The sequence below is a fragment of the Lissotriton helveticus genome, chromosome 2_1, assembly GCF_964261635.1.
Source record: "Lissotriton helveticus chromosome 2_1, aLisHel1.1, whole genome shotgun sequence".
In the NCBI taxonomy this organism is placed as follows: domain Eukaryota; kingdom Metazoa; phylum Chordata; class Amphibia; order Caudata; family Salamandridae; genus Lissotriton; species Lissotriton helveticus.
In genome coordinates, this window is record NC_136059.1 from 703,706,820 (window position 1) to 704,659,303 (window position 952,484).

Consider the following 952,484-nt stretch of genomic DNA (forward strand, 5'->3'; position numbering starts at 1 on the left):
GCCCCCGCAATCGGGAGAAGATGCTATTACACGGGGTTTAAATGCGATGGAATCGTGATTATTCTATTTTATTTAGTAATTAACGTGTTTGCTGTCTCCCCTGTCTTAAAATCATGCTGCTGTCATCTACGTATGTTATTTTTCTTGATTGTCATACACTGATTTCAATAAAAAGAGTTGCAAAAAAACCCACTATTTGGTAATCCGTAAATCCAATTGTAGCACATTAGACACTAGCTTTTAGTAATAAGATTGTTTCCGTTTTTAGGCCGAGCCTGGGCAAGCGCATGCACTGCTCTGTGAGGCATGCTGCATTGAGGCATGGAACAGAAGCTCCGCCCATTTCCCTCCCATCTTTTCAATAGGCTCCTGTTACTGTCCTTTCAAAATCGCTGCTTTTGATTGAGAAATAGGCTTAGTAGTCCCTCCTTGGTAACCTACGATTAAGACTGGACTTTTTACTTGTGTTTTTACACGGTGTCCTTTATCTACATTGTGAGTACTATTTTCTTTAATGATCTTCCAGTTATCCATTCACGATGCACTTTCCTACAATGCAACACACCGCCAGCGTTTATATTTTTAATAGTAATAGCTGCTGGTTCGCTTTAACTATAGCGGCCATGCTTATTTATTTATTTAATTTGCAGTGTGGTCCACTTTAAGTGTAGCAGACCTCTTTTTTATTTATTTAATTTTAGCAGTCCGCTTTGACTTTAGCAGCACATTTATTTATTTTTGGGAGAAAGCGCCCTATAACGCGCTTTCACTTTAATGTTGGCTGTTGGCTGCACCCCTTTCTTTAGACGCTGCTCACTACAACCTGATTATGGCAAGCAACATCTAAAGAAAGGGGCACTGGTACCATTAAAGTGGTCTCGTAATTGCAAAAGTTTGAGCTATTGCCATTATAAATAATAATGCATTTCTATATGTATGTTGAGTTTAAAAACACATAAATTAAAGGCATTGTCATTTACAATGCCTATAGTTTAAACTCTCGCAAATGCGAGAACTGGTGCACTGAAAACTCTTGTTAATGGCCTGTTTTGTAAACATACTGAATCAAAATTCCAGTAGATGGCGCCATAAGCCTACTAACAAGACTAACTCGCCATAGAGTCAACATTTTGTCATCTTTGGTATGCTGATTTGTCAAATCTTGCCAAGATGCCTAGTGATGACATTAAAAAAAATACCCAAAACTTGCAGAGTAAGTCCGTGCAGATCAGGAGGGAACAGATTCACAGAAAATTTATTAATTTGAGACTTATTTTTTATGACAATCGACAGCGCACAACCGGTTGCAAAGTTGAGAATTTGTTGTTAGTCAAACATAGACTGAGATCTGCTGCCAAAGTTACATGCTTCCCTATTTTCCCACACTTTAATCTCGAAAATGCATCAAGTATTCATGCTTTATTTTTCTGTCCCATATTTTTGTTTGTTTGGCAGAGCATGTTTACAGGAATAAACCTCATGCCAGAAGCTAACATTCTCTTATCCTTCTATCTTGTTCACCAAGTAGACACCTTTTAGAAAGTATGGTCACCGTGATTGGAGTGCTAAGTGCTCAGACATATGGCTACTATATCACTGAAGTAGCTGTGTGTGTTGCATTTACTCCTTTCCTTCCCTCCAAGTGTATTGCTCCCATTTGGGAGGGGTTGTCTGTCTGCAATTTTCTTGCAAGTGTGTTCTCTGATGTTTAGATGCTTCTTTGCTAACTTTGGAATACATTAATTTATACAACACTTAGAATGTCAACGTTGTTTATTTGTACAGCTTACATGTAATATACACAACATAGCACACTACCATCCGTGAGCAAACATGGTAGTCACCAATAGGAAAAGGTTTGTATATGCAACAGATAAAAATCCTCTTAAAAATATCGACAAAGGCAATGGTAGTGATGCCCATAAGGTTATATGAAGGTGCCATACGTAAGGTACTCGTAAAGCCACATTTAGAGCCATGCACATGTGAAAGTGTTTTAATACTTACATGTGTGTGAAAAATACATGTTGTTCTATAGTGAGTTAAATAATAGATCCAGTTCTGTGATACAGAACTAATATGATTACAGTTTTAAAAAGTTTAAAATAATATACTTAATGGTGTCTATTAACATATTTTAGTTAGGCCACGTTTAGTTGAAACTCCATTTTATATATAATATATGTCATTTGTTACCCACTCCTGTCTCTTCCCCCTCCCATTTTGCCTGCTTGTGCATCTTCTCTCTCCAGAGCAAAGACTAAGGGGCCGATTCCGATTCCGGTCTGAAGGGCTCCGAATCGGAACGTGTCGCCGGATTCCTTTCTGACCGAGCCATTCCGATGGGCTCAGTCAGAATGGAATCCGACTCGGATTTCCAAATGGCTTACGACGGGCTCGTCTGCCATCCAGAAAAACCTTCAGTGCTCCCCCGGTCGCCTCTTTACGACCGAGGGAATACGATGGCAGTTTTTCACTGCCTGTTCGTGCCGGTGTGTCTGGCATGAAAAGGCAGTCGGAAACTATCTCTGGGGGCCCCCCAGCAGGGCCCCCATGGGTCTGAGGGCGCTGAATGGCGGCCTGGGGGCCCTCTGCTGATCCCTGCCCCCGGTGGCAGGCACCTTGGGGTGCCAGCCACAGGGTGCATGGGTGAACTGCACCCCTTCATTTCACAATGGAGGCCAGCATTCTACTTGGAATGCATGCTCCCATTGTAAAGTATACGAGTGCGACCGAACAGGGTTCAGTCGCATCGTACTTGCAGGGCCGTAACTGACCACAGCAGGTCAGTCGGTTACGGCTCCTGACCGATGTTGGATGGACTCAGGTCCGTCCGACATCGGAATGGGCCCCTAAATGATGTCACTGTAAATTTCCCTAATGTTCAAGTATTGTGAATGAACTTTTTAGTGGTCCTAAGGTTGCAAGGGCCCAATGTCCTTCTACTTTAGTTCTGTTGCTGGCCTTAGAAGTTGTCCAACTATGCATAGCCTATTGTTTAGAAATGTTGCATATTAATTGAACTTCCTACGACAACGTGATGCTAAAGGTTCTCAAAAGTTTCTCAGAACCGGAAATCATGTTATAGGCCTTACGATGACAATTCAATCACTGATCTGCTCAATTTGGTTACTTTAGTCATGCCATGATGAAACTGCAGCTTTCTCTCATTTGTTATGCCAGAATCATGTATAAGAGCCCCTTGATTCTGGGGGTGAATCAGATTATTTAGGATTCTAATCTAGGGATGCTGGCTGATTTCTTATAATTTTGAGGTGTGCAGACAGAATATCGAGTTGCACGAATATCGAGGAATAAATATCGTGGTTCAGAAATATTGACAGCAAGAATATCGTGGTCAAGAATATCGATTTGAAGTAAGTAATATTGATTTTAAAAATATCAAAGTGTTTAATATCGATTGCAAAAATATAGTTGTTAAAAATATCGATTTTAAATTAATGTTATGTATTTTAGTATATATTTTATATGTATGTGATGTATATTTTTGTATAAGAATTGTTTGTATTTTTAATATATGTGTTACATTTTTAGTAGTTATTACATTTTTTGTATTTGAAGGTTCTATGGGTTTATAGGGGAATAGGGTAAGTAGTAATTTAATTATATGAAATTAATTGATTATGTTGTACTTATTAATATTTGTTTAATTTGGATTTCATAGTTTTAAATGTGTAAGTTAATGTATTATTAATAATTGGTTGTTAATTCATTTTAATTAATTAATTAGTAAATAATTATGCTAATTGTGTCATTAATTTTACGTGTGTATTGTGGTGTTTATAGGTGTCAACGGTGGGAATTAATTTGTGTTTAATTAATTAATATATAGTTGTTTATTAATGTTAATTATTTATTTTGAGGACTTGTTTATTTTTTGTGTGTTGAGTTCACTTTTAAAGAGGTATAGGGTGGGTATTAAATACATTTTAATTACTTTATTATCAGTTGTTAATAGTAATAGTTTTTATTTACCAATAAGTTTTAATAGTATTTTATTATTTTATAGTTTAATGTAGGTGTGTGTTATGGATATATTGTTAAAGTGTGTGTAGTCAATTAATGTTTATTAGTTTTTTTATTAATAATATTTTTTAATTGATTATTTATTATGTTAATTATGGAAGTAAATGTAATTTAAAATGTTGAAGTGTTTTGTTTTTGGTGTGGTGTTATAGGGTAGGAAATAAAATAAATACATTTATGTATTACTTAATTTTTTGTTTCTAAATTTTTTCTAGTTAAAATTTTTTTTAAATGTATTTATTATTTTATTTTATATAATATTTGTAGGTTTTTGCTATATGTAAATATTATTATAATATGTTTTCTTTATATATATTTAATATATTTTATTTTTCATTTTTTACATATTGTTTATTCATTTTTATGATTGAATATTTTTTAAATATATATATATTTTTTATAATTGTATGAGAGTGAATAGTCATTTTTGTCTCTCTGCTATCCAACACTTTCCCTACTGTTGCACTCAATGGAGTTGGAATAGTTATTTTAACCCCTTCGCTATCCAGACCTTTCCCTACTGTTGCACTCAATGGAGTGGGAAAAGTAAATTTTACCCCTCCCCTGTCTACACATATCGTACTGTTGGATTCAGTGGAGTGGGAATAGTAATTTTTACCCCACCGCTATCCAACACTTTCCCTACTGTTGCACTCTTTGGAGTGGGAATCGTAATATTTGCCTCTCCGCTATCTAACACTTTCCCTATTGTTGCTCTCACTAGATTGGGAATAGTAATGTTTACCCCTCTGCTATCTACACTTTCTCTACTGTTGCACTCACTGGAGTTGGAATAGGAAAGTCTATTTCTCCGCTATCCAACACTTACTCTACAATTGCACTCACTGGAGTGGGAATAGTAATTTTTACACCTTTGCTATCAAACACTTTCGCCACTGTTGCACTGATTGTATTGTGAAATTTACATATAAATATTTTTTAATACTTTGTTTTAATTTATTTTATTTATTATAGATTTTTTATATATATTTTAAATCATTAATATATATTTTTATTTGTTATATTATTTTAAACTTTTAACATTAATTAAAAATAATAGTTTATTAATTGTTTTAAAGTAAATATATATGTTTAAAATATGTTGCTTGTATGTTTATCTTTTTATTAATTGTATTTGTTATATTTTATTAAAATGTATATTACATTTATTTTATTTTGTTAACATTATATTTAATATTTAATATATATATTATTTTATTTTATATATATCTAAAAGCCGGCCTTTTATATCATCTATATTTTTACATCAATATTTTTAGTCAATATTTTTGCCATTCTATGGGAATCCCGTTCGGGCCTAGAGCTTTCCCGGATTGTATTGCATGGATTGCTCTCTGTATTTCTTCCACTGTCAGATCTGCTTCCAGCTCGTGGACCGCCTCCGGCGGAAGCATCGGGACTTTTACGTGACTGAGGGAATCTAATGCTGCCCGGTCTGTGATCTCCCTCTCTGGAGTGTAGACTTCCTGAAAGTGGCCGCTAGTGTTTGTACTATGTCTTCAGGGTGTGACTGTATCAGTCCCTCACGGGTGTACAGCTGCTGTATGCCTCTACTGCACCCTCCCCTTTTGTCCAACCAGGCCAGCATTTTCCCGGCCTTGTCTCCAATGTCATAAATTCTGTGTGCCGTGCTAGAAATACTGTCAAGTACTTGGGTCTTGAGGTGATCCTGATATTGCTGCTGGCGCAGTTTCAATGTGTGTGTGGAGTCTGCCATGGGATCATCCATATATGCCATGTTCGCCGCGTGAAGCGCCAGTTCCAGCTCTGAGAGCTCCCGCCGGTGTGCTTGTTTGTGTCCCGAGACGGACATGATTGCCTGTCCTCGCCGGACCGTCTTGTAAGCTTCCCATAGGATCGAGGGAGAGGTTATCGATGCCGCATTTTCAGCAAAATAATATGTGGTTGCCGTCTTGAGATCTTTCCTGATTCCGGGGACCGTCAGATAGTTGGGGTATATGGGGTATACCCTTGCGTGTGTCCTCTCCCGATTGGAGAGGGTCAATACCACTGGAGAGTGGTCTGAAATACCCTGGGCAGTATGTCTATGGAGTCTATGTCGCTCATGCCATTACCAAGCAGCAAGAAATAGTCTATACGGTACAAACTATTGTGGACCGGTGAATGATAGGTGTATTGTTTCGCTGTGGGGTGTTTGTGTCGCCAGACACCCGCTAGTCCCATTGCTTCTAGAAAGCCCGGGAAAGTGGAGGGTCCTGTCGTGCGTGTCCGCACAGGAAACGTGTCCAGTGTCGGGTCCACCACGGAGCTGAAGTCCCCCCCAATGATTGTGTCCCCCGTCGGGAGATTCAGTAGAAATTCCCCCAACGCTGGCATTGCTATTGGCTGGAGAGCCGGAGGGATGTAGACGGACACCACATTTAGAAGTCTGCCTTCCCACTGTCCGTGGTTTGCCGCAAACCGGCCTTGATCATCCATATTATGTGGTAGTATAATGAAAGGTGAAGTCTTTTTGACCAAGATACCTGTCCCCCTCGAGCCCGAGGTGAATTCTGAATGCACCGCCATTTTATAGCCTCGCCTGTCTAGTGCTTGACATGCCTTTCCTGTAAGGTGTGTCTCCTGAAGTAACACCAGTGCAGGGCCCTGGCGTTTAATTGCTTGTAAAACCAAACCCCTCTTAATTTTGTCTCCCAGCCCTCTTACATTCCAAGCGAATACTTTAAGGGGGGGGACCACAATGTGGTGTGTCGTGCCATCAGTGGCAACGGAACGGGATCGATGTGCCATCATGAGGTGTTGTGAATGTGTCCTGCCTTTCTGTCGCCATCGGTGCAACATACTCGCCGCCACGTTGGAGCCTGTGTGTGTAGTCTAGGACATAGTTTGCCGTAACGTGTGGATCTTGAACTAAAACAAATGAACATCCCCCCCTCCCCCCTCCCTGCCTCCCTGCTCCACGGACTTAACACCGCCCGCCTCCCCAACTTAGCAGAGTGCTTTACCCTTTCCCAAACCATTGTACTTGCTTTCGGGGGTAAAGAGTCTCGTAACAGCAGCGGCTCCGTTCACCCTTCTCAGCTCCCCCTGCCTTGAGTCCAAGATCAGTCCACCCAGTATCGGAGATGATCGTCATCATAGTTGCGAGCTTGCGATTTTTTAGGAGTCCGGTTAGTGCATGCCGTTCTCCGACCCCGCCTCAGATGTCCTGTCCTGTGATCCCTGTCTCAATGTCTGTGTGTCTGTGAGCGATCCGGCCTGTTGGTTTCGCTGTCCTCTGTTGGAGCGGCGAGGCGCCCCCGCTTGCCGCCAACCATCTAGCCAGTCCTGAGCTATCTCAGGCGTGTCGAAAAACCATGTCTTTCCGTCAGCAACAACTCGTAGTCTCGCCGGGAACAACATTGAATAAGGCAGCCCTTTCGCTCTCAGTGCTTTCTTGACCTCTAAGAAGGTCTTCCGACGCTGGGCCACTTCCGCCGTGTAATCCGAAAAAAAGGCAAGCGTACAGTACTGGATCTTGATGGGAGGCGAGACTCTTGCTGCTTGCAGTATTACGTCCCTGTCTCTGAAATTGAACAGCCGGGCCAACACGGACGCGGTGCAGCACCCGGCTTCGGTGCTCCGCGGGGCACTCTGTGCGCTCTCTCCACCGAGAAAAATTGGGACAGACCTTTGGGCTGCAATTTAGTCTTTATGAGGTCTTCAACATAGAGGTCCATCGCTCTTTTACCTTCCGATTCTGGAACACCTAAAATTTGCACGTTGTTTCGTCTTGCGCGCCCCTCTTGATCATCCAGCTTCTCTTGAAGTTGTTTGTTCACGGCCTCCATGCGCTCCATTGCTTGCTGCTGTTCTGAGGTGTCTTCCACTAGGGATTTCGTGACCACTTCCACCTGTGCTACCCGTTCCGCCATTTTGTGGAGATCCGCGCGCAGTAAATTCACATCTGTAAAGATTGACCCTACCGTCGTCTGCACATTGGATAGTGTCTTCATGATGTCCTCCAGCGTCACTTTCTTGGCCCCCTCTGCATCTTGACCTTTTCCCGTGGAGGCGCGTCCCTCCGTCTGTGGTGGGTTATGTTTCTCATAGGCGTATTTATCCAGCTTGGCTTGCGTCAACATATTTTTGGGTCCTCTGCCTGCTATGATGATCGTCGTCACTGAGTCGCGGGGAGGGAGCTATTCTGTGGCAGTGTCCGTAGTGTTGAACGTGTTCCGCACTCTGATCCATGGCGATCAGAACTGCTCGGGAGCAGTCTTCAGTGGGGAGATGTCACTCCAGTATAAGCACACCACGCCGACAGCCCTGCGTCTCTTGGGGTGTGTCAGGTTATTTGCTGTCTGGAGCTGTAGTCATTCCATTCTCGCAGAGAGGGCCCCCATTATAATGATTCCGTTTTCTGAGAACTTACAGTCACTGCTAATGAGCTTGCTAGCCTGCGGCACTTTAGCTAGCGTCCCGCGCCCTGGCACTCCGTCTTTCTCTCGGGGTCCACAGCACTGCCTCCGTTCTTGGGTTCCTGGTTCTCCCCTTTAAGCTCCCTGCCTTTGCACCTGGATTATCTGTCCTGCTGCACATGCCGGATCTCCCTCGTTGCGTGCTGGGGCACCGTTACCTCAGACCGCCCGATCAGTGTGGTTGGGTGCATTCAGTTGTGGCCCTGCAGAGTTCATATGCTCCTATTATTGCCTTTGTGGTCTCGGGCGTCGTTTGCTCACGGCCCGCTCACCATCCGTTATCAAACAAGGGGGGGATGTGGGGGGGACGAGTCCAGTCTAGGCAGCCGCCGTCTCACTATCGGTGAGCTGTCCCCGCACTTCCCTTTGCCGCCTGGTCCCGCCGCAGGGTTACCACCGCGGGCCAGGTTTGTTCGTTCAATCTCTGGCAGTGTCCCAGCCTTAGGGAAGTGATCTAGCTGCTTCCTCTGCCCCCAGTGTCGCTGCCTCGGTGTCGGTGCCCCACCGTCTCTGGCCTCGCTGATTCGTGCTCTCCGATGTCCGTTTTCAAAATGTGCGCCTATGTCCCTCGATCTCCAATGCGCAGGCTGTCCCCCGGGTGCCGCGTCCTTCGTCTCCCTGCCCCCCCTCCGCTACTGGGATCTGTAATGCTGATAGTGCGACAATGACGACCGGCCACGCTGTGGTATGGCGCGCCCGTTCCAGTCACTCCTGCGGCGGCGTTTTGAGAGCGTGGCAGTCGTCCCACAACCGGAGCTCTACCTCCTCTCCTTCCCGTACATCCGGGTCGCGCCACACACGCCCCACCGTGGGGAGAGTTCCAGGCCTCCGGCAATCGGCTCCGCCACCACGGCAGGGAGGCGAGCCGGTCTTTCGCTTCAATCCCCGTGCTACAATTAAGTTGTCGGCGAGACTCTGCTTCAGGTCGTTGCGTCTGCTGCTCTTCTAGTTGGGTGTTTCGCCTCCACACCTCCGGAGGTCCGGTCAATTTCCCCTTCTTGTGGCCGTCCACCTCGCACTTCCGCCGGGGCTCGTGGGTACCTGAGGCCGGTGTTGGCCCTCTGCTTCCAGGCCACAATCCAATGTTGTTTGGCCAGATCGGTTCCCGACGTCGGATTCACACCAGGGTCGGGTCGGATGATGCCGGCTGCCCTCCGGTCTTGGGATCCGCCTCTTGGGGTGAACTTAATGCGGATAAAAGAACGGATTAATGAAATTTGACGCTATGCTTAGAGAGCTCCTTCACTACGCAGCATCCATGCTTGGCTGCTAGCCATGCCCCCCAGGAGCCGATATTTTTGTTGTCTATATTTTTCTCGATATTTTTAACATCGATATTTTTTACATCGATGTTGTGTCAGTGAACTAATTTTGTTGTTTCATTTAATACTTAAAATATTTCTGACTTCTAAACATGTTCTCTGCATTTAGCTCTTCATCGCATTTAACTAACCCTGGGTGTAGTGCCTCTAAGCGTATTACCACAGAGTTTAAAAAAAACTCAGTGGAAAAATGCTATGCTCCTTCCCCCCTCCCAAAGTCTTTAAAAATGTTAAAGAAGCCACTTACCTGTTGTTTGCCACCTCCACTGCCTGGCCACTCTCCGTCCTGCTCCTCGGGTCCCCTTCTGTAATAAAAAAAACACTATGATTTACGTCTGACGCGAGTGCAGACAACAGGTAAGTGGCTTCTTTACCATTTTGAAAGACTTTGGGAGGGAGGAGGGAGCGGCTAACTCAGCTCCACCACTGAGGCGGAGTTTTTTGCCTACTCCGCTCTTGCCACTCCAGCGCGGAGTAGGCAAATCTCTGCAAAGTCAGCTGATGGAGCGGAGTTACCCGCCCAGGGTTACATTTAACCTTTACTCTGTATCGCTTATATTTTGAGATTTTGTAGTAAAACCTTTGAACTTTTCCCTGATCTAGAACTCAGTTACTGAGTGGTCCCAGTTACTTATTTGATACGCCGCTGAACTAATGTTGGGTCTGTTGATGGGAAGGGTGCCTTTTAGCGCAAGATGAAACTGAAACAGGACTGCCTGAGATAAATTGAATTTTGGGATGTCCTGAAAATTGGTGTTTGTGATCTGTGCCCACAAAATGGTAGCAGAGGAGGGTTGAGTTTAAGGAGCTCCTACTCATTTTATGGGCTTTCCCTGGAGTTACTTTGGTTCCACAGAAGTTTTCTCAGTCCTTAATGCATAGTCTGAGGAAATAGTGGATTTTTGAAACTTTGCCTCAAAAGTTCTGGCACTGGAGACTCCAGGTGATTGGCTTACAGTACTTTCTTGAATGATTTAGAGTGTAAGTATAAATAGGGTGAACTGATTTATGTGTATAATTGAAGTATGAGTCTAAAAAATGGATTCCATTGCTGTGGTCTATGTGAGTTGTTTGGCTAGGCAATGTTTATTGTGGGTTTAATTGGTGGATTAATCACTGTTTTGTTGATATATTATTCATATTTGGAACCTCATGTGGTTTTACAATGGTTGGTTTGGTTATCAGATTTGTCAAAATCCAAGATCTCAAAGTATTGTGGTTTTACTTGTCTGTATAAGGTAGTGTTTAGTGCCAGGCTCAGCATACATACAGACAGGGATTCTGAACTGATGAGCTTTCCTTTCCAGAATTGTGTGCTTAGTTTGAGTTGGTCTACCTTGTTCCTAGGTGAATGGGAAGAGAGCACACTGACTGATGTAGCTTTCTGTTGGATGAGGGTCTACTTGGTATGAATTGTAGTTTAAACAGTGCTTTTCATTATATGTTCTTGATTACGAATTCTCGTTTCTTATTTCTGAAGTTTCATTGTTTGCAATTTAATTACCTTACTTGATTTATTGATTTTTATTTCCTATTTAGGGTAAACAGACAAGGGTTTATTTCGTTGGAAAAAATAATGGGGTATGCATTGCAAAACCCTAAAGTTACTGTAGTATCTGTATGGAACATAATTAACCTGCAGAAAGGACACCTGCATTTGAAATGATGATGGACACCAGGGGGGTCATTACGATGGCAGAAGGCCCGCAACGCCAGCAGTGTGGTGGCGGGCCCTCTGCCATCTGACAGCAATTTTCCCCCGCCAAATTATGATGGCGGGGGGGAATCGTCCTGGTACCGTGGCAGCCGCAAAGACTGCCCGCCATGGTTCTGCCACAGGCAGTCGTACCGATTGCTTAGTGGAGCGGTCGGCATGCGTAGAATGGTGGCAGTGCCTAGCAGGCACAGTCTGCAAAATTACAATGTTGCTGAAAACCAGCCTTTCCATGGTGGTGAATCCGTTATGGAAAGGCTGGCTGTGGTTGGCTTTGAGGTACCCGTTCTGGGCCCCATTGTGTTGGGGGGAGGTGGTTGTGCACTGGGGGTAATCATGGTACCCCCCTGCATTTCCCTGCACCAGGTGGCAGGCACTGTGTGGTGCCTGCCATGTAGTGCAGAGAAACACACAACATGGGTTTTTGACATTTAGGCAGGTGCTGCAGCCAGCAGCATCCACCACAATGTTAAGGTTGCAGAATACGATGACCACAGTGGCGGTCGTAATCAGGGGTGCGGGACCACCACCTTACAGGCGGGTGGTCCCAGTCCCCACATCGCCGCCATTGTAATGACTCCCTAGCTTTCAAACATGGACCTACATTTCTGAATGGCATGATTATACTGCTTCTAATAAAGATTTGCAATTTTCTATAGAGGGCATCTTTGGTAATAAAAGCTGGATTTTTTTAGACAGACCATGGGTGTTATGAAGCCGATGCCCAGACCCACACAATTTGAGGCAGTAAGATTGGATGGCAATAGAGAAAGAGAGAAAGAGAAAGCAGGCGAAGGAGTCATTTAGACCGTGGCTCAAGGGCAAGTGGGACAGACAAGAGAAGTGTTGGAGGCAGGATGTGATAAAGTGTGTAAAGACTGTCCCTGCCATAATTCAAGAAACTAATGAGAAAGTCAAGCCACAAAAGGGAGAAAGGAAAACTGATGAATCTGATGAGGAGGATTATTTCCTGAATGATCATTTAAATCCTAGATGCCCCCCCCCCCCGACACAGCAAGAGCAACAGGGACACGTGCAAGTAGTCCAGGACCTGATATGAGGGCTGGGGAAGATGGTGTTGTTGTGCAAGCTCTTACAGGAGTGGAATCGAGTACACCAAGTAAGACAGAAATGTTAAAGCTACCTAGTACAAGTAGAGATGTGAAACCTGAGTTTCAGGTTCAAGGTACTACTCCTATGGAGGCTCCCAGAGAAATGAGCAATGGCATTAAATAAGCTGCCAGAAAGTAAGCACATGATAAGTGAAAGGATCTAGGTGATGAATGTGAAGCTGACATCAACAAGATTAAAAATGTTAAACAAATTTATAAAATGGATTTGACACATAATGAAATTAAGGAAATGGGTTTGACTACTAAGAGAGCTCATATAAAAGATTTAAATGTGAAAACTAGACAATAGAGTGTTTTAAAGAGACATCAAAAAAGATGGAAGAGAAGTATTGCTAACAAACAGAAATCAAAAGAGACTAAAAGTAGGGAAAGGAGTGTAGCAAGTGATTCAGAAGCAATGGCAGGGACAGCGGTGCTAGAGGTTCCTTTAAGGGAAATCCATAGAGGGAATATGGTGCATGTGCATTGGACTGAAGCTGCATTGTATGCCTTTACAAATAATTTTCCGAAATTGTGGAAGGAACCTGAGAGGTGGTACAAGGAATTACCAGATTGACAAACATTTCCCAACTGCTGTGCAATAATTAATATTCACTTTTTGAGATTCTGGTTCCTAATGATTTGTAGGCAGAATGCAACACTGTAGTTGACTGGCCAACACAGGAACCTGCCAGAGTAACTCACAATAATGCTACTGCTGTGGACATAGCTGAAAAATACCAGAAGGTGATTGAATATTTGAAAAAACACGAGTTCCTGAGAATGGTATAAATTGGATATACCTATTGAAACCTTCACCAGAGCCAGAAGAGTCAGTATATGCCTTTTATGAGAGGCTCTTGCAGATTTTCAAGAAACACAGTGGAAGCAATGATAAAGAGAAAGATGGTGTCAGTCGATTCATATCTGCTTTCGTGATGGGTATGAGGCCAGAGCTTAGTAATCACTATTAACAGAGTGAATTGTGTTGGCAGAAAATGAGTATAGATTAGATCTTGAAGCTGGAGAAATATAGCAGTGATTATTTTGATGCAAAGCAGAAAACACTAACAGAGAAGCTTACGATTGCCCAGACAAACCAATTTGAGAGAGGGTCCCAAAATAAAATGGGGTTTCAAATATAAATTTTGTTCAGCCTGAAATGTATGGGATCAATCACATGCAAGGTGTATAGATAGGAAATGGAGTGTAGCAGATGCAAGGTGGTAGAGGAGGAATGATGGACAAATTATGGCACAAATATGAATGTTGAGATGATAAACAGAAACATTGTTAGTCACTTCTGCTTGAAAACCGACCATTGGAAGAGGGAGTGTCATCAGAATCTAATCTGGAGTCAGAAAGAAGTTGTTCCACAAATGCAGAGAATTGTGGTGGTCCCAAAAATAACAAATGCCAAGCAGGGTGCCAGAATCAGAAATCATTTCAAATGTCAATGCCTTCAACCCCAATGATACAGTAAAGCATAAGAAACAAGATGCCCTATAGTGCAGGGTACCAACAGAGTCCAATGATACTGAATGCTGAGTTGGGAGAGAGCAATTTACAATGACTGTTGCTGAGGGGCGAGATGATTGCATACTTGGAGCAGTCCTAGACATAGACCAAAGTGGCCCATATGTTGATGAGGAAGTCAATGGCCATCCCGTTTTTATTTTTCATTGATATGGGGGCTACCAGTTTTACAGTTCATTCTGTGGAAGACTCAAACGGCCCCACTCGGTAAAGAAGTTCCAGCAGATGTCCCAGGTAAAACTGGTCAGTTAGAGAATAAACACAAATCAATTTAGTGTAATTAAAGGCCTGCAAATTTCCTGGCACATGCTTTACAAAATGAATTGAGTGATCTACTGCACAGCGGAGGGTCTTACAATTAAAACAAAAGATGGGGATTCAATGTTCAAAATAAACTCACCAGATGCTGGAGTTCAATTGTTCCCAGATTTAACAAAGGAAGGCCTACTTCTGGATTTAACACATACTGTAAAAGATGAGGTATTGGGTTTTTCTGGAAAATAAATTGGACTGATTAAGACAGCAGAGTACATTTTTTTTAAAAAGTGAAGCCAGATGCAATATTCCATAGAACTAGACAATACAGACTTTGAAAAGAAACAGAAGAAGGAATGAAACCAGTGAATGAGCAGGGAATCTTCCGGGAAGCACTTCTGTGTAATTCTCCTATTATGAGAATAAAGATAGCTAATGGTAAGTGGAGGATTGTGCAAGATCTCGGAAAGATCGATAAGACAGTGATTCCATGTTGTCTGATGGTACTGAATCTGGCAGTGATTTTGCCCCAAATTCCATCAAATGCTGAAAGGTATATAGGCATTGACTCATCCCAAGCATTTTTCTCAGTTCCTTTTCATGAGGAATCACAATTTCTTTTGGCTTTCTAATTTTTGAATAAAGTTCTCATGTGGTGTAGAATCTCACAAGGGTATACGGAAACTCCCTCGATCTTTAGTCAAATTCTGAAGAACGATCTAGAAAGTTTGAGCCTGCTTTACAATTCAGTGTTAGTGCATTGTATAAATGACTTACTGATTGAGTCTAAGACAAAGGACTGTAAGCTTAATACAACTGCCCTGTGGAATCATCTAGCTGAGAATATGTGTAAGGGTTCTCCAACTAAGATGCAGTACTGTAATAAGGAAGTGAATTATCTTGGACACAATATTGGAAAAGGTGTGATGAAAGTCTCAAATGAATGTGTTTTTGCAATTCTGAAAATGAGGCCACCCACCACCCAAACGGAAGATCGGATGATTCTGGAAAATGGTAGCGACTGTTGTCAGTAGATTCCAAGCTTTTCCTTGATTACAAAACCTTTAGTAGGGTTGACATGTGGTGACAGTCAAGATCTGGACCAATTTGATAAATAATATTCTGGTGCATTTGGAGAACTAAGGGAAAGTCTGTGTCCTGCACCTACACCCGATATGCCTAATTACAGTCTAACTTTTTATTTGCACTCCCAAGAAAAAGGTGGATGTCCACTTTCAATTCTAACACAGAGGCATGGTTGTCTAATGTACCCATTGGCCTGTTTGTCAGGTGTATTGGATACAGTAGCTGTAAGATATCTAGGTTGTTTGAAATTGGTTGCAGCTGTTTACATTGCCAATTAACAGAATAAAGGAATTTGTCATGGGTCATTCTTTAATTGTTTATGTTACACACTCAGTAGAGATATTGTAGACTAAAATGAGAACTCAGCATATGACGTATAGCTGGCTGACTCGTTATGAACAAGTGATCGTTGCAGTTTAAAACATTCCTTTTAAGAGGTGTAGAAGTTTGAATCCAGCAACACTGCTTCCTATTTCAGACAGGAATTGCAAAGATATGGAGCTTGTTGATGTTCCTCTAGAAACGGCTGATATGAATTTTTTTTGTTGATGATTCTTGTTTAAGAGACCATTATGGTGCACTCAGAGCTGCCTATGCAGTATGTTCAGAGACCTTAGAAGCATCTTCTGTTTTGAATGTAATGAGCAAAAATGGCAGAGCTGGTTGCATTGACAAGAGCTATTTACATGTAAGAGAATTTGAATCTGATAATATCAACAGACAACCAAAATGGTTATGGAGTTGTGTATGATTCTGGCCAGCCCTGGTCCCAAAGGGGTTTTATGACATCTTCTAGAGCACCTATTCAAAATAATGCCTATATACTGAGTTTGCTGAAAGCAATACGACAACCAAAGGTAATTGCTGTTTGCAACTGTGTTGACCATAAGGCTGAAATGGATTTAGTCACACTTGGGAACAGGTATGAGGAGCAGATGGCGAGACGCTGTGCATTGCAGGATGAGACAGTGATGTAAATGAAGATGACGCATCAAAAACAAGTACTGTACAGAATGCGAAAATATAAACTGTTTCCTTATAAGTTCCATCCAAACTATTCTGAGTGAGCTGAGAGATCTCCAAGAAGATCCACCAGATGATTGGAAAATTGGGTTACAAGAAAAATTATCAAGATTTGTTTATAAAGGCTGGGAGTAAATATGTCCTTCCAGATTCGATGTTGTATCTGTTACAAAGACATAACGCAGTCAATTTGATTGAAGATCCTTTAATCAGGAAGCATAACCCCAATGACAGATGAATGATGGACGCAGCCGCCGGTCAGCTCTCACCACCCGATCTGCCCCAACAATCCGCATACATGAAGAACGGACTGTGTAATGCTCGAGCCAGAGGAGGCAAAATGCCGGCTGGCACGAGACATAACACAGTGCTACAATTCAAGACATAACAGTATCCAATGTGTAAATACCTGTATAACAAACAAATAAATGTGGAAATGAGGGTCCTAGGGGAATTAATTAATATTTATAGACCTGCTTGTATCTTGTCCCCCAACTGAACAATATACAAATACACGAAAGATATCAAGGGTCTTTTCAAATTTTATATTATGGGGCCCGGTACCTAATTGTGGTATTCGATCTCAAGGATACCAAATGGTCATCAGAATCACATAGGAGAGAAAGATAAATGATCTACAAAGAGTGATCTAAAGAAAGAAAGAAACCCATCAGCCCACCAGTTGGCGGAACTTCATCATCTGGGTTTTACAGAAAAACACAGTATCCGCTAGACTCAACCTCAGTGCATTATTATTATTATTATTATTATTGGGACATTTATTGAGCGCTGCGCTTACGCACACCGGCGTGTCCACGCGCTGAGAGTGGGAGTAGACAGATGACAGGGAGCAAAGACATCACGGGCCCTTATTTGCTATAAAGATAGGTTTTTAATTTTGCCCGGAATCTGGCCTCATCTAGTTCCAGACGCAGGTCCGTTGGCAGTTTGTTCCAGTAAGTTGCCGCCAAATATCTGAAAGACCTGCCTCCCATGCGGGCCTTCTTGATTCTTGGGGTCCTCAGTAAGCCACCCCCTGTTGATCTAAGTGCCCGTGTTGGTATGTAGGCTTCGATCAAATTCGTCAGGGGGACGGGTGCCCTGCCATTCAAAATACGGTGACAGGTACATAGGGCTTTATACTCCACTCTTCTCCTTACAGGGAGCCAGTGTAGCTGCTGGAGGGCCGCCTTAGAGTGCGCCCTTTTTGGCAGTCTGAGTATCAGCCGTGCAGCCGCATTCTGCAGCACTTGCAGCCGGGCCATGCTTTTTTCTGGCGCTCCCAGGTACAGCAGGTTCCCATAGTCCGCCCGAGCTGTTACCAGGGCATGAACCAGGGTTTGACGTGCTTCCAGCGGGAGTAAGTCCAGGACCTTTCTCAGCTTCTTCAGAATCCCGAAGCAGACTCCCACCACCCGATTAATCTGGGGGCCAAAGGTGAGCCCTACGTCAAACCATACCCCCAAATTGCGCGCCTCTAGGCACGGGGTAGGGGTGGGGCCAAGGCAGGAGGGCCACCATGCCGGCGACCAGGCAGACTGGGCTCTCCCTACCACCAGCACCTCTGTCTTGCTGCCGTTCAGCTTCAAGCAATTGTTGGCCATCCATTCGGCAAGATCTTTCATACACGAACGGAAGCCATCGGCAGCAAGACAGGGCGCCTGCGACAGGGAGATTACCAGCTGCGTGTCGTCGGCATAAGAGACTAGTTGGAGGCCATGACTCTCCACGATCGATGCAACAGGCGCGACGTACAAATTAAAAAGGGTAGGGCTCAAGGACGAGCCCTGCGGCACGCCTTGGCCCAAAGGCACCCCCCTAGAATAGCAGTCTCCCTGCCTGACTTGAAAACTTCTCTCATTGAGGAAGTCTTGGATCCATCTCAGCGCGGTGCCAGAGATGCCACCTCTGTTCAGACACTGTAGCAAGATGTTGTGTGCTACAGTGTCGAACGCCGCGCTGAGGTCCAACAAGATCAGAGCCATAGTTTGGCCTGCATCCACGCCCTCTCTCAGATGTTCCGTTGCCATGAGGAGGGCGGACTCAGTGGAATGACGTGGCCTGAAACCAAACTGCGTCGCATGGAGCAGTCCCCTTTCCTCTACGTGCTTCATAATTTGGATATTAACCACCTTTTCCGCCACTTTTGACAGAAAAGGCAGGAGGGAGATGGGCCTCAGATTTTCTAATACCTCGAAGCCTAAATGTGGTTTCTTCCTGAGCGGGAGCACCACCGCCTGTTTCCATCCGACCGGCAGCTTCCCTGACCCGAAAGATACACCGAGGATATGCCTTATATAAGGCTCCAGGACTACCAGACTGTCTGCCAAGCGTTTAGGCGACACCGGGTCCCACGGGGAACCTGTTTTTACAGAGCGGCACACCACTAATAATTCCTCAGGAGGAGGGGTGCAAAAGCGTGTAATATGCCCTGCCGTCTCTGTGTGCCCTATTGCTTCCTCTAGGTCCAGCCCTATAGGCCGAATAGGGAAAGTTGAATAAATCTTCTCTACTTTAGCGGAGAAGTAGTTTGCAATTCGGTCACAAGACTCCGTAGAGCAGCTCTCCGGCTCTGTAGATGCCTGCACCGACGTCAAGGATTTATAGATGCCAAAAAGTTCCTTGGCAGAGTTTTCCGCCCCCTGAATTTGTTCCGCAAAATAGGCTGCCTTAGACTTTTTTATCAGCCTGTGGTGAATGCGCCTTTTTTCCAGAAATAGATCCCTGGCCTGGTTGTCATAAGACACCCTCCAGACTTTTTCTGCCCGCCTACAGTCTGCCTTTGTCAGTCTCAACTCAGCACTGAACCAAGGAGCTGAGCGATCTTTCCGGGCGCCTGTAGTAGTAGGGCGGCAGAGTGGGGCTGTCTGGTCAAGCGCTGACCGTAATGCGCTGATTCAGATTGAGGACAGCTGTTTCTATGTCCTCACCCCCTGGCAAACCGTCCCTAGTTAGGGCTTGGTTAAAAGCTGCCACCGAGAATTTGGCCCACTTCCTCCTAAGATAGTTAGCGGGTACCTGGCTGGTTTTGTTGGAGTTTCTACTCTGTATGGAGAATGCCACCAGGAAGTGGTCGGTCCAGGGAAAGGGTTCAACACCTGACACTTCCACACCTTCCCAATTAGCATAGACCGGGTCCAGGAGGTGTCCCAGTCGATGCGTAGGCGACTTAAGTTTCAGGTCCAGTTGCAGGGCAAGCATGTCCCGACCAAAATCCTCAACCCCGATAGCCTCAGGGCAGTTGAGGTGCAGGTTGAGATCTCCTAAAAGGAGAAATTTATCCCTGCGCAGGGTCGCCTCCATGAGGCTTTCTAACAGGCTCTCCCTAAACTTAGTGCAGGCCCCTGGGGGCCGATATACCAGACATCCATTAAGCGTCATGGCCCCATTAATTTTAATCGAGAAGAGACCCGCCTCACTCTCCATGATCGGCGTGCATTCTAAGCAGCAACCCAAAGTGTCCTTAAAGATAATCGCAATCCCCCCTCCCACCCCCTCAGGCCTATCTTGCCTGACCCAGGAGTAATTCTCCGGTGTAGCTTCAATAATGTCAGAGTCGGAAAACTGATCTAACCACGTTTCAGTTAGAAACAGTAAATCAAGTTTTTTTTCCGTAATCAGCTCGAACACATCGAGCCTGTGTTTACGTAACGACCTGACATTCAGGAGGCCGCAGGACAGTGCCTGCTCCGTAGTGTCCCGCGGCATAGTAGTCATGCGAAAGCTGCAATGAGGGCATACCCTGTCGCTGCTCATCATCCCGTGCATACAGGAGGAGGCAGTGTGGGGGCGGAAACCAAGTAGTTGTTCCCTAGTCCAGTAGATCTTTCGACCAGGGGTAGTAGCCCTAGGCCGCAGTCGGCCGCGGACGGGCGCAGACGGGCTTAACTCTGGCGCGACTCCGGCGCGCCACCGACGCGCCCGCTGCGCTCGTCCGCTGCGCTGACGCATGGGGAGATGTTTAAATAGGCTGATGACCAGGGTGGGCGGAGTCAGCAGGGCAGGTTGGGAGGGGTTTTTAAAAAGAGAGTAGCGTCCAGCGCTCGTAATCAGCAGGACGGCGAGGCTGGGCTGGGCTGCTTGTAGTCAGCGATGGAAAGACAAAGGTATTTTTAAAATCAAAAGTCAAATGCCACCCGCGAGCAAGTCCTCTGCCACAGGACTGCTCGAGTACAGTGGCGAAAAAGGGGCGGAGCCTAAATAGGCTGATGACCAGGGTGGGCGGAGTCAGCAGGGCAGGTTGGGAGGGGTTTTTAAAAAGAGAGTAGCGTCCAGCGCTCGTAATCAGCAGGACGGCGAGGCTGGGCTGGGCTGCTTGTAGTCAGCGATGGAAAGACAAAGGTATTTTTAAAATCAAAAGTCAAATGCCACCCGCGAGCAAGTCCTCTGCCACAGGACTGCTCGAGTACAGTGGCGAAAAAGGGGCGGAGCCTAAATAGGCTGATGACCAGGGTGGGCGGAGTCAGCAGGGCAGGTTGGGAGGGGTTTTTAAAAAGAGAGTAGCGTCCAGCGCTCGTAATCAGCAGGACGGCGAGGCTGGGCTGGGCTGCTTGTAGTCAGCGATGGAAAGACAAAGGTATTTTTAAAATCAAAAGTCAAATGCCACCCGCGAGCAAGTCCTCTGCCACAGGACTGCTCGAGTACAGTGGCGAAAAAGGGGCGGAGCCTAAATAGGCTGATGACCAGGGTGGGCGGAGTCAGCAGGGCAGGTTGGGAGGGGTTTTTAAAAAGAGAGTAGCGTCCAGCGCTCGTAATCAGCAGGACGGCGAGGCTGGGCTGGGCTGCTTGTAGTCAGCGATGGAAAGACAAAGGTATTTTTAAAATCAAAAGTCAAATGCCACCCGCGAGCAAGTCCTCTGCCACAGGACTGCTCGAGTACAGTGGCGAAAAAGGGGCGGAGCCTAAATAGGCTGATGACCAGGGTGGGCGGAGTCAGCAGGGCAGGTTGGGAGGGGTTTTTAAAAAGAGAGTAGCGTCCAGCGCTCGTAATCAGCAGGACGGCGAGGCTGGGCTGGGCTGCTTGTAGTCAGCGATGGAAAGACAAAGGTATTTTTAAAATCAAAAGTCAAATGCCACCCGCGAGCAAGTCCTCTGCCACAGGACTGCTCGAGTACAGTGGCGAAAAAGGGGCGGAGCCTAAATAGGCTGATGACCAGGGTGGGCGGAGTCAGCAGGGCAGGTTGGGAGGGGTTTTTAAAAAGAGAGTAGCGTCCAGCGCTCGTAATCAGCAGGACGGCGAGGCTGGGCTGGGCTGCTTGTAGTCAGCGATGGAAAGACAAAGGTATTTTTAAAATCAAAAGTCAAATGCCACCCGCGAGCAAGTCCTCTGCCACAGGACTGCTCGCATTCATTGAGGATTGCTGGATCATGAAAAAGAAAGCTAGCAACCAGAAGATGAGTGTTTTAGAAGGCTGAAAGGGTAAGTTGCAGTGCTCAAAAACGTGTAAACAAAATTGATGGTGATATAAAAATGCCTGTTTTGATGTCTAAAGAGATTCTTTATTGGATGCGACCATCAAGACGGCATGATTAAAAGCAGAGTGAATATAGTATGACAATATTACTATGCATCAAAGATATAAGTTGGTCGACATGTTTCAGCCCCTCCGGGCTTTCATCAGGACCTATGATGTGCACTACTGCAACACTTACCACAAGTTGTGATACAAGTAAGATGTGTAGACCTACCAGTAGTATGGTCTGTTATTCCAAAGACTCTCCTATGTAACAGAAACACAAAAAGAAAGGATATACACAAAACAAAGCAAATATCAAAATTTAGACAAGTACATTTGATGTGTTGTTCTTGATGTATTCACATGGAAATAATTCACTCACCCAACATTGTAGGGAGGAAAGACCTCACCTCGCCTGGCACTCGCTCAGGAAAAAGAGGCCACGCACTGAGTAGAAAAAGATAAATATATCTACACCAGTATGTAACTTGGAAAAAATGTATCAACTAAGTACCTCTATATATCAGAATGCATACAGGTCAGCAGAGAACCAGGTTCATAGTAACTAATGAACAAAGACTCTTCAGTATATCCACATGAAATTTAACATGGATTACAGTGAGTTATTCTATAAAAAACATTTTCCACAGGAACAGATTGGAGGCGAGGTGTTGGTTAACTGCAGTCTCCAAGATCTATCCAGGGGAAATATTAGGAAAAACGCTTCAAAATAGCGCCTCTAATTACAATTGACCTGCTATCTATAAAAAGTTAGCTTACTTCTAGCAAAAGACTGGGCGTTTAAACTCTAAAGACAGTCGCACGCAGCTCTCACTCACCTGTCCATCGTTACCTCGGTCTGTCAGCTGAGCCGAGGGGAAGGTGTTGAGACTGCGCGCCACTGTCGTTTAAGAATGTTTGTTGCGGACCTGATAGAAAACTCATTGTGAAAACACCTGTATTCTGATTGGTTGATAGATGTAGGAAGAGCTAATATCGGCACAGTTGTAATGAACTATGTGTCGCTGTCAACGATGTGTGGGCTATTCTGATTGGAGGATGAAAACGGAACCGGAAAAACACGTCCGGACCTCCGCAAGACCTCCGAGAGCCAATGTGCAATGTAAACATTGCTCGCTGGTAGCATGTATCGATGTATAAAGTCAACAACACTCGTTACTAGAATGTTGCGAATACAGCTGACACATGGTGATAATCTTCAAATGGAGTCCCGTTTGAGTAGATCTAGAGGAGGAAATACAGCGGAACACTGCGGAAGCTCGGTTGTAAGAGTTTCCGTTCCATAGGTTCGGCTGTACTGAGACTAAGACGCATGCGCACAGGCGTACTTAGTAGACCGATTTCAAAGAAAACCGGGGCAAAGTGTCTCGTATGTTAACCTGTTGTCATTCCTGACCTATTATCACTTTTAATTTTAAGTGTGTTGTGATAAAACAAGTGCGATGACCCTCTTCTATTTAATAATTGTGCTCGAAGGTGACGGGAGCTCATAGGTTCGGCTTTACTGAGACTGAGGCGCATGCGCAGAGGCGCACTTAGTAAGCCGATTTCAGTAAAAAGCAGAGACAAGGTGTCTCGTGTGTTGACCTGCTGTTAGTTGTGAGTGTCCTAGGATGTATCAGAAAGGTTACACGTATGATGCCCCACTTCCGCTTTAATGATTATTAATTAATTATACTCGGCAAAGGCAAAAGCTCACTAAAGGGAGCAGTCTGATCGCCATGTGTAGATGGACACCCACCGAAGAGCTAGGACAAGTGGAGCCAGGGTGTCACAATAGGAAAGGCGATGCACACCCATCAGACTGTGTAGGGTAGACAATTTTGAAATGAGATTTTGTACAGAACTCTGGACAATGAAATATGTACACTAGTGTATGGAGATGAATAGTCTAATAACTGTGTGCACATATTTAAGATTTAGTTCAATAGTCACCCTTATGGTAATTTGATGTTTATTCATAACAGATTGCTAGTAGTGCAGGTCTAGAAAGGTCTATTAAAGCTGTAACCATGGTATATCGTCATTTAACCCCTCCGTGTCACATTTGAGTTTGAAGACCCATTTCTGCTCTTTTCTAAGCAGGAATTGAGAGATATCACTAACATGTGGTGGTATGTAAGGCTGCTCCAATATTAACCATTCCAAATCTTCTGCAGAGTGTTTCATGGTTAAGAAATGGGCCGTCAACCGGGTCGCTTGTCTGTTGCATCTGATGGTGCTTTTATGTTCTTGTATCCTCAGCTTTATCTTCCTAGTCGTCATCCCTATATAGCGAAGGGCACAAGGACAGGTAATCTGATAGATGACCCTTTCACTGTTGCAGTTTGTATGATGTTTTAACTGCCAGGGGCGTGCTTTCCCGATATCCACTGATAATGTCTTCTTCGTCTGATTAATAATTAGGTAAGGCAAAGCTTTTTTTTATTTAAATTGGCAGTGTTTTGATATTCTAGCTCAGGTAAATGATAATATTCTTTATTTCAATAATATGAATTGAAAAATGTAATGGTGCGTGCTCATTGAATTTTATAGGTTTTAAAGTTATCTTAGGTATTGGTGTCTGTTTGAAGATTAAAAACTGGGATCAACTTGTGGAAAATTATAAAATATCAAGTTATTATTGCTTTAATGTCTTAGCCATGTCTCTTATAAGATTTGATGACTATAGCTGTGCATGCCAATTTTGAAGCTACAAGAATTAAGAGAATGGATGAGTTTAATGAATGTACATCAATATAGTATTGTGGAGGAAGGATGCCGCTATGAGCCAACTTATATTGGTTGATCAATTTATCATAAATTTGTATGTGGCCCATGCCTTGTTTACAACTAGGGTTACACTTTGCTCTGGTTATGCTCCCGAAGATGGTTTGAATCTTTGTGGATCATTATATTATCTTGGTATCATGTTTTAGCTACCTATATTTTCAATATTTTTTAATATATATTTCTCTCACAATTGAAGTGAACGAGATTTTAATTTAATTTAATTTAATTTAATTGCGGGTTTATATAGCGCTAGGAATCGACTCCCGGAGGAGTATCTCCACGCTTCGACCGCTGGGGAACCCGTCCTGGCTCACCCTGAGAGATGGTCCCTGATGGGTATCTCTAAGGTGCGACCAAGCATCCCCGGCAGTCTGGGGGGCCGTTGTGAAGATGAGGCAAGCTGATGCCCAGAGTTGCCGAGTGTGGTTTCTGACTAGAGTAGGCACCGAGGCGAGAATTATCGAGTCCGCTGACCCTGGTCCACGACCCTGCCGCGTCGGGAATCGAACCCTGGTCCCGGGCTGTTCTCTGCTTACGGGTCTGCAGCCTCTAACCAGTGAGCCACACTTTTTATTATGTTTTGCATCTCTTTATCAGTGCCATTGTCTTTGGGATGGAACATATTAGATGTGTATGTCATTCACATTACAAGAAATAAATAAAAACTATCACTGTGACTACCAGCAAGTACTCTTGTATTTGAATGACTGTGTAATTGTTTTAAAATGTACATAGAGAATGTCAATTTTCTCCTTGGACAAATTGAGAGTTGTTTTATTTCTTACGGAGTGCCTCTCTCATACCTGTGGAAAGCAGACAAGTTCAAGTTTAAGCTCAGGTTCAAGTCTAAGGGGCTCATTAGGATGACGTAATGATGTCCACTGCCGTGCCGACGGTGGCAATGGTTACGCCTAATGTGAAATGCCCCCGCCATAATATGATGGCGGTGAGTATTGCTGTGGACGCAAAGTCCGTCCGCCGCTTCTCCGCCGGTCGGCAATTGTTACGATTGCTGGCCGGGAGGAGCTGGGCCACTAATATGATAGAGGTGCCTAGTAGGCACCGTCAGCCATATTAGTATGTGGGTGGTTTAAGGCCTTTACATGGCTGCCGTGGGGGGGTAGGGAGTGCAGTTCCCTGCACCATGTGGCAGGCACCGCATGGCGCGGTGCCTGCCACGTGGTGCAGGGAAATGCTGTGCATGCCCTTTTACCATTGCGGATGGTGCTGCAGCCAGCAGCACCATCCGCACTGGTAAAAGGCCAGGATGTGCCACCTCAGCCCCCGGACTTAGGCGGTGGACCGCTACTAACACGAGCCCTCACCAAACTTGCAACCCGGTCCTGATGAAGATCCTGAATAGACAGGATCGAAACCCCGTCGACCCTTCTTACAGCGCAACTTATGGCGCACCATCAACCTTGGTTCTGAAAACAAATAATAATCACTCATTGATGGAGGACAAACCATTGCCTCTGTATATATTGTGTTTTTCTCACATTGTCACCTTGCGTCCTTCGCTGTATTCACCCACTTGTCACTCGCGCCATCACTCTTCACTAACACTTAGGGGCCGATTATGATGGCGGACGGACCTGAGTCCGTCCGCCACCATAGAGTAGGAGGGACCGTCCGCAGGGGCAGCGGCGGTCCCTCCGTGCAAAGTAGGATGTGACCGCCACCCTGGCGGTCACATCCTGTATTCTTAACATTGCGGCGGGTGCTGCTTGAAGCAGCACCCGCCGCAATGTTAAAAATGTAAGTTGTGCACTTGCATGCACAAAGCGGCAGGCACCGCGCGGTGCCTGCTGCTTTGTGCATGCAAATGCAGGGGGGTACCATAGGTACCCCCCATGTGCACCCCCCACGCCCCCTTCACCCCTGGGGGCCCGCAACGGGCCCCCAAACAAAAATCCGTATGCCTTTGCACGGCGGAAATGCCGCCATGTAAAGGAATGTTACTCCATTCATCCTAATATGGCTGGCAGTGTCTGATAGACACCGCCAACCATGTTAGTGCTTTTCCGCCGCGGACGGGAGGCGACCGCGGCGGAAAAGCTGCGGACTGAAAAACGACCCCCCAGCCATCCTAATCTGCTGGGGGTCTTTTTCAGTCCGCAGCGGTTTTCCCGCATCCTCCGGGCTGGCGGTGGCTTCCCCCGGCCCGGAGGATGCGGGAAAACCGCCATCATAATCGGGCCCTTAGTGCACAAAGCCCCCTTGGGTTGCCACCGCATTTTATGCCTACAGTGCTGCTATAACTGTCCTGTATGAAATGTGTTCTTAAATAGATGATGCTACATGCACTTTCTAAAACTGAAATCCAAAGTATCTCTTCCTTTCTTTCCGCGTTCTCGCAATGTTTTGTGCATACATATATACTTGTCCTTTTACTGAATCCGATTGAGATATTGTTGTTGAAAACACGCCAGTATGGCGGGCGCATCCTAATTGGGCCGGTGGGACCGCCACACGTCTGGCAGTTGGTCCCGTCACAGTTATGATGGCGGGCAGTCTGCCCGCCATCATAATGAGCCCCTAAGTTCCTTGGAGAATAAAGAGACTATGAAAAAGACTGTTGGTGAACAGAGAAAAGCTGAAGAGGAAATTCCAAGAAAAAGAACGTGCAAAAAAAAGCACTGTAAAGCAGGTGAAAAGTTTGAGAGACAGACAGAGACTGAAACTATTAGAAGTGAATTGTCAGTGGTGAAAAGGTCAACAAGGAGAGTGCCAAATAGAAAGTATGTGCCTCGCCCAAGTGAATCAATCCATCTGCAGTCTCTGAAGAAGAAGAAGAAGAAAAAGAAGGAGAAGAAGAAGAAGATCTAGAGAATTATAGTGGAGTGAATCATTGCCAGTATAAATTTGGAACTGAGTCTTAGAGTGGACCAGAACTAGAAGAAGAACCATCTTGAATTAGTAAAGAGACTGATAATGCAGAAATGATATACTGTGTTGAGAAATTAAAGACAATATACATACAAATACTATAATGATACTATGTTAAGTTTTGTCTCAATTAAAAGATGGGGTACAGAAGATGCTGTAAAATTGTAGGGTTTAATAATGCTATTAATAATATTACTAATTTTAGTTGGGCTGTCAGTGTGCTTAATATTTCCAGTGGGACTTTTTTTAATGAATTCCTTTTGTGGATTGGCTGCTGCTGAGGTTCAATGGGAGATTGTTGGGAGATGTGCGTGCTCGTGCGTCTCATACGTGTACACAGCTATTTTTGCTGCAAAGTAGGAACACTTGCAGTGCTGTCAGCACTTAGTGGGGGAGCCTGCTGGAGAAGCGGGCATCCAACAGGGGTCCGGCTTTGTTGAGGTCCTCAATGCTCCATCGCAGCTGTATGGTAAGATCTGCCTTGTTAGGTGAGAAGTTAACGGGGTGCCAGAGTGCTGCAGAAGTGGCCAAACTAGTGTTTGGTGCGGCTTGCGAACCAGTGTCCTCCCACTTACCATCTGCAGGCCTTCTCTTGGCCCTTGCTTCGCCTCTCTTCTTTGTGTTTGCTGTACCACCCATTCTTACAGGCGAACCACTGTTTGCATCCAAGACCTTATTTGAACAGCTGGTCAGCCATTGGAGCTGTGGCAGTTGCTAATTGATGGCTTGCTAGTACTGGTATTAAGCACTTTTATTACTTGGAGAACTGGAAATTTAGATTTTGGCAAATTGGTCTCTATCAGCTGTCAGGAATGGTAGTGCAAAATAAAAAATGAGAGGGAGCTACAAACAAGCCACAACAGCTGTGAGTAGTTCTAATCTATTTGCAGCTGTTGCAAGAGACATCGTACAAGTTTTCAGATGATGTTACAATATTTGTTTTCTTTAATTTATCAGTTATCATTTCATTACTCAACCACCCCTGTGTGACTTGTTACAAATTACATTACAATTGTCGAAGCGGATTGGTGTGGATTGAGGATTGTGTGTGCGTTTACACTGCTCTACATTGCTTTAAATTTGGCCATGTATTACATCATTAACAACTGCCAATTTATCAATACTAACTGTAATAAATCGCTACTCCAACCATAATTTCAATTGAAGACAGAGTTGGATAAATCTTGATGAAGGAAGCTTGAGCAGACAAAGAATGCACACAAGAAGTTCTTTGCCTCTAAAAGCCCACTCAATTAGGCTCAAAGTTAAACATGGTAAAAACAAAACAGGGCCATTTACCCTTCACAGAAGCACTGCAACTCTTCATTAATTACAAGATCCTCCACCAAGCTTGCCATGGATAAGCTAACAGCCTCCAATAAGGGAATACAAAAGTGCATAAAGTAATAAATGAGCAACATACTGGGGGAGGCTGGCAGCGCCTCTCAGGGAAGGGAGTAGGTCTCTCAGGTAGTCCCTCACTTCTAGTAACTAAGGGCCATATTATCAAGAAAGGGTGATACATTATCGCCGCTTTTATCGGCAGGAAGCTGCAGCTAAAGCGGCGATAATGGGCTTGATAATATGCCCTTGTGAATTACCATAGAAGCCTAGGTTCTGGTGTTAACCTGGGCTTCTATGGGAATTCACAAAGGCATATTATCAAGCTCAAGCAGTTTCCTGTGGATAAAAGCGGCGATAATGTATTGCCCTTTCTTAATAATATGGCCCTGAACTTCACCAAAATCTGCAGAAAGGGCTCGTCTCAGTCAATGATTGTTAAATACAGAGGGAAACATCGAAAACACAAAAATTGAGGTGGGCGATCTAAATTATATTGTGGAACAAATGGAGGCTAAAAGGAAAGTGGGTTCAACTATCGAACAGACCAGTGTAAATGATAAGGTATTCACAATACAGATTCTCTGCTCATTGGGCAACAAACGAAAATTCAGTTACCCCTATCTCCAGAAATCAAAATACTGACCATCACAAGTCTTTAAAAAAAACTAGAAATGGGTGCTTTCATGGAAGGCCATGGTATTAATAATGAAATGGATTTGATGGGTTGTGCCAGCCATTCGACCTTTCCAAAACATGAGCGATAATCATCTGGGGAGAAGTGAGCAAGTCTCCTAGCAATCCCATTGACACTGATGACTCTCTTATAAAACTAGAAGAGCAATATATTGTGGATGAGATTCTCGGAGCAATGGATCCATTTGAGTCCCTAAAACAAGATCACCTGTGTGAGAAATTCAATGATCAAAGGTCAAACAAATGACAAAGTAATGCTTGGTAGTGATACTGATTCTAGTGCAGAACAGCTAATACAAGAGGGCCAATGACTGGCACTATCCAATGGGACTCAAAAACAGAGTCAAAGGTACCAAAATGAATACATCAAGCTACAGAAGAAGCTGCAAGTCATCCAAAAAAGATTAAAGTTGCATATTCCCAAACAGACGAAATGGGAACAAATGTCTGGCAACACATGCCTGTCTGCGGAGTTGGGGGGAAACCTTATGGTGTCAGCATCTACAATATATACTAATGGAGGTGCAAATCAGTACCTCCTAGTCAGCAGGGAACAGCAATTAAGAGACAGTTTGACTGGCAGAAAACAATAATAAGACCCAAGTAAAGGCCATATATCCCCTTTTATTAAATGTAAGCCACTGCACTAACCACCTTGTGCCCAGGGACGGTCACGTCTTGATGGAAAAGAACCGCTATTGCCTCTATGGTCACAAGGGATCGCACAGGACTGGCCCACCCAGTAGGACCAGAGGAACTTAGGTGTCATGAGGCTGCAGGTATCCCAGAAGTAGACCTGGGTGGAATGCTAAAATCTTGAGAAGACACCTTTTGTAGTACTCAATTAAACAATTGTCAAGATGGGGAGGACCATGGGGCGATCCTAATATTGCACCCAGATTAAATTTTTTGTGGTCGTGAAGATATCTTGAATAGCAGCAATACACCTAGAATTTCAACTGCCCTTCCAGGACTAGACCTTGAACACATTGACTTCATACCAGGGGTAAAGAATTTTCCAAGGGAAACAACCATTGTGCAGTTCGGACAACCTGAGATAGCAAAGCGAGTTGGTGGAGTCAGCAGTACTGGCACAATGGGGGATTGCAATCAGTAAATTGATAAAGCCAATATTTCCATAAATGTTAGCTAAGATGCTCCCCCGAAGCCGCAGAGGGACTCTGTAATACTACATTGCCTAAAAGGGCCTGAAAGGCCCAGAAAGTTCAAGGAAAGGAACAGAGTTGACATTGATTAAGGACCTACTCGATAATGTAATGATCTGTAGGTTATAATAATAGTAATACTAGCATTTGTAAAGCGTGCAGCTACCTCAGGCGAGGTGTCCCGGCACTGGGAGCCATCGGGAAGATTAAGAAAGCTATTAACCAGAGTCACACTGTGCTGGGCTAACCTCACACCAGCGCCAGGAATCAAACCGTGAGCCCCCATATTTCGGAGTCAGCCACCCTGGCCGCTGCGCACACCTCTTCCACAATATACAATAATCTGAATGGCGACAAGTTAACACAGGCGAAATTGCAGCCTTATACCTAATAATACTTCTTCAAACTATACGACCCTATGTAATTTTGCTCCTGGAACACCCACACCTTAAATAATCTTATAGCCAATGGTGATGCTGTAGAGGAAAGTAGCAAAAAATCAAATAATTTGCCTGCAAGAAACGTGGCAATTAGTTGAATCAATGTGGCCAGTATTTTCAATTTAATTCTCCAGTTGAAAATTCTATAAAAGGGGACATCCGTCTGATGGTGTATCAATACTAATGCTCATATTCCTGGTGCTAGACATAATGGAACTGGCAAGTGGTCTTGGTGTCTATATGTTTGTAAAATTACACGATTATTAATAAGCCTTCTTTCATTGTATATTGTTGTAATATCTATTTTTATTGGCATTTTAAGAATAGTATTAATTACATTTTTTATTGCACACAGCACTTTGTCAAGCTGATCTTAAAAGACGCTTCTTTTTTTATCATGTTCCTACAAATTAATGCACTTTATTTGCATGTTTGTGAATACTGATAGAGCAACTGCAAGCCCTTTCTAAATGCACTTTGTATGGTCAAAATTGGGTTGCATTGGTTCATTAAAAAGTTGATTCGAGTAAGTAATTTCGGAATTAATTTATCTTAGATGCATCGTCTTTATCGAGATTGGTTGTCATATTTTAGTTAGCATGATGATACAAAACAACAGATTTCACTTCTTATTTGAATAAATTATTCACACTTTACGATGAAATTATACACTGTTTTAACATATATGTTTGGTAAACTGTTATGGTTTTAAAATAACTGAAAACAATACAAATATTTACTTACTTCTAATGAATTAACTACTGTGAAGAATAATGTGAAATAATATGGCAGAACATAAAGAGAGTTTAGTTAGTGGTTTTCAAGATAACATTTATAATAGGATGATTCATAAGTATGTAGAAATTATGAAGATTAACAATTGCTTTATTTTTAGTTCTTCCTACTTCAGCTGGTGAGTGAACAACCCACGAGAATCTTCCGATTTCTTATGCATTGTCATATAATGTTTATGCTGCTATATTTAACAACGATGATTTTCTTTCGACTTACTTGATTGATTTTAATATTTCTTAGGAGATTCTTCCTATAAGAAGGGATGATCTGGATGAGAAGTTTGAAAAGTGTTTCAGAATTATACAAACTATGCATGAAACTAAAATGACTAATATGTGTGGGATGTATGATGGAATACGCATACCATTATCACGCATGCCTTCACAACGTGTCCATTACAAGGCATATGCCTTTACCATGCATAATTGTGCAACGCATCAAAGATTAAAGGGATGTTATAATTATGCTCAGATTTCACTAGTACAAAAGCAGGAAATTCAGCAGTTACAGTTACCTGAGCTAACTATAATTTATGCAACCGCAATGCACTGATTATGATTACAAATACTGTATTACATTACTCATGACATGGTCAGTAACATCACTCGTGTCATTACTGATGACATCTCAAATTATATCACTGATGACCTCGCTGATGGCATCATCAAGTGAGTGTAAGTGTTTTCTAAGAGTTTATGAGTTTTAAACATATATACTAACTAGGGGTGGGCGGGCAGCTACGCTCCGTCCACGGAGCATGCGTAGTGCCGTCTGCTACGCATTTTGCGGTGCGGGCGTAGTAGCCAGCACTACGCATGCTCCGTGGACGAGCGTAGCTGGCCCACCACCCGCCTCCCTCCCGCCCTCAGTAAATACCCCCTTCAATGTTTAAATAAGTTTAAAACCACTTACCTGGTCCGCGCGCGTCCCGGGGCTCCCTCGTCTTTTTCAGTGCGCGTCTTGAACCCTAATGCGCATGCGTGGCCGCCCGCGCATGCGCATTTCTCGCTAGAAATGCGCATGCGCGGGCGGCCACGCACGCGCATTAGGGTTCAAGACGCGGGCACTGAAAGAGACGAGGGAGCCCCGGGACGCGCGCGGACCAGGTAAGTGGTTTTAAACTTATTTAAACATTGAAGGGGGTATTTACTGAGGGCAGGAGGGAGGCGGGTGGTGCGTAGTGGGGCTACGCGAAGTGCGCAGGTGGGCGTAGTTTCTCGCCCACTTTGCGTAGCTTCGCGAAGCCCCACTACGCTCACTACGCCCAGGGTTAATACTAACCTACTACAAAACCTAGATTAGTATACTAGGTGTGCTAGTAATGAGTGATGCTATTTCTGACAAGTGTGTTCTGAGTAGCTGTGTGACTGCCTGTATCAGTGTGTGAGTGAATGTCAGAGTGTGTGTGAGTGAGTGTCAGAGTGCATGTAAGAGTGTGGTAGAGGATGTATGGGTGGTGTATGGGTGAGTGAGAAGGCTTCTGAAATAGCAGTGTGGGTGTGTGTGTTGTTGTGTGAGCATTTATATGAGTGTGTGAGTGGTTCTGTAAGTGGTTGTGCATGTGAGTGTGTGTGTGGTTGTACAGATCGGTGAGTGGTTGTATGGGTGTGTGAGTGGGTGTGTGAGTGGTTGTGTGGGTGTGTAAGTGGGTGTGTGAGCCTCTGTATAAGTGAGTGAGTTGGTATCTGACTGACTGTATGGATGAGTGAGTGGATAAGTCAGTGTCTGTATGGGTTAGTGAGTGCATGTGTGAGTGCCTGTAAGGGTGAGTGACTAAATGTGTGGCCGTATGGTTGTAAGAGTGGGTATGTGAGTGGTTGTATTACTGGGTGTGTGAATGGCCATTAGGGAAGAGAGTGGGTGCATGAGTAGTTGCATGGGTCTGTGAATGGGTATGTGAGTGCTTATATTGTCAGAACCCTTGAAATCTCCTGAGGCGGAAGCCGGGAGACCGCCGATCATTTTTAAAATTGTCACTTTTCTTCTGTCTGTGTCACAACGTAAAATTGCATTTTAATAGCGCACTCACCCGGCAAGCACCCCAGCAGCGGGCTAGAGTCACGCTCAAACAGCGACCCCTTCGCTGCAACGAAGATAGCCAGGAAATCACTGTTCGCCGCCATTCACGGCGAGGAAGCGAGGCCACGCCCACCTGAGGCCACGCCCACCTCCACAGTATAAATACGCGGCTGACAGCGTTAAGCTACCAGAACCCTTGAAATCTCCTGAGGCGGAAGCCGGGAGACCGCCGATCATTTTTAAAATTGTCACTTTTCTTCTGTCTGTGTCACAACGTAAAATTGCATTTTAATAGCGCACTCACCCGGCAAGCACCCCAGCAGCGGGCTAGAGTCACGCTCAAACAGCGACCCCTTCGCTGCAACGAAGATAGCCAGGAAATCACTGTTCGCCGCCATTCACGGCGAGGAAGCGAGGCCACGCCCACCTGAGGCCACGCCCACCTCCACAGTATAAATACGCGGCTGACAGCGTTAAGCTACCAGAACCCTTGAAATCTCCTGAGGCGGAAGCCGGGAGACCGCCGATCATTTTTAAAATTGTCACTTTTCTTCTGTCTGTGTCACAACGTAAAATTGCATTTTAATAGCGCACTCACCCGGCAAGCACCCCAGCAGCGGGCTAGAGTCACGCTCAAACAGCGACCCCTTTGCTGCAACGAAGATAGCCAGGAAATCACTGTTCGCCGCCATTCACGGCGAGGAAGCGAGGCCACGCCCACCTGAGGCCACGCCCACCCGCCCCCTTTTCTACCTATAAGGATGTGTAATCACCGGACGCGCAGCGGACGGGCGCAGCGGGCGCGCCGTCAGCGCGCCGAAGGCGCGCCAAAGGCAAGCCCGTCTGGGCCCGTCCGGGCCCAGACGGCCCTAGGCCCCGTTACTCTGCCGGGTGACCCTCAGGATCGAGTGATGTATACAGCGGATACCTTACGCGCCCTACGACCTAAGAACATCCTTGCCTGCCACCACACGCTCACTGCAGGTAATGCATTCTCGATCTGTCCACGATGCAATCCGACTCCCCCCCTGAAGTCTACCACACTCGCTTTGAAGTTGGGACTTCTTAACTGCCGCTCCCTCCCCAAACATGCTACCGAAGTAAATCTTTTGATTCAGAATCAGGATTTTGACCTACTGTTCATAACGGAAACATGGCTATCAGACAACACCGACCCGGATGTTGTCGCGGCCCTCCCCACTGGGTATGTCTGTCAAGCTTTAAATAGACCTAGGGGGAGAGGAGGCGGGGTAGCCATAATTCACAGGGACCAATTTACCTGTAGGATGGCCAACGCTGGTATCGAGGATTGCGAGAGCGGCCAATTCTCCATCCAAATCTCCCCAGCTCTTACCCTAGCAGGGCTCTTGATCTACCGCCCCCCAGGGGCCCCAGGCAATTTTATCAATTCCGTATTCGAATCTGTATCACAACTAGCTTCCTCCACCTCCAACTTCCTTACACTAGGTGACTTGAACTTCCACTTCCTGGACCCCACGGATCGAGCAGCCTCGGACATTAGACACAATTTAACATCTTTAAAGATTCATCTAGTGAACAACGAGCCTACCCATGAGAAGGGCCACCTATTGGACCCTATCCTGACCAATATAGCAACGATGACCACCAACTTACCTGTGACCCTACCATGGACGGACCACTTTTTGGTCCCATTTTCCTGGGAAATCCCCACACCTATTCACCCAACCCCTAAAACCCAGGTTACCGACCGACAATGGCGCAAACTGTCACCTGAGAAATGGGCTGCTTCCCTTGCAGAATCCATCCCCGAGCTCTCCTTTGACTCCAATACGGCTGACAAACAATTTAGCGATTGGATCACTTCGTCCCTTGACACGTTGCTCCCGAAAACTACCACCTTTAAACAACCTAAAAGAATATCCCCCGCTTTATGGTATACCCCAGAGCTTAAAGCTCTGCGTCAAGAGTGCAAAAAAACCGAACGCTCTTGGAGACGCGACAAATCAGGAACCAATAAGAACATCTACTCTATTTCTCTCCTAACCTACAAAACCGCTATTCGCAAAACCAAAAGCGTGTTCTTTCAGGAGAGAATAGAGAAAGCGGGATGCTCCAGTAAGGAAGCATACGCCATCCTTAAAGAGCTCTCAAAGCCCCCAGAACAAGGACTAGGACCTCCCTCCGACCCTAAAGCCGACCAGGAGAAATGCCAACAATTGGCTAATTTCTTCCATGATAAAATCCGACTCATTCTGGACTCAATTCCCCTCTCGAGCCCGGAGGAAGAAATCGCTTTCCCACTCACGACATCTTCCACCCGTCTGTCCGCGTGGGGCCAGGTTACGATAGACGAGGTGAGAAACGCGTTCAACTCCATGAAGAGCGGCTCCCCTAGGGACCCTGCTCCTCTCCGGATCCTTAAGGAGGTAGCCCCCACTATCATCCCCTCCCTTACCCATCTGATTAATACCTCACTCCAACAAGGAGTTGTACCCTCGAGCTGGAAGAAGGCTGTGGTAAAAGCCCTACTGAAGAAACCTGCTCTCGATCCCGAGAACCTGGCGAACTACAGGCCCATTTCCCTACTCCCAGGAGTCAGCAAGATCGCGGAAAAATTAGTCAACAGGAAACTCTCGCAGTTTCTAGAGGCCAATAACAAATTAAAAAGCTCCCAGACGGGTTTCCGACCAGGGCAGGGCACGGACATCGCCCTCCTGGCAGCGGTAGAGGAGGCCAGAGCGCTATTGGATGGGGGAGGTTCAGTGGCAGTGATCCTCCTCGACCTTAGCGCGGCGTTCGATACCGTCGACCACCAACTCCTCATCGAAAGATTGGCAAGAGTTGGAGTGGAAGGTACAGCCTTATCTTGGCTTTCATCTTTCCTGGCCCAACGGTCCTACCAGATTTGGGAGAAGAACGCCCGCTCCTCCGAAATGCCCCTCCAATGTGGTGTGCCTCAGGGCTCCTCCCTGAGCCCTACATTATTTAATATCTATATGTCCACATTGGAGGAGGTTATCACCCCATTCGGAGTGAGCGTCGTCAGCTACGCCGACGACACGCAATTAGTGGTGTCTCTGTCCCATCCCAAACAACAGAAAGCTGATCTCTTCAACTGCCTTACGCAGGTCCATTGTTGGATGAATAGATCAGCCCTAAAGCTAAATGGGACAAAAACTGAGGTCCTTATACTTGGCCCGAAAGGAACCTCACTCCCCCTGGACAGTTGGCCAGTCTGTCTAGGTCCTCCCCCCGACCCAAAAACAGAGGTGAAAAGTCTGGGTGTATGGATCGATTCCGATCTCTCATTTATTTCCCAAGCAAAGAAGGTAGCAGGGACCTGCTTTGGTCTCTTAAAATCTTTGAGGAAAGTCCTGCCCCTTCTTCCCCCTAAATCCCAAAAATTACTAATCCAAGGTCTCATAATATCGAGACTGGATTACAGTAACGTGATTTATCTGGGCGCTCCCGAAGCGACCCTTAATAAACTGCAGAGAATTCAGAACACTGCCGCCCGGATTATCACAAACACCCCGGCCAGATCATCTGCTAAACCCGCTCTCAAACTCCTTCACTGGCTCCCCATAAGGGAGAGAGTCAAATTCAAGGCCTTGTGCCTTGTCCACAAAACTCTGCATAACCAAGGCCCCCCAGTCCTCAGCAATTTTGTCACCCCTTACATAACTACTAGATCTCTCCGTTCCAATGCAGAAAACCTTATCAATACCCCAAGATTCAGGAAAGCCCGATCAGGAGGAAGACGCTTCTCGGTACAAGCCGCCCGTCTTTGGAATTCACTCCCTCATGACTTACGTCTTGAACCACAATATCTGCGCTTCAGGAAGCTGTTAAAAACACATCTTTTTCCCTAGCCTCCGTGCCCCCCCCTGTTTTGATTTCTCATCCTCCCTCTCTTTTGCTCTCAGCTCCCGGTCCTCAGTTCTGCTGAATTAGGGTTCCTTTAGCGCTGGGATACCTCCGGGTGACTACGCGCTTTATAAAAATAAATAATAATAATAATAATAATAATGGGTGGGTGTATGAGAGACTACATGGGGGTGTGAGTGGGAATGTGAGGGTATGTGTCGATGATGCCATCAGTGATGTCATCAGTGATGTCATTTGAGATGTAATCAGGGATGTTATCAGTGATGTCACTGACTATGTCACAAGTAATATAATATGTGAGGTCATAAGCAGTGCAGTGTGGGTGCATAAGTTAAGGTTAGCTCAGGTTACTATAACTGATGAATTCCAATGGTTTTGTACAAGCGAAATCTAAGCTTAACCATAACTACCCTGTAACCTTTAGTTTTACAGTGAATTTCTAAGTTTTTAAAATAATTTTATTTCCTAACTATAACATCCCTTTAACCTTTGTTTGTTTTTTGGTGAATTTCATAGTTTTTTTAAATCTTATTTCCTAATTGTAACCTTTGAGTGTAGGTGTATGAGTGGCCATATAGGTCAGTGAGTAGCTATATGGGCCTGTAAGTGGCTGTGCAAAGCAGGCGCAAGTTCTTGTTGCGCCCCCGGGCAATTCCTTAATCTGGCCCCGGGTGTACTACTAATAAAAAATACTACTTCTAACATATATTATGTGAGTGGCTGTGTAACTGTGTATCTGTGTGTGTGGAACCATGATGGTTCCTGTCAATATAGGGAGTTGCCCTGAGGGCTGGTGGATAAGTTTAAATTTGGTGAGTGGAGGTCCCTCATGGTGGTGATGGCACTGTCCTCTCTCATCTCTGTGAAGTAAATTCCATCTGCAAAACTTTAAATCAGGCCCTGACTGTATTTGTGAGTCAAAGTTGAACAATATGTGAGACAGTGAGTGTGTTTGACAGAAGGAGTGAGAATCAATGAGTGTCTGAGAGTTAAGGTTTCCATTTATGACTGTGAGTGTGCATGAATGAGAGTGAGTGAAAGTGAGTGAGAATCAGGGAGTGATGATCAGTATTAGTGAATGAAAATCAGTGTAACTGAATGAGTGAGAGTGAGTGTAGCTGTGAATGTGTTTATGAGTGAGTGGGTGTCTTTGAGAATGAATGGAAGTGAGTATGAATGAAAATGAGAAAATGACTAAGTGATAGAGAGAGGAAGAGTGAGTGAGGAAGAGCGACTGAGTGTGTTAGAATGAGTGATTGAGGTGGAGTGAGAGAGGGAAAGTGGGAAAGTGAGCATGTGTCAACATTTGTGTGAGTGAGAATCGGGTGAAAGTGGGTGTGTGAGAGAGTGAAAGTGAGTGTGTATGTGTTTAAGTATATTTGTGTGACTGGGAGTGAGTCTGGGATGGAATGCGAATGAGGGAATTAAATGTGAGGGAGTTAGAAATATTGAGTGATGCAGAGCAAGAGTGTGTGTATCTGAGTATGCGTGCGTGTGTCTATGCATCTGGGGGGGTGTGGGTGTGCATGTCTGCTTGTGTCTCACCACTTGCTATTGTATACTCATTGTAATTCTTGACTTATGGAGATATCAGCGGTCATCTACTAGCATGGGTCAACTGGAGATCATTTTTATAAGGGAGGGCACCAGAGACAAAATGCAGGCTTGTCATGCTGGAGGTAATTTTTGGCATAAGGTGATACACACAGCAAAAGGCTTGAGCTGACATAATGGAGGTAATGCTTGGCACAAGCGAAGGCAACCGTAGCATATAGGGGAAGCGGAGACCAACAAGAAAATTACATACTGGGGGTATTTTTTATATATGGAACACCCATGATGAATGGGCAACAAGAATGGCAAAATGGTGGTATTTGCAAATTGTATGTAATTCATTCATCCATGTCGGAAAGCCCGGCATGGAAAGGCTGTCAGAAACAGAAATCCCTGCGGCGTAAATGCCTACCATTGGGATTACGTGCCAGTCTACAACTGCCTGACGGACTACTTGAGCCTATCAGAATCCAGCCGGAATGACCGTCGGTTGCACTTTTGACCGCCTGTATCGTAATGCGGTGGTCGAAACTGAAACTGCGATGAGGCTCGGAAATCTTTCTGAGTTTCATCGTGATCGGGTCCTTAATCTTAGAGGGTTGAGAGTCCCTAACTTTTAAAGAATGCTACTATGATCAGTGGAAGGTGTATTACCCTCCAGCACTATTGCGTAACTGGAACTTGAATAGTCCCAATCAATGTCCCAGAGGTATGGAATATGGTAGCTGGGTCCAAATGGTTTTGGGAATGCAACAAGTCAAGAGTATTTTGGGAGGGGGTACTAAGGTACATGTGGGTTTCGCACGGAGCAGAATTTATTCCAGATATGAATTCGAGTTTTCTGGGGTGTTCTATGTGTTTGGGAATCTGGCCCAGATCAGCTCGTAAATGATGGTCTCTTGCAGTGACAATGGCATGTTCAATGATTACTGCCTGATGGAGATCGTCAGAACTGCCAGAAATTCAAACTTGGATTGAGAAGCTAAAGCATGTTTATACTGACGATCATTTTTATGTGAAGAGGATGGGAAAGAGGAGGACGTTTTTTAAAACTTGCAAGTAAGCAATGCACTTTAGAAATTAATGATAGAATGGAGGTACTTTAATTGATTGACTGTTTTAGATATTGCTTATATATAATGACTATGGATTCTAGCCAAATGAATTTTCCTCCTTCTTAAGTCTGCTTGAAATATTTTAATTAGAAGAGGATAGTTTTCTTAACTATTTGTGACAGGAAACAACATTTATTAAAAAGAAGAGCATTAATCCGAAAGCCAACAAGCAAGTAATAACATAGTAGCACAGAGCATTCAATGCAATGAATACCTACTGTTGACCGTGGATGCACCTATTCCTACTGCCCTAACGTGATGCCAATATTGAGACAAGTCATTGGCATCTGCATCCTAGATGTGGCCTATATTTGTAATATAGTTGGAGCAAATTGTAGACAAGGGAGGTTTTTTATAGCGCAAATCTCAAACCGATGCTCTTAAAATAAAGTAAATGAAAAAGGAGCACGGTGATAAAGTGTGGAGAAGAGTGGCTCAATGGTTAGAGCGGCAGCCCCTGATGCAGAAGTCTGGCCCGGGACCAGGGTTCAATTCCTGCCTCGGCGGCTCTTGGACTCAATTTCCTCGGACCTGATAAATCTCACCCCGGTGCCTATTCTAATCATAAGTGCAACTCTGGGCAATAGCTTGCTTAATCTCCACACCAGCCCCAACAACGCTAGGATTCCTGGCTTCACCTTGGGGGTCCCCAGGAGTGGGCACTTCACAGGGAAAGGCCAGGAAGGGTCCCTCAGTGGTATTCGTACAAGCGCCGAGAGTCGTGTGCTATACAAGTACCTTTACATTTATAGGGTAACTGCCTTGGATCACACAATTTAGTCAAGTATGGAACCGGGATTCATCCCAGGTGCTCTGGTTGTACTATTCAGCCACTATTTGGGTATCTGTTTATCATGTTATATGTCACAGATTAATGCCTTGTATTTAATTCTCTGAGGAGCTACATACATACACTGTGTTTTATTAAATAGATTTGTATAGCGCTTACCACCCCTAAAGACGTGTTGAGGCATTTTGTCAATCACTGCTGACTGAACTACGGAGAATCCTGTACAAATAACATACCAAAACCCGCAGAGACTTCAATACCAAATATCTACTCCACAAAAATATTCAAGCCCCTTTAGGAGTCCCAATGTTCACTCTCAAACACCAGTATCTATTGTTTGCCCCTTATCTAACTGGTCAAGCAGCATATGGCATAAGCAGTCCATCCTTCACAGCCAGCCGCGGCCTGTGGAGGGAGTTACGGCGGGCAGGGAGGCGGGGATGGGGAGGGGCAGGGTGGAGGGTGCTAAAAACTGGCATATGGATAATTGCAGGTAAGTACACAATTTAATTAATAAAATGAATTTCGTAGCGCGCACTGCATCGCAAAATGCGATGCTGTGCGCGCTACGAATTTTGTTTTATTAATTAAATTGTGTACTTACCTGCAATTATCCATATTCCAGTTTTTAGCACCCTCCACCCTGCCCCTCCCCCTCCCCGCCTCCCTGCCCCACCGTAACTCCCTCCATGGGCCGCAGCTGTTCACAGCCCATATCAACTTTGATTATAAATACAGAATAACATGGGAGTGTGCGTCCTGCACCTTGCCCATACAAACTTCCACAATAGAGAAGTGCTCGAAGAATTCTCAAATCTGCTACAACCTATTTAATGCACCATGACCCCTTTCTGGGTGGTCATCCACAGGTTTTCATTCTATTTTGGGACTCATGCGCAGGTAATCTTTTTTTTTTTTTTAAGAGTCTTTTTATTAAACCAAAGTCAGCGTTACATTGTCATGATCATACATCGAGAATGAATTACATGTTCTCATTAACCTCTTCAGTTTGACGTGCATTTCTCATTATAAATCAATTGGCAGAAATCCTAAATCCCAGTCCGCCCCATGCGTAGGTGTCCTACTGCCCCCCAAACCCCCTGTAATCTTTCCACTTTTGCCATATTTTACCCCATTTCTTCGGGCAGCCTCAGCTTACATAAATCGTTCGTTCTGCTGCACTGCACCAGTCCATATATTTTTTCCACTGGGAGACCAGAGGTGGTTAAGCCGCCCCACCCCATCCCCCTCCCTCCCCAAGTTCAGGCTATATTCCTTTTCGCGACCATTACCGCCACTTGCAGCCATAGTTTTGAGTATTTAGGTGATTTCAGTTCTCCGATCACACATAATATATGCCACCTAGCATCTGTCGGGACCTGTTGTTCGAGCACTTCAGTGAGAATATTTGCAATTTTAGTTCAGTATCTCTGTTTGACCGGGCAATCCCATAAAATGTGAAAGAACGTCCCTTTCTGGGTGCACCCTCTTTGGCATTCCTCTGTCGGGATCCGACCCATTCGGTGCAACAGTGTACTAGTGTGGTAGGATGTGCAGATAATCCTGACCTCTAACACTGGACACTGCTATCCAGTGCCCCGTGTATGTGCTCTGGCCACTTCAACATTTTGCAATTAGTTTGAAACCAGAAATACACCCATGGCATGGAAAGTTAAGTGGTACCACTGCCTAACTGCTGCAGTGTAAAACCTGCAGTCAGACCTATCAAAATAACCTTTTTTTGACAGGTCAAGGCCTCCCTTTTTTAACATTAATAAGTCATCCCTATATAGACCATGTAGCCCAACACAAGGTATGGTGCATAGGATTTATTGGTGGGACATGTCAAAAATTAATGTTACCGTGCCCCTGCAGTGACAAAGCCCCAAAAGTTATTTCCACTGTGGGAGGCAAAGTTATCCTATGTAGAAAACCAGAATGCATATTAAAATAGTAATACTACCATCTCAGGAATGGGGCTTGATAGAAAAATATATATATATGTTAGTTTTTTTTAAAGCAACACTGGTTCCTTACCATGACATATTATGAACCACATTACATAGAGACAATGAAATCTATGCCAAGAATCCAAATGGAAATTATTTAAACATATAGCGCACCAATGAAGTAGGAAAAACACACAAAAGGAAGAAGAAGACTTCTAGGCTCAGATATTTTTCAAGTGACTACAATAAAGGCAAAATAGTCATGTCACATATCTTAAAGTACCAACACTCACATGTCTAATTACATAACAATATTAGAAGTCATGGTACTACTGTCGACTATGTTTCGATTCCTTTATCAAATGTTGGGACCATCATCAGGGCATAAGGGGTTATGCCTGAGATGAAAATGCCTGCTAGGAATATAGAGAGAAAAAGGGGGAGAAAAGGAAGGGAGGACTAGTAAACGGTGGAAGAAAAGATTAAAGTTAATAACTGATCTTGTAAAAATCTAGAAGGTCCAAGAAATCAAACCATGCACACACATGCCAGGATGCCACTCATGTGTGCAACAACAACTATGAAACTTCAAATCAAAACAACTTTAAAGGGCAGGTGCAATGGTGATACTGGTATGGTCTGCTAATAAGGAATAATAATAGAGCCAGGGAAGAGGAAATAGTTCAGTTGAAATAAGCAGTAAGGTGAAATCCTCAATAAAAAACAGCCACTGACCAAAAGAACCATTGAGAATGGTTCACAATTGAAGGGAGGGCAATAGCCCTAGCATTCCCTGTAGCAGGGATCCTGTTCTCCTACAGAAATGTGCATAGAGACTTGGAACCTTAGTAAGTTAGGGTGTGCCAAAACTCACCTTAGTACCCAAAATCCCCTTACCAGACAAGCTACAGTGTCTTATTGGTCATTACAAACTCCCAATATTTAGACAAACCAGAACATGGACTTAGATTTCCTCAGGTAACGTGGAACACATGAACACTCTTTCGTTATGCAATCATTTCAATTCAAAACAAGGAGTAAATGAGGGCACGTGCATATTTGAAATGTTTATTCACTAATGCAGGGTTCTCAAACGCAGTATCTTAGATAATAGCAACAAACATATTATAAGAAGCAAAATAATCAGCATAGCTACTAGTCTATAAAATACACAAGGTGACAACATACTAAAACGTTGAAATGAATCGGGTTTAACAACACCTGATTCTCACCCTCCCTAACTAGCATATTATATTATGTCTAAGAAGGTCTCACTGGGTTTTAGCAGGGCGGCCCCATACCTCAAGATCCTAGTGGTAGGGGATCACATCATCTTCCACCAGCTCTCTGCATGCGAAGCACCATCAAGTGTGTGTGGGTGCACTGCCTGAAGCAATATAAAGCGTGCCTAAAGCTCGAATTTGGCTGCCGCTGTATGTATGTTATGTCTAGGAAGGTGCGAAGATCAGACCGCACAACAACCACTGTGTCGAGTTATCCTTGAAGGCTTCAGCACTCAGTGTAGACACAGTTCACTAAGCAAAACTGATATCAGAGCAATAACATATTATTCTCGTGTGAATCCAAAGCGCCCTACTAGGCTCAAAGCTAAAACAACAATTTATGTGTTGTGTGCAAAAGCAGCAGACAGGAAAAAATGGCATTTAATATTCTAATAAGCTCATGCTAACTTAACACAGCATATAGGTAATGCGTATCAATATGACATCCCAGAGTGGCACAATAGAATCTGGATAGAAAGACATGAGAACCCAGGCTGTTTCTGAAGTCAGAATAAGGAGGCTGATATGCAAAGTGGGATGAACTCCAACCAAATGGCCTGGTGTGCAGTGACCACGAATGTCAGAATCGACAGTCCCCTGACTGTTACAGACCCCCCCCCCCCATCCTCCTTCCCCTATCTACCAGCACCTTGAGACCCTTCGGGGTGAGTAGTTGCGCTCTACAAGCCGATTGATTGATTGATTGATTGTAATAATTTAGAAAATTACATTTTCCCTGCCTGAGTCTATAGGAGGCCAATTAGCATTAGTATCTGACAGCTAGTCACCCTGTACCATCGACATTTCGGAAGACTGTGACCAAGCAAATAGCTGTGTTCTAGTTCTCCAAATGAAATACAGGCAATGTAGAAATTAAAAAGAAAAAACACAATTTTTTCAATGAGCGCCAATAAGGCTTGTGAAAATGCATGTACATTAGTGGAGCCGTAGGCATCCTATTCTGTTCTCAAAACACACAGCTGCACTCTGAAGTCTCCAGTTAATGATGGAAAAGGCAGGGAAGTGTTCTGGAAGAATTCTGGAACTGGAAAACAGCAATACACTCCTCATAACTGCCCACCTCTCATCTGTGCTGCTGCCAGAGAAAAACAAACATGTAAATTCTCAGCTTATTTAGAACACTTTAACAGCATTATAGCTGCCTGTGTTCCACTAAAACTTCAAGCTGTATCCCACTGTTAACTTGATACTTTTTGCATTCTAATGAGCCTTCCCTAGGCTGCCAAACCACTGTTGGCTCAGGCAGCTGGATAAACAAAATAAAAGATGGAGGGGAAGCACTATTTTTGTGGAAGCAAACACCTTCTGCCCAATCAAAACATGTCCTCCTGTCCATCAACAGGTTGGTGTATCCAAACCCCCTCTATGTACTTCCTATAGTACTCATAAAAGTTATTTTTTAAAGTTAGTCACAAGTGGTCTGGTGACATTTGGGCTGTTAAGCCAGACCTAAACTAAAAGGGGAGACAACTGCTAGGAACCATAAGGCTTTATTGCCACACAAAGAAAGTACTTTGATATCACCTTTTCAGAGCCTTTGGTGTTTTAGCATGAAAATGTGCTTAAAAATGTTCTACTTGAACCCATTTTGTTCTAAATATTCTCAAAGTGACAGCCTCTCAGAACTCTCCACAAACATGCCTGGTTTACTTGCTATGTTCGCTCATTGGAATCTGGGGCACATATTATGGCCCACAACATTCAAACATCACTCGCTGCCTGTAGTCTTCAAGGCACACTTCATGGGTGACTTATAAATATATAAAAATACACTTTTCCTACATGGCAAAGGCACTTTTTCTTTGCTATGTATTTGTGGACTGTGCACACTCTGCAGGTTCACACCCAAACGTTTTGCCTTGGATCCAGCCTATTTGTTCTGAATTAGTTTATGTTATCCTTGGGACTCTGTGCAATTTACCACTGCTAACCAGTTATAAAGTGCTTGCGCTCACTTGCGCTCACTCCTTAAAACATGGTTAAATTGGCTTTCACCTGATTGATGTACTTAGAAGTCCCTAGTAAAGTGATATACCAAATACTCAGGACTGTAAATAACGTGCTACTAGTAGGCCTGCAACACTTTTTGTGCCACCCAAATAAATAGTCCCTTAAAACATTCAGTTTTAAGCTGCCGATTCAAATTGGCAAAATAAACCTCATTGCCAAACCTTAAACTCCCCTTTTATTACATATACATATATCACTCTTAAGGCAAACCCTAGGTAACCCTTAGGGCAGGGTCCATTATAATTAAAAGGTTTGGGATATTCTTTAGGTTTTACATGTACTGGTACTGAAAACCCCCCAAATTCGTTTTTCACTAGTGTGATGACTACTTCTCCCATAGGATAACATTGGGTTGCCTTATTACATTAAATAAGTGCTAACATTTGATTGGGAACAGGTAGAGAATTCCTGTTTGGTGTCTGAGAAATTGTAATTTTAAATCCTCTCTATTGGTAAAGTTGGATTTTAAGTTACAATTTTGAAAATGCTACTTTGAGAAAGTTGGTATTTTTCTGCCCCAGCTATTTGGTGCCTGAAGTCTGTTCATGGGTCACATGACTGAGAGTAGTTGCCAGTTGGTCTTTGTATATCCCTCCCAGATAGCCACACAATAGAGGATTAGGTGTGCCTGGATGGACCATCACTGGCAAGATGGGGCTGGACTCAGGCACACCCCCACTAACAAATCAGTAGGCTGTGCTTGGCCTTCATACAAAGAACTTCACACTAGTTCATTGTGCCTGTAGCCAGGCTGGAGCCAGGGTTGGGAAGGCAGGAAATTCCATCTCTACAAACGTCTCCTGCTTCAAAGAAGGCACCAGGTATAAAAATAGATCCCTCAGACAACTCTTCAGTTCACTTTCTGGACTTGCAGAAGGACTCTCAGAGGTCTACCTGCTGCTGTGGCCTGCTTTGTACTTCAGAAGACTGCTTTGCTGCTCCTTGAAAGACTGCTCTGTTGCCTGAACCCTGCCTTGAACCCCCAGAGGCCTGCCCTACTGTTTGAGCCCTGTTCCACTGCTTGAATCCAGGGCTAGTGCAGTAAACCCTAGAGCTAGTTAGCTGGCCTCCTGATCAGAGCCTCAGAGACAGAAAAAGTTCCAACCATCTTGAACCCACGCTTGGATCCAGCCTGAATGAGTCCGGACCCTCCACGTGGGGTCTCTTGAGTCTTGGACCCTCGGAAGTGGTGCTAAAGCTACACAGATAGCCAAAATCCAAAACTTGGGACTTCAAACAGTTTTGAGTAAAGCATGCTCTGAGAACCGGGAGGGGACTGGAACTTACCTGCTCAGTGATCCGCCAAGGTGCATTACTAGTTGGCCTGAAAATGCAGAAACTCTCACTCTATTCTTCTCCACAGCAGCAAATCTTGTTCATCGGTCCTTCACAGAATGGGTATCCAGCCTCATGGAGTCCTCCTCGGCTACAGCTTGCAGCTTCACCCTGCTGCAGATTTTCGACTTCCAAAGAGAGACTAAGTCCGAACGTAGAAATCTTCACCACAATTTTTTTCTAGCGGATTCCAGATGTTGATGCTTCTACCTCGAACACTGTCTGCATCCTTGCCCAGCCGAATTGTACCTTTACATATATTTTTCCACTAAATATTTTCTATGTCTGAAGGCAAGTGCCAACCGGACCAAATCCACTTCTCATATCCAACCCGCACTGTATCATGGTTGGCCATATTTTTTTACTTTAACTCAGTCTTGCATTGCTAAATGTCCACTTTTGGTGCTTTTATCTTTTAGGTGCTAGTTCTTACCTTAAACTTTAAAAGTTCATAACTCCAGTTCTACTGATTGGACTTTTGTCATTTTGTTGTCAAAGAATTTATTAAAACATACTCTATTTTTCTAAATTGGTGAGGGATTTTTCTTCTTTTGTGTTTTCTTGTTATTACTGTTTATGTGCTGCATAAATACTTCACACATTGACTCTAAGTTAAGTCTGACTGTTTTGTGCCAAGCTACCAGAGAGTTAAGCACAGGTTAATTTAGTGACTTCACCCTGACAGGGATTGTGGCTGTTGCTTGATCAGGGTTTCCATCCCACTCATCTAACAACTCAATTTATCACAGTATCACTCTAGTGCATTTTAACTGTGGCATAGCCTGAGTACAGCGGTGCTCGTGGAAACAGTGGCGTCACTAGGGGGGGTGCGGACCGCACCGGGTGACACCATCACATGGGGTGACACCATACGACTTCGGCATCCGGTAGTCGATTACGTTCGAAACGTCACTCACGTGACGTGGCCGCTGCAAATACAGTGTCAAGTAACACTGGTATGGTAGCAGCAGCAGAGAGATTTACATGCAAGTGCTAAATTAAACATGCTAATAAGGTAAGAAATAATACAATTGCTATGCGTGAAAGCACTAAGCGCTGCTCACTGCGTGATGCCCTCTGTTCTGGCTCGTGAGTGACCTCATGTGTGGTGTCAGTTATCGGAGGGCACAAACGTGTCTCAGGTACTTTTTAGCTGTTGTACCCGATCCACTAGTATAACACTCAATGTCATGGTTAATAATGTGCTGGATTGTGTTCTTGGAGTATGCGCGTGATTTCATGTGATTGTGTAATTTGTGGCTACAGCAGTGTGAGTAAGCCAACTGTACAAATGTGTCTGGCTGCTGCCAAGGCCGGCGTATTCTATTGCGACGCGAGTTGCCCTGTACGTACGATTGAAGGTAAAATCGTATAGCTCCCTGCTATTTCGGTTATGTCAGGTGTGATGCATGGGTATGAACGATAGTTAATATTTTACAGCCGCCTGATGCTGCGATTTCAGATTGTGGTGATGTGACAGTGTCCATTTAACTATCACCTGCGTCTACTTTCAGTAAATGTGTGATGTCATGTGATTATGTATTTCCTGTGTCACCTGTGATGCTGGCTTTAAGAATGGATACATTTTGTAAAGTTGTCTGCTGCTATGACAGATTGTGTTGGTAATCGAGTTGCTGCTTGTTTTGCTGTCTGAACTGTGTACAATGAGGGATGTGTGTGATGTCATGTGATGATGTCATCAGTAGAGTGAGCAAGTCTGAATTGAAGTTATGAACATCAACGAAAATGACATAAATTAAAACCACAGCCACCACTTTACAAATATTCAGCGAACTTCTTTATCTTGTAAGCTGTGGACACTATGAGGGTTTTGTCTCCAGTCCCAGAAGGAAGATCAATGAGCAGCAGAGGGCACCAAAGCACACGCAGCACTGATGATCATGGATTCGTGGGGTAAGTCGTGAGGGGGTGACACCATGAGTTACCCGCACTGGGTGACACCAACCCTAGTGACGACACTGCGTGGAAAACATATATTTTGTCACATATTTGGTTGGTGTAAATATCAAATGTCTTTTTGGCACCATCTAAAATGGTCTTACAAACAGGCAAATTGACCAATTGGGTGAAACCAATTTAACTACTACCATTTAAGGACCAGAGCATGTGCACTTTGGCACTGCTCAGCAGTGTCACTGGTCCCAGAGTCCGAATGTTGGCAAATATAGGGTTCAGAGAAAGATAAAATATCTGGGATTACCATGCAGAAAAGGTGAATTTGCTACGTAGTCAAGGAGAGAAATTGTGTTATTTTTCCATGTTGATTGTTGTATCAGTTCTTCCAGACACAGTACAATCCAGCAGACTAAATGGACAATATGTTTATATTTGTATTTAATTTCCAGTTGTGTCTGCTTCCCTGTCGTGGAGAGTATTTTGTGCCGTCAACTTCAGCATTTTGCAAATTTCCTCCTTTTACGTGAGAATTTAAACCAGGTAAAGATGATATTAAAACATAGAAGGCTGAAGGGAAATGTGGTAGATGTGTAGTAACATATCGGACCTTACCGAAGGGGCCAAAGGGAACGTGTCTTTAAAGAGAAGATGGTTTCCTTGTAGAAAATGATACAATTAAGTTCTAGAGGAATCAAATATTGTGGCATAATAGCGAACCAAATAAGGTTATGGAAAAAAAGTATTGCAACTGGGTCAACACAGTGATAAACAGATACACTGGGACAGTTGTAAGTGATTCGTATGTTTTCAACCCGAGGGAGCTGTACACAATAATCGCGGAGTTCGCTGTGCAGTGTTACAGTCTAGGATTGTAGACTTGCACACCTACACAGTCCACGAGCACTGAGAGCATTCTCAAACGGAATACACCAACAGTTATGAACGGGTTAAGCTGGAAGCTTGCCTCACCCTTTGAATTCCAAGCATAGTTACTCTCTGGTTAAAAGGAGTGGCTTCGATTGTGGTAGATATGCTTACTCTGTGAAAAGGTACTTCCACACGGTCGCGCACTGAAGAGTAATTCAAAGATTGCTTTTGCCCACAGTGTTGCACTGTTGCTTGATGTATGAAATACATTTCCAGATTTCGGGGCAGATTTATGAAGGCCTTACGCCGCCAGTGCGTCACTTTTTCCCATGTTAAATATGACGCACCGGCGGCGCAAGGCCTTCATAAATCTGCCCCGAACGTTTTTAAAAAAGCACATATTGATGAATGGATATAGTAAGATCTAAGAGTGTAATCTTAGCATGTTATAATTTCTAGGTAACGGTTATTGTCCAACCTGCAGCATATGCTAAGAACATATGTAATGTCTGGCAATATTTAGCAATCCCATGACTATGTCAGCAGCTGTACAGTTGTACACCCACAGCGGAAATAGTACATTTCAGTACCTGTAAAATATGCAGCGGGCATATCACTGCATAGCTTGTACATTGTTGATTCGATATGGAACCATACAGGTGTTTTAGCTATAACTACATCGCTGCACGGGAAGCATCTTTCAGTCAGACTGAGGAACCAAAATCAGGCCTTGACAAAAATGCTCAAATGAACCACTCCCTTCATCTCGCTGTGTTATGTCCCTCTTTTCATCCATCCATTCTCTCTCTCCTTCTCTCTTCTCCTTCTGTGATCGCATTTTCTCTACCTCCCCTGCCCCCTCTCTCTTTTTCTCTCACTGAAAGTCTCCCAGTGCAATTTGCAGTTAATTTCTGGGGAGAGTGACAGAGGCACCAGGTGTGGCCCGGGCTTTCAAAACTGACCTCCAAGAGCCCCAGCTCAGCAGGAAAATGCCTGGAGGAATGAAAGGCCTGTCCGGCCCTGATTGTTTTAAGGTTCTATCACTACAGAAAGTAAACGCTGCAGTAATGCATATCAGCCTGCTGCCTGCAATCCTGGTATAAAAGCCGGTCTCTATTGTCCACATTATAGGAAACCTATGATGCACCGGGTCTCCTGTAGCAAAAAAATAAGAAAGTCAGACGCTCAAATATATTAACTTTTCTCAGGTGAGTTCTGACATCACAGTTCCAGCTGTCAGAGTCAGAAGCAGAGTGCAAAGGTGGGCCACTGAGCAAAATAGAAAGCTGCAGTGTCCAAAACAAAACATGTTTCTTCCTTCTTTTGCACTGTTTTTATAGACGAACAGTGATAATAATAAAGGGGATATTTATAGCAACTGGTTTATTCTTTTATGCTTTAGGCAATTATAGGCAGTGCTTAATAAAAAAAATAAAGAAATTGCCAGGGCCCTCGACAGGAGGACGCTGCAGCTTGCACCACTCATTGACCCGGCCAGCACTGCCAACGACAGTACCTACACAACTACTAACCATCACACTCCGACAAGTGTGCCAATTCAATTAATCAATCATTCACGGTTGGTAAAGCTCAACTACTCACCAGTGAGAGTCTCAAAGCGGTTGTGGGGAAGCGGGGGGGGGGGCTCCTTTGAGTGCCGATGTCTTCCAAAGAGCCAGGTCTTGAGGTCCTTCCTGAACTAGGGTAATGTAGGAGATTGCCAGAATTGGATGGGGAGGGTGTTTCAGGCAATGGCTGCGTGGTAGGAGAATGACTTTCCTCCCGTGCTGGTCTTGTTGATATGTGGGATGGTGGCCAGAGAGAGCAGAGCTGGTCGGAGGTTTCTTTTGGGTACGTGGTGGGAGAAACGGCTGTTAAGGTATGCAGGTCCAGTGTTGTGGAGGGTCTGGTGTGCGTGGATGAGGAGTTTGAATGTTATTCTTCTTTCGACTGGAAGCCAGTGGAGATTGCGGAAGTGTTGGGGGATGTTACTGCGACGGAGGATATCGAGGATCAGTCTGGGTGCGGCGTTCTGGACAGTCTGGAGTTTGTGAAGGAGTTTCTTGTTGATTCTGGCATAGAGAGCATTACTGTAGTCCAGTCTGCTGCTGATTAGTGCATGTGTGACAGTTTTTCTGGATTCGGTTGGCATCCATCTGAAACTCTTTCGAAGCATGCAGAGGGTGTTTAAGCAGGTCATAGATACAGTATTGATTTGGTGGGTCATTGTGACTATTCTAGGACCCCTAATTATAAGAATGGCTTGGGCAGCTGGTAATCGATATTTTTAACATATTTTGAATTAATAAACAACTGTTACCCATTTATCTCAAAAGTAGACAAACAGTGCCACACTGTGGCAGACTGTCATAAGTGTTGGTTTTGACAATTAAGTGCTGGCGCCTAGCTCTGGAAACCACTGGCTCAAATTAAGCACTGATTATAGGAAAGGTAGAATCTCTTTGTGTGTTCCTACACATTCTGAACTACAGCTTTGTTTGTTTTTTTAATCTGACTTGTAGAAAACAGATTCTAAGATAATTTAGCAAAAAATATCTAACAGCTTTTTGGTGTATTTAATTTTCTTCAAAATGAAGCGCCATTTATTTAAGGAATGTAATACATTATAAGGATACTGCAAGTCACATCAGAGTTGAATGACCTTATAAAGAAACTTGGGCTTTGTCCTCATTCCTGTAAATGGTAGCAGAACACCTCAGTGACTTTCAATATATTTACAACACACTGCAAGAGGCACCTTATCAAATATGTATTGAGCACAATGACAATATTTTATCTATTTGGTGATAATAGAATAGAGCAAAACAAAATCACAAAGCCAAACTAAGAAAATGGCATCTCAACCTAGAAAAATATTAATAAAACTCGTTCTTTCTAAACCCTTATCAAGAATATTGAGGGAACAATCTCAAAGCTTTCACAATAAAGAAATGTTCTCTGGTATACTGGTGCTAGAAAGCTGTTGTTATTTTTATCACAGAAAAATATTAAGAAAGTAAATCAAAAAAGCTAGAGGCGAGAAACAACAGGAACTGTTAGTCCGAGTCAAGGACAGCTTTACAGTGAAAAACATAAGGAACAGTTTGTTGGAAAGTGGACTATTAGTAGTGTCTTATATGCATTTACCACTGATAATAATACCACTAGCACATTATAGGGCTCAGAACAGGTCTCAGAAAATGATTCCCATGTTTAACCCTTGGTAGCTTGGCTGCGAGCAGGCAGGCGTAACTTCAAAGACAGGTATGTAAAGCATTTAAAAACACCAGTTCCGTAAATAATTAAGACGCAACACACAATAAAAATCCAACACCAGGTTCTGAAAATAGGAAATATTTTTTACTTTTTTACTTTAAAATGACACCAAAACAAAGAAAATCCACTTTAGGGAACCAGAGATATGAATGTTTAAAGATTAGACACGTTCTAGTGCTTAGAAACCAACAGTGCAACTTTTGGACATTTGGATGCCTCTGACAGGGACAAATTCATACTTAGCAATGTTTCTGGAGGATTTCTCACCAGACTTGTGCAGCCTGCTCTAACAGGATTAATTCTATTAGGCACTCCTTCCTGAATTTCCTCTTGTGGGTCCAAAGTGTCCAAAATACAATTCAAGGGTAGGGAATCTCCAAGAGAGTACTTGAAATTTGGGACTTCAGTTCCCACAGCCCGCTTGGACAAAATTCCAGGCTGAGGATTCTTTGTGTTGATGGTCCAAGTGAGCTCTGTTAACCTGTAGCTTGCAGGAAGTCCCCTCTTAATTCCTTTTGATGCATTATTGATCCACAGGGCTGTAGTTCCAGATGGTGCAAGAGGCGCAATCTTCAGTGTGCAGGGCCTGGGTTAATGCACATCAAACTAATCAGCATGGACCCTTCTTGTGCTCTTAGATTTCAAAAAGCAGATCTGAAAGGCACTGGCCCTCTCAGATACTTAATCAGTGTTCTAGAGGGTCAAGCAGGATGGCACACCTGTCCAATGAGGTTCAGGGCAACACCCCAGAGCATGAATTTTCTATCAATTTTCGCTGCGCATATCTTCTACTAACTCTATTTCTGGCCTTCTGGTTTATCGGCCTCCTGCAACGATGGGAAACTTCTTAGATTCCCTCATTGAGGCAGTGATACCATTGGCTGCCGCGTCCTCCAACTTTATAGTGCTCGGAGACCTTAATTTACATTTCGATGATCCTTGTGATGCAGAAGCGAGAGACCTACAAGGCACGCTGGGTGCATTTGGTCTGCACCTTGTCAATGTTGGTGTCACCCACAATAAGGGTCATCAGCTGGATGTTGCTTTTGCAAACTTTGAGAACCTGCAAGCCCTCCAGCCTTTGGATCTTCCCTGGACAGACCATTGTTTAGTCCCTCTTACATGGCTGTTGGGGAAAGAGAGAGATCCTGTGCCTAAACGGTATACAATGGAACGACTCTGGTCGAGGCTACCAGCTGATAGCTGGGCCACAGAGTTGGCAAGAACCTGCCCTCCCCCTGTCACTGACCCCATTGTTGCCGACCAGCATGTCCGAAGTTGGTTGACTAATACTTTAGACTCACTGATTCCGAAAAAGAGAAGGCCCATTAGGGAAAGGAGAGTCGGTTCCGCGCCCTGGTATACCCCTGAGCTTAGGGGTCTTAGAACATCATGTAAAAGGTCAGAACGGGCTTGGAGGAGAGAACGAACGGAAGAAAGTCGGGAGGACTATAAGATAGAGAGAGGAAGTATAAAGTCGCTTTGAAAGATGCCAAAAGGGACTTCTTCAGTGATAGGATTGAAAGGGCAAGTAACTCACCAGGGGAATCGTTCAAAATTTTTAAAGAGCTTCTGAAGGCCCCGGTTCCACCTGTTGTGCACGACAATCCTCAAGAAAAATGTGAAGAGCTAGCTGACTTTTTCCATTCGAAAATAGAGAAGATCCTGTCCTCGTTGCCTGCGACCCCTCAGATCTCCTCAGACCCTAGCCCAGTAATATGATCCGCTGAGCTGTCCTCCTTCGGCCCTTTCTCTGAAGAGGAGGTTATAAAAGTCCTGAAAGGGATGAAGAGTGGGTCTCCTAGCGACCCGGTGCCTGTGAAATATCTTAAACTTGTAGCAAATACTTTGGCCTCCCCGCTTACAGATCTCATTAATCTCTCACTCTCCCAGGGCACTGTGCCTCAGAGATGGTGGAAAAATGCAGTTGTCAAAGCTTTATTGAAGAAACCTGGATTAGACTCCTCAAATTTGGCCAACTACAGGCCTATATCACTTCTGCCCGGCTTCTCAAAAGTCGCTGAAAAGTTGGTCAACCGCCAGCTCTCCCACCATCTAGAGTCCCACCACTTGTTGGGGGACTCCCAGACGGGCTTTCGCCCTGGTCAAGGAACAGACACAGCCTTATTGGCAGTGGTGGAGGAAGCAAGGAGCATTCTTGATTCAGGGGGGTCAGTGGCAGTGATCCTCCTGGACTTGAGTGCTGCCTTTGACACCGTAAGCCATCAGGTGCTCCTCCAATGTCTGTCAGGGGTGGGTGTGACAGGGATGGCCTTAAAATGGCTTGAATCCTTCCTCTCCAATCGTTTCTATCAGGTCTGGGAAGGGGCAGAGCAGTCGTCCTTGTTCCCTCTTCAATGCGGAGTCCCTCAGGGCTCATCTTTGAGCCCTACCTTATTTAATATTTACATGACTCCTCTTGAAAGAGTGGTTTCCCCCTCAGGAGTGAGAATCATCAGCTATGCTGATGATACTCAGCTTGTGGTAGGCCTTACCCAGCTGGTGGAACAACCCGAAGTCTTTCATGACTGCCTCGCTAATGTCCATCGTTGGATGTCCCATTCTGCCCTTAAACTTAATGGTGAAAAAACAGAGCTGATGCTGATGGGCAAAGCCAGTCCCACACTTATTGCTAGCTGTTGGCCCCGGTCTCTGGGTGACCCACCATCTCCCAAGAAGGAGATTAAGACCCTGGGAGTTTGGTTGGAGGAAGATCTGTCCTTTAGGACCCATGCCAGGAAGACCGCGGGGTGTGTTTTGGTCTGTTGCGGTCAGCGCGCAAGGTTCTACCACTGCTCCCTAACTCTTCTAGGAAGCTCCTTATTCGTGGTCTAATCTTGTCAAGGCTTGATTACGGGAATGCACTATTTCTCGGCGCTCCCGAAGCGACGTTTAAAACTCTTCAACAGGTGCAGAATGCAGCTGCCAGAGTGCTGATGGAGGTCCCGAGAAGACACTCAGCCGCCCCGGCTCTGAAAACGCTTCACTGGCTCCCGGTTAAGGAGCGGGTGAAATTTAAAGCGTTATGCACAGCCCATAAGATCCTATATGGCAAGGGCCCCTCTATCTTGTCCACTATGGCACGCCCCTACAAGCCCACTCGCCCACTGCGTTCGGACCAAGGACATTTTCTACAGTCAGCCAGAGTAAAAAGAGCTCGCTCTGGGGGCCGCCGCTTCTCAGTGCAAGTGGCGGCACTGTGGAACTCTTTGCCCTTTAAGATTCGTTCAGAGCCCAACATCTTGTTTTTTAGGAAACTCTTGAAGACCCATCTGTTTCCGGTGTAGCGACTGAGTTGAGTGTTGCTTTCTGTTGTCTACAGCGCCGGGATGCCCCCGGGTTACTGAGCGCGGTATAAATTTTATATAATAATAATAATAATGAGTACTACCTACAAAGTGTGGCACAATGATATCCCAGAAAACACTATTCCTCCAAAATCTAATATGTCAGAATTTTCAGCAGGGATAGAAGAGATGGCTAAACACACCCCCGGAATGGCTAATCTCCATTGTTTCTCCCACTTGCATCTGCTCATTCCTTCCTTATGCCTAGCATCTGGCTATGTTTAAAAAGGAGAGTTGCAAATTAAAACTGGTTTCTCTAGCTTGTCTCCTCCTTCCCTTGAAGAGCATTATGTACTAACCCTCCCCTGACTCTGACATTCCTAGGCCCAGCAACCACTCTTCTCCAAAAGGCTTCCTAACTTCAGAGGTCATTTATCACCTCTTCAAAGCAGCCAGGCTAATCCACGTATCTCTCACCAATCAGGGCAGAGAACTAGAGGGCTTAATTTTGGCTTACCGGCAAGAGAGTCTTATAACTGCTTGTCTGTACATTTTAGAATAAATGCAACAATACCACATTGTTGAACTTATCATTACCTTTCTATTGAGTCCTTTAATCCCAGTTTTATGGCTTTTCTTTCTCCAGTTATTAACCTCTTCCAATGTTAACCGATGGGCTGGGGATCTGCAATGGAGAAATAAACTCAGCAATTTCTCCAATACCGGGACCTATAAAACAGGTTTCATAAGGACCCTGCTTATTTCTACAGGACCCTTCCCCACCCCCACTCCATGAACACCTAGGAAAGACTTTAGGGGTTCTTAATATACCAAAATATTGCAGATACTCATTTCACAGTGCTCCTAGCACAAAAGTCGATTTGGGGAAACACTTTACTACAAAGTGGGGAGTGAAATGTGCAATTTCACTAACCCCACGGCATATAAACATATTTTTAGGTACCTGACCCCCACCCCTGGGATACCTAGGCGAGACCCTGGGGGTACCTACCATGCCCAAACATTGTAGTTTATTCATTTTTAAGTGCCCCAAACACCAAAGTCAAGTTTGGGCATGATTTGAATTTAAAAGCAGTCTTCCAACACAGGGCTGCTTTTAAACTGACCTCCGGCTTAAAAATGCACACATACAATTGCAGAAAAGTCTGCTGGCTTCTAAACTGCCCTACTCTATTCTATACTGGTGACATACATGTAGGTTCAATTCCAATCCAATCCAAAAATTCTTTATTTCGGCCAATGAGACCATAAAAATTCATTAAAATCATTAAAACATTTAAAAACATTTAAAAGACATCCAGATACAATAAAAACCTAACAAGGTACGTCCCATAGATAGTTCATTTCCCTAAGGGGTCTAAACACGAGTACAATTTCATTACATTTCATATCAGTATTCAGTCTTTTAGTATTTTCCCCCTTATCTGTCACATGGCCATTATAAACTTTTCAACTGCAAAGACAATGTGGGGCAGGGTGCTTGTCTTCAGTATTCTGTATGAATGTAGGTAATTTCTTATGCCCAAGTTCCAGCACAGAGGCACTAGCCAGTATTTCCTCGGTCTGGTGTAGGCCGGGCAAAAGAACAGAACGTGAATTTCTTCCTCATCATGGCTATTGCACCCAGGGCAGGTTTTTTCATCCCGCGTTGTCCATTTGCAAGTAAAAGTTTTCAGGGTCAGGGTGCCTAGCCTCCATTGGATGAACAATTTCCTTGCTAAAAGGGGGAATATGATGTCCATAAAACCTTCAAAATGATAAGAATTTTTGGAATCCAGGAAGTGTTCGGTCAGGGTGCCGTTATTAGGTGCACACACCAGAGAGACTAGACTTTTCTCCTTGAATGTTTCCACCAGCCTTTTACGGGGGACCCTTTGACAGCCTCTTTCAGGGTCCTCCCATAACTCAGGGAGTTCCAGGCGATGTAGTTCTCTCTTAATGAAGGTCAACCACGGGATTCTATCACGCTGGTTGAGCTTCATAACATGCTTGAGGTCTTCCCTGTAATGTGCAAGTTCACCAGTGGACCAGAGCCTGTGCCAAAACCTCAGCGGTTTTAGTTCCAATTCGTCCCCTATTGTGGGGAGCCCCAAATCTAGTCTTAGTGGTAGCAAGGGTGTGCCTTGGGGACTAAGCAGAAGTCTTCTGAGGAAGTTATTTTCTACTCTGACTAGTTCTGCCCCAGCTTTGTGACCCCACAACTCACTACCATATGATGCGGCCACTTTGGCTTGGGTTTTATACATCTCCACGGCTTGACTGATGGGTTTAAAGGTTGATGTATTTGCGACCTTCAGGATTGCGCCCGATAATTGGGACAATTTTAACCGAGATGTAGCTATCTGAGGGGCCCATGATAATTTCTCGTGTAGAGTTACCCCCAGATACTGAAACGTTTTTACCCTTTCCAGCCTTGCAGAGCCCAGTGTTGGATTAGGCCTAGTTGTAGAAGAGGGGTTGAATATCATGAATTTGTTTTTTTCTGTATTGATCTCCAGACCATGTTGCCTGCAGAAAACGCCAAACCCATCTAATATCCGTTGAATACCCATCGGGGTTTTGGAAAGCAGGAGGGTGTCGTCGGCACACATAATAGTCGGTACCCTCCTGCCTGCCAACAGGGGTGCGTGATTGTCCCTAAGATTGTCAAGATGAAGTATGACACTGTTAACAAAGAGGCAAAACAGGGTCGGCGCAAGAACGCAACCCTGTCTTACCCCTCTGAGAACTGGGAACCTAGAGGACAGCGTTCCATCCCTCCCACACCTAACCTGGGCAAAATTGCCCTCATGGAGCCTAATTATAGCATGTAGTAGTTGAGAAAGAACACCCAGCTCTTTTAGGACCTCCCATAGTTTCTTGCGGGGGACCAAGTCGAATGCGGACCTCTGGTCCACGAACACCATGTACAGACTCCCCCCCTCGATCCTCACTGTTTTCCAGTAGAGGAGAACGAGGCGGAAAATCTGATCCACGGTGGACGTGTTTTTCCTGAAGCCCGCCTGGAGGGGACTAAGAATCGCGTTATCCTCCATCCACTCTAAAAGGTGGTCCAGGAGAAGGCGAGAAAATAGTTTTTGGGGTACATCTATAACGCTGATCGGCCTGTAGTTGGCTGGGAGCAGAGGAGAACCCTTTTAAAAATTGGTACTATCTCTGCCCCCAGCCAAGTAAGGGGGATCTCCATGCCTCCCAGGATGGAATTAAAAAGAATTAGGAGGTACGGGCCCCAGATCTCTGGATGGTATCTGAACAGATCGCAAGGCAAACTGTCGAGTCCCGGGGCCTTCCCCAACGCCAGTCTCTCTATGGCTCTAACTACCTCACCCAATGTAAATTCTAGTCCATCTGCGGGGTCAGATATAACATCAAGGGCCGCCTCATTAGCAAATTCAGGAGTATCTTGGTACAATTTGCTAAAGTGGGCTTCCCAAACCGAAGCAGCAATGTTGAGCTCCACTGCTGTTTTTGGTTCTCCTGAGCCAATGTTAACCAGAGACCAACATTTTCTAGAGTCCCTCGTTTCCAGTGCTAGGGAAAGGTCCTGCCATCTATTCCAGTCCCATTCTGATTTTGCTTGTGCCAGGGCTTCTTTATATTTACGCCTAAGTTCAGCAACCTTATCTTTATTAATACCTGATTTTATTGTGGAGATCAGCTCGGTCTTGATCTTTTTACAAGTGGAGTTGTACCAGGCTGAGGTTTTAGTCTTTGTCTTCCTTGCCGCCACCACTGGATAAAAAACCTCTCCTAAAATTCCCACTAAATCTGTGTGGATTTGGCATATTTTCTCATTAAAATCTGTGGCTCTGGGTTGATTGATCAGTCCATCTATTTCATCTAGCTTAGGGAGTGCTAATTCATAGATTTTAATTAGGCTCTCTTCTGAATTTACTAATTTCCCCCACCTTACCCTGCGTCTATTAGTGCTAAGAACCAAATTCCCTAGATCTTCATTGGGGTCACTAGATGGCAACCCTTCAGCAGGGACGGGGTAAGCCATATCTAGACAGAGGGCATTATGGTCACTGTCTGTTCTTTCTACAACCCTAAAATCCTGGACCTTTGACCACAAGCCTGTATCCACAAAAATGTAGTCCAGGCGTGATTGGTGGTTTTTCCTGTTAAAAGTGGACTTTGAGGGGGTATCAGATGGGGTACGCCCATTACAGGCCCTCAGAGCAAAATTCAAAGTCAGGGACATAATCTGCACTGCTAAAGGGGACCATGATCTAGGATGAGGGGATTGGCATGGGGGATCCCCCAATGGTCATCTTCGGCAGTTAGGGCGCCCTCCTTCAGACCTTCAAAGGGCTCGAAATGACAATTAAGGTCTCCGCCCATCAATATCTTGCAGTCAGTGGGAAGTTGACCCAAAAATAATGAGAGATCGTCCAAAGTGGGTGATTCCATGGACGCACTGACTGGGCGTGAGTACACATTAACAATTGCCAGATTGAAGGCATTGGGCCATTTAAGGAGGACACACTGTATGTCCTCCGAATATGTGGGTACTATCTCCGCGTTACAGCCAATATGACTGGCCACCCAGACAGCTAGTCCACCCGAGGGCCTCCCTTTGCCATTCCACTTAGCGTTGATATAGAAGGTTGCATAACCTGCTCTAGGGAAGTGTTCCCTGGCCCATGTCTCCTGAAAGAGACAGATGTCGCTGCTGCCTACCAAGGAAGCCCAGTCATCTGTGTCTAATTTGTTTGCAATATCTGCCAAGTTCCAGGAGAGGACCTTCATGGTTCCTAAGGGGGTGTTAGGTACCATCCCCATGATTTCCACAGCGCCGGTACCTATTGGTGGTGATTCAGACCTATTCGGTAGGATTCCCTGATGATCAGGAGCCACAGATATTAGATTTGGACCAGGTGAACACAGGAATAAGTTAGCTAGTTGACCCCGGAAACTGCCCATGGTTGTGCTCTTCAGGGGAGATGCGTGAGGGTCTTCAGTGATAAGATCAGTTACCTCTTTACCTGTCCCCAACCCAGTGGTTACAAGAGCTACACCTTGAGTATCCCCAATAGATGCGCCCTTTTGGAGTCAATCAACCAGATCAAGGCAACTGTATCTGTTGGGGTGAACATAATTGCCATGGAGAGGGGTGTCATAACGAGTAGGCCTATACCTTAACCTGTCTACGGCAAATCCCACCCTGGTCCAGCCGTCATCCCTCCCCATAGTCACATCTCGGACATTGGGGTAAAAGAACGACAGGGGGACCAGTTCTATGGAAGTATTCCCGGGACTCCCCAGCCAATTGCAAATATACGTAGTGACCTGAGAACTCCCAAAACGTATGATTATACAATCTCCCCCCTTTTTCTTGACAGTATACCCAAGCCAAGGGACCCTTCTAACCATCATTACTTCGCCTCGGAGATTAGGTGGTAGGGGCCTTTGAACGTTTAACCAGCTAATAACTTTATTACGTAGGGAGTCGTAAGATTCCACCACATTGCTGGAGAGCTCAGGAACCCCCATCAAAATTGCAGTATAAGCTGCCACCTCAGGCGGTAAGTTGAATACTTTTCGCCGGTTAAAGGCGTTGCCTAACCGATTGGGGCAGTCAGCCGTTACGTTAGGCGGTCTGTCCTGTTCCAGTGAGGTAGGCGGAGTAGGTAACTTCAACCTCCTGACGGGTGGGACTGGGGGCAATTGTCTAGGGAGGGGTAAAGGGGCAGGTAGTGATGGAGCGATTGCGGGGGCATTCTCCGTGGGAACAGTTGTTGGCAGAATTGGAACCACAGTAATAGAAGCACTGGGCGTGAGAGAAATCCCATCATTAGTCCCATTTACTCCATTTGTACTTAGTCGCAACCCTTGCTGATCAACCCCATTTCCACCTGATCTTTCTAGTGCTAAAAGTCTAGCCTCAATACAATCCAATTTTAGGGAGAGGGGATCCAACAGACTTTTAATGATGTCAGTAAGTGAGGAAATAATACGCTCTGCGGTGTCTGGAAGTCCCCTTCCAAAGAAAAATGGACCAGTGTGCTGAGGTATTGGGTTAGTGGGGTGGACTACGGAACGCACCATATCAGAGGAAGGGGTTCCAGAAGCGTCAGTGCTGTCATCAACGGTATTTGGGGTGGGATCTATTTTAGCCCTTTTGGCAAATTTTGTCTTCCGCGATCTTTTCCTTTTTGGGACAGCATCCTCTCGGAGACCCCTATAATCCGTTACAGTAGGACCATTCCCCAAGTCCCTAGGTGGAACAGTCTGTAGTGTAGGGGAAGATGCCACCCTGTCGATGGTGTGGACAGAGTCTCGATCCCTAAATGAGTTGGACGGAGTCCTCAGCTGCTGCAGAACTGACTCTATAGTTTGATCGATGCTGTCCATGAGTGATAGGTGAGTAGCATCCAGCAGTTGTGAGGATCTACCATTGGAGGAAGTCCCCGGGGAAGGCAAGTGCGAACTTTCAATCCCTTCTGCTATTTGTTTTTCTAAGACTATGAGCCCCTTATTAACCACAGTATTAGCCTTGGTAAGAAAATTGTCCAGGGTACCTGTGACCATAGTAACCGCCTTGCTTCTTGTTTCCCTCTATGCCATTTGTTCAAGCAAAATTTCAGGATGACCGGGCAAAGATATGGGAATCAGTTGCTGTGGAAGGCGAGAAATTAGGGGGATGGCCCGGTCCGGTCTCTCCCGTCCTCTAATGGCCTCAAACGGCCCGCCCTTTGCCCGGGCTTCACCCCGGTCTGCGTCCCGCGCGCGTCCCGCGTGCGCGGGGATCTATGGTAATAAGTAAGAAGAGGAGGCGGGGCGGGGAAGAGGCTCCAGCTGCGGCGATTGCCTGGCCGCTTGGGATGCTGGGCCTCGCAGTCCCGGCCCCGTCCTCGATGTCCGCAATGCCCTCAGTACTCCTCCGCCTCCGGATAGCGCCTCTGCTATACGTTGATGGCAATGCTCCTTGCACAGTTCAAACAGGCTCCCTGGAACACGAAGGAAGACACTCCACAGTCCTACACGGCTAGCGAGCGGCTCCCGAGAAGCGGGGGGCCGCGAGCCATTTTCAGGCGCTGGTCAGAGGCGGGGCGGGGCGGGGAAGAGGCTCCAGCTGCGGCGATTGCCTGGCCACTTGGGATGCTGGGCCTCGCAGTCCCGGCCCCATCCTCGATGTCCGCAATGCCCTCAGTACTCCTCCCCCTCCCGATAGCGCCTCTGCTATACGTTGATGGCAATGCTCCTTGCACAGGTCAAACAGGCTCCCTGGAACACGAAGGAAGACACTCCACAGTCCTACACGGCTAGCGAGCGGCACCCCTACCCTACTATGTACTAGGGCCTTATAGGTGAGGTTATTCCAATCACAGGGGGTACCCTAACCCATAGTGTACCCTAGTGTGTGTATCTGTTTTCACTGTACTCTAAGTGCCTCTTTTAGCATAGCACTGGTCCTGGGCCTCATTAGGCAGAGCCCAGGGTCAGTCAGAGTCAGTTATCACCAGTACCAGTCACCAAGAAAATGGGGTATGCCCAAGTCACAGGATGACTTTGCAACATAGCCTCCCTCCCAAACGAAAGGTGATTATCTACACCCTGGTAGTCCTCATCAGCTAAGTGGAAAAACCTGGAAAGTCCATCCGCATTTGCATGGGCAATCCCAGGTCTGTGTTCCACTGTAAAGTTCCTTCCCTGTAGGGAAATGGACCATCTTAACTGCTTGGGATTCTCTCCCCTCATCTGCATGAGCCATCTGGGAGGTCTGTGGTCAGTTTGAACACGAAAGTGAGTCACAAACAAATATGGCCTCAACCTTTTCAGGGACTACACCACAGGAAAAGCCTGTCTCTCCATGGCACTCCTTCTCTGCTCTCTTGGAAGAAGCCCCCTGCTAATAAAGGCAACTGGCTGCTTAAGGCCCTCTTCATTTAACTGTGACAACACTGCCCCTATCCCTTGCTCTAATGCATCTGTCTGAGCCACAAATTATTTTGCGTAGTCAGGGGCCAGCAACACTGGTGCTGAACACATAGCAGCTTTTAGAGTGTCAAAAGCTTTCTGTAACTCTGGGGTCCAATCCACCTTTTTGGGCCTCTTCTCAAAAAAGGAGTTCTGTTAGGGCCCCCTTTTATAATGCCCTGTCAGTCCGAGGAAGACCCCAATCTGAGTCTGAGTAACAAGAGCAGTTTGGATTTTGGTTGGAGAGGATGTACATGGCCTGCACCTACTAGGTGGCCCAGGTACCCCACAGAACTCTGCCTGATTTGGCCCTTACTTGTCTTAATAGTCAGGCCTGCCTGCTGCATGGCCTGACACACTCCCCTTAGGTGACTTAAGTGATGCCCCCTGGTAGAACTGTATATAGCTATATCATGAAGATAAGCTGCACTGAACTGTCCAAACCAAGACAGGACCCTGTTCACCAACCTTTGGGAGGTGGCAGGTGCATTCTTTAAACCAAACGGCATTACCATGAACTGATAATGCCCCTCTGGTGTGGAGAATGCTGAGCTCTCCTTGGCTAAATCAGTGAGGGCAATCTGCCAGTAACCTGAAGTCAAATCAAAAGCAACCAGGTAATTATTAGCCCCTAACCTGTCAATGAGCTTATCAGTTCTAGGTTGCCCCCTAACATTCTGGGGAAAGCCATGAACCTGGACCTGATGGAGTGTTTGGACTCCAATAACATCCTTGACTCCACACAGCATGGCTTCATATCCCGGCACTCAACGGAGTCTGCATTGATTATGGCAACGGAAGAGATCCGCAAGGTGATGGGTGGAGGGGGCAGGGCTGTTCTCATCCTTCTAGATCTAACTGCAGCATTTGACACTGTAAACCATGCGGTACTGTTACTGCAGTTGAAAGCAGTGGGCATTAAGGACACAGCTCTAACTCTACCTACGTCCTTTCTGGCCTCTAGGGTTCAACTAATTCACTGGGAGGGTCTTCAGTCAGGAGAGTTCTCCCTCCCATGTGGAGTCCCTCAAGGATCAGCCTTGTCCCTAACAATGTTCAATCTGTACTTCACACCACTAGTTAGACCAATAAAAGATCATGATCTGACGCTAGTGACGTACGTGGATTACACCCAGCTTTTGGTGTCACTCACAAAAAGCATGCACATAACAGCTGAACGATTCCGCAACTGCCTTGCGACACTAATGACTTGGATGAATTCTAATTTTCTGAAGCTCAACACAGAAAAAACTGAGGTTGTTGAGTTTGGTCAGAAACCCTCAGTATGGAGCCAACTATGGTGGCCTTTTGAAGCCGGCACATACCCTGTACCTGTGTCCAAGGCCAGGAACTTAGGTTTCCTGATCGACAAAGACTTAACGCTTGCCCGACAAATTAACCAAGTCACATCGGCTTGCTTTTTTACGATGAAGGTCCTATGTAAAATTCTTCCTTTTATTCCTTTCTCACTAAGGAAAATGGTAGTAGGAGCCTTAGTTCTGTCGAGGGTTGATTATTGTATTGCTTTGTATTTGGGAGCTGGCACAAGGCAGTTCGCCAAACCTTAGTCACTACAGAATGCGGCCGCTTGGATATTGCTGGACTTACCCAAACATCACCCGACAACCTATGGTATAAAGCAGTGACACTGGCTTCCAGTTGGACAACGAGTGGACTTCAAGGCCCTCTGCTTGGTGCACAAAGCTCTGTATGGAGGAGGAGTGGTGGATCTTAAGCTCCTTTTTCCTCGGTACGTGCCATCACGCTGTCTTAGGTCCGCAAATATGGGGTTGGTATGTCTCCCTAAGACAAGAAGAGTCAGATGGGGAGGAAAGGGCTTTTCATTCCAAGCGGTTAAGCTCTGGAATTCCCTCCCTATACAGATGTGGCAGCAACCCAGCAGGACTCCATACAGAAAAATGTTGAAAACCTGGCTTTTTGCAAAGACCTAGATCTGTTAACGCTGCACGATCCGCACACACCTCAGCGCCAAGACGCCTCAGCAATAGTGCGCTTAATAAATAAATAAACAGTCAGTCAGTCAGTATAGGGTGAGAGTAAGACTTTGTGGCTTCATTCAGTCCTCTATAATCTACACAGAAGCTTAACTCCTTGGGGATTTGGTTTGGGCATGGCCCATGGACTTTCAGACGGTTCTATTACCCCCAATTCCAGCATTTTAGCTACCTCACCTTTAATGCTGGCTCAGACGACCAGTACAGCTTATTTTTGACAGGGATAGGCTGTCACCAGTGGCAATGTGGGCCACATACCACTCAGTGATGCCTGGGGTCGAAGAATGTAGTCCAGCAAACTGCTCCAGCACCTGCTTACAGTCTCTGTGCTGCTGGTCTGTCAACTTGGGCGAGAGTACCACTCCCTCCACTGACCCATCTTGCACATTAGTGGAGAGTAGTTCGGGCACTGGCTCAGTTTCATCCTCCACTCCCTAATCAGTGACCAGTAACACAATCATATCTGCCCTGTCATGGTGGGGTTTCAATCTATTCACATGCAGGACCCCATTAGGGTTTTTGGAGGTGACAAGGTCAACCAAACAGGTAAACTCACCCTTCTTTTCTAAGATTTTTTAGGGCCCACTACACTTGTCATGGAGGGCCCTGGGAGCCACAGGCTCCAACACCCACACCAATTGTCCTGGAGCATACTCAGGCATAGTAGCCTTCTGATCATACCAGTGCTTCATGAGCTCCTGGGGTAAAAGCAGGATCTAAAAATGACGCTCACCTGGCAGTTTAACACAGTATTTTAAATCACTAATTAGAGAGTGATGCACACAAGGGAGGAATGTTTACCCTACACTCCCAATCAGACAGACTAAACACCCAGGGGTCCTGAACAAAGTCATACAAAACCCTTTGGCACATACTATGTACAGGTTAATTATTTAGAGTGTTCACAGCTCGTCAAAAGTATGTTCTTGTGTAATTCCAATTTACACCTGAAAATAATTGTGTTCCAAATCTTGGACTCCAGAGATCATTTATTAAAGATCATTTTCAGTGATCAAAACATCAATTTCTTCCCGGTAGCCAACACAGGTTTTGTCGAATATAACAACTTCATCAGGGCTGTGTGTCTCTCTGTGAACCAATATAAAGTCAGCCGTGCTATATAAGGGAGGCAAATATACCACCCTATTTCCTTCCTCACAGCCATATATCAATATCCCATGGTAAAAAAATAAATTCCAATGGTCTAGGTTAGAGACAAGTTGAAGTCGACTCACCAGATGTGACACACATGGACCTGGTACAATTATTCAGAGAACCAAGCATTCTACATACTTTCAGCATAAGACAGACCAGCCCACGACCAATGATATACCTAACACAGGAGATCCTCTTTGTATTTGTGGAAAACTCTACCTAGTGGTTAGATAGAGCTGTTGAGTTGTGTTGTATAAAAAGAAAACATTAAATAAATACAATTAGTAAAATTCCTCATCAGACTCCATTGTACATCAGGTATTGTACTTTCTATGGCTATCATTGTGGTCAAACTCTGTACACTCTGGGAACCTCTAATTATGGTCAGAAGCCCATAGATAACAAACCATGCTAATTACACCAGATTTGAAGCTCAAAAGACAGACATCCGATTGAAACATGCAATTGGAGGTTGGTTGTATACTTCCTTAATAGCATACATGAAGGACCAGTTTTAGAAATGAAACTATATTGTTACAAATTATGCAAACACTGATCATAGAAGGGTTACAAAAGTATGACATTCTAACGTATTATTTCTTCTTGGGCTCCTAGTCTACATCAGTACTGAAAATATAACCCATTGGAAGCCTCATGCCTCAGCCTGGTTATGGGCTACTTAGAGAGTGAGTTTGTTGAGGTTTGTTTAACAATAAAGAAAAGTTACTGGGTTGAATATATTAACAATATATTCCTCATTTGGGCTGTTGCTACAGTTTCATTCATGTCTGAACAACAACTACAATGTCAATATCACCATAGAGTATAGATGATGAGGATGATGACGAAATGTACTTCTAAAGCACAGATGATATGCAACTGAACCACAATAGTAGTTTTAAAACAGCAAGGTATTAAAATTTTTGCAAAACTTTCCCCCTTTTTGTTTTAGCTCTAAGTGGTAGCGAGAGGTTCTCCTGCGGTTTCGGGGCTAGGAAAGGGAAGGATCTTCCAGACTTTCTTCTAAGATTGATTCGGGGGGATATTAGGAGCAGGCATCTTCCTGGTCTTAAGAATCTGCTTGGTACATATTCCCTTAGTTTCTCAGAGATACTGAGTGGTTCTGTTTTATAAAACCTCTATGCGCCAGACAAAACACTCTCCATCTAAGAGGTAACCAGTGTAGTTCCTTTAGATGTACAGAGACTGAGTCATACTTTGTTTCTTTCTGTTGCTTCTCAGTTCTGTAATTTCTGGAGCCTAGCCATTATTTTCGTGGGATGTCCCAGGTACAACTCGGAGCCTATGGGGGTTGACTTCCCCCATAGGCTCCGAACTTCGACCGAGCCTATAGCAGCAATGAAAATTATGTCAGCAGTTTCACGCGATTCAAATTTTGAATAGGAGGTCAGTATTGGAGAGGGGTACATTATTTTTATTCTCATTTAGATCTTTGGCAACCATACAATTCTGTGTTTACCCCCTCTCTAGCTTGTGGCCCTCATCGTGAATATGTGTGAGAGGAACTATTATTAGAGAAAACATACCGGCATTACTAACTCGGTAAGATCTCTCTACTCATTTACCTCTTGGTTACTCTATTTAAGTTAGACATAGACCGATATATAATCATATATTGATGGTTTTAGGCTGTTGAGCCAAACCTTCGTGGATTGTGGATATGATGCGATACGACATTTGTATGCCCACCAACCATAGGATCACTAGTGGAAATTAATCTCGTCCTTGGCAAAGTGTAAGTAATATGTAGATAGCTGGAATGAAGGTGATAAGGTGTTTATCGCATACACCTCACAGCAACTATTATCACGGTTTTTGGTGAAGGTTTTACAACTATCTTGGTCGGCTGACCATTGATAATTGATAAAGTAATTGATAAAGTGCTTGTATACCCTTTTCCTTCTTTTCTTTCTTTTTCCCCTCCTCTTTCCCTCCTTCCTCTCCCCCTTACCTTCTTTTCCTTTTTTCCTTCTCTTCCCCCTTTTCTTCGTCTGTTCTTCTTCTCTCTTTTCCCTCCTGACTTACTATGCAAGAGTGCCATAATAAATAACAGTTACTAGTAGGATTTTTGGCCCTTTAAACTTTGAATGTAAATAGGGGTTAGAATCTATGTTGTACAGTCACAGATGGTTGTCTTTGTTGAGTCCTGCAAGTAAAGTATATTTAAAATGTTGTCTCATTTGAACTTTTTGGTGCAATGGTGGTGACAATTTTTATATATTTATAGGTCCCCTGGGAAGTGAGAGAGTATATCTGGACAGGTCCTGAAGAAGGTGGTTCTTAAAACCTTAAACCCACCGAAACGCGCGTCGACCTAGCACGGAGTCTGTGTCTCACACTGAGCTTATACAGTGACAGAGGATCCACCTTTTGTCCTATAAGATTCTACTGTGTACAGATATTGAGTGAATGTAGTGGATGTGAGATTGGTTGCAATAGGATGATAGATGTATGATTGTATGTATTATTTGCACTCCAGGGGTATTTTGCTGTATATATTTGTTTTATTATTCCTTAAAATTGATTTTGAATTCTAATGATTAAGAATTGTTACTTCATGTATGTGTTTTTAATATCAATATGATGAAATACTGTGATATAAAAAAAATGCTTTTTGATAAAAATGATCAATGAAAGAAAGATATGTTAATTGAAAAAATGAATAACACAATGAGATGATATTTGTCTTCACTGTTGTATTTGGAAGTAATTGACACTTGAAGAATCTGAACAGTGTCGTCTAGCAATGTATAACGGTCAATGAGGGAAAACCCTATTCTGCCAGGTACAAAGAATTACAGCAGTCCAAGCATGATAGAATCATAGCCTGGCCTAATGGCATATGGGTCTGTCTAGGAAGTAGTGGAAGTACCTTATGTAATAGTCCCAGATGCAAAAAGCAAAAGTCAGATACCAGATTAACTTGGTTGCTCATTCAGAGCTTGGAATCTAGGGATATGACCCAGTTTTTCTTGCTAGCATAGGACCAGAGCCTCTCCCAGTGCTGCTGACCACCAACTGGGGAATGTGTAAATGATAGACAACCAAAGCACAATAATTCAGTTTGGCCCATGTTCAATTTTAATGAATTTCTACACATCCACTGCATTACTGTCTGCATGTAATCATGAAAATGGTAGCCTTCAACTCTTCTACCACTGACAATACAATTTGAGCGCCATCTGTATATGGCACCGGAGACAACCCACATTTTTGTATTAAATCAGCCAGTGGTAAGACATATAGATTGAAAAGAGTGGGATTCAAAATAGAGCCCTGGGGCACTTCACTTGAGAGGACTACTAGACCTTGGCAGTGAACTCCGCTCCGTTTGCGATGTTTTCTGCATGCTGCACTCCGCGGAGCTCAGGGAGTGCAAAAAACTCTACTTCGCATAGTGCAGCGGAGTTTTTTCCCCGCTTGAGCGAACGGTAAGTTCGCAAGCGCGAGCTGCCGCATAAACAGCAGTTCGCACTGCACTCCGCCACTTGCGGAACTTCAGAGAGTTTTTTTTGTCACTTCGTGGAGTTCCACATAGCAAAACTCCCCGAACAACGCCCTGCTATTAACCATTTTGACTGTGTGAGTTGGTTTGTTAGAAAAGAGGTAAGCCAGTCTAAGGCTTGCAAACATGCTTCCAAAGAATTGGTCTTCAACTCTATGTTGAATGGGAGACTCTATAAAACGCTGCACTAAGATCAAGTAATACCAATGCCTCACTGACACCTCTGTCTAAAAGAAGTTATACCATGGAGCACTGTCACTAGTGTTGTATCTGGGAGTGTAACGACCTGAAGCCGACTTGGGATTTATCTAATAGATTATTAACCTCACAGTGGTGTTTTACTTGTCTATTTAATTTCCTTCTCCTGTATTTTCACTGGGAAATGTAATTGTGAGATTGGTCCACAGTTTGACATCTGCTCAAGATCTGCAGTTGCATTTTTTTAAACCAGGAATTCTTTACACATCTCTCCATGATTGTGGGCATGTGGCAGAGATTATTGACTGATTATACAAGTAATTAATGGCTGGTGCTAATAAATTAGCAAAATAGAAACTAGAGAATGGATAAGGGTCCAGTGGTGAATCACATTTAATGGTCATAATCAGCAAGTGAACTATCTCACGGTTTAATAGAGTAAAATCTGTTAATATAGAGACTAAGTTCCAATAGCAGCCCATCCCTTGCCAAAGTGTGGGGGGGGGGCAGCCCAGAGGGGGAGGAAGAAGGGAGGTGGGGAGGGTTTAGGTAAAAATAAAAAAGAAACTTACCTTAACCCTGCCGCAGCGATCTCCAGCGCCTCAGCTCTTCCTGCTTCTGGGGCTGGGCACAAGTCCCCAGCCTGCCCTGCAGCCAATCCTGAAGCTGCTCTCGAATAATTGTTTCTATTTTGTCATGAAGAAAAGGCCAAGAAAGACCCCCACAAGGTATCTGATCCTGGAAGTTCCATTCGGGAAAACAAAGGTGAGCACATTACTTTTACAGTTTAAAAGAAAAATTGCCTAGTGCTGGAGCAAGTAATTTATTCTCAGAGTGCTCTCCAATTGCATCTCAATCATGCACCATGCTAAAAAAAAATGCAGCGCAGTGTGTCCATGGAATATGCCATATACTGGATATAACACATCCCTCACCTTCAAATTATTTAGAAAATGTATTAAAGGATAAATAAGGGGGTGGGGAGCTGCTGGTTTGTCGAAGGTGCTGTGGTTCAGTCGAAGAGCCAGGTCTTGAGGTCCTTCCTGAATTGTGGCAGTGGTGGTGATTGACTGATGCTGATGCATCGCTCCCAAGATGCAGGAGGCGATGACAATGCGAATCTTTTGAAACTGGTCCAATCCATACAACAGCAGTGATGTGTTGATCTTCCTCGGGGATGCGCTGCTTAGCCAAGGAGATGCATCAGCTCTGTTCAGGGATACGTCACTCAGCAGAAAAGATGAGCCAGTTCTGCTCCTTAGCCCCACTTCCAAAGGTCTTGGACTGGGGTGGCACCAATTGGCACCAATTGGCAGGGTAGACTCACAGATGGCAGAGTCCAGGTACATTCGTTGGAAGTCTGAGCTACAGACTGGGAAGCCAGCAAACTAGCCCTTGGAGTCACTCTGGGTTATGGCATCAAGTGATGCAGGTCCAGTCCTTTTCACCCAGGCAGAAGGGCAGCAGGCCAACAGGTCAGCACAGCAAAGCAGGAGCCCTGCTTAGTAGCATTTCGGCATGGTCCTTCAGCAGCACAGCAGTCCTTAATCCTGTCAGAGTATGTACAGGTCCAGACATGGTGGTGTCTGAGGTCCAGGACTTATACCCAGTGGTGCCTTTGAAGTGTGGGAGAATTCAAAGACATGCCTTTGAGGTCCACAGAGGTCCACCCTTTCTGTCCTGACTCCAGACTCACTACAATTTGCTAGGCATCGCTTAGTGGACAAGGCACATCCTATTTAGGTGCAAGTGAGGCTGTCACAGTTCCTCTCTCCTATTCTGCCAGAGATGGTCCATGGAAACACACCCAAGCTCCCATTGTGTGTGGCTATCTTTTTGGATTACACAAAACCGAATTGCGAACTACACCCAGTCATGTGATCTACAGGCACCAAATGGCAAAAGCAAGAAAATGCCAACTTTCTAAAAGTGGCATTTTCAGAATTGTAATTTAAAATCCAGCTTCACCATAAGTTATGATTTTAAATTAGGATTCCAGAGATGCCAAACTTGAATGCAGTATATCTTCCCACTGGCAAATTGCACTTATAATATATAATGAGGTAAGCCCAATGTTATCCTATAGAAGATATAGGCCTTGCATAAGTGAAAAATGAATTTAAGAGTTTTTCACTACCAGGACATGTAAAACGTAAAATTACTTGAGCTGCTTTTTACATATATTGCACCCTGCCGTATGAGCTGTCCAGGGCCTACCATATGGGTGACTTATATGTTATAAAAATTAAGGTTTTGGCTTAGCAAAAGGTTTATTTTGCCACGTTGAAATGGCAGTTCAACCTGCACACAAAGGCTCTGCAGTGACAGGACTGAGACATGGTTAGAGGGGCTACTTAAGTGTGTGGCACAATCAGTGCTGCAGGCCACCTAGTAGCATTTAGTTTACAGGCGCTGGGCATATGCAGTGCACTTTACTAAAGACTTATAAGTAAATTAAAGATGCCGATCAAATGTGAGCCAGTATTACAATGTGTAGAGGAGAGAGCGCATGCACTTTAACACTGGTTAGCAGTAAAGTGCTAAGAGTCCTAATGCCAACGAAAACGAATTCAGCAAAAAGTAGGGGGAGGATGGCAAAAAGTTTGCGGGTGACCCTGCAGAAGGGGCCTTTTTCCAACAAATAATATTTTTGATTACCTCAAAGGTTCTATGCTGTTCCTCACTCCCCATAAATTCTGTAGACTTATGTATAAACTTATTCAAGGGTTACATTTTTTCTGCAAAGTTGTATGCAAGCTGACGGTAAAACTCACACAACCCTGCAAGGGAAGGTAATTGGTCTTTATTGACCAGAGGTGAAATCTTTAACATGGCATCCACAAGAAGGTTTTTAGGATATTACACCATTTCCTATAATGGTGTGACTTAAGTACTGCACTTTATCACAAAACAACAATCATTTTTCTCTTTCCAAGTGAGCCCTTTTTCTTGAATGCTGCTACAAACATCAAAGTTGCATGTGCTTCATATGTTCAGACTAATTTTTTTGAAAACATTTAACAAATATTTCCATGTCCTTAAACTTATAATACATAAATTGATGGAATACAGACATGGTCGAGGTCAGGCAAAAAGGCAACCTTTTAAACTGGAAAAGACCTTGAGGAGTAAGAAATGCCGTCAGTTGACGGGAATCTTTAGCTAATACCTCTTGATGGTATGCTGAGCCGAGAACCAAAGTGGAAAAATGTTTGCCCCATCCAAACTTGTAATTCGTTTGCTGATATGTGGCAAAGGATGATTATCTATCAAAATACTGACATTTAATGCCACCCAGGTCAACACACAAACTGCCATCGGATTTGCTTTGCATGCCAGAACAATAGGGGATAGCAAATCTGAACCTCTTCTATAATGTTATTGTAGAATAGTGCTACCCTGTAATTTCAGTTTAACTGGCTGAGTCTCTTTTTTGAGTCTGACCCTGGTCATAAAACTTTGTAATTTGCCGAAATATTGTGAAAATCCACTAGAAAGGTGTTTGATAGCCCACTCAACATATACACATTTCTTCACTAAAATAACTTTTTCCTTACGCCGAATATATAGGATGTTGTTACTTTCCTACTGGTCTTGCCATTCCAAAACATGTACTCCTTTGTGGACAACATACAACTTAGTTCTTACTGTACTGCCTTTAAATGTTAAATCTATCCAGACAAACCCAAGGAAATGTATTGTGTTACTATCAAAGGACTCAGACACAATATCAGGCTGTTCTAGATTACTTTCATTCATGAAATATCCAATTTGCTCCTTGAAATATTCTCTCATGACTCTGGTTCAAGGTGAACTAGAATGTACTAGAAGATTAAAGGTTCTTCCTAAAACTTGCGCTTCAGCCTAAGGCGGCCTTTTACAGTCATCTTTCCAAAATGTTTGAGTGTCAACTCAAAGCCGCAACCTTCTTCAGCCTTCAAACCTCTTGCCTGGGTGCCCTATTACCGTGTACAACATTAACAGGAAAACCTTTATTTCTATTGTTTTGCAAAAACTCTCCTCCCAATTTTGCACACTCTTGCAAAATGCACATTTTCCACAAATCGTACAATGCTCCCTATAGCTGGCCAAATTCTATAAGACAAGAAATGTAATCGACTTCCACATGTGCAAAACACCATTAGTTTGTCTATTCTTTTTTTTTATTTCAGACTGTTTAACCACATGCGTGCGGGCGGAATTCCGCCCGTACGCTGGGATTTGCGGTATCGCATGTTTCATGACGAGCTGGGCTCGTCATGAGCGTAGCAGGAGGCTACCTCATGACGAGCCCAGCTCGTCATGAGCGTCGAAGGGGTTAATGGCCTTAGCTATGGCAAAAGCATCCTTCAGATTAGGGCCACTCAGCACCCACCATTGTTCTAATATCTACTTACTCTTGAAATTTATTATGATTTGATCTCTGATAATTTATCCTCCATTAATCCGGAATTACAATTAAGAGGAATTTAAATGAATGCAGCAACTGGTCAAAACTTTAACTTTCTTTTTAGAGACCTACTATAAAGCTTACACTGACCCAGGGTTTTTCTGGAGCTTTTCTTAAATCTATTGTCTAGACGCATATTAGCTTCTTCATATTCATGAACTTCACCTCTTTCTTCTACAAGAACAGTGTGTGGTAGGGTTCTCAAAACAACCTGTTCCTTCTTCAGAATATAAACAATGTAATCACGTGCTTATGTCTCTCTACAAACATTGTTTTCTCCTTCAATGGGTTTTCATATATGTAATCAATTCCTCTCTCCATCTTCTCCAGGGAACAGGTGGTTCTCCTATGTCTTAGAGATATTTTAGTGGAGGCTTAAATTGCATTAGGGCTGTTTATAAGAAAACCAATGATCACCCTGAGGAATATATGACCAAACACAAATTCATGTACTAAAAGATACGCAGAAATAAAATATTCATAAAAGTTTGGAAACCTTTTCTAAAAATCAGATTTGTAATAATTCGTAAACTACGAAGTACACATGAGCCTATAATAAAAATTATAACATTTGCTTTTCTTTTTAAGGACACGCATCCTAAACAGGGTGGTGTAAATACTGCCTTCCTCTATTTTCAGGGATAGATCCAAGAAGCTGATAGTCTGTCATAGTTCATGGTGAACTTAATGTCAAGAGAAGTGGCATTGAGCTAATAGGAAAAATCAATGAGGCTCAATTCATCCCCAGTCCAGATTATAAGACATCATCTATGTAACTTTTCCACAATGTGTAATTGTTAAGGAAGGGGTTCTCATAGTTGTAAATGTGTTTGTCTTCATATTTGGCCATGAAGAGATTAGCCAGGCTAGGAGCAAATCCAGCTCCCATAGCTACTCCCTTACGTTGAAAATAGTAATAATTTTTTAACACAAAATAATTTTTACTGATGGCAATGTCCAAGAGCTGTGTCAAAAAGTCAGTAGACACCCAGCATGGACTTTCCTTTACCTCCAATACCTTGCGTACTGCATCCAAAGTGGTATGTTGGTGTAGAGTGAGGCATTATCTAGAGTTTCAAGAATTGTGTTGCTACATGAAATGGTTGATCCTCAACTGTCTGTATAATGTGCATGGTGTCTCGAACGGATGATCTAGTTGTGACTACCATTAGTCTTAGGAAGGTGTAGATATGTTTATATATCATGATTGTTCTTCAACGTTATCAAGCTGTCTCGCTTTGCCTTGATGATATTGTACTTAATGTACTCCCTGTTTTGCAGCAGGTCCATGACCTCTTTAAGGTCATGGACCTATATTTTGTGTGATACTGAATGTGATGATGTGGTGAAAGTAGAGGGAACTCTAAAATTAGTGGCTGCATTGTGTAGGCCGGTGGATGGATTCTTACCAAATAAGTACCTCAGTCTGAATTTTCTAAAAAACTGTTGTAACTCAACTCTAATATTGAAAGAGTTCAGGGGTGTGGAAGGTACAAATGAGAGGCCCTTTGATAGAATATTTATTTCATATTCAGTCAAGACATGATTTGAAACATTAATGATAGGAACTCTATGGTCCTGTGTGAGAAGCTCATCGTTAGACTGGGTTAGTACCTGTAGGTGGGTCTCAGGGTTAGAGTCTGACCATGGGTCTATTGTGGGTCGGATATCACTTTCGTGTTCCCTTTCATCGTTGGGCTTGTTTACCCCACTGATTTTAATAGTAGACTGGGAGGAATGGTCAAAGTGCTATGTAAGACTATTGCCTTCACCTGGAGTTGAGTAGCACAAGCTCAGAGGTGTGACCATATCATGTCTTTAGGAATCAGTAGAGTGAACAGGTCTGTGTGCCTGTGTCACTAGAATGGTAAAGTTCAGCTGCTATGTACTTACCTCAACCCTTGGCCTGCATTGATTGTGTGCCGTGCCTGGAGGTAGGTGTGCCTGTCAGATGGTACAGTGCAGGAGAAATAGCACAAGCATTTGTGTGTGCTAGCTAGGATATGCATGTGCCTATGGGAAGGTGCATCACATAGGAGATAGCAACATGATGCTGCATGAGCACGTTAGGATGTATGTGTGGCTGGGAAAGGCAGAGTACTGAGCAGGTCTGAATACATGTGTGCACAGAAATATGTGTGTGCTTGTGAAGGGCACAACACATGAAAGACACTGGGTTCCATTTTGGAAGACTCAGGCCTTGCTGAAGGGGCATGGAGAGGTGGAGTTTTCCCTCAGGCAAATCTATGGATTACTGCTTTTCTGAGAGCTGGGTGGAACACAGATGGGTGGAAGGAAGAGCTGGGGTTTTTGGTGTGCTTCAATGGGAGCTCTTTGGCTCTGAAAGGAGGTCACTGGTCAAAGGGTCTGGGCACATCTGAGGAAGGAAATGGGAATGAGAAGAGGATCATAAAGAGTAAAGATGGGCACTTTGGTAACATTTTCACCACATATCACTGAGGCTGACATCCAGGTGAGAACCTCTAGTCACTCCTGTGGCCTGCGTTTGGAACTATTAAAGCTGGAGGCTGTCCTGCCGTGATAAACTGCCCTCTAGAGGAAAAGCAGCAGTGGGCACTTAAAACTGAGCAACCTCCAGAACACAAACTTCAAATGCAGGGAGCAGGCTCTGAGATTTTGGTCTGTTGGGACTGCTGCAATGACCAAGCTGTCAGCCCATTTGCCAAAGTCCACGACCTCTTACTGGGTGGGTGCTGGTAGATACCTCCCTTGGTGCTGTGAGAGAGGAAGAGTTGTTGCCCATACAGAGCCATGACCTGCAGGAGCCTTGCATCTTGTGTGTGCCACCCAAGACCCTCATATGCCAGGTGGGGACTACATAGAAGATAAAGGGCCATTTCCCTGCACGTGCTGCAGTGACCATACCTATGTGCCAGGAGAAAGGGGTCGAGAAGGAGGAAGAGGCCCCTGAACCTGCCCCCACATGCAGCAGAGAAGACACCACGGGCCGTGACCCATGGAGAATGAGAGCAACTAATTCAACTCCCCTGTCCCAGAGTATCAGAAATCTACCCCCGGGCCCCAGGAGAGACTTACCACTTTGGGGGAGCAACAATGACAGCATCCAACGCAACCACAACTTCCTGCCATCCGGACACCACTGGGTGCCTGAGGGGCACTCATGAACTCTGAACCGTCACATAGTAGAACGCTGTTGAATGGACCACTGGACCCCGGGGGAACTTGCTCTAAATTAATGTGCTCCACCGCAAGGACTTGGGAATCTCATAGAACTTCTGAGACTCAACTGCATTAGCAGGCCTTGCTTGGATGTCCACACAACTGAATGGGGAATAACCAACAGCTATAAATGGGGAAGTGGACTGGAAAGTTGAACTGGGCAATAATGGTGGGCTTGCTTGAAGAAGGCTGTGCATATTTTTTGCAGTGTGTTGTATTGTACTTTGTGTTAGTAGAAAAATACTTATTTTTACATAAAAACAAGTATTTGCCTGGACAATCATTTGTTGGGGTTTCTGAATGTATTTTGAGTTGTGAATCTGTACCTGCCTTACACCAACCTCCACTAAGAGGAACCTTTGACCGCTCGACCCATGCTACCACTGAGAGTCAAGTGCTAACAGGGTACTTGGTCCAGGTGCTCCAAGCCCATGGATGATTGGGACCGAACATTATGAGTGAAAGACCACAACCACCAGGGTTGGGGTTCAGCAATTCATGCTGACCACGTGAACCTTAGAACGGGGTTCGCACATGTGCCTACAACACCAACTATAGTGACAGATATCTGTCTGTGAATACACACATTTTCAATGACATAAATGTGTGTGTAACAAAGTGATAGGTAAGTACCATATGTTAATCTGGATATGCTTAAAATGTTATATAAATTGTATACATATCACAGAATAGATATAAAAAGAAGAGATTATGTTACCAGTCTGTTGAAACATCTGTGTATATAAATAGGACAGTAGCGTAGTCAAATGGTATTAGTTTCCACTGAACGTTTGTGACATGGGTACTTGCAAACATTTTCCCAGGGGTCACAAAGTAAGGTCTGTGGTGTGCCTGAGGGCCACATTATTGCCAGCACAGTGGCAGTTGGGCTTTTTGTTATGCTGTATTTTAGTCGCGATCCCTCTCCGCCACCATGGAGTAAGCCTTCTATGCATGCTATTAATACCTTGGGAGAGTCACTGTGAAAAGGAAGTAACTTAATTATTGTATTAGAATGAAATAGAATTACACAATGTGAAACCATAAGTCCTGGGATTAATCATGGCTTCCCCACTTGACCAAATTGTATGATCCTAAGAAAATGTCTAATTTCACTTTGCCTCCTTTTCCTTCATTTTGACACATATGAGCACATCTCTTGTGTTTGATTTATTAAACTATAATGTTGCCCATCTACAATAACAATCCAAACAACGCGATTGGTTTCATGTGATAACTGACTTGCCTCCTAGGTCAGTTTGGGCATTGCTGCCAGGTTGAGAGGAGGCATGACTCTTTCTATATTCATTTTGGAAACTGTCACTTTTAAAAAATAAATCTCAAAGCACTGGTATATTTCGATGTACTAAGGTGAAACGCATGTTAATGAAATACATTTTTTTAAATTTTGAAAATGCTTATTTTTATATGTTTGTTGGAGGATGTCTTAAAAACGAACGTGTTCCTAAAATAAATAGTACAGGACACCTTATTTGAGTCTTTTCTTTTATTTCATCTAGTGTAAATAAACACTTGCTCCTTTAATTAACTTCTTAATGAACATTAGTGCTCTCAGCAGCCCAGTGCAGTCGTTCAGCTGGGGGCCGCGTGTGCAGTTCAGGAGGGCCTCATGCGGCCCCAGGTTGTACTTTGAGTAACACTGGTTTGTGACATGATTTGTACAAGAAAGAAACTAGTAACCCCCCCCCAGATATAGGGGCCTATTAGGATGGCGTACGGAAATGGGTTCCGTCCGCCCTGGATACGGCAAAAATTCTCCAGACCGCTCCGCGGATAAACCGCCGGTGCGATTAGGATAATAATGTGAAGAAACTCCGACCGCGGCGGACGGATCACAGCAAACACCGTCCGCGGCGGACGGAGCACACCAAAGACCGCCGCAAGCGGACGGCACTAAAGAAACACCCTCCGCCGCGGACGAACATGACCGCGGGAACAGGCACATCCGCCGAAATACCTGCGGGGGCTCCGGCCTCGCGATTAGGATAACGCCGCCAGTCGAACGGAACTCACATCCTTCCTCGACCGCAGCGGAAACAATGCATCGACAAACGGACCATGACTGCGGAAGGACCACACGAACACCATCCCTTCCGTCAAACCGATTACAATATGGCTGACGGAAGTAAATACAAAACACACCAAACAGGACACCCACCCACCTGAAACACCCACCCACAGCAACTACACGCCACAATGACACCCCCCCAAGCACCGAAAAATGCACCCAAGTCAACACACCCACACAACACCTGACTGGCAACAACCATTGGGACACAACCACCACACAGAGTATAAAATGGATCCCTCCCACAACCACAATCTTTTGCATCACAGCATAGCTGCAAGCAAGAGGCTGAATACCACGAACAGCAGACACACAAAAACACACATACAACCTGCACACAAACACACCCACCACACAAACACCCACCACACCATCCCTACACACCACACACCTGCACATCCCACCCCACCCCACCAACACCTTGCACATCACACACCATGGCACCCAAGAAAAATCCCAAGTTCACAGACAGTGAGTTGAAGGTCATGGTGGATGAAATCATCCGTGTCGAACCACATCTCTTCGGCACCCTAGTCCAGCAGACCAGCGTGGCAACCAAAAACAACATGTAGGACAGGATAGTGACCAGAGTGAATGCGTCAGGGACCGTGCCATGCACCAAACATGAGATCCAGAGGCGGTGGCAGGACCTCAAGACAAGGATGAACGGCATCAGGGCAAAGAACCACCTGCGGGCACACCACACTGGCGGCGGCACTCCCCCGGAGCCCATACCATATGCAGAATAGGAGGAGAAGGTACTGGGCATACTGCACCCTGAGAGCCTGGAAGGAATCGAGGAGGGACTAGAGGCTGGTACGTACAAACCAATCACCACTATCACACTGACATGGTCTGCCTTGCACAACTGACAACACACATCTCCCAGGCTCCAATCCATGCATGTGGGCCACATAGTCACCCAAATGTGAAGTCCTGGCCTCAAATGCACCCTCCATGACCAAACACAAATGTAGCCTCCTACGTTTCCAGCCTTGCATGTTGTCAAAGCAGCCAGCACTACAACTCCCAACATGCCCCCATGTCCACAGGGAGGGTGGGGGTGGGTGGGGTGTGGTTTAGACCAGCACTACAACTCCCAACAGGCCGCCATGTCCACAGGGAGGGTGGTGGTGGGTGGGGTGTGTGTTAGACCAGCACTACAACTCCCAACAGGCCCCCATGTCCACAGGGAGGGTGGTAGTGGGTGGGGTGTGTGTTAGACCAGCACTACAACTCCCAACAGGCCCCCATGTCCACAGGGAGGGTGGTGGTGGGTGGGGTGGGTGTTAGACCAGCACTACAACTCCCAACAGGCCCCCATGTCCACAGGGAGGGTGGTGGTGGGTGGGGTGTGTGTTATACCAGCACTACAACTCCCAACAGGCCCCCATGTCCACAGGGAGGGTGGTGGTGGGTGGGGTGTGTGTTAGACCAGCACTACAACTCCCAACAGGCCCCAATGTCCACAGGGAGGGTGGTGGTGGGTGGGGTGTGTGTTAGACCAGCACTACAACTCCCAACAGGCCCCCATGTCCACAGGGAGGGTGGTGGGGTGTGTGTGAGAGGTGGGTGGGGTTTGTGTTAGACCAGCACTACAACACCCAACAGGCCCCCATGTCCACAGGGAGGGTGGTGTTGGGTGTGGTGTGTGTTAGACCAGCACTACAACTCCCAACAGGCCCCCATGTCCACAGAGAGGGTGGTGGGGTGTGTGTGAGAGGTGGGTGGGGTGTGGGGTGTGTTAGACCAGCATTACAACTCCCAACAGGCCCCCATGTCCACAGGGAGGGTGGTGTTGGGTGGGGTGTGTGTTAGACCAGCACTGCAACTCCCAACAGGCCCCCATGTCCACAGGGAGGGTGGCCCAACAGGCCCCCATGTCCACAGGGAGGGTGGTGGGGTGTGTGTGAGAGGTGGGTGGGGTGTATGTTAGACCAGCAATACAACTCCCAACAGGCCCCCATGTCCACAGGGAGGGTGGTGTTGGGTGTGGTGTGTGTTAGACTAGCACTACAACTCCCAACAGGCCCCCATGTCCACAGGGAGGGTGGTGGTGGGTGGGGTGTGTGTTAGACAAGTAATACAACTCCCAACAGGCCCCATGTCCATGGGGAGGGTGGTGGGGGTTGGGGGGGTGTGAGAGGTTAAGTGAATTGTAATGTTGGTACCAAAAACATGTCATGTCCACAGCATTGATCATGAAAATCTTGTCCCTCAGGTGATCGCAACTTGACCAGCAAAACCAGCAACCACCAGCACCAGTCGCCCCCCTCACAGCACGGACTCTCTGGGGACGATCCCATTGCCAGCTCGGGTGCAGAGGATGATGCTGGCCCAAGCAGACTCCCAGGGCCATCAGGCTCCCAGGACATCCCTGCCTCTACCACCTTGGCCTGTGGCACTACAACAACACCTGCCATTGTGAGCTGTGCAGCCACCACCACCACCACCTCCACCACCACTCCTGCCTGTGCCACCCTGCCTGACCCATCGCCCGATGATGGGCCTTCGACATCTCAGGCAAGCAGGGAGAGTGGACGTGAGAGGACACAGGTGAGGGCACAGCTCACAACCAGGAGTGCAGTTGTCCGGCGAGGTGGGGAAGGACACCCACCACATCCTGGCGCCGAACCCTGGAAGCCATCGCCAGAGTCAATGCCTCCTTTGAGCGGTCGCAGGCACAATCCGATCGGGCCCACCAAGACTCACAAGAGAGCAGTCATCTGTTGCGGTCTATTGATACACGCATATGCCAAATTGTGGACCTCATGGGCCAGCAAACTGCTCTGTGGAGGGACTGGCTATCCCGTGCCACACCACCACCCCCTCACCCAAGTGCCCAGCGGGACAAGTCACCAACACCACCGCCACCCACACCTGAGCCCACGAACAGGGAGGTGGCCCCTGACCAACCCGCCCCCACAGCTGTCTCCGCTCCGGCTCCAAGACGGAGGGGCCGTCCGAGGCAGGATCCCGGTGACAGCAGTGGAAATGCCCCATCTATCCACCAATGACTTCACCCTTGCTTGAGCCTGCCATTCACCCTGCAAACTATCCTGTCCCACAATGCCAAGCATTGCCACACGTCTGTTGGACTAGCTGGACACCACACAATGTGGTGTCCCCACGGTGTTTTTATCTGCCATGACCTTCAACTCTCACTTCCCCCCAACACTTCTTTGTAAATATGCACCAACATCAATCCTCAAACTGTTAATAAACATCACGTAAACACTCAACGATGTGTGGGCTCCATGTTTTAATCACATGATTGTCTTAGAATTTTACGTTACCAGGTTCAGGGATTAATGTTGTTGAGAATCATGGCTCTGTGGGAGTGATCTAAGGATAATGAGAGAACAACAAACACATGTCAGGAAAGTGATTCACACCCATCACAACACACTGTACTGCAACATCCCACAAACCACACCCATCACCAATTAAGTGGATCACAGGACACACATCAGGGAGCATTGCATGTACACCATCTACCACACACATTTGCAAACAGAACATACCAGAACAGGCAGCATAGACACACCACATCCACACTCCACCAACAAACATACATCACGCATTGTCTAACTGCACAAGAGGTAGTTACTCATAATCATGGAAAATAGCGATCAATGAGCTGACGCCTCTGGTCCACACCTTCTTCCTCACCACTATCCTCATCAGTCGACATGGCTGGGATGGGAGGCCGAGCAACCTGTTGGTCTTCAGGGTCCATGATCAGTTCAATGTTATTGCGCGAGGCCAGGTTGTGGAGCATGCAGCAGGCAATCACGATTCTGCATACTTTGCCTGGTGAGTATAGTAGGGCCCCTCCGGTTTTATCCAGGCAGTGAAACCTAGACTTCAGCAGTCCAAAAGTACGTTCCACCACTCAACGTGTCCTCCCATGGGCATCATTATAACGCATTTCACCAGGTGTAGTAGGATTACGTATGGGACTCAGCAGCCACGGTCTGTTTGGGTACGCAGAGTCGCCTATGTGGGGGGATGACAGACACAAATATCATTACCAGGATTGGTGGGTACACCATGCCACACATACAACACAACTGTCCTCACAGCATACTCACCTACAAACCACGCACGTTCGGGACGCAGATTAGCCATCAGTTGGGGGACAATGCTGCTCCGCAGGATGTGTGAGTCATGGGCGGACCCTGGAAATCTGGCACACACATGGGAGATGATGTTGTCAGCCAGGCACACCACCTGCACGTTGATCGAATGGTAGTGCTTTCGATTGCGATATACAGGCTGACGTGCCTGGGGTGGAATGAGACCGATATGTGTGCCATCAATGGAACCCACTACGTGTGGTATCTGTGCCAGGGCATAGAAGTCCCCTTTGACTGCTGCCAACTCTGCCGGCCGTGGAAAATGGATGTACTCATCCTTGTAAAGCATCATGGCATTCAGAACATCCCGCAGTACCATGCTGAACATGGATTGTGACATCCCCCCGGCATGTCCAACTGTGTACTGGAAGGTGCCAGTTGCAAAGAAGTGTAGTGCCGCCATCACCTTTGCTGTGGGTGTAATGGCTCCAGGATATGTTCTGCGTGGCTGCAGATGAGGTGACAATTGGGCTACAAGCTCCAGCAATCTATGTCGATCAAGCCGGAATTTGCGGATCACCTCCTCGTCCACCATGTCCTACAGCACAGTGTATGGTCGATGCACATTTGGAGCCCTCCTGTGTGGGAGTAGATGGGAGCAGATGTCAATTGACCAACAACGCATAGCTTTTCCACACTATCACATGTTGACCAACACAATACAAATAAGACATGTTGCCGACAATGATTGTATGTGTGACGTGACCAATATTTCATGCAATACAGATAACTACAGAAACAATGTTCAGTCACAAACAACATCATGTGTGCAAACATGTCCAATGTAACGTGTACACATGTCTAAAGAACTGCCAACAACACAAGAGTGAGGACCCAAATGTGGACAAGCGTCACCACAGACACACATGCACGTGCACACACAATACGTACATGGAACACACCCTCCTTGTCTTCATGCACCAATGACCCCACCTACAATTCTGGGCATCCTCACATGACATGCATGGGCACACAACAGGCAACACACATACGCATACACAGAATGCATGTATACCCCCATCATTGTTACTCGCACACACAAACCACACACTCACAACAGCTTCTGAATGTGGTGAGACACCCTTGATGTACTGTGTAGATGTGTATACATTTAAACGTGTCTACGCAAAACCAAGACGTCAACACGTCGCCATGCACATGTGTTGCAACTTGGGTGTACATCAATAGCCATAGTTAACCACTGGCAAGGTCAATAGTATGACTACACATGAAAAACAGTGGATATGAAATACACACGTGGCCACGGGCCATTGACTTTACATCATAATTGTTGCAGCATTCTGTACATGTCCTAACACACATGTACAACTATCAACATGACATGTGTGCGGAGACACTGACTGGCCTGGACCGGTAGTGGGTGACCGGCCACCACCCGGCGGTGTGTGACTGGCCAGGACCGGCGGTCTGCGGTGGGTGCTGCAATGTGACTGTAAGGGGGGTATCAACTGACATTACGAATTGCATATTCAAAAGTATATGTTAGCCTGCACCTCCCACGCGGAATGCGTGCACCGCCATGGTGATGCCAGGCTTTGATTATGTTCAAATGATGCACCGTGGCGGAAGCGCGCACATGCGTTTGCAGATCTGTGACCGTGACGGTCTGTGCACATGTAGCCAATGGAAATAGGTAACGCGGGGCGCGTATGTGCTTTCAAATATAGCGGAGGCCATGCACCGCCACACCAGGGCCACTCATTGGCTCTTTTTGAATGAGGCATCCCAGGAAAGCCAATAGCTGCAGTCGTGTGCCAATGATATGAGCTCTGGGCCCTATATATGTGTGAATTTCGGCAGCACACATTCACTGCTTTCAGCCACTGCTGCCTGGGACCATCACCTCGACCTGCTGCTGCTGAGCTATCCAACAACTGCTGCCTGCGACCATCACCTCGACCTGCTGCTGCTGAGCTATCCAACAACTGCTGCCTGTGACCATCACCTCAACCTGCTGCTGCTGAGCTATCCAACAACTGCTGCCTGCGACCATCACCTCAACCTGCTGCTGCTGAGATATCCAACAACTGCTTCTGTACTGCCACAGTCGCGAACATTGCCATGCAGGGAGTGCGAGAGACCCGGTCTCGTCCCTTCACCGCAGCGGAGCTGGAAGTCTTTGTGGACGGTGTGCTCAGCCACTATGACCGGCTCTACGGTGCCCCCGAACAGGTGGAAAGTGCAGTGGGGAACATGTTGGTGGCCATGAGGTGGTCACTGACTCCTGGCTTCTGCAAGCTTGGCGGTGTGCTAAGGGACCTCCACATGTGTTGTACTGAGCATGGCTGCATGAAGATACGTGTTTCTACGATGTTTGTGAATGTCAAACGGTCCACTGACGTTTCCCTCTTGTCTCCCATCATGGTAGGTCAAGCTGCACCTTCGCAAGGCTGTGTGGAGGACCATAGCACATGATGTACGGGCAGTGGGGGTGTGCAAGAGACGACACACACACTGCCATGAGCGCTGGGACGACATATCCAGGCTGAGCAAGAATGTTGCCGAGATGACACTGGGGATGATTCCAAGATCAACACGTCTGGCCCGACGCACCATGACCCCTCTAATGCACCGTATCATTGCTGTGACGCATCCTGACCTGTCCGCCCGGCTGGGAGGGGATCAACAGCAAACTAGCGGTAAGCAGACTGTATGTGTGTGAGACTTGTGAGTGCATGCATGTGTTGGTGCTCATGCACAGTAGTGACATCCGTGGTGCGTTTGTTTTGCTGCCATTGCATGTAGGTGCCATTAGCGGAGTGAGCGGTAGCCTCCATGTCCGCCAGGTGGACATACCACTTGATTTGTATTTGAGGGTTCCAGGACATGCCCTTGAGGTCTGTGGTCCCATGGCATGACATGCGTGCTGGTCTGCATGCAGTTGCCCTGTTTGTATTATGTACATGTTTCACAGCCAACACCGGTTCTTTGATATGAGGATGTCTGCTAGAGGTGGGTCGTGTGCAGGATGGGTTATACATGTTATTCGACTGTAAGGAAAGTTGTGATTTTGTAACCTTCAATACGTGAGTGTGGCATTGAGGTAAAATTATTTTCTCTCTCTTTCAGCTTTGGCAGAGGGCACGGACCCACAGACTACGGAGATGAGTGGTGGCAATGCATCCGAATCCGAAATCACACACACGCAGACTGACACTGAAGAGGGCAGCCACGCAGAGGGGGACAGAACCGTACCAGAGGACTCACAAGTGGAAACACCATCGTCCTCATCTTCAGACAGTGTTGATGAGTCATCACTGTTGTCACAGACAGGGAGTGGGCAATCAACACCTTCAGTCGGGACACAGCACACAGGGCCCACACTGCCACCCACAGTACAGTCGCATAGACAGGGTGCTACTTCTGTTCCACCATCCACACCACTTGATGTCTCAGGGGAGAGTGAATTTTCAGACCAGGCCTCATTTTCAGGTTATTTCACTAGAAGCAGCCACAGGCAGCAAGGCAGGGCACGGAGGGCACAGACACCATCCCCTAGGACTGGTAAATCTTTCACCGCAGACGACGTGAGCTACACTGGAGTTGACACACAGGATCCTCAATGGGTGTTGGGGGAAATGGCTTCACATGCTACACAGGCATCCCCCACAAAAGGTACTCCCAAGGCAAGGGCACCTCCAAAGTCCAGGGACAATCCCAAGGACAAAGACACTACAAAGGAAAGGGCACCTCCCAAGAGCAGGGACACTCACAAGGACAAGAACGCTTCAAAGGAAAGGGCACCTCCCAAGAGCAGGGACACTCCCAAGGACAAGGACACTACACAGGAAAGGGCACCTCCCAAGAGCAGGGACACTCACAAGGACAAGGACGCGTCAAAGGAAATGGCACCTCCCAAGAGCAGGGACACTCACAAGGACAAGGACGCTTCAAAGGAAAGGGCACCTCCCAAGAGCAGGGACACTCCCAAGGACAAGGACAGTACCCATGAAAGGGCACATCCCAGGAGAAGGGACACTCCTAAGGACAAGGACACTCCACAGGAAAGGGCACCTCCCAAGAGCAGGGACACTCCCAAGGGCAAGGTCGCTTCAAAGGAGAGGGACACTACAATGGACAAGTCTGCACCCAGGGACAGGGCACCGCCCAGGGATCAGGGACATTCCAGAGACAGGACACCTCCTACGGCCAAGGCACATCCCAGGTCCAGGGGTTCTCCCATAGACACGAGCTCCATCAAGGACAGGCATACATCACCCCTGGCTGCAGTGAGGCTGATGTTGTTGAAGGAATGTAAAACACATGTGTCAGCGGTGGAGTCCCCCCATACCTCTACTCCCATCCACGCCCCGCAGAAGCAGAGGAAGGAGTACACTGTTGTTGCATCCCCCATTACACATGATGCAGAGGGCAGAAGGCAGGCCCACAGCAAACGACAGGCAGGGTCCAGCACGTCCCCAGAGACAGACCACCACAAGCACATGATTCACCTTTGATGTCTGATGATGCCACTACACTTACCAGTCCAGTCATGTCTGGGGTGCCCCTACATTTCACAAAGAAACGGAGACACACACCAGTGAGATCTGACCACCCCAATGTCGCTCCAGTACAGCTGTCCCCAGCTCCCAGAGCCACCCTGCCTCCTGGCCCATACAGCCCTGTGGCTCATCATTTCAGTGGTCCTAGTGGCTCAGCTGCAGTTCACTCTCATGTGTCAGATAGTGGCACTGTGTCTATTGTTCGCTGTCATGCATCATGTAGTAGCACTGTGTCAGTTGTGCCCTCTCCTGTTTCAGGTACTCGCACTGTGTGTGTCCGCCACTCTCATGTGTCAGATGCTGGGATGGTATTTGTTGGTCACTGTACAGGGACATGTCCTGGCAGTGTGTCTGGGTCTATGGCTCATGTGTTAGTCAGTAGATCTGTGGCTGTGTCTCACACTCCTGGTTCTGGTGCTGGCGGTGTGTCTAGGTCTATGGCTCATGTGTCAGTCACTACAGTTGTGGCTGTGTCTCACACACCTGTTTCTGGTGCTGGCAGTGTGTCTGGGTCTATGGCTCATATGTCAGTCAGTAGATCTGTGGCTGTGTCTCACACTCCTGTTTCTGGTGCTGGCAGTGTGTCTGGGTCTATGGCTCATGTGTCAGTCAGTAGATCTGTGGCTGTGTCTCACACTCCTGTTTCTGGTGCTGGCAGTGTGTCTGGGTCTATTGCTCATGTGTCAGTCAGTAGATCTGTGGCTGTGTCTCACACTCCTGGTTCCGGTGCTGGCAGTGTGTCTGGGTCTATGGCTCGTGTGTCAGTCAGTAGATCTGTGGCTGTGTCTCACACTCCTGTCTCTGGTGCTGGAAGTGTGTCTGGGTATATGGCTCATGTGTCAGTCAGTAGATCTGTGGCTGTTTCTCACACTCCTGTTTCTGGTGCTGGAAGTGTGTCCGAGGCGAGTAGTTCAAGCAGTCCACCAGATTCTGTGCTGTGAGGTTTAGTTACCCTCACTCACAAGTCATTTTACTTTGTGTGTAGATTGACGATTGTAACCACCCTTGCATTATTAATGTCCTTGGGACGGGTCGCTTGACCCACGTACTTGTGCTGCCAGTGATGTACCTGCTCTGTGCAATGGACTGTTGATGCACTTAGCCACTCTCATGTGCTGCCAATGATGTACCTGTTCTGTGCAATGGACTGTTGACACACTTAGCCACTCTCATTTGCTGCCTCTGATGTACCTGCTCTGTTGGCCACAATGCCCTGTTGCTGTTCTGATACTGCATTCTGCCCTCTCATGTGCTGCCAATGATGTACCTGTTCTGTGCAATGGACTGTTGATGCACTTAGCCACTCTCAGTTGCTGCCTCTGATGTACCTGTTCTGTGCAATGGACTGTTGATGCACTTAGCCCCTCTCATTTGCTGCCTCTGATGTACCTGCTCTGTTGGCCACAATGCCCTGTTGCTGTTCTGATACTGCATTCTGCCCTCTCATGTACTGCCAATGATGTACCTGTTCTGTGCAATGGACTGTTGATGCACTTAGCCACTCTCATGTGCTGCCAGTGATGTACCTGTTCTGTGCAATGGACTGTTGATGCACTTAGCCCCTCTCATGTGCTGCCAGTGATGTACCTGTTCTGTGCAATGGACTGTTGATGCACTTAGCCCCTCTCATGTGCTGCCAGTGATGTACCTGTTTTGTGCAATGGACTGTTGATGCACTTAGCCCCTCTCATGTGCTGCCAGTGATGTACCTGTTCTGTGCAATGGACTGTTGATGCACTTAGCCCCTCTCATTTGCTGCCTCTGATGTACCTGCTCTGTTGGCCACAATGCCCTGTTGCTGTTCTGATACTGCATTCTGCCCTCTCATGTGCTGCCAATGACGTACCTGTTCTGTGCAATGGACTGATGCACTTAGCCACTCTCATGTGCTGCCAGTGACGTACCTGTTCTGTGCCATGGACTGTTGATGCACTTAGCCCCTCTCATGTGCTGCCAGTGATGTACCTGTTCTGTGCAATGGACTGTTGATGCACTTAGCCCCTCTCATTTGCTGCCAGTGATGCACCTGTTCTGTGCAATGGACTGTTGATGCACTTAGCCCCTCTCATGTGCTGCCAGTGATGTACCTGTTCTGTGCAATGGACTGTTGATGCACTTAGCCCCTCTCATGTGCTGCCAGTGATGTACCTGTTCTGTGCAATGGACTGTTGATGCACTTAGACCCTCTCATTTGCTGCCTCTGATGTACCTGCTCTGTTGGCCACAATGCCCTGTTGCTGTTCTGATACTGCATTCTGCCCTCTATGTGCTGCCAATGATGTACCTGCTCTGTTGTGCCCAGTGCCCATGCTCTTGAATACTCTGAGATTATACCCCTATTATGTTTAATAAAGCAAGTCAATCATGTGTAGTGGTTTGTCGTTGTCATTCCTGGTTGTGTACTTCAATAGTGTATATATTGGTGCTATCGTCAATGTAGTTTCTCAAACATGACACTCCACCCTTCCAACGTCACAGCCCTGGCAGGTACTCCCCTTCCGACAGCAATTGGTGGGTTGGCGTACCTGCGTCGTCATCGATGATGGTCCATGACTTGCTGGTGGTGGAGCACGAAGAGAATCGGAAATGCGTGTAGCGCTGGGTCCATGACGGGGATCTACTTGTGGTGGGTATCTCTTCAATGTGTTGTATCTTCGCTGTGGTGAATCCGCCGTGTTCAGGCAGGTTGTTTTTCCGCAGCGATTTGATGTGTGTTTTCCCCCATCGTGATTTAGAGGACGATCGGAGACGTCATTCCGTACGGCGGTGTCTCTGGATTGGTTACGTCCACCGCGGGGTCGGGTGTAGTTCCGCGGCGGTGCGTGCTCTTCCGTCGCGCACGGACTTTTGTCAGTGTTTACCATCCTAATATGGCGGACGGAGTGACCACGGCAGGCGGACAGGAAAAAGGCATTTTCCGCATACTCCAGGACGGCGGTCTCCCTTCCGTCCGCCATCGTAATCGACCCCTTAGTGTTGAAAACCTCACTGGAGCATTGATGAAGGAGACAACTGAAACTCTTTCTGGGAAAGAAGCTAGAGATCCTAACCTGTGCACTCAGCATCTTCCCAAAACCGCAGAGCCTTGATACAATTACTGCATTACTCGGTACTGTTGAAGTAAGAGGCCGCAGTTTATTTATATAAACATTTCCCTCATGCAGGTGGTCATAAATCAAGCCAAGTCAATCACCTTCAACGTCTTCCATACAAATCACCTTACATGCTAATAAATCAAAACTGCATCATATTAACTCAGGACAGCATTACTGTAAACATCAACCATTAGTCAAATATTGACTTGACAAGTGATTCCATGCAGTCTTTAGGAGCTGCAGTTTTAACCGGGACACTGAGGGTAACAATTCTGGTGTTAGGTTCAACTCTCTACCTTGATTGGGGCCAGATGTACGTAGAAAGGTGATTGCAATTACTAAATAGTGAATGTTTGCGATTCGCTATTTGGTAATCGTAAACATCCATATAAAAATGTGTATTTGACACACTATTGTTAATCCCAGTGGGTCGCAAATAGACCTACCTCATTAATATTTATGAGGTAGGTCTTTCTTTGGAATTGAAAAAAGCATTTGCAAAGCAACCGGTCTCGCCTTTGGGACCTCATATGTATTGAGCTATGCAGCACATTAACCTGGGTGTTCAAACATCTACGGTTCTTTAACATAGAGGGAAAGTAAGCACCAAACTTCGTGGCATGCCAGGTATGGGAACACATGCAGAGAAATATTGCCTTTCAACTGGAAATGGTATAGTCCAAAGCTCTGTTTTTAATATAAAATCGGGGCCTTCGGTGGTGATATCACTGAAAATACAAGATTTGAAACAAATATTATTATAGTATTCTCCTGGAAGACAATTTCTATGGAGTGGAATCTAGAGGATGCGCTACCTGAAGGGTTCAGGACTAACAGCCTGAGAACAATAAAGCATGCAGTGGCCCCTATGTCCACCCTACTTCAGTCTGCACGTTTATCTCCAAAGCCTTCTGGCTCTGGCTCACAACACAAATGTATGCATATACCGCTTATCGCCAAATAAAGCTTTGAAAGCAGAACGAATGAAGCCAGCAATGAAACTTGCAGCTAGATTCATCAAGCCAAAATCAGCTCGCAAAGGGCCAGATTCTGAGAATCTGGCCCTTTGCGAGCGCTATTTTTGCATTTGGGATTCATCATCCCAAATGCAAAAATCGCAATTCTAGAAATCGCTAAATTGCGAATAATTGCATTTAAGGAATCTTAATTTGAGATTCCTTAATTGCAATTCATGAACAATTTTAAAATTGCGAATTCGCAATCTGGGGCCGCTATTTACCGCGAAGTCTAACTACGTGGTAAATAGCGAAAAGTTGTATGTTACATACACACATGTGCTTTGGACATGTGTGTGCGCAACACCAGTGTAGATTACCATGTCAGGGGTGCTACAGGGTGTCCTTTGGACACCCTGGCACCCTTGAAATCGCTTCTTTATTTGCGATTCGCTATTTGCTAATCGCAAATAAGGAATGACTCCCCATTCATTCCTATGGGCCTAAAGCCCATAGGAATGAATGGGACAGCCATTCCTTATTTGCGATTAGCAAATAGCGAATCGCAAATAAGGAAGCAGTAGAAATTGCAAAAAATATTGCGATTTCTACATGCATCCCGTTTTGCGAGTCTTTAATAGCGATTCCTTAAAAATCGCTATTAAGGACTCGCAAAACAGGGCTTTGATGAATCTGGGGGAAAGATACGTGGATTTATTTGTAGGCAATTTATTTAACCACATTCACTTCCTGTGTTCAATGTAATGCTTTGGACCCAGAATGTTGTTTAACACGTCGAACAGAGGAAGGTACAGCAGATGAGCAAGCTCATATTAAATGTTGTGCCTAATCAACTTCTGCCATAAAAAAAAGCTCACACTTACTCCTTAGATTCGTTATACACCTTTGTGACCCTCTTGGAGAATTGGTAGAAAGGGTGAAGAATGCAAAGGCTGCTGTCTAAGTGATGAGCACCTCTTACACGTTTTGTTGGTGAGACTGGCCAACACTATCCACGTCGTACATTTTAAAAGAATTATCACTGTGAAATAAGTATTTTTATCAATGTAGGGGTGGCAAATGAAACACCGTTATAGGTGTTATGCAGCGGGGAGTGCTCCTGAAGGCAAACTTTAAAAGGTACTGCCGCTGAGCCTATAAGTGAAGACTTGGTAAAACGAAAGGATTATTTGGCACCGAAATCTATTCCTTATGAGCATGCCAAGAAACCTTGTAATCATTATTATTACTTTTTTTAATGCGACATTGGAGGAGGGGATTAAACAAGCAGACCATTGTCAATGACTTAGCAGCCAGCTTTTAAAGCTGTTGTGTGATGTTGTTGAAATTGTGCACTTGTTCACACTGACACAGGTGCAGAAAAATTAAAAAAGACATCAAAGAGACCCATGAAAACGAGCTGCAAGGGCATCCACGATTTCATTGGAGAGAAAATTAGCTTGCGGAATCCAAATTTAAAAACTGATAAATGGAACATAGGTGGAAAAACATTTGTGGTCGTGGATGAACACAACCTTATGCATTCATCCCTATGCATAACACACAATATACGTCCGCTGTTCATGGGTACCAGCTAATTTTAACAACAGCACAGACAAATCCATTTAAAATCCTCGAATGTGCGCGTATTTCAAAGTTCAAGTCTGTTATGTATTTATTTGTTGCACACTGCTGCACATATGTTCTGGCGCATATGGTCAGGGACTACCAGCAATATCCCCCCCTTGTGTTCAACTAACATTTATTAAAAATGGACATGAGAAGGATTTCTTTGGAGGCGGGGGTCATACAACCCCCGGCCGTACTTATTAAAACATCAAAGCAAAATAAAATTTAAATAAACAATATTTACACATTTACTCAAAAAACGTTGCATGACATTTGATTACAATTAATATATACAGATATCAGATGGCTAACCTTAACATACTTCTAATTCAAGGTAATTCCTATCCGAATCTAAAATATGAATCATAATCATACAGTAATTACTTTTCTGTGTATCCTATTTGGGCCTACGGCAAGGTCGCTAACTGGTGTCAGATCCTTATCAATTAACCACTCCCTCCATTAGGAGTGCGCGTGCGCAGAGGGCCCATTTACCGTGAGGGTACTTCCCCCCCCGGTTACCCCCGTACGCTCTATTAACTCCATTGAAGGGGGCCCTTGCATCTCTGCGCCATTTATTGACGTCATTGTGCACGTGCAGGGTGGCCAGCCAGCCTGAAGAAAGCGTGACTCCCCCTCCCCCGCACCAATCCAGCCAACCGGCTGTACCGCTCCTGGAGTTCTAGGAGAGACAACTTTTCCCTCCCCTTGGGCGACCCCATTGGAGAATGGCGCCGCCCTCTAAGGACCTTAAATTTACTGCTCACCAATCATGACCTTACCGCCACAGGTCAGCGTAGTTGACCGACTATCTTGCTCCCCCTACCCTCCTACACTGAAAGGTCATGCCCTGCCATTAAAACTCACTAGCCAAGCCATTATGTTTTCCAACAGAATTTCATTACCTAACCTAGTCAGGTGGACCCCGTCTTTTAAGAAGCACGGCTTCCCCCTGACACACCCATGTGCGATGGTTTGTAGCTGAGGAGACATGAGCAATTTCCCTATTTTATTGTTGATCCTCCTTACTGAGTGATTCAACGCTCTCACAGAATCCCTCCCCCTCCATTGAAATCTGGAGACCATCTGAGACCAAACTATGGTGCAGCCCTGACATGTCTTAGCTAACCAGCCCACTTCCGAGATGATGTCCTCGATCAAGCCTCTCCTACCCAGATTCACCAGGTCGTTCCCACCAAAATGTAAGATTACTATCCTGGGTGTAGAACTGTGTCTACTCAACAGGTCTGTAACGAAGGCCCTGAACTGACTGAGGCAGAGACCCCCTTTACCGTGGAAAGATACCGTGAAACCATCCTGTTCAGCTCTGTGTCTGTAATTACTGATTTCATAAGCCTAATATACGAATGACCAATGACCCAAACAACATGAGATCCTGTGTCCTGTGGATTTGCCCGCCGTTTGGATTTTTTAATGGTTATTAGCAAAGTGTCGCCCTGTATCCTTGCATGCTCCAGCTGGAGCCCCCTTGCACATCCTGCTTATTGCGTGCCACAAGTTCACCTACCCTAAATGCTCCATAAATGGCCAGTGAAAAGGCGGCTCTGAAAAGCAATGCCTCCCCTGCTGAACTGCAAATGCCACCAAGGGCTGCTAGCAGTGATGTCAGCCGCTCTAAACCAATCAGGCGTCTTGTGTTCGGAGCAGCCACCTGGAGATGCCGCCACACCTTCAGTGCCTTCCTCACAATGAAGCTATTAATGGGGTCCCTGGTGTCCCTGATTTGCGCGAAGAAAGAAACTGCTGCCACGTGTCGCCTGGCTGTTGCCGCAGAGCGTCCTTCCTTATTCCAAGTGTCTAGATACCGAAGGAATGCCCCAGTCTCTTGCCAGCTATCCGCCCAATCCTGCCCCAGAAAAATGCAGTAAGACCAAAACGCCCCTTCACAAGCTTTCCTGGTCATGGGAGCTAGGCTAGCTGCCACGAGGTTGTGTATTCTGGGGGCACCAATCTGCCAGAGTATTTTCGGGAAGAATGTTGGTGTCTCCTCTGCAGAGGGTAGGTATTCCCTGAAAACCTGCATCTTGACGCGAGAAAGTGCGTCAGCAGCATTGTTCAGTACCCCCCGGGACATGTTTAGCCTTAAACTGTATGTTCAGTTTCATACACAACAGTACTATTTCTTTCAACAGGCGCAGGATCATTTTACAGCGTGCAGCCTGCTGATTGATGCACTCTACCACCGTCATGTTGTCTGACCAGAAAATCACAGATTGATTACGCAGGTGATGAGGCCCAACATTCAGTGCCACCCAGATGGGAAAGAGTTCCAGAAAACCAATGTTGGCTGTCACACCATTCTCCACCCACCAAACAGGCCAATGTTGTGCCATCCATTTATTTCCAAGTATGGCACCAAATCCCAAACTGCCCGCAGCGTCGGTCCATGAGCCTAACTGGAAGTAGTGGGAGGACCGTGCCACACTACCCTGCAGTTGAAACCCTCCAGAAATGCGACCCAAATCTGCATGTCCCGGCGAACCTCAGACGACAGTCTTGTGTGATGGTGTTTTTCTTGGAGACCTGTCATGGCCTGTGAAATGGAGCGGGAGAATGGGAGTGCCATCGGTATGACCCTTAATGCAAAATTCAATTGACTCACCGTTTGTTGTAGCTGATGTAAGGTCACCTTGTCTTTTGCTAAGCATTGCTGCAGTGCTGTTCTAAATTTTTTTATTTTTTCCTTAGGTAACCTGAAACACCCATGTACTGAGTCCAATTTAATGCCTAAAAATTCCATTATGGTCCCTGGACCCATCGTCTTCCCTGGCGCCAGAGGAACCCCGAAGGTACGCATGAGCACGCAAAATTCCTGCAATGCCCAACCACACTCCTGGGAGCCTGCCGACCCCAAAAAAAGAAAGTCATTAAGATAGTGCATCACATACTGGTGCCCTGTCGCCCGTCTAAAATCCCATTCCTAGAATGAACTGAATTTTTCAAAGTAAGCGCAGGAAACAGAGCAACCCATGGGCATGCTCATATCCACGTAGACTTTGTCGTGAAATTTAAAACCCAGAAGGTGGTGATCCAGAGGATGTACCAGCAGCAGCTAAAAGGCAGACTCAATATCAGATTTTGCTAGCAAAGCCCGGGGCCCAAAACCCTTAGCATTTCCACTGTCTGATCAAAGGAGGCATATTTCACGCTGCAGGTTTCCTCGTTCATGGTATCATTTAATGGCTTGCCCTTAGGGGCTGACAGATTGTGAATCAACCTGTAATGCCCCTCCTCCTTCTTCGGGACCACTCCAAGGGGCGAGCAAATAAAATTGTGCACAGGGATGTGGTCAAAGGGACCGGCTGTTCTGCCCAAGCGTAATACTTTCTCAATTTTTGAAGCTGCAACCCTCGGATTGGTCCTTACAGAAAGTTGATTCCTACACTCAGGTGTCCCTATGTAATTCAATCCAGTAATCCTGAAGCCATACAAAAACCCTTCTTGTAAAATCCTAGCTGTGGCATGTTCCGGGTACATGTTTAACCAAGGGGTCATTGCCATAACATCGACGCGTGAGTGTGTTACCAGTTGTGTCCCCGCCTCAATCCTGCTTCTTCTTTCCTTTATAACCTCCTTTCTTGAGGACATTTTGAGACATTTTGATTCTGGGTGAGAAGGGTTGTTGCAGATAGAACATGCATGTCTGAACTTACAAGTGCGTTGGGCCCTGGTGCATGTCCATCTATTAAAATCCCAACATGTCCCTTTCCGTCCCCCCCAGTCCCTGGACTAGGGGCCGTGCCCGTGGTGTGGGGCGGCCGAAAGGGCTGCGACGTTTGAGATGTGTGACCCTTGCTCACATGTTGGACTGTGTTACCCGGCTGCCATGGTCCAAACTGATCCAACCACTCTGTCCCAGGAAAGTGGCTTTGGCCTTTCTGAAATTCATGTCATAATCTTTCCACCCTACACCCCCATATTTATCATGAGACATAGTAATCCTGCTCTGGTAACAAGCCATTTCTGCATGTAAATTAGGTGAACGCTCAGCTATTATAGCCATAAATACAGAGAATGCCCTAATCCAATTGCTCAAACTCTCTTCTACCCTGAATTTCAACAGTTCAGTGCGCCAGTCACTGGGAAGCATCCAATCTTTTTGTTTCCTTGAATACTCCATTTCCCTATCATCCACCAGCAAGGAGGAAATATTAATGTAAGCACCAGATCATACCAATTCCGTCACTTCGCGTGTTACATGTCTGGCTAAATGCTCCCTTCCTGTGGATAGCACACCCGTGCCCAGCAATGGCAATGTCACTTCTTTACCTGTTGCCCCTACTCCAGCCGGCTCCGTCACTTTGTCTTTTCCATTGCTAGTCGCTGGCAACTCTTTGCTGTCCCCTGCTAACGGCACCACCCCTGTTGGTTGTGGGTGTGCTGGAGCTCTCAGCCCTTGGCCTGAAGTACCGCCTGGAGCTTGGAATAATCTTTGCCACCAATTTCTTTACCTCTTCCAACGGGTCCTCACCTACTTCTTTCGCCCCCACTGACATTGGCAACATCCCTCCTCTTCCTAGCCAAGGATAACTGCCGCAATCTGCGCCACTAGCTCTTGTGGGACCTGAGTGGTGTCGACTGGCACTGTTACGGGAGTTGGGACCACTGTACTCGGTACCGGTATCACTGAACAAGGTGTGTGTACCACAGGGATTGACATGGGAACCAGCGGGAGTGGTGCAGGAGCCACCGGACTTGGTGTGGGCACTACTGGGATAGGAGATGGGACCAATGGAATACCTGTAGGTTTCACTGGTATCAGTGTACCTGGCACTCTCGAGGGACCCTCACCCAATGGGATTTCCCCTACAGGCATGGGGTCTTTATCCTGAGTCTTCCCCTTCCTGGGCCTAACCCGCCTGGGGAGCGGATATAATTCACCCCTAGGCTTTGGTGGCACTATGGTTCGCTTAGGTCTGCCTACCGCCTGACTCTGGCCATTTATTCTTAGTTTGAGCTCTGCAAGGCTCTGCCCCAGCTTCTCTACCTTTCCCCATCTCCTGTCCATTGTCACCATCCTACGCATCATTGATTCCAGCATATGTTCCATGCGGGATTGCTTTGCGCCACGCTTGCTAGCCATAGCTCCTACACCATCAATTGCAAGGTAACTTAAACACTAACAGGGGTGATAAGACCTCGAACACAATGCTATCTGTCACCTAAATAATTTCTCTCACTGAGAGCCTCTCCACACAGTTGCTTGGCCTGGACCCACCGTCCAGGTCCTTACCTGAGCACCGTTGGAGGTACACAGACCGGCCGTAGGCACCACGCAACTGGAGCCGCGCCACACCAGCTAACCTGGGTGTTGGGTGAGTAACCTCAAACCCGGCAGCCCACAGAAGCAGTGAAATGCAGACCTGTCTGTGCTCTCTGTGAATGATATCCTCTGGAACGTCCGATGTGCCACCGCAGAGCGCCCTTAACGAGAGAAGCAGCACAAGTGGTCTGTTTGAATGACAAAGAAATTTTTAAGGCCTTGATACCCTTATAGCAATTATCCAACAACACCCTGCAGCATTTAGACAGTCCAAGCCAAATATATGGGAGACAGCCATTACAACACGGGCTTTACACCGCGCTACCATTACGACGAAGCCATCATAACGCAAGTCGTTACAACGACTTGCGCTGGATGGCGCTATATACTAAGGAATAGTATGATTTACTATTCCAACACCTTCCCTACTGTTACTGGCTGGAGTTGGAATAGTAAATCATACTATTCCTAAATCCAGCGCCTACAGCGCAAGTCGTTGTAGCGACTTGCGTTGTGATGGATGTCTTGTAATGGTAGCACGGTGTAAAGCCCGGGTTGTCATGACATACATCCAAATATCTAACCCACAGCTTGTTCATATAGGGTAAACTGGACCCGGAGGTACTGGAGAATTCCACCTGCTTTAAGTAGAACCCCTTTAGTTAATACTTAAACAACTGTCCTATATGCAATATCCTTTCACACACTGCACACCTCTGTATGTACTGGAGCCGTTCCTAAATTGCCCCTCCTTACACAAACGGCCTGCAGTCGATAACCCTCCTCCTACTGCACGCCTCCGTGTATTTTTTAAATTGAACCCTTCGCCCGAGTGCAAGGACTTGCCCCGCCCTTAGCGGCGCCGTGAACACCTGCCCACCCCCGTGTGGCCCGCGCACTCAATTAAACAATACAGTGGTGAATATATTACTGGCACCGACACGTGCTTCTGTCAGCACGCACTCGAGGAAATGTACGCTACAGACATGTTTAATAACAGAGCACAATAGACATCAACCAGCTCCCGAGGCAAAGCACGCTCCAGACGTGTTTAAAATTAGTGCACAATAGAGATAAGCCCAGCTCCCGGAGGTCGCGGTCCCAACACCTCCCTCCCCCCGATACCTCTGAGAAGCGTGGTGTGCGCTCCTCGCAAACAGAAATCTCTCCCGAACGAGAGCTAAGATCAGACCGGGCATCCAACACCAATACGTTGGACCTCTGTATTCCGCCGAAAAGACAGCCGGCGTGACGTCCTCTCACGGCCCCATATCCAGCGTAAAAGGAAGCCAAAAACAAAGAATCCTCTTGCCGCGGCGCTCTCCTGTTGGCTCCCCCGATCGATACAGGCCCTTGACGATGCCGATTACGCACCTCTTTCCGATGCAACCTGCAGGGGGGAAAACAGAAAGATAATTACAGCCTCCTAGAGGATGGGGGGCAGCCGTGGAGCGTGGGGTCAAAGAGGCGGACTCCCGCGCTCCCCTGCCTTTTAAACCCCCTACAGGCCAGGCCGGTTCTAACCAGCCTGACCTGTGCTCCTCAGCGACCCGGAAGCGATTCAATCGCTTTCGGGTCACTGTGGAGCCCTGTGGTCAATCCACGAGGAGGCGCGCCCGCCGCGTCATGGTGACGGGCGGGGGAGCGCCCCACCACAAAGAGCAGGTGGGAGGGGCCGGTGCCCCGCCATACTTGTGGCAGGCCGATACCGGCCCCGCCTTTCTCTGGGGTGGCCCCTGCTTCCACAGAACTGTAGGCAAGCTTAAAAGACCCCTCTGGTAACAGAGGATATGACCTCTCTTTTCACTAGCGCAACACCGATCTCCCCTTAGCTTTCCAAATACGTACCAAAAGCCACTCAAAAATGAGCAGTATTTACTCGAGGAGTCAAGCAATGCCCGCCTTGTGACGCAAAAGCCTGGGAGTGAAAGCTATCCCTGTGACATCGTGCCAGCATCTTCCAAGCACTAGATCTATCACTTACGGAGACCCACCTGGCCATCTAACAATGCAATCACAGTAAACGGTAGAACAACATTTGAAGCAGTCGCAAGTGTCCTGGCAGCATGCTGAGTGGGATATCTTTACAAATTATGGCATAAGGTGTGTTCGGCGCAGGCGCAGCTCCAGAGGCATCGTGCGCATGCGAAAGAAAAACAAATGCGAATTCACCCACTAATCAGAGGACAAATAAGCATTTAAAATGCAATAGGACTCGTATTTACACAAGGCCTATTGCATTTTAAACGGAAATTCTGGCATCAAAGAATTTACGAACAGGAGGGAGTGGGAGGTGGTGGTCTAAGAAATCACAGACTGCGGGACGGAATGGGGAGAGAAAGGGTAACAAAACAGTTTTTAAAGTAAAGGGGCTGAGAGCAACGGAAGGACAAAAATGAAGACATGGCCGTCAGGAGGCGGGACTAACAAGCCAAACACCAATCACAGTGCAACATTTAGTATTAAAGCCAATCAAAAAGATGGGTGGAAAGTGGGCGGAGTTTGCCCCGCATGCGCTGCAGCGCTAGGCGAGACCTAAAAATCACAGGGATGGTGGGCTGCTGGGGCCGGTAGACCACCATATCGGTGATTTCTTTTCAATAAAGCAATTTATTTAAAAAAATGCAGCCTGTTTTCCTTAAAGGAAAACAGGATGCATTTTGAAAAGAAAATGTAAAGATTCTTTTCATTTTTTAGCAGTAGGCTGTGGTCTGTGGGACTACTGCCTGCTTTAAAAATAGTTTTACAAACATTCTCAAAGTGTAAGGGTTCCCTTGGGGACCCCTTCCCATTTGTGAATCAGTTACCATCAACTTTCAGTTGGTGGTAAAATGTGAACGTTTTGCAATCACATTTAGATCGCCAAATATTCACACATACCACTTCAATTCGGTATTAGAAAGGGACGCTCTAAACACACCGCTTCCTTATACCAAATTGCAAACCCAATTTGCACTTTGGTGATAGGTTAAATTGGGCCTTCGTACATTAAAAAAATGCTTCTTTGCAGTCGCAAGCAGCCCGATACTGCGAATCAGGATATTTTGGACTTCAAAAAAGCTTTGTATATCTGGAATCAGGTCCTCAATTTTGTTGCATATTATGCCAATACTAGAGCTGGAGTAAGTGATTTATTCGTACAGTGCTCTCCAATTACGAAATTCAGCTATCACCAGAATAATAAAACTGCAGCACGCGGTGTTACCGGAGTGCAGAAAACATGTGCATGAGAAGCCTTTCACATAAGATCATATATTGTTGGGAAGAGAATTAATGCAATATACAGAATATAACAACTTCTCTATCTACATTTTCAGCAGTGTAAATCCTCTCCGCATAATACCTTTACTTTCTGATTTACTTAGTTTCTTCTACATATTTAATTCCTTTTTGCACCTAACATTGTCTTCCACTAAGTATAATTCTCCCCATTTCCTTTCTTAATTTTTGTAATGTCTCTGTGCTGCAGCCAACCTTATAGAGCACCAAGGGCCAGTTGAAGTTTTTCTTCTTGTACTCTTTAGGTCTTATTTATGAGAGGTTTGCACTGTCAAAGCGTCACTTTTTTTACACTCCGGCAGCGCAAGCCTCTCAACAATATCTATGAAGCGACCCACAGCCACCCTGTGTGGCTTTGCATGTCCTCATAGATATGGTGTAAGACAAAGCAGTGCAAGTCACTGCCTTGCCTTACTCTGTGTCAATGAGGCGTTCCATGGGCGTTGCTGTGGATTTCCCACGCAACACCCATGGATTTTGACGCTGCCCGGATTTACTTAATCACATAAACCTGGGGCAGCACTAAAACCTTATGCCTCTCCAGAGCAGGCTTAATGAGGAGAAATATTTTTATTCCGCCTCATTTATTTCCTCTTTCCATGCATGCTGGAAAATGTCTCTCTGGATTGTTTTTGTGCAGGAATGTGCTCCTTCTTGCACAAAAATAATTCTGCCTGCAACTGAGGCACCCTTGCACAATGGTGCAAGGGTGCCTCTGTTGGCACTAGGTAGCAAATTATGCTCCAGCGCAGCAGGACAGAACAGATATGAACCATATTTAAAAAATACAGTGCATTGCTGCCCTTTCAGATTGGTGTAGGGCAGTGCAGCAAGAAGACTTGCGGCACTGCCCTATGACAATTCCTCATAAATGAAGCCATTTATTGTATGTGAAGTGATTTTCCTGGTTGTTTACAAGTCGAATGGTTTGCTCAAGGAAAACCCTTAATATTTTTTTACCAGGACCGACCTAGTGATTGCCTTTCTTTGGTGTGTAGTGTACTCTGCTTACTAACTTTTATTGTACATGGAAGGCCATGGTGGTCTAACGTACCACTTTTACTGGTTCTCCCATTCCCTTAGTTTCATTGATTGTGAACATAAGGTCAATCAAATACCCCTTTTTATGTGTGGGTGAAAGCACTAGTTCCACATTTAAAGCAGACATTGAGTGCCATTAATCCGCAGCCTGATCATGCCATCATATGTTAAAGGTTCCTAACAAACTAAAATTGGTTAATTTTAATAAAATCAGCGCAAGCAGATTAGCTAAGGAAGAGCTAAAATTGCCCCAAAATCCTGGAGTATGGAACAGTAATAAGCCAGGTATATTATTGTATAATTTACATACAAAACAAGGAGGGACGAGAAAGTGAGCCTTCCCTAGCTCTCCCACCCAGAATATAGACCTTACTAAAAAGAGAAGGACAAAAACCAGCTACTACACGTAGAGAGCAGGGAATATATCTATCCAAAAATATATGTATAATATATGAATAAAGGGGAAGAAACAAAGAAAAACAAGGAAAGACACAACATATTGAAAACCCAAAGGGTTTATTAGACTGCCCTAACCGACTTTGTAGTGGCATGCTTCATCAAAGGGCCGCTGACACACCCAGGGCCGGACTGGCTACCAGGCATTTTAGCATGCTGCTGAGCTGGGGGCTGATGTCACTGCAGTCGGGGCTGATTTAGTTGATGAAGACCTGAGTGTGCTTCCAAATAAACAAAGCAAAACGAATTTCGTTCAGCACACGCAGGTCCCCATCAACTAAAGCTCGGCAGTATGCCAAAACACCTGGTAGCCTGTCCGTCTTGGACACACCCAGTATAACAAACCTTTTGGGATTTCCTAATACATTTTGTCTTTCCTTTGTCTTTCTTTGTTTCTTCCCCTTTATTCATAAATTAAACATATATTTTTGGAAATATATATTCCCACCTCTCTAATTGTAGTAGTTGGCTTTTGTCCTTCTCTTTTAGTGAGGTCTATATTATTGTATAAGACTTGATGTAAAAAAGCATTATTCATTAACTCAACGTTTTTTAATGGTCAGGTTAGACATACAAAATAACACCTAGGCCTCGCAGAAATTCCCCGCAGAAATAGCTATTTGTGTATGAGGTCCTTCAACCAAGATTCTCTTAAGCATAAATTGTCTAGGTTCTCAGTCTGAAGTAGGTGAGAGAGCAGAGGGTTTCCTCTCACTAATTTATGACAATTAAAACAGAAATTATTTGTGACACTCCTTTACATGGAAATGAAAAACTTTGTGATAAGATCAATGTTTCAAGAAATTACAAAATGTAGTTCTGATTTAGATACTGCATCGTAAAAGCATGCAGATTGCTAGAACGGGTTTATGTCACACTTTATATTTACTGAATAGATGTGAATTTTAACACCTTAATTACGTGATCTTGTGATTAGGTAATGTGAAAATAATGATAACACAGCAATTCACATGTGAGAATTAAACGTTTCATGTGTTAGAGATGAATAGTGTATTTGAATGTGTAACGTGGGCACTGAAAATGACAAAATAAAAGTAAGTGCTACACGGGTTTAGCTAAAAAATGCATTCGTGAATTTTTCTTTTGATGTGCCTTTAAACATGTATGCTTTAATAACATATGATGCGCAAGAGTAACTTACTAAATATATGTGAGTGACAGTGACATTTTCAAAAGTTTTATGAGTATCCTATACTTGCATGAAGTAATTGCAATCTTACTGAACTGATAATAATACATTTAACCGAAAGATTAATATATTACCCTATGCAATGCGAGATTCATATTTTAGCACAATTTCATCATGCATGAACTGTATTTTATGTTTATGTGTTCTAACTTTCAATTGTTCCTTTGACACTTATAGCACAGTTCGATTAAACTTGCAAAAAAAACCTTTGCATGCTAGAACAGATGATTGAGAAACTGACAGACAAAAGAAGAGAGTATGCATTCCTCTATTTCCTGAGTGCCACATTGCTTATATGAAAAAACTACAATGATTTTAAGGAAATTTCGAGAAATGGATTACTTAATTCTTCCAGATTTGTATACTTTTTACATACAACATGATCTCATCCTATCGAAGGCGACCAATGGAACAGAGAAAATGTGGTGATGTCAAGGGGTGTAAACCTGGAACTGATTAAATATAATTGCTCAGATTTTGGAGCTGAAGGGAGGCTTCCTAACTCATCTTGCGGCACATAGATTGACAATATGGACTTGCAGGAAAAACACAAACTGTGATGTAATACTGCGATCTGCTGCCGGCTGGTATACTAGCGCAGTGGAACCTTTTGGTATGACAGGGTTCGCAGCGAACAGCTCTGGCATTAATGCTGCAGTGGCGGACAGATGCAGATATTGTGTCTTAAATTAACTTTAACTGGTCATTTGGAATTCACTAAACTCACCTAAGGTTTTATATGAGGCACAACTGATTTCCCTGCTGACTAAATCTTTTTAAGATAAATTATCTCCATAGGCTGAGGAAGTTCAATTACTATACATTTGGATCTCACAGAGTTTGCTAATGCTTTATTAAACCTGATTTAATTTAAATTTAGGATTGTATCCCATTCATTTGAAACTGGTATGAAATACTAAAATTTGATTCTGACTCATAATGCACTTGTGGGTAAACTCATTTGATTAATGTTCTCATCAGAATTAAATATGGGGGATTTTGAGTCATGAATGTATAACATTATATAATAGCAAATATTTTATTTTTGGTCAGCCGCGGCCGGCAGTGGGAGGAAATGCAGGGCGGTGACGTGGGGAGGAGGAGGGGCAGGGTGGGGGGTAGTAATGTATGGATTACGGAGTTTTACAGGTAAGTAAACATATTTTGTTGCGCGCACTGCATCGCAGTGCACTCAACAAAATTCGTTTTATTAATTTAAATGTTTACTTACCTGTGAAACTCCGTAATCCATACATTACTACCCCCACCTTCCCCCTCCCCACGTCACCGCCCTGCATTTCCTCCCACTGCCGGCCGTGGCTGTTTTTGGTCCTCATTCGATAATTGCTTGTCCTCTGAATATTCCAGTCCCTTTCAGCACAGAACAAGATCGTTCTGAGGACCAAATAGGTTTGATGGCAGCACAGGGTAAAAGAGAGAAGAATGAAACAGTCAAGATTATAGTAACAACATAGGAGAGCAATCTCCACTGTGTGCTTGTTCAGGGAACAGCAATTTGAAAGTATGCAGTTGTCCTGTGTCTCTTATAATCCTTCTGGTCCTATTGCACGTTTAACTCATTAGCGGGTTTTATAGTCATAATTGTCTTGCTTACTTCCCCATTATTCAAAAGTAGTATTTCTTCTCTCGGATAGCGAATATATGAGGCAAAACGGGCAGCATGTCAGTCATATATTTTGGTGGGCCAGCTGTGCGTAACCCTAGCAGGGACATGCAGCTGTTGTACCTATATAGAACTGTGCCAGTCTGTTCACAAACAACTAGACCGTCCAAAGGAACCTCCTGCAAAAATGGTTGTTTGCACGGAGAGCTCAAGACTAGAGGTAGAGAGCTGACTACCCTCCAATGTTGCTGATTCTTACAGCCACCTCTAGTTCTAAAATTAGTTAAAGTGCAATGTGCAGGTTAATGAAGTAAGTGAGGGTAATGCTAAAGTCCACTTTGCAGTATGTCGCTATACAGTAAAAGTTACCAGTGCCATAAATCTAAAACACAAACTGTTTCCTCATAACAAAACAGGTTTACATTTGTGTTCCTCCTTCTCCCTTTGCATCTTATATCAAGATATCAATAGAATTCCTGGACAGTGAGTTATTTGTGCATAAGAGACACGTACACACCAGCCTATATATGAATTACAAAGCATGCAACTCTATGTTTCATGCCTAAAATGCTCTTGAGCACAGGTTTACCACCAAGGAATACAATTAGGAAGTATTCAAGTCTTCACATCCAAAGTTATGTGTGGTAACGTGCCCTCAACAGTATTCATGTATTTATTTTATTTTGATAGTTTTCTATAGCGCAATCCTGACCCTTGTGGGTATCAGAGCTCTTTACAAATTTATAGAGAGCAGAGACAATAACAATAATATTATATTTGAGAAAAAATATATGATAATGTAGTGCCCAGAAAAGGAAGGGTGTGCCTTTCAATGGTCAGCAAGCATAGGAGATAAATCAATATAAGTATCATAGTCAAGAAAACTACAGGATTAGGGAGTGTCGAGAAAGGGAGTGTATGACATAATGTCAGGACTGAAACACTAAAGTAGCCGGTGAGCAGTAGTAAGGAGTGTGATTGAGAAGTCAGGATAGGTACGAAGAGAGGTGATTTTAGGATTTAGGGAATAAATTTGCAGCTGGATTCTTGCTTCGTAAGGGAGCCGGTTGAGGGATTCCAGATCGGGGGTGATGTGGTTGTTTCTTTTTGAGCCAGTGATGGGCCTTGCAGCAGAGTTGAGCGAGGCCCTTAGAGGAGCCAGTTTGGATCTGAGCAGGCCACAGAGGGTTGCACTTCCATAGTCCAACCTGGTAATCACTAGGGCTTTCACTGCATGCTTGAAGTTGTTGGGTGGGAGGAAGGGTTTTAATTTTTTTTAGAATGTTCATTTGGTGATTTGCTATTTTGGTGGCAGCATTGATGTGCTTCTGCATGTTGAGGTTCTTGTCGAGAGTTAGTCCCAGTGATCTCACTGAGTCAATGACTTGTGGAATGCAGTTGAGGGCTGTCAGCTGTTTCAACCATTCTTTACTGACAGGTGACTGGCTGGGTATGTACAAGTAAGTAAAGATTTAAGAACTACGGCTTCGCAAATATTGAGTCGTCTACTTAAGCCATTACCCCAGTGACATCAACCATGTTGACTGAATAGGGAAAAGGGGTGATGACTTTGTTTGGAGTGGATACAGAACACTTTGGGGCACATTCAGCTAGGGGTGCTATGGCTTCTGAAGCATTTTGGGCAGGGGCTCCCTTAGAGGACTGAGATAGCAATCTGGTCTAGAGTGACAACTTTTAAAACATTCTATTGTAAACCCATAAATCATGCAGCAATGACTGCTGTGAATATGTTTTGAACATGCATAATATGAGCACACTGTCTTTTAATAAAATTGTAGATTCTTCTAGCTAGTAGTGAAGGAAAGTTCTGATTATATTAAGGACAAAGGAGCCAAATATTATCCCAACTTTATAGATAACCTACCCTGGATTTTATGGTTAAAATTTGTTTTTTTATTATTTCTAAAAACAGTGGTTTGTAACCAAACCGCTGGCAAAAACTGTCGAAATTTAAAAGGCCTGAAGAGAATACTGCAATCTCATGCGGAAATGACAGTAGGAACTAATGTGATTTTTTATTGACTTTTTTCGGCTATATTTGTTATTTCGCTTTACACATAGCTTGTAGTCTTCATGCACACATCAAGAAAAGAGAATGTAATTTGCAATTGGCTCTATTTATATGCTGGGGTGATGGTTTCTCTTTATGTCACTTCCTGCCTGGGTGTGCAGGATTGTGAGGCTTATGTACTGTTTAAAACATGTCAATAATAAACATTGGGGAAGGAGACGGCATAATACTATACCTTCTTTGTGTTGAATTAAATCTGGACTCTACCTCACTACCGAATAATGGAATCTATAATTCTTGACTCACAGCACATTTAAAATTCAGCTCCTCCAGGGTGAGTTGTGCAACTTCAGGGTTTTGTGCATATTTTCCATTACTATCTTCCTCTATATCAGGACTCTTTTATGAGGTTTTTTTAACCCCAAGCAGAATTAGCGTAACCAGTGATTTTGCTGTTTATTTTCCTATGCTCATTGCCATCCTTAGTGTTAGTTGTTTAATACAATTTACAATTCTTCATGTCTTTCATCACCTGAACTTTATGTTATCTAATCCATAATTGTATTAAAATGTGCTTGTTGTTATTTTTTTTATTTAATTTCATATTTGCTCCTGCATTGTTACTTTAAGTAGAAGCAGGAACATTGTTTTAATTAATTGCAAAATAACTCAATTATAATATAACGTTCATTGCTTTCATAACAGCGCCTATATATGTTTATAAACCACTTTTGTTTAAACTTGATTGAGTGAAATAAAATGTGTTCAAGGGCCTCATGCTCCACTTTGCAGACACAACAGAACCTCTTCTCCTTCTATATTCCCACCCACGCACCCTTAACATGCGAAGGTTTGATTGTATGTGGCATAAAATAGATTGCATGAGAACTATGCAGCTCTGCTTCTCTGAAAGCACACCCCTGCTCCTGGGCTGGAAGCTTTAAAAAAAAAAATATTATTATTTTCATTTAAATCAGAAACCGTTTCACTCATATTTAGTCTCGACAGCCAATATATGAAGAGAAGCAAGAAGGGGTCCTTGACTTTTTATAGATGATTTCATGTGCCTTTCCTAGCGCGGATATAGTACCTAATGAGAGGTCAAATAACAACTTAAACATTGTCGATAGGAACGAGCTCGGTTGGATTTAAAGCCCAGCTCCAATCTGGTCATTTTTCAATGGGCTGGGAATCACAGCTAATGTATTAACAGAGGATCCCAGACTATGTCAAAACTGCCTATGTAGTACAGGAAACAAGACAATTGACATATATTTATTCGTTCATTCATTCATTTATTTGTTTGTTTGCCTATTAAGAGTTTTACTTATCACACATCGACTGGGCTATTTCAGAGAGACAGCACATTTTAATGGGTAGAAAATAATTCTTCATTTTAATGTGTTTTAGTCAACAAAGCCAGGGTTCAGTTGATATGACTAGGCCAAAGGCAACCTGCATGGACATTCGTTTTGCAGTTTGCTTATTAAATTACATAAATGAGTTTCCTGCGTGAATGTATCTCTTCTGCGTGAATGTATCTCTTCTGAGTTTTTGCCTTTCAAAAAGAAAGCAAAATAGAATTAATTTCATGATTTGTTTTTTTTTGTCAAAATGAACCCTCCTGGTAGGTCGCTCCACCTCCACGCAGCTCCGCCTGTGTGCCCCTGCCCCTGCTGCCGCTGCTAGAGACTCACTGTGCCCATCCGTTTTCTTTTCTTTCTGTGTCACTCGTTTTTACCCCTCCTTTGTGCCCCGTTTTTTCTGCTCCGTGCTACTGTTTCCCCCTCTTTTCTGCCCCGTTTTTCTTTCTGTGTCACTCGTTTTCCCCCCTCCTTTGTGCCCCGTTTTCTCTGCTCCGTGCCACTGTTTCCCCCTCTTTCTGCCCCGTTTCCTTTCTGTGTCACTCGTTGTTCCCCTCCTTTATGCCCCGTTTTTTCTTTCTGTGCCACTCGTGTTTCCCCCTCCTTTGTGCCCCGTTTTTTCTGCTCTGTGCCACTGTTTCCCCCTCTTTTCTGCCCCATTTTTCTTTCTGTGCCAATCGTTCTCTCCATGCCGCTGTGCCCCCCTGCGGCCCCGCCACCCTGCCCACTCGCTGCTCCCGCCTCCCAGATGCTCCTCCCTCCCACCTCCCCATATATGCCGGACGCTGCGTGGGCGCGCCGGTGGCGCGCCGAATTCGCACCTAAGGCAAGCACGTCTGCGCCTGGACCGCGGCTAGCGCCAGAACCCCTGGCCTCCGCAAACACCACAATGCCAGACTCCGATACAACGCCAGCACCCTCCACGCACTCAACGCCGGCCGAGACCGCAGCTGCTTCCAGGCCACACCGAAACGCACCCACGGACCTTTCTCCTGCCGCACCTGCAGCTTCACCTACGACAGAGCCACCAAACCACCAAGGACCGGACCCAACCACCTCCGCTGCATACTCCTAAACACCCGCTCTGCACGCAAACACGCCGTCGAGCTCTGGGACCTGCTCGACTCCTCCACCCCAGCACACACGCCCTCGCCTCCACGGACTACATCCTCCTCGGGGACCTGAACTTCCATCTCGAGAACAACAACGATGCCAACTCCGCCACCCTGATGGACAACCTCGCCAACCTCAGCCTCAGACAACTCGTCACCGCACCCACCCACGCTGCCGGCCACACGCTGGACCCCGTCTTCTCCACAGGCACCCACGTCGCCTTCGACCACACCACCGAACTCCACTGGACCGACCACCGCTGCATCCATTTCACCTTCAAGAAACCCACCAGGCACCACCTCACCCAACAGCTGCCTCGCCGCTGCTGGAGCAAAGTCACCAAAGACCAGCTGATCACCACACTTGCCCAGAACCCACCCACCGACCCCACCAACCCTCACGCCTGGACTACGGCAACGCACTCTATGCAGGAATCCCAGCCAAACACCTATGACAACTACAACGCATCCAAAACGCCTCCGCCCGACTGATCGTCAACGTCCCCCGCTGCAGCCACATCACCCCCCACCTGAGAGACCTACACTGGCTCCCCGTTGACAAGAGGATCACCTTCAAGCTCCTCACCCACACACACAAAGCACTCCACAACGCCGGACCAGCCTACCTGAACAGCAGACTCAGCTTCTACACCCCCACCCGCCAGCTCCGCTCCGGCAGCCTCGCCCTCTCCTCTGTCCCCCGCATCCAACGAATGACCTCCGGCGGCAGATCCTTCTCCTACCTTGCCGCCAAGACCTGGAACACCCTCCCTACCCACCTACGGCAGACCCAAGACCTACTTGCCTTCAGAAGACTCCTCAAGAGCTGGCTCTTCGAGCAGTCCTTGAGACCCTCACAGGTAAGTAGCGCGCTTTACAAGTACTCTGATTGATTGATTGATTGAGTTGGGATGTTTTTCAGATTTTTGTTGCCTTACAAACTGATTGTACCTTAATCTGTCTACCCGATTTATAATGAGACTTTTCCTTCCTAAGGGACTGAGGAGTTTCTATGGCATTCTGCTTGCTGATTTATACTTAAGACTTTCCTTGACTTTTCAACTAAGCAGACTTAGCTAATCCTTTTCCTGAACTAAACTTTGGTTCCAGCTTTTTATTTGCTTTGGATTTGACCTTATGTTGATGCCTCCCTCAATTGGCAATATTTGATGCATTATGGATTCTGATTCAAATTTCACTAACTAATAATTCTGTGTCTTATGTTGTTATGAGCCCCAATGTACCCCAATATAGGCCTTGGTAGTTGCACGACCTTTACCTACATTTTTCCAACCTTGCTCCACAAAACAGTTCTGACGCTGACCTTTTACCTAGTTATGTGCCAAATAAATGTTGTGTGGTTTACTTCGAAAGCTAACAATCAACAAAGAGAGAGAGAGGGTTCAAGGGCACTCTTAGTCCCCAGTCAGTAAGCAAATAAACAAAGGAAGAGTGTCCGTTGGAGAAGCATTTAGAACTGATTGTAGCACGTAAAATATGAGGCCAGATGAAAGTGGTCAGATGACTGGACCAAATTTCAAGAAAAAATGCTGGATTTTTTCAGGAAACCCTCACTCACCCTAGTGGTGACATGCTTCATCATCGGGTCCACCGGGAGAGATCGAATACCTCCCCGGTGTGCTGCGACGCCAGGAGACTGCGGAGCAGGTTGTGTGAGAGTGAAGAGTGAAAAAAGTTAAGTGTGGTTAAAAATGTCTAAAGTTGTACCAAAAAATCATTTATTAGCTGGTCAACCCGACATTATAAAATTAAATTGACTATGTGCAGGGAAAACTAGCCAAATAAAATATACTGGTGTTTCCCTGTTAGGGGAAGGTCAACATGTTTCTGCCCTTTGTATGTGTGAATTTACAGGGCTTTCTTCAGGACCAATAAGCGAGTGTTTACCTCGACAGGTGTGGGCGCGCTAAGGCCCACCCTGCCAAAGGTTGTGAAAGTTAAAAATAGCACTATGTGTAAAATTGGTGCATAAAAAGTACAAACCAGTAGGCTTGGGGAATTACCTCTGTTGCGAGGAACCTAGAAGTTTGTACATAAAGTGAACCACGCCCCATAGATTCAGGAGGGGGGTGGGAGCGACAATGGCACACCGCCCGCAACGCTCTGCACCCTCTCGGCACCTAGCTGTCCCCCGCTGGATCTCGTTTATGCACCAATTTTACACATAGTGCTATTTTTAACTTTCACAACCTTTGGCAGGGTGGGCCTTAGCGCGCCCACACCTGTCGAGGTAAACACTCGCTTATTGGTCCTGAAGAAAGCCCTGTAAATTCACACATACAAAGGGCAGAAACATGTTGACCTTCCCCTAACAGGGAAACACCAGTATATTTTATTTGGCTAGTTTTCCCTGCACATAGTCAATTTAATTTTATAATGTCGGGTTGACCAGCTAATAAATGATTTTTTGGTACAACTTTAGACATTTTTAACCACACTTAACTTTTTTCACTCTTCACTCTCACACAACCTGCTCCGCAGTCTCCTGGCGTCGCAGCACACCGGGGAGGTATTCGATCTCTCCCGGTGGACCCGATGATGAAGCATGTCACCACTAGGGTGAGTGAGGGTTTCCTGAAAAAATCCAGCATTTTTTCTTGAAATTTGGTCCAGTCATCTGACCACTTTCATCTGGCCTCATATTTTACGTGCTACAATCAGTTCTTACTTCGAAAGCTAGCCTAATTTATTATGCTTCAGGATTTTTAGTATCACAGCAGGATTACCATCTTTTGTTTAATAAATCCGTACAAAAGTCACAGCTATCGTCATCCTTGAACGTCAAGTCCACAGTACCATTCTAGGTAGATCCCCTAAGGGTACCTTTTGGGTATAGTGGCACCACATCTTCGCTGGGCAAACCAGAGGAGAAACTTCCATGCTGACACGCTAGAGTCCCTATACACAGAACCTCCAGCTTGCAGTAGTCTGACATCCCTTGCGGGGTGTCTAACTCAAGACCAAGACGGGGTCCTTCATTCTTTCACATCAGGTAATGTGGTTGGCTCTTTCGTAGGAGGATTCTTGGCTTCACACCTACATACATGCTAGGTACACTTAGGTACACTTAGCTAGGGTTCGCATCTTAAGAGTACGCTTGATTATCACTATGTATCTGTGTGCTTTTGCTGGACCTGGCTTTTCCAGCGGGTTTATCCCCAGACGTTTTGCTTTTTAGCCTCCTATTTTTGAACCCTCCGTTTGTTGGTCTTAGGACTCTGGGCACTTTACCGCTGCTGATCAGTGCTACAGTGCATATGCTCTCCCTGTAAATTGTGTTTATGGATTGGTGTTTTCATAATGTGTTTATTTGACTTACCACTATGTCCCTAGTACAGTGCACTGTGTGTGCCCAGGGCCTGTGAGTCAAATGCTGCTAGTGCACCTGCAGCATTTATTGCGCCACCCACACAAGCAGCCCTTCAAAAGGGTTTCAGGCCTGCCACTGCAGTGTCTGTGCACAGTTTAAAACTGCCATGTCAACCTGGCAAGTGCACACATGTGCCAGGTCCTAACCTTCCCTTTTCTGACATGTGAGTCACTCCTAAGGTAGGTCCAAGGTACCCCTGTAGGCAGAGTGCAGTGCCTGTGAAAGGTATGACATGTGATGTGTGTAACATGTCCCGATAGTGAACTACAGTGAATTTCATTTTTCACTATTGAAAGGCTATCTGTCCAATAGGATAGAATGGAAGTTTGTTCATAACATCTTAAAAAAATAACTTTCCATTGGGACAAGATAGAAAGATGGAGTTTAGTATGCCTGAACTGAGAATATAAAAATGCCTCTTTTAGTAAAGGTGATTTTTAGGTCTCGCCTGAGCCAATGCGCTTGCACATTGCTCCGGCGAGATTATAGTAAGGGGAAAAGAACAGTCTACCAAAACGGCGGATTAGACACAGTTCATGTGATCTATGCATGTGCACAGCGCCAGCCACGTCACACACCACCAATTGCCTTTGCCTTGCATCAGACTTCAAAGGCGGCCGCTCCCCCAATCAGACTTCAAAGGCTGCCGCTCCCCCACCCCCGCATCAGACTTCAAAGGAATGCACTCCCGCTCCCACGCCCCAGCCGCCACAGCAATGCCGAGAGATTGTCTCCGCCTGCTCTCCCGTGTGCTTGCATCTTCCTTCCTTGGCCCTGGGTGTTTTCCGTGTTCTCCCATTCAGTGCCTTCCCGACCCCGTACTTAATTGCTGTCCAAGCCCCAGCCCTCACTCCCTCTATCATTATACACCCTCCCTGTATTTTCTTGTTTCCCCTTGCTTTTTCCCGGCTCCATCATTCTGTGCTTGGATAAACTGAACGCGCTTTGTAGCACTCAACCCTGTGTGTTCTTAGGTTCAGTCTCTGTGCTGCTGCACCACATCACTCAGGGACACCAGGGTCACCACCACATCACTCAGGGACACCACCACATCAATCAGGCGCACCACCACATCACTCAGGGATACCACCACATCACTCAGGGACACCCCCACTTCACTCAGGAACACCACTACATCACTCAGGGACACCACCTCATCACTCAGGGACACCACCACATCACTCAGGGACGCCACCACATCACTCAGGGACACCAACACATCACTCAGGAACACCACCACATCACTCAGGGACACCACCACATCACATCACTCAGGGGCACCACTCAGGTGCACCACCACATCACTCAGGGACACCACCACATCACTCAGGGACACCTCCACATCACTTGGGGACACGACCACATCACTCAGGGACACCACCACATCACTCAGGGACACCACCAAATCACTCAGGGATACCACCACATCACTCAGGGGCACCACTCACGGGCACCACCACATGACTCAGGGACACCACCACATGACTCAGGGACACCACCACATCACTCAGGGACACCACCACATCACTCAGGAAAACCACCACATCACTCAGGGGCACCACCACATCACTCAGGGACACCACCACATCACTCAGGAACACCACCACATCACTCAGGGACACCACCACATCACTCAGGGACACCACCACACCACTCGGGGACACCACCACATCACTCAGGGAAACCACCACACCACTCGGGACACCACCACATCACTCAGGGACACCACCACATCACTCTGGGACACCACCACATCACTCTAATACACCACCACATCACTCTAATACACCACCACATCACTCTAATACACCACCACATCACTCTAATACACCACCACATCACTCAGCCCAACCACATCATCACTCAGCACCACAACAGCACTGTCCTTGCTTGCTACCAATAAGCATTGCCATAGCCAATAGGACTAGCATTGGGAAAGTGAAAGATCACGCAGGGACACCACCACATCACTCAGGGACACCACCACATCACTCAGGAACACCACCACATCACTCAGGGACACCAACACATCACGTAGGAACACCACCACATCACTCAGGGACACCACCACATCACATCACTCAGGGGCACCACTCAGGTGCACCACCACATCACTCAGGGACACCACCACATCACTCAGGGACACCTCCACATCACTCGGGGACACCACCACATCACTCAGGGACACCACCACATCACTCAGGGACACCACCACATCACTCAGGGGCACCACTCACGGGCACCACCACATGACTCAGGGACACCACCACATTACTCAGGGACACCACCACATCACTCAGGGACACCACCACATCACTCAGGAACACCACCACATCACTCAGGGGCACCACCACATCACTCAGGGACACCACCACATCACTCAAGAACACCACCACATCACTCAGGGACACCACCACATCACTCAGGGACACCACCACACCACTCGGGGACACCACCACATCACTTAGGGAAACCACCACACCACTCGGGGACACCAACACATCACTCAGGGACACCACCACATCACTCTGGGACACCACCACATCACTCTAATACACCATCACATCACTCTAATACACCACCACATCACTCTAATACACCACCACATCACTCAGCCCAACCACATCATCACTCAGCACCACAACAGCACTGTCCTTGCTTGCTACCAATAAGCATTGCCATAGCCAAAAGGACTCGCATTGGGAAAGTGAAAGATCACGCAGGGACACAACCACATCACTCAGGGACACCACCACATCACTCAGGGACACCACCACATCACTCAGGAACACCACCACATCACTCTAGGACACCACCACCTCACTCAGGGACACCACCACATCACTCGGGAACACCACCACATCACTCAGGGACACCACCACATCACTCGGGTACACCACCACATCACTCGGGAACACCACCACATCACTCAGGGGCACCACCACATAACTCAGGGACACTACCACATCACTCAGGGAAACCACCACATCGCTCAGGGACACCACCACATCACTCAGGGACACCACCACATCACTCAGGGGCACCACCACATCACTCGGGAACACCATCACATTACTCTGGGACACCTCCACATCACTCAGGAACACCACCACATCACTCAGGAACACCACCACATCACTCAGGGACACCACCACATCACTCAGGGGCACCACCACATCACTCGGGGACACCACCACATCACTCTGGGACACCTCCACATCACTCAGGAACACCACCACATCACTCAGGAACACCACCACATCACTCAGGGGCACCACCGCATCACTCAGGGACACCACCACATCACTCTGGGACACCACCAATCACTCCGGGACACCACCACATCACTCAGGGAAACCACCACACCACTCAGGGACACCACCACATCACTCAGGGACACCACCACATCACTCAGGAACACTACCACATCACTCAGGGACACCACCACATCACTCAGGGACACCACCACATCACTTGTGGACACCACCACATCACTCAGGGACATCATCACATCACTCGGGGACACCACCACATCACTCGGGGACACCACCACATCACTCTGGGACACCACCACATCACTCTGGAACACCACCACATCACTCTAATACACCAGCACATCACTCTAATACACCACCACATTACTCTAACACACCACCACATCACTCTAATACACCACCACATCACTCAGCCCAACCACATCATCACTCAGCCCAACCACATCATCACTCAGCACCACAACAGCACTGTCCTTGCTTGCTACCAATAAGCATTGCCATAGCCAATAGGACTCGCATTAGGGAAAGTGTAAGCTATTGGCTTTGTGAATAACAATACTATTAATTTTTATATTTCCAAAACCAACACATATTAAAAAAATGTGTCATTTACAATACCAATAGCTCACACTTTCCTAATGCGAGACCTATTGCATTGCAAATGCTTGTTATATTGTGTGTTTGAAAATGCCACTTTTAGAAAGTGGATATTTTCTTGCGTAGCCATCCTGTGTGCCTCTGCTGGTTTGCGTATTGACTGTCTGGTTTTGGAGTGAAAGGGGCTGGGGATGTGTATTCTCTCAGATAGCCACTTGGGAGGTTGATGTGCGTCCTGCCTTTCCTGGATGAGTCAGGGCTGCGCTGAATAGACCTGGGCTCCTTTTAGAGTAGGGGGAGGAGATTTCCTTTCACCTGAATGAGCCTGGTCTGCTTTACACAATGCTGTCTCCAATTCCGTCCGGGGAGCTGGACGAGAGAGGACAGAACTGGTTTTGACTGAGCGCAGGGCTTCTCCGCCACCAGAGAACAAAGAGAATTGATTGCTGTAATAATGTTGGGGCTTAGACCCCAGAACTTTAGATCACTTCTGGGATTGAAGAGGAACCTTTGTCAAGGAGAAGAGCTGGAGAAATTGAAGGAGAAGTAATGCCCCTTTGCTGTGTGCCTTCTGGGGTTGGCCTGCAGTGGCTGCTTCTGCCAAGGAAAGGACAAGGTCTTTGCTGGGTGCTGTGTCCCCTGCTTGAGGAAGATCTTGAAGGGCTTGAAGTTGAGCTTGCCTCCTCTTTTGAAGTCTCAGGGATACAAAGACTACACCCCTAGCTTCCCTGATCTTTCTTGCTGGGAGTTCTGACCTGCCAAGAGGGATCTGTTGTTGTTCTGGCCCACTGGAGGTTGTTTCTGCTGGTGGGAGCTGGAAAAGACACACAACTACGAGAAGCACAATGTATCCGCAACTGTTTCTAACACATCACCGCTGTGCAGGAAGACTTTCCATGCATTGTCATCGTGCCACTAAAGGAACTGATGCAGCACCTGCCCGTGGCTGGAGAAATCTCTGCATGCCTCATCGAGTGCGCTTTTCCACAAAGTCCGCAATCACTGACTGATTCCAACGCCGGCCCTGCTGTGCGGCTGCAAGAACCAAAGCATCTTGGGACCGTGGCTGAAGAAACCAACACAGCGTAGTTGCCACCACCGCATTGAGAACCGTTGCATCCCCGATCCCCACGCATCGCACCGGGGGGCCAAGACTACCAGGACACCGAGGCTGCAGTAAGAAACCGGCGCATCACCTTCCAGTGCAGTAAGAAACTGATGCATCACCTCCCCTTCAGTAAGGAACCGACGCATCACCTCTCCTGCGTGGCAAAAGGGAATTGATGCATCACCTCCAACGGAGTAACAAACCGATGTATCACCTTCCCTACACGTAAGGAACCGACGCATCACCTTCCCTGTGGCTGTTCTTGTTTTTGGGTTTGACGCATCCAAGGTACTTTGTGTTAAAATTGTTGCAATTATAGTTTGCTATGGACAGAACTGTTTTTACCTTCTAAGAAGTTTATTTTGATAACTGTATTGTGGATTTTTGTCATTTTGGTTTGTTTGGTTTAGATAAAGATTACTTATTTTTCTAAACTGGTGTGGTGTCCATTTGTAGTGTTCTCACTGTATTACTGAATGTGTGCACACTGCCTCTGAGATAAACCTGTCTGCTCGTACCAAACTACCAAGGGGGTGAGCAGGGGTTATTTTAGAAGTGTATCTCCCTTACCCTGACTAGGAAGAAGGGTCCCTACTTGGACAAAAGTACCAACCTATGGCAAATAGAGACCCTCATTTCTAACAGCCTGCATATATTCACTGTTTTAGCACCATGGTAGAATTCTACCTTTTCTTTACTCTGTCGGTGCTTGCAATCATATATATATGCTTCTGTCTAATGGTTGTTACAGCACACATATTTTATACTAGAATGACGCTTCTTCAATAAATGCTTATTGAAAATGTCCCCATCTTTTATTCTGTATATCTTTTTGAGAAGAAGTGAGCACGAGTGACTGAACAAAAGTACTGTACTCTTTCCAGGATCCCTGAAGGATCAAGGTTTTTCATGTTCGAGAGTTGCCAGAAACTATTCGCTCCTTGGTAAGGTTAGGAAACTTATTGTGGCACTGTGAACTAGCTGGTCTCAACGCTAACATGTCATTTGGGAGTGTCTGGAATCAGTCTGGACACCAATTGCTTTTTTTTTGTCTAAATGCGCAGATCCAATGTATTATTAGGAACTACACGACAATGTAATGACTCTTACATTTGAATAAAACGTTATAGTTACAGCTTCAAATATTGCCATGACAGTTTTCATTTAATTTTAATTTTAATTTATTAGCAAAAAGCATTGACAAGAGCAAACTAACAAGATAATCAAGAGAAAAATGTCAAGATAGTTATAGTCCTTTACCAATGGAGCAAGTGCTATCGTTCACGCGCACACCGAATGCAGCAGACAGACGTTGGCTATAATAGTACCCATCGCAGTGCTTATCAGGGCTTATTGGCCCCATGTCCTTGAACTATAGTCACAACCCCATTTAGGTTGTCATTCTTGCGGCACATATTCGCTCTTGATTAGAATGACAATGGCTAATAAAGTTTGCGATGTATAATTCAGAATACTGATGAAGTAAATTACTGTGGCTCCATTTTGAACCCGCACCGCAATGATTTGACTAAGCTGAACTTCGTTGTGTTTAGACTTGCACTGAAGAAGTACATTTTATGGGCAGAATGCATTGGCTGTCTTCACTGCAAATATGTGAGATTTTTCAACAACAAAAAAGAAAATATAGACAGGAATCACATCCTTGTTCTTGTTTTTGGATTATTGTTGTGGTACATCTCTATGCTTTATATAGTTATAATCCTGAATGATGACTGGGACTGTCGTGGAACCAGCACTTTTCAATCACTTGACTCAGTGCATTAGGTCCCAGCTGAATGCTGATCTGAAAAGTTCTACTTTCAAGATTTACCTGGACTGACGAAACCTACATTGTCTCAGCACTAAGGCTTAATTGTGTTACTGAGTCTTCGGTCCAAATATTGATGTTTAAATCTCATGAAAAAACATTGTTGGATCAAGAGAGGAGCTGCTGCTGATGAACTGTTTTTTTTGCATTAGACAGGACATTTGTTCCAATATTAGTTGGTCCATAATGTATTGCTTTAAATTGTATCCTTGATACCTTCAGAAGCCGGTGAAGGCTGGCTTGACATGACCACCTCTTTGTAATTGGCACATTCAAGCTGCCTGACGAGCAGTTGTTAAGGAAGGTACATTAGAGGAATGGTCGATATAGTGAAAACATTTTAACAATACTTAAAACAGTAGACCATACAAAGAGTTAAGTTTGTATTTAAACAAAAAGGAATTTAATTCATTCAATTTGATCATCAGATCTTCGATACATACTTCTTATAAATCAGAAAGTTCATGTATATGTCCAAGCATTTTCTTAACAGTGTCAGTATATACAATATAGTACAGTGCTCTAGGTGCAAGAAAAGTTGGAAAGGAGTAGGGGTGGTTGGGTCTGTGAGGGATGGGGTAAAGGTACAGTGATATGAACACAATTCAATCCTGTTCAATTAAACATTTACAGCCTAGGTTTGGTCTGAAAGTCCCTTCAGAAACATTACACATAGGACAACATTAATTCAATTTTCAATCCTATGGTGTATGTCAGCGTGTGAAAGGTTGTCGATGTTTCGATCCCTGGTTATAAGGGTGAGTGGGTCCTCATTCTGGGGTCTTCCTCAGGACAGGTAGGTAGAGGACCTGAAACCATAAATGGAATCAGTATTGGTCTAGGGGGAAAGGTTCTACTGAAAGCGTTATTAAAGCGACCAGAATATCTACGCAAAAGGTCGGGTGCCGATGCCCGATCTTTGTTGGTGGCCGTCAGGCTCATTCATATCTGTAATGGAGGTAACCTGGTTAGTGATCATGATCATGTGTGGGTTTTAAAAACACTAAAAAGCAGGGAGGCTCAAGCGGAACTGTGCCAGCCAATATTACCAGTATTCCCTTTTCAATATATCCAATTCCATGATGTTCTGTGGGTGTGGCCGGTAGGTAGACACCCACATCCAAGTCAATCTGGAGTATGAGTTGGTGAATGTATCGCCATAGTGGGTGTCTTGACAGAGTAAAGAGAAGAAACTAATTGTAAGCGCGAGACTCGCGAAACTCAAGTGCGCGGTTTACAATCCATACATTCTAGATCTAGTGAGGACCCCATGCTCAATGGTGTACCGTCCGAGTATTTAAACGTTCCATATGGTTATGGGCAGTTATCTGTTATAATATAAAGGAACGTTTGTGAGCATTAAGCAATGTGATGCTTCTCCGTCCACGAGGGCCACCTATGCGGGGTTGCTAGATATACAGTGGGGCGGTCGTGGGCTCGTATATATCAACACCGGGTCTAAGGATTCTCATTCATGTTTGGAGGCAAAAGGGGGGACTGGTCGCAGCAAGCGGGGTTCCAGGCTGACATAAATCTGAAAGCGCTCAATCGCCATGCACGGTATTTAAGAGACTGGAAAAGCCGGTACTCGGGGCATCTATATTCATAAACAGAAAAGGTCTCTCCACATGACTGTGGACAATAAATTAAATTAAAGCCTAATCTGATATAGATTAAATCGTAAGCGTTCAGAAGTGATATGTCTACCTACACAAAGGCCACTTTGGCGAGATCATTCGTTACAGGCATATTATACAGCGGGCGGTCGTGGCTCGAATATGCCAAACCGCGGGCCTATGAGCTGTTCACGGTTCTGGGAGAACCGATATTTGGGGCATCTATGAATCCCGTAACACGAGTGTCTGGGAGAAGGGGGTTCTAGAGGGCATCGCACAGGGAGCAGGGAGCTTCCCAGGTCTTACCTTGCCTTCAGAGTGTCGTACGCTCATCGACCGGGCTGACAGCAGCGCCGGTTCTGACTGCCTCATATGAGCCGGTGGGCGTGGCCATCGCACGCGGTGCCGCCGCTGGATACTGGCGGAGGCTCAGCACCGGGGGGGAGGGGCAATGGGTGTGTCGTTTCTCCGAGATCGCGGTGGTGTAATTTGGGAAACTTGAAGTGCTAGTTGCTCATGTCGGTAATACAAGTCAAGGGCTAATGACTCACAGATATGGTACAGCGATCGTCCGTATGTTGTTCCTCCATGTCTCGCTAAATAGGAAAACCTCGCGTAGGGGTGCATAGTGTCATGTTACAATAATCCAGTTATGTGAAAACAATAAATAATTGAAACAATGCAAGTGCTTGGCATGGTAAAAAGCACAATGGTGAAGATACTTTATAGTGGTACACGACAGTGCATGCATGATCTAATTATATTCAAACCGTAGACCACCTTGTGTACTCCCAATATCATCCATATATTTACACAGTACTGGTAGTAAAAACTTGTAGTGGCACATCAATACATTCAAGGCACCATACACGTTAAGTATCTGGTATTAACATATGTGGCTCAATTGTAAACTGCGTTCCTGGAACAATCAAACACAATTATGTCAGGATGGAAAGCAATTATAGCCCACTCATAAGTGGAAACTGGCATTACATGTGTGATATCCCTGGGGTATCGATGTAAGCAGTGTTTGGCACATTGAATACTTCAAAGAACATCCATTTAGTTATTTGGTGGTGGGTCTATATTCTTACTGAATCTTGTGGTTAAGACTTATGATGACACATCTGTATATACCACAAACCAATCATATTATATATCAGGTATTGACCAAAGATGACTAGATAAAAAGAACCAATTAATGGAACAATCAATGCAAGTATATGCCAAAATAGAAGGCACAATCATAGAAACACATGATGGTGGTACCCAGTAATGCATACACGATCTCCCTGATCTGTAATGTCTAGCACTCTATACGAGCCCACGACCGCCCCACTGTATATCTAGCAACTCCGCATAGGTGGCCCTCGTGGACGGAGAAGCATCACATTGCTTAACGCTCACAAACGTTCCTTTATAATATAACAGATAACTGCCCACAACCATATGGAACGTTTAAATACTCGGACGGTACACCATGGACCTTGGGGTCCTCACTAGATCTAGAATGTATGATTGTAAACCGTGCACTTGAGTTTCGCGAGTCTCGCGCTTACACTTAGTTTCTTCTCTTTAGTCTGTCAAGACGCCCACTTTGGCGATACATTCACCAACTCATACTCCAGATTGACTCGGATGTGTGTGTCTACCTACCGGCCACACCCACAGAACATCATGGAATTGGATCTATTGAAAAGAAAATACTGGTAATATTGGCTGGCACAGTTCCACTTGAGCCTTCCTGCTTTTTAATGTTTTTAAAACCCACACATGATCATGACCACTAACCAGGTTACCTCCATTACAGATATGAATGAGCCTGACGGCCACCAACAAAGATCGGGCATCCACAGCCGACCTTTTGTGTAGGTATTATGGTCGCTTTAATAACGCTTTCAGTAGAACCCCTCCCCCTAGACCAATACTGATTCACATTTATGGTTTCAGGTGCTCTACCTACCTGTCCTGAGAAAGACCCCAGAATGAGGACCCACTCACCCTTATAACCAGTGGTCGAAACGTCAACAACCTTTCACACGCTGACATACACCATAGGATTGAAAATTTAATTAATGTTGTCCTATGTGTAATGCTTCTGAAGGGACTTTCAGACCGAACCTAGGCTGTAAAGGTTTTATTGAACAGGATTGAATTGTGTTCATATCACTATACTTTTATCCCATCCTCAGAGACCCAACCACCCCTACTCCTTTCCAACTTTTCTTGCACCTAGAGCACTGTACTATATTGTATATACTGACACTGTTAAGAAAATGCTTGGACATATACATGAACTTTCTGATTTACAAGAACCATTTATCGAAGATCTGATGATCAAATTGAATGAATTAAATTCCTTTTTGTTTAAATACAAACTTAACTCTTTGTATGGTCTATTGTTTTAAGTATTGTTAAATGTTTTCACCATATCGACCATTCCTCTAATATACCTATGTTATGACCCAGGTCGGTTAGTTTTATGGGCTTAACCCTGTTAAAACTTAACACAGTTGTTAAGGCAGGCTGGTGTTAAAGTATTCTTCAAAATTCTCCAACCAGAACTTAAGCTAGCTCTCTTGTGAGATTAGGAGGAGTAGGAGGCTTTTCTATGTAGAGTGAAAGTTGAAATATTTGTAGTATAAAGTAAATGAGGTCTGATTTCAAAATGATCTCCATATTTGGGGCTATTCGTGAAGTTGAATGGAAGGCCTTTGATAGTAGACTCATTGAGAAGGAGCAACTCTAGGGCTACACTGCTCATGAGTAAGGCTACTGCCTTTGCTCCATTTAGGCAACCAAAAAATACCTTCATCCAGTAGTTGATTTGATCATGGCATTCCCTAATGCTAACATTCAGTTTGACCTGTTTTTTAGACATTATGAATAAGAGTATCATATAGGCTACATCTACAACGACAACTGATGTAGATCTAGGACTTTGTTGGGGGCATATAGGTGTTGAATAGGCGAATGGAGAGGGAGGAAGCCAGTAGTACTGAGCATTACACTTTGAAACAAGATGAAGTAAAAGATCATAATTATATTTGCTGACTCCAGTTGCGGAAGAATGGTTGAGGCAAATTAAGGACCTGCTCTGAAACCCCTCCTATGATTCCAGCCTCCTAAACAAAGTGGTGTCACCCACCGTTTCCTAGGCTGCTGATGGGTCAAGGATAGCGTGGAGAAGGTCTCCCATGAAATTAAGTTAAGTTGATTGTCTGCTTGCAATAATTTTAATCCAGACTTTCATATTTAAGAATGAGATTCTACTTTATATACAATTGAAGCTTTTAGGCAGTTCTCCTTCAAGGATTTTGCTACAACACTTGGTTTTAATATTTACCTGGACAGCAATAGAAGGTCTACCAGAGGTTTCTTCTAGAGTGGGGTTATGATTCTGGAGACTGTACCGCTTAGAAAAGAAGTGTTAGTTATATTTGTGATACCAACTTTGAAAGATAGGAAGATTGTTTCAGACAAGTTGCATTGATACGCAGATAAATGGGAAGCTTTAATTTACTTAGCATCTCATCCTCTGTCTTGGATGTAAAGAATGAATCTCAGTGTTCATCTGGGGCATTCAACAGTTCTGCTATTTGCTAGAAAACATTAAATAATGTTCTCACTTGATTGTGTGCCTTATGATTGTAGTAGCAAAGGAGGTATTCTTCTTTGCCTACTAGATTGATCTGGATCACTGACAGAATATCGACAGTCACAATATCGAGATGACAAAATATCGAGGTATTCGCGTTTCGACAAATGTTTGTCTTGATCACACGTGTGATCAAGACAAACATTTGTCGAAACGTGTAGCGTGTTGTCTGGATATTAAATCCGTTATTGCTGCAATTTCCTGAGTGCGTCTTGTGTGCTTTTTAAGCAACCTGTGGATCTTATATATATATATATTATTAACAAAACATATACTATATTTTTACTGTAGGATAGCAAGAGGTTTAAATTTACTGTAACGACTCCAGTGAGTGCAACAGAAGTGAAAGCGTTGGATAGCGTAGGGGTAAAAATTACTATTCCCACTCCAGAGAGTGCAACAGTAGGGAAAGCGTTGGATAGCGTAGGGGTAAAAATTACTATTCCCACTCCAGAGAGTGCAACAGTAGGGAAAGCGTTGGATAGCGTAGGGGTAAAAATTACTATTCCCACTCCAGAGAGTGCAACAGTAGGGAAAGCGTTGGATAGCGTAGGAGTTAAAATTACTATTCCCACTCCAGAGAGTGCAACAGTAGGGAAAGAGTTGGATAGCGTAGGGGTAAAAATTACTATTCCCACTCCAGAGAGTGCAACAGTATGGAAAGTGTTGGATAGCGTAGGGGTAAAAATTACTATTCCCACTCCAGAGAGTGCAACAGTAGGGAAAACGTTGGATAGCGAAGGGGTAAAAATTGCTACTCCCACTCCAGAGAGTGCAACAGTCGGGAAAGATTTGGTTAGCGTAGGGGTAAAAATTACTATTCCCACTCCAGCGAGTGCAACAGTAGGGAAAGCGTTGGATAGCATAGGGGTAAAAATTACTATTCCCACTCCAGAGCGTGCAACAGTATGGAAAGTGTTGGATAGCGTAGGGGTAAAAATTACTAATCCCACTCCAGAGAGTGCAACAGTAGTGAAAACGTTGGATAGCGTGGGGGTAAAAATTATTATTCCCACTCCAGAGAGTGCAACAGTAGGGAAAGCGTTGGATAGCGTAGGGGTAAAAATTACTATTCCCACTCCAGAGAGTGCAACAGTAGGGAAAGCGTAGGATAGCGTAGGGGTACAAATCACTATTCCCACTCCAGAGAGTGCAACAGTAGGGAAAGCGTTGGATAGCGTAGGGGTTAAAATTACTATTCCAACTCCAGAGAGTGCAACAGTAGGGAAAGAGTTTAATAGCGTAGGGGTAAAAATTACTATTCCCACTCCAGAGTGTGCAACAGTAGGTAAAGAGTTGGATATCGTAGGTGTAAAAATTACTATTCCCACTCCAACGAGTACAACAGTGGGGAAAGCGTTGGATAGCGTAGGGGTAAAAATTACTATTCCCACTCCAGAGAGTGCAACACTAGGGAAAGCGTTGGATAGCGTAGGGGTAAAAATTACTATTCCCACTCCAGAGAGTGCAACAGTAGGGAAAGCGTAGGATAGCGTAGGGGTACAAATACTATTCCCACTCCAGAGAGTGCAACAGTAGGGAAAGCGTTGGATAGCGTAGGGGTTAAAATTACTATTCCAACTCCAGAGAGTGCAACAGTAGGGAAAGAGTTTAATAGCGTAGGGGTAAAAATTACTATTCCCACTCCAGAGAGTGCAACAGTAGGTAAAGAGTTGGATATCGTAGGTGTAAAAATTACTATTCCCACTCCAACGAGTACAACAGTGGGGAAAGCGTTGGATAGCGTAGGGGTAAAAATTACTATTCCCACTCCAGAGAGTGCAACAGTAGGGAAAGCGTTGGATAGCGTAGGGGTTAAAATTACTATTCCAACTCCAGAGAGTGCAACAGTAGGGAAAGAGTTGGATAGCGTAGGGGTTAAATTTACTATTCCAACTTCAGAGAGTGCAACAGTAGGGAAAGAGTTGGATAGCGTAGGGGTTAAAATTACTATTCCAACTCCAGAGAGTGCAACAGTAGGGAAAGTGTTGGATAGTGTAGGGGTAAAAATTACTATTCCAACTCCAGTGAATGCAATAGTAGGGAAAGTAAATACTTCATATATAAATATAAATAACATAAAGAGTAATACCAATTACAAATTAATTAAAATATTTTACAATTGTATAAAATATATTAAATAATTATTTATAAATACAAATTTAAATTATTTAATTATAAAAATTACCTACTAATACTAATTAATTACCTACTAACAATAAATTAATTTACAATTTAAAAATTAATCAATTTATTTGAATTACCAATTATTTTTTAATTATTTACCTATTAATAATTAATTAACAATTAATTCAAAATAAATACCAATAAATTAAATGACATATTTAATTAATTATAATTAAATTACTTCCCACCCTATTCCCCTATAGACCCACAACCCGCTACAGAAAATAATTTTAAAAATTAACATATTTATCAATTAATCAATTATAATTAATTACCAATTATATTTTAATTAATTACCAATTAGTGATTAATTAACAATTAATTATAAATAAATATCAATAAATAAATTAACATATTTAATTAATTATAATTAAATTACTTCCCACCCTATTCCCCTATAAACCCACAACCCGCTACAGAAAATAATTTATTAAAACTAACATATTTATCAATCAATCAATTATAATTAATTACCATGTATATTTTAATTATTTACCAATTAATAATTATTTAACAATTAATTCTAAATAAATATCAGTAAATAAATTAACACATTTTATTAATTATAATTAAATTACTTCCCACCCTATTCCCCTATAAACCCACAACCCGCTACAGAAAATAAATTACTAAAATTAAAATATTTATCAATTAATTAATTATAATTAATTACCAATTATATTTTAATTAATTAACTATTAATAATTAATTAACAATTAATTCTAAATAAATATCAATAAATAAATTAACATATTTAATTAATTATAATTAAATTACTTCCCACCCTATTCCCCTATAAACCCACAACCCGCTAGAGAATTATATTACACAAAAAATAAAAAATAATATTAACTTACCTTAAATTCGATATTTTTGTTGTCTATATTATGTCTAGTCGATATTATGTCCATTCTATATTTTTGATTCATTATTATGTCCATTCTATATTTTTAATTCGATATTATGTCCATTCTATTCGATATTAAGTTTTTTCTAGTCAATATTTTTGTTGTCTATATTATGTCTAGTCGATATTATGTCCATTCTATATTTTTTACTCGATATTGTGTCTAGTCGATATTAAAAACTCGATATTTTGACTCTATACCGATTGATCTATTAAATTCCCTCATATGATATTTACACCACTGTTAGATAGCACTTAGGTTTTGCTCTAACATTTTTCCAGCTTTTCATGTTGTCAAACTCTGAAGTTAATCACTTGTTGACCACCTTTTCAGTCAATCTTCCTTGACTTTTTTGTTTAAAGGAAGGACACTACAAAAATAGTTTTGTACATCATTTGATAGATAGTCTCCAGATGAGTCTCTGGAATATTTTCAGTTGGTGAGAGTAGTGTACTGACAAAGGTAAAAACCTCACAGAACATAATTGGAGAAACCTTTCTCCAGCACTTTAGAGGAATGGGAAAAGTCAAACCTGTATGATTGCATTCAGTTTTTGTATGAAACATGAGTAGATATTGATCTGCAGAAGAGTAGGGGGAGGGCATTAATTTGGTTTAGGCATTCTGCAGGTGAACACAAAGCGCAAAGTGTGTACTGACTAATGGTTAGTAAGAATACCTAGGTATCTAGATACTCCACAACCTCTGAAATCAATGTGTTACTTGTGATGGGCACCCAGAGAACAAAGGTGCTCACGGGCAGTATCTTCAACAAGCATCGCAAAGCCAATAGGTCTCGCCTATATGATTCTGTTTTAGCTATGTTATACACCAGTGTGGCTGCTGTTCAGCATAGCTGAAAGTTAGTGGGGTGGGGTAGGTTGGAGTGAGGTAGTCTGAAGAAGAGTGGAATAGGGTAAATTGGTGTAGAGTAGAGTGGGTAGACTGGAGTGGGGTGGATTCAAGTAGAATGGAGTTTGGGAGCTGGGTAGATTAGCATGGTAGATTGGAGTGTGGTAGACTGAATTGGGGAAGATTGGGGTGTAGTGGGGTAGGTTGGGTGAAGTGGGGTAGATTGGAGTGGAATGGTGTAGATTGCACTTGAAAATATTGGGACAGATTGGAGTGAAGAGCGGTAGACGGGAAGATTGGATTGCAGAGTATCGGGGTAGATTGGAGCGGGATAGGTTGAAGAGGGTTAGATTGGAGTGGGGCAAATTAGAGTGGAGTGGGGTAAATTAGAGTGTGGTAGATTGGAGGGGAGTCAGGTCGAGTGGAGTGGGGTAGGTTAGGATGGAGCTGGGTAGATTGGAGTGAGATGTATATGAGTTCTGCAGATTGCTGTAGACTGGATTGGAGTTGTATAGAGTGGTGTGGGGTAGATTGGGATGGGGTGGAGTAGACTTGAGTGGAGTAGATGGAGTGGGATAGATTGGGTTAGGGTTGGGTAGATTGGAGTTGAGTGAATTAGACTGGAGTGGAGTAGATTGGGGTAAAGTGGAGTGGGGTAGATTGGAGTGGGCGGATTGAATGGGCTAGATTGAGCAGGGTAGTTTGGGGTGGAGTGGAGTCAAGTAGACTGGAGTGGAGCAGATTTAGGTGAGGTGGGCTAGATTGGACGAGTGGGATACATTTGAGTGGCATGTGTTAGATTAGAGTGAAGTAGAGTGGGGTAGATTTAGTAGAGTAGAATTAAGTGTAGTAGAGTGAGGGAGAGTGTAATGGGGTAGCTTGGGTGGATTGAAGTGGGGTAGAGTGAACATGGGGTGGAATGGAGTTGGATAGATTAGAGTGGAGTTGAGATTGGAGTGGAGTGAGCTACATTGGGGAAGATTGTAGTGTAGTTGGGTAGATTAGGGTTGAGTGGGGTAGGTTTGGTGGATTAGAGTAGGGTAGATTGGAGTGGGGTAGATTGAAGAGGGATAATTTGAGTGGGTTTGATTGGAGTGGGATAGACTGGAATGGAGTGGGGTAGATTGGAGTGGGGTAGATTGGAGTGAAGCACAGTGGGTGGGGTAAAGTGGGGTGGTGTAAAGTGGGGTGGGGTAGATTGCAGCAGGGTGGGGTGAAGTGGGGTAGCATGGGGTAAACTACATTGGAGTGGAGTAGATTAGAGTGGAGGAGATTGGGGTAGGGTAGAATGCAGTAGGGTAGATTGGGGGGGTGGAGTGGGGTGTGATAAATTGGAGTGGGAGGACTGGGAAGGACTGGGGGTTAAGTAGGCTTGATTGGAGTGGAGTGGGGTAGATTGGAGTGGGGTTGAGTGAAGTAGATTGAGGTAGAGTGGGGTAGAGTAGATAGGAGTGGGATTGAGTGGGGTAGATTGGGGTACAGTGGCTTAGAGTGGTGTAGAGTGCAGTGGGTAGATTTATTTTGAGTAGAGTCGAGTAGATTGCAGTGGAGTGGGGTTGATTGTAGTGAAGTAGATTGGAGTGAAGTAGATCGAGGTAGAGTGGAGTGAGAAATATTGGGGTATATTGGAGCGGAGTGGGTACATTGGGGAACAGTGGATTAGGGTAGAATGGAGTGAAGTGGGGAGACTGGAGTGGGATAGATTGGAGTGGAATGGAGTGGGGTAGATTGGGGTGGGTGTCAGGGTCTGATCCTTGTGCCTCCTGTATTCAGTTGTGGGAGATGAGCCGTAAACTACAATTACCAGAATGCAGGAAGGAGGGATCTCCCAGTATTTCAAGCGGTGTCGCACGTCGGCTGGGGTGCGTAATTTCCTATGGTGAGGAAAGGTGTTTTCTTGCGGCTACAACATCCGACGTTCTTCCGCTGTGAAAGAAGAACGATTCCTTCAGGTTTCCTGCTCGTGGCCGACTGCTGGTTATCAGGGCGTGCCGTTTTTCGTCTGGTATTCCGACTCTCTGTGGTTCTCTAAACCGGAGTCTGGGGGAGAGATTTTCGCATTGTGCACCTGAAGAAGCATTCTCGGCGTGTGAGACGCACTGGTGCATATCTATTCCTGTTTTCGGCAAAGGTTTGCTCCATGGCTGTAGGAGTCATAGAGCTGCACGGGCTTCTGTGGCTGTTCATTTGTGGGGATCACAGCACTGGACAAGACAAAGACTACCAGAGCGATGCTGCCCAAGAAGGTATTGTGGCAGGCTCTCTCTCTCTCTTACTGGGATCTATCATTAACTTTAGATTTATTTCATACGGTGTTAGTTAGGAAAACACCGGTGTGACCTTTCTTTGTTTTCCTTTCTTTATTTGTACCAAGGAACTTTGTACTCAATTTTGCTATTTTATGGACATAAATGGACTGCTGTTGACTGTAGCTTGGCATTATTATCTTCTTACTTTCTTACTTTCAAGAAAGCTCCTGTGAGCAAGGAACAGAACTTTGACTAAGGATCCTGGGCTACCTACCTATTTGCCTGAAGTCTCTTCCTTCTGACTATTTCTTTGCTCTTGAATTCCTTTTGAAGGGAAAGACAAACCTCCGGGTACATGTGAGTAGGGGAGACAGCTTAAGGAGTGATAGAGGGATGTTTGTGTTATTCACCTATGTGTTCTATGTTGTAGGTATATCCTCCTCAAATGTGAGAAGTATCATCAATGAATAGCGAGTTGGATACGGAAGACAGCGGCAGGTGGAACTTGGTTGATAGGTACTAGACCGCTTAGTGAGATCATATAAGAGTGGCTAGGATGTTGAACTGTATTAATCATTGTGTTTCACGTTTTCTGGTTATGCTTTTCCCCGCTGTTCCTACCCTAATTCCTTTCCCTCACTTGATCACCTCAATACTCTGTATGTTATGTATTAGAGTTGAGGAAGTCGAGGAGTGGACCCCTTTGAACATCGCCCGGATTCTGAGGAGCTTCTGTGGTCGCAAGTGGGAAGGAGTAGATTGAAGTGGATTGTGTTAGACTGGAGTGGAGGGGGGTAGATTGGAGAGGAGTAGATTGAAATGGAGTGGGGTAGATTAGGGTGGAGTGGGGTAGATGGGAGTGAGATAGATTTGGTGGATTATTGTGGGGTAGATTGGAGTGAAGTGGGTAGACTGGAGTGGGATAAATTGGAGTGAGATAAGAGTGAGATAGTTCGGATTTAGGTAGATTGGAGTGGAGTGGGGTAGATTGGAGTGGAGTAGATTGGAGTGGGGCGGACTGGATGGGGTAGTTTCCAGTTGGGTAGTTTAGAGAGTGGTGGGGTAGGGTAGATTGGAGTGAGGTGGGTCGGGGTGGGGTGGGTTAGATTGGACTGGAGTGGGTTAGATTTGAGTGGCATGTGGTGGATTAGAGTGAGGTAGTGGGGTAGATTCAGTAGAGTGGAACAGAGTGTGGAAGATTGGGGTAGAGTGGAGTAGGGAAGATTGGGTGGATTGGTGTGTGTAGACTGGAATGGGGTAGCTTGGGGTGGCGTGGGGTAGATTAGAGCGGGAGGGAATGGAGTTGGATTGGATAGATTGGAGTGGAGGGAGATATATTGGGGAAGAGTGGAGTGGGGTGGGGTAGACTGGAGTGGATAGTAGTGGGGCAGATTAGGCTATGGTACAGTGTGGTAGATTGGGTGGATTAAGGTAGGGTAAATTGGAATGCAGTGGAGTAGAATGGAGTGAGGTAGATTGAAATGGGATGACTGCAGTATGGTAGTTTGAAGTGGGGTAGATTGGAATGGAGTAGGATTAGGGCGGGATAGATTGGGGAGGGGTAGATTGGAGCAGGGTATTTGGGGTATAGAGTGGGTGCAGCAGTTTGGAGTGGGCTGGATTCGGGTGGAGTGAGTTAGATTGGAGTGGGGTAGATTTGAGAGGCTTGTGGTAGATTGGAGTGGAGCGGATTGGAGTGCAGTGGAGTGGAGTAGATCTGGGTAGAGTGGAGTGGAGTGGGGTAAAGTGGAGCGGGGTAGATTGTGGTAGATTGGAGTGTGTTGGATTGTGGTAGGTTGAAGTGGGGTAGATTGTGGGGCAGTGGGGTAGATTGGAGTGGAGTGAGGTAGAATAGAGTGGAGTTGAATAATATGCAGTGGAGTTTGGAGTGGGGTAAATTGGAATGGAGTGGAGTAAATTGGAGTGGAGTAGAGTGGAATGGAGTAGATTGGAATGTGGTATATTGGGTGTAGACTCGGATAGATTGGAGTGGAGAAAAGTAGATTAGAGAGGATTTGGGTAGATTAGAGTGGAGTGGCTTGGATTGAGGTATATTTGAGTGGCGTGAATTGGGGTAGATTGGAATGGAGTGGAGTGGGGTAGATTGGAATGGAGTGGAGTGGGGTAGATTGGAGTGGGATAGATTTGGTGGATTATGGTGAGATAGATTGGAGTGTAGTGGGGTAGGCTGGAGTGGAGTGAGGTAGATTGGAGTGAGATAGAAGTGGGATAGTTTGGAGTGGGATAGATTGGAGTTGGGTGGGGTAGATTGGAGTGAGGTAAAGGGGAGTGGGGTAGATATGAGTGGGGCAGATTGGATGGGGTAGATTGGAGTTGGGTAGTTTGAAGTGGAATGGGGTAGGGTAGATTGGAGTGGGGTGGGTTAGATTGGACTCGATTGTGGTAGGTGTGAGTGGCATATGGAAGTTTAGAGCGAAGTAGTGGGGTAGAGTAGAATAGAGTGGGGTAGATTGGGGTAGAGTGGAGTAGGGTAGATTTGAGTGGGATAGAGTGGAGCTGGATAGATTGGAGTGGAGGGAGATAGATTGTGAAGGGTGGAGTACAGTGGGGTAGACTAGTGGACTGTAATGGGGTAGATTAGGCTGGAGGTCAGTGGGGTAGATTGGTTGGATTATGGTAGGGCACATTGGATGAAGTGGGGTAGATTGGAGTGAGGTAGATTGAAGAGGGATGAGTGGAGTACGGTAGTTTGGAGTTGGGCAGATTGGACTGGAGTAGGACTAGGGTGGGATAGATTGGGGAGGAGGGATTGGAATAGGGTAATTGAGATATAGTGAGGTGTTGTAGATTGAAGTGGGGTGCATTGGGGTAGAGTCAGATTGGAGTGGAGTAGATTTGAGAGGAGTGGGGTAGATTGAAGTGCAGTGGAGTGGGGTAGATTTGGGTAGAGTGGGATGAAGTGTGGTAAAGTGGAGTGGGGTAGATTGTGGTAGAATGGAGTGTGTTAGATTGTGGTAGGTTGGGGTGGGGTAGATTATGAGGAGTGGGAAGATTGGAGTGGCGTCAAGTAGGATAGAGTGGAGAGGAGTTGAGTAGATTGCAGTGGAGTTTGGAGTGGGGTAAATTGAAATGGAGTGTGGCAAATTGGAGTGGGGTTGATTGGAATGTAGTACATTGGAATGGGGTAGATTGGAGTGGATTCGGGTAGATTAGAGTGAATAAATGTTAATTGGAGTGGGGTAGATTGGAGAGGATTCAGGTAAATTAGAGTGGAGTGGAGTGGTTTGGATTGAGGAATATTGGAGTGGGGTGGATTTGGGTGGATTAGAGTGTAGAAGATTGGAGTAGATTGGAGTGGATTGGAGTGGAGTGAAGTAGACTGGTGTAGATAGGAGCAACGTGGGGTATATTTGAGGGGAGTTCAATAGATTGGGATAGATTGGAGTGGGGTGGGGCGATTTGGTTAGATTGAGTGGAGCAGCGTAGTGGCGGAGTATGAATTGTGTGGTAGCGCACTGTCAATACAGAAACACATTTCTATTGAAATGTGCATTATATTTGCACCAAAATATGGTTTTACTGCATAAAAATTATAATGTGTGCAAATGTCATCACCTAGTGTATTTAAGTGTTTTGATCGTATTCAGATATTTGATTCCACTGCACTTCACAATTACAAAGAAAATGTGCTTCATTTCTACTAATTCTGATATATGCTGAAAGATCAGCACTGTTTATTTTTGTCTTACATGGGTGCTCAGCAGGTTTGTCGCACAAATTCTCTCACACTGAAGTGAGAGAAAGGAAAATAAACCCCATGCTCCCTGGAAGAGAGAGATTGACATTGGACCTCTGTCTTTGAACGTGCAGCAAATGTGACAAGATAAGAACAAGCTTTTAAATGCCTGTTTACAGAAATCGAGTTTGTGGAAGACTGCAGTAAACAAGGATTAGGCAACGGGAGGGGCGAACTGAACCAGGTCAGCCCAAAACAAACAAAGTCAGCAAATAGAAAGCCAGAAAGTGTAAGTTACAATCCACAATCCCAATGGTAAGCAAAAGGCAGAATGCATTCCTAGTTAAACTTTCTGAAAGTCTCCAAGATGTATTTAGGAAATAAGACAGCTTTGCTGTCTGGTAGGCTGCAACCTAAAATTGTTGATGAAGGACGCGCTGGGGAATGTTGTTACATGCACTGTGATCTATTCAAAAGAGTTACAGTCTGACCCAGGGATCTCTGTCCTGGATAGTGACCCATGATGGACAGGAGCCAGACCCTCAGCTTTGTCTTCATGTTTTTTTCTTTATAATGATTTAAGCCTAGTTGGAAACAGGTTATCGAGAGTGTGAGCTGCATCTGAGAGGAACCATGTCTTTGTTACCCCTATGATACCACAATCCTTCTCCTCTTGCCTGTTGTGTATTTTCAGTTCCGGTATGTTTACTAATAATGCCTTTGGTAGACTTTCCTAGATTGGCTCACATTTAGGGTTTGTAAAATTAGGCCAGGGTAGGAAATATTAATCTGATTGTAAGTGGACAAACCTGAAAGAGTCCAGCAGTTGCACATTTGAAGATCATTGGTTACAGCAGAATAATGGCTGAAGCAGCAGATTGTACCATACCTCTCCTATTTCTAGACACTTGTGTGTTGCAGTCACAGCGACGTTATCAGCGGACGTTTGCTGATTCAGCTTAATCTCTCAAACTATGATATCCACGTTTTTTAAAGTGTTATTGATGACTCTCGGTAAACATTTAGCTACCCACATCACTCAGCGCTGGCCTACTCGTCGATCTCCTGTTGGCATGCGGCACACTGGTTGGGGTGGGGGAGGGGGGTTGGGTTGGGGTCGGGTGGGGGGGTTTGGTTTTTGATTTTATTGTCCTGCCTCACTACTACGGTTAACATTTGCTTCTCGGACATCGCTCTCCCTACTTGGCATATGTACCTCCCTTTTCATTTCCTCCTAAGGGAAGACATGCGTGTCTGTCCCGTCAGCTGTGTACGCCGAATGCCTTTATATTTTGTCATGATGTCTACCACTGCTTTTGTTTTGAAAACTAATAAAACACATTTGAAACTAAAGTGTTATTGATGCACCAAAGCCATAAGAGTCCAATACACTAGACGTGATTAACAGACCGACCAGTGCATACTGTGATTAAAAATCATCAAAGTATTACTGTTACTGGAGCAATACTGCTATAAGAAATACTGCTTTCCAAAGAGAAATAGTGTCCCAGAGTGGAATTGTGCAACTGAATAATGTGCCTCGGAATACTGTACCTCGAAATATTAGGTTTACACCATATCAGATGAAAAAGTTCATAATTTTGTCCTAGGGTATTGCACACTAAAATAAAACTATCATCACTACTATCAAGCAATAGTTTTATTTTACTACAAACCCATTGAGGACTTTCAAGATAAATATTTTTTTTTAGAATTCCCAGATCTCTTTTTTGGATGTAGGCTCAGACAAAACTGTCTGTGTTTCCAGGGTTCTGCACTGTGAGAATATGTGGTGTTGTTTTTCCTTGTTATAATACTCAAAAATTGCTTTAAGATTTGTAATATCCAGAGTCAATGAAACAGAGAGAAACACACAGGGATTCTGTTCCTGATCATATTCAGACATACCTTGACTTCTGCTCTAAAGCACAGACAGATAATAAACAGGGTCAATCAGAGCTCTTTATAATACATGTTGACACTCAAGAGCTTAGTATTCGATTCTGCAAAGTACTACCTTGCATTCTGCAGCACACATAGAAGAAGCAAATCGCATGAATTGATTGATTTTGTGCAGGAATGTGTCCCTTCATATACAAAATCAATCAGCCCGCAACACAGGCACCCTTGTACCATGGTGCAAGGATTCCTGTGTTAGCGCATGGCAGCCTATTGTGCACCAGGGCTGGGGAAAAGGACACAAGGGTAAGGCTGACTCCTGCCCTTTTGTTGGACGTAGGGCAGCGCAGCAACATTACTTGCGGCACTACCCTACTTCAAAACCTCATGAATGAGGTCCAGACTTATTTAGAATCTGGACATGATAATACACAGGGTCATTCAGAGCACTGCTCTTTTTAACAAACAGCCAAACCAACTCAGAAATCACTCTTGGTAATACCTAACTCACATAGCTCTTTGCATGATACCAGTCTAATCCGTTGAGATAGAGCTTTAAATACCCCAGTCATGTCAACCTCTGCACCTGACCATAACCAGTCAGGTATCATCTCTGTGCTTCAAAATTCCCAGAGTCCCCCAGAAATCCCGCTTGGTAAAACACACAAACACTGCAAGCACTATTGCTGAAAATGCTCGCCACCTGAACCCTGGCTCTCATGACCTCCAGAGTAGCTCAAATCTCTGTGTTTGATGACAGCAGACTCATCCCGTGCTACTCTTGCTAGCATTCAGTCACTCAAAGTACTTCTCCAGATAATTTAGACCAACTGGAAATGATGCCATTTTTTATGCATTCTAAGTAGTGTGGGCCACCGTCCACGCAGCAGCTGATGGGTTTATAGAGAAAAACTGCATGATAACCGGTGCATCTCAAATTTAAGATGATGTTCATTGTACAGAACGATGTTTGGAATTCAGCTGAGATTGGATAAGATAAATTTGACCCAAGGTACATATCGGATGCACTGCCACATATGCAATGCTGGTGTGCACTGTCGATTGCCTGGCTCAGACCGTACCAGAGGTTCCAATTACAAAAAAGCTATTGCTGTCTTAAATATAAAAGCGGGCACCGTGCTCAAACATAAAACATGGCGCCCGTGTTGTAAATATAAAAGTGGGTGCCATACTAAAACATAAAGTGCAGCGCCCGTGCACATTTAAGATATGTGCATGGCGGGCCATGAGCGGGTGCCATGGTGATAAAAAAAACATGAAACCTGGCGCCATGCTAGGCGCTGTGGTGATAGCATATCACTAGCAAAAAGCAAAAGTAGTCCCTAACTGAAACACGTAAACACTTACAGTGTAACAAAACTGTAGTTGGTAGTGTTCCTTGCCATACAATGGATGTGATGTATCAGGAGCGCCAACCAATAAGGAGCCAGGAAAGAAGATCAATGGAGGAGTTAACCAATGGCAAGCAGCAGGCCGGCGTGGTGCGTCCATTGGGGCATAGGGGCGTAGCCCCACTAAGCCTCGTGGTGTGCACGCATCGCGCCTGCAAATCAGCACAAACAGGACATTGTTGTTCTCCTGTTCTCACCTCACGACCAAATATCGGCGTGCACGGCGCCAGGGGGTGGGGCTGGGCTGAGCTGCTGCAGCTTGAGTGACAGTTCAATCACTCAGCTGGAGCAGTAGTGCGCAAACTGCTCATGTGTATTTATGGGCTTTATTCAGCCCACGCATGCGCTTACTCTTCCCCCTTAGCTAGGGACCCAAGGGGGGTGCTGTTTCATACAACACCCCCATGGCCGCAGCCGCAGCCCCCAGGGTTGAAAGGGGCGAATGGTATCTGTACCCCCCTAGCCAATCCTGGCGCTGCATGCAGCACCAGGATTGGTTGGTCCCAATGGTCCACCGCGGAGCAATCCATTATTGGGTAACGCGTGGGTGGTGCCATGCCCTATCAAATGCCAGGGTGCAAAGAAGTAAACAAGGGTCAGCCGCCTCCCGTCGCATCCAGTGTCCTGATTTGGCCGTTTAGATTTTGAAAAAGAAAAGAGCGGGGAGAAGTTAGTTCCACCACGTTGCAGAGCAGAGGAGACGGACGGGATCCGAGGAGAATGGAGATGCCCGGTAAGTTTAATTTTTTTATTGTATTAATTAAATTAAGGGCTAGAAATTGCTGCCACGCACTATACATGAAAGCTACTGAAACAAAAAACATTGCTCCAGCCAACAACCAAACTGTGCAGTGTAGGATGTGAAGAAAATGTGAGAGGTGGATGTGAAAAGAGAAAATCAGCAGTACTATTTTCTTTGGAAAAACAATTGTGTCTCTTCTACAGCAAAAGTGAGCATATGTTCACACAAACAACACAATACATTTTGCACCACCTTAGCCATACAAACAAAATACATAATACACGTAAGATCAGAAATGAAGGGCGCCACACCGCTCTTCTGAATAGCAAAACACACCATAAGCACGGGCCGAGATTGTCTCAAATAGGTGGCGTCATTTAAAAATACATTTGCATTTTCCACACCAGAACCAAATGAGGGTCAGCCACCTCTGGGGGTTGTCTAGAAACAATGGCTAGCTACACTGACACGCCACGTCATTTGATTAGCCATGCAAATTGGACTAATGGCAGGCTGTGACATAAAGGCGGTAATCTGAGAAATGCCAACTTGATGATCACACAAACACAAGCTAGCATTACAGGTGCCAGTCTACTCTAAGTCTAAGGACCGTGATTAGTAGTGAACTCCATACCGCACTCGGGAGTCTAACTTAAGGAAGCACGATGAGGATTGCTTTACTTTTTTCGCTACACAGACACTGATGTTCGCCGCCAATCAGATTGCAGTAGTAGGTGAATGTTCCTGCAAATGACTGTGGGTGTAGAGGCCCCTTGTCACCTGGACATTCCCAGGTTCGACCGGCTCAGCAACTTCCGAGGAAGGGTGTGAAGAACACAGCAAAAGCAGAGAGGGTTCTGTGCGTTTGAAAATAATATTTTGCCTCCAAATCTGTGTAGTCTCGTCATTTTTACGTTCGCTCATTTTTACTCTCAGAATAGTTGTGTGGCAAATTCTTTGGACTCCGGCCTGTCAATCGCATGGCAAATTACAAATACGAACAGATGACGTACTTTTTCTGCAATTCATATTAAGGCAAAGTATTAAAGTATCAACTATCCCACTTTTACAAGGTTTCTGAGTACTTCGATCAAAAGCTGCACAAAGCTCAATTTTCTTACCAAATAAGTACACATTTCCATAAATGAACATTATCTATGCTAGAGCTGCTCACTGTGGAATTGAGGAATCACTCAGGGTCATGGCCAAATATACTTAGAGCTTTTGGGGTCACAGACGTTTTGATTGCGACTGAAAGTTTACGCTTCCCCACTTTCAAATGTCACCAGCCACCACTAGCAGCAGGGGGATTACACTATGTGTATTGCTTACACCTGGTCTTGAAGACAACGCATGCACACTCCCTAGGCTCGACCTAAAAAGTACTGGCCTCAGTGAAAGGTGTGAAACCTTAGTTGCTTTGATTAAAGTTCAGCATTAAAAGAAGGCCTACCTTTAAGCGAAGAGGGACAGGGCTAAGATGAAAGAGGGACAAGGAGCAAGACGAAGTTTGGAAGGGGTGCACTAACTATAAACTAACTACTATGTAGTGCACATTCAGTGTGCCTCAGGACATATTCTTTGCCCCAATTTACCTAAATAGGTAATATAGAGTAGACGTGGGGCCAAAGACGTTCTCTCATTTGCATGGGGTCCCTATAATATGTAAGTAAGGGAACACACTTTTGAGATCGTGCAGACGTAAAATGTGCATCTATGCAATCCATATTACAGAAGGGTTCATGCAGCCCCTACTGTAATGCATAGGTTATAGAAATGAGGTGCATATAGTTGTTGCATCTACAGGCACTTCAAGTGTGTGATGGACACACATAACAGTAGAGTAAGGCGTGCTAGACTGTTGTTTTCAACATATTTACACTACTTATATTTAACATTTAAGTAGTGCCAAAAGGCACACAAATGTTCTTTAACTGCCAAACAAAAGTAGTCAAACGCTGGTACCTATTCCCTAAGGTAAACAATTTAATTAGTACAACACATTTTACTTGGCAGCGATTGATGATGCGGGCTGCTGTCCCTCCTGGCAAAGTAATGCTGGTGCAAACTCAACCCCAATATCCTCCTTGTGGACCCCCAACATGCACCACTGTCCCAAAGGCTGGCACAGTCGCTCCTGCACTAAGCCATCACAGCATAGTGGCTGAGCTGGCAAACATTAGCAGTTCACTCTGTAGTTCACTCGCCACCGAGGGCTGCACTCTGAATGGCAGGGTGATACGAGAGACCCTGGGAGGACAATGTGCTGGAGAGAGAAGCACTGAATGTGTCTCTCCCTTACTTTCCCACAGAGCGCCCCTTTTCCTACCTACAAAAGACTAACTGAACTGTGATAAGTGCAGGGTCGGATTAGGACTAGAATTAGGCCCAGGTAGTGCCAAAAAAGTGGCCAACATTTCCAGATCGTGTACTTTCATGAAACATCATTTCGTTAGTCTCATTAGACTAATTTTTAGAGAAAAGTTTGATAACCTAAGCATTTTAAAGCCTATAGAATCAGCAAGATTGAAATCTAAAAGCACTGCATTTTGTCCATGTGGATGACGTGAAATAAAATGACCCAATTAACACAATACCTGATCTGTCTAGGGTTGCCTTTTGGCTGTTTGTTTTACTGACATGGCCTGTATTTTTTCCTCTAATCAGTATGTACTTTAAACAGTCAACGTAAGGTGAAAGCACTTTAAAATGTGTTCTAAAGCTGCTTTACTCATCCGTGACTAATAGCTAAACTAAACAAGACAGAAAAGTCATAAAAGAATGTGGATATGTTTATATAAAGATTGCTCTCTAACTACCATGCAATGACCCCTGCAGAATCTTATTACATGTATAAATTGCAGATTTTTTCTAATTGCATTTTTTTTATAGTTTTACATGCAGTGACCTCAGCGCTAGAGCATTGCAACAATTTACATGAGCACCAGTTACACTACACAAGATCAAACTCATTTTTAGGTTTCATATGCACAGGGTTTGCGCTTTGCTTGTGAAATCTATTGTTTTTATTATAAACTTAAAAGGGGCTTACATCCAACCCCCTCTTTCCTGGCTTTTCATTGGTTCATGTGCTTGCCACTTACTTTTCCTCCATTTCTATTGGCTGTGGCATATTTTCCTGCATTTACCAATGCTTGATCCTCATCCGCTTCTCTTATCAGTTTCCCGTGGCTGAAATACTGTTAACATCCTCTTTGGTGGAACTATTTTTTCATAAAGTTTTGCCTCTTTCACCTTGCAGAAGATTTATATAGCATAACTTATCAAGAGATTCCATGATTTGCCCAGAATCACATGATGAGACCCCTCCAGACTCGAAACGGAATCCCCTGCTCTGCAATCAACAGCTCTGGTTGCTGCCCACATCCTCTCCATTCCCCTGATGCTTGCAAGCAGCTCTTTCCTTCGTCCTGGACTTCGACCCAGCTCATTATTCATTACATAGGTGAAGCCGATGTATTACCAATGCTTGTATTATAGCGCGATCTCACCTCAAAGGTATTCAGGCATATAGTATTTATTTTGAATCGTTTTTCAGATTCCCTCTTGTTGCTGCTTGCCGTAGGTAGAGATTGAACCTTCTAGAGCCCCATAACTGCTTTTGTGCTTTCCCATTCGGGTTCTGTTTCTACTTAATTTCCCTCTGGGTGTGCAAGTTCACTTTGCGGCCCATTTATTTGTGGCTGTCCATATTTACTGTATTTTGCTTAATTACTTCATGCACAACACCATTTTCCAGTGTTAAAATAACATAAATACATCATGTAATTACCTACCTTTTAAATAACCCAAAACCTACGTAACTGTGTTTATAAACCTTTTACTAGATCTTTACATACTTTGCAAAAGAATGGGAAACAACCTTTACAACGCAACCATCACATCGCACTACATGTACAACGCAGGCATTACATCGCAACATCCTTTACAACGCATGACACTACAATGCAGGCATTACAACGCATACCATTACAATGCATGCCACTACATCGCATGTCACTACAATGCAGGCATTACAACGCATACCATTACAACGCATACCATTGGAGTTAGAATAGTAATTTTAAACCCTTACACTATCCAACACTTACCCTACTGATGCACCCCCTGGAGTTAGAATAGTAATTTTTTACCCCTACACTATCCAACACTTACCCTACTGTTGCACCCCCTGGAGTTAGAATAGTAATTTTTACCCCTACACTATCCAATACTTACCTTAAATGCAAAGTAATGGTATGCGTTCTAGTGGTATGCGTTGTAAAGGAAGTATGCGATGTAATGGAATGTGTTTTAAAGGTATTTTTTTCAAATGCTATGTAGTGTCATGCGATGTTTGGAATGCGTTGTAGTGGATGTTGCGATGTGAAAACTGCGTTGTAAGTGCATGAGGTGTAAATGTATGCATTGTAACGTCATACATCACAAAAAGACACACTGTAATGACACAAAGTAGTTAATCTCAAAAAGGCAACCCGCATTAGCTGAGGTTCTCTAACAACATCTCACCGATAAGTGCTGCCTACAGGGCATTTATAATATTAACCCCCACAACTTGATTTGCGGCTTTCAACACTTCTTTTTTTAAAGCACATGGCGCCATCAATTCCAAGTACTAGACAGTATTTTCGCAATGGCGTCCGTTTAATATTTGTTAATGTAGAGTTTTTTTTACACAGTTTACAGGCCATTCAGTGTGAAGAATTTCATAACTTTTATAATGTATGATAAGATCCTTTCCTAGGTAACAGCCTTCCACAAAGAAACACTAGCAACAATGCTTGCATTTCACTTTGAAGTGAAAGCCAAAAGGATATGGCATTGATAGTATGTTTATTTACTTTGCTTCAAATAAGGCTGTCACATTTGCTGATGTTCTCTGACGATGAACCCACCGTAACTGATGCCCCCAGGACATTTACAGTACAACAGGGATTGTTGCTTTCAATACTTCTGTTTTAAAAGCTCTTGCCGCCTTCATTTCAAAGTATTTGACTGCATTTTCCACCTGGCATCAGTTTAGCATTTGTTATGCAGAGACATACCTAAAGTTATTAAAGGGTTACTATAAGGTTAATAAACTTTGTCAGATGCACGTGATTTTTGCTCACCAAGCGAATGCTTACAAAAAATCGTATCAATAATCACATAGGCGAATCCCATTACGTTTATCAATGCTTTTTACTTTAGGCGTTGGGGCAAAAAGTGATTTGCCCAGAATCAGAGGATGTTGAGCCAACACAGGGACTGGAACCTGGATCCCCACTTGCTAATTCAGCAGGTTTATCTGTAACACCGCCTCCTCTCTATTTTAATAAAAGCATAATAAAGGTTGCCTCAGAGGGAGGAAAGTGCAAATACATACCAGGAAGCCAGGAAGGCTTCTCTTACTACACACGCTCCCCAGCCCTCCATAGTCTTAGGGAGATTGAGGGCTGGGGAGGGGTCAAGCAAAAGGATACAGCTACTTCTGCTCCAATGGGGGCTGAGGTGTGAATGGCCCATAGCCAGAAAATCATGCCATCAACCCCAGTGAGACCCCTGCATACTCCCACCCTCCATTGCCTGAATGTGATGGCCTGGCAGGTGAGAATGGCCCAACAAATGGAGCAACACCTGGCCCCCAGTAAGGTCGATTGTCACACTTACCACCCTCCTCGCCCAGCAGCGCTTGAAGTGTTTTGGCCTAGCAAGGCAGGAACGAAACAGAGGCCCTTAAAAACCGGCTTGCGTGTCACCCTTAGGCATCGGCCCTTCGGCCAATGTCCAACTGCCCGCCTTCCCAATCTTACCCTGGATAAGTGTGATCACTTTCTATAAAGTGATAGAGTTTGAAATTAAATATCTACAATCTAATACTTTTTGTGTGACCTAGTTCTTTTTATAGAGCGTGGGCTTAATTTAAAATACAGTGGGCAGCCTGCCATGCTCCATGAGTCAGCTAAAGCCCCTCTTTGTCCCTCAGAAGTAGACTGCCCACTTTACTTACAAATTCCTACTTGCCTGGTTAGGATTAGTGAGCTTTGAGAGTATCCAGCACAGCTCGACATTTATTTTAATGTTTAACAACATGGGAAGATGTTTATTATTGACCAGTTACAAGCTCAAGAGCTTAGTTCTAATGGCAAAGCCATCTGAGACTTTGCTGCTGAAAATCCAGATATTCTCCTTAACCCTTAATGAGATGGGGAAACCTTGCCTACTATGTGCACTATGATCGCCGCTTGATGTATTTTGGCCTCTGGCCTCAATTTAGCCCAATTGTTTTTGCATGAAATTGCATAATTTTATATTTGTTATTCCTCTTGTTTAGGATAGTCTGACTTCATGCTATGGATACATCAAAATAGGACTGCCATTTATCTGTGATGAATACATCACAGCACAAATTCTCATGCCATTTTTTAACTATATGTCAGCATCAGAAGGACACCTTCTCATGCCCTTATGATACATGGCTATACATGGGATACCATGTTTGGTCCTAGTCAGAGAGGGCATTGGTCTGCTCCAAGTAAGATCATCACAACAGGGGTTATTAGTAGGCAGGGTCTCACACTGACAGTAGGCTGGGTTAACTCCGATGACTTGCCTTTGACACCAGATTCTGTACTATACTTTTCCTATTAGCAGACTTATTGCTACTGATGATTAGCATCAGGGGAGTTCTAGAATGAATAAATACCTACTAATATCATGTTAACATTATTTAGAAAATACTTATGATTAGGCTGTCCTGTTTTGGGTTTAAACCTATAGTAACTGATAAAACCCCAACAGAATGGAAATAACTTCCAGTATAAACATATAAACACTGAAAAAACATCTGCACAACCACAAACTAAATGCCTTTCAAAGAACGGAAAAGGAGAGTGAAACAGTTATTTGTATTTCTTCCTGAAGGGGCCAATACAATGTAACTTTGTTACACAAGGTAGCAGCAATAAAGACTGGGATACCATTATTCTGCTTGAGTTTATTTTGTTTAGGGATGTAACTAAAATATTGTTTCTTCTTTCTTTTGCTTTTTTCAATTTTGTGGTCTTTGGTCCAAAGATGCAGGGTTTAAAAGCATGTTTTAGATCTTGTTTAATTATTTTACAAACTGTAGAGAATCAGGAAATATCACATTTTTATTTGATATTTTGGCTATGTTTGATTCTTTTACTGATAGGTAAAATGGCTGGTTTCATAAGAATCTTTCCAACATGTACCATCACATTTACCCATAGAGAAAGGGTAAAAACCCTTGATACATAAGCCCCCTATTCTAGTGAGTCAGTATTGATAGTAGGTGAATTGCCAAATACCCGAAGCTTTAAATATTCACTGCAAGGTGTATTGACAGTTATATGTGAAAAGAGTCCTGTCATCAAGCATCTGGGATATTGCAATAACATGACATCAGACTTTTGGAAAACATGGAATGCAGTGTCACATGGAATGCTTCTGCAAAATGTTCTTACCAAGTCCCACAAAGATTGAAGTGATAATATTTGTATTTGCAGTGATTCAGTTAGGTATATGAAAAAAAAGTGTGATGACCTGTCAAAATTGTTACCTCAGCTGAAGTGCTTCTCTGTAAGAGATCCTTGTCACTTGTTAGATGGTATGCTGAAAGCATCTTTACAATCTTCAGAGTGAATGAAGAATGCCATTGACTTTTCAGTCCATGCTGCTGCACTGTTTTGTTATGCGCGGGAACTATAACGCAAATATTTCTAATTTTTTGCTTTGTGTGGCGTTAAAGAAAAAAAGAAAGAGTCATCCCAATGGTGTCATTTAACTGGTGGTTCTCAATCCTAGAGACCATGAATGCTATATTATCCATGTGGCAATCGTCTACAGACTTTTTGCTGAGTGATGATGCCAAAGGCAAGAAATGTGAGGATCTTTGGTCTAGCCGTAGAGAATAAACACTTTACCTTACTAGGAGATTTTAATTTCTATCTCGAATCCCTAACCGACAGAGACACTTTCCAGCTCATCAATGATTTACTACCTATCGAACTCAAACAACTGGTCTCCACTCCCACACACAAAGCTGGACATACACTTGATGGTATTTTTACTAATAACCCAAACATTATTATAAATAAAGCATTACCTTTAACATGGTCTGATCACTCAGCAATCTTATTCGACATTAAAATTAAAAGCCCCTTACACAACAATACATCTCCCAACCCATATCAAATTACTAGAGATTGGAGAAACCTTGATCGGACACGACTTATTCAGACCCTTACTGATGTATTTTCCTGTGCAGACACAGAGACAGACCCAAACATTGCAGCTAATAATTATACCTCAAGCCTGGAAGAAGCATTCACAACATTAGCCCCACCCAGATTGTCTAAATACAACAGAAAAACAATTAAGACTACAAAGACAATACTGCCGAAAATTAGAACGCCATTGGCGCAAACAATATCATTCGGTTTACAAAATAGCCTACAAATCTGCTCTTCACAAATATAAACAGATGATAACCATAGAGAAAAACAACTATTATACTACTCAAATCGATCAGGCAAAATGCACCATGAAAAAATTGTTTCAGGTGGTGAACCAACTTGCAGCACCCTCAAGCCCTCCTACTGAAACATCTCAAACCCTCTGCAATGCACTGGCGGACTTCTTCTCCGAAAAAGTCACGTCCATATTTAAGGACTTTACTCCTAAAGCTACCATTATCAAAACAACCAATACACAAACAAGTGTGGATACACCAAGCTTCATGGAATTCACTAACATATACCCTCAACATATTCATAAACTTATTTCATCTATCAAATCAGGATCTCCTTTGGACCCCTGTCATCCAGCGATTCTTAATACCATCCCAGACATCATCACTCCACCTTTAACACACATCTGTAATTCCATGTTTTTATCGGGTTCATACCCAACCATTTGGAAAAACACAATAATCAAACCTTTGCTCAAAAAACCATCACTTGACCCTTCATCACCTTCTAGTTACCGACCTATTGCATCCCTGCCTTTCCCAGCTAAAGGTTTTGAATCCATCATGAATCAACAGCTGTCTGAATATATCCATAACAACGAACTTTTAGATGACACCCAGTTCGGTTTCAGACAGGTACACGGTACAGAAACCGCCCTGATAAAGGCTGCAGATGAAATAAGGATGACTATGGATAACGGTGGAGAGGCTGTACTCATCCTACTGGACTTATCGGCGGCCTTCGACACGGTCGATCACTCTACCTTGATCGACCGTGTCGAAGCCATCGGTATTACACACAAAGCCAAGGACCTCATTGCATCCTTTCTGGCAGACCGCAAACAGGCAGTTAAACTGGGCTCATATATTTCCCCCACTTTCACCCTCCCTTGTGGGGTTCCACAAGGCTCCTCGCTAAGTCCGACTCTTTTCAATATATATTTTTCGGACTTAGCGAGGGTAATAAAAGCCTATAACATCAACTTAACGACATATGCCGACGACACTCAGTTGGTAGTATCCATACACAGTGATGGCCCCAAAAAAGCGGCAAATTTTAAAGAAGGCATGAGGGCCATCAGTAGTTGGATGTCTTCCAACTGCTTAAAACTCAATTCCACAAAGACCGAAGTTATGTTGTTCGGCAAGATCCAGCCAACATGGTCCCCCCTTTGGTGGCCGGAGGAAATGGGCACTCCACCTGAGCCAGTCAGTAAAGTCAGAAATTTGGGAGTCATTTTTGATGACAAACTCCATTTTCACCATCATGTCAACTCAGTAGTTTCTTCATCATTTAACACACTAAGAAAAATCAAGAAAATACTCCCATACCTCCCCAAAGCGGCAGGAAAAACACTCATTGTTTGTTTGTTTGGATTTATATAGCGCTTATAACCCAGGGGTCTCTAAGCGCTTTGCCTTGGGAACCCGTCCTGGTTTTTCCCTGTGAGATAGCCCCTACAGGGCATCCCCAAGGTGAAAGCCAGGCATCCCGCCGCGGGGGGCCATTGTGGAGATTAAGCAAGCTTAATGCCCAGAGTTGCAGAGTGTGAACCCATGATTAGGTCAGGTACCGAAGCGAGAATTATCGAGTCCGTGGACATTTGAGCTCGAGACCCTGCCGCGTCGGGAATTGAACCCTGGTCCCGGGTCTGACCTCTGCTTCAGGGTCTGCCTGCTCTAACCAGTGAGCCACACTTCTCCACATTTCAACACTTGTGTTCTCACGTACTGACTATTGCAACGCCCTCCTTCTGAACGCACAAGAAAAGGTCATCGCCAAACTCCAGATGATACAAAATGCCTCAGCTAGAGTTTTACTGGGCATCTCAAAATTCAGTCCCATCTCTAAACACATTAAACATCTGCATTGGCTTCCCATCAGAAGCCGCACAAAATTCAAATCCCTCTGTATTGTCTATAAGGCAATTAACAACCTTGGACCTAAATTCCTTAAGAAATCATTTAAACCTCATATTGCCCCCAGAATGCTCCGCTCCAATACTGCCGATTTGCTCAACATATCCAGAACAAGAAGTGTTAACTGGGGAGACAGATGCTACCGAACGCCGCTGCAAGACTGTGGAACTCCCTCCCCCTAAAAATAAAGATCAGTCCCACCCTTATCATTTTCAGGAAGCAATTAAAAACATGGTTATTTTCTCAGTAATCTTATCATCCTCAGTAACCCTTTCACTCTTAGGAAGCAACTAAAGAAAGGGTTGCCGTGTTAGTATTCTCTTACCAGTTGTCTTAATTACAGCATCAGCGCCGAGCACCCCTGGGTAATTGCAGCGCTTTAAAAATCGCGTAAATAAATAAATAAATAAATATTGATAGTGAGGTGAAACGAAGTACACTCTACTGCATTCTTAGATTTGTACAGGAAAACATGACTACTGTAGTGGACATAATAAAAAAACTAGAGTCTGAAAACATTCTTGTCTACCAAGTATTCAGCATAATTGGTGTAAATGGGAAACATCTCCTTGAGAGTAGGCTGGGCGACCCTTTTAGTGACTTTGGCACTGCAACATGGTCCATGTTAGAGGGCTTGCCACTTGATGAGCAAAGAAATGTTGAGGAGAAATTCAGGAACTTTTATTTTACAATGTATGCGAATGGCTTGCAATTATGCATACAAATGTTCCTTTACCAACCATGGCATTTGAAGTCAATGAAGACTCACTCTGTTACTCTGCACAAGTTCTAGATTCCTTCCACTAAGGGGAATTTCTTCAGGAGTTTCAAAAGTGCTGCTTCATTTTTGACCACTTAAATAGCTCTCAGGGCATATGCGCCCAGTTCAATGCATATGTTGCAGAACCTGTCCAAGAGAATCGCAATTTTCAGGTGCACCAGTATTGGCATAGAAGGTTATGTCAGTGTGCATTGCCCATCTCAATTGCCAATGCTGAGAGGGCTTTTTCACAGATAAAAGTTTACATGGGAAGGAAAGAGCAGTGTGCATGACCAAAGACTCACTGGAGAAGTAGTGTATGGTGTACTGCAATAAATTTGATTTCTTAAAATATATATGGACCTGATATGCACTGTACAACACTGTGTATATACCATGCTCTATCAGTGCAGAAAGCAAGCAATAATAAAAGCAAAACTTTCCATAAACACTAGAAAAACACTGTTCTTGTTGTTTTTAATGGTGTGTAAATGTGTATCCACTGATAACCACTGTTTTTTAAGGTATTGAAATCACTTGAAAATACTAAAGAAAACACCAGAATTGATCAAAGATAGAAAGTGAAAACAGGAAAGCCTACTTATGTTTTGCTGTTGCCACAACAGACATGGTATTTGTCACTATCATTTTATATATATTCTGCACATGGTTGCCTTTAAATAGAAGACTCTAATAATACTAGTCCAGAGGACATATATCGGTGCAAACAGTGTGATGGGAAGTCATCTATAATCTGTTTCCTGTAGTACTGTTTGCAATCTCTTTATGGATCTTTTCATCATGTAAGTCTTTGAACACATGTCTGTTTTTCCACTGTTGTAAATAGAAAGGTGATAAACCTTCACCATGGTGCAATCAAGTTGACGTAATAATGTATCCTTGGCACCCACCACATTTGGTGCTATATACGGAGCAAACTAAAGAAGCCACATGAAATACCAATACAGAGTCAACTGGTTAAATATTGATAACATTTCTTCCATCTGATGGAATAGGAGCTCAATGCTCCACTGTCTCACCAGTTTGGTTGGGACCATTAACACCTACAGGGGCAACTTGTCCGGACGATGTTCAGAGTGTTAAAAGAGAAGAGAAAGCTTTGGATTAGAACACCTATTTCAAGAATAAGAAAGCCGCGTGACTAGTTCCTCGGAAAAGGAGAGTTACCCTGTAGAACGTGACATGTGTGATGGCACTCCAGGACAACACGGTCGAAATCACAATGGCCTAACAGACCTTTCAGGAGCTTCTGGACACAATTCTGACTGATGAACCCGACATGTTCTACGGTCTACAGAACTCCTTAAACCATGTAGATATGACACAGATTTCAATATGGAAGACAGCATAACAGGCACTATGAAAACGCGTTTCGTGTCAAATTTACTGAAAGTCTAGATTATCTTCCTTTCTGAGGATGACTGGCCTCCACAGCGGAATTTTATAAGAAGCAAGCTAGATGTAATAAGGGCTCAATATCACATGTAATTCCTCTAAAGAATACAATGCAGTCTTTAAAACCGGAAGCAAAGTGTGACAGAAATGCCATTCTAGCAGAATTACAATATCAGGGAGTAAATGTACCATGAAATTCAACAATGAAGACGCCTCTGGTTCCGGGAGTTAAACCAAGTGGATCCTACTGTCTAGTACTAATAGATTATAGAAACTTCAACTTCCACATGCACCCACGCAGTGCCAAATGCCCCCAGTTCTTGCCTCATGACAAATTTAGTTAGTAAAAAATATGGCTCTTAACATTGGAACCTTTTTTTCAATCAGAAAATTGCAAAAAAGTCACAGTACTCAACTGTTTTAAATGCTGGGGCGTTCAGTATGCCTAAACATCTTTGCCTTACGATTACATGGACTACATTGGTCTGTCCTGGGCTAGCATCATAAAAATGTCCACAGGAGGATCTTGAAGTGATTTTGTATATTGATGACATTTATTTTACTGATGACAACTTACAAGAACATTTGAAAAGGCAGAACACATAAATACGATGTTGGCAAAACAATAATTATAAAATAAACTTTAGGAAGTCTAAAAAAGTCTCCCTTAGTGTGCCTCTTTTAATAAGAGGTATATAGTGAGGGAGAGGCATCGGTGCCAACATTTAGGGGGAAATGTGTGACAGTGAGGCTACTGTACATACAGCATTATTGGAAAATAGAATGTGTATTACTTACTGTTGCTTTTTCTTTCCTCTCTTCTGCAGCCCTGAGACAGACCCAGGCTTATGAGCCACAGTGGGCAAAACATGTTTCGGCTCTTTGTACACCAAGTAGTACACATTAAAATTCTTTGTAAAAGAAAATAATAAATAACAAATAACAAAAAAGAATACACTTTGGGTTATTTTAGTGGGATGCCACACCTAATTCTTTTCCTACTACTATTACATTGGAGAACGGAAGGTCCAAACTCCCTTTGAGTGGTCCACTCGCACTAAACTTGGGTACTCTAACAGTAGGAGTGAGTGCTAGACTTTGCACTTTGCTGTTGCTACTCGTACATACAGCATCAACTTGATTTTGCTGTCCTGGAGACTCCTCCTTGTGCTTTGTCCAGCCCTTGATCAATTTGGATTTGGATTTGGAGGGAACCATCACACTTCCTTTGCCAGCAATCTCTACTGCATCATCCGCCCTCGGAAATTGTACCTTTTTTTAGAAAATCAAGTAAGCTGGGATGCAGATCTTTGCAACATGTTTCTGTTGGGAGGCGCTACTGTGTTTGTTTCTTTTTCACTTTGCTTGTTGCTGATGGCCTGGAGTTTAAGTTAGAGAGGATGAAGGTAGATCGATAAAAGATGAGATAAGGGCCATTTTTGAATGGTGTAGTCCTGGGGTAAAAAAATACACATTTTCATGTATTTTTGTGAATTTTGTTCAGAATTGTCTTCATATTGGTGTGTCGTTACTTTTTGGGGCCTAATATGTTGTAGGCCTTGGTGCCTAATTTGAATACATTGCCCATTTTCTCACTGATTGTGTGCTAGAGATTGTTTATTTTATTTTAGGGGCTTGTGCATGGTCTTGCATTCATGATAAATGTAGGCTCATTTTTGTCTGCATTTGCCCATTGGTGGCTATGGTTGGGTGGGTCCAGGAGTATAATCGCATGTAGCCAAACATTTCCTTTTTATTTATTTTTTGGAGTGCATATAGAATTTGTTTTTTTTATCTGTTTATTATATTTTCATAATAAACTTAGAAATCAGATGTAAGCGCAGTAAAAATATAAGGGAGTCAATGTTTTGCATATCAGGAACTAGGGCGCTTAGTAGATTCAGCTATACCCAGCCTAGTACATGCATATCTACAGTTCCAGAAAGTATTGCTGTGCACGACACAATTCAGGGGCTAGAGGTGTATCGCTAGTTAAGTAGACAGTATGCAATCGTGTTTTCCACAACATCCCATGGCAATAACATCAAATATATTTAAACCACCGACCTGGAAGTTACCAGTAAGCTCAAAAAGAAAATAAAGGAACATCACAGGTGGGGGGTGGGGTGATGGGTTAGGGGACAAGGGAAAAACAGGTGGTGCTCACCGTTTCTCAATGCAGCTTCAAATATACCTTTGGGCGAGTTACTATCCTCTCAGTTTAAAACTCAGTATCAAATAGTACACATCATGCTATATATACAATGATGCATCATTGGTAATGTCTTTGTAGGGTATGTGGTCATGGCTGTCCAAGTATAAGCTAAGCTGTAGCATCAACTTCAACATGCATCTCAGGGTGTAATGCAGTTTGGAGGGCGATCAAAATGGTGGCCCGCCTATCAATCAATCAATCAATCAATCAGAGCATTTATATAGCGCACTACTCACCCGGAGGGTCTCAAGGCGCTGGGGGGAGGGGGTCCGCTATTGCTCGAACAGCCAGGTCTTGAGCTGCTTCCTGAAGGCGAGGTGGTCCAGGGTCAGGCGGAGGTGGGTCGGAAGGGAGTTCCAGGTCTTGGCGGCCAGGTAGGAGAAGGACCTTCCTCCTGTGGTGGCTCTTCGGATGCGGGGAACGGCGGCGAGGGCGTGGCTGGTCGATCGAAGCTGGCGTTTGGGAGCGTAGAAGTTGAGGCGGCTGTTGAGGTATCCTGGGCCTTGGTTGTGTAGGGCTTTGTGTGCGTGGGTGAGGAGCCGGAAGGTGATTCTCTTGTTGACCGGCAGCCAGTGTAGGTCTCTCAGGTGTCCGGAGATGTGGCTGCGGCGGGGGATGTCCAGGATGAGTCGCGCTGAGGTGTTCTGGATCCGCTGGAGTCTCTTCTGGAGTTTGGCGGTGGTTCCGGCGTAGATGGCGTTGCCGTAGTCCAGACGGCTGGTGACGAGGGCCTGGGTGACCGTCTTCCTGGTCTCGGTGGGGATCCATCGGAAGATCTTGCGTAGCATGCGTAGGATGTTGAAGCACGACGAGGAGACGGCGTTGACTTGTCTGGTCATGGAGAGGGAGGAGTCCAGGATGAAGCCCAGGTTGCGTGCGTGGTCTGTGGGTTTGGGTGCGCTGCCCAGGGCGGGGGGCCACCAGGAGTCGTCCCAGGCGGAGGGTGATGATCCCAGGATGAGGACTTCTGTCTTGTCCGAGTTCAGTTTCAGGCGGCTGTTCGACATCCATTTGGCTACTTCTATCATCCCTTCATGCAGGTTGGCTCTGGCGATGGCGGGGTCGTTGGTGAGGGAGAGGATCAGCTGGGTGTCGTCGGCGTAGGAGATGATATTGAGGTTGTGCTGGTGTGCGATGGCTGCGAGGGGGCTCATGTAGACGTTGAAGAGTGTAGGGCTGAGCGAGGAGCCCTGAGGGACGCCGCAGATGACTTCCGTGGCCTCCGATCTGAACGGGGGGAGGCGGACTCTCTGTGTCCTTCCGGCGAGGAAGGAGATGATCCACTCCAGTGCCTTCTCCTGGATTCCGACGTTGCTGAGGCGCTGCACTAGGGTGCGGTGGCAGACTGTGTCGAAGGCCGCGGAGAGGTCCAGGAGGATGAGGGCCGCTGTTTCTCCGTTGTCGAGCATGGCTCGGATGTCATCGGTAGCTGCGATCAGGGCGGTCTCGGTGCTGTGGTTGGCTCGGAAGCCCGACTGCGAGAGGTCGAGGGAGCCGTTCGTCTCGAGGAAGGCGGCCAGTTGCTTGTTGACGGTCTTCTCAATGACTTTTGCCGGAAACGGGAGCAGCGAGATGGGGCGGTAGTTCTTGAGGTCGGTAGGGTCGGCTGATGGTTTCTTGAGTAGAGCGCGGAGTTCGGCGTGCTTCCAGCTCTCCGGGAAAGTGGCGGTTTCGAGGGAGGTGTTGATGATGTCCCGCAGGTGGGGTGCGATGATTGCATCGGCTTTGTTGAAGACGTGGTGAGGGCAGGGGTCGGTCGGAGACCCGGAGTGGATGGAGTTCATCGTGCGGATGGTGTCTTCGGTGCTGATCGGGGTCCAGGCGCGGAGGTAAAATGGGGTATTTGTGTAATCCTAGTGTGTCCTCCCATCAGAGAGATGTCCCCCTGCTCTGGCCCAGGTGAGGATGGAATGTGACCAAGCTTTTAAAAACGGTGGTTCACTAGCCTTCAAGTACCTCGTAATGAGGCAGTTGGCTACTATGAACCCGAGGTCCAAAAAAGTGTAGTGGCCCTATGCCTCTTTTCTCTCAGGATCATGCCTAGTATACTGATCTCCCACGTACATGCAAACTGTTAGTCGGTGCAGGTCAATAAGTGTTGATTTAACCCATACCAGTACTGCTGCAGTGATGAGCATGACCACAACATATGTAAAATATCCGCATCCGGATGACTGCAGCGGGGGCATTCCGCATCCAGCCTATGGAAATGACAATTGGTTTTGGGTGGAGTAAGATACGCCCTATGCATAATGTAGACATTCTGAGAGATGTATGTGGATCCCGCCAAAATCATACTCCATTCCTTGGAGGTGCAAGGACGGGACAGGTCCGTCTCCCAGCTATTCCGCAGCGAGGTCAGAGTTGCGGTGGTGTGTAGCCAAAGCGCTTCCACCAACCACTGAGTGAAAGGCCACTCTTCTCCCATGATGTGCATAACAGCCAATATTTCAGATTGTTATGTGTGACATTTTTATAAATTCAGTGCATTTATGGGTAAAATTTAACAACTATGAGTGACACCATCTCTTGAGCCAAAATCAAGCAATGAAGATGAGGGAGACATATAGGTATCAGAAATTACATCTGTTTGAGCAGCCAGAAACTCTAATATCTTAAACCACTGAAAAGCACCAGTGCTGCTGGGAAAATCCATGTGTAGCTGGCTCTGCATGAGACCGTGATTGTGAACAACCTTCATAAACACAATACCAATCATCTGCTTTAGGGGATGGAGAGTGGGGAAAAAGAATTACAGCCTCCTGGAGGTTGGGGGGACAGGCCGTGGAGCGCAGGGTCAAAAAGGCAGACTCCCACGCTCCCCGGCCTTTTAACCCCTCACTGGCCAGGCTGGTTCTAACCGGCCTGACCTTAGCTCCCATTGACCTGGAAGTGATTCAATCACTTCCGGATCACTGAGGAAGCCGGGGTCCAATCCGTGACCAGGCTCACCCGCCCCGTCATTGTGATGCGAAGGGGCCCGCCCTACCACAGAATGCAGGTGGGGGCCGGTGCACCCGCCATACTTGCAGCGGGGCCGATGCCGGCCCCGCCTTTCTGTATGGCCAGGGACTACCGGAACCCCCCCCTCGTGTTAACCAACATTATTAAATTGACATGAGAGGGATTTCTTTGGAGGCGGGGGTCGTACAACCCCGGCTGAATTTATTAAAACATAAAATCAAAGGAAAATTGAAATAAACAATATTTACACAATTACGCAGAAAACGTTTCATAACATTTGATTACAATTGACATATACACATATCAGATGGCTAACCATAACATAATTCTAGTACAAGGTATTTCCTATCTGAATGTAAGATATGAACCATAATCATACAGTAATTACTTTCTGCGTATCCAATTTGGGCCTACGGCAAGGTCACTAACTGGTGTCAGATCCTTATCAATTAACAACACCCTCCAGTCGGAGTCCGCATGCGCAGAGGGCCTGTTTATTGTGAAGGTACTTCCCCCCCGGTTACCCCTGTACACTCTATTAACTCCATTAAAGGGGGCCCTTGCATCTCTGCGCCCTTTACTGATGTCATTGTGCACGTGCGGGGAGGCCAGCCAGCCTAAAGAAAGTGTGACTCCCCCCTCCACCGCACCTATCCAGCCAACCGGCTGTACTGCCCCTGGAGTTCCAGGAGAGACCACTTGTCCCTCCCCTTGGGCGATCCCATTCAAGAATGTCGCCACCCTCTAAGGCCCTTAAATTTACTGCTCAGTAATCATGACCTTACCGCCACAGGCCAGCGTAGTTGACTGACTTTCTGCCCCCCTACCCTCCTACACTGAAAGGTCATGCCCTGCCCTTAAAGCTCACTAGCCAAGCCATTATATTTTCCAACAGGATTTCATTATCTATCCTAGTCAGGTGGGCCCCGACTTTTAAGAAGCATGGCTCCCCCCTGATACTTCCATGTGCGATCGTCTGTAGCTGTGGAGACCTGAACAATTTCCCTATTTTATTATTGATCCTCCTTACTGAGTGATTCAACGCTTTCACAGAATCTACCCCACAATTTAAATCAGGGTATCATTTGAGACCAAACTATGGTGCAGCCCTGGCACGTCTTAGTTAACCACCCCACTTCCAAAATGATGTCCTCCATCAAGCCTCTTCTACCCAGATTCACCAAGTCGTTCCCACCCAAGTGTAATAAAACTATCCTGGGTGGAGCCCCGTGTCTACTCAACAGATCTGTAACAAAACCCTGAACTGACTAAGGCAGAGACCCCCTTTTCCATGGAAAGATACCCTAAAACCGTCCTGCTCAGCTCTGTGTCTGTAATTTCCTGAAAGAAAAACTGAACTTATACGTTTTACATATGAATGACCAATGACCCAAACAACATGTGCTCCTGCGTTTCGTGGATGTGCCCGTCGTTGTGATGTATCTTGTTGCTGGTGCGCCAACGCCAGTTTCACCCCTGCGTGACAGGTTTGGGAAACTCAAATGTAAGCAGAAGATAGGACGGGCATCAGTACAAGTAAGAAATGCCACTTTCACAACATGTGTAGCCGCACATAGCGCTTATAACAATTGGAAGACCACCTCCTAATTTTCATCACACTGTTGCTGTGCAAACCTCTAGCTGTTGCTTCTGAGGCGGCCATATTCTGAATGAATGTGTTCCAAAGCACTTTAGATCCAAGCCTGCCCTGTGTATTGCCATGTCCAATACCTTTTTAAATTGGAATCTTGTGATTGCGCCCCACCAGCTCCCCTGTCCTCAAGGCTCCATAAAAAGCCAGCGAAAAGTGGCTCTGAATAGCAACGCTTCCCCTGTTGAGCTGCAAATGCCACCACGGGCTACTAGCAGTGATGTCAGCAGCTCTATCCCAATTGGGCGTCTTGTGTCTGGAGCAGCCCCCTGGAGGCGCTGCCACCGCTTCAGTGCCTTTCTAACAATGAAACTATTAGTGGGATCCTTGGTGTCCTTGATTTTTGCGAAGAAAGAGATTGCTGCCTCATGTCTCCTGGCTGTTGCCGCAGAGCGCCCTCCCTTATTCAAAGTATCTAAATACCGGAGGAATGCCCTTGTCTCATGCCAGCTGTGTACCCAATCCTGCCCCAAAAAAGCACAGTAAGACCAAAACGTCACTTCATAAGCTTTCCTGGTTTTGGGAGCTAGGCTAGCTGCCACGAGGTTCTGTAGCTGGGGGCACCAATCTGTCAGAGTACTTCCGGGAAGGGTGTTGGTTTTGCCTCTGCAGAGGGAAGGTGTTCCCTGAAAACCTGCATCTTGAAGTGAGAGAGTGCATCAGCAGCATTATTCAACACCCCTGGGACATGTTTTGCCTTAAACAATATGTTCAGTTTCATACAAAGCAATACTATTTCTTTCAGCGAGTGGAGGATCATTTTACACTGTGCTGCCTGTTGGTTGATCCATTCTACCACTGTCATGTTATCTGACCAGAAAATCACCGATTGATTAAGCATATGGTGAGGCCAAACAGTCAGTGCCACCCAGATAGGAAATAATTCCAGGAAACCAATGTTAGCTGTTATACCATTCTCCACCCACCAAGCCGGCCAATGCTGTGCCACCCATTTATTCCCAAGTATGGCACCAAATTCCAAACTGCCCGCAGCGTTGGTCCATAAACCTAACTCTGCAGAAGTAGTGGGAGGACTGGGCCACACTACCCTGCCGTTGAAACCCTCCAGGAATGCCATCCAATACGCATGTCCTGGCGAACCTCAGACGACAGTCTTGTGTCATGGTGTTTTTCTTGAAAGCCTGTCATAGCCTGCAGGGATGGAACGGGAGAATGGTTGTGCCATAGGTATAACTCTTAGTGTGAAGTTCAATTGACCCACTGTCTGCTGTAGCTGATGTAATGTTACTTTTTCCTTTGTCAAACAGTGTTGCAGTGCTGCTCTAAATTTCACATTTTTTTCTTTAGGTAACCTGAAACACCCCTGTAGTCAAACTCAATGCCTAAAAATTCTACTGTGGTTGCTGGACCCACCATCTTCCCCGGCGCCAGAGGAACCCTGAAAGCACGTATGAGCACGCAAAATTCCTGCAATGTCCAAGCGCACTCCCGGGAGCCCGTCGACCCCAGAAAGAGAAAGTCATCCAGATAATGCATGACATGTTGGTGCCCCGTCGCCTGTCTTAAAACCCTATCCAAAAATGAACTAAATTTTTCAAAGTAAGCGCAGGAAACAAAGCAACCCATGGGCATGCACATATCCATGTAGAATTTGTCCTAAAATTTAAAGCCCAGAAGGTGGTGATCCAAAGGGTGTACAAGCAGCAAACAGACGGCAGACTCAATATCTGATTTGGCTAGCAAGGTCCCGGGGCCCAGAACCCTTAGCATATCCACTGTCTGGTCAAAGGAAGCATATTTGACGCTACAGATATCCTCATTGATGGCGTAATTCAATGACTTGCCTCTAGGGGCTAACAGATTATGAATCAACCTGATCTCCCCCTCCCACTTCTTGGGGACCACTTCCAGGGGAGAGCAAATGTAATTGTGTACTGGGATGTGATCAAAAGGGCCAGCTATTCTGCCCAAGCGTAATTCCTTTGCACTTTTTGTAGCTGCTATGCCCTGGTTGGTCCGCACAGAAAGCTGATTTTTACACTCAGGTGTCCCTATGTAATCAATTACAGGAATCCTGAAGCCATACAAAAAAAAACTCCTGTAAAGTCCTAGCCGTAGCATGATCTGGGTACCTGTTTAACCAAGGAGTCATAGCCATAACATCAATGGGTGAATTTGTTACCAGTTGTATCCCTTCCTCAATCCTGTTTCTTCTTTCCCCTATAGCCTGCTTTATTGAGGCATTTAGATTCTGGGTAAGAAGGGTTCTTGCAGATAGAACACGCATGTCTGAACTTACAAGTGCCTTGGGCCCTGATGCATGTCCGTCTATTAAAATCTCAACATGTCCCTTTCCGTCCCCCCCTGTCCCTAGACTAGGGGCCGTGCCCGTGCTTTGGGGCGGCCAAAAGGGCTGCGACGCTTGAAATGTGTGACCCTTGTTCAAATAATGGACCGTGTTACCTGGCAGCCGTGGCCCAAACTGATCCAACCATGAGAGCATGTCGACTCAGTCCCAGGAAAGGGATGGATCAACTGCTTTGGCCTTCCTGAAATTCATGTTTTAATCCTTCCACCCTACACCCCCATATTTGTCATGAGAAATAGTAATCCTGCTCTGGTAACAAGCCATCTCTGCTTGTAAATTAGGGGAACGCTCAGCTATTATTGCCATAAATACAGAGAAGGCCCTAATCCAATTGCTCTATTTCTCCTCTACCCTGGATTTCAACAGTTCAGCGCGCCATTCGCTAGGAAGCATCTAATCTTTCTGTTTCCTTGAATACTCCATTTCCCTATCATCTACCAGTAGGGAGAACATATTAATGTAAGCACCAGACCATACCAATTCTTTCACTTTGCGTGTTACATGTCTGGCTAAATACTCCCTTCCTGTGGGTAGCACACCCGCGCCCAGCAATGGCAATGTCACTTCCTTACCTATTGCCACCACTCCAGCTGGTTCCATCACTTTGGGCCACCTGTAGGTAATGTTTGTTTTGCGATTCTCAAATTGCGATGTTTTGCGAATCTCAATTATTCCTTATTTGCGAATCGCAAATTGCGATTTGCAAATAAGGAATACCTTCTCATTCATTCCTATGGGCTAGAAGGCCCATAGGAATGAATTGGAAGACATTCTCAATTTGCGATTCTCTATTAGAGAATCGCTAATTGAGAATGCAATTTCAGGGTTGCAAGGGTGTCAATAGGACACCCTGTTGCACACCTGAAAGTAACATGTGTGCACATGTGGCCCACATACATGCCCTAAGGGCATGTATGTGACCCACATGGCACTTTGAAAAATGCCAAAAAGTAAAATTTTCAAAGAAATCGCAATTTACCACCAACCTGAAGTTGGTGGTATTTTGAGATTCCTTAAGCCACAATTCGCACAACTTGGGTGCTTCCTACATTGCATTTAAGGAATCGCAATTTGCTATTCTTAAATGCAATCGTAAAATAAGGAATCGCAAATTTTGCGATTCCTTATTTTGCGTGTGGCTTTTTGTGTGCTACATAGCACAATGCCCAAATTGCGATCGCAAACGCTGAAATTCGCAGAATTTCAGCATTTGCGATCGCAATGGGGCTAACTACATATGGCCCTTTGTCTTTTCCACTGCTGTTCGCTGGCTACTCTTTGTTGTCCCCTGCTAAAGGAACCACCCCTGTTGGTTGTGGGAGAGATGGAATCCCCAGCCCTTCGCCTGTTGTCCCGCTTGGAGCTGCAATAATCTTTGCCACCAACTTCTTTGCCTCCGCCAACGGGTCCTCCCCTACTTCCTTTGCTCCCACTGACATTGGCAACATCCCTCTCCTTCCTAGCTAAGGGAGAACTGCCACTGTCTGTGCCACTAGCTTGTGTGGGACCTGATTGATGCCTGTTGGCACTGTGACTGGAGTTGGGACCACTGGACTCGGTACTGGTATCACTGGACTAGGTGTGGGCACCACCGGGATTGATGTGGGGACCACCGGGATTGGTGCAGGAACCACCGGGCTTGGCGTGGGCACCACTGGGATAGGAGCGGGGACCAATGGAGTACTAGTAGGGATCACTGGTGTCAGTGTAGGGCTCACTGGTGTGACTCCTGAGAGACCCTCACCCAAAGGAATCTCCCCTAAAGGCTGACAAGGCCCGGGGGCTTTGTCCTGATTCTTCCCCTTCCTGGGCCTAGCCCGCCTGGGTAGCAGATCCAATTCACCCTTGGGCTTTGCGGGCACTATGGTTTGCTTAGGCCTGCGCACTGCCTCACTCTGCCCGTCCACTCTTTGTGTGAGCTCTGCAAGGCTCTGCCCCAGTTTCTCTACTTTTCCCCATCTCCTGTCCATTGTCACCATCCTACGCATCATTGACTCCAGCATATGTTCCATGCGGGAACGCTTCGCGCCACACTTACTGGCCATCGCTCTTGTGCCAACAATTGCAAGGTCACTTATGGCTTGATAGGGAATAACACCGCGAACACAATGTTATCTGTTACCCAAATGATTTCTCTCACTGAGAGCGTCCCTACACAGTTTGTCTAGCCTGGAAACCTGTCCAGGACCTTACCTGCGCACTGTTGGAGGTACACAAACCGTCCGTAAGCACCACGCAACTGGAGCCGCGCCACACCAGATAACCTGGGAGTTGGGCGAGTAAACTCAAGCCCGGCGGCCCACAGAAGCAGTGAAATGCAGGCCTGTCTGTGACCCCCCTGTGAGTGATGCCTCTTGGACGTCCAATGTACCACCGCGGGGAGTCTCTGACCACAGAAGCAAAATGAGGTAGCTGGAAGTATGACAAGGAGAAAGTTAAGATTCTGAATTCAGCTTAATTCACAGCTGTCTATAACCTCCACCATACCATGAGCACTCCTGGGCATACAACCACACCCCCGTAGAAGTAACACAGTTATGTGACCTATATCAGAACAAAAAATATTGTCAACTGCCACAACACATACCAGATCGGCAAGGACCCCATCTGTGCTTGAAAAAGTACCTTCCTGAGAGCCCCCCCAAATGTGAGCCTTCTCCAATAAATTAAATACCACCATCAGTTGGGAATCGAACCTGTGAGCCTCACTCTTCCTGCACTGAGCTGAACAAGTCAGTGACAAAGCACTGCCGGCCTTGCAGTGTCAAAGCTGCGTGATTTTCTCTTAACGCTGTATCGTTTTTAAACTAATAAACCCCCACAAAGTAAGCCGTGTGCAACTTCACTGGAAATATCCCGATTTGGTAGCGGTCCCAAACACTCTCCCCCAATACCTGTGAGGAGCGGGCGTGCGCTCCTCACAAACAAAAACCTTCCCACAAAGCGGAAGCGAAGGGCGGACCGGGCATCCTAACTGTGTAGACTGCCGTAAACAGCCGGTGTGCCGTCTTTACAAGGCCCCCAAATCAGGCGGTAGACGCTCCTCATGCACAGCGGTCCCTTTGATTCTCGCGGTGTTCGGCCGTTCCTCCCAGACTGAATTAGCCGTGCTCCCTCGAAGTTCCCTGAAAAAGGAAATAAAACAAAGAATTCTCCTGCAGCGCCGCTTTCCTGCCTGCTCTCTTCGACCAATGTTGATTCCTCGCAACGCACCTGTAAGGGAGAAAACAAAAAGGAAAAGAATTACAGCCTCCTGGAGGCTGGGGGGGCAGGCCGTGGAGCATTGGGTCAAAGAGACAGATTCCCGCGCTCCCCGGCCTTTTAACACCTCACTGGCCCGGCCTTAGCTCCCAGTGACCTGGAAGTGATTCAATCACTTCCGGGTCACTGAGGAACCCGGCGTCCAATCCGTGACCAGGCGCCCCCGCGGCGACATTGTGACGTGACGGGGCCCGCCCTACCACAGAATGCGGGTGGGGGCCGGTGCGCCCGCCATACTTGCAGCGGGGCCGATGCCGGCCCCACCTTTCTCGGAGTGCTGCTGCCTGCCTTTGTCATCTCAAGGTTGTCTGATTTAACAGGCCAAAGCAACGTTTAACTTGCTGCTTCGCCGTGCATGCATGTTTCGGTTCTGAAATCTCGCGCACGTAGAGCTGCCAGTCAGAAATAGGCGAAACGTTACAGCCTGCTGCATTAGTCCAGGTGGTGGGTAGATTCGCATGTGCCAGCCTCTAAGGTGGGGCGGTCGGGGGCAGTAGAAATGCAGCCATGCGCAATAAGGTTGCTTCCATTAGCAAGAAATGGGATGGGACAGCAAGCTGCAGGGACGGCATTCCAGTCTAGTTTCAGTCAGCAGCTTGACAGCTGAGTCAAGCACTATACCTAAAATGCCCATCCAATCCCCACTGGTGCATCCAATCTCCAAGGAGCAATGCAATAGTGGAGGCCACTGTGCTCTGCAAAGGCGGGAGTGAGTGGTCAAGGCTCGTGTACAAAACACTATTAAAATCCCCACCCACCAGCCACAGAAGATCACACCATTTGAAAAGCAGCTGTGACAGTGACCGAAGAAAGGCGCCCTGGTCAGTGTTAGGGGCATAAATATTACCTAATAGAAGGTGACGGCAGTCAAGGCGTCCTTTAATGAAAATATAGCTGTCGTCAGCATCCAACACTACCTCCTCAGCCTGGAAAGGAACCTCCGGGAGGACCCAGATAACACTCCACAAGCGTAAGAGGAGTAGTTTGTGGCAAACACTAGTCCCCTTCACCTACATTGTAATCTAATCGCTTCATGAGGAGGTTGGACAGAGAGGGAGAGGAATGTCATTGACATCAAGGTGTACCATGATGGATTTCTGAAGCACAGAAATGTCCTGGATAAAAATGTTCGTGAAAAGTCGGGCTGGGGCAGAAAATATGTAACAGTGTTATAAAACCACTTTAGAATAACTTGATTGATTGGTCTCCTCAAATTAAGCTATGGAACATTTATTAGGAGTGAGGAGAAGGGATTCTTGCTTTTTCTTGAATCTTTGGTTCTGAAAGGCATTTCTGAGGGACAAGGAAGAGCGACTTTTTCTGCTCAATAACGAGATGATAGTCGAGGTCTGCCCAGAAAACGCATGTCTGCTGTAGAATGTTATTTTCTCTGATGGGCAAGTAAGAACTATCTGAGACACAGAAAGGGCTGCATTCATCTTGCGGAAAATATTTATTAACAGTGGTAATTTTATTGTGACCTGATTGAATTGGAAAGAATGTTTTCTTTCTCAAAGCTGTGAGGTGGTGTCCAGGAAGACTTCCTTGAAAGTTTGATAACTTTTGGATCACAAGGGAAAACATTACAGAACCAGTCTTAAACATCGAAATATTTTATTTTATTGACTACATTTTAAATAAAGGTATTTCTTGCAACCAAATGAAGCTATGGGGCATATTTGCTAGAAACTCAAGCAGCACGGCACTGCAATTCATTTTGCTGTGCCAAGCTGCGTCATTAGGAAAGTTTAGGGATGTGTTGTATTTACAGCAAAACGAACCATCCCTGTGCTTTCCTCTGTGCTGGTGCAAATTGGCTGCCTAGTGCCAATGCAGGCACCCTTGCACCAGGGTGAAAGGATGTCTGCACTGCAGTGATGATTATTTTTGTGCAGGATGGGACACCTTCCTGTACAAAAGCAATCATTAATGGCGTTTTCCAGGAGAAATATAGGTATTTCTGTTTCTTGCACCAGTTTAACTCCTCCCCTGGGAGGCTTTGGAATCTGACGTATTCCCAGGTTTATGAAACCTTGTAAATCTGGGAAAGCATCAGATTCCATGGGTGTTGCATTGGAACAACCACAGCAACACCCATGGAATGCCCTTTCACGCAGAGTAATGCGTTAAAAGGGTGCCATATTTACAAGGCCATGAAAAGCCACGCAAGGTGGCTTTACGTGGCTTGTAAATATGGGCCGGCATGCTGCGCCTCTGGAGTGACACAAAAGTGACTCTTCGGTGGCGTAAAAGTGCCACAGGTGCATTGCAAATATGCCCCTCCCTTTGGTTTCAAATGACAGCGCTTACTCAAAAACTATCTCTATTAAAAACTAGCCTCCAAAGGGCATTGCTTGGTTTCAGTGCCAAAATTAAATCCACTGATTTCTCCAAGGGATGATTTTGAGAAGCACATCCAGCTCATAGGTGTGTTATTACATTGTTAAGTTCAAAGACATCTTCTGATTTAAAAAAAAAAACTCCTGATTCATTTTTACATTATCTCTATTACCAACAATAGATTTACTTTGGTCCATTCTAATCATTTAAGCTATGTTTGATTAAATTGGTTTGGTCATTGTATCTCTTTGTTTCTTACCTCTGAAGTTATTTTGATGCTGCTGTTGTTATATTGCTTGCCATTTTATCTGATGAAGGTCGTGCTTGACCAAATCCACCGAGGGTCAGCACAAGCTCCCCCACAGAAAACTGTTCTCTTAAAAAGGAAGTAGATTTTGTGAATTTTGTAAAAGGCAAGACATGACGCCAATGAAGATAGAGGCTTCTCTCCCTATAAACCCTAACATTATGGGTTAGTTACAATATAGCACTTTGCAAGAGATATATTATACAATGGGGGTTGACTCAGGGACTCCAATGCTTAAAGCAAAAACCGTGGGTTGCCTAAACCATATGTACTTTCAACAGGAATAGAATGGCGTGATGCATCGTGTCAGTTCTAACACCATCAAGATCTAAAAACTGACAGAGAAATATTGTGTTGTGATTGTCATGAAATATGGGTAAATGAAAACCTATACAAGCTTGATTTAAATAGCATACCTGCTAAACTTTGAAAGGACTCATTTTAGTTTACCATCCTTCATAGAGAGTATCATCTAGGAAGGTGTTAAGTTCTAAAGCTCTGGCTAGCATTTGGCGGGCTTCTATGTCTAACGGCATTGGGTCAGGGTGTCACCTGCCTTGTACTTTTCAGATATGCATGTGTTTGGCTGGGCTGTTTCTCTATGAGTCTTCTGTGTGTTGCTGCTGGCTGCCAGTTAGTGGGTTCAGCGTGGGATTCTGAGCCAGGTTCAAGCATAGATTTTCTCTGTATTGGTTAGAATACTCTGCTGTGTAGTTCATACACTGTCTGCTGAGAATCCAGATCCTTCCCTTTTAGTTTAGTTATGTTCCAGGTCAAATACTTCCTTGGAAAGTTTACTTGTTTTATCTTCTGTTTCTATTGTGACATTATGACTAGATGTTCCTTCCTGTTTTTTCTGTTTCACAGACGTGGCAACTAATAAATATATTTCACCATGTAAGAAGGGGGCGGGGCCTTAGAAAGGGCGGAGGTTTGTTGTGAGAGCTACCTACGAAGATCTGTGACTCCACCAATACCACTCCCTCCTAAAAACTGAGTGTGACGCCATTGTCTTGGTTTTTTCACACCACGTAATGGACATCTGCTGCTTACAGGCTTCAAAGGCAAGCCGGAAAGCCACTTTGTCCAGTACTTTCTAGCTCGTCTTCCCTGCCACTATATTATTCCCGCCCCTTACTGTGTGACCATGTGAAGGGAGCTGAAATCATGTGTCACACAGTGGCACCGTGTGAATTGGTAGGTATCTTTCCTGCTCCAGGTCAGTTCCATCTGAGAGTATAGAAAGTAGAAAGGAACTTGTCGGGCGTGGTTTGGCGCCTGAGGTGAATGTCGGCACACGGGTGAGGCTCTGCAGCTCGCCTGGAAGACTCAGAGCTTTGGAGCAACTTGCCTCTCTGCTGGAGAGGTGCACGGGCATATGAAGAATCAGGGCACGCTCTAAGACCATCGGCGACTCCAAATGTGACAGCCAAGCAGCTTTATTTTCTGCAGTGAGTTCTTTCGCGCCTCCGTTTTCATTGCAATCGCCATTTTAAATTTACCGCGCGATGGCGCGCTTCTTCACAATGGCACCAAAATGAAGCCCTAATTTACAAAAGCCACCTAACATAATGCCAGCATGCCAGGACTGACAATTGGTTGTTTATTGCGAGGGAATTATGGCATTTAACGCTGCATTTCATGGACTGGACCCTGCTTAAGCACCTCCAATGCAATTTACACAGCAGCCGTTTTATGTTTTCAATCAATCTTCAAAGCAGGCCCTCAAGTTATAATGCTCCCACATTCTAAAACAATTGCTTCCTTCCGCACTTAGCATATCCAGGAATGGGAAACTATTGCTTTTGCAAGCTAGAACTCTATCACTCTATGCTGCATTTCACTAATTGAATCTTGCTCTAACACTGGTGATGCAAGGTGTAGAGCAACAATTTTGCGTCCATCAATAACCCCTTAGAACGTGTACTTTTTATCTTTTCGCACACCACTACTATTTTGAAGAGGGCACGAAGTATGCTTGACGACTGTTATATTCACTAAAAGAGACTTCCTTGCTCAACATCGACGGCGTACTTATATGTCAATGTATTGAGTCTCCTCCTCACGAACCCACCTCCCTTTGTGTAGTCTTCACTTCATCGTACTTGATTCTCAGTGCGTTCGCACTAGTACGGAGTGTGCTGAGCCTGATTTATGGGCAGAACAAAAATACCACACCCCTAACTCTCTAAACCAAAGCACATTTTTGTAAAGAATTAGAAGATTTTCTCTGAGTTCTCCAAATTAGAGGATTCTCTAACATCCTCTACTCAAAGCTTGGAAATAACAATGGAACCCTCTCGTACAGTTCTGGGGAAATCTAACACTTAACGACTAAAAAAGGACCCTCCATCACCACCTAAATAAACATCGCCAGTGTCAATGGAGTTATTATTGGAGGAAATTAGAGCTCTTCGACCCTTCATGGAAGAGACTAACACCAAACTGCAAGTCTTAACAGACAATTGGTCTCAACTTGAAACAAGGGTCTCGTCAGTTGAACAAAATGTTTCCTCCTTAAAAGAAACCTGTGTCACTGTTTCTCAACTCCATTCTCAAGTCTCTACACTTCAGAAACCAGAGGACTTGGAAAATCGCAATAGATGAAACAATCTATGTATTTATGGCCTGGGAGAGGGACTTGAAGGTACGGACTCTCTTACTTTTTTCAAATCATTCCTTCCTAAATTGCTCCACATGCCAGAGGGAACAGTACTTAACATTCAACTAGCGCATCGGTTAGGTCGCATTCCATCTCATGCTTCGTCTTCACAAAAGCCAAGAGGAGTCATTTTATACTTCTTAGAATACACGGACTTGTTGAAGTTACTCTCAGCGGTCAGAGCTTCTCCAAGAATTACATGGTCAGGATTATCTCTGTTGTTTGCACAGGACTATGCTAAAGCTACTGCTAATTGGCGCAAGGCTTTTTTAAATATGCGAGCTGATCTTCGCTCAATAGGAGCCAGATATGATCTTTTTCACCCCTGCCTCTTCAAAGCTACATACAAAAATAGAACAACTACATAGGAAGATCCGCTGCGTTTACAAAGCTTCATCAATTCATACAAACCGACTGCTATGGACTTCTCTTGTCTTTCTTCTTCTTTTAATGCTTGATATTGTTAGTTCACTGAACATACTGTTTGAGTTTCGTTCTCCTCATTATAATATTTGGTAGTGCAAGAACTGTTTTTCCTTGCCCTCGGTACATTTATTGTTGCTCTCATCAAGACTCACATTTTGAAAATGTGCTTATTGTCATTCTTAGGTATTACTGTTAACGTCCGTTCTAGCACCTTATCCTAATGATTTTTATGTTTTATCTCCACAGATCCTTTACCCTTGACTCATAAGGTCTTGTTTTGCAGATTTTACCATGAACCAAGGATGCATTGGGTGACACCGATATTAAAAATTCTGGGTCAGCGACAATGTCGCCCTTTCTCCTGGTCATCCAATATCTGGAAGTTGAGTGTTTTGCAAAGAACATGGCCAGATTCTTGAAATTCTGTATAAAGCACAGACCAAATCTAAAACAGGACCGCTGAAGCAATTACTGAGTAATACATTTTTTACTGTCTCTCTATCCTTCTGTACTTTAATGAATTCCCTATGTGTTAGATCTGGGGGTCTCTAGTTGGCAGAGGTAGGTACCACTGTCCAAATAGGGACCCTTGCTTCTAGTCAGGGCGAGGAGATAACCCTCTCAGATAACCCCTGCTCACCCTCTAGGTAGCTTGGCACGAGCAGTCTAGGCTAACCAGAGGCAATGCGTAAAGTATTTGTACCAACACTCACAGTAACACAATGAAAACACCACAAACTGACTCCACAACAGTTTAGAAAAATAAAGGTATTTTAATCTAAACTATACAAGACCAAAACGACAAAAATCCAACATACACAGTTCAAGATTATGGTTTCAAAAGAGTTCTTAAGGTTGCGTGAAAATTCTTTAGGTTGCGATACACTTCTCTACGTTGCGATAGAATTCTCTATAGATGCATGAAAAGTTCACAGTCGCGTCACGTTTACTCACAGTACCTTTTGGTTGCAACAAAGTTCCAAAAGCAGAAGCTAGTGCGGTGAAAAACAAGCGATGCGTTGCTCCTGAGATCCTGGGGAGGCGATGCGACAGCCCCGCTGCAGCAGCGGGCGTGTTGCGACGAATCTGGTCTGTATGGGGAGGAAGGCCACTTGTATGGATTCCGGTGCGTAGGTTCCGTAGGAAGTCTGTTCTCGCAAAGGCACGATGCGACGATCTCGTAGGGGCTGCGACGATCTCCGGGGCGACGATGCGCGGTCCAGCGGTGATCCTCTCTCTCGCAGCTCCTCGATGCGATGGTTCTGCGACGATGCTCGCAGCGACATGATGCGGTCCACAAGCAAGCGGTGCGGCGTTCTCACCCAGCGACGACAGGCTCTGCGACGACTCTCGCAGCGATGTTCGATTCTCCCGCACCGGTCTGGTGCGTCCTGCAAACGAAGGATGCGACGGTTCTGGCAGCGGCGTCAGGCGCTGCGACGATCTTGACCTTCGTAGCTGCGGGAAACTTCTCGCACTGTCGGGGATGCGCTCCGCAAGCGAGCGATGCGACACTTTTCAGTTTCAAAAGTCACTCAAGTTTAGTTTCAAGCTTCCCAGCGCAGGTACAACTTCCAGAGGCCCCACAACTGGATCAAGCACTCTAGGAAGGACAGAGCTCTCTCAGCAGAGTTCAGGGAAGCTGGGAGTGAAGTCCTTTTGTTCCTGGGACTTCAAAACAGGGAGCCAGCTCTACTCAGGCCCTTGGAGATTCCTTCAAGACAGGGGACACAGCTCAGCACCAAAGTCCTTCCCCTCTCCTTGGCAGCAAAGCAACAGGTCAGTCCCGCAGAGCAACAGCAGGACAGTCTTCCTTCTTCAGTTCAGCTTTCTCCTTGGCAGAGGTTCCTTCTTGATACCAGGATGATCTAATTTTCTGTTGTCAGGGGTCCTGTACTTATACCCCTAAAGTCTTTGTTCTCTTGGTGCATGTGGGCCCTGAGCCCGGTCTAAACCAGTTCTGGGTGGATCCTGAGCACTTTGTTTTGCTGGCTGCATCTTTCCTTTCAGAGTGAGGGGCAGGGTCCTCAGCCGCCCAGCAGGAGGTGGAGCCAGCATTGTGGAAGGCAGGCACAGCCCTATTCAGGCCCAGGTGCTAACTCCTCCCACCACTCCAGTTGCAATTACAGTCATTCAGCCTAGTGCTGACTCATCCAGCCTCCTAGGGAATCCCCCAGCCCCTGTCACTCTCAAACCAGACAGTCAATACACAAACAGGCCCAGGCACACAAAGGGTCAGACAAGAGAACAGCAACTTTCTAAAAGTGCGGTTCTCAAACACAGGAATTAAAAACAACCTTTCCTAAAAGATGTGTTATAATTTCTGAGTTCAGGGATACTAGATACTTATGTCCTATCTTGTTCCTATGGGAAGAAATGCTATTAACCACTGTAGCCAGCATCCCCCATGTTAACCTTTGGAGCAAGATAGCCTTACAGTAGTGAAAAACGAAAATGGCTGCCATTCACTACCAGAGCATGTCACCTGCACTAGTACATGCTCTACCTTTTACATGCACTGCACCCTGCCCAGGGGGGTACCTTGGGCCTTCCATAGGGGTGACTGATGTGCACAAAAAGGGAAGGGTTAGGCCTGGTCAGTGGGGACACTGACCAGGAGCACATGGCAGTTCTAAACTGCACACAGGCACTGCAGTGTCAGGCCTGAGACATCATTTTAGGGCTACTCCTGTGGGTGGCACAATCAGTGCTGCAGGCCCACTAGTAGCATTTGTCATCACCAGCCCTGGCACACCCAGTGCACTTTACTAGGGACTTCATGGTGATACAAATATGCCAAACATGTATATTCAATCAGAATAACAATTTACACAGGGAGCACTTACACTCTGGCACTGATCAGCAGTGGCAGAGTGTCCAAAGCATCGAAACCAGCAAAAACAAAATCCAGCACAGCATCACAAATACAGGAGGTAGAGGCAAAAAGATAGGGGAAACCACGCCAAAGATGCCAGGTCTAACACTATGCTTTTTAGGTCTCGCCTTGGCAGCGTATGCAGCGCATGAGCTCTCCCAGCGAGACGTGAAGTAATCTGAATGTTGGCTGAAATTTCCTCTGATTTGTTCTTCTGCTTGTGATTGGTTTACTTGGGCCACTACTGTTGTTTTCGTGCTTTCTGTTGGATGTTGATGGTGTAGAATTACTTCCGTGTAGTCCCGAAGCAGCGGCGCCTAAGTACAGTTTCCATCCGCTCTGCTTGCACTTCCTTTAATTGAAGTGCAGTGTGCCATCTGTAGCCTGCGTCTGTAACTGGAGACTCTCCTGTTGCCGCCGCTCTTGCTGCAGTCATAAATCACTGAGGCTCCTTTCTTGCGCCGTCTTCCCTGGCGTTCATTTTCCTGCGTGTGCCCAGACATGGTGGTAATTAATAGCGAGGCGCGCCCTGTTGTTTTACCTTCTCTACCCCATCCCCCTCCCGTTGTCCGTGCCTTCTCATTGGCAACTCAATCAATCAATCAATCAATCAGGGCATTTATATAGCGCACTACTCACCCGGAGGGTCTCAAGGCGCTGGGGGGGTGGGGGGGGGGGGGTCCGCTACTGCTCGAACAGCCAGGTCTTGAGCTGCTTCCTGAAGGCGAGGTGGTCCTGGGTCAGGCGGAGGTGGGTCGGAAGGGAGTTCCAAGTCTTGGCAGCCAGGTAGGAGAAGGACCTTCCTCCTGTGGTGGCTCTTCGGATGCGAGGGACGGCGGCGAGGGTGTGGCTGGTCGATCGAAGCTGGCGTTTGGGAGCGTAGAAGTTGAGGCGGCTGTTGAGGTAACCTGGTCCTTGGTTATGTAGGGCTTTGTGTGCGTGGGTGAGGAGCCTGAAGGTGATTCTCTTGTTGACCGGGAGCCAGTGCAGGTCTCTAAGGTGTCCGGAGATGTGGCTGCGGCGGGGGATGTCCAGGATGAGTCGTGCTGAGGTGTTCTGGATCCGCTGGAGTCTCTTCTGGAGTTTGGCGGTGGTTCCAGCGTAGAGGGAGTTGCCGTAGTCCAGACGGCTGGTGACGAGGGCCTGGGTGACCGTCTTCCTGGTCTCGGTGGGGATCCATCGGAAGATCTTACGTAGCATGCGCAGGATGTTGAAGCATGACGAGGAGACGGCGTTGACTTGTCTGGTCATGGAGAGGGAGGAGTCCAGGATGAAGCCCAGGTTGCGTGCGTGGTCTGTTGGTTTGGGTGCGCTGCCCAGGGCGGGGGGCCACCAGGAGTCGTCCCAGGCGGAGGGTGAGGATCCCAGGATGAGGACTTCCGTCTTGTCTGAGTTCAGTTTCAGGCGGCTGTTCGACATCCATTTGGCTACGTCTGTCATCCCTTCGTGCAGGTTGGCTCTGGCGGTGGCGGGGTCGTTGGTGAGGGAGAGGATCAGCTGGGTGTCGTCGGCGTAGGAGATGATGTTCAGGTTGTGCTGGCGTGCGATGGTTGCGAGGGGGCTCATGTAGACGTTGAAGAGTGTTGGGCTGAGCGAGGAGCCTTGAGGAACGCCGCAGATGACTTCGGTGGCTTCCGATCTGAACGGGGGGAGGCGGACTCTCTGTGTCCTTCCGGCGAGGAAGGAGGTGATCCACTCCAGTGCCTTCTCCTGGATTCCGACGTTGCTGAGGCGCTGTACTAGGGTACGGTGGCAGACAGTGTCGAAGGCCGCGGAGAGGTCCAGGAGGATGAGGGCCGCTGTTTCTCCGTTGTCGAGCAGGGCTCGGATGTCATTGGTGGCTGCGATCAGGGCGGTCTCGGTGCTGTGGTTGGCCCGGAAGCCAGACTGCGAGAGGTCGAGGGAACCGTTCGTCTCGAGGAAGGCGGCCAGTTGCTTGTTGACGGTCTTCTCGATGACTTTTGCAGGAAACGGGAGCAACTCCACTTCGCCTATCTCACGCGCGTTTATAGTTATTTAGAAAGTATTCACATTTTGCGATAAAAATAACTGATCCCTAACCCGAGACCTATTGCGCAGGCCCTCCTCCCCCTGCTGCCACGTGAGGCGCGCGCTTGTGCTGTTTTAGGACTTGTGCCCTGCATAGCCTCTGTAGCAGCTGCCAGACTCCTCTCTCCACTCGATATTTTTCAAAGCAACCTTTGTCACATTCTCTTCTCCACAGTTCATTTTCTCTCTCTGCTGCTCTTGTTCTTACTAGGCCCCCCTCGTCTGTCTCGCTCCCCCACTTTTTTCTTCACGTACACGCACACGCATCTCTCTGCCCGCTCTCCCTCCTTCTCTCCTTCGCCTATGACGGTTCACTCTCACCCTCTTCTTAAGTCTCTCCCCTTCCCTCAAACCCTTTTAACTCCTATGAAGTCAGTAGTGCTTTGTGTCCGCTAGCACACTAACAACTTTCTAGCAGCCTGTCCCTGAAGCAAGCCCTCACACAAGTCTCACACAGTAGCCTCCTCCACTCACCAAACAGCGCCCAGCAGCCCCGGTACAAGGCGCATGCAATGCCCTCGCGCATACCCCTGACTGCCTCTCAGCCCCGGGAATCAAGCCTCCTGAAAATGGGCTTTTTATTACTGCAATACATCAAAGTGCCAGGCTGCCGCCGCGAGACGGAGGCCATTTCTCTTCATGGTTTACAGACAAAGGAGGGGAAGGAAAATGGAGGTAAACTTTGCAGTGGCATGAGGTCGGAGGAGTGGGGAGGGTTTGCTGCCTCGGAGAGCGGTCCAGGGAGCGCACGCTGCCAACAACGCCTCGCGCTCATCTTTAACAAGCAGTAGTGTATTGTAATTACAGTTATAAAGCGCTTACAATTCCTGACGAGTATTTATTTTTCCTGTAACTTCTTCTGTTGTTTTCTTTAGTTTTTGTGCTGGAGACTGGTTACTTTTGGGGGAAGGAAGGGCTCTTTACAAGGAAAGTGTGAAACTTTTCAACGTAGGAGACAAAGCATCATGGAATGGGTTTGGTACTGACAGGGGGAGGGACTGGACAGATAAGGAGTGGAAAATGATCCTGCTAGGCCCCAGACACGTCCCCCGAAACGCACGCTTCAAACTCATACAGTTCTACATACTGCATAGAGCGTACCTCTCACCCAGTAAAATTAACCGCTACTTCCCGGGTGCTACAGCTAGCTGCCCGAGATGTGCACTGGAAGAGGCGGACCTGCTACACATGCTATGGCAGTGCCCACAGATTCAGACATACTGGGGGCGGTACTGATGATACTAGACAAATGCACGGACATGGCGATACCACACAAGTGGGAGGCATGCATACTAGGCCTATATCAACGGACTACATTGAATAAAGTCCCCTCTCGCTTCTGGGACCTTGGCCTCCTTACGGCAAAAAGATTGCTCACGAAACACTGGAAGCGAACTACCCCACCATTACCAGAACACTGGCACACGTCCCTAGACACCTGGGCGAGAGCGGAAAGCACCACCCTACATAACGAGGAAACAGCAGGTCTACGACAGTTCCCGATCGCGGCATTATGGGATGTACTGCTCAACTCCTTTCACAGGGAATGCCATCTAACATGAACCCCAACTGATGTCACCCACCCAGACAATGCCAACGGCACACCCCCTGCTGATATTCCATGCGGACAGACCTGACGCTGCTCCCCCCAACACTCCCCTCACACCGAACATTCACCACGACTGATACATTGTCCCCCCCAAGTCATGCTCACCCCGTTAGTCCATTTTGAATGACGCCCGCACACCCCCCATGTCGCTACACCCACAACCAGATGCGCACGTCTCACTCTTGCATCAGATGACCATAGCCAACCCTTCCCATTTTCCCCCTTTGTCCTCCCTTCTCTTTCCTTCCCTCCTTCCCTCAATGTTTATCTCAGAAAGTTATATCCTTTGTTGCGCTAACATGGTTTAAAACATTCGTGATGAAAAATAGCCATGATGTATGAAGCGGTGAACTAATGCATTGGGTGATATGCCCCGTAACCATGACAGGCATCTTTGAGATGTAGTAATATATGTATTGTAACATTCATGTTTTATTTCTCCTGTAACTCTAATAAAGGATATTTAAACAAAAAAAAAATGGAATGGGTTTGGTCTACTCTAAATGGAGTGAGCTAATAGGGTGTATAATCTGTGGAGGGCAGTGCTCTGTTGCACCATACTTGGTGGGGTGGGTAGGATGCACGATTCTTTGAAGGGATGGGTGGGGGCATTTTATGGGGTGGAGATGGAACACAGTAATCAAAGTAGGGGGGATGGAAGGCATGGTTCATGCATAGATTAAATAGATGGGATATACTATATTGAGGGTAGATTCATGGTATGAAATAGATAGGACTGTCTTGTGTCACCCCCCCCCCACCCTAAAATCCATCTCTCCGTTGCGGTGTTCCAAACCATGGTTTCATACTGTACAAAGCAGGTTGGAGTTAAAAAATTGGAAAGATTATTGTAGTAATTTGTTTTGTTACAAATCTTTTTTAAGTCCTGCCTTGTTTTCGGCAAAATCGAGCAGAGACTGCACTCTGTTAGACCTTTTTTAATTTTTCCTCTGCTTCCATAGGGCTTGCTATCCCGTGTATTGTCTATTTCTTTCTCCATCAAGCCTTTGTAGAATCTCACCCACAGGTCCTGTTAAAACTTTCAGATAAAGATATATTTCCTTATGCTATGACTTGGGATCTCTCTCCCAGACGCCTTTCTCTTCTGCCCCTGACCCTCTGCTTCCAATTTGTCTTCATCTTTCAACGCTCTCCACCTTCTCCCTAGTTGGGCCCTCGTATTCTCTCACTTTTCTCTAGGCGTTCTTCCTTCTCCTTTGTTTCCTTATATCATATTGTTGTCCTTCCCTTCCATCTACTTGATTCTCTCATTCATCTACATCGCTGTGCTTAGATCCACTCTGTCGTTCTTGTTCCCTCACTTTTCTCTTCTGTTTTCCTCCTCTTGCTGTATTCCTTTGTCTCCATCCTTGGTCTCTTCCTCCCTCCTCTATCTGCTTCTCACATGTATCTTCATCTGGGATGTGAACACCTCGCTCCATGTTATTATGGACACATGTTACAATCCTAGGTATTTAAGTGCCAGCCTAGTGCATTATGGGTTTTGTAGTCTTGGTTTGCTTTCATTGAATTAATGTGACTGACATACCAGGTAGCAATGATTTGCTGTTAAAAAAAAACCAGGACTGGAATCAGTGTCCATGATGTCATGGAGCTAGGTCACTCCCCTCCCCCCCCCCCCTCTCTGCGTACCTGCCCTTTTCATTTAATTCGGTCAGTCTCTTCATCTCCTCTCTCCCCTCACTCTCTGGGGTACACTTCACGGGCTCTTCCCTTCCCTTTCTTGTTTTTCACCCCTCCTCTCTGTGCTCTGTCTTTGCATCTTCCTCTTGTCCCTCGCTTGTTTAGCTGGTACACAGCTGGGGCCTGCGGTGACCCTGGAACAGGTACACCGTTTTTCAGGCTGATTCATGCAGCCTGTTATCAGTGGTGACCAAATAAAGTTTCAGTCAGCCCTGCAATCTGCAATAGGCGGCATGTCCCATTTAAAAAACTTACAAGAGGAAATGGTTTCCCAGCCTAGGCTGTCTGAGGTGGTCCAAGACTGCAGCCTTGCCAAGCCCTGTGAGGGGTTGACCGGTCCGCCGCCATTACCTAACCTCGCTTGCCGCGACCGTGCGTCCTCCAGAGCAGAAAGCCACGACAGAGTACACCAGAATACTCATATTGTTACTGCAGTACATGCTTTGTGTTTGAAGTACCTGTTAACGCGGGGTTTCTGGTCTCTAGTTACCTTACCAGATCCTTACTCATGTCGACTGAATCGTTGATACCTGTCATTGAGTAAAAGGCAATCTGCTATTAGGTTAGTCAATTAGGAACTTAGACCACTCTGAAGAACCACTTACCACTGGGAAAGGTTAAAAAGTTTTAATTCAAAGCCAAAAGTATCTGGAGATACAAACATCTCAGAATAAGATTCAAAAGGTATACAGGTATTAGTACAAAAAGATACTCTCTGAATATCCTTAAACGACAAAAGGAAATTATCAAAACTACTTCAAAGAGCATCAGTGTTGCAAGAATCGCCGTGAGTTGCAACCTGAGAGTCATTTACAGAAAGGAAAAATACAAGTTAGTCTGTCCCTACACTAGACTAAGTGACATCCCTACTTAACAAGATCTTTACCTAAAAAAGGTGTCAGCCGTGGTGACTTCCAAAGAAGATCACACACTTCCCTTAGTCTTTGTCTCAAAATTGAAGTCTGTTAGTTCTCTATCTGCCTACCCATCCGCTCTCTTAGGCTCCTCAGATCATCTGCTCTAACTCCTCCCCGGGGTGCTATCCCTAATACCAAATCACATTTCCAATAGGCACGCCCCTTGAGACGCCTCTCACGTGGTGCAGTTTTGAGCGGCAAATCCCGTCCTGGTGCTCCTCTGGACTCTTCATTAAAGTTGACCTTGCTTCCCAGGCTTCTCTCCGTCCAAGCGGTACCCCCTAAAATTCCTGAAGACGCCTACAGGCCTGTGCCTGGCACTTCTGAACAAGGGCCTATTCATTATTTCTGATTTAAGTTCCCCTTGCACCTGCAAACAGACACCCTCTCGGTAGGCCCCAGATTCCAGTCTCTATCATATCTCGGACCATAAAACATGTATAAGAATTCTCAGTTAGTACCTAGCACAACTTTCCCCTAACGAGCACATTTTAGATCAAAGAGAATGACTTGGTCTTTTCAGGCCTAATTGATTTACATAAAGCGGGTCTCTGCCCTCTAAAACATTTCCTTTCTTTGGTTTAAACAGTATTTTAACTAACACGTATTACCATAATATAATGCAACACATCTATATAAAACATATACTTCAATACTATGCCTAATAATACATTTGCACTTAAATGACTTTAGAATCCATGTCACTAAAAGTGTAGCAGCATCTTTCGTTTCCTGTGAAATGCCATGTGGCCTACACATTTTCATGGTTTGCAGAATTACATTTCGTTTTCACTAATTCATCTAACGTGTGACTCCAACATCATTTTAACATTTCTACAACCTCTACATTAGTTTTCCACTCTTATATATGCATCTATTCTAATTAAAACAAACACTCATATATTTTCACCATATAAGTTGACACTCTTGTGCAATACAATTTAACTAACACTACGTGCTTGTAAATATGGTGTACTTATACATTTTTTTCAGATTTTGTGCTCTCTCAGTCCCCCCTTTGATGACTTTCAGGAGTCATCACCATCAAAACACCATCTCTAAAATGTATTTCTTTCAGACTGACGTTGTTGCAATACCCCCTCGTTTCATTGTTTCTAGAGCCTTCAGACTCTTATATTGTGTATCCTGCATTGCAGTCAGTCTTTTCTCCTGTTCCCTCATGGATCTCTGCAACCTGTTTGCCTTATACCACTGGTACAGTCGCACCAATCCCCACAAGGTGATCACACAGATCACAATTATGATGATGGGTTTCAATATGTACCAAACGATACCCTTTCCTAGGTTGGCAAACCAACCTCCAACATTACCCATTCCTTGGCCTACTTTTTCCCACACATTTATCTTTGTCAGATCCTCAATTTCATGATGAATCGCAGTAATATTTCGTATGTACTTCTCTAAAGGTTTTGAATTGTCTGGAATGTAAGTGCAACATTCCTGGACCTTCAAGGCCTTACAGACTCCGCCCTCTTTAGCTAACAGAACATCTAAAGCAAGTCGGTTCTGAAGAACCATTGCTCTTATCGATTGCATCTCTCCCTCCACCAGCATTAAGGATCTAGCAGTACTGGCAGATAACCTATCTACGACTGTAGCCAATCTTCTAATTTTTATGTCATTCAGTATCAATCCCAAAAGAGGGAATGCAGCACCAAATACATCCCCAACTACCTCTTCAGCACCTAGACCTCTCCTCCCTCTTGTTGGTATTCCTCTCTTTGTCGTGTCTAAATTCTCAACATGGTATATTTTGGGGAAGACAATTGCTAAATAACATGATCCGTACCAATTATCTGGTAGCTTCACATATGCATTTCTTCCACAAACAAAATATACATTTGGAATCGCTTGCATCTCTTTCAAAAAATCTTTGGAGTAGTACTCCAATTGGAAAGCATGTTCACAACTGACTTGACCTACATACAGATTCTCATAATAGGAGTAACCCCTGTGTATGCACAGTTTCCCCCGTTTCTCCTTGTCTAAAGCAATTGGACCAAAGCTACCTTTTCTTTGATGTATCCTTTCTTCCTTAGTCCAATCTGTTTCCCACTGTCCTGAAGCTTTTAGAATCTTTTGCCTCCTGTATCTAGTATCCACCTGCCCTATAAACTTTTTCTCAATTTCTGACACTTGACAAGTCAGATTATTTCTTCGGGCATGTGAAGTATCTAACGTTTTCCATGGAATGAAAAATTTCTGTAACCTGTCTTTGCTCTTGTAATAGTCCCACTTATTCAGATGCTTATAATTTGGGACCTCTGACAATGTCGAGTCAAAATTCGAGAAATAATACTCGAATCCCTCTCGTCCATAAAATATGCTCAACAACAAACTACATGTGATTCCATATGTCAATGGAAGATGATGGTATCTGATACCCTCATCCACAGAAGCTGGTAATTGCATACAAACGTAGCAATTCTTCGCCTCCATGACATCAATGTATTCGTAAAGCAATTTGGCATAAGCATTTGACCTAAAGTTCCCCTGTGATTCGTCAACATGTAATCTTTTGATCTCAGCATCTAGCAAAGCCTTTTCTTTCTCAGTGTTTTCTCCTTTTACCTCAGCAACAGTGATAGGCTTTTGTGTTGATGCTTTCTTTGTTTCCGATCTTGTCTTTGTTACGTTCTCATGTCCCACTATATATGATACAGTAACTACTAAAACTATAAGAAAAATCACTAATCCTAAAAGTGCATGCATTTTGCCCTGCGGTTCGGGTTGCCAGTCTCCATGATCTCAAACAGTGTAGCTCTGTTTATCGTTCTCAGCAAAGTCCCTTACTTCTTCTCAATGTCCTTTTTGCTTTGCACAAAGACTCTCTTCATTTGAACCACAATGTCTTTCTTTTAACCACACTTGGAAGCTGACAATTCTCTCCCGCAAAAACAGTTCTGTAACAATAGACAACCCTAGCCCTTCTCCATCCACTAAAAGGGAAGTCCCTAATTCTTTCTTCTTCCACTCGGCGCTAGGTTATCTTCCAATCAATATTTACAAAGTTCTTTACAAAGTCTTGTTAACAATCTGAAAGTATGCGTGGTCCCAGAAGTTCCACCACTAGCTCAAATATTTCCATACGGAGAAGGACTCCCTCCAGTATTGGACTCCTTGAACAGCAACACGGAAACTCAACAGTCTCAAAGATCAATTTTCTTATTCCGCTCAGGAGAGGAGGATAGACGATGTTGAGTGTCAGCAGTCTTTCAACCTCCAATCCTGGCAACAGGAATCTTATTTCCACTGTGATGATTGGGTCAGTTCTGGTCAGGGTCACTTCCCTCACCCTCCCAGCTCTGCGTCCCTCGGACATCTGCAGCGAGGTAGGTCCACTCAGGTGTAGAGTATCTTCTGCTAGGCACTCCTACTCTCCTTGACCTCCTTAGACCCTCCTGCTCTTGGTCCGATACACCTTCTTCCAGATCCGAATCTTCGGATATAGGAGCAAGAGTTTCTTCTAGAGCTAGCTTCAGGCTCGGCCTCCTTCTTCTTTCAGGCCAAGTAGCTGCCCCACTTCTTGTTCTCCTATTGCTTTCCCTCCTGCTCGGTTCCCGATCACTCTGTTCCTGATCTGTTTCCAAATCACATTCACAACTGCTCTCTCCTTCTGTTGCAGCTTCAGTTTCGCTACCGCCTTGCCCTTCTTCTTCTGGATCTGCAACGCTCCCAACTTCTTCAGACACCCCCACAGCTTGACTGATCCCCTCTAATGGTTCACCGTCTTCAGCTGGATTCTCATCTGTGAGAGGAGCTGTTTCTTCCAGGGGTGCTGGAACTCTTCGGGTGTGGGAAGCGTGTATCCAATTCGGCAGGCCTCCACACTTGACAGCCGTATTCGTGGTCAGTATGACCTGAAAAGGTCCTCTCCAGCGCACGTCTAAGCAGTTTTTCCGGACGTGTTTCTTCACCAGCACCCACTCTCCTGGGCACAGGTCATGACACAACTCTCTTGAAGATGGGACCTCAGCAGCCTGCACCTGGAAGGACACAGAATGAATGGCGTCAGACAGTCCTTTGCAGTAATCCAGGATCAGGTCATCTGTAATGTTTAATAGTGTCGCAGTTGGTACAGAAGGAAGCCTCATTGCCCTCCCCATCAGCACCTCGTGTGGAGAGAGACCTGTCCTCCGGTCGGGTGTGCTGCGCATGCTCATCAACACTAAAGGCAAAGCATCTGGCCAACTCAAGGAATTTGAAGAACACACTTTGGCAATTCGACACTTCAGTGTCCCATTTATCTGCTCCACAATTCCTGAAGCCTCTGGTCGATAGCTACAGTGCAACTTCTGATCAATGTTCAATGCGGCACAGAGCATCTTCACAATTTCACTGTTAAAATGTGTTCCTCGATCAGATTCCAGAGAGCCTGGCACCCCGTAGCGCGGGATCAATTCTCTAAGTAACAGTTTTGCTACGGTGAGTGTATCGCACCTACGTGTAGGGTATGCCTCGACCCATCTGGAAAATATGCATACAACCACCAACACATACCTAAGGCGGTTGACTCTAGGCATTTCAATGAAATCTAATTGCATTCTGTTGAAAGGCCCCCCAGACCTCCCAATGTGACTCATGGTAACTGGTGTTCTTTTCCCTACATTCAGTTGCTGACATGTGACACATCTCCTACAAACTGCTTCTGCTGCAATCCGGAATTTTGGGCAATACCAAGTTTGCCTAAATACTCTCAGCATGGCATCCCTTCCTAAGTGTGTTGGACCATGTATTTGTCGTGCCATTGGATTCACTAATTCCTCCGGTAACACTGCTCTTCCATCTGCTGAAACCCAAAAATCCATTTCACTTCTCACACAACCTGCTACTTCCCAGGACTTTTTCTCTGACTCAGGTGCATTTTCTTGCATTTGTTTCAGATCTTCCCATGTATCTACGGTCTCTAACATCATCTGGACTTCTGTTTTTTCCTTCGCCCCGCCTACTTCCACCTCCGTGAAAGTATACCCTTGCTCCGCACAATAGCGGGCAACTTCATCAGCATATCTGTTTCCTTGTGACACAAAATCTGTATTTTTAGTGTGAGCTGTACACTTGACCACTGCAATTTCAGCTGGACCTTGCAATGCTTCTAACAGTTGTCGTACAAATTCCCCATTTCTGATTGGCGAACCAGAGGAGGTCATGTAACCCCTCTGAGACCACAATTGCCCGAAATCATGAACTACCCCGAAACCATACTGGCTATCGGTATAGATGGTGACTCTCTTTTTGCTACCTGCTATACAGGCACGTGTCAATGCAATGATTTCTGCTACCTGAGCGGAGTGTACTCCTTCCAGGCACGCGGCTTCCACAACTCCAGTAATGGTGCAAACAGCATAAGCTGCTCTCAACCGACCAGTATCGTCTCTTAAGCATGAGCCATCAACAAAGTAAATTTCATCAGGGTCGATCAACGGCTCATCCACAATATCTGGTCTGGGCTTCGTGCATAGTTCAGTCACATCTAGGCAATCGTGATCTTCACATTCTTCGCCTTCTATATCATTAGGAAGTGGCATCAATGTAGCAGGATTCAAGACCGAGCACCTCTTAAGGGTCACGTTCTCTGCAGCAAGAATAACTTGCTCATAGCGCGTGAGCCTACTATTGGTCAAGTGCTGCGTCTTGGTCCTTGTCATTAACAATTCTACTGAATGCGGTACATACACCACTAATTGATGTCCCATAACAATGTTCTCACACCTTTCAATGCTGACACCTGTTGCAGCAACGGATTTGAGACATCTGGGCAACGCTGCGGCTACCGGATCTAATGTAGCCGTAAAATATGCAACTGGTCTACGGGCATTTCCGTGTACTTGCACCAACACTGATAACGCACATCCTTCTCTTTCACAGCAGTATAATGAAAAAATCCTCTCATAATCTGGCATTCCCAAAGCCGGAGCACGACACAAGTCCTCTCTCAGTTGTAGGAACGACATTAGACACTCGTTGTCCCATGGTACCGGATCACTCACCGTCAGTTTCTGTAAAGGTTTTGCTTTCAGTGAAAAGTTAGCTATCCACTGTCGGCAGTAACCAACCATTCCTAAGAACATCCTAACTTCTCTCTGTGTCTTTGGCGCATTCATTTTCATGATGGCCTCTATCCTGTCTGGAGACACCTTGCGCTTCCCCTTCTCTATTCGGTGACCCAAATACTGTACTTCTGTCAGACAGTACTGTAATTTGTTCGGAGATACCTTATGTCCATTCTCAGCTAAATGATTCAGTAAAGCAATGGTGTCTTCCTTACATGCTTCCTCTGTTTCTGACGCAACAAGTAGGTCGTCTATGTACTGGACCAGAACCGAGTTCTGTGGCAATACCAGACTTTCAAGGTTCTTTTTCAACAGCTGACTGAAGATCGAAGGGCTATCTGTGAACCCTTGTGGAATTCGACACCATGTTAAGGCGCGATCTTCCATTTTAAATGCGAAAAGATACTGGCTGTCCGCATCTAATGGGATGGAAAAGAAGGCTTGACAAAGGTCTATCACTGTAAACCACTCAGCTTGGAATGGTATTTGAAACAGTATCACTGATGGATTCGGTACCACTGGACAACATGAAACCACAATGTTGTTAATCTTTCGAAGGTCCTGAACTATTCTGAACTTCCCACTAGGTTTCTGCAAACCCATAATCGGGGAGTTACATGGACTACCCACGATTTCTTTCAGTATTCCCTGTTGAATCATTGAATCAATCACAGGTTTTATTCCTGCAATTGTTTCTTGGGACAGTTTATACTGAGGCGTTCTTGGAAATTCAGCATTTGGTTTTATCATGATCTTCACTGGTTCCACCCCTTTGATCAGTCCTATCTCTTCCCCAGTAAAATACCATACTTCAGCTGAGACAGCATCTCTTACGTCCCAAGGAAGGTCTTCCACAGTCAGAGTAGGATACAGTTCTATACATGTTTTCTCATTGGCAATCTTAAAAGTAGCATCATCATCTACGGTCTGTACCTCCACACCCTGAGGTGTGCAGTATATGGTGCAATTCAATTTGCACAACAAGTCCCTCCCTAACAGACATACAGGACTAGAATCACATACCACAAACTGATGTTCATTTGTATAATTCCCTATTTTCACTGACACTGGTTCTGTCAAAGGACTAGTCATTCTTCTATTTGCGACTCCAACCACCTGAATTGTTTCCCCCGACATTGATAGGTCAGGAACCACTGCTGATCTCAGAGTTGATCGAGTAGCTCCAGTATCCACCAAGAAAGTCATCGGGCACCCTGCTACCTCTGCCTCAACAAATGGCCCTCTCTGATCTACTTCCAGAACTGCCCCGAGGGTACAGTCCTCTTCTTTGTTCACACGTTGACCGGTCATTGGGTCAATGTAATAACATTTTTCTTCTTCAATAAAAAGAGGCATTTGTTTATAGACTTTTCCCCCTGTCGCAATCTTCGGTGGCTGTGGAAACTGAGCTTGTGGAGCCGAAGTCCCCCCTTTGACCACCTTGCTTCCTGAGACTGTCGCCCTTTGAACTGGAACCTCCTGAACCTCCTGTTCTAATTCTAGTTCTCCACTTTCAGGGTTAAAGGGACACTCGCGTCTCCAATGTCCCACCTGGTGACACTGGTGGCACTTTGTCGTTTTCTTTAAAGTGGCAAAATCTATTCTAGGTCTCTGACTTTCTTCACTATCCTTGTTCTGACCATTCGACTTCCGTCCCATTGTCCCCGTTCCCTGTTTCTGCTGCCCGCCCTTTCCGGCTGACTGCATCTGTACCACCATCAGCTTCTCCTTCATTTTCTTTGTCTTGGAATCTATCACATCACTGCAGTATCTGGCATACCTTAAAATTTCATCTAGTGGTTTGTTTTGCCAACAAATTAAATGTTGCTGAATCATTAAACAAACATCAGGTTTCAACCCTAAAACAAACTTTGACACAAACTGTCCTATATCTTTGGGATCCATTACATCGAGTCCACTGTATTATTTGAACGTTTTCAACAACCTTTCATAGAACTCATGAACTGTCTCCTTTGGTTCTTGTCTTGTTCGGTCTATTTTTACCCAATCTATGTCCTGAGGTGGTACCTTATCTTTCAGCCAAGCTATTACCCTTTCATACTTTTGCATGACAATTTCAGACGGTCCATTTGTCTGAGCATCCCTCACTGGTTCAGTAGTTGGCCATTCAACGCTAGTCTTGCACGATGTCCACAAGTCAGATGGGACCACAATGTCAAACAAAGTGTTCAAATCAATCCACAATACTTTCGATATCTTTACAAACCTTTCCACTTGCTTTTACCACTCTACTGGATTGTCCCTTAACTTCGGAAATGAGTTGGTAAATGCAGCTAAATCTCCTCTACTCCAGGGTACATGTACATAATTCCCATTTGATATTTCTCTCAAAGGGAATGCCTCCATCTGCATCAACCTTCCCTCAGGAGACGTCCCATTCACACACCGCCTAACAGTTCCCCTTTTGGACCATCTCTCCTCCCATTTGTCCAGATCCCTCCACGCTCTTATTCCTGCTATTAGTTCCCTTATGTGTGTCTTTAACCCTGTAGTTCTTTTCTCATCTAAGTCTTGATCTGAGTATTGTAACCTATGGTTACTCTGTAGGGTCTTTGATCTGGACAAATCTACCATGTACCTGTCTGCCAGTTCAGACAGTTTCTCATGAGTCGCTCCCGCCTTCCGAGTAACATCCTTTGCTATGAACAGCAGCTCATCTTGCTCGTATAACTCAATCCTTTCTAATGGCAATGTACCATCTATAATCTCATCCAAATCAGATTTCAAACTGGTGACATCAAGTCTTTTCGCCTTTATTGTAGCTTTCAGTACGCTAGCTCTAGGGGGTCCATTCACATCTTTCCCATCCCAGCTCCGAGTTCTACGTCTGGGCTCAGGTGAGTTATGTGGAGTCCTCCCATGCTCCCACCCCTCCAGGTCCCATGCTGTTCCGTCCTCTCTGGGTGGATGATGAAACCCTCCATTGTGCCTCATAGTCCCACCTTCCCCTTCATGCCTGGATTCTCTGGGTTCATGGTAAGACATTCCATTACTCCCTCTTCCTTCACAATTGGTCTGTGACCTCTGATCACCCGATGTATGGCAAGATCTTTCATTGTTCCCCCTATTCCAGTGTTGCACATTCTCCCCTGGCGCGTGATGAGTGCACCTAAACCTATCTCTGTATGCTAGTACCATTTGGTCTCCACCCTTTTCAAAGAGCCAAGACATCTCTTCACACTCCATGCTTCTACCTTCTCGCTCCTGCTGGTCCCTCCCATCATTAGGACGTATTACTCCTCTGTTCTCCTGGCTTTGACCCTCACGTCCCTGACTGCTTTCACTAGCCCCGCAGTGAGATACTGTCCCATTGCCTCGATTTCCCCACTCAGCTTCTGCTCTTGACCTATTGCTCTGCGTTTCTGCGGACCCATCCCATTCTCTCAAGTCGACTCTTAACTCTTTAAAGGATTTCGGACGTGGTCCCCTTAGGTCCATCGGTCCTCTTTGACCCCCCTGCTCTGTTGCGGGACTCACTGTCGGTTCGAATGGGGTGTTCCACGTTACCGGTCATGGCAATTGCTTCCAGGCATTTGTCGTGTTATGCCTCCTTTCCATCTCAACCCTTTCTCTGTCCAACCGTATCTGCTCTTCCTCTCTCCCATTCTCTGGGTTGTAAATCGATACTATGGGTCCTATGGTAACGGGTACTTGGAGAGCATCTGGCAATCTACAAGGTTCCGCCCTCTCTGCGGTTGGCGTTTTCTGTACCACAAACCTTCCGACTACACTCTGTGCTGTACTAGGTTGAGGTGTCTCCCCACCTTTGATAGGTGTCCATTCCGATGTAGGAAGTGGTACATACCCCTCTATGGCAGCCCCATCTTCCCTTGCGAGTCCTCTACTTTCTATCTCCCCAACTCTCGGAGGCGGTCTATCTATCAATAATCTATTTATCACGTTGTCCTCCGATTCGCTCTCCTCATCTTCTTCCATGAGTGTCTTTTCACCTGCCACCTCTCTCACTGTGTACAACTTATCCACCTCAATAGCCTGTACCCTCCACCTCTTGGCGTCCTCATCCCATTTGGAATCTCTCACTGCTCTTACCGATCACGTCAGCCTTTCTTGACGCCTATTCAGATTCCTATCGTGCGCCGCCCTAATCCATGCGTTAAGGGCCTCAAACTGGGTTGGCCTAGGCGGAGGTTTCAATGCAGACATGGTTGCTTTTAACCGATGTAACACCTCTAATTTAAACGTCCCATACTTTGGGAACGACATTTCCTCATTCTCTTCCGTAAGCTTGTTCCAAACTCCAATCCATAATATCGTATGCAGCCCAACATTCGCTGCCATATAATGAGCCGGTGTACCCTCTGGCGGTGCCTCTTGCCCGTAAAAAGACTCTCTCCTTTTTCTCTTAAAAATATCCTTCAAACATTTAAAACACTTCATTTTCAATCTACTAGTTTCTGTTTTCTCCGGTTTGTTTACTTCCTGATGACAATCCACCAATCTCAGCTCGGTTCTCACCAACTGGCCTATCAGAACGCGACTTCTCACTGACGTCGCACCAGCCGCCCAATCCCGTCGCGGCTCTTGCCGACGTCACACCAACCGTCCTATCGCGTCGCGGCTCTTCACTATCCACCCTATCTCAGCGCGGCTCTTGCCGACGTCACTCGTCCCCCTTCGCAGCAGTTCCCCTCCTTTTTCAGCTCTTCTCCGCGTTTATGCATGCGTCCCATTCATACTTCAAAAAATGATTACTTCCGTCCAAGCGATCACTTTTCTTTGACTGTACGCCCACAGTCAATCTGTAATTGTCACCTTAACTGGCGAAATGTCTTTCCGTTTACGTCCAGACAATCGCCTTCTCTGATAGGTTACTTACACACAGTAACTTTCGACCAGCGTCCGTTACTCACACACTCACTCTTGCACTCCCCCTATCTCGGTTCTGCGGCGGTCAATGGTACCTCATGACCTCCGTACTATGGTTGGCAATTACTCTGAGTGTTCGATACACCCGGACCACTTAAGCTCTACCTTGAACTTAAGATTTTTACCAGGTTGCGCGCGCTCACAACCTTCTCACAATCACGCTACAGGCATTCAACTCCGCAAGACATTACAATACAAATACAACACAAAACACCGCAATCTGTTCACGCATGACCCTTGTTATACTCACTCTCCTCCGATACTGCTGCTTTTCTCGCACCGTCAGCACCTTCTTCGGCACGCGATTCTTCCGCTGCTCATCTCTCGATGTCTAGCTCTAGGGGCCTTGGGGTAAGCTAACCTAATCTAGATTACCTTCCTCAAGAAGATAACCATCCTAAACTGCTACCAACTGTTAACGCGGGGTTTCTGGTCTCTAGTTACCTTACCAGATCCCTACTCATGTCGACTGAATCGTTAATACCTGTCATTGAGTAAAAGGCAATCTGCTATTAGGTTAGTCAATTAGGAACTTAGACCACTCTAAAGAACCACTTACCACTGGGAAAGGTTAAAAAGTTTTAATTCAAAGCCAAAAGTATCTGGAGATACAAACATCTCAGAATAAGATTCAAAAGGTATACAGGTATTAGTACAAAAAGATACTCTCTGAATATCCTTAAACGACAAAAGGAAATTATCAAAACTACTTCAAAGAGCATCAGTGTTGCAAGAATCGCCGTGAGTTGCAACCTGAGAGTCATTTACAGAAAGGAAAAATACAAGTTAGTCTGTCCCTACACTAGACTAAGTGACATCCCTACTTAACAAGATCTTTACCTAAAAAAGGTGTCAGCCGTGGTGACTTCCAAAGAAGATCACACACTTCCCTTAGTCTTTGTCTCAAAATTGAAGTCTGTTAGTTCTCTATCTGCCTACCCATCCGCTCTCTTAGGCTCCTCAGATCATCTGCTCTAACTCCTCCCCGGGGTGCTATCCCTAATACCAAATCACATTTCCAATAGGCACGCCCCTTGAGACGCCTCTCACGTGGTGCAGTTTTGAGCGGCAAATCCCGTCCTGGTGCTCCTCTGGACTCTTCATTAAAGTTGACCTTGCTTCCCAGGCTTCTCTCCGTCCAAGCGGTACCCCCTAAAATTCCTGAAGACTCCTACAGGCCTGTGCCTGGCACTTCTGAACAAGGGCCTATTCATTATTTCTGATTTAAGTTCCCCTTGCACCTGCAAACAGACACCCTCTCGGTAGGCCCCAGATTCCAGTCTCTATCATATCTCGGACCATAAAACATGTATAAGAATTCTCAGTTAGTACCTAGCACAACTTTCCCCTAATGAGCACATTTTAGATCAAAGAGAATGACTTGGTCTTTTCAGGCCTAATTGATTTACATAAAGCGGGTCTCTGCCCTCTAAAACATTTCCTTTCTTTGGTTTAAACAGTATTTTAACTAACACGTATTACCATAATATAATGCAACACATCTATATAAAACATATACTTCAATACTATGCCTAATAATACATTTGCACTTAAATGACTTTAGAATCCATGTCACTAAAAGTGTAGCAGCATCTTTCGTTTCCTGTGAAATGCCATGTGGCCTACACATTTTCATGGTTTGCAGAATTACATTTCGTTTTCACTTATTCATCTAACGTGTGACTCCAACATCATTTTAACATTTCTACAACCTCTACATTAGTTTTCCACTCTTATATATGCATCTATTCTAATTAAAACAAACACTCATATATTTTCACCATATAAGTTGACACTCTTGTGCAATACAATTTAACTAACACTACGTGCTTGTAGATATGGTGTACTTATACATTTTTTTCAGATTTTGTGCTCTCTCATACCCATTTAAGGCTTTCTTAGTCTGTCACCTGTCACAAAGCACGAAGTTCAGTAAAATAAACCAGAAAAAAGTACATTGTTTACCATCCACGACTGCAGTACAGCTTTTAAAGCCGAGCAAGTGAGATTTTTTGTACTGAAGGTTTCTTTCTACAGTGTTGTTTTTGTCTGTGAAAGAACCATGAGCTCATTACTAAATTCAATTGCGTAGAGGAGAGGAGTTGGCCTAACGGCAAGGGCGCTTGGCCTCGGACCTGGGGATCTGGGTTTGAGTCTCGGTAACGACACTTGTGATTCTGGGCAAATCATTTAATCTCCCGTGCCTAACAAAAATGAATGTGTGTCATCATGTACCGTAACTGGTGCTATGTAAAGCGCTCTGATACTCGTTTCGGGTCAAGTTCGCACTATATAAAACTCTGCAAAAAAACTATTTTGGTGGCTTTTTTCTTAGTTTATTTTCACATTAAATTCCATTAGAGATGCAGGCTGCTTTTCCATTCGGATGGAAAGCAGAAAGCAATCTTCACAGGATCGTACAATGAGCCTGGTCGTTGGGATTTATATTCTTAAATACAACCTCCAAGTGTTTCCTTCTGGTTTCTACAGGTTTAGAAATGGGTACATGGTCATTTTATAACTGAGTGCAGGGCCAAGAATAAATCTTTCCTGATGGGTATCCTGTAAGCCTATGGTATTCTAGCCGAGCTGTCTTGCCCAATCTCATCACTTCTTATTACAAGCACTGTGAAAGCCACTCTGTAACTTTTGAATCCATTGAATGCCGATTTGTCACTGCCTCATGCACCTAAGGATGTACATCTGCAAGGCATGCTGTATTAAGGTAGGGATTTGAAGCTCCACCCACATTTTTCATTAGCTTGTGATTGTCCACTGTAAACTGTGGCTGTTCATTGGTCAAAAGGCTTAGTAGTCCCTCGTTAGTGCCACCTTATCTCATTTTGTAACCTCTCATGGCGACACCCCCTGTTACAAGGGTTGTTGCTCGGTATGCTTTATTTACAGCCTCCGAGCACTATTTTCTTAAATAGCTTTAGTACAGCTCTCTCCTAACGCTATTAAGGTCCACATGCATCATTGTTACATTTTGCACTTCCTAATTTGCGAAAAATAAGGAATCGCAAATTAAGAAGTGCAAAATGCTATGCATCATTATTTTCGGTATTCATTTGTGATTCGGTAAAAATCGCAATTTTTACCGAATCCCAAATGAATACCGAATTCTTTAGTTACTTTTCGCAATTCCCATTGATTCCTATGGGCCAAAAGGCCCATAGGAGTGAATAGGAAGGCATCAGCAAATTGCGAGTGGCACTTTGAAAATTTCATGGGTGCAGGGGGGGGTCCAAAGGACCCCCCATGCACCCCTGAAATGTATTTTTCACATCATGTTTCACACACACATGTCCTAAGGACATGTGTGTGTGAAACATGAATGTTGAAAAAATAACATTTTATGCATTTTAAACACTTTTTCCAAATTTACCGAGTGGTTCAACCACTCGGTAAATTTGGCACCCTAATTGCGAATTTGCACTTGTAAAACTAATGATGCATTGCTTTTAAGAAATCGCACATCTGCGACTTCTTAAAAGCACCTGCAATTTTAGAACTCGCAAAAATGTTACGAATTCTAAAATTGCTTCATGCATCCCAAAAAGCACTTTTGCATTCGCAAACGGCCGATTTTAAGGAATCGCACCGTTTGCGACTACAAAAATGCTTGATGCATGTGGGCCAAAATGTTTTATGGCAACCATATACAATAGGTCTCGCACTTGCAACAGTTTAAGCTATTGGCATTGTAAATGACAATGCCTTTTACTGATCTTTTTTTTTAAAACAGCACATAAATAAAAGGTATTGTCATTTACAATGCCAATAGCTCAAACTCTCATAATTGCGAGACCTTTTGAATGTAAATGCTTGTTTACTCTGAGTTTGCACTTTTGCACTTTTGGCTGGTATGCATAGTCATTCACAAATATTAACATTGTTTTAACTCATTTATAATATTAAGAAAATGAAATTGGCGTTATATTTTAACTGTCTTTTTAACAATTAACTTTTATGGTTTTTGTATTCCTAAAAACCGAATAAAGGAATTTTGAATTGAATTGAATTGAAAATTGATTGAATTGACTCATGATGTCTTCCTGTATTCCGTTTAGCCGACCCTGGATGTGTCATCTATTCCATGTGGCTCCACCCCCCTCCCCGTGTCTACCTGGTCTCTCCTCATGTAGGTATGTTATCCTTCTACATTTCTATCCTACTTTCATTCCTTATCTTCTTTCCTTTCTAAATATTTTCCTTACTCTGTTTTTGAATGTCGTTAATTTCATCATTCTTTGTGTTTTTCATTCTGTTATCTTTTCTTCTTCATCTAAATTTAATATTGAGGTTGTTCATTTCCAGCTTTTAGGGTTATTTACTTTTGTCATCTTACAATCACTTTCTTATCTTTTCCCTTTGAATCACAGCTCCAGCCAGGTATCCTCCTGTTTTCCTGTTTTTTCTCATCAAATATGTTATCTCCTTTTTAAAAATGTTGTCCATCTTTTACTCCTCTTGGTAACTATGTGTATAATATTTATCTCCTCTCATATTTTTCCTGATTGCTTCATTGAATTGAAATGCCATTGTATATTCTCCTAGTTTATTATTACTCTTAATCCACTATGCGGTTGAAATTAGTATTGTGGAATGTTAGAGGGCTAAATTCCCCCATAAAAAGACAAAGAGTTCTAACTCATTTGGCTAAATTAAATGCAGATATAATATATTTGCAAGAGACTCATCTCACGGAGAATGAGTCGTCAAACTAAAAAGAGGTTGGGTAGGAAAAATATTCTACTCAAAAGGTGATGGTAAACGTAATAGAGTCATGATGCTTTGTCGTAAATCACTTAACTTCAAATTTATATCACAAGAATCTGATGCAGATGGACGATGGCTTAATGCTAAGCTGATGTTGAAGGATGTTCAGTCTCTTTTTTCAGCGTTTATGCCCCTACTGGCGGTGATTCTTCCTTTTGTTTTTCAATAGCCAACCAGATTACTCTTTGCATGGGATACAATTTTATACTAGCAGGAGACTGCAATCAGATTGTTGATCCTTTTATAGATCGAAATTCTAAAGTTTCATTCAATCCCAACAAATCACATAATTCTTTTATCCATACTATTACACAGCATGAACTCTTAGACGCTTGGAGATTGTGTAACCCAGTCATGTGAGAGTATACTTTTTATTCTCCGGTGCACCATTCTCAATCGCGAATCGATTACTTTTTTGTATCTCACATTTCACAAGCACTTATGAGTGCGGAAATAGGACCTATACTATTATCGGATCATGCCCCTATTTCAATCGACTTGGACATTTTACCTAAAGTCAATGCCCCCAGAGGATGGAGATTTAATAATTCTCTTCTTCTGGAACCAGCATTTTCTTCCTATTTTATTGCCTTTTTTGGTGAATATTTTTCCATAAATCACACTAACTCTCTACCTTTCTCAACTATTTGGGACGCCTTTAAGGCCTCAGTAAGAGATTTTATTATAAATTACGTGGCCAGAAAACGTAAAATCACTCGCAAACGTAGGCACTCCCTACTCCAAGACATTAAGAGACTGGAGCATTCTTTTCATACATCTAACTCAAAAGATGTTCTCAATGCCCTTATAACAGAACAGCAAAGTTACAGTTCAATTAGGAATGAACAGATAACGCCTCATTATATCTATTAAAACCTAGTGCAAAATGTTATTGTGGAAAAAATAGTGCAGGTAAAATTTTTGCCAACTATTTGAAAACAAAACACAACAAAATAAATATTGATTCCATTTATGATGACCATTCTATCTTAAAATTCAAGGACACGCACATTTTTAACGAATTTGCACTGTTTTACAAATCCTACAGATCATATGCTATCCCACTTTTTTTCAACCATACAAAAGACTCAGCAGAATTCTTCTGACTTGTCAACCTTAGAAACAGAGATAACACAACAAGAACTCTTGCCTGCACTTCAACACCTCAAAAAAGATAAGGCACCTGGACCAGATGGATTCACTGTTGAATTCTTTCTCCACTTTTCCAAATTATTAATGCCCAACTTACACCTTTTGATTAATTCCTTTTACTCTTTGGGGAAATCTGAGGGCTCTTTCTCAGATGCACATATATGCTTAATACCCAGAGAAGGCAAAGATTTGAAGTATTGTAAAAATTATTGACCCATATCACTCGTCAATATAGATTACAAGATTTTTTCCAAAGGCACTAGCCTTACGCTTAGACTCTCATTTACCAAATATATTAAGTAAGGAACAATCCGGCTTCGTGAAAGGGCGAGTAATCACCGATAATACGAGGCTCTTTTTCAATATTTTATCTAAAGCTCCACATTTAAAACATTCCCTCGAAGCTATAGCGCTAGATGCAGAAAAAGCATTTGATAGAGTTGAATGGCAATACGTATTTTACACCCTCAAATGGTTTGGTTTTGGCCCTAAATTTACATCCCTAATCTCACTTTTATATTGTAATCCACGCGCTGCTGTTTGTGCTAATAGTCTATTATCATAATTTTTTGATCTTGGCAGAGGAGTGCATCAGGGCTGCCCTCTATCCCCTTATCTTTTTAATTTAGCCCTTGAACCCATTCTCACAAAAATCCGTCAAATGCACAAATACACAGTTTTGAAACTCCCACAACTAAGTTGCTGATGGCATTCTGCTTTTTATTTCAAAACCTAGTGAGTTGATTCCTGCCTTTCTAAAGGAGGTTCAATCCTTTTCACTGATCTCAGGGTATAAACCAAACAGCGATAAATGTGAAACCTTACCCTTGACTAAATTTACTTTTAAAGCAGATTTTGACCCTGCAAACTTTACTTGGAAATCCTCTCATATCAAATATCTAGGTTTACATTTCACACCCACAATTAAAGACACAGTAACTGTATGCATGAATAACTGTAATAAAAAAAATTCGGAGCTTACAACTAAATTGCACCCCTTTGACCTATCCTGGTGAGGCCGCTTGGACACTATAAAGATGATGCTTTCCCCTGTAATTTTATATACCATTTCCAATATACCTGTCCCCATCTCTATTAAACTATATCTGTTCAATACTGTCTTCCTTTTTATGGAACAATAAAATACCCTGTAAGTCTATTTCTAAGTTAACGTGTCCTAAAGCTGAAGGAGGAGTTAATTTTCCCAATTTCCCTGCTTATCAAAAAGCATTCCTATTACGACAGGCCTCATACTGGTTGCTTGACTCTACAGCAGAATGTCCCTTATGGATATCAGTTGAAAGTTCGTTTTTGTTCCCTTTTTCATTTCAAGAATACCTCTCCTTTTCCCGTAAACCCCAAATATTATCAACTCCTCTATTTAAACTTACTTTCAAACTCCTTAGCCCTCTATACCCCTTAGTTCATGACATTCTCAACTCTTTTTTAGCCTCACCTATATCGCACAATAAAACTTTATTAATACATAATAAACCCTTTTACTGGAAAACATGGAGGCAACGTGGTTTAATATGCGTCCACCAATTATTGTCAAACAATGAATTTGTCTATTTCTCTTCGCTAGTTATATATTTTGCCTGCCTCTTTCATTTCTAAATACTACACTCTTCGCAACACTGTGCTTGACATATACTCAGCTTGCTAGCAAATCTGCAGACTCTCATACTGATGACTTGCTTGCAGATATGTCCACTCTTTAACACACTAAACCTAAAGCATCAACTTTATATAAGTTTTTTCAATCCACAGGTATAATAAGACAAAAATCCAGCATTGAAAGATTTTAATGCAGTATGGTCCCTACCAATGTGGAACAATATTTGGACTAAATTACGTAAATCCTCAAGAACAGCTAGTTTAACACAAACATTGTTTTACATCTATAACAGGCTTTTATTATCTCCACACACCTTAAATAAAAGATTATCCTCTGTACCAGACACTTGCTGGTCTTGCACATCTCCAAACGCTGATTTGTTTCATATGCTTTTTTCATGTTCACCTGTACATAAGTTCTGGAAAAGTGTCGGGTCTCAAATTAATGCAATTTTTGGCACCGATACCCCAATCTCTGTAAAGGACATTTTCGTGGGAAGGCTCTCGCCAATTTGGACTAATTGCGAAATTAATATCAAAATTCTCGATGTATTAATAGCAATTGCTTTTCAGCAAATAACAAGAAATTGGAAAGACTTCACAAAGATTTCTTACAAAGCTTGGTGGTATGATGTATGCCACAATCATAGATTAGATACATTTTTCACCTTTCCTTTACATATGGCCACAAAGAGAATTCAGTTATGGTCACATGTTACAACATTCTTTGATACTTGTGCCATGCAACATTCTTTACCAAACCCTTCCCAACAGGAAGTACTTAAGCCCCCATAATCTTTCTAGATGTTCCTCTAATTTCTACATGAATATGCATTACATTATTTCTTATCTTCTTTTTGCTGTGGTTTAATCTTTTATTCTCACTCATGTATTTACGCTGGAGTACATATGTGATGTATTGTTTCATGATTAATCACATGTATTGTATATTGACACCTCTTTACTTTTAATAAAATTCTCTTTTGAACTTAAAAGAAAGGAACTTGTCAATTTACTTAGTGCATTGCAACTGTGCTCTCAACTCGTTGCTCACTCCAGAAGGCTTCCAGTTTTCTTCCCACTTCTGCTTCAAGTATTTCTTCTGCCAGACTGGCTACCAGACATTTCATTGGGTTGGCAGGGTGGCGGGGGCGGTTTCACTGCTGTTTTGTTGCTGGAGACCTGCAAGACATGTTCTTGCTTCCATCACTTCTATACAATGCACAAACAAATGTTTTTAAAATATGGCTTAAGCACTACTTAAACCAATTTGTTTTTGCATTGTTTATTTTGAAGCGATACAAGTAGGGACGTGGCCAGCAAGTCCCCAGCATCAAAACCACCTTGTGCCAGTGAGGTCAGATAGCTCTCCCGGCAGCCACACTTGATATGCCTGTATTCTTAGAGGATTTTGCTATTACATTTTTCCTTGAATAGAAGACGTTTTCTTCAGTCTATCTCCATTTCCATGCCATCCAGTTACCATTCTGGACTCGGAGGTGGAAATAGGAGGTAGCATACCTTATCTTTGAAGTAAAAGACATCAAGAGGAAAGTCTCAGACCACCTGCCCTTGACAGTGTATTCTTGGAGAGATTGTTCAAGAGTATTATACAGTAAATTCGCTTTCCATCAGTTTGGTGCCTGTTTGCAGCATGACAGGCTTGTTGTGAGGTACCTGGCCAGGGTTCAGCGGTGCCTTCCTCCGGCCAAGGTGAGTGTCTGCGTTGCCGGGGTTACGGTGTCTCACTCTGCTCCCGGCCTGCATGGCTCTTTGTGTGGGCCAGTGAGGGTGGACAAATTGCAGCTGCCTTTTTAAGGACTATGGATTTTTGGGGACTTTTGCCTCCAATCGCTACCCTGTTTTTTGCAGTTATTAGAAATGAGGGTTTCTTGTTGGCGATGGTTTGCACCTTTGTCCAGGTAGAGACCCTTGCATGCAGTCAGGATAAGGGAGTTACGCCCTTAGACAACCATTGCTCACCCCCTTGGTAGTGGGGCATGAGCAGTCAGGCTTATCTCAAAGGCAATGTGTAAACCATTTGTACACACATACAGTAACACAGTGAAAACACTACAAATGGACACCACACCAGTTTAAAAAAATAGGAAATCTTTATCTAAACCAAAACAAGACCAAAAGACAAAAATTCCACCATACATATATCAAGATATCATAAAAAACAGGTTAGTCGGGGGAGGAGCTTTGCGCACAACCAAGATGGCCGCGTGAGCAAGGGGCTCCCGAGACCCTCGTAACCTCCCGAATATATCCTGTCACTTATCCTGTTTGCAGTTGACATCTTTGTGCGGATGAACCACCAGTGATCCTGAAATCATTTCCGCCGTCCCGATCGGACCCCGGGGGCCAGAGTTGTGGGGCTGAGAAGTTTGCGGCCTTCGTCCTATGGATGCCCAGCGCTCGAGTTGACATGGTGCCTGGGGCATAATTGAACAACAACAGCTTGGGGCAGCGAAGAGCCCCGGTCCAGCTCAGTTTCACTTTCGTTTTTGGTTATCGCTGTGGTCTCCGGACTTGCAACGCCCTACTGACTTTCGCTCTCTCGGCCCCCCTGCCGCTCTATCGCCCTGGTTGGCAGTCCCTCCGTGTGGAATTTGTTCTTTGTCCCTGTTCGGTCTGCTGTATCTCCCCTCCTCTCGCCTTTACCTGGGACATTGTTCGATACTGTCCCGACATGGCGAGCTAACCTGAGGGAGACAAACAGAGGGTGAAGAATACCAGAAGGGGCAGCTATACCCAAACCAACGTCATGGATCGCTATGCTCAGGTTCGGGTGTCGCCCAGCGGAACCGGTGGGTTGCTGGAGGAGGCGAAGAGTTCGTCGACCCCGGCGGTGGAGCCGACGCTGCAGGATGTGATGGCCGCCATAGATGGTATCCAGTCCTCCCTCGGGAAGCAAATGGAGACTCTTGCCCACAAGTTGGATACGGTGGCGATTGATGTGAATTTGATCCGGACGGACCTCACAAAAACTAATAAAAGGGTTAAATCGCTGGATATTAAAACATTGAGCCTTACGGACGACGTTGTTGAGTTACAAACCAAAGTCCGTACTCTTGGGGCCTCTAATGACATGGTTGTTCGTCGGCTGGAGGGTTTTGAAGGACGGGCCCGGCGGAACAACATCCGTATTATTGGCGTTCCGGAAAAGGCAGAGGAGCAAGCTACTGACCTTTTTGTTGAGGACCATATCATCAATCATTTAGCACCTAAGGGACTGAGCAAGTTTTTCATGGTGGAACGGGCCCATAGAATCCCGGGTGGAAAACCGAAAGTGGGAGCCGCGGCCTCTGATAGCACGGATTTTCAACTTTCGGGACAGAGACGCTATCCTTCAGGCCTCGCGTGCGGGTGGTCCCCTGAAGTTTGAAAACTCCTCCATCAGTTTCTACCCGGATTTAACACAGAGGGTCCAGAAACAGTGGCTCAGTTTTCTGGGTGTGAAAAGGAGACTTCGCGAGATGGACCTTAAGTATGCCATGCTCTTTCCTGACAAATTGAGGATTGAATATAACGAAAGGGTGTACTTTTTTGATAAGCCTGAAGTGGTGGCTGATTGGTTGGACAGGTTGCCGGCCCGACAGGATCCCGAGAGTCAGCCTGGTGGAGCGGAGGGAGGACCTGAAGAGCAGGAATGAGCACCATCTTCCAGGTCCCCGGGTACTACGAAAGGACTTTTAATACGGTGGTTCCGGATTTGACTTATTACTGCCAGTTTTCTTTTGCTAGGGGGGTTGCGGGGAAATCGTTATTCCTCCTCAGCCTTACTTCTCGTAGTTTAGTTGGGTGTGGGGCAACAGGCACGCTGCAAGTTGGGATGGCATTTTAGTCGTACGCCGGGGTGCAGGGTGGGGGGTGTTGTAATGGGTTGTTTGGGGGTGGGCGGATGGGGGTGTGGATGTTTTGTTCGTTGTTTTTGCAAGGTGCTATACTGCAGGACATTTTCATCGAAACATTAGACCCAGCTCGTTGGTGGATCTTCTTTCTCTTTTACGATGGGGGGTAGGGGATTGAGGTTGATGAGCTGGAATGTCAATGGATTGGGGGACAAGATTAAGCGTGGGGTGGTACTACAGCTCCTGAAACGCCAATCCCCCGATATTGTTCTCCTTCAGGAGACTCACTTGGTGGGGCATACGTGTTACGCCATGAACAGGAAGGGGTATCGTCTGGTTGCCCATGCTGGGTTCTCCTCTGGATCTCGTGGAGTTGGGATTCTTGTTAAAAATGCTCTCCCGCTTGAGGTGGAATCCACTGTCGTTGATGATAGGGGACGCTATCGGGGCGGTGGAAGGGTCGTACTATTACCGTGGTTTCTATTTATGTTCCTACAGGCTTACAGTCGACTACTTTTGCTGATCTGGGGCAGGTGTTGCTTGATCTCCCGGCTGGGCCCCTGATCTTAGGTGGGGACTTTAATGCGGTGGTTTCAGGCAGGCTTGATAGATATCCACCCAGGAACGTCAACGGGATGCATAGCTGGCTGCCTGATTTTATTGATGCGCTGGGTCTGGTGGATTGTTGGTGATTGCTTCATTCCACTCAGCGGCAGTATACTTTTCACTCGGGAGCCCATGGTAGTCTCTCCAGGATTGATTATGTGCTAGTACCGGCTGCACAGGCGTTTGATGTTGCAGAGGTCCGTCATATGGCTCGGGGATTTCTGATCACTCCCCACTATGGCTCCGATGGGACTTAGTCCCGGGTGCCGAGGGTCGGGTGGCCCCGATCAACCCGATCAACCCTTGGTATCTTCGTAGCCCTAAAATTCGTGGTGAGCTTGTGAAGGCTCTGGATCATTATTTCCGAGAGAATGAAGGCTCGGTTTCTTCCGCGGTCTGTCTATGGGAGGCTTTTAAGACCGTCCTGAGGGGTCAGGCCCTGTCATTGATCGCTGGAGTTAAGAAGCAGAGAGAGGAGGTAGTGGTTGAGACAGAGATGGAAATAACAGATTTGGAATTGGCTTTGGAGCAGGAGGTGACCCACTCGAAACTGCATGTTCTGCAGTTGAAGCAGCTTGAATATAAGTCATTGGTGTCGGATGCGGCAAAGGCTCTTAGCCAGGAGCAACAGGGACGTATCTACGATGTTGGAGTGTAAGGCTGGCAAATTGATAGCTTGGCTGGATAGGAAAGATAGAGCAAGTCGTGTGGTGCCAGAGATTGAGACGGAGGATGGGGCCCTAGTTACCGACCCGCAGTGGATAGTGACGTGCTTCGCCAATCATTTTCACACGGTGTACTCCTCTGTGTCCAATAGACCGGAGGAGGATTCTCGTTTATTGCTTCGAGATATAGCCCTTCCAAGTCTTTCTGAGGAAGATAGGGATCTAATGGACTCAGCGATCACAGCGGATGAAATAGCGTTAGCTATGCGTTCCTTACGTTCGGGTAAAACAATGGGCCCCAATGGTTTGCCAATTGAGTTATACAAGCTTCAGCCAGACAGGATTGCCCCGTATTTAAAGGACATGTTCATGGATGGTGGGTTTCTCCCCCGGGATCAGCGTTTGGCTACCATAGTTGTTATACATAAAGAGGGGAAGCCACGGAATAAATGTGTTTCGTACCGGCCGATTTCTTTGTTAAACGCCGAGCCAAAAATTCTTGCTAAGTTGTTAGCTAATAGACTAATCACGGTCATCGGCGATCTAGTTTATCCGGATCAATCTGGTTTTATCCCGCACCGGAATACAGCATTGAATCTTCGGCGGCTGCATGGTGTTATCGCTAGGGCGGCGACGCTGAGTGAATCGGCCATTTTGGCGTCTTTAGATGCCACTATGGCGTTTGATACTGTGGAATGGCCGTATTTATGGGCGGTGCTGACTAAATTTGGTTTCAGCTCGGAGTTTATTGGCTGGGTGCAGCTTCTTTACGCGGATCCCCTCGCTCAGGTAGGGGTAAATGGCCGTGTTTCTGCAACGTTTAGTCTTGGGCGAGGTACCCGTCAGGGTTGACCGCTGTCTCCCCTCCTGTTTGCGCTGGCGCTTGAACCCCTGCCTGCGTGGATCCGTTGGGAACCCTCTATAAAGGGTATTTATTGGTCCCCGGAACACGAAGATCGTATCTCCTTGTATGCGAATGACATCCTTTTGTACCTGACCTCCCCCAGAAAGTCCCTGATAGTGTTATGCGACGTTTTGATTTCCTTTGGTAGGAATTCTGGTCTGATTATCAACTGGGCGAAATCTTCTCTTTATGTTCTCAGTGGTGATGTACCGGTTTTGCCGCGTGGCTGTCTATCCAGATCGCACAGCAGGGGTTTAAATATCTTGGTATTTTTATTTCAATGGACCCCTTGATCCGGTATGAGAAAAATCTTCTTCCCCCTTTGGCGCGGTTGAGGCGAGATGTGGCGAATTGGCGAAAACTTCCACTTTCGTTACTCGGACGTGCGGCCCCTTTTAAGATGATGTCCCTTCCTCGATTTTTGTACGCCCTGCAGGTTACCCTTGATTTTGTTCCTTGTAGCTACTTCCGTATAGTTGAGGGTCTACAGAGGAAATTGCTGTGGGATGGTAGGCCCCGGATTGCACTCGCCAAATTGACGCTCCCCTGGTACGACAGGGGTATTGCTCTTCCCGATATTAAAAGGTACTACTGGGCGTCGCAGTTGGGGGCCATCAACCACGGTATGTATTGCCCCGGGCCAAACCCAGGTTTTTCTATGGATAGGTGGTTGCTCCCTGGAGGTAATTACTTTAGGGCATTATATTCCAAATCGGTAGTGAGGTCTCTGACGGGGCCGACACAGACAGCTGTGCGGGTTTGGCAGGACGCCACCAGCGCGTTGGGGTGGAAAGATCGTTTGACCTTAGCGACCCCGCTTTTTGGATCAGATCGGCTTGGTAAACTGTGGAACACGAAGGGATTTGACAGGTGGGACCTCATTGGTATCTCCAGGGTGGGTGATCTCTGGGTTAAGGGGCAAGTGAAGTCCTTTGTAGCCCTGCAGGCCGAGTTCAAGCTGGGAGGAACGGAGTACTTCTGTAATGCACAGATCCGTCACGCGCTCGATTCGGTCTTCCCTAGGGGGGTGGAGATACCTGAGTCTGCCCCACTGGAGGACCGTGTTCTGGATAGTTATATAACGGATAGTACCATCTCCCTTGTGTATAAAAAACTGATTAACCATAGAGCAGACCTTCTGTTGCAATTGCGAGATCAGTGGACCCGTGACGGTCTTGTACTTGATGATGAAAATTGGCAGTCTGCGATCTCCTCCCCAAAGGAGGTCGCGATTCCAGCTCACCTGAGATTGGTCCAACTCAAAATACTACATACAGTGCATGTCACGGGTCCCCGCTTGGTTCAGATGGGTTTTTCGGAGGAGGGTCTGTGTAGGCGGGGTTGTGGCCAGTTGGCCACGTTTATGCACATCATCTGGGAGTGTGGGAAAGTAGCCGACTATTGGTGTAGGGTCCACAAGGTGTTCAGGAAGTTACGGGTGTGGCACTTTTGCCTGAAGCCAGGCGTAGCCTGTTGAATGTTTGGGAGCCCACTGATCATAATGTAGCCCAAACGCAATGGGTGACCTTGGGAACGATGATTGCTAAACGCAATATTGCACAATTGTGGGGATCCCAGCGACCTCCTACTATTGAGGGTTGGATGGATGACATGGATTGGTGTATGTTCAGGGAAAAGACTGTATATGTGGCTCGATGTCGTCCCCGAAAGTGGCATAAAATCTGGGCCCCCTGGAATCGCTATAGAGGAGATATATGTGTGCCACCTGAAACAGTTGTACTTGATCTCCCACTTTCCCCCTAATCTTGACTAAATATTATATTTGAGGCCTCCTTTTCCTTCTTCCTCTTCCCTTCCCCCCCAATCATATCCTTTTTATATTGTTGTTTATGTACAGATGGTCCGCCCTTGTACAGTCTATTTGCTTTGTGTAATTTATTGCTACCTTGCTGTTTTCTTTGTTTATTTTTAATAAAAAGAAATATTTTAAAAAAACAGGTTAGTCACAAAAATAAAGCTTGTGGCAACAAATAGCACCAGCTGGGTCTATTACGATGACGTGACAGATGAAAATCCCAAAGTACAACGCAGACCGCGTGGTGCACAAGCCGGGCACAGTGTTGCATGGACCCCCAAGAACAGTACCTTGGCAAAAGATGAAAACAAAGGCGATGCACGGCGTTGGGAAGTGATGCATCATAGGTGCCAGGCGGCATTGGTTCCCTGCAACCACAGGGGAAGCTGAGGCGTTGGTTCCTTATAACCACATGGGAGGCGAAGCATTGTTCCCTTACTGCGAGGAAGGGAAGGTGAGGCACCGGTCCCTTACTGTTGCCGGGGAGGTGACTGTGCGTTGGTGGTGAGGCAGCGGTTCCTTATGATGGTACGGGGTCAATGGTTTCGGGAGTTCACCCACGTCAGGTATGGGCTCCATGATAAAGAGGCACCTGAGTCATGAGGTTGGGGCTGCGATACGAGTTGGAGCAGTGCTTCATGAGCGTCATGAGCGGGCCCTCAGCTCTAGTGCAGGCCTCAGCATCAGAGTTGATACGGTGTGGCAGCAACAGGCAGCGGGGCTGCGGTGTAAGTCAGGGCAGTGCATAGTGCAATTCACAAGCAGTGCCCAAGGCTGCGTTGCAGGCTGCGGCATCACCTGCTGGCATCGATGTTGCTTTTTCCCTCTGTGGCAGCTGAAACAGCAGTTCCAGGTTCAGGAGAACAAAGGAAGCAAACTCTTAGTGCACCTGAGACTTCAGAACAGGAGGCAAGCTCTGCACCAATCCCTTGGAGATCTTCAAGCAGAATACATGGCACAGTTTAGTCTTTGTCCTCTCCTTGGCAGAAGTAGCCATTGTAGGCCAACCCAGCAAAGCATCCACACAGCATTGGGCCATGCTCCTCCTTCCAGCTTCTCCAGCTCTTCTCCTTGGCAGAGGTTCATCTTGAGTCCAGAAGTATTCTAAAGTTCTGGGATCAGGCTCCAATATTTATACCACATTTTCCTTTGTTCTCTTGTGGCAGAAAGTCTCTCATCTCAGTCCAATCTGGTTCTGTCCTCTCTGGTCCAGCTTCTTGGCAGGAGGTGGAGACAGCATTGCTCACAGGAGCAGGGCCTATTCAGGTGCAAGTGAAACTCATCCCACTACTCTAAATGCACCGGAGGTCTATTCAGTTCTGCTCTGAGTCACCCAGGAAAGGCAGGATACACATTATCCCTTCCCCAGTGGCTGTCTACAGCGAAGGCACATCCCCAACCCCTGTCACTCCAAAACCAGACAGCCAATACACAAACAAGCAGAGGCACATAGGATGGCTAAGCAAGAAAATGTCCACCTCCTAAAGCCTAAACTCTATTCCTTTATCTTGTCCCAATGGAAAGTTATACTTGGAAGATTTTACAACTAAACTCCCATGCTAGGCTATGGGACAGATAGTCTTTCAATAATGGAAAACAAAAAATACACAGCAGGTCACTATCAGGACATGTCACACACTCACCAGTACATGTCCTACCTTTCACATAAACTGCACCCTGCCCATGGGAGTACCTTGAGCCTATCATAGGGGGTACCTTACATGTAAGGGAAGGGAAGAGAAGGTTTGGGCCTTGCAAGTTCGTGCACTTGCCATAGCAGCATGGAAGTTTACAACTGAGTGTGTAGACACTACAGTAGTAGGTCTGAGACACATTTATAGGGCTACTCATGAAGATGGCACAACCAGTGCTGCAAGCCTACTAGTAGCATTTGATTTACAGGTCCCAGCACACACAGTGCACTTTAGTAGGGACTTACCAGTAATTCAAAAATGCAAATCATGGATAACCAATCATATCACATAATTTATACAGGAGGCACGTGCACTTTGGCACTGATCAGCAGTGGCAAAGTGCCCAAAGCATCTGGCCCAGTAAAACGAAATCCAACACACATCAAAAATCCAGGAGGCAGAGGCAAAAAGACAGGGGAAACTTTGCCAAGGATGCCAGGTGTACCAACAGTTGTTTAGTGTGGTCCTTTGTTGTGTAGGGGAACACATGCACCAGCACTGATGGATCTTGGCTTAGGCAATGTGTTTTTATTTCGCTTTTACGAGAGCCATTTTGGGCGGTGCCAGAGTGTTTCTGCATTTAGCAGCTGGTGTCCAGGAGCCCTAGTGGGCACAGTATGTGGCTTTCCAAGTTGTTTGGCCTGTGGGACAGCTGCCTATGTTGAGGGCTGTGTAGGGTTTCTAGACTTTGTCTCCACTTTATTTCAATTTCACAAATGTGTACGGCTCCACGTCTGTGTTGCGGTTCTTGAGGGCCAGGTTGCCTTTCCACTGGCCTGTAGTTGCTGCTTTGTGGTATGTCTCTGTTCCTGATTGCGGTGGCGGGATATGGACGCTCGCTTTCTGCGTCCTCTGTGGAGTTGCATGGTTTGGTTTTAAGTCTGGCTTGGCCCTGTGTTGACGCGCTTCCCCATCCCCATCCTCTGCCTGATGGGGGCAGTGGTGGCAGAGGCATGCAATGTCTGTCTCTGTGGGCAGCTATGCACCTGCAGGGGTCATGATTGTGTATGCTTGTGTCTGGTGGGGCCTGTTGGCAGCACTACTGCGGTGTTCTGTTCTGCTCGCCCAGCCGGTGGGCTACTGTGCATTTCTCCGGCTTGGGGAGTATGTTTCAGTTGCCTTGGCCTCCTATTGTTCCTGGGACTATTGCTCAGGGTTGTATTGTTGGGGTCTCCACTGTTACTTGGGTTCATTCCTGTCTGTCTGCCCATGGGGCGTTTGGAGCTCCTGTTCTCTCTTAGTCAAGTGAAGTGGCCTATTGGAGTTCAAATCCGGGCGTCTGCTCTGCATCCGGTGTTTCTGGGCAAATAATTTCCCTGTACTTATGGTCAGTGATCGGCCCTTGTGTTGCTGATATAGTCTGGTGCTCTGGGTAGGCATGTCAATGTCCTTGGGCTGTGTTTTGCTCAATATGAACCATTGTTTGGCTTTGCCAGTCTGTCAGCTGGTTTGTTTCCTCTTTTGAGCGTCTGGCATGTTTATATCAGCTCCTTCTTTTGCAGCATAGTGGTTATTGTCTTGGGCTCTCAAGGTGGTGAGGCCTTGCTGTCTCTGCAGCCCTGGGTCTGTAGCTTTACACAGGGCATCGTAGGATGTTTTGGTTTTGTAGTCCAGGCATGGTGACTGATAAGGTGAATGCCTTCACACGCACTTATATGGTGTGCTGCTGTGCCTCTTGGCGCCTTTTCTGTCCGCCTCACTAAGTCGCAAGCTGCTGTAGGGGAAGTTTCTCTGCATTTTGTGGGTTTATCATACCCTCTGCGGTCATTGTGAATGTTTGGTGATGTGCTCGCTGGAGCCTCCATGCCTATGCTTTGCAGGCATAGGTCCCATTGGTGGTTGCTCCGGATTCTGTGTCTTTGTCTGAGTCCATCCCTGTGAGGCATGTGGCGCCTGGTGGGTATTCCTTTCTGGGAATAATCTAGCAGGCCTTGTTCCTCCTTTTGGCGTAATTCTGGGCTTGGTGCTGCTTCCAGTGGAGGGGACTGCTGCAGTTATTTTTCTGCATTTTGGCTCAGCCTGGGGTGCTGGCATTGCCATTGAACCCTATGTTTAGGGTGGCGATCATTGAGTCCTGGAGGGAGCCTGGGCGTTGCCTGCTTACCCTTTTGCTTCATCAATCCTTTACCTGGGTCAGTGGGAATATGTTGTTGCCCCGTTCTGTTGCTTTTGTTTCCGTTGTGGCCCCTATTTTTGCAGGTCCTCTTTAACCGGGGGTAGGAAGCTTGCTCTGTATATACTATACCAAAGTAAGGTATAGTGTGCACAGAGTCCAGTGGATCCCAAGAGGCATATCAGAGGCTAAATTAGATAATAACTAACAGCTCTCTTTGTAGTAGTGTGGTCGAGAAGTTCGGCTTATCAGAGGGTGTGTTAAGCATTTATTGTATTCACTCAGGCTAGAACTGATGGCACACACTCAGAGACTGAATGCAGACCAGTTAGGTAAGTATGAAAAAAGGTATGCTTATGTTTTATTTCTAGAACCAAGCAGAACTTAGCACAGGTACGTAAAATATACTTTCAAATGCAAGGCTGTACACAGACACTCAATTGTGGATGGATTTGGAATTGTTACAGGTTTGCATTTGCTTTAAAAACAGTTCAGAATACTTTGAAAATACTTTGGATTACTTTTGCGTTACTGTTTAATTACATAGACTACTTGGGGTGATATGCCTAGATATCACACTATGGGTCCTACAACTCAAAGGTAAGTAAGACAATTCACTAACAAAGTGCAGTTACTCTTATTTCATACAAGAAAAACAGGTTAACAGAATTTTTCAGAGGGAAAATCCAAAACAAGGTTTCCTATGGAAAGAAATAATGGTATTGGTTTGCAGGTAAGTAAGTGACTTAGATTGCTGGGTGTATGGGGTTAGAATCAAGGTTCCCCAAGGTTCCAGAAGGCACTCAGGTAGCACCACCAGCGGCACTAGGGTGGCCAGGTGCAGAGTGCAGGGGCCCAATGTTAGCCAATAGGCTAAGGGCCGTCAGTAAGGGTTTGCTTACAAGCAGGCCACTGAGTTATGAGAGAAAAGCTCCTGGGGTTAAGATTAGCACTGCAGGGCCAATCAGCAGCAGAGGAGCGGCACCACTAGCAGTACGGGGGCGGCCAGATGCAGAGTACCAAGAAGACTGTGGGAGCCCCGTTGTTTCCAATGGAGATCACAGGGTCTGAAGAAATGCTACAGGCTCAGTCAAGGATGTTTCCTGAGGGCGACCACTGGCAAGAGAGGTAAGTTGGAATGCTGGGGGATGCCTGGGCACCGTTGGATGGGCTACCCAAGGCCGTGGGGCATCAAGTGCCGGGGTGTCTTTGAGTTTCGGATTTCCTCACCAGTTCTGGTCGCAGTTGAGAAAAACCCTTAGTTTGAGGCTACAGGTGTCTGGCAGAAAGTCGAGGCAGGTCAGGTGTCACCGGATCCCAGGTCAAGATCGCTGGGGAGACCTCCTTGTGGTGTTGGGCCACTCAAACTCGGGCCTTGGGTGCAGAGTGGTGCAGAACCATGGATTCAGCTGGATCCAGGGTCTTTGTTGGAGTCTTTGGTTAGAGCAAATCTGCTGCTCACTGGAGATAGAGAGAGTCTATTTGGTGAAGGCAGGGCAGGTCCTCCGGGTTCTGGAGGGCTGGTGGACATGCCGGGGTTTTACTGGGAGCATATCAAAGTTGGGACAGGCCAGAAGGGCCTTTGTTGATCTCTTCTTCTTCTTTCAGCACAGCTCTTCGGTCTTTATTCGTCTTCAGTTTAAGGAGGCAAGGTTCAGGGTCACCCCTATATACTAAATGTAGGGGCGTTACAGGGGTGTGTAGGTTGGAAACAATGGGACCCCTCCTTGGGGTGAGTACAACCCTTATTATGCCACCCTCCAGTGGGAGGAGGGCATGAGCCTCTCTCTGATTGGGTGTGTCCCCTCATCTTCAAGATGGAGGGGACTGAGATGGGTGCTTCGCTTCGTCTTCCCCACCTGAGAGGTGGGGTTGGCAGAGGTGGGCACACCTCTCTTCCTGTCTTGGTTTTCCTGCTGATTCTCCTTCCCAAAATGGGGGTCAGACCGGTGGAAACCACTTGCTGGATGCAGAAAAAGGCATGGTCAGCTAACAAAGGAGGCGGGCCTTTGAAGATTCCCCTCCATGGACCCAGCCTATCCTGGGGTAGGAAGCATGACAACTCTGCCCAGGATGTGCTTTGTTTCTGGACCCAGAGAGTGGAGGCCCTCTAACCCCGGGTCCAGAAACCTTTCTGGTGGTGGTAAATGGCGGGTAGACATTCAGGGGGTCGTTTTTCAGGGGGCATCTCTAAGATGCCCTCTAAGTACACTTTACATTAAAACCCACACTGGCATCTGTGTGGGCTTAATGCGCTGCAGCACTTAGAGGCCTTACCTGGTCACAGGGCCCTTGGTACAGAGGATACCTTTTACAAGCCATGGATGGGGAAGTTGTGGGTGCAAAGGTACAGTTTCGGGTAGGAACACATGTGCCTGGGCCTGGTTAGCAGGATCCCAGCAGACACTCAGCCAAGTTGGCATCAGGTAGCTGGCAAAACGTTAGGGCTTAACCATTCAAAAAGGGGCACTTTCCTACACCGGGTGTCTGTTGTCCTTGGATCGTGAGGTGGTTGGGGGCCTGTGGACATCTTTCAAGGCCTCTTTGCTCAGGAAGAAGTCTTGCCAGGGGGGTCGAGGGTGTTGGATGGCCTGGTCCAGGAGGGGCTATTGGCTAATTTCTTGGCTGATATATCAGTGGCTATCCTTTGCCAGTGTCAGTTCTTTCTGGCCAGGCTATTCCTCTGGTTGCGGACCTGGAAGGTGTTCTTTCAGGAGGGGATGTTCTCATGGTCCTACAAGACCTCTCCCAGCACATCTTCTATGCCTTATTATCGCTTAAATACTAGGGGGGAACAGGTTTCCCTTGTGGAGGCTTCCATTCTTGTTCATTCTGTGTGGTTCCGTTTTTGGCCCAGGGAGGGTTGGCTGCTGGATGTTTTCATTTGGGTGGGGCCCTCGGGTCAGTGCTCCTGCCTATGGATGTCCTGTGACCATGTGTCCTGTGGTTGACTGGTTGTCGGTTCCTGCTGCAGTACATGTCGGAGTTTTGGCATGTGTTGGTTCTGTCACTCCTCTATGACTGGCTGGTGTCCATTCCGTCCTAGTGGTTGTCCTTGCAACTGCATGCTTGGGGCTTCTCTTTTCTTGTTTCTATTCACAAGTGCTGACGGGTCTGCCGGTCTGGTTCATCAGTCTTCTCATGATTTCTGTGTGACCTCATTGTAGTCGCTGTGGGTTCCCTTCCAGATCACATTTTTGTTGGAAGCCGTGTTCCAGACGGTTCTGGGGATTGTATAACGTTGCAAAGCAGAAAACCATAATAAGAGGATGCACTCCTTCCCTTATTCGATCATGAAACCTTAATTATGTCATCAAGTAATGCGTGCAGTCAGATTGCTGTGATCCGTCCCATATCACAGCTCATACTTAAGTATACCTTAGGCCATTATTTTGCTGTATTAATCAAGGTTAGCAGTGAACAGTTTGTTGAGGGTCTTTTCATTTATTGTACAGACCCCTGAGGAAGAACCACTGAAGTTTCGAAATGCATTGGGTATACAAGATGAGTTGACTCTGCTTTACGTTTCACCTTTGTATACACGTGTTGCTGTAAAAAGCCTGGATGGGCATGCAGTAGTCATTGGAAAAGGTTCAAAATAAAGACAAAAGTTGAAATGGCGCTGTCTCCAGAGTGATTTTACAAGATTGGATGAATGAAAAAAATCTGTATTATTTTTGGATTCCGAGTATGAAAATGGATGAACTTAGTTCTAAGGTGATAAAAAAGAGGGGAATGTTCACCCACTACGCAGTGCGTCAGATGGAACACAAAATGAGTGGCCTAAGGTATACCATTGTATAACATTGCCAGGCCTCCTGGATGCTGTAGGTTCATTCACATTGCTGGAGCTTGGTTGGGCTTCTGCTCAGGCAGTCTCCATTTGGATGTGGCTGCCTTTTTCCCCGGGTGTTTGCCACGGTTTGTTGGTTTCGGGGTTGGATGCCCTGCCATGTTCTTGACTGTTGGTCAGTTGTTTGCTTCCCTCCAATTCCTTTGATCTGGTGGTCTGGTTCGGGTGGGTGCTCCAGCATGGTCCCGCTCTGTCTGGTTTTTGCTGTTGCGGGTAACGATGACAGTTTTGGAGTGATGGCTTCACTTGGTTCCATCTCTCCTGAGGTTTCTGGGTCTCCTGATGCCCTCTTTGGCGAGTCACTAATTTATGCCTAGGATGTCGTGCCGGGTGGCTTCATGTGCAGGGTCTCTCGGCCTCTGTCTTCGCTTCTTTGCTGATGGCTGGTAGGTTTCTGCCAGGTCTTCTTATGCTCAGCATTAGAAGTCATTTCAGGCTTGGTGTGATTGGCCGCATGTTGTTCCGCTTTCGGTTTCTCTGCCCCAGGTGCTGGAATCCCTCCAGGGTGGGCTTATAAGGCTTTCCAGTCCCATTGTGGTGGTCTGTTGGTCGGTCTGGGACTGGTCTCATGGATCTTTATGGGGTAGGTCACTCTACATCCTTTCCCTCAGGTGGTAGGCCCCTATTGGAATATACTATTGGTGTTCAGGGCTCTCCTTTGTCCCCCGGGGGGCTCTGTCATCTGTGGGGTTGCTCCTTCTGTTTTGTTGGTGTTTTTTTTTTTTCATGGCGGTAACACCTGCTCGCCGACTAGGGGTGTCAACACGTTGTCTTGTCTTTCTCCATTCTTTCATGTGTTTGGGATCTGGTGCTTGGCTCTGTGGTTCTGTCCACTGTGTTGGAACTGGCTTGTCTTTACTTTTTTGTTTGAGCCCTTCTGTGCATTTTTGGGGTATATTTCGGCATTAAATTGTACAGTTGTCCTGCTTTTTTTGGATTGGTATGTCTCATTGCATAAAGGAGATAAGCGAGAGGGACGAGGAGGTAATGCTTCTATTACTTACCAGTAATTGCATTGCTCCGTGTCCTACTCTTGCTAATCTCATTACGGCCCTCCCTCACGGTTGTCAAGCTGAGTCCCGTGAGGTTTGCTACGTGCAGGAGGTGTGCTGGGGGTGGTAACAGTTTATAGTGGTATGAGGTGTGTCTACGAAGCACAGGGGCCTCATTGCATAATGGAGATAAGCGAGAGTAGAACACAGACAAATGCTATTACCGGTAAGTAATTGAAGCATTACCTGTGCCTGATGGTAAGATAGCTGAGTGATGTCTGCCCTTGCTGACTATACGTCTGTGGAAACTTACAGGGTATAGTTTGGAATCCTAACGTGGCCAGTTTGCAGCCTTTTATTTTTCAGAGTTTGTTAAATCAAGTTCCATTGAGTTGGAAACTGGTATGTGTGTACTAAGGTGCTGACACAATCTTAACTCTGCAGCACAACAGCAATAATCTGGCTTGAAGAGCAATATATTATACACAATTGTTCGTATTAACAAACCACTCAATTCCAGTGTGCCCATGATCCCAGCTGCCCGCAACCACAGCAACAGCAAACACCCCATCACCAACACACCACAGTCAGAGCAAGGGTGTGTACGGCGAGGGAGTGTCCCCAGTACAGTACCGCACAAGAATGCAGTATGTTGTGTTAGACTGCCCTGTACGTCTTAACCCTTCTGCTGCAAAGGAAAAACACACACGATTTCAGAAACCGGGCAACGCCTAGCCCCTTCGGCAAGCTAGAAAATACGCCTGGACAGGTTTACAGTAAAACCCAAGTCCAATGCTGCCGACTGAGCATGTAAAGCAAGCCACAGAGGACTTAGCCTGCTGCAGCGTCGAAGCTCGGAGGGCTCCTGGCACACGGAGGGCGAAGGAGGAACTTGTGCAGAACTGGCCACTCGCTGCGTCGGAAAAGTCGCTTCACGCTGTAGGAAGTTGCATTGTAACTTGACTCTCCCACTTTGCTGCTCCCAGCGAATTCCCCAAAAAAGGAGACGGTAAAACAGTTCAGCAAACAGCATGTCGTCTAGGCCAAATAAAGGGAAAAGACGTCCATCGGGGGCTGGCAAGGGATCGAAAGAGGTAAGGGCTGAGTGGTGGTGATAAGGTGCAACGAACGTGCTTTCTGTGTCTCTGGCTAAAAATAAAAGTTTCAGTCTAGCGTGTCTGCACTCTGCAGCCCAGCAAAAGGGGTGACTGCTGTAGTTATATATGCTCCTGCTATCGACCTGCTGATGCCTGCGCTTGAACTACTGCGCAATAAATGTAATTGGTGTTAATGGTGGTGCGTGCCCGGCTTGCAGGGCAGTAATCACGGTACATGCGCTGTGAGTCACTGGAACATGGCAGGGCTCGAGCGAAGGGAAGTCGCAGCACAGTTAGGATGCGAGCGGGTCCGGGGCTGCGCGCCGAGTGCCGGCGAGGCAGGGTGGAGATAGGCCAGGAATTGAGTGGGGGCCGGGGCGAGGAGTGGGGGTGTCCAACACTCCCCATACCTGTCAGGGCCACCCCTGGCACGAGGCCAGGTGCGGGCTGCTAGGCCGGCTCCTAGTTTCACAAGAGACAGTGATGAGGACGCTGTGAGGAATTCCGTTCCAGACAATTAAGGGAGTGACGGCCTGAGCAGGCTGGGAGCCCGCGTCGGGCAGTGTCGACTCCTCTCCACCCCTAGTTAGTGTAGATAACAGGCGGGGAGCGGCGGGCGGCACCGTCTGCGGCGCACACACCTCCCAGCACCGGTGCACACCGCAGACATAGCGCCTTGTGGCAGCCAGAGCTTAGAGTACAAGAAAGAGCGGGGACTATGGCTTACGCGAGTTGGTGGAACGCCACGGTAAATGTTTGCTGTATTCCCTTTGTTTGCTTTCATGTTGTTTAGCAGGCGTTCTCCTCTTGGTTTCTGTGGGGGCTTAGAACGGGCGCGTATGCATGCCAGGAATGTGAGCTCTGCGCTCTCAGGAATGAATGCCTTTCCGGGCTGAAGGTTAGAGTGTGCGCTCCACCTGAGCAAGCCAGCCCCAGCCCTGTGCGAGAATCCAGCGTGCTGCCTCACGAGCTGAATTTGATTTATTTTATGTCAGGACGAGTTCGGGCACAGAATTAACCAAGCAGCTATTATTGACGCCTTAACCGGGCTAGCTTCGGGGCTGGTGCACACAGCTGTAGGAAAAGGCTGCTCCCATCATGGTTCCTGCTTATCGAGCTAAGGAAAGCAGGCCGTGAACTGATGTAATGAGATGGGAAGCATTGCTTATGTTTCGAACTGCCTGAAGATCTCAACTTAACACATTGTGTGCCGGGTGGGTAAAAGTACTTCAGAAAAGTATAATTTCTGTCAGTGTGTTGGAGGGCTGGAATCTATGTTTCCTGAGCACCAGCTGACTAATGGCAAGAGATGTCAGTTATTGTAATAGTCAAATTGATACATTGGCCCTTGAAGTAGGGATGCAGCACCACCAAAATAATCATAATGGGGTTCGGAAGGTGAATGAGCAATAAAGAATCCTTTACATGTTGTCTTTTCATTTTGCCACAGTGCTGTGAGGTCAAACGTCAGGTTATGTTTTTTGTCAAATTGCTGCTTAGTTTTTACCCTGGATATTGGCGTTTTCTTTCATTGATAGCAGTGTGAGCATTCTGTAAAGTGATTTATATGGCAAACTTGCTGTGGTACAGGGAGTGTGAGAGGAAAGGCTCGAGGCTGTCAATTATTTAACACACAACATCTAAAATTACCTGTAGATGTATTGCACAAATAATTCGACAGATATCAGCAATATGAAATGCGCAAAGCAAGCCCTTTTAATCAAGGCCCTTTATTGTGTTATGCGCAAATGATAAATATTTGTGAAACCCTTTTTCCGCTTATTATCATATGTGTGAAATCTAGTTTTATCAGAAAAACTGCATGGCGATGCTAATTTAGTGGCCATTTCAATGGAAAATGTGCAGTCTGTTAATGACTCTGCGTTACCACACCATGATGTATTAATATATGCGTGACAGTGTGCTCTGAAGTGCACCACCAGCTACATACCACACCCTTACCACTCACTTGACGGTCGTTGCTCATTTCCTACACTTCTTCTTTGTGTGACACTTGAGTTTTCAGCAGAGGCTATGACTTCATTGACACAATATTGATGGCAGCACACCCACTCTGAATTTGTTCCACACTACTGTATTGGTATAATAGATATTGTATGATTATGCACCTTCAGTGCACTGGCGGCAATCCAAAATAAACACAGTTTAACATGTTGCCAAACGTCTTATCAGCCCATTTATAGAATATCAATTGTAAGCCTATAAACACCATCCTCACACGTTCACAGGTAGCCTAGGTCACAACTTGAGTGTCCTAGCCCTCAGGAAGACATATTATTCTGCTAATATGGCATAGCCTGTACATCTCTGCATCATGACAACCACCTGCATGCATGATGGAACTAAGCCAGTAAAGCCAAAAATACTCCTACGTCTTGGTACGACTTTGGGAATATGTGGTGGTTTACAAAATATTACACTTTACCTGTCTTAAAATGGGACTGGAAATCTATTAGCTGGTCGGATAACTTCAACCAGTCCTGGTTTTCTAGCCTACACTATACACATTCTGGAATTTGTAGTTTCCATTTTCAATTTATGGGCAAGCCATTAAAATAATGTTTATTGCTGTTGGATGAAAACCGAGGACTGGCAGAAGGTCCCCTCATGGCGTCAGGAGAGTTGACTGTCATGGAGAAGTATGTTCTCCATCAATGGTTATCTTTCCCGAGATTATCAAAGTAAATGGAAGAATGGAGAAAGCCACTATCTGTCTTTACATTCTTTTATAAAGATGGGGAGGCATGTGTCGCAACAGTATGCCCACAATCTAGATATCTTGTGGCAACCCAAGAGTGTCAGCAATCTGAGTATTCCAGTTTCAGGATATTCCACATTTACATGATCTAACATGGTGAACCATTGTCTCCAGGTTAATGGCTGTTCTGCCGGAAATTCCAGTTTGCCAGTTACTAACGGTTTTCATTGACTTTAGTTGTTGCAACTAAGTATTTAGATAGTGAATTGCACAATTTCAAAGAAAAACATGGTACATTGTGCTGGTTTAATAAAAAATACTTCTAGTTGATACCATTGGAAACTAATATTCGGATGGATATTCAAGACTCATACGCAACCTCCCATGCCACACCCTCATCACACCACACCTCAAGAAGCTTCACTGGCTCCCCTTTCACAAGCAAAGCCAATTCAAACTTCGCACACAATCATACAAAGTCCTACACAACACAGGACCAGAATACCTGAACAGCTGCATATACTTTCACCAACCCAACAGACACATATGCTCTGCCTCACTCTCATTCGTACACATCCCCTATATCCATAAACGCAAAAATGGAGGTCACTCACACCTACATCGCACCCAAGACATGGAACAACCTCTCTCAGCACATCAGAGCCTCTTCCTCACTTCTTGAGTCCCACTAGAAGCTAAAGATCTAACTCCTCCTATAAGCACCTTGGGGACCACACACCTGCCCAAGTGCCTGGATACCCTTTCGGGTGTTTAGTGCACTATGCAAATCAATCAATGTGACATACTTCTAACCACAGATTTCTTACTTTGTGAATATGCCCCTGGCATCAGGCTGTGTCCGAAAAATGTAATCCAATACTTTTTTTGCACACCGGTAAGAGGCATCTTGTGGCTGTGCGGCAACGTCATTCTACTCAAGAAGTGCCATGCAGAGCTGCATGTAAATGCCACCCATGTGTGTTTATGTCAGTCCCTTTCGTTCCATGGGTTTAGAAGTGAATCCGGAGCCACTCCCACATTTTTTCAAGTCTTTTCATGACAGAAAATTCCAATTGTTTTTCGTTGTACAAGGGAAGATGTCACCTCCCAAGATGACAGGGTTCAAACCATGAAGGAGCTGTCACAAACAGATGTCTTTGACAGACTCCAACAACTTTTGTCTGTGGCGCATGTGGTTAGACCAAGACTCCCAGACCTGTGCCTGATTTACCCAGATGAACCTTAATGCCATATGCAACCGTGAGGTGAAGTTTATATCACCAAACATCAGAAGACTCCATGCTGTGACTGGTCAAGGTCAAAAAGAAGGTCCTGTTCCCGCTCCCTAAGTCATTCCCACAACAGATCTTCATTGTGGTCAAAGTGGTCGGGTATTATAGAAAAAAAGCATAAGAAATCTGAGTGGGAACCAGCCCCTTCTCCCCATTCTCAAATTCCAGAGAGGGTGCAGGGGCATCAGCATGCCACTTGATCTTATTCCGATTTCCAGGGGAGCTGATTCTGAACTTGGACCCAATGCATTTCCAAGTTCACCGGCAATGATGCACCAAATTGCAGCCTTTAGGGAGGTCATCCTGTACATTTTGGCACTTTACTGATCCCATCTGGCGTGCCTTCAGGCCAGAAGATTCTTCCTGGGCCTTCAGTCGAAGTTCCAATGGCGGATCCAACCTCAGCACCATCTGTACCCCTCAAACCTGCTTCTGATTCAGCATTGGCTCTGGAGCCTACGTTAGGTCTGGCGACACCCACTGCATTGGTTCTCTTTGCATCAATGTCACTGACACCTCCTCTGATGTTGAAGGAGGATTTGCAACCCATTTTGGTCTTCGACATTGAGCAGAATCCACAGAATCCATTCTGATCTCAACTGAAGCCATCTCTTGGTCACTCCAGCCAGCCTGCAACCCCTCAGAATCTGATACTTTGTCCTTATGACGAGGTAGAGCTTAGACTTCACTCAACGATTCAGCACTGATTCGGGCAATGACAATTCCAATGAAGGGGACGATTTCATCCTCTAATATTATGAGACCAATTGGTATCGAAAGCTACAAGAGTGGTCTGAATGCATCCGCAGATACTGGACTCATTTCTCTTCCCAGCCCTGCTACTGAAGAAAGTGCCTCCTTCGTTGACATTAGAGATAAATTCTAATATTCTTACAGAGGTACTCCAGCCTCGTCAAGCACCTATGGAAGCTCCGTTGCCATTTCTTGGACAAAACTATGATCTGGACCAACAGTCAATGGAAAGGTCACTCAGTGCATCGACCAGCACCAGGAGACCCTGACTTCCTTACACAGCACCCACGACCAGAGAGCTTGGTGGCACAGGTGTCCACCAGCAAGGTAAATCCTAACACCTTCCCCACCACCTCACCTGTCAGTCTAAGAGCTAGAGACCATTGCCAAGGTACCTCTCCTCATCTAAAACCTTGATCTGTGGGCTACAATGCCAGCTGTCTTCTAGACTGCTACTACATTTCCCTTTGGGACACAGTGGCCCAAGTTTTACCTTCAGCTGAGGACGACTTCCAGGTGTCCCTGAGCCAAGCTATCCAAGATGCAGCAACATTTTTGATCCGCTCTGGTTTTAAACACAATTGACTGCCTTAGTCAAGCAATTGCCATGAGTGTGGCGCTTCAGGCCCATGTCTGGATGAGGACTACAGACTTTTCCAGTAATGGACATGTGATTCGTTGGCACTCGCCTATTTGGCAAGAAGGTGTGCTCTAAAATGTTTTAAAGTAATCAGGCCCAGAGCATGTTCCTTGGGTCTGTCTGCCCCCTGCAGACAGTTTCTTAAACAAGTTTGCCCTCTTCAAGGCTACAGTAGAGGTTTCCAATACCACTAACGTCAGACCCTGCTGCCAATCCATCAGGTCTCACAGCCCTTTCATGGCGTAGGCCACACCTCACAAAGACAATACCTAGGGCATCAGGGACAACGGTCATCTAAATCCCCCGCCCCTCTAGCTGTTGCTGAAACAACATTCTCATTAGTGTGTTCTTGTAGCAGACAGCCACCCTCAAAGCAGGATTTTACATTTTCTCCAAGAATGGCAAGCCATTTATCAGACAAGTGGGTACCCCAAATTGTCAATCGGGGCTATGCCCTCACTCTTCTTTCTACCCTGTTGCACCTTCCACTACCATCAAGATGGCTGACGGAAGACCATATGTCCATCTTGCAGCAGGAAGTTTAATCCCTTCTGGCCAAAGAGGCCATCCAGAGGGTTCTGGCCCTGGAAGTAGGAACTGGGTGTTACTCCCACAACTTCCTTGAACTGAGGAAGGACAGAGGCTTTCATTTGATCTTGAATTGTTGCCCTTTCAACACCTAGCTCATGTCCTCTCTGCCCAAGAGCCTGGAGACAGGATAGTGGTGTTGGACGTAAAGGATGCTTTTCTCCATATTTCTTGTTCTCTTCATGGAGTTCATAACATGACATTGTGGGTATTCCCTCTGTCTTAGCTTGATTGCTAGGGATTAAGTCTCATTCTTACAGTCCGCTATAGAGCTACAATTTCTCCTAATTTGCAAAAATTGCCCAAAAGGCAAGTTATCTTTCAGGGCGCTCGGGTGGTGGCTACTGTACAGTAACAAACATTTTCTGTCTGTGGGATTTTGTAAAGGGTAGTGCTCAAATGTCCATCGTTGAGTCTGATGCTCAGATCCAAAAATGATATGCAGGTATCTGATATAGTGTGAGTAAAGTTAAGATATTCGTTTTGTGTTTTATTCCACTGGTAAAAGTCTTTGCAGGTGGACAGGTCTCCCTTCTAAAAGATGAGAATGTCATTTATGAACCTTTTCCACAGCCTCAGATTACTGGTATATGGGTTGCTTGGGTGCAGGATGACATTCTCCTCAAACGCAGCCATATATTGGCAGGCTACGCTAAGGGCAAATGTACTTCCCATGGAAGTACCTTGGGATTGATGAAAGAGTTGCTTCTTGAACTCAATGATATTCTCTGTTAGTGCCAAAGTGGCACACTCCATGATGAATGAAACAGGGGTTGGTGAGGTCCATTCAACGTTGTCAAGGGCTGCCTCAATGACAGTCAGAGTGGCACTTTGAGCAATGTTGGTGTACAACGCCACAACGTCCAGTGTGACAAGAAGGTTAATTTTGTTTATGTCCTGTGCCTCCTCTATTATGCACAGGATGTCTGTGGTATCGCGCACAAAAGAGAGACTTTGCCTCACTAATGGCTTCAGGAAGTGGTCGCAGAATTTCGATAAAGGCTCCAAGAGTGAGCCTATACCAGAGACTATGGGCCGCCCAGGGACTAGTGTTACACTCTTGTGGATTTTCGGCAGAGTATAGAAATAAGGAGTCTTTAGTTATAAGGAAATCTTTCTAGTTTTTGTTAATCCAGCGGTTTGTCTCCGCTTCGAACACCATGATGGCAATTGTGGTGGCAAGGCGTGAAGTGGGGTTTTCAGTGATAGGAGTGTAATACCTTGCGTTATTCAGTTGGCCTTGGCACTCAATGTCGTAATCAGTAGTGGACAAGACCACAGTTGCCCCTCCCTTATCAGCGTGCTTAATGGTAATGCTGGTGTCATCTGCAAGGGATCTGGCTGCTGTTAGTTCAGCTGTTGAGAGGTTATGGAATGGGGCCCTACTAGAAGTCTCTGACAGACATTTGAGTACGGCTTGCTCAAAAGTCAATATTTCAGGAGGAATCATGCTGTTGTTGGGTGTGAAGGTAGATGAATTTGCGTAGCCCTGTGCATTCTAGAGTGATCTGGGGTTTGTCTTGAAAGAAAGCTTTTACACAGATTTTCCTGAAGAAATTTTGTAGCTGTCCTGGAATTTGTCAACCCTGGGAGAGGGGACATACCCTAGTCCTTTTTCTATTACTGCCTTTTCCATCTCTGTGAGTGACCTATATGAAAGGTTCACCACTAATTTCTCTTTCCCCTGGTCCTGCTCCTTGTCTCTTTTGTGTGTGGAGGTTGTTCTTGCAACTGAACTTGTTTCTGCATCCCTCTTTTTCACCCTCCTACTCTGCCCCAACCTCTGTCTAAAAAAGAGGGTTACTTGTAGGGAACCTTGAGTGCAGATGACGAATTGCCAGACGGGGGGACCGGGGTAGGTAGATACACTGTAGTTTGGGTACGCTGGGTGAGAAGCCCTTCTTTGGTTATTTCTGCCCCAGCTGCTAGTGCTTGAGTCACTGTTGGAGGAGCCTCTTTGTTAGTATCTGAGCCCTCATCAGAGGAGTAACTGTTCTTAACTGATGTATAATCAGTCTTAAGACAGGGATATATCTTTTCCTTATTGAATCTCTTTATATCTTTCTGTAGTTTGGATAGCTTTTGTTTCATTAGGTATTCTTGTCTGCAATTTCATTGTTTATTTCAGCCGGTTTGGATTTAAAGGTGGATGTCTGAATAGTGACTTTAAGTGCGCTTTCTGCAATCTGTATTCTGACCAGTAAGGCATCCATTCTCCTCTTGGCGGTGTTGATGATTAATACGAGCAGGTCCCTAGTGCATTTCCATGCAACTAGACACCACTCTTTCTTGAATATCGCGTCCCCCGAAACAACCTAGGGAAAATATTAACTATGAGACCGTTGGGGGAGGAGCCAAGCTCGCGTCCGAGATGGCCGCGTTTTAGCTCGGCTCCGTACACTCTCCTGTCTACGATAACTATCCTGTACTTTATCCTGCCCCGGGAAGTATTCTACGATGTGCTGTGGAACGACGATACCTCACGGACACTTACCGTTTGCTCCGGTGGCTCCTGGGTGTTGCGGCCCTGTCTGCTTCGGGGCCTCCGGAGCGGCCGGGCCTGGCACTCCTTGGCGGCGCCCGGGCTGGGCGGGGCGCGGTTGCCGGCCCTTGGTGGTGGTGTGGAGTTGGTCGGAGAGGCCGAGGTGCTAATAGATCGCTTGCGGCCCCCCGGGCCTGGTCCGGCGATCCTGCGGCCTGGTGTTGGGGCGCTGCCTTCCATGGATGGGGTTCACCGTACATCGGGCTTGTCCCCCCTTTGTTCTCCGGCCCGGCCATTTTGAGTTCCTCCGCCCGGGCTCGGAGAACGGTGCCGGCGGCGTGTGGGGTGCCGGCGCATCGCCTTCTTCTGGTGACCCTCCTTTCTGCCCTGGTGGCACCTCTGCTGGCGGCTGCCGATATCCTGTTTTGCCCCGCTGGTATCCGGGCGGGGATCTGTGTTTGCAGCGGCCCCGCCGAGCTTCTAAGATGGCGGCCGGCCCCATGACTCTCGGCCTTGCTGGGACTGGCGATGCGGATCCGCCGCACGGCGCGGTTTCTGAATACTGCAAAGGTGAGCCTACACTTGGCGACATCCTCGCCGCCCTGCGCTCCTGGGGGGCGCCCATGACCGCGCCTGTCGCTATCCTGGAGAGAGGTCCCTTGGCTGGACCTGCTGGGCCCCCCCCGGTTTGTGCGGCTTCATCTCTGTCGTGTGCTGCTGGAACTTTCCTTGGGGTCGTGAACCTGGAGGCTGCTGTTGGTGTGGATGTACGGAAGTCCGCTGCCCTTCTTCATCCTGTGCCTCCTTCTGCTCCGGAGGTTCGCCAGCCGGATCCCATCTGGACCGACCTCGATGGGTCTCCTTTTCCTCTTTTGCCTCACATGGCCAAACGAAAATCCTGTGACTGTGCCGCTGGACCGGCTTTCCCCGAGTTCTCATCGGAATTGTGCCTGCTTTGTATGAGGTGGTTCCTGTTCTATCTGGATCATCCAGATCGCGATCGCTTTGATTTGAGTGTATTTTTGATTCGACTTCCTGTTCTTCACCTCCGGCTCCATGTGGTATGGTTCCTGGTTCGTTGGACTACTACAGTTTGCGAAAAACGAGGACAGGGTTGAACTGATCTTGCCTCTGTGGACTGTTATTTTGTGGTAGGGTTGGGCGATCCGTTTATAATTGTATGATTATATTTGATACTTTTTTACGTTCCTGGAGCTTATCCGTGTATTTACTATCTTCCCGTGGGCTTTGAGTAGTTTCGGGCGGGAGGGTGGGAGCTGAAAGGGTTTTGATTGTGTGGCTCCTCTCCCGCTGTTTTTCTTTGTTTTCCCTTTCTCCCCCCCCCTTTTCTTTATCTAAATGATTCTTTCTTTCCATTTCTTCTATATTTCGGGTTCTAATTAGGGCGACAGGCACGCTGCTGGGGGGTAGGCCATAGCCTTCTGCAGGGGTGCAGGGTGGGCTGTGCGGGGTGGGGGAGGGGTCTGTTTTCTTGTATCTTCCCTTGTTCCTTTTTTGGTTCTATGGCTCTTATGTATCCCCTTATTTCGTGGCGCGGTGTCGGCACGTCGCCCCCCGGGGTGTTTGTGCTGGCATGGCCCTTTTGGTGCGTCTGCTGTCACGGTCTACTACGCATTCATTTCTCCGGTTGCCACTAGTTCCTTGTGCCGAATTAGTATTGTGTGCTTTGTTAGCCGTGGGGAGCGTGCACTGACGCTGCGCCTTCACTTTTTCTCCCTCCTTTTTCCGATGTCCTTTTCCTCCCCTATTTTCCCTTTCCCCCCCCCCATTTTTCTTTTCCTTTTCTGGGTTGTTGTAACAGAGGGCTTTTAGTTGTGTAAGCGTACTTTTCGCTGTTTTATTATTATGTGCCATGGTGGTGGTGGGAGGGCGTTGAGCATCGATTGTGATTGTTATTGATATGGGACTCACGTTCTGCCTTTGCCAAAATGTGACTGTTCTTTTGGTCTTTTCCTGGATTCGAAACTTCGGCTTGCTCACGGCCCACCGCGGCCCTCTGGACTTTACAGATTGTCTTTATCCTGCGAACCCCTTTATTTCATTATAAAATTAACCTACTCTTATCCTGTCCGCGATGGCGGCTCGAAGACTTGTTACCTTTGCCTTCATATGCGCTATTTAGAAATCCTGTTGTCACTCCTGTATTGCCTCGTATGTCTCTTTATTGTGGTGGCCGGCCCGGTGGGTTGTAGGCCCGTATCTGTGAGCGCCTTTTGTACAATAAAGGTTTTAAAAAAAACTATGAGACCGTTGGGAGCGATGTTTGCTCACAGGTATTTGGTCATCATTGCTCCATGAAGGGTGATTTTTAACCATTCCCTATTCATAGTTGTGAGAGATGTCCAGTCTTCTGGGTACCTGAGGCCACACCGCCTTCCGCTCTTAGGAGGGAAGGCTTCCTCAAGAACTCAGCTACCGCTTCATCATCAAAGCTGAGTCCCTGGTTGTCCTCCATCTGGTAGGGGGCACAGGGATCTGACCGACAAGTTAAAGTAGGTGAGGTAAAAAATATGAAAATGGGCCAGAAAAGGCAGACTGCGTCTCTGGTAACCTAATGAATACATCCCACGGGGGCTACCCGTGCATACAAATGATCAACAAAGAGGGGGACACAAGGGCTTTTCGAAAGGTCCAGCATACATGCCCTAAGCCTATAGTGAAAGAGGAGGGTATGCAGTTCCTTAAGTGAGTCAAGAGAAGTACAGAGAGATACACTATATACTGTTATCACCACAAGGCCTCCAATGATCCGCCAGAGGAGAAATCCTCTTTTCGGAAACAGGGCCCTCACACACCCAGCCAGCTAGGTGTCATGCTTCATCATATGGGTCTGCTCCTCGTCGGGTAGGCATTGCAATACCCGATGGGCACCCTTAGAGGGGCTCTCTAGCGGAGATCTTTTGTTCCTTGCCGTTAGGTGCAGTGGTGGTGAGGGACCTAAGAAGTGTAGATGTGGTGTAGTGATAGTGAATAAAACAGTTTGGGGAGTCCAAGAAATGGCTTTTATTCAAGTTGGCTCCCCACCTGGTTAAAAAAAGAAAGGAGTGACGACTATCTGAAGTTCTGGTTCAGGATAACTGCACTCTACTCTCAAAGGGTCGACATGTTTCTTGCCAAATAGTCAGGGGGATCAGTGGCAATTCATCGGGACCTAGTGAAAAACTATCTACACACCGCGAAGGTGGAAAACCTACCTACCATGAGTAAACACTGTGGGTAAGGTACCCACAACTGCAAAGGACGACCTAAAGACAAAATATTAAAAACCACAGCAAAGTCAATGGCAGCATAATAATTGTAACAACATATCTCTCTCTCAGTAACCATTAAATGGTGAACCTTAATGTGTGCTAAGGTGGCAACACTCACACACAATAAGTGGTACAAGGTGACACACAACATGTGGTGTGAGATCCTCGCAATGTGGAGCTCTCAATTTAAAATTAAAATTAGAATTAAAATGAGGAATTAGCGGTACCTACGAGCGGCAGGGACCGGTGGGGGGCATAGGGACTCACCTAAATATTCTAAGAGACTCGCCTCAACAGTATTCGGCAGGCGTTGGAGACACATAAAGTATTGTGCCCTGGGGAAACATGATGAATTGGGTATCAGGTAAAGGATGCTGAATACATGAAGTAGCCTGACACCCCTGAAACACCAGCAAGTTGCAGGTAAGAAGTAAGGACAACGCTGCGTCTCCTCTGGCACCCGTATTCTGGCTTAGAACAGGAAAAAGGCTCCCCAATGGAGGGCACAACACTGCCGAACCCCGCCAGGCCGATACCCACAGGAGTGAAGGCACCGGGCTGATGGACAGGGCCCAGCCACGTTCATGTACTCACTAACGACACAGCGGTAGACCAGCTCCATGTCAGAGGGTATATCTGGCACCACAGTCAATTGCTTTGCTATCCGAGAGCTTAGCTCCCCCGTCGCTGGAGGTCGGATTGGGGCTGTTCCTAGATACAGGCATTCTCACCAAGAGTCCAACGATGTAGTCAGAACGACCTACCCCTCTCCGCTGAACCCGGGTGGTGAACTGCAGTCTCACCGAGATGCAGATATATTCACTGGTTCCTGGTTAGGGGAGTGGCAGGCCTTCAACACACCTCAGCTGTAGCGAGTAGCTGACACGTCAGGACCGGAAGTGGTTAATGTTGAGGAAATGACGGCTATCTTGTAGTGTGCAAATAACCCGGTTCAGGTAGTGTAATGGAATCACTACGGTGGGCACAGGTGGATTAATGTAGGCCGGTGGGCAAATAACCACTAGGGTGCCATTGGGATGCCATATCAAAAAGGCACAAAGGTTACTGTGGGGTGTGGGGGTGTGCGGGCCGGAATAACAGGCGTGGAGGCCGAATGTAGTGTGCTATGGTTAGCAAGGATTTATTGTATACAGAAGAAAACAAATCCTTGGGAATAGTGTCCGGGTATACGCTTTGCTGGTCCTGTTCCGGGTCCACGAGAGGGGGTCCGAAGAGGGGAACACAGGCAGGTCTTCCTCCACCGGGCTGGGGATCTCCTTCCTGATGGCGGGTGTTGGGGTGACCCTCGGAGGTAAGTAAGAAAGACACAGGGCAGTTAGTTCCAAAGCACACGGAACTTAGAAGACCGTTACCGACACCAGGAGTGTAGGGACGGAAATAGACGGTGTGGGAGAAGAACAGGGTAGGGTAAGATGGGAAAGAAAAGGGAGGGGTCGGGATAGAGTGGATTGTCGTGAAGGAAGGGGGGGGTGGATATGTATCATACAGTGTGGGGGTGACTATTTTACACAGTGCAAGTGCGCGTGATGTCTGTACAAGATTTACACTATATACTCTATTTACACAAGGAGGGGTAAACACGGAGAATGATAACGGATTACTCACGTGCCCCGCCGTAACTCTCATCCGAGTTACGGCCGCTTTCCAGCCTCCTCCTGAGGATGCCACCAATCCTCGCACCACAGTTCTTCCTCTTCTTCGCTCTCTCCTCGCCTCCGCTCTCCTACAACCTCCGTCGCTGATCCTTCGCCTCTCGCCAACTCCTGCCACGAGTCCACCGCTAGGGATCCATCTTCCTCTGTGTTGTCGGTCTTTATACGATCCCCTTGGGTCGCTGAGGAAAGGCTTCCGGGGTCACGCAGGGTCACTTCCGGTCTTTTAGTGGCCGTTGCACTTCCGGGGTCATTCCAGGTCGTTTCCGGTCCGCTGGGCGCCGGCGATGCTGTCGGTACCTGCAGGGAGACAGAGAGAGGTGTAGCCGGTTTGGGCGGCAGGTTAGTGTGGTCGCCCCTATGGGCGTTCGTACGAGGTCGCTGCAACCCGGAGGTAGGCTTTGACCCTTCACATCCCCTTTCCCTAGGATTGTTTCTTGTGGGGGTTAGGTTTGGTGGGTACCGGGAGAGATAGTCCGCATTGCCCTGTTCCTGCCCTTTCCGATGTAAGGTACGGAAGCGGAAGGGTTGGAGAGAGAGGAACCACCTGAGTACTCTATCATTGTTACCCCGATTACGCGCCATCCATTCAAGAGGGGCATGGTCTGTGTAGAGAACGAACTCTCGTCCTTCCAAGTAATACCGGAGGCTTTCGATCGCCCACTTAATGGCGAGGGCTTCTTTTTCGACTACTGAATAATTGGTCTCGCGGGGAAACAACTTCCTGCTTAGGTACAGAACGGGTTTTTCTGCCCCTGATACGTCCTTTTGAGACAACACTGCCCCCAAACCTTGATCAGACGCATCGGTCTGCAATATAAAGGGCTTGGAATAGTCAGGACTCATCAGCACTGGTTCTGAGGTCAAGGAATGCTTGAGGTGATGAAAGGCCTGTAACAACAAGGGAGACGGTTGTTTGAGGATCTCCTCCGTTTTCGTTGCTTTCTTTAGGAGATCCGTCAAGGGGGCTGCCATATGGGAAAAGTTTGGTATGAACCTTCTGTAATATCCTAGCATACCCAGGAATGCTCGGAGTTCTTTACGGGTTTGGGGAAAAGGGATGCCCTGGATGGTCCTAACCTTGCTGTCTTGGGGCCGAATATGTCCCTCCCCCAGCAGGTATCCTAGGTATTTCACGCTTTGGGCGGCTAACGTGGTCTTGGAGGGATTTATGGTAAAGCCCGAGGCACCTAAGGAATCTACGATTGCCCGTACGTGGGACAGATGTTGGTCCCAGGTGTCACTGTAGATGACTATGTCGTCTAGATACGCACCCGAGTAGTGGGAGTGGGGCTGTAGTACTTGATTCATGGCCCGTTGAAACGTTGCTGGGGCACCATGAAGGCCAAAGGGCATAACTCTAAACTGGAACAGTCCCTCTGGGGTGGAAAATGCTGTTTTGTGTTTATCCTCGGCTCTCAAGGGGATCTGCCAGTACCCCTTGCAGAGGTCGAGGGTACTGATATACTGGGCCCTTCCGATGCGCTCTACCATCTCGTCAACCCGAGGCAGGGGGTAGGAATCGAAGGCTGAGATTTTGTTTACCTCCCTAAAATCGATACAAAACCTGGTAGAACCATCGGGCTTGGGTACCAGGACTATGGGCGAATTCCAGTCGCTACGGGAGGGTTCAATGATGCCCATCTTTAACATTTGATTGGTTTCCTCATGTATGACTGCTCTTCGTGCTTCTGGGACACGATATGGACGCTGTCTGACTATTTTCCCCGGTTCGGTATAGATGGCATGCTCCACTACAGTAGTGTGTCCTGGGAGGGAGGAGAACACGGTTTGTACGGGGGACAGGGTCTGGCAGAGGTCTCTCTTCTTGCTCTCAGATAGCTCTGCATCAAAACAGCACTCAAAGGGGAGAGGACTAACACCAGTCAAGACGGGTCGAGGACCCTCCCATTTCTTAAGGAGATTGACGTGGTATATTTGGGTGGACCCCCTGGTGGCGTCTAATTGGACTTCGTACGTTACGGGAGTCACTTGTCTGGTGACGGTGAATGGACCCTGCCATTGTCCCAGCAGTTTATGGTCCGAGGAAGGAAGGAGCAACAGGACCAACTCCCCGGGAACAAAGGACCGGAGTTTGGTTCCTTTGTTGTATTGTTGCTTTTGAGACGATTGAGCGGCCAACAGATTCTGCCTCACAATTTCTCGGATCTCTCCCAAATGGGTCTTCAGGTTGTTGACGTATTCGGGGAGAGGACGGGTCCGATCAGGTTCGGCCTCCCAGGCCTCACGAGCCATGTCCAAAAGAGTCCGGGGGGCGCGACCATATAGCAGTTCGTAGGGCGAATACCCCGTGCTGCTTTGTGCCTTGCACCGGATGGCAAACAGGGCCAAAGGCAACAGTTCCTCCCATCTTTTGCTCTCGAGACCCAATAGTTTTTTCAAGGTGGTCTTTAGCGTGGCGTTGTAGCGTTCCACCAAGCCGTCCGTCTGGGGGTGGTATGCTGATGTTCTTATCTGTTTGATCCCCAGTTTGGAACAGACTTGGCGCATGAGGGAGGAGACGAAGGGGGTGCCTTGGTCGGTTAGTATCTCGCGGGGAAACCCCACCCTGGCAAATATGGCTATAAGCGCTTTGGCTATGTTCTGGGTGGTGGGTTGACGGAGAGGCACTGCTTCAGGGAAACGGGTGGCATAGTCCACTACCACTAAGGCATACCTGCAGCCGCTTTTGGAGGGCAACAGGGGGCCTATAATGTCCATCCCCACCCTGGAGAAAGGGACATCTATCAGGGGGAGGGGATGTAGGGGCGCTCTCGGTGGTCGGTACCGGCTGGTTTTCTGGCACACCGGGCATTCCCGACAATAGCGTTTAATCTGCGCGTACACTCCGGGCCAGTAGAACTTCTCTAGGATCGCTTCACCTGTCTTTTCATCACTGAAGTGCCCACCTAACAGATGACTGTGCGCCAGAAACAAGACTTTCTCACGAAACAACCCCGGGATAAGCAGTTGAGTAGGGGCCTGGGCACCTCCTTTGCGATACAACAGTCCATTCCGGGTGAAGAAGTAGGGACCTACGTGTAAGGGGTCTTCATCGGGGAGGGCCCGACTCCAAGCGTCCTGCAACACTGGATCTTCTTGTTGGGCCGCTCTGAATTCTCGATCGGTTTCCCACGGATGAGGGTCCACCTGTGCTGGGCAAGCCAGAACGAACCCCCTCTTTTCCTTTTTCCTTTGGGCCTTGGTCTTCCAGGGTTTGGGTGTCTCGACGGTAGCAGGGGGATCATTGGAAAAGGGAGCCTCTGCCCACCATTTCTTCAATGAGTCGGTGGTGTCTTGGAGGAGATGCGGAAGACCACTATAGTCGCTTCCCAGTATCGCCTGTTCGGGTAGGTTGGGAACCAACCCGACTGTCAATAAACTTCCTGGGTCCGTAGGATGTTGTACACGCACTTGTGTGGTCGGATAACATTTGGTGTCTCCGTGGACACACTTGATGGCCACGGACCCGGTCACGGGTCCCAGTGCGTGTGATAGTTCCTGGGGACGCAGTACACTGTGGCGACATCCGGTATCTGCAAGTGCCATCATCCTTTGTCCTTCAATCTGCACGGGACACCTGAAGGGTGGAGGGGTGGTTTCGGTGGTGAGACACACATAATTTCTTGTCAAGCCAATCTCCATGGGTTCCTCTTTCTGAGGGCATATGCGGGCAATGTGTCCGTATCCACCACAATGATAACATTGTGGTCCTGGTGGCGGTGGTCTGGGCATGACCGGGTAGGGGATCAGTGGGGCTGCTTCGGGTTTTCTTTGTATCAGAGGTGGTCTTGTTGGCCTGGGATGGTTGCCCCGACTTAGGTGGGTTGGGTGTTCCTCCCTCGCCCGCTGTCCTTCCTGTGCTCGGTTGTAGGCACTGGCTATTTCGACAGCACTTTCCAAAGTCAGATGGGCGTGTTGGCGTACCCACTTCTGGGTGGCGGGATGTAGGGAAGCCAGGTATTGTTCGAGGTATATTTTGGCCATTATTTCCGCCTTACTGGAGGTTGCAGGTTTGAGCCATCGGTCGGCCAGGTCTTGTATCCTGAATGACAAAGCCCGGGGATTCTCTTGGGGTCCCTCCTTGGCCTGACGGAGTCTAACCCTATAGGTTTCGTCATCAATCCCCAGACGTTCCAGGATGCATTTTTTTATGTCCGCATAGGGGGTCTGTCCTTGGATGTTGGCCTGCTGATAGGCTGCTTGCAGTTCCCCTGTTAGCAGGGGACCTAGGTAATGGCCCCATCGATCTGCAGGCCAGGTGGCGGCCTGAGCAAGCCGTTCAAAGTTGGTGAAGAAAAAGTCTGGGTCTTCACCAGCAACATACTTCTGCAGGACTACCGAGGGTAAGGATGCCATTGGTCTCTGCTGCCCCATAACGGTGGTCAATTTTTCCAGGGCCTGATCCTGGGCTGTGCCCTGTCCTTTCAGGACATCGTGCAGTTGGCCCCTGTCATCTTCTGCGGTTTTCAAGAACCTCTCCATCAGTTTGCCGAGGAGCTCCTGTCCCTCGGCCAGCTGTTTGACGGCGGCCTCCATGCTCCCGGGCGATCCCACTTCTGACACCACTTGTGGGGTGTGGGGGTGTGCGGGCCGGAATAACAGGCGTGGAGGCCGAATGTAGTGTGCTATGGTTAGCAAGGATTTATTGTATACAGAAGAAAACAAATCCTTGGGAATAGTGTCCGGGTATACGCTTTGCTGGTCCTGTTCCGGGTCCACGAGAGGGGGTCCGAAGAGGGGAACACAGGCAGGTCTTCCTCCACCGGGCTGGGGATCTCCTTCCTGATGGCGGGTGTTGGGGTGACCCTCGGAGGTAAGTAAGAAAGACACAGGGCAGTTAGTTCCAAAGCACACGGAACTTAGAAGACCGTTACCGACACCAGGAGTGTAGGGACGGAAATAGACGGTGTGGGAGAAGAACAGGGTAGGGTAAGATGGGAAAGAAAAGGGAGGGGTCGGGATAGAGTGGATTGTCGTGAAGGAAGGGGGGGGTGGATATGTATCATACAGTGTGGGGGTGACTATTTTACACAGTGCAAGTGCGCGTGATGTCTGTACAAGATTTACACTATATACTCTATTTACACAAGGAGGGGTAAACACGGAGAATGATAACGGATTACTCACGTGCCCCGCCGTAACTCTCATCCGAGTTACGGCCGCTTTCCAGCCTCCTCCTGAGGATGCCACCAATCCTCGCACCACAGTTCTTCCTCTTCTTCGCTCTCTCCTCGCCTCCGCTCTCCTACAACCTCCGTCGCTGATCCTTCGCCTCTCGCCAACTCCTGCCACGAGTCCACCGCTAGGGATCCATCTTCCTCTGTGTTGTCGGTCTTTATACGATCCCCTTGGGTCGCTGAGGAAAGGCTTCCGGGGTCACGCAGGGTCACTTCCGGTCTTTTAGTGGCCGTTGCACTTCCGGGGTCATTCCAGGTCGTTTCCGGTCCGCTGGGCGCCGGCGATGCTGTCGGTACCTGCAGGGAGACAGAGAGAGGTGTAGCCGGTTTGGGCGGCAGGTTAGTGTGGTCGCCCCTATGGGCGTTCGTACGAGGTCGCTGCAACCCGGAGGTAGGCTTTGACCCTTCACAGTTACATTATAGACATGGCAGTGCCTTCAATCAAGATGTTGACTCATGTGCAAAGGTATGTGTAAAACTGGGGGCGCGTCATGGTCAAGAGGTCTAGTATGCAGATCGGTCCTATATAACACTTCGTGACACAGTGGCGGCCAAGATGTGGCGTGTTATATCGAGTAATGGTGTCTGGACACTAAGCGTGATGCTGAATACCCATCTGATCAAGTGTTAGAAAGAGACTCCCAGGGAATGGCATAATTTAATCCCCATCGGTCAATGGAGAGTCGGTGTACCCACCTTTGTTCTATCTAGAACAGTGCTTTCTTTGTAATTTGAGGGTGAGCTTCATGTACCAGCCAACGAAGGGTGTCTGGGAATGGTTAATTCCTAAAAATGTGTGTACATTTTAGTGGTTACCCGTTGGCACCGAATATTGCTCTTATGCTCTGTGATGCGCGTTTTGACCATCCTCATGGTCATGCCTATATACTTCATGATGCAAGGGCAAGTGACAAGGTAGATGCATTGGGTGGTATTGCAGTTAGTATGTCTCGTTGGTTTCCATATGAAGGTGTCCAAAAGGGTTATCTCCTTTGTGGGTGTAGTCTGGCGATATACTGCGCATGAGCCACAAGGGTAATGGCCTTTGACTGGCGGGAGATCCCAAAGAGTTCTTTGTTCATTGATGCCCTGAGTCTTAGGCCTTGTGTGCTCAAGCATGTCTTTAAGATTTTGTGTTAGTTTAAAAGCGAATCTGGGTATCAGCATCTGTAGAGTCCCAGCTGTCAGAATCCCCCAGTGTTTTTATAGATGCCTTTGATGCCGATGGAGTCTGGTGTAAAAGAAGTTACGCATGTAAGGGCATCAATAGGTTCTTTCGGGGACACTTCCAACAATGCCTCACTGTGATTATTTCTAGCTCTCTTCATGGAGTTCATAACATGACGTTGTGGGTAATCCCTCTGTCTTAGATTGGTTGCTAGGGATCGAGCCTCAGTCTTATAGTCCGCTATAGAGCTACAAATTCTCCTAATGCGCAAAATTGCCCAAAAGGCAAGTTATTTTTGAGGGCTCTCGGTGGTGGCTACTTTACAATAACAAACTGTTTCTGTCCGTGGGCTTTTTGTAAAGCTTTCTCATTATCTCAGAGCTCGGATAATCACTTCTATTATTATTCCAGGACTAGTGTTATAGCAGGGTTTGTGTTCTAGCAATGCCCTGACTTTCCACCTTTCCTCAAATCTAGATACTGGGGCTGGAAGTAGTGAGAACTGGTAGTTTCAGGGTTGTAATTTGATTTTCAGTCTGTGCACACCTACAAACTTGCATGTGTAAGGGGTTTTACCAACTCTCTTGAAATCTCTTCACACACTGGGAAAGATTGAAAATGTTCTGGTTTCCAGGCCTACTTCTTCTAATTTTTGTGAATTCATGAAGGTCGTAAATCTGCACTAACACGATGGCTGCATGTTTGTGACCTTTTTTCATAACAGAGCCCCTAATTACGTCGGTGTTATTTGGGGTTTTTCTTAGGAATATATATATCTATATATCTATATATATCTACCACATTACGAACATGCAAAACAAAAATTCCACAAATCCTAAACCAGTCCTTCTTGGGAAGTGCAACCACGTTCCAGAATAAGTTTATCATATGTTTTCAAAAACGAATTTCAATAACATTTCAAACTTGTGAAAGATATTTCGGTGTCACTTAGCCCCTTGGCAGGTGGTAGAACTGGTCAGCATTCCCGTGTGGAGAACAGCCCATCCTAGTTTGAAATTCCTGCCTTCTCTGGTGATCTTTAACCTTGCAGCAAAACGGCTTTTCAGAACCCTCCTGAGAAGATGTAATAAGACTTTGGGGTTAGTTTGAGCTATTCCTGTGTTGTCTGAAAGTGTTAACGATTATTAAGTTGAGGGTTCTGATGTTTGGTTTTAGTGTGTGCAAAAAAACTAAACTCGGACTTGAAAGAAGAAAAAAACAATGCTGCTACCAAGATCCATTGGATGCCAAGTCAGTTCTTTATTGCTGGAAGTTTCCTGTGCTGGTGAAACTTCCCTTTATTTACTTTCTGAAAATTCATCATATTAGAATGAGCTTTTGTGAATTTCTTTGCCAGAAAAAAGTGATTACCGACATTTGAGTAATTTTTTGAGAGAGCATCAAGACAGGGGCATGGAGTTTTCTATAATGTCCACCTAATATATTTTCGAGGTGTGAAATTATGAGACCGGCGGCTTTTAATGCCGCACAAAACATCAATCATAGTGATTTGTAGAATTTTATTGCTAGAAGAATTTACTGAAATAAAAAAGGAATCTTATAGTTTAATATTCAATCTTTCAGTCTTTATTCAGTTTCTTTTAATCAGGAAATTTGGTAATTATGTTAGGGGTCATTACCGCTTATGAATTTTCACTAGGAAATGATGGGCTTGCATCTGAAATGCCATTTAACATTAAAAATTGAAAACATCTTTCACGGCCACTTACCCCAAAGGTTTAATGATGAACAATGAATAAACTGTTTCGCTTATTTTTGTATTTACTTTGGGTCTGATTTACATTGATTATTGTATGAGAAGGTGTGACTTACTCTTATAGTATTCCTGGCATACTTGTGAATTTTAAGGGCCAGCCACGAGCAGTCTTGTTTACGCCTGGAATTCAGCTTCAGAAGTGCTACAAGAGTAAGGCACAGGACAGTAATTGTGAACCAGGCCCATTGTTATCATTTGCACCTGGCATGTCATCTTGCGGGCTCTTTCTTGTACTTGTTAACGTAACCAGCGCATAGTGTCAGTGAGTACATTCAGGTGATTCATAAGCATGATACATTCCTTCCTTGTAACCTGGGAGCTTCGATAAGGGAGATTGAGGCATTATTAAAGTACTGATAGTACAGCCTCACCCTAATCCAATACCAGTGGAACCCCCACAACCCCAGGCAACCACCTGAGAGCCAAAACACAAGATTGCTGATTGTACACGTTCATCCAGACACACAGGGCCGTAATGATCAGGAAAGGGAGGGAAAGAAAAGGCCAGAGACCCCTTAACATGAATCCACTCCTCTTATATCTTTTTATAAAAGAAACAACATAATCCAGTAAAAACCCATATTAGAGAGATGAAAGCTTGAATAGCTGACCGGGACTGCAGGCGATATGTGCAAAAGAGATGTATAAGAATACACACCACTACCAGTAGCCTCTGCAAGCAGGGTCACTTTAAGTGAGATAGACGCTCCGGGCGGTAATTCATCACAGCAGAGAAGAGAATGATTCCTCAACTCCATACAATGGGGCTATATATATGGACAAGCCTAGGAGCCAGTGGCTTAGAATTACCATGACAGGCTGGCTATTATGCTGTGTTGTAAAAATCAGCATAGGAACTGACAGATATCATTAAAGATAAACACATTCTCTAGGGCATCCCATCCCTGATCTAACCTTGTAGCCACATAAGAGGGGGGTATCTGGTGGCTGGGTTCACTTGTATAAAACAAAGTACCATCCAATATATGGCGGTACTGTCAAACATAAACCCAACCCAGCCATGCCACAACCACCCTCAGCTCCCAATGGCCTTGGCACATCTAGTCCTCTGTTACTAGTTATTAGTTATTAGTGAAGTAGTGTGGCTCACTGGTTAGAGGCGGCAGACCCGAGAGCAGAGGACGGCCCGGGACCAGGGTTCGATTCCCGGCGCGGCAGGTTTTGGGACCAGGGTCAGCGGACTCGATAATTCTCTCGCCTCGGTGCCCACTCTGATCAGCGTTCACACTCGGCAACTCTGGGCATTAGCTTGCCTCATCTTCACTAACGGCCCCGCCGGGGATGCCTGGTCTCACCCTGGAGATACCCATTAAGGGACCATCTCTCAGGGAAGCCAGGAAGGGTTTCGCAGCGGTCAAAGCGCCTTGGGACCCTATGGGTAAGTAGTGCGCTATATAAATGCCTATACATTTACATTTTACATTTACTGTGCACTGAAAGGATCAAGTCTCACACCAGAATTACGATTATATGAAACCAGCAATTAGGAGCCGGCTAAGATTCGCTGCGCTTGTCTTCAGATAGCTGAATTTACAAGTTCCTTAAATTACTCAAAGGCAAAACAGGAGATCGTAGAATGTAGCTGAAGTGTCTATTTTCACTTTGAAATGATCTAGGAGGTAACACATTCAATACTCTAAGAGATGTCCAAAAATGCTACTTCAGGAGAACGCCGGGTGCATGATTGGCTTATACAAGATAAGGCACCATGACCAATGATCACCTTTAGCATTTTAAAAAGATTCTAACGATGGCGGATACCATGCTGGAACTAGTGTGCTGCATGAAGTATATGCACACACCTATGAATTTAATTTTGCATTGTAGTGGTATTGTAAATAAACACCTAGCATGGGGTCAGCATCTTCCCCCTATTATTTGGCAAGCACAGACTGCCTGGGCATACTGTGAGCTGGTGTACTCCCAGATTGGGGCAGACCTCTGTAGGAGATGGTGCTTTGGCAGTGCTTGGATTTTCAACATGATTGTTCAGACACTGGTTGACATTTGAAAAGCACAGAGGGCAGTAGCAGTGTTCAGTCATAGGCTTCACAGTCCATATGTTTCATGTTCTCCTCATGACCAACAAGCCACCCCTTCATCGGGTTCTTTCTCTTTTTGTGAAGTGCCGGATTATAAAGTATTTCTTTTGGTTAGTCTGATAATATTTATAGGGAGTTTGATTATGCAGAATGTTTTGTCTGCGTTTAAGATGAATTCCTGCTAATGTAATGGAATGTTGCTGTACTAGAGATGGACAAACAGGGGCCTCAAACAGCTGTCTGTATGAAGTGTCACAGATGAACCAGGGGTTATTGTGAATATTAATTTGATTGGTCAAGAATAGGACGCATTAGACCATTTCTTTCATGTTTATGTGCATAGAGTATGGCCATTATTGAGAAGTTTAGCCCTAAATTGCTAATTGTTTCTGTGTACGTTGGGTACTTCTAAAAGGCTTATATCACAGGGTTAAAATGGGCTGTGAGTCTTGAAGTCAGTCGGCTGTAACTCACCTCAGACCAGACTCATGATGCTCTGCTTAACCACTTTCATATCACACAGAGTCGAACCATAAACCCGCAGAAAACTATATGTTGAGCTTAATTTTGGATGAAGCGTGCCTTGCGACTAGATCTGTGTTTTCAGGGGGCGTGAAGGTGAGTGCATGGCTGAAAGGAGCATATCTTGACTGCTTTCTAGGCGTAGCACAAACGGACAAAAAGAGGAGTGCCTCTTTCAGGGTTTTATTTGAGTACCTGCAGTAAACAGATTGGGATAAGCATGTATCAGGGATTTCCCTGTGCTGCCTTGAGTTCAAGGTTCAGACTTCTACAGGTATGCTGCTGATAGCACACTTCCCCAGTACATACCAGTTCTACTCATGTTTACTCTAGTGGTGTGGCTTTCACTGTACTATGTGTTTTAGAGTAGTTTTTCTTTCTAACAGCTCCACCCGCCTGCTTTCCGGGCTAGAAAGCTGATAATGTACTGCAGTGTAAAGAGAGCTGTGTATACACCAAAGTATGTGTTACTTGTATTGCTACGATGGATGCCACATGTAAAGTTGTCTGTTTTAGAAGTAGTGCTTAGCAGTTGATAGCAGAAATAGGTTTTAACTTTTGAAATCGTTTTTTTTTCTATTTTTGCAAGTCTGATGATTGTTTTGTGAATTCAACTTGCAATGTGTTCAAATGAAATGAAACATTTTTTTGATTTTTCATATGATATGAAAGGCATTGCTGTTAGTGATTTCACTTAGAGTGGTTTCTGTGTTGCCAGATATGAATGCTCACATGCACGTCCATGGATATATATGCTGCTTTGGAAACTGTATCCATTACTGCAGTTAGAGTGATCTAGAAACCAGAATTGGTTTGAGAGGTTTGGAAGTCATGTCTTTTCTTCAGTCAGATCTCACTGTCATTGGAGAAGAAGCCCATGTGGGGTTTACTAACCGAATAAATGGGGTTTGCTTCTCTCTGTGATGGCAAGTGTTTTGGCATGGTGCTTTGTTTTGCATGCTATTGTCAGTGATCTTAGGAACAACACTCCAGGGGACATATTATGGAAAGGGCCCTGGGGGCTTAACGGGCATGTGCCACGGGCACTTTGGTCTTACAGAAAGGGCTGCAGAAGCTTGTGTGGCCCTTTCTGTAATACAGATAGACTTGGCGTATATGTAGCAAAAGCGCTATCACCAGAGGGTGTTCCCTCATTTGCATGGGGGCGTGAGCCCATGCAAATGAGGGCATCTCTTTGCCTCTATGCCGTATTGTAGATGCAGGTGTAAAGGCAGAGAAACTGCCAGGAGACGCACTGACTGTGTGCCACTGAAAAGTTGGTGCACTGTCAGAGTGCCCCATGATAGCAGTCCTTTGGAGGGGGCAAGGGGGTAGTATGGACCCCAAGACATCCCCTTGCAGGTGGATGCAATCACTCACTGCACCCGGCTGCAAGGGCATCTCTAGTCCCCCTTAATAGTGCTGGCAAGTTGCCACCTGCACGGTGAAACACGGAGCTGGTGCTTCAAAGCCTCTCCGTATTTCACTTGAATGCACTGCCCCCAGGGCAGCACGACCTCGCGGCAGCCCTGGGGGCAGCGCATTCAATATAATACAGTGTTGTCTCCTTGTTTGCGCCGGACTCACCTTTGGGAAGTTGCGCCCAGTGCAAACAAAGAAAGTTGCCATATTCTGTAATATGGCCCCAGGATGAGGAGCCACCGTTTGAAATGACGGTGGTTCTTACCAAACTCGATAGTAAATAAATATCAGAGACTTTCAAACTATGGTACACTGAAAATTGCCATTCAGGCAACCTCATTATCCTAAAGGAGAGGTTGAAACATTTCAGAGTCTTATTGGATGGCAAACTTTCACTCAAATCTACTTAGGGTCCATCACATAAGGTGCATTTCTTCAAATCAAGCATTTACAAGAGCAAGTCAGAAAAAACACACATCGGGAACTAAGGAAGGGAAGGACAGAAAAGCCATCACAAAGGGAGAAAGCAGGAACTTGGAAGAGCAAGATAAAGCAGCAGGGAATGGGGTTTAAGAGGCGTGAGATGGATTTAAGACTACTCAGCCTTGGAATTCAGCGCGCTGACAAAGTGTCAGCGCACCTTCCTTTTTGATGCTGTTGTGTTTGTGCCTTGACTACACATGTAACGTCACTAGACCTTGGATTGGAAAAGCCATGGGTACTAAAACGGCACACAAATTTCAACTTGACTTATGATGTTTACATGATAACATGCGCCTGTAAACTGAGATAAATAGGTATGACATGCAGGAAGATAAAGATCTGAAAAGGGGAACACCGGAGCAATGTAACATGTAAGAAAAGTACAACTAATATGATCAACCAAAATATTACAAGTGGCACCTCTGTGACTGATTTGAAGTGGGTAGTGTTGGAAAAACTAGAGAACGGTACCAGGAATCCTGAAAGAACGCTTTATGAAAAGGAAGAGTGTTGGGTATTCTGATTTCAATCTCACATAGAAGGGCTGAATGATGACTTGGGGCTCTATGTGGATATGAACCCATATGTGCCTGGGGGTATCTCACAGGGAAGTCAGCAAGGAGGCAATTGAGTCATACTCACTCATGGGGTAGATGGTCCTCCGTAACAAAAACTATTAAGAAATATTCTTTGACCAATGATGAAACAGAGCATTTGTAACATCTGAATAGGTTATGCCCTAATATATAGTCAACACGCATGATAGATATCTTGCAAACTGAGGCTTAACATCTTAGACAATTGGGTAACTCTAAAAAGGAGTGCCCTTAAAAGAACATAGAGGCATATTAGTGATACCTTTGACAAAGAAATGAAAGTCATGCAAACCTGCGGGAAGTGTCCCTGTTTTTTATTACTCCCTGAGCAATATTGAAAACGCCTTGCAAGAGAAGGCCTTAAAACATCATCTAAATAGATGTTAGACACCATACACACCAGAGAAAAATATCTCTATTAAGCACAGGATGATAATGGAAGTTGTAACCATCGTATTCTGTATGCCAAATAAATATAATCATCATAAAACAGCCCTCCAGTCATGATCTAGTAACTTGGGATCCAATCAAAGTAAGAGTAAGGCTCACAATAATGACAGGCTGCTCAATTGAGGAGCTGTCATGTCATGCATAGAATCAATGATGCGCATACGCGAGTCATGTGACCTGGAAGCGAATCATCGAAGCGTCAAAGGATGGAGCGGTGATCTTATCTCTAAGATGCAGGTTCCAGCAGGGAAACAATAGGTGAGAACGCGGGTCAAGATTTTTGATGAAATAAGTGATACCAGTTGCAGCTGCTAGAAAACAATGCATACCTTGAGCTGTTTTTAACCTAAACGATGGTGTTCCTATGACATTACTTTTAGAGTCTGACCACCCCCACGATGTCTATGGGAAAATTACAGATATGAGATGAATGACAGAGAATGCACCATTAAGCATGGTTTACCATCTGAACAAAGCTACTTATAACGATTATGGCAATGAGAATTGACACATGTGAAATATGAACATGGCAAGGATCATAGACTCACCTTTTGCCTTTCTCCTCCCCTTTTTACTGAATTCGTTTTTGTTGGTTTTAGGACTTGGGACACTTTACCACTGTTAATCGTTGCTAAAGTGCATCTGATATCTGCTTTAAACATGGTAACATTGGTTTATCCACAATTGGTATATTTAATTTACTTATATGTTCCTAGTAAAGTGCACTATTTTTGCCCAGAACCTTAAATGCTACAAGTGGGCTTGCAGCACCTATTGTACCACCCACTTAAGTAACCCTTTAAACATGTCTCATTCCTGCCACTCGAGAGCCTGTGTGTGAAGTTTAAACTGCCATGTCAGCCTGGTAAGTTACCTCTCTTGCCAGACCCAAACTTTCATTTTTTAATACAAATAAGTCACCCCTAAGGGAGGACCTAGGCAGCCCTAAGAGCAGGTTGCAGAGTAGTTAAAAAGTTGAATATGCACTTTTAAGTTTAACATGTCCTGGTAGCGACAAACTCTTAAATTTGTTTTTCACTACCGCAAGGCCTATCTCTCCCATAGGAAACATTGGGATTACCTTGTTATATTTTATAACTGAAATTTCCAATTGGGATAAAATAGGCGTTTCAAGTTTGGTGTCTCTGGACTCACAATTTAAAATCACAACTTATGGTGAAGTCTAATTTTAAATTGTTATTCTGAAAATACCACTTTTTGAAGGTTGTTGTTTTCTTACTTTAGCCATTTTGTGCATTCTGCCTGCCTATAAATACACGCCTTGGGTGGGTTGATAGCTGGGCGTTGTGCATTTCCTCTTACAGCCAGATACAATCGGAGCTTGATTGGCCTTAATGGGCCATTAACTGGCTTGATTAGGGGGCAGAACTAAGCACTGCCTAACTTACACCTAAATAGGATTTGCCCTGTCCACACACAGTAGGACTTAACGACCCTGCATTGTCACATCAGCCAGCTTGGAGCCAGGACAGGGGAGGCAGGGCATCTGTGCACTTCAAAGGCATGCCTCTAGAAGCTTTTCCCCACTTCAAAGGCACATCTGTGTATATACGAATGACCTCAGACACCATCAATACAGTACACTTTTGGACCTGTGAATGCTCTGCCAGGAAGAAGGACTGCTGTGCTGCTGAAAGGACTGCCACTCTGGTGAATTTCTACTTTGCTGGGCTCCTGCTTTGCTGTGCTGACCTGTGCCTGCTGCAATCTTGCCCGGAAGTGAGAAGGACTGGCCCTGCATCTCTACAGCCCAGAGTGATTTCAAGGGCCAACTGACTGGTCTGCTGTTTTTTGAAGTCTCAGGGACACAAATGACTTCCATCCGACCTGCTCCTGCACCTGAACTTTGCCATCTCTGAGTCTCCCCTTCCATGTGGAACCACCCCCGCCATGGACCCTTGGAAGTGGGTCTAAGGTGCTCTGCCCTCTGTGGTCCTCATTTGAACCGCTGCAAAGCCTTGCAAAGCAGCACCATACAGACTGCACACCAGGATTTAAGGTACTGTATTCTGCGGGCCTAAGTGATTCCCTGTATACAGCCCGTGTTCCATCGCGGTCTGCCTGAACTCTTGACTTTGTCCCGGTCCAACACGACCAGATAACCACAGTTGGCGCTTTGCACTTTTATGCACTATTTTCACCTAAATCTTTAAAATTGCATACCTTAAGGTCTACTTGTTGGATGTTTGTCACTTTCTGAGTCTTGTTTTATTTTTTACACTAAGATATATTTTCTAACCAGCTGTGGTATCTTTTTGTGTGGTGTTTCCACCGTTTTACTGTTTGAAGTGTTGCACAAATACTTAACACATCACCTCCTAAGTTAAGCCTATCTGCTCTGTGCCAAGCTACCAGAGGGTGAGCACTGGTTAATTTAGTTTGTGTAACTGACTTAACCTGAGTAGGCTTGGGGCCCCTACTTGAACAGGGTGCATAGCTCTGCCAACTAGAGACTCAATTTTTAACAGAACACACTTACAAAAAGCTTTAAAATAGACTAAAATAGTTGCCACAGAAACATTGATTGACAAAAATATGTCTATCTCTAGACACAGGACCTAGACTGGGGCAGTGCAAGTATGATTGTATAAATGCAAAATCAGAATAAGGGCATTGAGTAACAATAAAGTTACGATTTTGATCCGACCATGTGTGGGGTCTAAGTAGCTTGGTCTTGAAGAAAGCCAAGTGACCCGATCAGGGCACGCTAGGATTGAAACATGTGGACTAGAGGTTGATGAAGAGTACATAATTGAGACTCTTGAAGCATCAACATCGTGCTTTAAACCTTGTCAAAGGGCACAGAAAAATAAGGAATACTACAAGTAGTTGAAGGCAGTCTGATGCAAATTCATAATTTAGATCATGTTTCTCTAAAAAAGATGCCACTCAAAATGCTCCCTTGGACATACAAGGTTGAGCCCACCCAGATATGTTCTTAATATCTGTGGTGAGGACTCGATAATGAAGCATGCCACTGAAGTGAGAACACAGTAGGGGAGAGTCCTAAAAATAATGAATTGGGTTCTGAGTGAGGGCCGCACTGCACTGAAAGACCCTTTTAAGACGTTGACACTTCTTTTTCATATAATCAATACCAATAAATAACGGTAACCAATAACACTGGACTTACCACTGACCGAGGTTCTGTAGCAATGTGCTGCCCAGTATAAAGTGCTTCAGCGCCTCTTCAGTGGTAGCAAGAGCAATATAAATGTAATGCAATTACAAAATCCATACTTCTTGTAATACAAGACTGCGATTGGGAGAGAGTAACATGACTAAGACCAATTCAAAACTGTATCAAATTCTGTGCAGGCCTGCCAACAAATTTGATGCAGCTCGTGCTAGGTCCACAGAGAGTGGAAGGGTGTCTTGTCTGAGGGTTTCATTTGTGAGGCTTTGTTTTGGTCAAAAAGGAGTTACCTTTGCTTGCAATAACTCAATCAATCACTCAATCAATCAGGGGAATTTTAAGCGTGCTACTCGCCCGTGAGGGTCTCAAGGTGCTGGTGGGGGGGGGGAGTCCGCAGATCTGCTTAGCCGAAGAGCCAGGTCTTGAGCATCTTCCTGAAGGTGTTCTGGGAGCGGACGCATCTGATGTCTGCTGGTAGCTCGTTCCAGGTTTTGGCTGCAATGTGAGAGAAGGATCTTCTGCCAGCTCTGGCTCTGTGGATGCTTGGGGTTTCGGCCAGTGCAAGGTTGGTAGATCGGAGGTTTCTTTTGGGTATGTGGGAGTTGATTCTGTCATTGAGGTATTTGGGTCCATTATTGAGTAGGCATTTGTAGGTGTGAGTGAGGATTTTGAAAGTGACTCTTTTCTCCATGGGGAGCCAGTGGAGTCTTTGTTGGTGTTGGCTGATGTGCTCATGCCGGGGGATGCAGAGGATGAGTCTGGAGGCGGTGTTCTGTTTTGACTGGAGTTTGCGGAGTACGGATTTGTTGATGCCGGTGTTTCCAATGGCAAGCCTGCTGGTGATGAGTACGTGGGCGACGGACTTTCTTGACTATGGGGGGATCCATTTGAAGGTGTTACAGAGAATGCTGAGGGTGTTCAAGCAGCTAGAGGTGACATGGTGAGTGATGAGTCGAGTACGATGCCGAGGTTTTTGGAGTGGTCTGAAGGGGTAGGTGGGCTTCCGAGGGCAGTCGGCCACCAGGTGTTGTCCCATGCTGAAGGGGTGGTTCCAAGGATGAGGACTTCTGTCTTCACGCGTTGAGCTTCAGGCAGCTGTTGGTCATCCAGACTGCGATGTCTTGCATTCCTTTTTGAAAGTTGAGTTTGGCATTAATGGGGTCTTTGGTGAGGGAGAGGATGAGCTGGGTATCTTCAGCATAGTATATGTTGTTGAGGCCGTGTTGTCAGACGATGGCTGCAAGGGGGGTCATGTAGATGTTGAAGAGGGTTGAGCTCAGTGATGACCCCTGTGGGACTCCTCAGGTGATTTTCATGGGGTCAGAGAGGAAGGGTGGTAGTCTTATCCTTTGGCTTCTTCCGGTAAGAGAATAATGACAAAATTGCCTGCTCAACATACAAGATGACTAAAGTCCAGAAGTCCCTTAATGAATGATTTCCTGGTGTGACCTGTAGGGATGGCTGTGCCATGTTTATGTAGGTAAGACATTGTTTTCTGACCCAGCCAACACCAATGGGCATTCTCTTCACAACCTATCCTTAATTATTCAAATCCTAAATCAATTTGTAACTGTAATATCTTTTGTTTTGGGCTAGTCAGTATTTTCGGTCTTCCTCTAGTACACAGGGATAGTTGCACAGTTCTGCACTCTTCCTTTAATGATAGATAGAGTAGTTGCATAGTGCCTATAGATGGCTTGTTTGATTTGAGTGTCCTGAATGTGAATTGCCACATATATCTTTTTTTTGCATCACCTGTATTACGGCATCTATGATTTCCAGGGACTTTCCAGGGACTAATCAACGTAGATAGCACATTACCTCCCACCTCAGATTTGTTTTTGCTGCTATAACTGCTACTTTAATATCAACTGTTTAATCTTCTATGTCATTATGTAATCCCCTTTCTGATCTCCCTAGATAGCATACTGCCTCTACCTCTATATATGTTTTGCTGCTATAAATGTTACTATAATGTCAATCTGTTATCCCATATGTTAAGCGCTCTGATACCCACGGGTCTTGTCCGCGCTATATAAAACACTATAAATAAATAAATAAAAACTTTCTAAATAGTCCTTTTTTCTTCAATCTATCCAGAGCTCACTAGCCAGATTGACTACAAGGGTAAATAAATGTTGTTATACTATTTGTGTTAGAAAAATATTGTTCTGACTTTTTGTTAGGGTGAGATTTATTTACAGAACTCCTATTTTTCTGGCTAAAATAATGGCCCGACCTTGCTTTCTCTGACTCAGAAAAACGTGAATGGAAGATTTGCTGTCTTACCAGGGCCCCAATAACAATTTTCAGGACTTTCTTTGTCACCTTATACATCCTGGTCTGAACTTTCATCTCATTTCAGGACATCCATTTCACTTCTCTGCGCGTGTTGGCGAATAATCAATAAAAAGGATTTAAAAAGGAAAATATGAAAATATATGTTTATGATTTTATTAACAGCTGAAAAAGTGTTTTAGTTTTATTACCCCTTTTTAAAATGTTTCTTAAAAAATCATCAGAAATAATTCTACTGAAAGCCTTTAGCCGGGTACCCAGAATTGTTTTTTCTAGTGTATATTTTATGGATGAGCTATTAAGAGAGCACACTTCATAAATACTGAAAATATAGTTTTAAAATATGCATATAGTAAGCCAAATAATATTTAGAAAAATAAGTCAAAGTATATTTTTAAGTAAATGTGTAAGTTATTTTCTGAATAGAAGTGAAAGGAGTGTGCATAATTTTGTCACGGGGCATTCTGTATTTCCAGTTCTACGTGTGGTAAATGTCCTTATAAGTTTCACCATTAATGAATGATGTATTCTATCAGGGCTAAACAGGGAAGGGCCTTGAGGATGGGGTTCAATATCCATATCTCTTGTTCCTCAGACCCATAGACAGGATTGTAATTGAAAGGATTTGTATGAGGGTATTTAAGTATGCAAGGTGCAGATTTTGAATTCTCAAACCCCAAAGGTTTTGCCATGTATTATTCGTTTCATCCCATTATCTCGACAAAGCAAGCAGTCTATTCCAAATTCTGAATAGAAAGACTGATGGATATTTTTTCCAGTAATGACCATGCAGGAGGATATTTTCATCTCAAAGACCACGCATATCTGTAGTGTGACCTCAATGTCAGCCATAGTTTGGAATGAGCAAAGGGTTTCTGGAATCATATATATTAATGGTTGAAATGAGATCAGGCTTCAACTATCAGAAATCATCTCATGACTGAGAACAGAGCCTTTGATGCAAATTCAAAGCTTTGCACTTTGACTGACTGGAAATATTGTTTGCCGAACAAAAGATTTGTAAAGTGTTTTTTGTGTGGTGAGTAATGGTTTTGCCATACATTACACTCGATTGTGAATTTTGAATAGCAGTTTCCATCGCTGGATATAGATTCAAATATTTATACCCTTAAGAAACAAGACTTGTAATGGCACCTTTGTGTCGCAATGGAACATAGTGATTGTAAGAAATTGGGTTATTGGTTGAGGAGGGCTGAACCCCTTCTCAAACAGCAACCACAATTCTTCTCAGGGTGAAGTCACAAGCCAACCCTACATAAACCTGTGCTCAATCCTCGGGTAGCCTGTCACAAAGGAGTCAAGCTTAATTTGGAGGCAATGTGTAAAGTATTTGTGTAACAGTTCCAACAGTGACACAGTATAAACACAACACAAAAGGAGCCCACAATAGAGATAGAAATGTAGAATATATTTTGACAAATTAAACAAGATTAAAAAAACAAAAATCAAATCAGTCGAACTAGAGATATTCATTTCAAAGATTTTAGTAAAAATAGCATCAAAAGGCATAAAGTGCCAGTGGATATCTGGTCGTGCCACACTAGGGCAAGGTCACAGTTCAGGCTGACTGCGATGGAGCGTATGGCGGCTACAGCGACCCAGTTATCCCTGGTGAACAAAGCACCTTCAGTGCTGGTTTGCAGAGCATTGCAATAATTTGCAGTGAAGATGCATTGTGCAGCAGAAGCAATGCGTCAATTTCGAGAGGTGGCGAGGCTGTAGTGCTAGGTCCTGTTGCGTCGTCGTCAAAGATCTCGTCAACGAGAGCTTGTAGTCCGGAGTCGTGGATGCGACGCACAGTCAGGGCGATGGGTTAGTTCCGAGGAGCTGCGAGGCTGCAATGTGGACTCCGGCGGTGGCATCAAGGCTGCATTGACAAGAGATTCCAAGGATGTTTCGTGCAATCAACCAATCAGGGTTCTTGTAGAGCACAGCAAATCACCTGTATGGGTTCTTGTGGCGCTGGGAGGGTGGGTCTGCAGTTCAGTTGAAGAGCGAGGCCTTAAGGTTCTTCCTGAATTGAGGCAGTGATGGTTGTTGCCTGAGATGCAGAGGCAGGGAGTTCCAGGTCTTTGCAGCAAGGTAGGAGAAGGATTTTCCTCTAGCCAGGACCTTGAGGATCCATGGGATAGTGGCCAGGGCGAGATGGGCGGAGTTGAGATGGCTGATTAGGGTGTAGAAGGAGAAGCGACAATTGAGGTATTCGGGTACAGTGTTGTGGAGGGCTTTGTAGGCATGTGTGAGGAGCTTGAAGGTGATTCTTTTGTTGATCGGGATCAGTGAATGTCTCTCAGATGACCAGAGATGTGGCTGCGGTGGGTGATATCCAGGATAAGCCTGGCAGAGGCGTTCTGAATGCTCTGCAATTTCTTTTGGAGTTTTTGGGTGGTGCTGGCATAGAGTGCATTGCCGTAGTGAGGTAAATCAGTTCTGATGGATCCACTGAAGCTGGCAAAGCCCCTTAAGCCCACTTTCAGGACTGAGGTGGCACCACTTGGCAGTTCATATGCAGGTGCAAGGTTGTTGGAGCCTTCTGTCCCTGTGGATCCAGTCAGGAGGCCAGCCAACTAGCCCTTGGAATTACTCTGGGGTTCTGTTTTCAAGAAATGTAGGTCCAGTCCTTCTCACCAAGGCAGGAGGGCATCAGGTCTGCAAAACAGTACCACAGCAAGGCAGTAGTCCAGCAAAGTGCAGTTCAACAGAGTGTCAGTCCTTCAGCAGCACAGCAGTCCTTTTTTCAGGCAGAGAATCTACAGGTCCAGACGTGTCCTGAAGAGTTGGTGTCTGAGGTCTAGTATTTATACCCAGTTGTGCCTTTGAAGTGGGGAGAAGTGTGGTATCTTCATGTCTTTGCCATGCATTCTCTTCTTAGTTATATGCCCCCTGCTTCTCACCCAGTGTGTGTGAGGTAAAAGAATGTTGATGTGTGCATGGTTTCAGTGAGTGTCAGTTGGAAAACGTAGGATGTATGTATGTCATTCTTGATCTTGTATTATTATTGTCTTCCCTGGTCTGTTTATTTTATATATTGTATGATTGAATTCTTACGTATCCATAGGTCTTCTTTTTTATGTTGAGTATTCCATATTCATTGCACCCTTGCGCTTATCCCATGGGTGTTTTGTATTTTTTTCTTACCTGTATTCACATTTTCCTTTATCTCCATAAGGAAGGGAAGTGTGTGGTATCTTCATGTCTTTGCCATGCATTCTCTCTTTAGTTATATGTCCCCTGCTGCTCAGCCAGTGTGTGTGAAGTAATAGGTTTTTGATGTGTGCATGGTTTGATGAGTGCCAGTTGGAATGTGTGGGCTGAGCAGCAAGGATGCTGCTTCTGGTGGGGCCTTCCTGCTTCGCTACTACCATCTTCTACCTATATCTTGAGTCTACTAACTTGATAGTAAACCTTATCCTGTTTCACCTATACTCCTGGCTACCCTGTATCTTAATTTACCACAAGAAGCTTCTGGAGGTTTCCTTTGATGTCCCCAGACATTCTACCTTACCTGTCCTGGTTCTAGACTAACAGCTGGACACAGCATATTCAAGTGGAAGGGGGGCTGTGCCCAGCTCCTCACTCCCAACCTGTCAGTGGTGGCCCAGCCAAGCACACCTAAGCCCCTTTATTGTGGGTGGCTGCTTCAGATGAATACTCAAAATTCAACTGTCAGCTACGCCCAGCCATATGGCTACAGGCTACAGGTTACAGGCTACAGACACTAAATGGGCAAGGCAGGAAAATGTCAAATTTCCAAAAGTGTAATTTTCAAAATCATAATAAAAAATCTGATTTCACCATCAGTTAGGATTTTTTTGACAATTCAAAAGACACCAAACATGGACTGATTACCTGGTCCCATTTGGAAAATACAGCTTATTGTATGTAGTAAGACAACTCCAATGTTAGTTTATGGGAAAGGTAGGCCCTGCAGCAGTGAAAACGAATTCAAGAGTGTTTAACTACCAGGACATGTTAAACTTAAGGAACATGTCCTACCTTTTAAGTACACTGCACCCTACCATCTGGGCTGCCCCAGGCCTAACCTAGAAGTGACATATATGTATAAAATGGGATAATTTGGACCTTGGCAAAAAGTTTATTTTTGTCAACTTGAAATGTCATTTAATGACTGCACACACAGGCGGCAGTGGCAAGACTGAGATGTTTTAAAGGGCGACTTAAGTGGTTGGCACAATCAGTGCTGCAGGCCAACTAGTAGCATTTAGTTTACCGTCCCTGGGGCACATGTAGTGCGGCTTTACTAAGGAGTTAGAAGTAAAACAAATATGCCAATTTGAGGATAAGCCAATGTTACTATGCTTTACGGAGTGGGCACATGAATTTTAAAACTGCTAAGCGGTGGTAAAGAGCACAGAGTCCTTAGGCCAGCAAAAACGAGATCAGCAAAAAAAGAGGAGAAAAGCAGAAATGAGGAGTGAAGACCACCCTAAGACTGACAGGTCTAGCAGGGATCATGTGAGCAATAGGATGTTGCACAAGGAGTGCTTTTATGTATGTCACAGCCATATGCATTTTCTGAATTTTTGGCCACATCACAAAACTATTTATAGACTACTTTGTAACAGAAACATTTTAGAAACTAATAGTAGTATTTACCTTTGCATTCCATTATAGTTGGGGACACATTGTCATTTATCAATGCAACCGAATGGAGTGCAGTACCTGGTTGCAGATCTCAAAGGAGCCATGGATTTATTGTACATTTTGAATACATTTAATAATGATGCTAATCCTTCTGCACATCTGTTTTTTTCTTACCTATCTACAAGAGAACCTTGTTAAGTCTTCTGCAATCCAAAGAAGCATTAAAAGGTATCACAATCCTTGAAAAAGCAAATACATAATATTCAGCACAAATTGACCTTTTTTACAGTTTCACTTGCATACACGTTTCTAACAATGTTATCTACTCAACCAAATCACATTTCACTCCATTCATGGAGGAAATGATGCGTGAATCTGCTCTACAGACTGGAGCACCACTTTTCTTCACACTTACATTGAATCTTGTTAACATTAACTACATTGCCTGGCATATCTGCACTATTTCAAAAATCAGACCTGTGGTGCTAAATAAAGTTCAATATAGCAGAATCATTGAATTTCTTAAACAGATTGGTTATTTTTGGGTCTCTGCATAAATGTAAATAGTTGTTGGAATTATTTTGTTTTCTAGCACATTGATCCTTATTATGAGAACCCCAGAAGGATACTCGGTGTTTGTTGCACCCAGTAAAATGCAACACATAATGGTTCGGAACGTATAAAGTGCAATAAATAGCCCTCTTTCGACCTTTAAATTCCAGCAGGTTTGACCTGCTGGAATGTAACTGCAGAAACAAGGTTGCCCAGGGGGTCAGTCATTTCCAACTCTCTCGTAAACAGGGCTATAGTCTCTACCTGAGGGAATTTTGCTTCCTCCACCAGTGCTCCATTGTCTACCTTCAGAGCATGTCCCTTCACAGTAATCAATCAATCCGGAAATTTGTAGAGCGCACTACTCACCCGTAAGGGTCTCAAGGAGCTGGGGGGAGGGTGCTGCTACTGCTCGAATAGCCAGGTCTTGAGTAGCCTCCTGAAGGTTAGTAGGTCTTGGGTCTGCTGTAGGAGGATGAGGAGGGTGTTCCAGATCTTGGCAGCGAGATAGGAGAACGATCTGCTGCTGGAGGTCGCTCATCGGATGCGAGGGATGGTAACTAGGGCACGGTCAGCGGAGCGGAGCTGGCGGTTGGGGGTGTAGAAGGTGAGTCGCCTGTTGCGGTATGCTGGACCGGTGTCGTGGAGTGACTTGTGTGCATGGGTGAGGAGCTTTAAAGTGATCCTCTTGTTGATGAGCAGCCAGTGCAGGTCTCTCAGGTGGAGTGTGATGTGGCTGTGTCGAGGGATGTTGAGGACCATGCGGGCAGAAGCGTTCTGTATGCGTTGCAGTCGTTTCAGCAGTTTAGCCAGGGCTCCCGCATAGAGCGCGATCCATAGTCCAGCCTGCTGCTGATGAGGGCCTGGGTGACCGTTCTTCTTGTGTCGGTGGGGATCCACCTGTAGATCTTGCGGAGCATGCGGAGGATGTTGAAGCAGGAGGATGAGATGGTTGTTGACTTGCTTGGTCATGGAGAGTGTTGAGTCGAGGATGAACCCCAGGTTCCGTGCGTGGTCGGTGGGTTTCGGTGCTGCTCCCAGGGCGGTCGGCCACTAGGAGTCGTCCCAGGCTGAGGGGGTGGAACCAAGGATGAGAACCTCCGTCTTGTCTGAGTTCAGTTTCAGATGGCGGTTCTTCCTACATTCGGAGACGGCTTTCATTCCTTCGTGGAGGTTGGTTTTGGAGGTGAGGGGGTCCTTGGTGAGGGAGAGGATCAGCTGTGTGTCGTCGGTGTAGGAGATGATGTTGAGGTTGTGCAGACTGTTGACGTGGGCGAGCGGGTCCATGTAGATGTTGAACAATGTCGGGCTGAGGCATGATCCTTGCGCCGCAGATGATCTTGGAGGCTTCGGATTGGAAAGGGGCGAGCTGGGTGCTCTGGGTTATGCCAGAGAGGAAGGAGGTGGTCCAGTCCAGTGCTTTGTCTTGGATTTCTGTGTCGTGGAGGCGTGTGCGTAGGGTGCGGTGGCAGACCGCGTCGAAGGCGGCTGATAGGTCCAGGAGGATGAGGGCTGTTGTATCGCCGTTGTAAGCAGTCTTCTCTCATTGGATACACTGCCCCCTGGGACTCCAGGGCCTAGCAGACTGTGTGGGTCAGTGCAGTCACTGTGAAGCCATCGGTGCATGGTCACCTCAGCAACCAAAAATGAGGTTTTCTACATCCCACTTCTTGTCAGTTAATCTGCTTAACTCTCTATCTCTGGCTGCCAGCAAGGGCTGGAAGCAATGGGAAATGACCGGTTGGCAACCATTCACTGCTGTATACTGCCTGTTAGATTAATTATATTCTCCAGTTTTTCCTCAATAACATTATTCTATTAATTATCCATTCTTAAAGCTGCTGTGAAATTTTAATCAGAAATTTGGAAAAAAAATCGGATGCTAGAGGAAGCTATTTTGTTGCAAGCTTTGACAAACTAGTAGGAGTTGTGCCAGTTGTGACAGAACCCATGCATATTAGAAGAAACTGCTATCCCTCTGTTAAAACATGCATACTAGAGTTGTCCTATTACAGCCAACTCCTTGGTCCAACCTTCATCTCGTATATTTTGACCACCAACATATTGAACAAGGTTACCCAAAAATCAACATGAGTGTCCCACTTGTAAAAAGATCTTAGGTACCCTATTTTTACTGTAACGGGTTCCTTCGTCTCCAAACTCAATTCACAAATGAACTTCGGTCCTGCAGCAGGCTTTTACTGCCTTTGAAGAATCCTCAGCAACACTGATGACTGACCTGATCTCCAATAACTTCTCAAGGAGTCAACTTTACTCCATCCACAGATAAAGCATGGAACTTGAACACATGAGACAAATCCTCAAGAGAGCTGCATCCAAGTGAAGAAAACCCCAGAGATGTCATGCTAAGGATACCTACAAAGCATGTTTATAGAAATGTATAGCTACTATCACCTAGGCAAAATGACATTTGGAAACATATGATGGCCAATCTTCCTGAAATCTCTTTAAATTAGTCTCCTCTCCCTTTAACTGTACGCATGCTGGATCCCATCTCTGTTCCATCCAGAATCTCTGTGACCAACTAAACATCCACTTAGTCAACTAAAGAGATGAGGAATTTTTGCGACTGCTTAAACGGTCTCCTCCAGGGGTGTTCTTTCCTTCAATTACTTTTTGAAAATCTACATGGCTTTATAGTTTAGCATATTTCAAGTTCGAGAAATAGCCATCCAACAAAGCTGACAAATTCCCATATATGTTAGATTGTCCAATGAGCTTGTCTCAACCATACCAATCCATGAAATCTTATAGGAAGCAACATGTTGGATGAGTGCAACAGTTTACAGCTGAATAGCTCTAAAACAGAACTTAAAGTTTTTGTAGCTGAAGAAGAAGCTGCTTTAGAGACACTTTCTCTCAGCTCATCTGTGCTCATATATTCCTGGCACACAAGATAAAAAGATCAGGTTCCACTTTGAAACCAGTATGTCTCCCAACCAACACATTAGTGCAATGGTTAATGGTAGTTTTTTCTCCAGTTGAAAAACATTCTATTCATAATGTCCATCCTCTGCGGCCAAGTAAATTTGCAGCCCGTTGAGTAGATTTCCTACTCTCACCAAGTTTTTATATAACTCCGCAGAATTCCACAAAGTGAAACTCAGCATGTTCCGCCCACTTTTAAAAAAACTGATTTAGAATTTTCTATGGAACACATTTATTTTCAGCCATAAACCTAAGACTTCCTCAAATGTGTCCGCTTTATAGATTTTGTTTATTAAATGTATTACCTTTAGTCTGTGACGTTGATAGAGATAGTGACATAATGGAACAGCAAGGTAATCCGCTTCCGCTTTAAAGTGTGAGTATTTATTATGTATCCCACAGAAATTTGACCCCTCCTTCCTACCAGTGGCTGTCAGAAGTGCGATACGTACAACAATACTGCTTTATAAGCACAGGAAAGCAAACATACTCTGCCAGATTTACCCAGTGTAGTGGTTAATTTAATCCCCAAATGGATCAAAAGGCAGATCCTGCATACTTCTGATTTCAAGCTCCCGCTGAGAGGAAAGGTCTCATCTATGGAAGTGTGTATAAAAATAGTGCAGGTAATAGCATGTGTTTCCAAAAGCACTCCCTTAGACATGCAGTAAATGAATCAGGAAGGAAAGGACTCCTTCCTGACACGTTTGTTCATTGTGTGTTCTGAAACCCACTGGTCCTAATTAAAAAATGCCACAGGGCGGGGTGGGGACTTCTGCTAGTTAGACAGCAGGACCAATACACGCTACCTTATTTATTTGGAATAAAATGTTACTTGTGCACTTGCAATGAGAAAAAAAGTCAATATCGACATATAAATGTATTGATCACCAAAGTAACTACTTTGGAAACTTAGTCAAATCAATGTTATTTGCATTGGGTCTTTTAGTATAAGTTACAATTAATTGCATATCCCAGAAAAAGTAGGAGAAAGGAAAAAAGGAAAAGAGAGAAGGGTGCACAAATAAATGATATGCAGGGAGTGTACATTTATGCAGGGCAGAACTGTACATTACATCACTCCAGGGGTGACTCTTTCACAATGGCTCTCTGCATAGTCATCCTTAAAAATCTTTTCGATTGTAGGTCTGTGCAGGGAGCAGAAGGATGCCTTCACTCCCCAACAACATAACAACTGTGCAGTTTTTGTTTCTTTTGTTGTAATCACATCTTCTCAAATTGTGTTATTCGATCTTTAGTACTTTTAGTATGCAGGGTACCACTTTTCAAGTCATATAGGTAGACTGGTCACCTAGTATATATCTTGTCAACTCTTCAGGTCTCCTGATGCTCTCATTATAACTTTGAACATCACCTTCCTTTCTCTCAGGAACCATGCCATGGACAGATATACCACCCAGGGCTGGACTGAATGATGGTGCTCAAATGCCAAAGCCTTTTTGCTTCAGCATTTTGTCTTGCAATATTGCGTATGTTGGTTCCCCGCAGGCATTTCTTACTGAGGTTTGAGTTTGCTCTAGTAAATTGTCCATGTAAATGTAAATGTTTTTGGATTTGTAAAGCGCTTATCACCCAGGGGTCTCTAAGCGCTGTACGAATACCGCTGTGGAACCCATCCTGGCCTGTTCCTGTGAGGTGTCCACTCCTGGGCACCCCCAAGGTGAAGCCAGGCATCCTAGCGTTGTGAGGGCCAGTGTGGAGATTAAGCAAGCTATTGCCCAGAGTTGCCGAGTGGAACCCCATGATTAGAGTAGGCACCGAGGCGAGAATTATCGGGTCCGAAGACATTGAGCCCAAGACCCTGCCACGACGGGGATTGAACCCTGGTCCGGACCAGACCTCTGCCTCAGGGTCTGCCGCTCTAATCGGTGATACAGTAAAGGGGGTGGTGATGGACAGAGTATCGGAATTAAGCAGAACACTCCTACCCAGTCAACAGATCAGGGCTTGATCCATCACCGTTTTTTAGCTCACTGCACCATCCCAGTTCAGAACCTGGCTATATGCAAATTAGTCTGTCCCTGGCCCAGTGCATCATGGGAACAGGGCAGACCAAACTACCAAGCCAATTCTTTACCAGAAAGGAAATAAGCTTCCGGGGACCGGTTTCTGGCATCACAGCCGTCTTCGGCCCGGCTTGCTTGAATCCTGATGGTGCAGTGAGCAAGGGACTCAAGTCTGAGCATACCCTTCCACGCTTATGGTGGACAAAACGATACAGTAAAGGGGGTGGTGATGGACAGAGTATCTGAATTAAGCAGAACACTCCTACCCAGTCAACAGATCAGGGCTTGATCCATCACCGTTTTTAGCTCACTGCACCATCCCAGTTCAGAACCTGGCTATATGCAAATTAGTCTGTCCCTGGCCCAGTGCATCATGGGAACAGGGCAGACCAAACTACCAAGCCAATTCTTTACCAGAAAGGAAACAAGCTTCCGGGGACCGGTTTCTGGCATCACAGCCGTCTTCGGCCCGGCTTGCTTGAATCCTGATGGTGCAGTGAGCAAGGGACTCACGTCTGAGCATACCCTTCCACGCTTATGGTGGACAAAACGATACAGTAAAGGGGGTGGTGATGGACAGAGTATCTGAATTAAGCAGAACACTCCTACCCAGTCAACAGATCAGGGCTTGATCCATCACCGTTTTTTAGCTCACTGCACCATCCCAGTTCAGAACCTGGCTATATGCAAATTAGTCTGTCCCTGGCCCAGTGCATCATGGGAACAGGGCAGACCAAACTACCAAGCCAATTCTTTACCAGAAAGGAAACAAGCTTCCGGGGACCGGTTTCTGGCATCACAGCCGTCTTCGGCCCGGCTTGCTTGAATCCTGATGGTGCAGTGAGCAAGGGACTCACGTCTGAGCATACACTTCCACGCTAATCGGTGAGCCACACTTCTCACATGTCACCTGCAATGATCTGATTGTGTATTCCTTTCAGAAAAATATTTTGTGCGTCGTTTGTTTCTATGTGGAAGCAGTAAAATCCAGCATTTGCCACCGAGATGGTACCTTTTAACCAAGTTTCAGTTTTCTTTCGTCCACATCAAGGTTTTGATTTTCACATTGCACTTCCCATAATATTGAGACTAATGCCCATAGCAGGAGGGGTATCTTCTGCCAGTTTTGTCTCGGAAGAGATCCTACTTCATTTGTCGAGTCTTCTAATGTACCTTAAAGAATAATGGGGTCCGCTTTGGCCCGACAGATGGCTGGATTATGCTCACAAGAGCACATGACAAACTTGGTGCTGAATTTGACTATTTCTTCGGTCCTTTCACAACTTTTTCCCATATTCAGGTGACATGATGCTTCGACTTCAGGGATGTAGGAAACTAAAAGCCTAGCAGTCGAAAAGGCTTGCTCTTTCAGTTTGTTCCTGCTCTGGAAAAATTGTTTTGTCTGTGTTGTTCGCTGCCACAAACTTTTCTTTTCCCTAATTGATTCGTATTTGATTATCTCATTAGTTGCCGGCCTTTGTCACGTTTTCTCACTTTCCAAAATAGCATGGTGGTCCTCATAATTCATTATAATTATTACAAATTTTATCAAGTAAATAATGAATATGTTTAATACAATGAGTAAAAAAATTACCGAAACACAGGTAATAACTTCTGTTCATTTTAATTTGTGCACAAAATTTACCGTACCCCAGTTATTCTGTGGAGGTTCGGCCTGCCTATTGCAGAACCTTCTCTTGGATCTTTTACCACTGAACAGTAAATCATCTGTGGTCTTGGCTCCTTCTTGCTTTGCCCTTGTCTGGTTACAACACAGTTTTATGTGAAATGAAGGGGGATATACGCCAGTTCCCCATATGAAACAGTTTAGAAACATTCTAAAGAAAAATCACATTTTCATTTTATTTCAAATAAAATTTCATTTTATTCACTTTACCTTTAAGCTTAACAGGGGAATTTTTCGATATTGAATACCACCTTTCAGCGATTATTCTGTCAAGAACTTCGCAATGAATGCTGTGAATTTTGCAAGAGCTTTACTCTTGTAGCCAACTCTTCAACACTTATCAGTCTTGAGACACATTGTGCGAAAGGCTGTAGCTTAGCCTACTTTTCTTTGGATACATAATTACAAAAGGCTCTGCTCTGTGAAAGAGAAATCGTAGATCCACAATGCCAGTCACAGTGAAGTTTTACATCAATTCATCAAAGGTCCTAAGATTATTTTGCTGCTGAGAGCTGTACACTTGCAAATTGGGGCGACCACCAGCCTAGTGGGGATCCTGGGCATGCCAAGATTCATTTAGGACCAGCGGGTGGCACACTTACATGTTCCCACTGCCACTGTACCAGTTAATGATGTCAGTCACAGGTATGCAATAACTTTCCTGAACACTATTTAAAACACTTTTTTTGACTCCAGTTACACAAGCTTCCAAGTTTACCAGGTCAGTTGAATGCAGAGCATCTGATGTGTTTGATGTCATCAAGGATAACGTTGGCATTGAGCCCAAATGGCGGTGTGGCTATTTAAGTGACGCCTGATGAAAAGAGGTACCTCACAAAAATCAGAGTGGTGGGAGAACAGGCGCTGCTCATGCATTTATCATATATAACCAGTGGCGTAATGAAACTTGGGGGGGCCCCCCTGCGAAGCACATGGAGGGGGCCCCTCCCTGGCGGCCCGGCCCACCACCTACCACTTTGCCCTACCACCCAGAACTCTAGTATATTTTGATTTGACTTCAGCATGACATGGCCACGGTTTCCATCATGTTCACCAGTCCATCGCATAGTGTACCTCGTTATTGGTGTCACTGCTTTCAATAAACATTATCTGATTCAAATAGCAATACCAAACTGAAAGCAGCAGATGCAAAGCAAAAAACAGGTTCTCTCAAACTAGGAGTCGCTAATGCAGACCGAGGGAGGGCCCAGGCCAGCTACCGTTCCTTACTCTTTGTCGCATTGATTATTTATTTGTAGTTTCATTTAGTGCCTACCTGACCCAGTTGTGACCAAGTTGTGATAAAGAAAGGACAAATATGTGATAGAATCGGTCAAAAACGTTTTAGACTTGGAATCTTAGGAGATATTGCTGGAATAGTAGGGGGTCTGCGTTCATTTTTTGACCTCAAAAGAGGTGTGTGCATCGGATGGAGGAATGTTTCCGATTCCTGAGTCAAGGCCTCGCTGGGAAATGCATCCAAGCCCCTCTCAGCCTGAGGTGGTTCATGTTTGTGCCAGGGTGGGTGCACGTCTCTGTACTCAATGCTGGCCGAATCAGACGTCAGCAGAGCCCACAATTACATCACAGGCAATGAACGGACAACGTCCTCACTAGATATTTCCGAAGGTCTCCATTAACAAGGTATAGATTACGTCTGCGAGGTTTATATTTCACTGGTGAGATTGAACTGATATATTTGTTTTTTGTGGTTTCACAGAAATATTCCAGACTATGCCCCAAAAATCACCAGAATGAGTAATTTGGCAGGCTCCCGGATGAGTGAGTCCCCAGACCAGGGGTGCAACACCCATTGGGCTCACCGTGCTTCAGTCACCCCCTCCCGTCGTGTGTGTCAGCCCGGCTGAGACAGCTTCGCGGGCTGGCGACCCTTGAATTGCAGCCGCACCTGAGTACTTCACAGGTCTTTAAAAGACCATTTACTTATTAATGAGGCTTTTGTTGTGTTTTCACTCCATCTTAGAGCCACTCTGCATATGGCTGGAAGAATTAGCCCAACTCCCCCGAAATCTTTTTCAGCCCCCCGAAATTTGGCTCTAGTTGCCCGCCTGCACCAGACCCTACACAGGCGCAGTGTCGGTGGTAAGGCTTTGTTACCGGTGCATTGTGCGTTGCTCCTTTCCCACCCCTTTTCTACCCACTCCGCAAACGTGCATGGCCCTGTTGGTTCCTTGTTTACACCCTAGTCCACCCCCGACACCCCTTTAAGTAACTGAAGCCGAGTGGCTTAGTGGATTAATACATCCACTGTGGGGGCCTGTGTTCTTGTGGTCACAGGTTCAAATCCCAGCGGGCCTTTTATCCTTCTGAGGTTGATAAAATGAGTTCCATTGAGTTGGGTAATGATAAACATCTGTTATTCAGCGCAAAGATACAATTGGGTGAAAGTGCGCTTTTCAAATACACTTTGTTATCTGCACACTCAAGGTTGGACACGCCACTGGCAAAGTTTGTATGTCACACTCGGCATAACTCCTGCCCCTTCGGTGGCACCTGCTACCTCTCTGCGGAAGAGCCTTTGTATGCCTTAAACAGTAAATTTAGGACTACAGAAAACCCACCCACGCAGCTCTGGCTGCGCCTTTGTGCATTGTGCCCCTATGCTGAGACCCGCCTGAGTCAAGACTGTGCAAAAAGTGGTACTCGCGGGGTGCAGGTGTCCAAGTGGTTTATGAACAATGAAAGCATCATCAACTCTCTACATTTAATGGTAGTCTGAAACTGGCAAGGGAGATTTAAGTAGTAACCAGTGGCGGCTGGTGACATTTGAAAGTCATGGGGCGTAAAATGAATGTTGTACTGCACTGCGGCAAGTGAGTGAGTCCGAACAACCTACAGGGGATTCGGGGGTTCTCACCCGAGAAAATTGTGAAAAAAGAGTGGACAAATGGTGCATTTTCAAGCAAATTTGAGAAAGCAGGAAGGTTAATAAAGCAATTGTGAAAGGGCAGTTATTACATTATTAAAGAGATGTATGGTTGGTAGAGGACCAAGAGGGGGCAAAGCATAGTGAGTCCAACGGGTCCACTCCGTGTGTGCAGAGACAAGGGAGGGGGGATTCCTTTATCGGAACTAGGGCTCTCACACACCCAGCAAGCTAGGTGTCATGCTTCGTCATATGAGCCTGCCCCTCGTCAGGTTAGTGGTGCAATACCTGACGGGCACCCAAACTGGGGCTCTTTGTCAGGGATCTTTTGTTCCTGCCGGTGGGTGCAGTGGGGGTAAGAGGCCTAGTGTGTAGATGTGGGGTGTAGGTGGATGTAAAATAGGTCGGTCAGTCCTAAAACAACTTTATTGGGAGTGGTAAACCGCCTAGTTAAAAGAGTGAGAGGGGCACAGGACTAGTAATGATGTATCAAGTAGTGTATGTCCAGCTCTCAAGTGATCGACATGTTTCGTGCCATTATTGTCCTATGGATCAGGGCACTTCCTCAGGATCGAATAAAACGCTATCTACACTAAAGAGGTAAGTAAAATTCTACGTACCCAGAACCCAGGTAGTTGACCTGGTCTGTATGTGAGATGTACTCGCTACAGTGAGTCGGCGGTATGAAAAAGGACACCAGTTGGGTCCGGCGAGTTAACGCTTCTTGCCTTAAGACCTGCCCTGCCAACGACACCGGCAGGAACAAAAGATCCCCGACAAAGAGCCAACGGTTTGGGTGCCCGTCAGGTATTGCAATACCGACCTGACGAGGGGCAGGCGCATATGAAGAAGCATGACACCTAGCTTGCTGGGTGTGTGAGAGCCCTAGTTATGATAAGGGAATCCCCCCTCCCTTGTCCCTGCAAACACGGAGTGGTCCCGTTGGACTCACTATGCTTTGCCCCCTCTTGGTCCTCTACCAACCACACACAGACGAACTTCGTACTCTCTTTGCTTACTAGTCATTTTGGGGCTTGTACGTGGACGTCGTTAAACACGCGCCCCAGTCCCTCCTTTTGTTGAATAAATTAATAAAGAGATATCCCTCAACAACATGGGTAGCTGCTTATTCAGTATGCCCAAGGTCATGCCGCCCACTGCTACGAGCATACGAGCCCGTGTTTCTAAAACTAAAATGCTGTAAACTGTGTGTGACGTGCAGCCTCACATACAGTCAGTTGCACACTGTACTATCTGTGTAATGTGCTTAGTGCAGCAATACAGATATAAATACATAAGGAAGTCCGCCACACAGACTGAAAATCGTTCCCTTATAAGTTATATGTATCATGTGTTTGGGGTACGCAAGATTCAGAGCTAACAGTGCACTATTAATGCATATTTTTTTTAACATAACTGTCCCTTGCATACCTGGTCTGGGGTAGTAAAGGCTATATATATATATATACACACTTACAATTAAAAGCACACACTTACTTTACAGCTCAGTTGTTAACTCTTTGCACTGATGCTCAAAAACAATGAATATTTGCCACAAACCTTGGAGTGATTTGATCAATACATGCCAATTTCCCAATACCCAGCTCCCAACCACCCTTTACACTTGCAGATTAGCCTTAACAATTGCAGATTAACTTGTTGTAGTGTATATTTGAATTTCTTTCAGTGTTCCCATACAACAGCACTCAACCTCTACACAGCACATTCAAAGCACGTCAGCAAGAACATTACTTAAGTTGCAAAAGTGTATAAGTGTTAGGAGTTGCAGCTCGCCTCAGTTCTGCAGTAAAACCGGTTAGCTGAGCTCGAATCTGGAATTATTCTCAGGGTCTGAAGATATCATGGAGGTGATTTATCTCAGCCTTTCATCATTAAGTGTTCCACACATTCCGCTCAGTATAGTGTCAGAAAAATGGGTTCATTTCAGATCCCTGTGTGCAAGCAGCTGTTAAGAGCGCACGTGTGCGTGCTCGGAGTTCACTAGTCTATGCTGAACAATCTGCATCTGTTCACGCCAGAAGTGCGTGAGTGTTTTCGACATTACCCCCTGGCTGATAACTGAATCCCAGTGAGTCTGTCATGACTAGGAAAAGTGGACGGCAGTCAGCCATGTTTGAACTGGAAACAAACCACCAGTCTCTGTGCCCTTTCATCATTCAGAACTCTTGTTCCGCACACCCTTTGTTCCCTTGTCCTTACCCTTCTGCCCTCTTTCGCACTGTTTCCTCCCTGTGCTTTTCTCTGCGCCATTCGCTTCTCTTCGCCCTTTATGCTTCACTTCTCTGTGCTCCTCTACACCCTTGGATTCTCCTGGCCTCTGTAACCTTCTATTCTCAGCGTCCTTGTACCTCTTCCTGCACCATGCGATGCTCTGGGCCCCTGGGCCCTTCAGTTCTCCTAGCCCCTGCGCCTTCCTTCTTGGGACCCTTTGGGCCTCTCTCCCTGGGGCCTCCGGTTCGGTCTCCCTCCTGCACTCTCTGTTTCTCTGTGCCCACGATCCATTCGTCTCACTCTCTCTCTTTCCTTGCATCCTCTGGTACGCTAGGCCCCTCCACCTTTGGCCTTGGGTTCTCTCACCCCCTCCCTCTGGTTCCCTCTGCATCTTGCAGTTCTCTTACTTGAGCCTTCGGATCTTCAGTCCCTCTCTTTCTCTGTGGCCCCACTCCCTTCAGTACAGTGGGCCTATGCAGCTTTCGCCCCCCCCTACAACTTTTGGTTCCATTTGCTCTCTTTCAAGTCTTCTAAACCCCTCTACTCTTCAGTTCTCCAGACCCCTCCACCCTTCGGTTCTCTGCTCCTTGCACCCTTCGGTTCTCTGGCCCCTCCACCCTTGGGTTCTCCTCACCACTGGGCCCTTCAGTTCTCTTGGCCCCTGCACTCTTTGGTTCTCGGGGCCCTTGCGGCTTTTGGTTCCCTCTCTCTCCCAGCACCATGCGCTTCTTTGGGCCTCTGGACCTTTCAGCTTTCTTCTCCTGCACCCATCGGTCCCGGGACCTGTATGGCTGTCTGTTTACCTCTGCTCACGCCGGCCCTGTCTCCCTTCTAGCACCCTATGGTTCTGTGGCCCTCCTGTTCCCTACGGTTCACTCTTTCCCTCCTCTCTTCGCCTCTCTCAGCGCATCCACTCTTCCGTTCTCGCGCTCTCCTTGCAACCTTTGGTTCTCAACTTCTCACCCCCTGCATCTTTCGTTTATCTTGCTACATATTTCGGTTCTCACGTCCATTTGGGTCTATAATAATAATAAATAAATGAGGTCTTTCTTTTTGTCTCCTTACATCCTTCGGTCCGTCGCGGCCGGCAAGAGGGGGAGGGGGGGGCGGGCTCAGCGCGAGTGTAGGGGGAGCGACAGAGTAATGTAAATAAAATTACAACTAAACTTACCTTAACACCTTCCTCCCACTGCGTCCTTCGGATCACGTGCCACCGCTCCTGCTGCTCCTGGCTTGGCTGCCTTAACCTAGGCAGCCTCCCTCCCGCCCGCCCCTAAACCACACTCACTGCATGTGGAGGCCGTGGGGCCCCTCAAGAGATTCATTCCCTGTCTAATCTGGGCGGCGTGAGGAGGGCCCCAGTCCTGGGTTAGCAATGGCATCTGTTACGGCAGGGCCCGGGCGTGCGCATGCGCACCAATCACAGAGGCCGGCTGGCAGGGCGTGCGCACAGCACCATTTCCAGCACCATTTCATTAATGAAGAGGCGCGCACCGAAGAGGCTTGGTGCTAGCTTCGCTGAGTGAGGGGCAGAGGGGGCCCCGAGGGGGCCCCTGAAGCGCGGGGCCCCTGAGGCCCCCCCGCACCGCGGGGTCTGCGGGGGCCTGTGTTACGCCCCTGTATATAACGCGTCACCCTATGTCAATGAAACAGCTGTGAGTTCCATATAAAGTTTAGTAGAAAGGTCCTAAGGAAGTTAGGAGATAGTGCATGGTCACACTGCATAGCCACCTATAGCAGGATGCAGTGAACAGAGAGCAAATCGTCTAATTCTGGAGCGCTTACATTAGATCAGTGGTCCCCGTCTATGACTCTGTCTTCTATGGGTATTAGTAATACTTGTTGTCTGTAGAAAACCTGCTTATGGTATCAATCCACTTCATTCAATGATAAAAACCTTGGGCCTCATTTATGAAAAGTGACGCATCGCTGCGTGAAAACAGCGATGCGTCACTTTTCACTGCGCCCTCCTTGCGACACCAATAATGCATTATATTTACAGTAAGACGCATCATGTTGCAAGGAGTTACAGATACATCAGTATTTCTGACGTATCTGTATGGCACAAAAGTGACGCATTGCTGGAGTGTGTCACAAAAGTGACGCAACTCCAGCAATGTGTCCTTTCACATGGGGTAAGCCCCATGTGAAAGGGCCTGCGTCCGTCTCACAGCAGGCTTAAGAAATTGACGCATTTGCGTCCTAAAAGTGGCGCAGTGAATTCTTATAGATTTCACTGCGTCACTTCTATGACCCTTTCTTTCGTCAGAACGCCCCCCCTGCATACAGTATACCTGGCATAGGTATAATATAGCGCAGGGGTTTACAAAGTGACGCATCTACCTAGATGCGTCCATTTGTAAATATGGTGCAACAAGGCACATTTTTTATGCTGCTGGTGCGTCACAAAAAGTGACGCACCGGCGGCGTAAAAGTGATTGTCTTCTACTGGAGTGGACATGGCGTAATATCACATCTGTTGAAAGAAACTTTGCTCATTCTAACTACCCTATCTATTTATAGATCAATTTCTTTCTGCCTCAAACATTTTGGAAACCCACTCTCAATCTAGCTATGTAAATTTCTAGAAGTCACCATTCATCTAAACGACTATGATGTGTGCCGTGTTTGCAGGTGCTCTGCGCCTGGTACTTATTTGTAAACACTTGCTCCTATTTAGGAAGGCGTGTATTTTATTATCAGAGTTCATTTGTGGAGCGTTTAACTATTTATGCCTAGAAATATGATAAAACTAGGATTTAAAGTTTAAAGTGATATGTTGGCACTGCTTGCTCACTGGACCCGTGGGAAATACCTGGAGCCGTAGCACTTGATTGTTGACAAATAAGCACTGCTGACAGATGTTTTTCCCCTAGGTATGGTATGAGATCTGTCTTGTAAACTGTCCCGGGCTCTCACTTCTTAATGTATGCTGGAAACATATAGTTTTACCTTTACTTGGATGAAGCTCCACGTGCTACAGGACAGGGTTTCAAATACTGCAAGCTCGCGATCCAAGGGTGGCTGAACACCAAATTGTTCAAGCTTAACTTTCCCAAGACGGAGGTTTGTAATCTTCACACCACAAGGCGTGTGTGCCTTTGACTCCACCAGTCTTTTCAATCTTGGCTTTCTAATATGGGATATGTTTACTGGGATGCACAAATCACGTCACTTTCCTCTTCCTGAAATTTGGAACCACGCAGACTAATCGGGTCTTATTTTACATTCTATCGTATTGCTGCCCCAATCATGACCTTCATACGGTCAATATCTGATTACTGCACCACATTGAATGCGTTTCAAGTCTTCTCCGGGCAGCTGTGCCTTTTGATTATCATAAGAAATATTTGAAAGCATTGCAAACGTATTTACGGAAAGATACGCATGTACCTGTTAAGTGTTTGTTCAAAAACTCAATCAAAACTGTTGAAAAAGCACCACGAGTTGCAGCTGGTGTTGTTGAAGAGGGGCGGGGTGAAGGGGTCAGGGGGACGACGGACGACAAATAAAATACAAAAATACATGTAAAAAAATAATTTACCTGCAGCCAGCCGCATCTCGCTCTTCTTCTCCAGTCCACTGCAGGCACAGGCTCCCAGACTTCCCAACTCCCCTGCTGCCACTCTTGATGATGCTGTCATGCATGATAGCAGCATCAGGATTGGGCGGAGCAGCCAGAATGTACGCTCCCAGTAAGACTGAAAGCCTGTGCCTGCGTCTCTAACTCGGCAGTGCAGCTCGAGTTGGACGGCGTCAGTGCGCATATTGGTTTGGCCGTCCTCAGACGATCAGCCAAACCCACAAGTGTACTGATACCAGTGCCTTCTGCCCCCCCTCCAGTGACTGTTAGCCCTCTGTCCTCGCCCCCCAAAGACTCCACCGGGAAAGGAAATATAAAACGATAATAAAACATGTTTGTTATCGATTTTTTTCCTTTCCTGCCGTTTTAAGGCAGCTGGCAGGTGGGGGTGAGGCTCCCCCACCACTGTGGAGGAACCGCCGTTAAGCAGACTGCATTTAGGCATGCTAACAAAATCTCTTATCCTGTTCGATTTTGATTATCCAAAATGTGTCTGCCTGTCTTCTGTGTGCTGCATGAAAAAGTGAACTGATCACAAAATTGTTGCACTCCCTTCATTGGTTTCTAATAAATGCTCAAGTTCTTTTGAAGAGCATGTGCACTGTTCATCGCTACCTGCAAGCAAGGTCCTGTTTAACTGTAAGCTTGATAGAGTATTTTTCAACTTGCCCACAACGATGTAGAATAATAGTAATCTCCTTCCCAACAGTAGATTTATAATTTGTTAATAGTCAAGAGTGCTAGCCTGCCTTTCACTTCTTGTTATAGTTACTGGTGGATATTTTCATCACCGGCATTTGCTGGTTTGTACCAAGACACCATTGGGGGTGATTAATCACTTTATGAAATAAAATAACATAACCTGACATCATATATCATAATATATCGTGAGAGCCAGAAAAGGGCATTTTGATATATGTGGTACAGGGGATGGGACATCCAAATCAGAAACTGAATAAAAGATGTCAGACAACAAATTAGAAACCCTCTGGAGGCCATATTTGTGGAAGAAAAAGCCCAGCAAACAAGTCAATGAAACCAAATGAAGAGTGACCATATCACATTTGGAAAGCCTACGTCACAAACCATTTCGTGTTTCTAACTTAAGCCTGAGTGGAAACAACAACATTCTAATATAAATCCCCAATTTTATATGTGGTATTTGTGCTCAGAAAGTATACTTACTATTTTTGGAAATTCTGCGTACATGGCAGTATTGCAGCATTTGAAAGTATAGGTTACTGGACAGGCATGTGTACATTTTGGATAGCCTATGTTTGTCGATATTAACTTGCGTGTTACAGGTGGTTGTTGGCCATGGAATCAGCAGAGAATTCATACTTCTTAAAAGGAGGAGTAGGAATTTTCCAAGATGGAACTGGGTGGAGAACACTCTGGGACCGATAACGATGTTGGTCGGATCGCAATCCACAGCATCCGTTGCCATCTGACCGACATCTTTACATGCAGTCCGACGGAGAGACCGACCGCTGCATATCCGACGGGCTCAAGGAGCCTGCCGTGGCAGCGGACAGAAAGTAATCCCCTACAATGGGTAGGTGCCTGCTCAGGCACTTACGTAGGATTGCACGTTTCAGGCAGCAGGTCATTGAAAGGCTGTCGGAAATGGACTTTGGAGACATCCGAATAGGGTCCCCGTCCCTCCATGGCCTTTGCTAAGAAGCCTGAGGGCACCTGTGGTGCCCCTCCAAACTTCAACACCCTGCATGCCAGGCACCACATGGTGCCTGGCTCACGGTGCATGGATGTTTGGGAACATCAATGTTCCTAATGCCGGTTGTGCAGCGGCCCTTTTCCACCCACTCCTCAAGCCGCATTAGGGAAATTGATGTTTTAATGGAGGTTCACATCCAAATTCGTTGGATGGAACCGCCGACTACTAGTGGGTCGGTTTCCAAACCAACATGATGCAGGTCAGATGCTCGTCCGACCGGCTTCATAATTAGTGCCTCTGTCTGATGGGAGTGAAAGAAAAATATATTTTTCATGGCGATTAATATTTGCCTAATTGAGAGACAAAGGTCCAGATGTACTAATATAGGATACACAAAAAAGTGGTTGCAATTTGCACACCAGCTTTTTGGGAATTCTAGGGTAATTTGCGAATCGACCTATGTACTAATCGGTTTGCAAAATTCTAAATTTATCAGTGGGTCGCAATTCACCTTTATCTTCTTTGCTATTTGCTGCCACCACAGAGCTTATGGACTTCGGGGGTCAAAAGACCACTATGTTGATAATTGCTTTTAAATATAATCCTTTTCTTTTTTTTTTAAAATGCAGCCCGGTTTTCTTGAGCGAAAATGAGATGAGTTTTAAATGCAAAATACATGTTTTTACAAGTAGGTATTGGTCCCATAAGGCACTACCTACACTATAATCATTTTTGGACCTCATTGAGAGCAGGTTACCACTACATTTCAGTATAATATTAATATTTTGTGACCAGGTTAATACATACCATAACCTATCGCTATTTAGAAGGGATGCCCTAAACACGGCACTTTCAAATAGCAATTCCTAACAGTTTCCTAAACCCGTTTAGAAATTTAGCAATAGCATGTTATGGATTGATACATTAGAAAACTACGGGGCATATTATCAAGGGGGGGCGATAGGCAATTTTCGCTGCATTAGCGGCCGCTTTCGGCCGCTAAGCGGCGATAATACTATCACCCTATTAGCAAGCTGTCACTAACAGCAGTTAGCGACAGCTTGTAGGCAATAGCGAGCGGTTTGGGGCCCGCTTTGCATGTCAGCGATATTTATCGCTAATGACATGCAAAGTGGGCGTACCCAACCTGTTAGTGACTGAAAGCAGTCGCTAACATCTCTATCGCCTATTACCAACACAGGCGTAGCAATGGAAATATTCTCGCTAAGCGCGAATATCTCCAAAAACTAACACCTGCTCAGATCAGTTCTTAGCCATTATATCCAATGGGAGGTGGATATAATGGCTAAGACACTGTTAGCGATAATGCATGAATATCGCTGTATTCTCAGCGATATTCACGGATTTTGCCTGCATCGCCAGGAATTTTATCGCTTTTGAGATAAACTTTGCTAATAGCACGTTATCTCAGTGATAAAATCCCGTGATGCGCGGATATAAAAAAATTGCCGCTAACCCTACTTAGCGATAAATATCGCTATTTGTTGATAATATGCCCCTAAATTCTCTTGTTGAAAACCTTGAGAGTTACCGAATTGCAGTTATTGTAACATTTATACATCTGTCTCAAAAATAGTTACATTTACAAACATACACCTGCATCACATTTACCTATTCAGAATTTTCCAACAGGTGGGAACAATTCACATGCAGAAATCGTACACTTACTGGAATCAACTGTGAATCCATAAAAAGCTGGAAACGTTTTTCTGTCAAATTAGAAATCCTGTGGAAACAGATTTCAGACATTTTTGTCTTGAATAAAGCCTAGATAGTTTAACTAAAGAGAGAGCAGCCTGCCAACTGACCTTCAGAGAAAATTCAGATAAGTCCTAAACAATGAAGGACTAAAATACCTTGCTATAAAAGGTTTCTTTAACATAGATAAATAATCTGTTTGTTTGATGGGATAATGAGGAATTTTCTGGCAGGCTCTGTCTGTTACCTAAGGTGGATTGGACAAGTGCCAAGAGACAAACCACTTGCCTGTTTTGGTGCTACGTCACCAAATTATATGCAAGTGTAATGCAATCATGTCTCAGTTTGTGAAACTATATACAAGAATACATGCAATCCATATCTCAGCTAGTTATAGTCATGATGCCAATATCATGAGGTATTTCAGGCCATGTAGGGCAGGGTAGAAGGAGTGATATGAGGTATGTAAATGCCCTATATTGTCGCCACACTTTCAGTGTTTTCTCTTGTAACAAGTGTGAAAAAATAAATCGAAAGTGCTCAGTTTACCAATACATTTAAAGAAGGTATCTATGTTTTATATGAAATAATTGAGCAGCTGGGAAGGACACTTGAATAATAATCCTTTGACCAAGAGTACCAGACACAGGTGACAGTTTCCTAAGAATTCCCATTGTTGCAATAACATACATTATTTTGCATTGTTTATCTATTTGGAATGCAGACAGAGCCAGAATATGTTAAAGTTAAACTGAATGCATCAATAACGGGCATTGAACAATGACTTTCTTTTTTTTAGCATGGCGATAAAAAAGCAAGTGGAGCCACCCCCGCGGCTGACCAGAAAGCACCTGGTGCAACAGAGGTAAATGGGATGCTACTTTCTAGATTTTACTCAAACGCTGTTGATATCTTTGCTGATCTACTAAGATAGAGCAGGAGCGCTTTCAGCTGAAGTAAGAAAACTGATATGGGAATAGTTTATTGATAATCAGAAGAGAGAAGGGATGCACACCTTTGCTTGTCAAAAACTTTCACCATGTTTGTCCATATCACTCACAGAGTGCGTGCGTGAACTGAGTTCAATGCCTTGCCCAAGGTAGCACAAAAGTTTGTATCATACTAAAGGGAACAGCATTTCTGCCCCTCTCCCAGTCGCACAGCTTGTTTGGGAAAATTTCCCAATGTTCCATATTTATAGTTCACTTTAATCCATATTAATCCGTGTACTCCAAAGTGTATTCCACCTTTAAATTTTCATCACATTCGCTCCACACGTGGGGATGTCATGCTAATTTTCAGAGTTTCTTGTGCTCGAGGTGTGCCCATCCGGACCTCTATCCAAGAACACGACCAACGCATAATCCGTCCACAAGCAGTGTTTATTAAAAACCCAATGCATTTCGGGCTATGACAAGTCCTTCTTCAGGGGTCACTATAAGTAACAAAAACATATGCCATTACATCATTGCACGTTCATATTAATATGAAAGTTTATGCTATCACAATGTTTATAAAACTGTTTATGTAAAATCCATTTGTATATCAATGCTAAAATGCAAAAACGAAAACATTTTCATTTCCTTTTTCCTTCTCCAGTTACATCCTTCCAAACCTAATCTAACCTGATTTATGACCCATCTGTCCATGCATTTATAACTCATTATCACTTAGGCTGGCCCTTGGCACCCCTCATTCCATTTCATAACCATGCCACTTTGTACCTCCCTGTATCCATTGCCTACTTTTCGAACTTACTTGCGTGATTTCACACGGGTTTCCTTCACCTTTCTTCTTCCCAAATTGCAGCCTGTTCTTTGCTCTGTCTTGATCGTACACACCGTACCTATGACTCATACACATTAACTACCACCCCTTTTACCTTCAAACACCCTCCCTATCTCCCTCAAATGTGCATTGCTAAACATGCTCTTACAATCCGAAAATGCTTGACAAAACCCACCCCTCATTCAACACTTTCATATACAATCACTCTCTCCCTTCATCGGCCACTAATAGTTTATTGATCGCATGTATGTTGGAGCCAAATGCCAGGGCTAAAAGTTGAACTGTTTACACCTAATATTTTATTTTACATTCAGCTGTATTCGAAGGGGCCTCTGTTGTTGACACAGAATGTGCAGGGACAGACTTTCAGTGCATCTACCTGAGGCAACAGAACTAAATAGAACTCATTTACACAGTGAATAGCTATCATGAAAGTCTGGACACACTTTGGACCCAGGTCTGCCTCACAGTGAGTTCAGAGAGACCAACAAACACAGCTGAGCAGACTTGGGAGTATGCTAGGTCTTACTGTGACACTCATTACTTTGCAGACTGCAGATAGATAGCCTGCTTGCTAGTGCTTTATTGCAACATGATTCGTACTTAAAATTTAACACCATTTCGAGCCCTCAGGAGAATATCTTGCCTCAGTTCAATAATGCCATCCATTGAGTGGCCTGTTTATGTCTTTTCACTAGTGCCCGCTTACTGAGATGTACGTTTTGAAATCGATTACATTTTATACTCTATTGATTGTACAAAGACCACTCTTATCTGTATTGTCACGGATTTAAAGTTTCAATTCATTTATAGTGCTCTGATGGTGTTGTTAATATATTGAGAGTTCGGTCTATGACTGTTGAAAAACGGATTGGGTAATTTGATGAATCCATTGTCTTTTACTTGAACATAAGTTTTTCTCAGCAGTAGAACAGAGACGAACGCTTCAATGAAAACCATCCTTTTGCTAATATAATAGGGGACTACTCCAGCCACACCAGCTTTGCATGTGTATTTATTATGTTTTGCAATGTCCAAAAGAAGATGTGAGGCCATATTAACAAGCTGCAAACCATTGTTGCTATATTGCGCTTTTCACTGCTGCTTTTCTAGTATGATAACGTGGGAACGGGAAGTTCTTGATTAGCCCATGCTATCCAATATCCAATTATTTGTGGCTTTAAGATCTGCCTCCCGCCTTCGGATTCCTTTTCATGTTGGCATGGTAAGAATTGGCTGTGCCAGAGGGTATGTGGGGTGAGTAACCTATGATCAGGATTCTTGACACTGATAGGCTACTCGCCTTCTTGAGTTTAAAACTGAGATTTCAAATATAGAAGGGTCAATTTTTGAATTAGGCTAGAGAGAAGCATAAACAGATATTGCAGCGACAAACTTGAAAGGGTAGAACACACATTTTCTTTTTTCCTTTGCCCGGCAATATATGTGAGAAATTCTGTTAAAAAGTGATCTGCATTATGGTGCTTTGCAGATATATTTATGGCAACTTGCAGGGAAATGACAATTAAAAAAAAAGGTCGCAAAGAAAAAGCTTGGGACAACAAATTACCATTTAAAAGCTGTTAAGAAATTGCACTTCTAAGGGAACGAGAGATGTCCTAAAAGTCAACTGACTGGGTTTAAGCAAAGCTATCAATTGCAAGATCGCCAGGGAGTAAGCTAAAAATGCTCACGTTCTACGCAAATTTGTAGGTTATACTGAATAGACTGTAAATATTTATATCAACAGGCTGTATTGCTGCTAACAATACTATGGATTGCACAGTTTTTAAAAATATTGAGCTGCTCCAATATCTTCTTGGTTGTGTGTCTCTGGTCTTCCAGTGCTTGAGTCATTTCACATTCCATCCCCACCCTTGAGTTGAAATGCTCTCAACTTTCTTACCCGCCGCTTTCACAGCTTCTTCAGTATTACTTTTTATTTTTTTTGCAAGATGCACAAATGGAACCTTAACAGAGCTCAACAACATTTATTTACGAGTCAGCAGCGCCTCTCTCTGTCCTTTCTTGTTGGTGGGGGTAAAGGGTTTAAATAACTCGTCAATATTTTCCTCCCTCTCTGAGACTGCCCAGAATCATCAAGGAACCAATCAAGGGTTCAGCCATCTTGAGTGAGGCAGTTAGATACCTATGCAGCTTATTTGCAGACATTTGTCTTGGCCATAACCAACAACCAAACCGAAATACCTCTGTCAATGGAAGGAGTTTAATACTTACATGGAAAGAGGAGGAAAGGAGACACAATATCTCCAGGGTGCATTAAAAGGGGTTTGAACTGAGGGAAACAAATAAAGTACAACTCCATGAATTCAAAAGCAACTGCAAGAGTGGCATTCCCTTTGCATGGCCGAAGGTAGTATGTCACAAACGACAGCTGGAAATACTTCTGCAGACCTAAGGTTACTGCAGGTTTCCATGAGTGCTCTTAGAAACATTTATTAATTCGTTATTCTGTACCCATGTTTGAAGCTAACCTTTGTGGGTATTTTTTCGTTTTTTTTCTGAATCAGGCCCATGAATAATTAAATGATCACAATAATTCACGACACACAGCTGCGTTATATCACCATTATTTCAATAGGTTGATGCAAAGAGCTACTCATATGTCAAATTATAGTACGAATGTGGAAGGTTTGAATGGTGACAGTGTAGTAACGAATACCGTTGTATAATACAAAAGTCTCCTGGAGCCACCAAAATGGTCATGCTTTACTTAAGTCTAATAGTAATTGAGTGGGTAGAGTTAAAGGGGTAGGGAGTGATGAGGGAGAATTGCCTATGAAGGAACTTATAGCGTTAAGCCAAATAAAGACAATGAAGATCTCAGGACCATACATTAATTAAGGAAATTTGTTGGAAATAAAATATTTGATATTGTATTGCAGTATCATGTCTAAATCATCTTCTCCACAGAGTGTGGTCTAAGAGTTGTGCAGTGTGTTTCCAGGAGAGGGCCGTAAGGAGTGGAATCTGTACTTAGGTGGTTCGGTGCAACCCAACAGGCCTGTTCTCTGGGTTTTGTTTTGTTTTTTACATAAATAATGGAAACTTGTAGATAAAAACTTGCTGGCCAAAGGGAAGTCAAACCGTTTCTATTTAGAAAGAGGATAAGTAGAATACATTTATTCCGGAGGGAACAAACAGGGAAGTGTTCCAGACATGGAGAACAGTTGGGTAGCACACAAAACATTATGAAGTAGAAAATCTGACTAAGTACCAAGCACAGTGGGGTGGGTGGGTGTATCAGAAGGAGAAAACTTCCCTCACTGCGTCCAGATTCATAAAGCGCGATGAGACCCTATTGTAAAGTATAGCCGTTTGGCATCACTATTAATGGGCAGCAGTGATGATGTATTGCCGGGGGTTGATCACACAGACAAAATGCCTTTTAGCCTGTGGCGTCTACTTTCGTGTATGCACTTAATACATTCATGTCAAAGAGAGAGCCTAGCGTGTATTAGAGGAACAGTAGTTTACGTTTTATAATGGGTATTCATATAATTGAATCCTACCGACTGGGATTCAGGTCACGTGAAACAGTATTGGATGATGTCGACCTGTGCATGTGGTTCCTTGTCACATAAACGTGTGCCTTTACTAGTGATAATAGACTAGTTCCTTCATTAAGTGCTGTGAAGCTGGGTGTTATGCATGGATCACTGATCTTGTGGGCACTACCTGTTGGCTCTTGTTGAATGATTTAGAGGTCATTAAAGTAACATTACCTCACCACTTCAGAGCGCATTCACAAAAGGAGAAGACATATAGGCTAGTAGGATGAGGTCTGTAATTTCTTTAGATTCATTGGCTCCCACAAAGTTAGATTTGGGAAATCTAGGACATTCTGAAATTTTCAGGCATAAAACCTCAGGTTTCTCTGCCCCCCTCAGCCACCTTGCCCTAACCAGTTTCAGATACAGATTTACAGCGTGTTTTTCACCTACCCGTAAAACCTGTTTTATCCCCACAAGGGAAAATACTTTGCCATGTGCAGAAACTCCTTGTCCAATACTTCCATTAAACATGAGGTGTGCCTTCCCACTCCAGAAACACCGTTAGTCTGCCCTTTTGCAGGAGTAATTTTTGGTGCCTTCCGGTGTCACCAAAACCCTGAAAAGCCTTTGTAGATATTCACAGTTAGGACAATGTTGAAGTTCACGAGAATTTGCATAGGTCTGTCCTTCATACCTCTCACCCACTCCCTCAGCTTTAGCACCCCTAAGCCAGATATAATCATACAAAATTGTCTACTCAAGGCTTTTCCACCTCAGTAACATCCCCATATCTTGTTCATGTGAAACGGAATTTGGAATTTACAAATGTAAATCCATCTGTTGTGCACGTAAATAACAACTGTTGTGCCCAAAACATTTTGCTAACAGGCCTCTTCATGCTTAATGTTTTTTTTCTGAATGTAACATGCTTGAATTTAAAGTTAGTGAAACGGTTAGCGGAGTTTTAAGTTACAAATTAGACTTTTGACAGAGCAGTGACAGAAAACGGTGTCTGTGAGTTACGCAATACTTGTTCATGTACTCATCTATTCGTATTTCAGAACAGCACATGTGTATGTTTCTAAAAGAGGCAACATTTCATCCAGTTCTGATAACGCAATTGTCTAGTGCCTGTCACATTGTTACTATAAAGAAATGTTCCCTGTGGAGGTTTAGGTGGAGGGGGTGTGGCTGGAGCTGGAGCTGGGGCAGGGCATTTGCTTAGGAATACATAAGGGCACAGTGACATTCAGACCTCTGTTATGTTATGTTATGTTAACCTCCATTTATAACGCGCACGGCTACTTGGAAGTGTCCCGGCACGAAAGCCAAATGGTGGAGACAGAGAGGGGCGGACCCGGCTGGAAGATTACTTAAACAACAACGTTTTAAAATGTTTTTTAAAACAGCCTGAGGTCGCCGGTGTTCCGCAGTTCAAAGGGCAAGGCATTCCAAGCCATGGCCGCTCTGACAGAAAGGGAGCTGCCTCCCATTCTTGCCAGGCGGAACCTGGGTACAACAGCGAGGCATTGACCTGTAGAACGTAAATGTCTGGGCGGCACATAAAACGTGAACCGTCTCCTGTGATAATGAGGAGCTGTCTTGTAGAGAGCACCATGGGCAAGCGTAAGAGCCTTAAACAAAATACATTGGTCAACTGGGAGCCAGTGCAGATCTCGAAGAGTCTGCCTCGCACTAGACCTTCCAGGAATACCCAGTAAGGCTCTAGCCATCGCGTTCTGGGCAATCTGCAATTTTTAGAGCTGATATGCCGGAAGACCAATTTACAGAGCATTGGCGTAGTCCAGACATGAAAGGATGAGAGCACGGGTCACTATTTCTTTGCCCACTTTGTGCAAAAGGGGCAGAAACTTCTTTAAGCATTTAGTTTCAGTGTGCCGAAGCACACACCGGCTAGTTTATTGATCTGAGGCATAAATCTCAATTCCTCACTGAACCAAACTCCCAAATTTTTCGCCAGGCTCCCCGTAGATTTAGGTATAGGGTAACCCACCGGCCACATGTCTTCGATAAAATGCAGGGGGAAGGATCCATAAAGGAGCACCTCAGATTTCTCCTCATTGCATTTTAGTTGGGCCTGAGCTAGCCATTTAAAAACATCTGCAAGACAGTTTTTGGCAATGATCGGCGAAAAATCAGTTTTCTTTCACGTGAAAAGGAGCTGGGTATCATCATCATAAGCTATGATCTTAGCGCCCAGCTTCTTTGCCAGATAAACAAAGGGCATCATATAGACATTAAACAAGAGAGGGCTCAGTGTTGAGCCCGGGGGACCCCCGTCATCAGACTTCTCGGTGTAGAGGAGAAAGGAGGCAGCCATACTTGCTGTGTTCTATTAGCTAGAAAGGATTCAATCCAGTCCCACACCTGACAACGGATGACGATGTGAGACTACTGCGCAAAAAGTTAGCGGTGTGGCACGGTGTCAAACGCAGCAGAGAAGTCTAGTAACACTAGAGCTTCTCTGCCGCCGGCATCCAGGCACTCTCTAATAGCCTCTGCCACCTCGACCAGGGCCGTCTCGGTGCTGTGAGACGCCCTGAAGCCCGACTGGACGGGGTGAAGGGCGCCAGAGGTCTTAACAAACTCAGAAAGATGCTTGTGGGCAGCCTTCTCACACACCTTAGCCACAGCCGGGAGGAGTGATATAGGCCGATAACTAGCTGGGGTAGCGGGATTTAATGAGGGTTTTTTCAGCTAAGAAAGGAGTTTTGCCTGTTTCCACTCAGATGACAATTTTGTTGACTTCAGGGTTAACTACCTCTGCCACTGCCGCCAGTAACCTAGCTCGGCAGGGATCCGTAGGAGAGCCTGATTTAAGTGATTTAAGTATTGCCAGAGTATCAGACAGCGAGATGGGAGTGAAGGTAGTCAAAGAGGGGCAGGCTGGATCAGAGTCAGCAGTTGTCTCATGCAAATAGGTCGCCTGCCTTTGAGTAGAAGGCCCGAAGCTATCCTGTATTGCTTGAAGTTTATCAATAAAAAATGCCGAAAGCTGCTCACACCAGTCATTAGAGACGGGCGAAGCCATCTGTTCAGGAAGCTTTGTACAATTGCAAAAATTTCCTTTGAATTACTTTTTGATTGAGTAATGCGCTATGCAAAAAAGTGGCCTTTGGCCAGCTTGACCACAGTGTAATAGTTTTTCAGGGCCTTCCTGAGAGCTATTTTGGCTAGTGGACAATAAGCCAGTCTCCAACAGTGTTCAAGTTTTTTTTTAGTTCTTTTAGTTCCTTAGAAAACCAGGGTTGGGACAGGGATTTTCTTGCTCTTTTATGACCCAGGGGTGTGGAAAAATGCTCCACTGCTCTAGACAGCCAATTTTTAAATCCAACGACCGCTTCCGACAGACCCCCAGGGTATCCGCCAGGACCCTGCCCAGGGCAACAGGCTCAATGCAAGGAGGTGGTCTGACCTCCAAAGTCTTTGAAGGAAAATAGGATGGCTTAATGGTCCAAGAGAAATGAATTAAAAAATGATCGGACCAAGAGACAAGGAGAGGATCCTGTACAACTAACGAAAAGTTGGAGCAAGCCCCATCAATGGTATGTCCCCAACTATGGGAAGGGGAGTAGATCCATTGAGTCAACTGGACAAGATCCAAGGACTCATTAGGAGCACGTGTCTCGGAGGCCTCTCTACAGTCAAAGTGAATATTGAAGTCCCCGAGCTGTAGATAATTAGAGTAGTGCAAGGCTCTAGGCACAATGGCTTCATCAAAAGCTTTTAAAAAAGCATTCGGGGGCCCGGGGAGATGATATACCAGCGTGGCTCCCAGTAAAAAATGCGGAGAAATTGTAAGGGAGTAGTCCAGCGCTTCCCCCTCCAATAACGAGCAAGGGCCCTCACACACCCCGAAGGGTGTCATGCTTCCTCAAGCCTTTAGTAAAACTGTGTGTAAACTGGCCTTTAGTAAAACTGTGTGTAAACTGTGCCCTATGGCTGAGCAGTCCTTGCATCCCGAAGCGGGCCCAGCACTGAACTGGCCAGTGTTTGATCAAGAAAAATTATTATATATCTACAGTCACTGAGATATATCTTCTGGGCCTCCTTTACGAGGCCCTTGCGGCACTTTCGCGCTGCCGGAGCATCACATTTTTGAAGCTCTGGTGGTGCAATGTGCTTGAGATTTGCATGTGTGTGTGGGCAGGATTTTTGTATTGGGTCATGGTGTTGTAACTTCTGTGTTGCCTGGTGATTTGTGTAGGGAGTTGTGGTGATAAGGTATGATGAGGTACGTCGTGATCATACATTTGTGCCTTACTTTGATTTTTTGTTTCTTTCCTGCAAGTGACATTGTATTTGTAGATTATGTGGGCTGTGGTTAATGAATTGTTTTATTGTTTATGATAGGTTGTGTGATGTTGCAATTCTTTTATTTTAGAAATGTTAGAAGGTTGATGGAGAGATTTGTTAGTGGTAAAAGTTATTCAGTGTTAGTATCTGAGAGGCGTGTTGTAGAATAGATGGAGGTTTAGGGATTATTAGATGTTAAAGATGTTTAAGTAGCATATTGCTTATCTGAAATTCTTATGTTGGAAATGCAGAGTTGATGTGTTCACTACAGATACACTGACACTTTATCAGAAATATATTGTGACATATTTTAAGATCCTTGCAGCAACATGGCTATTTCCTCAACTTGTAACTTTAACCTCACCAGTTAACTATTCTAACTCCTGCTTTACCAATATCCAAACTAGAACAAGGTTGGAGGTCACCATGACATTCTGGATAACAGGCATGTCAATGTGCAGTTTTTTGATGATGTTCAGGCATGTCGATGGAAGACTGTCAATGTGAAGGGGCACATGATTGGTGTGCCAGGACCAGGAAACGTAGTCCAGCACTGCCAGATTAAAACATAGCATGGATCATCTCAAATGCAGCTGGGTGACTGAATGAAAATGTATTCTATTTAAAAGAAAACGTGGGGAAATATATTAGGAACTTAGGCCTTCATCAAGAGGTGACTGGAGTGGTATCCAAACTTTATTTAGTAAGGCCCGGTGTTGGAAATGGGGGTCTCTAGTTGGCAAGGCTTGCACCTTTGTCCAAGTAGGGACCCTTCTTCCTAGTCAGGATAAGGGAGTTACACTCCTACAATAACCCCTGCTCACCCCCTTGATAGCTTGGCACAAGGAGTCAGGCTTATCTTAGAGGCAGTGTGTAAAGTATTTGTACCTAACCAACAGTAATATAGTGTAGGCACTACAAAAGGACACCACACCAGTTTAGAAAAATAGCCAATATTTTTATATACAAGACCAAAAACGATAAGAATCCACAATACAGAACTTAAAAATCTACAGTTATCAAAATAAGCTTTAAAAACAGTTCCTTGATGTTGATAGTTCCGTCCGGGGCTATCACGGCGTCGTGAGCAAACAAATCCAAACAGTTCAGGCTGGTTGCAGCGTCACGGACCAGCTACGGTGTCGGGCAGATCCACAAACAGTTCCTCTTAGAGATGCAGGGTGCCGAGGCCCTTGAAGTGGCTCTCGTTGCAGGTTGAGCTCCTTTCTGTTGGGATCAGGAGCGCTGGTGCCGGCAGCCATCGAGTGCTGCAGTGCGAAGTGCAGCGGTGCGGCGTGTGGTGCCCTCAGGTCGCGGTGCGAGCAGCGGCTCGGTGGCGGCGGCAGATGGTGTGGTGGGTGAGACCAGAGTCGTGGTGCTAGGTGAAGGTGGTGCTCGTCACGGTGCTGGCAGGTCACGGTGCAAGCAGCGGCGGCGTAATTGCTGAATCGCTGTCGTCGGCTGACCAATGGGAGTCAATGGTGCTGGCGTCGGTAGGCCAAGGCTGCGTGCGAGATGAGGCTCGGAGGCGGCCTCAGCAGGCATTGTCGTGAGACCAGGGTCATGATGCAGTCTTGCGGGGGTGCCCTCTGCGGTGCCGTCAGGATACGGAGTCGGCAGAGGCGTCGTAGACATTGTTGAGTAACTTGGTCTCCGTGGCAGCACAAAACACACAGTCCCCAGTGCTGGGGGCAGAAGAGCTTGAAGTCTTTGCGGTTCCTGAGACTTCATGAACAGAGGGCAAGCTCTACCTCAATCCCTTGGAGAGAATCACAAATTAGGTTGCAGAAAGTCCAGTCCAGGCCTTTCACTGCCCAAGACAGAAGCAGCCACTGCAGGTCAGCCTAGCAAAGCACTCCGCAAAGTGGTCGCTCCGCCTTACAGCTTCTCCGGCTCTTCTTCTTGGAAGTCTTCTTGATACAGATGAGTTCTAAAGTTCAGGGGTCTAGGACCCAAGATTTATATCCAAACATCCTTTGATCCTCTGGGCAGAGGGTGTCTGGCCAGAACCAGTTCTGCCTTCTCTGGTGTGAAATCCCGGCAGGGTGTGGAGACAGCATTGACAGATGCAGACCAGGCCTTCTGAGGGGCAAGGAAATCTCCTCCCTCTTCCCCCGTCGCGGCCCACGTCTATTCAGCCATTTGCTGACCTACCTAGACTCTCAGGAGCCACCCTTGCTTCCTAGCCATCTGTCGTCCAAAACCCAGACAGGCAATTCACATTTCAGCAGAGGCACACAGGATGACTGAGGAAGAAACTACCTACTTTCTAAAAGTGGTGTTTTCAAACACAGAATGTAAAAATCACCTTCACTAAAATATGTATTTTAACATTCTGAGTTCAGGCATACTAAACTCGAATTTCTACCTTGTTCCCTGGGTTAGTTTAGGATTATAAGATTTTATAATCAAACTGCCCATTCTGGCCTATGAGAACAGGTAGCCTTGCAATAGTGAAAAACGAAATGGGCGGTAATTCACTATCAGGACATGCCACACGTACCAGGGCAGGTCCTACCTGTCACATACACTGCACTCTGCCCACAGGGGTACTTTGGGCCTCCCTTAGGGGTGCCTGACATGTAAGAAAAGGGAAGGTTAGGGACTGGCCAGTGTGTGCACAGGCCAAGTCGACATGACAGTTACAAACTGCGCGCAGAATCTGTAATGGCAGGTCTGAGGTATCTTTTCTGGGCTACTCACGTGGTGGCACAATCCGTGCTGCAGGCATTTGGTTCCCAGGCCCTGGCACACTCAGTGCATTTTACTATTTTACTAGGGGTTGACAAGAAAACCAAAAGAGCCAATCATGGAAACACCAATCCACAACATACTTTACCACAGGAGCACTTGCACTTTAGCACTGATCAGCAGTGCAAAAAGTGTGCGGAAACACTACGTCAGTAAAAACAGAGTCAAAACCGGGAGGGCAAAAAGCAAAAACTCAGGGGAAACATGCCAAAAGATGCCAAGTCTAACACCTGGATTTGGGGGAGGAGATAAAAAAAACGGAATCGTCAGTACGGGCCCCGGTATCGACCCTAATGAATTCCTGGTAATAGGCAGCTTAGTCCAAGCTGCGCACATGGAGAATGTTTACAGATTTTACTTTAAATGTTGAGAAAAAAACATAGTGTTAACTATATTATGTTTAATTTGGTATAACGATAAGACGGAGTTAAGTATTTATTTTGCAGTAAGAAGTTTAATTTCAGACCTTGCCTGGGAAGATTTTTGCCTGAGCCACACCCAAAAGAGGCATCTACAGTGTGCTGACGCTTCCTGACTGCTCAGCTCAAAGAGTCGGCTTCGAAATTCGCTTTTTTTTGTTCAAACCTGTAGCACTCCTCCAGTATAATGAACACTTAGTCAATGTGTGCTGGCATGCTGAGTTCATGCACCCGTGGACGTTAGGCACGGAATTAATATCCTGCAATTTTTCTCGCCTCGAGGTTTACCAGGACAGACTTGTGCAAAGTGCATGGGACACCCTGCCTATTTTCGATGTACGTTGTAGAGGGACTGGGGAAGCCAGACTCTGAGTGCCATTAAAGATTCAAACAGTAGCACTGTGGTTGTGATGGGCTAGTAGGTAAAATAACAGAGAGCAGGGCCATTATTGATCCTACAGCAGTTTTTCTTTAGCTATGGTCTAAAAACTTTTTATGTTGTGCAATTAAGGGTTATTTAGGTGCAGAGAAACTGCACTCGCAATAAATTCAGATACTTTCCACATGAAAATTCAAGTTGGAGAAGTGGAAAATCTGCAAATATGGCTATTTTCCATGGCTGTGTGGGTGGTTCTTGTCAACGTAGGAAGTACCCACAAACTTTTAATACTGTGGATATTGTAATTAAACATTCCCAGTACTTTTTAGTTGTGCATCTATGTTTTGCCTAGAGTAAGAGGGCAAATTCAGTAGGAAGCGGTACAACATTGATTGGAACAGTGATGTTGGAGAATAGATTTCTCCAGCTCGCAAAATAACTCTCCACAGAAAAGGTTGTCCTAAAGCATATCTCTGCATGACATCTCATGGTTGTCCATCCTGGAGTGAGTACAAAGCGGTAGGAGTCTGTATGAATATCGAAGGTCTGCATGGAACTCTCTGCTTGGTCTTGGGAAGTTTTGTACATCTTCAAATATGGAGCTATCTATTTACATTTTGAGCCGATTCTGCGAGTTGTAGATTTTTCACACATTTTGGTAATCAGGCACGAAACTGTTGTAAGATTTCATTGTGTACAGAAGGATTGACGCTCTAGAAATGTTGTCCTGCCAGAATAGTGGATTTCAAAATCACCATTCTTACTGTAATGCAGATAATATAGATGCATGCAGGCGCCTGCCTGTTTTGAGAATGCATTATCTCAGGAATCCATGAAGGCAAAGTCAAGGCAGTCCTGCACTGCTCAGAGTTGGCAGTGCACGTATCTGACTGGACCCAATAGTGGACACTGGACTGATAAAAACCCCGGTTACTGTTCTTATTTCCGTGAAGGGCTCTCTTGTTCGCATCATGTCATGAAGGCAAGACCATCTGCTTGCTTTCCACTGGCAGGTCTGTGAAACAGTGAATAGTCTGAATAGAGTTTGCAGGGAATTAGATTTCATTGGTGCAAGAGGTGCAGTGGCACCGAGCTTCAGAGGTGGGAGGAGGGTCTGCACCACAATTACAGCTGTGCTTTGCCGCCAAGTAACAAGGATAGAAGGCCCATTTACCCTTCATGCATTAGGGACCATGGTACTGTTGCTATGACCCTGACACTAAATCATGAGTTGAAATGCCTGTCTGTATTAACCTGCATGCTGTCACTCGGTGTGGGAACCACAGCGTGCTTTACTGCTTTGGCTATACTGAATCACACATACACACACATGCGATTACAGTTTTTTCATGAGTGAATGTAGTTAAGATTCATGTGAAAGTATTCTCTTCTGCTTTGAAGTATTTTACTGATATGAAGTTTTTGAAGCATAAAGGTTTGTCCTGTGGTGTCCTGTGTATGTAGTACGTTAGCATAGGAAGCGAAGGCCGTCTGTTGTTGTTGCGTGAGGGTAAGGAGGCTGTTTAGTTGGGTTTTTTTTGGGCCATGATCCTCATTCTTGGACTGCAGTGGATCTCATTCTGGAAATGACGAGAGGTGGAATCTTCCTGTTTAAACTGCATCAGTTGGATCATCATTGGGTGTGATTCCATGTTGGTGTCAATATGTTAAGTAATGCCTTTCCTTCTACTTCGTCTGGTGACAGGATTTGCATTGGCACCTGGCAGACAAGGCCGCCTGAAAGGGAAACATCATTTACAATGCGGGGATTACATTGCGATGCTATTACGTCGCGGTTTTCACAACGCAAGTCGTTACAACGACATGCGCTGGGTGGCGCTCTAGGACAAGGAATACTATAATTTACTATCCAACACCTTCCCTACTGTATGTAGACTGGAGTTGGAATAGTAAATTATACTACTCCAAGTCCAGCGCCCTCCAACGCAAGTCGTTGTAATGACTTGCATTGTAAAAGCCGCAATGTAATGTACCACGATGTAAATGTATGCATTGTAACGTCATACATCCGCCATTGCATTTCACTTTGGTCTGCCTTTGCTTCAGGATCTCATTTTGATTCACCAGTTGTGGTTTGAGACGAGCATTTAACACTTGAGATGTCTCTTCAATTGCAGTTTTCTTTCTTGTATCCCAGGTAGTCTGCCGTTCCATATATTACCTTCTTTGACAGCCAGTATTTTGTTGGCTGGCAATGAAGCTGGTGCAGAAAAGGATTTAGTTGATTGTATATGTTTCCTCCCATGAAGAGTTGGGCAATGCGGTGCAGGACAGAACCTGTCCCAGCCCCTGCAGTAGAGTTAGGTTGCTATGGTCTAGAACAAGCAGGAACAAGACAGGAGGTCATGATGGCACCATTTCCTTTTGTCATCTCAGTCTGTAAGGACCGGTTTTTCCACAACTGGTACTTGGGGGATTTGGAGGACTGCAGGGGTAGGTGAAACTAAACACCTCTGTCCTGATGCACAGCAGTGGCAGCCTTGGTTTCACCCTTTATTAAATCTACACACTGTGGGTCAACCCTGGACCAGTGGGGGGACCTTTCCGTGCCCATCCACAGGTCCGCAATCTTTAGAATCTTCCCATGTTTCAGGCAACCCAATTATCTCAAGACTGAGCGGGTTGTGATGACCAAAATGGTCCACAGCTTCCCTGTGACCTGTAGGGCAAAAGAGAATTTTGAAGATGGAGTTCAGCATCTTCTGCAGACTGGGAGGCGTTTTTGGAAGGAATGTCTGATCACCGCTATTTGACAGTGTCAGGTTCATTTTTTTTTTGTTTAAATATCCTTTATTAGAAACACAGGAGAAGCAGAGCATGAATTTTACGACATATATAGCATTACATCTCTGGGATGTCAGTCACGTTTACGGGGCATATCACCCAATGCAGTGGTTCATCGTTTCATATTTCACAGCTATTTTTCTCCATCACAATTATTCCAGGACATGTTAGCGCTACAAAGGATATAACATTCTGAATTAAACAGTGAGGGAAGGAGGGAAGGAGAGGGTACATAGGAGTAAGGGGGGGACTGGGGAGGGTCGGTTATGGTCATCGGATGTGAGGCGGCTAAGTTTGCAGCTAGTCAGGGGTGTGTCAACGCAGGGGGTCGTGTGGGTGTCGCTCACAATGGACCAAGGGAGTGAGCATGGCTTTTGGGGGGGGCAATGTGCCTGTTGTGGTAGGTATGTCTAGTGAGGGGGGTGCTGGGGGAAGCAGCATCAAGGCTGTCCGCACGGTGCATCGGCAGGGGGTGCGCCGGTGGCACCATCCGGGTGTTCGGCCTCTGTAGGGTTCTGTGTTAGACGGCATTCCTTATGAAAGGAATTGAGCATTACATCCCAGAGCACCGCTATCGGAAACTGTCGGAGGCCTGCCGTCTCCTCGTTATGAAGGGTGGTGCTTTCCGCCTTCGCCCAGGTGTCTAGCGATGTATGCCAGTGTGCCGGTAATGGTGGGGTGGGTTGTTTCCAGTGTTTCGTGATCAATCTTTTTGCCGTGAGTAGGCCAAGGTCCCAGAAACGAGAGGGGACTTTATTCAATGGAGTCCGCTGATAGAGGCCCAGTATGCATGCCTCCCACGTGTGCGGTATTGCCATGGCTGTGCATTTGCCTAGCGTTCTCAGTACCGCCCCCCAGTATGTCCGAATCTGTGGGCACTGCCATAGCATGTGTAGTAGATCTGCCCCTTCCAGTGCACATCTTGGGCAGCTGGCTGCAGCTCCCGGGAAGTATTGGTTAATTTTATTGGGGGAGAGGTACGCTCTATGCAGAATGTAGAACTGAATCAGTTTGAAGCGTGCGTTTCGGGGAACGTGTCTGGGGCCTAGCAGTATCGTTTTCCACTCCTTATCTGACCAGTTCCTCCCCCTGTCAGTTGCCCATTTGTCACGGAGCGGTTGCAACGAGTGCTGCGTATGTGACAACAGCGCTTGATGAAGCCAGTGCACCACGTGTGTACCGTTTCCCATGACATGGAGGCTCTGAATCAATTGATGTGTTGGTAGTTCTGCAGTGATGCTGCCCCACCGCTTCGTGTATGCCAAAAGTAAGGAGGTGTGTTGTAAAAACTGTCCTGGTGGGAGGCCTGTGTCAGCAGCCAATGTCGCGAACGGTATCAGGACGCCATCAGCGTACAGGTCTGCCATGGTGTCAACTCCAGTCCGCGTCCAGTGTTCCAGTGCCGTTTCCGTGACTATGGAGGCAGTCATGGGGGTGCCCAATAGTGGGAGAGCCGGGGCATATGGTTTAGTCAGTCTCGTAAGCCGCAGGCATCTGACATAACATCGTACCGCTACACCTACATGTAGTTGAGTTGATCTCCTCTGGCGTGTCAGGGGGTGGAACAGGGTATGGATTTGTGTGGGGGATAGTACGTCTGTAGTTGTGGCCATGTCCTCCAGACGGTTTCCCGCGAGCCAGGCAGTGGCCCACTGTAGCTGGGCTGCGAGATAGTAAAGTTCGAGGTTCGGTACCGCGAGGCCACCCTCATCGACTGGGGCGTGTAGTTTTTCGAGGGCCACTCTAGGTCGCTCAGTGTTCCATATCAGGTCCCTGGTCATGGAGGCCAATTCTCTAAAGGTGTGTGCCCGCACATAAACTGGTATATTAGCGAAGTAGTATAAAAGCCTGGGAGGATGATCATTTTCGTCAGCGTCACTCTGCTCGGGACATTGAGCGGCAGGGACTTCCAGAAGGCAATCTGGGACCTAATAGATGTAATGGCGCGTGTCAGGTTGCCGTCCAGTATGTCCTGCGGCGTCCTGTATATGTACACGCCCAGGTATTTGAACGTAGTGTGGTGCCATGGTAGTCGCTCACCATTGATCTCGATACCAGGGTCCGGGATGTCTGGATTGAACGAGTATGCCCCTGACTTGGCCCAGTTTACCATGAGACCTGACATGCTCTCGAAGGATCTGAAGATCTCCGAAAGGTCTGGCGGTATATGAGTAAGGTCCCTGACGTACAGAAGGAGGTCGTCGGCATACAGCGAGACCGTGTGTGTACCATCCGCCAGCGGGATTCCCCAGTGCATGCCCTTACTGCGCAGTAGTGCAGCTAGGGGCTCAATTGCTAGTGAAAAGAGCAATGGGGATAAGGGGCAGCCTTGTCTGGTGCCGCGTTGCACCTTGATGGCATCGGATAGCAGCCCACCTGTGCGGACTCGCACTGTTGGGTGTCTGTATAACAGTCCCACTAGTTCAATATAGTCATCGTCTAGGTCGAATTTGCGTAAGACAGCCAGTAGGTAAGGCCACTCGAGCGAGTCGAATGCCTTCTCCAGATCAAGGACCAGGCAGCCCGACCGAGGCCAGTCTTGTGTCGCGTATGTTTGTACTCAGAATAGTCTCCGTATGTTATGAGAGGTGCATCTGGTGGGAACAAAGCCGTTCTGGTCAGTGTGTATCAAGTCAGGCACCAGTCCTGCTAGCCGTCGGGCGAGAGTTGAGGCTAGTATCTTGTAATCAGTGTTTAGCAGTGCTAGGGGTCGATATGAGCCGAGGAGTGTGTCACTTCTGCCCGGTTTTAAAAGGGATACTAACGTTGCCTCATTCATTGACCGAGGCAAGGTCATGTCCTCCAGTGCCGCCGCATAGACCCGTAGGAGCTCCGGAATCAGGATGTCTGAGCATGCCTTATAGTATTCCGCCGGCAGGCCATCGGGGCCCGGTGCCTTGCCATTCGAAAGGGCAAAGATAGCCTCACGGAGTTCCTCCACCAGCAACGGTGACCCTAGGTCACCCCGCTGGTCGTCTGTCAGGGCAGGCAACATGATATTCCCTAGATACGCAGTGATGATAGGTTGTGTGGTCAGCAGACGGGATTTGTAAAGCGCGCCGTAATGCGTCGCAAAGGCTTCGTGGATCTGCGCCTGTGTGTAGACCATTGGACCAGCCAGCGGTCGTATCGCCGTCACTGGTGTCATATGATTCTCGCGTTGTATCAGCCATACCAGTAGTTTGCCGGGTTTGTCTCCAGCGTGATGTGAACGGGCTGAGTGAGCCTTGTAGTTGATGTTTTTCAGCCTGTCAATCAGTTTGTCATGTTCTGCCCGTGCCTGTAATAGATCAGTGTTGGGGTCTGTGGCTGTCGTCTGCTCTAGTCGCAACAAGTCTGATTCCAGGCGTCGGAGATCTGCCTCCAATTGCCGTCGTGAGTGGGCCTGTGTGCCCAGACATTGGCCCCGAAGGACCACTTTAAACGCGTCCCATTCTATCTGCGGAGTCGATGCCGAGCCTGCGTTGTCCTCGAAATATTGTGCCGTCTGTGTGCTTATGGAACTCCTAAATGTACTGTCCAGTAAGAGGTCGGGTTGTAACCGCCACGTGGGTATTGGTGGTCTGGCTTCGTCCCACAGCAGGTCCAAGAGGTGCGGGTTGTGGTCGGAGTGTGTGCGCCCCATGTAACAGGTGTCCGTGACATTGGGAGGAGTTCACTGGAGATCATGTACCGGTCTAGACGCACATGTAGGGCGTGTGCTCCTGAGTAATACGAGTAAACCTGGGAGTGTGGATTGCGGGCGCGCCACGCATCTCGTAGGCCCCATTGCGCGGACCACATCTGCAGCACTTTCGTAGTGGCCTGTGCCTGTGAGTTGGGTGGTGTAGGGTGGGAGCGGTCTAGTGTTAAGTCTAATGAACTGTTGTAGTCCCCGCCAAGCACCCAAGGGATTCCATGCCAGGGGGCCAATGTGTGTGACAAGTGTGTGAGGAAATCCGCCAGCCCCGTGTTAGGTGCGTATATGGAAGCTATTACCAGCGGATTGCCATCCAGTTTGCCATGCACAGCTACATATCTGCCTTAGGGGTCTATATGTACATCTTGTGTGGTCCATGGAGTGCCCGGCCTAATCCATATCAGCGTCCCCCTAGCGTACGACGAGAAACCTGTGGCATAAAGCTGTCCCCGCCACCTGCGCCGTAATGTGGGAGTTTCCGTGTGAGCAAGGTGCGTTTCTTGTAGGAGGGCAATTTGTATGTGGTGGCGTTTGAGGTATGAATATATTTGGTAACGTCTGGATGGCGTATGTATACCCCTCACATTCCACGTACATATCTTAATGGGCGACATTACAATATTGCAGCAATACCCCCCACCCAGCAGTCCCGCCACCCCTCCATGCAAAGGCGTTTGTTTTCAAGTGAACGGCTCCCGCCACCCAATAGGCGCCTGATGCGTTGCATTGCTGCACTGTGACCATAGGGGGGGGAATCAAAAACATGGCTAACAGAACAATAAGCCAGTGAACAATATGAACAATCAAAATACCAAAAAGTCGGATGCAAAACGTGCCCCCGTCCATACTCTCTAGGAGAGCAACGAAATTCAAATCTAAGGGGGTGGTTGTGCTATACGCACTAGGTCAAGTGGTCAGTGTCAATATAGTTATTGAGCGAAGGCCTATCGCCTTCCCGGAAGGAACGTGTCAATCTTGGCCGCCGTTGCAGACAGTGAACCCAACATGTACATGCACAAAACTCATACATTACGTGTTCCAATCGAGCCGCCACCAGGTAGGGCCAAGCGTCCTTGTAGCTGTGGGTCATCCCCACCAGCACTTGGGTTCATGTTCGGTGGTGGGATGTCAGGCGTGCGTGTGCCACGTGCGTAGCACGGAGAGTTGGGGGTGTAGTCCGCTGCTATGGGCAGGTCTCATTGCAGCTGTGTTGCCCCCAGGCTGCTGAGGCAGTCAGTTTCGAACGGCGTGGTAGAGTGCTGTGGGCATCGCGTGGTTAGCTGATGTAGTCCGCCGTCTGGGGGGTGACGTCAGGTCGGTCTTCCGAGGTCGGGGAGTCTGGCACTCCATATATGGCTTCGTCGTCGCTCTGGATGTCCTGTGCGCTGCCGCCCGCTACCTCGCTCTGTTCAGGGGATCCGCTGAGCTCCATCACCAGGCGGAGGGCGTCCTGTTTCTCCTGGCGTCTGGCATCCGCTGGAGGGGAAGGCCTTGTCGCTGTCTGTGATTCCGGTTGAGAGTGCCGGCGGGGTCGCCGTCTCCGCCTGTGATTGCCGGGATGTCGCCGGGGCAAAGGGCCCGCAGTCGTTTTGGGTTCTGTATCAACCCCGCTGTCTAGCCAGGTTTCCGCCTCTGTGGGGTCCGTGAAGAAATGAGTCCGTTCACCCGCTACAACCCTCAACTTCGCGGGAAAGAGCAGCGAGTATTGGAGGCCCATTTGTCTCAGTCGCTTCTTCACCGCCATGAAATCATGTCTTTGCCGCTGGACCTGGACAGTGTAGTCGGGAAAGAACATCACTGATGCGTTCTCGATCCGGACCTCTTGGAGTTTGCGCGTTTCTCGCAGGATGGAGTCCCTGTCCCGGTAGTTCATTATGCGGAGCAGCATTGGTCTCGGCTTGGAGCCCGTCGTCAGAGGTTTGGTGGGGACTCTGTGAGCACGTTCTACCACGAAGTGTGGGGAGAGCGATCCTTCCGGTAGGATACCTTTCAACCATCGCTCAATATGTTCCTCCGGGGATCTCCCTTCCCATTTCTCCGGAACCCCGACCAAGCGTACGTTGTTCCTTCGGGTCCTGCCTTCTGCGTCTTCGGCTCTGTCCTCCAAGAACTCCACTCTGTTCAATAAGTCCTGTATGTGTTTGTGCGACTGGTCGGTTTGAGGCTGAAGTGTCTGTACTGCGCCTTCCAGGGCGGTGGTGCGGTCCGCTAGTTTTTTATGATCCGCCCTCAGGTGCGTGAGGTCGATGACCACGCTGTCGATCTTGGTGGCCAAGGAGGTGCGAGTTAGGTTGATTGACTCCTCGAGCCTCTCCATTGCCGCCAACATGGTGTCTAGCTTAGCCGCCGTCTGGTCCGGGTCAGCGTTCTTCCCGGTCTTGTCCATCTTGGCCTTCTGGTTCGTGTTGCCGGTACCAGTCCTTGTTTTGGGCCCGGTAGACATCTGAGCCTCCTCACTATGTCTGGTCCAGTGGTTCGTCGCACTCTCAGAGTACCAGTCCGCTCGTGTGAATGTTCAGGCGCAGGGTAAGTGGCCACCGCGCAGCGTCCGTGGCTCCCAGGTGGGTGTGCGCTCGTGCAGCAGCCTGCGGTGCTTGGTGTCTGGCGGGTTGGTAGGGTATGGAAGGGCTGGAGTGTGGCGCAGGCCCAGCGTGTGTCGCACCACGATGTGGAAGGCGCCGGTGCGGGTTTAGCAAGCTGTCGCGGCACTCCCGAGGATCCGTCAGCCGCAGGGGAGGTGGGCACCGCACCTCGTCCGTGGCTCCCGTGCGGGCGTGCACTCTGGTAGCGGGCCGCGGCGCCTTGTGACTGGCGAGTCGATCCGGGAGGGCTAGGTCGTAGTGTAGGCCCGGCGTGCGTCGCACCGTGGTGGGTAAGCACTGGGGTGGGCCTTGCAAGGTGTCACGGCACTTCCGAAGACTGTCCAGGCGTGGGGCATGCGATCACCGCACAGTGTCCGTGGCCCCCAGGTGGGCGTGTGCTCGGGTAGCGCCTCGTGTATGGCGGGCCGGTGTGGCAGGGCCGGCGCGCGGCGGAGGTCCAGCGCGTGTCGTGCCGCGGTGGGTTAGGCGCTGTGGCGGGCCACGTGAGCTGTCGCTGCTCACCAGAGGCGCGGGTGGTGCCGTGGGTGCTCCGTCTGCCGGGCTGAGGGCATCAGCATGGCTCACTGGCCCTGGCCAACACGAGGGTGAGCCGTCCTGTGAGCGCCGTTGGTGGGGCCGGCGGTACCACACCGGCATGCAGCACGGGTCCCGCCAGTTCAGCCACAACCGGTCACTCTTTAGCGCCTCTCCGGTCCAGCGCTCAGGGAGGGGGCAGCCGGGTAGCGGATTGTGCAGTTAGGCCAGGCCAGGCGTCGCAGTCCGCCCCCGCACCTTTGCGGAGCGTCTCGTGGTCTCTGTGCGTGCAGGCCTCAGCCTCAGGCCCGCGCCGCCATCCGGAGCCTCGGTCTCTCGTAGGAGGTGCCCAGGACTGAGAGCAACGTTCGCGGCCACCGATCTGCGTAGTCCGCGGCGGTTCGCGGGTGATCCGATTTGTCCCAAAATCGGCCAGGCGGTCAGCGATGACGTCCGGCGGCAGCGCTGGTGGTTTGCCGCCGTCAGCAGGCAGCAGTGAGCCGGATAAATGCGCCGGGAAGGTAGGCTCAGTGCGGAGCTCTACTCAGAGGCGGCCATTCTCTTCGCGTGCATAGCCATGCCCCTCTTGACAGTGTCAGGTTCATTATAATGCCTTGTCTTTCCCCCTTTGTTTTTTTTGAGTTCCAAATGCTGTCAGTTACAGAAAGGGTTAACTCAGATTCACATAATCCTCTAATCAGCTGAACATAGTGAATACCAATCTTTGAATGGTCCCACCGAAGCACCTTCAAGGCTGCTTCTAGCTCTGGCCCTTCTCTCCAGCTTTAAAACTGGGACTGACTCTTGCACCACACTAAATCTTCTTACACTGACAACTACGAAAGGTGCGCTCCAGGCAAGGCTGAGGTGCCTGTCGGCAGATTCATAACTCACTCAACCACTGGTGCTCTTTGAGTCAAAGGGATCCATTTCAATGGGTGTGCTTGAGAATCACAGCTGTCACGACTTCTCTCAGCTAAAATGTGAACTTTCCACATACTGTCTGCTTCTCCTTCACACCCTTGGCATTCCAGCTTTACAACACTGCTAGAGGTGATCTAGACAACATGATACTTTTGTAGTCAAAGCAGTGTAATCTGACGAATCACAACTTCCATGTTTTTCTTTTTTAACATGTAAAATAACAGACAGTTTACAAAGTTTTCATTCAGAGCGCTATGCAATACTCCGGTGGCCACTGTTTACATCTGCGTGATGTCCTGTAATGGAGAACTTCCTGTTATGTAAATCGAATAATTGAAAACAAAAAACAGACGTTGTGGAGGGTCAAGGGGAATATATTTATTGACCTGTCTGCTCGCACCCCTATTATCAAACACAAAACACATAATAGAGCAGAACAGGTCTGGAAGTGGTGTGTAACTATACTAGTGACTATGAAACAACAGGATGCATGAGCGAACCAATGCTGTTGAGAATGTTGGAAACCACATGGCTGGTATAAGACCCATCAGACCACCCTTGCGGTGGAGTTTACGTCACGTGGGAATTGCTGATTGAACCAAACCACATCAAGCCAGTCAGTGCTGGTGTGGAAATGGATATCAGGCATCCAGCCATGATGTTTGCCATGGAGTGGACTTAATAAAGTGCAGTGCTTAAGTGGTGGTGGTGACTAAAATTGACTACACAGATACTGACGGAATGTGTATACAGAAATCTTTGTGTCAAGGTTTAAAAACACGCCTGGTAGTAGGACTACCTCATGGCGCTGTGCAGGTTGGTCGACATGTTTCAGCTTTCGGGGAATTACCCCAGCTTTCTTCAGGACCCTATATTTAAACTAGCTACTGCAACTATGACTATTAGGTGATAATAACAATAATAAGTATAACTAATAGATAGGTTCATTGATACATATCTACCAGAAACCTCAATGCTTGAACGTCCACTGGCGGGAAAGAAGTAAGTCTTCTTCCTATCAAAAAACAAAAATAATTGTACAACAACACTAGTTCACGCATATGACATCATGAACGTCCAGAGAAACCGTAAAAGAAAACACACCTGCATGAATAATTGACATTCTGCATAGAAGGAAAAGCATAATAGCTTAATCACTTAGAGGCATTTCCTCACAGTGATACAAAAATCGAATAATTGAAACATATCATAATTACTCTGGTTCATAGCGTCAAAGCAATTTGTCCACTCCTTGAAGCCACATAGCTGTAGCGTGCAGAAAAATAACCAGTTTGGCTGGAATGGAAATCCTGAATCCACTCGTGCACACGTGGCATTGGCTCCCCGGAAAAAAAATCAAAAAAGTTACTTCACCTCATCATGTGATGTGACAAGTTCTGAGGACTACATTAGAAATATAAAAATCGAAAATATTTCATTTCACTTTCAATAAAAGTCAGTTTGCTTTGATCATCCAATAAAAAAACAAGTACAACCTTGGGAAATATCCGTCATCAACCAGGCGTCTAAACTTTGGACAAACTCCCTTCTTTTATCTACATAGTCTGATGCCATTTTGTACAGCCATCAATTCATTACTGTTTCATAATAAAATCAATGATTGAAGTTAGTCTACTTAATGAATGCGTGTGAATCCTTAGCTTAGAGTATGACTTCTCTCGTGCTCTCCATGCCACTGGAATCAAGCTATCCTGGCTGAAGACGGGTGAAACCCCGAAAACGGTCCTAGGATGCTTGTTTCCAGTCCAGGGAGGACCTGGCTTGGCAGTTCGGGCTGGACTGTTCCCATGTGGCAGAGGGTCAAGACTGATTTGCATATGGCTGGGTTCAAACTGGAATGGCATGGTGAGTAAAAAAACGATGGATTTAGGCCCAGATCTCTCTACTGGGGTGAATGTATGACATTGTTCTGCATTCTGTCCATCACCTATTGTTTTTACTGTAGTAATGATGTCGAACTGGAAAACCTAGTTCTCTTTTAGCCATGCCTCTATGGGCCTGCACATGGGCATTCCATTGAACTATACCAGCCCATTCCTAGTCCACCGTAACATAACCTGGCATAACATCACATGGCTTAACACCACTGCACAACCAACAGGGCTGCGTAGTTACAGATTTAGACATGGACTCCTTCGAGCAGTCAGTCACGACAGCTCTGCGTTGTCTATTCAGCTCAAATACAACACCACCTCTGAGGTGACTTTTCTGCTCTTGTTTTCTTTCCACATTTCTTCGGCTCCAGACTTTATTGGCCCATTCACAGCACTCGAGCCACCTCCTAACTACTGCCCCAGAGCTCACTGGGATAAGGCAAGAGCGCCTCCTCTCTGCCCGTGTCTCCTCCATCATGTAATGAGCCATGCCAGCATTTACTGGCTCGTTAGTAACCGAAATATGCTCTCTCTCCCACCCTCATGTACTGAGCCCTCTGGTGTTACCCAACCCCCTCTTAGGTGGGCAAGTCCTTTGAGGTCCCCGGCCCATGCATGCACCCATTTACCCATATGCTCACAGATAACGCAATTCGATGGTGCAAAAAGGCCGCAGCTTTTATTTACACATTGACATACAAAACATGCAATCTATTTTCAAACCAGTTGTTCATGCCTCATGCCTGGAGTTCTAGTCCAATCAATCCTTAACTTTAACAGCACAGCCTTTTTGACAGCACCCTGAGCCAATGTCCCTTCTCAGCAGGTTTAGCACTTCTCTTGCGGCCTCTAGGCTACACCTTGCCGCCAAGTATTATGGGCGGCCCTCTTGCCTGGCCCAAGCTGCAAGTGCCGTGTCCACCCTCCGCTGACCTCATGCTGACCCATATCCTGCTCCCTGTGACCCTGCCATAAGGCATCCCAAGGGCACAGGTTTGAGTGGCTCCTCTTTGGCTTTTAAGCTCTGTCTGCTGTCCCTCTGTGCTGTCCCTACCTTGCCTGAGCCTGTCTGACGCCTGTGGCTACGATGCCTGCATTACAGGTGTGGGTCCACGGCGAAGACACTTGTCCTGGGTGGGGTGGGCCCACGCCCTTAAATCCTGGTGTGCACCCAGGTGGACCCTGCCTATTGGGCCATTTAAACCACACTGCACAATCAGCGCCTGACGAATCCCCAGACTCACCGGCTGCCCACTCATTGCCCCCGTCCCCGGTAGGGGTTTGTCAAGGGCCCCTCACCAGTCCGGCTTCGCCTCCACGGCCTGCGTGCTTTCTACTGGTGCCAACTTAGGCTCTTCAGCGTCACTTACGTCATCTTAGACCAAATGGTATGGGGGATCTTATGCCGCTAAACACTCCGTTCCACATCATCACGGAGTTTGTGCTCTGGTGAGCATGGTAATCACATAAGGTAGCTACACATGCCAAAAAATAAGGCCCCCGCTAAGCAAGAGTCACTTTCCAATTCTGCCAGCAAGGGGGCTTACTTTATTTTATGCTATACTTAATGTACAGGCTGTGGCTCTAGTCACCAGATTAGCATTATAACCAGTGCAACGAGAATTCAGCATTCGGCTGTAACCAAAAGGCAAATTACATACTCTAACACTTTCTAAAAAAAAGGCCCTATTAACATGTCAGCTACACAACGTGTGTCTGCAATACATGAAGCAAACGCTACCATATAAGAGCATGGATGAATGAAAAAATGTCTGAATATGTTAATGAAATATTGCCATCATGCTTCTCTCTAACCTGAATTGTGTTGTCTGTACCAGGTAACAAAGCCTATAACAAAGTGAGTGAGTGCTTAAGGAAATAGGAACGAAAGTAAAGTTTTTGTAAGAATGAACAAGAAACGACTTTTATATACGCTGAAGAAACTGTAGGCTGAAGAAACAAAAATAGCAATGTCACAAGCGTGTGAATTATTAATAATTATATACCACCGGCAGACACGCTCATTTGTACGATACGCCCTTCGTCTCGAGTCTGGGTTTCTCCAGCTGTAATAATACATTTAATAATGTTCAGCATTTCACAATGGTGGCTCTTTTCTCTCTGCGGATAGCTCATCCCCTCACATGAGGATATACAGCAGCCAATCATTTTAAGGCAGCCTTCTTTATATTGTGGAAGGCTGCTTAATGCTGGATTCCACCACAGCCCTGGAAGTATTGGTAATCATAACCCATTCTGTTTGTTCAGGGCAGCATCTTTATGTGGTTTCATGTTTATTCTTTTGTAATATATCTCTTTTATGTTTCATTAGGTTATTATTTTGCTTAGTATCTCTTCTAGAAGGATCTATGTACAGCCACCACAGTTCAGCGATCAACACTGCATCCTGAAATTGTTGGGTCGATGGCTCTTGCGTCATAAATGCTCCCTGGACGCCCTATAAGGGCTCATGCACCACCCCCACCCCCGATATTATGTGCTGTTACCATCTACAGTTATTTAGAACAGTTTGATGGAACCTCTGTATGGAGATTTAGTTTGTTATGATCCTGAAATAAATGTCTAAAATACAACTGTTCATTAATGAGGTTGTTAATCGATAAGGATCTTTTAGTTTCTGAAATCACAGTTTCTCCAAAGTATTCCATTTACACACTGGAGCTTGTGGGCCCCATATCACTTCTGGTGCGTCAAATAAAATCCAGAGGGTTTCTTTTTCCTTCCAAATTAGAGGCTTGTCTGCTTCTCATTGTGCATCAGTCTTCCTCAAGAGGGTGTGACTGTTTTTTGACCTCAGGTGTTTACCCTTCATATTCTTGAATCATAGCCCTCTGAGGTTTCATGAGCCTCAGTTACATCTAGCCAGGAGCAGCAGGCGCTACATCTGACTTGCTCTTGTCTATGCTAACCCTAGTTTCAGGAGTCAGGAAGATATAAACAAGAACAGAAATTAAACAATGCTCTAAGAGCCATTTCTTCTTCCTGCATTTTCAGCATTCAGCTCTTCGGTAGCCGATAGGAAACTCTTACAGCGGTTAGGATGGGACAAGACGTTAACAAGGTGATGTGAAAATGGTATATCATTGGAGGTCCCATGAAGAGCTATGCAACTTCTGCTTCTCCTTGTGAACACAAGCATAGGGGTTGTTTGTGTTTTGCATCCACATTTTTAGCAAACTTTTTCCAAAGTTTTGAAACCTTGTTGCATTCGTCCATTCACACTTCTGTCACCGGACTTCAAAATGTGCTAAAAGTCATTTTACTTTTACTTTCAAATCATGTGGCAGGTCTATGTTTTCTGCTTATGCACCAGTGGGGAAGTAATGTTTCATAAGGTTTTTTTTTTAATGCCTTACTCTTTAAAACACTGCGTGGATTATCCTCAGCCGTCCTCAGAGTATCTTGATACTCAAGAGAAGTTATGTCAAGAGTGATGCATCTATCCTTTGATTATTTTCAGTTTACTGAGCTCCAAGGGCTTGTGTCAGGTAAGGAGCTGAGAGTAACAACTAAGGCATTTGTGGACTTATGGCGCCTATTTTGAAGAAGTACACATTTCATTGTGAAAGATGCTGTGTTATTTTGCAGATGAGCCACATTCTTCCTAGCCTTGGAAAAAGAAAGCATCCAGGTTTGAGAATTACTTAAGAGAGTGCTGATCTTCAGAAGTGTGCCTGTTCTTTTTGTGTGCATGTGCATAACGCATGCTGCAGCCTGCCAGCTGGAAACAGTATACCATCCACAGCAGATGGGTCGATGCAGAGACAAAAGGAATCCTTTGTTACAAAGCGATTAATGTGGGTACCTCTACACCAGAGTGTAAATACTTACGTGCATTTCTTACCCAAATCATTAAAAGGAAGTGCCATTAAAGCTTGTGAAAACTTATGAAAATTGGATCCATATACATTAAATATACTGGCAAGCAATTGAAAGCAAAGCCAAGCCAACATAATTGTGTGTTCTTTTTTATTTATTATGGCTCGGGATTTGGGCATTTTATTGGCACTTGGAATGTGAGAAGTTAATTTACCAGATTGTACGAATATCTTTCATTCATGCTCCTTTACATAGTAATGATATAAATCTTTAGGAATATCTTTGCTCTTACATTTCTACCACTAACATGGATTTTGAGAAATGTGGTGCTAGCATATTATAACGCCGAGTTAGAGAGCATGCGTAATAAAAGCAATCAATCAGGATTTATAGAGCACTGCTTATCACCTGTGAGGCTATCCAGGTGCTGAGTTGGGGAAGAAACTGCTGCTGAGGGCTATCAGACGAACAATCAGATCTTCAGGCCCTTCCTGGATTCCTACAGGGTCGAAACTGTTCGGAGCTGGAGGTTGTTCCAGGACTTTGCAGCTAGATGGGAGAAAGCATTGCCCCTGCTCCTACTTATGTGAATGCGTGGTGTGTGTGCCAGGGAGAGAGATGCGAAGTGCAGCTGTCTGACGGGCTGGATGGAAGTTAACTCTGGGGTTGAGCTAGGCTGGACCTTGTTGTGGATGGCCTTGAAGATGTGGGTGAGTACTTTATACTGACACTGTTTGTTGATAGGGGGCCACTGTAGTGCTATGAAGTAGGGGTGATGTGGTTTCTCCTTGGGAGGGGGTCGAGGATGAGCCTTTTTGCTGCATTCTGAATGGTCTGGGGGTCTGTTTAGAAGTTGTGTGGTGAGCCCCACGTAGAAGGCATTGCCATGGTCCAGGTGGCTGGTAATGTGTGTCTGGGTGACGGTGCATCTGGTGTTAGTGGGAAGCCATTTGTATATTTTCTTCAACATGCACAGGATGAGGAAACATTGTGACGAGAATGCGTTTATCTGCTTCCTCATCTTGAGCTTGCTGTCAAGTATGATGCCTAGGTTCCTTGTGTGTTCTGTGGATGTGGGTGGGGAGCCAAGTTGAGTTGGCCACCATGATTTATTCCTGGGGGATATATTGGTCCCAAAGATGACTACCTCAGTTTTGTCGGTTTTGAGTTTGAGACAGTTGTTCTGCTTCCACCTGGAAATGCTGTATCTGTGAAAGTTTGATTTGGTGGTGGTGGAGTCTGAGGACAGGGATAGGATGAGTTGAGTGTTGTGCGTGTAGGATATAATGTTCATCTCATGGGCTCTGACAAGGGTGGCCAGCGGGCCATGTATGTGTTGAAAAGGGTGGAGATGAGAGATGATCCTTGTGGGACGCCGCAGATGATGTCCTTTCAGCCCGAAGAGAGGCGGATGTGGTGGGTTCTGCTGGTGAAAAAGGATGAGATCTATTTAAGAACTTTCCCTTGGATTCCCATCTGGTGGAGACTCTGTAGGAGCAAAGATGTAGTGGAAACTAATTACAAATGAATGTACCAAATAGGTGATATTGTTTCCACAGGTAATTCCCCATTTATTCATTCAGAAGACTAAACCCAGGGTATAACTATATTGTAATGTTAACACAGCATCAGGGTAATGACACCTCTAGAGTTAGTCCTGGATTATAAGTGAGTCCAAATGAGGAAAACGATTGGAAGAATAATGTGGTGCAGAATATTTAGATATCTAATTATTGTGTACACCTACTGATGTTCACACACTTCATGCTTGCTGTTTGCAACCGTGTTACCACCCACTCTACATTTATTGTTGCTCCTGCTGAAGTGCAGCACACCGCAAAATGTTCGATGTATATGGTGAGGCTGAATATAGATTTTTTTTCATCCATTAGAAACACACGGAATAACCAGTAGATTTTAACTTGTTGGATATTCTCAACCTTTCTTTATTACCTTTCCCAGACTGAAAGTACTCATGAATGTACCCTAAACTTGTAGGGGTAATGTGTTGCCAGGATGGGCAAAGGTAGAGAACAATTCACACTTTTGGGTGTTTAGTGGAAGTTTTCTCTAGGGGGAAAGGATTTTCTGTATTAGAAAGTAAAAGAGTGTTTATGTATCAATGCACGGTTTCAGCACACTTACTCATTTAGTTTGGCCGCATTGTACGAGCAAATACAGAGGAAAGGAAGAGACATGGAAATCTAAGACGTGGATAGATTTCTGTTAGTACTACCAGGATTTGTGTGAATCCATAAAAGGTCAAATTCAACGTAAGTCATAGGACTAAGACTACAAGGAGTACACTTTCGACTTTTGAAGGACATTATTTGTATAAGTCAGTCTCATGGAAATCTGTTCATCACTGGCAATAAAACACATCAAGTTAGCATTTAAGAATGTGACTGTTTTTTTGTGGCTAAAATTTGCAGTACCCTGCAGTCCGTTGAGCAACAATCTCGGAAAGATGTTTTCACCATGCTTGTTTTGATGTGCATTGAGACAACAGGATTCTTGGTAAAAAGGGACACAGTGACGTCTAGAATCCCTTGTCCTTCCCATTCACCCTCATATACACATTTTCACTCTAATGTCACATTTCCTTGGGCGCAGTAAGCACAGTTCCCCAGTCAGAAGGTAATGGTCACTGTTTCTGGAAAAGTTGCAGTGAGCACAGTTAACCACCAGATGAAGGAAGGAATCAGAAGGACATAGTCACAAACATACAATTAAACATCTTCCTACTGAAGATGATGTCCTGATGTCCCCAGTATAACTGAAAATGTTACTTTAGGTGCCTTTTGGTTGAAAAGATCAGAGGCCACTCTTGGATTTGAGAGGTGATAGCTTCATCAACCATACATATTTGCAATTGTCCTCTAGGGTCATTGGTGCTTTTAAATAGTAGAGACCAAATTCTCCCTGGGTCTGAATTAAAGGCTTAATTTGTACAAGTAAAATGTATGTTCTGTAAAATGTTTTCCTTTCTGCAGTGGCAGCCGGTATGGTATGGGGTGGTGGGCAGGGGGGGAAGCAGTGTGCAGGGGGAGGGAAAAAATTAACTTACCTGATCGCCGCGTCTCTCCCACATCGTCTCTCCTCCGTTTCTCAACCAGGAAGCACCCAGGCTCCCCTAATCCAGTCACAATGCTGCAGTGCATCGTGCGATTAGTTCCCCTAAGCCAATCACAATGCAGCAATGCAGTGTTGTTATTGGTCTGAGCGCCATTGTTCGGCCCTCAGATTGGGAATGGGAACCTGGGCATGTTCTCCACCCAGGCAGTAAAGCAGACTGGGTTGAGAACATGCAAAGTGCGCATGAACATATGGCCAGGCTAAGACGGCCGGCCAAACCATCATGTGCACTTTAGAGTGCAGCAACCACTCCTCCTCTCGGACGTCATGGGAGCCAAGCCCTGCCCCAACCTGGCGATACTAAAAAACTAATTATAATAACTTATGTTATTATCATTTTATTTTTTACTTTAGACTGCTCTGCAAGCAGTGGGGCGACGCTCCTCCGCCTTAGCGGAGAAGCCGCCTCTACCTTTCTGACCTCACACCATTTGGTTTCTCATACCTAACTATTTGTGCATACATTTGCTGAGACTTGTCCCTCCATTTCAGTTTTGGAATCAGAATCGTGTTTACTGGGGAGTAAACAAATCATGCACCCCTAAGAGAACCCACATCTTTAAATTCTCAAGGGTCACCCTCCAACTTCTGTCATATTGGTTAGATCTAATGCTTTTTCTAAAGTCCCAATACATTCCCTGCAAAGATGACTAATTCTATGCATTTTTTCAATGGTATATTGAGTTTAATCAAGCAGAACAAATACATCCTCCCTAAAGTGAACCCTGATGCAATATCTGATTCAGTTTCACACATTTCTCTAATCTACCCTTGTAATGAAGATATCAGACTCATCTTTCCACGTGGGCGTTTTCATTCTCGACATTTAATAACCACACATTTCTGTTCCTTTCACTAGCTTTAAAGAATCAGCGAATACAATTGTCCTCCTCTGCATGGATCCCACGTTATCCTTTCCCGCTATGAGGTCTTAAGTTGAATATTCTATTAAAAAAAGTAACTTTCTGTAAAACGCCGACCGCTGCAGTGACTCACTGAAAGCCTATTTCTCACATACAGTTGAAACGGCTTCAAGTTCCTGGACAGCCATTTTTTGTAATCACAAGCAGTGCAATTATAATATCACGCCTCCAGTTAAGAAAGCTTTTCTTTGAATGCAACCGTGAGCTTATGAATTAGCCAGGACTCCTTCACAGCACCAACAAACATTGACATAGCCAATAGGTCTCGATTTTGGAACCATATAAGTATTTAGTTATGCAGCACAATATCCTTGGTGCAACAACATCAACTGTCGCATGGCTAAACACTTATAAGGTCCCAAACGAGAGACCTATTGGCTATACCAATTCTCATTTACATAGTGTTGCTGGGAGGCATAGTGCACACAATACAAAACCTTAAATATGGGAAATGTCCCAATTAGGTGGCATGACAGAGGTTAGGAAACAGTAGTTGAAATGCAGCCTAGTGTATTATTTTATGATCCATTTGTTTGACTAAGTTGTGTCCTTAAAATTGACGAAATTATGAAATAGGGCAACCAAGAATTATAATCAGTTGTAAGTGAGAGTTTGTTTGTGGCAGTTAGTAAGTGAGTGTGCCTCACTCCGCCTACCCGCCCCCCCTCTCTTCCTCATTAAGCATTAGATCACTTACGCGGCCGCGTCACTTTCACGGCCGCGCGGCCACTGCTTGTTCTTTGTAGCCACGGTATGTCTTTGTGTTGTGTGTGTTTGCAACTTTGTTGTGCAAGTATCTATAAAGTGCGCACGTGCCTGTGTCTGTCTGTATGCTCCCAAGTCTCTGTTGTACGTACTTCTAACTTGTGTTCACTATGTGTCATCCTGATGCCCTTGTGTGTATTGTGAATGTGATACATAATACATAGTAATGTGCCTGCAGTGTGAGCACCTGTGAATTGTGCTGCATGAGAATCTGTACTGCTTGTACTTTGCGTGTCTATGGTGGATGCGTGCTTGTGTTTGTCTCATGTTCAGATGTCTGGAGTATATGTAATGTGTGCTCTGAGCCAAAGTTGAGTGTGTGCTTTTCTCTTCTCTTGTGGCCGTCCACGACATGGGTCACTGCTCAAGAGAGAGCTGCACATCAGGATTTTTCTGTATAAAGAACCGTGGCCAGAGGTTCTGTTGCAGAGCAGCTTATTGTCAGCCAACTTAGCTCCACTGCGTCAGTGTTGCAGAAGGACTGTGAAGGCCATTTAAGGAGCGTCTTCCTCCTCTGCAGCTACACTCAGTACTTAGCAGAGGCATGTGTATTCACGCCTCGAGTGACTGCATTCTGCTGGCAATTTATCTAGCAAACGCTTTATCTTTTTTTTAAATTCACCATGCTACATTATATATCTGTACGTGAAATGTGAAATTAAACGCACTTACTAAATCCACTGCTGTCCTAAACTACCACTGTGTCTTTCAAATCCCCATTGAGCCCTATCCACCGGAGCCTGGGCTGGGATTAATGCACAATGAGAAGAGTACAAGGTGCTGTTTTATTATGCAGCATTGTGTAACACTCAACTGCTGACTAGTGTCTGTGTACATTGTGCCATTCACACACAGAGAAGTCGCAGGTATGTTTCCATTTATTTTTTGACCTGCGGTCTGCAGATTACATCAGAAGAAAGGTGTGTTTATATTAACAAGTTCACATTCCTCAAAGTATTCACATTCTACATATTTGTTTTTAGTGACTCTATGTTCATAAAAAAAGACATTTCTTATTTATTTCTTTATTCATATATTATCTGCAGATTACTCGAGTAATGCCTTTACATCTTGGAGATGTCAGGCTGCCCAGGATTCCCACTAGCTTTACAATGAGTCTATAGATGTGGTATCACTGATGGTTTAACTGTGAGCTTTCGTTCAGACACCTCAATACTTTTTTTGATTGGTTGTCTGATCTTTTGTGGCAGTATGTTAATGTGATCCATGTTTTAGAATTTTGGACTGGATATTTGCATCTAATTTATTCTGTATTCATGTGTAGTGCTTGGCAGTAGGAACAGTGCAGACACGTAGTGTACCATGGACTTATGTGAGGGATTTATGAACTGTGTAAGGGATCTGTGTGGTCCTTGTGTATCAGTGAAGCATTTGTATATTGTGTTCAAGTAGGTGTATATCATGTACATACAAAGCATAAACATCTTTTTTATCCCTGTACAAAGTTGACATGATCTTTAAAAATATATATTAATAATGTGTGTATTTAGAAATACTAATAGGTGATAATATTGATCTCGCTATGCTGTGTCATCTCCTGCCTCCAACCCTTGAAGACTCATCCCTGGTATCTATCATAGAGAGTCAATCATCACTACCCGCTCTGCACGCATGCCTGGGTTTGGTTTGCTGTGATGAGGAATGTCAGGTGTCTTCTTCCAACTCACTCTAGACGATGATGCATGAAATAGTGGTATAGGCAATCTTTTGGTTCTACTCAAGGAGGGCATGCACACTGGGTATATTATTTTAGTTTTGCTTCTTTCCCGTCTTGGGCTTTAATGTGGTGAGTGGAGACCTTGGATTTTGTATGGGGTGATGCTAAATTGTTCTATCCGCTCGAAAAGAGAACAAGCAAAGTTACTTATCCATAGAAATATATCCCCTTTGTGTGAACTTCACGGATATATTTCATTGTTTTAATCAGAGGTGCATTCTAAGACATCTTTATACACTTCCTTGCAGATAGCCCATAGCACAACATCGCACACACACAAAAAATGAACAAAAGAAAATAACCAGACTTAGAAACTATATTATTTGTTCTTTGCATATAACTTCCAAGTTTGAATCACCCTTCATTTCTGTATGTATTTCCTCGCCCTCCAACAAAATACAATTCATCTTCCAGTGTCCAGGTCCCATATTGTCTATAGATACAAATAGGGGAACAGAATCATGATCAGTCCTGGATTTTTCACCACTCACATCGGACTGCCATGTGAAACCAGTTAGCAGTGTATACATCTTTCCGTAAACATCATAGAGGCCCATATCCGAAACCAGCTCTTTAAAAATCCTGGACACAGCCTCTGGTCCATTGCAAATGGAAGCACCCTGTTGATTGGCATTAAACAAATTGCAGTTGAAATTCCTTATCAGATAAACAGGTGATGATCCTGTCAGAAAAGTCTTAAGCCCATTAAACAATGCTTTTCTTTCTTTATTTTAAAGATTGTGCATAAACATTGCATACTTTAAAAATCTTACTATTGTATTGATCTTTAAGCATAACTGCCCCTCATGGGTAGGTATACTTTTTCTAGAATCAGGGAATCGTATGTACAAAGAGAATGACCATTCTTGTGTTTAGTCTTTCAACCTGGCCACACTGAAGGATCTCTTGACCAATAGTTAGCATAAATGATGTACTCCAAGAAGGCAGTGCAGAGTGCATGCATAAAGAAACATTATTTCCGCAGATTGATTTTCACAACAGTCAAGCACGGAATCCCTCCTACTGTTCATCTATAAGCATTTGAAGTTGATCATGGCGTGGTCCAAAATGGCGGAGTGAGGACGCCACTGAGCAGCAGCTCAATCGGAGCTCCACCGATCCACCCACCTAACCTAATGAATCTCTCTGTACGGGGAGAATAGGGATACTGTACGTGAGATTTGCCTGAGATCTGCTTGACTGGGCTCAGTCTGAAAAAAAAAAAGCGAAAGCCGACTATTTTACCTTTTGGTTTTTTTGAACTCGGGACGCTGTTTGGAGCTTCGTTGCCCAGTCGACCCTTCATCGAGGATCCTTGGCTGTTCCCCGCTGTGGCCGTTTAGCTGCCTGGGCGGCGTGGCGTGGCGGATTGGAGGGATACCGGTGCGGCAAATGCTTTGGTTCTGGCTCGCTCAACGTTCCCTGCAGTTTCTGCGCTACACGCTACCGCGTCTGGTTCGCGGTTTGACGCGCAGCTGGTCAGGGCTGAGGACTGGGGCGGGCGATCCGGTTCCTTCCCTGGACCAGGTTACCTGGCGCTCTGAACCAGGCTCAGCGGGGAGAATGGCCCCGAAAAACCCGCCAAGACAAACGCGAGCAACCAAGGGAGCGGTGGTGGCAGCTGAGCCAGGAACACCTTCCACAGCACCAGGAGCTATCGCTATCCCCCCTCTGATGGTTTCATCTCCTGCAGTGGGATCTATTATCCACATTACTAAGCCCATCACAGCCCCTGTGAACCCTCCAGCGAGGAGCCCAGTAACAAGCAGGCAAGTTCTCCGCCCCTCTGTTTTTGTTTCATCTATAGAAACAGTGCACGTTTTACCTGAAACCTCGAACGCTATTAACAAGAACAGGGGTGAAAAGGGTAATTGCAAGACCAACACAAATCAGTGTGATGGAAACAGTGTTAACTCCACTGACGCTGACGACAATGCCTCCTTTCCGGTTAATACATCACCGGTTAATACTGAGGGGAATGGAAGTGGGGATGGCAACATTGGTACCGCTGCTTTAGGGGCGCTCAATGCAAGGGTGGCAACTGTACCTGAAAGTCCGCTTATAGAGCACCTGGATGAGGAGAATAAGAATCTGGGTCATGTCGGCCCGTCTTCAGCAGAGGCAGAAGTGTCCATTCTAGATCCTGGACGTCCAGAGAATATTCCGGTAGGGGCCGATCCAATTACCTCTACCCCTCCCGATAGGGAGATCGAGGAATCAGAGAGGGGTGGCTCAAATGATGAATATGAAGATACAAACGAGGCAGAGGAAGGAGAAGATGCTAGCCCCTCCACCAGAATTTCGGTGGGAACAGCAAAGCCCCAAAATGACCGTAAGACTAAAGCCAAACTAAAAGTCAAGATGAAGGTGAAGAGCAAGAAGGGGAGAACAGCCACGACAGAGGGCTTGACAAACACCATCACTGCTCCCGCTTCTACCTCTAAAAAACCTCACCTCACGGATAAAAGCCCCCTGAGGAAATGGATGCAAGCTAAGGGGGTGGTTAAGAATATGACCTTGCGGTTATCAGGTTCTATTCCAGCAATAATGGAAACTGAGAATAACCCCGCTATTCCTCCATCCGCCTTGGGGGCTGAATCAGAGCCTCCATCTGCTGGCATTAATTTGGCTTCTCCGCTGCAGGCTGCAGCATCTTCAGCAGCATCTCCGGATTCCGCTTTGCTAAACACTTCTTTGGACTCATCTGGTCAGTTAATTAATCCACCGAAATCAGTGAAATCAGTGACTTTGGAGAAAACAACAACAATCCTCTCTCCTCCATTCTGTCCTGACACCTGTGGAGAAAAAAGATTCAACTCTTTCCCCTTTTGATATTATTCTGCAAACTCTAACTAATCACAGATCCGAAGCACAAGGACATTTTCTGCAACTTCGAGAGGATAACACAAAGCTGCAGAACTCACTATCCGAAATGGCATCCAATCTAGGGGGGATCTCCCAAGATATTGTGGATCTTCAACAAAGGGTGGTTAATGTTGAAGCGGGCTCCGCCCGGGCAGAATCCACTCTGACTCTACACGATGAACAGATAATCGCCCTCCAACTAAAGGTGGAAGATGTAGAAAATCGCCATTGGCGATCTAACTTGAGACTTTTTGGTATTCCCGAGGGTTCCGAGGGTTCTGATGCAAGGGTCTACCTGGTCAAGCTACTACAGAAGGCTTTCCCTGACTTAGCCGACTGGGATTGAGATTCCCAGATCCAAAGAGCTCATCGTCTCCCCTTAGTTCAGAGGAATAAGGAGGGCAAATTTCCTCGGCCCTTTCTAATATGTTTTGGTAACTTTCTTTTAAGACAGGCAGTATCTTTTAAAGCACGTCCTAATGCCCCTGTCATATTTGAGAATCTGTCTTTATTCGTACGCTCTGATTTAAGCAAAGCCACGATGGATAGAAGGTGGAAGCTAAAGAAATTTATCGACCCTTTCAAATCTATCGGAGGGCAAGTGTTCCTGCAGGAACCAGCTCACCTCAAAGTTATTAGGGGAGGTCATACCTATTTTTTTACAGATGAGAAGGAAGTCGAGAAGGCACTCTCCAAGTTTGGTTAGGTGTTATTTACTAAACTCTTTCCATACTTTTCTCCCCTATTCAGGAAAATTAGTGGGGTGGGTAGGTGGTCTCTAGGCTGCTACTCTCCGAGCTGCCCTTTCAGTGGCAGCAGTCACAGGGGGGTCTTTCCCTCGCTGGGGGGCAAGGGAGAAGGGGGTGGGGGGTGGGATCAGTCTCTCCGAAGCTGGGTAGGTGTGGGTGGGGAATAAATAATAACAGCACTAACTGGGTATTTTGGTCATCTGTTAAGAGTGAAGGAAAAGAGATGTTTTGGTTTTTCTTCAGCAAGCAGAACGGGAAAAACTATGAAATATATGTACTGAAATGTCTAAATTAAAATGTTTAGCATGGAATGTTTCGGGTCTCAACAGTAAAAACAAAAGACGACTAGTTTCTGAAGAACTCAGACTTTACGATCCTCAGTTAGTCTTTTTATCAGAGACACATATTGCTTATAAAGATAGGAAGCTACTAATGCATATGGGTTATGATATTATAATTTGCTCTACTCAACAAGCTTCAATTAGAGGTGTTGCTATCCTTAGGGATAAACGATTTAGAATAGAAATTAATAAGACTGCGTCAGACAAAAATGGTCGGTGGGCAATCGCCCAAATATCTGCAGGAGATTCTACATTTTTGCTTTGTGTTATTTATGGATCTAACATTGATGATGATTCTGTTTTTGATCAATTGAACTTGGAGCTTTTGGGGTGGGAAGGGGAACTTATTATTATGGGGGATTTTAATTGTATTATAGATTACCAGCAGGATACAATCAGGCATAGCTCCTACCAGCGCATGCGTAAAGTACGCGCTGCAATTCTAGACATTAGCCGGATCCATAATGTTAAAGACGTATGGCGTACTATTTTCCCAAATATACCTGGTTATACGTACTATTCAGCGCCCCATAAACTATGCTCCCGTATTGACATGGCCTGGGCCACGGATAATATAATTCAAAATAGTACTATGGAGATTGGCCCTCGGGTCTCTTCAGACCACAATCCAATTTTATTGGTATTTACCAACCTCCAAGCCCAAACTGCTCCTAGAAAATTTTCTTACCCCCGTTATTTACTCTCCGATGCAGATTATATTTTACAGTTGAAATCACACCTGATTGAATTCATTAAAATTAATCTTTATACTGTATCTCATATAATTGTCTGGGACGCCTTGAAGGCTAGCATTAGGGGGCTCACCCAGCAATATATTTTCAAACAGAACTCGGAGCGGCGAACCACCAATGCAAAATTGATATCCAGCATCCTAGCTCAAGAACTACTCTTGGCTCATGCTATTCGATCTGGTTCCCCCAATCTGACTGAAATTGGACTAAAACTTGGATCTTATAAATCCAAGTTAAAAACAATTTTTATTGAAAAAAAGCACTGCCAAATTACATAAATTAAAAATATCTCAATATGAAGGGGGAGACAAAATTGGAAAAATATTGGCCTATAAAGTGGCGGATGACAGAGCTCAAACTCTCATTAAGAGTATTAAAGGCCCTAACAATGTTAAATATAATCAGCCAGCTCAGATTTTGTCTCAATTTGTTGAATTCTACAAAACTTTATACACTCCAGAGAAACAATCTAGTTTAGCTGATATTTCTGATTATCTGAATATCAACATTAAGGATAAACATAATACACAAGGGCTAGAGCAACTATCAGAAGAGATTACTATGTCTGAAATTAGACAAGCTGTATTATCCTTACCATCTGGAAAAGCAGCGGGGGAAGATATTCTTCCAATCGAATTATATAAAATATGCATAGAGGAATTAATTCCACTTTTTGTTTTGGTAATTCAGTCTATTGGGGTTACAGGGAAGGCCCCCAAATCTTGGAATATAGCAAAAATGGTCTTCTTCATAAAAAAGGGCAAGCCAGCAGATGAGTGTGGGTCTTATAGACCCATCTCACTTATTAACTCAGATGCAAAGGTGTTTGCTAAAATTTTGGCTAACAGACTAACTCCGTTTATCCCTAAGATTGTCAACACTCAACAACATGGTTTCGTACTTGGCCGGGACACTACGACCCATATCAATACTGCTAATACCATCTTTGATATGGCCGAGATAGAGTCCACCCCACTCGGCATGATTTTACTAGATGCTGAGAAAGCATTTGATCGAGTGGGGTGGGACTACCTCTGGTCTGTTATGTCTTTCATAGGGTTTAAGGGCCAACTGATTAGATGGATAAGATCATTATATGATAGCCACATTGCCAGTATTAGTTACGCTGGCTTGTCATCATCTGCTTTTACTATCTCTCGGGGCACTAGGCAGGGGTGCCCTCTGTCACCCCTGCTGTTTGCCCTATCTATAGAACCTTTTCTTTCTGCTCTTCAGTTGTAGGCTCGTATAATCCCATTTAGCTCTGGCCCGTATATGTTGAAAATTACCGCATATGCGGATGATATTGCCATATACTCCACCAATGTTATAGAGGCGCTGGAGGGCATTATTGTGGAGGCTGATAGATTCAGCATGGTGTCAGGATATAAGCTTAACACAAATAAAACACAAATCGTTGCCAATCATAAACTACCGGCTACGATGTCTGGAATTTGTAAGACTGCCAATTACCTTGGGGTTAAAATTTCTTCTAAAATTAGTGACATAATTCCAATAAACTACGATGTTTTAATGAAATCTACAGCTCTTGTACTTAAAAAATTGCATAAACGTCCCCTAAACATCATAAGTAGAATTAATCTCATTAAAATGAACATACTACCGAAATTTCTTTATCTTTTCCGATCAATACCGTTAGCTTTAAACAATCTTTTTTTTAAGAAGCTTGATGGAATGTTTAGTAGTTTTATTTGGGGATATAGAAAGGCACGCAGATCACTGGCGCTACTTAAAGGTTCTTTAAATACGGGGGGGCTTAATTTTCCAGATCTTAAATTATACTTTTGGGCTACTTTCATTGGTCGTCTGCGTTCTTTGCTTAACCCTGAAATGCAGCTTTCCTACCATACCATCTTGTTGAAACTAGACGCTAGAATGTTCTTGTTAAGACTAAATGACCCAAACTATTTTAAAAGGGTTAAATTCAAGACTATCAGGGATATTGCTAAAATCTGGTCTAATATTTTGTCTTTTTGTAAAACCTCTTTTTTCCACTCTAAATTAACACTATGGGGAAACCCGGGTCTTCCTGGGATTTTTAGCGATACTTGGGCAAGATCATGGTCAGTATATGGCATTACTACCTTAGGGGATCTTTATGGTGCTCACGGCCTGTTAGAGTTTGATACATTGAAAAATATATATAATTTGACAGAGGAAATGAGGTTTAAGTATATTCAAATTCATGACTTTCTGATCCGTAAGATGAAAATCTCTGAAGTCGTGGATTCGGATATATGGAACTATTTGTATTCCTCTAAAACGAAATCTCTAATAAGTGACGGGTATAGATGCTTTGTCTCATATAAGACTGATGACTGCTCTAAATTGGCTGAGAAATGGAGCTCGAAGCTGAACTATTCGATTAACTCCAATCAGATCGCTCATTCCTTCTCGAATCTGAATAATTTGGTACAGTCATCAAGCCTCAGGCTACAACAGTTGAAACAACTTGTATGCTTTACCACACCCCTGAAATGATTCTTAAATGGACTGTAAATACCACACGTAGCGATCGCACTAAATGCCCCAAATGCAATCTTGTAGGGGCTAATATAGAGCATATGCTCTTCTCTTGTCCAACACTAAAGGAGTTCTGGTCATCTCTGGAACAAGTCATGAACTTGAAAGTGGCTAGACCACCTCCTCTCTCGGCTTTATCCATTTTATTACATATACATGATGTTTTTCTCCCTCAACAGGCCCTAATCACTATTTTACTATCTTGCGCCAAGCTAACTATCGCTCGTGCTTGGATTTCCCCTCAGCCCCCACATATAATGGAATGCTGGTCTTTGGTTAATGAAATTCATAGTATAGAGGCGGCTTTGACCAGGTTAAGAGGTGCTCGATCCTTACGTAAATTTGAAAAAATTTGGAGTAACTTTATTTAGTCTGTGAATCACTGACAAATTTATTGTACGATGATAATGTTATATGTAATGATAGCTGCTTCTGTAATACCCTTTTTTTTGTATTGCTCCGTGCCGAATTTCGAACTGTAAAATGATTATGAAATATCTGGTAACTTACCTATTCTGCTTGATTTTGGCTAAGACTTTTCCATTGGATTATGTTTCCATGATTCTTTGTTTATTTTTTTATTTATTTACTCAGTGCTGTTAACAACAAAAAAACAATAAAAATGAAGTTGATCATGGCAATGGACACATTCATAAGAAAGAGAAACGTACGTCACATCTTAAATGAGACCAATGTGTTGTACAGCTCTACGCACTGTCACCAAGCGTAGCGTGATCTGCTACCACCTCCATAGTTTTAGAAAAGTGGAGGTAAAAATATTTAAATCAGGAGCAGCTTGTAAGCTAGAAACCTGGCTGACTACCCCTCTGTGGTATCCAAGCTGTGTCATAGTATGCTAAAGTGGCCATGCAGGGACGTCTACTCTCCCGATGGCTGTCTGCGCTTTATTTTCAGTCATTCAGATGGAGTCTCTCTCCCTTTGGCATTTAAGCTGCCTTCCTTTTTTGTATTTTTCACTGATACATGTAGAAAACAATATCTGCTGTTTTCCCACTTAGATGGTCCACCTCTTCTTGTGCCACACTGTCAACTACTACCTGAAGGACGTGCACCACAGAATCTGTCTGATCCACTTCTGCTTCCTTCCCCTGCTCTGTGCTAACAAAAAGTCATCGGCTACTTTTCCTTGCTGACCTGTCGAAGATGTATGAGAAGCTGCCTTTTGTGGTCTAGAAGCTGCATGTGTCTCTCCTGACTGCATACATGTTCTGCTCCAATAGGAAAAGTAATAACTCTGCATCATATACAGTCTCTTCCTCTTTATCATAGTTTGGCGGGCTGAATGTTCTTTCACTTCCATTGCTATCGATAATATAAACAAAGGTATACCAGCCCTCTCAATTTTTGCACCAGCTGCAACATAGAAGTTCATCCTCATTGGGCAAGTATCAAAAAGATGCCCACTGTCCCCACACAAACCAAAGTGATTAGAGACAGTGCAGTCTTGTGCTTTCTACCAATCCACTCCACAATTCCTATAAGTAGTATTCACTCGAGTTTCCTTTACATTGCTAAATCTTTGTCATAGGCTACAATCGATGGTTTGTCCTTAGAACCAAGAGCAAAGATATCTGGTGGGTGCGACAACCTCTCAGTACATCCTGTTTAAAAACTACCATATTTCGACATTTCCCATTCTGTAGTAGGGGATCTCTGTGTATAGTCATAATCTAGTGAATAGTCCCGCCCATGTGCGTGGACCCCGGAGCAATCAAAAATAATCTCTTACAGTGTCAAAAAATGCAGAAATGCATAGACACTTAAGAGAAAATTTTAAAGACAGATAATGCAGCCTAAAAAGGCTACACTGTCCAGTACGTCAACTAGAAATTCCACCATAAAATCCACAAAACAGCACAAGCCTGTACAGATTTCCATTGCTTTAATAGCAAAACTCCCTCAGGAATGATAGAGAGAAGAACCTGGACAGACAAGCCCCATAGGCTGCCATTATGTGGCTCAAAACAGGATACTGTGCCTTTAAGAGAATCTTCCAGAACCTTCTCCCAGTATCCCAGAATGCATAGCAGGTCCAACTTACTTTCAGTTCTTTTTTCCGGCTCCTGCAAGCAGGACCCTGGAGCATTGAGCTCTCCCTTTTCAAGGGTTTTGTTGGTGTTTTTTCACTAATTTCAATTTTGTGTACTTTTAAAGTACTTTGGTGACTTTCTTCTTGGGTTTCTGCACTCTTTTGTTATCCATAATGCCTGCATTATTTGACAAATGCCCAGAGTGCTCCAGGAAGAAGGCCAAGTCAGACCCCCATGAGGTGTGTATCCTCTGCCTTCCCTCTTCTCACATCCCAGAGGAGTGTGTGATCTGTAGAGGCTTCTCTGGCAGGACCCTGAAGGACAGGAGGAAGATCAGACTTCAGGGACTTGAAGAAAGAAGACTGAAGGCTCAAGGTGGGTCTGGAGGGGCTTCTGCTGCCCATGCTGAGGCCTCTGGGGGGCTCCCCAGGGGCAGGAAGTCCAGCAAACGTCCAAGGTCTCCGTCTGGATCAGTTGCCATGACCACGACGTCGAGAGGAAGGTCCACGGCCAGTTCCCGGTCTCCCCAGGGCTCTGGGTTGAGAAAACGTCGCCCGTCGACGTCGAGGGACGTTTACAGGCCGCCGTCGAACCCGGTGTCGATTTCCTCATCGTCGCCGTCGGCGTCGAGTGGACAGCGTCGGAGGGCCCGGCGTCGGCGCTCGCCGTCGAGGCGACACCGCCGTTCGCCGTCGACGGCAAGGACATCTTCGTCGTCGAGGGGATCCTCGTCGTCGAGGTCGCCGTCGAGACGGAAGAGGTCTCCGGCGCCAAAGAAGTCGACGTCGAGGCGATCGAAGAGGTCGACGTCGAGGCGATCGAAGAGGTCGACGTCGAGGCGATCGAAGAGGTCGTCGTCGAGGAGGTCGAGGTCGCCGTCGAGCCGTCATCGGCCGTCGTCGAGATTTAGAGGTTCGTCCATCTGGTCGGGGTCGACGTCGAGGCATAGAAGCCGGTCGACGCCGAAGAGTGTGAAACGGTCGACGCCGAAGGGCCGCTCGCCGTCGAAGGAACCACGGTCGACGTCTGGGCACCGATCTTCGACGTCAGGAGGTCGTAAGGACAGGCCCAGGACTGTGGGGGGCTCCCAGCAGTCAGGACAGGATGGTGACTCGCCGGGAACGGCGTACTCCGAGGTGTATACCCCGAAGAAGCCGGCTGCACCGCTTTCTCTGCCTCCTTTGCCTAGGGGCCTGCCTCCGAGGGCTTCGACCCCTCCTCCTCCATTGCCTCCTCTACCGGCTCCGCAGGCCCCGGTGCCGGCTACTCCTCCTCCCCCGGTTCCACCGAGATCGGTGTCGATGCCCAGGCTCCCGACACCTCCGAAGAAGACGCCTAAGTCGAAGGTTCCTCCTAAGCCCAGGGCGTCCGACCCGGGGAGGCCGGCGTAGCGTCCCAGACCCAAGAGATCGAGGTCACGCTCAGGGAGAAGGGACAGGTCTAGGAGTGGACACGGATCCTCCTCGAGATCCAGGCATCGCCATAGGAGGCATAGGTCCCGGTCCCGTTCTGCCTCTGGGACCCGTTCCTACTCACCTACGTTGTCAGATTCACCGGAGACGAGGGTGTCCCCGATAGATGACATTGGCACGTTCCAGGAGGTTCTCCTGCGCGGGGCGGCGAAGTTGGGGATCAAGGTTACGGCCCCTACGCCCTCAACTTCTGTGATCTTTGAGACATTGCATAAGAAACACCTGTCTCGCCCCCTACTGCCTTTGGTGCCAGGACTACTTGAGCCGGCCGAACAGCTCTTCCTTACGCCGGCGGTGGTGAAAGCTGCGCCTTCCAGGCTCGTCAAGAAATACAGGGCTCCAGAGTCGGACCCGGCTTTCTTGCGAAAGGACCCGGCACCGGATTCGGTGATTGTGACGGCGGCTCGGAAGCTTCATGCCACCTCTCCTGCCTCCACTGTGCCTCCGGATAAGGAGAGCCGCTGGATTGACTCTGCTGGACGGAAGGCGTGTGGGACGTCCTCCACAACGATGAAGGCCTCCAGTGACTCGGCGTTGTTGGGACGATACGACCGTGCACTGTGGGACTCCATGGAACAGTTTGCGGACCTCGTTCCGCGCGACCGGAGAGAGGACTTCATGGAGATCGTCCAGGAAGGGATGCTGGTTTCTAACCAGGCCATCAGCGCCGCGGCGGATATCTCCCTGCTGGCTGCGCATGGATACTGCCACGGTATCAATCAGAGACGCCATGCTTGGCTCCGGTTGACGTCGCTTAAGCCTGAAGCACAACAACGAGTGGCAAATCTGCCGTTTTTCGGAGACACCCTCTTCGGGAACCACGCAGATGACGAAATGGCCAGGATGAAGGCCGAGGCTGAAACCCTGACGGCGGTGGGCTTGGAGAAGCCCAAGGAAAAGAAACCCTACCGCCAGTTCCAACGACGGTTCGGTTCGCAGGGTCGAGGAAGGGGACAGTCTTCTGGGCAACATCAGCAGCAGCAACAACAGCAGCAGTACAGAAGACCCTTCCAAAAACGTCAGAGGGGTAGAGGTGCACAGCAGTCCTCCACCGTGAACAAGGGCCCGGCTGGGTCTCGACCCTGAGCGGTTACTTCCCCTTCGTCCGTTACCCGCTCCGGTGGGGGGAAGCGTTAAATTTTTTCTGGCAGAGTGGAGAAAAATTACTCAGGACAAGTGGGTGCTGAATATTGTTTGCAATGGATACAGTCTTCGTTTCACCAGCCCTCCTCCATCGATTCCTCCGGTCAGCTCGCAGTATCAACTGTGCGAGCTTCAGGCGGAGGCCGACATCCTGTTAAGGAAAAGGGCGATAGAAGATGTACCTCTGTCTCAAAGAGGAAGAGGTCTGTACTCTCCGTTCTTTCTGGTCCGCAAGAAGGACAAGAACGAGTTCAGGCCCATTCTGGACTTGCGACAGGCAAACAAGTGGATTTGCAGAGAAAAGTTTTGCATGCTGTCGTTGCATCAGATTTATCCTCAGCTGCAACAGGGGGACTGGCTTTGCGCCATCGACCTACAGGATGCATACTTCCATGTGCCCATTGCACACAAACACAGGAAGTTCCTGCGATTTCAAGTCGGCACCAATCACTATCAGTACACGGTACTTCCGTTCGGGCTGAAGTCTGCGCCCAGGACATTCTCAAAGTGCATGGCAGTGGTAGCGGCACACCTCAGGAAGAACAAGGTGTTTGTCCACCCATACCTGGACGATTGGTTGATCAAGGCCTCCTCCTTCTCGGGAGCTCGAGCACACTTCCAGAAGACGTGCGTTCTCTTGAACAAGCTGGGGTTGCACATCAACATGTCCAAGTCTGTTCCAACTCCGGTCCAGTGCATCCAGTACTTGGGAGCCTCCATCAATACGCTGTCGGCAAGCGTGTCTCCTTCGGAAGAGCGACGTTTATCACTCCTTCGGAAGGTTCAGGCTCTCATGTCCACTCCATCCACGACAGTGAGGACGGTGTCTTCTCTGCTGGGATCGATGGCCTCTTGCATCTTCCTGACGCCACATGCGCGGCTGCACATGAGACCGCTGCAGGAGTGCTTGGAAGATCAGTGGGACCAGAGGAGAGGATCTTGGGACGACAGGATACGACTGTCTATACATGATCTTCAGTCTCTGAAGTGGTGGTGTTCAGCGGAAAATCTCCTCAGAGGGGTTCCCTTCCACAAGGACATTCCCACACAGACGATCGTGACGGATGCTTCTCTCCTGGGATGGGGAGCTCACTCCGGAGACCTGCAGATTCAAGGAACGTGGTCCCCGTCGGAGTCCACGTACCACATCAATTTCCTGGAACTCAGGGCTGTTCACTTGGCACTGAAGGCCTTTCGACCGTCCTTCCGGACCAACTCTCTGCTTGTACAGACGGACAATACGACCACGATGTATTACCTCAACAAGCAGGGGGGCTCGAGATCGCGCACTCTGTCTCAGGAGGCGCAGGCGATCTGGCATTGGCTTCTGGCTCGAGGTCTCTCGATAACGGCCGCTCATCTGCCAGGTGTGCAGAATGTTCAGGTAGACGAGCTGAGCAGGCTGATTCAGGAAAACCACGAATGGGTCATAAACGACGAAGTACTAGGAGAAGTCTTCGCAAGGTGGGGAACTCCAGACGTAGATCTGTTCGCCACCGCCAAAAACAGCAAATGCCGAGACTTCGCCTCCAGGTACTACCAGCCAGGGACGCTGGGGAACGCGTTATGGATCAACTGGTCGAACAGCTTTCTGTACACTTTGCCACCCATTCCCTTGATCCCGGCGGTTCTCATCAAGCTGTCCCAATCCAGGGCGAAGATGATTCTGATTGCCCCAGAATGGCCCAGGCAGTGGTGGTTCACGGACCTGCTTCACCGGTCTCTCCTTCCTCACATGAAGTTGCTGTGCAGGCCGGACTTTCTCGCGAAGTTCGGGGGGCGGATGTTGCACCCCAACCTCTCGTCTTTGAGTTTGGCGGCATGGCTCCTGAAATAGTACAATATGGCCATCTGAATCTCCCAGAGGATTGTATGGACATACTGAAGGAGGCTAAGCGACCTTCCACTAGGACTTCTTATGCTTACAAGTGGAAGAGGTTTTGCATCTGGTGCAAGTCTAAGAACTATGACGCTACGACATGCAAGGAAGATGTCATCCTTCCATATCTGCTACATCTGGCGCAGTCTGGCCTTAATGTCCATTCCATTAAGGTTCATCTGGCTGCTTTGACTGCCTACAGGAAATGCCCTTCACAGACTTCCTTCTTCCGGATCCCTGTGATCAAAGATTTTCTGGAAGGCTTGAAGAAAGTATTCCCTCCTGTCAGGCTTCCTTCGCCTTCATGGGACTTGAATGTGGTGCTGTCCAGGTTGCTGAAGGAGCCTTTTGAACCAATTCATAAGGCTTCATTGCAGCACCTGTCCTGGAAGGCGGCGTTCCTCGTGGCCATTACATCGGCCCGCAGGGTGAGTGAAATTCAGGCGTTGTGTTGCCAAGAACCTTATACTGTATTTCATGCTGCTAAGGTTGTTATGCGTACTCACCCTAAGTTTCTTCCTAAGGTTGTTTCTGATTTTCATATCAACCAGACTATCACTTTACCTACGTTTTTTCAGAATCCTTCATCTCCAGCGGAAAGGGCTTTGCATTCCCTGGATGTTAGGAGGGTGCTGAAATTTTATCTGGATAAAACCAGTGATATTCGTAGGTCAGACCAATTGTTCATCAATTATGGATCAGTCAGGACGGGTCTTGCGACCTCTAAGCAGTCTATCTCTAGGTGGATTGTGTCCTGCATACAGCTGTGTTACCAAAAAGCTAATAAGACCTTAGGAGGTAAGCCTAAGGCTCATTCCACCAGGGGCAAGGCTGCCACGACAGCATTGCTCCGTAATGTTCCAATTGCAGAGATCTGCAAGGCGGCCACTTGGAAGTCGGTTCATACCTTTGCTAAGCATTACTGCCTGGACACTGATGCTAGGGCAGATGCTCAGGTTGGACAGGCTTCGCTGCGAAATCTGTTCGCACTATAGTGGTGTTGCTTCTCTTTTCTCCACCGCCGCTTTGGTGTGGGGATGGGCTTGCCATTCTATTCACTAGATTATGACTATACACAGAGATCCCCTACTACAGAAGGAGTAGTTTCTGTCCTGTAACTCCAGTTCTGTAGTAGGGGTATCTCTGTTATAGTCATAAGCGCCCTCCCTTCTCCCCGGTGGAGAGTGAGAGAGACATATTCCTTTGAGGAATGCTACAGGTCTGGCGTATTACGCCTTCAAAAAGAACTGAAAGTAAGTTGGACCTGCTATGCATTCTGGGATACTGGGAGAAGGTTCTGGAAGATTCTCTTAAAGGCACAGTATCCTGTTTTGAGCCACATAATGGCAGCCTATGGGGCTTGTCTGTCCAGGTTCTTCTCTCTACCATTCCTGAGGGAGTTTTGCTATTAAAGCAATGGAAATCTGTACAGGCTTGTGCTGTTTTGTGGATTTTATGGTGGAAATTCTAGTTGAAGTACTGGACAGTGTAGCCTTTTTAGGCTGCATTATCTGTCTTTAAAATTCTATGCATTTCTGCATTTTTTGACACTGTAAGAGATTATTTTTGATTGCTCCGGGGTCCACGCACATGGGCGGGACTATTCACTAGATTATGACTATAACAGAGATACCCCTACTACAGAACTGGAGTTACAGGACAGAAACTACTCCTTCTAAATTTCACTGACATTGATTAACTTTATCCTCCTTCTGTTTTGGAACAATAGCTCATAAGAAAGATTTCAATGTGACAAAAATGTGTGAAGGAGTTACACGTGAACGGTTTGAAACTACTTCCAGTAGTTCAGGGAAGGCAGTTATGGTATATCCTTGTAATATTGGCTTCTCAACATGTACCACATTTTAATTGTACTACTGAATATCAACACCAACAAAATTGTAGTACAAGAATAAAGAGGACAGTCTATCGAAGGGCAAAATATTGTAATGTATGTGCATATAGGGAAGTATATATTTACTATTCCTAACTCCACATCCACATACTTTGAATATATATGTACCACAAAGGTACACATATGCAGAGTTATGTATCGAAAATCTAGACGGACTTACCTGTTGATTTCTTTTTCTATTTTATCCTTGATATGCTGCGCCTTCGATGTTGAGGGTTGGATGTTCAGGGTGCGCACTGCTCTGAAATGAAGGTAACATCATACTTCCCCTTCTGCCAGAAAACCTTATGAAACATTGCCTTTAGTCGTAACATTAAACTCTTTCCAAAATGCGATCTTAATCAGAACAGCAATGTCCTTCTTCTTCCTCATCTATCCTCAATTCGTATTGAGCACTGCAACTGGTCAGACTGCCTGCCACCCCCAAGAGGGGACAACATTGTGGCATTGCTACACCAGCCTACAAAAGGAACCAACCTCACACTTCACAAAAGTGAAGTATAAGGCAGGAGCATGACAAAGAGGGGAAGTCTGTGTCTGCACCTCCAAAAGTGAATATCCCCCAGTGAAATGCGAAATTGTGCACATGGTATCCCAAAATTAATCAGATATACCATGGGAACAACTGACTCTGTGCCATTTCCTTGAAGGTGGTCTGATAATATAAGTGGAGACCTTACCCCCAGGAACAAGTTGCAGAAGTCACAGACAGGTAAGGACGTCCAGTCAAGGAGAAACTGCCCTTCAGAAAAACAATAAAGTACTTCAGTAACCCAAAAGACCAGAAAACAGGGATCTGGATAGAGAGCTGACTCAGCTATAAGAAGCTGGAAGTTTCTAATTACAAGTGTTCGGTTATGCCTCTATTAGGGTGACTTCTTCCTGAATACAGAAGTTGCATTAAGAGCCTTCGTAATTACTTCATAGTCATATTTGTAACTGAGCATTGGCATATTTATTTAGGATAAACCATACAAAAAGAGAAGACCAGGTCCAAATTGATGTGTTTTCTTGATTGGTGTGAGAGGATCACACGGATACGTGTGTGGGGAAGTGTGTCGCGTCACAAAGGGCTAAAAAAGTCCCATCAGACCGCCCTCGTGGCGGCATATCATCATGTGGGAAAAGGGGCAACAGCTCCGTGTACCGCCCGTGCCCTCAAAAGATGGTACGGAGTTGGAAAACGGTACATGTAGCCACAATTGTGCGCGACCTACAATACAAAAAATGCAGTGCTTAAAGAAAAAGTGCTTAGTTAAAAATGACTACCTAGACTGAAAACATTTTTCTTTGAGGATAAGTGTAGGTGTCAAGATTAAAAACCCGCGCATGGTAGTCAGAATGTGAGACTACATTAGAGCGCTGTGCAGTATGGTCGACTAGTTTCAGCTAGATGGAGTGTTTCTCCAGCTTTCTTCAGGACCTTGTAAATTAGTTAGCTACTGCATTACAGTGTGAAAAAAAATATATATATAAGTGCAAACACATTAGTTTCACACAACAGCGTACAAAGTACTATGGGAAGACAAATCTCCCAAAAACTTAGAACCTCAGTATCCAATTTGGGCAGGAAAAGAATCTTCTTCCTGTGTAAAAAAACAAGGAATATCATGTATCCATTAACACACAAGAGTCAACATGACCCACAAAACACCATCAAGACAAACCACACCTGCGAGAACAATTGGCGTTCCGCAAAAAATAAGCATATTAGCTTCATCACGAAGAGGCATTTCCTCCTAGTGATACTCACCCAGCTTTATGTGGGTGAAGACCTCACCTCGCCCGGCAACCGCTCGGGAAATTGAGGCCCCGCTCTAATGTGTAGAAAAAGGGGGGGGGGACACAGTTAGCACAAAGTTCAGCCGTGTCCAAGCCAATCGCTATACACAAACACCAATGTACGTGTGATAGACACCCAACTAACTTGCCATGAGCCACCCTCGCCACTGAGTTAATATTAATTGTTATGCTAATTATTACTTTTTTTGTACTATGCTTTATTCATTATTAAGTGGGAAGGTTGATAACCTAGAAGCTGGGATAGTGATAAGGCCAGTGGCGACCATATGACACCCCATCACTGATAACATACAGATTCATGAGGATACTGTAATAGATAACAACACTGTAATGTTGTTGTTCAAGGCAAGGGGAGGAGAGAAAAACCCCGTTCTTAAGGCGTTTCCTTAAATAGCGCTGTAAATATTATAGAGGGCAGCAAAAGGAATACGGCCTGTTCAACAACAATATGCAATATCACAAACGTTGTGGGGACTGTTAGCTACCAAAGTTGCCTGTACATGTAATGGTAATGAGTGCTAGGGGATAATACTCGCAACTCTAAAAGCTCACCTGTCCGTCGGTGCCCGTCGCTCTCAGTCGAGCGGAAGGGGAGGCACCGACGAGTTCCAAACGTTTGGTTTAAATGCGCAAGGCTTCAAATGGAATTGACCAATTGCAGCAACCGCTGTGCCCGTTTACCCATGAGTCCGCACCTACGCAATGTGACTCGTAGGAAGCTGAAGGGTATGCTCACCTGTGTATCACCGGGAGCGAGCACGGGAGTCAGGTCAGTAGCGTCTAGCACTGATCTCATCGCGCATGCGCAGGGATGTTGAGAGTTGGAAGTCGGAAAACACTAACCCATCGCGCATGCGCTGAATGGAGACTGCAAGAGTATTAGAAAAACATTTTATTCAAAGAGCGTGTAGTCTCTAACACAGTAATACAAAGCTGCACCTGTGTTAAATATGGGGGCTGGATTCACCCCTATACAGTAAACGTCAGTCATGATGGATCACCGTGAGTTAAGGGGATATAGAGAAATAGTCATTCATGTCACCATAGACCATTTAGGTCAATATTTTGTGTACAGCTGGAAAAAGGCAAAACGCTGGGGATAACAGTATCTTAGTCATGTGTATTCTGACCCAAGAGATTGGATAGGTCTGGTGAACTATCCTAATGAAAGACAACGGCAATGGACACATTGTCCAGATATTAAGCCGTAAAGAGGTGTAACACTGGAATATTAGGGTCAAAAACCAGTGAGAAAAGGTGGCGAGTGGGCAGGCAAGCAGAAGGGGTCACACTCAATTACATTGGGTGAGCATTAATGATGCAAACAACACCAATAGGTTTGCATCTGAAAAAGACCCGCAACAAGAAGTTGCTCTAGATACTCAAAACACAAATTTTACAGAGGGTCAAAGGGGTAATAATTTAACGACCTGTCACCTCATGCCCCTACTCTTAAGATAAACCATACAAAAAGAGAAGACCAGGTCCAAATTGATGTGTTTTCTTGATTGGTGTGAGAGGATCACACGGATACGTGTGTGGGGAAGTGTGTCGCGTCACAAAGGGCTAAAAAAGTCCCATCAGACCGCCCTCGTGGCGGCATATCATCATGTGGGAAAAGGGGCAACAGCTCCGTGTACCGCCCGTGCCCTCAAAAGATGGTACGGAGTTGGAAAACGGTACATGTAGCCACAATTGTGCGCGACCTACAATACAAAAAATGCAGTGCTTAAAGAAAAAGTGCTTAGTTAAAAATGACTACCTAGACTGAAAACATTTTTCTTTGAGGATAAGTGTAGGTGTCAAGATTAAAAACCCGCGCATGGTAGTCAGAATGTGAGACTACATTAGAGCGCTGTGCAGTATGGTCGACTAGTTTCAGCTAGATGGAGTGTTTCTCCAGCTTTCTTCAGGACCTTGTAAATTAGTTAGCTACTGCATTACAGTGTGAAAAAATATATATATATAAGTGCAAACACATTAGTTTCACACAACAGCGTACAAAGTACTATGGGAAGACAAATCTCCCAAAAACTTAGAACCTCAGTATCCAATTTGGGCAGGAAAAGAATCTTCTTCCTGTGTAAAAAAACAAAGAATATCATGTATCCATTAACACACAAGAGTCAACATGACCCACAAAACACCATCAAGACAAACCACACCTGCGAGAACAATTGGCGTTCCGCAAAAAATAAGCATATTAGCTTCATCACGAAGAGGCATTTCCTCCTAGTGATACTCACCCAGCTTTATGTGGGTGAAGACCTCACCTCGCCCGGCAACCGCTCGGGAAATTGAGGCCCCGCTCTAATGTGTAGAAAAAGGGGGGGGGGACACAGTTAGCACAAAGTTCAGCCGTGTCCAAGCCAATCGCTATACACAAACACCAATGTACGTGTGATAGACACCCAACTAACTTGCCATGAGCCACCCTCGCCACTGAGTTAATATTAATTGTTATGCTAATTATTACTTTTTTTGTACTATGCTTTATTCATTATTAAGTGGGAAGGTTGATAACCTAGAAGCTGGGATAGTGATAAGGCCAGTGGCGACCATATGACACCCCATCACTGATAACATACAGATTCATGAGGATACTGTAATAGATAACAACACTGTAATGTTGTTGTTCAAGGCAAGGGGAGGAGAGAAAAACCCTGTTCTTAAGGCGTTTCCTTAAATAGCGCTGTAAATATTATAGAGGGCAGCAAAAGGAATACGGCCTGTTCAACAACAATATGCAATATCACAAACGTTGTGGGGACTGTTAGCTACCAAAGTTGCCTGTACATGTAATGGTAATGAGTGCTAGGGGATAATACTCGCAACTCTAAAAGCTCACCTGTCCGTCGGTGCCCGTCGCTCTCAGTCGAGCGGAAGGGGAGGCACCGACGAGTTCCAAACGTTTGGTTTAAATGCGCAAGGCTTCAAATGGAATTGACCAATTGCAGCAACCGCTGTGCCCGTTTACCCATGAGTCCGCACCTACGCAATGTGACTCGTAGGAAGCTGAAGGGTATGCTCACCTGTGTATCACCGGGAGCGAGCACGGGAGTCAGGTCAGTAGCGTCTAGCACTGATCTCATCGCGCATGCGCAGGGATGTTGAGAGTTGGAAGTCGGAAAACACTAACCCATCGCGCATGCGCTGAATGGAGACTGCAAGAGTATTAGAAAAACATTTTATTCAAAGAGCGTGTAGTCTCTAACACAGTAATACAAAGCTGCACCTGTGTTAAATATGGGGGCTGGATTCACCCCTATACAGTAAACGTCAGTCATGATGGATCACCGTGAGTTAAGGGGATATAGAGAAATAGTCATTCATGTCACCATAGACCATTTAGGTCAATATTTTGTGTACAGCTGGAAAAAGGCAAAACGCTGGGGATAACAGTATCTTAGTCATGTGTATTCTGACCCAAGAGATTGGATAGGTCTGGTGAACTATCCTAATGAAAGACAACGGCAATGGACACATTGTCCAGATATTAAGCCGTAAAGAGGTGTAACACTGGAATATTAGGGTCAAAAACCAGTGAGAAAAGGTGGCGAGTGGGCAGGCAAGCAGAAGGGGTCACACTCAATTACATTGGGTGAGCATTAATGATGCAAACAACACCAATAGGTTTGCATCTGAAAAAGACCCGCAACAAGAAGTTGCTCTAGATACTCAAAACACAAATTTTACAGAGGGTCAAAGGGGTAATAATTTAACGACCTGTCACCTCATGCCCCTACTCTTAAGATAAACCATACAAAAAGAGAAGACCAGGTCCAAATTGATGTGTTTTCTTGATTGGTGTGAGAGGATCACACGGATATGTGTGTGGGGAAGTGTGTCGCGTCACAAAGGGCTAAAAAAGTCCCATCAGACCGCCCTCGTGGCGGCATATCATCATGTGGGAAAAGGGGCAACAGCTCCGTGTACCGCCCGTGCCCTCAAAAGATGGTACGGAGTTGGAAAACGTAATTGAGTGTGACCCCTTCTGCTTGCCTGCCCACTCGCCACCTTTTCTCACTGGTTTTTGACCCTAATATTCCAGTGTTACACCTCTTTACGGCTTAATATCTGGACAATGTGTCCATTGCCGTTGTCTTTCATTAGGATAGTTCACCAGACCTATCCAATCTCTTGGGTCAGAATACACATGACTAAGATACTGTTATCCCCAGCGTTTTGCCTTTTTCCAGCTGTACACAAAATATTGACCTAAATGGTCTATGGTGACATGAATGACTATTTCTCTATATCCCCTTAACTCACGGTGATCCATCATGACTGACGTTTACTGTATAGGGGTGAATCCAGCCCCCATATTTAACACAGGTGCAGCTTTGTATTACTGTGTTAGAGACTACACGCTCTTTGAATAAAATGTTTTTCTAATACTCTTGCAGTCTCCATTCAGCGCATGCGCGATGGGTTAGTGTTTTCCGACTTCCAACTCTCAACATCCCTGCGCATGCGCGATGAGATCAGTGCTAGACGCTACTGACCTGACTCCCGTGCTCGCTCCCGGTGATACACAGGTGAGCATACCCTTCAGCTTCCTACGAGTCACATTGCGTAGGTGCGGACTCATGGGTAAACGGGCACAGCGGTTGCTGCAATTGGTCAATTCCATTTGAAGCCTTGCGCATTTAAACCAAACGTTTGGAACTCGTCGGTGCCTCCCCTTCCGCTCGACTGAGAGCGACGGGCACCGACGGACAGGTGAGCTTTTAGAGTTGCGAGTATTATCCCCTAGCACTCATTACCATTACATGTACAGGCAACTTTGGTAGCTAACAGTCCCCACAACGTTTGTGATATTGCATATTGTTGTTGAACAGGCCGTATTCCTTTTGCTGCCCTCTATAATATTTACAGCGCTATTTAAGGAAACGCCTTAAGAACGGGGTTTTTCTCTCCTCCCCTTGCCTTGAACAACAACATTACAGTGTTGTTATCTATTACAGTATCCTCATGAATCTGTATGTTATCAGTGATGGGGTGTCATATGGTCGCCACTGGCCTTATCACTATCCCAGCTTCTAGGTTATCAACCTTCCCACTTAATAATGAATAAAGCATAGTACAAAAAAAGTAATAATTAGCATAACAATTAATATTAACTCAGTGGCGAGGGTGGCTCATGGCAAGTTAGTTGGGTGTCTATCACACGTACATTGGTGTTTGTGTATAGCGATTGGCTTGGACACGGCTGAACTTTGTGCTAACTGTGTCCCCCCCCCCTTTTTCTACACATTAGAGCGGGGCCTCAATTTCCCGAGCGGTTGCCGGGCGAGGTGAGGTCTTCACCCACATAAAGCTGGGTGAGTATCACTAGGAGGAAATGCCTCTTCGTGATGAAGCTAATATGCTTATTTTTTGCGGAACGCCAATTGTTCTCGCAGGTGTGGTTTGTCTTGATGGTGTTTTGTGGGTCATGTTGACTCTTGTGTGTTAATGGATACATGATATTCTTTGTTTTTTTACACAGGAAGAAGATTCTTTTCCTGCCCAAATTGGATACTGAGGTTCTAAGTTTTTGGGAGATTTGTCTTCCCATAGTACTTTGTACGCTGTTGTGTGAAACTAATGTGTTTGCACTTATATATATATATATTTTCACACTGTAATGCAGTAGCTAACTAATTTACAAGGTCCTGAAGAAAGCTGGAGAAACACTCCATCTAGCTGAAACTAGTCGACCATACTGCACAGCGCTCTAATGTAGTCTCACATTCTGACTACCATGCGCGGGTTTTTAATCTTGACACCTACACTTATCCTCAAAGAAAAATGTTTTCAGTCTAGGTAGTCATTTTTAACTAAGCACTTTTTCTTTAAGCACTGCATTTTTTGTATTGTAGGTCGCGCACAATTGTGGCTACATGTACCGTTTTCCAACTCCGTACCATCTTTTGAGGGCACGGGCGGTACACGGAGCTGTTGCCCCTTTTCCCACATGATGATATGCCGCCACGAGGGCGGTCTGATGGGACTTTTTTAGCCCTTTGTGACGCGACACACTTCCCCACACACGTATCCGTGTGATCCTCTCACACCAATCAAGAAAACACATCAATTTGGACCTGGTCTTCTCTTTTTGTATGGTTTATCTTAAGAGTAGGGGCATGAGGTGACAGGTCGTTAAATTATTACCCCTTTGACCCTCTGTAAAATTTGTGTTTTGAATATTTATTTAGGACACAGAAAACAAACAAAAAAAATTACATTTGCAAAAGTGAATTTGCAGATTTATGTTGAAGCCACACTTTTCCATGATATTACCTGCTGAAAACAAATAAACACCGCACGAAATGCCAATCCTGATCACCATTCACTCATACCTTCTTTCAGAGATCACACAAACCAATTGCTATGATCCACAAAATAAATTGTTATTTAATTTCTTAATTTCAATGTTTTGTTTTGTTTGAATACAGGTACTTAGACATTTTTGTTTTGATACATAGAAAGCTTTTGAAATATTTAAGCATACACTGGAATCACAAAAAATGAATAACCTACAAATAACATTACAAAATGCATAAACAACACTAGGACCAGAAATGACATACCAAACAGTTATAGCTCAGGTTCTGTACAGTTTTCAACCTCAGTGATATCCTAATATCTTGCTAGATACGTTTTTTAAATCTTCTCAGAGGTAGCGGCCAAATAGTGACCCTACTGAGCTCACTCTAATCCTTTTACAAGAAAAAACTTGGTTTTGAGCCAAAGTGGTAACACGTAATCCTGAACACTTATTTGGCCAACGAAAAAACTATTGACACGTTTCGAACCCCCATGCGTTTCTTGAAGGGTTCTCCTCAGGACACAGAACATTTAGAGTGCTCTATCCTTAAATGACACTCCAATGTGATTTCTGTCAACATCATCCGTTTATAGACAAATGGAGACTGCCACCAATTTTGAGGGAACGCCCAATCACTGGACTCGCACCTCTTCTTATTTAGAAACTGTGTTCCTTGTTGTTTTTGTGTGTTCTTGCTGAGATCAAAGTATCAAGCAATGGCGCCCATACTTGCCGAGCTGCTGAAAACAAAGGCACACTCAAGATTTTTACATTGTTTTTTTCTACTTTTATCTAAAGGAGATATTCAAGCGCCTTACTAATCATATCCTAAGGTGTGCACCCTTCTACAGCAAGCACCTATGTCTGATTCAAGATACCACTAATAACGTCGTAAAGTGCTGCAGCCTGATTAAGCAAGCATAAATGCCTAATGTGAGGGGCCTCTACTAAACGACTATGATACATTAGTATCAACTAAAGTCAGAGCAGAGTGGGGCATGACAAGAAAAAAAAAGAACGTACCTGCCAGTCGCTGCTTTGCCGCTCTTCTGCTCCTGTCCCCCACTGCAGCACAGGCTCTCAGACTCCCCTGCGGCATGAGAGCAGCATCAGTATTGGCCCGAGCGCCGTGGATTTGCACTCCCAGAGTGCTTGCTGTCTCCAACAGAGCAATGCAGCTTGGGTTGGAGACATCTCAGTGCGCATGTCGGTTTGACCGTCCTAAGACAGCCGACTAAACCCACATGCGCACTGACAGCAGTGCCCCCCCCCACTCGCACTCCATGACTGACCCCACAATGACTCAGTCCTTGGAACTTGAAAAATAAAATGATAATAAACCTGTTTTATTCTTGTTTTATTTTTCAAATTTTGAGGCTGCTAGCGGGATGGAGGGTGCGACGCTCCGTCGCCATAGAGGAGGAGCCGCCGCTGATAGTATTTTAGCCCGCTGAAAAAAGTACTTGTTTTATACTCCAGGGACCTCTAATAACGACCTAAGATCCTGAAGAGTGCTGCAGAAAACGCTTGTGTCTGACTCCAGGGGTCTCTATTAACAGACTAATGCACTGCAGCCTGCAATAGGACAGTGCAGATTACAGCTTTTGAAACCTTTGAGTGCATGCAAATGCCACAGTTGTGCAAGTTTTTTATTTTTATTTTTCCTCTGTATGTCATTCTTGTGCTTTTTTGGCAAATGCAAAGAACAAAAATGGAATTCGTAGGATTGATTGTGCTATATGAACAGTTATTGCCAAAGCTGATAGACCTGGGTGGCATAGTCAGTTATAAATCTGACCTATTTACTTTGCCTAGGCTTGTCAAATTGGCTTTGCAAATGCTTGTTAGTGTATTGTAGTTGTCTGCATTCACTGCCCTGTGGTTTATGGCACCATTAGGTTTCTGTTGGGCGCTTCCAGGTGGTAGACCTAAGAATAGCCGTGTCCTGGGTGCAAAACCATAAAACTTGCCTGTTGTTGGAGACAACAGACCAGGTGCTGAATGTAAAATTGTGTTACTCGCTTATGCAGTGTAGCCCTACATCATTACAGAAATTATCTAGGCACTACAGTTGCCTAAATTCTACTCTTTACGGTATTTTGCAATTCCATCAACAGATTCGACAATTTCACAGATTCTCGCTAGCATGGGGGAAAGACCCTCTTCACTTGTACCAAATAAATTGCAGCGCAGTTCAGTGGCCGAGCAAGGGTGCGTTTCCCAGTGAAGTGTGAATTATTTCACCAGCTCAGCCTCAGACATGCCTAGGAAGGGAGGGTTACGGGCTCAGCCGCTCCCCGTGCCACGCCCTGCAGTGGAACACTTGCACAAGGGCTGCCGGAAGCAGCCACAGAGCTGCGCGGCACCTCTGGTGTGTGGTGCTTGACGTTTATCGCAGTTACAAAAGAAACCCGTCAATCAAAACTATCTTAAGTTATATAGTCATGTTTAATGCTATCACCCAAAAAGGCTTGTTTTTTTCAAAATGGGTAAGTTGATCTGTGGTGTACGCACCCTTGGCAACACAATTCACTGGATGTTGCAGCCCTGTTGTCAGATAAGCAAAGGTTTACCGCATTTTATTAGCATTAAACATGCTTAAAAACTAAGGGTATACTATAAACAAACAAGTAAGGCGAAGTCACTGTGTAGAACATACATTTACTATTTTGCGCTTAATTATGTTTTTTTATTGGTGAGAAATCGGTCTAACTTGGGTTGTGCGTCCTCTGGGGCAGTTTACAGCTTTCAGGGTGTATATCTGGGGGCAAATGCGAGGCTCGCAGCAGATCAGCACAGGCCGCAGTAAGGGAAGAGGGTGCTTAGAGTGGCGCCCTCGGTGTCAGTACAGCTTCCTTACAGGTGAAGCGGGGTCTCTTCATCTGAGGGGGCGTGCAGAGGAAGTTCTCATTGCAGACGGAGCATTTCGTTTCCTAGCTTCTCGTTCACGTGGAGTTGTAGTCACCACACTGTGAAAATTTCACATATGTGAACTTTAGACATTTTTCACAAATTCCACAGATAGCTGTTAACTTTTTATTTCAGTTTGCATGGAATTCGAATTCCCATTGGATCTTCCATTCCCTTGGGCACCCTTGAAAAAAGGGGCATTATGTACGCTTTCATATGTTTACTGCACTTCCTACGTCTAGTTCCATCACGCGAGAGCTTATAAGTGCGTGTGCGAAAGGCATGGAAATATTTGTGAACAGCCACCAAGTGAATGCTCTGCTCACCTTATTTGTAAGGCACTCCCCATCTCTACACCTGAAGACTCCCCTCACCATTTCTCATGCTTTACATGTTCTAAGCTTTACTACATTTTGATTTCACTGGAATACGATTTCCATACCTTATATTGGGTGACTTGAAAGATACCTGAAACTAGTAACCCAACGAATTATAGAACAATGTTTACTTTTTCGTTTGGACTGTCTAAATGAACACATTTATCTTATTGACTGTAAAGTAAGATGGACAAATAGATTGATCATCCTATGGATTACTCACCATCACTGTGTGTTTACCAGGCAGTGTTTCTTCAGTACTTCAGTCGTTTCCCATTCACAGCTAGCAATGGCTGGTTTTTGTCGCTGATTGGCCCTGTTTTACCCAGTTATCATAAAACTCTATAAATGCAGAGTGTTTAGAGAGCCCCCATATTAGGTGGACCTGCTTGAGATGTTCCTAAAATGCGGAGTTGCTGCTTGCTGTCATTCTGCAGCTGCAGGATCAGCCAATATCACAGCCACAATGTTGAGTGAGTAAAGGAGCTGGACCTGGGCTTAGAAACTTTCTAAATCTGCCAGAGACACTGAGCTTGGGCTAAAGCAGCCACGAGGAAAGGCCTAGGATGGCTAGAGAACCCAACCTTGACACAAACACACATTGAACACAATGGTGCAAAGCCAGGATGCACCGTGCAGAAGGCAGCATACAAGCTAATATGTCTCGTTTCCTACAGGTCTAAAGAGAAAGGCCCTTGTGGGTCAGTTAAGTCACAGCTTAAAATGTGAAGGCAATGTAGGGTAACTGAAGTCGTAGTGAAAACTGTTCACATTCAGTGTTCAACTAATTCACCAAGTAAGTACTTAGAAGCTACAAATTGTGAAACATGGTGATTTATTAAACAGCAGAAAATGAGTAATGAGGCTTGGAATTGATTTCACAGACATGTCAGCGGACAGACAGGTGAGCGACTGACCCGGATAAACAGGTTTTTCAGACCGACTGGGTTCTGCGTATCTCTCCCTGGTCTGGAATCCAGGCTCACATTCTTACAGAAGGCGTGCCCTGCCTCTGGGTTGACACATTTCTGATCTCTGAAAAATGAATGTCTATTTGAACGACTTAATTACATTGTATTGCAGTAGAATGAAAAAACAGGCCTCATAAAATACATTCTATTCTCTGTTCCTAAGAGCCCTTGTTGTATGTATGCCATGACAGTATTTTTTCAGACAAACTGAACAAAGAGTCTGTCAAGGAGATGGGTAATGAACCATCATCATAATGAAAGGTGCCCTGTACTATGTCAGGATGGGGGTGTGAACAGTTGCACTGCCCCACAGTTAGGGACGTGGTGGGTGTATAACACTCTTACTGCAATTGGCTGCTGGGAAATAAAACAAGTTATCAAATAGGTGACAGAAGCCAAGTGATCTTTGTTGACCACTCTCAACAGTAGCTGAGCTGGGTTCAGATAGGGAAATAATATCCAAAGATAGCTTGATACACTAGACATAACAATATGGCACTGTTAATCGAAATATACACGTAGCATACACTAGCATCTAAAACTTTTAATTTTAGAGTTTAGGAGTAGAGGTAAAGGTAGGCTAAGGGTTCATTTTAGGGTTTAAGATTAGGATGCATGATTATGGTTAAGATAAGCTTTAGGGTTGGGTAGTGTTAGGGTCAATTTTTATGGGTTTCGTGTTGGAATTAGTAATTTCGTTGGAATGTAATTATCTGTGCTTTATAACTAGGTGCTTTTGGGTATAAACTTGAGTGTAGATTCAGAAAGGGAGCGATTTACCATCTTTTGAATAGGAGTTGTCCGTGACGTATCATTCTCCACAGGTTAAGAGTTTCATAACCAGCGTGCTTGAATTTTTATGTGCTATGACACTCTCTAGGACAAGAGAAGGTTTTCGATACAGTAGAGTGAGTTAAATGGAAGCAGTTTAACATCATGCCACATGTTGAAAGTATATGGATTAATAAGAGGATGATTTAGGGTTTGGGGACGGAGTATAGTCCATTAAGTTGGCAGCAGACATTACCCTTGCCACCCTGATGGACTAACGCCTACCAAATTTAGAGATGACCTTGGTCCAGGGATAATTTTTGTATGTGGAATGGCATTACTTTTAACATTTTATTCAAAAACAAAATCCCCATGTGGGCCTTTGTTTTTGAAAAAAATAAACAATGAACCCTATACCCTAGAAGTTTTCTCCTAGTGTGTGGGGGCATTATTTTGTTTGTGTCCCTACAACCTGGTGTTGACAGGCATACAAAATGGAGATCACACCATCCACCCTAAATAGAGCGATTGTTGTAATTTCCTTCCTCCGACAGCCCCTACTCTGTCAGGCCATTGGAGGAAACTTTCCATCAACGAAGCAAACTGGTGCTTCGTCAACAAAAAGCTTGTTTGCAGCTTTCTGTTGAAGTTGTGAATCTGCCTACCATCAATAAGTCTGCCCGCTCAGAAAGGGAAGGCGGAAAGACTATCCAGGAGGGAAGATCAGCTTGCATCTTCACTATCTGCTGTGAGAAGCATCACTTTGCACAAAGGCTGTATCTGCGCTACAGCCAGAAAATGACGTTTGAAAGGGGATTACCAGAAATCAGACCCAGGACCTTCTTCCACATCCCGTCTCAAAATGAGTATAATGATGGGATCTAAACCACAGCTGGGAGAAAGTGCAGGTTTATGCCTGACAGCCAGTCTCCCAGGGGTGGGGGATCTCACCTGAGGTCCTTGCAACTACCTGAAGAAACAGTGAATCATCCTACCACAAAGACGCCTGCCTGCTCAGAGAGGGAAGGAGAGTGCTTAGCTCTGCACGAGGAAAGACTATCAAGGAGGAGAAGCTCAGCTGTGTTCCTGGTGTGTGTAGCACACAGAAGAGTTGAATTACATTGGGAGCGAAGATGGCACTGACTTGAGTAGAGAAGGGTCTTGAAGAAACTACAAGCCAGGACAACAGGGTGCTGTCCAGCAGCTCTGCAGCATGATCAAAGGAGCTTGAGCTTCCGCTGTCCTAAACGTGCCAAATCCTGCGAGAACCATAGTTGTGACTGACTTGCTAGCCTGACACTCTGCCCGGAGGTTACAACTGCAGAAGATGAGGACCCACCTACCCAGCACGTCACACTGTTTGTCCCAGCAGCCCAAGCTAGGGCCAAGATTGCAGCATGTGGTCCTGCACCGCTGACACAGCTGTCCGAGGTGTGAGCTCTTGGAGTGCACCATCCAACACCACACCTGCGAACAAGTAACAGGAAGCCCGAGATTGTATTTTTACTTCATAAATATAAGTCTGCACATAGGAAAATTAACTCTGCCAGCATGATCTGATTCTTTTTTCATGTTTTTCTCTAAATTCCTTCTATTAGTCATTGTCTTTTGTGCCATTCTGTTCACACTTATGAATCACTAGTGCTTTAGGGAGGTACAAAGGAGAGGGCTTATGAAAATAGGCAGTCAAACAGCTTTGGTGGTATTTGACCCTGAATTCCAGCCTCAGAGATGGAAGGGCGTGGTTTAGCAACGCCCTTCTTACTCTGTGGCCTCTTATTAGCTTAAAGAGAGTGCATGACCCTTGTGGCTGAAAGAGGAACGTCAAGGCAGCTTTGCATTAGCCAGGCTGTGTGGAGTCATGTTGGTATATTTTAGGGGTCTTGAAATCCTTGGAATGTTTGATACAGGTGAGGAGACATCCAAAAAGCAGGGTGGAGGTTAGTTAGGTCTCATCCAAACAGTACAAAAAGAGGTGTAGGTGTGCCTCTGCCCTGCTAACTGCCAAGACTTGTCTCCCCAGCCTTAGGCGCTGTCTCATGGAGTTCCAAAGGGTTGAGCCACGGGCATGGAGAGATTTGTCTGCGAAAATGTCTCCGAAACCTGTGACAACTTCTGAAGGAGAGCACCTAAACTAAATGTCCTTTCCGTGTGCTTATTGTTTTTTGCGGGGAACATCATTTACAACGCGGTGAAAACACAGCGTTGCCTTTACAACGATGCCATTACAACGCAAGTCGTTACTACGACTTGCGCTGGATGGCGCTGTTGTATAAGGAATATTGCAATTTTATATTCCAACACCTTCCCTACTGTTACGTGGACTGGTGTTGGAATATAAAATTACAATATTCCACAATCCACGCCCTACAACGCAAGTCGTTGTAACGACTTGCGTTGTAATGGCAGCGTTGTCATGTACCGCGATCTAAAAGATCACGTTGTACTGACATACATCCGTTTTTTGCAAACACATAAATTCTATGCCTGTGTACAGGTCTGCAGAACACGTCTCAGCTCTTCAATGTGATATGAATTCCTGTTTTGGAGGCAAATCAGCAAAAGGGAGAGTGATTCAGCAGTCATACGTTTTAGGTCCATAGCCCCTCTGGTAAATCTGTCAATTAAAATGTATCAAGTAGTGCTGATTGTTAAATAATTTGTTGTGTGTGAATGGGATCACTGAAATAATATCGACTATCAAAATATCGACTACCCAAAATATCGAGGAAAAAATATCTACAGCCAAAATATCGAGTTTGTATGTACAAACAGGTAAGTACAAAAAGATCGAGTACAAAATATCGTTTACAAAAATATCGTTGTAAAAAATATCGACTTTACTAAAAACAATGTTTAATTACATTAATATAAAAATTAATTACTAAAATATAATTAACAATACTTAAAATAACTTTTAATAATTAAATAATTATTGAAAGTAAAAAAATAATATTTTTTAATCATATTTCTTAAAACATATATATATATAGTAACAAAATGTAATTAAATAATAGGCAATATTGTATATGTACCCCAAAAACCCAAAAATGACCCTGAACCCTAAAAATACCCCTTTACCCAAAAACTAAAAACTGACCCTGAACCCTAAAAATACCCCTTTACCCAAAAACTAAAAACTGACCCTGAACCCTAAAAATACCCCTTTACCCAAAAACTAAAAACTGACCCTGAACCCTAAAAATACCCCTTTACCCAAAAACTAAAAACTGACCCTGAACCCTAAAAATACCCCTTTACCCAAAAACCCAAAATTGACCCTGAACCCTAAAAATACCCCTTTACCCAAAAACTAAAAACTGACCCTGAACCCTAAAAATACCCCTTTACCCAAAAACTAAAAACTGACCCTGAACCCTAAAAATACCCCTTTACCCAAAAACTAAAAACTGACCCTGAACCCTAAAAATACCCCTTTACCCAAAAACTAAAAACTGACCCTGAACTCTAAAAATACCCCTTTAATTTAACATAATTAGCAATTAATCAATTAAATTAAATTAATTACCAATTACATTTTAATTAATTAACAAATATTTTTTAATTAACAATTAATTAAATATTACTACCAATTATTAAATTTACATATTTAATTAATTATAATTAAATTACTTCCCACCCTATTCCCCTATAAACCCACAACCCGCTACAGAAAATACATTATCTTAATTTACATAATTAGCAATTAATCAATTAAATTAAATTAATTACCAATTAAATTTTTAAATAATTAACATATATTATTTAATTACCAATTAATTAATTATTACTACCAATTAATAAATGTACATATTTAATTAATTATAATTAAATTACTTCCCACCCTATTCCCCTATAAACCCACAACCCGCTACAGAATAAAATTACACAATAATTAAAAAATTCATTAATTAAAAATAATTATAAAATAAAATGACACTTTTCACACATATTATAACATAAACACACTATAAATAATTAAATATTATTTAAAAAACTATATTTTTTACTATCTAGATTATATACTTGGATATTTTCACTGTCTATATTATTTACAGTCGATATTACTTCACTTACCTTAAAAACGATATTTTGGCTGTCGATATTCTGTCTAGTCGATATTTTCTCCAAACGATATTTAAAACTCGATATTCTGTCCAAACGATATTTTGGAGTCGATATTATGTCTGTGCACCGTGTGAATGTGAACCTAGGCTGCGGTCAGCATGCTCAGTTTACATAATTCAATGAGTGGTAGTTGAGAAACACATTTCGAAAGAGTGTCAATTATCAATGCAAAGTCAATATATAATTACATTATATTATTATTTACAAGCTGGCATTTTAAGAACACTTAGCAGCTCATTAAAATCGAGTTTTTTGGGGGGAAGGTGCTACCAAGTTCAGTAAATAACTATTGCAGCAGTTACGATATTGTTGAGTTCATCATTACCCCCTAATCAGGGCAGACCTCACAAGCGAGTATAAAGTGGTAATACCACTTTTTCTCATCTACCAAGCTGCAAAACTCTGTCAGGCACTACATGGCTAACCTTTGATGTGCAAAACAGTAAACAAATTGTGGACTACTTGTGATCCAGCTTGGATTACAAACTCAGTTTTTGCCAGAATAAATACCTTGATTAGCTTTCTTGGAAAAAGGACCCAAGTGACTCCGCAAATCTACATCAAAAGCTGTTCCACTGTTTACAAATTAGAGATGGGCTAGCCGGCTTGAATCTGATTCAGGCCTTTGGATTTAAAATCAGTTCAAATGATTTGAACTTTTTAAAGATGGATTTTAATACAGTACCAATGGAGCAGCAAATCGCGAGCACTGTTGCCTCAGCCTGTCTCGAACTGTAGGCTTGAAAGTATATGCAAAACTCGATGGTAGCACAGAAATATGGAATGTTGATGGTTAAGGAAGTGACATAAAAGGGACATCCCTTTCTGACTGGTTCTTGTAAAATGCACAGTAAAGCAGATTAAGATTTATAGGACTAGATAGATATCTGACAACTGCCCATAGTCGGATGTATGACGTTACAACGCATACTTTTACAACGCCTACCTTTACATCGCAAGTTTTACAACGCATACCATTACAACGCATAATGCTTTTGGGCGCTGGATAGTGAATAGTTTAATTTACTATTCCAACTCCAGTCCCCGTGGATAGTAGGGAAGGTGTTGGATAGTACATTAAACCTATTCCCTATCCTAGAGCGCCCCCCAGCGCTATGCGTTGTAATGGTTTGCGTTGTAAAAGTTGCGTTGTAATGGTAGTTCATTGTAAAAGTTTCGTTGTAAAGGCTGTATACCCCCATAGTCGCACCTGTAATTCTGAAGATATATTTTTATACATCAACATTTTATAATTGTCTTTTTAGTAAAGAAAAATCTGTTTTAGCTACTATTAAACAATGTTTAGAGTGCTGTTCAGTTTTTCTTATTTTCTCCTCCCGACCCTAGTCCCCTCGAGAGAATATATACTATTGAAAAACCACCTGCATAAGGTAGTCCGGCATGTGTTGGAAAGTAGAAAGTCAAACGTTCATAAAGGGTGCTGGAAAAAGTTGAGTGTGTGACCCAAAATTAATCTCATTTATGTAGTTAATAATACATTCTGGGGCATATTACCAACAACTAGCGATAATTATCGCTATGTTGGCTTATCGGCTATAATTTTATCGCCGTGTAGCGACGATTTTTATCGCTTAGGAGCCTTGCTATTATCAAGGTTTATCTCCTAAGCGATAAAAATCGGCCGAAATGCATGAATATCGCTGAAAAGTCAGCGATATTCATGCATTACCGAGCAAATGCTCTTAGCCATGTTATCCACCTCCCATTGGATAACATGGCTAAGAACTGCTCAGGGCAGGTGTTAGCTTTTGGAGATATTCGCGCTTAGTGCGAATATCTCCAAAAGTTGGTAATAGGAGATAGCGATGTTGGCACGCCCACTTTGCATGTCATTAGTGATAAATTTCTCTGATATGCAAAGCGGGGCCCAAGATGGTCGCTATCTCCTACTAGCTGTTGCTAACTGGTGTTAGCGACAGCTAGGTAATAGGGAGATCATTTTATCTCCGCTTTCTTGGCTTTTAAAGCCAAAAAAGCGGAGATAAATCCCTTGGTAATATGCCCCTCTATTCCTAAGAATGCAGACGAATAATTAGCTTGTGGTGCATGCTACACAATCGTTCCTTTTTATACAAAAAGACACAACACATTGCATCTCCAGCTCAGAAATAAAGGTTCTCTTTAAAAGTAACTGTTGTCAGTAGAGAAATCCGGACCTTTACTGCCTGGTACTTTTATGTAAATGCAACCCTTTGGGGATGTGATTTTTCTATGCATTTTAAAAGATTTATGATTGAAAACCAGGAAGACAATTAAAAAACAAATCTAAACTGCATTATGGAGCGCGGACAAGCAGCGTCTAACCAAATGTTAGCTGATACCACCCTCCACACACTTTCCTGTACCCACTTTTTTGAATACATATAACTGGGTGGGACTATCTATCGCCCCTGGTGGTGGTTCCGGTAGTTTTCAAGTCTTGCATTTCAGCTGAAAAGGAACTACTGCACCAAGGTTCTTATCTTCATACCATAATGCCTGATATGATTGTGCTGCTGCCATGTGTTGACCTTTGCAGTTGACCTTTCCACAATTACCTCCCAGAGTAATCTGTATAGTTGGCTGAGTTTTATATATGCAAATTATGGGTGGTAGGGGTCTCAGAGTACAGAAAGAGACTAAAGATAATTTATTGAACTTCAGTCTTTGCTCAAAGGTGCCTTAGAGGTCTGAGCGCTGTACAAGTAATCACATTCATTCGTCCATTCGAATTATTGACTGAGTTTGTATTGCTTGGTCCACGTGCCAAAATCACCAGAACGTTTTTCGCGAAGCTGAGGCGAACCACAGCCTGACTCATGAATATTTATGAGGAGTTCTCGCGGCCGTGAATGCCAATCTGCACCGCGTGCACGTGCTGCTCACACTCTGAGGCCCAGTGCTGGCTCCCTGTGTTAGCTGAGGCCTCTGTGTACAGTATGGCTGCGGGTTTAAAGGCCGGCTGCTCCACGGGGCAAGAGGTCTGATACTCACTCTACAACCAAGACGTTTATCTCATGTTTGATTGTCATTGCTGAAAACGCCCTTCGGTTTCCTGACTTGAACGCTGGAAATCGCCGTCCCCTTTGTGTATTTTGTTTTTTTCTTTGATGTGTTCTGCGTGCTCTTCTGGGCATGTGCAAGACATGACCTGCAGCGCACCCAGACGCGCTTAAACTGGCAGAGCGAGCTGCGCCTTTCCAAAACAGTGTTGACACATCTATGAATCACTGCTTCACGATGAGAACTATTTCAGTGAAACCATGAACAGGGCTGAAGAGACAGAGGAGGAATAAAGTGGAGAAATAAGCACGCGTGCGTAGGCGTTAAAGACGCAAGGTTTAGAGAACATGGATGGTGTAAAATCGCTGCCAAAGACTTGTGGGTAAGATCTTCCCCTGTAAATGTAAATGTATGTAAATGTATAGGCATTTATATAGCACACTACTTACCCGTAGGGTCCCAAGGCGCTTCGACCGCTGCGAAACCCTTCCTGGCTTCCCTGAGAGATGGTCCCTTAATGGGTATCTCCAGGGTGAGACCAGGCATCCCCGGCGGTCTGGTGGGGCCGTTAGTGAAGATGAGGCAAGCTAATGCCCAGAGTTGCCGAGTGTGAACGCTGATCAGAGTGGGCACCGAGGCGAGAGAATTATCAAGTCCGCTGACCCTGGTCCAGAAACCTGCCGCGCCGGGAATCGAACCCTGGTCCCGGGCCGTCTTCTGCTCTCGGGTCTGCCGCCTCTAACCAGTGAGCCACACTACTTCACACTACTGTAGAATAAATCCCACCCTGCCTGAGCACTAAGGGGCAGATTTATGTCAGACTTGCGCCACGTTTACGCCGCTGTTGCGTTACGCAACAGCGGCGTAAACATGGCGCATCCCTGCGACCCATTTACAACGTGACGCATCTAGGCAGATTCATCACGTTGTAAAGCCCTGCGCCGCATGTGGGCGTTCCGGTGCAGGGTGGGCGTTCCGGGGCAGGTGCGCCTCGCAAAAGTGCCTGCGTGAAATCTACAAGATTTCACGAAGGCACTTATAGGCCAATGCTGCGTCAAAACCCTGCGCCTGCTTGAAGCAGGCGTAAGGCTTGACACAGCATTGGACAGATAGGGCCCCCCAGAGCATTGCTGGACCTGCGTCTCCAGCAATGTGCCGCCTTTACGGCACAGATGCGTCACGCATCTGTGCCGTTTTTTGCCCCATGGTGCACCGCATTGTAAATGCGGCGCACCATGGGTGGCGGAGCTGCGGCGCACAATAACTGGCGCATCCCTGGGGATGCACCAGTTATTGTAAATCTGCCCCTATGTGTGTATATAACAACTCTACCCTGCCACAAAGGGAGTGGCCGGGTAGAGTACAGATCCAGCATTCTCTGGGCCCACTTGCTTATCATTGGTCCTCAGATGGACCTTTTTCTCCGACTGAGAGGTGATAGATTTAGCAGTAACATCAAGTAACAGTGCAACCCATTTGGCTACACAATGAGGACCAGGAATCCTAGCCATGGGTTAAAGAGGTTTATTACAAATTCAAAATCAAGTTTAAATACACAACTCTTAAGACCATGCCATGGAAGTACAGAATAGCCACAGGCAAACCAAGCCTGCGAAAGGAAATAAGGGGAACTAAAATGAGGCAAGCGCAGTGGCGGCTGGTGACACTTGAAAGAGGTGAGGCGTAAAAGTCACAGGCAGCTCAATGAGGCTTGCGAGCGTAGCGAGCGAGCTTGACCCTATGAAGGGTGGTTCACCCCCCCAGAAAATTTTGAAATAAGAGCGGGCAAATGGTGCATTTTCAAGCACATTTCAGAAAGCGGCCGGGTTCGAGAGAGGCCACCCGGAACCGACAGCTGAAGGGAGCTGCTGTGCAGGGGGTGGTCTGAGAACAGAAGCTGGTGTGCAGCAGCCCCCTCCCTGCCAGCCGTATGCCAGAAAGGCCAGTTACAGCCACTACAGTGCTTAGAAATTGCCGAATTGCCAAACAAGGGGGTCCCGAAAAAGTTATCTTACACCACTAATGCTCACACATTTGATCTAAACTGCACTCCAAAAGGTCTCCGTTTTCACATAGTAAATATGAAAGAATCTAATTTGAATAATTTAGCCGAGGCTCTTGTGCCCAAAAATAAGAAAAAAAATAAGGACTCAGAAAGAAAAGCAGAGGGAAAGGAGAGCTTGGGCAATTAAAAAATAGATCTTATTTTCGTCAGAGAAGCACCATTCTCGAGTGGAGTAAAGAACAAAACCTTATGCGAAATCTTGAAAGGACAACTGTGGTTCTTTGAAAGCCACGCGGATAGGTGGCTAGCCGATAATCTAACCAAAATATGTTGATGGAAATATTGCGTCCTGCACACACAGATTCTCACAGTAAACAATGTTGAGTTACGTGCACAGGAAAGCTCTGCAAGATTATTGATTATTTCTATCTTTCCATCACTGGAATTTTCAAGAGAAATGCTACACAGTCTAGCTCTCAATCATCTGTGCTCAGCCTCCTCCTTACCATTCCCCATGCTAAGTGTTGCAGCAGGGTTCTACTCAATTAAATAATGCTCTGGTCTCCTCAGCCCAAATGAGCATATTTCAGGAGTCAGTGTTTGCGCGCGCGCTGTACAGGAGCTTCCCACAAACAGGCATGCATGCTTAGGAGACAGGGGGTACACAAGTTGTTTCCTTGAAGTATATGCATGGGACCGACCTGTAAGGTTGTCATGGTAATGCAGCAGTAAATGCGCCGAAACCCTCGACCTGTAATGTTGTCATGGTAATGCAGCAGTAAATGCGCTGAAACCCTCGGCGACCATGATTAGATGTAAAGAAGTATTGGCTGCTTGTCACTGTAACTTTGAATGTATGTGCTGCTTTCGGCTAGAAATATTTCAACGAGTGCTGACAGTTCTAAAATAAACTACTAAGCATAACACACACACAAAGCAGCGTAACACCACAATTCAAATATAACGTGTTGCAACACAAAAAAACACTCAGAACAGGACACAAAAAGACGGCAGTACAATTAGATAGAAAAAGTCCAAAGGATTACCATGTTCAGCCATTTTTCATGTACCTAATAAACAACAAGCACTTCAAACTATACCACCGACACGCACGCAGGCACACACACACACACACACACACAGTGACTCAAGTCTGTGAGACACCCAAACATTGTCCATACTCTCCGGGCACACTGTGGCTGGTCACTCCAAGCCTATTGAGTATTACCATTTGCATACTATTACATAGGGCAGTCTGTTGCGCGTCTGTGTTCAATCAGGCACGCAGTTGCTAACTAACTAACTGTTAGAAATGCACGAACTACAAAGAGGTAAAAAACAAAAACACACGCATTTTCAGGGACAGATGGAGCCGTAAAAACAAATTACTCACCTCGTGAGACAGGGTTGGGAGTCTGCAGTGACGCAGCACGAGTCCCAGACAACTGCAGTGGACACCTGCACAACCTTCCCTCCACGCCGCCACCGGGTCTAGGGGTCTGCTGCTGGCTACCAAACAGTCCAGTGTGTTGTGCTGTACATGTGTGATGCACCTACAATACAGTGCAGCAACGGAAACAGAAAACTCGAGTTTGCACAGTGTGTCTTCAGGAATCCTGTGGACAAACTGCACAGATTCAATTTCTACGCTTCCCGCCTGCCTGCAGCCTCTGCCCCTTGCCAACACGTCACAGGGTGGGACCAACACCCCGTGATGAGTTGGAAATGGGTGGGGTAGCCTGCTCTCCCCTGCCTGATTGATGTGAAGCCCCGGCACTAAAGGGCTTTAGCCTGAAGCGCCCGGGGCTAACTTTACCCCCACGTCATCAGGGGGTGGAGACGGATCCTTTGGGCTATGTGTTTGCCATGCTGATGACCTCATAGGCCTCAGGTCGGTGAGCTCGTCAGCCCGGCAAATAGTTTTTCCAGCGTCACTCAGCGTCAGTGACTCAGGCTGGCATTGTGCATTGCTTATGGCCCCAACGCAGAAAACAAGGATGAATACTATTTACCGAATTTAGGTGAGTGCAGCCTACATTTTAAAAAACATAAATAGCAACCTTTGTTTTTATTGTGGAGATGGTGATGGGGACAAAAGTAAAGGGGCGGAGCCCCAACGCCCTATACGAGAAACCGCCACTGGGCAAGTGGTCTATTCAGTCACAGCAATACAAAAAATCTGCTAAATTATTTGATCCAAAGAGGAGAGTGGCAAGTTTGGTTGTCTGTACATTAGTAATTTAAATCTTCCAAGTCCAGAGGATTGTTCAGCAATCTGAAGAATCCCACTTATCAGGGAATTTCCCACGGTAAGGGAAATTGGGTATGGAAGTGTCAGTATCTCAAAAGCTCGGTCAGAGAGGAAGTGTTAGCACTAAGCCGCACTTAGGAAAGAATTAGAGTAAGCAGCTAGGTCTAAACTTCTCAGAAGTCCCTAGGGAGTGGGGCAACAGGTGAAATGTCACCAAAGAAATTTGCAGAGGGCTCTGCATTGGGTCTGCAGAAGGGAGTTCAGCAAAGAAGAGTGCTAGAGGGCATATGGGGACAGTTCTGAGGGGATCTGCTAAGAGGGGTTTAGAAGGCTCCATTAGAGAATCTGAAAGAAGTCTGAGGCTCAAACGGGGTGACCACCAAGCTATAACACACAAAGTCCACTAGGCAACACCCCTTTTGTAGGTGCCATCTGGGTTCCATTGTTCTTGCCCATTTCTCAGGTTGCAGACTGAAACATCGGCAGGTTATCCCATACTGGACAAAGGAACGACTTCTCTTTCTTACACGCACGTTGGTTGCAACATTTGCTCAATAGTGCTTTCAGTTAAAGCTCTGATTCCCCATGTTCCTTTATCCAGGTCTACTTCTCGGGCTCTTTCTCCTATCTCTAGTACAGTAATGTATCGATTCTACAACTAAACAATGCATGTGAATACCTGCAAGATTAGCAGAAAATGGAAAACAACATTTATGCAGCATGGTGAAATACAAGCCTAAATTGTCAGGACCAGTTAAAGCCTCAGTGGTGCACAATTAATATGTGTGCGCACATTTAAACACGAATGAATATATGTCTCTAATACTATGCATTAAATGTGCATAACATAGTATATAGTAACTCTTCCATTTATTTGTATGTAAGTATGGCTAAGAAATATATTTAAATCAAATATAGGAAATATTAAATCATACATGACAATTTCTTTATTGTTTTAAATAAAATCACATACTACATATACGTGGACGGTTTCTATTTAGTTTTCAAATCATTACGAGTAAATCCTCTTATTCTACAGTGAATGCACTCTTTATTAATGATGTCAAGTGCAACACTTACATTAATTTGTTAAACCCCACAAGAAACGTGCTAAGGACACATTTATGTCATGTGCCAATTAACATTTTGTGACGTCATTGTGACGTGCAAAGAGTCGGCAACTTTGAGCTGCACCAGCAATATAATGCATAAGTAGGTGCCATTAGGGGTAATCATGTCACATTTTATGGTTGTTAAAAAGCACTTGGCACCTAAGGCCACCTGCCATGAATATTTAAATTAGTAGCTGCTGAAAGCTTCCTTGATGAGCCGTCTCTTTACTGACACCATTCAAATACGCATAGTTAAGAACACAGCTTTTGGATGTATATTTGGCGCATTGTGGAGAGGGTTTTAACATAGAATATATACATACATATATATGAATGGTTGAAAAAACAGATTGACTTGGCCCGTTTTGTTATAACAAAACTTTATTGATGTTTCTGGAACAGCTATGTATTATTTTAGAATTTGTTCTTATCTCTTGCGGTATATATATTTTTAATAATGTGCACTAAGGGATTTTTTCGAATGAATCCGACAGAATGAGCCCTGTGAAATTTCAAAAGATTATTACAAATTAGCAAGATGCTATGTAAATTGCGCTTTCGGAGCATGTGCTGTTATCAATGTTTATATTAAATAAAGTTGGACTGGTGCTGGAGAGGAGTAAATCTCTTAGAAATCAGTGCGCTTAGAATGTGAAAGGCAATACGGGGTCATTCATTCGAACCCAGGGTTTGATCTTGCTATTTGAGCGAGGCAAAATAATTGAGCAAATGTGTTTTCACTTTTTTGATTTGTGAAAGTGAATTATAATTTCAATCCTGTTGAGACAATAATATTGTTCTGTATTTCACTTTGTATGACTTTGAGAAGTGAAAACTGAAAAGCTAACAGTATTTTGCTCATATCTATGCACAATTGTACAAAATAAAGGGTTTTTCAACATGGCATTAATTAGGTGACAAAGGTTGTTTGCTGCAGCCGAAGCGGGCCCTTTCCGGTGTGACTTGTTGAATTAAATTACATTTTTTCCACCCTGTAGTGCTGTGCCTTCCTTAGTTGGGACGAAGTGTTGTGATATTAAAAAGTGCTGCAGTAGCACTTTTAACGAGCACCACCAGCGTTTTGGAAGCCAGCCGCAGTAACCCCGAAGAGTGGCTATATATATATATATATTTATATATATTCCAAATGATACTGCTCCACAGAGAAAACGCCACACGCGATGTTAAAGATTTCACCTTTAATGCTAGACAAACAGCTGCACATTAAATTATGGCTTTTCTAGCGCAGAATTCACCGACTTGCCATATGCGTTTCTGGATAGATTCCCTTGATCACTGGCACGGCTTCAGGTGACATGCTGCTTCAGATTAACTCGCACTCGCGAATTTTGAAGTTTAAATAGTCCCGCCCATCTCAACAGTCCAAATCCAAATGCACAAATCTTCCGACGTCACGCGAGATCAGGAATCTGAATCGAATCCTGATCTCGCGTGACGTCGGACGATTTGGATTTGGAAGGTGTTTATTCTACGCGGAAGATTAATTCCTGCAAACTCTCTAATGCCAAAAGAGACAAACCATGTCCACAAAGAATAAAAGGTAAGCCTGGCTGTGAGAGTAACCCCATACGCAGACCAGTCTAAGAGACACAAGTTGCTCAGAAAATTGGGACTGCCATTAAGAGACGGTCTAGTACTTATTTGTTGGAAATTACGTCCGGATCAGTCGAAAAAGGGGTAACCGCTACATGCTAATTGCTGTTGTCCTGAGGAAGGTCTTAAGGAGTAACACCACAAAAGACTGAAACGTCGACTATTGAGTCCATCTCTCCATCTGTTTTTAATTTCACAAGTGACCTTTACTTTAAGGAAAATGAGAGTAATTTGCTGTTGATTGATATTTTGGATTGGACTTTTTGTTCAGATGTACTATAGGAACAATTTGTTAATTCCTTTCTTATTTGAATGCATTTTGATCAATTTTAATGGTTGATTTGTACCCTATGAATTTATGAAGAAAAGTATATATAAAAGAAATATTCTTTTGATACAAAAGATTACCTGTGTTGCTTTTTTGCTTTATTGCTCTTCTTTGTCATATAGTTAGACAAACAATATAGTCGTGAACAGATACTAATTGTGTTGGATCAGACTTATTAGCATAAACAGGATCAAAGTCTGATATCTGTGAAATATTTCTCTAAACAAATTTCCTTGCTGGCACCCTTCTCAATTCACAGTTTACTCAAACTGACAATATTTAAAGGCACATTTCCATCTGAAAGCAAACATAAGTGGTAAAGCAAAAATTCCTTTGCTTGTCTCCACAGTTTAAGGAGAATGTAAAACATAAATGTCTTATATTTTCAGCTTCATTCTTTGCACTGCATTCTCTGCAAATTTTGTTATTTTTTTTTAATAATTTTCCTATTATGTCCACTTTGCAACTTTTTGTAGTGCTGGCAGGCATTAGCAAATGCGATTTGTTCAAATTTACAGGTAAGTGTACCTCAAATGTCCAATGTCTGTTATCAGCCCCACACTTTGTAGCATGATTTCCAGCAGTAGTAGAACGCATTAGCCACTCCTGAAGGGAGTGCTGCGGGACGGTGAGGCGGGGGAGAGGCAGGGTGGAGGGTGGGGGTAGTAAACTCTTGCATACGGCCGATCTGAGTTAGGTAAAGAAATAAATAAATAAAACGAATTAAACTGCGCGCGCTGCAATGCATTTGGCTCCAGGAGCCGCTACTGGTTGAACCATCCTTTTGCAGTTGCAGCGCTCACCTCCTTTCATGGAAATGGATCTGCTTGAGTTGTAGATTCAAAAAACAAGTACTGTCGTTTTGATGCCATATTCCCTTTGAACACACTGTTTGTCATACATATGCAATAGCGCCTGGCTCCAAGATTACAAAAAATCCAATGTAAGGGCTCCCTGCAGGATTCAGATCCCCACCACGGGCAGCCATCATACTCCCAGCACCTAGCCATCACCGCTGCTGTTCGCCATTTCCATCAAGCTGTTCCAATGTAGTTCTCAGGGCAGCCGCGGCCGGTAGTAGGTGTAACTGCAGGGCGGTGATGTGGGGAGGGGGAGGGGCAGGGTGGGGGATAGTAATGTATGGATTACGGACTTTAACAGGTAAGTAAACATACAAATAAATAAAATTAATTTCGTTGTGTACACTGCATCACCAAATGCGATGCAGAGCGCGCAACGAAATTTGTTTTATTTATTTATATGTTTACTTACCTGTAAAACTCCGTGATCCATACATTACTACCCCTCCCCCTCCCCACGTCACCGCCCTGCAGTTACACCTACTACCGGCCGTGGCTGTCTCAGGGGCTTGCCAGTCATTAGTATAAGTTCTGGATGTGGATGTGGCTAGCATCCTGACATCCGGTGGTGCAGCGCAGAGGCGAATACCGCTCACGCATTTTTAAAATATTAAAAACACTCCTTTCTAAATTAGGAAGAAGCCTGCACTCACGTTTAGTGGCAAAAATCTAGTTTAATAACTGGCAGCACTTGTTCAAAAATAACAGCTGTTTAAAAGTTACAGGGATGCCATTCGGCTGTCCTTCCAGCCTTTCTCAACCTTGAACTACACCATGTTTTTCTGAATTTAAAAGCTGCCCACAGGTGTTGCTGATTACATTGACATAAAAAACGACTGCCATTTACTCAAACTGACAATATAAATGTGCCTTTAAATATGTCAGTTTGGGTAAACGGCAGTAACTTTTTTATGTCAACGTAATGACATGACTACAGCCTGAACTGCTGGAGGGAATTTTTCCAAATTTGCCAGAAAACTAATTGGTCCAGAAAGAGACTTTATTGGGATTTGGTGTAAATATGTTCAGTAGTTTTGGAGTTATGAAAGAAAAAATAAATATAGATATTGTGGGCGGAGTCTCTGGACAGATCTCACGATGAGATCTGATTGGCTGCACTATTTCAACCAGCAAGTGGTGGCAGCCATGTAGGGACTCGGGACTGGGATAGATCGCTCCATGTCAAAGCAGCGTGCTGAGGGGGAGTTCTGAAGAGAGCTGGTGAATAGGATACATACATTGGATAGGCTACCAAATGTTACACAACACCGGCCTGTAGCAGATTTCACAGGATTCTGCTCATTACGAGATAGGGGGACCTGAGTCTATTAGGCGTGCTGTAGTAAAGCCTGCAAACGGGAAGCTGGAGACCTGCACTGCTCAAGGAAATCCCTACAGAGAAGGAGCAGCGCTTGACTTCAACTGGGGAGGCCGAGTCCGACAGCATCACCCAGGCATAGGGCTGTGGGGATCTCAGCACAATATTTTAGCACGTTGTTCGCTTGCCTAGTAATTCTGGTTGGTGCCCACCCCGTCTCTGTATTACAGCAGCTGCACTGTACATGTCCCTGCAGCCCACCTTATCCACACTAGGATGTATCAGCTGTACGCAATACAATATTCTTGCCTACTCGCTCCTACCCTTCTGTCGCACCACAAGCTGTTTTAGTAAAAATGGAACTTGATAGCATAAACGGCCATCTGAACAGATGTTGATAGCAAGTTTTTATGGCCAACAGTACATTCTGAACCCTGTTTGGAACCATTGCATGCTCAATCCCATGTGCAAATTGGTGTAGCTTGTATGTGTCCCAGAGGGTTCAATGTCGGAGCCACATATTCCCTAACCACGCATGCGTTAACCACTCGGTCTTTATAACGGCCGGATCTTAACCATGCATGCCTTTACAACAAATTTAGTTGTAATAGCATAATTGGTAAAATCATATGTGTGGTTAAGTTTATGTCCTAGCCCCTGCCATGAGTCTTAAAACCCAGTCCCCTACTGAGGTCTACCCCGACCCCAGCCCTAAAAATAGCCCAACCCCCTGCTGTAACTCTTAAAAGTGGACCCTAGCCCTAAAACGAATCTCACCTCAGCCCCCCTGTGTCCTGAGCCCCAAATCCCAGCCAAAGCTTTGAAAATCTACTCAGAACCCCCCCTCCCCTGAGCCCTAAATCCTTGACCCCAGACCTAAAAAACACCCAGCCCCAAATACCGAACCCTAAAACCATCTCCCCAACTGTGAAAAACGACTTAGACCCCCCGCCCTTAACCCTAAAACCTTGACACCATATTTTAAAATCATCCCAGCCCCCCTGAGCCCTAAAACCGTCACCCCAGCCATTAAATTGACCCAGACCCTACCTGCCCTTGGCTCTAAAACCGTAATCCCAGACTTAAAACACACTCCAGCCCCCTGCCCTGAGCCCTAAAACCGTCCATCTAGCCAAAAAATGTAACCTGACACCCATTTTAAGCCCTAAAACCCCATGTAAAATAAAATAAAAAATAATTAAAAAATCGCACTCACCAAGCCATTCCCTGTAACCTAAAACCGTAACCCCAGACTTATAACACCTTCCAGCCCCTGCCCTTAGTCTTAGAATCGCCCATCTAGCCAAAAAGTGTACCCTGACACCCACCCTAAACCCTAAAAATCCATATAAAATAAAATAAAAAATAATAAAAATATCGTACTCACCAAGCCATTCCCTGTGACCTAAAACCTTAACCTCTGACTTAAAAAACACCCCAGCCACCTGCCATGAGCCCTTAAACTTTCCACCTAGTCACAAAAAGTACCCTGACCACCCACCCTGAACCCTAAAAACCCTGATAAAATAAAATACATAATAAATAAAAAATCGTACTCACCAAGCCGTTCCTCATCTGGGCAGGAAGTCACCTCTGACCCTCCGCCCAGTCTGCAACACCCTCTGCTTAGAGTCTAGACCGCTAACATCTAAACCACGCATATGCATGGTAAAGGCATATTTTTGTTTAGAAATGCGTAGTGCCACCTGCCTAGTTCAGCCATGCTTTGTTTAGGAGTCGTGGTTAAGGCTGTTTCTCTTTTCAGAGTATATGCTGCATTTCAAGTGGCTTGCTGTTCCTCGTTTGGGTGTGTGTGCAGTGCGATGCATGTGCAGGGCTGTGCTTGCATTCTATGGGGCCAAATGTAGGATTGTACTGGCTCAGGACAAGATGCTTTTTGTGTACCAGGCATTGAACGAATGAGGTGCCTCTTCAAATAGTCCCTCTCTGAGAAAAATTACATTCCTAATTTAATTAAGGATTCCTTCTGTTGCAGTTAGAAAATAAATTACCCAGTATATTTAAATATGTATTAGTAGGGTGTTTCTCATGACCCATGCCCTTCTTTTTAAGTTTTTGATGTAAGTAGCTTACGTTTCACAGTTTTGCTGAAAATGTGTGTGGAATGGGAGCCTGTTTCCATAGAAGAAGCGTTTGTAGTTTTGCTAATAACTTTGGCGCTGTTTGACTAGTCTTCCAGAAATTTTCAAAACGAGTATGCTTCAGCTGCTGTCTGAAATTTAGGGTTGATACGTCAAGGGGTGGCCGGGGACGTTATAGTTAGGGAATAGATTTTTTTTTTTAACTTAGAACGTTACTAAAAATCAAAGGTTACCGGGATGTCCTAGTTAAGTTCAGAATTTGCTCACACAAAATCCATAGAAATTCTGCAGTTTAGCAGAGTTATCTCAAGAAACTATAACTTGTGCCCTAAGGTTACTATAACTCGCGCCCTTGCCAGGCACTGCTAATTACCCAATATAACATCGCTGATGACTTAGTCTATGAAATAGTACTGCAACATTTGCAGTAACATTATTGATGAGAAGACTGTGCATGAAGGGGCCCCAAGTTATAGTTAGTTTAGGGCGCAAGTTATAGTTTCGTTCATCTTATTATTTTCACCTAGAAAGATTTACAATTTTTCTCCATCGCTTCAATTTTAGAAATCTGTTATTTTGTTTCAAATCTCTGACAAAGTGACTGCTTGTTGCTTCCTGTTTAGCACAGTGAATGAGAAAGCAAGTGTTATTTAACAGGGGTCTCCAAACTACGGCCTGCTGGTCTCATCTGGCCCCCTACAAGATTTTATCTGGCCTACAGCAACTTTAGCATTAATAGGCCATAATGTAATTTCTCTGTTGTTTTCCAAAGCTGCTGATTCCGATTATCAAAATTATTCCTTTAGCAGCCTTTAGATGGCAGCAGAGCCTCTTTAATCTTCTCTATTGTAAATGTTGGCCCAGCAATGTTGTGTATGCTAGATCTTTGAAAAACACTAGTTCCTAGTGCAGACAGTCCATGCTGCAAAACTCTACAGGCTGAGCATGTGTCCTTTGGAGTGCACTGTATGATGTGACCTTCCTGGGAATTCATTTTAGACACACTTTTTGACGTTGCCTCCAATCTGTCTAACACACAGGCCTGTAAACAAAGAGTGAAAGCATGTCTCATTAGAATCTAGCAAACATTTTCTAAAATGAAGTATCTTGAGCCCAAATATCGAGCACATTTATCTGACGAGCATTTGAAGTCCTTTTCTAATAATTGGTTCCTCAAGCTTGAAACCTCAGTTCATTTGTATCTTGAAATAAAAAAAATCAGTTCCATCATTCCCATTAATCTTGTGCTCAATGTTTTGTTGTTTTCGATTGAAAACTCCAATTGATAGAATTGTGTAGAAAGGTGCAGACTGAATTTCTTTTTGTTCCACCTTTGTTGATGGCTCAAGTTTATTTTGTATCTCTTTGCTTTGTTTTACTGAAGTACTTTCTTGGAGTGTGTTTATTTTTCTTATTGTGTGTCTCAAAATTGGACAAATTCTTATTTCGTGTAACTATTTAATTTTTCAGTTTTTAAAATTAATTTAAAAATGATTAGCCAGCCTTCCTTACCTACAGTTAAGCAATTTATTATTTTGTCAGAGCATTTGCTAACGTTTGACATTTTTACTTAGTATATATAATTTCTCAGATTAAGCACAGCATTGTTTCCTATTAATTGTCACATTACTCTTTTGTTCTGATTCACATAATGTTGATTGCAAAAAAAATGCAAGTAAACCTTATTCATTCATTCACATTTTATTCATTCATTTATAAAACAGAGTTTTTTCGGCCCATGAATATTTGTAAAATATACAATGTGGCCCTCGTACTGAAATATTTGTAAAACCCTGTTCTAAGGGTAGCCTATTACATTGCTTACATGCCTTTCTTACTTAGGTGTCAAGGTCTGTCTTTTTCTACAGCCTGTCGTAACATACTCTGTATTTGTTCTTTATTTATGTATGTTTATTGTTTTAATTATTCGTAGCTTTGGGTATGCTGCAAAGTTGTCTTCAGTCATTCATCTTTGCTAGCTGACAAGAGACAGCAGTCAACTCTTATCCATGCACTCGGTCAGTCATTCATTCATACATCCATGTACTCATGATGCATCCAATGTTTGCCATATCCTCGCCTCACCCACTGATCCTGATACTAAAACAACAAGCACAGAAAGTCACTAGACAATAAAAAAAATCACTTTTAACCTAGAACATATCCAACTGTGTTTGCTTATTGTAATCAGAAGCACAATTTTGTAAACCAGAACGTAGCATAACAAGGAAGGATTATTGAAGTTTGTTGAGTATTATAAAAACTATAATGTGTTGTATATATCACTTTATAGCTCAATTTTTACTGTTTCTATGCGCTTTAAATAACACGTTAACCCAAAGTAATAGCACGAAGCTTATCAACCTTCGTAATCTGAAAGGCTGACTTGGCCTGGACAGGATACGATTTTGTGACCTCGAGTGCACATTAGATGCTAGCAGTGAGTGCTGAACTCACTGAGCCATCTTCTCAGTGAATCGGGTTGGGGTAGGGTGGCCTGGCACATCTTGTACGTGCCTAGACTTCTATACCTGCGAGGTGGTGAACATCATAAGTGGCTCCTTGCCAAAGTTTATCCTAGAGCTAATTGCAAATGTTATTAAAGAGTGAGTAATCAACATCTTTCCTTCTATGACCTTCGAAATATTTCTACCGGCGAATCTGTACATTAACTTGGACCTGAGGTGACATTGCGAAACATTGACGACTAAGGCACAGTAAGAGAAACGCCTATAGCACGTGATTCAATTAGGAAACGTGACAGTGGTTTAGGCAGGGCCAGACTGGGAACCCAAAGCAAACCCTGGCAATTTTCTCAGACCAGCCTATGCCTGGCCCTGGAAGCCTGGAAACGCTTGCTTGCTGCTTGTGTTATTGGGGGCCAATATTGCAGCACTGCTGCAAAACCGGACCCCAGTAACAAAACCGGCCTCCACCGCTGCAAATCCGGACCCCAACCTTCCAGCCTCCCGGGAAAACGGCCAATGAATAGTGTAGCCCGTTCAGCCCAGGAGGAAGGCGAGAGTGTTGATTCTTTTAACCCCTTGGGCGCGGCCGTGATTCTGCGCCTGTGCGGCCGTTTCGAAGAGTGGGCTGGTTCATGACGGCCCCCAGCCGTCATCAGCACACGAGCACTGTGATGCATGACGGACGAGGGTCGTTTTCAGCACGCAAGGGGTTAAAGCACAGCATATTTAATTTACCTGGAGGAGGGTCAGAGTGTCGGCAACAAACCGATAATAGGGCGATTGAACCCCAGGCTTCATACAACTACCTACCCCTGTCTGACCTCCATCCAGCATAGAAAACGATGGGTAAAGTCCGCGCTATATAAAAATGCATAAATAAAATAAAATTAAAATAAAATAATTCACTGGCATGGATCTTAAACTGGGGTACTGATAATATTAATTTGCTATGTTTAATCTGGATGGGATATAGATCCAATGTCAGTGTGGGCAAGTGATGAGCACAGCACTATCACAGCAAGAGGTCAGGCACACCTTGATAGAACGAATGGAGTCTTCTTCTGGAATACTTCTACTGAGAGGGGAAGGGAACTATGCCCAGCACCCTAAGGCACGGACACTACTCAGTCACTGAGAACAGAGGCTACAGAAGGCTTGAAAGCTGTGGATGGTAGGCGAAGAACGGGCGGCTTTGTTGAAACTCTGAACTCTGATCTTGGAAGCACATGCTTGGGAGAACACTGTGGGACAGACCTAATGGACATCTGTCTAGTTGTTCCAGGAGTCCGGCAGGGGACAAGCACCTGTAGTGTTGCTCGACGTCTGTTTTTGCATCCTGAAGTCCATGCATGCCGCTAACCCTAATGCTCACACAACAGCCACCGCCCCATTTTGAGTTGCTGGAGGAGGTCACTGCAGTGCTATTATCAGCCAAGACTTTTTTTGGTGGCAATGACATCAGCTCCTACTCTGGGGGAATTTGTGGTAATTTTAGAGCATGAGCCGTTTGTTACAATTTGTTCCTTTGGAAATACTCACCACTGAACACCCATGTTGCTTACCTGAGGTGTACACCTTTGTTCATTCCAACGGGATATTGTGATGCCAGCATTTATGCAGGTCTTCGATCTCGGGAGGATAAAATGCTCCTGTCTTGATGTACGGTGTGTTTAGGTTTTTTACCTCAAAAAGATGATCACATTTCGAGTATTTCGCTCTCTATTTGCTGCTTACAATTTGGGAGTTGAAGAACTCATATCTCCTGCCCTACGGCAGCCTTTAGTAGGTTGAACCGATGTCAAATCTTACAGTCTCTGATCACGTGGGATGCCTTTTTCCCTTTGGTTAGGATTTGCCCGAGATTAAATGTAGTGCCTGCAGCAAAATGACTCTTAGTAGTGCAGAGTCCCCTGGCGGTTGCGTGTGGTAACACTGACACCAACAAAATACACATATACACAGAGGGATTGTACAGGCAGAAGACCCTGTGTGGTCAACCCACTTTTTAGGTTTCGCCCTGGCGTTGCAACTGCGTAGCAGTTGCTCCGCCCTGGGCGAAATCTCATGATCCTACATATGGGCTTTGGTCCCGCCTCTGTCTCCTATTGGCTAGCTCCATAAATGGAGGCTAGCCTTTGGGAGACAGAGGCTGTCAATCACGCTTTCCCCTGAAAACGCGATTCGGGGGCGTTTCTCTGGCTTTTTCTAAGTCCCGCCCCTTTGTTGTGGGCCGCGCTGTCATTGGCTGCCGGCCCGGGACACCCCCGTGACGTCATTCCCCGGGCCGCGCTGTGATTGGCTGCCGGCCCGGGACCTGACTTGCTTCTTATCTTTTTGATCGATCCTTTTTAATATATTTTCCTGTTTCTTGTTTAAGTATTTTATAGCAGATTTTTAACCCAACTGATGCCCCTTTCAGAGTACATCCATGACATTACTTCCAAGACTGAGGCTCATTAGACCTACCCCCTGACTTGCATGAATCTCCCCGACTGGCTGACACACACAATCCTTTCCGTGTTGGTCTCCTACCAAACGACAACAGTTAGAGGGGTGTTCCCACACTACCAATGACACCATTTGTGCAATCCCTTTACCGTGTTTACGACACAATTGCAGCCCACTATCCGCCTGAGCTAGGTGGATTGCTGCGGGTCCCGTGGTCAACTGACTGTAACTCCTCTTGTTTTTGTTGCTTCCGGGTTTCCCAATATGGCGCCCGACGTGCAACTCGCGCTCTAGCTTTTCCAGTGGTGCCCCGGCACTTGACCGGATGTCCCGCCCCTCTCTTCTTGGGTGGCCGCGGGTTCTTATCTATGACACAGTGGCTCACTTTCTTTTTCCTGGACAACCATGTGAGGGTAGGACAGACACCCTGGACTGAACACAGCACGCGAGTGCTTCCTCAATCGGTTGTGAGTATGATATGTACTCTAGCTCCCCACATGACTGGCATCCGCCTGTACGGGAGGGAGGGTGCACAACTCCTAAGAGGAGCTTTGGTGAATCCACGTTACCCCGCCAGATATTGAATCTGCCGATTTCCAATTCACTTGGGGCACTGGCTCTCACCACTTTCCCCGCATTTGCTCCCGTGCATCCATCCCACCACACGGAGCACCCGTAGTCTCGCCCGTTCCTTGGTACCATTGTGTGCGTTGGGAGTCTCCCTCCGTGCGCGAGTCACAGCCTGACCCTTAGCGTCGCTGGGGTTGGTTCCCCTAGCTCAGTGCACACGGCTGACTCCCTGTTCATTACAAAGACCACAGGGTTGCACTCTCGTTCAATGTGTCTTTTTATTTGGGAACACCAGCCCTACTATTGGAGGACGCGTCTTCGGCCGCCACGTGGATGCCTTTAAGCAGTTGCTGACTTTTGAGTCTCGTGGGTAGTCGGACCGGGATTCCCTGTTGTCCACCTTGTTCACTGGCTACTATGTCTTTTCAGCAGGACACTACATTTGAGTGCGCGCCATCTCTGTCCCCGTCCCCCCCCAGCTCCTCCCCTCACGCTGATCGTGGTCGCAGAGAGTGCGGGGCGGGCTCACTGGGGGCTCCCAGCCGTAGGCAAGCTTAATTTCGTGATAGCAGATTAAAGCAGCGGCGGAGGCATGGGTTTGTACAGAGTGGACTGATCTGTGATTTAACCGGGTGTGGAAGCGCGAGGTGAGTGCCAAGTTTGTTTGTGGAAATAGGAAGGAGGTAGCTCGGAGTCTTTGCGACTCCACCCCCAGCACACCGTGCCTGCGGGAAATCCCACGGCGGGTAGGGTGCGGCCCCCCGGGGTATGCCCCCTCCCCTGCTGCTAAAAAGGCTGGCTGTGCTCCTCCTACACGCCCAGGGCAGCTCTCCTGGGCTCCCGCTGTGTGAGCTCGCAGGGCTGCCCGGACCGTCCCCTCACAGCTCCTCTTACTGGTGTACACACAGAGCACGGGCAGAGGGAGGATATTTCATTTACAATGCCAAAAGCTCTAACTTTGGCAAAGGCGAAACCGTTGCATTGTAAATGCTTGTTTTATAGCCTCTGGCCACGTCTGGCCGAGGATGTACAAGGTGCATACCTTTGGCAGAGGGCTGCCACTGGAGAGCCTCAGGTAGCTCACTATATCCCTTCCCAACTTGGCATCGAGCTTTATCACTGAGTTTGGCACACAAAGTCTTCGAATCTCCCGCTCAGCTGTGGATTAGGCCTGAGGTTTTACTGCCGATGGTGTGAGTGGTCTGATGTCCTTTCCATGCTCATGACACTGCGAGTGCCACATCTGTCTCTCCCACTGGTTTGCTCTGGAGTTTTGTAACCAGGGGTAGCGCCCCGGGACCTTTCATCCTCTGGTGGGTCATCCACCATGGTGTTTTCCTCTCCTTCTACAGGCTCCTATCGACTGGGGAGGTCTACCCTCCAAAACCAAGAGATGTTCCTGGTAAACGTTTCACTGTCTTTTCAGGCTGCGACTATAGTGCCCTCAACACGGAACACTGTCCACACTCCTGGTTTGAAAGCTGATCTAAAATCCTCACAGGTCTACGGTCTTTGATGATTACTTTGTCATTTGCCATAATCAGTTGCGTTGCTGTTCGTCGTTTCAGACTTCTGTGCACATTGTTTTGCATGCTCCATGTTTGGGCCTTCACAGGGTCGTAGTGTGGTTGAGTCCATTCTGGGTGAACTGGGATGGTGTCTCTCTTGGGACCCTTGAACATCAGCAACCACAGAAGGCACTATGTGGTGCAATTTGGTGTTTCTCAGTATTATCCTAACAACTAAGACTGAGTTTGCAGTTGGTTCTTTCAACCATGGCAATTCTGAGGGCTTTATTTAAGGTCTGCATAAACCACTCAGCTTCTTCGGGCACCTGCGGCCACTGAGGCATGACACGGCGATGTCATATGAGCAGGTGTTTGAGCAGGTCTTTGAACTCCAACCTTTGGAATGATGGTCCATTGTCAGTTTTGATGTCGTCCGGCAAGTCGAACAGTGCAAATACTCTCTCAGACACCAGTGCGACGTTAGTGTATACCGTTGAGTCGACAATGTTGATAACTGGGTATTTTGAGTAAATGTCCACTAGGACCATCAGGGAAGCTTCCAACATTCAAACCCACATTGGACTACAGGGTAGTACAGGATTCCTCTGTGATGTTGTATGCTGGCACTTCATAGGAGCTGGTGAGTTGGCCTGGGGTGTTGCCATTCCATTTAGTCCACTGCAGCTTCAAGGATCTGGAACCACACCGTCTCCTGCCTGTGTGGCTTCATTTTTACTGTCTCTTGATGTCCTTTCTGAACTAGCTAGGTCACTTGATCTTGCCGGCTTTCAGTATTTACCAGCCGGCAACCTCGTAGTATGAGGCTATCTTGAGTGGCACTGAATTCTTTGCGCACACTCCACAGCTTGGTAAGCCTCTCCTTATCTGGGCCAAGAGCCCCTCTGTAAGACATCCTTTACCTTCAAAAGAAGAACATCAGTCTTCATGCATTCCTCAATTTCACGTAAGCTGAGTGCCTTTGGGCAGGCTCCTTGGGATATCATGCTGATGTATTACTGCGTAACCCCAGTGTTATTAGCACTCCCTTCTGTAATTTGAGGCTGACGATGTGAAAGAAAATCCGCTGGATTGTTGGACCTTTGCTAATAAACAACTTCCATGCAGTACTATTGTAGCTGGATTGCCAGGCATGCATTCACAGCCGTGGATGAGGTGCCGTGCCTCAAGACAACAAGATGAGTGGCTGGTGTCTGGTAACCACTCTGAAGTGCCTCCCGCAAAGGTACAGATATCCGCATTCCCATTTAATGTCCAAGCTTCTCTTTCGATTTGTGCGTATCGTGCTTCAATCTGTGTAAGTGCATTTCTGGCAGTCGCCAACGATGCCCACCTCCCAGGTTCTACCTCTTGAATGAGTCCTGCCAGAGGCCTACAGGGCATGCATCAATGAGCAACTTAGATCGCTTTTTTGGGGTCAAAATAGACCATTGTGGTCTTACTCAGGAGTGCCATCTTTCTCTTCTGAAAGGCATCGTCCTCCTTTTAGACCCATATCCAAGGGGCATCAACCATTTCACGGTCCTCAAAGGCTTAGCGATGTTCAGGAAACTGAGAATAAACCTGCTGCAGTATGCGGCCATGCCTAAGAAACCGCGCACCTCTGACGCGGTGGTCGTTGCCAAAGCTTGTTTGATGGCTTGTGACTTCCGGGGGTCGAACTGTACCCCTTCTTGATTTCAAGACATATCCAAAAAACTCTATGGATGTTTGGAAGAACAAGCATTTCTCCCTGAGCACAGTGATGCCATGTTCCCATAGGCAATTTAGAGTAGCCTGCAGGTGTCTAGGGTGTTCTTTAGTGGTCGGAGAGTAGCTCAAGATATTGTTGCTTGAATTCATGACACCTTGGAGCCCTGACTGTGTCTCTCATATTGCATCCTGAAACAACTCCACCACTGAGGAGATGCCAACATTTAGCCATTTGCATTGGTGTAGCCCATGGTGCATGGGAAAAGTCACTATGTATCTGCTCCCTTCCTAGAGGAGTAGCTGGTGATATCCTGCATTCAAATCTAGTTTTGAGAACCATGTCAAGCCTTTCAGGTTGGCAATAATATCATCCATTGTGGTTGAGATATGCCTCTCCTGTTTTATGGTGTGATTTGGGAGACTTATTTCAATGCATAGGTATACTTTTGCTGGTTGCTTAGGTTTTTTCTGTTATGACCATGGGAGATACCAGGGGCATTGACCCAGACACTTTCTCGATCCATCCCTGGCTTTTAACCTTATCCAGTTCTTGTTCGACCAGTGCCCTTAGGTGGAACGGCACATGACGATGGCGCATGGCTACAGGTTTGATTGATTTGTCAATGTAATTTAATCGATAGGGCTTTCAGACAGACTAAGCCGCTGAGCAGTTCAGGGAATTGGCTTAGCAGTTCATCAATTTGATAGGCTTTTATGTTCCGTGCAAATGATACAAGCCCCAGATCTTCTGCCCTGTAGCTCCCTATCACGGTGTCAGCTTCTTTGTCAACTATGTGGAATGTTGCCAGGATGTCTTGGTCATTTAAACTTGCGCTCATGGTCACTGGCCCCTGCTGAGGTAGTGGAGACTGGTTCCGATATGTAAATATTTTGGTGTTTGTAGGTGGCAGTGTTGGCTTGGGCCAGAGGCATGGGTACTGCTGAATGCCCATCACATTCACCAATGCACCAGTATCGATGACGGCTTTGAGTTTGGATCTGGCGATCTCCACTACACACGTGGGTTGTGGACTTCTGTGTTGCTTCAGGTCAATTGTGAACAAGATGAGGAAGACTTCCTCATTGTCATCTGGTGATGAGTCCTCAAACTGAAGTCCGTGTCGCTGCAAATATTTAGCGGTCCCTTGAGATTCTGGTACATTCGGTGATAGCTGTCGTATTGCTTTGGACGGGCCTCGCATTCCTCTAGCAACCCTCTTTCTGACCACCCACCTCCCACACACCATTGCAAAGTGATTAGTCTTTCCACAGTTCGAGCAGATGCGACCTTGCTTGGGGCAATCATCTAGAGAGTGTTTGTCACAGCTGCAATACAATACGAGGTCCTGTAGGAGGGGAAGCAGGTTTCCTGGGTTTGTTCGCCTTCCCTCGCATGTATATTGCAACAGCTCATTCTACATTGATGGTGGGAGCCTTTTCTGATGTCTGGGTTCCTGGCAAAGTCCATCTCTGTGGCTCTCACATCTTACAGATCAAGGAATCATTCCATGATGAGGATATCAGCCAGGCTGATGTGTGGTTGTTTCATGATGAGAGCTCTAAGGGTCTTGTTTCGGCACTCTTGGATGATCTGAGTCCTTATTTCTTTTAGCTGGTCATCTATTGTGCATGTGCTGGCTAGCTTGCGCATGCATGTAAAAGGCATCTATGGACTTCCCTTCTGATTGGCGAACTTGGTGGAGTTTGAAGCGCTCGAAGTCTGGGTTAAATTTGGGGGTCAGAATGCACATTGACGGCTCTCACCGCCACATCATATTAATTTTCCGCGTTGGTGTTGGGGAGGTGCTCAAATAACTTGTAGATATCTTCCACTCCATAATGGAGTAGCAGGGAGCACTTTATGGTCCCAACAACTTCTTGCATGGCAATGAAGAAAGGGTCCAGCTTTCCTACTCATGTTTTCCAGTGTGGTGAGGCAGTTGCTGGGTCAGCTACCTCTGAATGGCAGTAGTACCTCTACTAATGCATGCTGGTGTGTTGCATTTGTGTCATCAGCCATGGCTGGGTGGTGTGTGAGGTGTTCACTTGATCTCTGGGGCTTGGAATTCAGGTTTGTCTGCGCCCTCTTATACACTATGTTACGGGGTGTGTCCCATTTAGCCTCTTCCTCCCTCTGCAGCCATTGATAATGTTAGTCACCCCTCACTTCATCAACTCGATGATGACATCTATACGATATAGACATGTACTTCCATGAATCATTTTTTTTCCTTCTATCTCTGGAACACTCCTTCCCCTGGTATGGCTGGCCCTGTCTTTGCCGCAATAACAGAAGTCAAGGATGTCAAATATTTGTCAACAAACTAATTGCAAATGTCAGACCTACCGGTTACTGATGTGCCATGAGAAAATCAATGCAGGGTAAAGGCGGGCCGGCGAGAAGGCTGCAGAAGAGGTGTGCGCATAGTCTTAGATGGTGCAATGAAGTAATTTGATGCATGGAAAACTGGGTGTGGCATGCCACCACGGGCGGAAAGACTTGGCGCGCTTGATGGGCTATGAGCGTAGGCACCAGCCCTGAGAGTGCTGATGGCAGGAGGCACCGCAGGGTGAGGCTTGCAGCCTCCATCGAGTCAAAAGGGTGGGGGCCTGTTCAGCAGCACCAGGACCAAGCACAAGCAGTGTGTAGGTGGAGGTGTGGCCATGGAGGCAGACTGCTCTTGGGCAGCGCTCGGCTCAGCTCGGTGCAGCTAGCAAAGCTAAGTTAAGCCTAAGCAAAGCTGCATGGGCGTGGAGGTTCCTCCTCGCCAGTGTAGCAGAGTGACTCCGGCCAGTGTGGATTTCCCTGGCGGTTGTGTGCGGGCCAACTGACACCAATGACGTACACACATACTAAGAGTGATGGTACAGGCAGAAGACCCGTGCAGTATATGCCCCTTTTTCATATAGCCTGATGCATATCCGGGGCAGGGGGCTGCCACAGGAGAGGCCTCTGTGGCTCACTACAGTGGCAAACTGTGCTAAACTCAGAGGTGTGTCCCTGAGAGACACGTGCCATTGCTGCCTGGGACACATCACACGCCTTTCTTCAGGATCACCATCTTCTTCCTGGCTGGAGGAAGACAATGGGTGTTTTCTAACATCCTCAATATCAGGTTACAGGAGAATACAATGTAGTTACCAATTCATGGCTACTGATATTTTATGGTTACGCACATCTTGTCACGCCTGTGATGACAAATTGTTTCCGGCACACCTCATGCTGTGGCTGTCCCTTCAGAAAATCTCTGTCTGGCATTTATTAGGCTGAGCCTAGCGTTGCAGCGCGCATGCAGTGGTAGAGTATGGTGTGTAAGTCTCACCTTCTCTCCACCCATATTAATTTTGGCTGGTGTCATTGTGCATGGTAAATGCTGGCTACCGATTGATAAGGAGTCTTATTAGTCCCTCCTTGTTACCGCCGTGTCACCATTTGGTACCTCCCATGAGGACTGGATCTTTTACTTGTGGCGTTACACGGGCTTCTTCATTAGTAGGTAAGCACTATTTTTTTCAGTTGGCTTTGGCAATGGTGGCCTCGTGTTTATTTTTGCATCACGCTTTCACTTTAATTATAGCTGTTGGCCAACCCCGCAAATGCTGTGTGGGGCGGCAGCTATTGTTAAAGTGAAAGTGCAATGCAAATATAAACAAGTGGCTGTCTTTGCACAATGGCGTCAGCTTGTTCTTACTGCAGGCACAACGTGCTTTGGTGCCTTCTGAAAGTGGTCATTGCAGCCGTAAGGTGCCTGCTTTGCCTAAACCCGTAAACGTGCTCCCATAGATTAGACAAGTTCTTCCAGACAGATGCTTTTATCGTGGGTCCCTCTAAATTCCTCAGGGCGCTTCACGATCCATGGTGCACAGCCAGGGAGAAGCCTGACAAACACAATCATGTCCTATACAGCCCCCCGGCAGTGCTCGTCTCAAAGATGACTCGAACAATGCCATTCAGAGCCCTTCGCAATAAAACGCAAAGGTGGAAATGCTCTCACCTACCTCTTTTTTTTCCAAGTGGGGCAGAATACAAAAAAAAATTACTTTACGTCTAAAGGAACAGAGTTGTGGCCAAGAAAATGCCAACCCTCACCATCCCTTACTCTGTCCCCCATGTCTGTTTCACATACAGCGATGCCTGTCCCGTCAGCTTCCCATGACCCGCCTTTGCCATTTTCACCTAGCAGCCCGGCCATGGACAAGGGATCCATTTTTTTGGCTGTTTGTTGTAGATAGCCTGTTGTACTGTGTATTCAATTGTAAGTTTGTGTCCTACTTTTGAAAGGTTGGTAAGTTGTGGTCGGATTCATCCTGCTTTTTGAAATTTCTCGGTGGCATAACGTATTTCTTTGTGTGTACATCTTGCTGGTTCATAATATTTTAAATAGCATCGGTTATCAGGCATTTTCGCATCCTGGGTGTCGTTTGTGTGTTATATGTAGAAGTATTATTTTACAACCATGCTAATCAGTACTTTGTAGGGGCTGAAACAGACGTGCTTATTAGGATAGCGGTTTTAGTGGCGTGCTCATCTGGGATTTGGAATGGGAAGAGTATGAATGTTAAATTGTGTCTATTACTTGCAAGTGACTGGAAATTGCTCCCACACTGTCTACAGGTGTTTAATGGTTGCCTTGAATCGCTGCTGGGGAGTTTGCTGTGCTCTTCTGGTGCTGATACACGAGGTTGAGTCTTGCGGATGAAAACCCATTCCATAACTAGCCATGAGAGTGTTTAGCAAGTGGAAAACAATCTGCAACAGTCGCTGGTGTTCCTATGTGTGGTTAAATTCCCAGACCACTGACAAAGTTTTTAAGGCCACAGTGTTAACCGCATAACTATGGATTTACTCGCCATATGATTCATCGTCGAATGCATAGCTTGCATAGAGTCTAGCTAAAACATATGCAACTTTACTTTAAAAAAACAGGCAAACGCACAGTGGCAGTTCTTTATGAAAGCAAATTGTTTTTAGTTCAATTGATTGCTGTATGCCTAGGTTGGACTGGTACTGATGAGATAAACATGTTCAAACTGTATCAGTGCGTTAAAATGTCACAACGCCTAAATAATACTCTTATGAAACGTGCTTGCCCACTTAGCCCATATTTGTCATTTGCTTGTCATTGTCCTTTGAAAATGCTGGCTTCTGATTCCTTAGTAGGCTTGTTAGTCGCTCTTTAGTACCACCTTGTCTTCGTTTGTAACCTCCCATGAGGACTGGCCCTTTTACTTCGGTTGATACATGGTATGTCTTATTTAGTCTGAAGCACTATTTTGTTTAATGAGTTTCTCCTACTGCAGACTCTACATGCTCTCTAACATTCAGCGTGCCATGTACGCTTTCAATGGACACTTCTAGAAAAAAAGCATTTGTTTGTCAACGTGACAAACCAATGCATTTTGTGGTAAGAGCGCCTCATACCGCGCTTTCAATTTAATAGCTGTCGCAGACCTTTCTTTAGACACAGCTCATCTAAAGAAAGCTGCGTGCCCTCTATTACCGTGAAAGTGCAGCATGGTGCACTTGAAACAACACGCATTTGCAATGCAATAGGTCTTGCATTTTAGAAACCTTGACCTATTGGTATTGTAAATAACCATGCCTTTTATTATTGCAGGTTTTTTAAACACATAAATAAAAGGCATTAACATTTACAATGGCAATAGCTAATAAACTCACAATTGCGAGATCTATTGCATTGCAAATGCTTGTTACAATTTAGATATCCTGTCTGTCCTCCCTAGGTCAAGGTATAAAGAATTTAAACACGCGGAGTTCGGTCCAAGCAGTAATTGGGAGTAATGAACATTTGATTAGTGTTCTTTTGCTGACACCTAGAGTATTTTTTGAGAACTACAACATTTTCAAAAGTAACTGCAGGTAGAAATTGAAATAAAATGTATATGGAAAAGCCAAGTATTATGATTAAGACTCACACATTTATTTTATTGTTTCACATAGTACCAAATATGTCTAATTTGGCCACTTAATAATACATTCTTGTGGATTTGAATTTATTGTGTATATTGACGTGAGTGGACTAGGTTTGTGGATGGGACAAACGGTGCATACCTTATTCACTGGCTCAGGTTGAGTTTGGATTGAACACATTATGGGCTTGACCACCACTAGCATCAACCGGTGGTTGCATGCCAGCGACAAACAAACTCAGAGGTAGCCTAAAAGGCTATCATGTCTTAGACACAAATATATCCATCCACGTTCTATCCTTGTAACAGCTCTAGAGTCATGTAATGAAATCTGCACAACTCCTAATATTTTACTTTGGAACTGGCCTACCTGGCCTTCTAGCAAATGTAGTCGGTGTCACCCGCTAGCAGGGGAAATCGGTGGAGCAGCGCAGGGGAAAAAATAAAGAAAAACAAAACTTACCTGCAGCCTGACATCCGCCAGCTTGCCGCCTCTTCTGCTCCAATGATGTTCACCCAGGCTCCCAGAGTCCCTTGCACCAAGTCAGATGCTACTCTCATGCTGTTATTATTCCGCATAAGAGAAGCATAGGGATTGGTCTGAGCGGGCTGGTTCCACATTCCAGCAGGGAATGGGAGCCTGTGCTCCTGAGCCCTGCATATCTCCAAGCAACAGCCAGGAGATATCCAAGCGCGCACGTTGGTTTGGCCGGCCAAACTGACATGCGCAGTGACAGTGCACTGAGCCCATCACTCCTCCTGTTGGCCCCGCGCTCAATACTCGGCTGCGGCTCGGCTCCGGAGTAAAATAAAATGATAATAAATCAGTTTTATTAACTGCTTAATTATCATGTTATTTGACATGTGTCTGCTGGCTCCAGCAGTGGGGTGACGCTCCTCTTCCATGGCGGAGGAGCCGCCCCTGACTGTAATACGCATGCCAAGCCCAGCTCAATATGAACAGATACACAATACTAAAAGATTCCAATTTAAATGTGTATCTGTAGAAAGCAAGAAGCTTTCAAATACTAGCAGCACAAACAAGAAATCACCCATTGCAGCTCTGCAGTGGGAGAAAACAGCTTCACATGTTCCAGAATGGAATGAGGATAAACCTGACCCCCTAGCATTGCTCACTGTGTATCCAGCATTTTGCCTCATTTGTTTTCTCTTCCCTTTCCTGTGAGGATGAATAGTGCCCATATAGGTCTAAGCTGTGAGTCAGCACTTCAAAATGTTTATATAACATATATTTTAAAGCGCACATCCACAATGAAAGGTATATTGGTGCTAGAATAAGAGATTTTATAGTTACCCAACTCCGTGGTACTCGTTTTATCGCCCTGGGAAGGATGAACGACTGAGTGGGCCTGCAGGGACCATCATGCCAAAGGTAGATCCCTGCAGTAGATGCATTCATCCACTGCGCACCAGATCCACCTTAAATAGCAGATGACTCAGATGACAAAATACTGAAATGTTGGCTTTCGTTGACTTCTTTGGCACAGTCTCGGGAATTCGAAGGAACTGGCAATTGTTTGTTATACCAAGATATTATGTTTACTCTCTAGTGAAGTTTCTTCTAATGTTCCACGTTGCCGTTTTACCGTTTGAGGTGTAATACTGGTGTGTTTTTAAAGCATGCATTGCGCGGTATGCAGGGACCAAGGGGCAGATTTACAATAACAGGCGCATCCCTGCATTTCAGATGGGATGTGCCAGTTATTGTACGCCATGCCTCCGCCACCATGGATGCGCCGCATTTACAATGCGGCGCACCATGGGGCAAATATGGCACAGATGCGTCACACATCAGGGTTTTGACGCAGCATGGGCCCAGAAGTGACTGAATGAAATCTTGTAGATTTCACTCAGCCACTTTTAGGAAGCGTTCCTGCCCTGGAATTTCCCCCCCCCCCCTTGCCCCCCCCCCCTCCCCCCCCCCCCCCCTGAGCAGGACCACCTCCTTCTGGCGCAGAGCTTTACAACTTGACGCATCTCCCAGATGCGTCACGTTGTAAATACCCCGCAGCATGGCACATCTTTTGCACCGCCGCTGCGTCACAAAGGTGACGCAGCAGCGGCGTAAAAGAGACACAAGTGGCTTGTAAATCTGCCCCCAAGTGTGTATTGTGAAAAGCTAATCTGCCTCAGTATCTCTGGTAAATGTTCCCCATGTGTATGTGATTTTTTACCAAAACAACACATCATTTTTTGTGGGCTATAACAATAAATGCGATCAGTTGTACCCTGGAACTAATAGTGCTGTTTCCAGTTGAAGGGCATTGCAAGTGAGAAGCGTTTTTAATGAGAAACAAAATAATGAGACCTATAGATATGTATCTAGAATAGGGTAAAATAGTTTGTACTGGTCTGCGTTTCCCAGCAGCAAAACAACTATAATTCAACAATTGTGCTGGTTTTGGGGTAGTGATGTTTACTATATGGGTCTTTAAACATTTGTTTAAATAATTTATTGCAAACCATGTGATTCAACGCATTGTAGTGTAGGGTTTAGCGTGGCTTGTCACCAAACTGCATAGAAAAGCATATACAGTACCTGGATGTAATCCAGTCTCTCTTTTCTTCCCTTCCGCCAAGTTGTATCGCCTTCTCTGACTGGTGCAATACTAGTCATCCGGCTGTCCATGACCCCCTATTCTTTCCCACCACCAAGGGCAGCTTCTTCCTTCATAGATCGGTTTTCCATTGCCATGCACCAGTCGATGCTTTGTATTCAGATGGGGTGCCTTATCGGTTGCCCATTCTCTGGCTATAGCTCTATGGGGCACCATCACACCCAAGTAGCACTGGGCTCATTTATATTTGGGCTGGTCAATACCGGGTACAGTGCACGCTGGACACTAGTAACTTCAGTCAGCTCCCCGTATACCCTCACCCAGAATGTGTGCACCGTGGTGCACTCCCATATCACGTGTAAGGAAGTGCTTGCTGCTCCCTTGTGACACATGCTAGTTAGGTGTATCGCATGAGGACACGACTTGTGATAGTATCTTCTGTGATAGATTTACATTTGGATGCCTTAGAAACTGTACTGATTACCATTCTCAGTAAATGTTTGATCCGTGTGACGGCAGAGACTGACTACATGTAAACAGCTCCAATGGTGTACCCATAAGCTGGCTGAGGTGCAGTTTTTATATTAATTCATAAGGGCTACATTATATTTTTCCTTAAAGGCACTGCATGGTCAGTAAGTCCTCTCTTCTGTGTTTACAGCTCTGTGCTTTTTTGTACATCTTATACGGAGGGAGTAACACAAGTCTGTCTTGTATATAGAGCTTTTTCCACCTGCTTTTGTACCCCATGGTCCTTGCTATATTCCCTTAAATAATGTACTATTGCTAATCTAGCTCTTTGGGGGTTTGGGTTTCAGCACGCTTTCACTGGACTGCTATGGCTGAAAACCCCTTTTCCCTTTCTACTGGTCTTTTTGTTCTTGACAAAGATGGAAATTGGAGCCTGGAGACTCCAAGCGGACCCCCCTATAGATGTTCTGCCCCGCTGTCTCCCGTCTAGTTCTCTGATGTAGTAGAACATTGAGTTTCTGGATGTCGGATTTGAAGTTTTGATGGAAGGCACCAATCCCTTTATTGCAACTCCATTCAGGAACTCTGATTCAGGGAATACAACAGAGTGTACACGCGGTAACATGGACACAAGCATCTCTGTTTCAGAGCTGAACAGCACTTTTGACGGCACCAGGAAACTTTAAAGCACCTCTACTAGAATAGATGCAGGTGGACCAGCACCTTCTCAGGACTGATCTTGACATGGTACCTAGGGTAACCCTGCAGCTTCTTCAGACAAAGGACCAACCTTCGTCTTCTGCCAGACAATATCATGTATAGAGTTGTGGACACTGTTCTCTGCAGAATCCCTCTTATTACCGTGCAGCGAGTCCTTTACACCCATTGAGTACTGCTTGCTTGCCAGATTCATGCACTACATGAAGTGGTCCTTTCAACAGTGCCTGACACCCAGTGCATGGGAGCTTCAAGTGTTCTTGGTGAACCCATTTTAGTTTTGTAATCCTGGCTTCCTCTCCTTGTTTACTACAAGGATCCGCAACAGACTACAAAATCCACCTCCAAGCTTCATTTGCCACATAATTTTCAGAATGAAGCTGTGTGTAATGAACAGGCATGTGTTGATGTAATGCGTGACACGATGACGTGGCATTTTAGAAACTGAGTAAAGGAAAGATGCGGCAACCATGTTTTGAGTACATCAATATGCAGATTGCACTGAAGATCAAAATGGCAGTTTGGAGAAAGTGAAGGAAGGCGCGATGAAAGAGATTTCAGAGGTACTGAAGATCTTCCAGGGCGTGACCCTGGATCCGCTTGATACGACCCGTACAGTGAAATCGGCAGTGAGTAGGTGCTAGAGGGAAAACCTGTGAGGGCAGTCTTTTCTCCATCATCAGTTAGCTCACATTCTGTACCTTTGATTTAGAAAAGAGGAATAGGAACATTCTGTAACTCCCAGAGTTCAGGCTGAACATCCCATAAATCAAAGATGTGGATGAGACGGTTCCATTGTTATTGTTATTGTTATCTGGGTTTTATATAACGCCAAATCACCGTCGGGTTTCTAGGCGCTTCTGACAGGTATAGCAACAGAGATTAAAAAATAAACAAGGAATTCAGATTCCATTCAGAATTCAGAGTCCATTGCCCTGATACTCCTCAGGTCGTCCCACGAATCGAGGACACCAGCATGTAATCAGATCTGAGAAGATACTCCAGAACTAGAGTCTCTACACCAGTGGCTACTGGAAGTGTGCAGACAGATAGTTCCTAAACAGACGTCAGTTGAAAGGCTCTACTGCTTGGACCTCTGCAGACTCTAAAGCATGCCAAAAGCCACAGCGCCCAGTTATAACTGTAAATGAAAATGCAGGTATAAATGATGTGCATCCGATAATGATCGATTGTGTGGGAGCTGCAATTAATGGATGCAAATTTGCTCCTAGTACCAAGTTGGAGAGTTCACCAGGGAGAATGCCACACACGGCGCTTTGTGGCTCACATACGAGGCGCACAAATCAGAATTTTGCGCTTGTTGACCCAAAGGCTCTTATCATGTTTTACCTAGCCATGGTCATGTAGACCAATGGTTAAAGTGTGGAATTAGTACCTGTGTACATTCTAGGCCTGTTTCAGGTGCAGATTCCTATTTTCCCCTTAAAGAGGATTAACAGGCAGTTGTAATCATGGCATAACCGCTTATTTACACCTGCATGTAATTGCTTAAACAGGTGCCTACAGCAATTTAGACATTTAACACTTGCAGCGATTACGAGTTGAATGGAAATTGCCCGTGTGTAAAGAGTAATAGGCAGGACAAACAGGGTGGTATGCCCCTCACTTACTACCACAGTCATAATGAGGTACAAAAACAGACCCATTGTCTCGCGGAAATGTCAATTGCATTGAACTGTTTGTGTATCTTTTATTACCTCGTTGAGCTAAATGGCCAAGTAAGAGTGAAAAGGTTTTACTAGGAACTCTGAGCACACACTCTGCACAGAGAGTGTCCTGTAATAAATCCGCCTCCCACTGCAAGATTTGTTTGACGTTGACTGAAAGGTTGACTACTACTACATAAAACCTAGTGGGATGTGCCCACTCAAATACAGTAAAGAACCAATGTGTCCTTATGTAAAGGAGTGCAGGTACCATATACCTCCATTCAGTGGTTGCCTCTGGGGCTTAATGGCCCTGTTAACTCTGTTCAGCACAGGAATTCACACAGACGTGTGTGGCTTCTCTACATAGCGGGCAGGGGGTTGTTCCAATTTTATTTGGCTCAGATCCTGTTCATCTGTCTCCAGTTGAGTCCTCAAGTGGGGGAAAGCCATGATGGGCAGCCTGGACACTAGCTGACATCACCGGGAAACATGGTAACATATAAAAAACTCTGTGAACTAGATGGATAAGTGGTAACATATTCGAAATTACCAGCATCATGGACAATGTTTAGTTTTTTTTAGAATAAGTGAAGGGCAGATTCAGGGCATTTAAAAACAGGTATTCACCTTCTGTAGAAATGAGTAATATAAGCACGTGGCCACACCCTGGGAGTTACAGGGCTGAAATGCCAAAACCAGATTTAACGTCAACAAGGAATGTCAGTGTGTGTACTCAACACCATTAAATAGAGCAAACTAGACCTGCAACATTTTTAGTACTGCGAAAGGATTGCTGGCATTTTAGCAGCTTGCTCCATCACCAATGGCATTGTCCCCTGGTTATATGTTTGTCACTTACAGGTGGGTGGGGAAATGTGAGAGGATTATTTAATGGTGTCAGGACATGTTACATGGACCGGTCACTGTAAGGATGTCCTGCATCTGGCCATCCATGTCCATCCGTGCTCACAATGACCTCCCAGTAGCATCCCAAACCCTCTGGATGCGTGCAGTACACACGAAGACCTCAGGGAGATGATCCAGGGATCCAGTCAGAGATCCACTAACTCACACCCAGCTGTATTTTGAACCAGTGAGTTTGCTTTGGTGTACAGAAATTATATTAAAGATATTTTAAAAACCCTCTGCTGCTTATTGACAGTGCTGAACGGAGCAAAAGAAGGCAATTATTGTAGTTAAATATAACTTCATGCACGTAATGATTCTGATGCACGCATTGGCGGCGAGGTAGTTGATCCTTAAGTTGAAGAGTTTGAAAGCCGAGCTGCAGGTGCACGAGGAGGTGGCGGATCTTTGGAGGAGGGGTTCCATTATGGGTGGTTCCGACGGTAAAGTGAGGTGAAACCTTAGTGGGGGTTGTATTTAAAGGGATACACGAGGATATCAGTAAAAACGGCACACGGTTTTAGAAAGAGCTGGGGGTATCAGCACGTGTTTATTTATGTATTGAGTGACAGTACTTGTAAGGAGTGTTTTAGCAAACAATAATAACCATTGACATTGAAGAGGTACTGTAGCAATATTGCAGGTATCGTATCGAGTGTGGCGGTTGCAAATTGAACAAGCAGAGTTGACAGGCTTTTAATAATGATAGCAGATTTAGGATTAGTCTAAGGTTACACTGCAGTTGATTGGAAATTCTTGGGGTTTAGCAGGAAAATGCCTGCTTCAGTGTCAGTTCAGGTCAAATAACTTTATTCAATTTGACAAAGCAAATCATAAAAGTACAGTAAAATAAATAAATCGTATCATAAAAACATTTCAAAGTATAGCAGTTGAAATTCGTGAATGAGCACGAACCACCCGCGCTTAGAACCGCGGTACATAACAACACATATTACAATTCTCTAAAAGCTGCAGGTATAGTCAAGCTGGCCTGGCTTGTTTAAAATTCAAAGGGAAAAAGAAGGGGGTGGATGTACTTATGGCATAGGCTCGCCCACCTACGACAAATGAGAGTAATATGTAAAGTATCTTGTGTAGCAACCATGTTACATGTACAAGTCAAGGGATCAGGGGGCTTATGCCATCCTCCTAAAAGTTGTGGAAACATATTTAGTTGAAAATACATTAGGAGTCTTCTATGCAGAACTGATATATCCAACGTAAGGTACAGTTCTATTTTGCCCGGGAAAGGCTGCATCGCATGGTGAGTGTACATATTTTTGGTCAGAGAGCCTTTGTCCCTTTCCCAGTGCCTGTAATCCACAAAGACCCCCTTGGCCGAAACAAAATCATCTGCATATGAATTCGACCCTGGGTTACTGTGCAGTTGAGATTTGCTCTGCTCAGCTCACCCAGAGTAGACTTTATGTACCTCAGCCATGGTATCTCTAAACAATGGTCCAAATCCAAACAGACCCTCAAAATATTCCTATTAACCACAAAAGTATGGGGCATATTTTTAATAATTTCTCTATAAAACCAAATCCAACTCCTCATGCACAATCTCTGAGGGAACACTCTGGTGTAACCCTAAAAAATAAAAAAGATTATTTTCTGCTGTGTGTATCAAAGAGCAGGGCTTATACCCCATATCTCCCCCCAAAATGACACAGTGGGGACACACTTCGCTTTAAAAAGATGTAAGATAGATTTCTTATGGCTATCACCTAGTCGTCTGGAAAAAAGCATCAATACTATGGCCTACCCTCTTAAATGATTGAACGTGTGCACTCATCAGGGGCCCAATTCATTTTGTAATCTACCAAAATGCCAAGATAAAACAAATTTATCCACTTTGCCAATGTGATGATCCTTAATGAAGTGTGACCTAGTTTTGACTTTATTCAGGCCAAGAGAAATTGTGAATGATTTAGAATAATTATTTTTTAATCCCAAGGCAATTTGGAAAAGCTATCTAGTAAAAACTGCAGACCGTTGCCTGTGCGCGCAATTAAAACAAAAACATCTATGCACAACAAGGTGTTACCAATTTGGTTCACACCTTTGGTACATCTATACAAGGACCTCTCAATAAAAACTGCCCTAGGCAATTAATATAAAGAATAAAAAGCACAGGGGACCAATATGCAGCCCTGCCGGACCCCCCTACTTTAGTTTAAAGTGTGTTGTGTATTCTCCCATTGGTCCATACTTAATGGAGGCTTCAAGCCCGAGTACAAATCATGCAAAAAGGCTATGAGGGCCTCATCAACCCCTGTGTCCCTCGTCTCAGCCTACATTTTCAATCTAACCGCTCTGTCAAACGCTGTGCTAATGTCCATAAAGGCCATATGAATGCCCTCCCCCCTAGCAGCTGTGAATTTAGTAATTAAGAAATATAAATTAAAATTCTGTTCCACTGCACCTCGTCCCACTCTAAATTCATATTGAATGTCAGATAAAGTGACTGTGTTATCAGCCCAATCCATTAGTCGGATGCGCAAGACCCGACCCAACACTTTCACTTTAGCATCTATCAACGAGATTGGTTGATGGCACGCTGGGTCCGCTCAATTCCCTTTTTAAAAATGGGAACTGTGAGAAGCTGGCTTGGTATATGGTGCTCACTTGTGTAAGTATAGCACCCTACACCAATCCAGACAACCCTTATGGTGATTTCAGTGGTCTTAGACAACCGTAAAAAGCTCTCTAAGAGGTAGCTGTGGAGAGCAGACTTCAGGTTTAGTCCAGAAGGAGTGTAAAGCAGCTTGTTTTAAAAGTACTTAATCTGATGGTATAGGTTAAGTGAAAAAGAATCATACAGTGTTTTTATAAAAATATGTATTTTAATACAAACACTCACTAACACATTGTATTATCTCCTACCCGGAGATACAAACACAATACACACAATACTTAGGAAATAGAGCTCATAAGTAGCACAAATACACAGGGGTCTCTAGGGGGAGACCAAACCATATACTAAAATAGTGGATGTGAACCACAATTTAAGTCAAGAATGGTCCCAGAAGACACAGAAGAGTCGGGGACTCAAGGAATCACCCAAGGTGAGTATATAGGAACCTCACAGAGGCAGTGTGCAGAGTGGGAACATGACTGCGTTCTCAATAGAATTATATGGGTAAGTCACGGTTGTAATTTTAAAGAAGAAGGACCCTTCCCAGTGGACCCTGCAGACAGCCCGTCGAAGATGGAATGTTGGAGAGTCACCCCACCCGTGGATACTCCAGGAACCAGGATAGCTACACCAGGGAAGTTCACACCATAGGTGTGAAGTTACGTCGTAAACCGCCGTAGACCACAATAGAGAACTTTGGAAAAGGTGCCGCAGCTGGAGAGGGTTAAAGTGTCCGGTGGAACCCAAAGGTGGATTCAGGATGAGAAATACCTTCAAGCAGAGGGGACATAGACTATGCCACTCAGGAGTGACCAGGAGGCATGGAAGACGAATGCTCACTGATGTCGGAGATGCAGGAGAGGTTGACAGTGCTCTTTAAGTTGCAGCTGTGCAGACCAGGCAATGCTGTAGAAGACTAGGAGCTGTCAAGGTTTCCCACATCAGATGTCGAGAGCCAAAGGGTCAGTGTCCGGCAGGGGCACCAACAAGCCTTGGCAGCGGCAATCAACGTAGTCAACAAATAAGATACAGTGTCGGAACCAGCAAGGTCCAAGTGTCTCACCACGTTCAGGTAAGTCTGAGCAGGCCCCAACAAGCAGAGAAGCCCACTGGTATCTCTGTAGGAGAGAGCCAACAATCTATGCCAACGGCAAGTCAATCCTGTGCACAGGGGTTCTGTTCCAGCAGTTCCAACAAGGGATACTGCCTCAAGCTTGGTGAGCGGGCAGTGCAGGCCTTGAGTGAGTTGCAGAACCGCCACCTGTGTTGCTGAGCCTTTCAAAGTCCGTGGGAGCCCAGGATCAGCAGACTGGTCAGCTGGGTGCAGTGCATGCAGATGCAGGGGCGTAACTCCTTCACTCCAAGGGAGACTCCTCCGGTGTCTCGGATGTGAAGAACCTGTATTGAGCATGGGCACAGACATTGCAGCAGACTTGCAGGACGACAAGACCAGTAACAGCAAAGGGTCTTCCCTGTTGCAGCCTCGGTTCCCAACACGAAGTCCAGCGAGGTCCAGAATGCCCAGATGGTTGAAATAGAAGTGGTGTATGATCATAAGCTTGTTTGATGATGAATCTAGGGTCCCACTCACAGGTAGGCCCATAAGTACCCTTAGGAAAGAGTTGTGATGATTCATAGGTTCCTCCCATTGGTGGGGCAGGACAGTGGGGAGGAAAATACAATTTTCTATGTCGAGTTTTGTCCCAGAGAGGAATCCCACGGCTCCCTGAACTGGTTTGAACTGGAGTATGCAAGGAGGGCACCAAATGTGCCCTTCAAGCAGTCTCAGTGGTGCTGGCAAGTGCCATTACCCCGCCCCAATACACTAAACCCTGTGTGGGAGGTAGTCACACCTCCCTGTGACAGGATATCTATTGTTCTGACTTCATCTGCTCAAGCTTGGCTCTGCAGCAGAAGGGCAGAAACTTGTCTCTGGTCGGCAGCTGCCCTAACTTGCTGTGCGGTCCTGGAAGACTGGTATTGGGAGCACTGAAGGCCTCCTGGAGGAACTTTACAGTGAATGGAATTATACTTGATTCCAACATGTTTGAAACCAAACATGACAGGGTTCGTTACAGCCAATTTTGAGATGCTCATCGCGTAATGATGCATGGCTACTCTTTATGACATAATGGCTGATGCACTTACAAGCCGGTAGAATGGCCTCCAAAGGTTGTAGTGGTGTCCCGGTCATGCAGGGGCACCCTAACACTTAAGACCGAGCACCCTGCCTTCAGTATTGAAAGGCCTGCCTTTGGGGTGACTTTTAGGTTTTAAGTGTAGTGACCTCAGATATAGGGAATCCTATATCTGTCATATGTGATGCTAGCACCAGCTTACACAGGCTACAATGGCAGGTCTGTAGTCATGAATTGAGTGGCCTCCCATGGGTGGCATAATACATGCTTCAGCCCAGGGGAGACCCCTGGTGAACCTATGACCATGGTACCTTGGTACCATGTACTAGGGACTTACAAGGGTACACTAATAGCCAGTCTAGAGTGTACCTAAGTACTCACCATGTCCAATTTATGGAGGAAGCACAGAAACTGGGGTCCCGATTAGCAGGATCCCAGTCAGACTAGTCAGAAAAACATAATGACACCAGCAAAAAGTGGGGGTGACCATGAGAGAAGATCCTACTTTCCTACAGGAATAAATACTGACTGCAACCACGAAGTAGAGATAAGGCCTCATACTACTGTTTAGGGCTACTGAAGCCACTGTCAGGCCTCCCTGACTGGTTGTGCGCCTAGGTTGGACTCCACACTAGCCAGGGGCTGGGTTTATAAAAATAGCCCAAGGGCAGTATGGCAATGTTACTGAATTCGAGCTGTGTTCTCATGTGGACAAATAGCAAACTATTGACCAAATATAGAGAACTAAAATTAACAATGATGCCGTCCCCCTGCCAGTCCACTAGGCCCGTACCAATCCAACCCACCCTCCTTGTCAATGGTATTTAGTGGCCAGGGTGGGTCAGAAGAATCTATATTGTCCCAGCTAGTTCACAGTCTTATTGAGTAGTTCTTTGTGTGTCTCCTTTTGAACTTTTTTTGAACCATGATCCCCTGCGAGGATTATTTCATATGGGCAGGAGGCAGGGGGCAAGCCTATGACTGGTTGCTTTTCCTCCTAATTTCCCCCAACCTTGTCCCTTTGTCCTCTCCTTCTCTGGAGATTGGAAGGTTGTACCTTGTCCTGTCCTCTGTTGATGCCAACTGCAATGGCTTCTTGACTCTGGATAGTGGTTTGGGTCAACCCCCTTTTTGGGCATGTGCTTGATGAGCCAGGTATGGGCCTTGTAGTAGAGGTAGGCAATTGGCTGGGGGAAAAGTCCAGCGGAATTTCAGGGTTGCAAACCTCCACTCCAAGGCTTTCCTGTGGCAACCATATCTGCCGGTGCCAATGGGCAACTGTCAACTCCAGGTTTTCCCTTATCTTCTTGATATTTAATATAGCACGGTATATAGAATTCAAGCACATAAGTATTGGCAACCACTCCACCTACAGTTGTTCAACCATCTTGGCCAAGATCTCATCAGTCAGGCACCTTATGTCTCCATTGGCCTGTCCCTCCTTATTTGCCTCACCTTCCTCTGGCAACTTGGGATGGGCCATCTGGTCATAACTGTGGCCACTTTCAGACGCTGGGGCGATTGGGGGCTGTGAATGCCAGGTCACCCTTTTATTTGCGCTAAACCTTGATGGGCACTTAAGGCTTTTAGCCTCCATCCGGGGTTGTGGGCTCTCGGATGAACAAACACTCATAGCCGAAGAGGGAACCTTAATAGGGGCAAAAGAGGCCTGGTGTGATTGGTCAGAGATAGCAGAGGATCTGAAGAATGCGGCAGGGCAATGGAGTTACTAATAAGGCTGAACCCCGCTTTTGCATTAAGAGACTGCCTCCTTTCTGTATGTTCAATTTATTGCTAATGGGATTCATGGCTCTGTGTAGCATTTTATCAAATGAAGTGGGCATGGGGTTGGCGCCACACTCAACCCCCCTCCCGATTTCCTCTTGCCCATGATATATCCGGCCTTTTCCACACACTCCACTTGGACTGGCTAGAACAAAGTGCACATCTTGCTCGTAAAAAATCAGCAGACAAAGTGGTATGACCCACTCTAGTCTCCTCTTGTCTCTGAAGGGCCCAGATGGGCCCGCTCTTAGCCGGGAGTTTGCCCTGGCACACAACCGAGCACGTTCCACGCATGTTCCGTGCCGCAGAAAGACTTCAGTGCTTTTCAGCACGGATGTGTGAGATTTTCCCCTCCTCTAAGTGCACGGGTCTCTGGGGGATGATGTCCAGCCCCATATGAACTCCCACAACAGTGTAGCAGTTCAGAAACTGTAACAAAATCACAAGGCGCGTTGCATGCTACGGGAATACTTATGTGCTTTTCAGTGCGCTGTGTTTTCGATTTTCCCCTCCTCCAACTGCACGGGTCTTTGGGGGATGGATTCCGGTCCCAGACAAACTCCTGCAACAGTGTAGCAGGCCAGAAACTGGCACAAAATCACAAGGCGTGTCCCTGCTTCAGGGTCTGTCTTTGTGGCTTTCAGAATCTGAAGCGACCCTTGACCTTGCCAGGTAGGTTGCTCCCCACCTGCTGCAGCTCCACCTGCATTCCTGCTGTCACCGCCGAAGTCGCCTTAGGTTTATGTCTCTCTGAGTGCCCTTGTTGCCCCATTGCCGTTTTCTTCTGCTCTGTGTGCCCTTTTGTTCCTTCTGTGCCCCGCTGCCCATTTTTGCCTTCTGATCCCCGTGCTCTTGTGTGCCCTTTTGCCCCTTCTGTGCCCAGCTGCCCGTTTTGCCTTCTGTACCCTCGTGCCCCCTGTTGTGCCTGCTCGCCCCCTCGCCGCTCCCGTTCCCGCCGCTGCATCCCCACGGGCCCGCACCCCTCCGTGCCCATTCGCTGCCCCCTGCCACCCGCCTCCCAGCTGCTCCTCCCTCCCACCTCCCCTTAAATGGTCGGCGTGTGCAGCGGGCGCACCTAAGGCAAGTCCGTCTGCGCCCTTCCGCGCCTGGACCGCGCCCAGCGCCAGAACCCGTGGTCCCCACATCAGCCATGAAGACCGCCTCCGATACGACACCAGCACCCTTAATGCTCTCAACCCAGGATGGACCCTCACCTGCTGCAGGGCCGCCCCGAAGCACACCCACGGTCCCTTCGCTTGCCAAAACTGCAGCTTCCCCTGCATCAAAGACGCCGAGACACCTGCCACAACAGAACACAACCAGCTCCGAAGCATCCTGATCAACACCCGCTCCGCACGCAAACACGCCGCCCAGCTCTGGGACCTACTCGACACTGCATCCCCAGACGTCGCCTACCTGACCGAGACCTGGATGAACGAAGCCTCCTCTCCAGACATCGCCATAACCATCCCCGACGGATACAAGATCGCCCGCAGAGACCGCACCAACGGAGTAGGAGGAGGAAGCGCCATCATCCACAAGAAGACCATCAGGGTCTCAACAAACATCGGTGAAACCCATCGCACATCACCGCACCCTACAGATCCCCCATCGCTGCTGGGGCAAAATCACTGAAGTACAACTACAGACAAACCTCACACTCAACCCACGACCAACCCCTCCAACCCCGACGATGGTGCGCGCACCCTCAGACGATGGATGGACGACTGCGCCAACACCCTAGCCCCGCTGAAAAAGCAAACCCTCAAAGACACCAGCAAGAGAGCCAACTGGTTCACCCGGCACTCCTAACGTCAAAGCGCACCTGCCGGAAGTGGGAGAACATATGGCACAGCGAGAAGTCGCCAGGCAGCCGCGCAGCCCACAAAGACTCCATCCGCAACCATCACCACCTCATCAGGACCGCCAAGAGGACCTCCTTCAAAGACCGCCTCGACAACAACACACACAGCAGCAAGGAGCTCTTCAACGTCGTGAAGGAACTCTCCAACCCCAGCTCCAACGCCAACGACATCCTGCTGTCGCAAACCCTGTGTGACTCCCTCGCCACCTTCTTCCACAGCAAGATCGCCGACATCTAAGACAGCTTCAACCCCCGGACGACGCTAACAGGCCCCAACACGCCGGACCCACCACACCCCACCGACCACGACCCCTGACAACCTGGGCCAACGTGAGCATCGAAGACACAATCAAGACCATGGGCACAATCCACTCCGGCTTGCCGTCTGACCCTCTACCACACCACATCTTCAACAAAGCCGGCAGCTCCATCGCACCCCACCTGCGCAACATTATCAACCTCTCCTTCAAGACCGCGTTCTTCCCTGAGAGCTGGAAACACGCCGAGATCAACGCCCTACTGAAGAAACCCAAGGCGGACCCGAGCGTACTCAAAAACTTCCGGCCCATGTCCCTGCTTCCGTTCCCAGCTAAGGTCATCAAGAAGATAGTCAACATTCAGCTCACCCGCTACCTCGAAGACAACAGCAACCTGGACCCCTCCCAGTCAGGATTCCGGAGCAACCACAGCACCGAGACCGCCCTCATCGCCGCCACAGACGACATCAGGATCCTACTGGACACGGGTGCGATGGCAGCCCTCATCCTTCTGGGCCTCTCCGCCGCCTCAATACCGTCTGCCACCGGAAACAACTACACACACGACTCCACGGCGCAGGGATCTGGGACAAGGCCCTGGACTGGACCTCCTCCTTCCTCTCCGGCAGAACCCAGAGAGTCCGCCTCCCCCGTTCTGATCTGAAGCCTCCGAGATCATCTGCGGCGTCCCGCAAGGATCCTCCCTCAGCCTGACGCTGTTCAACGTCTACATGGCGCCTCTCGCACGCATTGCCTGACATCACAACCTCAACATAATCTCCTACGCCTACGACACACAACTGATCCTCTTCCTCACCAAGGACCCCCTCACCGCCAAATCCAACCTCCACCAGGAAATGAAGGCCGTCTCCGACTGGATCGAAGATAGCCGCCTTAAGCTGAACACAGACAAAACGGAGATCCTCATCCTCGGGCCCAACCCCTCAGCATGGGACGACTCCGGGTGGCCTGCATCGCTGGCGACATCCCCGCACCTACCAATCACGCACGCAACCTGGGAGTCATCCTTGACTCGAAACTCACCATGACAAAACAAGTCAACGCTGTCTCCTCCACCTGCTTCAACACCCTCCGTATGCTCTGCAAGATCTACAGATTGATCCCGACAGACACAAGGAAAACCGTCACCCAGGCCCTAGTCAGCAGCTGACTTGACTACGGAAATGCCCTCTATGCTGGAGCCTCGACGAAGCTCATCAACAGACTGCAAAGAATCCAGAATGCCGCGACCACATCACCCCCTACCTGAGGAACCTGCACTGGCTCCCCGTCGACAAAAGAATCTCCTTTAAGCTCCTGATCAACGCACACAAGGCACTCCACAAGACCGGCCCAGCCTATCTCAACAGTTGACTCTCCTTCTACGTACCCAACAGGAATCTCTGCTCCCCAGACCTTTCCCTGGCCACCGTCCGTAGAACCACAACCGGAGGCAGATCCTTCTCCCACCGCTCAGCCAAGACCTGGAACACCCTCCCCATCATCTAACGTACGACAAACCGAAGACCTTCTAACCTTCAGGAGACGACTCGAGATCTGGCTGTTCGACCAGTAGCAACAGCACCCTCCCACTCCCCACCCTCAGCGCCTTGAAACCCTTGCGTGTAAGTAGTGCGCTTTACAAATTATCTGATTGACTGATTAATTGATTGAAGCTGGATTTACCTCTTGCATTCTCGCTACTCGCTACTACATTGTGTAGCGTGTCTTTCAAATAGCTGAAGAAGTCAAGACGTGGTGTTATATATGTAAGGTTGTCATCTTTTTAATTCAATTGTGGCTTTGAGGGGGGCAAATGTAGTTCTTTTTTAATTTGGGGTTTGTGGTCTAATCCTTTAGCCTTTTTGAGGGGTTGAGCTGCAGCCTAAGGAAGGGCATTTATGGGTGTCAGAGTGGATTTTGGGTGACCTTAAAGTAGGCAATTGCCCTGTCAAGGTGGAAGAGGACTAGTGACTGCAGTGCTGTTGTGAAGGCTGCCTGTTGGATGTACTGTTGTAGTTTCCTTAGTAGGAATATTTGAAATGAAGCGTTTTTTATAAGTTTCACAATATGAAGTAAAATTATGAGATTGGGGTCGACAGTGAATGTATTCGGCTCAACTGAGTATATTTTCAATGGAGGTGGCTGATGCAGTACTCAAACTTTACAAAGACTGCTAGGTTTTTCCTGGTGCTTCGCAGAGTGGAGATTCAGATAAGATACATATGTGCTGATGAACCAGCAACATTACACCTTTTAATGGTTCTTGAATTTTCCGTGAACAACAGTTTTTAAAAGCAAGCTGTGTCCTCAGAGTGCATGCAGAAAAACCTGTTTTCCCATTGGCAGTGGTAGAGATCCTGAGCGCTCAGCCCTGAGGCAGGTGGGTGTGTATAGGTGGCGAGCCAGCTGCTGGTCTGGCAGAATAGGCAAGGATGTCATTCAAGGGTAGTGCACACATTACCAATGCTTCCCTGGCTGCAAGGGATTCACTGCTTACTTGTAAACGACAAAGACACCATCACTGATTTAGTAGGGGTTGCTCAGCAATAAAGAGAATGGGTCACAGAGCTTTCTCAGGCTCTTCCCCGAAGATCTGAAACTCTCTCCCAACGGAAGTCCGCTGAATCTCCTCCACGGCTTCTTTCAACAAGCATTGGCATAGCCAATAGGTCTCGCTTTTGGGACCTTATGTGTTTAGCCAGAACTTTTGGCTATGTTGTAGAGCATTGTGGCTGATGTGCATTATGTTGAAAAGTTATAATAAAAAGTGATGAGCATTTTTGTTACCTTTATAAAAACGAAGACAACATTATATACAACTGAACAACCTGATTAAAAAAAGATTTTAACATAAAAAATGTCTTCTAGTTTTTTTTGTACTTATGTGGCACAGTGGTATTATGTGGAGTGTGTTTGTTGCATTGAATAGGATGTAATTATGTGACGTGTACTTATGTGGCACTGAGTGGTATTATGTGGAGTGTATGTTGTATTTAGTAGAGTGTGATTATGTGACGTGTAATTATATGGCGTGTAATTATGTGGTACTGAGTAGATTGTGGGTTGTATTTATGTTGCATTGAGTAGAGTGTAATGAGGAAAAAAGTAGTGGGAAACTACTGGTTAAGATAATTGTATATTTTTCGGTTGTCGTGTGCATATGAATCTGTCAATTAAGCCCCTGAATGGCTATAGGGGCGCTGCCAGGAGTGCTGTTTTTTTTTACCTTTGTAAGGTGGATTTTTAAAAATAATAAATAGAATTTAATCTGAACTGTTACACTGCTAGGTGTGTGTTGGTTAGAAGGCATGTTGGTACTGTTATTGGCAGCTCTGTGTAAGAGCAATGGGTGGGGAACGCTTATTTGTAAAATAATAAGTGCAGGGCCTCCTGAGGAGAGCCCTGCACTTATTATTTTACAAATTAGGCACTGGTGGTAATCCTCAGGTGAACACATTGACAATGTCTTTAAGGTAATCTTTGGACACCTTGGAGAGCCTGTCATAAAGAACGGATTTAAATCTAGAGAGAGTTTACAAACATAGTCAGCATACACAAAAGCTTTCTCAAAATACAGCATGAGAGAATTCTTCACACACACAGGCACACACACAAACACACGCACGCACGAACACACAGACACATACACACGCATGCACTCGCAAACAGACTTACATGCATGCACTCACACACACACTCACATGCATGCACTCACTCACACACACGCACGTACACACACACATGCACACACACGCACGCACAAACGCAAGCACGCACACCATCACCTTGGAAGTAGAACTAGCGGCAGGCTGAAATACTAAGTACATAATAAATAAAAAACAACAGGTAATCTTTATGACAGGGAATACGCTGCCACTGACCAAGGTAAACACAAGTTAGCTCAGGATCTGCAACACTGCACGTTCTTCTCTTCGCTTAAGTTTGGCTTGCAACTGCTTGGCACCAGCATAACATTTTTCAAAATACATAAAATATACACCGCAGCACTTTGTACATTTTCAAAATATATTTTTTAATAACAAATAGAATATAATCTGACCTGTTACACTGCTAGGTGTATGTTGGTGAATAGGCGTGTTGGTACTGTTATTGGCAGCTCTGTGTAGGAGCAATGGGCTATGTCTCGAATAATCTCCGTTTGGTACAAAACCTAAAATCCAATTAAAACAAGTAGCAGCTCATTGGCTGGACACAGGGTTGTAGCAAGGGGGCTGGGGGTTCCTAATTCAAGGGAAACATTCTCTTGTTTGGTAGGGAAAAAAGCTATAACTGGGGTGTAGTGATCTACTCAGAGCCCTGGCCCCGGTGTCACTGCGCCTGCTGCACTATTCACACATACACTCTCTAGATAGACAGCGGTTTCCACAGCTGAGTTAAAACACCTGGACTGGCCGGAAGCATCTTAAGGCGCGCGCACTGTGCACACTGTCTCTGGATCTGGTGAGTGTGCACGTGAAGGGTCGGATGGAGTACTTCACCTCTATGGTGCAGTGAACACACGAGCAGTGCACCTGTAGAGCAAAGACAACTCGAATACTAACATAAGGTGCCAGAGAACAGGGAACTCCATTAAGGGGCCCCACACCATTATGCGTTATGCCACTAGTGACAGGGAAAGCGGTTTTCACCATAAAAACACCACAATGAATATTTGCCACACAGGCATAAATCAGAGTCTGTTCAAACAGAGCGGATACCGTCAAACAGTGTGATAGGAGCAGTCACTATTTTTAATTCAAACAATTCCGACCAAGTTCCAAAGCCTGGCCGCAGCGTCTACCCAATGCAGGCGCAGGGTGATTCCCTCTGGCTCTATCGATTGCTCGCCTACCTGCACCACAGACACTGACCCCCTCCGAAACAACAGTGACGGATCAACAGAACATACAGACATCCACCGGGCAGCACAGCGGGTAAAGCTCCAGCGGTGTATAACCTGCAGCTTCGAATTAAACGGTGTTTCATCCATCGAGGCTCGCCCGCTGAGTGAAGTGGGATAATAATATTACTTAATTGTGAATGGCTGAGAGAGTGTTCATTTCCTGGTGGGCGGTACACCAGTGTCTGTGAATCTCACTCAGTGTCTATGACTCTGTCCCCAAATTAACACAATCAAACAAGTTGGAATCTGGCACAGGGGAGAAACGCACACAGTACTCAGGTGCCTGGCCTGTCGTCGTCTCTACTGAGGGGCAAAACCAGCTTCTAGCTTTCCTTTTCAAAAACAAACATGAACCGAATGAGCAACGGGCCAGTCTTTTATATAGCGCGGACTTTACCTGGGCTCCGACGTGCTGGTATCCGGGACGCTGTCTCCCCACTGCACTTAGCAATGCCTCTGCGGCCGCCGACGCTTGTTTTTTTTTGCGATACATCATAATAGCAACACAGACAAGAAAAGCTCTACTCTAAAGATTAACTGGTGGAAGGGTGTAGAGACAAAGACATAAAAGAAGGACTAGACAAAGGTAAACATGACGCAGTTAAAAATGACAACGGACCAGAGAGGGAGCATGTCTGCAAGGAGTTCTGCCTCCTGATTGGCTGTTTAAATAGAAACCTGTGGTGAGGAGCCGACGCGGGAATCGAAACTAGTGGTGCGCGCGCACACCAGAGGAGCGGGGCAAGGGAGCGCGAAGACGCCGAGACGAGGTAGGGGATGTGTGTGTAAGTGCCGGGGTTCTCTGCTATGTGTGTGCATGCGGGCGTGTGTGTATGCGGGAGGGGAGGGGGTTCTGTATGTATGTATGTGTGTGTGTATGGGGGGGGCTGTATGTGTGTTGTGAAGAGCCTGCCGGAATCGGAGCGCGTGACCTGATCCTGGCAGGCTGCTGCTGCGTGCTTGCTGCTGCGTGCGCGTGACAGTCTGTTGTCCTCTCCGGCTCCCCTTGAGTCCTTGAAAGCCGGAATGATGACAATAGTCTCGCTCTGCGACTGCAGGCCTTTGGCCTGCAATCGCAGGGCGAGACCTAAAAAGGAAGTAAAAATAATCCTAATCAACAAGTTCTTGCCTTAAATGGTTATGGCTCGTCTGTTTTACTCAACGCTCCCTGATTATTTACTGTATTGAACTAACACCTGTGAAGCCCAGAGTCGTCTGCTATACTCATATAAGTAATGTTTGTTCTCCTCCCAGTACGCTATTGTACTAGCTAAATGTGATGTTCTTTGATACCCCCTCTCTCATTGTTCTTGCTTGCATACTTAAATGACTCTGGATTTACCCTTTATTATTTCCTGCCCTTCCAAAGTGTGAAACAATCTGATACCCATCTGGGCCATGTTCGCACTATACAAAACTTTATCAATAAATAAAGAAATAAATAAAATAAATACATATTTTGGGATTCTGAAGTCATATGAATGGAATAGTAAAGCGGAGAAAATTAATAAAATAACAATGATATCTAGGAGAGCGGCCTAAAACAAAATCCGTCAAGCTGGGTGTTTCACTGGAGATAGGTGGCATGGTTGCAGGCCTAGTTAGATGTGATGGAGAGTAGGGAGTGCGGAGTAGAGTAGGTGGAAAAGGGGGGCCTTCTCTTTAGCAGTGGCCATGAGTAACACTAGACAAGTGAAAATGAATAAGTTGTAACCATCATAAGGGGAGAAAATGGACATTATTATTGTGGTATTCTACCACTTTTCGATTTTTTTATTATCGACCTGCAATAGTATCACTTTCAGAATATCAACCTATCATGAAGGTAAGTATATATAGATAAGATTTACTATTCTTAACTCCACACCTACATAGCGAGAAGATATATACTATTATTGTAGATATGAAGCTAAGGGGCACATGCATCATTCATACATTTTGCATTTCTTAATTTGCAAAAATTACCGAATCGCAAATTAAGAATTGCAAAATGCTATGCATCATTATTTTCGGTATTTATTTGTGAATCGGTAAAAATCGCAATTTTTACCGAATTGCAAATAAATACCGAATCCCTAACTGCTTTTTCGCAAATCCCATTGATTCCTATGGGCCGAAAGGCCCATAGGAGTCAATGGGAAGGCATTTACGAATTCGCAATTTGTTGATGCATTACAAGGGTGCAGGGGGGGTCCAAAGGACCCCCCCTGCACCCCTGAAATGTATTTGAAAGTGCATGTTTCAACACACACATGTCCTAAGGACATGTGTGTCTGTAACATGACAGTGTAAAAAATGCATTATTTTGCATTTTGAAAGATTTTCGCAAATTAACACGAGGGTCAACCTCGTGTTAATTTGCACTTCCAATTTCAACATTCGCATTTTTTTTTAAATTGATGCATTGCATTTAAGGAATCGCACAAATGAGATTCCTTAAATGCATTCGCATTTTTAAGAAATGCAAAAAATGCGAATTCTGAAAAAGTGTTTGATGCATCCCAAAAAACGTATTTAGGAAGCGCAAACGGCCGAATTTACCGATTCGCACCGTTTGCACTTCCTAAATAGGTTGATGCATGTGCCCCTATGAATAGTAAATCTATACTTACCTATTGTTACCTTCCCTTCACTGTGGTAATATATATTCTGGATACATTATTATTGCATGTCCATAACAGAAACGCAGTGTATTGACTTCCATCTGGGTATAGGTAAGCGCATATGCAGTCCTTCCGAACAAAGGTGGCGTTTCATCTAAAGCCGATGTTTTGGTCAATTGCTCATGTGGGATGTGCATCCTTAGGTGAGTGAGATGTCAAAGAGAAACCTGTAGCTGGTCTGTAGTTCCTCTATACAACGAGGCCACTTGGTAACAGTGTTTGGATAGAAAGACCCCTCAGGCTATTCTTAGTAATAACAGATGTCAATCCAGGACACTAATTTTTTAATGTGTTTCTGTTCATTCACACTAAAACCCATTGCACTCCCTGCATTACAGTGTTAGGCCTGCCTCTCCTCCGCCCATCTAATTCTGAGGGTATGGATGGTAATGTATACTTTCACGAACAGCTGGTTACCTACACTCGCGTTTACTTGGCATTGGAATAGGTCTTAACATAGAAAATGAGATAATGGCAGCTGTCAGCAGCAAGAGTTTGAATTTGTTCTAATTAGAAGGCCTGGGTTATTTGGCAGTGTTTAAACTAACAAGCAAACATGGACTGACGTATCTGTGGAGCTATAGCAAATAAGTTTGTCCAGGAGGTACCAGGAGTCCTAACATTGACTGGACGTATAATGAAACCGGGGCCATTAACAATGAAGGACGAGATTAAGGCACAAGCCCATGGGTAAATACAGGGCCGACTTTAGCGCTGGTGGCACCCAGTGCGACAATGTTTGTTGGCGCCCCCCAATGACCACCTCGCCATGGATTCCCTCACTACCACGCTTTAACAGTGCCCCTCAAATCTCCATAACCACTCTCTCTCATATGCATTTAATTCGTTTTATAGCGCCACTCATACCAGTGTAGGGTGTCAGAGCACTTCATACATGCTACACGGAGACAATCAATCATGCGTGTGTTAATCAGTGTATAGGAAATATTACACAAGACAGAGGTCTATAAGGTGTGGGGGTCACATGTCATCCTTACGGGTAGGTAGTATAGTTTAATAGCTCACTGTTCTATGGTAGGACTTTAACTTATATTCTTCAAGTACTAAAAGGATCTCTCAGACAAAAGGAGTAACCCACTGACCTATTTACATTATATGCACTTTATGTTCTGAAGGCGACATGTTCTTTGCAGCAGCCCTATTAAGCCATTGCGCTACCTTATCATGAGTCAGAAAATCCCACTAGACAAACCTCCAATCTCTCTCTAGGAAGAACAGTAATCACTGGTGTTATCTTGACATTTTTATTGTTGCCTGTAAATTGTTGGAGGCCAGGAACGCTGTAGCAGGTGCTTTTAAAACCATAATATAATTGCAAACAGGACTCCCCACCCCAAGTCAGCGACCAGTGCGGTTACACCACTCTAGAGCGGTCCTGGGTAAATAAGCAGATAGCACAGATTTAAAGAAGAAGGTGAATTGTATTCAATCACCCCTCACCTCCTTCACCCCGTCTCTCTGCCTCCTCACCCACTGTGCATCTCGGACAGCATTACTGTAATTTTCAACAGTCGCCAGTGGCAGCTGGCCACACTTGTCTTGTCACCCTTTATATCCGTTTCTTGGCAGCCCAGATTTTTAGATCTCGCCCACGAGCAGTTTTATCTGGTTGTTGTAGAAGACTTATTGTGAATAAACAATGCATAGAGAGGCCTTCGTGTGAGCCCCTAGGTCATGATCGGCTGGGTTCCTTGTCTATCTAAGTGTATTGCTCTATATTTAATGGCTTTCCTCCCAATTCTTGATTTGGCCTATTGCTAGAGCATTGCTTCTTTACCATGCGCTTTTTAGGATAAGTGGCATCCTTCTACTCCTGACATGATGGACCTCCTTTTTAATTTTTTCTTTTAGCACTCCAAGGGATGCTCTCTCTCCCAACTCCTCATTTCCCTTGACATCACCACTCTTTGTTTTGATGTGTAACACCTCTCTGCTCCCCAGCCCTTTGAATCCAAATAAATTAATTTGCGATGGGGAGGGTCCTGCAGCTGCACTCTGCTACTGGGACTTTCATTTCCATTTCTTTGTGCGGCATTAATATTATATTTTAGTTTTTTCATTTATCATTCTAAAATGATAGTAGGGCTGCTTGGAACCATAAAGTTTTTAAAAATAGCGAAATAGCCGGTGCAATCACAATGCATGTGCACGCATGCGCAAACATATGTATATGTCTTGGAATGCTTTTACTTTATTAGAAAAGGAAATTCCAAGATGGCCTCCAATGTGTGCAGATGCATATTGATGCATCGGCAACCACCTTGGATTGTTTTTATGTGCCAGTGATCATGTCTTAATATTGTGCTAATGGGATGTATTTCGTTATATAAATCACATTTTCTAGTACTACATTTTCTCAAGAAAGAGGAGTGCAATCAAAAGGACATTAATAGAACTATCAGGTGACATTTTTGCCGTCTGATTCCCCGTTTTCCTCAGCTAGACCATTGACCATCTCACGATACATAAATACTCTGATCGACAACCTCGCCAACCTCGGACTCAGACAACTTGTCACTACACCAACCCACTCCGCCGGCCACACGCTCGACCCCATCTTCTCTGAAAGCCCCCACATCTCCTTCAACCACACCACTGAACTCCACTGGACCGACCACCGCTGCATCCACTTCACCTTCAGGAAGCCCACCACGTACCACCACACCCACCAGATGCCTCACCGCTGCTGGAGTAAAGTCACCGAAAACCAGTTAACCGCCGCCCTCGCCCAGAACCCACCCGCCGACCCCGACATTGCCGCTCGACTCTTCAGACAGTTGATTGACGACTGCGCCAACAGCCACGCCCGCTCAAAAAACCCTCCAACAGCCGCACAACCAAGAAAGCCAGCTGGTTCACCGAAGAACTCCAGGCCTCCAAACGAACATGCCGGAAACTGGAGAAGAACTGGCTTCGCGAATGAACACAGGACAGCTACACAGCCCACAAGAACGCCACCCGCAGACACCATCACCTCATCAGATCCGCAAAAAGATCCTCATTTAAAGACCGCCTAGACAACAACGCACATGACAGCAAAGAGCTCTTCAACATCGTGAAGGAACTCTCCAACCCTAGCTCCAACACCAACGACATCCCACCCTCGCAAGACCTATGCGACTCTCTGGCCACCTTCTTCCACCGCAAGATCGCCGACATCCACAACAGCTTCAATGCCACAACCGCCCAGACAACCACCGAGTCTTCCCGCCCTCCGACCTCCACCCACTCCAACTGCCTGCTCTCGTGGACCAACATCAACGACGACGACACCCGCAAGATCATGAACACCATCCACTTCAGGTCGCCATCAGACCCATGCCCACACCACATCTTCAACAAAGTCAACACAGCCATCGCACCCCATCTCCGGAAAGTCACCAACATCTCCTTCGAGACAGCGACATTCCCGGACAGCTGGAAGCACGCCGAGATTAACGCCTTGCTCAAGAAGCCCAAGGCGGACCCCCAGGACCTCAAGAACTTCCGACCCATTTCCCTGCTCCCGTTCCCGGTGAAGGTCATCAGGAAAATCGTCAACCAAAAACTGACCCGCTACCTCGAGGAGGACAAAATCCTGGACCCGTCCCAGTCCAGGTTCCGCAGCAACCACAGCACTGAGACCGCCTCATCGCCGGCACCGATGACATCAAGACCCTGCTAGACAATGGAGAAACAGGACCTCCTCCTGGACCTGTCAGCAGCCTTCGACACAGCCTGCCAACACACACTGCGAACACGCCTCCACAACGCCGGGATTCAAGAGAAGGCCCTGGACTGGACCACATCCTTCCTCTCCGGCAGAACACAGAGCGTCCGCCTCCCCCCGCTTCTGCTCCGAAGCCACCGAGATCATCCACGGCGTACCCCAGGGCTTATCCCTCAGCCCAACGCTGTTCAACATCTACATGGCTCCTCTCGCCCACGTCACCCGACAGCAGAACCTCAACATCATCTCCTATGCCGATGACACCCAGCTGATCCTCTCCCTCACCAAAGACCCCTGGACCGGCAAAACCAATCTCCACGAAGGAATGAAGGCCGTCGCCGAATGGATGAGGAACAGCCGACTGAAGCTGAACTCGGACAAGACGGAGGTTTTAATCCTGGATCCACCCCCTCAGCCTGGAAAGACACCTGGCGGCCAACCACACTGGGAACAGCCCCGACACCACCGACCACGCCCGCAACCTAGGATTTATCCTCGACTCCATTCTCGCCATGACTAAGCAGGTCAACGCCGTCTCCTCCTCCTGCTTCAAAACCCTCCCCCTGCTCCGCAGGATCTACAAGTGGATCACCACCGAAACAAGAAGAACGGTCACCCAGGCCCTCGTCAGCAGCAGGATGGACTACGGAAATGCACTCTATGCAGGAGTTCCTGCCAAACTCCTGAGACGGCTGCAACGCATCCAGAACGCCTCTGCTCGACTGATTCTCAACATCCCCTGCTGCAGCCACATCACTCCCCACCTGAGAGACCTACACTGGCTACTCGACAACAAGAGGATAACCTTCAAGCTCCTCACCCACGTACACAAAGCCCTCCACAACGCCGTACCTCAACAGACGTCTCAGCTTCTACACCCCACCCGCTAGCTCCGCACCGCCGGCCTCGCCGCAGTCCCCCGCTTCCAACGAGCAACCTCCGGTGGCATATCTTTCTCCTTCCTCGCCGCCAAGACCGCCAAGACCTGGAACACCGTCCCCATACACCTACGGCAGACCCAAGACCTGCTCACCTTCAGAAGACTCCTCAAGACCTGGCTCTTCGAGCAGTAGCAGCACCCCATCCCTCAGCGCCTTGATACCCCCACGGGTAAGTAGCGCGCTTTATAAATACACTGATTGATTGATTGAACTATAATAATATCTAACATGCTTGGGGAATGCAAGATTAAGTACAATGTGAAAGGAAAGAGGTACTAAATCATTGGCATGCATTACCTTAATGTTTTAGCAGTCATTGGTCATAAGTCAATCCATGTTTTTTGGCATTAATGTTAAGGGCATAGAGATGGGGCTAGTTTTAATACCATACAGCATGTACCTGCCTTTACTAGAAGCACATATTTCTCCCTTTGACTCTGATTTTTGGATAAACTGCTCAAGGGAACAAAAATCCTTTATCGTCTTATGGATCAATTTTGCTGGGGAACAAATACAGTAGCTCCAGTTATAAAGTGGTCAGCAGCCTGCATCCAGAGCCTGCGGTGTCACAGTGGAAGAGGTTAGCATGACAAGGGGTCTCAGCACAATAAACATAACAAAAGATTAGCATTATAACACTTACCATTATCGATAATAAGGAGCCAAATGACACATGCTTCCATTCAGTCCTACCATGAGACGAATGGGAAAGGGTGGAATCCATGCTTGTGAATGATGGGCGTCTGGCCTCACGCAGAGATGCAGACTCTGACACCTGAAACCGTGATGTATTACCGGCCTACAGTGGATACCGTTATAAACTACAATGACAATAAAGGGCTTTAGAAAGGTAAGTCCTGCATCTTGCTTCACATTGCAGAAAGTTGATTTACTGCCTGACATCCATCTCCTGCTCCAGAGTGAGGCAGCTTAGGCAACCTGGGACAGACAGACCAGAATTAAATAAATCGATTTGTTAAGAGATATGATTCCATCTCTTAATAAATCGATCTGTTTAATGTTTTTTTAGGTAAACGTATGAATTTCAGAGGAGCTCTGCCCAAGAGCCCTAATTGAGAAACCACCACTGATAAAGAGACTGGATACAATATTTATTAAAGACTTCAACAATGATTTGTACAGGTATCATATACACGAAAATATAGTAAGAGAACAAAATAATATCAAAGATTTTTAGACATGCCAGACTCCTTGGAACTGACAAACTCCAAGAAGTCTGTCAGGTTGAACGATCTTTGATATAATTGTGTTCACTTACTATATTGTCGTTTATATGATACCTGTGTGAAACAGTGTTGTCTTTTTAATTACAAAGACAAAAAGACACTCCCTTCAACAGCTGACCAAAAGTTCAGCACATCACCCCAGTTTTCATGAGCATTAAGAGTCCTGTGCAAACACTTCCAGAGCTTGCCGCTGTAAAGCTCCACTGGTAACCAGATAAACAGTCTCTGTAGAAAGTGGAAGGTGCACCAAGGATATAGTCGATTTCATCTAAATATATTCAAAGTATCACTTTATTATAGTTGGTAGTAAAAGATGGACATCAGCCAACGCGTTTCGTTCCACGGAGGGAACTTCATCAGGACTCAAATGTTAGCAAAGAGAACACTAATTCCGCCCTAAAGATATACAGTGTCTCAATTAGGAGTCAATCCAGTACATGCAAAATCCTTAAGTGTAAGGCACGAAGAAAAAAAATATATATAGTCTACACGTCAAAAACCCTGCAATAAGGGTAAGCAAGTTGCTGTCCAATTCTTGATTAGATGCTTCCGGTCTTCTCCCGCACGAAGATTCTTTAATTGCATACCCAGGTTCTCATGGATTTAATGGCTGTCATGGAGCTTGACTATTGGATACAATACTGAAGCACACACCATTAGAGCATACATGTCACTAGAACACAAACCATCAAAGCATAGGAGTCACTAATACAGAAAACAATACTTAATATAGAGCACTAACACATGCAAACGGACTGGTCGTAAATATTAGCAACACACAGACCAGCAGATCATTCACATCACCAACCACAAACCATCATTTCATACTTGTGACTAACAAACTAACCATCAGGCGCTGCATACCATTTACTAATAAAAGGCGGATCATTAATGGTACAACCGCAAAAATTATCAGGTCATACACAATACTAACACACATACCATCATATCATACACATCAGTGACAGACAAATCATCCACTTATAAACATCAATAATACACAGATCAACAGACCATGCATACCAATTTCCCACAAACATGAGATAGCTTTTACCACTAAAATAAACAATCAGATATCTCACTGACTCTAAAACCAGAGGATCACTGGTATGTGCATCTTACAAACCATCTTATCATTTACATTGATGAGACATGATCGTCATCAGTCTGGGACGTAAAATAGACCTGGGCACCAACATTAAAATGCCCCCCACCAGTAAATCAGTTAGTGTAAAAAAGAGACCCATGTTTGAAAGTTGGGGCATTTTTGAACTTGTGCATGGATTGAGCTTGAAAGGTTTATTTTAATACCAGGGAAATCATCAGTAAAAACCGGCCCAGCAGGCCTTAAAGCAGGCCAGGCCAGTGTGACCTTGGACATGATCCATCTGATACAATGGCATTGTAGGTAAGAGGGCGGCAAGTGTGGCAGAACATCTACATGACTTTGGAAGATCTCAGCAGGATAATGGGGGGTAATGTTTTTTTTTGTTTTCTATTGCAGTTGTGTGTTTAAAGATTGACAGAAGATAAATGTAGTTCATTAAGGTAGACCAAGCTTTTGTTAAAGGCTGCTTCGTATTCCTCTTTCATTTACAGTTTTATTTGAGCCACTATTGGCATAGTCAATTGAGGTAACTGGCCATGTTAAAAGTATAGAAAACATTGTCTGCCATGCTTTAAGAAGGGTTGTGAGTTGCATGATATGACATGCATTGAGTCATCATTTTGTGCCATGCAACTCTGTGGCAATTTTAAAAGTATAGAAAACAACGTGTGTGTGACGTCTTTTGACCATGCAACACGAAAACACAATGTGGCTGCCTTTTTTTAAAGTATGGAAAACATGGTTATCGTGACAACACATGTTGCATCACACACTGCGGAAGCCGTCTTCAATCAAACAATAATGTTTCCTTTAATTTTTACATGGCCGGTTGTCATTATTAGTTTTGCCATGCCGGCATTTCTGAAAAGCATCTGACATTGGCAAATCCAGTAGCGGCTACCACCATGGACTGGGAGAATGGTGGGGAGAGGAATGACATATGGCCATAACATCAGCAGTAGAAAGATAAACCTTATCCACTCAAAATATGCTAGACCTCAAGGATCAATACAAAAACTGAATACAGAGGTTAGCCATCCAATAAAGAGGAGCTAACTGAGATTGACAAAAAAGCCATCTAATCACTAGCAAAGGTTGATACAAAGTCCTCTTTCCGTAGTATTGTGTAGAATGCTGTTGTTTGACGGACAGCTGAAACTGTAGCAAGATCAAAACAATAAGGTAATCCACAAAACATCTCGGGAAATCTGTGCTTTTTACACCACTAGAATGTTAGTGTTAACTTTGCACGTCTAAATGTGGAAAAAATGCAGAAACACAGTTTCTGCTCTTATTCACCGATTACTAGTAAATTCAACGTAATAGTTCAACTTCCAGTTGTGGGAACGTAGATATTCAATTGTAGTTCCAATGTGACTTTTCCAACAGGCATTTGCAATGCAATAGCTCTTGCAATTGCGAGATTTTGAGCTATTGGCATTGTACATGACAATGCCTTTTATTTATGTATTTAAAAAAACTACAATAATAAAGGCATTGTCATTTACAATACCAATAGTTCAAAGTTTCTAAAATGGGAGACCTATTGCATTGCAAATGCTTGTTGTTTACAAGTGCCCCATACTCCGCTTTTACGTTAATAGAGGCCATGCCCCTTTTTTTACACGAGCCATGTCTAAAGAAAGGTCCGCTGCAGCTATTAAAGTGAAAGTGCGGTATGGGGCACTTTTAGCAAAAAAAAACATTTGTTTGTCAAGTTGACTAACAAATGCTTTTTTTTGTAAAAGCGAGAGTGAAAGTGTGCATGGCACTCTGAATGAGCTGAATGTTGCAGGAAAGCATGTAGGGCCTGCAGTAGGAGAAACACATTAAAGAAAATAGTGCTTGTAGACTAAATAGATGTACCGTGCAACAACCGAAGTAAAAGGGCCAGTCCTCATGGGAGATTACAAATGAAGACAAGTCGGTACTAAGGAGAGACTGAGAAGCCTAATAAGGAATTAGAAGCCAGCATTTACGAAGGACAATGACACAAGCCAATGACAAATATGGGCGGAGAGTGGGCAGGGCTTAAAGGCCATACTTCAATATAGCATGCCTCGCAGAGCAGCGCATGCACCGTCCAGGCTCGAGCTAAAAAGAGGAGGTGGCTTCATCATCTTTTTTCTGTTGCACATAAAATCTACCTCACAACCTAACCCCAGAGTTTTGCAATTTAAGCACAAAAGCATACATTGTGCTGTTGTGGGCTGACAGAGAGGAGAGGGGTATGGCAACCCAAGTTCATAGGCATATGACACCTCTTTACTTTGGTCATTTTGGTTACCATGGGGTCAATGAAATTCATACAGTTTGATCATGTCCTAATATATACACTCGAATCTCATGCTCACCCAATAGTAACTGTTGAAAATATATCAACTATTAGCCACGTCACATACCCAGTTGTCCAAAGCATCCCCTCTCTCTTTTCATCCATGCAGTGGTTTTCATGAACACTACTTCCGGTGGAAGAGAAAGAAGGTACCAGCTTCCAAGAAGCCTTGGCGACCTAGTCCATGTCTTCCATTGAGAGTCAGACTTCACGTGAGATAGCCAATCAGTACACTTCTGTGCTGTGTTCTGCTTTTGACAGCATAACACCTACATCTTAGCTTTCTACTGGAAAGCTGTTAAGTGCCAGCCAGCATTTTCACCAAAACTTTTTTCAGACAATACTAGTGGGCAGAATAGACAAATGCTGAAGAAAAATGAGGTGGGTAATGGACGGTTGTCCCTTTGCTGAGGTCAGTGAAGTGTACAGCAGAACTCTGGGCAGTGCATAAAAATAGCATTTTAAGCAGAATGACCAGGTACCCTGCAAACCCTTCTGTTTTAGTTTACGATATGTAAGGTGTTTGGTTGCAGCTGCATCTTATTTGAGGTCGGTCACTCTGCAGAGTGTAAATCAGAATTGTAATGCTTATTTGTTCATCCAACCGTTCATTTCAAGCCAGTGATTCTGGTTTAAGAGTTGTTGCTCTGCAGCCTTTAAGCAAGGTTGGTCAATCAGATGTCAAGACACTGCTGATGAAATAAACTGGACACCCTGAGACTCACATCCATTCAGGCCATGGCTCTTTGTTCTTATCGATCTGATTATCAATAGGTTTGTTATGGTGCTTTCCCGTCACTAATTCTGCACTTCTTTACAGCATGTCACCTTCCTCTGGGAATGTAGTCCACAGGCAGGTGTGTTCTTTGGCATGAACCAATCTGGACTCACCACCTCTTTAGGAATCACATCTCCAGTCACTTGCAGTGTAAATAACATATTCACCATGGATAACTAGAGCTGGTTGAACTGGTTATGTTGGGTTTGTTGACAGCCGGCACTGTCTAACAGGAGGCAATGGAACAATAGCCAATAAGTCCTGTAGTTCTACAAAGAACAATTCTATAGGTACAGCTTACTTTCACATCATAGGATGCAGCTCATAACCACACGTACCCAGAAGACACCCCTCTTATCTGCCATACATACAAGACGCACATTTTACATGCGTCTAAGGTGCACAAAAGTGTTGTGTGAATTTAACTGTGGGTCCAACATGTAGAGCTCAGCAAATGTCAAATAACTGTTTCTGTGCCTCTCAAAGTTTTGTCTGAGGCATCCTCATGTCTTGGCTACCGTTACCCTCTACCCAGAACCTTCAGTTAAAAAGGTAAAAATATGCTAGCCACTGCTTTTTTAATGTCACAATAGGTTCATGTATTGAAACATAATCTCAAACCATCTCAGGCTTCCAGTACGCTTTTTACATCAAGCACAAGTTGGTGATAATGTTTTTTAAACCACTGCATATCTTGCCGCTTGGTGGTTTTCAGAACTAGGTTTCTGAAAAAACTCAGGCAAGTATATATTGAGCTCATTATAGTAAGTAAGACTCCCTCACCCATGAAGCTTGACTGCACACACATTTTTAAGGTTGGCACCAGTATTTGAAACTCACCCTCCTCCACTTAAATACTGAATACCTAGGTAGTTGAATGCTGTGGTACTAGACTTGTTTTTTTATATTATTCGCCTTTTCCGTGAATGTACTGACCTTATGTTTCATTGTTAATAATATTGTTTAAATGCCTTTGTAACATGTATGTGTGCCCCATGATAAAGTCAAGAAAACATAGACTGACCATGATCATGTATCTCTTTGTAGAAAAAACCTACAAGTCCTACAAGTCCCAAAAGTCCCACAAGCCCTGCGAGCCCTACAAGCCCTGGCACCAGTCAACCACCAGGAGCACAGGCAAGTGGAGCAGGTGCTGCAGCAAAGGTAAGCATCCTTTTAGAAAGCATCTGAGTGTTACTATGGTATATAATAATGCTGATTTTTATACTTAGACAAACAACAATGGTTCTGTCGGAGAGAAAACGATTCAAATAAACATAGTACTTAATACATACATATAGTCATAGTATCCCATGGAGGATATATGCAAAAATTGTACACTGACCACAAATAAAGGAATAAACAAGTTTTTTGGTTATTCAATTTTTAAAAAGTTTTTTTCAATTTTTCAAACTTTTAGTTTCTGTAATGAATCAGATATGTTGTCCAATGTACATAAAAATAGATAGGCTGTGAATATACAAAGTGCGAAGGTCGTGACTGGTGACTAAGTGTTATACATGACAAGACATAAATACATGAAACAAAAAAATATTTTCAAAGTATCCAATGTGTAGCGCAATAGTCACAAGGAGGTTTAAATTGTCCCTTTTGTTCAGTTGTGCTTTGTGTGAACTGGTATATTACATAGAACATCGACGTTTCGACCCTGGGTGATGTGCTGATTTATGCGCATCTAGGGCGGGTCTTCATCAGGACTTGTTGGACAGCCTTATTGTTAGGTGTAAGAATTGTCTGGTCTTTAAAAGATGATTGTGCATGTCAGCCGACAAGCACCTGAAGACTCACTGGTTCTTAATGTTTCTGGAAGGTTATTCTGCACCAGCAGGTGCTTGTCGGCTGACATACACAATCATCTTTTAAAGACCAGACAAATCTTACACCTAACAATAAGGCTGTCCAACAACTCTCCAGTCCTGATGAAGACCCGCCCTAGATGTGCAAAAATCAACACATCACCCAGGGTCGAAACGTCGACGTTCTATGTCATATACCAGTTTGCACAAAGCACAACTGAACAAAAGGGACAATTTAAACCTCCTTGTGACTATTGTGCTACACATTGCATACTTTGAAAAAGTTTTTTTGTTTCATGTATTTATGTCTTGTCACGTATAACACTTAGTCACCAGTCACGACATTCGCACTTTGTATATTCACAGCCTATCTATTTTTATGTACATTGGACAACATATCTGATTTATTAAAGAAACTAAAAGTTTGAAAAATTGAAAGAAACTTTTGAAAAATTGAATAACCAAAAACGTGTTTATTCCTTTATTTGTGGTCAGTGTACAATTTTTGCATATATCCTCCATGGGATACTATGACTATATATATGTATTAAGTACTATGTTTATTTGAATCATTTCTCTCCGACAGAACCAATGTTGTTTGTTTAATTACCCTCCCAGGTTCTGAGGTTGACAGGGTTACCCCATTACACTTAATGGGATTTTTATACTTATGGTCAACAATGTATTGAACAGCAGCAGCACTATCCTGTGCTTTTCATAAATTGGTTGTTCGTCAATTATCTAAGACGCAAGTCTCATCTCACTGACTCATGACTGCTGAGAATTTACATCACACACCCAAACAATCCCACCATTTAAATCATTGCTTCATTAAAGAACAAGGTTTGCAAGTCTCAAAAGAGGTGACTTGTGAAAAACTGGAGATCCATTCAATTTATGTATCATGGAATAATTATTTTTTGCTAGTTTTTCTAAAATCATGACTATATCATGGAATTTAGAGGCACAGTGATTCAAGCCCTAGAGCCAACAATTGAACATCCATTCATTAATTGCTTCAGAATGTTATAAAGGAGTATTTGATAGACCACTTTATGGCCTCATTGACCCTCATTTTAAATTTAATATACAAACTTGGTAATGAAACCTTCTTTGATAGAGAAAGGTTCAATCATAGAACATTTCTAAGAAGATGTAACAGATAGGCATGTACGTTTCAAAATGCAAAAGATAACTTGACTTACAAGCTAATTAAATCTGAATCTCAAATATGTATGAAAGGAAACAGAAAAACATGCATGAAATCCTGAAGCATAAGCACATTTGGAAGTTTTGGTTAATATGAATAAATGTAGACATGCCTTAACTACGACCATTGGGCTGGGATCCTGACAGGGGTTTCTGCAGGTCCAATAGCCAAGGGGGCAAGCCAACGTATACATACAGGATTCTGAGATCTTAGAACTGATCTCCACAGGAGAAGGTGAGAGTTAATATTTTCCTGAAATCCAAGTAGGACAGCAGGCCCTGATAGTTTACTAAGGTGTATACGGGCTGTAACCCATATTGGTGTGCAGCCTAATTATCCATATTTTTACATGGTTTTTCAAGTTGGAAGGACCCTGAGGCACGGAGGAGGGCAAGCAAAACCCATACTTAAGAACGATTCATGTTCACACCCCATCTGTCACTGATTAATGTTTTTTTTTTTCCAACACCATAACAAAATCTTCACAAAAATCCTCTTGTTACTTTTGAGTATTGGGCCGATAAGTCACCAAATGATTGCAGTAAAACCAACAATATTTTAGCCATTGTGTTTCACAGTTGATAATTCTCGGTGTTGTGAAGGTCTTCAAGTGGCCCAGTGAGCATTTAAACTTTCTATTGCTGTTTTGCAGACTTTACAAAAAGAACTATTGATGGACAGAATGCAGACCAATGTCAAACATTCACCCCAGTACAGAGATCTGGGCCTAAATCCATAATTTTTTTGCTCACCATAACACTCCAGTTTGGACCCAGCCATTTCCAAATCAGTTTTGACCCTGCGCCCAATGGGAACAGTTCAGCCCGAACTGCCAGGCCAGGTCCTCCCTAGACTGGAAACAAGCATCCTAGGACTGGTTTCAGGGTTTCACCACTCTTCAGCCAAGATAGCGTGATTCCATTGGCATGGAGAGCACGGGACTCATGTCTGAGCATACCTGTCCCACTCGGGTGACAAATGCAAAAAGAACTATTGATGGACAGAATGCAGAACAATGTCATATATTCACCCCAGTACAGAGATCTGGGCCTTAATCCATTGTTTTTTTGCTCACCATGCCACTCCAGTTTAGACCCAGCCATATGCAAATCAGTCTTGACCCTGCGCCCAATGGGAACAGTCCAGCCCGAACTGCCAGGCCAGGTCCTCCCTGGACTGGAAACAAGCATCCTAGGACCGGTTTTGGGTTTTCACCCCTCTTCAGCCAGCATAGCTTGATTCCAGTGGCATGGAGAGCACAGGACTCACGTCTGAGCATACCCGTCCCACTCGGGGTGACAAATGAAAAAATAACTATTGATGGACAGAATGCAGAACAATGTCATACATTCACCCAAGTACAGAGATCTGGGCCTAAATCCATCGTTTTTTTGCTCACCCAGCCATTCCAGTTTGGACCCAGCCATGTGCAAATCATTCTTGACCCTGCTCCCAATGGGAACAGTCCAGCCTGGCAGTTTGGGTTGGACTGTTCCCATGAGGCACAGGGTCAGACTGATTTGCATATGGCCATTTCTGAACTGGGGAGGGGGGGGGGGGGGAGGGAGCTAAAGAATGATGATGGATTAAACCCAGATCAGTTGACTGGAGGTAAGTGTTTGATTTGCTCAAGCACTCCGTCCATCACCCCCTTTGGTATTGCTTTGTTCGCCTTAAGTGGGCAGGGTATGCCCAGAGGTGGGTCCCTTGCTCACTTTGCCTCTAGATTCAAGCTAGCCTGTCTGATGACGGCTAATTAGCCAGAAACTGGTCCCAGGATGCTTGTTTCCGGTCCAGGGAAGACATGGCTTGGCAGTTCAGGCTGGACTGTTCCCATGAGGCACAGGTTGAGATTGATTTGCATATGGCCATGTCTGAACTGGGGTGGTGGAGTGAGATAAAGAATGATGATGGATTAAACCCATATCAGTTGACTGGGGGTGAGTGTTTGATTTGCTCAAGCGCTCTGTCAATCATCCCCTTTGGTATCGTTTTGTAGACCTTACGGCAGATTTCAATTCTGTAAACAGACTCATTGGGGAGTAAGCTGAGGCGCTGGAAGATAACCTTGGACTTGTTATCAATTATTCAGCTGTTGCCCTCTCAGAATTGGGTACATGTTCAAATAGAATTATCTGGGAAATTATCTTCAAAGATCCCCATCAGGAATTACCTGGCATTGACCTTTTCATGCAGATATTTAGTAGATTTGTCTGTTGTGCTGAACTGCTGTAATTCATTTTGTCCTAAGATGGGTTAAACATGCATAGGAAAATAGTATATGCAGATGGCTGTGCGCTGCTGGACATAACCCCTATTGGTTTGCAGCATATGTCCTTGGCTCTGCAAGATTACACTGTAGCCAATGATCTCACTGTGATCAAGGATAACACCAAGATACTGGTCTCTTACAAGTGGATGACTAGAGTAGATCAGGAATGTAAAACAGCAGATTGTAGAATCTTAAATAGAAGTTATATTTATTAGATCTTTCTCTTACGACACCAATGTAAACAATGTGGGCATAAAAGCAATCGGCAACTAATCGGGCTTACATAATTTTTTTAGGCTCTATTGCTTCCAATCATTGACACTCTATTGATAAGAGCGATAAGATCCATGCTGAATTTCTAGATGTATATGGATGCCCTATTTTAGTACTAAACAGAATTATCAACCTCCAGGGATCAGAAGGGGAAGTGTTTAACCAGAACTCTCAGAAGATATGATGATATAAGTAAAAAGAAAGTAATCCACTGTTACTGTCTGGGAAGAAAAAGTAGAGCTATTATCTATTTGCTGGGAATGTGTGGGTCGTCTCGAGTCTGTCTGCTCTACTTTTAAAGCCACCGAGGAGTGGAACAGCACAAACAGACTGGCAAAATCTATCTTCACTCTCTTGCAAAGTGTTCTAATTTTCTAATTTCCAGGGAATGTACAGTGACAATAAGGTAAGTAAAGTTATACTCTGAATTTAATTTCCCATTTAATTAATGAAACAAACACAGCATAAATTGTGGGTAAGAAATCTATAACCCGGGGCGTGGCTTGGACGGCAGAGCTAATGGCTGCCTGATCCTGCCGATGCGCCGTAACGGAGCTAGCGAGGATGGAAAACTCTGTGAAAAGCCAAGACCGACATCCTAAAAAAGACAGTAGCGGACTCCGAAACACTAGCACCACCGAATGCAATCACCCCGTTACAGATTAGGAGGCACAGATGAGGGGGAAAAGACTCCTAGAAAGCGAGCCACCTCCGAGACTACTGGAAGCAAGATGGCGGCCACCTAACAAACAAAGAAACAAAAGAACCCTGAGCCCACATGAAAGATGAGACAAACTGTGTAAAGATCAGTGGGTAAACAACGAGACCTGTGCACCAGAGGAGACAGCAAGCGGAGAAGGACACAAAACGCGGGCCACGGCGCTGGAGGTGAGCGCAGGGTGGGGCAGCCAGAAAACGAAAGTAGAGGAAAGGTAGAAGGGGGGAGTGGCATACACCCGGAACCCACAGCTAGCAACTGAGAGCCCCCTCCTCGTACCGGGACACACCAGAGGGAACCCGCCCCAGCGCACGCCTCCACGCGTACCGAGACAGGTGGAAAAACAAAACAGAAACAGAAACAATGGGAGCGCAGTGGGATACATACGGGGGTGGCACTAAGGAAGAGCTCCCGATTGCCCATAACCTAACCGCTGACACCCCACAAGTTATCATCGCCAAAAGACAACGGTCCCTACCTCTCTACCACCCTCCGTGCAGTCTGCAGAGCGCTCGAGAGTGGAAGCAGACGAAACACAATGAGGGACAAGGGCACAAAATGGAGCCAAAGGAGCTGTAGTTAATGTGGAGGGAGAGACTGAGTACCCACGCTCGACAAGATTGGGCAGCACCCGGCGACGAGTGGAACAGAATAAACAAAGGCGTAGCAGAAAGAGCGTCACTAGGCACGAAGTGGCGCCCTAGGAACTGAAACTAAGGCAGAGGGGGAGAAAGGGCAACTACCCTCAACACCAACAGTCAGTACCCAGCCCCGCAGACCATAGGGCTGCACCACAAAAAAGGTGTGCACACACAGCCCCACTCGAGGACAGCCTGTAACACCACAAACTATACGGCGAACAACCTGAGCTCCGGTATCGAGAGCCATCTCCTGCAGAAAAGCAGAAGGCTACCACACACAAACACGCAGGGGGGTGGAACAACCTGAACAGCTCTAGGGTAAAATTAGTTATGAGCGAGAAGAACCTATAGGGCAAAAACAAGCAAAGGGAACAGAAGCAAAGGGGACTGAAAGCGAGCTCTAACAAGACAAGAGTAGCAGCAACACCACAGAAGGAGGGGAGAAAGAAGCCACTCTTGCCGGGAAACAAAATCGTCTCACCACCATTAAAGGACATTTTGAACATAATTAAATAGCTAAATGGACCCGGAGAGAGGGGCATCAACTGGAGACATGGGAAGGCTCATTCTAAAAGACACTGCTAACGAAAAGGGATCCAGGCTCCAAGAAATAAGAGAAGATAAGATGCAATACAAACACGGTTCAAACAGGGCACAAGAGCAGCGGTCATACCCCCCAGGTGGGGAATCGAGCAAGACGGAAACAACGAACAGTGGGAGAAAGACTGAGACAAAAGTAGCTAGACAAACAAAGCACTGAGGCGAATACCAAGATAGCAGTAAAGAGGAGCCATCCAACCAAGAATGACAAGAAGCATGGCAGACAGAGAATTAAGGCTGCAGCAGCAACAATTGAAGAAGAGCAAAGGGGAGCCATTGATATCAGATTCACCGATCAAACAAAAACCAGATATAAATAGTACCTTAGAAACGAACCTCAAAAAACTAGCGGAGGTGCACGACCTGGCGAAAAGCACTATGCTCACCATTGAATCAATCCAGCTAGAGATTGCAGTGGTCAGAGCAGACCTGAACTCAGTAAACATCAGGCTGACAGTGGTGGAGCAACGGATAAGTGACTCAGAAGACTCTGGCCTAAACACGAGAAGGTAAGTGAAGACTCTAACAGAAGCGACGAGCTCCCTCCAGAAGCAAACCGCGGAGATGGAGGACAGAAACCGCAGAGGGAACATATGAATACTCTGGATCCCGGAAGGGGCAGAGGATACGTCGGGGTCTTGCTCCACATTCCTGGAGGACCTGATCCCCAAACTGACCAACCTAAAGTTCACCCGGCAATTCGAACTGGACACGGCATACAGAGTGCCTACGGCCAAGGCTCCGGCGTCCCAATACGCAAGACCTATCATATGCAAGCATTTGAGATCACAACATACAGAGGACATTTTTAACTTCGCACGTAGGAACTACCAGATCAACTGGAAAGATCACAAAATCAACTTAACACAAGACTAGTCCATACCCACAGTGGAAACCAGGAAAGGCTTCCTAGCCCTACATCAGCAACTCAAAAATAGAAACATCCAATTCTCGTTTGTAGCGCCTGCAAAATTCTAAATAATCGACAAGGGGAAAAGCCTCTTCTTCACAGACCCGCAAGAGCTGCACAGATACCTGGAGGGACCACCGACTGAGGCCATGGACACCGCTCTTCTTGGCACAGCTAAGAGAGGCCCCTCACAGGAGCCGAATACTGAGGGGGGAGCCGAATGAAACAACAGGATAGGGGCCACCAAAAGACTATTCATTGCCACTACCTCACATTTTAGGGGTCCGGCCCCCGAAAAAACAGCAATATCTACCTCACGCCACGGACGAAACTACGAAAAATCCAGCGGACCAGAACATAGAATCAGAGAGAAGGACCGAACAAGACAAAAGGAAAACTCAGGGACCTTAGCTTATCCTTTTACTGTGGTGCAACCCATATAAGCTACTTCATACACCAGACCTAAGCCTTAAAAGAAAAGGGAGTTTACAACTGAACTTTACGAGACATTCAAGCTCCGGCAGGCGGAATGGTAATCCTGCCGTCGCACCTTCTGTGTTCTAGTGAAATGGGGGGGAGGGACGGGTGGGAGAGAGGTGGGCCAAGGGGAGGGGGGAGGAGCTGCAGTACATCTCAGGTACTTATTCTCTTCATCTTCCATTCTTTTCTTCTTTCAATTCTCTTATACCAATGCATGTGTTGTTCTACTAGTCTCAAAGCCCATAACCAGGCTACATAATTACCCACGATACAGACCCTTGAGTGTTGGGCACATAAAACCACTGCACCACGGCAAAACAAATGGCCAATAACAAAACTCTCACCCTAGCGGCGGACCTTAAAATAACATCCCTCAATGTCAAGGGCCTGAACCATCCCATTAAACGAAGGAAGATAGTGGAATATCTAGCAAAGTCCAAAAGGGATATAGTGCCCCTTCAAGAAACTAAACTGGACGAGGAGGACGCCAAGCTACTCAAAGCCAACTGGATTGCGCAGGTAGCGAGCTCACCAGCAGACAAAAAGAGGAGGGGGGTTATGACCATAGTCTCCAAAGGTTCAAAGCTAACAATAGATTCACACACACACGACAAGGAGGGCAGACTACTTATAACAAATCTCTCAAGAGGAGAGGAATGGCTCCATATAGCGAACCTATATGGCCCCAACACAGTCGACCCTTCATTTTGGTCGGAGGTAGCTGACACACTAGCCAAAATCCCACAGGACGAGCTCCCCATTGTAGCTGGTGACTTTAACATCCCACTAGACCCTTTAATAGACAGACAGTCCTCCTGCCAATATCATCCATCCGACTCCCACGCGACATTACAGAACATATGCTCCAAATTCAATCTCAAAGACGCGTGGAGACTACAACACCCTGACACGAGGGGCTACACTTTCTACTCCAACCCACATAAATCACACTCAAGGATAGGCTATATCCTAATCTCAGGCAGCCACACACACTTGATCGAAGAATCAGCGATCGAACCAAGGTTAGTTTGAGACCACTCAGCCATCAATCTAAAACTAAGCGGCTGCCATAATGAAGCTATCCCCAGAAGATGGCGTTTTAGAAACGACACCATCTCGAATCCGAACAACAAAAAAGAAATAGAGGAAGCCATAGACGAATACAAAGCTAACAATGACAACTGGGAGGTTAGTACTAACACACTATGGGAGGCGCTAAAAGCAACGATCAGGGGCAAAATAATCAATATTAAAGCAAGAATACACAAGAAAATGAACCTCAGGATAACACAACTAGAGAAGGAGATAAAAAAGTTAGAGTTTGACCTCATAAACGCCAAACATGACAACAGAATAGTACACACCCTAACTTCACACAAATACGAGTACAATAAAATCATAAGCGAGAGAGCAGGATTGTGGTTCAACAGATGCAAAGCTTTCAACCTGTGCGAATCCAATAGAGCAGAGAAACTGTTAGCCTCATACCTGAAGCACAAACGCAACCTAGTAGTGATCTCAACAATCACTGACGCACATAACAAAACTCACACAAGACATATGGAAATCCTCAAGACGTTCAAAGACTTCTACTCAGAGTTATACAAAACGGATAAGACACTAGACAAGGAGGATGCTCAAGATACCTAGACAGACTGAGACTCCCCACCTAGACCAAGCAGGTAAGGCAAGACTAGTTCAAGAAATCACCCGCACGGAAATAGAAATGGCAGTGAAATCCCTGAAAAAGAACAAGGCCCCCGGCCCAGACGGATACACTACCGACTTCTGTAAAGCCTTCCTACTCCAACTAGCCTCATCTATGAAAAAGGTCTTTAACCAAACAGCATCCTCAGGTAGGGTGCCCCTATCCATGACCGAAGCAACAATAATAGTTATCCCGAAAGAAGGCAAAGACCACCAACTTCCAAAAAACTACAGACCCATATAGCTCATCAATGTAGACTACAATTTACGCCAGAATACTGGCGGCCAGACTGAACAAGTTCCTACCCAAACTATTAAGTAACACCCAAGCTGGCTTTATGAGAAACCGGATGGCTATCGACAACACATGGCTATTCTGCCACGTACTAGAACAATTCTCAACGAGACCGCTACCAGCAGTAGCCATAGCACTAGATGCAGAGAAGGCCTTCGATAAAGTCAATCAATCAATCAATCAATCAATCAATCAGCATTTGTATAGCGCGCTACTCACCCAGTAGGGTCTCAAGGCGCTGGGGGGAGGGGTCCGTTACTGCTCGAAAAGCCAGGTCTTGAGTTGCTTCCTGAAGGAGAGGTGGTCCTGGGTCAGCCGTAGGTGGATGGGGAGGGAGTTCCAAGTCTTGGCCGCCAGGTAGGAGAAGGATCTTCCTCCAGCGGTGGCTCTGCGAATGCGTGGTACGGCGGCGAGGGCGAGGCTGGCCGATCGTAGTTGGCGGGTGGGTGTGTAGAAAGTGAGGAGGCTGTTGAGGTACTTCGGGCCCATGTCGTGGAGAGCCTTGTGTGCGTGGGTGAGGAGTCTGAACGTGATCCTCTTGTTGACGGGGAGCCAGTGCAGGTCTCTCAGGTGGGTCAAGATGTGGCTGTGGCGAGGGATGTCCAGGATGAGTTGTGCGGAGGCGTTCTGTATGCGCTGGAGTCTTTTCTGTAGTTTGGCAGTGGTTCTTGCATAGAGGGTGTTCCCGTAGTCCAGTCGGGTGGTGACGAGTGCCTGGGTGACCATCTTCCTGGTTTCGGTGGGGATCCATCGGAAGATCTTACGGAGCATGCGCAGGGTGTTGAAGCACGATGACGATACGGTGTTGACTTGTCTGGTCATCGAGAGGGAGGAGTCCAGGATGAAGCCCAGGTTTCGTGCGTGGTCTGTTGGCTTGGGGGTGGTGCCCAGGGCAGGGGGCCACCAGGAGTCGTCCCAGGCGGGGGGCGATGATCCCAGGATGAGGACTTCCGTCTTGCCTGAGTTCAGTTTCAGGCGGCTGTTCTTCATCCACTCGGCGACGTCTTTCATCCCTTCGTGAAGGCTGGCTCTGGCGGTGGCGGGGTCGTTGGAGAGGGAGAGGATCAGCTGGGTGTCGTCGGCGTAGGAGATGATGTTGAGGTTGTGTTGGCGTGTGATGGCTGCGAGGGGGCTCATGTAGACGTTGAAGAGGGTGGGGCTGAGTGAGGATCCTTGTGGTACGCCGTAGATGACTTCGGTGACCTCGGATATGAACGGGGGGAGGCGGACTCTCTGGGTTCTTCCGGCTAGGAACGAGATGATCCACTCCAGTGCCTTCCCTTGGATTCCGATGTTGCTGAGGCACTGTACTAGGGTGCGGTGGCAGACAGTGTTGAACGCCGCAGATAGGTCCAGGAGGATGAGAGCCGCTGTTTCCCCGTTGTCGAGCAGGGATCTGATGTCGTCGGTGGCTGCGATGAGGGCGGTCTCGGTGCTGTGGTTGGCTCGGAAGCCGGACTGCGAAGGGTCGAGGGATCCGTTTGTCTCGAGGAAGGCGGCGAGCTGTCTGTTGACGATCTTCTCGATGACTTTGGCAGGAAAAGGGAGGAGCGAGATGGGGCGGAAGTTCATGAGGTCAGTGGGGTCCGCTGTTGGTTTCTTCAGGAGGGCGCTGAGCACGGCGTGCTTCCAGCTCTCCAGGAAGGTGGCGGTGTTGAAGGAGATGTTGATGATGTCCCGGAGTTGGGGTGCGATGATGGAGTCGGCCTTGTTGAAGACGTGGTGGGGGCAGGGGTGGGTTGGTGATCCGGAGTGGATGGTGTTCATTGTGCGGGTGGTGTCTTCGGTGCTGACCGGGGTCCAGTTGCAGAGGGTGGTGATGGGGGGCGTTGGTTAGGTGGTTGGATGCGAGGTCTGTGCGCCGAAGCTGTTGTGTATGTCGGCGATCTTGCGGTGGAAGAAGGTGGCGAGTGAGTCGCAGAGGTCTTGCGAGGGGGTGATGTCGTTGTTTTCGGGGTTGGAGAACTCTTTGACGATCCTGAAATGTTCCTTGCTGTTGTGGGTGTTGTTGGCCAGTCGTTCTTTGAATGTTGTCCTTTTGGTGGTGCGGATCAGCTGGTAGTGTTTGCTGGTGGCGTCCTTGAGGGCTGTCATGTGTTCTGTGGTCTGGTGGTGGCGCCAGGCTTTTTCAAGGGTGCAGCAGTTTTTCTTGGATGTTTTGAGTTCGTCGGTGAACCAGGAGGCTTTCTTGCTGCCGGGTCTGCTGGGAGGGTTCTTCAGTGGTGCGAGGTCGTCTGCGCAGTTGGTGAGCCACTGTGTGAAGGTGCGGGCTGCTTGGGGTCCGTTGTGCTGGCGGGAGGGTTCAGGCTGAGGGAGGTGGTGAGCTGGTTGGCGGCGATCTTGCTCCAGCTCCTGCGAGGAACCTGTTGCAGGTGGTGGTGGGTCGTGGTTCTTTTGAAGCTGAAGTGGACGCAGCTGTGATCCGTCCAATGAAGTCCGGTGGAGTGGCTGAAGGAGATGTGCTTGCTGGAAGAGAAGACGGGGTCAAGCGTGTGGCTGGCGTAGTGGGTGGGGGTGTTCACCAGTTGCTTAAGTCCGAGGTTGGTGAGGTTGTCCAGCAGGGTGGTGGTGTTGGTGTCGTTGTTTTTCTCCAGGTGGAAGTTGAGGTCTCCTAGGAGGATGTAGTCAGCAGAGGATCCTGGGCCTTCCTAGAGCAATGCAAGCACGTCTTTAACCTAGGGAAAGATTACATTAGGATGACAATGGCCCTGTACCAGCCCCCATTAGCATGTATCACAGTAAATGGTTCACTCTCAGACCCATTCAAGCTCCAACAAGGAACCAGACAAGGGTGTCCCGTCTCGCCGTCACTCTTTCTCCTCGCTCCCGAACCCCTAATTCAGGACATAAAACTTTACGACAACATACAAGGGGTCGACATTAACGGAACGACAGTAAAACTGGCCGTCTATGCGGACGAAATACTGGTAATGACACAACAACCAAAAACTTAAATAAAGGCTCTAATGTCCACAATAAAGGATTATTCAGAACTCTCAGGACACAAACTTAACAACGAAAAACCAGAATGTAAACCTTTAAACATCCACTGCACCAGGGACAAGCTGGGGAAGTCAGTTCTGGCCTGGCAGACTGAGCACATCAAATACTTAGGAATTCTCTTTGGCACTGACCTGATAACCACCTTACGACATAATGAGAAACTCATACTAGGAAAGATAAAGAAACAATTAGAAGCCTGGTCGCCCAAATTCATGACATGGTGGGGAAGAATTAAAACACTAAAAATGATGATCACCCCGCTGATAAACTACTTGACAGGCATGCTCCCAATCTTCCTAACAGATGACTTCCACCAAAAAATAGACAAAATGTGCACCAAATACCTGTGGCGCGACAAGAAGGCAAGGATCAGTATTAAGAAACTAAGACTCCCGAAAACACAAAGGGGGGTGATCCTAGCAGATTTAAGACTGTTTCAGCTAGCCTTCCTAGCCAAAGAAGGTACACACTGGGTTTCCCAGATAGCGGAATACACGCCTTTATGGGTACAGGTGGAAAAAGCTATCCTGAACAACCTGAACCCACTAGCCCTACTAACGATAAATGCATACCCACACACGTCTAACACAATCCTGAGAAACACTAAGATAGCGCTCCTAAAACTGCACAGGAAAATGGAGTTCAGCATTATAGGGTCCAAATCAGAAACCCTGTGGGCAAATAACAAGATCAAATACAAGGGGAAAACTCTCAAATTCGAGACATGGATAGAAAGGGGCATCTCACATCCACAACAACTGGAGAGAGATACATCTCCGATTACATTTTCCGAACGTAAAACATCCCACCAACTAGAGGACCTGGACCTGTAAAGATTTCTAAAGCTGAAAGCAGCCCTATCAAAATCAAAGTTAGCGGACACCCAGCCATCGATCTTCCAGTGCGTAGCAAACATGAACATAATAGGCCACCAAGTCTCGCAACTATACAAAATACTTCGCCCACAAAAGTCCAAGTTTAACAATAAAACAAAGTAATACTGAGATAAGCACACGCACCCCCTACTAAACGAACAAGAGTGGAAGAAAGTGTGGTTCTCTGCCATCCGAAATAAGATCACCCCAGTTGTAGCTCAAACTAAACTCTGGTTGCTCCACAAAACATTCTGGACCCCAGACCGGCTGCACACACAAGGCATCAGAGACAGCCCAGTCTGCTGAAACTTCAACATAGAGAAAGGGGACCTAGAACATCTCATCTTCCAATGCCCAACACTCAGGGGCTTCTGGGGCATGGTGTTAGATTTTATAGACAATGCATTTAACTGCAAGATTGTAAGAGACTATGCCTCGCTCACCACGGCTTTTATTCGCACTGGCCTCCAATCGGAGAGAGTGAACTAATGGACCTACTCCTGACAGCGACTGTCAAACTGGTCCTAACAAACTGGAAGGAATCCACCAAAACTACGTACAAAGGCTGGCTCAACTGGGTCACCCACCCCAGAGAAGCTGACAATCTGGCGTTACAATATTCTCCCTGGAAGACATTATCCAGGGGCCTGTGGGAAGCTCTGGACAAAGCCTTGGTACCGTACGAGCCACCATTAAAAAAAAAGGCCAGCACACATTTGGTTGGGCAATGCAGCATCTAAAGGGCAAGAGCCATGCTTGGACTAGTCCTTCACTCTACCGAGTCAGAATGGTATATCTAGATGTCTGTTCTGTCCTTCTCCTACCTTTTTTTCTCCTTTCCTATATTAGACCTACTTCTCTACAAAATATAGCCAGGGGGGGATCCGGGCAAAATGTACTGATTGTCTCTTCGTTTTTACTCTGAAATATCTGCTGCGGTAAACCCATATAACAATTGTTGTATTATGTATATAAAATCCCCCTAAAAAATAAAAAGAAATCTATAACCCACTCACTCCACCTCTTAGGTAATTTTACTAGATAAAATATTGACAAGAATTCCCAGGACAGAAATTAAGGTCGGAGAGCTTTAGATGGACGGTGTGGGAGCAATCCCGGATGGACAGTTAAATGTTACATGGAGAGGTCAGTGAAGCTAATGTCTTTTGCTTGTTTTTAAATCACTGAGGATATCTGTGATCCATCTATTCTGATATATCTTCGTCCTGTTTCTTCAAATGAGGTGTTACTACCCATTAGGATTCAATTGTTGTTTTAGTTGAAAGGAGCTCTTTTTGAAGTTGGAATATTGCTGGGAGGATTTTCATTACTGATAAAATGTTTGCATTTTAATGTGTATGTATGTATATATATATAAATATATGTATATATATATATATATATATATATATATATATATATATATATATATATATAGAGAGAGAGAGAGAGAGAGAGAGAGAGAGAGAGAGAGAGAGAGAGGGGGGGAGAGAGAGAGAGAGAGAGAGAGAGAGAGAGATAGATAGATAGATAGATAGATAGATAGATAGATAGATAGATAGATAGATAGATAGATAGATAGATATAATATGTGTAATATATGTAATTGTTTTACAATGCAAGTAACCTTTAAGCACATTTTAAATTATATGAGTATATATCTATACCTATATATATACATACATTTATTTATTTATAGATAGATAGATAAAGCTTTATACACGCATAATTTAAAATGTGTTTAAAGGTTACTTACCGTCTAAAACAATTACCTTGAACAATTCAAATTTAATTTTTAGTACAGATCTTATCAAATTTACCAATCTCAGCATTTAATCATACGGGATGAAAAATCAGCCTGTCTTGTTACCCATATTACATTGGCTATGAGTCCTATTTCAGGAATTACACATTTAGGGTACCGTATACTTTGAGAAAAAAGCGGTAACTTCAGGTTGAATGTTATTACTTCATCTTATGATTTCATAAACACAGTGAGATGGGCAAATCGAATGCCCAGTTTGAGGCTGTCCTGTTTTGATGATGTCATGTTGCTAGTCTGGTTATTGCTAAATGCAGCAGTATGATGAGCTATTCGTAACATGGTGAAGAAACCGCCTGTCCAAATGAGTCCGCATTTGTTTCCACTAACTGTGATGCTTCAATTTCTAATACATGGAAAAACGGGTGATTTCATCAGGGCCCTCGAAATGTGTCACACTGGGTAAAGGTGTCAGTCATTGCGTTGACACAAGTATGAAAATTATCAAGAATGCAAGACTATTAACAAAAGCAGCTCAGTCGGGCATCCGGCATCCACTGGGCAGTACCCACCAGCATTCCTGTCTTATTTCATCAGTGCTTTGGTAATAAGAATACACTTGTGTAGGACATGGCAAGAAGCCAGTAGCAGATCAACATTTCTCTGATATTTCTATGGTGGACAGGCTCAGCATGATACAGAGAAGTTGCTGGCCTCGTACTTGGTTGCACAGGAAAACCTCTCCTGCTTGCCCGAAAGCACCCAGTGGACAGTAGTAGTCTGATGGGTGGATAATGCCCCGGTTACTTACCGGTAATCTTCATTACGTTGAGTATTGTCTTCCTCGCCACAAGAGTTCCCATCCCTCCTGCCCTCTTTTTCTACCTCTTTCCCTGTTTTTCCATCGGCTTCATTGGTTCTTGGGACTTCGTAGTTCTACAGGAAATGTAGGATGGCACGACTCTCCACTAATACTGGGTCAAGTGTGACAGCGGTCGGCCATGTTGGGCAGAGATGGGTGGTATGGGGTGCTGACTTTGCTTTGGAGGGTACTGGTTGGAGCTGAAGCTCACTTTGTAACTCTGGTGGTGAGGAAGACTTATGAGGAGGTAATGCTGGGGACTCGGCTGGCCTCCCTGAGGTGGGCTTTTGTAAATGCCCCCTCACCTTTCTCGAAAGAGGGCAGTGCTTGAGCCACTGTGCTATTCCTTTACCAATGGGATTGTGCTGATTCTGCAAAGATGGATGCCAAGGTCACCTGTCTTACTTTTTAACCAGGCTACATAATTACCCACGATACAGACCCTTGAGTGTTGGGCACATAAAACCACTGCACCACGGCAAAACAAATGGCCAATAACAAAACTCTCACCCTAGCGGCGGACCTTAAAATAACATCCCTCAATGTCAAGGGCCTGAACCATCCCATTAAACGAAGGAAGATAGTGGAATATCTAGCAAAGTCCAAAAGGGATATAGTGCCCCTTCAAGAAACTAAACTGGACGAGGAGGACGCCAAGCTACTCAAAGCCAACTGGATTGCGCAGGTAGCGAGCTCACCAGCAGACAAAAAGAGGAGGGGGGTTATGACCATAGTCTCCAAAGGTTCAAAGCTAACAATAGATTCACACACACACGACAAGGAGGGCAGACTACTTATAACAAATCTCTCAAGAGGAGAGGAATGGCTCCATATAGCGAACCTATATGGCCCCAACACAGTCGACCCTTCATTTTGGTCGGAGGTAGCTGACACACTAGCCAAAATCCCACAGGACGAGCTCACCATTGTAGCTGGTGACTTTAACATCCCACTAGACCCTTTAATAGACAGACAGTCCTCCTGCCAATATCATCCATCCGACTCCCACGCGACATTACAGAACATATGCTCCAAATTCAATCTCAAAGACGCGTGGAGACTACAACACCCTGACACGAGGGGCTACACTTTCTACTCCAACCCACATAAATCACACTCAAGGATAGGCTATATCCTAATCTCAGGCAGCCACACACACTTGATCGAAGAATCAGCGATCGAACCAAGGTTAGTTTGAGACCACTCAGCCATCAATCTAAAACTAAGCGGCTGCCATAATGAAGCTATCCCCAGAAGATGGCGTTTTAGAAACGACACCATCTCGAATCCGAACAACAAAAAAGAAATAGAGGAAGCCATAGACGAATACAAAGCTAACAATGACAACTGGGAGGTTAGTACTAACACACTATGGGAGGCGCTAAAAGCAACGATCAGGGGCAAAATAATCAATATTAAAGCAAGGATACACAAGAAAATGAACCTCAGGATAACACAACTAGAGAAGGAGATAAAAAAGTTAGAGTTTGACCTCATAAATGCCAAACATGACAACAGAATAGTACACACCCTAACTTCACACAAATACGAGTACAATAAAATCATAAGCGAGAGAGCAGGATTGTGGTTCAACAGATGCAAAGCTTTCAACCTGTGCGAATCCAATAGAGCAGAGAAACTGTTAGCCTCATACCTGAAGCACAAACGCAACCTAGTAGTGATCTCAACAATCACTGACGCACATAACAAAACTCACACAAGACATATGGAAATCCTCAAGACGTTCAAAGACTTCTACTCAGAGTTATACAAAACGGATAAGACACTAGACAAGGAGGATGCTCAAGATACCTAGACAGACTGAGACTCCCCACCTAGACCAAGCAGGTAAGGCAAGACTAGTTCAAGAAATCACCCGCACGGAAATAGAAATGGCAGTGAAATCCCTGAAAAAGAACAAGGCCCCCGGCCCAGACGGATACACTACCGACTTCTGTAAAGCCTTCCTACTCCAACTAGCCTCATCTATGAAAAAGGTCTTTAACCAAACAGCATCCTCAGGTAGGGTGCCCCTATCCATGACCGAAGCAACAATAATAGTTATCCCGAAAGAAGGCAAAGACCACCAACTTCCAAAAAACTACAGACCCATATAGCTCATCAATGTAGACTACAATTTACGCCAGAATACTGGCGGCCAGACTGAACAAGTTCCTACCCAAACTATTAAGTAACACCCAAGCTGGCTTTATGAGAAACCGAATGGCTATCGACAACACATGGCTATTCTGCCACGTACTAGAACAATTCTCAACGAGACCGCTACCAGCAGTAGCCATAGCACTAGATGCAGAGAAGGCCTTCGATAAAGTCAATCAATCAATCAATCAATCAATCAATCAGCATTTGTATAGCGCGCTACTCACCCAGTAGGGTCTCAAGGCGCTGGGGGGAGGGGTCCGTTACTGCTCGAAAAGCCAGGTCTTGAGTTGCTTCCTGAAGGAGAGGTGGTCCTGGGTCAGCCGTAGGTGGATGGGGAGGGAGTTCCAAGTCTTGGCCGCCAGGTAGGAGAAGGATCTTCCTCCAGCGGTGGCTCTGCGAATGCGTGGTACGGCGGCGAGGGCGAGGCTGGCCGATCGTAGTTGGCGGGTGGGTGTGTAGAAAGTGAGGCGGCTGTTGAGGTACTTCGGGCCCATGTCGTGGAGAGCCTTGTGTGCGTGGGTGAGGAGTCTGAACGTGATCCTCTTGTTGACGGGGAGCCAGTGCAGGTCTCTCAGGTGGGTCAAGATGTGGCTGTGGCGAGGGATGTCCAGGATGAGTTGTGCGGAGGCGTTCTGTATGCGCTGGAGTCTTTTCTGTAGTTTGGCAGTGGTTCTTGCATAGAGGGTGTTCCCGTAGTCCAGTCGGGTGGTGACGAGTGCCTGGGTGACCGTCTTCCTGGTTTCGGTGGGGATCCATCGGAAGATCTTACGGAGCATGCGCAGGGTGTTGAAGCACGATGACGATACGGTGTTGACTTGTCTGGTCATCGAGAGGGAGGAGTCCAGGATGAAGCCCAGGTTTCGTGCGTGGTCTGTTGGCTTGGGGGTGGTGCCCAGGGCAGGGGGCCACCAGGAGTCGTCCCAGGCGGGGGGCGATGATCCCAGGATGAGGACTTCCGTCTTGCCTGAGTTCAGTTTCAGGCGGCTGTTCTTCATCCACTCGGTGACGTCTTTCATCCCTTCGTGAAGGCTGGCTCTGGCGGTGGCGGGGTCGTTGGAGAGGGAGAGGATCAGCTGGGTGTCGTCGGCGTAGGAGATGATGTTGAGGTTGTGTTGGCGTGTGATGGCTGCGAGGGGGCTCATGTAGACGTTGAAGAGGGTGGGGCTGAGTGAGGATCCTTGTGGTACGCCGTAGATGACTTCGGTGACCTCGGATATGAACGGGGGGAGGCGGACTCTCTGGGTTCTTCCGGCTAGGAACGAGATGATCCACTCCAGTGCCTTCCCTTGGATTCCGATGTTGCTGAGGCACTGTACTAGGGTGCGGTGGCAGACAGTGTTGAACGCCGCAGATAGGTCCAGGAGGATGAGAGCCGCTGTTTCCCCGTTGTCGAGCAGGGATCTGATGTCGTCGGTGGCTGCGATGAGGGCGGTCTCGGTGCTGTGGTTGGCTCGGAAGCCGGACTGCGAAGGGTCGAGGGATCCGTTTATCTCGAGGAAGGCGGCGAGCTGTCTGTTGACGATCTTCTCGATGACTTTGGCAGGAAAAGGGAGGAGCGAGATGGGGCGGAAGTTCATGAGGTCAGTGGGGTCCGCTGTTGGTTTCTTCAGGAGGGCGCTGAGCACGGCGTGCTTCCAGCTCTCCAGGAAGGTGGCGGTGTTGAAGGAGATGTTGATGATGTCCCGGAGTTGGGGTGCGATGATGGAGTCGGCCTTGTTGAAGACGTGGTGGGGGCAGGGGTGGGTTGGTGATCCGGAGTGGATGGTGTTCATTGTGCGGGTGGTGTCTTCGGTGCTGACCGGGGTCCAGTTGCAGAGGGTGGTGATGGGGGGCGTTGGTTAGGTGGTTGGATGCGAGGTCTGTGCGCCGAAGCTGTTGTGTATGTCGGCGATCTTGCGGTGGAAGAAGGTGGCGAGTGAGTCGCAGAGGTCTTGCGAGGGGGTGATGTCGTTGTTTTCGGGGTTGGAGAACTCTTTGACGATCCTGAATTGTTCCTTGCTGTTGTGGGTGTTGTTGGCCAGTCGTTCTTTGAATGTTGTCCTTTTGGTGGTGCGGATCAGCTGGTAGTGTTTGCTGGTGGCGTCCTTGAGGGCTGTCATGTGTTCTGTGGTCTGGTGGTGGCGCCAGGCTTTTTCAAGGGTGCAGCAGTTTTTCTTGGATGTTTTGAGTTCGTCGGTGAACCAGGAGGCTTTCTTGCTGCCGGGTCTGCTGGGAGGGTTCTTCAGTGGTGCGAGGTCGTCTGCGCAGTTGGTGAGCCACTGTGTGAAGGTGCGGGCTGCTTGGGGTCCGTTGTGCTGGCGGGAGGGTTCAGGCTGAGGGAGGTGGTGAGCTGGTTGGCGGCGATCTTGCTCCAGCTCCTGCGAGGAACCTGTTGCAGGTGGTGGTGGGTCGTGGTTCTTTTGAAGCTGAAGTGGACGCAGCTGTGATCCGTCCAATGAAGTCCGGTGGAGTGGCTGAAGGAGATGTGCTTGCTGGAAGAGAAGACGGGGTCAAGCGTGTGGCTGGCGTAGTGGGTGGGGGTGTTCACCAGTTGCTTAAGTCCGAGGTTGGTGAGGTTGTCCAGCAGGGTGGTGGTGTTGGTGTCGTTGTTTTTCTCCAGGTGGAAGTTGAGGTCTCCTAGGAGGATGTAGTCAGCAGAGGATCCTGGGCCTTCCTAGAGCAATGCAAGCACGTCTTTAACCTAGGGAAAGATTACATTAGGATGACAATGGCCCTGTACCAGCCCCCATTAGCATGTATCACAGTAAATGGTTCACTCTCAGACCCATTCAAGCTCCAACAAGGAACCAGACAAGGGTGTCCCGTCTCGCCGTCACTCTTTCTCCTCGCTCCCGAACCCCTAATTCAGGACATAAAACTTTACGACAACATACAAGGGGTCGACATTAACGGAACGACAGTAAAACTGGCCGTCTATGCGGACGAAATACTGGTAATGACACAACAACCAAAAACTTAAATAAAGGCTCTAATGTCCACAATAAAGGATTATTCAGAACTCTCAGGACACAAACTTAACAACGAAAAACCAGAATGTAAACCTTTAAACATCCACTGCACCAGGGACAAGCTGGGGAAGTCAGTTCTGGCCTGGCAGACTGAGCACATCAAATACTTAGGAATTCTCTTTGGCACTGACCTGATAACCACCTTACGACATAATGAGAAACTCATACTAGGAAAGATAAAGAAACAATTAGAAGCCTGGTCGCCCAAATTCATGACATGGTGGGGAAGAATTAAAACACTAAAAATGATGATCACCCCGCTGATAAACTACTTGACAGGCATGCTCCCAATCTTCCTAACAGATGACTTCCACCAAAAAATAGACAAAATGTGCACCAAATACCTGTGGCGCGACAAGAAGGCAAGGATCAGTATTAAGAAACTAAGACTCCCGAAAACACAAAGGGGGGTGATCCTAGCAGATTTAAGACTGTTTCAGCTAGCCTTCCTAGCCAAAGAAGGTACACACTGGGTTTCCCAGATAGTGGAATACACGCCTTTATGGGTACAGGTGGAAAAAGCTATCCTGAACAACCTGAACCCACTAGCCCTACTAACGATAAATGCATACCCACACACGTCTAACACAATCCTGAGAAACACTAAGATAGCGCTCCTAAAACTGCACAGGAAAATGGAGTTCAGCATTATAGGGTCCAAATCAGAAACCCTGTGGGCAAATAACAAGATCAAATACAAGGGGAAAACTCTCAAATTCGAGACATGGATAGAAAGGGGCATCTCACATCCACAACAACTGGAGAGAGATACATCTCCGATTACATTTTCCGAACGTAAAACATCCCACCAACTAGAGGACCTGGACCTGTAAAGATTTCTAAAGCTGAAAGCAGCCCTATCAAAATCAAAGTTAGCGGACACCCAGCCATCGATCTTCCAGTGCGTAGCAAACATGAACATAATAGGCCACCAAGTCTCGCAACTATACAAAATACTTCGCCCACAAAAGTCCAAGTTTAACAATAAAACAAAGTAATACTGAGATAAGCACACGCACCCCCTACTAAACGAACAAGAGTGGAAGAAAGTGTGGTTCTCTGCCATCCGAAATAAGATCACCCCAGTTGTAGCTCAAACTAAACTCTGGTTGCTCCACAAAACATTCTGGACCCCAGACCGGCTGCACACACAAGGCATCAGAGACAGCCCAGTCTGCTGAAACTTCAACATAGAGAAAGGGGACCTAGAACATCTCATCTTCCAATGCCCAACACTCAGGGGCTTCTGGGGCATGGTGTTTGATTTTATAGACAATGCATTTAACTGCAAGATTGTAAGAGACTATGCCTCGCTCACCACGGCTTTTATTCGCACTGACCTCCAATCGGAGAGAGTGAACTAATGGACCTACTCCTGACAGCGACTGTCAAACTGGTCCTAACAAACTGGAAGGAATCCACCAAAACTACGTACAAAGGCTGGCTCAACTGGGTCACCCACCTCAGAGAAGCTGACAATCTGGCGTTACAATATTCTCCCTGGAAGACATTACCCAGGGGCCTGTGGGAAGCTCTGGACAAAGCCTTGGTACCGTACGAGCCGCCATTAAAAAAAAGGCCAGCACACATTTGGTTGGGCAATGCAGCATCTAAAGGGCAAGAGCCATGCTTGGACTAGTCCTTCACTCTACCGAGTCAGAATGGTATATCTAGATGTCTGTTCTGTCCTTCTCCTACCTTTTTTTCTCCTTTCCTATATTAGACCTACTTCTCTACAAAATATAGCCAGGGGGGGATCCGGGCAAAATGTACTGATTGTCTCTTCGTTTTTACTCTGAAATATCTGCTGCGGTAAACCCATATAACAATTGTTGTATTATGTATATAAAATCCCCCTAAAACATAAAAAGAAATCTATAACCCACTCACTCCACCTCTTAGGTAATTTTACTAGATAAAATATTGACAAGAATTCCCAGGACAGAAATTAAGGTCGGAGAGCTTTAGATGGACGGTGTGGGAGCAATCCCGGATGGACAGTTAAATGTTACATGGAGAGGTCAGTGAAGCTAATGTCTTTTGCTTGTTTTTAAATCACTGAGGATATCTGTGATCCATCTATTCTGATATATCTTCGTCCTGTTTCTTCAAATGAGGTGTTACTACCCATTAGGATTCAATTGTTGTTTTAGTTGAAAGGAGCTCTTTTTGAAGTTGGAATATTGCTGGGAGGATTTTCATTACTGATAAAATGTTTGCATTTTAATGTGTATGTATGTATATATATAAATATATGTATATATATATATATATATATATATATATATATATATATATAGAGAGAGAGAGAGAGAGAGAGAGAGAGAGAGAGAGAGAGAGAGAGAGAGAGGAGAGAGAGAGAGAGAGAGAGATAGATAGATAGATAGATAGATAGATAGATAGATAGATAGATAGATAGATAGATAGATAGATAGATAGATAGATAGATATAATATGTGTAATATATGTAATTGTTTTACAATGCAAGTAACCTTAAGCACATTTTAAATTATATGAGTATATATCTATACCTATATATATATACATACATTTATTTATTTATAGATAGATAGATAAAGCTTTATACACGCATAATTTAAAATGTGTTTAAAGGTTACTTACCGTCTAAAACAATTACCTTGAACAATTCAAATTTAATTTTTAGTACAGATCTTATCAAATTTACCAATCTCAGCATTTAATCATACGGGATGAAAAATCAGCCTGTCTTGTTACCCATATTACATTGGCTATGAGTCCTATTTCAGGAATTACACATTTAGGGTACCGTATACTTTGAGAAAAAAGCGGTAACTTCAGGTTGAATGTTATTACTTCATCTTATGATTTCATAAACACAGTGAGATGGGCAAATCGAATGCCCAGTTTGAGGCTGTCCTGTTTTGATGATGTCATGTTGCTAGTCTGGTTATTGCTAAATGCAGCAGTATGATGAGCTATTCGTAACATGGTGAAGAAACCGCCTGTCCAAATGAGTCCGCATTTGTTTCCACTAACTGTGATGCTTCAATTTCTAATACATGGAAAAACGGGTGATTTCATCAGGGCCCTCGAAATGTGTCACACTGGGTAAAGGTGTCAGTCATTGCGTTGACACAAGTATGAAAATTATCAAGAATGCAAGACTATTAACAAAAGCAGCTCAGTCGGGCATCCGGCATCCACTGGGCAGTACCCACCAGCATTCCTGTCTTATTTCATCAGTGCTTTGGTAATAAGAATACACTTGTGTAGGACATGGCAAGAAGCCAGTAGCAGATCAACATTTCTCTGATATTTCTATGGTGGACAGGCTCAGCATGATACAGAGAAGTTGCTGGCCTCGTACTTGGTTGCACAGGAAAACCTCTCCTGCTTGCCCGAAAGCACCCAGTGGACAGTAGTAGTCTGATGGGTGGATAATGCCCCGGTTACTTACCGGTAATCTTCATTACGTTGAGTATTGTCTTCCTCGCCACAAAAGTTCCCATCCCTCCTGCCCTCTTTTTCTACCTCTTTCCCTGTTTTTCCATCGGCTTCATTGGTTCTTGGGACTTCGTAGTTCTACAGGAAATGTAGGATGGCACGACTCTCCACTTATACTGGGTCAAGTGTGACAGCGGTCGGCCATGTTGGGCAGAGATGGGTGGTATGGGGTGCTGACTTTGCTTTGGAGGGTACTGGTTGGAGCTGAAGCTCACTTTGTAACTCTGGTGGTGAGGAAGACTTATGAGGAGGTAATGCTGGGGACTCGGCTGGCCTCCCTGAGGTGGGCTTTTGTAAATGCCCCCTCACCTTTCTCGAAAGAGGGCAGTGCTTGAGCCACTGTGCTATTCCTTTACCAATGGGATTGTGCTGATTCTGCAAAGATGGATGCCAAGGTCACCTGTCTTACTTTGATTGTTTTTTATATTATATTATTCTTGAGTTGAGATAAAGAATCTTCAAAGCTTTAAGGTAAAAGAGATGCATATCAGGAACACCTGTTTCCGCTCTCATCTGAGGTTTCTCAAAGCCAGGTTCATGGGACCTGGCTGAGATGTACAGATGACTGCCTGTTCTTTTTCTACTGACATACAAATGGTGATTTTTCTGTGCTACACTCGTCGTTAGAGCTATTCAATTATTCGGACTTTTTGTTTGTTTTTGCAGTTTTTACACAGCGCCAACACTACCCGAACGTATTGGGGCGCTTTAAATGAGCACCAGATACATTACACAAGGTGTTAGCAAAGTTGTTCGAGAATTGTCGTTCTTTGTGTTTCTCTGAACCGTCAGCTGTGTCAATTGATTGTGGAGCCTGGGCAGCATTTTCTGCCGCCTCCCTCATCCCCGATTCTTGTTTGTTTTAGGCGCTGCGGTGGCGATCCTCTGAGTTTATCTAGTGCTTAGTTAAACAGATCTCCTTTTGTGTGGGAGAAACGGTCAGAGATTTGTGGGATGGACGCGGTCTTACTCTGTTGACTTTAGACTGATGTAAATCAGCAGCTCGGAGGACACTGTAGGGGAGCCTTGCATGGTTCAAAGGCCTGGCATAGAAACTGTGCGCCTTTCGCCATCACATCGGTCACTATTTGGAATGTGGGATGCAGGGACGTGTCAGTCTGGGGTGTAGAAGTATTTAGCTGTCCACTGTGATATTTTAATGCTAGAGCTGAAAAATTTAGAATAAATAAAATGGAACTTTTGAAACACCACTTAATGAAATATTTATTAAATTGTTGTGCGTGTTTTAATGTTTGAAAAGGGATTTCAGTACTGTTTCCAAAGGTTGTCTTAGCGATGTTTCGATCACTTTCTGTTCGGAGAGGCACATTCAATATTATAGTATTTTATTATATCCGTCATGTTGATCACTGAATAATTAATTCGGTAGCGGTCTTCTGTTCTGCAGCCTCCTAACCAAGTACCTCAACGAAAGTCCCTTTTCTGTTTTCTGCACTGTGTCACTTAATTAACATCTAGGGACATTTGAGTCTTTTCAACGCTATTACAGAGCTTTTCGAAGCTACTGTGACATCAAACTAATAATCTAATACATCAACAAACATATAGAATCAGGGGTAGATGAGGCGGGACAGGCTCACCCATTCTACATGTCCCCCTGGCCTTACAAGCCATGCTGCCATATAGTATGTGTTTTCTATAACATTAATTCTGAACTGAATACCCTCTACTGTGTGATGTTTATGTTTCCCTGTTGTTGTTCCAGGCATTTTCATTTTAATTTATTCTTTTATAGTAGTTTCAAATCTTATTGAAGAGCACCCAATTCCTTTTAAACACTTGTTCTGTGAAAAAGATGAGATCCAAAAGTTGTTCCTGAGTTGTTTCCAGTCCCACCCCCTTCCAGTCTCATATTTTGTCCCCTGTTTCATGCAGGATCCACCACTGGAGAATGTTTTGTAAGTTGCAATGTTTTGTCTTAAGGATTTAAAAGGCCTTATTATAATAATCCATTGATTAGCGAGCACAGCCCTAAATGCTTTAGCCAGTCTTCATGGGGCTCCGAATCTGGATACAGTACTTCAGATGAGATCTTACTAATGATCAGGGGCAGCCTTAGGCATGTGCAAGCTGTGCACCTGCACAGGGCCGTCAAACCCCAGGGGCCGCCACGCCAATATATATCCTTAATATAATAATCCTCTGAGGATGGATACATATTTGCGTGGCGGCACCTGGCAGGGATTTGGCGGCCTCGCGCTCTGTTCCCTTTCCAAACACCCTGACCGCCCCCCCCCCCTCTTCACAGGCCTCCGCGCCTGCGTTCCTCCGGGGGCCCCCTACCTGCGCTCCTTGCCCAGGGCCGCCATGAGCCTTGAGCCGCCCCTGTAATGATGTGTACAATACTGATATAGCATATGTTCTCTGCGCTATTCTGACCCCTGTGGACTTTGACGCTCTTTCTCAATACCCTTTCCGCATTGTTTAGTCATACTGAAATCATCCACTATAATAACTACAATCCCTCCAGTCTGATGTTTTTTGAAGACCTCATGTCCCTATTTGATTGGGCGTGAGCTCTAAAGGTTTGACTTTAGAGAAAGGTATGACTTTGCATTCAAACATATCTTCACCTCCCGGACAACCCTGCTAGGTTGTATTCATGCCTCATTTGACAGGCTCCCTCTGGGGCATTGATCCCATGGCAGGCCTCCATGATCCGAAAATAGCTACCCTGATCTTCCAGACTCTCGGAAAACCTGATCCCTGTGGCACCCCACGCCCTTCTACATGAGAACTGAATGTTTACCGTGGTGTCGCTGCATATCATTCAGTTTTTAACTCATGTGGCAGCATTACTCTCTTCCCAGTCCTACTCAGCGGGCCTACTATTTGTAGGCATGATGCCACATCGAAAGCTTTCGGGAGGTCTAATTACAGCAAGTCCATTGATCAAGCCCCCGTCTATTTATCCAACCTGTTGTTGTAGATACCCGCAGCAGGAGAGAAAGCGGAAATTTCACTGCTCAGTTTCCCATACCATATTTTCCTACCTAGAATTTGCTTATTTTGGTTATTTGATTAGCCTTTCTGTAGCCAGGTTACAGCTGCTCGCATCACTGTTGCATTTCATTATGTCTTTTGCTCAGCGCACACTGTAGCTTCTAGGCACTTCACAATTCCTGTGGAAGAAAAGCTGTGCTACAGTTTATAATGGCCAGCATGCTCTGCACTGGAGCGCAATGGGATGGGACCACCAAGACTCACTGCCCTTAGAGAAGTGACTCATCACTCAACCAATGCTAGACACATATTGTGAGATGCTTCTCGTCCAAAGAACAATTGTGATAAATATATACTTAGCTCTGCATCCCACATAAGGCCCACCTGGGCCAGCTAACCTGCCCATGTCTCTAGTTGCTACGTTTACTCTTTTTGTCATTGATCTGATGGGACAGCAACTGATTTCTTTTTTTTCCCAGTTTCCTAATCCTTTCTGAATTTGCTGCTGATCTTTACTTTGTACGTGCGATTAACATGAACAAAATATGTCTTTTTTGTTTTTCAAGCAGTCTTCACCTTTTAATGGATGGCGTTTCTTGCAAAGATATTTACTGTGAAAGTCCAGGAAATAAGGTCCGGGAAATGACATCAGCCGATTTGAATCAAAACAAAAAATTGCACTATGACACACCAGGAAAGTTTACAGGCTAACAGGGAACTATAGAAGTGGGAAACAGAGCAATTCTTAGATCACTGTGTGTTTTATACTCCTGTCGGACAAGGGAATTTGTACACGTTCTATCAGCGATAGAGGGGTTTCTACCCCTTCCATTTTTTTTCATTCAACCAAAGTATTTGTGCAAAGATTGTTAACCGTAACAGAGGTTAAGGTCTAAAAAAACAGGTCTATGTGGAGTACAATAAAAACAGAAATCTACAGGAAAAACATAGGTTAAAGTGAAGTTATTGTTAGGTGTGCTTATAACACTATAAAGTATGTTTGAAAAAAAACTTCTTAAATTCGCTGAAAAGTACAGTTAAAGGACAGTTATGGTTGCTTACAAAACAAAAACCTAAAAACCACTGAAATCCACTAGTTGTGGTTCAGTAAATTTACAAGAACTTTTGCTTCCGTCTTGCACTACTTATGACTTCACGAGTTACATCATGTTAAATGTCATTATTGATGACATCTCAAATGATGACATCCATTTTATTGATATTCACATTGATCCACAATTCCTAACAAAATTATAAAAAAAGAAACTAGGGGAAAATTGAGCTATGCATACAGCTTTCCTTTACTGGCTGCAGAGAAGTGCATATGGGGATTGGCCATAGGCCAGGCTCTGTAGCGAACCCCCACTGGACACGGCTGAAGGCCTTGCATTGTAGGAATTGGTTACAGGCACTAAAAAATGCTAAAAGCGGTGTGCAGCCAGGGTTGGTTGGTCACAAATATATCAATGCATTTCCTGCTGCAAAGCAGAGCCTTGCAGTCAACCACTACTGTGCACATGCAAAGGTCACGTTAAGCAGGGTTTCCCTCCCTATGGTGAGCTTGGTGAATGGACAACCCCTACATAATAAGCTACCACGATGGACAAGAGCTGTGTGTAGTTGGGTTTTGCTGCATTGCCATGCCCAGAATGTCTGTTCCGCTACACATGGCTTAAGGCCGTGCACTGGAAAAGTGGGCCTCTCAGAGACAATTTGGATCAGGGCATGGCTGTTGCCAGGGCTGAGACCAACCCCGTTTGTGCACAGCTAAGGGCTGTTTGCTGCATGTTTTAAGCACCGGAAAAGTCTTGTCCATAGAGACTGGTTGATGGACAGCCTCACCACCTACGCTTTTCCAGAGACTGAGTGCATTGTGGCTCACAAAGAGTTGGACACATGGTCTTGCCATGCAGCTAACTTCCCACTACACATTGCTAATGGTAGAGTATCAGTAGCTTTAGATGATGTTAACAGTGAAGTCAACAGTGACATCATCAGTGATGTCATTTAACATGTCATGACTGATAAAATATGCGAGGTCCCACGATGTGAATGCCGAGGTGCAAGTTGTGGTTCATTTACTGAACCATAACTTGCAAATTTCATGGCTTTCTAGGTTTTGTTTTGGAAATATTACTCTAATATAAGTTTTTTGTTCAGTGAATTCTAGAGGTTTTTAAACATACATTATGGTGTTATAAGCAAACCTAACCATAACTTCAATTAATCTTTGTTTTTGACACGTATACTTGTGCAATATTTTTGTTTCTTGGTCATATATAACGTTAGCCTTAAGTTCAGTGTTTTCCTTCTTTTGTATGAACTTTGAGTTGAACAGGTTGCACCGACTAATACTTAGAGCAACCAACAAACAATTCTTTCTTTTTAATCCATTTGTTATTAACTGTCATCAGTTCCAGTCCTTTATCACCTTGTCAAGGTGCTTGGGGCCTAAATCATAAAGATCTTTGGCAAGGGATCCTAAAGTGAGGTGTGTTTATTAGAAGAGGGATGTAGAGAACAGCTCTGCTAGCATAACACGTTTCTTTCCTGCTATTTACTACTAAATTGCAGGAACTGGAAATTTGGTATTAATGGTCAAGGCGGAGGTGGATATATGCCACAAATGCCTTCTTCTAGACTAGAGTTAATAACTCCATTGGCTGTGATGCCCTCACTGTTGATTGTGGTGGTAATATGACAGATATCGCCAGGCACATACATTCGTTGTTATAGCCATTACTACCTATCACTGAGCATCTGTGTGGAAAGCTCAGGTGCTACAAGCTGCTGGATTACCCTCACATATTTGACAATTGGGCTCAGCCCTATAATTGCCTCATTACGGACATGCAGATGCTACCCTGAACGGGTCAAAATAGCATTAATCAAGGTTTAGAGCTGCAGCCTCTGTAATAAAATGTTTAACGTGAGCATTAAGGTACTTAGGAACATAATGACAATGTATATTATTGAAGGACATCAGAGCAGGCACACATCCACTGACGTGTTCTACTTAAAGGTCCCAGACACATTTTGGACAACTAATTTATGAGACTATTGTTTGGGAAATGTGCATGTGAATAAAAAGCAATAGCAGAGAACACGCATATTTAATAACTGCATCAGTAAGTAGATATAAAGTTAGGAAATGGAAGACTCAATAAAATCAATCTATATGGGGTTTATGAAGCTCGCGGTTCAGGAATTAATTAAAAAGAATAACAATTATAACATATTTTAGTCCACTCAAACAACAAAAGAGTGCAAAATACGGTACCCACTAACATATATCAAAAGATTTTTAGTTAATAAACAAATATAAAATACACATATACACAATAATACAATGGTGCTCACAAGGTTACACAAACATATGCAATTGAGAAAATACAAACTTATGAGTAAACAAAAAAACAACAATGGCAGAGGAACAAAATACAAAGACAAATCCATCCGATGACAAAAACAAAACACAATATATGCTTCCTCTTGATTTTTTGCCAAGGAAGGCATCCACAGTGTTTCGACAATTCTAATTTACCAGGTCCTAATCAAGACATAATCAACGTACAGAGCAACCACCAAATATTCAAGCAACACTGATCTAATCTCAAACAAGAGATCAATGAGAGTCCTGCAATACGATCAATCCAACTATAATTTAAGCAAGACAATTAAGGCATGACAAGAAATCCAAGGGAATTCTCTCCAAGGCACCATCAGGTTCCAAATCACATGTCTATTTTATTTGCTTGAGTCACTGCCCGCTCCTCTCGTCGCTGTATCCGAAATGGATGTCTTCTTGTCACGTATATAGTTTGATTGATCATATTGCAGGACTCTCATTGGTCTCTTGTTTGAGAGTGGATCAGTATTGCTTAAATATTTGATGGTTGCACTGTACGTTGATTGGGTCCTGATGATGAACTGATAAATTAGCAAGGTCGAAACGCCATTGACGCCATTCTGGCAAAAAATCAAGAGGAAGCATATATTGTGTTTTTGTTTTTGTCATCTGACAAATTTGTGTTTGGATTTTTTCGTCTGCCATTGTTGTTTTTTCTTGTAAAGGTTTATGTAACCTTGTGAGCACTATTGTATTATTGTGTATGTGTGTATTTTATATGTGTTTATTAACAAAAAACTTTTTTTTATATGTTTGTGGGTACTTGATTATTCACTCTTTTGTTCTTTGAATGGACTATTATATGTAATAATTGTTATTCTTTCTAATTAATTCCTGAACCATTGTCACGCTTATATTGTTTATTGGCCCCAGGTTTGAGTTACAGGGCTGCCTCTGTTTGTTGCAATCGATATATATAGATTGGCAAATGGAAAACAGAAAGAGGAAATTCAGAGAAATGGATCAAGTAAGAGTGGGTCTTAGAAAAACAACCTGCTGGTCATCTGACTTTAGATCCCTTCTGACGACGAGGACTATGGTTCCCCTGCATGAAACCCTATGATAGCCATTGCAAACAGCAATGGCACCATGCCACCTACCAGCTGTAGAGTACTACGGGTGCCTTATTTTTCCTTTAGAAATGTTAAATGAAAAGAAAAGTTTCATGCTATATTTACAGGCTATACAACGTGGCATCTCATCTTTCCACAGTCAGCTACAAACAACCCCCACAGACCTGGTCCCTGAATAGTCCCTGGCAGGCAACCAAACTCTTCTCACCATACCAGTTCAAAGAAATCTGTGCTCATAATAAATCAGAAGTCTGAAAAGGTTTATTAACAAGAGAAAAGTAATATGTGAAAAACAGAGCTGGGTGACAAGAAGATCCTCTTGCACCTGGTGAGCATAAAAGCTAAAACACACAAGTACCCAATATGTTTTCATACACAGGTCTCCAATGGCAACCATGGATCAAAACCAAAAGAAAAAGAGCTCTTCACGTGCAGAAACTGAAATCATGGGATAGTCATGGTATGGTAGACATTCAACCTCCAAACTGATGCAAAAATGAAAACTTTCAGAGCTGAGCACGATATTCAAGAATTCTTGGCTGCAATGGGGGACTTGAGAGTGAGGATTTACACTTCAGAGAAGGGCACAACTTGGTAGCAGTGGTTTGTACACTGAGCAAGAACTTGCCAGCGTGTACTGCAGTAACACCAATGCACTATTTCTCAGTTACAAACAATGTAAAATCTTATTTTACAGAATGTGGCAAGTTGTAACTTCATCCAAGCATGGAGCCACTGAGTCCGTTGATATATCCTTTTCGTGCTATAATAATAACACCCATTAATATTATTATTGGAACTCGAATGCAGTGCTGAAAATATCTTTAGAACACAGAGAAAAGAGAATCATGCAATTCCACAGGTTTTAGTGCTTTGAATCTATAGAGAGCTGTTGTATAGCCTTACTAATGCCGACCTGCATCGCTGATGAGATATTGGGTTGCATGTAAAAAACCCAACCCAACTCAGGGTTGAATGCTCACATTCTTTCAACATTACCTCCACTGAGTTAATATATCTATTAGTAAAGAGGGTATGTCACTAAGGCCTCCTCCACCCTTTCTTTTGACGCCTTCAGCAGGGGCGGAGGCATGTCAGGTTCTATTGTTACTTTATATTTTATGTGATTGGCATGACTACGACGAGTCTGCCTTTTGATTTGTGTATGCTGAGCTGAAAGGCTGATCACATAACTGCCGGTTTATTAAGGCGAACACGGGGAGTGTCTTCAAATATTTCAAGGTACAGTAAGAGGGATGTCGTAAGTCAACATCTTATTCCTGCATCCGAAGATCTTCATTTAAAAAAATGACCATTGATTCCATGCCAAGTAGTAATTACAGTTTTGTTCTTACGTGAACCCAGAGAGGGTAGCAGGACTTAGACGCAGCATTATCATAAAACTGAAGCATATAAGCCTGATGATTTTTACCATCAAGACACATAAAAAAAATATGTTTGAGAGAGATGGTTGAGCAAGTCGAGTGACAGCAGCTAAAACTTGCAAGAGCTGAAGTCCTTGCATTTGAACCCACTGGCACTGCAGAAGTTGATTCACTTGAACAAACTTTTAAAATTTCTTGTTGAGGTGACTCCATTTCCATTTAGTCATCAAAGTTCAACAGTGCTGTAGCCCCATTCCTGCCATTTCTATCATTATAAAGTTAGAACTTTAAAAACCCAATTTATTTATTGAGTTTTAGCTAAACAATAATAGTGAGCTCAGCGAACATCCATATGTAACACCACAATACGGTACCAGATGAAGCATAACAGTGTGTGAGAAGTCATCAAAGTCATGTACATTAAAATAACAATGCCTGAACCCTTCACCTATGATCATGCAGTGGAAATTCAGCATTCTGTGCTTTTTGAGTCCCCTCCGCCTCCCACGGCTGGTCCCTATGCGGTTCCAGATATATCCCTCTGTGTTCCACCCAGTCCCTACATATCTTGAAATATTTCTGGGGACATTCCTGTGACAGATAGATCTGGTGCTCTAGATCCATACAATGGCCCTTGGTCCAAGGTTTCACAGCAGGCGCCTCCAAGCAGTGCTTAATTTGTAAAATATTAAGTGCCAGGGCTCTGACCAGGAGGCCACTGCCGCTTGCACCACCCATCACCCCTGTCATTGCTGCCAAAACAACTACTAACCATCTCTCTTGCATGTAAATGCGACAGTTCAGATTATTCCAGGTCCCCAAAGCTAAAGGAATGGCTGGAGAGGCAAGTATTAGTAATTTTTTTAATGTATATTGATTTCCTAAACAACTGGTATACTGCTCATCTCTAAATGACATGAGCAGCGCCACCTTGTGACAGACTGCCCTAAGTGTGATGTTGACAATTAGGTGCCGGTGCCGAGCACCGGAAACCAATTAAGTGCCGGTGCTCAGCACCGGAAAGCTCCAGCTCAAATTATGCACTACCTCCAAGTGCTTCCATGCCCTAGCGATGTCTCACTTGACAACAACTAAGTCAAGCCACAGGAGTGCCCTCTCGTATCATGTGCCCCCCAAGTCATCCATGATGTGAAGAAGCACATGTTCAGGATCCCGGGGGACACCTCAATCCAGCACCCCCTTGAGCCTCCTCAGCATGTTTCCCTAGTAGTGGGCCAGTCACGGCCAGTGGCAGAATGTATGGAGCAGATAACCCTTCGGATCGCCGCATCATAGGCAGTCACCCTTTGGGATGAGGCCCATCTTGTGAAGTCTGACTCTAGTGAAGTACACCCTATGAAGCAACTTTAGTTAAATCAGCTGAAATTGGGGTGCTATCACTGCTTATGTAGGGGCCTCCACAGCCTCCCTCCATCCATTGTCTTTCAACAGGCCCAGGTCTCCCTCCCAAGCCGCCCAAACCCCCACCAGGAGGACCGGCATGTTGTGCAGTAGCATTTTATAGAGCTCTGGCAGCTTGTGCTCCCAGAGGTGCGTGTGCAGCATTTTGGCTTCCAATGGGTAGAACTCGGGAATAGTGTCTACTAATTGTATTGTGGGGAGGAGGGCTTTCCGGAGCTTGAGATAATGGAAGAACTGGGTGTGGTGCAAGTCAAACTCATCCTGCAAGTCATGGAAAGATTTAAGCATCCCAACCTTGAGCACATCCTCTACCATTGTGATGGATGCCTATAGTATCCCAGGCCGAAAAGCCTGGCAATGCGGCCACCTATGGTAACCTAGTACCCCGCCATAATGGAGTCTCTAATGTAATGCAGTCCGCCCATCCCACCTTCCTGAGGGCCGCATTCCAAATCTCAATTACCATCTATGTAGCAGGTGGGAGATTTGCGGATAACCCCCCAGTCCTCCCCCTAAGACCACATGAGTGAAATCTCGATCTCTTAGTATCCATCCCTCCGCAACATAAGCCGGATCACTAAATCCTGTGAACCACCAGTCATTCACAACCAACAGATGTGCTGCCCAGTAGTATAGGAGCAAATTTGGTGTAGCTATTCCACCCTCATAGGCTGGCTGGCTAGCACACTTTCCAAGGGCAATGCGAGGCATTCTGCCCACGCAGAGCAGTGACCTAATCAGTGCATTGATGCTGTTAAAGAAACATTTTTTTTTTCAGGAAGGGGTGGTGCTGCAGATAATAAAGGAGGCATGGGAGGGAGACCATCTTGAAGATGACCAATCGTCTCAAAAGAGATAAAGGTAAAGAGTAGCAAAACTTGACATCTCGTCCGAAGCGTGCAACTGCGATGCCAGATTTTGTTCATAGGACCATGTCACATCGGCGGTGACATAAATTCTGAGGTACCTAAATCCATGAGAAAGAAACTGTAACTATGACACCCATGGCATGGCACGGAGGAATAGGGTAGACCGTTGATTTGTGAGCATTCAGCAGAAGGCCGGAATACAATCCACATATGGCCAGATTCTCAAGCTCCAGGGGCCCGACACATCCAGATTTGCCAGAAATAGAAGAACATCATCAGCATATAACAAGATCTTATTACAAGCTCCCTTCGACCAGCGGAAGCCCTCTAGAAGTGCGCCGACCCTCAACCAAGCCGCCAGGAGCTCTATCATCAACGTGAAGAGCAAAGTCGAAAGGGGGCAGCCCTAGTGGGTGGCCCGCTCTGTTGGAAAACCAACCCAATGCCCCTCCCCTGTCCCTTACCCTGGCCACCAAGCCAGTATAGAGAAGCTGCATGTATCGTATAAATTTGGGACCAAAGCAACCTCTGAACAAGAGGGCAAACAGAAATGTGCAATCCACCGAGTTGAAGGTGTTCCAGAAGTCGATGGATAAAAGGGCTCTATGTCCAGGTTGTGACTCACTCAAGGCTATTGCATTATGCACTCTCCGAAGATTGGGAGGAGTCTTATGCTGCTGCATAAACCTGGACTGACCCGGATAGACCAATCAAGGGATAACCCCCACCAAGCGGGAGGCCAACATCTTGGCCCAAACTTTGGCCTCTGTATTCGAAAGCGAGATTGGACAAAAAACGCCACACTGAGTGCCCTCCCTAACCGGCTTTGGCAAAACCACTATTTCGGCTGTCTGAAGGTCAAGGGGTAATTCTCCCTCCACCAATAGCTCCTGAAATAAGTCCAACAACAGCGAGCCCATCTGAAGCCACACCAGAGGCGGCGGGAAAGCGTTCGGTCCGGGCACCTTACGTTAGGCCAGGACAGCGCACTGCTCATCACGTGCAACATCCACCTCCAATACCTTGTGTTCCTCCAAAGACAAGCTGGAAAGCGGGATATCAAATAGAACCTGATGCAGGTCTTGGCGATGGCTGAGTGGGTCAGCACCATATAAAGAATGATAGTATGCCAGAAAAGCATTCACAATGCTCGCTGCCAGTTATCCTCGAGCCCTCCCATGCGTCTAGGTAGGCAACCAACGCTCCCGCCTCCCTGGGGCTGCACAACCAATGCCGTCTTGCTAGCCTTGCTGCCCTATTGAAATAGTCTACTGCGTGTGGCTAACCAGGCTCCCCTAGTAGTGTGAGTTCCTGCCGAAGCAGGGTTTGATTATGCAGTGAGTCATGCAGGATAGAGTCTTGCCAGGTCGACAGATATTGTTTCATCTCCAGCACTCTGCCCTCCAGGTCCTTGACCTTCCGCTCACTTCTGTCCCTAGCATAACTAATGATGCACCCCCTAAACGTGGCCTTGTGAGCCTCCTAGAGTGAAAAACTGGAAATCATGGAGCCCTTATTATCAATAAGGAATTGCTGTCATGTATTCTGACTCATCTCTTGAAATGTGTCCTTCTGGAGAAGCAAGTTATCTAGTTGCCATCTCCTTCCTCATTCCCTCAAACTCCAGTTTCAGCGATACCGGTGAGTGGTCAGAGAATCCATGAGCCATTAATTCAACACCGACAACTTGATGCCCATCTCGATTATGCAAGAAAAATAATCTAAGTGGGAGAAGAAGCAGTGGGCATCCGAATAGAAGGTGTATCCCAGTTCCACAGGATGATGGGCCCTCCGCTCATCTGTCAGGCCCCAGTTATGCGCAAAGAAGGACAGGAGTATGGGTCCATGACTTGCCCACGAACTCGCCGACGAGTGGTCCAGAGCTGCATCACACACCCTGTTAAAATCGCTGCCCTATAATCCACGGAGCATTCGGCAACTCCCTCACCAGGTCCTAGAGTTTGCCAAAAAACTTTGAGGTAAGCGGGGGAGGGGCATAAACACATATCAACGAGAGGGATCACCCATGGAGTGTGCGCGTGATTGCCACAAAGTGGCCCGACCCATCGTGACACACCCTAGAGCCCACCAGAGGGGGGGGGGCTCCGAATGACAATGGCCTTGCCTCTAGATCCCCTATGGAACCCAAAGTGATAAACTTGACTGTAACCCTTACAAGCCAGGAAGGAGCATGAAGTGCCCATCAGGTGGGTCTTCTGAAGTATAACCACATCCGCGAGAGTCACATTGAGCACTGCCCCTCTCTGTAAGGGAGAGGTGTGGTGCAGCAGCCCGCGCGGCTGACTCCGGAGCACGGGCTCACGGTTCGATCGCCAGCAGCAGCTCAGCCCAGCACCATGTGACTCTGGGCAATAGCTCGCTTAATCTCCTTGATGGCCCCCAACTCCTTGAGACTCTTCGGGGTGATTAGTTTGCACTTTACAAATACCGGGTTGCTTAGTTTACTTTACTCTTTATTTTACCCAACATACCTTTGATGTTCCAGGACAGAAGCGCTAGTGTATTTAGGGCTACATGAGTCTTTGATGAGCCAGTCATTTGAAGGAGATCACTCATGACTTTGATGTAACTGTATTGTGTTACTAAATCCTAGATATGTCTCAAGAGCCTGGATGCATTTTCTGTTCCTGAACACAAAACAGAATCTTCAACAAACCCCCATCACCACCCCCCCATCACCACCACCCCTAACACCCCACCTATACTTTGTGAACGGGAAGTACCAGTTTTGGTGAGACTAGGGATTGATGTCAACAGGGCAGTTGTGGGAACAGTATCACCCCTTCCACCCTTTCCCCCTACAAACCACAAACCATCCCTAGAGAATCAACCTAAATGAGGATACAGACCAAGAACAACAGAGCAGAGCATTGAAACAAGTGTGTATCACTCTCAAACAGTGTCCGCCGAGAGCATCATGGTGTAGCAGGCACTACCTGCTGGAGGTTATCAGTGTCCATCTCCTACATCGGGCGAGACCTTTCCAGGGGCCACACAATCAGTACACACCGAACAAGCTCTTCGAATCCTTCCATTCCTTTGTGGGGCCTCCACCATCCCCCTGGGTCTCCCTCCTCCTCTTAGGGAAGAAGCGCCCATTTGACACCCTGGTGGCCTCATCTCAATCCATTCCCTCACCCGCTCAGGAGACTCAACAAACAGGCTCCTGTCTTGGAAAAGTACTTTCAGGCGGGTCCAGAATCGGGCATATATATAAGCCCTGTGTCTCTCAGTTTGGGTTTAGCCTCCCGGAAGGACCGGTGCTGCTGCAGTACCTTCAGAGTATAATCCGGGAAGATCGTCACCGGAGAGGATTGGATAGCCAACTGGCTGGCCTGGCCGGCAGCCCGAGGGACAGCATCTCTGTCTGTATAGTTGAGTACACATACAATGAACGGTCTGGGTGAAGCACCGATCGGATTCTTGGCGATCAATGCCCTGTGCACCTGCTCCACAATGAAGCTTCTTGACGCATCAACCTAGGGGACCGAGCTGTTCAGCCATTCCCATATGAATTTCATTGGTGTGCTGCCCGCCACCCCATGTGGGACACCCACCATGTGGAGATTCTTCCTGCGGGACCTCCCTTCCGCATCCTCAGCACTGGCTTCTAATTGACCCACCAGGCGCTGCTTGGTGACCAGGCGCCCTTCATACGATTTGACGGTGTCCTCAACCTCCAACAGTCTGCCCTCTACCTTGGTCACTCTGTGCGTGGTGTTGCGCAGGTCTTGTCTGATCAGTCAAATCAAAGTCGGGTGGTCACTGTTCCTAAAAAAGAGTGTAGGTTATGGACAGATCAGAAAAGGAACAGTCAACAAGACTGTTTATTGTTGCCCTCACACTTCCCTAGGGATGCCATGCTTTATCATCGGCGGGTGCGTTTCATCGGGCCAGCGTTGCAATACCTACGGGTACTCCAGAGGGTCACTTTGGCAGAGATCTTTTGCTTTTGTTGCCATCTGATGAGTGCAAGGGTTTCAAAGTGGGGTGATTCGTGAGGTGCATTGGTAGTGAGATAAAACTGACTAGGAGATGTCGGGTTTGCTTTTATAATATAGACTCCCCTGCCAGGTTAAAAGACACAAATTGTAGATGCTACTTCTGAGGGTTGGTAATGTGCCCAAGTAGCTAGTGAAACGAGGTGCAGGTCAACATGCTTCGCACCTCCGTGGTCTATAAAAGATCCACAGCGCTTTTTCAGGACCAAGAAAGGGTCATTAAACATAATGCTGTCAATAGCTGTTGTATTGTATTTATATTGCAACATTTAAATACCACTTACGCCAGTGGCGGCTGCTACCTGGAAGCAGCAGTGGGATGGCAAAATTGGGTTAAAAAAATCCACTTACCTCCTGGCCGGCTGCCTCCACCTCTCCTGCGTCCCCTTCCTGGCTTCTTGGGGGCAACAGAAAGTAGGTAGCACCAGGGTTCCAACGCTCCCTGCAGCCAATCACAATGCTGCAATGCAGCGTTGTGATTGGTCTGAGCGATGTGACACGGCGCTCAGCCAGGGGCTGGAGGGGTGGACATGTTCTCCAGTTAGGCTGTAATGCAGCCTGCGTGGAGAATATGCTATGTGCACATGACTGTTTATCACTCATGTTCACATAGGGAGTGCAAACCACTGCTCCCCCTGCTGTGAGAGCAGCCCCGCCCAACAAAGACGCTGCAATGGGAAAAAACTAAAATGATAATAACCTCAAGTTGTTATCATTTTATTTTTCCTTTTTTGACACTGCATAAAGCAGCGGGTGATGTTCCTCCGCCTTAGCGGAGGAGCCACCACTGGCTTATGCCCTGTTTGGCCCTGAATTACTTGCCTCCATAGGTAGTACGCTACACCTTGTAGAACCCCAATACTCCAACAGGACAAGCTACAGCTTACAATTGATTCCTTTAGTGTGTGTTATCTTTTGTATTGATCCTATGAGGGAAGTGTCGCCATTTCATGCATGAGGACAACCAAGTTGTGGTTATCGTTTTAAAGGATACAACGCATAGTAGTGTGATGAATGAAGAGGTGTGAGAGAGGCACTCTCATATTGCCACCTAACATAAATAGTGGGCCATCCATGGTTTCATACTCATCACACAACACGATGTGGCTTATTACATGACTTTGTTTTCTCATTTATAGATTAACGTGTGGATTTCACGATGCACTGACTCTATTGTTAAAGGGGACCAAGTGCAAGACGGCCGCAGATAGCGTTCTGCTCTACTAATGTGCCCATTATAGAAAAACAGTAAAACCGAAGAACGAACTCCCGGCTGTCCTTCAGACTCTCGCTTGATCTGAGTGTGGTTTTTCATCCTTTATTGTTAAAAGAAGTCGAGACATTCCGCGCTGAGACTTGGTTCCTGTGTCCCAGTTCTGCTACAGAACTTCCGTGTTCTTTTTCTCACAGTGGCGTCTGCAGCTGTCAGCCTGGGAAGGTTCATTGCATCTCACACTAGGTATTTTTCCCTTCTTTGCTTTAGCGTAACACTGCTAATGCTAAGCAGCGAAGGCACCTATTCCAAAAATGTTTTATCACTTTTAGTGTTTGCGTGCCGAACTTCATTCCGTTTCTATGAACCAATATTACATTTTGTCATGTACGCATTTATTTGGCGTGCATCTTTTTTAGTCAGGCATTATAATAAGAGTAGGTGACGGGTATTGCGTCGTTCCCAAAAAACAACCACAGAATACGACCGTGTAAGTGCCATGACATGTACATTCTAAGCGCCGCACAATTGCAGGAAGTGACTTAATTCGGTATACATAGGGTTTGTTCTCAGAAACAGATGCGCATATTATTATTATAAACTAGGTGGAGCAGCAGAGGGCCCCGGGTGGGGAGTCGTGACGCAGCGCGGGGCCGGGCCGGGGCGCGTCACGTGTGCCGACAGGAGGGTTGGTCAGCAGAGCACTTCTCCAAACTGAAGTCAGAGCGGGCCGGGGAGGCAGGCACTGCAATGGAAACAACCTAATGCACAGGATCTATATGCTGCAGTGCGTTCAGCCTGGGACTTGGAGAAGGCTGGCTCTGACGCTGATTTTCCAGTAGGGACAAGGCACAGTAAGTACTTGGCATCGAGAAATGCTGCGCCGCAGTTTTACGTTGTCCATGTTCAAATGGATTCTTGCTTTTAACTTTCGGCTCTTCTACAAACGGAGCCGTACGAGCTGCCGGTTCCTGCGGATGTTGGACGCTGCGGGACCTTTCTGTTCCCTGCTCTTGCAGGCTGTTATCAGAGAGGCACCGTATAAACAAACACAGCGTGGGGGAACCAAACACGTCTGCCCTAGAAATATTTCCCTACGATAAACAACTCTGTTCTAGTGCTGGGATTGCCTGCTACTTACACTGTGACGTGCTGCTATTTCGCTGCATTTGTGCTAAACCACGATATGTTGTTTTTCACACTCTTAAAGAGTCATGTAAAGCTTTTCTCGTGCCAGGCAGTTCATGCCGCAGAGCCGTGGCACTCTAGCAGAAAGTTTGGTGTCATGTCAGCACTCAGAGGCTTTTTGCAGGGTGTGGTGAGCTGTGCAGACGGAGCCTTCTGTGCATGTGAAAAGTTCTCCGAGTACCGCCCTGTCCAGTGTGACTCCATGACTTGAGGGCGCCGAGGGTAGTCCCCGCAGAGGCATCAGCTGCCTGTGCTCTGGCCGAGCCTGGAAGTGGTCCAAGCTTCTGTCTGGCGAGACGGCTGGGAGTGCTAAATGAGATGTGCTTTTGTCTAAGTGGCGCAGAGCACTGACGCGCTGACTCAAGTCGTTCGTTGTGCCTCTGTTTGTGGCACTCTAGCAGGAAGCGACGTGTGAGGGACGGAAGAACGTAAACATTGGTCGTGGTTTACCCACGGTGTGGACTTCTAGGCCTCTTAGTACATTTCTCAACTGACTGCGTAATTCAGTTATAAACTGCTGTGAGGGGTGAGCCCGAGAGGAATGGCAAACGTGTATATGTTACCTCTTTCAGGCCTGCCAGTGCTTCCCATGTAAGTTTCTGTTTTGCACATTTACATTATGGACCTTGACAGCTCAGTTCATTACTTGAAACTGATTTATTTTAAAGAGGGACAAATACACGTGCGTCAGGAGGCCAGCCCACACTCAGTGTACCCCCTGTAACCCCCACATGGTCAGCGACTAGCTGCCGCCTCCCCCCCAATCCGGCACCCAACACCCAGGAACGTGGACACGAGACGTGTTTTACTTTTTGGAAGGCGGGCGCTAGTCGCCCGGCCGTATTTATTAAAGTATGAAATTAAAAAAGGTTTTAATTGCATAATCAACAATGAATACAAAAATCAGCAGGACATTCAGTTATACAATTGTTATCAACAAGTTTGAGAGCCTGACCTTAACAAAACTCTAATACAAGTTGTTCCTAGCTTAAACTAAACATCCTACCTTGATTTTTGTACATTTCTGGCCATATGGCAGGGTCACTACCGGTGTCAGGTCCTACAAGCTGCGCCTTCCCCCTAGAAGTGCGCATGCGCAGTGTTACCCCGGGAATTGCCCGGTCTACGCCCCAAACTCCATTTACCCACTAAAGGAGGGCCCTTACTCTGCGCCGGTGGCGTCATGAGTCCACGCGCGCGGGGTGGCTACCAGCCTAAGGAAAGCGTGAACTACTCCTACCCGCGCTCCTTTGCATATTACCTTGCCCCTGGAGTACTGGGAGTGGCCCGCAGGCCCCTCCCCCCGGGCGGGAACCTCCATAGGATGATGCCCGCCCCCTCAGACCTCAAATATGTGCTCACCGATAATGACCTTACCGCATGTCCCATACCTAATAAATACGACGACCTATGGAGAAATTCTAAAGGACAACTACACTGGCTAATAAATAACAGTATCCACGCATAGCTAAAAGGGGAAAAAAGGCCTAACGACACATGGCATAACATTACAATTTGGTTCACTCATGTTACTCAAAATTACAATATCAACGTATAGCTACAAAGGGAAAAAAGGCCTAAAGACACATATCTTCAAATACAGTTCACTTCACACATCACTTTTCTACAAAGGGGAAAAAGTCCTAACAACAGATCACAAAATACAACAACAGCCTACTCTCTACCGCGGTCCATACCTTTGAAACTTACCATTAAACCGGACATAATGCTGCTTAAACTTTGTACCAAGGGATGGTGGGTGGGAAACAAAGAAGCCCCGAACGCGGGGCACAGCGTTCAGCGAGGGAGCGTCCAGGGACAAGGGGGTCTCCTGGGCGCTCCCCACCTCTTATTCCCGAGGGGCCGGGTGGCCCCTCCTATCGCCCGCCCCCCCCGACCCGGAACCAGTCCATTGAATCCGGGTCAGGAGGGGCGCCGGCCAAACGGCGGTGGGCCGCGCCCCAGGGCACGCCCCCACCGTCGAAGGACCCGAGGGGGAGAGGAGGTGAGGCGGTCGCCGCGCCGCAATGCGTGCGGGGGGGCCGAGGGCCCCCCCTTTTCACATGGTCAGCGACTAGCTGCCGCCTCCCCCCCAATCCGGCACCCAACACCCAGGAACGTGGACACGAGACGTGTTTTACTTTTTGGAAGGCGGGCGCTAGTCGCCCGGCCGTATTTATTAAAGTATGAAATTAAAAAAGGTTTTAATTGCATAATCAACAATGAATACAAAAATCAGCAGGACATTCAGTTATACAATTGTTATCAACAAGTTTGAGAGCCTGACCTTAACAAAACTCTAATACAAGTTGTTCCTAGCTTAAACTAAACATCCTACCTTGATTTTTGTACATTTCTGGCCATATGGCAGGGTCACTACCGGTGTCAGGTCCTACAAGCTGCGCCTTCCCCCTAGAAGTGCGCATGCGCAGTGTTACCCCGGGAATTGCCCGGTCTACGCCCCAAACTCCATTTACCCACTAAAGGAGGGCCCTTACTCTGCGCCGGTGGCGTCATGAGTCCACGCGCGCGGGGTGGCTACCAGCCTAAGGAAAGCGTGAACTACTCCTACCCGCGCTCCTTTGCATATTACCTTGCCCCTGGAGTACTGGGAGTGGCCCGCAGGCCCCTCCCCCCGGGCGGGAACCTCCATAGGATGATGCCCGCCCCCTCAGACCTCAAATATGTGCTCACCGATAATGACCTTACCGCCACAGGCCAGTATTGTTAACCGACGATCTGGCCTCCCCCTCTATCCCCTGCCTAAGGACACACTCCTCCTATCCCAGCCCTCTAGCCAAGCCCAGATATTGTCAGACCATAGGACATTACCCTCTTCTGTCAAATGAACCCCGTCCTTCAAGTAATACTTGTGACCCCAGATGCACCCATGAGGTATTGACTGTAACACGGGGGTTCGAAACAACCTATCCAACCGTGTGTTGATCCTCTTTACCGAGTGATTCAACGCCCTGACCGAATGACCCCCCGCCACTGAAGTCGAGGTATGAGTTGTGACCATACTAGCGTGCACCCGGGGCAGGTCCTAGCTATCCAACCCGCTGTTGAGATAATCTCTTCAATCAAGATGCGCCTGCCCAGTGTTGCCAAGTCGTTCTCCCCAAGGTGAAGTATCACCACTGACGGTGGAGACCGCTGGCGTGCTAACAGCCCTTGGAAGAAACCCCTAAACTCGTGAAGACACAACCCACCTCTGCCAAAGAACGTGATATTCAACCCTAGTTGTGCCGCCCTTTCTTTCTTATCACCTGACAGGAATACACATTCCGCTCGCTTCACATATGAATGACCGACAATCCAGACATTGTTCTTTGTTGTTTCCTGTTCGCCGCTCCGTGCCGATGAATCTTGGCGGTGCCTGACGACAAATTCCTCCCCTGCGTAACAGGTCTGAGAAACTGTAAGAGAGCGGAAAGAGACCAAGCGTGAGTGACAAGTAATCATAGCATGTCAATCCGAACATAACGTTTATAGCAGTCTGATGACCACCTTCCAATTGTCTTCACTCTTTCCACCGGGAGGCCCCCCGCCACCGCCTCAGTTGCTGCCCCAATCCTGAAGGAATGAGATCCAAAATCTCTAGGGTCAAGACCTGCTTTTGTAACCCCTATTTCGAACACTCTCCTGAATTGATACCTGGTCAAGGGGCTCCCGTCGGCGTGACAGAGCAACGCCCTGCCTGCTGAACCGACCATCCGTCCCATGAGTGCTTCTACGTGCCTCACCGGGCAGCACGGGTTGGCGGGTGCCCGTTGCAGAACTATGGTGTGACCCCTAGCTTCTTGATCGGTCTTTGATTTCTGGATAATCACCCACATGGTGTCACCCCTTATCGTCACCCCAGCCTTCTGCAAGCCACCTAATATGTCAGACTTGGATCCTGCCACAAGTTCACTAATTCTCAGCGCCCCATAAAATGCCAGGGAGAATGCCGCCTTAAAAAGAAGCACTTCCCACTCCGAGTTACAAACAATCTCCAGCGTGCCCAGTAAGGCTGTTAGCCGGGCCAACCCCATGGGCTTCCTCTTATCCTTCTGGTGTCCCTGAATACGGCGCCATCCCCTTAAAGCCTTGCGTATCATAAAGGTATTAGTGGGATCCCTGAAGCCCCTAGCTTGAGCGAAGAATGACACTGCTGCCCTATGTCTGGTCGCCGCTGCCACTGAGCGCCCCTCTTCGTGCATCCATTCCAAATAGGCTGCAAACCCATCCTCCTTCGCCCAAAGCACTTCCCACTGTGGCCCCAAGAAAGAACAATAAGACAGAAACGCCCCTTCGTAAGCCGTCTTGGTCCTGGGGGCTAGGCTAGCGACCACGAGGTCCTGTAATCTGGGGCACCAATCTGCCAAAGTACAGCTGGGAAGTGTGCTGGCGAGGGGTCTGCTGTGGGGAGATGTTCCCTGAAAACCTGCATTTTGAAGCGAGAAAGGGAGTCAGCAGCATTGTTTAAAACACCAGGGACATGTTTGGCTCTAAAATTAGCATTCAGTTTAAGGCACCGCAGAACAATTTCTTTGATCAGACGAAGTATGAAAGGACACTGCGCCCCCTGCTGATTGATACATTCCACCACTGTCATGTTATCTGACCAAAACACCACTGATTGGTTACATAGGTGTTCGGGCCAAACCATCAGTGCCACCCATATTGGAAAAAGTTCCAGGAAGCCAATGTTGCTGAGCAAGCCCCATGTGTTCCATTCTTCTGGCCATTGTTGAGCGACCCACCTATTCCCTAGGATGGCACCAAAGCCCACACTACCGGCCGCATCAGTCCATAATCCCAACTCCGCCGATGTCGTGAGCGGGCCGGGCCAGACCACCCTACCGTTAAAATCTTCCAGGAATGCCATCCAAATGAGCATATCCTGGCGAATTTCAGACGATAGGCGCGTGCGGTGGTGCTTTTCCTTCAGCCCCCTCATCGCATGCGCGATGGAGCGAGAGAAGGGGCGAGCCATTGGGATGATTCTTAGTGCGAAATTCAATTGCCCTACCACCTCCTGTAATTGCTGCAAAGTGACCTTCTCCTTCCGGAGGCATAACTGTAGCGATGCCTTGAATTTGCACACCTTGTCCCTGGGTAGTCTACAACATCTCTCCATTGAGTCAATCTCGATGCCCAGAAATTCCAAGCAGGTGGTCGGGCCCACCGTCTTCCCAGGCGCAAGCGGGACCCCAAAAGCCCGCATGAGCACGCAAAATTCCTGCAATGCCAGTGCGCACTCCTGAGAACCCGCTGTACCGAGGAAGAGGAAATCATCTAAGTAATGCATGACCCTTTGATGGCCCGTCACTTGTCTCATGGCCCATTCAAGAAATGAACTAAACATCTCAAAGTAGGCGCAAGAAATAGAACAACCCATAGGCATGCATTTGTCCATGTAGAACCTATCCCTAAAGGTGAAACCTAAAAGATGCTGGTCCGCCGGGTGGACTGGGAGGAGGCGGAAGGCGGATTCTATGTCTGATTTCGCCATCAGCGCCCCGGGTCCAGTGGCCTGCAATAAGGTAACAGCCTGATCAAAAGAGGCGTACTTAACACTACAGATACCTTCGTCAATGGCATCATTCAGTGACGCCCCCTTTGGCGCTGACAGGTTATGAATCAATCTGAATTGCCCCTTCTCTTTCTTGGGGACAACTCCCAGTGGGGAACACACAAAATTGGGTACTGGCACTGCGGGAAAAGGGCCAGTTATCCTGCCTAAGGAAAGCTCTTTGTCAATTTTGGCGGCCACAACAGCCGGATTGTGTTTGACTGATAATTGATTTCTACAGTGCGCACTGCCTGTGTATCCCCCGGCCGGGATCCTAAAACCTTTAGAAAAACCTTCCTGGAGTAGGGTGGCCGCTTTGTGGTCAGGGTATCTGTTCAACAATGGAATCATTGCCACCACATCCACTGGAGTGGGGGGGCGTAACTTGTCTGACTTATAGTGGCTTTCCCCTACCCCTCTGTCCTGTGTTACCTTGCTTGGACCTACAGGTAGTTTCTGGATGAGAGGGGTGCCCACAGGAGGAACATGCATGCCTAAACTTACACGCGGCCCTTGCGCAGGTACGCCTATTAAAATCCCAGCACACCCCTTTCTTCTCTGGCCCACCTGCCCTAAATTTCCCAGGTATTTCACTCGTTTGGGGGGGCCGAAAGGGCTGCTGCGGTCTATTGAACGCCTTGACCGCACCGAACTGAGGGGGCGGTGCAGTGTCAGAGAACTGTTTGTGCCAAGCCATGGAATCTACCGAGTCCCATGGCAATGATCTATTGAATTCCAATGCCTTCCTAAAGTTGACATCATAACCCTTCCATGCTTCCCCAGAATACTGTTGACTCCACCCCACAATCCTGCTCGAGTAGCAAGCCAATGCAGCCTGCAGATCTGGAGGACGCTCAGCCTTAACTGCAGTGAAAACAGCCCATGCTTGCATCCAATTATTGAGATTTTCCTCAACCCTGAATCTAGTACACTGCGCCCTCCATTCACTTGGGAGCATCCACTCTTTCAGTGCTTTTGCCTGCTCCATTTCCCTATTATCCAACAATAAAGAGTAAATGTACACGTATTTATCAGCCCAAATCATTTCTTTCACAGCTAAAGACACATGCTGAGCTAGATTTTCGCTCCTGGAAGGTATCACACCGTCCCCCAAGAGCGGCAATGCCACTTCCTTACCAAGTGCGGGCACCGGGGGCGGCTGCCCTCTTACTCCGTCCAGCTGGGGAACACTTGGACCTGCAAGGGGAGAAGAAATTGGCAATGCAACACTGTCGGCGACCGGTGCCGATCTGATTTTTTCTACAAACCTTGCCGCCTCTGCCGCATGGTCTGCAGAATTCGGGAAGGCTCCCCCTTTTTGGAGCCATGGCATCATGGCCGTTAACTGAGTCAACAATTCGGGTGGCATTGAATCTACATTACCCCCCGGGACAACAGGTACCACTGGGGTTATGCCCAGTGGTCCTGGTCCAGCTGGCAGGGCGGGCGCCGGGTGTGGCCCGCCTGTACCCGGGATTGTGGGCACCGGTGCGGGAGCAGACCCAGCGTCTACTGGTTGACCTGCCGGCACCGGCACCACAGGGGCAATGGGTGTAGGCACATGCGGGGGTGGGACCACCGCGGGCGGTAACGGGTCCACTGGGCCTGGGGTGGGGACCGCCTCCTTGGGTCGTTTGGACCTAGGTTTCCCTTGCGGGGTGACAAATTCCCCTCTTGGCACTGGTGCCACCCTCTTGCGGATCGGTCTCCCGGACGGGCCCGGTGCCTCGCCCTCTCTATCCTCCAACCGAGCTTCCCGCTCCTTAATTTGTCCTAGCTGTTGCTTAATGTCGCTCATCTCCCGCATCATAGCCCGCATCATAGCCTCCATGTTGGACCCCCTTTTTCCACCCCTTGGACCTGGCATGACGCCTACCCCAAAAAACACCCGCTGCCTACTTAGTTCCCAACAGGTCAACTGTGTGTACCTTTCAGATGGAGGGTCACCAGGGGGCTTTCAGCACCATGCAACGGCGACCGCAACACTAGCGGCTTGTCCGCTTATGTAAGGGGGTGAGTAAACCTAATGTAGACCCACCCGGCGGCCACCAGGAGCGATGAATGCTAGCCCCCCGTACCCCTCTTACCGACCAGTCACTCGTCCTCGCCTGCGATAATGATCTGCGGCCCCTGCTCACACCACGTTGCGTGTTGGATGCTCTTCCGTCCTGTCCGCTAGTGAATGGCCCCAATAACGTAGTTAAATTGCCTGGAATTAAACAATTATGTTATCACCGTGTACAATGAATTTAAAGAAAAAACACTGCAGTGTAAGGTTGGAAAATAATTAGCTAGCCATAAACATTAATCCACTGTCTTAAAACTGTAAAATCATTCAGCTGCCTAATTTATAAGCACTAATTCACTTTTGTTACAAAATTGCAATGCTTTCACTTCTTACTACCCATTTACCCTTTAGATGGGTCTCCCAACCAGTTCCTGCAATCAGTTTGCAATAGTACAAATTCATGCAATATTTAAAGATCAGAAAACATCCATTCACTTTCTTTCCTAAATATACACAATTCTGGGGCCTGATTTATAAGGTCATTCGCAATTCTTTTACCTCTAGATACCCTTAACGACTGGAAAACACAAAATGATTATACTTTCAATGGGGTCTCCCCTCCAGGCGCTGCCCTGGTCGACCCTGCTTCGCTTGCAATAGAAACCAACACACCTAAGAGATCCACGAGCACACGCGGCCCTTGTCGTGCGAACAATGAACTTACAGGGAGCCCCGGGTCTCCCAATAGTACGGATGCAGCCTTTTTGGCGGTAAACTGGACCCGCGCTCTATTTATTAAAGCCAACAATTAGCCCCGGGTCTCCTGAGCGTACGGATGCGGCCTGTATTGCGGTAAATTGGACCCCGCGCTCTCCTTATTAAGGCCGGTCCACCGCTTGTCCCTGCGCCCGTCTCGAAAATACCTTATGCGGACGCCGTACGCGCCGCTTTAACTACTACCGCTTCTGGGCAAAGTAGCTCTGCTCCCTCCCGTAGGCGCCGCTTCAGAAACTCCACCAAGCTTGGACAAGGCGCCTCGGCTCCCGCTTCCTCCGCTGCCGACTCGCGACCCTGCTAACCTCCCTGCCGGATTCACCACACGACGCGGCTGGCTCTTGGCTCGACGCGATCTGAAAAATAAAAAGCGGGAAACAAATCAATAAAACAAAGAAGCCCCGAACGCGGGGCACAGCGTTCAGCGAGGGAGCGTCCAGGGACAAGGGGGTCTCCTGGGCGCTCCCCACCTCTTATTCCCGAGGGGCCGGGTGGCCCCTCCTATCGCCCGCCCCCCCCGACCCGGAACCAGTCCATTGAATCCGGGTCAGGAGGGGCGCCGGCCAATCGGCGGTGGGCCGCGCCCCAGGGCACGCCCCCACCGTCGAAGGACCCGAGGGGGAGAGGAGGTGAGGCGGTCGCCGCGCCGCCATGCGTGCGGGGGGGCCGAGGGCCCCCCCTTTTCATTTGTGTGGCACGAGAGCTCAGAGGAAAGGTTGGTTTGTCCTGCCTCTGCGAACATTGTTAGGTGATTCATGCACAGCTTTAGCTTTGAGTCACACATACAATGGTAAAGGCCACCATCGTGAGTCTCTTCCCTGTTCCTCGAGTGCCGAATGTGACTGCCCATGTTAACTCTGTTTGTACGTTTATGCAAGGCTGCTTGGCAGTCCTGTGCCCAGGTACCAAAGGTGAGACTGGACGTGACTCCATTGGCCAGGGTGCAGGTACTTGGTTGGAGACCGCAGCTGGCCCTCTAAAGCCTTATTGACAGGGTAGTTTGGAGGGGGTGAGGAGGCTGAGACTGGATGCAGTGTAGCACAGTTCTTGAGTTTCAATGCAGAAGGTATTTCCAGCTAGAGTTGCTACCAGTGAAAACATTAAATATATATATATTTATGCATAACACTAAAGTAAAAACAAATGATATCAAGCAACACGCTCATTAAAATCACAGGACATCAGCAATTAATGCAAAGTAGTAGTATCATTGAGCAGCCACAAATACGAATCCTGATCATTTTAATGAGCATAGTAACTGCTGTTTGTGATCGAGTGGCCTTCATTAGATGAATCACAGCATTTTTCTTAGGAAGAAAAAAATAACACTATCCTTACTGAGTACCAAGCCTGCCACCAAAAACTATACCTCCTGCTACACTGTTGTTGATCAACAGTTGCACGAGATTACAGGTAAACTTACAATCACAATACAATGACCTGTAGACAACCTGTGGGAAGATTCTCCGTGTGTGCTTTCAATATATTTTTTCCAGGAAATCTGCTCTGCCTTCCAATTTTGTGTTAGGGTTTTCAAAGTATCTTAAAAACTCAAAAGTTGTAGCTATTGAACCTCAATAGTTGCTGGTTATATTGGGTCAATGTCTCCACATCCAGGAAGGAAAAGCCGTAATACAGAAGGAAACAGACTGGGTTCTTACCTTTGCACGACCATAGGATTGTGGACCCTGCAAAGCCAAGGGGACACAAATACCAGTTAGGAGTTTCTTCAAGCTCTGGATTTGGCTAGGAAACAAATAAGCACTTCACTAGACTCCTACATAGCCATGAGTTGTGAGTTGAACCCAGCAACTGGGTTGCAGGCCATTGAGAATAGTAGTGGGCTTATGGTTTTTGCCCGCTGGCCTGATCTAGTAGTTACCAAAAAAGGGCAACATTAGCATGTCCTGCAGAGTTGAAGCAAGTAATTCTGGGCAAAGGGAGGGAGTTTGCTTGCCTGGCAGAGTCACCATCTAGCTCACCGTTACCTGCAGCATCTCTTTGCAACCATCCTCTCTTCTACTCGTACACGGTAAAGAGGGAATCTTGGTTCTCTGTGTAATCATTTGTAGACACTTTGAGTGGGCCATGGGCTTCCACCTTGGTGAGATCAACAGCAGAAGCAGGTTAATATGCAAGCAGAACTCCATCAGGGAACTGGAGTTTGCCCCAACCTTCAGGAAATGACAGTTTTAGGTTCAACAGTGAAAACGTGGAGTGGAATGGTCTATCCAAGTCGATGTGGCAGTGGTGCTTCAAAGTAGAGCTCCATCTTATGTTCTCGCGTCTTGGTGAGTGGGCAGCTTTCCACTGCCTGCCTGATCTGAATGCTCCTAAAGTGTTCCCACAGGCTGGTGTGGCTCGGCAGAGTCACTTACTTTGGTAGTCACAGACACTTTTTATGGAGTGATGCTGAATGCCTTGAACTGCACAAACTTCAGACTCTGAATAGAAGAACCTTGATAAAGATTCATCTCACCCAATGTCAGTGCTTCTTCTGCGCCCACTTACCACGGTGTGTTTAGGCTCAACGGCTTCAACTACAGGCTTCTTGCAGCTGGTTGTCAAATTGCTAAGCCAAAAGTATGTGTGCACCACTCCTAGTGCATATGGTCTGACACTGGGGTGATGACACGCAGCTCTTAACCCTACTTAAGGGTTTGCCCCACGGCCAGAAAGACCTACAAGTAATTTGGGATTCCAGAAGAGGGAGGCAGGGCAAAAATGCTGTCTGAGCATCTTACTGCTCTCAGAGGTCATTTGGTGAGCTCTCCGGTCCAGCTGTGTAATATGGATCCACACTGGACTCTGGCATAGCAGAACAGACTTCTCTATATCTCAGAAATCCGGCAAAGGCAGAGCGGTCCAGGACTGTGTCAGTCAATGGACACCAGCAAGGCCCTCCATAAGGAAAAGTTGGCATTAATATCGTGATCATTTGAAGTTTAAAGTGTACCGACAGTAAGCTATTAATGGAGTAACCAACACCCAACTTAACAACAAAGTTACTTCAGTCTTGGCTTGTAGGCAAGAAGAGACGATTTGAGCAGATTAACCCTGGTGCAAGGGGACGGGTTTGTTTGCTGAACGTCGGTCCAACAGGAGTAGCCACTCCCAGACAGGCAACATGATTTCTTACCATGGTAGGCAGCTTGAAGTAGTCTTCTTTTGTGAAGATCACAATTGTGAGGTACTTTGGTCTGTTACAAGGCACCCACTTAACATACCATCATCTCTATTCACCTCATTTAGGAAGTCTGTGGCACCTGCAGACAGTTGCAACTGCATTTATAAGTATAATTACATATCTTATACAAATCCACTATGTATTGCAAGCAAATATTCTATTTATTCTTTAAAAAAAAAGTGAAATATACCAGGTACACCGACTCGTGGACATGCTTTGTATTCTCTTGTTTGACACTATCAGAATCAACACTCTGGGAGAACTACTGCAACTGGAGAGAGGTGAAACATTTTCTCTGGCCCAGTTTATAAGTAATCAGTTTTCTTAAGGAAAACTGCCAGCTTACATGCTTATGTTGAGTCTGACTATTCTAGTGTATGTACACCCTTGCTGGTCTAACATGAGTTAGGCTTTGCGCATACCACCAATGTGATGTACACATGATGGAAGAATTCGAAATTAAAGATACAAGAGCTATGTGGACTTTAGACCTCGCTTATTTAAGAGGTCATGGCGTACCTAAGTGGTTTTAACCTCTGGTCCAGGGACCCCTCGGGGGCCCCGAAGGCTACTCAGTGTGTCTGTGGCTACTTAGAAAATGAAATATTATTAACAGAACAATAAAATGTATGTATATGAAAAACCAAAAATTTAAATTGACATTTTTAAAACGCTCTGTAAATGTGAAAGAATTTGAAATTGGAGGCGAAAAATTAAGTTAGTATCCTTCGATTGATTTGTGGGAGTAATGCGAGTGCATCAAACACAATATAGTATGGGCGATGAGTAGCCTAAACTGAATTGTTAACCTTCCCATTAAGATTCATCATTAAAATCTTCGCTGCTATTATGGCAACTAGGTTGGGGAGGGTGGCAAGCTCTTTAATTCAGGAAGACCAAAAGGGCTGTATTAAGGGCAGACATTTATCTGACCTCAAGCAAGATCTGGTTGGGGTGATCGACATCGCTACCACTTTTTCTTTGCCTTTGGCTGTCTTTACGCTGGACGCGACTAAGGCCTATGATAGGGTCAATTGGTCCTATTTGGCTGCAGTCATGGAGAAATTCAATCTGCCCGAAAAATTCTGGCGTATGATTTCACTCATATATAAGGCCCCGACGGCAAGGCTTTATGTAAATAATTCCCTAACAGAGCCTTTTGAAATTTCAAGAGGCACAAGGCAAGGCTGCACGCTTTCTCCCCTCCTCTTCAACCTCTATATTGAACCTTTTGTACAGATTCTTAAAGAGGAGGCTAATATACCATCATTTAGCTTTGGAGGGTGGGATAAGCGGGTAGCTTTATATGCCGACGATATCCTCATTATGACATCAAATTTAGATCTGGCCGCTCCCTCAGTGATCAGGAGGGCTGAGGAGTTCGGCAAAATTTCCGGATATAACATAAATTCCGAAAAAACGGAAATTATGGCTTGGAATACTCCTAACACTCGGGTGGAGGTGGTGTCCTCTATGCGCTATCTTGGTATTACAATAACCCAAGACATAAGCAAAATCGCCACTTACAATCTCGAGCGAGTACACAAGGAATGTCCAAAACAACTCAAGGCATGGAACCATCTCCCGCTATCTATCTTTGGGAGGACTAACCTTATAAAAATGTCTATCCTGCCTAAATATACCTTTTTTGTTTAACTCTATCCCTATGGCCTTTGATATCAAACAGATATCTAAATGTCAACAAGAATTAAACTCTTTTATTTGGAGGAATGGAGCCACGAGATTGGCTTGGAAAAAGCTGAGGAGAAGGAGAGAAAAAGGAGGGCTAACATCACCAGTGTGAAGAGAATCCCAGGACGTCTACTGTACACTGTGAACAATCGGGACGGATCAGTAATCAATTAGGAAAATCAAACAATTTAACACTATATAAAATATAATTCTTTAATGAATTTTGGTTAAAAAACAACATTTAAAATATGACCACGAGGTCGAACCACATAATAAGAGTAAAAAATAATTCGATGACATACAGTTCTAATAATCAAACAACATAAAATTCATAATCAATACATGAAAATTGGACACAAAAATACATTTAGTCCGTCAAATATTAAAAAGAAGCATAAGAACTCGACGCGCGTTTCGGCAGTAACCCGCCTTCTTCAGGAGACATAGAATAAATCCTGAAAATACATATATAAGAAAAAAATGTCTATTAGAATACAATGCACATATTAACATACCAAAACATGACATTCCTTACTATCACACTGATCCTCCATAACAATTTGTTCACTCAGTGGCAATGATTAGCGAAAAGATATCTATCGATTGTACAGTACCTAAACTAGCTAAAACTGTTCATAGTTTGATCCTTCATATCAGGTCTCGGCCTGACTCCAAGAGAGACATAACTGATAGCCTCTTTTTAGACTGCTATATATTAGCTATATTTAAATGTTACACTGTTTCACCCCCTTGGTGGAGGTTGAAAAAAGTAGATTGATTCATCATATGTTATATACAAGTTGTAGACATCAACTTATGCTTACAGTACATGAAAAATTACTTACAAACATTGGACGCTCTATCCATACAGTAACAATATTGAGAGGTGACACTTTCGTAGTCTGGATGGAATAGGTTTAATTTCAAGGAGAAGATAGTCCTGATAATCTAAGAGGAAACATGATTTAAATAGTACAACACTTAAGATATAATTAATTAACCTCTGATTCAATGGGTCAGACATACTGCACAAGACATGTGGGTAGTTATAAACTGATAAAGTCTGTAGTTTCTGGCATAGTATATTGCTGGCTAATTTGATAGACTGTTAAGGATGTATAATCATAAAGTAACCGCGTTGGTGCATGGCAGTCAAAACAGGTTCTGGACCAGATATGGTTTAATATAATTTTCAAGTACAGTCATATAACTGGTGGACAAGTCGATACGAACCGTATTCAAAAAATATATATATAGGGGGATATATATATAAATAAGGGGAAAGGGGATATCAAAGGTAACCGTTCAAATTTATAGTTATGTACATATCCACAATAGATAGTGTGTATTACTGAGATCCTAATACAGCTCTACAGCGGTGATCACAATGATACTGGGGGGACAAAAAATAGGAGCGTGTGAAAAAGGCCAGGGGGTCCTTGTTTTCCTCACCGGGCTAACATCACCAGACATCCAATATTATGCTTGGGCTTTCCAACTATCCTATTCAAGAATGCTCCTAAAAACACCAGTGGATAACCCTAGGGGGAGGATGTTTCGAGCTATGTTGGAGGGGTCTGATCTTCCATCTTACGGCTTCCTTTTTAAGTTTGGGGACCAGAAATTTTTTAAAAAGATAAAATTAAAAATTCTTCAATTGTTGGCCGGTAATTGGTCCACAATTAGAAAAACGAACAGGGATGAGCTACTTTTCCAACTTAGCACCCATGTGGGACTCGGCAGGCACTCCTTTGTGTCTTAAAGACAGGCTGGCATGTCCAATAAAGGAAGCCGGAATTTTTAATTGGGGAGAGCTGATAGCAGGAGGCTCAATGATTCCACGGGAGGCTTTGCGGGAGAAAGTCGGGCCAAGCTTATCTAGCTTTAAATACATACAGTTGACCAGTTGGGCTCAGGCATTGACAAGGAAGGGAGTCCCCCTGGGAAATTATAGCAACTTAGAACATTTATTGGTGACAAGGCCAGGGGGGGGAAAGGAGGTTGCATGTTGGTACTGGGCGATCCTGGAGGAGATAGACGAGGACACCAATCTCCCGTAGGTGTTATGGGGTAGCAATGTGGGTGAACAGTGCCAGCATTTGTGGCTGAACTCCTTTAGCCTACTGTATAAAATTGTAAAGCCAGCTTGGCTGAGGCAAAACCACCTATATACTTTACATCGAGCATATCTGTCCCCCCAAAAGCTAGCAAAATTCCAGCCAGGGAAAAAATGTAACAAATGTGATCTTGCAGAAGCCTCAGATGTGCACATGTTTAAAGAGTGCCCAGCCATTAGCCGCTTTTGGGAAGAGGTGATGGAAGCCCTATCCTCTATTCTAAACACCACTTTGATCAGTACTCTCCCTTTGATTATCTTTGGGATTGATGAAAACATCTTAGGACATGCCAGATCCTTCCTGTTTTTTGCAATTCTAATGGCAAGGAGACAGATCTGCAGGTTTTGGGTGGATACAGCCCCTCCAACATAGTAGACTTGGCCAGATCCTGCAGTAGGAAAAAAATTGCTTTTTGGGAATATTTGATACAGTGGAAGTAGGTTTCAGGGTTTTATTTTTGGTTTTTTTTTTCTTTCTTTCTTTTTTTCCCCCGCCCGGGTCCTATGATTATGCCAGCTTCCCTGCTCCATGGACCTATAGCCAGGGTCTTCTCCAATTTTCTGGTCCAACAGGCTGAAATATGCATAGATGGAGTTCTTTCAAGGTCACCCTATCTGTGTGTGGTTTTCTCCTTCTTCCGCCAATCTGATACTCGTTTTTTGTGCAATTGTCTGATGCACACTATGGGTTCTGGTGGGCAAGACAAGGTAGCACAAAATGGTGTTTGGTGATTTTTTTTTTAGCACACATAAGGGTTCGGCAAATGAGGACAAAAAAAAAAAGATTAATCTTTTTTTATATTTATTTGGGAATTAAATAAAATATTTCACCAGTTATCTATTTGTTTGATGAATGCTTGTTTCTGTATTGTTGTGTATTGTTTTGCATGTCCAATCATCAAAAAGGCTTATGGCAGGGTCCCCGGCTGTAAATAATGACTGTGGGGTCCTCGAATTCCAATAATGATTCAGTGGGACTCCCTGGGCTTCAGTAATGGTTAAATGTGGTCCATAGAAGTCAAAAGGTTACGAACCACTGGGGTAGCTAAAGCAAAGCGTTTAGCAGTTTCTGGCAAAGGCTATGACTCCTATTAAACTTGTATATGGAAAGCATTAGAACCTACATTGTTCTACTAGAAATCACTAACCAAAATGCGTGACCCTATCTGTGTCCTACTTGTAAAAATGGCAACAGTCCTGTGCTCGCTGCGTCACTGCATTCAAGCTAGCCTGGCTGATGAGGGGTGATACCCCAAAAACGGTTCCAGGATGCTTGTTTCTGGTACAAGGAGGACCTGGCTTGGCAGTTCAGGCTGGAGTGTTCCGATGAGGAGCAGGACCAAGACTGATTTGCATATGGCTGGGTTCAAACTGGGGTAGCATGGTGGGCAAAAAAACAATGGATTAAACCCAAATCTGTTGACAGGAGATGACTGTTTGCATTGTTCAGCATTACGTCCACCATCTAGGGGTAGCATATATTTTTGAATGATACAAATCTGTTGTAAGAATACCAAAATAGCCTTTGTAGTCCTGCTCATTTTGAAAATTTGGAAAACCAGCATTGTCAAAGTCAATAGTCTATGTGAGCTATTGGCTTTGGCAATTATTTTTGCCAGTTCTGGATAGCAGTGTGGCTGCAGTGCAGCATGGCTAAAAAAATTTTTTTTAAAGTTCGATGATGCTGTAGGAAACCTGGGGAAAACGGGCAAGGCCCATATTCATTGCCTGGTCACTTAAGCTTTTTTTTCTTATGTAAACCTTGTTTCCATTGTCTCAACATGTCTGTATGCACAGTGAGATGAGCACTTGACTGTTCTTTTCGACTTTTAAGGAATTTGAAAACAGTTGTCAGGTGGTATGTTTGAGAATATAGTGCAAAGAAGGCATAATATGCCAATCATTCTAGGTACAAATTTCGAACTGAAAACGCACATATTCAAAACTCCTTACTACGCAGAAACATAGTGCATGCTGTATTTTGCTTCAGAGGTGTTTTTGAATACCAGGGACAGAATTAACCCTGGGCGGAGTTCGAAAACTCCGCCTAGCTACGTGGAGTTCCGCGAGCTGCAGAGTACATTACCTAGTGCCGTTCGCACTGATTTTTAGGGCTGCGTGTTTGTCACGCTCTGTAAAATCAGCGTGAACAGCATCCTGCGCAGCGCAAGGGGGATCTGTTTCTTTCTGCCGCTCGAGTAGAAGTTCTACTCGAGAGGCAGCTTAGCTTCCTCAGCACGAACGGAAGGTTTCTCAACGTGAGCGGTAGCGACCATTTGCAACCACCTGCGTTGAGAAATCTCGCTAGGAAGCATTTTAGCGTTGGAAACTCCGGAGCTCAAAGTGTGAAAAACACAGTGAGTTGAGTTCACAACCCAGGCAAAATGCCATTCTTTTTGGAAACGTGTTATCTTAGGTTTACTAAACCTTATTGTTTTACAAGAATTATTACAGTGTATAGCAAAGGCGCAGATCTGTTCAATAAAGTGATGTTGCCCATTAAATATAGGAACTTCTCTACAAGGAATGGTATGGTAATTATCTTTCCTTTACTGCATATTGTTTAAATAGTATGTATCTGCTTTTTCTGAGTGCACTTTAAAGTAAAATAATGTATGTTTTGTCAAAGATTTCCTGGTATTTAGAAAGATTGGCTTCTTCTTACCATGAGGAGGTCACTATCCGTATAGATATGATAGCGAATGTAAACGCCTCCTGTACCTACCCTGGTACATTGGGATTGGGATTTCATAATGTCCTCTAGTACTGCCACCTATAAGCAGTTAAAGTGGAAAGCCATCTTCCTCTTCATTTCTTGCCTCTAGATAGAAGCATTCAAGGGAATGCTTCATGCCAGGCAGATGCTCTGTGGAACTGAGACGTTCCAGCCATAGAGATCTGAAAAGCCACGGCCAGTGGAGGGAGTTGCGGTGGCGCAGAGAGGCGGGGCGGGGAGGGGCAGGGTGGGGGGTGTAAAAACCAGAATATGGATAATTGCAGGTAAGTAAACAATTTAATTAATAAAATGAATTTCGTAGCGTGCCCTACATCGATACGATGCAGGGCACGCTCCCCCGCCCCGCCTCTCTACCCCACCGCAACTCCCTCCACGGGCCCCGGCTGGATCTGAAGCCCAAAATCCTAAGACTTGCTACAAGGAAACCATCATCCCATGATTCTGTGAAAGACCCGGGGTTTCCCCCATCTATGGGGGCTGCTCCATGCTTTCTCAGGCTGACATGAGTGACACACTCCGTAGTTGTATTTCTGAGGTCTGCTTGGTTAGGTTAGAGTTACATTCTACTTAACTCTGGCAGCCCCCAAGGCTAGGCACTCTAGGTGTTTCCCCTATGTTATGCCACTAGAGTAGACAACACTGTGCTCTGTAATCAGACTTACATTGACAATGCTGACTCCTCAGATCTCTTTGCTCTCATCCTATGGGCTACACCTTCTAGAACGAGGGGCCGGATCCTCCTCGCCAGGGCCACCGCTTCTGAACTAGATAAGACGTGGCCCAGGCTGTGGTCTCTGATGAATCTGGTTTGCTTTGCCCACAGAAACAAGAATGAATCCTTCCACTGCCTCCTTTAAAAAAGAAGTGAAAGCGATTCTCATGGCTAAACTCACGTGAACTCACTGACTAATTACTGTATTTTAATTACCAGTCTGTTTTATTGAGCTTCATATTTTAATCGCTAGTTCTATATCTATTTGAGTATTGTATATCTGAATCACCTATAACTGTGTTTATGTTTTGGTTTTTGAAACAAATAAAACGCATTGTTATTTGCAATGTCAATAGCTCAAACTCGCGTAAATACACAACCTATTGCATTGCAAATGCAAAAGGTCTCGCATTTGCAAGAGATTAACACCTTGGGAGCTTCGAAAATAGACCTCCTCAGTGCTGCGCTGTCCATTATCCAGTGCTGAAATGGACGTCCAGCGGTCGCACGCAGCACTGGGGAGGTAGTGCCCGTGACGACCGTTGGCCGACGGCAGCACTTAAGGAGTTAAGCTATTGGCATTGTAAATGACAAAGCAATTTATTTATCTATTTTCAAAACCAACACATAAATAAAGTTAGTCATTTACAATGCCAATTGCTCTAAATTTTGCAAAGGCGAGACCGTTGCATTGTAAATGCTTGTTCCTTTATTTATCGGGACTGGGTCAAAGACCACCCCAGTAATCTAGCCAGCCGTGCTACTGGCACCGGTAAGAAGAATACATTTCTTTACATTGAAAAGTCCCCTAGAACAGTGGCACGGCAGAGACCTGCTGTGGAACACTGCAACGACGAAGCTAAGAAGCATAAACCTTCTGAGGTTCAGGAGGGAGGCACGGATCTGGTTTTTCCTGTCTCTTCAAGAACTGCACAAGAAAGGCAAGCATGAACAAAATAGTCTGCCTCGATTCCGGGCCGTGGCCCACACCTGTCCTTTTGCTGGGCGAAACCATTTAGGTCTTGTCAGCGGTGTGTAAGCATCGCAGGGCGGGGCTGCACCGTATTGTTCACGGGAAAACCCCAGATCATTTTACACTGGCAACCTATAGTGAGTAAATGTCAAATGTATACATTTAGCTACTCCTCTAAAGTAATCCTACTTTATTATGAATCGGAGGCATGCAAAAGGCCAGATGGCTGTATCCCTGATTGAGAAGTCCAAAACATTAATAATATGTATCACGGGTGCCTGTATATAATAGAACGCAGAAAATCTTGCTGCCCTTCGCCTCTCTCTCCAGTCACTATAAAGGGCATGTTATCATGATTGCTGCTTCCGGTACAGGAAGCGGACTGCAGATTGGCCCACATTTGTCGCTGTAAGAATATTTCTCTTGATTGTTGCATCGGTCACTGTTAGACCTGGCATCTTTGGCGTGGTTTCCCCTATCTTTTTGCCTCTACCTCCTGTATTTTTGATGCTGTGCTGGATTTCGTTTTTGCTGGTTTAGATGCTTTGGACACTCTGCCACTGCTGACCAGTGCCAGAGTGTAAGTGCTCCCTGTGTAAATTGATATTCTGATTGAATATACATGTTTGGCATATTTGTATCACCATGAAGTCCCTAGTAAAGTGCACTGGGTGTGCCAGGGCTGGTGATGACAAATGCTACTAGTGGGCCTGCAGCACTGATTGTGCCACCCACAGGAGTAGCTCTAAAATGGTGTCTCAGGCCTGCCACTGCAGTGCCTATGGGCAGTTTAGAACTGCCATGTCCTCCTGGTCAGTGTCCCCACTGACCAGGCCTAACCCTTCCCTTTTCGTGCACTCCAGCCACCCCTATGGAAGGCCCAAGGTACCCCCCTGGGCAGGGTGCAGTGTATGTGAAAGGTAGAACATGTACTGGTGCAGGTAACATGTTCTGGTAGTGAATTACAGCCATTTTCGTTTTTCACTACTGTAAGGCTATCTTGCTCCATAGATTAACATGGGGGATGCTGGCTACAGTGGTTAACAGCATTTCTTCCCATAGGAACCAGATAGGACATAAGTATCTAGTATCCCTCAACTCAGAATTTAATAACACATCTTTTAGGAAAGGTTGTTTTTAAATCCTGTGTTTGAGAACAGCACTTTTAGAAAGTTGCTGTTCTCTTGTCTGACCCTTCTGTGTGCCTGGGCCTGTTTGTGTATTGACTGTCTGGTTTGTGAGTGACAGGGGCTGGGGAATTCCCCAGCAGGATGGATGAGTCAGCACTAGGCTGAATGACTGCAGTTGCAACTGGAGTGGTGGGAGGAGTTAGCACCTGGGCTGAATAGGGCTGTGCCTGCCTTCCACAATGCTGGCTCCACCCCCCTGCTGGGCGGCTGAGGACCCTGCCCCTCACTCTGAAAGGAAAGATGCAGCCAGCAAAACAAAGTGCTCAGGATCCACCCAGAACTGGTTCAGACCGGGCTCAGGGCCCACATGCACCAAGAGAACAAAGACTTTAGGGGTATAAGTACAGGACCCTTGACAACAGAAAATTAGATCATCCTGGAAATCAAGAAGGAACCTCTGCCACGGAGAAAGTTGAAACTGAAGAAGGAAGATTGTCCTGCTGTTGCTCTGCTGGACTGACCTGTTGCTTTGCTGCCAAGGAGAGGGGAAGGACTTTGCTGTGTGCTGTGTCCCCTGTCTTGAAGGAATCTCCAAGGGCCTGAGAAGAGCTGGCTCCCTGTTTTGAAGTCCCAGGAACAAAAGGACTTCACCCCCAGCTTCCCTGAACTCTGCTGAGAGAGTTCTGTCCCTCCTAGAGTGCTTGATCCAGTTGTGGGGCCTCTGGAGGTTGGACCTGTGCTGGGAAGCTTGAAACTAAGGTTGAGTGACTTTTGAATCTGAAAAGTGTCGCATCGCTCGCTTGCGGAGCGCATCCCCGACAGTGCGAGAAGTTTCCCGCCGCTACGGAGGTCGAGATCGTCGCAGCGCCTGACGCCGCTGCCAGAGACGTCGCATCCTTTGTTTGCGGGACGCACCAGACCGGTGCGGGAGAATCAAACATCGCTGCGAGTATCGTCGCAGAGCCTGTCGTCGCTGGGTGAGAACGCCGCTCCGCTTGCTTGTGGACCGCATCACGTCGCTGCGAGTGTCGTCGCAGAATCATCGCATCGAGGAGCTGCGAGAGAAAGGATCGCCGCTGGACCGCGCATCGTCGCTCCGGAGATCGTCGCAGCACCTACGAGATCGTCGCATCGTGCCTTTGCGAGAACAGACTTCCTACGGAACCTACGCACCGGAATCCATACAAGTGGCCTTCCTCCCCATACAGACCGGATTCGTCGCAACACGCCCGCTGCTGCAGCGGGGCTGTTGCATCGCCTCCCCAGGGTCTCAGGAGCAACGCATCGCTTGGTTTCCACCGCACCAGCTTCTGCTTTTGGAACTTTGTTGCAACTAAAAGGTACTGTGAGTAAACGTGACGCAACTGTGAACTTTTCACGCAACTGTGGTTATTTTTACCGCAACTTGAAGAATTTTAACGCAACCTTAAGAACTCTTTTTGAAACCATATTCTTGAACTGTGTATGTTGGATTTTTGTCGTTTTGGTCTTGTGTAGTTTAGATTAAAAATACCTTTATTTTTCTAAACTGTTGTGGAGTCAGTTTGTGGTGTTTTCACTGTGTTACTGTGAGTGTTGGTACAAATACTTTACGCATTGCCTCTGGTTAGCCTAGACTGCTCGCGCCAAGCTACCTAGAGAGTGAGCGGAGGTTATCTCAGAGGGTTATCTCCTTGCCCTGACTAGAAGCAAGGGTCCCTATTTGGACAGTGGTACCTACCTCTGCCAACTAGAGACCCCCAGATCTAACATTGGTGATCAGGCGGTGGGATTTGAACTTGTATTTGTACTTGACCCACAGTAATTGGTGTACATCACTAGTGAGTGCAGACCACTACGCCACCGCATACTACTGATTTTTTTGGTTTTGATTTTTCTATTTTTGAGTAACTCTTCAACACATCATGTCTGTGCATGGGAAGGCACCCAGTAAAGAGGCAGAAGTAGAGATGGAGTTTGCCATTGGAGATTTGTATTCATACAAAGTTGAGCAACTTAGGAAATTCTGCCTTGAGTTTGAGTGCCCCATAAAGAGCGCCTACAGAAAGGAGGAGCTGCAGAAAATCTTGAAGGCCCATTGGGAGGCACAAGAGGGAGAAGATGATGTGGATGTAGAAAATGGTTTTCAAGTCAAAGATCTGCCAGTGGGCAGAGTAGGCTCAGGAGCTGGCAGCAACCACTCCAGTAGGGGCCTCACCCCAGAAGAGTTACAAGAAAATCAGAGAGTAAGAGAGTATGAGTTGGAAGTCATGAAAATGAGAATGCAAATGAAGCAATTTGAAATGGATAAAGAGAGAGAAAAGGCGGCGGAGGAGAGCAAAAGTGCCCGCGCCTTGGAGGAAAAGAAATTGCTTTTGGCTCATGAATTGAGCATGAGGGAACTGGATCTTAAAGCCAAGGAGGTGGAAGCCAGTTCAAATGGTGGCAGCGCGCAGCCAGTGCATGGGGGTAAAGTATATATTCCCAAGGACCTGGTACAGAATTACCATAGGGGTGAGGATATTTATGCCTGGTTCACTTCGTATGAAATTGCATTGAAGATGAATGGTGTGCCTGATCAGCATTGGGGGGCGGGCCTGTGGAAACATTTTGAGGCGTCTGGGAGGAGTGCTCTAGAGCCCTTAGAATTAGCAGGTGCCATGACCTACCCCAATATGAAGGAGGCCTTATGTCTCAGGTATGGCCTTACCCCAGAGCAGTACAGACTGCAGTTTAGGAACTCCAAGAAGAAAGAGTCTGAGACTTGGATGGAGTGTGTGAATTTGTACTCGCGTGCACTGGAAGGTTGGATGAAGGGCAGTAAAGTAACTGATTTTAAGGGGTTGTTGCATTTAATCAGTTGGGAGCACTTGAGTAGTCTTTGTGTTCCAGAGCTGCGCCAGCATCTTTTAGACAGCAAGCTGACAGACCCCATTGAGCTTGCTAAGGAGGCTGACCGCTGGACCAGTACCAGGGTCCACAGAGGAATTGTGGGTACCACAGCCAAAGGTGGGCAGGGTCCCCAGCAGAAAAGTGGGGGGGACAAGGGTAACCAAAAGGAGTTCTCAGAAGGGCCCCAAAATAGTTCCCAGGGAAAGGAATCCCAACCCCCCAAACCTAAGCAGCCATGGCCCTCTAAGGGCAGGCGGGACAAGAAAGACAACCGGGGTCCACCTACCTGCTATCACTGCAATGAGGTGGGCCACATTGCTCCAAAATGTCCCAAGAAGAAGCAAGCACCCACTGGTGCCCCTGCCCCCGCGTTAGCTAGTGTAGCTTTGGGAGGGGATTTGGTTTCTAGTGACTGGGGGGAGCTAGCAGTCATGACCCTTGTCTCTCTAGGAGACCAAGAGATGGTCCAGGAAACCTTGCTGCCCTCTAACACTAAGAAATATGGGCAGAAGGTGACCATCAATGGGAGGGAGATTGAGGCTCTGAGAGACACGGTAGCCAGCGTGACATCCGTGAGGTGTCAGTGGGTGTCTGAAGACCAAATCATCCCTGGTGTACTCCGCCCTGTGGTGGCAGCTGACAGCTCAGTGCGCCTCTGCAAGCTGGCGAAGGTTCCCTTTGCATGGGGAGGAGTCTCTGGTCTTTTGGAGGTAGTTGTCAGTGATGCCTTGCCTGTAGACTGTCTGTTAGGCAACGACCTGGAGAGTTCTCCATGGAAGGATGTAGAACACAGAACTCACTTGGAGATGTCGGGTCTGCCTGCGTGGATCTGCGTGACCACGCGGGCTATGGCAGCCAGTAAGGGTGAATCAGCAGAACTGGAGCCTGAAACAGTGGCCCAGAGACCTGCCAGGAGAGGAAGAGGCAGAGGGCGCGGGAAACCAGCCCCAGCCGTTCCCACGGTCCAGGAAGGAGCAGAACCCAAGCGGGATGCCCTGGAACCTACAGGGGAACAGGTAGCCGAACTGGGAGAATTGCCTGAGCTGACCCATTGGCAGCAAGAAGGCGGTCCCTCCAGGGAGGAATTCTGCCAAGCGCAGAAAGAGTGCCCTTCCCTCGAGGGTCTGCGGCAACAGGCTGTAGACCAGGCAGCAGGTGGAGCAGCCAGAGATCACTTTAACTACTGGGAAGATGACTTGTTGTATAGTGAGCCTAAGTTTGCTGAGCCCGGTGCAGCCCGTGTGCTGGTGGTACCCGAGCGCTTCAGAAACTTCCTAATGGGTCTGGCTCATGACGTGCCTCTTGCAGGACATCTGGGGCAAGACAAGACCCTAAACCGGCTTGTCACCCACTTCCACTGGCCCCAGATGAGAAAGCACGTTGGTTCCTTTTGCAGATCTTGCCAAACCTGTCAAGCCAGTGGCAAGACTGGAATGAAGCTGAAGGCCCCCCTTCAGCCCTTCCCCGTGGTGATCACCCCTTTCGAGCGGGTGGGCATAGACATCGTAGGGCCCCTGGACCCCAAGACGGCCTTAGGCAACAGGTTCATCCTGGTCTTGGTGGACCATGCCACCCGGTACCCGGAAGCAGTCCCTCTCGGGACAATCACAGCACCCGTGGTGGGCCGTGCATTGATGGGGATCTTTTCCCGTGTGGGGTTCCCCAGAGAGGTGGTCTCCGACCGGGGTACCAACTTCATCTCTAAGTACATGAAGTCTCTGTGGGAGAAGTGTGGGGTAACTTATAAGTTCACCACTCCTTACCACCCCCAAGGAAATGGGTTGGTTGAAAGGTTCAACCGGACCCTGAAAGGCATGATTATGGGCCTAGCGGAGCCCATGAGACGTAAGTGGGACGTCTTGTTACCATGCCTGTTGTTTGCCTACAGGGAGGTGCCTCAGAAGTCCTTAGGGTTCAGTCCCTTTGAACTCCTGTATGGCCACCCTGTTAGAGGACCTCTCTCACTGGTGAAGGAGGGTTGGGAAAAGTCCCGTGGGAAAACCCCCCAGGATGTGTTGGCCATCCGCAACCAGACACAACGCTTCAGGAAGCTCGCTCAGGCGAACCTGGAAGCAAGCCAGGAAGAAATGAAGAGATGGTATGACCAGAATACCACTCTGGTCGAATTTCAACCTGGGCAGAAAGTGTGGGTGATGGCGCCAGTGGAGCCTTGTGCGCTCCTAGACAAGTGGACTGGGCCATATGAGGTGGTGGAAAGGAAGAGTGAGGTGACCTACCTGGTTAACCTGAGGACTCCCAGGCAGCCCCTGAGAGTCTTGCATGTGAATCGCCTCAAACCACACTTTGAGAGGTCTGAAGTAACCATGCTCATGGCTACAGATGCAGGAATGGAAGAGGATAGTGACCCTCTCCCGGACCTCCTGGCAGTTAAGGAGCAAGATGGGTCAGTGGATGGTGTGGTCCTCTCGCCCACCCTGACCCCAGAACAGCAGAGTGACTGTCGCCAAGTGTTGGGTCAGTTCTCCTCCCTGTTCTCCCTGACCCCAGGAGTCACCAACTGGTGCGTCCATGATGTGGACACTGGAGACAGTCTGCCTGTGAAACAGAAATTTTACAGGGTAGCTGACAAGGTCAGGGCCAGCATCAAGGAAGAGGTTTCCAAGATGTTGGCGCTAGGGGTGATTGAGCCCTCCAGCAGCACCTGGGCTAGCCCAGTGGTCTTGGTGCCCAAGAAAGCTGCTACCCCCGGTGGCCCTCCAGAACTCCGGTTTTGCGTGGACTACCGTGGGCTCAATGCGGTCACGAAGACTGACGCACACCCCATCCCCAGAGCTGATGAGCTCGTGGATCGGTTGGGAGCTGCCCAGTACCTCAGTACATTTGATTTGACCTCGGGGTACTGGCAGATTGCCTTAACTGATGGGGCCAAAGAGAGGTCTGCATTTTCAACGCCAGAGGGGCACTTCCAGTTCCGTGTCATGCCCTTTGGGTTGAAGAATGCCCCTGCCACATTCCAGAGACTGGTTAACCAGGTACTGACCGGGCTGGAGGAATTCAGCGCTGCATACCTGGATGACATTGCTGTGTTCAGCTCCACGTGGGAGGAATACCTGCAACACCTCTGCGAAGTGTTGAAGGCTCTGCAAAGGGCAGGCCTCACTATCAAGGCCAGCAAGTGCCAGATAGGGCAGGGATCTGTGGTGTATTTGGGACACCAGGTGGGGAGCGGCCAGGTGGCGCCCCTACAGGCCAAGATTGATACCATTCTGGCTTGGGAGCCCCCCAAGACCCAGACAGAGGTGAGAGCCTTTTTAGGACTCACCGGGTATTACCGGCGTTTTGTCAAAGGATATGGCACCATTGTCGCCCCTTTGACAGAACTCACTTCCAAGAAGTTGCCCAAAAGAGTTGACTGGACTGACGCCTGCCAAACTGCTTTTGAAACCCTGAAAACTGCTATGTGCACAGCGCCGGTGCTCAAGGCACCTGACTTTTCCAGTGAGTTCATAGTTCAGACAGACGCTTCAGAGCATGGTGTGGGAGCAGTACTCTCACAAATCACTGAGGAGGGAGGAGACCAGCCGGTAGCCTTCATTAGCAGGAGACTACTCCCCAGGGAACAGAGGTTGAGTGCGATTGAGAGAGAAGCATTTGCTGTGGTCTGGGCTCTGAAAAAGTTGAGGCCCTACCTGTTTGGGACTCACTTCCGTGTTCAGACCGACCACAGGCCCCTCAGATGGTTAATGCAGATGAGGGGTGAGAATCCAAGGCTGTTGAGGTGGTCCATCTCCCTACAGGGAATGGACTTTACGGTGGAACACCGCCCTGGTACAGAACACGCCAACGCTGATGGTCTGTCCAGGTTTTTCCGCCTTAGTGAAGAGAACTCCCAAGAGGGTGGGTAGTTCTCCCCACTTTCAGCTGGAGGGGACACGTGTTAGACCTGGCATCTTTGGCGTGGTTTCCCCTATCTTTTTGCCTCTACCTCCTGTATTTTTGATGCTGTGCTGGATTTCGTTTTTGCTGGTTTAGATGCTTTGGACACTCTGCCACTGCTGACCAGTGCCAGAGTGTAAGTGCTCCCTGTGTAAATTGATATTCTGATTGAATATACATGTTTGGCATATTTGTATCACCATGAAGTCCCTAGTAAAGTGCACTGGGTGTGCCAGGGCTGGTGATGACAAATGCTACTAGTGGGCCTGCAGCACTGATTGTGCCACCCACAGGAGTAGCTCTAAAATGGTGTCTCAGGCCTGCCACTGCAGTGCCTATGGGCAGTTTAGAACTGCCATGTCCTCCTGGTCAGTGTCCCCACTGACCAGGCCTAACCCTTCCCTTTTCGTGCACTCCAGCCACCCCTATGGAAGGCCCAAGGTACCCCCCTGGGCAGGGTGCAGTGTATGTGAAAGGTAGAACATGTACTGGTGCAGGTAACATGTTCTGGTAGTGATTTACAGCCATTTTCGTTTTTCACTACTGTAAGGCTATCTTGCTCCATAGATTAACATGGGGGATGCTGGCTACAGTGGTTAACAGCATTTCTTCCCATAGGAACCAGATAGGACATAAGTATCTAGTATCCCTCAACTCAGAATTTAATAACACATCTTTTAGGAAAGGTTGTTTTTAAATCCTGTGTTTGAGAACAGCACTTTTAGAAAGTTGCTGTTCTCTTGTCTGACCCTTCTGTGTGCCTGGGCCTGTTTGTGTATTGACTGTCTGGTTTGTGAGTGACAGGGGCTGGGGAATTCCCCAGCAGGATGGATGAGTCAGCACTAGGCTGAATGACTGCAGTTGCAACTGGAGTGGTGGGAGGAGTTAGCACCTGGGCTGAATAGGGCTGTGCCTGCCTTCCACAAGGCTGGCTCCACCCCCCTGCTGGGCGGCTGAGGACCCTGCCCCTCACTCTGAAAGGAAAGATGCAGCCAGCAAAACAAAGTGCTCAGGATCCACCCAGAACTGGTTCAGACCGGGCTCAGGGCCCACATGCACCAAGAGAACAAAGACTTTAGGGGTATAAGTACAGGACCCTTGACAACAGAAAATTAGATCATCCTGGAAATCAAGAAGGAACCTCTGCCAAGGAGAAAGTTGAAACTGAAGAAGGAAGATTGTCCTGCTGCTGCTCTGCTGGACTGACCTGTTGCTTTGCTGCCAAGGAGAGGGGAAGGACTTTGCTGTGTGCTGTGTCCCCTGTCTTGAAGGAATCTCCAAGGGCCTGAGAAGAGCTGGCTCCCTGTTTTGAAGTCCCAGGAACAAAAGGACTTCACCCCAGCTTCCCTGAACTCTGCTGAGAGAGTTCTGTCCCTCCTAGAGTGCTTGATCCAGTTGTGGGGCCTCTGGAGGTTGGACCTGTGCTGGGAAGCTTGAAACTAAGGTTGAGTGACTTTTGAATCTGAAAAGTGTCGCATCGCTCGCTTGCGGAGCGCATCCCCGACAGTGCGAGAAGTTTCCCGCCGCTACGGAGGTCGAGATCGTCGCAGCGCCTGACGCCGCTGCCAGAGACGTCGCATCCTTCGTTTGCGGGACGCACCAGACCGGTGCGGGAGAATCGAACATCGCTGCGAGTATCGTCGCAGAGCCTGTCGTCGCTGGGTGAGAACGCCGCTCCGCTTGCTTGCGGACCGCATCACGTCGCTGCGAGTGTCGTCGCAGAATCATCGCATCGAGGAGCTGCGAGAGAAAGGATCGCCGCTGGACCGCGCATCGTCGCCCCGGAGATCGTCGCAGCACCTACGAGATCGTCGCATCGTGCCTTTGCGAGAACAGACTTCCTACGGAACCTACGCACCGGAATCCATACAAGTGGCCTTCCTCCCCATACAGACCGGATTCGTCGCAACACGCACGCTGCTGCAGCGGGGCTGTCGCATCGCCTCCCCAGGGTCTCAGGAGCAACGCATCGCTTGGTTTCCACCGCACCAGCTTCTGCTTTTGGAACTTTGTTGCAACTAAAAGGTACTGTGAGTAAACGTGACGCAACTGTGAACTTTTCACACAACTGTGGTTATTTTTACCGCAACTTGAAGAATTTTAACGCAACCTTAAGAACTCTTTTTGAAACCATATTCTTGAACTGTGTATGTTGGATTTTTGTCGTTTTGGTCTTGTGTAGTTTAGATTAAAAATACCTTTATTTTTCTAAACTGTTGTGGAGTCAGTTTGTGGTGTTTTCACTGTGTTACTGTGAGTGTTGGTACAAATACTTTACGCATTGCCTCTGGTTAGCCTAGACTGCTCGCGCCAAGCTACCTAGAGGGTGAGCGGAGGTTATCTCAGAGGGTTATCTCCTTGCCCTGACTAGAAGCAAGGGTCCCTATTTGGACAGTGGTACCTACCTCTGCCAACTAGAGACCCCCAGATCTAACAGTCACAGAATACGAGTTGCTGAGCCCTCATCCAAGAAGGTGTAAGGTACTAAAATATCGTGGCATAAATATCATCTGCATTCCACCTCAAGGGGGTGCTATGGAGAGCTGCAGAATAACTGATAAATGTGTGTGTGCGCTATCGCTCACAACTCTTCCTGACACAATACTATTATGCACTGGGACCTAAGAAAGAATAAGAACACAACTCCAGTCACTCACCCAGGATGCTTTAGACATAGGCCACATGCACATTGCCAAACTTCCAACCAGGAACTCCTCCACGGGGTAGTGTTCTACCCATCTCATTGTCAGGGCTATGAAGTGGTATACAAATGCAACTGCAAAAAGCCTTGGGACGGTTGTTGGTGGTACCCAGGCAGTTCTTGTCAAACCCACCCTCCAGGAATGTCAGGCAGCTGTTTAGAGAGTCTTCTGGGTGGGGAAAGTAAATAGCTGTGAACACAACTGGTTTTCTACTGTGAAGTCCTTGAGTTCCCATCCCATGAATTCTACGATATGACTCTGCCAATTCAGCACGTTTTATTTGAATGTAGTCTAAATCCTCAGAGACTGATAGGGCAGCTTGATCATTACAAAAAGATTATTTTTTACTAGAAGGCAGCATAGTTATTTGAAAGCTTATGAAGAAAACTGTAGATCTCGAAAAGCAGGTGTAATAACACATTTTGCTTCAATGGTATTCAGTATTTGTTTAGTGTGTGTCTGCTGTGGTTTGGGTTCTTGGCATCCATAGGCTGTCGGTTGCATGAAATGCATGTTAGTACATATATGTGGGCTGTCTAACTGTGCATCACTCCAAGGCGCTAGATTGCTCTTATGTCAACCCTAAGGATGAGGTATAGTTTGGTTGGTGCACGCGAAGGTGTAAGGCAGGCTGCATGTGCTGTTGCATGCAAGTGGTCATGCAGAACATGCCTTCTTTAAGTTGTGGTAGGGTTTCTGAATCTAAGCATGCCTAAGGCGATGAGGTGGATAACTGTGGTATTGTAAGGATCATGTATCCGTATGATAGCATTGGAGCTGGAGTGGTTGTTAAAAATCAGTGGCATTTGGGAGTCACAGATGGGTGGGTAACATGCAGAGGGGGTAGGTTGAGTGTACTGTTGGTATTGGCCCGTTTGCCATGATTTGGCCATTGGCACTGTGTTGTATGTGAAGATGTTGCTATTACGTACAGGAGAGGTGGGGGTAGAGAGGGGTCATGTGTTGACTGGATATTTGAGTTGCTTATGCAGTATTCTACAACACCGACGCCCTGTGTACTGTAAGCAGATTCCTGAGAAGCGTTATGATTGGGGAGGGATCAGAAGGGAAAGTATTACTGGGGAGGGGTCAGAATGGAAGTGGTATGAATGAGGAAAGTTCAAAATGGGCCCTAATATGTACTTGAAGATGCATTCTTTAAGTGGTCCAAATGGGTGATCATGGGTGAGATTGTTCTTTGAGGAGATAGTCTTGAAGAGAACGGTATGGAATGGACTAGGTGGGGGGATTGGAGGTCTGTAAAGGAATCGCAGTAAGGGATTGGCTTGCGTGGGAGTGACTTGCCCGATAATATCGCTTTTTCTGTGCATTACCTGTACTATTGTTCCAATGTAAGGGTCTGCTGATTTTTTTATTTTTTTTAATGCATTTCTTCCTTAGTTGAATAGATGTCCATGTTTTTCAGAAAGAAGTGACTGGCTAATGCTTTCCTATTCATGTACTGGTGTAAGTGTCTCCTGTCCAAGAGTATGTGTCTTCTTGGTCCATCATCTGTCTGCTCCGATCAGAGTGTTTATGTTCATTCCAGTGTGAATGTAATCCCTGCCCCAATGTCTCCTGACTCTGTACGTGTCTCCTGCCAAGTGGAAGTGTTCCCTGTTATTGCGTGTTTCCCTATTCAAGTCTTGGCATCTCCCCAGTTATAATGCTTGTGTTGCTTTCTCCCATCCCTGTGTCTGCTCCTTTGTTCCAGTTTGTGTGGTCTTGCGGTATTGCTTAGAGCATCCTGTCACAGTGTCTGTGTCTACATCTATAATTCAAGGTCCCAGCTACTAGCAGACAGAGAATGGTGATAGTAATCAAGACAAGTCAGTCACCAGTTTTTCAAGTCGTGCTAGAGACTGATGTTTATCTGGACTCTTCGGACGACACATTGCTATCGCATGTCTATAAATAGTGTGATAAACTACATCCAGGCAGCTACAGAGATATAGTAATGCTAGACACCCAATTTGTGCCAAGTTATTATTGGGGAAACTTGATGGGCTTTCAAGGATGGAATGTTGCCCTGTAATCAAATTGACTTCCCTAATAGTATGTCTGCTGTGTTCCGTGTCATGACCACTTTGGCAGCGAAGAGTTTTGTCTACTGAGCAATGCCATTATACTGTCCTTCAATGGACTCCAAAGGTTTCTGTGCAATAGAAGGGGCCAAAGTGTAGAGTAAGCTGCTCTGAATGGGTGCTCCCAGAGACCTATTGGCCTTCTTATCTTATGTTAAGTGCATTTGTACACTTCTGGGCCTTTGAATGGTCCAGAAGTGAGACAGTCTGGTGCCCTTTTACGGCGGTGGGGCGCTCAATGACAAGAGTCAAGTTAGTTTATTGATATTGAATTTGATTGTTTTATATTGTTTAGCAGTGAAACATACTGCAACTTGTTGAGCTTGTTGGAGTATGTTAATACATTGTTTAAGTGTGGGTTACATTGAATAGTAGCCAACTCGAACATGTTATGGAAATTTGAAGAGCGCCATGTGCATAGATCCATGTGCCGAAGAACATGGCTTTAGGTTCTGCAGGGGTTTACAAATGTATATTGCCCTACTTCAGTAGGTTGTATGTTTTGAGGTATTGTTGCCCATTATGCAGCTTTAATGCCATTTTTATATGTATGTGGGTGTGTTAGGTGTAAGTCACCTTCTTCAGGATGATTGACATGTAGGTTGATGAGAGAATATTTGCGGCCAGTATAACTAAACTAGATGTATGGTTGAAGTGTAAAACATATAGCCTACTAGGTGGTTTGGAACCCGTTCAGCTAAACAAAAATTAATATCATAAGGCAAATTAAATTCTTCAGCCAAAAATTGTGGGTTAAGATCACGTGTTTAAAGAGGCTGAGAAATCTGACTGTGGGTATGTCTTTTTGATCAATGTAGATAGAATACCTCCTAGTAAATTGTCAAAGACTTTTAGTCATGGCTAATTTGGTTACGGTATCTTAAACCCGTCAAACCAACTAGAATTTGGCTCCGCAATCCATAGACTGAAACAATATGCAGACTGTGTGGTTATTGGAAGATAGAATGTAAAATTCACTTATTGCTCAGCTATGTCTACTTTACAAATATTTGTGATATAACTAGTATCAATTTGTAGCTCAGTATTTCCTGCTTGTGCAACATATAATTGTAATAAATAAAAACTGCACGTTTTTTACATGGATAGGGATTTTTCAACTTGAATAGTAGGTGGAAGGAACTTGTTCAGAGACACATCTGTCTCAATATGAAGCCACTTTGACCCTTGATGTGGCCAGTAGTTTCGTTTATAGCAGTGGTTTGGTGTCTGCTTTGTTGGTGGTTGGATATATTTTCCAAATATCTAGAGGGGTCACAGGAAACCAGCAAAGCCTATAAGAGATAGATGCAAGAAAGTTTAGCTACTATTATTCCCCCTTGTTAATTGACTTTAGATGCTCCCATTTAACTTGTCCCCTTTGTATGCTGTGGTTTGGGGTCCGGTGACGTTGTGAGTGAGCTTCCTGAGAACAGACTGAAAAGAAAAGGATTCTTAGTACTCTCAGCTGTCTGGTACAGACACCACTGACCTCCTCTCAAGGGTATGAAAAAATAGGAAAATATACAGAAAATGTGTGGAAAAAGCGCATCAGCTGTTTCCACCTTTTTCTCTACGCCAGCAGTGCGATTTATACGCATGTGGCGACATGCGGGAAAAAGTGCAGAAGAGGTGTGGGGAATATGTGAGGAACACGTGTTTGCAGTATTTTATGGGTTTATGAAGGTTTTTTGTACCACCTCTTCAACCCACAGACTTTACGCCAAGCATCTAAAAGCTGTCTGGTAAGCGAGGCCTAAAAACCGGAGGTCATTTTCGTTTTCTATGCTTTTACTTGTTTTCTTTATTGAGGGACGGTATTCAGTGTTTTTTTGGTAGTGATTAATACCTTGATAATTTAAGACTCCAATATACCATTGTAAGTTGATCATCCATAAACAACATATAGGTGTACAGACAAGTAAAATTAGCCATTTATCCTATTGGGTGTTCAGCAAGGCCGTTCTTTTGGACATACACCCGTTTGCGTTATTATAGGTGTGAGAAAAAAATAATTGGAAGAGAAGATATTCATCCTATCCCAGATATATTTTCGGTGGTCAAATGAAAATAATACAGAAGTGTACTAAGTGTAAATTAAAGAAATTCACCTCTGGCACAAGGGTACCTGTTTTAACCTTAAATAATCAGGGGGAGAGCATCTTCTTGGAGCATAACGACCTGTAAATCATAATCTCTTTTAGGCTTGGCGCGAAAGTTCATTTCAGGTTATAAAACTTCTCTTAAGTTCACTGCACGCGTGCACTCACTGCAAGTGCACATCCTGTTTCATGAGTACTGCTATTTCCTGATCTGCTCAGTGCGGTCAACTTTGAGAGAGACTTCCCCCTGTGCACCGTGGATATAAGTAGCCTTTTTGTGGCTGTATCTCATGGCGAAGTGCAAGAATATATACAGAACAAGCATTATTGAAAAGCAAACAAAAGTTTTTCATGCATTTTTTTAGAAATTGTCCTCTCTACCTCTTCTTTCAGTGGCAGAATAAATAGTTCCTACAAGTAACTAGAGATTCAATATGCTCCAATGCAGTGCCTGGAATAACAAGTATATTTATGAAGTGTTACAAACAATATGTGATGAGTACTGATGAGTGGAGGAAGGGATTAACCTTTTAAGGGTGGTTTATAGATGACTTCTTCCAGTGTGGTTTGGGGCACAAACATAATAGAGACTAAGATACAAAGATTTGGACCCACAAGGTAACACCGACACTCACTGGGCAGTTGTTCACGTACATAGTGAGAAACGGGGAAGACAAGCACCTTTCATTGAGTGTGAGTGAGAACTTTACACAGGTTTAAATACTTTGACATAAAATGTGGTGACTCTGAAAGTTGAAAAGGGGAACATTTTAGACTGATATTCTACCCGTATTAAATACTTATTTTTTGTGGTTGGATTATTTTGAGATTTAAACTTGATTTAAAATGTGATTCACCCTGAAGTGCGTGCGTCAAAATTCATTGGGTTAGATAGCAAGGCTTTAGACCTGAGTTTAAACCTCCAATGAATTACTGGAAACTATCCGAAATGTTTAATGATAGTGTATATAGCGAGAGAAACTATGGGCCTCATTTAGAAGCCCATTGCACCGCTGGTGTGTCACTTTTTTTTGATGCACCAGGGACGCAATCGGCTCTTCCATAAAAGGCAACTTTAAGTCATCCTGCGTGACTTTTCATGGCCTTGTAAATATGGACGCCATGCACCCATTATTCTGCGTGAAAGGGGCATTCCATGGGCGTTGCTGTGGGTGTTCTAATGCAACATCCATAGAACCTACCACATTCACAACGTTTTGTAAAGCTGGGAATGCGTCGGAATCCTACGCCTCCCCAGGAGAGGTGTAGGAGTTGCTCAACGACGAGAAATACTTTTATTTCTCCTTGATTTTTTTCATCTTTCTATATGTGCTGCAGTCTGCAGCATGCTTACAAAGAGGAAAATGGCATCAATCATTATTTTTGTGGAGGAAGGTGTCCCTTCATGCACAAAAACGATCATCCCAGCAAAGCAGACACCCTTGCAACATGATGCAAGGGTGCCAGCGCTGGAGCATGGCAGTCAGTTGTGTACCAGTCTAGGGAAACGCATTTGGATGCGTCGTATCGTTGTTACGACACATCCCTGTGTATGAAAAATTGTAGTAAATGAGGCTTTATGTATGTATGTGGTATTTACATTGTATATATTCTTGGTTCGATTTATTTGGGTAAGGAGGTTCATAGTCCTTACACTTTGCGCTTGACACAGGAGAGGTTGTCTCTTGTTTGACCGCACCGAGATTGGTTTGTTACCTGCTTGTCAATCGGTTGGAGTCTGCACATCACTATTTTTGTTTGCATTGAAGGCTTCCTTGTCTCCCTTATAGTTGTTTCTTACTGTATTATGCTCCTTTGTTTCTTTCTGTGACACAAAAATGGTTGAAGGACTATAATGAAGGCTCCCATGGCATCAGAACTTCATTTCACATACAACAAAATAGGACTGTAGTCCAGGTCAGGGAGCCTGCGATATAGGCTGGATTTCATTTATAACAGGTATTGATTTAATGTGCTAACGCTTTAGCTCATTGAAGCAGGCCAACTAGCTGTGCCAGTGCTTGCCCCGAAGGGTAAGTTTCCCTCTAAGCATTCCTGAAACCCATGACTCGTGTGAAAGCTGCTAGAACGGGGATTCCGCCCGGGCTCCGCATCAACATGTGGCTCTTTTGGCCTCTTAAACAGCAAGCAACAGAAAGCAGCGTTCATTACAAAACTGGATAGCCGAATGAGCAGTTAACGCAGGGTAAAAATGCACTTCATCTGCTGATGTGTAAATGATGCTCTAGGCAGTAGTGGCTGCTACCGGACCCAGGTGGTGGAGCTCTGGTGAAGGTTTTTTTGTTAACCCATTTACCTCGAAAGGGGCATTCCCCGCCACTCCTTCGTCCTCCTCTTCCTGTCTCCGGTCTGGCAGCGGGAAGCACCTGGGCTCCCCTGAGCCAATAACAGTGCTGCAATGCAGTGTTGTGCGCTTAGGCAAGGAATGGGAGGCTGGGCATGTTCCTCACCAGGCTGTCTAATGCAGCCTGATGGGGAAGATGCAAAGTGCGCATGACTGTTTGAATAGGCCGGCCAGGCAGTCATGCGCACTTAAGGAGTGCAAACCGCTGTCCACCTGCTCTGGCCAGCCCTGCCCCGAGAGCCGCTGACTGCAATAGAAAAACTAAAATGATATTAACAATACTATATTATCATTTTATTTTTCCTTTTGTTCAGTGGGGCGATGCTCCTCTGCCTTAGCCGAGGGGCTGCCACTGGCTGTAGTGTCTTAAGGGATTGATGTTAATTTTTGAAGGCACCTTGCATCTGTGCTGAATTTGTTCTGCGTGTGAAGTGTGCCCTAGTCCTGCCTGATTTGTACCCATCTCTGCACTGGGGATGTGTTTTGTTGGACCTGGTTAACCCCTTGCAAGCTCATGACGGCACCCGGCCGTCATGAGTCATGGTGGGTGTGTGCTCACGACTGCTGGGGGCTGTCCGAATCCCGCAAACTATGTAAATTGCCCGCACCGCGTGAAAATTTGGGTGCATGCAAGGGGTTAAAACACTTTGGCCTGTGCTGTGCTCTTTGGTAAAGGAAGCTTTCACCCAGTGCTTTATTTGTGCCTGTACTTTCCGGTGCTCAGCACCGGCAAATAATTGCCAGAACCGGAGCTTATGACTGTCTGCCACATGGTAGCAGTGTCTGGCAATTTACGAGCACAACAACTTCTGTTTATTATTTCCATTTCAATTTCCAATTATTAGTATTTGCTGCCAAAGCCATTCTTATAGCTTTGGGGGCCTTTAATATTATGAATGGTCAAACTTTTTTAGAGTGTGATGATAAGTAGTGTATTGGTGCTGTCATTGGCATTGCTGCCAGGGGCAAAGGATGGTGCAAGCTCTAAGGTCCTCCTGTCGAGAGCCCCGGCACTGTTTTTTTTTTTTTTTTAACAAATTAAGCACTACTTTCACCAGTGCTGCCTCCACTGCAACAACTTGGTCTGTTAATGAACCCTGCTCTTTTGATGCCTGCACCAATGCATCACCCCACTTCAAGTGGATCCCACCACAACTAGAAGGACGGTCACCCAGTCCCTCGTCAGCAGTAGACTGGACTACGGCAACGCACTCTACGCATAAGCCCCAGCCAAACTCATGAAACGGCTCCAACGCATCCAGAACGCCTCCGCACGCCTGATCCTCGACATCCCGCGCCGCAGCCACATCACACCCCACCTGAGAGGCCTGCACTGGCTCCCCATCAACAAGAGGATAACCTTCGAACTCCTCACCCACGCACACAAGGCACTCCACGACACTGGACACTGGACCAACGTACCTCAACAGTCGACTCAGCCTTAGCACCCCATCCCGCCAGCTTCGCTCTGCAGACCGCACCCTCTTCACCGTCCCCCCCCATCCGAAGATTGACCGCTGGCGGCAGATCATTCTCCCACCTCGCCGCCCAGATGTGGAACACCCTCCCCATCCTCCTACGACAGACCGAAGCCCTCCTAACCTTCAGGAGACTCCTCAAGACCTGGCTCGTCAACAGTAGCAGTGTTCCCCCCCCCTCCCCCAGCACCTTGAGACCCTCATGGGTATGTAGTGCGCTTTACGAATGCTATGATTGATTGATTGCTGTACATCTTTGTAAGAGAAGCTTGCCCTGCTCCGGCCCTAGCTTACCCGTTCTGTTTCTGAGGGAAGATTACATTTCTTTCTGCATGTATGTAAGTATGCACGGATTGGATCCCGTTGTATGCAACATTACATGAAATGAAACCGAATGCTGTTTAATAAATTATTCTCAATTGTGTACAAAACCCTGTATTCAGGAGGCTAGGCAACAAGGAGGCTTGCACCACTGAGGCCTGCGCTGTGCGCCTTCATGAGGTAAGCATTCTCTACTGTTGCCTGGGCTCGGTTGATCCATTTGGGAGGGAAACATGCACCACCAGAGCCTGAGCTGAATCTGCCCTGTTTCCAAGGGAAGCTTGCACTGCTTATGCCTGTGCTGAACACGCCCCATTGGTAAGATGACTTCTGCCCAATCCGGCTGCACCTTTCCCATATTTTAGTAATGCTTGCACCAATACTGCCTGTGCTGTGCCTATCGTGCTTGTGTTGTGCCCCAGTGCTTCTGTGTAGAAAGTTTGCAATACTGTTTCTTGGCTTACTGACCCATTTTGTAAGACAAGCTGACACCACGTCAGTCTATGCTATGTTTCTGGACGAGGCATGCCCCTCCCCCCCCCGCCTCCACTGCGCACAACGTGTTTGTGGGAGTAGCTCGTACCACCGCTGCTCGTACTGTATTGACTCTGTTTGTGTGCCGTATTCACCAATGCCTCTATTTCTACCTGTCCTGTCTGTGAGGGAAGCTTGCTCTGCCGCTGCCTGTTCTTTTCTTGCACAGACTGAAGGAAGCGGGCACTAGTTCTCCCTTTGCTCCAATGGTCCTTTGGGTGTTCCAGAGCAAGGTATGCGGTCTTGCGCCACTGTTGCTTTTGAAGTACCTGTCTTGGTTGTAGGGAATCTTAAGCTGATGGTGTTTGCTGCCTGCCCTGTTTGTGTGAGAGCTTGCACTGCCACTGCTGCCTGTGCAGTACTCGTTTAATGTAGGAGGGAAGGATGCACTGCCTCCTCCCGCGCTGCACCTGTTGTGTGTGTAGCTCAGCTTGCACTGCTGCTGACCCCCGACACATGTGGCCCATTTGTCTTCCTCTAGCTTGAAATAACTTCTTCACTATGAAATAGTCACATGCTTGTTAGAAGAGCTCCGATTCTTTGGACTGCCTCTAACCAGACACCAGAGGGGAACAAAGTAGATAAAACAAGCACTGGCAAATCCAATACGTTTCGCCTATGCGAGGCCTATTGGCATTGTCAATGTTTTCTAAACAAGTTACAGAGCAGCCTATTCAAACTAAATAAAAAGAAAGCAACACCTTTAAAAAACATCAACAAAGCTGAATAGCTCTGCATGAGCATTTGTGGATCCTGTTTGCTCTATCGGCTTACATTAATACTTTTGTCTGGCCCCAGTCAACTTAAGAAGAGGAAGCTGGTTTGGTACTTGGCCCTACAAATTACGGTGAAAGGCTGTGAAATTTGTAGGGCAATTGTACAGATTGGCAAAAGGCGTTTGTGAGAATATGGGAGTTTGGAATTGTATAAAGATTAGGCCTGGGTGGTAAATTCCGTTCTGCTTGTGGAATTTGGGTAATTTCGCGTTCCGTGGAGAACGTGAAATTGCCCAAAATTCTGCGTTCCGTGACTTCGTGAAATGTTTTGCTTGTTTGCGTTCTCAAAATGCGCGTTTGTGAGATATTTCCCCCCGAGCACGCAAACAGCAATTGCGAACAGGAAAAAAGCATCGCGAACAAGCAATTCCGCGTGTTCGCAGAGATTTTTTACTGTTTTGCTGAGATTTGCGTAACCCGATTGCGCAAATTCCGCCCACCCCTAATAAAGATGTCATAAACATCCACTTAATCTTTTGTCACTTTCACTTAAACAGAAATATTTGACATATGTTACGTGCCACTGTCCGCAGCCATTGACCTTCACCTATTCACCAGTGCTTAAATTGTACCAGTGGTTGAGGAGGTGGGCACCAACACTCATGGCTAGGTCTCACCTGCGCTGTCAGTTGTGACAATTTTTGTTTATATGTAAGGAACCTAAAGCTCGCCAATTACATACTAAAAATTGCCAGGCTTTATCATCCCTGATTTTCTTCCATCACATTGGTCAGCACGTGCTGGTTTCACTTTCTCTTCATGTGTTTTCACCTTCCATTGAGAATGGGCCAAGTACTGCTTCCTCTCTGCGGCCGGTGTCCTTTCGTTGGTTACTAGCTTATGGAGATATTTTTTTTTTTGTAAGGTAAGTTGTAGCACTCCATTATTAGTGCATGTGTTTGCAAGCCATCTTCCCTTCTCCCCCCTGTCCCCCTCCCACGATTTGTTACCCTGTCACTGTTGCTTGCCCTGTTCCCCCTCCAACTTTGATGCTTGACCCATTTGCCCATCACCCTGTAGTTGTTTGCCCGGCCACACCTGTCCCACCTCCCGCATTGTTGCCCATTTGTTTTTGTTTTCCCCATCCCACATTGTTGGTTCAGCTGTTTCCACACCCCTGCCCCCTCATTGCTTTCCCTGTTCATCCCTGCACCAGTCATCCCTGTCGTTGCTTGCCCCGTCCCACAATAGTTGCTTGCCCCATACCCCAGTTATTGATTGTGCAGTCCTGCTCCCTTCTTCCCTCCTCATTGTTGCTTGAACGTTTCAAATGCAAAAAGAACAATTGATGGACAGGATCCAGAACTTACATAAACCCTGCCAGAAAAAAAAGTGCTTAGATGCAGGAAGCACTGGCTACATATTTGCTCTATTTTACTTAAGCATGGGCAAACCCAATAGGTTTTGCCTATGTGAGAACTACTTGCTTTGACAATTTATTTTGTCATATTGTACGTGTGTAGCATGATTGAAAGTCCATGTCATAGCACTTCTATTTTACGTTCAACAATGCTCCATAGCAGCCGAACTGCTTTACAACGTGCCTAAAAACACATGACAAAACCAATAAATCTCGCATAGGCGATACCTATATGCTTTGTCAATACTCGTTAGGCCCAGGGGCTTATTTTACATCATCAGGCTTTGACCCACTCTAAGAGCGGGAAGGTAGAAAAGAATGAAAGAGGCAAGAAAATAAAAATAGGAAAACAATGAAAAGAGAGTGAGCATAGATGAAAAAGAACTTGCAAGAGTCATATGAAGAAACATAATGTCTTGACTGGTGGAAGAAAGAAGCACGAGGTGGACGGCTAGGTAGTTGGCAAGCACTCCATTCAGCTGTGATGCGAAGGACTCCTTAGAAGAACTTTGGGCCACTGTACTTTTTGTTTTCAATAAAAAAATGAAGCCCTGTTTCTAAATGGGACCGAATCCATTTCAGGTATATGGCTCACAAAACTACTTGATCTAGCAAATTCCTCTCTAAAGTGTTTTGTTTAAATGTTAAATGAGCGGTACTAATTATTAATGACATATTTTCGAAGTCTCAATGATTGCAAGCAGTGTCCCACGCTAGTCCACATGACGATCTATTCCCTCACCATAATTTTCTCTGCCAGACTGTTGTATAGTACCGGTCTGGTGCTGCATGTCGGTGACTGACGGGAATGTGATGCTGTATAAATCCTCATGTTTGTCCATTAAGAGAAGGCTGGGGTTACCCTGCCACCAGTGGTGTAACATGAAGGCTGTGGTGGGAATAAAAGGTAATCCAGGTTCTGGAGTCCTCTTTGTTAGGTCGAGCCTAGAGCAGCGCATGCTTTGCTTGCTCGACTTTTAGTAAGGGTTTCAGAAAATGCTACCACTGTAGCCTGGAGCTTGCATGCTTAAGCTTGCATGCTTAAGTGCATCGCTGGCGGGCACCCTTCCAGCCCGTGACCACTTTCAGTTTGACGGCCGCGTCACGCATCACTTGCTCTCCAGACCAGCGCATGCCCCTCCTCCACCACACAGCGCGTCTCGCGCGGCCGCGTTCCTTTCATGGCTAATGCTTGTTAAACACGGTGGCTGCCGCCTTTGTTTTCTAGCATTCGCGGCACACCACAATTTAGTTTCACATGGTTAAAGCTAAAGCGTGGCGTGCCGTGAATGATACAAAAGTAGACAAATAGAAAAGAAAGGTGAGCAGCCGCCTTTACATCATTGACGGCATTGCACGTCAGCTTTAACTTTAAACATGGCGGCCACCTACATTTATTTGCTATTTATTTACTTTTGAAGCGTACGCGGCACACCGCTCTTTAGCTTTAAATATGTGAAGTTAAAGTGCAACGTGACGCTAATGCTACAAAAGTAAATACATATAAAAGAAACTCTTTTGGAGTTATCGTTCCTCTGCTTTGGGTGGTGCAGGGAAGTGCACAGCGATACCAACACACATCAGGACTTTCTAGATGTCAGGCCTTTCTACACAATTTTAGTCTTGCGTTCGCTCAATTGCACAAAGAATATCTACAGCATCTCCTGAGCATACCTTTTACCTATCATTGTTCCAGCCACAGACTTCCACAATCCATGTTGCAATTGACAGATTGATTTGTGTGATGGACATTCTTTCAAAAAGTCAGTAGAATCCCACATCAGTGTGTATACATAGATATTAATAGCGATAATTTTGCCTTTGCCTTTTCCAACTCCCTCTTCAGCATGCATCTACCTACATTCATCATCTGATCCTCGCTAAAAAGCCTTAATCTTGTGTATCATGATGGCGCCGATTTTAGAATTATTAGAGAACAAATAAAATCACCTGAGAACCCCGCTGTTCCAGAGCTACTTGAATGAGTGTCTTGCATTCCTAAAATTACCCTAGTGGCTGTATTAGTTGAAATACTCTTGTGAATATCCATATAATTCTGTACCATACTATTTCTTTGTTTGTATTCCAACAGGGATACGCCTTAGATAGAGAATAAAGTTTAAAGGTGAATTGACTTCACCTCTGCCTTTACTTGGGGTTCAGAAGAGAGGCCACAATCAAATGTCATACCCAGATTCTTTACCATGGCCATAGGAAATGGTAATGAACTGGTAAAATTAGGCAAGGTGAAAGGCAATTTTGAACTCCCTGCACAACCAAGGGGCAGATCGCGTTACACAGTAGATCAGTAAAGCATTTTTTTTCCAAGTTACAATTTTGTTTGTGCACTTTTACTTGCCATGTAACAGTTGCTGTTGTTGCACTAAGGATATTGTGCTCCTTACCTAAATACTTATAACGTCCCAAAACCGAGACCTATTGGCTGTGCCAATGCTTGTTTTTTCTAGTTCCCTCTCCCTGCCCCCTCTTAGATTTTCAGCTGCAATTAGGGGTTACTTGGGGCCTACGGGTGGGACATGGGGTCAACTCTGGTTATCTTGGGGAGTCATCAAATATTTAAATTCACTTCTCAGCTGGTATTTTGCCTTTTGTGCAAGTGACCAGTACTGCGGTATTATAGCAGAGCAAAACCTTATTCCTGATATTTCATAGTGGCAAAGCTGTAATTTATAACTCCGTTTAGAAACTGTTTTCTTGTTATGTCTAGGTTTCGTAGAGAGCCTCTATTGTTTCAGTTTCTAAATGTCACAACTCACTGCTATGACATAGCAACAGCTGATAAAGCCGGTTATTAAAAAACATATATGTGACACTTACACGGTTTTCTGGAGGAATAGAATTTTTATGGTTATAGCATATCAGTATGCAGATTGGAAGCATTGTTATTACAGGTCGTATAGTTTTGTCTTCATACCTTTTACACTGGTGTTTTGTGTATATAGCAAATGGCCAATAGATGCGTAACTAGTAAGAGTTGTTGGCACATACATCAAGATGTCCGAAGCACTTGTTGTGTTTTGTGTGTTGGATTGGCTTGATTTGAGGAGCGCTTTCAGTTTGTGAGCTTAAAATCGACAACATTTATTTTCTTTTGAAAAGCTCGCAACTGTAAACAGTATGTGTTTTTTTTTCTTTAATTTTTTTTTTTTACAAATAAGCGACCTCCAGATCAGTTATGAGTGTTGGTTGGTTTGTGAGGTTTACCAAAATGACTGCTGTCTAATTTTTTTTTTCTTTTTGCTATGCACTTAATTCTTGTTACAGTGGGACAATATGGTGCCTGAGTAGTACAACATATTGATACAGACTAGAAACAACCAAATCTTATTTTTGGATTGCATTTTCAATATTTATATGTAGTGCAGCTTGGTATTCTTAAATAAGTGTTGGTTTTGTTAGCTAGGGGGTCTTGACTAGTTAAGGGTACGGGCTGTTGCGTGAGGTACACCAAGATGGTGGCTGTGAATCTCTATCCTCTTTTTATAGATTTAATAACACTATTTAGAATGGGACAATATGGAGCCTGAGTAGAACGCCATACTGATATCTGACTTGCTGCAGAGAGTACTCTCTGTTCGGTACGTTTTAAACCAGATAAAGACTGAATGGTGAATATGCTTTTGATGTTTCACTCAAAATTTTTGGCAGCTTGATTAATACTGTTGAATGGTATGCTTGATATAATTTGCCTTTAGATAACTTACATCATATTGTTGGAGGTCTGGTACAATGATAGGGTGATGAAGGTGTGGTTATATTTCACCTCTAGGGTGATATAACGGTTTTGTATAATAATTCATCCTTTTCCAAATATCAAGCAGATTTTTGGCGACTGTACAAATGCAGACTTGTTTGTACATCGGCACACTTTTCTAGGTATTAAATGGAGACACTTAACAATACAACATTTTGAATACAGCCTAGATTTGATAATTTGCACTGTCCATTGTATGAATGTTTCTCGGCTGTACATAGTCTATGTATAATTTTTCATTTGTTATTTATTTCGTTCTTTTAGAAACTACGTGGTGAATTTTCAATTGTAGGAATGTGCTAGGTTGTCACTCTTTGTGTATTTATGATACAAAGTATATCTTAGGTTGGCACACATTGGTTTCCTATTTCAGGACACCTGGGGAGTCTTTTCTTTGACTTTGTTGTGCTTAGTGATAGAGGGGCAATTATAGATGGGCCACAATTGGGTGTATTGGATAACCCGATGATGTAAATTGCAGAAACCAGCAATATTGTGATATACGTATTTTGGGATATTTTGGGTTCACACAAAAATAAACAAGCATTTACAATGCAATGGTTTCGCCTTTGGAAAAGTTAGAGCTATTGGCATTGCTCATGACATTTTTTTTTTTTTTTACTTATAAATAAATGGCATTGTTATTTACATTGCCAACAGCCCTCACAGCCCTCACAGCCCACACAGCTCTCACAGCCCACACAGCCCTCACAGCCCACACAGCTCTCACAGCCCACACAGCTCTCACAGCCCACACAGCTCTCACAGCCCACACAGCTCTCACAGCCCACACAGCTCTCACAGCCCACACAGCTCTCACAGCCCACACAGCTCTCACAGCCCACACAGCTCTCACAGCCCACACAGCTCTCACAGCCCTCACAGCCCACACAGCTCTCACAGCCCACACAACTCTCACAGCCCACACTATGCTGCTGTCTCTAAGAGAAGCACTTCCCAAATTCAAAACAGATCTCAGTTTCTGAGATTCATTCCCCAAATGCAACTACAGACATGTGCTTTCCCAAGGAAATATACTGCAAAAATAAAACAAGCATTTACAAGTGGGGCCGGAGACATGGACAGCGGGAGGGGGGGCAGGAACGGGCACACGGACAGCGGGAGGGGGGGCGGGAACAGGCACAGGCACAATCAAAAGGCAGAAGGCAAGAAAAAACATAGTTGTATCTGTTATTTTGGTGCAGGCTAGAACCCACTTGCATGAGCTAGCTGCACAAAGGCGGAGTCTCATTTCAGGCCTGGAGGGACTCCCTGCACAGGGAGGGAGACTGGGGACAGGCCTGAAGGGACTCACTGCACAGAGAGGGAGACTGAGGACAAGCCTGGAGGGACTCACTGCACACAGAGGAAGACTGAGGACAAGCCTGAAGGGACTCACTGCACACAGAGGGAGACTGAGGACAGGGGGGGGGGTAGCCTAACGGCCAAAACTGTCGACTTTTAATCTGAAGAACCGTGTTGGAGTCTCAGCGTTGGCACAGCGTCCTGTGATTCTGGGCAAAACACTCACTCTCCCTGTAGCTATAAAAAATGAATGTGTCTTTGACTGTGTAATGTAGCTGGTGCTCATGTAAAGCGCTCCGATACCTTCAGGTCGAGTTCATGCTTTATAAACCTGCAACAAAAAACAGTTCTTGCAGCAAGACTTTGGACACCACTTGTCTGCTATGCAGGGAATACAAGCTTCAGGTCACACATCCAGACCCTCTCCAAGTTACATTTTACATTGCACTTTACAGCGGTAGGTACGGGTGGCACTTTGAAGGGATATACCCGGGACCTCCACAGAGCTTTGCACTGGTGGTTACAGGCGGCACTGAATGGACATCGCCGCACAACCCTCCAACCCCAAAGACACAGCACTTCACTCCAGTAGTTATGGCGGCACTTTGAATATTGCTGCTGTTAAAGCTTTGACTCCGTCCTTCAGACCTGAACTTTGACGTCACACTCCACTCCACAGGACTCGGGGTCGTGCTCACTTTACTTCTCCCGAATTATAATTACAAGAAAAGGACGGCGCAGCCGACAACACCAATAAAACCCCACAAAGGAAGCAGTAAATCAAAGGCTCCGGCCCAAGTGAAAATCTGACCTGGAGGCGCCTAGAACCCCATCTGACCCACCATAAATGACACAAACAGAAAATGATTCACTGCAACAACAAAAGCATTTTAAAAACAAAAATAAAGCAATGCCGAGATAACAGACAAACGGAAAGGGAATATCAGCGTATTTAAGAAAGACAACTGAAAAATTAATTTCGGAAAAGACAACTAGTGACTCAAGCGCTCACGGGCGTGTGCACCCGAAACACAAACATACCCCGTCTCCGTTTCCAAGCCGCTCTACGCCCCCCCCCCCTACACTGCTCAGCTTATCTTCCTCTCCTCTGTGCCTCCGTCCCTCACTGCCTCTCTCCCTGTCTTCTTTCGGCCCCCGCTCTCTTTCCGTTCACCTTTCTCCCTCATTTTCGACATCTCAAACTTTCCCACTTCTCCTCTCCCTTTCGCCCCCTCTCTCTAGGACGTGAAATGGGCAGTCTGACCTCAGTAAGGCGCGTGCCATCCTCAGCGGCCATCTCTCCGGGTGTCCAGGGTCACACAGGGCGTGCTGCAGATCTCTCCGGGTGCCCAGGGTCACACAGGGTGTGCTGCAGATGCGGCTCTCCCCGGGTGCCCAGGGTCCCACAGGGCGTGCTGCTGATGCAGTTCTCTCCGGGTGCCCAGGGTCACACAGGGCGTGCTGCAGATGTGGCTGTCTCCGGGTGCCCAGGGTCACACAGGGCGTGCTGCGGATCTCTCCGGGTGTCCAGGGTCACACAGGGCGTGCTGCAGATGTGGATCCCCGAGTGCCGGCGCCGCCTGCGCTCCCTGCAGTCCGTCTCGTCTCTGGCTGCCGCATTTGGCAACCCCCGGCCACGCTCCTTCCTGCCTTGAATACCGCGCCCTCATTATTCAGGGCTCTGTCATTCGCACCCGTGCCCGCTGCCGGAATTATGAATGAAATGCCATGTTGTCCTTTACAAATAAACCAGGCTCCCTCAGTCAGTCATATTCAGATGGAAGTGACTGCCAGACAAAGCAGCCCCATGACGGACAGTGCTCTCAGCAAGGGATCAATACACACAGGAAGTTTCCCGCCGAACAATGCAGATAGCAGCGTCGTGCTCACTTCCAACGGGGAGCGCAGGGAGTGTTTGCTGGCACTTTAAAAAAAAATCCTTAAGATGCTATAAAGCCGCTGAGGTATAAAATGGAAAGTGCTTAGCCTGCCTGTACGGAAATATCTCACAGCGCGGCGGAGGAAGTCACGGACGCCGGGCACTGTAAATCTCCGGGAGTTTAGCTTGTTTGTTTACACCATGACGATGATCTAAAGAGAAGGCGAGTGTGATAGAGGGGGAATCTGCGGGCGCGCCACCGTCCCTCCCACTCGCCACACACCACCCAGCAGATCACCAAACCAAAGCGATAAATCCAGCCCCTCCCTCCGTTCGCCCTTACCGCCACTGCAAGCAGATTCCATGCTTTTCGCAAACATTTAACCTCAGCTTCTCGACGTGAACGCGTCAGGGCAGGGGCCGGCTCAACTGTGTGTGCACTCGGCGCTTTTTGTGGCCGCCACAATGCTGCGCATAATGCCTGAAAATCCATCTTTAACATCTTGACGTGTGGGTAGTCAGGCTGGGCCCTGAGAATGCCAGGCGTGCCAGGGGGAACAAAGGGTCGCCGAGGCAAAGACTACAGGGGGGCAGGAAAGGCACGGACAGCGGGAGGGGGCGGGAACGGCACACGGTCAACGGGAGGGGGGGCGGGAACGGCACACGGGAAGGGGGGGGGGCAGGAACGGGCACTCACCTGGACTTCTTCCGGCGGCCGTGGTCGGCATGAAATGAGGAAAACAAACACCCCAAAAAAAAACGAAACTCCGCCCACCGCCCAATGACGATGCAAAAAGGGTGGAGAGCGGAAAAAAATGCAGGAACGCGCACGAATCTGGTCCGGCCATGACGGACAGATCTCTGTTCCAATGGCTAGCCTCCATTTATGGAGCTAGCCAATGGAACAGAGGGCGGGACTAAGCAGTACACTGTAGAGACATAAGATTTCTCCTGGGGGCGGAGCTAAAGCTCCGTGCCCCAGGCGAAACCTAAAAATAAATGTTTGAATTGTTTTTGTACAGTGATACATGTATGGAATTTGATGAAGGCTGTTAGTACATTGGTGTTCGAATTCTATGTTGTAGTTTTGAGGAGATGACTAAAAATCAGTAATGTTTTTGTTTACCCTTAGCCCTTATGAAGTCAGAGGCTTGGTGCCATTACGACAGGACACGTGTTGGCTAGGGGCTTGAAGACTATAATTAAAGAACTAAACAATAGAATTTCTATTTGTCTGACTAAATTTTCTGCCTGCTCAAAGATATTTTCTAATAGAGCTATTGTGGTTCTTATAGGCTTTCCTTTTAGAGAACCAGTGGTGGCATAATATATGTATACACTGAATTTTTAACTAGTAGGTGTGTGCCAACATCATTACCCAGCCACCTGAAGACGTATGTTGAACAAAACTGGTTACCACTGTTGTGATGTCATGAAGGCCTTCCAGGCCAGGCTGACGGAGCTCTCTGAGAGCCTGTTTGTGCAGCTCTACTTGTCTGTTATGAATGACAGCAGAAAGCACAGTCACAGGAGGGGGAAAGAAGGCCGGGAAGGTGGTCTAGTTGGATAGGTATTGCAGGTAAGGGTGTGTTGTGTTTTAAAAAAATATATATATATATTTGGGACTGTGAGGAGAGGCTGTGTAATGTATGGCTTCCCCATTACTCCTCTCCCCCTGTTTAGCAGTTGAATTCAGGGCAAGATTATTTTAGGGCCATTATTAAAATGACGGATGGGGAAAAATTCAGTTATGGGGATGATTATACCACAAGGTTCTGAGTGACATCATAGACAACTCGAGCTTTGGTCTCGTTGTCTATTTGAAATTTGAAACCGGATTCAAAATATGAAATGATGCATTGAAAGACACAACTTCCAGTGGAATAATTCCAGTTCTATCCAGTTTACTTTATGATACCAAAAATAGTAATAATAACAACATACCTCATTCTGATTGCATGTCTTTGCATACAGAAAGCACAGATTAGCTCATAATGTGCTCACCTTAATGTATGAGTTCGGTGACTTTAGCCCATTGCTAGCTAGTGCTGCTACCTTTCTACCCGCAGCAGATACAACTACACGGGAGGCAGACAAAAGCTGAGGGGTTCCGAGGGACCTCAAATAGACAACAAGAGCGAAGCTCGAGTTGTCTATAATGTCACTCCGAACCCTGAGGTGAAAAACATCCCCTAAATCAGTGCCGTCTTAACTCGTGGGCATGCTGGTCAGTTGCCCTGGTCCCCATGCAGACCAGAATTTAACACTCCTTATTCATTAAACATTTGTATTTCTGTGAGTGGTGGTGAAGGCAGGGCCTGGGGCACTGCTTGCCTGAGAGCCAGTAATGCTGTTTCAGAGGGCCCTACCCGTAATGCACTGTTACCCATCCATAAGTCTATGTATTTATGTTCTCCATTTGTCTGTATATATGCCTTTGATATTATAAATGAGATGGAAATAAATGGAAATGCAATGGGGAATCAAGTGACTCTTCACATTGTTTACATGAAGAGGAAGGACTTATTTCATGAGCTGATTCTGTTACTTGGTAGTGCTGGCACTTGGAGACAGTGGAAGCAGTTTACTCACACATGGAGCTATGTGAACACCCAGGCCCTAACTTAGCTTCTGTCTGCTAACCCTGTAGCTGTGTCTGCTGAAGGTTCAAAGGCAGCAGCACAGTCTAGCTATGGGTGAAAAACACCGAACATGTACATATCCTTGGAGTCGAGCACATTATGAACTGATCTGGGATTTTGTATGCAAAGAAATGAGGTATGTTACTATTATTATTTTTGTTCTCACAAAGGGCACTTGTTAGAACTATAATTATTCCAATGGAAGGTTGTGTCTTTCAATGCTTCAATCATATTTTGTGTCCTGTTTCAGATTTGCTTTTGTTATTGTATTGTATTGTATTTATAAAACATTTGTGGATTCTTGCATAAGAATGTAGAACCGCCAATCATTGCTGGAGGGGTCAATTGGTTTTACTAGGTTACTTTTACAACCGGCTCCTCCTCTTTAAACCATCCTCCAGTTCTGAAGCCCATCTCTGGGCGGTCTCCAGTGTGCCCTTATCCTTTGGGAGGTTTGGGGCCCATCGGGAGACGGGGAGGGGAAGGACCGACCGGACACAGATGTAAGGTGTGATAAAGGCCGCTTTTATTGGGAAACAGGTGCATCCTGAAAACATAACCCCAACCTTGGCCTTTGCCGTACAAAACTAGGCCTAACTAATTATACATCTACCTGACCAAACCCCCACCCCTAAACAGTTCCCCGCCAACAGCATAAACATCATTATCATTTTCCCAAACGCCTGCCTCACTGTTTTTAACATCTGCCATATGTACATTCCCTCCCCTTCAACCAGTAAAACTCCTTCCTCCTATCCTACCCCCCCCATTTTAACTAGGAAAAAGCGCCATCGACATAACATTCCAGCACCTGCCCCCAGCGACAACACTTCCCCAACCTAACACAGAAAGCACCTGCAACCAACAAAAACCCTTTTTCCCAACCCATCAAACCAGAAAACCCCCCTTTACCTAAACCCCCCCCCCTTCTACAACAAAACTTATCCTAAGGGAGGGCGGGAGGGACAACGCTCGCCTAAGCCCCCCGGCTGCTGGGTCACTGTCCCACGAAATGGTGCACAGTGACCCAAAATGGCCGCTTTTCTAGCCAGAAGCCCAAAAGGAGCCCAAAACCCACCAGCAAGCCCAACCAGCCCAAGGTCCCTTCCTGGTGTCCTTCCTAATCCTTCCCCACCCCTTTCTCCCGGTGCCCCAAACTCCCCGGGGGGCGAGCCTCCCTCCGGTCGGCCACCCCCCGCAAAGCCCCATTGAATTTATAAACTAGGCATGATAATCGCTGAAAAGCAGAAACCGTGACGTGTACATTGTGGACTAAGCACTCACTTTTGGGATAACTATGCCTAGCTCTATATAAACATTCTCTGTTGCTCCACCACTGTCCTATGGCACTGTCAGAGCTTATGCACGTGTGCACTTGTATAGGCACAGTATTTATCTTCTGTTTCAGGAGTTTAAAGACATTACTTTCTGATATTGTACTCAGAGTTGCAGTAAGGTTTTGAAGAGTGAATATTGTACTTCCTACTTTTAAGAAGTCCGAGTACTGTGATTTTTGAGTAGTGCCTATGTAATGCTCATCTCGATATATTCGAATTCATTAAAATGTGTTTTACTGTTTAAAATTAGGTAATATGTGCTGTAATACATGGGATCCGTGTGACTGTTAATTTGTAGAAATTAAATTATGCTTGAAGTGAAATTGTCAATAAACCGCAGCATTTTGGCTGTCGCATCAGTTTACACCAGCAAATAGAGGCGCGAACTTCAACAATATTCTCTGATCATCTGCTTAACAGATCTTTCTTAAGTGTTGATCACAATGCACTAAACTCTACCCCTGGCTGTTCGGAAAATGCTGTGATCACCAACCTCCAGCCTTATACTACCCACCATTATTCCACTCCTGGAAGCTGCTCGCAACCTGCCCTGTCCCACTTTTTAGGCTTGAACTATCATTCATAGTCCTCCTCAGCACAGACCCTGGGAAGTTCAGCAATGGAGGGGTAGTGCAAGGGTGAACAGAAGGCCCACATGAGCCAAGAGTGGGGTTGCACACTATGAGTGGTCCACGTGAAATGTCGATGTTTGTGCAAGGTGTAGGGGACCGGAGACTGTTACTGTTGGCGGGCTCGCGAGATGAGACCGTGACAATCGGAAAGTGCCTTCTTGTTTGGAGGTTATTGCAAATGCTTCTGATGTGAGATGTCAGTGAGAGTAGAAATATGAGCTGGCACATGTAATGTATTATCCTTTTTTTTTTTTTTTACTTTTAAATTATTGACTTGATTATATGGAGACAAACCAGTGCATTCTCTGGTGTTCTTCTGATGCTCTTCTTTAAGATGTCTGCTATTTACATTCATCACTTTGAACTTGCTTCCAGAGAACATTTGCTGGTACAGCCCACACCACTCTTCCATCCATTGCCACTCTTCATGTTTTCTTCTTCCTCTGTCTTATCTCTGAATTGACATTTTCTGACTTACCTGCCTCTCTGCAGTGTCACATATGACTAGATGAAGATCTCATTCCTCCTTCATATCTGACATCTCTCGAGCATTGCAGGGCTGGTCTCCAGGTGCCTGTACTATGATCCAAAAGGTCTCAGAATTCAGGTGCAAGCTGCTGAACTCATTAGTTGATAAGTGTGAGTAAACATTTCAAATACGGTAATATCAGTCTGGTGCTCAGCTCTGCCTTTGACATGGGAACGGCCACTCTAGGTGCAGTACATGCAGATGGGACAGTGAGTTCATTTAACAAAAAACTGCCCAGTTCCATGCGCATGTACTAAATGGAACAGTTTGCATGTGTGCAGAGGAGTGTACACTTGGCAGGCCTCAATTGTACTTTCTGTTTCAGTCTCGGACTGCCACCATTTTCCTTGAGAAGGGCATTGGTGTAACTTCAGTGTATACGCATGGCCAGACTGGATTCATGTTTCTAGATTGTTAGAGACCCTTCTGCATCTTGAATGTACTCCCTGTGTTTTTCACTCGAAGACTCTGAAGGCAAAAGGAAAAGAAATGCTAATGATGATGCAGTGACCAAGTGCCTGGATTGACCTTTGTGTCTGCAATATCACATGACGTCAGGGTAGTGTTTAACAGGAATCAACATGATGCTTTTGTTCTCCTATGTGATGTGAGGTTTAGTTCCAGATATTACACTAACTCATGGGTACTCACAAACATTTTCCCAGGGTCCACAAAGTATGGCCCCAGTGTGCCCGAGGGCCGCATTGATGCCAGCAGCATGGGAGTGGGGCTTTGCTGAGGGGGTGGCGGGGAGATGCAAGGTTGTCTTTGGGTAAGTGGAGCATGTACGTGGTGTAGTCCATGTGTCCTGGAGCTATTTTGAGCTTGTCGTTCCATACTGCCCTCTAAATTAAGCCCCTGGGTCATAGATTTGACAAAACTGTGTTATGGTATATTTGAATCACTATCTCTCTACCGCTCCTTATCTACTTGCAAGCACTACCTTGGGAGAGTCAAGTAACTAATAAAAGAAGCAACTTTATTATTAATTGGAATGAAATAGAATGTACAACCAGAAAAACTTAAATCAATCCGGGCTTCCCTACATGGCCGTTGTGTGATCCATGGCAATTGTATTAAACTTTGCCTCCTTTTTCCTCATTATCACATGTAAGAGCACCTTGAAATTCATGTGTTCAGAATATGTACCGTACAACAACTTCTCTTGTGTTTAATTTAAGAAACTATAATATTGTCCATGTATAATAACAACCAGGCCCGGTTCTAGCGGGTGGGCCGGGTGGGCCCGGCCCACCCAAACATGAGCCTGGCCCACCCAAACAGGGGCCTTGGCCCTCGCAGTGAGGGCTTGAAGGCAGGCGTGCAACGCACAGGTCGTGTGTGTCAGCCCGGGGAGACAGCTTCCCGGGCGCACACACACAGACAGTTTTAGAAATGATGATGATCGCAGCCGCGCCCGAGTACTTCACAGGTCTTTACAAGACCATGTATATGTTAACTAGGCTTTGTTTACTTTTTTCACCCCTTCATCTCTGCATGGTGAAAGGGGACAAATCCTTTCTTTGACAACGGTAACCTTTGGTAACCTTTGCCTACTGTCCTGCTGCGTTGATATTTCTTTTTCTTTGCAGCCAGGGGAAAAGTGGTCTGTTTATTCCTAGTCACCCCCTGACCCCTGCAGCTGCTTATCACATAAGGCTGTGACACAAAGTATGACTAATGGAGTAGGTAAGAGAATGTGTTACAAAAAAATGTTTTTAAAATCTGCACAGGCCCAGCAGGACACATACTTCGTATGTGCTTCATTTAAACAGTTTTTATCATTTCATCATAGCCGATGCTGGTCAACAATAAAACAATACAAAATGGCAATGCCCAGATAAAGTTGGTGATTAATGATCCTGCTTTAGAGCAATCGTTTGTCTGTTAGTATTTTTTAAATGCAGACGCACTGTATTTTATGTGGATAGCTCAGTGGGTTACTGCCTTTGTCACAGAGATCCTTGTGTTACTTCAGAAGTTACAATCCTAACAAAAGGCAGTGAACAATGAACTGCCACCAAAGAGCTGTAAACAAACATGAATGGTATAATTAGAACTTCGCTTTTTTTGTTTTGTGTGATAGTTAGAACTTCCCTAGTCTTTTCATTATTCTAATGTTGCTAAAATGAGTATGTTTGGGCAGATATACATTTTTATCAGTAAAGCTGACCCCCATGGAATACTCTTTAAATCCTAAGGTTGTGTTTCCCCAGACCAAACCCTCTTAAAATATACTACCCACCGGAAAGGATGACCTATGATTCCTACACCTTCTAATCCTCATTGGCTTATGTGACATTCCCTGTAGACTGATTTACATACTTGCATGATTCATTGTCTCTGTAAGTGTGTGTGTGGTGTAAAGTACTGACACACACTACATTGATATGAGCAGCGTTATACAACAAATTAAATGCATATGAGAGAGGGGATACGTAAACATGAGGGGCGCTGGTGGAGGGTGCCAGTGAGGGAATCCGAGGAGGAGGTAGTGGGAGGGGCTATAGAGCGATGAGGGGCACTGTTGGAGGATGACAGTGAGGGAATCCGAGGAAGAGGTCATGGGGTGGAGGGGGAAGCTAGGGAGCGATGAGGGGCCCTGGTAGAGGGTGGTAGTGAGGGAGTCTAAGGAGGAGGTCATGAGGAGGATGGGCTACAGAGAGATGAGGGGCGCTGGTGGAGGGTGGCAGTGAGGGAATCCGAAGAGGAGGTCATGGGGTGGAGGGGGAGCTAGAGAGAGATGAGGGGCACCGGTGGATGGTGGTATTGAGGGAGTCTGATGAGGAGGTCATGAGGGGGATGGGCTACAGAGAGACGAGGGGCACTGGGGAGGGTGGCAGTGAGGGAATCCGAGGAGGAGGTCATAAAGGGGAGGGGCTATGGGGAGATGAGGGGCACTTGTGGCGTGTGGCAGTGAGGGAATCCGAGGAAGAGGTCAATAGGGGGGGCATGGATGGATGAGGTACACTGTTGGAAGGTGGTAGTAAAGGTATTTATGGAGAAAGAGGTTTTTGGTGCAGCGCTAGAAAAGACTTTTGCATCAGCGCTGAAGCCGGCCCTGTCATGGCCTTTCTGTTTTTGTTTATTTAATTAGCAGTCGGGCCTTAAGGGCCACTGTGGAACATACTTTAAAGTGCGTGCTAATTATATTTATTGCTCTATTCAATGTTTTAAGTATGAAGGTGATTTTACTAATGTTTTTACCGGGAGATGGTGCCTGACATGGGGCGGGGCCCAAGGTCATCTGTGAGATAAGGTGCACTGGAGAGGAATAGTGGCTAATCAAGCTTGTAAGGGAGTGCGTTGAAGAGTCCGTGGTCAGGTGGAGGTAGTAATGAAGAGGGATTCTCCCTGAAGGCTCACACAGAGGGAGCCTGAGAAGTGTCACTTGCCTGATACTCCCACCTCAGAAACCCCCTCTTCCCATCAAAAGAACATTACATAGAAAAAAAACACTTTTTGTGAGTGATAACATTAAAAAGAGATTTGGGAAAAAGTGAGTTTTACTGGGCCTTGTAAGACTAAGAAGAGGTAAAGGAGGGCCCTGAAGCAGGCCTGCCTAGACATATATGTGACAAATCGAGCCCGCAGTGGCCCACCCAAATGCGTCCTTGGCCCACCCAATTAAAAATTCCTGGAGCCGGGCCTGATAACAACCCAGGCCTCCCAGAGGGCTCGAAGTGACAAGTGGCTTGGCGCCCAGTTCACCACTGGCATTGTTGTAGGGTGGGAGTAGAAATTAATGTTTCTTACATAATTTTTTTAAATTATGAGTTTAAAAATATATACTTTTCAATGCACTGATATTATCTGCTTTACTTAGGTGAAATACTCCTGCCTGTCAATGAAATACTTTTGTTTTGCATTTTGAAGGGACTGTAATTTTTAAACGTGTGTTGCAATGAATGTTTCTAAAGTTCTGTGCCGCAGCATACCTTATTTACTTCTTTTCTTTTGGTTACTTAACTTGTAAATAAAAGCTTCTCTGTTTATCTCATGTACTGCGGAAAGTTAGTTCTCTCTCTCTCAAGTAAATTGCAGCCAATGCGGTCGTTCACGGCCCCATGTGATGGTCCTGATTGCCGCATGCAGGACCTGGGCCGTACTTTGAGCATCAGTGCACTAACTCTTTAAATAGTAAAGATTTATCAGCCTCATGTAAACCTTTATTCTTGGTACATAAGACGTCATTAATAGAAGGAATTGCAAAAATTAAACTAAAACTGCAATGTTTCGCACGTCTGCATCACTGAAGTAAAGGCGATACTTGGCTCGGTCAAAGCACTACATTGGTGTATATTAGGGTTTAATATAATCATTCTGGTTACACGCTGATTTTGGTATATGAAGTGGTTTTACGTTCTGCTTTGCGGACAGCGTGAACTACTCTTAGTGTGAATGTTTATTGACACATGATCTTTCCATTAATATTCGGATCAAAAACACCTAAGAAAGTAAAGAATCTAGTAGTTGACCTGAGCATGATTATTAATAAGAAACTCAATACATTTTCTTTCTTACTCATGTAAAAGACTGTGGAAAGTCGGTACTCAGTGAAGTAAAGATTTGAGTTTCTCTTTGAAGCTAGGCTGTCATTCACTGTTCTGTCAGTATATGTGCTTGCGCAGCACATACAGCTGTGAGTGAGCAGTCATTCTTTGCTCTCTCTGGACTGCACTATACAGCTGTGTTTATCTACATATGACACTGTATGTGTAGTCATTCACTGTAACCCTTCTGTGCATGTACAGAAGATAACCCTGTGATCAGGCAGTCACTTGCATGCACTCCCTTTGCACTGCGCCTGTTTGGCATTTCTACTGTGAGTGTGCAGACACTCGCTGGATTTCCGCTGCACTGCGCATCAAATGTATTTATGATAGTTATGATTGTGCCTGTGCAGTCACTGATTTTACTTTTACTGTACTTTGCTGGGCGTACACATGGCTGCAAGTCTATCCACAAACATTGCAATTTAATTTTATATAGTACATGCTGGTCTTGAAACGCTGCTCTCCTGGGGCCTTATTATAGAAGGTGCCCGGGGGGCGCAACAGGCATGTGTGCCTGCTGTGCAACCCCCCAGAGCACTTTGGTATTACACAAGGGGCCTCAGATGCTTGTGCGGCCCCTTCTGTAATACAGATAGCGCTGGTGCGCATACAGCGCCAGCGCTATTTCAAAAGGGCGTTCCCTCATTTGTACTGGGGCATGGCCCCATGCAAATGAAGGAATCTCATTACCCCTACACCCATGCCATATTATGCAAATGTAAAGAAGCTGTCATGAGGTGCAATGTCAGTGTGTCCCCTGATGGCAGCCCTCTGGAGGGGGAACAGGGGATCCCATGGATCCCCCAGACACCCCTTTGCAGGCGGGTGCAGTCACTCGCTGCACCAGCCTGCAAGGGCATCTATAATCCCTCTTCAAAGTGCAGATGGGCTGCCGCCTGCACTGTGAAACACAGAGGGGCTTTGGAGCAGCCGCTCCATATTTCACTTGAATACACTGCCCCCAGAGCAGCGCAAATTCACAACTGCCCTTAGGGTAGCGCACTATTCATAGTAGGGCATAATATCCCTGTTTGCGCACGGTGCTCCTATTAAATGGCGCTGTGGTGCAGACAGGAAAAGTGCACCCTATCTGTAAAAGGGCCACAGTTCTGCAAACAAGTTCTTTTGTGTTTCTAGAAACTGCCCAAATCACTGGAGTATAACTGGGGATAATTCTCCTGTTGCTAAATAATCAAAGGTGCGTCTTAAATTATACAGAACAGGTCCAAAGACAGAAAAAGCTACAAATATATCGTGTCTAACATGGGGCAACACCACAAGGTAGTAGGCTACAGATCACCGAGAAGAAACTTCACCTCGCGCAAATAAGGACTCTCACACAACTCTGAATATAGTATAAAAGGTCACCTTTATTACCAGGACAGCCAAAGACAGACCCGCAACATAACTTTTCCAACAAACTTTATCTTTATTTATTTCTCCAAACCTTTCATATAACCATTTCCTTTTTCCAATTCTTTCTTTTCCGATAACATAACTTGTTTTGATACCATCCTTGAGTTTTCCTTCTTCTTTTTCCATCTCTTCCCCCACCTACCCTCCCAAGCCCTCCCCCTTAGAGAAAGGATGAATCCGCTCTAGATTATCCAATCCCCATCACACACGCCGACGAGACAACAAAAGAGTCTGCCTGAGTTGTCCTGAGGTGACATCCTGACACTTTGACCTAACTCAATAGGTAGGCATGCCTGCACGACTTTATGATCAAGCTGCGAAAAACTTTCTTTGCAGCCTTTTTTTTTTTTTTTTTTTGACAACGTAAAGACACCACAGACACAACAAAAACACCAACCCTTGATTTGTTGAAATCCGGGCGGGTGGGTGGGTCAAAAAGCGACTCCACAGTTCACCTCACTCGCTCAGAGTGACGTCGCCCTCCCTCCCCACCCTTCACTTGACCCTAAACCCCTCCCACCACCCAATCAGGTCCCGTGAGGTCGTCCCTCGCGCGAAATCCCCCAGGGGGACATTGGCTTTGCCAAGTGCCCCTGGGGGCCCATCGCGCAAATAAGGACTCTCACACAACTCTGAATATAGTATAAAAGGTCACCTTTATTACCAGGACAGCCAAAGACAGACCCGCAACATAACTTTTCCAACAAACTTTATCTTTATTTATTTCTCCAAACCTTTCATATAACCATTTCCTTTTTCCAATTCTTTCTTTTCCGATAACATAACTTGTTTTGATACCATCCTTGAGTTTTCCTTCTTCTTTTTCCATCTCTTCCCCCACCTACCCTCCCAAGCCCTCCCCCTTAGAGAAAGGATGAATCCGCTCTAGATTATCCAATCCCCATCACACACGCCACCCAGGAAAACCCTTGAGTTTTCCTGCCCCACCCTCAGAAAACCCTCCCCTAATGCAGAAAAATAGTCCGCTCAAGACAATACCTAATGACGGAGAAGGAAAAAACCTTATTTCCCCAACTTCTTCCCTTCCTTACTTTGGTTTGGAGCACCACAAATCGACACACCAGAGGTTGGCTAAAGTATCTCTGAGCTCCATCAAGTAGTATGACTGCCCCATTTGTGATAGATGAACCCCGTCTTCCCTTAACAAGTGCATCATTTCACCATTAAAATGCTCATGGGCAATGACCGTAATTCCCATTGCCACACAGTATGTCTTCAATGCTTTGTTAACTTTCTTGCGGGCCCTCTCAACCGCGGCATGAACCCTGGCACCCCTCCACTGGCTCCTGTACAGAAATTCTGTCCACACAAGCCTGGCCCCTTGCCATCTGTCCTTAATCACAGCCAAATCCAGCTTCATCTGCTTGATTAAAGCCAGACCTGAACACTCCACCAAGTCATTTTCCCCCAAATGTAGGATCAACAGATCTGGAATGCCCCACACTTCGGCCATTTTGTTCAGTACTGAAAACAACTCCCCCCATTTCATTCCCCCTAAGCCCTTCCAAATCACCTCATGATCGTTGCCATATAGTCCCAGCCCTCTCCCACACAGCTGCTGTTCGGCAAAGTTCGCAGCCCACTTTACTATCGAATGGCCGACAATCCATGTCCTCTTTTTTCGAGGAAAATCCGCCACTCGACCTGTGATGGAAAAAATAACATTAACTAACTGACTTCTACAACGAGTAACTCTTTTTTTTTTTTTTTTTTTTTTTTTTTTACAACCGGACATATTTAAAACAACAATTCGATTTCCATCTACCAATTCGCTGCAAATCTTCTGCCCCCCAACCCAACCTTGCCGCTTCTGTAGCCGCACCTATTCGGAACGAATGCGTCCCAAAACAGTGCGAATTTTCACCCACGAAAGTCAATGCCTTTCGTAAAACCGCTAGAAACTGAAAACAAGTTAACTGTGTTTTGTTCTTATGGCAAAATATCCCACCCTCTCGAAACACTCCTGAAGCCATAAATGCCTCCCACTCCCCAACAGGGCAGCAACCCTCCACCCCACTCCTGCCCAGTCGCACCAACATCCCTCTTCCTGCCTGGTCTGTCTTTGACCGTCTCAATGTGATTTGCAACACACCACTACCCAAAAGAGCAATATCAGATGACCGGATCCCTTCTTGATTACGTAACCCCAATAATTCTGATATCCTAAATGCACCGAAAAACAACCATATCATGCATAACTTGAACCGAAACCATTCCCACTCATCATAACAACAGGAGGGCAACACCCCCAACAATTTATGTAACAAATTGAACGTAATGGGGTCCCTCAACTTCTTTGCCTGCCCAAAGGACCTCCCAAAACCCTTCAGCATTTTCTATAAACGAAAACCTTTCTGCACCTCACACCCCAATTCTAGCTGACTATAAAATGAAATGCCCGCCAACTTGCCCGAAATGGTGGAAGGCGACAAACCTTTATCTATTAAACTCAGAACAAAACACCACATAAACTTTTCATCCCGCACCGCCGATCCATCCCTGCCGTGCTGTGCGGTGTAAATCAAAAAACCAGACCATGCTAGCTGATAGCTGTGACGCGTGGCTTCTGATAAGGACTGCTCCGCAAACTCTGCCATCCTCAATTCCCCAGGTCCCACATGTTCGGCGGAATCGGTGTTCTGCATTGGTCCGCTCCAGGCGCCAACTCCCGAAACCTCTGCCACTGGCAACGAGACAGAGCGTCGGCAATTGAATTGTTGACACCAGGGATGTGTTGAGCTTTAAACACAATATTCAGCTGCAGAACACGCAACATGAAGGCCCGTAACAATTGCAACACCTTTAAATCCTTTGCCCGCTGCCCGTTCACCAGAAGACTACACACCATTCCAAAAATGTACTAAATGTTTCAAACAATGAGCAAGAGATAGCACAGCCCATGGGTAACACCCGGTCCACGTAATATTCTCCTGCAAAGTACATACCCAGCAAACTAAAATCAGCTGGATGAATAGGCAAAAGGCGAAAAGCGGCCTGTATGTCACATTTTGCGAGGTCAGCTCCTACCCCTGCCTTGCGCACCAATGCCAAAGCGTCATCCACTGACGCATATGCCACTGCTGAATCGGAAGTGGAAATGAAATCGTTAACTGAAAGCCCCTCCGGCCAAGACAGATGATGTATCAGGCGGAACTCATCCTTTGCCTTCTGCGGGATAACACCAAGTGGTGACACAATTAGGTTTGGCAAGGGACAAAATTTGAAAGGGCCAACTACTCTGCCTAATTCCACTTCTTTCATTAACTTCACCTCCACCACCGACGGCAACTCCTTAGCTGACTTCAAATTATCAGCCCAACGTGAAACTCTGGGGCCTTGATAACCAATCCTAAAGCCGAGTCTAAACCCCCAAAATAACTTGGCCGCTCCTTCCAAATCCGGGTATTTTTCCAATGCGCTCAACATGGCCTGTAACCTAATTGGAGTAGGCGCCTTTTGGCATAAGAGGCGGCACAGATCCTCTCCCCCCCCTCTGGCCCCTGCCGTGATCTCCCGGGTGTTGGTTAGGGAAGCATTGGAAGACAGCATGTCTGCCCCCACACTGGGAGCATTCATGTTTAAATTTACAATACTGGCGCACGCAGGAACCTCTGTTGAAGCTCCAACATGCTCCAGTTGTGGGCAACTGTCCACGTCCGATGCCAATTGCCCCTTGTGTGTCGGGACGCTGAGAAAAGGGCCGGTAAGGAATCGGCAAACCACTGGCTGTGTGGATCGTGTTGGCAGAAGAATGACCTGTCATCCACTGCAACCACAACTCCTGATCAACCTCCCCCCATGGCTTATCGTGGAATAAACCCATTCGCGCCCGAAACTCCTCATCGTAGTTCAGCCAAGCGTAACCCCCTGCCTGCAAATGTGCTTTTCGTATGACATCTAAATATTTGAAAAGCGAAACCGCCCTCTCAGGGTACCGTTCACTGTATACGCTGGCATAAATCAAAAAGGCCGCTGTCCAGTTTTCTATTGTTTTAGGAACTTTGGGACGGCGGGACAATTCAGCCTCCTCCTCCTTAGAACCTTCTTTTGCTTGCAATTCCCTATGAAGGAGCCGAAACACATCTACATATTCATGATCCCAAATACGCTGCCTAGTTCTGGTTGACAAATGTATGCCCAACGGCATTGATACTCCCATGTAAGGCAATCTCGTACCACTCACTTTCGGCAATTCACTCTGTTCCGAACTAGTAACCGATGAACCCGGGCTTTCATATCCCGGCCTCCCCCCATCCCCTGACACTGCCTTTACATGTTTGCTTTGCTGTGAACCCGAGCCGTCCCCAACCTCCACCCTCACTGGACCACCTTCTGCAGGCGCCCCACCTGATACACCTTCCAACGGCCGTGTCCAAGCAGCCCACCAGTCCGTCTTACCTGCTGGTAACTGCGCAGACCGTTGCCGAAAGTCCTCCAGACCATCACGCCGATGACGTCCGCCTTGCATCCCGTGTGCCGGTGAGAGATCCGCTCCAGAACTCTGTAACACACTGGTAGAAGTTAAACTCGTTTCCCCCCTCCCCACCCCAGTTCTACCACCCTGAGACAGACCACCTCTCGTCCCATAAACATTCTCTTTATCATAATCACCAAACTCATTTTCGAGGTGTTGTTCACCTTCCGACCTTACCAAACTCCTACCTGGCCTATTGCCAGACGCCAAGTTAGTAACAGCACCTTGAAACTCAGACTCGGGCCTCCGTGCAAAGCGCCCAGTCGTTGATGTGAAATCCGCACCAGATCCGCCTCTCAAACTCGCCCCCCCCCCGAAACACCGCGCTCTGCGGCGCCGCCTGTGGATAGACAACGTAAAGACACCACAGACACAACAAAAACACCAACCCTTGATTTGTTGAAATCCGGGCGGGTGGGTGGGTCAAAAAGCGACTCCACAGTTCACCTCACTCGCTCAGAGTGACGTCGCCCTCCCTCCCCACCCTTCACTTGACCCTAAACCCCTCCCACCACCCAATCAGGTCGCGTGAGGTCGTCCCTCGCGCGAAATCCCCCAGGGGGACATTGGCTTTGCCAAGTGCCCCTGGGGGCCCATTCTCGAATACCTCACGGTAGTGATGAAGGAAAGCCATACATTAACACTCGCTAAATACAGAGTAACTGACACAGAGAAGGCAGACACAAACCAGGGAGGATAGAAACTGGGAAGTCTTTGTGGGAGAAATAGACCCTAAGAGACACTTTGTCTTATAATAACCAGCCTACTTTTCACTTCCTGCAAGGACTGGTATTCTATGCTAGTAGAAAAGCTATGCATTATCCCAGAATACTTTCCCGAAAGCATCACGGAGAGCACAGCAGACAATATAATATGTCTGTGCAAGTTACCAAAAAAGACAGTGCATATCTTTGAAACTGAAACAACCACTACTAGACACACTTTAATTTTTAATTAACTTTAGCTGTTGGCAACAGTTGACAAACTAAATTTAAAAATAAAGTAGATTTTATACTAGTAGCTCTACAAACCACGGCAATAAAATTTCTAAAACATATTGGAATTGCATTTTTTTGAAACAAGATAGGTGAAAGGCTGCTTCTTGACCCCAGCGGTATTCGATCCTAAAACGTAAACTTGTGTAGTTTCTGGAGCAGTTGTATTAATTCACGCGCGCTCTCTTGTTTCTATTTCTAGTCTGCTGTACCAGCGTACGTGTTCAGCGCTTACACCTCTTCAGGCAGCCTCTGACTTTACTCCTATTCCATGCTGTAATGCTTTCCAGGGTCTTACATGAACCGTTCTGATCAATATAATGATTAATAGCAAAACTTATTTTAATGCAGTATGAATGTTGTTTATAAGTGATGCAACACTTTAAATGTTTCTCGTTGCGCGCGCGCTTTCTTGGCTTTGGAACATTCGCCTATACCGGGTTATTCTGAAAGTAAGACCGGTTCGCATGCAGACGTGGGAGATTACCACAGCGTGACTCACACAGACAGCAAAGTCGGTTCAGCCCCTTATGTGTGCTCTGAGCATTAACTCGCTGAGTAAGGGTGTGTCTAAGGCTGTCGGTAGGATTGTTACAACAGCGACCCAGCCCTGTTTTATAACAGAGAAAACATAAAGCATAGTCAAAATGTGAGGACTAATCTGGACTCTTTTGAAGAAGAAAAAATAACATTCGAGGCCTTCCCCTGCAGACTGTTTGGATGCCTCACCCCACCGACTGGTCCGGTTGGTACCGCCCGACGGTCCGCGCGCCTCTCCTGTCACTGTCGGGGCGTGCCCCTGACGCTCTAAACGTGCTCCTTCCAAGTTTGAGCGCATGAGTCAGAGGGCTATTGTGAAGTTGCTAGGCAGCCTCTTAATATTTGGAGCCCGGCCTTGTTATCAACACACACACTGCAAAGCTGTCTAGATTGGCTGCAGGGGCTACACAGTGTTCAGGTTTCCAGTCAGCAAACAAGGCCAGGACTGCCTTTATTACAAAGTAATTTGTCGGTTGAAAAAGGCCTTGAGCGCGTTTATTATTTGTTTCAGATTTATATAATATTATTTAGTATGTACCTTACGATTTTTCAGTTTTGAAGGAGAAGAATCGACCACGAAGAAACAGACAAAGAATACCATTATATTTTTCAAAACAGAGCTTCTGTCCAAAACACATTCGTGCGCAGAGAGCAGGCACACATGACCGAGACCGTCACAACCATCTCCCAGACTTATCCCAGGAGGCAGCCTGGTGGGGTTGAAGGATAACCTTTCCCCACAACTTGCCCCACTCACCATCCTGGGTGACCAAATAAATCAGCTCATGCTCAGATAAAGGGCGCTCTGTATAGCCCACCATAAGTCTCCCTGATTAGTACAAACAAAGAAGTCCATGCCGATGCGGCTAACTGATGAAACCTAGCAGAATCTCATAATATTATAAAAGAGCGTTGGAAGAGCAGTCTGCTAAGCCTTAAAATGGACATGCGAGTGGTACCATGATGGAGGATGGAGGGTAACAAGGACAATCATGATTGCTGTCTCAACCCGACTTAGAACTTGCTGTTGCCACATGCAAGACCCTGTGGACTTAGTCTTGTTTTCCTAATTGATTTTTTTTTAAAACTTGTACTGCAAACAGTAAAACATGGTGGGCAATATAAATTAAGCCACAGTCTCACACAAATAACATAACCAACATGCAGGGGAAAGTAATAACTTTAAGGATGTTAAAAAGTAAGAGTCCAATGTCCAAGATAGAATTTCAGTGAACATAGGTAGAGTGGGAGGAGGAATTTACAGATCCATTAGATGTTGGATCTCTCCGCTGTTGTCTCTGATTGGCATAGTGGCTCCTTACAGGGCAGGATGTGTTGCATATCAAGGGTGCTGTTCACCAAGCTGGGTAGCGTGATCTCCTCTATGATTTAGGCTGGATCAAGGTGTAGGATTAAACTGCCCACTGTCAAAATTGCCTTACGAACAGGGTGGCCTGGCTCTCTCGGATATTGAGTGCGACAGTTTAGTGGCTCAGGGTGCAGGATCTTTCAAAGTAACTGATGATTTGATGGTCTGGATGATGCCTCAACCAAGGCAGAGTCATTGGGGGGAGAAGCAGGGTTGGAGGAGATGTGAGTCAGATGTGCCAATTAATACCTGGTTCACTGTGGCAAGGGACGTACTATAGATATGGTGGCACAGTTTGATGCTGTTTGTTCTGATAAACTATGGGGGGGTTGAAGATATGGAACATACACTTTATTGCATGTGCACTGTTGTAAAAAAAATAGTATATAACAAAAAGGAGTTAATTGTAAATCTGTTTTTCTATTTAAGAATTTAGACAGTCTATCAAACAGTTAACATTTATATATATATATATATATATATATATATATATATATATATATAAATTATGCCATTTTTAAAACCGCAACCCCTGCATTACATTCACAAATATATCAGTACTTGATTAAAACAAGTAAAACATCTTTTCAGATCCTTCCTAACCACATAGCACCATCTAAAACACATATTTACTAATAGAGCAAGGACTAATAACCGTGACAGCATGCCATACTTAATTAAAAGTGGGGACTGCAATTTGCCTATTGATTAAAAAAAATATATATGCAGTCCATTAATATGTTATGCTAATTAGTTTGTAAAGCGCTCAATTGCCCAAGGGTGTCTTGGCGCTAGCTTAGATGGCATTGCAAGGTATCCTCTATCCCCTTTCTTTAGTAGCCAGGATCCTAATGGACAAAGAACCTACTCCTTTTTTTAAACAGCCAAGCTATCAAGGCTTTCCTGAACGCTAGTAGAGTAGATGTTTTGAACTATATTGGCTGAGTATTCCTGGCCTTTGTTGCTTGGAGTATGTGTTATTCCATATTCTCTGGAGCAACAAAGAACAATTTACCGCCTTTACGTTAAACTTCGATTCAGAGTTTTTGAAACTTTCTTCAGGGGACAGTTCCAATTGTAAACATAAAAAAAAGCCTCCTTATCTTATGATTCTGCAGTTTCTACAAATAGTCGAAAAACCCACAATTTAACACTGGTACATTTCATTTAGTAATCTCTTAATCTACGACCATGTGATAAAAGACCTTAGATGATGGAAGGCATCAGCAGATGTAGATTTCATAAATTAGCCCTCCACTTTCTGCTGTGCAGTAAATGTGCCCATGCACATATAACCACAAATCGTTTGAATGTACAAAGTTATGTGTTACCCTGAGCACGAATGTCTATCCTGCTTGGCCAAGAATAGAACATGCCATCTTGCTCATTGCTGGCTCCATCTCCATGCTATGATTATTGATTTATAACTTCAGCATTCAAAATGTTAAATATGTTCGTAGCTACCAATTGACTCAGTGTATTGTAAAACTCCTTCATCAGCCCCATATTTTAGCCCAAAAAATGTTGCATTTTGGACTTGTAACTTAACTTAACTTTTTAAAGTATAGGCTTGAAAATGCAATCGTGTAGAGCAAATCGGGAATACGAGTTGGCCTAATGGCTAGGGTGTGCGACTTCGAATCTGGGGAACTGGGCTCGAGTTTTGGCAATGAAGCTGAACATCCTGTGATTCTGGGCAAATCAATTGATCTCCCCGTGCCTAACAACAAAAAATAACAAGCATTAGAAATGCAATCGGGCTCGGATTTATTTGAGTTTGAGCTAATGGCATTGTAAATGCCAATGTCTTTTTGCCATGTGTTATGGAGTGTGTGCATGTGGTGTGTAGTCGAAGTATCTTGGTTGAATTGTAATTTTACCAATGGTGGCATGCTGTGCTTTATATGAATATGTTTAAAAGTAAAGTGTACCATACTGCGATTGCTTGGTGGAAAAGTGCACTGCCGGCTGGAGGTGTGTGTGCCTGGTGGAAGGGTGCACTGACGGCTGGTGGGTGTGTGCTTGGTAAAAGCGTGCACAGATGGATGATGGTTGTTGGTGTTTGTGCATGGTGAAAGCATTCATTGACGGCTGGGGGTGTGTTGTTGTGTGTGTTGTTTTCTGTGTGCTGGTGAGTGTGTGGTGGTGAGTCTGTGGGGGTGAGCCTGGGGAGTGAGTGTGGTGGTGAGTGTGTTGTGTTGAGTGGTGACAAGTGTGTGGTGTTGGTGTTTGTGCATGGTGAAAGCATTCATTGACGGCTGGGGGTGTGTTGTTGTGTGTGTTTGCAATGTATACAGTATTAAAGTACAAGTTGTGAATCCTTTTAAATAAAAGGAGAGGTGCATGCAAGTTACAGTGGCCATAACGTTGCAACTGTAACTGTAACTAAGCAACAAAGCAAGGTGGTGACCTGGGGGGAGGGGGGGGGGGGCGTCCAGGTACAGCGCGCATGTGCTGAGTGTGTGTGCACCATGCAAATGAAATACATTGACAAGCAAGATAAGATAATGCACGCAAGAATGTAAAGGCCTGAGCCAGGCCTCATTGATGGATGCCATACCTCGCTCTATGGCAGGCTGCCTTCTGCTCGTGTGAGCGATGCACTGTAAGTGTGTGTGTGATTGTGGGCGCCCGCCCAAACCACTGACCACGCGTTGCCCATCCGGCCGGGGGCCCATCCTCTGCCTCAGATCACACATTGCATCACCGCCCCCCGAGGGCACCGACCCCCCAGCCTGCCTTTAACTCTCACCCGGCGCCGCCCCTTCCTGCAGGGGCTTCGTGGCGCATGTTACAGCGGGAAGGAGCCCGCAGACCTGAACTGTGTGCCAGCTGGAGGCATCGAGGCGCTAAACTAGTGCCAGCCAGTGCCAGTGACCCGGGGAGACGCTAACCAGCGCCTACGAGCCCGGACGAGGCACTGAGGAGTGACTTACCCGCATCAGAGGAACTAGCTAAGGACCTAATCTAGTGCCACTGAGCGGCGCCTCTCGTCTGCTCCTAACATTCCGTGTCCCAGATTTACCTTTTTATTTTATAGATTTTCCTTGAGAGCGAGGCCCACAGCTGCCCCCGCCTCTATGGCCTTGCAATTCTTTTCCGATTGGAACTTACAAATGTTGTTAACTCTGAAAAACAGACCCGGGTATATCCGACCCGCGGTTAATTGGGACATCGTATAATTTAATATTTATTATTCTGTTTGAGCTTTCCAACAATCCCTTGGAGTAAATAATTAGAATAGCGTCGGCTGCGACAGAGATGAATGAGTGACGTCTGTGACGGATGAAAGATGATGCAGAAATGCCGCGAAGCCACAGCACGTCTCGGCTTTTACAATAAATGCATTTTTATTATGACTGTTATTTTTAGCTGCTCCGGGTTAAAAAAACATGCCTGTCCCCCGTCCCCGTGCGGCTATCTAAAGCAAAATAGAAAAGGCGTCTGCCTAGGCCCCGAATGTCCCCGTGTACAGTAAAACTCTCCCTTAAATACACAATGTGATGGGTTCATGTCTGGGCCTTGCGAATCAGTGCAACTCGTTGGTGGAAAGGGCTTTGTGTAGTTGTGCTTGGAGTAAGAACTGCTGTCACAAATGCGGAGTTATTGAACGAACGGTGGTATAAAGTCTGTGTGCCTGCATCTCGAAAATATACGGTTTTATGTGATTTTCAAGAAACAGTACATTTAAGAACAGGTATTCAAATTTCGTTTCGCAACACATGAAATAGTCGCATTTTTTTTGGCAAAGCAGGTGCTTATCTTCCTAAAATACAGTTGAATGCTGGTTGAGCTATTCCACCAATTTATTTAACATGGGTTGCTCTTTCTGGAAAAAAAGACAATTTCCAAAACTACGCAGCTGATGAAGCCCTTTCCCGGCCTGGCATGCAGCAGCTGCGCGCTGAGCGCTGCTGAATGGTGAACGCGCCCGGCCATCTGGATTCACTAACGGAGGCACCCTGACAGCTCCTAATTATAATTTATGTACTTCTTTGCGCGAGCACGAACGAAATATGCCCAAAATGGCGGAACAAAACTACATTTACCCTATCACTTCAAGCCTATTAAAACGAAAACACAAGGAAGACGAATCACTGGCCAGATGACAGAAAACGCTAAGGAATGTGTGGAATTCCTCTCGCCAAGGCCCTAGGAGATACTTCTTTTTTTCTTCTTTAACATTAGTTCTCAAACTCCTCCCACTTTCAGTGGGGAGGAGTCCGAGCCCTAAAAATGAATGTGTTCTCATGTAATGCAACTGGTGCTATTTAAAGCGCTCTGATACCCGATTCGGGTCAAGTATGCGCTATATAAAACTCTGTAAAATAAATAAATAAAAAATAAATAGAGTGCTAATAGGTAGAAGGGCGGCCTGACTGAAGGTATCATGCATGACATCGGACCAATTGTCCCGCTAACTATGATCATGTCTAAAAAAATAAAATAAAATAAGAGACAAGACTGAACATCAAAATTGGCAAAATGTATTGGATTCGGTGTAAAGTCCTGCTTAAAATATATTTCAAGTTCACACAAGGGATTTAATGTGTGAATAAAGTAACTCTCTGAGCATTGCCTTTGTCCTCTTCTTTTAAAATGCCCACCAACAGCATGATTCCCTCTTGAAATACTTGGATTGTTTGGTTGTTTTTCAATGCTTATATCTATTGCGATCAATAGAAAAATACTGAATATAGGTTTACTCTAATTTTGTTCAAAGTGTGTCGTACAGCCCAACTAAAACAATTTCGTTTGCCGTGTGATTCACAATTTCTAGATGTAAAATTTGAAGACTATTGTCTTTGGCGATTCTGTGATACCAAGCAGATTACTGCCACTTTTCAAGGATCACTTCTCTTACCCAGGATCAAAGTAATGTAGGTTAAAAAAGGGCATGGGAAGGTCGGTGGGGTAGATGGATTGAATGAAGCAATCCGTGCAAATGGCATTTTAATATCTTATTCATGCTCTCTTTATAGGAACAGCTTTCTCTTACTTATAAAATCGATCAGTGGCCATACATTTACTTCTAAGATTGGCAAGAATTACCTAGAGATTAGAAGAAGCAAAACCTGTTCCCAAATAGGGCAGTTGAAATGTGCATTGTCAGCATTCAGCTTTGTTGCAACTGGATTACTGACTTGGCATTACAAGCCGTCTGTAAACTGCAGTTGATACTAAGAGAAACACATTTTAAGATCTTCCAAACTTAGGCAAATTGTCTTTCTGAAGTTACATCTAAACAATTTGATAAACGTTACAAAAATCTTGAGAATATCTATTTAATATAGCCTCCAGAGAGCGTCAATAGAGTGTACACAAATATATACAGAGACATTGTGATAGGAATATTAAAATATTTATCCTGATCCGTCATGTTGGGCTCGCATCTAGAAAGATCTACGTAAATACAGATAGAACTAAAGCATAAACTCGTTAAAAATGAGTGGTGGAAGCAGAGCGGCACGCAAGCTGTAGGGACTAATCTAAGGGAGTGGCAGCAGTTTGGGTGTGCAAAATGTACACCAATGAAAAAAATACACCTACTTTCAAATGTGACAACCAAGGATCACATTGATCACATCCTCACAGTCTAAATCCTTAGCTCACTCGCTGCCTTTTGGCTAGGTTCATACGATACAAATACCACATGCATACTTACGTACCAACATACATACATACTCGCATGCCCACAGAAGTAAACTGTCTGTTTGGTGCAGCCAGCATAAAGCAAAAGACGTGGTGTTGAGGTAGTAAAGTAGACTGAACATGAGGTGATAATTTATTTGCACATACAAAACACATTCACGGGTCCTTGCAAACATATCTATTTCTCACACATTCAAACACGCAAGCAGCCACATACTTGCATTCTCATATGGTTATTGACTGATATGCACATGCACATACATGCTTTTCCCCCCCCCTCATGCTTACACACATGCGCACACACATTGTTTCTCTCGCTCACTGTACTACTCCTCCACCGAAGTGGTAGTGGATGCAGCCAGGCAACAGCTGACCAGTTGGAGATATGCAGGGTGGCCAGAGCTAGGTTGGTTAGAAAAAAGGAGTGTCATACAAACATACTGTCTTTCTTCCTCTTTACTAATCTCATTTTCACTCTCTTTGACAGCATTGCATCAAATACACGGTTTGAAGAGTTACATATAAGCATGCATCTGATCTTCGTCTAGTCCTAAGAAAGCTCTAACAGTATACAAATCTAACACGTGTGATAAATAACATACACACATTTCACTTTTCATCATTTCTTAAACAAAAAAATCAGCTAACAATCATAAGTCTTCTGTGAAGAAGTGAGTGCACCCTTACTGCTTCCATATCGATTAGCAAGGTAGCTAGAGTCGGGTACTGGGAAACAAGAACGAATGATTACTTGATTAGCAGGAGGTGCTGCCATCTATCTGTATGCAAAATTAGAAATTGTGTCATTTTGGTCTTTAGCATTTAGCTGAGTGGCAGCACTTCTTGCTCAGAGCAAAAATTCTACTGGTTATCACTCTGTGAAGGATTATAGAGCTATTTCCTAACAATGTGAAGCCCATCATTCGAGTCAGAAAAATAATTAACAAAATGAGATGCTTCAAAGTGGTTCCCATCCACCCAGGCTGGAACATCCTGGCACATTCAACTTAAGATCAGACTCTATGGTGGGCCTAGGGACCCCAAACTACATCCTAAGTCTACAGGTCTCTGTCATCAAAGTAAATGGTACAGTCCACAAAGCTATCATTAGAAAAGATTAAAAAAGTGTAAAAGTAGCCCCAAAAATATTTTTGTATGGCCTAGGTTTGCATACGAACACAAGGAGATAATGGGCACAGCGCTGAAACTTTTCAGACACTCTCCGCCATTCACAGATCTGGGTTGAATCCATCATCATTCTTTAGCTCATTTCACCACCCTAGTTCAGACCCAGCCATATGCAAATCAGTCTTGACCCTTTTCCTTATGGGAACAGTCCAGCCCGAACTGCCAAGCCAGGACTTCCCTGGACCGAAACAAGCTTCCTGGGACCGGTTCTTTTTGCATTTGAGGTTTTTATAACAGCACAAGACTTCTGGAACAATGTCATCTGGAACGATAAACCAAAGTGAAGTTGTTTAGTTGTAATACACATGTTTGGGCAACACCAATCACTGCACGTAACCACAAGAACCTCATACCAGTTGTCTAGTGTAATGGTAGACAGATGATGGTTTGAGCTTGTTTGCAACCTAAGGGCTTGGATGCCTCACAATCTTTGAATTTTCCTTCATATAATCACTTTGGAGAGGAAAATATGAGGCCATCTGGACAGCAGCTAAAGCTTAGTCAAAGGTGCATAATGTAACAGGACAGTGATCCAAAATAAACCAGTTGATCTACAGCTGAATGGCTGAAATTGAAAAGAATAATGATTTTGGAATGGTCAAGCCAAAGTACAGACCTCAACCCTATCATACTAAAAATAGCCAGACTCTGGTCAAATACATTCGCCTGCTTTCTATGTTTAATCATTGTGTCCTTAGAGGTAGGCAGTCTCTGTTCAAGCATTTTAAGTGCTTGGCATACGCATCCTCGTTGTCTTCAGTATTACAAACTGCTTTTGAACTATTTCCATGTATTGATTTCTTTCGGACAATCCTTCTATGAATTTATCATGACAACCTTTATCTTCTGCAATATGTTTGGGGTTCCCCATCATTTATCGTCAGTAGTACATTTGTAGAGAGTAGTGCATTTTTCTTTCATATTTGCCCATAATAAGAATACATTCACATAATACCTGTGCAGGAAGAAGCAAAAAAGGGGCTGATGACCAACAGATGAATAATAGCCTAGAGTCAACCGAGTATCCACTTCTTGAGTACATCACATCAGAGATATTTTAAGGTATGGGCAAAGTGGGCAATTGCCAAGGACCTTTCAAGAGGCCCCCTAGGAAAGTGAACTGTCACTCACAGAAACCCTCTATCTAAACATATCCACCTCTCTAACTACCCCTACTTGTGAGTCTGTGTATCTATCTATTGTCCTCTTAAGGATATTTTGTGTCGGAGGCAAGACTTATTTCAGCAGTTAAAGCTTAACCTATAGCTTAGTATTGTTTGGCATCATGCGTTCTTGAATTTGTAGTACATAGGTAACAAAATTCAAATTGTTATTTAAGGGGGCCCCTAAATTATGTCTTGCCGGAGCTCCAAAATCCTTAAAATGACACTGCATCGCATAACATTAGGAAGCGGATGTGCAGTAAACAACTTGATGCCTTGCAAGTCTGTTTACTTTCCCAGAATTAAATGCATGAAGCAACAGGTTGGAAAAGAGCCCTGTAAGTAATATCACTCACAGACTGAGTTAAAAGAAGAAAGATGATTTACTCTTGTATAGTATTTTTATGCAAACAAAGTACATAATCTTTAATGAAAATAGGAGCAAACGCAGCTGTACAGTATCCAATAATGTATCGGGTTTAAAAGTATGAGGTATTGGCATAAATTCATGGTATTTTGCTTAGCTAAAACACCCAAAATCCTCTCCATCCACCTTCTGTGCATCAAAGTCACTTCTCTGATGTAACTCGGTGAGAGAGGGTTTTATTTACTCAACTTGTTTTTTTTGTTTTGGTTTAGTCTGATGTGTTGCAAATTATTCTTAGGCGAAATAATGTATGGGTGAGCTCTGAGATGGAGATTATAAACGAGGTAGAGGTAGCAGCTGCAGACAGTTGAATATGACCAGTCTCAGTACTGGGAAGGTGAACCTTGTTGCAACTGTATAAGGGAGCATCGAAGCGAGACATTCCACTATGCACTGTGCGTATGAAAGAATAGGATCACATGTCCCTTAAGTGAGCTATTGTTAACCAACTGTGGCCAAAGACTACATGTATGTATTTCCCACAGACCTCCAGAGCTTCGCTACCCGAAAGCTCATGCTCAACATTGTGAGATCTTTCCACCATCAACTGGTGACCTAACCCCTGTGGTTTGAGGGTGATAAAGCTGTATTAGCCTTCAGTCATGGGATGCTGCAAAATGACATTGTTAAATGCTATGTCCAGCTCTAAAATTGTCACATGAAGGCACTGATCAGAGGTGCAGATTGGAACCATTTTTATCATCGATTGTTGCTTTAAGGGTATTCATTATAAGCCCATGTGCCTTGAACTCTTAAAACCTTCCCTTAAGGCTCGGTTATTTTTCAGAAGATTTTTGTATTATGTTAACTAAATAAATACATCTGAAAACGATAAATAGTGCATTTTAAAAGTTTTAGGACTGTTATCAGTAATCGTTCTTCTATTTTGGCACCTGTAACCTTTCCACGATTAACAACGAAGGGAGAATATTGATTAAATTGCTCAAACGTTAAAGCATACAAGCTCGGATGTAGGTTTAAACTGACTATAGAACAGAAGAGATAAAGAGGGGCATATAATGAGTCTTAGGTAACAAAATGAAGAGGGTGTTTGGTGGTGACCAGAATTAGAGGGCACAGTGGGTCTCCGATGGCAATGCAAACACTTGAAAAAGTATATTTGTTATTCAAATGTTGTTAGGTTACACATTGTCATTTTAATTCTCGTGTCTTTCAATCGGTTTCATCTGGATTTGTTAGGTCAAACTTCAATACATTTATAAAGACGCCTCAGAGTATCTTAGGCTGTTGAGTACTTGTTGGGCGATGATACTCTGAATGTTTTGCTCCTTGTAATAATTACACTGATGACTTTAGGCAGTGCTACTTGCATGAACGCATTTTAATGTTTGTATCAGGGCTCATATTTATGATGTAATACAACAAAATGGAATTATAAAAATTATGATGGGTTTACATTAATTTTTTATGCTTGCTTTTGTTTTTGCAGAAACAACCTGCAGCTGCTGCACCTGTGACTAAAGAAAGCACAATGAAGCCTGCAGAGGCAAAGGTAAATCTGCAACATGATATTTCTGTGCGTCACTTTTGGTTCAAACCGCTATGGGGGAAGCTATATCAGTCTCTTTGTTTTCACTGAGTGAGACAGTCTCTCAAGCATGCTCAGGTGGCACTTCGCATTTATCACCTTTAATAGCAGTGCCACGATGTCAGTCAGCATCTGGAGGACACCATTCAGCGTATGACCAAATATACTCTACTGTCTGTCAATACTAATGAATACTGCTTTCAGTTTTAGCTGTCAAGATATCTGTCACGTATATAGACAAGCTGGTCACTGTGAAGGGAATGCTTGTGAAAAAAGGCACAACATGACTCGGATCGTTCTGTAAACTGCGCACTAGTTAAATGAACCCCGTATAAACCCAGAGCTGGGTGATCCACCTGTGAGCATGACAGTATGCAGAACCAGAAAAGAAAAGACTCTAGCAGACACAGGATTATAGTGGCATTAACTCTAAGGAGAACAAAGCAAGATCAGCCACATCAAATGAAGTGTCATCAAGTAGTCTGGTGAAAACAAGAGTCCTTCTTTGGGTAGAACTAAAGTGACAAAAGGCCTGATCTGATAAATTGTAGTGTTCTCCTAAAACCACTGAACATGTAATTCCATTTATATTTGTAATTTACATAAATGGATTCTCCACCAGAGGAGTTGCTTTCACTATGCTAAAATGCGTAGCTTAGCATGCAATTTTCTTCAGTGCACTTGGAGAGGATACTGAGGGGAGCAGGTTTGGTATATGTGTGGTACACATCAACTAAGAGTCAATTTCTGACTTTGCATCTGATGTTTGTGCATTTGTCTGTATTTGAGTGGAAAGAAGTCTCATTCTCCAGCTTTTGTTATGTTGATATCTGGCCCACCTTTTAGGTAAAGCTGGAAACTTGGTACTTGTATGCAGGCAAGTTTAGTAGATCTTAGAATTTGGTTGGTTTTGCACTGGGCTTAGGAATTGGGAGATCTCACCTTTTTATGTGAGGGAAATATAGATATTTCCGAATACAAACGCAATACTTTGTATTACTCTGCATATGCTTGTGTGTGTCTTACAGTTGCTATAGAGTACAATCTATTTATATTTATGACAACAATGGGCATGTTTAATGACAATCAGTATAAAATTAGACCCATTTGGCTACATCTTCATGACCAACAATTTCTTTATTGTCCCACTACCCTTATTCTCATTCAGCAAATTGTTGAAAAATTCATACTACAAAATTCACCAGAATTTGTTTCCCAAGCCCATAGTGTACAGGAATTGACAGGGAATCGGTGAATTACACTGAATCTGTGAATTTCAATGACCTACTCTGAGGTTATGTATTGTGGAGTGTGGACTTGTGGGCTGGGCGGACCGGAATAACAGCCTGGGAGGCCGAATGTAGTGGGCTATTGTTAAGGATTTATTCGCAGGTAAGATACACAAAGTCTTTTCCAACAGAGGTACGGGAAAGAGTTCCGGAGGGAGGTGCCAAGACGGGGGTGTTCTGAGGCAGTAGAGACGCCGCGGTTGAAGTCCTCTGCTGGGCTGTTGTCGTCAGGGTAACGCCGGGGAATGGTGCTCCTCGGAGATATATAGGGGAGAGAGAATGTAGGGGTTAGTCCAGTCCAGCAAGGACTACCGAGTACTTCCACCTTCACCGGGGAGTGAATGGGCCAGAAAACGAACGTGAGGGAGGGCGGTAGGGTAGGAGGGGATCAGACCAATTAGGTAGCGGGGAGGGGTATAGAGTGCTTGATGGTGTCGGGGCAAGTGCGGGGGAGTATTCACAGTGCTCGTGATACTGTACTTACTTCTAAGGCTGGTGCAAGGTGCTCGTGAGGGTCTATAGACAATTTTTACAGGTATTTACACTAATTACACTAGGGTACACGGAGAAAGGATAGAGGGTACTCACGTGCCCCGCCGCAACTCTCATCCGAGTTGCGGCCGCTCTCCAGCCACCTCCGGAGGTCGCCACCAGTCCTCCGACCACAGGTCCTCTTCCTAGTTCTCCTCTCCGCTTTCCGTCTTCTCTCCGATCTCCTCCTTCTTTCCGCTCTCCGTCGGGGGTTCCACGCCGTTCGCTGTCTCCTGCCACGAGTCTGCTGGGCTGAACGATGCTCCGTCTGTCTCCACGGCTTTTCTATGTTCCCGGCGGACTGCAGTGGACGTGCTTCCGGTTCCGGAAGGGTTGGTTTCCGGGTCATCCACGGGGGTTTCACTTCCGGTATCCTGACTGTCCGTTTCCGGGTCTTCGTTGGTTGGTGGATCCTGTGGGCGAAGAGAGAGAGTGGAAGTCCGATGGCCAAGGGACGGCGTCGTGGGGGGTAAGGGACCCCTGGCTAGACCGCCATTCCGACGAGGTAGGGACGTCTGTTTTTCCACATCCCCTTTCCCTAGCTGTCTTATTAGTAGGGCTGGAAGGAGACGGATACCGTGAGAGGTAATCAGCATTGCCCTGGTCTAGTCCCTTTCGGTGTAGTGTTTTGAAACGGAAGGGCTGTAGAGCAAGAAACCACCTCAGAACCCGGTCGTTGTGGCCCCGGTTGCGGGCCATCCACTCGAGTGGGGCGTGGTCCGTATATAAGAGGAACTCACGGCCCTCTAAATAATACCGGAGACTATCCACAGCCCACTTAATCGCTAGAGCCTCTTTTTCTACGACCGCATAGTTTTGCTCACGGGGGAAGAGTTTCCTGCTGAGATATAGGATCGGTTTCTCGACCCCTCTTGCGTCTTTCTGTGATAGGACTGCCCCCAAACCCTGATCGGAGGCGTCTGTCTGCAGGATGAATGGTTGTGAGTAGTCAGGACTGATTAACACGGGTTCTGACAGCAGGGACTGCTTAAGGAGGTCGAAGGCTTGCAGCAGTTGGGGAGTGGGTTGCTGTAACTTCTCTTCGGTTCTGGAGGTTTTTCTCAAAAGGTCGGTCAGGGGAGCTGCAATCTGGGAAAAGTTGGGTATAAATCTTCTGTAATACCCCAGCAACCCGAGAAAAGCACGAAGTTCTCTTTTGGTGTGAGGGAAGGGTATGGAGTGAATGGCCTGGATCTTATTGTCTTGGGGACGAATGACCCCTTCCCCCAATAGATAACCCAGATATTTTACGCTTTGGGCCGCCAAGGTGGTCTTGGCGGGGTTGATGGTAAAGCCGTGATTACCAAGGGAGTGTACTACTGTTCGCAAATGGTGTAGGTGTTGTTCCCAGCTGTCACTATAAATGACTATGTCGTCTAAGTACGCCCCGGCATAGCTGGCATGGGGCCGTAAGACCAGGTTCATAGCCCTCTGGAAAGTTGCCGGGGCCCCGTGAAGCCCGAAGGGCATCACCCTGAACTGGAACAAACCCTCAGGAGTTGAAAACGCCGTTTTCGGCTTATCTTCGGGTTTTAGGGGGATCTGCCAGTACCCCTTGCATAAGTCCAGGGTACTGATATATTTGGCTTTGCCGATACGCTCCACCATCTCGTCTACTCGAGGTAGGGGATAGGAATCAAAGGCAGAGATCTTGTTCACCTCCCTGAAATCTATGCAGAAGCGCGTAGAACCATCTGGTTTGGGTACTAAAACGATAGGGGAATTCCAACTGCTGTTGGACGGTTCAATTATGCCCATTTCCAACATCTGGGTCGTCTCTTCTTTTATGACAGCTCTTCGTGCTTCAGGGATACGGTATGGTCTTTGGCGCACTGTTTTCCCTGTTTCTGTGTGGATTGCGTGCTCCACGATGGTGGAGTGTCCGGGTAGGGACGAAAACACTGATTGAACAGAGGATAAGACCCGTCTGAGGTCTTGTTTATTTCTTTCAGGGAGGTCTGGATCCATACACCCTTCAAATGGAAGGGAGGGAGAGCCCGTCAGGACAGGGAGGGGCCCCTCCCATTTCTTTCACAGGTTTACATGGTAGATCTGGGTGACCCCTCGGGTGGCATCCATCTCGAGTTCGTAGGTGACGGGAGTCACCTGTCTTAAGATCGGGAACGGGCCCTGCCACTGACCCAATAGTTTATGGTCGGACGAGGGTAGAAGTAACAAAACCAGGTCTCCCAATTTGAAGGAACGGGCCTTGGTTCCCTTGTTATACTGTTGTTTCTGGGTGACCTGAGCGGCTACCATGTTCTGTCTCACTATCTCTCTGATTTGTATTAGATGGGTTCGGAGATTGTCGACATACTCAGGGAGGGGACGAGTCCGGTCTGGCTCTGTTTCCCATGCCTCGCGAGCCATGTCTAACAGGGTCCTGGGGGCTCGTCCATATAACAATTCATATGGTGAGTACCCGGTGCTACTTTGCACTTTGCAACGGATGGCGAAGAGGGCAAGGGGAAGCATCTCCTCCCACCTTTTGCTCTCAAGGCCCAGGAGCTTCTTGAGGGTGGTCTTTAACGTGGCATTATAACGTTCCACCAACCCGTCTGTCTGGGGGTGGTACGCCGACGTTCTTATTTGTTTAATCCCCAGATGGGCGCATACTTGACGCATGAGGGAGGATACAAACGGTGTACCCTGATCTGTTAAGAACTCCAGAGGGAACCCTACTCTACTGAAGATGGAGATGAGGGCCTTGGCGATGTTTTGGGTAGTGGGATGTTTCAAAGGGACGGCTTCCGGGAACCGCGTGGCATAATCCACCAACACCAGAGCGTACCTACAACCCGTCCTAGAGGGTAGCAGAGGTCCTATCAGGTCCATACCCACCCGGGAGAAAGGCACATCTATGAGAGGAAGAGGCTGGAGAGGAACCCGGGGGGGACGATACCGACTGTTTCTCTGGCAGACCGGACACTCCCTGCAGTATTGTTTTATCTGGCCGTGTACGCCCGGCCAATAGAATTTTTCGAGGATTGTTTGCCCCGTTTTTTCATTGCTGAAATGCCCTCCCAACAAGTGACTGTGAGCCAGATATAGGACTTTGTCCCGAAACAATCCTGGGATGACTAGCTGAGTTGGGAGTTGTGGTCCCCCTTTTCTGTAGAGGAGTCCATTCTTCCGAAAGAAGTAGGGACCTACTTGCAATGGGTCCTCATTGCCTAGGGCATGATTCCAGGCTTCCTGCAAAACGGGATCCTCTTGCTGGGTAGCTCGGAATTCCCGGTCTGTTTCCCATGGGTGAACATCGATCTGAGCAGGGTATGCACCGGTAAAGTTCCTTTTCTCTCTTTTCTTTTGCTTCTTGGTCTTCCCCGGTTTGGATGGAGAGTCCGCGGAAGGAGACCCCTGGGGAAACGGGGCCTCCGCCCACCATTTCTTTAGCGAGTCTGTGGTGTCTTTCAGGAGATGTGGAAGACCGCTATAATCGCTGCCTAAAATCGCTTGTTCAGGGAGATTAGGAACCAAACCGACAGTAAGCATTCTTCCCTCATCTGAGTGTTGTTGTACCCGCACTCGGGCTGTCGGGTAACTCCGGGTGTCGCCGTGGACACATTTGATAGCGACCGTTCCAGTCATTGGCCCGACAGGATGGGGTAGTTCCTGGGGTCGTAGGACGCTATGTCTACACCCCGTGTCTGCTAAAGCCATCATGCGGTGTCCATCTATCCTCACTGGACAGCGAAAAGGCGGAGGGGTTGCTTCGTTGGTGAGACAAACAAAATTCCGTGCCATTCCTATGTCCATGGGCTCCTCCTTTTGAGGACACACACGAGCAATGTGTCCAAACCCTCCGCAGTGATAACACTGAGGACCAGGCATGTTGGGTCGAGGCATGACCGGGTAGGGCATCAGGGGTGTCGGATCCGGTCTTCTGACCGTGGGGGGAGGTGGTCTTTGGGGACGTGAATGGCTACCATGGGGGATACGTGGATGTGGTTCCTCTTTGACCCTTTGTGATTCTTGGGCTCCACTATAGGCACTGGCAATCTCTACCGCACTATCAAGAGTCAAGCGGGCGTGCTGTCTCACCCACTTTTGGGTGGCCGGATGTAGAGACGCCAGGTACTGCTCCAGGTAAATTTTTGATAGTATCTCCTCCTTGGTGGCGGTGGCCGGTTTCAGCCACCTGTTCGCCAAGTCCTGTATCCGGAACGAGAGAGCCCGTGGCGTTTCCTGGGGTCCCTTTTTGGCCTGACGCAGACGAACCCTGTAGGTTTCGTCGTCAATACCCAGTCTCTCCAGAATGCAGGTTTTGATGTCTTGGTAGGGAGTCTGGCCCTGTATATTGGCCTGCTGATAGGCTGCCTGTAGTTCCCCAGTTAACAGAGGACCCAGATAGTGGCCCCATCGATCGGCCGGCCAAGCCGCAGCCTGGGCTAGGCGCTCGAAATTTGTGAAAAAATAGTCGGGATCTTCACCCGACACATACTTTTGCAGGACGACTGATGGCAAGGAAGTCAAGGGTCTTTGTTGTCCCATGACGGTGGTCAGTTTCTCAAGGGCTTGGTCCTGTGCGGTCCCCTGTCCTTTCAGGACATCATGGAGTTGTCCTCGGTCATCTTCCGCAGTTTTAAGAAAGCGTTCCATCATTTTGCCAAGCTGCTCCTGGCTCTCCGCGAGGTGTTTGACTGCGGCCTCCATGCTTCCGGGGGATCCCACTTCTGACACCACCTGTGGACTTGTGGGCTGGGCGGACCGGAATAACAGGCTGGGAGGCCGAATGTAGTGGGCTATTGTTAAGGATTTATTCGCAGGTAAGATACACAAAGTCTTTTCCAACAGAGGTACGGGAAAGAGTTCCGGAGGGAGGTGCCAAGACGGGGGTGTTCTGAGGCAGTAGAGACGCCGCGGTTGAAGTCCTCTGCTGGGCTGTTGTCGTCAGGGTAACGCCGGGGAATGGTGCTCCTCGGAGATATATAGGGGAGAGAGAATGTAGGGGTTAGTCCAGTCCAGCAAGGACTACCGAGTACTTCCACCTTCACCGGGGAGTGAATGGGCCAGAAAACGAACGTGAGGGAGGGCGGTAGGGTAGGAGGGGATCAGACCAATTAGGTAGCGGGGAGGGGTATAGAGTGCTTGATGGTGTCGGGGCAAGTGCGGGGGAGTATTCACAGTGCTCGTGATACTGTACTTACTTCTAAGGCTGGTGCAAGGTGCTCGTGAGGGTCTATAGACAATTTTTACAGGTATTTACACTAATTACACTAGGGTACACGGAGAAAGGATAGAGGGTACTCACGTGCCCCGCCGCAACTCTCATCCGAGTTGCGGCCGCTCTCCAGCCACCTCCGGAGGTCGCCACCAGTCCTCCGACCACAGGTCCTCTTCCTCGTTCTCCTCTCCGCTTTCCGTCTTCTCTCCGATCTCCTCCTTCTTTCCGCTCTCCGTCGGGGGTTCCACGCCGTTCGCTGTCTCCTGCCACGAGTCTGCTGGGCTGAACGATGCTACGTCTGTCTCCACGGCTTTTCTATGTACCCGGCGGACTGCAGTGGACGTGCTTCCGGTTCCGGAAGGGTTGGTTTCCGGGTCATCCACGGGGGTTTCACTTCCGGTATCCTGACTGTCCGTTTCCGGGTCTTCGTTGGTTGGTGGATCCTGTGGGCGAAGAGAGAGAGTGGAAGTCCGATGGCCAAGGGACGCTGTACGTCTCGTTGTGGGGGTAAGGGACCCCTGGCTAGACGGCCATTCCGACGAGGTAGGGACGTCTGTTTTTCCACATGGAGTTCAACAACTGCAAGGTGTGGCATTCACATGTTAGAACCTACTCCTCTCCTACCCTCCCTGCTCTCCTCTAAACTAAATGGTAGCCCACTTCAGTCAACTATCTAGCATCTTTTTCCTGTCTGACATCCCTGGGGAAGGCAAGATATCCACTTTCTCCACAATTACCATGTGATATCTGTCAGAGAGGAGAAATGAGCAAGCCTGTAACATTCTTGAGAAGCCTTTGCATGGCATCATGGTGAGTAGGGTTATGACTTTGTAAAAATCATAAAACTGTTGTGTAGAAAAGGTGTCTAAAATGCTTTACTGTCAAGTCATAAAAGACCTAGGGCTGTGACTACTCTGCTCAGGTCAATATAAATGTTGAGGTGTGATTACTTTCTGATTGGCTGTGTTTTCGCATATCAGATTGTTGCAGCATGCATATCCAAGCAAATTCTAGGATTATCTTGCACAAAATATTGCTCAAAATGATGGCCTAGCCCTGCTGTTTCTGAAACATCTCTAATGATCCTTATGTTTCCTTTGATTTTCTCCCTGTATGGCTTGTGCTTCCTTGCATGGCTGTAATGTCTTGTCCTAACTTTAGGTTCAATCTCTTGACAACTTTGCTTCTGATTAATCAGTAGTTGATCTCTACTCTGCATGGTGAGGTTAACAGGATGGAGATTAAGATGAACCATTACATCCATGACCCCTGCCTCCAATTGGGATCTCTGAAACTTTTCTTTACCATCAGCTCACCCTCTTACATGTTGCGTATTTTGCAACCTTTTTTGTATCATTGTGTATTCTTCTTTTTTTTTTAAATTAAATACTTTATTCGGTATTCTTTGTTCGAGACCATAAAAGTTACACTTTAAAATATAACACATACATTATAAAACCATAATACAGTAAATGAGGTCAGGTGATATACGGTAGCAGCAATGATGGCACACAAGACAGATGAAGCTAAAAACAACATCAACGGCGCCCAGGTAAAATGGTATGATATTAAAAGTCCAAACATTTTCTATATTTCATTGCACATTTAAGAAACCCGGCCACATAAGGAATATAGTCAGTATTAAGCAATTGCAAGTGTAAAAGAGCGGGACGTACTTGAATAAAATTAAGTCTTTTTAAAAGAGGTAATAAATAGACAGTCCGGGGCATTACATAGTATTTGCAGAAAAATAGAAAGTGGAGCAAGTCCTGTGGAGACAAATTGTCGCAGCCACAGGGTGCTAACACCACCCCATTATTACTGCCTCTTGGGACTGCCAGTAAAAAGTGAAAAAGGTTAAACCTAAACCTTATTAATAAAAAGCGCTCATAGGCTGGCAACGGACAAGATAAGTACTGCTCTATATCTATTGAGGTTTTAAGCATTAGATGTTTCCTCACACTAGGTTTCAGCAATTCCTTCTCCTCTCTATCCATTTTTTTGATTGTAAGAAGGATTGCTTTGTAAACATAACATCCTGCCCGGTAATGCAATCAGGGTTAAGAAATAGATCAGGACGTCCCAACTCTGTAAAACTTGCTTTTAAATATTTTAACCAAGGGATCTTCATCTTGTTATCCAGGTTTAAAGCTTCTCTTAGTATACTGTGTGTAAGGCCTAAGTTCTTGTTGAGCCAACACTGAAGCCAAAAGGTTAAGGGGCGAAGGGCCAAGATATCACTTATGTATGGCATACCTGTTTCCTCGTGAACTGACAGATTTGCTGTTCCCTTTGGGACACTAAGCAGCTGCTTCAAGAAATTATTTTCAGTCACCTGAAGGCCCTGCAGCCCGCGGTATCCCCACAGATCACTGCCATAACTTGCTATTAACACATTCTTGGCCTTATAGATTTTAAGCATTGCTGCAACTGGACGATTACCCATTCTAGCTGCGAATCTGAACAGTGCTGCATTAGCCCTAGTAACCTCGCCCCTTTTTTTATTTAAAAGTGCTACCCAATTGAGCCGATGGTCCAGCAAGACACCCAAATAAGAAAATGTTTTACAATGTGGCACCCTCATACCGTTCACCTAAAAGGGTACAGTTTTTTTGAGCAAGACCCCATCTGCGTCACGTAAGATTTATTATTATTTATGGACAGATCACGCTTGTCCATAAATTCGTGAAATGCATCTAGCAGGGTTTGAAGCCCCTTTGGGGTGCGTGCCAGGAGGACAGGAGGATGCGTTGTCCGCATACAAGAGGAGGGCAGACCTCTCCTTCCCACATGCGGGTAATCAGCCCCTGTTCCAGCAACACACCTTCCAGGTCGTTAATATATAAGTTAATAAGGGACGGGGCCAGTATGCACCCCTGCCTGACAACCCCTTGAAATGTCAAAATATTTTTATACCTTCAAGTCGTTGGAATACCTGACATTTGCCTTGGTGTCCCTGTGTAGATCCCTCAGGAAGTCCACCAGGCTCCGCTCCACCCCCATCACACAATCCAATGCGGATGAGAGGTCCATGAAGGCTGAAGGTCATGAAAATGGAGCCCATACGAGCCTTGATGTACTTCCCTATGATCATATAGAGGTTTAAACACTGGGCCATGGTGGAGTGACCTGGGCGAAACCCGTACTGTATATCAGAGATAATCTTATTCTCCTCTGCCCAGGTACGCAGTCTTTTAAGGATTACCCCACCAATGACCTTGACAACAGAATCAATCAGTGAGATTGGCCTGTAGTTCTTTTACAGTTTCGATCCCCTTTTTTATGTACCGGGACAATCGTGGAATCACCCCATGCCACCGGGCATCCTCCTCTAGCGGCCGCGTTACCCACGGCAGTCAGGATCCCTGCCCAGAAGGTAGGTTAGGATTTGAAAAGATCCGAGGGGATGCCAGCTGGGCCTGGCGTCTTCTTGTTAGTCAAATTTGCGATGCCCTCCCTGATCTCATGTTCTGCAAAAACCACCAATTCATTTCCCGTTTGCCCTGACGGTATATAAGACTTACCGGATGTTTTTTATTTATTCTGTATCTAAAATTGTTTGACAGGTATTCAGGATTGGTAGACGTTTAAATAACTGTGGATTGCCAAAGTGTTACTCAACATATGCAGGAAACAAGGTTATTCTCTGTCAATGTGTTTTTCGTTGCACTGTTCTTTCCTTTTAATCGCCAAAATCAGGTCATTACTGAAATTGTTATGTCTACTTATATAGTGTCCAATCTCTCCTCTTTTTTCCTAGTTCTTCCTTTTACCTTTAATGCGGGTTGGATTTGTTGCCTTTGATTGTTAAACAATCCTCTACACATCTTGGGCACAGGGGAAGGGGCTCACTTTGTTGACGTGCATCGTGTGTGAGCCTCTGCCATTTTTTTCTGATTTCAGATTACCTCATTGTTGTCCTCCTAGAAATGTTGAGCCACATATCCTGGAACCTTATTCTTGTGCAGTCACTGGAAACACCATAGTCCTGTGTCTCTGAGGCTAGGCCCGGCATGTATTTTAATGTTGGGGGTTTTTAAGTGGGAGGTAATACTTGCTTACGTCAGTTGCGATGAATTTCCTTGGGACACTTTGTGCACACATGACCAGTGCTTTAAATGGGCCAGCACTCACAGCTGAGTACAGGCTCATCCTGTTTTAACCAAGTTGAGTACCGGCACTTCTCCAGTGACAAGGAGAGTACCGGTACTTGGATTCATATGGTGGGCACTGGGCCGATGCCTGAGGACCAGCTGTGGCTGGTTTATTTGGCAGCATGTCGGCCGTTTTGGCGTCTGTCTGTATCATTCATCTGAACGGCCTGCTGGAGGCCTGCCGCAGGGGCAAGTGGGTCTCTGCTCCTAGATGGAAGCACAATTGTCCTCAACCGCCTCCATGCTGGGTCGTCTTGTTAGTTTACTGGACATGGGCTGCCAGGGGCACAGTGATGTGTGCAGCCTAAATGGGTGGGAGGGAAGAGAGCCTGCATAAGTGACTGCATTTTAACTGCTTGGCCTCCCACTGAGGCCTGACTCACTTGCTCCTGCAAATCCACCCCCACGCCCTCTACCTGCTGGGACATTAGCTGGTATAAGGTTGTGGAGATGGCCTGCGCGGCCTGCCTGGAGCCCAGATGAGGTGGGAGAAGGTCTACTGACCTGCCCATCAGAGGCCAGTATTGTTCTTCCTCTGACCTCTACCCTGCTGGACTCTGCGCATGCTCATGACCCTGAAGTGCTCATTGTCTGCCACTGAAAACACCCCCAAAGCCTTGTACCAGATTTTGAAAGCTTTCACTAGCCCCAACGCCTGCGTTTCGGAAGAAAACGTTTCACAGTCTCTCTGTGATAAAATAAGTGCCTTCTTCATACAGAAAATAGACACCATCTTTAATAAGTTTGCCGTGACTAGTTGCCCTCTGCCGGCAGACACCATAACAGTAGCTCCTCCTAGCACGAGGCCGAAAACACTCTGTTGAATTTCCCCCTTTTATCGCGGGAAAAGACTGAAACCTTAATGTGCAAGGTAAAATCTGGTTCCCCTCTCGATATCTGCCTGCAAGAATTTCAGCCTCCCTTGCCAAATTGCTATCAGATCACATCTGCTCTCTATTGAACCTATCTCTGAAGGAAGGCCACCTACCTTTAACATGGAAGGCGGCTCAGATCATCCCAATCCTAAAAAACACCGGAGCTTCCATGGAAGATCTCTCAAACCTCCGCCATATCTCCCCCTACCTTATCTGAGCAAAGTTCTGGAAAAACATGTTAATAAACACCTATCTGACCATATTCAATCGGCCAGCTACCTGGATCCAACTCAATCGGGCTTCCAGCCAAAACATAGCATGGAAACTGCCCTGGTGGCCATTACCGATAACATCAGGCTTGCACTAGATCAGGGCCAACCCACCCTCCTGGTGTTATTATATCTTTCCGCCACATTCGATACGGTCGACCACCTAACTCTGCTCAGAAGACTGAGGGAAGCCAGGATTGGGGGAGTGGCACTGCAATGGATGACTAGTTTCCTCTCCAATTGTACCCAGGCCATTAACCTGGGCCCACATCGGTCCAATATGAAAGAACTGACCAAGGGAGTGCCTCAAGGCTCATGTTTAAGCCCAGCCATGTTCAACATTTACATTGCCCCCTTGGCTGCACTACTGAGGAACTACGGGTTTGTCCCAATATCCTATGCAAATGACACCCAATTTACCTTCTCCTGCAATAAGACATCCCAGACAGCCCAAACTTCCTTCTCTTCTGGCATGCTGGCCATCTCACAAGGGATGAGAAACAACTTCTTACAGCTGAATGCCGGAAAGACTGAAATCATGCTCTTTGGAGAGGCCCCACTATTATGGGCACCAGATTGGTGGCCAAAATAGTTGGGAACCGCTTCATTACCAAAAACAACGGCAAAGAACTTAGGGGTGCATCTTGAACAGACTTTAACAATGAAAGAGCATGTAACCCACACTGTTGACTCATGCCTCCATGTGTTGGGCCTGCTGGGAAGAGTTTTTCCCTATCTACCCGACCCCCTGCGAAAGACCCTCATTCAAACCCTGGTGCTGAGTAAATTAGATTATTGTAACGCCTTATTGATCACGGCTAACCAGTCATCTCTAAACTGCCTTCAGGTGGTATAAAACACTGCAGCATGTTTAGTTTTAATTGCCCCTCACAGATCAGCTTCACTCCCTCTTCTACAACAACTACACTGGTGACCTGTGCTTAAACACGTGAAGTTTAAGATTTGCTGCCTCACACACAAGGCATTATGGAGAAATGGGCCTTCCTATCTGGCAGAGAGGCCCCATCAATACATCCTCAAAGCGACCTGCAATCAGGCTCAAAATCCTTGCTCAAAATCCCCATGATCAAAAAAGCACGAACAGGAGGAAAGGCCTTTTCATATCCGGCACCATTCATATGGAACCAACTTCCAATTGCCTTAAGACAATGCCCAAACCACCTGAAATTTAGAAAGGTCTTGAAAACTGCCCTCTTTTAGATCAGCCCACCGTAACAACTTTCTTCTGCAAATCCATTAGCATAGAGATACCCCTCAGGGGGTGATTCATGTGCTATATAAGCTCACTAACTAAACTAAACCAACTAAACTGCAAGCTCTACGGCCATGTGGCCTTCTGCCGAGGGAAGAGGGAGGAGAATGTGGTAAAAGAAGGTGACGAGTGAGGGGGCAGAGATAGAATGAGCATAGGAGAGTTTAAAGGGGGAAAATAGAGATAGAAGGGGTAAGCACAGACAGAGATGGGAAGACATTAAGAAAGCTATGGAAAGATTGAGAGGCACAGAGATGGCAGATTAGATATAGAAAGAGTGATAGTAGAGGATTATAGGATACCTTTGGGATAAAGAGAGTGGGGCAGCGAAAGAAATGGATACAAATGGGAGAGAAGTGAGTGTGGGAGGGATGAAGAGATTAGAGATGTGAAGATTGACAGAGTATTTGTCATGCATGTTTGTGTGCGTTTGATTGGTTGTGTGTATGTTTATGTGTGAGAGAGAAACTAAATCAGAGAGGAAAAGAATCAGGGCACCTAGGAGGTATTTGAAATGAAATGCGGCTAATGCTTGTTATTAATGATGCTATGCCAGTCTCTCTCGTCCTGGTGCACATTGATGCTTATCCTGAAAGTGCCACCAAGCCGAACCCCAGCAGCACCCACCTGAAGTGCATCCTGCTCAACACCCGCTCCGTCCACAGACACGCCATCGAGCTCTGGAACCTGCTCGACACCACAGACCCAGACGTCGCCTTCCTCACGGAAACCTGGATGAACGCCTCCTCAGCGCCCGCCATCGCCATCGCCATCCCGGACGGCTACAAGATCATCCGGAGGGACCGCGTCAACCAGACAGGAGGAGGCATCGCCATCATCCACAGGAACACCATCCGCATCACGACCAACACCGACGACAACCTCGCACCCGCCGAACACCTGCACTTCCAGATCCACGTCAACCCCAAGACCACCCTCAGAGGCACCCTCATCTGCAGACCCCCGTGACCACGCACACAATTCAGCGAGGACATCGCCGACTTCGTCAGCCCGCTCACCCTCCCCTCAGCCGACTACTTCCTCCTCGGGGACCTCAACTTCCACCTGGAGAACAACAACGACCGCAACACCACCAACCTGCTGGACAACCTCGCCAACCTCGGACTCAAGCAACTGGTGACCACCCCCACCCACTACGCCGGACACACACTCGACCCGATCTTCTCTTCCAGCAAGGACATCGCCTTCAGCCACGCCACGGGACTCCAATGGACGGACCACAGCTGCGTCCACTTCAGCTACAGAAGGACCACGCTCCACCATCACCAGCAACAGGCTCCCCGCAGAAGCTGGAACAAGATCACTGCAGACCAGCTCACTACTTCCCTGAGCAAGAACCCTCCCACCAGCACAACGAACCCCAGCCAAGCAGCCACCAACCTCACGAAATGGATCAGCGACTGCGCAGACGACCTCGCCCCGCTGAAGACCCCGCAGAGCAGACCCGGCAGCAAGAAAGCCCCATGGTTTAACGACAAACTCAAAAGCTCCAAGAAGAACTGCAGAGCACTCGAGAAAACCTGGCGCAGAGACCCAACACCGGACAACATGACCGCCCTCAAGCTCGCCACCCGCAAACACCACCAGCTGATCCACGCCACCAAGAAAACCGCATTCAAGGAACGACTGGACAACAACGCACACAACAGCAAGGAACTCTTCAACATCGTGAAAGAGCTCTCCAACCCCAACGCCGGAAACAATGACATCACCCCTTCGCAAGACCTCTGCAACTCCCTCGCCTCCTACTTCCACAACAAGATCGCGGACATACACAACAGCTTCAGCACTCAACCAACGCACGCCACGACCGAACCACCGCCCCCCACCACCACCCTCCGCGCCTGGACCCCGATCAGCACCGAAGACACCATCCGCACGATGAACTCCATCCACTCCGGATCTCCGACAGACCCCTGCCCTCACCACGTCTTCAACAAGGCCGACGCAGTCATCGCACTCCACCTGCGGGACATCATCAACACCTCCTTCGACATCGCCACCTTCCCGGAGAGCTGGAAGCACGCCGAACTCAGCGCGCTACTCAAGAAACCATCAGCAGACCCCACCGACCTCAAGAACTACCGCCCCATCTCGCTGCTCCCGTTCCCGGCCAAAGTCATCGAGAAGACCGTCAACAAGCAACTGGCCGCCTTCCTCGAGACGAACGGCTCCCTCGACCTCTCGCAGTCTGGCTTCCGGGCCAACCACAGCACCGAGACCGCCCTGATCGCAGCCACAGATGACATCCGAGCCCTGCTCGACAACGGAGAAGCAGCGGCCCTCATCCTCCTGGACCTCTCCGCGGCCTTCGACACTGTCTGCCACCGTACCCTAGTACAGCGCCTCAGCAACGTCGGAATCCAGGAAAAGGCACTGGAGTGGATCACCTCCTTCCTCGCCGGAAGGACACAGAGAGTCCGCCTCCCCCCGTTCAGATCAGAGGCCACTGAAGTCATCTGCGGCGTTCCTCAAGGCTCCTCGCTCAGCCCAACACTCTTCAACGTCTACATGAGCCCCCTCGCAGCCATCGCACGCCAGCACAACCTGAACATCATCTCCTACGCTGACGACACCCAGCTGATCCTCTCCCTCACTAACGACCCCGCCACCGCCAGAGCCAACCTGCACGAAGGGATGACAGACGTAGCCAAATGGATGTCGAACAGCCGCCTGAAACTGAACTCGGACAAGACGGAAGTCCTCATCCTGGGATCCTCACCCTCCGCCTGGGACGACTCCTGGTGGCCCCCCGCCCTGGGCAGCGCACCCAAACCAACTGACCACGCACGCAACCTGGACTTCATCCTGGACTCCTCCCTCTCCATGACCAGACAAGTCAACGCCGTCTCCTCGTCGTGCTTCAACATCCTGCGCATGCTACGCAAGATCTTCCGATGGATCCCCACCGAGACCAGGAAGACGGTCACCCAGGCCCTCGTCACCAGCCGTCTGGACTACGGCAACTCCCTCTACGCCGGAACCACCGCCAAACTCCAGAAGAGACTCCAGCGGATCCAGAACACCTCAGCACGACTCATCCTGGACATCCCCCGCCGCAGCCACATCTCCGGACACCTGAGAGACCTGCACTGGCTCCCGGTCAACAAGAGAATCACCTTCCGGCTCCTCACCCACGCACACAAAGCCCTACACAACCAAGGACCATGATACCTCAACAGCCGCCTCAACTTCTACGCTCCCAAACGCCAGCTTCGATCGACCAGCCACGCCCTCGCCGCCGTCCCCCGCATCCGAAGAGCCACCACAGGAGGAAGGTCCTTCTCCTACCTGGCCGCCAAGACTTGGAACTCCCTTCCGACCCACCTCCGCCTGACCCAGGACCACCTCGCCTTCAGGAAGCAGCTCAAGACCTGGCTGTTCGAGCAGTAGCGGACCCCCTCCCCCCAGCGCCTTGAGACCCTCCGGGTGAGTAGTGCGCTATACAAATGCATTGATTGATTGATTGATTGATTGATTGAATAGTACTGTTGATGACTTGGCTGCATTCAGGGTTTAGAAGCTCCATGCATTGTTCCAAGAAGTACTTCACACCACCCTTTATTAGCACCTGTTAATCTGTTCATATGGAAAGTTTGAGACAACTGTCAAGGGCAATGCAAGGGCAAAATAAATACTCAATAGAAGTGTTTTCTAGCATCATGTCTCACTCCGCCTCTAACCCGCCCACTAGCCACGCCCCTAAATCAATTTAATCAGTACCTGCACTTATCTGATTTTTTCCATTTAAAACCCTGCACATGACCAAGGCTAGTCTCTAACGTCCAAACAGTTGGACGAGTGCATCTGAGAATCCTCGCTCTCCCAAGAACACCCAGCAATGTGCTTGCTTTTAGGAGGGAGGGGAAACAAAAAATTGCATTTGGAAAAGGAATTATTTTATTATATTATTTTTATAATCGGAGAGCTTTGGCAATACTTACTGTAAGTGATAGTATGAAGATCTAATATCACAAATAATAGTTCTATCGGCCAAAAGCTCATAGCTACTATTTTGGAAAAGATTTGTCTCATCGTAATAATAATTCATTGTAAACCTATACATAATGGCAGAATTAAAAAGGAAAAATTTAGAACCGGGTTTTAGTCAAAAATGAAAAGAAGAGAGGTACCAAAGTTCAAACACCACATGAAGCCACTCCCTACAGCTACACTCACTCTGATTCCTATTTTATTGCAGTAGCCGCTGTGGGGACTCTATAATATGCCTATGTTTAGTCTGAGGTCTATTTCCTCAGAGGCCACCAAGGTGGCCCGTTCTCACCTCTGATCTAATATTGTTCACATATATCTTTGGTCGAAGGCGTTGGATCAGATTCAAGAGATTGTGAGCCTGACTCAGCACTGAACCTTAACCCTTCTGGTGATTCGCTCACCCATTAATGAAAAAAACAGAGATATCTTGGTTGCTCTGGGCATCATAACATTCACAAGCTGCAGGATACTACACCAGCACACAGCGTAGTTACTTGGTGGGGCTACGTGTGGTTCGGTCAGCGACTGGAGGGTGCTGGCGCTGAGCAGTCATCCAGGTATCGATGGTCAGTGGACTTTTGCAGCTCCTTAAAATGATTCCTATATCCAAGTCTGTTATACTTTGCCACAGGGACATAGCCGTGCTTCATGCTAGGTATTTTTGTATTTTAACTTGTTGCTCATATTTTTTTGTTACATACATCATATCTGCCTTTTTTTTGCTTTAAATTTGATATTAAATGTAAATGATCAACTAGCTTTCTTTAGTACTTTCTAGCAAAACGCTTCCTGCGCCTTCGTTTCAATGCTAAATTTGTGGCATGAAGATGTTGTTTATTTAGAATTTTTACATTATCTGAAAAGAGTTAAACATTTCCATGCCTAAAATGAAATCCTGCGATTTGTCAACAACACCGCTGACAAACTGATGTGAAAGAGTGCTCATTTGACAAACAAATTTTAAGATAACTGCAAACAAACTGAATGGGCGTGTCTTTTTATGGCTGAACAAACGCGACTGCAAGTAGATAGGACAGTGGCTTTCCACGAATTATGTACTGTGTTACAAACTGAAAGTCTCACTAGCACAGCTTCAGCTTTTGGGCCGAATTATGCATTGCTAAATCTGATTTTCTTTTGTGCTTTAGCAAGGGCTTTTGGCTGAGGGCTGGGATTGGAACTCAAAGCAGCCCTGGCAATTTTATCTGACCAGCACGCAGGTTGCAGGAGAGGGGTGCAACTGTGAAACACTGCTGCTTTTGTTACTGAGGGCTGATATTGCAGCACCCCTGCAAAACTGGCCACCTGTAACAAAACCAGCCCCCACCGCTGCAAAACCGCCCCCACCCTTCCAGCCTCCCGGGGAAACGAGGCCCACTTCTAGTCCGGCCCTGTTTCAGTTTGTGTCTGGTTATAATCTGTACCTTTTCTGTTTTTTTGCAGGGGGGACTTTTTAGTAAAACAGAACCAGCTAAAACAGCACCGTCCTCAAAGGTAAGCTCAAGTGCCAGTGTTTTAAACCAGTGCCTCGTTTGTTATGAAGGCAAACTAGATATAGAGCAGGTAGGACACTTCCAAGTGAGTGTGCACTTTTGAGAGACACATATTTGGCTAACCAAGCAACTGCCACTTAATTGTGGTTCTTTTAAAATATGTTATCAGTAGATTTATGAACTTTAATCCAGTTGTCAATGATATGCTGATCGTCGTTGCTTTTGCGCACAATGTCATTTGCTTTTGAAAAAAGTGTGTAGCTCCAACATGTGGCCATTTTGGGGACTATTGATAAACTTCATGTTATGCCACGTGCTTCTGGATTTCTGTACACCTTCAGAGGCCATTATTCTGCTGTTCGTAGCACTGATTGATATGGACTTTGATCTGTGGAACCATGAATGTAGATTCATGAAAATCCCAGTAGTTATTGGTTTTAAATTCTAGAAGCTGTGACCACAATGCCATCACTGCACATTTGTTCAAACAAACAAGTGATGAGTGTAATGCCTCAATAAGTCTCAGCCAGTGGTGTTTACTCTAGGTTTGATTCCATGCCATGCCAGAGAAAGTGCACGCTTTGTTGCTCACAAGAAATGTTGTTAGCTTAGAGGCACTTAGGCCCATCCATTGCTTACCATTGGTTGGCTTCATTGTCACTCTTATGCTAGCCCCTGTTTGGTCAGTGTGTGCCGGCTTCAGTTCCTCTACGTTTGTTACTTCCTTCCCCCAAAGCGTGGCCGAAGTACTGGTTTCTGTCGGGGCCTAAAGTCCTTCTGCTGCTTGCACGTTCTCTCAGGTACTTATTCTTTTATTAAATTGGAGTGCCTATGTCTTCAGATAGTTTCTACTCCTGCATCCCGTTCTGAATTGTTGTTGCCCATTGGTATTGCCCTGTCGTGGTTGCTCTCTTGTTGTTGCTTTCCTTTTTGTCAAAGTTTGCCCCATTGTTATTTGTTGCCCAATGCTGCTTGCACCCTCCCAGATGTGCTGCTGTACAACATGGCAAAAAGAACATTGACCAAGCCAAATATCTGTACTATTTGGCTTTGTCAATGCGTTTTTAAACAATATTGTACTGCAGCGTGGCTGCTATGTGGGATAGTAGAAATACAAAAAAAATACTCTGACACAGCCAACATGGACCACACCATAGTGCTTTTTTTTCTTTTTTTGCTTTCTGCCATGCTGCCCTTTTGGCACCAACGCAAGCACCCTCGCACCATGCAAAGATGCCTCCGTTGCATGCAGGATTGTTTTTGTGCAGGAAGGAACACCTTCATCCACAAAAATAATCCTGAGGCATGTTCCTCTTTTATGTGTGCTACAGAATCCACCACACATAGAAAGAGGAAGTAGCTAGGAGAAAATAGGAAATTTACCCTTGTTACGTCTCTCCTGGTAAGGCGTATCTTTTTTGCACATTACCAGGTTTACCAATTCTGGTAAATCTGGGAATGCATCAAAAGCCATGGGAAAAACCCATGCAACACCCATGGAATGGCTTCACAGGGCAGAGTAAGGAAGCGCAGCGATTTGTGCTGCGTTACTGTACTCCAGATTTATGAACCCCCCCAGGGCCATGCAAAATGGCCTTGTGTGGCTTCATGAATCTCATTTTGGACTTGTGGCACGCTTGCCCCACATTGTGTGCTGAAAGGGCGACGCAACTCCAATCATAAGTTTTGCCCTTTAGATTTCTCTGACAACTGTCCAAAGCAAAGATGCGCATGCACTTGATTCCACACAAATCAATTGATTTCACATAGTTATCAGAGATGCTTTAGATGTAGCTTAACAGTACGGCACTTTTATCAATAATTTAAAATATTCTTCGAGATGGCTTTGGCTCCACCTAGAAGAGTATTACACTCCTACCTCATGGTAGGATCTATTTGGTGTATCATTCCTCCTTTCAGTAAGTGCTTCCATTGGAATGTAGGAGGGACTATTTTACATCTAAAAAGTGCACACCATCATCAGTATGTTATCTCTTATTTACAGTCTATATAGAAGGCATACCCTTTTTGCTACTTTTTCACCAGCATTGGCACAGCCAGTAGGACGGGCTTTAATGTGGTAAACAGCATTTTTGCAGGTAACACCTGTAAACAGCAAACTGAATAGTGGGTTTACAAGCATTGGCACTTTAAACCAGACCTAACAGCTTTACAAAAGCTTGTTAATGAGTTTACTAGGCAAAAAACGCCTTCCTGAACTTGACATTGAAAGAGTTCTGAAATGTTACACAGATTACACAAGAGCTCCAAATAATCATTCACACTCTGACACCAAGAGGATGAGTGGGTGAATGACCTGTCAGTCACGTTTCAGAATGCTAAATGTATGGCCTTTACATTTTGCGACTCGCAAATTGCGTTGCTTTGCAACTTGCAAAATGCAATGTACAACAGTGTCACAGATATTGTTAGCGATTCCCAATGGAGTCGCAAATTGCCTGCCTCATCAATATTCATGATGCAAGCGAAATTTGCAATCACATTGGGAATGGCTAGCACTTCCAGGGATGGTGGCCTGCTGGGGTCAGTAGGCCACCATGTCTGGGACTCCTTTTTAAATAAAGCAGTTTTTTTTTCTCCAAATGCAGCCCTTTTTCCTTAAACGGGCTTCCAACGGCACGATTTCCCTTATGCGAGTGCAGAAAAGAGTAGTACATCTGGCCCTCAGTCTTTGCCCATTGGAGTGTCTCTCCAATGGAATACTATTCCTCTCTTTTCTACAATACATCTTTGCAGGGATAAAACTGCGACCGTGACTTTCCAGAGATGTGTGTGCCTCGAGCTTGGGCCAGGTTCCATATTTACTGCTGTTGCTTCACCCTTTAGACACTCTGCAGGAGGGTTGCGGAGTATTGGCAGCCATTTTTCACGGACATATGTGCAGTTTACATGTTGAGCATTGCTGCTGATCAGCTTTGGTTACTTCCGAACATTGAAACTTTTCATAGGATTTGTGTGTTTATTTTGGTGCATAACGATGGCAGACATCACTTTGAGAAGTGGGACCTAGGGGTGCTTGGGCCAGTATTCCCCCAAACTGTGTATTCTGTTTGCTTGCCCAAGATTTTCTTAAGAGTTGCTGATGATTAAAATTAGCTTGACTGGAGCTGGGCAAGCAGAGAGGTGGGTCGCGGGATGTGTTCTTGAAAATGAAGGGATCTTAGGAAGTGTCCTTTTTTTACTACAACACTTCAGTAAATTTTCTATCACTACATCCAACTACCTGATTATTCAGAAGCAAGTCTTCAACTCCCTAGAGCCACAGCTTTGCAGCTTCTTTGCATTCATTTCGGGCATACCTGCTCTTGACTCCACATCCGCCTGTGGCATAATTTGTCTGTAGTTCTAGCACAATTTGGCATATTCGGGCTCAAAGTCCTGGGAATATTATTCAACACGCTGACAGTTATATTTATCTGTATAGCGGTAGGCCTGTTCTATGGCACTGCTCTGATCTTAATGAAAATGAATTTGTGAAAATGTTGGTGCCATGTCATTTGAGGCACCACCCAATTTCCCTTTACCAACGGCAGCTCCATTTTACGATGAGTTGCAATGTTAATGTATCGACACATATTAGGCTTTTGAAGATTGTGAAGACCTAATGACTTCACATTTGACAACAAGGACTGTCAAAGTACCTGCACTTAGCAGTCAGATTATTCTGAATTTGTTCTAGTAACCATATTACAAAAAACTACTCCTAGATGCCCAAAAAGCGTATTATATGGAACAAATCAATGAAGGCAAATCCTCTTCAAAAGAACTATTTAGGACTATATCTAACCTTACAAACCCCGTCAAACACAAAGCCGACAGCAGTCTAGCGCTCTGTGAAGAATTAGCCTCCTTCTTTCGGAATAAGGTGGAAGTTATTTTCTCCTCTTTCACTAACCAGCACGGAGGAAGGGGGGAGGTGGCAGCCAGGTCAAAATCCGAAACCACTAACGTACCATCTATTTTTTCACATCACTTGTGACCCAGGAGGTAATCAACCTTCTGATGGTGACCTGATCTGGGTCCCCACTAGTCTTGTCCAGTATCGGTGATAAAAAGCTCCCCAGATGTTATTGCTGCCATCCTTACGCCACTGTTTAATACTAATATGGAGTCAGGCTGGTACCCAAAATCCTGAAAATCAGCCCCTATACTTCAGCTGATGGAAAAAAAAACCTGGATCCTAGTGATCCTAACAACTATAGACCCATTTCACGTCTCCATGTGCCGACAAAACTGATAGAGAAGACTAATAATGTGCAATTGAGCATGTTCCTTCAGAGCAACAATGTTCTTGATACGACGCAGTATGGCTTCCGATCAGGACACAGCACTGAGCTAGCTTTGATCAAAGCCACAGAGGAGGTACGAGAGGCTGTGGACCAGGGAGGCGTAGCGATCCTTATTATGCTGGATTTGTCAGCGGCCTTCGACACGGTCCATCATGAAATTCTGATGGACTGTTTGTTGAGGGCGGGGGTACAGGGCAAGGCCTTTAACTTCCTGAAATCTTTCTTGACCGATAGAGAGCAAACGGTGGACTTGGGGAGGGATAGGTCAAAGCCTTTTTCCCTTCCTTGTGGGGTGCCCCAGGGGTCCTCCCTTAGTCCCACGCTTTTTAACATATGTCAGCCCGCTGGCAGCCCTGATAAGATCATTCAAGCTGCAAGTTATATCTTACGTGGACGACATACAAATTGTGTTGTCCTTACAGCGAGGCAAAGAAGCTGATACGGCATCAAGAAGCCATGATTGTATGAAATCAATAACTGGGTGGATGTCAGCAAATTACCTGAAACTCAATGCTGGCAAAGCAGAGGTTATTATATTTGGGAATAACCCAAACCTCTGGATGCCAGTCATGTGGCCTGTCGAAATGAACAAGCCTCCAGGACCTTCCGTGAAAGCCAAGAATCTGGGGGTGATTATGGATAATAAACTTACCTTTGGCGATCAGGTCAGTGGGGTGGTCTCGATATGCTTTTTCCTCCTCCTGAGAAAATAAAAATTCTTCCTACCAGAGGATGGCTTTACGACTGCAGTCTCAGCCATCTGGATTATTGCAACAGTCTGTACTTGAACCTTCAAAAGAAGCACTTGAACAGACTCCAGCTGGCGCAAAATGCGGCAGCCAGGCTGCTCACAGGCACGTTAAGGTTCGTCTCAGTTAGAAACGGACTTTGACACCTGCATTGGCTTCCAGTTAAACAGCGTGCACAATTTAAATCGCTTTGCACGGTTTTTAAGTCCTTGATGGGCACTGGTCCAGAATATCTGAGAAGTCGCAATAACTGGTATGTCCCTGGAACGCAGGCCTCTACAACAAGTAGCTCCTGAGCTCCTGGTATCTCCCCAACTACCTGTCAGAAACTCTCCGGTGTGCATCCCAGCCTTATAAATTAGTTTTGGGTAAATTAACATGCGTGTGGTAACATTTTGTATTCTAAGATGAAAACAAGTGTATTTTCAGGACTTATAAGATGATTTTGGGAGAAAAATGGCTGAATTTTCAAAATATATTTAAAGGTGATTTTTGAGTGATAAATTATGTGTGGAGACTTATTACCAATATGATTACTTTTGTGCGAGGGGCACTGCAGCTGGCATGTACTACTTACGTATAGGCATTCCAAATTGACAAAGCCTTTTTTTTTTTTTACATTACTGCTCGCAACCCTCCTGATGCGCAGAGGTGATCACTGCTGGAAACCTTGGACATGGTGGCCACTAATATAAACCTGTCTGATGTGGTCGCTATTACAAAACTGATATTAGTAGCTCATGATGATTTTCATTTATCACAAGTACCTCTTATTCCACAAAAGGTTGGAGGCCCTCTGGTTTGAGGCATTTATTGTCTTATAACGGAGGATCGTGGCAGCAGAGAATGAGCTGGCATGCAGTTTAAGCTCTATAGAGTGTCTGACTCAAGCATGGACTTTCCTTTCTAGAGTGGATGATCCAATGAACTTCTTTACACTAACTAAGCAGAGTGTCAGATGGGTTTGCCTCTGGCTGTGTGGTAGCAGAAGGTGGTGGTCGTCGTTTTGCTCCTTTAACTCCAGCAGTGACCAGGTTACTCTCAGCCTGTGATTGCTTTTGTTGTAGAATAACAAATGGGTCACTAAATAGCACAGGGAAGCATTTGTTTTTTGTTGTCTAGTTTGTCATTATCCTGGAGGTTGGGGGAATTTTGTTTTGTTTGGAGCAGCAAGACCTCCCTTTGCTTATGATATTTCTTTGTAGTCATGGTGTAGGTACAAGTTCCTTCAAATAATGGTTTAATCAACTGGTTATTTAGGGGACATGTTGGTTTTGTATTAGCTATCAAAGCATTAGGTATGGTTTGTTAGCCAGTAAATGATCTAACCTGCTGGCAAAGCAGTACCGAGTATGGAGAGTTGGATGTTTTCAATTCAGTGTATTTTAAATTACATTTGATGATTATTCCACTTATAAGCTCCATTGTAAAGTTGTTGGTGTGTAGTGGAATGTGGTAGCACTGTGATCAGTGAAATTTGTCGTCCAGCGTGTAAGTAATCTGGGGGATCATTTCTGATTTGATTTGCAGTGTCATATTGTTCATGCTAAGAACATTTATTATAATTCATTAGGTTGCCTCAGCTTGCTGTGGTTCTTGATTCCTTCATTTCGTTGCCTCAGCTTGATGTGGTTCTTGATTCATTCATTAAGTTGCCTCAGTTTGCTGTGGTTCTAGATTTACACTGAAACAGGGGTTTAGTGGCATAATGCATCCTTTGAAGGGATCTGTATTTCACACCATGTTTACAAGCTCCACCTTTAGTGGTACCCCACAGCATTTCATTGTTCCTAGGTTGATAAAATGGCTTCCATTGAGTTGAGTAACAATAAACATCTGTGATCTGTCAGTAGATCAGAGAGGCCACCCATCTCATGGGCTCCACACATATGGCTAGTATTTGTATGCTGTGTCCTCTAAGAGTGATGTTGATCTGTCTGGTTTGACGTTGCTCTCAAAAGTGTGTGAGTTCCACAGTTTTACCACATTGTTGTGAAATCTTGCATGATACATTACAGCTAAAAGAGGATTAAAGACAGCAGAGCATGGGAAGGTTACCGAGGTCACTAGAGCAAAAAGAATATGTATCAGTCGGTGAGTGACAGGAGAGCAACGCAGGCTAATACTGCAGACCCGTAGTCTGACCATTGTTGAGGTGGATGGGAGTGAAATTGAGAAACTTTTAAAGGGTCAGGGAAATTGCTGCAGGATGAGGAGCATATCGATTAATGGGGAGCAGAGAGCATGACTAGAGGGACAAGAAGCACTTTTCCTGGACATTTCCATGCCCTGTTAAGTGCTCCAGACCATTTCTTCTCTCTAGAGTTATACCACCCCTGGAGAGAAAGGAAGCAGGGTATATCACGCAGGGGTCTCCAAACCAGTCCTGGAGGGCCAGATCCATGCCAGATTTTTAAAATAACTACATGTATCTAAATGGGGATATGCACAAAATCTGGCATGGATCCGGCCCTCCAGGACCGGTTTAGAGACCCCTGATGGGTGAGGGAGAGAGATGTGGGGTAAATACCATTGTCAAGAAAAAAGAAAATTGGAAGAGCAAGGACTAGCATGTCTATTCTGCTCATTTCTCCAGATTATGACTTGGCCTTTTCATCACTCTTCCTTGCAGCTCTTGTTTGTGAAAGACATGACAGTTTAGTGGAGACCCAGGGCATCAAATCGGTGTCACAGAGAGGATGTGCCATAGATATTAGATTGTAGTCCCTGATTGTGGTGGGGGGGGATCTTGCAACCATGTGGCACACAAGCTGGCATTTTAAAAGTTACACTTTGTTGACATGAGTCATATATGTTGTTGCCACATCACTTTGTATGCAGTCCTATTACTGCCATTGCAAGTAAATGCATGGAGGAACTCGCGGGCAGATTCAACACAAACTTTACTCTTCCAAATAGAGATTGCCACTGAAGCCCTGGATGATTCCCTGGTGCAGACACTAGGGGAAAGGAGGTAGCAGAGCGAAGGAAGAGAGGGAAGGTGCTCTTTGCCAGTGACTAGTTCAGGGCACCTTCAGTTTTCAGCTTAATGCGTGCCCTCACAGTGTCAACTGGTAATCAGTACACCCTGCAGTAGGCAAGTTTGTAATAGTCTGTTGCACGCAAAGGCAATAATGCATCAGTCTGTTAAGCGAAACATGCCCACTTACCAGAGTACACTAAGCTCAGGCTGTCACAAACCCTGTGAAGTACCAGGAATCTGGGAATCTGAGCACCTCTGGACAACACGTGCAAGTTGGACAAAAACACATGACCCGATCAAACTGCCAACAAGTAGGGACATAGGATCAAATTGAAGGTTAAGAAGCGGAAAATGCAGGGAAAAAAATAGGGAACAAAACAGTAAATGTGCAGGAGCACAAAAGCGGTTATTCAAATTAGAGCGCATAGCAGGCCCCACATGACCAACACAATGTGGCAATACACCATGGTCAAAGTTTCTAACCTCTTTATACTACTACTGCCTAATGTGATTCCGAATTACTTTATGAATAACCCTACATAAAGGGCCAGTTGACCTGGAAATACTGGTTAATGAAAATTGATAGTCTTTTTTTCTCAAACTCAATTGTCCTGTTCTCCAAAGCCACCAATCCCTGTGTCCCAATCGCCTTCTTATAGTTCTGATTGATTATTTGCTGTAAGTATCTTGTTCTGTTCTGAGCTCTGTTTCTACTGTACTGATGCTCAATTGAGTGTCCCTGCCTACTCATCTGACTCTTGTGTACTTGATACCAGTTCCCTAAGTCGCCAGTTCCTGACATCCGACACCTCTCAAGATATTACGGAAATTATATTATTGCAGTTCTAAGTGGAGTTGTTTAGTTCTTTTCACTGTAGCTAGTAGTTGGTGTTCACACAGCTAAGGAAGGACCTATAATAAATACAGAAGCAACATTCTGGCTTGTGGTTATCTCATTTCAGCTTTTTCTAAAAGTGTATTTTTAAAATTCGCTGGATAACCTTGTGTGGGGTAAAGGACTAATGATTGGAGTGAGCCTGATTAATTTTGTGTGATCAGACATGTTTGTTGAAAGAATCTGGAAAGTATTAAATATTTGCTTATCAGTGAAAAAGGCTGGTCTCCTCATTGTTTTTTCGATTATGCATTTTTTCAGTTGAAGTTGCTTTCTTGTCTTGCGTGCTGGCTAATGAGTAAATCTTTCTTGTTAACATTTAACACGGTGAGGTAAGGCCTTGCCTCTTAAACCAACTGTCATCTATAATTCCGCCTACTTATTTTATGTTTGAACTCGAAGTGCAATGTGCAAAAATGTATTTGTTTAATGTGTGAAAGTAAATAATGTTCAGACACAACTTTGCGTACTGCTCTTTTAGAACGAGACGTGCGTTTAATGCAAAAGTGAATGTTTGAAAACTTGAAAATTCAGTTTCATTATAAAGCAATATGATTGTCAGATTTTAAAGTACATCTCATTGTTTTTACATTGAAAAAATGTAAGAGTTCATTAATACTTGGACTCGTACTTTGAATCCAAGAGCGGGCAACACAGAGTCGTGCACAGGCAGAGACAATAGAAACAAAAGGTTTCGTAAGACGACCCAATTCAGAAAATATTCCCAGTATCAACTCTTTCCCAGAAATAAAAAAAAAGGGTTATCGTATCCAGACAAGATCTCCAGGACAAGAGCTATACTGGACCAGAATTCCTTCAACTTTGGACATGCAAGCAACATATGATTAAGATCTGCAGTATATTCTTGACATTTCGGGCAGAATGTTTTATCAGTCATGACATTGTTACCCCATTTTGAAATTCGCTCTGGAGTGTAATAAAGCATGAATATTGTTCTATATTGCTGTAACTTCAGATTTACTGACGTTGAGTCGATGGTTTCTAAGGATTCCTTTATCTCTTCGGCAGCAATTTGTAGACCATCTTCGCTTACGACACAGATAAACTTTTGGTAGGTTTTGCCTATGATCCCCTGCCCGGTAGCATTGAAAAAAATAGACAAAATCTCAGATGGACTATTCAACTCTAATAACCCCCGTCCTCGAACAAAGTAGTCCCTCACCTGTAAGTACTTAAAAAAGTGAGTATGCAACAAACCAAATTCTTCTTTCAGCGATGTAAAAGATCTAAATCCCTGCCCATCGTATAATAGACCCAACCGCATCATGCCTTGACCGAGCCATTCCTGCCTGACAGGGTCATGAAATATACTAGGGAACATAGGATTCCCCCACACCACAACATATGGATGCAAGTCCGGTATTGCGTACGCTTTTCATATTTTTCGCCAGATGTTAGTAACATCCCTAATTACCTTGAATTTTACTCGCTTGTAATAGTTTGGGTCAAGTGTTTTATACAATAGAAACCCAATATTTTGACCTTCAGCCAATTGGTAGAGAAGCCAGCTACCGTCCTTTTAAAAGCCCACTAATTAGACTTTGTATTTGCCCACTAAATGCAGCCCAAAAGTCTAATCGCAAATCATGGAGTTTGAAACCGCCTTGCTTATACAGTAGTCTTAAATAACGAGTGGCTCTCCTGGCCCACCGATATTCCCAGACAAAACTACCGATAGCACTATCTAAACGTTTAAAAAAAGTTAACAGGACTTTCAATGGAATTGTGCGAAAATAATACAAAAACTTCGAAGAACATTCATTTTGATAATGTTGCATCGCCCATATATACTAAAGGGTAACCGATGCCAACTGTGCAGTTTCGTCACTACCTTTGTCAGTAATTGTTAGTAATTTAATGCAATAATATCCTTAATTTGACTACTAAGGCAGACTCCTAGATAGACTGCCGTATTTGTGACCCCTAAGGCAATTGGGGGCCTCTCAAGTTGAAAGTTTAATAAAGTCTGTGTCATATTAAGATTTAATTTATAGCCAGAGAAATGGCCAAATCGCTGTGCTTCGGAAGTAATTGCACCTGTAGCATTAACTGGCAGTCAATTTTAGATCCATCCCATTTAAATTAACTGGTGAGATATCAGTATTTAATAATAAGTGTTTGATAAAAGACTCAATGTAGATAGCAAACAATAACAGGTAAAGCGGACATCCCTGCCGCATTTGGAATTTGTTATGGGAAATTTATGAAATGGAGATGGCATTAGTTAAAGCTCAAGGACATCGGTCCTGGCAAAGATTCAATAGGATATGGTCCTGTCTCCAATGGGATTAGCGATTTATTGTATTTTTTCTCTTGTTTTTCTCTCTTATAATATGATCGTCTTTTCTCTTTTCTTTCATGTCTGTTTATGTGCCCTACCAATGCTTATGTTAACAAGTATCAAAGTGGTATATTTTGTGGAGGTTTTTTTGTAAAGTATCTGTTTGTGGCTTAGTAAAAAATATTTTTTTTTAAAAAGAAATAATGTAAGAATGGTTTCTCTTAGTAAGTGATTGCAGCCGTAATTAGTGGTGGTGGGCACGAGATCATTTGGAGATTTGTATCCTGCCATTTACACCTCTGCACTTTTTATTTTTAGGTGTTAGGATCATGTTCGTGTTAGGATTTCTAGACTGAACTGAAACACATGAATTGGGTACAGTTATACTCTAGGTGCACTATAAAAATCCTCCTTCTTTTTGTAATGAGCTACCCTTCAAAGGTGGTGTTCGGCCATTTGACCAAGATCATGCTTTAATGGTCTTTGTTTCATGGCCTCAAATTTTACTGTATGAAGTTCAGATGAATGTTTTCCAGCTTTTTTCACAGAACTATACAGTTTAAACACATTTAAAAGTGCTCACAGTTTTGCAACGAGAGCCGAGGCACAGGTGGGGTAAGTCATCTGCCCAGGGCTAGCCTTCAGTCAGACAGGGAAGAGGCTATTAAAACCCTTGTATCTGAGTTCTAGTTCCAGCCTCAGTGGCCATGCTGTACATGCTGTATATTGCAACCCTTCTGACCAGTGTATCGTTTACAGTGATCTGTGTTTTTATTGTTTTCCTTTCATTACAGCCAGCTGACCCTCCCACCAAGACACAAAAGGACCAAGGAGCGGTAAATATAACTACATATGTGTGTCTTACGGGTTTTCAAGTGATCTGCATGCCGGGGATTATTCTCCTATGAAACATTTGAGTCCCGTCTTGCCTTTTGTAGTATTAGCTTGCATACTGACAGTGGTTCATATTTGTGCAGCCCAAAAGTCCAACCAAAGCTTCTGGGACTGCAGTTCCACCTAAGCAACCCAGTGCTGCAAAAACAGCCCCCAGCCAAGATGCTAAGACAAATCAGACGAAACAGAAAGAGCCCAAGGTAAGGTGTTTCTATCAAAAGGTCTACCCATCCAGCCATCATATCTGCCCTTTCAAAATGAAATACATTGTTTTTCATATTTGTGCACAAGTGTCCCATGCCTCAAGCTTTATCGGTGCTAAAAACCTTTCTCATATGCGCTGTAATTACTCTGTGCTAATGTACTACATCTGCTATTAAAGTGTGCAATGTATTTAATCCAAAGGATACAAAAGAAGTGATAGTTTGTTAACTCCTCCCAAATACAATGATTTGAGAACATTAACCTGGTCTTCGAGCATGATGACGTGCAATCAGGCAGCAAGCAGTTGAAAAACAGGAATCAATAGATATTTTCCCCTGGCCACTTTTGAGCATATGCTGTACAAGAGTTGTCTGTGATCTATGCAAAATATGTTGCATTTTCAGCGAAAACCCAGTTCAGATTGAGGGCCTCATTTACAGTTGTTCAGCTGGGCTACGCCATCACAAATGTGATGGATATCCCGTCCACCGTATCACACGTGTCATTGGATATAATGCACTTGTAATACGTCAGATGGGATATCATTCAGGTTGGAGAGCGAGTAACCCATCTGACGAACTCTATATTAGGCCGTATATATTTGATCTCTCCCAGACTCTTTGGCTATAATTTCTTCCTTTCTTCTAAGTCTTTCTCTCTCTCAATGCGAAATTCAATTCTACCTTTATTTATCGTACCCCTTCCATCTCTGTCACTACAGGTGAATGTCACGGAGAACAGTTTAGTGGTGCAAGCCTACCCAGTGCTAAGTTAGTTGTAGGTAATTCTACAGGGAGACCTATATCGGAGTTTGGATTTCTTCAATGGGTCGTCCCTGGCCATACTGGTTTGAGCTGTGGAAATGATGGAAAATCAATTCAATTTGTATGTGAACACCACATAATCTATCACAATCTGAAACTGGTATTTGGGTTTACTGCATTGCTAGCCAAAATAGGCATGATAAGGACGCACACCTGGAGCTTTGGTGTACTTGCATTTTTAAACCATTTGTTTAGGCCTTCGTCAGAATCAATAGATTGTATGTAAATATGTTTTGTGCTGTGTAAATGATTGACAATGTTTGATGAGTGTGTATACACAACTGTGCACCACTACAAGTCTAAATGGCTGATGTCTCCTCATCGGTAGAGCTGCAGCCTTCCGTGTCTTAATAGTTGTACAAATCTCACTGAAACAAATGCAGAAGTGGAGACTGAGAGAATGTATTTCTCCTCATTCAATTTTTCCATAATTCTAGCAGGTTCAAGCAGGCCTTGTTGCTATCGGTTCTGACACTGAGCTTTGCATGGCAGTGTTAAGGAATGTATTCAATTTATCATTGTCAGCGATAAAAAGCAAGTCTGAACAAAATATTTGATGATCACAGAAGGTTCCTTTGAATTACATTTGGTGCATGTATTAAATGCTGTAGTCTGTAACCTCCTACATATCTGACCAAGGACATTCAGATGAGGTGACTGCTTTGCCACTTCTGCTCTCTCATTTCTTTAGACACCTAAAAGATTCTACTCTGCCGGACTGGCAGAGTTGTCTTTTTGCTGCTGGAAGTGCTCTCCAGTGGGTGGCACCTTGTTCCTGATGTTTTTATTTGAGAAGTTTTATATAGCGCTGACCTGACCGGAGGGTATCGGAGCGCTTTACATCAGTTACAGAGCAGGACAAAACATAATAATTGATGCGGAAAATCCCGTAATAAAAATACTAATAGGTGACAATGATAAAGAGTTCAAGTTCGTGGTCTAGCTGGCGCAGCGTCGGAGCGGAGTGAGGAGTCGACTTCAGCGTTCTGACTGCTCCTATCGGTTCACTAGGCATTGATCGAGTAACAGGATTTTGAGCTGACTTTTGAATTTAGCAAAGGAGGGAATAGTTCTGATGGAGGGGGAATAGAGTTCCAGATTTTGGGCACATTTCCAGCAAAGGACCTGGCCGCAGGTTTTTGTTTTCGTGCTTTTAGTGGGATGAGTACTAGGGTGTTCGAGCTTCTGAGGTTCCTGTTCTGACCTGCTTTTTGAGTTTGGCAGCCAGGTATTTGGGTTTGCCGGTGTGTAGGGCTTTGTGTGTGAGGCAGGTTGTTCTGAAGTTCACCCGCATTTCTACTGAGAGCCACCTGAGTTCTCTGAGTGCAGGTGAGATATGATAACATTTCTTGATTCCGGTGACCATTCAGGCAGCTGCGTTGAGAGTAGTTTTAAGAGGAGCAAGATGTGATTTAGCTATTCCCGATAGGCCTGCATTTCCGTAATCTAATCTTGGCAGCACCAATGATTGGGTGGCTTGTTTGAGATCTTTGGGCGGGATGAAAGGTTTTATTTTGTTCAATAGCTTCAGGTTGAGGAAGGCGCTCTTAGCTGAGTTCTTAAAGTGTTTCGTCATGTCGAGTTTTGGGTCTAGCGTGATGCCTAGTGATTTAACAGAGTCAGCCAGGGTGAGGTTTCCATTGAGCACATCGATAGCTTTTAACCAATCGACCCTTTGGAGTTCTCTACTTTGTTCGATTTGAGGAGTAATTTGGTTTTGTCAGGATTCAGTTTTAAGTGATTACTTGACAGCCAGAGTTGCACTTCCCTCAGTATGACGTTGAGTCTTTGAATGCCGTTAACAGAGTAGATTTCCAAGTAAATCTGAGTATTGTCCCTTTTCTTTGCATCCACTGTCTTCTAATTATCCTACATGTATCATTGGTATCTACCAGCCTAGCTCTGAAGGAATGTAAACCTTCTGACAACCTCATTGCATTGGGATTCCACTCTGTCTTCACAAACAGGAAACCCACATCCACCTTATCAATGCATACATGGTGAAAATTAGTATGTTTTAGGGATGGGCAGCTTGTTAATTCCACCTACAGAGTACAGTAAATTCTGGAAAATGCCCTATTCCTGTAGCCAAATGTCTTGCCTAACACAGTCATGACAGCAAAATGTACGGAATTAAGCTAATCCAGTATTTGTTTCCCATCACCAGGGAATCAGAACAGTCGCAATTTAGCAGCATAAACTACTTTACCAATCATCTAATTTCTCCCAAAGTCCTGCTCTAGTAGCAGTCACAGGAACAAAGGCCATTTTAGAATCCCCTTTTATTTCTGTACGGTAGTGAAAACAAGCAAACCAATGTGCGTAAGATGTTCAGTATGGGTGCAAACTATGGGGGCATAGTGTTGACATATTCAATATAAGTGTGAGATTTACTCATTATTAATGTTATGAACAGAATACTAATACACTCTATCTCATCTTTGTTCATGCTGCATAAACACTTTAATCCTTTTTTGGTCGAGCCTGGGCAGCGCATACGTTGCTCTGCGAGGCATGCTGTATTCGAATATGGACTTGAAGCTCCATCCACTCGCCGCCCATATTTTTCCTTGGCTTGTGTCATTGTCCTTTATAAATGCTGACTTCTGATTCATTAGTAGGCTTGTTAGTCCCTCCTTAGGGCCACCTTATCTTCATTTGTAACCTCCCATGAGGACTGGCCCTTTTACTTCTGTTGTTACACGGTCTGCTTAATCTAGGCTGTGAGCACTATTTTCTTTAATGAGTTTTTCCTACTGCAGGGCACGACATGCTTCCCTACAACATTCAGCGTGCCACGCGCTCTTTCACTTTCAAAGCAGCCACAATGGCGGTTGCTTCTTTGAAGTAAAATAGGTCTTGCATTTACAAGAGTTTGAGCTATTGGCATTGTAAATGACAATGCCTTTTATTTATGTGTTAATTATCAAAACCGATAAATAAAAGGCATTGTCATTTACAGTGCCAATAGTTTAAACTCTCGCAAATGCGAGACCTATTGCATTGCAAATGCTTCTTGTATTTGATTAGTATAGGTGCTGTTGATTCTTCATCCAGTGAAGGTATGTTCGAAGTGCTTATAATTCAGTTGTTTGAAAATATTAATACCAATACAAACACCTCCCATGTAGCAGCAAGAGGGATTGACTCTGGCTGCCAGGTGGACATTCTAAACCTGACATCTCCGGACAGGTTGGGTGTGCAGATCAATATAGATCCCACAACTCAAGTGATAAGGCGCCCAAATGTCAATAATCACCAGCCAGGTATGAACCACAACAGGGAGGCTGGCAGTAAAAGTGTAGCACCCCCAATGAGGGGCATGGATAAAAACAGCCCCCCTTTACAGAGACCTACTGAGCTTCAAGTGAGTTGGTGAGGAACGAATGTATCACTGCTAGGCCTGAAGCAGCGAATTTTCCTACCATAAACATACCCCCTGCCTGCTCCCTGTATGTAGTTATACTGGCAGGAATCCCCGTAATCAGAAAGGACCAGAGGGAAACACAACTTGAGCGCAGGAATAAATGCCTGTTCTGGCTAGCAAGGCACAGGTAGTTTGATTATGGCAGGGCAGGGGAAATTGTAATGGTCCGTAGAGTTGGCTGGGTGGGGAACAGTATAAAAATCAGTGCAAGGGAATTGTGCACTTATAAACGTTAAAAATCCCCAGACCATAAGTAGCCTACTCCATCAGGACCCACGGACCGTAATTAGCCTCTTTCCACTGGATTTATTTTATCTTCAACACCAAACGCCACTTGGGGCCCACGCTATTCCAGACACATCGAGATGGCCATTAGGCACCCCAATTAAGGGCAGATGGGAGCCCCCCCATCCCCCCCCGTCCTCCCCCAGACCCTTACTATTTAATATTCCAGCAAATTACAGATTTGGGGTTCTGGAGGAGGTAGATTGGCGAGTGGTGACTCTGACTCCAGACGGGGAACCTGGAAGACACTGGCCAGATATAGAATTATAAGAGCACTGTGGGGGTCATCTTACACAGACAATATGTCCTGGGCTGGGGGCAATAAGCAAGGATCTGAAAGTAGACATATCTCAGACCACTGGCCCAGTAGGAGTTGGGGCACAATTGATAGGAGCATCCCTTCCCCCACTACTTGCCCCCTTGAGTAAATCTTCTAGAGAAGGTCTGTCTGCAAGGCTATTAGATAACCACTCCACTAACCAAACGAAGGAAACCCACATTTTAAATCCTAGTACACTTCAGTGCACTGATGGGAAGAGTACAAGATAACATATTGAGGGTCTTATCCTGGAACCTTGCTGGTCTTAAAAGTAAATTGTCCTGCCCAGATTAGGGTCTGTTTCTTGACAAATATGATGTATGCATGTTCCTGGAAACCTGGACTCTGGGAGACTACCAGAGGGTAGGCTTTGCTCCATTTAATACTCCAGCTATCTCTGGGGAGGCCATCAGGGGGTATAACTATTTGTGTAGGCTCACATGTGGGCTGCAGAGCTGAACAGCTGACCACCCCTTCAAGTGACATTCAGTGTGGAGTACTTACATTCTCTACAAAGATAACAATTATTTTTTCTAATGTCTACTCTCAACCTGTTGTCCTTAGCCAAGAATCTGCCACCTTAGACCAACTGAACTTCTTTATTCCCACTGTTGACCCAACCATATGATTGATCGTAGGGGGTGACTTTAACTGCCTATTTGATCCCCCTCATTGATCGAAGTAATTCCATCTCTAGTGAGGGAGACCTTCGATGGTTAATCCCAGAAATTCGACCTGTCAAAGCTTGCTCCCAGTTGGCACTCCAGATCAATTCAATTACATTAATTCACTCACTTGAGCGTGTAATAGCCGTACAAAATCAGATACTCCAGGGCAGCTAACATTGAACAGAGTTGGTCAATCGTCCCTGTTGGATTATATTTTAATGGAGACCAGCCCATGGCACATGTGATTTTCCTGTTATAATGCGGTTGGACAGTGATCACAATGCTCTGCTTCTGGATCTGGAGTTGCCGAATCTGGGCAATATTAATTCCAAGCCCATCTCCACACCTCAGAATGGTAGATTAACACTCTCAAATAATAGAAGGAAAATCAGGTGGGGGCAAATCCAACAGTCATCTCATAAACTGGCTACAGTTTACCAATCAGTAATCCCAATATTCTCAAAAATGTGGGAGGTTACAATTGCAGAGGGTACTCCCCAAATTTTTGAGAGGGTTGCAAAACTACATACCGAGCTAACATCTAAATTGGCAGATATACTTTACCCAGTGGTACCCCATAGGGTGGAAAATCGGCCTAAACGTTCCTGGTATAATACTAATGGCCGGAAAGTCAAGGAGCACTGCTGGAGGCCATTAAAGCAAAGGACAAACATTGAACCAAACTCAATCAGGTGCTGTACAAAGACAGCATCCAGGGTGCAAAAAAAATCTGGGAATTGGAAAGATGGGAGGCCCTTAAATCTGTCTTATCTAATAAAGACTCAAAGGCTTTCTGGCCCATAGTTAGCTCAGCTGATAATGAAGGGAAGCCAGCCTTCGAGCCAAACTTAGCATCTGAAGCATGGGAGACTCATTCCAGGCCCTATATACTACTAAGGAAGCTGTGACCGCTAATGCTGAACCTTTAATAACCTTCTCTGAGCTCGCCCAGGAGGAGGTCACAGGGATTACCATGTCTGAAGTGCTAAATGCAATCAACAAGCTCACTTTCAATAAAGCGCCGGGTCTAGATAAGCTGCCAGGGATCTCTTCTGGGGTGAATCAAAAATTATGGGGACCGTATCTATGGGTCTTATTCAATGCCATTATGAATGACATGGACCCAAATGATACATGCCTTGTGGCAGAAATTGTCCCAGTCCTTAAAAAAAAGTAAAAAAAGTAAAGTCCACATTTGTAAAGCGCACAATCACCCGTAAGGGTCTCTAGGCGCTGGGGGCCGTCGGGAAGATTAAGCGAGCTATTGCCCAGAGTCACATGGTGCTGGGCTAACCTGCCGCCGGAGCCGGGGATCGAACCCTGACCCCCAGATTCCAGCGTCAGTCGCCCTGGCCGCGGCGCCACACCTCTCCCTCAAAAAGGGTTCACCACTTCTACATACCAATTATAAGCCGATCTGTTTGATTGATGTTACCCAGAAACTCTTTGCACGGGTACTTCTTGATCGCCTCCAGGCATGGATGGGAGAACAAGAGATCCTGAACACCCTATCAAGCCGGTTCCAGAAAAAACACATCTACCGTGGAACAGATATTTAGACTACAACTTCTTTTTGGTAAAACAGTGACTATAGAGGGTGGCAGTCTCTATTTAATATTTGTAGATCCGAAGCCGGCGTTTGATCTCGTACCAAAGGACAAACTATGGTGTGTATTCAGAGATCAGGGGATTCCCCCCTACCTCCTTAGCATTCTTATGAGGCTCCATGTAGATCATTTTGCCCAATTAAGATATGGGAAATGTGGTGAATTAACCTCACGCTTTCTGGTCAACAAAGGGGTACGGCAGGGATGCGTCCTTGTACCTACCTTATTTTTTTTCTTTATTAATGCACTCGTTGACCAACTTAGAAAGGTCCAGGAAAAGGATAGCCCGTAGATTAACGTCTGGCAAGGTGCCAGCGATGGTGTTTGCTGATGGCACCCTTCCACTGTCTAAGTCACCTATGGGAATACAGCGGATTCTCAATAGCTTTGTTGCCTTCTGTAAAACTAGGGGGTTGGAAATCAATACATTAAAGATCAAATTTATGGTTTTCAATCCTGCCAAGAAGTCATGCGCTAACCTTTACCCTTCTGAATGGCACTAGGCTTCAAAGAGTGTCGGTCTTTGACTATTTAGGTGTCACTTTGACAGAATATCTGGAATGGGAGCCGCAAATGACCAAAGCAAGCCTTGAGCTAGCTCAGACAGTGGGCGGACTTGAAAATTATATAGAACTTCTACATTCAAACCAGCTGGGCCTATAGTTGAAATTTACAAAGCACAAGCAAGGGTTGCTGCACTATATGGGGGCATTTCTCCACTAGCAGTATGATCAAGGTAGAGACTAACTTCATGAGGCAGTTGCTAGGTCTACCCCCTTGTACCCTCTCACCCCACTACGCCTGGATCTCGCATTAGGCCCATTAGCGAAGAGATTGCCCTTAGACCCATAACTTTCTGGCAGAGGTTATGGGTGACCCCAGAACTGGTCACGTATCGATCTGAGCTTAAAGAGCTGTTGAGTCTGATGGGCACCTGCAAAATACCTTGGCTTCTATATATACACGATGTCTGTAACAAACTGGGTAAAGCAGGTCTATGGATCACTCCTAAGGTATCGTGCCCTCTAATCTTGCGGTTGGAATTGGTAAAATCCTTTAGGAGATATAAACTTGCAAACATTCAGGAAAGCTCGTCCTGCAGCAGTTTGACAGCCGAATTCTTATAATTAAAGACAAGTATAGTATGGAATCTTTCCTGGATGAGATACGAGCAATTCTGGTAAGGAAATTGTATGTACAGTTTAGACTTTGGATCCTACCGTTCCGTGCCTTTTTCAAATAAATGGTCCAAAAGTCAATCTGGTGGATGTCCTGCCTATAGTTATAAGGAAGAGACAGGGCTACATGTTCTTTTTTCTGCACCGGCTATTTATTACCCGGGCAGCGCTGGCTCATTCAACTTTGTAAGAATTTAGGCTTTGTACATTTTGCAGAGTCACTTAGAGTTCTAAAGTATTACCCCCAGGCCCCCATCGTCTTCACTATATCTCGCTTCCTAACCTCAATGTGGCGTGCACAATGGACCTTTTTAAAGTAGCAACCACGGTCCTAGCAACTTACACCGATTCCATTCATTTTATCCTTGTATTTTTTCTTGCAATTTAAATTGTTTAATGAATAACATCTAATGATGAATTACCTTTTTTTAAACGTGTGATTGTACTTTATTATATCATACGTCTATGACCATGCTCAGGAAGATTTGAAAATGTACTTTAGAATATCTAAAAGCTCTTAATTGTATAGTTCCTTTTACTGATATATGAATTAACGGTATAGTTATGTACTATTTATGATTTACTTGTGTATGTCCCCTTTTTGATTATGTACTTTTATGGTCCATGAGATCGAAATAAAGTTATGGAATGGAAAATGGAATGGAAATTAGATAATAACATTAGGCTGATGCTGACTGGTTTCACCACTTGTTTTTAGGTTACAGGAGAAAAAGCATCTGGTGCTGCAAGGAAGCCAGGTGCAGAGGTAATTATTCATTATCTGTCACATCACACCTGGCAATAATATGTTCCTATATAACATGTGGGACAATCCACATCTCTGTAGCCCTGTTTTTATTGAATCGTGTACTCCATGCAAGGGACATGTTACATTTCTAAACTTAGAACTAAGAAAATTATATATCCGGGATTCATATATTTTTGTGTGAAGTCTCCAGAAAATCATCAACAATGTGTTGCAGTCAATATATAGTCCTTATTCCCAAAGTTTGTGAACACCTAAGTCCTAAACCTGTGTAAAAAAAAATTGATTACAGGTGTAAATGGCTGACCCTGATTTAGGGATTGCGGTTCTGTGGAAGTTTATCTACTCCGTTTACTAATGAGGAACATATTCATGAATGACACATTGATTTCTGCTATGCATTTAATGGTAATAGTGAGAACATTGGTGTTTTCAGGCTTGGGCCATCAGGAAGATAGTGAACACTCTGAAAGTTGTGACTTTATGGATAGTCTTCCACCTTCCCAATAGATTTACTCTTAATTTACACACCTTTTTCAAAAAAGGCTAAAGAAAGTGTGAGAAAGCACCCACATTTCCCCATGTTTCAAGGGGGTCTAGTAGAAGAGATTGTTGTGCTATTTCGAGGAGTAAAAAACGATTTACCTGTAATAATATGTATCTGCAATACTTACTCCGGCATATTTCCATCCTGCAAGAAATCTCTGTTGATAAGTATTGGGCTATACTATAGGACTAAACATACAAATGTTTGAGTTGCATACAAATTCATCTGTAGTCTTTTAGGTTTTTGCGAATCTGTAGAAAGCAAAGGAGAAAAAAACATATGAGTAATGGATTTTCAACTTTTTACATATTCTTTTAGAATCAAGCCCGTTGAGATTTTTATTGTGGCTTGTTACTTTTAAGGCTGCTTTTGGAGATTGTATCTGTGTTTTAACTTGCAAGAGTGAATAATTGTTGCAACTTTAATCATATGTGTAGGATACACATGTTTCTCTCATGATGACGTCTGTTGAGTTACCCTTAATATTTACCCATAGTATTGCTATTCAAAATGAAGATACCTTGGATGAATGGGCAAAACAATTTCAGCCAGCCAATTTACATAGTAAGTTGAGTGCCTAAAAAAGACTAATTTGCAATACTGAACATCAATAATGGAAGACCCCAGAGTTATTGGAAGATAACGAGTAAGATATGCTGGTTTGTAGCATTTATTTTAACAGATACTCCCTGTACCAGTCATTTGTTACATGTTGGTACTCTCCACAGGCCGCAGACATCGATATTTTGCGTCCATGTTGAAGTGCTTCCGCATTCTGTCCTTCCCTAGTATTTGAGTATACAAGCTACACATATCTTCATTGAATGTTGACTGCAAATAATTTGTTTGTAGAGCATCACCTATATGATACTAATTATTGTTAACAAAATGATGACGCTGTTCTTAATATAAAAGTAATATCCCTTTCACTGCTTTTTTTCAGAGTAAAACAGAAAAACCATCAGTTGCAGCAACCACCAGTAAACCTGCTGCAGATGTGAGAACATGACATTTTATATGATATTGCTTTTCCTGGTTATTGCATATTTTGTGGACAATCTGCACAAGCCGATATAATACAGTAGAAGTGTCCATCGAAATGTATCCTCTTTGATTTCAAGGAGTCCTCAAAGGAAAATGTGTGATTTCCATAAACTTCACAATTATTCTCCAAAGATCGGGATGAATTCTGTGAAGAGTAGATTTGCAACTGTAAAAGTCAGCTTAGATTGCACTTCTTATGCATAGCGTATGGTGCTGGAGAGTCCAAAAAAAATCCATTATAGAAACTCTGCACATCATTCTAATTACACAGCATGGAATTCTGGAGAGTGTTTGTGTTGGAATGGAATGGTTATGCCCAGTTGTGTCACTGTTGTATTTTTATATTTAAAACTAGACATTGGCATCTACACGGAACAGGGGTTGTCATTGCACTCTGGCAATTGGTTCCCGAATGACTGCCACCTGTGAATGATTAAAGCTTCAGTACCTGTATAGAAGAAACATGCAAAATATTATTTCAGACAACTTAATATTGCAAAATTCTGAATTCTGCATTTAATAAAATAGCAACTTTCATAACATTTCTCCTGAATTTTATAGTAGTAGGTGGTTTCTGGCTGTACATGATTATTTTTCAGTATAGTGTCGTTTAAAAACGTAAAATGTTTTTTAAGCAAAGGTGTAAGTCTTTGATGCGGCGAACATTCTGTGAATACTGTTTTATGTGCTTGATTCATGTTATGAATTGTGTTCATACTTGTTTAAGTACAACAATTATGCTTGGAGGAAAATCCAGAAAAAAATATTTTTTTAAATCAATCCGTTATTAAAGGTGTTGTGTGGAAGGCCTGCGCAGAAAAATGCACAATTTGCGATTTTTTAAATATTTTTCACTGTTAACCTCTGGCTTGCAGATCTTCTTCCCATACATTTTGAAAAGACTGAATTATGAATTTGATAATATTCCGGGCAGAGTTTTATGAACGAGGTGGAGATCCCCAATTTCCCCAATTTCCCAAAGGAGGTTCGGATCACACACACCTTCAAGAATGATCTCATTGATTATTGCTCATTAACATAATTGAAATTGTTCAATTGTACACAAATTATACTATTCGGTGAGGTACCTTCACTCTAAATTGTTTCAAGATTTGAGCAAATTGCTTGTGTAGCATTTATTCAAAATGAGGAGATTGCTTCTCGGGACTGTGAAAGATTCCCAGAAGACCAGCATGTAAGGGTACTTTTGACACCTGCTCAATCCGACAAAATGTGTGGAGTAAAATGTTTGACATCGGAGCAATGCACACTTTGGATGAACAAAACATTCCATTGACAAAATCTTTGGAAAATAGTGTGCAGAATTCAAAATGATTGTATAAAATGTAAAGATTTTGTGCACTTGGTAGCATTCCACTTCTAAAAAGAAGATTATGGTGGTAAGACTGTATCAGATATATTTATTGGGAATATGTATGAATAAAGATGAAAAACAGCGGCATTGTGTGCAGTTACAGATATTGCTGGAAGTATTTGAGGGAAGGAGATGTGGGTTTGTGATTAGAGCTGTTGATACTGGGGAAGCAGGTATGAAACGCAGCTTCGGATGAACCTCTTGTGATTCTGGACAAATCACTTAATCTCCCCATATCTAAAGTGCTCAAGTTTCCTTAGGCCAAGTTTGTGCTGCATAAAGCTAAAAAAGTAGCCGGAATGTATTCTATATGTTTCATCTCAGACTTGCAGTGCTGATGTCTACATCTAGGCTGTTGCGATGGATCCACGTTGCGATCCTCTCAGGCACCCTTTTGTACCAGTGATGGTGTGGACACAGTCCAATCATGTCCACGTAGCAGCTAATAGTAACAGAATGCAGTATCTAGACACTAGGGGTATACTAACAAGGAAATGGTGGAGCACGGCGTTGTGGCAAAATTCACAGTGTCGCGCTCAGCCATTTCCAAAACGCAGGGATATTCTGTATTTACAACAATGCGACACACCCTGTGTTTTCCCTAGCACTGGTGCTAAAAATAGCTACTTAGCCCCAAGACAGAGACCCTTGTGTCATAGTGCAAGGGTGCTTGCGTTGCAGGGAATGATTGTTTATGTGCAAGAAAGTGCCCCTTCCTGCACATAAACAATCAATAATGGTGATTTGTTACTTCTATGTGTGCTGCAGAATGCAGCACACATACCAGTAGCAAATCATCATTATTTAATGATTGTTTATGTGAAGAAAGGGACACCTTCCTGCACAAAAACAATATTTAATGGCGGTTTGCTCTTTCTATGTGTGCTGCAGAATGGAGCACACCTAGAAAAAGCAAATGCAAGACGGTATTTCTCCTCATTTTGCCATTCTAATGCCTGCTATTGCATGGCATCAGTTTTTTGCTCTGCCTCAGAGTTACACATCCTTGTAAATCTGGGGCAGCATAAAAAAGCTGTGGGGTTTGCAGTGGAATCCCCACAGGAGCACCCATTGCACACCCCTTCTACGCAGATATATGCGTGAAAGGGTACCATATTTACTAACAGTTGTTAAGCTACAAAACGTGGCCACTTTGTAAATATGGTGCAGGGCATTGCCCTACCGAAACGTCGGAAAAAGTGACATTCCGTTAGTGCAATCCCCTTGTAAATATGCCCCTAGGTCTCACTGTTATCAGGTTAAGAGATATGTGATCCTTGTTGGGTTTCGTTTGGTTGCTCTTTCCTGAAGCAGTGGGGAGTGATATGCATTTTGAACAGATCTTCAGTGTGCTGCAGTCGTTTTTGCCAGTTTTGGACCTTTTACGCATTGCTTGTAACACTGCCAAACAAAGTTGACATAATCTCGTTATTTTTTTTGTAATTTCAAATCTAAATGTACCCATTATCCATATCTTTCAGATAAAAGGAGCGAAAGCATCTGCTGCATCAAGTAAACCTGCTGCAGAAGTGAGTCATTGCAAGCGATCTTAACTATAGGTTCCCATATTATTTTAATGTATACATGTGCATGTATTTAAACCAAAGTCACTTGATTGATTGTAACTCTCTGCAATTCAACTTGTGCATACATGGATGATGCCATTCTTGCAAGAACACACATTTTTAAATACATGGATATTAACAGCACCTTTGGTCTGTTCTCCTTGAAGGGGCTTCCTGCTGCTGCAGCACATTATACTTTATGTTGGAGTGTTTATAAATTGTTTTGTGTAGTTACTTCTCACTTCCGTGCTCAAAAGGTTTCCGTTGTGGTCGGAATACCCAAATCCCAAATCTCAAATTCAGAATGTATGTTTTTTTGTGACTGTAGAACTAGGTTACAGTGACATATAATTTACAGGGTGGGTCTTAAGCTGCATGTCACAATTAGCGTTCACCTAGTGAAATATAGTGAAAGAGGCCACAGTCTAACATTCTTCAGTGTATTATGATAACCAAAGGCAAGAAAAGTTAGTGATAATGAAGAACGGTTATCTTATCTGCTAGAACATCAATAAACACTATTAGGAGATTCTCACTGGGAGCAATACTAAATTAAAAATAAATTGAAAGGTTTAGTTTCTGAAGAGATAAAAATAAACTGTGCATTTTCGTCTAATACACCCAAAGAACCATGGAATGTGAAAAGTGATGTTGTGTGACATCTTGGTGAGTACATTGAGAAGACCAGCAACAGTTAAAGAAAAAAAAAAAGAATACAGCGAGTGTGGAATATTGTGGAGCTAGTATGTTCAGAGTCGAGAAAAGCAGGTCTTCATTACCAATTAGTTACTTCACAGTGACATTTCTGATGACTAAATCTGTGAATCTGAATGATCTAATGGGTCTCGAAATCCCACCAGTCAAATTTAAGGTGACATTGTGGAATCTGTTTTGCTGGTGATTGCTGACCTTCCTCTGCATAGAATAAAGACTGCGATACCTTTAATAGGAGAAAGTGAGCCTGTCTCAGTACCCTTCTACTGGCCCAAGTCTTAGGATCCCCCACCAATCTGCCAAAAGTTAGGAAGTTGGGGTTACTTTTTGGTTCTATACTTTTGTTAGCTATTAGTGCAGTAGTCAAAGAGAGCAATCTCCACGTGGTCCGACTCTGTAAAATAGTCTTATGAGGCCAAACCGACCATTAGGAGGAACAGAATAAAGACCTCCTTATGTTCCACCCGGACTCTTGAATATAGTCTATAATGCTGCGTTATAAATGCTTATTGCTAGTCTACAAAACCAGCCTGTCAAAATGTGCTTTAATGAACGTAAATGGGTTTCAACACACCCAGTGTAAAATTCAAGGTAGTCTGCCCCATTCACAAACCCTTCTGGCAAAAGGCCCAACATTCCTGCTCAGATTAGCTCCATGTTACACCCTAGCTAGAAATCTCCAATCATCAACATAACTTGATCATCGACATAATTTTATCCAAGAACACACGTTCACAAGGTCAAATCAGGGAGGCAGATACCTAGGACACAAGGCACAAGACTGGAATGCGCAGTCTCACCTTGAGAGCTGAACCCAAACACCTGTTTGTCAGGAAACGCTTGAAAACTGAACTATGATGAGTTCATTATTAATGTGCCTTCCAGACCACTAGGGACCCTTCTACCAGACCATCGGTTACAAGTAACCACAATACCTGGTTGAACCTGTTAGCCCTCAATTCTATGCTGTTTATCGGACTGCGTGGCATTTTTCCCTTTCTACAAAAATGTAAGCTATTTCATCACTCCTTCACTAATACAGTCTAACAAGACTTTTAAACTTTGCTGGTCCCCTCCACGATTTACAAGGCTCATTTATACAAAATCATCTTTCAATGGTTGAGCAGTTCTGGAGAAGGGCATGACATAGGTTGGGCAAATACAGAATATTAATTTGAGACACATTTTCTAATATTTTGTTGGGTTTCTAAGCTTTATCTTTAAATTTTCAAAATCTTTGTTGCAAGATTCTTGGTTTATCTGTTGTGCTAGTTTCAGATAACATTTTGCTGAACATTTCTTATGATCTATCACCCAATACTTGGTATAATAGATTTTGTTTACCACCTCTGTTAAGGTGATACATCTGTATCCTGTGTTATGTGTACTATAAAAAAAAAGAACATTCCAAGTAAAATAGACTGAGACAGCTAAAGCTTCATAAACATATCTCTTATCTTCCATTTTTTTTATTCTAGTTTCTCCGTACTTTTTCCTTTCCTGGCCAAATGTTAGTTATATCTGCTTCCTTTCTTTGAACACCCAGAAACATTTTGACTCTTACCCTCGTCATGAAAGTGTTTGTTACAGAGTGCAATTACAGCCCTGTCGAAACTATGTCCGCAGTTTTTGCTCCTGATTGGCGGTGTGCTTTGCAAACTTGGTCCACCTGTACAACAGTATATTGTTATGTTTCAGCCTTTGAAATGACCCTAGCGAGACATTGGACTCGAAGTTTGTAAAGCACGAGACTTGTGCTCCTAAGTATGAAACTTTAAGACCTTATTTAGAAGTGTTTAATAGTGCTTTTAGAAAATCCAAACACATATCTAGAAATATTTTTATATTATTAATTAAAACAAAGATAACAAAAAGTTGTTGGTAAGCTTGCCTTTGCCAATACTGCAAGAAACATGCATCTGTGCAGCTCTGTAAACCTCATTCGGAAAAACATTCCAAGATAGCAGCACTCACCTTAGGATGAAGAACTGAATTTACCCACAGGTAATTAAGTAAATGACTTAAAGGTTACACCCAGAGCCCAAGAGTCATCATTACCTCACTACACGAGTATTCTTACCAAAACCTATTGCTGTTAGACGTTGAAATTCTGATGTCTGTTTAGTACTGTGCACTCCAGGTATTCTTGCATGTAAAGAGTCTTTAGTAAGTGTACATGGAAAGATGTTACATAGGTTATGGTGTTTGCATCTCCATGATGTGAGGAGTCCAACTAATATTACTAACATTTCCATCATCAGACAGTTCTTCAAATTCCTTTTCAAGAGCAGGCATAAGAACACTGTGTGGTGTGTCCATTCGACTGAAGACTACCCCTCATTATAGTGTAACGGGAGGACCTCTTCTGCTAAATCAACCACAAAATGTTTTTATAAAATATTCTGGGCCAGTTGAAGTACCTTTTTGTTTTGACATTTTCCAGATAAAAAGTGAGAAGAAACCAGTATCCTCAGGAGTTGCTGTCGCTGCAGTCGGAGCTGCTGGTGCGGTGGGAGCTGCTGCAGCTGTGTCTAGTAAAGCAAGCATCGAGGTAGGCATTGACAACCAGCTGCTAATATGAGAGTTCCCACCACCTTCTCTACTCCTGTGTGTTTGTTTAGCACCTACTGAAGGCATTGTAAACTTTTAACACCTCTGTCTTTGCATTTATGGTCAACTCTTTCTTTCTTTCAGGCTAAAGATGCCAAGAAGCCTGTACCTGCTGATGCATCCTCAGCGGTAAGCACTAGTATGAAAACAGCAATTAATAATCGGCACAGTATTTATTATTGTAAGTAAATCAGAAAGGCACAGGGCCCCTGATGACCTGCAATTTGAAGCATAATCTTTTGTTTCAAATGTTTAGCGTGAAACAATCAAATGTTAGTTTTCAGGTTAAATGGCAAATGGTTTGCAGCTGTCCAGGTTGTAGGTCTATTATCACTGAGTCTTCTTTCTACTCATAGACCTTCTTTTCCAAGGTGGTCTGTGTGGACAGTCCGTGAATCCTGAAGTACATGCTTTACATAACGTTCTGTTTGTGCATAGTGCACTAGATAGATCTGCAAACTGGATTGTAAGTGTTATTTTAATTTGGCTAGTCCGTTCCCTGGCTTATGTTATGAGGCCTCCTACTGGTATACAAGAGAAGGAGCAGCAAGACATCAGAGGAGTATTACTTTCTTTAGGGCGAAAGCTCACAATCGATCATTGGGTGGCATGCTTCATCACTGGGCTCCTCCTCATGTTGGTCGACTGTATGTACCAATATCGGCTATATTTTCTAATAATTAAGGGGGGCTCTTTGTGTCCTCTATATGTATGTTGCTAGAGGTGTCCTACTCTATGGAAACAGCGGGCGGTAAAGGAGAAAAATACTAAAACTACCTATCGGTGGACTATAAAATGAATTTCTGTCTCCAGTGTGTAGATTAAAACAGTAGGGGATTGTTTTGACCATCTAAGGAGGTTAATATGTTCCTGCCCAATAAAACAAATGCCCACAAACAGTTCAACCGGCTTTAATCAGACCACATCTCTCTCTGGGAGTGTAATCCGCTTCTTGGAGGGAAAGGACATAGACATGTTGGCTCAGTAGCTGAATACGACTGAGTGAGTAATCCTTCGACTTGCATGCATAGATGGAGAATCCCTCATAGTTGGGCAGCCCGGGGATGCTGAATGGCTTTCCCGATCCTGGACTTGTATGGTGTGGTATTGTTTCATTTATAAAATGTATCTTTATAGTATAATCACAAAATATTATACTCAGAGAAGGCCCCACTGGTAATTCTCAATTGAATCTGGGAGATATCAGACTGGGTCATAAGTCAAACATCTACCATAGAAGCTCATAGTGCCAACACTGGGCACCAAATACCAGGACTCTGCACCATGCATAGATACAAAAACTGTATGTAGAACGTTCGACCCACTCAATCCTCCAGAGTATGACAAACAGCAGAAGATATGGTCTCACACATTGCCGCCAGCAGTCAGCTGAACCGATCAGTTCTGTACACAGATTGAAAATTTTCTAAGGTTACTTATGAAGTGTGCAATACTGTAATCTACAGGTATGTGTGCCTTGTACTGTTGTATTTAGAGATACAGAGGAAAGTGTAGTCCTTCCTACAACATGAAAATACATACCACAATTGCACCGATGATTGTGTAGTTTCCCTGAGTGGATATCGAATTCCATTGGACGCGGACACTGAGAAGAAAGGAAAGTTTTGTGACTGAGCCTTAACTCCACCTCCAAGGCTTCATTGCAGAGACAGGAAGGCCTTTGACTAATGTGTGTTCATTTCCTGTGCTTTAATGCATTAATACCTTTTCCCACAAGCACTGATTAATTTGTATAAATGTCATATTGGAAAAGAGCATGACTAAATCATTGCACGGCTACTGTAGTTTCCTGGAAGTCGTTCAGTGGCTTGTTTGGTAGTCTTCTCTACTGTACTGCTGCTCTTTGCAACAACGTCTAGTGCTCATGCATAATTCCCATCCAGTGAACACCCTTTGTATATTTTCTTCAGCTCTGACCCTTGCAGTGAAGTATTAGGTACGAGGTCGTGGCACGTAACAGTGAACAGTTGTGTTGCTCTCCCTGATGTCAAAGATGTCGAAGTAGTAGAGCTCTTAGTATGTTTTAATTAAAGGTAATGAGATCTAAAGCAACAGTTAATGTGATTTGCAAGGCTCATTTGCATTGCAGAGACACCAACATAATCATTCTTAAAATTGCATAGTTCGTTCCTGCTTGAGAGTGAGAAAGCTTTCATAGAAATGAAAGAGAGAACCCTATTTTTCTAGGCAACACGCAAAAGAACAGCTACATCAGACAAATCTCTGTGGAAAATGTATTCCTGATTTCCATATCACAAACATTCAGCATTCCCTAACTTACAATTCCCATCGTATTCGCTAAACTTCATGGATAAGGAGAATGAGCTTGCCACAGTTTCAGATGGCTGCTTTCACTCAATGGTTCCCGTCCAGTCTGCCTTCTACTGACATTGTAGCTGTTCACCAACATTTGACTTGTCATCACTTGTCAGGTGGGGCTCATGACATAGTATCAAAATTGCACAATTATTTTGAGGGTTTATTCACATATTGCCTGGTGAATGCCTCCTGCACTACATTAGCTCCTTTATGCTTGTGAATGTCCCCACCCTCAAGCTTTGCTAGATGGTCCTCCTGTGTAGACTGTAGAGGTAATGGAACTTGACTCGGGCTGATCCAGAGTTGTGAACTGTATCCAAGCAGCTGGGCGGGGGCGAGGGGGGCTGAGGAAGGGTTAAAGCTACCATTATCTTCAGGCTGGACCTCCAGTTAAGGTCTGGATGCTCAAGGTCAAGGGTGTAATTCATGATACTGCACTCAATTGCCAGCCCCATGAAAACTGACTTTCAGATAGGTGAACAGAATATCTTTGTGCATCAGTCATGAGAGAGGAGGGGCTTATGTGGTTTTTAAAATGGCCAGGGAAGAGGCAGCATCTGAGTTAGAGAATAATGCACAGTGGACCAATCGAATCTTTGGTCACAGGAATGATTGGATTTTATCAGCATGAAATTGTCAGCCAGAGACGTGTGGCTAGGATTCACCTTATTATAGACCCTGCTAATGTGTGATCAGTCAGTGGTAAGTATGCAATGCATGGAAGTTCAAAGAGGGAACCGGGACATTTCTTTTGATGTGGGGTTATTTTTCCATTGTGATGAAGCTCTTACTTGGCCATAATGGCAGTTATAAAGTGCCTAAAATGCAGAACGTATGGAACTTTTTAATATAGAATATTACGCTAAAAATACAGTAAGGTATCTTGCATGCATACCAGTGGGGGCATACGAGCTACAAGGTGAGGTTTGCAACAGCGCACTTTGACCTCAATTCCATGGGTGTCTGACAATAAAAGTTCACTTGCATTGTTACATGTGCACAGCGTTACAGATTGCTTTTCACTTTTTTCTCTTTCACACAATGATATAATGTTATACTTGACAAATGTTGCCCCTACTGTCCTGTACATTGCAAATAGTTTAATCTAAGAGCATTGTGTCTTAAATCGTGTAATATCCAAATGCAATCTTTCTGGAAAGGTATTGCTTTCAAAATTCATTTGAATCTCCTATGGTACCCACCCATCCGCTACCCCCTCTTGTTGTACAGTGAAGGTCAATATACAGGAAGAGTTCTGCATCATCTTGTACATCTTTCAAATTTCATGTTTAATTGGAAACTGCCAGCCGGTTATCACTTGGCCAAGAATACTGGTACTAAGGCACAACTTTCAGGCCCTTTTCTTCTTTTTTATATGGTCTCTCCATGGGTCTTCCCCCGGAATGATCTGCCCCCGGAATGATCTATTTTGGCTATCATTAAGCTATCTATTTTTGAGTCTCTTGCTTACGTTATCAAATAAATTGAAAATATGTTTGATGACTATGGACTCTTAACTGCCAATGATTGTGGTGTTCATCAGGTGCCCGTTATGAGTGTTGAACGCAAAGGAATAAATATTATTATTAGAAATAGAATTGAGAATAGGCTATGAGTTTTATTCTGATACATATTTTAGAATTAATGCAACATTAGTGTCCTCTACAAAAAAGTTGAAAATGTTTTTTGCCTATGTGGTATTGAACGGATTCAGCACCTCAAACAATTGCTTTATATAGGATGGCAGTGAGTCTGTGGGTTTCACTTGAGACCAGATTACAGAAAGCTGGATGTAACTGCGAGAAGAGCATGAGGTGGAGGGAAGTGGGAGCTTTGTTTGAGGACAGTACTTGCTAACACATTTTTTTGTTTTACGTATGTACACAGCATGCATATATTATACACATTTTCACATTTAAGGACAGGGATATTGCAATTTAGACAGAATCGCCCATCCCATATTGGAAGGCATGTATCTAGTTTTCAAAGTCAGCAACATGAACCCATGACCAAACCTCTTCTCTGCTGTTTTGAAACTAACAAGAAAGGACACTATATTTGATGAATATGTTTTTTAGGTTGCAGTAAAATCTTTCAACTTCTCTCCAGTGTGCAATAATGTTGTAGTTGTGTGGGTTGAGGACACGTGATGTCATACATTTAACTTTTACCTGAAAACTGTATTTAATAAATGGCTCTATTTGAACTATGTAATTATTTGGCTGTAATTAGACCATGGGTTGTAACCTTTTTGCTACCACTTGTCACTAATACCTATGGCTCGTTGTTAACTTCTCACATTGCACATTTCCTTATCAGGCTGGAATAGATAGTGCGTTAGATGAACTGATGGGCACACTGGAAGGGCCAGAAGTTGTTCCCGAATCCCCAAAATACACTGGTCCTGTGATTACGGTAAGTCAGCTCCCATTGAATTATTTATTAGTAGAGAGACATAATGTGTGAGAATATTTAAAAAATGGATTCAAATTAAACAGAAATATTAACCGTACACTACCCAATTGGTAGGGGTGTTCACGTACCCCATATTGCAGTACATCATATAGCAGAAACTCATCCAAAATAGCTGGTAATAGCACATTCAAATTAACCTAACCCATTCTGCGTCTAGCCCCTTGGATGTGTAGCATTTCAAGAATGTGTTTTTACTGCATGTATGTCAACATCTGGCTAAATTACTATAATTGATGGTAGCAGTATAATAGACACACATTGGTCCTCATTACGAAGAACATTTTAATTTAAATGATATCAGGAAAAAGCAGTTACCAGCTCCACCAGAATTATGGTATATTCAGGTAAAATGTGGATCTATTTACATGTACCTGGATTCAGTTGCTAAAACCTTCTAGTGAAAGTCCTAGGGGAAAATGGAATGACTGGGAGATAAGGACCGGGAATTACTGATGCCCTCAGAAAATTCCAATTTAAATGGAATTCTCGGAGTTCAACCCAGAATATTCACTAATTCTGCACCGCTGGGTTGATTTCGGGCTCAACAAGAAAACAGGGTGGACTGAAGGCAGTGATAGTTCTTGAGAGTTTTAGAATTCTGAACAATATATGAATTTCTACACTGAGTAAGATATGAGATGCCAGTAGGCTGGTGCGCTTCGTGCGCCTACAAGCTGAATACAAAATAAATGAATGCCAGACTTAAAGGTACCTTCAACTCAAACATACACTGTCTGTGTATGTAGGAGTGGACAAACATTCCATGGAAGACTTACGGCTAGAGAGAAGGTTGATTGAAGGATAAAAAGCGAGAAAGGCAATATCCTTAAGATACATTACACTAGTGGTCAGCACACAGACGCTCTCTGGAAAAAAGGTTGGTTTGGTTTTGGGATGATAGAGAATGATCAGCTAGAGGAGCCCCTCACATTTCCCAGAGAGGTATCAATAAAAGGCAATTGTAAGCTGATGCAACTTAAAATCTTCTGTAGAATGTAAATGCAAGAGTGCAGCTCTATAAATTTGGGACTGCAAGGAATGATCGTTTCATGCAGAGATGTAGGTGGAGGATATTTTTCTTTAACTATTATGAGACTGCCCTGAATTAGCACCCTATAGGAAAATATAGACAAACTTAAAACGATAGTGGAGCTGCCAATAAACATCGAGGTACCAACAGCAATACCTGAGATCTGACGGTCAAAGGACCAGACTTCATACTAGATACTGCTTGTGATTCCGAATTTTGCCATGGCCAAAAGGTTCAAAGCCCAAAAAATGCAGAGCCCTGGAACTACTGAGTTTTGGAATGGGCACGGATATGGGCTTTGTGTATGGACGCAGAAAAGATGATATATGCTTTGTGAGAAGTTGGCCTGATATGCAGTGCTCACTATTCTAGTGATCACTATGTATCAGTCCAAACAACCCTTATTGATGATTGGTTGTAAGTCAACCTTATAGACCAGCTATCCTAGTAGCATGGATACGAGCAGTCTAAGGCTAAGACTCTAGAGGGCGTGTTAAGCCAGCTGTTTTACCATCACATTACCCCTTGAACACCAAGTGAAAGGACACCACACAAGTTGTTATGAAAATAAACAGATATTTATTTATAACAAGACTACCCTGAACTCTTTATGAGTCAGGGAGCTAAGCACACAACAAAACTCTTACGAAAATACTTTAAGTCGCACAATTTACACAAATGCCCTAGGGGCACGAAAAACCATATACACAGTAAGTGGAATGCGAACTTGCTAGCAGGTAAGTAATACTTTTCTAGACTTAGGAATCGCTAGGCCTACAATTCTAAACACTGGGATTAGATGCAGGAGGCCTGTGGACGTCGTGTGCAGAGTGGGAACTCTCACGCGTAAGGCGGGAAAAAGTCTATGGAGGCTAGCAGTTGCAAAGTTACTGTTCTCGGGCGAACCCGACTAGTTGGGACGAAAACGGGAGTGGATCCGAACACTTAGGGTGTTGGACTATGCTGGGGCACCGGAGTGCTGGATTTACCTAGCCCAGGGGCTGCGGCTGCATAGGGTTCAAGTTGCGTCGGAAACCCACGTTGACGGACCAGGAGCCTGAAGAAGAAGTTGCTGGCAGGCGGCCAGTGAAGAAAAGTTTGAAGAGATCCAAGCCTGGATCAGGGAAGAAGAAACCTGTAAGCAGAGGGGACCAAGTTCTGAATCACTAGCCAGTGATTTGAGTGGGCACCAGGATGGCACCGGACGAAGTCACCTCAGCCAGGTGAGTGGGCGCTGCTGGGCTCTGCAGTCTCTCGGACCAGGAGGCGTTGTCGGCGACCAGGATGGAGGTGCGAGCTGTCCCACGAAGGTTCTTGCTGTCGACGTCGCTGGACCCAGGATTGGGCAACAAGTCTTGGCAATTGCAAGGCCCACGCGGTGGACCTAAAATGGCGTCTTGAGTGGACCAGGAGGGTCCAGGGTGCTCCTCTGTTGGAAGGGAGCAAGGGCTAGTCTGGAGCAACCAGACCAGCAGTAGTTGTCGTCGTGGAGAGTCGTGAGAGGGCCACTAGCCAACGGGCAAGCGACCTGGACAACGCGGTTGGCAGCAAAGAGCAGAAGGGCCCCACGCAGATCTCGTGGATGCAGGGGGGCTGAACTTCGGTGCTGGAGCTGCTCAGGGTCGGGGCTTCTCTTACCCCAAAGCACTCACTCGAGGGTCACTCGGGAGTTGTGCTGGACAAGCGTCGTGCAGTTCTGAGGATGGCCGGTCCCTCGAGGTCTCGTCGCACCCACGGATCACAGCTGGGCTGATGATGTAGGTTGAGGTCAGAGGTGCCAGGGAAGCCGGTTCTCGTCGTGCTGGAGCAGTCTTGATCCGAAGGAGAGACTGGCAACAAACCGCGATGCTTGGTTGGTGCCTGCTGCTGCAGGGTGACTACTCCTTAGTCACAAGGGAGAAATCTTGAGAAGAGTCTTGAGTTCCTTCTTGCAGAAAGTAGTTTCAGGATTCAAAGATGATCTGATTTGGAAGGGGGCCAGTTCCTACCTTTATCCTGAAAAAAAAGGGGCTGGCACGTGACTAAGTCCTGCCCTATGGGTGGGACTAGGAGGGGGGTGGTTACACCCCTCTCCTTTGGCGGGCTTTCCCCAGGCCAGGGGCTGGAGTGCCCCTGGAACTGGTTTCAGCCGGCCTATGCACAGTGAGCACCGGGGTGCCACTTGCAGTCACCTTCCTCTAAAGCCCTGCCTACCTAGGATACACAAAATCCTGTCTGGGACGGTGCTGGCACCGCCCCTGACAGGAAACCCTTTGTCCTTGCCTCCTGCTCTGGGAGGACTCCCAGCAGCAGGAGGGCAGACTTGTGTCTCGGTGGCAGCATCCATTTTGTGGAGCTAAGGCTATGTCTGACTTTAACCGGGGTTACAGGTTACATACATGTCGTGTCCCTCTAGAAGGGTGGAATGCTAACCCCGTCGCCAGAATTGGCGAGGGGTTAGTATTCCAATTCGTATGACACCTTACTCGACATGTTTTGATAAAGCGATACCAGAGTTGGCATATAACCGCGAGGATTATAATGCACTTAAGAGTATATGGTATGCGATATCATGGAAACGGCTAAGGGATGGATCCCGAAAGCCGCAGACAGGCTCAGCTCATGCCAGAGCACTATCTCACACGATTCCAAGCACTCTGCCTTCAGGATTGTCAAGGCCTGCCATAGGAGCGACTGATAGGAGATCTGTGTGTCCATTTAGGTTTAGATATAGGAATACTATATCTACAGCTCTATATCTACACTCTGCCCCAGCTGTCAAGCAGCCAGTTGTGTCTGATTTAGTTAGTCAGCCCAGGGGTGGCATAATGCATGCTGCAGCCCCTGGGAGACTTCTGGGTGCACCTCAGCCCTGGGTACAGGGACTTGAGAGGGCCCAGGGCCAATTCAGTACCTGGGTACAATTTGGATTAGAGAGAACAGCTAGGCTGTGGGTCTGATTAGCAGGCTCACAGCCAGGGAAAGTCGTAAACCAGTGAAGCAAAAAGCAAAAATCTGGGTGATCATAGGATTGCAGACCCTACTCTCCTACATGACCCCCCCCCAAACTTTGGGACAATAAACTAACCTTGACCAGGTGAGTCTTCTTGCTCTAAGTGGAAATACCTGGAGAGCCCATCGGCATTGCCATGATCAGTACCAGGTCTGTGCTCCACTGTAAAATCCATCCCCTGTAGGGAAATGGACCACCTAAGTAGTTTGGGGTTTTCACCCTTCATCTGACTTAGCCATAAGAGGGGCTTATGGTCGGTCTGAACTGTGAAGTGAGTTCCAAACAAGTAGGACCTCAACTTCTTCAGGGCCCATACCACAGCAAAGGCCTCCCTCTCGATAGCTGACCAATTTTTCTCTCTGGGGGTCAGCCTTCTGCTAATGAAAGCAATTGGCTGGTCGTTGCCATCAAAATTCAGCTGAGATAGAACAGCTCCCACACCCAACTCAGAAGCATCTGTTTGGACAATGAATGGTTTGGAGAAGTCTGGACTCTTTAGGATAGGTGCTGTGCACATGCCTGCTTTAGGTCATCGAATGCTTTCTGACAGCTTGCTGTCCACTGAACTTTCTTTGGCATCTTCTTGCTTGTCAGGTCATTAAGGGGGGTCACTATGGACCCATCATTTCTGACAAATTTCCTATAGTACCCAGTCAGGCCCAAGAAAGCTCGAACCTGAGTCTGGGTGATTGGAGGAGCCCAGTCCTTGATGGCCTGTATCTTACTCTCCAATGGCTGAACCTGGCCTCCACCTACAAGGTGGCCCAGGTATACAACCTGTGTCTGCCCTATCTGGCACTTAGTGGCCTTGATAGTGAGGCCTGCCTTTTGCAGGGCCTCTAACACTTTCCTCAGGTGGACCAGGTGATCCTCCCAGGTGGAGCTAAAGACAGCAATATCGTCCAGATATGCTGCACAGAAGTCATCCATCCCAGTGAGAACTTGATTCACCAACCTTTGGAAGGTGGCAGGGGCATTCTTCAACCCAAAGGGCATTACCACAAACTGATAATGACCACCAGGGGTAGAAAATGCTGTCTTGGGCCTGGCTTCCTCAGCTAACCTGATTTGCCAATACCCAGCTGTCAGGTCAAATGTGCTTAAGTAGTTGGCAGAAGCCAATCTATCTATAAGTTCATCTGCCCTTGGTATTGGGTGGGCATCAGTCTTAGTGACTGCATTGAGGCCTCTGTAGTCTACGCAAAACCTCATCTCTCTCTTACCACCCTGGGTGTGAGGCTCTGGCACTAGAACTACTGGGCTAGCCCAAGGGCTATCTGAGGGCTCAATGACTCCCAACTCCAACATGTTCTGCACCACTGTTTTGATGCAGTCTCTGACATGATCAGGCTGCCTGTAGATTTTACTCTTGACAGGCAGACTGTCTCCAGTGTCAACCTCATGGGTACACCAATCAGTTTGGCTGGGTGTCAGAGAGAACATATGTCTGAAGGATTGCAGGACTTGCCTGCAATCCTGTTGCGGATGTTCAGAGAGGCTGCCACAAAAGACAACACCATCTACTGATCCATCATCAGGATTCTGAGTGAGCAGGTCTGGGAGAGGGTCACTCTCTTCCTCCTGTCCCTCATCTGTGGCCATGAGCAAGCTCATGTCCTTCCTGTCGACATATGCCTTGAGCCTGTTCACATGGAGCACCCTGAGGGGGCTCCTGGGGGTTCCAAGGTCCACCAGGTAGGTGACCTCTCCCTTTTGCTCAATGATGGTGTGGGGCCCAGACCATTTGTCTTTGAGGGCTGCTGGGGCCACTGGCTCCAGTACCCACACCTTCTGTCCAGGCTGGTATACAGTCAGGACAGCCTTTTGGTCATGCCAAGCTTTTTGGAGTTCTTGGCTGGCCTCTAGGTTTTTGGATGCCTTCTCCATGTATTCAGCCATCCTGGAGCGGAGACCAAGTACATAGTCCACTATGTTGGTTGCAGGCTTTTTGAGAGGTCTCTCCTATCCTTCCTTCACCAAACACAGGGGTCCTCTTACAGGATGCCCATACAGAAGTTCAAAAGGGCTGTAGCCAACCCCCTTCTGTGGGACCTCTCTGTAAGCAAACAGGAGGCAGGGTATCAGGACATCCCATCTACGCCTGAGCTTTTCAGGTAGTCCATGAATCATCCCTTTGAGGGTCCTGTTGAATCTCTCAACAAGCCCATTGCACTGTGGATGATAGGGTGTGGTGAACTTGTAGTTAACACCACATTCCTTCCACATTGCAGTCAGATATCCTGACATGAAGTTTGCACCTCTGTCAGAAACAACCTCCTTAGGGAAGCCCACTCTGGAGAACACTCCAACTAGGGCTCTTGCCACTACAGGGGCTGTAGTGGTCCTAAGTGGAATAGCTTCAGGGTACCTGGTGGCATGGTCCACCACCACCAGTATAAACTTGTGCCCTGATGCTGTCTGGGGTTCCATTGAACCAACAATGTCAATCCCCACTCTTTCAAAGGGAACCCCCACCACAGGTAGTGGTATGAGGGGGGCCTTTGTTGTGCCACCTGACTTACCACTGGCTTGGCAAGTGACACAGGAGCGACAAAACTCCTTGGTATTCTCATTCATGTGGGGCCAGTGAAAGTGTGAGACAAGTCTGTCCCAAGTCTTTGTCTGACCTAAGTGACCTGCAAGGGGAATCTCATGGGCCAAGGTGAGAAGGAAACCTCTCAGAGACAAGGGGATGACCAGCCTCCTGGTTGCACCAGGCTTGGGGTCTCTTGACTCAGAGTACAGGAGTCCATCTTCCCAGTATACCCTGTGGGCACCTGTGGCATTCCCTGCAGCCTCAGCAGCAGCCTGCTGTCTGAGGGGTTCAAGGGAAGGGCAGTCTAACTGTGCCTTCCCCAGGTCTTCTCTGGAGGGTCCCCCTGAGCCCAGAAACTCAACTTGATCAAGTTCAAGCTCTTTAGGCTCAGTTTCCCTCAGCTCTCTCAGATCAGCCTCCTCAGAGACTTGATCCTCAACCTGGGGCAAGGGGGAAGGCAAAGCCTTACCCTTACTGCTCTTCTTCTTGGAAGGTGTCTGGTCCTTTCTTCCAGGATCCAGCACCTGTTCAGTGGGGCATCTTCTGGCCTGTGACCTAGTCACAGCAAGCACATGTGCTGGCAAGCCTAACATTTCCATGTGAGTCCTCTGCTCCACTTCTGACCATAGGGATGACTCCAAATCATTGCCCAACAAACAATCCACTGGGAGATCTGAACTAACCACAACTTTCTTTTGGCCACTTACCCCTCCCCAGGAGAAAGCAACAATCGCCATACTATGACTGGTAGTGACGTTGCTGGCATTGGTCACCAGGAAATCTGTACCTGGCATGATCTGTCCAGGGTCCACAAAGTTAGGTGTCACCATGGTGACACTGGCACAAGTGTCCCTATAGGCCTGAGCCATTTTGCCATTTATTAAAGGTGTCTGCCTGTATTTGCCCAAAGTATTGGGACTTACATCAGGGGACATGTCCATATCCCCTGTACAGACAAGGACAGCCTGAGTGAGTGTGCCAACTAAGTTGTCAGACTCCTCAGTTCCCAAGGTTAACCCAACTAATCCCTTGGGAGGTGCACTACCACTACTGACTGTACTAGGGGGTGCAGTTGCCTTAGGGGCTGTAGTGGTAGAGGTTTGCCCTCCTCTTTTGGTGCACTCACTAAACCAGTGAGACTTACTTTTACAGTACTGGCACCACCTTTTTGACTGGCCTTCTTGAGTCTTCTTTTTCTGCTGTGAAGCCTGACCCCCACCCTCTTTGGTTTGTTGGGGACCTGTTGAAGACTTCTGGTCATTTTGTTCATTCTTAGTATTACCCTTCTGGTCTGCTTTCTTCTGACCACCCTGGTTCTGGTTCTGGTTCTGCTTGATCCTTGTTCTGACCCATTTGTCTGCCTTCTTGCCCAATTCTTGGGGAGAGGTCAGATCTGAATCAACAAGGTGCTGGTGCAACAACTGGTTCTGACAATTATTTAACATTTGTTCCCTCATCATCAGATTATACAATCCTGTGTAATCAGTAACCTTGCTACCCAGCAACCAGCCCTCCAAAGCCTTAGTGGCACTATCCACAAAGTCAGACCAGTCCTGAGACTGAGTTTTCTGGGTGTCTCTGAACAGCAACCTGTACTGCTCAGTGGTTAAACCAAACCCATCAACCAGTGTATTCTTCAGGACCTGGTAATTGTTAGCATCCTCCACTCTTGTAGTGAGGAGCTTATCTCTACCTTTGCCATCAAAGGAGAGCCACAGTATAGCTGCCCACTGACTCTGGGGAATGCCCTGCACAGTGCAGGCCCTCTCCAAAGTCGCCATCCATTTCTGGATGTCATCCCCTTGCTTAAAGGGGGGCACTATTTTTGTCAGGTGTTTAGTATCTAAACCCTTCTCTCTATCTCTTGGGAGATTGATGCCACCAGTGGGAGCTAACCCACTCATCTGCTGCTCTCTAGCAAATGCAAGCTTTTCTTTGGCCAGGGCAAGTTCTTCCCTTTCAATCCTCAGAGCAGCCTGTCTCATTCTGGCTTCATGCTCTATTCTCTGAGGGGAAGTCAATCTCCTCTGGGGAGAGTTCCTTCTCCTCTGAGAAGAGGCATTAGAGTGCAGAGATCTATTGGAGTCCCTAGAAAGAGATCTATCTCTCCTAACTCCAAGGTTATGCCTACTTAGGGTCAGTACTGGGGGTCCCCCAGATCCTAGCCCAAGCAAGTCTATGTTGGCCCTAGTTAGCCTTCTGACTACCTCAAGACCTTTGTCTGCCTCATCCCCAGAGAGTTCCTCAGGATCCTCCTCCTCAACTGCATTTACAGTGTTGTGGAGGTCTGGATCCCCAGTGGTACCCTCTAAGGCTGGCATATTCCCATCTAGCTGAGAAATCTTTCTCGCATCATATGTCTCTAAGAGACCTATCAGAAAGGGAATGGTGGGGTTAGACCCCTGTTTCAGTTTCCTGGAGGTACACACTTGTCTCATCTCCTGGAAACTGAGAGCTGCATATCTTGAAGTGACCTGTGGAGGGTCAATAACCACAAGGGGAGTCTCTGAAGACTCTCCATGGGTAGACATGCTTTTCTAGTGAGGTGTAAGTGGTGCACTTACCTACACTATTTGTTCGCCTACTGATCCCTTGCTAGAGTTGTAGTTTAGGGTGTGCTAGGCCCTAGGAGCTACAACAGCTGGTTCAGTAGAACTCGGAGTATTCTAAGCTAAGTTATATGTACCTTTAGTACTTATGTGATCTTTCACAAGATATTCTTAGGATATGTGTGGTAAAACAACAGCAAGCTCAAATCCCAACCGCTGCTCACCAATGTGAGAAGTTGGCCTGATATGCAGTGCTCACTATTCTAGTGATCACTATGTATCAGTCCAAACAACCCTTATTGATGATTGGTTGTAAGTCAACCTTATAGACCAGCTATCCTAGTAGCATGGATACGAGCAGTCTAAGGCTAAGACTCTAGAGGGCGTGTTAAGCCAGCTGTTTTACCATCACATTACCCCTTGAACACCAAGTGAAAGAACACCACACAAGTTGTTAAGAATAATAAACAGATATTTATTTATAAAAAGACTACCCTGAACTCTTTATGAGTCAGGGAGCTAAGCACACAACAAAACTCTTACGAAAATACTTTAAGTCGCACAATTTACACAAATGCCCTAGGGGCACGAAAAACCATATACACAGTAAGTGGAATGCGAACTTGCTAGCAGGTAAGTAATACTTTTCTAGACTTAGGAATCGCTAGGCCTACAATTCTAAACACTGGGATTAGATGCAGGAGGCCTGTGGACGTCGTGTGCAGAGTGGGAACTCTCACGCGTAAGGCGGGAAAAAGTCTATGGAGGCTAGCAGTTGCAAGTTACTGTTCTCGGGTGAACCCGACTAGGTGGGTCGAAAACAAGAGTGGATCCGAACACTTAGGGTGTTGGACTATGCTGGAGCACCGGAGTACTCAGGTTACCTAGCCCAGGGGCTGCGGCTGCATAGGGTTGAAGTTGCGTCGGAAACCCTCGTTGAAGATCCAGGAGCCTGAAGAAAGAGTTGCTGGCAGGCGACCAGTGAAGAAAGTTCAGAGTGATCCAAGCCTGGATCAGGGAAGAAGAAACCTGTAAGCAGAGGGGACCAAGTTCTGAATCACTAGCCAGTGATTTGAGTGGGCACCAGGATGGCACCGGACGAAGTCACCTCAGCCAGGTGAGTGGGCGCTGCTGGGCTCTGCAGTCTCTCGGACCAGGAGGCGTTGTCGGCGACCAGGATGGAGGTGCGAGCTGTCCCACGAAGGTTCTTGCTGTCGACGTCGCTGGACCCAGGATTGGGCAACAAGTCTTGGCAATTGCAAGGCCCACGCGGTGGACCTAAAATGGCGTCTTGAGTGGACCAGGAGGGTCCAGGGTGCTCCTCTGTTGGAAGGGAGCAAGGGCTAGTCTGAAGCAACCAGACCAGCAGTAGTTGTCGTCGTGGAGAGTCGTGAGAGGGCCACTAGCCAACGGGCAAGCGACCTGGACAACGCGGTTGGCAGCAAAGAGCAGAAGGGCCCCACGCAGATCTCGTGGATGCAGGGGGGCTGAACTTCGGTGCTGGAGCTGCTCAGGGTCGGGGCTTCTCTTACCCCAAAGCACTCAGTCGAGGGTCACTCGGGAGTTGTGCTGGACAAGCGTCGTGCAGTTCTGAGGATGGCCGGTCCCTCGAGGTCTCGTCGCACCCACGGATCACAGCTGGGCTGATGATGTAGGTTGAGGTCAGAGGTGCCAGGGAAGCCGGTTCTCGTCGTGCTGGAGCAGTCTTGATCCGAAGGAGAGACTGGCAACAAACCGCAATGCTTGGTTGGTGCCTGCTGCTGCAGGGTGACTACTCCTTAGTCACAAGGGAGAAATCTTGAGAAGAGTCTTGAGTTCCTTCTTGCAGAAAGTAGTTTCAGGATTCAAAGATGATCTGATTTGGAAGGGGGCCAGTTCCTACCTTTATCCTGAAAAAAAAGGGGCTGGCACGCGACTAAGTCCTGCCCTATGGGTGGGACTAGGAGGGGGGTGGTTACACCCCTCTCCTTTGGCGGGCTTTCCCCAGGCCAGGGGCTGGAGTGCCCCTGGAACTGGTTTCAGCCGGCCTATGCACAGTGAGCACCGGGGTGCCACTTGCAGTCACCTTCCTCTAAAGCCCTGCCTACCTAGGATACACAAAATCCTGTCTGGGACGGTGCTGGCACCGCCCCTGACAGGAAACCCTTTGTCCTTGCCTCCTGCTCTGGGAGGACTCCCAGCAGCAGGAGGGCAGACTTGTGTCTCGGTGGCAGCATCCATTTTGTGGAGCTAAGGCTATGTCTGACTTTAACCGGGGTTACAGGTTACATACATGTCGTGTCCCTCTAGAAGGGTGGAATGCTAACCCCGTCGCCAGAATTGGCGAGGGGTTAGTATTCCAATTCGTATGACACCTTACTCGACATGTTTTGATAAAGCGATACCAGAGTTGGCATATAACCGCGAGGATTATAATGCACTTAAGAGTATATGGTATGCGATATCATGGAAACGGCTAAGGGATGGATCCCAAAAGCCGCAGACAGGCTCAGCTCATGCCAGAGCACTATCTCACACGATTCCAAGCACTCTGCCTTCAGGATTGTCAAGGCCTGCCATAGGAGTGACTGATAGGAGATCTGTGTGTCCATTTAGGTTTAGATATAGGAATACTATATCTACAGCAGAGGGTGGGTACACCACTCTGCCCCAGCTGTCAAGCAGCCAGTTGTGTCTGATTTAGTTAGTCAGCCCAGGGGTGGCATAATGCATGCTGCAGCCCCTGGGAGACTTCTGGGTGCACCTCAGCCCTGGGTACAGGGACTTGAGAGGGCCCAGGGCCAATTCAGTACCTGGGTACAATTTGGATTAGAGAGAACAGCTAGGCTGTGGGTCTGATTAGCAGGCCCACAGCCAGGGAAAGTCGTAAACCAGTGAAGCAAAAAGCAAAAATCTGGGTGATCATAGGATTGCAGACCCTACTCTCCTACATGCTTCCCCCAAACATTCGAGTAAATCTTGGGAAACTGGGCTGAACACAGCAGTGAAAGATTGGAGGCATACTAACTAACAGACAAAATGGGACAACAATTCCACTATGGACACTAACCGTATTGAAGGCCCAAAGACACAGCCATTTTACCCATTGATTGGACAACCTGAGGCACTCCACCTCTATCCTGCGAAATGAGCATGCGGGAGGATGGGGATAAATGTCTTGCAAATATATGGTTTGTTTATACCAATGTATATGTATAGTTATGGAATCTTGCTCAAGATTTGGGAACTCCCAGCACAGTTTTTTAAAAATACTTGATGTATTATTAGCCCTGGAGTGTGGTATTAACAACCTCTCAAACTGGCCACTGTTGATTAGGCTCATAATAGGCTATTAAAACTCTAAACTCAACGTGCAAGTCAGCCTTTGAACTTGTGTGTTCAGCATTCTTAGTTAATGTGATGAGTTGTTACAAAAATTATCTCCAGCTTACATGTTTGGTATACACATACCAAATCACTTGGTGTACAGCCTGTACACCTTTAATGTAAGGTAGTTGGCATCCAAGTGGGAACCATCCAATAACTTCTATATACATACTTAGATATCACTTCAAAAGGCAGTCCCCCAGGTTGATGCTTTTTTTTTTACTGTAGGAGAAACTTGCCATTCTCTTCTGGTCACCCAACTGTGGTGCCCATGTTGTTGTTAAATGTATGATTGTAGTAATGTCCCCCCTTCGCCTTCTGTAGCACGTCCAGAGTTTCACAACATCAGATGTTGAAGGGAGAGCTTTAAGAAGTAAATAGTTTACTTTCGTTAAGTGCACTGTGTTGCAATGTTCTTGAATCATCACTATATTGTAGGCATCTGCCCATTTGAGCACTGGTTGATTCACAAGTGATAAAGTATGTGGTTGCCATAAATAACACCTTCCTTGTTACCCTGCAGGAGCAAGCAACATCAACGAAGATAAAGAAACTAGGTGAAGATGATAGTACCATTCCCCCGGAATACAGACATTTGCTTGATGTGAGTGATAAGTCAGAAAGTACTTTTAAACATGCTTTCTCGTATTATATTGTAATACTGCCAATGTTTCATGTTTTAGGGCAAAGACAGCAGTGGGACTCCAATAAAACCAGAAGAAACTCCCATGGTAGGTCTAGATGCAACATTATTTATTTTTGTTTTCCAGTGCTAAAAAAGTAAACATATTTCCATTAAGATGGCTCATTAAATTAAGGGCTTGCTATTGGCATCTGATGTGACTGGTTAATAGAGCAGTACTTCAGTTCATAGCATGGCTAAATTCACCATTTCTTCCTTCATAAATTGAAAAATTGACTACCATTCACTATGGCAATAGTAAGATCTGTTATTTACAGCAAATATAAAATGTAAAACTATGCTTTTAATTGCCATATAAGAAACATTTCTGCTATAATCTTGTTTACTACTTAATTTCCTGAAATAAACTCACAAATTGGTCTCTAACCATGCTAAATCTCTTTTGGTGTCCAAGTGTTGCGCTAACCCACTACCCTATGCTACTAGTTTTCTACATACATAAACATATTGTAACTGAGGAAACACTACAGGATGTTGGCACAGCATATGTGCAAAAACATAGATTTTTATTCAGAGATAGGCAGTAACCACACATTTGCAAAAATATGATGCGTCGCTATTGGACATTTTCCTATGGGCCACCTTAATTCAGCAAGAGGTGAATTTATCTACACCAAAGTGTTGAGCCTTTTTGTTTATATGCACCCTTTTTTAGATGAACACATTTGTTCAACTTTATCTGCATTAGTTACCAGGAGAAGTTAAGATTGTGCTCAAACAAGACTCCATGACATACCAAAAAATAATCCGTGACATACCTGACCGCCTTTCGCGCCTTTGTGAATTTTGGTAGGAAGACTTAGGGAACTTAGAAGATGAGGATTGGCAGGAAGCGCTTTACTCTCCACTGGAAGTACCCATAACATCATGACTAAAGTTAATACAGCTCCTTGTTAGGGGTTCTCCTTAATAATAAGAATTGTTATCTAACCAAATGAACCCTTTTGGCAAGATTAGGAATATGAAAGACTGGGCAAACATATAGCTTTTAAATATACCTTGCGGTTTGCATGCAGTTCTTTGTTGACAGTTAATAGCTCAATGTTCTATATTAGAATTTTGACTTTTGTGACAAAAGGAGCTCTCTTACAAAAGCAGGAATTCACTGACCTATTTACATTATATGCACTTTGTTATCTGCATGGTACACATACTTAGCAGCAGGCATTTTAACCCTCTGTGCAACCTTAATACGAGTCAAAACTTCCACTAGACAAACCTCCGGTCTCTTTCCAGGAAGACGATTAATCACCGGAGGGCTCTTGACATGTTAATTGATGCCTGAAAATGGCTGAAGGTCAGGACCGCCGCAGCAAGTGCTTTAAAAATGATAATATAATTGGGAAAAGGACGCCCCCACCCCAAGTCCGTGCCCGGTGCGATGGCACCGATCGCCCCGCCCTAGAGCCGGGCCTGCAGTATACAACAATTTGGACTGGTATCCATTGGCCTCTCTCACAGAGGACTTATGTTCTGATGGACAGATGGATTTTTATAAGATGTAATGATTTTGCTTTTTGTACTCCTATTCAGTGTGCAAATTGTTGGTGTGAGATCTCTTTATCTTGGAGTATATCTAGTGATTTCAGCTGTCTAGGGACCTAGAATGGAATCAGAGGACCAGTAGTGGACCAGAGAAAGACATGAAAAGTATTCTGACCTTGATAGGCAACCAATAAAGGCTGACGCAGCCTCTTGGAATTTTTTTTCCCATGTTCTAAAGCTAGGTACATGGCCTTGTTTTAAAGTTTATAAATGATTCATATTTTTATAAGGATGCCTACAGTCGGCAAATAGAACTGATATAGCCATCAATTACTGGTAGCTCTTTAAGGGCTTTTCAAGAATGCCCACGGTCCTTCATTTTTTATATGTCTAATTCATTAGGATATTGCAGACTGTAATGTTTAGTTCTCATCGCTGCTATTAGAAGGTTGTCAGCCTTATTCTCTGTGCACTTTCAAGGCTGATGTAAGGCTGCAATCCTGGCAGACGCCTTGATCTGGTCTCCTTTGTCTGCAGTGCAAAGTAGCTGATCTCTGGCTGGGATTCGTTAGTGTCACATCACACCAGTAGGGTGCAAAGGTTAAACAAACACAGCAAAATGCTTAGAAGTGTAGCCAGAATGTGTATTTTGCTAACGTTCTGCTCTGTGGCTTTTAATAAGAGGTGTTTTAGGAAACCATATAAGAGCGGATCCAAATGTTGTCTTAATAAGGAAGTCAAAGAGGATCTTTCTTTAACAGTGTTCTGTATATTTTGGTTCATAACCATTAAGAAAACGTGTTTCATTTTCACCAGACACCGATGGGCGACGAAGATCTTGTCTCAGCCTTATCGTCTGATTTTACCTGTGCTTCCTCCCCTGATAAGAAGAAACAAAAGCTTGAAGAGGCAAAGCCAGAAGAGGTAAACTGATGCATTTCTCATAGAATAAGAATACAGGGCCATATGTATTCAAAGGTAATTTTGCGTGATCTGCCTATCATTTGTGATGTGACTTATGCACACAAACTGTCAAATTGCAAGAAGTCATCAAACGAGCTGCTTAACTGATACAAGTTAAGCAGGTGTCTATTTGAGGCTCCTTACAATTGGCTATGAAGACAGGGATGGTGACCTGAAAGGACTGCTAAAAAAGTTTCTCATTTGGGAAGACATTAATGGAACCACTGGAACACTGCCTGCTTCAAGAAGCCACCCAAACAATTCCAAAAAGTGGAGCTATTCAAGGGGGACAGCTTACAATGTGTAAATGAGTTACCAGATCGTATGAGCTGTCTGCAACTTTTCAATAATTGGTAACCAAAACTGTGAGTAAAACCCACGCATACACCTTCTTACAAACCACAAATAGTGTTGCATGCACTTGGGCACTTTGCGGTTAAACAGCTATGTCCACAGCAATCAAAATAGACATGAGCAGTATAGCAGTCTCCATCTATAGATGCTGCAATAGTAAAATTTGCAATTGTCTAACTCTGGTATAGTTCCAATGTAATATTCTCTCAGTGTGTATGTAACATTGTTAACCTTAAGACCTGAAACACACTGTTGACTCCACCCTCCCCAATAACATTCTCCAAACGGAATATTTCATTGTTGCAGTATAGCATTATATACCTCTAGATGATGCATTTTTACACAATTGCTTTGTATGCATTGTTGCTATGCATCATTCTTTGACCAGTGATTGAGCATTTACGTGAATTTGCAACATCCGTCCAAACCTCTGCTGATCTGTATGCTTAGTTGGTTATTACAGTGTGACATGATGTCACATTAGATGTTGCATTGTTACAGAGTCTCATTCACAAATCGTGCATGCTGTCATTTTACAACATAGCACTCTGTACGGTTGTTACAAAGTATCTTTCTCTGTTGATGCTACTTTGTTACAATATTTATGTGCCTTTGGATACTGCATTCTTACAAGGTAACACAGATGTTGCACTGTTAAAAATAAACTCAAATCCTGCATTGCCCCTGTATGACATTCTCAATGTATGGATGTTGTAGTGTTACACAGTGCAGCATTTAGGATCTACGGAGTATTCCAGTCTTACATAACACCATAGCACTCAATATCCATGGATTATACTATGCTACAGCATTGAATTCTCTGTGTACATTACGTTGGGCAAGTACAAACAAATGAATTTTTATTTACAATAAAATTAGTACTCTGAACAAATTAGCATAGCATTTCAAAAAGGTACTTACCTAGGTCACTCCCTCTGCTCTATCTTTTTGTTGGAAAATTGCCCCGTGAGCCGTAAAATGCACATTTAACTTTTAACAGCCAACAAGTTCACAGTCCTTTAATTGTAGTATAGAATAGGGCTGGGGTTTTTGTCTGTATTATTCGAACAATGTGTTTACAGTGGAAACTTGAGCATGAACTGTATTTTTCAGTTTTGTGCTGCTGTTTATGAAGGCCTGGGGCTGTTGTACGTTTGCTCCAGCATTGAATGATCCCTTACACTAATATGTGCTCTTTTAGTGTGGAATAGACAACAGTGCCTTAGACGATCTAATGGGGACGCTTGAGGGACCTGAAGTGAATATTCCAAAGACGCCCGAATACACAGGACCAGAGATTACGGTAAAGTCTCTCTCTTGCATTGAAGCAGATGAATGGGCTCATTGTATTACGTATACTCCCTCTGAATGCATTTATTGTTGTTCTGGCTTATGCTTAGCTTTCCTCAGTCATTGGTTGCATATTTCTTTTTTGTTGTATGCTATATTGTTCCTAAATGTTGATACATTCTGGTTACTATAATTACACAAATAAATCAGTGTCTGATGCGCTTACTATTATGCACGTGTCACTCAACGAGTTAAGCAGAACGTTAATGTTCTGTTTCAAAAGTCATTTGTTTTATTTATTTTTTGTCCCTTTCATACACTCGAGGGCTAGTTGAGTGGGGAATGGAGTGGTTCCTTATACAGATATTAAATGTAAACATTTCATAAAAGTTTGTGGTAAAACCAAACAAAATATTTGATGCAGAATATATATGGGACTGGAGTCATACATTACATGCAGTTTTTCCGTGTTTCTTTCCAAAGGATACATTCTTTAGAGCGTGAGATAGTTTGCTATTAATACAAGAAATTTCGATTGCATTTCTTGTTGGCTATATTGGACTGAGTATTGGTTTTTGCCTAGTGCTGCAGGCTGTTAACATCTCACTGAAGCCACTTTTTTAACCACTGGGTGCAAATATTTTGACCTTCTGTAGTAAATGCCTCATGGTATACAGACTCCTATCTTTTTTTTTTTTTTTTTTTTTTATTTTTTTTTTACATTTCGCTATTTCAGCAGTTAACAACACTGAAGGCATATATTGCAACTGGAGATTGGTACAATGTAGATACATTATGTTCACGGAACAAATTATGTTTGGCTGTGTCATTTGAAGAAGTGAATTATATTGGTGCACTCCATGATATCAGAATAAATGGGAATAGTTCTATAGTTTCCTCCACCATAATCAACCTGGGGCTGTTTGGGCAGCATATCCATTTGAACCAGGGCTCCTCACTTGGTAGCAAAAAGGGATATACAACAGTAGTCATGAATTCATTGATCAGTAACCAGAAATAAACCACCTCAAACATCACTTGTAGAAAGTTAGTGAAATTATAGTCGGGAAGCTGTATCATTATCTATCAAAGTAAAAGGAGAGAAGTAATTGCAGCATGCAGTGCAGATCCTGGATCCCATGTACCAGCTGGTCCTGGAACTCCAAGCAAGAGAGGACCTAGGTATTAGATCAGCACACCCCAAGCAGGTGGCGCTAAGAGGAACAGCGTGAGGAGTGAGTCACAAAGTGGGGCATCCCAAGGGCTGTGAGCTTACGGAGGAACAGTGCTGTCTCCACCTTGGGCAAGAAAGGTCATCAGGAGCCAATCTCAACTTCATGACAAAGGGTATATTCTAAGTCTTCTGGCCTCCTAACATCCAGGGTCAAACAAGGACAAGAAATAGGCCCAGGCGCCAAAATAAAAGGGGCCCCATTTGCAAAGCAGATAGCTAAAAAAGTGGTCATATCACTGACATCAACAGAAAAAACGGTCCCAACTGGATATAAAACCAGACCTCAACTGCTAAAATACCATCCCACACACTCAATTGTCAGACCAGCCCATCGGGCACTGTGATTACCCTATAGGCCAGTCCAACCCTGCTCATGCTGGAGCTGTTGGCTCTCTGTAGTGTTCTCCGAATCAGCCCTGAAAAGAAAAATTCGATACCAGGCATCTGATGTTAGGGGAGTGCGGGCTTTCCAAAGGCATGTTATGGGGCTCTCAGCGCCAGAAGGTGGGTGAGCCCCTGGAAACGAGACATGACCATATCCGTCCTAGAACATGACAATAGGCCGAGGGCACAGGCCTCCCAGCTCAAAGATTTCTTCTTCCTGAAAGACGATGTAGGTGATCCATAACAGATCTCCACAAGTGCTGCAGTAATGGGCACATCCAGAACATATGATGCATATCAACCCTGGAAAAATAACATTGCTGACACAGGGAGTTAGCCCCTGGGAAGAAGGCGCTAATTTTTTCCAGGGTTAGGTATGCTCTGTGAAATATCTAGAACTGTATTTTCTTTTTAAGTGGGCACTGTGGGATACGGGCTAATATCTTTAGAAGTTAATCTGTAACTATGTGGGCATACACCGTTTGGTTAAACTCCTACAGATCAGTTTAGCTTGATTGACTTGTTGGTGGGCAAGTACATACTACAATCTATTGTTCCATAACTGGATGCACACTGCATTTTTTACTTGTTTTCCATGTAGCCTGATATGCTTCCCAGCATGACTCGTACTAGGAGAGACTTATTTTTGCGAATCCTACTTGCCAATATAAAGCTAGCAATAAGATTAGAACAAGAAAGTGGTTAGCTTCCCTCTACCATAGCGCACACAGAATGGTTCAATTGTATGTATAGAAATCATCATATTATGTGTTTCAATAGCCCTTTGTTTTATTGCCTGAATATTAATCTTCAAGTCAGTGTTCACTACTTCTACGCGAAGACCACTTTCTGAAGGACTAGTCATCCTACTGGGTACCTTCTGCAAAATATTACCTGATTCTCCCCTCTCATGTCCTTGTTCATACATTTAGACCAGCAAGGAACACATTTTTGGGTATTTTAATATGAATGTTTACTTTAATATTGAGATGGATACATTTCAAGGCATATCTGCAGTACTGCCATATTTTATGATTTAAGTGTACCCTAGATCATGACTTTTGCTGAAATGTGGCCCTGTGAATCTCCAGCCATACTGCTGTTGTGTGCCACTGTATTTGATACTATCTTATTTGTGCAACCAAAGTGAAAGCTGAACATTCTAAAACCATATTTGATGCGAGGAGCGGGAAAAGTGGTCAGTTACTTATGTCATGCATTGCCTACTGTGGGAAGCATAACATAGGTACTTTAGATGTCAAATAACATGGTGACTTGAGTTCAACAACCTATTGGCTTTTCGAACTTCCATTCATTAATGTTTTTTTTTTTACATTCCCATACCTGTAAGGTATGTAGTGGATGGGGAAGGGGAGTCACCTTTTAGCCTCTTCGCTGAAAGGACACATTTCCTGTTATTGCCAGGGATTAAACAACTGCGTCATGGTAATGTCCTAGAAAGATGCAAGGATGCTTACGTTGTTGTCAGAATTGTACTTGAAGCATTCTGCTGTATAAATTCAAGTTAAAATCTAAGGGCCCGATTATGAGTCTCATGGTCCGAGGACCGCCAGGCTCGTGGGGGTGCGGTGGTGGCGGTCCAGCCACCGGTACACCAGCAGATCAAACGCCGTATTTCAACTTTGGCGGTTGGACTGCCATTGCACCGCCACAACTGTCAGGTCTCGCCGCAGTCAGGGGCTCACAATATGCTGGCGGTGCCGTTGCGCCATGCATATTTCGAGTTTGAGAACCACCAGCAGTGTCATGGAGGTTCTCCCTCCATGAAAACTGGTGGTGGTCATGAAACAAAGGCCCCCTCATGCCCAATGCAAGGGGGCACATTTGTGCCCACCTGTGTGTATGCACCCCCAGTATCAGCATTGCATGGACTTCGCAGTCTATGATGTACCGGAATGTGCTGTGGTGGTCCTGTGGCGGTGCCTTTCTAAGGCATACATAGGTGCCTTTGAAAGGCGCCTCCACAGGACCACCACCACGCCGCCCGTCCGACTACGAAACACTCCTAATCTGATGAGTAGGTGGGGCTCTGTTTGAAATAGACCTCTCTAAAACCACGTAGCCGAGAATTCGGTTTTTCACGAAGAGGACAGTTGGATTGTGTTTCCCAAAGAGTCTGCAACGGCATTAAAATCCATCCAGGAAGTGAAGACATTTTTATCATTAGTTTATAGCAAAGCATTTTGAGAATGCAGTATTTCAGCTAACTCTGACCCTAGTTTCGACTGATCCGTTTAATGGAGATGTCAATATTGTTAACTGAAATGTTCTTTACAGTCCGAAACTGGTATTTCTGTGTACCTGTACTTTCCATGGATCATACACTTTGAATTGTTTTGGTGTTGCCTAACCCTCTTCTAGAAAACTTCATTACGACAAGAATCGTGTAAGAGCCTGAAAAAGTACCCAAGACCAGATTAAATTGCCCCTTGAGCTGATATGCAGGAATGTTTCAACAGATCCATCAACTTTGTTGAGAACATTGCTTAGATTTTGGTTATTGAAGTCCATGAGGTAGCCTGTAGAAGAAGTGTTGGGCATCTGTTTGCAATGTCTGCCCATTTGGATGTTAAGGTGTGGAGCTCTCCCCAACTCAATCCAGGGTCCATCACTAGAATATACACTTTGAAAAACACCTTGGAACTATGGCCCAGATTTACTAAACTTACAGGCAAAACATAAGAGGAACTTGCAGCACTGAAAAGCGGGCAAGGGAGAGAGCAGACGTACACAATATTTACTAAGATATTCTGCACTTTTGCACTCTGCTCGCGCTGAGCAACATAGTGCGAACACAGGCACCCTTGCATTATGATGCAAGGGGGACTGCTTTGTAGTCTGAATAGCTTTTGTGCAGGAAGAACTATTCTGACTACTATGCAGGCTCCCTTGTGTCATTACACAAGGATGCCTGCATGGCAATAGGCTGACACAAGTGCACCTGCACAAGCATAGATCAGAAGTGCACCTTCCTTTACAACACAATCTTAGAGGCGTATTTCTCTTTGTATATGATTCAGAATGCAGCACACATGCAAACAAGAAGTAAATAGGAGAAATAAAGATATTTCTCCTCATTACGCCAGCCTCAGGTAGGAGCACCGTTTGACGCAAACTAAGATTTACTGACTTTTGTAAGTCTTGGTTTGTGTCAAAATACATGGGTTGATGCATGGGAACACCCATGCCTCTCAAAGAAGGGTAAAACAAGGCAGTAAAAGACGCTGCCTTTATACTTTGCAAGTGAAAATTGAAGCGTTGGAATACAAAAAATCTATTGCCATGACTTTGTGAATATAACGTAAGCACTTGCATTGCCCTGGGTCGACTTACGTGGCACAGGGGCATGGCGAGTGTTCGTAAATTTGGCCCTGTGTGCCTAACAGCAACCACACTGAACCATGACAATAGAGGAGCTCAGCATCATTTGGTCTCAATCATCATTGGCATTGGTACTTTCCAGCTTGAGTTGTTTGTTATTTTAACATGTAGTCCATTGTTCTGGTTGCTGAATGAGTGCTGATTCTAAAACCCATAGTTTTGCATCCTGGTGGAATAATACTGCAGCAGCTGAATTAAAAGGTTTCTTGAGAACAATTGTGCAGTACTATTCTCTTGCACTGGAAGGGACCCTACATGACAACTGCTCAAAGCAGTTAGAAAAAAGCCTGAAAACAATCCACAGTGTGGATAGCCATCTCTATAGAATCATGAACAACAGCCATGAGAACTAGATACAAAGCTGTACCTTTCTCAGACACCTTATGCAGCTCTGACCAAACCCGGGACCTTTAGATGTGCACATCAACCCACCAGTCTCCCACTTTTGTCATAAGACATCCAGTCTCCTGCTGCTTTCAGCACTTACTCCTGCCTAGAGTATTTTCTTCAACCTCCAGTATTCTGACCTGCTGCATGTGATTACTTCATGCAAGGATGCTCAAGGTCTGTCAGAATGCACCTTCATTCACCTGAGAATGTATTGGGTAAGTTTCTTTTCAGTTCTTAATATCCTACACCCCACCAACTTTTAAGATGTAACAGCTGCCAGTATCTTTTTCATCTAAATACCTAGGCTAGGTCCCAATTTCAGAGTTATGTAACTAGATTATGTAGCCCTACACTGATTAGTGGAGTGCCAGCAATGGTGGGCCCGGCTCATAATCTTGGAAGGCACACAATCGGGTGTGAGGAAGTGTGCAGCAGATGTCTACAGGTGGAATTGTCCCTACCACAAGACTCGCCACAATTCCAAACAGGTGGATGAATGCTGGCAAGGATGAAAAATCACAAGTTAATGCAGTTGTCCGCAGACTATTAGGGAGCCAGTAATGGTCAGCCCAGCTACAAAGCTGAATCCAGAGTGGCAGGAGGTAGTAGATAGCGAGGTAGCATTATGTGAGGTAAAATTATAGCAAAGGGGATCATACTAGAAAATATTTTCAACTTCTCTTGTTACATATAACTCATGGTAGTTACACAAGATAATTATTATTTTTTTTTTTATTCCATTCTCCCTTGTTGTCTGTTGCGCCCCCCTTCCTCATGCCCACCCCTTCCCCTGCTCTTACCTTTATTGACCCTCACTGAGCAAACTCTTATTGCGACAGCGTATTTGGTGTACGTTTGGAAAATCAGAAATAATTCTTCGATTACTCCCATTTAGAAGCAGTTACACTTGTGTTATTAGACCTAGTTCCACGTGCAATATGTGCATGAGCAAAAGCTTAGAAAATTAGATTGAACAAGGACTTTCTCCTGCCTTTTGAATAGTGAATATCTGTGACCATATCCAAATTGGAAATGTTCCTTGTAAAAGTATGGCAGAACCCAGAAACTCAGATTTGCTGTGTTCACCAAATTTCTGCAGTCGTCCCACCCTAGAGCACCCATTCCCCGCCCATGGGAACAGATTTTACTACACCCAACTATATTGATGTAATATTATGCAAGAATAAATGGATGTAAGCATGCAAAACAAATGTGCACTCCTAAATTATGCAAAACCTTCCACTTCGTTTTGTCTAGCAGGAGAATGTATTGTCACAAGGTTACAGAACAAGCAGTCTATGTGCTGGGTTCTGCCTGTAGATCTTGTCCTCAGTGTGTCAATCATGTTTTCCTTTGTAATTGCAAATAAATGTTATCGGAAATTGCATGCAAGCATAGAGTGCCTTTGCATTTCATTCAGGCATTGCTTGTGACTATAAATAATCAAAAACATAAGCGCAGATCAGTTACCATTGATGCTTAACAATGGATATTTTTGCATTAAAGGAGACTGTCACGGCTGAAAGCCTGGATCCGCTCGGCATCCGCGATAGCACGATTCCACCAGCGTACAGACATTTGTTGGATGTGAGTACCATGAGAATAAAGTCCTAGTCACCAAGAAGTGATATCATGCCTCTTTTTCGATTGTCTGTATTTTTAAATCACTAAAAAATTTATTTTTTTCTTTCAGGGTAAAGACAATGGCAAACCTCTGCCACCACCAACGCCAGAAACTCCCACTGTAAGTATACCGTGTCCAAAGGGTTTCTTTAGTGCAACTTAAATCGGAAGTCTAGAAGCACATAAGAGTGTGATTAGTGCATAGACAGTAAAAAGAAAAGTTAACTAAATACATTCTCCAGAGTTTTGCACACAAACTCAGTTCCCTACTGCTGGTATTTACAAGCAGAAAGGCTTGTCACGAATGTTGCAGAATTTCCCCACTGCTGGTATTTACAAGCAGACAGGATGGTTGCAGAGCTAGTACTGTTACTTAATATTCCTGAGCAGTAATCAGACTTTTTTATATTCAGTCGATGCCGTCGGCCTTCTGCAGCAGAGGAATACTCAGGTTGTAGGTGTGCAGTGGCAGCAGGCCTTTATTCCTCAGAATTCAGTTTATTATCTGACAGAGATATTGGTATGTGGGCTTATAGGGGTCACTCGCGTGTTAATCCTACGTGGTATGAAGCAATAGAAAATATTAGGAACAGTGGGCTTGGATGTGCCGGTTGAGAAACACATTGTGTTCTATTGTATTGTAATATACTGTACTTTAATGTATTTGCGCCGATCGGACCCTTGATAAAGTGCAGAAGTAAATATGCAGAGCATCAACACACAACCCAGTGAGAGCGCTATAAAACGAATTGTGGCTGTCTGTCATGTAGCCTAGAGGGGTATTGTCTTGATACCTTGTGCGAGGACCAAGGTTGTGCACTTACCATGTTTTATTGCTGCGCCTATGCTTGAAATTGAAGAAAAAACAAGTGTGATGTACGACACTTGAGAATTTGATGCTGCTGGAAGGAAAGCTGGAAACTGCAAGTGTGTGATCATCAGTGGGAAGTTTTTGGTACTGCACGTATACTGCAGAAAGTCTTCAACCCATATTTCAGCATACACGTAGCTGTGCCTATGCCTGGGTGTTACAGAAGTGTGAGGAAACAAAATCATGCCAATACATACCACTTTTGGTACATGGTCTTTGGAGTACGCTCATAAGGGAGAGACAGTAACTCAAAGGGCTTTGCATTATACAACTAGCAATAGTATATGTCCAATTCTGCTTCAGTGGAGCACCAGAGGAGGTACCATTATGAGCACCATACCATATGTCTAAGATGTGGCAGGGAGCAATCCATTGGAATGGCTTTACACATCCAGGCAGTGGTGCTGGAACAACTTTCAGAGAGCAATCTTCACTGTTATTTCATCGAAGTCTTAGGGTCTGTCGAAAACCCTAGTGTCACACAAAGAACAAGTGTAGCAAATGAGTAATGCCCATTCAGCAGGAAAGTAGTAAGGGTGTGGTATCTGTCCGGTGGTGCATTTTGGATCACATTATCGCAAATATATGAAAATAGCATGGTGTTGTAGTGCATTGTCATTTTCCATTGAAATTGCCTCTAAATTCACACAGACATGCAGTGCAGACGATTTGTCCTTGGCCCGTGCTTTTTGGAGACCCGGGCTGTTGTTACAAAATTAAGCAAAAGCATAAAACAGTCAAATACAGTGTTTTTTATATTCAACTAATTTTTAATAATAACTACTTGTTGGGATTAGATACCAGGCCGCAGAAAATATTTGCCCACTGCTGACAAGCCTGCTTGAATCCTATAACACAACGTTTACGTCTACAAGCAGTGAAAGGAAGATATAATTTGATTACTTATGAGGATAGTGCATGTCTACCTTTGTTTGTAGACATCACCGGGGTAGTCTTCTGGAAGAGAAAATCCACTACTGGACTGTCTTTGTTTTATATATTTCTTTATTCTGCTTTCATTGTATCTTTCTAAGAAAATGCTTAGCCTTATATCACTGCCAGGCGTTGTGTGGCTGCAGTGACTTTCGACATGCTTCATGACACTGTTACGGGATGTAGTGTTCAGCAAAGATCACTCCGCTTCTTCCGCTTTACTAGTGCATTTTGTCCATGCTTTGTGTATTTGTTGTTATCAGTTTCACTCTTATTAAAGTATTTTTTTTGTTTGTTGCTTTCAACTTCGAGATCTTTCCTTCTCCATATTTATGTAGGTTTTTAAGTGTGTGCAGTAGTTGTATAGCACAAACCTAGCCAAAATGCAGCAGGGTCAGAGACAAAGATGCAGCCTGTGAGTGATTACAGAGGTTCCGGGCCTCTAGTAGCAGGAATGAAGTGATACTGCATGTGATGTAGTGTTCCTTCTAGAGGTGAGGTGCGCCTTCAGCACTTTACTAAATTGGAGCAGGGTTGTGGCGATCCTGATGGATATTTTTTTTGCACTTTACCTCAAATGTGATAGTATCCTGATTTGCATTCTTACCACTCTTGCAGACCATGAGCGATGCTGACCTCGCTGACGCATTCTCAGTGGACTTTGGTAGCTCGTCATACACAAGTGTGCAGCCTGCTCTTCCAGGCCCAACTGAAGTAAACCTCTCAATTTTTAGCCAAACACAGCTCGTGTGTGCTTGAAGAATAATTAACATTGACTGTAGCATGGTGTGGCAAAAATGCTAATGTAAAGCCACTAATACCACTGCTTCCATTTGTTGACTAGCTTTTTAGCTTTGTCGTCTCTGGTCACTCGGAGCACTAAAATGGGGGCAATTCATGGTGAATGGAATGAATGAAATAAAATGTCTGAAGCGCTTAGCTACCCGTGGGTGTCCCGGCGCTAAACCCTGCAGTAACCAAGGAGTGCCGTGGTTTATGAGACTAGTTATTGTGAAAAGAGAGATGGTCTTGTGAGTTGCCATTAACTGACGCCTGCCGTTATATCCATGATCTCAACTGCTTCAACTTTAATGAGACAACTTGTTGCTACAGCGTAGTGATAGGAAAATCAAAGAGAGTTTCTTTTGTTTATACTTGCAATAAGTACCCACATTCCATCCAGCTTACACCACCTTAGATATTCATGTAAACTATTAGGATCAAACAGTAGATAGTGCTAGAGACATGCCAATGGCATGGAAGCATCTTCAACCATTCTCTAAAAAACCTGATCTCATTATAAAATATAGAATGCTTTTAATCAAATGCCTGTTTTGTAAAAACCATACTGTCATAGCACCATTGAAATGGATTACTTAATGAACAGACTGTAACCGCATAACCAACAGCATTATTGATTATGCATTGCATCCGTAGCGTTTTGGACAAGCATAGGCAAAGTCAATAGATCACGCCTCTGGAGCTCTTTGCATTTCCAGTTACTTTCCGTGATACTGTTCGGCATCAGAGGATATGCAAAATGCGTTTTTCCGGTGTGGTGCAACATCAGTAAACAAAATAAATATAAAAAGGTGTAATGATGTGACCAGATGCTTCATTTTGTTGGAAGGCTTGTACATCACATCACTTTTGTGCACTATTGGAATCACATGCGTGCCATTTTTAATTTTTAATTTTTTTATTTACTGATCCAAAATGGTGGGCGCATAAAAGAATAAAGATTCTGCAAAAGCACAAAAAAGAGTTCGTTAAAAAGCAGATTATTGGGGAGGAGAGGAAAAGCAGTGCATGAGAGAAATAACAACACAGGAGGTGGAGGGAGAAAACAACCGGGGAGGCCGGGCACAGGATGGATTGTGGGCAATGGGAGAAATACTTGAGCAAGTGAGCAACTCACAATGTTGACAACAATATGGGAGGAAGGGTGAGAAGCACACTAGGGAGAGAAGTACACAAGAAAGAAGCATTGGGGACTGAGTCATTTGGAGTACATAAAAAGGGGAGAGCTGGAAAACACATTTAGTCTCCTGGAGAGCTTAATCAAAAAGTAGTTCCCTAAAAGTGAGCAGTCGGAGGACGCAAGTCAGCCAAGAGGATAATCAGGCAGCTGTGCTCCAGGGGAGGAACAAATGCAAGATGGACAAAGAAAGGTATCAAATAAGAAGCAAGCAGATGAGAGTAACAATAATGCCAAACAATGGTTAGCAATGGGTGGGCTTTAAGCCCACTATAAGTTCTTGGGTGGCACATAACAGGTCTTTTTCAACCAGACTCTATATGGTAGGATCAACCAAAACGGGGTAAAGGACGGAAAGAAAGGCATTGGCAAAGTAAAGTACCAGCTCATCCTAAGTGCACTTGTTTTAAGCAGATGTGCACATGTGATCAGGCAAAATATTGTCTCTCATAATGCACAAGAACCAATTGCTACAATTGTGGGCTGACCCATTGCCCCATTCGGTAGTGGGCTGTATCAAAATGTGAATTAAGTCAAACAGACAAAGGGAAGAAGAGGACTGACCCAGCACCCCCTCTGTGTGTACATGTATGAATTTGTTTCATTTCTTAAAGCTGGTGAATCAGTTAAAGCTTCCTCTACACAGGACATAAAAATAGATTTTGTCCTGGACCCTTAAAATAACAAAGAATCTAAATCAGTGTTAATCACTGCTAATCATCCTATATACTCTTCATTTAAGACGACGTGTAATCATGTGACTACTGTAAAGTTGCGTTTGTAAATAAAAAGGCCCTACCATGACTTGCTGGAGCAAGTCTGCGTAGCCCCAAACTTTTAACCAGCAGGTGCCAAATTTCTTTGCATAATTCCATAAAATAGCAGACCAGGGCATTTGCTATAGTTCTTACTTCCAGAAAAAGAAATATATGATTCAGTAAATCCATTGTGCTTAGATTAAAATGGAGTCGATATATAACAGTTGGCGAAAGCTTCCATTTTAAAGCCAGAGTGCACATACAGTCGATCTCTTTCAAGAGTATCTGAATTAGCTAATAGGAACATGAAGAAATCTAAATGAATCAAAAGATGGCCTTATTCTGTATAATGAAGATCTTATTATGGTTCTTTTCTGCCGCTGCTTACCTCTGGCAGACTTTGCACGCTTTGCAGTGAGTGTGACAAGCAGCACCACCCAAACTGGGTTTCAGGCTGGAGCTGCCAGATGTTTAAGAGCAGGTGGCCAGCAAACACCGTGCCCAACATTCCTAGAACATGTGTGATTAGTTCATCCAAAGTGTTGCTTTACATTCTGGGACTTGTAGCTCTGTTTACACTGTTATAGAATCAGGAGTACAAGTCTCAGAATGCAAAGCAAATCTTTGTACTGGATGAGCGCTACTTACGCATGGAGCTGAAAACCTGATAGCTCTGAACATACTTACAGAACCAAGGAGGTAACTGAAGACGCAATGCAGGGTGAGGCTGATCCAAACAGACAGGAAAATGACTCTTAGCGATGAAGAATGAAGGCACACAGCCTTTGTAGTGATTGAGTTTTCTTCGTCAGAATCTTTGTTTATAATGCAGGTTCAGTAAATAACACAATCTATCAATTCAAAAAGCACTGGCTGTGTGACCTGCACTGAGACGTTGCGCCATCTCTCTGTGGTTTTAATTTTCAGGGAGAAACCAGGCAGCTGAGCAGTCAGATTCAACACTTGCAACAGAAAACTGAGACCCAAAAAAGTGCTTGCCGTGAAAAAACACACCTTGAAACGGTGAAGAGCAAAAGCAATTTTTAAGTTCTAATCAAGCATTGGCATTCGTTCTTTTTAGGTCTCGCCTGAGCTAGCGCTCATGCGCTGCTCTGCAAAGCATTTAGTAGGGATTTTAAACTCTAAACACACGCTCGTGCGTGTCCTTTTTTTTCCGTGACCCGCAATTGGCCTTTGCATGCGTCTTTCTAAGAAAGACAGCACGCAATTGGCCAAAGGCGGCTGCATGTCCCTCCTTCTCTCTCCCCTGGCCTGGGGAGCTCGGGAGCGAGCAGCAGCGCCCGCGTCTCAAGGTTGCGTTCATTTGTAACAGATGGCGGACGTACTGGCCCTGGTGCACTTTTGCTACAAATGCAGCACTTTCACTTTCGCCGCCGACCTGGCACGAGCAGCTGTTTTTTTATTCCAGCTCTGAGAGTAACCATATTACTACCACCACAGTGAACGTTAATATGAACTCTGACTCCAGTGTTTACACTGCAACATTTTAAGAGCTGAAAAAAATGTCTCTGCTGCGTCTTCCTCCATAACTGAAACATTTCACTTTCTAGCGGGTTTCCCTAAGGCCACCAACTCTGCCGAACTAACAGTTAATTCCCGAAGCGAGCCCGAGGCCTTTGTAAAGTGACCCTTCTTTTGCCCGGGCATGCAAGGTGGGCCCAGAGATGCAGACCCTCAAGGGAGTGCCGCCTGGTGAAGACTTTATACAACTCAACATTTCTCAGCAGTCTCACAAAGATGAGTGCTGTTCTGTGCAAGTGCTATCACCGTCTACGAAGAGAAGGGTGCCAGAAAGATGGACGTTCACATCAGCCTCAACCCATTTACAAACACACCTGCTAGACAGTCGAGTAAATCAGGGGGCTTGCGCCAGATGCTGCAGCAGCCCCTAGTGACTGAAAACATTCAACGTTCAAAGTGCATGGGTCTGCGCAGGAGATCTCAACGACAGGCAGCCTCAGTCAAACACTTACTGCAGGTGACCAGGCGACACTGAACTTGCAGGCTCCTAGGCGCAGCCTTTTTACAGTGAGGCCTGTGTGGAAGAGATGGTGGCAGATCAAGCCAACCACGCCACAGTGACGAGCCACGTGCAAAGGGGATGGGGGGGAGGGGAGGGAGTCTGGCAGCTGCTGGCCGTATGTTTTGTTTTTCAGAAAGTTTTGCTTTGCCTCTGCCTTTATTTCAGATGGTGGCATTCTGGGACTTAATGTACCATATATGAAGTTAAAATCCAATCACTCCCTGGTGGGCATTTACAAATCCACAGTTATTTGGTCTGCATGATTTCACAGTAAAGATGCATAACTGAGTTTCATTAACCCAGATCATGACAGGTAACACCAGGCATATTGCAAGGACACTTTTAAAATTCTGCCTGGCAGGTCTGCTTGTAACTAGACAGGGAACTAAAACGAGGCTGATCACCTTATCAATTTCCACATCGAGAAAGCACCATGTCAACAGTCATCGCTAGGTGCCCAAGTGAGCAGTATCTTGCATCCGCTCACCCATCCCCACCCAATACAATTTGTATTTATTTTACAAGTGGGCACTGTTGCAGTGTGTGCCATTACAAACCAACTGTAATCTGTCTGGATCAGCCAAAGAGAGCATTTGTAAAAGGAAGGCAGTTAAATTGCAAGTGGTGCTTAGTCATATCACCCCTACTTCACTCACATCCCCATGCAAACATTTCCTTTTTCAAAAAGAGCACTTGGAACAGATTAGAAAGTAAGGCATTTCCAGCCAATGGAATCATTTGGATGCCTCAAATGCTTTTAAGACCTCGTGTTTTGAGATTGTAAACACATTTAACAACTGAAATGCAAAACTCCTATATATTAGGGCTTACTTGCACTTAAATCCGAATCCACACAATGTGTACAAGTACCGTGTTTAATGACTTTGGTGCCCTCCAGCAATTTAGGGGTGTGGGTCGGTCAAACACATGAAGTCAGAAGCAGGTGCTTCTGACTTCATGTGGCGGAGGCGGTGATAAGGTATCACCGCCTCCGTTCTGTGACTGCGTGGGGCATGAATAAGGCCTCCGAGCTCCTTCAGAAGGTGTAACTCTGAGGACTGCCTCCTATATAGGACATCTGGGTCCTGCTCTGGGTAACAGGTCGATCGTGACGAAACTTCATCCTCCACTAAAGGACTCATGCGTGGACCAGGTAATAACACAAGGTCCCATTACTTTCATAAAGGAAGCTCCCAATTACTGGCATGGCAATGTCTGCCAGAAACTCCCAAGTGCAGCCAGGGCAGCGTCCGCCAGCTCAAAGGCAGACTACAACACGTTACCTCCAGTCGGAGGAGCAAGGCACCTCTTGACGACCCGGCTCACCTTAGGACTCGACGTCAACGCTGTATTACTGTCTCATGCATGGGAAGGCTTGAATGACAAAGCAGGCTAGGCCAAGTTTAATGACACGCATGCGCCTGGCCTCGTGATTTCATCATTACAGGCGCGCTAAAGCAGAGCGTTGTCGTCTCAGCAGACTATAGTCACCAACTACGTAAAATATTGCTAATCTCATTTAAAAACGATCTCCAAAAACTGAAAGACTCCAAAGATGTGCTCCTAAATATCTACCTAAGATGCACCGGGATGAATGCCCTTCATTTTGTACACAAAGCTGTCTCTCTGCTTTTAAAGGGCTGTTTATGTAAATCAAATCGAATTGCCAGAAAATGCCCCTTGTTAAACAATTGTTTACTCGGATCAGTATAATCCTGCCTTTGGCAAAATAAAGCCCTCATTATGCAAGCTTTACTCCAGCTCTCCTAGAATCCCACGTGTTTGCGAAGGGGAGGCAGACTGCTCTGTGAACACCGCGTAGCGAACCACCGGCATACAAGCAGGCATGTCCGCAGCACATGCTCACTGAAGCCCGCAAAAAACCTCCCATGATTTCGAGGCAAGAAGTTTGGTATTTCCCACTGTGTTCACTGAGTATAACTAAGCAAACAAACCGTGAAGCCAAGAAAAACAAGCATTGGCATAGCCAATAGGTCTCGCCTTTGGGGCCTTATGAGTGCTTAACCATGCAACAGTTAATGTTGTTGCACCAAGGATATTGTGCTGCATAACCAAAGACTTATAAGGTCCCTAAAGCGAGATCTATTGGCTATGCCAGTGCTTGTTTACATTGTATTTACTGATCTGAAACAGTCCAGTAAATAAATAGAAACAAAGTAGTAGCATGAAAGTCCTTTTTTAAATATATATATTTTTTAAAAAGGCATAGTTAGGGATAGGGGGTGGGAAGCAGCAAGGAGTAGATGGGTGGAGGAGGGCTGAAGCAGCGCATCAGGGAGAGTAAAACAGGGGGTGAGGAGAGAAGCAAATGAGCAAGCCAGAGCAACACAGAGTGCCGGGAAGGGTGGGAAAGAAGCACAAGGGATTGGGAAATCAACATGTAGCACGGGTGGGGAAGGGAAAGCACACGGATTGGAGAAAACAGCTTGGAGCACAGTGGTGGAAGAAGCTCACAAGCTGGAGAAAAAGGCTTTATCAAGCAGTGTTAAAACAAAAAGCAAAATAATTGTTCCATAAAAGTGATGTGTGGGAAGACTCACATAACCCGACTGCTCCAGGGGAGGCACAAACACATTATGGACAAGGCAAGCCATCGACTAAGAAGCAAAGAAATAAGTGACAATACAGCCTGACAGACAGAGTGACAGTAAGTAATGGGCAGGCCCTAAGTCCACTGTAAGTTCTTGGTAAGCTGACAATAGGTGTTATGCAACTAGACAGCGGTGCTTTAGGTAGGCTCGTCCTAAACACTGACAGATGTTCTGGAGGGAAAATGAAATATCACTGCTGTTGCCTGTACGAATGTTAGAATGAAATAGATATTCTTGTAAGCAAACTCAATGGACAAGTGCCTAAAACTAGAATTGGTGAGTTCGCTACAATTACACTCAAGGGAGGCTTGTCACATTCCTAGGACATCTAGGCAATGGCACAAGAGTTAGGTGGTGCTGGGAAGTACCCTACAATAGTTGTTGCTCTTTTCACTAAGTACCACATACGTTTCTCTGCGGATAAAGGAAAATGGTAGACTATTTACACTAAGATGATTTCGATCTCCAGATAGTGAACAGCAACCATGCTTGCCATGTTCATAAGAGCTGCATCCTTTAACGTTTATGATGAATATAGGTTTTAAGCTGCATTATTCAATAATCTTATTAATAGTTAATAAACTCTGAGCATACCGACTCCCTGTGACATATTCATCATTCAGCCATATTTTCTGTATATACTGAAGGTATAGCCGACACAATGTCTGTGTTTGTGGATCGTATTAATGAGGTCGGACCATTACCTCAGGATACTCAATATATTATCAACAATTGTGGATAACAATGGAGGATGGATACAGCATGTTCTACCTGGCTTTGCCCACACCACAAGACCGTGCATTGGAAATTAAAAGAAGCGCTCCCCAATCGCGTGTTTACTGGGCCTACTGCCAAATGAATCAATCATAAAATAAAATTAGCTAGTGACCGAGGGGCAGCTGATGAGAAGAGATCTGTATCAGTGAGAAGGGTTTATCAGATAGGGGTTCCTCACTAATAATAAATTATATGTGCTGTAGATGTGATCGTATGTAGTTTGATTGAGTAACAGAGAATGATTATTGTGAAGTAACTTGTTTACATAGTAGGTGTACATCGTAGGATCATATTTGTACAACTAATGCACTGCTGGATGTTTTTGCATGGTTCTCAGAGATTGTAGACACCATTACGAAATACGGACTTTGTTTTGCACAACGTGTTACCCGAAGTCTCATCCCGTCTTTGAATTTCCTCTCATTGTTTGCATTTTGTGTGTGAATTTCAGCATGATTATTTAGTGAGTGTCATCACATGGGAAAATTCATATTGGTTAGCAAGTTTTCGTGAATAAGAAAATGTGTAAAGAGATTTGATGTTTTAGGTGGATGGCTCCCTTTAAGAGAAATGTATTATTTTACCCACTAATGGGATAAACTACTTCAAGTTGTGTCTGTCACTGTACTTTTTATGCTGTTTCCCTTTTTCTCTGTGATCTTTTCATTCACCTGTCTCTTTATTTTAAAGCTCTGTTTCTGAGTTATCTTCCATCGTCTTCTGCCATGATAACATCCTTGTTCCGGAGAGCATCTTAATCTTAGGCCAAATTTGTGGACTTTGAAATAAGACTGATCAATTCTCCTCTTGTTATTAAGAGCTACTGAAAGTATATATAGCCTGCCCTAGTTGACAGTTGCCATTTTGAAATTTCAAAGTCTAAGTCACTGGCTGTTATCATGTCAAGATGTATTTGAAATCAGTTTGCTGTATAATAGGTAACACCCAGAAAACACATGACTTGAAAGTGACATCCAAAACATATTTGTATATGAATGTTGCATTGAATGACTTGGGGCTTGATTCACAAAAGTAATCTGAAACAAAATCCTAACTTTACGACTTTCGGTATTCACAAAGGGCATTTAGGAGTAGTAAAGTTAGAATTTTGTCTCAGTTAAACTTAAGTTTTGGTCTTAAGTTTAATTGAGACAAAATCCTAACTTTACTGCTCCTAAATGCCCCTTGTGAATACTGAAAGTCGCAAAGTTAGGATTTTGCCTCAAATTACTTTTGTGAATAGGGCCCACGGTCTACTGACAGTGGCTTTCTTAGGAGTGTTATTACAGTCTTTATTTTATCTTTCTCAGAAAATGTGAATACATTGCATTCTTATCACTCTTGCAGGCCATGAGCAATGCTGACCTTGCTGATGCACTCTCAATGGACTTTTTTAGCTTGCCGTACACTGTCGTGCAGACTTCACTTCCAGGCCAGACTGAAGTAATCCTCTCGGTTTATAGCCAAACACAGCTACTGCATGTTTGAAGAATAATTAACACTGAGTGTAGCATGGTGTGGCAAAACTACTTACCTGCATTGCTTCACCTCTGATCCATTTGTCGACTAGATTTTCACATAGGGGATACGTCTGTTGTCCTTTGTGCTGAACAGATTTAAACTCTGTCAACCAATAACCCCCCAACCCCACCAAGTTCACTCCAGAAAGGGAGTTCTCCCAACAACCCGAGATTAGGAAGACAACCTGTTGTCCTGAATTTAGTGATGGGAGAAGCAAGTGAGGAAATGCATGCCTCTTTCTTTGTATAATTTCTGCCATATACACTACCGCCCACCGCAGCCTGTGAAGCAGGAGATAAATATGGATACATGACAATGGCATGGTACCACCATCAGACTTTGTCTAAAGAAAGAGCTGCTTTTACCAGAATGCGTCTTTTACCAAAACTATGCTGCCTTATCAGGATGCAGAAGTACATTTATTTTACACACAATGGCCACACAACCAGTAGTATTATTGTAATTGGATTGAATACCTTTCATAAACCTTGGAAAAAGGTCAGATTTTAAATGTGGGATATTAAATATCACTGCAACTGTGTGTACAATGGAATGCTGTAAGCTAGTAGTGTATGCCATAATGAACAACTGTCCACGGCAGAGTAGAACAAATACTTAATTAGTATGCCGTGTATGCTGTCATAAGTAAACTAAGTGAGACACCTAACGCTCAAGGACAGTCGGCAGACTCTTCTGTCGTGGGAGACTTAACATTTCTAGGACCTCAAGCCAAAAACAGTAGAGAACTGTGGTGCTGGAAAACATTCTACAGTACTTGTCGTCCTCGTTGCCATGTTCCACGTAGATTTCTCTGCACATGCAAAAATATGGTAGCCTACCTTTTGTAAGGTGGTGTACAGACACAAGTATAGAACAACAAACAAGCTGTCCATGCTCTTAAAACATGCAGTCCTTATCTTTTATAGGTATATACAGATTTTGTTTTGCATTTTATACATAGTCTTTTTAATAGATAGTGAATAGTCTCTGACCAGGCAGACTCCCACTGACCTAACTCTCCTCAAATCAAACAAACCTAATGTATGTGTATACTGAAGAAATTGGATGACATGTAATTGTTTATAGGCTAGATTTATGAATACAGATATTTACCACAAAATATTTGACATATTTATTACTCATTGTATATTATCCATGCCACTGAATGCAACGTTTTATTACTGTGTTTTTGCCAATATCACGTGAAACCTGGATGCGTGAATCACTCATCGTTGTCATCTTTATATGGACATACTTTCAAATGAATCAGCAAGCGAGTAGAACATGATAGCAATTGGGTAGTAGCTGATGGGAAGAGGTTTATATCCAGATCTGGGTGAGGCTCTCTGCAGTCCAATAGAGTATATGAAATATGTCTGCTAAACTATCCCCCTGATAACCCGGTTTACATTGTGTATCTGACAGATTTTTAATTTGTACAACAGGTTTAATTTTGTATGTTTTTGCATGTATCCCAAAAATTAAAGACAACATTCGTGTGTATTACTTTTTCTTTGCACATTGTTTCTTGAAATGGATTCCCATCTTTGAATTGTGTGTGTGTTTGTATTGAGTGTGTGATTTACCAGAATGATTAACTAGTTGCACTTGTCAATACATATTATCAGTATTTATGGCTAATGTAGAAACTGAGTAAAGATAGTCGGCTGCTTTAGCTGTGTGGCGTCTTTGAAGGGATATTCAATATTTTAGCCACTCATGGGCCGTCTCTTGAACAGTCCCTCTCCCACTGTGCTTTCCCTTTTTCTGTAGACATTTCCATTAAACGTGTCTTTTTATTCTGAAACAGTGGTAAATGCTGAGCATCCTATTTTGCCATAATAATAGCCTTGTTAGTCATTTTTGGATATGCTGAGAAGAACATGTAAAGAATCTGAAACAAGACTGATCAATTCTCCTGATTATACAGAAAACACTCAGTCTGCTCCAGATGCCATTTTGAAATGTCCAAGTCTTCTATGCTCATTGGCTGCTACCAGGGGTTCTACAAGATTAGTGTGCTTTGAGAGAGAAAATGCCTGAGAAAAACGTGTTGTGTAAATGTCTCCCAAAACATGTTTGTGGTACTACATTGCATTGTGTGGATCATCCCAGTGACAGTGGCATTTTTAAGCATGTAATTATACTCCTTTATTTATTTTTCTCAGAGAATGTGAATGAGTTCAATTCTTGTCACTTTTGCAGACCATGAGCGATGCTGACCTTGCAGATGCATTCTCAATGGACTTTGTTAGCTCGCCATACGACCGTGTAAAGCCTGCTCTTCCAGGCCAAATTGAAGTAAACCTTTTGATTTTTAGCCAAACACAGCTAGTGCATGTTCGAAAAGTAATTAACATCGCGTGTAGCATGGTGTGGCAAAGATGCTCAATCAAAACCACTAACCTGCTTTGCTTCACCACTTCTTCAATTATCGGCTAGCGCTGCTAATGCACTGCTTCTGGCGACTCAAGTGAGGTAGGTCTATGGGATGGACCAGCTGCCATGAGTCAGCTTCCGCCATGCAGTGACCTCAGTGTGCTTCTGGAAGATGGTTAATATGCAACCTGAGCTGTAGAATGATAACTTGTTGCTTAGACTAGGTAGTAATAGGCAAGGGAAATAATGAGATGTATGCCAGCTTTGTATAATTGTTGCCAAACCTGCACAGATTCCACCACAGTTCAGCACCACCTCAGATCCACACCTAAACTGTTTGTTTGAAACAGGGGAAAGCAGTAGAAATATTCCAGTGACATGGAACCATCTTCAACACTATATGAAGAGAACTGCCATTGAAATAGTGTGAAGAAAGAGCTGCTTTTTCCAAAATACGTTTTGTGTAAAAAAAAAAAAACATGCTTTCATGTCAGAATGGAAAAGGATATTTATTTTACAAATATGACCGCATAAACTACAGCAACATTATTTAATTTGATCATATACTTCCCATAACTTTTGGAAAAGTTGCCATATTTTCCGTGCAGTGGAATGCTGAAGACTAATAATGCTTGGCATAATGCATAATTGACCGAAGAAGACTAGAAAAATACTGAAATAGCATGCAATACATATTCTCATAGTTAAGCTTAATGAGTGGGATTCCTAATGCTATGTGTGCATCTTTTCTAAACTACTGAAATAGTATGCCATATCCAATGTCAGAAGCAAACTTAGTGAGACGCCTAACGATACAAGAACGGAGTCAGTAGAGTTTACAGTCATGCGAGGTTTGTCACTTTTGTAGTACCTTCAAAAAATGTCACTGGTGTTGGAGAACACATTTTACCTTTACCAAATACCAGGTAGGTTTCCCAGCTGATACAGGTAAATTGTAGCCTGCCTTTGTTAAAATGGTGCGGATGGCCTGGTAGAGAAGGGTGCATATCACATCTTAGTCGAGAATATCGACCAACAGATACTTTATGATTATAATTTAAGCTACCCAAATATTGTGAAGCTGAATGTAGCTTTTCTAATAGCTACCATGACAACATTTAGGGAATCCATATTATAGTCACAGTATTTCTGTATGTCTGCATTTGACTGCTATGCTGTAGTATGACACAAAGCTAGCAAACCTGCTTGTAAGAGCTGTAGTCATTATCTTTCATAGACCATTGAAAGCTTTGCATTTCGTAAACCCATAATTTCATTAACGGCGTGACCTATTCCACATACACCATAACCACTAGTGGACTATATTTATAAAGACCAACACCAGAGATCCTTAGTATTAAGTTATTTATCAATAAGTTTATCTAACCTAGGTCAATGAATGCTGCTTTTTATTACTATGTTTGAACATCTTCAACTGGGCATTTAATCAAAAGAATATGCAAATGAATAAAAAAAAATGGATAGTAGTGGGTGGGATGTATATAGAGTGGTTCCTATAATTTAGGATATTGTATTCGTTATCGGTGGGATTATGAATAATAATGATAAATGCATGATAAATACTGCAGTGGTAAGGTAACATTATGTTTATTATAATGATAATAATAGGTTCGCCAATAAGTATTCTACTGTGTTTTCCCCATGATGCTTTAGTTTGCACAATAGTTAAGTTCCATAGGGTTGTATCTATATGGTAAGACACAATTCATTGTGCAGGTTGTTTTTTTGCATGTTGCACTGAAATTAAAAGCACTATTTGCAGGTGTTGCTTTGTGCTTGCTTGATATATTATTCTGCCTTTGAAGGTTATCTCAGTTTTTGAATAATGTGTGCGCTTTGCCAACATAATGATTTAGTGCCATTGGTTCCGCCTAGCCTTGCCTGGAATTAATGCTCTTTGTTTTCTGTTGTATAATATGCAGCAGTCACTCGGTGAGGAGGATCTGGTTTCTGCCTTATCAACAGACTTCACTTGTTCTGCACCCACTGATGCAAAAAAAGAAAAGCCTGATGAGGTAAAGAGATGTTTTACTGTAAAGAATGTAATTCATGATGTAAAGCGGATCTAAAAAATATTGTTTTACTAACTTTGTATGGGGTTTATGATTGTTGTTTCCATTCAATTCAGTGCAGATTAGACTTTTTTATTCTCCCTCTTCTCTTATCTTATATTCTATTGCTGCTATTATTCCCTCAGATAATATGGTTGATTAAAGGAGGCTGCCCCAGTGCTTGCAGCGGTGGTCGTCATGTTGTTCCCCAACTGAGATTCATCAACTCTCAGAACTCTGAACATATGTGTTCAGAGAATCATCCTGTGATCATGAGCAGAGAGTTGGGTATGAGAGTCAAAATGTCCTGTGTTGTTTCAGTAAGATCTTAACATAGAACCTGGGGTGACTCGCACCCTGGTATCTTGTTAAGGGGCTGAGTGTAGAGCACCTAGACATTTGGAATGTGTCTGCCTTGGTTCTGTACTGCACCTCTTGCTTCGTGTTCTCTCTGTCTTGCATGCCTACGCATGGACTTCCTAGCATTGCTGCTGTGCCACTCCTGATCTCTTTCCACATTCTTACGGTCTACTTCAAAACAATCAGGACCAGACATTTGCAGCTGAAATCTCACGGCTGTTCTGCACTGCTTGCTACTAAATCAATAGATTATAAAAAGCTGCCCAGGTGATACCTTCGCCTCTTCCCAACGGCAGACTCCTTCCTGCTCAAGGACAGTAAAATACCTTTCTAAATGTTCCAATTCCTACGGAGAGCCTGCTAACAATGCTGCTTGTTCTCTTGTAAAGTTGTTGTGTCCGGCTTGCTCTCTACACAATAGTGTCTTGCTTTGATACATACTTTACCCCATGTTGAGAAGGGCAAGCTGTGTCATCCTCTTCCTCTTAGTTTCGGATCTTTGTACATCTCAAGCCCATGAGGCAAGCTTTGTAATAGCCTTAGTGATCTCGAACATAAGGCAAATACAGAGAAGTAGGGAGTAGCGGATATCAGAGAGGCCAGACTTAGTTCTGCCTTCTACCCTAGTTATGTGACATACATGCAAATCTCTGTTTACAAAGAATGCAAGGATTCTTTTCTATTAAATATCCCCCTGAAAATGCTCCCAGTGAAAATGAGAATTATTTTAATGTCTTAACTCCCAAAAGTAGGGTGTGAAATGCTTCCATTTCAAATGCTTACCTGAAGTTCTCCTGGCATTGCATTCAGTGTTTTTAATCATATTAACATTGCTTGCTAATGTTTAGTATGGTGGCAGATCTTACACCTATGCCTTCAGCGTTCTACCTATCTATTTCATACCAGTTGTATTTAGCAGCTTTAAGTCTCCTGCCTCTTGTATTTGACCCTCTGCGAGGTCTCTATTTCGGTTTAAAAAATCTTTGACTTATGAATCGTAGTATAGTGTATTGGAGATCTAGAGGGTGGAATCATCATTAAAGAGAAAAGGGCAATACGTAGCTTCCATAGCCTGATGGAAGAAACAGGACAATCGATTTTAAGAGCTCATGTGAATGAGGGATATCACTAATTTGCCTTTAGATCGAGAGGTAGTTTGTTCTACATCCGAGCTACATTGACTGAAAAGGTACAGCCGGCAACCGTAGGTGCCATTCTCCCAGTTTGATTGTGATCCAATTTCTTAAACATACCACAATTGCCACTCCATGTCAAATGTTGGCATTTTATTGATTTCATATTTTGTCATGATGTGACCGACTATCAAAAATGTTTGAGTACGGGAAGTGGTACTATAGGAATGCTCCTTTACTTACTCTTGCATTCCGTTGTAAATCAGCCCCAAAACACCCAACTCCCTTTTAGTAAGAGTGCAAAGAGGGCACAGCCCTTTCTATTTGTCTTTATGATTAGAAATATTCCATGGATATTCCCATTTTTTCTGTTTTGGGGCGAATTCACAAATGCATACAAAAGAATACTGCTAAATTCTTCACGTACTCCAATATGCCTTTGTAAATCGGTCTCCCAGTGTTATAATAGTCAGCATTACATTGTCCCCCAGATCTTACAGTTCTTTGTAAGAAGTCAACCAGATTAGATTGCCATCATTTATTGTTTGCCTACTGTCCAGAACAATCTGAGTACTGAGGAAAATATGTTAATGCTAATACTAAGCAAAACCTAGTTCTGTCCTTTAGCAGTTGGCGAAACTGGGCTTTATTGGGTACCAAGCAAGCAAGTTACGGCAGGTTATGCTCTACTGCGTCATGCAGAAAGCAAACATCCATGTCCAGCATGCTGGTGATACCGTAAAGAAAAGAGATAATACTGGTACAGAGATGTGCCTCAGCTGCTATGGGTGGAGGTAACACTGACATATCCAACTACTACAATAAAACAGTTCAGAGAAATAAAAAGGTGGCACCAGATAAAGACAAGCAAGAAACCTAATTAGACGGGAAGAATCCAAACTAACACTAGAGAAGTTTAACACTAAGGGCAGATGAGACTGCAAACAGTGCAGGGCCCAGAATAGGGAGAGACAAAGAAAATGACAAGGACAGAACTTGTTAACTAAACAGAGCTAACATGAATCTGGAATCTAAGAAAACAATGAATACTTAAATACATGATACCAGCACTGATTGCTCAAGGAAAACACAATATCTTCCAGTGCAGTTTACAATACGCAAGTAAGCAATGATCACTGGAAAGGAATGTGATGTTGCTTGTGGGTAAAAGAGAAGAATGCAGCCAGCCATAAGCCTTGAATTTGCACCAAGCTAAAACAAGGTCAAAGTGAACGAACGAATAGTTATCACCAGCAGAGACTCCTCTTAAGGGTGTTGACACACTGCTTTCATCCGCAACCTACCGTGGAAAAATAGATATATAAGTTTCAGCTTATAAATCTAATGTTTGGTGCATATACTAACTCACGTTTTGTGGGGCTTTGTACTGAGGCAGGCTGGGATGCAATGACGATTCTCCAATTATCATGCTGAGAGAATCTTGATTTCATTAAAGACAACGGAGGCTGACATTGTATTGTGCCATCACGAAATGAGGGGGTGTGGCTGTTGCCATGGAGAGCTGCAGCTAAAGTATGCGTGATAGATTGTCCAGTCTCTTAACTCTGCCACCCTGACATGGCTTTTCAATCTAAATCCATTCTGTCTAGAAGGCAGGGAGGCTGGGCCAGCCATCACAGCCCTTCGTTTCCTCAGTGGGGCGATGTGTTGCCTTATCCACCCAATCCCAGCACAGCTCTCATAGTATTCAACATAGTAAATATCATAAGAGCTACGTCGGCATTGGCACTTTTGCACACTGGAAGCGCCAAACCCAGGAACAGAAGAGTCGGACAGCGCAGAGGTGGGAACTCAGGCAGAGTGCTCGAAGACACCAGACTACAGAAGAAGTCCGTGCTGACAGCAGAGCTGTGTGTGAGCTGGTAGCCCCCAACAATGTGCAGGTTTTGTTTGCCTTTCATCTAACCCTTCGATAAGGGAACACACTGCTGACAAGTAAGACTCCTGTTGCCGCCATATCAAACAAGTGCTCAGCCAGTGGTGTTATTTTTTTAGGTTGAAAAGGTGAGTTCGATTTGAAATGGGTGCACGCGCTGCAATTAAGCACAAGCAGTGTTGAACTGCCCTTTAAGAAAAAAAGCAGCATGTGAAACTGGCACCTTGCCTTCTCAATATGTTTACATTTTTCACCATTTGCATCATAGAAAATAAATATACGTTGAGCTAAACAAAGCAAGGATAACTAGCAACACCAATTACAAAATGTTTATAGCTGGCCTAGTTTCAGGAGTTATTACTTTACCTGAAATGGTTTGTGCCAAGAGAAAGATAAAAAGAAAAGTGCACAATTTTGAAGAGAGATTTGAAGGTGATTTACTTTAGGTACAAGGAGAGCCTTTACAAATTATTTTCGCAGCGTTCCCCAGGTTTAGCTGTCCCTGCAAGTGCTAAGGTGAGCGGTCCCATCTTAGGAGCTATACCGGAGATCTCCAGTGAAGAGCTTGCCAGATTATGTGGCAAAGTTAAATCTGGGTCGCCCTCGGATCCTATGAGGCCGGCACAATTCATCGAGTCTCTGGCGCTCTTTCAGCAGCCGCTAGGGCTTATACTCCACCTGTCTTTTTCTACGAGCAGAGTTCCTATGGCCTGGAAACGGGCTTGGGTTTCTCCTATCATTAAGAAACCCACACTGGATCCTTCTATATTGGAGAACTTTAGACCAATCTCCCTTCTCCCGTGGGTTGCTAAGATTGCAGAGGCCCATGTAAATAATGTTCTATCTCAATACATGAGCCACAATGACATTCTGGATCCGTCCCAAAATGCCTTTAGGCCGGGCCACAGTACCGAGTCCACCCTACTTAGCACGACTGAACACCTGTGGACGATCCTTGATGCCGGTCAGAGTGCAGCACTGATCCTGTTGGATCTCAGTGCTGCCTTCGACACGGTGTCTCATGACATTCTTCTGTATCGTCTGGAGGCAGTAGGGATCAGGGGAACCGCCCTAGATTGGTGCAGATAATTTCTGAGGGAAAGATCCTTCAGGGTATCGGCGCCGCCGTTCCTTTCTCAATCCCACTCCATCGGTCAGGGGGTCCCTCAGGGCTCGGCATTAAGCCCGTCTCTGTTCAATCTATATGTTCAGCCACTTGTGGCTGTGGCAAAGGAGTGGGACCTAACGATGGTATCATATGCTGATGATACTCAGCTTGTCATCACCTTAGCTGAAGGGCCATCTACATCGGCCACTAGGTTCAGAGACGGGATGGCAGCTGTAGCCCAATGGATGGCAGACAACTGTCTACAGCTTAATGCGAGCAAAACTGAGGTCCTACTGGTAGGGAAGAACATCTCCCTTTGGAACGAGCACTGGTGGCCGGCTTCGCTGGGGATTTTGCCAACGCCAAAGTCTCTAGTTAAGAAATTAGGAGTCTGGATGGACTTCGCACTTGGCTTTCAGACCCACACTAAGAGAGTGGTAGCCACTTGTGTCAGCTTGTTAAGAGGTCTTAATCCTCTCCTGAAGTTCTTCGATCCAGCAGTCCGGCAGCTCATTGTCCAATCCACTATACTATCACGCCTGGACTATGCCAGTGTGCTACTTTTAGGGGCAAACAAAGCTGAGATACACCGACTCCAACGAGTCCAAAACTCGGCAGCAAGAACTCTGGTTGGACTTCCCCGTCGATGCTCGGCTAGAGCCACGATCAGAAGGCTGCACTGGCTCCCGATCAATGCCCGGATCCAGTTCAAAGCTCTTTGTCTGGTGTTTAAGATTATAAAATCCGGGAGTCCGGAACTTTTACGCCCACTTCTGATCCCGTATGTTCCCCAGCGAAGCTTGCGCTCACTCGGATAACACTTGGTGATCGTGCCACGGACCAAACTCTGCCGAATCGGTGGTCGTTCTTTTCGGGTCATGGCAGCCAAGCTGTGGAATTCCTTGCCGGTCCATATTCGCGGATTGGAGGATCTGCTTGCCTTCCGGAAATCCATTAAAACCTTCCTCTTTCCGTTAACATAGTGTTTGCGACCATGGTAGGCTAGTTTTCAGTTGTTTCTGTACCTTTCAGATTTAGCAGCGCCGGGACGCCTCTTTGCTGGGGCAGCTGTTGCGCTTTAGAAAACACTTAACATAACATAACATTTATGCATGTGTTTTAAACTATGAGCATGTGACGATATATTTCTAGTTACATGTGGTATTAATCTATGGGTTTGAGGTTTGAAATGCACTTGCTTTTTTTATAATTACACCAGCTTGTGGTGTACTACAGTATGGACGAACGCTGAAACAGTTGTGTCCTGTGTCTCTACCAGTGTATGGCATACTTTCAATAGCTAAACTGGAATGCAATGAATATGCAATTAAAAATACATTATTCTTTGCATGGTGTCTGGGTAAATTATGACAACTTAAGCAAACCATGGATGACATTTAGCCTTTTGTTTAATATAGCAATTACAATTTGTGTCATGTTTTGGGACTATGCTAATATAAATCCCATCTGTGTACATTTGCCTGCTTAGTGAATGTGAAGGCAATTTCCTTTAGCCTGAAGCCCCGTTAGTTCCATTGTTGGTACTCACTTTGCTCAATCTGTGACAGTTGAAGGTGACTTTTATGCCTCACCACTTTTAAAAGCCACCAGCTGCCACTAGTTCACACAGGCTGCAGAGGTGAGCCCTGCAGCCATTCAGTTGCAGTAAGGTTGGCAATAATGCAGTTATTTTGATCAGGAAACAAGTACTCTACTGTCAGAGCAAAAAAAGTTAAAAGGGCTGTCAGAACAGAGAACCCTGTCAAACTCCTGCAGAGAGTAGCCCCTGCTAAACAATCCCTATGATGCAAAGTCTGAAAGAAAAACTGCAAATATTGCTTTTACAACACTAGCTCTGATAGCACTATTCATAGTTAATTAACTGGAATTGCATGTGCTCCTGGTCTAGAAGCAGGTGCCTCCCTTCCCAGCAGTGGGTTTCATTGGGTTCTTCTTTCTGCATTGTTCTAAAATTCTTTCAAATCCCTAAGTATACTACATTTTGTGAGATGCAGTTTCTTTTGCATTTTGACAGCACCAGGGCAACAGTATCTAGAAGGCTACATTGAATTCAGTGCAGTTCTAAGTTCATCACAACCGTGCATTGTGTCAGGCGGACAGGAGTTGATGAAACATTTGGAAGGATATTGATTTGTGAGGATATGCTATCTCCTGAGCATAAGCTGGCACTTGCCACTGTGTAGTTATAGTCAGTCTCTCTTTCCTTTGAAAATAAATATATTGGTTTGGCCCTCCTTGGTTAATAAGCATAACATTTGATACTCGCTTAGTGTAGTCAGATAAGGTCCTGCACACCAAATATTGTGCAGCTCCATGCAGAGGAAAAAAGTTAAGGTTTGGGGTTGGAGTTGTGTTTCCTGTTTTAGCTCTCATAGGAAATTTTTCTCACACCTACAGCCAAACTGTTGAACAGATTTAAACCAAACTTTGCTTGAAACTCAGAAAGCGTGCTTTTGGTCGGTCAGTAATTGTTTAGAAAATAGCTTTAATGTGTTAAACACTTTAGTATATCTTAGCCAATTCAGGCAACAGATGCAATACACCTAAGATGGCACATAGCATGTGACATTGACAATTAGACCACAGGCTATTGGTGCCATTTTAGGTACATCAAATCTGTGGCCTAGTTCTCAAGATCATGGTCTACCAGTATAACTTTGGGTGTGCAGAGTCTGCAGCCCAAAATATCGTAGCAAAATTATCAGAAATGAGGCAAGTATATATAAGTAAGTATAAGTTCACTGTACTTGATTTCATAGAACAGTACTTAGACAGTATATATACACAAAGTAATGTATGGTTAGGCGAATATGTCAGTGACAACCTTAACGTTTTGAACTAAAAACAAAGAAGTTCACCAGTTAGTTTGAAGGGCTAACTATCACTCACGCCCCCCATGCACTGCTTATGACCTCGCATATTATATCACTGAAGATATGACATAATTTCTGACATCACTGAAGACCTCTCATCAGCCGTGCACAGCTGAAGGTAGGGCTAGTGGCACGACAGTAGGGCTATGGCCACGACAGTAGGACTGCGGCCACACCCTGCAGCTAAATCCTGCATGCCGCCCACCCCCTAAAGGCACCCAACTCGTGAGCCCCCTCCCCAAGCTGCCTTTGTGCCTGGGCACCCCATCCCCATAGGTTCTGCACTATATTTAATGGGAAGGGGCACCCCGCACCCTTCCCCGGGCCAATTTCAGCCCCGGGAACCCCATCCCCTTGGCCCACAAAAATGTGGAGGAGGCGGGCATGTGCCCCTCCCTCGGCCGACTTGGGTTCCCGGGATCCCATCTTCAAGGGCCTGGCCAACAAAGGGTGGGTGCCCATCCAGGGCACCTACCACAATAACGTTTTGGATTCGCATGGGGGAGCCCTAAGGCCCCTGAAGCCCTAGCCAGTTCGCTGCCTCCAATGGGAGATGGCATAGCTCCCACCCGTAGGGAGCAACTAAAATTGATGCTCCCTGCGGCAGCAGCCATTTTTTCATCTGTTTCCTTGCATTCTTCAGTGTGACTTGGAAACCAATGAAAAGTCCGCTCCAGCAGACGGGAGAATTTTTCTTGCTCCCACCCACTGTGAGGGGAATTAGTGTTGATTCTCATTTGGCAGAAGCTTTTAAATTGTTCCCGCCAAGGGACAGCAGACACAGGTTTCCCTGCCCAAAAATGCTTTGTCCCAGGTGAGCTCCCTGAAACCTAGCAGGAGCCGGCCCTGGGGAATGGGGTTCCCAGGGCCATTAATAGGTCCGGGAAGGGGCCGAACATCCCACCTCATTTTGAAATTGTGCCGGGGTCCCAGGTCAAATCGCCCTGGGGAGATAGGCAGGATTGCGTGCCTCCACCCCCTCTTCAACAACGACTGGGGGAGGAGGTCCCCAGGGCTGAAATTGGCCTAGGAGGAGGGCTGCATGCCCCCCTCCCAGTTTATTTTAAAGGCCGGGCCCCGTGGGATGTGTTCCCTGGGACCGAAATCAGCCCTCAAATATATATCTGTTAATCCCCTAAGGACCTGACCCACACAGGAGGGCCATAAAAAGAAACAATCGCAGGAGACCGCATTGGTTTAAAAAGAAATTGCTGTGGACCCTCCACAATTAAACATTACTTAAAAAATTTAAAAAATAAAACATTTTTGGCCCCCAGGTGGGGTTACTGTGTTAGTGTAGCATACAAGTAAATATATAATGGGTTGCCATACAGAATAAAGAGGAGCAGCTGTATTCTTAAAGGATAAAATAATAAACCGCTAGACGTAACAGCTCATTAAGCTTAACTTCAATACTAGTTCAAATTTGGGACATAGGAAGAAGCTAAACTACTACTTGGCCTGTGCCTCAAGACCTTCATGGGTGAAGCCGCCATGGTCTACAAATCCTTATTGATTGATTGATTGATTGATTGATTGATTGATTGAGTGAAATAAAGATTTGGCCGTGTATTTAGTTCAGTATAGATTTACAATTCTTAACTCTACATATATGTACCTTAATGATATGCATAAAATATAGTAAACGCAAACTTGGGTTCAGATTAAAAAAAAAAGGGGGATGGCCGGAGTCTAACCAAGAAATGTCTGACAATAAACGGGCTAAAGCAAGGATGCCTTCTGTCACCCTGCCTTTTTAACATCTACACTGCTGATTTAGAGAGCAACCTTAGTCTCATCCAGGAAGACCCTCCTAAATTGAGAAAGACAGCCATAGCAAGCCAGCAATATGCGGACGATATTGTGCTACGCTTTCAAACTCCACTTGGCTTGCAGTGCCTGATTTCACAACTAGCACTATACATCTCGAATGAACAACTGATAACTAATCTTAAAAAATCTAATGTTTTATGTTTTTCCAGTACTCATAAACGCCCCAAATTCATCTGAGGATAAATTCAAGCTTCTTATTGCAGATGTATGTATGTAAATACCTGGGGGTTCTTCTAAATCGCCATTTAAGTTACAAACAACATCTAGAACACGGTCAAGCCAAAATCAAACAGTTATTACTTGCTTTCAAAACTTTACAGAAGAGCCTAAGTGGCAGTTCAACAAACCACCTCCTAAAGGTAGTGGCTGCAAAATGTTTGCCAGCAATAACATACGGCTCAGAAATGCTGAACACCAAGGACTCCCCAACGCTAAATCTAGCCCCGTCCAAATTATTTAAAAACTGTTTTTAATCCCGCGTCATATCTCTCAGGTGCAGATACGTCTGGAATATGGACTAACTAACCAGATACAGGCCAGACAAGGAGTCCTGGTTAAATATTTCTGGCAAATGAGGGCAGCCAAAGACAACACGCTAGCACACCACTGCTGGGAGGAGGTTGAAAAACAATCAAGGCACAATAACTCTAATTGGCAATTTTTAAAACAAGCACTTCTATCGCTAAATATGGCAGAAGCCTGGCAAACGCCTATGTCATATCCTGTTTTCAAAAAAATCACCAATAAATCAACCTGAAAAGTATCGCTACAAACTGATAAAGCCACTGGCCGGTAAAAGTCATGCATGGTTGGTGATGCCAACTTACAAACAAAGTAAGCCACAACCCTACTTGCAAGAATGCTTCAGAGACCACTACAAGCGGAAATTGACTTTACAGAGATTGGGGTCTTTTTAAAAAAAAATCTTTCTCTAAAATGGCTACTGACTTGGCCATCCCTGGACTGCCGCCTCTGTGGTTATGCATCTGCCCGTTAATATATAAGTTAAGGACATCACTCTTCAGGCCAATCTTAAGAGAAACTCAAATCAGGACCTGCAGAGCGGCTGTCATAAAATGCCTCAGTGGTTCCTCAGTCCAGCCGTCTTGTAAGACTATCAAATTCTTGTCCCTAGCAGAACAAGAACTAGAAAAGAAAGAAATAGCACAAGAATTTGAAAAGAAAGAAACTGCGAAATAGGAATTTGGAAAGAAGGGCACAAAGCAGCCAGCCCGAGTCCTTTTTAGATCTTTTTTGCCCTCCTCTTCTTTCAAAGCTGTCTTCTATGACAAGCCTTACTTTTGAAACAGGAGGCATAGATACGCTCATACCAGTACACGTTCCGGGATAGAAAGCCTTAGTGACTTAGAATCTGGAAAGAAGGTAATTCGCAGCCAGGCCAAACTCTCCCCAGATCGTTTTGCACTTTTCTCATCTCCCCTGTCAGCACTAGCACTTTACTTGTAATAGAAGTCATGGACAGGTTTACATTGCTGCTTATAATAAACTGTTGGACTTTGGTACCATACCACGCCAGGATCACAACTATAAAAAAATGTTTTATTGCAATTTTTATTTTCTGTATTTGAGTTATGTTGTTTATATTATGGTGGTAAGCCCCATCCTTACTTACCTGTACACTCTTACCTTCACAATGTTCTGGTAGTCCATATTTTTGCCTCAAAGTTGTGGCCGGTCATTAAGAAAAACTTGATCTTCTGGTTGTAAATATTTCCCAACTGCCTCATTTTAAATTCCCATACATATCCAATCTGCACTGCAGTTGGGGACCTATTCCCTATTTTGTTAACCTATTTCTTCACTCTTTGGTATGAAAATGACACAGACATAATGTTAAAACCATTACAGTAACCTTTAAAGCACATTTTGGGCACCTCAGAGGGACTGTGAAATTCATAAAACCCCTAGCATAGGTCTGCATGGAAATGTCAACATTTCATTGTCTATACATTACATTGTAGCAAAATGTCTATACTAAAGCAAATGACCTTTTATTTACTATGGGCCAGATATACGAAAGCTTTTTGCATTTCTTAACGGGCCGGATTGCAATTTCGGCCCATTAAGAAATGCAAAACATCCTTCTCATAGGTACAAAGGCCAAAAATTGGCTGCAATTTGCAATTTCTGCCTGGTAGAAATCACAGATTGCAACCGTGATTTAGGAAACCAAAATTGGGATGACCTATTTGTGATTCCCAAACCACATGTACAAAGCATTTCCTAAATGCGAATTGGGCATTTAGGAAATGCTATTGCCATGGACTCAACGTTGATGGTTCCCATGTGCAAATTTAAAAAATGCATTTAAAAATGCAAATCTTAATGTGCCTTAGGACATAAGTGCACTTATATGTGCACTACGAATTTCAGGGTGACTCCAGGGGGCCTTATGCCCTGAGACGCTCTTGGGTTTGGAGTTCCTATTTGGCCCTTAGGAGGGATTTCGTATTTGCGATATTCTAATATTCTAATAGCGATTCCTACTCTATAGGAATCGCTATTAGGAAGTCGCAAAATCTGTACATACCATTTTGCATTTCCTAAATAGTGATTCCTACGGAATCGTTATTTAGGAAATGTAAAATAGGAATTTCGTATATATCTGGCCTTTAATGTAAGAAATGTACAGGATATTCACTTACATTACTAACCAATGGGGCCTTAGGCTATCAATAAAGTGTCTGAATATTTATAACATTTAAAATACTTTTCATCTTTTAATTCTTGCATTTGTGTTTTTGTAAATTTCATTACTTAATGGTCAGTTGTTTTCTGTTTTAATACATGAGGCGATTTGTCTTATCAGGGCGTCATTACCAGTGAGTGAATACCTGCCACTTCTGCCCACTTAATATTGAAAAATAAATAGTTCACATTTTTCTCTTTGTGTAGCTTTCATCTTGTTCTTTATCAAGGTCGTAAGCCTACTAATATTAAGATACCACTTGTAACCTTACCACTATTGTGATATCATTTTGCCTTCCAGCTATTGAGTTTACAACCTGCTTTTTGTTATTCATGGAGTTATTTGTATTAATTTGGGCAATGTCAGTGTTATTGATAGCACAAATAAGCGCTGTAGACAACACGCATTGATGCTACACATTGTTAAAATTGATTCTTAACATCTAATTTGGCATGCTATCTTATTTGGCCTTCTATCCTTTTCTTTTTCTAGGGGAAAATAGATGACAGCGCTTTGGATGAGCTAATGGGTACACTTGAAGGGCCTGAAGAAAACATTCCAGAATCTCCAGTATACACTGGCCCAATAGTTACGGTAAATATTGCATGTAATGCATAGGACCAGTCCCATTATAAATATTGCAATTAAATCCTGTTTGTTTCCACAGATTTGTTTTTTCAGTTTGCTTCATTAGTTGCTTTATCATACTAAAGAAGGAATGAACACTGGACATTTTTTAAATATTACCTTGGCATCTGTAATAAGGATGGTACCCCAAAATGATGACCGTGACCGGATGAGTGAGTTGAGGAAACTTTCCAGGAGAAAGTATCCCAGCCATCGATGTGCCTCAGTGCTCTAGCCCAGTGCTTCCCAAACTTTTTAGAACCAAGACTCACTTTTTAGTACTACAAACTTTTGCAGCCCACCTAGCTTTAATGGGCATGAGGTGGGTGTCTTTTTTTTTATGCAACTAAATAATCGTGTGGTAGAGCATTTTCATTTACAGATAGCATGGTCACTGGATTTGCACAGACCTACAGTTTTACTGATAAAACTATATTGCACACAAATGATAATATGTGAAACTCTGGTTTCAGCGACAATTTAATATTTGTGCCTCATCAAGTAACTTCTGAGCATATTAAAATCATTGTTTCCATCACACAATTACAAAAAAGTGTTTCTTAATTTTTGCTTTCTTTAATGCTGAATGTGTACAGTTCATTTACAGGTGTTTATATTTTGTTTTGTGTTACATAAAATGACATCCTACAGTCTTTCCTTCTAAATGTCATATTCCCCAGCAGGATTGTCACATAATTAATTTTACTTTTCGTTCTCTGACTGCAAATTGAGAGGAGTTTGTAAACCTAAGTAATTGTGACAAGATAAATACAGAATATAAAGGTATCTGTATTGCTAGGACTTTCCCGATTCAAAACAATTTGGCTTGCATCCCAGCAGTCGTTTACGGCCCAATTTGGGAAACACTGCTCTAGTCTTTTCTCCTCCTCCAAGCTCCCTTGCACAGCATTCTAGAGCTCTGCTCTCCACTAGCAGTCCACTGGCCTGCATATAGCAAACCCAATCAAAGATACCACACATCTTCCCCTGTACAATAAGCAACAAAACGTTCACCCTTAAAAAAACAACTAAATGACAACCAAGCAAAATAAAGATAACCTAACCTCAGGGGCTATGAATATATAGAATAGGAGAAAATCTCAAGTAAAGCTCAAAGAAACCATTGCAGATTAACATAAAATGCAAAGGTTGCACTCAAAGAAAAATACTTTTGTACAGAATTCAATAAAAACATGCTCAAGAGTTCGATATATATGCATAATCACATTGTATAAACATCAAAATATTTAGGGTTTTTTTATCATTCTCCTACGTCTCTGTTGGCCTCTTCCTATGTGGTCCCTGTCATTTAGTTCTTCGCTCTTATTCTCTTTCTCAGCATTCTTTTCCCCTCTCACATACTCGCCACAATCCTCACCCTGCTTTGAACATAAGAATTCTGCTCAGATTCCATATCTGTGAGTCCTGTCTTTATTGCATTTTTTAACAGTTTGACTGTAAACCGATTTGTTTACTTCTGAAAAACCTGCACTCCTATTTACTGGTTGAGGGTCTCTTGATCTGAACCAAACCACCAACCTCCACCACCGTTCCCTTAACAGCCTTATGAACCTCAAACCATGCCTTCCTTTCACTTCCTTTATATATTTCTCTCTTCCTCCACTCCGTCTGTTCTATTCACACTTGCACACTTCTCATTCACCCACAATTGCAAAACAAGGGATTTAGCCTTCCTTCCTCTAAACTGTTCAAGAGGTGTTCTCTTATTGACAGAATGTGGAGTTAACCTATATAACTTAGCCCTTCTATCTCTTTCCTCTTTCCAGCCTTTCCCATTTTTCTTAGCTAACTGAATAGTCTCTCTCCTCCACCCCTAAACTCCCTGACATTCCATTCTAGAGCTTCTCTTCTCACTCACATTCCACCAGTATGTATATGGCAAACCCGATCCAAGAGCCAAGACCCAAAATATCCAATGCAGTGTCACTATCACTCCATGGAGTCATCAATCACTCGCATCACCACGGGTTGAACTCTAGATTTCAAGACCATATCGCCAAAAGAACTCTGCATATGGTCTTTGGCAACTATTTCCACACAGAGCCATGCCCAAACACCAATAACATCATTTTAATCTCTCCTTAGTCTTTGAGATATCCTGGTATCTCTCGTGTGCTAAATTAAATAAACCCTTTTCTGAGGGATATGGGTGGAATCAATCTGGTACCTCCGTCACAGACCAATTTTTCAACGAATTAATCATTCACAATCCAAACATTTCTGCATTCCTCACTGTAATCATCCTTGTTCTTCAAACTTTATTGACACAAGATTAGACCTCTTGCAGAACGTTATCTTCCTCTACCCCTTTTCTCCACTCAGCCTTCAAAATGATGCTCTCTTCAGTCTTATACTTTTGTGTCAGCTACTTACTCAACACTAGCTTCTTCAGAATCATTAGTCACCTTTGGTACCAAACGTGAAAAAGAATCAGCTACATGATTATTAACACCAGGTATCTACTAACTGAAATTTGAGTTCTTGAAGAGATCTAACCCATTTAGTTATCCATATTGAAACCGTGTCCATTGCTTTTTTTATTGAAAATCTCCGAGTGGTTTGAGATCTGTTTTAATGCAAAACTTACTTCTACACAAAACGTTTTTTACGTTTTCTCACTACCCAACAAATAGACAATGTCTCTTCATTGACAACCGAATAAAGGGTTTCTGGTCCTGTCAAACTGCGAAACGTGAACACTATGGTTTTCTCGTCATTTCTCATTATTCACCTGTACCTGAATCTCTCCCATCCCTTTAAGACCAGCACCAGTTTGGGGGTGGATTTAATCTGTGAATCAAAGCTCTGTAAATTAGGAGCTGAAACTAGTAGTACTTTTCTGCTAGTGAGTGTCTCCTCTCACTCTTCATCCAACCTTTTTTTTAATAGATTTCTCACTTTTCGAATTTTTCCGCCAACTCTCTCACAGATTTATTGTAGTAGTCTGCCGTACCCAGAAAACTCATTACCTCTTCTTTAGTTGACGGTGAACTAATTGTCATAAGGTCTTTACTAACTCCCCTTTAGGCGTTCTACCTCTGCTAGTAATTTCATGACCCAAATATACAATTGAGATTTCTCTGAAATTGCACATTTTATCCTTCATTGTACACTTCACCTCTTATGAGCTTCCCTCATTCTCTCATCATGCTTCTGCTCATCAAAAACCAATATATCATTTTAACACCCAGCAACTCCTTTCAGTACTTTTTCCATAGCCCTTTGAAAAACAGATGTCAATGAGAACAACCCAAATGGCATTCTAGAAAGCCTAAAAGAACCGAATGGGGCAACGAACGCTGTAAGATGTTCAGATTTCTCCTAAAGCTTAATTTTATGATAGGCCAAAGTGAGATCAATTGTTAAAAATATTCTGGCCCACTCAACAACGTCACCAATTCAGAAATGTTGGGAATGAGAAACTGGTCCACCAATACATACTTATTTAATTCCCTCAGATCTTCACACAACCTCAGCGTACCAAAGGCCTTTCTTGCCGTAACCACTGGAGCCAACCACTCTGTGCCCTCCACGTCTATAATCCCTTCATTTTCTACTCTTTGAAGTTCGGACTGCATTCACTGCCATATCCCAAATAGGATGCCACACACTGTTTCAGACCGGCACCCTTGACTAGACAAATGCAGTGAATGTAACCCTTTAAGTATCCCATCCCACTTTCTCATCCCACACAACAGGGAATTCATCCTTGTTCTTCAAACTTTATTGACACAAGATTAGACCTCTTGCAGAACGTTATCTTCCTCTATCCCTTTTCTCCACTCAGCCTTCAAAATGATGCTCTCTTCAGTCTTATACTTTTGTGTCAGCTACTTCTGTAGTAGGGGATCTCTGTGTATAGTCATAATCTAGTGAATAGTCCCGCCCATGTGCGTGGACCCCGGAGCAATCAAAAATAATCTCTTACAGTGTCAAAAAATGCAGAAATGCATAGACACTTAAGAGAAAATTTTAAAGACAGATAATGCAGCCTAAAAAGGCTACACTGTCCAGTACTTCAACTAGAAATTCCACCATAAAATCCACAAAACAGCAAAAGCCTGTACAGATTTCCATTGCTTTAATAGCAAAACTCCCTCAGGAATGATAGAGAGAAGAACCTGGACAGACAAGCCCCATAGGCTGCCATTATGTGGCTCAAAACAGGATACTGTGCCTTTAAGAGAATCTTCCAGAACCTTCTCCCAGTATCCCAGAATGCATAGCAGGTCCAACTTACTTTCAGTTCTTTTTGAAGGCGTAACACGCCAGACCTGTAGCATTCCTTAAAGGAATATGTCTCTCTCTCTCCACCGGGGAGGAGGGAGGGCGCTTATGACTATAACAGAGATACCCCTACTACAGAACTGGAGTTACAGGACAGAAACTACTCCTTCTGTAGTAGGGGATCTCTGTGTATAGTCCTAATCTAGTGAGTTCTTTTTTCCTGCTCCTGCAAGCAGGACCCTGGAGCATTGAGCTCTCCCTTTTCAAGGGTTTTGTTGGTGTTTTTTCACTAATTTCGATTTTGTGTACTTTTAAAGTACTTTGGTGACTTTCTTCTTGGGTTTCTGCACTCTTTTGTTGTCCATAATGCCTGCATTATTTGACAAATGCCCAGAGTGCTCCAGGAAGAAGGCCAAGTCAGACCCCCATGAGGTGTGTATCCTCTGCCTTCCCTCTTCCCACATCCCAGAGGAGTGTGTGATCTGTAGAGGCTTCTCTGGCAGGACCCTGAAGGACAGGAGGAAGATCAGACTTCAGGGACTTGAAGAAAGAAGACTGAAGGCTCAAGGTGGGTCTGGAGGGGCTTCTTCTGCCCATGCTGAGGCCTCTGGGGGGCTCCCCAGGGGCAGGAAGTCCAGCAAACGTCCAAGGTCTCCGTCTGGATCAATTGCTATGACCACGACGTCGAGAGGAGGGTCCACGGCCAGTTCCCGGTCTCCCCAGAGCTCTGGGTTGAGAAAACGTCGCCCGTCGACGTCGAGGGACGTTTACAGGCCGCCGTCGAACCCGGTGTCGATTTCCTCGTCGTCGGCGTCGAGTGGACAGCATCGGAGGGCCCGGCGTCGGCGCTCGCCGTCGAGGCGACACCGCCGTTCGCCGTCAAAGGCAAGGACATCGTCGTCGTCGAGGGGATCCTCGTCGTCGAGGTCGCCGTCGAGACGGAAGAGGTCTCCGGCGCCGAAGAAGTCGACGTCGAGGCGATCGAAGAGGTCGACGTCGAGGCGATCGAAGAGGTCGACGTCGAGGCGATCGAAGCGGTCGACGTCGAGGCGCTCGAAGAGGTCGTCGTCGAGAAGGTCGAGGTCGCCGTCGAGGCGTCATCGCCCGTCGTCGAGATTTAGAGGTTCGTCCATCTGGTCGGGGTCGACGTCGAGGCATAGAAGCCGGTCGACGCCGAGGAGTGTGAAACAGTCGATGCCGAAGGGCCGCTCGCCGTCGAAGGAACCACGGTCGACGTCTGGGCACCGATCTTCGACGTCAGGAGGTCGTAAGGACAGGCCCAGGACTGTGGGGGGCTCCCCACAGTCAGGACAGGATGGTGGCTCACCTGGAACGGCGTACTCCGAGGTGTATACCCCGAAGAAGCCTGCTGCACCGCCTTCTCTGCCTCCTTTGCCTAGGGGCCCGCCTCCGAGGGCTTCGAACCCTCCTCCATTGCCTCCTCTACCGGCTCCGCAGGCCCCGGTGCCGGCTGCTCCTCCTCCCCCGGTTCCACCGAGATCGGTGTCGATGCCCAGGCTCCCGACACCTCCGAAGAAGACTCCTAAGTCGAAGGTTCCTCCTAAGCCCAAGGCGTCCGACCCGGGGAGGCCGGCGGAGCATCCCAGACCCAAGAGATCGAGGTCACGCTCAGGGAGAAGGGACAGGTCTAGGAGTGGACACGGATCCTCCTCGAGATCCAGGCATCGCCATAGGAGGCATAGGTCCAGGTCCCGTTCTGCCTCTGGGACCCGTTCCTACTCACCTACGTTGTCAGATTCACCGGAGACAAGGGTGTCCCCGATAGATGACATTGGCACGTTCCAGGAGGTTCTCCTGCGCGGGGCGGCGAAGTTGGGGATCAAGGTTACGGCCCCTACGCCTTCAACTTCTGTGATCTTTGAGACATTGCTTAAGAAACACCTGTCTCGCCCCCTACTGCCTTTGGTGCCTGGACTACTTGAGCCGGCTGAACAGCTCTTCCTTACGCCGGCGGTGGTGAAAGCTGCGCCTTCCAGGCTCGTCAAGAAATACAGGGCTCCAGAGTCGGACCCGGCTTTCTTGCGAAAGGACCCGGCACCGGATTCGGTGATTGTGACGGCGGCTCGGAAGCTTCATGCCACCTCTCCTGCCTCCACTGTGCCTCCGGATAAGGAGAGCCGCTGGATTGACTCTGCTGGACGGAAGGCGTGTGGGACGTCCTCCACAACGATGAAGGCCTCCAGTGACTCGGCGTTGTTGGGACGATACGACCATGCACTGTGGGACTCCATGGAACAGTTTGCGGACCTCGTTCCGCGCGACCGGAGAGAGGACTTCATGGAGATCGTCCAGGAAGGGATGCTGGTTTCTAACCATGCCATCAGCGCCGCGGCGGATATCTCCCTGCTGGCCGCGTATGGATACTGCCACGGTATCAATCAGAGACGCCATGCTTGGCTCCGGTTGACGTCGCTTAAGCCTGAAGCGCAACAACGAGTGGCAAATCTGCCGTTTTCCGGAGACACTCTTCGGGAAACACGCAGATGACGAAATGGCCAGGATGAAGGCCGAGGCTGAAACCCTGACGGCGGTGGGCTTGGAGAAGCCCAAAGAAAAGAAACCCTACCACCCCTTCCAACGGCGGTTCGGGTCGCAGGGTCGAGGAAGGGGTCAGTCTTCTGGGCAACATCAGCAGCAGCAACAACAGCAGCAGTACAGAAGACCCTTCCAAAAACGTCAGAGGGGTAGAGGTGCACAGCAGTCCTCTACCGTGAACAAGGGCCCGGCTGGGTCTCAACCCTGAGCGGTTACTTCCCCTTCATCCGTTACCCGCTCCGGTGGGGGGAAGCGTTCAATTTTGGAGAAAAATTACTCAGGACAAGTGGGTGCTGAATATTGTTTGCAATGGATACAGTCTTCGTTTCACCAGCCCTCCTCCATCGATTCCTCCGGTCAGCTCACAGTATCAACTGCGCGAGCTTCAGGCGGAGGCCGACATCCTGTTAAGGAAAAGGGCGATAGAGGATGTGCCTCTGTCTCAAAGAGGAAGAGGTCTGTACTCTCGGTTCTTTCTGGTTCGCAAGAAGGACAGGAACGAGTTCAGGCCCATTCTGGACTTGCGACAGGCAAACAAATGGATTTGCAGAGAAAAGTTTTGCATGCTGTCGTTGCATCAGATTTATCCTCAGCTGCAACGGGGAGACTGGCTTTGCGCCATAGACCTACAGGATGCGTACTTCCATGTGCCCATTGCACACAAACACAGGAAGTTCCTGCGATTTCAAGTCGGCACCAATCACTATCAGTACACGGTACTTCCGTTCGGGCTGAAGTCTGCGCCCAGGACATTCTCGAAGTGCATGGCAGTGGTAGAGGCACACCTGAGGAAGAACAAGGTGTTTGTCTACCCATACCTGGACGATTGGTTGATCAAGGCCTCCTCCCTTCTCGGAAGCTCAAGCACACTTCCCGAAGACGTGTATTCTCTTGAACAAGCTGGGGTTGCACATCAACATGTCCAAGTCTGTTCCAACTCCGGTCCAGTGCATCCAGTACTTGGGAGCCTCCATCAATACGCTGTCGGCAAGCGTGTCTCCTTCGGAAGAGCGACGTTTATCACTCCTTCGGAAGGCTCAGGCTCTCATGTCCACTCCATCCACGACAGTGAGGACGGTGTCTTCTCTGCTGGGATCGATGGCCTCTTGCATCTTCCTGACGCCACATGCGCGGCTGCACATGAGACCGCTGCAGGAGTGCTTGGAAGATCAGTGGGACCAGAGGAGAGGATCTTGGGACGACAGGATACGACTGTCTCTACATGCTCTTCAGTCTCTGAAGTGGTGGTGTTCAGCGGAAAATCTCCTCAGAGGGGTTCCCTTCCACAAGGACATTCCCACACAGACGATCGTGACGGATGCTTCTCTCCTGGGATGGGGAGCGCACTCCGGAGACCTGCAGATTCAAGGGACGTGGTCCCCTTCGGAGTCCACGTACCACATCAATTTCCTGGAACTCAGGGCTGTTCACTTGGCACTGAAGGCCTTTCGACCGTCCTTCCGGACCAACTCTCTGCTTGTACAGACGGACAATACGACCACGATGTATTACCTCAACAAGCAGGGGGGCTCGAGATCGCGCACTCTGTCTCAGGAGGCGCAGGCGATCTGGCATTGGCTTCTGGCTCGAGGTCTCTCGATAACGGCCGCTCATCTGCCAGGTGTGCAGAATGTTCAGGCAGACGAGCTGAGCAGACTGATTCAGGAAAACCACGAATGGGTCATAAACGACGAAGTACTAGGAGAAGTCTTCGCAAGGTGGGGAACTCCAGACGTAGATCTGTTCGCCACCGTCGAAAACAGCAAATGCCGAGACTTCGCCTCCAGGTACTACCAGCCAGGGACGCTGGGGAACGCGTTATGGATCAACTGGTCGAACAGCTTTCTGTACGCTTTTCCACCCATTCCCCTGATCCCGGCGGTTCTCATCAAGCTGTCCCAATCCAGGGCGAAGATGATTCTGATTGCCCCGGAATGGCCCAGACAGTGGTGGTTCACGGACCTGCTTCACCGGTCTCTCCTTCCTCACATGAAGCTGCGGTGCAGGCCGGACCTTCTCACGAAGTTCGGGGGGCGGATGTTGCACCCCAACCTCTCGTCCTTGAGTTTGGCGGCATGGCTCCTGAAATAGTGCAATATGGCCATCTGAATCTCCCAGAGGATTGTATGGACATACTGAAGGAGGCTAAGCGACCTTCCACTAGGACTTCTTATGCTTACAAGTGGAAGAGGTTTTGCATCTGGTGCAAGTCTAAGAACTATGACCCTACGACATGCAAGGAGGATGTCATCCTTCCATATCTGCTACATCTGGCGCAGTCTGGCCTTAATGTCCATTCCATTAAGGTTCATCTGGCTGCTTTGACTGCCTACAGGAAATGCCCTTCACAGACTTCCTTCTTCCAGATCCCTGTGATCAAAGACTTTTTGGAAGGCTTGAAGAAAGTATTCCCTCCTGTCAGGCTTTCTTCGCCTTCATGGGACTTGAATGTGGTGCTGTCCAGGTTGATGAAGGAGCCTTTTGAACCCATTCATAAGGCTTCGTTGCAGCACCTGTCCTGGAAGGCGGCGTTCCTCGTGAGTGAAATTCAGGCGTTGTGTTGCCAAGAACCTTATACTGTATTTCATGCTGCTAAGGTTGTAATGCGTACTCACCCTAAGTTCCTTCCCAAGGTTGTTTCTGATTTTCATATCAACCAGACTATCACTTTACCTACGTTTTTTCAGAATCCTTCATCTCCAGCGGAAAGGTCTTTGCATTCCCTGGATGTTAGGAGGGTGCTGAAATTCTATCTGGATAACACCAGAGATATTCGTAGGTCAGACCAATTGTTCATCAATTATGGATCAGTCAGGACGGGTCTTGCGACCTCTAAGCAATCTATCTCTAGGTGGATTGTGTCCTGCGTACAGTTGTGTTACCAAAAAGCTAATAAGACCTTAGGAGGTAAGCCTAAGGCTCATTCCACCAGGGGCAAGGCTGCCACGACAGCATTGCTCCGTAATGTTCCGATTGCAGAGATCTGCAAGGCGGCCACTTGGAAGTCGGTTCATACCTTTGCTAAGCATTACTGCCTGGACACTGATGCTAGGGCAGATGCTCAGGTTGGACAGGCTTCGCTGCGAAATCTGTTCGCACTATAGTGGTGTTGCTTCTCTTTTCTCCACCGCCGCTTTGGTGTGGGGATGGGCTTGCCATTCTATTCATTAGATTATGACTATACACAGAGATCCCCTACTACAGAAGGAGTAGTTTCTGTCCTGTAACTCCAGTTCTGTAGTAGGGGTATCTCTGTTATAGTCATAAGCGCCCTCCCGCCTCCCCGGTGGAGAGAGAGAGACATATTCCTTTAAGGAATGCTACAGGTCTGGCGTGTTACACCTTCAAAAAGAACTGAAAGTAAGTTGGACCTGCTATGCATTCTGGGATACTGGGAGAAGGTTCTGGAAGATTCTCTTAAAGGCACAGTATCCTGTTTTGAGCCACATAATGGCAGCCTATGGGGCTTGTCTGTCCAGGTTCTTCTCTCTATCATTCCTGAGGGAGTTTTGCTATTAAAGCAATGGAAATCTGTACAGGCTTTTGCTGTTTTGTGGATTTTATGATGGAATTTCTAGTTGAAGTACTGGACAGTGTAGCCTTTTTAGGCTGCATTATCTGTCTTTAAAATTTTCTCTTAAGTGTCTATGCATTTCTGCATTTTTTGACACTGTAAGAGATTATTTTTGATTGCTCCGGGGTCCACGCACATGGGCGGGACTATTCACTAGATTATGACTATAACAGAGATACCCCTACTACAGAACTGGAGTTACAGGACAGAAACTACTCCTTACTCAACACTAGCTTCTTCAGAATCATTAGTCACCTTTGGTACCAAACGTGAAAAAGAATCAGCTACATGATTATTAACACCAGGTATCTACTAACTGAAATTTGAGTTCTTGAAGAGATCTAACCCATTTAGTTATCCATATTGAAACCGTGTCCATTGCTTTTTGTATTGAAAATCTCCGAGTGGTTTGAGATCTGTTTTAATGCAAAACTTACTTCTACACAAAACGTTTTTTACGTTTTCTCACTACCCAACAAATAGACAATGTCTCTTCATTGACAACCGAATAAAGGGTTTCTGGTCCTGTCAAACTGCGAAATGTGAACACTATGGTTTTCTCGTCATTTCTCATTATTCACCTGTACCTGAATCTCTCCCATCCCTTTAAGACCAGCACCAGTTTGGGGGTGGATTTAATCTGTGAATCAAAGCTCTGTAAATTAGGAGCTAAAACTAGTAGTACTTTTATGCTAGTGAGTGTCTCCTCTCACTCTTCATCCAACCTTTTTTTTTTAATAGATTTCTCACTTTTCGAATTTTTCCGCCAGCTCTCTCACAGATTTATTGTAGTAGTCTGCCGTACCCAGAAAACTCATTACCTCTTCTTTAGTTGACGGTAAACTAATTGTCATAAGGTCTTTACTAACTCCCCTTTAGGCGTTCTACCTCTGCTAGTAATTTCATGACCCAAATATACAATTGAGATTTCTCTGAAATTGCACATTTTATCCTTCATTGTACACTTCACCTCTTATGAGCTTCCCTTATTCTCTCATCATGCTTCTGCTCATCAAAAACCAATATCTCATTTTAACACCCAGCAACTCCTTTCAGTACTTTTTCCATAGCCCTTTGAAAAACAGATGTCACTGAGAACAACCCAAATGGCATTCTAGAAAGCCTAAAAGAACCGAATGGGGCAACGAACGCTGTAAGATGTTCAGATTCCTCCTAAAGCTTAATTTTATGATAGGCCAAAGTGAGATCAATTGTTAAAAATATTCTGGCCCACTCAACAACGTCACCAATTCAGAAATGTTGGGAATGAGAAACTGGTCCACCAATACATACTTATTTAATTCCCTCAGATCTTCACACAACCTCAGCGTACCAAAGGCCCTCCTTGCCGTAGCCACTGGAGCCAACCACTCTGTGCCCTCCACGTCTATAATCCCTTCATTTTCTACTCTTTGAAGTTCAGACTGCATTCACTGCCATATCCCAAATAGGATGCCACACACTGTTTCAGACCGGCACCCTTGACTAGACAAATACAGTGAATGTAACCCTTTAAGTATCCCACTTTCTCATCCCACACAACAGGGAATTCTTTGTGAATCAGTTGTATAACTTCTTCCGTACTACGGCCTTGCTCAGCTGTTTGTAGACTGTGGTTTAAATTCTTTGAAATTCTGGGAGCCTCACTATTCAGATCCAACATGAGACATTTTGATGAAAGTAACTCAAAATGCTTTGGGCATTTTGGATCTGATGGTGAATTTTCCCAAATCCCATGTAAGGACATTGGCCCACGATCCACTAGTTCTAAGACCTTTAAAGTGGGTTCTCACGTGCTAGGCAAAGTTTTATCTTTTCCCTATCTAGGAGTACTTTTTGATGACAAAAATAAGTGAAAGCCCCTAATTGAGGGAAAGCATACTGATCTTGTTAAAACCACTGGGGTCGTGGCCCGGTTTGCTAGTAGGTTGTGCTCCGGGTCTCCTTATGTCCTACTTAAGATGTGCCAAGCTAAACATGTGTCTCAGACTCGGTATAGCAGCGCGATCTGGGGGCATGCAAAGATGGACATAATCCAGACCTCAGAAAAACTATTTTTAAGGTAACTGGTTCAGAATCCACAATGCACTCCAGCTTTTTCAGTCCATTTAGAGCTTGGCTGCTGTTGTATAGCTGATTCAGTCACTCTCAGTCCTCTACTTTGCTGGATAAAAATCTGGACATGGAATAAATCTACAGCTCAATAGACTGATGCTGGCAGATTGTTTGTCTCTTGCTGCCACACATGGTATTCCTTGGTTAGGCTATGTGAAGGCAGCTTTTGCCTCCATAGGGAGAATGGACATATTCCATACAGTCCAGGATATGGAGCAGTATCTAGCCCAGGTTACCAACAGACAAGTTTGATTTTTATTAGACAGGTTTTGATTTGGCCAATTATATAATCTCCTGTCTTTTTCCTGTAGTTGGGTCCATCAGGATGTAGGCCATCCTGAAGCTGCAACAATTGATCCCTGCAAGACACCCTGCATTTTGTTATGTTTTGTGATTAGCAGTTTTTAGTTCCTTTATTAAAAATGTTACATTGTATACAGCTCTCCTGTACTTGTTCTTGCTTCCTAATGATCATGTTTTCTTTGCAATGGTCAGTTTTTTATGAGATACCTGGATGTCCAGACATTCTTGACCTGACTGATTACCATTTCACTGTATATGATGTCTTTTAATCTGATTTTTTGTTTATAGGACTTTTTTATTCTGTATCGTAGATGTGTGTTTTATCAAGATGTTCATATTTATTGTGCTCTTTTATGTTGCTGTGGTCAACGGAATAAAGATTTTATGGTGATGATGAACTCAAAATACTATCTCCCTCAGAAGACTCACACATCTTACCCCTCACATATCTCTCCTTCATTCAATCATTGAAAGTAGCCCTCTAATTCGATGGGCTCGTTCCCATAAGCTCATGATCTAATGACAGGCTTGAAAGGTTTGATCTTCTTCTTTAAGTGTTTTTTTTTTAAATCCTAGAAATCAGTGTTATTTTTGCTCCTGAGCTCAAGAACATTTGTGTTACCCTTCCTTCTACCACTATTTTATTTATGCGACTATTCTTTCATCTGTCAATTTATAATACTATCTGACCACATTCTAAATCAGAATCAGTAACAGTTTCATTCCTCACTACATACACTTCGCATACTTCACATGACACAGGCTTATTCTTTCAGGAATTCTGAAAAATGCCTTTCTTCCACAAGACTTACATACACTTTTCCAGGCAGGGCAGTTTTTTTGTTTTGTTTCCTAATTGCCCCTTTTCCCCACAACGAAAACACTTCCTTCAAATTCAAATTTCTTTTCTGTTTTAGATTTTTTTCTCTGGTTTACAGTTAATCTTTATTTTCTATATGACTCGTTTTCACCTTATGCACCTTCTCTGCCCTCTTGTTATTGTTTTTTATTACATCTACACACTTGATAGAATGCTATATCTTTTTTGCTTCCTCTAAAACATAAAAATATTTCTTTCGAGCATTAATTGGTCTCTTATTCCCAACTCCACAATGTTACCAAATTTACAAGAGGGTGCAATTTTCCGTAAATCTGTTATTTACGTTTAAATAGTTTCACCTTCTCTTTGCATCCTCTTCCCAGAGTTATATCTTTCTAAAATTGTGCTCTCCTATGGAAGATAGTGAATATCAAGCTTTTTAATACAAACTTCAAATTCATTTAAGCTTGAGGCTTCCTTCTTTGACATCCTCCTATGACAAATGAAAGATAGAGCACCTGCTGACCCCAAACCGTGTAATAGTAATGCTGTTTTTATTTCTGCGCTCAAATATTACCCACACACCCTTCCATACATTCCATTTTTGCAATTGTAACACAGGTTTATCTGGAAAAGACAGAAAAAAATGGGGGTGCAGTAACGTTCTGCATAATGGTGGGTAACGCTCACTTCAACTTTAGTATGATATGGGCAAACCAACAAAAACATTCTTTTTACTCCAATATCCGATGGAATGCCCGAATATCCACAACAATTAAACAGAGACTTGCATCGGTATTCAACAAAATGCCCGAGTGCCCTTATGTAAATTAATACAAACCCACACACTTTCTAACCATTCACCATAGAGTTTGTCTCCACTGTGTCAATACAAAGCTGTCCACTTTTCTAGATTCCGAAGATTAATGTTGTACGAGAGGATTACTTAAAATTGTAGTGGAACGGTCCTTTTCAGACGATACACCTCAACTACGCATATTGGCGTAAAGTAGACCGTGCTGCCACTAACTACAACAGCGTTAAAAAAAAATCCTTTGCGTGTAAGTGTGTATTATTCTTCACCACTAGATGGTGGTCACTACCTAGTTACTTCCTCTTGTGTTTTGTCCAAGTCGGTCCGTTCTTTGCATCCAACACTTGTCTGCCTAAGTGAGGTACAAAACTAAATCAATGAAGCAACAGCAATGAAGCTTCTATCACCAATACAGCCACCGCAGTGCACGTTCATTACTAAATTACTCATTAAGGATTTTTTCTTCAGTGAACATGACTGAGAGCACTCTCCTCGCAAACAGAACACGCGAATGGAGTGCTGTATCAACCTATTCTCCATCAACGTACAATTCTACTCACCATTTCCTTACAGCTGTGCGCTGTTTTTGCTTGTACATCAGCTCGTGCTGTACCTGTTTATGTTTAATGATTTCTCTTTTTGAGCTCCAGGAAATCATGGCAGTTATTCCCCATTAACTTCAGTCACATTGTGCTAAGGCCACATAGTAGCCATCACGTGCTTCCTGTTCTCTGACGTTCTCTTCTCTTTTTTCCTATTCTTCTGCCCTTCTCACGAATTTCTACTCTGGAATTATTCTTCCTTGAATTTTTCTTACCTAACCTTAGTGAACCCTATACTAATTCTCCAGAGGGACTGATCAAAATCTCACCTGTTGCTCTCTGGTAAATGGCTAAAACCACAATAGTGGCTAATCTTATACCTGCTGTATTACCAGATGGTATTACTGGCTACACGGTTATTTTTTTTCTCTGGTGCACTATTACCTCCCAATTTTGAGTTCCAAACCTCAGAAAGGATGGATAATAACATGCCATTTTTTCGTATTTTAAAGCATTCTGACGTGCAAAATGAAGGCATATGTGGTTTTCTCCTGCATATGTAATTTGCAATACTACGCAATCATTGTTCACAATTTGTGGTGCTGGTTCATGCGCAAACACCCCTTGTGTGCCTGGATGGAGATTACCCAGCCTTTATACTGATGACCTACCTGGTGGTTGTCATCTATACATTTTTAATGCTAGTCTTATCATGCTATTACTAAAAGAAAGGTTGCTCGTCTCAATGACCTCAGCTGGATGAAGGGGTATATCAAACAAAAGGAGCTGAAACATGTAACCTATGTGTTGCACACCTGCTTTTTCAGTGGTATATTAACCACTTCAAATATTGTATTACTTTTAAAATTGCACTAGAACAGGGACTGCAGTCTGTGAAGTTAGATATCTGATCAACTGAGTTAATAATTTTGGGGACTGTGTTGCCAACTTCAAAAATGTTTTATAAAACTACACGAACCAATAAAAACAGAAAAAAACAAAATAAATGACTTTAGAATGGATTTGGTGCTAATCTTACAGATGCCCCATGCAAAATATTGCTAAATAAATCTGGCACTTGTAATTGTCAAAGCCTGCTATAATGTGGGTGTGATCCAAGGGATACCTGCCTCCTCCTTAGAGACAGACACCGCGTTCCATTAAGTGCAGGCATGTCTGTATGTCAGAAGATAGAATGCCATGCCGACATTAACCAACAGGAGGAAGAATATGTCCCGACCTCTTGCACAACTGTTTGACCATGGACTGTGAACAGTTTAGCAGTTCCTCTCTTGTCTGACTCCTCCAGCCTCCTCCACCCAGAGGAACAAAAAGGGCAAACTGCATTTTTATGTAATAAGATCTCTGTTCTTCTGTTGACGTCTGTGCGCAAAACATATTGATTACTGCACTGTATTTATGAAAACAGGGTTCTACTGGGTTGTGTATATATTAAATGTGAATATCAAATTCAAAATCAGAATCCAGATTTCTTTTAAGTTAAATCAATTGCAATAATAGAAATTTAGAAAAATCACTACCATTTGTTTTCTGCTTAAAGTAATTTCATTTAACCCCTTGCGTGCTCGTGACGGAACCATTCCGTCACGAGCCACGGTGGGGCTGTGCTGGTGACGGAATGGTTCCGTCACGGCCCGGCCGCCGAACCTGCTCGGCGCTGATTTCGCGCCTGCACGGAGTGTTCTATTGAGCGGGCGGGGCCGTGACGGAACCATTCCGAAACAAGCACAGCGCCCCCGCGGCTCGTGACGCAGTGGTTCCGTCACGAGCATGGCGGCGCTGCGCGGCCCCCCCTGCCCCCTAGCGCCGCGGCGGAATTACCGCCGCGGCCAAGGGGTTAAAATACCAAAAAGCCTTCCTTATCCATTTGCTCTTAGCAAGTGCTATAATGAAAGGAACAACCAAAGGGGATGATGGACGTAGTGTTGAACATTGCAAGCACTCGCCCCCAGTCAACTGATCTGGGTTTAATCCATCATCATTCTTTAGCTCACTCCGCCACCCCAGTTCAGACATGGCCATATGCAAATCAGTCTGACCCTGTGCCTCATGGGAACAGTCCAGCCCTAACTGCCAAGCCATGTCTTCCCTGGACCGGAAACAAGCATCCTAGGACCGGTTTCTGGCTAATCGGCTGTCATCAGCCAGGCTAGTATGAATCCAGTGGCAAAGTGAGCAAGAGACCCACGTCTGGGCTTACCCTGCCAACTTAGGGCGAACAAAGCAAAACCAAAGGGGATGATGGACGGAGTGTTGAACATTGCAAGCACTCACCCCCAGTCAACTGATCTGGGTTTAATCCATCATCATTCGTTAGCTCACTCCGCCACCCCAGTTCAGACATGGCCATATGCAAATCAGTCTGACCCTGTGCCTCATGGGAACAGCCCAGCCCGAACCGCCAAGCCATGTCTTCCCTGGACCAGAAACAAGCATCCTGGGACCGGTTTCTGGCTAATCATCCGTCATCAGCCATGCTAGCTTGAATCAAGTAGCAAAGTGAGCAAGGGACCCACGTCTGGGCATACCCTGCCAACTTAGGGCGGACAAAGCAAAACCAAAGGGGATGAAAGGTACAGCAGAAACAATAAATCCATTGTCATCTACATGCTTGAGCCTTTGTTTCACTCACAAAACTCACAGGAGGAAGCAACTTTATTGCACTTCCTTAGTTTAGTCCACCTTGTTTTAGATTTATAAAATTAACAGATGATTGACGTTTGATTATAGATTTCTTATCAACAAATGCTTCAACCAATTCCTAAAAAACATTCTCTTTAAGAAACCAACAGTACCTAGATTTAGTATTTGGGGATGAAGAGAAATCTTGTCCAGAGTCTCTTCACAAATATGTAATTTTTAAGCCATTGAAGGTTTCGCTAGGGCAGTGGAATGTGATCTGAATCTAAAACCTGTGACATCCCCTTTTAGTTGCTGGCTGCTTCAAGATTGAATTCAGTTGGTGCGTCACAGATCGCCTATATGTTGGTAAGCATCTAACCAGTTTTGAACATGAAGCTAAAGGGTTGTCTTGGAATATCTTTGAAGTTGTAGGAGAGGATGTGGCCTAACGGTTAGAGCGGTCGACCTCAAAGCTGGGAAACCGGCTTCGAGTCTCGGCAGGGATTCTTGACGTCCTGTGATTCTGGGAAAATCACTTACCTTCCCCATACCTAAAAAACAAAAAAAGCATTCCCAATGCAATAGCTCTCGCATTACTGAAAGTTTGAGCTATTGGCTTTGCATTAATATTTGCAGTGCAAATGGCTCAAATTTTCAGGAATGCGAGACCTATTGCATTACAAATATTTGTTTTAAGGGCAGCTGAAAATAAATGACTGAAACCATGCTAGTGCAAAACAACCTTCTCCAAACATCTAAAAGGATCGGATTGTCATCAGTGTCAAATAATGCTGATCTATTTAGAATAATTAGGGAAGCAACATCACCAATGTTGCGTACTTGCCACTCCCACAGACTTTAATATTCTTAGCTCAAAGATCATCAAGAGAAGACAAAAGGAACACCTCTTTGATGTGATTTGAAATCATATTTGACACTAGGAATTCCAGGCCTTGGGGGTTATATCCATCCGAATGTTTCGCACATGCTTACAGAAGCGATATAAATAAATAGACATCTCCTAAGATACTGCATTTACTTTACTTTTTCAGTAGAGTGTATAAAACAAAGGAAATAAGACATGAGTAAGTACATCAATAGCATATGTTACCTGTAAAGGTAACATTGATTGAACCATTTGCTACCAAAAGATCAATAACCAAGTGGAGTAATATATTTCTTCTATAATTGCATGTACTCCAGATCCACTGGTTTAAATTGCTAAAACCCATGCATGATTGCGAAAGACATGCGCACACAGAATCCGTTGTCGACATTATAAGAGATAAATCATCCAAAGACAAAATACCATTCACAAACACAACCAAATTGCAAGACACTACAACAACCTTCTTTTTAATTAATGTATTGAAAATATCTTAGTCTGTTAGATAAAATAACACCACTCTAACTAGGAGGAAAAATGTTTTTCAAATCAATTGCCATTTTAATACCCAGCTAAGCTCAATTAATACATTCATTTGAGACAGATGCTGATATGTGTCCTAATGGATTAGGAAAGAATACCTACTCTAATACTCCAATGAGGAGCCCTGTAGATGTTCCAATATGAATGTGTGAAATATATACAAATAGCATTGATCCTTTGGTTGCTGGGGAAACGTCTGGCTAGGGATTTTGGCACATGATACAAACCTAATTTCCTCAAACCTGCATTTAAATTCCAGCTAATGATGTTGACTCAGTGACATTGAAGTATGATGACTGTTAACTGGCGCACGTAAAGTACACTCTTGGTCTAAATAAACCATATCCCTATGTTTCAGGACATCTATTACACAAATTATATTGGAATGCATGCTTCTAGATGATTGATGGCAGCCTGTGCTGTGACACTGCACATTGAACAGTATGGAGTATATTTTTCAGCCAAATTGTTTTAAAGTGGCCCTTTCAGAGTAAGAAATACGCACATAATTGCTGATCCGTAATTAATGTCGAATATCATTAGAAGTTCCAGTTTAATCATTGCCTTGAAAAAATGCCAAATGTACATTTCTATAAAACCTTTTAAAAAACCTCTAAAAATGTTGTTCCTTAGGAGGCAAATACTGCCACGCACATAGAAGAACTGGGCAAGCGGGAAGGCTCAATTCCACCAAAATACAGACATCTTTTGGATGTAAGTAACCAGCGTACCAAGACTATGCCTGTCAAAGACTATTTGCTTACTGTAATCAAATTGTAAGTAACTGACCTTATATTAATGTTCTAGGGTAAAGATGGTGGTAAAGTTGTACCCCCGCCGAAGGCTGATACTGTGAAGGTAAGATTGCTGTGAATGTGAACTTTTTTTCTGACATTGCAGTCAAGCCAATGTAAAACTGTAAATTAGATGTCACTGCTATGTTTAGTGCACTATCCAGACACTGGTTGGCTTGCAAACACCCTCGCTTCATTTCTTCTACCTATCCTTCTAAGGTACTTCCCCACACAGTAAAATAAATGATGCAGTGGGAAAAAGGCTGTGGGCACCAGAGCGGGATAACTGATTTCCGACAAAGTTGGTATGATCCATCATCACCCAAGGTTACTGTTAAGTGTTCCATACCATGCCACATATTCTACCATGCAGCCATCACATCAGTCAGACACACCGAAGGCTGATTCACTTGGACGTGTAAGCATTGTATGCTTCTAAAGGCAGCAATCAATCAAGTTAAAGCATCTCAACAGGTCCAAGGCACTTACTTATTAAACTTTCTCACCCTCCACGGCTACTCAACCTGTACATCATCATAGATCACTTCAAAAGTGCATCTCTGCAAGAGTCCCTATTTCCACATACCCACCCACGCTGCATACCACCAAAATCTCAGGTCTGAGATCAATGGCAAACATTACAGGTTATTGCAAAATGTTTTGTGTGGCTGCAGCACAACTTTGTCATAACTCAATTCACGACTTTCCATATGTGGCCGCCTGGCTCGTAAACTGCAACTGCCGACAACAATGCCTTGCTCACACTCAACAATCTTTGGCTTTAGGGTTTACAGTGAACCCTAAAACCTCCAAAATGTCTCGCCTCTTCCTTCAACAGCGAAAACCGAATTAAGGGTTTGGCTTATCTGCAGTAAGGCCAAGCCTTAAATATAAGAAACAACCACAATGCGCCAGTACTGCAAAATTGTTTGTCAAAACATCACCATGACGAAAAGAATTAAACTGTTTCATCAGAAAACATCATTCTTTTGAATTAATCCATTTATTTTTAGTAGTTAGTCAAAAAATTAACATTTTTCTTATTTATCAAAAACGTGACATATTAAATCCACAGGAGAGAGAGGGGCAAACAGGGGAGAAAAAAGTTTTTGTGTTTTCTAAAATTGACACATTCTTACACTCATTCATGTGATTTCGCATTCATACTCGTATATACAATTTCACAACGTCAAAAATGTGGTGTTTAAGGAAGAAACGAAAAGAGGGGGGTTAGGAAAAGTGTTTGCAAAACAACAACTTTAAATCTACAACCTAATATCAAAAAAGGAGGGCAGAACATTTAGAATTCAATTTGTAATTTTGACACTAGGCCATCAAAAACGAGAAAACATCATTTCAAAATGATTTATTCTCAATATTCAGCGATTGGCCTAACACAAAACTGGTCGACGCGTTTCGAGTTCCCAGTGTGAGGAACTCTCTTCAGGACCTCTGATGGTTCTTAGCTAATTCCCACATATACACATATGGTCCCGGACTTTCGTCACTTTAAATGTGCAGTCTGGGAGACAGCTCCATGTCCCGTATCTCCCAGACTGCACATTTAAAGTGACGAAAGTCCGGGACCACGCAGGATTAAAGAGAGATTAAAGAGAGAGTTGAGGCGTCCAGCAAGCCTAGACCAGCGGACAACCGAACCTTTTCAGCAATATAAGCTAACAGCAGCTATAAAGAATGACTGCCACTGTGAAAATCACCGTATATGTGGGAAATTACAAATTGAATTCTAAATGTTCTGCCCTCCTTTTTTGATATTAGGTTGTAGATTTAAAGTTGTTGTTTTGCAAACACTTTTCCTAACCCCCCTCTTTTCGTTTCTTCCTTAAACACCACATTTTTGACATTGTGAAATTGTATATATGAGTATGAATGCGAAATCACATGAATGAGTGTAAGAATGTGTCAATTTTAGAAAACACAAAAACTTTTTTCTCCCCTGTTTGCCCCTCTCTCTCCTGTGGATTTAATATGTCACGTTTTTGATAAATAAGAACATTTTTAATTGTTTGACTAACTACTAAAAATAAATGGATTAATTCAAAAGAATGATGTTTTCTGATGAAACAGTTTAATTCTTTTCGTCATGGTGATGTTTTGACAAACAATTTTGCAGTTCTTCCTTCAACAAGCACAACCCTTCTTGGGAGCAATACTCAATACAGCAATAGACACGTCCTACTGTAACAAAGAGAGTGATCACATTTGAAAGGCAGCTTCCTCTTTACTAGACGTTACATCCTCTATCAGAGAGGGGAATCAAAAGCCCGTTAGGAGTGATGGCATTGTGTATTGCATTAGTCCCAAATGCTTGTTTGCATTTGTGCCCACTTCAGGAATGTCTTGCACAACAATCCTCACAAGATTACGGGCAGTGTGAAGATCTAGAGTTGGTGGAGTCAAGGGTTGAGCACAAGCTGCAATGGTGGAGCAACAAGAGCTTGTTACTGGACAGGGCGTTTCTCAACCCCCAGCCAGAGACCATGACAACAGACACATCTCGTATGGGGTGGGGACTACATTTGTACGGGGCAAGCGGTGTCTTCAGCAGCAAAACTTGTACATCAGTATCCTGGAGCAAAAAACAGTACAGTTTGGAGCTATGGGCATTTTACGATCTAAATTGCAATAAAACAGTACTCATTCGAACAAACAGCATGGCCACAATGTATTGTATCTTAAACCAAAGAGGCACACACTCTCCACAGCTCTCAAGGCTGGTGCGTAAAATCTGACATTGGGTAATTCACCATCAAGTCCTTCTCCAGGTCGAACACCACCCTGGAGAGAAAAGCATCTTTGCAGATGTATTAAGCAGTATACAACAACAAACACAGAAATGGAAAATCAGTCCACAAGTACAATATACTTTCACCACTGAGGCACTCCAAAGGATATCGGTTTGCAATGTGCAAAAACTCAAAATGCCAATGCTTCATCTCCAGATACCCACACCCACGATCCACAGACAGGGCACTGTGTGTGAGTTGGTCAGGAACTTTTCCATATGCAATTACTCAACTAGTTAGAATTCTGTATATGGTGAGGAAAATGAGGCAGACACCCATGATGCACATACTTACGGCACCTACGGGCAAGGCAACCACGGTACTCAGTGCTCTTAGAAATTATCGTACATCCACACAACATACATCAAGGTCAGCTACAGCATTACTATCCCAGGACTTTGAACCTTGCAAATTGGCACCTGAGGTGTTAGGGGTTTGGTACTTCCCAGTTCCTAAATGATGTATGCTAATTCTAAAGGAGACCCTGGAGCCATATCGAGCCCTCCAAATAGAAAAGGATTGTTCAATACTGCACTATTCTTCAAAAGCAGTCCATGGGAATGTTGTTGCAAGACGTTATATGGTACACATTGCTCTTATACAGATCACTGTTGCTGTGTACTATTGTAAGACTTCACTTAGATGGAAAAAATAGGCAACACCAATCAATATTCAAAATGCCATTGGTTAGAGCATTTATGGAGGGCCCTTATAGATTATTTCCTCCTAAAGCACTACCAGTCATTTTGTGAGACCTCTTCATTGTTCTTACTGTTCTCATGGGTCTACCTTTTGAGCCATTACACTCTTACTGTTTACATTTTATTTCGTGGAAGGTGGCATTCCTTCTTTCAATGAACTCTCTTAAGAGAGTTGGTGAACTGCAAGAACTAGCAGGGGAAGAGCCATTTATTCAGGTCGTCCTCAGAACTAGCCCTTTGTTCTGCCTTTGGTCGTCTCTGCATTCCATGTTAATTAAACGACTGACCTACCAATCTTTCCCCTAACATCAATGAGTGGCATAAAGTGTTTGACATCATTTAGATTTCCAAAAAGCACTTTTGTGTTACATTGATAACAGCAAAACTTTTAGGAAAACTAGGCAACTGTTTGTAGATTTTGGGAAGACTTACTTAAGGAAAACTATTTTCAAGTGAGGCATTGCTAGATGGATAGTTAAGTCTGTTATGGCCATGCCAAATTTAAACTGCAAGCGGTGCCCAAAGTACATGCCACTCGTAAAGAGGGAACTGCTGAACTTTTCTTACAAACATCACAATTGCAGGCATCTGTAGAGCTGCAATAAAGTACAATAATCACACTTTCACCAAGTACTATTGTGTGAACATTCATGCACACAAAAAAGCAGAATTTGGGCAAACTATTTTTAAAACTTTATTTGAAACGTCTTGTGCAATAGCTCACAAGCTTCTACTTTATGGAGAAGGGCACTGTTTTTAGGCAGTGCAAAGCATGTGATCTATTGAAGAATTTACTGCAGACCGAAAACATTATTTACCTGTAGCAATCAGTCTGCTGCTTGTAGTGCTGTAGAGTCTCTTAGGAAGGATAGGAGCATTTAATAGGACCTTTGGAAAAATCGTCACATTTAAAGAAACATTTTTTTTTAAATAAGTTATAACTTTTTAACCAGTATGATAGCCTGTCTCCCTCCATATTGCAACCCTTGCCTACTCTTAGCTCTATTGGGGAAACATAACCTGAGGTAGAGTCTATGTCCCAGTGTATTGTTGGTTTTGGTGAGAGAGCCATGAGTCATCTCAAAACCAAAACCTTTATATCGTAGAAAGATCATTTGTAACGCCTGCACCCAACACTAGATGGGAGGAATGTAAAAACACGCCAATCTGCAGTTCTACAAGCTGCAAGTCGTTTATTAAAGTGAAGTTGCTTTTTTCTTACTGGGAGAAGTGATAATTTCACTTTGCCCTGGAATTTCACCCCAACGTTATTACAGCTTTCAACAGGTCCATGGTAAATCTGTGTTCCCTGTCATTTTGAAAGTACCAGTAATGGGAGTTACCTTCCCCATCAGAATTTAGTCTAAAAACTTCCAATACCGCCCATAATGTTACAGATTTCTGCTTAGAGGTCTTTCTGAAAGGTAACGTATTAAATTGCATCAGCAAACGTAAGAAAATGACATTAAGTACATTGCTTCTCACTTTTACTCTGGTTGTAACCGTTATTAGAATAATAAACTTGCTTGCTACCAGTGTTAATGACACCGATTTGTTTTAGAAATTAAAAAGAAATTAATATATCATTTTGTGTTATGGTGTTTTTTGCAGCCCATGAGTGACGCTGAATTAGCTGATGAGTTGTCAAAGGACTTTGCTTGCACTGCATCTCCGACGGCAAAACCCACAGCACCTGCCAAGCCTACAGTAAGTTTTCATGATTGATACGTTTTGAAGGCATGCTCCAACAACATTTAAAACAGTGCCCCTTGTGGTGTTGTAAATAATCTATGGTTGTCCACGCCCCTTTTTATTAAGCATTTAATCATTCTAGCATTATATAACTACATAAATGTGGTATTGGTCTCACACTCTTTAATGTGAAAAGTCCCAAAGCAAATAGATCAAGTGGCAGTGAGACATAGGGTTACAATAATAGGCTTTTATTTTAAATCATTAATGTTTAATAGTATCTATCGTGGAGGAATATGATCTCTGATTCAACAATGGAGTAGCTCCGGGCTTATAATGGCTGGTATAAGCCCAGAGCACCAACATTCCAATGTTTTTGTTCACAGCTGTGGATTTCAATCCCCTCGCACTCCCTGAAGCCTTTGTTTTATTTGTTAGAACATTCTACCCTCTAGTGGCAGAATGTTCTAATAGCCTTATAGCCCTTTGTAGGTGGGCTATACCGGCTATTAAAGTCCTGCTCCCTTGTTAAAGGCCCTCGGCTCCGGCCTTTAATCTTGGAGTAGGCATTTAATAGCTGGTATAGCCCGCTGCAGCAGGCTATAAGGCTATAGTAATGCTGTCTTTGTTAGTAAAGGCAGCAAGAAGATGATTCAAATGAGCAGTCACCCATAACTCTTCACCCCTGCTAAACAAGCCAGGTGTGTGTTGTGCCCTGAATGTGCATGGTATCAGACACTCAGCCATATCAAGGGAACCTACATTGACAAAAAGTGAGTGCACATGTCCTTGCATATTGATATTTTATTAATAGGAGAAGTGGTGGAACACTCATTTCTTATGGATACTTCCAACTGTAGATTTCCCACATTAGAACCCCCCCCCCCTTTGGACTAGATTGAATCTGAAAAACTTGACCGTTCCTATATTCCATTTCAAGAAGGGATTTGTAATTCCATCATTACTTTTCATCATCTTATTTGAATTGGAAAATTCTCCATACTACTTACCACTCCAACCTCCAATTCTAATCAGCTCATGTTTTGGCAAATAACATTCAATTAGGTTCCCATATCACAGTGTTAAGACTAGTTTGGAGAAGTGTTTTACAACCTGTGGACAGTTGTGCTTATTTGAATTCTAGAGTTCAGTAAAACTGTTGATTTTGAATTTCCCTCATCTACAGACCCTTTGTGATTGCCAAATTGTTTCACATTCATTAACGTCTTTTCACCTGTTCATCATGTGGCAGCTGGTGAGCGCTTGGAAAAAGATACATAGTACTTGCTTGGGCAGAGCCAATCGGATGGACACTAAGTTTTCAATGGCAGCCATTGTTATGTCTAGAATGAGTGAATACATTAATAATGTAATTTGTGATGTGCCGAATGGCTTACACAGAATAGTTCCTGTGTATGTGATCCATGTGAGATAAATACTCCTTCAGAAAAGAGCATCATTTCAAATGTTAAGACTCCAGTACATGATACCTTGGAAGTGACAATTAGAAAAGTAACAGAGTTGGACAATAAAAGAGGAGCAAAGCCAAAAATACAATATCACTTCAAACAGTGATGAAGTTGCTGTTTGAAGGAGGGAAAAGGAATGGGGCCTGGGCAGCTGACAGAGCGGTAGTAAATAATAATTAGTAGATCTAGGGACACATTATTTAAAACCAAATCCCCTTTGAAGTGTAAAGTAAGAATATACAATAACAAGTGCAAATCTTGAAAAATTGTGATTAGCTATTTAAAGACCGTATCACAAATGAACTGTTAAGAGACCAGAATGATGGCAGATAAATATATTTCCACGCAGAAAGCACTATTAGTGTGCAATGGTAAAATAAATAATCCGGGTTGGATATATATGAGGGTGAAAGATTTAAGGATCGGATGGTCAACACCAAGTGATTTCAGATTTACATTATCAGCATTAGAAGCTTTTTACGTTTTCAATTTATAATATTAGCTTAGGGAGTAACACTTGTAGTGTACATTTTCCAGAGTTACAAAATTAGGGTTAGGAGCATGGCCTCTGGAAAGCAGGGACTGACTACAAAGTCATACTTTACTGGTTATCGTCTTAATTGTTCCATCATTAAGTAGAAATTCTTGCTGCAGCTATCAAAGATCTGTGAAAAGTAATTCTTGCATTGTGTACATCGAAGGTAACATGTAAAAATCCCAAAGATGAACTACAGAGGATAACATACGAGTCTTCATAAGGAATATTTACTTCTTCAGATACGTTTATTGGGTCTCGCTGGTAATGCATCCTTCGGATGCATGTGTCCAGCTGGAGACGTATAGTTATCTGTTACGGGGGAAGGACGGACAAGAGGGTGGTACGAGCTTTTGGCTGGATTTGTGTGCGCGAACACGCACGTCGCGTCCCGCGCCGTACACATGCGCGCGCATACAGACAGACACTCGCTCACACACACACCCCCTCCCCCACAGTCACACACATGCACTCCAAGACACATACACACACACGCACGCACACACACATACACAGCCCCCGCGCGCGCGCGCACACACACATGCCGCCCCGCCCCGCCCTCGCAGCTCAGCAACCCACTCACCGGCTTCCTTGGTGCGGCGGCTCTTCTCAGCTGCAGGGCCCGGCAGCAGGACTCTTCTTCCCTCCTTCGGCACCGGGGCGCAGGGTAGGCTCCTGCCTGCTCCGGTGCTCCAAACAATCGCGGCTCTTCCGTGGGAGGCGGGGTAGGCTCCCGCCCTCCTACTTCCTGTTTCCGGTTGTCGCGCCGGCCTGCCTGACTTCCTGGTCGCAGGCCGGCTGAGTGACGAGGAGCGTTTTATTTATTTATTTATTTATGCATTTTTATATAGCGCGGACTTTACCCAAAGGTGTCAGAGCGCTTCACAAAAGGAACAGAAATGGAACATAATGAGAAACATTACAAAGGCATACGTTACGTTACATAAAGTAATAGTGACATTTGTGATCAAACAATTTACAGCCGAGCAGCTGGTGGGGGCCGTGGAGTACAGCCTGTTGTGGAACAACTGCGAGCACTTTGTGACCCGCTGCAGGTACGGCAGCCCGGCCAGCCTCCAGACCGACAAGGTAACGTTTACATGGAATACTAGTAATACTAATGCCTACAGCGAGTGTGGCGGGCGCAGTGAAAGACCGCCGCCGCTGTGGTTATTTGTAAAACTTACATACCTCGGCGCAAAATCACGGAGCAGTCAGATCACTGAATGTGAAACAGACATACCTGCCAACTCCCACCGCTCCTAACACACTGGTGAAGAGCCGAAATCACGGTGGCAAGGGAAACGCGCTGAGAACCACTGTAAATATTGGTTTTCCAGTTCGTTTCCGGAGGCTTTGAACAGCCGATATCAATTGAGGGGTGCAAAAACACCCCAAGACATCGGCACCAGTCTCACTCAACAACCATTTTTTTAGAGGGGGGCTTAGGGGCAGGGTGGGGTTCAAAAGTGCCTTTAGGTAATTCTCGACCCAATACACCCCCCCCCACCCCCCCTCCCTCCCCATCTCTCATGCTATAGGTATCACATTTGCGAAAGTTATAACTATTGGCATTGTAAATGACAAAGCTATTAATTTAGCTATTTAAAAAAAAAAAAAAAACTTTGCCATTTACAATACCAATAGCTCAAACTTTCCTAATGCGAGACCTATTGCATTGCAAATGCTTGTATTGCTTTTGTCTGTGATCTTGCAGTGACAAAACAGCTTTCCGACAGAGTGCTTGTGTACAAGTTGGCTCTGCCTCTTAAAATGGTGGCACTTTCTTTTATGCTTAATTGTGACATATGTACTATTGTTGCAATGTATTTCTCTGCTTCAAATTAGCAAAACCTTCATAATGCTATTAATCTGCTTCAGCTCTCTGTTGGTTCTGCAAAGGTAGTGCCTAACCCATAAAAGCATTGATGAACAGATTTACAACACTTCCTGCTGCCCTTAAAGAGAAGAAATAGAAAGACTGAGAGCCTGAACAAAGGGTACCAGATCAGCTAATGAATACCTTACACATGTGGCATATAATTAGCCGAAGGTGATGCAAGCTGAAGCTCCCACTTGTTCCTTCTGCGTGTTATTCCTGCAGATCTGCAGTAGAACCAGAGGAGCACAGGTAATAGGTTGGGCAAGTTGTAAGATGGAAGAGAGATAGAAAGAGAGCGAAAAAAGAGAGTGAGTGTGTGTGTGTGTGTGTCTCTTTCTCTCACATATCACATAAAGTGACAAACCTGTGGGCGTACTTGGTGATATGCTGGCTATCTCAACCTAATAATGGCACATCAGCAGCATCGAAGACAAATGTATCGCCATTTTCTGGTGGCATGAAAGCTACCCCTCCAATTAATGGCCCATCAGTTGTGTATGGGTTTTCTTGCAGACATGCCGGCTGTCTCTGTATAGAAATAGGCTATCTGTGGCATATGTGCGGGAGTTCTTAGTGACAGGCTGGCTTACATTGCATAATAGTGGTCTAGCAATGATAGTATTTCTGAAAATATGTTTTTGTTGAGGCATTTTGTCATCTTTATTAAAAACGCACTTATACTATTATCACTAGTACTGCTATCTGAGTCCTGAACATGTACCGTTGGTATACCTGCCTGTAACTATGTAACTGAGCAATACCATTGCCATAAACACCAGTAAGTATTGTATCCCTCTGGTATGTTTGGCCTGTTATGGTGAAATTTACACAACTTTTGATTCCTTCAACTTATTTATTCCATGTATATCCTCACTCATTACATACAACTGAGAATCTAATTGGGAGGGGCTGCTTGGAACAAGGAAGTTAATGAACATGCTACATACTTGTGAAAACAGAGGGTCCATGTGACATTAAAGAACCAGTGTGTACTAATTGCTTGTAATACATGTTGCCGTTTAAGTAATCTTTAGGGGACATTACAGCCTGGGCCAGTACATTGAAACCCCCATTATTTAGCCACCATTCTTTGAAACCCCCAATATTTAGCCACCATTCTTTCCACGTTTACTTTGGGAAAGTGAGGCCCAGCACACTGTGTAGATTAGGCTTGCCTGACACACCAAACAATTAGCAATGGAATATTGAGAGGCTTCGTGGCCTTTTGATTTTTACCCACTTAATGTGAGATTGTACAGATCAATAGAACCTTCTCTCCTCATGCTCTTAAAAGGTCAGTCTGTCAGTCATTCCAATTCGATGAAGGTATTTACTTTGCACAACTTTCACAGTTCATCAGCTGCATTGCACTGCAGAATAGCCATTCTCCCCCTGATGCACTTGTCTTTTCGGTATTTTTTATTCTTAGAGTCTGGTACCAAATACTTTACAGTTGTTATGTTTCTGTTGCCACTCTAGTTGCTTATCTAGGAGCAAACATAACTTCTAAATTAGCCCACAGATTAAAAATGTGATACCGAAAATATATTATATTTGAAACTATGAACATTACATTTTTGTTACGAGATGTGATGTCCTGCTCTTTAAAGTCATGGCTGGTAACAACGTACAAGGTTCAAATTATGGGCCCTTGTCTGGGAAAACTTGGTAGAAAGTTACTAATCACAGAATATAACATAGGATAGCAGTTGAAAACATCTTTTGCAAAATGCAAGAACTGAAATTCCAAAACATAAATTACTAAAATCAATAAATAACAAATTTATATCCATAAAAAATGTCAACCTGCACTTAATCCCACTATCTATCAATGACCTTCAAATATGATAGCACTTGAGTTAATATTTTAAATTCTATCGGCCTTAAAGCATGTGAGGAAGGGGTTTAGCTGGAATTAGGCATTAATCAGTAGTTAAAATGTATGTTGTCAGTTATGTATGTATGGTCAATGTTTTGGCAATCTATAGTTTGGAGCCTGAGTTTTCACACGAAAATATAACATAGATTTCTTGGTTCCACACACCCCTGTGCCTACTAGGTTTATTGGCAGCTGCCAGGTTGCCAGTATGTTCCACAATCTTGAAATGTTTAATTTTGTAAGATCAGCCATATTAAGGTCACTTATAGGTAAATTGTTAGTGTAAATGAAGGAAATGGAGCTTGCTTAGATACAGAGTATCCTCCAGTACAGAATTCTGAGCAGAAGAAAAAGACAGATGAGACTGAAATCTTAAGGTCGGGTATTTGTGTCCTCATGGCAAGGTGGAGAGATATACATGTTTGTTAAATGTTAAGGGCTGGCATGAGTTGCGAGTCCTCATTGGACAGCATGTAACGCCACTCAAAGATCACTTTTTAACATTGAAACACTTGTGCCGAGCCTCCGCATGCCTGACCCTTCACTGGTTTTTGCAACATTAGGACACAGTGGATAAGAAGACGCCAAAAGTTGCCTCATCAGAAGAAGTGACTACCTGTGCCAAGGCCTCTGCTGTCCAGTCTGCAGCTGCCCCTTCAAAAACTGCGGCCGCAGGGACTCCGCCTTCGGTAAGTGATCTGCGGAGGGTAGCAAGGATAGAATGAACAATCCCTAACATACTGCACTGGTTTACTATTACTATAGTTACTGTGATCACTAACACTTGTGCTTCATGTGGCGTTTACATTACTAGCGATGGTTAGGGTGTTTGTCTCACTTTTACTTAGTTAGAAAAAGGAAATGTGAAATGGTCGACTCCTCCCATACTCTGATCTGTGACCTCCCATTCTCACACTCCCATTCGCACACTGAGCCCATCTGAGAGCTGTTGAAGTAATAGTAAACTTTTAATAAACTCTGCCACATTGTATTTACATTTTGCTTACCTACGTTTAATTAACTAGTTTTCGTAATAATAGTTGTTTCTTCTTTGGCTAACGGCGTTACACCTAGATTTGTGCCCCAAAAATGCACGGAATTCACAGTAAAATGTGCCCATTCAACTCAATAAATAATGCATCCAGGCCCAGTGTGACTTGCTCGGAACGACGATATCTTTTAGGTGCTCTGCCTGGCAGAACATTTTAATAATTTACAATTCTTCATTTTCCTGGGGAGGAATCACTGTTCCATGGCCCTCGCCCCAGCCTGTTATGTATGATTTATTGTAATATTTCCTTTCAGAACCACCCGTAAAGCCTCTGGCTTTTAATAATGTGGTTTGGTAAATTGTGCTGTGAAGTGCATCATTTGGCCTTGTTTTCTTTTTTTTCCTCATGAAAATAAAATCAGTGGGGGGAGAACTGAACCTCTGGAAGGGTAGAGCTTGCTTGCTACACTCACCTTCTCTTTATGTAAAGTTCACCAACTGTCACTAGATCACATGGAGCTCTCAGCAGCGACTGCTTAACCTGCGGAGCCATCATAATGTAAATACATAAATGCATATATTTATTTACATCATATCCTGAGTTTGTTCGTGGTATGGCAGCTAGGAATAATACCTGGATGCTTCCTCAGGCTGATGTCTTGTATATAAATTATATCGTGCACGTTCTTCTATACCCCTCTGGTCACTCTACGTGGCTCACTGGCAGGTTTCTATAGTTAGATGCACGGACTCAATGAAGGATTCAAGATAGCCTGGCTGATGAGGATTATGAATCCGAAACCGGTCCCAGGATGCTTGTTTCCGGTCCAGGGAAGTCATGGCTTGGCAGTTCGGGCTGGACTGTTCCCATGAGGCACAGGGTCAGACTGATTTGCATATGGCCATGTCTGAACTGGGGTGGCTGAGTGAGCTAAAGAATGGTGATGGTTTAAACCCAGATCAGTTGATTGGGGGTGAGTGTTTGATTTGCTCAAATGCTCCGCCCATCATCCCCTTTTGTATCGCTTTGTTCGCCCTAAATTGGCAGGGTATGCTCAGACGTGAGTCCCTTGCTCACTTGGCCACTGGATTCAAGATAGCCTGGCTGATGAGGATTATGAATCCGAAACCGGTCCCAGGATGCTTGTTTCCGGTCCAGGGAAGACATGGCTTGGCAGTTCGGGCTGGACTGTTCCCATGAGGCACAGGGTCAGACTGATTTGCATATGGCCATGTCTGAACTGGGGTGGCTGAGTGAGCTAAAGAATGGTGATGGATTAAACCCAGATCAGTTGACTGGGGGTGAGTGTTTGATTTGCTCAAATGCTCCGTCCATCATCCCCTTTTGTATCGCTCAATGAAGGAAACCAAATGCTACAACTATCTCCTGTGTATTTAAATGTTTTCCTGCACTTTCTTCTCTTCTTTTAAGTGCCCCTTATATCCTGATGGCCTGTCCCTCACAAATAAACTCTTCTGGGCACTGCTAGCTTAGAAGCACAATCTGTTAGCAATGCTTTGAATTCAGAGGCTCTATCTGCATCCTCTTGAGTGCAGGATGTTCCATGATGGAGAAGAGTTCTCACATTCTTGGGAAGGGGATTGGGTTAGTCGTGATTTGCAGCATTAAATGCAGCACTGTCTGAAGTGGCTTCTGTCACAAACCGGTGCTTTACAAAACTATGTTATCCTCAAACAGGGTCCATTGACTGCTTTATACCTACGTATGTTTTAATTATGGCCTTCGTGTGATTTTCTCACAGTCTCGGGCACTGCTAGTGATATGGTCAGCAAGTGGCGATAACTGAAATCCGACCTTTGATGCAGTCATAAGCAGTGTGCGGGGTTAAACAGGCCAATACAGCTGAGAGCTTCTTGTACGAAGATTTGGACAGGCTGGGGCATGTATTATGCTGTTCCTGATTGGTGGAAAACTTAGTTATCTACTACATGATTGAGGGTGGCTGAATTGGAAGGGGATGAACACCGAACTAGAGTAGGAAAGGGGCAGATAACAGAAAGATTGCCATTCAGGAGAAAGGGTGAAAAACAGACAGGCATGATAAAAGCTGGAACAAGCATTGGCAATAGTCTGGCTTTCATGTACAAAAATTGTAAACACAGGACTTCACAAGTTCAGTTTTTATGCTTTGATGCACACATGTTCTTTATCACATTAAATCCTGCCCTATTGGCTTTGTCAATGCTGGGAAAATGTATTAAAACAAATCTTTCTGTGTAGAAAGCATACAGGAGATACAAAACTGAATGTGACAAACAACATACTTGAGTTCATATTTCAGATTTATAATAGTTCCTATACTTTCTAATGTAAATATTTCCTTCAAGGCGGAAAATACATCCACAGCTGATACACGAGGTGAGAGTAATACTGCTCTGGGTGGAGTGGAGCTCAAGCCTACTCTATGCATAATTTAAATATATGCTGCCTGTGACAGTGGGTTCGAGACTTTCCTGCACCTTGCATCCACCCCCCGTGATCACCCTTTTTTGTGGCATATTCTTGCTATGTTCTGAATTGTACTGTATGCTGAAATACATCTAATCGCTGCTAATCAGCAGTCACTGCACTTCAAATAATTTTCAATTTCAAAGCTTTATTCGATTTTCTCCGTACATAAAAATCATAAAAGCATTTCATATTTCACAATTACAGAATACACATAATAGTTTAAAAAAGAGTATTAAATTATTAGAGGTAAGCAATCGATTAGGCCTTGATACATAAAAAGTTCCGTTGTTTTAACACACTTATTAAAACATTGCCATAGTCTTAATGCATAGGGGATTTCCTAATTGTTGGAGATTCAGGTAGGCTACCCTACATTGTCGCCATGCCCCACTTCTCAAATAGTGTTTTAACCATCTAGCGCGCTCTTTCTTGTACAGTTTGCATAGTAGTACGAGATAGAAGGTAGACTGGACAGATACATTATCGCATGGGCAAGGAGCCAGAGATCTGTTCCAGTCGTTTTTTTCCGGATAGGAGACCAGATGGTGAAAAATGTTAAACCTGAATCTACATAAGACAAAACGTTCAAACCCCAAGGTCGTAATAGTCAAGTATGGTTGGATATTATAGGAAGTCAGTAGTGATTGGTGATCGATCACAGTTCTTTTACCGACTTCAGTCGCGAACCTCAAATTATTAAAATGGTCCATACATAGATTTCTTAAGGATTTCTTGGGTATTTGCCCAATTAGCTCAGGTTTGTAATACCATTCAGGCCTTTCAATATCCACAAAGACTTTCCTCACGTACTCAAGCCATTTAATGCTTTTTACATTGTCCAGAGCCATGACATCGTTAATTACTTCTCGATTTAGAGCCAATTCTGGTGTCACCCAGATTCTCCTCCATAGTAGAATTGGCTGCGTTTTAATCAAGTCTGTCAGATGCGCCATTCCTAGTTCTATATGGCAATTATAGACTGAAGTACTTTTTGGAAGGGACAGGAGATATCGAAAAAAGTCATTTTCGATAATTTGGAGAGCTGTTACATCATGATATCCCCATATTCCCGCTCCATACAGGGCGATGCTTCTACACTTGGCCACATAGATCTTAAGCATTATATCTGGTTGTTTTTTCCCTAGTTTCCTTGCAAAATGCTTTACTGCCGCAACCGAGCGTTTAAATACTAGGGATCGATTTTTCACCTCAGTAGTCCACGCCCCCGTTGCCTCAATCGTGACACCCAGGTATGGAAATGTTTTCGTGGCCTGTAGGTGAAAATCTGCCACACTAAGTTGCTTGCATCTTGACCCTCCTTTGCCGGATCCCATCACATAGGATTTTTTAGCATTAAGGATGAGGCCCCTCTCCCTCATATAGTCAACATATATTTTTAGAGCTTTTTGGGCGCCAACCTTAGTTCTTGCCATCAGCACAGCGTCGTCCGCATACAGAAGAGAGGAGATCTGTCTATTCCCAACCTTAGGGGAATCGATGCCGCTGGCTCCCAATTCCCTCTTTAGACTGTTGGTATATAATGAGAACAGGAACGGGGCCAGCACACATCCTTGCCTCACCCCCTTCTGTATGCGGAAAGACCTAGTACATTCCCCGCTCAGCCCATACCTTACTTTAGCAGTAGCCTTCATGTATAATTGTCTCAGGAAGAGGACAATTGCTGGGTCTACCTTCATCTCTTCTAGCGTTTCCCACAGTTTGTTGTGTATCACGCAGTCAAACGCCGACGAAAGGTCGACGAAGACTACGTAAAAACAACCCTTTTTTGCTCTAACATATTTCCCCTGCAGAAGGACGAGATTCAAAACTTGCTCCACTGTGCCCATCCCTGGGCGGAATCCATATTGCACTGGCGTAAGGATGTTCTTCTCCTCTGCCCAAACCTGCAACTTAGTCAACACCACTCTACCTGCAATTTTCGATAATGAGTCTAAGAGTGATATTGGTCTGTAGTTTGATGGGCTATCCCTATCACCCTTTTTATGTATGGGAATAATTAGCGACTCGGCCCATGTTTTAATGAATCCTTTCTCACAACAAGCCTCTATTACACGTAGGCAGACGGGGGCCCACAGATCTACATTTAATTTATAAAGATCGCTTGGGATCCCATCTGGTCTCGGTGCTTTGTTATTCTGTGTGGATTTTATGGCCGTCACAACCTCCTCTAAGTTGAACTCTAGCGGTATGGGGCAGTAATTGCTTTGAAATTCGGGCTCCTCCTGGGCATTGCAGTATACTTTTGAGAAAAACTCAACCCATGAGTTCTCATCGATAGCAATTTCCATTTTGGCAGTCACTTTATTATTAGTGAATGGTGAATTAACTACTTGCCAAAATAATTTAGAATCACCATACTCCGCCGCATTCGTTAGATCTAGCCATGCTTTTTCCTTTATGGCCTTTTTTCTTTGGGCCCTTGCTACATTATATGCCTTCCTAAGTGTTGTGATCATGGCATGGTCCTTTACTTTTTCTTTTAATGCCAATTTAAGGGCTTTATGTGTCTTTCTGCATTGGTTATCAAACCATCCTTTGTTGGCAATGTTCTTCCTAGAACACATCCTCGTCAGCACTCCTTGTATACTCCTAGTGATATTACTAAATGCCTCCAGGATTTCACCTTTTGTGGGGTTGTCCTGTAAGCATATGAGTAATGACGGGAGTGCCCCTTTCACAATTTTTAGTAAGGTTCTTTCGTGATCTAACATTCCCCACTTTATGGCTATACCATTTTGGCGTGCGACCGCTAAGTTCTGCGTCCAAGCCAGGGTCTCAATTAATGAGGGGGTGTTTGTTCCCGTTACACTAAGGAGGGTTTTTATTGGTAAGTGATCACTCAAACCAGAAGCGAGGGTCTCAAAGTTCATCACACGGCTACCATATCTATTGGGCAGGATAATAAAATCTATGGTTGAATGCAATCCTCTTGCCAAAAAAGTGGGTGTAAACTTTACCTTAGGGTAGCATAACCTATTTGCAAACCCAAGATCAAACTTGGCCATGATGTTATTTAGAATTTCCCCTTTCGTGTGGTGTTGGAAGTGGCTGCAATCCCCATGCTCACCCATGTCATGTTCTTGATATCCGCACGTTTCCATTGTACATAGATTTACGTTAAAGTCCCCTACCCACACCCAAATTAAGTCCTTCCCTTGTATAGTTTTTACCGCCCTCATTTCTTTTGACAATTTCAGTAATTCATCCCTGAAAACAACGTTCTCGATGTTATTATAGAAGTTTATCACTGTTAGCACATTCCTACAATTTAGATGAATGGTAACAACTTGGAAGTGAGGTGAGATTAATCTACCCACACTGGTGGAGGTATTTAAGCGGTTAGACACACATACACATAATCCCCCTTTATGCCTGCCGTGACTGGAAGGTACTGCAGGGACATGGAATGTCTTAAAACCGTCCATGTGCACCTCCTTTAGGGCCCAGGTCTCCTGAACACAGAGTATGTCCATGTCATTAACAAGCTCGCCCCATGATGTTTCTGACACCTTACTAGCGATCCCACATACATTCCATGTTACTACGCTTATTTGGCATACTTTTGTGGTTATATTTTTTATTTTAGGAATATTTCTATCGCTAGTTATTATATTCGAAAGTACTTTTCCCCTTACCTCCCTCCTTAGTGCCCCGTCTCTTATATTCGTGATTTCCTCATCCCTAGTCTGGTTTTCAATTTTACTGTTTTGAGTTTTCCCTGTATCATTGGCTCGGTTTATATTTAACCCACTACCTTTAGTCTGCCACTTATAAATATCTTGGGCACAGACTCCTTTGCACTCCCAGACTTTCTGCTTATGTTCTTTGTAAAGTCATCAAGTCAGTCATTTTGGTCTATGCCAGAAAATGGATCAAGAAGGTTGCATAGTGGAACATTCCAGTAATAATTCGGATTGATGGGATAATGATTATAATCAAGACGGGTGTTATGTCTGTTGGAATATTGGCGAATGGGGGGGAATGGGGGGAATAGGGGATCATTAAAGCTTTGCCTTACTGGAGTGTAATATGGTTTATGTTTACCAAAGGCGTAAAGATTAGAATACCCCTCTTTTATGGAATGTACATGGGGCTTCATCATTGATTGTGGATAAAAATAGGTCAGGTTGCGGGCAGATACACTCCCCTCCTTTTTTCCTGAATACCAGTCTAAGAAATGGGTAACGACTCGGTGATCCCTGAAATTTATAATAATTACGTCACCTTCTATGTCTTTTGGCCTCACTCCCACCCAGTCACATCTTCTCACAGACACTATGTCCCCGTTTAGGTGTGGTGGCAATGGTCTGTTCGTTCTTAGCCAGTGTATGACCCTATTCTTTAGACTAGAATCTGACTCTATGCTACCTGTTTGTAACCTAGGGACCCCAGTCAGGATAATGACGTAGTTTGTTGACTCTGGGGGGAGGTCAACATTACCCTTATATTTTGTTTTAACCCGCTTATCTGGTGGTACGTTTCTTCTACTTGTATCTATGGCTGTAAGAACCTTTATGGACGTGGTCTTGGTTTTTCCCACATCTGATACTTGTGTATCCACTATGCCGGGCATTATGTTACCATTCATGGGGATTTTTTCCAGGGGGACCTTACTTTGGGTAGCTATTGGTTGTGGCTGTACTTGTTCAGTTTCTTTAGAGATATTTTGTCCTGTAACCTCATTTAGTGTCCTTTCCGCTAAAATGCGGTCCATGGTCTCTCCCAACTTTTTAACTCTTTCAAGGAGGGGAAACATGTAGGATCTGAGGAGACGTTCAATGTCCTCAATTATCCCTCTATACGACTGATCTTCTGATGGTATATTCGAGTCCACTTGTGGTTTACTTGTTGCCTCCTTAACAGTAGGCTTGTTGACTTTAACCGGGAAGTTTTTTGCTGGGAGTGGTGTTTTTATATTAAGAGACTTTTTCCTCCCCATGGTATTCCTCCTTTTTTTCCTTGGAGGCGAACAGCACGCTTCATGGCTTCTCTTTTTTTGTGTTTTCCCTTGGAGTGAGTGTACTTCACCTTGGGAGCCCTCCTCTACCGTCCATATGGGTACAGGGGAAGAATGAAGAGGTGCATGTCGCAAATCGTGATCCACAATGATGGGAGAGTTTAGGTCAATCAGAGCTCCAGTACCCAGTGACGGCTGTATTGTATTACTTAAATTAATAGTCTCCTTTTCATTTATTTGTGGGGGGCCTTCTTTAAAGATTCGGGGAATATCGTTAGTATTAAATAAGTCCATATCCGACTCTCCTGCTAATGTAGCATTATTTGAGGGTGCACTCTGTCCCTCAATTCTTACGGGCACCAACGGTTTATGCTTTAGAAGTTCTATAGAGAGACGCCGTTCTGCTCTCCTTTCTGCCAACTCTATTTCTTTGTCAATGTCCCTTTTGGCGCGTGCAAAATATTTATCCAAGGGACCCAGTATGCTTATAGTAACAGATGCGGGAAGCGTCGAGTTCAAGTTATCTATTGCCATATTTTTTAGCAAATTGGCCAAGGACTCACAATGGTAAGCATAGTAATCAGTAGCCTTTCTCTTACCCCAATTCCAATGTTAGATGGCGGGCCCAGCCCGGCCGTATCCGGCCCTAGACGGCCACAGACGGCCCGCCCTTTGCCCGGGCTTAGCCCCGGACGCTCCCGCGCGCTCCCGCGCAGCGTTACTCTCACGTATTTATGGGCTAAGGGCCGTAAAGAGGCGGGGCGGGGCGGTCAGGGAGAGCGGGCCAGGTGACTCGGCCAGAGGATTAACCGGGACTCCTGGGAAAGCGAGTCCCGGTTTCCACGCTCGCAGCCCTGCCCTGTCGCACACCCCTCGGGCACCACAGGAATCAGACGCCCAGTCCACGGGGCGAAGCGGGACCCGCGAAGCGGGTTCCGCGAGGCTTAGATCAGTTGGGCAGTTGATCCCAGGACAGCAAAAACAACGAGCAGAGCAATAGTCCAAGGTATCCCACGACGCAGCTGTCTCCTCGCCTTTTCAATTGGAAGGAGGCGGGGCAGGGCGGTCAGGGAGAGCGGGCCAGGTGACTCGGCCAGAGGATTAACCGGGACTCCTGGGAAAGCGAGTCCCGGTTTCCACGCTCGCAGCCCTGCCCTGTTGCACACCCCTCGGGCACCACAGGAATCAGACGCCCAGTCCACGGGGCGAAGCGGGACCCGCGAAGCGGGTTCCGCGAGGCTTAGATCAGTTGGGCAGTTGATCCCAGGACAGCAAAAACAACGAGCAGAGCAATAGTCCAAGGTATCCCACGACGCAGCTGTCTCCTCGCCTTTTCAATTGGAAGGAGGCGGGGCGGGGCGGTCAGGGAGAGCGGGCCAGGTGACTCGGCCAGAGGATTAACCGGGACTCCTGGGAAAGCGAGTCCCGGTTTCCACGCTCGCAGCCCTGCCCTGTCGCACACCCCTCAGGCACCACAGGAATCAGACGCCCAGTCCACGGGGCGAAGCGGGACCCGCGAAGCAGGTTCCGCGAGGCTTAGATTAGTTGGGCAGTTGATCCCAGGACAGCAAAAACAACGAGCAGAGCAATAGTCCAAGGTATCCCACGACGCAGCTGTCTCCTCGCCTTTTCAATTGGAAGGAGGCGGGGCGGGGCGGTCAGGGAGAGCGGGCCAGGTGACTCGGCCAGAGGATTAACCGGAACTCCTGGGAAAGCGAGTCCCGGTTTCCACGCTCGCAGCCCTGCCCTGTTGCACACCCCTCAGGCACCACAGGAATCAGACGCCCAGTCCACGGGGCGAAGCGGGTTCCGCGAGGCTTAGATTAGTTGGGCAGTTGATCCCAGGACAGCAAAAACAACGAGCAGAGCAATAGTCCAAGGTATCCCACGACGCAGCTGTCTCCTCGCCTTTTCAATTGGAAGGAGGCGGGCGGTCAGGGAGAGCGGGCCAGGTGACTCGGCCAGAGGATTAACCGGGACTCCTGGGAAAGCGAGTCCCGGTTTCCATGCTCGCAGCCCTGCCCTGTCGCACACCCCTCAGGCACCACAGGAATCAGACGCCCAGTCCACGGGGCGAAGCGGGTTCCGCGAGGCTTAGATTAGTTGGGCAGTTGATCCCAGGACAGCAAAAACAACGAGCAGAGCAATAGTCCAAGGTATCCCACGACGCAGCTGTCTCCTCGCCTTTTCAATTGGAAGGAGGCGGGCGGTCAGGGAGAGCGGGCCAGGTGACTCGGCCAGAGGATTAACCGGGACTCCTGGGAAAGCGAGTCCCGGTTTCCATGCTCGCAGCCCTGCCCTGTCGCACACCCCTCAGGCACCACAGGAATCAGACGCCCAGTCCACGGGGCGAAGCGGGATCCGCGAAGCGGGTTCCGCGAGGCTTAGATCAGTTGGGCAGTTGATCCCAGGACAGCAAAAACAACGAGCAGAGCAATAGTCCAAGGCACTTCAAATAGAAAATGTGCTGCTATTCACGTTATTCTTTTGTCTGTGCCTACAATTTTGTTGAATTTGAGAGAGTAGGCTGGGATTGTTTTCGACCGCATAGTTTAAGATTTAAAGTATCAAATCAAATCTTTATTTTAGCCATATCAAGCCATTACCATTTGCAGTGCAAGTTAAAATACAATAGTTTCAATATAATTCACAATTAGCTCATGAGAACACTTTAATAAGTGTGATTGGTCTGCTAAATTCAATATTTTTTATATGTTTGTCGCACAAAGAGAACCACCTAGCTTGGTACTTTAGGGCAATGAGACAAAGTGCTATCAACACGGAGGTCAACTTAAAGAAACCCAATAAAGTGCAAGTGCAGAGATGCATCCCTCGGTAAAAGCCCGGCAACCAATTAGCACTTGCCCGCCAGATACTAATGAAATGAAGGACTTACTTAAGTAGTGCGGTTCGTAATGGCCAAAGATGTCATTTTAAAACAACCCGCTAGGGCCATAAAGTGCAAGTAAGTAAACAAATAAAATATTCCTGGGATAGATACAATAAGACTACTATTTACAAGAGGGTCTCAGGGAAAAATATTTTTAAGACCTAGTGTGAATATACTCCCCGATAAATAAATCACACAAATATCCACAGGTCTGAAGCTTAGTGAAACAATTGGAGCCAGAACAAATGGATTTCTCTCATTTCACAAGAATTAAAAAACAAACAATTCTTTATAACAAATGGATTCCCATCAGTCACAAACTGGTGGCTATTTCATCATCTGGGTTTCCACCTAAGATTCACATTTGTGACGCTCAGAGAAAACTTTTCATACAGAAATACTAGTGAAAATGATCTAATGTAAATAATCACTACTTCAACCACTCGATGTGAATAAAGAATTATGTGGGAATCTTAATTTGCAGTTCAGTGACAGGTGAGTGTGTGAAATAAAATTGATTAATGAGAAGCAAAATTATTTATTCACGCTTCTCACCAACCAAATGTAAAAACGGTGTAACCTGACAGTATGGCATTGATAAGTGTCTAGATAAACAAGGTCAACATGTTCCAGCAATGCAGATTGTTCATCCTATGCCTTCGTCAGGACCAGTGATATTGCTAGTGAATACAATGTGTATATACAAAACAAACAATATTATTTAAACTAAAGACACATGTATAAAGAGATCGGAACAATACAACCTCTTTATCTGTGATAACGTTTCCTCTTAACAGGACAATATCCGTCTTATGAGAGGATAAGACCTCACCTCACCCAGCCACAGCTCAGGATATAGGAGACACCGCTCTGTCCATCGGTACCTCTGGCGGTTCCAAGAGCGGTCGGGGAGGTCCTGGGATAGATGCCTCACGGGGATCGATTCAATATTGCATTAGTTATCATATGAAGGGTTGGCAATCTACTGTTGGGCTTAGGTACAATAGTGCTACCCTTAGTGTTATGCCCATAAAAGCCATCCCCAGTGTTTTAAATGGCATGAGCATATCCTCTTTTTTAAATTTTTTATTAAACATGAAAAGATCCACTGCAAACATGCTATAAAATTCTGAAAACTCCCCCTCCCTACCTTACCCTGATCCACCCTGCATCCCTGCCTGACGAAGCCCCAATTGCCTGACCCCCAACTCAGCAGAGTGCCAGTCGACCCTTCCCAACATAACAAACATAGGGAACGTGTGCCTGCCATCCGACTCGCCTCTCCCCTTCCCCCCCCTTTGTTTCTGAGGTATTTCCATCTGCACAGAAGATGGATTGTATGCAGTCAGGGCACAGTACTTGTCCACAGTTTCGGCTGTTGGCCTTTAAGTCTTTCTATATTTCTGCCACTATTTTAGGAGCAGAGAAGGTCAGGCCACAGTGATTGCAAACCTTTCAGTCCTTCAATGGGTGTGAAACTTCCTGCCCCATCCTCCCAGCGTTTGTCCAAAAGATCGCTTTCCAGACAGTTTATGCTTCTTCCCCCAGTTGTGTGCTCTTTGTTGGGTGGGCTCCAGGCACCTTCACTGTGCCTCTGAATCACCCACGTTGGGCCTTTGTCCCGGAGCCCTCCACTGTCCTCCAGCCATCAAGCCATTCCCAAACTGCCTCTAGTGTTGTACAAAACAAGTCTTCCCTTCTAATTCCACCCATAGACGTGCTGGGGAGAGCATAGAATACTTCACTCCTTTGTCTCTGACTGCTTTCTTTACTGTTATGAAATTGCGTCTCAGCCCTTGAGTGTTAATGGTGAAGTCCAGGAAGAAGTTGACCTGTGTGTTCTCGAATAGAACTGGTGGGGCTGTGCGGGCATTTTGGAGTATCACAAATCCGGCTCTATAATTAAAGAGACGAGCTATAATGGTCCTGGGTGGTGCTCCTGGCTTGGGTCGCCCACCCGGTACCCGAAGGGCCCTCTCCATGGAAAAGAATTTTGATAGTCCCTTTGGCTGGGGATTCTGTTGGATGAGATTTTCAACAAATAGTTTGGGCGCCTGTCCCTCTCTGCGTTCTGGGATCCCAAGAATTCGGATGTTGTTGCGCCACGACCATCCTTGATCTTCCAGTTTGGCCTCCAGGTTGGAGTTGAGTGCTTGCATTTCCTTCATTTGAGCCTTAAACTGAAGTATTCCGTAGTAAAGTTTTGGTGTTTTTTTTCGACTTCTTGCACACTCGCACCCATATTGTGCAAGTCTGCTCGAATTGTCGAAACTGAATCTAGTCAGTTCTCCAAGGCTGTTTGCACCCCTCGGATAGCAGCCATGATGTTGTGGAGGGAGAGAGGATCTCCGTTGGAGGTTGACATGGAGTCAAGGGACAGGCGCTCATGAGGATTTTCCTGAGCCTCCACGCCTTTTGTGAGAGTAAACTTGTCCAGTTTCGTCTGGTGACTGGCCTTCATATTTCCCCCCCTGTCATGTTGGAGTGCAACCTCTATTGAATTTACGATTTGAGTCTGTGCAGACACAGAGGAAGCTTCTGCCGCCAGCCAGGAGTCACCTAGGTAATCCCGGAGGCCTGTCAGGTCATCCCTCCGTGCCTCAGTTTTGGCCTCCACTTCCCACAGGATATTGTGTTCGCTTTCGTTTCTTGCTTCCCCTCTGGAGGTTTGTGAAGCAACTTCCGCCACTTGAAAGCTTTGGTGTGGTTGGGGAGCTTGAGACTGAGTTTTATTGGCAGGGGTGAACTTCAGCCCTGCATTACGATCTTTTGGTTGTCTGTCACTCCTCTCTCCACTTACTTCAGGGTTTTTTTATCTAGTAGCGAGGTGGGGGTCCACGTGGGTGGCTTCCCGGTCTATTAATGCTGCCGCGCCATAGTCTCTGGCCCCGCCTCAGTGATTCGGCTCCCTGTATCCCGGGGCCATACTTCGCCGCCCCCGGTGAACTTCAGCACAGGCCTGCTCTCAATCACCGTCTAGTATTTTATGTCCTCCCCGGCCTACCATCCGCCCGACTGGCATCTTTTCCTGCTGCAGGCCTCTTGCTGTCTGGTATTGTACAGCGTGATGGTCACCCGAGCGGCAGCTCTGCAGTCGGTTTGCCAGAGGATTACTGAGCTCTCTGAGATTCCTGCTCAGCCGTCCTCACTGCTTCCTTTGTTTCGCGCCTCCTTTCGTCTGGACCTGTTTTTGGAGCCCGCCGTTCCTCTGGAAATTGAGGCCAGGGCTCCGGTTGGGGAAGACAGGCCGCACTCCCGTAGCCCACACGGGCAGTCAGCAAACTGCCAGTTGACTTCCTCCGTGGCTGCTATCACTTTTCCGCTACCCCCTTCTCCTTCTGCCATGAGTTTTATTCAGATTTATACCGGATTTTGAGGGTCACGTTGCGAAGCCACTTCAGGCAGCGGCCATCTTCGCTTGTTGGCAAGTCACGCCCCCAGGTATATCCTCTTTAGGGATGGCTTTGCCATTTGATTGCCTCCGTGTCTGTTAGCAGTACACAAGTAGGCGCTGAACAAAATCTATCAACTTAGGAGTTCGCATCCTCCATTAAAATGCTAGTGCTTGGTATTTGCCAAATAGCTTTCCTATGGCTAGGTTATGGTATTTGTGGGGGTTTTCATAAGTAAGAGTTCAAGGGCAATGCTTGTGCACTTGTAATAACCCTCCTGGGTACACAACATTGTAGCACTGGTTGGAAACATTAAGAACAGTACGTTTGCCAGTTCTGTAACTTAAATGGACCACACTTACCAATCAATGAATACAATATTAGCCCAAAGACAGTATATTAAGTTTGCAATGAGTTCCTGATTTGATATTTATGAAATCAATAGGAGATGCTAATTTAGAGTCAGTAGATTTCTTGAACGTTGTACAGATATCAAGCTTATCTGGTTCTTCGTGTTCGTGAGAAGGCTTAAAAGAACGCAGTTGTTCCTAGACTCAAGCTCTTGATTTCCAGGCTGCATAAATATAGGACGAGACATGTGAGACTATGGTTTTATCATCAGGTCTCAGACGGGGAGCTTCAGCTTGAATGCACTTCCAAATGTTATGCAGAATAAAAAGTGGACGTAGATAGTATTTTCGTATCCTTATCATGTGGTGGCACAGCAGGAGGAAATGTTTCCGGGCCTCCCAAGGAGCACGTGCACATATCTGCTCCCTCATCAGTATTTGGTGACTACCTTTCAGTAACTGATGCTACTGGCAATATGCCCAGTCTGAATTTTAGATAGAGAACTCTTGTTTCTGTTGGAAAAATTTTGTCTGCGAAAGTAAAAGTAAAGTAAGTCAAAAATTTTATTTGCACAATTAATTAAAATCATTGCAATATACACATACAAAATTGACTGTTTTAAAAAAGGAGTATTCAAGTCTTTTAAAAGGTCAGTAAATATCACAAAGAGAGGATAGCTCAAACTTGGTCAGAAGGTGAGATCAAAGAGATAATTTCTGTCATAAACTTTACAAAGCGTGTCGCCATCTGAGGTGAGTCCCTCCTCATACAGACGTCTAGTGCTTCTTGACATGACCTGATACCAAGGTGAAGCCAGATTGGTCTCAACCAGAAAATTCTTTGGGCTCGTAGGCGATGACAGATACACAAAATATGGGTGAGACTTTCCTCTTCTTGTTTGCAAAATCGGCATTGGGTGGTGGCTTCTTTCTTGTATCCTTGGCCAAACTTATATGCCTTCAGTGGGATTAAACCAAAACGGAATCTCATTAGTTTGAATTTTATACGTGCTTTCATAGAAGATGCAAGATAGAGCGGTAAAGTTTTCGAGGCATAAAGCTTGGAGGCCCAGGAACCATGGGAGAGCTGGAGTACCTGTTGCGCGTCAAGGTCATTTGATAAAATTTTTGCTTGTTTGTTTAGAAGCTTCGATTTCGCCTCGATGGACAGGGAGGTTGACCATATGTCCATTGCTTCGAGAGAAGTAAGACAAAATTTTAGGTATTTATTCCATGGGGTTTCGGGATTACTAAGCACTAACCATATACAGCTCTTTAAGGTAGGGGGGCTAGCTTGTTTCGCCTTTAGGCAGTAGGTGATATACCTCGCCTCGCGCTCATAATCCATCGCATGGAAGATAAAGAAAATTCTTTCCGAATTTGGGCATGGGAGGTCGAGTTGGGCAGTCGAAAGACCCTGCGGTAACATGATGATTGGGCTCTATCTAGCCAATTATTCATTTTATCTTTAAAAATTATTGCTCCAAAGGAGATTGTTGGGAGAAATTTTGCGGTGATCAATTTTATCAGTGGGACTAAGTCCTGAGAGTGCAGGGCGATCTTCGTTCTTATGAAAGCTCCCTCCAGGCTACGAGCTACTGCCTGCATCTCGGTTGTATGGACAGAGGAGCGCCCTTTATGATCGAACCAGACGCCCAGATACTTATACGTGATGACAGTCTCCAGTGGTTTCCCCTCAATAAACTACACCGCCTTTTTTATTTTCATGGAAGATATTGCCATTGCTTTTGTTTTAGTAACATTTATCTCGAGCATATTAGTGCTGCAGTACTGGGCGAGGGAGTCAAACAGTCTTTGGAGGCCCACCTGGGTTTGGTCTAATAGAATGGTGTCATCTGCATATTGCAGGGATTGAATTTTTCTTCGTTCGATTCTAGGTGGAAAAGCTCTGGAGCGGGACAGCCATTCTGGGAGGTCCGCGAGGTACAAGTTGAAGAGTAATGGTGCAAGGGTGCACCCTTGTTTTAAACCTCTGCTGGTGTGGATTTTGTTAGAAGTGGACCATCTCGATGTTACTCTTATTTTAACCCAGGTGTCTGTGTGTAGGGCTATTAGTGCGTTCAATAGCGACCGTGGGATGCCCCATCTTGTCAGTTTTTCCCACAATTTAGATCGACTCACACTATCAAATGCTTTGCGAAAATCGATAAATCCTAGATACAACGATTTGCCTTTTGATGCTAGTGTGGTTTCCATCAGGTGGGCCATACAAATCAAATTGTCTTCAATATGGCTACCTCTTTGGAATCCCGTCTGGGTGAAAGGAATTAGGTTGTTTTTTTCGGCCCATTTTGTAAGTTCCTTTAAAAGGACGCTAGCATATGCCTTCCCGTCCACATCAAGTAAGGCTATCATTCAGGATTGGAGCGCGAGCCCTTTTTATGGAAAGGCACAAGGAGTGATCCTTGCGAAGAGGCCGGAATAGGGCCACCCAGTATTGCGGCCTCGTAAAGAGGGGGTCAGTATCGTGGCCCATTTCTGGGCGGAGGCTTTAAATACTTGAGTAGGGATTCCATTAGGTCCAGGGGCACCTCCTGGGCGCATTTTCTTTATTATTCCTGCGATGTCATCTGTTGTTAACTTGATGGGGGAAATTGTTTCGTCCTGGGGGGTTAATTGGTCGGGCAAGGCCGAGCTGCAGCTGTTGCTATTCAAAGCATGCGGTGCGGCATAGAGTTTTTCAACATATGTCTCCCAATCGGCTGGAGAGATGTTGGTTGCTGTGGGGGGTTTAATAGCTGTAGTGGCCTTATTCACCCAGTTCCAAAATTTTCTTTGGTCCTTAGTTTTTATGATCTCAAAGGCTGTCGCCCAGTGGTGCTCTTCTTCCAGTTTCTTTAGGACGAAACAAGCCTTCCTGTATTCCTTTCTAGCAGCTGATATAACACTCTTCAGTGATTTGTATTCACTTTCATTGTTCGCGTTGGTACGTTGCAACTTATTTAATCTGCTTTTAGTGGAGATTATAAGTTGTTTTTGTTCTAGCAGAGAAGTCGAAGCCGGAAGGTCCTTCGGAAGGCTATTTGTTGGTTTTAATGCTAATTTATCTCTGAAGTTGGACATTGTAGTCTCCCAAAGGGAACCTGGCGAATGACTAATGACAGTCAAAGCCCATGCTGCCGTAAGGTTATCCACTTCCGCTTCTATTACTTCACGATTGCCTTCGGACCATCTCAGTCTTTTTACATTCTGAAGATTTGATTCTGTCCCAAGCTGGAGAATGTTCGGGCGATGTAGCTGCCTCAGGGCAAGCTTGCATGTTAAGATGGTATGGTCGCTGTCTGAGGATGGAATTATCAAGAGCTGACATACCCGGTGGAAAGCTGTAAGTGATATCCATATATAGTCTAGAGTAGCCATACGGGAAGGGGATATGTGGGTATATGCGGCTGGTTGGTCCGAAGCAATTCTTCCGTTGAGAATGCGCAAGCCAGATTGGTTTAGTTTTATTGCTAGTTTTGTGCCAGCGGCATCCCTCCGTTGGTACTGGGATTTTATCTCTGGGATTGCCCACATTTCGTTTACTGATGTTAGTTGAGGGGATTGGGTGAAGTCGGTATTCATTAAATTAGAGTTGAAGTCACCCATTAGGAGCCACAGATCGTTTGGGAATAGGGCTTCAAGACTGTTTATTATAGGCAACATATTGCTTAAAGTGGACTCACGTCTTGTTTTTGTAGGATGCAGGTAGACCCAGCCAAGGATGATATTTAACTTGGTTTTTCCCTTATCGTGGCTCTTGATCTCAATGCTAATGAAGATGTAGTCGCCCTCGCCATTATGAAGTGTTTCAAATTTTGCGACCAATGTATTCTTCACAGCAATCAGCACGCCCCCTGATGCATGGCCACCAGCTGTAGATGGAATAGCGAAGGATTCCATTACTGTAAAATCTGCCCAGACGGTTTCCTCCAGGGCCCAGGTCTCTTGGATAGCAAAAATGTCATGGGTCCTCCGGAGGTCTGTAGTTAATCGTCTGATTTTCTCTTTTGTTAGGCCCCGGATATTCCAGGAGCATATATTCAAGCAATGGGCTACATCATAATTTGGATTGATTTCGTGCGAAGTTGTCTGTGCACTACCCTAAGGCCTGGGAGAGCCAAGACCAATCTTGGGATTTATTCAGCTTGAATACGCATTTGCGTGGTCCTCCTGCTGTTGTGGCTGTAACTTGAAGCGGGGTCTCAATCCATGGAGCTGTTTTTGTTTTTGGTTCCTGTCTTTGGCCACATAATGTCGAAGGTAACTGTTGGTACGTCCTTTCCTAATTTAAGTCTGGTCTGATATTATTAGTCGCGGTGGGTTTGGAAGTATTGTTTAGAAAGGTCGGGTAGTTAGTGACTGTATAAAGGCTGGCCTGAATGCCCCATTCACTCAGTTGTTTTGCGTTCTTCATTAGACTTGCTGCCTGATTTGGATTGAAGAAAGTGACTATAGTTGACTCGTTTTTCTGTCCCCTTACGGGGTCTATAAAAGCGACTGTTTCGATGTCCGCTGATTTAACACTTTCTAAGCCTGGAAGGTGCAAGCATAGCTTTAGAATATTTCCTCTTTTTAAAATGTCCCAATGACCCTGGGATTCATATTCCGGGTACAATAGTATTTTTTTGTGTTGTTGGTGGGTGGGTCGAGGGTCTTGGTTGTTAGGGTTCAGATTGTGTAATTGAACCTGGTTAGGGGTGTGGGTTAGAGGATCCGTCAGGGGCTTTCCATTCTCCAAAAATTCTTGAGTGATTGGTTTTAAAGTCAAGAGGCAGGTACTTGTGGGCGAGTTCTTTCCCGTAGCCGATTTTTGAACGAGAGACTTATTATTGTGAGGTCTAACATCTTCTGTAGTAGCCTCGTTGTAGGGCTGGTCGTCTTCTGTTCTTGACTGTGGATTTTCTGAGGTTTGGATTCTTGTTATTAGTCCTAGATCTTGGATGGAGAGTTTGCTTTTTTCACCGATGGTGGCAGAGGGACTTATATTAATGGGTTTAGTAGGATTGTCATTTTGACTAGGATGGTCACTATGAGATTTTTTATTATTGCTACTGTTTTTAGTTGTTTTAATTTCCTTTAGGTCTAATGATTTTTGCGTATGGTTAGAAGGTGTTTTCAGGTTTTCACTTTTTTCTTTTCGTAGGTTGACTGGTTTTTCTAGCTGCTTAGTCAAGTTCGTAGGTGGATCGCTCTTATTTGTTCCGAGCCACTGTAATAGTGCATTGCCCTTTTTCCTTGCTTTGTTTAATTTCTTCAGTTTTTTCTTGTTCTTCCTAGACAAGGAGGTTCCTTCCTTCAAAGTTTGTTTGGTGTTGATTGAGGACGTGGGAAGGTTTGGTGAATTAGGTGGTATTTCTTCGATGTTGGGTTGTGTAGTCGTATCTTCAGCGGTCTGTAATTGAGAGGGAGAGGCGGTAGCGTTGTCAGGATGAAGAGTGTTTCCTTGTGGGGTTGAAATGGGATCTTTAGCCACCAAAGAAGGCTGATCATGATCGAGATTTGTTGTGGCATTAAGTCGTGGTTGATCCAGCTTTAGATTATTGTTGTGATTGTTAGGACGATCTTGATTGTTAGAGCTTAATTTTGGTGGTCTAGAGGTTTCTTGGATTTGAGATTGAGTCAGAATGCTTGGTTTCTGTGGTCTAGTTTGAGACGTTGTCCTCAAATCTTCTATTAAAGTGGACATTATTTCAGGCAGAGATTCAAGTTTTTTGATTAAGGGCTCGCAGTTACAGCTGATTTGAGCATAATTTGAATATGGGATTGTCTTTGTAAGTATTTCCTGATTTAGATTTACTGTGGGAGTATAGTTTTGAGCCGCGTTTTTTTGGGCTCTTCGTATCAGCGAATTTAACTGGTCCAGTTTTAGGTCTATACCCGTTATGGAGTCTGCTAATAATTGAAGAATAGTTATCTGAGTGTCAAGCTTATCAGCATGCATTTGGGCTGCGTTAGCCATGGAATTCAAAGCTTGGTTGGTGGCTGCGAGAAGTGCTTCAACTTTAGGCATTTCTGAATTAATTTGAGAGGGCCCTTGTTTAAGGCCCGTTAAGGGGTGATTATTTCCAGAGGGATAATTGAATACGAGAGGTGAATTGGTGAATGAATTAAGTTGATCTTTTTGGGAATTATTGTTTGACGCTTGATTTAAACTGCAGTCTATGGTTTCAATTTTTGAATTGTTGGTAATTGCAAGTGGGAAATTGGGGGAATTTGCTTTGGTTGTCGCCTCAGGTGAGTCATTGTTACTGGAAAGGGTGAAGTGAAGTGCTCCGTTGGGAATCGGGGTGGATGTTTGGGACGGAAAGTCAGAACTACGTTTTTGAGTGAGATCATTTGATGTGTCCTTTGGGATATTTGGCGTATTTTCGTGCAACAGTGGACTTTGCAAGGAAGAAAGCTTTAATGATTGGTTCGAGGAGTGAATCGATGAAATCCAGATTATAGAGTCAGCTGAGATGCAAGCCTTGGTTTTGACTTTATCTTTGTCTTTTCCCAGCTGAGGAAATGGATTTCCTTTCTCTGGCTCTGGGGCACAGACAAGACTTTTGGTGTGCGACGAGGCTGGAGAAACAGATTTTGCCGAGGATGGGGTGGCATCGGATGGTTTACATGGGCTTGGTTGTAGAAGTTGCATCTCTGATAGAGGCAGGGGTGATGTCGGGTGGAAAAGGGAATGACAGACTGATAAGTTGGCTGGGGCACTAGCGGTGACGCTAGCTGCGGTCTTGCGATAGATGGTTATTTCAGGATAGAGAGAGATTGGATTAGGAAAGACTGGAGAATTTATTGATAAGTGAGAAAGTTTTATATTCTTATCTTTTGAAGGTTGAGGGGCAGTTTTATTTAGTTGGTTGATCCGGAGGAAGTGGTCTCTGATGTCTGCATTGCCGTTGTTTTTGGCTTTTGATGAAAGTGAAGGACTAGCGAGTTGTGTTGGATGATTGATTGGTGTTTTTACGCCCTTCGAAGCCTCCATTGGGGCCTTTTGGAGCTTCTCGCCGGCCTCTTCCGTTCATTCTAGCCGCAGTGGACGGAAAGGAGATTGGTGGCCACGGCTTTCCTCCAGTGGATACAACAACTTCGATTTCTGGCGTTTGGCGGATTTATGTGGGCGGTGTATGGGATGCGATTGGAGTCTGCTCCTGGTGCGCATTGTAATAAAGGCGCAAATTGAGGGGGGAGTTTCTTAGTGCCCTTAATGCAATAATGGGTCTGGTAATTCCCCCTGCGTCCGTGGCCTTCTGTTGGAAGCCCACTGGAGATGTAGCGTGAGCGAACGGGGCACACAGGGGGGGCCACTGGCGAAGTCGGACCTAGTCGGACCAGCCTAGACCACCACCCCCGGCTCTTACTTCGCAGCTGCCTCTAATGGCAGCCGCGCTCGCAGATACTCTGTCACGCCGGGCTGCCCTGAGTTGCTTCTTGCCTTGATTGTGGTTTAGGTGAGCTTAGGTGAGGGCTCTGGACACAGGGCGCTTGGGCAGGAGACCAAGGAAGACCAGGCAGGAAACTTATCCCAGCGACCAGCACAGCTCCTGGTAGCCCCTGCCTTGCCCTGCCCAGCTCCAGCAACGGGCTCAATTCCCACAATGTGCACAGCAACTGACCGGGTATTTTCAACAGAGGGGAAGGTAAAGAAATAAAGGTGTTCCAGGCGAGTTTTTCTATTTTTTAGGTGATAAATGGTAAGTCTTTTTTGCTGAGAAGCTCCTTGCCCCAGTAGGCGAGCTGTTGGGTGGCTGTAGCTCCTTTTCCCTTCTTTCCCTTCTTCACTTCCCTTTTTCCTCTTCCCTTACAGGACGACCTTCCCCCTGCCACCACCGCAATACGCCGCACCAAACAGACAAAGCGCAACGGCTTACCTCCCAGCCTGTCCGCTCCTGCTGCACACGGAAGAACTGCCAGCGCCTCCAAGCCGCCAGCCAGCCAGCCGTCGACCGCAAACAACAAGGCAGCACAGGGCGGTGCGGGCAGAATGCGGCGGTGATCGGGCGTAGGTGCAGCGGCCGCCAGGGAAGTCGGAAGCCGTCAGGGAAGGGAAGGGCGGCCGCCAACAGCAGCGGCGTTGCTGCCTTGCGGCAGACCGGAATTCGGTATCTGCGGTATCCGACAGTCAACGCAGAAGCGCGGCCAGGCTCGACTCGGCTCAGCGCTCAGCGCTCGGAGCGTCAGAGTGTCAGAGCGGTTCACAGCTACGGCACGTAGCTCCTCCCTCGGTCAGCCTAAAGGTCGAGAAAGTTTCAAAGCCACATTCTTGTTTGAATGACAGAGTGTTTTATCAGAGGACCTGCTTGGCTTGGCTTTGCTTGATTGATGTGTTTCCAGTATGACTTTATAACCAGATCATTGCTAGCTCTTGTGATGGTTCCCAGATGAAGCAAGGGATCTTCTAGGCCAATGTAGTGAAGGACAGTTGATATATGGGAGAACCATGATATTTTGTGATAATATCGGTTTGTCCTAATATACAAGGGTTTGGATCTTATTTGAGGTGAGCTGATCTTTGGACCAAATATAAATCCAGTACTTTAATGGTGCCAATGCAATGTGATCCTAGATTTCTTATCGATATCAAGATATGCTCTCAAATCGTCCATCGGTGTTCTGTGGCACAGATGCAGTTAGCGTTGTAGAAAGTTGTTTTCAGTAATTTGAATCAATGGAGTTTTCCTATGCCCCCAGATTTCTGCGCCATATGTATTTACCGCTCTCGCTTTCATTTCGTCTGCTTGCACAGCAGAGCCTACTCAGCAGTTTCTGCATAATTTAGCAAATCTCCGCACCACTCCCGCTTTCTGGGCCAGAGTGTTGCTCATGAATAGTTTCGGGGCCCACAAGAGGTTGTCATCCGGACAGATTCCCAAGTTAGTCACAGGTGGAAACATGTTTCAGAGGCTTGTTATAGAGCCTAAAGTCGCTCTCAAGTTAGATTTCTGATTGAGAATCATGTATTTTGTTTTCTCAACATTGACGGTTAACCTTCTGGTAATGCAGAACAACCCAAAATCTGCAAATAAGTGGTGCATTGATAGTTCTGCTTTGGCCGTTAGCACTTCGTCTGCTAAGAGTATAATTGAGATTGACTCCTTGCTCATTTTGGGCACTTCTAGATTAAGGTTAGTTAATGATTTTATAACCGCATTAAGGTAACTATTACAAAGAGTTGGCGCTAGGACGCAGCCTTGATTGACGCCTTGCTCTATTGGGATCTCTGCTCTATATCCGCCCCTGGTACTTTACTTCACTTGGGTGGTGTTACCGGAATGTAGTGCAATTATTAGATTTAATAGCTGTTCTGGGATTTCCTGCTTTATTAAGGTTTGCCATCACGTGGCGCAATCAACGCTGTCAAAGGCGGTTTGTAGATCGATCAAATCCAGATAAAGTGACCACTTTGTAAGCAATGTGCGTTTAGAACAGATGAGATTTAGTCTGAAAACAAACTTGATCTACTGTACTCTGACCTCTCCTGAAAACCACTTGGTACGGGGATATTAAATCTATTTCTTCCAGCCACTGCGTTGGGTAGCATTAAGGTGTAGTAAGGGTTTTAGGATTCAGGGAAGGGTAATGTAAATGGTTAGTATTCTGTTTAAGGGTAGGATAAGGTTAAGGGGCAGTATGAAGTTTGTAGTGTTCAGGGAAGGGTATCATTAAGGGATTAGTAAGGAGTTTTTAGGGTGCAGTGAACATTAAATTAAAATTACAGTGTGTTATGTGAAAAAACGACTTTAGCATAAACATTAAAGTGGAAGTAAATTAAATATGTTAATATTGTAATATAAATAATAAACTAAAATGGATAATTAAATTAACTTTTGGAATTTAAATCTATAAAGCTAGAAATATTCATTGCAAACTCTCCCTTCTTGCTTTACTTATCTTGTTGTAACAATACCTCGTGTAAAGGCTAATGAAGTTACAACTGACAGTACACTGAACAGGAATCGGAGAGATTAATAAGCAAACGGAAGTTGAGGAGCCTTAAAGACTGCACATCACATCTCTCTAGTCCGTACAAATCCATGAACTTTTAAACTAAAGATTAGAAAAAAAGCATCATTCTCTCAAAGATGGCCATGTTAAGGTATCTCTGAAGTTGATGTTGGAAAGGGAGGGGGTGAAAGGGCTGAGACTGCAATACAGCAACATATTCCTCCTGACTGCCCTCCTCCCAGCTTTGTTGCTGCCAGAGTAGAGCAAACATCATAATAGTCAAATTACCTAGGAGACATACAGCATCACAGTAGCATATTTGTGACTTGAAAGTCATGCTCAATCCTAACACACTACATTGACTTGCTGAAGAGCACTGGCTTGTGCAGATTGATAAACAAATGCTCACAAAAGCTCAGTTTGACTACAGATGGTGCTGAGTCCTGAAGATGAGTGTGGATGACCACGAAGACAGGAAAGGAGTAGGACTCACAAGAAATAGGCTAAATTGCAGTTACACAATATAAAGGGTAGGAGGTATGAAGTGCTATTTGTTTATGCCAAGTTCTAATAAAAAAATTATGTGCCACAACAGATGCCATTTTGTAAAATAAAGGATTGTGACGCAGTATGTGTTGAGAATAGTTCCTTAGCTTCTAGGTGTATTCCTTTCAGGCACTGCACTTCTTTTGTATGTGTATAATATCCGAACCATATGAGGTATGATTTGCTTTTCAAAGATTATTTTTAAGGGTAGTGGAGACTACCCATTGTGTAAAATAAATCTGGAGATAATCAAGCCACTCTTTTTGGAAGTGCAATTAGTACAATATAGATTCCTAGCATAGCTCCTTTTTCAACGAGTTCAGTACTCTAATGCAGTTATCATGCCATGCTTTATTGTCTCTGTAAACATTGTGAAGGTGACAGATTTTAGCCTTTTTACTTGATATCCTTAATTTATTTACAGTTTCTTGCGTACACTTGAAGCAAGGCAATCAGCTAGGCATGAGCTGGTGCCTGGTGTTGAGGCTTGTTCAATATAACGCACTAAACCCATTATTTCACCTAAATACTCTGCTGTGACATTAGCTGCCCTTAGAGCTCATAGCCAAGGCTGTGTTGTGCAGTGCTGAGTCTTTCGCCCAGTACATGAAAGTTCTAATGAGGTTCTAGATAAAAACACCTAGGGCCATATCACACAATTAGGCATTGGAAGTGCAAAGTTCAGACAGAGTCTTTAAAGTACTCTGGATGCAGGTAAGTGAAGAGTAGGTATTTTATTGCAAGAATACACCACCCACAGGAAACCCCTCCAGCTCGACGTGATTCATAAGAGCAGCTGCCAAGAAGCAGAGCTTGCATTCTAAACCTAGAATGCAGAATACAGACTTGACAGCTTGCACAAGCCACGGATAAGCAACACAACACATCTTCCCTTCCTTATTTGTTTTGCAGAAAACAAGCAAATGTAAGAGAAAGAACAATATTATACAAATAAACCCTAAAAAATATAAGACGCGTAACTTTAGGAAGAAAAGCTTAGTGTGTAATCCGACAAGCAAGCAGGTTTCTTCCTGATTCTTCTGCCCATCCCATTTAAGCCATTTCTGACCTCCTCAATTGAGCAGTTGTTGGTGACCACAGGCTCAACAAAAGCAGAATTGACAGCGGTGTCCTTACCTCCTCATCCTCATAAAGAGAATCTGTGTCATCCCAAATGTCATTCTTAACACAAGGGGAAATCTTAACATAAACACTTTTATCTCCCCTGACGATAGCAACACGTTTAAGGATCCAAACCTTACCATCACATAATTTGGCAGCATGTTTTTTAAACATCCATTACTTCAAAAGGTCCTGAGAACTGGCTAGCACCTTTTTTAACTCTCCATGGTTTTTTGACCTTGACAAGCATGCCATTGGTGCCCCTCGTACAATCATACATAGATTTATACCTCTCATGAGTGTCCCTGATCTTGCGTCTCACATGATCCAGATCTATGTTGGAAGAAGAACTCTCCACCAACCATGCAGGATTTATTTTAGTCCTAGCAACTCTACCCCTCATAATTTCAAAAGGAGTGCATCCAGTCATATCATTAATAGTAGTGCGATACATCCACACAGTTTTATGAACACGCAATTCCCAGACATCGTCTTTCATACCGGCAGATTGAACAGCAACCTTGAGTACCCTATTCAAGCTCTCAATCATGCTGTTCCCGCTAGGAGTATAAAGATGTTGTGCCCTGTTTTAGACCTAATTGATTGAAGTAGCTTTTCGCATGAAGGGATAAAAACTGTACGCTGTTGTCCGTGATGATTTGAGTGGGAATCCCTTCTTCTGTGAAAATAGTGTCTAAAGAAAATACAGCATCTGTATCCACATTGTCCACAATCTTGACAATAGGCCATCCTGAAAACACATACTTGGCTTCATTACCTACAGGACCCATGATGTCTACAGTATTGGTTTCCCATGGCTCATTGGGAATACACGGAATACTCATGTTGGGTCTCAAGGTTTTGAGAGATATATCTGCATTGCCACCAAAAACCATTTTTACCTGATTGCTTAACCTAATGATGCCACCATGGCTATCATGACAAAATTTGATAATAGAATTTCTTAACTCGAAAGGAGAAATAGCTTTATCACCTCTCCATAAAATGCCATTGGCCGAAGATAACTCATTACGTACCTCCCAAAAATACCTTAAATCAGGACTTAAAAAACTTTTAATGTGCAATCCATTTTTGATAAATGACAGGATTTTTTTGTTCAGTCACATCGATGGTTTATGCCTTTAACCAAACCTGTTTATCAATGAAAGGAATTCCCTCATGCACCAAAGCAATGTGAAAATCATCCCAAACATTACCCTTATTCTCTTTGGTCTTTAAAGGCATTCTTGATAGAAAAGCTGCAGGGACTTTATCTTTACCCGGAACATAAAAGATTTTATAAATAAAATCTTGAAATCTCAGACATTCTTGCAATGTGTGCCAAAGATTTAATCATACTATCAGTGGTGAGGAGATTAACTAAGGGTTTGTGATCCCTTCTAAGATCACACTATTTACTCCAAATAACATACTATCAGTGGTGAGGAGATTAACTAAGGGTTTGTGATCCCTTCTAAGATCACACTATTTACCCCAAATAATGTTTCCCTTTCTATTACTGAGAATTCTTCCTCAGCAGTAGTAAGCAGTCTGGAAGCAAAAGCAATGATGGCCTCCCCACCACCCTCTTGCTTCTGGGATAGAACAGCTCCTAAACCTTTAGAACTGGCATCTGTGGTGATCACGCTATGAAGATTGGGATCAAAACCAGACAAGGTTGTAGCTTCAGTAATGGCATACTGAACATCCTTGAATTCTCTTTCACATTCGCTACACCAGTTGAATTTGGATGTATTCTTCAAAGGTTGCCAAATTTGAAACACTCTAAAAGAGAAATTCTTTATGTACTTGGCGTAAAATTCTGTGAGCCCAAGAAATGATCATACATCATTTTTAGTTTTGGGTGCAGGAGAAAAAGTATTGCCTCAACTAGTTCTGGTTTAGGTTTCACACCATCCATGCATAATACGTGACCTAAATAAGTTACAGATTTTTTTGCAAATTTGCACTTTGAAAATTTCACAGTAAGACCCCTCACATCCAGAATTTCTAACACTTTTCCAAAAATCAGGTAATGTTCTTCTTTATCCTTCCCATACAAAAGAATGCCATCCTGAAAGCTTTGGACATTATTGAGTTGGCCAAATAATGAGTGCATTAATCCTTGAAAGACAGCCACAGCTGATGCCAGTCCAAAAGGCATTCTTTTGTATTGGTAGGAACCAACGGGAGTGATGAATGCAGTGTTTTTATTACTGTCTTCATGAAGAACAATTTGGTGGTACGCCACAGATAGGTCTAATGTTAAAAAATATTTGGCCCCCTTCACAGAAGCCAGCTTTTCTGAAATGCGCGGTAAAGGAAAATGATCAATGAGTATATTGTATTCAAATATCTTAAATCTATGCATAAACGAATATTCACATTAGAACATCTGGCAATAATGACAGGAGAAACCCATTCAAAGGATTCAATATTTTCTATAATATCCTCAGCAACCAAAAGATCCAGTTTTTTCTACCTCCTTTCTAACCGTAATGGGTTTGTTTCTAGCTTTAAAATTTTTAGGACAAGCGTCTTGTTTAAGAACAATGTTATGTTCAAAACCAGATCATTTTCTAATTTTGTCACTAAAAACTCTGGGAAATTTGCTAAGCATATCCTTCCCAATAACCTCACCTTCTTCTAATACCATAACTGGCTCAGGGCAAATAGGGTCAAGTAAAATACCAAGTTCACCCTGATCTAACCAACCTAAAACTGAGGATCCCTTTTTAGAAATGTACATTTTGCCTAAACTTTCACGGGTCTTGAATCAAAAAACCAAACAGCGAAAGCCCAATAAATCAATCCTTCCCCCGAATACCATTCAGGAGAAATATCCGATTCTTCCAGTGCAGATCCTAATTTCTCTTACAACTTGGATTGCCAAGCATTCTCATTGATGATGGTATAGGAAGAACCAGAACCAGCATACATTTGTATATCCACTCCACCAATGGTCATATCACAAAGAGTTTTTTGTTTTTTTACAGAAATATTGTTTACATTAAGAATACTGTCCCCTTCACCATCCTTGATATTGAGGACAAATTTTCATTGCAAAGTGAGGAAGAAAGGTCTGCTTCAACACATTTTAATTTGTTTCATTTTCTTTCTGCATACCTTTCCAAAATGTCCCATCATGCCGCAAACTGAAAATTTTTGTTTCAAAGCAGCACAGAACTTACTATTGGCAAGATGTGAGTGGCTATCACACCTAAAACATTTTTTAACTTTTTTAGTGTGGACTCTAGATTTTTCTTTACCTTTATCCACTTGGTTGTACTCATAGCTGAGCGTCAGCCAGCATTAACTTTGCTGCCGCATTCATTATGTTTAGTTTCTGACTCCGCTTGCATGACTTTGGCACTTCTGCTGGACATTTCTGCCTTTCTAACTAAAGCCAGGATATGTAGTAAATTGGAGTCCCCATTAACCCATAACCTCTCCTGAATAGACGGATCCTTGACGTGCATAACTACTTGATCTCTGATGAGATCTTCTTGTAACGATCCAAATCGACAGTTTAAAGATAAGGTTCTGAGCGCAGCCACATATTCATTGAAACTTTCATTATGCTATTGTCTTCTGTGAAAAAATTTTTATCTTACAATACAAACCTTGGGAGAGACTTGTCATATAAAAAATCCGCTATAGCGCAATCAAACACATTAGTGTCCACGTCCCCGCCAACAGCCTTAGACATTTGAGTAAATGATTTTAGACCTTCCGGACCTATGCAATGTAAAATAAATTGTTTTTTCTGTTCCAGAGACAGATTTCCTTGGTCATCTACTGTCTCGATATAGTTTTTATAAAAAGGTTTACATTCAACCCACTTCATGCATGGTACTTAAGCCAGCTGGCCAAAATAATTGGTGCGGGTTTATGAAAAGTTTTGTGCACACATATTAGGCAGACCAGCTGAACAGGTATACGAAAAAAGAATGAGGAAGAGTATAATGTCAAGTAGAGAATGCAAAGCAAAATAGAGGGACTGACAGCAAACAATATTGCTGGATGCGAGTAACAGTTGGTGGAAATGTCATGAGCTTGTCAGTGTCCCTTCTTCACCCTCTGAATGCTCAAAGAAATATGAAGGTCATATCAACAAAAAGTAGGCTCTTACCACAAGTACTTAAGGGATGAGGAAATAATGGAAGCTGAAGCTTGTGGTTGAAGAGCGGCACACATCAATCCAGGGAACTGGAGGCAATGGTAAGACATAGCGGTGTGAAATAGATCTACGTGGCGAAAAGGCGAATTCCAAGATGGCGTCACGTAGCATACGCTAGAAAGCGAACACCTGAAGAAAATGAAGTCACATAGAGTAAGATGGCGTCACAGAGCGTGCATACGCCAGAAAGCTGGCTCCAAAGGAAAATGGAGTCACGTAGCGTAAATCGTGCATGGAATAAGTCACAACGTCAATGGAAACTGAGCAAGCCCAAGTTGGTGACACGGTGCGTAGTGGGAGACATGTGCCAATCAAGTGCCAACTGCCAGTAGTCGTCGAAGGACCAAAAATTGACAAAATTCCACAACTCAGAAAAGGAGTCACAGGGCCGGGCAAACAGCAAAGGGCATCTCCTGAAGAGCTGCGAGGAGCTGTAGATTGACGTACGGCAGACAATGGGACGCAGCCACATAGGTAATGAGGAGACGATGCTCAAATCGCGAGGTCCGTCTGGGTGGTGTAGAAGGTCATCGCCACAATTGTTATGTACTGGACGCAGGTAAGTGAAGAATAAGTACTTTATTGGAAGAATACACAACCCACAGGAAACACCTCCAGCTCGACGTGATTCATAAGAGCAACTGCCAATAAGTAGAGCTTGTGTTCTAAACCTAGAATGCAGACTTGACAGCTTGCACGAGCCACGAACAAGCAACCCATAAACACAACAGACTGTGCCGCAGTTTGGGAATGGGAAGTAACTTAAATAGTTGAAGAGGTGGAACAGTGCTATTTTACCACCTTAGACAGTGGTATCAAGTTGCTTGTATCCTGAATTCTAAAGGCGTGTGTGTTACTTGTTGTACCTAGAACTATAGCAGAATTTGTTCTGGTTTCAAAGGTAAACAAATAGAACATGACAAATAGAATATAAAAAAATAACGTACACAAAATAACAAAGCTCGTAAGACATAGCAGGCACCACACAACAAAACAAACAAAACATGAAAGCAACACAAAAACCCCAGTAAAACAAATGACATCATAGAATAATAATACATCACAATAGCAAGCACAAAAATAACGTACACAAAATAACAAAGCTCGTAAGACATAGCAGGCACCACACTATAAAACAAACAAACCATGAAAGCAACACAAAAACCCCAGTAAAACCAAAGACATCATAGAATAATAATACATCACAACAGCAAGCACAAAAGCACTAAAAGACATCACTGGAAGAACATGTCAAACAACAGATAAGCACAACCATTGTTTTCACATTTTATCACCATCAAAAACCTGCTTTCAGAATACGGGGGTAAAAAGACTGTCTTAACGTACCACAAAGGACATGGATTAGCACCAGTCAAAAATGTGTTGTGATCACGTCCTTAGGCGGACCATTTATCAAGTGTAATGCAAATTAAGCAAACATTATGCTGTCAGTGCGAGAATGGAGATTCAAAGACGCCCACGTTCGACTCCACAACCTTCTGCGACCAAGAGACTAGTTATTGTGGCACACAGGGGTACCTGAAAGCAATGCACGCGGGATGAGATACCAAACAGTATCTATGCTAGTTTGTGTCCTCTGCAACCTCTTTGCATTAGTTGAGCATCATTCTCTGCAAAGTCCAGCTCCCGAGTAACTAACTAGTTGTAGTTAGTGCCCTGGTATTCTCACAGTATGTGGGCATGGAGCACTCTATAAGGAGGTTGAAATTCTCTCCCTAAAGATGTCTGCAGCTTTTTTCGGGACGTGCTTTTAAAATCTGACTGCCCATTCCTGCACAAACTGTAAAGGTCTGCTTTCTTTGTAAAGATGATATCAGGTCAGAGGACACTGCGCTCAGTGGGTACCTGTCATTTCAGATAGGCTAACGAGCCAAAGATCGGATGGGAACGACTTCTGATAACTACCAAGAAAGGTCATATTTAACTTGGTGACAAGAGGTAAACGGACCTTTACTCTCGCACACCTGTGCCAATCCTTTTTTGCGCCATGCCTCCAAGCTTAATTGTATGCATTGTGGCACAATTGTTGAAACGAAGCACCATGAACGGATGGTTATCTTAAACCTGCAACGCAGGCCTCTAAAGCAGATGCCTTAGCAAACAAAGCATTGTTTCTTGATTGGTTGCCCATTAATAATTTACAGAAACCGCCATTAATTTTTAATTCACCTGGGGTAGCTCAATAGTGTACTATTTTGATACTGATGGGCTTTTGAAAGAGACCAAAACGGTTGTATATGTAAAAAGTGCAAATGTTGTTTTTACTTAACATTGGTACAGAGGGTTGCGGCTAATTGTGTGTGCCCGTAGTGCTGGCGCCTGCTGAGGCCTGCATGAAGGGTTTGACGTATGTATTGCTGCAGGGTGACCTGGGTTGGGGACCAATGCATGGTTATTGAGGTTGTGCCTGTGGGAGACTGCCTGGGTGGTAAATGTACTGGTAGAAACCTCCCCCTAAGTGTTGCACACGTCCTCAAAAACAAAACCAATACGTGTACCTACATTTATTTAAATTTACAACAGAAAAATACCATTCTTCGCATTGCAAAAAACGTTATGGTTTTACAATCCTAGTTTTTGGTATCACATTGTCATAAATTCACTTCTCAAGATGTGCTCCTCATAAAACGTGGGTTTTTGCATATGCAAAAAAATTGTATATTTGTATACTGATATGCTAAGGGCCTAGTTTGACTTAAGGAAATGTGCATTTGAAAGTGTCCTGATTTTCAGATAGCTTTAGCTGTCTCACTAAAATTCTGTTTTTTCAGAAAAGAATCTGACATAATACACATAATGAGCCTCTTAACCAGTGTGCTTCATCCTTTGGTCTGCTTAATTGTCATTCACATTGTGCGTCTGCCTACCACAGAATAAAGTATGGGGCAATGGCTCAGACTACTTTACAAATTGTCTCCCTTCATTATGAGTGACTGCACAAAGCCTATGCACAGTGTTCACTTTTGCCTAAAAATTCTTTCTCTTCAGTAACAAAACTGGTTTAAAGTGTGGTTTTTATATTTTTATTTATTTGTAGTAACTTTGATAACAACTATTTATTTTGCCTACCTTTAAGGTGCTTTGTTTAATGGTGATTTATCTGCTGTATTCTTTTATTAAATTGTAGTTATAAACTGACATTTTGTAACATTTTGGTTAGATGGTGATTTATTTAGATTTATTTAGATGGTGATTTAAGACTCAAAACCCTCCTCTTCCCAAAATAGTTCCTGATTCTCGCCCGTCTCGGATTTTACAGTATTATAGCGCGGGGATGCCTTCGGGTCACCAGGCGCTTTACAAATCTCAAAATAAAATAAATAAATAAATTTTATGTTTTGCCTTCTTCAAAAATAATAATAAAATGTATTGGACAATTAAAGGCTTGTTCATTTAAAAAATCACTAGCAAAACAGCCACATCAGTGAAATTTTTTACATTTAAAATGTACAATTTTAGCACATGGCAGCCACATTTAGGTGGCAGCATATTTTCTCATTTTTTCTTTTTCTTTTTGTGGAACAAACTTTTGATTAAAACAAATAATGACCATCATACCAGCTTGCCAAGGCCAGACCAGTCAGCTTTGCCAATGCATGTTTTAAATATATATGTTGGTTAATGCATTTAGACCTTGTTTTTTATATCTGTATGTTGGAGATTCATCAAGATTGGCACTGGGCATTTATTGTTATTTGGGTTATTGATGCTTATGTGGCCACATTAAAACTTCTTTATGAAAATGCTTAAAACGTACTATATTTCGAAGTTAGTACTGGATTTGTGGTGCTTCCCTGATCTAAGTTAAAGACTGGCCACGTGTCTGTTCATCATCAGCGTAAGAGTCAGTGTGTTGTTCTTTGAGTTAACATTTTTAAATCAGTTGAGTGATGCACAAGAATCTATGCTTGTGCTTCCCTATGAACAAGTACACTTTGCAATCTGTAACCAATAGGAAGTCATGTTACTTACTTGACATTAACTTGCTCCAGTCCCTAAAATTCCAAAAAGGTATACTCCATACCTTATGAAGCAAGCAAAATACGATATACAGTTGACATGCACAATTATCTCAAATTAATTGATTGGTTATGTAGTATGTTGTAGTATGTAGTGACTAGGGTTGTCGAGCCTGGTGCAGGGACCTTGTGCTACACATAGTTCGATTTAATTGGTTTTTGTGTACCTGGTATGTTCCCCACAGAGAGGACCCACATCACAAGTACCCTGAAAGCAGCTCCTTTTGATAAGGATGCCGTCCTGCAGAGTAGTCTCATCTGCAGGGCAGACAAGGTCTTCTAAAGTGAACTAACCTCGCAATGTCTGGTGGTTAGTGACAGCTGATCAGTAGTAAGGTATATGCTGTTTTAACGCTAACAGATTAGTGATGCTGCCTACTGGCCCTTCCAAGGGTATGTGGGCAGTCTGTCATGACTGGGATCCCTCACTTTCCTATGAGATTGAAATTGGATACACCCGACATGGGTTCTGACTGTGTATCTCCAACCGGGAATTGTCAGTGAGTCAGTCCTAACTCTCACTGTCCCTATTTTGACCACCCTCCTCCACTGCGCACATCCCTGCACTGTTCTTTCCTCCTCCATTCTACTCCTGCTCGGCCGTGTTGTATCTGGTGTGTGTCAACAACCTGTTTGCACACACCCACTTGTTTCAGCAGCACTACCAGTGGCTTGCAAGAGGAAATACATACATGGATGAAGAGACCGGCGGTGTGACAACTGCACTCACCTGCAGCAAACAGATGTCCACTGTGCCCATTCCTGTATCCAGCTTAGAAGACAAGCTGCAGACAAGCTGCTGCCTCTGATTGGCTCAGTCCGTTAGAGACGGACTGAGTTACCCCACTGATTTGTATGGGATGTTGGCCATCAAGGTGGATTCTCAGATATTTCATGCGTTGGTTACTGCGGAGTGGCCTGCCAAACAAGAAATATGCAATATGCACTTGACTTTGGCCGGTTCTCGTTACATTTTCAGTTGCCTGGTTGTCCTAGAATTGCCTGCCATTAACTGTGAATGTAAGATGATCCTCGGGGTTAGAGAATCAGTTAAACATATGACTTTGGTGAAGCGTAGTTCAGTTGGTGGTGTGCAATAGTATTTATATGATGTGCCGCGCCTGGCTTTCTTGTTGTTGGCCCAGTACTTGTGAATTCTGAATAGCCCGAGTTGAGTTGGGCCTCTTGTCCAGTCTTTGGGTTGTACAGGCCAGTTGGGTCAAATGAAGTACATTAGAAATTCAGATCCCAGAATTCATTAGTTTCCTTGGTGAGAAGATTCGGAGGGGGACAATGTCGTATGTGGGGGCATGGAGTTATCGTAAGGACTTGTATTGTTTGGTAGTGTGATGAAAGGGAAACACCATGCACTTGAACTGGACCTGCAGCCCATTTTCATGTCCAGTATGAATGGCGGCTAGCCCAGCTCCTTCCAAAAGCAATGTATTTCATTGGTTGTTCACTTGACAGTACTGTGTATATGTGGGTAGCAGGAGGCATGGAAAGGAACTTGCCAGTTGACATTTCTGAAACTGAGCAGTGAGATGCATATTCGTTCTCACTGATTCATACATTTATCTGTGAATCTTTCTGGGCATAGTCATTTTTTGTTGAAATGTATAGGCCCAAGGTTTCCTGGACCTCGGAGATTGGCTGTGAAGTTTGAATGTCTGTACCTAAGAGATGGGGATTCATGCTTTTTTTAGCACACATGCCTGCCTCGGAAATAACCTCAGTGACTGAAGAGGCTGGAAATGTAACTGAGATGTTCACTTTGCAGTCAGAGAGAATGAGTTTTGCATAACATAATCTCCTGGCTCCTGCATGTGTTTTATCTATTTGCAGATTCCCTTGAGTTCATGGAGATCTGGAGACTCCTTACTTACTTACTTTTTAGGAAAATCAAGGCTATTCCAACATTAACACGGCCCCTGTCCAGGCACTGCTGTCTCTCGGCGCTTTGTGCCAGCGTAGAAGCTGCTCCCCCCATAAAGCAAGCCAGGCTAGCAAGAGCAGTAAATATATCATCATGAGAATGTAATGATACATGCCAGCACTCCCTGTCTGTTCTGCCTGGTAGCCGCGGTAAATTCTAGGTGCCACTTCAGTTTACAGTGAGGGGTGGATGGTGGTAGGAGGGGGGTTGAAATGCTTCCTGTAATCCGAATGCACTCTGCGACAATGGAAACTGTTGCCACTCTAGTGAAAGGAAGCGGAAAGGTGCACAACGACTCAATAAAAAAAAAATAACAACACCACCACAGACTTGTGCCTGCCGTCTTCTGAGTTCATAATCTGGAATACAACAAAGCAATTGACGTCTGAAAGAAAACAAGAGCACACATAGGTGCTCAGAGAAATTAGTTGAAAGTGCAGACAAACGTTTATGTCTCTATATTCAAACTAGCTAAACAGTTAAAAAGGAACTGATCAACAACAACATGCGGGATATAATTGCATGAAAATAAAAATAGCCAACTTAATATTATTAAATACACTACGCGCATATTATGGAACGATATGAAACAGTATCCGATGCGTGAACATATATGTTTAGTGAAATAAAATAAAATATATTTATATATTGCAGAGATTGGCAAAATTGTTCACGGAAAAATGATGAGAGTTGAACTTTGTAAAACACAAATGCAAACAGCGCTCTGAATTATCAATTTGATCGATGCAAAATGAGTATTATATGTTGTCTTGTTCTGTGTTAAACTGGTCTCTGCTCACGACACCAGAGCAAGGCTTCCCCAAGGCTCCCGGCAGCGGGCTGTAGGAAGCGCCCTCTGTGAAGGCGCTATGAAACCCCTCTGAGTGGTACAGCGCCCCTCTGCCCTCCTAGGATGCCCGAGTGCGGCTAGAAGCCCATAGAGGCGCTGTACTGAGCGCTGCCTGCCGCAGTACCAGCCCGGCACGACCTTGTAGCGACGCTGATCCGGCCTAAGAATAGACATGCAAAGAACAAAACTGATTACCGAAGTAAGGTGTAGCAAAGCTCGTGGTTGGTATGTGTTAGGAACTGGTTGAGTGGTCGACTTTCCAGGAGACATTCAGGAAGAGCGTTTATACAGGCCAACAAATTCATTCCAGCGATTGTTGAATCATGATGCTTGATTAAACCAGCACCGCCTCTCCCCTACCTCCTCCACTGCCGAGGAACGCGCAGGAATGACTGCAAAAATGCAAAAAAATAAATAAAAATAGCCGGAAACGCGATAATGAATCCCGCTCCTCCCGGACTGGTGACCTGACTCATGGTTGCCATGGCGATATTTTAGAAAATACGCTTGCGACACCGTAAGTCACGTCCCAGTCCTCGAGAGGCGGGATCACAGCCGGACAAATCATCCGAACACGGGCTTTGTCCAGTGGCAGGCCTCCGTTTGGCGAGGCTGGCCAATGGAAGAAGGGGTGTGGTTTCATGCTTTTCTTGCTAACAAGAACTCTTGCCTGCGACAGTGCATGCGCTGCAACGCAGGCTTCGACCTAAAAAGGGGTATGGCTGCAGTTTTGAAATGTTCTGTGTAAGATCATCCTTAAAACTGCTGTAGACAAACTGTGGTTTGAAGATAATTCAAACATTTTATAACCATATTCCCAAATCTGATATTTATTGTGGCATGATTGGTGATGTCAAGTGCATCTGATACATCTATAATCAAAACACACATAGTCAAGCAAGGGAGACAAACTCCTAGTCCGTTCCCCTTCTTGAATGAAGAAAACTTGAAATGGTTCCAGAAGATGGTGTTTGTGTGTCTTCCATGAAATGCTGTTGTGTCAGGAACAAAATTGTGTAGTGGCTTAGTCAGAGTGATTTATGGTGCCTGGGGGATGTATGTGTAATAGGATAGTTGGTCACTTGGAGATGATGAGCAGTGAATAGTGTGGGTGTGCTCCTGATGTGGCACAAAGAGAAGCATCTCAAATACCTGTAACCTCATGTATCATTTAGTAGATTATTTGTATTGTTGCTTGAATAATCTCTATGTCTTGGAGGTTACATTTATCTCCATCCTACTATTTTAACTGGGTAATGTAAGTTGTGATTAAAAGAGACAATAGATAGATCAGAACAATAGATTGATAGTGTTAGAAATGGGGGTTCTGGTTGGCTAAGATATGCACCCAAGCCAGGCAGAACCCACCACTCTAGTCAGGGTAAGTCAAATACACACCAAAGATAACCTGTGCTCACCCTATTGTAGCTTGGCGCAGAGCAGACATGCTTATCTGCAGTGCATTACGCATTTGTGCAACTTACACTCAAACTAACACAATGAATACACCACAAATAGACTGCACACAGAGTAATAAAAATTGATTGCTTTATTAGGCATTACACAAAAAGACTAAAATGACATGAATTGCATAAGTAGGGCATGAGATATGCATGTTACAGGTATCAAAGTAAAACACTGTGCTGAGCATCACTTAAGCGCAATGGACCACATTTAGAACTGGTGCGAAAACACAAATCACAATAGAGATAAGTTGGGGTTGTTTCCCCGCATTATCGTGTTCCAAAGAACGTACACGGGTACCTATAGGAAAGTGTGCACCGGGTCCATCAGATCCGGGGACCCAAGAGAATCCCAGCCACCTGCAAGTGCACGGCTCACCTTGAAAAGACATCCTGGGTCTGGTTCACAGTACCTGACTTCGAACGTCGTGTGGGTGACAGCCATAGGGACCAGAGTCCGCGCCACTGGAGGTCACAAATAAGAAGGTGGTGCAGTGTCGGGATCTGAGCTGTTCACGACTGCGTCACTCTTCCTCGGGCACAGGCAAGCTGGTGATGCCAGCGCACAGCTTGGAATCCGCTCACGTAGCCAAGGTTGATGCAACGGCACAGCGATCTCACTTTGGTGGCCGGGCCCGCCTATGTGGATGGAGTTCCCCGCATTGCTGGGCAACCTTCCAGTTTCACGAGGCCAGGGCTTCCACTTGAACTATAGTGACTCTATCCTCAGAGAGTGCAGCGTTGGGGAAAGCACAAAGCGCTCAACATGCGCTAGTGAAGTCAGGTTACCCAACGCACGTAGATCTGAGTGCAAACACCACGATTCCACAGACACGCTGTTAGGCGGAAAACCCAATCACTCCACACATGCTGTCCTATGTGAGAGGTGACGCAAGGAGTGGTGATCAGAGTGCTGTTACCGGGCTCATGGCGGCGCAGGCAGGATGAATCTTTAAAAGCCTTGAGATTCCACAAGAACAGGGGGCAACCTAACAAGCCCTTGGAGAACAGGCCAACACAGCAAAGCAGTTAATAAAATAGCAGTCTCTCATGGCAGCACAACAGTCCTCCTGGCAATGTGCAGATGTAGAGCCAGCGGCATCTGGTTACAAGTCCCACGCAGTGTCTGATTAGAGGGGGTCAGTGCCCCAATACTTATACCCAAAAGTGCTTTTGATGTAGGGGGTCACTTCAAAGGAGTCCTCTGAAGTGCACAATGATCCATTTCATCCCAGATCTGACTACAGACTACAAGGAGGGGGTAAATCAGCCATTTGTCTGAAGGCAGGACACAATCCATTCAAATGTAAGTGTGAACCACCTCTCCCTGCCCAGGAAGACTATCAATAGGTAGATGAATGCAGATGTGTCTCTTGTCACACGCAGCCCTTCCTCTGTTGTGTAATGCACAAAGTTTAGCTGTCACTGAACCCAAACATGTATTGGAGACAGGCTTACAGGCACACAGCCTTATAAGCACATAGAATACCTACTTTTAAAAAAGTGGCATTTCCAAAATAGTAATGTGAAATCCAACTTTACCAGTAATTAGTATGTATCACGACCATTCGATGCATGGCAACTCTACTCCTTTCTGATCAGGAATTATCACTTTAAATTATCTAAGGGAATTCTCAGTGCTAACCTATGATTGAAGTATGCCTCACAGCAGTGAAAAACAAAATAGCCTATTTGTCACTACCAGGATGTGCAAAACATAAAGGTACGTCTCCTACCTTTTACTTACACTGCACCCTGCCCATGGGGCTGCTAAGGGCCTACCTGATGGGTGACCTATGCATAATAAAAGGGGAACTTAAGGCTTGGCAGGAAGTTTTAAATGCCAAATCTAAGTGGCATCAAACTACACACATAGGCCCTGCAGCAGTAGGGCTGAGACAGGGTTGAAAGGCTACTACTATAGGTGGCACAATCAGTGCTACAGGTCCACTAGTAGTATTTAATGTACAGGCCCTAGGTATATGGTATACCCCTTTACAAGGAACTCACTAGTAAATCAAATTTGCCAAACCGGTGTAAACCAATCCTACTATGTTTTAGGGAGAGAGCACATGCACTTTAGCACTGGTTAGCAGTGGTAAAGTGCCCAGAGTCCTAAAGCCACCACAAACAAGGTCTGAAAAAAGGGAGGAGGAAGGCAAAAGTTTGGGGCTAACCCTGCAGAAAGGGCCAGGTCCAACCGAAATATTCTTAAGATAAAGACTGTCTGCCAAAATAGTTTAATTGTGATGTGACCTGGTATAAAGAAGAATTAACTAGCTACGCCACAGTAAGTTCCACTTATACTGCGCTCTTAATATAGTCTTCTTCGTATGTTATAGTGACTATCCCGGTTACATATTTTATCGTCTATCCTGAACTTTGTTCCACCGGTCTAGGCCCCATCCTTATACAGGAGCCTTTGAAAAACTTGGCAGAAACTGGAGGAGGTCTTTCATGAACCCTTAGAGCGCACACATTATGTCAAGAGTCTGAGCAATTGCTCTTCTTAAAGAGGTAGTGCACGTAAAGATATGTTTGTGCGTGGTTGGAGCTTCTCCTAATTCAGGAATAAATAATTCCCCCAAGTTCAGAATGGTTTCTCTTCAGGAAAGTGCCCTCTTATCTCCAGAACAAACTTCACCATTATCGTCCCACAAGAAATTTGAGATCTAAAGACCAGCCTCCGCTCTTCCCCCACCGCATTTGCACAGTCAAACACTGTAGACATTCTTTCTCCTACCTTGGCCCCACCATTGCAACAAACTCTCCCATCACATTCATGACTGTTCTTACTTAGTCCTCTTTTAAAATCTTCTAAAAACCTGGCTATTCTAATTTCTCTCTCCATTTTCCCCTTGCGCTCTAGTGCCGAGATACCCCCGCAGGGTGATTCCCTGCGCTATATCAAGCTCAGTCAACATCGCATAACACCCAGTGCTGCAGCAAATAGTAGCAACTTTTTGTTTGTGCCTCAGGTTTTGCTCAGGATGATATTTTTAGAACACTGTATTTCTTTAGTTTGTGGAAAATAATGAGGATGAAATGTACAGCTGACATGACAGATTTGCGTGGCTTTCCAGCCTCCATAGAAACGAAATTGGAAACAGACTAACGTATGCTATGAGATCTGAAAACCAGAATAAGTATGAAGTAAGTATGTGAAATAGAGAAAAATAAGATGAAAGTGCCTTTTTCCGTGAAGGTTGAAAGTTTCAGAAAACGTGGAAGACAGTGTAATATTCATTCTGCCTTTTTGTAACCATTATTTGTTTTGACTTTTTACAGAAAGCACCGGTCTCATCAGACCCACTAGATGCATTGTCTGCGACTTTAGGGGCAGGTGATCCAAAACCAACAGAAAAAAAGCCTGCTGTGGATAAAGTGAAGGTAAGTAACAAAAAATCCACAACATAAAATCTGGGTTAAGGTTTCAAAAAACTCATTGGTGTGAACATTATGCATTAAATCGGTGAATAATGCTATTAACGATCGTATTCACTTGGTTATCTACACAATTGCAATATAGTATTTAATTGTTGAAAGTCATATTTTTTTCACATTTTTGACAGAATTTTGTGTTCTAATTAATTTCCTTGGATCTGTCTTTAGATTTTACACCATGGTCACATTATCGTATACAACACTTCCACAGTTGTGTCGGAAGGTCAGAGTAGATCTAATCGAGAGATACCTTTTAGGTTGGAAGACTACCTGACTTAATGCATGCCCCCACTGACTCCTTGCTGTTTCTTGGAGGGTTCACTTTATCTACATGTTCTTAGAATCTCAAAATGACATATGGGACAAAAGGATTCTGAATTGATTCAGGAAGTACGCACATCCGGAATTAATAAATGGGGTGCCCAGAGCAAAATGAGCAAACATAAGCAGCTTCCCGTACCAAAAACCTAGGAAGAAAATTGCACAGAATCCAAGCTTTTATAATCTTTATTCACAGCAGTCATTTGCTGTCAAATAGCTTTGTGTTATTTAAAAACCTACACATACACACACCCATAAATGTGGACGTCCCAAAAATTAAATTAAATCTTGATTATTATATTAACATGATTTTAGAAATCCAAAGGCAAGCCTGTTTGCATCCATCGGAGCAGGTTATGCTGCCCAACATCTCGCTTACACTACTAAAGAGCTTAAACAACTATACTCCACAGCTTATCAACCAGATCATACAACCACCCAACTTCTTGTGGATCTAGGGCTATTTAATATTTCTAGCACACACAGCCCAAGCGACAACGTGTGCACACCCTCTCCAATTGACTCTCTAGGGCACTCACCCCCTTGCAACCGCCTCCAAATCTGTTATTTGAGCACAAGGTCCATGGTTTAACATCAAACTGAAATCCATCAGCTTGTAGCCTCGGAGAATCTTGTTTTTTTATTTTTAACTGAGACTCGGTTAACAGCTGAATTATTCCCTGGCATTCTTACGGCTCTCCCTGAAAACTACTACATCGTCTCTACTAATTGTCCCACTGGCGAAATGGGAGGTGGCTATGCAGCCATCATATAAAAGCACCTAAACTTTTCCAGTCTTATACCCCTGGATATTCCAAAGACTGATAGCATTTTAATTAAACTTGATTCCTTCACTTCTCCTCTAATCTGTATTCTAGTTTATAGGCCCCCAGGTCACATGCCTTACTTTCCTCAGACCTTTGCGGAACAGATTTCATTACTTATAGTTGAGTTTGCTACAATCTTAATCATTGGTGATTTTAACTACTGGGCTAACGAGGAGACCAGAGGTCCATAATCTCTTGACTGTGCTAATATGCTTAAATCTTACCCAAAGTGTTACTACACCTACTCACTATAATGTTCATATTTTGGATCAAGTCTGGACTACTGTTTTTTCAGTCAGTTCTAGTGTGGTTATGCAATTTGTTTGGTCAGATCACTTTTACTTACATTTTCACTCACAGATGTTTCCTCAGAAAGGCCTCAACCCAGCACCGACAATTTCTCCAGAAATTGGGCACATGTTAATATTGACTCCTTTTGTAATTATTATAGCCAATTCTCTGCTGGAGATTAAGGATAGTCTTCATAGACTAGAGGGAGGGTATTTTGAACTGGCCGACAAAAGCCAGTGACTTCTATGCCCCTCCCCGAAAAACCAGACCACCTAGACTTCATGCTGCTTCGAAATGGTTTTCAGAGGATTTGAAGTCAGCCAAATTATGCTGTGCGGAACTCGTGTGACAAAAAGACTATTCTACTGATAAAAAGGCAGTCTATCTTTCATGTCTCAATTAATATAAAAAGCTTATCAGACAAGCCTAATCTACTTACTTTTCATATAGAATTATCAAATCAACCAATAAGTCGAAGGAAATCTTCAAAATTGTGTATGAACTGCCCAACCCTGAGAGAGTCATCCTAACAGTTACGCCCATGCTGATACTATGAGAGATTTAAAATTCCTTTTTTATCAATAAGATTGCAAACATTAATGCAAGCATAGCTTCAGGTTCTCCTGCAACAACCACCTCGACTTCAGACTGCAACTTGGTTACTATGTCTGTCCTGCCTTTGATCAGTAAAGAACCTCCCATGGACCTCCTGATCAAGGTAAAATCAGGTTCTCCAGATGATCGTTGCACCCCCACTCCCCCAAGGTTCAAAATACAGTTTGTTACTGCTTTTCCAGCCCAGCCCTTGCCTTGTTCAACAACTCTGAGTCATGGCATGGTGCCCAGTTCTTTTAAGGAGGCAACTGTCATCCCTTTGTTAAAAAAAGTTAGTGATGATCCTTCTGTTCTGAAAAACTACTGCCCGATATCTTTACTTTCCTACTTAGCTAAGGCACTCAAGGCCCATTTAGCCAATTGCATTGGCTCCATTGTAGAGACAACAAACTTTGTTGACCCTCATCATGCAGGCTTTCTGCCTGCCCATTCCACCGAGTCATTCTCTCAGTGATGGATGATCTCCGTCAAGCGGCTTATAAGGGCCTCACTCAAGCTCTGGTACTCCATGATCTTTCGGTGGCTTTTGAAAAAGTCAACCATGATATTTTGGTCAACTTTGTCAAAGCCGCAGTCCTTTGGGGCACTGCACAAGACTAGGTCGAGTCTTTTCTGACTGATAGCTCACAAGTGGTCAGGCTATCCATTTTTTGCTATTCTAAGGTCTATTTATCCTGTGGTGTTCCACAGGGTTCGTCCCTGTTCCCGCTTCTTTCCAACCTATACATTTGTCCACTAGTTTATTCCCCCAATCAAAAGAAGGCCAAGGTTTAGAACTATGCAGACCATCAGACTGATTTTCACCATTGATTATACCTCGAAATGTGTTACTACCTTTCAACACGCAATGATGTTATTCATGAATGGATGAATGCCAATCAACTCAACTCCAATAAGACTGAGATTGTCATCATCAAAAATAAGTTGGACTTATGGAAGCCCTCACTTTGGCCTGCAACCATGGGCTCTACCCCTTTGCCTAATAAATATGTGCTGAGCCTTGGAGTCCGGATCAATGATAATTTGACCATGAAACCTCAACTTGGGGCTGTGACTTCCTCATGTGTTTTTTTTAACTTGGGAAAATCCGAAAGATGAGTAAATTTCTTTCCTTTGAGGCTCTCACACAAGTAGTCATTGCACTTATCCTTACTTGGCTGTACTTTGCCTACTCGCTGTACTTGGGTCTTCCTAACTGCTTAATTTGTAGACTTGAAATGGTGCAGAACCAAGCTGCTAGACTGTTGGCTCATTAACCTCGCAACTGTCACAGTACCCCCTCACTTAGAAACTTGCTGTGTCTGCCTGTAGAAGAGCGTTCCATCTTCAAGGCAGGCAGCCCCGCATTTGTTTCTGCCCGTATTCAAAGACCTACTCCCAGGCGCAATCTGAGGTGATCATACGGCAATCTTCTCACCATCCGTTTCTGTAAAAGTAAGACCACTGGTGGCTCCAGGATTGAAGTACTGGCTCCCTACATTTGGAATGCTCTCCCCTCAAAAATCAGGTTGACTTCCTGCTGCACTGCATTTAGAAAGCTCCTAAAGACTTGGCTCCTTAGGATGGCATGTGAGTAACTGCCTGTTTATTTATTTATGAAGTTTTATATAGCAAGCTATGACCCAGTTACCTCAGCGCCATGAAACCAGGTGTATATGCACTTTAGAAATTGTTTTAGCGTGACATTTTTAGTATGCTTTTGAAAAAATCCAGGTTTTCAGGGACTTCTTAAACCTGCCAAAGAAAGAATAGTGCCCCACCTGGTGAATTTGTGCCAAATTATCAGCCTAGGTTGTTCTTAGCAGAACTTTGCGAATCGCCTCCTAGTAAAAATCTGTAGATTTTTAGGTAGAGATGGAAGGGGTCCCTCTGACCATCACAGTAACTGCTGGTCAGAGGGACCAAATGGCTGCATCTAATGACAGTTACGCTCCTGTTTGGAGTCATGCACTAGTATTTTCTGGCTTTTGCAGATATGATTGGTTGTGTCAATTTGTAGCATGCCCCATGTGTTCATTTAGCTTGTTGCATTGGGGGATTTATTTATTTATTTATTTATTTATAAACAGTTTTCTATAGCGCGAACTAGACCCATGGGTATCAGAGCGCTTTACAACAATGGCATAGGATAAAACAGCAGTGTATATAACAAGCAATGAGATTGCGCTTTGACTTCCACTGTTCTTCAATTTCTCATTTTGTTATCTTAAGAACCCCATAGCTGTGCCAAGAAAAAGGATAACCACTAGCTTTGCTGCTAAATCTGCGAGTATTTAAACAATCATTACCCTTCTAATTTTAGAAATCCAGATTTTCCTTATTATGTGATTTTGTTACATGGCAACAAACATTTAAATTACTTATAGTGACCGATGCCAACCACATAAGCCACGGCGAGTGCCTTGTGGCAGCCTCTATATTGGTCAGCATAGAGGAAATGTCTTCAGAGAATTGATATGTGTCAGTGCTTACTTGCTCTATGCTCTATCAAGCTGGAAATTGTGGTTGAGCATGCTGCCTGCTGTACCTATTGTACTTACTGGGCCATATTTAGCCCAGATGATTTTGACAAAGACTAGACAATTGCTGGCTCTTGACACGTGGATTATTGTATACAAATTGAGTACATCTGTGGCAGAGGTGGCTTAGAAAAAGTTATGCATGGATGGTTTGCTGTTTATTAGGGAAGCAAATGCCAAGGGTAAACTGATTACCAACTAGGGACTGTGTACATCAAATTAAGCAAGGCTAGGAGTATTTCAGATGGAATAAGGCATCCTGGTATGATATCAAATTATATTTCCTGTATTTGTAATAGTTTAGGTTTCTTTTGGTCTCCCTTACCTCTAAAGAAACAAAAGTAACTCTTCAGCATCCCAAACCTTAGCCCTTTTGCCTCCTACCAATGCCTAAGCTACCACTAAGTTGATTCTTTTCAGCGAGCTGGGTCAATACTAGAAAACATGTGGGGTAGCAAAAGAAATTAAAGGCCTGTGTTGACTTCTTTCTTTGTGACGAGATCATTGCATGCGTATTTGGCACCAGTCTGGCACACCCATTGACCAATCCTGAATCTAGAGAGACCAGGGGCTTGAACTAAAGTTTTCACAAATGTGTTTGAGGCTGTCAGCAATGCAACATCCTCCTGAGCAATGGACAGAGAAAGAACATCACCTAGAAACCCTGTCACCGAGAGCTCACTTGTAAATGCTTGATCTCTCCATACTTGATACATCTATGAGGTTCTGTACGATACTCCTGGATAAGTTGAATGTTTTCCTCCAAGATTCCTTCAAATTGCTCCCATCTATAGACAATCCTTCATCATGCTTTTGATATTTTCTTCCATATCGTTATCTTGTGGATGAGCGAGGTGGTCTATGTTGATCTTCTGCAACTGGCTCAAAGAGATTTTTTAAATAGATCATTAACCTGAATTTTAGTTCTTTAGTGATCCTTGGTAATTGTTTACCATAACTACAACACTGCCTTTACCAGCATAGGATATTTTCATATTTTCCTTTGAACCCTACATTCTCTAACTTGCCTAAGATTTCCTCTATCACAAGATTGAGTGTCCCCTCATTGCAGAAGGCATCCTGAAAGAATGATTTCAGTTGGATACTTCTAATTATGGATGTTGCACCTTTAATATATCCCCAGTCACCAATCTGGATCAAGAGAATTTGCCATGCCATGACTCTGCCCTGCTAGAACTTGGCACTGTATGGTGCCGCAGTGACTCCGTATTGCCCAAAAGTGACAGAGCAGACCCGCACATAGGCACCAACAATGAGCACTGATGTCACTGCCTTTTCTTTCCGTGCCCTTCAATATGTGGATTCAGAGCTCCACTTTGTGACATTCTTCTGAGGATTTCCAAATTCTTTCACAGTGTGCCAGGTAACAATCTACCCACTGAAAACCAAATTCAAGCTGTCCCAGACTGCACGAAACAGATGTCAGTCAAGTAGAAACACAAGGTGTGACTCTGGTGCTCTGTGAACGACCTTAAATTGTGCAACAAGTGTGCCCTCATGCTGTCTAGGGCTACCCGAAACCTGAAGATGAACCTGTCGCTGAGCACAAAAAGAGGCCAAAGCACAGCTCACGGTCATGCTCCAAGTTGCGAATGCCGATCGCAGTCCTATTCTGTGGGTCATTCCAGTGAAAAGTCAACTTCCTGCTCGAAGTATTTCAGTAAGCAAAAGAAATGTCCAAATATAAGCATAGAAAGTTGAAGCAGAACACCATTGAAAAGGCACAAGGGTGCAAACATTAAAAAGACATTCACCTTCACAGTGCTCAAAATCCGAACAGGTTCCACATCTGATCCCAGTGCGCCTCCAGTTCCCTGGGTCATTGGTGGTGATGCAGCAGATAGGAGCCATTAAAGTGGCTTTTCTGCCAATTGTCAGTGCACTTCTGGCTCCCTCTGGCACACCATGGGCCTTAGGGGCTGTAGGGGTCTTCAGTCAGGCTACCTCCGGCTGGTCCTTCTCAACAATGTCTGGCCCTGAAACTCCGGTACAAACCACTACAACAGCACCTAGGCTCACGTGATTCCTTCATTCCTGGCATCAGCACTGACTGAAAGAATATATGGTTCCAATGCCAGTCTCAGACACTGGCATTATCTGTCTGGCCTCAACCAATGTTAACGCGCTACCTGTTGTAATTCACCCTTATTCTGATCTGAGATGTTTGCCTCAATGCAATTACCAGCAGAAGATTCATGCATTCACTGGCATTAACTTTGATCCAGTCCAAGAGGCACCATATGTCGCTCAGTGCAGTGATGATGATGTGGAAGGGAACGGATTGCTTCTCCCCTACTGATGGCGCACTACATCTGGATTTACAAAACTCCGGTGCGCGAGAAATATCTCTTGAAACTGAGCTATAGTCATCATACAGGATGACTACTGAGGAAATATTTCATTTGAAGTGGTGGTTCGAAGGGCAGCTGTGACATGAGACCTGCAGTCAGTGCCACTACTATCATTTAATAACACCCTCATCAGTCGATCCATAGCTTAATAACATATACTCACCACCGGTGAACCAGACTTTCTACAAAGAGTCCAGCACTGGAGAGCTTGGTCATCAAAACATTCAACATGTAAGGTCAACCCAGGTTCCTTTCTGGCTAGTCCCCAGACAGGGAATCAAAAAGACGTGATGCCTTTTAAAAGTTGAGTTTCTCTTCAGCTAATGTAGCACTAGGATCTATCAATGCAGTTTGCTTACTACGCCAGTACTCACATGACTTGTGAGATTTAGGCACAACATTTTGCCAACTCTCCCAGAGGATCTCAGTGACTCATTAACCAAGACTATTTATGATAACCCAGATGCTGCAAGGTACTTAATTGTGTTGGCAGGGCTGTTATGGCAATACCTTTTGGCTCCAGGCTATTCAGGGAAAAGGCTGATTCGGCCTTCTCAAAAGACAGTCAGGCAAGTGAAACAATTTGCTAACCAGTTCCATGGGGCTATCTTCTAGACAACGTCAACCCTCACAGCCTGTTGCACAGCGGCTGACCCACTTATTTGGAGATCATGGGGGTAGCAATGGCAGTATTCATGTGATTCAGGAGGGATAGCTTTCCTCCAACGAATCCTCCCCTGCTGCCCCAGATTCCAAGCCACTCATGCCGTCCATTAGGAGGCACAATCAAACATTTCTGCCACACTGCACATCCATCATATCTTACAGATTGTACAAAAGGACAAACCTCCTTCCAAGCCTCGCCTTACCCCCACACCAAATCGCATTTCATACGAACACTCCAGAATCTTGATGCAGCATGTCTATCTGTTGCTCTCCAAAGATGCAGTTGAGTGGGTACTGGAGTCAGATCGAAGGATTGGATGTTATTCCTGTTATTTCCTCGTCCTAAATAGTGATGCAGGCTTAAGGCCTATTCTATACCTTTGCCCATTGAATGAACAAATGCAAGATGCTCTGCAGTGGGACCAATAGACCCAGCATCAGGCTTGCCTCTCCTAATCCGTCCAAATCTTGATGGCTATGCATTTCAGGCTATGCATTTCATTTTAAATCCTTCCATTACGGTCTCCTTCTCAGGGATCCTGATCTATAGACCTCCTGGCCCCAGGTCCGCTTCCTGTCTCGGACTTCTAAAGATCCTGGAACCCTATATCGACACCCCCAATTTTACCATCCTCGAGGACTTTAATTTTCATTTAGAAAACTGTAACTCTTCTGACAACCGTCCATTTGTTGGACTCCTTAGCCTCCTGCGGTCTGATGCAGCTAGTGGGCAGTCCGACCCACTTAGCTGGGCATACCCTGGATGGGGTATTTACTAACGGCCCCCGGCTCCAGACTGGTCTCCCCCTCCCCCTGTCTTGGTCTGACCATCTGGCCGTTCCCCTTGAATTTGCATCTCCCCTTCCCACTGGACTACAGCCGGATCGTAACAAGTGGGATTTGAGGAGGAATTTTAGGAAGATAAATAATGATACTCTTACTCCCTTCCTATCCAAACGTACGATCGTGCCTATAAAGGGAGCCGAAGCTGCGTCTCTCGAGTTCTCTAACACCCTGGAAGAGGTCGTCGAATCTCTCGCCCCGGCAACACTACTCAGCCAGAAAGCGACCTTCGGCCCCCTGGTTTTCGGACTCTCTTAGGACCCTTAGACAGGGCTGTAGGAGGCAAGAAAGACTATGGAGATCACACTTGGACTCCATAGAGAAGGACAAACACAAAACCCTCCTCAAGGGCTATAAAGCGGCAGTGTTGGCTGAAAAGAAGGCGCACTTTTCCAAACTTACTGGCTCACTTACCTCCCCCAGAGACCTGTTCAACATAGTCAACACCTTATCCCTCCTTCAGGCACTCGACCCCATAATAGCCTCCCAAGATCTATGTGATCGGATTTCCACCTACTTCCATACTAAAATCTTGGATATTTACACAGACTTGGAAACCCTCAATCTCAACCCCGCGATCCTTCCCTCATCTGCCGCGACTCTGGAAAGTCAGGCTACCGAGCCCTCCAGGCGGTTTACCCATTTTCCCCCCCTTACCACCTTAGTGTGCTCTTGGACAGGCTCAAGTCCGGATCCCCGCTTGATCCCTGCCCTGTGAAAATCTAGAAGGAATGCAGGCAGGTACTTCTGCCCCCTCTCGTAGAGGTAATGAATTTGGCTATTTCTGAAGGGGTTTATCCCTCGACATGGAAAATGGCCATTGTCAAACCCCTTCTGAAAAAGCCCACTCTGGATGCGGGGACTCTAAAAAAAAAACTTCCGTCCCATTTCCCTTCTCCCTGCCCCCGCTAAGCTCTTGGAAGCACACCTTAACCACCACTTGAGTGCCTACCTCGACAGTTCCAGTTCCTTGGACCCCTTTCAGCATGGCTTCTGAAGGGCACACAGCACCGAGTCGGCACTCACTGTTGTTGTCAACAGCATTCGGGCCAAGGTTGATAGTGGCCAAACAACTCTACTGGTGCTGCTAGACCTAACGGCGGCTTTTGATACCCTCTCTCCATCTATTCTTGCTAGCCGCCTTAGTAGGATGGGAGTAGACGGTCCCGCACTCAGCCTTCTTACATCCTTCCTTGACCAACGGCAGCAAAGGGTAAAGCTTGGCGGCTTCATCTCGTCAACCAAGCCTGTGAAGTCCCCCAGGGCTCATCCCTGAGCCCTACGCTCTTTAACATTTATGTGGCCCCACTTGCCATGCTTGTAAGGTCTTTTGGCCTAGAAGTTCTTTCCTATGCCGACGACACACAGATCATGGTCTCCATAACACAATCTGTGGATATTACAGCTCTTAACTTTAAAAACTGTATGGAGGCGGTCGCTGACTGGATGGTCAAGAACTTCCTTAAATTGAATGGGGAGAAAACTTAGGTCCTTATTTTTGGAGCCAAACATGAGACCTGGTCGATGGACTGGTGGCCCCCTGTCCTTGGCATCTGCCCCACGCCTTCCTCCTCCGCCCGTAATTTGGGTGTTATCCTGGACACCACTCTTTCCCTTGAGAAACAGGTCAGCAGGACAGTCTCCACCTGCTGTGGTGCCCTGAGGATTTTAAGAAAAATCACCCACTACCTCTCCCTAGAAGCCCGTAAACCGGTCGCAGTGGCTCTTATAGCCTCCAGGCTGGACTACTACAATGCACTTTATCTAGGCATTAACAACGGCTTGGTCCAACGCCTCCAGATTGTGCAAAACGCAGCGGCCCGGTTTGTCATGGATGCCCCGAAACACTCTTCGGGCTCAGCCATCAGGAAGAACCTGCATTGGCTTCCCATGCAGGCTAGGATACATTTTAAGGCTCTCTGCCTTACGCACTGTGCCTTGAATGGCACAGGGCTCGAAGACATTCGGCCACTTGTGTCCCCTTATGTCCCTGGTAGAGCACTTCGCTCCTCCAACAAAAATCTGCTCGTTGTCCCTCGAGTATCCAAGGCCAGATGGGGCGGAAGGGCCTTCCGAGCTCTCGCCCCCAGGCTTTGGAACACCCTCCCTGAGGACCTTAAGGGTCTTGCTTCCCATGCCCTTTTTCGCAAAGCACTTAAGACCTGGCTCTTTCAGGAAGCTTACCAATAATCCGTTCCCAGTTCTCCTCTGACCAGACCAAACAGTTGTACCATCTTAAGCGCCTTGATGCCATTGTGTTTAGTTGCGCTCTACAAATTTATTTTCATTTCATTTCATTCATTTCATTTCAATAAGACAATGGCTGTGCCTTGGTTGCTGGTGAATGCCAGTTTGAACTGCTGTAACCCACTCTCTTTTCCCCATTCAGGGTTTATAGTTTAGATGAATTGCTGCTCAGTCTGGGAGATAATATGGAAGAAATGGAGATCAGAAGCATCTGGTCTCCACCTGAGCACCAGCTCCATAACAACCTGCTGGAGCTTTGGGCGCTCCCGTCTGGTCCGGAAAGCTTTCCGGCCATCCATCTGGGATAGGATGCTGCTGGGCCTCACTGACAACATGGAGCAACAATTAGACTGGAATGGAGGTGGCTTAACCAGCAGATTATCTTCCTGGTTGCCAATCACCTATTTGGGTCCCCGATTGCGAAAGTTGACAATCTAAGCAGGCATCATTCGGTGGACCATGAATGGCATCTCAGTCCCAAGGTGTCGTAGGATGTTGCTGATCAATGGGGTATTGTCTGGCTAGATCTATTTGCCACAATCGAGTAAACTCGCTATCAGCAAATTCTGTACATTGGAGTTTCTCCCAAGGCGCTCACCACATAATGCATTTTTGCTGGAATAGTAGGACGGGCTCCAGTACACCTTTTCTCCACTACCTCTCCTGTCTCAGATTCGGCAGCAGACCAAGTGAGACCTGGCCCAAGCCTTTCTCTTCGCTCAGTACTGGACCAGGACAGTGTGGGACATAATGCTCCTCAGCCTGATCATTTTGTCTTCTGATCACGCTTCCACTTTGGGAGGACTTTCTATCTCAGCAACTGGGCAGGGTCCTTCATCCGAGTCTGCACAACACACCCCTCCATGAATGGAGATAAGGCGGTGGCAGCTAAATTTCTTTGACTTGCTGACTGAGGTCTTGGAGGTCATCCTTGCAACCAGAACCCTTCCATGAAGTCTATATATGCGGAGTGTTAGAACATGTTTGTCACTCGATATAGTGCAGCAAACACAAACCACCTACAAGCTAAACTGTCTGATGTCCTTTTGTTTGTTCTTTCCTTAGCCCAGCAAGGTCTTAAAAGGTTATTTGTTGGCCATTTCATCCTTACCTGACCAACAAGTGGTTTTAAATCACCATTTGTGCATTTTGTAAAAGGATTGATGCACGTGATTTCCGCCAAGCTATTTGTGGTGCTTCAGTGGGACCGTAATCTCGTCTTGACATTTTGTATGTGCACTCATTTTGAGCAGATGCGTAGCTGCTCTTGACACCGAAAACTGCCTTCCTTATTGCCATCACTTCAGCACACCATGTTACTGAACTGCAGGCACTTATGGTACAGTTGCCCTGCACCCCCACTTTTTCTCCGGATCCAGTCTGGTGCGCAGGGATAAGATTCTAGAGGTGAATAATCTGTGGTTACAGATATAAACATCCTAAATCAGGATACAAAAGTATATGACGACATCAAATATAGTTCAATAAAAACTAAATACCTCACCTTCACTGAGAGCAGGTAACGTCTAATTTATCTGAATATAACCACCTCTATTCTTCCTGCCACCATTACATAGAATATGTAACAGGTCATGTATCTCAGACAAAGGTTACTGATTGGCCCAATTACACCTATTCATATGTTTTTATGTCACACAGGCAGACAATAAACACTTCTATCCTTCCTATCAACTCTTGTATGAACTTATGTTTTTCCTTTTCTATGGGTACATGTATAAGATGTGAGGGTATCTGTTCTTTATGCATTATATGTTTTTCCTGTTTGAAGAGCTGTTTATGTGAAAAGCCCTTGAGCACACATTCCCAAGTTGGAACCACCATAGGAAACCTGTCATGTCTAGTGTCATCATCAGTGTTGACCTTCTTTCAACTACTGAGTTGAATTATCTTTCTTTCAGTTTGACCTCTATCTAGTAGGGACAGAAATTAAGTCTGTAAGGTCAACTAAGAGGTGGTTTTAATCCATTTGTTTCACTGCACTATGCACCTCAAATCCACATCTTTATGTTCACATAGTACCACCTCCATATATACCATCCTACAAAATGCTCTTCTACATCCAGTGGAGTGATATCGCAGTAGTATGTATTGCCAGCTGTGCATTAACAGTTTTTGGACACAAATGATTGATCCCCTATCTGATAAAGGGCCCAAAAACCTTTGTGTGATCAGCCTTCCTTTTCAAGCACAGAACACCTCCTGTCTCTGACATTCCTTTCTCATCAACATTGAAGAGTAACAGGGCCTTATGTTTGTCACTTTCTTCTTTACTGTATAGTTGCTAACAAACTCTACTGACATCCACAAACCTCCTGCTCCTGCTACCTTTCGACCACCATGTTCCACCCCCAACATTGCCACCGTGCTTACACACAAACATTTCACAGCTCCTCATCATTGTACTGGCATACGTCACCCCTAAGACATGCAGACATTCTGTCAATGTCTAAAGCTATGGTTGATAATACAGTCACCAATGCTTGTATCCGCATTCTAGAACACAAAATAAATCCAGAACGCCTTCTTCAAGTCCTCCGCTCTTATAAGGCACAAAGTGTATACTGGTGTTCTCACAGGTCCACGAAAGAGGAGGGATTTTAATCTTTTTTCTGTTACTGTGAAAGACATCAGTCTTTTGAATATCAATGTTTCACCTTTAGATCCTACATCCTTCAATAGTTTGCACCAATGGTGTTTCTTTCGAACATTGGACTCGCAAGCAGTTCTCATCAATAGGCATTATAGGCCAGCACGTCTTATTTTATCACTTCTTCCAGTGTGTCTTCTCGTTCTGATAAAAGATTTTAAAGACAACATGACAGGCCCTGTATGTCACTGTGCTTGCAACCGTCCTTCTTTTTCAGCATAGATGCATCTTCCTCAACACAGATGTGAGAGATGTATAGTTGGCTACTGGAACTGGGCCAGGCCGCACAGCTTGTGATCATGTAATAGGCGCCGGCATCAAAGTTCCGACTCCTCCACAAGTAATAAATATTTTTATTGTAAAGAATCTAGGGATAACCCGTTGAAATGAGCAATTACCAGTCCTAAGAGTGAGGAAGTAGTGAAGGCAGTTTACTTGGAAGGTACCTGTCCTTTGGAAAGATTCTCACCAGGACTGCAAAAAGACACATACGAACGGACACCTTACAAAACATGGCGATGGTTTAATTACATCCCCAGGATATGATATGCCTGTGCTTATAGTAAAGTGACAGGCCTGCCTTTTTATGGAGACTGGCTCAGAGACCTTGGTTTAGCTGGTTTAGAGTGTAGTGTGAATATCATTGCCAAGAGAAGGAGGGATGCACTCATGTTAAAGTGAAATAAAACACTGTAATGGTGTTTGCCTTTAGCAGTTGGTTTGTTTATTTTAAAATCAATACATGCCCAGTTTATCCACCAAATGCCTATATAATTACAAAATTACAGATAAACTGAGGCCTATGGAAATTGAGATTTTTCTTTTTCTAGGTATGTGCTACGACGAATGTTTGACTCCTTATACTGCTATGCAATCGTCACCAGCTGTTCTTAGAATCCTATCAGATCCTGAGCTCAGAATCGGAATAGTCTTTTGTGCTCCAATAGTGTGTTATTTACTGATCGTCAAAAGAAATTTTCACAGTAAACAAAATGGTTGCTATTGGTCTTGCCATGTTCGACTGCATTCAGAGCGGTGATTTAGACTTGAAGGGTCTGTGTGTTTCCCCAGTGCCTACATATCTTTGAGTTTCCAAGCTTTTGACTAACAGCTCTCATTAAAATAGGCACATTTGTAAATCAATCAAATCAATTCCTAAAGTTCAATTATTTGATGCGTTCTGTCGTTTATCCCTCAAATACAGGAAAAAACTGGGAAGGAACACATAGACAAGCTTGGAGAAAGGGAAGACACAATCCCCCCTGAATACCGGTTGGAAGAATTAAAAGTGAGGACTTTTTACTTCTTTCTTTAATTTTTATTTTCATTATTTAGCACTGGTGTTTTTCTGTCTGTTTTCAATTCCTTTACACATGTGTACGTCTACCCATTTACAAATCATCACCACCATCTCTTTTCTTAGTGTTGCGTTGGTTAGAGACATATGTTTGGTCCAGCCATCACCAGAGATCCATGCTGACCCTTAAAATATGGTAGAAAATTAAAAGTAGAGTAGTGATTATTTTGAACTGCTGTTTCATAAAGCATTGCTATTCAAGCCAGATTAAAAATGTAATCTATAGTTTGATCTTATGCTGCATACCTCTCACTGCTGAGCAAGAGCTTAGTAGGTTCAAAACTATGTCAGCAACATTGATAAACTGCATAACAACCAAGTGGTGCCAGAAAACCTGCCTGGTTCCAAATTTAAGAAAATAAACCTTGCTTATTTTCTGAAAATGGGGTCTCACACTGTGGAACTATATGTGGGCCACCAAGGACCAGTATAATATGTTCTTGCTTTTAATTACTTGTTATAGTGAGTCCTGATTATCCCTTCTTAAAGATTTGGCTTCTCAGGTTCAAATCCTCCTTGTTGTTAAAACTTGGGCTTGCCAAACCTCAGTGGGTGCCACCTTCACCTGCTGAAACTCCGTTTCGGAGGTCCCTTTCAGCAGTATATGCACTCCATTACCTACTCCATCAAGAATGTGTTATTAAAACTGAGAATCTGACTCAAAGTTGTAAAAAGGCACCTACAAAGATTCTGGTCTGCTAGGTTTTCCTTCAAGTAATGCCAGACCAATAACCGGTAGTGTGCAATTCGCTTCAGCTTTGTGCAGCCTTTCCGGCCTGTATTCTTACAAATTTCTTCCGATCTGTATGAAGTCTACACCTCTGCCTGGGGCTTTTATAATTGGTGAGGTGCGTCTTTTTATGTTCTCTGATTTTTGTAGAGGTCAAGTGCATAAACAGCAAAGAATGTTAAATTAATCATTATTAACTCATCATATTTTTATTAGTACCAACTATACATGTAATTATACGGTCTACTTTAAAATATGAATGTATACCACATTTTCATGCAGACACAAATGTAACTGTCCACATCCACTGTCTGCTTTATCTATATAAATGTGGGAGCTGCTGTCCCACGTTTTGCTCTATTTCCAGGTTCTCTTTGATTAAGGAAGGGGTTTCTCTACAAAGGCACCAAAGGGTCAGGTGTGCAATCAGAGCTGGTGTCTCGCAGACAGCCAGCTTGTAAGAGGTGAGTGGACATCGCCTAGAGTTGACCTAGAAGGAAGAGCTCTCTCCCTGTCCTGCAGTACCTGAAGGCTGACCTGCTGTAGAAGAAGAGGGAAGGATAATGCAAACCCTGCAGGTGGTGCTGACTTCCTGGGCGAGCAGAAGCAGCTGAATGAGGGTCCAGAGCTAAGAGTTCGTCTGCCCAGGGACACTCGAGAGAGAGCGACTGGCGTGCTCCTGCATCAGATCATCAACCTGCTTGGCTGACCCAACTGCACCGTGGCACTGCCGAAGTGTGCCCAAGCGTACTTCGTCACTGTGACCCTGCAAGTGACCTGAACAGCTTGCACTGTCCTGAAGTGTGCCTGAGGCGGACTACTTCACTGTGACCATGACCGTTTCTGACCAAAGTGGCCTGTGCCGCTGCAGGCTGAGAACTATGGATGAAGCAGATTTACCATAATTAACCGGACTTGGGCAGACCAAGCCACTCCCCTTGCTGTGAATGGTATTGGAACTGCACCGCCACCCTGGGAAGTGCTTTCAGGGGCCCATGACCTCTGTCACTGTCCAACTCTCCATGCACTTGGAGGTGGGCCTGTGAATGATTGTAGAGGGCTAGCGACTCTGGAGCATGTCCCCCAGTGACACAGGAGCATGTCTGCCATTGACGCCGGAGCATGTCTGCCAGTGATGCTGGAGCATGTCCACCAGGCAGACTCCGGGTAGCAGCCTCTGCAGCAGCTGCTCCTACAGACAGGACCGAGTGTTGATGCACTTGCAGCCGACCTGTCTTCCTCCCAGCGGAGGGAGGGGGACCAGAAGCATGCTGTGGGCCCCAGCCGTAACCCACAGGAGAAAAGGAATCCTGTTTGGGAGATTTAAGTACTGGAACTAAGAATGTAAAACTAAGTGCATGAACTTTGAAAGAGAAGCCTGTGCCTGAAACTTGCTCTACGTAATTTTACACCGATTTGAGGGAAGGTGGAGAAAAGGGGACCTTGAGCCCAGGGTACAGTGGCCCCACACCAATTAATATTTGTATATGCATATAGTAGTGTGCAGTATTGCATTTTGGAGTAGTTTATTTGTATAGAGGACAAGCACTGGGTTCGACAATGAATTATTTGTCTGCAGGGTGATTTGTTGAATGATGTGCCTGATCCATCCCCACGTTAACTTCCTGAAGAGCCTGTGTCCACTCGCCTTCACTACCGCTCAGTCAAGAGCTGTAATAATTGTGCTCAGGGTAGTTTGCAGATCAATAGTACGATGGATCTGGGACATTCAGAGGCAAACGACCCATGCCCACACCTGAGGCTCAGTAGTCCCCCGTTTTCCCCTCACAAGGGTCTTTCAATGGAGGCTACCAAAGCTCACAATTCTGTCCCGAAGTCCAAAGGAGAGGTGAGTCAAATTTCCAAAGGTGATGGAGATTAAAACTTTTTTTGCAATAATTACCATAAAAAAACGAATTAGCCTACCAGAAAAAGTTAGTTACATTTGTGTGTTCATGCGCATGAAAATGTGTTATAAATTTGCATACATTTTTTGCATAGAGTGAAAGAATTAACGGGAGTTCAACTTTATTTACAGGATAAAGACGGAAAACCAAAAATACCAAAGCCTGAACCAAAACCAAAGGTTAGTAATGAGATGTTTTGTACATTATAGTAGGAAATCTCTTAAGCGGTTAATTTACATAAATGTATGAATTTTAATCTGAACATTATGGCCTAGACAAGGTAAAGGCTAAATAACATTCCCATACCAGCCATGACTTTATGGCTGATGTGGAATTTGTTTCCTGATGATGCACTCCAGCTGTTGTCCACATGAGCACTGATGTTCAAAACCACTGTGTGAATATGCCCCCCGCTAGATTACTTGCCCATTCCTCCTTCTGTCTTGTAATCTGCTGTTGGATTCCATAACTGATTCATGCTCTGCAGCAAGAGATAGGCTGATAGTCTAAGAGCTGATGAGACAAAGTAACAAAGGCTATAGAAATGGAACATTGTAGTACAGACGGTCTGTCAGTTTCATCTTAAAAATTCAAGCTAAACCCAGAGTGACTCAACTACCCCTGAGACAAGTGGGTAAGACAAATTATCCAATATGGTTACTGCCTGGAATTTACCAGCACTCCCCCAAATATTCTTCCAAAGCAAAGTGTAATGTCACCAGAACATCGCACACTCATCAAACGGGAAGTTCTCTCTCTGTTACAAAAATATGCTATAGAACCAGTACCGTTCCATCTTCAGGGAACAGGAGTGTACTCCCTGTACATTTTAATCCCAAAAAAGGACAGCTCTCTGAGGCCTATACTAGACCTCAGACAGCTAAATCTTTACATTCATTCAGACCACTTCCACATGGTCACCCTCCAACAGGTTCTCCCATTGCTTCAACAAGGTGACTTTCTATCCACCCTGGATTTAAAGGACGCCTACTGCCATATTCCCATTCTCCCAGCTCACAGAAAATATCTCAGGTTTGTGGTGGATGGACACCATTATCAATTCAAATTTCTCCCCTTCGGGGTAACTACAGCACCCAGAGTATTCATCAAGTGCCTCGCATTGGTCGCAGCTCATTTAAGAATATAGCACATTCACGTCTTCCCTTACCAGGAGAACTGGCTAATAAAAGCCAAATCACAACACAGCTGCATTCTCCACACTCACAAGACAATAAAGCTGCTTCACGACTTGGTATTTACTGTAAACCTCACCAAGTCTCACCTCCAGCCGTCCAACATGCAACCATATCTAGGAGCTACAGTAGACACTTGCCAAGCTCTAGCATACCCAAATCCAGCCAGAATACGCTACATGCAAAATCTAATATCACAATTTCGTCCCCAACATTCACTACCAGCCAGAGTGTTCATGTAATTAATCAGCATGATGGCTTCTTGCATTCTAATCCTCTCTTACGCAAGACTTCAAATGTGTCCCCTAAAGGAATGCTTGGCACATCAGTGGACCAGGCTCCAGGTCAGCTGACAGATCTGGTGTTGGTAGACGGCCGCACCAATCGCTCTCTGCAGAGGTGGAATACACAAAACCTTTCCAAAGGGCGGCCATTCCTCGACCCGGTTCCACAGATAGTCTTAACAGCAAACGCATCACTTACTGGTTGGCGAACTCGTCTTCAAAAACAGACTGTTCAGGGCACATGGACTCTACAACAGAAACACTTTCACATAAACTACCTATAGCTACTAGCGATTTTTCTGGCATTGAAAGCCTTTCAACTGCATCTAGTAGCCAAAGCTGTCTTAGTCCGTACAGACAATATAACAGCAATGTACTACATAGAAAAACAGGGAGGGACACACTCTTTACAGCTTTCATGCCTAGCTCAAAGCATTTGGAGATGGGCCATACCTCAAAAGATATATATCCTGGCAAAACACCTCCCAGGAGTAAACAACCAGATCGCAGATCTGCTCAGTCTTCAAAGACAACAGATCCACGAATGGGAACTACATCTTCAAGTTCTGATCCCATTCTTCCAAATGTGGGGCTATCCAGAAATAAATCTGTTCGCAACACACCTCAACTCAAAATGCCCGAACTTCGCGTCCAGGTATCCACACCCATCATCCAAAGGCAATGCGATATGGATGAATTGGCTAGGCAAATTTGCTTATGCTTTTCCTCCTCTCCCACTAATTCAATTAGTGGTTCGAAGCTCAAACAACAGTCTCTCACAATGATCCCAGTTGCTCCCACATGGGCTTGACAACCCTGCTTCACAACTCTATTGGAACGATCAGTTGTTCTTCTCCAAAAACTACACCTCTCCCCCGAGCTTCTCACTAAGAACCATGGCAACTCAACCTTGCAATTTGGCACCTGAAGTCATAAAGTTTGGCTACCTTAATCTCCCGCCAGACTTCATGAACGTCATTAAAGAGGTGAGACGCCCTACCACTAGAGCATGCTATGCAGCAAAGTGGAAACGATTTGTCATCTACTGCACAAACATTCAAATCAATCCACTAGATGTTTTAATCCAAAACATAATTTGCTACCTATTACACCTTCAGTGTTCTAATTTAGCTTATACATCTATACGGTTACATCGTGCTGCAATAGCGGCTTACCTACAAAACAAGACAACACTTGTCTTTGTTTCGCGTGTCAGCTATTAAGGCATTTATGGAAGGACTTAAAAGAATCATTCCTCCTAGACTTCCACCTTCTCCAGTGTGGGATCTTAATATAGTCCTTACAAGACTCGTGGGCCCACCATTTGAACCTCTGCACAAATGTAAGCTAAAATTTCTCACTTGGAAATTAGCCTTCCTTATAGCCATCACATCTCTCAGAAGAGTTGGTTGAGCTCAAGGCACTAACCATACAAGTACCATTTTTACAAATTCATCACAATAAAGTGGTTTCTGTCTTTCATCTCAACCAGTCTGTTGAGCTACCTGTATTTTTGCCTCAACTAGACTCCGTGGCAGAACGTGCTCTTTACACATTAGATGTAAAAAGAGCAATACTATATAATATTGAAAGAACTAAACCCTTTCGGAAAAAAAAACCTTTTTGTAGCTTTTTCGCCACCGCATAAAGGCAATCCCATATCAAAAGCAGGTATTGCACGGTGGATCGTTAAATGCATCCAAATATGCTATATTAAAGCTAAACACACATTAACAGTTCCCCCTAGGGCGCATTCTATGCGCAAACTTGGTGTTTCTATGGCATTCTTAGATGGCATACCCTTCGATGGCATCTGCAAAGCAGCAACATGATCTACGCCACACACATTCACAAATCGCTATTGTGTAGATGTGTTAGCAAAACAGCAAGCTAGTGTGGGTCAGGCCATTTTAAGAACACTGTTTCAAACCACTGAAACAGATACAGGTTAGGCACCTCTTAGGGTATAGCTGCAGTGTAGTCTGTGCTAAAGCATATGATGCAGCTCATATGCCTTGAACGGAAAATGCTACTTACCCAGTGTGCTTCTGTTCTTGGAGTATACAGCTGTAGATTCTTATGCACCCACCCGCCTCCCCCGGTACCTTTATCTGTTGCAGGATCATCTTACTTAGATACAATATACATGGACATCTCTTTCTAATCTTACTAACTCCATCATCACCATTACGACAAAACAATCTGGGGATGGAGCTGATGCCCATGCGCACTATCACCGAAAGGAGGAGTCACCTACCTCGTGACTGCAAAGACTTCGCCAAACAAAGTGCAAACATCCGGACGCAACTCCAGAGGGTGATCTATGCTAAAGCATATGAATCTACAGCTGTATATGCCAAGAACAGATGCATACTTGGTAAGTAACATTTTCCTTACAGACCATGCAAGAGAATATAGGATCTACACATGACAACAATAGATCTTATACTATTTCCCCATAATGGGAAAAAAAGACTCTAAACAAATGGACTAAGGATCTAATGAGTGACTAACCAATAAAAGGTGTGATGCCTAAGCCTTTTGAGATCACCCGCAACCGCACTGTATCCACTGACTGTCCATCCAGCGTATAGTATAATAAATACTCCCTCCCTATATGATTATATAGTGTATACAAGGTTTTTTGTCATTAAAAATTATATATAAATAATACGCCTGTAGAATATAAGGATTGTTCCAAATTGTGACCGCCATCTTGTTTATAGTGGTCTAGTCGTCAAGACGCAAGGACGCTACTTGCGAATGTCCTCGCTCTGATTTAATCTACCGGAGTCCTGGAGACCGGCAATATACGGTTCCCAGGCAGCTCCCAAGTAGGTGAAACAGCCTAGTAGAAGTCTTGATGAGGTAAGCATGCACGCACTGCCTTTCATTTAATCCATGGAAATAATAACGAAGAGTCTACAGCAACTTTCTCCCTTTTGGGACACAACAGGACGCTTTCCTTATGAACTGTTTTTTAACGTCAAACGCGCAGATGTTTTTCCCGCAACACTAATATGCTCTCTCGCACAGAGTGAGACTACAAACTTCACTCTCCGCAGGAGGAAGCATTTGCTGAACATTACATATGTATGTGGTGTGCATTGTGTCTGTCTGTAAATATTTATGTGTGCTAAAAATACTTAGAAACATTTCAATCACTCAACAATACTTCCATTGGGGATCACACTAGATGTGCCACTGATTGCCACATGTTTGGCGATCATGAGTCATGAAATGGTCTTTTTAACCCCGTAGGTGCTCACTGATGGTACATGGTATGAATGAGTCTGGGATTTCAATTGTAATTTTATCTGTGATACTAGGAAAGTTTTCCTTTTCCCTATTTATCTTCGCAGAATTCAATAACACGAACAAAGGGCATGTGCAATAAGTATATGTACCTTGGTGCTAGCATGCAGGATAAATGTTTGTCCAATGTATGACAACAGGAGTGGAACCAGGTGGTTGATGAATTGTAGAAAATAGTAAATTCCCTAGGTCCAGAAAAATAGACAAAAGGGGTATGGCTAGAAACATGTTGACCATTAGGAAATAGGAACATTAAACCTTCTTTCCTAATATCTCCCCTGTTTTTTAACCATGCCGACTAGGGGTCAGAATAAACAACGTAACCACTAGCCATGTATTTTTTAAATAAAGATCTTTCTCTTCCCTTCCCCACTCATCCCTTATAGACGATCTCTTCTTCCATAGTTATTGGAGGTTGCAGCATGCCCCGTTCCGTAGTGGAACGGGAAGGACCTAATGATGAAGCATGCCACCAAGGAGTAACCCTGGTGGGTAAGGGTTTTACAGAAAACCTTGTGTTTTCTCCCAGGCGCAAGCTAAACTTTCCTTAAAGTGTTGGGTGCCTTTTTTTGTTTTGTCAAAGTCATAATCTTGACAGGCAATGCAGGACATATTGGTTTGCCAAAGCTTGTTTCTTTTAAATCTAGCCATACACAGCATTCTGTGGGTAAACAGGACTAAAATAATGCTTGCCCTATTGTTCTCATTATTGTGCAAGAACCTGATAACACTGCCTTCTCGAAACAGATGTATCCGTGTAATAACCATCCCTTACTCTGACCTTACTATTAATATTCAGTTTCTATGTACTATTGTTCTGTATAAAATGCACCAAAGCTTGTTGGTTAGGTTTGCATTCTAAAAATACTGTAATAAATAAAATAGAAATAGGTAAATTGAGACTTTACATAAATGATTCATTAATGATCTGTGAATAAGGCAGATGGCTTCAGTTTGAAGAGAATGAAGCGGGTGCTATTTACGGGCTCCTGTCGCAGATGATCTCCTCCCTACAATAGAGGCACTGGACTGAGTTTGAGGATCACCCGCAGTGGTTGAAGACCGAAAGAGTCTCTAGTGAGACATCTTGTGGGCATTGTTCTGATATTCGTGGATTAATGGAAGGTTTAGGTCAGTATTCTGTCCTCAGCGTAGAGAAGAGATGATGGCCAGATGACCTCATGCTTATTGCAATCGCAAGCCCTTTGCTGGGCAAACTCCCAGGGTTTTTTTCTCAAAAACTCAATTTGCAATGAACTAAAGTGACAATGTGAGTCACAAATGTCTTCGTGACTTGCACCACAAACATTGCTTCTGCAACTTGCTCTCCTTGCTGCTTGCAAGGAAATATTTCATTGATCGATACCTGTTCTGTGGCGGCAAGCCAGTGACAGTTGACGAGAGAGAGATTCCAGTGGCTCACAGAGAGCTGTTGGTTAGATACTGCATCCCTTGTATGATTGGCAGCTGTGAGCATAGAGACAGGAGGCCATGATCCCGTGGGTCGGTGCATGCTCCCACAAGCTCCATTTGCAATGTGCCAACCTCATTGGCATTGCCACACCGGTCCATGTAAGAGCAAGGATGCGAATACTTTCTATTTGCAAATGTAGCCATATTGTCCAAAGAAACTGTGTCTGCAGGTGGTTGCAAGAATTCAGAGGGAATCTTGTGTCATAAATATAACGTAGACTGGAATTATGCAAAGTCTTGCGAAACGCCTCCATGCGCTGTACAGGATTTGCACACCTGGAACTGTGCAAAGCATTTGCACCATTGCATTGCAGACACTGTGCAAACACAGGGCTGCAATGTGGAGTGGGCTACTAGGCATCTGGCTTAAATTCCTGGGCTGTATTAATGGGCATTCGCCTCAGTGCATAGTTCTTACCTTACCGTTGTGTTCCGGTTCCTCAGATATGAAAACAGTTATATGTTCGCTAGCGTCATCCACAGGCCCTCAAGGGCACAGAATGCAGTCTTAAAGGAACAAGATGCCTTGCTGCTTTTGCAATTTGATATGCACAAGGTGTGTCAAACAGACCTAGATTATCAGGGCAGTGTAACCTGAAGTACCTATTGTATGTTAAACACAGAGGTCATTGGGGTGAAAAATTAACTCACTAGTGCCAGTAAACAGAGCCTCTTGCCATTGGTTTATCCTTCCCGTCTGTGCCTTCCCCGCTGGTTGACCTGTCACGTTACAGAGATCACGCTGCTTTTTTCATGTCTCCAGTAAAGATTTGTAACTGAGCTCCAACTGATTGTCATTAGCTGAATGTCAATAGTTTGATATGTTTCTAACTGATAGATTGAACATGTTTCCTAAAGAGTGTAAATCAAGAGGTTGATTGCATGTGAAGAACTCTGGGCCTATTCACACTTTCTTCACTCACTGCCTATGCTAAACTGCAGCTCTTGTTTGGTATAGACCTTTACAACTCAAAGGGGTTAATTCTCAAAGTTGGAGGATTGGGCTCAGTTTGTGAACAGTTTTGGTGCCTCCTGTATGAGAGACGATGTAATTTCAAGGAGCTCCGTGGAGGGAAGAGAGCTGTCTGTGCCTCCCCGTCTTCCAGGTTTGCGCCAATCTCTCTGGCTGGGTTGCTGCTGGACGGGCGCCATTAATACTGTGCGTTTGTTTTCAGTTGCTAGTCAGAGGGAGTCTGTAACCAGGGAAGTCTGAAAATCCCAGGAGGGGCGATCTTTATGGTCCCATTTCTGGTGTAAAGTATAGGCGATTTAAATGATTGGTTTTCATCAACTGTAAGCACCGGACTCATTTTGAATTAATGTTAATTTGTCAAGGTACCCTTAGGAGGGTGTGGTAAGGAAAGGTCTACTAAACATTTTCCTGTTTTATTTCTGTTTCTCACCTTTGACTCTAGCCCCTGAGTGACACAGAGTTGGCCGATGCACTGTCAGGAGACTTTGTCACTTCCACCGCTACGACAACACAGTCTGCCCCGCTACCTGCAGCCAAGGTAAGAGACTGATGATAAAAAATCCCTGGAAGACTGCTGAATATACATCAATACAGTATTGTAAAAAGGGGTAGGGCTGCAGTTTTTAAACGTTCTGTGTAAGATCAGTCTTGAAACTGCTGTTCGCAAACTAGGGTTTGAAGTTAATTCAAATATTTTATAACCATATTCCCAAATCAAATGTTTATTGTGGCATGATTGGTGATGTCTAGTGCGTCTGATACATCTTTATTCAAAACACAGATAGTCAAGCAAGGGAGACAAACTCCTGTCTGTTCCCCTTCTTGAATGAAGACAACTTTAAATGGTTCCAGAAGATGGTGTTTTTGTGTCTTCCATGAAACGCTGTTGTGTCAGGAACAAGATGTGTAGTGGCTTGGTCGGAATGATTTATGGTGCCTGTGGGATGCCTGTGTAATAGGATAGTTGGTTCACTTGGAGATGTTGAGCAGTGAATAGTGTGGCTGTGCTCCTGATGTGGCACAAGAGAAGTATCTCAAATACCTGTAGCCTCGTGTATCATTTAATAGATTATTTTTATTGCTGCTTGAATAATCTCTTTATTTCTTGGAGGTTACATTTATCTCCATCCTATTATTTTAACTGGATAATGTAAGTTGTGATTAAAAGAGAAATTAGATAGATCAGAACAATAGATTGATAGTGTTAGAAATGGGGTTTCTGGTTGGCTAATGTATGCATCCAATCCAGGCAGAACCCACCACTCTAGTCCGGATAAGTCAGATACACACCAAAGATAACCTGTGCACACCCTCTGGTAGCTTGGCGCAGAGCAGGCAGGCTTATCCGCAGAGGCAGTGCGTAATGCATTTGTGCAACTTACACTAACGCAATGAATAAACCACACATAGACTCCACAGAGGGTTATAATAATAGATTGCTATATTAGGCATAACACAAAAAGAGTAAAATGACATGTATCACATAAGTTTGGCATGAAATATGCATGTTACAGGTATCAAGGTAAAACACTTAAGAGCAATGGGCCACATTTAGAACTGGTGAGAAAACACCAATCACAATAGAGATAAGTGGGGGTTGTTTCCCCGCAATATCCTGTTCCAAAGAACATACACAGGTGCCTGTAGGAAAGTGCATACCGAGTCCCTCGGACCCGGGGACCTGAGAGAATCCCAGCCACCTACCGCTCACCTTGAAAAGACCTCATGGGTCTGGTTCACAGTACCTGACTTCAAAAGTCATGTGGGTGACAGCCACAGGGACCAGAGTCTGTGCCACTGAAGCTCACAAACAAGAAGGTAGTGCAGCGTCGGGCCATACGGGCGGATCTGAGCTGTTCGCGACTGCGGCACTCTTCCGCGGGCACAGGCAAGCTGGGGACGCCAGCGCACAGCTTGGAATCAGCTCACATAGCCAGGGTTGATGCGTCGGCACAGCGCTCTCTCTTTGGTGACTGGGCCCCGCCTATGTGGGTGGAGTTCCCCGCATTGCTGGGCAACCTTCCAGTTTCACAAGGCTGGAGCATCCCCTTGCGCTGTAGTGACTCTATCCTCGAAGAGTGCAGCGATGGGGAAATCACAAAGCGCTCAACATGCACTAGTGAAATCCGGATGCCCAACGCACGATGATCTGGGTGCAAACACCATGATTCGACAGACACGCTGTTCGGCAGCAAACCCACCGCTCCACACATGCTGTCCTCTCTGAGTGGTGACGCAAGGGGCAGCGATCACGGCTCCTAGACTGAGTGCTGTTAACGGGCTCATGAAACCAAATCAGGGTTTGGGCTCAATGGCAATAAGGACAAGCCTCACTAAACTATGTAAAAAAATATTTACCAATACTGCCACACTATTCCACCTTTTTCTTTAGGGAAGGAAACGTATTAAATTAAACCATACGTTCCATAGACCTCTCGCTCCGTCTGAAATGAATCAAATATTTTAATTTTGTTTTTTGCATATCAAGACACATTTTTACAATTTTCACAACAGTTGCAAATTTCACGTATGTTGCTTACAAATATCAAAAAAGAAAATAAAATCACATCTTCTTTCTTACATTCATCACATACATTCAACCATCCATTCATCCACTATACAGTTCACAAAACCATTCACAAAAATTCTATACAAATATTTACAACAAACAGCAATGAGAGTTCAATTGGTCTTTTCACTAAGTTGTCATTTTCATTCTCATATTCCTAAATGCTGTGCGAAGAATTGGTCTACGCGTTTCAAACTCCCTAAGTAGGGGGAGTTCTCATCAGGACCACGTAGCTGAAAAAAGGAAGAATGACAGGGTCATGTCAGTCTTCTGGGTGCTTTCCCTTTTTGACAAAACAACTTTGTGGCAAATGTATCTAGTTCCCTTACCTTCTAATGGTTCTACCTCTTGAATGGGCAACACTAAAACAGAAAAGAGGGGACAGAACCTTCAGTAATACTTCCTGATACCAACACAACTTTAGTAGATTGACTATTACACCCGTCGCTAGACCAGGCATACTTGTACTTACAAAAGCCGTTTATCCTTTATGTGCCTTGAAACTGTGTGGGTGTAAAACTCTTCACTCGTCCTGTCAAGAATAAGGGAATGGATTAGGGCGTTCTCTCTTTTAAACTAAATGTGTCTCGCGCTCTTTTGAGTATTAGAACCACTTACTAGCTTCACTGATTGCCTTGGAGGCGTCGTTTTGAATTGGCGGATCTTCTTATTTTCCTAATGGAGACAAAGCGGTAGCCTACGTTACTCTTTGCTCCTGAGCCTGCTTTTGGTTTTTATAAAAGCCTGTCTGCTGCTTGATAATTCTGACCTTGCTTGTTTCGCTTTACTCTCACTATCAGTCCACACGGAAGCACTGTGCCGGAATGGACCTCAGCGTGTTCTGTGTGCAGCACCGCTCGATGGCGCCAAGTTCAAAGGTTGAAAAAGGAGGCGGGCCACGTGCGGGAATGCAGAAGAACGTTCCGTAAAAGTGGTCAGATTACGTTTCTGAAAATTCTGATCACAGTTGTCGCCCTTGGTGATAAAAATAGACAAATTCCATTCAAGTGCAATGCGCGACATATTCTTGCATCAAAGTTTCGTGTGTGAAACAGCGCACAAACCATTGCCGTGGGTTCTGGGATTTGAAGTTCTTAGGTAACCGGATATGTTAGTTAAGTACAAGTGTCCATAAAAAAACAACCAACTGTGGCCCCGCCTCCTTTTCAACCTTTGAACTTAGCGCCATCGAGCGGTGCTGCACACAGAACACGCTGAGATCCATTCTGGCACAGTGCTTCCGTGTGGACTGATAGTGAGAGTAAAGCGAAACGAGCAAGGTAAGAATTATCAAGCAGCAGACAGGCTTTTATAAAAACCAAAAGCAGGCTCAGGAGCAAAGAGTAACGTAGGCTACCGCTTTGTCTCCATTAGGAAAATAAGAAAATCCGCCAATTCAAAACGACGCCTTCAAGGCAATTTGGTCAAAAAGGGAAAGCACCCAGAAGACTGACATGACCCTGTCATTCTTCCTTTTTTCAGCTATGTGGTCCTGATGAGAACTCCCCCTACTTAGGGAGTTTGAAACGCGTAGACCAATTATTCGCCCAGCATTTAGGAATATGAGAATGAAAATGACAACTTAGTGAAAAGACCAATTGAACTCCCATTGCTGTTTGTTGTAAATATTTGAATAGAATTTTTGTGAATGGTTTTGTGAACTGTATAGTGGATGAATGGATGGTTCAATGTATGTGATGAATGTAAGAAAGAACATGTGATTTTTTTTTTTTTTTTATATTTGTAAGCAACATACGTGAAATTTGCAACTGTTGTGAAAATTGTAAAAATGTGTCTTGATATGTAAAAAAACAAAATAAAAAATAATTGATTTATTTCAGACGGAGCGAGAGGTCTATGGAACATATTGTTTAATTTAATACGTTTCCTTCCCTAAAGAAAAAGGTGGAATAGTGTGGCAGTATTGGTAAATATTATGTTATATAGTTAATGGGCTCATGGCGGCGCCGGCAGGAGGAATCTTTAAACGCCCCCTGAGTTTCCACAAGAACTGGGGGCAAGCAAACAACCCCTTGGAGAACAGGCCAACACAGCAATGCAGTTAATAAAATGGCGGTCCTCATGGCAGCACAGCAGTCCTCCTGGCAATGTGCAGATGTAGAGCCAGCAGCATCTGGTTACAAGTCCCACGCAGTGTCTGATTAGAGGGGTCCGGCGCCCCAGTACTTATACCCAAAAGTGCTTTTGATGTACGAGGTCACTTCAAAGGATCCCTCAGAAGTGCACAACGATCCATTTCAGCCCAGCCCTGGCTACAGACTACCAGTAGTGGGCAAATCAGCCCTTTGTCTGAAGGCAGGACACAACCCATTCAAATGTAAGTGTGAACTATACCTCTACCTGCCCAGGAAGACTATCAATATGTAGATGAATGCAGATGTGTCACCTGTCACACCCTGTCCTTCCTCTGTTGTGGCTGTCTAAAGGTAATGCACAAAGTGTAGCAGTCACTGAACCCACACATGTATTGGAGACAAGCTGTCGGGCACACAGCGTTATAAGCACATAGAATGCCTACTTTTAAAAAAGTGGCATTTCCAAAATAGTAATGTGAAATCCAACTTTACCATTAAGTAGGATTTATCACGACCATTCGATACATGACAACTCTGCTCCTTTCTGATCAGGAATTATCACTTTAAATTATCTAAGGCAATTCCCAGTGCTAACCTATGAGAGGAGTATGTCTCACAGCAGTGAAAAACAAAACAGGCTCTTTGTCACTACCAGGATATGCAAAACATAAAGGTACGTCTCCTACCTTTTACATACACAGCACCCTGCCCATAGAGCTACCTAGGGCCTACCTTAGGGGTGACCTATGCATTATAAAAGGGGAGTTTAAGGCTTGGCAGGAAGTTTCAAATGCCAAATCGATGTTGCATTAAACTACACACACAGGCCCAGCAGCAGTAGGGCTGAAACAGGGTTGAAAGGCTACTACTATGGGTGGCACAGTCAGTGCTACAGGTCCACTAGTAGCACTTAATTTACAGGCCCTAGGCATATGGTATACCCCTTTACAAGGAACTCACTAGTAAATCAAATTTGCCAAACTGGTGTAAACCAATCATGCTATGTTTTAGGGAGACAGCATCTGACCTTTAGTACTGGTTAGCAGTGGTAAAGTGCCCAGATTCCTAAAGCCAACAAAAACAAGGTCTGAAAAAAGTGAGGAGGAAGGCAAAACGTTTGGGGCTAACCCTGCAGAAAGGGCCAGGTCCAACAGAAAGGTTCTTAAGATGGAGACTGAGGTCTGCCAAAATAGTTTAATAGTAACGTGACCTGATATAAAGAAGAATTAAATAGCTACACCACAGTAAAGTCCACTTACACTGTGCTCTTAATATAGTCTTTTTTGTATGTTATAGTGACTATCCCTGTTATTTATCGTATCGTCTATCCTGAACTTTGTTCCACCAGTCGAGCCCAATCCTTATACAGGAGCCTTTGAAAGACTTGGCTGATACTGGAGGAGGTATTTCATTAACCCTTAGAGCACACACATTATGTCAAGAGTCTGAGCAATTGCCCTTCTTAAACAAAGAGGTAGTGCACATAAACATATGTTTGTGCATGATTGGAGCTTCTCCTAATTCAAGAACAAATAATTCTCCCAATTTCAGAATGGTTTCTCTTCAGTAAAGTGCCCTTTTATCTCCATAACCAACTTCACCATTATTGTCCCATAAGAAATTTGAGATCTAAAGACCAGCCTCTGCTCTTCCCCGCTGCATTTGCACAGTCAAACACGGTAGACATTCTTTCTCCTACCTTGGCCCCACCACTGGAACAAACTCTCCCATCACATTTGCAACTGTTCTTACTTTGCCCGCTTTTATAATCTTCTAAAAACTTGACTATTATAATTTCTCTCTCCATTTACCCCCTTACCTGATAGGCGTTCTAGTGCCGAGATACCCCCGCGGGGTGATTCCCTGCGCTATAACAAGCTCAGTCAACATAGCATAACATCCAGTCCTGGATCAAATAGTAGCAACTTTATGTTTGTGCCTCAGGATTTGCTCAGGATGATATTTTTAGAACACTGTTTTTTCTTTAGGTTGTGAAACATAATGAGGATGAAATGTACAGCAGACATGACAGATCTGCGTGGCTTACCAGCCATCATAAAAACGATATTGAAAATAGACTACAGTAGGCTATGAGATCTGAAAATAAGAATAAGTAGGAAGTAAGGATGTGAAATAGAGAAAAATAAGATGAAAGTGCCTTTTTCCGTGAAGGTTCAAAGTTTCAGAAATTGTAATCATTATTTCTTTTGACTTTTTACAGAAAGCACCGGTCTCATCCGACCCACTAGATGCATTGTCTGCGACTTTAGGGGCAGGTGATCCAAAACCAACAGAAACAAAGCCTGCTGTGGATAAAGTGAAGGTAAGGAACACAAAATCCACAACATAAAATCTGGGTTAAGGTTTCAAATAACTCATTGGTGTGAACATTATGCATTAAATTGGTGAATAATGCTATTAACGTTTGTAAAAACTTGGTTATGTACGCAATTGCAATATAGCATTTGATTGCTGAAAGTTGTATTTTTGACACATTTTTGACAGAATTTTCTGCCCTAATTAATTTCCTTGGATCTGTCTGTAGCTTTTACCCCCTGGTGATATTGTCGTATAGGACACTTCAACAGTTGTGTCGGAAGGTAGAGTAGATCTAATTGAGAGATACCTTTTAGGTTGGAAGACTACCTGCATTTGAGGATGGTTCACTTAATCTACATGTTCTTAGAATCTCAAAATGACATATGGGACAAAAACGATTCTGAATTGATTCAGGAAGTACGCACATCCGGAATTAATAAATGGGGTGCCCCAAACAAAATGAGCAAAAGTAAGCAGCTTCCCTTACCACAAAAACCTAGGAAGAAAATTGCACAGCATCCAAGCTTTTATGATCTTTATTCACAGCAGTCATTTGTTGTCAAATAGCTTTGTGCTATTTAAATACCTACACGTACATACACATACAAATGTGCACATCCCAAATATGAAATAAAATCTTGATTATTATATCTAACATGATTTTAGAAATTCAAAGGAAAGCCTATCTGCATCCATCCGGGATGCTGCCCAACATCTCGTTTACACTTCTAAGGAGCTTAAACAACTATACTCCACAGTTTATCAACGAGATCATACCACCACCCAACTTCTTATGGATCTAGGGCTATTTAATATTTCTAGCACACTCTGCCCAACGCATACATCCCCTCTCCAATTGACTCTCTAGGGACCTCACCCCCCCAAGCACCTCCAAGTCTGTTATTTGAGCACAAGGTCCATGGTTTACCATCAAACTCAATTTTATCAGCTTTTAGCCTCAGAGAATCTTGATATTTTATTTTTAACTGAGACCTGGTTAACAGCTGAATTATTCCCTGACATTCTTACGGCTCTCCCTGAAAAATCCTACATAGTCTCTACTAATTGTCCCACTGGCGAAATGGTAGGTGGCTTTGCAGCCATCATATAAAAGCACCTAAACATTTCTAGTCTTATACCCCTGGACATTCCAAAGACTGCTAGAATTGTAATCAGACTTGATTCCTTCACTTCTCCTCTAATCTGTGATCTAGTTCATAGGCCCCCAGGTCACACGCCTTACTTTCCTCAGGCCTTTGCGCAACAGATTTCACTACTCGTAGTTGAGTTTGCTACAATCTTAATCATTGGTGATTTTAACTACTGGGCTAACGAGGAGACCCGAGGTCAATTATCTCAACTTCACTAACCCCCCCCCCCGCAAACAAGCCCGCCTAGACTTCATGCCGCTCAGAAATGGATTTCAGAGGATTTGAAGTCAGCCAAATTGGAATTATGCTGTGCGGAACGCACGTGGCAAAAAGACCATTCTACTGATAAAAAGGCAGTCTATCTTTCATGTTTCAAACAATATAAAAAGCTTATCAGACAAGATTTGAAATTCCTTTTTTATCAATAGGATTGCAAACATTAATGCCAGCAATCCTTCAGGTTCTCCTGCAACAACCTCCTCTACATTAGACTGCAACTTGGTTAGGTATGTCCTGCCTGTGATCAGTAAAAAACTTCTCATGTACCTCATGATCAAGGTAAAATCAGGCTCTCAAGATGATCCTTGTGCCCCCCCCCCCCTCTTGAGGTTCAAAAGACAGTACCGTTTTTACTGCTTTCCCAGCCTAGCCCTTGCCTTGCTCAACAACTCTGAGTCATGGCCCAGTTCTTTTAAGGAGGCAACTGTGATCCCTTTGTTAAAACAAGCATTTGCAACGCAATAGGTCTCGCATTAAGAAAGTTTGAGCTATTGGTATTGTAAATGACAATTCTTTTATTTCTGTGTTGGTTTTGAAAATAGCGAAATGAATAGCTTTGTCATTTACAATGCCAATAGTTTTAACTTTCGCAAATGTGACACCTATAGCATTTGTAATGCAATATGTGTTGTCTTTACGTGACTTAGATGTATTGATATTACAAATAACTATGGCTTTTAATGTTTTTTAAATAATTAATACTTAAATAAAATAAAAGTTATTGTAATTTATAATGGCAATAGCTTAAACATTTGTAAATAACTTTTGTGAAGATTATGTTCAGAGAGTTTTATTCAATCAAACAAAGCAACGCGCCTTTCACTCTGTATAAATACAGCCCATCAGACCTCAGACACGAAGTGCCTTACAGCTCAGCTGGGCGGGGGGTAAGCTGGTGGGACAAAATGGACCAAATAATGCTGAGACTTTGAGACAACCAACTCCGCATGCGCTCGCTCACCAGGGAGCACCATGGCAATCATTTCGGTGTGATAAGCCGCTATCATGCTGTCTTATTAATATGATGTGAATGTACACATTAGATAACACGCTCTCTAATTCATCTAACTACACAGTGTGTGCCTGTATTGCCTCCTGGGACTTTATACATTTTTAAACAACTAAGGCATCTGAGGTGAGACCAATAGAAGTAACGCAAAGGATTCTTTATTAATTTGTAGACATTTCTAATTGTTTGGCTTTCGAGGGAGAGTAGCCAGTAATGCGAGTTTAATCCACTTCTGGCAACCTTCCAAGCTCTCACCTCTGAAGCTCTTGTGCTGAGTCACGGTGATGCACTATTTACCATGATGGTGTCTCGTGAAATAATTAGTCGTCACTCTCGTGGTGTCACCAGGCTGCTCTCGCACGATGTCACAAAGTTTCACACACAAGGTACTATTCACAGGTGATCATCTCACCACGGATGTCACCGATGTTACTTTCTCAATGTGTTACTAGCCTGCATTGCCCCTGTAATCAACATGGACGAGATGGCCCCATGCGCTGGCCTTCAGAGGTGCACAGGAGCTGCATGCATTTCTCTCCCTTCCACGTAGCTAAAAAAAACCTTGGATAAACACTCTTAGGAAGACTGTGGGTACCCGCACCCTCATTTTTTTCGGTTTGCGTCTGGTGGAACCCCTCAACCTCCCTCGCTTCCTCTTACCCCTCCAACGTTTTCAATACACATTATATACGCGTTATACAGAGGGGATGAATCTTACCTGTGTAAATATGTCTATAGGAAATAGTACAACAAGAGGAATCAACAGAGAAAGCTTTGATGGCGCTCGCACGAATCCACCGGGATAGGTTTCGTTTTTGGGAGTGCGCGCGCACTCCCAAAAACGAAACCTATCGTGGGGCGGGACTTCCGTCTTCTGAAGCCCGCACCCACGCAGTTCTTGGAGGAGCAGTGGTACTGGTGACGCGGGGCTCCCATGCCCGAGGGAGAGCACCGCGGAGTCTGAAGACGTCCAGAAAACCGGTAAGTGGAGCTTAGTTGGAGGGGGGAGGAGCGCTTGTGTGTGTGTGCGATGGGTGTCTGTTTGTGTGTGTGTGCGTGTCTGCGCTTGTGTGTGTGTCTGTAGCAGATGGTGCGAGCCCGGTTAGGTGGGGTGGGGGGGTGCCTGTATGTGTGTGCCTGTATGTGTGTGCCTGCGTGTGTGTGTGCTTGCTTGCCTGCGTGCGTGTGAGTGTGCCTGCTACGAAACCGAAAGCGTGCCCACACAGACAGCAGTGAAGGCGCGCTCACGAGGTGAAATCTCCGGCTGAAAAAGCGCGGAAGGAAAAAATAAAACCACAGAAAAAAACTTCAGAGCAAACAGGATACAAGAGTTGAACCAGACCGACTACTTCACACGGATACCATTCAAAGACACGCGTGTGTAATCAGTATGTATACAAGCAGTGCAAACTCAACGACAACTGGCTGTCTCCACAAACCACAATCCGTGAACTGCGACGCTCGCCCCCTGGGCTTCGCTGCCAAAATATCATGGTCGACTGCGTCAAAAGCCACCGAAAGATCATGGAGCACCAGTGCCTGAGTGATGCCCTTAAAAGGCGCTTTACAGAGGTCATCCATCACTGAGAGAATGACTGTCTCTGTGGAATGGGCAGGCCAAAGCATGTTTGCTGAGAGTCAAGAAAGTTTGTTGTCTCCTCAAAAGAGCCAATGCAATTGGCTACATGGGGCTTCAGTGCCTTAGCTAAGTACGGAAGTAAAGATAGTGGGCAGTAGTTTTTCAGAACAGAAGGATCATCACCAACTACCAACTTTTTAGGTCGAGCCTGGAATTTCACATCCGAAGGATGCGTCCAGGTGGAGACTTATAGTTAGCTGATTCCAGCGCCGTGCACGTCCCCTGCCACAGATTCCCTGAACACACATACACACATGCAGGCAGGAAGGCACACACACACGCGCACCTCTCCTACTTCCCCCCACTCACCGGCACCCCCACCCCCCGCCGCACACACGCAGGAGCGCACCTACACACACACATACAGAGCCCCTGCTGTCACGGCTTCCCAGCCGCACGCGCCCCGCACAATAAGACGAAGAAGGAAGAAGATCAGCGTCCAGTGCAAGGAAAGGCGGGGGAGGGAGAGCAGGACCGGAAGTGGGAGGAAAGAGTTGAAGGGGCGGGCGAGAGACATGGCAGTTGGAGGGTTGGGCTAGGGGGAGGAAAAGCGACAAAGACAGAAACAGGGCGGGTGTCAAAGACACGAGATGATGAAAGCTTGGGACTGAAGGGGAAGGCGAGGTGAGGAGCAGAGGTAGCGACCATTGCAATGAAACAAAACCAACTGAGTGCGACTCGAACCGAAAGTGGGAGGTGTTCGTGACGAGCGGCGGAGAAAGGGCGGTCGAAATAAATGATGGACAACTTTGCGACTGAGAGCAGCACACGGTAAAATGAGGGGAATAAAGCACAAGAGTTTAGAATGGCGGTAAGTGGGGCTGGGCGCTTGTATGTATGCGGTGGCGGCGGGCGGGCGGGCGGGGCGCTTGTATGTATGCGGTGGCGGTGGGGGGGCTCTGTATGTGTGTGTGTAGGTGCGCTCCTGCGTGTGTGCGGCGGGGGGTGGGGGTGCCGGTGAGTGGGGGGAAGTAGGAGAGGTGCGCGTGTGTGTGTGCCTTCCTGCCTGCATGTGTGTATGTGTGTTCAGGGAATCTGTGGCAGGGGACGTGCACGGCGCTGGAATCAGCTAACTATAAGTCTCCACCTGGACGCATCCTTCGGATGTGAAATTCCAGGCTCGACCTAAAAAGTTGGTAGTTGGTGATGATCCTTCTGTTCTGAAAAACTACTGCCCACTATCTTTACTTCCGTACTTAGCTAAGGCACTGAAGCCCCATGTAGCCAATTGCATTGGCTCTTTTGAGGAGACAACAAACTTTCTTGACTCTCAGCAAACATGCTTTGGCCTGCCCATTCCACAGAGACAGTCATTCTCTCAGTGATGGATGACCTCTGTAAAGCGCCTTTTAAGGGCATCACTCAGGCACTGGTGCTCCATGATCTTTCGGTGGCTTTTGACGCAGTCGACCATGATATTTTGGCCGACTTTGTCAAAGCCACAGGCCTTTAGGGAACTGCACAAGACTAGGTCAAGTCTTTTCTGACTGATTAATCCTGTGGTGTTAGCCAGGGTTTGTCTCTGTTCCGCCTCTTTTCAACCTATACATTTTCTCACTGGTTTACTCCCTGAATCAAAAGAATGCCAAGGTTTCAAACTATGCAGACAACTTACAACTGATTTTCACCATTGATTATACCTCGGAAGGTGTTACTACCTTTCAACACGCAATGTTGTTTAATCATGAATGGATGAATGCCAATCAACTCCACTCCAATAAGACTGAGATTGTTATCATCAAAAATAAGTTGGACTTAAGGAAGCCTTCACTTTGGCCTGCAACCATGGGCTCTACTCCTTTGCCCAATAAAGCTTTGGTGAGCCTTTATTATAATTTGACCATGAAACCTCAACTTGGGGCTATGTCTTCGTCATGTGTTTTTTTTAACTTGGGAAAATCCGAAAAATAAGTCAATTTCTCTCCTATGAGGCTCTCACACAAGTAGTCGTTGCACTTGTCCTTACTTGGCTGGACTATGTCATCTCTCTGTACTTGGGTCTCCCTAAGTGCTTATTTCATAGACTTCAAATGGTGCAGAACCAAGCTGCTACACTGTTGCCTCATCAACCTCGCAACTGTCACAGTACCCCCTCACTTAGAAACTTGCTGTGTCTGCCTGTAGATCAGCGTTCCATCTTCAAGGCTGGGTGCCCCATTTTTAAGTCCCTCCAGACAGGCAGCCCTGCATGTGTTTCTGCCCATATTCAAAGACATATTCCCAGGCGCAATCTGAGGTGATCATATGACCATCTTCTCACTATCCCTTTCTTTAAAAGTAAGACCATTGGTGGCTCCAGGATTGCGGTACTGGCTCCCTACATTTGGAATACTCTCCCCTCAGAAATCAGATTGATGTCCTGCTGCACTGCATTTAGGAAGCTCCTAAAGATGTGGCTCTTTAGGATGGCATATGAGTAACTGCCTGTTGCAAGCTATGACCCAGTTACCTCAGCGCCATGAAACCAGGTGATTGTGCACTTTAGAAGTTGTTTTAACATGACATTTTTAGCATGCTTTTAAAAACAAAATGTTTTTCAAGGACTTCCTAAACCTGCCAAAGAAGGAATAGTGCCCCACCTGGTGAATTTGTGCCAAAATATCAACTTAGGTTGTTCTTAGCAGAACTTTGCTAATCACCTCCTAGTAAAAATCTTTAGATTTGTAGGTAGAGATGAAAGGGGTCCCTCTGACCAGCAAAGTAAGCAGTATAATCAACTGGCTGTTTCTAATGACAGTTACGCTCCTGTTCGGAGTCATGCCCTCGTATTTTCTGGCTTTTGCAGATATGATTGGTTGTGTCAATTCGTAGTATGCCCCATGTGTTCATTTAACTTGTTGCATTCGGAAACTCACTTGGATTAATACTCCCATAGCTATGCCAAAACAAGCATTTACAATGCAACGGTCTCGGCAGATACCCTGGCAGAGTATCAGTGGGTGCCAGGGCTGCAGCTGCCGGGGGTGCGCAGGGGAGGGCTGGTGTTCATACGTAGCGCTGCGGGCGGGGTTCAGCGCTGCAGGCAAGCAGTGACACCAGGAGGCTGCAGCACAGGTGCACCGGGCGTGCTGCGTGCGGGGTTCAGCAATGGCAGGCAAGCATTGACACCAGGAGGCTGCAGCATAGGTGCACGGGCGTGCTGCGGGCTGGGTTCAGCGCTGCAGGCAAGCAGTGACACCCGGAGGCTGCAGCACAGGTGCACGGGCGTGCTGCGGGCGGGGTTCAGCCGCAGGCGTTGTACAGCTCGAGGTACTGCAGGCCATGAATGGGGCTCATTGATGCTAAACCGGCTCTCCAGGCACGCCTGCAATCAGCACCCCAAACATTAAAGTGGTTGCCACATAGCCAGAAGACCCGGCTCTACCAGTCCTCGGACCTGCCTTAATATATTGTTTCCCCACAGGGCAAAGAGCGTGCGGTCTGCCAGGCACAGAAATAGCCATGTACCCGGTTACTTCGCACAGTCACTTCAAAAAACCATGGCAAACACACTGGGAGCGCGTGGACATCTCTCTGTACACACCCAGGCCGTGCATCGTGAGGCTCACCAAAGGGTGCGGTGGTCGAAGCGCCGATTCTACCTCCACTCTGGTCGCTGTAGGGGCGGCTCACCTCGGAGGACAAGACCCTCTCCATGCCCATTCAGTCATTGGCGCCTCTCTCAAAGCGCGGTGCTCGTGGTGTAAGAGGAAGGGGGCACGTGCTCATTCCAAGACACAACCCGCTGAGGAATTTGCAGAACGGTTCGGCAGGCGTGTGTGTTATCAGCGCCGCTCGCTGGTATGCAGACTCCCCTTGCATACCAGCAGGCGCGCGTCGCGATCCGGGCTGCATTCGCATGCTCTGGATACAAGACCTGGCCGCGCGCACAACGTTATCCTATGGGAAAACGCTGCACGCGGCCAGGTCTTGTCTCCCTTCGGCGTCTCAGACTGCTGAGACGCCGACAATAGTTCTCGGCGAGAACGCGCTTTCAGCGCGTTATAGCCGAGCCCTAAAAAGGATAACCACTAGCTTTGCTGCTAAATCTGCGAGTATTTAAACAATCATTAACCTTATAATTTTAGAAATCCAAATTTTCCTTAGAATGTGATTTTGTTATTTGGTAACAAACATTCAAATTACTTATAGTGACAGATGCCATCCACATAAGGCCACAGCGAGTGCCTTGTGGCAGCCTCTATATTGGTCAGCATAGAGGAAATGTCTATAGAGAATTGATATGCCATAACAGCCCTGCCAACACAATTAAGTACCTTGCAGCATCTGGGTTTTCATAAGAAGTCTTGGCTAATGAGTCACTGAGATCCTCTGGGAGAGTTGGCAAAATATTGCGCCTAAGTCCCACAAGTGATATAGTTATGGTAAACAATTACCAAGGAGCACAATAGACTCAAGCTGGTCATCAAAACATTCAACATGTAAGGTCAACCCAGGTTCCTTTCTGGCCAGTCCCCATACTGGGAATGAAAAAGACTTGATGCCTTTGAAAAGTTGAGTTTCTCTTCAGCTAGTGTAGCACTAGGATCTATCAATCCAGTTTGCTTACTACACCATTATTCACATGACTTGTGGGACTTAGGCGCAATATTTTGCCAACTCTCCCGGAGGATCTCAGTGACTCATTAGCCAAGACTATACATTTTGGCTCCAGGCTATTCAGGGAGAAGGCTGATTCGTCCTTCTCAAAAGACAGTCAGCCAAGTGAAATAATTTGCTAACCAGCTCCATGGGGCTATCTTCTAGACAACGTCAACCCTCACAGCCTTTTGCACAGAGGCTGACCCACTTATTTGGAGGTCATGGGGGTAGCAATGGCAGTTTTCCTGTGACTCAGGGGGGATAGCTTTCCTCCAACGAATCCTCCCCTGCTGTCCCAGCTTCCAAGCCACTCATGCCAGCTGTTAGGATTCACAATCCAACATTACTTCCACACTGCACATCCATCATATCTTCCAAATTGTCCAAAAGGACAAACCTCCTTCCAAGCCTCCCCTTACCCTCACACCGAATCGCATTTCCGACGAACACTCTGGAATCTTGATGTGGCATGTCTTTCTGTTGCCCTACAAAGATACAGTTGAGTGGGTACTGGAGTCAGATCGAAGGATTGAATGTTATTCCTGTCATTTCCTCATCCTAAATAGTGATGGAGGCTTCAGGCCTATTCTATACCGTTGTTCATTGAATGAACAAATGCAAGATGCTCTGCAGTGGGACCTCCAATCCTAATAGACCCAGCATCAGGCTTGCCTCTCCTAATCCATCCAAATCTTGAATAAGACAACACTGGATGTACAATGGTTGCTGATGGATGCCAGATTTATCTGCTACAGGCCACTCTTGCTTCCCCATTCAGGGTTTATAGTTTAGATGAATTGCTGCTCAGTTGGGGAGGTCATATGGAAGAAATGGAGATCAGAAACCGCTGGTCTCCAGCTGAGCACCAGCTCCATAACAACCTGCTGGAGCTTTGGGCACTCCATCTGGTCCTGAAAGCTTTCCGGCCATCCACAAGGCATAGGATGCTGCTGGGCCTCACTGACAACATGGAGCAACAATTAGACTGCAATGGTAGGAGGCTTAACGAGCATAACATCTTCCTGGTTGCCACTCACCTATTGGGGTCCCTGATTGCAAAAGCTGACAATGTAAGCAGGCATCATTCGGTGGACTATTGATGGCATCTCAGTCCCAAGGTGTCATAGGATGTTGCTGATCAACAGGGTATTCTCTGGCTATATGTATTTGCCACAATCGAGAACACACACTGTCAACAAATTCTGTACATTGGAGTTTCTCCCAAGGCGCTCACCAGATAATGTATTTTTGCTGGAATAGTAGGACGGGCTCCAGTACACCTTTTCTCCACTACCTCTCCTGTCTCAGATTCTGAGGCAGATCAAGTGAGACCTGGCCCAAGCCTTTCTCTTCGCCCAGTACTGGGCCAGGACAGTGTGGGACCTAATGCTCCTCAGCCTGAGCATTTTGTCTTCTGATCAGGCTTCCACTTTGGGAGGACTTTCTATCTCAGCAACTGGGCAGGGTCCTTCATCCGAGTCTCCACAACACACACCTCCTTGCATGGAGATAAGGCGGTGGCAGCTAAATTTGTTTGACTTGCTGACTGAGGTGTTGGAGGTCATCCTTGCAACCAGAACCCTTCCATGAAGTCTATATATGCGGAGTGTTAGAACATGTTTGTCACTCGATATAGTGCAGCAAACACAAACCACCTACAAGCTAAACTGTCTGATGTCCTTTTGTTTGTTCTTTCCATAGCCCAGCAAGGTCTTAAAAGGTTATTTGTTGGCCGTTTCATCCTTCTCCTGTTTACCTGACTAACCATTGGTTTTTAATCACCAGTTTTAGTGCATTTTGTAAAAGGATTGATGCACTTGATTTCTGCCGAGCTGCTTGTGGTGCTTCAGTGGGACCGTAATCTCGTCTTGAAATTTTGTATGTGCACTCATTTTGAGCAGATGCGTAGCTGCTCTTGACACTGAAAAGTGCCTTCCTTATTGCCATCACTTCAGCACACCATGTTACTGAACTGCAGGCACTTATGGTACAGTTGCCCTGAACCATCATTTTTCTCCGGATCCGGTCTGGTGCACAGGGATAAGATTCTAGAGGTGAATAATCTGTGGTTACAGATATAAACATCCTAAATCAGGATACAAAAGTATGTGATAACATCAAATATAGTTAAGTGAAACTAAATACCTCACCTTCACTGAGAGCAGGTAACGTCTAATTTATCTGAATATTAACACATCTATTCTTCCTTCCACCATTACATAGATTATGTAACTGGTCATGTATCTCAGACAAAGGTTACTGATTGGCCCAATTACACCTATTCATATATTTTTATGTCACACAGGCAGACAATAAACACTTCTATCCTTCCTATCAACTCTTGTATGAACTTATGTTTTTCCTTTTCTATGGGTACATGTATAATATTGTGATAGTATCTGTTCTTTATGCATTATATGCTTTTCGTGTTCGAAGAGCTGTTTATGTGAAAAGCCCTTGAGCACACATTCCCAAGCTGGAACCACCCTAGGAAACCTGTCATGTCTAGTGTCATCGTCAGTGTTGACTTTCTTTTAACTACTGAGTTGAATTATCTTTCTCTCAGTTTGACCTCTATCTAGTGAGAACAGAAATTAGGTCTATAAGGTCAGCTAAGAGGTTGTTTTAATCCATTTGTTTCACCACACTCTGCACCACAAATCCACACCTTTATGTTCACATAGTACCACCTCCGTATATACCATCCTACAAAGTGCTCTTCTACACCCAGTGGAGGGATATCTCAGTAGTATGTATTGCCAGCTGTGCATTAACAGTTTTTGGGCACAAATGATTGATCCCCTATCTGATGAAGGACCCAAAAACCTTTGGGTGATTATCCTTCCTTTTCAAGCACAGAACACCTCCTGTCTCTGACATTCCTTTCTCATCAACATTGAAGAGTAACAGGGCCTTATGTTTGTCACTTTCTTCTTTACTGTATAGTTGCTAACAAGCTCTACTGACATCCACAAACCTTCTGCCCCAGCTCTAGCTACCTTTCAACCACCATGTTCCACCCTCAACATTCCCACCGTGCTTACACACAAACATTTCACAGCTCATCATTGTACTGGCATAGTTCACCCCTAAGACATGCAGGCATTTTGTCAATTTGTAAATCTATGGTTGATAATACACAGTCACCAATGCTTGTATCAGCATTCTAGAACACAAAATAAATCCAGAGCGCCTTCAAGTCCTCCGCTCTTACAAGGCACCTAGTGTATACTGGTGTTCTCACAGGTCCACGAAAGAGGAGGGATTTTAATCTTTTTTCTGTCACTATAAAAGATTTTAAAGACCCCATGACAGGCCCTGAATGTCACTGTGCTTGCAACCTTCCTTCTTTTTCAGCATAGATGCACCTTTCTCAACACAGATGTGAGAGATGTATAGTTGGCTACTGGAGCGGGGCCAGGCCGCACAGCTCGTGATCATGTAATAGGCGCCTGCCTCCAAGTTCCGACTCCTCCACCAGTAATAAATATTTTTATTGTAAAGAATCTAGGCATAACCCGTTGAAATGAGCAATTACCAGTCCTAAGAGTGAGGAAGTAGTGAAGGGAATTTACTTGCAAGGTAGCTGTTCTTTGGAAAGATTCTCACCAGGACTGCAAAAAGACATATACGAATGGACACCTTACAAAACATGGCGATGGTTTAATTACATCCCCAGGATATGATATGCCTGTGCTTATAGTAAAGTGACAAGCCTGCCTTTTTATGGAGACTGGCTCAGAGAGCCTTGGTTTAGCTGGTTTAGAGTGAAGTGTGAATATCATTGCCAAGAGAAGGAGAGGTGCACTCATGTTAAAGTGAAATGAAACACTGTAATGGTGTTTGCCTTTAGCAGTTGGTGTGTTTATTTTAAAATCAATGCATGCCTAGTTTATCCACCAAATGCCTATATAATTGCAAAATTACAGATAAACTGAGGCCTATGGAAATTGAGATTTTTCTTTTTCTAGGTATGTGCTACGACGAATGTTTGACTCCTTATACTGCTATGCAATCCTCACCAGCTGTTCTTAGAATCCTATCCGAACCTGAGCTCAGAATCGGAATAGTCTTTTGTGCTCCAATAGTGTGTTATTTACTGATCGCCAAAAGACATTTTCACAGTAAACAAAATGGTTGCTATTTGACTTGCCGTGTTCGACTGCATTCAGAGCAGTGATTTAGACTTGAAGGGTCTGTGTGTTTACCCAGTGCCTACATATCTTTGAGTTTCCAAGCTTTTGACTAAACGCTCTCATTAAAATAGGCACATTTGTAAATCAGTCAAATCACTTCCTAAAGTTCAATTATTTGATGTGTTCTGTCGTTTATCCCTCAATTACAGGAAAAAACTGGGAAGGAACACATAGACAAGCTTGGAGAAAGGGAAGACACAATACCCCCTGAATACCGGTTGGAAGAATTAAAAGTGAGGACGTTTTACTTCTTTCTTTAATTTATTCTCTTTGGTATTTAGCTCTGGTGTTTTTCTGTCTCTTTTCTATGCCTTTACACATGTCTGCTTCTACCCATTTACAAATCATCACCACCATCTCTTTTCTTAGTGTTGGGTTGGTTAGAGACATCTGTTTGGTCCGGCCGTCACCAGAGATTCATGCTGACCCTTAAAATATGGTAGAAAATTAAAAGTAGGGTAGTACTTATTTTAAACTGCTGTTTTATAAAGCACTGCTATTCAAGCCAGATTAAAAATGTAATCTATAGTTTGATCTTATGCTACATACCTTTCATTGCCGAGCAAAAGCTTAGTAGGTTCAAAACGATGTCAGTGACATTGATAAACTGCATACCAACCAAGGCGGTGCCAGAAAAATTGCCTGGTTCCAAATTTAAAAAAATAAACCTTGCTTCCTGATTTTCTGAAAATGGGGTCTCCCACTGTGTAACTATATCTGGGCCACCAAGGACTAGTACAATATGTTCTTGCATTTAATTACTAATTATAGTGAGTCCTGATTATCCCTTATTAAAGGTTTGGCTTCTCAGGTTCAAATCCTCCTTGTTAAAACTTGGGATTGCCAAACTTCGGTGGGAGCCACCTTCACCTGCTGAAACACAGATTAGGAGGTCCCTTTCAGCAGTATACTCACTCCATTACCTACTCCATCAAGAATTAGTTAATAAAACTTGCGTGCTCCTGCTTCAGATCATCAACCTGCTTGGCTGATCAGACTGCACCGTGGCACTGCCGAAGCGTGCCCAAACCGACTTCCTCACTGTGACCCTGCATGTAGTCTGCACAGCTTGCATTGTCCTGAAGTGTGCCAGAGGCGGACTGCTCAACTGTGACCATGACCGTTTCTGACCAAAGTGGACCGCTGCAGGCTGAGCACTATTGATGAAGCAGATTTACCATGACTGACCGGACTTGGGCAGGCAAAGCCACTCTCCTTGTTGTGAATGGTATTGGAACTGAACCACCACCCTGGGAAGTGCTTTCAGCGGACCATGACCTCTGTCACTGTCCAACTCACCATGCACTTGGAGGTGGGCCTGTGAATGCTTGTAGACTGCTAGCGATGTTGGAGCATGTCCGCCATTGACGCTGGAGCATGTCTGCCATTGACGCTGGAGCATGTCTGCCATTGACGCTGGAGCATGTCTGCCATTGACGCTGGAGCATGTCTGCCATTGACGCTGGAGCATGTCTGCCATTGACGCTGGAGCATGTCCGCCATTGACGCTGGAGCTTGTCTGCCATTGACGCTGGAGCATGTCCGCCATTGACGCTGGAGCATGTCCGCCATTGACGCTGGAGCATGTCCGCCATTGACGCTGGAGCATGTCCGCCATTGACACTGGAGCATGTCCCCAGTGACGCTGGAGCATGTCCGCCAGTGACGCTGGAGCATGTCCGCCAGTGACGCTGGAGCATGTCCGCCAGTGACGCTGGAGCATGTCCGCCAGTGACGCTGGAGCATGTCCGCCAGTGACGCTGGAGCATGTCCGCCAGTGACGCTGGAGCATGTCCGCCAGTGACGCTGGAGCATGTCCGCCAGTGACGCTGGAGCATGTCCGCCAGTGACGCTGGAGCATGTCCGCCAGTGACGCTGCAGCATGTCCGCCAGTGGCGCTGGAGCATGTCTGCAAGTGACGCGGTAGCATGTCCACCAGACTCCGGGTAGCAGCCTCTGCAGCTGCTGCTCCTGCAGACAGGACCGGAGTGTTGATGCACTTGCAGCCGACCCGTCTTCCTCCCAGCGGAGGGAGGGGAACCAGAAGCATGCTGTGGGCCGCGGCCGTAACCGACAGGAGAAAAGGAATCATGTTGGTGAGATTTAAGTACTGGAACTAAGAATGTAAAACTAAGTGCATGAACTTTGAAAGAGAAGCCTGTGCCTGAAACCTGCTCTACGTAATTTTTCACCGATGTGGGGGAAGGTGGAGAGAAGGGGACCTTGAACCCAGGGTACAGTGGCCCCAACCCAATGAATATTGTTATATGCATATAGTAATGAGTAGTATTGCATTTTGGAGTTTATTTTTAAAGAGGACAAGCACTGGGTTCGACAATTAATTATAGGTCTGCTGGGTGATTGGTGAGTTATGTGCCCGATGCATCCCCACACTAACTTCCTGAAGAGCCTGTGACCACTCGCCATCACTACCACTCAGTCAAGAGCTGTAATAATTGTGCTCAGGCTAGTTTGCAGATCATTAGTACAATGAACCCTGGACATCAGAGGCAAACGACCCATGCCCACAGCTGAGGCTCGGTAGCCCCCGTTTGCCCCTCACAAGGGTCTTTCAAGGTGAGACTACCAAAGCTCACACTTCTGTCCCGAAGTCCAAAGGAGAGGTGAGTCAGATTTCCAAAGGTGATGGAGATGAAAAGTTTTTTTGCAATAAGTACCATATAAAAAACGAATTAGCCCACCAGAGAAAGTTAGTTACATTTGTGTATTCATGCGTATGAAAATGTGTTATAAATTTGCATACATTTTTTGCATAGAGTGAAAGAATTAACAGGAGTTCAACTTTATTTACAGGATAAAGACGGGAAACCAATAATACCAAAGCCTGAACCAAAACCAAAGGTTAGTAATGAGACGTTTTGTACATTATAGTAGGAAATTTCTTAAGCGGTTAATTTACCTAAATGTATGAATTTTAATCTGAACATTATGGCCTAGACAATGTACAGCCTAAATAACATTCCCATACCAGCCATGACTTTATGGCTGATGAGGAATTTGTTACCTGATGATGCACTCCAGCTGTTGTCCACATGAGCACTGAAGTTCAAAACCACTGTGTGAATATGCCCCACGCTAGATTACTTGCCCATTCCTCCGTCTGTCTTGTAATCTGCTGCTGGATTCCATAACTGATTCATGCTTTGCAGCAAGAGATGGGCGGATAGTCTAAGAGCTGATGAGACAAAGTAACAAAGGCTATAGAAATGGTACAATTTAGCATAGACAGTCTGTCGGTTTCAACTTAAAAAGGCAAGCTAAACCCTGAGTGATTTAACTACCCCTCAGACAAGTGGGTAAGACAAATTATCCAATATGGTTACTGCCTGGAACGTACCAGCACTCCCCCAAATATTCTTCCAAAGCAACGTGTAATGTCACCAGAACATCTCACACTCCTCAAACAAGACGCAGCTCACAGATAATATCCCGGGTTCGTGGTGGATGGACACCATTTTCAATTCAATTTTCTCCCCTTCGGGGTAACTACAGCACCCAGAGTATTCACCAAGTGCCTCGCAGTGGTCACAGCTCATTTAAGAAGAAAGCACTTTCACGTCTTCCATTACCCGGACGACTGGCTAATAAAAGACAAATCACAAGACAGCTGCATTCTCCACACTCACAAGACAATACAGCTGCTTAACAACTTGGGATTTACTGTAAACCTCACCAAGTCTTACCTCCAGCCGTCCAACACGCAAGCGTATCTAGGAGCTACAATAGACACTTGCATACCCAAATCCAGCCAGAATACGCAACATGCAAAATCTAATATCACAATTTCATCCCCACCTCTCACTACCAGCCAGAGTATTCATGCAATTAATCGGCATGATGGCTTCTTGCATTCTAATCCTCCCTTACGCAAGACTTCAAATGTGTCCCCTAAAGGAATGCTTGGCACGTCAGTGGAACCAGGCTCAAGGTCAGCTGACCGATCAGGTTTTGGTAGACGGCCGCACCCATCGCTGTCTGCAGTGGTGGAATACACAAAACCTTTTGTGGGCTTTCGGGCGGGTTATCCAATAAACTCACGGATACCGGGTTGCGAGGCAAAGAGGGTTTTATTATTTTATACAGCCTCCGCTTTTGCACTGGTACTCGATAGAAAGGCAAAGGATTGTCAATGTCCTCTTTAACTTGTTTGGCTGTTCCGATTCTCCGACTTTCCCAATGCCTTCTGGGCGTTGTAGGCTTTGCCTCCGCCGTCGTGTCTTTTGCTCCAGATTCGGTACCACAAAGAAACAGAAACAAAGAAAACCACTATTAGCTCGCGGTTTTGGGGTGGTTGTCAGGGAAGGGAAGTGAGGGATCACACGTGCTCGTAGCTCTCAAAGTGCCGGTGAGGTGAAGGGTAGGTAACGTGCACTGAGGGTCGGTTGCTTTGTCTTACGGGGGTTTACCCCACTTACGTCCCGCCCACCCTGTGAACCTTGACCGTACCTGCTCGAGCCACACTTCATGTGAAGTGTGGCTGGGCGATGCGCCTCCTCGTTGGCCTCCCGGCTTGTCGTGGTCGTCACTAGTCTTTCTCTCCTCGGTTTCCCAGGTCCGTTGTCCGCTGTCTCCGTGGTCACTGGGCTCCGTCCTCCGATGTTCCTCTAACGCCTCCTCCCTCCGCTGGTCCGCTCTCCAATCCGCTCCCGGTCTCCTCGTCTGCTCACCCGCTTCCTCCAGCTGATGTTCCTTGCTTCCGTCCTCTCCCGTCCTCCACTGCTCACACGCCTCCTCCAGCTGATGTTCCTTGCTTCCGTCCTCTCCCGTCCTCCACTGCTCACACGCCTCCTCGTCTTCGGTTCTCCTCCACTCCGCTCCTCGCTCACGCCACCAATCTCCGCTACCTCCGGGTGAAAAACACACCTGGGATCTGTTTGGGCGCACCTTTACCTCCTGTGTGGGGGTGGCCTCCGGCTCCAGCTCCGCCCAGTTAAAGAAACACGGCTCTTCTGCATCTCGGGGCGTGTTGGGCCAGTCCGTTACGGGCTTCCAGGCGTCTGCGTGCTGGGTGACAAAAGAGGACACAGGTAAAGGTAAGCCGGGAGGGCCCGGGTCCGGGTCCTCCCCGTCACATCCCTCCCCCCCACGATTCTCCCGATCGGGGAGAGGATACCGTGACAAGAAGTCCGCATTGGCGTTGTCCTTCCCCTTACGGTGACGGACCTGGAACCTGAAGGGTTGCAGGGCCAGGAACCACCGCAGGACACGCGGGTTGTTCGAGATGTTCCGGCTCATCCAGGTCAGGGGGGCGTGATCAGTATAGAGGATGAATGAACGCCCCTCCAGGTAATACCTCAATTTGTCTATGGCCCACCTGATCGCTAAACATTCTTTCTCTATGGTCGGGTATTTAACTTCCCTGGGGAACAGTTTGCGGCTAATGTACAAAATGGGGCGCTCAATGCCGGATTCGGTCTCCTGGGACAACACCGCCCCAATACCGAAATCAGACGCGTCCGTGTGCAGGAGAAAGGGTTTGTTGAAGTCAGGGGAGGTGAGGACGGGACTGGTCGTGATGGCCCGCTTCAGCGTTTGAAACGCGTTCCACATGGCCTCTGTCGGATTCAGTAGAACCTGGCTTTTGGTGTGGTTCTTCAAGGTGTCCGTCAAGGGGGCGGCTATGTCTGAGAAGGAGGGGATAAATCGTCGATAGTAGCCTACGAGGCCAAGGAAGGCTCTCATTTCCTTCTGACTGGAGGGAAAAGGGGTATCCGCAATAGCCCGGACCTTCTCTATTTGTGGCTCAATGACACCATGTCCCAGTACATACCCCAGATACTTGACCTTGCGAAAGCCCACTCTGGATTTCTTTGCATTGACATGCAGTCCGGATTCTCTCAGTTGCTGTAGGACGTTGTGTAGATGCGTCAGGTGTTCTTCCCATGAGGGACTGAAAATGATAATGTCGTCCAGGTAGGCCGAGCTATATTCATGATGGTTTCTTAGTACTTCGTTCATGAGTCTTTGAAATGTGGCCGGAGCCCCGTGGAGGCCAAACGGAAGGACGTTAAACTCATAGAGACCGTCGGGTGTGGCGAAGGCCGTCTTCTTCCGGTCTTCCTCTCTGAGAGGGACCTGCCAGTACCCTTTAGTTAAATCCAGGGTACTGATGTATTTTGCCTTTCCCAATTGCTCGATCAATTCATCAATGCGGGGTATCGGGTAGGCGTCGAAGGATGACACGGCATTTAAGGCTCTAAAGTCCATGCAGAACCTGCTACTACCATCTGGCTTGGGCACCATTACGATGGGCGAAGACCATTCACTGCGTGAGGGCCGGATGACCCCTAGCCTCAGCATCTCTTGTACTTCCTTGCTTATAGCGTTTCTCTTGGCTGCTGGTATTCTATAGGGTCTTTGTTTTACAGTGACGCCCTCGGGGGTTTCTATCCGATGTTCGGTTAGGGTAGTGGCCCCTGGGATGTTCGAAAAGATCTTCGTGAAGGGTCGTAAAGCGTTTTGTAGTTCTTCCTGTTCTCTGTCATACAATTCCTCGCTTATTACCAATTCGTCCAGGGAGGAACTGTTTTTCTTGTTTGTATCCGAGAGGGTTACCACCGATACCAGAGGGGTTGGCCCCAACCATTTTTTCAGGAGGTTTATGTGAAAAACCTGATTTTTCTTCCTGCCCATTTGTAAACGATAAGTGGTTTTCCCGATCGTTTCAGTGACTCGATATGGGCCTTGCCATTCGTTCTGGAACCTTTTGGCCATCGAGGGCAACAACACTAAGGCCCAGTCCCCTACTGCTAGATGTCGCCACTTCTTTCCTTTGTTGTAGTGGGTCTGCTGTCTCCGTTGACTGGACTCCAGTTGCGTGAAGGCCAACTCACGTATTTTCCCGAGTTGATTCCTTAGATTTTGACTATACTCTAGCAACGATCTTGTCTCACCGTCACTCTCGTTCTCCCACACTTCTCGGGTCATCTCTAGCAAGCTGCGGGGTTGTCGTCCATATAACATCTCAAACGACGAACAGCCTAAGCTGCTCTGCGTTTGGCCTCGTATGACGTATAAAGCCAATGGCAAAATGAGGTCCCATTCAGTCCCGTTAACGGTGAGCATTTTCTTTAACAGGGTTTTCAGGGTACCATTGTACCTCTCCACCAGTCCGTCGGTCTGTGGGTGATAGACAGACGTACGGAGCTGGTGGAGATTCAGGAGTTGACAGACTTCTTTCATGACTCGGGACATGAACGGGGTCCCCTGGTCCGTTAGGACTTCTTTGGGAAACCCTACCCTGGAGAATAACTCAAGGAATTTCTCGGCTATATTTTTCGACGTGGGTGCTTTCAGGGGAAAGGCCTCTGGGAATCGCGTGGCATAGTCCACTATTACCAGCGCGTATTGATGTCCCTTCCGCGTTTTGGGGAGAGGGCCGATCAGGTCCATCCCGACCCTCTCAAACGGGGCCCCGATAATGGGGAGGGGTTGTAGGGGTACTGCAGCTGGTCGATGGGTGTTTTTCCGTTGACAGATGTCACACGTCTGGCAGTGACTCTTTATATCTTGGTACACACCCGGCCAGTAGAAGTTACGTAGCACGTTATGAGTCGTCTTCTCGCTGCCGGTGTGTCCAGCCAGTAAGTGAGTATGCGCATAGAACATTATCTGCTCACGAAAGCAGGTTGGTACTAGGAGTTGTACTGGGTCGTCTGCTTTCGCTTGTCTATACAAGAGGTCTTCTCTAATGAGGAATCTGGGATATGTCGCTGGGAGGATGTCTTGTTCCGCATGGGCCTTTTCCCACGCATTGAGCAAAGTGGAATCATTTGCTTGAGCGAACTTGAAGCTCCTATCATTTCCCCAAGGATCAGGGGACAGCAAAGCCGGGACAGGGGTTTGCTTAGGGGAGTTGCGTTTCCTTAATTGGTCCTCGAACAGTTCCAGGAAATGAGGATTGTCAGTACCCAATATGAGAGGTTCCGGCAGAGAACCCATTACTCCCACCTTCACTACCAAGGGACTCCTGTCTTCTAAGACTATGGGGACGTAGGCCACTGGATACCCCTTCACATCCCCATGGACACATTTTATGAACACGTTGGGCATCACCTGGAGAGGCAGGACATAAACATCCCGCATGACTGACTGCTTACACCCAGAGTCCAGCAGAGCCTGGAGTACTGTCCCGTTTACGGTCACACTCACGTGGTATGCGCCTCCCAGTTCAGCGGAGTACATGACTGCTTTCGGCATGTAACCCACTTCCATTGGTTCTTCTTGGCGGCGTTTCTGTGGGCAGAAGCGGGCTATGTGGCCCCAGGTCCCACAATCGAAACACTGCGGTCCTCGGAACGGAGGTGCCTCTGGACTCACGAAACGTGGGGTTGGTAATCCTGGAGGGGGTCGGGGTCTGCGTTCCGGTCTAGGGATCGCCTTATGGGTCTTGTCTGGTTCACTGGGTTGTAGGCGGGGCTGGGCCCGGACGAACGTCGTAGCCATCTCCATAGCCTGCTGGGTAGTTAGGTTGGAGTGCTGTCGCAACCAGCGTTGGGTCCCGTATGGCAGAGCCTCCAGGTATTGCTCCAGATAGATTTTATCCATTATATCCTCTTTGGTACTGGTGGAGGGGGTCAGCCATTTATCCGCGGCGGCTTTCAAGCGGAAGAAGAGGGTTTTAGGATTGTCCCCCCCCTGACCTCTCTCCTTCCGGAAGCGCACTCGGTATGCTTCCGCATCTAACCCAAGATGGTCCAATATGATCGTTTTGATCTGTCTGTAGGGTGTCTGTCCACTGCTGTTGGCCACCTGATAGGCGGCTTGGGCTTCGCCCGTCAGTAGGGGAGCCAGAAAGAAAGGCCACTTCTCGACTGGCCATCCGCATGCCAGTGCCACCCTTTCAAAATTCAAGAGAAAGGCATCCGGATCTTCTCCGGGGGTGTACCTTTGTAGGGAGATGCCTGCTGGTGTTGGAGGCGGTCTGGCATCGCGCACAGGGCTACTCCCGGGACCAGTAGTGATTTGCAGCCCTTCCAGTTGAGTGACTACTGTGGAGCGGAACGTAACTCGGTCCAGTTGGGCGGAGGCGAGCTGTTGCTCCACAGCCCACCCCAGTTGTTCTTGGCCTTTTATCAGTGCTTGCAACATGGCTTCCATCTCTGTGTCCTGGATGGTTTCCTCTATGCCCGCATTCTCCACCACTCGTGGGCTTTCGGGCGGGTTATCCAATAAACTCACGGATACCGGGTTGCGAGGCAAAGAGGGTTTTATTATTTTATACAGCCTCCGCTTTTGCACTGGTACTCGATAGAAAGGCAAAGGATTGTCAATGTCCTCTTTAACTTGTTTGGCTGTTCCGATTCTCCGACTTTCCCAATGCCTTCTGGGCGTTGTAGGCTTTGCCTCCGCCGTCGTGTCTTTTGCTCCAGATTCGGTACCACAAAGAAACAGAAACAAAGAAAACCACTATTAGCTCGCGGTTTTGGGGTGGTTGTCAGGGAAGGGAAGTGAGGGATCACACGTGCTCGTAGCTCTCAAAGTGCCGGTGAGGTGAAGGGTAGGTAACGTGCACTGAGGGTCGGTTGCTTTGTCTTACGGGGGTTTACCCCACTTACGTCCCGCCCACCCTGTGAACCTTGACCGTACCTGCTCGAGCCACACTTCATGTGAAGTGTGGCTGGGCGATGCGCCTCCTCGTTGGCCTCCCGGCTTGTCGTGGTCGTCACTAGTCTTTCTCTCCTCGGTTTCCCAGGTCCGTTGTCCGCTGTCTCCGTGGTCACTGGGCTCCGTCCTCCGATGTTCCTCTAACGCCTCCTCCCTCCGCTGGTCCGCTCTCCAATCCGCTCCCGGTCTCCTCGTCTGCTCACCCGCTTCCTCCAGCTGATGTTCCTTGCTTCCGTCCTCTCCCGTCCTCCACTGCTCACACGCCTCCTCCAGCTGATGTTCCTTGCTTCCGTCCTCTCCCGTCCTCCACTGCTCACACGCCTCCTCCTCGTCTTCGGTTCTCCTCCACTCCGCTCCTCGCTCACGCCACCAATCTCCGCTACCTCCGGGTGAAAAACACACCTGGGATCTGTTTGGGCGCACCTTTACCTCCTGTGTGGGGGTGGCCTCCGGCTCCAGCTCCGCCCAGTTAAAGAAACACGGCTCTTCTGCATCTCGGGGCGTGTTGGGCCAGTCCGTTACGGGCTTCCAGGCGTCTGCGTGCTGGGTGACAAAAGAGGACACAGGTAAAGGTAAGCCGGGAGGGCCCGGGTCCGGGTCCTCCCCGTCACACCTTTCCTAAAGGCAGCCATTCCTCGACCCGGTTCCACAGATAGTCTTAACAGCAAACGCATCACTCACTAGTTGGCAAGCTAGTCTTCAAAAACACACTGTTCAGGGCACATGGACTCTAAATCAGAAACACTTTCACATAAACTACCTAGAGCTACTAGCGATTTTTCTGGCATTGAAAGCTTTTCAACTGCATCTAGTAGGCAAAGCTGTCTTAGTCCATACAGACAATATAACAGCAATGTACTACATACAAAAACAGGGAGGGACATACTCTCTATAGCTTTCATGCTTAGCTCAAAGCATTTGGAGATGGGCCATACCTCAAAAGATATATCTCCTTGCAAACACCTCCCAGGAGTTCTGATCCCATTCTTCCAAATGTAGGGCTATCCAGAAATAAATCTGTTCGCAACACACCTCAACGCAAATTGCCCCAAACTTCGCATCCAGGTATCCACACCCATCATCCAAAGGCAATGCGCTATGGATCAATTGGCCAGGCAAATTTGCTTACGCTTTTCCTCCTGTCCCGCTAATTCCATTAGTGGTTTGGAAGCTCTAACAACAGTCCGTCACAGTGATCCTAGTTGCTCCCACATGGGCTCGACAACCCTGCTTCACAACCCTATTTGAACTATCAGTAGTTCTTCTCCAAAAACTACATCTCTCCCCCAAGCTTCTCACTAAGCACCATGGAGAAATAAGACTCAACCTTGCGATTTGACACCTGAAGTCATTGAGTTTGGCTACCTTAATCTCCCGCCATACTGCATGAATGTCATTAAAGAGGCGAGACTCCCTACCACTAGAGCATGCTATGCAGCAAAGTGGAAATGATTTGTCATCTACTGCACAAACATTCAAATCAATCCACTAGATGTTTCAATCCAAAACATAATTTGCTACCTATTACACCTTCAGTGTTCTAATTTAGCTTGTACATCTATACGGTTACATCGTGCTGCAATAGCGGTTTACCTACAAAACACACAGCACTTGTCTTTGTTTCGCATGCTCGCTATCAAGGCATTTATGAAAGGACTTAAAAGAATCATTCCTCCTAGACTTCCACCTTCTCCAGTGTGGAATCTTATTATAGTCCTTACAAGACTCATGGGCCCTCCATTGGCACCTCTTCACAAATGTAAGCTACAATTTCTCACTTGGAAAGTAGCCTTCCTTATGGCCATCACATCTCTCAGGAGAGTTGGTGAGCTCAAGGCACTAACCATACAAGAACCGTTTTTGCAAATTCTTCACAATAAAGTGGTTCTTTGGGTAAAAATTTGGGATTAGTCCTAAGTCGTTTCTGCCTTTCGTCTCAACCAGTCTGTTGAGCTACCTGTATTTTTTCCTCAACCAGAGCCTGTGGCAGAACGTGCTCTTCACACATTAGATGTAAAAAGAACAATACTATATAATATTGAAAGAACTAAATCCTTTCGAAAAACAAGAATACTTTTTGTTGCTTTTTCGCCACCGCATAAAGGCAATTCCATATCAAAAACAGGTATTGCACGGTGGATCATTAAATGCATCCAAATATGCTATATTAAAGCTAAACGCACATTAACAGTTCCCCCCCCAGGGCTCATTCTACGCGCAAACTAGGGGCTTCTATGGCATTCTTAGGGAACATACCCTTAGGTGACATCTGCAAATTAGCAACATGGTCTACGCCACACACATTTACAAAGCGCTATTGTGAGTCAGGCCGTTTTAAGAAAACTATTTCAAACCACTGAAACAGATACAGGTTATCCACTGCTTAGAGTATAACTGCTGTGTACTCTATGCTAAAGCATATGATACAGCTCATATGCCTTGAACGGAAAATGCTACTTACCCAGTATGCATCTGTTCTTGGTATATACAGCTGTTGATTCTTATGCACCCACCCGCCTCCCCGGGTACCTTTATCTGTTGCAGTATCATCTTACTTCGATACAAAATACATGGACATCTCTTTCTACTCTTACGAACCCCATCATCACTATTACGGCAAAACAATCTGGGGATGGAGCCGATGCCCATGCGCACTATCACTGAAAGGAGGAGTCACCTATCTCATGACTGCAAAGACTTCTTCGAAGAAAAACAAAGTGCAAACATCTGACTCGACTCCAGAGTGTGATCTATGCTAAAGCATATGAATCTACAGCTGTATGTGCCAAGAACAGATGCATACTGGGAAAGTAGCATTTTCCTTACAGACCATGCAAGAGAATATATGATCTACACATGACAACAATAGATCTTGTACTATTTCCCCATAATGGTAAAAAAAAACTCTAAACAAATCGATTAAGGATCTAATGAGAGTCTAACCAATAAAACGTGTGATGCCTAAGCCTTTTGAGATCACCCGCAACCTTTATGGACACTGTATCCACTGAATGCCAATCCAGCGTATAGTATAATAAATACTCCCTTCCTATGTGATTGTATAGTGTATACAAGGTTTTTTGTCATTAAAACAATTATATATAATTAAACGTCTATGTATTCTGAGGATTGTTCCAAATTGCGACCGCCATCTTGTTTTTAGTGGTCTAGTCGTCAAGACGCAAGGACGCTACGTGCGAACGTCCTCACTTTGATTTAATCTATATACGGTTCCCAGGCGGCTCAGAAGTAGGTGCAACAGTAGAGTAGAAGTCTTGATGAGGTAAGCATGCACGCACTGCCTTTCATTTAATCCATGTAAATAATAACGAAGAGTCTACAGCGACTTTCTCCCTTTTGGGACACAACAGGACGCTTTCCTTATGAACTATTTTTTAACATTGAACAGGCAGATGTTTTCCCCGCAACCCTAATATGCTCTCTCCCACAGAGTGAGACTACAAACTTCACTCTCTGCTGGAGGAAACATTAGCTGAACTTTACATATGTATGTGTTGTGCATTGTCTCTGTCTGTAAATATTTATGTGTGTTAAAAATACTTAGACACAAAGGACATGTACAATAAATATATGCGAAACGGGTAGTGTACGCAAGAATATGCGTGGACATCCCTGGATGAGGCATTCCGGGGCGGATCAATGAATTGATTCCAAAGTTCGCTGGAGTAATGCTTTTATTCGTAGATGTTTGTCATGAGAAATTTCTTTGTGATATTCACTTCATATCAATAAAGTTCAAGATTCAATCGGCACGTGGGTGATTACATTAGAACTCCATTAGAACTCTGATGCATTTCGGGCAGGAAGCCCTTTGTCAAGGAGAGCTGAAAAGAAGAGACGAGCCTGCGTCAGAGTGAGCGAAAAAAGCGAGTGAAAGATAATGTGCCTCGAAACAGTGATGATAATTGGCGTGATTCATACTAGATATGGGGTGTGGCCGTGGACCGCGGGGTGAGTAGGGTGGTTGAGTAAAAGGTAAATCAAGATCAAGGATAGTGTGATGGTGTAATAGAAAGTGAAAACGAGTGGGTAGGACGTGACGGGATTTAAATGACTAATATTAACTAAGTCAAAAGTAACGCGGTCCCGGAGTGGGGACCTGCTGGGTTAAAGAGAAACTTACTTGTGGGTGCGGGCGCGCGCTTGCGCTCAATACAATCAACGTGTGTTGGCGTTCCGAGTGGAACTGGTCGGTGCCGTGTGTGAAGGGGCGATAAAGGGAAGTGAAGATAGAGAGAGGGCTTACATGGGATTTCCCAAGCGTAAGTGTGGAAAGCGGTGGCCATCTTGGAATGGGTCAAAGAAAGTGAAGTTTAGTCGAGATGCAGAAAGGATAAACAAGACAGGGTGATGAGTGTAAAGAGCAATGTCATAAAATATACTGTATTACAATAGCATTATAAGTAACAACTGGATTCAACACGATCATTGAGTCCATGTGGTTTAAGTGACTGTAGACGGTATATCCATTCGAGTTCTCTTCTGAGAAGGAATTTGCGGTTGTCAATACCCTCGGTTTTTGTGATCATTTCCAATACAATGAATTGAAGTTGAGCGATGGTATGATGAAATTCATGGAAGTGTGTGGCTACGTTAGATTTCTCGTATTTTGTACGAATGTTGGATTTGTGCTCGTTCATGCGCACTTTAATTTTTCTTTCAGTCTTACCGACGTATAGTTTTGCACATGGGCATTTAAGGGCGTAGATCAAATTCATAGAATCGCATGTGGCATCAACTTGAAGTTTGATGGGATGACCTTTCATTGGGTGTCTGATAGTGTTTCCCTTAATTATACAATTGCAATTGTTGCAGTTCATGCATGGTAAGGTTCCTTTGTGATCTTTGTGGATGGGTTGTTTTCTTGTGAGGATTTCCTTCATGTTATTGCTACCCAGCAGGTCCCCACTCCGGGACCGCGTTACTTTTGACTTAGTTAATATTAGTCATTTAAATCCCGTCACGTCCTACCCACTCGTTTTCACTTTCTATTACACCATCACACTATCCTTGATCTTGATTTACCTTTTACTCAACCACCCTACTCACCCCGCGGTCCACGGCCACACCCCATATCTAGTATGAATCACGCCAATTATCATCACTGTTTCGAGGCACCTTATCTTTCACTCGTTTTTTTCGCTCACTCTGACGCAGGCTCGTCTCTTCTTTTCAGCTCTCCTTGACAAAGGGCTTCCTGCCCGAAATGCATCGGAGTTCTAATGGAGTTCTAATGTAATCACCCACGTGCTGATTGAATCTTGAACTTTATTGATATGAAGTGAATATCACAAAGGAATTTCTCATGACAAACATCTACGAATAAAAGCATTACTCCAACAAACTTTGGAATCAATTCATTGATCCACCCCGGAGTGCCTCATCCGGGGATGTCCACGCATATTCTTGCGTACACTACCTGTTTCATATATGTACAGGCGTTTGACGGAAACGCCTCCTGTAAGAGCACCCATCTTTCGTTCTAAAAACACTACAAGATCTTCCTTACTTAACCTGGCTGTGCATCTCTCACTTTCCAGTCATAGTCAATAAATATATGCACCTTGTTACTAGCATGCAGGATAAATGTTTGTCCAATGTATGACAACAGGAGTGGAGCCAGGTGTTTGATGAATTGTAGAAAATAGTGTATTCTCTAGGTCCTGAAGAATAGCCAAAAGGGGTATGGCTAGAAACATGTTGACCATTAGGAAATAGGAACATTACCACTTTTTTCCTAATATCTCCCCTTAACTTAACCACTAGCGAGGTATTTTTTAAATAAAGATCTCTTTCTCTTCTCCACTCCTCCTTTATAGACCATCTGGTCTTCCATAGTCATTGTAAGTGCTCCCGTGTAACTCGTAGTTTGCAGCATGCCACGTTTTGTAGCAGAACAGGAAGGACCTAATGATGAAGCAGGCCACCATGGGGTAACCCTGGTGGGTGAGGGTTTTACAGAAAACGTTGTGTTTTCTCCCAGGCGCAAACTAAACTTTCCTTAAAGTGTTGGGTGCCTTTTTTTGTGTTGTGAAAGTCATATTCCTGACAGGCAATGCAGGGCATATTGTTTTTGCCAAAGCTTGTTTCTTTTAAATCCTGCCATAAACAGCATTCTGTGGGTAAGCATGACTAAAATAATGCTTGCCCTATTGTTAGCGTTATTCTGCAAGAACCTGATAACACTGCCTTCTCCAAACAGATGTATCCACGCAATAACCATCCCTTACTCTGACCTTACTATTAATATTCAGTTTATTTGTACTATTGTTCTGTATAAAATGCAACAAAGCCTGTTGGTTAGGTTTCCATTATAAAAATACTCTAATAAATAAAATAGAAATAGGTAAATTGAGACTTTACGTAAATGATTCATTAATGGTCTGTGAAGAAGGCAGATGGCTTCAGTCTGAAGAGAATGAAGCGGGCGCTATTTAAGGGCTCCTGTCGCAGATAATCTTCTCCGTACAATAGAGGCACTGGACTGAGTTTGAGGATCACCCGCAGTGGTTGAAGACCTAAAGCGTCTCTAGTGAGACATCTTCTGGGCATTGTTCTGATATTCGTAGATTAATGGAAGGTTTAGGTCAGTATTCTGTTCTCAGCGTAGAGAAGAGATGATGGCCAGATGACCTCATGCTTATTGCAATCGCAAGCCCCGTGCTGGGCAAACTGCCAGGATTTGTGGTTGCAAAAACTGAATTTGCATTGAACTAAAGTGACAATGTGAGTCACAAATGTCTTCGTGACTTGCACCACAAACATTGCTTCTGCAACTTGCTCTCCTTGCGCCTTGCAAGGAAATATTTCATTGATCGATACCTGTTCTGTGGCAGCAAGCCAGTGACAGTTGATGACGATAGAGAGATTCCAGTAGCTCACAGAGAGCTGTTGGTTAGATACTGTTTCCCTTGTATGATTGGCAGCTGTGAGCATAGAGACAGGAGGCCATGATCCCATGGGTCAGTGCATGCTCCCCCAAGTCCCCTTTACAATGTAGGGGAGAGGTGTGGCGCCGCGGCCAGGGCGACTGATGCTGGAATCTGGGGATCAGGGTTCGATCCCCGGCTCCGGCGGCAGGGTTAGCCCAGCACCATGTGACTCTGGGCAATAGCTCGCTTAATCTTCCCGACGGCCCCCAGCGCCTAGAGACCCTTACGGGTGATTGTGCGCTTTACAAATGTGGATTATTATTATTATTATTATTATTATTAATGTGCCAACCTCATTGGCACTGCCACACGGGTCCATTTAAGAGCAAGGATGGGAATACTTTCACTTTGCAAATGTAGCCATGTAGTCCAGAGAAACTGTCTGCAGATGGTTGCAAGAATGCAGAGGGAATCTTGCGTCATAAATATAACTTAGACTGAAATTATGCAAAGTATTCCGAAAGGCCTCCATGTGCTGTGCAGGATTAGCACACCTGAAACTGTGCAAAGCATTTGCACCATTGCATCGCAGACACTGTGCAAACGCAGGGCTGCAGTGTAGGGTGGGCAACTATGCATCTGGCTTAAATTCCTGGGGTGTTTTAATGAGCATTCGCCTTTGTGCATAGTTCTTACCTTACTGTAGTGTTCCTGTTCCTCAGATATGAAAACAGTTATAGGTTCGCTAGCGTCATCCACAGGCCCTCAAGGGCACCGAATGCAGTCTTAAAGGAAGAGATGCCTTGCTGCTTTTGCAATTTGTTATGCAGAAGGTGTGTCAAACAGACCTAGATTGTCAGGGCAGTGTAACCTGAAGTTCCTATTGTATGTTAAACACAGACGTCATTGGGGTGAAAAATTAACTCACTAGTGCCAGTAAACAAAGCCTCTTGCCATTGGTTTATCCTTCCAGCCTGTGCCTTCCCCGCTGGTTGACCTGTCCCGTTACAGAGATCACACAGCTTTTTTCATGTCTCCAGTAACGATTTGTAAGTGAGCTCCATCTGATTAAGCCATTAACTGAATGGGGGTGGTCTTTGCTGCGAACGGCTCGTGGACTGGGCATCTGGCCCACTCCACAAGCAAGTTCTCAAAGGCCATCAATTCAATTTTAAGTCTCCCCGTCCAAAGAAAACCGGTGCTATCCAAGCTATTTTAAGACTTTTTAAATTGCAATGCATTCCAGTAGCCACGTGTGGGGCTGAGGTATGGGGTTTGGTGAAGAATCAGTGCATCCAGCAGGAAGAAAATCGTTTTTGTAGAAAGCTGCTGGGTGTTCCAATCTCCACCTCCCAGTATATATGCCATAGGAAACTTAATCTAAATTTTATATGTGATTTCATCAGCGCTAGACCTGCGTTATTTTGGCTCTCAGTTTGGAGGAATAAATCTGCATCCTTAACGCAAAAAATTATAACAGATTGCCTTATGTGTGAGAGAGGAATGGATATTCCATGGCTATCGGGGGTCTATCAGAGCCTACCTAGTTTTGACATAGGTAGCCTCTTTTTAGACCCAAGTAGTGCCGACTCACTCCAAAAGAATGACTTGAAAAAAGCCCTCTATGTACTTTACAATTCGAAAAGGATCAGTGAGGAAACTAAGAAACCCTCTGTTTTTAGTTACTTGGGCAAGGAATTTTATGGGTATCCTTTATCGAAATATCTTACCTTCCCAATGACAAACTGGGAAAGAAACCTTATATTTCGATTGAGGGCAGGAACTGTAAGATTTCTGTTATGTTTCACTCTAGGCCATCGGTTAAATTTAGTAAATATACCATGCCCTTGTGATGGAGTGAGCGCACAAACTGATTTGCACTTTTTCTTCTTTTGTAAATATTATTTAAAATATGCAAAGTGGTTTTTAATTCCTTTTTTTTTTAATAAAGACCTCTCTCTTTGGGGGAATCTTATCAGATGCTGTTTTCTCTGGATAATGAAGAACTAGTTTTCCGCACTAGCACTTTTTTGAGAACCGCCACCCGAGCCCGCAAAATGATGGATAATCCTGGACTTCTTTTTGTATAGAACTCTGCTAAAACTGTCTGATGATTATTATGGTTTAACAAAGTTTTTATATAAGGATTTTATTATAACATTGTAAATTTGTGAATGAATGTGCTTTTATGAATTCTTGGAATTCGAATAAAGATTTATGAAATGAAAAAAAAATGAATGAAATGAATGCCAATAGTTTGATATGTTTCTAACTATAGATAATGTCTTGAACATGTTTCCGAAAGTGTGTAAATCAAGGGGTTGATTGCATGTGAGGAACTCTGGGCCATTCGCACTTTCTTTACTCACTGCCTGTGCTAAACTGCAGCTCTTGTTTGGTATAGACCTTTACAACTCGAAGGGGTTAATTTTCAAAGTTGGAGGATTGGGCTCAGTTTGCCGAACAGTTTTGGTGTCTCCTGTATGAGAGACGATGTAATTTCAAAGAGCTCCGTGGAGGGAAGAGAGAGCTGTCAGTGTCTTCCCGTCTCCCGGGTGTACGCCACTCTCACCACAGGAATCTCCCTCTGACTGAGGCCGGCTGGACGGGCGCCATTGATACCGTGCGTTTGTTTGCAGTTGCTAGGCAGAGGGAGTCTGTAACCAGGGAAGTCTGAAAATCCCAGGAGGGGCGAGCTTAAACTGGTGTAAAGTATAGGCCAATTAAATGATTGTTTTTCATCAACTGTAAGCGCCGGCCTAATTTTAAATTAATGTTAATTCGTGAAGGTGGCGGTGCCCTTAGGAGGTGTGGTAAGGAAAGGTCTGTTAAACATTCTCCTGTTTTTTTTCTGTTTCTCACCTTTGACCCTAGCCCCTGAGTGACACGGAGTTGGTCGATGCACTGTCGGGAGACTTTGTCACTAGCACCGCTACGACAACACAGTCTGCCCCGCTGCCTGCAGCCAAGGTAAGAGACTGAGGCAGCACAGCTGAAGTTTGACAATACAAACTCTGACCTTGTCACCCTGGAACAACAAACATTAGGTCACTTTCTAGCCGCTGCTCCTCCCTCTGTTCATCTTCCCCCGTTTTATTGTTATCAAATCCGGTTGTTTTCTTCACTCATCTCTATATGGAACAACAAGAATGGAAACTTTTTTTTGCGGGGGTTGATTTTGGTCCTAAAATTGAGACTTTATTATTTTAAAAAGCCCCAAACGTTTACTTTTATTTATCGTTAATATACATAATAATAAATAAATAATACAGTAACCTACTAGATTATTTTCTTTTGAACTCGTGCATCGAAGACAGCACATCAAAACACAATGTGTATATCTCCATCGAGGCAAGTAGTAATCTGAAAAAGATGGCACACTGGGCGTTTCGTTTGGTCTGCCTCTTATTTTAGGCTACTGGGTATGGTCGAATCAATAAATATAATTGCATAGATCGCTACAGCGCGAACCTAGTCACAGGGGTCCATCGAACTCAACAAGAATTTGGGAACTGCATAAGAAGAGAAGTATGCATGGGACGAAAAGAACAGGGGTGAACGAGCACAGCCAGTGCAAGGGGAAAGATGTGCAGTCTGTTTAAAGGGGGAACTAAGTATTCACGATTAATTGGATTGTACAGCGCATATTGCACATTTTTTATTCTAATGCGATTGAAAACGGGTCGCTGTCCTGGCTTGGCAGCTTTAAAACGTTTATGTGCAGATACAATAACATTGTCCCCGATGTCTGAAGTATTACGAAGCCGGACTGAAAAAGTAAATGTGAAATGTCCTTCTATTTGCTGAGGTGCGCAATTCTAAAATTGGTCCCCAGTGTCAAGGCAGAGATCCCGTTTTGGAACAACCTGCACATGGTTCTCATCAGCGCCCCGAGGGATGTAATTGCCGGTTTGGTGTTTGTATTGGGACCGGGAGGGGGCACGGTGGGTTGGCAGAGGGGGTGGGCGGGCTGCAGATGAAAAGGCCGGCGGTGGGGGGAGCAGGGTGGAGGCTGCAAACGAGGGTGGCGTGGAGGTGGCCGGCTGATGCCTGTGGGCTGGGTTTAGCAGGGCGGTGAGGTAGGCGTGGCCTGTCTCAGAGGCCTCCGTGTAGTGCAGCTGACGAGTGCCGAGGAGAAGGGACTGCGAGGAGCCGGTGAGGGCCTGCCGTGAGTGCTGCTGTGAGAGGACGGTGAGTGCTGCTGTCGCCTCCGAGGAGACTCGGGCGTTGCCACTGAGCGCGCAGTGCGCATTTGAAGTAGGCGAAGAGATTACAGTAGAGCAGAGTACGTGTATGTGTAGGACATGCCACACGCACCTTCTGTAAGATTTAGGTTTACGTGCTGTGTTTAAATTAATTTTGACTCCTTTGTCTTTTATGTTCCTGTATTCTCTCTCTGTTGTATTTTCATCTATTGGACTTATCATTTCGGATGTTTTCAGCCCATCTCCTAAGTGGTTTCATTTTTCTCATTTCACATCTCTGCATAACTCTTACCACCAAATTTCTTGTTTCGCATTCTTCCCCTCTGCTTGTTTGTTTTTGTTTCCTAGGGCCTTTCTAAGGCTCCTGTGTCTTTGTTAGTCATTGGTTCAGTATTTCTTCATGCAAATTTGCTGTTTTTTGGCTGACAAGCCTTCGGTATATGTATATCACTCGCATGAAGCAGATATTGAGGATTCAGGTTGACATGAAGTCTATAAACACAGTAAACATATTAAATATGTTTTGCATATGTAAATTTCAAGAAAGTTATTTTGTAACTCTATAACTTATATAGCCCTCCCTCTAGATACCTGCAGCAAATTTGGGGGTTAAATCGCTACCCACATATTTTTGAAGGATAGCTTAGCTCTAGGTCACCCACCAGGGAGAGAAGCAGAAAGATACACACATACCCAATGAAAAAACTTTTGCTAAGGGACGTTATGGTGGTTTACTTAGATTTAGTAACCAACATATGTAACATATTTGCCTAAAAAAGCGTAATTTGAAGTGATCCTAAGGTTACAGTCCAAAACCTTTGAAAATTGGTGGGGTGAAGGCTGCGATGGGTGTTCGCTGACCTTCATCTGATCTCCCTGTTTCCAGAGCCCAAAACTATGCCCTTTAACCATGGTCAGCGAACACTGGCTACCATTTGTAGCCTTGAGCCACATTCTACACGCAGCTCAAGGTGTGCACTTGCCTGGAAGGCAGGGGTGTGCCCTACAGACTATGGATGCAGGGTGTTGCCTGTGGCCATGCTGTGTGCCCAATAAGCCAATATCTAGTTTTGGCGTGGCCTTTGCCCAAGCATTGTGGTGCTCATCACCCTGTACACCCTTACTGACTGGACATGTTCTTCAAGGAGCATTTTTTCATTCCTGTGAATCAGTGGAAAATAAAAGCTCGTGACACAGGTTCAAATTCCTACTCTCTCTTTACTGATATTTATCCACCTTTAAACACGCAGTACTTACTGAATGCACCAAGTTGCAGTTTTTGAGGTTGAGTAAGCATAGTGTAGTAGTATGGTGAGGGGGTTAGGCATTGGACTATGCTTCAGAGGGGCATTAATGCCACCTCATTCTAAATGTATCGTTGAATGAACCTCCTTGGCTACACACATCTGTTTTTGCTGGGAGAAAGGGTATTTTCTACCCCTCAGCCAGTGGCGTAACACAATAATGATGGGGGCCCTCTGTAAAATGTGATGATGGGTCCGTTGTCTCCAAGATCGCACAGATATTGATTGGTCTTAGGCTCATTGGGGTACCCCTGAAGGTTTGGGGCTTGCTGAGCTGCAGGTGGCCTGCTCGGGAAAGTACAGTGACATTCCAAGGCTTTTACCTATTTCTTAGTCCATGCCATGGCACGCATTCTGCAAGCCATGCAATGGTATGGGTTTGGGACAAAGACGCATCTAGAGCCAAATTTCGGGGGGTGGGGGGGCTACTAAAAATTTTGGGTGGAGGGCTGATTTTTCCAGCAATATGCAGACTGGAGATGCAGGGGCTCTAGGAAGGGGTGAAAACACAACAAAGCCTCATTAACAAGTAAATTTGAATTTGAAATTTGAAATTGAATTTGTATAGCGCATAAATCACCTGTAGGTCTCATAGTGCTTGCAGAATTTCAGTGAGAGGACAGAGAGGTGGGTGGACCTAAAAAAGCCAGGTTTTTAAGTTTCTTCGGAATATGTTATGATTGGATTCTGTTCGAAGCTGCAGGGGTAGTGTGTTCCATATTTCTGGGGCTATTTTAGAAAAACATCTGTCGCCATTTCTAACCGTGCAGACTTTCGGGACGGTTAGGAGGTGCTTGTGCGAGGATCGGAAGGTTCTGGTCGGACAGTATTCATTGACCTTTTTTTCCAGATATTTAGGCCCTTTGCCATTGATAGTTTTATGAACTAAGCACCAGAGTTTAAAATTGATACTTTTTTTATGGGAAGCCAGTGAAGTGTTCTGAGATAGGGGGCCGATGAAGTCCAGGGAGGGAGATTAAGAACCATCCTGGCAGCCGTATTTTGCAGGGTCTGAAGTTTTGTTAAGAGACTTTCATTGATGGAGGCAAGTAGTGCATTGCTGTAGTCCAGACGGCTTATGATTAAACCCTGGCTCAAAGGCATGCGGGATGGTGGAGGGATCCACTTAAAGATCCTCCTAAGACTGCGCATCAATCCAAAACTGGTATGTACTACTTTGTTGATGTGGTCCGACATAGATAGTTTATTGTCGATGGTGACTCCCAAATTCCGTACTGAATTTTTGGGGGCAGGACAGGGACCTAATGTCGGTGGCCACCATTCGTCTGACCAGTGTTTGTGTGCGTTTCCAACCAGCATTATCTCCGTCTTTCCGGCGTTAAGCATCAGTTAGTTGTTGGACATCCATTCCTTTATAGAGGTCATGCAGTGTTGGAATCTAGATTTGGTGTCCGTGGGGTTTGGGCCTAGGGTGATTAAGAGCTGGGTGTCATCTGCGTAGGACACTGTTTCAAAACCGTGAGCTCTAATTACCTTGGCTAGTGGAGATAGGTATAGATTGAAGAGTGTAGGGCTCAGTATTGATCCCTGGGGGACTCCCTTATCGTTTTCGACGTGTATGGAGGAAAAAGACCCAAGTTGGACCCTAGACCGCTTTTTGGTCAGGTAGCTTTGGATCCAGAGTAGAGCTGAGCCTTCGACACCAATCTCAGCTAGGCGCTCTATAAGAATGCTGTGTGAGATGGTGTCGAAGGCTGCTGATAAATCAAGCAGGATCAGTATGGCCGACTGTCTAGCATCGAGGGTTAGCTGAATATTATCCACTATCTCGAGCAAGGCAGTTTCGGTGCTATGGAAAGCTCTGAATCCTGATTGCGAAGGGTCAAATAGCTTGTTATCTTCAAGGTGTTTGATTAGCTGTTTATTTATTAAGGATTCCATGACCTTCCCGAAGAGTGGTAGAAGGGAGATCGGGCGGTAGTTTAGGGGCTGTTTTGGATCAGCGTTGTTCTTTTTTAATATTGGTCTAATTATGGCCTCTTTCCAGTGGGCAGGGACTGATGAGTGGGACAGTGATAGGCTAAGTGTTGTGGTCAGGGCGGGGATCAGGACCGGTGCAATTTTGGCTAAAGTTTGGGAGGAGGTGGGGTCCGCTGGAGACCCTGATTTGATTTTATTGATTGTGATGGCTACTTCCTCCTCTGAGAATGTGTGGAATTCTGTGAGACCTACTGCTCCTGACCGAAACTTGGTATTGTGACACTTCCCTCCCCGTTCTCCTGGCCACCCTACCCCCCTCCTATGTGGCCCTGCGAGCCGACCGGCCGGCAGGCAAGGCAGGCGGTGGGGTCGCCCTGATTGCTCGGTCCGAGTTGAATTTCCAATCACTTCCCTCCCCCCCCATTCCCCCTGCTGACTTCCTGGTAGTCCGTTCTCTTTCATTTTCTCCCCCCATCACCTGCCTATTAATGTACCGGCCTCCCCAGCCCTCGCCCGCATTCTTGCCGGCCTTTCAAGACCTGTTGGCCAACTTGGTGGTCAACTACGCCTCGGTCTTGGTGCTAGGGGACTTTAATTACTGGCCCTCCGACCCACACGAGTGCTCAGCCTCAAAAGAGTTTACAGACTGCCTTTCATCCCTTAATTTCGTGTCGCACATATCCGTTCCCACCCACTCCCATGGGCACACACTGGACCAGGTCTGGTCCCTCAACCTCCCCGTGGCCTCGGCCACCGTCTCGCCGTGCCCATGGTCCGACCATGCCCTCATTTCCTTCTCTATTCCCCGTAACGCGATGCCTAAAACCCCGCATGCCAAAAACATCTGGGCACGGAACTGGAATAGACTGGATTATCCCTCCTTGACCTCCATGCTCCGCGACTCCACCCCTACTCTTGTTGGCTTACCATCTACCTCTCAAGCCAAGGCCATCAACACCTGGCTGGCTGAAGGCTGCGACTCTGTGGCGCCCCTACGCCGCATCTCCATCCGCCGACCAAAGGACGCTAATAGATGGTTCAATGACCACCTAAAAGATCTCAAACTGAGCGCCCGACGGGCAGAGAGGCAATGGAGGAAAAATTACAATCCCTTATCAAAAACCCACTTCATTTCGGCACTGGACAAATACAAAACAGCAATCCTGGCTGCTAAGACCGCCTACTTTTCGTCAAAAATTACTTCTGCCGAAAATAAACCCAGGGAAATCTTCGGGATAGTGAATGACCTGGCATTCTCAGACCGAACCTCGCCCAATATCCCTTCCTCCCAACCACTCTGCGACCAGCTCAATACTTATTTCTTAGATAAAATAGCAACCATCAAGCTCAATATCCCTCCACCTTCTTCGGCCTTCGTCGATCCCTCCCCCCCTCCCCTACCTGCTTACCTCCATCCCCCCCCTCACTCAGGACTCTTTTATGGAGATACTCCCTAAAGTGAAGTCGGGGTCTCCCGCGGATGTCTGCCCAGCACGAGTCCTGCAGCAAATATACTCCAGCTGCCCTGACTCCCCCATTGCCTTCCTCAACAGCTCCCTGGCACAGGGCGTAGTGCCCTCTGCGCTCAAGGCAGCTACCATAGTGCCCATCCTGAAAAAACCTGGCGCTGACTCTTCTATCTCTGCCAACTATCGCCCCATCTCCCTGCTACCCTTTCTGGGCAAGGTGATGGAACGCCATGTTACCGCGGTGCTCAGCGCCCATGTTGAGGCAAATGGGGGACTGGCATCCCGCCAAGCCGGGTTCCGTCCCAGGCATTCGACCGAGTCAGTCGTGGTCTCAGTCTTGGACAAACTCAGAAAGGGTATGGATGGAAACAAACACCAGGCACTGGTCCTCCTTGATCTATCCGCCGCCTTTGACACGGTGGACCACACCATCTTACTTACCCGTGTCAAGGCGGCCGGCATCGGGGGATCAGCCCTGATCTGGCTCTCCTCCTTTCTGAGGGAACGCACTCAGGCGGTCCGGCTAGGCGACTTCACGGCCACTCCCCTCCCTGTCACCTGTGGTGTCCCCCAGGGATCCTCTCTTTCCCCCTTACTTTTCAACCTTTATATCTTTCCTCTCATCTTTGCACTACAGCAGCTGGAGGTCACCGTCTATAATTACGCGGATGACCTCCAGCTCATCTTTGATCTGTCCCCTTCCCCTTTCTCGGTCTCTAATTTCCAGTCAACTATGACATTCATCAGGGACTGGATGAACCACAACCACCTTAAGCTGAACCCGGATAAAACCGAGCTGGTTCTCACTGGTGGTTCGTCCAGTCCCTGGAACTCTCTCTTCTGGCCCCCCTCCCTTGGCACTGCACCGACCCCCTCCATCACGGTCAAAACACTTGGTGTCAAAATAAACAGCCAACTCACCCTCCATTCACAAATCAGCTCTGTGGTGTCCTCCTGCTTCCTCTCTCTCCGCACTATCCGCACTGTCTCCCGCTTCTTTTCCCCCCAGGCACTTAAGATCATTATGGCCGCACTTGTGATATCGAAACTGGACTACGCAAACGCTCTCTACCACGGTATCCCCGCATACAGTCTGCGTAGACTCCAGACCGTTCAGAACCAAGCAGCCCGGCTGGTGTACGGTCTTCCTCGGTATCACCACTCCACCCCTCTTCTCAGGGAGCTTCACTGGCTCCCTATAAAGGAACGGGCCCTATTTAAGATCGGTTGTATGGTCTTCCAGGCCCGCCAGGGCACTGCCCCCGCCTTCATCTCCTCACTAATCAAGTCTTATGTACCCGTAAGAGAACTCCGGTCTTCCTCCAAGTCCCTCCTCCATATCCCTCGCTTCACTCGCAAAAAGTGGGGCGGGGCCAATTTCTCTACCCTGGCTCCAACCTTTTGGAACTCACTCCCTGACCACCTCCGCTCTGCCACTCAGTATCTCCCCTTTCGCAGAGATCTGAAAACGTTCCTCTTCAGCCAGGCTTTCCTCACTTAATCTCCCTCAAAATTCCCTTCACCTCTCCCTGGTCTTTCCCCCTCAGCTGCCGATCCCCCCAGCGCCAAGAAACCGCAAGGTGTACGCTGCGCTCTAGAAGTATTTTAAATTAGAAATTAAATTAGAGCATTGTGAGGAGGGTGATGGTCACTATGAGACTGATTCAGTAGAGTATTAGTTATAGGTGGCGTGGTTGATTCGGGGAAGAGTTTATGAATGTCATTTATTTTGTCCTTAAAAAAAGTGGAAAGAACATTGACCCATTCCTGAGTCCTTTAAAGACCTGTGAAGTACTCAGGTGCAGCTGTGTGTGTGCCTGGGAAGCTGTCTCGGCCCAGGCTGACACACAACGGGAGGGGGTTGGGGGGGGAGCTGAAGCCCTTTGAGCCCAATAGGCGTTGCACGCCTGGTTTGGGAGGTGAGGGAGTCCCTCCAAAACAGGGATCCCTGGGGGTGCCCTCAGCGGTTCACCGCAACCACCTCTAGTAGTGAGGTGTTCACAGGTCATTCCACCTCCCTTCCAACACCGCCCCCCTACGCAAGGCACCAGAAGTTTTTCTCCTATACAAGCCCCACCATAATGGACTTTGGAAATTGGCAGACAGAACGCAATAGTCAGCCAATGAGATTCCTGGGTCAAGTTGAATTTTGAAGCCCTCAGATGTGCATGTTCAACAGATAGCCCCATAATTATTAGCAAAGCAAAAATTACTTTCCCTGTCACCTAATTAGTTTCACTGTATCTACCACAACACATTCCCTGCCTCTCTAATGGATGATGCATAACACAATCTGTTTATTAAGGCCGAGTAATGGTAATGAGGTGTTGTGATGGTTGACATGATAACCAGCACTGGAAAATCCTTGCCTTTGCAGCCAATTGGCTTTGCCAATGCTTTTTTATGACCACCCTGATGGTAGACACCATTGACATTTTTTTCTAATTCTTAAAAAAAATAACCTATTGAAATATAAGAAAATTCCTACTAAGATGGCTGCCATGTTGGTAGCCACATCTATGGAAGCCAACTTTGAATGGATTTTCTTAATAAATGAAATGCTTACAGTTATGCAAGTCTCTCATTCATGCCCATGCACCAGCTGCCATTGTGGACGGATAAAAAAAAAAATCTTGTGATATCCGCCAGCAAATAAAGTGGCAGTCTGGTGCACAGAGCGTTAGGGCGTATAAGTGGAAGCAGGCACTGGTGTGAGAGGTTTTAAAAAAAAAAAAAAATGGGTGATAAAGGGGAGCAATAGTGTTCATCGAGAGATAAAATAGTCTCTTATATGCAACGCAAAGTTTGACGTCAGCAGTGGAATGTTACATTTTATTAAATGAAAACATATTGAGACCCTGAGGGGGACAAACACAAGAATATGTAGGAAGGTCATCCAGTTATGAACATGGAAGTGAGATAGACAGGATTGACATCTAACAATGAATATGGGACTGACTCAAACCTCGCAGTTTGTTTTTTGTTGTTGTTCGCAATAGTTCTTTCACACCAGCTGTCTGTAAGCGAGACCTAATATGTTACATGGCAAAAACCCAATTGGTTTGCAAATGTTAATGGGCGCCTTAGCTGGCTTTGTTGGACCATAATACACTTTACACGTTATGTATTTTTAATGTCATGTGTCGTGTGATATGCATGGCATCAACATGTTTTTACCTAACAGGATGTTTATTGAAAACAGCATGTTAAATAATTAAATGGTGAGAAGGAAATGAGGCTGAGAAGCTGATATCCCGGACCTCCTATTGGAAGATTTTCATAATTCTCACAAAATGTCATTTACATTAATTATGAGAAATAATTCACATGTAGTGTTATTATTGGAGTTAGTTATCATTTGTATAGCGCACAACTTACTGGCTATTAAGCCATCAATGAGTACTTGCTTCCATTAGCAAAATACCACAATATACATTTGCTGGATATTGGACATCATAAACAACCGAGGAAATAAGCAAACAACTTGTTACAGCCCTCCACAAAGAATCGCACAGCAACTTACAACTGACAATGTACTAACCACACATATCCACAAAAATAATCAGTTTCCAGTCTAAAATGGGGCATCATACTCGCACAACCAAAAGGCACAGTGATGCCATATGCATGGCAAATTGCATATTTAAGCTGCATTGAATGTATGTTATAGTTTCTGTTATTAGGTCGAGCATTCGAGACCTCTTGTGTATATACTGTAGTATATACGTGTATGTACTTTGTGGGCTCTGGAGATCAGCACTAGGTCTTGTCTGCTTCTGCTTAGGGACTTTTTTTTCTGTTCAACTGCCTCTATTTAACCTTCTTGAGAGAAAACGACCAGTAGAGTTCAGTAAAGTACCAGAATTACTTTCTCCTGAAGGATTTTTTTTTCCGCCAACTGCCTCTGTTTAACTTGATCGAAAACAACCAGCAAAGGTCAGTAAAATACCAGAATCACGTCAACATTTTTTTTTAGAGTTTTATATAGCGCAAGCTAGACCCGAGACATCAGGTGTCAGAGCGCTTTACATGAGCACCAGTTTCTTTACAGATGGACGCATTCATTTTTGTTAGGCACAGGGAGATTAAGGGATATGCCCAGAATTACACGATGTTGAACGTCGTTGCCGAGACTTGACCGGTTCCCCAGCTTCGAGGTCAACCGCGCTAACTGTAGGGCCACATTTAGCATTCTCTAGATTCCAGTCCACAGAAATTGTCTTCCACGAGCACCCATAGACTATAATAATTTTTTCAAATCTTGTATTTTCATTGATATGAACACCGAAGACCCTGATTTTATATTAAAAACAGTGCTTTGGACTGTACCATTTCCTATTGAAAAGCAATATTTCTCTCCATGTGTTTCCATACCTGACATGCCATGCAGTTTGGTGCTTACTTTCCCTCCATGTTAAAGAACAGTAGATGTTTCAGCACCCAGGCTAATGTGCTGCATAGCTAAAAACATATACGGTCCCAAAGGCGTGATCGATTGCATTGCAAATGCTTCTTTTTATACTTGGGCTGCAATGGGTGCATTTTCTGAGTTCTGTCCCAATGAAATAATTAAAAAGTGTGCTGTTTAAATGGCCCACTCTGGGACGGATGGACAGATCTTCTGTTGATGATATGCTTTTGTATACTCCGGTAAACTCTTGAATCGTCCTGACATCTTGGCTTCATCTGAGCAGTCACGGACGAAAGGAATGGCGCAAGTCTCTTCATTAGGCGAAGTGGAACTCCGCGTAGTGACCAAAAAACTCTTCTATGCTACGCAGAGTTCCGCAAGCGCCGGAGTGCGTTACTACACGCCACTCATGCAGATTTTTAGTGCCGGGTGTTAGTCCCACGCTGGAAATTTTTCTAGCGTAAACAGCACCATGTGCAGCGCAAGAGTGCGCTGCTTCTTCCTGCCACTTGATTAGATGTTCTACTCCATCTGCCGTTTCCTCAGCGCAAACAGAAGGTTTCTCAATGCGAGCGGTAGCAGCCATCCGCTACTGCCCATGTTGAGAAATCTCTCTGGGAGGTGGTCTAGAGTAAGATTTTTCTTGCTCGGCAACTTAACGTTGGCGAGTGCGAACGTGGGAAAAATTCTGCGGAGCGGAGTTTTCGGAACTCCGCTCACTGCGCGGACTGGGAAAAACTCCACGAGTGAAGCGGAATTTCACGCCCAGGCCTACTCCTCATATGACTCAGACTGCTCTTTAACGATGAAAATGGCACCCAATACATCTAAAATGTGCACTTACATTCATGTTTTCTAGCTCTGATGTAATAAGCTGCTTAATTTCGTTTTGACGTGCTTGACACTTGCTTATTGCATGAGATGGTTAGTGTTTTGCCAGTTCTATAGCAGTAACTGAACTGAGAGCAGGGCGCATGTACGGAAGAGCACACTGAAGCTAGCACATGTAAGAGCGGGGGAGGACACTGGGGGCATTGTTAGCTTTAACTGATGTGTGCTGGTGAGGAGCTGCTGGTTGGGAGGCTTCCGAATGCTTTGCTTGAGTTTTTGAGCATAAGGTCAATCACTGGTGTGACACAAAATACTGGGGGTTCTCTGCAGATGCGAAGGGGTGCATTAAACACAGTATTTGGTAAAATAACCATGTGTATTTGTGTTTTTGTCTGAGTCAATCAATCAATCAATCAATCAGTACATTTATAGAGCGCACTACTCACCCGTAGGGTCTCAAGGCGCTAGGAGGGGGGGGTGCCGCTACTGCTCGAACAGCCAGGTCTTGAGCTTCTTCCTGAAGGAGAGGTGGTCTTGGGTCAGGCGCAGGTCGGCCGGGAGGGAGTGCCAGGTCTTGGCGGCCAGGTAGGAGAAGGACCTTCCTCCTGTTGTCGCTCTTCGGATGCGTGGGACGGCGGCGAGGGCGTGGCTGGTTGATCTGAGGTGGCGCTTGGGAGCGTAGAAGTTGATTTGGTTGTTGAGGTAGCTCAGGCCTTGGTCGTGTAGGGCTTTGTGTGCGTGGGTGAGGAGACGGAAGGTGATTCTTTTGAGTGAGTAGTTAACAATCCCAGATGAAATCCGAAAGCTCCTGTACCCAACATTTTGCTAAATTATACATTTATAAGGGGGGTGTAACACCCCAGACAACCCTCCTGAAGCTCCCCCCCTGGCTCCCTGCAAAATATAGCGAGCTCCCCCCCCATAAATGTTCAAAGCGCACAAATATCCGTTGCCTTTAGGCAGAAAGGAGGGATGAGGTGAAAGGTGTTCCCCTGCCCCCCTCCTTTCCTCCTCCCCCTTCCGTGCTCAATGGGAAACTTATATTCGTGTTGGCTAGAAATCACTTATATGACGATTCTCATAATGGCGTGGTTCACATTTGACTGCTCCCTCGGTGTATGTGGGAGACACCCGTATTTTAACTGCAGGTTTTGGCTGTTTTGTTCCAGAATAGAAACCCAATCTCCTAATTTCTGAAGGCCGCAGAACCTGCTGCGTCAGAGGCTCGTGTTTCACACTGTGAAAGAGCACAGCAGACGGCTTCCTCTGCAGGTTCCCTTGTGTGTAGCATTCCCATTAATAATGCACCGCAGCCAGAAGACGAATGAACACATGAGCACTGATGAATGTGCAGACCAAGCCCTGGCCATTGAGGCAGCCACAGCCGGCGACACAGAAGCCTCATTCATAAGGAATTCTATTATCGATTTATTGTTGATGTTTTGTCATGTGACCCATGACACCAAGGTTACCCCTAGGAACAGTTTTTTAGGACTGGCATTAGCCAAGGCGTTTTGATTTTACTTAAAACTATAAATGTAAAACATACTTTCATGGGCTTTCAGCCAGATCTAGTCAACTGTTGCTCTGTTATGTCATTCACGCTACAGCATGGGACAGTGGGTCTGACCATCACAGCCGCTGGCTAACTTACCTCTGAATGATGGCGTTCTTTCCTTTCACAAGCAGCACATCCACACACAAAGTAGTGCTAGGAACTACTACTGTCGGTAATATGATTTTTGAATCCAGAAAAAAATATTTTTGCCTTTAGTCCATGTTTTTGGTTTGTATTAGCGAAGGCTGACGTCTCCATCAACCTAAAAACCATGACAAAAAAATATTGACAAAGTCAAAATGCTGGCAGCTCACACCAGACCGATAGGCATTGCCAATGCTTGTTTGTATATGTGTATATGTTGGTGACAATTTTCATCAGCTCAAGCCACATTCAAGTCGCCCAAGGGTGTTCGACTGCAGAAGTTTCAAAATCTTTTTACTGATGGGTATCATTTTTGGCGTTGAGGAAATAAAAGAACCCTCTCACGAGTGAAGTTAGGAGATTAAAGCTGATTCCTATGAAATAATGCTATGTTGATTTCTAACATACCAGTACGTATATGAGAGCTCTCTTGCTTGCAGTGGGCACCCGGATTGTTGTAAAATGCCGAAGTTAAGAGTAGACAAAAATATTGGGTGGTTATCTTTTTATAATGCCAGCATCACTACCTGGCGGGGCCACCGGGTTGTGTCGATAGAAGGGATACAAAGATTGTGAGCAGATATTGCTCTTCATATACCAGGCTGTAAGAGGAGTTTGGTGAAATTATTACAATGAGCTAATGTAAGTGAAAAAGGAGGGGAGAGAAAATAGGGTGGAGGAGGTAAAATACTGTGAGCATAGAGAAGTTAAACAGAATGAGGAATTGTTGAGTTATGGGTGCAGAATGAGTCGATAGGTTTTGGTGTTGCGGGAAAAGTTACTCCAAAGGAAAATATGTTTTGTATTGAGTGGCATGGTTATTTTACTGAACTTAAAACAGTGTTTGGCACCAGGAATGTTCAAGGGTAGACTTAGAGGCATTAATGCATCCAGAGGATGGATGTAAGAAGAGTATTAGTCAGATAAGTAGGCAAGAGAGGGAATAATCCCGGACTATAAATCATTATATTTTCATGCAGTTTTTCTTAATGTTCTGGTAGGATGCAATCTGAAAACGTCGAAAGAAGGGTTGAAAGTTGAATACCTGTGGGCAGGTGATACACTTTGTTCCATCTTAGATTGCTCTTCTTGCACCCCAGTTGTGCAGACGCAGTCTGTTCTCTCCCGCATAGAGATTGAATATCATTAAAACTCTCAGATTTTGTGCTTGCTTCTTTTTGATATGGTGTGTGTGCATGAATAGTGGGTTATTACGTATATCTGTTGAGATTGTGAGGCATGGACACTCACTGGGATTTATACTGGTCATACTGTTAGGTGTTTGTTTGAGAAAGGCGCATGGGTGTTAAGTTTCGTGGGGGATGTGGTTCTTTCAGACTATAGGGGTGTTTTAAAAAAGATTTTCTGCCGATTTAGCACTTCCTTGATCTGAGAACCTGTGGACAGCGATTGACAGTATGTGCATTCTTTGTTGGATCACAGTGGGAATAACTACTCTTAATCTTACGCTGTACTCTAAATTGTTCTTAGTAAGTCTGATCTTCCGACAAGAAAGGGATTGTATTTTTGTGAGTTTTAAATATTTTGTGATTTTTGCTTGAATTCGTTTTTGCTCTCTGCCATTAACTGCATTGTGCATAATGTACACACACTGTTCACAGGGCAGCTTACGGTGTGACTCCTAGAAACCTGAAAGAATGTCTGAAATGCTGCCCTCGGATGCTTTTTTTGCTCTCTGAACTGAATTGTAGATCTGGGGCTGGCAGCCAGTCTTTTGCATTGCCAAACTAGTGCTTTGTTGAAGGTCATCCCAGATCATATGGAGGGTTTTAAATCCCTATACAGGAAATTATTAAAACTGCTTATTTTCTAAATACTTTCCATCAGTAGGCTGTGTTCAGCATTTGGATGCTCTGATGGGTTTGTATGTGCTTTGAGTGTCTGTGATGATGGCCCTGGGAACAGAAAGAGGCTTGGATACTTGAATAGGTTTGAACTTCTTTTTATTACATGCTGTATAGTTTTTTTATATAAGCAATGGTATACAGAAGAAACAGATTTCTATTGCACATTAAAAGGGTCTCAGTTTTTAGGCAATTTGAAACGGAAGTTATTTTGACAAAACACAATGGCTCTCATTAATATTGACCTCTGAAGGAGGAAAGACTGTGTATACCAATCCAGGGTTTGAAGCTTTCAGACCGGAATGCAGCAGATGGGTTTGGCCCTAGAACTACCTGAACTGAAATCAAACTTGCATGAACTCACTACTAACATATGTTAAATCAGGTGAATTTTAAAAGTGCACTCATTTTCCCAGAATTGATATTAAAGCACATATTGCAAGTTAAAGTGGTGCTTTGCGAGAGCTCTCTGAAAGTGTCATTGTAAATGGGGCTAGCGGTGCATACTTATAATAGTTTTTGAGGTGGGTTCCGAGAGTTATGTATATGTCTCAGTAAGGACATATTAATGAATGATAACAATCCAGATCAATGAGCTTTGTAAAAATCTTGTGGATGCCCCAGGGACTGATCCAGAGTGAGGTGGTATATTCCAAACCAATGATTTGTTTGCACAGGATGGGAATTCTGACATTTCCACCAACTCCTCCACCCCCCCGCCCCCTCTAAGTATTCTTCTGATAAACTTCGACAGGTCAAACCTTCTGAAATTAACTGGCATAAAAACATGTTGTAAATACCGATAAATGTAGAATTTGTGGTGGAAGCCACCATTTCTGCATCCAATAGCTCATTTTCCAGAAAAAAAAGCCCCTGGTAAATACCCAACTTGCGTTGTTTGTGTTTACTGAGTGAGTTAAATATGATACTGTTCCAAACTCACCATAATCCGGCATTATGTTTTGATGTAGCATGATGCTCTGCAATTCAGTTTAGAGGTGACCCGAAGAGTTTTGTGGATATCTAGTTACTTTGGTAAAAATGATCATTACGAGCCAGGATTGAGGTACTCTGGCAGGTCTTTTTTGATGTCTCTATACTGGGAAACCAGCTCATGATGTAGGTCAATATGTGTGTTTTGTAGAGGTCTAGATGTCTAACTTATGGTATAGCCGTGCATGACACAAGTCAAGACTCCGCTGAATTGTACAAACTTATATTCAAATCCTAGTGGTAGGATACTTGTTAAACAGTGGCTGTTACTTCTTACCCAACAGGATAGATTTTCATTGATTCAGCTCTATAAATGTGCTGTGCCCTGTGTAAGTCGAAATATAAAGGTCTTGGGAAATTTCTGTGATTACTAACTAGTGGGATAGAGTGGTGCATTGTACTTTGTCACCTTCATCTCATTAAACATCTACTAGGGTGCAAATCGGACAATGTCGTTGCCAGTCTGATACCATAATGAGCAAACTCAAGGTAATTCTGTGCCATACGTATCCAGAGGGAGGGACTCAGAGCGCACAAAGGTCCAGCATACATTCTCCAGGTAACTAGTCAAAGTCAGAAGGCGTGCAGTTCCTAATAAGGTGTGTTTATCTACTTAGGACGGTCTATTTCCACAGAGTCTGCTGTGAGCACAACTCTGTAGGAACAAATGCCCTCACACACCTAGATAGGTATACAGCTTCACCATTCAGCTTTTGCTTCATGTCGGGTGGGCGCTGCAATGCCTGATGGGCACCCTCAATGGGGACTCTTTCCCAGAGATCTTTACATAAGCCGTTTGGTGAAGTGTGGGTCTAAATGTAGATTGGTGTATTAGGTGTAAAGGTGCAAATGTGAGGTTTAAAGTTGGACAGAGGTACTCCTCAGGATAATTTTAATGACTGAATTCTCCTGCCTATGTTAAAAGGTGTGATGCTATCTACTAGGATTTATCTAAGATGGCTATAGGTCGACATGTTTTAAGCTAAAATTAGTCATATAGATGATCAAGCAGATTTTCTTCAGGACCAATGTCACCTAATCTACGTAGTGACTGGAGTTTCAAAGTATAGATTCCTATATCTACTCCCAATCACACATACCTCTCTGGGCATCAACTTAAAAATCCATTTTGGTGATGACCTGTAGAGTCAATTAACATAATCAAATTAAATTTACTTTTTAGGAACTACATACCCATCTGACTTTGCCAATTCTGTGTGATGCCATCATTACTCTAATTGCAAAAAAAACAATTGATGGATAGAATGCAGAACAATGTCATACATTCACCCCAGTACAGAGATCTGGGCCTAAGTCCATCGTATTTTTGCCCACCATGCCATTCCAGTTTGGACCCAGCCATATGCAAATCAGTCTCGACCCTGTGCCCAATGGTAACAGTCCAGCCCGAACTACCAGGCTAGGTCCTCCCTAGACTGGAAACAAGCATCCTAGGACCGGTTTCGGGCTTTCAACCCTCATCAGCCAGGATAGCTTGACTCCAGTGGCATGGAGAGCACGGGACACACGCCTGGGCATGCCCGTCTCCAGTGGCATGGAGAGCACGGGACCCATGTCTGGGCATACCCGGCAATTGGCCTTTTTGAAACACAATAAAATAAAATTATAACATGGAGTTATGAAATATCAAGCAGGTAATATTGACTTAAACACCATATCATACCCAAAACGTGAAGGTCCAAAATATCGGCAAGTATGTATAGGCAAGTTTAAGATTGCCATACTTAACTTCACACTTAATCACATGAATGAGATACACATCCACAAGGTATGTAGATGTGGAGTTAGGAAAATTGAATCAATACTTCCAAATATACGGCTATCTCAATATTTTGCTCTGTCATATTTTGGCCACGATATTGTGCTAACTCGATATTCCGGACTACAGCCTGCTTATACCATTCCCTACTGTAGTAACTCGATTGTGGAGTTCTGTAGAATCGGTCCCCTACTGAACATGTGAGTTAAGTTGAAATTCAGATTAATGAGATCGATGCTGGGAGAGTGCATGAAAAAAAGAAGGGCGATTGGATTTTATCGGCTTGGGTTAATATTAGCTGTTTCAGTGATGGTAATTATATGTCTGAAGTGGTTCCGGGCAGGATTATATAAGGTGCAAATGTTTCTGATTGATTTGCTCTTGTAGAGATAATGAATGATCCTGGGTTATTTCTTTTTTGTCCTTTTCATGTTTCTCTTTCTTTCTCTGTCTCCTTCTCCATCCTCTAACCCCGACATCCTCCCATTTTAGGTTAAACCTATGCCAGCACTCATGCACTGTCTGTTTTGAAACATATCATTGTTTTACAGTGGGCTTAGAGCCAGCATTTTGCTTACTAGTAGGGGACTCTACTGTTACTGTTGTTTTCTTGCTTCTTATTTGTCAGCTTCCGTGTGATTTCCTTCCTCATCTGGTGTTTGTCCTCCCCTGGAGCATGAACCGTTGCCTATGTCCTTCGGCTGCATCCTTTCAGGTGCTACCTTCTTAGGTCGAGCCTAGCAGGGCACTTGTGCTGCTCTAGGAGGCATGCTGTATCTACTCTGGGGGCTTAGACCACACCACCGCTTTCCATTTGTTTCTTTCTGTACCTGCCAAAATGGCTTTCTTATCATTGGGGAAACATTGCTCATTGTCCCACCTTTGGGTGTGTTTTAACTTTTGGGGGGACTGCCCCTGGTACATTTCCTCATACTATTTTGTTTCTGTATGTCTTCCCTGGCGCAGTCTTTTTTTCTCTAGGCTTGTTTATGCAAGCCGTTTGGAATGGTGGCTACCGCGGCCCAGAAAGGCTTTTCCTTCACGTGGTGTAGTTGATGAGCTTATTTGCTTATTTGTTTGTTCACGCTACAGCGGGCACTCATTATCCCTGCAAGGCTTTCCCACTTTCATATATTTTTCATTCATATGCTTCATTAAAAAAAAAGTAAATAACATTTGACAGACTCTGCCCCAAAGTATCGTAGCACTTTTCCGACTTCTCTTATAGCGGGAGCAGGGTGCTTTGATATTTACTGTGATTTATGTGCTTTATTAAAAAAAAAAATGTAATTGCGCTAACTCCACCATAAATGTGGTATTGTTGATGTGCTTACTTCTTCATGCTTACCGCGGATGCTCATTCCCCCCTGTAATGCTTTCCCGCATTCATCTAGTTGACATGTACGTGCTTGATTTAAAAAATAATAATAATTTGCACAAACTCCGCCCAAGGTATCGGAGCGTTTTTTCGATGTTTTTTTAAATATTATAGTCATACCAGTTTACTATGCGGGGCAGAATAAAATGTATTGCGTGGTTCACGTGCCTTACGTCTAACCATGATCCATTACCAGGCGATGAAGTGCTTTATCGACACCTGGCTTTTTTCCTATATAGGGTTGATTCCCCATAAGATTATCCTGTATATCTACATGAATATTTAAATCTCAACAAAGAATTAGGGGGCCCGGCCATAAAGCCAGCTCTGTGTTAAAAAAAATCCATCACCTCAGCTTTATTAAAATTTGAGAGATATATAGAACAAATTGTGAACCAGGCACCCCCTACCCCTACCGCACATTCTGGAATTGCCCACAGGCCAAATGTATCGTCTTTAACTCATTTGCGGTGACCTATCAATTTGTTGGCTAAAATTGCAACCCCTCTTGCGACTGACCCTTGACGGGTGCATGCCAATATTGATAAACCTAGATTTTTCAACTACTCCGCTTATCCCAGGATATGTGAGTCTCTTGCAAACACACAGTGTCGGCCTTAGAATACCGTAGACCCCTTGCAACCCTGCCCCTCTTATTTCTGTCATTAAGACCACAGATATCAATAGTGCAGATCCGGACTTTACCTCCTGCCATAGATTACAGAATCAAATAACCACCCTTCCCTGCTGCTGCTAGTAAACTTAATGCTCACAAAAAATGATTTATCATGAACCGTACCCAGCCATCCTGTGCTTGACTGCTGTGACATTTGACATGCATATTGTGACTGAACTGGACTTAAAACCAGCTAAAATCTTTCAGCTAAATGATTTTCCCAGAGGGAGGCATATTTTGCACTTAGAGAGCAGGTTGAACATAGGGGTTTGAATACACGCACCTGTCAGCATGCAATCTTTTGATCTGCAGCCTCGCATCAGACAGCGGCAGCAAGCACTTCACCCAATTAAACTACCTTATCAGCAGGGCTGACGATAACAATTCACCCTAGTGGTTGTTTATTTATTCTCTGGGATCAGAATGTATTTCTTAATGGCTGTAAAACCAGAGTGACACAGACCGTCCCTGTGCCAATAAACAGTGGTGTCGTCGAGACAATCTCTGGAGCATTGTAAGAGATACAACTCGAAGGACTTGGTTCCCTATCAATGGAATTAAACTGATCTTTTCACTTGCATGCTGATGATTCGCGACTGCATTTGAAAGTATGATTCCTGGAAGACATTACCGCCCTTGGCAAGTCATGGGTGTTGAATTACTACTAATATCCTGAATTACGCAGCGCACCTGGCAATGAATGTAGCAAACACAGTAGATTGCAAACCATCCATTGATGAATCTTTAATATTGCTGGGCTTCAGAATGAAAAAGAACTTTGATCTCCAAGTGTAAATTCATGTTTATAACTCCATACGGCTCCTCCCAGTAGGCCTCAATTAAGCAGCATGGCTGATAGACTCAAGAAGATCAGTCCACATCACACCCATTCTGGTATCTCTAAACTGGCTTGGCTAAGGGGCACATGCATCAAGCATTTTTGCCTGCAATGCAAAAAATGCTTCTCAGGTGGAGCAAACCCTATTTTGCGATGCGGTAACCAGTTACTGAATAATAAGATGGATTTGCGATGCGCTACTAGGAAGGAGCGACTCTCATCGGCAGGTAGGAATGTTTTGTGACCGAAATGAGCTTGTAAAACATTCACATTTTACCACCTACTTTAAGTAGGTGGTAACCCATTCGCAAATGGGAAAGGGGCCCTCTGGCAATGGTAAATGGAAGCAATTAGCATTACTGACAGGATCAGAAATGCCAAAAGAATTGTCCAACACGTTCACCCCATATATCTATGTACTTACTCGTGCTCACAAAGAGGAATGTTCAGCGAGAGACTGCAGAGCACCACAATTAACAGTCACAGACTTTGTTCTAAGGGATCGGATTTTTGTGTGTAAATATATCTAATGTATATTTTAGATTAGTAAATCTTAGCCACGCGACTGAACGAACACCTTATGATCTCGAGTATGACCTATTTTCTTCAGGTGCTTTAATTATTACTGAACTGTAAATCTAAAAAAAAAATTTGAAAAACGTTTGGGTGAGTTGTTTGACTTGTCATCATTTGCTTCCTAAAACACCACCCTTTTGCATCAGGGGAGAGGCGCGTAGCAAAGTCACTAACAGCTGTTGCTAAGGTATGCACAGGGACAACCAAAGCTCAGTTACTATAAAGCTTTGAATCAGAGCTTCAATTTCCTCTTTTGTGCAAAATCAATTCCATGCTTAATTGGCCACAGTTCCACATGATACAATAAAACAAAGATGCATGTTGCTGCTTTGTTAAAATGCTTCGTTTTATTTCAGGATACTGCAAAATCTAAAGGTTCTCCTTCTAAAGAAGTTGCTCCCCGCTGTGCAGCTTCCACCGTGAAGAAGCCTGCACCAGCCCCTGCCCAAGTAAGTGCTGCATCAAGTCTTGTGCTCAATAAAGAGTTTTCGAGTAAATGCTTCAATAAGAGGATTCTCCTTTCCTGATTTAAGCCACCTACCCCTGTATTGTAGTTGCACATTTCTGCATACACTGTTTATTCACAGACTGCTAGCAGAAAATACATCAGTTACTTGCCTGTGATCCTTATTGCTCTTAGTCTTACTTTTCATCTCCTCGTCCCTCATGAGGTGTATCTGACCTCCAAGAATGTAATACATTTGCTAATTTGTTCAACACATACATAACTGTGGTCAACAGTCTATTAATCATTTTGAGAACGATCAATCCTGCATTGGGCTGATATCAATACAAGCTTGTTTACCAATACATAATCTGAGCATTACCCATTTTCACCTTGTCCTCGTCACAGTTCTTACTTGAAGGATAAGGTCAATCCAACTTGCAAAAACCACAAGGAGAAGAAATATGTGTGTGACACAAGCACCCGTTTCCTAATCACACCAACATAGGGTTCCACTTGCTATTGCCTAAAAGATGCTACACAGGTCTAGAAACCATTTCACCATGAAGGCAAAGTGACCGTGCAGTGTAAAGGCAAGAGGAGATGCTCAAGAAGTGTTCTTCCAACCTTCGCATGGGAAACAGCTTTATCTTCTGCCAGGAGGCTAGCAATCCTTTAGCAAGCCAACCATTCATCCCAGTCAGAAGGTCCACTCTGCCCAGGTACAACTATAAGTAACAGCAGACCAGCTAATGCCACATCGGAGCTTTGTGGCTTGAAATGATCTCCGTACCATGCAAGGCAATCAAACATTTGTGTTTAAAGATTTCATAACTAATTTGTTGACTCAAGGCAGTAATGCAGACGGGCTGGACAAAGAAAAAGTTAGCTCGATATTATTTCATAGCCATGGAAAATTAAAACCATTTACAAGGTATTCTGACATAATAAGCACACAAATGCTTCTGTCCAATTGTCAGCTGCTGTCAGGGATTAACCTCTGAGATCCCCATTCCCTCTATAGTAACGATCGTCTGAACACCATAAACTCCTTTAATTGAGTTTTGACTGAAAAAAAACATTTCCTGCCTTTGCTGCCTTGGCCTTTGACAAGAATTTGATTAGGATCTTCTCCTGTGTGCTTATTTACATTTGAGTAGAAACGTTTGTTTGCCAGATGAGGCCTTACACATCTTTGTAAAGGTTAATAAAAGTACTGTTGTAAAAAGAACAGAACAGTAGCTAAAGAGATGGCCAGAACCAGCTTCGAGCCGAGTCCCATATTCATGGACTCCACAGTGTGTTCAACTATCAGCCGGTCACACAAAACTTATATTGGGTCTGAAAAATATGGTCTGCATCCTGCCAGTGACTCTCACATCTTTTTGAATAGTGGAAGCTTTTCTGGTCAAGGAAACTGAGTTATCCCATTCTTAAACTCTCCAGTCTGATAGAGACGTGTAGCCACAGATTACTTACCATAGAATCATCCCCTGGTGTCCGACTAGATCTGGAAATTTTGGGGGAGCAGTACCCCATTGCACCGTTAGGCGGTGTCGTTCGAATCCATGTGTCATCGTTTGCACCGTCTGCACTGGAAATTACACGTGCAGTGCCTATTTTGGGACCAACATAGTGCACCAATGTCAGTTCTGTTCGAGGCATGTGGGCTGCTAAATTCATATCTTAGCATTAGATCGCCGCCTAGTGTTGGGTCCGGATGATCGCACATTGTTGTCCTGGAAGAGTCTTCGAAGTATCCTGAGATAGGTGGCTCCTCCCCTGGACTACAGTGCGCATGGGCATCGGCTCCATCCCCAGATTGTTTTTTTCCGCCATTGGGTTCGGATGTGGTCCCGACTTCTCTTTGTCGGAACCGAGAAAAACTAACTTTTTCAGGCCAAAAGGCCTTGTATTTTCTAGCGTCGGTATTGTTCGCGCACGGTCTCGGGTTCTTCCAACTCTTGAAGTTGGATTCAACGGAGTCTACACTCTTCGAACATCGAGGCCTTCTCATCGCGACACGACTACACCTTTACAGCATGGAGCGGAGTCCGTTTAAGTACTGTCCGCTCTGTGGGTCCAAGTACCCACATATAGACCTCCACCCGGTCTGTAACAAATGCCTTTCACCGGACCATGACGACGGCAAGTGTAAGGCTTGCGCTCAATTCAGGTCGAAAAAGACTCTCAAGCTTCGGCGCGCGGTGCGCCTGGAGGCCAGACAAGCGGCCCCCGATCCAGAAAACATCTTCGGCGACCAGGAAGAAGATGAACAGGGTCATCTTCTCCAAATCTCCCCACCCGAAACGGAGGTCGAGGCGGATCCGGAGGACGACGACGGAGTCGCGGGTCAAGACCTTCAATACGTCGACGAGGTAGGGGACGTCGAAGAGATTTATGGGGCCGCGGCAGATAGCTCTGGAGACGAGCTATGCCCGAAGGTTTCGAAGATCAAGATCGGGTCACGGGATCGCCAAGTGGCCTTACCCAAGACCCAGTGCCGCAAGCCACGGCCCCGCCATCAGGCCCGGCCACGGACGTACTTGCTGGGCAAGCCGGATCGAAACCGAAACCGAAACCTGCGGTGTCGACGACACCTAAAATGGCCGACCCGAAAACGAAACCGAAACTTATGGACTCGAGCGTCCCTAAAATGGCGGCCGGCCCACAAAAACATACTGCACCCGCTGCCGCATCGGCTCCGTCGGGCTCCGGTCCGCAGAAGCCGAAGAAGTCGATCGATTCCGCTGGAACGAAATCGGCGCAGGAGGAGGGATCCTCTAAAAAGGGTGGTCGGCACGGATCAACCGCTGCGACACCGTCCAAGCACGCCAAGGCCAGCGGCGTAGTGGATACGGAACCGACTCAAGCGCACGATCAACTGCTGGCACGTCTGCGCATCGGTCCAAGGACTCTGGGTCGGCGTCAACGGCATCGGCGCCCAAACCTCAGAAGGGCCACCATCACGTCGGATCCGAGGGGAAGGTCAAGACGTCCTCGTCAGCGCCAAAAGCCACTGTGGATGAAGCGTCTCCCATCGCCGCTTCGCTGCAGAGAATCAGGGAAAAGGCCGCTGCTACGTCGGCTCCGTTACCGTCGCCTCAGACGCCGAAGGATGCTCCGGCCAAGCCTAAAAGCAAGCTTCTCTTCCTTCTGCCGCCGAAAGAGGCTCCGAAGGCTTTTTCTACAAAATCGACGCCAAAGAAGGCGGATTCTTCTACGGCAGGGGTACCTTCAAGTCGAGAACTCGGATCCGAGGACGATTCTGAGCACTTCATCGACGCCAACACAGGCAAATTGACAATATACAAAAGAAGGATCACATCAGAGCCTCTAGACTCCTATGTTATCCCACTAAAGAAGAAAAAAGTTCCTCTGGACGCTTCTAACCTCATAGAGCCTATCCAGCCTCCTCCAAGAAGAAGCCCTACTCCCTCACCAGACCATTCTGATGGTGAGGGTTACAATGAGGAGGACCAATACACCTTCCCAGTAAATGAACCAGATGCACACACAGATGCATATGATGACATTGGTGACCAAGGCACCCAAGGTGTGGGGCAAGACCCACAGCCTTTCAGTGCACGTGCATCCCCAACAGAGGATTCTGCAGGTTTTCATGCACTAATTGAGTGGGCAGCTGCTAATCATGATGTGGACATGCATGCTGACCCGGTTGAAGAAGACTTTCTCTTTGACACGTTTTCAGTCTCTGAGAGGACTGTAAAGACACTGCCTATGCTCAAGGGAGTCCTCAAACATGCTGCGGACATCTTTAAGGAACCCACTAGGGCGAGAGTGGTCAATCCACGTATTGAAAAAAAGTACAGACCAGCACCTGCAGACCCTGCATACATTCGGGGACAGTTGCCGCTAGACTCCCTGGTGGTCGCCAATGCCCGCAAACGGGCCAACTCCCAAACAACGGGTGAAGCTCCTCCCCCGGATAAGGAGTCCAAAGTGCTAGAGGCAGGGGGCAAAAGAGTAGCTGCACAAGCTGCCAACTTTTGGCATATTTCTAATACACAAGCACTCTTAGCACGTTACGATAGGGCGCATTATGACACCCTAGAACAGATTGTACAACACCTGCCTCCAAAGTTTCAAGAGGGCACAAAACTGCTTATAGAGGAAGGAAAGTTGATCTCCAACGCAGCCATCAAGTGTGCACTTGACGCCGCAGACACAGCAGCTAGGGCGATCAACACTAGCGTCATGCTGAGACGACAGGCTTGGCTCCGCATATCTGGGTTTAAACCTGATATTCAGACAACAATCCTGATCGACTGTTTGGTCCAGATGTTGACACCACCCTCGAAAAGATAAAAAAGGACACAGAAACTGCTAAGTCCATGGGGGCCCTACAGTCACAACAGTTTCGTGGCAACAATTTTCGTCGCTCAGGTGCACGTGGAGTCACCAGAGGACAAATGGGTCAACAATCTCAATTCTCAAAAGGTGGAGCACAATCCTCGTTCACAAAACAGAACAAGGGAGGTTACAGAAATAACAGCAACAGAGGTCGCGGCAGAGGAAACAACACCTCCCGCTCCTCTACCCCAAGCAAACAGTGACTCTCTGTCACTGCCCCCCGACCACTTAACACCTGTCGGGGGGAGACTGCAGCAGTTCCTGCCCGTCTGGAGAAACATCACCACAGACAGGTGGGTGCGTCAACTAGTCCAGTATGGTTATTGCCTAGAGTTGAAATCCACTCCACCCAACATCCCGCCAAGGCAAAGGCCTATGTCCGCAGAGCACTTGCACTTATTGCAGCAGGAGGTAGTGGTGATGCTGCAAAAAGGCGCAATCGAGCTCGTGCCAGTGGAGGAGGAAGGCACAGGGGTGTATTCCCTGTACTTCCTTATCCCAAAGAAGGACGGATCTCTCAGACCCATTCTGGATCTACGTCCCCTAAACCTGTATATACTGTCAGAACATTTCCATATGCTCACACTGCAACAGATTCTTCCCTTATTAAACCAGGGGGACTTCTTAGCAACCTTAGACCTCAAGGATGCTTATTTCCACATACCACTACACCCGTCCCACAGAAAATACCTCAGGTTCACTATCCAAGGCAAACATTATCAGTTCAAAGTCCTACCCTTCGGAGTCACCACAGCCCCAAGGGTGTTTACAAAGTGTCTGGCGACAGTAGCGGCGCACCTCAGGAGGCAGGGCATCCATGTCTACCCCTACCTGGACGACTGGCTCGTTCAAGCCAAGTCAGAACAACAGTGTGCCGCGGACATGTCGACTACCATTCACCTCCTTCACGATCTAGGTTTCTCGTTGAACTACCCAAAGTCGCACCTTCAACCGGCGCATGTCCGGCAGTTTCTAGGCGCGACGATCAATACCCTGACAGCCGTGGCTCAACCAAACCAAGTCAGGATAGACAGCATGCAGTCTCTGATCCTGAAGTTCAGATCACAACACTCACTTCCAGCGAGAGTGTTCATGCAGTTGATAGGCATGATGGCCTCCTGCATCTTCATAGTCCCTCACGCACGGCTACATATGCGCCCGCTCCAGGAGTGCTTAGCAAATCAGTGGACACAGGCTCAAGGACAATTAACAGACCTAGTGTTGGTTACCAGTCGGGCATACGACTCTCTGCATTGGTGGACTCCACACAACCTTTGCAAGGGCCGACTGTTCCAGGAGCCAGTGCCACAGATTACCCTGACAACGGACGCATCTCTCCAGGGATGGGGAGCTCATCTGCTCAATTACACTGTGCAGGGACTATGGACGACGCAGCAACAGAAGATGCACATCAACTATCTGGAACTGATGGCAATCTTCATGGCACTCAAGTCCTTCATTGTACATCTGTGCAACAAGGTAGTGTTGGTCCGGACGGACAACATGACCGCGATGTACTACATTCAAAAGCAGGGGGGCACCCACTCGCCACAGCTGTCTCATCTGGCTCAGGGCATGTGGAAGTGGGCCATTCAAAGGAACATCTTCCTCATGGCAGAACACCTCCCGGGCAAGGACAATCTAATGGCGGATCTGCTCAGCAGACACAGCCATCAAATGCACTAGTGGGAGTTGCACCCATCTGTACTCCACCCGTACTTCCAGCAGTGGGGTCATCCGGAGATAGACCTGTTTGCAACAAGAGAAAACGCAAAATGCCAACACTTTGCCGCCAGGTTCCCTCACCCACAGTCGCAGGGGAATGCGATATGGATGAACTGGTCAGGCAAATTTGCGTACGCTTTTCCGCCAGCCCCTCTGATACCGCTGGTGGCAAGAAAGCTAAGGCAGCACGCGATGACTCTCATCCTAGTTGCTCCAACGTGGGCGCGCCAAGCATGGTACACCACGTTCCTCGAACTCTCAGTAGTGCCGCATCAAAGACTGCGCCTCACGCCCAGACTTTTGACGCAGAACCATGGAGAAATTCAGCATCCAGATCCCCAACAGCTCAACCTGGCGATCTGGCTCCTGAAGTCCTAGAGTTCGGATACCTTAACTTACCTCCAGAATGCATGAACATCATCAAGGAGGCAAGGAAGCCAACTACCAGAGCATGCTATGCTGCAAAATGGAAGCGTTTTGTCATTTACTGTACGGCTAATAACATCACCCCGCTAGATGCATCTATCCCTAACATCATTTGTTATCTGCTACATCTGTACAAGTGCAATCTAGCGTACACTTCCATTCGGATACATCTATCCGCCATAGCGGCTTATCTTCAGAACAGGCAGCATCTCTCTGTCTTCAGAGTGCCTGCCATTAAAGCTTTCCTTGAAGGTCTGAAACGAGTCATTCCCCCAAGAACACCACCAGCTCCGGTGTGGAACCTCAATGTGGTCCTCACCAGACTGATGGGACCACCTTTTGAGCCACTGCACTCGTGTGAACTCCAGTTCCTAACGTGGAAAGTAGCTTTCCTAATAGCTATTACGTCACTGAGGCGTGTTAGTGAGCTACAAGCGCTCACAATCCAAGAGCCTTTCATTCAGATTCATCCAAATAGGGTAGTGCTACGCACTAACCCCAAATTCCTTCCGAAGGTGGTGTCACAGTTTCATCTCAACCAAACTATTGACTTGCCGGCATTCTTTCAAAACCCACAAACGGTGGCGGAAAGAATGCTCCATACCTTAGATGTACGGAGGGCGTTGATGTACTACATAGACAGGACACAACCCTTTAGAAAGACAAAACAACTTTTTGTTGCCTTCGCACCACAACACAAAGGCAACCCTATTTCCAAAGCAGGAATAGCCAGGTGGATTGTTAAGTGCATCCAAATATGTTATCAAAAGGCCAAACGCACTCTAACGATACCCCCAAGGGCGCACTCCACACGCAAATTGGGGGCATCCATGGCTTTCCTAGGGAACATTCCTTTAGAGGACATTTGCAGAGCAGCCACGTGGGTTACACCACATACCTTTACAAAACACTACTGTGTTGATGTGCATTCCAAGCAGCAAGCTGCTGTAGGACAGGCTGTTCTCAAAACTCTCTTTCAGGTTTCTGCAGCTGGCACGGGCAACCGCCGCTGATGGAGGGACTGCTATGTATTCTATGCTAAGATATGAATTTAGCAGCCCACATGCCTCGAACTGAATATGCTACTTACCAGTATGCATCTGTTCTTGGCATGTAGGGCTGCTAACATTCATATCGCCCACCCTCCTCCCCGGTGCCTGTCGCAGCTGCAGATATACTATTGTATGCAGTCATTAGCATGGACATCCTTTACACTTTTCACTCCATCTTCTGCCACAATGGCGAAAAACAATCTGGGGATGGAGCCGATGCCCATGCGCACTGTAGTCCAGGGGAGGAGCCACCTATCTCAGGATACTTCGAAGACTCTTCCAGGACAACAATGTGCGATCATCCGGACCCAACACTAGGCGGCGATCTAATGCTAAGATATGAATGTTAGCAGCCCTACATGCCAAGAACAGATGCATACTGGTAAGTAGCATATTCATTTCTTTCTGCACCACTCAGCGCAGATCCAGTAAGTGCTTATCCTTAGTCACTTTCTGACTAGCTTTTTTCAATGATTTGCCATGGTCTTTTGAGTTTTTTCCTCCTTGTGAGGTAGGAATCTGATTGAAGAAGGCTGGTTTCAAGCCCTGCGGCGCCTGTCACCGTTTGATGTTGGTGACAGGCCCGCACCTGTTTGCCTTTGGTGCCTCAAGCTCCACACGACTCAAAGGCCTGCCCGATTGCCACTCCATGCGCCCGAAGGCCTTGAGGGAGCAATCCCTCAAGCTCCTGACAGCTTGACGTGCAATGCCATGACAATCCAGATCCTGGTCGGGAGGAAGGTCACGCGAGGGGTTGCAGAGTCCAAGTACCTTGTCGCAATTGAAGTCGTCTGGCCATTCCAGTAAGTCTCGCTCCCACAGGAAGAAGTTGAAGCGTGCTTCGACTTCACCTCGTCCATCAGACTATACAACAAGGGAGTGCCATCACTCGCCTAGCTCCACAGTTAAGCCAGCGCCTGCAACGACTCAGCGCTTCCCTGAGTTTCCAGGAGCCCTAGTGACTCCCGCCAAATTATGAGAATTTTATGAGGCTATGCACAATATATTTGGATGGCCTGTTCCCTCCAGCACATCTGTGGGCCCATGCAGGATTAGTCCACGCCAGTGGCTCCGGCACCAGTTGGGACCAAGGGATCCACGCCGGCCGTGCCATCTCAACCTTCCCAGGCGCCACACCCGAGGCTGATGCTTTGGCGCCGGACCTGAGGCTGATGCTTTGGCGGCATCCCCATTTATTTACCGACTCATGCATGGAGCCAGAGGGGCATCGTCCGATGCTGACTCCTGCACCGACTGGTGCCATGCCTTCCAGGCCAGAGCCTGAACCCTTTTTTATGGACTAGGACGCGGGGAGAAATGGTAGAGGTTGTTGGACCCTGAAGATTACCAGCCATTTAATACCAACGTGGAGATATGGACTGGCCACCATCAACTCACTGGGCAGATCGGTTTCATTGATGGTGGCCCTATGGCTCCATGCCTGGTTAAGGACTACGGGCTTATCTGGGGATACCCAAACATCACTTATGAACATGCCCTTTGATGACTCCGCCTCTTTGGAGGCCAGGTGGGTTCTGCACAGAGGTGCTTTAAGGACAGCAGGGCTACAGTCAGGTCCTTGGGCCTTTCCATGGCCCCTTGCCAACCCCAATCCACCTTTCACTGCTGTCGTGTTCAGAGAAGGGGATTCAAGCCACGTCTGCACCTGCCCAGCCACTGCAGCGAGCAAGCTTTACAGCCACTGCATGTCCGAGGACAAAGTACCTACCGGCCCGTGGGTTGGACTGTCAGCGGTCAGGTCAGCCCCCCCCCCCCACCCCTGGCAGCCTCCAAATCTTCCTAATCTGTCCTCTTACCATCATAGGCACCCAGTAGGTGTTAAGATTTGCCATCACCTGCCCCACTGGCGGCCCATAACATCGGACAGGTGGGTTTTGCAGATCAGCCGAAGAAGCTATTCCCTCCCCTTCATGACTTCACCTACCCCATGCCACCAACTTGCTACAAGCTTACAGAGGATCACCTATCTCTTCTCCACCAGGAAGTGGCAGCTCTTGGCCGAAGGGAGCCATAGAGAGAGTGCCGAAGCAAGAAGTAGCTCATGGCGGTTATTCCCACTACTTTCTGGTGCCTAAAAAGGACTGAGGCTTTTGTCCTATCCTAGGCCTGTGCCTTCTCAACTTCTTTCTCCAAAAGGAGAAATTCAAAAAGCTCACTGTCGCTCAAGTCCTGTCTGCCTTGGACCCAGGAGCTTGGATGGTTGCATTGGACTTGCAGGACACATATTTTCACATCGTCATCCTGCCTGCCCACAGACGTTGCCTGCGGTTCAAGGTAGGTCACGAGCACCTTCAGCACTGCGCTTTCTTTTTGCTTTACCAGCACCCCTTGGGTGTTCACCAAGGTGATGGCGGTGGGTTCAGCTCATCTTCAGAGATCAGGGGTGCCAGTCTTGATGACTGGCTGTTGCCGACGGGCTCTCCCCAGGCTGTCATTTCCTACCTCCAGACTACGGTAGACCTCTTGCATTCGCTGGGGTTGGCTATCAATGTGCCAAAGTCACATCTAACTCCCTCTCAGACTCTCCGTTTCATCGGCGCTGTTCTGGACAAGGTGCAGCTTCGACCCTATCCTCCCAAATGGCGAGTTTTGGATATTCAGGCTATAATACCAATGTTTCAGCCTCTATCCTGGATTTCGATGAGGCTGCTGGGCCTTATGGCCTCCTGCATCCTGCTCGTGACACATGCCGGCTGGTATATGCAGGCTCTGCAGTGGGACATGAAGTTCCAGTAGGCACAGCATCAGAGAAATCTCTCTGACACGTTCCAGATCTCAGAGGGAATTGCACAAGTGGTTAACAAACTGCAATTGGTCAGCGGCAGACCGTTCTCCCTTCCCCAAACAGATCTGACAGTAGTGACAGATGCATCACTCCAGGGATGGAGCTTCCATCTGAGAGCAGTGGAGATCAGGGGCCTCTGGTGTCCAGCGGAGTCCAGACTCCAAATCTACCTGTTGGAGCTCTTGCCGATCCAGATGGCATGGAGAGCCTTTCTGCCTCAATCACGGTAAGGCTGGTTCAGGTGTTCACGGATGCCACCACCATCCAGTGGTACTGCAAAAAACAGGGCAGCAAGGCATCGTGGACCCTTTGATAAGAGGCCCTGCGTCCCTGGACATTGCTGGAACAACAGGGCATTTCCCTGGTGGTTCAACATCTGGCAGATTCTCTGAACACCAGAATGGACAAACTCTGCGGAAGATGGCTAGCGGATCACAAATGGCATCTCCATCGGGAGGTGCTGCATGGTCTCTTCCAGCAGTGGGGCGAGCCTTGGTTAGATCAGTTTGCCACTGCAGAGAAAGCGCATTGTCAGCAGTTCTGCACAATGGAGTTTCCAAGGCTGCTCCCGCGTGGAGGCGCTTTTTGTCCCGAGTGGAGCACAGACCTCCTGTATGCCTTTCCACCCATACCATGCCTGCCCAGTGTTCTCAAGAAGATCAGGATTGACCGGGTCCAAGCCATCCTTGTGTCTCCGTACTGGGCACAGAGAGTCTGGTATCCCGAGCTGTTACGACAGGGCCATCAGTCCTCCAATCAGGCTGCCCCTTTGGGAAGACTCCACTCAAACTTGTCTACGCTCCGCCTTCTTGCGCGGAGGTGGTGACAGTTGACTGCTTTCGACCTTCCGCTTGAAGTCTGTGACATTATGTTGGCAGCCATGCGTCCCTCCACTTAGATGGTATACTTTGCCTTTGGGAAAAATTTGTGGCATGGTGTACAGAAAGACAGATCAATCCCTTTCTGCCCCTGTTTCTTAGGTTATTTTTTTCATTCTCCCTCTTGCCCTGCAGAGCTCTGCTATTGGCATATTCAAAGGTTATCTTTCTGCTATATCAGCTTTTCTGTAGTTATCTAACCAGCCATACCTTTTCAAATCCCCTATTGTCGATAGGTTTCTGAAAGTTTAACAACATTTGTTCACACCTTCTCCTTTAATTATGCCCCAGTGTGACCTCCATTTAATCCTCACTTTCTTTTATGTGCAATCTGTTCAAGCCCATGCGCAATGGTTCATTCAGGCTCCTTACCATCAAATCAGACTTTCTTGTGGCTGTATCATCTGCCTGGAGGGTCAGTGTGCTTCAGGCATGGTCATTCAAGCCCCCTTTTCTGCACATCTATCCAGATAAACTGGTACTTCGTACGAGAGCTTCCTTTCTTCCTAAAGTGGTCACTCCCTTTCTTGCAGGGCACCCCATCCCTGCCTACCTTTTACGCTCCAGGTCATCCCTTCAAGTAAGGGGAGCGACTTCATCTTCTGGACCCAAAAAGAGCGTTCTAAATGGACTGCACACAGGAGATCCAGGTAGACAACCAACTTTCCGTGGGGTATATCGGAGTGAAAAAAGGACGGCTTGTACTGAAAAGAACCATCTCACGATGGATCGTGCTCTGTATCAAAATCTGCTATGCATTGGCTAAGAAGCAACCCCCTGAGGGGTTGTGTGCTCATTCCACCAGAGCTAAAGTTGCGACCACTGCGTTAGCATGAGGAGTGCCGGTCCTTGACATCTGCCAGGCAGCAATGTGGGCTTCCTTGCACATGTTTATCAAACACTACTGCTTGAACAGTCAGGATTGTAGGGATGGGACTTTTTCCTGTTTGGTCCTGCAGGGCATCGTGTGAAATTGGTCCCCAGACCCACCTCCGGTGAGGTATTGCTTGGGTATCAATTCTAAGATAAGGAACCTGCAGCTAGAAGTCTCTATCAGATGAGAACGCCTTATCTGGTAGAGACTCTATCTAGTCGCAGACTCCTCACCAACCCACCCATCCTCCTCGCTCTGCGAACCGATTTCTAGGGACAGGGTTTTTCCCCTCTCAGGGCCTAGGTGTTACACACCAGTGGTCAAGGTGCTTCGTTCGTATCTATTAAGAAATCCCTTACCAGTGCTTATACTGAGGAACCAAAAGAAAATCTATTCATGTACAGCTAGGTACATCACTTAGTCATTATCCCTTACCTGAGTTCTCACATCGGACCAGGACATGAACAATACAGTCCTCGGACCACAAGAGGACACTACCTAAACGTTAGACCAATAGCTTTAAAACATCCAGATGTATTTCCAAATGTAGGTCCTGTCCTCTTTGAGGCCTGGGTTCACTGCTTAGCGCACTTCTCTATAAATCTATAAATGTGCACAATATACATTTCAATTGATATTTGCTTTTTTAACTATAATTTTACTTGACACCGTCAGCCACTCTTCTCACCTGATATATTCCAGCAAAGAAGACCTACTCAGAGAAAAAGTGGAACAACCAGGCCTGGGAATATGCTTCACCAAAACCTAGCCCACAATAAGTTTTGTGATCCCAATAAAATATTGCCATAAAATATATCATGAATTTGAATGCACCATTCTCCCTGGCAGGGGGGGGGGACAGTTTGCAGGGCAAGAAGGTGTCAAGAGGAAAGACTTGCCTCAACGCAGCAGAGTCCCTACATCATTAAGAACGTGTCTTCGAATTTCCAGAGGATTTTGAGAATTTCCATGTCTTTTGTATCACCTGTATATAATAGGCATGGCTAGCATTTCCAGAAAGGTTTCAACAAGGGCTCCTGTCTCTGAGGTGCGATGCGCCCTATTAGTATTGATGGAGGGGGATTAGGAGGAAGGATCTGACTGGAATGAAAGCTCAGGCCCTCAAGTCTGCTCCTTCATATACAACATGTGCTAATGATGCTCTGGCTAAACTGCTTTATTGCTGCTGCTGGAATTTTCCCAGCAGTCTGTGATTCCTAATGATTAGCCCATGACATATTGATTTCCAGTATCCTCTGTGTAGTTTTTCTACAATCCTTTTGAATCAATTATTTTATGGGTTTCTTTCTTTCCAGAAAGATCAGGCGTCCGCTGATCCACTAGATACATTAGCTGGGACTCTGCCAAAAGGAGATCCTTCTCCAAAGGACAGTAAGCCTCCTGTGGATAAAGTAAAGGTAAATTGTTTTATTTTTGTGGATGAGAGCGGTAGAAAGAATGATAGGATTGTAATTACAGAATGTCAGTGCTTAACTATACCACACAAAATGGAAGAATGAGTTGTGTCTTGCAATGAAATGTTGGCCCAGCTAGAATATTCCATGAAAGGAGTCAGACGGGTGAACATTCTGGAGAATAATAGGAGTAAATTCATATTTTCGGTATTTTAATAAAAATGGTTAGGCCCTGCCAGGGAAGTGTTATTTGAAAGCTGGGAAGATCTAAAAAATTGTGGGTAATTGATTTAGCACTAAAGGGGCTTGGGCTAATATATAGTCCTTTCACTTGTTTTCCAATGTGATGCCCCATTAAACTATGTTGGGTCACTAGGAATGGGCAGGGGCAAACATCTTTCCTGATTAAATCAATCATACAAAAGTAATGAGCCTTAAGTTGTCTTGTGAACACCTGATGCCCTTATTCCAAGCCACATTTGTGTTTCAGAGAGAAGATTGCTTCTCTTTCACTGAAACTATCTAGATCACTATATGTAGCACACTTGTTTAACTTTGTTTAGAGTATCTATCTGCTTGTGTTTTTCTTCATTGTTTCCTAGAGAACTAATGTGATGCTGGTCAGCATTTTGTGAACAAACGTCACTAAAATAAATCGCATATGAAGTAGTGACTGTGGGCTAGGAATTCTTCCTTATTTCCCGTGCTCAGCTGTATTTTTTACATCAGGACCTTGAGTAGATGCAGTCATTAATTTCTTTCCGGGTCACCTACTTTATGACTCACCTCCTTCGTATCCAATGAATGGTATCACTTCAAGCTGTGGTGGCCAACCCAAGTCAGGCAACAAGGGTTTCCCCCCTCACCTCTATATACTTCAACAACAGCCCTTGTCACCTCGTAAGCACTAATGGTAACCACACATTCAACTACATATGCCATATATAATTTGACCACCAACCTCTCCAACTATACATAATACAACAGAAAAGCCACTGCCATTGCCTGGAAACTTGTCTGACTGGATCATATTAAGCTTCTGCAAGCTGAATATCTCAGAAACAGAATTAATGCTCCTCAACTCAGAACACATCGCCAATCTCCTACCAGTTTTTAGGGCCAATAACCAATAGTGCAGCAGCACTGAGGACTGATTAGAGTAGGATTTGGATAGAATAGGATAGACCACTGAATATGAAATGTTGCCATTAAATGTGGTAAAGTACAAGATCTTGCAAATGTTGAGAGAAGGGAGTGAAGTTATCTTCTGGATGATGCTCAGTCGAAAACAGACTGTTTTGTGCTTTTTTTGTTTACATTGTCCTTGAAGGAGATTTTAACACTAGAGGGCACAGCTCAGTGGATGGGTGGATGTGTAAAGATTTCAAGGCTCTGGTCTTGGTTGAATAATTTGTTGGATTTCATTTGAGTTGACTTCCAGGAAGGGATGAGGCTGAGGCGGGTTTTTGAGGTCTGCCTTTGACAGTATGAGTTAAACCTAGGTATATTCTCTGCATTGGAAGATTGTTGTCGTATTTGCCCAGCATTGCCCATTAGGATTTCATGTAAAAAACGAATAGCTTTTGTGTCTGGAGGGAACCCTACGGAGCAATGAAGGTAGCAGTGAGGAAGTGGATGGGAGAGGACTGTAGGTTACCATGTGAATGACTAGAGAGAAAAGCGTTGAAACTCGTTTGCATTCTTGTTGCTGGATTGCAAGATTTATTGCTATTAAAATTTTGATAGTGCTTTTTTTGTTGTCCTGTTTTCTGCAGCTCTCAATGATTATGATTTGTAGGAACTGGTTTATACAGCAAAGTTTCTCTACTTTAAGTATTTCCTTCATATTACAATCCAACCTTTTGAGCGTACCTCTGTGCAGAGGTTTTGATTTTATGATGGTGCTGATGCACGTAGTTCAGCAAAGTTGCATATTTCAGTGTTTAAGGCATCTATTTTTTTTTTGGTCAACTCTTTTTATTGGCATTTTACATTTTCAACATCTCATTGAGTGCACCATGTACATCAAGATACTTTGTCAACTGTGCCCCGTTACCAGTGCGCTGACAGTGCAATGTGCTATGAAGGCGCTGTTGCAATTTCACCTATACGGCAGGTGACTAAGTCTCGGGCGCCCAGGCATGTCCGCAGCTTACAAGAGTCATTGCGTCCCATTTCTACGTGGCGAGACAAGTCTTACATGTGTAACTCAGTTGCAATCAAAACATTTGCAAGCAATAATATCAAAATACGGCATTGTCGCCAGGATTCAGTACAAAACGTCCCCTCATTCCCATCCCCAAGGCCCGCCCCCCCCTTTCAAAAAATGTGTTTGTCCCCTTTCTCTGTCCTACCGACTCTCCTCACCCTCTTATCGCATGCGTGCATCTCTATTCCTAGTACACCCTCGCCACATTCCCACGGTGGGCACCAGCCTGTGTGTTAGTGTTGTTGTTCGCCGCGCACCCCCCTCCCCTACTATCCACCATGCCTGCTGAGTCCCCCTCCGCCCTCTCAGCCGTGCCAGCCCTTGCCACCTGCAGGGTGTTGAGCATGCCCTCCCAGCACTCCGCCATGGGCTCTTTGCGTAGCCCCACTGTTTCCTCTTTCCTAATGGAGGTCCACTCCGCTCGGGCCCACGACAGGAGGGACAAGGTCCATGCCTGCACACTGGGCGAGTCACTTGCTTTCCATCTCTTTGTGAGGAGTCGCACCGCTGTTACCAACCCCAGGTCTAGAAAGCGGGACGACGCCTTGTCCTTAGGTGACCGCTTGAAGTGATGTAAGAGAAATTCAGGCCAGTTGCAAGGGATTGTGCGGCCAGTGCATTGCACGAGCCGGGCACTGATGTCCCTCCAATAGGTGCCAAGCCTTGGGCAGTGCCACAGAAGGTGAAGGAGGTCCGCATCCAGCACGCCACACCGGGGGCAAAACACATCCGTCCTGTGGAAGTATTTATTAATTATGACAGGGGTGAGATAGGCCCTGTGAATGATATATACTTGGAGCTGGAAAAGCACATGTTTCTGGGGATGCGCACCGGGCTTTTAAGTATCTTCTCCCATTCTTTGTCCGCCAGTGCGCGTCCCATATCGTGCTCCCACTTTCCGCGGAGAGGGGCCAGATCCAGCTCCGTATGTATCCGTAGGGATGCGGCAAACGATTTAATTAGATGCCTGCCCCTGCCCATGACGGGCAGGTATTGCATCGTCAAGTGCTGCGCCGGCTCCTCCGCAATTTCGCCCCATTCAATCGCCATTCGGGCCGTGAGGGACCTGTGCATGAGGAATCCCCCAGGAGGGAGCCCAGCCTCCGCAACCAGCGTTTGGAAGGGGATCAAGGCTCCGTCTTGGTATAAGTCGCCTAACGTCTGAACATCCGCCTCCTGCCACTGCTCTAGCATGTGAGCACCCCCTCGCCCCCTGGTGAGTCCTCCAGCGGCACCGCAGGCGCACATCGGAGCACTTTCCTTGTGAGGTACAGTGCCCTGCGGTAGCATTTGTACGCCACCCCTAGCAGTAGCGGAGTGGGCCAGGCCCTGGCCGCTAACGGGTGAAACATCGCGGAGATCCTTTCCATGGTGTAGGGCGGTTCGCTCGTAGCGGTATCCTCTCTCCCCCTGTCCGCTAACCAGCGGGCAATTCATTGGATCTGCGCGGCCAGATAGTAGTGCTCAAAGCAGGGGGTTAGGCCGCTTTTATCTGTAGGGATGAACAGTTTCCCTAGGGCTAGGCGGTGCCGGGATGCGCCCCAGATAAAGTCGCGCAGGATCCCGTTAAGTTTGGAGAAGAAAGATGCAGGCACGAACAGAGGTAGATTCGCAAAATAATAAAGAAGGTGAGGGAGCATCACCATTTTGGCCAGGCCACTTTGCCCGTGGGCGTCAGGGGGAGCGTTGACCAGAAGCCTATCTGTGCGTTGAGCGCTGTCACCACTCTGCCTAGGTTCCCGTCCATCAGGTCTGCCGGCCGACGGTAGATCTGGATCCCCAGATATTTAAACGTGTCCGCTTGCCACTGAACTCTCGTGCCCTGAAGGCTATACTCCGGGTCGGCAACTTCGCTGTTAAAGGCATAGAAGGGATGACTTGCTCGCATTTACCCGGAGCCCCGAGAGACCGGCAAAACGACTCAGTAGTGGGGCCAGCTGTTCCGTTATGTGGTTTACATCCCTGACAAAGACCAATAGATCATCGGCATATAAGGACACTTGATGAACGCCGTCACTCAGTGGAATTCCATCCGCCAGGAGCTGCCTCATGGCTGTCGCTAAGGGTTCCATGGCTAGCGCGAAGAGCAGCGGTGACAGAGGACACCCCTGTCGGGTGCCCCTGCCCACCGCCACCTCTTCCGAGATGTACAGCCCAAGCCGAACGCGGACAACGGGATTCTTATACAGTAGTCCCACCATCTGCAGGAAGTTCCCTTCCAGTTTTCAGTGTTTAAGGCATCTATAAATGATAAAATTTGCTATTATTGTGTGGGTTTTGGTGAAAACATATACTGTTTTTTCAAGGGGAAGCTAGCTATGAACATGAAGAGTTTGGATACATGCATGAAATTAAGCTTTAGCTTCATCCTCCTCCCTATCTTAAACCTGTGAAGAGTAGTTATGCTTCCTTTTCTCCTGTCTTTGGACTTTATCTTACTATACTGAGGTGTAGAGCTCAAAGCCCTCTTTTTTTGGTTCCACATTTTCCTCTCAAATAGAAAAAATCTTTCTGCATTCTTACTGCTGTCAGCATATACTCACTTGGCTGTTAGTAAACACTGAAACCTATTGATGGGAAAGGAGAAAAGACTCCCAACAACGCATTTTTAAAGGCTATTGTTAAAGGTGGAATCGAGAGGTTTAATAGTGTAGGAGTGAATGTTCTAAGATCGTCCAATGAGGCGTTTTGTATAACAAGAAGTGTCTGGCAGGACAAAAACAAGTTTGTGGTTGTATTTGATTTTTGGATTAGGAATTTATATGAGAACTGCAATAGTTTGTAACCCTTTCTCTATCAAGAGGATGGTGGCAGAGGCGCGTACACACTTGAATTGTGTGTACATTATACAAGAGGGACATTTAGGAGGCTGGATGAGATGGAGGAAGAGAGTGAAGCTGTAGTCCAGTTTACTGAGGAATAAGTGTATTTATAAGGGATTTGGCTGAGTGGATGGTGAGAGAAGATTAGGTCGGCAGGTGTTTCCCGGGTTGAAACTGGTATAGAATGCAGTTGAGATGACCAAAAGTGTCAAATGAGCAGGAAGTAAGGTGAATATGGCGGCCTGGAGACCACTGAAGGAGAGGCTGTGACGTAGCTGGGAAGGAATGGGCACCAGACACTGGAAGGCCTGCCAACAGCAGATGGTAAGGAGACAGCAGGTAGTTAGGCGTGGAGTGAGGCAGTCTCAGAAAGTGGCAGTTATTTCAGTGTCATTTCTGATGTAATGTTAGGAGGACTTGAAGTAAGATATTGAAGATGACCAGGTAAGTAGTGGATTAGAAGGTAAAACAGTCCTTTCTGCCAGAGAAGATCTGATGAGAGGAAGGGTGCCAGTAGATGTGCGTTGTTGGTTGGAAGTGTGGGCGCTGTGCTAACAGATTCATCACTTCAATGATCACTGTTATGCCAGCCTAAAAGAAAAAAAAATTGTTTCAAGTTGAGGAAGAGCGACCACTTGTACTAATAAAGGTGTGGATGTCTGTTTAGGTCTCGCCCTGGAATAAGCATCCAAAGGATGCATTCCAGGGACGGACACGTATAGTCACCTGTCTCGAGGGAAGGACGGACGAGAAGGTGCACGCGCTTCTCCCCGGCTGGATTCAGCTGCTTGCACGCGCACGTCGGCTCCGTCCACATTCACAGCAATTCCCGCGCCGTGCACATCCCCACACATACACACATGCATGCGCATACACACACACACAGACACTCGCTCGCACACACTCTCTCCCCCCCCGCAGTCATCACACACGCATACACACACGCACGCATACACACAGACTCCAAGACACATACACACACGCACGCGCGCTCACACACATACAGAGCCCCCCGCCGCCCCACGCACACACACATGCCCCCCGCCCTCGCAGCTCAGCAAAGGCCCCCACTCACCGGTACTCGTCTCCAGGCGAGGGCTCGTTGCAGGCGGCGGCGGTCTCTTCCTTCTGTGCGTGCGAGGCTCTCTCACCGGGAGCCCGCCCGGGCTTCCGGTGTGTCTTGACGTCCCGCCCCCGGCCTGCCTGACTTCCGCCCGGGATTGTACACCTTGTTTTTCTCGCCGTCTGTCTCGCTGTGTCTCATCTTCCGGTCCTAGTACCGTCAAGTGGTCAGTATTTGGTGAAGCTAGTTTTAAACTGGTGACGTGTTTAATTATGTAACATGTCATTTTACACTTATAAACTGCTTTATTATAAATGATCGCTGTTGCGTCTGCAGTTTGGTACGGTGTTTGCGAGTTGATGGCTGTTTTTTTTTCCCCATATATACGCCCGTGTGTGTTTATATAGATACATATTCACAGATATATATGCGTTATAGTTTAAAATATGTATTCATGTGCATTTACATGCGTGTATACCAGTGATTCATCATGAGGCAATGCTAGATATGAAACCGCTACACCCATTTAACATGTGTCTGGTTTTTGTTGTGAATCGCCTTTTTAAACACGTGATTTCATTGCCATGTTTTCCTGCATGTGTTTCAGATTAACTAATTTCTCAGCCTGCGTGTACCGTTTAATGTCACCTTTCTTATATCTACCCGTCGTCTGCACCAACTGTAACTTAATAATGAAAAATACGACTATTCCTGAATAAACCCTTTTTCTTTACCGACAAATATATTCGGGTCTCTAGTGGAATGTTAAAATACCTGTGAAGGTGACCATTTAACATGTGTCTGGTTTTTGTTGTGAATCGCCTTTTTAAACACGTGATTTCATTGCCATGTTTTCCTGCATGTGTTTCAGATTAACTCATTTCTCAGCCTGCGCGTACCGTTTAATGTCACCTTTCTTATATCTACCCGTCGTCTGCACCAACTGTAACTTAATAATGAAAAATACGACTATTCCTGAATAAACCCTTTTTCTTTACCGACAAATATATTCGGGTCTCTAGCAGTGTATTTTGTCCTTGTTTACTTTGTAGCGCCTCGACGTTCACCGCGGCACAAAACACGTTTTTTCCGTAAAACAGTAACGATCATGTTTAACCATAAATAACTCTTAACCGATCTTAGTGGAATGTTAAAATACCTGTGAAGGTGAGGCGAGGTACATTTAATAAAAACACTATTTATTAAACTACAAAGATATCACAAAACAACAACATGGGGAACAGGCAGGGTTTTGTAAATGCCCCCCTTTGATTCAAATGTGCCTTGACGGGAAATTACTGTTTTCAGCGCTACAGTCACAGTTCACAACAGAGATCTTTTACTCATCCTGTATTCAAACCTCAAGTCGGCATTTCCTGGTCTTTAGTACATGTTCGCTGGTCGGCAGCTGCCTCACTACATGTTCGTTGTTTTATTAATACATATAAAATTTTACACGCCACCATCTCCCATCGAGCGTGCGTGAGTTTACAAACTACACGTGCAATGTCAACAACAGGGGTAGCTCACAGCCGAACAAATCTCAGATATAGTTAATAAAAAACGGAATCCTGGGAAAGTCCAACTTTGTGCAGGCAACAAACATCAACTGGTTCACTCTCGAGAGGGGGACAAATATTGGAACTTTAGGCCACACACACTGCGCACTCACACACTGCACACTGCTTTAGGCCACACACACTGCGCACTCACACACTGTGCCCTCACACTACTTTAGGTCACATACACTGCACACTCACACACTGTGCCCTCACACTACTTTAGGCCACACACACTGCGCACTCACACACTGCGCACTCACAAACTGCGCACTCACACACTGTGCCCTCACACTACTTTAGGCCACACACGCTGCACACTCACACACTGTGCCCTCACCCTACTTTAGGCCACACACACTTCACACTCACACACTGCGCACTCACACACTGCGCACTCGCACACTGCGCACTCGCACACTGTGCCCTCACACTACTTTAGGACATACACACTGTACCCTCACACACTGTGCCCTCACCCTACTTTAGGCCACACACACTTCACACTCACACACTGCGCACTCGCACACTGCGCACTCGCACACTGTGCCCTCACACTACTTTAGGACATACACACTGTACCCTCACACTACTTTAGGCCACACACACTGCACACTCACACAATGCGCACTTACACACTGCGCACTCACACTTCTTTAGGCCAGACACACTGAGCCCACATACTATTTTAGGCCACATACACTGCGCCCTCACACTACTTTACTCCACACACTCTGCACCCTCACACACTCTGCACCCTCACACACTCTGCACCCTCACACACTCTGCACCCTCACACACTCTGCACCCTCACACACTCTGCACCCTCACTCACTCTGCACCCTCACACACACTGCACCCTCACACACTCTGCACCCTCACACACACTGCACCCTCACAAACTCATTGCCACATAATTATATGCTACATAATTACACTGCACTCAATGCAACATACACTCCAAACGATACCACTCAGTGCCACATAATTATATGCTACATAATTCCCACTGCGCTCAACGCAACATACACTCCAAACACCACTCAGTGCCACATAATTACACACCACATAATTACACTCTACTAAATGCAACACACACTCCACACAATACAACTCAGTGCCACATAATTATATGCGACATAATTACAATGCAACATACACTTCAAACAATACCACTCAGTGCCACATAATTACACTCCACACAATTACACTCTACTGAATACAACATACACTCCTCATAATACCACTAAGTGCCACATAATTATATGCTACCTAATTACATAGCGCTCAACGCAACATACGCTCCAAATACCACTCAGTGCCACATAATTACACACCACATAATTACACTCTACTGAATACAACATACACTCCAGACAATACCACTCAGTGCCACATAATTATATGCTACATAATTACACTGCGATCAACCCAACATACGCTCCAAATACCACTCAGTGCCGCATAATTACACGCCACATAATTACACTGCACTCAATGCAACATACACTCCAAATACCACTCAGTGCCACATAATTACACGCCACATAATTACACTGCACTCAATGCAACATACACTCCAAATACCACTCAGTGCCACATAATTACACGCCACATAATTACACTGCACTCAATGCAACATACACTCCAAATACCACTCAGTGCCACATAATTATACGCCACATAATTACACTGCACTCAATGCAACATACACTCCAAATATCACTCAGTACCACATAATTACACGCCACTCAATGCAACATACACTCCAAATACCACTCAGTGCACACAATTACACGCCACATAATTACACTGCACTCAATGCAACATACACTCCAAATACCACTCAGTGCCACATAATTATATGCTACATATTTACACTGCACTCAACGCAACATACACTCCAAATACCACTCAGTGCCACATAATTATATGCTACATATTTACACTGCACTCAACGCAACATACACTCCAAATACCACTCAGTGCCACATAATTACAAGCCATATAATTACACTATCTATCTATCGCCCTCACTCTTTCTATCGATCTATCGCCCTCACTCTTTCTATCGATCTATCGCCCTCACTCTTTCTATCGATCTATCGCCCTCCCTCTATCTATCGCCCTCCCTCTATCTATCGCCCTCCCTCCATCTATCGCCCTCCCTCTATCTATCGCCCTCCCTCTATCTATCGCCCTCCCTCTATCCATCTATTGCACTCACTCTATCTATCTATTGCACTCACTCTATCTATCTATTACACTAACTCTATCTATCGCATCACCACAGCATCACTCAGCACCACCACAACATCACTCAGGGGCACCACAACATCACTCAGGGGCACCACAACATCACTATGAGCTACTACAGCATCTGTTTGAAGCCTCTCTTTCAAACACTAATGCATGTCTGTATAATAATGCGGCTGCTGCTCTTCAAAGGTACAGGGAGCAGTTCACAGACGGTCCTGCCGGATCACATTTTGCAGCCGTACAATACCTCAAAGACGCGCTGACGCATTTTAAAGTTTGACGAGACAGAGCACTGCACTGAATTTCCACATTGGCCGCAAACCTTAGGAGGCTTTTGTTCAAAGCTGCAAGAAAAGTTCATGCTATCTGCTGCATTTCAATAGCTGTTGTTGGATCTGAAGTGTATTTCATGTTTGTCCTCAGAAAAAAAGAGCTTTTCTTCAAAAAATGATCACTGTTCTATTTATAGTGCACGCTGTGTACCTGTTTTAAAAGTGCGCTGGGTAGCTGGGGTTATAGTAACGCGAGTGATGCTCACACTCAGGTGCAGTTTACAGTAAAACGGCGGACCCGCAGCAACTCTGAAAATAGCACTGTAGCAGCCCACAGGTGAAGTCCCACATCGCCACTGTGGCTAGGACATCCCTGATCTCTATTTTGTTTTCTAGAAAGATGCCTCCCCTGTTAATAGCAGGCAAATATTGCTAATTATTTTACCCAGTTGCTATCACAATAGACATTAACAGCAGGAAACCACATCCAGCGTTATAAAAACAAAACGTAACTACTGCAAAAAAAAATAGCCAATGCCATTTACAATACTAAAAGCTCAAACTTATCCTAATGCGAGACCTATTGCATTGCAAATGCTTGTTTTAATTTGATGCTAGTGAAAGGCACTGGCTTGTCTTTAAGGTCAAGAGAATATGTCTACTCTATTGCTCTGCATCGCAAATCCTTGCACTCGAGGGCAGATCAATTAGATTTGGCATCTTTGTCGTTAGTATCCATAGGAAGCAGCCTGATTGTTTCTCTTCATTCATTCAGTAAGTAATTAAAGATCACCTGACCAAATTTGAAATGTTAACCTAATGTAAAAAAAAAACGGTTTCTGGCTAGGATCTTCAACAGGTCTTCTTGCACTTTAATAGGGCTTGTTTGAGCGACTGAACCATGTGGACATAAACATTATTACTCTGTCTACTACATTTACATTTTCATCCCTTGGGAGTTTTGCATAGACTTTCTTTTGAGGAAGGCTGGGTTAGATGATAATTTGAAAAAAGAAATGTCTCTACCTTTCCCTTTTCCTGTTTTAAGAGAAATCTTTAGAAAGGAAACACCACAAGATCAATGTGCGGGCGGCTCTGAAATGTTACTAGTCTTATACTAAAACGAAAAGAAGTGCTGACAGTTGTTTGTAACCTTTGATAGCCAGAAGCTGTTCCCCAAGGCCTCTGTTACTACTCTGGCAGTTGTTACTTCCATCGTTCTTGGGATCAGGGCTCATTCGTCATTGAGTAATTCCACTTAGTGCGTCAAACAATCTTACAGGGTAAATGGATGGTAATTACTGTAAGCAGTAAATACCCAGGTGTGGGGGTATTTACAGGTTGGTAAACACCACCTATTCCAAATTTCGTGGTTCATGGTTCAGAATGAGGCATATTATGCAGTTTAGTTCTTTTGAGCTCTGCTTACCACATTTTGCATATTTTCCTAGAATTTTAATTTGTCCATCTTTTTCCTTTGCGAAATGGGCCTAGGAGACACTGCAGGTGTAGGTACTTACCTTGTATGAGAATTAATTAGTGCAATTTTTACACTGTGTGGTAATTACTGCACAAATCCTGGTTTGTGTGCAAATGCCTATTATCGCATTAAGCAGAATAAACCCCTCTGCTCACTTCCTAAGAGTTATTAAATATATGACAATTATGTAGTCATTGCAAAACTCTCCTGCCGATGTTTATGGCATTTACTATAACACTCACCACAACCCCGTGACTGAAACCCAGTTTGGAGAGGTTGAGCCGCAGAAACTATTGGTCAAGTTGTAGTTTGCCTGTATCATCCCTTTCCTTTTAGTAATATTTGGCATTTTAATCAAGAATGCCACCACGTGGAGAATACATATGAAGAGAAGCTAGTTGCCCAAGAATGAAATGAGTATTTTCCAACAAGCGTTCTCACAACCGACCACAACACTCTTTGCCTCTAGCTTACATCAATCTATATTTTCTGGGCAAAAAAGACACAGAAATGATGTATGTCGCTTCTAACCACGATTCATTACATACAAGCCTTTGTTAGTGTGGATATAAACGTGAATATTTCATATTTCTTTCCTTTATGCTTACTAAATTTATGAAGGACTTACTGCTGCTAGAGGGAGGCAGATTAAAAAGTGTGATAGTACTATTACCTTGTGAGTAACAGACCATTAAGATAATGGTTTATGGGATGTGCTAGCACCCTTTTTGCGGGCAGACATCTAGCTGCAAGATGGCCCCTCTGAGTTTGTGAACACTGAGTGATTCTTTTACCCTTTTTTTATTGCAGGAGAAAACGAAACAAGAGAAAGGCGAGAAACTTGGTGAACGAGAAGACACAATCAATCCTGAATATAGGTTAACGGAAGTCAAGGTGATGCACTGTTTGTTTTATCAACCTGCTCTATACTTGTGCAAAAAAAATGCAGGTCCTGATTTATAATGTTAGCTTTTGTGAACTACCGTGAATGCAAATTCACATCCTTGTGTGCAAAATCCACCTACTGCCCCGCATGAGTAAGTCGGTGTGAGGACAATGACAAAGTGAGGAAAGGGATGATAATGAATGGGGTGGAGGTTAGAATCAGCATGGCCATAGAAATCCCTATGAACACCCACATAGGTTGCAGGTGTTGCTAGTCACCTTACCTCCTATTTGTCATCATATATGATCAAAATCGAAGCCTGCAGAAGACGCTGGAGTGTGCTGTCAAGGTAGGAAAGGATAAGGAACAAATACATATATAGTACGGGTATAAGGGAACGATATTCTTGAAGTTGGAAAAGTATATACGCTGTGGGGAAAAATAACAAGTGACCTATGCAATAGCATACTTTGGCTCTACTCTCTCATGCCAATGCTCCACCAAGTTGACAGTCTTCATGAGTATATGTGAGGCACCAGGAGCACTCAAGGAAATCTTTGACTGTACATTTCTTTGTGTACTCCATGAGACTGTGTCACTCATAAAAAATTTTGTTACTCCTAAAGCAAGGCAACAATTACGAGGAGTACAGTTCTGATGTTAGGAGTGTGTGTAAATGTGCTCTAGTCCTTCCTTTTCTCAGTAGTGGCAGTTTTTAAACAACCACCGGATGATTGCAGCAGTGTTTGCAGCTCTTGGTTTAATCAGAAATATTGTCATATTGGATACCAGATTATGATAAACGGTGATCCCATGTGTATTATTTCATGTGTTTATCTTCAGTTTCGAAATGTATATTAATGCGTGTTTTACAGAACTGTACATACTTTGCAAGAAATGTCTCACATCGCAGTGACATATAAAATGAAATTAATATTTTCAGTGCAATGTGTTCACTTTAACCTTAAACTGGCACGTACACTCAACAGATCAGTTGAGAGGTAGCAGTTGGCGTGCCCGGCCAGGGTACATCCCGTGCAGGTTGGCTCACTCATGTTTGGAACTGTGCCACAGTGAACATGGCTAGGCCACTGGATAGCCACCATGGACCTTATCCTGACTAAGAGCTTTGCTTCTCCCTCTGTGTTCAGCTGTGCGCGTGTTGACTTGAGCTGAGCTGCTTCGTAATTGGGTGACTAATGCTGCAGTATTCCAGTTATAAAGCAACTCTCTGCTCCTTATGATGGTGAGCCACAGTAGCTCGCCCCACCGTGCACCACAGCCTCAAAAGAGAATATATTGACTGTGATGATGATTTCTGCAGTGCTCCATTGCTTACCAGGGACATAGCTACCGCTGGTTCAGCAGGTGCTGGCACACTGGGGTCCGTAGCCTAGAGGGGCCCATTCAACCTTATAATTGCTGTATTTTACTTCTCGACATCCTTCACAGGGTCCAGTTTCCTTGCTTGCGCCTGGGCCTATGAAATGGTTACTACGCTACTGTTGCCTACCATATACAGAATTACAGATGGGTGTCAGAACCCCGTTCAGAGGGCCACAGTGCACGCAGATATTGCTGGGCCCAACCGTGGGGATTGAGGCCATTTACTCCTGGTGTCCCGGGCCTGGACCATCTAAGCCAGAACCCTTCCAGCGCCAAAGCACTACCTAGTAAGCAAGTTCCCCAGGGGCGACTTGCCTGAAATCAGCCTTTGTGTTCTGCACACGCGGTCGTGCATTCACAGTGACAAGAGGTTTCTTGTGGCCTCTCCAAGCTGGGTAAGTCCTTTGGTCTGTCCCACGGTGTGTTGGGGTGAGGTAAGGAGTAGTGCGAAACCTTTTACGTTGATCCTATCTTATGTTGCAAGTCTGCAGGGGTCTCCACGGTGACCTTTCTCCTCAGGTGACTTTCCTTACGAGGTCACACTTGGTCCTGGTGATTCTCACAAACACCCAGCATGTGTATACAGAATACACACACTGCACAGCATTATATCCTTCGTGTATTGTACCACTCACCGGCACACACACAAAGCAGATGCATATAACATGCACACAATACTTCCTCAGCCCTATATTGTAACATTCATAGGCCCACATACATCCTGCACATGTACACTACACACTCAATGCACAACCCGAAACACCAAACCAATGGAGGCCATAAGTAAGTTAAGCACAAAGCGGCAGAACTTTAAATGAGGGAGCCTATGGCCTTACTCCAGTGACACAGGTATAAAGGATCTGTTTACTCCTATAGATTATTACACGGTATGGTGCCACCACCATGCTCGTGTTGCCTAACGCCTGGTAAAGGCAGTAGCCTTTTACCACTGTGAGGGTAGCGCTTTGGGCACCCGTCCTGGTCCAACAAGACCGCAGTCCATGAGACAGGCCTATGTCATGGCACACATGCATATGCGTTTGCCTGTGACAACAAAAATCAGCATTAGGGATCCAGACATAAGTACAGTTGGGGGACTCCGGGCAGGGGAGCACGTACATTACCATGTAGAGGACTTCTCCATTCCGACAAAGGGTAACAACTAATTACAGGGATGTTTTTCACAGATGGGTATCTTATATATGTCCCTCCCCTCCACCCCAAATCATCTGCCCCTGCTTCCAACTGCTGTACGGTGACAGAGGAGTAATCTGGGAGCCATATGCAACATGGCCTCTCCTTCCTGTCCGAAGTGTAAAAAGGAAAACTACCTGGCCTCTTGCCACCCACACCATTTTCTGTGTATTCACAAACCTCCCATGCAGAAGTTGTGCTCCCTGCTTTCCAGCGCTGCTCTGACCAGCTCTGTAAGAGCTCTCCAAGAGTAGCCTGGGATTCCTTCATGGCCTAGCATATTCGGGTAACAGCTTTTATTAAAAACTGTTCTCATCATGGCAGTGTATTACCATATTTAGAACCTGGCATTCATGCTAGTGGCTCTTGTAGAGCCATACATATCATCCCTATATGATACAACTTATTATCAATGTTTAAAATCTATTTATTCCATTAACGCACAGAACCTCGATGGTATGTAGAACGCTGGGGGTCTACAGAACCCTGGTTGGAAAACTCGGTATCTGGGTAACCTGTTTTGTTTATGAATGTAGGGTCTCCTTTACAGATGATTTTAATGTCATAATTGTTGCTAGTGTTAGGCAAATATAATAATAGAACAGAGATTGAATACAATTTAAGTGCTGGTATTGCAAACAATTGCAAAAAATTATTGTGAAAAAGCGACCCAATAAAATACACATATCCTTGCACTCACTGAAGACATCTAAGCATATGTCACCACTAGGGAAATGTCTCGCATCACACTGGTTTTTCAAGGAAATGGAACAGATCATCACAGGTCCCAAAATATGCTCCAAAAAGAACTGTGAAAGAGTATCAACATGCATTTTCCCACTTATATAATCTGCTACACTTCCTGTTATGTGTGATAATTTACATGTGTGGGCGCAGGGTTGGTGACAGTGTTGACCTGAAGAATAGATGTGCAATGTGCTCCTAAAGACAAGCTTCAAAACAACATTGCAAAATACATGCAGCAAGAAGAAAGGACCGACTCAAAAAAAGGAGTTCAAGATGAATCATGTTGAGGAAAAACCATGATCATTTATTAGTTAAGTACAACACAGAAGACAAAAATATAGCTCAATTCAATAAATCAACCATAGGACATAGAAATTCGATTGCTATGAAGGCTCTCGGTAATAGAAATAGATGCAGTAATGAGCAAAACCAGAAAACAGACTACATAAAAAATGTGCAACAAATCAACAAGAAATCTGGCAGCATCCCAATGGGCTCAAAAAAGAGCCTGGCTCACCCCCAAATTCAGGGGTCTTTTATAATGAATTTCACCATAGAAAGTAATGAAGAACTATGTAGCCAGCATCGGATGAGCAAATGTATAATTTCAATTACAGTACAGTATTATAAAACATCATATAAACCCACTATGTTAGCACACCCCCCTATAAGACTCTGTTGAACTCTTTCTGATCAAATGTCATCAGAGAACAATGGAAAGACTCCCACAGCGTGCAAGCAGGAAGAGACTTGGATATAGCAAAGGCTTCCTCTGTACGTCTTTGAGAACAGTATATCATTGCAAAACAAAGAGTGCACATTATGATGTGTGCGGTGTCAAAATGATAATAACAAGCACACAATAATTGTTATGAGATAGCAGCCATCTTAATCAAACTAGAGACAAAGACTAGTTGAAGCATAGTCATGCATAAACCAGAAAAATGTATTTCTAAACGTCTGTGTTTTTGATTCAATTTCAATAGATTCATGTTAATATGCACATATAATTCGAATCAGAAAATAACTCCCAAACATGTCTAACAACTTTATTTTTTGCAATATTGAATACTTTTGCAGTGTGGATTTATTTTGAGGGCTTTGGGGCCTGCAGAATAGCATTTCCCCTCATTTGGCAAGGGTATCTCTTGGATGCAAGAGGTGACCTCTTTCTTTAAGGAGTATGTAAGGACGTGGAATCTGAGTTTATTTGCTCATCTCTGTATGTTTCAGAACTTTTCCTTGTGTGCTATTTCTTTTATTCTGTCCTTACTACTGGAAGAGCTACTGTTAGTGTAAAAGGCAAAATATTTTAGAACTTTCTCTCACTAGTCGCAATTTCTTACTTCGCAGTTTAAGCAATATTGTTAATATGTCGATCTCTCATTGAATTCAAAACGCTGAACACGCCACTCTGTTTTGCCCACAGGATAAAGACGGCAAACCAATGTTACCAAAGCCAGAAGCAAAACCCAAGGTGAATGAAAATCTGCTATGGGTAGAATATGTGAATAGTGTGCTTTTAAGTCAGCCTTAGTTTTATTCCTAGATAAATGCATTTACTTCAGACTCTACTCTGTAACCCATTGTGAATATTTTCTGCAAGCCTGCCTATAACATAGTTTAGCATGTGTTCCATCATCTACTGGCCCAAAACAAATTGTCTTGGAAAATGCTGAAATGCTGTGTTCTTTTCTGTGTCTCGCCTAGGCAATGAGTGACGATGAGCTTCTCGACGCCTTATCTGGTGACTTTGTCACCTCCCCTTCAGCAAAACAGTCAGCACCATTGTCTTCAGCCAAGGTCAGTGATTACATTCTTTCATTTCTGTGACTGATCTTTACTTCGGGTCTCAGTGGCTTTAGGTTTGTGATTTTTTTGCGTGATCTTGTGATTTTCCATGCTAAACACCAAGTTGACTCTTTCTTGCCAGATCTTATCTACAGCACTCTATTCAGAAAGTCAGACTTTGTAATTAACACTCACAACATACTACAGTTTCTCATGCTTTTCACTTAAGAGATCCTGTAGGTATTAGAAACAAAGATGAGTTTGCTACTATGGACTCATGCACTTGAGAGACACTGACTGGCAGATGTATTAATAGCTAACTGCTTGTAATCAGAGTTTTGCCATTAACATATACAGATTTAGAACAGTGCTTTATATTCCATGTTGCCCTAGATCTCATATTTTTAGCAGTTGTGGTTCAAATTTCTTTAATAAACCAGACTTGTTCCGTAGAATTTCGTTCCGATTATTCCCTTGTGTTTCTCACAAAGCAAGTTTTGTAAGTAAAGTGAAACTGTGGAAATAAACATCAGCTGTACGTTGTGCTGAAATGGTACTCTAATTTCGCACTTCATTTGTTTTATTTTTCAGAAGGATGATAAAAAGTCTGTAAGTGCTGAAGAAATTGTCTCCTGCTCGTCCGCCTCTGCGGTGCATGCTGGCGCTCCAGCTCCTGCTGATTCAGTAAGTGGAAAAAAACTGAATAAATCAAACATTGATGCGAATACCACATTGGAACTTGAGTGTTTTTTTTACAAAACTAAATTCTCTGTCTGGCACATTTATGGGACAAATTAAGGCTTTAAAATTTACATTTTCTGAATGTAGCTGCATACTAGTCGTGCTTTTGGATGGCAGTCTCTCATTTTGTCTGCTCGTTGGACACCTGACTGATGAATTTTGCACACTTAACATGATACACTGCCTGCTGTGCAGCTAAGAGTATTTATGCTGCACCTCATAGAATCCGCTTAAATAAATTGGGTATAAAACAGGTACAGAATTATTCAAATGCTTTGATAACTCTGACCACGAACCAAGTTCTCAGTCTGTAACAGTGCTTACTTAATTTGTGACGGTGATCACAAGTGGGGAGCGCAACACTCGTTTTTAACATCATCAGACTAGGAGAGGAAGGGCAGGAGATAAACAGGAAACAAATATCAAAGAGAACACAGATATTAAAAAGAACTGCAAGAGGGACGTCTTAGAGACAGCAACTGTCTGGTGCTGGCATAAAGAGGCATGAGGTGAAATCAAGGCTATGCAGCTTTGGTATTGAGCTTTGCCTGGCATTTGGCAGCTCAGATGCTGGATCCTAAGAAAGCCTTGGGGCCTTTGCACTTAATAGGTCTCGCCGGCGTTACAGCGCTTGCGCTGCTCGCCTTGGCGAGATCTATTGTCGTTGGTTTTCTGTCCGGTTTCTTTGGAAGTGGGGTTGGTAACTGCCCTGTCTCCCTTAGGCCCCACCCAGTCGACTAACGTTGCAGCGTATGCGCACTGCGTCTCTTCACGTTGTGTCCTTGTCTCACACTTGAGCCCCCTTCTCTGAGAGGATTGTTGTCTCTTCCTCTTGCTCATCCGCTTTTACTTTCACAAATACAGCACATCGCACTTTAACATTAGCGGCCGCGTGCCTTGTTTCTGGAGTTGCTCTACGGAGGCCTTTTAGCGCAGTCAGATGAGTGCAGAAGGCTCAATTCTTATTGCTATTTAGCACACATAGCACAGTGCTACCGGCCATTTGTGTGGCAGCGCATTCAAGGGGGACGTTTCAAATAGTTGAGGTGTTCGAGGCATGTGGGCTGCTAAATTCATATCTTTTGCATTAGATCGCCGCCTAGTGTTGGGTCTGGATGATCGCACATTGTTGTCCTGGAAGAGTCTTCGAAGTATCCTGAGATAGGTGGCTCCTCCCCTGGACTACAGTGCGCATGGGCATCGGCTCCATCCCCAGATTGTTTTTTTCCGCCATTGGGTTCGGATGCGGTCTCGACGTCTCTCTGTCGGAACCGAGAAAAAATAGCTTCTTTAAGGCCAAAAGGCCGTCGTTTCTTTACGTCGGTATTGTTTTGCGTACGGTCTCGAGTTCTTCCGTCTCTTTCAGTCGGAATCTGCGGAGTCGAGTTACTCTTCGGACACCGGGGCCTTCTCTTCGCAACACGACCGAAACTTTTCAACATGGAGCGGAGCCCGTTTAAATACTGTCCCGTCTGTGGGTCCAAATACCCACATATCGACGTGCACCCGGTCTGCAACAAATGCCTGTCGCCAGACCATAACGAGGACAATTGCATGGCCTGCTCCAGATTCAGGTCGAAGAAGACGCTCAAGCTCCGGCGCGCGGTGCGCCTTGAGGCCAGACAGGCGGCCCCGGCTCCAGATAACATCTTCGGCGACCAGGAAGAAGAGGGCCTAAGCCATCATCTTCAAATCTCACCACCCGCGACGGAGGTCGAGGCAGATCCGGAAAAGACGACGGAGTCGTAGATCAAGGCCTTGAATACGTCCACGAGGTAGGGGACGTCGAAGAAGTTTATGGGACCGCGGAAGATAGCTCAGGGGATGAGCTATGCCCCGAGAGTTACGAGGATCAGGCTCGGGTCACGGGATCGCCACTCGGCCTTACCCAAGACCCTGCACCGCAAGCCACGGCCCCGCCTTCAGGCCCGGCCACGGACATACTTGCCACGCAGCCCGTATCGAAACCGAAACTGAAACCATCGGTATCGACGACGCCTAAAATGGCCGACCCGAAAACGAAACCGAAACTAACGGATTCGAGTGCACCTAAGATGGCGGTCGCTCCAGCAAAAACGCCAAAGCCTGCTACCTCGTCGACTCCTTCGACCTCCGGTCAACAGAAGTCGAAGAAACCTATCGATTCGACAGTGCCGAAGCAGTCTGCGGAGGAGGCATCCTCTAAGAAGGTCGCCCGGGCGGCCTCGACCGGGGCAACGCCGTCGAAGTCCACAAAAGTCGGTGTCAAGACTACGGTACCGACGGAGGCTGCAAAATCACATGGATCGAAGAGCGGAGGCTCAACACATCGGTCCAAGGACTCTGTGTCTACGGCTGCAGCATCGACGGCTAAAACTCAAAAGGGCCTACAGGCCGTCGAAACCGGAGGCAAAGTGAAGGCCTCCTCGTCGGCGCCAAGTGCCGCTGTGAGTGACGCATCCCTCATCGCCACTTCACTCCAAAGAATTCGGGATAAAGACTCTGCGACGTCGGCTCCGGCGCCGTCGTCCCAGAAGCCGATGGACATGCCGGCAAAGCCGGCTGGAAAACTTCTCTTCATTCTGCCGCCGAAGGAAGCACCAAAGGCCTTTGCGCCCAAGACGGCGCCAAAGACATCGGACTCGTCCACGTCTGCTGGAGTATTAGGTCAACATCTCGACTCAGGAGACAATTCAGAGCGTTTTATCGACGCTGACACAGGCAAGTTGAGCCTTTACAAGAGGAAGATCACTTCCCAACCAGTGGACTCCTATATTATTCCACTGAAGAAGAAAAGGCCTGTGCAGGACGCTCCAGCCCTGATTGAGCCTATCCAGCCTCCTCCTAGAAGGAGTCCGACCCCTTCCCCCGACCACTCTGAGGGAGAGGAATATGGACAAGATGACCAGTACACTTTCCCCATCAATGACCCCGATGCACACCAGGATTCCTATGACGACGTGGGTGATCAGGGAATCCAGAATATGGGACAAGACCCACAGACTTTCAGTGTACGTGCATCCCCCACAGAAGACTCTGCAGGATTTCATGCACTCATTGAACGGGCAGCTGCTAATCATGATGTGGACATGCATGCTGACCCAGTGGAAGAAGATTTTCTGTTTGAGCCTTTTTCAGTCTCTGAAAGGACAGTCAAGACACTTCCTATGCTCAAAGGTGTCCTTAAGCATGTTGCGGAAATCTTTAAAGAGCCTACCAGGGCAAGGGTGGTCAATCCACGCATCGAAAAGAAATACAAACCGGCACCTGCAGACCCTGCATACATTCGGGGGCAGTTGCCACTGGACTCTCTTGTGGTCGCAAATGCCCGCAAACTGGCCAACTCCCAGACAACGGGTGAAGCTCCTCCCCCAGACAAGGAGTCTAAAGTGCTTGAGGCAGGGGGCAAAAGGGTAGCTGCGCAGGCTGCCAATTTCTGGCGTATTGCTAACACACAGGCGCTATTGGCACGTTATGATAGGGCGCATTATGACACCCTAGAGCAAGTCTTGCAACACCTGCCTCCGCAGTTTCAAGAGGCTACAAAACTGCTTATAGAAGAGGGAAAACTCATCTCCAACGCAGCCATAAAGTGTGCACTTGATGCCGCAGACACAGCAGCTAGGGCTATTAACACTAGCGTCATGCTGAGACGACAAGCGTGGCTACGCATATCAGGGTTTAAACCAGATATTCAAACGACCATACTCAACCAGCCCTTCAATCCTGATAGACTGTTTGGTCCTGACGTTGACACCACCCTCGAAAAGATTAAGAAAGACAACGAAACAGCTAAGTCTATGGGGGCCCTTCAGTCACAACAATTCCGGGGCAACACTTTTCGTCGCTCAGGTGCACGTGGAAACACCCGAGGACAGATGGGTCAACAATCTCAGTTCACTAGAGGTGGGGCACAGTCCTCGTACCCCAAGCAGAATAAAGGGGGTTATCGAGGAAACAGCACCAGAGGACGTGGCAGAGGGAACAACAACACCCGTTCCTCTGCCCCAAACAAACAGTGACTCTCTGTCACTGCCCCCCGACCATTTAACACCTGTCGGGGGGAGACTTCAGCAGTTCCTGCCAGTCTGGACAAACATCACCACAGACAGGTGGGTACGACAACTTGTCCAGTACGGTTATTGTCTAGAGTTAAAGTCCACTCCACCCAACATTCCACCAAGACAACGGCCTATGTCCGCAGAGCACTTGCACTTATTGCAGCAAGAAGTAGTGGTGATGCTGCAAAAAGGCGCAATCGAGCTCGTGCCAGTGGAGGAGGAAGGCACAGGAGTATATTCCCTGTACTTCCTTATTCCAAAGAAGGACGGATCTCTCAGACCCATTCTGGATCTGCGTCCCCTCAACCTGTATATACTGTCAGAACATTTCCATATGCTTACACTGCAACAGATTCTTCCCTTGTTAAACCAAGGGGACTTCTTAGCAACCTTAGACCTCAAGGATGCTTATTTCCACATACCACTACACCCGTCCCACAGAAAATACCTCAGGTTCACTATCCAAGGCAGGCATTATCAGTTCAAAGTCCTACCCTTCGGAGTGACCACAGCCCCAAGAGTGTTTACCAAGTGTCTGGCGACGGTAGCGGCGCACCTCAGGAGGCAGAACATCCATGTCTACCCCTACCTAGACGACTGGCTCGTTCAAGCCAAGTCGGAACAACAGTGCGCCGCGGACATGTCGACTACCATTCACCTCCTTCACAATCTGGGCTTCTCGTTGAACTACCCAAAGTCGCACCTTCAGCCGGCACATGTCCGGCAGTTACTGGGCGCGACGATCAAAACCCTGACGGCCATGGCTCAGCCAAACCAGGTCAGGATAGACAGCATGCAGTCTCTAATCCAAAAGTTCAGACCACAACACTCGCTTCCAGCGAGAGTGTTCATGCAGTTGATTGGCATGATGGCCTCCTGCATCTTCATAGTCCCTCACGCACGTTTACATATGCGTCCGCTCCAGGAGTGCTTAGCAAATCAGTGGACACAGGCTCAGGGACAATTGACAGACCTAGTGTTGGTTACCAGTCGGGCGTACGACTCTCTGCATTGGTGGAATCCACACAACCTTTGCAAGGGCCGACTGTTCCAAGAGCCAGTGCCACAGATTATCCTGGCAACGGACGCATCTCTCCAAGGATGGGGAGCTCATCTGCTCACTTACACAGTGCAGGGACTATGGACGACGCAGCAACAGAAGATGCACATCAACTATCTGGAACTGATGGCAATCTTCATGGCGCTCAAGTCCTTCAATGTACATCTGTGCAACAAGGTAGTGTTAGTCCGGACGGACAACATGACAGCGATGTACTACATTCAAAAGCAGGGAGGCACCCACTCGCCACAGCTGTCTCATCTGGCTCAGAGCATGTGGAAGTGGGCCATTCAGAGGAACATTTTCCTAATGGCAGAACACCTCCCGGGCAAGGACAATCAGATGGCGGATCTGCTCAGCAGATACAGCCATCAAATGCACGAGTGGGAGTTACACCCATCAGTACTCCGCCCGTACTTCCAGCAGTGGGGTCATCCGGAGATAGACCTGTTTGCCACAAACGAAAACGCAAAATGGCAACACTTTGCCGCCAGGTTCCCTCACCCACAGTCGCAGGGGAATGCGATATGGATGAACTGGTCAGGCAAATTTGCGTACGCTTTTCCACCAGCCCCTCTAATACCGCTGGTGGCAAGGAAACTAAGGCAGCACTCGACGACACTCATCCTAGTTGCTCCAACGTGGGCACGCCAAGCATGGTACACCACGTTTCTGGAACTCTCGGTGGTGCCGCATCAAAGGCTGCGCCTCACGCCCAGGCTTTTGACGCAGAACCATGGAGACATTCAGCATCCAGATCCGCAACAGCTCAACCTGGCGATCTGGCTCCTGAAGTCCTAGAGTTTGGCTACCTTCACCTACCTCCAGAATGCATGGACATCATCAAGGAGGCAAGAAAGCCGACTACCAGAGCATGCTATGCTGCAAAATGGAAGCGTTTCGTCATTCACTGTACAGCTAATAACATAAACCCGCTAGATGCATCTATCCCTAACATCATTTGCTATCTGTTACATCTTTACAAGTGCAATCTAGCCTACACTTCCATTCGGATACATCTATCCGCCATAGCAGCTTATCTCCAGAACAGACAACATCTCTCTGTCTTCAGAGTGCCTGCCATTAAGGCCTTCCTTGAAGGTCTGAAACGAGTCATTCCCCCAAGAACACCGCCAGCTCCGGTGTGGAACCTCAATGTGGTCCTCACCAGGCTGATGGGACCACCTTTTGAGCCACTACACTCGTGTGAACTCCAGTTCCTAACGTGGAAAGTAGCTTTCCTTATTGCTATTACGTCGCTGAGACGTGTCAGTGAGCTGCAAGCGCTCACAATCCAAGAGCCATTCATACAAATTCATCCAAATAGGGTGGTACTACGTACTAACCCCAAATTCCTTCCGAAGGTGGTGTCACAGTTTCATCTCAACCAAACTATTGACTTGCCTGCATTCTTCCAAAACCCACAGACGGTGGCGGAAAGAATGCTTCATACTTTGGATGTTAGGAGGGCGTTGATGTACTATATTGGCAGAACACAACACTTAAGGAAAACAAAACAACTTTTTGTTGCCTTCTCGCCACAGCACAAGGGCAACCCTATTTCCAAAGCAGGAATAGCCAGATGGATTGTTAAGTGCATCCAGATCTGCTATCAAAAGGCTAAACGCACCTTAACAATACCCCCAAGGGCGCACTCCACACGCAAATTGGGGGCATCCATGGCTTTCCTGGGGAACATTCCTTTAGAGGACATTTGTAGAGCAGCCACATGGGTTACACCACATACCTTTACAAAACACTACTGTGTTGATGTGCATTCCAAACAGCAGGCAGCTGTTGGGCAGGCTGTTCTCAAAACACTTTTTCAGGTTTCTGCAGCTGGCACAGGCGACCGCCGCTAATGGAGGGACTGCTATATATTCTATGCAAAAGATATGAATTTAGCAGCCCACATGCCTCGAACTGAATATGCTACTTACCAGTATGCATCTGTTCTTGGCATGTAGGGCTGCTAACATTCATATCGCCCACCCTCCTCCCCGGTGCCTGTCGCAGCTGCAGACATACTCTTGCATTCAATCATTAGCATGGACATCCTTTACACTTTACACTCCATCTCTGCCACAATGGCTAAAAACAATCTGGGGATGGAGCAGATGCCCATGCGCACTGCAGTCCAGGGGAGGAGCCACCTATCTCAGGATACTTCGAAGACTCTTCCAGGACAACAATGTGCGATCATCCGGACCCACCACTAGGCGGCGATCTAATGCAAAAGATATGAATGTTAGCAGCCCTACATGCCAAGAACAGATGCATACTGGTAAGTAGCATATTCATTCCGTAACATGGGGTGGTTCCTACTATCATCGGCGCAGTGCTCTGCAGAGCGATGTAGGGTAAAATGAGGCCCTCACCCTCTGCAGAATGTGGCGAGGGGCCACTGAGTCTCCCGTAACTGACAGATATTCATTGATCTTGGGCTGAAAGCTCCCCCGTTCCTCCCCTGGAGGGTCCCCACCCTTACGCTGCTGCAGAGGCTTGTGGTAGGCCCTGGCTGTGCAGTGCGTGCCTGTATGCACACGCTTTCTAGTGATGCACTGTGACATGATTTTCCTCCAGAGTGCGCTGCGTGATGCAGTTGCGTGGGTGAATCCAGTATTCAGTGAATAAGTGCAGTACTATGCAGAGCTCTGACGTGAAGTGCTAACCTGCTTGTGAACTAGAGTGAGGCACGGTGGCGTCAGATTCTGCAGCCTGCTGTGTGACATCTGGTGTGTGAGTAATGCCTCCACCAACCCCCTGTAAGATGTGCTTCCCCACTGGTTTAGTTTTTTTTTGTGAGGGGTGTTTCTTGTAGCTCAAAGCATGCAGCCGGGGCCAGTCTACGGCCAAATTGCGGTGACCCGGCAAAGGCCCTCGCGCAGCTCTAACTGCTGGAGTTGCAGCGTTGTGTTGGTGAGGAATGAGGTGCATTGGAAGAGCCCTGTTCGGAATCCAGTGCTGGAACAGCAGTGTGCTGCAGACCAGGACTGATGTGGTTTGGCAGAGATGCGCATGGGTCCCTGCCGAAGAACAGTAGATTTGCAGATGATTTTATTTTTTGAAAGTTTTATATAAAGGTGAATGATGGTGTGCGGGAGATATTTTTCCTTGTGGTTGAGTCGCCTGCCTCTCTCTACACACTGCCAGCCCCTGATGTGATGGCGCTTTGGTGACCCTGAGAACGTCACCCTGAGGGTTGTGCCTATTCTCTGCCGTGCATGCTATCCATCTGGGCATATTGAGCCCATATGCTGTGCCAGGCTTATACTTGTGCCCAGTGTTACACATACATAATGTGCTCCTTTCTGCTTGCTGCCCTGCGTATACTGTGGGTTAGGTAACAATTTGATGCGAACACTGAACTATGTGGTGGGCAGGCAGCCTACACTAGGTCTCCACTTCATGCCGTGGATGCACACGGTTGCCCAGCTCTGTACTCACCACGGAGAACATATATTCAGAGATGCACATGCACTCGGCGCCGCTCTACTTTTAAGCGCTGCTTCCGTTCCAGTTCCTTTCTCAATCTTGTCTAATACTTCCCCCACCCTTACAGTTTTGCTCTGACTTCTGCCACTCGTTCTCTCACCCTCATCTCTCTGGTTCTCCACCTGCACCAATCATTCTTCCACCCACTTCAGCTTCACCAGTTCACTTTCTCACCACTAACTTTACCCCTCTCTTCCTTACCTCGCTCTCCCCTATCGTTCCTTCTCATGCACGTTCCTTAGTGACTTACTCCGCGCACAGACAACAGGGACAACAAATCGCCCATAAAAAAATATAAAGAGTTAACCTCCACTGCTTGATCTCACTTTCACTCTGGCCATTACCCCTATTTCCTAGTTTCCCTCTGCTCCACTTTTATTCCCTGGTTCTCTCCCACCTCCACTCTTCCACCGTCCTCTGCATACTTTCCACATTCCCTCATTCTCGCACCTAGGTCTCTGCCTTCTACTTTGACATATTTCTTAACTTTTTATCTGTCTCCCAGTTCCATTGTCCTCTCTTCCTCCTCGTCCTCCTTCGGTCACCGTCCCATGTCCACGTCCTACTACAGGGTCTCTCCATCATCTCCCACCTTTCTCTTACCTTCGCCTCTCCCACTCCCTCCCCCTCTAACTCCACCAGTCTTCTTACAGATTCCACCTTTCTTCTATTTTTTTGCCCCCACCTTCTGCAATCTGCATCATTTCTATTTCTCAACGCTTCACCATCACCCTTCCCCTCTCATCTCTAGCACTTATTCCCTCACCACTACGCGCTCCATCCCCCTTCTCCTCCCTATACAATCAGCATAATTTCACTCAAAGCTACACACTTCCACACCACACAATTCAACTCTTCACATTTCCATTCCACACCACATAAATCAACAGCAAACCACATCATTCAACTCAACAACATAATTACACAACACACCACATACTTTCAATCCATACCACAGAATTCCACATCATGCCACAAGAAAGCACACTACATAATTAAACTCCTCTACATACCACTCCCGAACACAAAATGCCATTCCAAATAATTACACTCCATAATGCACAATTCTACTCCACATAATACCAGTGCACTCAGTGCCCATCTTTACTATCCACAATAAACCACTGCACACCATACCACATAATTCCACTACACTAAACCACTCCATACCACACAATTCTACCACATAGAATTCCAAAACTAACAATACCAATTCCACCCACACAATTCCACTCCACACCACCTACATCCACTACACTCTAAACCAAAGCACATGGGTAAAAAATATTATCATTTACAACGCCAATAGCTCTACCTCTGACAAATGCGAGACCTATTGCATTGCAAATGCCTGTTTTTTTGTACCAAATAAGAACCAGCATTCCAGCTGGTCTCCAGCTCTACTGTCAGTGATTTGACTCTTTGTAGACCCAGGCTCTGCCTCTCCCTTTCAACCATCAAACCCTAACTCCCTCTGCCCTCCTTCCTCCTATACTGTTCGTCCTTATTTCTGGTGACCATACCTCCTACTAAATCTTAAGCCTCACCTCATCCACCTCATGGTCTGGCAATGGCATTCTGGTGTGTTTACACAATATGGGTTGTCTCTGTCTCCCAGAATCTGACAATTTTTATTTCTCAAGTAAGCAAGCCTGTTTCCTCCACCATGCTAAAGCTTTTTCATTTCTGTGTATGATAAATATATGTGCATGCTTACGGCATGCCCCTGCGGTCTGTACTATAGGTTTTGTAACTGTTGGCAGTGGCCTCCTATACTCCCACTAAGAGCCACCCTACAAAATACGGAGGTCACTGTCCCTGATACCCCTTTAATCAGGGTCGGTTATATGTTATTACAACGAACTCTGTTGTAACGCATGCCTTTACCACGCATGCGTTACAACGGAATACTATTTTCACGCATAACCTTCTCCACGTTTTTTCCGTGGTGACTTGTTACGTAATAAAAAAAAACGGCTATTTCCTTCCTCTACGATGCCGATTCCCTGCACTTCTCTAATTAAGGTTAGTGGGGTTTTTTTTTGAGGGGGGGAAACCCCCCCTCATCCCCCATTTTTTAATTGTACCCTTTCCCACACATGCCTTTACTACGTACCTCGTAGTAAACGTATGCGTGGTAAAGGTTTTCGTTGTAACCACGCATGCGTTGTAATGCATGCGTGGTTAAGCTTTTCGTTGAAACGGCCGCGTTGTAGTGGCCGTTTCCCATCAGGGTCCAGTTTTGTAGTAACTCTCCGTCTTTGCTCCTATCCTTACAGTGAGTGAGGTAATGACAATAGCGAGTAACACGTTTCCAGAGTTACAAATTTACTTGATACCGAAAGGATGTGGTGTAAGTGATAGGAGCAATAATTTTACTCTATTAGAATCACAAAGTTGTGCAGAAGGATGTTGACAAAAAGTGTATTTCAACATAGAAAGGATACGTGGAAGACATTCTGGTCCACATTACGAGTAGCAGCTTATTTCTGAAAGGGCCAGTAACTGCTGGAACCATAGGCATCGGAATTATGAGATCCATGGAAACACCTGCAAAGGTTCAGGCTAAAATTAGAAATTAACAAGGCAGTTAGACCTAGAATTACGTATTCCACCAGGAATTTCTCATTTCTTAGTGGACCCTAAAGGTAAACAAGCATTCCCTACTTACAAAGTTACTGCTACCCCCAGTATTGGTAACAGTAACGATGAGGAAACGCCCATTTCCAGGGCCACTTGTAGTGAGGGCCATAGTAGAAATAACGTGAGAGCAAATGGTGTAAAAACAATATAGTTTTTCAAGTTATATTAGTGATAGGAGAACAATATAAGAGTACAAAAATGAATAAAGACAGTAGGATGTGTATGCAGGATGAGCAAAAAACTGACAGTTCTTGACAAATGTGTTCAGGTGTGACATTTTGTAAACTATTTTCCATTTGTATTAACAAAGGTGTGAAACATTAGAGCACAGGTCCTTACACAAAAATACAATATGACTACGATACTTCCCCGATTAAAAATCTTGAAGCAGAGGTTTTTAATTATAGACATTTTGTTGGTTCTATTGCCTGATCTTTATCTTGCTTTTTTATTCTTTGCACTTAATAACAACTGAAATATCTCAACTTGAGAAATCAAGTGTGTTCTGCATTCCTTCCACAGAATATGAGTGTTTCTTAACTGGCTATGGTCTCCAGAAATTTGTTTTGTAATAATGACTATTTAATACAAAGGTATACCTAATTGTTCAATTAAATTTTCCAGGATGTGCAGATTCCAGATGATGCCTTTGATCTCTTGTCGGACACACTGGGCACAAGAGAGCCGGATCCTGAAGAAAACAAGCCCATGGTGGATAAAGTAAAGGTAATCAAAAAGGATTTCTGAAACAAATAACCACAGGACAGTGGATTGTATGATACAGATTTATTACCAAGCTAAAGATGTGTCAGGGTAGAAACTCCCAACAAGATTCAGTCAATGACTGGGGTTTGGTGGACTAGGTTACTGCATTTCCACTTTCCAGGTCCTAGGTATCGCTAAATGAAATTCTATGCAACCAGAATATGGGATAAAAACTATTGAGACTGTGAAAGGTTTGACAACTCGTAGCCTCCACCATTTTAGAATTGTAATTTGTGATTGTCCTTTCTCATCTATCCCTACTATTTCAGCACTCATTTATTTAGTTGGGAACGTTCATATGATTAATGGTATGTCACATATATGACTTACACTATTAGCAGGGCATTTAACTGGCATTTATTGGTGGTTTGCGGTTGAAAGTAATATAATTTTGAGGCTGAAGCTCTATGGACCTAGACGTTCCTGCTCACTGATACACTGAAGCGCATTAAAGTAAAGTAGCATGAATTAGTGAGTGAATAATGCAATTTATAAAGAGTCTGATACAGACCTAAACATCACCTAGTGATGTTAACAGTTATGGGATAGCTGTTTGCGTTTACATTTGGATTTCCTAAAGAAGAGCAGGATTTTATGGCATGACACTGAGGCTAATATAATGCAAATCTCCTTCATTGCCAGTTTACAGCAGCAACAATTGAAGAATATAGAACTTTAATAACATTCTAGTAGTCTATAAGACCCCCCCACATGCAGTATTCTCCCTTCTTTGTTGCGGCTGCTCACAAGATCAGTACAGTCTTTATATCTTTAAGCCTTATTCTGTTTTTACTTATTGTCTTTAGCTATCCCACCCTCTCCTATAGGTATCTTGTCTTCTACCTGGTACTAATCTACACGATTAACTATTATTAACTATAACTTTGATTATTAATTAATTCGGAAAAGGAGGGTGCTTGCTGTCACCATTTACGTTTTCTTTTCACTGTCGAGCCAGAGGTCCCCTTCTGCACCCGACACATTGCAGGCATTCACCTCGGCTCCTTAAGGCACAGAAATACACCTTGCAAGACTTTGTGTTTTTCTTTGGAGGCTGGCCTGCGCGCCTTTCCCGCAGTCGGCCGGTGTCCTTTGAAAACCCGAAATCGCATAAGCTGCCATGCCAACGCCATAACCAAGAGCCAAGCTCCGCTGACATAGCAGCACGGCTCATCAAGACTTCTGCAATATCCTTGCGAGCCAGCCCTGTTTGTAGACTAGCTCTAGAGATACCGCTCCCCTCCCCCAAGGTCGCTAGTGAACGCAACTCACCTCGCGCACAGCCTCAGCGGAGATTAAAGACACTATCATAAACTCCGGCAGCCCTCTTCCTTCACAGCTGCTGCCGAAACCCTCTATAAAGGAAAAGAACAATGAGAGCTTAAATAAAAGAACTGAAAATTGTGGGATACAAACCACAGGGCAAAGCCATAAAAACAAAGAAAGGACAATAAGATTTAGAAAAGGCCCTTAAGAAATGAGTAATAACACTAATCCAAGCTGGCAGCTATTTTAATAATCTGATAAAGACTACTTGCCGCTGATTCCTTAACGTAGAATTATCCCCAGGCGTGAGACTGGATCCGGAAAACTTTTTTGCCACAGCATCCCTGCGTGCCGCATCTGTGACGTCAGTGAGGATTCATCAGTCCCAAAACTTTAAAAACACAGAAAAATGACTGCCCCCCATGTTTAGTGAATAGGCTCAATTAGAGTCCTTAATTAACAACATACAAAGATGAGCTCACTGAAACCAAACACATGACCACATTTTTAGAAAAATACAAAACATAATTTTATTTATTTTTCCTATTCAAGGATTTTTTCAAAATATTATTTCAGTACACACAATAAATAATTTAGATACACATTCCACACACTCCTACATGCATTCAATCAAACTACACAACAACAAACACACTCTTTAAACCACATCAATCATTTTCTATCATCAGGCATACCCATACATGGTTCATTTGTTCAACACTCATCATACTTCCAGAGTCAGATGTAGCACACATATTCTGTCCACACCAATCTCCCCACAGCAATGTGGGAGACCAGATGACAAAAAGTAGCAGGACAGATTACAAAAAGCCAACGCGCGTTTCGGTGCAGTGCCAGGTCAACGGCCACATCTTCTTCAGGGCAGTCAGAGTAGGGAGAGGGGAATGTGAAGAAAACAGCATACAGTCTGCAATAGTTAAAAAGACAAATTCAAATGTACATACATAACCTCAACAAAGTATCTTACTAGCAGTTAATCTCAACAGACACATACACTAAAATACACATTTTGTATACCCATTCTGGGAAGGCACAGTGTGCTCAAAACAATGTATCAAAGAGATTGAATCAGATAAATTCATAGAACAAGAACAAAACCTCATGGATGAAAATCCACGCAGACCCCTGCAGAGACACAACAATATATAGCATTCACAAAATATCTACTACTATAGTCATACACATAATGAAAAGAGAAAGTGAAAAAAAATGAAACAGTGGTCGCCTAGATCATCGCATCACGTTATACAGTTCACAAGGGCCAACATGATATATAAAGCGTCTTTGGGAGAAGAACCTATAATCAAACAGGATAGGTGAACAAAAGGAAGGCATCGCCTTAAAATACTCCCGTTCACTGCATGGCCCATTTAATAGTGGAAAGGTCTAACTTGGGATTCATATCCCAAAACAAATACTTACGAGCAGTATTAGAAGGGGTATTGTTTCAAAGTGGCCAGAGGGGAAGCTCAACTTCAGAAGTCGCCGAAGTTTTTAGGAAAACAAGAAGAATCACACCACGGTGTCGACCATACATGAGTCAGGCGGATGTTCTGTAAACACAAACGTCCAAATTTAGGGTTTCGGCGTTCACAATTGCACGATCGTAGTAGCGGTCCGGAGGAGGGAACATCCGGCTAATCCTCGGAGGCCGACTTACCTCAAATACGGTCGAGCACTTCTCATGGGGTCTTGAGAATCTTTCAAATAGCACACTACATCTAGCGTGAAATCAGCCTGTCCTGATGTCAAAAAAAGGGGAGGGATGAATCCAGATGGTACCGTCAAGTGTTCACGTACTGGGGCCTGAAATCTGAGGAAAGTCGAGAGAGTATATAAATATTAAGAGGACCATAAACCTTGTAGTTCCCCTATTCAAAAAGGTCCATATTCCGAATGCCGAACAATGAAAATCACAGGCAGAAACAGTCGCCCTGCGGCCCAGGGGCCTCAAACTCCCACAACGCCCCTATAGGCCTGATGTAAAACCAGGGATGGATTTACCTTTCGGATTTCGATAGATGAGCGCAAATTCAAAGTATTTCGAGGTGACCCACGTTTTCAGTTATCCTCTTTCACTCCTGTGGGACCACATAACCAAATGGTAGGAATCCACACTGAAGCAAAGATGAATAACCAATTGGCATAAGAAATATATATGACAAACAAATTTCATTAAAAAATAAAAAATAAACTGAGCAGCATATGTATACATCTGCCAGGATTGGATCAAATCGGGTATCCCTGTATATGGCGTTTTGTATATTTCTCAACCCGTCCAAGCGGACGACATACCAGGAAAGAACCTAGAATGGCAATGCATTCAAGCCAAAAGGCCAGTACTCAGAATGGCAACCATAGTATTATAAACTAGGCTAGGGAATGTCAGGCTTCCTGAGCCGTCCTTACACGAACCAGGAGGCTCGAGAACGGCAAAAACCCCCAGATTACTTCCCATTATATCTGAAATGCGGGGACCGAAGGAGGGAACACAGACCATACCTTGAAGATAGACAAATGCAGGCGTTCTCGGGATCCACACCACAAACGGGTCAAGGCAGGTACCCGAAAGTGACCGGCAGAAAAACGACCGGCATTTATATATAAAATCGGGAGCTCCGTGATCCAATCGGGAGCCCAGACGTAAAGAAATGCCCTGGTTCGAATAAAGAGAAACGGAAGACCCGCGATGGAGTATTCAGATTAGAGCTGGGCCAGATACATGGTTGAAAACAACCCACGGGGGAATAAACAGGAATAGAATGGAACAGCTTTTAGTCAAAATACCTGGGGTCGATTTTGGACACAACATCCCAAGGAAAAAAAAAAGGACCAGTCAACAGAGAAACCAACTGGTTCATTCTATAAATCGGATGCTGGAGAACTCGTGACCAGGGAAAGGAGCGACAAGCGACTGAAGTGCGTTACGTCACGATCGATTTTAAAGGGGATAATTTTCAGGTTATCGCATTTTCCCTGGGGCAATATTCATTTAACCCCTTGTTCACTGGGGAGAAAGATCCAAAAGACCTCCCTTTTCTTTCTGAGTGTGGTGCTGTCCATCCCAGAAACAGTGCGAATTTTCTCAAGAATGGACCATTTCAGAGCAGATTCGGTATGTTTGGCGTTAATCCAGTGTTGTACCAGTGAGCCCCAATCCTTTGCCGACATTCCCGCCCTGTCTCGCCCACATAGGGCAATCCACAGGGGCGCAGGATGACATGCACCACATTCTTGGAGCAACAATTGCTCATTCCCTTCAGTTTAACGCAGCGGTTGTCAATCATCAAGATGTTCCCTACCATGGCATGAGGACATGCTTGACATGTTCCACAGCGGTGATGACCCTCAACCGGGGATTCATAAGTCCCACCCCGGAGCGCCTACGTCAGTTTTTTCTCTTTTCCGCTTGCAACGTGGATCCGGATTGTGTCCTGGCCTGTTTTCGGGCCTTCTATTCTTTTACACGCTTTGGCGTGAAGTGGAACAGTGTGCGAATGCCTTTGGGCTTCAAGACGTGTATCTCCTGTGTGCATCCCATGTCAGCGAAGGACCCTCACCCAATTTGCATGTGGTGCCTGGGTGAGCACCACGACTTGGAGAGCTGCGACGCCTGCCAGCACCTTAAGCCTAAGTCACGGCGGGAGCGCCGGATGAAGTTGCTGTCGGCGCGCTTGTCCAGGTCGGTGTCATCCCAGCGTGTGTCCCCTACCTCAGAAGCAAGGAACTGCCGGTTTCGTCTGCGACATAGTGTTTCACTGCGGCCCCAAGGGCTGGTAGGTCCTTTTGTTTGTCTCTGAGGCCATGTCCTCTTTTTGCGGTGGGTGCCTGCTCCCCCATGAACCTGCACCCCCGCCTGTCGCCTTCCTACCCGCCCTTTCCCAGCACAGAGGTGACTAGGGCCCAAATGATAGCCCACGCGGCGGCGCTGCAGGCGTCTTTGGCCCTTCCTCCACCTCCTGAGACATCCGCGCAACCCTTGCCTTGCGCGGGGCCTTCCCCGGAGTCGCTGGCGGCTCCGGACTTTCCGGCTCCAGGTCGTAGGAGGGTGGTACCTTCGAGGTGAAGTTCCTCGGACCCCCTCTCTTCGGCACCTGGCGTCCCTGCCTCGCTGCAAATCCCTACGGGGCTCCCTGTGGCGTCGCAGGAGACCGTCGAGACTCCGGGCTTGCCCCCGAGTCCCACTCGGTCCTCTGAGCAGGCAACTACCTTCCTAGAGGCTGAGCCGGTGCCGTTTCGGCGCCAGGAGCCTTCCTCCCCGGCTCCGGTGGAGTCACAAGTGGAGGCAGGGACCTGGGGTGCTTTCCCGAGTCCCCCTCGGCGCGCGCAGCTGCCCCGTATAAGTCCGAGCCAGTACCTTTTCTGCGCTGCTCCCTTGCCCCCGCCTCACCCTCGTGGAGAGCACGTGGAGGCAGGAGTCGTCCGGCGTTAAGAGTGCCCACGTCGCGCCAATGGCGGACTCCACAGCGCCGCGCCGGCATCGGGTTCTGGATTAGTCTCCTGAGGTTCCTTCTTCTCCAGAGGTCAGTCATCTGTTGATGTGTCCCTCCCCGGAGACAGGGTGCCATGTTGTTGCCTTTTCACCTGCATCTTCCATGGAAGGGTCTTCGCCGTCCCCATGGCCTAAATCCTCGAACCCTTCTTTCCGTGGCTTGCGGCCGGCTTCTCCACCGGCCTCTCCGCCTTCCCCTGGGGCCCCTGGGGCCCCTTAGGTTCCCCATTCTTCTGTGGATCCTCCACTATTCCGGGGCTGGCTTCTTCCCCTGGGACATGGGGAAGGATGGCTCAGTCTGCAGCCATCGCCTATGGAGGAATTACTTTCCCCTCCGTGGCGCCCTACTGAGGCCAGTGTTGCCTTTGTTCGGGCTTTTTCCAGGGCGGCTGGTATTCTGAGGATGGGTTAACCTGTCACTCCATTTCCTGCAGACAACCTCTTGGAGATTCTCCACCAGGGCTCTGGTGGACGGGAGTTGTTCCTTCCTTTTGAAGCTTCACTCCATAATTCTCTTATGGGCGCTCTGCCGTAGGCGATCCGGTGCCTCAGGCACTGCTGCATCGCCACCGTCCTGCTCCGCATGACCCTGTCTTTCTTTCTGTCCACCCCTCTACTCAAGGCACTCTTCTGCAGAATGCCTTTCCGTGTTTGCCTGTGGTGTTGTTTCCTCCATCTTGGGCAGCCCGGTGTTTGGATTCATGGGGACTTAATGTCTTCGCTTTGTCCAGCGCAGCCTTGTGGGCGCTTAACACTTTGTGTGTGTTGATCAGGGCTACTTCTAGCCTGTGGGACTTTGTCGAGTCTCTTCTTTCTCATGTCTTCCATTAGGGTGCCTGTGCTTATCTGTGCGGCCATGTGTTGGATGGTAGGGAGTTGGCCGTGTTTATTCTTCGTGCAGCCTTGGATGTTGCCGATGCTCTCGGCTGTGCTATGGCCACTTCTGTTTCTCTGCGTCGCCATGCTTGGCTATGTGATGCCGTTTTTCCAGAAAATATTAGAGAGCGTCTGTTTGACCTGCCTTTTGACGGGCTCCTTCTGTTTAATACTCATGAAGACTCCGCCATTCAGCTTCTTCTTGCGGGGCTCTGTCCTCCTCCTCCTCAGTAGGTTGGTTTGTTGATCCTCCTGGGGCTCGGTGGGAGGCGTTATCCCACTTTTCTTGTGGTAATTGGTTTTTTGAGTGGCTGTTACACTTTCTGTGAGGGTTACTGTGCCCCCGGGATCCTTGGGTTGGCCCCTCTTTTCTGTTGGCTGCTGGTTCAGCCCCTTTTTGGACACAAATGTACCTTTTGGCTCATTACTAAGCCTTCTGCCTCAGGTTTGTAATTTGTTCTCTGATGCGGGATTGTCTTCCCTAACAGTGGTTCCCATGCTTTCTTTGGGACGTGTCCTACCCTATGTGGGGTACTTGTAGCTATTGTATAGCCCTGTCCTATGCTGGGAGGGTGTGGACTCCTCCTTACGGGTTCCACACCTTTCCTGTTGTTGTTGTATTACGCTGGTGTGGCCCTTGGTCCTTACTTGAGCGTGGCCTGGCCATCTATGGGGTGATGCTGCGGCATTTTTGCCCTTTGTCTGCTGTTTGGTCTGGTCCTCTGTCTGGTGTTTCTGAGGGGATAATTTCTTGTGTTGACGGCCTGGTCCGTCCCACTTGTCTCTCCTCTTCTATTCTAGCTGATCGCACTTCTTCGTGGCTCGATTCTGTCCGGAGTGGTCCCCTTTTAGGGTCGTTCGGGATTTTTCTGGCCTTGCCCGTGTTCTGAGCCCGATGTGGTCTGGGCGTTTCTCCGTGGCACTTGCCAGCGGCTGGCTGCACCCGCCTGCTCTTCTGTTCTGTGGCGGAGGCCTTGGCGTGGGCTCTGGCAACCCTGCCTCTTGTTCTGAGGTAATCTTGTGAGATCATGTTTTTCTTCTCTCGTCTGCCTTTATTGCCGAGGTGCCCTTCTATCTGTTCTGGTGACTTCCTGCTGTGATAGGCTCGGCTGCCCTCTCCACTGGGTGTATTTCCTGGTGGAGGGCTTGCCGGCTTTTCTGCCTCTTCTCCTTGGAGTCTGTGGGTGGCTCTTTTTCCTCGGTACTCCTCTGGTGGAGATACCTGGTTCCTTGGTTGGGCTTGGGGGGCACTGGCCTCCTTTCGCCTTGTCCTTGCTCCTCCTGCTTGATGTGGGTTGGGCCGTCTCTTTTTGTCGTCATCACGCATCCCCTCTGGATCCGGTGTTCTCTAGTGGTGACAAGTTCTGGCTATTCTCCCTGTCCCTGTGAATCCTCCCCTATTGGGGCTCTGCTTCGTCCAGGCTGGAGAGGTCCTCTAGCAGACCCTCCTCCCTCTTGGGTATGGCTAGGGTATCTATTCTACGTTAAGGAATCTGCGGCTGGTAGTCTCTATCAGATGTACGAGTTACTTACCTTTGGTAATGATGTATCTGGTAGAGACGATTCTAGCCGCAGATTCCTTCACGACCCGCCCTTCCTCCCCGTTCTGCGAGGGCCCTCTTGGTCTTCTGCACTCGCCTGCCTCCGGGTGGTTGCCTTTTGCGAGTGCCTTTTCTTACTCCCTCCTTTGGGGGGTGCTCGCCATGTGGTTGCTCCATTCTTGACTTTTTATAGGCACTTCTGCGCCCCTGCATCCTGGTCTCCAGTGTAGGGGTTCGCTCGTGCTTCTTCTTCCCTTTGTTACTTGCACTTCTGTCTTTGGCAGTCCTTGGGGTTGAGGTGCCTTGGCTGGTCTCTACCTTGACTTTCGGGAGACTTTCTACCTGCTGGTATTGTCTGAGGTTGATTGGTCATTGCTCTTCGTTCTGCCCCTGGTGTCCTTCTTTGTTCCGGGCGGTGGCTACAGACTTCTTGGTCTGCTGTGTATTTTTTCACATACTTCTGCCCTGGGGAGGCTGTTGTATTTGTTTGCAGGATTGCTTTCCAGTAGCAGTGCCCTGTTCTTTCATTCCAGAACTTGGTGCCTCAGTACCTGGCTCTATTCTAGATGGTGCTGTTCCTCACCATTTGTTTCTTTCCCTTCTGTTTGGCGGGGATTTTTGCACACTGTTCCAGTATTCTCACAGTTTTAATAGTGATGGCTCCGCGTTGTGGCGCGGAAAAGTTCTCAGAAGAAAACTGACGTAGGCGCGCCGGGGCGCGATTTATGTATCCTCGCTGACGTCATGGATGTGGACAACATAAAGGCGGAGTCACTTGGTGCCGTCCCCCCCGGCGCGCAGGGATGCTGTGGCAAAAAAGTTTTAATTCTACGTTAAGGAATCTGCGGCTAGAATCCTCTCTACCAGGTACATCGTTACCAAATATAAGTAATGTTCCCTAGAGTAGCATTTTCATGTCTTCAAGCGCCAATCCCGGTCTCAGTAGCCACAGTACTACAGCATGCTTACAAATCAATCAGTGAGCTGTGCCTTGCAACTCAGCCTTAGTCATTTACAACCTACTTCCTAAGATCTTTGAGCTCCAGAAGTACAAGATTGCTGCATAACTGTATAAACCTGTCAACCTGCAAAGTCTATTAGCACCAACAAGCGTAGCTACAGTGGACACATTTCCTACATGGTATTCGGATTCGGGATTTGCACCTTGTGCGTGATGTCTGATTTGTCTGATCTACATTAGGGGTGTAACATGCAGAGTTTCATAAAATCTCTGCAAGATTCTGCAGCGCTCCACCAATGAGTTGAAAATATGCATTGTACGCTGCAATTTAACGCCAGTAGTAAGAGCAGCACTAGAAAATCTGCGCAAACAGCACCATGCGGTGCGCAAGAGCGGGTGGCTATTTAAGTTGATTTTACTGCCGCTCGAGTAGAAAATCTACCCCAGCGGCAGCAAATTGCGATTCTCCTATTTACATGACTAGAGAATCTGGATTTCATTAAAGACACGGAGGCTAACATTATGCATATAACTTTTAATGCAACTCCAAACAGCCGCATACGTCACAAAGCAATAGTTCCAATGGAACATTCTTAACAAAACAATTCTAGTAAGCACTAGGCAATCAGCCTCTTTTAAATAAGGAGTAAAGGAGAGAAAGGAAATGTCCCAATGAGAAATTCAACGATGAGACTTCATATAAACCAAGGTGGATGAAAGGCAAGTGAAAGCTCCAAGATCCGTAGAGAAGGAATCAGGAACAAAAGTTCACAAGAGGTTATCTGAAAAGAAAAGAAGTGTAAATAAATCTAGAAATATAAACAAAGATAAATCCTGAAAAGGAATTTAAAGAATTTAAATAAAACATTCTATTAATTATAATATGTTCTTTGTTAAGGCAAGATTATTATTGCATAAAGAAACATATTTAGAAGAAATAAACAGTAAGTAAAATATTAACCATCAACCACCCAGGGAAGGGTGGGAGGGATAATGTTAGCCTCCGTGTCTTTAATGAAATCCAGATTCTCTAGTCATGTAAATAGGAGAATCGCAATTTCATTACAAGACCGGAGGCTACCATTATGCATGTTGGTAGCCATGTAACACAACATCAGACATATGAGTGATTGGTTTACAATTATGATGAGCAAAAGTTCTAGAATTCGACCAATCAGCAGCTTTAAGAATATCATCCAACTTACCTCCTGACCAAAAGGACTTACTGGCCATAGCACCTCTGATGGAATGTGGTTTGAAGATATTTAGATCAACACCGGCAAAATTCATAACAATTTTTACCCATCTTGCAATAGAAGCAGAGGAGATACCCTTATGAGGTTTAACAAAGGATATAAGCAACTGATTAACACCAAAAGGGCGAAGAGCATGCATTCTCAAATCATATTGTTTCATACAATCCACAACACAAAGTTTTTTACAAATATCAAAACGAGGATAAAAAATAGAATCGGACATAGTTTTAGTTCTTCTGTGGAGTTCAAATTTAACTCCAAACATATCATAAGATCTATAAGAAATATCTAGAGCTTTAACATCAGAAACTCATCGACATGAAATTAAACAAAGTAGGGTAGCTAATTTAATAGAAAGATTCTTTCTGTTCAAAAGTGAGTTATCTGGCCAATTACAGAAAAGGTCAAGAATTAATCTAACATCCCACAAAGATTGATATCTAGGTTTGAGGGGTCTTCTACGTCTGATACTCTTAAGGATTCTACAAATGATAGGATTTTTACCTACCGTCTTACTGTTGACCAGGGAATGACCAGCAGAAATAGCCGATCTATAGCAATTGATGGATCTATAACTTAGACCTCTGTCGAATTGTTCCCCAAGAAAATTGACTATATCAACGATAGGTGCTTCCACGGGATCCAAGTCCCTTTCCAAGCACCAACGTAACCAGACTTTCCAAATGTTGTTATACCTGTAGTGTGTTCCCGGAGCCCAAGATTCTCAGAGGAGAGTTGAAGCTGTTGACGAAAGTCTTGGGAGATCATTGGATCTCCTGACACTCTCCAAGCAAGAAGGTTCAACTTCCCTATTTGAACGAGAGGGTGAATTTGACCGTCTGTTGGTGAGAAGGTTGTTGAGAGAAGGAATTAGGAAAGGAAGATCGTAAGACATCTCTAGAGTAGTTGGGAACCAGGCTTGTGAAGGCCAAAAGGGGGTTATCAGGACAATGGAGGCATGTTGATGTCTCACTTTCTGGAGGACCCTCTGGATCATGGCAAAGGGAGGGAAGGCATAAGCGTTGACTCCCACCCATGATTGAAGAAAGGCGTTGACTGCTAGAGCACCCGGGTCGGGCATCCTGCTGTAATAAGGATCTAGTTGAAAAGTCAGTCTGCTCGCGAAAAGGTCTATTTGAAAGGGACCCCAGAAATATTTGAGGGATCTAAATACTAAGGCGTTGAGTATCCAATCGGAATGATCCAAGAGGAATCTGGAATTCCAATCTGCAGAAAGGTTGGATTCTCCTGGAAGGTATTCTGCTCTTAAAGATATTTTGTGTTCTAGACAGAAGAACCAATGTTTTTTGGCTAAATTTGACAAGTCCACCGACTTTGTTCCACCCAGGCGATTTATGTAAGCAACAGCGGACATATTGTCCATTTTTAGAATTACTGATCTGCCTTGAAGAGAGTGTTTGAAGCTCATTAGAGCATAACGACCCGCAGTCAGTTCTAGATAATTTATATGGTGAGAAGACTCCTCTTGAGACCAGATTCCACCAGTATTTTGATGTAGGAGACAGGCGCCCCAGCCATGAAGGCTCGCATCTGATTCCAAAATGAAATCTGGCGTTGAACCAAATATTGCTCTGCCATTCCAAGCATCCAAATTCTCCAACCACTAGGTTAGTTCTGAAATGGATTCTTGATTCAGGGAAACATGGTCTCCGTACCAGAGACCTGATCTCAAAGCTTTTCCTTTTATCCTTTGGAGGGCTCGATAGTTTAGAGGGCCTGGAAAGATAGCTTGAATAGAGGAAGAGAGAAGACCGAGGAGTCTGGCTAGTTCTCTTAAGGAAAGATTCTGATGTTTGAGGACATGTCTTATTTCTTTTTTGATTTTGGAAATCTTCTTCAGGGGAAGAAGGAGAAGGCAATTGGAGGTGTCTACAGTGAAACCTAGGAATTCCATAGACTTTGAGGGGCAAAGTATTGACTTCTCTTTGTTTACAATAAAGCCTAGGTTTTCTAAAAGATCCATAACCGTTTTGAGATCTTGAAGAATTTGAGTATAATCCTGAGACATGATAAGGATATCGTCTAGGTAAATAATCATACGAATCCCTTTCTCTCTTAGAGAAGATGCGACTACTCTCATTATTTTGGTAAAACACCAAGGGGGTGATGAGAGACCGAAGGGGAGAGCTTGGAATTGATAAAGTCGGTTCTTCCAAATGAATTGTAGGAAGGATTGATCTTCCTTGGCCATAGGGATGGTGAAATAGGCGTCTTTGAGATCTAGTTTGACTAACCAGTCTCCTTCTAACAAGAGATCTCTCAGAAGATGGATACCTTCCATCTTGAAATGTCTGTAAACAAGGAACCTGTTGAGTTCCCTGAGATTTATGACGGGTCTCCAACCTTTTTCCTTTTTTTCCACAAGAAAGAGGGTACTTATAAACCTCAGAAATTCCATAGGGACTTCTATGATTGCGCCTTTCTGGAGCATTGAAGAAATCTCCTGTTCTATAATTAGTTCTTGATCTGGGGAGAGAGACATTACTCTTGGGAAAGAAACTTGAATTGGGGTATCTATGAACTCTATTGTAAAACCGGTAACGGTGTTCAGAACCCATGGATCTAGTGTGATAAGTTTCCAGTTCTCGAGAAAGAATTTTAGTCTGCCTCCCACTTTCGTGGGAGGGGAAAAAGGAATCAAAGCACTTACTTTGTGGGTTGTTGTCGTTAGGTCCTCCTCTTGGTCTGGAACCTCTCGAGCGGAAGCCTCTTCCTCTTGTAAGGTAAAATTGGGATTGGTAGGAGGATTGGTAACTTCCTTTAGTGTCAAAGCCTCTGGATCTACCGTAGGGCCTACGATTAAAACGGCCGAAAGATTGGCCCCTTCTTCCGGCCCTGCCAAAAAGGTTATTAGTGTTGGGGTTGAAGACTTTCTTCATATTCTGATGAGCTTTATCCAGGGCTGTAAAGGTTGACACATATCTACCTAATGTCTTGATTAGGTCTTCACCAAAAAGTAGCCCTTTAGGATTGAGAGAGGGCTCTTTATCAGCTAATTCGCTCAACTTTGGGCTAATTTTAGTAAGAACGACTCTCCTTCTTTCAGAGTTGAGACCGGCATTTGCGTTTCCTAAAAGAACTAGTGCCCTTTGACTCCAACCACGGATAAGGTTAGTGTCCAAGGTGGAGCCATTGATGTGACTATCTTCAGCGGCATCGATAATTTTAGTGAGGGGACCTAAGATATCAAGAACTCTGTCCTGGCAAATTTTAAGGGATCTCTCCATACCCTTCCTGGGATCCCTACCGAGTTTGAAGAGATATTTTATCAGCTCTGGATCGAGATTGGGTGTCTGGCAGACTTTGCCTTCAATAGAAGGTCTTGAGCATTCCATTCGTAAGAGATTGCGAGTGTTTCTCTCAAGAGGATTCCTGATCCACTTGGTGATAAACTTGCTAACATGCTCCAAAGGAGCCCAATCAGAGCTCCTAGGATGTCTAATGTTAAGAGGTGAAAACATTTCTTGACCAAGAGGGTCTAAAATGCTATCCTTTGAGGAGGAAGGTAAATTATCATCAATAGATTCAAAATCTTGGTCATCTTCATCCAAATCGAGGATGTATTCATCAGGGAAATCTGAGGCAGTATCATTATAGTCATCATGGACAAAGTTATCAAAATCATCATGGCAGATGGATTCATTATTTCGAGCACTTGGATAGGTTGTGCCGCTGAGGACACCTTTAAAATTTGTGCCGCGGTGGACACCTTTAAATGTTGTGCCGCTAGGGACACCCGAGGTACTAGGACCTGAAATAGTGCTCTTAGGGGTAGAGTCAATATTTTTCGTTTTTTTAGTCTATTTACCCCTTAAATCAGTGAGGTCATTATCATTATCAAATCCCTGTTGAAATTCATCCTCCTCTTCAGGAGAAAGGGATCTCTTAGATGCCATGACTTTAGAAAGTGTAGAGAACATACAAGACCTCATTTCTTTATGAATAAGAGATTTAAATGCCTCATTGTCAATGTTGGGGAGAGAAAGATTGTCTTTTTCTGAATCTGAGTCAGACATTATAGAGATGAGAAAGGAAGGTATAATAAATAATTCTCTCTCTTGTTCTCCCCTTTTTTTTTTTTTTTTAAATATGAATTAAATAAAATAGGATTCCCCCTTTTATTTTTTTAGGTATGTAAATTATTTTGTTATAAAGGAAGTAAGGGAGTTAAATTCAGCTTAAATTAAGGTAGTTTTAAGCTTAAATAGCATTAAAATATAGGGAAAGCGAGGTCCTTCGTGTAAATCAGCTGATCGCGTCGGAAAACTGACAGTTTCTCCGATCGCGATCAGCTGGCTGCTCAGAGACGCTCATTGTGAGCGTGCGGGCCGAGGAAAGCAAGCAGGCAACCACAACACGCAGCGCGTGTGTTGCTAAGGGCTTTTCCTCAAATCTTTGCGAACGACAAAGACGGGGAAAATAGAAAACAAGGCGGAACACAAACAGAGGTGGAAATATAGAGAATAATTCCGGACAAGGTAGGCGATTAAGAATAATCGGTAATGGGAGGTTTACACGTGGTAAAAAACAGGGAAAACACAGACATCAAGAGGGAGTCGACCTCCATAAATTGGAGGTCGGAGGCTCGAACAGACAAGGGGAAGGGGACAAAAGGAAGCCTTCCAAAAGGATTGAGACAAGCAATCAGCAAAGGGCACATTAACGTCCCACGTGAAAAACAGTAAGGAAATCAAATAAAAACATCACAATTACCAATTGATATTGGCAGAAATGTAACAGTATTAGGCTAACAATAAATACATGTTATGAATAGTAATAAATAAACACGAGTAGCAATGTCAAAAGAGAGTAAGAGAAAACATGACTTATCTGCTTGGAGCCGCATTTAAAAGAGGCTGATTGCCTAGTGCTTACTAGAATTGTTTTGTTAAGAATGTTCCATTGGAACTATTGCTTTGTGACATATGCGGCTGTTTGGAGTTGCATTAAAAGTTATATGCATAATGGTAGCCTCCGGTCTTGTAATGAAATCTACTATAGAAGCAGCCCTCTGACCACAGCTGCTCGCGACTGCCTGCGAGGCCTGCGTGAGAAATGGCGCTAGGGTACGCTAAACTTTGTGCTCACATTTTTGAAGCCTCGCTGGAAAAAATTCCGCCATGTGGAGCTCCACATTACAAGAGTAACACTGAGTTGCCGAATTCCACAGGCGCACCCCTAATCTACATTCGATCGAGCCAAGACTTTCTTTCCAAATACCATTTAGATTGGTTATTCACTTTGTCAGAGGAGTAAGGGGTAAACTCCACACTTGTATCTTTGAAGAATACATTTTTAGTTTATCATGAGGATGAAGTTATGTTCTAGAAAGATAATTTTTTCAGCGTTGTGTAATTTTTAAGCAATTGACCATGTGCTCACTGCCATGTTGTCCACTACTTGCTTGAAGCTGCTAAATACAATTGATTGTATTGGCAAGTATCAAATCCGATTCTAAATTCTGTGGAATGCAGTATGCTGAAACAAAGCTGGGTATCAATTAGTAACATTGTTATCCTATTTGGACTTTCTGTAACTGTATGTGTTACTCTCATGTCCTCCTTCGTTGAACAAACATTGAAGATCACTGTCCTTGCTGTTAAATTAAATGAAACAAAGATGGTGCTAACATCACTTTCTTTTCCATCGCGGTTTCAAAATCCATCCTCAAACAGTATCTTCTGTTTATTGACATAAATGTGCTACATGTTTTACTTCCTGTTGTGATGTGTCGCAACATTCCCAACTTTTTTTTTCTGACATGGTGTTCTATCAGCATTGGAAAGGCTTTGTTATAGGCCAGTTTAATATTTCCACTGAATATTTTTCATAGAATCTGACCAGGTTATTGGTATAAATAGATTTTATGAGTCCTATATTGTGTTCAAGACACTTGCTATTTTTTATTTGAAAAGCTGACAGTCCCCAATGAACAAATGGTATCTAATATATTCTTCACTGAATGTCTCTAGGAAAAGGCTACAAAGGAACACATAGACAAGCTCGGGGAGAGAGATGACACCATCCCCCCAGAATATAGAGAGCTCCTGTCTGGAAAGGTATTGTACATTTTGTTTACCAAATATAATATTTGTGCTGTGGTAGCATATATCTAATGCACAATACCTAAAATAAAAGTGACTTTCAATTAGGGAATTGGGAATAAATACATTGTTTGCTTATCATCCTACAGCAACCATATGAGAACCATTTTAAACTTGATACGATGCTGATTGGTCAGTGTTACTTCTTAATTTTCTCTGTGAATATGATCAGTCAGCTGTAATGTTACTGAAACTGTGTCCTAAAATACATAGTGACCCATGAGCAGTTGTACAACAGGTTCTGCTTTTGATGTGCTGAGTGTAAGAATTGACGAGCGGAGACGTAGAAGTATTTTTCATATCCTCTGAAAATCTTAATTAATTTTCCAGGACAAACCAGTGACGCCAGCGATTCCTGAAAAGCCAAAGGTAAATGTCACAACTAGAATTTCAATTGAATCTTACAGACCAGATAGAATGTTCTTAGGTGAGCAGTTAAGATGCTGTTTAATGCTCTAAGAGTACATACAGTATTATGTAATGGGTACTTGTATTATGTATTATGTGAACAAATATTGGGTTTCCTACAGCATGATTTGTGCCTACAAACTATCAACTTGTATTCACATATTATAAAGCATGGTAAAATAAATAATACAAATGGCTTGATCTTTTTGTAATGTCAAAGGGCCCAGGTCTAAAAATTGGAAATGTATGCAGTGTACATTTCCTCCTATGTTTTGTGCAGAGTTCTGACTTCACAAATATTCCAGGAGTACAGAAAATCAACATAAATAAATGGTTTTCATGTGGACGTGTCCTCCCTGGCAGAAAGTTTTACTGAAATGTGTATTAGCATTTTAAACTTGTTTTTCCTTCACAGAAAACATCTCCATGGTAACAATCTTCAGTTATAAATACCCGGAGATCCTTATTCTTAAATCCGATTCAGTTGAATTAAGCCAGCAAGTTATTACCTTTTCTGTGCATACACGTGAAACGTGAGGCCACAAAAAACTGTGGTGTAACTAGACCTAGCGCCACCTGGGGCAGACCCTAAGTTCGCTGCCCAGTCCACGTAAGAGCGGTGGGGGAGAGGGGATTGGTGTCTGATGGACGACTTCTTGCCGGGATGGGTGGGGATAGGAGGAGGTGAGGCAGCGGTGGCATTCGACTGACTATGTGTTCCTTGTTCTCTGGGGTGGGAGGATAGTGGTAGTCGACAGACACTACTTGCTCATCGCCGCGGCCCTCAAAAACAATGCCGGCCAGGGCGTAAGACCCCCCCCCCCAAGCTATGCCACTAACAAAAAAGGTTAAGACCTGAGCCCATTGTGCTTATGGTTATACCTGTATAAAACATGTAGGAATATACAAAATGTACCCCACTTTCCAGGAGCTATTTACAATGTATCAGTAGTTATATCAAGACAAAAGTTACTGCTGCATTAATGAATGCCCAATCCAGAATTGGCTCAGTGGTCTAATGCGCCCACTGCAAGGGCTTGTGTTTGACCTCATGGTCACAGGTTCAAATCCCGGCGGGTCCACTCAGCCTTTCATCCATCTGAGGTCGATAAATAGTATCATTGTGTTGGGTAACAATAAACATCTGTTATTCAGCACCAAAATGCCTCCGGGTGAAAGTGTGCGTTACAAATACACATATTCTGTGTATGTTATTATCTGAGCTGTCTGTTAAAGCAAAACAATTAAGAAAAGAAAATGGAGCCACTCCAACGCACTTGGTACACACATAATAACTTTTTATCTGCATTTCCATGAATGACTGCCAGCCTTCGTAAAGCAGTCTAAGTTTGTAATCTGTGGTAATTCCAGACAGTAAAAGAAACTGAAGTGGAAAAATCTGAAATTAAACATTTTCCAAACTTGCAGTCAGACTGTTTTTGACAAGTAGCCAATGTGGACCATGAAGGGCATATCATAGATCACATATTTGAATTCAAGTGCTTGGCCTATTTATACATATTGCCATATAAAGAAATACAATGATAGGTTATCACTTTTGCTCTATATTTCCATTGAAACAAATTATTACATCTATTGCATAATGAACCTGGTGTGTGAATGATTATCCAGAGGTGATTTTCTTTCTATAAATGTTACAGATTCCGCAGGATGACACCAAAGCTATTGATGCTCTCTCTGAGGGATTTTGCTCTTCTCCGTCACCTGCACCACCCAGTCAGCCAGCAAAGGTACACCCTTTTTGGACTTCTTTCCCCACATAGATTGCATGCCTAATAGAGGATTTATTCATGTGCCTTTGCCTTCTAGAAGTGTTCTTATGAACATGTGTCTATATACTTCTCCTCATCAACCTACCCCTAAAATTGTGTCAATGACGAGAAGAAAAGAATGACCTGAACATCCAGTACACTTATGATGAGATCTTCAGGTGGTCATGGAAATTTCTTGTCTAGCTTACACTCTGTCTGTAACTATCCGTAGGCACTCTCTCTGTGATGTTTAGTGTCCTAGTTACTTTTCTATCAACATCTAAAGATTGTATGTGCTGTATTGATTTTGCAAACTTAATAAATAAAAAATAAATTAAAATAATTTTTAAAAAAACATCTAAAGATGTTGTCCGAGGTGAAAATAAAATATGCAGATCATCCAGTCCTAGGGCCATATCTGCTATATCATGCATTTGGCCCTACATATTAGAGAACATGGTTGTTGCCTTTCAGATTTGTCTGTAGTCAGCCTGCATTCAGAAGAGCTTCCTAAGCATTGAAAGTTGTAGCATATACCTCCTAATTTAATCATTCAAGTGTTTGGATGGCTTTTCATCCACAAGTGGAAACCCATTCCATCAGTGTTTTCTCGGTATTTCATGGACAGAGCGAGTGCAGCTTAAGTTGTATCTGAAACACTCAAACCTGAAAATCACAGTTTTAGTTAAAGCCACGTCTGCCTTGGAGCTATCTGATATCTTTAGTCCACCCTGATGTTTCCCAACTGAGTGGCAGTGCAAGGGGATTTGTTGGAGGGGATTTGTTGGGCTGGGGTACTGGGCTATCCATAAATGACGTTAAATACATCTGGCATCTTACAGCATCCAATCTAAATGACTGTTCGTATTAGAAGTGTGTAGAGAAAATAAGTTCTATTTATAGGGGGGATTGTTGTTTATAGCCAAAGTGAGCATCTTCATCTGCAGAAGAAATAATTAGTTAAGAACGTAAAGATCGAGGAAGGGGAGAAGCCCTGCACACTCTTTCTGTACAAGAAAGTAATGGCAGTAGAATGGCTAACTCTGTTCAGATGGTGAGCTTACTCTTGCTTTAAATAGGAAAAGCCCTTCTATGGGCTATCCTAGCAGATGGGGTAGAGGTAGGTTTGCGCTATACAAATACCACATAAATACATACATGCTGTAGGGCGTCACCTACCTACATGCACTCAGGAGGTGATGAAAACAATAGGTACAGTAGTGGAGAAAATGATCCTCCCGTAATGAAACAGAGGGTGGTACCCAGATTCTGGGTAGATCCTTACACGTTCTTGGGAGGTTCAAGAGACAAGTACGTGGCTGTCTTTGGCTTTCCCCTATTTTATGTCCAGAAACTTAGAAAAAGCTTTCAGGAAATCAAGGCTGCCACAAGTTTGTAGACCCCATTGTTTTTCTTTTTAAAATTTTAATTACTTGTATTCTGAATAGAAGCCTTTAACAATGGAAACTACCAATAAAGTTTCATGTCTTAACATACCATATTCAGTACTAATTTACAAGGTCATGATATTATTCTTTACATGGCTTGTTGGTTCTGGGGATCATTTGATAGACCTGTTAGACAGTTCTGTAAATAGTGCACAGTTCTCTTTTTAATACTGATATCTCCTTACTGTTCTTCTGATTACAATACTCTTCTGTATGCGTTAGCGGCCCTACACTGTTTCCCTTTTTTAAGGACAGCATTGCCCTTCGGATATCCATTTTGCGAGTAGAATGCACACATTGTTTTTTTCCATTTTTCAGTAACTGGTATGGGGTTCAATACATGGAGCCTTGATTCATTTCTTCTAGCCTACATAAGACCCAGATTACAAAACAAATTCACATATTTATTGGAACCTGTCTCTCTTCATACCCCTAATATATACAGTAACTCATTTGGCTTCAGGGGAACCACTGCTAAATGTGCTTGGTATGCTCCCCTATGTTTGTTAGTGGCGTCAAATGTACAGGCAAGTCCAAATAGTTTGGAAAAAGGTGCTCACAGCCCCTGATGTATTGTCCCTAGCACATTAACCTTTACTGATCAAATTCAGAATTTTTGGCTGGATATGATCATCCTTACTGTGCGTGTTAGATGATTACTGAGAAATCTTGTAATGCTGGTAGCACACAAAGCAGAGGTTTGCACTGGTTAACTGGCCCTTCCAATCAGGGAAACAGAAGTTAGGTTGGAGGTAGCTTTTAGATTTTTTTATTTTTTTATTAGCTACTTTAGATGAAGAAATAGAAAGTCAGAGGATAAGAAAACAGTAAAACATCTAGAATATATACATACATACATACATACGTACATACATACATATACACATACACACACACACACGCACACACACACACACACACACACACACACTACCCCTCCTGGGGTATAGTTTAGACCATCAACCAAGACTCTGTTACTGTCTTGAGATTTTTTTCAATCTGACTCTAGGTTAGGTGTAACCCATCTCCTAGCAGTCGGTCACAAGGCCTGGGCACCAGGTGTTTCTTGGGCTTGCTCTTTTTTTTCCCTTGAAGGTTCTAGGTCAGGGTTTGCCTGGTGGTGTATGATGTGGGCTTCCAAAGGGTGTGACCTATCCAGCCACATCGTTTTGTCAAGATTTCTTCATGAGCATTGGAAAGTCTGCTACCATAGGTTGTTGTTGCTGATGGTGTTTGGCCAGTGTATTAGGAGGATTTTCCTTAGACAGGTGTTGATGTGAATCTGGACTTTGTTGTTGGTGGTCACTGTTGTCCACCACTTTTCTGCTCCATACAGAAGAATGAATATGCTACTTGCCAGTATGCATCTGTTCTTGGCATGTAGGGCTGCTAACATTCATATCTGTAGCATAGATCACCGCCTAGTGTTGGGTCCGGATGATTGCACATTGTTGTCCTGGAAGAGTCTTCGAAGTATCACGAGATAGGTGGCTCCTCCCCTGGACTACAGTGCGCATGGGCATCGACTCCATCCCCAGATTGTTTTTAGCCATAGTGGCAAAGGTGGAGTTTAACAGTGAACGTGATGGCCATGCTAGAGATAAAATGTAAGAAAAGTCTGCAGCCGCTACGGGCGCCGGGGAGGAGGGCGGGTGATATGAATGTTAGCAGCCCTACATGCCAAGAACAGATGTATACTGGTAAGTAGCATATTCAGTTCGAGGTATGTGGGCTGCTAAATTCATATCTGTAGCATAGAATACATAGCAGTCCCTCCATTAACGGCGGCCGCCCGTGCCAGCTGCAGAAGTCTGAAAAAGTGTTTTAAGAACAGCCTGTCCTACAGCTGCCTGCTGTTTGGAATGCACATCTACACATTAATGTTTGGTAAACGTATGTGGTGTAGACCATGTGGCTGCCCTACAAATGTCTTCCAAAGGAATGTTACCCAGGAATGCCATGGAGGCCCCAACTTGCGTGTGGAGTGTGCCCTGGGGGGGACCGTTAGAGTGCGCTTAGCCTTCTGATAGCAAATCTGAATACACTTAACGATCCACCTGGCTATTCCTGCTTTGGAAATGGGGTTGCCTTTGTGCTGGGCTGCGAAGGCAACAAAGAGTTGCTGTGTCTTTCTAAAAGGTTGCGTTCTGTCAATGTAGTACATAAGCGCTCTTTTGACATCAAGCGTATGGAGCATCATTTCTGCTACCGTTTCCGGGTTGGGAAAGAATGCGGGCAGTTCGATAGTTTGATTGACATGAAACTGCGACACCACCTTAGGGAGAAATTTGGGGTTAGTGCGCAGCACCACCCTGTTTGAATGAATTTGTATAAATGGCTCTTGGATGGTGAGAGCCTGTAGCTCACTAACACGTCTCAGAGACGTTATGGCAATGAGAAAAGCCACTTTCCATGTGAGGAACTGAAGCTGACATGAATGCAGAGGCTCAAATGGGGGACCCATCAATCTGGTGAGCACCACATTGAGGTTCCACACAGGAGCTGGCGGGGTCCTGGGAGGGATGACCCGCTTCAGCCCTTCCAGGAATGCCTTAATGGCAGGCACCCTGAAGACAGAGAGATGCTGCCTGTTTTGGAGATAAGCCGCTATTGCGGATAAGTGAATCCTAATGGAAGCGTATGCTAGATTGCATTTGTAAAGATGCAAAAGATAGCAGATGATATTAGAAATGGAGGCATCGAGCGGGTTGATAGCGTGCTCGGTACAGTAGATGACAAACCGCTTCCATTTTGCTGCATAGCAAGCTCTGGTAGTGGGCTTCCTTGCCTCCCGGATGATGTTCATGCATTCAGGGGGCAAATTAAGGTAGCCAAACTCTAAGACCTCAGGAGCCAGATCGCCAGATTGAGCTGCTGCAGATCCGGGTGCTGAATGTCGCCACGGTTCTGTGTCAAGAGCCGGGGTGTGAGGTGCAGTCTTTGATGCGGTACCACGGAGAGTTCGAGGAATGTGGTGTACCACGGTTGTCGCGCCCACGTTGGAGCAACTAGGATGAGCGTCAGCGAGTGTTGCTTGAGCTTTCTTGCCACCAGCGGAATGAGAGGCGCTGGGGGAAAAGCGTACGCAAATCTGCCTGACCAGTTCATCCATATCGCATTGCCCTGCGATAGTGGGTGAGGGAACCTGGCGGCAAAGCTTTGGCATTTTGCGTTTTCCTCCGTGGCAAACAGGTCTATCTCTGGATGACCCCACTGCTGGAAGTACGGGCGGAGTACTGATGGATGTAACTCCCACTCGTGCATCTGGTGGCTGTACCTGCTGAGCAGATCCGCCATCTGATTGTCCGTGCCCGGGAGGTGTTCCGCCATGAGGAAGATGTTCCTCTGAATGGCCCACTTCCACATGCTCTGAGCCAGATGAGACAACTGTGGAGAGTGCGTACCTCCCTGCTTTTGAATGTAGTACATGGCTGTCATGTTGTCCGTCTGGATCAACACGACTTTGTTGCGCAGATGTACTTTGAAGGACTTGAGTGCCATGAAGATTGCCATCAGCTCCAAGTAGTTGATGTGCATCTTCCTTTGTTGCGTTGTCCATAGTCCCTGGACCGTATAGTGGAGCACATGAGCCCCCCATCCCAGGAGAGACGCGTCCGTTGTTAGTGTAATCTGTGGCACAGGCTCCTGGAACGGTCGGCCCTTGCAAAGGTTGTGTGGATTCCACCAATGCAGAGAGCTGTATGCCCGACCCGTCACCAACACTAGGTCGTTTAGTTGTCCTTGAGCCTGAGTCCACTGATGCGCTAAGCATTCTTGGAGCGGACGCATATGGAGTCTCACGTGCGGGACTATGAAGATGCAGGAGGCCATCATGCCTATCAACTGCATGAACACTCTCGCTGGGAGCGAGTGTTGTGGCCTGAACTTTTGGATCAGCGCCTGGATGTTGTCGATCCTCGCTGGGTTTGGCTGAGCTGTGGCAGCCAGAGTATTGATCGTCGCGCCTAAATACTGCCGCACATGGGCAGGCTGAAGGTGTGACTTCGGGTAGTTCAGTGTAAATCCTAGACTGTGAAGGAGGTGAATGGTGTGGGACATGTCTGCGGCGCACTGCTGGGCTGACTTTGCCTGCACGAGCCAGTCGTCCAGATAAGGGTAGACATGTATACCCTGTCTCCGAAGGTGTGCCGCCACTGTCCCCAGACATTTTGTGAACACTGTGGGAGCAGTGGTCACTCCGAAGGGGAGTACCTTGAACTGGTAATGCCTGTTTTGGATGGTGAACCTGAGGTACTTTCTGTGGGAGGGGTGGAGTGGTATGTGAAAGTAAGCATCCTTGAGGTCCAAGGTTGCGAGGAAGTCTCCTTGTTGTAACAAGGGAAGAACCTGCTGCAGTGTCAACATGTGGAAGTGTTCTGAAAGAATGTACTGGTTTAAGGGGCGTAGGTCTAGAATCGGTCTGAGCGAGCCGTCCTTTTTTGGGATTAAGAAGTACAGGGAATAAACCCCTGTGCCTTCCTCCTCCACCGGCACGAGCTCTATTGCGCCTTTTTGCAGCATCACTAGAACCTCCTGCTGCAATAAGTGCAAGTGCTCTGCTGACATAGGACGGTGTTTTGGGGGCATGGGTGGTGGGGTGGACATCAGTTCTAAACAATAGCCGAACTGGATATGTTTCCTGACCCACCTGTCTGTGGTGATGGACTTCCAGACGGGCAGGAACTGTTGGAGTCTCCCCCCGACAGGTGTAGGATGGTCGGGGGGCAGTGACAGGGAGTCACTGTTTGTTGGCGGCAGAGGAACGGGAACTGTTGTTGCCTCTGCCTCTACCCTTGGCACTGTTTCCTCTGTATCCACCTCTGCCCTGCTTGCTGTAGGAGGATTGTGTGCCACTTTTATTGAATGGCGTCTGCTGCGACATGTGCCCTCGGTTAACACCTCGATTGCCTGAGCAACGAAAAGTGTTCCCTCTAAATTGTTGTGACTGGAGAGCTCCCATGGACTTGGCAGTCTAGGTATCTTTTTTGATCTTCTCTAGGGTGGTGTCCACCTCCGGGCCAAACAACCTGTCTGGATTAACGGGTTGATTGAGGATAGTAGTTTGAATCTCCGGCTTGAATCCCGAGATGCGGAGCCATGCCTGGCGTCTCAGCATCACACTAGTGTTGATTGCTCTCGCTGCTGTGTCCGCAACATCCAGCGCACACTTTATAGCAGCGTTGGAGATGAGCTTCCCCTCTTGAATAAGCATTTCAGCTCCCTCTTTAAACTGGTCTGGGAGGTGTTGTAACAGCTGCTCTAGGGTGTCGTAGTGCGCCCTATCGTATCTGGCCAACAGAGCTTGCGTGTTTGAGATGCGCCATATGTTGGCCGCCTGAGCTGCTACCAGCTTCCCAGATGCCTCCAGCACTTTTGACTCTTTGTCTGGGGGAGGAGCTTCACCCGTCGTTTGGGAGTTTGCCCTCTTGCGGGCATTCGAGACCACCAAAGAGTCCAAAGGCAACTGGCCCCGTATGTAAGTGGGGTCGCCAGGTGCCGGTCTGTATTTCTTCTCAATGCGCGGGTTTACCACTCGGGATCTTGTGGGTTCCTTGAAAATGTCTGCCGCATGCTTAAGGACCCCTTTCAACATTGGGAGAGTCTTGACAGTTTTTTCAGCAGTAGAGAAAGTGTCAAAAAGGAAGTCCACTTCCACGGGGTCAGCATGCATCTCCACCTTATGGTTTGTAGCTGCCCTTTTGATTAAGGCATTAAATGCCGCAGAGTCCTCAGTGGGGGACGGCTTTACGTTATAGACTTGTGGATCCTGGACCGTCTGCTGGTCCCCTTGATCACCAGTATCCATCCATGAGTCCTGCTGCTCATCAGGCTCTGTATGAGCAGGGAAGTTGTACTCCTCATCTTGGTCCCCTCCATCCCCATCTGAGTAGGTGGGTGAAGGTGTTGCACTCCGCCTATGCTGAGGAAGAATCTGCTCCACCAGAACTGGGGTGTCTGCTGCAGGCTTTTTACGTTTCAAAGGAATGGTAAAGGACTGCAAAGGTTGCGAAGTAATCTTCCTCTTGTATAGCGTGAGTTTGCCGGTGTCGGCATCGATGAAATGCTCCGACCGTTCTTCAGCCAAAGGTTGTCCAGGACCCACGGTCCCAGCCGGTGGAGTGGACGTCGACACGGTGTCCTTGGGCATCGACCGCGTGGCAAAGGCCTTCGGCGCCACCTTAGGCGGCAACGTGTAGAGGAGCGGTGCCGGTGTGGTCTTCGGTGCGTCTGTTAGCTTCGGCGCGGAAGGAGTCTTCGGTTCCGATGCCGAAGCCTTGTCCTTAAGGCGCTTGAGGGAGTCCGAGACCTGCTTCGTAAAGGAAGCGGACGGTTTCGTCGATCCGACTGATGTCCGTGGTCCGCCCCCTGGGGAAGACCCGAGCGTGGCTGACTTGTGTTTGTCCGGTCGAGGAGCACTCGCGACTGGTGCGCTTCGATCACTGTCCACTACCGTAGATGTCGATGCCGATGGCTTCGGATCGATCGGTTTTCCTTTAGGGGTCACGGCCCCAGACCTCGGCTCTGCAGCCTTCACCGACGTCGTGTCAACGGGCCCCTTGGTCTTCGGCGCGGCAGACTTTCCCGATGCAGGCTCGGCAGTCTTCTTGGGCGTCGGCTTGTCTCCCTTGGTAGACTCCGACCCGGTGGGCTTCTTCGAGCTTGGCTCCTTAACCACCTTCGGCACCTTAGCCTGGCCGGCAGCTTGCGCCTGTTTGGGGGCCCCCGAAGACGCCGGCGTCGGCACCGGAGCGGACGTCTTCGGTTTCGATGGCGTGTCGCCATCTTTGTTTTCACCGGTACCGAGGGTTTCGGTTTCGTTGTCAGTAATGGCGGCTCCGCGGAGGTGTCCGTAGCCGAGCCGGAAGGCGGGGCCGTGGATCGAGGTGTAAGGTCGTGGGTAAGGCCGCGTGGCGATCCCGTGACCTGAGCCTTTGTAAGAGTACGAACGGGGCATAGCTCTTCCTCCGAGCTAACTTCCATGGCCCCATAAGCTTCGTCGTCGTCCCCTACCTTCTCGACGATTTCTTGAATGTCGGGACTGTGGTCGTCAGCTCTGTCGTCGGACTCGACCTCCACCGTGGTAGGGGAAATCTGCAGGTGACGCACTTGCTCGTCTTCCGCGGGGTCGTCAAAGATGTCCACTGGTGCTGGAGCCGATCGCTGGGCCTCAAGGCGCGCCACGCGCCGAAGCTTGATCGTCTTTTTCAATCGAAACCTGGAACAGGCCATACAGTTGGCCTCGTCGTGGTCCGGCGACAGGCACTTGTTGCACACAGGATGGACGTCGATGTGTGGGTACTTGGATCCACACACGGGACATTTCTTGAATGGACTCCGCTCCATGCCGTCGAAGTCTTGCTGCGTCGACTAGGCCCCGATCACCGAAGAATCTCACGACCCCCCGGATATCCGACTCTACGAGCTGGAAGATAGACGGGACCGAACGCGAACAATACAGACGGTGCCAATAAGGCCTTTTGGCCTCGATAAAGTACTATTACGATTCCGAACAGGAGACGTCGAAATCACATCCGAACCCAATGGCGGAAAAAAACAATCTGGGGATGGAGTCGATGCCCATGCGCACTGTAGTCCAGGGAAGGAGCCACCTATCTCGTGATACTTCGAAGACTCTTCCAGGACAACAATGTGCAATCATCCGGACCCAACACTAGGCGGCGATCTATGCTACAGATATGAATTTAGCAGCCCACATGCCTCGAACTCAATTTTACGTTGGTGTTAAAAAGCCTCATCTTGATTTGCAGCATTAGGTCTTTGAGCTCCAAATCTTCTTTAGCTGAATGGCTGAAGGGCCCTATGATGCTTGTTTCCAGTCCAGGGAGCACCTGGCCTGGCAGTTCGGGCTGGACTGTTCCCATTGGGCGCAGGATCAAGACTGATTTGCATATTGCTGGGTCCAAACTGGAATGCCATGGTGAGCAAAAAAATAATGGATTTAGGCCTAGATCGCTGTACTGGGAGGAATGTATGACATTGTTCTGCATTTTGTCCATCAATTTTTTTTGCCTGGTGGTTAAGAGGGTAGGTCCTTGGATTAGAGTTGCCCTCCGTGCAGGTCAGGAATATTCTCCTGACCGAAGTGCTTCAACCTGGGGCTTCTACCTCTGAACCCCTTTTGCCCTTCAATGAGGCACTAACTGATGTCCTTCTAGGCACGTGGTCCAAGCCTAGCACAGGGGCTCCTGTGAATGGGACAATTGCACACCACCATCGCACTGGGCGACCCAAAGTTCCTCAGCCAACACCCCACCCCTGAAAGCTTGGTGGTGCAGGCTTCTGCATCCCAGGGTGCGTTCCCTTCTGCCTCTCCGAATAAGGAACCCAAGATGCTGGATTCACTTGGAAAGAAGATGTTTTCTTCCTCCAGTCTGGCATTGCAGTTGGTGAATACCGCATGCTTACTAGAATGTTTCTCCCACTCCGTTTGGGAGACAGTTGCACAAGTGCTGCCACAAGTCCCGGAGGATGCCCAGGCTGTGCTCTCTCAGGCAGTTAAGGACGGGAGAGACGCAGCAAAAGTCACCATAAGGTGTGGCCTTGACACAACATATTCACTGGGCAGATTGATTTATTTTGAAAGTTTTATATAGCGCGGACAAGATCTTTGCAGATATCAGAGCGCTTTACAAAGGAAGGGGTATATGAGGGAGCATAGTCGAACAGGTAAGTCATTAAAGCTAGTAGTACAAAAGGTCGAACAGGTAAGTGGAATAGGTAAGTCATTAAAGCTAGTAGTACAAAAGGTGGGGGCAAAGCCAGACATGTAAATCAAAAATAAAAGTATTACAAATAAGCAATGGGGTCAAACAAGTAAAACTGATCGGTGCAGAGTCTTTAAAGAGACCGAAATGATAGTTCAGGTGTATTTAGCCATGAGGATAGCTTTTACTTCTTTCTTAAAGAGTGTAGTGGAAGAGATGCGCCTTGTTTCGGGAGGGAGTGAATTCCAGATCCTGGGTGCCATTCCTGAGAAGGAGCGTTTATAGGTTTTTTCCTTCCGGAATCTTCGTGGTTTCAATAGAAGATTGTTTGTGCCTCTGGTGTTTCTGGCGCCGCCAGATATTGTCAGCTTCTGAGTGAGGTAGCCGGGTGAGTTCAGGTGTACCGCCTTGTGTGTCAAGCAGGCGATTTTCAGATGTATTCTGGCTTCAAAAGGCAGCCAGTTCAGGGATTTCAAGTCAGGGGAAATGTGAGAGTGCTTTCTTGACCCAGTGATGAGTCTCGCTGCAGCGTTTAGAGAAGCTCTTAGGGGTGCGGTAGTGGTTAGGGGGAGTCCGCAGAGGGCGATGCTGCCATATTTAATTCGAGGGATGACTAGTGCTTGTACTGCTGTTTGGAAGTCTTTGGCAGGGAGGAAGGGTTTAAGTTTCGTCAGGGTATTGATTTGGAAGTTCGCTCCCTTAGTTGCCTTGCTGATATGTTGCTGCATGTTGAGATTGGTGAGGTTGGATTTCTTCGACAGTGGCCTTGAAGCACCCCACCTGGCTTTGGACAACTGGCTTCTCGGGTGATGTCCAGGCAAATTCGATGGACATGCCCTTTGATGGATCATGTATTTTTGGGGAGAATGCAGATCCAGTCAATTGCCAGCAGGAAGAGAAAAGGTGAGAGCAATCAATCCTGACGGACTCCACTCCTCTCTTGCAAAGCTTGAGTGAGTTGTCCTCCATGCACTATCTTGCATGTCAGCCCCTCTTAAGACTTCCTGATGATTCTTACAAGTTTATCTGGCACACCGTAGTGACAAAGCAGTTTCCAAAGGGTCTGTTTGTTCACACTGTCAAATGCCTTCTCATAGTCTATGAAGTTCACATAGAGGGAGGGATTTCAATTCCATTGATTGTTCAATGATGTTGGGCAGTGTTGCAATCTGGTCTGTGCAGGATCTTTCTTTGCAGAAGCCAGTTTGCTGGTCTCACAACTGAGCTCTGACTTGTTCCTAAATCTGTTCAAAATGACCCGTACAGATTATCAACAAGAGGAGGAGTCAGTCTACCTCATGTCTTGAAAAACTTTTTCGAAGAAAAAAAATTTGCAACACTAAATGGCAGGAGTATGCAAAGCATGTACATCTACAGCACTACATGTAACAAACAGATGCTTACAGGGTAAGCGTGAGAAAATGGGGTTCAGTTGCAGAATTCCTTCAACCCCCGCCCGCCTCACACACTTTTTTCCTGAAATTTGATGCAACTTTGACTGTAGAGTATTAGGTCCCTGCTGTCCAGGTTCCCAATACCAGTTTTCCTTCCTTGAAATTGGCCATTCAGGCTCCCAATACCAGTTTCCATCCTTGAAAATGCCCATTCAGGCTCCCTGTTAGTGCCTAGTGAAAGGTACATGGGTGCCTAGGGCATAGGCACTGAAAAGGGTCCCCTAGGGACCCCTTATCTAGGCCATGCAGACTGCCACTACCGCATCCATGGCCTAGGGCAGACAAAACAAAGTCAACATGACACGCTGCCTGTGTACCATGCCAACTCCCCCTGCCAAAACAGCACTCTGTTACCCTCTACATGCAAAAAGGTAGCAACCATGTCCTTTCTCTGCAATCTACATGATATACCTCTCCTCAGCTTTCGACACGGTCAATCACAACAAAATTCTAAGAAGACTGGAAAACAAGATGGGTTTATTTGGAACAGTCCTCCAATGGTTCAAAAACAGAACGCAAACGTTCATGGTAAACAAAAATCTTTCTCCCTCTTCACCCAACCAACTTGGAGTACCACAAGGCTCAACTCTATCCTCTACGCTATTCAACCTATATGTCGAACCACTAAGCGAGCTATTGCAGCAAGCAAATATCTCCTTCCACATGTATGGGGACGACACTCGATTTTACATCAAGATCTCCTCCATTGAAGAGATACAGATGATGAATCAAGCTCTCGAAAAGACTGTCCACTGGCTAAACAAACAACTTCCTCAAGCTAAACTCGCAAAAAACAGAATTTCTATCAATCTCCCCCCCTGCCCCCCACCCCCCCCCCCTAAAAAACTCTCTGGAGATAAAGAGATAAAGGGATGGACCAAGATGATTAATGCTCTGAATTGCACGTAGACTCTGGTGGACTCCACAAAATCGCTTGGAATTACACTGGATAAGAACCTTAACATGCAAGCGCACATCAACCTGTTAGTTAAAAATGCCCGCTTTCATCTTGGCTATCAGAAAAATGAAACCATTCATCGAGATCCTTGACCTCAAAACTGCAGTACAGGCTTTAGTCATCTCAAGGTTGGAGTACGGGTGCACTACCCTCTCAGGCTTCCCAAAATCTCAACAGCCGCTTTGAAAACCTGTCTCAATGCAGCAGGAAGACTCCTAACAGGATCTAGGAAATTTGACCACATTTGGCCCCACCTGAAGGCGCTCAACTGGCTACCTTATGAAGCTAGAATCAACTAAAGATGGCCTGCATTTTTTTTTTTAAACTCTTTATTCAGGACTGGATCAGATATTACATTTTGCAAAACATTTCTTTTAACATACTGTCAGTCTTTTCCGTTTTCTGAAACATAACGTTGGCGCAGTGCTCCATACATCAGATCCTACATCACGGTTCGTGAAATTCCAAATATCAAATCAGAGTATTACTTATCACTTATTACATGTCCGTAGGGTACTGTATCGCCCAACCGTTTCCCGTTCCCCCCACCCTGTTCCCGTCTCCTGGTCATTCCCATGTACATTTTTAGATCGCTCATCTAACAGTGATGTGACGGTATGAATGGACATTACAGGTCATAGGTGTGGTCACCAGTTTATCTAGGTCGGTCGGCTTTACATATTGCCTCCCCCCACCGCTGGTGAGTATTCAGGCACCCTCATCCCGGGGCAATTCCAGGTCCTCATCCTCCAGCTCCAACAGCATGCGGTCCCAATCTTGTGCTACAGGGTATTTCCGGTGGCCCTTCTCCTCCTCCCTGCGCAGTTCCGCTGCCTCCGCCTTTCCCCATTTCAGCATGTCGGATCTCCACATCTCTATGGCTGGGGGTCTAAGGGACTTCCACCTCATAGTGAGGGTCCGGAGTGCCAACAAGAGGGCTAGGTCTGTAAATTTCAGCTGTGCCCTACAGGCCTTGGGTCTCTTCCTATTACCTATCAGGCAGGGTAAAGCGCCCACCGGGACCTGCATACCCGTTATAGTGTGTAGTGCGTGCCGGATTGTCTCCCAGTATGTGCGCAGTCTCGGGTACGCCCACATCATGTGGACAATATCAGCGTCATCACCCTGACACCTAGGGCAACAGTGGGAGACGGTGGGAAATATCCTATGTAATCTTTGTGGAGTGAGGTAAGCCCTATGTAGCACCATGGCTTGTATAAATTTGAATTTAGCATTCCTGGACACTCTCCTGGGGTGTCCGAGGATGATCTTCCAGTCCCAGTCTGTAATTTCCTCTCCTGTGTCTGTGCTCCAGGCCTCCCTGAGTGGGGTGAGGGATCCAGCTGCGTGTTCTCTAATGCCCACATACAGCCATTTCACTAAATGTCCGCCCGACCCCATGTAGTGGAGGAGACGGACCAATTAGTGTTGTGTTGGTTTAGTGCGTTGTGTAGCCCAAGTGCGCCTTACATAATGGGAGACCGTGGCGTGTAGAAGATAAAGCCGTTGCGGGGCTCCCGTGGATTGTGTAAAGGTGGCATGGTCCAGCAAGTTGTCGTCCCCAAATAAGTCTCCAACCCTGTCTACCCCAGCAACTATCCAGGGTTGTAATCTGCGTCTCGTCAGGGGTCCCTGTGGAGTCGGTAGGCCCAGTAGGGGGATGTTGTCTGCATAAGGAGGGGTCTCTGTCGTGTATTTAAGTGCATTCCGCCAGCACTTCAATGCCACGAGCAATAAGGGGTGGCAGTCCCTCGGAATCTTGGCCGCAGGCAGCAGAAGGGAATGGAGAACCCCTCGCGCCAGCTCTTTTGGTGTGAAAGCAATCTCTTGGAGGTTTCTACCCGCCACCCACCTAGTCAGCCACTGAAGTTGGCTAGCGTAGTAGTAGCCACGTAGGTCAGGCACTCCCAGGCCCCCTTGTCTGGTGGACAGTTGTAGTTTCTTGAGGCTTATCCGTCTCCTCCCTGAACCCCAAATCAGGGTGATCAATAACGAGTTCAACATGGTAAATATGGGTTGTGGTAGGAGGACCGGCAGGTTCACAAAATAATACAGGATTCGGGGAAGCAGGACCATCTTTGAAAGTGCCACCCGGCCCATGACAGACAGGGGCAGGGACGTCCAGAAGGTCACACTACTGCGGAGGCCAGTAATTGCTCTCCGCACATTACCCTCAATCTGGTCGTCAGGGTTCCGATAAACATTAATGCGGAGGTACTTAAATGTGGTCGGGGCCACCTGGATCACGTGCTCCCCAAACTGTATGTGGGTGGGTAGTCGCCCGTCGTGGAAAAAGAACCCCAGTGATTTCCCGGGGTTAATCGCCAGGCCCGATACCCTTTCGAATCGCTCAAAGGTATGTGCCAGGAGGGTATGGTCACCCTGCAGGTCTCGTAGGAACAGCAATATGTCGTCGGCGCAGATGGAGATCAGATTATGGGTGTCCCCAACCTGGATTCCCGCCTCTGCCGCCCTAGTCCGGAGTGCAATCGCCAGGGGTTCTAACGTAAGGACAAATAACAGCGGTGACAGTGGGCAGCCCTGTCGGGTGCCCCTATGTACGCCATAACTGTCCGACGTGTGTCGGCTGGTGCGTGCCCGGGCCGTTGGGTTTGTATATAGTAGACAAACCCATTTTATTAGGGCATCCGGAAGTCCAAAGCGACGTAAAACTTCAAACATGAAGTCCCAAGTCAGGGAGTCAAACGCCTGCCGCAGATCCAGGGTTATACATCCAGCCTGCGGAAAGTCCGGGGGGGTCGTGGACATGAGGGCATGTAGACGTCTCGTATTTTGAGAAGTGCTCCTCTCCGGGAGGAAGCCACACTGATCCGTGTGGATCAGGCCAGGGAGGTGGGCCTGTAATCTCAGGGCGATAGCTTTACTAAGGATCTTATACTCCGAGGGGAGCATAGACAGAGGCCTATAGTTACTCACGTCCAGTGCATCCCTGCCGGGCTTCGGGATAGAGATGACCAAGGCCTGCATAGTCGAATCCGGTAGGTGGCCAGTCTCATACGCGGTTTTGTAGATATTTTCTAGAATAGGGGCTAACGTATCACAGTAAGTTTGGTAAAACTCACCCGGCAGACCGTCCATGCCTGGGGTCTTGCCTCGGTTTAGAGAGTGGATGGCTATTTTAATTTCCTGCTGTGTAACAGGCCCTGCTAGGATCGTCTGGATATCTCGGGGAAGGGCCGGGATCGGCAGCTCGTCCAGGAAGTCTAACATGGCATCCCTAGTATCAGTAGGGGGTGGGGCGTACAGTCTCTCCAAATGGGTCTTAAACACATTATTGATCTCTATCTGCGTATTCACCTGTCTGCCCGTGTCATCTCTGACACTCGTGATTATCGGGGTCTCAGGGGTGTCTCTAATCAGACCAGCCAGCAGTGCACCTGACCTGTCCGCCTCCGCCTGTTGCCGTCGCAAGTATTCTCTGTAGTCCATTACCCTTAGGGATTCCAAGAGCTCTGCATGCTCAATATTGCACAGTTGGAGATCCCCCCTACGTTCAGGGTCCGTCCCCACTGCGGTCTCAAGCACTGCCAGCCGGTCCTCAATCGTACGAAGTCTGTCATGTACCTCCTGCCTGGCGCCCACCTGCCGGCCAATCGCAGCGCCCCTCACCACCGCCTTCATGGCGTCCCACACAACCAGGTTCGAGGACGCAGAGTCCCAGTTGTCCCTGAAGTAATCCGTTAGTGTGTTCCCCATGTGGGCACGGAACGGGCCATCTTCAAGTAGTGGAGAGGGAATCCTGCCCCAGTCCAAATCTAGCGTTAGCGGCCTATGGTCCGAAAACGTCTTGGCGAGGTAGGCCGAGGACGTACAATGTGCCATCAAGGACTTGGTGCAAACAAATCTGTCCAGGCGTGTATGCAAGATATGTAGTGGGGAATAGTATGAGTACTCTTTATGTGTCGGATATAGTGTACGCCACATATCTGCCAGCCCCCACCCTTGAAGCCATGTTCAAAAGGAGTCAGACAGTTTGTGAACCCCTGTCCCCTGAAGCGGAGGGTGCGATCTGTCCAGCCCTGTGTCCAGTATCATGTTCCAGTCCCCACCCAGGATCCAGGGGATGTCCGCCCAGTCTGCTAAGGCCCTACTCACAATTGGCAGGAATCTGTCCTGGTCGTGATTCGGGGCATAAAGACTGCCCAGGACTACCAACACCCCGTCTAGAGTGCCTTTAACCAAGAGGTATCGCCCTTGGTCATCTGTCTTCCTATCTATCTCCACGAAGGGGACACCATAGGGCACCCAGATCGTGGCTCCTCTAGAGAAGGCAGAATATGTTGTGGAAAAGACAGTCCCCCTCCATTTCTTCCGCAGGGTGTGCACTTCGGGCTGTGTTAGGTGGGACTCTTGGAGGAACACAATGTGTGCTTTCTGAGGGAGCAGGAAGGCGTGCACCCTATGTCGTTTCTGTATCGCCCCTAATCCTCTCACATTCCATGTAACCAGCCTATACTTCCCTTTCGTGTCAGCCATAATCAGATACCGATGCTCGAGTAGACAACAAGATATAGTGTAGTGTGTGCATTCGCCACGGTGACCAGAAGACGGTTCCCTCCCACCCCCAAACCCCAACTCTGGAGGCGCAGCCTCGGAACCCAGCTGTGCCGAACATGAAACAGTACAACAAAATCAAACAATGAACCATGCATACGCTCTTGGGGGGTCTGCTACACTTAAGCCACATCCAATGGACCATGTCAGTCGGTGTCGCCTGCTCAACGGCGCCGCCGGGAGGGTCATTGCTTATAATCAGTCACTGATACCGGCCTTCTCTTGGGGGGGGGGGGGCCCTCCTTCATTCCCGCCAAACCAGTGAGGTGTGTCTGTGAAAGTTCAGGGTGAAGGCCTAGTCCAGCTCACAATGTAGGGGGCAGCAGACAGGATCATGTCATTGCAAGAGCACTCAGTCACTGCAAAACAACATGCGTTTCTCCTGTTCTCAGGGTCCCTCGCACCCCTCTCTCTCCCCTCCTCCCCCCCACGGAGCCTCATGAAGGTTACAAGAGTAAAAAGGATACCAGGTGGACTCAGCGAGTCAGAGTACATTCGCAGCAGTCATTATTCCAAGGCAGTGTCCAAGATTTCATCCGCCGCTCGGGGCGTCACATTCGGGAAAAGTACCAAGCTGTTCTCAGAGTCCGAATGCACAGTGCTGTCCTCCGTGTCCGTATTCACTTGTTCTCGGTCGTCTCTGAAGGAACCCACCATCACAATGGCATCCACTTGACCCTGTTTCTGCTCGTGGGCCGGAGGCCTCCGACCCCTCAATTCCGAGCCTCCCGGATCCGCTCCGCTACTCGTCGGGGCCGCTCCGTCTTTGGCTCCACCGGACGTCGAGCCCTGAGTCCGGATCACGTCTCGTTCAATGTCCATCGCTTCCAGCCACTCTTCCGCGTCTGTGGGGCTGTCAAAGAAGTGGGTCTTGTTGTCATGGATCACTTTGAGTCGCGCCGGGAACAGCAGGGCGTAGCGGAGTCTGGCTTTCTGGAGTTTCCTCTTAATCTCGTAGTATGAGGACCGCTGTTTCTGCACTAGATTGGTGTAATCTGGGTAAAGTGAGATGCGTTTGTTTTCATATTCTATGACAGCTTTCAGCCGGGCCTGTCGAAGCAACGTGTCCCTATCCCGGTAATTGAGGATCCTCACAATCAGGGGCCGAGGCGGTCGGCCCGGGCTCGGCTGACCCGTAGGAATCCTGTGTGCTCTCTCCACACAAAAGTACGGGGACAGTCCGTCCGCAGCAACATGCTCCCGGAACCAGGCCTCCATAAATTCCGCTGCGTGGGGCTCCTCACAGCGTTCCGGCAGGCCTATGACGCGGATATTATTCCGTCTATTGCGTCCTTCCGCATCTTCCACCCTATCCATAAGAGTCTGTACCTGGTGCTGGATTCGCTGGATAGAATCTGTGTGTTCGGCCACCGTCGGGGTAAGATCTGTCAGCGCCAGACCCTGGTCCTTGACTTTGTCCGACAGCTTGGAGTGATCGGCCTTAAGTAGGGAAAGATTCGAGGTAAGGGTACCCAGTTGCACCTCCATCGCAGTCCTGGAGTCTCTAATTTCCTTAAGTCAGGTCCAGTTTGTCACCCTGGTGGCTAGAGGCCGCAGTCCCCGACGCGGGATCGCCGAGAGTCTCATCAGATACGTTGTCGGTAGGAGTACCATCTTTATTATCGGCCGCTTTCACCCCTCTCCGCCCCATGCTGCTCGTCGTAGGGCCCTTTCAAGGTGCAGGGGTCAGTATCTCGGCCCCGTCCGTGTGCACTGACCGTTCACGACAGCCTGGCCGCGTCTCTGTAGCCCCCTTGTCTGTAGGCGCGAATATGCAGGGGGCCGGGGGGGGGGGGGCAGGGGCAAGCGGCCAGCACGTCCCAGCCGCTGTTTGGTGGCCTTCTTCGCAGGCCCGGTTCAAGTTCAGCCCGCAAAGCCCCTCAGTTCATGCCCCCTCACGAGGGCACCAGCCGCAGATCTGTGCCCAGTCCGCCGCCCCAGCCGGTGCAGCAGAGTCAGCAGGGCGCCTCAATCTCAGGTCTCCAGCAAGCGTCGTCGACGAAGATGGTGGGGGGGGGAGGGAAGACCAGGGAGGGGGGCCGCCGGTGTAGCGCAGCGCCGGTTCCCGTGTCCCCAGAACCCTCCAGGAAAGATTCTGCTGTGCGTGATGGCTCCTCCCTGCCCCGTCTCCAAATGCACGTCCAGGAGGCCTCTGGGCCGGGGGGGGCAGGGGGCCAGCCAGGGGGGAGGCCGCCAAAGGTGTGGGGTCGGCTCTTCAGTCCCGCCAGCTGCAGGGTCACCCCCCGTACCTCAATGTCCAGGCGGGTCCCCGGCGAATCAGCAGGAGGCGACGCCGCGGCCCGGATGCAGTCCGCGCCCGAGTAGGCCGTTTCCCCGTCGGGCTCCGCTGGTCTTTCCCTGCAGCCCACAGCCGCCCGGGGGCCCCCAGAGCAATCGGGGCCTCCACAATCATGTCCGGTCGCCGCCGGACAACCGCCAGCCTCGCAGAGGCCGCACCAGAGCCCGGGCAGGTCCGGCCGGCCGCAAACTCGAGGCCCCGGCTTTTGACCAGGGACCAGGCCGCAACAGTGTCGGGACTCGCCGCTCCGCCTCCGTGTCCGCCGGAGGCTCCAAACTCGACCCAAGGCTCCCGGGAGGGCAGCGCATATAGGAGTGTCCCCTCCTAGGTATTACTCAGCTCCGTAGCGGCCGTCACAGGATGATGGCTTCCCAGCAGCACCGGAGCTCTAACAACCTCCGACCGCCATCGTGGCCAGCTAGCCACGCCCCCCTAAAGATGGCCTGCATCACTCAAAAAGCAGTACACCACAATACCTATCCCAAAAACTTACCTTATCGGGAGGAAACAGACATTTTAGGAGTGCAGACAATTTACTCCTGAAACCCTCTCGTTTCAGCAACAAAAAAACTTCTGACAGAGCGTTCACCGGAGCGGCACCAAGAATATGGATCTCCTCTACACCACTATTCAAAAAGGAAGCAAAATCATTCCTGATGAGCAAATTTCTCCCTTAATTCCCCAAGGCACTGAATAAGTCTACAACTTCGAACTTGTTTCCTCAAACCCCTTATTGAGTCCTTCACCTATGACTGACGCAAACCTGTTCATAATGCTACATGCTCATTGCTGCTACCTACCTAACCCTGTTTAGAAACATTTTGATACCCTGTTTGAACTTTTGTTTTGCGAAATGCTCTTTACTTACTCTGCTTCCTTGTAAAGCGCTCTGATACCCTTCCCTGGGTCTGTTTGCGCTATAGAAAACTCTAAAAAATAAATATATGTATCTGATATGTTTAAAGCCTCTACTAGGTCAAACCCACACACTTTTACTAAGCCATATCATGTGGATGTCTTAGACAGACAGTAAGCCATGGTTGACCAAACAGTCTTGAAGACCTTATTTCAGACATATGTATCATCCACATGCTAGCCACTGTTTCCACGGGGGGACTGCTTTACAGTCTATGCAGAATATGTGTATCAAGACCAACACATGCTACATACTGAAAATATTACTCTGTAAACATCTGTTTGTAGCGTGTAGTGCTGTAGACTTGCATATGCCCACCGTCCTTTGGAGTTAGGGGCTCTATTTTGCGGTCTCTTCTTTGCTAATTAATTCCCTTTCCAAATTGCACATGTGCACCATACTGCATTTACTCAGCACTACTTAATACTCTCACCTCCTCCACGAAAAACAATCTAACATGGTGTTGGTGCCAACTAATGGTAAAGCCACACTGCATCGTGAGACTCAAAATACTTTCTTGGAAGAAAAACAACTTCAAACGTCTGAGCCCAATTTTCCATATTGTATAGATCGATTTTAAATTCATTGTGCAGTGATTGTTCCCAAGTATTTTGGATGGGTATAGAGAATATATCTAAATCTGGTGTAACAGTGTACCTATAACAGTAGCACTATCTTTGCATGGAGTTGAGTTCCATGCCGTATAATCGTGACTGACTAAAGTGATCTTGAAATATTAATAATGTTAGTGATAGAGTGAAAGTTAGTAATTTTATTGACCTTACTGCTAATAAACGATCCTTATAGAAATATTTCCAAAACTTTGCTTACTGCATATCTGAAGCCTGAAGAGTAATTTTATTTCAAATGAAGAAAAACATGAGCTAGTTGCTATTTGAACAGGGATTTGTGATATGAAAAGGCAGAAGCTAACATTTGTACTAGTATGTTATCTCTGACTGCCTTGTCGTATTTTCTAGGACAAGAGTTCCAAGGACAGTGCACCCAGTAAGCCAGCCTCCAAGGATGAAGGGAAAGGAAAGGATTCAGCAAAGGTATAGTTGTGCTAAATGCACATTGATTGCTGACATTTTGCAGTATTTTTTTGCAGGTTATATCCAGCTGATCAGTGTTGCTGGGATGTCCGACCTATGCTGCCTTCTCCCGCTCTGAACTGTGTGCATGATCGGGCTAACTAACCCTGTTTACTGATTTGTTGGTAGCCTTCCCTAGAATGACTCTATTGTCAACAGAAAATGACAACACATACAATGGTAATATTTTATTTTCAGCAAGGCAATTACTATGCTGAATGTACATTTGAAACTATCCCAACCACCTGTGCAGTTTAACACTATGCTTGTACAGGGATCAGATATACATAACACCAAGAAACCTTGGCTTGGCCTTCATGGTGAACTATTGTACTCCTGAAACATTGGGGCAGTTCCAGTTAGTAAGCCTTGATTTCCGAATTGGTTGGGCTGGTAGATCAAGGTTAGTCATTGGGTGGGAAATACGCTAAACCTAATGCCCATTAGGAGGCCTCTTTTATACATCAATTTAATCAGTCTTCAGACGGCGGCCAACCCAGTATGATGATCGTTCAGCAGACTGCTTACTCATTAAAGAGTATATTCAGCTCACTGCCCCTTCACTTTAATGGCTTCATCCTCCTGTCCGTATGTTCCAAGCAGGACTGATGGCCATTACTTTGAAGTGAGCTGCTCATGATAAACGTGCCCTTTCGCTTATTGTTACTCAAAATAGGCAATACTTTTTGTAGAGGGCAGGTAGTAGAGACACAGTTGCAGACCACCTACTGACTATGCAAAGATACAGGACCTAGATATGTCAGACTTATTGTTCTTGCCATGTGCTGACTGCACATGTAGAGAGTGATATCTAGGGCAAGGGATATAGAGGTAGGTCTGTTGGCATCCTGATCACTGTGGCATAATGAGTGAGAGGAAGGTTCTGCCATCCAATAGCTAGTTTGTCCACTTTGGCTCCTGCAGAGGTATATTTCAATCTCTTCTTCCCCCACTTAACCACATCATGCGTCCACATCCTGTTTTGACACAGTCCCCCTAATTATCAGTTTCTAATTCAGGAGATAATTCTGCTAATTAAATGTTTGGGGAAGGCTTGGAAAGAGCAGAGTGACTACTGCCTCTTCATGCTGTTTCTGCTTTTGTTTTTCTCCTGTAATAATGGCAGTTCCTCAGTGGTGAAATGTGTACATTTATAATCGATGTTTTAATGGAATCAATAATAAACTGTGCTGAATTAGGCTCTTAAAACGGTGTTTACAGAACTCAGGATGTTATCCATACTAATATTGTAAAGAGAGAGCCCAAACCTTTGAGGCGGGTAATACAGCACCAATCACAACACCCAATACAGCGTTGGAAAGGGCAGTTGCAGCAGAAGGACATAGGCTATGCAGACGGATAAAAAAAAGTACAAAAAAATTTGCAAAAAACTACATCATCCAGAAGGCCGAGGGCCAAAATAACATCAAACAGGAAATTATGTTATAATGTGACTCACTATATTGAGACTGAGAGCCTGGAGCCAAGTTTTTCTTGGGTGTGGATTTAAATGCGGCGTGGTTCTGCCGCGACGATTTAGGAACCGGCGCGAGAGCGCTGCATATTCTGGCTAAATGGAACCGAGGGGTGTATATATATATATATATATATATATATATATATATGTATATATATATATATATATATATATGCAGTTGCAGCAGAAGGACATAGGCTATGCAGACGGCCACCATATACATTTAAAAGGTAAAAGAACCGTGCCAGCAAAGTAGTCCCTTGTGGGCGTGTCTGTGTTCTGCTGTGGGAGTGTGCTGGGGGCGTGACAAACACTGGGGGCGTGTGGTACGTTCCGCCCTTCATGCCATGTGAGTCGTAATTGCACCGCATCAAGGGGAACGCTGGGGGCGTGACAAGCTGGGGCAGTGACAAACGCTGTGGGCGTGTGTCCGCCCTTCATGCCATGTGAAGCGCCAATTACGCAATTGCGCCGCATCAAGGGGCAACTTGGGGGCGTGACAAATGCTGGGGGCGTGTGCTATGTTCCGCACTTCATGCCATCTAGGTCGTACATTAATCAGATCGTCTGCTGTGGCCATGTGCTGGGGGCGTCACAAAGGCGTTCACCTCGAAGCGTGGTAAGTAACCATTCGCAAGACTCCCTTGGGGGACTGCCCGTTGTCTCACACATACTGGGGGTGCCAAATGCAGTGTGTGCCTTTGCCTGGGTGCGTCTGAAAGGGCCGAACGCAGTGTGTGGCTTGGCCTGGGTGTGTCTAAAAAGCACTCGGGCCGAAGAGCGCCGGTGTGGGTCATAAAAAAATAAGAACAGCGGGAAACAATCATTCAAGGCTCACACAATTCTAATTGTTAGACGGTCGCCGCTGGCCCTCAAGCGGGGGCACACACGACTGAGCGTGTCTGCGGGGGCAATTACTGCAGCCTTTCAAGCGCTGTTACTGAACTATCACATTAAACCAAATTACACGCGCCTGCTAACATCAGCCAGGGCAGTAGCCGGGCTCAGGCGGTGGATCACTACACTAATTACATGCGCCTGCTAACATGAACCAGGGCTGCAGCTGGGCCTCAAGCGGGGGGACACGCGCCTGCTAACATCAACCAGGGCTGCAGCTGGGCCTCAAGCGGGGGAACACGCGAATGATCGTATCTGAATACACACATTACACACATTCTATTTCATACCCGGACAACGTCGGGACGGGCTGCTAGTTGGTATAATATAACAATATTTTAACAAATGTTTTGCTGATCAGCATTGTCTCCCACAATTGTAGGGAGGGTGCAGTAGAAGCAGTCACCTGCATGAGCCACCTGCAAAGGATTAGAGGTGCCATTTGAGGTGCCTTGACAAACAGCAGGTGCTAGAAAGCAGACCTGTGAAATTTTCATTTGGAGGACATATGCTGTAGATCAAATGTGATATTGTATACTTTCCATACACTTATAAGCATAGTTCACCAACTATCAATGGAGTCCCTCTGTGTTGAAAAAAACAAATACAAACAACAAAGTCAAGAAAGAGTTGTCTAGCTGTGGCAGAAAAATGGCAAACCATCAAGGACAACACCGTCAGTGCCGATCCCTTTATATCTGTTCAACCTATATCGATAATGGCTCCTGTAATAATCTCTCCTTTAACCTCCTGCTTCTAGAGAATTGAAAATACATGAAGCGCTAATCAAGAAGAATTTTGCTTATTGCTATTTGGCTGTGGTGGCAGTCCAGCTTATGTAAAAATGCATCCCACTTTAGGATTATGGAAAAATATTTGGTAAGGCGTTTTTTGCATCCCACTCTCCAGGAGGAGTAGATGGGCAGTGGGTAAAGGGAGATGCATAGTCTGTTTGAATTTTGGTTGACTTAGAAGAAGATCATCTTGGACTGCTGGGCACATCAGAGTCTCAGAATGGACTATTCTCTGTCCTTATCAAGAATGTGTTCTCAAATTCAGTGCCCACAAGAGTACAATTCATAAGAAGATTAATTTGAACCTTGTCTAATGAGGCAGCCCCCAAGTACATGTTTTGCCACTGCACCCATGAAGAAGTGCAACCTGTTCTACATCAGAAAATTTCCAAAGACATTTGCCATGATGCCCTGGGTGGAAAAGAAATACAAAGCCACCAACAATATCCTATCAACCTTTGCAGAAATGTCCCACCTGACTCTCTCACATGAGATGTAAAAGGGCGTTATTTCATGTGTCCTGTGATATCCCCTCTACACCGTAAAGAGAGCAATAAGATTGATGCTGCAGATAAGCGGATGGCAGTGGGAGAAGCAAGCAATGGCGAAGAATGCATCGCAAATCACCGGAAATTCGTAACCTCTTGTTCTAAGAAAATCAACATGCAACAGTAGATGGCATGAGTGTACACATCATGTGATCTACAGCAGCATATAATATAAATGATATAATAGAGAAGACTGTATTAACTGGGCAATTCTCTGATACTACAGCAGCAGTGCTATGACAAAATAGCACAGTAGCATGCTGCCCTGCATTGACAGCACACATCTTCTTTTGTTGATTGAGAATGTTGGCTACATACTCAAATGAATTATGTTTCGTAGTTTGCTTTTATTTATTTCCGTTAATATGCACTAATTTTAGTACACTAGTTATACTCTCAGATTTAAATGTGCATGATGTATTTTAATCTTAGATTCAATTCTGTTCTGACAATTACACTTTGTTTTGTAGGACAAAGTTGGAAAGGATATCACAACCACTAAGTCAGCCACCACAGATGAAGTGAAGGTAAAGGGCCCTGAAAAGGTATTAAATGGAGGGAAAATAACACAATTGTAATGCTAATGTAGTTTGATAGCAGTTAAATTTTTGAGGAATGTGAAACAGCCCCTTGAGTACCAACGTACACAACATATCCTAGTTTTCTAATTTAGTGTGCTACTTGCCCTGTAGCACTTTTATGCCACTCATGTAGTATTAATATACATATCCAAAAGCCAAGTGCCAAAAGACGAACATGGCTTGAGCATCCACAATTTGGAATTCCCTAAATATTTTTTTATTTCATTTACCACTTTCAAATGTACATGTGATGCTGCAGATCCTCAAATTCACAAAATGTGCACTGAAACAGAGACATAGCCAGAAGTGGGCATGATCTTTTTTTTAGCTAGGGGTAGTTCACAAGGCATATTGTGCAAATGTTTACCCTTACCTCAAACCTATTTGTGGCGAAGTAATGTATTTATTGCAGTATTTTGTATAGCAACAGTATGCTTTGATTAGGGTAAATGTGCACAGGTGACCAAAATGTTAGTGCTAAGTAACACGATCCATGGTCTTTTGTGAGGTTATGCACCTTTCTGGTGAAAGTCTGGCCGATATATCTGCAGCTACTGAGTGGTAGGAGATATTTTGAAGAAAGAAAATTGGTGAGGGATGGAGTACATAATAATAATAACGGTATTTGTAAAAGCGCAAACAGCTACCTCAAGCAGAGGTGTCCCGGCGCTAAAGCAAGACAGAAGTGCATGCAGCAAGAGCTCCTTACGCTGACCTAGTCCTTCGATTCAAGGCTAAAAAGCCAGGTTTTTAGTGCTTTCCTGAAAAGTGGCTCAGATTCTATCTGTCGCAAGAAGTTAGGCAAGGCATTCCAAAGCTTAGTAGCCACAGCCATGAAGGATCTCGCTCCAATCTGTGCTTTCTTGAACCTCGGAACGCAAAGTAAGTTCAAGGAATTCGATCTCAGGAGCCAATTCTGTTTATAGCTACATAAGCGCCACTTCAGATAGCTTGGACATTTACCATGTAAGGAGCCTTTCAAACATGACCTACAGCACGACCATTTAAAGTCCAGTTAAGGCACTCCAGGTAGAATCTTATCTAACAATCTCATGAAACAGATCTTCAAGTCAAAGGGCGTGTTTACCAGTTCACTTTTTGGAAGTCTATGGAAAAGCAGGGGATTGGGCCTTTAAACCCCATTGTTTTGGCGCCAGAACTTACAAGTGGGCTGTGTGCATGATAATCAGTCAGATGGTCCTATTTGGCTCACTGACCTTAAACCTGGTGCAGAGACATTTGAAAATCATTTTGGACACCATGTTGCTAATGGTTGTGTTTAACATAGGCTCTTCTCTTCATAAGAAGGATCATTTATCCACCAGGTTTTGCACTGGCTTATGCCTCCTTGGGAACTATCTTGGAGAGGGAGGCCTAGCAGATTACATAGTAGTAGTCCATGACCTTTATCAGCTCAACTCGCTGGTTTCATTTATAGGATGTTACGGAACTTATATATTTGAATTTAACAGAAGAGAAAAGATTACCGTCAAGTCTTGAAGAAATTAGAATTCCTATCTATGCTGAACTGACTTCCTTTCTTGGTTTGAGAAAATGTGTCCATTTATGTTCTTTGTTTCTGATGGTATCCATCTAACCACAGAATCCTGACCTTTTGAATATTCCCCAGGCACCATACTGAATTCTGAAGTTTTCAAACAGTTCTCCGGTGCTGGGCATGGTGGCATCATGCAGCTCAGTGTTGACCTTGTTCTGCTCTGGAAATGCCGGCGCAGAGCTGCATATAAGCCCCACCCCTATGCGCATATATCAATTCCTTTCTTTCTGGACCACTGAATGTGGATCCAGTGCCCTGGACCCTTTTGTTTTGTTGATTAACATAACCTTTCAAATTCTTTTCTCCAGTATGCAAGGGAATGATATCCCCACTGAAGACTACAGGATATAAACAGTACAGTGATGTCTGGAAACAGATGCCGTGCTGGACCTGCACAAGGTCTGCCTCTGATGGTGGGCTTGTGATCATGGCTCCAAACCATGCCCAGAATGTGCCCTCATTCACCCAAAAGTGTTCGAGGACCATGAAGCAAAGCTGGATGTCTCAGAACACTGAAGGAAATCAAAGGCTTTGCACAAGACCCACTCCAAATCAATGGCACATATCTGTTACACTTTTGAGACAATTCTTCCAATTGCCTTCTTCGTAGTCAAAGTCTTCTTGTAAGCCAAGTCTAAGTACAAAAACAAACATAAGAAGCAAATGAGGGACTCAACCACACCACTCTCTGTCAAAAAACGTTTTGGGTGGGCATCAAGATGCCAATCGATCTAGCTTCTGATCGAGGAGCTGATTCCCTAACTTTACAGGCAGTTCGAGATGCTGCTGCAGATCTAGGCCTTTAAAGAGCCATGCTATATTTTTGGCACTCTTCTGGCTCCCTGTGGTGCACCTTCAGGCCACAAGGGCCTCCAGCTGGGTTTCTGCCAGAGGCTCCACCCTCGGCACAGTCTGAGCCCCTCAAATATGGATCTGGTTCTACATCTCTTCTGGCGCAAATTTCCACTACACACCAAGACCTGCACCAATTCCTTCTCCATCAATGCCATTCCTGATGTCACCAGCACTGGGGATTGAGCTCCTGCCAACTCCATCTCGACGAAGGTTGCATTTTGACTCTAACCCAGCGCACCTAGTTCCAGTATATTCTGACTCTCTTCTGAGCTTTCCTCAAGGCTCCATCAACAGTTTGGCTCGGATTCTGCCCAAAGTGTGCCACCACCTGACAGTAATGATAGTGATGATAGGGATGGTTTACTCCCTAATAACGATGACAAAAGTGTATACATGTATTTGCAGGCCAATGAGACCACCGATGAATGAGAGTGCTTCTTTTGCCGTAGTGATTAGAATTCCGGCTAAGATTCTAGACGTAAATACATAAAAGATTTTATGAATGATCTTGGGCATCCTGAATATTACTATGACCCAAGTTCTATAATTTCCGTCACCAGGAGTGATTTTAAAATATATTGCATGATGCACCTGGAGACAAATAGATTCGCAGTTGAGGCGTTAAGACCATTGGTACAGTCCTACCAAGTGACATTGACCACATATGGTATTCAGCCATACCTGAAAATTACATTAAGCGGATATGATAGACTTGTACTGACCCGTTTTAGATTATGGATTTTCCATCATTAAATACGTTTCCACACAATAAACAATTGGCTCAAAATGTTGTGCAATTACCCATGTGATGATGACCTGTCACCAATCGCCAATACATTTAGTTTCATTTTGCAAAATGTATGAAATGCAAAGAAGGAGATGGATTTTACCAATTTTAAGGTTATTGGGTCTGAGACAATGCTGTCCAGCATTTTTATTACTTCAATTTTTAGAAAATGAATGTTTCACGAGGTCAATTGCATCCTTTTTAAAAAGTGTAAATACATGTAGAAAAACTATTCTTATATGAAATCCCTGAAGTAAGGTTTTGGAGTAATTCTGTATTACTAAACATTTTGTAAGTAATGTTATTTTACTCAGTTTTTGATATTGAATTTCATGTGTTTTACTGTGTATGCCTTTATGATTTTTCTGCAAAAAATCGAATGAAGCTTTTGTTGATTAATTGATTGATTTAGGACTGATCATTTTGATATGCCTTCATAAATTAATATTAAAATTAGATGGCCCACAAACTTGAAAAAGTAGGTGACTTTACAAATAAGAACCATAAACAACCTTAAACAAAACTAGTAATATACCATTATATTTGTATGACCTAAATGTAATGTGATGCACCAAGAGGAAAGCCACCTTACAAATACGCTCAACATGAGTATTTGATGGCTTCATTGTAGTGACGCCATAAATAATGTGTCCACATAAGAGTGGAGAAAAAAGTATATAAGTGCAAGGTGATACGGTAGCCAAACAGCAAATGTTGCTACATGATTTGCATGTGAAGATGTACATCAAAGATGGAGAACTACATAGACGATTTAAATTCCAAGTTCTGTTTTGGTCACCACAGTAGAAATGACTCACAGACTTTGAAAAAATCCAGAATAAGGAAATAGAGCATTTGAAAAAATCCAGAATAAGGAAATAGAGCATTTGATTTATCACGACTGAGGAAAAAAAGTGAAATAATCAAGTCAGTTCTCTTTATTTCGATTTAAAAAATCATAAAAGAACATTTACAAAATGAATCATCAATAACATATCGCTAAAAGTTCCTTCTGATGTAAAATAATCAGTATTGAAACATGTTGTGTCGACTGACAACTGTATACGCATTGTCATGAGTTATGAAAGGATTAAAAATAAATTGAAGCAAAAATTGAAGATAAATTGATATCAAGGTTGCCTAAAAAAAGTTTAATTATTATATGTCGATCTCTTGAACAAGTGGTGTTTGGAAGCATACCACTAAAACATTTCAAGATTATTATTGGTTGTTGTACCTGGGTACTGATAGTTTTGCTTCTGGAATTTGGGCAGGATTATATATTCCATATTTCCACCGTCCTGTCACATAAGAGCAGAGGTTGTTGTGCCTGCGAAATTTGGGATGTTAACTGAATTCTTTATTTTTTGTTATTTCAGACAAAAGAGCAGTCTTCATCCGCAAAAAAGGTCACTGACAAAACATGTAAAAGTTAAGCTAATAGGTAAGGTTTAAGTTTATTATTAATTCATAGTGAAAATGTCAGTGTTTTGTTATAAAAAAAATGTTTAGGTCAAGCACACTATTTTGGTTAAAATGATGATCCTTTTAAACTTGTGATAACTTGAAAGCCCTGAATAAATGTTCATCCATCTCAGATCCTTCCTCATGTTTCAGGATGACCCTTCAAGCAGGGGGCAAGAAAGACTGGGGATGGTGATCGCAAAACGTAAAATCTCCATGCATTTTCCATAGACTACTTTTGGCAGGCTACATCAAAAACTGCTGATCGGAATTACAAATTTAGCAGGAAGATAGATCTTGGTCCACAGATTGTGCTTTCTGTGATTTGGTGTAAATCCGTTCAGTAGTTTTTGAGAAACTAAGGGTGAAAAGTGGTTGTATACTTTAACAGTTGGGCTCGCGAGAGTCCCACGGGCGTTTAGTGAGAGCCCAAAATCAAAAATGGAGACCTGTGATTGGTCGAGAGGCCTGTTTTTCCTGTGAGCCTTCACACTCTTGTCGGAGTGAGAGGCTCCAGTGAGTCTCACGAGAACGAGTGCTCTGATTGGCTGGCTGTTAGAATGTTAGAAATGATATAACCACCATTACTGTTAACTGTGAAAAATAGTGAAAAGGGAGTAGATGAGATCTCAATATACATCTTTGTAGGAATGCATATTGTGGTCCTTTATATTTGAAAGGAAGTGCGAGAGAGATGATTGCTTTGATGATTAGAGTGTTAATTTGGTTTTTTATATGTTACAATCTTGCGGGACTCTCATGGGTCTTGAAAAGTAGGAAGGAGTAGGCTATGTTTGAATACACTCTGCTACGCACGCTTGTTACTGTAGGGAGGAATTGGTGTTTATCAGACTGTACTATTAGTCACTGGTTTAAGAAGAGTTGAGTAGAGTGAAGGTTCATCCACACACCTCACCACGTACACGCGTCATCTGAGAGAGAGGTCTGAAACGAGGGCAGTCCCTCACCACACTTTACTGCGCACATCCGTCATTTGAGAGAGAGATCTGAAATGAGAGGCCAGTCCCTCCACACACCCTACTATGCACACCCATCATTACAGAGAGAGGTCTCAACAGAGAGGCCAGTTCCTCTGTACAACCCCCTGCGCACAACCATCATCTGAGAGAGAAGTCTGAAAGTAGAGCCCAGTCCCTTCCCACACCCTACTAGGCACACTTATCATTCCAGAGAGAGGTCTCAGCGGAGAGGCCAGTCCATCCATACACACTACTATGCACACCCATCAACTGTTAGAGGGGTCTGACTAGAAAAGGCTGTCCCTCCCATCAGACTACTACACACACCCATCATGTGAGAAACTGGTCTGAAAGGAGAGGTCAGTCCATGTATACACTGTACTACACACACATTATCTGAGAGAGCTGTCTGACAGGAGAGGCCTGTCACTTCTCACAAGTTATTATGCACACCTGTCATCTGAGAGACAAGCCTGAAAGGAGAGGGCAAACCCCCCGACACAGTAATACACACACCAGTCATCAGAAAGAGAGGTCTGAAAGGAGAGGTCAGTCCCTCTCCACACCCTACTATGCACACCTGTCATTAATTTACTTTAAAAAAAACAACTAACTAGAACACTGAAAAAAGGTTCAAGTAACGTTCGAGTATGTGTAAGAAAATTTCATTTTTTGTTTTAAAGAACAAAAACCTTAAAAGTTCACTTAAAAAAAGGTTCAAGTAACTTTATAGTTATTGGAGTCTGTCCGTGTGAACATGAACATTTTGAACTAAAAGGAACACATAAATTCTACAGTTAGCAGCACTAACCATAACTTACGCCGCCAACATGCACTGCTTATGATCTCCCATATGACATCGCTCATGATATGATCTATGACATAATTGTTTACATCGCTGATAACATTTCAAATGACATCATTAATGGCAACTGGTGACATCATCCGAGATTTAAGAACAAAATACCTCAGAAGAAAATAAGCCATATAAATGCCATCAGAGAAACTCCTCCCTTAGCTGTAGAAAGTATGAGTTATGTACCACATGTTCCATACACTTCACGAGTAGGTAGTTCACATTAACTGTCAACCACAGATATGTGGGAAACCCTCATTGGATTCGGCGTTCAATCTGTAACCACCTGTTCAGAGCAAGCCAGGCTTCTAAAAATACTGGACATCTCTTCCAAAAACAATGCCCTAGTATGGACAGCTTTTATCTGTCGCAAACCCCTGACAGTCACTGGACCTACATCACAAAACGTAGTTGATATAGGTAGGGAAGTGAATACTGTAAACAGTTTTCACTTAATGGAGAGAGTTTATTCTGTACCAGACTGCAGACAGTGAAACTCTCATGACAAATACACTATAGAATAATACACATATCTACTAAGCACAGTGTACACTGTATGCATACGTTATCCCAAGAGCAACAGTTCACTTAAAATAAACAAGATCTGAAGGTGCTAAAGATCATACTACGTGCAGCCTTCATACTGTGGTGGAAGATTTACAGATAGCCCATATTCTGAAGCAAAACAAACACACCTACATTAATACCTAGTGCACAGAGTCTTCTATGCTAAGTAGTAATGTAGTGTAGTTCCTATATTCCCAATAGGCTCTGCGCATTGGAATAATATAAACAGCAGTGTAGACGTAGGACTGAGGTCGACTAGGTCTCTACTGACTATATTAGACTTAATTAGTTTTGCCAGCTAGCTCAGAGGTCACTAGAAACTTTCTCGAATAAACAAGGAGGAGTTTAACTTCCCTGGATAGACCAGAAGGGATAAGCTTCTGACAACCATAAAACATGACCACTTTGCTCCCTCAGAATAAGAGTGTATCTCTAGAGTCGTGTGAAAACAATAGACAGCTATTTCACTCAGTCAATTGTGCATACTTAGTTTCAACAGAGTGCAGAGAATAGAGAGACGGGCGTTTTCAATAAAAGGTGTCATTTATTGAGCAGTCTTCTTTCTCATGCAAGAGAAATGAATTGCCACAATTGCAATACTTATCATAAAGTAAAGTGCGTACAGTAAAAGTAGTATTATGAAATAATACTGTAAAAGCATTGATTTGGTTTCTTAGCCATATGATACTTTAAAATGGATAAAATATATACATACATAAAAACATTGACTAACGTACTCAACTGGTGCTTCTAAATACACCTACCCCGGTGTACCTGACCTAAACCTAATACGTGGGAAGGAGTAAATAAGTAGCAGTTTAAGTTAAGTTGGTTTTTGCCAAGAATCTGAATCAAGAATTCTCTTTAAGGGTTTAGTCAGCTCCGTACCTGGGTAATAGAATGCAGGAGGTCTGGTATCTCTCTCTCAGGACTCGATATCCCAGCAACCCGCAAGGGCGGCTGGAAACACCGGAGCTGGATTTTCTCGGCTGGAGAAAAAGACAGCGTCTTTCTCAGTGCGTCAAAAGGGAGGGGCGGCGTCTGTGGGCTCTCGCATCAGCTGGGCTCTCGAGCAAGTAGATAGCCGCTCTGCTCCAAACCACAGTGTGTTTGCTTAAGGCAACGTTGGTATATTTATACCTGAAAGGTGCCGGGTTTGACGTAAGGTTGGACATAAGACGTCAATAAAGATGTCACTAAGAACTGGCCGTTCTTTCAGTGCTCGCAAGAGTTCTAGGACAAATCAAAACAGAAGCATGGGGATTTCCCAGGTTGCTGGAGGTTTGCTTTGTTTAAAGAACGCGTTGTACTCTCTAGGAGTCTGGGGAAGTAGCCTTGCTTAATTTGGACTGCAAGGGCTATGACTAAATATGGATATGATTCTTATGCCTTTATAAGGATATTATTTATTATAACCATATAAGGGCATAAATTGGGAATATCGAATTAGGGTCCTAGATAGAAATACAACACCCACTCCACGATCTAATGTCCATCATTACTAAAACTAAGAAATAGTAAACATATAACGATGCATGTGTGTTTTCCAACCCACCCCAAAATACATAAATTGCATTTGAAATGGTATATGGTAAATACACGAAAATGAGTATTGGTACTGTACGCTTTTCAAGCAGTGGTATCATTCAGTTAAAAATGCATATATATATATCAGCTGAATGAATTGCGAAAATTACACATGAAATGGCTCTGAATACAGAAGAGAAGGTCGAGACCATTCCATCACATATTATTACAAAATGCTGTACATATGCTAGAGGCTGAGGTAAAATATTGTCTCTAGAGTTCCTAAATTAGAAGCTCTGTTCTCTAAGAATAGTTCTACTTTAAGCAGAGTACTCTGTGCCAGAAAACGGTAAATATTTTGGAAGTGAAAAAAAAAAAATTTCGCTTTCAGGGGAAAAAATTGTTCCAAATGTTTTCAGTAGCTTTTGTTTATCAAAGCTGAAGGCCGAATTCAGAGTTCAGGGAACGCTGTGTGCTCGTTGCTTTAAAAGTTATTCCCGTTGTTCAGGGGAGAACGTCATTTCAGACAGACTCGCAAAAAATTGGTCTACGTCATTAGGTGAAAGTTCGACCAAGTTGGAAAATGCTGTAACAGTGCATGTGTGAGAATGATTGCCATCATCGATGTCAGGATCAGCAATGCTCACAGAAGGTTGTACCTGTGTGATGCTGCTCTCATCTCGTACTCCACTGCCACATACTCGTAGTGGTGAAGTCTCAACGAATGCCGTCATCAGAATAGGTAGCCGCTGGGGACAACACGATGCATGAGCCGTTACAGGACCTAGCAAGGTATCTGTATCCATTGGTACTGCTGATGGTAGTGTAAGACAGATGTCCAACACGCATTCTTCTCCGCATAGCATACATCGAAGAACAGGTAAGATGCAATTTTGCTAGATTGGTCTGAATGAAAGAAACCAGGTCATATTCAGATCTTAGCCGGGCTAATCCGGACTTTAGTTATGCGGTCCCGGTAGCATATTGCTAGGATCGTTTCTTCCATCGTTGCTGGAGTCTTGTCTGCGGCTTGGCTTGCCATATCGGAGCAGAAGGATCAAAAATAAAATTCCTGCTACGAGTCCCAATAGTAGAGGTAGGCCGCCAAAGACAGAATGGACAAAATTGGGAAAGATGCCCAGAACTGTTTCAAACGGTGTCAACAGTCCCAGGAAAATTGTCTTAAATACATGTGCGATGCCACTGGTATCTGACATGTTTAAGAAGCGGCTCAACATTTCTACGAAATGCATGGGGCAATTTGTTGATAATAGGGAATGTATCTCTGCCGTTGTCCTTGCAACTTGCAGATCATACGTTTCTTTAGATGAGGTCAAAGGCACAGTTGTCTGTAAAAGAATGGATTTCATTCTGCTTAAAGTATCAATTCGAATAGAAGAGATATTCAAATAAGGCCATATTGCCGTCTCCATGTCTGGAGTGCTGTTTGGATACAATACTTGCATACAGCAAGTGACCATGGAACTAACGCTGACGAGATAGGCTTTTCCTGGCACCATGCCACAACAGCTGTGGTCATTTATTAGAACATAGCTGCTGTTGGAAAGCTGCCTGAAAAATGGCTCTATCTGTTTTGAAGGAGTGCCGTGCAGGTGACATGAAAGGTTACTCGAAGACCCTTCGCAGGCCCCATGCAAGTTAATACCTTGACACAGAAGTGTACCGCTTAGGGATTTTTTTACAATTGTTACCACTAAGAAATATCTCCTTTTTCTTTTCATTATAACATTTGTGTGTATAAGGTAATTTCCATGTTGACTTGATGTAGCCTTTACCCAACCTTTCATACTGGCCCGCTGGTATATACTCTTGGCAATATTTAAACTGGAAAGTTATCGGAATTGTAATTATCCCGTGTATTATCCATTCAATGACAGGTCTTTCTGACATTGTCAATGGTAATCTCTCAAGTTTTTCAATGCTCAGAATCGTATAGTCTGCTCCTTTTTGTGCCAAACTGATTTGCTTATCAGTAAGGTTAAAGATAGAGAATAATTACGTTACCTTGATTAAACGCCATGGCACGTAGCCTGAACGCAGATTTTGCAACGTCCAGCCTAGCTGTACAATAGAACGTAATTGGGACTGACCGTGTTGTAACATTAGTCTGTCCTGCTCTATTACATCAATAGCAGATGATACAATACTGTCCAGTGAATATATTCTGGAGGACAGAGTCGTTAACCCATTGTCCACAACAGAAAGTGATTTTTCCAAATTAATACGATCAATTTCTCATATTTTTTCTGCTGTGTCAATTTGCATTACTTTCCAAGCCTCGTTGTACGCAGCGTATATACCGGCTGCTATGAAACGTTTTTGACGCTGTTTGTGTGGTCCCAATATGAAATCACGCAAGTCAGCACCGTCTTTAAGTAAAGTCAAGTGTTGCTTAATTTCAGCCAGTGTGGATTTCTGTAGCCATTCGAGGCATAGTTTCCCTATACTGTATGTTGTAACTATCCCTGGATGTTGTCTCTGGGAGTATCTAGGGTCTGGCCTGGTCGTTTTGAACCCCTGTAGTTTGTTCAGGAATCTTGACAGTTATTTATGTCTGTGGGCCAGATCAACCATTTTTTCCAATCAGGATGTGTTCTGTTTTGGTGTAAAATATGGGATACGTCTATCTCCACTTCTGTAGTGCTATTACTATCAGGTATCGGCTTCGGAATAGACGGTTTGTTTAAGTCTTTTATCTTAGCTAGGCCAAGACAAGTAGTCTGTTGAATGGTGTCATTCAAGAATATTAATTGTTCTGGGATCATGCAGGCTCTAAATAATGCTTCTAAACCTTGGACCTGCCATTCTTTTGTACCCCAGATGGTTTTAGTTTCAATGTTGTTTTTCCAGAATTCAAAACCAAATGTAGTAATTTTTTCATAAAATGTTTCAGAATAAATCAATTTAGTATTTGTCAACATTGTTTTCATTCCTGTCTTATTTAGCATTTTAAAATAAAACGTTTCTGCATCACTTGTGTTAAACCCCGAGAAGTATGGGAATTTCTCATAAAATGTTTTCGAGCTGCTTTTTGGTGGTGTTGCACAATGTTCCCATTGGTTAAAATTAAAAACATTTCTTGGTTGAACAGATTTATGCAAATAGTGATGACCAAAATGATTGTAGCAATACATTTCTTCATAATTTGATGAACCCTGTAAATAATCATGTTCTGTAAATTTTGCTGACATTACTAAATCTGACATCATATTATTAATATTTTCAAAGTCCCAATCATCAGAGGAAGTACTTGGTTTTACAAAGTCACTTAATGAAACCTTAAACTGGTGTGGATATTTCAAGAGCTCAATCGGGCCAAAAATGTCCCATGCTACCCCACCGGGTATTGGATTGGCTGTTGATAGTTCTCTTTTCTCGATGTGAGATGACTTTCTTTTCTCGATGTGAGATAACTTGTGAGGCTTTAGGACCAAGTTGATATTCTGACTTGCTGTGTCCATTGTACTGTATTTTCCTTCAATGAATTTTCCCAAACAAAGAACCATGATGAGCCAAAGCAGGAGGAAAAGTACACCTAACACAATCCAAAATTCAATCCATGGAGAAATCAGATACGTTTCTTTGAGTTGATGAAAGAGTTCAGTTACTTTGTCTTTGAAAGTTTTTGTTGCTGGCGTTTCTTCAGGCTCGCTTGAATCTTCAGAAAAGTCATCGAAATTGATGAAGTAGCCAGATGCAGTTCTGTCAATTGTTGGAATTGCTTCTGAATTTCCATTTGCTTTTGGATTTTTCTTTGTTTCATTAGCATAGTCTGAGGCTACATCGTTGTAGACTGGTGTTTCTTGACGAACGGTTGCAATTTGGGTTTCAAGAGGCACAAGTTCCATGGCTTTATTGCATAGTCCTTTTTTATTCACTGCAGGTTTATCAAATGTGATTAGTCTCTCAGTTTGAACCTCTTGGATTGTAGCAAATTTTGGTACTCAGCTATTTCTTGGGAGTCCACTGAGCCTACTACTTATTATTGGCCACATGATTGTGGTTTTACCAGGTCGATGGATACAACTCGGTTCTCCTTTTTACCAGCAAGGGGCGGTAGTACAACTGATCTTGTTCCGCTGACAGCTAAGACAGGTACTGCTTTTCTGTAAGAAGGCCAAAATTCCTTCTTCACCGCGATCTTCTCTCTGACTAGATCCCCAATCTTTGGAATCCAGACAGGTCTTGCTGGGACAGGTGGTTTTTCTTCAGTGGCTGTTGGCTGTTGCTTTAATCTTATGTTACTCAGGCTTTTTCTTGTTTCATTTAAGTCCTGTAAAATAGCCAAACGGTCTTTGATATCAAAGCATTTTTCTTCTACCACTGAAGTGTGACTATCAAGATCCTGATTGTGCATTCTAGTACCGAACAATAGTTCGTATGGACTGAGACCTTTTAGAGAATTTCTTGGCAGATTATTAAGACTACGTTGGACACTTGTTAAATGTTGGACCCACCCATCACCTGAACCTAATACCCTTGCCGTTCTAGATTGCTTTATGTCCCGGTTTTTTCTTTCCACTACCGCATTTCCCTCAGCATGGAAGGGACAAGAGTATCGCAATGCAATGCCCATGCTGGCCATGGCCTCCTTGTAAGCCCTAGAGCTAAACGCAGGACCCTGGTCAGAATGTAGCATGCCAATTGCGTATGTGCCGATAAAGACTCGCAAATCTTTTATAACAGTTCTGGCGTCAGCCGAGCGCTGGTGTCTACATTTTAAGTGAATCTAGTCTTAAACATTAATGGGACGCATTTCTCCTGCTGGATTTTTGCGTATAGCCTTATGCTTTCTAATAGAAGGGTCCTGGCAATACTCCGGTCGGTTCACAACTGCAATCTCTGTTGCAGTTTGGACAGCCCATTGCAAATTTGTAATGCTGCAGGCTCATCCCCGGCCACGAGTATTCTGATTGTAATTCTTTCAGAGATTCCTTGATCTCTTGGTGCCTTAGACCTTCACCCATGTGTGCGTCTGCTATTAATAAGACTCTCCTGTTCATGTTTGGAATTACTCTGTCCCCCACTCCAGGAATTTGAGCAAAAGGAACGGAGTTTGCATCAATTATGTATGTATTATTGAGTGGATAGTTCACAGGTAATGCTGCATAGTCGCCTTTCAAAGACGCTTTTACCGTCAGCATGGTTTCCCCGTCTATGTATTTTTCTGAACGCTTTTTTGTGGCTACGGAAGCCGGTTGAGCTGCTTCCGTTGTGGCTCTGTGAGCCAATGAATTCCCTGCAACGTGAACGCTATCACGTTGATGACTCTGTGTATGTATCACGTGAGTCTTTTGTAGTTCTTTCTGCAAAAGAACTACCTGTTCCCAAAGCTTTTTATGCTTTATTGTGGCACCTGTGTCATCTTTGTAATAGTTTTGAACCCAGTTCTGCAAGTCATTATTGTAAGACTTGACGCAGTAATGCGAATCGCACACTATTAGTGTGGGGAATTAGCGATCGGCATTTTCAAGCGCCATCTTTAAAGATCTTATTTCAGCTCGCTGAGTTGAACAGTTTCGGAGTGTTTCAGTTTTGGTAATTAATGGTCTGAATTTACCAAAGCGCCAGCGACCTTTAATAATCGCGCTCGCTGCGTTGTAGGATTTTTTCTCTACATCGTAGTGTTGTGCAAATCTGTCCATGTAGATTACACATGTGTACTGTTCGAGAGGCAGAATTTCGATTGGCAGAGGATATTCTTCATATTCTAAATTTTCTAGTTTTTCATTTTCGGGTCAAAATAGTATTTCACGTCTTCTGCAGCAAGAGAATTTTCCCATTGTATCCATTTTGGATCTAATGCCACAGCAGTCAAATTGCGTGGACTTGTTAATGCCTCAAGGGCTGATTCTGCTGTTAAAACAGTTATCCTTCTGCCTTGGGCTTGGGCTCTTTCTTTTGCTACAGCAGATTGAACCGCTATTAGAATTTTTTCAGTAGAACTGAATTTTATTTCAGCTTGTGTGTACAAGTGAGATTTGTAAGCTATTGGTACCGTTTCTCCCTCATTAGAGGTCAGGTACGTGAATCCGCATCTTCCTGGGATGACTCGGATTACAAGGTTGCGTACGTTTTTGCGAGTTTGTAATTTTGTTTTAGCTAACGTCTGTTTGCAATGATCTTTAAATTTCTGTATGTTTCTGAGTCCAATTTATTGGTTTGAAATCAGGTTTTATTAATTCATAGAGAGGTTTAACCCTCTCTGCATAATTTAGAATGTATGTTCTTCCGAAATTCAGGAAACCTAGTATCGATTGCAAGTTCTTCAGCGTTTTAGGTGCTTGGAGTACAGCACACTTCTCTAAGAAGTTGTCTGCTAGGCTTTTGCCTTCACTTGATAATTCATATCCTAAAAATAGGACAGTTAGATGGGCAATTTGTGACTTTTTTAAAGTTGAATTTGTAACCCTCAGCTGCGAACCCAAGTATTATGGTGTTCACTCTTTTCAAGTGAGTATCCAGGTCATCATCTGTGAGATAGATGTCATCGACATGCGATAATGCTTCATCATCATATATTTGTAGTAACTCTGTTACCCTTGCTGAGAATAATTCTGGGCTATTCTTGAATCCCTGTGGGAGTCAACAGAAGTTTTTTTGTGACCCCATTATTGAGAAAGCGGTCAAATACCTGCTTTCAGGTGCAATGTTTTGACAAAAGAATCCATTAGAGATGTCTAATTTCGTTTTGTATTTTTTGCGCACGATGTTATTCATTAGTGCTGCACTGTTTGAGTTTTGTACTGCAAATGTTTTGCAACAGGAGTTTAAGTGTCTGTAGTCCAAAACTAGACGATATGAATCGTCTGGCTTGGAGGAAATAAAGGATTGTTCATTGACGAGGTGCATGTTTCAATCACCCCCTGATATTCAAGTTGATCTAAGATCTCCCTGACATGCTTTTTAGCTTCTTGTTTAACTGGGTACTGTCTTTGTGCAGTAGGTTGACTTTTTAACTGGATTTTGTGAGGAGGAGAATCCTCATCCCATCCTACATGATTTTTATATAATGCAGGAGCTTGGGCCACTGCCCATTTTCTTGCATATATGGATTTTTTATGAATTGAAATATGATTTGAGAAGGCAGGCATAATCATTTCTTCGCCATGAGGGCACTCCCTGACAAACTCTGGTGGCCAGTTTCAGCTAAAAGAATGTCATAGCCCTTCGAAAGGTTATCCCAAAAGAGACCCCTTACTTTCCTGGTCTTGTCCCCCTCTATACGCAGTGTTATTTCATATATTTTATGAGGTTTGCTAACTCTGGTATCTGCAGTTTCCACCTGAATGTATTCATTTGTGTCCACTGTCTCCAGAAGATTCATCAGGATCTTGCGAGCTATGGTCACTTCTGCTGTGCTGTCTAGCATTGTCTGGGCCCACTCTCCGTTTTTCAGTTGTGTTCTCAGTATCCTCGGCATGTTTAATTATTTTAATACTGGCTACCTTCTTTCTTGGAAATAGTAATTTTTTACTTTGATGAGCAGGTTCCTTGTCTTTGGACTTGACGTGCTATTCCCTGTGTTCTGACTGTCCTCTTCATTCCGATTTCTGCGAGGAAGTCTGAAAAGATCGAGAGGGACGTGTTTCAATATCTTGATATCTATCAGGTTTTTTCAGATTATCCCTATTTCTAAGGTTGTATCTTTTCTCAGAGGGCTCCCTCTGGGGAGACTTGTTTCCTCGGTCTGGAGATCTTTCTCTCCGTTGAGGAGACCATCCTCTGGACTGGAATCGTTTTTCTTTGGGAGTGGATTGTTTATTACTATCCCAACTCTTTTTTGGAGTATTTAGATTATTTCTAATAAAGGTTTTTTCAGGATTTTCAGCTAGTTGGGGTTTTACTGGTTTCCCACCCAAACTATCTCTTCCTAGTTTAGTTCTTCATAGGATTTTTCTATGATTTTGGCAAGTTCAAATGGTTGTTCTGCTATATCTGTTTCTTTCAATTTCTGGCGGATCGCCACAGATGCTGCTTCTCCTTTTATGTTGGCTAATAATATAGCCGAGACTTGCTTGAAGTCTTTCAGTCATTTCATACCCAGAGTTAGAGCAGGTTCTGGACTGTATTCATTTTGAATTTGTCTTAGCACATCTGGTATAACCGTCATGTGTTTTCGTGTAAATGGAAGCAAAGACTGTGCCCCAAGTGTCACAGTCCTCCACATGTGGTGCGATCCCCATTGGAAGACAGATAGTCAGAATTCTGTGTTTCTCAGTAGATGTAGTATCAGGAAATACTGCCTCTATTTGAGTTATTTTTTGTGCTAACCAGAATCGAATTTGTTCCCGTTTTGAGGGTATTTTACCAAGACATGATTGTATGTTCTGTGGTGTAATTTTGTTTGTGTTCCCCTGATGAGGGGTCAGCTGTGGAATGTTAATTGCTGGTTGGACCAATTGTCTATGTATTTTAATTAGTATTTTTAGCTGAGCTAAAAGTTCCCGGTCTGACATTTTATCAATGTCTGGATGTGGTGTATAGCTGGCTAGAACCGGCCACGTTGCTCCTGGTCTACCTAGTGGACCGAGCCTGGTGATGTGATTTTTATGTTTTAGGGCGCCTTTAAACCAGAGCAGGTGCTCTTGGTAATTTAGTGGGATTTCAATATCCTCGAAAGGAGTGTATTCATCCGGAGGTTCCTCTATTTTGTAATAGTGGAATTCTTTTGTTACAGCGTTTGCTGCTGGAAAGTGTATCCATGAATAGAATACCTCTGTCTGCCGATATTCATGGGCCTCTACCACGAATATGACTACCACCTCGTGATGTCAGTCCATTTTCTATAAGTTTAATAGTTATAGTTCTTTTTACATTTACCGGAATGAGTATAACATTCGGGTCATTTTCTTGGAGACTTGTCATCCGCTAGGAGTTGAGCCGCTATTCTAGCTCTCTCCGCTTCATCGTCACTTTCCACCATTTTACTGACAGAAAGGTTTTTGTTGCAGAGCAAGTTTCAAGGAAACAAAGATTAGGTGCACAATATTTTGGAACACTGTATCCTTCAACGTTGACTAAACCAAAAACTATACATAGGAATCTCTTCCTACTAAGTTCCGGCGGATTTTTAACCTTTTACCCACTCCAGACGTCTTTCGGAGTTTTTACGGGAAAAAGGGTTCTGTGTGAAAAAGCACGACTGAGTTACTCTAGTGTCTTGTGTTAGATTATTGCCTTACCAAACGTTGGGCGCCATGTAGTGTAGTTCCTATATTCCCAATAGGCTCTGCGCATTGGAATAATATAAACAGCAGTGTAAACGTAGGACTGAGGTCGACTAGGTCTCTACTGACTATATTAGACTTAATTAGTTTTGCCAGCTAGCTCAGAGGTCACTAGAAACTTTCTCGAATAAACAAGGAGAAGTTTAACTTCCCTGGATAGACAAGAAGGGATTAGCTTCTGACAACCATAAAACATGACAACATTGCTCCCTCAGAATAAGAGTGTATCTCTAGAGTCGTGTGAAAACAATAGACAGCTATTTCACTCAGTCAATTGTGCATACTTAGTTTCACCAGAGTGCAGAGAATGGAGAGACGGGCGTTTTCAATAAAATGTGTCATTTATTGAGCAGTCTTCTTTCTCCTGCAAGAGAAATGAATTGCCGCAATTGCAATACTTATCATAAAGTAAAGTGCGTACAGTAAAAGTAGTATTATGAAATAATACTGTAAAAGCATTGATATGGTTTCTTAGCCATATGATACTTTAAAATGGATAAAATATATACATACATAAAAACATTGACTAACGTACTCAACTGGTGCTTCTAAATACGCCTACCCCGGTGTACCTGACCTAAGCCTAATACGTGGGAAGGAGTAAATAAGTAGCAGTTTAAGTTAAGTTGGTTTTTGCCAAGAATCTGAATCAAGAATTCTCTTTAAGGGTTTAGTCAGCTCCGTACCTGGGTAATAGAATGCAGGAGGTCTGGTATCTCTCTCTCAGGACTCGATATCCCAGCAACCCGCAAGGGCGGCTGGAAACACCGTAGCTGGATTTTCTCGGCTGGAGAAAAAGACAGCGTCTTTCTCAGTGCGTCAAAAGGGAGGGGCGGCGTCCGTGGGCTCTCGCATCAGCTGGGCTCTCGGGCAAGTAGATAGCCGCTCTGCTCCAGACCACCGTGTGTTTCCTTAAGGCAACGTTGGTATATTTATACCTGAAAGGTGCCGGGTTTTACGTGAGGTTGGACATAAGACGTCAATAAAGATGTCACTAAGAACTGGCCATTGTTTCAGTGCTCGTAGGAGTTCTAGGACAAATCAAAACAGAAGCATGGGGATTTCCCAGGTTGCTGGAGGTTTGCTTTGTTTAAAGAACGCGTTGTACTCTCCAGGAGACTGGGGAAGTAGCCTTGCTTAATTTGGACTGCAAGGGCTATGACTAAATATCGATATGATTCTTATGCCTTTTATAAGAATATTATTTATTATAACCATATAAGGGCATACATTGGGAATTTCGAATTAGGGTCCTAGATAGAAATACAACAGTAATTCTCATGCAGAGACAAATCTGTCTAATAACTTATTGCTGTTTACAATATTACGTATGTAGTACGTAGATTATTTGTCCTGCTGGAGACCTTTTCTTCAGAAGTGGAACATAATGAACACAAGTCAACTATCCCCTGCATCCAGAATTACTCTTCAATACAAAGATTTAGATGTTCAATACCTTTACACACCTATGATTCATTAGAAGCACATGCATTTTGTAAACACTTGCACCCATTAGCTGGACACAGGCTGTACGAAATTAGGTACAAAAGTAATATGGTAGCTACCCACCACTATGTTAACTAAAAAACAAACTAACACACTCATTGGATGATGTCATCAGTGATATTACCTTGAGGTCATAAGCAGTAGGTTGCAGGGGTGCAAGTTATAGTTAGCACTGTTAAGCGATATGGACGGCATAGACCATCCATACATGTTACATTCTAGCAGAGACTATCTTGAATCAGAATCCAAAGGTGGCTTATACAAGGAAGAAGGGAGTAACGTCACCTTTTCTAATAAATGTCTCTATCAAATATATATATATATATATATATATATATATATATATATATATATATATATATATATATATATATATATATAGCAGTGCAGGTTATCAATGCCAAGACACTGTTGTTTGGATGCACAAAGAGGGAAGGATAAGTGTGACAAAAGGTTCTAAAACATCTTTTTGTAACCACCCACACATCACTCTCACCTCCCTCAGAGATAAGAAACTGCTATATAATCTGTGCAGTTTGTGAATCCTAACAGCCATATCTCCTATGGGGAATTAAAACCTTTATCTTCCACAGACTTTCATACGTTGGTAAAATCTGTAGTGTTGTCCCATCTGGATGAAGAAGACTCTGAGCTTTTTGGTGTATCCGACATAACACTGGCTGATCAGCTCCACATCACCCTGCTACTCTTCAACTCGGAATGTCACAAGAAAGGCCAAAGGCAAACTCTTCCAACAAACACCCCAGGCCGGAAAAGTATTTTCTGCTCTGAAACTTTGAAACTCATTTCCTGGTAACATCCCACTGCCTCCCTCACTCAAACAGCAAGCCCTTAAGGGCTATGCATTTCATGATATACTCCTCCACCTCTCTTTCTCTGCTGGCTCAACATTGCATCCCCTGTCTGTGGCTTGTTCTAAATAGTAGCAGGGAGCACAGGTGGTTCTTCTTTAGAGTTCCTAGGATTGTAAGCTGCCATGACCACCAAACAGAATCTATCCCCCACATGCATCAACCTATTTAGGAAGTGCAAACGGTGCGAATCGGTAAATTCGGCCGTTTGCACTTCCTAAATATGTTTTTTGGATGCATCAAACAGAGTGCCATATTTCGCTATTTTTTGCATTTCTTAAAAATGCAAATGCAATTAAGGAATCGCATTTGTGCGATTTCCTTAATTGCAATGCATCATTTTCTTAAAAATTGCGATTTTTGAAATTGGAAGTGCAAATTAACACGAGGTTGACCCTCGTGTTAATTTGCGAAAATGTATAAAAAAGCAAAAAAATGCATTTTTTAAACTTGCATGTTACAGACACACATGTCCTTAGGACATGTGTGTGTGAAACATGCACTTGAAAATAAATTTCAGGGGTCCAGGGGGGGGTCCTTTGGACCCCCCTCTGCACCCTTGCAATGCATCAACAAATTGCGAGTGCAAAAAAAAATGCAAAACGGCATTGAGTTTGTGAATCCTAACAGCCATATCTCCTATGGGGAATTAAAACCTTTATCTTCCACAGACTTTCATACGTTGGTAAAATCTGTAGTGTTGTCCCATCTGGATGAAGAAGACTCTGAGCTTTTTGGTGTATCCGACATAACACTGGCTGATCAGCTCCACATCACCCTGCTACTCTTCAACTCGGAATGTTACAAGAAAGGCCAAAGGCAAACTCTTCCAACAAACACCCCAGGCCGGAAAAGTATTTTCTGCTCTGAAACTTTGAAACTCATTTCCTGGTAACATCCCACTGCCTCCCTCACTCAAACAGCAAGCCCTTAAGGGCTATGCATTTCATGATATACTCCTCCACCTCTCTTTCTCTGCTGGCTCAACATTGCATCCCCTGTCTGTGGCTTGTTCTAAATAGTAGCAGGGAGCACAGGTGGTTCTTCTTTAGAGTTCCTAGGATTGTAAGCTGCCATGACCACCAAACAGAATCTATCCCCCACATGCATCAACCTATTTAGGAAGTGCAAACGGTGCGAATCGGTAAATTCGGCCGTTTGCACTTCCTAAATATGTTTTTGGGATGCATCAAACAGAGTGCCATATTTCGCTATTTTTTGCATTTCTTAAAAATGCAAATGCAATTAAGGAATCGCATTTGTGCGATTCCTTAATTGCAATGCATCATTTTCTTAAAAATTGCGATTTTTGAAATTGGAAGTGCAAATTAACACGAGGTTGACCCTCGTGTTAATTTGCGAAAATTTATAAAAAAGCAAAAAAATGCATTTTTTAAACTTGCATGTTACAGACACACATGTCCTTAGGACATGTGTGTGTGAAACATGCACTTGAAAATAAATTTCAGGGGTCCAGGGGGGGGTCCTTTGGACCCCCCTCTGCACCCTTGCAATGCATCAACAAATTGCGAGTGCAAAAAAAAAATGCAAAACGGCATTGATTCCTATGGGCCTCTAGGCCCATAGGAATCAATGTAATGCCATTCCTTAATTGCGATTCGCAATTAAGGAATCGCAATTTCCGAAAATTAAGACATCCTAAAAACTTTTAGGATTTCTTGATGCATAGGATTTTGCATTTCCTAAATAGTGATTCCTTAATTTTCGCTATTTAAGAAATGCAAAATCCTAGATTGATGCATGTAGGGGTACGACTTTCAGGGGAACACCGATTCCAACGAAGATGGAAACACACCTGTTGTGGCTGCACTTAAAGGAAAATATTGAATTTCTAATGTTGCAGTCAGATTTTCACTACTATTCCACCTTTTATGGTTCGTTTTCACGTTTTTTCATTTGGTCTACATTTTTTGTTCTGCTGCCTGGAGTAAAGGAACAACAAAGTGGCCAAGAGCAGTCCGTGGCTAGCTGCAAGAAACTTTAGCATAACGTTTTAAGCAAAAGATGAGCTGAATCCTTTCAGTAAATAGAAGTGGTTCGTTTTTTAGAATAGAGCTATTAGGAAGGTTAACAATCGGCAGGAGATGGAGATCACTGTGGTGGGAACAGCGGCATTGACCAGTGAGACCGAAGATTATAATTTTTATATGTTCAATGGGCGTCTGTGGGGCCCTTCATCTTCCCAAGGTGAATAAAACTTGTATCGTTGAGCTATAGTAAAAAAAACTACTTTACTATTGAAATAAAATGCAGTTTCATTGCGTCCATACCTCGTAATAGAGATGCAATAATGGATTAAAAGAGGTTGCTAGTTGATGGAATTGTCTTTCTCAGCTGTGTTCTACCTTGAAAAGCATAGACTTTCTACCAGCTCCTAAATTGTACCAATGGCTCCATGTAGACGTGTTTCCTCTTGAACACGTTTTTTAAAATGTCTTTATTGGTCCTCATTTTATGTTTTTCAGGTCATCGGGCGATCTCCAGCTAGAACATGGGAAGTTGCTTGGGAAGAACAAAAGCAGTTGCAGCAGATGGTTATTTTGGGTCAGCATGTATATGTTCTAATAATGCTCCAGGAACACCGTTCTTAAACTTTTCATCTCCTTTTGTATTAAATATTATGTTTCCTCCTTTTTTATCTCTTCGGTCAAGCTTCATGGAAGAAATATGCGTTATATTTTTTAAAGAATAAATATCACAGGGACTTCTTGAGGCAAAATAAAAAATACAAACCTTTGCACATATTTTTCATTAGTTAAAGATCTGGGTAGTGATGACAAAGTGACCCCTCTGAACAGAATTAATTGGACAGTCTTGCGTGGAGTGTGTTGTTTTCTCTATTACAGCTTTGTATGCTGTACTTTGTAATTCCAAGAGTGAATGTTGGAGAATTAAAGAGGGCTTCTCTCCATTATAGTATATATTTTTTAACATTAAAACTACTGATCACCACAAGCTCCTAAGGGCTTCCCAAGCAAGGAAAGGATGCAAACACCCTCCAGGTCCCGCCATGTTGAGTATGCAGATACGGCTGGATACCGTGAGGCAGCTGTGGACTGGAAGCCACAAGTGGAGACCTATCACTATACTCATGCAGTGGAGTGGCTTTTAAGTATTCCTGATTCCTGTCAAGGCGTGGTACTAAGGATGAGACATGCCTCTTCGGATGCTTCTTATACATTATTTACATTCAGGTGATACTATATTGCCCTGCTTCGGAAACCCACAAGCGTTTTCTCTTTGAAGATGTGTCCCTGTGTTTTATGCAAAATTACACTACAAAGGTAGACTTCAGATCATATTTTGAAGACGTTTTATCCTTTTGTATGTTTTTTGTTGTTTTAAGGCCCACCAAATATGTGCTTTAGTAACATTTGTGCAGTCCGTCTCCTCGGTAGCCATAAGCCGACAGGACAATTTTCGGACTCTCAGAGGTCTTATTCGCCGTTCAGGAATCAAGATGCGCTCTTATTCAATACCTCCATACTTCCACATACACGTTATTTGTATAGACATCCTTACTAAAAAAGTTTTGTAAAAAAAAAAAATTTCTTTAGTTTAATGAACAAAATAAATGTGCTTGAACTGCAAAACCTTTACCGTGTATCACATGACCGAAACATGTCTCTCCTCCCAAGAGGGCCTACCATGACATAGTTACAGCCGATTGTTTTAAAGCTCTTTGCACCATGGATGATGCAGTGTAGACTTAAACTATGCATTATGTACAGTTTATATAGGATAGGGGTGCGTGTGTGTTTGTGCGCATGTGTGCATAGGGGAAGCCACGGTAAATGACATGTAGTGAATGTAAGGACGAGGGATGCTGAAAGTGCCTTCCTTCAGAGCATCTATCGGGCTCTGCAGGTGCGTCCTCACTTTCTAATTGTGACTTGCCCCATTGGTCTTGTGCCTGCATTGTATATCTGTTTGCACTCGTTTACAGTAACCAGATCCCAGGGTTAGGCTGCCTTTAGAACCGGAAGTGAAATACTATATTGACAATTTACCTAAGACTGTATCAATGGCAGATGAAAAGTCTGCTTTGCACACTAAGTAATAAAAAAAAGTTTTAGAAAATGAAATTGTGTGTGTTTTACATTGTTCTTTTTATTGTCATTTCTTCTCAAGAAATCGTCAGCGCTGTGCAAACTGACAACTTTTACCCTGCAGCAGACATTTCGTTATTCGGCCAACCAAAATGTGTTTTCTGTGGCACAAATATTTGTGACTATTCAATTGCCCGTTTTAGTAGGCTATCAAAATAAATTTCGGAATCAAATTTCATGCCTAAAGTTAAAATAACGCAGTTTAGCCTGCCTTCCATTTCTGCCAAGGATTAACTTGATTCACTAGCAAAGTAAAAATTCCTGAAAATGTTTAGCGCAGGTTGCTTAAGTGTGAGCCTATTCAACATATCGCAAATCACCTTGAACATATTCAACACAAGCAACACAGTTAGACATCTATTCAGGAAAACAGTGTTGTATTTTGCATGTTACTTCACAGCACATTCATTACTAGCAGATAATCGAAGAAATAAACGCTGACAAATTAAACAGGTTTGGCTTTTTATAAGTGAAGTGATCTTGATGGCGAGTTTTTTGAGTGGATGGAAGGATATGTATGTGTGGTATCATCCACCCGTACTCCCCCCCCCACCCCCCCCTCCCTGGCAGCTCAGCATGTAATGGAACTGCTTGCGGTGACATCACTTAGAATGTCACCGCGACCAGGGTTCCAAGGCGAGCGCCGGAGAGACAGAGCTTTGCTGTCACCTGCTGTGGCTGGGGTCGTTATGATACGCTGACGAAGTTGAATAAATACTTGGTTTACCCGTTCACTTTTGGTGCCTGTCATCTGTCATCTTAAATGTTACACTGGCGACGAGGGTCTTGAAGGGTGAGCGACCTCAACACGCAAAGAAAAGAAATTAATGAAGATTGCTGTGAGGTATGCGAGAGCGGATTGCGTACACTGTGAAGAAAAACAGTTGTGAAAAAAGAATGAGTTACGATCGTATTGAGGTAATTAAACTGAAGCATATTCGTGCTGCGCCGATTTGCGGAGAATCAAGGAACTTGCTGTCACTTTGAATATAAGCTGTGAGCAGTCCAAGTCGTGGGAGGTTCGTGGTGTAATTCAGGGAGAGCGGCGAGCTGTGGTTGGAGATGTATCGCGGAGTGACAGTGGGCCTCTGCAAGTGAAGAAAAAAGACGGTGAGTCACAGCGCGACCCTTTGCGGTATGAATGTGGGAAAGGCAAGCTGGCACGCATCTCGGAGACGGACGTGAGACCCTTGTTGAACTCTGTCGGGGTCATGCAGCAAAGTGATTGAGGAGGTGAACAGCGTGGGAGCTGCGCTGTATGACTGTGCGCTCGAAGGATTTCCTTGTGAGGAAGAATAAAGGGCAGTAGCGCGAGAAGAAACCTCGGCGTTCCTGTGGATTTCTTCACCCTCTTTGTTTCGAGTGGGCAATGCTGATCCTTTCATCAAGCCCTTTTTGCTGCTTACGTGAATCTGGTTGCAAAACATACCTATGCTGAAGGGACTTGCAAGGAAAAACAATACCGACTTTGGAAAGGAGAGGAAATCGTGTTGTCAGGGAGAGAAGAGAGCGAGAGACTGTGAAGTGTTCCTTAAAAAGGATAACGAATACACCAATACTACCAGCAAATACATCTCACCTTGTGGGGAGCTGACTTAAGAGAAACGGCGCCACCTTGTGGTTGGAAAATTAATTGCACCTGCCCAGCTAATGTAATATTGGTGGGATTTTTTTTCTTTTTCCAGAAAAGGAAAAACAGCTCCGAACTTTTTGGAACTGTAACCTGGCCCCCATTCCTAACCCTGGTTGTATCTCAAGGAAAACACGTCCCACCTATTAAGAGTAGGCCCCTAGTAATAACATCATTATGCAAAGTGTGACACCACCACCATTCTTTCTGACTAGCCCAGGGGAGCCTACTATACAATGGAAAAAGTGGAAGAAAGTGTTTTTGAACTATGCAACAGTGTGTGGTCCAAATCTAGGGTTAGAAAGAAAAGTAGCCCTATTAGCATATTACCTAGGGGCGGAGGGGGAAGAGGTGTTGGATCATCTACCAGAACTGGAAGCACAGGAAGCGAGAGGCCTGAATGAGGTAGAAATCAGTTTCAAAAAGTTAGATTTGCACTACCTTCCAAAGACTAGCACAATAATGGAGAGGTACCATTTTGGAAAAAGGGTGCAGAAGGAAGGGGAGTCTGTAGAAGATTTTGTGTCTGATCTACGAAAACTTGCGGCGACATGTAAGTTTGGAGGTGCCAATGAAGAGAGGATCAGGGATCAGTTTGTGTTAGCGTGTAGGACAGAGCGAGTACGTGAGGAGTTAATGTTGAAAGATGACCCACCACTGAGGGAAGTATTGATTGTTGCAAAACAGGTAGAACACATGCTGCAGTGTGTCAGTGAAATCAAACAGGATAGTGGTGAGAAGAAAAACGAAGAGAAACCCAAAGTAAGCGAAGTTGTGACTGAATGTGAGGCTGTGTCTGTGGTCAAAGGTCAGAAAATTGTAGGTAAGGAGCAGAAAGAGAGTAAAATGGGATGGTCATTCAAGGGTACCTGTTATAGATGCGGAAAACAGGGGCACATGGCCAACGACAAGGAATGCCCTGCCCTCAAATTCACATGTGACAAGTGCGGGAAGAAAGGTCATTTCAGGCAATAATTCAGGAGTGGACAGGGATTTAGCAAACAGAGTAAGGACAGGACGAACACAGTGTGTGACGAAATAGTTGTGCAAGTAAGCGAGGGTCAGATCTGCAGCTCCGAAGACACAGTATGTGACGAGATAGTAGTGCAGGTGGGTGAAGGTCTGGGCTGCAGCCCTAAAGACACCATAAAGATAAAGGGCATGGAAGTAGAAGCATTGTTTGATTCCTGTTCAAGAATAACAATCATCAGTGCAAAGGAATTTACACGGGTGTCTAAGGGGAGGATCAGTTTGAGAAGGATGGATGTAAGGCCCGGGGGGTATGCAGGTAGCCCCATCTCTATGAAGGGTTACTTCTGGGACACAGTTGAATACAGGGACAGGACAACAGTGTCCAAGGTCTATGTATCTACAGTAGGCGACAACATCCTGGGCTGGCAGGCACAGAAGGAGTTGGGGGTCTATCTCAATCCAAATAGTAATCCCCAAATCTTAATACAAGAAGTGCAAGAGCCAGAGTAAGATTTGGTGACGGAGTTCAAAGAAGTATTTAGTGAAGAACTTGGGTGTTTGAAGAATTACTGCCACAAGATCAAACTGAAGGAAAATGCAAAGCCTGTGGTAGCCAAGGTAAGGAGGCTATTGCCATCCAAGAGGCGGTGAAGGCCGAATTGGAGAAACTGCAAAGCTGGAGTCATCGAACCGGTGGAAGCAACAGAGTGGCTTGCGCCCATTGTAGCAGCCCAGAAGAAGGATGGGTCGGTCCGTTTGTGCATTGACCTTCGAGCTTTGAACAAGGAGGTTGTTTTCGACCGGTTTCCTCTGCCCAACATCACCCAGATGATGAGCATGCTGGATGGCGCAAGGGTATTCTCCACACTTGACCTTACCTCTGCTTATTTTCAGATCAAGATGCACGAAGAGTCGCAAGAACTCACGGCGTCTGTTACGCCCATGGGCGCATTCAAGTTCAGGAGGATGCCGTTTGATTTGGTATCGGCGGCAGTCGTGTTCCAGAGACTCATGGGGAACATCTTGAGAGAGATCCCTGGCGTTCTATGCTACCAGGATGATGTGCTTATATTCGCAAAAGACCATAAGGAACACAACAAGAGGTTGAGACAAGTGCTGACCAGGTTTAGATCGCAAGGATTAACTGTGAGAAGAGAGAAGTGTGTGTTTGGCTGCAAAGAACTAAACTTTTTGGGACACAAGGTAACCGCAGAGGGATCCGTCCGAAAGCTGAGCTCCAGAACACCATTATGAACTTGGTGCCCCCGAAGAGCAAGGACGAAGTCAAGTCTTTTATTGGAATGCTGGAATTCTACAGCAAATTCATACGGAACTTTGCAGGAAGAACATTTACAATGCGACAGCTACTAAAAAAAACAGTGTTCGAATGGTGTGACGAGTGTCAAAGTGAGTTTGAAGACGTGAAGAATGCACTGGCAGAAGCGCCCAGCCTGAAATCCTTCATACCTAATCGCGTGACAGTAGCCGCCACCGATGCAAGTGCCAAGGTGTTAGGGGCGGTCCTCACCCAAGTAGGAACAGGCGGAGAGGAAACAATAGCTTTCGCCTCTAGATCTCTACAAAAGGCAGAGAGCAATTACTCTGTGATTGAAAAAGAGGCCTTGGCGGTGTTCTGGGCTTTGGACAAATTCAGAGACTTCCTATGGGGCACAAAGTTCACTCTACGAACGGACCACAAGCCTTTAGTGGAAGTTTTCGGCAAGAAGGGCCTAGATGCGATCTCTAGCAGGATTAGACGCTGGGTTGTAAGTCTCCAAGAATACACATTCCGTGTTGAGTATGTCCCTGGAACACAAAATCTTGCAGCAGACTGTTTGTCACGACTGGTGAGGGAAAATGATGGGAACGAATCGAAGGGAAAAGTGGAAAAGGAATTTGAAGACTACCAAGAGGAAAATGTGTGTGCAATAGTACAGAGAGCCATAGGAGAAGAAACGTGGAAAGAAGCACTAAAGTCAGACGAGGTTTTGGATGTGGTGTGCAAAAGAGTGAAAAGTAGATGGAAAACTGAAGATAAGAGGGACGACACTCTACGGCCTTTCTGGATGATCAGAGATGAGCTGTCTGTGGTAGACGAATGCCTGTTCAGGGGAACGAGGTTGGTACCTCCCGCGGCTGTGAGGGAAAATCTGGTGGATATGGCTCATGATGGCCACCTAGGCATCACCAAGACCAAACAAAGATTGAGAGAAGACTACTGGTGGCCGAGCATGGACCTCGCCATTGAAAGAAAAGTAGGAGACTGCATCCCGTACAGCATCAGCGACAAAGTACTTAAACAACTCACACCTCCAAGTGCGCACACCGTACATTCTGGTGCTCATGGATCTGTACTCCCGATGGCCAGAAGTGAAGTTCGTAAGCGAAATCACAACGAAGACCGTCATGGAGTTCCTTCGAGAGTTATTCTGTAGGGAAGGTCTACCTAGAAGTCTACTCACGGACAATGGAGTGCAACTGTGTTCGAGAGAGATGGGAGAGTTCCTTGAAGAGAGGGGAATCACACACAAACGTTGTGCTTTGTACCACCCTGAGACCAATGGCATGGTCGAGCGCTTCAATAAGACTCTCAAAGAGAGCATTCAGTTGGCCAAAGCCAACGGCATGAACTGGAAGGAAGAAGTATGGAGACGGGTAGAAGCATACAGGTTCACACCCCACCAAACCACAGGAGTCACCCCTTTTGAGTTGCTCCGAGCAAGAATACCCAACACAAAACTATCGCCAGGCTGGATGGGGTGGAACAAGGGATGGTCGGACCACTCCAAAGAAGCAAAGGGACTTGGGAGACAGAGGCAAGCAATGATTGAGAGGAAAGAAAGGTTTGACAGGCTCCACTCTACACAAGAGGCAGGGTTCAAGGTCGGAGACGATATTAAGATCTGGACACCCACTGGCAGGGCAAGTTGGTCTGAATACAGTAGGCCCACAAAGATTGCTAAATTGTTTAGGAATGCTGTAAAGACCCAGGAAGGAAAAATCTGGAACCTGGGAAGAGTTGTGAGGTATCACCCCCCCGGGCAGGATTCCTGTAGGGAAGGAGGGCGTGAGGGCAATCCCGATAAGAGTATGGGTTCCCCTCCCAGAGAACAGGGGGCGGTCCCGCACTTTGGTGGTAGGACAAGCCGGAGAGTGATCAGACCGCCCAGACACTTTGAGAAATATGTGATGATGTAACCTGTTTTACAATGTTTCATTTCTGATGTCTCATTCAGTAGGGAAGGAGGATGTGTGGTATCTCCCACCCGTACTCACCCTCCCCCCCCCCCCCGGCAGCTCAGCATGTAATGGAACTGCTCGCGGTGACATCACTTAGAATGTCACCGCGACCAGCGTTCCAAGGCGAGCGCCGGAGAGACAGAGCTTTGCTGTCACCTGCTGTGGCTGGGGTCGTTATGATACGCTGACGAAGTTGAATAAATACTTGGTTTACCCGTTCACTTTTGGTGCCTGTCATCTGTCATCTTAAATGGTATGACTAAACAACTACTGTCTTTACCACGAGTTCCTAAACCACGAATGTTTAACAACGATCATTTCTAAACCACTACATTTTAAACCACTACTCCCTAAACCACGAATAAATAACATTTAATGTCACTTTTTCAATGTATGCCTTTTTTTTTTCTAAAATATTAGTTACTTTATTTTTTCAAATACGAGCACACTGATCATATTCTTTTTTGATTCGAAAGCTCTTACAATTGTTTAAATCAATGTAACACTGCCATCTCCTGTCATAAACCGGTAATTTTTTTGTAAATCATGTTCTTCATAAACCTTTGCTGTTTTTGATACGTAACTTTTACGATTTTATTCTTTACGTTATCTTACTATAAATATTTTTTTAATTTGATTTGTGGGGGGAGTTCCCCCCCCCCCCCCCCGTTGTTCAGGTGAGTCGTGGTTCCGACCTTCGTTGTTCAGCCGTTCGTTGTTGAGCAGGATTCGTTATTCGCATCACGTTGTTCAGGTGAGTCGTGGTTGAAACGTCGTGGTTTAGGATGTTTCCCATCTTAAATGTTACAGTATGTTATTGAAATAATGGATGAATATGTGAGTGAGTGCATGGAGGCATGAATAGGTGAATGGGTGAGTGACTGCATGGCTGATGAACGCTCAGAGGTCTGCATTGGTGAATGTTAAATTAATGAGCACACAAAGGAAGAATGGACTAGTACCAAATGTTGACATATCCCTGGAATTTGGCTGTTCGTGAAAAGAGCATGATGCAAGGGGGGCTCTGAGCCTAAATCTAGGACTCACTGCGTCCATCCATCATAAACAGCTCTACTTGTGCGTAACTGGCATTGTAGGCAAACAGATGCCCACAACATGCAAAGAATTACCACTATAATGGCAGGTCCAGGATGGTGCTAATAGTAGACATTCTATTGGAGATGCCTAGAGTATGCCAAGAATGCCTTCCATTATGACATGATTATGCAACTTATTATCATTATATAGGCAGAATTGTGCAAGAAGTAGGACTGCCATTACTTGGATGTCAAAGCCAGCTTTGCAACAGGTGTGGATACCTTTAGGACCAGTGTCCCCACAAAATGGTAAAAAGTATCACCATGTTTCCAGGCCCAGCATTAGTCTAGGGTTGGTCACCGCTGTGCTGTGGAGTTCCCCATAACACCAAGAATTATATCCATTATGCCTACAATCATCACCATTATCACAGAAATGGATACCACCATGTCATGGGTCTTCCTAGAATGCAAATACATTGCTACTATTATGCCAAGGCCAGTATTATGCCAAGATGGTCTCTATGTTTCCACAGATGGCAACATAATGCTAGAAACGATCACTGTAATGTCCGAGGTCCAAATTGCATCAGAGATGGACACAGTTGCCCGGAAGGCAGGTCACCAGATCCCCTTGGTCGCCTGAAGTACGGGACTGAGAACCGGCAGCTTGGATACTACAAGAATGAGGGGCACAGGCACCTGGAGCACTCTGGGTTACAATCCATGTTCCAATGGGCCTATTCCAATGTCTCCTGCCATCAAGCTACTGATCTAATTAGGGGTTAGCAGCAAAAGAAGCACCATATCTTAGAAGACGTGTTGAAGCCGGGTGGGGTGACGTTCCTGTGTCTCTATGGTGAGGTAGTCGTTTGGTCTTTGACATGCTCTCTGGTTGAATCTGTGGACTTGTTTGCAAATGGGTGGTGCATACCAGACATGAGCCAGATGGGAGCACGTGAAGCCATTAAACGGCAACGTGGTGTGGACCTTGGCCAATGAACGTTCACATTGTCACCTGTTATGTAAGAGGATTTAATGACACTCGAAAGTCCCGGCATGTCCTTGCATGTTTAAATAGACACAGTATGCAGGTGGTGCTGCTGCCAGACATACTTGCCACCCGAGTGCAGAGAACAAATTTGCTAGAAGCTGGGGCACACACCGATAGTTAACCTATATTACCCACTCGAGAGGAGTTGCAGTACTTTTGCACAGGATGTTCTATTTCAGCACATTAACACTGGTAAGGGGACATTCATTATTGTGCTGGGAAAATAAGCTCCAATCATATCACTTTCTTGAAGATATATGGCTCCAATACACAAGACCCCATTTGTTTCATGAAGGTCTTCTTATAAAGTATACTGGATGCTTGGACGTTATTCTGGGCGAGGAAATTTGAATCCAGCCATGAAAACTCTGCTGGATAAATCTACACCTGCTGTGCACATTCACAAGTCCACAACAAAATTGGGGACCTACTTATGAAAATTTGCTTTGCAGCACTGCGTTACAGGGAAAGGGCAGGAATGTGCCTGTATTTCATGCAGGATTGTTTTTTCCCTTTTGTACGTTCCTGCACGAAAACAATCCTGAGAGACATATTTCTCTTTCTATGTGTGCTGCAAAATGCAGCACACATAGAAAGAGGAAGTAACGAGAAGAAATAGACATTTCTCCTGGTTACGCCTCACCTGAGAAAGTGTATCTTTATGGCGCATTCCCAGGTCTACCACTGATGGCAAATATGGGACTGCATCAAAATCCATGGGCGTTGTGTGGAAACACCCACGCAACACCCCTACAACGTAACTTCTGATTCATCAGGCCACTCTGGGTCAAACAAAGTGGCCTTGCTTGACTTGATAAATCGCATTTTAGGGTTTGCGGCATGCATGCACCATGTTGCGTGGTGCAAACGCGATACAAACCCCTGCTACATAGGGCCCTTTGTGTCCAAGCCTATACTACAGTACGATCTGATGGACAGCTAGGGGCAGAGAAACCCAGATACATGGAATTACACATACTTTTCAAATGTCATCCTGTTTAGAGATGCTTGTGTCTGGTTGCGGGACTAGAAAACATGTCTTACTATTTCAGACCTCACCCAGTGACAATGATGCCAAAGGTTTCCTCATCTGAGGCAGGCAGCAGATGCTGGCTCTTTCCGTTAGAAGTCCTGCAAGATGCAGCCTTCAACTCGGAAGCAAGACAATACCTTGGTTTGGAATTAAAAATCACTCGTAGTCCAGGCCCCATCTGGAAAGCCTTCAAGGCTTATATCAGAGGTATCTTCCTTTCTAAGCACAAACTAGACATGGGCAGGGAATCTCTCAGGAAGTTGCATGACTTGATCTAGAGTTCCATGGAGCAGCTGATGGGGAAGTGAAATACCTCAATAAATATGTGACTGGTGATAAGGCGGTTGGCTGGCTCCATTGTTTCTCCCAGAATAGGCATTTCACGTTGTCTGTGAGGTAAAACATACACAATGTCCTGCCTAGAACAATAAGAGAGCCCTTTATCAGTGACACGGCAACACAGCGGGGGAATTCAGAGAGGCAAGCAGCAGCTCAGTGGATGGGAACACCCCCTGGGGCGATTCTTTCCGAATCACAATTAGGAAATCGGTATTCCTAATGCATGAAACTCTTTCGAGTTTCAGTAGATATTTCTAGAGAGTCTCAAAAAGACCTACCTCATGCATATTGAAGAGGAACATCACAATTTGAGACCCATTAGTAATCTCAGCCATCACAGTGATAGTGGTCTGCTGAAGTCAGCAGACCACCATGTCTGTTATTGCTTTTTAATAAAGCAATCTTTTTTTTTATTTTCAAATACAACCTGTTTTACTTATGGAAAACAGGATGCGTTTAAAAAGAAAAAAAGGAAACTTTGAAATTTCATTCTTTTAAAGCAGGCAGTGGTCTGCCTTCTTTAAAAAAAAATGCTATTTTCGAAGTGGAAGGGGACCCTGGGGGCCCCTTCCTATTTGCGAATGGTTAGGACCTCCTTCAAGGAGTCAGTAAACTAAAAATATTTGTGACTGTAATTAGGTTGCAAAACATTCATACATCCCTTTCAGATTCGGTATTTGGAAGGGACTCACCCCTTCCAAATGCCGAACTGCAAACACAAATTGTGTTTCGGGAACGTGTTATTGAATTGTGATTTGTGTTTTGTACATATGTAAAAGCATTTATAGGCCGACTAGGCCATTTCCTACCGCAAAAATGCTTCGTACATGTGGCCCTTTTTGATTTCACTGCTCCTTATATGCAGGAGATGTCTGAGGAGGGGAGGTTGAAAGTGACTTTTCCTCCTACTCTCCATGGGAATATTAGGGGTGGGCGTAATTTGCGTAAATGTGTTACACAAATCTCCGCAAAACTGTAAAAAATCTCAGCGAACACGCATAAATTCCGCGAACACGCGGGATTGCTTGTTCGCGATGCATTTTTACTGTTCACAATCACTGTTTGCGTGCTCGGGGGAAATATCTCGCGAACACGCATTTTGTGAACGCGAACAAGCAAAAAATTCAGCAAGCAGAACGGAATTTACCGCTCAGGCCTAGAGAATATCATAATCATTCTGCTCAAGGATGGTAAATCATGGACTCAATGCTCCTCACCCCATCCTCTCTTTGGTACAGGTACTGACAAAGGTATAAGAGAAATACCTGCTTCTTTACATGGCAGGACTGTTGCTGCCTGATTACAATGGCTTCATTCCGGGATAGCGACAGCACACAACTGATATACTGTTCAACCAGAACTCCCAGTGATTGCAATATTATAGCCATTGAATAAGGTATTTGATTCCCTGTGCTGGAACTTCGTGTTTGTTGTGCTTAGACTTCTGGACCTGGATGAGGGTGCTTTTCAAGGAATAGACCTGCTATGTAAGGCCTCATCGGCATGGATGAGTGAATCATTGTACTTCTGAGACTATTGCTCTCTCTTGGGATACAAGGCCGAGTTTCCCTTTGTCACCACCCCTGTCAAAGGGCAGCATTCACATTCGTCCTCTGGGAGTGCAATTCGAAGAGAGGGCCTCGATGGGGGAACATCACTTGCAGTGTCGCTGGATGGAGATATTTTTCTCAACATGAGCCAGCATGACGTGACAGTCTGGGAGATGCATACTACCCTACGAGGGGTCTCTGGACAAGCTAGGGTAAATGAGTCTTCACGTTGAACAGTCTCGACCTTACTTAGACTTCTCACTCCAGTAAGTAGGCAAATCCTTATAGTATCTAGGTATATCTGAAAGAAACAGTTTAGTGTTAGATTCCTTACCTTAGAATATCCCCAGGCGTCAGACTGGATCTGGAAAGTTTTGCGTAGCAGTACCCCTGCGCGTCGGTAGGCGTCGTCTGCGGCTCCGCGTCCGTCGGCGTCGTGATTGCCGGAATGACGTAGTCAGAGTACTTAGACGACGCCCTCGCGCGCTGACGTCAGTTCTTCTTTTCTCCGCGCCAGCAAGCGCAGATCTGGGAAGAGCAGTAATCCTAGTCAATTTTTTACTACACTTTCGGATCTTCTCGAGTCGATCTCTCGGTGCCGATAGGGATGCCCGGGTTCAAACCCTGCGACTATTGTAACCGCTTGATGTCGGTTACCGACCCCCACCGTCGGTGCCTTTACTGTCTCGGTCCGACCACAATGACAAGTCGTGCCCCAACTGCCGGGCCTTGACCTCAAAGGCTAGGCAGGAGCGGTCCCGTAAGCGTCTCGAGCTCCAGCAGTCGGCCCCGCGCCGCTCGAGGTCCCGGTGGAGGTCAAGGGACCGGTTGCGGGGCCACAGTCATCACAGCTCGGCGAGTCGACACCACTCGTCGGGCTCCAATCCTCAGGTAAGTCGAGGCACAAGAAGTCGAAGAAGCGACATCACTCATCCAACTCCACCCGACGCTCGCGCGATGCGGCCGGGGGTTCGGGCGGCTCCGCCGGAGCTACAAGCTCCGCGCCCAGCTCCATACCTGCCGGTCCCTGGGCTGCACACGACGCCGGAGGAGATCAGTGCCTTTCTCACAGCAATGAGGTTGGGCTTCCCTCCGTCAGAACCCGCCGAGGCCCCGGTGCCGTCGGGTGCTTCTGCCCCGGCGCCATCGATGGCTCCGGTCCCGACGCCGCAGGGCCCCTCAGGATCCAGGCCTGGATCCATGACGACGCCGGTCGACCTGATGATCCCTCCACTGGCGCCGTCACCAAGGGTGTCTCCCCCGGCGCGGTCCCCGGACAGCGCCGTCCCTAATACCTACCCCGGTCAGGATCCGGCGTCGGACCGGCTCCGCCTGGCGCCGTCTTCGCCGCTGATTGGTGAGCCCTTCACCGACGACCCGGCTCCATCATTTGATCCTGACTATCAGGACATGGGTGACGAGGAGGACTGGGAGGGGTCAGAGGACCCTCTGGCACAGCATTGCCAGTTGAGCCAGGACTGGGCTGACGAGCTGGGGGAGGCCAGTGGTCTGGACACTTCGCCTGACACTGGATTTGTCTCCCCTCCTACCGTGGCTACGGAGGAGGGGGCTGCTTACAGCGTGGTGTTGAGTAGGGCAGCCAAGGCCTTGGCTCTTGAGCTCCCTGCTGCGGCCATGAGGACTAATCTCCTCACTGAGGTGCTTAAACCGCAAGCTCCTCGGAGCCTCTACTGCCGTTCAACAAAGCCCTCACTGACGTTCTGTTGGACACCTGGTCCAGGCCCTCCACAGGCCTGCCTGTTGATCGGAACGTGGTCCTACGCCACCACCCGGCTCCGGGCGACCCCAGCTTCCTGTCCGTTCCCCCACCCCGAGAGCCTGGTGATCCAGGCCTCTACCTCCCAACCGCATTCCCGACCGCTCCTCGGGATCGGGAATCCAAAAGGTCCGATCAGTTTGGGAAGAAACTAATCTCCTCACTGAGTTTGGGGTTGCGGTCTGTCAACACCACCTGCCTTTTAGGCCGTTACACCCACTCTGTGGGATACGGTTGCAGAAGTGCTGCCGCAGTGCCCGGTGGAGGTCCAGGCAAAGCTTACCCAGGCCCTAGCAGAGGGACGGGATGCAGCACGCTATTCCATTCGGTGTGGACTCGATACCACGGACTCGCTGGGTAGGGCGATTGCGACGACGGTGGCGGTTCGCTGCCACACCTGGCTGAGGTCCGCCAACTTTTCGTGGGGATGTCCAAACCACCCTTATGGACATGCCCTTTGATGGCCAGCGTCTCTTTGCCGACAGTGCGCTGGAGCGTTTCAAGGACTCCAGGGCTACGGCCAAGTCCTTGGGCCTCAGCCAACGCCAGCAAACTTCCGCCTTTCGTCCCTTTCGTGGACAAGGAAGGGGCACCCCCACACGTCCAGCTAGCCACAGGCCGCAGAACTAACCTCAACGTGGTCGCAGACGTGGTAACCGCCGTGGCGGTGCCAGGGGACACCGGCAAGGTCAGTCCACCCCAACCCCCGCAGCATCTGCCTCTAAATCCTCCTAGTCCGAGTTTTCAGGCCCATTCAATGCCAGTGGGGGGAAGGTTTCGCCATCACCTCCTCCACTGGTGCTCCATCACATCGGACAGGTGGGTGCTGCAAATCGTCTGAAGAGGCAACTCCCTCCCCTTCGAGGCAACTCCTCCAGCCATGCCACCGCAGTACCACTGCATGTCGGTGGATCACTTGCGACTTCTGCAGGAGGAAGTTACGGCCCTCTTGGCCAAGGGGGCCGTCGAGCGCGTTCCTGGACCAGAAGTAGGACGTGGTTGCTATTCCCACTACTTTCTGGTACCCAAAGAAGGGCAAAGAAGGCCTACTCCCTATCTTGGACCTACGGAGCATCATCGGCTTCCTCTGGAAGGAGAAGTTCAAGATGCTGACTTTGGCTCAGGTCCTTGCTGCCCTGGACCTAGAAGACTGGATGGTAGCGTTGGACTTGCGGGACGCGTATTTCTACATTCCCATCCTGCCGGCCCACCGGCGTTAACTGCGGTTCATGGTAGGCCACGAGCACTTTCAGTTTACCGTGCTCCCCTTCGGCCTTACCAGCGCCCCACGGGTGTTCACGAAAGTGATGGCGGTGGTCGCAGCTCATCTGCGCAGATTAGGGGTTTCAGTCTTCCCCTATCTCGACGATTGGTTGTTTAAGGCGGGCTTGCCCCAGACAGTCGTCTCCCACCTCCAGACTATGGCGACCTCCTGCACTCGCTGGGGTTCTCCATCAACGTGCCGAAGTCACACCTGTGCCCCTCTCAGAAGCTCCTTTTCATCGGAGCGGTTCTGGATTCGGCGCAGGTTCAGGTTTATCCTCCCGAGCAGCGGGTTCAGGATATTCAGGCTCTGATTCTGATCTTTTAGCCTTTATCCCGGGTCTCGGTCAGGTTGACGCTGCGGCTCCTGGGGCTGATGGCCTCCTGCATCATTCTGGTGCATCACGCCCGGTGGCGGATGCGGGCTCTGCAGTGGGACCTAAAGTTTCAGTGAGCACAGCATCAGGCCAACCTGTCCGACCACGTCCGGATCTCGGAGGGCACTGCATAACAGTTGCAGTGGTGGCTCACGGACCGCGATTGGGTCAGGCGCAGATCCCTCTCCCTACCCCAACTGGAGCACGTAGTGGTGACGGATGCGTCCCTCCTGGGATGGGGGGGGCCACATGGGAGAGAGGGAGATCAGAGGCCTCTGGTCTCTGGCGGAGTCCCGGCTCCACATCAACCTTCTGGAGCTGCGAGTGATCCGGCTTGCACTGAAGCCATTCCTTCCCTCTATCTGGGGAAGTGTAGTGCAGGTGTTCACGGACAACACCACCGCCATGTGGTACTGCAACAAACAGGGTGGAGAGGGGTCGTGGACCCTTTGTCAGGAGGCTCTGCACCTCTGGCAATGGCTGGAACACCAGGGCGTCACCCTGGTGGTTCAACACCTGGCAGGTTCCCTGAATGCCAGGGCGGACGAACTCAGCCGCTGGTGCATGATGGATCACGAATGGCGTCTGAACTCTGAGGTGGCGCGAGGCCTCTTTCAGCAGTGGGGAGAGCCTTGGTTAGATCTTTTCGCCACCAAAGAGAACGCGCAATGTCATCAGTTCTGCGTGTTGGAATTCCCAAGGCGGCACTCACTTGGAGACGCTTTTTGTCGCGAGTGGAGCTGCGGTCTGTTGTACGCCTTTCCGCCTATACCACTTCTGCCCAGAGTGCTGAAGAAGAAGTCATCCTTGTGGCTCCGGACTGGGCACGAAGGTATCCCGAGCTACTCAGCATGTCAGTCGATCCTCTGATTCGTCTGCCTCTTCAGGAGGACCTTCTATCGCAGCATAAGGGGACGGTCCTCCACCCGAACCTGTCCAGCCTCCACCTCCAGGCGTGTAGATTGAGCGGCGGCAGTTGAGGCCATTTGACTTGCCTCCTGAAGTCTGTGATGTGATTCTGGCAGCCAGGTGTCACTCCCCAAAATCGGAATACGCCTGCAGGTGGAACAAATTTGTGGCATGGTGCACAGCAAAGGCTGTGGATCCGCGCTCTGCCCCCCCTTTCAGAGGTTCTCCTCTTTCTTCTTTCTCTTGCCCAGCAGTGATCTGCTCTGGGCACTATTAAGGGCTACCTCTCTTGAAAGGTATCACGCCCATGTTTCCTCCTGTTCCTTTCGTGATGCCTCCGTGGGACTTGAAACTTGTTCTAACCTATTTGATGTGCGCTCCTTTCGAGGCACTTCACAATTGCCCTCTACGTCTTCTGACTCTTAAGACTGCATTACTGGTCGCCATAACCTCTGCCAGGAGAGTGAGTGTGCTCCAGGCTCTATCTTCTAAGCCTCCTTTCCTTTCTGTCCATCCAGACAAAGTTGTCTTGAAAACTCGTCCCTCTTTCCTGCCCAACGTGGTTACAGCCTTTCATATCGGGCAGTCCATTACCTTGCCCACCTTCTTTCCACCTCCGCATCCCTCGACCGTCTGGACCCAAAACGTGCGCTCTTTTTATCTTGACCGCACACGCCAGTTCCAAGTGGACGACCAGCTCTTTGTTGGTTACGTGGGCGCGAAGAAGGGACGGGCGGTGCACAATAGGACCATCTCTCGGTGAGTCGTGTTGTGCATCAAGGTCTGTTACTCCTTGGCGAAAAAGGAGCCTCCTGTTGGGCTGAGGGCCCATACCACTCGGGCCACGGCGGCTACTACTGCCCTGGGTCGGGAAGTCCCCTTGCAGGACATCTGTCAGGCAGCTACGTGGGCTTCGCTGCACACGTTTGCTAGACATTACTGCCTGGACAGCCAAGTCCGGAGATATGGCTTTTTCGGCCGTTCCGTTCTCCAGGACTCTCTGGGGTGATCTTGGTTTGCAGACCCACCACCGGGGTTGGTATTGCTGGGGCATCTATTCTAAGGTAAGGAATCTAACACTAACCTGTTTCTTTCAGATGCACAAGTTACTTACCTTCGGTAACGATATATCTGTAAGAAACAGTAGTTAGTGTTAGATTCCTTACCGCCCCACCCATCCTCCCAGTTCTGCCAACTGATATCTAGGGTTAAGGACAGGGAAATCTAGGCCCGACAGACGCTGAGGCTCCGTCTTGCCACGCACACCACCTGCCCTCATGGAGAGTCCATGTCATGCCTCGAACCTCCTACCACACTGTCCCTTTAATTTCTCGCTATATAGGACTCCATGACCTATGGAGCGACGCTTCACGTTCTTGCGTCTAGCTCCGACGGGTTCTGTGTCCGTCCTGTTACTGATTGCCTGACTTCCGTTTTTGTGTTCTTCCGGCTCAAGTTAGATCAGAGGGAGCGTCCCCGGCCCCCGTGTTCTTTACGGCCGCCGGCTCTCTCTCCCTCTCTGCAGCTTCCAGCATTCCTACGGGCGTTCACCATTAGCGCTGGTTGTGTGATTGCTGCACATTCACGGGTCCTTCCGTGAACAATTCCTTTCCCCGCTCTAGAGTCCCGCCCGGCGGCCGGGTTTTTCCCCGCCATCCGGCTGGGCTCAGTTTCCTCGTTTGCTCCGCCAGACAGCCGGGCTTGTTCTCCGTTGTCTGGCCGGTATCATTCATTCCCCTTATCACCTCATTTGCTCCGCCCGACAGCCGGGCTTGTTCTCCGCTGTCCGGCCGGGCTTTGTTCTTGCTTCCCCTCACTTGAGTTGCTTCACCCGGCAGCCGGGCTTGGTCTCCTCTGCCCGGTTGGGTTTTCTCTGGTGACCCTTTTAGTTAGCTAGTTAGTCTCCTTTCCCTTCTCCTAGGGTCTCCTTGCCTCCTTATTACCCCCTCCCCTCTTTGTATAGCCTTTCCCTTGATGGATATCTTCTCCTGGGATAATTCACGTATTTGCTGTGAATCTTGCGTGGACCTGAGTGGGTGCAGCTACTTCTTCACGTCATTGAATCACGGTAACAGCGCTGTTGCGCTTCAAATTATATTGGTTAAGGTTCATGTCATAACTAAAGTCTGAATCCATGTTTTGTTTTCTTAGATGTTCGTACAACCGACAGGGGTGTTGGCACTGGGGTCATTACATTCCATTAGATTAGTGGATGTTTATCTCGAGCCCTCTACAACAACCAGAGTGAGCAGTATAACCAGTCAAATCATATTGCACTTATGTGTATTGAATTAAGCCGTTACTTACTGATATGTTATATCATCTGTGCCACAGCTCCAGACGAGTTTCCTACATGAAAGATCCTACATATCAATTCTGCGACACTTAAGAAACCCTTGGTATGACAAAGTTATATGCATAAGGTGTCATAGTGAATGTAGGATAGTGTTGTCTTTAGATAAGGTGCTTACTTATTTTGTATTTCAGCCTACTTGTTGTCCAGTACCCAAGTGAGTTGCCACGCATCCAGTCTGAAGATTACCATCAAGCATTTTTCCCCCAATCTTTCCTTGTTTTGTCTCCCTGTTTTCCCCTGGCGTGCCTCTCGTACTCTAGTGTTTGATAGAGTCGGAAGGCCGCAGGGGAAGGCTGTGGAATATTCTTTGGATTCCTGACGCTCCTGCGGAACCTACTTGTATCCTTTACAGAACGTGAAGCCCACGTGGTGTTCTGCACGAGCGTCATGGATCTTGAAGCAGGTACCCTGGCAGATTTAGCAGGTATGTTAGGGAGTCTGCAGGTCGAGACTCAAACACTGATGGCCAGAGTAGACACTATACAAAGACAACAGAATACAGGGGCCACAGGAGGAGGGACATCGGTGGTGCAAGTAACCACGCCTCCTTCCATACCTTTAGCACCCCCTGAAAGACATGCAGGGGATGCAGCGCGATGCGCAGCCTTCCTTAGTCAATGTCAACTGCACTTTTCCTGTAAAGCTCAATGTTTTCCCGCCGATCAGGCAAAGGTAGCCTTTGTAATATCGTACCTTAGTGGTCCTGCGGCTGATTGGGCAATACCCTTAGTAGACAGAGAGGACCCACTATTACATAACTATTCATCCTTCAGGCGAGAATTCCGTAAATTATTCGACAGACACATGTATACCCATTCTTCTGATACGGAATTATTAGAACTTAAACAGGGTACTCAGGATCTAGTTGCCTATATAACTAAGTTTCGCAGGTTGGTGGTCGAATCCAACTGTCCTGAAGAGAAACGCAGTACCATATTCTACAGGGGTTTACGGGATGACTTAAAGGATGCCTTATCACAGATAGTAGATCTCCCCATCTCATGTACAGCTCTCATTGATCTGGTAGTGAAAATCGACCATCGGTTGCATGAAAGGAAGAAAGAGAGAGGGAAGCATGAGTACCGCTATGTTGCTATCAAGGAGAAAAAGAGTGCTCCAGAGAAAACCAATGACGAAAGCGAACCTATGCAGATAGGTATAGTTCGAGGACCTCTGACTTCCGAGGAAAGACAGAGAAGAAGAACACTTAGGCTCTGTTTGTATTGTGGTAAAGCAGGTCACTTTTTAAGAGAGTGCCCAGTTAAACCTGCTCAGTCCAAGTATTCGGGAAACTAGTCAGCCTGGGTTCTTGTGAGACGAGGAACCCAGGTAGGTCTGGCCTTACAGTCTCTTCCTCTGATTATACCCACACTCCTACTAATCATTTATATGTATCTGCATATCTAACACAAGGCGAACTTGGTTTACATGTTTTAGTAATGATAGATTCCGGGGCTTCTGGGAACTACATGGACGTGGAGTGGGCTAAGGAGAATATGATATCCTGTACCAAAAGAGAGATCGCCAGTAATGTCACTACTATAGATGGTAGTTCTCTTATTTCAGGTCCTGTTACTCATCGTACCACCCCATTACATATGACCATAGAACCTGATCATCATGAAGACTTGATGTTTGATTTAATCTGTTCTCCACAATTCCCGGTGCTCCTGGGTATTCCATGGTTGAGGTCTCAAAACCCTAACATTAATTGGGAGACTTCTACTATAACATTTCCTCCCGGTATTCCTGCACCCTCAGCAGGGGCAGCTGTGGAAGACGCACACTTAGTCCAAGGAGGTCTTGAGGACAGTCCTGTTCTCCCACCCTGTTATCAAGATCTACAGGCGGTATTTGATATTAAAGAAGCAGAGGTTCTTCCTCCACACAGGGTCTATGACTGCAGTATTGATCTCGAGGCAGGGGCCAGAATACCATGCAGTAGAGTCTACGCACTCACTGAAAAAGAGAATGTGTATTTACGTGATTATCCAGACACTATGCTGGAGAAAGGGTTTATCCGACAGTCACGTTCCCCAGCTTCTTCCTCTTTGTTCTTCATTCCAAAACGAGAAGGGGGTCTGCGTTGCTGCATCGATTATCGGAAGTTAAATGACGTCACAATAAAGAACCGTTATCCTCTGCCTCTTATCGCCTCCCTCCTTGACAGAATCCGCAATGCCCAATTTTTTACTAAATTGGACTTACGTGGCGCTTATCATCTGGTGCGGGTCAAGGAGGGAGACGAGTGGAAGACAGCCTTTTGCACCAAATACGGTCTCTTTGAGTACCTTGTGATGCCCTTTGGGCTTTGCAATGCCCCTGTGGCATTTCAATTCTTCAAAAACGAAGTCTTAAAGGATATGCTTGAGATATATGTTATTGCATATATAGATGACTTGTTAATTTTTTCCCCAACCTTGACAGAACATCAACAACATGTACGCAACGTGTTAGAACGTTTGCTAGAAAAACGTTTATATTGTAAGCTAGAAAAGTGTACTTTTCACACCCAGGAAGTTCCCTTTTTGGGGTATGTTAATTCCCCTAAAGGCCTTTGCATGGATTCCTCCAAGGTAGAGGCTGTTCTGGCATGGCATGCCCCCCGTTCAGTAAAAGAAATCCAAAGTTTTTTGGGCCTGGCCAATTTTTATCGGCGGTTCATCCGGAACTTCTCAGCCCTAGTGTCACCCATTACAGCTTTATTGAAGAAGGGGGTTCCCTTTGTATGGTCATGTGAGGCTGATCATTCCTTTCAGCTACTAAAGGAAGCTTTCACTAGTGCCCCTGTTCTGCGCTATCCAGATCCCGCACTGCCCTTTGTGGTAGAGGTGGACGCTTCTCAAGTGGCAGTGGGAGGTGTACTATCCCAAGCGGATGCAATGTCTGGCGAGTGTCATCCGGTAGCCTATTACTCGCATAAGTTCACCCCTGCTGAATATAACTATGCAGTAGGGGATAAGGAACTCTTAGCCATCAAGAAGGCCTTTGAAGAGTGGAGGTAGTACCTCCTGGGTGCCAGACATCCTGCAGTAGTATATACAGACCATCGTAACCTCCAATACATCAATTCAGCCAAGGCACTTTCCATGAGACAACTGCGTTGGTCTCAATTTTTTAGTGAGTTTGACTTCACTGTCCAATATAGACCTGGGAAACGTAATGGCAAAGCAGATGCCCTATCACGATTTGGATTCGATTCCCCTACAGAACCAGCAGAACAGACCTTTGTTATTCCCAGAACGAACATCATAGGAAGCTTACAGACTGAGGAAGATTTCCTGGCGCAGGTTAGGACCAGTCAAGCCTCGGTAGACATGACGACTGTGGTGGGTTCACATGTCACTTCTAAGAGAGGAGGCCTTGTGTGGGTGCAAGGGGGAGTGGTGTTACCGACAAAGGAGTTACAGGAACAAGTTTTGAAGTGGTACCATTCCCATCCGGTAGCAGGTCATCCAGGGATCAAAAAGTCTATCAGAACAGTGCGTGATCGTTTTTGGTGGCCTACTATGCTTACAGACATAGAACATTTTGTTAAGACATGTTATGTATGCGCGCAAACCAAGGTATCACGCCTCAATCCCGTGGGCCTTCTCATGCCATTGCCTTCCCCTCCCGGCCCCTGGCATACTGTGTCACTTGATTTTATAGTGGAACTACCGCTCACAAAGTTGAAGAACAATACATTGCTGGTGGTAGTAGATCTATTCACAAAGATGGCTCATTTTGTGCCTTTAAAGGGTTTACCCACGGCAGTTGAATTGGCATCCATATTCATGCAACAAATAGTTCGACTTCATGGTTTCCCTTCTGTTTTGGTCTCTGATAGAGGAGCCCAATTTGTGTCAAGATTCTGGAAGTGTTTATGATCTTTGCTCCAGATAGAAGTCAGTTTGTCCTCGAGTCACCACCCACAGTCAGATGGACAGACAGAAAGAGTTAACCAGTGTTTTGAGCAATACATAAGGAATCAGGTGTTGCAATCCCTAGTGGACTGGGATGAGCTAGTATGGTTAGCAGAAATCTCCTACAACAACAGTACACACTCCTCCATCAACACCTCTCCTTTCTTTTGTTCATATGGTTACCACCCTAAGTTATTACCCTCCGGATTTTCTACAGATTGTCCGACCCCTGCTCCGTTCGACAGGGTAGAGAGACTACATGAAGTACATAAGAAGGCATTAGCGAGTCTTGAAATGGCGAAGGTGAGATACACAGAAGGGGCAAATCTACACAGGAGATTGGAACCTATTTACGCACCAGGGGATGAGGTTTGGCTCTCCACAAAATACATTACTCTGGGGGGTCCACGCAAGTTCAACCCCAAATACATAGGTCCCTATAAGGTGGAAAAGATGATCAATCCTGTGGCCATGAAACTACATCTTCCCCCTTCGTTTAAGATCCATCCGGTATTCCATGTGTCATTGCTAAAACCGGTTGAACCAGGGACTACATTGCCTGTAAAACCTACTCCTATAACTCTTCAAGATGCGGAAGAATATGAGGTCGAGGCTATCCTAGATTCCCGTAGAGTGAGGAATACAGTACAATATTTGGTCCATTGGAAAGGATACGGTGTTGAAGAGCGTTCAATGGGAACCCGCTTCTAACCTTCATGCACCTCGACTGTTACGGTTATATCATCAAAGACATCCTGACAAGCCCAAACCGGGAGGGGGTCGATGTGAGGGGAGTGTACTGTCATGCCTCGAACCTCCTACCACACTGTCCCTTTAATTTCTCGCTATATAGGACTCCATGACCTATGGAGCGACGCTTCACGTTCTTGCGTCTAGCTCCGACGGGTTCTGTGTCCGTCCTGTTACTGATTGCCTGACTTCCGTTTTTGTGTTCTTCCGGCTCAAGTTAGATCAGAGGGAGCGTCCCCGGCCCCCGTGTTCTTTACGGGCGCCGGCTCTCTCTCCCTCTCTGCAGCTTCCAGCTTTCCTACGGGCGTTCACCATTAGCGCTGGTTGTGTGATTGCTGCACATTCACGGGTCCTTCCGTGAACAATTCCTTTCCCCGCTCTAGAGTCCCGCCCGGCAGCTGGGTTTTTACCCGCCATCCGGCTGGGCTCAGTTTCCTCGTTTCCTTCTCGTTTGCTCCACCAGACAGCCGGGCTTGTTCTCCGTTGTCTGGCCGGTATCATTCATTCCCCTTATCACCTCATTTGCTCCGCCCGACAGCCGGGCTTGTTCTCCGCAGTCCGGCCGGGCTTTGTTCTTGCTTCCCCTCACTTGAGTTGCTTCACCCGGCAGCCGGGCTTGGTCTCCTCTGCCCGGTTGGGTTTTCTCTGGTGACCCTTTTAGTTAGCTAGTTAGTCTCCTTTCCCTTCTCCTGGGGTCTCCTTGCCTCCTTATTACCCCCTCCCCTCTTTGTATAGCCTTTCCCTTGATGGATATCTTCTCCTGGGATAATTCACGTATTTGCTGTGAATCTTGCGTGGACCTGAGTGGGTGCAGCTACTTCTTCACGTCATTGAATCACGGTAACGGCACTGTTGCGCTTCACATTATATTGGTTAAGGTTCATGTCATAACTAAAGTCTGAATCCATGTTTTGTTTTCTTAGATGTTCGTACAACCGACAGGGGTGTTGGCACTGGGGTCATTCCATTCCATTAGATTAGTGGATGTTTATCTCGAGCCCTCTACAACAACCAGAGTGAGCAGTATAACCAGTCAAATCATATTGCACTTATGTGTATTGAATTAAGCCGTTACTTACTGATATGTTATATCATCTGTGCCACAGCTCCAGACGAGTTTCCTACAAGAAAGATCCTACATATCAATTCTGCGACTCTTAAGAAACCCTTGGTATGACAAAGTTATATGCATAAGGTGTCATAGTGAATGTAGGATAGTGTTGTCTTTAGATAAGGTGCTTACTTATTTTGTATTTCAGCCTACTTGTTGTCCAGTACCCAAGTGAGTTGCCACGCATCCAGTCTGAAGATTACCATCAAGCATTTTTTCCCCAATCTTTCCTTGTTTTGTCTCCCTGTTTTCCCCTGGCGTGCCTCTCGTACTCTAGTGTTTGATAGAGTCGGAAGGCCGCAGGTGAAGGCTGTGGAATATTCTTCGGATTCCTGACGCTCCTGCGGAACCTACTTGTATCCTTTACAGTCCAAGACCGGCCCAGTTCGAATCTAGTAGCGAAGACGAGAAAACCCCGCTTACCTCTGGGTTAAACCCCGCTGCCTACAGTATTGCCAGACGAGAAGCGGTGACGCCAGCTGCTGACACTCCATGAGAGGCTGGGGTCTCGCTCCACTCACTAGGCCTGACCGAGAACAGAGAAGCCAGCTCGACACGGAGACTGCGGCCTGCTGTGGAGACCCTGAGCCCACTGGTGAGACTCTGGTGCGGAGACGGGAGATGGGGGCACTCGTGCTTGGGGGCTGGCCCACTTTCCTGTCTGGCTACCGCGTGGGGTGAAAAGAGGCGCTGGGCTCCGCGATCCGCCCGAGACCGGTGACTGTCCCACCCCTGGAAATGAGCGGTTATGTCGATACCACTCAGCGCGGCTGTCCTTTCCCGATGTGAAGTGGCACCTCTGCGGGCTTGTCGGGTGGCAGCACATAACCCGCACGAGCTGTTGCCTGCGAACTGTGGCGCTGCGGACCAGACGCTCTTCCGGGTGTTGGCTGAGCAGTGGAGGTCAGGTCCATTGGGGCAGACTGTGAGACAACATTTGCATAGAGAAGGGCGTGTAGGGTTACCCAAAGAAGATTGGGGTGAGCTAAGCTGGTGACACCCTGTTGTTGTGCACCCTGATTTGGTCTGATCTGCCACACTCCGGAGCCTTTTTGATTGGGGTGTCGCGGACTTTTGGCTGTCCACATATTGGAGTCCACCTCACCTGGCACGCCCTGTCTTCCAAGGTTACAACGCCGAGTTCGGAGGCAGTGGGACCTTCCTGACTGCTTCGACATTGAGGCTATAGCGGTGCAGTCATGATTGGCACTGATGAGATGCATCTGCCCTGTCTAGTTAGTCTTGGGCTTCAATTGCCACGAATAGTGAGTGTGAATTCCTAGGACTGCTCCAGAGGCGCGATACATCCAGCTTGGCATTCGCTGTTTGCTGCTCCATGTCACGAGGGGGTCGCACGAAGGCTGGCACCTGGGGTGCGGCAGCCCCTCACCCACAGACTTGGGCGCAGACAGACTAGATGGCTGAGGCGGAGACAGTGGACCCCATGACTCATGAGCTCGACGCAGTGCTGGCGGCAGTCGAGAAGCTTGGAGAGACGATGAATCAAATCCGCACTTCTTTAGAAGGCAAAATAGATAAAGTGACACTTGATCTAACGCTGCTGCATGCAGACCATCTGAAACTTGCAGACCGCACTGCTGCCACTGAAGGGGACATTGCGGAGGTTTCACCGCAAATGTTTACGGCTGAGAACATTCGTGATTTATTAAACCGAGTGGAATTCCTGGAAGACAGAGCTGAGGATGCTGAAGGCAGTGCCCGCCGCAACAATGTCCACATTGTGGGCCTTCTGGAGGAAGAGGAAGGAAGAAATGCAATGAATTACGCAGAAGACTGGATCCGATTGCTGCTGCCAGGGGAGGCCCTGTCTCCACACTTAGTTGTCGAAAGAGCGCATAGGGTGCCTGCCAAGCCCCCACCTCTGGGATCGAACATGAAGCCGCTTTTAATCCGCTTATTAAACTATAGGGACAGAGATGTCATTCTCCTAGAGTCTCGAAAACTGCAGGAAACACAAGGGGACAATCATAAAGTCATGATCTTTCCGGACTACTGTTTCCTGTGATACTGAAGGTCCTTGCAAATGGTAAGACCCATTTTTTCACCACCCCAGAAAGTGCAGAGGAATGGCTGGAATCTTACAACTCATCACAAACTGGGCGAAGAGAGCTGCTGCCAGAGACTACTCTACGGCAAAGAAGACAAAGGAAATCGCAATTCTCGACCTCTCAGGCCTCTGGCCTCACACCAGAATCGATATTGAGCGGTCAACTAGAGGCGGTACAAGTAGTGGTGAACATCAGCATATCGCCGGAAGGGGAATCCAATTCGGACTCTGATCGACAGGGGCCAAAAAGTGCAGAGGAACTTTCAGACAACTTTCCTGTTTCCCAAGGCTCCTGCGTGCTGCCACATGTCACCCCACAGACTTCTGACAATATTGCTTGCGCATACGTGTGTCAATTGTCCACCTCTCCTCTATAGACTGAGCACCACACGGCTTCACTGGATATGCAAGTATAAAAGACTCTGTATGCTGTTTCTGAACTGCAATGTTTATGCTTGGCAGTCATGCAGATATCACTTTAGCGAGATAGGTCCTGAACCCACTGGCATGCTCTACCTGTTAGCTCCTTAATGTATGGGAATCTTACACATAACAAACAGGTAGCAGCCCTGCCTTACACATGTCTGGCCAGAGAAAGGCTTACCCACAAATGACGGTCTCCTCCTCTCTTTTAGTTCGTTCTTAGATTGCTGTGCACAATAGCCTCCCACAGACGTTAGTTTTGTGCTATTGCATTATAAGTTTGGGCGATTACTTGTTGCAAAATTGCTCTCATGGTATTCTTGATTGTGAGTTATTTATGTTTATTTTCAACAAAGGTATGGTTGCTGTAAAGTTAGTCTGCGCAGGAAAACACACTCTAGAATGACCTCTACACACCTACTGCCAACCCCTCCCACCCTCCGGCTGGACGGGACCACTTGCACCCCTGACACTAACCAGTTATGGCACCCATTAAAATAGGTACATGGTACGTGCGAGGCATCCATAGCCCGGCACGCCTTAATCTTATATATTCCTATCTAAAACGCCATCACATACAGATAGCACTCCTTCAGGAGACTCGTTTAGCTCAAGCAGAAGTCACACGCCTTCACAGATGCTGGAGGGGGCAACTATATGCGACGGGCTACTCCGCATATACGGATGGGGGGGTCCTAGTGTGGGTAAGACCGGGTACTCCGTTTCGTGCAGTGGACACAATGGTGGATGGGGAGGGCAGATATGTTATAGTTAAGGGGGTACTTGACGGTAAGCCGTGGTATTAGCATCACTCTACGCGCCCAACACTGAGCAGGCAACCTTTTTAGATTGGATGTCGCAAAAACCAATCCACATGGCGCGACACTCCTATGATCTTAGGCAGTGACTACAACTGTGTGCTAGATGTTTCCCTAGACCGATCCTTCCCCCACCCCCCCTGCCTGGCACTGCCACACACACAGCTGCAAAAGCATTGGCACACTGGGCTACGCAATGGAGCGTCTCTGATGTGTGGGGGCACAGAAACCCGCTAGATAAGTTATATTCCTACTACTCCGGGGCCCATAAACTCCATGTGTGCCTAGACCGCTCCATTGTGTCGAATGACCTCCTACCATATATTCCCGATTCCTAATATATGGGATGCAAACACTCAAATCATAACCTGCATGTCATGGAGTTACAGTGGGAGGTTGAGCTGCCACAGATCCCAATATGGCGCCTTCAGCCGGATAGCCCCCTTGACACGCCTTTCCGGGATTCACTGGCCACCACCGTGGCACAATATTTTGAAGAAAATGCAGGTACAGCCACGTCGCCATTGGTGGAGTGGGACGCCCTGATGGTTGTTGTTAGGGGGCACTGTTTGGGGACAAAGGCAGGCAATGGCACGCAACTGGAAAAAAACTCACTATTGTAGAACGTAGACTGGCCGCTAGCGAGCAGGCAGTCATAGATGGCACCCAGGGGTGGTTGGACCAACACAAGGAGGATTGCTAGAGCGGCTGAGATGCCTCAATTACACCGCTCACTCGGCAAGGACACACCAGATGGGTGACAAAGCGGGCAAGCTGCTTACATGGCTCATCCGCAAGAATGAGTTGTCAACGCTAATAGCATTGGTGAGAATAGCGAACGGGGAAATCGCATATACACAGCGGGATATCCATGGTGCGTTTGTAACGCATTATCGGATCTGTATAAATCACGCGTGCGAGCCACGCCCTTAGAGTTCCAGATTTACCTCGAGGGCCTGGATCTGCTGCCGCCTACACGCACCCAAAGTGAAGAATTAAACACCCCTCTTCACTCAGAGGAAATCCGAGACAGTATTTTCTCACTGTCCAATGGGAAGTCACTGGCGGGAAACATCCTTAACAACAAAGATTTTATAAAGACTTACCTGAACAATGAAGCCGGAACCACGACTTTCAAAAACCACAAATTTCCTTAAGAACGACTTCCCTAAACCACGAGTCTCTCCACTATCCTCCGCTCCTGTATAACGTCACTCCTTAGAATTAAGGGAAAATAAGGGTGGGGGTGGGTCTCCTCCCCACAAAAAAGGATAAATAAAAAAAAAGAGCTAATGGTAAGCGTTGTCAAATCATACTAACATAGTACATTTAGATCCGTTTTTTTTTACGAATGGTTCACGCAAGAAATATTGTAATTACAATAGTGCCATCTAACGGCCAAACACGAGATGTTTCATTTCGTGGTTTAGGAAGTCGTGCTAAAAAAGGTAGTGGTTAAGAATAACTCGTGGTTAGGCTTTCGTGGTTAAGGAAGTCCTGGTTTAGGCAGTAGTTGTTTAGACATACAACCGTCGCTGGGACCAGAAGGCCTACCAACCGAATTTTACAAGGCATATGCACACATCTTAGTGCCGCAGTTGCTAAAAGTGTACGAAACTGCGCTTGATGACTCTACTCTCACCACCATGCACAATGAGGCCTTGCTGGTCTGCCTCCTCAAACCTGTTTAAAATCACGCCCTCTTGGGCTCCTATCGTCCGCTTGCGCTCCTCAACAAGGATTATAAAATATTTGCATCGCTATTGGCCAGGCGTCTTTCATCCTTAGTGAAAACGCTGGCATACCCCGATCAGAACGGTTTTGTTCCTGCACGGTGCACCTCTCTCAATATACGTAGGCTTTTTAGAGTAAAACAGTATGCAACGCATAGATTGGCCCGATCAGGCTGCTGGTATTAGACTTAGAGAAGGCCTTTGATTCTTTGGAACGGCCTTATCTCGCAGCTGTGTTGGGTAAATACAAAATGGGGGAACACTATTTAAATATGATTAGTCTATTGTATCAACAGCCCACTGTCCGGGTGGGTTCGCACCGGTAAGTTAATCTCTGACTGCATTAGAGTGAGGCGAGGGACACGACATGGCTGTCCATTGTCTCCGTTGCTGTTTTCCCTAGCTATGGAGCCTTTAGCAATGTTGCTCCGGAGAGATGGCGAAGAGTGGGGCATACGGCTGAGGGATGGGCTACACGCCGTTTCCCTATATGCAGACGACTTGTTGTTATACCTTCGGGATATTACTGCAATCCCAATGTCCATTGCAGATCTTCTCAAAACCTTTGAGGAGAAGTCAGGGCTCCAGGTCAATTAAGCCAAATCAGGGATCTATTCATTTAACACCGAAACAATAGACAAAGATGTATTCCTGAATGGCTCGCTCCTCACGGCACCCCACCACCTTCAGATACCTTGGCATTTTTTTCTATTATATCTGCGCACAGGCTCATTATACACACTTCTGGTTTCAGATACATGCCTCATGTGGCGACCGAGCACTGGATGTCAGATCCCATCCCATTAGACGGTGCTATCTTTACTGCCGGTGCTAATCGTGCGGAGACCCAGACTCCGATCACAACCACTGTTTAGGCGTGGCAACATATTGTTACAAGAACCCGGGCTCCTATGCTATACTCTTCTTTGCTTCCCTTGTCATACCACCCGTAAATGCCGGTCCTCCACGAGGGAGTATTCAAGAAGACCCTAGCTAAATATGGATCAAAACTTGGGGGGACCTCTACTTCCAGGGCGAATTCCGAACCTCGCAACAGCTCTTCGCTGCGATGCCCCCCTCTCCCATGGACCGTTTGTATATATCCGGTTGCGGCAGGGATTTAAGGAACACACTCCAACCTTCCCCAGTGAGCCACCGGAGGTCGCCACACTTAGTCTTATATTGGCCAGAGATGCGGCACCTCATCTAGTTTCTTCCTGCAGCTAACTATAACTGAGGAGCAGTGGACCTATTGCTGCAGCCAAACGGAGCATAGCACATCCAGTAGCCCCCTCCGGATACTCCACTATAAATACATACACCATACATATTATACACCTGTTAAACTCTTTTGCTTGCGTGAGGGTGTTAGATGCAGTCGATGTGGCGCTACAGGGGCTGACTTCCTCCATCTGGCATGGGACTGCGCTGTTGTGCAGGGGTATTGGCTTCAGGCCTTGGAAGCCCTGGAGCAAATGACATCGCTACACCTCCCACACACTCCTCTTTTCGCCCTTCTTGGCTATACCGCAACCAGAGCAGAGCCACAGAGAAAATTTGTCTCCTTCGGTCTTCTCCTCGCCAAACGCCGTATTGCATGCCATTACAAACTGCATTAATACTGTAAAGTATTTATTGCTAACCTGTGTCAGACTTGCTTGGTTCTAAAAAGTAAAATAACTAAAAGAATATTTTTATACAAAACCAACCAAGTGTTAGTCTGCCAAGTTTGGGATCAGCGGTACAAAAGGGGGTGGTGATGGACGGAGCATCTGAATCAATCAAACACTCACACCCAGTTAAAAGATCTGGGTTTAATCCATCACCGTTCTTTAGCCCACTCTGCCACCCCAGTTCAGACATGGCTATATGCAAATCAGTCTGACCCTGTGCCTCATGGGAACAGTCCAGCCCGAACTGCCAAGCCATGTCTTCCCTGGACCGGAAACAAGCTTCCGAGGACCGGTTTCTGGCATTCCAGCCGTCTTCAGCCTGGCTTGCTTGAATCCAGTGGAAAAGTGAGCAAGGGACTCACGTCTGAGCATACCCTGCCACACTTATGGCGGCCAAAAGCGGTACAAAAGGGGGTGGTGATGGACGGAGCATCTGAATCAATCAAACACTCACACCCAGTCAAAAGATCTGGGTTTAATCCATCACCGTTTTTTAGCCCACTCTGCCACCCCAGTTCAGACATGGCTATATGCAAATCAGTCTGACCCTGTGCCTCATGGGAGGGTATGCTCAGACGTGAGTCCCTTGCTCACTTCCGAGGACCGGTTTCTGGCATTCCAGCTGTGGTAAATAAATAATTAATTACCGGTACTATTTTTCTATGCATTAACTGAAACAGATAGCTCAATAAATAAGAGGCAGAATCCGTGGTATCTGAGTCGAATAGGCTTTAATCAGATGGCTCGAGCCAATGGACCATCGGGTTCCATCACCTGCAAAGGTTCAGGAAGGGACAGACACAAGGAAAGGGGAATGGCAGCTGCAGCATCTCATTAACATCATACAGTATATATAGTAAAACAGTACAATTGCATTGCATACAGTAGGCATAACAAGTGACAAACGAAAGATAAGGACACATGAGCGTGAAAAGAAGGCGTGCACAGGGCGTGCACGGAGACATGTGATGTAAACGTCACAGAAGTGTCATAAATGGGTGGATACATGGAGGGGGCTACCTGGGCAGCTGAAACCTTTAACCTACTGGTGCGCGCAAACGGGCCATGACGTGTAACTGGGGAGAGCTGGGGCTCTGACTTCTGGCACTAGAAGAGGAGACTAAAGTCTGGGATGTCAGGACGACATGTACCTATAGCATATCTGATATCTTGTGTTTGGAGAACATGTTGCTTGAATCTAAAAGTCATCAGGGCAAAGGCTACTTGACACTAAGGCTAGTGCATGCATATATTGCTTAGTGTATTGCGTGTGCTATGAATCTTCTATGGATACTAATTCAGTAATTCTCTTGCATGGAGACAGGAAGACTAGACTATAGATGAAGATGTTTATACGGTTCGTTAGCTTAGGAATGTGAAGCCGGGGAGCTGAACTGATAACTAGGGCATAACATATTCTTGGCAGACAGGCAGGCAGGCCAGGCCGGGCACCGTGCTGCTTGGCAGAAAGTAAGTGAAGGGTCAGGGATGCGGGAGGGGCTGCATCGCTCCTCGGAGTGGTTTCAGGAGACTTGAGACTCGAATCTGGTGTCCGGGCCCTTTGAGGCCTAGAAACGGGGACAACTCGATGATTTAACGTGCACAATGTAAGGACGTTGGCAACATAGGCCTAAAACTCGTTGCTTTCACGAGGGACTGGATAACTGGCATACTAACGTTGGACACAACTATAATTGCGTCTTTATTCGGTCAAGGGGGTAAATATGCATAGCGATCATGCACATATAGCATATAATGGGGAACACGTAGGGACACATGACAGGGCAAAATTCAATTTTCCTCATTCCCTCCTTGTTCCCTACGTTTCCTTCAGGAAACATCAATATTCATGATACCATCTATCTGTTCATACAGCATCATTTGCTCGTCTCGAATCTTCTTGGAATGGGACTTAGGACTTGGAATACAAGAGGTAGCGCACAAGCCGCAAATCGCAGGGCCACATTGTAAACATAGGCAACAACTGAATATGATCATTACTACTATTCCTAGGAATGATAGTACTTTCCATCCCCAAGCAGATATTATACTCCAGAGCCAACCGGACCATGTCCAGGTGCCTGGATTCTGGTGCAACTGATGGGCTATCTTGTGAAGTCTGGTTATAGCTGAATAAACAGACGGTGCGTTATTAGGAATGAAAATGCAACAACTAGATCCGATGACTCTACAAGCTCCACCCCTATCGGCCAGTATGACGTCAAGAACAAGGCGGTTCTAAAGAACGACAAATCTCATAGCAGATTGCTCTTCTGTTAAGTTACCTAGAGCGGAAGTAGTCTCATTCACTACTGCTTCAAGGGTTCTGGTTAACCTACGTATTAGCTTACTATTCTGGATAGGTCCTATGAAGAAAAAGAAACCTTTATTGAAGTCTGTATACTGTTCTAAGGCAGTTTCAGTTTGATCGACAATTGGGGACTCGATCTCCCTTCTATGTCTGATGTGTACTAGATGTGTATTTCTGTGATAATCGGATGGGGCTAGAAAAACTGGTGGCAGTAGGAAGGCAATGTAACATGTTCCATCCCAATCTAGGGGCAGACGTACATATGCGGTCTGACCACATACAAAATACGAATGACGTGAGGCTTTGAAATTAGATTTCCCACTGTCACTGTACTTGACCACAGTAGTACAATCACTATGTCCTAGATGTACTGAACCATTCTTTCTAACACATAATTCGCCTTTTACTGGTAAAAGTGTAATAGCAGGCAAGTCTTGAGTAGTCTCGAACTGAACATTCAAAACCATGAAATTCGAGGAATAATTACCTAGATCATATACTTCATTTTCTAGATCTAACCCTGTTCTATGGGAAAGACCTTCCTTGTCTGGGAAACATGTCTTATTCAAAAGGGACTTATCGTCTGAGGATGATGTTATCGTAAACCATGCTCCACACGAACCATTGTGTGAAAACGGATAGGGAAAGAGTGGCAGAACTCCCTTCTGTGTCTGGAAAGGGGGGAGTCGACCACACACCCAACAATTAGTGGCATTGCTAGTCTGATGTGAATAGTGTAACATTCGTATAAAAGTATTGTTGCGCATGGCAAGTCTATAGGATAACTCGTGAGGGGGTAGTTCACTAAAAGTGTGCTCTACTGTATCATTAGAGGAAAGATGTACATGTGAATCAAGAGGAGGAAAAAATACATGTAAGACGTAACTTATACATGTGATCGTAAGACTCAGAAATAACAAACAATAACGTAATAATACATCTGCTTCGCAGATTTTTACAATAACGTATTTTCTTGGAGTTTCGTCTAACTCTCTCACTATGGGGGTCTATCTCATACATGTCAGGAACCTGTCTAACCGCTTCACCCGAGAGGGACTTAAACAATTAAACTGTCTGACTTGCTAGACCTTAACTTGATTTTATACTCCTGCTGCGGAGTTTTCTCTAACCGGGGAAGTTTAGAGTCAGTATCGGGGCAGTCCTTGAAAAAAGTCTTTGGACGGAGTCCATGAAAACGCTTGATGTGGCTGGAGTGAAGCCACCCTTTTCTTCCTTCTAGCTTTACGGCGGTCCTTGTGGTCATCAGAACAAGTTTTGGCTCTTTCCAGCAGGGCTCCAGCGGACTTGAACGATCAAAGTTCCTCACTAGAACGAGGTCGCCTGGAATGACCTCGTGCGGTTTCACTTGGGTGTTGTCTGGAAAGGCAGCCGCGACCTGTGAACGACAAGAGAGTAGTGCAGACATCAAGGAAGCTAGGTAATCTGTCAGCATATTACTGTCAACATTGGTAATTTTACGTGGCATAGGTGTACCCCACATGTTCGGGGGACGGCCGAATACTACTTCATATGGTGACAGACCTGAACGGGAGTGAGCGACCATTCTCATGTAAAAAAGGGCGACTGGCAGGGCTACCATCCAATCTACGCCTTTCTCTGCGCAAACTTTTGCAATGCGGATTTTCAGAGTCTGATTATGTCTCTCGACGAGGCCGGCTGCCTCGGGATGTCGTACGCAGTGGAACTTCCACTGGTACCCTAACAGAAGAGATACTTGTTTCATAAGTTCGGATGAGAATGGCTGGCCGTTGTCTGAATACACGACCCTCGGCAAACCATAGCGTGGGAAAAACTCACGAACCAACTGCCTGGCAGTGGTCGCGGCAGTGTAATCTGGAACTGGATATGCTTCTGTCCATCTGGACAAAGCGCATACAACTACGAGGACATACTTGAAACCTCGACATCGATCCATCTGAATATAATCCATCTGGAGGACTTCAAAAGGGTGGTCAGGAGGATGGAATCCACCTTGTTCCACCGGAACACCTTTACCTGGATTGAACTGACAACAGATCATGCAGGTACGCACTTTCTGCTTGGCTGCTGCTCGTAAATGCTTGTTAAACCAAAGGTTCTGGATGCTGTCTAACATGGCTTTTTCTCCTAAGTGTGCTGGACTATGTGCGGTGTTAATAATGACTTGAACCATAGAGTCGGGGAGAAACCATGTGGCTTTTCCCTTCGTCAACCATCCCTCCTTGTTCAGACCCCTCCTTGTTCAGACCATTTCTTGATTTCGTCTGGGGTAGCATGTGACTGTATGTCTAGTACGTCTTGTGTAGGGTCCTTAACTGTCATACAAGTCGTCTGGACTGGAACGTCTGTCTTTGTCGTGTTAACTGGAATGTCTGGGGTCTGAGCTGTAAGCTTGGCGGTTCGATCTGCTAGATCGTTACCTTGGGAAATGGTGTCAGTGGCTTTCGTATGTGCTTTGCACTTCATAATGGCAATGGCTTTCGGTAAATGTATTGCATCTAACAGAGCTTGAATGAGGGGGCCATGCTGAATCTTGGCTCCATGAGAGGTCATGAAACCTCTTTCTTGCCAGAGTACTCCAAAGTCGTGAACAACTCCGAATGCATAACGTGAATCTGTATATATGTTTACTTTCAGGTTCTTGGCTTGTATGCAGGCTTGGGTCAGAGCGATAAGCTCTGCTGCTTGAGCAGACAGGGTGTTAATACGATGTGTTTCTATAACATTAGTTTCAGTAGTCACTGCATACGCGGCTACTAACTCTCCTGTACCTGTTCTCATACATGAACAATCCACGTAAAGTGTCAGGTCTGGATCAGGTAATGCAATGTCCGTCAAGTCTTGTCTTGGCTTTGTCATGGTGTTAATGACTTCCACACAGTCGTGTGTGGCAGGATTTGGAACAGTCGAGGGTAACAGTGTAGCAGGATTTAAAATGTTGCAGCGTCTGATGTCTATATGTGGCTGAAACAGTGTCAGTTCATATCCCGTTAAACGTGCAATTGTCAGGTGCTGAGTCTGTGTTCGGTTTAAAAGTACTTCCACGGAATGTGGAACTTGTACTGTCAGGGAGTGTCCTAACACTATGGAATCACTTTGTCTGATAGCTAGAGCTGTGGCTGCAACTGACTTGAGGCACGCAGGCAGAGCCTGGGCTACTGGATCTAATGTGCTAGAAAAATAAGCACAAGGCTTGTGTTGTCCTGCTTGATCTTGTGTGAGAACAGATAATGCTGTACCATCACGTTCAGTAACAAAAAGTGTAAAAGGCTTACTGTAGTTTGGTGTCGCTAACACAGGCGCATTACATAAAGCTTTCTTTAACTCATTAAAAACAAGTGTATGTTCCTGGGTCCAAGGGAGGACAGTCGATGTGGCTGCCTCCTGTGTCGTTAACTGTATCAGTGGTTTGGCTAGATATGCGTACTGAGGAATCCATTGTCTGCAGTAAGAAGTGAGGCCGATGAAAGCTCGTACCTCCTTCTGTGTCTTGGGCTGTGGAAGATGTGCTATTAACTGGATACGGTCTGGTGTCAACTGTCTACCCCTCTTGGACAGTAAGTGTCCAAGGTATACCACTTTCTGGACACAGAATTGCAGTTTGGAAGGGGACACCTTGTGCCCCATGTCTGCCAGGAAATACAAGACTGTCAGTGACGCACGTTCGCAGTCACGTTCTGTACGGGCTGTGATCAATAGATCATCGACATACTGGAGCAGGGCAGTGTCAGTTGGCATGTGAATACTGTCTAGTTGTCTTTTAAGTGCTTGACTGTAAATACTAGGACTTTCTGTGAAACCTTGAGGTGCTCGTGTGAATTTATAGCTTCTTCCATTTAAACAGAATCCGAAAAGAAACTGGCTGTCTGGATGAATGGGGACAATAAAGAATGCGTTCTTGAGATCAATAACAGTAAAGAACGTAGCTTCAGAATCAATGGCAGTCAATAGGGAAGAGATATCTGGAACCACTGGGTACTGGGGTATGATACATTTATTAAGTTCTCGAAGGTCAATCACTAATCGATAAACTGGAGGTGCATTTGGATCAGTACGTTTAAGAATCGGAATGATAGGAGAATTACATACATTGGAGTCAGTTTCCACAACTACTCCTTGAGCGATGAGTTCGTCAATTATTTTCGATAAGGCTGCTACAGCCTCAGGGGGTAACTTGTACTGTCGGATTCGTGGTAATACAACACCTTGTTTCAGAGTGACACGATATGGTGTAATATGCATACAACCTACATCAGTTGGACCTTGCGCCCATAAATGCTGTGGTACATTCAATAATCTTGGATCAAAATCACGTAACACATAATGACCTTTAAAATCTCGTAAAAACAATCTCACTCCTTCCGGAGAGCAGCATATTACCGCTCCTAGTTCTTTCAATGTTTTAATACCCAGTAAATTTTCAGGACAGGATTTCGTAAGCAACAAATCTGTAGTTCGGGACAATGGACCAACTTCTAAGGAAACTGGTTTCGATATTTCATTAACAATAGGCTTTCCTGAAAATCCCAGGGAAACATTTCTTGAGCCTGAGAGTGGAGCCCCTGGAACCTCGTCATGACTGATGGTAGTCCTACTTGCCCCTGTATCAATCAGAAACTTTCTGTCTTTCCCTAATACTTGACTGTGTACATAGGGACCCTCTTGATCTACAGGAATCTCGATGAGAGGCAAGCCAACTTCCCTCTCTAGGCTATTTCATGAATACTGCTGATATTCTGGATAATCTGACTGTGCGTACTGGTACATCTGTTGTGTAACGTGTTGTGTGGCAGCTATAGGCTGCGGTACTGTAACTGTCTGTTGTGCGTTCTGCGGTGGTTGCGTATTTTGCGGAACATGTTCTTGTCTAGGAGGACGCGGTCTCTCTTTCGTCTTACCTGTAGCTATGTTATGTTTCAGAACTGCACATTTGTTTATGTAATGACCTGGCTGTTTACAGTAATTGCATGTCCCTTTAACGGGAGCTGCAGAATGACTAGTTTGACTCGTACCCCTCTTCTGACTATCTGATGGAACAGACTGTGCAACTAGTACTTTCATTTTCGTGTCTTTCATACGTCTTCTTTCGTGTTCTTGCTCTTCCCTGATTCTGTTCTGGTGATACTGTAACATCTGGAGCATTTGGGACGGGGTATTAGCTTGCCATGTACTCTCGACCTTTAATACTCGATTTTTAACTTGTGGTAAAGAATTCTCAACTAATTTGGTAACAAAAAGATGTGGATAGGATTCACTACTTGTTTTCAAACCGCTATTAATAATGAAACATTTCTCAAATCTGGAATAGAAATCACTAGTGTCTTCGTCCTGTTTCTGTTTACAGGCTGAGATGGCGTCCCAGTCTTCCTTTTTCGTGGCTAGTAATCTTGGCAAGACTTGTATTAACAGCTCGGGCAACTCTTTGGCTTTATCCCCAAGACCAGTACCTGGGACTCGTGTGTTATCTTCGGTTTCTAACGCGGTCCAGTCTATCTTTTTCTCTCCCACCTCCCATTCTTTTTCTTTGAGTTTTTCATATATGCCCGCAGGCAACAGGACCTTTAACATTTTGATGATATCAGGATACGTGTATTCTCCCATACGGAGCATGTCTTTTAATTCACGGTGGAACCCTGCTGGATCTTTATCGTGACAGGGCACTAACTTTTTCATTTCTAGTAGCTCTATTTTCGTTATGGGGTGTAAACAAATACTCGTTCGAGCTCACCCCCCGTTCCCTTAACAGGATGCACTTCTCGCAACGGATTCTGTCTATCTATGTAGAATGGGGGTGAAACAGAAACAAAATTCGGAGTCAGGAACGTTCTGTATTTGTGGCGCTGTTCTAGAATGACGTTAATTAAATCGGTACCTAGACCTTTCCATCGGTTCAGGAGTAACTCGTTCAATACATTATATAAAGGACCTGGATCAGAATGCTGACTCTCATACAGTATGATGAGGTGCTGGATCATGTACATACCCACCAGTCGCTGCTCGCCTGGGGGAAGCTTCAGAAACATTTGAGCCACTACTTCGTCTGAATACGTGGTAGAATCACTAGTCCATCGAACTGCTGATCGGGCGAGTTCTTGTTCATGCATGGTACTAAGCTCACTGTAACCTATTCGTAATTTCAGAACTTTATCGGTAGCCTGAAACAATTGTTCAAGAGAACACTGTTCCGGCACGGGAGGAGGAAAAGCTTTCTTGTAGTCTAGGCGTGTGTGTCTATCAGAAGGTCTCGTCCTACCTACATACGCTATTCTAGTGGGATTCTCGTTGTCTACCTCTTCGTCTGAAGAGTCATTCTCTTTCTCGGCTACTCTCATTGCTTCCTCCTTTTGGTGTATACTTATAATTTCTTTACGAATCTTCCTGTACATGGTTTCTATACTATTTTGTGTTCTGTGTTTTCCTTCTGCTATATTGTCACTCCATCTGGTCAGGACTCTCATCTCTTCTGGATTTTTATCAGGATGATCCTGTTCTCTTATTAAACAATTTATTAAAAATTGCAAAATCATGCCTTGAATCTCGACTTTTCTGTGTACCATAGCTTCGTGAATACTTTCTGGTTTCTCCCCTGTTCGGATGAAATGATATATTCTGTCTAGATGTTCTTTCATATTTGATATGGTAACCAAGAAGCTTGCAACTCGTCGTAAGCGTATGGAATATATTATCATACTATCTTCACCTGGTACTGGATCATATCTACAATCAGATCCGCACTCATTGAAATACTTTCTGAGGGCTTCGTACGTAGTCACTTTCGGGGTACGTTGTAACGCTGCATCTCTCAGCGTCAGTCGCTTTGTTTGAGGCGGGGTGATAGGAGTACCTCCCCCTGCTCCTCCTGAACTGGAATCGTCAATTAATACTGAATGTGCGGCTACTGGTAACGTGACTGGCAAAGTAGGGGTACGTAATGTGGGTTGGTCCTGGGATACTGGCACATTAACAGGACCAACGACTGGAGGCACAGTAATTACATTATTAACAGGAGGTGGAAGTTGAACTGGCGGAGGATTCGTATTAGCATATTCTGGGACAGTGTCGTCCAAATAGGAAGAAAGGAAAATTTCAGCCGCGGTCGGTTTATGACGTAGCTTAATCGGGACCAAGGGTGGCGGTAAATTACAGGGTGTTTCCGGGGTCGCCTTAGGCAGACCCTCGGCGAGAAGGGGATACATACCTTTAATAAGAGCATTCCTCTGTCTGTCTGACTGTTCTGCTCTAACTCGTTCACCTTCTTCTAGTAATTCCCTTTCTTGAGCTTTTTCGGAAGATTCCCTACTTAATTCTGCTTTTCTGAATTCTTTCTCTGTTCTTTTATGGGATTCTTTACGCCATGACTCTATGGCATCCTTCTGGGATTGTCTGGCTTTCTTTTTCCATAATGCTTCTTCTACTCTCATGATGCACTCGGCATCCCATGTTCCTGAAACAGGCCATCTATATTTTTCTTCGAGATTCTTGGTGTAGTCCACCCATAAATCTAGATACAGTATGGCATCTAAGCCATGCTTATGATACATGAAATGTCCAGGACTGTCCCTGGGAGGGACAGGAACTGATTCTTCGAGTAACCCTTTTCTGGTTTTTATCTGACGTAACTTCGAAAACAGCGGCATATTTGAACCGTACTTGAACTTGAACACAATACACAATGAACACAGTAATGAATAGCAAAACAATCACTCATACCACGACATCAAGAACACATTAATAACAGTTCGAACAGATACTACCTAATACATTGAAAACATAATACTTGAATTTCTCGAAAACAGACTTACTAGAATTACTGGATGCACTGCTAAAACAGTACAGAACATACCGGTCTCCTAAAGAGACACGTCATACCGCATCCACCTAGGTGAACACGTCGGACCGGATCTGTGTACCCAAACCCGTCGGACCGGGCACAAATTAATGAACCCGTCTAGATACCTTCCAGCAACGGTACTCACCGGGAAGCAAACTGAAGGCCTCGGACTGGACTGGACTGCTACGACGTCTGGTTACTGCTACGCACTACGCATGCGCTTCGGAAACAGGTGGGCCTCCGGATACCTTGGACCTTGCTCTCTCGGCTTGGGCTCTGGTCGGGACGATCCGCCTTCCTCACCGCCTCGTCTGGATGCCGGACCGCAGTCTCCGTCTCCTCCGTGGGCCTGAGGGAGACTTGAAGCAGAAATATCTGCAGGTGCACAGTAGGGGTCCGTCACGGCTGTAGAAGGGTCAGGGGGCCTGCGTTACATCGCCGGCGCGTGGGGAAGGGGCTCGTCCCTATTCGGGCGCCATTATGTGGTAAATAAATAATTAATTACCGGTACTATTTTTCTATGCATTAACTGAAACAGATAGCTCTATAAATAAGAGGCAGAATCCGTGGTATCTGAGTCGAATAGGCTTTAATCAGATGGCTCGAGCCAATGGACCATCGGGTTCCATCACCTGCAAAGGTTCAGGAAGGGACAGACACAAGGAAAGGGGAATGGCAGCTGCAGCATCTCATTAACATCATACAGTGTATATAGTAAAACAGTACAATTGCATTGCATACAGTAGGCGTAACAAGTGACAAACGAAAGATAAGGACACATGAGCGTGAAAAGAAGGCGTGCACAGGGCGTGCACGGAGACATGTGATGTAAACGTCACAGAAGTGTCATAAATGGGTGGATACATGGAGGGGGCTACCTGGGCAGCTGAAACCTTTAACCTACTGGTGCGCGCAAACGGGCCATGACGTGTAACTGGGGAGAGCTGGGGCTCTGACTTCTGGCACTAGAAGAGGAGACTAAAGTCTGGGATGTCAGGACGACATGTACCTATAGCATATCTGATATCTTGTGTTTGGAGAACATGTTGCTTGAATCTAAAAGTCATCAGGGCAAAGGCTACTTGACACTAAGGCTAGTGCATGCATATATTGCTTAGTGTATTGCGTGTGCTATGAATCTTCTATGGATACTAATTCAGTAATTCTCTTGCATGGAGACAGGAAGACTAGACTATAGATGAAGATGTTTATACGGTTCGTTAGCTTAGGAATGTGAAGCCGGGGAGCTGAACTGATAACTAGGGCATAACATATTCTTGGCAGACAGGCAGGCAGGCCAGGCCGGGCACCGTGCTGCTTGGCAGAAAGTAAGTGAAGGGTCAGGGATGCGGGAGGGGCTGCATCGCTCCTCGGAGTGGTTTCAGGAGACTTGAGACTCGAATCTGGTGTCCGGGCCCTTTGAGGCCTAGAAACGGGGACAACTCGATGATTTAACGTGCACAATGTAAGGACGTTGGCAACATAGGCCTAAAACTCGTTGCTTTCACGAGGGACTGGATAACTGGCATACTAACGTTGGACACAACTATAATTGCGTCTTTATTCGGTCAAGGGGGTAAATATGCATAGCGATCATGCACATATAGCATATAATGGGGAACACGTAGGGACACATGACAGGGCAAAATTCAATTTTCCTCACAGCCGTCTTCAGCCCGGCTTGCTTGAATCCAGTGGCAAAGTGAGCAAGGGACTCACGTCTGAGCATACCCTCCCATGAGGCACAGGGTCAGACTGATTTGCATATAGCCATGTCTGAACTGGGGTGGCAGAGTGGGCTAAAGAACGGTGATGGATTAAACCCAGATCTTTTGACTGGGTGTGAGTGTTTGATTGATTCAGATGCTCCGTTGTGCACCCCAACCTGTGAGAGATGAGTCTACTGTTAGTACGACTTGTGGAACAGGGTCGATGAAAGGCCACCCTTTTGATAGATTTTGTGGGTTACACTACTGCAGAGAGCGATGAGTGTGGCTGTCTACCAACACTAGATCTATTAATTGACCCTGTGACTGATTCCACTGTCGTGCTAAGCATTCTTGTAATGGGCGCATGTGTAGTCTTGCATGAGGTACTATTGCAATGCATGACGCCATCATTCCCAAATGGCGTACGAAAGTCCTGGCTGGTAAGGTTTGGAAATGCAGCAGTAGAGTTTGGATATTGGAAATGCTGGCTGCTCTTGGGAAGGCTAGAGCCTTGTGAGTGTTGAGAGTGGCTTTCAGATAAAGATTGTATCTGTGAAGACTGTAGGTGAGACTTTGAATGTTAACCATGAAACCCATTAGGTGGAGTAAGTGTAGCGTGGTCTGAATGTTTTGTAGACACTTTTGATGTATGCTGGCTTTGATGAGCCAGTCGTCTAGGTAGGGGAAGACAAAAATGTGTTGTCTTCTGAGATGAGCTGCTACTACTGCTAGTCATTTTGTAAATACCCTGTGAGCAGTAGTTACTCAGAATGGAAGTACCTTGAACTGATAGTGTTTGCCTGCTATCAGAAATCTGAGATATTTGCGATGATCTGGATGAATGGGAAAATATGCGTCTTTTAAGTCCAGTATGGACAAAAATCGCCTTGCTGTAGGAGAGGAAGAACCTGTTGAAGAGTTACCATGTGGAAATGTTCTGACAGTATGTAGTGGTTTAATACTGAGGTCCAAAATTGGTCTTAAGGAACCATCCTTTTTGGGAATCAGAAAGTGAGAATGTGAGAGAGATTGCACCTCTTGTTTGAGTAACTGCAAATGGTCTGAAGACAATTTGTGAATGTGAGGTAGAATGTTTGGTGGATTGGAGGTGAGCTCCAGGCAATAACCATGTTGGATAAGGTCTAGCACCCATTTGTTGGTTGTCATAGATTGCCAAATGGAGAGAAACTGTTGAAGTCTTCCTCCGACAGGTGTTGAGAGATCGGGGGAAAGTGTAGGCAAGTCACTGTTTACTAGGGTAAGGGGTTTTACATGGTGTGGCGCCTTTACCCAAGCCTTTGTTACCTCTATATCCTCCTCTGTAGAAACCTCTAGAGCGAAAGGATTGATGGTTGCCTTTGTAAGAGGAAGCTTTTTGGTCTGAGGATGTTGTTGTGGACCCTGCTCTGTCAAATGACCAGTGCAAGGAGCCTCTATTGGATAGGGACTGGAGCGCTCCAATAGATTTTGCCACTTCAGTGTCCTTTTTTTATTGTTTCTAAGGATTGGTCGACTACAGGACCAAACAGGTGTTCCTTATCAAAGGGTGCATTGACAATGGACTGTTGAACCTCAGGCTTAAACCCCGAGATCCTAAGCCAGTGGTTCCCAAACTTTTTAGACCTGTGGCTCCCTTGACCTAATTGGCAGTTGGCCGTGGCTCCCCACCATTTTTTTACCGGTGAGGGGATGTAAGCCCGACCTCAGGAGTACTTCCAGTTGTCTTCCTGAAATTAATTGGGATGTGATGAATGTATTATAATCATATTTGTAACAAAATAAAAATCTAACAGTTGTTCAATTAGACCTTGTTAAGTGAGAAACGATACAATCACCTGTTGACTATATTTAATTTTTCAAATTGTTGTTGAATATGTACTTTCTTAAATTGGAAACAGGGTAAAATCGGTAATAGAATCATCATTTTTTTCAAGGGAAGACTAGGAAATAGAGAGCCCTAACTTTTTTGTTCAGCTCACAACTCTGAATATGTCTGTGAGTACTCTTTTTGATTTTCCAATTGATGACAAGCAGAGGAAGTCATGTTTTGGAGCATTTTGTGATCGTTAAAGGTTCCTCGGCAGGCCAAAACAGGTCAGGTCAAGTTACCACAAAGATGGGTTTATGCCAGTATGCCAGGTGATGCAGTGATGCAGTGACAGTTGCATGCCATGTCACTGTGCACGGGCAGAGTCAGTCGCCTAGTAAAGGTAGTACAGTAGGGATGGGGCAGTCAGTTGGATGGCAGACTGGGAGGGCTGGTGAACAGCAAGTAATATACTGTCAGTGGGGCCTGGTCAGTGAGCATTGGTAGAGCTAGTAGGCACACTGCAGCTCACAGGGGCTGAGGCAGAGCAGGACAGTAAGGTTGGGGGCAGAACGAGATGAATGGCAGAAGACAGGGCTGCGTAAGATCCAGCTAGCTCAGTGGAACTGGGGTAGAGCCAGTCTCATGGCAGGAAGAATGGATGGGCAAGAGGCAGTTGTGTAGCATGCTGGTATGAATAAGGTAGTCAGTTGTACAAGGTGGAGGTGGTAAACCCAGTTACATCCCAGGTCAGTGGTGGTCAGGTTAAGATATGCATGGCATGCCAGTTGGACTGAGACTGAGACCGATTGTATGACAAGCAAGAAGGACTTGGCCAAAGTCAGTTGGAAGGCGAATAAGGGGGACCAATCTAATTCTGTTTGCAGAGCACACAAGTAGGTCTGGGATACAGCCAGGCACAAAGCAAGTTCATGTGGTGAGCCTGTCACATGCAAAGTCTGCTCGATGGTGGGAGAAAAAGTCACTTTGCACACCCTCCAGTCCATCTTAACCGAGCAAGCCACATGGCAAGACAGCAGGGCAGCAGAAGAACAAGTGGCATGAGAGGCTAGTAAAGTAGTAGTAGATGAAGGTCTGGGCTTCTGCCAGTTGCTTCCAGCCTAATTGTGCATTATATCCTTTAATACAAGAGCCCTAATTAAAAAATATTCATTACACTCCACATTCACATCTCTGGATTGCTCTGTATTCATGTGCATTGGGTACGGAGGGCAATGATATATCCCTGTCTTTTTAATAAGAGAGGCTTGTGTCCTTCAATTCTGGGTCACAGGCTGCTCCGGTACATACAAGACACAATGCGTGCCTGTTAACAGTGAGGAAACAATCCTTTCACCCTCATTGAGTGGGGAGAATGACCACAAATTTCAGCGCTGCAATATCTCATCCAAGGTTGAAGCTAGTCAAGGGTAAGAAATAGGGACAGGTAGTACCAGACCCAGAAAAAGTTTTGAAACATGGAAAAATGTATGGAAGGTTAGACTGGGGTCAGGAGTAGGGCCGTGAAATGAATCCTGGCTGCAATGTGGCCTATTTCCACAGCCACGAGTTTGCCCACTGGAGTTTCAGTTTTATGAAATCAGGCCGGTGTAGGAAGGAAGGAACCTAAAGGAAGACCTCCCATTACTGAAAATGCTTTTCTCCATGACTATGGAAGTGCCTTCGCAGTGTGTTCTTGTGGTTGGAGTGTTTGCCATTTATTGCATTATTATCCTTCTACCTGTGTTTAGTACTCTTTTGTAACATGCACACACCACTTTTCTCTGGGAACACACTGTTTGCTACCTCTCACATTTTGTTTGCTTTTGATACTTGCAAAAGTGCCACCATTGCCTACATAACGTTTGTTCTTGTGCCTGAGTGTCTAGCATATATTGCAGTATTATACCTCTAATTGTACTTTGTTTTCTCTTGTAACCTGCACACTTGTACATTTTTTTCCTGTATTGCACCGTTTGCTACCTCATGTATTTCGTTTGCTCACAATTGTCACTTTTACCTCATGTAACTTAACATCTGCTTTTGTAATTTGTTCACTTAATTTCTTCCTCATGTATCACTACTGTTCCTATTGTGAAGCGCTCTGACGCCTTCGAGTAAAGTCCACACTATATAAAAACGCATAAATAAATAAATAGGTTCACATAAAGTGCGGGAACAGCAGCCAGCATATAATTATAGAAGGGCTGTGTGAAGTAGCAATTTTTGAAATCTTTAAAGTTTATCTTGCGCTGCGAGAAGCCTGCCCTACATGTTCTTTAAGATGCTGTCCTGTTTTCCGACGAGACTGTGGGCCACTGCACAGACATGTATTTAACACTTATAAATAAGTTAATCATGAGCGAGCAGTGAATCTGCCCTCTTACCTATGTAATTTGAGAAGAGGGTCCGACAAGGCATGGCAGAACACGGCGGGCAGAAATAATGCTCAACAGTCTGCTGAGCATTACGGGGTATGCGGAGGCTACGTCTGTGAATGAAAGCATGTATGTATGCCCCTATGGCAGCACTGCGCTCTTACTGTGCCAAACCATGTTCCTGCATTATGCAGGTGGCATTTCTTACTCCCCGTTATGTTGCGCTCGGCTGGAATAACATTCAATTGCTCACTGCATTCAGGCCCTGGTAGAGTGTCTTGTTCAGCACACGGCCAGACGCTATTTTCCCACATCGTGCGCGGCGCCCTTGGCAACTCATAACGGCGCACCAGGGCGCCGCGGCGCACAGTTTGGGAACCTAGGTCCTAAGCCATGCATGCCTTCTAAGGAGAATGCTGGTATTGATTTCCCGAGCTGCAGTGTTGGCTGCGTCTAAAGCACATCTTATTGAGGAGTTAGAGATGAGTTTCTTCTCTTCAACTAACGGCTGTGGCTTATTTTTTGTGTTCGTCTGGCAGATATTGGAGCATTTGCTTCATCTCACCCCAGTAGGCCATGTGTGCTTGCGATGCGCCAATGGTAAGCGGCTTAAGCAGCTACTCATTTTCCTGAGGCATCTATAAGTTTAGATTTTTGTCTGGGGGAGGTGCATCCCCAGAGGTTTACGAGTTAGCTCTGTTGCGAGCATTGGATACTACTAGAGAGTCAAGAGGTAATTGTCCATTAATAAACACATGATCTGATTGTGAGGGTTTATATTTTTTTTATCTACCCTTAGAGTTAAAATATGTACTTTGACAGGGTCTTTAAAGATATCATCGACTTGACCTGTGTGTGGCCTCTAGTGGTTCAAATAAAAAGTCCACTTTTAATGTTTCTTTATTTAATGCCACCCCAAGAGACTCTGCTGCTCTAGCAATGAGCTGTTGATAAGTCATATTATCATCTGGTGGTGATGGCTTTGCTGGGTAAAAGTCTGGCTCATTTTCTATGTGCGGGTCAATGGTTTAATCATTCCATTGGTCTGCTTTCAAATGAGTATCATCATCACCATGATCCGAATCTGGAGTTTTAGCCAAAATATGTCCAGTATCAGGATTCATATATAGTTTTTTCTGTTTGGGATCTAATATGGCCTAAAGACATCTAAAATTGGTTCTGGAGGCTCGGGAACACTGTCCTTTGATTTTGGTGTAGAAATCGATTTGTCTCTGGTAGTGGACTGTTTCAGGTCTGAAGAGTGTTTGTGTTTCGAAGCGAAGGGTTTTGGCTCCGAACCAGATTTGTCCTTGGAAACGGAAGATTATGGATCCAAAGGTAATTTTGTCTGACTCAGCCCGAGCCGGAAGGTTTGACGGTTTGCTTTGGTGTCGAGAGGTGGGGCATTGGAAACATTGTCTCTGTGACGACCTCGGGCAGAAGGCAGAGGTGGTGCCAAAGTCCTATATGTTTCAGAAGAGGATTTAGGGGGCAAGGGGTCTTTAGTACTCAAGGCACCCTGTTCCAGAGGCATATCTTCGAATTCCAGATCGATCTCGGAATCGGACTCTGGAACGGAGAGGCCCTATTCTTCTATGGCGGATTCTTTAATCTCTTCTTGGTCGGATTCTTCCCCAATAATATCCGGAGTGTGTTGGATGCTTTGGCATTGCATCCCTCGTCGTCGAGCTAGACGATTGCGCAGAGTCTCCTTGGACCAAAACGACTTACAAGCGTTGAAGTCTTATTTCTTGTGCTCTGGAGAGAGGCACAAGTTACAAACTTGATGTAGGTTGGTGCAAGGATATTTTGCGTGGCACAGAGGACAGAATTGGAATGCAGTCAGTTCCATTGGTAGAAGGTTGGACC

The 952,484-nt window shown here is 45.2% G+C and overlaps 1 protein-coding gene across 24 annotated transcripts; it reads left to right on the forward strand.

Moving 5' to 3' along the window:
• The first annotated feature begins 218,753 nt into the window (after positions 1-218,753).
• CAST (calpastatin) lies at positions 218,754-904,537 on the forward strand. Of its 24 annotated transcripts, none has more exons than XM_078675406.1 (50): positions 218,966-219,169; positions 276,444-276,509; positions 407,626-407,742; positions 526,932-526,994; positions 546,049-546,099; positions 558,132-558,173; positions 558,315-558,431; positions 567,462-567,509; positions 569,000-569,053; positions 571,957-572,004; positions 575,198-575,305; positions 575,449-575,493; positions 580,024-580,119; positions 593,176-593,256; positions 593,336-593,383; positions 595,657-595,764; positions 597,359-597,460; positions 604,364-604,444; positions 604,551-604,601; positions 606,903-606,998; positions 615,801-615,896; positions 618,180-618,275; positions 620,297-620,389; positions 632,853-632,954; positions 652,665-652,745; positions 652,839-652,889; positions 657,945-658,040; positions 664,354-664,479; positions 706,232-706,333; positions 720,961-721,044; positions 723,882-723,929; positions 731,431-731,526; positions 737,875-737,976; positions 750,977-751,060; positions 753,642-753,689; positions 770,222-770,317; positions 791,673-791,765; positions 805,213-805,314; positions 817,786-817,869; positions 822,618-822,665; positions 822,899-822,991; positions 823,571-823,663; positions 835,583-835,684; positions 852,130-852,216; positions 852,592-852,630; positions 854,331-854,420; positions 875,798-875,872; positions 880,098-880,172; positions 884,788-884,852; positions 902,918-904,537. In XM_078675406.1, exons 1-49 carry the CDS (start codon positions 219,107-219,109, stop codon positions 884,842-884,844), a joined length of 3,924 nt encoding a protein of 1,307 aa, XP_078531532.1. In that variant the 5' UTR covers positions 218,966-219,106; the 3' UTR covers positions 884,845-884,852; positions 902,918-904,537. The 24 variants fall into 24 exon arrangements, with proteins under 24 accessions (XP_078531540.1, XP_078531532.1, XP_078531533.1 ...); XM_078675407.1 differs by having other exon boundaries at positions 880,098-880,154; XM_078675408.1 differs by lacking the exon at positions 218,966-219,169 and adding an exon at positions 219,837-219,920.
• The last annotated feature ends 47,947 nt before the right edge of the window (positions 904,538-952,484 follow it).

Excerpts from the sequence above, each read along its gene's own strand:
- CAST (XM_078675406.1), top strand. The coding sequence starts at position 219,107 with ATGTCGTCTAGGCCAAATAAAGGGAAAAGACGTCCATCGGGGGCTGGC. Across the intron at positions 572,005-575,197 it reads CAAGTAAACCTGCTGCAGAA|ATAAAAAGTGAGAAGAAACC; the intron begins GTGAGTCATTGC and ends GACATTTTCCAG. Across the intron at positions 852,631-854,330 it reads CGATTCCTGAAAAGCCAAAG|ATTCCGCAGGATGACACCAA; the intron begins GTAAATGTCACA and ends TAAATGTTACAG.